The following is a 1,045,179-nucleotide window of genomic DNA, read 5'->3' on the forward strand; positions in this document are numbered from 1 at the left end:
TGGTTACCTCCAGGAGAGGCTGAGGGAGCTGTGATGGGCTCACGGGCTGGGGCAATGATCTTTTTCTGGCTCAGCATAGTAATTGTATCAGTGTTCTTTTTTTCCTTTCCTTTCTTCTTGTTGTAAAATATATAGAACATGAAATTTAGCATTTTGGCCATTATTTGCATACAGTTCTATAGCATTAAGTATGACATTCATACTGTCATTCAATCATGGATGCCCATTTTTACCATTATTCAACTAACTGCAAAAATGTTTTATGCACTTTTCTGTGGGTTTATCTCTCAAGAAAAGAAGCAGAGAAAGTCAAGGGTATGTGCAAAGACTCAGTCACAGAGGTATTAACCATAGTCCTGTTTATAATCAACAATATGAAACATTCAATCACTACTTTGAGTTGCATGAAGGGATGGATCAAATATCAACACACACAGACCTGTGGACGGGCTTTCATACAGCCTCCAGAAATGATATCACAGAAGAAGATGCCATGGCACGAAAGACAAGTGAGGTGTACAGTGAGGTGGAAAAAGATATTTATGATACATTATGCACAGATATTCCAGTATTTTAAAATAAACTACAAATACTTATGCAAGAAAAAAGATAGGAGAAATACATTATGATATTAACTATGATTCTATTTGAATAGTGGTTTTATGTGTGACTTTTATTTTTATCGTTTTGCTCATTTGTATAGTTGCAATTTTGAGCAATGAATATGGATTACTTTTTAAGGGAATAAAAAGGAGCCAATACATTCTACTGGGAAATGATAATGAAGAAGCGACTAGAAATCTCCAAATGGGAATATGAAACCTGGAATTAGCTTCTAGGTGTATCTGGAGAACATCTGGAACCCTATCAGCTCCCATCAGCCTACTGGAATATAACTTTTCCTTGTCAGTTACCTCTTTCCTACCGGGTTACTTTTTCCCAGAGTCCTAGCTCTGACAGTGAGATGAAATTCTAGCTGTCTGCTCTCGAAAAAAATTGGGCCGTGGAGGTAGGGGGATCCTTTGAGAACAGCCGGCTCCTAATTGAAAGGAAGTGAAAATCCTCCAAACATTTGCACGCACAGTTGATGGATCATCCCTCACTTTTCCTCCATCTGGTCTGTGGCCTCTTGCAGAAACCAAGACAAGAAAAATGAAGTGTACCTGACACAGGGAATGAAGGGAGTCATTTGGATGACAGAGTACAAGCTCCCCATAAGATGCTTGGACTGAGAGAGGCAGTGGGACAGAAGACGCCTGGGACAGTGCTCGTATCTGACTTCACGCTGGGTAAGTAGACACCAAACACAGGGCAAGGAGAGAGGACTCGGCAGTCAGTACACAAATAGGCTTCACAGCCAGGCTGGGTCACACCCTGTGCATACCTGTTAGCTCATCAGAATGGAATTCCTAACTGGTAAGCTGTGGTTGAATGCGCCCCACAACCCCGCCCACCCCCCCCCTCCCCCATGCTAGTGATCCCCTACTGGGACCTTACTTCATAAATTTCTAAAATAGGAGAATTCAGATTATTTTATGGCAGGTAAAGAAAGTCAAAAAGCATTAAGTGGAAAAATATTAATAATTCATTATACATATGTGTGGCATGCAACTACTATAATTTGCATTATAGAGTCTCAAGGAAGAGAAGGGCTGGGGGGCACAGAGGGACTTATGGGTTAAGGAACTATTTTTTTAATATATATATATATTTTAATTTTTTTTTTCAACGTTTATTTATTTTTGGGACAGAGAGAGACAGAGCATGAACGGGGGAGGGGCAGAGAGAGAGGGAGACACAGAATCGGAAACAGGCTCCAGGCTCTGAGCCATCAGCCCAGAGCCTGACGCGGGGCTCGAACTCCCGGACCGCGAGATCGCGACCTGGCTGAAGTCGGACGCTTAACCGACTGCGCCACCCAGGCGCCCCTTTAATATATATTTTTAAAGTTTATTTATTTTGAGAGAAACAGAGACAGCACAAGTGGGGGAGGGGCAGAGAGAGGGCGAGAGAGAAAATCCCAAGCAGGCTCTGCATTGCCAACACAGAGCTCCACACAGGGCTGGAACTCACGAAACCCTAAGATCATGACCTGAGCCGACATCAAGAGGCAGATGCTTAACCGACTCAGCCACCCAGGTGCCCCAAGGAACTATCTTTAATTCGTCTAGTTCTTGTTAATAGGTGTGCTATAAAAAAGGGGTCAAATGAATTTGGGAAATGTTAGATAAAATATACACGGTTTCAGGAATTCCTAAGGTCTTTAATTGACTAAAATGCGTGTGACTCTCTACAAATACAAATAGCGTAGACTTTTTATGCAGAAACTTTTTGACCATAAAATATCATCTAAGGAATTCACCTTGGAAACTGCTTCAGTAAAGTAATCCTTTTCTTGTCGCTTTTTCCAATGTAGGACAGCAACAACATGCTCTTTTTTCTCACGGATTTCGCTGGTCGTGTGGTATCAGCACAGGACGTTTCAGGGCTTTCCTATCTGATGAGATGGTTGTCCCCACACTGGCTTTTCTTTGTACTTATGGCAAGTGATAAACCTGATAAAGCTCGAACTACTAACAAGTATCAGGGGCTTTCATCAACCAGACTAAGTCCAGAGCCTTTGCAAAATGACCTCCCAGAACTCAGAGGTACTCTGTTATTGGAACTATTAATACTTTGCCAGAGAGTACACTTTGTCTTTGTTTTCAGTGTATTTTCTTTCTCGAAAGAAAGAAAACAAATGGGCTCAAAGGAATGAAGAGGGGAATGTATAGAAATTCCTTAAAAATGGCATCTCCATAACTTTGCAAATAAATGAGGAATGTATAATTTATGTACGCTTACCTGCTTGTCACACCTAACCGTCATTCTGTATGGCACTCTTGATTTTCTTTGAAAATAATGGAATACAAACACTTGGAGAAATTGGCCAAAAGAAGGAGACTAGTTCAGATGTAATGAGGACTAAACTGATTAAGAACATGGCTAGGAGTGAAGTGGCCTTCTTCACCTTTCCAAAGCTTCCGGTTAAGACTTTCATTCTGCAGTAATGAAAACCCCAGCCTTATGAACAAAATTCAAACGAAGTCTATATGCCAAAAGAAATAGAACTTAGCATTCATTCTCCGTTCTTGCTTCCACTTGGAAGGTGCCTTTTCCCCTAAGAACATGTTTAAAAGGATAAAAAAGTGGCTATTTTTGGCCAGAAGCAGAAAATGAAAGACAATGGAGAAAAAAAATATTAGCTCAGCTTTTCCAGGCTTGAAATAATGTGTGATTTTTGCTGTTTTTCCAACTTTTGAGAACAAGTCTGGTAGAATGCTTAATTCATTCACCTCGTGAATCACCTTTCTTTTGTGGGAATATTAATGCCAAGCTAAAATTTCTCCATATGAGGAAAGAAAACAAAATCAAACGCAGCAAAGCTGTGAGTAGTTTGGTAAATAAAATCATTCTGTCTCTACTTCATTAATTCTCCCTTCATCCTTTGGAGGTCCTGTGAACTATAGCAGTGCATCATTTAAATGGTACCTTCAGGTGTTTCACTGAGACATAATTAAAATTGATGTTGTCATCTGGCGTTTCCTTGTGCAGTTTGTCTAACTCCTCGCAAAAGGCAAAACAAAGCTCTTTGTTATGACTTTGTCTTTCTTCAAGAAACTGCCTAAGATTTTCTTCATGTGTTCTGGAAAACTGGCCAACTGAAAGAGAACTTACGGATTCCTGAAGGGATTTCCTTAGCACGATATCCAAGTGGTCCATTTGGAAGGACCTGCCATGACAGGAAAGTTGGTATCCCCAAGACATTCCATTCCCTAGTTGAAAAGCACTCATGAATTTTTAAAAAATCTTCTTTACGTTGATTTACTCCCTCCAAAGATATGCATCAGGCTCATACTATGAGCCTCCTGATAGAAATAAGGCTCTATTAGCCCACAAGACCCCACCTCTTAGTGGGGCTCACAGTCCAGCAGGAAGGCAGACATGAAACTCGTAATTAACAATAACACGTAATGAACACATCAAGAGGAAGTAACTGGTGATGTGGATTTAACCTACAGGTCAGGAAGGTCACCCTCCCTGAGGAAGTGAATTCAAGAAATCTCCCAAAGGATGCCGAGCGGAGATGGGGCTGAGGAAAGGACCAAGTTAAGGGAGAGATAGGGGCTGAAGGCCCCTGGAAATAAAAGAGCTAGGCATTTGCTTTCTGTCTTTCATACATAGTCCAAGTTTCGCCTTTAGTTTCACACAGACTAAAAACTACTTTCTCCTCCTACAACACCATTAATAAGATTCTGTTTTCTACTATTTTCATCTCTTTTGCGTTTCTTTAGAATATAATGATTTAATGAGAACTACTATTTTTGAACATTCATTTTGCACCTAGCCCACTGAATCCTCACAAAACCTTTTCTCCACAGTTGAGGGAAACAGAGATTCAGAAGGTTACCCAGTCAGGCAATTACTAAACTAGAATTCAAAGCCGGGTCTGAGACAGAGATATTCAAATATAAGATTTTAACCGGTTTACTGGGGTTTCTTTAGGTTCAGATCTACGAACTATCTCATCAAAATGCTAGGGGTGGTAATGGGGAAAGGAGGTGTTAAAAAGATTCCCAGCACTCATTCAGCTGTTTTGAGTCTGAATCTCTGAGGACTTGGTCTGTGGATTTGCATTTTAACACGTTCCCCAGGTGCTTCCCTTGCCTTTGAGAATCACTGAACTTCATCCCACTTCCCCAGTGAGAGAGAAGGGGGTGGGGCTTGAAAGGGAGGGAGGGAGGGAGAGGGAGGAAGAGAGAGGAGGCAGAGGGACCACTGCTGATGCACTTTACTATATACTCTTGTCTATGTTCTTAGAATACCCTTCTGCCTGTTTGGTGAAATGAAACGTAGAATGGTCATGATTTTCAAACTGCAAATCATATAGCCTCATGCACTGGCAAGATGTTAGGCAAGGCACAGAGAGCTGCGAGAGCTGCGTATTCAGGCTTCAGCCAAGCTGTGAAAAGTCAGGCTTTTTTCAGAGGAAGTGAGATAAGACAAAAACTTACAAAAACAAACATCCTGAGGCTGGTGTTCAAAAGGCCACTGGCAAAATCTATAGTCTAATGTGAAGTGAGCTAAACAAACACATTACTGGGCCATCCAGGAAACGTGAAGCAGATGCCTGGAAGTGGGATGTGTGTTTTCAACCTGGGTAGAAATATCCCGGGGAGTGATGATATGGAATCAGACACAAAGTGCAGATAAAAACAACAAGGGGGATTGGCAACAGGCAGTGCCTCCAGGATGGACAGGAGGTGCTGCTGTTAAGTGGTTCAGAGCAAGTTCAGGGTAGGTGGGGGATCGGTGCTCCAATCTCACTTCAAGTTGCACACCCTAGTTTTCTCCTAGTCCTGGCATTACCTAATGGCAACTAATTCACAAAGGAGTGGTGGTGGAGACCCAGTGGCCCCTGCTAAAGCTTTAGAACTTTTGTTCCTGCAAAGATTATGGTGCTGCCCACAACCCCCCCCCCCCCGCAACGTGTTATGTACTTTCAAATAAAAACAATACCAATTCAAAATATGAACAAAGGTAGTTCAGCAACATTCCAAGTTTTCCTCTGAGACTCATTTAATGCTTTTTGAGAAATACAAAATATCAATTTCTGGCAAAAAAAAAAAAGAAAAGAAAGAAAAAAAAGATTTTGTGTGCTTTGCTGTTTCCCGACACACAAGCTTCACCTGGTGAGATAGCGTTCATAAAGTGCTTTCAAACTCCTTGGAACAAATGAGGTACTCAGTCAGTGGTAGTTACTATTATTTTTAATAATAGCAAGATATGAGGTGCCTGGGTGGCTCAGTGGTTTGAGTGCCCGGCTTCGGCTCAGGTCATGATCTCACGGTTTGTGGATTTGAGCCCTGCGTAGGGCTCTGTGCTGACAGCTCAGAGCCTGGAGCCTGCTTCGGATTCTGTCTCCGTCTCTCTCTCTGCTCCTCCCCTGCTCTCTCTCTCTCTCTCTCTCAAAAATAAATAAACGTTACAAAAAAATAACATCAACATATGTTCCCAATTACATTTACTGCAGGCTCCTTCCCTACCTAGCTAAGGCTCTCCTTTCTGTAGATGCGATTTTGCCACAATGGTACTATCTGGCCTTGTTGGAACCCAGCTCTACAGAAATGAGGAAGGTGCTCGTGGCTGCCCTCTCCTCAGGACCAGAGTCCAATTCTCTGGCATGGTTTCCCACTGAGCCCTTTGTCTCTTTATACTTTCCCTGTCCTATCATGACATTTAATTAGTTATTTTTTGCTTGCTTTTAATTAAAGAAACACTATTTACACTCATCTGGGAACCATTCACCGAATGCCATCTAACTCTTGACATTTGTTTAGAAACCATCATTTTATTTTGCAGAATTTTTATAGCATGAATATTTGATGACAGCCCTCTCCAAGCACAAGCTCCTTCCTCTCCTTCTAGAAGGTAATAGCAGTCAAGTCAACCTTTAGATTGTTGTGACCATCACACTGAAATTTCAATTGCATTTTGGATTTATATTATCAGTAACAATTGGGAAAATTGTAGTATATCTTAAAGTAACCACACATATTGTTGTTACGCCTTGAAATAGTACATGTATTTCCTCAAAAACTCTTTTTCCTGTGAAGTCGTATCTTCTGCCACCAGCAATGTTTCAACGTGGCAGTTGTCATGGTAATGTCTAATTATTATTACCAGTAAACTATTCCAGATCTAGATTTGGGTACAGGCAAGATATACTCCAGGGGGAAAAAATGATGGCAAAAACTCTTAACCACTATTTCCTTTGTTAAAAAATTGCATTCGGGTCACTTAATTCTACCCATGACATCAAGGATGCCTATTTTTATGAAAAGCTGGTTTTATACAGCAGGAAAATTGGCCCTTTCGTTATGATGCCTAATGATTCATGGCTGTTAGGGAACTCTTTCACAGAACAAAGCAGATTGGATTTGGTGGTGGACTTTGCATTCCACAGCATCTCTTAGGGTCTCTATGGGGTCAGGGATTTAAGTCTTAGAAATTGCGCTTGGGCTCCAAGTTGTCCAGTTCCATTTTCTGGAGTTTCTGAGGGCAATTGTAAAACCGGTAAAGAGGCAACAATGTGAGTTGATGCAAAACACCGCTGCCCATGAAAAGACCCAGAGGCACCAAGGGTCTCAGTTCTTAGCAGTGAGACAGAGATGCTCACTAAGAAGGGAATGAAGCATGGACAAGAGAAAAAGGTGGCTGTAACAGGGGTGATCAAAATCATGTAAAATGAGTTAAACCTTTAGAAATTCGATAGGCACACTCTCTAGGCGGGATAGCCAAGGTTTTTCTGGTCCCAGAAGCATCTCACTGAGTTGCTGGAAGAGAATTCTTTCCTATATATACTTGTTCTTCTCATCTGGGTTCCTGATTCTTTCATTTAGGTCTGTGCTTAAGAGCCAGGTTTTGGGAATCGTGGGGCACATCATGTTCTAACAAACTTCTTCTGAGCACTTAGTATATCTAGAGTGATAAATACCCTATTTCCTGAGTTCTACCAAGTCCGTCTGTCAAGTTAATGCCGGGATGCAGGAAGAACACTGTATGGATATAATAAGTTATATCCCCAGTTCAGAAATTTTAAAATATGAGAAGAAAAAGAGAGTTTATCTTAGAATAGGGTGCTGTGGGATATTCAAGAACGCAGTTATATTTAAGAATATGGCTTTAAATCAGACTGACCTAGGTGTAAATCCTGGCTCTGTCATGGATGAGTGAACTCGAACAAGTTATTTAACCTCCCTATGCTTCAGATTTCTCAACTTTAAATCGGGATGATGGGCAGTATTTCATCATTTTTTGAAGAGCCTGAAAATATTGTTAGTAAAACATCAATAGCACCATCATCAGTGTCATGCTCCCAAGGTCTGGGCTAGAGATGCAAAATGTGATGGTTGTCAACACACTGGCACCAGGTGAGGGAGTAAGCATAGGGAGGAAGAATTTAGCACTTGCTATCTGGGTTTCAATCGCCGCTCTGCAACTTCCTAACTGCATGACCTTGGGCTTACTTGACCTCTTAGGGCTTTAATTTTCTCGTTGGTAAATACGAACCACCAAGGCAACAATCTCTAGGAGTTCATGGAAGGTTTAAACGAATGACTATACATAACGTGACCAGCCCAATGCCTGGTACGTGGTAACCAATAATTATTGGCAATTTTTCTTTTAGTATTATACTCTATTTACTTTAAGTATCTTTTCTACTGTGGTAAAATATGCCATAACAAAGTTTGCTGTTTTAACCACTCTTCTCCTTTGCGTGTCTACAGGTTTGACTTCTCTAAGGGTCTCGGTGAGTGAATTCGTATAGCATGTGGCCTCTTCTGACGGGCTCTTTTCACCTAGTGTAATGTCTTCGAGGTTGTTCCATGTTGTCACACCTTTCAGAACTGCCTTTCTTTTTAAGGCTGAATAATATTCCATTGTGTGTATATATCACATTTTGTTTATCCGTTCATGTGTTGATGGACATCTGGGTTGCTTCCCTCTTTTGGCTCCAGTGAATAGTGCTTCTGTGAACACTGGTGTAAACAATGCTTATTAAAACACAGCATCAGGGAATTCATGCCAGCAACAGCTGGATAAGGAGAAAAAACTCAGGAGCTCCAACATTTAAAGGACAGGCAAAGGAAGACTTACTTCTTTGGGAAAGTTCTTCGAAGGGTTCCAGGCAGAGGCAGGGCGTGGTGTCATTCATGAGGTGTTCGCAAAACACGTCACGAGTTTGATTTAGGACAGTGGCCTTGTACACGGGCAAGAGCGAACAAACAGATATACTGAGGAAATACCACGGAAAGGGATCATACCAGCAAGAAGAGCCATAATCGAAACCTCACAGCCTCTTCAAGAAGGCTGTGCTGTCCTCAAGCGCTTACAACGTGCTTGGCTCTGCTAAGTCCGTTACATCACAGCTTTAATCCTCTCTGCTACCCCAAAGGAGACCATCCCATCTAGCGGGTGAGGAAATCCACTATTGTGTAACTGCTACCGTCTCAGTGAGCTAGTGCTCAAACTAGCACTTTGCCCTGCTCGGCCTGCTGCGAAACCCTGGGTTTAAATGCCATGCGCTCTGTGCCCATCCTGAACAAGGCAAGAACTCATTTCACATTCAGCAAGGACTCTCCTGAATCCTTGTGTCTGCCTGGTCTTTTGGCACTGTCTTCAAGACATTTCCAGAATCAAAGGAGGACCTTCAAGTGTCTAATGGATTTGACACATGTATATTCTTATTTTTTTGGCTTGCCAAAGAGACCCAAACAACATCTGAGCCTGTGATATCCCTGATCCTTTCTTCACTAAATTTTCAAGTTATGGTCTATGGACCACAGCATGTTAAAGCCACACAAAGAACAGAGCAGAGGCCAGGAATTTCCCTTGATCAAAACCCCATTCTATTTTAGGTTCTATAAAAAAGGCAGCTCAAGTAAGAATGACACTTCCAGTTATCTACTGCTGCTACCCAAAAACGTTAATTTTTGTGGCACAATCATGGGGTACCATGCAATTTACCACTTCCCAGGCAGTCCCTAATCTTCCATTTTCCTCCCAGGTAAGTTCACTCACGCCCAGTGGAAGAGACATGGGCAGCCCACACCCTGAATATTTCCTCCTAGAAATACTTGACATGTGACAGATTTGTTGGTGACTCCTCAGTAATTAAAGTGTCATAACAAGTTGAAAAGCCATTTCCAGAGATTCAACAGGCAAAAATAATTTCCTTTCTATAAAATGGTTATGTTGCCAGCCATAACTCTTAAACAGGACTGAAGTGATAATCAAACACAGTGATATATGTAAATTTGTTTTGCACACTATAAAGGACCTTATGTATGTAAGGGATTATTATTTTTATTATTACCAATTGACCTGTTTTACATTTGATGTTACAAACTTGAAAGTCCTTTGCATCAGAAAGCTATTGACGTATCGTGTGAAAATCTAAATTAAATCCAATCTTTGGCTTTTTCTCTAAGCAAGCTTAAAAAACCTGGAAAAGTGGCGCATGTGATTCTGGGTTTAAAGGGGTGATACGGACCCAGGTTCCTTATCCTCAGCATTGTCACTATGGACATTTTGGTCCAGATCACACATTGTTGTGAGGGCTGTCTTCTGCATTGCTGGATATTTTGAAGTATCCCTGGCCTCCGCATCTACCTCTGAGCCATGACAATCAAAAAGTGTCTACGCATTGCAAATGTGCCCTAGGAGGCAAAACTGCCCCAGACTGACAACCACTCCTATAGACAATGGAGCTGGAAAGGCTGCTATAACAGCATGGACGATGGAAAGTTCCATATAATTGTAGATTTTTCAGTGTTGTTTCTGCTTTATGGGGGAAGCCCTTTTTAATCCTTCGCTTTCACAAATCTGCAAAGTTGAAGTGAAAGTTCTGTGGTGTGGCACTGAATTATGGGCTGACTGTTGAGGCTTCTAGGGGATTAGACTTACTTGGCTAAATTAGCACTTGGATTCTATCAACATGGAGACCCAGAAATGAACAAAAGTGAAAGCAAATGAGATGCGTGCAAGTGAGTGGGGCAGGGGCAGAGGGAGAGCAAGAGTGAGAATCTTCAACAGGCTCCCTGCCCGGTTTGGAGCCAGACACCAGGCTCAAACCCACGCACTGTGAGATCATGACCTGAGACGAAATCAAGAGTCAGACGCTTGACCAACTGAGCCACCCAGGCTTTATATTTATATTTACAAATCCCCAAATGCTTTATATTTTGATGTAAAAAAAAAAAAGACAGATGGCCAACACTGCCCACACACAGCTCAGCCACACACACACACACACACACACACACACACACACACACACACAATCTCTAAAGCTCCCAAGAGCTCCTGTGCTCTTGTCTTCTAGGTGAAACAGGAAAAATTTAGAGCAATTCAGTCTGCTGAATAGCAATTTTTTTTTCTTTTTCTTTTCTGTACAGAAAATTTCACCAAGTTCTCAACCTCTGAGGAGAACTTTATCAAAGTTACTTGCTGTTGCTACCTGTTAAATAAGATATCAAAATCCTTAAAGCTTATCAGTTTCAGACAAGTCTGAAATATAAAATATGTGTCATACTTGACACTGCAGTTACACCTTTCCCTGAAAGGCCACCAAGGACTCTATAGTTTAATTAAGACTTCAGATTTAGAGAGGGCAACAAAGACGTAGATAAAGTGATTTCATCCAAGGCCATACAGATGGAAAATGACAGACTAAAAAGTGAACACCGGAAGGATTTTAAAGTTTCTTTTCCTGAGTTATTTTTCATCCCTCTCTCCTACTTCTATCTTCTTCTCTTTTTTTTCATTCTGCCTCCCTTATCTTATTACTGATGATCTGTCAGCACAGCGCTTGGCTCCTAATACATGCTCAGGAAATACCTATCACTTAATCAAAGAAAGACTCAAACCACAGATATCAAGGGAAATGAATTAAAGCAACTTCCCACTGAAGAGACTATTTGCCTTAGAAGAATATGGCATTGTGACTTTTTAAAAGTAAAAGTGCTGATCGACAGCATTTTAAATTCATGGCCACAGATCTCAAATGGCTGTTCAGTGGCACCTAGCAATCCTACTGTTTGGGACATCCAATTCCCTTTCTCCAAAACAATGAGTTCATGGATAACCTTAGAACTCCATAGACATTTTGGTGGACAATGAAATACTAAAATAAAAACAAATGTATAGGTAAGACATTGGCTCAGCACAGCTTAAAGAAATGTCTGCTTTTGATGAAGCCTTTCCACAAGCAGTGGAACAGGCAAAGGCCAGTCAAAAATCTCAACTGGAGCTTTAAAATTCATAGCTCTGGTCTCCACACACTGCCATTTGAAAACAGAGATCATGCCTCCCCTTCTTTTAAGGTATTCCATGAGTATACACACAGACAAATTAAAACAAAACTCATTTTTGCTGGTAGTTCACTGCCTTCTCTATGCAACCTCACGTCAAGGAGATGGAAAAGAGACTAAAGCCAAGTGCACCTTCTAATATCCTTGCCCGAGCTTACTACCCGGCAACCACATGCACCACACATCACATGCAGACGCTTGCAGAATCCCAGAAGTTCAATTATTTTGCACATTACTATAATCACGGATATAGGTGCTTTGGATACTTGCAGTCTCTAGCAACTGACAGTTTCAAGCTGCAGTAATGGCCTTGCGGTTCCCTAATTGTTATTTCCCCTGAGAGGGCTTAATGGAATTCATGCAACACAATCAAACTTACACAAACATTTCACATGCATGTCAGCTTTGATGGAGGTCCAGCCAATGGCAAGAGAACAGATAAACAGATATATCTCACTCTTGTTCCTCTGCTCTGCTGCACTTGAACTATTAGAATTGCCCACTATCTACATTCTTCGCTTCCACCGTATATGCCCTTGCCGACCTATCTCCCCCAGATGGAGTGTGAACATCACAGCTGGACCGATAATCCTACAAAGTAAATTGGACCCTGTCACCTCCCTGTTTAAAACTCTCCAGAGCAATCTCATTGTCTGAGACCCACTGGCCACTGCTAGAGCCAGCCTCCCACTGTCCCAGTAGGCTCTCGCCACAGCCTCCAATCAGCCCCAAGTTTCCCCAGTCTCAGGGTCTTTATTTGAGCAGCACCCCAGCCTGAGAAACTTTGCCCAGTCTCAGTCTGCACATGCCTCCATCAGACGGTTCTCCTTCGGCCACATCTCCCCTGCAGACTTTGTCTACAGAGGTCTCTCCCTTCATTCTTTATCAGAGAACCCCAATCACTTTCTTCATAGCACCGGGCTCAGTTTGCAAATACTGGCTTATGAATAGCTGTGCTTATTTCCTTATCTCTTCCCCCAAAGACTGTAAGAGATTCCATCTATTCCATTCTCTGCTGTAGAACAAATCTGCAACTGTAGTGGACATGAAGCAAACATAATAGAAGTTGCTTAAATGAACCAACATATATCATGACACACATGGATGACAGCTTTGAAGAAACACATTTGCCTGAGAAGAAACCAAATGTAAGCCTTCTGTTCAAATGATTACCCGTACCCATTTAACCTTCTTTTTCTTTGGGCTCTGCCTGTCCCTTTACCCAGTTTGGGATTTACAGGAACTCAGGGTTTCCAACGTGGTATGGCCTCAGGAAACACCAAATGAGCCCACTGCTTATGTTTCATTCCCAGATTTTTGACCCCTGTATATTTGAAGGGAAATCTAACCTTGATTCATTTATAGTTGGTAAAAACTATTTCATCTAATTGTCCTCTTTTTTTTTTTTAATCAAAACCTTCTTTTGCTGACACAGGAAGTCATATTTTGTCAAGACTAGATGAACTTGAACCCAGAGAGGTTTGAATTCTACTGCAACCTCAAAAACCACAAAAATGGAAGAAATGTGGGAAGTCAAATATGTTCTTGTGCCTCATCGATAGGGCCTAACATTTTTTTCATCTCGGGAAGATTTATGTGTTGCCAGTTCCAGCCCTACCCGTAGTTTCTTGGTATAGACATGAGACACCATGTGGGGACTCCAACTTCAGAAGCCAGTTTTCACTGCAACCCCTTTTGGCTTTTTGAGTTTCTAATGTAACCTTTGCAAACAGCTGGTCCAAATTCCATCATGTCCCAGACCCACACAGACCTCCTCTGCGTTATATTCAGTTTGAGGACAAAGGAAGTTCAGGGAGGAACAGTGAGCAAGATGTGATTTGGCCAAGTGATTATAGCTGCTTTGCAAGCAGCTACCCAGAATACAGATTTTACTGTTTTTTTTTTTTTTTTTTTTTTGTTAAACCTTTAAATGACTTACGGAACTGTATGCTTTTATGCTTTTTTTCCTCCAGAGCTGAGATAGAGGGCTCACCCCTCCTATGTGATGGACCACCCATTAAAATAAACCCTCTACAGTCACAAAGCATATCTCCTCATGACTTGGTTAACCCCCACAAACACAAAGACCACCACAGCCCTTGACTTCTATCAGTGAGCAAAATGGAATTAAATAATGTGTCACCCCTCCGACTTTGATGAGAGTTGTATATAAACAGAGTGCAAGAGGAAAGAGATTCTAGTTCTGGGTCTAGAGTCCGAAGGCCTTAGGTTTATACCTTAGCTTTTTCACCTGTGAAATATATTACCTGGACCTCAATTTCCTCAGGTGAAAAGCAGGGTTAAACAAGAGAAACTTCCACATCAGAGGACTTCTGCGAGACTCAAATAAGTGAACGCAGATAAAATGCTGAGCACAGGCTCTGTGGAAAGTATATATTACATACTCAACAAATAGAAGTCAGTAGCATATTTTTTTATCATCATTTCTTTTTCTTTCTGAATGAGGAATAGTTAACAGCAAAGCTGTCTGAGGTAGAATCTGGTCAGTTGATAGGGCTCATTCAGGAGCTCTGCACACATGGGTATACATCGGTCTTGGCATACAGAGTTCAAATTCCTTCTATGGCAAAAGGGTGAGTAACTTCATGGCATGAATGTTAGGGACTACCTTCAAGGAGACTAAACTGTAAGTGTCAAGCGTCTATAATTTTTTTTAAAAAGTATTTATTTATTTTGAGAGAGTGATAGAGAGCGAGAAGGGGAGGGGCAGAGAAAGAGGGACACAGAGAATCCCAAGCAGGCTTCAGACCATCAGTGTGGAGCCCAATGTGGGGCTCAAACTCATGAACTGCGAGATGACGACCTGAACTGAAATCAAGAGTCAGACACTTAACTGACTGAGGCACCCAGGTGCCCCCAGTGTCTACTATTTTTTTAATTTTATGTCCTGGAACTTGAGATGTGAAACCAACTAAAATTCAACCACGAATGAAAATATTTGGGGGTCAAAAGTGAAATTCCATGTTTAAATGATCAGAGACAGGTATTCCAATGCACTACTAATGGAAGTAGAAATTGGTTTCACCATTTAGGAAAGTGCTGTGAAAACATCCGTTGATGTTAAAGCTTATCCATCATCTCAAGACCTAGTAAGTCTACTTCACTGTGTTTAACACTAGAGAAACACACCCAAGAAGACAGGCACAAAATATTTAGAATGGCGTGGTTTGCATTAGTGAGAGAAACTGGACACAAGTGAAAGGTCCTTTCACTTTTAAATAAGAGAAGCTAATTCCTTGAAGAAATAACCCTAAATATTTCAACAGATTCACAATTTGTTGTGCGGTTCGTGGACAGCCTATGCGGTGATTCCGTTACCCAACCTTATTTCATAGGTGGCTCTGCCATTCCCTGGGACCTTGGAAACTTCTGCTAAATCTTTTGCATTCTGCTAGCACACAAGGCATGAGGAAAGGCAGCAAAGACTTTGACATTTGAATAGATCGAGCCTGGGTCACAGATCACTTCTTTCCACAATTCAGTGGCCAGAATGCAGTAACCGAAGCCATATCTATTCATGATGTGGTCCAGATACAGGTTCGGGAAGAATGGGAACCAGGCTTTTGATGAACAACTACTCAGTTTCCGACACAAACACTGTAAGAATATTAAAAGAATAAGGCTGATCTATTTTACTAGCATATGAGCCTTCTAAGACATACCACTGAGTGAAAAAGCAAGCGAGACGCATGTCACAGAATGGGTTCCTTGGAGGCAGACTCTAAGACGGTGTTTACTGTTCAGGAAACTTATTAAGGAATATTCATTTTATCAGTATCTGAGGAAGCAGGATCAGTCAGAGGAAAAGGCTGAGCTGCAATGCAGGCCCAACGGCAGCTTCAGTCACTCCACAGCGTTCTGAACCTAAAAGTTCATTCTGAGTTGTCCCAAGATGGGCCAACATTGAGAGTCGTGCACTGAACTGGCGTAAGAATGTGCACAGTGGTTTCAAATGGAACCAGATCGGTTATTGAACGCTGGCTGAATCTGAAAGGGGTGAGGCTGAGGAGCTTCTGTGCAAGTCATCAGTCCCTGAAGGGCTTGACAGCTGAAGACTGTCTGCTAACGACATTCTGTAATGAGGCAAGGAGTCCTTCAGGGAAGAGTCACGCGGGCAATGCACAGCAGGTCTACCTCGCGCCGCAACAATCGAATCCTCTACCATTACTGCCAACCAAAAGGACATGATTCCTTTCTCTGACTGAATGCATGCATACATAAAAGCAATGTGAATAGATAAAAATTCTGGACACTGTTTATCATGACAAACAAGCATCAGGATTGTTGTGTTCCTTTTGAGAAAACGAGGCAGGTCTGAGACGGAGGGCAAAGGTCAAGGAAAAGTTATCGGTAATGTTAATGTTTTTAAACAGAGAAAATGAATTGACACATTAGTTCTGTGATGAGGATTTAATAAAATGGCATTTGAGATGCATTTCTTGTACAAATATAGTGAGCAAAACAATATTCTATAGGAGTAGGACTTTCCATTTCTAAAGCGTTGGATTAAAATAGCTCTAATTTATTCAAGGATTGATGGACTTTCCTTCTCTCTTCTTCCTCCCACAGGTTTATGGCCATTTCATTGCTCACTGTATCTCCATCAAAGGGTGACTGGGGTTGGGGGGCCTGGGTGTGGGGAGGAGAGGAAGGAAACTAGAATCAGCAATTTCCATTACTTGCTAGCAACTCTGGTGAATATGTTTAGTGGGGGAAATGCTGAAAATCAGTTATTTGGATTATCTGAGCCTGTCAACCATCCATGTTACACCCTCTTCCCATTAGCAGAGACTCAAGAGGATTGGCCATAATTGCATTTGCAGTGACGGCAATTGAAACAAGATTGTTTTCAATGACTGTGTGGTTCTGACTGAACTATTATTTTTTTTTCTCTTTCAAACAGCATGTATCCTAACAAGGCATTTTGAGGAAAGAGACAGAGCCCACTGTATTCTCACCTGTTACTTATCTGCCAGTCTTTCAGGAAAAGATAGTTAATCTAGACAGAACAAGACAATTTTGTTTTAATCTGGTAATAGAATAGCTTATTAGGGATGCCTAGTAGCAGAAAGGCATAATGTAATCAGTATAAGGACATGAAGGTCACCTGGGTGGCTTGATCGGTTAAGTGTCCCACTCTTGATTTTGGCTCAAGGCATGAATCCATGATTCGAGCTCCGTGTCGGGCACAGTGATGATAGTGCGGAGCCTGCTTGGGGTTCTCTCTCTCTCCCTCTCTCTGCCCCTCCCCTGCTCTCTCTCAATAAATAAACAAACAAACAAACACACAAACACACACACACACACACATGGTGAGTGAGAAAGAGAGAGAGAGAGCAGGGAAGGGACAGAGAGAGAAGGAGAGTGAGAGAATCCCAACCAGGGTCTGCACTGTCAGCACAGGGCCTCTACTGTCAGCACAGGGCCTGTCTCAGGACTCCCAACTCGCCAACCGTGAAATCATGACCTGAGCCAAAATCAAGAGTCAGAAGCTTAACCAAGTGAGTCACCCAAGCGCCCTTCAATAAATATTTTGAATAAATAGTTGTTGAATTCAAAATAATTGAATATTTTCATAATGCCAGTGTTATAACTCTATCTTTAAAATCTCTGTGTTGTGACTGTGCATACACTGGGTTTTAACCAAGTCACTGCCAAGATGAATGGTTTTCTCTTGGAATTACAATGCTGTGTCGGAAAAACCTTAGAATGAAATTCAAAAGAGTACGGTTCGAGTCAGACCACCACTTATTTCATTTAGTGATTTTTGAGACAAATCCCACAGACTCTGTGTCAGTTCAGCTATCAAATGAATATACAAGGACAAATCCTACGCTTAATGTTTTATACATATTTTTGTATTCATGATTTTACCTTGACACTGATGTTAACAAGCTCTTGAAGGGTTCCATTGGTATCAAACACAACTGAATCTTGACCTAACTATAGATTGACTGACGTTAAGTAAGCGAAATGGTCTCCTCAAGATTCTATGCCTACGTCTTCATTTTAAAATGAGTTCATATACTTATAGTTCATTTCTCATCAGATTGCTGTGAAGTCAAAAGTGAAAAAGCATGTAAAGTGCCTTGCACAAAGCCTTCATATAAAAGGGAGTTATCTTCAAGTCTCAGCTATCCCTTTAACAAGGCTCACTCTGCTTTTCTCTTTTTCCAAGGAAAAACACACGTTGTAAAATAAGCATTCTTCAAAGACAACCTGAAGACGTCTGGGAATTCCAAAGGCTGAAAATTCCATGAGTTCATAGAAGCTTTCACTAATTCCACAGATTTAAAGACAAAAGAGAGAGAGTCAACTGTGTGCCCAAACTCATTTCTGATGATTTCTTCCATCCTACCCTTTCTGCCTCTCTGGGGGTGGCTGTGCCTGTAAAAAACATTGAAGTTGTCAGGAACAGAGTCTGCTTTCAAGACTGGAATGTCAGAGTAGAGACTTCTGTTCCTCAGACCAGAAGAGACTTGATTTGGTAAGAGTTTCCAGGTCTGAAAGGAGACAGAGCTGGGACATGGGAACTGATACAGATAAACAGCACAAACACCTTGAGAGAGTGATATATCAAGAGAGACTAGAATAGGACAAGAACAAGATCATGACACAAGATGAGATAAGAAACCACAAGACCCTGTCTAAAAGCTCTAATGTGTGTTGCAACCAGAGGTTGACCACATCCCACGAAATTCCACATTACATAATTGCAATGGGTAATGGGCGCTTCCTTGTAAAAAGGAGAGATTTGTTTTCCCTTTTATGGCTAAAGTAAAAAGCATGAGAAGTAGCCCCATTAGGAAGAATAAAGTGTCATCAGGTGAACTGGCACACCTCAGGTGACTTAGAATAAGATGATTATGGAACTGGGTTGATTTTTCATAAAGCAAAACCTTATTTCTAAAGGTGCCGAGAGACAGGATGGGGACAGGTATTACAAGGTTCGGGTAGTCTCTTTTGTTGTAAATAGACCAGTAAACAATACACAGTTGGACACAGAGCCAAAGAAAGGGCTTCCATTCCTCACTAGAACATAAGCTCCAAGAAGTCTTGTTTTGTTCACTGCTGTATTCCAAGCTCCTAGATCATGCTCAGCCCTTGATGATTATCTATTGAGTTAATTAGCCAGCTGTGAGGCCTTGAAAAGAAACCAGTACATCTGTGAAATAGGGAGTAGGTTTAGATATTCTCTAAGGCCATCCTAGTTTTAAAATTTTACGGTTGTATCAGAAACTACAAATGAAAAAATGGACTTTACATTTTTTCTCTCTATTACCTATGTTATTTCTTCATCCAATGTCCGTATGATCTATTCTAGCAAGGCTAGGTGTAGAAAAATACCCCTGGTGGGGTATAAGATGTCTTCAGGAGTCCAAAGATAATTACTCTTTAAAATGAAACCTTTTTTTTTCAATATGGGTAAGAAAAATACAATTCGTTTTTCAACTCCATTTATCATAATGTTGTAGAGTTTACTTTTCAAATAAAGTTACAGGCAAGTCAACTTAATTAAAATATTTTAAGTAAATTACAATGTAAGTGTCTTACAGCAAAACTCACAAAAAGTAGAATACGAGCAACTCCTGTTTGAGAAAAGTACCTCCATCGATACTTACATCATAGATCTCAAAACCTGATTTTGACTAGTGATCTCTACAGGAATGAATCCCATCTGAGGTAACCTTTAACACCACAGCCCTATTTGTAGTAAAGTAACTACCTTCATTGTACTCTTTAAAAATATAATAGGTATTTTTAATACCTTTATATTAAATATACAGTAGCTACTGGGCAGCTCAGTCAGTTAAGCGTCCCACTTCAGCTCAGGTCATGATCTCCCTGTTCGTGAGTTTGAGCCCCTTGTCAGGCTCTGTGCTGACAGGTCAGAGCCTGGAGCCTGCTTTGGATTCTGTGTCTGCCTCTCTCTCTGTCCCTCCCCCATTCATGCTTTGTGTCTCTTGGTCTCTCAAAAATAAATAAAAACATTAAAAAAATTTAAAAATATACCTGTTCTTCTGGCCATGATGGATTAACAGCTACTGAAGAAACCACCTACCATAAACAATTAGAAAACTGAAAAAATCTATGTATTACCACTGTTTTCAGACCGTGGACTACAGACAGCACAAGACTATGATCCCTAAGAAAAAGAAAACAGATGAGGTAAGGATGTAATAGAATTTTTTTTTTTTTTTAACCAGGAGATACTTTTCAACGTTTATTTATTTTTGGGACAGAGAGAGACAGAGCATGAACGGGGGAGGGGCAGAGAGAGAGGGAGACACAGAATCGGAAACAGGCTCCAGGCTCTGAGCCACCAGCCCAGAGCCTGACGCGGGGCTTGAACTCATCGACCGCGAGATCGTGACCTGGCTGAAGTTGGACGCTTAACCGACTGCACCACCCAGGCGCCCCCAGGAGATACTTTTCAGATTGCTAGTCAGGGAAAGGAAGCCCAGGTAGAACATGGGCTCTCACTAACTGGAACAGACAGAGTTCAAAGACTGAGTAAGCTGAAGTGACTGGAATTTGTGGGGCAAAGTACTAGAAAAGAAAGAGATATTTAGGAAAGAAATTCAAAAAATATGCACAAGGGCACCTTTAAGCCTTTGGGTGATTATCAAGCCATATAGAGCAATACTCCACAAGGTACAGAACTGGGGAAAGAACAATAATTTAACTTAATGGCTACCTTATCTCCCATTGGGCTGAACCATCTTCAAGCTCCGGCCAGCCAGAGAGAAGAAACATCACTGAAACCATTAAGCAGTTAGTAGAGACCCTAGAATGGCCATGCCTCAGTAATGATACAAAATTATCCCTGGAATAAAGACTACTCCATACCTTCCCTAACACATCTTAAAAACAAGTCTCATAAAGATTAAAGTGATCCATACTTTAAATGACTGCCAGATCACAGAGCAACACTATTTAAAGGAACATCATAAAACCTGGACATTCAACAGTACAACATTAAGAAAGCACCGCATCTAATCTAAAATTACCACACCTGCAAAGGATTAGAAAAAAACCTTTTTCTTCCCCCACAAGCAGAAGAAAAATTAGGCAACAGAAATAGACCCACAAGTGACAGAGAATATGTAATTAGCATACGAAGACTTTAAAATAGCTATCATAAATAGTTGGATTAAAAAAACACGAATACAGTAACAGAAATGAAAACTGTTAAAAAAAAAAGAACCAGTGAAACTTCTAAAACAGAAAAATATTTAAAGTGAAAAAATTCACTAGGTGTAATAGCAGTTTGATTCTGCAGAGGTAAAGGTCAGTGAACTTGAACAAAGAGAAGAAAGGATATCTTTTCAAAAACTGGTGCTGTAACAATCAGATGTCTGTGTTGGAAAATATCAACTTTGAACCCAAGTTCCTATCACATACAAAAATAAACTAAGAACAGATCCCAGAACTGAATGTAAAATCTAAAACTGTACAAAGTTGTGACTTTATTTAGGCAAAGATTTCTTAGGACACAAAAAGTACTAACCATATGAAAGACTGATAAATTAGATTTCATCAAAATTAAAAATTTTGCTACTGATAAAACAACCACAAAAAAAGATGTCAAGTCAAAAATTCAAAGAAAATAGTCATAATACTTATCTTTACCCAGAATATATATATAAAAAAACCGTCATAACTCAATAATAAAAACACAACCGAATTTTAAAAATGGGCAAAAGCATTGAATATACACCTCACAAATGAAAAAAATACCTAAGTGGCCAATAAGCACTGAAAGATATTTCAAATCACAGTCACCAAAGAAATGCAATTTTAAACCACTCTATACCCACTAAAATGGTTAAAATGAAAAAAAGAGGAACATTACTAATATTTGCCAAGAATACAGATCTGGAAATGTCACCCATTCGTGGTGGGAGTGTAAATGGTGTAAGTATCTTAGAACACAGTTTGGTAGTTTCTTGTAAAGTTAAATATAAACTTACCATATGACCCATCAGTGCATCTCCTATGTATGAACCTAAAAAATAAAAAGTATGTGTGCACACTCTGCTAGTCTATTTATGTGAGTGTTTGTTGATATACACAATATGAATGAGCCTCAAAAATATTTTGCTGAGTGAAAGCAGCCACACACAAAAGAATATATAGCACATGATTCCATGTGTATAGATAGATTAGTCTACACTGATAGTAATGTAATGGCAACTCAAGTTGGGTTGGGAAGTTGTCTGGGCAGGAGCAGAAGAGAACAGTTTAGTGAGTTGGAAATTTTCTGTTTCTTGACTTAGGTGATGGTTACATGTGTTTATGCATATATCAAAACTCACTGAGCTACACATTTCGAACGGGCACATTCATTTTGTAGTATGTAAATTATACTTCAATAAACTTGAGAATATGTTTATTTACACACTCACAGGGCAAAGTTATTTTAGGTTTCTGCCTATACATCTTTTGTATCATTTATCTTTTTTCTATTTCTTTTATTTCAGATTTGTATTCTCTGATGTCTCCCCTTTCCTACACTTGGTAAGTTTGAGCCCCTTCCCCCATCATGGTGCATGACCAACATAACAAGTGATAGCTGTTGTCATGTCTGCAAATGCTTTCAGTTGTACAAAAAGAAAACTTCACAGACTGTTCCCAATTAGGTGACGTACCCATGTAAGGTCGGTGGTAAACCAACTGAGACCCACAGATCTATAATCTTCTAGCTCGTATTGATGCGGCAATGCTTAAGTTAATTGTTCTTTAGGCAGATCTTTAGCAAGTTTACTTTATTTCCTCTTCTTCTAAACACAACAAACTAAGGCTGTTATCCCAAGTCTACGTTCCTGAATGCCATGCATTGGTGAAAGGGGGCAGGAGGAAAAAGCTTGAAGACTCAATACTGTTTTCATGCTCTGAAAGCCTCTTTGGACTAAAGATAATACAAACTCTGGGTGTTGTTGCCAAAAACATGAGATTTTTGGTTTCAGCTGATGATTCAGGAGCTCAAAGTGTCAACTGGGTAATGGTACCCAGGAATAATTCAGTCCACCAGTCTTTGTAGAGTGATTGGACACAATGCAGGTCAACAACACTGAACAGCCAAAAAACAAAAGTACATTGTCAGCTAGCAACAATGAGAGAATCTTAACAGGTGTAATTTATAGCACTACTGTTGATGAAGTTAGTAACCTTTAGCAAGGAGACAGACAATCAATAAATAGCTGCCTGAGAGTCTGCACCTGCAGAAATTTAAGTGGAAATTGACCAGAAAGTCAGCTGTAAGAGGTACTAGCAGAATATTTAAACCAGATGAAAAAATTTAAGGTTAATGATAAATAAGTGACCAAAAATGTAGTATTAGAATAATGATTTCTTCAACTTCCTAGAAAAACTGGATGAATGTTCACTAAAAAAAGAAAAAAGAAAGCAAATGTAGAGAATAATACATTGATGCATTTACGGAAAGGGCTTGGGGTATTTAAACTGTGGCTTTGAAACCGCAGAAGGGGAAAACATATTTTTAGAATTTAGCGCATGCATTTCTATTTATCAGTGTACCATCTATTTCTCCGCTTAGATTTTATGGTATTACTGTGGAGATACTTGTCATACAGCTTATTCAATTGGACCACGGTATATGGATGTACAGAGTTAATCAACGTTGTAGATAAGTGATAAGGCCTCGGGGAAGAAGAACATTAAAGCTCTGGTCTAACACAATGAGTTAACACCCTTGGGAATGAAGAGCTATTAAACAAAACAGGGAGGCCATATTGCTCAGTGAATTCAGGGAGATCTAATGGGAATTTCAGAGTAAATTTATTTTACAGATGTGTAGGCAGCTTAATAATTCCAAGTGCTTTTTCTATTCTAAAGCAAATCACCCCACCACATCTTTTCATTTAACACTAATCAATTTGCTTAACGGATTAGGAAGGGAAAGGATGTGCCCCAAGTAAAATGATCCTTCTTATCTTTAAGTTTTGCACTTGTAACTCCTTTCACAGCCTTTTACAAATCTACATTAGCTGTGCTGTCACAACTTAAGTACATCTTTTGGCTTCAGGAATTGTGGGGGAGTTCAGGAGAGTCACTTTTTACAGTAGTAAGACAGCTCTACCAACAAGCAAAGGGCTCATCAAAAATAGAAGACATCAAACAGACAAAGCGATCAGGCAGCTTCGAGTAACTTCCCATCTTAGTGCAGCAGAATCAGATATGTCTATATCCTCAAACATTCCATATCCTGGTTTCAAAATGTTCACTTTAAAATAGATAGTAAATAAACCCTGACTTGTGACAACTTTTTGCTCTTATCCCCTATCAACTTGAGGTCAGACAGTGAATGGTATCCTGTGGATTTTAAAAACTAGTGACTATCTCAATTTAGACTCAAGGTCCAAGGACAACTGGACCTGCTTCTATGAATAATTAGTAACATTCCATAGAAGGCATTCTTGCTTTTCGTTGTCTAATTCGGAAACCACAAATAAAACATTGCATTCAAACTAAATGAAATTAAGAACTTTTATGAAAGAGGATAACACTTTTTAACAGTAACATTTTCGACTTGGAAAGATTTGATTGAGGGTCTGAACGCTCTGTTCTGCACACAAGCTCTGTGAGCCCAGCTCTATTGTAAGCTGCTTACATTAGTGTCAGTAATGTAACAACTACAACTACAGGTTTTTTTCCCCTCTGTTCAAGTCACTGTTCTAAGTTCTCTACGGTTACTCACGGAATTCTCCGAGAAACATTACGCGTTAATTATCATCCTCTCCACTTGACAAGTGAAGATATTGAAGCGCTAAGAATATTTAACGTGCTCAAGATCGCAGAGCTTGGGAAGAGATGAAACAGGTTTGAGCTCTGCACAAAAAGGCATCCGTAACTGTACAAGGAACACAACAGGAGTGGGCCCATGAAAACCCACCTGTAGATGTCCTTTAGCTAAAAATACCAGCCAAGTCGAATGAAACAGCAAACAATCAATGAGGGTCAGCTAGGGTCAGTATCTTTTTATGCCCAATTGTAAAAATGATTCTCTTATAGTTAGTCCATATGAATTTGTGTTAAAGGTACAAATACCAAAACGAGGGCAGGTTAGCTTCTGAAAGATAAGAGAAATTTTAGAATCACTTGCTGGTGGTACATCCTATTGCTAAAAAGTGATCTTCATCAGAAAACAATTTTAAAAAATCACCAACAGTTTTAACTATGGAATACTGAATAGATTTTCCAGTCTACTGTTATGGAATGGAGCACAGTGAATGTTGGCTCAGCAGGCACTGAGAATGGCATTTTACGCACGGCCCGGCATGTTGGGTTAAGAATTACGTCATTTCTAACCGATTTGGAAACTGAGGCTCCAAACATGCTACAAGTCACACAGCTCTCCCGGGTGGTAATGTTGGGATTCATCTCCTGGTCTGTTTACAAAAACTCTCATTCTTTCCACTCCCCTGCACTTTGAATCTCATCACAGAAGCCCTAAATTCAAATAACAACAGAGATCACTGTCCAAGATGAGTTTCAATTGTCAGCTTGTCTATTGAGATAGAGAGTTTGGCTTTGGAAAAGAAAATCAGTGGTTAGTCTGTCACCCTATTTCAACTTCTTCTCTCTCAGCTTACACAGGAGAAGGTTTCCTTGAAATTTTAATGTTTGCAAACAAATCAAATCTGGTGGTATCAGATGAGCTATATTTTCCACACAAACAAGGGGTAGGAGGGGTGGGAAAATAACCTGACCTTCTCCTTGAGATTGGAAACGCTTAAAGGCATATGGGAAAAGCCCCCAGGGGAAAATATTCACTATTTTTTTTTTCAGCAGTCCAGCTCGGTGTCTGTTGCCTAATCATTTTCTTATCGCCAAATATTACATATTTACACAGGTGCTTCTCTGATTTAATTGTTTGGAAGCAGTCACTGGAAGCAAGGCTATGTGACTCAGCTTTGGTGATGCAGTCCAGCTGGGGTCTGACAGGTAAATAATTACCACTAATCAAGGCCTAAATGAATTCAGGTTCTTCAAAGTCAGATGGGGGGGGGAAGGGGGTAGGGGTTATAAATGAACTGTTAGCAATATCAGGAGAAATAAGAGCTGAGTAGTCTAGTCTTAGCCGAAAACAACAAAGAGAAGAGTTAGCAAAAGTAAGACCTCGACTGCCACATGGATTATAGCACAGAGACCTCTGGCTGGGGTTCTGGCATTCCCCCTTCAGGCCTAATTCACCTGGGGATCTTAGGAGCCTCTCTGTAAAACTGAGTTGGGTCATGAGCTATGTCCCTTCCAGTCCTCACAGGGTATAATCTCCTGATTTCCTGATGCGGTAATTCAGATTTCTTGACATAAAGGGGAAAAACGTTTCTTGCTCTGGTTTCTGTATCAATGAATATTGTTTCAAATAAATACTAAGAATGAACACATTTGCTCCTTGACAACGAACCATAGACTGTGAGTGCTTACTAAGGGAACACACTTAGGTGGGAGGCTGTCCACCCTCTTCAGGGGCCAGTGGAGATTTCCTTGGAGTTATTAGGAAGGGAACCTGCCCCAAGGCCCAAGGCTCTACATGATGTATTCACAGGCTGCGAGGACATTTGTTTCAAAGTCGGCCTCTACTTGCTAGAGAAAGGCTCGCAGCCACGTTTGCCGGTCATTTTTCAGGCTTCTGGTAATGAACAAAACAGGTCTGATAATTTTCAATAATATACTCAGGAAATGTGTGGTGCAGCTTTCAAGCAGTTGACACAGAAATCTGGTTCAATCAGTGTTGAGAGCCATGCCTGAAGAAGCCTTCTGTGCTTTGGGACCAGCCAGGGTAGCTGTATCAGCCACAACAAGGCCATATTTTGACTGGTTTTCATCAGTTTGACTCGGGTGTTTTTTCTTTCTTTCTTTTCTTTTTCTTTTTCTGCCTCTTGTAAAAGCATTTGGCTTCGAAGCACAAAAAAAGAATTTTTTAGTTGTAACTCCAACCAAGTTCTCTCTTATTGTCTTTCATAAAATGTGGGTTGGAGGATTTACCTCATACTTTGACTCCTGGCTAGAAGTAAGCAAGAGTCTAACATCAGGGGAAAGTATTAAATGATCACCTGTGATTGTCTTTTTTATCCTTTTCTTTAGTCTGAAATTGTGGCGCACACACCTTTGCTCTGAGCAGAGCCCCCACCACAGCTATGAATGTGGGGGTCTGGGAGAGAAACACCCTCTCTTGTCAGAATGAGCACAACCCCAAAGAAAACATCACAACCCCGAAGGAAATTACCGACATCTTAAGGAAATGGTTCTGACTGAGGTCTTCCAACATGCAATACTATGTGCTGACTCAGGGAAAACTTAAGGCAACATGCTGAAAACATTTACGGGCCCGGAAAATAACTGGTTTAATAATTCAAGATGCTTTTAAGTTACAAAAAGAATACTTAAAAACAAATAAACCTCCCTTTCCAAAAGCCGTGTCGTGGAGTCGGCCATTCTTGAAATGAAAAAAACAGAGCTTGCCATCAAATGCAAATTCAGCCTCCGAAACTCCTCAACAACGGACAAAGAACCTCCACACCCCACACCCCTAATCGACAGATGGAAATTAATATCTGTCTCAGGACTTCAACATAGATGAAAAGTGAAATATTTAATCAATTCCTCAGATGTATTTTCGTCTGAGTGTGCTATATGTCAGCTCTTCCAAGTGTTCCACATTCTTGGATCATTTTAGGAGGGTTTTGTTTTTGTTTTTGTTTTGGCATTGCTACACAGCAGGTACTGAGCTATGGACCAAAGTTTCTTAACCTGGGCAAGTATTCACACTTTGGGCTGAATAATTCTTTGCCGAGGAGACGATCCAGGCGTTGTAGGATGTTTTAGAGCATCCTTAGTCACTTTTCACTAGATTCTAGCGGCACTCCCCCAGTTGTGACAAACAAAAATATCTCCAGACACTGTGAAATAACTCCTGAGGGAGCAAAGGTTCCACTAGTTAAGAACACACTTTACTTACTTTTATTAATTCAATGCCAAATGCACTCGATCAGGTAGGTGCTATTATTGCCCTCCTATTTCTTCATCATTCATAAGTAATGAGAACATAGCATAGAGGGCATTGAGTGAGCTGTTCAATTTCATTCTAGTGAGTGGCAAAAAAAAAAAAAAGGAAAAGAAAAGAAAAGAAAAAAGAAAAAGACTTCAACCAGGGGTACTTGGTGGTTCAGTTGGTTAGGGGTCAGACTCTTGATTTCGACTGAGGTCACGATCTTACCGTTCATGGGTTTGAGCTCCACATCAGGCTCTGCACTGTCGGATTCGGGATTGGGATTCTGTCTCCCCCTCTCTCTTCCTCTCCCCTGCTCACTCTCTATCTCTATCTCTCAAAAAAAAAATAAAAAAAAAAGACTTCAACTAGATCTGCAAATGTTATACTTAAAAAAAATGTTTATTTTTCAGAGAGAGAGAGAGAGAGAGAGAGAGCGAGCACAAGCAGGGGAGGGGCAGAGAGAGATGGGGACAGGGGATCTAAGTGGGTTCTGTGCTGACAGCAGAGAGCCTGACACGGGGCTCAAACTCATGAACTATGAAATCATGACCTGAGCTAACGTCAGATGCTTAACTGACTGACCCACCCAGGCACCCCTGCAAGAGTTATACTTTTTATCCTACCACTGTCTATATCCAGAATCTGAGTTAAGCAATACTGTAGGTGCTTTCTCTATAGTCTAAGATTTCTAAAAATACAGACATAAATGAATACATTCTTAAAAGAGTTGCTAAAATGTCACATTATGCAAATCTCCTTCCAAATCAAAGACGTTCATTGGAAGGTGGGGAATGACCATCCGATGGGGCATACCTGGATGACGGTAACTGAGACACATGTAACCGCTGCCATTTGCTTGACCTTTGCTGTTTCAGCTCCCTGAATGGATAGGCAAGTCTAGAGCCTGCCAGATTCATCATAAAGCAGACCACCCTAACACTACCACTTAGCAAAAACGACATTGGGATAATGGAAAGAGAACGGAACTGGGTTTCGAGGGTTGGGCATACCTAGGCATTTCTGCTCACTAACTCTGGGAATTCGGGGAAGTTGATTAATTTCTTTTAGCTTCTGATTCTTTATCTGAAACTAAGAAGGACAATCACACCTCTGCCAAAGTGGTTATAAGGACAAGTTAATACATGCAAAGCCCAGGACACAGAACTTGGTAGGAAACAGGCACTCGGTAGAGGGACATGAAAACACTTATTGAGCTTTTACTGTATACCAAGTACTGTGCCAAGGGGTTTACATAAATTATTCAGCTCAATTCATGAGGTTCGTTACCTGCCTGTTCTGTTAGGCAGGCAGCCCTTCTTGGGTCTGTTTACTTATCTGTTATCTGTCTCCTGCACTTATAGAACAGCAAGGAGCATGCCTGTTTTAGTTACTGTCGTAACGCAGTGCCCCATACCTCCATCAATGTTTGTTGAGTTATTAATGAACCAATTTCTTCTTAATGAAAGAAGACAGATACACCTGGGAACAATCTTAGGCTCTCTCCTATGAAGCACTCTTGATTCTTTCATGGCAGCATTTCTGGGATTCGTTCCTTTCTCCTCATTCCCGCACCCACCATCCCGCTCCTGACCCTCACTGCCTGGAGTCTGGACTACCCGAGTCACATCACAATCTTCACGTGGTTCCTAGCCTCCTCTCACACCCACCCCTGCTCCTCACCGCTGCCACAGGAATCTTCTTCACGCATCCCCATCAGCAAATCACGACCATTCACTTGCAACCCAAGCCTTCCATGATCGATCCCACTTTCCCTAACCCATCTCATCTTCTGTCACTTACTAACATTATCATTATTCCAGGCAGATCATTATCTGCTTGAACGTTCTGCTACAGGGACCTGATGATCATCCTGTTACTTATTTAGTGCGTAGTTTACTGAGTGCCTCTATTATACACATACCATGTATGTGTGCTCCTACCACACAAAACATAATTACTGTCCTTGGGAGTTTAAAAACACGGTTAAGGAGAAAAGCACCAACACAATTGTGATATACTACTACCTATCCATTTGAAAAGGGTACAGGATGCCAAGTAGGCACCTGGGAGGGTCTGTCACCCACAACTGGGAACTCAGAGAAATGTTTCCAGTTGAGGCGGGGAGAGCTAGATAACCTGACCCCTCACACGTCAAAAAAGGAAGAGAGCTTGGCTAGGAAAAACAGCGCAGAGACAATAGCAGAAGGAAGAATACGGCTCACTTCACCCATGAGCCACACGAGCCCTACTCTCAGGACAACGGGGAATCACGGAGGAATTCACAACAGGTTAGTTGAAATGTAACTGTTTGAGACTCTAAAGGAGGGTGGTGCTGCCATGAGGACTTTACCAAGTCACCATTTCTTCTTTATAAAATATAGCCTTACGGAGCAAATCCATTTCCCGGCAGAAAGAGGGAATGTCAGGAGCGTCTGGGTGGCTCAGTCAGTTGAGCGCCCACTCTTGCTTTTGGCTCAGTCATGATCCCATGGTTCGTGGGTTCGAGGCCTGCATCAGGTTCTGTGCTGGCAGCTGTGAACCTGCTTGGGATATTCTCTCTCTCTCTCTCTCTCTCCCCACTCCTCTCCTGACCTCTCTCTCTCTCTAAATAAACACTTTTTTAAAAAGAAAAAGGGAATGTCAAACAAAAGGATTTTTGTCCTAGTCTTTGGGAAAAAATCTGAAAAAACCTACACTGAGGTCCTCTCTGAGCTGTTAACAACTTTGGTGCTCTTCCATGCCTCGATTTCCTCATCTGTCAAATGAAGGGAATTAACGGACTATATGATCTACCAGGCTTTTCCCAGCTCCTTCCTCCTCTGAATCCTGACCTCTTGCAGATGGTCGTTTTGAAGCTAGAAATCTGCTAAGAAGACCCATTTGAGAAGCTTGTTAAAATCGTGGAAACCCAAACCTCACCCTCTGAAATGTAGGTAAGGTAGGTGTAAAGTGGGAACATTTAAAAATAAAAGTGCCCCAAGTGAATCTCATACACTGGTTTTCAGATCGCACATTTGAGAAACTGACAGAAAGAAGCGTCCCTTCATTTAAATGGAAATAGAGGGGCGCCTGGGTGGCTCAGCCGGTTAAGTGTCCAACTTCGGCTCAGGTCATGATCTCACGGTTTGTGGGTTTGAGCCCCGCGTCGGGCTCTGTGCTGACAGCTCAGAGCCTGGAGCCTGCTTTGGATTCTGTGTCTCCCCCCGCCCTCTCTGCCCCTCCCCAGCTTGCACTCTGTCTCTGTCTCTCTCTCAAAAATAAATAAAACATTACAAAAAAATTAAAAAGAAAAAAGAAATAGAAAAGAGGCCTGGAGATGACTACTCTTTCAGGAACTGGCCCCTATACAGTTAATCATAAAGAGCCCCAAGTATCCAATTATACCTTTGGGAAATAGAAGCCAAATTAGAATAGATCACCTTGGGGTACCTGCGTGGCTCAGTAGGTTGAGCACCCAAATCTTGATTTTGGCTCAGGTCATGATCCCAGGGTTGTAGGATCAAGCCCCATATCCGGCTCTCTGCTGAGCATGGAGCCTGCTTAAGATTCTCTTTCTCTCTCTCTCTCTCTCTCTCTCTCTCTCTCTCTGCCCCTTTCCCATGCTCGCAGGCTCGCTCTCTCTCTACCCCCCCCCAAATAAAAGTAAAATAATTTTTTTTAAAACAGATCATCTCAAAAAAAAAAAAAAAAGATCATCTCATTGCAATTGAAATGGAGAGACTATCTATCACCCTTGTTGATTCTATGCTGTGTGCCCTGCCCTGTGCCAGGGGGCCTGTAATTGTCACAACCAGGTGGCAGCATCACTAGTTTCCAACATTAAGAGGCTGTGGCATTTGCAAGTGAGGAGTTAGTATCACAAATGGTCACAGGCTTTGGTTACCTCTTCTAGTTTCCCATCACCTGGAGATAATTTTCCAGCATATACTGAACATATACGCCCTTTGCTTTAGTGTTGCTTCCCCAGTACTTGGTCATTTGAACCAAAACAATGATCTCATCAATATACTACCCTAATACATAACTGAAAATATGCCAGTCTTTGAGGATGGGCTCAAGAAAATCAATTTTCCCAGCTCTTCCTTGCCTTCCAGATATGCCCTGAAATAGGTAAGATCAAAATAAAATGCATCAAAGAATTCATCCATGGAAATCTTTGCAGGAAATAATCCCTCAACCATTGAGAAAGTTAGTCAGGCTCTCAAAACCAGGGTTACTCTCTGCGTGCAAAAGTGTAATTAATGTCAAACTAAAACAAGCCTAAGATGAGGTACTCTCAAACAAAGAAATGGAACATAAGGAGAATTTGATTTCAAAGGCTAAGGATGAATTCAGAATTAAGCACCGAAATAGATGTTCAGGTATTAACAACTGCTCCTTGTTATCACCATCAAAATGTTCTTGGCATTGAGGACGATGAGCCGGTAGCATGATTAAGCCGAGCGGACAAAGCTTTAAAGGAACATTTGCCTTGAATTTTAGTTTAAGGTCAGTGTGTATCCTTCTCACAAGGATAGTTTTCAGAGACAACTTATTCATTCATGTCCAGTACCAATTACGTTGACAATGCAACTCCCATAAAAAGAAGAGGGAGAGAGCTCCCATCTTGGATGACCACGTAGCCCCGTGAGGCAAAATGAGCTTCAGAGACAGACCTGAATTTAACTTCTTGCTCTGCCCCTCTCTAGCTACAGGTCTTGGGCAAGTGGCAAAACTTCTCAGGGCTTATGCCATGCCCTCTCGTTTGTAACGCAAATACTAACCAGTACTTTAAAGAAATACCAGGAAAACGAGAGGTAACACGTGAGATGTGCTTAGGACACAGCGTGGTAAAAGAAGTCACCACAGACAGTAACCATTATAACTGAGTAGCATTCACGTGAATTGGTTTCTTTGAGCGGCGTCACAAACACCACCCTCTCGTCAAGATACAGTTCTGTGAAAAAGACAGTTTCTGAACCTGCAGAGCTGTGCACCGTTCTGTGGACACCCTCAAGACTCAGGCAAAATTAGGCTGCCATTTTCAACAATCTCCCCTGTGGCCCAAAGCTTTCCTTACAGTTTAGGGGCCGGCATCGTTCTACACAGAAATTTTCAATGTTATTGCCAAAAACTCCATGAAACCATGTTCTGGGACTCTTATATATCACAGAGATGGTGCTTATTAGATAATAACCTTATTTTCCTTTTCTTTACGACTCTAGGGCAGAAATAACCAGTCTTGAAACGACATCATTCACTTACCTGTAAATATCTACGGAACACAAGGTGTTATGTGCTCGGGATACAATGCTGGCCTCCTGCTCAGCAGGATGGGGAGGCAGACAAGGAAAAGGACTGATAAGTGAATGAGAGCTAGCCGAGGGAGAAGATACAGGGGAAGTGCTTTGGGCACAGGGATTAAATGCAAGGCTTCAAAGCGGCAGAACAAGGTGAATCCCATACAGGCAAGATTTTTGGTAGGGTTGGAATGGGACTTTCCCAAAGTATTGAGTCCCGCATCACCTCACGTTGGTCAAGTGTTTGATTTCAGGTAGACTACTGTAAATTTCCTCCAGATCCCTGATTTGTAGAATACCCACTGAGAATAATAAAGGGCTTTGAGGAAAACAAATACAAGCCAAATTTCCCATTTCACGACTGGGTGTCTACACAACTTGGGCAGGTCACGTGTCATCCTTGAGCCTCAACTTTGGTATTTACAAATGGAAGAATAATACCTACTTTGTTGAGCAGGTGTGGCCATTAAATGTAGTGATAATTTGGTTAAAGAACCTAATGGATGCCCAGACATGTGGTAGGCACTCAATAAACTTCAACCTCTACCCATAACTGACAGCTGAAATCTGTACATTTCCAGCCGGCAAACACTGATAAAGTACCTGTGATTAAAAAAAAAAAAAAAATCAGGTATATCATATTTAGAGTTTTCTGTTTTGGAAACCAAAATCCCTCATTAATAATAATCATATGACTGTAATACTACTATTGAGTACTTACTCTGGGCCAGACATGACGGGAAGCATTCATTTTAAATTCTTAAATCTTACAACAATCCTATGAGGTCATCTGTATTTCATGAAACACCGCTCCTATTTTCTACAAAAGAAAAAAGTTCATGAACTCAAATATATTTTGACATTTTGGATGAAACTAAGTTAAACAGGTTTGTTACCTTCGGAGCTTCTCAGAGCCTTTAATCTGACAATATGCACGATCAAATCCCAGAGAGAAGAAGAAAGTCTAAAGGGTTTTCCAAGTATATTTGACCATTAAATCCTTTTTTGGTTGGATGTGTACTGAAATACTTTTAAAACATACTTTGTGAACGGCTCAAAAAAGAATTAACAGCTCCATCTCCAGAAAACCGGGGCTCAGAGAAGTAACTTGTCTGAGGTCATCCAACTAACAAACAGGATGAACCGTGATTTGAAACGGGGTCTTTCTAATTCCAAAAACCATGCTCCTGGCTACGGGACGATTATTTGCAACACTGCCCCAGTTCTTAGAAACTGTTAAGGCTGCAAAAACAGGCCTTTGCACCAAGTTCTGACAATTCCAGATAGAATACCCTCCGAAAGAAAACCTTAGGGTATTAAGTCAGGAGTCTGGGGATGGCAATCACCCCCTGTGCCGGGAAAAGGCAAAAAGGCAAGACCCCCAGGACCCATTCTGTCCTGCTACGGAAACTTGCTAAGCCCTGGACACAAAGCTCGGCTAGACACCCACCTTATTGCCTCTGGTTGTGCCCCGGGCTGTTTCCCCCAAATCTCGGAGCTCACGCACTACGTCCGTGGCCCAATCCCTCTCCCTACCTCTCACTATTTTACTGGTGCTTAGTGACAGCTCACACCTGGCTGTTCCCTCAGCAAGGCAAATGCAGCCCACCGCTGAGCGGTTGCTAAAGTAAATAACTCACTTAACCCAAACCTAATAATCCCTCTACAAAACTCAGGGAATATGAAAAAGAATTACCCCATCCAGTTCCCTCGGCATTATGGGAACAGGCAGGCCTTTCATTTACTCCAGCAGTCCATATGTTTGAAGGTCAAACAACACCTGGATATTTCTTTGAAATAAACTAATTGAGCCTGGATGATTTAGAGTCAGTCTTGCTGAAAGGCTCACTGGATCACCAATGGTAAGGCAAGACCTGCTTTTGAAAAATCCTGGATCCTCCAACCCCAGCTTTGTCAAAGGCGATGAATATTTGATGCTGTTCAAAGATTAAGACCTGGACCAAACTGAGAAAAGAGAAAGAGAAAGGACTGCTTTCACACTGCTATGAAAAGGAGTCTTGGCCCCAGGTGTTCAGGGTGGTAAAGAAATCAGAGCCAGCCAAAGAAAAATCAGGCAGAGAGCCTAACGAGGAATAGTTCTCAGCCACTACGTGTACATATCAAGCACCTGGGAAACACGTTAACAATGCAGGCTTCCTGGCCAGCCTTTCCCTTTTGTTCCTCTCAGAGCCGGTTTTCATGGAAACCCTGTTTATAAGAACGACACAGAATTAGCACATACAGAGACCAGTTTGACTTGGAGCGGGAGGAAAACATCGACTTCACTAATTGGTTTTGCTGCATATGCCACTGTGTACTCCAGTTGCTTCATCTGCTTTGTGCACAGGCAGCTTCAACCTGTGAGTCAAAGGTGAGCTGAGAGGAGAAAACCTCTCCCAGCTTATGGGTGGCCTCCTAGGTTCAAACACATAATGTAGGACCTTGTACTTCTTCATAGCATTTATTGTCACTGTGGTGAACAGTTTTCCCACTGGACTGTCAACTCTATGAGGACCGTGCCCATCGTGAGCACTAACACAGCCCCGGAACCTAGTATATACGGGCACATACGGGTGCTCCCTAATTATTTCCTAATCAGTGAATGGCCTTAGAAACCAGTGAACAGGCTAACAGGAAGTTCCTGGAGCAAATATATTGGCAGCTAGATAATTTTTGAGGAAAAAAAAATTGAGACCTTGCACAGATACCTGATTTTTATCTTATAATTTTAAAATGTGCATTCTTGTTAAGAACCACTCTACTTGGTTTTCATCACACTTTAACCTTAAGATTAAGGGAGATTTTGGAAACTGGAATAATGGTAATTAACGGTGTAGTTGTAATTATAACGATGCTCGGAGCTAACATTTATCAAAGACTTGTGTGCTTCGCCGTGTCCCAGGTTTTATCCATATAGTACTTCACTCCATTGGCCCCCTAAACCTGTGAGGTAGGTATCCCATTTGAGAGGAAGAAGGCACTGGAAGCTGACCATGAGAACTCCGGTCTGTCTGTGCTCTCGAACAGTTTACACAAACTGTAAAGGAAAATTCATCTGAGCACAGGCTCTATCCTCTTACCAGATACTACAAACAGCAACAAGCAAAACCAGATACCGTCCTAATTCTTTTGGAGTTTATAGTCTAGTGGGGGAGACAGATGTTAATCTATAACCAGAAAAATGAGAAAATAAATACAACTATTTTAAGTGTTATGCAGAAGCATTCTATGGTATTAGGAGGAATTAGTCATCATCAGCTTTCTTAAGCTAAGTTCTCAAGGAAAAGTAGACATGAACCAGGGAAGGAGGAGAGGATGAAGCTTCTAAGGAAAAGAGCTGTGTAAAGGTCCTGTGGTAGAAAGAAACATGTTGCTATATGAGGGAATGAGAAAAAAAAAAGGTGTAAGAGACTGGAATAGTAAGAGCAAGAGGCCAGATTTGGCCAGAAAGGAAAGTAGGCTCTAGAGCAGTGGTTTTTCAAACTTGAGTAGACACATCATAATCATCTGGAGGACCTGCTAAAACAGTGTGCTGGACCCCATCCCCAGAGTTTCTGATACAGTAGACTTTGAATTTGAAAACACACACCTGGGTGATGTCGATGCATTCTTAGACCATATTTTGAGAACCACTGCCTTAGACTATACAGCATCTGGTAGACCAGGGCATGGGTTTCTGATTATGTCCTAAGGAGAATGGAAAATTATTGAAGGATTCGAAGCATGGAGGTCATGTGACCCAATTTATATCTGAAGGGAAAAAAAATCACTCTAGCATCAGGGTGAAGAAAATACTGCAGGGAGGACAGCGTGGATGGAGGCAGACCAATCAGAAGGTATGTTGCAGTTGTCTAAAAAAAGAGTTGTGGATTGGACTAGAGTGTGAGACAGAAGCAGATAGATTCAAGAGAGATTGAGGACGATGAAATCAGTAGGACATAGTGATGAATATGAGGGTTAAGAGAGAGAATAGTTTCCTGGCTTCTACTTGAGCAACTAGACAGTGTTGCTGTTCACCGGGAGACACCCTGGATGAGGACCCGGCCAGGAGGAGAAGATTATGCGCTCAGTCTTGGACTTGCTGAGTGTGAGGTCCCTTTGAGGCATTCAAAAGATGGCAAGTAGACAGTTAATGTACGGGTCTGGAGTTAAGTGGTGAGATCAAGACTGGAGATAAAACTGTGAGTCATGTGAGAATATGTGTGATATGAAACTATGGGGGTGGATGAGATCACCAGGGAGGGAAACTAGAATAAAAAGAGTAGAGGGTGTAGGGCTTCTAACATTTAACTTCTGGGTGGAAGGTGAGCCAACACATGAGAGAGACAAGGAGTAATAGGACAAAACTCAGGAAGAATTGTGCCCTGAAGCCAAGGAAGGGAGGCAACAGTAGGCTGTCATGCAAGTGATGCTCAGAAGTCAACTAAACTAAAGACTAAGGAATATCGATTGGAGTTAGGAAGGTAGAGGTGACCATGATTAGAGCTGATTTGGTGAAGGGAGAGAGAAGAGATGGGGAGTAGGCTATACCTGAAACCGGGGGTTGGGGGGTGGGGAGAGGGTGTCTCACCCCCAGCCTTTATTTGCTATGATTTTCAATCTCTCCTCTTTCCATTTACAGTTCAAATACATTATTTCCCCTCCCTGTTCACTGTCAGATGAATCAAAAGTTCACACTTTCCATTTTTACCTCTCTTTATTCTTCGTACCACTGCAACTGGACTTCTGATCTCATTACATTTTTATTGAACACCACATTCATTTTGTATGTGTCGTCTCGGTGCCCAAAATAGTTGCAAAATTTTACCAACTCCTAATTTTCATCAAAGGAGATCTCAGCGCCAAGTCCTAGATCCTGGTCTTAGTTCTCTCATTGGCCAATCACCTTCGGAGAATGGATAATCAAGGGAAGATGTGCTGATCAGGCCAGGGGAAGGCAAAGACAATGTCAAGTTAAAGATCACAGAAGTCCTTTATCCTACTTGAAGAGTCTGTCTGACTGTCTACGGGAAAAAAAAAAATTTTGGCTGGCCCCAATCAGTCCTTGCTCAACAGGAAACTTAAGAGTTTGGGATTCAGAGCCAGCTTGGCTCTGCAGCTTACCTGCTGTGTAAACTTGGACAAGGTGCTCAACCTCTCTGAGACTCATTTTTTATTCATGGATAAAACAAACATGAGAATAAATACCTCAAAATATGGTTGTAAGGGATTAACTGTTCAGTTTAGTGTCTTAACTCCCATTAAGCAATAAATGCATTTTGATAGTGAATGCAGTGGGCCCAGCAGACAGAAGGAATAATGAAATGCAAATGGACAAGATGGCACTGGTTTCCAAAGTCACCCCTAATTCCCAAGTATTTGGGCTTTTCTATCCTGGTCCCTTGAAAGAACTTTTAAATTCATTACACTTTTAAATTCATTCACTATGGATTGTGTCTTCTTTGAGCAATATTGTACTCTTCTAAAAGGGGGCTTGTTGAGTTGCTTTTGGAAATTAAATACTCCCAAGTTTTTACTGTTCAGCTTCTATTCAAATAAAAACAGGTAATGAGATGAGTTATAAAACAAGGAGGATATATATTACGGGAGCTGGCTGATTTTGTCTAGGGTTAGGCAGATAAAACAAACATTAGAAAAACAACAAAGCACGGCCTAGTACTTTTCCCTAGGTAAAAGAACCAAAATAGACACTGAAAATGTGCATCATTCATTCATTCATTCATTCATTCATTCAACTAGTCAGTCCTGAACACTTACTTAGTAATGGGCCCGAGGCTAGGATCAAACCAAAAGAATCAGACTTTGTTGTTGTTTTTAAACTCCCATCCTGCCAGATACAGCACTGACTCACTGTTTACAGTAGAAGTAGAGTCAACAGATTGGATGCCAGAGAGAAGAGGTGTGATTTATGCATGGATTTTCTGCAGTTTGGTACAAGGAGACCATAAAATCACTGCATGGAGATTTTCACATCCAGTTCATTATCCCCCTAGTGCCAAGTTAATAGCAACAGAAGTGTCATTCAGAAAAAGTTCTCCATCCTGTAGCATCACCAATAAACTCATGAGAAGAATAGCAGTAATGGTTGCAATGATGATGTAAACCTTTTCCTTTCGTATTTAAAAGCAGGGTAGAGGGCCACGTGGGTGGCTCCATCGGGTAAGGGTCTGACTCTTGGTTTTGGCTCAGCCCATGACCTCATGGTTTCCTGAGTTCGAGCCCCGCATCAGGCTCTGCGCTGGCAGCGAGGAGCCTGCCCGGGTTCCTCTCTCTTTCCTTCTCTCTGCCCCTCCCCCATTCACGCTGTCTCTGTTTCTCTCAAAAATAAATAAATAAAAGCAGTGCACATGCATTAATGTGTGTTATCTCTTTTACCCTGGTAAAACTTCATGAAAAGGACACTATTGTCATCCCCATTTCACAGACAAGGACACTAAAGCTAGCATGGATTAAGAATTTTGTCTAGACGTTTAGGTGGCAGATCTGAGACCTAAAAGCATGCGGTCTATGGTATAACTCCCCTTTTGAAATTAACATCCTTTACAATTTACCATTTACAATTTAACTAACAAAATGTAAAAACTAGTTCTGGATCTAAGAACTTCTACACCTACGTACCCTGTCCGCTGACTCTTTGCAGGTCATAATGATCCCTACAAATCAAGTGTGAAGCTCCCCGTTCTCTCCCTAGCATTTTTTTCTTTTTTTTTAGTTGCTCTGCAAAGCAGCATGGGTACCCGGCTCATTTTTCATCTTCCAAACCTAGTCTTGCCTATCGCCTCTCCAAGCAGGGGAGCCCCATCTAATTGGCCCTCAAGAGCTTTCTGCAAATTAATCATTCTGAATCCCGAAGCTCAGCAAAAAGTTTCTCATTCTACGCTGAGTGCAACAACTATTTCGGGCTCCAAAAGAATGTTTTCACTCACTGCCACAAGGGCCTGTGAGAATAGCCAAGAGGAAATGGCAGGACTGTTCTTAACTGTGAGGTCATCTCATGCTGGTGGCCCAGAGACCTAAGGAAAAAGAATATTCTTTCCTTAGGGTAAGACCGTCTAGCTATAAACTTGTTGTTTTATTGTACCTATTGTTATTTCAAGGACAGTCTCATCTCCCTATGGAGCTTTATGTGCCCTTCACGAGTCATTTGGAATTTTCACTGAGATACAGCCCTAGTTAGCTAAGCACTGGATTCCTGCACTAGTTGGGGGTTACTTCTTTAAGAAAAGATCTAATCATTTCACGCCTAGGGCCTATATGCTCTGTGAACTTCCGAACACCAGTAAAAACCACAAAGATCCTACCTTCTGCTCAGCATAGGTTGTAGTGTCTTCACCCCAAGAATATTCTTGATTTAAATGTCAATAAACTTTTCAAAGCATTTATTATATGCCAGCCTCTATGCTAAAAAGTCGCATATGCTATTGCTATGATATTCCTCATAAGAACTCTTGGACAGGAGCGTTCCTGTTTTCATTTCACTGCTGAGAACATGGTTAAGGAACTTGCCCAAAATGTTGGTAATGTCTGAAGTTGGGTGATGGGTACATGACAGTTCATTGTACTAGTTTCTCTAATTGTACTTATAATATTTTTCATGATATAACGTTATCATTGCTATTGCTCTTACATTCACTTTCCCAAGCCTGTGGTTTCAAACCCAAATCTATTAAGCCTACAAAGCCTAAGCTCTTAAACGTAACCATACTGTTGACTATTGCCCAGTTGAAAATGTTAGCCAATGTTCACTTGATGCCAAAACAACTTCCTAGAAAACCAAAACCCAAACCGAAACAAGTTAGTCCATTTCATGTACTCGGCAGCAGGCAGCCATCCTAAAAGGACTCTTTGACAGAAATTTCTGGGTGTATCACATTACAAAAAGCATTTCCTAGGTGAAAATGACTTGACTGTTTTTCTCAGACCAATCCAAACCGCATGCTCACCATGGATGAGCTTTACTCATTTATTTATTTCCCTTGCATTCCATTTGTGGCATGAGGAGCCCCTTCTTACCAGATACAGCAGGCCCAAGAACAGCTAACGTGGCATCTGGCTGCAATTCCAGCATAAAACGAGCACTGCATTTGCTGTTTCCTGGTTATTTATCCCTCATAATAGAAACTCATCTCAAATAATGATCGGGGGGATCTTTGGGACTGAGTTGAGATGATTCTTTTTATTAAACACCTAACAGCAATACACAAGTCATGTTTCCATAACCAATCATTATTGACTTTATGGCTTCGGGCTTTTGTTTCTTAAAATGACATGAAAACTCATTTGTAAGTAAAAGCAGTGAGTTTATTTTCTCTTGGTGGACTTTCATAAGCCTCTGTGATGCATTCTGCCATCCTCGGATATTGAGAAACTGGGCCTAGGATTTACTCTGGCACCAATTCTCTAACACCGTTTATGAACAACTTCTAGCCCCAACTGTTAGGGACCCGACTCTCGTGCCTTCCTTATTTCATTATGTCTTTGAGGAAACAAGATTCCTCCGTCTTGCCAAAGTTTGGTTTAAGTGATCTTCAGACGTGCCTGAGGAATAGTTTCTGGAGAAGCATGGAGTTCTGGGAAGCATCAACCATCTGTCAGGCGGTGGGGGAAGCATTATTTAGTTTGTAAAAAGAAGAAAAAGGAACTCCATTGAGCTTAAGAACATAAACTGTGGTGGTGGGGTGGGGGGGAAGGTTATTGGGTTGTGTTCTTTACTTATCACTAAAATGGCTTATTCAGATAAATCTTCTCAGGGGAGTCCCCTCTGATGCTATGGTTTCCGAACATGAGGAAAACATTTTGATCCACTGAAAACGCTGAAAAAGAAGTTATATTAAGAGCCATTTTCTTGGTCAAGTCTGTTATTGCATAAATATTCGTATCTAAGTTATTTAAACATTGCAAAAATATTAAAAGGCCTATCTACCTCTTGTTAAAATAGATGGCTAAAAACTGACATATCTGAGCTAACTTTATTTTGGCACTAGGAAGGTAAGACCAAAAGGTGATCAAAGATTCACTCCCATTCCATGCCCACCCCAGCCCTGACCCCCGACTCCCAGGGAATTTAAGGCAACATGTCCTTTGTAATTCTCGGGTTTGATGTCTTAACCTGGGAGTTTTTATGCTTCTCAAACTCTACATCCCATTTCTATGATAAATATTTGGTAACATAGCCAATGTACACATACAATTGGAAAAATATTAACAAGATCACCTCACTATAATATAGAAGAGAAACAAAGAAAACTCATTTAAATGGACTGCTAAAAAGAAGAAGATAAATTAACACATTTTAAAATATAAGCACTCAGGCACGATTACATTGAAGACACCTACTGCTGCTTCACCTACTTTCATTAAATCACCTTGGATTTAAGAAAAGTTACAGTATTCACAGAATGTGTCTATTCTTTCCCTTTCAGTCACAGAGTAAAAGTATGAAGTTCTCCCTTGTCCAGCAAGAGAGCAGATGCAGAAATGAATACGAGAGGCGCTAATGTCCAGGAGGAGACAAACGCCCCCAGCAGGCGTTTCGTCTCCGTATTTATTGAGCCTACAAGATATTACCCACGTGGTGAAAGTGAGGAAAACAAGAACTTAACACACATGAATGTGGAGAAAACAATCAGATAGTAATTATTAACTTCTGTGTGTAAGAAGCAAAGGGTCTGGGGGAGTCGAGTGGAGTTTGTGATCAAAGCACAATAGTATATTGGCGTCAGATGGAAAGTAATTTTACTCGTGATCTCATTACAATAACTGGATACCTAGCCTGGGGGATTTCACCCCAAGGAGGCGGCCTTCCGCCCTAAGCTTTTTTCTAACCCATTTATATAAGTAGAACCTATTTCCCCACACCTTTCCATCACACATTTTGAAATGAGAACTAAAGAACATTCACATATACATGCGTGGAGTTCCCATGAGTATGACAGTTACAAACTCAAAGCGAAACTCAATCCCAAATTTTCACAAGTGGGATTGTTACTAGTGACATGATTTTCTGAAATGGTGAACAATGCTTAGAAAAACCCTGAAACCTACTCTCTGTAGTTACAATCCCAGAAAATGTAATAATATTAAACCATCTATTAACATCTAACATCTATCATCTACCTAAGATAATCATATGTAGGTTTTTCAGCCCAATGAATGTCCAGCAGGATATCTGAAAGTCATAAAAGACTCAAGTACATTTCCTATCTTGTGTGTTCATCGCACTCATAACAGGATGCCTAGCACCCCCAGATGCCACCCACTAAATGCCAGTAGCATCTCCCCAGTTGTGACAATCTAAATCATCCACACAAATTTCTAAACGCCTCCTGGTGACTGTGCTCCCTTTGAGAACCAATGTCTGATGAAAACACCAGTGCTTTCCTGTACAATTTGTACTGTGGTTCCTACAAGGGATGACCTATTCTCACCTTTTTCCTAGATACAAGCTTCATCTCTTTTAGAGCTCACTAAATTCATTCCCTCAAGTTAGACCTGGCTGGCCACTAACTCCTCTAGCTGGACCAGATGTCTCCTGCTTCTGAATTCCTGTTACATGGATTATTTGGAGGGCACACATCAATGAGTAATTATCTGCTAGCCCATGCTGATATTTGAAAGCTTCATATGAAGGTGTCTTATATCTCTAAGTCAACTGCAAATTCCTTACAAGCAGTCTTTTCAGTATTTCTATTAACACAGTTCTTTAGAGGCACTTGTGGACTGAGGTTGAGTTAATAAAGCTAAAAGTCTGGACAAGTGGATTTTATACTTTTTGGATTTGTGAAGATGCAAACTTGGAGCATTCCAGACAATACCTCAAGCTTCTAAGTATTCCACCTGAATGTCATTCCCATAGTACCAATTCCACCTGCTTCCTATTCCCAAGGGCCTGGCATTCTTACTCATTTTGAACTTATTTCTGTAGTTCTCAGAAACCAATCTATCTGCTTTCTCACAGGTAGTGAATACCATCTGTGTCAAAATCAACCAAAGATACAGGTTAAAAATAAACTAAAACAGACAAAACAAAAAAACCAATATTGGGTGCTATCACCTGGAATCTATGCTTTGAGAAACACTGCTTTATAATATAAGCTAATTCCTTCATCATGAAACAATTCATCCATGAACGTAAACAGGACTTTTATATTAAATAGGAATCCAGTCAAAATGGTAAGGCGGCTTCTAAGTCCAACTTACAAATATTATAGACCATAAATCTCATGAAAGCCAAGGTCAACGAGTGTTAATCGTTTCGGCAGTTGACTTTTGGTGATACTGTCTACTTTATTTCATGGTTTCCGCATTTGGCTTTTGTTCATTATTTCATCAGTGTTCTACCTATGTGATGCATCATTTTGCTGGTCAAAATCTATATTTCATTCCCTGATGTACTCAAATATATGCAGGTGAAAAAAAATTCATGTCAAAAGTCTTTCAGGAGACAGTTTCTCAGGGGGAATAAGTCTAGAATGGGTAATACCCTGCAATGCATTCTTTTGCTGAATTAGAGACTCCAAGGAGGGCAATGACTGTCTCTCCTCTTTACTCCTATCTTCCTTTTCCTTGCTTGAGTCTGATCCATATTGGACAATTGATAAAAATGAATGAAAGAAACATTCATATAAAAATATATTGACTGGAGCGCCTGGGTGGCTCAGTTGGTTAAGCATCTGACTCTTGATTTCAACTCAGATCATGATCTCATGGTTCATGGGATCGAGCCCTGTGTCGGGCTCTGTGCTTACAGTGTAGAGCTTGCTTGGGATTCTCTCTCTTCCTTTCTCTCTGTCCCTCCCCTGGTTGTTCTCGCTCTCTCTCTCTCAAAAATAAAGAAAGTTAAAAAAAAAAAGCAAAATAAAAATATATTGACTGAAAAATATATATATTGACTAGAGCATTAAAAATTAATGATAAGTGATAACTCATTCATCTGATAACTATTTGTGCATTTCCTAACTGTGTGGCTTTAGCTCCATGGGGATCATACCCCTGGTTGTCAGAAGTCAAACTACCTAATAATCACAACAGATACAGTTACGGAGTATTTAATCTCTGCCAGGCATTGTGTTGAATCTTTAAAAGATATTATCTCATTTAATCCTTACAGCAACCCCAAAGAGGAAGTACTAGTTTCCCATCTGGAGAAATAGGACAACTAAAGCTTAGAAAAGTGAAGCATTTTCCCACTTATAAGCCGAAGCAGCAGAATTCCAGGCCAGCTCCATCTGCCTCCAAAGTCTGTACTCTGAATCACGCCAACCCTCTGTTCTGTGTTGGGGGGATAGGAGATGTGGATACATAAAAGACTATGATCAGAGAGCTGGAGGTCACAGGGACAAACAAGATGAGGTGTCAAGGAGCTAATAAAAGGCATCCTTGATGGTTCAGAGCCAGAAGAAGGGATGGAAGGTGGCGATGGAGGTGTGGGGAATGAGGTCACCCTTGGAAGAGAATGGAATGTCAAATAAGAGAGGGTATTCTGGGGCTGGATGCCAAGCAGGAGGCAGCGCTATGCCCCCTCACACACAGGTGGGGCGGAAACCTCTGGACAGGAAAGAGACTATGTGACTAAGGAGCTTGTAAGCTATTCAGCTGGAAGCAAACAACACAAGGAGAGCCCACACAGATGCCTGCTCTGATGCCTCATGAGTTTACTGCAAGCAACTCACATGCGCCTCACGCACACAGACCGCCTGTCTTTTCCAGCTCAGCCAACCAAACCCTATGAGTCATGCCCTGGCCCCTCACATCTGTTCTTAGCTGGCGGTTTGCAGCTACCCAAAAGGAGGGCAGATGAAAGATGAAATTACCCATTTGGGTTTCATTGCAGGCTGGACCAAGTGTAATCGTTGATGGAGAAACCTCTATCAGGCCCAGTTTGGAGGGTCACCGAGAAATGGATTACAGCTACAGAGAGTTTATGTGACCCATCGGTACCAGGTGCAGGTACAGGGGAGTTGAGGCCATGGCTTAAGGTGAACCCTCACCCTGTGGCCCTTGTCCCTTCGCTGAGTCTAGAGAGCCACTGATGCCATTTCTTCTCCCTGCTTCCTCCCTGTGAAGATGGGGCCTTCGGTCTCCGTCCTCAGTGCTGTTTGTTTGACGGAAAGGGGTAGGAGACTCAGTGCATTTACCAGGAGCGAGTAGGAGCGTGCCCCCGTCAAGCTCTGTGCAGCAAGGTAGATCCCTCACTCACTGAGAAGTGACACACACCCTCCACTAAAACTCTCCAAATCAAATTTAACACAAAATGAAATGTTAAATGCTTAGAGAAAAGGGATCACACCTATATGTCAGGCCCAGTACCAGATATTTTATATGGAATCATCGTGTGTAATGACGATCATACCCACCCCATGAGGTTGGCACTATGTCCCCTTCACAGATGAGAGAACTGAGGCAGAGCAGAGATAAACACATACAGTTCTGCTCTAAAGGTTTTTGTTCCAACATAATTGATGTTTTAGGAAACAATTTGAACCTAATGTGAATTTGTGATTTTCACGTTTGCTCATGCTTATTTGTCACTGCAACACACACTGGGCGGATGCAGAAACTGCACTTGGCTGAACTGGGCTCCATAGAAATGCACAAAACACATACTTGCATTTCCGCCATCCACCTTCAGGTCACCAACGGTTATGAACCACACCATCCCTGTCTGCTGCCGCCACAATTTTCTGTCCCATTTCAGATAACCCGGCTTCCACCTGCTTCACAAATGCCCACAAGTTGCAACCTTTTCAATGCCCATTGCTGCAAGCAAATTCAGTATCTTTTTCAAGGCTAAGTGCAATATTTGTTGTCATATTTATGTATTTCCCAGCTATCTAACAAGCGTAAACTACCATTTAGACTCCTAAATACTGACAAGTTTTTGTTTTGTGTCCCTTGCTTCGTTTTCCCCATAAGCTCTGTGGTTCTTATTGCCTGGTTTTGCAAAGCACAGTGATTTTCAGAAACACATATGTTGTATTATAGCATTATTATTTGTAACTTGCTCAAGATCTCATGGCCAAGTAGTGGCCCAGCAGAGATTCAGACGCAATCTGCAAAGGGACCCATCCTACCTTCTTAACCCCTGTATTTTACTGCTTTGACATGTATCATCTGTTCTAATCTTCACAGAAGCCTTAAGAGAACCTTTTGATTCACATTCTTAACCTGAAGAAATTGAGATTCAGAATGTAACTCGCCTAAGGAAAGCTTGGACCAAGTTGACCATAAGGGATAAGTCTGAAATTCACACTCAGGTCTGTTTCCTTCAAAGTACTTACCCAGGTCAGGATTCCAGCAGTGTGTATAAATGGCAAGAGTTTTTGGTGAAGGGGTAATGCCACAGGTCTAAACATCTCTTCACTGATATTTCACTAATTCAACTCTCTTCTGCCAGCGGAAGATAGGTCCTCAAAATTTGAATCACTATCTGAACTATTTATTCACTCTCTTTTGTGGTTGTTCTTTTGTTCATTCATTCCTTCATCAAGTTTTTTTTTTAATTTTTTTTTAACGTTTATTTATTTTTGAGACAGAGAGAGACAGAGCATGAACAGGGGAGGGTCAGAGAGAGAGGGAGACACAGAATCCGAAACAGGCTCCAGGCTCCGAGCTGTCAGCACAGAGCCCGACGCGGGGCTCGAACTCACAGACCGAGAGATCATGACCGAGCTGAAGTCGGATGCTTAACCGACTGAGCCACCCAGGCGCCCCTCCTTCATCAAGTATTTATTGAGCAGTATTGATGTTCTCTCCATCTGAAATGCTCAATTCGAATACCTCACATTAACGTCTTACCTTAGACATCACTCTTAGAGCTGCCTTCCATAATCTATGCCCCACCAGACCAAGTAGGAAGTTCCTTTACTGATAGCATCCTTTGTCAACTTGTACTTTGCTAGTACTTACCACTACCAAAGATGGCATGATTACCTGTAAAGAGTTCTTTGATCATCTATCCCCATGTGATGGTAAGCCCAATGAGAGCAAACCACATTTGTCTTTTTTTTTCATGTGGATCCCCACCACTCAGTGCCACACTACAAACAGAGTAGGAGCTCAATAAAGGCTGTTTTACTGATAGCCTTGGACCTGGCACTGATATAAAAAGAAGCCCAGCGTACAGAGAACATCTTCATCCCAGACAGGCGCCTCTTCAACAGTTAAAGTTTTACAGGTTATTGAAATTCTTGCACTGGAAGGATATATCCATGCAGTGTGTGCACAGAAGGACTGTAAAGAAAAAGTAGCTGACAGACAGAAAACTGATCCACAACAGCTTCTATAAACGGACCATGAAATCATCAGGTTCCTTGGTCTTTTATTTGTTTCTGGATGGAATCCCAGGCAGGGAAGATAACCTTCACCTCAGAACAATGTGGCGCATCATATGTAAATGTAATGAGATGATGAATTATTCCAATGTCATTATGCCCATGATTTATGGGGAGACATTATCTGCTAAAAGCCTGGGCTGAAAGAATATTGATTTCGCTTTTACCGAGACAGCCATTTAAAACTTTTTAAAGACAGCGAATGATTGTTTAAAAGACCAACTTCAAAAAGGCCAGTTTCCAACCATTTGGTGGGGAGGGGAATGGAGAGGAAGCACAGATGATGATGCAGCGACTTTAAGAGCCAGTTGGACACAGTGAGCCCCTCTCACTCCGTCATCTCCTGGAACACCTTGCACTTCTCTTTTGTAGCACTTGGCTGCACGCACAGGGTTTTATACCAAATTCTGCTTTAGGACCACTTCTGGGTTTAAAGCTGAATTTTGTTCCTGGGCAAATAGTTTTCTTTATCCTTCTCACCCAATTTATTCTGACATCCAGAAGCAGCGGGTTGATGACATTTGGTAGCAGCAGTGATGGTAGGGAATTTTCTTTTCTCCTTTAAGTCAAATAACGCAATTTTCTAAATCACACGCTATCATGCTGATAGTAAATTATGCTTTCCCCCGAATATAGGGAGAGCATATGTGGTGAATTTTTCAAAAGGAGGATATGACAGTATGGAACAGGATGGTGCATTTGGGTCTAAGTTAGTGAATCTGAACAAATATTTTCTTGTCCTCTATGTCATCTTATATTCTATAGTTGGATTTTCTACCATGCACAAGGAAGGAAAATTAATATTTCCGAGTATCTTCAACATGCTAGGCACTTTTAACCATGTTTTATTTAATCCCCCAGCAAGCTTCTAATACAGTTATTGTTGTCTTCATTTATAGATAAGGCAACTGAGGCCTGGAAATGGTAAGTCTAAGGTTACAGTAACTGTTGACAAAGCCTGAATTTGTACCCAACTATTTGATTCTTAAACCTCTTTCCAGGACCTTCTCTGCATCTCAGTTCATAATATCATGTGTCCTCACCAAGGAGGAAATTTTAGTCTTCATACTGTGTTGTTTTAAGTGTGGAATTAGCAACCAACTCTTTCTTTTGGTCTATTGGTTAATTAGGCATAACATTCATTCCTCATCTCTCCATACTTCTGGTCAGCTGAGATGGATACATAGAAAGATAGGTAGATGGGCACCTGGGTGGCCCAGTCATTTAAGCATCCAACTCTTGCTTTGGCTCAGGTCATGATCTCACGGTTTGTGAGTTAGGGAGAGCCTGTTTGGCATTCTCTTTCTCCCTCTCTCTCTGCCTCTCCCTCACCTGCACTCTTGCATGCACTTGCAGGCACAATCTCTCTCTCAAAAGAAAATTAAATAACTTTTAAAAATTAAAACAAAGATCGGTAGAAAGATAGATGGATGGATGGATCTAGATGTAGATCATCAACTCGAGTCACCTGTTGGTCCTCCATACTGAACATTAATTCATTTTTTTCAGGTCAGACTTCCCCGCCACAAAATGAAAATCCTGAAGCTAAAGAAGACCTTAGAGAGAATCTATTCTGGGAACCACAAATTGGTGATGAGCTAAATTTGACACCAGGCATGTTTTTCTTGTTGGCATTCATGGATTGTTCTCTTTTGGTTGGTATATTCTCTTATGTATATAAACTTATTGATTTATAATTCATATATTATGCAACGCACCCATTTAAAATGTACAATTCATGGGGCACCTGAGTGAGTCAGTCGGTTGAACAACTGACTCTTGATCTAAGCTCAGGTCTTGATCTCAGGGTCATGAGTTGAAGTCCTGCACGGCTCCATGCTAGGCGTGAAGCCTACCTAAAAAACAAAAAATCAGATCATGCCATTAAGACAACAAGGGTGGGCCTAGAGGATCAATTTGAGTAATGCCATTTTAACAATATAAGTCTTCCAACCCATGAACATGAAATGAGTTTTCATTTATTTATGCCTTAATTTTAGCAAAGCCTTATAGTTTTCAGAGTATAAGTTTTGCATTGCTTTGACAAATTGAGTCCTAAGTATTTTGTTCTTTTTAATGCTAATGTAAATGGAATTTCATTTCTGTTTTTTTTTAAGTTTATTCATTTCTTTTGGGCGGGGAGGGGGGGGGAAGAGGAGAGAGAGAGGGAGACAGAATCCCAAGAAGGCTCCACACTGTTAGTACTGAGCCCGACATGGGGCTTGAACTCACAAACTGTGAGATCATGACCCGAGCTAAAGTCAAGAGTCAGATGCTCAATGGACTGAGCCACCCAGGCGCTCCTGGGAATTTCATTTTTTAATCTTATTTTTACTTAGTCCATTGTTACTGTATTTACATCCAATTGACTTTTGTATGTTGATCTTTGTCCTGCAAACTTGAACTCACTTATTAGCTTTAATATATATTTTTTATTCTTTAGAGTTTTCTCTATAAATTAGATCATTCCACCTGCAAACAGAGATAGTTTTACTTCTTCCCTTTTCATTTGGATGCCTTTAAAAAAAGAGAGAGGAAAACCCAGAAGCCGACTTTTAACTATAGAGAACAAATTGATAGTTACGGGGGGGGGGGGGTGTTGGGGGGGTGGGGAATAAGTGAAACAGATGATGGGGATTAAGCAGTGCACTTGTTGTGATGAGCACCTGGTGATGTACGGAATTCTTGAATCACTATATTGTACACCTGAAACTAGTATTACACTGCATGTTAACTGGGTTTTAAATTTAAAAATTTAAAAATTTAAAAAATATATACATATACTTATATATGTATGTATATATATATATGCCTCATCTGAAAAAGAGAAGAAATTTGGATGCCTTTTATTTTTCTTGCCTAATCTTCCTGACTAAAATCTCAAGCCTAATGTTAAATTAAAGTGGCATAAATGGACTTTCTTGTCTTGTTCCTGATCATGGGGAAAAGGTTTCAGTCTTGCCTTTAAGTATAATGTTAGCAATGGGTATATTGTAGCTGTCCTTAATCACTGAGAAAATTTTGTTCTTTCATAGTTTATTAAGTGTTTTTTTTTTGTCAAAAAGGAGAGTTGGATTTTGTCAAATGCTTTTTCTGCATTTATTGAGATAATTATATGGTTTTTTGCCCCTTGTGCTATTGATAGAGTATATTGCATTAATTGATTTTTAAATATTAAGCTAAACCTGTGTTCCTAGGATAAATCCCACTTTGTTATGGTGTATACTCCTTTTTCTATATTGCTGGATTCAATTTGATAGTATTTTGTTGAAGATGTTGTATCTCTATTCATAAGAGATATTAGCTGTAATTTTCTTTTCTTGTGATGTCTTTGTCAGGTTTTCATATCAGTATAATACTGGACTCACAGACTGAGTTAAGAAATGTTCCCTTATGGGGCGCCTGGGTGGCGCAGTCGGTTAAGCGTCCGACTTCAGCCAGGTCACAATCTCGCGGTCCGGGAGTTTGAGCCCCACGTCAGGCTCTGGGCTGATGGCTCAGAGCCTGGAGCCTGTTTCCGATTCTGTGTCTCCCTCTCTCTCTACCCCTCCCCCGTTCATGCTCTGTCTCTCTCTGTCCCAAAAATAAATAAACGTTGAAAAAAAAATTTAAAAAAAAAAGAAATGTTTCCTTCTTTTTTTTTTTTCTTTTTGAGAGACTTTATGAAGAATTGGTATTGATACTTCAAAATTTTGCTGAAATTCATCACTGAAGCCATCTGGTCCTGGGCTTTTCTTGTTATAGGTTTCTAATATGAGTTCCTACATCTTCTTGAGTCAGTTCTTATGCTTTGTATTTTTCTAGGAATTTTTCCATTTCATCTTGGTTATCTAATTTGTTGACATATAGTTGTTTGTAATATTCTTTTGTAATCATTTTTATTTCTTTGAAGTTATTAGTATTATCCCCTCGTTCATTATCTATTTAGCTATTTGTCTTCTCTCTCTCTCTCCCTCTTCCTCTTCCTCTCTCTCTCTCTTTTCTTGAGCAGAATGCTAAATGCTTATCAATTTTGTTTGGTTTCTCTAAGAAACCTGGGCATGTACACAGTCAACCCAGGTGACAGTGTTTTCTGCAGGAATCTCTGTTTCTTTCTCTGAGCTTTCTCTTAAACTGACTGCCTCTGTTGGTATCACACCCAGATGTTGGGCTACACTAACTATTGACTTATTGCTCTACTGTTTATTGGCAATGTTCTCCAGCATAAGTTGGTTCACGGTATGACACAAATGAATTCAGGCACCTTCACGAAGTCCTCTGGGGGAATATGTGTCCCAAATGAGTCTTCAGCATTATAGGAGCAGCTCAGGACTGTAGCAAAACCTACTTTCTCCTAACTGACATGCCATGATCGATCCTTGGATTTAGTGACTCGTGGTCACCCAAGTCCTCTCTTTGCAGACAAGGAAACAGAGACATAGAAAAAGGAAATAACGGGGCGCCTGGGTGGTGCAGTCGGTTGAGCGTCCGACTTCAGCCAGGTCACGATCTCGCAGTCCGTGAGTTCGAGCCCCGCGTCGGGCTCTGGGCTGATGGCTCAGAGCCTGGAGCCTGTTTCTGATTCTGTGTCTCCCTCTCTCTCTGCCCCTCCCCCGTTCATGCTGTCTCTCTCTGTCCCAAAAATAAATAAACGTTGAAAAAAAAATTAAAAAAAAAAAAAGAAAAAGGAAATAACTTATCCAAGATCACCTCACCACAAAGCATGGGGCTCAGGAACCAAGTTTCGTAACTGCATGTCATCTTCCCTCGTCACTTCACATTCACTTTGCTATTTTCAAAGTCAAATCTGAGCAGACGTTGAATATTTATGGTAACTTGGCTACAAACATAGCTGTAGGTCTTCATTTTTCCCTGACTCAGGGCCTCCTACAATGTGACTTTATGGCAAAAGTCCCATTTTCTTATTGCTTGAATGTGAACTGGCATTGCAAGTTTCTTTGACCAATAAAATGTGGTGGAAGTGAGGTGGTTCCAGATTCTAGTGTGGGCCTCAAAAAGCCTTATGGCTTTGGCTTTCTCTTGGAACCTGGAAACATGGGAATGAGTCTAGCATAGCCTGTTGGAAGATAAAAGACATGGTCCACTCCATGCATTACCCCAGGGCAAGAACCAGACAACCACCAGAGATGTAAGGGAGGCCATTCTAGACCAACCAGCTCTGGCCAACCTGCCAGCTGGTCACAAACACATGAACAAGCCGGCCAATGCCAGCCAAGTCTAGCTCAGATCAGCAGAACTGCCCAGCTGACCTACAGACGCTTGAAGAGTGATAATAAATTATTATTGCTCAAGCCTCTCAGTTTAGAGGAGTTTGTTACCATAGTTCATTGATAAAGCTGCCAAAAAAGAACAGCATCAAAATGTGCCATAAATATAAGCAGTCTTGGGATTATATGAAATTTTGAAATATCTCTACTTTGGACCTCATCTAAATGTGATACACATAAACTAGTGATATGCAGGATACTTTAAAAATAACACAAAGAAGCCTTAACATTTTTAATAAATATATGTTTAGACTAACAGAACACACTAGTTTTCTATGAACAATAGTCATAAAAAGCTTTTGCCTTGAATAAGCTTTTTTTTTTTTTTTTTTTTTTATTTTATTTTTGGGACAGAGAGAGACAGAGCATGAACGGGGGAGGGGCAGAGAGAGAGGGAGACACAGAATCGGAAACAGGCTCCAGGCTCCGAGCCATCAGCCCAGAGCCTGACGCGGGGCTCGAACTCACGGGCCGCGAGATCGTGACCTGGCTGAAGTCGGACGCTTAACCGACTGCGCCACCCAGGCGCCCCTTGAATAAGCTTTTTAAAGCCAAAAAGTATCCCAACTTAAAGATAATAAGTAAACAATGGTACAGGTGGTAGGCAGAAATAGTACAATATGTGAAGCAGAAGCAGGGAAATAAAAGGAATGCCTGAGGTTTGGGAAACATTGTAGTAAGGCAAGTGACCTGAACTTGGCTGTGGCATCTAACGTTTAACCCAAGTGCTTTACCTGAGTGTTTGGCAATCCTTAGAGAACACTGGCCTGAAGGAATTTATCTTCTAAGTGTGGGATGAGCATGAGGCATATTGATGTGATAAAGAAAACAGTTTTGTCTGATAATCCAGTTTTGTAGACCTAGGTCTATATCTCTATATGGCAAGTATGTATACAGACACACATTACTTAGTGTTTACACAGGGTCTTATCTGAAGATCTCATTACCCTTCACAGGCTTTAATTAAACCCCACAATACCCCTGATGAAACAGCTATTATTTTAGATGGGTAAATTGAGACACCCTTAATCAAGGCTCCTCAAACTGATGAAACAATCTGCCTACAGACAGGCAAGAAGTGATTATCTAAGCGGTGAACAGAAGCTGCTAGTCTTTCTCTTAAGTTCCAACTCTTCCACTTTACTGCAGAGCCTGAGGGAGGAGAAAATTACCTCTTTTTAACCGTATCTTAAAGCAAGGTAAGATTGTCTCTCTCCCTGGGCCTTATTCATATTATAGTAGGGAAGAACAACTTGCTTGCCTTTTTTGTTTGTTTTTGGTAACACGTAAGTTCCTTATCCCTTCCCATGGAAAGTATCCCAAACAAAGGCCTCTTTCAGAAGTGTTCTGGAATGATCTACCTATTGCATTAAGACAGACACCAAGACTCTCTGCTTTTAGGGAGTATTTTAATCCCTTATCATAAAACGCTTTGTCAGTGTAAACAAGCTTGAAGCTGTCCATGTTCCCTGCCAGAGGTAATGATCCATGGCCAAGCATTATCTTTGGCTCATTTAGATTTCCTGGAACCATGAGTTCAAATCCTGCCAGGTCAGCTTAGGCCTTTATCCTTTCAAATTAGATAAATGGAGCAGAAGACAGTTTACCAAGTTGTATTGCTTGGCTAACACTTTGGAAAGCAAGAGTCTAATTTAAAGTTCTTGGGATAGTGGTTCTTCACGAAAACTTGTTGACTTTCCCTCATATCACAAGATCAAAGCTAAATGCTACTAAGTAAGCACCTCTTTAAAAGGACTAATAGAAAGTGCTTAGAAAGTTTTGCCATATTTTTTTTGATAGAAACTACACTTTAAGTTGTCTAGGATATCAGATTATTTTTCCTGTGTTGCTTAACTTGAACTGTAACACATACACACACATACACACATTTGAATTGTTCTTAAGATACATTATTTACTTATGTCTTTAGCTAGATGCTCTTACTGACCTGGAACTAGTGACTCACAAAGGTTCATAGGAAACAGCCACCAGGAGTCACTGGGAGTGTAGGAAGAAGATGGTTCTGATTATGACCTTTCATATCATTTTTCTTGGCTTTGGAAAAATCTCTTGAACTAATCTGTATCTTAGCTTCCTCCTATAAACTAAGGATGATAATCACTGACCAATTCATAAGCTACTGTGAACATAATGTATGTGAAAGTATTTTGCAATCTATGGAGAATTATGAAGCTCTAATGGATTTGTTATTTATGGACTGATTCTTGGTAAACTCATTATTTATATGTTAATGTATGCTATCAAAGACCATCTGAAAAAATCACGTGCTACTGCTAAAGAAGTGTTTTTCTTTAGTACTTTTAAATTTATTTTTGAGAGAGAGACAGAGCACCAGCACAGGAGGAGCAGAGAGAGAGGGGGAGACAAAGAAGCTGAAGCAGGCTCCAGGCTCTGAGCTGTCAGCACAGAGCCTGACACAGGGCTTGAACCCAAGAACTGCGAGATCGTGACCTGAGCCAAAGCTGGACGCTCAACTGAGCCACCCAGGTGCCCCAAAACTCTTCCCGTGGTGGTTTGTTCAGCACACTACTTTGGTCGCAAGTAACAGAACCTTCAACTTACGCTGTCTTAAACAGAAAAGGGAATTGATTGGCTTGTGGCACAGCTAGATTCAGATGATGTCAACAATATACAATTGGGATGACAGAATTATTAATTTTGCTATGTGTGTTAATAGCACTGTAGGTATGCTTTTTAAAAGTCCTTCTCTGTTGGAGACACAACATATAGCAATTATGGAGAAATAAAATGATGTCTAAGACATTTTCTCGCTTTGTGTCTCTGTGTCACAATTTGGTACTTCTTGCAAATATTTCAAACATTTTCATTATTATATTTGTTATGGTGAATCCATAATCAGTGATCTTTGACGTTGCTATTTTAATTGTTTGGAGCGCCATGAACTACACACATATAAGACGGTGAACTTAACCTATAAATATTTTATGTGTTTTGACTACACCACCAACCAACCATTGCCCCATCTCTCTCTCTCTCTCTCTCTCTCTCTCTCTCTCTCTCTCTCTCTCTCTCTCTCTGCCCTCAGGCCTCCCTATTCTGTAAGATATACAAAACTATTGAAATTAGGTCACTTAACAACTGTATAATGTCCTCTAGGTGTTCCAGTGAAAGGAAGTCACACATTTCTCACTTTAAATCAAAAGCTAAAACTAATTAAGCTTAGTGAAGATGGCACGTCGAAAGCTGAGATAAGCAGAAAGCTAGGCCTCTCATACCAACTAGCCAAGTGGTGAATGCAAAGGCAAAGTTCTTGGAGGAAATTAAAAGTGCTACTCCAGTGAACATATGAATAATAAGAACGTGAAACAGCCTTATTACAAATATGGAGAAAGTTTTAGTGGTCTGGGTAGAAGATCAAACCAGCGACAACATCTCCTTGAGCCAGAGCCTAATTCAGAACAAAGCCTTAACTCTCTTCAACTCTATGAAGCTGAAAGAGGTAATGAAGCTATAGAAGAAAAGTCTGAAGCTACCAGAAGTTGATTCGTGAGGTTTTTAAAAAACCCAAAACATAAAAAGTGCAAGGTGAAGCAACAAGTGCTGATACAGTAGCTGCAGCAAGTTATCCAGAAGATCCAGCTAAGAGAGTTCATGAAGGTGGCTAGTCTAAACAACATATTTTCAATATAGATGAAACAACCTTCTATTGGAAGAAGATGCCATCTAGGACTTTCATAGCTAGAGAGGAGAAGTCAATTTCTGGCTTTAAAGCTTCAAAGGACAGACAGGCTGACTCACTTGTTAAGGACTAATGCAGCTGGTGACTTTAAGTTGAAGTCTACGCTTATTTACCGTTCCAAAACTCCTAAGGCCCTGAAGAGCTACATGTACTCTGCCTGTGCTCTGTAAATGAAACAACAAATCCTAGATGACAGCACATCTGTTTACAACATGGTTTACTCAACAGTTTAAGCTCAATGTTGAGACCTACTGCTCAGAAAAAATGATTCCTTTCAAAATACTACTGCTCATTGATGATGCACCTGGTTACCCAAGAGTTCTGATGGAGATGGACGATGAGGTTGATGTTTTCCTGCTTGCCAACACAACATCCATTCTGCAGCCCATGAATCAAGGAGTCATTTCAAATTTCAAGTCTCATTATTTAAGAAATACATTTTGTAAGGTTATAGTTGCCATAGATGGTGATTCTTCTGATGGATCTGGGTAAAGTAAATTGAAAAACTTCTAGAAAGGGGACCATTAACATTTACGATGCCATTAAGAACATTTATGATTCATGGAAAGAGGTCAAATGTCAACATTAACTGGAGTTTGGAAGAAGGTGATTTCAACACTCGTGGAGGACTTTCAGGGGTTCAAGACTTCAGTGGGAAAGTAACTTCAGATGAGGTGGAAACATCAAGAGAACTAGCACTAGATGTGGAGCCTGAAGATGGAAGTGGATTTGTGCAATCTCATGATAAAACTTGAGTGAATAAAGAATTGCTTCTCATAGATAAGCAAAGACAGTGGTTTCTTGAAATGGAATCTACCCCTGATGAAGATGGTGTGAGGGGCGCCTGGGTGGCGCAGTCGGTTAAGCGTCCGACTTCAGCCAGGTCACGATCTCGCGGTCCATGAGTTCGAGCCCCGCGTCAGGCTCTGGGCTGATGGCTCAGAGCCTGGAGCCTGTTTCCGATTCTCTGTCTCCCTCTCTCTCTGCCCCTCCCCCGTTCATGCTCTGTCTCTCTCTGTCCCAAAAATAAATAAACGTTGAAAAAAAAATTAAAAAAAAAAAAAGATGGTGTGAAAACTGCTGACATGATAACTAAGGATTTAGAATATTAAACTTAGTTGACAGAGCAGCAGCAGGGTTTGAAAGCACTGACTCCAGTTTTGAAAAATGCACTGTTGTGGGTAAAGTGCTATCACATGCTACAGAGCAAGTATTTGTGAGGGTCAATCAATGTGGCACACTTCATTATTGTCTTTTTTTTCTGAGAGAGAGCGCGCGCACTTGTGCATGTATCACACGTGTGCATGAGCAAGAGAGGGGCAGAGAGAGAGAGAGAGAGAGAGAATCCCAAACAGTCTCTGTGCTCAATGCTGAGCCTTATGGGGGGGCTTGATCTCACAGCTGTGAGATTATGACCTGAACCGAAATCAAGATTCAGACGCTTAACCCACTGAGCCACCCAGGAGCCCCTACTGTTGTCTTATTTTAAGAAATTGCCACAGCCAACCCAATCTTCAGGAACCATTACCCTGGTCAGTCAGCAGCCATCAACACAGAGGCAAGACCATCTACCAGCAAGACTAATAAAGCACTAAAAGCTCAGGTGATGGTTAACATTTTTTGAGATAAAGTATTGTTTAATGAAGGTATATACATTGGTTTGTTGGTTTTTTTTTTTTTCAGACATAATGCTGTTGCACACTTAAGAGACTACAGCACAGCTTAAACATAACTTTTATATGTGTTGGGAAACAAAAAGATTCATTCGATGTGCTTTCTTGCAATATTCACTTTTTTTGTGATATTTACTTTATTGTGGTGGCCTGGAACTGAACCCGTGGCATCTCCGAGGTATACCTATATTGCTGAAATGTAGATAACTGCTAAACCCACATGATGGGCATAAGTCAGAGTGGGAAGTTCATTATACTTAACCTCTCTACTTGATGTCTATTTGAAAAGATTCAGAACAGTTAGTTATAATATAGGATTTTCAAATGCCATCACCAGGCATTAGTTAACACTTCTCCGTCCTCAGCTCTGCTTTCCTCACCTGTCTGTGTCCTCTCTGAGATGAACTCTCTTCTTTGGTGATAAACACGGATTCTTGGGACTGACATCATTCTTAGAGCCAAAGACCCTTAAGAAACGACGGTGCCATCTTTTTCCTATTAGCGTTAGCAAAATTCCCAGAGGAGCCACATCTCCATTTCTGAATTAACTACTGTTGCCTAGGAAGAGAAGTTCTGACATGGCAGCCTAAAGAACGGAAGGCAGATGAGTGTGGTGATTACACTGTGCTCGCCAACCTAAGTTCAGATCCTACCTCTGTCACTCACCATGCGGGACAAGTTCATCAACTTCTCTGGAACTCAGTTTTCTCATCTCTAAATTAAGGACAATAATAAAAGTACTTCATGCTGTCATTATAAGAATTAGAAGGTTAGTATACTTCAAGTGATTAGAACAGTGCCTGGAATGTAGTAAGTCTACTAATTCTAAATAAAAATATAGTATTATCTGCCAATCCCTGTAATGCTAAAGATAAAGTCATTCCTAGCAGAACCATATGGGATGGCATGCCATAAATGAAAAAAAAGTTACTTTCTAGGAAATAGGCATATGAAAAAGCATACTGGTCAGACATAAACTCTACAAATCATAGATATCCCACCATCATATACACATGCTTCACTGCTGTAGCAAATTCTTCATTCATAGAAAATTCAAAGACAATCTTCATTCTAAAGCTGGTAAAATGACTTCAAATGCCAAATTAGAAGGGTGTAAACTGAGATCATTTTCCTAGATGTCATTTAAAACTCCTCCTAGGAGTATTCGTTTACATGCAGACAGAGCATTCATCAACATTAGTCCTATCTATTATAAAAGTCAGCTTGGTAAAACTTTAATGTAACATCCTCTGGTGATTGATCCTTGACCTAGAAACCTGAAGCTTCAAATCTTCTGAAAAACCCTTTAATTCAGATATTTCATTAACTCCAATATTTTTACAGCATCTTCTGCTGAGAAACCCATACTAGATTTTAAGCATATTGAAAGCAAGGACTTCATTATTCATCTTTTTCATTGCAGCATATCTGAGACAAAGTATTAATTTATTCAAGAAGTATTAATTGGCTCTCTGCCTGGCTCTGGTAAATTAAAGAGATACAGTCTATGCCTTCACATATCAAATGTTTATGAGACAAAAAGGACAATGTGAAAAAGTACTAAGAATCCAGAAGGAGGATTGTTAGGCTCGAATTCCAGAGAGATTTGAGGTCTATCTTAGTCCAGGACTCAGGAATACTCTCCTATGGATAGGCAGTTGAGTGGAAATTTGAAGGAACTGATCTGGAGAACTGGTTAGAGAAGACTCATTCCAGGCAAAAAGAATACATGTGTGAGAGGAGCGTAAGGATTGGGAAGACGTGAGAACACCTCATTGCTGTAATAGTGTGCAATGTGGAAAGGAGACTGGGCAAAAATATTCCATAAGCTTCCTTTAAACAAACTAGCATTTGACCAGGCCAGTCATGGGGCACTACTTAAATACAGCTCATGACATAAGGGGCCCTGTCCTTTCTCACCAAGCCTGGAAAAATTTAAGTATGATTTAGATATGCTGGTCATGAGAATTTACCTCTCAGGTCTACTGCAGGAATCACAGTTGGTCATGGGTCGTAGCCTTGGATCTATGATCTGCCATGCATTGCACTGAGGCCATTATTCCCATTGGCTTCCAGCCAATGACTGAGCACAGCAGGGAAACTGAGGCATACTTGTTCCTGGGAGATAGAAGCTCGTCTGATGGGCAACTGTGGCTGAAGGATTCCCATTCAGCCATGTTGAAGAGCACAGAAGTCTGGACCCTTCCTATGCAGGCTTCCTTCCTTCCCTTCTTACAGGGTCAGATGGCACACAGTCCGATGGCTTTCCACCTCCTCTGGCTCCTCTGGCTTCTTCCTTCACAGGTATTTCCCCCCAGTAAAGTGCTTGCCCATCTAATCCTGTCCTAGTGCCTGCTTTTCAGAGGACCCAAACAAATAGTCCAGACTAACTATATATGTGTCTTATCCTGTGAAGGGAGATAGCACAGTCAGTTACAAAGGTTTTTTTCCTGATGGCCAGTTAGGCATAGATATGGAATCCCAATGAATATTTAATGAGTTCCTTGGTTAACTTAGAAGAGATCGTCATGGGCCAGGTTGTAGAGGGTTTGAAATCCAAGTGATAGGGGGAGAGAGAGGTGAGGGGGGGTGAGGAGATGTGAGGAAAGCAGATGGGGAAGGAAAGGGAGAGAAAGGTGGGCAGGTGGAAAGGGAGGAGTGCAGGAGAGGAAGGGAATTTGAAAACAAAAGTTTCATTGGGACAGGGGAAGAAAAAATACAACACCCTTTATTAATTCTGTTGAAATGACAGTCTCTTGTCCTTGGAAGGCTTACTCTTCTCTTTAAGAAAAAGGTATCATCACTATATCTTAAGTCTAGGACAGAGAGAGGCACTCTTTAAGGGAGAGGATATACATATAGGACACCAGCCTTTGTATCGTGTAGATTTGTAAATTGAAAGAGCCTAACTTCTGGAGTTTAAACTCAGATTTTTTTTTTTTTCCTGGCTGGTACGTCTTTGGAGGTCAAGTCACTTAGGAATTTCTTTCCCTAGTTTCCCTTTCAGAGTCCAAATATCCCTCTCCAAATATTCAGAAGCAAAATGTGAGGGAGCTTGAAACAATGACAATCCATTCCTGATGTGAGACCCAGAAAGAGATATGACCTGCGATGGTGGGTGAGAGGATGTGAAATCTGCACTGTCTGTTTTGGTAGCTACTAGCCACATACGGCTGTTTGCATTTCTACTTAAATTGATTATAATCATATAAAATCTTAAAGATTAGTTCCAGAGGCCCATTCATGACATTTCAAGTACATAATAGCCACTTGTAGCTAGCAGCTGCCATACTGAAGGGCCACATAGAGAATATTTTCATCATCACAGAAAGTCCTAGTAGACAAAGTTGTGTTAAATAGACAAAAGTGCAGTTGGGAAAAAGAGAAGGAGAGTGGAAAAGTGAGGGTGCAGGAAAATCTTGCTCTCTGGCAACTGGTTCTAGGGTTGGCCCCATGTCACGGCCAAAAATGTCACGGCCAAAAATGTCATGGCCAAAAATCACGGCCAGGATAAATACCTTAGGAAAGTTTCTCCCACATATTTAGCCTGTCATGGATTCTCTCTGAATGGGATTATATAACTTGAACCACAAATTTAAAATTATTAAGTATTCTTACGTATTCCCTGTATATGGTAACAGAAAAAAAATTATTTAACTGACTGTGCCATGTTTTCCTTCTAGAACAGAGTTTCTTGACCTTGACACTATTGACATTTGGGGTCAGATAATTCTTTACTTGGATTAATTCTTTACTGTGGGGCTATTCTGTGCATTTTAGGATATTTAGAGCATTTCTGGCTTCTATTCCCCCAGATGCTATTAGCATTCCCACCCCGCCGTGCCAACAATTATCAATGTCTCCAGACATTGTTCAATGTCCACTAGCAGGAAAAAATCACACCCCTGTTGAGAACTACTGACCTAGTATATGACACATGGTGTCTATAATATGGTCTTGGGCCTGGTCAGAAAAGTAATTGCCACCTCCTATCCTGAGCTATAACCAAGCAGTGGCCTGTGACTGACCTGGCAAAATAACACTTTGTTTAGAGGAAGTTCATAAAATAATTTTGGCCAGAAGGATGAGCTAACCTCGTAATAAGTACTTGGAGAAAGAAACCACCCCTCAAATGCATGATGTGTATTACGACTGGGATTGACTTAACTAGGATGAAGAAATCATATAATTTGCTGGGTCTACAGATATGTAAGTAACTCAAATGTGTGTTTCTTTTTTTGGTATCAAAAGATAATTCTAGAATAAAATTCCCTGTCACAGTGATTTTAAAGTACATCCACACTGTCAAAAGTCTAAATAACTACATTTCTCACTCTCTAAAAATGGAAGGCACTAAATAATACAACACTATGTTTTAACCTGAAGATTTCATACTCAATTCTAGTTCAAAAATATATTTGCTGACATCCATGCTTTATAAAATAATTCCCTTGTGATAATTATGTACCTAGAGCAGAATTACCAGTGCATCTGTCTTGAATGCTTAATATATTCTATGGCAAGTGCCTCGAGAATTTTCAATTCTGCCACTACCAAGAGAAAGAAATATTAACCATTCAGAATGAGATGATCATATTAGATTTTGTGCGCAAAGAAAATCACAACTTACACGGATGTCTCTCCAGAGCCCAATGTCACTACTATTAAAAGACTACAGAGTCCTGGAAAATAGGCACCATGTGCTTACCACTCCTTCTAATAGCGTCCTACACTTATTAGGCACTCAATTATGTATTTGTTCGGGAACAAACTAACTGAGAACTAACGTCCTGAGTATATCGCTATAAAACTTGGACCAGAATAAAAGTCCCTCAGTTCCCAATCGCTCTTGTTTTCTAATGCAAACAATATAAGAGGAATTATGTATGGTTAACAGACTGTGCAACTTGGAACCTAAAGGATCAAATTTCTTCTCAGTTGCTCTGGTCACCAGCACATCTTCTCCACTGGTTACATGTTAGGTGACCTTATGAGTTCCCTAATTTTCTGAATTTCAATTTCCATACCAATAAAAAGAGATAAAAATGCCATATTATTTTGAGATCTTAAATGACAAAATCTACTCAAAGCTTTAAGCATATAGGCTAGCACATAAAACGTGCTTTCTAAATGTTAGCTATTAAGTTTGTAATTTATTTGTCCCATAGACCTAAAAAGATTTTTCTTTTCATTTTTTTTAAATGATGACTATTTTTTAAAACTATTATTTTTTTATCTTTTGGAAGTCAAATTTCTCAACACTTAGCCTGAAACTTACAATGAATTTAGGGATCTGAGAAACACGCTTTCACAGATATTTACATGTTATTTAGAAACAATTACAGTGGCAATGAGAGATCACTTTCTTAGTAACAATCTATTTGCACCTTAAAAAAAAGCACCCCATATCAAATATATGCTTGATGTTAATAAGAGGTAGGGTATGGGGCACCTGGGTGGTGCAGTCAGTTAGGCATCCGACTTTTGATTTCGGTTCAGGTCATGATCCCAGAGTCATCGGATCGAGCCCTACATTGGGCTCTGTGCTAAGCATGGAGCCTGCTTGGGATTCTCTCTCTCTCTCTCTCTCTTTCTCTCTCTCTCTCTGCCTCTCTCTCACTTTCACAGTGCCCCTCTTCCCTGCTTCCCTGCTCACATGCTCTCTCTCATTCTCAAAAAAAAAAAAAAAAAGGAAAGGAAAGGAAAGAATAAAAGGAGGTAGGGCATAAGTGGCACAGCCTTCTTAAATATAAGAATTTAATAATCTTTTTTTAGGTCTTGAATTTATGTTAAATAGAATTTAGAAATTAATTTGAGGAGGATTGATATAGATATCATTCTGAGCCTTACCATCTAAGAATATGATTTCTAACAGTATTTTCTTATATCTTTCAATAATTTTAAATTATTTCATCCTTAAAGGTCTCTCTATCTTTTCTTAGGTTTGCCTTTAAGGATTCTGTAGTTTTTATGGATTTGTGTGTGGGATATTGTGGGATATTATTATCACATTTTCTAACTGGCTAAAGCAAGAATAGTATATATGATTTTGTATATTGATTTTGTATCCTGCAATCTTGCTGAAGTCTCCAGTTATTGCTTATATAGTTTGTATTCTTTTATATTTGCAATGCCGACAATCATATGCAAACAAGCAATAAATTTCTATCTACCATTTTAGTTTTTGTATGTCTTTTTAAAAATTTTTTAGGTCTTTATTTTTCTTGTCTTATTTATCTAGCAAGAATAGCCACTTAACAGTAAATGCAAATAATGTCCAAAGAAAACATTGATTTATAAATATAAATATAAATATAAATATAAATATAAATATAAATATAAATATATTAAAAGAAAGGCAGCCACTCTGGAAAACAGTATGGAGGTTCCTCAAAAAATTAAAATTAGACCTACCCTATGACCCAGTAATAGCACTACTATGTATATCTTTTTTTTTAATTTTTTTAGGTCTTAATTTTTCTTGTCTTATTTATTTGACAAGAATAGCCATTTAATATTAAATGCAAATAATGTCCAAGGGAAAAAATATATATAAACATATATATATAAACATATATATATTTTTAAATAAATGCAGCCACTGTGTAAAACAGTGTGGAGTTTCCTCAAAAAGTTAAAATTAGAACTACCCTACGACCCAGCAATAGCACCACTAGGAATTTACCCAAAGGATACAAAAATGCTGATGCATAAGGGCACATGTACCCCAATGTTGATAGCAGCATTATCAACAATACCCAAATTATGGATAGGCCCTAAATGTCCATCAACTTATGAATGGATAAAGAAGATGTGATTTATATACACAACGGAATACTACTTGGCATTGAGAAAGAATGAAATCATGCCATTTGCAGTAATGTGGATGGAACTGAAAGGTATTATGCTAAGTGAAAAAAGTCAGTCACAGAAAGACTGATATCATATGTTTTCACTCATATGTGGATCATGAGAAACTTAACAGAAGACCACGGGGGAAGGGAAGGGGAAAAAAGTAGTTACAAACAGAGAGAGAGGGAGGCAAACCATAAGAGACTCTTAAATACAGAGATCAAACTGAGGGTTGATGGGGCAGAAGGGAAATTGGGTGATGGGCATTATTATTAAAACATTATTATAGTAATATACATTTGTTACATGAACCAATACTGATACTTTATTATTAACTAAAACCTAAAGGATATTTAGATTTCCTTAGTTTTTACATAAGTCCTTTTTCTGGCCCATCCATGGTACCACATACTAAATAATCATGTTTCTTTAGGCTCTTCTTGGCTACGACAGTTTCTTAGACTTTCTTTGTTTTTGATGACTTTGGCCATTTCAAGGACAATGGGTTAGGTGTGTTATAGGATCCCCCTCAACTGGAATTTTCTGAAGATTTTTCTCTCGATGAGACTGGAGTAATATGTATTTTTAATTATCATTACTTGGAGTGGAAGTGTATGAGTTCTTTGCTAGTGAAACAATCATAGAGTCTCTTTAATTTGCTTCCGTAGTTAAGTATATTACCAGATTTCAAATGTTATACTTTCTTGAGTCCTGAGAAAAATCAACCTCATCATAATGTATTTTTTAAATGAGGCCTATAATTTTACTTTCTCATACCATCCTTGTCTGGTTTTATTATTGTCTTTGACCATATTCCCTGGGAATTAAACTGTGGGATAGAGATTTACGTGCAAGAACTTTACTGGTGAGGCTCTCAGGATCAATTCCTATGGGGGCAAGGACAGGGGCCAGAGCAGAAGTGCAAAGCAGCTCCTGAGGAAGCCTCAGCAATGTAACTAGGGTCGTCCTTCCAAGCTGTCTTAAATCAATTCACTGGGGCTGGGCTCTTGACCTACTGCATCTACCAGTCTTGGATGTGGGCCCAGGGGACATTCTTGGAAAGGGACTTAGCTATGAGTGGTCTGCAGCCACCACTCCCAGCGTCTAGGGGAATGTATGCCTTGGTCCTTAAGAAGGGGACCTAGGAAGTTTGCCACAGGAAGGGAGAATATGCTTTCCTCCAAACAGGATTTGGAGTGTTGGACAATTCACGGAAGCTACAAGTTCTCTACTCTGTTGACGGGGTGGTAAAACTTGACTTAAAATCCATGTGGGATGTGAGGGGAGGTGGGAGGAGGGGAGAGAGTGGATACATGTTTGACTCCCGAATCAAGGGTTTTCGCAGCTTCATAAGTCCTTCATCCCCATTGAAATCAACACTGGCAATGGATAGATTTTCTAAGAAATAATAATTTTAGATATTATCAGATGTATCAGCATAGAGTTATTCACAATAACTCTTACAATATTTTAAGTCACCATTATATAATTATGTCCCTTTTTTGCCCTCAGTTATGTTTTGTGTCCTTTCTTCTTTATTGCTTGTCGACTTCATTAATCTTTTCAAAGAACCATACTTGGTTTCTGCAGATCATCTCTATTACTTGTTTTCTGTTTCACTGATGTTTGTTCTTATCTTTATTAGTGTCTCCTTCCTACTTTCTTTGGGTTTACTGTGTTCTTTTTCTAACTCATGAGTTCTGGGCACATTACTTTTCTATTGCTTTTTCTTTTTTAACATGTACATTTAAGGTTACAACGTTCCCTTCTGAGCACTGATTTAGCTGCATTGCATATGGGGTTTTTGTTTTGTTTTGTTTTTATTTTCATTTTTTTTTTTTAGAGAGAGAGAATGCATGAGCAGGGCAGAGGAGCAGAGGGGCAGGAGGCGAGAGACAGAAAGAGAAAGAGAGAGAGAGAGAGAGAGAGAGAGAGAGAGAGAGAGAGAAATCTCAAGCAGGCTCCACATTCAGCATGTAGCCTGATGCGGGCCTCAGTCTCACAGCCAACTCAGGTCATGATCCTGAGACGAAATCAAGAGTCAGACATGCCAGATGGACTGAGCCACCCAGGTGGCCCTGCATTCTATATGTTTAAACTAAATGTAATAGAGATTTTCAGTTGTCCTACATTTTCCATCCTACCCTCCTTCAATTTGTTCCAGGACTTTTTGAGGAGTAGGTCCAATTTGTAAGCAGATATGAGTTATAGAATCTCCAGGGTAGCCATACAGATGCCTAGTCAGCTGTGAAACCTATTCATCAGGCCAGGAGAGCGCAGGCCAGATCCTAGTACCGCCACAAGAGAGGCTGGGCAATGTAGAATCTCACCAGAGTGAGATGAAATTTGTAGAGTCCATTACTGAAAAGAGTGAGGAATGGATGTTGGGAAACTATTCGCAATATCTGCCATAACTATATACAAACACACAGGGAACACAGCCATGTGACCTTGCTTTGAACAACGGAGATGTGAGCAGAAGAGATACATGTACCTTTCAATTCAAGTCTTTAAAGAGAATGAGCATGCCTTCTCCTTACCCTCTTCTTCAACCCTATTAGCAAAAGTCAGCATGATGGTTGGAGCTGGAAGTTATACTGGACGATGAGATGAAAAGGGCATGTTGAGGATGTCAGAACAAGCTAAGAGGCTCCGAGAAAGACAGGACCTAGCGAGAGTTCCCCTGGAGATCTTCTCTACACTTTCTCTTCCTGAGAAATGGCTGCCAAACATGGGCAGGGTGAGTCTTAGGCACTGGTCATCATGGAGTCCCAGTATCAAGCCAGGAAAGGAGTAACGCCAGTGGTGATAGCGAAGCCAACTCTACCCTTACCTGCAAAGTTTTATTTTTTTGCAGATTTATGCATCACTTGCAAAGTAAAGTGATTTTAACCACCTACAAGAATTTTTTTTAATTGAAGGGAAGAAGATATTTCAGAGTTGGCCTGACAGACTGTGGATACATAACAGTTAACATGTAGCACCAGTGACATGTTGCGTGTTACAGGGTGAGGTTTGAGGGTACCCACAACACAGCACAGTGTTCACAGCAGAGTGTTTACCAGCTTGGAGAGACTTGAATAGATTCTGCTCCACCTCTTTCCAGCTTTGAAACTTTAGGGAACCCTCTGTTTTCCCTAACCCATAGGGCTATTCTGAGGTTTTAATGATACTGTAACTACGAAGTGCTTTTTTGTGCCTGGCACATAGTGAGTACTCAATGAGTGGCAGCTAGCCTTATTTCTAGAACTTTAGAGCACTGGCCCAGATCTGGAGTCTTCTCCTTGGCATTGTCTCAGGCCCATGAGTTTCCCTTCCCTTCCCAACACAGGAACACTTGACATATGCTTGCCACCAAATTCTAACACTGCCATAGGTTTCTTAGTTTAAGGATTCAGCTTCTAAAAAAATAAATCAGCATCCTGTTTTATGGAAGCCTAAGGATCAAATTTTTATAAAACAGGTTTACATTTAATGACAAGTACCTGTGCCATGAACATGTCGTTGTTAATATTTGTTTCTATGGTGAACTGCACTGAACAAGAAGGTATTCAGATAAATAACCTCATGTCATCGGGGGCGGCGGTGGGGGGACAGGGGGAGCCTTCTTACTTCTTATTAATTCTCGATTCCAAGTGCCCTTTGCACCTATTAGCTCACCATTAGATCAGAGTAGTTATTATTATTACTGAAACATAAGGTTAACATTTCCATCATCACTGGGGTTAAAATTTGCATACTTCTGCATAATTCCTGTGCACAGATGCTTGTACGCTCCGTCTTTCATCTTGCTGTGCACAATTCATCTGGAATTTCTTAAAACTGGACTATTCATAATAGTCTTGAAAGAACTTCAGGGGGAATGTTGAGTTCAACATTTTAGCAGCATCCTTCACTTAAATAAAAAGCTTCAGACCCTCTTGAAGACATGAACAGTTTTGACTGAAAAATCTAATATCAACCACATGGGCTAAATGATTGCAGAACAAACTTTTTATTGCATTATAAATCTGCCGGAAACAACAACAAAAAAGGTCATCAATCTCTTCCTTACTTCTTCTTGGCATTTTGAAATTACCCTCTTTTCCTTCCTTATTTCCCAACCAAAACCAGGGTATTCAATGTTGTCACAAATTCTATTTGTCAGTGATGTTCCTTTGATAAGCTGTTGAAGCTTGTAGGCCAGATGAGAAGAAATCACGTAAGAACTCAAGCCATTTTTTTTTTTTAAATCAAGATTGACTAAGGGACTAAATGACTTCCACTTTGTAGTGGAATCAAAAGAAACTGGTCAACAGCCATTATGTGAGAAGAAGGAAAGGCACCACAATAGAGCAGCTCAAAAGGAAGGACATCTGAATTTTAGCCTTGACTTTGCCTACAACTTGATGCACTTTCTTCAACTTTGCGTTAGTCAGGCCTCTCGGTTTCAAGGGACAGAACCCAACCCAAGTGGCAAAAGAACAGGTAAAAGCGGGGCTAGGATGGAGCCACTCACTAACGGACTCCCATAAAAGGTCCAGGGGTATATTTGGTTCAGGTGTGTCTAGACACAGGCACTCAAATGACGTCACCAAGAACACGGTTCTCCCCCTCCCTCACATCCCTCTTCCCTCGGGTTGACTGCGCTCCTGGGCAGGCTCGTCACACGCTGTGCAAAGAAGAGAATTATCGGCAGTTCTAGCTTACGTCTATCAGCTCAGCAATCCCACTGGGAAGAGACCTCCACTTTCCCCATTGTTTCTGTAAGTCCTATGGTCTTTGGAGAATCCCTGTGGATTTCATACCCAGATTTGAACCAACAAAAAATGCAAATTGTCCAGATCGAGGGTACATGCATCCCACAGCACATGGACTGAAATCCGGCAGGAGGCACTTACTCAAAGGAAAATTAGAAATTAGGGCACTATCACCAGAAAAAGCAAGAGAGGCATCATAACAGTGGTCAGGCAAAAACAATATCCTTCCAGTCCAACTTGTCTTGGATTTCAAATACTCCCAAAATTATATAATTTAGAGTTGATGATGTGAAGTTTTTTACTCTAAGGTTCAAACCACATTAATTTGAAGAAATTTCTCAAGAAGGGATGGCTGATTGGAACCCTATACCCATTCCCAGTCTAACTTTAGTAATAAGACATGCTAACTTGTGTTAGGAATATAGCACTCCACAAAAGACTATTATTTCTGATGCTGCATAAAGCTAAGTGTGGCCATAGGACTGTGGTAGTCTGGATTACGACTTCCCAGGATATCCAGGTCCTAGACCCTGGAACGTGCGAATGTCCCCTTACATGGTAAAAGACTCTGCCAATGTGATTGAGTTAAGGATCTTGAGGTGAAGAGAGTATTGTGGCTTATTCAGGTGGCTCCTAAAGGCAATCACTAGTGTCCTTATGAAACAGAGGCAGAGGGAGATTACATGCAGAATAGGAGCAGGTGATGTGAGCATGCAGAGATCGGAGTGATGCAGTCACAGCCAAGGAGTCACCAGAAGGTGGAAGATGCAAGGAGACTGTCCTCTTGAGCCCCCAGAAGGAGTGCAGCCATGTGGACACCTGCATTTCAGCCACGGAAACAGAGAACTGTGAGAGTATAAATTTCAGTGGTTTTTAGCTACTAAATTTGTGGTAATGTGTTACAGCAGCCACAGGTAACTAATATAACTGAGTTCTGGCAAATAAAATATGAGCAGAACGGGAGGTATCCAGCTTCTAGCTCGTGCCCTTTAAGGGAAAGGTGCTTCCCGCCCTTCCCCTCTCCCTCCCCTGTCCAGTGGCTGCAATGCCAACATGCTGCTGAGCCATCTTGGGCTGCCACTCATTATGGGAATAAAGGGAACATGCCTGGATAGTAGAGCAACAAGATAGAAGGAGCCTGGATCCCCAATATCCACTTTGAAACCTCAATTTAAGAGATAAATAAAACCCTGTCTTGTTGAAACCACTATATTCTGGGGTCTCTTATTACAGCTAATCTATAACCTAACAAAATTACCATTTTTGTCTGCCATGAAACTGCACTTTAAAGCCTTCAAACTCCAGGGGGTATAATTAAGTGAAGACCTGAAGGCTACAGTCTGAAATCTACCGCCACATTTGCACCCAGCCCTCACTTTTCCCACAGGCTGCTCCCACCATCTGGGTGTGGTGGGGATACTAAAGCAACTTTATTACTGGGCGATACGGGGCCCATCTAACAGCCACCTTTGGCTCAAGGACTCCTCAGTGGCTTTGCCAAAGCTCCTGAGACAGCACAGCAATCTAATATATTTTCATCAAATTCCCTTCCCCCTCACTTTACTTGGGGCAGACAGTTTCGTCATCCGATGGCATTCCCAGTCTTACCAGTTCCTATCCCATTCTCCATCCCAGGTGTTTCCCCTAATTAAATCCTTGCTCATTTAATCCCATCTTGGCAAATGTGTCTCAGACTAATACACGGTCTTTCCCCAAAAGTTCAAGAACCATGAGGTCCTCTGGCAAAGTAAGAAAAAAAGTGAGAGGGGGCGCCTGGGTGGCGCAGTCGGTTAAGCGTCCGACTTCAGCCAGGTCACGATCTCGCTGTCCGTGAGTTCGAGCCCCGCGTCGGGCTCTGGGCTGATGGCTCAGAGCCTGGAGCCTGTTTCCGATTCTGTGTCTCCCTCTCTCTCTGCCCCTCCCCCGTTCATGCTCTGTCTCTCTCTGTCCCAAAAATAAATAAACGTTAAAAAAAAAAAAAGAAAAGAAAAAAAGTGAGAATCTTAACAAGTAGTAAAAGCATCTTGTCATATACATATTAACCCACGGTAATTGTGAAGAAGAGTTGACCATGTTATACTTAATTTTCCCCAAATAACCTCTTGATCACTTTCAAATTCTCTCCTGCCACTTGGAAATAAATTAGGAGGGCAACAAAATTTTCTCTAAAGATTTGGCAGACTGCATATTATTGACTATTCCAAATTACTAAATGAAAAGTAAAATTCCATCAATTATCCAATCACTTTATTTAAATATCAAACATCTGGAGGCTGATGATACGCAGGTTAAAAATTCAGGATGACTGAATTGTTCCTTAATCTTTGGCCAGATTTAACCTAGCGTAGACGCAATCCATTAATCCTGAATTTCGGTGTATTTGCACATTTTTGTCTTGGTGTGTGTGAATCACTTCCCCTGGATGTACAAATGTCCATACAGTGTGAAGTCTTGTGTAGCTCCCCCATCGGGAAGTCATTGTCATATTCCACTTCAATCTATTGTCTTCAGCTTTAGTTATAACAGATTTCTTTCTGCTTAGTTTGTCTTTTGGACTGTCACACTTCTAACTCATGTTAGTAGTCCCATAATTATTCTTGGCACATCTGTCTTCATCACACATTTGCTGAACTGAATCAAATGTGAAAAAGTTGGGAAACGCATGCATTAATACTGCAGGAGACTAACGTTTCTTCAACAGATTCTGGCACAGGAGTTGGGAACATCCCTCCTGGATTCATTATTGGAATCAGAAAATATGTCATTGAGAGGATCTCAGGGAAGGAAATGCCTGTTGTTGACAAAGGCCTTGAACACAAAACAGAGCAGATAAAATTGAGAACAATGAGTTCTAATCCTTCCACATGTGGTATATTTACAGCCATGACAACTGAGGCAAGACTTTCAGAGGCATGCCTCATTCATTGTGAGGAGAGACGGTGTGTGTGTGTGTGTGTGTGTGTGTGTGTGTGTGTGTGTGTAGTCCTGGGGATAAGCGCTGTGCATTGCTTTTTTGTCTATGATCAGACAAAAAACAAAGTCTTTATACTGCACTTCTGAAAACAGGTTAGATATCTTATTTTAAATGATTACAATAGAGAACAGTTACTAACATAGCTCCCACCTAAACATGTGTTTAGGTCTCTAAGGGGTCCTTTGTTTGGTTGGTTGTATTTGTGGGATTTTTTTTTAATTAAAACAAGACATAATATCTAGTCATGGTAATAAGAAAATATTATTAGAGGGAAGCCTGGGTGGCCCAGTCAGCTAAGCATCTGACTCTTGATTTTCGCTCAGGTCATGATCTCACAGTTCCTGAGACTGAGCCCCAATCCAGGCTCTCTGCTGACAGCATGGAGCCTGCTTGGGACTCTCTCTCTCTGCCTCTCTGCCTCTCTCTCTCTCTCTCTCTCTCTCTCTCTCTCTCTCTCTCTTTCTCTCAATAAATAAACATTAAAAAGAAAATATGATTAGAAAAATAATGAATTCTTAGGATATTAGTATATTAGTAATATTCAACTAGGAAGTAGAAAGCATCGATATCAATTTCTAGATCTGAATTTGCCACAAATAACAATGCAACTTAGAATTATCCACCTAAACTGAGACCCAGGCAAGGGCTGAAGTGTTTCAGTTGAAAACTGGTGGATAATGGGCCAAGTTCTGCCTAAAGATATGTTTCTTATGGCCAGTCAGCATTTTTTTTTTTAACTAAATGAGTTGCTTGGCTATAACTCAAGACATTTTGCCAGAAGAAGAAACACAATTTCTGGTTTCTTTTGAAAAATTAAAAGATACAACCAACCTCATCTTACACTTCCATATGACAACCACTGGGTAAAGCCCATGTTCCCCAAGTACACCTGGTACACTTTACTCATGAAGCCTGACTGCACTTGACAGACACCAGAATGTGTGACTCCTATACTCCGTGATCTGAAAGGGCCCGTCTAGTTCTCAATGTCTGTGAGCCCAGAATATAACTAAGAGTCTAGAAACAAACCCATACATTTAGGGTCCATTGATGTTCAACAGTATTGCAAGACAATTCAATAGGAAAATAAAAGTATTTTCAACAAATGTTCCCAGGACAACTTGATATCCACATGCAACAGAATAAAGTCGGACTCTTTCCTCACATCATACATAAAAATTAATTCAAAATGAAAAAAAATAACTCAAAATGGATCACAAACCTAGATATAAGAGATGAAACTATAAAACTACTAGAAGAATATAGGCAAAAATCTTCATGATCTTAGGTTAGGCAAGGTTGTCTTAGATATGACACCAAAATCCCAAGTGATGAAAGAAAAACAGATGAATTAGAACTCATAAAAAATTTAAAAACGTTTGTGCTTCAAAGGATACATAAAGAATATAAAAGGCAACCTATAGAATGATAGAAAATATTTGTAAATCATAGATTTGATGAGGGACTCATAAGGAATATATAAAGAACAGGTACAATACAACAATAAAATAACAAATAACCCAATAAGAAAATGATAAAGGATCCCAGTAGACACTTCTCCAAAGAAGATACACAAATGGCCGACAAATACATGAAAAGATGTTGAACATTATTAGCCAGCAGGGAAATGCAAATGAAAATCACAATGAAATATGACTTCACACCCACTAAAATGTCTGTAGTCAAACAGACAAAGGCAACAACTGTTGGCAAAGTTATGGAGAAAGCAGAACCCTCATATGCTGTTGTTAGGAATGTGAAATTTTGTGCCCACTTTGGAAAACAGTCTGGCAGTTCACCAAAAGTTTAAATTTAGAGTTACTGCATAACTCGGCAATTCTACCACTAGGGAAATGAAAACATATGTCCACACAATAACATGTACATGAATGTTCATAGCAGCATTATTCACTATAGCCAAAAAGTAGAAACATCCAAAGGCCCATCAGTTGATTGATGGATAAACAAAATGCGGTATGTACTGGAATATTATGTGCCAATAAAAAGACACAAAGTCCTGAAACATGCTATACAAGGATAAACCTTTAGGATAGTGTGCTAAGTGAAAGAAGCCAGATGCAAAAAAAAGCCACAGATGACAATATTCCAATTATATGAAATGTCCAAAACAGGTAAATGCACAGAACAGAAAACAGATTGATGGCTGTCAGGGGTGGGGGGTAGAAGGAATAGAGAGTGATGGCTAACCAATATGGGGTTTCTTTGGGGAGTGATAAAAAATACTGTGAAATTAGACAGTGGTGATAGCTGTACAGCTTTGTGAATATGCTAAAACCCACTGAATTGTATGTTTCAAAAGGACGGATTTTCTGATGGATGAATTATATCTCCATTTTTAAAAGTACATGAGCCTGCAGGAGAATCTAAATTTTCATCTCCATTATCCTGTCAACATTATCAATAGCATCAAATTTCCTTCCCCAGTGAAAGGCTAACCAGTATGAGCAACCCACTTCACTTTAGCATGAAGCAAAGTGAATTATGGCTAATGTGGCAATAAACTTTACTTATGGAAGAATAAAACTTGAGCCTCTTATTTTTTTAAAAAAAGAAAACCTTAAGAAAATTTTTTAAAAAGATGTATGTTTACCCTTCTTTTGAAGTTTAACATTTTTTATATTTTCTTCTCCAATAAACATCTGAACTCTATAGGACCACGTGAAATACATCTCCTCTTGTCTGCAGGCTGTTTCTGGGCAGGGAAGACATACCCTACCCTAGTCAATGACAAATTGATTCATTTAAGCTCGAACATCCTGTTGCATAATTACCCTTAAGGCTGTGAGCTCATGGTCTCTTCCGAATTTCAGATCAAGCTGGGACATCTGGGAAATGGACACACTACAGAGACTCATTTCAAGCCACCTTCCCCCCATTCCAGTACTGGAAAATGGCCAGTTGTCTTGTAATGGGACTACAACAAAAATCAATTTCCAAATTGAAGGGCAGTATATCAGCAAGTGAATTACACCATCCCTTTAGTATTCCTCTTCTTGACCAGGCACAAAAGTTAGCGAATTATGTAACAGTATCCAACCAAGCTGGGCAAAATTCAAGCGTTAAATGTGAAAACATGTTTGCCCTTAGAAAGGGGTTCACATGGAAATGACCATGAACACAGTTCTGAGTGCATATATAATGAGAAGCGGGGCGGGGTGTGTGTGTGAAAACATGTTATTTTCTAAGTTGGCTGCTTGAACGGGTTTGACTAAAAGGCGTGCAGATTCTTTTTTGGCAGAAACTTTTCCTTTGTTTAGAAAAACACCTTTATGAATCTCCTCAAGCCCTGGCTGAGATCTAAGACATCCAGAAAGAGAAGAATAAAATGGATTTACGTAATAAAATAAAAACAATTCCTGAAAAAGTAACTTCCCTAATGGTGTTGGGCAAGATGATGCCTTCAGATCCATCCCTCAGCCCTGCTCTATGCACTGTGTTTAAACTCCACGGATGGCAATAAACAGACTCCCTAACCCACTGGCTTCCCATTGGGTTCGGCCCATTAATGGGAGGTAATTGCCAAAGACTGGAGAGTGGGAGGAGAGTGAGTCCAGGGTGTTTATTCCCCAGCCTCTCTTTATGCTAGGCCTCTGGCTAGCAGATGTTAGGCAACCCGCAACCACTCTGGGTTGCAGAGTCTGTTTCTCTGTCCTTGTCCTTCAGGCCTGAAAGCAGTGACAGCTCCCTGCTCTTCCCTGCCATAGAAGTGCTGCTTCAAGATAGTCACTTCTGCTATAAGCAACGTAGGTGTTCTCGAAACCATCATGCTCTGCAAATTTCTGTCAACAATACCAAGGAGCTTATGGGAAAATGGGGTTAGAGCCACACAAACTGTACCTATGACACTTAAAAACAGAGGAACCCAACAAAAATGGTTGACGGTGTTACACTTGTTACACAATTAAGAAACACATAAAGACAATAAATGTTGCCTTTTTACCTTGAACAAGACCTTGGGACGTGCTTGTGGAAGTACATTTCATAAGGGTTGCAGCTTGTAAACCCTTGCAAAGCGGCAGCAGGAAGCTTATCTGAAATGCAAAGAAAGTTGCCTTACCAGATGGGCATGGTGTGGCTCGTGCGGCTGTGGTGAACTGAGGAGGATCATGGCTGTCTGGGGAGGGGGTGTGCATTGTGTGTATTCCTACACTGTCTGGTTCAACCGGGTGCAGATTTCTGGGTTCACCAAACGCTTTTCATGGATCACATCACACATAAGCAAATGCAAAACTACGCCCACAGACTTCTGCTCAGGTCATGATCTTGCGGTACGTGAGTTCAAGCCCCACACCGGGCTCTCTCCTGTTAACGCAGAGCCCGCTTTGGATCCTCTCCCTCTCGCTCTCTCTCTTTCTCTCTCGCTTTACCCCTCCCCCACTTGTGTTCTCTGTCTGTCTCTCTCTCAAAATAAGTAAGTAAGTAAAACAAACAAACAAACAAACAAAAAAACTACATCCAAATCGTTCCAAGGTATATCAATGGCATTGGAACAAATCTGTGTTTTCAAAACAAGTGTTATAACAGAACTGACTGAACATAGCTTATTTCCTTACACTTGGTCAATGACTTAATCAATAACATTTGAGTATGTTCTGTTTCCTGTGAAAATACTTAGAGACTTGTGGCAGTCTGGGGACAAGAGTCTCCAAACGGCCTGTAAGAAATTCCTATTGGAAGAAGTTGCCAAGAAACTTTGAAAGATAGTGGTGTGTCTTAATAAAATTCTAGTGTCTTAACGTTCTATACTATCTCGCAGTCCCTGCCACAGCCTGTCTCACTCACCCTGTTCCCTGCAACAGCTCTGGGTTTGTGGGGCTTTGGGAAATGAAAGGGGGGACAAGCGGCATATAGAACGTGAAGATGGGCAGAAAGGACAGTAGTCACAATTGCTGAGAAAAAAACAGCTGAGACACAAGCCCTTTTCTCCCATATCAGCCAAAGAAAAATCACCTTTAAAAGGCATCAGGCAGTCCATGTTCTGCTAATACGGGTGGAGCTCTGTAAGGGGCCCTTCCATCGATTGAGAATTGGACTCCACCTAAAAGGAAAATGAATATAGCTTTGACTTCCACATTTTCCACCAAGAAAAGCCTTTCAACAATATCTTCCATTCCAAAGGCACTTGTTCTGCAAGCAACACATATTTAGGAGTGAAAAAACTGAACTTTTTCTCCCTTCAACAAGTCCGTTTATTTATTTATTTTTTTTTACCTGAGTCAGAACATAAATATAACTGAGGCTCTGCCCAACAATACTACATTAGCCATAGAAGCATGCCCACATGAAGGGATTATTAATCCTCAAAAAAGCCTTGGCAGAATTTGATGAAAGCTGAAATGTATTTTCACAGATGGTTGTGCTATGCTGTATTTGATTTGAAAAATATTAAACAAAGCAATACCCCATTTCTGTTTCATTCCCTGAAAGCAATTATTACATGAAAAGGTAGACAGACAGGACACAGTTAACAAACAAAGACTAAAGAGTTGTCATCAGCCTAGAAATGTTCTGGAAAATAAATGAGAGCCACTCGCCAATAATACGACTATAAAATACAGAAATAAAAAATCTATATTGCGAACGTACACGTACTTACAGCCCACATCACAGTTTGATGAAGCAAGAGATAAATGGCCCAACATTGATTGTTTTTACAGGAATATGACAATCCTCCAAAGAAGAGAAACAGAACATCTCTCCATTCACATAAAAAGCAAATTACAGATGGGGAAAAAAAATTCACTATGCTCAGAGCAAGATTCAATTAAAAAAATATGTCTGGCTTTGACAGGGCAAATTCCAGGCGTAGTGTATTTTCATAGAAGTTGGTCCTAGAGGAAAGATTTCAGTGCTACAAAGGCCTGTGGAACTTTTCATGGCTTGTCATTATTTCTCTGTAAGTCTAAACAAGGATTTCCGCCTCCTTAGCTCATATTTTCCCCCTAACTGATCCTGCAAGGTGCCATTATGCTTCCGACATTGTTCTTCCCTTCTGAAAATCACACTGTATAAAGCTGCATGGTGGATTTTGAATAATAATTAATGCTGCCTTATAGCAGCAATATAACACACAGTGCTTTACTAGGGATTACATGGGGTGTGTGTGTGTGTGTGTGTGTGTGTGTGTGTGTGTGAATACATATGGTTAAATGGCAGGATGAAACCATGGAAAAGAAGACCAGAGACAGCTTGTCATGTCCCACGCAATGCTTGAAGAACAGCACAAATAGCATTATTCAAACAGAACATAACTCTAACTCTGGGACATCCATTTGTATCTTCAGAAAATTAGGCGGCAGCTATTATCTTTCTGTTGTTCAAATTGATGAAACCAACACACAGAACCGCTGCTGGAAGTCACAGGGTTTTTGAGCCAAAACTTCTGCATACATTCCCTCTGGCTTGTCACCTCTCATCCACTTTGTCCAGAGTATCATTAAGAATTTCCAGACATCGGATTCTGGATCTTGTTACAATGCTCAGAATGGCTGTCAATGGACAGGATAAGAACTCCAGTAGTCAGGCTTGAATTGTGTGAATAAATACACCCATTTGGGTGTTATCAAGCTGTTCCATTTGTCTCATCATTTCATTCTTCAGTTGACACTGTGACCCTTGGAAAGCCAAGGAAGGTGCTTCTTCGGTTTTCACCCTCAACCTCAGGGCAGCATGGCCTTTATTCTCTGTCCCCTATTGCCCTTTGGAGATAATTGCCTACAGTTTGGTGCCTATATTACATATGTTTCAACCTGTTCTCCAAACATTAACTGTTTGGGATTAAAATAGTTTCTATGAAGCATTTGCAGCCTTTCCTTGAACTCCTGCCAATGTATGGCTCTCCACAGAAAGGAAAATGCTGAGCATTAAAAACGAAATGAGGATTAGTCAGAGCAGATAATAAATAGCACACTACTGCATGTGGCAGAACTAGAAGAAAAAACAACAACTTGTTTGTATTTTAATGATTTAACCATGACAACCATTTGAGGTCCTGGTAAAGGTAACAGAAATAAAGGCCCGCGTCAAGAAGTATGGAAAGACTGGAGAGAAGCTGTGCCATCAGAAAACCTATCAGATCATCAGTACTGTGTATGTAACCAGATTATGAGAGTCCATTTAAGTATTCCTGCAATGCATTATTTTCAATGTAAATATTAATCAAAGTAATAGATGATGCAATGAATCCTGAGAATGATAAAGCTAGGAGTTGGGATGATGTCTGCAGGATCTAGTCCTCCTAATACGATGCTGTTGAAGGGGCACGGCAAATTCTATCCAGACCTTTGTCAGAGACTCTGCAGGTTGGGTGGAGAGCGGCCTGGCTGCCACTTGGGAAGGGAGAATCACAGTGGTAATACAATAACAAACGCCACCACCACAAGTAATTTCATCTAACAAAGAACAAAAAAAAAAAAACCCTATATGAAGCTGACGTACTGTTTTCATCTCCATGTTAGAGATGACAAAACCAAGGCAGAGAGGGTAAGCAACTTGCCAAAGGATATACTGTTGACAGATGAGGGAGCAAAGATTTAAAACAAAGCAGCGCAGCTCCTAAGAAACCCTATGCGACCCCCTAACCTCCCTGTATGAGCGGGCTGGGAGTGTCGTGGCCTTCATGCCACAGACCATGACAGGAGGAAGCGCTTAGCCAATCACTCACGCATTCCTTCAGACATTCAACAAATGCATAATGTACACCTACTATGTGCCTGGAATTACTGCTGGAGACAGGGATTTCATGATAAACAAGCAGATGAGCTCCCTGCTCTTTTGGAATTCAGTCTAGTTGGGGAGACGGGTGGCAAAATCCAGGCTGCTTACAGAGCTTGGAGGAAAATACTACTAAACTGGATGTGTAAGTTTAACAGGCCTCAGAAGTGCCAAGAGCGCTTACTAAAACACAGATTTCTGGACCTCATCCCCATAGTTTCTCATTCAGTAGGTCTGTGTTTAAGCCCAAGAGTTTATATTTCTAGCAAGTACCACAGCTGATAACTGCTGACTTAGGAGCTCTACTTTGAGACCACCACCATAAGGGTTATTTGGTTGGGAGAGAAATATTCTTTGTGTTGTACTGCACCTCTGTTGGAGGTGAGCCTGTGCTTATGAAGAGTCGTCACTGACTATATAGATACAATTTTAGACCTGCCAGGAAGTTTCTCTCACCTGCCTTAAAATGTGGACATATTCCCTAGGATGGGTATAACACAAACCGCCACCAACAGCTATTCACACATGGTATCTGAGAAAACAAGATGCAGATTCAGTAGCTTCTGATACCAAAGAATTGAAAGAAAAAGTAAAATACGAGGCCACAGAGTGACATCTTGAGTACATTATTAACGAACAGGGAGGCAACATTTAAGAAAGTGACCCTATAAAGGCACGGGGTCCTTAAGGAAAGAGCACTATTGCAGGGAATTTCTACCCATCAATCCATGAAACACATTCCATCCTTACAGATAATGATATGCTATCATTTAATTGACATGATGATTAAAATTGCTTCCAACTGCATGAGTCTGGTTTTAACACATCTTTAAAAAAAAGCCTGAGTGTTTCTTCTCTGTAAAAGGGGGGTTTTCCAGATTCATAGCCTTCTTGTCTATTGGAAATATCCATGGCAAGAGTGAAAAGAACTGGGAAAAGGCCAGTTTCTTTCAAAACCATATGTGGATACAAAGGGCAGCATTATCTGTAAGCAAATTATTATATATCATATGTATGTGTGTGTGTGTATACATATACATATACATAGGAGATAGATATATACATATACATAGGAGATAGATATATACATATACATATGAGATATACATATATAAATGGCATATATATATATATATATATATATATATATATATATATATATATATATAAATGGCTTCTTTTCAAAAGAGAGTTAATAGGTCAATGCTATGGGACAGGAGGGCTTCCATTGCAGAATGGAGGACCACAACCATTGACATTTGGCTGACCTTCTTTCCACATTACATAGAATGAATTTCTAACGTGGAGGATTCCATGTTAGTGTGCTCTGCAAATAGCCTTATGCTAAAGCCACGGAGCAGCACAAATAGTTGCATAAATAAATATCCCACCTTAAAGACAAATGCAAGTCATATGGAAAGTCCTCAGTTTTTAAGAGTCTCTTATGGTTTGGCTCCCTCCCTCTCTAACCTCTTTTTTTGTTCCTTCCCCTCCCCCATGGTCTTGTGGTAAGTTTCTCAGGATCCACATAAGAGTGAAAACATACGGTATCTGTCTTTCTCATTACTTATTTCACTTAGCATAACACTCTCCAGTTCCATCCACGTTGTGACAAAAAGCCATATTTCATTCTTTCTCGTTGCCACGTAGTATTCCGTTGTGTATATAAACCACACTTTCTTTATCCATTCATCCGTTGATGGACATTTAGGCTCTTTCCACAATTTGGCTATTGCTGAGAGTGCTGCTATAAACATTGGGGTACAAGTGCCCCTATGCATCAGTACTCCTGTATCCCTTGGGTAAATTCCTAGCAGTGCTATTGCTGGGTCATAGGGTAGATCTATTTTTAATTTTTTTGAGGAACCTCCACACTGTTTTCCAGAGCGGCTGTACCCGTTTGCATTCCCACCAACAGTGCAGGAGGGTTCCCGTTTCTCCACATCCTCTCCAGCATCTATAGTCTCCTGATTTGTTCATTTTTAGCCACTTCTTAACAGAAGACCATGGGGGAGGGGAAGGGAAAAAAAAAAGTTAGAGAGGGAGGAAGTCAAACCATAAAAGACTCTTAAAAACTGAGAACAATCTGAGAGTTGATGGGGGGTGGGAGGGAGGGGAGGCTGGGTGATGGGTATTGAGGAGGGCACCTGTTGGGATGAGCACTGGGTGTTGTATGGAAACCAATTTTGACAATAAATTTCATATTTAAAAAAAAAGACTTGGGTATCTGTAATATCAGCATCTGGTTACCCACTGTTTCTCTTGGCCAGGTAATTATAAGCTAACTAGTTTTGTCAGTCACTGAGTTTCTAAGTTGACAGCTCACAGGCCAAATCTGACCCAGAGATGTGATTTGTTTGACTTGTGCATTTTGTTCCTAGTTGCTGTGCCCTTAAAAGCTGATCATGAATGGCTGAAATGGAACATTTGCTCTCTTCTGTGCAACCTTGCTTGTCGCTCTACAGTATCTTTGGCCTGGACTGGGTGACACCTTTACATTACTGGCAAATCCCCTGAAGAGGCTGGAGTGTTTTGACCCCTGCTATTTAATTTACAAAATCAAACTTCAACTCCAGCACTACTTTCCTGTTAATTCCAACTACCTCATATTTTTTCTTCATTTCACCAGGGGACGGACAGGTTTTTTCCAGAAGAATTTTAATCGTTCCTAGGTGAGTGATATAATACTATATAAAACTTTGGAAGGAAGTTAAGTTTCTCAGTAAAAGGGCAGAATTACCTTGTTGTATGACTCCTGCTATGGTCGACATTGCTGATCTGTTTTAGATTGGCTTGGAAATTTTGAGCTGATGAAATGAAATGTCAAGACTGGGAAGTGTCTTGATTTTTAGCAAAATGGGCATATCACCGCCCGACATGAATTAGCCTAGAAAATACATTAAGTTTTAGGAGGTTCAGAGTGGGCTTTAAAAAAAAAACTGAGAAGGCTGAGAGAATGTGAAAGGCCCCAAGGCATGTTCATTTTTATTCTGTAATGAATAGGAAATACACTGCAGTAAAAGCAGCATTAATGATTCAAAAACAGCTGGAGATATTGAAACAGAAATGAATCCTACTTACCTAGCTCTTAAAACTAGTAAAAGGGCAAGGTGGGGTTGAAAACTGGTACCTGAAGCAAAATGGAATGTTGGCAGTAAGCACCTGTGACCAGTCATTTGTAGGCCACTCACACACAAGCACAGCAAAGCCTCTAAGCGGCAAATCTCACTAATTAGAAATAACTGGGGTGATGGCCACTTGGAATCACTGTGAAATCTGAAGTGCGGACACTTTTTAAGGAGATATAGCAGATTGGTTTCAAGGGCAAAGACTAGCAGCAAGTGACGCTTCAAGGACAGCAAGGTCCCACTGGATCCGCTCAGGGGAAAATCATTTGTTGTTAGCACACTCATTATACACCCGGGACTGCCACTCAGGCCGTGTCTATCACTGTAAAACAGTTTTCAAAAACTAAATATATCTCCAACTACCTTTCCTATCCTGTTTATGTGACCATTTTCTTCAGAAATGGTTGGAAAGTTTATTTTAGGCCGAGCTCTCCCTTGAGTGACAAATTTCACCCTATTGGTGCCCGATGCATCGAAGTTGTCCCAATGATCTTAAAAGTTCTTACTGTCATAATTTTTACTGAAACGTGGATGTATGTGGGTGTGAAACATATTCTTGCCACATCTTCTATATTTATGTAACATTTTCTTTGACCATGCTTGACACACAATGTATTCGTTTCAGGTGGACAACATAGTGATTCAACTTCTTTATATGCTATGCTGCGCTCACCACAGTGTAGCGACCATCTGTCGCCATACAACATTATTACAATACCACTGACTATATCCCCTATGCCGTGCCTTTTATTCCTGTCACTTCTTCCTTCCATAACTTGAAAGCTGTATCTCCCTCTCCCCCTCACCCATGTGGCCCATCCCCCTTCCCGCCTCTCCTCTGGAAACCAGCAGTTTGCTCTCTGTATTTATAGACCTAAATCTGCTTTTGTGTTTGTTTATTCATGTTTTTCAGATTGCACATATGAGTGAAATTGTATGGTATTTGTCATTCTTGGACTGACTGACTTCATTCAGCGTAGCACTCTAGTTCCCTCCATGTTGGCGTAAATGGCACGATCTCATTCTTTTTTGTGGCTGTGTGATATTCATTATTTATATATACTACATCTTCCTTATCCATTTTCTGTAACTTTCTTGATTGAATAAACTCAATTCTAGGAAGCAAGTCTAGCCTCCACCTGTTCACTTTGTAGTTTCACTCCGTGGGTGTGTTGGGAAGGTATGGACATCGTGACTAGGGCCTTTCCTCACTAATGAATTTGGTGGGGACTTTTAAGCTAAGAGAGAATATATCCAGCAGCCCATTTTACATATTCATACCCAAACCTATTTCAACATCAACTCTTAACCATAAAGGAGTCTTAACAGAATTTCCAAGACCAAAGCACTTGATGAATTCCATATTCAGTGACTCAAGAGTGAGGTTTAGAATGTTTACAAATGTCTTTGTGTTTCGTTTGGGTCAATGTACAAATAGCTTGCTCAAAGATCCTTGAGAAGAAGACCTCCCGGCTCTCTAAGGAGAAAGAAAAGAACTGACCTCAAGTACATTCTCAGCCCCAGGCCCTGAATGATAAGCTTTATATCTGCAATGTGTGATAAGTCACCTTTTTAGTGAGATTCTGCCGACCACTCTATTTAAAACTACACCCCCTCCTCCTTAATTTCTTTCCCTTACCATTTACCACTTTGCACTATAAAATTTACATATTTTGTTTATTTTTTGTCTTCTTCCTCTAGAATATAAGCTTCATAAGGTAAGGAATTTTGCCTGTTTCTTACTGCTTTATCTCTGATGCCTAGATGGTCTGGCAGGTAGTAGATAGTCAACAAATCAATGTTGAATAAGCAAACCGCTGAATACGTATCTAGTGATATAATTTCATCATCTGTGTGCCAGTGCACGCTGCATCAGCAAGAGTTGGGTGGGAACACTAATACTGCCATTTGCAAGCTCAGTGGCCTCAGACATGGGACACTTTCTCTGAGTCTCAGCTTTTTCATCCCTGAAAGGTAGATAAGGATAGTTTCTTTCCCATAAGGTTGTAGGAATAACAAAACAAGGACATGTCAGGATAGCCTTTGGCATGGTCTTAGGCACACTGTAAAGGTTCCCAAAGCGTTGCCTGTTAGTACTGCTGCTGCCTTAATCCTCACCTATAAACTTATGCAGAATAACAACCAGCGAGTAGACAGAATCCCACAGCTACATATTTCTGCCCCCATCTCTTCCGAGAGCTCTGACACAGAAGTAGGGAGAAATTGGTGAAGAAGCTGCCTTACTCTTGCTCCTATTTTGCAAAACCCTTTCTTGAGGCTGGGGGTGGGGTGGGCCTCCTGCATGCGACCCCACGCAGGGCGGTGTGCAGCAGCTGGCCTGCCTGCCGCTGCGTTGTGTGCTTTGTAAATCAATAGGGCATTTGGGTCTCAGGCTGTCCACTCTGCTACCCTTCTGAAGTCTTAACTACACTTTAAAAGCAATTATTTTGCTTCTAGCTTTGGGAAGGAGGACGTGAAAAGAGGCCTGGCTGAGGCAAAGCTCATATTTCAAGGCATGTCAGGGACCAAGATCGATGACGTGTAGATAACAGTGGAAATGGATGTAAAACATAACCTCAGGTAGACTCACGACCAGGCCCACACAGAGTTCTTCCCCTGCTTCAGAATCAAGAGGAAATCGAGTCACAACATTCAAAACCAGGGACAGAGAGCTGCAGAACGAAAGAAGGCTCAGTAACACTCACTATTCGGAACTCCTGGAACTATAAAGTCTTAGCACTGCTCCACATGGGGGTCTGTACACACAGATGCTTCCAAATAATGCCTACTTTCCTACTTCTTCTTCTCTGTGTTTAATTAACAACAATTGGTTAGAATTAACAATAAAGGCTACTGTTTAAAAGTTCTCATTCTATGTCTAAGCTCTTGTTTAACTCCTTGCAACAAACTGTTAAAATAGAAAGCATTGATTCATGTGCCCATTTCACAGAAGGGGCTTAAAGAGGTTAAGTCACTTTTCTTTGGTCATAAAGCAAGTAAGCAGCACAGTCAGAATGGGTACCGAGGTCTGATTCCATCCCAATATAATTGAACACACTGCTCTGTATTATATAATACCATAAACTAAATTAGGTCCTCTATAACGCCCTCATAGCTCCTTGTACTTTTCCTCACAGCATGGAACTGAATTTGTAAATAAATGTAAGGATGTGATTACTTGCCTAATATCGGACTCAGTACTAGAAAACACATTGTTATAATCATTTTTGGTATCACCGTATTTGCAACACAGAGCACAGGTCAAATTCACAAGAGAAGCTCAGAAAATACCTGTTGAAGATCTGAAAAAAGACAAAGTGGACAAAAATTGAGATTTCAGGTTAAGATGCAAATTCATTTAGTTGTCTTAATTAAGTAAAAAACACTCAAAACCCATTTATTCAGTGATTTTCCCCTTTCGAAGGATACAATAAACGCGTAAGCATTTCTAATAATGCTTCACATGGATATCCCACAATAACATGGAAAATTCAAACAATTCTACAACCTTTATTGCTTGACTCTTTCGCTAAAGAGGTACCGGTATATATCTATCTTACACCCTCTCACCTCTCTTTACTTCTAGTTCTTTGTAGAATCTTTTTTTTGTAATACTTGGTAACATTTGTGGAATGAACCAATCAAAAATACTGCTGGTCAGCTGTTGTGGTATTTTAATGAAATGAAAAATGCTGGCACCTTTATAAACACATATAAATCTTTTCTGATTGACACGAATTTTGAGATTTTCAGCACAAATTACTTTGTGATTTTATAACATCCACAACACAACGGAACAATGTCATTCCTATTCAAGGAAGAAACTCTATGGTCATGAACCCAGGCAAAAGAGAAAAGGCCTTGCTGTTTTAGTTTGGTTTTCCCAAACAAAGTAGGGAGGTAAACCACAGCCTCTGACCATGTATATAAACATTTGGAAAACTGGTTGAAATTGCTTACATGTAAACAGCAAGAGATTAATACTGTACTTCTGAAACTGACTTTAATGAATCCTGTGAGATTTCACCACACAAAAAGCTAAAATTATTGTTCCCAGAAATAAATAAAAGGAAAGCAATGTAAGAGTGTATCATACCCTTCTCTTAGAAAAACAAAATAAAACAACAACAAAAACAACAATAAAATGGATAAAACAAACAGAAAGAAAAAGAACAAATACTCTTTGGGGAAGGGAAGGAGTGGTGATGGAGTGTAAGGAAGGAGGAACATTCTGTGAGGCAAGACAAAGAACATTCTGGTGCAGTGAAAAGGAAACACAGAATGAAGGATGGGATACAGTGTGGGAATCAAGGAATGGAAAGAGAATGGATACAGAAGCAGAGGAATCCAGCTCCCGGCTGGTAAGCCAAATGCCACAATAATCCAATTTTAATTATACGTGAGTCCCATCTCTGCTATTTGTTTAATTTTATTCTCCTCAGCAAATACAGAGACAGCTGTTTCCCTTTTGACACAATTATCTTTGTCTAGAAGCTTTCGAAATGTCCCTTTGAAAAGTTTGCAGAACTTACAAGAATCCTGAACCTATTAAGTGACAGATCTTTTGGATTTTAAACAGGGAAAACATTTTTTTTCAAGGCCTTAACTCCGAAACCCAGAGGATCAGAAATGATAGAACAAAACGCTTTGAAACTCAAAGTAGGATGAACAGCAGCACTTATTATGTTGGAAGTCAACAACCTGACCACTAGGCTTAATTATATTCTGAGTGAAAAATTGACCCAATGTGTCAATATCTTAGTTCAATATTCAGAATCTGTACTTAATTGTGGATGGCACTGGAACATAAAGTCAAGTAGATTTTAGGATGAGTGGTCACATTGGCCATGTCAATGAAGAGACAGAAAGAGAAAACTGAGGAAGTTAGTCAAGAGAGAGTAAAGAATACAAAAGCAAAAAAGCGGGGAAAGGCCATGAAGGAAACAAAAAGGCTAAACAGGTGGCCCCAGAGAGACAGAAGTATCTTCCATTCCTAACCATTTGCCACCTACTACCTCATGAAGATTTGGAATCCAAATTTGTGATAAACATATAATGGCCAATATTATTGAGCACAGATCCAAGGCATCATACATACACTGTTTCATTTCATCCTCCAACAACCCTATGAAGAACTGTTATTATTCCCATTTTACAGATGACAAAACCAAGGCTTAGACAGATCTAGTCATTTGTCGTCACAAGTCTTATGATTAGTGACTGGTAGCAAAGGATTAAAACTCAGTTCTGTCTAGTCCCAAAGCTCGTACCCTCAAACCCAACTACGTTGCTTGTTGTAGCCATAACTGACCTTTCTCTTTACTTGAACAAGCTTGAGAGTTTCTTTTTACAGAAATCAGCCATCCCCAATTAAGACAAAAATGCAAAACTTCAAGATGTTGGGCAAGGAGGAAATCTCACTACATACTGAGGTTATGATATGGAGGCAATTGTGAGGCTTACAGCCCCATCACCAACTATGGAGACCGCAAAAAGATCACTGGTTGCAAGGGGGTAGGGGGGTAAGAGGGATGAGTAGGTGGAGCACAGAAAATTTTTAGGTCAGTGAAACTATTTGTACAACACTCCAATGGTAGATACGTGTCACAACATATTTGTCCAAACCCATGGAAGGTACTCCACCACCGGGGTGAACCCTGATGCAAACGATGGACTTGGGTGATAAGGCAATGTCAGCATAGGTCCTCCGATTACAAGTTGTGGCAGGGGAGGGGCAGGGAGTACTCTATACTTCAACTCAGTTTTGCTATGAATCTAAAACTGCTCTAAAAATGAAGTTTATTAATTCTAAAACATTCCTTTGGGTATAAAGAATCAGCCTTTAAGTGTTTTTTTTTTCTCTTCAATTTTCTCTTTTCCAAATTTTTACATTCAGCAAATTGATGGGTATAAAAGACGCTTCTTGTTAAACTTAGCTTCCTGTTGCTCTCTCCAAACAGTGTTCTTACACTTTTTAAAAGATACAAAGTAATTTAAATTTTTTTTTCAACGTTTATTTATTTTGGGGACAGAGAGAGACAGAGCATGAACGGGGGAGGGGCAGAGAGAGAGAGGGAGACGCAGAATCGGAAGCAGGCTCCAGGCTCTGAGCCATCAGCCCAGAGCCTGACGCGGGGCTCGAACTCACGGACCGCGAGATCGTGACCTGGCTGAAGTCGGACGCTTAACCGACTGCGCCACCCAGGCGCCCCGATACAAAGTAATTTAATATGATTTCTTAAGGTGGTTAAGAGAAAAAGACAGGGAGAGTATACTTTTTTTTTTCCAACATTTATTTATTTTTGGGACAGAGAGAGACAGAGCATGAACGGGGGAGGGGCAGAGAGAGAGGGAGACACAGAATCGGAAACAGGTTCCAGGCTCTGAGCCATCAGCCCAGAGCCCGACGCGGGGCTCGAACTCACGGACCGCGAGATCGTGACCTGGCTGAAGTCGGACGCTTAACCGACTGCGCCACCCAGGCGCCCCTATACTTTCAGTAATAAGGCAAATGAAGCTGAGGAAGTCAGATGCTTATGTTTACCACCAAGGAAATGTCAGAGGACATTTACATTCGCCAAATTCTTTGTGTACATATCTTTAAAGCTGTCTAGATGCATTAGATGAACACAGCATGACGATGGTCATATTCTCGGCTCTATACTTCACTTCTGCACATTGGATTGCCTGAATATAAATGAAGACCAGAATGTTCATTTAAATGCAGTACCGATGTGCCTTTTGAAGAAGCTGTCTAAAAGGATATTCCTTTACACACCGGATCTTGCACCTCTTCTCTCAACGTAGGATTTCCGTTGTAAAGAAGTGAAGAGAAATTGGAAGGAGGCCGAGTAGAAGGGAAAGAATGTCAGGTTTTGGCCTGCAGTGGCCATACGGCTAGCTCGGCCTAGCATGGGTCCGATGAAACTGAAAACCATAGTATTTACATCTCGGGGTAAGTAAGGCAATAACAAGGCTGGAACTGGGATAGAGATATCATGGATTATCATTAGAGTCTTTAAATGCTTGTGGAATGTATCGGATGAATCTTGGAAATTGTTTCAAGGAAGAGCCACTTTAAACATCACCCTAGTTGAAGGAAAAGACGTGGGTATTTACCGTGTACACAGTACTTGCTTTCTCAGGTAATGATCTCTACCATCTTACACTCATGCTCTGGGTCTTCCGATGCACAACATAACGGAAGGTGCAGGACCTCAAGCCCTGAAGGTGACTGCAGTGAAAGAGGCTACCCACTCTGTCTCCACCTCAGGACCTTCAGCCTCAGGCCCCTGTGTGGATGTGGAACAGGTTCTCCCAGCAACGGGGAGGATGGGAGAGAGGATGCTGCGGGTCCCGGCCAACACAACAGAGCACTGACCTGGAGCCAACAGGAGGTAGTGTTTCTCATTTAACGGGGTAAAAATGAGAGGTTCCTTGTCCCAACCTCCCATTCTTTTATTGTGTTCGTAACATCAGAGGCAAATTTTTCACCACGTGTTTAGAAACATCTACACAGTTATATGAAGTAAGCTTTGCAAAGGATAATTTGTAAACAAATGGGACTTTCAGTTGGGACTATGTAGGTCTATTCAATGTTCTCCTCCCTTTAGCAGGTGAACAGCCTATTTCTAAGGAAGGATGCCCCTCTGGAGAATGTATGTTATAACTTGTGATCATCGGCTTCTCACGCAAGGAAACAAAGTCACCAAGCCAAGCCAGGACATCTCAGCATCCAAGTAGAGAATTTCATGGAATGGGGTAGGGGTGCACGAAGCTGAGGGGAAAATCACAGAAGCATTGTCAGGGATCATCCCCAAACCAGGACCACTATGCAGTCAGTGCTTATCAAGGCACAGTGACAGAGTGTGTAGAGACATCCGAGTATGAATAAAGGGTGTCGTGGTGACAGACGTGCAGCTACAGCACCTGCAAGAGCTTCTGTGATTCTACAGACACTTTGGCATTAAAATGTGCCAACATGGAGGAGAGAAGAAGGCTCTACATAGGCATCATACAGCTCTTATCTGGGGGAGTGATAATAAATGGAGGTATAAGCCCTAATGAGAGATGGGTATAAAGACTAGGGAGACCACAGAATTTATCATCCAACAATTTATCATCAGCCAAGACAATTTAGGAGTGAAAGTGAACACTATTAGTAATTATACTAGGCATAAACTAGACTGTCTTGGGCAACTTGGTACATGTGGGCTCCCTACTGAAAGCAAACAATGCTTTGCCTTAATGTTGACCCCTATCTAGCCACTGAGGCCAAAAGTTCGGGCTTTGGAGTCAGCTGCCCTGTTCGGAATACAAACGTTGTTGCTTATTCATCTCAGCTGCCCTGTTCGGAATACAAACGTTGTTGCTTATTCATCGTTTGATTTAGGACAGGTTGTTCAACCTCTCTGTGCTGAGCTTTCCCACTTGCCTCACAGAGTTGCTGTAGGAATTAAAGTAGTTTCAAAAGGCTGAGCACGGCGCCTGGCACACAGAAGTCACTCAGTCAGTCATTGCGGTGCCTGGTGGCTCAGTAGGTTAGGCATTTGGCTCTTGGTTTCAGCTCGGGTCATGATCTCATGGTTGGTGAGATCGAGCTGTCAGCACAGAGCCTGCTTGGGATTCTCTCTCTCTCCCTCTTTCTCTGTCCCTCCCCTGCTTTCCCTCTTTCTGTCTCTCTCAAAATAAATAAACATATTTTTTAAAAAAGAAGGTAGGTTCCACATTTGCTGCTTTCCTATCTTTGTATTTTGTGATCATAGAACCGTGTATCTTACAAAAAAAAAAAAAAAAGAAGTCTCTCAGTAACAACAATATCATCATCATCAGTGTAGTATGTCCAGATATACAGGTATATGGTGCCTGGAATCTCAGCAGAGAAGCAGTTACTTCAATTTGTTGTTGGGAGGGGAGTGGAAAAGACAGAGGAAAGGAAAGGTTTCAAAAATTTTCCTAGAAAAGACTGATGTAACACTTGACAAAGTATGACCAACAAAAATCTTATTCATTCCAATTTCACTTTTTAAAAAAGTTCTGTGGCTACTTACACAGATATGAAGTAAAGTTACTGATGCAAAACTTATGATTAACATGTTGGTAAGTATAAATGTATAGTAATCAAGATTACAGTGGGAAAAATTAAACTCTAGTAGAATGACATTTCTATGTCTCATAGAATTAGCAGTTCAACATTCATTCTACCATTGTATGAACGCAGGAAACCCTAAATGAGGAAGCAACACTTTGGCTGGTTTCCAAGTCCTGACTACCCATGACATACATGAAATCTCACTCTTTCATTTTGGTATTTCCGGACCTCAGTCTGACCTCCCACCATTTTCACTGTTTAGCCTCTTGAATTTATGCACATTCATTCTGATAACACCAGTTAAATTTCAACCCTGATGGCGGGTAGCATTTATTTAGCAATTATTGTGTGCGAAATGGAATGTTAAATGTTTCGTGTAAATTATTCCAATTAAACTTTGAATCAATCTATGTTAGAGAACTAGATAACCCTCATTTCACAAAGAGAGGCCCAAGAGATGTAAGTAAGTCACCCTGGGTCACTGACCTAGGAATCAAACATCATTCAGCTTTAACCCAAACTTAGGCTCCTAAGCCCCTACCATAGTAACTATACAATTAGCTCTGGTCTTTGTGTTCTCAGCTTATTCACTATGAGCAACAGTGGATAGACCTACACAAGTTTTAACCATTTTTCTCCCTGACCAGTATTTTTGGATTCACAAACACACACCTCTTCCCAGCTTTGTCATGCCCTCAAGCAATAGCCCACCCCCACCAAATGCCTGGTATCATCTCACTGTGGAAGGTTTTACTTAAAATCTGCTGTTCCCTCTACCAATAATCCCCCTGCCTTACAGAATGTTCTCTCCCTGGCCACAGAAAGGAGGTATCTGTTTGATTTTAATCACTCTCCTTACAACCCCAGCTCAAGGGGATACAGGTAAAAACAAGAAAAGGAGTCAGCTGAAAAGACAAAGTTCTTGGCTCCAAATTAAAAACAATTCCGAACACTCCATATCTGAAAAACGTGCACATGATTCCTGGGAGGGACTTGGAAACGAGCTTGCCTCTTACACTAATATATCAACTGTCAGCCTCTAAGCATTGGAGGTTTAAAGACACACGCTGTTCTTGTTATGGAAGGCATGTTCTTGAGGGTACATCCGTAGCAATTCATCACTACTTCAAAATCTCTTGCAAATTTCATCTAGGTTTGGAATCCAACATTTATGTGTGTTTTAGGCGTATAAAATGATCTTAAACGAGATTATATGTGTAAGAGCCAGTGAAAAGTTAGAAGGCTCTTACAAATGCAAATACTGTTGTTATTAGAAGAACATTAGTTATTTAATACATGTGAGCCTCTTACATAGTATTCTCCTAGGGAAATGGGTTACGGCTTTATTTTTTCAATGTTTTATTTAAGGTCTGTTTTGGTATTTCAAGTTTTTATTTAAACTTTAGTTAACATATGGTATACTATTGATTTCAGGAGTAGGATTTAGTGATTCAGCACTCACATGTAACACCCAGGGCTCACAGGAACAAGTGCCCTCTTTAATGTCCATCCCCCATTTAACCCATCCCCCACCCACCTCCTCTCCAGCAACCCTCAGTTTGTTCTCTACAGCTGAGAGTCTCTTATGGGTTGCCTCTCTCTCTCTCTCTCAACTTCCAGTAAATCTGACTTTCAATGCAATGCAGACAGACATTATTTTCTTATTTTTGTTTTCATTCTATCACTGTTGACATATTTTAAATTAGTCAGTGAATCTGTAAGGTGCCCAAATGAAGCAGCATGGGCTCCTCCAAACACCATCACTACTTAGCTGTAATGCAACTGACTGGAATAAGAAATGCAGAAAAATAACTCTTTATTATTACCTGTACAACCTTTTCAGCTCAGGCCACACTAATGTGAACAATGAAATTATTCAACCAAGTCTGTGATGAAGGTTTTCTTTCTGTTCTCTCTGTTGAAGTGAGTTGTTTAAGCAAATGAAGGTATAAATAAAATAAGAGCTCAGAGGAGAAAGTTTAAAGACAATTTTTTAAAGTTTTGAATATATCCTCAGGCAACAAAACAAGAAATGTAATGATTAAATATAGGCAATCAAGTATTACCTAAACTTATACACCTCTTTAAAAACATTTTAGTGGTTGTCCAGAGGTTTACAATATACATACTTGATTAATCAATCCACCTTCAAATACTTGAAAGTGCATCACATGATATGCCAGATGGCATTAAATCCCTTTTGTTATATAATGGATAGAAATGAAAATAAATTTGAGCTACTACACTATACATTTCAGTCTGTTTTCATTAATTCAGACAGATCATTCACTTTGCCTCCCTTTACTCCCTTTGACTCTTACAGTCTGGGCTACTGGAAATGTTCTATATCTTGACGTGAGTGATGGTTACACAGGTGAATACATATGTAAAAATTCATTGTGTCCTTTATTATATATATGTTATACTTCAATTTTTTTAATATGAAATTTATTGTCACATTGGTTTCCATACAACACCCAGTGCTCATCCCAACAGTTGCCCTCCTCAATACCCATCACCCACCCTCCCCTCGCTCCCACCTCCATCAACTCTCAGTTTGTTCTCAGTTTTTAACAGTCTCTTATGTTTTGGCTCCCTCCCTCTCTAACCTTTTTTTTTTTCCTTCCCCTCCCCCATGGTCTTCTGTTAAGTTTCTCAGGATCCACATAAGAGTGAAAACATAAGGTATCTGTCTTTCTCTGTATGACTTATTTCACTTAGCATAACACTCTCCAGTTCCATCCACGTTGCTACAAAAGGCCAGATTTCATTCTTTCTCATTGCCACCATAACACTCCATTGTGTATATAAACCACAATTTCTTTATCCATTCATTCGTTGATGGACATTTAGGCTCTTTCCATAATTTGGCTATTGTTGAAAGTGCTGCTATCAACTTTAGGGTACAAGTGCCCCTATGCATCAGCACTCCTGTATCCCTTGGGTAAATTCCCAACAGTGCTATTGCTGAGTCATAGGGTAGATCTATTTTTAATTTTTTGAGGAACCTCCACACTGTTTTCCAGAGCGGCTAAACCAGTTTGCATTCCCACCAACAGTGCAGTTTTTAAAATGTGATGCATGGTCTAAATCTCCATCAATGTTCTCCCCGAAGGCAGTACCACATTAAGGAAAATATGGATGAAGCATATTTTGAAGGTTGTCTGGGTTCCTTGTGTCAACACTCAGAGCTCAAGAGGCTGGAGTCTCTGCTGATCAGTTATCATCACTCCAGTCCTAGAATGCCTTTGTTGTTCCAGCCAGCCCACTTACAGATATTGCCTATTGCTCAAAAAAGCCAGACTCACACCAACAAAGAGGTATCTTGCCAATGAAACAATAAATTACAGTCTACCTGGCAACTGGGGATAGAAGTGAGTATTTTTTACCCTAGTCAGATATGAAGAATTCCATCTTAATAATGATGGGAAATCTCAGCAAACTGAGCATCATTCACATTCACTTATTCATCAAGCATTTTACTGTATGCTCATTATGTGCCAGACTCTATGCAGGAACACACAGTCATTATTATTCCAAGGAGCTCACTGTATTTGGGGATAAACAAGCAATTACAATGTAGCAACACGGTAAGTGTGAGAGAGGGAATTGTAGATTCTTTCAGTTGCTAAACTAAAAAATCTAGGAGTCCTGTGAAGGGGCGCAAAGAATGGCTTAGGACTAGCAGAAATATCCTATATTTCTGTATTATAATGGCGGTTTCACAGGCGTAAACATCTCTCTACACTCATCTAGTTGAACACTTTAAAAGAATGAAATTTGTCAAGAAGTTGATTAAAGTCTGAGTTATCCTTAATTAATCCTTTTCTCTCATCCCAAACTTACATATGGGTGATCCATTCAACATCTAAAAATCATCCAATCCATCCACTCCTGTCCACCACCACCATTTCTGTCCAAGCCACCACCACACATGGGCTACTGGTCACGGTAGCCTCTGACTGGTCTTCTGACCCTTCTTGTGTCACAAACTCCATTCTCCACATTTGTTTATCATATAAATCTAGATTTTATTTCTTTGCTTAAACCTCTTAAATAGCTTCCAATCACAAATCACACTTAGAATAAAACTCAGATTCCTTACCAAGCCCTTCGAGATGTTAACAGCAGCAAGTCTAAAACTTCTTGGTCTCAGGACCAAATATTACACTCGTAAAAATTAATGAGAAACACTAAGAGCTAGGGTATAGCTATTTATATTTACCATTTTAGAAATTAAAGATGAGGTATTTTCATGCCTCTTTTAAAATAATTTTTAGTGTTTGCTCTGGAGCTTATGTATCTTTAATTAATCTACCCTCAATATTATACTGCTCCCCATGGTGTACAAGGAAGTTACAAGAGTATTTTTCTAGTTCCTCTCTCCTCTCCTTTTGCTATTGTTTTCTACATTATACTCATACATTTTCCTAAATAAACAATATATTACAGCTTGCTTTAGACAATGAGTCATCTTTCAGAGCAATTTAAAGTAAAAAAAAAAGGACTTGATATTAATGTTCATTAATGCCATTTCTAGTGTTCTTCATTTCTTCACAGAGATCCATGTTTTTACCTGGAATTATATTCTTCTGCCTGAAGAACTTCCTTTAATATTCTTTATAAAACAGATTCCCTGGTAATGAATTCTCTTGGTCTTTATTTGTTTGAAAAGTCCTTATTTCTCTTTTGTTTTTGAAAGATATTGTCTGTTGGGTATAGAATTCTGGGATGATGGGTTTTTTTCAGTGCTTTAGACATCACTCCATTGCCTTCTGGCTTGTGGAGTTCTGATAAGCAGTGTTTTTTAATTTCTATCTTTGTTCCTCTTTATATGATGAATCTGTTTTTCTTACACTACCTTCAAGAACTTCTCTTCATCTTTGATCTTGAGAAATTTGATTATCATGTGTCTATGTTTTGGGGTTTTGTTCAGCTAGGGTTTTTTTTGGGGGGGGGTGTATTAGAATCCTACTTGGTGTTCCCTGTGTTTCTTAGATCTATAACTTGGCATCCTTTCGATCATTTGATATTTTTCCATAACTCTTGTATGCTCAGCTTTGAGTTTTGTTTTCCATTTTTGTCTCAGACTGGATAATTTCTATTGGCCTATGTTCAGTTTCATTGATTCTGTCCTGAACTGTATTGAGTCTATAGATGAACTTGTCAAAGGCTTTCTTTTTTTTATATACAGCATTGCCATGTGATGGTTCTTAAAATTTTTAATGTTTATTTTTTGAGAGAGACAGAGACAGAGACAGAGTGTGAGTGAGCGAGGGGCAGAGAGAGGGAGGGAGTCACAGAATCTGAAACAGGCTCCAGGCTCTGAGCACTCAGCACAGAGCCTGATGCGGGGCTCAAACTCATGAACTGCAAGATCATGACCTGAGCCTAAGTTAGATGCTTAACCAACTGAGACACCCAGAGTCCCCATGATCGTTTCTTATAATTTCCATCTCTCTGCTGAAGTTCATCATCTGAAATTATATACTATCCATGTTTTCTACTAGAACCTTCAACATATTAATCATATCAATTTTATTTTTTTAAGTTCACTTATTTTTGGGAGGGGGGGAGAGAGGGGGAGAGAGAGAGAGAGAGAGAGAGAGAGAGGGAACTAATGGGAGAGAATCCCAAGCAGGCTCCACACCATCAACACAGAGCCTGATGTGGGGCTCAAACTCACAAACCGTGAGATCATGACCAGGTGCCCCTAATCATATTAATTTTAAATGTCTTCTGATAGTTCTAACTGAAGGACCTAGGTCAGGCTTCACGCCTTTCCTAGAGAGGTTGCCGTTCCCTTCCTCTACACATGCACCACAAAAGAGCTTCACTGTGGACTCTAATTCGGCCTCTACTCTTTCTCATGAGTACCCAGTAAGGTCTGTGTAAAAGAGCCTGTTAGTAGGTGTCAAGTCCTCTCCATTCTGAGGCTCTCAGGGTTTCTATACTTTCATGTTAGCCATCCCTAGCCTTTATCTCATGTATTAAATTTTTTATCTGTCATTTTTCTTATCAGCTTATATGGCTCATGTACGATTTCTCCTTGGAGCTGCCTGACTTTCTTTAGATTTCACGTTAGTTCATTGCCCTGAGAACTCACACATTTGAAGGACATGTGTGTATATTCTACATACAAGAAAAGTTGTATGTCGTCTCTGGAAAACTCTTTCATAGGCTCATGAGAGAACAGAAGTGAAAAAGTCAAATAAGCTTTAGTATTATTGTGAAAAACATCTTAACACTATGGCTTTGGGTCCTTTGAGTAGTCTTTGAGGCTTAATGCCCTACCTGATCCAATCCCCACCGACCCTTCTGATGTTATCACCAAAAACTATCCCACTTTCCTCACTACAGCCAGCCATGCTGGTCTTTTCATTCAGCCGGCACATCAAGCTTTCTGATGGTCTAGATGTTCAGCCCCCACTATTTCTCCCATATAAAATGCTGTTTTTCTTCCATCTTAGAAGGACTGACTCCTTGTTGTTGTTCAAATTGCAGCTTCAAAGTACCTCAAAGATATCTACCATGATCACCTTGGTCTAAAGAACCTATAAACACATATCAACTCTAAGACATTTTATATTACATCACACTATTTTCTTCTTTCAAAAATTATTTGGATTTTCAATATTTTTTATTTGCTTATTTTCTATCTTCCTCCAACTTTTTGGCTTGTTTGCTACAATATCTAGAGTAACTAGAACAGTATCTGTTGTGTAGTAACTCTTAAAAATACATGTGAAAAAAATGTCTTAGACTATTTTATTGACCAAATTGTATCAATCATTATCAAGCTAATTGTACCTTTTAAAATCATTAAAAATGGGAAACAACTCCCAAAGGGTTGTTTCACTGGCCAGGTCTGGTTAGTATATAGTGGAAATGTTCTTTGAACTGAGTTGGTTTTTAATCTAGGCCCAGTTGAACTCACTTCAGAGACAGGCTTAGCCACCAGAGACATAGAAGCATGGCTGAGAACCTAAAATATGATTTCAACACATGATAAAGCAAGGCTGTTTCAACAGCGTGGGAGGTGCTATTCCCTAAACAGCCAACACTGAGTTTTCTATATCACACTACCTGGCAAATCATTGTTTTCTTTTCAATAATCTTTGGCTTACCATCCTTAGGCAATGTGAGGAACTAAAAGGGAACCTTTGAGCCAGAAGGTTGGTGGAAATCCCCTGGTTTTCAGTTGTGCTCTACCTGGATCCCCCAAATGATATTTCAACAAATAAAGATGTCAGGAGTGAGTGTAGACTTCAGAACTGGGGAAAAAACATGATTAGGTGTCTGATTAATCTCATGATGCATTTTCCCCTTATGGAAAACTATGGAAACTGGAAAGAAAAACAAAACAAAAAGAAGCATACCCCCTTTTTAATGTGATTTTTGGCAAGAAATTAAATGCAGATAATTTGCGGTTTGTTTTCCACAAAATGAATGGAAGCTTCAGTAATAAACTTTTATTCAACCCTCCTAATATAAATGATCACTTTTTCCTCAGCTGTCTAATTTTAAATGTATGTTACCAAGTGGCTGAATCTTTTCTCTAAGGTTTTGATTGAGGCACATAAAAAAGAAAAGAAAAGAAAACAACAAGGACCGTGATCCATGCCTGTATCCAATGGTCTGAGAAGTCCCCAACTCTGTCCTAGAGAAAGGGCATAATATGATGAGGATGGGGAATGAACATGGGGCCAAAATCTAACCTATATTCATATATATATATGTATATATATATATATATATATATATGTATATATATATGTATGTGTGTGTATATATATATGTTGTTACCATATGACAGGTGCTGTGCTAAGTGAACAATGGTGAGAAAGAAAGATATAGTTTCTTCCTTAATAGGCTTCAGAGTCTAGAAAGAAAATAAGGGCATAATTATATATGCAAATTACTCTAAATGTAAAATGGAATATGCTATGAGAAAAATGAATAATTGGACATACAAGACTGAAACCCAGAGGAGATCAATAATGGAGATGAAAATTGGCAAGAATCAACATACAGGTGTTTTTTTAAGGCTATGATAAACAGATTGCTGACCTAGGATGACAGAATAAATACATGACACAAGGAACCAAAGAAACCTATGATTTACAGTGTGGCTCAAAGGTGGAGAAGCCAGTAGATAGGGCCAATTTAAAAACGGGTGAAAAATTAGAAAATATCCATACCACAGAAGCCAAGACAGTGAGTGTAAGGAATGAGTATGAATGTCAAATAGCTTTGAGGTCCAGTAAAATGAGTCCCTAAAATGCCTGCTAAATAAGACAACATGGAGGTCTCTAGTGACCTAAATAAGATCACTTTTACTGATGCAATAGAAACAGAAACCAGATCAAAGCAAGCTGCAGAATAATGGCAACGTCTGTGCCATGTTGAACGAAACACACATCTAATTCACTTCCTCCCAATACTTCAGTAAGACAACAACAGAGTTGCTGTTGTTGTTGCTGTTGCTGTTGTTGATGATGATAACGACACAAGCCTACAAAGATGGGGAGAACAGGAGAAAAGACAATAGCAACATAATGTGGAAGCTTGAAAGCAGTTGGGTGAGAGGGGCAACTGGCTTAAGGGATTCAGGAAAGCTAAATTCCAAGCTACTCATGAGAAAATCTGAGCATAAACCAATTGACACCACAGAGTCGTCAACAGACCCAGGAATTAGCAATAGTTAGTAACTCTAGAACTAAGGGATTTGGGAAGTTGACTACAATGAAAAGGACTGGGTGAAAGTTGTTTGAAAAACAGAGGTCTAGATTCCCTCCATTTTACCTTGTTGATTAACTACCCCTCTGCTACCCTACGGAAGTCTAGAGGATTTTTCTGTATAGAAAATAAAACAGAAGTTCTCTGGATTAGTTGATAAAGTGAATGCTGTCATGAAAACAAGCAGATTAAATGACCATATGCATATTCAATATTGAATCAAGATTCCCTATCTGCTTTCCTACTTGGCTCCAAAACCACAGGGATCCAGAATCTACTCTTTGAGACACTTTCTCAAGGGAACCTGATCAAATCAAGATGAAAAGGATCTAAAGATACTTACACTGAAGGTTCATGCCAAAATGACCCACCCAAATGTCCTGAAGTAGAGCTCAAAGTTGATAAGCCCTACCCACATATTCAGGTTATCCCATTGGTTCAGTGCCCCCAACTCTCAATCATAAGCATATAGTCAAGAATTACCAGATATATGGAAGAAAGAGACCATTAAAATATATGGGGCGGGGGAGGGGTGAAGGAACTTGAAAGAAACAGACACCATACAGAAAGTAAACTTCAAAAAATTATCATTTTTAATACTTTCCAAATATTTCCAAGAATATATATACTTATTTCATAACAAAACAAGATGCTCCTAAAAAATAAATATATGGTATCAAAAATAAAAAAGTATGTAGAAGAACTGGGAGACAGAATTAAGGAGATCTGTTAGAAAGGAAAACAAAAATATATATACAGAGGAAAAACAGAAGAGGAAAAAATAAAAAAACTAAAAACATAAAAAAGTCTGGGAAGTCCAACTTCCAAGAAATAGGAGCACTGTAAACAAAGGGAGGAGTAGAAATCATCAACAAAATAACTCAAGATTTCCTGAAGTACATTAGTAGTTAGATTGAAAGACTCATTGAATGCCAAAATTAAAAGATTAAATAAACACATTACTGAAGATAAATAATATACAGATTTTCAGAAAGAAAAGAAAAAAGAGTAATGGGTCATAAACAAAGCATGAGAAATCAGAATGGCTTAGAAATTCTCAACATACCACTGGAAGCAAGGAAAATTATTTCAACGTAGAATTCTGCACTCAGTTGTGAGTCAAGAATGAGGATAAAAGGATCACAATTAAATATGCACATTCTCAAAAAAAAAATGTACCTTCTGTGTAACCCTTCTTCAACAGTTACCAAAAAATAGCTTCTGTCAAAAATGAGAAAATAAACTGAAGAGAGACAAAGGAAGGAATTCTGGGATGGCAGGGATGGGAGATCCCTGGGTGACAGCCGAGCACCAGACAAAGAAAGCTGTGAGTCCAGATTTGTTCAGGGTGACTATGGAAACAGAAATCCTGAGGCTGCCATCACCAAGATGCCCACTGCCAGTTTATCCTGAACGAAAGATGGAATGCCCCAGATTCTTAACTATACTTGGCAGTGTAAGCAATGTGCTGACGTGTTCCCGCTCTCCTCTATGTCCTTGACGCAAGGATCAGCTAAGGACATTGCACCATACAGAACAATTCTGCTTTGACATACTCCTCAAAAGGAGGTCATCGTTCACTTAAGAACAGAATATACAGATCATCCCAAATGTGTTGACCATATTTCTGCTGATGACAGAATCTGTGCCAATGCCCCAATGTGGGAAACCCTGTTTTCCTGGCTCTCTGCTAACCTTGCTCACTTATTTCTACATTAGAGACTCTTAAATTTTCAAGAAAGTTAAAACTAGACTATGTCCCAGAAATGCTGTTGAGCTTCTCTTCCTGAGCCCTTCTTCTAATGATGACAGTAGAGTCTTTTGCCCAAACAACCAAACTTCTGCTTACTTCAGAGTTTTTCAAAACCAAACAACAGTTTAATACATATAAGTGTGGTAAATATAAAAGCTGGGTGAGGGGATAATTAACACAGAAGGCATTATATGCTTACTTTGGGGCAAGGAAGGGACAGAGGGACTTGACTAAGGAAGGCCACATAAGAAGATTCTAGGATGCGAATAGTATTCTACCTCTCAAGTTGGAAATGGGTTTATGGGTGTTCATGTTATTTTTATTCCTTAAACTGTATACATACACTTGATTTACTTTTCTGTATCTGCAAGACGTATTTGAAAGTTTCAAAAATATTTTGTCATAAAAAAGTAAGAAAGGAAAACTAAGAACTAGAGTTATTATGATTTGCTTATGAAGAAAAGCAAAGAAATGAGGTAATATCCAGCAGAGAAGGTGGAGTCAAGGGAAATTTTTATTAGGAGAGATTTGAGACTATATTTTCATGATGAAGGTTTTATCCAATAGAGAATTTGGCAATGTTAAGAATGAATAACAAGAACACCTAAGAGGCAAAGACCACTTGCAACCTTACTGCCTGCTGCTCTACAATACAAACCCTCAACCATAGCCATTTGTTCCACTATATGTAATTTACTTGAAAATATTTTAATAGGTTGCACAATACACAGGTGTACGAGTATAAATTAAATCTATTCTTAGAATCTAGAGTCAGATGATTAAATTTGAAGAATACTAGTCGGGTTAGTTAACATTTGAAAGACCCCAATCACGAGTCCGTAACTGAGCCATTCTACAGCAAGCATGTCAAATATCTCTATCTAAAGTTACACCAGAGGGTTGGAAGTAAATTTTTCATTGGTGAAGTGAATGGTATTCAAGACACGTAAATTATAAATGCTACAGAGGAGCTCTCATCCTTGCAAAGGTGGGGCATAAGAATCTGGTGAGCCAGCAGCCTGACAATGCTCCTGCAGGGATTTCATTCATACATTCATACATATATGATGTCGGTAAAACATCATGGCTGTTTCGGCTGCCTGACACAACTGGGTCAGTTAATCCAAACCATTAGAGCATGGCCACATTTGTCTTGGAGTGACTCTTTTACTCAAGGTGTTGACCAGAGAACCTAAAATGGCAGAGTTAGCAAATAGGATTATAGAAGAGGCTTGCTTGTAAACTTTCACACATGGGGCAGAAATCGGTTTGAGCCAGGCACTCACTAATGCCATATTACCTGATAGAAAAATGTATATGTAGGAGAAGAGACATCTACTTCCTACCCAGCTGTTATTGTCAGAGGCTGCCAGTATTTAATGAATGTTCTTGGCAAAGGCCAATGAACAAATTAGGTCCATTTGTGACACTTGTGCAGCAACACTCAGATTCAACTTTCTTTTTGGATTAAGGCTTCTCTTTTACTGTCTCCTACTCCAAACGTCCCGTCTTCTCTGACACACCAAGCCCACTCATCTTAATACATTATCAGAATCATTCAAGTAATTAGATAATTCATTTGTGACACTTCGTGACAATTCAACTGTACGCTCCTAAGTAGCAGAAATTTTGTTGCTCAGTTTTCTTAATAGGAGTAACATAATAACAAGAATCATCTCTCTCTGTCACTTGTACTTAACCACGTGCCGGGCACTGCTGTATATACTTAATATGAGCTAACTCCTATAATCTTCACAGTAGCCCTAACAGCAGTTACCATCAATATCCACATTTTACAAAAGAGGAAACTAAGTCAGAGAATGGTTAAGTAAGTTGTCCAAAGTCACATGGTAGTCATTCAAACCAAAGCCAGTTGAGGTCCAGAACCCAAACTCTTAACCACTATTGTGAGACTTCTAACCTGGAGAACTGTAAGACAATGAACTTGTGCTGTTTTAAGCCATGAACTTTGTCATTCTTTGCTCTATCAGCAATAGAAAACTCATATGACTATATTCCCTCCACACCCATTCAAATCACAAGCACAAATCTTTGCATGTCATAAACTTTAACAAGTAAAGATGTGAGTGAATACATATTTGTTGAATTTATTACAACTACCAAAAAGGACTTCCGATGCAGAAGACATACAAATATAATTATCACAGAGAAACATTACATAAACATGAATTTCAAAGAGGAAATGAATTTCAAAGAAGAGGCAGGGGCACGAATCATAGAGACCAAAGAGCTTGATTCTGGACCTCATGTGATCTAGAAATACCTACATGACTTGAACAAGTTTCTAATTTCTTTAGGCTACAGCTTCTAGGTCATAGAATAAGGGAGTTGGACCTGTTCATCTTGGACTTCCTTCTGGTATTAGAATGTCTTTCTAAATATATTTTCTTTCTATTTATTTGGATCAAATAATAGTGTGCCCAAAGTTTCCTTTGAGATAGTCAAAATATATCATCATGAGCAAGGCTAATAATCAGATTCATGATGAAATGCACAAGGAAATACTCAAAGCTGACCTTAAAGGACCACTACCTAATATAAACCCAAGGCTTCCTCCTTCTACTTTAACTGATCCTGCTTAGTGGCCTGCCATTCATCACAGAAACTGATCACACAAACCACAAGGGCGTCGATCATATTTCTTGGGTCTATGCATTTGTATAACCTCATTGTCTCTATACAGTGAACAGAATAAGAATTTCTGACAACATCTCTTTCTCTGCTGAAAAATAATAGACGTTTGTATAATACCAATGATACTGGTCTTCTGATGGCCAGCTCAGTGGTTTATGGTTTCCAATAGAATATGCTTTTATGTATTGTCTTTCTAACAGTACTGTTACTGTGAAATATAATGGGAGAGTGTGCTGGGGAGCAGGAAGGGGACAGAGAAGGGATAAGAGAGAGGAAATAGAGGTTACAGTTAAGGGGGCTGGGAGATGCTTGAAGCTATTTGGCCTTGTGTCCACAACTGACAAAACCATTTACATTTTTGTGGGTTTTGCAGCTCCAGCTAAAATTCACTTGAGATAATGAAAAAAATATATGAAAATTAGATTCAGAGAACAGAGCAAAACAATCATTATGTGCAGAAGACTGGAGTTCTCAGGACCAAACTGTTGCAAATGTTTGTGCAGACAACATAGTTTGAGCACAGTGTACATTCCTCACAGTCAAAGAGAGTAGCCAATGATGAGTGAAACATCCAGACAAAGGAGACCCCTGCAAAGTAACATGAAATTCTTTTCTTAGCAAACAATCAGATTACATCCAGTTTGACTTGTTGAAAACACAGCCAAGACATTTTTCTTTCTTTGAATATCTTAATATAATGAAAGGATAAGGATATGGGAAGGGATGAAGAGAAGGATAAAACTTTATTAGAGATGCAAACATTGTCAGATGGCAAGGCAGAAAAGAGACATGAGACATGTTAAAAGAGATTTCTGGGAATGGATGCCTTAAGTATCCAAAGGAAGCCAAAGTACAGGCTGGGAAGAAAAAGGAAAGGAAGATTAAGAGGACAAGTAGTGGGAGAAAACAAAAAGTGACAAAAATTGGGGAGAAAGAGAATGGAAAATGCTAAAAAGAAAATGAAAGAGAGGAAAGGAAGTAGGAAAAAGAGAAAGCGGAGGCTGGCTTTCTGTCCTTCCACATTAGCACATTCAGAACCTGCCTTTAGAGTCTGACCCATCATTGCCTCCACTTTCTTTTCTTTCTCAGTTTTTCCCAGGCCAGAATGGATGGGAGGAGAAGCTGAGAGAGGACACATCCAGGCTCCCCTTCACTTCCATGATAAACGGGATGCACTTGATTTTCTATCCCACCAAGACAGAAAAACAGATGTCACCACAAAAGGTACTGTTATAAGACAGCATACAATGGGTCCCCTGAATGGAAATCAGGGTACTGTCAGAAAAGGCAAAAGATGTGGAAATCAAAATACTGTACAATCAATCAATGTCCACAACAGAAATGATTCTCTGAGCCAGTCCTATATTATGGTGAGCTCTAACCACACACAACTTAGTGAAAGAGAACTGACAAACAGGAACCCTAAAGTAAATATTCAAAGGTCTTTTGAATCTTTTTAAAAGATGATTTTAAAAAAAAACTTTCCCCTGACCTCATCCCACAGATCAAGGTTATAAACAAAAGCTCAGGTAGTTTTCTTATGCAATATGTTCCTGCAATAAATTCCTAGATTAATTAAACTCTTCTTAAAATTCCATTAAAAATGTAAAAACACTGATTTATCATCCCTTGAAAATTAGCTATACTTTCAGTCATTTTGGTAGTTTTTATCTTTATGTTGTCCTTTGTTTTCTGCTATGCCCACTTTTTAAGAATTAGGCATCCTAAATTTTTTCATCCAGGAACAAAGTGATGCTGTTTGCTTTTGGCTCATTGCAGTAACTTTTTTATCTTAAAAAAATTTATTTCAGGGCGCCTGGGTGATCCAGTCAGTTTCAGTTCAGGTCAGGATCTCATGGTTCGTGAGTTCAAGCCCCACACCAGGTTCTACCCTGACAGCACGGAGCCTGCCTAGGATTCTATCTCCCTCTCTCTCTCTCTGATCCTCCCCTGCTTGCTCTCTCTCTCTCTCTCTCTCTCTCTCTCTCTCAAAAATAAATAAATAAACATTTTAAAAAATTTTCCTTCAACATTTTTTCTTCACAAGAATGGTATTCAGGCCTCCCAGAATCTGTCATGTTATATTGTTTTACATCTAAAATCGTACACAGTTATTGTAAATGCATTTATAAATGGCAAATATTTACATACACACGCGCGCGCGCACACACACACACACACACACACACACACACACACTTGCAGACAGGTATATATTAAATATTTACCATACAGATAAATTTTGTCAAAGTCTGTGTTAAGCGGATGATTATTAAAGATGTCAAAATCTGGTTCTAAGACTATGGTTTTATAATTTTAGGATAATTATACACCTATAAGGATTGATGTATAGAAATGTTAAGTGAAAAAAATAAGATGGGCAATATATATAGTTTGATCTTATTAAATAAAAATAAAACATAACTGTAGATGTATACATTAGTCAGACACTGATCGGTTTTGCTGTGGTAACTAATTAACCCTGACATCTTAGTAATTAAACACAAAGGTATGTTTTCCTCATAGTACATGAATCACACACATGCAGCAAGAGAGAGCTGTAACCTACACAGTCATCAGAGACCCAGGCTGACAGTGGTTCCACCATTTTGAATCTGCACTACTTGGAACATGGGGCCTCCTCAGCCTTTGAAAGTAAAGAGGAAAAACTCATAGAGCTCACAGAGGTCATAGAGAACTCATACTACTATTTTATCCATCAGCCCAGCAATGACCCATGTCGCTTCTGCTTATAGCATACAAATCTAAACTATTCCTGTGGCCCATCTGAGCTACAGAGGTACTGAGAATGGGAAGAGGACATGGTTATCCAGCTGACATTAATGTTTCTGACACATTATATAAAATGCAAATAAAAATTCCAGATGGAAAAACAATATTTAATGGGTGTCTCTGGGAAGGGGAATCAGATTACAGAAAGAATGGAGACAAATTCCACATTTTATATTATACACTTCCAAATATACTGCATTTTTAAAAATTTGTTAAGCTTTATTTATTTATTTTTGCAGGGGCAGAGAGAGAGGGAGAAGGAGAGAGAGAGTGAGCATAAGCAGGGGAGGGGCAGAGAGAGGGAGAGAGAGAATCCCAAGCAGGTTCCATGCTACCAGTGCAGAGCCTGACAAAATGCTCAAACTCACGAACCATGAGATCATGACCTGAGCTGAAATCAAGAGCCAGACGCTTAACTGACTGAGCCACCCAGGTGCCCCAAAACTTTTCACATTTTTAAAATAAAAAGCAAGTTTCACATTTGGTATTAAATAAAATTTTTTAGACACTGTTAATGAGCTGTTCTGAGATAATCCAGTTAAAATGAAACGGGTAAATAAGTGGTTAAAAAGCAATATACAAGGAGTTTCCATCAATGGCTCAGCTTCAAGAATGGGCCTAGTTTTCAGGGATCTGCCAGAGCTCTCTGATTTAGTGGCTGTTGTTTGATCAATGGCTGAAATGATAGAGTGGAGAGCTTGCTGATTAAGTTCATGGATAAAGCTATGTTAACTAAAACTTTTGAGAGCCGTGATTAAGATCCAAACCAAGCTGTCAGAAGTGAGCTATGGCCAAGTGTGGGGTGTGAGTGTACCTGGGAGTGAAGAATGAATCTCTGAAAATGGCAAGGGTCAGACAAAAGTACTTCAGTGCCTCTGGATTCAGTGTAAATCACATGTCCGATGAATGTCTGGAATAAATGGAGTTCCTCCAAGAAATGTGGCACTACTTGGGCATTTCAAATGTTAAGGGAAGATAATATTGAAAAGCCAGGAACATTCAAAGCTTGCGGTTTTCACAGTCATTAGAAAAACACATATATATTTGCTGACTATGGTGAATTGTGTCAGTCCATGGGCTACAGTGGCAAATACAGCACACGTTTTCAAGGTGTTCATGGAGATACAGCCTAGCTAATTTCTTTACATCCTTCTGTCTCGTGGTACCTAGCTTCAGTGTTCTCTGGAGACACTGTTTTCCAAAGTGTGGTCCAGGATCCAGCAATAACGGACTCTCCCAGGAGCTGATAAGAAATGAAGACTCTGACGTGCTATTTCAGACCCACTGAATCAAAATCTGCTTTTTGAACAAGGTTTCCCAGGTGGCAGATGTGAACTTTCAAATCTGGAAACAAAGGGTCTAAGTTCTATCTGTCTGCTCCAATTATCCTGTCAAGGAGCAAGACTCCTTACTTCTTGTTCAGTCTTCCTGCCTTTGATGTTGTCTAAAACGAACAGATGAGACAACTGGGAGGTTGAACAGGCTGAACAGACAAATGTAATGAAGAGATGAGCCAAGGAGGGGAAATGCAAAGATAAAGATTCAGGCAAGGTAATTCTGTGGGTGAATTTTAAGGAAAAGTGGAGACAAGAAGGGAAGAAAGATGGAGGGCAGTTGTAAATAAATATGGAGGGGAGGGGAAGCAAATCTGAAGAAGAGCTGTGCGTTGTTCAACGAGTCTCCAGCCGTCGTTCATTGAGAGAGGGCAAAAATATTAACATTTCTTCTTCACTATCTTCAGGTGTCATGACCGGTGACGCTTCTGTGTGAAAACAGAGGAGAGGGAACCACTATGCACCTCAGGTTTAGATGAGTTACCTGTTTGTGGGATTTTCCTGTCCTTTTGTAGACAATAGCGTGGGAAAGGCAAAATAAAAATAAGACCACTTCTGCAAACTAAAATAAGCAGTGATCATTCTATACCCTTTCCAAAATGGAAGATACTTTTTTCATTACTTCATAATGATTTTGTTGACTTTCATCCATCTTTGTACTGAATTACTTAATATTTTAGTTCTGTATTTCTTTTTATTTTTTTTCATGTTTGTTTATTTTTGAGAGAGTGACAAGAGACAGAGCGTGAGCAAGGGAGGGGCAGAGAGAGAGAGAGGGAGACACAGAATCCAAAGCAGGCTTCAGGCTCTGAGCCATCAGCACAGAGCCCGACGCGGGGCTCGAACTCACAAACCATGAGATCATGACCTGAGCTGAAGTCCGATACTTAACCAACTGAGCCACCCAGGCTCCCCGATTTAACTCTGTATTTCCAAGGCTAGAGTGAATGAAAAATCATCAAAAATAATCTTCAACTTGTGGAACTTAAACAGAATATTTCAGCTCTGGTTGTTAGCTAAGTGAACTGCTTCAGCACTGACAGCCTTTACTCTTTCTATGTACATAACAGAGTATTGATTTTGGAGCCTACATGAGTAAAAGTGATGGTGGGAAAGGGAATTTATAAACCACTTGGTAAACTATAATAACCCCGACTCTTGTGACTGCTGTGTATAATCTGTGCATTTCAAAAAATATATAAACCAAGATAAATCTCTCATAAACAATCTTTAAAGGTTACTGGAGATGAGGTGATGGCTCTCCTTAGAAAACAACTCCCATAAAATATATCTTTAAAACAGCTTTGAGATTAGGAAAAAAAATAAGAGAAACTTCTTGGCTCTTTTGCTCTTTTTGGTGTTTGTCTGATTTGAGCTCAGGTTGGGTATGTTTATAACAACAAAATAAAGAATTTTGTTTTAATTTACACATAGCCTTTAATATTGCATTACCTATACACGATCCTGTTTGACTTGGACAAATTACCACGTATTTAACTTCAGAACAATTTCAAAGACCTTCATGACACTAGGTGCTCTTTGTCTCTGGGGCAGTATTTCAATTGGTCCATGGAAAGAAGCCTTTGAAACATACACACGCCGATACCGATGGCAAGAAGAGTGTTGAAGTTCACAAAATGTGGTGTGAGTATTCAATTTTTATCACTAATTTCTGGTATAGGAATGACCCACATCTTTCAGATTAAAAATAGAGAGGAAAAGAGGAGAGATCGAGGAAGGGAGGTTGCTGATCTGAACGTTTCCAATGACCATACCAAGGCTATAATACTTCAGGTGTTCCACAGATTATCATACAAACATGGTGAAAGCAAAAAATCATGTTAGGTTGATTGCTGCTCTCAAAGCTGACTGTGTAAACCTCCAAGACACAGCACAGTGTCTCTTGGTAGATTTTTAAATCCTCAGGCCATGCTTCATTCGCCCACTGTTTTCTGGCTTGGGCTGTTGGCATATGAATTCTAATTACAGTTAACGCACTAATACTAGGTACTCATCTCCAATCCCCCAGCCACCAAATCCACTGTAGAAATTGGCCACAAGTCAAAGCCAGGAATTTTTAAGGGAAAATCAACTGCTGAGAGGGACAGATCCCATTCCTCTTCTGCTTAAATGTGTTCTCACGGCTCTTGGGTTAAGATCAAAACCTTTAGGATGAAATTCACGGTCCCACACAAACTTCCAGCTCCCTCATTCATGCTGCACCCCCTCCTCCCTTAGCTTTTTGCTCTTCAGCTACACTGCCTTTCTCCTGCCATGGGGTCTTTGTCCAGATCACTGTCCCCTGCCTGCTGCCTTTGTAGCTCTCCTTCATCCTTCAACTCACAGTGTAAACATCAAGTCCTCAGGACAAGTCCACCTTTGACACTCAATCTAAGTAGTGCCCTCTGTTACGTGATCATAGGACCCTCACTTTCCCATGATAACATATACCACAATTGCAGTTATATCACCACATATTCAACTGCTCTTCCTGACCGCCTCCTCCTAGGTTTTACTTACGCTCCTTAATCCCAGTAGTGTGTCTGTCACACACAGACTCCAAAAATATTCGTTAACTGGATGTATGAATGAAATAAAGAACACATGAGTCAGTTCCATAAGCTACCTAAATACTTTAACTGTACCTCTCTAACAGCCCTTCTTACCAATATTACAATTTCTTAATCTGTCTCCTCCATTTAGTTGTATTATCTTCAGACCGAGGGTTCTGTCTGCCTTCATGTATAGCTCTGGGTCTGGCTCATATAAATTAGCTTGAAGATAAAACCACTTGGAGACGAATAGGAGGAAGACATGGAGACAGAAGACGGGTAACAAGAAGGAAGGAAAAAAGTAGGGATATGGTAGGAAGAGAAAAGGAAAACAACAAGGGGCAGAATTTCTAAGGACTCAAAACACAGTCGTTACCTACATAACTTTTAGCAAGTCCTTAAGTTAGATGAAATACAAATACAGGAGAAAATTCATGATTAAAACCTTCCTTTGGAGAGAGAAGAGGCTTATGCAACCCTTCTGGAGTGCATGCCAGACAAATGTGGCAGGCTGACAGCATTATAAATAATACTGATTAAAAAGTTGTTTTTATAAAGACAAACAGAAGGCTAAAATTCCTGTTGGTAATATCCAAACTATTAATAATTTTGATTTCAGGTTAATACGTTCTTGGGGGAAGAATAGAGGACTTCAGAAGGTATTTTAAATAGTTAGAAACCAACGTATTACCACTGGTATTAATGAATCTTAGGAAAATTCATGATGTCACTTGCTTTGAACAATATGAGGACCAGCTGCACGCAGTGCAAAATTAAGACTAATGACTAACTGTTCACATGCAAAACTCAAACTTGCTGAAGAGGACTTGCTAGGCAGCAGCAGATTGTGAGGCTCAATTACTAGCCCATCTTAATTGAAAGTGTGAAAAGGTAGCGTACAAGTACCATTGCAAGATGGTCCTTAGCCAGTCGTCTGGTCCTTAGCTACAAGAATCTCACCAAAAGTGTTATGATGCCAGAGCTTTCAACTATACTTCGCAGATATTTTACAGTTGATATTTTGCAGTTGTATGAGACATGTTCAAAATGTGCTATGGCTACACTCAATAGATGGTCTCCATCAGAAAGTCTTCAACCTTCTTATAGGTTACAATTTTTTACTTAAACTTAGTTATCCAAGATAGTGTATTTGTTCACTGTCCCCTCCTCAGAGGAGATGAGTATTATTACCACATGTCTTAACTCCTTGGTATTTTTTTATTCTAAGGTAATACACTTTTGTTGACGATATTATGCTTTTGGGGGGGCAAATGGAAACAAACCTCTTAGCAACTGCTTCATTCATTTTCAAGAAAAGATGTTGGAATATCTTTGACGGAATCCTAAGTCAAGTACAATGAGTTTCTAAAATAAAATCAAATCCTATCAATTCTGCTTCCAAAATACATTTTTCATTCACCCATTTTGTATTACCTGAGCTACTACGACAATCTCCTATCTGGGCCTCTAGTTTATATCCTTGGTCTCTTCAATCCATCCTCCCCATGGCAGCCCCAAGGGAACTTTTACAAACAGACATCAGACCTTATCACCCTTCAATGATTCTCCTTGTATTTAGGATAAAGTAAGACCTTTACCCTTACCTAAAACGTCTTGCCAACCTCCCCAAACTCATCTTGTATTACTTTCCATCTACCTTCTTTATATGTATTTTCATCTTAAAATTCAAGGTTTATTGGGGCACTTAGGTATCTCAGTAGGTTGAGCATCCAACTCTTGGTTTAGGCTTAGGTCATAATATCATTGTTCATGGGTTCAAGCCTCACGTCGAGCTCTGTGCTACTGGTATGGAGCCTGCTTGGGGTTCTCTTTCTCCCTCTCTCTCTCTCTCTGCCCCTCTCCCACTTGTGTTCTATCTCTCTTCATTAATTAGATATTTAAAAATTTAAGGTTTATTAACACCATGCACATATTTACCCTGGTCTCCTCGCTTATCTTGGGTCGTACACCTACAGTAAGTGTGGCACTTATCTGGGTAAGGCCCAGCTGCTGTGAGTTTAGAGGTCAGCAGGAGAAGTTCAGATACTGCTTTCAGTGAGAGGAAGAGGCATTAGAGGGTCTTGGTTAAGGTATGACCTGATCTGACTTACGTTTTTAAAGAGTTCCCTCTGGCTCTGGGTGAAGAATGAAATGTAAGGAAGCCAAAATGGCAGCAGGTGAGGACCACTCTAACAGAATCATAATGTTTTTAAAACCCAACACCAAGCTCAGAACTAAAGGGAGTGTAATACTTCTTTATCGAATGAACAAATTAACAATGAAAGAGCAATAAACAGTAGTACCAAAGAATGAGTCAAGACTAGGAGTGACTTATAGCCCAGAGAAATCCATTTGTAACCCTTTGAGTCAGAAATCAGAACCGCTGACCACTCCTGTTCTGGATGTCAGCCGGCCATGTGCTCATATTTCAAACAGAGTGCATTTTATGATTAATCTTAATCCTCCTACCTCCCATAGATGTAAATCATGTAAACATTTTACTGGAGGAGGAGAAATGGTAAATGAGCTCTCCAAACAGCCCCTTTAAACTTCTTTTGAGGAAAGCAAATTTCCAAACTCATACATTCAAGTGGAAGCTAACTGGTGGTAAACAAATACCCTATTTCTGCCCATGAGATTTCAGAGGTGACCCCCCTCATCTGCCATCACCGAATACAGGATGCAACAGACACAAGGTCTATACCCTCATTTTTGCCTCTACTTCCAACTAACTACAATACAGAAGCCAGAAGTTGTCCAGGTTAAAATATGAGATTGCTGGTCTCCTAGATTAGAATCCTCATGCATTTTCTTTTTCTTTTCTCAGGCTTCTTTTTTCACTATCAACGTGGATGTCTCTTCCTGATTTGCAAATCTCCTTCCGGGGACTGTCTAAATTGCAAGCTTCCTTGATCTATAACTCAGTCAAAGGTACGATCTGTATCTCCAAAAATCCAGCATAGGCTGCCTGCCTGTTGATACTAATCTTCTGCCTTTGCCAGGCACAGACAATAGGGGTTGGAGAGTGGGAATCTGAAGATTCACCAGACACCAAGCCATAAATGTGCCTGAGGGTAGGCAGACTTGTGGCATTTTCGACTTGCTCCTCTAAGAAGACGCTAGGCTCCATTTGATCTTCCATTGTTTCTGCCCTGAAAGATTCAATTACTTATAACACTGAAATTCAGTTCCTTCAGAGAATCTCACATCCAGCAAAACAGAAGAACAAAAACACCCCCCATTCACTTCAGAAACTGAGTCAGAAAACCCAAAAGGCAAACATTGTATACATATGCTATTATGTTGTTTTAAGATGTTTTGATTTCCAATAGAGTAAAGTAAGAGAGACATTTCTCATTTCACAGCCAAAACCGTCATGGGCAACACAGTATTGCTTATTACTGTTAATTTCAGTATCTGTGGGTGCTTTTTAAAAAAAAAAATCAAAGGGTGACAATTCTCCATTAGAACTCAAATGATAAGGTGTTTATAAGAGAATACTACCAATAGGCTGGATATCTATAGTATATTTTCATCAAATCCAACTGTTCAATAGTAAGCCTGAAAAGTTTCCTATACGCAGAATGACAGATTGGACAAATGTGCCTTCAAAATCAAAGGCATCGTAACTTCTCTGTAAGCACAACTGATAAATGATTTCCCTGGCAAAGTGATTTCATATTTTTGTTTTGATTTTTGTTTCCCCTGAGATGAACTGTACTATTAATTCATATGGCTAGAGACCTAAAGATCATTTTTTCATCTTTTTCTCTCTCTCCAAAAAAGAAATCTTGGACATACTAATTAAGTCACATGTCCTATTTCTACTTGTTCTGGCTTAAGGAAATACCTACCTTAGGATTCTGGTCCTGTTGATAAGCTGGCAACTCGCGATACCTTCCAGGGCTAGAACTTTCTAATTAGTAGGGATTTCTCTGTAAGAATTAAAGGAATTCTTTCTCGCATCTCTCTAAATAAAGTTTGAGCTCCTTTTTACCTTTGGAATGATCCATATGTTGACATCACTAAAAGGGACACCCCAAGGCATAGAGAAAGAAATGTTTCATTTCACATGCCAAGAAAGAGATGGTGGTGGTGGGAAAGAGAGCCAGCATCATAAAGGAAAACTCCCACAGGAATGCGAAGTTCTGTAAGGGCACAAGCTACCTCTTCACAATCTGCCTTCCCAATATGTGTTTTATGTTGACAGAGTTCATCTGGAACTGTTCACTTTCCCCGTCACTTGCTAGAGTCTTTTAACCAATGATTTGGGACCCCTCCCCCCCTTTTTTTTATTTACCTCTGCATCAGGGACTAGACCTTGGGCACTCAGCTTCAACCTCAACTGTAATATAGCTCATTCTTTGTGCTTCACTGTCCAGACTAATTCTGTAAGTAATTTGAATTAGAGTTAGCCTGAGAATTTCATAATGAGTTGTTTCTAGGATAGTATATTTACATTTCAACTCAAATTCGGGGCTTGAAAAACCATGGGAAATAAACTTTTCCACATACATATGCACACACATTATTGTATGGCTCGCTGCATCATGCCAAAATGGCTGGTCCCACCTTAATGCATCAGCCCTGGAAATGAAGACTGACTTTTTCTTTGCTGATGAAAGCAGTGCTCTAGAAAGCCTCGTGACCTCAGGATTATGGTCTTATAAGAAACGAACTGTAAACCTATGCACAGAAGAGGCCAGAATCTTGTAAGCATACAGGAACGATTTTGGTTGCAATTTTTACCACAGTGTGCTTTGTCAAGTAAAACCAGCTCAACATTCCACATCCAATAGTCATGCAGATTTCAGCTCTTTTAAAAATTGGTAACCAAGAAACACAGCTTAAGAAATAAACCTCATATACAAAAATAACCTGGGAGGAAAGGGAAAGTCACATGTGGCAAATACACTTTGGTAGTCAGTACCGTAAATCATGAAACAGGTTAGTTAAATATCCAGAAACACACAAAATTGTCCTCTCAATTGTTCTTCTGATGTACCCGCTCCCCACGGACTCATTACTAAATTATTTGCCAATAATGAATTTTCTCTTCTTCAAATGTTTTTAGAGCTAGGAGGAGTTGGCACTGATGAAAAGCTTTCTGGAAGGAGAAAGGTTATATCCACACGACTCTCAATCAACTGGTGATAAAGTTGAAAACTTCTGTTGAACCATAAGAAAGTTTTCTCTTTGTGTAAAGTAGTGGTTATCAGCCAATTGCTTTGCAACACCCTCTTGAATATTCTGAAATAAAATTTGCCAACAATATAACATACCAACATATCACTAAAATAAATACACAAATATGCCCTAACTGTAATAGGAAGGGGACAAAGTCACTTGTCATAATATATTATGCAAAATATATCTGCATGTTTGGGTACTAAATTACAGTTCATGATAAAGGAGTCAGATGATTTCATCTGTGCATAAAAGCACAAAGCTACAGATATTTTCAATCCTTGGGAAAACCAAAATTGCACCTACATATTTCTCACACAAGCCCTAGAGGAAGGTGCTTTTACTTACAGCCACTGTTATGATAACATTAGATGGTTAGTTTGATAGTCCCTTTTTTATATTATTGCTTTTGGGTTTGATTCGCCATTAGATGAGCTAGTAGTGTCACAGCCATTGATGAGATTTTAGAACCACAGTATTAAAGTTTTTTTCAACTCTGTTACTAAGTATAATACTCTAAAAGTATACAATTCTAATGAACAGAGCTTAAAAACTTGCCCAATTTCCATGGCCTGCCACATGATCATACCTATAGAGGAAAATAGTAAAAACCTAAAGATAAAAGGACAGTCCTTAGTCCCCTTCAGTTGGGTCTCCGAAACTCCGAAGGACAGTTTCCTTGTGATATCTGAGTTTGGAGAGCAGATTTCTAGCATCCAGAAATGGACAGGATCATTCCTGAGTTTCCAGTGAATCCCATTTCTCACTAGGGACTAAAATATTTGAACTCCTCTATATCTCACCTGTAAGGCGGGGACAGAGTGGTGTAAATGCTCTCACCTACTCTATAAGGGAGTAAGTTCTACTGGGTTCTACTAGGCTAAATACTACCTGAGAGAGAGAAAGAAATAGTTTCCTCTGGGTTGTTCTTAAGTTACCCTGGAATAAAGATCAGTTTTAATTTTGCTTCTGGTGAATCACACAGATTAAAAAAAAAAAAAAAGTCAATGGACTCCAATATGTCAACCATATGTTTCCTTCTTAGTTGTAGACCCGTAATCAGATCTCATACTTACTAACGTTATCAATGGTGTGTGTGTGTGTGTGTGTGTGTGTGTGTGTGTGTGTGTATCACATTATACTATGCACATGATCCAAGAACTCAGTGTGTTCTACTTCACTACTCATTTATAAGAAAATACCCTTCTGACTCTTGGGTAACTTGCCTCCTGAAGAGAACAAATAATTTCCATGATTGGCCCTCAAGCAGTCAATAGCTCTCCTCATAATCACAAGATAGCTCCCATACAGTTCCAAGTTTCATATGTGGATGAAACAAGATGTAGCAAAAAAGACTGCCTCTTAAATTAAAGAGTGAAATAGAACCTTCTGGAAAAGTTCTTTCTGAGAAGTCCCCTAGCCAATCTCTCCTCATTTTTTAAAGACCAGTACTAGATTTCATGCCTACTCCTAAAATAATTTATTGGCAAAAAGAATTCTTGATGGGGTCAAACAAATGAGGATCTACCCTTTGGCTGAAGGAATACTGGTGGAGCAGGAGTTCTAAAGAATAAGAGAACTTCACCTTTCCTTCCCTTCTCTTCCCCTCCCTTCCTTTCCTTTCCCTTCCTTTCTCTTCTCTTTCCTTCTTTGTTTCCTTCTTTGCTTCCTTCCTTCCTTCCTGTTTCTTTTTTGATAAGGATGGGAAAGAAGGCAAACAATACTGTTACATAAGGTTTCTAAAGGCAATCAAGAAATTTCCATTTTCTGAGTTTTCTTGTCATGAGGATTTCCCAACTACCTCCACACTCCACAGCTTCCAAAGAGTACCATTTTTTTCCCAGTCCATACCGCACTGTCACAGCTTTGTTGTTATGCAAAATTCTCTTATTTTCTCTTCACTAAGACTTCCAAGTCAAGTCATTTAGGGTATGTAAAAGTGCTCACTCACTCACTTATTATTATGTATTAATAAATTAAACGAATTTATAAGCTACTTTTTCCTATTTACCAGGTGCCAGACATTGTGATAAATACTCCCTATGCATGGATGTACTTAATCATCATTGCATCCTGGAGGCAGGTACTATTTTATCATCCTTCTTTGGTAGATAAAGAAACTGAGCCTCAGAGAGGTTAAGAAACTTGCTCAAGTTCACACAGTTAAAAGTGGAAGAGCAGATGGGTGAACCTGTGCTTACCTGACTCCACAGTCCAAGACTAACCATTGTTTGATATCTCCTTTCAGATTATCAACTATAGTGAATGAGTTCATATAAGCATTGTTTGAGCTCCGTGTGCATAACTACTCACAGCTCCGGTGTTCCTAATAGTTCAGTGAGTATAAACATGATATCCTGTCCGCAGAGTTCCTGAGAACTGGTTAGTGGGCTGGGGTCATTACCAGCATGACTAAAGGTCCCTAGATGAGTGAATCAGAGAAAGAGCTTAAAACTAAGAGTCCCCTGATTCCCAGGCCAGGGCTCTTCCCATAGATAAACAAATTGGTTACCCAGGACACAAACCATTCTTCTGTGAAGTTCATCCAAGTAACCTCCTCACAGCTCTCTAATAAATAACAGGTAATGACGTTAACCTTGATAGAAAGAAGTGAACCCGATTAAGGAGAAATGTGACGTGGCTTTTCCACGACAATGAGACAAGTCAGAAGTTATGGATAGAAACTAGAGTCAAATCCAGGATCTAAATGCCCCTTCCAACCCCTGGTTACAGAAGTCCTTCTTATAATCCCTGCTGTCTTGGAGAAGAAAGGAGTAAAGTATTCCATCTATTTTGTCCACAGGACGAAATTCCTTATGCTCCATCTGCTGTCTAGTCAATCAAAAAAGCATCTTCGTCTGTCAGTCCCACGGAATAAGACAGAGTGATGCTGTAGTACTGGGAAGGAAGAAACCAAGTCAGGAGGAGTGAACCACACCCATCAACTGCTCTAAGCATGACCTCTAGCTCAATGACAAAAGTCTTAATTTCAGAGTGTTGAGGAAAGAGTATCCTTGCTGGCAGATAAAGTACAACTTCTCTGTGAACAATGGACCCCCCACCAATCATTGCTTTCTCTTCCCAAGTATCTACTTGACCCTTTGCAAAAGGTTAATCAGATTCAGCATGGAGTAATGTCACTGTGCAAGTCTAAAATCTATGATTTGCAGATAGAGATTGGCAGGGTGAACTGAACCACAAAGTCTGTCATCAAACAAAACACACTCACCTCTGGGCAGCAGTGCAGATTCAGGGCCGCTTGCTCCTAGGCCTGGTAGGTTAGAGGAACATTTTCATAACTAAAATGAGTGTGGGGGTCCAGGTTTGATGAGCTGATGTCCCTTCAGACTTCCATTTGAGGTATTTGTATGTCAGAGTATTTGTACTGTTCGAAGATGGCTTTCGTGTATCAGACTGTATGTTAACCTAAAGTAGCCATCCAACATTTTCTTCAAGGTAGTTTTCTCCAAATGGCATTCCCTTCAACTTAGGTCCTATTTCCACATAATAGAGTATAAACTCCATGAGAGCATAGACCCAGTGAGGATGAGCTTCCTGTGCTGCTCCTAGAAAATCCAAACTAACAGTGGCTTAAACTAGATAAAAACATATTTCTCTCTCACATATAAGAAGGTCAGAAATAAGCAGTCGTGGGCTGGTAAGGTGGCTCCGAGATCTTCAAAGTGCTCAGACTCTTTCCGTCTTTTGAGTTTTGTACCTTTAAAGGCTTTTGCCTTCAGGTTCAGTTACATCTTCTGTGTTTCAACCAGCAGAAAGGACGAGGTGAAAAGAGGCAATGCCCTCCGTCCTTTAAATATACTTCTGTTTATGTCTCATTGGCCTATACTGAATCACATGGACATACCTTCTGCAAGGGAGGCTGGGAAACAGTCTTTATTTCTGAACAGGCTCAGTAAAAAACTAAGGATTTTATTATAGAAAAAGGGGGAAACTACTATCAGAGTGCAATTAGCAGTCTCAAACACACCTGTCTTATTTGCTGCTCTATATCTAGGACCTGACCAATGCTTGCCTATTATAAAGGTTAAAGAAGCCATTTGTTCAATGAAAATGAATGAATGAATGAATGAATGAACGAATGAATGGAATTCTTTGGCTTATACACTCAAAGACCTCCCATTGCTTGTAGGCTGAAGACCCTAAACCTTAAGATGGCCCACAAAGACTTTTTTATTGGAATCCTACACACCCACTCCAGCCTTCCTTCCTTCCACTGTTCCATCTCTCTTTTAGCTCCAGCCATGTTGACTTTCCTCAGTTCCTGGAACACCACGGGTTCTCTCCAGGTCACTGTACATGCCATTTCTTTTGCCTAAGATATTCTTCCCCACTCTATTCATCTAAATATTCCCTACTCTTATCTTATTCCTTTTCCACCTCACTTCCTAGGAAAGTACTCAGGATAAAGGAGATACTCAATAACTATTTCCTGATTGACTGATTGATTACTTAAACATGTAATTCCTCAGCGAAGGGTCTCTAATTCTCTAGATTGAGTCGGGGTCCTTAATATATATTCCATAACAACTGGAACTTTTCCTTTGTGACTTATGTACTCTTAAAATTATTTACTTAATTACTTAGAAGTATTTACTAAATATCTGCCATCCTTCATGGAAGAAGACCCTGGAGGGCTAGGATTATGTCAGTCTTATTCTCTGCCAAATCTCCAGAGCATAGAAAAGTGTATTGCATATAGATACTTCACAAATATCTGCTGATTATGGGTGAATGCCTAATTTGTGTAAACTATAATATGAAGCTTTTGCTGAACATAATTAATGTTCAAAGAAAGACAAATAAGCATAAATGCACATTCAGGAAAAAATTATATAATACCTGATTATATTAAAGAGACATTTAACGAGCACCTGCTTTTTGTAGATGCTATAGAGAAGAGCCTCCAGGAAAAAGGAAAAAAAGGAATCTTCATATCTATAATAAGACATGAAATTCAGGATATTTAGCTTACTGGATTTATTGAGGCCCCTGTCTCATTCTACCTTGTATGACTTTATATATCCCATCACTCATGGGTTTTTCTTCAGAAGTTTTGACACCTCTCAGCAATCATCATCATGAGTGCATCTGCACTGATTGGGTCCACATATTTATGATACATGTAACATACTGTGACATAGGTTTTGTCAAAGCGGTAGACAGAAACTATTCCATGTTGTCTACAATAAGCTACTTACAAGAAGAACCTATAAACTCCGGATTTCTTAGGCAAGTTGGCTTTATTTCAAACTCATTCCTATAATAATCTTTTTTCCTTTTTTTAATTTTTTAATATTTATTTTTGAGAGACAGAGAGAGACAGAGTGTGAGTGGGGGAGGGGCAGAGAGAGAGGGAGACACAGAATCCGAAGCAGGCTCCAGGCCCTGAGCTGCCAGCACAGAGCCCGACGTGGGGCTCGAACCCACAAGTGGTGACATCATGACCTGAGCTGAAGTCAGATGCTCAACTGATTGAGCCACCCAGGCACCCCAGTAATAATCTTTTTAAACCCCCATGGAAATCAAATTATAATTTATATGGCTATGAAGGAATGAGCTATTTGGAAACACTTAGCATGCCTCTGCCTTTCAAGGAAACAAAATGTCACCTAAATGGTATTTGTTTTCATTTTTTTACCTTAATACATCCAGTTGGCTTATATTGAGGGTTCGCTGCCAGTAAATTCATGTCCTGCTCGAAATCTGCACTGATGTGCATTTTATCTCAAAAAAGAATCTCAGAGTCTCTACCAAGTTACACTTTTCTCCTGACGACTCAGGAAGTTGTGGTCAGGATAATACGAACTACCTGTCTCCACAAACCAATGATCTTCATGTGATAGATGATCTACAAAAATAGTTTCCCACAATTCCACCTATCCCTGACACACAAGCTATTCCTAACACCACGGTGGGGGATGGGAGGCTATTTCCCTTTCCTTGAAACTGGACTGGCCTCATGACACTCTCAGACCGAAAAAAAAAAAAAAAGCAACCAAAATGACATTATGTGATTTCTGGGCCTACCCCCTTAAGAGATTCGGCAGGTTTCCTTGTGCCTTTTTGAGATCCAGATGCCGTGTGAAGAAGCACGGGCTACGTCACTGAATGATGAGAGACCATGAAGAAACAGAAAGAGTCAATCAGTCCTCTGCTGTTCCATCTGCCCCATCTAAGGTCCCCAGGCCTGTGAATGAGGTGGTCTTGGCTCCTTCACATCCAGTTAGAGGACCACAGGGAACAGAGACCAGCCAAGCCCTGGCCAAATGGCAGGACTGTGAACACCGAAGTAGTTGTGGTTACGTTAAGCCACTGAGTTGTGCGGTGGTTTGTTATACAGGCGTGATAAATAAGACAGATGACGGAACTGAAGCGTAAGAGGCCATCACAGCTAGTCAAGTAGCAAAGCTGGGATTTGAACCCAGGCAACCCCGCATCAGAAGCCACACTTCTAATTACTATCCTATGATGACTGTTTGGCTGTAAACAAAAAGCAAAACTGAATGAGAAGGTAGATCAAAACCACAGTCTAAGAGGCAGGTATGAATAAAGGAAGGGGAAAAGACAATAAACAAAACAAAACAAAACAAAACAAAGATTAGGCCAGGGATCTGAGGCAACAGAGTCAAGAAAAGTATATAGGAAACAACATGGTTTTCAACATGTATTTTTGCCCTTTAACCCCTGCCTGAGGCAGGACATGTTTACCTTGATCTTCATGCATGTACACTATCCCTTAGAGTCCCATAAAAGAGGCAGCAGTTAAGAGCTTGAACTCAAGGGGCACCTGGGTAGCTCAGTCACTTAACCGTCAGACTTGAGATCAGGTCATGATCTTGCGGTTAGTGGGTTCGAGCCCCACGTCGGGCTCTGTGCTGACAGCTCAGAGCCTGGAGCCGCTTCAGAGTCTCTGCCTCCCTCTCTCTCTGCCCCTTCCCCACTCACACTCTGTCTCTCACTCGCTCAACAATAAACGAAAACATTAAAAAAAAAAAAAGAGCTTGAACTCTGAGTTCAGTACCTCTCATCTCAAGCCCCTTCATCTTAGTTGTGTGCTCTGCTCACATCACTTAACATCTCTGAGTCTTCCTCTAATCCATCTATAAAAGACCCAAAATAATTTCAACTCATAATTTGTTATAAGGATTAAGTAAAATAATATACTCCTGATGAAGGGCCTCCTGGGTGGCTCAGTCGATTAAGCGTCTGACTCTTGGTTTCGGCTCATGTCATGATCTCACAGTTGTTGCGGGTTTGGGCCCCGCATGGGGCTCTGTGCTGGAGGTGCGGAGCCTGCCTGGGATTCTCTCTCTCCCTCCCTCTCTACCCCTCCCATGCTCACACTGTCTCTCTCTCAAAATAAGTAAATAAACTTGAAAAAAATTAAAAATATAAATACCGCTGGTTAAATCTCAGCAAATGAGAGTTATTATTTTGATGAAAACCTACTTCACACTGTGGTCCAGAGACATTCCTCCATACACCTTTGGCAGTGTTCCTTGTTTGGTCTGGTCTCAGATCTTCCACATTCTATTTGCAAATCCACGTGCAGCGTCAGCCACCAGATGTCTGTCCTCCCACACTGCTGTAGGCTAATTCCTCCTCGTGCACACACTGCTAAACTGCCATACCTGTTTGGCCTACAGGTTCAGAAAACTCTATTTTAAGCCCCCAACTGACTGCCAAATCTGAAAACCCCCTATCCAACCCCGGAATCTCATTTTGCATCTCTTGCCATGTTAAACAGTAAATAAATTACCCCCTGATCAAGGCAAAAGCCCTTTCAAAAGGGCCTTCCCTTTCCTTTCTTCTTTTATCATCAATCTTTGTTGCTAGTCAGGTCATTTTTTTTATAATGACATCTAAGCTCTCTGCTCCCATGGGCATCTGATACAGCCTGCTCTCTCTCAGCCTGTAATGCCCCAATCCTCCCTTTCTTTTCCCATTATCTCAAATTCCCCAGCCACTAGACTGATACCAACAAGCTGACAACTCACTTGGCTGCCAGACCTCTTCTAAGTACTCATTAATTCGGCTGGTTCCAGAACAACATGCCTTACTACCAGATGCAATTCTCTTCCCTTGCTTTTCGTTTTCCAAGCAAGGGGCCTGCACCTTGGAGTGGCTATGATGGATTGTTTTTAACTTTAATTTATTCCTGCATGCATAAAGAAAGCATGAGGATCCCGGTTCCCTTGATTAATGTACCGATACACCCTGAGAGCCTTCATTTTTGTTCCCAATCACATTTGGGAGGATGTGTCCATGGCATGCAACAGTGGTAGTCACCACATTCTGCCTGGGGCGATGTTCTTCCCCTGAGTCTCCACAGACTCCCGGTGGAGCTTCATCCCCTGAGATGGGCTACTCCGCATTTTACATTCCACTGTGAGTTTTCTCTCTTCTCTTTCTTCTTGGGATATCATGAGAAATCTGGCTTTTATTTTTTTTTTTAATTTTTTTAACTTACATCCAAATTAGTTAGCATGTAGTGCAACAATGATTTCAGGAGTAGCTTCCTTAATGCCCCTGACTCATTTAGCCCATCCCCCCTCCCACAACCCCTCCAGGAACCCTCTGTTTGTTCTCCACATTTAAGAGTCTCTTGTGTTTTGTCCCCTTCCCTGTTTTTATATGCTTTTGCTTCCCTTTCCTTATGTTCATCTGTTTTGTCTCTTAAAGTCCTCATAGGAGTGAAGTCATATGATTTTTGTCTTTCTCTGACTGACTAATTTCACTTGGCATGATACTGTCTAGTTCCATCCACGTAGCTGTGAATGGCAAGATTTCATTCTTTTTGATTGCTGTTTAATACTCCATTGTATATATATACCACATCTTCTTTATCCATGCATCCATCAATGGACATGTGGGCTCTTTCCATACTTTGGCTATTGTTGATAGTGCTGCTGTAAACATGGGGGTGCATGTGTCCCTTGGAAAAAGCACACCTGTATCCCTTGGATAAATACCTAGTAGTGCAATTGCTGGGTCATAGGGTAGTTCTATATTTAGTATTTTGAGGAAGCTCCATACTGTTTTCCAGAGTGGCTGCACCAGTTTGCATTCCCACCAGCAGTGCAAAAGAGATCCTCTTTCTCCGCATCCTCACCAACATCTGTTGTTGCCTGAGTTGTTAATGTTAGCCAAGAGAAATGTAACTTTTAGAAGAAACATAGAACACTCCCTAAGAGAATCTAGTCCAATCAAGTAATAATGCCTCACATTTCCAGGAGGAAGCAGTAGTTCCTACAGCACAAAGCATCAGTCACTTCTAGCAACAATACCGGTAACACTTCCAGAGAGTTCGCACAGAGATAGAAAGGACATGTTCCTCAGGAAAAGAAAGGACAGCAAAGCCCAGGGACATTCGCTCACTCTCTGAAAACTTGAAAACCAACAGATGAAAAGACAAATCAAAAATCTCTTACAAACCTATTTTCCCCAAATAGATGAGAGAGACGGAAGCCTGATAGATAGCCCAACCCTACCAACTACTAGAGAAGAACAGGGAGAGTCAATGAAAGTATCCAAAAAATAAGAAGATATTTTTGTTTCAAAGTCATTTGCCATATTTTTATTACAAAGTGTACCGAAATCATAGCGTGGGTCTGGGGGAGTAAAAGGCTTTCTTTGTTCATAGAGTATCAGATGAACAGATCACAAAAATGTGAGTGTCTTCCTTTCTTTGGGATCTGGTACACGGAAAGCTGGAGCGGCGAAGGAGAGCCAAGTGGAGACCAGGAATTTGCGGACAGAAAGGCTGCAGCATCTTTCTAGTTGAAGAAGACTTTCTTAGCAGCAACTCAACAATCCTGACAATCCCTTCAAGGGGCTTCTCATTCCCACCTCACTCCCTCTCTACTGGCCAGGCTATGTGTCATTCCCCTCCATCACAGGTGACATTGTGATGCCTCAGGAGCACTGCTCCTACTAGTCCTTTATTTGGAATTCCCAACATCCTCCCTTCTGACTACTTCCCCTACTCTTTGAAATCCTATTTGACACACATACGTATTCAGTATTTGTATGTACTCAGTTCAAATGGATTCAGTATTTCTATGGAGACTTCTCTGGTACATCTAGCTGCAATTTCTCACTCCTTCATTAGAATCCCGTCATCATCAATACGACTAGCACTCATCAAGGCTCTTTTTTGTGTGTTCTGTTATAAAGCAAACATATTATTCAGGGTCTTTGTGGTATTAATTACTGCCTGTTTGGAGAGGCAGGGAGTGTGACGGATCAAGGGAAATGAAATGTGTGCTCTCAAGGGAATGGCTATCAGAATGTTGTTGGCGTTGTCATCGCCATCATCCCCATCAGCATCAACCATTATTTAACTGGTGCAGTTGCCCCATGGTTGATACATTCTCTGCCCCCTGAAATTCATGTGCTCCCCTGCTTTTTCCTGTCCTCTGCATTAGAGGGGGCTGTGTGACTGGCTCTGACAAATGGGCTCTGTGCAGATGTGCCATGTGTCCCTTCCAACCTGAAGCATTTAAGAGCTGAGGAATAATGATCCCTGTCTTCCAGCTCTCTTTCCTTTTCCAGCAAGGTATGCATTGAAGTGGCAATGTCACAAGATTGAGGTGACCTGAATGACTGCTGGGCCAGTGGATGGATAGCAGTTGCCCTGGGGAGCCCCCTGACTCACAGCAGATTTTGTGTGAATGAAAAATAAACCCTTGTTGGGTTGAGCGTCTGAGTTTGGGGAGGATATGTTAGGGCAGCACAGTCTATCCAAACCAATACATATCTAAGAGTTGGGTGCTCTTACTATGCCCATTTCTAAATGAGAAAACCAACACAGAGAGAATAGAATACCTGTACAAGGTAGTAACAGAACCACATTCCCTCATGTGCATGATCAGATCAAAACAACACCAACAGAGCCTATTGGAAAAATGTAAAGCTTATCAACAAACTCATTACTCAGAGAGAACCACCATTGTCACTAATGTGAAGACCGGATTTACTATTATGCTAAATCTAAATCACAACAATAACAAAAAATCACGGTGGAAGGGAAAATGGAATCTATCAGAGAGATATACTGATTCAGTAGATTGCTTCACTCTCAATTTTTTTCTTTAATGATTTTATCTATTTGCATATATTTCATGCATGTACTAAGTAAACTCTGTATATTGTCTCACTCTAGTGAAACTACTAATTTTTTTGTCAGAGCATTTATTGATACATTCATTCATTCAACATATATTTATTAAATGTCTATCATATGCCGAGCACTCTGATAGCCCAGAGGGTTTGGCAGTGAAAACCACAAGCATAATTTCTACCCTCAGAGAGTACTGATAGTCTCATGGATTGGGAGGTCATAGGTCACCAGACAGATATAAATGAAGACAGTGATGAATGCTCTAAGGAAAGGGAACATGGTTCTAGAAAAACATTTGATGATAGAACCTTACGTGGATGGGACCATGTAAGTGTTAGTTGAAAATATGGAACTTGAACAAAGATCCAGAAGCCAAGTCAGAGTTGAATATGGGATCAGGGTGAGAAAGAGGAGAGCATTCCAGGCTGGGAAACAGCTCAGATAAAGGTTCAATGCCAGTAAAGTGCAGTCTGAAAAACTGAGAGGTCATTCTATAGGACATTAGAATTTTCATGAAAAAAATGATTTGAAAGATGAGACTCAAGAGTTAAGCAGAGAACAGACAGCTTAACACCTGCTTGGCCTGGGACACAGTGCTTGAGGAGAGGCCACTACCTGTTCTCTTAATCCTTTCTACTTTTCTTTCAATCAAAGAACACTTGTTTTTTCAACTGTGCACAAGGCAACCTGGAATAAAATCTACATTCACTAGCCTTCTTTACAACTAGTTATAACCTTGGCCCTAAGTGATTTAAAGGATATAAGCAGAAATGGTGTGTGCAACTTGTAGCAAAGTTCCTTAACAGGGAGAGTGCCCTTTCCAACTCCATTAGCTTTACTGCGGGCTAAAATACTGATGTAATGGCTGGAAGTGAGCAGCCATTTTGGACCAGGAGACGTACATGGAAAAGAAAATACATGTGACAGGAAAACAGTATAGAAGAAACCTTGTTCTCTGATGCCATATACCATCCCTAGATGGACTTCCCCTAGCTTCTAAAATATGAAAAAGAAATTCACTTCAACCTTCTTTAAGCCACTGCTGTCTGGGGATTTTTTTCCCTTATTTCCATCTAAATGCAACCTAACCCAGTGCTGCATATTAAATAAACATTTATTAAACTCCTTTAAAATGCTATTACATGATTTAGGAAATTGACATAATCATAATTGGAAGATAAATTTTCACTCAAGAATTCTAAGTGAGGAGCAAGGTTAGTGTACATTTTGCACAAAATCTTTGAAAGGAAAAATCGTATTTTAAGAAGAAATGCTGCATAACAAATTAAGAGATGTCCATTTAAAAGAGAATCATTATTGGGAGGCCTGGGTGGATCCGCTGGTTAAGCTTCTGACCCTCGATTTTGCCTCAGGTCATGATCTCCTGGTTTGTGAGATAAAGCCCCACACTGGGCTTTGCACTGACAGCACAGAGCCTGCTTGGGATTCTCTCTCCCTCTCTCTCTGCCTGCCCCCCCCCCCCCCCGCTCCATCTGTCTGTCTGTCTCTCTCTCTCAAAATACATAAATAAACTTTAAAAATAATTAAATAAATAAGAATCATTTTTTAAATGTTTATTTATTTTTGAAAGAGAGAAGAGAGAGTGCATGAGCAGGGTGGGGGGGGGGGGGAGGAACAGACAGAGAGGGAGACACAGAATCTGAAACAGGCTCCAGGCTCCACACTGTTGGCACAAAGCCCAATGTGGGGCTCAAACTCACAAACCATGAGATCATGACCTGAGCTCAAGTCGGGTGCTTAACCGAGTGAGCCACCCAGGTGTCCTGAGAATCATTACTTTTTCAAGGCATTCTTCAAATCACTGGACACTACTCCTACTCCAGCAAGTCAGCTTCTTTACGAAACTAAGTTGTAGAGCGTGGGAACAAATAGACATCTAACAATCTGAGCAGGTCTGCTCAGACCACAGCAGCTAATGACTAGAGCGATGGACATCTTTTGCCACTGGCTTTCCAATGCTGGAAAAAATACTGTGAAAGTCAAGATTCTGTCTCTGTTTATAATTTGAGGCACGGCTAATCCTGAAGACAAGAATGGGTACAGTCCCCAGCTCTTCTTTATTTGCCCACTGATGTCCTGTGTCTTTTCCTAGCTGCTAAGCTACACACAGAGACTTGAGTCACTGAACTGTGGAACCGTCCTAGAAGACTGAGGCCTGGAGGGTAGAGAGGAGAGCACCCCACACCACTTACTGCAAGAACACTGATTAAGAGGTACTGAGAAGAATTACTGCCAGACTTTTTAGATAGCAGCAGTACAGGCATTTGAAGTTTTGGCTCCTAGACATGAGGAAGATGAGCAGCATGCATATAACGAACATTCCTTAGCTTCCAAGGAGGTACCAGCACTAAGCTGCAGACTGCATGTAATCAACGGTCAAACTTTCCCTCCACGCTTCCAAAGAAATGCCAAATCTGAAAAAGATGAAAATGACTGTGGGCCAAACAAGCAAACTTTTCTTCGGCTGAACTCCACGTCAGTCAATAAGAGGAAGGGCAGACGAGGCCTCAGCGAGCACAGAATCTAATTCCATGTGACAGTAGAGGAGATGACTGAGGACAGAGAGGGAGTCTGTCCCCTGTGGTCACGCAGCTGGACACTGTAGCTGGATTCACAGCAGGGCCTTCTGTTGCTCAGCTTTCTCTCCACAGCATCCCGCCACGTGGTGGTGCCTCTTAGCCCCATTGCTTCCTCCTCTTCCACCAGGATCAGCCATTGTGCAACACAACGGCATCTTGGGAGTCTTGAAAACCTGTGCGAGTGCAAAGTCGTACTGCCTTCTGCCATGACGTTTCCCTGCCTTCCCCCGAACTTGTGGGAAGTGCTGGGTGCTGACATTTGCACGGAGACAGGAGCTGTGAGAGAAAAAGCCACTGCCACTAATTCAAAGGCTCAGCCTATGGAAGGAATGGCTTTGTGCCGGTCGCAGCTTGTATGCTTCCTTCCCTTGGCAAGATCTGACAGAAAAAAAGGAGAGAAATGGGGCATCAGATGGCTGCTTTTGCAATCCCCATTTTACAGATGAGAGGACCAAGGAATGGTGGGACTAAGGTACTCCCAGGATTCAAACCCCAGGTCTTCTGATTCCCAGTGTAATGCTCTCCCCATTGTGATACTGTGCTTCCAGACGTTTGTGGTATAAAATTATGTAAGAATGCAGAAAAGTCACTAATCCTAACAAAATAAAGTAGGCTCCTGGTTTAGATTGAATTTGTCCCCCTAAAAAGATATGTTAAAGTCCTAACCCCTAATCCCTCAGAATGTGGCTTTATTGGTTAAAAGGGCTCTCACAGATGTAATCACTTAAGATGGGTTCATACTGGAGGAAGATGGGCCCCTAATCCCATGTGACTGTTGTCCTCATAAGAAGGAAGCCACATGAACAGAGATGTACAGGAAGGCACCATGTCACTATAAGGACGGGAGTGACGCACCTACAGGCAAGGATGCTGAAGACATATTGTCAGCAAACGACCAGAAGCCAGGAAGAGGCAAGGAGGGGCTCTTCTCCACATTTTCTCAGAGGTAACAGGGCCCTGTGGGTAGTAGCTTCCAAAACAGCCAGCGAGACAATAAATGTCTGTTGTTCTAAGCCACCCAATTGGTGGTAGTTTATTATGGCAGCCCTAGGGAATTACTACAGCTCCCATTTAGACAAATCATAAACAAGGGAGAAGCATAAACAGCTTAGTGTCTGGTAGAGATACAAAAGCACCCATGTGGAATCACTTGGCCTCAGGCTACAACACCAATTCCCTGGGTGACCATGGGCACGTTAACTCCCTTCTCTCTGTCTCCACTTTAACAACAAAAAAGCAGAAATGGAAATAGTAGCTCTCTTACAGTTTGAGGTTAAGGTTAAATGAGGCAATGCATGTTAAAACACATAGCACAGACAACACACAGAACATAATAAGGACTCAAGAATGTTATTATCACCATCATTATTTATTTTTTCAAGGCAGATTTAAATACAAGGTGAGGAAGAACAGGAAAATAATTCACAAACTTAACAGAAGTCTCTATAATCAACCTTCTGTTCATGAATACTACAACTAGCTACAAGATGCATGTGACTATTTAAATTTAGATTAATAAAAGGAAACCAAAATCTTAGTTTCTAAGGCACACTAGCAACATTTCAAACACTTAACAGTCACATGTGGTTACTGGGGCTACCATATTGGTCAATACAGGGTAAAACATTTCTAGTATTGCAAGAAATTCTATTAGACAGCAAAGCCATCACCCTTGCTGCATTAAGGCCTAGGGTAGAGACTCTGCAGCAACAGAGGCCAAGATGTCAAAGTTATGTTATTTTCTTTTCCGCTTATAAAGAATTCCCAATGCTGAATCAGTAAATGGACATTTAAAAAATCCCTTTATCAGTGGCAAACATAAATGTCAGTTCTTATCACAACTTCAAATAGAATTCATAGCTACCTAAAATATTTCATCTACAGTTGGCTATGTTAGAAGCCATGAAATGGAGTGTGTATTAATCATATGATTACCAGGATATGAATAGCTTCCTTAACAGTATCCATAAAAATGGAAAGGCCTTTGAATTTTCGAAACAAGAATTGGTACAAACACATGTAAAATGAGCCCTAAACTCACTCCAGATTAAGAGAGGCCATTCTGGTGTAACATGTTGACCACACAAATACATTTTAAAAGTTGAGCACCTGGGATGGATTAAAAACCACATGGAGGACTGTAGCCAAAGCAAAGAAAATACAAAAATAAGCGACAGAAGAGAAATCAAAGTGACAATATGGTTTACAAGTCTCCGGTGAGATGTCACCTAAAATGCTTTGTTCCCTGTAATTGGGCTATCACGAAGACATCATACGCTGAACACCCAAGAGACAGCCCACGATGCTTCTACTCTTGATAACATTTCTGTTTCAATCGAGGGGGAAATCACACTTCAAGAAAAAGCAAATCAAAATAGAGAAATAAAGTTTGGTTTCCTACAAATCAGAGAAGACATCAAAGAACAATCAAATTCTTGAACCAAAGCCCAAAACTCTAACAAAATCACTTAATCCCAAGCATAATAGGGTCATGGTGCACATGAGCAGAGATGTGGATAATATGGATTTTGGTCCCATTGCACTTTTTATAGTAAGAGAAAGTCCTGATCGACGGAAGTGATAAGGCCCAGGCATGTGGGAAGTAATCCCAAAGGGGTCACAGTGGAAGTCCAGTGACCTCTTACTGTCCAGCCATGCTTTATCTCACACACATAGCCCACCATCAAATGAGTTCCTAGGGCAGACCGAGGAGACCAGGGGTGCCTGCCATAGTCACCCTGTCAAGATGTCCCCTGCCTCAGGAAATGATCACATCCTTTGGTCTTCCACATCAAATTTCACAGATTCTCCAAGTTCTCTTCTTTCTACCTCATAAATGTTAGTGTGGGAAGTGGCAGGGTCTGGCGAGCACACCCCAGTAAAGTCCTTCCATCCTCTTCCCTGAAATTGAAATCCCTTCCAGCCTTTTCCCTGAAAACGGAAGAAAAAAGATTAATGAAAGAGAAGATCCATACAAAAGAAGGGGTCAGAGAAAGAACATCTAAGAAAGAAACTTTCTAAAGAAGAAGAACTCCTCTCCAAGCGAAACCACCATTGCCTCTCTGACAGCTCAAAGAGAAAATGCGGCAATTTTAACATCATGGCAACAACCCACTGATGCTCCACAGTCCTTTCATACGACACCTACCTGCCACCTGAATAGATGTGCTCATCTCCTCTTCCTTAGAGGGTTTCTGCACATATCAAGGTAGCCTCAAGTCAAAGGCATGCTACAGGTAGGCAGTCCAACTATGAGTTGTTTCTGAGGTCTGATCCTGGACTGGTCCTACCACCATACAGTACACAAAAGCTATCACACCCTTGCTGTGTACACTATTAAGAAATACAAGCAATATATTGCATGATTTATTTCTGGACACACCTTTGCCACATAAAATGGGTTTGTTCCTCTACCTGAGCAGGAGGTTCTAGGCTGTTCAACCAGCTAGAAAGTGTATGCTCTAAAATGGTATATATGTGTTACAAGATAATGACTACATTCAACGATAAAGAATGAGGTTAATAAAAGACAAGAGCATCAGAAAATGACTCTGAAGATTCAAACCTCTTAGTAGAAATTTTAAGAAAAAGGAGTAGCCCGGTAAGCCATCAGAGCAACAGAGGTTGCTGTATTTAATGGCATATTGGTGACAACATCAGAAATAGCTTCAGTCTAGTATAAAAGGGATCTCAGTTTTAAATCAGCCTGGGCCCCTATCTCAGAACTTCAGAAGCTGTCTCTGGAAGGTCTCTCCCAGTTCTGTCCCTTCTTTTTTGCCAGTGTCTACATGTCCTGGGGGCTTCCTGAGTCCCACAAGAGGATACCCAACTGAGAACACCTGGGGATTTTGTTTTGCTACACTTAACACTCATCTGCCAACATGTTGTAAAAAGCAGTCCATACAACCAAACGTCATTCAGCTGTGATCTACACGAAAAACAAAATCGATGGGTAGATCCAAGGATAAGCAATTCACTAAAAATACTAACAAGATAATCCTAAAAATAGCAAAAATTACTGTGTGTTTACTGTGTGCCTGGCTTTAATCTAAACAATTTACACATAACTCCGTTAATCCTTGTAACAACTCTATGAAATAGGTACTATTATTATCTCTATTTGATATATATAAGAAACTGAAGCATGGCAAGACTAAGTAGTTTGCCCAAGGTCACATATCCAGGCATAAAGTTTCCAGAGACTGTATTCTTGACCACTAACTCTCCTACTTGCAAAGAGACACAAATTTAAGCGCATCCTTGTTTCTTTTAATAAAACACAAGAGAGTGAAAGGGTAGCATTAGAGTGAGAACTTTAAATTCACATAAAGATGTTTTTAGAAAAGAAATCATCTTCAGATATTAGTATAGAGAGGCACAGATAAATATCAAATTACTTAAAGCTGCTGCACAGCAAAGGAAGCAGTCAACAAAACTAAAAGGCAGCTTATGGAATGGGAGAAGATATTTTCAAATGACATATCCAGTAAAGAGTTAGAAAACAAAATATATAAAGACCTTATAAAACTCAACACCCCAAAAATGAATAATCCAATTAAAGTGAGCAGAAGACACAAATAGACACCTTTCCAAAGAAGACATCCAGATGACCAACAGACACATGAAAAGATGCTCAACATCACTCCTCATCAGGGAAATACAAATCAAAACCACACTCAGATACCACCTCACACCGGTCAGAGTGGCTAAAACGAACAAATCAGGAGACTACAGACGCTGGAGAGGATGTGGAGAAAAGGGAACCCTCTTGCACTGTTGGTGGGAATGCAAACTGGTGCAAGCACTGTGGAAAATAGCATGGAGGTTTCTGAAAAAGCTAAAAATAGCACCACCCAATGATCCAGCAATCCCACTACTTGCTATTTACCTAAAGAATACAAAAACACTAATTCAAAGGGATACACGCATCCCAAAGTTTATAGCAACACTATCTACAATAGCCAAATTATGGAAATATCCCAAGTGTCCATCAATTAGTGAATGGATAAAGAAGATGTGACACACACACACACACACACACACACACACACACACACACACTATGGAATATTACTCAGCCATAAAAGGAATGAAACCTTGCCATTTGTCAATGACATAGAAGGAGCTCGAGAGTATTATGCTAAGCAAAATAATTCAATCACAGAAAGTCAAATACCATATGATTTCACTCATGTGTGGAATCTAAGAAACAAAACAATCAAAGGGGAAAAAAGAGAAGAGAGAGAGAAAGGCAAACCAAGAAACAGACTCTTAATTGTAGGGAACAAACTGATGGTTACCAGAAGAGAGGTGGGTGGGGGATGGGTTAAATAGGTGATGAGGATTAAGGAGTGCACCTGTCCTGATGAGGCCCAGGGAAAGTACAGAAATGCCGAATCACTATGTTGTACACCTGTAACTAATATTATTACACTATATGTCAACTAACTGGAATTTAAATTAAAACTTTAAAACCTATCAAATGATTTGAGACACTACTTATACATGTGTGTGCTAGCTTTGCAGTCAAGTTCAATGGGAAGTATAAAGCAGAATTTTTCCAGTGAAAGACTATAGGCAGGTGTTGAATACATGTGCTATTTAGTCCACATGATAGATTTTCAACTTTTTAAAAAATTCGCGGCCAAAATACAAAAGCTGAACATTTTTACATGTTCATGGCCTTAGGAGACACAGGTGCCCCAACTCAGTCCCAAACTTCAGACTTTTCTAAGAGAAGGTTTGTCAATGCCCTCTCATGCATGAATACTTAGAGCTAAAATGTACGTTTGTCCTTCAGAAGGAGCACAGGCTTGAGTTCACCACACTCACTACCACTCCCTTTTATCTTAAACCTGGCATCTTCCCTCGTTTATATTTCCCACTACAACCTCAGAAAACATCTGAGCACGTGAGTCCTAATTTGCAGGAAAGGAAAGGAAGTTAAAGAGGAAAAGATTCTGAACCAAAGGTGAAATAAAGGGATTCTGCTTCTAGCTGTGGGACTGCTACCACTACCTCATCCCCCATATACTCACTCTTTAAATGTGAGGCCAGTCTAGACATCAAAGTTGCACAGGTTATAAAACTTAGATAGGAGATGGAAGCAATAAATGTGATGTCATAGCAGTGAGAAAGGAGTTTGTCACTGTTACAAGGGCTACCTAGGAGAGGCTCTACCTGTGCACGGTATGACAAAGAGAACTGGTCTGGGCTGGTGATATGGGACATACACTGACCTCTGAGGCATGACGGGCAGTTACCAATGTTGCTTCTCAATGGTGGTGTATTTGGTGGACTCTTCAGATAAGAGAATGACTTTTCCTTTCACTCCGCCAATTTCTAAACTTCCCAATTTCACTTTGATATTTATAGGTGCATGTGGTTTGTTGTGTTTTTTTCTTTTGCTTTTTTACTCATGCAAATATGCACAAACTTATTAATTCATTCCATAAATGAGGATGGAAAGGATGGAGCTATGGGCACTGTGCCAGGCGCTGTGATATAAATCTACAAGGTAAACCATCAAAGCACACTTTCACAGATGGCTGCCATTGCAGGGAAGGTTACTTCCAGTATCCGAAGGTCACAGTAATTAGCTGTAGATAACTGATACAACCTTTTCCTGAGGTGCATCCCAACTCTAAAGGGAAACGACTGATGCTTCACAAAATACTGAGGAGGATGGACTTATTACAGGAAGAGCAGAGTCAGAATTTCATGGTAGGATCAAACACAATACAAAATCTGGAAGGGTAAGTAGATTCAGGAAGCAGAAAGAGAGAAGCAAAAATAACTAATGCTACAAAGTCATGAGGAAGGCTCACCACTGTCCTTGAGTTGTGCAAGATCCTGCTGAAACACGACTTCATCAGAACACATATCAGAAACCACCCTCTAACAGCTTAGTTGTGGCACCATTTCTATGAAAGATGAAAGGGTATCTGGACTGTGCTGTCTGCATTCTGATTCCAGTCTTACATTCTGAAACCACCCAAAGCAAGGCTCTTCATTCAAGTGGGCTTAAGAGACATGTCTGCTCCATGGTCAGTCCCATTTCACAACAGGAGGGTGCTCATTTCCATCCTGCTTCAAGAGGTCCCCTTAAATCTACAGTAGATCTGGGAGAAGGAAGGGAACATACACTCATGAATTCTTAGATGGAGGCAGAGAAAGGCCTTGGGTCAGGTGTTCCTGCCAGACTGTCCCTGCCAAGGGTTCTTCAAATACTCTTATATGAAGATTAGACTGTCAGTCAGCTGGAGCTTGGCATATGCCACATGAAGTTAGTAATTTTGTGGGAGTGAGTAGTGTGCTAATAAGTGTGCTGACCCGGGGCTTCTTCTGAGGGCCAGTTCACCAACCACCTCCCAAACAGCTCCTAGGTAGTGCCGAATCCCTTCTTCCCAGAGCCACAGGTTTTAGGCTCCTTTCTCTATGATTTTCTTCTCATAGACTACTGCTCAACTACCCACCATCCACAAACCTATTTTCTTTGTTTGGCCCGCCAGGAAACCAGTGCCTTATTTAAAGCAGAACCTAATTTCAGCAGGCCAAAATTTGGTTGTCATTCCCTTCAGGACAGGGAGGGCTTGGTTTTTAAAATCAAATTACTTAATTCTATTTCATGGAAGTGAGGAACTATTTCCTTGTCATCCTTCGGGAAGACATCTCATTCTCAGATCACCTAAACAACCTCTTCCAATGCAGCAGCAGCAACAACGAAAGACATTCCATATTAAGATGGGTCAAACCTTTACTTACAATTTCATGTCTATTATGTATGCAACCTCACCATCCAGATAAGCTAATGGAATTAGGAGACAATTTCATCTTTTAAGCTCTTTATTTTGTTGGAATCCAGTGAAAACTTGAATATGGATCAACAAAGACTTCTTTACAGTCTGGCCTGTGTTCATAGGCAGGCAACAATCATAGAGGTAAAGCAATACCTTGAATTCATACTTCCAAATTCCAGTTCAGACCTCAATTTAGATACTTAAACATTGTGTGTCCTTGGGTAAGTTACTTAACTTCTAGAAGCCTCCATTCTCTTACCTAGAGAATGGGAGTAATATAGCCTTGCTATACTGCCCAGTCCTAGGCAATACACTAGATCTGAACATCTGGACAGGCATCCAGCACAGTGCCTGGCACAGAGCAGGGGCAGGGCACGTAAGTTATGGCAATGCCCAGCATGGAAGAGACAGCAATTAAAACAACGAGAAACTGTTCTCCCTACTGCATCAAGGTTTAACAGTGCACCCAAAGAAAGGCTAAAACTTCAACTATTGGCACAAAGTATGTTTAAAAAATAAATTTTTGGAGAAAAAACAGACCAAAGAGGTATATCAAAAAGTTCACAGAAACTAAATAAATGGACAGATGGTCTGTGTTGAAGGATAGGAAGGCTCAGTACTGTCATGATGTCAGTTCTTCCCAACTTAATCTACAGATTCAAAGCAATCCAATCAAAATCCCAGCAAGTTATTTCATGGATATTAACAAATTGATTCCAAAGTTTATACAGAGAGGCAAAAGATGCAAAATGGCCAATGCAATATTGAAGGAAAACAAAGCTGGAGGACTGAAACTACCTGACTTCAAGGCTTACTATAAAGCTACAATAATCAAAACAGTATGGTATTTCAAATGAATACATAAGCAGATCAATGAGTACATTGATAGCAGTAGAGTAGAAAGCCCTGAAGTAGACCCACGTATACACAGTCAACTGGTTTTCAAAAAGGAGCAAAGGAAATATAAAGATGTGAAGATAGTCTTTTCAATAAATGGTTCCAGCACAACTAGACACCCATATGCAAAGAAATGAACCTAGACACAGGCCTTATACCCTTCGCAAAACTTCACTCAAAAATGGATCACAAATTTAAATGTAAAAATGCAAACTATAAACCTCCTACAAGAGAGCACAGGAAAAATCCAGCTGACCGTGGGTATAGTTATAACTTTTTTTAGATATGACACCAAAGGCACAATCCATGAAAGAATTAAAAGTAAAAAAAATTCTGCTCTGCAAAAGAAAATGTCAAAGGACAAGCCACAGACAGGGAGAAAGTATTTGCAAAAGACGTATTTTGCTATCCAAAATACACAAAGAACTGTTAAAACTTAATAATAAAAAAAGCCCACAATTAAATACCGGGCCAAAGACTTTAACAAACACCTTACCAAAGAAACATGTAGATGTTAAATAAGCATGCTCCAAATCATGCCATCACACAAATACAAAATTAAAAACAACAAAATACCACTAAACACTTATTAGAATGGCCCAAATCCAGAACACTGATAACACTGAATGTTGGTGAGGATACAGAACAATAAGAAGTCTCATTACTGGGGCGCCTGGGTGGCTCAGTCGGTTAAGCGTCCGACTTCGGCTCAGGTCATGATCTCACGGCTCGTGAGTTCGAGCCCCGCGTCGGGCTCTGTGCTGACAACTCAGAGCCTGGAGCCTGTTTCAGATTCTGTGTCTCCCTCTCTCTCTCTGACCCTCCCCCGTTCATGCTCTGTCGCTCTGTCTCTCTGTCTCAAAAGTAAATAAACGTTAAAAAAAAAATTAAAAAAAAAGAAGTCTCATTACTGCTGGTGGAAAAGAAAAATAGTACACACACTTTGGAAGACAGTTTGGTAGATTCTTAAAAAACTAAACATACTCTTAGCATACAATCCAGCAATCACATACATCGGAATTTAGCCGAAAGAGTTAAAAATGTATGTCTGCACAAAAACCTGCACCTGGATGTTTATAGCAGCGTTAGTCACAGTTGCCAACACCTGGAAGCAAGCAAGATGTCCTTCAGTTCATGCATGGGTAAACTGTCGTACACGCAGACAAGAGAGTATTATTCCACACTAAAAGAAAATGAGCTAGGAAGCCATGAAAAGACAAGGAGAAAACTTAAGTACATATTACGAAGTGAAATAAGCCAACCTGAAAGGCTGTATACTGTATGATTCCAGTTATAGGACATTCTGGAAAAAGTAAATCTATCGAGACAGTAAAAAGATCAGTGGTTGCTGGGAAGGGGAAGGAGGGATGAACAGGCAGAGCACAGAGGATTTTTAGGGTGGCAGAAATACCCTGTTAGGATACCATAATGATGGATACATATCATTATACATTTGTCCAAATACCAAGAATAAATTGTAACATGGGGCAACTGGGTGACTCAGTCCGTTAAGCAGCCGTCTCTTGGTTTCTGCCCAGGTCATGATCTCAGGGTTCATGAGTTCGAGCCCCACATCAGGCTCCGCACCAATAGTGCAGAGCCTGCTTGGGATTCTCTCTTTCTCACTCTCTCTCTGCCCCTTCCCTACTCGCATGCCCGCGCCTGTGCTCACATGCACACACACGCACCTCCCTCTTTCTCTCAAAATAAATAAAATAAAAATAAACAAAATTTTTTTAAAGAATAAACTGTAATGTAAACTATGGGCTTTGGGTCATTATAATTCATCCTTGTAGATTCATCACTTATAACAAACGTACCATTCTGGGGGACATGCTGATAATCAGGTAGGCTGTACGTATGAGGGAGAAGGGGTATATGAAATATTTTGTACCTTCCTTTCACCTTTACTTGGAACCTAAAACCTTTTTTAAAAAATGAAGTCTCAATTTAAGACAAATTGTTGAACAACGTTGATTCATTCAGCCAATCTATACTGAGTAATGACTTTATACCAGATGAGAACTAAGCACTGGGGGTATAATGCTGAAAAATATTTGGTTAGTTTCTGTTATCATGGAGCTATGGGGAAATAAAAGTAAATAAACAAGTGACAAAATTAAATTGGGATACTGCTCAGGACAATAGAGAATATTCCGGAAGTGGGTGCCTAATAAAGTCCCCTTTGGGAAAAGCAGCTTTCCCAGAGGTCCTCTAAGCTGAGACCGTAAGGGCAGGCAGCAACTAGCAAAGTGAAGAAGGAGGGTAACGACAGGCACAAAGGTCTGGAAGTGAAAGCAAATGAACCCTTCCAAAGAACTGAAAGAAGTCAAGGAAGTCATAGAATGCAAGGGGGCCAACAGGTATGCTTGGGGACTGGCAGGGGGGTGGTGAGCCAGGCTCAGGAGAGGGGATTTAATTCCAAATGCAATGGAAAGCTATCAGAGAGATTTCAGCAGAAAAGTGGCTTATTTTAAGGTAGTGGGACTATGGAAGATAACTTCCTCCTCCATATTTTGATTTTTCTAAAATCTCTATAATGAACAGGTACTACTCACGTAATTTTTAAAAAAATTTAACAGTTTCCTTTAAAAAGAAAGAAATACATTAAGCCATATGTTAAGTAGGCCCTTTTCAGAGAGGAAGTCAGTGTCTGAACATCATTAACACCACCAAGAACTCAAACCAACGATGTAGAAATGGGAGAGGGTAAACACAGCATCTTTGGCTCAACGCATCAATCTAGAGATTTAGCTCAGCTGAGTTGCAGACCAGGCTCTAGACACTTCAACATGAAGTTCTCAGGGATTAACATCTTGAAGATATCAGAGAAACAAGCAAGAAGGAAGCTTAGAGATGTAAGGTGTTTTCAAACACTGTTAAGAAAAAGCCTTTTCCTTCCTTCTTCAAATGCAATTATGAACACACCACTGCAGTTTGAACAGGATGGGAAATGCAGGAGGGAAACCCCAACTGTGATGACTTAATGTCCTTTATTTCCTGTAGTGAATTCCTCCCCAAGACCTCGAGGCAAGGGCTCCTCAAAACCGCTTGAAACGTATCCACCTTGATCCAACATTGAAGAAAATGCAGCCCACAGATGGGAAGCTCAAGCTTTTAGTCCTGGAAAGGACTGGCATGAGGTTGTTGGCTTAGTATAAAGCAGGGGTTTGACCCCCAGCACGTGTTCTGCATTCATTCTGGCTCCCTCTACCCAAAAATGAGTAAAAAAAGTAATTGCCAGAAATGAGGGTGCTCCAGGCAAAGAACTGGAGTGACAGCCAGACCAGCACATTTTTTATAGCCCTCCTTACCCACTTCCCAGGACCCAGTCAAGTCTTCAGGAAGTCACAGTCCACCCTCCAAAAGATCACCCACGCAGTTCTGTAGTTTAGTTTGGGCTCCAACTGTTGGGCTTAAATAACAACAATAACAACAACAAAGGGGACCTTACTGGCTCATTTATGAGGGAAGGCTAAGGTCAGTTGTTCCTGGCATGGTTAGATCTCACAGGACTCTTTTTCTCACCATTTCTTGCCTCAGCTTTTCTCTGAAGCGCTTCATATCAAGGGAAGATTCTCTCTACCACCATGGTCACTGACAAGTCTGAGTTTAAGATTCTTGGCATCCAAGATCCTGAAGATATGTGCAACTCTTCCCTGCTAATTCCAGCAAAAGTTCTCAGGAAGGCTTGATTTAGGACAGGTGCCCATACATCCCTGAAACAATCATTATAATCTGGTAAAACTTGGCTTTTGGATTGGCCCAGTCTGAGTCTTGTGCCCACTACAAGAGCCAAAGTAAAATCATCCCCATCTAGGGGAGTGGGGGAAAGACTGAAAATGACAGGTTGGTGGTTCCTACATGGACACTTGGGCTGCTTTTCTCTAAGAAAAAGGGCGGGGATGCTTGGTCAGCAAATACAAGGTCTATCCTTGACATTTTATGTCTGTACCAGATCATTTCCTACTAGCTGAAAGTCAAATACTGCACACAATCCTAACTGAATTAGCCCCCCCATCAAAAACTACGTGGCGTCAACTAGAACCAAAGTGAAATGAAATCAGCTGAATTAAGAGATTTCTATGGTTTACTTGAAGTCAGATAGGTCCCAAGCCATGTCTGAAAATGCACATTGTAAAGCTATACTGGTATTTATTCCTTGTCTCTATGACAGGTAACTGTAGAAAGAAAGAGTAGTTGAATGCATATTACTAGATTTACTATATCCGCCTTTAGGATAAATAAAACCACTCAAAGCTTCCAAACATGACATGAATTTTTAACACCAACTCTTAAGAATTTTTTTTACAAAGACCACAGAGGGTAATTGTATGCATATATGCAATTATAATAAAACTTATGGCTAATTTTTTAAAGAAATATCATCTTTCAGAGCACAGTAAGTACTCAGCATCTGCCTTTGCCTTCCCTGGACCATTGGCATGAGGAATAAGGTCAAACGCATATTTCAGAGCTTAGACGTTTCAAGTGTTCTACTCCTTGGGTTTCCAAAATAGCTCTCAGATTTCTTCAAAGGTTTATTCACAAAACAGAGCTAAAATGTAATGAGAAAAGGCTGAAAGAAAAGCTCTAACCCAGAGACATCAGGTGGCTTTTGAGAAGCACTTTAATGACAAAGCTGAAATCGACATCTGTTAGCACCTTTCATAATGCCCCCTGGAAAATGCACTGAATCCATTTAACTCTTGGCATCCAACAAGAAGGGATCCTCCAGGTCCAGCAACTATTGGATGCTCTAAACATAAGCCGCAGAGTGGCTGCGATGAGAGGAAAACAAAGCAAAATGAGGTAAAATGAAACTCACTTCTCTTCTACTTGCTCGTCCTGCCCTGGAGGGAAAGATGACAAAATCCACACGAGCTAAATCGCTGCACAAGCGAACCATGGGTAAGGGCCTTGGGTCAATCCAGGACAGGAGAATGACATCTGTTAATGTTTGGGGATGGTAACATTCCCCAAGGACCTTTAGAAACAATGCCAGCTTTCAAATAGCGCTGGTCACTTCCCTCCCCCTTCTCCCCATATAAACAATATCCTTCAAACTTTAATAATGGGAACCAAACCTCATGCCACACTTAACATGGTAACATAGCTGTTCAATGACTTTGCTGAGGAGAGTCCATTTTTTTTTTAAGTAAAAAGTTTCTCTACCACGCCAGTAGAATACAATTTAAAAAGTACATACGGTAAGCAAATTCAAGTACTGGATGGCTTAAAGATTAAAATTCTATCTTCCTAAACCCAGTTTGGCAAAATCTTTATTCTCACTTGGATTACTCCTTCTATAGAGAGTAATCCAAGTAATCCAGAAGTATGTAAATACGATTCTTTTACCCGTTGTAAAACACATGTCTGTGAGTACCTCTGAGGGAGCATAAACTGAGGGACTATTGTGGAACAGTAAGGTTTGCACCTTTACCTCGAGTCCTCTAGTTCTGCTCTTTTAGCTCCTATTTTTTGAGGGTCTAATATATGCCAGACACAGGGAGTATTAAGGATGAGCAAAAGTTCACCAGCAGGCAAGTCAGAGAGATAAACACATAAAGAAGTGATTACCATCCATGTGACTATTTAAAGCAACAACCAGCAACTTAGCCAAACAAGGAATTATTAGGGAAGGTTCCCTGGGAAACTAACCTTTGATCTTTGAGCGTTATGTACGACCTCACTTGGTGGAAAGCCGTGTTGAGGGAAAAGGCAGAACAAAAAGTGGGGAGTATATTGTAGACTAGAGGACTATGGAAGACCAGTGGGAATCTCCTCTCGAATTGTTGGGGCATGGCTGCTCCAAGTGTGGCAATGAAAAAGACCGAAGCTATATGGCAGACAGTATTGAAGCCTCACTCTATAATCCACCCCATAATCCACTCAATCCACTCCCATCTTGGGTTCACCTATAGCCTCGATGGAACAGTTCTTTTACAGGCTGACGGCCTTCCATTTCAACCACCTACAGCTTTCTGCTTCTCTGAGGATTTTCTGATTCTTTCAAAGGCCAAGGGCAAGGCAGCCAGGAAGTACTGAGGACTTAATGGCCCCCTGGGCAATCTTCAGTCAATGAGGAAGGGCAGTTGGTGTGAAGATACACAAGCTTCCCCACCCCTTTGTGACACAACTCTCAGTACAAACTAAACAATCCTCAAAGTTTCCCCAATGGGATTGAGTCCAGTTGCCCACATTTACAAACCTTACCTGTCTTCCCTCATTCATTTTCCCCACTGCCTCATGTAAGCTTGCTAGAATCACCTTTCACACCCTGTGCATTAGTTATCTATTGCTTTGTAACAAACTACCCCCGAATGCAGCAGGCTAAACAACAATGCTCAGCCCTGTCAGTGTAGAACCTGACATGGGAGCTACATCGCACAAACCATGAGATCATGACCTGAGCTGAAATCAAAAGTCAGCTGCTCAACCGACTGAGATACCCAGGTGCCCCAAGAATAAAAAATTGACTATCTCTTGTAGTTTCTAGAGGTCAGGAAATGAGGAGAAGCTTAGCTGTGTGGTTGTGGCTCAGGGCCTCTCATGAGGTCTCAGTAACTGAAGACACCACTGGAGCTGGAGGATCCGGTTCTAAGACGGTTCACTCAGATGACTACCAAGTGGGTGTTGAGTGTTAGTGGGGGGCCTCATCATTAGAATTCTTCATAGGGTTGCTTGAGGGTCCTCATGACATGGCAGCTGGCTGCCCCCAGAGGAAGGGATGCAAGAGAGAGCAACGCAGTTGTTACAATGTCTTTTATGACTTGGCCTCAGAAGTCACACTTTTCCTATACTTCACTTCTGCAGTATTCTACTGGTAAAACAGGCCAGCCTTATGCAATATGGGAAGGAACTACAGAAGGGCATGGATACACAGGGCTAGGACTGTTGGGGGACATCTTGGAGGCTCGCCATCATACTTTATCTTAGGGTTTAAGAGTAAAGTTTATCCTAATCCATTAATGATGCCTGCATGAATGGGACACAGAAATGCTATCATGGATTCATACATGTATGCATGGGGATCTGGTATCCTAAAATTCCTGAGTTCAATCTCCAAAATTTTCGAAGATTACTTTGATTCTGACCAAGTTCTGAAAAAGCACTCCCATTCTGGATGTAATTGTTCCAAAATTAGGCCAACCCCAATTTCCTACTAATCTAATTCTTCCTTTTGGGATTCATGTTGCTGAGCAGATCTGGGACAATACCACCCTACCTCATTTAGGAACATTTTGAGATCTTTCAGTTGTTTATGACAATGCTAGGCTACTTTGGTCACTAATACAGGTTCAACATTCTAAAGACATTGTTTCTTCTAATTTGTAATTAACACGCATTCTTCAGCAAAACCATTCACTAGGAAAAAGCAACAAAATTTCAATTATCCTTCAGTATTACCATATTCATATCCACATGGGAATTCCACAATATAAATCAGGTCTCAACAAGTTCTGCCCCCAGATTCCTTAGAATATAAAAAATGATATAAATAATTCAGTTTGCAAATGACAGTTCAAAGTCTTCCTCTTTGCCCTCTTGTGACAAAATTAATACAAATACGTCCAAAGTAAAGTAACTGTCAAACAGCACAAGAGGTTCACTAGGAGGAAGAGTTATACTTGATGTATGTTTCAACCACGCCCTGAAATAACCTGTCAACACATAGCCTAAACAATATTCTTAGTTTGCTTCCATGGAATATGCAAATTGCAATCCAATTTCACAATTACATTTCCTCAGGTTTACATCCTTGGTTATATCAAGATCATACGAGCATGTAAGACTTAAGTTAGCAAACACAGAGCAAAATGTAAATACTTAGGCATGTGAACACCTAAAAACTCAAGTTTCAAAACTCACACTGTTAAAAGTTCTTACGTGCGCTCTTTTTTAAATGATGTACTTGGTTATTTCCGACAGCATTTAAAAGCATGCCAGCAGGATATTATCTATTTGTAATATATTCTTGTACATCCCAGGGACTGGGAAAAAAATGTTAACATTGGAATGTTAGAATAAGATGTGAGTATTAAGTAAACAAAGGTATTTACCTGGAAAGAAATGGGTCAAACCAACAAAAAATACAGAGGAATGGTCTAAAGTCATCTTCATTGCTAAAAGTTCAAGTGTTTTATTGATTATCATTTTTCATTATGGTACTGGGTAGAGAAGTCTGAGTTTTTCTTTTTCAAGGAGACACCAACCTCTTTTTAATCGTTCTCCAAGTTAAGGGGAAAAAAAACTGCTTAAACTCTGAGAGGTATAGTCTTTTCTTAGGATGCCAGGAAGACAGATTTTAATTAATTTAATCACAGTAAAATCTCAACATCTAAAATAATTACCAGTACCTAGCCAAGAAACTATTATGTGTTGAAAGTAATCAGTAAAAGGGAGCCAGGCTGGTCAGTTAAGAATCCAACGAAAGCCTTTTTAGTGTTGCTGATCAAGAGCAAAATCATCAGGCTTGAGTTGTTCTGCCTTAACTTCCCTTTCTCTTTTTCTCTGCCAACCCAAGCTCACTATAAAATGACCAAAGCAACTTGGATGTATTTATGGGTGAATCCCATCTCCATATGGTGCCTGTAAAGAAATCTGTTTTGTTTATCCAGTTTATAACAGTGAAATGTGATGATTCCATTTTGTTTAATATATGTTTGCTGTATTGCAAAATAGTTTGGCTCTCTTAAAAATATAAGTTAGAAACAACGGGGTTCTGCTGAGTCATTCATACACATTAGCCCTGAGAGCATTAATTGAAAACAGCTGGAGAGACTTTTTTTTTAATAACAGCTTTATTGAGATATAACTCACATACCATAAAATTCATCCTTTCAAAATGTACAACTCAGTGTTTTAAATATATTCACAAAGTTGTGCAACCTCACCACTATCAAATTCCAAGACATTTTCATCATTCCCAAAAGAATCCCCATACATTAAACACTAAAAGTCACTCCCCACCTCCTCCTCCACCCCATCCCTGCAATAATCTATACTAGCTAAAGATTCTATAAATCTAAATAATCTATAAATATAATCAATTTATATCTCTATAAATCTGTGATGGACAATTCATATAAATGGAACACTGCAACATGTGGCCTTTTGGATGGACTTTTTTACTTAGCATCATGTTGTAGCATATAGTGGTATTCAGAATAATATTCTATTGTGTATGTACCTATATATACATTGTGTATGTATGTATATTTTTATGTATATATATATATACATACATACACCAAGATTTTTACTATATGCAGAAAATCTACAAACTCCACCAAAAAAACTATTAGAATACATGAATTAGAGAAAGTTGCAGGATACAAAATTAACACACAGAAACAATTTGTGTTTCTATATACTAATAACAAGCTACCAGAAAGAGAAATTAAGAAGACAATCTTATTGACAATTGCATCAAAAAAAAATAAATAAAATTCATTGGAATAAATTTGAGCAAGATGGTGAAAGACCTATACTCTGAAAACTGTAAGACATCAAAGAAAGAAATTAAAACCAAATAACCAAATAATAAACACAAATAAATGAAAAAATGATGCCATGCTCATTAACTAGAAGAATTAACATTGTTAAATGTCCAGACTACTCAAAACAATCTATAGATTTAATGCTCTCCCCATCAAAACACCAAAGGCTTTTTTCACAGAACTAGAACAAACAATCTTAAAACTTGTATGGAACCACAAAGGACCCCGAATAGCCAAGGTAATCTTGAGAAGGAAGAACAAAGCTGGAGGTATTGTGTTCCCTGATCTCAAATTATACTAAAAAGCTAAATAATCAAAACAGTATGACTCTGGCACAAAAACAGACACAAAGATCAACAGGACAGAATAGAGGGCCCAGAGATAAACTCACGCTTATGTGGTCAATTAATCTACAACAAAGGCAAGAATATACCACAAGGAAAAGATGGTCTCTTCAATAACTGGTATTGGAAAAACTGGACAACTACATGCAAAAGAATGAAAATGTACCACTATCGTACACCATATTTGAAAATAAATTCAAAAGGGATTAAAGACTTCAATGTAACACCTAAAACCATTATACTCCTAGAGGAAACATAAACAGGAAGCTCTTTGACAGTGATCTTAGCAATATTTTTTGGACCATTCTCCTCAGGCACGGGCAACAAAAGTTAAAATAAACAAATGAAATTACATCAAACTGAAAAGCTTCAGTTTATTCAGTGAATAAACCCATCCACAAAATGAAAAGGCAACCTACTGAATGGCAGAAGATGCTTGCAAATAATATAACCAGTAAGAAGTTAAAATCCAAAATATATAAAGAACTTATGCAACCTAACATCAAACAGACCAGCCAGACTAAAGAATGGGCAGAAGATCTGAAGAGACATTTTTCCAAAGAAGATATACACATGGCCACAAAGCACACGAAAAGGTGTTCAACGTCACTAACCATTGGAGAAATGCAAATCAAAACCACAACAAGGTGTCACCTCACATCTGTCAGAATAACTATTATCAAAAAGACAAGAAATAACAAACGTTAATGAGAATGTGGAGAAAAGGGCATCTTCATATACTATTCGTGGCAATGTAAATTGGTGTAACCACTATGGAAAATAGTAATGGAGGTTCCACACACACACACACACACACACACACACACAAAGAACTCTCATAAGATCCAGCAATTCCATTTGTGGTTTTTTATCCAAAGAAAACAAAAACATCAATTCAAAAGGATATGTGTACCCCTATGTTCATTACAGCATTATTTACAACAGCCAAGATAAGGAAACAACCCAAGTGTCTACTGATAGGTGAATGGATAAAGAAGATGTGGTGAATGTATGCAACGGAATGTCACTCAATGATAAAAAAAGAATGAAATCTTGCCATGTGCAACAACATGGATGGAGCTGGAGGGTATCATACAAAGTGAATTCAGAAAAAGACAAATACTGCATGATTTCACTTATGTGTGGAGTCTGGAAAAAAAACAACTGATGAACAAATATAACAAAACAGAAACGGACTCATAGATGCAGGAAACAAACCACTGGTTACCACAGGGAAGAAGTTTTCCAAGGGAGGGGAGGACAAACTCCCAGAGATAAACGGTACAGCAGAAAGAACATAGTCAATAATACCGTAATAACTTTGCGTAGTAAGAGACGGTAACTAGACTTATTGTGGGGGATCATTTCATAATGTAGAAAAATATCACATAACTATGACATACACCTGAAACTAACAGGATATTATATGTTAACTATACTTCAATTTAAAAAGATGAATCAGGGACAATCCTTGCCTGTAACTAACACTATTGCTTTCCTTCTGCCCCCAAATCTTCCCAGATTTAAAAAAAAAAAAATTAAAAGAAAGGAAGTCAGGAAGGCAGGAAGGCAGAAGGAAGGAAGGGAAGAAAGAAGGAAGGAAGAGAGAGAGAGAGAGAGAGAAAGAAAGAAAAGAGAAAAGAAAAGAAAAGAAAAGAAAAGAAAAGAAAAGAAAAGAAAAGAAAAGAAAGAGAAAGAAAGGAAGGTAGGAAGGAAGGAAGGAAAAGAAAGGAAAGGAGAGAGAGAGAAAGAAAGAAGAAAACCCTTTTTTGTTCAGGCTTTAATGTGCCGAACTTCCACAGATAAGTCATAATTTCTCTGAATAAATCATGATAATTCTCATCTCCTTTGTCAAATATTCTCTTTTCCAGCTTCCCTTGCAACTAGGAGCGGCTATGTGACCCAATTCTGGGAAATGAGACATAAGAGAACATTTGAGCTTCTCAAACCTTCTCCGCTAATTAAAGGAGACTGATCTCCCACATACTACTCTCCTTCCTGCATGGGATGCTAGGGACACAGTGCCTAAAGCTGTGGCAGCCACCCTGTGACCATGAGGTTACCAACACAAGGAAGATGAATCAATTCACTTAGGGTGACGGGAAAATGAATATCTTGGGTCTTCAATAGCATCATTGAACCACAAAATATTCGTTCAGAACTTCTTATTAATAATATACATCATGATGACTTCAACAAACAAACAAGTCCTGGAACTTGTTTTCAGCAAACTTACAGGCAGGCCAGATAGTGGAAATTCTCTGGGGAGTAAGCTTTAGGGGAGCTCCAAAGCCATTTTTCCCCTCCAGGGGCTGGCAAGGCTGCTGGTTTTCAAGGCTACCGAGCTCAGGAAGAGGGCAGAATTATGGCAAGTTTAAAAGTGTCATAAATCTTGCTGTTCTTGCTAAGATTCACCCATTGTTTTTGAATAAACCCTTCCTAGATTTTTGCCAGTTTTCATTTCCAGAGATCCCCTAAAGTTGATCTTGACACTTTTGCCAGTGTTCTCATTTCTTTTATGGAACAGTGAATTTTTGGAGGTCCTTCTTCCACTATTCCAGAAGCTGGCCCAATGTCTTTTTTTTTTTTTTGAGATTCCTAATCCAGAATTTTGAAAAGAATGAAAAAAGAAGACTTGAGACATTTCCTTGGGGGGAGGGGGTGTGTGGAAATGTGTTTAATAAGAAGTAGGCAAGTGGATTAGTTGTCAATTCTAAAAAAATAACAGAAAAATTGATGTGCCAATTAACTAATTATTACATTTTGTTAGGTGCACAGCACACCCTGTGTACTGAGCTTCTTTTCCTTTTGCTTATTATTAATTCAGAACCAAACAGAACTGGAAAAAAATATTTTCATTATACTAAGCATGCAAATCCTTAATTATATTTCTTCATAGCTCTCACTGGTGAGAGTGAGGAGGGGAGATTCCTGATTTTTGTTACTTTTTCCATGCCCAAAGAATGTGTCAACTGCTGTGCTACCAAAATGAGGCATGTTGTGGCAGCTACCAGAGATGAGGCAACGTGCTGAGAAAATTAAACTCTTTCAGACTTGTCCTAAAAAACTTAACCCTTTAGTGTGATAGCAACATCTCAGAGATTGCCCCCAAATCCGTTGGAGCAGGAGCAGGGGCAGGGCGGGGGTGGGGAATCCCACTGCTAATAGTGAGGTATACATTATTGCAGTCTGGATTTTAGAGGGGTAAAGCATCTTTTTCTTCCTTCCTTCCTTCCTTCCTTCCTTCCTTCCTTCCTTCCTTCCTTCCTTCCCTCCCTCCCTCCTTCCTTTTCTTTCTTTCTTTCTTTCTTTCTTTCTTTCTTTCTTTCTTTCTTTCTTTCTTTTAGGATAGCACTTGATATCCAACTTTCAAGATTATGTGAAATCTAAACACGTGTAGAATATTTCAATGTAATTTTTATATTTCATAACACACTACATAGAGGCTGATGGCCTTAGGGAATCGATTGTTATCACTTCCGAGATTGGTGATGTTAGTAGAGAGAAGGTAGCAGAAGTTACTCCCCTTCAGATATCTCCAAAGAGCAGCAATGGCTCCTTATAAATGTATAGCCCAGTCACCCAAACCAACAGCTGCTTCAGTATGATGGAAGCAAAGTGAGATTCCCAACGTAGATATCTATAAGCATCGAGGCAGAATAAAGGTGTACTATGTTCCTTTCTTGATTCAGCTAATTGCTGAATGACATTTTAATAAGCACCTGAGATACGACAAACCTGCTATTTATATTAAAATCAGCTCCAAGCTGCAGACAAGAATTTTGACTAGAGAACCCAACAGGAACGCCCCGATACCAAAGCTGGGCAAAATGAAAACACTTTAATCACTGTATATCTTTGAAGTCCATAAGCAAAGGGATAAGAAAACGTTCTCCCCTTCCTATAAGAAGAATCAATTGCAAAGGCTGCAGCGAGGATAATTTCTGTACAAGTTGTTAAAATCCTAATTAGAAATTTCAACTTGAAGATTCCAATAGTTCTTTGCTCTCATTTTATCTGAACTAACATTTTAGACGGTTGGTTTGTGATCTTCCAGAAAACCTTGTTTCAAGATAAGCCCTTTCATCTTTCAAATGGCTTTAGGGCATCCTTCTCAGTGCCAGGAACACAGCCATTCATTTCACAAATGAGGCCAAATGATGACATTACTTGGCCTTCTTTCACAAACATCCTTCCTATCCACAGCAAAGCAGTGAATGTTACAACGGCATCTGAGGCCTACGAATTGTCTCTGTAAATCCACACACACACACAAGAAAATCAATAGACGTTTTCAGAAAGTTAGAGCTCCCCTATACACTAATAAGCTGAATACATTGGGAGAAAGACAGTGTTAGAGAATTCCACTTCTGTGATGAGTCTTATTATGGTTTCTTGGCCTTTTTTTTTCCAACTCAAAGACTGAAACCTGAGAGAAGGTAGTCCTTAGCCAATATGACTTTGAACAAATCACCTAAGCCTTACCTTATTTGCTTCCACCCCTTACGTATCAATGGAACACTAACAGTATCCAGCCCAAAGGACTGTACTGAGGCATAAGTCTGTGTCAAGTGCCTACTCCAGGCTCTCGTCAATGCCCAATAACAGGTGGCACTGATGATGACAAGAATTGCATTGATGGTTGGTAAGTAAGAGGACACCGATGACTGGCTAACATTGAAATTTCGCTCAGAAACTCCCTGTTCTGTTGCTCGTCTTCCACTCGCCCTTGCAAGGTTTCCTTCCTCAGCACTCAGAGAGTTCAGATCCCCCAGAAGGAAAGAGAATCAACAGTTTAGTAAGTCCAAACGTCTGCAACATAAAGACGACTGAAAGAAAACAGTGAATAAATTACTCAGCAGGGTGAATTTGGATGCTGGAGCATCTATGTGGAGCCACTTCCTGCAGACAGCCACACAGGAAGAAAAGAAAGAATGAGACCAAGAAATAAGCAGAAGAAACAGCCCAGTGGAGAGTCCACCTGGATAGCGAGTCTTTGTGAAATGAATGGATTCACAGGTATCACTACAGTGAGCACCTTTGTCAGAAGAGCTGAGCTGTAGAGACTTTCCTAGCATTGTGTGATTAAACTGTGACTCAAAGCAGCATAAATGCAGCATAAATTTAATTCTAATTCCTAGAGGAAAGTGGATTTGTCGATATGGTGAAGAAAAGTAAGATTTAAGCTTCTAAGATTTAAATTCCAAGGTTTTTGTGGCGGGGACAAGGGGTTTATTTCTGTTTGATTTCAAAGATGCGGATATTGGTTATTAAAACAATGTTTATGATTAATGTAAGAAAGAGGAGTGATATGCAGGAGTAATCATACAGATGTTGAAGCCCAAAGAGCTGAATCCAAATTCCATCTCTGGCTCGAATGAGCTGGACTAGAGTAAGAAAGTCATTGAATTTCTCCATGTTCAGTTCTCTCACTTATAAGATGAGAGAGCTTAATGACTTATTTTATTTTGTCCATATGCATTTGAAAACCTTTATGCATGCTTATCATTAAAAAAAAAAACCACACAGGTTATAAGGTACAACAAAAGCCCTCCCCAACTCATTACTGACGATTCTCATTACTCAGATCTAACTACAATGAACAGTTCATATACATTAACATATATAAGATAAAGACATATATTTTACCAAAAAAAATGATTCTACTATACTGACTATTATGCAATTGCTTTTTTATTCCTAGTGATATTTCATGAGCTCCATTTCAAGCAAGTCTAGGTAAATGTACTTCATCCTTTTTAATAAATTTTTTTAACGTTTATTTATTTTTGAGACAGAGAGAGACAGGGCATGAATGGGGGAGGGACAGAGAGAGAGGGAGACACAGAATCGGAAGCAGGCTCCAGGCTCCGAGCCATCAGCCCAGAGCCCGAGGCGGGGCTCGAACTCACGGACCGCGAGATCGTGACCTGAGCTGAAGTCGGACGCTTAACTGACTGAGCCACCCAGGCGCCCCTCAACCTTTTCAAATAACACATAACATTACATTGTGTCATGGTTTATTTAACTTTTCATCCATTTGGAAATTTAGGTTGTTTCTATTTTTGTTTTTTAGGGGATACAAACATGGCAGAAATGAACATTCCTGGACATACATTTGTGTGCACTTAGGCTCACACGCCTGTTAATAATGGATATTTTACAATGCTTCCAAAAAATTGATATTTTTCTTCTTTCCCAAACCATATTTTTTTGTCTGAAAACATGTTGTAGAGAGCGTTCACAAGTGATTCTGAATGACCTCTCTCTCTCCCTCTCTCTTAAAGAAATAAAGATACCAATATGATGACATTTTACTGAAAATCTGACAGAAAGCCTAAAGACAACTTTTCAGAAGGTGTTGTTTAATATCATCAATAATGGGATACAGTTTAACCTGTCAAGCCCCTCAGAATTTTAAAGAAATATTTGGGTCTTGATGAATGAGAATCATAACAAAGTAATGGCACAGTGTGGGAGAAAGGGGAAATATTAATTACCTAAAGAAAACCAGGCAGAGCTCAGCTGAGAAGACAAATCTCTTTTCTGACTGACATACTAAGTGAAAAGAATAATTCAACTTCAAAGCCAGAACAAAAAATTCGCTACTCACAATAATTTAGGAGTCAAGATTGACAGTTTGCCACAATAGTTAATCTCCTGATTCACATTCAAGGCATTGACTCAATAGAATGCCATCACTTATAGTATTGCCTAAACCTAATGAAATTTGCTACTGGAGATTTTACAACTTCCTGTGTTTAAGAACAAAGGTCCCTGAAAAAAATGAGATGTCATTTTAGCTGTTCATGCCCCCCTTTCAACTCAAATACTGCACATTACATCAAGTCAACAAAATATAGTGATTAAAACCAGTCACATTTACTACAAAGGAAACAGATAATATGATGGATGGCATGTTTACCTGCTTCTGAAGGCGGACTATCAAGTGGAAGAAGGGAAAGTCAGGTAAGAATGGCATGACCACCCTCTTGTCTTCTTCCAACAAGGCATCCATCCAAAAACACCGATTTACCTTCCACATGCTTTATTTTTGGGGGGAGCATCCATCTTCTCAGAAAGAGACACATTTCCTATGTTAGAGGGAAGAATTTCAAATTAGTAAGTTATTGATGTATTAAAATTTTTGGAAAGGAATAAGAAAAGTGCGGTAAGAAAATTACCAAACCCAAATCTTTGTATTTTTTTTTTTATGGAACCTTATCGCAAGGTGGTGATGTAATTCTAAGAACCATTCCAGTGAGCCAATTCATCACCCCAGCCAGTGTTTTCCTTCTCTATAGCTGTGTCACTGAGAAAGTTCTGAATGTGGTATATTCAAAGAGCCTAGGGCTGATAATTTCACAAAAATTACAGTCTTTATGGCTCTGAAATTATTTATATTAACGTACTCTGAAGAAAATCCTGAGTCTACCATAAGGCCAAGTAACAAGTAACTGAGGAGTGCCTGGGTGGCTCAGTTGGTTGAGCATCTGACTCTTGATTTTGGCTCAGGTCATGGTTTCACGTCTCGTGAGATTAAGCCCTGCATTGGGCTCTGCACTGACAGTGTGGAGCCTGCTTGGAATTTTCCCTCTCCTTCTCTCTCCACCCCTCCCCTACCTCAAAATAAATAAATAAACTTTAAAGAAACAAGTAACTGAAACTGAAGTCTTAGCAATTTCATAATATCCAACCCTTACTTTCTCAGTATTGTTATATTTGTAAAACAAAAGTATTCTGCAGGTTTTTAACATTTTAAGTATTTCAGAACAATTCCTGTGTAAAATATCCAGCACAGAGAGACAGCTATGTTTCCTATAAATCCCACAGAAATGCTTATCTTAGACACAAATGTTTCATTCAGAAATATGTCATTAAAGGAGCTTGGATTCTACACAGCGCCTGCTTTCAAGAGAACTCTCATCTGTTGGTTTCTGTTTGTTACCTGCCTGACTTCCATTCATTCCTCTTTTGCATCCTGATTTTCCCCGTACTGCTCTTTCCATAATCTCAGCAGGGTGATGTCCATCATCTCCATAGATCCAGAAGTGGACAGGTGACTCAAGTCTGACCAAGCACAGCATCACATCCCTGGGACCATAGTGATTCATTCAAGGATGAAGAAAGGAGTTCAGTCTGGGCTGACTATAGCCAGTGAGTTTCACTGCCAGGAATCCATTTTAGAAGACAGACCTTCTGTTTCCATGGCCGTTGCTTTTATTTGATGCATACCTTCCCAAACAAGCCTTTCCTTCGGCTGCCTTCTCAATTTGCTAGGAGCTTTTGGAAAACGAAATCATCTTCAGATTAGGATATTTCATTCTTTTTTCTTTGCTTTGATCATTTCTACCCCCTTCAGGTTGCTTTTTTTTTTTTTAATTTGACTCCAGCCAGCCCTCTCCATGTCTTCATTTCTAGAACTATAGTATCCAGGAACGATCCAGAGAACAGAAAAACGTTTTTGCTGCAGAAGGATCAGGATCTAGGCACCATGTGGCATTCAGTTGGAGAGTTTCTTATATGTTCTTTACAAAAACAACAAAACAAGAAATAAATAAGAAACTAGAATCAAAAAGGAGCCATCCCAGCACTTTTCTCTCTTCTTGAAGCTTGGCTTTGCATTCTGCAAAACAAAGCAATTTACTGGCAGTGCAAAGCTCCTGTGTCAGTTACAACTCCTTCTCTTGCATGGGACTAAAACCTCAACTCGAACTGTCTTAAATCAAAAAAGAAAGAGAGAAACAGAGAGAAGCCTCTTTTTCAGAAATGCCCAGGATAGACGCTGGCTTTGGGGCACAACTAGATTCCAGACCCAAATGATATTATTAAGACCCATTTTCATTTCCCTTGTGCTGGCGTTATGGTCACAATACTCACGGTGATGCTGAAAAATCAGGGTTCAAGTACCTGTAGATAGAGGAAGAGAAAGCATATGCAATGCATTCATTCCCTCACCTACCCCTCTCTCTCTCTCCACACAGTTGCTTCCTGGTTACAAACCCGTGTCAGACTGTGGCATCCCAGAGACGGAGGCTTTGGATCACAAGTCTAGGTGACCCCAACACATCTCTCCAAAGTTAACCAGTTCAATCACTATGCCTAATTGCAAAAACCCTGGTGGGACGCTCTCAGAGGGGCCACCTGTATCTACCCCGAGTTCAGTCAGAGGAGCCATGAAAGCCACCTCTTTTGGGCTATAAGGCAGAGCATCTCAGAAAGCTGAAGGGAAAAGAGAAAACCAAAGGGCTCTCAGGCATAATACAGTCCCCACCACAATGTATACACACACGCTTCGCAACCACTGAGGGTCTTCCTATTACTCCAACCTATTCTCCCATGTGGTTAGGGATGGAAATGAAGTTGAACAACTTTCTCCTCTCGGGCTATAAACAATCCACACTTCCAACCTCTCTCATGTGTTTCCAAAGTGCAAGCTTCCTCATAGCCCGCGGAAGCAGGGTCAGGACATCTCTCAGAATACTCTAAAACAGAGATGAGTCCAGTAAAACCCCAGGCCAACTCCAGCCGATGTTCTAACTAGCACCAGATATGCCAGATCCAACGAGTTCAAATCTTGACTCCATCAATTATTAGCCAGGTTGTCCCTAGAAAGTCATTCAACTTCTCTGTGCCACATTTTCTTTGACTGTAAAATGTAACCGTTGTGGTCTCTGTGGTCCTTCCTCTATGATATTCTGTAATGATTTATACAGTGGGCCTGTTTGGTGGTATTCTCTTACATCTAAACTACTGTTAATACTCTAATCTTCTTCTAGACCAAGAAGAATTATTACATGTCAAAAAATAAAAGGAGCATCGGTATGGAAATACAAATCTGAATTCTCAAGCCAGCCCTGACCCCAGTCATTGTGCGGCCTTGAGAAGGCACTAGGGCCCCTGGATTCTCTCCTATAAAATGAGGGAATTAGAGTAATTGTCTCCATGTTTCCTTCCAGCTTTATTCTAATAATACTCCTTAAGTGTAACAACTATTTTAAGACTGGACGTGAGGTAACTCACACGTTACCGTCATGGAAACATTAAGATGTCTTTGTTAAATAAAGGAAGTACCAGGATGCTGTCAAATATGGAATTCTCTTGTATACGCGAGGCTGGAGAAAAAAAAAAATTAAGACTGCAACTTCTTAGTAACACTTCTGATAAGCTCTCTGGGGTACCATCCTGAGAGAATATAGCTCTTCATTAAGATGTCCTAGCCCAGCACGACAGAAGACAATATGCAGAACATTTTCCCTTGTAATATGTTGCTGTGTTTTTGTGGGTCGGTTGTTTTTTCCTCTATTGATTCCATTTACTGGATAACTACTAATTGTTTCCTTGGCCTAGTAGTAAGCCCCATTTGTGATTTATAAGATGGATTCCAAAGCAATCTTTATTTTGTTGGAGGCAGAGAAATTGGCTTGCTGTTACCTTATAGTCTTCTGGGTTCTGGAGGAGACTTACCCTGAGCAGTATTATGTCTGAGCAAGGAGCCGAGCAGTCCCCGGGCCGTCACAGCCATATATCCTTGGTATACCAGGAAATATGCTTTTGTTCAAAAATCATTTTCAAGTCACTGCCCAGGCCTCTCCACAGAAGCAAATGCCATTCCATCATTAGTTTCTCTTCTGACCTGTGCTCAGGCACAAACACATTCTCCTACAGCATCAAATACTCTTCAGCAAAGACTTCATCCTCAAACCATCCCATCAAAGTAATGAACAGAGGACACTTACCAGCAGGACTAATCTTGAGTTTGCGCCCTATTTTGTGAGCCCAATCGCATCTTCTTTATAAAAGGCAAGAAACCAATTAGAAGCGCAACATTCATAGATGAGGATGAAAGAGTGCGGTATCTGACACTCCAGAGAAATAAGGAGGATAGAAAATCCATTTGTTGAGTGCAGACTACCGGCTGAATTTTAAATGCAGTGTCAAATTAAATCCGAGTAAGAACTTAGTGGGGGAGGTTGTGCAGACGTTCCTCTTTCCTTTTTACCCTTTTACAGGGTTATGAAGCAACTTGTCCAAGGCTGCTGAGATGCTAAGTAGCTGAGCTGTGATCTGGACCCAGGGCTGTCTTGCTTTCAAGACTGTGCCCCCAACTTTACCCCAAGATGCCCAAATATCATGTGATACAACTGGGAGAGCATGGGCCTCGTACCTCATTCAGATCCACACTGATGCATATTACACAGTTTCCTAGATAATGACCTGCGCCTCCTTCTAGAGCACTTTCATAATGCCCCAAAAAGTGAAATTGTTCTCAATATCTTGCTTACTTGAAAAGGCAGATTACACTCGTCATTCAAAACAAAATAGCTCCCCCTACAGTTTTTGTTCCATACACATTCTCAGCTTTGGCAAAGGAGGAGGGAGGGAATCCGCAGGTCGGCAAGGCTGAGCTGAGCGTTTCCTCCTTACTGATGGGAGTAATTATCAGTCCATCTGCTTAGAGAGGATCAGTGGGTGCTACTCGGAATGAGAAGATGTCCCTTTTGCATTTTTCTCCATTTCAGCAGAATCAATCTATAATCTGTTAAGAGCCCTGCACTGATTCTGACTGGCTCCAGGCTGGAGTGAAAGTGAACTTTCTGGAGGCCGAATTCCCTTCTGATTTGCAGCCCAGGGCTGGCAAAGGCATTCTGTCAGCCTTCCAAGCCCTGAGATTCCTCTGTGACATCACAAGTGCCGGCTTTGCCCGGCGCCCAGTGCCTCCCCGGAACTGTTTGGACCAGCGTACAGCTGTGCGTCAGCATCACCCCTGGACACGGCCCCCACGTGCGTTCCCATGAGGCTGCAAGCGGGAACACCACTGATGATGCAAGACCGGTGGGAACTTCTCTGCAGTGTCGTGGGTGCTCAGGGGGCCTGGGAACGTCACGAATGCGGAGTGGCCTAATGTCATTTGATCTCATCATTATGCCTTCCAACAACAAGCTGTCTCTACCCCTCTCCCATCTGATTCCTTCCCTTAGAGCATTTCCTAAGAATATGGGTGGGAATGATGGGGAGGAGACCCTTCCTATGTCCATGCAGAATCTACCTAAGTGGATAAATGAGTACCATGCGTAAGTACCATGCATAAGTACCATGCATAACAGTCAGAACTCCAGCCCTCCCCCCATTGATACCAGACAATTAAATGAGAAATGCAGCTAAAAGGTAAAAATTTTAAAACATAGACATAGTGATAGCTACTACCTAATGAGTTCTTCACATAGACTAACCACTGTGTTAACAACTTTACACGTAACGTTTCGTTTAGTTCTCAAAACAGGCTTATGAGGCCTCTTCTGCTAATACACCCATTTTGCAGAGGAGTAAACGAAGATTCAGAGGAGCTAAATAATTTTGCCAAGCTCACACAGGTGTCAAAAAGCAGAGCATAGAGTTGAACTTATATCTCACTCCAAAGTCCATGCTCTCAGCACTCTGCAGTACTGCTTCTCCGAAACAGAAATGCCAGCTTTTATGCAGCTACTTACGATAGAAAGTACAAACGGATCCTAGAAATGACCCTTAAAATACTCAGATGCTTAAGAAAATTGAAATTTTGGAATGAGCACGCTTGCCTCATAAGGTTGTTCTTTGCATCCAAAAATGGCCTTTCACTTCACTGACTGGACGTGACAGTTAATGTGTATAGAATGGTTTGTGACTTTTCAAGCATTTCCATGTACGCCATTGGATTGGATATTGCCAGGAATCTGTGAGAAACAGAGGGCAAGCATTATTATTCCCACTATCTAGATAAAGTGGCAGGCTTAAGGCCATTCGGTGACATGGCCAAGGTCCCAGAGTTTAAAAACAATGCGTCCCAACTCAGTTCACAGCTTTTTCTAGTCCCCAGAGATGCCTGACTTGGGAACAGAGAGTAACTTCAATCTTTCCGCCTGGCTGAGGACAAACCCAATCCTTCAGACCCACTTCCTTCCATCTCAGTTAAAGATGTAACTGGCCTTTCATCCAGACACCTCCATCCAGGGCCAAGATTAAGTCACTTATTTGTGCTAATTCTCCCTGCCTACCCACATTTGAGGAGCGGCTTGTTCAGAAAATTCCCCCAAGTTTTCAGACCAGCTGAAAGTGATGCGCAACAGAAAAGATCACAAGGCAGGAGGGATGGATGGGAGTGTGGCAGACTAAACATCTGGGGATGACACGGCCCAAATTGGTGAATTTATTTTAAACAAGTCGCCTAGTCTGAGCCATGATCACCTTCCCCATGTCAACGTTATCAATGGAATGACCTCCTAAAATTTCCTGCGGCCACTCAGGTCCATTTTTCACAGTGAAACAGTGTCATCTTACAAAAATGCAAGTCCCTCTCAGCTTGAAGCCTTCCAAATGCTTCCTAAAGCTTTCAGGATTAAGACACCAAATCCTTATAATATGTAACCCCAGCTGATTTGTCCAAATTCTTAGGTCATTCCCCTACCAGGTGCCTTTCCCCTCTGAGTCTTCTTCTTAATCTCTTTGCCTAACACATGAAAAGCCTCTTTATAATCTCCCTCACAATAACCCCCAACATAGGCTTGGGCATCTCCAGAAATAGCCTGGCAAGACACCCATTCCCTGGATAAGCATATCAAATTATCATTCACTAGTTGAATCCCAGTCAGTTCCTGAAGTCCCACAAATCTGGGTCCAAATCCCCTTCCGTTACACTAGCTGTGTGAGCTCTGTCTCAGTACCTCAGTTTCCTCATCTGAAAGGTGGGCAACCTCAGAAAGTCACTGTAGCAAGTAAATGAGAACACACGTAGAATGATTCAAAAAGTGCCTTACACGTGTTTAATAAGTATTAGTCATATCATCATCATCGTTATCACCATCACCATCATCATCCTCATCATCACTTTCCCCACGTTCCTTCCATTCACTTGGCTACACACCCCAAGTGTCTTTATCCAATGCCTAGTAGTATAAGCTATTTTTTAAATTAAAACATTTATCAAATCCCCACAGGACTCTCTAGAGCCCAGAGACTTTTTTTTTTTTTTGACAGAAAAGTGCCTGGATTATGGTGAATATTTCCCTAGCCCTACCGCCAAGTTTGTGAGGAGTTTACTGACCAGGACCACAAGCCATGCCCAACCTCCTTCCACAAAGCCATGCCCACACCTCACACCCACGCACACAGACGAAAGAGTAAGCTAATTTCCTGGTTCAGTTGCTTTTAGAAAGGGATTTCTAATTCAACTTGAGTTTCTACTACGTCAACCCTATAGGTGTAGAGGGAATTGAAGAGACGGTAGGTGACAAGTAAGGACCAGAGGCAACTACATCAGGACTTTCTTTTTAACAGAAGGATGGAGAAATAAAATAACAAAAAAACCTGATGTGGCGCTCTCATTTGTGTTTCAAGTTCACGGCAAAAAAATCAATATGGTCTCTGTCTTTTCTTTCAAGATCTCAAATGCTTCCTACTTCAAAGCGTATCATCTGTTTAGTTACTGCCTTTCACAAAGACACAAAGTGAGACATTAATCTGTGCAGCATGAACTGAATTTCCAAAAGGTATACATGGGGAGTGTACATGAGAAGAATCTGTGGATACAATGCAGTAAAGCACACTGCCCTGCCTTGGTGATGGGAGTAACTGTGCTCAGCGCTTGTGGGTAGATTCCACTATTTCATCACACTCACGTCGACAGCACAAATGCCATGCCAGATGAATCATTAAGGAGCACCATATTTTCTTTGTACCTACAGCCTCTTCTAACCATAATGAAGTGGTTAAAACAAGCAACTGATAAAAACCATGGGCCAGTCTATTATTTTTACCCAAATATACCATAGCAACCACAGGGATGAAACAGACAAACAGAAAAAAAAAATCAACCTTTAGAGCATAAATTTAGGTAATTCAAAATGAAATCACCATTCAAGGAACCCAATTCATCTCACCTTATCACTGCAAGAGGGCAGCCAACTCAGGGCAAGAAAAAGATATTAATTCCTCAGTTCCTACTCACTTTACCATCGCCTCTCCACCCCTGGTATGACTTCAGGTTCCCCATCAGGTTCTGCTCTAAGCAGAGCTCATGAAGAAAGCTTATAGTAACACCCTTTACCTCCCTCTTCATGGCCCTTCATTGCAACCATTTCTACCTTTCTGTCCTCAAGACACTCAGAACAATGCTGGGTAAATCCATGGGACTCCTTTGATTACAAGTGACAGAAACTAAACTTAAATTCATTAAGCTACACGGGAGTGTTTGGCTCTAGTAATGGGGAAGTCCAGGGTTAAGCTGGCCTCAAGGAGCCCAGTAACTTAGACAATGTGATTACATTTTACCATCCCTCTCCACCTCCCAGCTCAGATTCTCCTTGACGTCCTCCTTTTCTATTGATTGGCTGCTGGCTAGCGGCCAGCCTCAGCGATGGAATGGTAAAGAAGCATGAGTGCAGAAAACTCCAGGTTTCCATCACCCCTGCTTAGCCACACCAGAGCATCTCTCTTCCCTCATGGCTCTATATAAAATTGCAGGAAAGGATTCTGATTGGCCTGAACTGGGTCATGCACTCATTCCCGTAGCCTTGGAAACAGGTAGCTATGATTGGCCTGGCCTACTTGTGTGCCCACGCCAGCAGCCACAGGGCTAGGTCTTGTGATTAGCAGCTCCTCACAACCAGAACAGTTCCTACAAAAAGAGGTGTGTTTGGTGTTCCCAGAAGGTGGGTGGGAAGACAAAAATAGCATCTATTCACTGGCTTATCTCATTAAGCCTTTATTTCCAGGATACTCACACACTCTGACCCTCCTGTGCCTTAACTGATGACCTTTGTTTCCCACTAAATATTCCCCGCTATAACCCTTATAAAGACCGGCCTTTTGGAGACCATCTTAAAGCTCTACTTCATCTCATTTTCATACTTAAAGAAATTCAGCCTAGCAACCACAAGTAAATAAAAATCAATTTAAATGTTTACTACATTTTGATATGGAAAAATGCCAGCTTAAGTGTTATTCTTGTAACTCCCGGAAAAATATTCTCTGAGCATTCCCTCTTTCTCCAATTCTGAGATGAACGAAGGTGGCTCTAAAGGTCAGTGAACCTGCGCTGCTCTAACACCAACAATTCCTCTCCAAACCTGTCCCACTTTTCATTTCCCCCTTAATATCTCTATCATTTTCCTCCTACCATTTGCTTTTTGACCTTTCTAGAGTAATTAGCTAGCATCTCCAGACCTCACCATTTGCAGTGATGTATATAATAAAGACCAAGATGATGATGATCAAGACAGAAATCTATTTGGTGGAGCAGGAGGAGCCCCGGAGGCAAACTGGCAAAGTCAGGTTTTTCTTCAGCAGGTGAGGGAGGCAGATCTGTGAAGGTTCGCATGTTGATGCATTTTTCCGAGATACACTATTCACTTAAAGTCTAGCCACTCATTTCACAAACTCACTCAGAACCAGAGTCACACAAAGCATGTAGCATAGACTGTATTCTCATGAGATGTTACATGATGAAAGGCTTTGTAATTACATAAATGTGGGAAATGTTTATATCTGATGCCTCCATTTGAGACTTACGATACATCTTAAAGGCTCTGAGAAGTCCTGTGGTAAAGGAAGACGTTTAACTTATTTTGCTCAGTATTTCCAAAACTAATTAACTGATAAAACTATTCAGGGTAACACATATTAATAGTCTTCTGAATATACTTTGAGCAATGCAATGCTAAGAGATTTGTAGATAATAATACCTTCTCGGGAAAGTTTTTATGTTTTTGGAGGCTCATCCCCCACACAAAGCTCTAATGGTGAAGATGCTGGGTGCACGGCTGGCCAGCATTCTATTCTTGGAAGCAGGACCCTCTGATAATTAGTCTTGTACTGCCTGCATTTGGCTTGGAATTGCTCTCCACGTGAAACTGCTGACCTACTGGGCAACATGGGTAACAGAAGAACCGTGAGCCCACTGCAGACCTCCCTCCCATGAAACCAGTTTAGTGCTCTCACGGCTCCTACCGCACCTTGGGCTTGTTACCAGTTTCCTACAAAAAGGACCCAGTTCTGTTTATCAGTGTTTCAGGAAACTTCTCCAAGCTCCTCCCTTTTTTGGTCCTATTAAATATGTGTGTCCTCCACCTTGCCACTTCTGGTTGAGAACCTTTGGCTTTGGGCTGGGTTTCTACCTCCCTGCCTAGCCCCTTAGATTTAATGTTCTGGCCCAGATGACTAGCTCCAGCTCCAGGTCTACTCTCATACCTTACAACTACAGGTCAACTCCACCCTCTTAAACTCAGGTTCCAGAACCCCAGCTGAGGGATGAACCTACACTTACTATTGGTCTTCAAGGGAAATAGAGAAGTTCTTCTTTAAAACATCCTATACATTTTACCTCTTTCTTTTGTCAAACTTAGTGCACACACTCGCACTCTCCCTCTCTCCCTCTCTTTCTCTCTCTCCCCCCATATATATAAATATATATATATATATATATAACTTAAATCTCTCTCCCCCCGTATATATAAATATATATATAACTTAAATCTCTCTCTCCATATATATATATATATATATATATATATATATATATAACTTAAATCTCTCTCTATATATATATATAACTTAAATAACTCTCTCCCTCCCTCTCTCTCTCCCCCCCTCTCTCTTTCTCTCTCTCTCTCTATATATGTATATGTATATAACTTAAATCTCTACACCACCTCTGAGATTTCAAGCCTCTTGAGAAGAAAAATCTCCATTTTTTCATATATTTCACAATGTCTGCATAAAGCCAATTGCACACAATAAGTATTTGATGAATGTTTATTGACTCCACAAATAGGAAAGTGAATGATCTTTTATATACCATATGGAATTTTGCTTTTGAGGACCAAGAGAAAAGATAACAGATTTATAAATGCAATGTATAAAAGTAAGAGAACATTACATCTTGTTAATTTAGGATTCCCTAATTCAAAAGCTGTGTTAATTCCCACAGAGTGGTGATTTTGCTTGCCTCCATACAAGCCCAGGTCCATCTGGCAATGTCTGGAAATATATCTCATTGTCACAACTGGGGTGGAGGGAACAGAACTATCAGCATCTAGTGAGTAGAAGCCCGGAGTGCTGCTAAATATCTTACAATGCACAGGACAGCCCCCACAACAACAAAGAATCGTGTGACCCAAAATATCAAGTACCGGTACTAACAAATCCTGCCACAGAGATCAGGCAAAAGCCCTCCTTTTCATTGCCCAACAGCAAAAAGCTTTCTAAAGAAATTAATAGCCTAAAAAGATTCCAAAAAGAATTTAAGCTTTTCCAAGTGCATAAAGTCACCTGATTTGCTTTCATCAAAGAGTGGTCCTCATTATTGTTATTATTCCACTCTGTAATCACCCAGAATGCTTTGCTCATGCTCTGTGTTTGACCAATGGCTGAACTGAATTGCTTAAATGCTTTCTCTTCTTAGTGATGCTTTTGTCTATATTACAGGGTAGGAACCAAATTTAATTCGCTAGTCATAGGACAAATATTTACCACAAACAATAGCATTCCAACGGTTTGAATATCTAACTGCCAGAATGGCTTCTATAAAAGAAATTGTAAGCACAAATGCTCAGTTAGCATTTAAGGACCCAACTGCTCATAAGCCAGACAGTACAGGCACAAATTACTGCTTTCTTCACTTGACAACTGCTGTTTTTATCTTGACACATCCACTTAAAAATTATTTCTGACAAGAATCTTAACAGCTTTAAATCAGTCTAATTAAAAGTAATACAGTTTTGCTAGAAAAGTGTTTGAAATTATACAGTATTGCACAGTTGACTTCTCAAATCAAGTTACTGAGTGCATTAGTAAATGCCAAAAGCACCTCCACGGATATATGGCCTCCTATCAAAGGAAAACATTTCTGCTATTCTTATGGAAGTTCCTAGCTGCGAAGTTGTAGGTGGTGAAAAATGCTTAGAGCTTTTCTGTGGTGTATCAGCACCATGTCCTCAAACGTTATATAGATGTGGTAGGCAGCCTGTGACAGTGATCACTGGGATTTCCGGTGATCCTCACCTCCTGGTATCCACATCCAGTGTAACCCCTTTCATGGGAGTATGTATGAAACCTGGTGACTCACCCCTAACAAAAAAATACATATATATAGCACAGGTAATGGGATGTCACTTCCATGATGACGTTACGAGAGAGTCTAGCTTCCATCTTGCTAGCTTTCTCCCTTGCTGGCATTTTCTCCTACCCTCTTGCGTCTTTGCTACCGTGCTGTCAGTTGCTCAACGGAGAAGCTTACACGGGAAGGAACTGACGGTGGTCCACAGCACATAAGGAGTCAAAACTCTGTCCAACAACGCACAAGTAACCGAATCCTCCCAGAAAATACGTGAATGAGCTTGGAAGTGAATCCTTCCCATATAAGCCTGGAGATGACCACAGCACCATGACAGACTCAAAGCCTTGCTAGGCTGCCCCTAAATTCCTGTCCCACAGAAGCTATGAAGTAACATGCGGTCATTTTCAGCTGCTAAGTTTGAGGCCATCTGTTGTGGAGCAGTAGGTAAGTAATACACAATATAACGTCTAAATATTTCTATTCTTTTAAAAATTTTTCATACATGAGACTGGGTGACTCATTTGATTAAGCACCCAACTTTGGCTCAGGTTGTCATCTCTCAGTTTGTGAGTTCAAGCCCCACATTGGGCTCTGTGCTGACAGCTCAGAGCTCAGAGCCTGGAGCCTGCTTCAGATTCCCACTCCCTCTCTCTGTCCGCCCCCCCCCCTTTCTCTTTCTCTCTCTCTTTCTCTCTCTCTTTCTCTCTTTCTCTCTCTCTCTCTCTCTCTCTCTCTCAAAAATAAATGTTAAAAAACATTTTTTTAATTAAATAAAATTTCTTCATTGACAAAAGGCCCACATCTCCCATTCCCTGACGGGTATTTTTTACGGTTCCATCATAAACATCTCTTCATGCTCTTAAACTAAACTTTGCATGTCCTCAACCCCACACCAGTATTTTGTCATGATGTCTATATTTCTCAAAAGCATGCTCCTTTACACTCTTTACCAAATGAAGAGAACGAGAAATGCAATCTTGGTCATCTGGGTTGAAGGCACAGGTGTCATCATTAACTTCTCCATTTTCTTATTGACAATTCTACACACAGCCGTGATGCCCTCAGACTGTGTCTCCTTTCTTCACATCCCTCCTTCCTCGTTTCCTTATGTCCGAACTAATGTAATTGTCCAAAATAGACTTCTTCTCCAATTCACTTTGTACCTACAAAACTGGATTATACCTCTTAAAACACCACTTTTCGCATTTTACATGACACTTTTGCCAAAAAGTATTGAGAAGACACATTCATGTTTGGAAAATTACCTTTGACCAAGATATTCATTCTCAAAGTACACGTGGCATGCTAGTTTCTGTCCCTTTTGTGACCAGGGCCTTATGAAAACTGGACTGTTAAGGTTGTTCTGTCCAAGTGTTAGGGCCAAATAAAACAATACAGCCATTTTGATATAACATATCAAAGGCTGTTGATCAAGGCTGTTGTTAGAGGTTAGGGTCCCAGGAAGTGGACTGCAAGGTGGAGATAATTACCAGGAGAGAAGATTATTAGGGAGTCCTTTAAGAATGATGGCAGTGGGGGGAGAAAAAGGGGAAGTAGGACCGGGCAGAGGAGATGCTGGGTGACAAAGTAATCACTACAAAGCCTCAGCCTTATTCAGATTAGCATCTTTAATCAGAGAAGCCTAAAACTGGGAACAATTCAAAATTGTTCATCAACAAAATTAACTGTGGCATATTCAGACAAGGAACACTATGCAGTTAAAAAAAAAAGAGCAAACTACTGTTAATTCGACAACATAGATGACTTTCACAGGTGTGATATTAATCAAAAGAAATCAGACACCAAAGGGTAATTAATGTATGATTCCAATTATATGAAGTTCAATAAGTAACAAAATTAACCTATGGGAAGAGAGATCAGAACAGTGGTTTCTCTTAAAGGAGAGAATGAGAAGAGACAAGTGCGAATCTTGGAGGGGTAGGGGCACTGAAAACATCCTGTCCCAGTCTCGATAGCTGTTGTATAGGTATATATAAAGATATCTAGATCTAGATCTAGATATACATGTACATATATATGTAAGAATTTCTCAAAGTATACACTGAGTATTTGTATACTGTGATGTATTCATGTTTTTTTTTTAACGTTTTATTTATTTTTGAGACAGGGAGAGACAGAGCATGAACAGGGGAGGGTCAGAGAGAGAGGGAGACATAGAATCTGAAACAGGCTCCAGGCTCTGAGCTGTCAGCACAGAGCCCGACATGGGGCTCGAACTCATGGACCGTGAGATCATGACCTGAGCCGAAGTCGGCTGCTTAACCGACTGAGCCACCCAGGCGCCCCGATGTATTCATGTTTTAAATGAGAAAAATAAGTATCAGCCAAACAAAACAACAATTTTCTCAAGAGAATATGTCCATCCTCCTTGGTCACCCAGCTACAGGTGCAGACAATTTTTCAAATAAATTTTCACAGCTGTATGGCTATATGTATACCTCTACCCATAAAGTGTAGGATACATGCACCAATACAAAAGGAAGACACCTCTATAATGACAATGGTCATCTCCGGCCACTTCAATTGCATGCAGTTTTCATTTTCTTTTTTTTACCTCTTCTATTTAAAAAAAAATGAGCATTGGTTGTTTCTTATGTAAGGGAATGAGTGATTATTCTTTTTAAAATGCATAATTCACTGAAGCATGAGCTAAAACAGAAAAGCGATGCTGCAAGTGAGGTTATAAGCACCGTAGTCACTTGGAGCATGTGTTCAACAGCAAGGTGAAAGAGTATCTTTTTCAGGACATGAGAGTGGAGATCAGTATAGAATGCCAATGAGGAAAAGGTGCCACATTAAAAACGAGCTGAAGATGACTCAAGCGGCAATGACCATGCATTCGGTGGGAATACCCAATTTGAAGGACCACCGCATAACTGCTGACAAACAGGGATTTCTGGCAAGCAGCAGGCAGAGACAGAGGAGCTGTCCCCACATGGGGGCTCTGATCTCCCAGAAGGCCAAGAGCCAGCCCGATCCTCTGACAGTGACAAGCTCTTTCTGTGCCTGTGGCCTCGGATGCTGCACAGAAGACAGGCCAGAGAGATGCAAAACAAGAAAGCCTTTCAGCCATGTTCAGACACCAGAGTGACTGGGACGTCAGCCCTGAAGTCTGGGAATACCCCAAGTAAGCCACAGTGACAGGTAAATAAAGAAGGGTGTGAATTTGTCAGATTCCAAAGGCTTCCAGCCACTCTGACTCATTGCCCACTGAAATCATTTTGCAACGATCCGACTGTTCCCAGATCTCCGTACCATGGAGCATCACATTGCCTGCCAGCACAGCTCAGGATCAGGAATCCTTAGGAGCGGCCGAAGGAACACAAACATTTCAGTACAGAGTTTTTATAATAGGAGGGAAAGGATTCCTTCTCTCAAAAAGAACATGGAGAGCTCACAAAAAGAAAAAAGCTTAATTTCTTTACCACCCAGTAGAACTATAATAATAATAAAAAAAAACCAGTAATTTATGGATTCTTATTTGGAGAAGCGTCAGGGAGATAGGGTGGTGACGGTAAAAGAAGCCATTTGCCCTTGTGGAAACAACAATAGCCTTGTGATTCAAAGGACTCACGCTGGCTGCATGGCCTTGGGCAATTTATTTCTCCAAGCTCCAGCTTCCTCTAGCATAAAGTAGGGAGAATGATAGCACCCATCTCACAGCACACGTTGTGAAGAATGATGGGAATAACCTAAGTTATGTATGCTCAGTACCATGCCCAGCACTTAGCAAGCACTTATTAACAATATATGTTAGATGACACACACGATTGTCACAGTTACTGGCCGTTCTCACTCCCGTCTCTTTTGAGCTTCATTCCTGGTATAAAGTTTTCTTTTGGGTCTCTTATTGTGTGTTCTTTCTAACGTAGACTCTAGCCTTATGAAAAGAACACATGACAAGAGCCGGCCTAAGCCAACTGGCACAAAAGACAGTGAATACAAGTGGTGTAGCCCACTGCCAACCCAGAGGGGTAGAAGCCTACTTAAGGCAATTATGCAAAGTCAGCTTACCTGGTTTTTTTCCCATTGGCGAGTCATTAAAATCCTGACTCAGAAAGTCTGGAATGATCCATGTGTCTAAGTAACTACGTATTCCAGAATACAAAGAAGTGCTCCTTAATCGCAAAATCGGAGAGGCTCCATATTTATAAGGAAGTCTACATTCTAGAAAGTTGATGGTAAAAGACAGTATCTGGCCACTCCTCACTAAGGAACTGGCGATAATCTTTTTTTTTTTTTAATGTTTATTTATTTTTGAGAGAAAGAGAGAGAGAAAGACATAGCATGAGCAGGGGAGGGGCAGAGAGCTAGCGAGAGACACAGAATCAGAAGCAGGCTCCAGACTCCAAGCTGTCAGCACAGAGCCTGATGTGGGGCTTGAACCTACGATTTGTGAGATCATGACCTGAGCCAAAGTTGGACACCCAAGTGACTGAGCCACCCAGGCGCCCCAGGAACTGGTGATAATCTTTAAAAATGAAATTGAGCAAACAATTCTCATTATCTGTCTGACAACAGAGAAACTTTTTACTTTCTGTATAGGTATTTGCTAGAAGTATAGTACTACAGTTAAAAGGGCAGACTTGGAACATCATGCCGTGTGGGATCCCAAACCCAGTGAATTAATGTTTTGAGGAAAAGTATTTGTTAGATGTGTGGCTTGGGTATGTTATTAACATCTTTGTGCCTCAGTTTTGTTAACGGTAACTGAAATTAGTAATAGTACCTGTCTCAGAAGATGAATAAAAGCATTAAACAAACTTATTTCAGAAAAGGTAAAGTGCTTAGTGCCTGGCACACAGGAGGTAAATCTTTAGCTATTTTTATTCATTAAATTGTTAATTTTTTTATTAATTTGTTATAACCCATTAAAAATGAATGGATTTCTCTTATTACTTTTTTATTTATATTCAGTTTAGAAATTTCAGAAAATAAACTAAAAGGGAAAAAAAATCGTCTGCTATTCAGCCTCTCCGAAATAACCACTGTTAACATTTTGAAAAAGTTTTCTTCCAGTTGGCTTTTTAAACAATTTCAGAACTGAGGCCAAAGTGTACATGCTATTTTGTAACCTGATTTGTTTCCACTTAACTGCCAATTATTGGGGGAAAGTGTCATATTTTTCACTTAACCATACTTCACAGAAACATTTCTTCTCATTAAATATTCTTCTACAACATTATTGTGCCTAATGCAAGATATTACATTGCCTCAGAGTATTTAGTTAACCATTTTCCTATTACTGGGTATTTAGAAGGTTTCCAAATCTTTACTATTTTTTTAAAAATGGTCGAACACCCTTAGAGATAAATGATTGTGTAGGTCCATGAACTTGTCCTAAAGGTAAATACTAGGAATGGAATTTCCAATATCCAAGAGGAATAAACGTTATTAAAGCTTTTGCTATATTGAATAGCTCTCTATCGTAATGCATTATTTCTTCCAAAGTGCTCTTTAAAATTCCTGGCTAGAAATATGTGCTGCTATAGTTCTTTGTCTCTCTAAGCAACAGGATCTTTTTTCAGTTCCATTGTAAGATCCACATTCTCTTCTGTGGGGCAATAAAAGGGCTCTTTTTTTAAGGCCGTCTTGGTTTACGTTTTTAACAGGAAGGGGCTTTTAAAACTCTAATAAAAAAGAATCCTTTCCTGTTGCCTTTAAGCCGGAATTAAATTATGCAAAAATACCATAGCCACGATATTTATTGTGCAACCTCTGGCAAGCACACCCCTAGATGTTCTCTCTTTGCCACGTGAAGCTCAGGATTGTGTACTGTTCCCTGTTTACCGGGTCAATGTTTGGCTAGTCAGCTCCTCTTGTCTATCTTTCCACCTTCCTTTTTCACTTTGTGAGCTAGGATGTTCCTATTTTGGAGGCCAAAAAGAAAAACCACTTTTAACGTGAAATGCCCACATGTCAACACATTTACAAACCTGTGCACATGCCCGTTTTCCTCTAGTGGTTTCTCTTCGGAATTGGAGTCAATCTCAACCCCTTCCACTGACGTGCACACTCTGCAGAAGATCTAGCCTGTGGCTCTTCCTCCAGAGGCCCTGCTGCTTCCTCTCCCTCATCTGCCAAACTCAAGTCACACCAAACCTTCTTCTGGTCCTTTAATACTCCAAATGCCATCGGACCCTAGAGCTGTGCATGAGCTGTCCCCTCTGTCTCAAATGCTTTTTCTTTGCTCCTTCCGGTCATTCAGATCAGAGCTCAAATGACATCTCCCCACAGACCTTCTCTGGCCATCCAACCTCAAGATGCCTCCCATTCACTCTTTCTCACATCTCCTAACTTAAACTTCTGCAGCACGCTTGTCATTTTCTGATCTTTACTAATATCAAGGACTTTAACTGTTTTGATTCCTGCTCCATCCCTTGGAAGTAGTGCCTGGCATGTAGTAGCTGCTCAACAAATATTTACTGGGAAGTTATGCTGAACGGATTATAAAACAATTTGCTTGTTACATCCTTTTTGACACTTCCAGCAGAAGCTGAGTTCTGGAAGGAGGGAAACGTTGTAATGAGAGTAAGGTGAACCTCTGTAAGAGGAACATCTCCATTATGCAAGTAGCCTTGGGAAACCAACTGTAGGCAGATCTGAAGACACTAGATCTACTATGTACAGACAGTAGATACTACTTTAGCAGCTTTAGAGGGCAAAGAAATTTCCTTCTTTTTTTAAAGGCTTTTTAAAATTTATTTATGATTTATTTTTGAGAGAAAGAGAGAGAGAGCGCACAGGGGAAGGGCGGAGAGAGAGGGAAATAGAGAATCCCCAGCAGGCTCTGCAAGTCAGTGTGGAGCCCAATGTGGGTCTTGATCCCATGAACCTCTGAGATCACAACATGAGCTGACATCAAGAGTCAGGTGCTTAACCGAGTAAGTCACCCAGGTGCCTGAAACTTCTTTCTGATTGTCAAAAAGGAATGGAAGAAGAGAGCAAAAGGGGTTGGAGAAGAAGAAAGGAAGGAAAGGAAGAGGAGAGAAGGGAGAAGAGAAAGGGGAAGAGAAGGAAAGAAAGAGTGAATTCAAAGTGGATCTCTGAAATAAACATAGGGCTACATATATCTTTTTGAATTAATGTTTTTGTATTCTTTGGGTAAATACCCAGGAGTGGAATTAACTGGATCATATGGTAATACTATTTTTAATTTTTTGAGGAACCTCCATACTGTTTTCCACAGTGGTTGCACCAATTTGCATTCTCATGGGGTTCTTTTTTCTTCATACCCTTGCAACACTTAATGTTTTTTGTTGTTGCTGATTTGGCCATTCTGATAGGTGTAAGGTGATATATCATAGTGGTTTTTATTTGCATTTCCCTGATAATGACTGACGTTGCACATCTTTCCGTGTATCTGTTGGCCATTGGTAGGTCTTCTTTAGAAAACATCTATGGAATATTACTCACCCACAAAAAAGAATGCAATCTTGCCATTTGTGAAACATGGATGGACCCAGAGGGTATAATGCTAAGTGAAATTCATCAGTCAGATAAAGACAAATGCCATATGATTTCACTTATATGTGGAATTTAACAAACAAAACAAAGGGAAAAAATGAGGACCCCGCCCCAAAAAAAAACCACAACAACAACAACAACAACAAAAAAAAAACCAGACTCTTAAATACAGAGAACAAACTGGTGGTTTCCAGAGGGGAGGTGGTAGGAGGATGAGTAAAACAAAGAGGGTTAAGAGTACACTTATCATGATGAGCACTGAGTAATGTATGGAATTGTTGAGTCACTATACTGTGCACCTGAAACGAATATAACACTGTATGTTAATTATATTTAAAATTAAAAAAAAAAGAAAAACATCAAAAACGAAGCAGTTCTTTGAAATGCGTGGTTGAGTTCTTACAGACACACAGGCCACATGTAATAGGCCCAGAGAAAACAAGAATGATGTACTAAAGGGCCAGGCAACCAAGAAGAGTTTCAAGGAGGAATCTGAAATGAGCTTGTAGAATTAGTAATTTTTTTTTCTAACAGAAAAAGAAGGCAAAGAAAATCATAGCAGACTGAGCAAAGGCAAGTAAAAATAAAAGTGCATGACTGGTTCTGAGAAATGGAGGTCATTTTGTGGAGCTGGTATGTGAGGTACAGAGTGCAATTTGAGGGAACCCTGATTGCTAGTGTGTATGTATGAGACACTTTCATTCCCCAGGAGCACTTGCAAGGCCTGTCCAATTGTGACACATTAGCAAGAAGAGATGCCGGTTATGTATTACTGGTTTTTACTGGTCGCCTCTCTCATTTTTCTTTTTCTTGATGTCTTTACTGAGATAAAATGTACATACCATCCAATTTACCCTTTTAAGGGTACAAGTCGCTGAGTATATTCACTGAGTTCTGCAATCATCACCACTGTCTAATTCCAAAACATGTTCATCACCCCAGAAATAAACCCCAGAGTCATCAGAAGCCAATCCTCACCCCCATCCTCTACCTCTGGACACACATGAATCCCCTTCCATCTCTATGGATTTGCCTATGCTGAGCATGTCATATAATCCTATGATACGCAGTCTTTTCTGACTGGCTTGGTTTACTTAGCATAATGTTTTCAAGGTTTATCCTCATTGTATCATACTTTATTCTTTTTTGTGGCTGAATAATATTACATTGTGTGGATATAATACATTTTCTATATTCATTCATCAGTCGATGGTCATCTGGATTATTTCTACTTTTTTTGGCTATTACGAGTAATGCTGTTATTAACATTTATATACAAGTATTTCTGTGAACACATATTTTCATTTGTCCTGGGCACAGACCTAGAGCAGAATTGTTGGGTCTCATGGTTAACTCTATATTTCACATTTTGAAGAATTGCCTAACCATTTTCCAAAGTGGCCTCACTACTTTACATTCTCACAAGCAATATATAAAGTACCTACCAATTCCTCTACCTCTCTGCCAATATTTATCGCATCTTTCATTTTGATTTCAGTCTTCCTAGGGGTGAAGTGCTATCTCACTGTGGTGAGTATCTCATTATGCTTTCCCTGATGACTAATGATGTTGAATATCTTTTATTGTGCTTATTGGCTATTCTATTCTGCCTAATATATCCTCCACACAGTATCAAAATGATAATCTTTTATCTATACTAGGTCTTAATACTCCTTTGCCTAAAACTCTACAAAGCTACCCCATTACCCTCAAACTAAAATTCAAGTACCCCCCACAATACACTTGGCCCTGCATTATGTTACCCCTTGCAATTGCTTTATGAATCTGCATGTTTCCTTTTGGGGAATGTGTCAGTCTTCCCCATTCAGAAGGGAAGAAATAATCTCTGCCTGTCCTCCATGAATCCCCTTGCCGAGAACAATGGCTATCATATGGTATAACAAATGCTCACCAAATGCATGAGTAATTAGGAAATTAAAAAAAAATAAATGACTCCCACAAAATATAGCTAGAAAATTCACAGTACTATGTGAATGAAAAGTGACACAAATGTGTGTCCTTCATTTACTTAGGTGGAATAATAATGGTACGTTTACTTCTATCATAAAAAACTATGCACTAGCCCATCTAGAAGTAGAGAATGTAATAAAAGTAGGCATGCTTTTTGTAGTTAATCCAATTCAATCAGTCTTTAAACAGTGTCGTCTGCTGTTGTGATATTTTCAAACAGCATAACTCATATCCACGTGCTATCCATTTGTCACTCAGCAATATTAAAAAAAGAGTAAGTCGGGCAACAGGCCCGTTACCATTACGCAGATTTATAATGCAGGCTTTACTACACAGATTGGTACTGATAGTTATTCTGATTCTGTTAACAGTGAATGTGTAACAGCCAAATGAAAGTGTCGGCAGCTCCATTGTGAGTCTGTGTCTTAACACTTTCCATGGGCATCGCGATTCTCCCAAAAGTCAGCCTTTGTTCAATAAGACATAAAAGTCATTTTGAACCATGCTACAAGGTTCAAATTTCTTTGGGAGTTTGCTATTGCCACACCCCGGGAAATTAGTTTAAGGTCATTGGAAGTTAATAGAGAAAGAAATTACTCATGCCATATGTATATAAAATGAAAAGCCATCAGTTTGATGACTTATGGTCTTTTATGTAGAAAGCAACTTTTTTCCTTAGCCTTTCTAAACATACGATTTTGAGGATTAAAAAGGAAACAAAAAAGTAGTTCCCAAGCCTCACCAACCTATTCCTTCTCAGAGCACACCTTTCTACCATTTGTCCTCAAGAACTCATCCTGTTCTTTACTTTCATCTCCCCCTCGAAAGATTCTGACCAGACCACTGCATCTCATCTTGAATCGTCCACTTCTTGCTACCTTCTCATCACCACAGGGGTCCAGGCCACTCTCACTTCTTTTCTGGTCCCCTCTGCCTCCTCCACTGGTGACCCCTCCAGTCAACCTCTCCCTACCAAGTCAGGCCATGCCACTCCCCAGCATCACTGAATGAATGTACCGACGAATGATCATCCCATAGGGGGAAAAGCAGCAATTCTGTAATAATCTTCTCACGTGCATAAAGCATTTCTCCGTATCTTCAAATCAGCACACTGATGAGGATGGGTGGGAATTATGATCCTTATTTCCATTTCACAGATGAAGAAACAGAGACCCCATCTTTTGCACAAATTCAAGTTCCTGGATAGCAGAGACTTGATATTTTAATGTTCACCATAGCAGAATATGCTCAGGATTATACAGCTAGACTGGAGGCAGACAGAGCCAAGACTCTAACTTGGAATCCCTGTTCTATGTTCTTTCCATGGCCCTGTGTTTGCTGTGCCTTCCTTGACCCACCCCCCCCCCACACACACACACACATCAACTCAAGTGAAATCTAGGGTGCCTAATGTGTTTCAAAACAAATCTAAAAGCTATTTATGTTTTTCTGTCTTCAGGCCGAAAAAGCTATTGCTGGAACATCTTTGATAGCAGAAATATACAAGTGGGAGATTATTTCATTTCCCAGATAGAACCAATCATGCTGTCCCCAGAACTGCCCATTAAGAAACTCCCAATGTCTGAACATGCATACGACTGAAATTATCAGGAAAGCCACTGAGATACGAAAGCCATGATCTCCTTTCTAAAGAGGTGCCTCAAATTAATGTTCAGCTGAGTGTATCTAGAAAATGGGAAAGATTAAAATGCTCCTTGACACGTTTCTTCCTTTCAAGCCGGTTATTAAATGAGACAGAGCTCTTTACGGGGCCTATTTTTCCTGTAGTTCACAAAAGGAACTTACAACATGAGGAAAGGATTCTGATTATGCAGGGCAAAGGACACCAAAGCTGAGAAGAGAGGATAGGGAAATTTTAATAAAAAATAAGAGGAAGAGAACCACAGGGTATCTCCTACCAAAATACATGTCAGAAAAGAAGGCAGGCAGGATGCACAGAGCCACAAAGACTATATCATTGTGGCATCTTATTTTTTACGAACCATCTTCACCTCCTTTCTCATCCAGGGCAAGAATGACGCCCCTGTCTTCTGAAGAAGGTGGTGAGGTAAGTACACGGGAGAAAACATGTCCACGGTGGGGAGGAAGGGGGTGCTTAAGGAAGCTGTTCACCTGCCATATCATACATCTTCTATAACCCTGGTCCAAAAGTAACCTCAAGAACTAATGGTAACTAAAGGGACATCAAATAAAATTATCCCAGAGGCCCCTGGGTGGTTCAGTCTGTTAAGCGACTGACTCTAGGTTTCAGCTCAGGTCATGATCTCATGGTTCGTGAGTTTGAGCCCCGCACTGGAGCCTGCTTGGGATTCTCTCTCTCTCCCTCTCACTCTCTCTGTTCCTCCTTCTCTCTCTTAAAATAAATAAAAACAAAACAAAACAAAACAAAATGAAATGAAATGAAATGAAATGATCCCAGACCAAGGATGCCAGGGCAAAACACAAAAGGGATGAATCAGAGCTTGAGTCAGAAGTACAGATGAAGTTCAAAACTCTTCCTCTAGACCACCCTCCTTGCTTTCCACTAGTGTGTAGTTGCAATTTCTGCCTTGTTAGCACCACACCCCATCCATTCAGTTCCTCTTTTTTTCTTTTGGGTTCTAAGAATGGGAAGGTGTAAAAAGCAACTTTCAGTTGCCTACATAAATGACAGCAGTGAAGCCCTAACTGCCAGGACTGTGTCTCCACCCCATTTCTATCAGACATCACTGTCACACCATGCCCCTGTTTTCACCAGGTGGAAGGACATCGCTGTCTCGGTTTTTTATTTTTATTTTTTGTTATTTTTTTAACATTTACTTATTTTTGAGAGAGAGAGAGAGAGAGAGAGAGAGAGAGAGAGAGAGAGAGAGAGAGAGAACGTGAGAGGGGGAGGACAGAGAGAGAGGGAGACACAGAATGGGAAGGAGGCTTCAGGCTCTGAGCTGTCAGCACAGAGCCCGATGCAGAGCTCGAACTCACAAGCTGCGAGCAAGATCATGACCTGAGCCAAAGACTGAGCTCAAGTGATGCTCAACCAGGTGCCCCTTGGTTTTTTAGATAGTCCATGCATTTTATTCCTTGGGACCTCCAAAAAATGTTTATTTCCTTCTCCTGGAATATTTTATTATTCTTATTCTTATTCTCCCTCTTTGGGTACCTGCCTTGACCATGCTCCCTCCCCCACTCCCAACCAGACCTGATTAGTTCACTTTGTCTTACCCTTATGGTACTTATCACAGAAAAAAAATAATTAATGAAGTAACTCTAATTATTTATTGCTTGTCTCCCCTATTAGACAAGGCATTCCAAAAGAGCAAGAACAGGATCTAATTTTCCCTACTACTAAAACCCCACTGTTTTACTCATTGCTTGGCACATCGTAAGTGCTCAGTAAAAAATGTGTTGTTTTCGCGTCTGGGTGATTCAGTTGGTTAAGCATCTGGCTCTTGATTTCGGCTTAGGTCATGATCTCACAGCTCATGAGATCAAGTCCAGCATTGGGCTCCATGCTGACAGTGCAGAGCCTGCTTGGGATTCTTTCTCTCCCTCTCTCTCTGCTCTCCCCAACCACCATGTTCATGAGTGCTCTCTCTCTCTCTCAAAATAAATAAACATTTTTTTGAATGTGTTCTTTCTTTTGCTACCTGTCACCTTTCAAAATCTTCCCACGGCACTATCTTTCTCAAGTTGTAGCTGGAGTATACTGACTTGGAGATGAAACACAGGTGACCAGAGAGAGGCTGTAAGACACTAATGACCAAGAAGCAGTAGGATTACTTCTTCCAAAGTAATCTATTTTGCTGATATTTACCACCATCCCTCTTGTTGCATAGCCAAAAATCTAGGAATCACTCTTGATACCTGTCTCTTCCTCACCCTGACATCTAACCCATCACCTGGGACTGTCATTTTTATCTCCTATCTATTGCTCTGCCGAACACTCTCCAAGTCCCCTGTAGCACACAAGTCCAACCCACCATTCTCTCCCAGCAACAGCTTTCTCCTGGCTGGTCTCACTGCTTCCCTACTGCTCCTCTGCCTTCACTTAGCAGCCAAGGTGTCTCTTGTGAAATACCTACCAGGTTACAGCCCTGTCTTCAGTGACATTCATTGTTCTTAGGATAAAAAACAAATACCTTAATTGATATGCCCTTGTAGAGATGGCCACTGTGCACCTGACCCTTTCAACTGAAGCCAGTTCCCCATGTGTTCAGCCAGCTCAAGATCACCTCACTGTGCTATGGTCACACCAAGCCCTTGGTGTCACACGACCTTGCACAAATGCTTCCTTAGGCCACAGTGCTCTCTCACCCCCTTTTCCTCCATTAATCCCTGCTCACTCTTCAGATTCCATCTCAACTGGTCTGCTGGGGACAGCATTCTCTGACCATATCCCCTTCTTGCATCTAGAGGCAGTGTCTTTCCTTTACAGTGTTTAGGTATGCTTCTAATGATGCACTCATTCAGTAGGGCTGCTTGAATAGCGCCTGTCTTTTGTATAGACTCAAGTTCCTGGATAGCAGAGACTTGATATTTTAATGTTACCGTTACATCCTCAACATATAACACAGTGCCTAGTAAATAGGAAGCACTAAGTAAACTTTTGTGGATGGATGGATGGATGGATGGATGGATGGATGGATGGATAAACGGTGTGAGGTGCCATTTGTCTATTGTCTAAAGCCAAGCATTAGAAAATCCCCACAGAGGCCAAGCAAGTAGCATAAATGTGTGAATTAAGCTGGAGGTTAGTAAAAAGGAGTGGTAGAGAGTACACTGAAATTTAACATTTTCTTGAAACCCTACATTGGCAAAATAAAACATTTTTACACTTTTTGGCAGCTTTTAATGTAGGCCTTTTAGGAGACTGTCCAGGAAACTCCTCCCTCAAGTCCCATCTAATTAGCCCTCAAAGAGGAAAGAGGGCTTTGTTGCTGACAGGTCATGACCACAGTCTCTCCACGCAAGACCTCTGCTTTCTATTTACAGGGAGCAAAGGGTATCCACACAAATTCAACTCGAGGGAAGAAGGCTATCCCACACCCTAGAAACCAAGGACTGTGGCGCCCACATCCACTTTTCCTGATTCATTTCATGAGTTTAAAAGACTAAAAGAGGTTTAAAACTTAAACATGTGGTATAACCCCAACAATTCATTTTAAAAAGAAAAAAGAAAGAAAAAAGTTAAACTTTGTAACAATAGTATGAACACAAAAATATTTCCTAGGAGCAAAAGAATTGTGGCCTTGAAATTCTGCCTTTTATCTTCATGGGAAAAGCAAGTGCTTACAAACTGGAAAAAGCTAAATTTCTTTTTGGTGAATTCACAGGACCTTGGCTCTTGTTTTCCCACAACCTCAACTGTTGCACCAATCTATGCCTTGATCATGTGGAAATGTTCCACTGAAAAATCAAGGTCATTTTAACTTACCTTTCTTATTCTTTTCTGTGAAGAAGACCCAATATATTCCAGGTTTACATATGATTTTGCAAAATGTTTGCCATCACAAGCCTGTTTTCCTTTAACTGCAAACCACCTGATTCTGATTTTCTCTTGCCATAAATCTGAATTTTACTACATTTTATCTGAGATTCACAACATATGGGCTATGAACCAAGAAAAATACAATGGGAGGAAAGAAAAGATAAACTTTTGGGGCAAAAGACACACGGAGGATGGAACAACTGTCAGATATGAGAAAATGGGGATGGAAGAGGTAGTTCCAACAAAACAAAACAAAAAATGATCTCACAAGTAACCCTACACGATGAAAAACATTTTTCTTAATAAAGCTATAGAAACAGCCGCATTAGCTTTAGTGTTGTCGCAACCCAGAAAGAAAGAAGAGAAAGAGATATCTTCGCATTATTTCATATTTTATGTCCCGCCATCAAGGTTTTCTGTTCTCTGTATACTTTTTGGTCATAAAAGAAAGGAACTATTTTCAGTGATCTTAAATCCTTCAACTCCTATATTTTTGACTCAACGCTGCATTTCCCTGAAATGAAACTCACTAGACAGTTTTTAACCAGTCTTGCAAAAAAATGTTAATGAAACCAGTGTCTACTCAAACTCAAGTCTAGCCCATCCAAGCATTCTAGGACAGGTGAGGGCAGAGTGAATTGACTGAAGAAATACCTACAATTTTAAAGTTATGCTAAAATTCATGATTAAATGAAGAAGAGCAATTTATACTCTAATACAAAATATTTAAATAGGAAAAGTTCAACTCATTGTATACACACTCTGCTTGAAGGATGCCAAAAATTTTGCTTGAAAGTCCAGATGTTAGAACAGCTGTCTTCACATTAGCAACTTGCAATCTAATTTCTGTAGGGTCCTCATCCTATGAAACTTCTCTGATGTATATTATTACCTTATTTTTTTAAACCCCTGAATGGAAATTTAAGGACTGCTTCTATCTGATGAAAGTATCCCATCTTTCATGAGAAAAGTCACTGATAAAACTTGACTTTCATTCAAACCCAAGACTTCACTTCCAAAAATCTCTAGAACATGGCTTTAAGCAAACTTAGCAACACTTTCATTCAGATTAAAGCTTTTGTTGTTGTTGATGCTGTTGTCCTTGATTTTTATAAGGATTCATCCCTTTTGTGTTAAAAGCTCATTTTGGTCAGAAGTAACAGTAATTCTCTGAATATTGCTGTGGGATAGGAGAACAAAATATATTGTGAAACTCAAGGGCAGGAAATAGTTAAGGGAGGATGGGACCCAAGAACTAGATAGCCATTTGTTGGATCTCTTTACCTCTCTGCATGATGCTCTGTATTTCTGAACAGTCCACTTGGTCTGTCTCTGTAAAACAGCTTTCTCTGCCACTCTAGACATGGTGACAGAAACTGGCCATTTCCAAAACTTGGAAGACTTCAGGTCCCCAATTCAAGTGATTAGACTACCTTTCCAGGGTCAATTTTCTAACAGAATCCAACTACCAATCAGCTTTCAGCAGAGGGGCAATTTTTTATTGTAGAGCCACCTGGAAATACTCAGATAAATTATATATATGCATTGCCTGTGACCTGGAAATTCTACTCCAAGGGAAACTTCCCCCAGGCTCAAAATGGGACATGAATAACTGTGTTCTTTTACACTGTGTATGGTGGCTAGGCATTGGGTGTCCACTACGGGGACAGCAGACTAGGTAAAATTCAATGGATGCACATCACAGAGTACTGTGCAGCAGTTACAAAGGACTGCAAACAGGTGCATGCAGATCTTTGTTGAGTGCAGGCTTTGTCACACACCCTGTAAACCTTATATGGACACAGCAGAAGTCCCCGAGGGAAGGACTGCAGCAGGATGTCGGACATGCAGCTTCCCTTCATGACAGCATCTCGTGCAGAAATGTTCGTGGGCCAGAGTGCAGCCAGATGTATCATGGGTTATGCCCCAGGAGGGAGATCTCCTCCCACCTGTATAGGGCTTTGAGAGCTGCCTTGTGTGTAGGCAAAAGAAGGCCAAAACAGGTCGTGCACAGGTGTTGGCTTTTCAAGGAAGTTGCATGCCCGTGCTGATAGCACCAGGAGAACTTTTTGGGAAAATGAGGTGGCTGCAGCCCATCCCACTAGGACTAGGGACAAACAGAACAGAAGAGAATCTCTCATAGAACAATGATGATAACGTGGCAGCAACCGCTGAGTACAATTAACTGAAGCCTTCTACTGGAGGTCCAAAACCAACAGCAGAACTTTTTAAAGTAAGTAAGTAAGTAAATAGATAGATAGATAGATAGATAATAAATAAATAAATGAATAAAGATGTATACAGCGGCAGTTTTAGAAGGGCTGGATGGGGGTCTCGGGCTAAGACGAAAGCCTTGAAGCTGTATATGAAGACCTGTCACTAATCATTTGTACAGACATTAAACACTGATTCTGAACCAGGAATGAAGGCTGTTCTACAGTGGAGCTGGAATGACCTTTCAGTAACAACCTGTCTTTGCCACCAGGATATTTTTCACTTACCAGTAGGCTGCTAGGAAATAAGATTAACTCTCCTTTCCTTTGAAGGTGGTAGTGATGGTGAGATCAAATATCCTCGTGACCTCAAAAATCACATAAATAACCGCTCAGCAACGTAATGCTTCATTGTTGTCAAGGAAAATCTTGTCCATGAGCAGTTAAGCATTTGTAGAAAACGAGGAGCAAGAAAATATCTGGCAAATGTTTTTAATAAATCACTACAGCTTAGAAATGTGTCTGAAGGCACATGGCATGGATTGATTTTTAGATTTCTGATCTTAAACTCTTGAGCATGCTCAATAGCCGCAAGAACATACCTTTTTCAGTGTTCATCATTTTTTCAAATCAACTTGAAATGAGTCAAAGGTAGACTAATATCAAAGAGCATCTTTGATTAATGTGGGACGAGGCAAATTTCCCACATCAGAGGACAATTACACACTGGACTTTTAAGTATGAATTTTCAATTAAGTTTGTATTTCCAACTTTTGCCTTATAGCAACAGACCAGGGTTGCTATAGAGAAGGTTTTGGGGTAGGAGGAAATGCTGGCAGAGCCAGGCTGGGATTGGAGGAGCACTTGAAAACAGGACTGCTCTTTTCCCTGGAACTTTTTAGGCTCATAAAAAACACAGATGATTGGATCTGCAGGAGAGAGGGCCCTGGCCACCAACAGGCAAACAGAAGGTCACTAGTTTAAAGATGTACACAATTTACGGTGACCCCTTGCTTGTGTCTCAGGCTTTACAATTTATAGTTTGGTTGTTATGTGACCCTCAGGAGTTTATTGAGAACCATTAATTCTCATTAAAAGACTTTTTTTTTTTTTTTTTTTTTTAGCTCCAAGTTTGTTATGGTTCATCTCTAGAATTCTTATAAAGGGCACTATGTTTATGAAACTTCCCAATACCCAAGAACTTGGCTGAACCAACGCAGCCCTAGGAAGCAGGTAACACCTGTTATTCTATCCCAAATCAGTCCAGTGCTGCTCTATTATTAAACCTTTCCCACCCCAACTAGACAGCCAGTCCCACACCCTGCATCTCTGGTCCCTGAATACTCTTAACTCTCCCTTCCCTCCCCTGACTTAGATTTTTGCTAGGAGACTGCCGCTAATAGGATGAATTCAGTGTGAAAGTCAGTAGGTGCTGGTTTCCTGATACCCTGATTCTCAAAGTTAGGGGTATGCGAAAGAGTGGACACCATATGAAGCAGCATCTGCTCTGACAGCTCAGGGCAGCGCCCCCTGCTGTGGAGGAGCTTGTCCACCCTACATGAGCCTTTCCTTCGTTTCTCTCCAATTTCTCGGTTCCCTTTACCCCAACCCAAGATTTTATCTCATGAGTCAATGCCAAGGTGAGTAACTGTGATCGATAAACTGTGTGGTAATCAGCAGACGTTTTGATTCAGAAAAAAAATATCCAAGGACCCGAGCTTAAATTGTTACTGCAATTGTTCTCAAGCCTTGTTGCAGATTAGAAAATTGTGTGAAAGACGTTTTTGTTTGTTTTTTTAACAGATACTGATGCCTAGTTCTACCCTACGGCAATTAAATTATATTTTCTTATAGATATTGAATGGCATAAATATTTTTTAAAGACTCTCCAGGTGATTCTAATATGCAGTCAAAGTTGATAGCCACTGGGTTGCTGTTTCCACATAAAATACCGTATCTGTGCTCTAGGGCTTACAATGCTCTAACTCAAAGGAAAATTTACAGAGGAATTTCAGGTACTCCAGCTGAGTAGAAGAAATATTTTGGATAAGTGTGGATATCACATTATATAATCACTCTCTTTTTCTGTCTAGGCCTATCTTAAATTCTCATCATATTTAACCAACAGGGAAATCAGACTGGCTGAAGACTCTGATGAGAAGTACTCCAGTACCTGCTGGCGTGTATCTTATGAAAGTCTTCTCCAGTTATGTTCATGCATGGAGAAGCAAACTCTATGGTACTCTGCTGTTGAGCATTGAAATTAGAGGGGAAAAAAAAAAAGCAAAATCAGTACCCTTAATACACTCTACTTCCTCATGCTTGATTTAGTCTACTTAAGTTTAGTCCATGCTGGTATTTCTATATTAAATTGTTTTTCCTGCTGTCTTATATTTTAAAACCCTTTGAAAAGTCCGACATTAAATTGGCCACACAATAGTAAAATTGGGAAAAGCAGACTCCCTCCCACCCTCTTTTGTTAGCCTGATTGTTTTTGATTAAGTCAACTCCAAAATGAAAACCACAGGGGCCTTCTATCACGGACATCTATCATAAGCCATATTGAAGGCATTCTCAGAATCCTATTAGAAGCCCTACTCGTGTGGATACAGAGAAACCTGCTTGGAAATTCTGGTACCTCAGAAAAATTTCTAGGGAGTCAGGTTGTGGATACAGGTATAGGCCAGGATCATTAAGCGATATGGTTCAAGATAAAAGAACGTCTCCTGAAAAATAGCATTTTTTTTCAGTTAGAGTATTTCCAAAATATCACCACAGAATCCAAGTGATTCTTTAATTTTTTATGGGTTCACTCTTTCCTCAGTTGCTTTTGCTTATAATGGTATTTCTATCTTGATTTCAACGCCTCCATTCTAAAGATCATACGCCACACATAAAGCAAAGTTTTTCCCCAGAGGGGAGAGTGGTCAGGGGGTCTTTATTTGACACAGAAACTGCCATATATTTTCCTAATCACTGACAATAAAAATAATAGATGCAGCAATCACTCGTTCTGCTTAGCACAGATGCTTATCGGCAGTGCCTTGTTCAAAGGTTCGGCTTATGAAGTCTAGCTCAATCTTCTTTATAAAACAATCACTTACCAAGTCTCACTAAGGGCAAGACATGGTTCTCCGTTTTCTGTATTCTTGTCTAATCCTCACCACAGATATTATATCCTTCATTTCACAAATGAAGGAACTGAGTTTCCAGGGGTTACCTTGCTCAAGGCCACACAGATAGTACCCAGCAAACCCAGAGAGGGGAAACCCATTTGCCCCATTCCAAAGCCGATTTGCTCTCAAGAACAACTCAGTATTCCCTGTGGGACAGAGATTACTAAACGGAATCTTAAAGCAAAACGAAATGCATGCATATCTTCTTTCCAGAATCCATCTTGGAAGACACCGGGGCAGAGGAGGCTGGGATGGGCAAGGATTAGATCATTCACGTCAGGCAGGGTTTCTCCACCTCTTACTCTAGACATCTGGGGCCGGATAATTCTTTGTTGTTGGGAGCTGTCCTGTGCATTGTAGGGCGTCCCGCATCCCTGTCCTGTACACACTAGACACCAGGAGCACTCCCCTCCCAGTTGTGACAATCTACAATGACTCCACACATAGAAAATGTCTTCTGGAGCAAGGTCATCCATGGCTGAGAAGCAGTGACACAGACTAAATTGACAATGGGTGGGACAGAGCAGAGGGGAGGCTTTGGAATTGCAGCAGGACAGCAGCCCTGCTCCATCCCATCCATTAAAAAGAGTCTCCAAATGAGAAGTGGGATCCGAATAGATGGAACCAAATCAAAGGTGAGTGGATGCTACCTGGGAACAGAGGAAGAGACTCCTCTGAAGCATTTCTGTGGCCAGCAGATTGACCGGACTGGAGTCTGCACGGCTCCCCACGTCAGTGAATCATCGCTTTACAGACAGCCGCTGTTCACATTCTTCTAGGAGCTGTCCAGTCGATGTCACCTTGCTATGTCTGGTTTATGTTGCATCCTGATAGATCAATGATCTGCTCTGTGCTGTGGTCTACATTCCTCAACTCTCAAAAGGAGGACAGAAAATAGAGACAGTAATAGACTCAGCAGAGGGGAAGTCTTGAGGTCAATGTATAAAATCTTGCTACTAGCCTGGTGTGCTTCACAGCACAGATTATTCCTGTTCTACAAAATATCCTTGTATCATATATTCCTAGGTCGTTTAACCCAGCATTATGCAAATCGCTGAGCCCCCCACCCAAGGAAACTAGGCAAAATAAGCCACAAAAGGCAGTTCTTTAAGTCTTGGGATATTATGACTTAAGTTAAAATTAAGACCCTGAGAAGCTCCGTGTAATAAATTTTAACCTGAGCACCAGGCCGTGTTAGCAAAACAGAGTAACCATGACGCGGATTTAATTTATTTGTTGGTCTTGGCATCCTGACCGTCTTTATCTCCCCAAGCATTGGGCCTGTTGGAACTGCAGACACTTTTCAGCTCCAGTTCAACGTGATACCCAGGATGAATGCAAACTATTGCATTAACAGCTGATAACAAGTAAAGGAGGGGGGAGAGGAAGGCCCTCGGATTCCAAAGGCATTTTCTGTAGAGCTACTCTCTCACAAATCTGTCTATAATTCATTTTCTGTTTCGAAGAGGCTCAAGACATCAGGCTCTGCAGTATTACACACGACACCGGAAAGCTTTCCAGCTTGGTCTTTTCGGAGTCCTTCTGCCTCCTGCCATCTCTGGATGTCACAGGAGATGCGGTCGCTTCAATGTCATGCAACGGGAGCCTACCAGGCTGGCTACCAGCCACCGGAGCCTGGTAATGATATTCACACCACACAGACACTTCTCCCTTGGCACTCTGGGGTCCCAAACTGAATGAGCTTGGCCTCAAAAATTCTTCCTGTGTTGAACAGAGCCGAAAGAATGAGTTATGTCAAGCAGAAGAGCCTCCTTTGAGCGCAGGACCTCTCTGCCCTTGCCAGATGCCTCAAAGGACGAATCTGATTTTTCCTCCTTTCTGCTAATCTTCCTTCTGGTGTTCAGGCCACGTGCGTGTCTCACAAACATTTTTACAAGTAGGGAAGCAGGTAAAGAAACAAAGCAGCTCGTTCTCCCACCCCACCCCTTGAAACACCTTCTTTGAAATAAGCCTCAGGGAACTAAGAAATCACTAGCTGAAACAGCTACATCTGAAGACTTGGGACTTTTCCCCATTCAGGATGATGCCGTCTTTCAGTTATATCAATAACTGTGGGTTGGCAAGTTCTCACCCTTGTGCTTGGCACCGAGGCTGGTACATTGGGAGTGCTTGAGGCACATATGAACCAGCTAAATCCCAGTTTGCTATGGGCAGTCAGAGTTTAGAGAATGGCAGTCAATGAAATACAGTCCAGAAACCAAAAGGGAATTCAAGTACACGAATCCTTTACCCAGTCATCCACAGAAATGCCAAAGAAGAGCCCCCTAACTGGTCTCCCTGCTTCCTCCCTTACTCTCCTGAAGTCTAATTTCCATAAAACAACCAGAATCATCAAATGAAAATTAGGCCCTGTTACCCTTCAGCTTAGAACCAAAGTTTTATCACGGTCTCTGTGATCTGACCCATGAACAGTCACCTCACACTTCTCATCTCTTCCCTTCACCCTCTCAGTGACTCCAGTCCAAACCTCTGGCTTTCTTTCTTTTCTCTAAATGCACAGAGCAAGGTCCTGCCCTTACCTGGTACAAATATCCACTGATCAGGGAAGTCTTTGCTCAATGGCCAATAAGGTCGTCATCTAGCCTCTCATCCAGATGTCTATCTGTCTCCCTTATCCTTACTTTGTGTCTTGTCATATTAAACATTAAATGTTCATCAGTTTGTTTGTCATCTTCCCTGAAAGGTCGGCTCTATGAAAACAGAGACTTTGTCAGTTGGGTGGTCAAGGAAGGCTTCTCTGAAGAGGTGACATTTGACCCGAGATCTCAGTGACCCCCAAATGACAGAAGAGATCGAGCTGGCTGAAGAGAGTTCCTGTCAGGACATAAACAAAAGAATCTGAGATAAGACTGGGTGTGGCAATTCTGAGAAACAACAGGGGAAAAATCAATAACTTTATAACAACTTCTTAACGTTGTCCTCTTCTTTTTCTGGAAACAAACACACCACTCTAATGATGTTCATTATATTTGATAAAATTAGATGAAGGTTTTGTGTCCATAAACATTCACAAATTCTCTCTTAAGAGCACATTCTCTATAGTAAGAAACGTGGGGCCAAAAGGTATTTTTTGAAAGACGTGGTGTCTGAGGAAAAGAAAGTCTCAACTGCTTAATCCATCCTTCTTCTAGCCCCCAAGGAAGATTTTTATCTGAACCTTTTAAATGCTTTCTCCTAGTCAAAGTCCGTCTCCTTTTAGAAAACAGGGATTAAGCACATGAAGTGAAGTGTCATCTTGACCAATACCAAAAAGCCTGCTTTACACAGCAAAGAGGCAAAGGTCTAATTTTAATTCTCTAGAAGAATTAAAAAGTCAGTCCAGGGGCCTTCCCTCAGAGAGGCTAAATGCTAATTCATGGTTACTCCAAGTCTCAGCGTTACTGGTTGTATTTACTTTCATTAGGGAGAGATAGGATTAAGGGTGTCAGGAATCCTTAAAAAGCATATGAGATACACATACCAAAGTTTGGTTTAGAGCAAGGAATTACCTGCCAGGTAATACCTTTGGGATAGATGGGAGAATTTAGACCATGTATTTGTAATTCAATTATGCCAAAAGATGTGGGCTGGTCATGTTTTTAAGGCATTTTGACCTCTTGATGTACCCCTGAATAAGGAACCAGAGGGGCTACCAGGTCCGTCTGTCACCTAGCATCCAGGAAAGCATCTTATAAACTATTTCACACCAAGGTGATGGCAACTATCTGCTACTTCTCTCACACATGTTTACATTACAATTTCATTTTGCTAGAAAACTTACTAAGCATCTGCTATGAACCAGGCTTACTATTCACTGATTAAACTTGACTTATTTCAGTGATTCTTAATAGGATGAGGCTATTAGAATTAGGTTGGATGGGGTGGAGAGGGCATAAGTAGTCTGAAAAAGAATACGGGTAGTAACTATTATTTTCATGGTATAAGCTGAAATTAAAGCTCAACCTACATCTTCTTACTTAGTGGCCTTGTGCCAGTTGACTGTAGACCCTGAGGTTCAGTAATTCTACCTCCCCTCTTTGTCCCTCACCCCTAGAGGTGCTCCAAGCTTCCTCCAGCTGCTGTCTGCCAACTCCTTTGGCTTTCTTAGCCTCTCTTCCATCACCCATATAACTAATTCTCTGCCTTATAGTCCCTGAATTTTAAGTAAACTTTTTTTCTTTTTCTGGCTGGCTCCTAATTGATTACAAACCATACATGGCATGCCCAAAGTCAAAGTTAAAAGAGGTAAGGCTGGGAATAAAACTCAAGTCTGTGCACCTCCAACAGCCATACTCTTTCCACTATTTCTTGCTGTTTGGATAAACTAATTCATTCATTGAATATTTATTGAACTCTCATGGTCTGCTGGGCACTATACTAGGAAGTAGATAAATAAGTTTCTGAAAGCAAAGGCTTATGGTTGACAAAGACTCCAGAGGTGACCCTAGTTTGGACCCCGTGTTTACAGATGAAAGGCATTAAGAGGATTCCCTTTCCAAGGGCCAGCCTGGTTCATTGTTCTCCCTGTGTTTACGGCCACACACTCCAGAGGGAAACTCCAGTACTGAGGGGATGATTCACAGACTTCAATGTCTAAGAACAAATCACAAGAATGTCCTAACTTTAAATAATGACAGTGTTTGTTTACTGAAACATCAGGAGAGGCACTTGTGCTCTGAGACAGAGAGTGTCTGAACCCAACTCCCACCACCACAGTTCACAGATATATCCTGCTCAAGCTCAGTAGTATGTTCTGGTGTTTGCTTGAGTCCCTACCCCATCTCTCCCATGGAGACATATTGGCAGGAGTCTAGCCTCAGCACTGCAAGGTTGCCATAGTATTCATATTTCAACCGCTCCCAGAGAAGGTAACCCCCAAATGATATCATGAAATCCAGCTTGCGTTTCTTCCTCTTACTATATCCTACCGACAGAGGAACGGGGTGATCATAAAATCCATCTTGCATGCCCCATCTCTTCCAGTATCTTATCAGCACAAGAGTGAAAGCATACGGTAGTGACCCACAGGCAGTGGGGGAATTGCTGAGAAGCCAAGCATGCCCATTTCAATGTTCACGGGGTTTAGGCACATCTAGAAGGAATTTGGTAAGATACATACATTGGAGGGCTTTTGTGAAGCTGGGTGCCTCAGGCTTTAAGGTTTGTGGGTTTTGGACACGAGCTCCTGAATAAACTCCATGCCCAATGCGGCCCAACAAAGAAGCTGAGGCAAAGAAAGACGACATAACTTGTCCAAAGTCACAATCCAAACTGTCGCAAACAGAGTTGATAAGGCCAGCCATTAAAGTTTTCCGCAGATAGAAAAGGATAGCTGCTTCATTTGGTTTTGCTAATAAAACATTTTAAGCCATTTCTTTACGCACACACACAAATTTAGAAATCCTTGAGAAATATACTACAAATAATGGCATAAAAGAAGATTAGGTAAACCTGGAGAGCAAAAAGCAATTCTACAATTCAGAATATCTTTCTTCAATAAAAATGGCAATTTCCACAAGAAAACAAGGCTGTAAATGTATCTAGGAGCCTCTGTATGTACAGGAACTACAATGGTCTATCACTGACCAAATACACTACCCTCCCTTCAGTGTGAGGATTGCTGAAGTCAATAAATATAACAACAAACACAGACCCGTGTGTGTATAAATTTTCAGTATTAAATCATATGCTTCTTTGGGATTTCCAGTATTGATTAAGAAAATAAATTAAAAACATTTTTCTACTCTAGAAATAACCTCTTTGGATTTAGTGACTTTACCACCTTCCTCTGTCAAACACACTTAGGTCTCAGCCAACTCTTGATCTCATCTGGAAATAATTCACAATAAGTTCTGGCTCAAACAAAAATGATGTTTTAAAATTTACATGTGATGATGTAAAAATGTGTCCACAAATTCTTTGATGCTCCTCTCTTCAAGAGTGGAATCTCATTCCCCTCCCTTTAAACATGGTTCCCTTCTAAGGACGAGAAGGCAGTGGACTTGTGTGTGACTTCTGGAGCTTGATCCCTAAAATGCACCTGGCTCTCTCTCCTTTTAGAGAGGCATAGACTCCTGTCTCTTCTCCTTTTGGACACAGACCTCTAGCCACCATGCAAGAAACCTGGCTACCTTATAACTACCATACTGAAGGCACCACAGAGAGGGAGAGAGAAGCAAGAAATGCCAGCTGTTTGAGTCTTTCCAGGCCAGGCACCAAATATATGAGTGATGATGTATTTAAGATGACCCCAGGTTAGCCACCATCTGATTATACCTGCTTGAATGACCCCAAGTGGGAAACATCTAGTTCAGCCCTATCAGCCCACAGTACTCTAAGAAATATAATATAAATGATTATCATTGCTCTAGGCTATCAAGTTGGGATGATTTGTTATACAGCAACAAATAACCATATATCCTAAAAAATAAATTGTTACCTTTCCCCTCAGTGGATACGTGGTACTTTATAGCTGCCTGGTATTTTTTTCCCTTTTAGGAACTCTTACCCTCCCCAATTCCATCTGATTTTTCTGGGGTTGTCTACCAGGTAACTAAGAGTTCTCTGCCTCAGGGACAGATATGTAGCTGGACCTGGCCAATCAGAGTAGCCCATCCTACAGATAGTAATTGGTCTTAGCCAGGGGTTGTGTCACCCTTCAGAGCCAATCAGAGACCCTTGGGGGAATCACTGCATAATCTAGAAAAAGGGGATGTTGCCCTTTTCTCTGGATTCCCTAACCGTGGGGTAACATTTTTGCAGACAGGAAGAAGAGAGTTGGCCTGGCAATAATGATAGGACAAGAGAACCAAGAGTGCAGAGACAGAAGTGTGGAAAGCAGAGAGTTTGAGGAAATGGACAGACAGAGAGAGCAACTGGGTCATGATGCCTGAAACTCTTGCAGCTAGTCATAGTTAAGCCAAGATCCACCTCCTTGGACTTTTCACACACATGAATTAAAAAGCCTAATTTATCCTTAAGCTAGCTTGAATTTGGTTTCTGACACTTGCAAAAAGAGTTCTGTTTAATTAAGTATGCTTTTAGAAAGAAGGGGTCAGGAAAGAGCTAAAGAGACAGATACAATTTTAGCAGAAACAAATTACAATCATAATTATTCATACAAATGCTACATGCTAATGTTGGAAAACAAAATACGCAATTCATTTTTAATACACATTAACATATTTAATCCAACTGAAAACAAAGGAATAAAAGTACAAAACTGAGGAGTTAGGATAAAGACTGGAACTTGACTTAATAATTATTCTACTTTAGGATGCAAATGTTACTTTAAGACCCCAAAATTAGTGGGTTAAAACATTTATTATCTCAGTTTCTATGAGCCAAGTACACAGGAGCAGCTCAGCTGGGTCTTCTGTTTCAGGATCTCTTAGGCTACAATCAAAGCATCAGTACTGAGGTCTCATTTGAAGGCTTAACTGGGGAAGGATCCACTTACAAATTCACCTATATAATTACTAGCAGGATTTATATTCTCATGACCTGTGGGCTGAGAGTCTCAGCTCCTCACTGGATATTGCCAAGAAGATACCCTCATTTCTTTGCCACATGAATTTTTCTCAGGGGCAACTCACAACATGGCAGCTGGCTACCATTAGGAGAAGCAAATGAGAAAGACAGAGAGTAAGAGCAAGACAGAAATTAGTCTTTTAAAATCTAATCCCAGAAGTGACACCCCATCACTCTGCCCTATTCTACTCTAAAAAGCATGTCAGTAGGTTCAGCACAGTCTTGCACAAGGGCATGAATACCAGGAGGCAGGGAACATTGCGAGCCATTTTAGAAGCTGTCAAAGTATCCCTGCAGGGGTATTCTCACTTCATCTTCATAAGCCAAATTTAAAGCCACAAGTGTCTTAGGATAGAGTTCTTGGTACAGAAATCAATGGTGGCAGAGAAATCCTTTTAGGGAATTGAAGGGAGGGGTTTTCCCAAACCTAGACTGCTCGAGAATTTCTATATATTACAGGATTGTAGTCAACAGTAGTATTAGAAAATGAAAACTAGATTTACCTCATTTACTTTTAACTTGTTAAATGGTTGAAGAGTGGGAATGGTGGATGATCCTTATGATGGTACCAGACCTTCTCCAAGCCTTACATATGCCAGAATCAAAATTTTCTTGGTCTAAAGGAAGACTGGCTTTGGATCAAGTTCTTCCGATCCAAGCCACAGAAGTCACTCTCACTGGCCCCACTGCTTGGGAACAAAGGTGCACTTTGGGTCTGTAGGAATGGTAGCTAGAGTTCAGAGTGGATGAATCTGATAGAAATGGAAGAACATCACAAGCTATCTGCTTATCAAAGGCATGTGAGATCCCCTTATTTCAAGAAAATGTTTGTTCCTCTTTCTTTCTAGCCACTAATTACTCCATAAAATCCTGTTTGGCTATTGTAAATAGGTTCCTCCAGCTAAATGAATCTGTAAAACCAAATTGACACCATTAGAACAGCTCTTTGTTAAGCTTTTTAAAAGGACTATCATTACTTGCATTTGGCACAAGAAAAACAATGAAATAATTTGCATAAAAATCATTGATGTAGAGGCTTAAAAGAGATTTTAGACTCCAGAGTGCTTTATTTTGGAAATAGTTGCGCTTTTTTTTATTTTTTTAAGATTTTTGAGAGAGACAGAGACAGAGCACAAGCAGGGAAGGGGCAGAGAGAGAGGGGGACACAGAAACTGAAGCAGGCTCCACGTTCCAGCTTCCAGCACAGAGCCTGATGCAGGGCTCGAACCCATGAACGGTGAGATCATGACCTGAGTCAAAGTCGGATGCTTAACTGACTGAGCCACCCAGGTGCCCCAACTGCACTTTTTTTTTTAAAAAAGAATTACTATTTTTGTAATTTGTATTATGTATATTTGTATTACATTTGTATTATGTAAAAGGAATTATTATTCATTATTTAGTAACTTTCCCCTACATAGAGGGGTACATTCTAGATTTTGTACGTTTGCTACTTATTCTTGAATAAGTGTCTCCATTTTCCCACCTACGTAAAGGCAACGTCAGACTGCCCTTGAAGAACAACAGCATTAGCAGATAGCCTGAAGACCGTTCTTGTGAGCGTGTTTCCTGTGTGGGAAGGCCAAAGTTGAGGTAAAAGAGTAAAGCAGCAACAGGGAATTTTCTCAGCTTGATTCAAGTTGTGTACGTGTCAAATTCATTCAAGAACACACAAAATAACCTGCCATCTACTTATTAAACCAAGATAAGTGATCTACAGAGAAACAGTGCAAGTCAGCAGAAAGCTTAACTACAAAAGTGCTGCCCACCACCAAAATACCAATATAATAACTGATACTGTATAGTTGGTTCTGACCTTATAAACCCTAGTGATGTCCCTTCCTAAGCTGATAATGAACAATCTGAGCACAAAGACTAAGACATGAGTTTTCGGTGAGAAGTAGCCTGGATGTTCCTTTCTCCACCTTTGACCCAAAGAATAGAAGCAAGGTCAGAAAGGACAACTGTCTCCACTCTGTCGTCTCACCCAGTGTTGTCCACAAAAGGCACCTCACATGGGTGGGAGGCCACACTGGTTAGAACAGTTCTTTGGTCTTATGGCTAGATGACTGATGACATAGGTGTACATCTCCATGAATGCCAAGGTAGAAGCCATTTTGAAGTGGTTTACTTGAGTCTATAATTCCATTAGATGCAATTGTGACAGGGGACATGATACCCAAACACTTGGCTTATTGGTCTTTATTCTTGTATCATCCAACTTGAATGGAAGGGTCCTGTCCTTTCCATCTACCCAGGGTAACACCATACTTGCCTTTCTTTCTTCTAGCTCCCTACCTTGATAGGTGGTTCTTAGTTATGAACTACTGAGAACTTCCTATCTGGTGTTAAATTATTTTTAGTAATTTTATCTAAAGCCTAAGATTACACATTCTGGTTATCTCCAAATATTCATTCCATTCCTCTCCCGCTGGGAAGCAGACATACAGTTTAAAAAGATGTACCACATGACCAGAATCCCCTTTCAGGTTAATTGTACTGAGATCTTTCACTTCCCACAGGACACAGGCTGGTAGTGAAAATACAGGTCCTGGTGTCAGAGAGCCTGAGTTCTAAACCTAGTTCTGCTTCTTACTCTCTCTCTGGTCTTCATTTTCTTCATCTTAACACATTGGGGATAATCATGAATCCACTTTACTGACAGGTTGCGATTGTTAGATGAGATAATCTATGGAAAGTGCTTTAAACAGTTCCTATAGTAGGTGTTCAAAACATAGCATAACACTGGAATATAGTAGGGCTCAATACAAGGCAACAAGTGCCATCATTATACTGGTGGTACTAAGATTGTGGGAAGTGAGTCTCTGCATTCAGAAACCAAAAAATCTCAGAAGTTAACAAGGCATGAGATTTCAAATGGAACTGTACAGGTTGCGTGGGAAAGAGCTTGGATAAGCCGACAGCTGGGCAATTGCCTTGTGTGCCCTGCAGCTAGAATGATGGAGGGACAAGGAAAACATCAGCTCTTAGGCCTTCGGAGTTATTTTTCTCCTAACCTCTGATGGGAGCCATAGCTAATGGTCTAATGAGGCCATAGCAAAGTCCTAGTCCTAAATTCAAAGAACCTTAAGAGTATCAGATACAACCCCTTAGTTTAACAGAATTAAAGTCCAGCAAGACAAAATAACTTGCCTACAGTCAGTTAACTGGTTTATGGTAGACAGAGTGATGCAATAAGATGGCATGACAGCCAGGCCAGTATTTTTTACCCACCATCCAGCAATCTAATCAGCTTTGATTACAATAATCTCATGAGAATGTTCAAGGTGTCACAACCTGCAAGTCAACTTGACACATCAACAAACCCCAGTCTAACTTTTTACTATTTAGAAGGCAAATGTGCACCACAAATTTATTCCTATCAGTAAAAAGGACAGAAAAAAATATATACTAAAATTTCCAAATGACTGAACCATCAAATAGAATGTATAATTAGTTAGGATATCAGTCTACACATAAAACAGAGCAAACCACGGACCATAAACTGGGTACAGGCAGAATGGGGAAGGGTGGGATGTTAACAAAAATGGTCCAAGCTAAAGCAGAAGAACTAAAAAGTGCTCTCAACACCTCAAATTTACCATTTTGACCCTCAAAACTGCCATAAGACTTGGGACACAAAGACCTGAATTTCAACTCTCTTCCACTCACTAGATGTGTTAAACTCTCAGAGCTCCAGATTCTACTTCTATAGACAGGCGATAATAGCATCTGACTCACAAGGTTGTTTTCATGAAACATTAGAGAGAAACTGCTGATGATGTCAAGCATGGTACCTAGCCCATGGTGTTCGGCACTGCTTCTCCCAATCCAGGTATATCCAAAGATACTCATTTTTTGAAAAAAACAGTAATTATCTATTATGTAGTACGTCTTTCCTAATTGGGATCTTGTTTCATTTTAATGATTTTTCCAAATTGAATAGAGAGGAAGGAGCTGGTTTAGATTATAGGGTCACCACAAAATAGCTAAGACTGTAGATATGACCCATTTTCAAGCTGCCACAGCATAATTGAGAATATTTTCTTTGTCTTAGAAAGAAGCCAAAGCTAGAAGCCTCCTATCCTCTGTTTTGTGAATCATACCAACCAAGGCAGCCACTTTTGACCACTACAAAGCCCTAGCCCATGCCTGGGAGCTTGCCCTTCTTTGACCTTCCTGGGATCCCTCCCCAGAAGGCTTGCTTAGCACACTGGCCAGCGTTATTGAAGGGCCTCTACTTAAACTTAAAGCTCCAACCAATATGATCATAAGAGCATTTGTGATTCTACTGATGCAAACTCTAATGCCATCTGTTGGTGATAGGTACAGCTGATATGCTTCTGGTCCAGCACATGGCTTTGCTGAATTCTATAATAATTTGAGATAGATTGCCTACAAAAATTGTCATTAATCACCTTATCAGAAAACTAAAGGAAGTTCATTAGCCTGAAAGAAAATATTCCCAGATGGTAACTGAAATCCATACGCACACACACACACATACACACACACACACACACACACACACACAAAATATGTACCAGCAAAGGTATGTGTAGTCACAAAAGACAGTATAAGGGATTATTTCATTTACTTTCTTCTGTTAACTAATTTAATAAGCAGCTGTATTAAAAAAAAGGTGCATATACTTGTATAGTTAGGCCTATAACACATAGAAGTGTAGAATATTTGACAATAACATCACAAAGGTGGTGGGTCAGAGCAAAGCTGTACTGGAGTAAAGAAATCACACCAGATGGTAACTTGAATTCACAGAAATGAAAAGAACTACAAAATGTAAATAGGAAGGTTAATATAACAAACTCTATAAATATATACTTGTCTCCTTTTCCCTCTCAAGTTTGCTTATAGATTTAAAATTATATAAAGCAATAATTATGACAATGTATTATTGAGTTTATAACATGTATAGATGTTATATATGTAAAAATAATAACATAAACAGGGGAAAATAGAATAGAGCTACATAGGAATAATGTCTGTATCATACCAGAATTACATTTGTAACAAATCTAAAGTTGATTCTGATAAATTCATATGTAATTGGTCAGCCCTAAAGCAATCACCAAGAAAATACCCAAAAATATATAGTGAAAAGATCATTAAAGGAATTTACATGTTTCATTAGAAAATACTCACTGAATGCATAAGGAAGAAACAAAGGAAGGATAGGGAAGCACATTAGACATGTATTATGTAGAAAACAGAAGTAAAATGGCACACATAAATCCCATTATATAGTAATAACATCAAATGTGATGGATTAAGTAATCCAATTAAAAGGTAGAGATCCAACTGTAGTATACACACTTTAAATCCAAAGACACAACTACACAGAAAGTAAAAGGATGGGGAAAATATATGCCATGTAAATAGCAATAACAAAAAAGCTGAAGTAGTTAGACTAATATTAGACAAAATATATTTTAAAACAAAAAAAATGTTGCTAGAGATAAATATGGACACCTCATAGTGGTAAAGAGTCATTCATTCAGGAAGATAGAACAGTTATAAACATCTATGCACCTAACAACAGAGCTCCAAAATACAGGACGCAAAACTGACAGAATTGCAGAAGAAATAAACAATTCGACATTAACAGCTGGGACTGCAATACTTTACCTTCAATAATACATATAACTATGATATCAATAAGTTAAGAGAAGACTTGAACAAGGTAAACCAGGTAGACCTAAAAGACATATGTAAAATGCTCCAACAAACAACAGAGAAAACACATTATTCATAAGGAACTCACTTGAAAGAACAGACCATATGCTAAGCCACAAAACAACCCTCAATATATTCAAAATAACTGAAATAATACATAGTATGTTGTTTGACCACAACTGAATAAATTATAAATCAGTCAATAAAAGAAATTGTGGAAAGTCAAAAGTATGTTAAAATTAAACAACCCACTCCTAAGTAATGAATGGATCAAAGAAGAAATCACGAATGAAAGAAAACACTTTGTGTTGAGTGAAAATAAGACATGATACCAAAACTCATGGTATGCAGCTAAAGAGTGTTTAAAGAGAAATTTATAGCTATAAATGACTATATTTAAAAATAAGAAAGATCTTGGGTGCCTGGGTGATTCAGTTGGTTGGCATCCAACTCTTGATTTCAACTCAGGTCATAATCCCAGGGTTGAGGGATCAAGCCCTCATTGTGCTCTGTGCTGAGCATGACCATGGAGCCCACCTAGGATTCGCTTTCACACTCTCTCTCTCTCTCTCTCTCTCTCTCTCTCTGCCCCTCTCTCCTGCTTGTGTGTGTGCACTCTCTCCCAGAAAGAAAGAAAGAAAGAAAGAAAGAAAGAAAGAAAGAAAGAAAGAAAGAAAGAAAGAAGTTGATAACATAACCTTCTACCTTAAGACGTAAGACACTGAGAGAAGAAATAAAAGAGTAAACTAACAAAACAAGTAGACGTTAGGAAATAATAAAGATCAGAGCAGAAATTAATGAAATAAAGAATAGAAAACCAGTAAAGAAAATCAATGAAACCAAAAACAAGCCAATAATTTCTCCTTCCTGTATGTACACATAGCTCCTACTATCAGAGGTGGAAATCTATTTCTCTTCCCTTTATTTTTTTGAAAATTTTTTAATGTTTATTTATTTTTGAGACAGAGAGAGACAGAGCATGAGCAGGGTGGGGAACAGAGAGAGAGGGAGACACAGAATCTGAAACAGGCTCCAGGCTCTGAGCTGTCAGCACAGAGCCCAATGTGAGGCTCGAACTCATAAACCATGAGATCATGACTTGAGTGGAAGCTGGACGCTCAACCACCTGAGCCACCCAAGCGCCCCTATTTCTCTTCCCTTTAAACCTGGACTGTCATTGCAACATGCACTGACCAATCAAACATAGCATAAATGACAAGTAAAAGAAGCCAGCCACCATGCTACCTAAGTCCAGGGTAGCCTGTGTTGGGAGACGCCTCACGTAGAGGCCATGGAGTATGAAAAGACACAAGGTAAAGAATCAAGGCTTCCTAACTATCTGCCAGTGCTGAGACCTCAGACATGTGAAACGGGACTTCTGGAGCCTTACAGCTCAGACATTAGTTGAATGAAACTTCATGAGCTATCCAAGCCAATACCATGTGGAGCGAAAGAACCACTTGTCCAACTAAGAAAAATCATAACAAATAACACATGGATGTGTTAATCCACTAAACAATACATAACTGAAAACAAGTTTTAGGTTTAAATCTCATAAGTAGAAGAACTTCTGGTATAGTAAATGTTGGCTGAATCTCAATATCACGCTGCTATAGTATCGAAGACAGAAGATATCTGATCTTCGGTTCCAGTGATCTTCAGTCTCCTACAGATGAAACTGTTGAAAGTTAAGATTCTCTGGCTAAAGAAAAGATGGCAGTGAGGAGCCACGCAGAAGCCACCCATTTGCCCTCTCACTGCTAGAAACTTGGAACAACCAAACATTATGAACATCATTTGAAGACTCACGATTTGGGTTAATAGGATCATTTTACAAATTATGCACAGAAGGATAAAGGGAGCTACTCATATAAAAAGTTACTAGCTAACTTGTAATCAAAGTTAGGTCTTGTGAGTTTAATTAGGTACTTCATCCTAAACCCCAGGGTTTTTCTGAAAACTATTTTACTTTGTGCTCACGTTGGGGCCATTTCTCATTGCCACAAGCCAGATAGAGTACACCAGTTAAGACACAGACTTTGGAGTTGCATTTCCTTATTAGCTATGTGACCTTAACCTCTCCTAACCTCTCTCAGCAGCAGAGACCAGAACTGAGTTCCTGATTAGCAGCATTCTCCAGGTGATCAGCAGTTACCTGGTGGCAGGCTGATTACACTGGACTGCTTCCATCAGGAAAGAGGCAGCATTTTGTTTTTACTGGAATAGACACTTAAACTGGATATAGATTTGCCTTCCTTGCACTCAATGCTTCTGCCAAAACTACCATCTGTGGACTTACAGAATACCTTAACCACATTCATGTTATTCCACACAAAAGTGCTTCTGATCAAGGAACTCACTTCATAGAAAATGAAGTGCAGCAATGGGCCTATGATTATGGAATTTACTGGTTTTAGCATGTTACCCAGTATTCTGCAGTGGCAAGCTTGTCAGACTGGTGGAATGATCTTTCAAAGACTCAATTATAATGCTAGCTAGGGAGCAAAGCCTTGCAGAGCTGAGAGGAGGTTTTCTAGGAGGCTATATATGCTCTGAATTAGCATCTAATATATGGTGCTCTTTCTTCCATAGCCAAGATTGATGATTCCAGGAATCAAGGGGCGATCTACTACCAAATATCCTTAGTGATCCTTACAAAATTTGGGGCTTCCTAACCCTGAAACCTTATCCTCTGTGGAGCTAGAGGTCCTAGTTCCAGGGGGAGGAATGCTTTCACCAGAAAACACAACAATAATTCCATTAATTGGAAGTTAAGACTGCCACCCTACCACTTTGGGTTCCTCATGCCTCCAAATTAACAAGGAAAGAAGGGAGTTAGTAGGGTGGCTGGGGCGACTGATCCTAATCATCAAGGGAAAACCAGATCACACTCCACATGGAGGTTAGGAAGAGTGTGTATGGAATATAGGAGATCCTTTAGGGTGTCCCATAGTACTCTCTTGCTTTGGGATTAAAGTCAATGGAAAACTATAACAAATAAAATTAGGCAGGACTACTAAAGCCCCGTCTCTTCAAGAATGAATGGTTGGGTCACCACACAATGTAAAGAACCACAACCAGGGGCGCCTGGGTGGTGCAGTTGGTTAAGCGTCCGACTTCGGCCAGGTCACGATCTCGCGGTCCGTGAGTTCGAGCCCCGTGTCAGGCTCTGGGCTGATGGCTCAGAGCCTGGAGCCTGTTTCCGATTCTGTGTCTCCCTCTCTCTCTGCCCCTCCCCCGTTCATGCTCTGTCTCTCTCTGTCCCAAAAATAAATAAACGTTGAAAAAAAAATTTAAAAAAAAAAAAAAAAAAAAAAGAACCACAACCAGCTCAGGGGCACCTGGGTGGCTCAGCTGAGTATCACACTCTTGATTTTGGCTCAAGTCATGATCCCAGGGTCATGGGATGGAGCCCCGCATTGGGCTCTACACTGAGTATGGAGCCTGCTTAACACTCTCTCTCTCTTTCTCTGTCTCTCTCTCTTTCTCCCTCTTCCCTTGTCCCCTTCTCTCTCTTTCAGAAATTAAAAAAGAAAAACAAGAACCACAAACAGCTGAGATGCCTGATGGGAACAAAATGAATACAAAATGCGTAGTGGTAGATGATAGTCATAAATATCAGTTATGACTATAAGGCTAGTTAAATAAACAGAAACCATAATTGTCATTAGTACTTAATCATTTTGTAACAATTGTATGTGTATATATCAAACAAATATCTTTTTCTTCCTTCTCTTATTCCCATATCATATACCCTAAGATGGTATAACATTACATCATAGTACTTAAGTATTGTTAACTTTACATCATAATATTTAAATTACATATCAAGGAGAAGAGTAGACATTGCCCAAGGATTGGTGCTTTTTAAGATATAAGAAGGATACATGTATGTTAGATATGAGTATGTCCTTGTTATTGTCTTTATTTGGAAATTAACTATGGGTTAAGGAAATGTGTATAGGTACAAATTAACAAGGGGTAGATTGTGATGGTTAATTTTATATGTCAACTTGGGTCGAATGCTAGCCCAGATGTTGTTGTGAAGGTATTTTTTTTACATGTGATTATCATTTAAATCAGTAGACCGAGTAAAGCAGACTACTGTCCATTATGTGGGTAAGTCTCATCCAATCATTTGAAGGCTTTAAGAAAACAAGATTGGCGTTCTCAGAGGAACAAGAAATTCTGCCATCAGATTGCCTTTGGACTTGAACTTTCCCTGAGTCTCTAGCCTGCCAGCCTGCCCTGCAGATTTTGGACTTTCCAGCCTCCAAAATCTTGGAAGCCATTTCCTTAAAATAAATCCATCCATCTCTCTCTCTCTCTCTCTCTCTCTCTCTCTCTCTCTCTCTCTCTCCCCCTGACTCTCTCTCTCTCCCCCCTAACAGAAGATAACAGATAGATGGTAGATAGATATTCTTCTATTAGTTCTGTTTCTCTGAAGAAACCTGACTGAAACATTACATAAGCTACTATATTATATATTATATTATTTTTAGGTATCTTTCTAAGTCATCTCAAATTTCCTTTATACCATAATATTACTTCTTGTCCATGGAACTCTTTAAATCACATTATAGGTATCAATTTCTCTTTACTAAAATGTAAGACTTTGAGGACAAAAACTGTGGTATTCAACTTTATATTCCCATAGCAAACCGGAGATGATCAATAAATATTTTTGAATGAATAAATGAAAGAATAGAGGGAAAAATTCTGCCTTATAATAGATACAGAAGTCCACTTACTCTTAGCCATATCACATAGGTTCGATCAATTCTGTCAATGTAACTGATGCTTACATGTTGGTTATGCTAAAGGAAAAAAAGATTGAAAGCAGCTATTTCAGTGATGAATCACTTACCATAGGATCCATAACTGCCTTGACATTCTTTAGCTAACATCTATTAGCTAAAATTTCCCAAAAGATCTTAATCATAACACAAAAGAAATCTGTTCAGGTTTCCAAAGTCGGATACTACAGTATAAGCTATCTTCCGGCTGAGGGTACTTAGGAACTATGAGGGCATGCTTTGAAGAACTGTGAGCAGCTCTCAAGACTTCATGACTTCTCAAAACCAAAGAGCCAGAGCCCAATAATCCTCAGTCCATCGTCGCTCTTTAACTTGATACCGTGGAATCAACATGGGGAGCATTTCACTTACCATAATGGGACTCCCTTTCTCATAGCTTACTCTGTCTTCCAATTTTATTTAGCATTTGCTAAATTGGTGAAAACCAGAAGACAACTATATCCAGAACAATGAGCATATACTTCCATGGGCTAATGAGAGTCATTTGCTAGAATTTCAATAGAGACAATCTTGTAATTACCATTATAAAAATTCGTAATAATAATGATAAGTAATTTGCTAACCAGCAAGGGTGGAATCACTCAACACTCAAAGTCGACACATATTCTCAGCCAGGATTATAGGCTCAACTTTTCAGCTGTTTGGGATTCCAACAGTTCTCGTGCCACTTTGAAGAAATTAGCTTGAGGATTGGGGAAATTTGATTCATAATGAGTCACAAAATCCCAGACTCTCAGAAAGTCAGAGCTAAGAAAATGATCTACATTCAATCTCTATAGAAGAGGTTAATATGCAGAGACATAAAAATATGTTCAAGATAAACTGTCAGATTGAAAACAGTAAGTTGCAGGACAATACATAAGTATCGATTTTTCATAAGCAACCACCAAAAATGAAACGAAATGTTTTCCGGAAAATATGTATTCTCCAAAATAAAAAGAAATAGAAGATATGTATTCTGAGTATAAATCAAGGAAAGTACTTTACAATATTAACAGTGATTATTTCACTGCATTTAAGTAGTGATTATAAAAACAGGACCTATTATTTCCCCTTCCCGTGGGTATGCCGCCTGCAATGTGATTTTGCAACTCCTCCCACCAAACTGTGGATCGGTTTCTCCTTCCCCTGAATCTTGGCTGGCATTGTGACTTGCTCTGGCCAACAGAAGCAGCAGGAGGAAAGTTCTGACAGTGAAAAACCTAGGCCTTCAGAAGGCTTCCACTTACTCTTCTAGGCCCTGCTCAGCCACTACGAGAATAAGCCCCAGACCAGCCTGCTGTGTGATAAGAGAAACAGCCCAAACACACCACTGCCCTACCTGACAGCCTGCCTCACCAGATTTACAGATGAGGCTATGTGAGTACACCAGCTGACCTTAGACACGTAAGCGACCTCCAGAGGGATCCCCTAAGTTTGGGTCACGTCGGCAGAACAAACTCAACATCTGAGTCATGAGTAATAACAAACGCTATTTCAAGCCACTGGATTTGAGTACAATTGGTTATACAGCAACACTTAACGGATAAACGTGGGCACAACCTAATAAACCTCTCCTATATCATAAGAACTTTACAATGAGCATATACTGCTTTTTTTCCCACACACTCTTTTTTTAATCAAATGGCAAAATAAAGTTTTTGTTTTCTTTTAAGTAGCTGGCCCTTTAAAGAAAAGAAAGTTGAGGCCCTGATGGAGAAATGCCCACCCAGTAAGTTAGGAACTCTGGCTGCAAATGACAGAAACCTAATTCAGACTTAAGCAAATCAGCCAACATCCTGATGCCCAGGCCCCTGAGGTCCTGAGTGGGGTATTTCTGGATTCAGGAATGTATGAGTCTAGGTGATCACACCCTATTTATCTGGGACATGTTTTTCTCTTCTTGCACATCTCTTCTCTTCTGGTTTGGCTTCATTCTCAGGCAGGTGATCCACAGAGTGAGAAGGCAGCCATCTGTAAGTTTAGCAGCCTCCCATGGAAAAGAGAATTCTTCTTCCTTAAAACTTACAGCAGGGTCTCAGGACTCACTCTGATTGGCCCAGTTTGGGTCACAGGACCATCTCTCATTCGAACACCGTTGTTCTCAATGGTCAGGTCTATTCATATTCCATCCCTCAGTTAGGGATGTGCATTAAATGGAGAAGGGTCAGTTACTCATGATGAATGGGTTTCTGTTACCCTAAGGGGAAAGTGGGAGGCACCTGGGTGGCTCAGTCGTTAAGCATCTGACATCAGCTCAGGTCATGATCTCACAGCTCATGAGTTTGAGCCCCAAATCAGGTTGAGTTTGAGCTCCGCTTCGGGTGAGCTCAAGCCCCGCTTTGAGTAAAAACATGAGCCCAACTTTGAGTGAGCCCTGCTTCTCTCTCTCTCCCTCTCGCCTGCTCTCCCCTTATTCAATAGCACTCTCGCTCTCAAAAAAAAAAAAAAAAAAAAAAGGAGGAGAAAGTGGGAGTTTGGCAGAGAGAAAAAAAAAAACAGACACAACACTCAGAGGCATACAGCTACTAAGCAGCCAAGTTGGCACTAATCTCCAAGTCTTTGGACTCCTAGCACAGCACTGGAAAATGCCATTCCTTATCCTGCCGTTCTATGGTATAAGCATCTCTGCCCTCACACGCTTCCTCAAGCTGGCAAGCAGTCTAAAAAGACTATGAAATGTTCTGCTGCTGTGAAACCTCATGACAAAATTCGTGCTTTTACAAATTAAAGTGAAGTAGCCACCACCCCACTATTGGGAAGCAACACAACTTGAATTCATACACTCAGTAACCACCTTGTCACCACCACTATCTGCCTATATACCTCTTATCAAGCATAGGCGTGAAAGCAATACAGACACCCTAAAGGGGGGTTAAATTCAATTACCATCTCACAACCTGTTTGGCAAACCTTCCCAAGTAGAGTGGAAAAGATGCCTTATCACAGCAGACACAAGGGGAGGCCATTATTTGAACTGTGGGATAAACTGAGTTCCTGAAAATAAAAGCTCTGGAGGGGTTTTACGACGGTAACTGTCATGCCCTTCTCCTACGGTTTCAAAATATTTACGTATTGTCACATTTGCCACAACCTCTCATAGCAGAGCCCCCCTGACTCACTTTAAAGTAAAAGAAAATTAAGACCCAGAGAGGGAAACCAACACGTTCAGGGTCACTGTTTAACTAGGTGTGTGTCAGCCGTGACCATCCAGAAGTGGAAAAGAATCTGACCTGCAAAGTGGGAGGTGGAGACATTTTTCTTCCACATATTTTGACATCACATAGACAGTGCTGGTACATATTGGAAAATATTTGTTCTCACCATCCCCAAATAAAATGCCCTCCTCCTATGATTCATTTGGCAATTAATCACGGACTGCCTTCTGGCATTTCTTCTTTGGTTATTTTGGACGAGGAATTAATCTTTATACTTTGCTTTATCTCCTGTTTGCCATGTCTCCCAATTAGATACAGTGCCTTAGGGGCAAGGACTCTCTATTAAGCCAGCAAAGATGAGTAGATGGCTCTCTGTGTGCATCTCCAATCAATTGCTGGTAACTAGTGGGGTGTTGGGATGTTTGATGCCAGGACTCTGTGGGAAAGAGGACTGAGGTTGTTGGTCATGTTTCATACGGTGGGAGGGGGAGGGTGACTCCAAATCGACCAGACACTTGCTACCTTTGCAACCCCAGGGCCCAGCTTCTCTCTCATTTGACCCCAAAGCTGCATGTCTTTCACAAAACATTGATCTGTATTCTTTATGTAACATCCAAACCTTTGTACGGGAGTGGATAAATGAATGTTAGGCAAGTACCCAAGGTAGAGACGGACAGTCTTTAAAAAATCTGCTTTCTGATCCAAAAGTTATCATGCGCTTTGTGTAGTGAGTTTGGAAAACAAAGGGGAAATTACAATAAATTTAATAAGGTAAACAAAAATGGCCATCATTATTTATTTTTCAATTTGGATTCCTCCCCGTGATATTGCGATTTGTAAGAAACACAGGAGTCCCCCTTACACGCAAGGACTACATTGCGAGACTCCCAGGGGATGCCTGAAACTGTAGATAGTACCAAACCCCATATATACTATGTTTTTTTTTTCCTATACACACATACCTATGATAAAGTTTAACTTATAAATGAGGCACAGCAAGAGATTAACAATACGAACTAAAAATGGAACAATTATAACAATACACCGTAATAAAAAATGATGCGGTCTTTCTCAAAATATCTTACTGTACTGTACTCACCCTTCTTGCGACCACAGGAGAAGGTAAAATGCCCACACGACAAGACGGAGCGAAGTGAAATGACAGACGCAACGGGACGTATGTAAGTAACATTAGTTTCTGTTGACCTGCTGACGATTCGTCAGAAGGACGATCACGCTAGGCTTCTATTCACCTTCCGACGATTCGTCACAAAGAGTATGGTCTGCTTCCAAACCCGCTGTCGACCACAGGTAACTAAAACTATGGAAAGGGAAACCTCGGATAAGGGGGGCACTGCTTGGATATATTTGGTCCCTGTCCTATTTCTGGCACCTCTCCTAAAATCCTTGAAATCTCATATGATAAGAGCCACGGAAGTGTCTTTTGTTATGTTAATGAGGTGACTTTTGCAAAGACCCTAGGTAACTCAAGGACCTGGGCTGGTTGCCCGGGGAATCAACCCTGTCATCAGAGGGTTGGAACTTTCAGTCTCACCCCGTGATCTTCGGGGAGGAGAGAGGGTCTGGAGATTTGATCAATAACCAATGACCGATGAATGATTCAATTAATCATGCCCAAGTAATGAAACCTGCATGGGGGGGGGGGGGGGGGAAGAATGAGGTTCAGAGAACTTCCAGGTTGGTAAACACTTGGAGGTAAGGGAGAGTTCTGTGCCTGGAAAGGGCGTGTAAGCTCCCGTTCTTTCCCCGTGCCTTGCCCTATGCATCTCTTCCATCTAGCTGTTCCGGAGTCACATCTTTGTATAAGAAACTGGTGATCTAGTAAATAACATGTTTCCTTGAGTTCTGTGAGCTGTTCTAGAGGATTAATCAAACCTGAGGAGGTCACGGGCCCTTCCAATCTGCAGCAGCTCTGTCAGCAGCACAGGTGACAACCTAGGCTTGTGATTGGCATCTGAAGGGAGCGGGGAGGTCCTGAAGGACTAAACTCTTCAACTGTGGAATCTGATACTCTCTCCAGGTAGACAGTATCAGAATTGAATTGAATTGTAGGATACCCAGCTGATGTCCATAGCATTGCTTGTTGTTGGTTTGAGAAAGCTCCCCACCTACCCCCACCACACACACACACACACACACACACACACACACAGAGACTGGAATTGGATTTAGGAACACAAAAGACTCCCAAATTTGGTTCGGGCTAGTTATATTTTGGGGTTGATTTCATCACTTAGCATTGAATCTTGTAATTTTTTTTCTTAAATGTTTATTATTTTTTTTTAATTTTTTTAACGTTTTCATTTATTTTTGAGACAGAGAGAGACAGAGCATGAACAGGGGAGGGGCAGAGAGAGAGGGAGACACAGAATCTGAAACAGGCTCCAGGCTCTGAGCTGTCAGCACAGAGCCCGACGCGGGGCTCGAACTCACAAACCGTGAGATCATGACCTGAGCCGAAGTCGGATGCTTAACCGACTGAGCCACCCAGGTGCCCCCAAATGTTACTTTTTGAGAGAGAGCGTGAGTAGGTGAGGGGCAGTGAGAGGGGGACAGAGGATCTGAACAGGCTCTGTGCTGACAGCAGCTAGCCTGATGCGAGGTTCTCAAGAACACTGAGATCATGACCTGGGCTAAAGCTGGATACTCTACTGACTGAGCCACCCAGGTGCCCCAAATCTTAAATATTTTAAATGTAATCATTCTAACAGAAAATTTCATTTACTACAAATATTCCTTCATGTCGATTTCCACATGTTGATCTCCAATTTATGTGAGGCTCTATTTATATTAAAGTATGTTGGTTTTGATTATTTACATAACTATAACTTTCTTCAGAGCAGTGGGACCTCTCCCTGCATTGTTACAATTAAATGAAACATTTTTAGGGGTTCAGCTTCCAAACCGGAAAACATCCTGAATTCAAACCCAGCAAAGATAAGAGTCTGGCTTGCCTATAATTTTGGAAAAACACATGATCTTATAAGAAGAGGAGAATAATAATTAGGTTAATGTGTATCTATTCACAGATAGTCTGGAAGCAAATTATACCTTTTTTAAACAGAATTATGAATGTGCACTAAAGCCATCTGTCTCTCTTTTTTTCCCCTTGTCTCTCAAGTCTTCATATCCTTTTTTAAAAAAATTTTAAGTGAATTATAGTTGACATATAATATTATGTTAGTTTCAGGTGAATGGCATACTGATTCAACATTTATATACACTATGAAATGCCCACAAGGATGAATTGTACTTACCATTTCTCACCATACAGTTATTGCAATATTATTGATTATATGACCTGTGCTGTATTTTTCATCCCCATTGTCTTTGATATTTCACTTAGCATAATGCCCTTTAGTTTCATCCATGTTGTCAGGAATGGCAAGATTTCATTATTTTTATAGCTGAGTATATATATATATATATACATACTCCATTGTGTGTGTGTGTATATATATATATATATATATATATATATATACCACATCTTCTTTATCCGTTCACCTATCGATAGGCACATAAGTGGTTTCCATAGCTTGGCTATTAGAAATAATATTGCAATAAATATAGGAGTGCATATAGCTTCTTAATGTTGTCCTTTTTTTTTTCCAGGTAAACACCCAGAAGTGGAATGACTGGATCGTCTGGTATTTCTATTTTTAGGTTTTTTTTAGAAACTTCATACTGTTTTCCAGAGTGGCTACACCCATTCACACTCCCACTGACAGTGCACAGTGTTCCCTTTTTTCCACATCTTCTCTAACCCTTGTTGTTTCTTGTCATTTTGATATTAGCCATTCTTTAGAGTCTCCACATCCTTGAAGCCAGGGGGAAAAGAGTCATACTATCAGCAGAGAATTTCATTAATCTCATGGCAGGTAGCACAGTCTTCACATTTCATTTAGGGAATGTTACCCAGAAGCTGTCTCTGGGGATAAGATTAGGGAGAAAGAAGAGACGGCAAGAGCTGGAACATTCTAGCAATTATCCTAGGTATGTCACTTGCAGGCTTCTTTACTTTTTCATAGACTTAAAAATAAACTTTAAACCTAACTACTCTTTTTTAAGTTACTTAATTTCAATGTTTATTTATTTTTGAGACAGAGACAGACAGAGCATGAACAGGGGAGGGTCAGAGAGAGAGGGAGACACAGAATCCGAAGCAGGCTCCAGGCTCTGAGCGGTCAGCACAGAGCCAGACGCGGGGCTCAAACTCACGAACCGTGAGATCATGACCTGAGCCGAAGCCAGACACTCAACCGACTGAGCCACCCAGGTGCCCCATAAGTTACTTAATTTTGATCTACAGTAGAAATTCCTGTATTTAAGTGTGCATAATAATTACCTGGGGGCTTGTTAAAAATTCATGTTCCCAGGCCTTACCCCAGACCTACCAAATCAGAATCTTGGGATAGAGAAGAGGAAAACTGAAGAATCTGTAATATAAAAGTTCCCCTAGGTGATTCTAATGCAACTTACAGGAAACTACTGTCTCAAAACAAACAAGTGGAATTGAAAATCTCAGTCAATAACTTGCTATTCAGTCAACTCGATTTGATGTCAAGCAGAGTGAATAACTTATCTTGATGAAATAGGCTTCCCCAACCCCAAGCCAAATAATATATAACATTAACATTGTGTTCATGCATGTCCTTGGCCAACAGTTTGCAATTCTTTCACTATCAAACTATAGGGCTCTGATCATTGGTCCTCCACACACATCCCAGAAATGTCCTTAGCAGCCAATTGGCACATCTAGGAAACAAGAAATAACTAAGATTACCATTCTGTATATATAGCTCCAGCGAGGGCAAAGAAAATGGTCATTTTAGTTGCCCTAACTTGTTCTAAGGTGGGAAAATATACCATGTCTGGTTGACATTTTGAGATATTAAAAACAGGTCAAGGTCAAGGATCCTCATCTACTACTCTCTACTCAGAATCCCTAGCTGTTTTTGTTTTGTTTTGTTTTGTTTTTTGCTAGGGAAGAAACATATAAGGCATATCCTTACTTAAGAAAATTACCATGTGATGAAGAGAAACAAATTGATTCCAAATAACGAGTAGGGAAGAATATATCACATAATCAAGGGCTAGAACTTCAGCACCAGAAGAATTTGGTGAAGAGAAAAACTATGTGAGATTGGGTCTATATAATTACATTAGCCTTGCAGATGGCACCTTGCCTGCAATTGTGGTTTCCTATGATCTCTATTCTAAATGTCTCATTATAATACTATCTCTGTAGTGTGGATGTGTTTACCATTTTGGTCTGTGGATCTATTTGGGGAATTTTTTGAAAGCCTGATTTCAACTGTAAATCAATCAGTTAGAACTCTCAACATAAAATCCATTTAAAGAAGCAATTATAATTCACCCTCTCCTTCTGGCTATACTAAGATAATTTTTCACCCCAGAAATCCAATTCTGAATTGTCCAAAAGACGTCATTTTCAAAAGAGTTTGTCACAAATAATAGAAAGGAGACTTTGATCAGTTACAGCCATTTCACTAACACTTCAGAAGAAAATTTTTATTTTAATGTAATGGAAGTGTGAGCATTTAGGAAACAAACCCTACAAATAGTGCCATAGATACAAATACGTTTTAATAGTAAATATAACTTCAGAATATCTTTATTACACAAAAGGGGTTTTATGCCTATAATTCCACCCACCAGAGAAAAACATTGCTAACACCTTGGTGCGTAATTTTGCAAATCTTGGGGGCCCTGGGTGGCTCAGTCGGTTGAGCGTCCTACTTCAGCTCAGGTCATGATCTCGCATTTGGTAAGTTCAAGCCCCACGTCGTGCTCTGTGCTGATAGCTCAGAGCCTGGAGCCTGCTTCAGATCCTGTGTCTCCCTCTCTCTCTGCCCCTCCACCATTCAGGTTCTCTCTCTCTCTCTCTCTCTCTCTCTCTCTCTCTCTCTCTCTCTCTCCCTCAAACATTAAAAGAAAAAAAGGAAATATTTTCACCAGTACTGATTACAGTCTCAGGATACATTTCTTGTGTGGAATTTGGGGGGCAATTGTGTGCTTGGGATACATACAATGGCAAGTGTTCCCTAACCCCAGACCAGACCAGACCCATTTGCCTAAATTTTGTGCATAAAAAGGGAGTAACTATAACACTAACCAATCTTCTCTAAATAATACAGATCGCCTGTCCTAACATACCTTACAGTGTTAACACATTACTCAGCTGAAAGAACTCTTTCCTATCACAAGTGAGGTCGGGAAGGTCAGTGAGGTATAAAGGGGGTGGGGGAATCCCCACGAGACACATTCCATTCATTCATTCCATAAGCATGTATTAATCATCTACTTTGTGCCAGGCACTGTGTATGATACTGGGAATTCAAAGTTTACTGACCAATGTTTTGAACAGAGATAATCACAGATTCTCAGAGATAATCCTGGAACAAAGTGATATGTGCTATATGAGAGTCATATGCAGGGTGCCCAGAAAACACAAAAGACAAGGTGACTGGCTCTACCTGAGAGATCAGAGTCACAGGTTATAGAAAAGTTCACTTGTTTTGATCCTAAGGGAATAAGAAGAGTTTTGAAGGGGAAGAACATTACAGTCAGAGGGAACAGATACACAAAGGCTCAGAGGCCTGTGTGAGAATGGCATTCTGGGAAATGGCAAAAAAAATGATGGCTCTAGTAAAGGAACACGGATCTCAGCTATAGGATATGAGGATGGGAATGTGGCCTGGGTCAGAATTTAAAATTTCCTAAATGTCGTATTAGGGACCCAGGGCCTCAAAAGACTTTGGAGAAATCTTTTTTTTTTTTTCCCCTGAGAAAAAAAGACTTGGAGAAAGAGAATTTTTATCTTTTTTTTAAACTTTTTAAGGTTTCTTTATTTCTGAAAGACAGAGTGCTAGTGGGGGAGGGGCAGAGAGATCAAGGGAGACACAGAATCTGAAGCAGGCTCCAGGCTCTCAGCTGTCAGCACAGAGCCAGATGTGACCTGAGCCAAAGTCAGATGCTGAACCCACTGAGCCACCCAGGTACCTGGAGAATTTTTATCTCTAAAGACATGATCTCCTTTAACCAAGCAACGAGTGGTTAAACATAAGGCTTTAGAGTCACGTTAAGCTGGAGATAGTATCTATCTCACAGGATTGTTGAGATGACTAAATACGTTGACATTTGTTAAAAACCTCAGCACAATGCCTGAGCTATACCTTGCACTCAATAGATAGTAGATACTGTAATGATAGGCATGACACATTGTTATTAATCCTCCCGGCAACCATTTGAAGGCTGCATGAGGGAAAAAGAAAGTTCAAAAGGACTAAGTGACTTGCCTAAATTCCAACAGGTAGTTAGTGGAGAAGCTTGAGCCCCACATCAAATTTTGTGGCTGTAAATCCAGTGCTCCCTTTTTTTTAACAGCACAGTGAATAGCCTCCACAATGTCTGAACTGACCAGTACGTTTCTCCCTGACATTTTGGTCCAGATGGAAGAAAAAAACAAATCTCTCTCTCTCCAACCTCTCCGGGAAAGCCAAGTTCTAACCATTAGCCTGGTTTAAAGTAACATCAACAATAAGATGAACCCCCGCAGTAATAAAGCAGTGTTAACAATCACTATCTTTTATTGAGTGTTGACTAGGTTCCAGGTCCCATATTTTACACACATTATACCACATAACAACCCCCCAAATTAAGTACTATTCTACAGAAAAACAAACTGTGGATCAGAGAGGTGAACTGACTTGCCCAAAGCTACAAAAACAGTCAGCAAGAGAGTCAAACATGAGCCCCACCATTCCTGAGTCAGTATTTTTATCCTCTGGCAATATTTTGTTCAAACAAGGCAGATGGTCCACCTCTTCAACAGAAAAGAAAATTCTACATGGTAACAGGAACTGCCAGCCAGCTTTGAAACTGGCTTTTTCCAGAGCTGATGCTTATGTATTGGTCTCAGGAATCAGTTCTTAGGCCACAGAGCGACCCTGGCATGCTAAAGAGCCATCTCCCTTTAGAAAAGCCACTGTGGGCAAAGGCTCTTCACTACTGTAACGGGCTGATAGCAACATCTGCAACGGAGTTTCACCGCCTGGCAGTGTGTCTGAGGCTGGTGATGAATGGAAGGCAAGAGTGACATTTACTAAATCAGGCTGTATGCTCCACGCAGAGGAGCGAAGAACTCCAGTAAGCAGGAGTGATTCACTGAACCTGCTTTGGCAATCTGTGAAGACTTTATTCCAGACTCACAGCAGGGAAAAACATACTTAAATCTTGCCCACAGAGCTCTCCCAGAATGAAATCTATCATATCACCGTAGGGGGAGAGAGAGAAATCCGCTCTGCAATTGTGTGCCGTATCCAGCGGCCGGTCACTGCTGTCGGTATTCAAAGTGCCCCTGCATGTGTGATGAGATGTTACCAACAATGCCTGTGTATGCAACACAGAACCGGCTACTGGGCGGGAAGGCTCCGCTGGGCAGTGAGCAGCGTGGATGTAGTAGGAAACAGTCTCAGTGCCCAGAGGAGGAGAGAAGGGCTTGGTTTAAAGGCTCTCAACTGTAAGGACAAATAAAAGCAGGATTCTCACCGCATCCTCCCCTGTGGTCTGCCGTTGTCTCCCTAAGCTGAGTGTGGGCTTGTTGTGAGTTCCAGGCTCCTATGCTGTGGAAGCAGGTCCACTTAACGCATAGTGGTACTTGTGGGTAGGGGGAGGCAGGAAAGCTTTAACAATCCCTTATCACCCCATCCCCTTCTTTAATCTTATTCCTACGTGATAATATGAGTTCTAGTCTCTGCTGAGCCCTCACGATGTACAGGTGCAGTCTAAGTTACGTCTATTAACTAAATTTGTAAAACAACCCTATAAAGCGGGACTATTGTCATCTCTGTCCTACAGATGAGGTTTTTAGTGACTCACCTGGTGTCACCCAGGTCATAAATGCCTTTGCTGGGGCTTATATAGAGCCTTGTAACCTAACCACTAGGCTTTATCACTTCAAGTGCCGACCCTTGGTTCTGCTTTCAAAGGTCATTTCCAAATTACTGTTTGTCCAGAAGGAGTGATTCTGAACTGAAGCACTGAAAGCAGTGCTTACTGATTTCCCAGTTCATTCCCTTTATAATATTTATCATGTTGTCAACATATCCTATTTCCTCTTTGTATACTTATTTTTTTAAGTTTATCTATTTTTGAGAGAGAGAGACAACACCAGCAGGAGAGAGGCAGAGAGAGAGGGAGAGAGAGAATCCCAAGAAGGCTCCTTGCTGTCAGCACAGAGCCCAAAGTGAGGTTCATTCTCACGAACTGTGAGATCAAGACCTGAGCCGAAATCAAGAGTCAGATGCTCAAGCGACTAAGCCACCCAGGTGTCCTTTTGTGTACTTATTATCCTGTTTTCTCCAACCAGCTGTAAGCCCCAAGAAAGAAGGGGTCTTACGTGTCACATTTGTCAACCACTCACTCACCAGCACTTAAAACCCTGCCTAACAGATGTGGGGATTTCACTGCCTATTTGTTGAGGGAATGGTGTACCATTAATACTGTTGATTTAAGTAAGTATGTATGTCACGAGCTTCTCAGAGGCAGGGTCTTGAGATCTCATTCATCTTTGTGCTTTATGGTCTATTTTAGGGCCTAGCCTGTAGTGAACATACAATTAATGCTTGCTGCCATGTGGTATAGTTTTAAGGGCAGGCATTTGATTTTTCGGGCAGATAGACCCGAGAGCAATTACTTCCTAATTGTGTGACTTTGACAAAGTTACCTAAACCGTCTTCCACCACCGTTGCAACATCTATAAAACGACAGGATTAGGGAGAGGGTTCAGTGATTAAAATACTGGCACCTAGCCACATCTGAACGTAGGTTGTTGAGTTCTTTATCTTCTGTGTCCAGGGTAATGTCAGGCATCTAGCAGAGACTCAAAAATGGAGAATAAGGGGCGCCTGGGTGGCTCAGTCTGTTGGGCGTCCGACTTCGGCTCAGGTCATGATCTCATGGTCCATGAGTTCGAGCCCCAGCATCGGGCTCTGGGCTGACAGCTCGGAGCCTGGAGCCTGTTTCGGATTCTGTGTCTCCCTCTCTCTCTGACCCTCCCCTGCTCATGCTCTGTCTCTCTCTGTCTCAAAAATAAATAAATGTTAAAAAAAAAAATGGAGAATGACTGGAGGGAAAAATCAGTATTTCAGGAGATGGGGTTCTTGGGAGTTCCCAGTTCCTGCAGCCAAGAACACCCAATGCAGTGCTATGGTCAGCTTAGCCCACTGTAGTTGGCTGAATGGTGGTCTCCTCTCTCCCAAATTCACGTCCACCCAAATGTCCAGAATATGACCTATCTGGAAATAGGATCTTGGCAAATGTAATTAGTTAAGGTGTTCAATATAAAAACCTGGATTTAGAGTGGCCCTTCTTCCTTTTAAGAAGAGGCAAAAGGGGCACCTGGGTGGTCTAGCAGGTTAAGTGTCCGACTTTGGCTCAGGTCATGATCTTACAGGTTCCGAGTCTGAGCTCCGCACCAGACTCTATGCTGACAGTGCAGAGCCTGGTGCCTCTTTCAGGTTCTGTGTCTCCCTCTCTCTCTGTCCCTCCCCCATTCATCCTCTCCACACCCCCCGCCTCTCAAAAATAAATAAACTTAACAAAAAAAAAAAAGAGGGAAGAACTCAGAACCACACAGAGAACTGAACACTAGGGGAAGAAGAGGCAGAGACTGGACTTTTGCTGTCACAAGCTATGAAATACCAGGAGCCACCAGAAACTGCAAAAGACCAATATTCCCCTTTAGAGGCTTCACAGGCAGTTTAACCACCTTGATTCCAGGCTTCTGTCCCCCCAGAACCGTGATAGAGTACATTTCTGTTGTTTGAACCTATCCAGTTTGTAGTGATTTGTTATGGCCGCCCCAGGAAATGAATACGGTGATGAATGTAGATGCTATTTGAGGATATAGATTAACTTTAAATAATGGGTAAATAGAGAAATAAATAAGAACAAAGCAACAGCCGATGACCCATATTTGAAGCCAGCCGGGTCCTCTTCTCGGGGAGCAAGCTTAATGACTGGAAGTCTTAGTTCATAGACAAGATGAATTAGAGAGCAAGGACCTTGTCAAATGGATTCATCGCAGGGTCTCCTTAAAGAACAAGATTCAATTTAGCAAAATGTGTTTGCCCACAAATTTTCATCTTACATTTAGTGAGGAAAATAAGATATAATTATAAAAACCATTATCCTTGAATCAATCATAGCCCTTTTCTTCACCTGGTAAAATGAGATGGCCTGTTGATGTATCAGGCATCTCTCATGGCAACCTTTTTTTTTTTTTAGGTAAGTAAATTATTTCAGTGAAGTATAACATACATGCACAAAAATGCCCCACATATATAAGTGTATGGCTTAATGAATTTTTGCAAGTTGTTCATGTTCATGTAATCAGGCAAGAAATAGAATGTCACCAGCATTCTAGAAGCTTCTGTCCTGCTCTCTCCCAGTCACTCCCCCTCCCCCATGAGAGGTAGCCACTATCTTGACCTCTGACACCTTAATCAGTCTGGGTAGCGTTTTGACTACATATAATGGAATCACGCAGTATTTACTCTATGGTTTTTGGATTTCTGTATAACTGTAATGCACTTTTTAAATCCATTTGATTGTTGATCAGATTGGGCTGATTCTAATTTTGTGGCTATTAAAAATAGCACTTCTATGAACATTCTTCTCTCTGCCTTTCAGTGGACGTGTGAACACATTCTTTTGGGATATTTAACACATTTAGTGTAAAATTACTGAGCCATGAGACATACATACATGTTTTCAGCTTTCTGATGTGCAGTCACTTTTAGCCATTTTGGTGGATTTGTATCGCTTCTTGGCCTTTTGGCTAAGATCAAGTTCATTTTGGTGGATTTGTAGTGGCATCTCATTGTGGTTTTAATTTGCATTTCTATGGTCACGACTGATGTTGGGCACCTTTCAAATACTCACAAATACTGATTGTCCACTCGGCCATCCTCTTGTGAAGTGCCTTACATATCTGCCCATCTCACAAAAAAATTAGTTTGCCATTTCTAACACATTCGTAGGTTCAGGTTTTCCACGTAAGTGTTTTATAAAGATCACACGATTAAAACATCTCAGCTGGCCAAATACTATACACAAGAGGCTGACAACGGGAATCCTGTTTTGCTATGTGGTTAGACTACCTCTCTTCGTTGCTGGACACTTGAGAGCCTTGCAAAAACACAAGTCAGCTGAGTGTTGAGGCTAGAGGTCCATTTTGGGCCACAAAACTGGAGACACTGCTACAAACATGTTATAGAATTCCCCCCAAGAACCACTGGAGAATATTTTAAAGCCTTAATTTCCAAGTCAGCAGCGACATCTCTCTCCTTATAGGTAATTTGAAGGCAGCACAAATCATCTGAGGTCCTTAACACCAAATTGATTTAGGACCTCCAAGATGTTCGTCTTTTCCTCAGCTTGTGGGGAACTCATCCATCACTGATCATGTTATCTTGGTAGACAGAGGTGAGTTTTCCCCAATGGTAAGCCCCACCATGTTCATCTATGTCCTTTCTTTTCCGACTGAAAAGAATTGATTTTCTTTCTAATTTTCACTTTGCTTTTAGAGAAAATACTTTGAGTGTGATTGGTTGGCTTAGATCTGGCATCTGTCCGTGCTGATGCTCTATTAATCACTGGGATGACCAATGTGAGCGCCTTTGTCTTTGTTGATGGTAAAATGATACAATTTTCCACAATTCAAGCTGGGCAAAAGTGCCTAAAATAGTAGTTTGAGTTCTCTTGAAGAAGGAAGAAACTTTTGTACTCAATAGAGAGATCACGGTTCCTACTGGCATTTCAGACTTGGAGCCCAAAGGCAGCTATGCAGGAAACCCTGGGGGAATATCTGAAGAATTGAAAAGGCAGTCCTTGGGCATTTTTCTTAGGTGCGTTTCCCAAATACCATTTTGAAATGTTACCTCTGAGACACCCCAGAGCAGACTCAGTCTCAGGAAAAAGTACGTATAAATCAGAAAGGGCACATTCTCACCACTTCTCAAGTCATTTCCCCCAATGACAGAGATAAGTTTCTACCCGGGGTTTCTCCCCCAAATCTAGTGCGAGAGGTCACAACCAAAACCGGTGACAGTTGGCTTTGATGGTTCCGCTGGCAGAATATATCCTAGTGAAATAATAAAGGATATACACAAAATTTGCAGATGGGAATGGTCATGTCAGCACTATTTATAATAGTAACATTGTCCATTACCTAAATACTAAACAGCAAAAGATTGGAGTTAGATGTTTTTCCTTAGCTTTGCTTATACGTGTTTCTCTTTTTCCACAAAAATATGTGTTTCTTGTTTAATTAAGAGGTATGTTTAAAACTCAGTGACAGTATGGGCGCCTGGGTGGCGCAGTCAGTTAAGCGTCCGACTTCAGCCAGGTCACGATCTCGCGGTCCGTGAGTTCGAGCCCCGCGTCGGGCTCTAGGCTGATGGCTCGGAGCCTGGAGCCTGTTTCCGATTCTGTGTCTCCCTCTCTCTCTGCCCCTCCCCTGTTCATGCTCTGTCTCTCTCTGTCCCAAAAATAAATAAACGTTGAAAAAAAATTTTTTTTTTAAAAATAAAACTCAGTGACAGTAAAAATTACATTAGATAAAGAAAAGAATTACAGGAAAGCAATTGCACAGAGGTATTTCATAACCTTTGCTATAAAGTTAGGATCGTGCTGGGTGGGGCTGAGCTTCTAGTTTGAAGTGACTTTCTTTCGGAAAAAGAGAAGATAGCTGGTTTCTACAGAGGCTCTTGTTTGAGAGAAAACAGTAACAATGGATCTGTCCTTGGGTCTAGTGATGGTGACCATTTAAGCGCTGTTAGATGTCAGGCCATATGCCAGACATGATAGTTACACGTATCACTCAATTTAGGCAAAGATGTAAATCGGGCACATTCTGTGATCAATGCTTCCATCTCTCCTACAACTCCATCCTTCCTATCTACATTATTTTCCCTACTCCGAGCCTTCTAAGTTGGGGGGCTGGGGGGAGGTTGAATGCTGTGCTCCTGTCCATAAGAATTATTACTTGATCTCTGCTAGTCCGCTGGAGCATTATGGATCTTCTCTCCTGCCTCACGGTCTTGTTATATGCAGCAAAGTCATTCTGACTTCCTTCCATCCTTCCTTCCCTCTTTTTCTATGTTTCTTTAAATGTATTTTTCATTTTTTTTTTAATTTTTTGAGAGAGAGCACACATGCACACACGTGTGGGAGGGGCAGAGGGAGACGGAAGGAGAGAATCCCAAGCAGGCTCCACGCTCGGCACTGAGCCGGACACAGAGCTCGACCCCAGGGCTCGACCCCAAGGCTCGATCCCACGACTGTGAGATCATGAGCTGAGCCAAAATCAAGAGTCTGACGCTTCACTGACTGAGCCACCCAGGAACCCCAGGAACTGGAATCCTTATTATATTGTGGGCCGACTCCAGAATCATACTCTTCACTTATCTCTTTATGATTAGCCTTGGCACACACAAAAGCTTTGATCTACACACACATGGATTCAAATCCCTGTGCTGCCAATTTCCAGCCGGATGGGACCTTGGGCAAGTCACTGAGTTCCCTATATCATGCTGCCCTTATTTACAAAAATGAGTTTCCTGATGGTAACTGTTTCGTAGGCTTATATGGGGGTTAAATGAGACAGTATAGTAAAAGTTCTTGCACAAAGCCTAGCACACAGACAATTTAGTTTGATTGGTTACAATCGAACTAAAATATTGGCCCATGAAATCAGGTTTCTGAAAGGAAAATTTATTAAGTGTTAATTGCAGCATTTGGAAAGTGTCTGAAAATGAACCTCATAAATGAAGCCATTTGGTAAGTATATAAATACAGAGTTTCTGTTGAGGTCAATTCGTCCCCAGTCATCCCAGATTATCATTTTCTAAAGGCCTAATTGAGGGCCTTCTGTTCTGGGAAGTAAGCAATGCCTCTAGCAAATTTTTCACTGAACTTCCTCTCTCTCTGAGGTGTAATCTTCTGGTCCCCTTGATTCCTCCCAATAAGATTTAAAACGGGATATGATCACACCATACTAAAAAATTTGGCACGGTGTTTGACAGAAAGACCCCCTAGGATCATCCCTCCTATTGCTTCTCCATCTTTCACGTACACACAAATCACCTGGGGCTCTTGTTAAAAATGAAGCTTTTCATTCAGCAGATCTGGCTTGGGCCTGAGATGCTGCATTTCTAAGAAACTGCCACATGCTATGCGGCTGGTCTAAGGATGAGACCTTGAGGAGCACAGAGATGGAGTTCTCTCATGTCCCTGTACAGCTGAGTCACCTTGGAGCTTTCAAAACACTGATACCTGGTTCTCATGCCCGGAGACTCTGTTTGCCCTAACATAGCATGCAGCCTGGGCAGTGGGTGCTTTTATTGTTAGTATCTATGCATACAAGATTCTTAGGTGGAAGGCAGTACATTTATAATGAAGTATTCACAGAAGTGCACGGAATGTGCTATATCTCCAGAAATCAGAGAGTAGATGTTTACGCGTATGACCCACATTGCTTTCTGCTAGGTACAATACCCACTCCAGGGTGGGGATAATACCCCGTCCTGGGTATTCAGTACGTACTGAGTACTTTGCTAGAAGGCACATATATTTCACTTGATTGTATGACAGCCTTCTGGGGTAGGTAGTATATCCGTTTCACATCTGACGCTCAAAAAATGAAGCAATTTCCCCACGCTGACGTTAATAGTGAGAGGCAAAGCTGACATTAAAAACCAAGCCTGCCTGGTGGCAAGTTTTGGGACACTGCGGGGTTTTTTTAACACCTTTATTGAACTATAATTGACATAAGATAAATATGAGTACTTAAAGGGGATGAGGTGGTGAGTTGTGAATTGTCTACATCTGTGAAATCATGGCCGCAATCAAGAAAAGATTTGATCCTTCTCCCCGACTTTACCATGCTTTTTGTCATCCCTCTCTCCCTGAGCCCACCCCACCCCCAGGCAACCACCGATCTTTCTGTCCCTACATACACCCTGATTCGCATTTTCTAGAGTTTTATATAAATGCAACCATAAACTGTGTACCTTTTTTGGCTGTTTTCTTTTACTCAGCACATTGATGTTGAGACACATCCATGTTGTAGGGTGTATCAATGGTTCACGCCTTTCTACTGCTGAATAATAACCCATTGTACAGCTATCCCACCATTTGTTAATCGACTGACCTGTTGATGAACATATAGATTATTTCTAGTTTGAGACGATTACAAATAACACGGCTATGAGCACTCAGTATCTTAGTGTGAATATATGCTTTCAGTTCTCTGGCATAAATACCTGGGAGTGGAATGGCTGGGTCATACATTAATTGTCTTTAACTCTTTGAGAAACTACCAGATTGGTTTCCAGAGTGACTACACCATTTTCCACTCTTCCCAGCACCGCACGAGAGTTCCACTGGCTCCATATTCTCACCAACACTTGGTATGGGTTAGTCTTTTTCATTGTAACAGCTCTGATGGACATGTGGTAATACTGTGCTGTGGTTTCAATTTGCATGCCTCCAGTAACCAATAATATTAAGCATTTTTTCATGTGCTTATTTCAAGTGCAAGCTTTTACATTCAACAATACCGTTTCTCAAACAAATATCATAAGCGTCATTTTTAATGAAAAAATAAAGTCATGCCCATCCCCAAACTTTGCTTAAATAACTTTTAAAGTGATAATTATCGGGGCGCTTGGGTGGCTCAGTCGGTTGAGCATCCGACTTCGGCTCAGGTCACAATCTCGCCGTCCATGAGTTCGAGCCCCGCGTCGGGCTCTGGGCTGATGGCACAGAGCCTGGAGCCTGCTTTGGATTCTGTGCCTCCCTCTCTCTCTGCCCCTCCCCCATTCATGCTCTGTCTCTCTCTGTCTCAAAAATAAATAAACGTTAAAAAAAATTTAAAGTGATAATTATTGTTATTACAATATTAACACGATACTAATAAAAAACCAGGCAAGCCTTTCTTTTACTGATAAATTTCATGACTATAAACAAGTAAATCCAAACAAAACTAAAAATTCATACTAATGCAAATCGTAATATGAGAGAGGCTTTTGCTGACCCTAAATCACCACTTGCAAATTTCCTCGCGTCACTCCTACAGTACCCCATGATATTACGCAGCCTTTTCTTGGCAGGAATTTATAATTTGTGTATAAAGTCTGCCTTCACTCTTTAGCCTGGGACAATCAAAGTAGTTCTTCTTGACTCCAACACAGTTATAAACACCAATGCAAATGTGGGCACTGGCCCTGCATGGCAACACTTCTTTATAAGGGGAACCAGATGATGTAGAACATGCTTACGTTGTTTTGTTAGATTTTCAACGAAATGAAAAACACAATATCGAAATGCCCTCATGGCAAAGAAGTCATCCCGAAAGACGGGACTATGAATTCCAGGCTTTGGTACACACCCCAGGTAGAAAAGCCCCACACTGTGATATGGGGTCCTGGTGCCGTCTTGGCTTCACCACACTCCTTTGTACCCTGTGCCTAATAGTCCTTGCACTGTCCCATAGTGCTAACGACTCCTCCCACAACGTATGTTTCATTAAGTCACTTGATTTCCCCGCGTGCCCGCTGAAACCCTGCGAGGAAGGCAGAGCATCACCCTGAATTGCCGGTGGGGAAAATGAGGCTGACCACCCTAGGTGAGCTTTCCCCCATTCACAAAGCAGAACCTGGTCGGGTCAAGGCTAAAGCCCGTTCTTCCAAATCCAAATTACATCTTTTTTCCTGTGTCACATGACTTTGCAGGCTTTATTACTAGGAAGAAACATTCTGGAGAACACACAAACCTGGGACTTTTTAAATAGCTCTTCTTATGCTCAGACAACCAAATGTTTTCCACCCATTTCCTCTCCACTAATCCAAAACAGACCCAGTGCCCTTTTCCCTATGATTCACGTCTATTTTTCTTTAGATGTCTCTTTGTCCTCTTCAGTAGGAAACGCACGGTCTCAGGCACACAACTGGGTATGACACAATCCAGCTGCCACCCACCATGTGGCTACTGTCCGTCATGAAAACAGGGACGCTGTCCTCCCTCATCCCTACAAACACGACGCGGGTGTTTTCGTGATCATGCCAGCTTTCAGTACCCTCAGGACATTCACAAATGTCATTAAGGATGCGACGTTTCTTTTCCAGGTGCAACTTTTCAAATAAAGCTCTCAAAACCACTGCAACAAAACCATGACATCTGCCATTCGTTGAACTTTTGTTTCCTGCCAGGCGTGATGCTAAAAGCTCAAACGTGCCTCATCTCCACACCATGTCCCTATGAGGCAGATCCTATCTTACTCCCCTTTTGGAGACAGTGAAGCGAATCTAAAGAGTGCCAATGTTCCACAGCTAATAACTAGAGGAGCCACGAATCAAACCCTAGTTTTTAAGTGCCAGTAACACATGCACTACATCACTATGCTATCTCTGAGAAGTCATTCCCAATTTCCCCTAGCTATAGGGAATAGTTCCTTCAGCTGAACGTTCGTAGGCTTTCCACCGTCTCCCTTACCCCGCTTAGCCCTTCTGACCTCGCGCCGTCTTGATTTGTGAGTTGTGTCTCACTGTCCTTAGGAATCTCAGACATGGCTTAGCATACTGCGATGGCTACAATACGCTGTCAGTGAATGACTGCCCACTTGTCTGGGTAGCTGGCTGCATGGGTACGCGGGTGGATGGAGAGGATCCCATTGCTTTCATCTAACTAGCACCCTTATTTCTGGAAGTGACACCCGCCACCATCACCACCTATTTCACGTGTGGTCAATCATGTTGTCCCTGCTCACGAGAACAAAATTATTCCAGGATTCCTCTGCAATGGCAATGGACAGAGGAAGGGCAAGTGATCTGAGCAGGCGCCTTCCCTGAAGGCACGTATGGACACAGGTGGAGAGAAGTACCTCTTCCTTCTGGGACAGTTTAACTGGGTCAGTGTGATTCTGCGATGGCTAGGGCTCATTTTTTCCCTACCTTGAGGGCAGAGCCCACATGCAGGATGAGGGAAGCATCATTTGAACCCCCGGATTCCACCAGTCATGCCTGAAGCATGAACCACCACCAGGCTTACCCATTACACGAGCCACGTTTGGCTTGTACCGGCCACTTGCAATTTCAAATATCCTGAAAAATACAAGAAATCAAAAGCCTAGATGAGGACAGGTTTGTTTATACAAATGGTAACTCTGTATTATCATGAAATGGGTGATGGTAGATGAGGAAGGCAGATGTGCTAGACGAGTTTTATGTAGTCCGTCATCATTCACAAGCCACGTATCACATAACACAACTTAGGTGCCATGGTGTTCACAGGGGTCTTCTCCTCCAGTCTCTTACTTACATTCGTAGACATTAAAAAGGCTATTTATTGGGGCGCCTGGGTGGCGCAGTCGGTTAAGCGTCCGACCTCAGCCAGGTCACGATCTCGCGGTCCGGGAGTTCGAGCCCCGCGTCAGGCTCTGGGCTGATGGCTCAGAGCCTGGAGCCTGCTTCCAATTCTGTGTCTCCCTCTCTCTCTGCCCCTCCCCCGTTCATGCTCTGTCTCTCTCTGTCCCAAAAATAAATAAAAACGTTGAAAAGAAAATTTAAAAGAAAAAGGCTATTTATTTTCTCACCCATTTGAAAAGCCCAGAAGTAAACCTGATTTCAGAGTAGACTCAACCAGCACCATCAAGGACCTATTCCTTCCTCTCGCTTTAGTCTGATTCCTCCCTTGTTGGCTTTCCCCTCAGGCTTCCCATGCTGAGCCCTTAGTGGTTCCTAGCTCTCCATGGACGCAAACTGGCCACAGCAGTTCAAACACCACCTCCTCATAACGCACGAGCCAGACAAGGAAGAAGAGTCTCTTCTTGCAGCAACTACAAGGGAGCTTGGGAGAAGTCAAGTTGTCAGTGTCCTACAATTACATGATTAAAAAGGAGAAATCTAGGAGTGCCTGTGTGGTTCACTCAGTTAAATATCTGACTTCGGCCCAGGTCATGATCTCATGGCTCGTGACTTCAAGCCCTGCATCAGGCTCTGTGCTGACAGCTTAGAGCCTGGAGCCTGCTTTAGATTCTGTGGCTCCTTCACTCTCTACCCCTCCCCTGGTCAGTCTCTCTCTCTCTCTCTCTCTCTCTCTCTCTCTCAAAAATAAAAACATTTTTAAAAATTTATTTTAAAAAAAGATGGGAAATCTGTTTTCTCAAAGCAAAACTCATGTATTTTACCATTATGAGAGGGCCAGACACACACACACACACACACACACACACACACACACACAAAGTGGAAAGAGCCAGGCCAACAGGTAGACAAAGACAAAAAGAGAAGAGTCCAAGTATGCCCATACTGAACCATCGTTGAGTCTAGGAGTAGAAGGTATATGGATGTTCACTCCAAGATATAACTTTTCAATATTTCTATGCATCTGTAAGTTCCATGATAAAAAGTTGATGGGAAAAAAGAAGGTATGGAGGCCATTAGTGCTGTTCACCAAGTATTTTTAGCTTTCTGCCTTCAAGGCACATGATAAGTTTATACTTCCCAGTTTCTTTGAATTTAGATGTGGACAAGTGGCTTGCTTTGGCCTACAAAATATGAGCTAGTGTCACTACTGGAAGAAGCTTTGTAGGCCTATATCTGATTCTCCATATTTTATTCCCACTACTGCAGTGACCAAGGAAGCATGCATTTAGATAAAACCTCCCCAACCCGGGTCTCGGAGAGAATGTCTAAGAATAACCCCCAGACAAACCACCATAGACATGCCTCTAAGAAAGAAATAAACCTTTCTTGTTAGGCATTATTAAGATACTGGGTTGTTTGCTATAGCGTCAATACCTAGATCATCCTGAGGGATATAAAACAGATGTTGTGCAGGAAAAAAATACTCCATCCTCTAAATAGCAGGGAGATTTAACTATAAAGTTTTAACTCCTAGACCATTCTTAAATAGGAGCTGTCAAGCATACAATCAGAGCAGACTAAAAATATTGATTTTGTTGTTGCTTACAATGATTAATTAAACACACCAAACACACACCAAACACAATGTGCTCGCTCTTTTAAGATATCTGTGCTACAAAATAATATTGGGAAAACAATTCCAATTGCCCGTATCTCCTTCTTTCCTACCCACCAACAACATGTCCTGGAATGGTGTCAAAACAGCAGGCAAGAATCTTTGCAAAAGGCTAGAATCTGTCCTATTAGCAGATTGTTTCTGACTCAGCAGGAGGGATGCAAGGAGCCAGCACATTGTAAGGCAGATCACTGCCTATTAATCTGTGAGACAAAGGAAAGGGGCAAATGTACCTGGCTCTCAGGAAGTGCCCAAGGAGAAGCTGTAATAGGCAAGTAGAATTAGAGTGAATTCACCAGCAAATACCAACCAGAGAAGTACATGACTTCTCTTCTCTACTTAGAGGAAATCTTTCTTAACTACTCAAAACCCTTTGCACCAACCCCACAGGCATTACCAGTTGTGGCAAGTGGCACTTGCTAAGTCAGTATTGGATTTTTTTTTAAGGAACTCAAGTAACCTCTCCAGAGAGAACTCATTTAAAAGTGGAGAAGTCACCAGAGTCCAAACTATGTGGAAAAAAAGATTCTCAGAGAACAGAGAAAGAATAAGTAAATGTCTTGATGGATAGGTCTACGTTTTTTAGAAGGAAATGGATCATAGACTTTTGGGTTAATGATGGCTTCATGTTAGCTTTAGTATGGAAGTGCCACTCACCCACCTTGGAGAGCCCCTGCCTTGTTTTACCTCCCAGAAACTCCTTTGGCAGCTCTGTCTGAAGCCTTCACATTTGTCTAAATTGACTTAGCAGCCATATGATTTGGGGCAAGCTGTCAAAATCTCTGCGCCTCAGTTTCCTCCTCTATAATACGGAAATAAGACTATTGTAAAGATTCAATGAAATCACAAGGTAAAGTGCTTAGCAAGCCCTGGCACACAGTAAGAGCACAATAAATGGTTAGTTGCTATAATTGTAATTTTTACGTCTTCCTTGGAAGGATCTTGTGTGTCCTTCCTGGGTGTTGGCAGCTTTTCCTTCCAACTCTTCAGGGGCTTACATCATTATTTTCTTTCCTCCTTAATTCAAGGACATTGAACTATGTGCCAGGCACTGTCCTCATAGGTTGGTGACAATGATGAATGAGACAGATTTTCTTGTCCTCAATAGACAATACACAGAATGTAATGTGATCAGAATCTAATGTAATCAGAATCTAATGGCATCATGGAGGTGGGGCACTGAGTTGGCCTGAGTTCCCACAGTCCTACCCTGAGTAGGTGATATTTCAATGGTATCCTATCCCTAGGCCTAGCTCCGTACCCAACAGGACCTGCAAACTCTCCAGGTGCTAGGAAATAATCAAAACTCCCCACCCAGCTTTCAGGGCTGTGAAAACTGGCCTGAAAAAAAAAAAAAAAAGAGCGAGAGAGAGAGAGAGAGGTTCAGGAGAAACACGCCCTAGATTCTAAGAAGCATTGGGCTGGAGGCTTGACATAGGCATGTTTTTCTTGTTGGTATTGGAGATTTTCATACTAAAAACCATAAGGATAGAGCTTCTATCCCAATGACATGGGGAAAAGGATTCCAACGGCTATGTTTCCTTCTCTCTGCAATTCCTGCAATGGACATTTCTCATTGCATGCTTGGATCATAAAGCTTCATTTGACAGGCTTCCTGCATTTCGAATCTGAATTTATTGCTTCAGCAAAACCTGTATAATACCATGACCATTCATCGTGATTTGGCTAAGATAGTCCAGCTTTATGCCTGTTATTCTAGCATAATTATTAATAGCATTACCTTTCACTTTCAAAGGTGTCCCAGCTTGAATGATAAGTCAGCAATTACAGCATCAACCTAATTTTAGTAAATCTTTCTAAAAAAATTTTTTTAGAGGTGTCTGGGTGGCTCAGTCAGTTAAGCGTCCCACTTCAGCTTGTCATGATCTCACAGTTCGTGGGTTCAAGCCCCGCATCTGGCTCTGTGCTGATAGCTTGGAGCCTGGAGACTGCTTCAGATTCTGTGTCTCCTTCTCTCTCTGCCCCTCCCCTCCTTGTGCTTTCTCTCTCTCACTCTCATACTCTCAAAAAAAAAAAATTAAACATTAAAAAAAATAAGGATATTTTGATGCTGAAAATACCTTAAAATTATGAGAGAAGTGATATCATTCATATCACAGACTGAAAGAAACAGAGTGATAATACAAGTATTTACCATTTATTAAAAAACAAATGGGCCAGTCATTATGCTAAAGACTCACCTCATTTTATTTCATGTGTAAACTTTATAGTTTCATTCTGACCAATTTCTATAGGTGTAGAAATGAAGCACAAGATGACGAAGAGACTTTCTGAGGAATCATCAAGGAGTAGATGGAAGTATCCTGTGGAGGGAAAACAAAATCATGATAACCAGAGGGAAGGAGGAAGATACCAGAAGAGTATGAGGCATGCAAATAGGGACAAAGCCCACACAATGAAGACCACTTGGTTCAAGGCCAATCATACCCCTTGGCTAGCACCTTGTAGAACCTGAAACACTAATGCATCTTGGGAGCTTGAATCACATTCAGCTGCCCAGATGCTTAAGGGAAGACCTGAAGTCCACTGACCCTAGAACACTGAGATACAAAACCTTTGCAATAATGAGGTTTTTTTTCTCAACTATCTCCCCCCGCCCACCCCCTACCTTTTCTTTGGCCTAGCACCATCTCTCTAGAGCTCTCTAGAACAATACCAAATTATAAATATTGTCATGACTTTTAAAATCCAAAGGCCATTAAGAATGGATTCAAGAGTGTCATGGCCTGCAAAGTCCCTGATAAGGCTCAGTCGCTGAAGATTAATCTCTCACCTCTTCTCAGATCTGTCTATTGGCTAACATGAAGCATGGTCCATGGATCTGAGCACTGGAAGATGGGTTTTGAACTTTCCTCTTGCATTATTCACATTCTTTCGGCCACTAGCAAGGGCTTCTCATTTCCAACATCATGATTAATCCAATCCCTCCAAGTTTCCACAAGGAATCACATCTTCGTGAAGTTTAATTTAATGTAATTTGACGTAACACTGCCCCCTTGTGCCTCGCTACATGAGGGGCCTTTTCGGGGAAAGATTTATTTTTAATTAAAAATAAAATTTATTATTTCAGCACCTTATTGAACATTATGCTGGGGAGGGGAAGATGCATTTCTTGTTTATATCCCTTCATCATTTATCTCAGGCCTTTGTTACATTGGTTTCCATCATTGCTAACTGCTGGCCAAGGAAATCAGTTCTAAGGGGCAGACTTCAACATAAATCCACATGTGATTATTTTAAAGTAGCATATGGACAGAAATAGCAAACAATAATCCAGGCTGCCCAGGAATGAGGAGTTCAGGAGAAACTGAGTAAGAAATCAGGAAATGAAAAGAAAGTTATTAAGTAGACTTGCCACAGCTGGCCTAGGGATTTCAATAGACTTGGTTAATGGGAAAAACAATCATAGAGAGCTCTTTAATTGCTTTTCTGCTGAGTTCCTTTCCACATCTCCATGTTTGCAGAGATTAATTAGGAGTTCCAATCACAACCTAAAACTAAACTCAATGAGACAGATCAGAGAATTAAAAAAAAAAAAAAAAATGGTGGCATGCTCTGGAGACTTCTGAGAAGTGTATCTCATAAAATTGATGGTCAGTGCTTCTGGTTTGCAAAAGATTACTTGCAAAGAATAAGTAATGTAAGGGCAGAACCCTAATATCAAATAACGCACAAATCCTTACTCCTACCTCAAAAATTGGGCCTGGGTATTTTTCCCTTGATTAGCCACTACTCAGCTCTCTGGGCGAGATATTGGTAGGAAAATCATCCAGAAAACTTTGGATGTTCTATAAATCACTGAAGCAGAGAGGATGCAGCCAAGCTGACCTCTGAGATAAGGTGACACACAAAGAGACCGCATAAACTAGCCTCTGGAAGTGTACTCGTCACCCTTCCAGTGACAGCACTTCTGAGAATTGTTCCATTTCCATTGGGTTTGTAAACTCCAGCACCACCTCCGTGATCATCTCAAGATAGACACATTGGCCTATGATAGATGTCTGGGGATTGAGTACATAGTAGGGGTGACTAAAAAACCAGTCCATGTGCTTTTCTTCTCCACCCTTGACTCATCCCGTCCTAGGCCAGACTTTGCTTTCTGACGAGCTCTTTTTAACCCAGTCCAGGAGTTTCAGCTTTGCCTAAGGCTGTGGACATTCCCCATGTCTTGAACAACCAGAAGCCCCCTTTCCATTTATCTTTTATTCCTGGTTTTCGTTTTTTGTTTGTAGTATTTGTTTTTGTTTTAAGTGTGCCCCCTGCTGGTCTATTGTTTCACACAGAACCCCATCAGGGTTCCATGACAGACCAGCAAAAGTGCTCTAAGAGGTTGTGATTGTGATAGGTTTGTCTTGCCTAGTTAAGCAGGAGGGACAGGTTTCCCTGAAGAACTTCCACTTTCCATGAAGAAGGGGACCCTGATAGCAGTAGGCGAGGAGAGTAGGGGGGAAGCAGAGGAGAATCGTTTCCAATGGGAGACACGGGAAAGGTGAAAATCAATAAAGACATAAACACAGAGTTAAAATCAAATAAGCAGGAAGGACACCGTCACAAGATGAGACTGGAAAGGTCCATTTTGTGACATTTTTCAGGAGAGACTAAGAACTTTTCTCGCCTCTCTACTATGAGGCTCCCCTTTCTTGATCCTTGGCACCCCTCTTCCCAAGCACACCAATTCTGGACCCAGCAGTTCCCTCCACCCATCAAAACTAAATCTCAGCCGTGCAGCTGATCAAACGTGGTCACGCAGAGAAGTGACTGCAAAAGCTTGATGAATCACAGTAGTTCCTAAAATCTTGGTAGACTGCAGAGCCCATAAACCCCAAGATGGTCTGAGTTCAAACACTCTGACTGTCAGTTTCCTCATCTGTAAAGCCTTTCTTCCCAGGATTCTGGGAGAAGTCAACAAGGCAGCAGAAGTGCTCAGGGCAGCAAAGCAGGACATTCTTAGCTAGGATTTGCATTTCGATCATGGCACCGAGCTTTCAGCCAGAGGAATAAATCCTGGTGGCATTTTAGATAAGAGTGAGCTGGAAAGGCGTGTGTGCATTTTGTTCATCTTGGAGTCACGTGCAGATCTCCAGCTGGGCAGGTTGACTATCTCATGAAGTAAACTGGAACACACTTCATACATCAAGTAGCCTGCCCTGGATAGAAATGACAGGATTTCTCTTGGAAGGGACACCGAATGTATGGGGCTTTTTGTCTTTTCTGAGTGGCCTATATTTACTGATCTGTTGTTAAAGAACACGAAAGGTTTCTTCAATTTCAAAAAGCTTTTTTTTTTTTTTACTTAAACTTAAAATTTCATTGAAGTCTTCTTCAATGAACTTTTTAGGGCTTCGATGTTTGCAACTTTTTCCTTCATTAAAACTTTGGGATGTTAAGATTATTTTACTTCCTTTATCAGATGCCGTGCACATTTTTCTTTGGCTGCAGTATTTATTACTGTTAAACGTAGGATAATAATCACACTTGTCAACACAATCATTACCTATTTTTTTTTCATTACCTATTTTGTATACGGGACCGATACAGACTGTGTACATGTGTTGGGGTGGAGGAACTATTAGGAAAGGGGCCACAGACTGATAAGATCCCGAGTCTTAAATCCAGAAGGAGAGAAGAGTGACATCCACAGAAAACGGCTTCACAAGGAGGGCAAGAATAAGTAGCCCCCAAGAGACAGGGACCAGTGGCACTTAGCTATCAATGTGCATCAGAATCACTTAGAGAGTTTTTAAAAATATGCAGATACCTCTGTTCCACCTCTCCTAGAGATGCCGATTCCATGTACCGGGGGTAAATTCCTGCCTGTTTGTGATTGGTTTAAACAACGCACAGATGATTCTGATGCGTAGCCAAGGTTGAGAACAGCTACTATCGGTCGACAGGAAGGGAGATTCAGAACAGCACGAGTCCCTTTGCTCTTGGAGAGAACGAGAGAGTGGATTCATGGAAGAGATGACATTTTACACATATATGTAGTTGTAAGATGAATGCAGGCATAACGTATGTGATGTCATCCATAGAGCTGGCCCCAGATAAGCATGCATGTATTGGTCATCCTTAACTCAAGAACCAGAGAGACATGGTAACCACCCGGTAGAAGATATGAGAGATACTCAAAGATAATACCAAACTCAAATGTGCAAGGAGGCCCTGGATATTCCACCAAGCAAGAGTAAAGCGCTGCCTGATGGAAAACAGAAAGGCTGAAAACTGCTGCAAGTTTAGAATTCCTACAATCCTGTCGTTCTAGAACTACAAAATGATAAACGGGGGGGGGGGGGAGCACATCCAACATTATTGGAAATGTTACTTACAGCTGAGAAAAGAGGGCAGATGGATGATGGGAACGTGGCAGCACCAATGACTACAGCATGCGTTGTCTTGAGTCTTCCCACGTCAAAGAGGGAGAGAGCTCCGACGGCTTCTTGAAGGTTTCTGCTTTACTGAGAAGGTGAGGCAACAGTCTAAACTCTGCCATTGAGCACCCTGTGTTTCTGTCTCGTTCCATGTGGCTTCCTTCACACTTCTGCTTTCATTTGAAGTACTGGAATGGCCATGAGCACTTCTGGAATTGTGTTAAAGTTGGAGACAGATTTAATTTGGGTTTAGTAAATTGTATTTATGTGGTTCATAGTCGTTTCCATGTAGTGATGTGCAGGCCCTGAGCCGGAGGCCATATCTCAGTATGAATGTGTTCTGTAGTAACTGACAGCACAAACATGTTAAAAAGAAAAAAAAAAAACATTGAAACATATAGAGCCAGAGGCTCATATGAAAAACACTCTGTCTATTCGTATAGCTTACAATATGGAAGAACTAGAGGTTTTCCCAAATTTGACAACAATTTTTAAAACAATTTTTTCAATGTATGATCTTGCTATGTGTGAAGGTGAAAATAACCGTTATAAGCCATAAATAGTAAAAATCAAATTTTGATCAAATATGCGAGAGAAGAGATTGAATCTCTAATATCTTTCTATTCTCTCCTTAAAAACAATATGAGGGGTGCCTGAGTGGCTCAATCAGGTATACGTCTGTCTCTTGATCTTGGCTGAAGTCCTGACCTCACGGTTCATGAGGTCGAGCCCCACGTCAGGCTCTGCACTGACAACATGGAGCCTACTCGATATTCTCTCTCTCCCCCCCACCTCTCTCTCTCTCTCTCTCTCTCTCTCTCTCTCTCTCTCTCTGTCCCTCCCCTGTTTGCACGCTCTCTCCCTTTCTCCCTCTCTCTCAAAATATATAAATAAACTATGAAAAAAATATGATAAAATATCATATGAAAAGTTCTTCAACTATGGAGATATGTCAGGCAGTTAACTAATAAAAGTATAATGCTCTTTTTCTGGATTTTGTGTGATGTCTGTGGTATGTATCAGCTTTTTGAAATGTGTTACTTGTGATTTTTTTCTCATTCTAAGAAAAAAAAAAACCCACTGTGTTCACATCACTATAATTTTTTGCCTCTCCTGAAATTCCCAACAAAAGAAGCATTATGGGGAACATTCTAAATGTCGCATCTCATCTCTCATCTCATGACGACAAGAAATTCTATGTTTTTTTATTCATTTAAATCAAATCGTCTAACTCCCAGCGCTTAGCTTTTCAAGAATTCAGGAAATTCTCGGTCATCATTGGTGTTTCTGCCCTCCCAGAAACACCCGGTTCCCAAGGTCTTACCCAACCCCAAGCAAGAGGGTGACGTGTCTATTTATCTGCTAGGGCATCTATGCACACTGCTCCAAGGAGACTCTATGGCTGCCCTGCTTTGCTGGGGACATAGCCATCTTGGACTAGTTTTAGACCCCTTCAGCTTATGGTCCTTTTCTGGGTTTGCTGTGTACACATCACTCTTCCCCAACCCAGGAATAGGGCATTGGATGGATCTGCCCCATCTCAGTCCCCAGTGAGCTTCACCACACTTAGGTACGTCCAAATTCCTAGGAATACTCCCTTATTCTCTATCCTTGACCTCAAACACTCTCCCTCGGCTCTATAAGCTAGGACCCTTAGTCCCATATCTTTTACAAGCTTAGGCTTTCAAAAAGGCAAGAAAAGCATTGTCTTCAGGCAACACTGGTTCTCAATCATGGAGGTAAAAACCTAGGCTGAAGGAAAAGTCAAAGGCCTGGCTACTTTTGGGAAAAGAGAGAAAGGGAAAATATAGGGAGAATGTTGAGCAAAACAGAAATACTCGATTAGTATCTCCAATTGAAAGAACAAATCTGACCACACCACTCCCTAAACCGCACCTTTTCAGTGGCTTGCAATCACTTCGTAGATACAGCAACTAACCAGTAACGACAAGACCACTTACTTGTAGCACCTGCCCCCCAAATTCCACAGAGGTGCGTTAATAATTGCAATGTTCATCAGACTGCTTAAGGGTCTTGTTAAAATGTGCGTTCTGATTCAGAAGGTCTAGAGTGAGGTCTGGGATTCTGCATTTCTAACAAGCTCCAGGTGACACTCCAGGACTTCAAGGACCACATTTTGAGTAGCAACAGACCACGGCTTTTTTATTCCGAGCGTCCAGCACATCACACAACACCCTTGTTTCATAGTGGATTGTGGAATGACCTGTCCTTAGAGTTGCCTGGGGACTTTTCTTTAAAAGGCTGGTTTCCTGGATCTCACCCCAGATTCACTCGTTAGAATCTCTGTGATGGGTTCCATTAAGTGCATTTTAACAAGCCCCTTGTTATGCTTCGTAGCATTTAGCAGCCATTGTTCTGACTTTGCCCATGATTAACTACTCAAAGTATTCCTAAGGTACCTTTCACTTTCCTGACCCCAGGACTCTGCATAAACTGGAGCCTCCAAGGTCCTTACCCAGTATCATTCTTGACCTGCAGTCTATCCATTCTACGTGCATTATTCCTACTAAGCCTTCAGAAACCTTCTGGGTCGCCTGTCAGTCTGGACTGAGTACACTTCTGTGCTGCTTTCAAGCATCCTGTGAACACTTGGATCCCAATATTATGACTACTTGCACGTCTCCCTCACAGTCTGTGAGCTGCTTGAGGGCAGGGAGTTAACATTTATATACCATGGACATGAACCAGTACCAGGGATGGATAAACAAATGAATGAATAGGATGAAGAGAGAGAGAAAAACAGAGAATGAATTAAAGGCAGATCAGTCTTACACCACGGTTTATGATGCCTTCCCAATGGTTTCGGCCATTTCTCATTTCTCCTCGATCACCAGCTTCTACTTCCATATTCTCTTTCGCTGTTTGTCAACTCAGATGAAAAAATTCAGCCCTTTCCTGTTTCTACAAAAGTATCCTGAGGGCAAGGAAGGATTTGCTAGAAGACAAGGGATGAAGAGAGCAACCAGATCAGAACTCTGGTCAGATCACCAGTCCACCTCCTTAGTGCCCTCTACACTCATTGCCCAGAGAAACCAATTTAGTTCCTTCCAAGTTTGCAGAATACACCACGCTGATGCGTGGATAATTGACATTTCCCTCTATTGCATCCTAACAGAACCCTGAGATTTTTAGGGATTCACCTATCCAAGCAACCACGTGCTTCAGAGGACCTCCCCTATCCCCAACTCTGAGGACAGGCTTGACTTATCAAAGAAGTGATTGACAAACATAGGTAGGGGCAGGTGACCCAATCCAGGCCAAGAGACAGGTGAGAGAAGGTTTCCTGAGGGGCTCATAAGAAAAGCGTCCTCATTCCTAGGAGATAGCCCAAAAAAGAGATTGTCTCTTTTCTTCCCTCAGCCATGATGGTTTGATATGACACCTAAAACTGTTACAGGCATCTTGCCACCAGGAGGAGGAGGAAAGTGACTTTGAGAATGGCCGCAGACAAATGGAAAGAACCAATGAGATAGAAATAACATAGTGACTTCACCAAACCCATTTCCTTTTCCTCCCGATCATATAGCAAATCACACTGAATAGCCTCCCGTGAAGTTAGACAGTGCCAAAAGAATTGAGTCCTGATCCATAGACTATGATAGTTGTAGCTTCTAGACCTGGACTCTAAAATGTCCTGCTTGTTCCTCCATATTCCTTCTCTTTCTCCATCTGCAGGTTGGGTCATGCTAGGGTGCTTCTGAAGCCTTCAAGATGGTAGAGCTAGAGCATAGATGAAGTCAAGGCCCTTGGATGTGATAAAAGTATCTATTGTCATAGAGTACTTACACAAATGAGTAGTAGTATTGTACTGTGTTAAGCCATGGAGATCTCGGGACTAGTTTGTTAAAGCATGTTGTAGACTGACTGTATCGTTCCCCAATTCATGTGTTGAAATCTAATACACAAACTCATGGTATTTGATGGTGGGGCCTTGGTGAGGTGATTAGGTCATGAGGGTATAGCCCTCATGAATGGGATTGGTGCCTTATAAGAGACTAGAGAGCTAGCCCTCTCTCTTTCCACCATGTGAGAATCCAAGGAGTTCAGTAGTGTGCCACCCAGAAGAAGGTCCTCAACCGAACCTGACCATGCTGGCACCTGATCTTGAATCTCCAGAATTGTAAATAAATGTCTGCGGTTTTCAAGACACCCGGTCTATGGTATTTTCTTACAACAGCGCACGTAGACTAATACATAGCATGCGGCATTACTTACACTGATTAACAAAACTAAATTCCTTGAGTGCTGAATCAATTAACCCTGCAGTCCCTCTACCTCTAGACTTTGTTTCCTGAGCAAACTTTTTAAAATCTTTAAGTCCATTTGGGGAAGGATCTTGTGTTACTTTCAGCCCAAGACATTGTAACAGAGAAGTTCACATCTCTACAGCTCCTACTTTTATATTTGTATAAACAAACCCATCCAGATGGTCACGGAACAAAGACCAGAACCTAGTCTGTTAAAAATGTATAGAAATATATAAGGATTTTTTTTTAACCCCCCAGGGATGGTCTGCTTTTTAATCCTCACTTGTGATTTTCTGCCCCCTATTGTCCATGCCTACTTCTGTGCTTATTTTTTGCTTGATGAGTTCAGGGGATTCATCTTCTAACCAGCATCCTCCTCCAGACAGCCAAGGACCCAAAGCAATGTGGAATTTAACACTAGGCATTCTGGAATACCTCTCCAGATAAATCTACTGATCAGAACTCCTTGAGCAGTCTCCCCAGACCTAACAAAAAACTAGATTTTTCTCCAGAGTCTTATCTTGTGTGCTCTTGATTCAGGGGCCTCCCTTAGGAGGAAAGCCTTTGTGACATTACCCCCCATTCCTTTGTGACACGCTTTCACCCGCCCCTAGACAAAGGGCCACAAGCGTGGCCTTTCTCCCACTGCGGGTGCCCCCTCCTTCTCAGCCTGATGGCTCCAGTGTCCCAGGGATTGATGCATCAGTGGATTCACTCACAATCCAAGACCGACAAGACTACCTCAATTAGTCTTTCTATCGATACAGCAGATGTAGAGAGGAAATAATATGTTCTAAAGTTATTTATTTATTTATTTATTTATTTATTTATTTATTTATTATTTGTGGGGAGTGGGCAGAGAGAAAGGAAGAGAGGATCCCAAGCAGGGTCTGCATTGCCGGTGTGGAGCCCGATAACAGAGCTCGAACTCGCAGACTGTGAGATCATGACCTGGGCCGAAATCATGAGTTAGATGCTTAACCGACTGAGCCACCCAGGTACCCCAGAAATAAAATATTCTCCACAAACAGGATTTACAACATTGGGGATACGGAGAGCACAGGTCTACCTATTCTCCCTTCTCATGGTATTTTCCTTTAGAAAATGAAATAGTTTTTCTGAGCTCCAAAGCATTTCCTGAAATGTTTCCTCCTTATTTCCTTCCCACATTAAAGCTCACCACTTCCTCTTTTATGAATCCTATCATGGTATCTACTGTCCTTTGACATGTTTATCAATGCAGCAGCATACAGGGGTTACAAGCTTGGACCCTGGAGCCAAACTGCCTCAGCTTGATTTCCTGGTTCTGTCCCTCACTGGCTTTTTAACCTTGAACAACGTAAGCTCTCGGGGCCTCAGTCTCCTCCCCTGTAGGAGGGGATAATAAAAGTGACTTCATCAGGTGATGTTGAACATTAACTGAGGAAATTCACTTCAAAGAGCACCCAGAACAGTATAAGGGCTCAGTAAATACCGGTGTAGCTGTTTGGATATCTCTTTCGGCCCTTTTATGATAATAAGCCCCTTGAGGTAAAGAACAAAATGTTACCCATCTTGTATTCCCAGTGTGGGGAGGGGGCCCGATGTAATGCTCTGTGTTGATTGAATGAATGAATAACTGAATGAATGGGAAATAAGTAACTGAATGAGTTTCTGGATATGTCTCGGGCTAATAAGCAATTATTCAGAGATTTCCCCACCGAAAATCATAGCTCTATAGCCAAAGAATTCCAGTCTTTGTGTCATCCGTCATAACCCAAGATGAGCTTGGTTTCGTTTTCTCTGCACCAGTGACTGAGCTTTCCAAAGCCTCCTCTGCTTCCATTTCCACCCTCAACTCCTGCACTCTGCATCCTTGCAAAGGGGTGAAAACATCCTGCCTATCCAACCACAAGGAAACAGTTAAGGAAGTCAAACCATACTACGAGGCCGTGAAAAAGACGGGTTAGATATCTTATCCTTCTATTGCAAGACATTAGTAATTAACTATTAAATGATAAAATCAAGTTATAAAACTGTATTACAGAGTGCCCATTTTGGTAAAATATACATTGGATATACTACATGTCCAGACATGTGGTTTTCACCTGCACATCAGACCTTAAAAAATGATCCCTGCCCAAGCCCACTCCAGACCACTTGAATCAGAAACTCCAGGGGTGACGTACAACCATTGGTATGCCTTAAAAGCTCCCCAAGCGATTCTAATGATATAAATTGATATGTTATCAGCGGCTGTCTCTGTCTGGTGGGATTGCTGGTGTTTTTATTTTCTTCCCTTTGCTTATCTTTTTTTTCCCCTCCTATAAATGTGTATTGCTTCTGTGATAAGGGGGAAAAAACATACACAATCAAAGTGAAGTAGGGAGAAAGGTAGAGCAGAGGCGATTTTTAATATAGGCTAGGCCCTTACTGGAAGGGAGGGGGCTGTAACACTTGGCACACTGTGCTGTTTAAATTGCGATTCCACAGGAACTCATACGAGGGGCCGGGGGTAAAAACACACCATTGTACTGCAGTTCAATGCCAACCAGCAGAGAGATAATTAAATGATAAGCTAGCAGCTCTAAAACACTAGACTCATTTTTGAAGTTTATTAACCTTCTTGTTGGGTAAAGCTCAGCTTTAACTGTCAACTACCATCAAGACCTTGACCAAAAGAAGGAACGGAATGCACGGGAGTCCCTGACAGTTCACAAGATTGTCTGACAAGGGAGTCGATGCCAAAGGCTACCATACGACAGGCAAATCCAATCCTTTCTGATGTCCAGAATTTGAAATTAATCTCTCAGTTTCTCTAGGTAATCATAAATTCCAGTAGTTGCATAAGTAGTGGGATGGGCAGGGAGATCTGAGAAACATTTGCAGGGAGAGGCACCTGGGCGGCTTGGTCAGTTAAATGTCCGACTTCAGCTCAGGTCATGATCTTGTGGTCCATGAGTTCAAGCCCTGTGTGGGGCTCTGTGCCGACAGCTAGGAGCCTGGAGCCTGCTTCGATTCTCTCCCTCTCTCTCTGCCCCTCGCCCACTTGCTCTCTCTCGCTCTCTCTCTCTCTCAAAAATAAACATTTTAAAATGTTTTTAAATATATGATAAAAAAAATAAGTCGCCCCTCACCTTAAAATTCCACTGTTATTGACAAGGCGAGTGCATTCCAGTAGAAGAAAGCATTATCTTCTCTTGTCTTCTCTTCTTAAGCTTCGAACATTCCTGAAGGGGATTAACATTCTATTATCTATGATTCACTTATTTATTCAACAAAATTTTACCCATCTATTCACTAAATATTTTTAGCACCTATCATGTATCAGGGACAGTGTTCAGCAGTAGGGATAAGTTGGTGAGCAAAATCTGTCTTGCCCTTTTGGCTGGTGACCTAGTAAAAAAGACACAAGTTAATCCAAAAGTCACACAAGTAACTATAAAATTCCAATCGTAATAAATATTGCAAAAAACATTTGATGTCACAACAGAATACAAGAGAGGAACTGAGTTTGTTTGGGGGCAGAGAAGATTAAAGTGTGAACAGAATATACATTTACAGTGTAAGAAAGGAGAGAGCACGTACAAAATGTCTTAATTATGATGTGGTAAGTCTAATAAGAGAAATGTGAAAAAATACACAGGGAGCTCAAAGGAGGGTTTGATCTTAGTATAAAGATCAGGTTACAGAAGAAGGACCACCTGATCCCAATTTTGAAAAATAACTAGGCAAGGAAGTGTGTCCATATTCCAGAGATTGATACACGCAGAAAGTGGCAGTATTAGGGTTAGGGGAGGGCAAAGTCTTGTTAGGAAAGAGGTAACTGTCACCGTGTGTCTACTGCAAGGCTCTCTGAGCAAAGATAACCTGCATCTATGGTTTCAGGGGCACATGATGACTAGATTGTGAAGGGCCAAAAATACAGCCTTTTTTCCAAGTGATGTGGAACCATGAAAAGCCTGTGAACAGTAGAGCTCAATAGCTACTTCTTTGTCTGAAAGGTAACTGCCGTCCTCCAGAGAACTGAGCTTCCAAAACGTTGAATGAATAAATGAATAAATAATCTAGTCCTACACCTAGAAGGGTGACTGCTGAAGACTCCTGAGAAAAGTACAAGACATAATCTAACGTTTATTGCTAATGTGGTCACTGCAGTTTTAAACGACACAACCTGGGGGCGCCTGGGTGGCTCAGTCGGTTAAGCCTCCGACTTCAGCTCAGGTCACGATCTCATGGTCCGTGAGTTCGAGCCCCGCATTGGGCTCTGGGCTGACGGCTCGGAGCCTGGAGCCTGTTTTGGATTCTGTGTCTCCCTCTCTCTCTGCCCCTCCCCCGTTCATGCTCTGTCTCTCTCTGTCTCAAAAATAAATAAACGTTAAAAAAAGTTTTTTAAAAATAAAATAAAATAAATGACACAACCTGGTTTACCCACTACCTTAAAGGGATGAATTGTCCAGACTGCCATGCGCGAGGAGCTCTGATGTAGGCCTGAAGTGAGGCGCTCAGAATCCCTCCCCCAAAGCCTTTACCAATGAAATGTGGACTTCTGTGAGAAGATGCTACCATCGCTGTGATCGTTTTTATACAGAGAGATGGTTTCCATCTATAAATATAGGAAGAGGCACATCAAAATAGGTTAATTCACATGACTATGAGTCAGAACTCTCTATTGCAAATGACAGAAATCCAACCAGAACAAGTCTAAGCAAAAGGGAATTTATAGGACCATAAAACTGAGGAGGTTTTAACCAAGGGTTAAAACCAAAGGTCTTAACCAAAGGTTAAGAGCCTCGGGCACAGGTTTGATCCAGAGGTTCAAGCAACATCAAAAAAATCTGTATCACCCTCCATTTCTTAGATCTTCCTGAATCTGCTTAGTTTCATTTTCAGATACGCCCTCTCTTTATGGGAAATCATCCATCACCGGTGGCCTTCACATTCACATCCTCTATGTTTAGAATTATCAGTAGTAGAAACAAGCCTTTTTCATGGCTTTAGCGGAGGAGCCTTGAAGAAGAGTCTTGCAGAACTCTAGAGAGACAGGTTCATCTAACCGGCAGATGTGAGTCAGTGTCTATGACTGAGTAAATTGTTCCCTCATAGAAAAAAAAATAAAAATAAAAAAGTTCTGTTTCTAGAGGAAACAGGATGATGCGGTACCAGGCAAACAAAAACAACAAATGTGATAGATTTTGCAACGGGCTCACATTTTTCTGCTCCGACCCCCTTATAGCATGCCCTATTGGATGCCAGAGGCTGGAAAGCTAAAAAAAACCCCACCCATCCCAGACTCCCTTACAGCTCAGATGTGCACAGGGCAGCTCCTGCCAGCAGACATACTCATGCAAAATTTAGCAGCTTATGTTGTTTATTCTGGCAAGTGCATTCGTGGAGGCATTTTGGCGAGATAATTATAGATGGTCCCCAGGTTCACAGGTAGCAGGAAAAAGGGTTCCGGGCAAATAATTTGCTGGTACGAGTCACACCAAGGCAACTCGGTCTTGGAATCAACATCTGTGGTGTGGCTCTAATCATTGCAGAGGGTGTCGCTCCCTTGGTAAACCTCTTGTGCACTGTATGTTTGGAAATCTTCCATGAAAGCCCAGCCCACAGCCTGTTCCTTCAGTCCTTCCAAGGGTTTTGTAAGTCCTCACCTCTTTGTATATTTAATCCCTTTCTATTTAAGTCAAGTGGGTTATCTTCTGTTATCTGCAGCTGGCCCCTGACCAATAAATACAGCAATCCACTATAATTTCTGAACAGTGTTCTACAAAAACTTTCTTCTGAATTCTTCACGTAAAGGGTGGAATCATGGAATCTAGCTCAGTAGAGTTATTCTAGACCTCTCACGAGCTCATCCCATTACTGATGGGCCCCGGCAGTTTGAGATATACATTTTTATTCTGACATCTTACAGCTCACTACTGCTCTCTTCGTCCATACCTAATTTGTTATTAAACTCACCTCTTTAGATGTTAATTTTAATTACTGCAGTTTTCAATTCCCATGTTTGTATGTGGTTCTTTTTAAAATCCGTGGAGTCATTTTCCCAGTTTCCTGACATGACTTCTCATTTTTCAGCATAGCTATTTTAAAATGTGTTTGATCTTTGCAACATCTGGGTAGGGCCTATCTCTACTGTCTGTTGTTCTGTCTGTAATTAGTCATGTGTAGTCTCCTTGTCTGCGTGATTCTCTGTGAATATAAATGTAATGGCCTATACGTTAAAATGGTGTCCACAGAAATAATTTGAGAACTCGCATCATGTTACCTTCTCCCAAAAAGAATCATTCATTTACTTTTGTCACAACCGGAAGCAGGAGGAATCTAGAACCAGCTCTATGTAACTTCAGGAACCACCCAGATAAGGCAAAGATGAACTGCAGACCCTAAGAAGCCAGATTTACTCCCAGTTTACCTGGTCTAATTGAGGAGGGGCTCTTTATGTGCCCAGCCCAGTCCATAGTGTTTTAACAACTTCTCTGCTCTTTTTTTTTAATTTTTTTTTTCAACGTTTATTTATTTTGGGGACAGAGAGAGACAGAGCATGAACGGGGGAGGGGCAGAGAGAGAGGGAGACGCAGAATAGGAAACAGGCTCCAGGCTCCGAGCCATCAGCCCAGAGCCCGACGCGGGGCTCGAACTCACGGACCGCGAGATCGTGACCTGGCTGAAGCCGGACGCTTAACCGACTGCGCCACCCAGGCGCCCCAACAACTTCTCTGCTCTTGGAAGGTCCTGAACTCCAACTTTTGTCTTCCAGGCCCCACGAGGCTGTCAGTGTGCAAACATCCAGCCAAAAAATACTGGTTTCACCTCTCTCGAGGGCTTCTATCTCTTCCATCTTGTCCCCCCAATTTTTCATAACCTTTTTAGCGCTCTTAAGCCTTAAAATAAGTAAATAAATAAATAAATAAATAAATAAATAAATAAATAAATTTATTAATTATATATATTTATATATATAATTAATTTATGTTATTATATAAATATATATATTTATATATATTATATTAGCAGATGGGTTGGTCCAAACTACAAAATCTGCCATAATCCAGGGGCATATTACTTTTCTGGCATCTAGAGATAGCTTTTCAAACACAATCTCACTCAGATTATACAGAGACTCAAAAGACAATGAGAAACTCGTATAAAAGGTTCCAACTCTTCTACCCTAAAGTAGAAAATCAGCGCAAGGGCATTTAAGGAATAAACCAACCATTTTGAGGAAGTTAATGGCTAAGAACTTCTGTCTTTCCTCAGACAAACTCTCCTGTCAAGGAGCATTCTTTTTATGGTAAGACAGGCAGGTCTCACACATAAGGCAGCTGCTAGAAATGACTTCATTACGACAACTGCTCTGCTTTCTCTTCACTCCTAACAAGCTGAGAAGTTCTGGAATGGTTCTCCCAGGAAGCCTGGTGCGTTTTTTTTTTTTTTTTCCTCCTGTCATATTTCATTTTTAGTCAGCAGGGCAGAAAATGCGTGTTTGGGGTGAAAACAATTTTCTCTCAATGAATAAAAAAAAACAGTAAGGAGGGGGCTCGACTCAGACATGTTTTGCAAAGAAATTACAGTTTAAAGACCTAAGAGGTTTGATCATCTTTCATATTGCAAATGAATAAATACACTATAAATAACAAACAAAAAACACTCCTCCAGAATAGTTTATGCCCACTTCGAATACTTACCCAAAATCTGATCTGGTCTCACATGGGTCTCCTCACATTCATTTTATTTGCTTTTGTCACAACACTGAGGTGGCAATAAATCCAATCACAGAGCTTAAAGCCATTTGAGCAGTGAAAAATCATGAAATACCACCAAGAGAAGTCCCAGATTTTTCTGGTTTGGCGTTATAGGGGCGGGGGGTGGGGGAGGGACATTTCATTCCATTCTACAAGAAATAGAGTCCCTTCGGGCTGTTCCTCTGGCAAACACATTCATCACTGCTGAGAAGTCAGACAGGGGCTCCCACGAAATACTAAGGGCTGTGGTGTTGATTGTATTTATTAAACAGCCAAGAATAAAATATTGGTTGCAATGTATGAGAAATCACACAAAATGATCCGTAGAAGGCAATCACTTTGAACAGGTTAGGGGGAAGGTGAGAGAGACTGGTCATCAGAGTTGCCAAGAAAAAAGACAGTTATTATTTGTTGTTAATGAGAGACCTTGTGAATTGTTGACATGAAAGTAACGTACAGAGCAATGGAACAGTCCAAGGATTAAGAAATTAAAAGCCATATAAAGTCAAAGTTAGAGAACATAAATATCTAGGCCCTTGAAAGTCGTTTTTTCCATATGGGTGCAGATAATAAAAAAAGATTTTTTTCCCCACAAAAGTGGAGTAAATGTGAGCTCAGTGCCCGGCTTTGTCACTAACTAGTTTGATGAGTTGGGACACATTTAAGTCTTTCTACACCTGAGTTTGCTCATGTCTAAAATGAGCCCTGGGGTGGCTCAGCTGATTGAGCATCTGAATCTTGCTTTCAGCTCAGGTCATGATCCCAGGGTTGTGGGATTGAGCCCCACATTGGGCTCCACACTGGACGTGCAGCCTGCTTGAGAGTCCATCTTTCTGTCTCTCTCCCTCTCCCCTTCACTTGATTTCTCTCTCTCTCTCTCTCTCTCTAAAATTTAAAGAAAAGACAAAACTGAAATTGTATATATAAGATAAAATGGGTTAATGATGGTTGCCATCCTCACAGGCCAGTTGCATATGAAAAGCTTTGAATAGTCTTTGGCATGGAGTAAGCGACCAATATTGTTATTGTTGACACGACCCCATTATTATCCAGTTAGCTTGCCATGAAATCCAAAGGACAAATGACAAAATGAAGTGTTCCCCGTCAAACTGATATCAGCCAAGGAGGAAGAAAGTACAGTGTTTTAAGGCTTTACAGTGAAACATTTTTAAGTCAAAACCCACGACTTCAGACCCAACAGTATTAAGGAAAATGCCTCACTAACATTTCCTTTTGAACTGCTGATTTCACAGAAGTGTTTTTAATCAAATGAAATAATGGAAAGCAGACTACATAGACTGAATATGACTAACTTCAAGCAAAACAGAAGTCTGTGTTCCTGGTCACTTATGCAAAGGTGACTCTGCTCTCAGACTTTATTAAGAGAATAAACAACACGTTGCCTTGGCAGAGAGCTCTTTGCACAAGCAACTGTGTATGTTCTCCATCCATTTCTCTGACATTTCCATCTTCATATTCTTGGCAAAGTCAACACCCACCTGCCTATTAATCTGTATTGTTCCCAAGAATCCTGGTGGGTTACTCTGCCAGATAAGATGTAATATTTGGGTCTGTTCACATGCACATGGCATGATCTCTCCTTGATTTGAGAAAAACTGGAAGGGGTATTATTACCTGTGTAACTAACAAAGCCAAGAGGTCTATGGGCGCACAGTGGAATTCAGATGCTCAGATGACATCCATTAGGAATCGGTTTTTGTCATGTTCGAACTCTGCTTTCCAAGATAGTGGCTGGCTCTACTCACATTAGCAAGTTGACCACCAGATGCTGATCTACTTAGCAAGAGCAGCAGAAAGAGAGAAAGCTCCTTTTCCTAATATGTCCATCATATATCTTGGGGCTAACTCTTAATGGATTGACTTGGGTCCCAAGCACATGACTGAATCAATCACTGAGCCAAGAGGAAAATATATATATATATATATATATATATATATATATATATATACACACACACACACACATATATACACACACACATATATATACATATATACATATATATATACATATATACATATATGTATATATATATATATGTATATATATATATATGTATAGCCAGACTTCATTCAGACTACCAATCTGACTGTGGGACAGCAACGCAAAAGAAAGAGATTTGTCCTGTTAGCAGGAGGAATGCTGTGCCTATAGAATAACAATCATTGCAAGCACCAGGTCTGGACCCACTCTCTTCTCCCACTCCTCTGAACGCTCCCTGCCAGGGAAGCCTAGTGGATACCCTTTCTCATCTCCATCCTTCATAAAGGTAATCCTCACTCATCCTACAGGACTCTGCTCAATTATCATTTCCATTAAGAAGTCTTCCCTGACTATTCACTTCACCGTAACTCCAGGCTGGATTAGGCACCCCAGTGATCATATAATTCGCTTTGCTTCTATCACGATACTTATACACATATGTGCCAGTCTCCACCCATTGACTTCTTGAACACAGAGACTATCTAACTCACTCTCATAGCCCCTGAATTTAGCACAGTATCCCACATGTAGTGGGATATGTTGAGTGAATAAATCAATGAAAGAAATTTCAACATAAGATCAGATGCCAAATAATTATACACACACATACATGAACACAAAACACACAGATGGTTTTTCAAAATAACTAACAGCCTATAAATTTACAAACCAATCAGAAAGGATGCTGGCAGTGGGGCTGGGGACGTGTACTGGATGCACCCTCCAAGAGCCAGGTATTAGCACTTCAGCTACTGGATCATGGGGAGACTAAGAGTCCCAGAGGGTGGCAAGAGGGGCCCTCAAGGGCATCAGCTATTTACCAAGTGCGATGGAAATATTTCAATATTACATCAGCTGATATTTGGTAATTACAAGCTGTATATGTATTTATGTGTATCTGTATGTACAACTCATATGCATGTGTTTGTATGAAATAAAAGATCTCCCTCAGTTTGTGTTTTATACTTTCTCATATCCTAAAACTTCCAGGGGTATTAAAGCAGGTATCTGGATTTCTGAGAAATATACCTTCATCTGGAAAAACACTATAACTCTCTTTCCCATCATACTTTCCATCAAAGAAGCATCTGCTCTGATTTCAGCTTCCAAAGCAGCAGGCCCCAAAAGATCCCTCGGAGATGGCTCAGATATGATGCCAGTCTCATTGGCACCTGCTCTTCTCATAAGCAACCTAGTCATACTCATAGCCTTCCCCCCCCCTCAAACTCGCATTCATTTCCCAAGAGACCTTAAAACTCTCCTCTGAAAACATGGAGCAAACATTAGGCGTCTTAAGCGATCCAAAGGTGACCAGGTCTGGGAAAACCTTCAGGAAAGCTCATTTCGCATTCACAAAGGAGGCAGCAGTGGTCAGGTTCTGCCTGTGGGTGAATTTACAACATATAATTCTTTCAGAATGAGATATGCAAATTAAATCAATTAAATCCTGGCCGTGCTTGGCCATTCTAATGCGCACACTCATCGCCACATTAATTGAAACGGCGCTGAAGGAGGGAGTCTTAAATTCAGGGTAATAAGTTGTGTCTGAGCTAATCAACAGGCACTGCATTCATATTAGGGCTGAGTAGGAAGAGCCGATTCTAAATCATTCAAGAATTCCACACTGCATGTGAGAGAGGCTAGTCACATGGTGCTGATAACCAAAAAGGAGCTCCATTTTCAATTCTATTGGCAAAAGCCACAACTTGCTCAGGTGAGGAGTTATTCTTCCCCCCTCTGGACACTGAGCAGTCATGAGGTGAGGAAGAGCAGTGACTGAGACCGTGGGTAAGCAAGAACTCAAGGTAATGAAATTTCAGAATGAAACCAGACCCATAGCTAGAAGTGAAGGCAGAAAATGACTCTATACATGCACACTCCTCATGGCTCAAGACAGAAACCTGGGTGTTATTCTGGACTCCTCCCAATTTAACTATCCCTTTCCACAAGCCAAACCATCACTAGATTCTCTTGTTCCTGTCCTCTAATTATACCCTTAAACCATCAGCCTCTCTGGACCTCCGCTGTCGTCACCACCCTAGAACAAGCCATGACCATTCCTCTCCCAGACTTTTTGTTTGTTCGTTTGTTTGTTTTGCCTCTCCTAGACTTTTGTGATTGCCCTCTCACTGGTTTGCCTGACTCCAATATCTTCTTGTAGAGGCCATAGAGACTTGTATAAATAGGAATCTGATTCCTTTACTCCTTTCTTTAAAACCATTCAATGACTTCCTGTTGTATTTTGAGTAAAATCCAAATTTTGCATCATGGTCCAGATGGCGAAGCATAACAGGCCCCTTCCTGCAACGCTCTAACTGTGTCTGGATGGCCAATCTCCCCGCTGCCCCTCCACAATCCTCCCCCACTCACTCATTATAGCCATGCTGGCCACCTTTCAGTTGCTCAGTTTGCCTGGAACACTGTTTCCTACTCCCCCCAGTCTCATCCGCAACCTCTTTGTAGGGCTGGCTCCTTCTGGTCTTCCTGGTCTCACCCTAAATATGGCATCCTCCATGAGCTCTTCTCTGACCACCTTACCCAAAGAGCATTGTTGTCCCACTCCAAGCCCAATGCCATGCAATACCACCTCCCCCAAAAGAAAGTTTGACACCCTCTTCGAGGTTGTCCACATTATCCCCTTTACCCTGTTTCAGGAAACTGGGAAAACAAAAACCCCAATTTTTACCCTGACTGTCTCAAGGCTGTAGATGCTGCTACAGAGGCAGTGAGAGATTAAATACATGGAGATCTGCTCCTGCTGGGATCCATTTCCTCTATCAACAGGCACACTCCAAAAGGAATAGCATTTGGATGGCGGGGGACCCACTTGAGCTGATTTGCCTTCAATCCAGTCAACAAGGCAAGGCAATTTAGTCTCATATTTAGCACCACTTGCTTTGCTAAGTACATTCTAACAGTTTTAATGACCTAACCCAGGGAGCACTCTATCTACATATAAGTTGATTGGTTGAGAACTTTGATTGCCCCACTGGAGATTTCACTATTAATTCATGATTTATTAAGCCATTAGTCAAAGATTTCAACACCCCAAACATGCTGTCACTAATACTTAAGCTACCCTCCTGTGTTTCACCCTTGCGTTCCACATCTTGGAATGGCTTCTGGGAGTTGCTGCCTCCAGATATCTGCCCCAAGGATCACCGGTATCCCCATCTCACCTCATGTTTGGGACGCACTCGCCAGCTTTGAACTGTGAATTTTTCCCCCAGAGTCCTTGACAGAATCGGCACTATAGCCTTAACCAACTTCTAGGCTTTGTCTGATGTTACCCATCTTGGACCAGTCAGAGCTTTTAATGTGCCCTGTGGCAGCTTCCCATTTTTCTCAACTAATTAGGAGACTTGATCAGACTCATCCCCTGCAAACTCATTCATTTTTGCAAAGATGCTTGAGGATGCAAAAGAGGTGTATGTATAATGGATGCCACCTCTCTGCCAAACATGATCCATCTAATTGTTCATTTCTATAGTTGCTTTTAAATATTTTAAAATTATTTTGAGAGAGAGAGAGCATGAGCAGGGGAGAGGGGCAGAGGGAGAGAGAGAGAGAATCCTAAGTAGACTTCATGCTCAGAGCAGAGCCTGATATGGAGTTCGATCCCATGACCCTGGAGATCATGACCTGAGCTGAAATCAAGAGTTGGACACTCAATTGACAGGTGCCCTATAGTTTCTTTTAAGTGTGTGTGTGTGTGTGTGTGTGTGTGTGTGTGTGTGTGTTTAAATAGTTGTACATTTTTGATATTTGGGGTTAAAAAAGTGAAGTCTGGGGGAAAAAATTAAAATTGATTCATTATTACTACTGCCATATCCTATTAGAAAGGTATTTCTTCATACTAATACTAGTACAGGTAATAAGCATTATTCTAGAATTCAGCTTTCCTTCTTTCCTCTTTCTCTTTTGTCACTTACTCTCTGTACCAATCAGAATTCATAGTTCCAAGAAGCCAAAACCAACTCTCAGTGTCTAGAGGTAGAATGGAATTTCTTGGACAGAAATCGGAAACTCACAGAAATAACCAGAGATCCAAAGGACAAGGATTAGAAAATGTTAAGGAGCCATGAGACACTGGGAAGCTGGGTTTGGGAAGTGTTTTGGGCAGTTACTACTTCCACAAACCTCAAAAGATAGCCATGCTTACTGCTGCTGCCACCACCTATGAATGCTAATGGAAACTTCTTGGCATCTTCTCTCAAGATTTAAAGTCCTTGGCGACAGAATATGATGGGCTGAGCTAGCTCATGTGCACAGGTAACATGGAACTAGGTAACATGGAGACAGGGAAACTGGCCCCAGGAACGAATGTTATGGTACAGTGCAAGCTCCTCCCTTCAGGACCCAGGCCCTCATCCCCAAGCTTCTGGGGTTGTTGCCTGAAGATGCCCCACAGAAGAATCCCTCTTAAGTAATCATCTCCCACTGGAAGGAGGTACCTCATCCATGGCACATCCTCTACAGGGAGCATCCTCTATTCAATGCCTGGTGGATACAGGAACACAAAGGCCAGGCCCCTGTGCCTCATTTTGGGACATTCCTGAAGGGCCATCCCAGACTCAGAGCTCTGCATGGCGTTGGCTGACATTTGGTGTAAACTTATATCAGAGTTCAAGTTCATCGTCTCCTGGTCCTGTTTTCCTCACTCCCTTACAGGTGTTGTTCCCAAGAGGGCTCCTACAGACAAATGTCTGTCTCAGGGGTCTGTCTTCAACCTATGTTGAAGTTTTCCTCTCCTTAACAGGGGAGTCTGTCATAAATAAGACAGGGCTTGGATACTCGGTCACCAAAGCAAATGACATATGTTCACTAATCGTCCAAGTACTTTTCCCCATTAGATCAGATACTGCCATTAGCAAATAGTTTACAATCTATAGTTCTGGTTTTTAAATGCCAGAGAATGCCTGTGAAGGCAGGTGAGTTTCCTTACCCTCACTCAGCCCTTCACTTGCCCTTTCTCCCTTGTACATCGCACTCCTTCCTGTATCTATAGGTATATATTTCTGTATCTCTCTCTGTGTATATATCTCTAGAAATGCTAGAGCTGGAGATACATAGAGAGGGATACAGCGAGGAAGGGACATGGAGAAGGAGGGAAGGAAGCAGGGAGGGAGGGAGAGATAGAAGAAGTGATCTTCTCTGTATCCTCATGCTCTTCTCCCTCCCTGGAATTCCTTTCTATCTCTACCAGCATCACTTCTACAAATTCTTATTTATAAAACCAGGTCCTCACATTTACAGGCACTTGTGTAGTTCAAAGTGCCTTAACTGATTGGATCTCACAAAATCACCACAAAGAGGGGCGCCTGGGTGGCTCCCTCAGTCAATGAAGCGTCCGACTCTTGATTTCAGCCCAGGTCATGATCTCACAGTTGTGCTGTTGAGCCCCAACTCAGGCTCTAGGCTGAGCAGAGACCAGCTTGGGATTCTCTCCCTCCCTCTCTCTCTCTCTGCCCTTGCCCGTCTTGTGCCTGCATGTGCTCTCACTCTCAGTCTCCCTCTCAAAAAATAAAAAATCAATAAATAACATTTTTTAACTACCATAAAGAAGGCAGAACAGATACTGTTACTCCCACTTTACCAATGGGGAGACTGTCTTGGAGATGAGAGATAACTCTTCCAGATTCATCCCTCCATCACGTCCTTTGAGAATCTTCCAACCCCCATTGACCCTTCTCTGAGCTACTCAAGATTACAGTTTGCCCACCAAACATGATTCACAGCGTCAGGTATCCATCTCCTGGAATTCCTTGCATGGATGTGTTTTGTTCCTGGCATTTCCATTCTCCAACCCACCCTACTTTGCCCCAGGCTACAGATATGCTTCCAGAGGGTCAGGGCTCCATCTGGATTTCTACCAGCACCCAGGAAGTTGAAAGGCCAGACACATAGGGCTCAGTCCTTGTTTTGTTACTTCCTTGCTGGCTGACCTTGGACAAGTTGTCTAACTCTTATGAGCCCTAGATTCCCCATCTATAAAAGGACAAGTGCCTGCCTTATAAAATTACTGTGAGATTAAATGAAGCATTTGAAATAACTTCTATCATTAGTCACACAGTGGCCATTTAGTAAGGGATCATTTGTCCTTCATTTTCATGTGCACAGTGCTAGGCACACTAGTATCACTAGGCTCATTTTTTTAAGTTTATCTATTTTGAGAGAGAGAGAGAGAGAACACAAACTGGGGAGGGGCAGAGAGAGAGAGAGAGAAAGAGAGAGAGAGAGAGAGAGAAAGACTCCCACGCAGGCACCACACTGTCCAGAGCCTGACATGGAGCTTGATCTCACAAACTGTGAGATCATGACCGGAGCCCAAATCAAGAGTCAGGCACTTAACCGAATGAGCCACCGAGGCACCGCATACTTGGGACATTTTTGTGAATATTTATTAACATACTATTAACATAAATTAAGGACATAATCATAATAGGAAGACAAGGTGTGTAAGGAAATGGCAATGGTCTTGAACAGAGTGAAAGATGTGTATAGTATTTACTGCATGCAAGCCTAAATATAGATTTCAGTCTGGTCGTCTTTCATGAAGCACCAGTGAATCCCTATGCCTTCCCACCAGCCATGCGTCCGAAAAATGGCACACTTTCATGTCTTTATTGTGCAGATTATCGTACCCCATTAACACATACTGCAGTGTGCATACTACCAAAACACAGTATTTTATAAACCAGAAGCGGGGAGCCCGGGTGGCTCAGTTGGTTGAGCATCCGACTTCGGCTCAGGTCATGATCTCAACAGTACATGAGTTCGAGCCCACGTTGGGCTCTGGGCTGACGGCTCAGAGCCTGGACCCTGCTTTGGATTCTGTGTCTCCCTCTCTCTCTCTGCTCCTCCCCCACTCACGCTCTGTCTCTCTCTCTCAAAAATAAACCAACATTTAAAAAACTTAAAATAAAATAAAATAAATATAAACCAGGAGCAAGTCTCATCGTGAGGATGTGTTAACTTCAGCCCCGAGAAAAAGAGATTGTCCAAAGTCACACAGACAAAAAGTAGCAGAAGAGGAACTAAAATTCAGATTTTGTGAGTCCAGAACCAGTATCTTTTCCTCTAATCCACAAATGAATGGTGGCATTTCATAACCAGCTCACCTTTCTCTCAGATACATGGTGAAAGCTCTGTGCTGTGAACCAAAAAATATACACAATTAATGTTAATTTTATCTTAGCCAACATTCAAAGTCATTTGGTTGCCAGACATGGAAACCTATTCAGACTCCCTTCAATAAAAGGAGTTGGGGTTTTGGAAGTTTCATTGGTTGGTTGGTTTAAGAACCAAGAGTATCTTATGGAATTTCAAGGCTGCTGAGAAATGGAGAACTAGAAGAGCTAGCTCAAACCGAGGAAGCCATGTTCTCTGTTTGTTCTTCTCCAGTCTTTACCACCACATCGTCTCCTGGTCTCTCACTTCTGATTCTCTCCCTATGTCTGCACATTCTTCTCAAAGTCTGCTTTCTCTGCTTCTCCAAAACTGAAGACTGAAACATGACTACCTGAACTCCTTTATTGCCTCCCACTTCCGGTGCCACTAACTAGCTCACTATCATCCTTGTCCCAATTCCAAATGCCCAAATCATCCTTGTCCCAATCCCAAATTCCCTTGTCCCAATTCCAATTCCAAAATATGTGATTGGCTGAGCCCAACCAATGGAAGGACTCACTTCACTCAGGTGGATATCCTCATCCAATCTCCTCGTGAAGGAGCATAATTATGTAACACAATCGTGAATTGTAAGGTGTCATATTCTTTGTATGTAGAGAGGGACAATTTCCAAGAGAAGGAACAGCCCAAAAGTAGCTATGAGAAAACCCTTAGATATTAAAATGATAGCCTTATATTAATCATCTGGCTTTTCCCAAACATTTCAATCATGGGCATCTCCATTTATGCATCATGACCATCATCCAAATAGAGATGTGAACTCAAATAGTGTTGCACTCATGGGGCTGTACCACTCAAATCTCCTTTCAAGAGAAACACTGGCATCTCAAAGAGATTTGCACACTTGTGTTCATCACAACATTATTCACAACAGCTGAGAGGTGGAATCTACCTAAATATCCATCAACAGATTAGGGTGCCTGGGTGGCTCAGTCAATTAAACATCCAACTTTGGCTCAGGTCATGATCTCACAGTTCATGGGTTCAAGCCCCGCATAGGGCTCTGTGCTGACAGCTTGGCGTCAGGAGCCTGCTTTGGATTCTATGTCCCCTTCTCCCTCTGCCCCTCCCCTGCTCATGAACGTGCTCTCTCTCTCTCTCTCAAAAATAAACAAACATTAAAATTTTTAAAAAATCTATCAACAGATGAATTAAAATTGTGGTATATATAGGGGCACCTGGGTGTCTCAGTTGGTTGAGCGACCGACTTCGGCTCGGGTCATGATCTCACGGTTTGTGAGTTTGAGCCCCGCATCGGGTTCTGTGCTGACAGCTCAGAGCCTGGAGCCTGCTTCAGATTCTGTGTCTCCCCCTCTCTCTGCCCCTTCCCTGCTCATGCTCTGTCTCTGTCTCTCTCTGTCTCTCTCAATAATAAATAAACGTTAAAAATTTTTTAATGTTGTATATATATATATATACAATGAAATATCATTCAGCCTGAAAAATTATGAAATTCTGACACAGGCTACAACATGGATGAACCTTGAGGACAATACGCTATGTAAAACAAGTCTGTCATAAAAAGAAAAATATTGCATCATTCCACTCATATGACAATAGCCAAACACTTAGAAACCAAAAATAGAATGAATGGCGGTTGCCATGGGCTATGAGGAAGGGGGAAAAAGGGAGTTGTTCCACGGATATTGAGTTTCTATTTTGCAAGATAAAACAGTTCTAGAGATCCACTGTGTAACGATGCACAGAGAGTTAACATTACTGTGAACTTCAAAATGGCGAAGACAGTAAGGCCATGTTATGTGTTTTTGATCGCAAAAGAGAGAACAGGGCTAACTGTAAGTCTCCACCTGTGGGTGTCTTCGGATTCTGCTTTAGTTTTCAGCTGAGGCCACCCACTTCTCAGATACACCCCAGTCAATGACAGAGCATAGCAATAGCACAGGGCTCACCAACATTGGATGCCTCTATAGGTAATCCCGGTATTAAGTGCTCCCTTTTGGTTGGCCAGGACTCCTGTCCTGCATTCTCACGTTCCTTCTCTTTCCTTCACCCTCACCTTGCATAGATGTCAGCCCTACTTCATGGTCTGGAGGCTTTCCCTGACTAGTCTTCCCTCCTTTCTCTTATCTTTCATTGGTATTATATCCAATAAATCTCTTATGTGCCTACCTCTACCTTACCATCTGCTTCCCAAGGGAGCTGCCTGTCACAGATGACTAAAACTTCACATCTACGTGTTCTTTCACAAACCCGTGAGAGAAAAGAGTGTGCACGTCCATGCATACCCATTGTTAAGGGCACTAGATGAGGAAGCCCCTCGGAAAGCTAACCCGAGACCCCCCGGCCAGCTCTTGTCCGTTTCCATGGCATCTTTCATGCCTCCATTACGCACTTAGCACACTGTCACGGTCGTTCACAAGTCCAGGATCCCACTATGAATATGCTCCTTGAAGGTTACAGGCATATGCAGAGTTATTTCAGTGTCCACAGCACCTATCAGGGTGCCTGGCACATAGGACATGCTCGGGAAATGCTTGAGGAAGCAAAGAAGAGGCATGAGGGGACAGTCCTGGAAGAAGGGGTAAAGGACAGGAACCGTTCCTGGGGTATCTCAGCACACGGCTGATGTTCAAAAACGCTCATGCACAGGCTGTATGTATACAGTAGTCTGCCCCTTTCTGTCATCCACCCGGCAGTCAACAAATATATAGAGTGCCTACTGTGTGCTAGATAGAGAAGGTCTCCACATGACTTAGGCACATGGTCTCTGTGCTGAGCATTGAAACACAGGGCCATGTGATTCTCCTGTTGTCACTTGGTATCCATGTTTTCCCCAGCTCTGCTTTGGTCAACCAAATATCTTGTGCATCCTGGATTCTGACAGATGTGAGGAAGGGTGGGGTCACCACTCAGGAAAATGGACACGGAAGTCACCGACCGTTCTCCCAGGTGATAAAGGGAAACATTCTACTTAATGACCCATCAGCTATTTTCAGGTATACCCTAAGCTCTCTCGTTGCCAATTAATTATGCGGACCTTTCTGGAAACAAAGGTTTACCCTATGAATATATTACCTGTTTCAAAAATCATCTGTGTATAAATGAAACAGTGCGTTGGCGTGTGGGGAGGTTGGCAGGCGTCGCGACATGAGCCGTCCTTCCGTTTGAAGATTTTACCACATCTAAGTCATTTAAGGCTTTTAAAACAATCACCCCATCCTTTCCAAAATCTTGGGACTTTCTTCAAGAACAAATACTACCAAATATAGCCCGATTGTAGCTCAATCTTTCAAATTTGTTTTGCTGACTCATCCTGGCTCCCGGTGAATTTCTGAGCTCCACAGTGGAGTGACCAGTAAGTGAAGGAGATTGCTTCAGTTCAGTGTCCCTTAGCAACGATCATTTCACTTGCCTGTTGCCATAACAACTATAGCATGAACATCAAGGTCATCAAGCCCACTGAGCCTCTCTCAGGAGGCTGCCTCTCTCACTCTCTCCAGGCTTGTCTTCTCTGCTTGTTCTCAGAAGAGATGTTTCCTGGAAACTGGCGTTTGTTTGTCCCTTCCTCCCCTCCACAGTACTTTAGACAGCAATCTATGTAAATAAACAAGATACTTCATAATAAAGGAGATGTAAAGACCTTACCTCCTAGATTGATAGAGCCACCGTGATTTGGTATGTAAACGGTGCTATATCTTCAAATGGTTCTTTGTTTGTTTGTTTGTTCTGTAATGGAGAGACAATATACCAGAGGGGAGAGAATTTTGAAATTCTCAGTCTTCGTTTCCAGTGTAACATTTGTCATGATCTCTGTACTCATTTAGGTCCCCTTGTTTTGTAGTTCTAGGAAAAAAAAAAGTGGAGCGGGGGGAGGGGAGGGGGAGAAGACAGGAGAGGCTGAATTTGATGATTTCCAACGTCCCGTTTGGTTCTCAGATTTGTGAGTTCACACGTCTGTGCATCACATTTTCCAGAAGTTTGCTTTCAAGTGGTAAACTGAAGCTAGTGGAGCAGAGGAAGGCTCATCCACCTCTCATAAAACAATCAGCTTTGCGGAGCAGAGGCACAAGGCCCCTCTCGATATTAGCCTTGTGTTCATCCCTATGTGTGTGGGCTAGAGCGGGCACTCCAGAAGTGTTGAATCACCGTGAATAATTATGCAGCAAGGAAACCTTCCCCTTTTTTGTGTTCTCTTAAGAATTATAAATAGTTGGGGTGCCTGGGTGGCTCAGTCGGTTGGGCGTCCGACTTCGGCTCAGGTCATGATCTTGCAGTTCGTGAGTTCAAGCCCCGCGTGGGGCTCTGTGTTGACACCTCGGAGCCTGGAGCCTGCTTCAGATTCTGTCTCTCTCTCTCTCTCTCTCTCTCTCTGCCCCTCCCCTGCTCGTTCTCTCTCTCTCTCTCTCTCTCAAAAATAAATAAACATTAAGAATTATAAATAGCTGACATTAAAAATGGCTCTTCGCCTCAGTTCTCACCCCCAATTCAGAGGAATTAGCTGGGTATTAGCCCTGGGAGATAGTATAATTTCATAGCTCTGTTAAGGCAGGCAAATAAATATCCCGGCAAAACTGATTTTACTTTTGGGGAAAGAAAGGTCTACTCAGGCTCCTACCAGAATCAGGGATCCTTGGCACATTCCAGATAAACCCCACTTGCCAAGCTTTCCAAGTCATTATTGTTAATTGCAGCCATCGTCTGAAATTATGCACTGCTCATTATGCAATGTTTCAATGCGCATCACATACATTTGATTTTAGGCCATAGGCATTGTGTTCACTTACTAAACTGAAGACCTCACCTTTTTTCCTTACTTGTTGTTGATGGCCGGAAGGAGTATTTCATTAGGTGAGGTTAGTTCCTACTGTACTGTGCCTTTTTCTAGCTACCAAAGTGTTCGCGGTATTGTGATTTGGGTTTTCTTTCCCTTTTTCCCAAAAAGGAGGATCGGCAGGGGCTGATGTCTGAAATGCTCATCTGCCCCTTCGCTGGTTCTGCCAATTCTTACCGACATCAAGGTCTTACTGCTTGCTAATCACGGCCTCCCCCGCTACCGGCATGGACACCTTGAAAAGATCCTGGGGATAGTATGGCACCACGAAAGCCACTTACATAGTTGAAATTTTGTCTTGGGGGAAAAGGAAGGGCATTGCAAGAAAGAAAGGCTGCTTCCTTTTTGCCCTTGTTTTCATCAATTCTTTTGCTCAAGAGGAGGGAAAAAAATGACTCTTGGCACAGAAGGCAAGACACCTGGAAACGAGTCAATGATTTCCCCCTGGAGGCATAGAGATCTGAGTAGCGTGTTCAGTAGAATTGGAAGAAGATGACAGACGCACCACAAATGATAAATTCCTTATAAAAATGCTAATTAGAAACCGGTGCCAGGCACATAGTGGGCACTTAATAAATATCTCCAGAATGAATACGTGAATCCCACTGTCAGTAATGAGCATGTGCTGAGTGGAGGGAGAATGACACTGAAGGATTAAATCAACGTCTTCTACTCAGGGATGATCCACATAATTATATCGCACATTTATCATTTATGTGGCAGTTTTGCATCTCGGTGTTCTGCCACACACTCTCGCCCTGAGCAGAAAACGTTCCTATCCCCATTTTATAGGCAAAGAAACTGAGATGGATATTAAACAACTTGGCGGAAATCATAGAGCTAAATGGTTGCGGAAGTGGGGAGTAAATTTAGTTCCCCCAACTCCAGGCCCCAAGGCTTCACCCGAGGCTGGAAGCTTTTCTACAAAGTGGATGAATTTGGAACTGGAACTCCCCACCTATAAAATACAGTTAAAGCCACAAAGAAAACTGTTGGTAAACGAAGGCATCAGGTCGGATTCTTACCTTCAGGCAACATACACCAACCGCGACTACCTTCAGCGAGAAGGGTTCATTGCAAAGATGTAAATGGCCCAGGATCAAGGGGTGGCTGGAAAGTGAGGTTTGCGAAGGGCAAGGATTCTGAGAGCTAATGTGCTAGAAGCAGGAAGCACAGCAGCCCTCTTCAGCAATAGTCTGATGATGATCTCACGGTTCAGGGGTTCGAGCCCCGTGTCGGGCTCTGCGCTGACCGTGCAGAACCTGCTTGGGATTCTCTCTGTCTCCCTCTCTCTCAAAATAAATAAATAAACTTTAAAAAATTAAATAAAAAATATAATTAAAAAAAAAAAAGAAATAGTCTGCTCAGAACACTGCAGGTCACACAACTCTTAATGCTGCCCCTGAGACCAATGACCATGAAAGTCCCTTCAAAAATGTTCTTTATGCTTATATCACTACTTCAAGAATAAAGTCCCAGGAGGAGTGTCTGATTAGCTGAGCTCAAGATACACGTCCAACTCCCGGCTCTTGGAGAGAGCAGGTAGAGGAAGAATATTCTTTCCTTCCCCAAGCCCCCTCCCCAGTTTCTATAGCAAGACATTGGGGCATAGAAGCCCACAACCAACAGAGGAAGGATAATTCTCCAGAAGAAAAAAAAAAGCCAACGGTATTAGGAAGAGAAATGAACACTGCATCAAAATGGAAGTCAAGAAGTCAAGTGCTTATGATTCCAGGTTATGGATATTATCCGAGAGAATTTTACCAGGAAGTTAACTCCTGAACGTAGAAAGCTGGGCCACCTCCCATCATTAAGATAACATAGCAAAATCACAGCTAGTAACACACAGAGAATCCTGCCGTGTGAGACGTGCGGGCATCACGGAAGGAGCCAAATTAAGTCCTGCTTAACAAAGCAAGCTGCTACGATGTCTGGCATTGGTGAAGCCCTGCTCTACACTGTACTATCTTTCCTAAAGTCCTCCCAGTGAAGAACGCTCTCCTTCACCAATACAAATCACAGCTCACAACTATCTGACTTAGAGGTATGCTGGCACCATAGTGAAAAAATGTTACTTCTGCCTGTCCGGCACACTTTCATCTTTTCTCCAGAGCAGCACCTGGGTTCCGGCAGGGGGCGCAACACCTCCTCCACTCTCAGGCCACAGGGTGCTAGTGAGGCTGCCCACGCTCTCCCCTGACCCTGGGATGGGCATGACCAAAGCCCGAACCACTCAAACACTCCTCCCTCCTGGCAGCAGTGACTGGTTCAGGACATTGGCATGTTAACCACGTTGGCCCCATAACATTCAAGTCTGGGACTTCCGATGGAAGAATCCAGAAAAAGTCACTTTTCTCCATGGAGATGACTCAGCTGTGAGGGTACCATCCACAGCTCGTGGCAGTGTGCTCCCCATAAGGTAAAAGATGGCCTATACAAGAAGAAAACAGAAGCAGAGCTGAGAGGCGGAGAAAAACAGATCTTGATTCACACTGTTTGAGATCTGGACACAGTCATTCTTGCATCCATTTCAGAAGCTACACCTGGATTTTCAATTTTGTGAGTCACTAATTCCCTCTTGGTGCCTGAGTCCTTTGGAGTCGTATTTCCCTCCATGCCTGTCCTCCACAAATGCAAGAACAATAAGTCCATCCCTTCCTTCAGCAAACATTGTTTGAATGCTGGGCGCTCTGAGCGACACATTGGTCAAGTAAACGCACAGATAAACGTGCTTTGGAAAACTGATGAGTGCTAAGAAGGAAAATACAGAGTGCTTTGAGACTGTTAAGGCGGCTGATCTGCCTGCTTCCTGGACACCACGGGGATCAGAAATGTCAACAGGTGAAAGAGGATGCTGATGTCAGAGAGCTAAAGAGTGTCTCTTCAGGAGAGGCCAAGGGAAGTGAGAGGAAGATGAAGTGAGTAAGGGAGAGGAGTTTCTAACCAATTGTATGTGAGCATCCCCTTTTTTTTATATATATTGTGGTAAGAACACTTAACGTGAGAGCTCTGAAAATGTTTTAAAGTTGATTTATTTTGAGAGAGAGAAAGTACAAGTTGGGGAGGGGCAGAGAGTGAAGGAGGGAGAGAGAATCCCAAGCGGGCTCTGCACTTTCAATCACTGAGCGGGACTCAAACCCGTGAACTGTGAGATCATGATCTAAGAAGCTGAAAGCAAGAGTTGGACCCTTTACCAACTGAGTCACCCAGGCACCCCTGTCCAGGATATCTTATTTCACCAGCTTTGGGCTACACCCTGAGGGAGGCCAAAGGAGAACCATAAGACACCCTCGTCCTTAAAATGCTCACACAATGTTTGTACAGAAGAAAGGATAAGAGTACTCACTTTTCCCAAGGGCTTGGTTGTAGGCGCATGTTCAAGGACAGTGATTCTTAGCAGGGAGGAAGAAGATGTTGGATATATGAAAAAGCATTCAACACCCCACAAACATAAGGCTTGTTCAAAAGTTTTTGGCTGGTACAGATACACAGAAGATGGTGAAAGTACTAAGGGAATATGTCATTTTAAAAGTTCTAGAAATTTGGGGCGCCTGGGTGGCTCAGTCGATTAAGCATCTGACTTCAGCTCAGGTCATGATCTCATGGTTCATGATTTCGAGCCTCGCATCGGGCTGCCTGCTGTCAGCACAGAGCCCTCTTCAGATCCTCTGTCCCTCTCCCACATGAGCACTCTCTCTCTCTCTCAAAAATGAATAAATATTTACAAAAATTAAAAGTTCTAGAAATTTTTTTCTAAAGGAGAGTCTCAGGGCAGCTACAGGAGAAATGGAAGTTGGCACTTGTTAGATATGAGAGCTTGCAGGTTAGATGACCCAGTGTTCCAATCCCAGCACTGCCATTCCCTAGCTGTAAGAAATGGGACCCTGGCCATAGGACTCCACTTTTCTGTGTATCAGACACCTCCTTTAAACAAAAGAGATAATAGTACTACCTACTTCAGGGAATAGTTCTAATAACAAGATGGGATAATTACCGGAAAGAACTTTGTGGGAAATACTCAATAATTCTTAACTATGATCAATACTATCATCGTTCTGAGCTTCAGTGGATGGGGAAGGTGCGGAAAGACTTGACTCTTAAAGACTAACATTGTCCTAACAGGTAATAATAATAGTTAATGTATGTAGAGTATTGACTGCATGCCAGACATGATGCTGAGCTCTTCCCACATTAACACTCATTCACAGCAGAATGGGGAAGGTACTACCGGGACCACTCTCTAACAGACAACAGCACTGCGGTAGAGACAAGTTACAGGTCTAGGCTCAAACAGCTGAGAAGTCGCCAGTGTTTAACCCTCTACACGCGGACCTAAAGTCCCCACCCGTTACCACTATGTAATGGGGCTCAATGTGGGTTCTTGAGCCTACCCAATCCTCACAACCTCCTGCGGGGATTTTTCTCAAAGCCTTTATGTCAGAGCCCTCGCCCAAGTCTCCCATGCAGCGACCTGTGGGGGGCCTGGGAGCCAGTATCCTTAAAGCTCTCTGGGAGGGTTCTGAAGATCAAAGGAACCTAGAAACCATAGCTTTAGAGGACCATGACCCCCATGACCCTACCCTGGCAGAGGGAGCTGTGCCCCCTCCCCCACCAGGGTCTTCAGAATAGACCGAATGGTGCTACGTCTTCACCGATTTCCGAGAATTGTTTTCCTAGGACCAGGTATAACTCAGCAACGGGGACTATTCCCGGTGCCAGGTCCCCGCATCAAAGTCAAGACCTTACTTTGCCCAGACTTAAGGGCGGCTCAAATATTAATTTCCGTTCCATTATAAATCACAGGTTGTAGCTCATGCCCACAGTCCTTTAAAATATTTTGAGCTTCCTAGACTGAACTCGGCGACCCAGCTCTCCCTCAATTTACCCCACTCCTTCCTAAAATGTTACGCTATCCCTGAATGACCACCCCTTCTCTTCTCCCCCAGATCATGGTTGGGCACCAGCCTCCTAATCACTGCCAAGGAGATAGTGAACATTCCCCATGTGGTTCAGAGCCAAAATTTCCCACCGTGACTGTCTGTGCAGGCTCAGAGCAGAGGAATTAACTGCTTAAGTGGTCTTGTTATGTGCTCGGCACAGACTCACTCCAACACGTAAAAGCTCTATTTGATTTTCTGGGAACACTGAGAGTGAACTTTGTTCCCTATATCCTGTGAAAAACACCAGAGCTGGGGGCTGTATACATGTGGCTGTCAGCTCAGTCCAAACAAAGCTATCATTTCCACCGCGTGACCTCAGCAAGTCATGAAAGACGTGTGGTGCCCATACCCACAGATGAATAACTCAGGCAACCATACTCAACAGCACCCAATGTCAATGCCAGCCCAGTAAATGTTGAATCCAGGCCAGGCATTTATCTGCAGTGGAACCATTCATCTGCTTAACTCTTTTCCCCATGCTGGTATGATATCCCGGCAGTCATTGGTGCCACCTGCAGCAGCAATAAACCTTGTTTAGACAAGTGTTTGAAGCACATTGTTCACACAACAATGGAAAGAGAGACACTGAGCAAAAGCTCCAAGCTTTGACTGATGCGTGATACGGCCTAAAGTGACATATTATAAAATATTTAGTTGAAACAAGGCACATAGCTGGATCTCTTATGTAAATATAAATACAGCCCCTTCATAGCAATTTCCTCCTTATCTGCTGGTGGTTTTTCTGCAATACTGCTTTTACTCTGTCCTTCGTGATAGCGTACTTTTGGGGACTTCTCCACTGCCCTTCATGTCTTTTCAGTACGGATTTTTTTTTTTAATTTTTTTTTTCAACGTTTATTTATTTTAGGGACAGAGAGAGACAGAGCATGAACAGGGGAGGGGCAGAGAGAGAGGGAGACACAGAATCGGAAACAGGCTCCAGGCTCTGAGCCATCAGCCCAGAGCCTGACGCAGGGCTCGAACTCACGGACCGTGAGATTGTGACCTGGCTGAAGTCGGACGCTTAACCGACTGCGCCACCCAGGCGCCCCAGTACGGATTTTTTTTAACTCTATTAAAGACAGATTCCAAACTCTAAATCTAGAAGCACTGGCCTTTGAAATACAAGAACATCTTATTTTTCGCCCAGGTGAAGGCGTGAGGGTAAGCAGGGCTATTTGGTGGCAGTTGACTTCATCTTTTCCAGGATACATACGGACAAGCGGAAAAGTGAGCTGCCTTCCAGCCTACCACACTCGCACCCCTTGCCCTAGAATAAATATTTAAAACAAATTCTCAGCATACTAAATACGCCATCCCTGAATGAACAGGCAAATCATGTAAGTAAATGGAAAAGGGTGAATTTGGGGAATGTCTGAGATTTTTCTATCCTGATTTCTGATTTCTCCCCATAAATGTGTTAAATATAACCGTGTGCTCTTATTCGCGTGTCCTGAAACTGAACACTTTTGGGCCACTGAGGAAATGTATTCTCTTTTAGTACGAGTTATTTCCAGATTTTTATAGTCTATTCCTTGCTCCTATTTTTTGTTTGTTTGTTTCTTTTTTGGGTTTGTTTTGTTGTTGTTGTTGTTGTTGTTGTTGTTAATTGTATATTCAGGCAGGATTCACCGTGCAGAGTCTAATTCTCAGTACTGCGGCAGTGAAACACATTCCCTGACAAATGCGTTGAGCTTATCCTTTGTGAGAAAGACACAGCCTCTCTTCATATAAATCTAAAATTAACAAAAAGTATTGCAACTCCACCCACCCTCATCCTTCCAAAGGAGCAGCAAACCCTTCGCAACAGTCACCAAAGCATCATTGAAGGACCATCATTTTCTAAGATGTGTGGCAACCTCCTCGTTTTTGTTGTTTCTCGGTCTGAGCTACCTAAAGCCAACAACAGCCCCTGTTTGGGAAGCAAGGTCGGCCATGGGATCTAAAAGCAGAAGAATAAGAGAGAAAGGAAAAGAAAGCTTAACGAACGTTTAGTTGAAACCTGCCCTACTTCCTTCCTCTTCTTTCTCAACAGCCTTCCACTTGCCTTTGGAGACCCACGTGGCTCTGGGAAACTGAGTGCACCCCCTATCTCGCGGGGTTGCTTGCGACCTCGGCTGAGCCCCTCCACATATCCTCCTCGTCTATGATTGGTTCAGGAGTAAGTCGGTGTTTACAAAAGGATGACTGTGAATGGGACAGAGACCCAAAATTAACAGTGACCTCGATAAGATCCAAATTTATTTCTCTACCACATAAAATTCAGACTGGTATACTGAATCTGCTCTATGCAGGCATCAGGGGGGCCTGAGTTGCTCCCGTCTGGTCGCTCTTCTGTTTCTAGAGTTCTGCTCTTGTCTGCATGTTCCCAAGACTGTTTACAACGGGAGCACCCATGTTTCCTCCTCGTAACTTTAGACAAAATGCCAGGCTCACACACAGGGCTTTCGCTTACATTGCGTTGGCTACAACTCCGTCACAGGGCCACACTAGCAGCAACAGGAGATGGAAAATACAGTGCTTTTTCAGGTATTTACGTGACCGGCTAAACTTCTATTACCAGGAAAGAACGGGAGGATGGATATTAGAGTTCAACCAGTAGCCTCTTCCTGGCATGTGACGAAACTATTCCAGACCCTCAGGTTTTGGGTTGGAACCCAGGAAAACCAGTGTTTTTGTCTGGATGCATGAATGACAGTAGCAAATTTTGCAACTGTAAGGAAACCGATATTAGGACAAAGCTGACACACAGAAGAGACAAGGATCAAACAAATGCCAGAGAAGAGTATTCAGGTACCTAGTCACATCAGAAAATGCTGGATCAAACCATGTCTGAAGCTGTGTCTCCGGATTTTCACTCACATAGCCAATAAATTCCCCACATTTTCTGAAAAACCTTGAATTGAGACGTTGTTATTTGCCATCAAAACACCCTAAGGTACAGAGTGAGAAGGGGACACAGAAAGACAGGGGATAAAGACTGTGAGGTAAATAGTGGGAGATGCCAGATGGCCACGAACAAAACATCTGGACAGAAATCACTTTCAAAGACATGATGAGCGAAACTTTTCAAACAGAGGCACTGAATATTTGCAAAAGCAAGCAATGACCCAAATGTTAGGAAAACTTGTCAGAACGAAGAATTGGGGACAGACAACAGAATAGCTAGTACTGAGAAGCCAAGAAGTACGTTTTGAATCATTCTCTCCCGAACTGCTCAGGTGGATAGAACCCGATGTTTCTACCACACTCAACTCCCCTCCCTTGCAAGGAAAAGACTGTTGGGTGAGATCATATCTTGAATATAAAAACCTTCCTAGCTTCGTAGCTATTCTAGGTCAAAGCCTTGGGCAGATGCCCCTGGCCTTGATTCTTCCATAAATTCTACCGTGGTGGTCAATGTGAGACCTCAAAAACTAACGATAAACTTCCAAGGACCTACTTTCAGCCTCCTTTAACTTTCGGCCCTGCTGACGAGACCAAGCAATTACGACTTTTTGGCCTCTGTTTTCCCCTCGGATCATCATCAACAAGTTATGAAGCAAAACTAAATGATGTAAATGAAAATGAAACAGGCTGTTGGTTAAGTGTCTGACTCTTGATTTCAGCTCAGGTCATGATTTCACGGTTCATGGGATTGAGCCTCACGTCAGGCTCCGCGCTGACAGTGTGGAGCCTGCTTGGGATTCTCTCTCTCCCTCTCTCTGCCCCTCCCCTGCTCACTCATTCTTTCTTTCTCTCTCCGTCTGTCTCTCTCAAAAATAAATAAATAAACGTAAAAAATAGGTATAATTTTTAGAAAACTAAGGAAGGAGTTTGTTTTTCTAGAAGATAACGCCAGAAAACTAAGTAAGGAGTTTGTCTTTCTAGAAGATAACTCCATGTCGTGTAATGAGACGACATGTTTGAATAAAAAGGAAATGTAAGTGTTGAGAAAAAATAAACATGGAAGAGATTGTGTTCTTCACAGTCACAAGTAAATTGGAGGCAGAGTTGGCATTAGAATTCAGATATACTTGCTGGAATAGACATTCCACCCCAGATTCCTTCCATTTTATTGATTTCCAGACTGAGAAGACATATATGCCAGGGGTAAGCCCTGACAGAAATATGCCTTACAATTAGTATTCCGCTCCCGCAAAAGGTCATTCGGATTCAAAAACAAAAGCTAGACATTCCAGTAAATATTTTCACAAATTATGTTGCATATGAGACACGTAAGAGATGAAGCAAGGCTATTACGAGTAGAGATTAAGGAGCAGGACGCTCATTCATTCATTCCACCACACTGATGTCTCCTACTACGTGCCCTGAGCCGCTCTGGCTGCTGAGGGAATGGCATTAAATAAAACAGAGAAGAAACCCCTGTCCTCAAAGCCCTTAGGTGGGGCTTAGGGCTAAGAAGAAAACCACCACGGAAGGGGACTGGGGGGAGTTCTGTGATAGCAGAGGAAGAGAGTCAGGGAAAGACTCTCTGAGCAGATGACTGTGTTGGTGGTCTATAGATCCACGGAAAATTGCCCCCAAACTTCGCACCTTAAAGCAACAAAGTTAGTTTCGGCGGCTCAGGCATTCGAGAGCAGCTTACTGGGGCTGCACGTCTCTGAGCCTCGCCGGCACTGAGGGGCCTGCCTCCTCCCTTGTTCGCCGGGCTCGGTTCCTTGCTACACGGGATCCTCGACGTGCTTCTGAGAGCTTCTGCCAACACATCCTCAGTTCAGGAAGGGAGAAGGGGGTTCCAGAAGCTCCGCTTCCCAAGATGCCTCGGCCGACTTTCATGCCACTCTCATGCCTCACGACATTGCCACTTGGCTTCTCCCAGAGCAAGGTCGGGAAGAGAGCGAGAACCCAGAATGAAAGCCAGGGCTCATACGTGAAGACTAACATGATACAAGGAAATTTCTTTAGCTCAGGGCCTGGCACGCCACAAATGGGCAATACATGTTAGCTGTTATTACCCTCATCATTATTATTAATGTGATTATCATTATCGTCCTCATTCTAGAGATAAAGAAACTGTCTGAGGCTTTAAGATTTAAATACGCACTGACGCTCATGCCCCTGAAACAGATGAGCATCGCATTTAGGCTTTCCAAATCCAGGAGCCTCTTTTCTTCGCTGAGATGCCTCATCGATACCCCGGAAGGGAGAACAAGAGTTTTGAAGATTAATCGGAAGCAGGAATTAGAAAATTAGAATTATGGGAGGAAAGAAAGGCAAAAAAAAAAAAAAAAAAAAAAAAAGACTCAAAACCTACCCCCTGGCAATAACCAAATGGCACCATCAGGAGTGTTTTTAGCTGAATAGAAAACCCAGTTCTCTGCGGCTTAAACAAGAAGGATGAAGTTAGATATTTGTTAGCTTTGATTAGGACAGTTACCTGTAGGTTTTTTGTCTTTGTGCTTGTTGCCTCATAGTTACAAGGTGACTGCTGTAGCTTCTGCCATCACATCCACAGTTCAGGAAGGGAGAAGGGGGTTCCACAAGCTCTGCTTCCCAAGATGCCTCGGCCAACTTTCATTTACACCTAATTGTCTAGAACTCTGTCAACGGCTACGTGATACAAGGGCGGGTGCTAAAGGCGTGGCGTAAACGAATCATGATTCACTCCCAGACGTAGACACATTACTTCCCGCCCAGATAGAATCTGGGTGCCGTTTTTAGAAAGAACAAATGTCTTTGTCTTGCTTAGGTTCTGCCGAGCGGATTCCCCCACAGAGAAGTGCCCGTAAGGCGCGCTCATTTGTTTCACACTTACCAGGTTAAATCCATCCCAAGTAAAACACTTCCAGGATAACTGAGAAGAGTTACCAGAGTTCGCCTGCAACTACGTCGGAGATATGGATAATGCAGATGTATGCCTGGGCAAATGCCCACCTGAACATGGGACGCACTTAACCTTGTTTGTGTGGTCTCTCAGAGACAGAGGAGAGAAATCTGGCTTCATCTTGATAAAAAGCTCTTAAAGGGCACCAAGCAATAAAACCACCCCCCACACAACCAGAATATACTCTGCCCCACATACTTCAGACCTAACTTGCCTTCCTGCATGACCTCACTGCCACTCTTTCCTTCCCTGCTAATTCAGGATCACCCTTACCACCCTCAGCAGGTGGCAACAAATGTTCTCACAATTCCCAACCACAGATACCACACACATCACCATCTAGCATAGAAGGAATCACTTTTTTGATGACTTTATGAGTCTGACGGTTTTTGTAACTATGTTCCATATTTTGTGGGGCCCCAGAGACCCTAGATGCATTCTAGGGTGGGGTGGGGGGGGAGGAATTCTCAAAAGCTAATGAAAGTGCAGACTTGACAAGTAGAAGAGCCTTCTCAGCTGGTGAAATGAAAGCACAGCGCAGAAGACTTTTTAAATTAGTTCAGAGAAAGCAGATGATCTTTCAAAAAAAAAAAAAAATCTCCTTACGGTTGAAGTCATGAAGTGATGTGGCACGTTGGAAAGAACAGAGAGAATCAGAATTCCTGACTTCTAAGCCACGTTTGCCTAGCTAGAAACCCTGAGGCTTGAAACAATGTATCCATGCTAAGGCTGAGATATTTTCTGCCACTACGGTTCATCTGGGTAGGGGACAGGTGAGGGGGGAGGTGTTTTCTAAGTAGCAACCTTGTATCACGTGACAAGTTTGCAAAGATGCTACAATGTTCACTTGACTCTCATCTCATTTGAGCCCAATCTACACAGCAAATCCTGATGCCACTGTTTTACAGCTGGAGAATTTGGGGATTAGAAAAACTACAGGGACTTAGTGTTGATGATGTAGACAGAAAAGCATTCTGATTCGGGTCTGTATGGCTCTTTCCACCATGGGATTATTGTTTTCAGTTCAGAATCACACACACACACACACACACACACACACACACACACACCATGTGCAATTGCAGTGCCTTTACTTATATTCTCTAGCTTGTCCACCTTTCAAAATATCTCACTGTCCTCCAGATCTGCCCAATGTAACTTTTTTACTTTTATTTTTTTAAGATTTTATTTTTTTAAGTAGCCTCTACGCCCAATGTGGGGCTCAAACTCATAACCCCGAGATCAAGAGTCATAGCCTCTCGGGGTTCCCGGGTGGCTCAGTTGGTTAAGCATTGGACTTTTCATTTCGGCTCAGGTCATGATCTTTATGATTCGTGGGATCAGTCCCTGCATCAGGCTCCATGCTAACAGCAAGGAGCCTGCTTGGGATTCTCTCTCTCCTTTCTCTCTGCCCCTGGCCCCACTCGTACTCTCTCTCTCTCAAAAATAAATAAACAGCAAAAGAAGAGTCACACACCCTACCGACTGAGCCAGTCAGTGTTTTAGAATATTGGGTAGTCCCAGTATTTTAGAACTTTTAAATGAAACTCAACAACTTACTCCAGTATCTCTGTCTCCCCCCCCCCCAAAATTCCTTATTTTAGAAATACACATGCTTACATGCACACATACAGACACAAATGCAGGCCATGTTGGATCTAATTGTTTGGGGTGATCTATCAGAAGATGAACAAACTAACTAAAAGAGAATACACTGGAAAAATGAAAAGACAAAATTGCTGAAGCTTACAAAACTTTTAGAAGCCAATAATCTTGGGACAGAGAAGTTTACTGGTGTTTTGGATAGATGTGGAAAATCAAAGAAGTGGGAAATTTGATGAGAAAATGATTCTGCCTTTTAAAAGGGAGACAAAGGAGGGAAAAGAGCATCAGCTACGGAAGTAATTATACTAGGACACATTGAGTTCCAGGAAAAGTTCTTTGATAACCAGAAAACACCACTATAAAGTGAGAGATTTAATACTTCTAAGTCCATTTCAGATAGAATCTTTCCCATGCTGGAAATAATTGAAAAACAGAGTCATGCAATTGACCACTTTATGGCTTCTTTGATTTCTCCAGGCTGTTTGAAGAGCTGAATTCTGGAAAGGATTTGAAAACTGTGCATACCAACCCCGACCAGCTAATTGCCAATGAAGAAGAATGAATGACTCTGCAATTATATTAAAGGTGAAAGAGGTCCCAGGGAACAATTCAAACCAAAAAAATGGACTGACATAGGATAAAAGCTTGATCAGTGACAGCCATGACTATTAAGATGTTGAGCCTGAGTTCAAAGGGAGGACAAGAGCAACTTTATGTTTGACAATCTTTAGACAAGGTCATCACCCTCTACCAAGGGCATACCAACTTATTCAGACATGATATTCCATCTCATAGATCCTTTCTTCAACCACAAAAGTTTTGCAAATGCTACCAGATTTCTTGACCACAACACACACCTAGATTTGTCCTTAAGGTTTTGCATCCAAGTTATTAGTTTAGCCGTTGTTAAGTTACAGACACATTTATGACGAAGCAGCACAGATAGACTTAGTCTTCTGCAGTTGTAGGTGGTTAGTCACCTTATGGAACTCATTAATCCCCAAAGTTGATAGAGCTCGAAAATAGAGATAGATTGCAAGCAGGTTTTGATAATTCTTGGATGACAGATCATAATGGGTTATTAAAAAAAAAAAAAGAGGTCTAACAATTATCGACCGAACCTCTGTTAGGGTTGCCACATAAAATACAGAACATCCAATTAAATTTGAATTTTGGATAAAGAACGAACAATATTTTAACGTAAGAGTGTCCCAGGCAGTATTTGAGACATAGAGTAAAAAAAAAAAACAAAAAACAAAAACAGTGTTCACCTGAAATTTAAATGTAACTGGTTATCCTCATGCCTTTGGTTTTTGCTTATTTGCTATTTGTTGTTGCTAAATCTGGTAACCTTACTCTCTGCTAGCGTAGAGGCTCATCTCAAGTGGGGTTAGTTTCTTAATTGTTAAGTGTAAGGAAAAACAAGTCTACCCTAAATACTATTATGCAACATCTATTAAGTCACCCAAAGTCAGAATTACTGGATCTTATATCATGGCACGATCTCTCATTGATTCGAAAACATACCGTTTTCCCTCCGTGTTGAAAAGTTCTCTGAGTACAAGTCGTTAATGTTTCCCAAATGCTTCAACATCTCTTCCATATTCTGAAGAATACTATTTTCCATGTACTCAAAGGCATCAGTTCCATTTTCTTTCTTCCTCAAACACCTCTCCCCCAGAGCTTACGCTCTGTGCCCCATTCGGGACCTCCCTCCATTCAGCTGACGTTCTTGGTCTCTTCTTTTCCAATTCTCCTATTCTGCTGTGCCTGCTTCTGAATTCCATGTTTGTTTTTGTTGTTGTTCTCTCAGTTGTTCACAAGAGCATGCCCTCCAGAATCTTCCTGGGGAAGGCTGCCCTAAACGTAAATACAGTAAAACCTTGGTTTGCGAGCATAATTTTTCGGGAAACGTGCTCGTAATCCAAAGCGCTTGTATATACCCAAGTGAATTTCCAGAACCATTGGCTCAGCTGTGATCATGTGACCTTCGGCATCACGTACTACTCGTATTGCAAGACACTGCTCATCTATCAAGTTAAAAATGACGGGAAACGTTTGTTCATCTTGCAGAATGCTCAGAGAACAAGTTACTCGCAATCCAAGGTCTTACTGTATTTTGAGTCCTTGAACATATGATAGTGTCATCTGTCTCTTCTTTGAGGGAGTGAATAGAACTTTAGCTCAGAAATCATTTTCATGCAGAATTTTGTTTATTCCATTGCTTCTAGTTTCCAGTGTTGCTAATGAGGAGAAATCTGATGCCCTCACTCCTGATGCCCTACATGTGACTTATTTTTTCCTCTTGAAGTTTTCCGCACTCACTCTTCAACCTTTGGGTTCTGAAACATAGCGATCATGTGCTTTTCTATGGCTCGGATCTCATCCACCAGGCTGGGGACTTGTATTGGTTCCCCAGGGCTGCCATAATCAAATACTGCACGGTGGGTGGCTCAAAGCAACAGAAGTTGCACCCCTCACAGTTCTAGAGGTTAGAGGTTTGAAATTAAAGTGTCGAGAAGCTTGGTTCTTTCTGGAGATTCTGAGGGAGAATCTGTTCCATGCCCCTCTTCTAGCTGCCGGTGGCTTCTGTAAATCTTTGCTATCCCTTGGCTTATCATTGGATGGCTCCAATTTATGTTTCTGTGGCCCCATGGCCTTCTTCTCGGTGTCTCTTCACGATCTTCTTGCAAAGAACACCAGTCATTGGATTTAGGACCCACTTTAAACCATTATGACTACATTTTAGCTTAACTACTTCCACCTTTAATGACTTTATTTCCAAGTAAGGTCACATCCTAGGGTTCCAGGTGAACATAAACTTGGAGGGTGTGCTAGTCAACGCAAACAGTGGTTCAGGGGTCCCTTTTACTCCGGAGCTCACCTCCTTCACTTCGAGATATTTTTCTTAATTAATGCCTTCCTTCCCTCTCTTTTCTCCAGTTTTGCTTTCTGAAATGTTTGTTATTTGTACCCTAGGCATCTTGCAATTATCTTCTAATTTCTCATCTTTTCTCTTTTGTTATGCCCGCCTGTGAAATCTTAATTCCAGCTTTTGTTTCCCTTTCATTTCAGCAGTGAATTTCCAAACATCCCTTCTCTTCCTGAGATGGTCCCCTTTTTTGATGGCCTCTTGTTCTCAGGCCCTGGACGCAATATCTTCTAAAGTCTCTGAGGATATGAACTACTGGCTGTTGTCGCTGCTGCCACTGCTAAGGTTTTTAAACGTTCCTTGGTTGCTGCTTTGTCTCTTTTTCTTCCACGAAGATGAAAACGTCCCTTGGGCAAGTTGAAGCCTTCCTGCAAATGTTAGCGACCTTCTGCTGTCTTTACTTAAAACAAAAAAGGGAGATACTATGAAAGCAAACTGGAGTCATTGCTTGTATGGAGGGGGTTGGTGATGGGGGAGCTGCCCTGCAGGGTGATGATCAACAAGCCACTTCTCACATCCAACCTCTGCATAAAATAAATGCCCAGGCTCTTGTCAGGGTGGGTAGCCAGCAGCACAGGGTGGAACAGGGAATCTGACCCCTCGTAGCACCAGAGAATTTTTTTCAACCAATCTCTCCTTTTATTCAACCCCATTCCTCACCCCTGAACTTGGAAACAGTTTGTTGAGTGAATACAAAGTAAAAAAACCACAAAAACCAAAAACCAGCAGCTATTATTTTTTAGGGTTCAGTGTGGATCCGGCACGTCAGCCAACCTAGCTTCTATTTCTACCATCAGAGGCCGCCACCGAGCAAATGTTACCCTCAACTACCGCTTTGGATTAATGATAAGAATGACTCAAAACGTCCTACCTTACATGATGTGAAAAGGAAAAGACAGCATTTGGGTCTGTCAAAGCTGTGCCGGAGAATTCTAGAACAGTTAGGGGGAGAAGACGCGGTAATAATTGGAGTTGAGGAACCCCTACGTGGCCGGGGATGGAATGCCGGTTGGGAAAACATGCTGACGCTAGAGCACAGATAAGCTCAGGGCAACGGAGATGGCCTGTGGGAAGGACCGAGGCAGCCGCGCTCGGGACTCCAGCGGTTAACGACACAGATCTGTGTTTGAGTCCCAGCTTCTATGTCTTCCCGCCAATTCTGACTCCATTGCTATCTCACATGTTGCTCGGAATCTCTCCCTTGCTCGCGATTTCCTGGAGAATGTGCGGTCACATTAGATACAACCCCAGTGCCGCCACATCACAAAGTACCTTGGAAAGAAGATAATACATGAGCTCCGCTGTAGACGGTTTAGAAAAGAGTGACCAGGCAGCGGTGGGGAAGTGGTCCCCATGGCATTTTCAGAGAGTAACTAGATTGGACTTGGGCCACAGCTTTGGGGTTTTTTTTCGTTGCTTGTTTTAAACCCTCTCTCAGGGCACCTCGGTGGCTCAGTTGTGCGTCTGACTTCGGCTCAGGTCATGATCTCATGGTTCATGACTTTGAGCCCTGCATCAGGCTCTCTGCTGTCAGCGTAGAGCCTGCTTCAGATCCTCTCTCTCCCTCTCTCTCTGCTCCTCCCCAACTGGTGTTCTCTCTCCCTCTCTCTCAAAAGTAAACATCTTGAAAAAAATAAAATAAACCCTCTCTCACAGCCACTGGCCTAGCTCTCTCTAGCTAGTTCTCTCTCCCCTCTTTCCGTGGTGACTCCTGACAGCTCTCAGATTCGTACTGTATCATGAGCAGAAGTTACTTCTCTTTGCTTCAATTTCCTACCTTAAAAACCTGTACAGGGACCACCATTTTATTGATAAATGGCCTATTCCCGTGTTTTACTAAGCAAAAGGTTAACTGATCTACAAATAAATGTTACCGCCCCTTAAAGAGAAAGATACTACTGCACATATTTGATTAGGAAAAAAACTGTATTTTTCTCCTATCTTTATATAGTTGCATAGCGTGGTTTACGGATATATATGTGTGTGTGCACATACACATACTTCATATGTATATGCATGTGTATAAGTATGTATATTACACACACAAACTTGCATGCACGCACCTATAAAGAGAGTGAAAAATTTGGAATGACATTTACCAAAACTCTTAATGAAGGGTAATAGAAGTCATCTCTTAAAGGTGACATGACAAAGGGCTTTGTTTTTCCACATTTTTACAGAGATGTATTCCTCAAATAATGAGAAAATAAAAGCAAAAATATCTCCATTTAGAAAAAAAAGTAAACTGACCATGTGTCAGATGAGTAATAAACATAAAAAGTCTAAGTGGGATTACAGAGAATGTTTTTAAAAGAACAAAAAGACATTTGTAAGAGAGAGGAAGTCGTAGTCCTAAAAAACTTATTAGACAGAGGAGAACGCATCTTCTGTAACATTCCGATAATAACAAAACAGAGTTCCTAAGTGCATTTCATGAAGCATGGAAAAAGACAGCTAAAGGTTAATGAAAAGCCAAGGTGAAGAAAGTTCATTGGGAGGCCTGCAAAATCGATGCGATCTGGAAGTGCATTCATATTAAGGAAGTGGGCGGCTCATACTTCCCTTCTTCATCTACTTCTCTGTGATCTCTCTGTTTTCTCTACTGGATTGATCCAGCTCAGATCACTGTCTTTATGGAAGCATGTTATATAAGTTAAGTCGATTAGCCAATGTGGTCGATTTTATAGAGAAGCAATAATTCTGTATACGATCCCACCTCGGGTATAGACAAGAGTAAAAGTCCAAGTGTCACTGTCGGACTGCCATATGCTCTCCTCATTTCCCCTTAGCACTCTCAAGTTGATGATACCATTAGGAGGAAAAACAATGAATCCCAAGAAGTTAGAAGTAATCTCAACATTTTTAAAAAGAAAGAAAAAGAAGAGGGCCTAAGTCAAATAAAGGAGAGAAAAATTCCCGAATTTCTTAGGGTTTTTTTTTTTCCTGATTATAAAAGGAAAAAGTAATTAAAGATGATTCTTTAAAAGGGTGATGAGGTGGGGGCGCCTGGGTGGCTTATTCAGTTAGGCATCTGACTTTGACTCAGGTCATGATCTCCTAGTATGTGAGTTCAAGCCCCATGCCAGGCTCTGTGCTGACAGCTCAGAGTCTGGAGCCTGCTTCAGATTCTGTGTCTCCCTCTCTCTCTGCTCCTCCCCGATCGCACTCTATCTTTCTATGTCTCTCAAAAATGAATACACGTTAAAAAAAATTTTCTTAATAAAAAAATAAAATAAGAGGGTTGTGAGGTGACAATGACAGCCTAGGTAATTTGGACCCATCCTCCCACCGAAAACAGCTGAAATGGCTTCCCTGAACATGTTTAATTATTTTAACAGCATCAAGGAGCTAACAAAACAGAAAGAAAACCCCAAATTAGTGCTCAAGTAAGAAAGGTAAGTGGAAAACTTCACAGTCGTGTTCGCTCTGAAGCCATTTGCCAGCCTGTGATTTTGCTGACCTTGTGGGATGGAGGAAACCAATGCTAACATGCGGGGCATGTTCTAGCTTGTGTGTCTGGGGAATCACCTCACATGAGCAGGAAGCTGAGATCTCAAAAGGCCAGGCATCAGGGGAAGGATAACCAAGCAGTCTGTCCACCCCCCTTGGTCCCCCCACCCCCCAGGAGAGGTATGCTGGCACCGAGCAGAGCAGGAGAAAAGAAAGGAAGCAGTAAACAAAAATGATTGTCCGTGAGAATAGGTAAATCATTTCTCAAGGATTATAGCCCAATTTTACAGTACCTCAGATACAAAAATATATAAAGGATTTTAACTTAAAATAGTTTTTCAGTCCTCAGGAACACCCTCCCTACACACACACACACACACACACACACACACACACACACATAGTTATTTAAGAATAACAAGGACATAGGATATAACATACCATGAGTGAGAATCCGCAGAAATAACAGGCACCTAAATATTTCAGATACAGCAATTCTGAGACACAAATTATAAAAACAAAAACAAAAACAAAAACCTGTTCTTGGTTTACTGAAATAAAAGATAAATTTGAAAATAAATGAAGGGTACAGGAAATTATTAAAAGTGTTATAACAGATTGGAAAAAGAAACAAACTGAACTTGCGTAAGTGAAAATTGCTGTAACAATTTGACACCTAATGTGTACAGAGGGCAGCGGATCACATAGAAAGAGAACATGGACGGGAAGAGAGGGCAGAAGACACTCATCCTGAATGCAGCACACGGAACACATAATGTGAAAGAAAGAGAGGCTTAGGAAAGGCCTCGTTCAGAATAGGTGTTCCACAAACATTTGTTGGAAATCGTTAAAAGTGAAGACACTCTAGGGGCGCCTGGGTGGCTCAGTTGGTTGAGCATCCGACTTCGGCTCAGGTCACGATCTCATGGTTCGTGGGTTTGAGTCCCACGTCAGGCTCTGTGCTGACAGCTCAGAGCCTGGAGCCTGCTTCAGATTCTGCGTCTCCTTCACTCTCTGCCCCTGCCTCACTTGCGCTGTCTCTCTCTTTCTCGAAAATAAACATTGAAAAAAAAAAAAAACTGAAGACACTCTCATTTTACTGGTCAGATTATTTTCTGGCTTTGAATGTGAGCTGGCTCTTCTAGCCTGAGACTGAAGAGGGTCCTGTAAAAGGAGTATCAATTTCAATGGCGGCAAGCGGAAAATTTGATCTGCTCAACAGACACTGACTGAGAACTGACTAATTGCAAAACACTGTTAAGCATCAATCTACAAAGACATACGTCATCACAAAAAGGCTGCATATTTTTTTCTTGTAAGAACACAGTGTTCTAAGGGTTTTGCCAGGCCAAGATGGACCTGAGTTGTAATCTGATTCTTCTACGGCTTGCTGGGTGATTTTAGACAACTTATGCACAGTCCCTCTGAGGCTCATTTTCTCTATTTGCAAAATGGAGACAACACGGTCAAAAAAGACAAGGTGCAGAAAGCAGGGTGCTCAGTAAATGTAACTCTGCTTTGCCCCGTTAGGGGAAATCCTTTTTGATGCACTGGTGTTGGAGAAACTTATACATAATATTTCATCTCAAGTTCATTGTGAACCCACCTAATCTCCAAAGCCAATGAAGTACTCACATCTACCTTTGGTCTTGACATGGTTGCCTGGCAGTTTGGAGACAATATAGCCAGTGTCCTGCCCAATAGCCGTCCCTTCTTCTTCGTCACAGAACCCCAAACTGTATCTGTGGCAATAATAGGCTGAGTGAATGCTTCATCTCTCAGAATCTTGGAAGCCAGAGGTGTGCACGTGGCAGAAATCTGGCCAGTGAGGTATTAGCTGTGTTGCCACATGAAGGTCCTCACAGTCCCCTTGACCTTTTGCCCCTGTATCTCCTTCATTTCTGGAATGCAGACACCACGCCCGGATGTGCAACAGCCTCCCGGCGAGCATGGAAACAAAGCCACACAAAAAGGCAAAAAAGGAGCAAAGAGGGAGACTGTGTCTTTGGTACTGGGCTGCCATGTTAACTTAGTACTACCTATACCCAGACCACTTCTACCGTGAGACAAATACACCTCTCACTAATTTAAGCGTTAAAGATTTTTCCCTCGCAAGCTGTATTGGTCAGGATTCTCCAGAGAAAAAGAACCCACACATAGGGAGAGAGAAAAAGAGAGGGATTTGTTATAATGAATTGCCTTGCGTGATTACAGAGGCTGAGAAGGTACAAGATCAGCAGGCAGTCAACTGGAAACTGAGAGGGCAAGCCCAATCCAACTCCAAATGCCCAAGAACCAGCAGAGTCAGTGGTGTAAACCTAAGTCCAAAATCTGGCAGTCTTACTCTGGAAAACAGGGTAGGGGATCCTCATAAAGTTAAAAAGAGAACTACCCTGTGATCCAGCAATCGCACTACTAGGTATTTACCCAATGGATACAAAAATACTGACTCGAAGGGACACGTGTGCCCCGATGTTTATAGCAGCGCCATAAACAATAGCCAAAGTACGGAGACAGCCCAAATGTTCATTGATTGATGGACGGTTAAGAAGATGTGGTATACACGCACAACGGAATAAATACTATTTAGTCATCAAAAAGAATGAAATCTTGCCATTTGCAACGACACGGATGAAGCCAGAGTGTATTCTACTAAGCGAAATAAGTCGGAGAAAGACAAATACCGTATGATTTCACTCATATGTGGAATTTCAGAAACAAAACAGATGAACGTATGGGGTGGGGAGAGAAGAAAACAAACCGTAAGAGCCTCTTAAAGACAGAGAACAGGGGTATCTAGGTGGCTCAGTCGGTTAAGCGGCCGACTTCGGCCCAGGTCACGATCTCACGGTCCGTGAGTTCGGGCCCCGCATCAGGCTCTGTGCTGACCGCTCAGAGCCTGGAGACTGTTTCAGATTCTGTGTCTCCCTCTCTCTCTGCCCCTCCCCCGTTCATGCTCTGTCTCTCTCTGACTCGAAAATAAATAAACGTTAAAAAAAAAATTAAAAAAAAAAAAGACAGAGAACAAACTGAGGGTTGATGGAGGGAGGTGGGTAGAGGGTGGGCTAGAGGGTGATGGGTAGTAAGGAGGACAGTTTTACGATGTGCACTAGGTGTTACACATAAGTGACGAATCACTGAATTCTACTTCTGAAACTAATATTGCACTGTACGTTACCTAACTAGAATTTAAATAAAATTTTGAAAAGAAAAAAAAAAAAAGCTGGCAGTCTTGAGACCCAAGATGAGCTAGTATTTCACATCAAGTCTGCAGCAGGAAAAGACCTGTCCCAGCTCATCCGGTCAGGTAGGAGGTCTTCCCCTTAATCACGGGAAGGTCAACCTTTTGTTCTATTCAGGTCTTCAATTGATTGGATGACGATCACCCACATCAGGGAGAGCAGTCTGCTTTGTTTAGTTCACTGATTCAAATAATCATCTTACGCCAAACACACTTAAAGACATACCCAGAATAATGTTTGACCAAATATCTGGGCACCCTATGGCCCAGTCCAGTTGAAGCATAAAATTAACCATCACACAAGCAGTCAGAGACAATCCTCATACACTGTCTGGCCCACCTCACAGGCACCCATAAATAAAATTCAAGCCTTCAATTAAGATTAAGCTCTCTTGTGAGGTGTTCCTACCTTTTATAATTTTACATTTAGAATAGTGAAGAGGGGTGCCTGGGTGGCTCGGTCAGTTAAGCGTCTGACTCTTTGATTTCGGCTCAAGTCATGATCTCACAGTCGTGGGATCAACTCCCATGTCAGACTCCTAATTGAGCACGGAGCCTGCTTGGGATTCTCTCTACCTCTCCATCTGCCCCTCCCCACTCATGCATCCTCTCTCTGTCTCAAAATAAATAAGTAAACTTTAAAAGAATTTTTTTAATGTTTATTTATTTTTGATAGAGAGAGAATGCGAGTAGGGAGGGGCAGAGAGAGAGGGAGGCCCAGAATCCGAAGTGGGTTCTAGGCTCTGAGCTGTCAGCACAGAGCCCGACGTGGGGCTTGAACCCATGAACCGTGAGGCCATGACCTGAGCCGAAGTCAGACACCAAACCGACTGAACTACCCAGGCACCCCCAAAATAAACATTTTTTTTTTAAAAGAAGAAGAATCGTGAAGAAAATTGGCTACTCTGCCTTGACATGTTAACTAACTCTCAAAGGATAGCTATAGCAAGATTCTTGGAGTAAGTAGAGAAAACACCGCAAGTCCCTTCCAAAGGAATCCTCCATAATTGCTCCCAAAAGAACTTTGAAATCTCCAGTGCTTAACCTGGAAAATGAGCCATGAGCCACAGATTCCAGCACTGGCCTCAAGAGAGAGAGCAGAGCTGTGTGCTTCATCGGCACTACAAAAGCTTTTATGATGTGAAATTATATTCTTTTTGATCATTTTCTCTGATAACTTTTGATTTTGTGTGTAATGAGCATGTAAAGCACAAACTTATTTGTATATTAGAAATGGTTTCACGTGCCCAAATGAAAGGTCCCAATTTACATCTGACACTTGCTCACTCGTTTATTTACTTGTTGGGTATATTATTGTGCATTCTAAGTGTTAAGCTTTGGGGATGCACAGCAGGGCCTTTGGAAAGACATTTAAAGAGCCAGCTTGGTCTTCTAAGAGTCAGTAGTCCCATACTAACACTGATAAACATGCAAATAGTTCATGGCACAGGATAAAAGAATTAATCCAGGATACTCTTGGACAGGGAAGTATTTATGTCACAGACAAATAAGCTTAGCATTGAAGTTAACGTTTGCAAATAAGAGTAATTGGAAATGTAATGAAATGAGTTTCTTCCGCATAAACTACCAGTCCCAGTATAGCAAAGCGACCATAGGCAAGTTGCAGAGCCTCTGTGAGCCTTTCTCCTGGAGAAAAACAAAGATAGCATCTAACAACGCAGATTCTTTAATGAATAAATAACAGCTTTTAAAACATATAACGCAGGGCCCAGCACGGAGTAAGTGGAAAATGCTGTTCACGGCTGCTTCTACAATTATGACAACTGCCTGAACAAGGTTAATCTCAAAAGAAAAATAAAGGGTCTGCATACAGCATGTATGTTTCAATTTCACGGATATATCTTTCTCCTAACAAAGTCAGGGTCCCTAAATTGTCCCTAATGACTCACTTCTCACCAAGGCAAAATGTTTTATTTAAGCAATAGTATGGTATAGGAAAAAAATTAAGTATTCTTTAAATTGTTTTGCCAATCATTAAATTAGTTATATGTTTTGTGTTATCAACTGCTAGTCTGAAAGCCTGTATTCACTTCACCTTCCCTTTTTTTTTTTAATTTTTTTTTCAACGTTTATTTATTTTAGGGACAGAGAGAGACAGAGCATGAACGGGGGAGGGGCAGAGAGAGAGGGAGACACAGAATCGGAAACAGGCTCCAGGCTCTGAGCCATCAGCCCAGAGCCTGACGCGGGGCTCGAAGTCACCGACCGCGAGATCGTGACCTGGCTGAAGTCGGACGCTTAACCGACTGCACCACCCAGGCGCCCCTCACCTTCCCTTTTAAGATAAGCCACTCTAAATAAAATGTTACTAAGAAAATCATAAGGAAGAGAAAATACAGTTACAGTATTGATCTCCAAAAAATCCACATATAAGTGAACTTACAATTCATATCCTTGCTTAAGGGTCAGCTGTACTTGCATATAATTCTTCAAATACAATTACATGCAACATGCCACTCCCTAATCTTTTCTGCACCAAAAGCTAATAATGATCTGAAATGTGACTGTCACTCCCCTATTTAAAATTCTTCAAAAAAATGAAATTCTTCAGCACGACCAAAAATGCCCTTAAGAGAAAGTTTTAATGCTCTAAAATAGAATAGAATAGAATAGAAGAAAATAAACAATCCTGGTCAATATAGTTGATGGTATTGGTTTTTTTTTTTTTTATTTATTTTTGGGACAGAAAGAGACAGGGCATGAACAGGGGAGGGGCAGAGAGAGAGGGAGACACAGAATCGGAAACAGGCTCCAGGCTCCGAGCCATCAGCCCAGAGCCCGATGCGGGGCTCGAACTCACGGACCGCGAGATCGTGACCTGGCTGAAGTCGGACGCTTAACCGACTGCGCCACCCAGGCACCCCAATAGTTGATGGTATTGTAATAGCCTTGTATGGTGACAGGTGGTAGCCACACTTATGGGAAGCACAGAAAAACATATAGACTTGTCCGGGCACTACATGACATTGTAGGTCAATTATACTTCAATTAAAAAAAACACCTAAAAATTCTGTATTGCTACCCATTATTTTCTAGGTCTTTCTTTTAATGGATTCGTATTTCACTTTAACATCTCGTTGCTTTCATTCATTTGTCCACCCATTCAAAAATATGTGGTTCGAGCACCCACTAAGAGCCAAGCAGTAGTCTGAATTAAGCCTGTTTAGTAATATCACCAAGATACACATGGTTCCTAATCCCAGGTGCCTTGGTCAAGGCGTCCTTCCGCCCATGGTCCGCAATGTCTTCTAGACATCCTCATGTCGTGCACTTTCCTAGCCAATGTTAAAGTCTCATCCATAGCGTGAGTATCCACTAAACTCCCATCTTTATTTACAGATTACAATTCCTCAAGATTTTTTTGATTTCCACTTCCATTCTCTAATCCACAGTCTTTCAAGTTAGTGGGTCCCAGGATGGACAGAAGGACGGATGCTTAATTTTGGTGGCTGGAAAACTGTTCGTTTCAAAGTTTCATTGAACGATAAGTCATTCCTCTGACACAAATGAGGTCCTAATGCAATGTGTTGATGACACATGAAAAGGAGGCTTTCCGGTAAATTCTTTAGAATTTTCATCAACTCAGCAGGTAGGAGAGCTTGAATATCTGCTCAAAGCATATGTTTATCAGGGACATATGCGCTAAGATGTGAGCTATCATTTTTCCAAGCAAGATTTTAAACTCCGAGTACTTTCATGTTACAGGACATTAAAGGCTCTGAACATTCACTGCATGAATTACAGCCGTTCGCTGCGTGGGGAACCAGTGGGTAAGTAATTCTCTGTACATCAAAGATGTTGCCACCAAGTTTTCCATCTCTCTCTCTCGACGTTAATGCCGGCCTTCACTGATCCCCCATGAAAGACTAGTCTAATGTCTTTTTAAATGACCTTTTGTGCCTTATGGAACATTCACAGACCAGGTATTCAGAAAAAAAAAAACCTTAGCAAATTTCTGGGAAGAGTTGAAAGCATGTTTTGTTTTAGACGTTCATCCTCTCGTTCACGGAGAGAGGAGACAAACACATTTGCAAAAGCTCAGCAAAACTTTTTCAGAAGTTGCACAGAACTTTTGGAAAGCTGAGAAGTATTGATTCCTTCCAGGCCAGCAGCAGCGTCCCAGACAACTGTTTAACAAATAGTGGCACAAGTCCTATATTGATGTCCTTTCTGAATCATCTAATTTATACCCAGGAAGTAACTCACCCGGCGGGGACTTGCCTCTTTGTTTAATCATCCACCAGCCCCTTCACAGCCCAGTCGTGATGATGGAGCACAATGCTGGTGCCCCGGTGCGGGCCAGCAGGTGGGGGGGGGGGGCCCTGGGTGCTCACGGGCTTGGGAATTGTCTGCCTCTCACTCTGCCTGTCTCATGCTCATCTGTCCCTGTCTGCAACAGTCTGCCTGATCGACTCTGTCTCTGTGTCTCTCTATCGCTCACTCTTCCTTCCTCTTAACTTAGTTTCTTTACCACTATCTGTGTCTCTGTCTCTGCCTCTTCCTGTTCACATGTCTCTTGCTGTCTTTCTGTCGCTCTCTACGTGTATCTGTCTGTCTTTCTCTCTCTCTCTCTCCGTCTCTTTCTCTCTCATGCACGTGCATGCATACGCAAACAGCCAATGGCATTACTGTCTTCTCTTTATTATTGACCCCAGTAGAGTACTATGTGTCTCCCAGACTATTACAATGAAAAACAAGCTTCTATGCAGAGAAATGTCATACGTTAGAAAACAAAGTTCCAACGCAAGCAACAGGCAGCTCCTCCTTATCCTCTGCATCCAGGGTTTGATTAATGAAGCCTCCTTCTTGTCACTTAATAATCCAGACTGTCCCCAGAGAGCCCTTCAAATCCATCGGTACATCTATCCCTAGGTGTAAACTGAACAAGTTTTATGTTTGAATTTACTATTTGTTTCAAAAACACATAATTCAAACATATTTAATTAATGAACCTCCTGAAACTGTAGGCAGTTTTCTGCTGCTAAGCATTTTTCAGGAGAAAAGTCCATTGCTTTCCCCAAGATTTCCACAGGAGTCTTCCTCATAGAAAGAAGGGAAAAAATGAATCATCCAAGTGGTCGTTCGTCATTTTCAAAAAAAAAAATTATAAATTTTGTGTAAAGATTTTACTTTTGGTCAATATATACCTTGTTAACCAAGAGATGTTGATAGGCACACCCACCATCTTATGGAAGTTCACAAAACATTTTGGCAATTAAAACAGTGCAAATAGCTGCTTTAGAGGCTCGTAAATTCTGCCTACGGGGAACTTTTTCATTTGGTACTGCTGTAATTTTTCAATCTTTTCTATAATACTTGAGAACTATTTATGACAGTCCAAATGAGCTTCATCTCCACAAATTTTTACCTTCCTGAATATTTCCAGAAGACTCTTTTCTTTTCTACCACAGCTCCTTAAACAGACACTCACAGGCAAGGTTAAAGACACGATGCGTTTAGCAAGTAGTACATTTTATTCTCTACAATTAGTCCCACGGAGGAGTTGTATTGGAGAAAACATTCAAAAGGTTATCTATTGTCTTGCTTCTCAATGCAGGATGAGTTTGTGTGTTTGGCTTCAACTCCCCAAACAATGAAACTACAGAAAATGGTCAAGGTTAATTCAATGTAGATGCTTCCACTTTAAATGCAATTGTCATTTCATTTCTAAAACACTTCTAAGAAGAAACGACTGCTTGCGAAATGAGTGTCTGAGCAGAGAACTGAAGCCACAAATGGGGTTCTTAGCAAGGATGCTGGCTCCAGGAAGCAATAGGAGGTTATAGAAGGAAACATCCTTTAGTACGTTTTGCAATGCCAAAAGGGCAAATCTCTCACACTGGCCTTCAAGGCCCCCTACAATGTGGCACAAACTTCAGACCCATCCTTACCTCCAAAATTCATCAACAGCCAGTTTATCTCTCTCTTTCCCTCTTTAACCTATTATTTTAATAATAGTCCCTGTCTTTGCCACTGTGACAAAGAGACAAGGTGGCCATGATGATCCCAAGGTGCCTGGCGTTCACATCTTTGTATCATTCTCGCCCTTCGAGTGTGTGCTCCCAACCAAGAGAATATGACAAAGAGATGAGATGTTACTCCCATGATTTGTTAAGTTATATAAGACTCCATATTGCTGGCAGATTCGTTCTGGAATACTTCTTTCTCTGTCTCTGTCTCTGTCTCTCTCTCTCTCTCTCTCTCTCTCTCTCTCTCCGGTGCTGTCTCCATTGTTGACTTAAAAGTCAAGCTGCCATGAACCCTCGAGCCCCAATTCTGCCAACAACTTCATAAAACTTGGAAGTGCGCTGTTCCGCAGTTGAGCCTCTGATGGGAACCCAACTGTGTTCAAACCTTGACTGCAGTCTTATGAGATCCTGAGCGGAGAACCCAGACAAGCTACGCCCAAATTCCTGACCGACAGAAACTATGAGATAATAAATGTGTGCTGTTGGAAGCTTCTAAGTTTGTTACACAGCAGAGAAAACTAGTGCAGGTAGTACTGGGCGCTCTCTCTGGAATGTTCTCTCCCATTCCTTAAACCCTGTCCCTTTGTCAAGAATCAGATCCAGGATGGGGCACCTGGCCGGCTCAGTCAGTAGAGCGTGTGACACTCCATCTTGGGATTGTGAGTTCAAGCCCCACACTGGGCATGGAGCGTGGAGCCTACTTAAAAAAAAAAAAAAAAGAATCAGATCCAAAGCATCTTCTTCATCCCTTCCTTACCTAAAAGCTGACAATTTCTCCCAGGCCTGCTCAGCAGTTTGATTTTCAGTCTCTTCCTAGGGCCCCCTTCCCAGGTGGATGACTGGTCTCGTCTTGCAGGGATTTCTCTGTATGTCTCCATGTAGATCGCCATGACTTCACACGAGCATCTACTTAACCTCCTCCCTCTGCCTCATAAATTCGTCATGGCTTTTGTGGTCTGGCTTCCTTGGTGCCTTCCACCACCACCACCAAATTCTCTTCCTCTTTCCCCAAGAAAGGTAATCTGTAGCATCTCTCTGAACTTCGGTGACACCCCAGTGTTAGATTTGTGGCTTGGTTTCTTCTCCGCTCTGAACCCAAGCTGATAGCCCCAGCTCACCAAACACTCTCTCACAAGCTTGGAAGAAAGCGTGCACGCTTGGTTATAGATTCTCCCTTCAGCAGGCACAGCTCGGTAATCAACTCAACAAGGCCCTCCCCTCTGGTACACTGAGCAAACAGCTCTCAGACCAGCCACTCGTCAGGGACCTGGCCACCTTTTTAAACACTCGATACTCAAATGCAGGGAAAGATGGGCCCACGTTGGAGTCCACATCTGGGTCACAGATCTACTTCACTTTATTCCACCTGTACCCACGAAACATCAGGTGGGTATACAGTTGTCCTCCTGGGCCTGCACGATATTATCCAGTACATATAAGGATGGATGGGAGTATAAACTGAAGAGCCTTTTTTCAGGGAAATTTGGGGAGTCCATCAAAATATAAGAGTTTATACCCTTTGACCAAGCATTTCCACTCTAATTAATGCCATAGAAAAACATCCTTGCAGATGCAAAAATATACATACAAGGCCACACTATAGGGTTAAAAGGAGTGCTGGACATTATATATAAAACAAACATAAGGAGGGGCACGTGGGTGGCTCAGTCGGTTGAGCATCGACTTCGGCTCAGGTCATGATCTCACAGTTCATGGGTTCAAGCCCCGCGTCGGGCTCTGTGCTGTCAGCTCGGAGCCTGGAGCCTGCTTCGGATTCTGTGTCTCCCTCTCTCTCTGCCCTTCCCCCGCTCGCACTCTGTCTCTCTCGCTCTCTCTCAAAAATAAATTTACAAAAACATTAAAAAATTTTTAAAACAAACATAAGGAAATACTCACGGGAATGAAGAGGGCAGACCGGCCAGAAATCTACAAAGGAATGGCATGGTGGTAAATGTCCTGGGTTTACCTTTTACCTTCTATATCCACAAACTGGAGCTGAAGAAGTCAACACCCAACTTCTACATGAATGTTTATACCATTTCTGGTGGTCCCAGACTGGAAACTACCAAGATGTCCTTCAACGGGTGAAAAAGTTAAACTATGATATATCCACACGGAGGAATACTACTCAGCAATGAAAAGGAACTGTTCCTGCACACAGCTGAATGCATATCCAGAGACACCTGCCGAGTGAAATGAGCCATTCCAGAAAGGTTACATACTGCAATATCCCATTTATATAACACTCTTAAGGCCATAAAATTAGAGAAATAGAGAGCAGATAAGTAGTTGCAGGCTTTAAGGAGGAGCGGGGGGCGGGAGGGAAGTAGGTACGGCCATGAAAGGGCAACATGAGCGGTCCGTGTGGCGGTGGAAGCGTCTGTAGCTTGACTTTATCCATGTCAACGTTTTGACTTTTGTTACGCTTCTGTGTCATAAGCTGTTACCATAGGATGACACTAGTGAGGGGCACCCAAGATCTCTGCATGTGAATTATGTTGCGTGTGAATCTGTAATATCTTGAAATGAAAAGTTTCTTTTTGTAAAAGAGAGAATACTGTCTCTAAGATCTCCAATATGTATGGTTCAAAAATATAAGATGGGAAACATCACCTGAGATATGACCCCATTTCTATCAACAACACGAGTTAACCTTTACAGAGATGCACTGGGCGGCAGGCACTGTTCCAAGCCCGTCACTGACATTTACTCACTCAATCCTCACTCTAAGTTTATGAGGTAGGCACTACTATTATCGACATTCTGCAAAGAAGGAAGCTGAGCCTCAGAGAAGTTAGATAGTCCGCCCAAGGTCATTTATCATAGAATAAAATCAAGATTGGACCCTAAGCCACCTGACTCCAGGGTTCATGCTTCTATACCACTTTTTAATTTTTTTTATTAATTGTATTTATTTTTGAGACAGAGAGAGAGACTGAGCATGTCTGGGGGGGGGGGCAGAGAGAGAGAGAGAGAGAGAGAGGGAAACACAGAATCCGAAGCAGGCTCCAGGTTCTGAGCTGTCAGCACAGAGCCTGATGCGGGGCTCAAAGCCACAAACCGTGAGATCATGACCTGAGCCGAAGTCGGACGCTCAACTGACTGAGCCTCCCAGGCTCCCCGATGCTTCTATACTACTTACTGCATGTTTCTAGCTATTGACCTGAAATGGATTTCTATATTTAGATAAACACAAAAGGGTCTTAATAGATACACATGACCTGCAGTGACCTTGTAAGCAAGCTTTATGGGACAGGTTTGGGGGAGGGGGGCAGTGGTACTGGCTCTGATTTGTAGCCCTTGCCAATTTCCGTGGCACAAATGTGCTCAATTGAAAGCTACTAATGTGATGTTCCTAAAGATAAGGTTTGTTAGGATCCAGCTTGAGCACATCACCATCACGTCCCTGTGTGTGATACAGCAAATCAAAATTGTGATGCCCTTGGGAAGGGGGAAATGAGGGTTAAAAAAACAAAAAAGGGTGATTTTTACTTTGTATTAATTGTTGACATTGAGAATGTACACAGCGCTCGTGCATTTGAAGAATACAAAATAAATACAATTGAAGGACATATCCTGTTGTCTTAGAATTTAAAATCTTTTATGGCCAAAGCCCCTTCCAATAGATTCCGGTGCTCAGAGTACATCAGGATGCCTTTACCCCCAGGAAACTCTGCCAGTCCCCTTCTCAGGACAGAAAGTCCCGTCAGGAGTTTGGTTCTGGTCTGGTCCCAGCTCCAACGCCAGTCTCTCATCCAACCAACTCCTCTGCCTCGGACTGCTTGCCATGAACGGTCACACTGCTGCCCCTTTGTCCACGCTGTCTTCTACTCTGAGAGTGCCTTTTGCATGTCATTTCCATACTGATGCTCCACAGTGGACATAAAACCTCCTACTAGACTGTAATCTCCTTGATGGGGAGGGTCGTTTCTTAGTCATCTTTTTCTTAGTGCTCAGAGTTCCACTACGTGAGAGTTTCACTTATCATCTACAGTTTCCAGGTAAGGAAACCCAGATTTAGAACTCATTGGAGATGTATAAGTTACCTATTGCCCCATAAAAAAAAAAAAAAACTACCTCAAAAGTTAGCAGCTTAAAACAATAATAGTTACTGTTCACAATGTCTATGGGTCAGAAATCTGGGCACCACTGGATCTCCGGCTCACTTCTTTCAAGGCTATAAAAAAGGACCACCAGGGCTGCAGTCTCATCTTAAGGCTTGACTGGGGAAGGGTCCACTTCCAAGCTCACACGTGTTGTTGGCAGAACAAGGTTCCTGCAGGCTGTGGAACAGAGGGCCTCCATTCTTCACTGACTGTTTCATCTATTACTTGCCATGTGTCACTGTCCATAGGGCAGTTCACAACATGGCAGCTTGCTGCCTCAGAGGGAGGAAGTGAGAGTAGTCAGGGGGATAAAGCACAAGCAAGAGAGGAAGCTAATCTTTCAACATCTAATGTTGGAAGTGCTATGTTATCACCTTTACCACATTTTATTCATTAAAGCGAGTTGCTAGGTCCAACCCTCTCTCAAGGGAGAGAACTGAAGGGCATTAACACAACACCATCATTGCCTTTGGTGGGGGGGGGAGGTATCCCATCCCTTCCCTTCTAGAAACTGCCTATACACAAGAGTACATAGCTGACAAGGCGCAGAACACAAATATGCATAACATTTCCAGTATTTCTACACTGATATATATATATATATATATCAGTATATATATATATATATGCCATATATATATATATATATATATATATCAGTGATATATATATCAGTGATATATACTTTATCACTGATATATATATATATATATCACTGATATATATATATATATATATATGGCATACTTTATCACTGATATATATATATATATCTCTGATATATATATATATATATATATATATATATATATATATATATATATATAGCATACTTTATCGCCTATGTACATGGCTGGTATTCTCTGTCTTGCCATATGCATCCTTTTAATAAATATGTATTAGAAGCCTATGATATGCCAGACATTGTCCTGAGTGGCTGAGGAACAGCAGAGAACACAAAACTGAAAAGCATAAATTATATTGGATGACAAGGTATGAGAATAAAGAGAGATGTCGAGGGAGGGAATGGTCGAAGGAGACCTGAGTACAGACATGAGGAAGTGAGGAAGTAATCCATGTGGGGATAGAGGGGAAGAGAGTTCCAAGCAGAGAGAACAGCAAGTGCAAAGGCCCTGAGGTGGGACTCTGCCTGGCATGCTCAAGGAACGGAAGGGAGGCAAGGTTGGTGTCATGGAAGTGAAGAAAAGGGAGAGAGGGTCAGAGAGGTTGACAAGGCCTTGCAGACCACGGTAAGAACTTTGGTGTGTCAGGAAGCCATTGGAGTATTAAAAGACTTCTTTTTAAGATCCAGTCATGTAGTAGGAGACCAAAGTACTTTTGAGCCACTTTCTGACCCTCACCACTGTCCTAACTTCGACAGATTTTATTTTCACCTGTCTCGGGGCGCCTGGGTGGCACAGTCAGTTAAGCGTCTGACTTCAGCCAGGTCACGATCTCGTGGTCCGTGAGTTCGAGCCCCACGTCGGGCTCTGGGCTGATGGCTCAGAGCCTGGAGCCTGTTTCCGATTCTGTGTCTCCCTCTCTCTCTGCCCCTCCCCCGTTCATGCTCTGTCTCTCTCTGTCCCAAAAATAAATAAATGTTGAAAAAAAAAAAACTTTTATTTTCACCTGTCTCAAAGGAAGAATTTCTAAATCACCAGCACATGACACACTCACACGGCAGGGTTCACCATCGTGAACCTAGTCTCTTTGCATTGAAGCCTCTGCCCGCTTTCTCTTCTTGGCTTCACTTGGGAGGTCAACAGAAGTTGCCAACAGAACAGAAAAGGGGTATTTTTTTCCTCAATCTTTTTCTAAGCAAACGTCCTGATTTTTCTGTGAACCAACACCCCCAAGTTTGACTAAGAACACACAAACACTGGCCAAAATGAAGTCCAAAGCTCAGTCAAGATGAAAACAACGCCATCTGAGCACCTGTGTAAGCAAACACTCCCACCCCAGGGAGTCCTTAGAGTTTAAGGAGGTTTTGTGTCACACGCGTCTTGCTAAAGCTGTGCTCTGGCTTTATCCTCTCCTTCAGATCTGAAGTGAGTAATACATCCACAGCTCTGTTGCTCCACACTGTAAGTATAAAGATGGGTTTCTCAGCTGCGGCATTGGCAACATTTTGGCCTCTACAATTCTTTGGGGCGGAGGGGAGCTGACCCGTGCCTGAATGTTTAATAGCATCCTGGTCCCTACTCACTAGCTGCCAGTAGCCCCTTCCCAGTGTGACAGCCAAAAGTGTCTCCAGACATTGCCAAATGTCCCCGGGAGGGCAAAACTGCCTTGGTTGTGAACATTTTCCACAAACGCTCGGGTATGTGTCCTTGGGGAAGCTACTAACACTCTTTGGCCCTCAGTTGTTTATGTAGACAGTGGGAATGGTATCCTATACGCCTTAGGAGAGGAAGTCAGACAATAGGATTCCCTGCACTATCTGCCCAAGGTCCATGCTTACGTGAATCTATGATGCTTAATGTAACCATTGCATTAGATTGTGAGCATCTCTGTGGAACTCTGAGCTACTTGGGGGCCAGATGGATCTTACACAACTCTTTGTATCTATTATGTCTAGCCCAGTGTATGACACGGAGTAGGTTCTCAATAAATATTGGCTTAACGATGATTACGTATTACCCAATTTGTTCTTCTCGCGTCTGGCACAACTAGACCGCTTGTACGCAGCACATGGTAAGTACTCCATCAATGCTTAATGGTGTTATGTCATGAAGTGAGGTCACTTTAAAATTAGGTCCTTTGTGACTATATAGGAACTAACTCATTTCTCAGTTAGAACCCTTCGTGAGATGGATCATATATTTCCCCACCTTCCTAACCGAATCATACGAGTAATTGAATCCAGTGATGCTTTTGTATTGAGTGCCAAGATGCTGAGTATCAACACATGTGTTGGCTTCCAGGAGAACTATGTTAAGAATGATTCTGAGGCCACATTCAAGCCCATGCTCAGCGTGTTCCATGGACCCAGCCTAAAGAAACGGTGTCTGACCACGTCGATTCAAACTCTTCTTGTAAGTCAAAATTACATTGTAAATATGACCCACGATCTCAGTAAACAATACTCCATCATTTTATTTGCTTGAGCCAAATCCTTGGAATCATCCTGGACTCCTCATTTATGTTCACAGGCTGCATCCAAATTGTGAGCAAATACAAATGACTCTACCAGCAACATACATTCACCTTCATGGCTTTCTCCTAGGGTGAGTCATCAGCACCTGTTTCCAGTCTCTTGAAAGGATACTTACCCAACTGCTGTTCTGTGAATCTTTCAGAAACCCTCCCAACTCAGGACCTTTGAGCTTCTAGTCTCCCGAAGCTGGCATGGTCTTTTACCAGGTAACCTTGACTTTACTCCTCACCTTCTTCACCTTCTCAATGAGGCCTCTCTTTGTCTTCCCATTTATAATTGCAACTCTCACATCTTCTTCTTCTCCTGATCCCTTTTCCCTGACTTGTACATATCATTCATCATCAATTGACTACATATATACAGTCAATTAACTATACATATACACATGTCTTACAATTGACTATATATACATATGTGTGTGTGTGTGTGTGTGTGTGTGTGTGTATGTGTGTATACAAGAGAGAGTGTACAGGTAGAGGAGAGGGGCAGAGGCTTAAGCAGGTTCCACGCTCGGCATGGAGCCCAGTGTGGGGCTCAGTCCCATGACCCTGGAATCATGAGCCAAAATCAAGAGTCAAGAGTTGGACACTCAACCGACTGAGACACCCAGGTATCCCACATCCTATATATTTTTATTACTTATGTATTTAGTGGATGCATCCCTCCACTGAAGTATACGCTGCATGAAGACAAATATTTCTCTACATTCTGTTGTTATATCCCCAGCAACGAGAACAACGCAAGTACATGGTAACCGCTGGTAAATATTTATCAGATGAAGAGTGGATAAACAAATAGATGATCAGGGCTATAATTCAGTGATACCCAATGATTGTTGGTACTTTAAGAGCCACTTTATCTCTACACTAAATGACCCTATGCTATAATGCTTTGGTTTACTTCACTGTTGTCTGTTCAGAGCTGTACTGCTAATACTGCTTATCGGCCACATGTGATTTAAATTTACACTAATCAAAATTAAATGAAAAATTTATTTCCTCAGTCACATTAGCCATATTTCAAGGTTCAATAGCCACATGCGGCTGACAGCCACCATATTAAATAGCAAAGATACAGACCTTCCCAACATTGCCGAAAGTTCTAGCAACTTAATGCTAGTCTGGAACATCCACTCTGACTACCCAAAAGGAATTACTGTAACTATTAATCTGCCAATTTGAGAGGCCAACTAAATCAGCTTGTTAAAACTACACAAGAGCAAACTAAATGTCAATCAAGGTCTGAAGAATTCTCCAATGAGACCAGATGCCCGGGCTTTCTGACCTATACTTTGCCCCCCAGGACCTTTTCTTCCTTCATCTTGGCTTTTCATTGTCGTTTCAAGGCAATGAGTTTTCCAGGTAAAGACTGCAAGTGAGTTGCTGTAGTATCACCCCTACCACATAAAAATTGCCTCCTTAACTCAGAATTCTGTTTCGCCAGTCTTTGAAGATAAAGGACACAGGACGCAACTATCAGAAGTAAAGATAGAACGGGCATAAGAGTCTCTTTGTGGCTGGGATTGGAAGAGGGGTAAGTGGGTAGGAAGAAAGTGCACCAATTAGGAAGACAGGTGGACAGAACTTCAGTGGCAGATGATATAGATAGTGCAGGATAAACAAGGGAAACCTGGTGTAGACTTATTATTTACAATTTGAGACTCTTGGCAACTCAAGGAGTAGAGGCATGTGAATGTGAATGTCCATCATCAGTTTTTATCTCAGTGGGTCAGAAACCCATGAACTGCTTCATCTTTGACAGCTCTTGGGCTCTTTAAATAACCCAGCAAGCCACCTCCAGGTGTCAGGGTGGGCAAACCTCCCTGAAAGGAACTATTTCCCCCCTGCCTGCTTTCAGCTATCTCCTCTCCAGAGGACAAACAGATCTGTCACTGCTGAGGGAAGTCTGCACTCCAACACTTGTAATGTCACCTTCAGGAACAACCTCAGTCTCTCTCCCACTTCTTGCTCAATTACAAACTGCTTTCAGATCCCTCTAAGGAACCGAACCTATCCCGGATTGACAATGAGCCTTGAGATCCCTCAAGGCTAAGATCAGAGGTTGAGTTTGAATGAACTACCAGTACAACCCGACCTAATTTTAACCTTGCTAAAAAAACTGTAGGGAAGAACTTAAGCAAACTTCTAAAAAAGTACTCAGGATGTCTTTTAATTTACAATTAAAAGTTACGTATTTTGAAAACACGCCATGTTTATAGGTCTTCTTTTTCTAGTCTGAAGAATAGCTTGGATATTTCACAGCCAAAATATTCCTATTGCTTTCTGAAGGCCAAATGTTTAACACGGTGACTTTTCGCTATTTAATGGTTCTTTCATGAACAATACAACTGTGTCCTAATCTCATTCATGATTAATTGGTTCTTCCCTTATCTATGCCTCAGTTCCATATCTTAGGAAGCTGGCCAGTGTATCTTTGAGGATTCTGAATAAGTCTTGCACACCTTTTGTGTTTGCGTCATAGAGAATCTGATTGTGAATTAGTGTGCAATTCTTGAATGAACGTATGAGTGAAGGAATGACTGCAGAGTAACTAGGTGAAGAGTGATCATAAGGGCCCGTTGAATGGCGGTCTTGACCTCTGTGTCTTCACTTCAAGAATGCGCTCAGGGGCGCCTGGGTGGCGCAGTCGGTTAAGCGTCCGACATCAGCCAGGTCACGATCTCGCGGTCCGTGAGTTCGAGCCCCGCGTCGGGCTCTGGGCTGATGGCTCAGAGCCTGGAGCCTGCTTCTGATTCTGTGTCTCCCTCTCTCTCTGCCCCTCCCCCATTCATGTTCTGTCTCTCTCTGTCCCAAAAATAAATAAACGTTGAAAAAAAAATTAAGAAAAAAAAAGAATGCGCTCAGATCTGGCAGCTGGAAACACACTTCCCAATGGGACTTGCTAAGTGTGTAGGAGAACCTGGCTTGCCCCAGCTCAAGGATAATCGGGAACAAGTAAAGGACAGATACTATGAGAACACTGGGCTGCAACACAGCTTTCAAGCAATAGTAAGGACCCAGACAGATGCCATGTCCCTGAATGGACAAAAAAGAATATTAACATTAGAAAGTGTGGACTTTTGGACTTCACCCACTTCTTTCAGGCGAAAAGGATTTGCAATTAGTCCAATGTACCAGGCAACAAAGACAACCTGGGAATATTCTCTTTGAAGACACATATTAGCACCCAGGTAACGTTGACTGAAATGGCTTTCAGTCCCTCCTCTTGCAGTTTCTAGGTAGCGCAGTAGAAATGCAGTCTGAAATGCACTCTACGTCAGCAAGCCACCAGGCAAACGCAAACACCAAAGTGGCTAAGTATTGGAGACTCCAAAGGTCGAGTAGCAGCAGAGGAACCAGTAGGGTTTCTGAAGCCAGACTTCTTGCTCTGCCACTGCCTGGGGCAGACACGGCGGTGCACCCAGCCAAGGCCCTCCACACGTTCTGTGCCTCCATTTCCCCGTAGGCAAATGGGGATAAGAATAGCACCTATCCCATGGGGGGTTGCTGTCTGCACTGAACGAGCTGACCAACGGAAAGCGCTGGGAATAGCGCCAGGCAAGTTGCAAGCCATCAGAAGGTGATTGACGGTGTGATGCCAATGACAACAAAGGTGATGTGGGGGACAGGGTGCTCTTGTTATAGATTCTTACTGTAGGACACAGCTGGTCCTACGGATGGAGCGGGTTGTGTGCACACGTCCTATTACACACTACAGATCAAGGGGTTCCACTGTACTTCCACTCGGGCATCCACGTGGGAAATGATTCTATAGCACAGATGTTCTGGGCCATCACCATGAAAGTGGGAGGCAGCAGAATATAGTGCGTATGAGTCAGATTGGCATGAGCTCAAATCCCAGCTATATCCGTTATTACCCATGCGGTGTGGACAAATTAGTCAACTTCACACTGTTTCCTCTCCTACAAAACAGAAATAAAAGCAGTGCCTGTTTTTCTAGTACTGTGGGGCAGATGAAATAAAATACCCCGCGTCAGCATTTTAGTCTTTGGTGCAGAAAAAGTGTTCGGTAGAAGGTAGCCATCGTCGTGCGTCCTTCTGGCTAAGGCACTGACAGAAACATCAACCTGCTTCTGTGACTCAATCGTAGGACTTTGATTCAGAGAGTCGTCAACTTTTCTGAGCTGGAAGAGGCCTCCAGAATCATTTACCCACGCTCCTTTTCCTACAGATGAGAAAATCCGAGGCGGAGGGAGAGCAAGTCCCTTCCCAAGCTTACTCATCTGGGAGAGGCAGAACTGGGGCTAGAAAGTAGCTCTCCGTATTTCCTGGTCGAGGGCTCTACTGGCAACACCTGAACTGATCCCCCACGTGAACACAGCCCTCCTCATCCTCAGACACTGTTTTCCTCACTGCATCTCACCGTAGCAGATGCTCTCATTGTCCCCACTCTCCACCACCATTTATTGCTCAGAGATGGCTTCACTTCTGATGGGACACCTGTTGAGGTATCTCATAAACTGTGCCGCAGGGATTCCCCAAGGACTGAGCCCCAACGGCCCCTACAGGTATTCTACTCACCAATGTACCTCGTATCAACTTTCTTCTTTGCCCTGTCTCACTTCCTCATCACCTTCCCAGTGTTTCCTGGGGTTACCTTGCCAATAAACTACTTGCATCCCATGGCTCCCTTGGCGGTTGGCTTCTGGAGGAGCACAATCTAGAACACTCACAAATAGGATGACTGTTTTAGGAGGGGGAAAATGGAGAAATGAAATGATAGGAAAAAGGTAAAAAAAACACTTGGAGAGTATACGAACACTATCCAAGTATCACAAAGACTAGAATCAGACAGGGCAAACTGGCCACTGGGAGCTACACAGACTAGAGAACCTCAAGTTCAAGTGTGCCAGCATGTCTCTGGGTCAGCGCATCAGTCAATGTCAAAGCACCGTACCCCTCACATGGACAGTCCCGCAGCACCTCACAGCACCTCTCTCCATCAGCAAGTGCCTCTACATCTGGCAACTCAAAATATCCTGTTTTCCTTCTCTAAAGACTTCCCCTCCTCCCTCCGTGTATTCTTAAATATAAATCCCTAATCTCAGGAAACTCAATCTCCTACTTATCTTCCCAACACACGAGTGGTGAGGGTTTTTCAGACCGTTTCATTTTTTTTTGGTAATCTCGATAACCAACGTGGGGCTCAAACTTACAACCCAAGGGTCAAGAGTCAAATGAATGTTCTACCAACTGAGCCACCCAGGGGCCCCTAGACTGTTTCTTATTGGAAGTTTTAGGGCCAGGCGAGCTGGTTCAGCTCCAGGCTTCAGTGCCACTATAAAACAAGATAAGCTATTTCACCACTATGAACTTAGGTTTTCTCACCTGTGAAATGGGGTGTTGACATTTGCCTCAAAAAAAAAAAAAAAAAAGACGATGTCCATAAAACATGTTCTAGCATACAGATAATCCTCAACAAGCAGCAGCAATAACAAAGCTATCTCTGTGCTGTTGCTGTCGTTGCTACTGTGGTTATTATCGATGGTGGAGGGCGGTGGTGTTCTTGGTGCCGGTGGGAGTGATGTTTGTGTTGCCGCTGTTGTTGCTATGTAATGACTTCACTCATCCTCATAGTCATGCCCTCTCAAGACTCTTACCTGAGTAGTTTACAGAAACAAGACTTCCTCCCCTTTCATCATGAAAGACTCATTTAGGGTCTTGTGGTTTGTTTTTGTTTTTTGTTTTTTGTGGTTTTTTTTTTTTTGAGCTACTGAGGGAGGAGGGAAACAGAGCCCTCTAAAAATAGAAACAGCATGCTAACAAACCTGCAGGGAAGAGTCCTTGGAAACAGAACCAAGAGCCATGGAAGACCCAAGAGAAAAGCTATTGCGACAAAGTTTAAAGCTTCCTGCAAAAATGCTGCATGGTCCTCTTATTCTAAATTAAGTTTCGATGTAGCTTACTGAAGATCTTGAAGAAATGATGTCATTTCTCCTTAGTTGTCTTTGTAGTCAGGACAAGTCAAACTCACACAGGAAATTCAACAGGGAGACGAACAGCATGATACCTGTTTCAAAATATAACGACCATGGAGTTGGAATTCCTCTATTGTGCAATGAGAGAAGGAAGTATTATTTGTAACCCTACAAAAGCCTGTCTAATAGAACGAGCATGTAATAGCAAAACAAACTAACAAATAAATAACTTCTTTCTGGGGGTAGGCTAATGCTGTAACTAACAGACCTAAAACCTATAGTAGCAGAATACAACAGAGGTTTAATTCTCGCTGGTTTAACAATTCTGGGTAGGTAAACGGAGTCACAGGAGGTCCTTCCCATTCAGTCATTTGGGGATCCAGGCTTGTAGAGGCTCTAACTTCAGTACATGTTTTCCAAGGATGCCTGGGAGTTGTCTCCAGTTGATCCAGTTGGCAGGGAAAAGAGTCCCAAGGGATGTGTGCCTCCCAAGGGAGGCTTATGGGCCAGTGCTGGAGTGATGGCATGGCTTCTACCTACAAGCCCATTGACTAGAACTTGATTTCATGGTCTTATGGTCCTTGAAAAGAAGAAGAAGATACAGATGTAGGTGCCTCGTCAACAGTTTTTTTTCTATAGAATTCCAGATTTTGATCAAGAGCTGTGACTTTAATACCTAGCAAGTAGCTGTGAAAAAGTAACTCAACGCCTCTGAGTCAAAATGAGACACTTGAACTGTTTTTACAACACGGATGGAGAGTCCATGAAAGTGTCCTGAATGCATTTTTCAAACCACATGGTGAGATTTCACTATGGCTTCTCGGCCCTCCCCACCAAGTAAGATTTCAACATGGCTGCACAGGAATGTGTCCCGGGTTGAGAATCACTGGATTTGGGCTCCCGGCACCGATGGCGGTGTGTGGCATCTTAGGCTGTGGAGGCGAAAATAATCTGGCAATAGCAGGTCCCTAAGGTTGCTTTCGGCTCGTCCGGCAATTACTACGCATGCAAACAAAAACAATGTGGCAGTTAATTTCTCCAAGACATCGGTTGCTGTAGAGGAGAGCAGACGCTACAGTTTGTGCTTGTCCAGCTCCTTCTCTCTTCTGGTCACGGAACAGACCAGAATCTCTGGTCTGAAACCCACACTGAATACAAAGAGAACCGAGGTAGGGAGAGACATATTTGAAATCCTGGATTCAAATGTTACCAAAGGCAGCAAATATCCAGATTACCCAGTATCGTGAGCCACTAAGTTTGTTTTTTGGGTTAACTTGTACTATCTTGAATTGGATTTCTGCATCAGCAACCGAGAGTACCAATGAACACAAGTCCTTCGATTCTAAATAAACTAGGGCTTACAAAAGCATAGCTTGACCATAAAGTAAATTTACTGGAAGTATCTTGGAGTAAAACACGGAAGCAAAGGAAGAACAAAACACCTGGAGAAGCTTAAAGACAGCATGACCAGGTGCTCATTCCCCTTCTTTCTGGGATCCCGTCAGAATGCTCGGGTCCAGTTGCCTTTGTAAGTACCACTATTGGAGTCTTCAAATGCCTGCAGAAAAATCTTCTGGGCCCTATTTGGGTAAGAAATCACCCCTGAACAAGCATTTCTCAACCTTGGCATTGTTGATATTTGGTATCGTTACGTCTTTGCTACAGGGGCCGGTCCTGTGCGTGGCAGCGTATTTAGCAGCATCCCAGACTCCACGCACTAAATGCCAGGAGCTCCTGCTCCAGACATAGCCCAACATCCCCTGTAAAGCAAAATCTCTCTGCCTGAGAATTACTGCCTTACAGTGACAAGCTAGGACCAGGAGCAGATAACGAACGTGCGCTGGGAAATTCGGGGAGACCTGGGCAGCCATCCTAGTTTGTGTCTAAAAAGATTTCTCCCTTGAACTTCCAGTTGTTACTCTCCGAGGCATCTGGCTGGCTCAGCGGGTAGAGCACGTAACTCTCGATCTCGGGTTTGTGACTTCAAGCCCCACGGTGGGCGCAGAGCTCGCTTAAAAAACAGCTTTCGAGTCTGCTTTTTCTCTTGATGAAGGCTAAAACCATCTGCCCATTCTCCCCAAGCCAGAGCGTAAGTCTCACCTCAGCTTCTTCCTCTCGCCTACCTGACTTCCATAATCCACAAACGCTACCCAGTGTCTCTCAAAATTCTCTTCTGCTTGCATGCTCATCTGCACAGTCTTACATCTGGCCCACATCATTTCTGGACTTTGATAACCACCTGCTCGCTGGGCTCTCTGCCATTGCTCCCCTTTTGCGGTCTTCCAGTCAACAGAATGATCTCCCCAAATTGGCCCTTGTCCTGACACTTCCGTACTCAAGACGCCGTGTGCTTCTGTGTCTTGAATTGGTCAGTGCAGCTTTCTAGATTGGTATATCATCTGCCATCCCTCAGATTCTTTTCCTCCATTGTATTTCCTTTCCTCTCGTTTCCTTATCCCTGGTGTTTCAGACACCCCCAAAGAATTGACATTTAAAAAGATGTGCTACACTTTTGCCGTGCCTTTATAACTACTATTGTTCTTCCTGGGGACATACTTCACTTCTCCTCCAAATAAACTTCTCTTCCTCTAATGTCTCTGGGACGCTGTCCCTGATACTCTGGGAAATTACTGGTTCCCTTATCTGTATTCTCTTAATGCTTGGTGATTCGTCTACTTTAATACCTCATCTGCAGAGTTGGACTGAACGTGCTTATCCTTTTCTTTTCCCCACAAATTCATAGCTTCTCCAAGCGGTGGTGGCATCTGCTCAACACATAGTAGAGTAGCACGTAGCACATGCACAGAAAAGTTTTGCTGAATGGATTTGCCCACTGAAAGTTGAGGCTGTTATTGAAAGGGCAGCATAAAACTGGCAACCATACAGACTCCGGAATCAAAAGAGCCAGGTTCCAATATGGCCGTTCCACATGCCTGCTGCGTGATACCGGACAAGTCCCCCTGCCTGTCTCCGTCACTTTCCTCGTTTTTGTACATGGGGACAGGCACACCGAGTTCTGCACAGGATTGTTATAAAGCCCATTAAATGAGAGTTTCAATCAGGTTACCTCCGTTAAGCGCTTACCCCGGTTCCTTTGCAAGCCCTGGATAAATATTAGCTGCTAGGATTCTCACCATTGTCACCGTTATTATCCATTCATACCCTGCCATTCATTCATTCGGGCCCTCTGTTGAAAAGCCATTACTAACTGCAAGTTGGAAGAGAGCCAGAAAAAGCGACACAGATCTGAAGGGATGTGGCCTGGTGACACTACCGAATATAAGCCACGCGGGCAGTGCATTAATGAAGCTGAAAGCGAGCAGAATGTCAAACCATTCTGAGGCTCCGGACAACAGGGCACCCCTCTTACCGTGGTGGGGCAGCCCATGGAGATGGGAAATCTGGCTTTAATCCTTTACCCAGCCAACCTTGGGCAAACTGCTTCTAGGCCTCAGCGTCCTCACGTGTAAGCTCAAAATGATCGCACACACCTCTCAAGGCTATGGGGAAGTATAAATGAGACCTTTTCTTGTCCTATTACTTTGAGCTTTAAAGCTCCACCCAAAGGTGGGAACCAGTGTTTTCTCAAAGTTGGTTGTAACTGCCCTTCATCGGGTGTCCAGCAGAACTGGCTGGGCTGAGGCAACTCAACCACACGCAGGAGCAGACGACTCAAAGAGTCAGGCTAGAAACTTGGTCTACCACTCAAAGGCCTTAGCACACACAAGGTCACAGGCTGATGGGATCTATGTGAGTGCACACACTGAAAAGGCACCTGAGATTCCTTAAAGAGTGGTATTTCAGAGCTCAGGGAGGGGACACTTAGGACTGATGGTCACAAGGTAGGTATTAGAAGAAACCCAATAGAACCCCATCATGAACCGTCTCTAGATGGAAACACAGGTACTGAGGTTTTCACAGAAAACAAATATTCCGTAGTTAAGATTTTAAGTAAAGGGGTGCCTGGGTGGCTCAGTCGGTTGAGTGTCCGACTTCAGCTCAGGTCATGATCGTGCAGCTTGTGAATTCAAGCCCCGCATCTGGCTCTGTGCTGACCGCTCAGAGCCTGGAGCCCGCTTCGGATTCTGTGTCTCCCTCTCTTTCTGCCCCTCCCCCGCTCATGCTCTGTCTCTCTCTCAAAAATAAACATTAAAAAAAAAGGATTTTATGTAAAAATACAAATAGCCCCTACTTGGTGTCAGTCACTTCATTAGGCATTCTACATACTTTATTCTTAATGCTTCCCCAAACTCGAAAGTGGTAGGTGTTATAAATGCCATTCTGTGGGTGAAATTGAAGCCCAGAGAGGTTCAGTGATTTAGCCTGAGTCACATAGCTCGTACACTAAGTAGAAAAAAATTTAAACCAAGGTCTTGCTCCGAAGCTTGAATACCTTCCACTCTATGACATCCTCCCTCGTGTTCAATATATACTACCTCCTTGAAACATTAATTGCCTTAGTCGCTTTCTCCTGGGCTTGGCTAATTTAAATTTTGCAGCCAATACAACAGCTGCTTGAATGTGATTCAAAGAGCTTCAGGCCTTCTCTCAAGTTGAAGACCTCACAAGGATTATGGAGGAGGAACAAATGAAGCCTGTCTCCTAAGAAAGAGGTAATTCAGACTAAGCGAGGCTAGAATCAGGCTAGTCTGCAGGCTACTTACCCAGCCAGAGCCATGGGAGGTCAAGGTTGACAGGAAATCCCCAAAGAGAGGCCCAAGTTCTCAGCTGCACACAAAGAGGGCTGCCAAGAAATTAATTCATTAAGGAATAGGCTTCAGGGCCACGAAAAGCACACAGCGTTTGATAAGGGCAGAAAGGCAAGCCCACGGCCAAAAGCCTGGGATCCTCCTTCCAAAAAGGAAGTGGCATCCATGTCACTACCCCTGGTAGTGTCCAGCTGGGGGCTCGCTTTCACAAACAGCTGTCTCTGGTCGAGATCCGTTCCATGGTAACAACGGCTATTCACTCAGCATCACAAATGAGTAGACAGTGTGTGTGCCTCTGTGTGGGTGTGTGCGTGTGTGCACGTGGGCGTGGACAGAGGGGCACAGGTGGAATCACGGAAAACCCAGAGAAATGGGCAAAGGCCAAAGTGAAAATGTCCAGTGTTAAAATACAGAAATGCCAAGACTTTGAAAAATAAAATTTCAAGTGATTACAAGGTCCCGAAAAGTCCAGAAGGGAAAATAAATGACTTTTTTTTTAAATTTTTTTTTCAACATTTATTTATTTTTGGGACAGAGAGAGATAGAGCATGAACGGGGGAGGGGCAGAGAGAGAGGGAGACACAGAATCGGAAACAGGCTCCAGGCTCTGAGCCATCAGCCCAGAGCCCGACGCGGGGCTCGAACTCACGGACCGCGAGATCGTGACCTGGCTGAAGTCGGACGCTTAACCGACTGCGCCACCCAGGCGCCCCGACCTTTTTTTTTTTTAAGCTCATTGCTTTTGCAGAAACAAAGGACACCATTTCATGTTCATAAAAAAAGAGCCAGGAATTCATGCTGTCTTTAAATTAGGATAATCATTTCAAGTCTTTTACCAATTTGGTGCCTAAGGAGACTGGTAATTTTGTCTGGGGGGGAAATGCTGCAGGGAACTGGAGGTTAAGCAAACAATTAACCCAATATTGACAATGGGGTTTGCTGACAGACTGACAGGTCATGTGTAATCTGGATTCCGACTGCCTAGCATTTCCACCTAACTTGGGTCAGCCATTTTCACACTAGGAGGAGAAGTCAGAAAGGTACAAGCAACAAGCATTTGTCAAGGGGTCAGAGGACCTGGGTTTTTAACTCACCCAGAATTCCTATATATGGGGGGATTACAACAGGGCTTGGGAAGAGTATGGAAATTGGAAGGGGAAAGCTGAGAAAATTGTCTTAGAGCTCTGTTTGCATAAAAAGCACAAAGCTGTCCTTGGACGGTATGCATGTGTGCAGTGACTTAAAGGGACTGACAGACACATGGGCGCCTTTGCTCCTCACTAGCCATCCGTGACAGTGGACAAGTTAGCTAACTTCTCCAAACCCTGGAAATCTATCGACATGTATTGAAGAACTACTATGTGCTAGGCATTGTCCTAGACACTGAAGACCCAGTGGCGAAACAGACAATGCTTACATTCAAGTGGGGATGAGACACACAAGCACGCACACACACACACACACACACACACACACACACACACAAAACAACAGGTAGTGTTCAGCTGGATAAGGAGTGATGGGGGAAGGAGAAGAAAAACACCGTTTTGGAAGGAGTGCATCCAAAAAGTTTCCTTCGAGGAGGAAACAATTGAGTATTGAATAGGACAGGGTTTCTCTTCCTCGGCACCGCTGACATTGGGGGCCAGATAACCTCACGTCATGGAGCTGTCCTGTGCATGCAGGGTGTTTAGCAATGTCCCTGACTTCTACCCACTGGGTGCCAGTAGCTACCTCCTCTGCTGTGACAACCAAAAATGTCTCTGGACATTTGCCAAATGTCATCTGTGGGGCAAAATTGCCCCCAGGGGAGAATACCGGAGCAGAGTAAGGAGAGAGCAATGAGGTTGTTCACCGGCAGAGTGTCTTCCAGGCCAAAGGAAAAGCAAGCTCAAAGGCACCAAAGACGCGGGCTGAGCCAGTGGTGTGGAAAGCAGAAAGTCCAGAGGGCTAGATGGCTGAAGGCTGAAGGTGAAGTGAGAGAAATGGTGAGGGGCTGCATCATGCAGGGTCTTAGAGATGGCGTTAACGGTTTGGAATGGGAGTAGCAAGAGAGACCATTGAAAGGATCTGCCTTGATTTAAATCTTGGAAAGATCACTCTGGCTTCTGTGGGGAGGACTGATCCTAGAGGGTAGAAGGGAAGCAATGGAACCACACAGAGATGCTCAGGCAACTAGGAGTGATGCTGATGCTGGAGACCAGGATGATGGCAATAGGGATATGAAGAAGTTGTCAGATATGGGTTATAGTCCAATTGAAGAGCTCCAGAATTTGATGTGGTGGATGGGAGACTTAAGGGGAACTTCTGTTCCAAAGAAGTGCTTAGTTTGGGGTGTAAACAACCGAGTGTGGCTACCGCCATTATACTGGGCTGGGGAGGACTGGGCAGAACAGGTTCGGGGGAAGGAATCAATAGGGCCAACTTCGACATGTTGACTTTGACATGCTTCTCCAGCATTCAGGTTGGGGGGGGTTGCACAATCCTTGGCATATGGAAAGAGTTCGATCCATGGGGCAAAAAGAAGAGGGGAAAAGAAGATGCACTTGGGCAATCACAGCATAGAATTATTTACAAAGTCGTAGGAACCGCTCCTTTAGATAATGTATTTCCCTCACACATCTCCACTAGGACAAGTTGGGGAAGAAAATCTTATCCGTGTCATCTACCCACACCTTTTTGTTCCCGACATTTTCCTGCTAAAATGGGAGAGTTAAGAGGAGAAATTACCGGAGTATCTGGGATCCATCACTTGTGAGAAGCTGGGCTGATCTTCATAGTTCTCCCTGTATTTATTTATTAGACGGTAAATCAGTGGCAGGGTTCACTGGAATCAATCTCTTGACAATATTTTTCTCTATTGTTTCTTATATTCAAAATAAAAAAAAAAATCTGCACTCCAGAGAGAAGGATCACAGATTCTGAGATGTTGACTACAGAGAAAAGTGGTTTTCAAGGAGTGTAAGGAAGATGCTTATGTTTAGAACAAGCTGGGCTCCCTGTTGTTGAGAAGAGAGCTTGTTCTTGGTCATTAATTAAATAAACCCCTGCTGTTTCCCTCCGTGAAGCATGTGTCCCTCTGCAAAGCACCTCCACCCAAGTGGGTGGCTGCTCTTTGGAGCATATACTGCTGCACCTTCAGGGTTTTGCCTCTTATTTGAAATTTTTTTCCCTGCCTTTGCGGTCTTAGTGCATACAGCCCAGTTCTTCCAGTTATGAGCACATGGAACCTTAGTATTAGATTCTCTGGAGCAGGGGCTAGCAAACTTTTTCCTTAAAGGGACTCATGGTATATATTTTGGACTTCGCGGGCCATACAGTCTCTGTTGAAATTATACAACCCCACCACCGTGGAACAAAAGCAACCCCGGATAACATGTAAACAAATGAGTATGACTGTGTCTCCCCCCCCCCCCCGCTCAAATTTTATTGATAGAGACTGGCCATGCGTGGGATTTGGCCCCATAGGCGTCAGTCTGTCAAGCTCTGCTCTGCAGAATTCATCTTTCTCAGATGCCACCAAGTCGTCTGCAGAGTGACATTTATGTATAGACCATAGCCCATATTAAGGCAATCGTTTAGAAGAGAGCCTCCAAATCTGTTGAAAATTTATAGTAACACATAGACAGAACTGTAATATCTTTTCGTTTCAAGTTTTAGGTCAGAGGCTTAAGCATTTGTAATTCCAAACAAGAAACATTTAGGAGCATATCAGCCGTATCTATTACTACGATGAGACTGTAGAACAAATCTCCCCAAAACTTTAGTGGCATAGGGGTACCTGGAGGGCTCAGTCAGTTAAGTCTGACTCTTGGTTTCAGCTCAGGGCATGATCTCACGGTTCGTGGATTCGAGCCCTGCTTGGGATTGTCTCTCTCCCCTCTCTCCCTCTCTCTCTCTCTCTATCCCTCTCCTACTCACATGCTCTCTCTCTCTCTCTCAAAATAAATCAAAAAGCTTGAAAAAAACTTTACTAGCTTAAAATAACAACCATGCATCATTTCTCCAAAGGCTATGGATCACCTGGATGGTGCTGCTCATTGGGCCTGGTTTGCTGATCTAGCCGGGGCTACTTAGGTGTCTGAGGTCAGATGGTAGGTTGGCTGGGGCTGGCTGGTCTCCCATAGTCTTGATGAGGACGACTTGGTTCTGCTCCATGCGGTGTCTCATCCTTCAGAACACCAGCTGGGGCGGGTTCTCTCGGCATGGCTGGCGTCCAAAAGTCAGAAAGACCAGTTATGCAAGAAAACAAGCGATGCATGCAAAGCCTCTTGAACCTGAGGCTCTTAACTGTTGTGCCATCATGTCCACTGCATTCTTTTGGCTGAGGCAAGCCGCTGAGCTGGCCCAGAATCATACTGAAATGGAACTATAAGCTTTCAGGCTACAAGGGATGAATAGATGAATACAGTGAGCCTGTCTGCCACCGTGGCCACTCCACTACCATGTTACTACTGGCCCACTTTCTCAGGACTGGAACACCTCATGGTGTGAGGCAGGGGAAGAGTAGGAGAAACCGGTTGATTGATTCTGATTCTTTGAAAACCTGTGTTCCAATATATCAGCTTTTCATCTTTTGTTTTTGCCTAAAGATATTTTTTCCATTTTTTTTTATCTGTAAGCCCAACCGGGGACTCGAACTCACCACCCTGAGATCAAGACTCACATGCTCCACTGGCTGAGTCGGCCAGGCCTCCCTGATGTATCAAATTTTTGGAAGAGCCGAAGGATGGCATTGCTTCTTTCCTCTATTCAACCATGCTTATGAGAAGTAATTTCTAATTTCAAGGGTGATCGCCATAGGATACACTTTTTTCCCAAAGTTAAGATTTAACCAGAGACAAGAAGTCTTAAGAAATTCGGGGTGCCTGGGTGGCTCAGTCGGTTCAGCGGCCGACTTCAGCTCAGGTCATGATCTCGAGACTCGTGAGTTCGAGCCCCGCGTCGGGCTCTGTGCTGACAGCTCGGAGCCTGGAGCCTGTTTCGGATTCTGTGTCTCACTCTGTGTCTGCCCCTAACCCACTCGCATTCTGTCTCTGTCTCTCTCAAAAGTAAATAAACATTAAAAAAGAAATTAAGAAAAGAAAGAAAATGGCATCAAAACACACCATTTGGAGAGCCAAATAAAAGAGGAAAAGAAATCAAACAACAAAAAAGCTGTCAGGAAACAGAAACACAAAGCATCGTATTCCTCATGGTCATCCAGACAGTCCCTCTATGGATATAGGATGACTTTTACTTGGCCACCTGAGCGATCTAGACAAGAATCTTCCACCTAGGAAGTACATCAAAGGTGTTTCACTTTTGTTAGCAAGCTCCATGGAAACTGTTTTCATTCTAACTCCTTGGTTGCAAGTAACAGAAACCAACCTGGGCTAAGGCAATGCAAACAGCAGCCCAGCATCATAGGGTTGCAGGGCGTCTCTTAGAACCCAGGGACAGCTGAGCTTCAGAAGGGGACTAGAAAACAGCCAGGAACCAAGACAGTTTTCTCTCTCTTTCATCTCTGCCTACTTTGTTACTCTCTCTCCCCAGACTAGCATGTTCTGTTACTTAGCTCTCATGGCAGGAAATATGGAGTGGAAAATGGCTGTCCCATTATTGCTATGTTTTAGTTTTCTTAATTCAGACTGAACTAGAATGTGCAAGTCCTAAGCCCACATGCCTAAGAGAGTGGATTTCATTGGTACAACATGAGTCAGAGGGTCACTGTGGTCCAGTCATCTGTGACCGGGGTTAGAGACTATAACCATGGATCTCAGAGGCCTTAATTTGGTGGGTAAAGGGGGCACTTAAGAGGTTGCAGGGAGTTGCACAGGTGCACCCCAAAATACTTATGATGGAAATTCTTTCCAGGGGCACTTGGCTGACTCAGTCGGTAGAGCATCCAACTCTTGGTATCAGGGTCATGAGTTTGAGCCCCACGTTGGGCATAGAGATTGCTTAACAACAACAACAACAAATTTTCCCAGCTTTCAATGAGTTTTTTGTTATCTCTGAGAGAGAGGACACAAGTGAGCGAGGGGCAAAGAGAGAGAGGGAGGGAGGGAGGGAGGAAAGGAAGGAGAGAGAGAGGGCAAGAGAGAGAGACAGAAAGAGAGAAGTGGGGCTCACCTGATGTAGGGCTCAAGCTCGCCTGGTGAGGGATTCGAACTCAGGAACTGTGAGATCATGACCTGAGCTGAAGTTAGAAGCTTAACTGACATGAGCCACCCAAGCGCCCTATGAAAGAGAAAGCAGGTTCATCTTGTGATATCTTAAAAAGGCATTCATGCAAACTCTCTTGATTCTTTGCAGTCCTTCAATTTTTATGTTCTCTTACTCATCAGGCACTAATGGCTGTTAGCGATCTAACACACGGAGGAAAGATTATACTAAGAGCTCCCTACCATCTTAGTTGGGCAATCCCCAGCAGCAGACCCTGAGTCAAGGATTCCAAGACAAATAGCTTATTTGGGAGGTGATCTCAGGAAAAGCCAACACAGGAGTGAGAAGACGAGATGGAGACAGGAAAGAACCAATGAATAGTGACTTAACAAGCAAATTACCACTATAAGCCATTGACGCTTAATCCTACTGGGAACTCAAGAAACAGCGTAGGTCATTCGCCAAAGCTTGTGAAGCATTGGTGGAAGGTCCCCAGGGCTGGGAACCTTTAACTTCCTGGCATTGCCACTCTGTTGCTCATAGTCAGAACTGGCTCCACGGGCCAAAGAAAATCACAGGCACCAAAGGTCAGGCTCTGGTCATTGGCAGTCCAGCGGCCATGCCCTGAAGCAGGTGCCTGCCATAACCAGCAAGGGAAGTGGGTGTGAGAAAGTCTTTGGCAATGAGTAGCCCCCGGATGCTTTCACAGCGAAGAGTGACATGAGCAGATCTGTGTTTTATAAGGTCATTTCGGAAATCACGGAAATGAGATGATCAAAGAGTATAGAGGTAAAGGGGTCAGGTTACAAAGTGAACACAATCCCGAAGGCAGAGGAGGAGGAGGGCAGACCTAGGTCGGAAGCATCAGTATAGAAGTGAGAAGGAGAGGTCTGAGAAGCATTTCAGGATGGCAGAGCAGAGTCCAAAAAGCCGTGACCGGATGGGTGGCTGAATGAGAAAGAACCGGTCAAAGAAGGTTCTGGGGATGCAGCCAGAGAGGCAATTCAAAGAGAGACCACTTTCTCTTCCATACAACTGCCAGAAAGAATGCAAGAGCCCTGATTATGTTTGAATTTCAGATAAACAACGAATCATCTGGGGGATAAGTATGTCCCGTGTAATACTTGGAACCTGTTCCTACGAACACATCATTCATCGTTTATCTGAAATACACACGTAACAGAGCCTTCTGTATTTCTACTTGCTAAATTTGATGACCCTGCTCTTTGCACCTGCCTCGTTGAAGGTGTCCATGGGACAGAGGGTGCAGGTGGAGACATACATCTCATCTTGAGGGAAGAGATGGCAGCTAGAAGTGGACGCCTGAGAATCACCTAGAGAGGATGATTCACATCTCTACTTCTCACACTTGGCTGCATTTTGAAATCACCCAGAGGGCTTTAAAAAAAAATTAAACAACCACTGATGATCAGAGATTCTGATCTAATTAGTCTATGGTGCAATCTGGGCTCTGGGATGTTTGAAAGCTCCCCAGGTGATTCTGATATGCAGCAAAGTTGAGGAACCACTGATCTAAGCCATGGAAATAGATGAAATCACCTCAGTAGAAAAGAATGTGGAAGATGGTGCCCTGGGGAGCCTTCAGGGTCTAACAGTTACACAGGGACAAGGAGACAACAAAGGGGGGTTGGAGAGCACAGTGGGGAGGGAAGAAGGAAACACCATCCAAGGCAAAGGTAGATAACAAAGGAGAGAGTGGTCAGCTGTGTTCAGGGCCCCAGAAAGGGAAGAGCTGAAAAGCAGGATAGGGACACTAGACTTGTCTATTAGGACAGATGGCCTTTGTGGGCTCAGGGTCAATGTCAAAGCCAAATTGCAGAGGCTAACGAGCGTGTGAGAGGTCACCAAGGTGAATTCACCAAAAGACTTGGTATTTGTAGGCAAACCGTGATCTCTTGTGTCTTTCAAACAATTTTTTTTAGAGAAAATGTGTGAGAGTGGAGGGGAGGGGCAGAGGGACAGAGAGAGAATCTTTTTTTTTTTTAAGTTTTATTTATTTTGAGAGAGAGAGAGAGAGAGAGAGAGAGAATATGCAGGAAAGGGGCAGAAAGAGAGGGAGAGAAAGAATCCCAACCAGTCTCTGCTCTGTCAGCACAGACCCTGATGTGGAGCTCGAACTCATGAACTGTGAGATCGTGACCTGAGCTGAAATCAAGAGTCAGATGGTTAACCGACTGAGCCACCCAGGTGCTCTGAGAGAGAAAAAGAGAGAGACAGAGACAGAGAGAGAGACAGAGAGAGACAGAGAGAGGCAGAGAGAGGCAGAGAGAGGCAGAGACAGAGGGAATGAGAATCTTAAGCCGATCCCACTCTCAGCATGGGGCCTGACGCAGGGCTCGGTCCCATGACCCTGGGATCATGACATGAGTGAAAACCAAGAGTCCAACGCTCAACCGACTGAACCACCCACGCATCCCTCTTTTCTGTTTATCCAGAGAACAGAGACGATGCTGCCTTTCCTTCTAGACTCCCAGGAGGACAAAAGCTGATGGAAAAAAAATGCAGGGAAATTTCTTTCAACTTGAGGTTCTAGAAAGAATACAACGTTGACTTTGAAACAATCGGTCCTAGCATCATTGTTTCCCAGCTCTGTGTCCACAGTAGAGAGACCAGCCTCTGTGAGCCTCAGTTACGGTATCTGTAAATTGGGGATAATAACACCTGTATCTCAATAGGTGTCGTGACCATTAGCTGGGGTATGAAGGCTCCAGGAGAGTTCCTGGCCCATTTTGGCTTCGGTATTTTTCCACACTACAAAGGTCAGGCAAATACAAGATGAAGGTGACAAGGACAGTTGTTACAAGGGGAAAAGGAAGCCAACTCCGAAGGGGTTAAAAGACAGAGTCTACACAGAACAAGCAGATTACCTAACATAGGTTGTGGTTTACCTGGGCGATATTTAGTAGCGTCTGGTAAGCACACTCTCCTCCTGGCCCAGGGCAGGGGCTGGTGTAGGGAGGAGACAGGAACACACAGAATGGATGACTATGAATGAGGAAACAAACCATCTCTCTAATTTACTTATTGGTGTTTCAGAGTAATACCTCCAAGGCTTCCATCACTACCTAGGAATTTTAATTTCCCTTGGGGATGTTTCTCTCTTCCTCTTAACCACGAAAAGAGAATCTGAAAATAGCCATCACAAATGAGCTTTGCCTCCTCCCACTGTGGACCACCACCGTTTGTTCCAACATTCTTCCTCCTAGAGCACTAACCGCCGGGGCGAGAGTGAGAAGGCAGGCAGGATCAAAGCCACCAGTAATGGCTAAAAAGTGCCTAATTTGCCTACTTGTAAAAGTTAGAACTCAAAGCAGTTTTTTTTTTTAAGGTCTAAAGCACCTTACAGAAGTTAACTAATTAGTTCTCATCATGCCTTTCGAAGCATGTATTATTATTTAACTCAAGGTTAAAGGTTCGGTGGGGGGCTGAAATTTAAATCAGGGCCACTTGATAATGAGAAGTAATCCAAGTGAAACTGCAACGAACCTCAGGTTGGCTGTCGATGTCCTAAACCATCCTCCAAGCATCCTGAGTGTTCCACATAAGGAATTTAACAGTCTGCTTCAATAGTCATCTGCAAACAATCAAAGGAAATTGTTTACCAATATAGCCACCATTTCAAAGAAACACTCAAATCAGCAATTTTGGAGGAGTGTAGGCTTACCTAAGAATTATATCTTCCGCAAAACAAAGATGTCAATCTCTGAAATTATTTCCCCAGCTGCAAGACCCCAGAGAATTTTACCATTTGGCTTACAGCAGCTTTTCCCAAGCTTGGCGCTATTGATGCTTTGGGCTAGATATTTTTTCTATGTGTTTTTTTTTTAAATGAATGAAATTTTCAGAAAAATGTTTATTTTTGAGAGAGAGAGAGAGAGAGAGAGAGAGAGAGAGAGAGAGACATAGCATGAACGGGGTAGGGATAGAGAGAGAGGGAGATACAGAATCCAAAGCAGGCTCCAGACTCTGAGCTGTCAGCACAGAGCCCCCACACGGGGCTTGAACTCCCGAACTGCGAGATCATGACCTGAGCTGAGGTCGGCCGCCCAACCAAATGAGCCACCCAGATGCCCCTAAATTAATTCACTTTTTAAAAGTAAACTCTACACCCAACATGGGGCTTGAATGCCCAACCCCAAGATCAAGAGTTAATTGCTCTACTGACTGAGCCAGCCAGGAAACGCTGGGGTAGGTGCTTCTTTGTTGTGGGCTCCGTCTTGTGCATTGTAGAATGTTCAGCAGCATCCCTGGCCTCCACCCACTAGATGCCAGCAGCACCCCACCCCTCCCCCTCCTCCATTTGTGACAATCAAAATGTCTCCAGACATTGGTAACTGTGCCCTGGGGAGTGGGGGGGTTCAGAATCGCCCCTGGGTGAGAACCAGTGGCTTAGAAAAGAGGTCAAAGTATTTCCATCCAGTGTGGCACACAACCAGAAGGCATTTGTAGGTTCACCCGGAAAAATAATTTGGTCTAAATGGACAAAGAACTCCAGATTTTCCCCCAGTGTAAGGGGACTTGGGTGTACATGTGCACAGAGGGTTCCTACATGATGCACAAAATGGTTGTGTTTTGGTAACTGGATGCCAAGCCCCCTGGAGAACTCTGGGGGGTGACTGCAAACTGAGTTGGGGGTGTCTACCTGAGCCTGGAGCATTTTTGGTTCCCCAGGTTTCGCGCTGGCAAAGTCAAGTTTCAGGGAAGTCTTGCCGCCCACACAGGACATTTCTGGCCTTGCCTGCCTCCTCCAACTTTGCACCCTCAAATGCCAGATTCTCCCACTTTCTTAGCGGAGAAAGAAGAAGCTGAAAACTCCGTGGGTGAGTGAGAATGAGTAATTGGATATCAGCCGTGTAGAAACCAATCTCTCACTTCCCTACCCTTCCCCATCTCCATGCCCTCTCTCCTGCCTTCCCACACACCCCAGAGGCAAAGGAAATCTTGGTCTCTTTTAGACCAAGGGGACAAAATCATGCTGTAGTTACACGTAAAATATAAAGGAATTTATCCTATGGCAGGTAAAGAGATTAAATAAAGTGTAGTACCTCCACATTAGATGTTATGGAACGAATTGTGTGCCCCACAGTTCATATGTTGAAGCCCTAACCCCATGGGACTGTTTTCGGAGTTAGGGCCATTAGGGAGGTAAGGTTGAGTGAGGTCATAAAAATGGAACCCTCGACCAGTAGGGCCGCTGTCCTTGTAAGAAGAGGAAGAGACACCATGAGGAAGCACGTGCCAGGGGAAGACCACGTGAGGACACCATGAGAAGGCGGTTGTCTGCAAGTCAGGAAGAGAGCTCTCCCCAGATGCCTATCCTGACACCTGGATCCTGGTCTTCCAGCCTCCACAACGATGGGAAAATAAATTGCTGGGGTTTAGGCCCAAGGTCTGTGGTATGCTGTTACGGCAACCTGCGCAAACTAAGATACAATAGAATACTTTTCAGTAGTTAAAAAAAGTGACAAGAATTCTCACTAATCTGGCGATAAGATCTATAAGATGTATTATGTATTAAGTGAGACAAAACAACGGTGTCAAACGATATGTACATTATCAGGCACTTGTTATTCTAGAACCCCACAGACAAAACCAATTTATATACATGTGCTTTCGGGCATTTGCACACATATGGTGATGCGTCGGGAAGAAGAAGACCGTGACAGTGGCTAGCTCTGAGAGAAGACTAGGATTGGGGAGGGGTGTGGTCAGCAGGGACTTGCAGCTTATGCTGTTTGGATCTTTTAAACAAAACTAATGTAGTATGTATTACTTGTATCACGAAACAAATTAAAAACTTAAGAGCTTTTGTCTCATCTGCTTTTCTAGAGTTTTCAAAGTCTGAGTCATATTCTCAGTGATGCCCAGTTCCAGGCCCTTCTGAAAGGAGCATAAAATGGTACAGAGTATGGAATTCTTCCTGGGTTACCTTCTATAAATGTCCCAGACCATTTCCGAACATTTGAATGAATATAACCTTCCATGATGTCATGGGGGAGGGGCACCAAGGAACACCATCTTCCTCAAAATCCAAATTAAAGTTCACTCACAGGAAGGACAACAAAGACATTTTCATTCCCGAGGTATGCACCTTGGGGATTTCTCATTCAATTCATTTCGATGGAATGCACAAAGAGAGAGGAAACAAATGCTTAATAAAAATGAAGACTGAAACAGAAGCAATCCAGACAAAATACACCAAAGAAATAAAAATAAACCCCCATGAAATAGATTGCTAAAATAAAACTGAAATTGGTTGAGGGGAAAAGACAGTAGAAGCCAGACTGGTGATTTCACAGGGTTCATGACACTGCTCAATAATTTTGTCCATCCATCTACAGGAAATGTGTCCTTGTGTTACAAGTTTCCAATAACACCTGCCCATTAACTGAAAGTGACTGACAGCAGAAGTATTCCCAGCCTAAGTACGCTTTCTAAAACCCAAATGCTGGCTCTTGAAGGAAGAATAAATAGAGTATCTGCTCCTTTGTGAAAATGAGACCAATATGCGATCTCTCCCTTTTTGTATCTGTGGTTATTCTAGTGGGTTTAAGGACTGTAGAAATGTGGAATGTGGGCCATTTTCACTGCTTTTTATTGCGGGGAATAATATAGCAATGGGGGAGATGTCACTTGGTCCCCTGTAAATTGTGCCTTTGGTCTCCCTTTTCTCTCTCCGTGGGAATAGGCAGGGGTCTTGGTCTCTAAGGCTCACAGACACCATCCAGGTCTTGCTTCTAGCTCATCCCCCCTTGCTTTCCTAGATCGTTAGTCCAGTTGGGTCTCAGTCCTGCTTCTGGAATAAGCTACCGTCCCTTCACCAAGAGGCCTTTGCCCAGTCCGGGAGAGCCTTTCACTCCCTGGCCTTCTGTGCACCATTCAGACCAGTCCTCTTCTTTACACACGCTCACGGGCACCACCTCCACCTCCACAGCTTTTACGACAATTTAACGTAATTATTTGACGTCTCTCCTGGGAGGTCTAAACTTCAGGAAGTTAGGGGTTTTGTTACACTTGCTTGACTCTGTGTGCCCAGCACCTTGACTGGAAAACAGTCCTCGGTACACATGTGTTAACAGACTGCTTTGAACTAAATTACATTTTCAGGAGATAATGGAAGGAGTCCACCAAGTCAACTGAGTTATAACCTCCAAGCATCAGGTGAGAATCTGCCTCATAAAATTCCTTCTAGAAGAAGTGGTTAAAGGGAGGACTGTTTAATTGATGGGTTGGAGAGACAGATGACATTTTTACTGGCCTTGACACATTCCACAGCCAATGACAGAAGGATATTACCTAGTTCTAGATTTCAAGACTGTTTCAAATGTGTCATTGAGTGTCCCTCTGGTTCCAAGTGAGGGCTAGTCATATCGATGGTGGGTCCTGTACCACTGGCCTGGGTCACTGTTAGAGTCTCTTATGTTAATACCAGAGCTTCAAGGTAAGTTGCAATAATTCCTAATAGCATTTTTCCAAGAATGCTGTTCCCCTTAAATTTTAAGGTATGTATATTGTTTGGGTCATAGAAATGTCAGATTTCACTTATTTGGTAATGATACAATTACTTTTCAGTCCCAAAGTACTTGTGTGTGTGTGTGTGTGTGTGTGTGTGTGTGTGTGTGTATTGGTGGGAGGGGCAGTGCATCATAAATACTTGGGAAGAATTTGTTAGAAAGCAGTCTTTTATCCTTCTGAGTGCTGATCACTAGTTATCCAGTATTCTCTCTCTTTCTTGTTAGATTTTCACGTATCACATGTCCCATTTAATAAGAGCATGAAACTCATTCTGAGATGAATTTAAGTGAAAGGACCCTGCCTATATCTTAGTTTGCAGGATGATGCTCTGATCTCATTGAGAATGGAGAAGTATCTCAATTATCTTTATTAATGGACATGTTTAATGGTGATAGTAATATTAAATAGAATTCACAGTCAATACACATATGTCTGTTGTCTAGATGTCTGGCTAATAACTGCCTGAAATTTGAAAAGCTTCTTAGTTTCCTTTGGGAAAATATTCTCTAGCCATCCTTCCTTCCAGCTGCTGTTATAAAAGGCAATTTAAAAAAGGCAACCAGTGGACATTACGAAGAAGACAGAAGCAAAGCAGACCCATTCAATCCCACACAGTCTGTGGGTCAAAGCAGATAAGGAGTGTAATGGGTGACTGTTGGGAACACCTGAGAACTTCAAATAGCCAGGCCATACCTCAGACTGGGGGTGGGCCCAGGCATCAGCAGGTTTAAAGCTCCCCGATGACTTCTCTGCGCAGTCAAGGCTGTCCAAGTTGGCTTGGTGGCTGCACTGTGCGTGGTGACTCTCATCTGGTGAGACGGAGGTCTGCAGCCTGCAAGCATTTTGCAAAAGCAGCTGTTCCCAATGAAAGCATGCGGAGTCTCGATAATACGATAATACGAGCGTCACCGGAAATAAAACAGAACTAGGAGTCACAATGTATTCCTTCAAAAGCAGTTAAACAGAACCACTCAAGGGTACCAAGTTTTTCATATAAGGTTGTTCACTGTGGCCAATTTTTTTCTGTAATCCATAGAGACTAGGTAAACAGATGGCTGTCAACTTCAGAGCATGAAACTACCAAGGGAAAGCAGAATACTTCTATTTTCTGAGTACCTACTGTGTGCACCTACTATAAATAGGATCCTGTTCCAGGAAGCTGGAATTCATCAGCGTTCAGAAGATATACCCTTGTCCTCATGAAGCTTACATTCAAGACAAGGCCGGCTATGTACATTTGTGAGACCCGCTCAAACTGAAGCTGTGGCTCTCCGTGTTCAAAAATTACTACAAATTTAAGATGGGGACGACGGAGCATTAAACCAAACACGGAGCCTTCCTAAGTGCAGGGCCCTATAGGTGCCGCGATCACAAAGCCAGCCCAGACGCCAGAGGCAGGAAATGGGTGATAAACCATAGAGACGGTAAGTAAGTACATAAATGATACAGGGTGTCAGAAACGGAAGTGCTGTGGAGGAGAAAAGGGTAGAAGAGAAATTCAGTTGCCATTTTCAACAGGTGGTCAGCCATGAATATTTGGGGAAAGAGCTTTCTAGGCAGAGGCTTGTGAACCAGTTAGAGCAAAGGCCCTAAGAAGCTTGGGAGGTGTGCCTGGGGCATGGCTGGAAGGGAACTGGTGAGGAAGGGTCAGAGAGAAAGAAGCTGGAGCTCAGAGGCCTCATAGCCTGTTGTCAGGACTTTGACCTTTTACTTGACGTTTTCGAAGAATCACTCTGGCTGCTGTGTGGAAAAGAGGCTGCAGGTTGGCAAGGGTAAAGGGAGGGGGGAAAGTCAGAAGTCTATCGGAATAATCCAGGAGGAAAGGGACAGAGGATGGATAGAGAAATAGAATAAATGAGGTATTTGAGATGTGGTATGTAAATATGTATGTATATACATATTCTACATGTTTAGACACACACATATAACATGGAGAACTGTCTACAATATAAAAGATAAAGGTACAGTGCCTAAAATTGTGTGTACCATTTTTTTTTGGCATGGTCCATTTTTTTTTTTTTTAATTTTTTTTTTCAACGTTTATTTATTTTTGGGACAGAGAGAGACAGAGCATGAACGGGGGAGGGGCAGAGAGAGGGAGACACAGAATCGGAAACAGGCTCCAGGCCCTGAGCCATCAGCCCAGAGCCTGACGCGGGGCTCGAACTCACAGAGTGCGAGATCGTGACCTGGCTGAAGTCGGACGCTTAACCGACTGCGCCACCCAGGCGCCCCATGGCATGGTCCATTTTTTATAAAAATTTTTTATAAAAATAAAACCCCAAACGGCATATACCTACATACGTTTATATATGAATAGAAAAAGATCATAAATGTCATGAAACAAGCTGTTAGTAACGGTTTCTTCTCTGAACGGGGATTGACAGATGGTAAGGAATGACGTCGTCTTTTATTTTATACTCTCCTGACATACTTGAATATTTAATAAAGTGTGAATTCATTTTGTAAATTAAAAAATAAAACTACCGCTTTTCAAAGCAGGCTATTATAGGAATGGTTCCGTTTTCCACACTCAAACACAGGGAATGTCTGACAAAGACTGTGTAATACTTGGTGGACTCTATAGCTTGAGAAAAATGTGGCTAATCTCAAAAGAAAGAAAGAAAGAAAGAAAGAAAGAAAGAAAGAAAGAAAGAAAGAAAGAAAAAGAAAGAAGGAAGGAAGGAAGGAAGGAAGGAAGGAAGGAAGGAAGGAAGGAAGGAAGGAAGGAAAAGAAAAAAATGAAAATAAGATTACAAGGTTTGAAACCAGGGTCTGAAGAAAAAAAAAATGGTGGTGAGGTGGGAATTTGTAAATTCAGAACACCGGGTAGAATAGTAATGATTGGCTTTGACAGGAGAAATCAGGTACAGGGTGTTCTGCAGGTATTTACAAAGGTATAGACAAGAGGAGGTAGAAGGATTTAGGCTGGAAAGAAAATGAATTCTTGCAATAGGATGATAAACATGGGCCTGGGGACTTTTCAGTTCTGAGAAATCCTGCTTTATCTAGAATGGTTTTTCAGGCTCGGAGTTCCTTCCTGGACCGTGCTAGAGCTCCCACCCTCCTCAGACCCCTGTCCCTACTGCTCAAGGTCATCGTCCTGCAGCTCAAACCTGAGCCGGGTCACTCGCCTCCACCCTGCACAACCCCGCCCTCCCCCCCAACAGTACACACAGCTCCCCAGGGGCTCCGTTACTCTTCAACAGACCCTTGTTACTCTGAAGTCTAAAATTCAGAACAAGGCCGCCTGGGCTTCATGGTGTAGCTCCTTCCATCTGGGACCACACTCCCTCCCTTGCCTCAGGCTGCCCTTCTCTCCTTCTTTCCCCAGTTACCTCCTTCTCTTCCTTCTGGAATTCTAGGCTTTCTCAATTTGCCTACATCCCCTATTAATGACTCTCATGTAGCCTGGGCTTCTGCTTGATGTGTGGTTCATTTGGATGTGTTTGTTCGCTTTTCCCACCCGGCTATGAATTCCTGGGACCAGGAAGGAGGGATTTCCAGCCCTGCCATGCAATGGCACAGAGTTAACTCTTATTATGTGTTCCAAGAATGAAAAGAGTAATAAGCCTTGCCTATTACACAGGTAAGAATTAGCAACCTTTCTGAGCTATTTTCTCTTCAAGGCTTTGATCCATTGAGATCAGACTTTATTCCCTGAGATATAAATATACTTAAAAGGACAGTGCTTGTAGGTGTATAGAGCTCCAGGCTGGGCAGATCAAGTCCTTATTTCCTCAAGAGATGTGACAATGGAGACTTTCCAGTTAGGTAGAACAGTGATAGAGTAGATGGCAGCTGTCACATGTGACACTTGAGTATTTACTGTTCATAACACCTTGCTTCAATGCATGTGCTTTCAAAAGGATCTTGTGTTTTGGACCCAGCATTCCTCTAACAACGAGGCTAGAGAAGAAAAACCACCTTACTCCAGCTCCTAATGAAGAACACCACACATCAATATATTGTTGAGTTGTACTCGTCAAAAAAATGTTCACAAAAGCCCTGTTCCTGAGAAAACACCCCAAATAATTGCATTGGAAAGGCCTGAGTTTTGTCATTTCCTTTCTTAGGAGCTTGTAACGATGCAGATTTCAAAAGCAGGAGAATCTTACCGTGCTGAACACCCACAATGCTGAGGATGCTGCCTGATTATAAGACAAATCACCTTGAGGAACTTCCTTTGACGATTAATGCAGACCATCAAAGGTGGTCTTGGATTGGCCATCAGCAGGAAAAGTCCAGCTGTATTATCCAGCTCTAATGGAGTCCCAGCACATTCTTTTTAGTGTGACTATTTATGGCAGGCAAAGAACTTGTGGGATGTAAGGGCTTTACAAATAGCTTCAATGATCAGGTAAGCCAGGGCCCATTTATAGGTGCCATCTTTAACAAAAGAGATACGAGGGCAGTGAACAGTGTCCGTAATTACCATGCTGGTGACAAAATAAAGCAAAATACAGCAAAAGAGATGGACTGTAGGAAGGCCTATTATTAAACACAATACCTTTCTGAATGCCCAGGAACCTAGGTTCTATAGGAAAGCCCTAACTTCTAAGGCATACCAAAGGAACAATGTGTATGCGTGAAGGAAATTGGAAGGTCATTAGAAATGACATGATCAGCGAGGACACACGTCAAAGCTTTTCATCTGATAGGACTAGTTAGGCTCACGTCTAACTCCGCTTTATATCTCTAGCTCTAAAAGGTATGCTTTGAGATTATTTTCATCTTAATCTTCATAGCACAGCATTTCAGTTTTAGATTTTATGCTTCACAGTTATGCTTGTGAAGTAGCATGGGCCACACTCTTCATCACCTTTGGAATTAAAACAGAAGGGCTTCTTCCTCATTTTACTAAAGTGAGAATAGATTTCTTCATTGGGAAATAAACCAGGACAATGGAAAGAGAACAGCCACTACCAGGCCGAAATCCTCCTCCTCCAAAAAAGAAAAAAAAAAAGTTTTTTAAAATGTTTGTTTTTGAAAGAGAGAGACAGAGTGAGAGTGTGAGCAGGGAAGGGGCAGAGAGAGACAGAGAGACAGAGACAGAATCTGAAGCAGGCTCCAGGCTCTGAGCTGTCAGCACAGAGCCGGACATGGGGCTCAAACCCACGAGCAGTGAGATCATGACCTGAGCCGAAGTCAGACCCTTAACTGTCTGAGTCACCCAGTGGCTCCCCGGCAAAGTTTTTTTAGGATCATCTACTGAAGATCGTTCTGATTGCCAGAGGTGTGCTAAACACTTTGCATTTCATTCTTACCAACTCTGAGATATGCCTGTTTGAAGAGGAAAGTGAGGCTTAAGAAGGGGTTAAGGAACTTGTTCAAGATCACCGTTAGGAAGTGAGAAGCACATGGCTTGGCAGGTCTTGCCTTTTACCGGGGTTTCGAGATATACTGTGCTGTTCAAGCTTCAGGTGCATTCGAATTAGCTGGGGGTCTTGTTAAAGGCACAGCCCTACTCAGGAGGTCTAGGGTGGGCCTGAGATTCTGCATTTTTAATACACAGTCCAGGGATGATGAGGCAGGTGGTCCACGGACCACAATTTGAGTAGCAAGGCACTGGACTACTGTTGCAAAGGCATAATTCCTTCCCTTTCAAAAGAACGACATGCATTGGGTCATTGCACTGAGTTGGAGCCAGACACCCTCATTTGATTACTTGACCGTGATACACTTGAGACAACGCAGAGACAAGAAAGATACCAATCCAGAAGCAATAGTGGTTATGGAATGCATACATTTCCATGTATTTTTACAGTAAAAATGCATTAAAAAATCTTTCACAAAAGAAACTTAAAAAATACAAGTAGGGTGTTGAGTTCTCCCCCACCCCCCCAACCAACATTCTTTCAGGCATCAACTGTGTAACGGGTGGGTGGGGGATTCTTCAATGGTTTGATTTAATCATACAAAATACTCATCCATCATCTCTCATCAAGACATTTACATGAAGTGGGGGATTAGGGAAAGTAGGCTCACAAGAATCCGTCTCCAATCTAAGGTTACAGTAGTTCAGAGAAAACTAGATCTTTCTGCTTAATGCATAGTCCCTGTACAGTACAGTATTCCCAAAGCAAATCTGATGTGTGGCAGTCAGAGGAAACTGTCACATCAAGTCTTCACGGACTGGTGAAGACTAAGCCCAGGTGGGTAGCACACAGATTTTAAAATGTCAAATATCACCTCTGACGACAAGAAAGACATTAAGTTGTTAATTTCACGACGCACTCCCCCAAATCCACCTTGATTTCATTTATTTAAAACTCTGGACCACAAGCGAGAGCATCGATCATTTAACACCACAGATTTTGCTAGAAACAGCGAGAAAATTCCTAGCAGTGGAGCCTTAGGAATAAAATCCCCATGTGGGCTCCTAGGAACCTGATGAAAAAGAATGCCATTGTTCAGTCGTGTTCTCCCTCGGCCTCCCTACCACAGCTCAATGCTTGCTTCGCGTGGAAAACTGATAATAAAGATCGCGGTCACAGACCCTTTTCCTCCTTTGCAGCTACAGAATGTACACGGTCTCTGTTCCAGGAAAGGAACTAGTTTTGTACATGTCCACACAGCTATAGGTACTCATTCTATGTTATGTATAAACCCATAAGTCAAATAAAGCTATGAACAATGTGATATTTATATATGCATAGTGTTTTATAAAAAGATTGGCCCACATACTGCTTTTCATCAATACAGAAAGAGCATTAAGTCCATAGCACACGGCAAGAAATGAGTGAAGAACAGAACAGAGAATGCAAACAGAGCTTAATAATTCACAAGCAGGCTCCCCATGGAGGAAATGATGGTATCCAAACCGACTAAAGCTTTAGAGAATTACTTATATTGTCTCCCATTTTAAAACAGCTTTACATACCTGATTTAGATTACATTAAAATATATCCCAATGAATCAATTTGTTCCATATTCAGAAATATAAACACGTATCACATTCCTCACAGCTAAATTTTTTGTCATAAATTCTCTTTTATACAAGAAAAAAAGGCAACAGTTGTTTTTTTTTTTAAACAGGCTCTATTAATTACAATTTTTAACTCTGTACACACAAGGACTGACTGGTTTTCTCCATTTTTTTTTTCCTTTTTCATTGTTTCCTTAAACAGTACCATGAGAACAACAGTGATTGACTTGCAAAGTTGTGTGTCTGTATGGGAAATGCAAAACAGTACTACAGAAATACACAATGCATCCTAAGCAGCGGTTTGCTGTAGTGGTCCAACAGGTACAAGCAAACGTTTTGGCTCAGCTAGGCAGTAATCCATTTCAACCACATCCTGGGGCTATGAGCCGACCCAACCGCACCTCCTGCGGGATTGCAAAAGAATGGGTCATTCTAAAAAGAAAAAAATTGTTATGCTTTGTTCTGCTGTCCAAAGACTCAAAGGACAGGGTCATGAGGGCAGAGGTTTGCCAACTCGATCTAGAGCCACTGGGACTGTGTCTTGCTTTCCCTTTCAGTCATCCTGGAGACTTTTATTATGGTTTCAAAGGGAAATGGGCATTTCTAAGAAGAAGCACCCCGAACCCTCACTTCTTTAAATATCAACAGAGAGGGAACTTCCACCAGCGCTCATTCCCTTGCCCCCAGTGGGGCTTACGCTACACAGGGGGGAACACACTTTCTGTGTGGAGGATTCTCATGGTTCCCTCCCACTGGGCACATGGTTCCCCATTCGATCCACTATTTGGCCTCAAATCAGACAAGACAACACAGGTGTTCACTGTTGGTTCCTTCCGGTAGTTGAGCAAAGCTGTGATGGTGCTGCCTTAATGAGATCTTATCAGATATTGGTGATACTAATGAACCTGATCATCTATCCGTGCTTGGGCTATGTCTGGGCAATGGCGGCCAATCTTCTCCTCTCTGTGCCTTTCTATGGCCAGGGAGAGTACAAACTGTTTTCTGAACCAACTATGACTCGAGAAGGCAACATTTCTTTGTGCTGTGTAGTTTAGCTATAAATATCCTTCATTTGCAGTAGTAGTCTCTTCATACAGTTTAATTTTAGGATCATTGACAATCCTAATCTGTCCCAAAGAGTCCTCAGCTTCTACAAATATAACTTTTGCCTTTTTGCTCTTTTTTTTAAAGAAAAACTCCTAAACTACAGGATAGCACTACATCACTACCTAACAATCTACGTCAAATTAATTAAACTTAATCAATTATTTCCCTTAGAGAAAATGATCAACAGTCCTATTTAACCAGGAGAGAAAAAGACTGCCCCCCATAAGGGAACGATTCTTGACAATTCTACAGGTCACGTAGAAACAAAATTTATATCCCTTCGGGGCAGCATTTGGCAAATAATTTCCAAAAAAAGTATGCATTTAAAAATACTTTCTTTAATATTATACATCAGGCACAACACTTTTCATATATATATATATTTTTTCTTTTTTCTTATAAGATTTCAAATGCATAAAATGTTTGTTGCTATTATAGGATCATCGGGGGTCGGACGCTTCCTCAAGGTAAGAAACTAAATTATTTCACGTTTGTGACCTTCCTCTTAGAACCTTTGACACGGTAAAGGTTGGAATGTGCCTCGGAGTCTCAGATACTGAGGTCGGTGCTACATTCTTTGTAAGGTCGCCTTCTCTGCTCGGGGGCGTGTCTGGAGCTTCTGCCCGCGTCCTGTCTCAGACTGGGCTCTTCCCTCTCTCGGTGGCCGACCCTGTCCTCCCTGCCCCTCTTCTCCAGGGAGCGCTCGCGCCTGCGCTCGGTGGACTTGGCCCTGCGCTCCGGCGAGCTCCCTCTCCTCCGCTCCGGGGAACGCGTGTGATCCAAGAGTCTTTCGAGGGAGCGCCTCCGATGGCCGGGCGAGCCGTCCCTCCTGCGGGTGGGCGAGCGCTCGCGCCTCCGCTCCGGAGACACGTCTCGTCTCTTCTCGTGCTTCTCCCTCCTCTCCAGAGTGGTGTCCGCGCTGCGGGTGCCTTCTCTGCGCTTCTCCGGGGACCTCCTCTTGGGGCCATTGGGCACCGGCCGCTCCGGGGGTGCCTCTCTGCGTCCCTCCGCTGCCCGGTCCTTGGGTCGGCAAGCCCCGCTGTCGGGTTTTCTAGAAGTTCCGTTCCATGTGTGATGCTCAGTGGGGTGTCTGATATACTCTCTGCTGCCTTTTGGGTCTCTCACGTGTGCCCGCTTTTCCCCATGCGGTGATGATTTGTGAAGATCGGGTGGGTAACTGGACTCCAATGACGGATGCGGTCGGCGGTCGGGGGGCGCGGCCCTCACTTCCGGAACACCTTGTGCCCCGGCGGCGGCGGGGCCGAGGCGGTCGCTGCTGGGGTCTGCCGGGAAAATACAGGACAGCCACAGTTTGGTACGGCAGGGCCTTCAGCCCCTGTCCCCACTCCCACGCCTGAGCTCTCATTAGTCACAACAAACAAATAGCTAGCTGTTAAAGGAGGCAGAGCCAAAGCCAACTGAATCTCGGTGAAGAATGACTGCAACCACGAGGGTTACGGACTTAGTTCTTGTGGCTTTCGGCCTCTGGCTACTGTTGGCTGTGCTCAGGGCAGAGATCGTTAAGGAGCTCACAGCCGTCAGTGGGGACTCCAGTCTTGCAAGGCACAACCCAAACAGGGTAATCCAAAAGTACCAGAACATCCCACCCTAACTATCTCTTGCTCTGCCTTCCCCACCCACTAACCCTTGCCCCCTGCCCACCCTTCTTGCCCCCCTCCCAGCCCCCACAATAGAAAACATTCTTTTCTATAAAGAATACTTATTTTATCTTGCTTAAAGATTCTCTAGGTTATTGGCCTGGAAGGGCATGAGGGAATTTTGGGGAGTCTATATTTTGATCAGGGTCATTAAATGGGTGTATAGAGAGGTTAAAAAAAAAAAAAAGCCTGTGCGGTACGCTCAAGCTTTATGCGTTGTACTGCATGCAAAGTATACTATTTTAAAACACTTCTCTTAAAAAACAAAAAAAAATCCAGGGTGTCGGGCAAAGGGGATTATAGAGGCAACACAGCCGGATGTTGATGACTGGGACAGGTGACGGGTAATGTGAGGGTCCATTAAACATTCTACCTTTGTGAATTGTATTCAATACTTTTCTCTAATTTTGGGTTATGTTTAAGAAATTATTTTTAAAATGTGGAGTTTCCTGACAAATGAAAGGGAGTGGAATAGAGGTTGACATTAGAGGGGGTGCAGATGAAATCTTTTAGAGGTACTTTCCTTAGTATTAGACTACACAAGGCAGCCATAATTGCATCCGGGGGGCTGTGGAGTCACTGGACTGCTCCTTACAACATCAAGGCATCTATATTTTAAAGCAGAACAGCCCATGGGGGCTCCTATTTATTATTAAACAATTTGAAATGACACAGCAGATGTTTTAGGTTGCATCGGGAAATTATGAAAGCTCTTTTCAAAGCAGGGATGCTCTGTTGCAACTAACACGGTAACACACATCGTAGGATTCCAGGCAAGACACTGGAAACACCGGAAACAACGTGCTGCCGTGTGGAGGGCAAACCAGGGTGATGCAGGAATCGCAGGACCTCTTTCAAGGATTTCGTGAGGCAACAAGGTCAACGCGAAACAGTCTGCTTCATGAAAGATGTGCCAAAACCTAGGGTGGGTTTTGGTAGTAACGGGAATATAGCCTACAGCAGGGTTTGTAAATTTTCTGTTCAGGCTTTGCCAGGCTGCACAGTTTGCCGTAACTACTTAAGTGCAACTCCGGTGTAAAAGCAGTGGTAGCCAACACATAAAAGAAATGGGCGTGGCTAGGAGCCCATAAAACTTTACTTAGAAAAACAGGCTCTGGACAGGATTTGGACTCTGGGCCGTAGTTTCCCACGAGCTGACTGAGCAGAAAATGTCGTCCCTCTGTCTAACAAAGCCTTACTGACCTAGGGGAGGGCCCTGTGATGCGAGGCTTGTTCTTTCTGTTAGAATTAACACAAACAGGAGCTTATGGGAACATTTTAAGATTTGGGTATGGGTAGGTGCTCTATGCTCACTCTCATAAATCTAACCTTGGGCTTCCTTACACCTACTTTTAAGGTAAGGGAGAGCAAGACTTCAATAGGGGTCAGCGGTGTACTTACAATTCAAAGAACGCAGGGTGCTCAGAATGAATTGCCAAACATATCAAAATAGAGCTAAGCAGAAGCAATGAGGAAATTAGGCCACAGCACAGAAACACCTAGTATTGATTGAGCTACAAACCGTAGTTTGATTATGGCCCATAAGGTAGAAGCAAGCCTCCCCGAGCTTTTCATTTCTCATACATGCAGCGATATTAGGAGGTATCATCGCTGTAGAAGGGAGGGCCCAGCACCAAGAACAGTCAGACAGAAAGAGAAAGAGAGAAAGAGAAAAAGTTGAACATTTAGATTCCCTATAACACAGAGGAAAGAAAAAAAAATCTGCATTTGTTAACATGGGGCAAAGAGAGTTTATTTGTCCAGTCAGACAGTCTAAGGCAACACTCAAATAAGGCTGCAGAGACCGCAATCGAACAGTGACATTTTTCAGACAGCCATATAAGGTGACTCAAGAACCCAGACAATGGATGCATCCTTTTTTCTTTCTTTTTTTTTTTTTTTTCAAACAACTGGAACAATGACAAGCTGGCATAGAGGAGTGCATTAACAATAAACAACGGAAGACCAGAGGTCCCTCCCTCCCCCCACCCGAAGACCGCGGCAGTTAAATTAAGTACAAAAAACTCATTACAAAAATAGCCTCACAGAGAAGCAGGTTCCAATCAAGTCAGAAAAATATTGGAACTTAACATATTATAACCCATTTGTGACTCTAATCAATAGAATTAGAGAGATTTAGTCCAAATGACGCATGAGACATTACAGCAGCACAAATCTGGCATGTTCAACCCTTCTTGGAAAAATGAGTATTTAAAGGATCTTTATTTTTAGCCCAAAGAACATTTGTTAGTGTTGGATTTTCATCCTCAGTGCAACAGACATAGGTTTTGAGAAGGTACACAGGTTATTGACGATGATTCTCAAATGAAATATCACATCCAACAGAAGCATAGGGAAGACAGAAAGGGAGACAATGTTACACAGTTTCAGTGGCATCGATACACCTATGGTCAGAGGTTTAGCACAGTGCACAGCTGTGACGTCTTAATGTTGTCAGAATACCTCCCCTGTGGTTGGCCTTGTCTAAAGGGGCCTCATCGGATTTCCTCCCTCCTCCCACCTTGGGCCCCTTGTAGTCTACACCTGTATGAGTGTCCAACACCTGGGAAGATTGTCCTTCAAAGGAGTTCTCCTTTTCTTTGAGCTGCCTCTGAATTAAGGATCTGATCAAGTCCAAAATGCAGCTGGGAATTGTGCAGAATGACTTTCAGAAAAGAGGGCGATAACAGATCAATCCCTAATAAAGGGGACCAACGTATATGGGGACCATTCAATCACAGTTTCTATAGAAACTTTTGTAGACCTTTGGTTGGGAAGAGAAGCCCTACATCTAGGGCATAGATTTTTTTTTTTTATTTTAAACAAGACTCTCAAATAAATAGGACATAATTATTATAAAATACAGCATTTTGCCATCAGAACACTAAGCTAGGTAAAGATCATTGCTGTTTACTCAAATCATGTCTACACATATGACAAAGGAACTCTATGTATAACCTGGCTTTCCCCATAGGAAAGGTATATAGTAACATGTTTCCCTCATGATGAGCACTGGGAATCTATTTCATCCTTTTTCATCTAAAAACATATGGCTAATATATCAACAGTTTCGTTTGTTTTAGAGTAGTGGGCTCGGGTGGTCTGATTGGGGGTAGGGACCAGCAAGGGGGGGCGGGGATGCGGAAGTGTCGTATACAGAGCATAAAGGAGGTGAGCAAGGCCCCCAAATCATCTCAAAATTTCACACCTCTTCAGTAAAAACATCAAGAAACCAAAAAAGAAAACAAAAAAAAAAGAGAGAGAGAGAGAGAGAGAGAGAGAGAGAATTGTGCCTCAACATATCACTCAGGAAACCTGCTTTCCTGCTTCTGAAAAGGAGTATAGTCATTTTTGTGCTAACAATTGGATCTGAGAAACAGTTTGGCACAGTTCAAACAAACATTCCTTCACTCTTGGTGGGACTAGACAGAATGTTCTCTCTGATTATCAGAAGGGGGCTATAAAGATCTTGTCTTAGGCCACGTCCCAGTCCACGTAAGCAAGCAAGAGGATGAAATGTGTAGAGATTTCAGAACAAGCGAGGCAAATAATCACATGGTGCGAAAGGCTGGTAAGACACTGGTGAACAGGGGGAAACAAAAAGACTTTCCTGCTGTAGTTCTGGAGACAAATTCATGGAGTCATGCCAGGGAAGGAAGGGATGTTTTCATAGTTTGACCCACCATATTCTGGTACGGAGCCGTCTCCCCGCTTCAGAAACAGACGCACCCTGCGGCCACCATTCTTAATCAGTTCTATAGCCCGAGAATGCTTCATGTTTTTGGTGGTCTCGCCATTGATCTCTAAGATTTCATCACCAATCTGCCAAAGAGAGGACAAAATGAGAAGATCGCAAAGGGCTTCACCGGCCGCTGAGGTGCTCTAGGATGTAAAGTTCTTCCATTTATTGATTTACTAAGTATTTATGGAGTCTAGTCCAGAAAATCTTCTGTTGCATAGTCCAGCAGTGAAAGTAACAAAAGCCTTTGCCCTCAGGGAGATGAAATTCTAATGGGAGAAAGACAATTAACAAGAAAATTAGAGAAAAATGTGTAGGTTAGAAAGTGCAAGTGTTAAGAGAAAAAAATAAAACAGTACAGAAAATGTTAATTAAAAAATTTTTTTTTAACTTTCATTTTTGAGAGAGAGAGAGAGTGCGAGCAAGGGAGGGAGGGCAGAGACAGAGAGGGAGACACAGACAGGCTCCAGGCTCCGAGCTGTCAGCACAGAGCCCGACGCGGGCTCAAACTCACAGTCTGTGAGATCATGACCTGAGCCGAAGTCGGACGCCCAACCAAGTGAGCCACACAGGCGCCCCTCCTTCCCTTTGAATGTGGGCTGGAATTAGTCACTTGCTCCTAACAAAAAGAATATGGCAAATGTGACGTGATATCAGTTCAAAGCTAAGGTTACAAAATACTTTTGGCTTCTGTCTTATGTGCCCCCCCCCCTTTTTTTTGTCCTCTCACTTGTTCACTCTGACGCATGGGCTGAGCGACCCTACAGAGTCTGTGATGACATGAGGGAGAGGTAGGGCCAACAGCCCAAGGGACACTGAATCTTGCCAGCTGAGCTGTGAGTGAGCTTAGAAGTAACTGCTGCCCACGGAGAGCTTTCTGATGAGAACACAACCATGCCTATACAATGATGCTGCATTTACGATGTGTCAGCTACTATTCTAGGCACCGGAGATAAAGAAGTGAACAAGACAGGCAAGATCCCCGCTCTCAAGGAGCTTATCTTCCAGAAGGCAGAAGAGGAAAAGCACTGGCTTTGGAGATTAAGGTCTTGAATTCGAGTCCTATCACTTGTTAGCTACCAGATCTTGTTCAAATCCTTTAACTTCCTGGAACTCAATTTCTTATCTGTAGAAGGGGATGTTAACAACTCATTCCTACCAAGCTGTGAGGACGAAACTGGTCACTACTGTAAATGTGTCTTGAGAACTATACAGCATTACACAAAATACCATGGTAAGATTTCACTCCATCAGAAACTTTTTTGAAGTAAGCTAAGACATGGAAAAGCATAACCAATGTGTGTGAAACTTAAACAAAAGGAAAATAGAGTTTATATATTTCTTTGTATATGTACAAATTGTACATGTATATGCATTAAAAAAGAATACACAAGAAACTGGTAATATAGTCTGATTTTGGAAACTGTATTTTTACTATGCACTATTTTTCACTAATTTTTTATACCCATATGCATGGTCCACTTTCTCAATTAAAAAAAAAAAAAACGCTCAAAGGGGCACCTCAGTGGCTCAGTCGGTTAAGCGTCCGATTCTTGCTTTCAGCTCAGGTCATGATATCACAGTTGGGGAGTTTGAGCCCCGTGTTGGGCTCCACGATGACAGAGCAGAGCCTGCTTGAGATTCTCATTCTGTCTCTCTCTCAAGAATAAATATTTAAAAAAGGTTCATTAAAATTCAATCTGTAGAAATTTAACAAGCAAGAGACTATGCCTCATATACAAATATTAAGTTCCCTACCTTTGGTCACTTTTTTCCCTCTTTCTGCTCTGGACCAGCTTCGTGCACTTTTTTCCTTTCCTGACCTGACCGTCTTGATTCCTCTTCATTTGTAGCAAACTGCTCCCTATGCATATGCTTCCATCTACGTGACCTATCCATTTTTTTTTAAGCCATCTAATCCCCCCCAGAAAAGTGACACATGCATACACAGTAACAGATACCAGATTCCTAAAAAGAAGAGAGTGATCTTTTGGCATGTGTAGATTTAAAATTTGCAACTCTGACTACTGCAGACAAACTGTGAATGTTCCCGCTTGGAGATGTGGGGCCTTTCCTGAGGCAGAGTCGACCTGCTCCTGAGGCTAAAGTAAGACCTGGTGACTAGCAGGACACTGAATGGAGCTCACCACCCAGAACCTACAAGACTAGAGGGACTTCCTGCTCTCTAAGCATCCTGGTAAATCCTAGGATTTGCTGTGAAATGATGCGCCTACCATATGAGATTAAGTAGAAGAACTACGGACACAGGACTGATTTTTACTTCAGTAAGTTTGCATGAAATTCCAATTCTTCATTCATCCCTGAACAATCAGAAGGGCTCACCTAACTTTAGCAGTTACCATCAACTATGCTTTAGGGAGAAATACACCCGAGGCGGGAGTCACGCATTTTAGAGTGTTCTGAAAGCAGTATGAAATGTAGTTCTCAGGAACAAGAAGGTTCTAGCCACATCATGTCAAAAAGCCACTGGAGATGACTTATTTTTCCAGACTCCTCTTCCTACTTACCCTCATCTTTCCACACCTTTCTGCTGGACCATCCTCTGCTAAGCGCAGAACATAGAGGTCCATGTTATATTCTCGGCCCCCTCGAAGACTAAAGCCAAATCCCTTGGCTCCTCTCTCTAGTTCCACAGTGTAAAAATCTTGCTCCTATTTAAAAAATGAAATGCGGTCATTCAGGGGAGAACGCATACCCACACATATTTCTTCTTCCCACCGCTTCCCAAATATTCTCCGAAATGGTGATCTGACACAAAGGCACCGTCTCTATCCCTCTTCTGGTGATTCTCAACTGTTTGTTAACATTCGTTCATCTGACGTATTCGCGGATGCAGAATCTGAAGACATTTCATGAGTGTGCCTGCCGACCGCACACCAACAGACGTGTGTTAAAATGCAATCAGTGAGGCCACACATCGTTATTTGTGGCGGGAAAACTCATTACGTGATGCCATTCTGCACAGGCCTCCCTGCCACGTGCCTGGAAAACAGTGTCTGTGACGAGGATGCCAAGAGCGACCGCCTCCCATCTGAGGAGTGGTCCCCACCCAGGATGAGGAGGAGGAGCTCGAGTGGGTTAGCGAATCCATGAACGGATTACTGCCAAGTTTCCTTCACCTGCGTATTAGTGCACTCTCTCCTACCACCCTGCCAGACAGGTAGCTGGCTCTCCGGGTCTCACCTGAAATGCCCACGCCTGGGAAACACCTTAACAAAAAAAGACCTCTCTTGGCATAAATACAGGCATGAATACCCCGAGTAGCGATTAGCACTTTTGCTCTCTCTCTGATGGCCAGTCCTTGAGATAAGTGCGGTTCTTTCTTTTTCCCACCTAGAAGAGGATTTCTAGGAATATTTTGCAAAGGTAGTAACAGAAAATGTCATTTCCTAGCCAGCTAAATGTGAGTTCATATTTAGTACAACCTCTCACAAAAGGTTATTTATTTTAATTGGGGGTACCTTATAAAAGATAGCTCGTAAAAATAGCTTCAGAAAGTTGGAAGGAAATGCACTAAGCAAACAGAAAAAAAGAAGAACGGCCCTCACCTGTGTTGCCTGGGGTGCTTTGAACTCAAACTGAGATTCCGGCTTTGGTTTGGTGGTATTCCTGCCAAAGCGAGAGAGAGAAGCGTAAAAGCAAAGCAAACCATGAAACCGAAGGGAAGAAAACAAAGTCAAGGATGAGTATCATCAGACCAGGAGTTAGTTGTTTCCCCTTAAAACTAACAAAAGCAACCAAAGTTATGTCTGACCTGGTCTCCTGGGCCCCTTGCTGAGAAGGGGCGTGTGTGGTGGTGATGGTGGCAATCTTCTCTGCGTTGGTCAACAAAGTGGCATTTGAGGACTCTGCAGGGAGAGGGAGAGACAGAGCGCAGCAGAATGAGGGCCCCAGAGGAGAGATCATCAAAGCAGGAGGTATGCAGAAGTCCCACATCTGAGTGACACGCCTGGTTTCCCTATCACTGTTTGAAACCGTCCTGACTGGAATTTCTAAGCAAGAGTTCACAGAACCATTCTAAGATATTCTACCATGTGAGAGCCACGTACGCCCCCATCACCCTCCTCCCAACCGACATCCCCGCAAATGAACGGAGAAGTTTGCCCCCAAAAATGCTTCCCTAAAATTGTAACCGAGGGAAGTGTCTCTCCCTCCCTGACACTTAAAAATGGCAGCCCCTTCAAAGCACGGCACCACACTGGCATTACTGCCCAGGATTGGACGGACTAATAACAAATGTCTCTATTACTGTTTCCTGCAATTTATCAGCAATATGAGCAGAGTCCGCTTGATTTCCTCATGTGAATATTACAATCAGAAGTGTGCTAACATCTTGATAACTACACACACACACACACACACACACATCTACCTTCCTCCCCAGTGCTTTTAATGAAGCACAACTGAAAATGTAGACTTCTACACAGATCTCGTCTAGAATCACTGATGAAAAATTAACTTTAAAACCTGCATTAGTTAGAGGCAGAGTTTGTAAATAGAAGTTGTATAAATCATGAAGCCACCCTAATGGAATGAATATAATTATATTCTTAGGTAAATTGACTTTCTTCTCCGCTAACCACATTCATAAGCAACTTCATTAATCTCTAGAAGTCTGGAGATCCAGAATTTGAAAACACTCAAGAGCATGCCCTACAGACTGCACACCAACATGCATGTATTAAAATTTAATCACTTATATAGTGATGGTTATATATTTTTTTACTAATTATTTCTCCATTACGATCAAAGCAGATAGCAAGCAGTTATGAGCAAGCTGCACTTTCGTATTTAATTTTAGGTTGACTATTTGGAACTTGGTATCAATCTTCTCATCAAGAAAATACTACATGTGGTGGTTAGGTTCTAAGATTAGGCTATGAGTGCCTATTTAATTCCTAGTGGGCAATACAGCCTACAAGTTTCTAGGACTCCTACAGCTCATAGTAGGCATCTTAATGCTTTCAGAATACATATACCTGCCCATAATGTGTAACAAAGTTTCTATGGGAAAATGTGTTAAGTATTCCCACCTGGGACACCTGGACGATATCTCTCCACTGCAGTCCTGAGTGACAATACCTCCCAGAAATCCCAATGACATGTGGTCTGTCCTCCATTTTAATTTCCTAAGGATATTACGCAGCTTGGGTCTGGCTTCCTATTATTTGATTTCATTGTACACAGTTGTTAAAGTCACGGGCTTGAGATCCAATCCCCCTTTCCCCACTCATTAGCCATATGTCTTATTTTACTCCTCTGAAAGAAGGGGATGATGACATAATTCCCTTCCCTTTGATAAAAATATTTGAAAAGCTTAGTATAGTACCTGACATATAGTAAGCACTCAATACATGAACTGGACTTATGGCCCTAGCTACCACTTCTAGTTTTTATTTTATGACCGTGGGAACTTGAGTTACACTCTAAAACGAGAAAGCTGAATTATGATTTTAAGTTTGTATTTCAGCCACAGAGCCTGTGGTTCTCACAGTCGAGGCACAAGATTACTAAGAAAATATAACAGATCAAGTAAATTGTAATGTAATCCAATTCATGTTTTAGGCCAAGTTTCCCATAGTCTGTTTTCACCACCGTTTCTACAGATTCTGAGGGAAAGGAACCTGTGGTCAATTAACGGTCAGAAATAGTGGCTGAAACAGAGGGAAAAAGTTTTGTGTCTGTGCTTTGATTTTCCTCTGAGCAGCCTCAGGTTCTTTACTATGCCAATACGCCTGGCAACCCCGAGCTGGGGAGGTGGTGTTTCTCAGGCCTAATGGGAGGTAGCTTAGCAGAATGGTTAGGAGGTCAGATTCCAGACTCTGACTATCTGGCCGTGTGTACCCCCAGCTCGGCAATTTACTGGCTGGTACTCACGGCAAGTCACTTCAACTTCCTTTGCCTCAGTTTTCTCTTCTGTACACGCATTATATCCGAAGTATCTCAGAAAATCCGTGCAAAGATTAAGGAGAAGACAGTGTTTGGGATAGGGCCTGGCACATGAAAACCATACAAAAGATGATCACCAGATTTTTTATCGGGAACATGGATTTCTGGGATCGCAATATTAAAAGCATATTATTGGTACATTTTTATGACTGCAGTTAACGAGCACAACCAAGGTGATTAATCTATGTGATATGCCACCAAGTACACACACTGTCAGAACAATGGACTAAGAGACTGCACTGCCTGTACAATACGATTCCCCAGAAGTTTCATCAACCCATGTATTGGTCCTTTAAAAAAAATTCATATTGCTCACTGTAATTAATTTTATGGAGACTCTCTGGGAAATCACAAGATTGTTCGGGCCATGGGGAAATCATAATCAGGATACCAAAAAGAACGTTTCGTTGTAATTAAAGTGATTATAATTACTGAATTGTGCAGGAGTTTCCCTTTTGAGTCCTTGTGTGTTTGTGGTACCCAGGGTTTTTCTAGGCAGGTGGGATCCCATTCTGAACCAGTGTTCTCTCTCTTTTTTTCCTGCTGCCTTCATGATTTGGATTGAACATTAACTTTAAGCATTAAAAAAATTAACATTTATATGCAAATGCTTTTCTGAGCTAGCTGAATTTCCTCCAACTGCTGTCTTTCTTAAATCTATGAACCGCCACCATTTCTTCATCATTTATGATGCGCCAAAGACTGTGCTAAGTCCATTTCCACTTGTACTACCCCATTTAATTCTTACAACTCAATGAAATAGGTTCAGTTATGACCCCACTTTACAGATGGAGACACTGAGGCTTAGGCAAGGTAGGTAACACGTCCAAAGTCATCTGGAGAGTCTCACTTCCACGTGTAACAGAATTATGTGTTGGTGTCAGGGAAATCATATTTAATTGGCAAGTGCCTTCATTTTATTGCATAAGCACCACCAACTATCACAAAACTATACAAAATATAAAATACCCTGCTTTGATTCTACATTTTATGGGCCATCTTCTGAGCACTGAAATAATTTTTAACATGCTCTGGATTTACAGGATGCATTTTGAGTATCAAGAGTTATACGCGGGGGATGTCTGGATGGCTCAGTCGGTCAAGCGTCCGTCTTCAGCCCAGGTCATGACCTCACTGTTTTTGAGTTCAAACCCCACACTGGGTCCTCTTCTGTCAGCGAAGAGCTCACTTTGGATCCTCTTATCTCCCTCTTTCTCTGCCCCTTCGCTGTTCACCTTCTGTCTCTCTCTCAAAAATAACAAACTAAAAAAAATAGTTACACTCATTTTATTAAACGTTTAACTCTTCACCTAGAATTAAACCAAGACTTTGTGCTGAAATTCTCTCTAGCTTTTTAAATTACAGAGTTGAGGCCCGTTATTGCAAATCTATAGCTCCATCCCAAAGCAATATGTGTGCCATATAATGAGGGCCTGATAAAAGAGCATATGCCAGCACAGTATTATGAAGGGATGTCAAGGTATTTGACTTCTAAACCTCAAAGACAGATGGACAGATTGGCTGTTTTTATGACAAATTCCGGCAAGTATCCTACATCCTTTATTAAGCAGTGTTTACACCTACTTCAGCTCTCCCAGAGGAATGAAAATGGATATTACTACACTTTCCATAGCAATCATGTCTCAAGCAAAGCATATCCTAGCTCTCAAGGCACTGTCACGGTGTTGTGCTAAATCAGGGCACTAACTTCTGACAGGATCTTCTATCTCGGGTTTCAGTATATCTCTATGACAAGTGATTACAATTCCAGCCTAGTCCCCATGTTAATACCTTTAGCCTCCGTTACAGAATCCACATTACAAAGTCAAACAGATCAACAAAGGATATAATCGTTCCCTTAAAATATTTCATAAATATTTTAATGCACGAAAACAGATGCAATAAATACCGAAAGGAAGGATTCGAAAATTTGAATCCCATAAATATTTGAAGTTCGGGGAGACCTAAAAAATGTGTATGGCCAAAACCTGTTCCTTTTGCCCTATTGTCTTGCTAGCTATCATATCCACAGAGCCCTCTATTAAGATATTTATACTATTCTATGACTTTGCCAAGGAAATAGAAATGCCTGGGCTGCCACACTTTACCTCCAATATCAACAAATACTTTGAATCAGAGGGATCTGAAGTACAAACCTAAGACCTTAATATAAGTAATATATTTTTAAGCTTCTAAATATTCATTACCTTGAACTTGATTCAAACTGATGGCTCTGCGTTAGTCTGACTCAGCCAGGGTCTGCCCCGATTAAAGTCTCATTCCCCCCAGATTTCACAGAGTATTTCTATAGAAGGCAAGTGGTAGGAAGCATGTGTGGTTTGACTTGTCAAATTTAAGTTCAGATTCAGTATGTTCAGCTATTCTCTGGGCCTTTCTGCGCTGTCCTTATATATTTACTATCACTTCCCGTATTTCATAGGAGAAGAAATTCTGCCCCCACTGCACCTCCCACGCTGGTCCCAAAGATAGTAAAAGCAGAGATGGTGAGGACCCCCCAATCTAGGCCTGTCCAAGATCTGTGAAGGCAGGCCTTCGAGGAACATGATAATCTAAATAAAGGAAGAGTCATGTTTCTGAGCTTTTGTTGAAGGGAGCCGGTGGGGGAAGGGAGAGGACAGAGAAACATGAGAAGCAGAGTGAGGGACAGTACAGACTGACATAAGTGAGTTGGAGAAAGGACGAGGTGAACGATGACAAGAGAAAACAATCAGGCAGCAGGAGGGAGGGACAGAAGTGGATTCTGAATGGGTTCCAAGCACTGTCTAAAAGACATCTTCCCATCTTCTTAAAGTGCCTCCTAGGGTTTCTGACAATAGCACTCTGGAGAAGACGGGTCTCTAAGAACTTCAGTCTCCTCCTGAGGACCATAGCACAAACTTGTCTTTGGGCTATTTGATGAATTAAGCATTAGTGTGAAAGGTGTGAAGGAGGAGAAGCCCCTAACACACCAATCCCTTATACCCTACAGTCTAGCACATCCAACACACCTTCCCAGACAGGAAGTGGATCTGCCACGTGTTTCTTTCCCATTATCAGGCCATAAAGGTCACTGTGTCTTCCAGGTGTTGGCAAACTTCTCCTGGATTTGCATCTCCTGGATGGTGGATTGCTCTGACATCTCTCCAGAAACCCAACTCCCCTGCTTCAATTTTAATTTGTAAGATGGCCATTTTTGGCTCCATTAAAAAGATGAACATCACAAATCTATCCTCTGTTAGACCTGATTTCCTTTACCTGGTCTCTGAAATTTACAAAGTAATGGACGAAGGGTTTTATTATCATGGCACTGAATTCCTGCAATATTTTGGGATGAAATCACACCCTGGGCAGCACAAATCAGTCCTCAAGTACACTGTATGAGTTTTAATGTTTACTTTCTTCCTACTAAGAGAGTGTGGGATGTGTCTCTCTGAATTTTGTATTAAGTACTGAAGTTAAAAAAATGTCTTTTTATTGGCAATTGCTACTGGATAATTCATCTTGAACTATATTTTTTTGGGTTCAAGTCTTCCGAAACTATTCTCCACTGCATTAAGTCAACACCTAGTATGTGCACAGTAGGATAAAGTGCTTCTGCATATTTATATCTTTCCTGACTTCAAACTCTTTTTCTAGGCCCTTCCTTCAAGGAGTACTCTCCTTCCTTCCTTCCTTCCTTTTTTGGACATTATCATTCCCACACTAAGACCGACCAATATAGACATAGCAAGTCAATGCCTGTGTCCTGTTTTTTTAAATTAGTTTTCTGAAATCTCTGTAGGGCATGTACATCAATATATCTAAATTTATATACTACATTGGGCTCTCTCACTAAATTTTTCTGGCTTCCTTCATTCTTTCCATTAGAAACCTATGTTCTATCAACTTGTGATCACATTCCTAAACTGTAATTGCCTTCCAGAGTGGTGAACTGGCAGAATGGACTCCTGACCACACGGTAAATTACTAACCATGCATCTGAGGCCGGGTAAAGGAGATGAGCAATCAAGAAGCTATTTTTTCCTCCACATTTGAGTTGGGTATTTTTGGTTCAGAGGAAATTCTCTGCTCTTAGAACCAACAATTTTCTAATATTTATTGTTTGGTTTGGGATTTATTTTTTTCTCAAAGGCACAATTTACACCACTTGAATTTTAAACTAAAAAGGATCACCTTCTAACAATTACAAAATACTCCTTTGGGGGGCACGTGGCTGGCTCAGTTGGCAGAGCATGCAACTCTGAGTCCCACACTGGGTGCGGAGATTACTTAAAAATAAAATCCTAAAAAAGATTCATTTGGTGAATTACTTCCAATAAAATCTCTGATTTTCTTATTTTACAGATCAGTGACAGGGAATTTTTATCACTCTATCTCCATAAACCACATTCTCCTCTTGAGAAACACTGACTTTAGAATATAGATTTTATTTTATAACACATGTATAGTAACAACACCACCACCACCAAAAGACATTGAAACACCGGAGACAAGTATCACTCTCCTCCCAAAAGCAAAGTCTGCTGAGAATGAAGTCAATATTCAGGACTAAATTCCCTGAAGAATCTATACATAGTGACATCAGTGTATCAACTTCATTTTTATTGAGAATAATGAATATTGATATTTCCTGCTATATAGCTTTATTTTGTAGGGGGCTGTCCTATATACTGTAGGATGTTTAGAAGCATTCCTGGTCTTTCCCCACTAAATGACCTTAGCACCCACTCCAGACAGTGTGCCCAATGTCCCCTGGGGGGCAGAATCACCAGTGGTGTAAAATAAACCAGATTTGAATTAATAACCAAACAAACTAACAAATAAGAACAGGCCTACTTCAATGCAGATATAACCTATCAAAAATAGAGGTTTTATTCTTTTTTCATCCACATGTAAAAATTAGAGACAAATCAAGTAGGCACAAACCCTAAGAATCTCTCATTTAATAAAACACTTCTGGGGCACCTGGATGGCTTAGTCGGTTAAGGGTCCAACTCTTGATTTTGGCTCAGATTATGATCTCACGGCCATGGGATCAACCCCTGTGTTGGGCTTGGTGCTCAGTGTGGATCGTGCTTGGGATTCTCTCCCTCCCTCTCTCTCTGCCCCTCCTCCCTTGAGCACTCGCATGCACATGCTTTCTCTCTCAAAATAAAATAAACATTAAAAAATATTTTAAAAAACCTTTTATATGTTCACTTATCCTGAGAGAAAAGAATAGTATTGGCTCTGAAGTGTCATTATGTAGGTTTTATGTCACTGTATCACAGTTAAATTTACATTTTTAAAAACTGTATTCACTTGTTAATTTAATTTTACATAGGCTTCATACCCAACGTGGGGCTTGAACTCACCACCCTGAGATCAAGAGTCACATGCTCTACCAACTGAGCCAGCCAGGCACCCCTCACACAGTTACATTTTAGTGATTTTTTAAAACTCTTTATTCATTTCCAGATAGAACATCAGGGGATCTTTACCACTGTATTCAAACTACTCTATCATTTTAAGGACAAGGGTACCAAAACCAAAATAAAATGGGGAAAGTTGAGATTTTCTGCAATGTTTATACTTGCAGCAAGGCAGGGCCCCAGCGAAAGAGGATTAAGTAAAGGGAGTGGGGGTGGGCGGGGTAAGGTTTAGTAACAATGGCTCATGATGGGTATGTTCAGTTAGGGATGGATAAGGCTGCTTCGAAATCGACACTATTCAATTACGTGAATACTAACGAGAGAAAGAAAGAGACAGAGAGAAAAGGAGAGGTACAGAAAGAGCTAGAGAGAGAAAGAGAGACACAATAGGTATACTTTACCATCCCCGGGAATGATGCGGAGGGTAACTGTGTTTCCTGCTTCCTTGATTAGGTTGACAATGTCTGAATGGGACTTGTTGGTGATGGAACATCCATTCACTGCCAGGATCCGGTCTCCCACTTTCAGCTTGCCACATCGGTCAGCGGGACTCCCCTCAATAATCCGACCTATTTTGTGAGGCATAGCCACACATGCATTGCCTGCTTTGATATTGAGTTTTTATTTTTTTTTAAGTTACGTGGGAATATAGTGAAGGGAGGAGAAAAAGGGTTGAAAAGGGAAAGAGAAGGTTAAGTGTTAATTAATTAAAGCATTAAGCAAATGTTATTAAAGGAGAGCTCTGTGCCGATGGTCAAAACATTGGCAGTACTCAGTGCATGTGTGGAAGGAGCTGCCGCCCCGGAGTGATGGCTCCTAGCTCCTTGCCCCATTCCAAATGAGGGGGAACCCCCAGCTTCCCTCCTCCTTCAATCGGTTACAAAACTTGTGATAGTTAGCAACTTCAAAGACTCTCGAGCGCCCCCAAATAACTCGCCATTGGCTTATTTTGGGTCTGCAAACGTGAGACCCAGAGCTGGGATGGATGCTTTACACACTGTGTGCTCGTGTCACTTCACTTTTGCCAGCTGTTAAGCTTCTGCCAATGTTTTGTTCTTTCTCCATTTAGAAAAAATAATCCCTAGGTGTCTGGGGAGGCTTAAGAGTCAGCTACCACCAGAAATTCCATCTGAAAACACCTAATGGACACTTAGTCCTTCTGCCTTCTATCCGGAATGATGAAAGCTTTAGAAAAAAGGCATAATTACAAGAGATGAGCCAACAAAAACACCCAACCTTTTATGACCTTTGCTCAATCAGCCTGTCGCGTGCGCTTTCAGGGTAAGGGCCCGAAAGGCTCATTAGCGCGGAAATCCTCCACCTTCCTCACAAAAATCCCCTCAAAGGACAGTGAAAACCTGGTACCTACTCAGGCTAAGGACAGTGATCCGAAGCTGGATTCAGATCCTTCCTCAACCCTTTCCTTTGATCATTTCCTTTCTCATTATTACTTATTGCACATCTACAACATGAAAATCAGGAAAAGTGCATTTGAAGAGGAAGGTTTCTAGTGCACTGTGAGGCACCCCAGGTCATAACCACGTGCACTGCTAACTTCTAGCGAGGGGTGGGAAACTGACTTTGAGGCCTGGCACAGGGTCTCCAGCTAAATGCATAGTTCCCTATTTCGAGAATTCGTCTTTCTGAGGACTGTGAAGCAAGCTATGCAGCTGCGTCACCTTTTGGAAAGGACGATAAAACGGGCACGGAAGACACTGAAATGGGCTAGGCTCTTCTGTCATAATTTGGACCTTGGGGATACCATGTGGGGGGAAATGCATCCCAATTTCTTTGAATTTCACCACATCTGCCCGCGTCTGTATCACGGCACGTAAGGTCAAGGCCACAGAGCTTTTAATAGGGAAGCAAGTGGTTTTTTGGAATCCAACAGGCAGGTATGGAAAGCCTCCGTACTCAAATTCAAGGTCCTCATTAAGTTTAGTGCATCTCCACGAACAACTCACAGGAGAAAGGTAGCAAACAACAGGTAGGAGGACAGCTCTGTAGAGTGGGAAACAGGAGTCTCATGCAAGGTATTAGGGAAAGTTGAACTTGTTTATTGTCAGAGCCAGAGGGAAACAATCAAAGACCAAATTGTGAGAAGACATTCAATATTCATTAAATAACACATAACCTCCCACCTGACACATCTATTTCGATGGAGAAAAGTGAAACCAAGAATTCTAAAATCCTGAGAAGATCAAGGGGTGAATGGGGAGGATCAAACAATGGGATTTCTTACCCCTTTCTGCCTTGTTTGAATATTTTTAAATTACACAGAAAAGCCCCCCAGATTAATTTACAAACAAAGCCCCCAAACACCTTGCCTTGGTGTCCGGTCATCCCTTCGTGACATGCTGCGATAACTTTATTAATGTAGCTCACAGAAGCACGGTTAGTAACGGGCGTTTGTTACTGCAGCCACACATGCATAGACCTGACTGACTCACGGACTCCTAATGAACAGACTTTAGGGAAATGGCTTTGGCAGGAAGCAACGTACAAAGGCTAAATGAAGATAAAGGGAGTGCTACTGGATCCGAAAGCTGAAGGGACAGAGCACCTGGCCTGATCTCGGCCAGCAGTGACCTGGGTCACTGGTCATCGGACTCTTGGGGACAATTCCTTTGCAGATAGAGCAGAGTCCATTTCAAAGCCCACACAGCCCTGCCCCGTCTCTCCTCCCATTCCTTATTAATGAACAAATGTGCCTGGGAGATAAACACATGACTCTTTATCTAATGAAGATGATGGATCATTTCTGGAGTACATTTTTATCATCCATTCTAATAGGAAATAGATTCATAGGTTACTAGGTTCCTGGACTTATGTGGGTCCTGTCTTTGCTAGTACACCCATCAGTTAACCTTCTCAGAGGGCGACAAGTGCATTTCTCCATACTCTGCTGAAACCCCCAATATCCAGATGAGACAGGTTAATCGGCCCTGCTAGAATTCAAGAGCAGTGAAGACAAATGGCTCTGAACTCAGATCTTAACCAGATCCTTAACCAGACAGGTTAAAAATATTTAACATTTAAAAATTTCAGATGGGGAAAGAGTAGAGAAAGGACACAGGTAAGGTGGAACGGGCACTGCATGTAATTATGTTTACTCCTTACACCTGTATTGCTCCCTAGGCATTTCTGTAAAACCATAAGCTTAGGCTAAAAACCCTTACACCTGCTGAGGCTTCTGCTGTTAATGACCTCCTACTCAGGACCTCACAAAAGGCTTTCTTTGACAAAGACTGCCCACTCTACACTGTCGAGGTTGCTCTCCAAGTTTCAGGCAAATATCATTTATGCTTCAAGTTGTTTGTGCGCATGTGGACACGCATTCTGCATGCCGCGGAAAGGTTAAAAAACAAAACAAAACAAAACAAAAAACCCCCAAAAAGTCCCACCTTCAGGAGGGGAAAAGCTACAAAACACTCTCCACCCCCAATTAAGACTTTAATTACCTGAAGCGAAAAGCATGAAGGCATTTCTGTTAATGAGATTTTGGCCATCTTTCACTTGCAACGCAACGCACTTGCCGGCATCCCGGGAAGGTCTGGAGGGCGGACGGGGACACTCACCGAAAGTCGTGCCAGCCTCGGGCCTGCTCACCGAGGACACGATGACGAAGCCGAAGCCCTCGTTCTCGCCGCGCCGGATCTCCACGTCGTAGGGCTGCACGGCCGCGCTCACCACGCCGCTGCCGCCGCCGCCGCCGCTGCCGATGCCGCTGGTGCTGCCGCTGCCCGAGCTCACCGTGTTCAGGGAGTTCTGGCTGCCCTGCGGGGTGCGCTTCTCCTCCGTCAGGGACGCCGGCTGGTTGCTGCTATGGTGGGAAGAGGCCGGCGACGGCACCTCGTTCTCGGCTTTGGGGGCTGCGTGACAGAGAGGCCCGGCTCAGCCTCGGGCTGCTGCGCTCGCCGGCCGGCCGGCCCGCACGGCAGCGCCGCGGCCCGGAAGGAGGCCGCGGCCCGGAAGGAGGCCGCGGCCCGGAAGGAGGCCGCGGCCCGGAAGGAGGCCGCGGCCCGGAAGGAGGCCGCGGCCCGGCAGGCTCCAGATGCCAGGGCCGCTGCAAGATACACGGCTCTTGCACGGTATCCACCGCCACATGAAAACACCCCAGGGGATGCCCAGCTCGTGTCACTGACAGCACCCTGCCTATCAGTACCCACTCTCAGGCTCAACTTGGCTGCAAGAGGGGCCCACTTCGAGCTACTGCCAGGGGCACGAATCACAGGAACACGAACACCGGTGCAGGGGTGGCCTGCACCAGGGACGACCACCACCTTTGCTTCGGAGACCTTGGTGCACGTTCACCTTGTCACTGCCCACAAAAGTCACATTTCTGCTCCGCCTTCCAAGCAGCTTTGCTTTTTATTTTTCCATCAGGCAGGACCCTGTACGTTGGCCTTGCCATTAAGGTTGCCATATTGTGGGATTCTTGACCACACCTGTCAGAGGTACACTTAGTGTCTCTCCCTGGTTTCCACCTGTCATTGTCTACTCTGATCACACTCCTGGGTACATTAGCCTCCGTTAGGATTCCAGTTTTACTGCTTTATCGGGTGACAGGGTAAAGCACACCTAAGTAAGTCACAGTAACGGGTAGGAGCCACTTAAGTTTGATGCTCCCAACGAAATGTGTGTTCGAGTTTTGGGTAAAGCATTTATTTTCAAAGCTTCTCCCTTCATACATTTCTTTTTATTGTGGGAAAATATCTGTAACATAAAATTTATCATCTTAACCAGTTTTAAGTGTAAAGCTCAGGGGCATGAAGCATTAAGTACAGTCACAATGTTGTACAACCGTCACCACTATCCGGCTATAGAAACTTTTCATTTGGCACAATTAAAAACTCTGTAACCGTTAAACGCTAATTAGCCATTTTTCCCTCCACCAACCCCTGGCAATGACCATGCGACTTTCTGTCTCTATGAATTTGACTACCCTGTGAATTTGAATATAAGTGAATTCATACGATGTTTGTGACTGGCTTATTGTACTTAGTCTCCTGTGTCTTAAGAGATTTAACATGGCTTTGACCCAAAGCTAAAAAGCCCAAATATTTAATATTTAAAAACAAATCTGAAACAAAAATCACATTGCTTCTATTACTTTTATCTGGGTCAGTGAAGTCAGAAAGTTTTCATCGCCATCTCCAAAGCCATTTTTAACTGACAGCCTCTGGCTGCATGGAATACCATTTTAAGAAATTCTCCGAGGCTGCAGATGAGCTCTTGGAGCATAATCCATGACTGTTTTCCCCGGTTTCACTAAGGTAGGACTCTCACACTGGAATCTGATATCTTAATTCTATAGTTAATGACATGCCATTTAAATGAGCTATACAAAAAATTTTTAACAAGGTGCCAGTTAATTTTATTTGGCAAGTATTTGTTTCATTAATATTAAAGCTATGAAGAAATGATAGGATTTCATGTCCTACTTCTTCAGTAATTCAAGTGATAGAATGCTTAATCTGCTTTTTTCTGCATTCCGTCTTCACTATTTCAAGGTGGGGGCTGTAGACATACCCAGGGGAACTACCACCAAGTGTGCTTTCAAGAGGCTGGTGAGTGAATGGAAGGAGACAATGAACAAAATGGCAGATTCTGATACAGAGGTAAACCATGATTCACAAGAATGGCAAGGGAGGAATGCCAAGATCGGAAGGCAGTTGGAAGGAGGGCATTTCTGAGGGTTTCACAGAGAAGGTTTTATTTGAACTGGGCCAGAAAGGGTTTGTATGTTTGGAGAACTCACGTACAGTACCTGAAAGCCTGCAGGCAGGAGGAAGGGGTCAAAGATGGCCTAGCACTGGCCACCCCTACACCTTTCTGATGGAGAAAACAGATCTTGCCTGATTACATATGCAGGCAACAACAGAGTAAAGGATCATTCACTTTTTATGAGCTTATCTGGCAGCACAGAACTAATTTTTGTTCTTTTAATTTGAGGCTACAACTCTCCTGACTTTTAGAACGACCTCTTTTGTTGAGAATTAACATTAAATGAAGAAGGTGACTAAGTTCTGGTCGGCAAGGGGGATGAGCAGAGGTAGTATATATCTGACTAGTCTTCTTCTAGAAGCTTTTGCTGAACATGCACGAATGGCACATTAAAGTACTTTTGAGTGACAGAAGTTCTGCTGGGTTTGAGAGAAGCAGACCATCTGGAAATTCTGAGCTTAATCACATTTGCAAAGATTTGCTAAAATAGATGCTCGAGGAGGCAGACACAGGAAGGAAGCCTTTTCTGTGCATCAAGTGACAATGCGCTGTCTAAAGGAATGAATGAAAAACATACCTGTAAACACCACTTTGCGCCGCACAGTGAGATTGACGTGGCCTTGCTTGGCAGCTTGTTGCATAAGCTGGACCACAAGCTGGTGTGATTTTCCAATGACCGGTGTCCCATCCACACAGATTAATTCATCCCCAGACCTCAGGCGGCCGTCTGTATCAGCAGCACCCAGTGGTACGATGTGACCAATATAAATCTGTTGAATAAGTGGATGACGGGTGAAACATTAACCTTTTGATTTACTATTATACTGATGGCCTTCACATTGTTGAGAACAATTCAATGTGTTCATTCATGGCTGCATCCTTGCCATAACCGTTTATTGAGCACCCAGTGGGTACCAGGCCACTGTGAAGGTGCTATAACAATTCTTAAATGGTGGAAAAGTAACTTATTTCCTTTTTTTAAAGTTTATTTATATACTTATTTTTAGTAATCTCCATACCCAACATGGGGCTCCAACTCACAAGAGTCAAGAGTCGCATGCTCTTCTGACTGAGCCATCCAGGTGTCCCAAGAATAACTATTTCTTGTTTGGTTCCTTCCATTTACCTGTGGTCTGGTGATGACTCACTCTTTGTCCTCTTTGCAGAAATAAATGACTTTACCCTGTCATTTGCAAAATCTTTTCTCCTTTTCTGTTTACCTAAGAACCCTCCTTCTAGAAACTCTGGAAATTATAATAGTAATACTACTTTTCTTTAAAGGCCCAGCACTATGCCTAGCAATAGGGAATGCTCAGTAAATACTGTCCAATGAAGAAATGAATCCAGCAAAGCCTGGTTTGATGTCCCATCGCTGTACTTTTTTAGCACCCACATGCAAAGAAGCCTTTATATTTGGGGTCTGGTTGTATTTACCATTCATTAAACCTTAGCTAAAATATTTGTGTTTCCTTGCCTTATGTAGACAATAATGCTTGTGACCACCTTTACCTAGTACTTAAAGTTTACAAAGAATTTTGACAAAAGAGTGATTAAGAATATGGACCCTGAAGTCAGACCCATTCCAGTCCCTCCACTTACTAATGCTATGATCTTGGGCAACTGAATTAACCCTTCTTTGTCTTTATTTGATAATTTTAAAAATGGGGATAAATTCATGCGTTTGATGGAGAAATGAGAGAATGTATATTAAAAGCCATTAGCACAGGCCCTGGCACATAGTAAGTGCTCAATAAGTGACAGCTATTATTATTATTATTATTATTATTATTATTAATTATCATGAAGAAGTTAATATTTATCTTTAGTTCTCTTTTCTCCTTTCAAAATAGTCCTGTGATAGGATACTAAATTTATTTTAAAGATGAGGGACCTGAGGATCAAGAAGGTTAAATGTCTCCTGACCTTTGTTCAGGGTTATTTTTATTAGTTTTTATTAGTTGATGCCTATTATTTTGCTTTTTGTTTTCACTTTCCTTCATGGGGAGCTCCAGATGCTGCTGCTGCCACTTGTTATCATCACAGATACAAACTTTTAAGTAGGGAACTAGTCCCTTTGAATCCAGTGGATGAGCCATACTGTCAGAGATAAGGCAGATCTGTGCTGCACGCAGCTGGGCTCAAATCTTGGTGATCTGCCACGGCTGCCGGTTGGCTCTGGTATCTTAGAAGACAGCACTGGGGGGAAGAGGTAGACAAGAGACTCACAGGTTCTCCTGGTTCATTTCCACCCAGAATCCTAAATCCAAATCCAGTCTCTTTTCTCCAGAGAAAGATGTCCTGTTCCTGGTAATCTGGAACTGCAGAGAAGAAAGAAAGAAGAGGGAGGTTATTTCTATGATAAAAGGAATCCTGCTCTAAAGGTGAACATAGAAGACCAATCCTGATGGTGCTTGAGCAGATGACAGCTTTCCGACATAAGAGCAGGAAGCAAAATAATCCGGATGGATGAAATAATGGAGGACACTGGGCAGAAATCAGTAGGGGGACAGGTCACTGGGCCCTACGTTTTTTCAAAGGACTAATCACTGTTTGATAATTCCTAATCAAGCCCAAGCTATTATCCTGGACTAAGCCAGAAGTCAGTGTTGACCACTGCCTTTGGTATTATTGTCAGAAAAATTAAGTAAATTAAAATCATTATGTATGGGACCACAAAGTGGGTGCCTGTGTCTGAGACGAGAGCTCATGCCAAGCCACAGTGACCATTGAAACCGAAGCTCGCTCTGAGAATTTAGAAGTCCTAGTAAGTCATCTGATGTCATACCAAGTAGAGGATGAAAGAAAACAGCTTGAGTCAAAGAGTTTTCACTTAAAAAAAAAAATCACTTCTTTCTCCCTTTATCAAGATCTGCAATCCAATCATCTGATTTGTTAGATCATTTTTGCCAAAAGTTACTCTTGAACGTCCTAATATGTCCAGTTTTGCAAAGTTTGCTATGATTTCAGTAGTACTACCCAAAAGTAGCTGGCCTTTGATATTCTCAACATGAATGATGACTACAAAAGTGTTCCGTATCAATTTTTCAAGTTTTCTCCACTAGAATGACTGCTTTACTCCAGAATTTGCCTATAATATTTTTAAATTATAAGTATTAACTTATTATCCAATAACTTGATATTTTACTCTTAAAACTCATTAATGGTCCAAGCTTTAAAATAAAAATTCTCATTTATTAAAAGAAAAATAACTTCTGTAAGACAATACCCACTGTATGTGAAAGTGTTCTATATACCACTGTGTTACTTAACGAACGTAATAAAAAATTATTTCTATTTAATTCTTTGTTAGTATTTTAATGTATACAAGTGTATTTTGTGATCTTTAAATGACATATCTTTTATTTAAGGAAAAAAAAATGGTTTGGTGGCAGTGAATCCTAAAGGAAACTTTCAAATACTGTCCTACATACTTTCTGGCTTGTTTAAGAAGTAGGGTTTTGGGTTGAAGGAGTGCGTAGGCCTGAGGGTTTAATTCTCATCTTCAGTTTTGTACAGTGGGGAGGGGAGAATTCAAGTTGGCAAGAGATGTCCCTTTTTAGTGACTCACCCAATTGCTTTGAACGTACACTCAATGAATACGCCGAGAGAGAAGAAACTAAATGGACAGGTAAGTACCAGTCAGAGAAGTTTGAATCCAATATTTTTGCCTGAGCTATCTTAATACGATGGGCTTTTGTTGGTACTTTATGCCCAATGCTTTTTTATTATAATTGTGGAGGCTAAGCTACAAGCCTCCATGGAATATGCAGTTAAGCTACATCATAGGACTCCCATAAACACAATTTGAGAATGATATTTTCTTGAGCACGCTAAGGTAACAGTATTTTCTTTCTGTTCGAGTAGCTGCCGAAAGGGTATTTGTTCTAATAGCCTCATTGAAACAACAAATTAAATCAGGTTGGGTCTCCGTCTTGGGTTCACTCAAGCAGGAGGATTATTTCCAAAATAGACCATGGGTGCTTTGCAGCCAGCACACGGTTGCTGGCAGAGTCTGCCTCAAGTCTGCTGAGCCCTTTGTCAACAAGGGAAGGATCTCTGCAGAGACTTCAGCCTACGCCCATTTTTCTCAGCATCACTGAACACAAGAACACTTGCCCCTCCTCCACTAGCACCAAATGTAGCAAGTTTCTGCCTTCATTGACTCATTTAGGTTTGTTACTATGGTATGGGTGGTTGTGGCCAAAAGACTTAGGCTTATCATACAGTTTAGTCCATAGGAAAAAAAGCATTTGTGTCTCTCTGAGAATCAGCGGTAAAGTGGCAAATTTGTTGCAAGAGCTTCCTGTTGAAAAGGAAGATGCCCAAAGACACCAAAGACGTTGAAGATGCCAGTGATGAGCTAGGAAAACACAGACACCAACACGATACATCAACACAGACATGTTACAGAGAAAGTCTTTTGGCACTTTGACTTTGGCATTTTGACCATTACACTCTCCCATCAACCACACTCCACGTACCCGAATAGCTGACTTTGGTGATAAATCAGTCATGAACTGTGTTACAGAATTACAGAATTTCTCTCTTTTGTGTTCTCGGCTGCCACTTCTGCCCAGGGGCACTGAGGTTTCTAATCCCTGCCCCAAAATGGTTTGCTCTCCTCTTTATTTCAGGCAGATTTTAGAAGAATTAAGTTTTTAGGAGGCAGCAGGGAGGAAATATCTTTCTGATACTGATATCACCCCTCCCTTTTTTTTTTTTTTTTTTTTTTTTTTTTTTTTTGAGTAAGGCTGAATCAAAAAAGAACTAAGAAAACTTTGTCCGGTTTTTCTCCTTTTTAAGCCCTTGCACGGGGGACAATGTCAGCAGTTACCTCCTTTGGTGATGCCAGTGACAACTCAACAAAGCAGTCAAAAGACTTCCTTTGATAATTACAAAGAATGGAGTCACTAGGTTTGCAGAGAAACCTCCTGGTGTCTCCATTACTACAGACACACATTTCCAGACTTGGATAAAATGTGCCCATCACTTTTTATTTCATCTTGTCTTTGGTCTGTGCTTGGTCAACAAGAGTGCCATAACACTTCTATTCACGGCAGTTCTCTTTCTTCCCTCCCTTCTCTGAGGTTTCCCCCAGCCCCCGAGACCAATGGCAACATCAAACAGTATGAATAATAATGGAGAAATAAAAGTTTTCAGTGGATCCTTACTCTGACATTCTCCAAAACTCGTGGAACTGATTTCTCTTTCTCTTTCACCCTTGCTCAATCCCGATGCAGGCGAAGGTGACATAGCTGGAATATTAATTTCACAATTTTGCAAAGCTTAATGTATGTGCTTTCTCTTAGTTCATTTTAATTTAGTTGTGATTGATAAGGAACGTGCAGTTAAGCTTTCACAGTAAAGGTCATGGCTGCTATGGATTTTAAAAGACTACAATTTGATTCTGTGGGTTTTTTCTTCTTTTTTTCATGGTGCTTTTCTTGTCAAAAGCTGGTATTTACAGTTGTTCCATGGAGAATTTCACAGAAATAGCATTACCATCCCCGACGGTTCACATTTAATTATACCTTAAAGTACACATTCTCGTATGACTTTGTTTTAATCATGTCATGAACTTCAGGTTTGTCTAAACCCTGATTTCCTTTTGAAAAAAAAAATTAATTTACTTTTGTTACTGCCACGCCACAGCATTTATTTTGAAAAGTATCAGATTCCCAATGGAATTCATTCTTGTAGTAATACCTGTTCAGATGAATTCTAGGCAGTTCAACCAGAGTAGCCTTTTATTTAGAGTCAAAAATCATCAGATCTGGCCAAGATCGGAACAGAACACAAATAAGAGCTGTCATAACAGCTCTTAAAATCTGGAAGTACAACCAAGCTCCTTAAACTCACTACAGTAAAGGATCCCCGTGACCAATTCCAACCTGCGAGCATGTTTCTCCTGAATAGGACAGGTTTACAACATTGGTACAACAGCTCTGACTTTTTTCTTTCAAACTATTTTATGAACAGAGACTGTTGCACTTGCAAGCTTTAGACTTCCTTTTGTACACACAAGATACTAGCTTGTCTTCCTGAACATTTGCTAGTAACACTGTATCAGTATCATTTTTAAAGCCATGTGAGCAATGGACATGTTACTAGAGAAAATACAAAGCAGGCCACGTGGCTTTTAAAGGACTTCCATACTTGACTTTGTTTTTAATTAAACATTTAAGCCCTTCAAAGGGATTTATTAACACATCCGCAACTCAGATTGATTCGTTTTGACACTGGTGTTTTGACAGATGGCCCTATCAGGAATACACTACTTTGTACAGCATTTAGACCACGTGAAGGAATCTGATCAGAGACTGTGTAAATCTTCACTCTGTCCTTCAGAATAAAATGAAACAGAAGAAAAATTTATCTTCCAAATAAAAAGGATAACATGGGTCCAATGAAAGTGTTATTCCTGACTTCAAGTTCCCCGTTTTTCTTGGAGAATTTTGTTCATTTTAATATGTTTTGGGGGGAGGGGCAGGGAATCACATCTAACAAGGCTACATGCTGTATTTTTTTTTTTTTTTCCTCTGAAAGACAAGATAAAAACAATCTAAGGTAATGGGAGAAATGGATCTGGGATAAAGCAAAACACTGATTAAAAGACAAGATTGATGTAGGTTCATTTGCAGGTACTGTGAAAAGAAGAAAATCTGTGACAGACACTGAATAATTACCATGGGGGGTGGGGAGTCTCATCATTACTCTCATTGAGTGGTGAGGAAGAAATCCATGTGAATCTTAACATCAATTAAGTTGTTACGATCACTCAATTATGGAGCCTCCAATCACCCAAAAAGAAATTGATTCTCATTTATGCTGCTAGATCCTATTCCTTAGATGTTATAGAAAGCAGAGCCAAAACTGGCACCATTCCAAATATTTCGGTCTGACAGCCGCCTGAATAATTTCGACGCTTAAGTAAGCTAGCTGGCTGTGTGGTAAGAGTACATATATATTTTTTTTTTCTTCCTGGTAAAAACTTCCTGGGAAATTTGATGAGACACTAAATTCTTAAGAAATTTTGCTTCCCCCAAGGTGAACATGGAATTTGAGCTGGTGTCTCCTATTAAATGGGTACATTAGTCATCTGTCAATCTGCCATGCCCCAGCAGCACTGCAGAACACGACTTCTTTTACCACCAAAAGATTCGTCCATGAGAAATTCAGTCATAAATGTGTACTGTATGGAGAAAAGCAGGTGCTTGGTCAATAAAGCAATATCTCAACATCAGCCGAAGGTGGGCCATTGATTGGAGGAGCCACATGGTTAGAGGGAAGTGTGAAGAGAATGTGAAAGTATTCCTCTTTGGAAAACATTTGTTCGATGAAATCACTACAACGAGTGAGAAGACAGAGTGAGGACAGACCCCGGGTTCATACGTACCAACTAATGCTTACAAGGGATGTTCCAAATGGAACTTCATTTCCTCTGGCCTGGCCTCAGGGATACTCTAGGGGGTCTTTCTAGACCAGGGACTAAATAAATTCCTTCTCAGATTATCTGGCTTTTGTCAGCATAGGGAACCCTTGGCCAAAACCCTTGGCACAAAACCTTGGCTTATTTCGTGTCCCACACTATTGGAGTAAGAACGCAATGCTATTTCTCCCTTGACGAAGGAAAGACTAGAGTGACCCTGAGGGACTTCCAAAATTTGGTAATCGTCAAGACTTCAGACTTGCCTTGTGCCCCCTAACTGCTGAATTTCACCCAGGAGGGTGGCCAACTGTCCTTCTCAGATGGGGATGCTGGCCTCCCCCGCCCTGTTTTGTTTGGGTCACAGAGGAATCACTCCAGCCAGCAGAGGAAAGGCTTCAGAGCCAAGTCTGGGTGGGTGGGCAAGAGGCTGGAGCCTTGGGGGCTTTGCCCGAGGAGCAACCACAGCTGTGGCTATCAACAAAACTTGTCTGGGGCTGGAGGGGGTGGGGGGGGGGGGTGTCAGTCACAAAGAGGATGGACAGAATGAGTCTCTCCTCGCCTCCAATTTTAATCAGACCCTTCCCCAGACTACGCCTCCTCTCTCATTAAACATTCTCGCCCACCCCACAGCCCGATGGGAAAACGCTCCTGTCAACTCCTTCCGGGCTGCTGCATCCTGACCAGTCGTCCTCACGAGAAAATGTCACTTAAGAGCAACTTCCAAAACAGGGGGTCAGTCTGTATCCTCTAAGATTAGGGCGCCTTAGGGGCTTTCACTGATAATGGCAGGATCAATGATTATTATGTTTCGTGAACAGTGTTTGGAATCATTTCATAATGAAAAGAAATAAAACACAAAGGCACTATTAAGGGCATTAAGAGCCAAAAAGTGACGGATGGATGCCGTCACCAGTTCACATTTATCGAAAAGGTGAAGCCAAAGGAACACACATGACCACAGTATAAATAATTAAAGCACAAACCACTCACTGTGGGTTTTTTTTTCCTTCCTTTTTTAAGGGGAATGTTTAAAAAGGCTGGTGATGGTAAAAAAAAAAAAATTACCAGTATTCTTAAAAAAACTAGGAGACCCCTAAGAAAGCATTTAATTTCTCCTCATTACTCCTGCAATCCAAACCAATCGTATTTACGTTCTATGGTACATCAGAGCTGTTTCTCAAGAACAAGGCCACGGTCTCTACACGGGCAAGAGTTAACGAGACAGCAGCTCTTACCTGCCACTTCTTCTAAGTGAAGGGAAAAATAAATCCATTTTTATCCAAGCCCTTTATTTGACCACCATCCATATCAAGCCCTCCCCAAACTGCACACATAATGGATCCTCCGTGAACACCCAGCAGATTCTATCACTACTCCGAGAAGCTTTCGCCTCTCACCTTGATTTACCTCTCCTCTGTGTACACACTGAAAATCTATTTTCAAGAAGCCTCAGGAGACGGTTGAAGCCTTGGGGAGGGGGCTCGGGAAGACAGGGGCCAGGGTGCTACTCACGTCGGTTTTCATACATGCTCCTGGACTGGGCCCAGATTTTAAAAGGATCTGGTTTTTTCTGCCCAGAGCTGTCGGTTTGATCTGGAGTTGGGGCCTCTGCAGGTGGGTACTCGGGGAGCACCTGTGTGCTGTGGCTTGGGGAGGCCGTGTGCAGGCTCCGGTGGCTGGAAACACTGTGCTGAGAACTATTCTGGCTGTCTTTTCTTTCCAGTGGTTGCTGAAAGCAAGCGAGTGAGAGAAGCAAGAAGAGAATTGTTATTGGCTCTCTGAGTGGGTGTTTCCATCAGCTTGTTTTTGTTCAGCACGTCTGCGCACACATATGTAAATACGTCAACAACATTTGGGTTTCCATCTTTCTCCAGCTAGTGCTGCATGCAGATAAATCCCCAGGTGATTGGCAGACAGAGAGAGGGGCGGGCCAGATGGGAAGACATAATCACAAACCATATTGCTCTCTGGGCTGGAGCAGAAAACAAATCCAATTTCCATCATAGGTTCCCAGCTAAGACCCTGGGTGCATGTTTTACAAGATGTATCAGTTTAGCATCCTCATTTTTGTGGCTGCTGTTTTAGAAGGTCCCAGGGCAAGCCGTGAAGTGGGGAGACCTTAGGATATTGTGGTAACTATCTAGGTGAGGGAGGATGATGGCTTGGACCAGGGTAATGTGGCAGAGATGGGGACGAGTAGGTTGTATGCAAGGCGTGAGAGAAGGGAATCAAGGACGGCTTCAAAGTCGAGGGTCTGATCCAACTGCAAGACTCAAGTAGCCTCTTACTGATATGGCGGCGATAAGGGGGAAGATTATTTGGGTCTGTGCAGTTAGAAGTAAGAGTTCAGTGCTGGGCTTGTAAATTTGAGCTATGAGACATGCATCTGGACGTGTCCTATAAGCAACTGGATCCATGACTTTGAAATCCAGGGGAGAGATACGAGATGTATCACTTCAACATCAGCAATTTTTGGACAAAACATGTGACACAAAATACCATGAGGGATTTAAATGTAAGGCTATAACAGCCAGAATAAGTACAATCAGGGCTAAAAATGTTCCTGGGGACTTCCCATTTTGCATCTTTCAATAATAAAATGCCCCACTTTTAACTTTTGCCATTAGTTCTTCAACACTGTAAGGAAGAGATCAGACCTTTTAAAAAATCATGCCTAGCACTATATGTGCACCGGTACTTATAAGCATATAAGTAGTTATCATATGAAGGGCTTCCATAATTCTTAGCTACTCAATTTTGTAGGAGTCACCTTTCACCTCTTTACTTCCTGACGCTGCTGTTGCTTAAAAAACCAAGATCAGACTTTCTATATGGGTTGACCTCAGGAGGTCAGCCTTGTTAGATCTGCAACCTGTCCAAAGTCCAAGCAGCATTCAAAAGGAAAGAGTTTCATTAAATTTCAATAGAATAAGCAGGTTTCTGTGCTTTGAAACCTGCTCAGCAAAAGACCCTTCCCATTTTATGAAATGCTCTTTGTTTGAATGGTGATTGAATAGAGAGCAAAACCTAGTGGGAAGAAAAATACCTGGCAGGAAATGAAATCACTTCAGTTCTTATTTCCTTGAATAAAAGATGGTGGTAAGCCCCGGTGTTCAGTTTCCCCCATTCAAAATACAAATTCTGGAATCCTGCCTCTCACTTAATAGATGCTATGTCCCTATACTTATCTGCTTAAAAGCACCGTAAAGGGGCAGAGGACAGGAAGGGGTATCTCTGTCCTCTCTTATGGGACCTGTATAGCTTGTGCTAGTTAATTGGTTTCCTAAGATCTTTTGACCCAGAGCATTTCAGTTCCCTAAAGTTCCATGTAGCATCACAATCTTCCCCTTGGTCTTACAATCAACCCTATCAAAACCTTCCTCCCTCTCTCCCCAGGTATTCGTCACCTTTTATTCCCCATCTTCATGGAAATGTTCAAGTTCCCTTTCATCTCAGTCTCAGGTCCCTTTACGCCCTCCCCTTTGAGTCTTCGCTTCCATATCGGTATCTGAAGAAAGTCCCAGAAAGGCAGAAACTTCATCTACCCTTGACTAATACAGATTACAGGTCTCAATATAGATTTTGGCAAGGATTCAAAGGTGAGGAGATGGGCATGTATTTGATGAAGGCAAGACAGAGCACTTAAAATTATATCTGGTGTGCCTGCGGGAGAAATTTGAGGCCCACGTTCGACACTAGCAAAGAGGTCTTGGTAAATAAAACCCTGAGAGGCTCAGTTCACTCAGACTCCGGGGGACAACGTATATACTCTGGTGAAGGCGAGAGGACAGCACCCTGAGATCTGGGCAGGGACAACTACCGCCGTCCCCCCGTATCGACACCGTTCCCTTGTGAGGATGAAGTGTTCAGCTCAGACCTACATGGATCCGCATTCCAGAGATGTGGAATAAAACCTGGTTTTCCGGCTTCTAACAGTCCTTCCCGACAGCACCTGCGGCTCCTGGGGCCAGCTATCTGATTTCTGCCCTCCAAGAACCTCAGTGGCTGCCTTCTTGCCTCCCTGGGGAGACGTGCTTGAAGACTTCAAGTCAGAAAATGTTAACGGCCAACACACCCTTTCACGTTTATTTATTTTTGAGAGAGACAGAGAGCCAGAGCGCAAGCGGGGGAGGGGCAGAGGGAGAAGGAGACGAGGATCAGGCAGGCTCCAGGCTCTGAGCTGTCAGCACAGAGCCTGATGCGGGACTTGAACCCCCCAATACCACAAGATTGTGACCCGAGCTGAAGTTGGATGCTTAACGGACTGAGCCACCCAGACGCCCCATCTGCTTTTTATAAGGTATAGATAATGCTTGTTATAATCAAGACAAAATTTAAAGCTATTTTCATCTTGAAGTAAACCTTGGTAAGGAGAATTAATGCAGCTGTTACTTTTTATATTTTGGTAGTGTTTTATTTTTGTTCTCAGGAAAGGAGGAAAAGAGTATTTTAAATATAAAAGGAAGTAATTCCACAGATTAAGGACCTCTGGAGTTCACCCTAAGAACCGCATCCCCTCGTTCAAATGCCCACCGTCTCTGGGTTCCTCAAATAGTAGCAAATGCCAGAATGTGGGACTGGTCTATTGACACTAAATTCATTTCACAGTTAACGTCAGTCTCTGATCCCCGAATCTTCAGGATCCTTTGGGTCAAGACGATGCTTCACAAAGCCTCACTGGGACCTAAAGTGAGCTGCCCTGCAGGGTTACCTGAGGGAAAGGTCACAGTCTTCTTTCCCAGGGTTCCTTTGTAGTCCCTGGAACCCCAGTGTAACCTCTGCCGCTCACCCCCTCCTTCTGAACTGGAGAAAAATTTCTTTCTGGCAACCTTGCCCCACTGACAGAATCTGCTAACGGGCTGGCCTTTTCTCCTGCAGAGAACGCACATGTGTTTTTACACACATGCCCACAAGTGCATGTGCACAGGTTGCGTCTGCCGTCTTGCGGCTTCCCGAGACCCTCAGATGGATGTAACAAATCTCTGACACGGAGGACCTGGAAATCTCAGGTTTGACTGAAGAACGGCTTTGCCATTACCACGGTGTGCAAACAAAGTCCACCAGAAATGGCTTGGGCCATTTTTCAAATTTTAACACCCTTTCTCACCTCCCAACAAATGTCTGACTCCGGTCCAATTTAATACAAAATGACAGAATGTGGAATGAGTTTGTAAAACTGTCTCTGGGGGCGCCTGGGTGGCTCAGTCGGTTGGGCGTCCGACTTGCATCAGGTCATGATCTCGCGGTCCGTGGGTTCGAGCCCCGCGTCGGGCTCTGTGCTGACAGCTCAGAGCCTATAGCCTGTTCCGGATTCTGTGTCTCCCTCTCTCTCTGACCCTCCCCCATTCATGCTCTGTCTCTGTCTCAAAAATAAATAAACATTAAAAAAAATTTTTTAATAATAAAACTATCTCTGAAACTGCATCTTTGCATCCCTTTTAAATGCCACCTAAACCCTGTCCCTAAATTTGGCAAACAGAAGTAAATAAAGCATCATCCTGAGAACACGCTCAAAAAAACGATGTCACCACTTAAAGCTATCACTAGATGACATATTCTAACCCACGCTAATGGGCTAATGCACAACATTCTGGAAGCTGTTTAGATTTTCCTCTGATAAGATTTAACCTCGCCTTATGTTTCTTTTCAAGTTCAATTATGCAAACCACTTGATTTGAAGATATATTCTGTATTCAATATCTTGGTAGTCTAAGTTTTTTGAAGCTATATGCTCTGTGTGTATGTGCTAGAGTTCAAAATATGCCTTCTTCCCTTCTGTGGGCATGCTAATTAGCTTTCATGTTGCCTTTTATCTGATCAGAGCCCAGAACCGTCCAGGAGAAAAGTCATGTTTATGTATCTCTCAAATTAAAGTCAACTTGTACCTCTACAGCCACCCGGAATTACCTCTCAGCAAAGACCTGGGGCATGAGAACCAATTCACTTCTGAACTAGTTATAGCACAGGATCAGATTTGCATCTGGTGGGATTGTCTTTCTCCTCATTTTTCTAGGTGAGAAACTGGTCCCAAGAGATCTATCTGTAGCTCAAGAGACATTTCAAGTCTGTTCTTCGATGCATACCAGCACCACGTGACGACCTAGCACACAAATGCCAGAACATCCACACCAAGCCCTTGTATGTAGCTACCCACAATGCATATTGACATGCATTACAGTTCACTCATCCAATAAGTACACACAGGACACTTGCTGTGAGCCAGATTCTCAGGCATAAATGTGCAAAGGGAGATAGTACTTAAACTCTTAGAATTGATGCTCGTATCTAGGTGTGTGTGTGTGTGTGCGTGTGTGTGTGTGTGTGCATGTGTGTGTGTGTGTGTTGATGGACATTAATCACGTAAACCTAACAGTCTGATACCAACATCCTGCAATGTCCTGTGGGTAGGTGGTAGGGAGAGACTTCTGGAAAAACAGCCCATTAATGGGAACAGTATGTGCTAAGTCTTCAAAGCAAAAACGAGCTTGGGCTGTCTGAAGAAGAGAGAGAACGTAGTGGGACACAACAAGGGAGTGGGATGGCCTCAGATATGCTTGGAGACCAGATACTGCAAGGACTCTGAGGGGTGCTTTAAAGAGTTTGGGTTTCATTCTTAGTTCAGAGGAGAAGAAATCTAATCGGGAATTTAAAGCAGGGATGTGCCAGGACCCAAATAACTTATAGAGAGTTTGGTCTGGCTACTGAGGGGGTGACTAGGTTGGTGTGGACAGGAGTAAAAGCAGAGAGGAGAGGCTATCGTGTATTTTATGTGAGACATCCAAGGTGGTTTACACTACAGAATAGCAGTAATGAAGGGGAGGGGGAAAAAGTGAAGTCAAAGACATTTTGGTGCCATATTCAACAGGCGTTGCTGAATGGAGGGCAGGGAGGAGGAAAAGGAGGGGAGGACATCTTGGAACCACGGATATTCACCTCCCAGGTCTCCGGCTTGAGCGACTAGTTGGAAAGATGTACCACATACTGGGATGGGTATTTCCAAAGCCAGCTCTTGTCACTGCTCTGATTATTTGGGAAGGAAGATTTTTATCTTTAAATCCCATATCAGTTGACTAGGAAGAAAGAAATGGGCTCAATTTTCAAAGCTCCACAAAAGTCCTTGGCCACACACTACCCACACACACTTGTGTCATAAGGTCTTTTAAAATAAAATTGTACCAACCTCCCTAGAACAAATGATTTCCTAACTATTGACAGGCCAGGGCAATTGGGAAGATGCAATGGTTTTTATAAATGGAAATAGGAAAAAAAAAATCAACTCATCAGTATTTCACAAAATGATTTCAAAACGAAGGTACTTATAAAGTGAGCTGAAAATATTTGCTCAGAAGAGTAAATGAATACAGACAGCACTTAGGAGCTTAAATGATGAACAGAATTCATGTGGCTTAAAGATGACAAATCGATCCATTTTAAAGCAAAATTATTTACAGTTCACTTATCTGCCAAGACTGAAGGCCACTGCAGTGATTTACATGGACAACAGGAAAAACTCCAAGTGCTGATGAGATATTAGGCCAATGTCGTTAAAGGTTGTGCAAAAATCAGAGACTCAAATACAAGCCAAAGCAGAGGATGGTCTTTCTCTTTGTCTCTTTCTTTTATCATTTACGAGTCTAAGTCAAATAATCTCTTCCAAAAAGGCAGATGAGAGGAGTTAATGGAGAAGAAAAGGAAAGTATCGATCGGATATGAAAATGAATTTTGGTTCACATGGAATGTTTGAAAGATACAAAAGCAAAGTCTATCTTCTAGGCTCCGAGGGGTTGAGGGAGTGCGTCGCTGAGAGAAGGTGAGGGACAAGGAGACTTACATGAGCAACCCTAATCCTTCTTCCTTCTACTACTCACTGCTTTGTGGCTCTGGGGAGTTAAGACAACCAGGAGAGTTTGAAAACCAGGCAGGACACATAAAACTGGGTGATTCTGGCTGGGGTCACTCACTGGGTATATTACCTGAGAGATCTCTCTCTCTCTCTCACATCTCTTAACAACTGGTCATCAGCAGTATCCCTAGGGTCTCTTCCAAGGGAAAGGAGCCGAGGACAATGGACCAGAAACCTGTCACTACTGCTTCCTTTCAGCTTGCTGCCTTTGCTGCAGTTTGTTGAACAGACTTCCTTGGTCTCTCGGACATTTCGTGTTCCCTGTATGAAAACTTGATGGGAAGTTTTTTAGTAACTGGGGAAGTTTTGTCTTCTTTATGAATATGGTATGCTTTCTTTGATCTGACAATAACAGCTACGTAAATAAGGCTTCCCGCATTGCTCAGGCTGCTGGGGAACTCAGAAAAATTCCACAGCTCAATCACAGCATCTCAGCCCTGGGTCCTTGCTGGGGCTTTGTAAGGACTATTTAACTTAGTTAGGAGGTTGCAATTAAGAGCGGAGTGATTTTCATTATGTGTTTACTTGGTTCTAGATTATCTTTCTGCTTTTTTTTTTTTAACTTGGGAAGGTTTCTGCCTTTCTGCCCCATGAGGAGGATTCATGCAGATCTGCCTGTTTTATGTGACTACTGTTTCTCTCTCCCTAGTTGCCTGAGGGCAGGAGTGTTTTCTGGTTTAGATCCTGTTGTATGCTGGCACTGGGTCTGGCATACAGAAGAACCTCAATAAACACAGGCTGAGGCAACAAATGCAGACAATTTTTGGTGATTTGTGACAATGAATCTTTTTTCTGAAAGGAGCAATCAAAACAGTATGTGTCTGCAAGCCCCGCCAAGAAAGGCACAGGACCAACCTATTTACCATAGTATTTCCAGTGCCTCACACCAAACCTGACACTTACTAGGTTCTTGATACCAATTGCTAAATAAATGGATAGATGGACGGATAGTTGGGGGATGAGCGCATCAAAGATAAACGCATGGACAGATGCATGGATGGGTTACACGGACAGATGGACAGATGAAGGAAGGGAGAAAGGGAAGTCACAGCTGGGAAACGAACTAGTGAGAAAACAAAAGTGAATACTGACTTAAAATTCAGGGTTTGATGTGGTATTTAGAGTTTTAAATTAATTTTTTTAAGTTTACCTATTTATTTTTTTAGGAATCTGTACACCCAATGTGGGGCTCGAACTCACGATGCCGAGATCAAGAGTCATGAGCTCTACGTACCGACTGAGCCAGCGAGGCACCCCTAGAGTTTTAAATTCTTACAAAATCCTTGAGCATGATTCAGAACAAGAGTCTCAGTTAAGTAGGTTTCCAGTCAGGATGATTAAATTGGGTCTCAGAATCAGTTCTCCAGTGAGGTCTAAAACCTGACAGCAAATATGTCTTATTTTTTTCTCTGCCATGTGGCAAAAAAATTCCTGATGTTATGGTATTAACATCCAGGTATTAAATGAATAACAATTTATTAAGGCACTGCCATTGTTCCCAGTGTACAGAACCCATAAGCTTAACATTTAAACTAAATCTAGTAGGTGAAACTGCTTATTAAGACTAAGCTAGAGACACTGCCCAGGAGGGAAAACAAGATGAAAAAGTCCTTTTGTTCTAATAAAAACCCAACTAATTAATTATTGAAAACATTAAAAAAAAAAAGGTATGAGGGCAAAAGGAAGCTGTCAGTCACATGAGCGAGCCAACAATGTCAGAAGACTCTAGAACAGAGAAAAAACATGGTCCCGGGTGAAGACCGTATATTCACAGAGCTAATGGTACATCTCAGCATGTTATAACCTGGCACAATCCGCGTGCATTCATTACTTATCTTGCACAACTGACCCTGTCTGCTATTATGTGCCTGGCTTTCTGGAACCATGACATCCAGCTTCCCCATGGATTCCCTTCGACCCCACCAGAAAAATCCCATCATCATCTGTCTCTCTGGCAGGACATCATCAAAATTCTAACTGGGGAAGGGAAACAGCTCTCAACCCACCTGTACAGAGCTCCCACGGATCACAGATGTTAGCAATGCTCTACTGGCAATGGCAGACCTTGGCTGATTGTTCCCAAATTTTGTACAGCAGCTGCCAGAGTGTGCCAGCAATGCTGTGAAAACCATCATCCCTGTCCTGGCACAGAAATCAGGTAAGGACAAGCCCCAGGCCGGGGGCTTGTTCTTTTCTAACCCGGCAACACACCAGGCTCTTAGCTTGTGGTAATTAAGAGCCAGCAGACTGTGGGCAAAGCAGTTAAGAACGCTTTTTTCCTAGGAAAGCAGCCGGAGTAATTGGCTTGCTGCTTGCTAATGACACGGCTTCTACAAAAATAAACTGTCATAGGGAATTCTCTTAACTGACTTGGTGAAAACAGGCTCTATACCTGTTTGATATCCTTTGAGTTCGGCAGTGAATTCCAAAACACTTTGGGGAAGAAATGATGCAAATGAAATCCACAACATCCTTTTGCAAAGTAAGTTTAAATGGGATGCAAAACCAAAAAGAACACCTTACTCCTTGATGTCATGCTCCCTGGGCAGACCTGCTATATCTCCCCCCAGTATGCTCCTCGTTAAGACTCCATTCCATGTGGGGTGTGCAAATTAATTCCGTGCATCACGGAAAACGCTTGCGGGTGGGGGAGAAAAAAGGATGGCTAACTCAAGCTCATGAGACACATCTTTCGGATTTACTTCTATTTTTCTGAAGGCTGAATAGGTTTCTGACTATGACCTGGGGATCAGGACACACATGTGCCATGTGCATGCACGTGCACACACACACACACGCGCGCGCGCGCACGCGCTCCTGAGCATTGGCATCTCTGTGGTTCCGATGTGCACACCTACCAGCGCTTTTCAGCTTCAACATTAACACAGACTGACAAGGGAGGCAGCCCGAAGTCACATGTTGTAGACACCACAGCACCGTGCCACTGGAAGCACATCAATTATTGCAGGCTTTTCTCTTTGGACAACTTAGGAATGGAGCTTAAGAATGCAAGAAGCTTCTTTGCTCATCTCCTTAATAAACTTCTGCCTCTCGCCGCCAGGCTTGGAGACAGGCAGAAAGAATTCCACTGCAGCCCCGTTCGCTGCAAAGTTTTAAAGGCTCCCCTTTCCCGGATGGCAGAAAGCCGTAAATCTTCCCTCCCCCGAATACTCTAAGCCACATGGAAGTACCCCTCTTTACCCAAATGTTAATGAATTGGGAAGCTTCCTTCTCCTGGATCAATTTCATAGGCATCCTAGGTCCAGATTTTGAGTTTTTAAGTAGCATTTTAATTTGTTGTCAGTGCCCTGGGAACAGAAGCTGACACCACCAAGCACAACACCATAGCCTCTAAGCTATTAGCTAACATGTCAACTAGGTAATGCATCTTCAGGGAAACCAGATTAGAAAGGACAGCAAAACATTGATTTTTTTTTAAAGAATCCTATACCTGCAGCATAATGCTGCTAAAGCTAGCAAAACAACAAAGGACATTTCGACAGCAAGGAAATGTCTTATTCTCAATGCTGGGGCAGCGAACAGGGTTGCATGTGAGCGTGGATATATATACAGGGCAAAGCAATTCTTCAAACCTGCAGGCTTTTTAATTTTGTAAATAATTCATCAGCCAATGCATAAGAAAGCTCAAGGAGAGAATCTGCCCATGTGAACGGATGGAAACACCAGTTAAGAGCAACCTTACCCAGAAAGCAGGTGGAGCTCTCCCCCACCCCCCTCCCAAAGGAAACAATAGCATTTGTATCAAGTTAAAACACCTAAGAAAGTCATCCATTTGAATGTGAGTCGTGATGCATTTATAGAGAAGATTCCAAACATGCATTCTTTAACCTGGCTCCTGCAGCCTGCCCACAAATCACTAGACAGTTAAAGACAAACCCAAACACCTTCTATACCAAACAGACCCTCAGAACTTAATCAAATGAGCCGGAGCTACCGTCTCCCCATCTACTCTAAAACACATTATGTGAAGTCAAACCAGACGGCGTCCCTTCCCACCACCAGCCCCCACCCCCCGGCAAACAAGAATCAAGTAACTGACAAGTCCTTACCGACTTTGGGCTCTTCTTGGGAACTGGCAACCCTGGAAAAAATGCAACAAGGAGGGAAGAGGGGAAAAAATCATTAGCATATAAATGTTACCTTTTCCTTAAAGAACAATCCCCAGGTGTTTCATGGCAACCTAGCCATCTGCAGAGTTATGTCAGATTTCTCCCCAGCATCGGAGTTACCAGGCTGTTCATATCGAATCAAAGCAGAGGGAGGAGGAGAGCGAGAGGCAGGAGATCTATCTGCATTAGCTATGCTGGCTTGTACTGCAGCAGCCTGGAGGCTGGGAAAAAGAAATTCACAGACCTCAGCGGCCTGGGAAATTGAACACTTGGACAGAATCTCAAATGCTCTTCTGGATTAAGAGAGACTTAACTTACAATTAAGTCCAGGATATTTCCTTTCCCCACGATCCACTTGTCAATTGAAGCGGACCAATCAGGACAGAGGAAGGGGTATATATTTAGTTGCAGAGGAGTACATGGTTAAAATTAAATTTTTCTTTCTTTCTTTTTTTTGGGTCGTTTCTTTCCTTTCCTCCCTCCCTCCCCCGCCCCCCACCGCCTTTCAGGAGAGGAAATGCCTTCTTTATTTGGATGAGCTGAACACCAAAACAAAGACGGATGGATGTTCTTTTGCCAGCAGAGAACACAAATTTAACTTGCTGTAGGACCCCCTCCAGACCATGGGCACACCTCTCCATGCATGTCAGTCAACCAAGCACACTCCTATTTAGCTTGTTGGAAAGGACACTAGCTGGGGCCAGACCCTCAAGAGGAAAGCAGATTGTTGGGGGAGTGAATGAGAAAATTTCATGGAGCTGAGAGAAGATGATAATGGATAAAGAAAAAAGGCAGAAGAGAAAAAGGTATTCACTGATCCTAGCTGGCTCTTCCAGAACCCCGTCTTTCACGGGAGGGTGAGAGCTGGAAGAGGCTGGTGATTGCTGCACACTTCTAGAAAAGTCAGCAGCGATTAGGGGCAGACATGTGGGAAACCTGCCAACAGGAGAGTGAAGCAAAGGAGGGCTAGAATGAAAAATAAAAGCATAGAACGGTGTTTCAAAGGTAATCATTTCTGCAAGCTGTCCTCTCATTTTTTATCTATTTTTCATTTTTGGTTTGAGCAAGGGTTAGAATGCAAAATGCAGATTCCATCTGTACTGGGCACAAAAGATAGACTTCTGATCTGATGATTTTGCACTGGAAACTTCAACCTTTTTTAGAAAATGATCCCCGTGTAGTGTGATGATTTCAATGCTTTGGGAAGTGACTTGTCAAACCATGAGCTGTGCTAAGTTCAGCACAAGTAACACGAGGCAACAGAAGTGGATGAGTAGGAGGAAGCCAGCAAAGGAGCACTGCTCATGTGCCCACTGCAAGTGAGGCATGGCTTCTCATGGATTACTTGTCCCCAAAGGCATTGGGGACGCTTCTGGCAAGGCTCATCACGTCATCACCAAAACGAGGTCATCACGGCCCGGCCGAGTGGCTCTCAGACTTCCAAGTAAGTACATAAGGAGAACGTACAGACTGTTACAAATGCAGAACCCTGGGCCCCACCCCCAAGGGCCGGGGAATCTGCACTGTAAACAAATCTTCCAGGAGATTCCGATGCAGGAGGTCTGAGGACCACATTTAAGGAGACTGGGAGAGGGTGGAAAGAGGAGGACTCTTTCAGGTCCAGCGAGATCGCACAGGCAGACCTTCGTGAAGCTGGCTTTAGAGCTGTCCATGCTTCAGCGTCTCAGTTTACGAAATGGAGATAGTAAGGCTCACTTCACAGGATGATGATACTTAAAGAGACAAAACATTTTAAAGCCTCACACCTGGCGTAGAGGAGGCCTCTCAAATGTCAACCCCTTCACCGGCCTTTGAGAATTTACACCGTTCAGGAAGGACGTGCTTATGGTTATCTTCCTCCCCCTAGGAAAGGTCATCTGCCTAACCTGTTAAAGTCTACAAAATATTGCAGGGGAACTATTTTAACTGTGGATGAGAATAACTGTGCTGGGTAATCTGGTTGGGTCACTATTCTTTTTTTTTTTTTAATTTTTTTTTTCAACATTTATTTATTTTTGGGACAGAGAGAGACAGAGCATGAATGGGGGAGGGGCAGAGAGAGAGGGAGACACAGAATCTGAAACAGGCTCCAGGCTCTGAGCCATCAGCCCAGAGCCCGACGCGGGGCTCGAACTCCCGGACCGCGAGATCATGACCTGGCTAAAGTCGGACGCTTAACCGACTGCGCCACTCAGGCGCCCCTGGGTCACTATTCTTTAAAAAATTATGAAGTGCTTTTATTTGTTCATTAATGTGATTCCCTTAAGGAATTTTATTCAGTTATATTAGTGTTGGTCATTGCACACACTTCAAAAGTATGTAATATTGCATCTTTGCACTCAGATTTTTTTCCCTAATTCTGACTGACCTTCTTCGTTAACTGCAAGATGCAACATTTCACTGTAGTTAGCTTTCACCAGACTTGTCTTCACACAAGATCCCAGTGACTCTCTATAAAAATGTGTCAAGAATCTCCAACGAGGTAGGAGGAGTCAGGGAAAGTGGCTTTGATCCGTACTCTGCTAATCATTTATAAAACCGACCATCTTAAATTCCTGGTCTCTGAAGAGTTTGTGTATAAAATAAAGGGTACTTTTCTTTCCCTATCATACAGAAACACACGCTCAAAGTGCAGGTATATACAAGGATGCTCACTGCAGCAGGGGTGGCATAAAAGAACCTGGAAAGGACCGGAGGTTCTAACGAAACTGTGGAACAGCGCACCTATAAGGCAGTCTGCAGAGGTTAAAAGCAGTGAGCTTTTTCTCTGAGTAGCATGGATGGGCTCCAAAACGCGATGCTGAATGCAAGCAGCATGCTGCAGAACGGCGGGTACAGGAGGAGGCCGGTGTCAAATATACCCAAACAAAGGCACGGTGTCCACATTCCACAACTGTCCACACAAGACTCATCACTGGGGTGTTTCTGGTGGGCAAGGAGGGGCTGGGATCGGAGGGGCTAGGTGAGGCCAACCTAGCCTTCATCTAGAATTCTTCATCAAGAACCTTCATCAAGCATACCATATTCATAATCTTGCTGAGGCAATAAAACATTTATTTAAACATGAACATTAATTAATTAATGGCCCTTCCATTAAGTGTACAAAACCATCCAGTCTGAAGCAAACTGGGGTAAGAGTTATAGTCCGGTTTCCTCTGAGGAAGCCCTCCGTGCAACATCCCAAAATATCCCAGCTCAACTGACCCTACAAGTTGTATTTTACAACAAAGAAGAAAAAGTGTTAATTTAGAGAGGAATTTGTTCCTCTTTGCTACCTTGTTTTTCAAAAGCTACACCTTTTACAGGAGCCAAAGTTGGCCCTAAATTAGTATTCAGAAAGTCAAAAATCGAGAGACTCACTTGAGTGCTTTTTAAAAAAGAAATCAAGGATTTGCTTTAAGTCCACATAGTCATTAAATCTTAAAATCTAATGAATATGAATGCGGGAACAAAGCTCCTGATTACAATTTATAATATATTTTAGCCAAAACTACTCAGATGGTTTGAAAACAGCTGGGAGACCTCATCAGAAAATACTCAAAAAAGGTCACCCTTTGGCAGAATTTTCCAAGACCTAGAAAGCACACGATGTGGTTCTTATCAAGTGAGAGCTGAGTGCGGGCCATCCCACACTGGATGGGCGACAGAAAGCAGCGTGATCCCACGCTTCACAGCCCAACGGTGGTTTTCCCAGGACAAATCGCACTTTGTGTTCCCAGGGGCAATCGTGTCACCTACTACATGTGAGGTATGGGAAGAAACAGCACCTGTCTTAATGGGCTCACCTGCTCCCTTCAGGGAAAAGAAGAGAGATTTTGAGAAGAGGCAGAAGGAAGAGTCTACCAACGGCACCATCTGCTCTTAGAGCCGAGAAGGTGGCAAATGCTATTTCAAAGGGGTCCCAGAAAACTTTTACGGGGAAGCATACATTCAAAGTGTGAGTCTAAGTGTGATTTACACAAGTGAGAAAAGTGGGACCTGAATTTCCAAAGTTCCCTATGAAAAAGGAAATGTCCTTTTGGAGAAACCAAATGGCAAATTCTCTGTTAGTGACTGGAATCTGACCAAATAACATGAAGAGAACGCTTTCCTTGTAAATACCAAGACCATAAAGCCACGTTACTGAACACGTTCGCATACAACTAAATGGCAAATGTTATTCTTGGTGAAATTTTATAATGGTTGTATGCAAAAATTGATAGCAAAAAGTAAAGACATAACAGAATACATATGCATTTGGAAACAAAGACTAGAAGGTTACATGCCAAAACTGTGTGTTCTTTGGCTCACGGTTTTATTACCTATTTCAGGAACTTCTACAAGCAAAGCTTTACTTATTTATGAACACACACGTACACGCAGATGAATACCACAATAAACAAAAGCCTATACTGCCTTTTTAAGTAAGATGAATATACCAAATTTCAGAACATTTTACTGCACTCTTAAATCTCAAGAGCCATCATTCACCTCTAGAGCCTTCAAGGATTGCTTACTTTCCCCCAAATTAATATATATGTACACAGTTTCTTGAGGCACCCTGTTGAGATTAAGACTTGTGTTTATCCTGTGGACTAAATGGACATAGGGAAGATGTCGAAAGCTCAGCTACTCTTCCACGGGAAGCCAAACATTAGTCATTCACTGCCCTTTTGGCACCGAGATGATCAAGCCTGAATTGTGGCAAAGAAACCAGACTTTCTTGGACCTAACTTCCTCCAGGCTAAAGGAAGTGACAATGTCAACCAACCTCACCGACCAAAAGAACAAAGAAAAAATCATGCAAGAGGCTTTGAAAGTGTGAATCGGAAAGTCACTGTCATACGCAAAGTGGATCTACAAGTGACAAAAATGTACTATGCCATTAATTTATATTGTTTTTATTGTGATAGCCAATCCAGTGTGCACTTGGTCTCTAGATGTGAGCGTTTTAATGGAAACATTTTGGTTTCCTCCTTTGCATTCTAGCACATACTAATGTGCTAGAACATGTCCTAGAACATAGGGGGTTCTTTGAAGTTTTGCATCGCAAAATGGGTGACTGAGAACAGCACTGGTGTTGAATCAGGTAACGAATGCAATGTTCAAGGAGCAGGGGGACTGTTACATATAGTGAAAAAGAGAGAGAGAAAAAGAGCGGGAGAGAGACTGATTGATTGATTGAGGCAATCATGTGGTTAGTTCATGGAGACCACTGAAAGCCACGGAAAAGACGACTGTGAGAATTTGGTCTGGAGCTACTCTTATATTCTAAAAACAGAATAGACTACTCCTCAGCACATTTTCATCTCAGACCCCACTATCTTTTTTATTCTAAAACACATCAATTGGGGTGCCTGGGTGGCTTAGTTGGTTAAGCATCCAACTTCAGGTTATGGTCTCACAGTTTGTGAGTTTGAGCCCTGCGTCGGGCTTTGTGCTGACAACTCAGAACCTGGAGCCTGCTTTGGATTTTGAGTCTCCCTCTCTCTCTGCCCCTCACCTGCTTACTCTCTCTCTCTCTCTCTCTCTCTCTCAAAAATAAAGAAAACATTAAAAATAATTAAAAGACATCAACATGTATTCCCAAATGCCAAACTTGAAAATTATAGCTGACTTTACCCCCAATAAACTCATCATTAAGAGTGTGCATTAAGGAAATAATCAGAGAGGCTCACAAAGATTTACGTGTATCTACAAGGATGTTCAACACAGTATTATTTAAAGAAGAGAAAAATTGGAAACGACTCCTAAGAACAGGGGACTGAGCAAACACATTGTTTTATCAACAAGATTATGAATCCATTAAAAATGGGTCCAGTGAAGAACATTTAGTGATGTGGAAAAGTAGTAATGATACAAGATGTTAAAAGCAGGATAAAACTGTACACAGAATATAAGCTCATTGTAAAAATAGGTATATGCATGCATCACACACACATCACACATCCAAAGACTACAAGAACATGTATTAAAATACTGTTTCTGAATTCTAGAATTAGTAAGTTATTCATATTGCTTTGAGTCTTTCCCAAGTTTTCCAGATTTTACACACAACGACAAGTATAAACAGAGAAGCGTTATTCAGTGAGTTTGGACAATGATATGTGTTTATTCACTTTAGTGCACCGCTAGGTTAAAAATTACCTGGAGTTTCTTCTAGCTCTCTATTGGCTCAAGGACTACCATTTCTACTCAAGTGGCTGTGTTACAAATTACTGGGCCATGGCCTTGACTGAAAATAGGATAAAAAAGCTGTTAGAGCCTCTCTGAAGCAAAGCTGAATAGAAGCAAATAATTTTGCTTATCATTTCCAGCAGTCTCTGAAATCTTGACCAGTAACCTTGATAAGCCAATTCTCCTGGGTTCTTTGAACCCCAGGTTAAGTCACCTTGTCCAAGCACATGTCTGTGGTGTTAGATGCAACTCCTGGAGTGAGGATGACTTCTGCTAAGTTCGTGCCTCTAATAAGGACAGTGTCTATAAAATACTTTATCTGCAAATAGAAAGGATAATGAGAAGGAAGGATCAAGCAGAAAGAGAAAAGTTTCAGTGCATGTTTCTTCTTCTTTCTCGGGAAGAGCTAAAGGGCACATGGAAAAATTTTTTCAGGAGAGAAACTCCATTAAAGGACTTTGCAGAGCACTAATATTTATCAGCAAAATTGCTGCTACATGAAAGAACAAAGAACCTGGTAGGGTAATGCTTTTATTGGGGGGGAAGGCAGTATGAGCACGGATCAAAACACTCAGAGTTGCATGAAGTACCAAGATGGAGGCGTGCAGGAAGGAAAGAGAGAAAATCTGTGATTTCCTCAGCTAGGCAGAATTGATCATTACTTCGCAGCAAATCACAGACTTTAAATAACTAACATTAATGGCTAGTAACCCATGTTTAGAGAGCCATCTGCATCATCTCGGCCAACTAGTTTTTTTGTTTGGTTGGTTTGCTTAATACAAAACACACAAACCAGGGGGCACCTGGGTGGCTCAGTCAGTTAAGCATCCGACTCTTGATTTCGGCTCAGGTCATGATCTCATGGTCTGTGATATCAAGCCCCACCTCGGGCTCTGCGCTGACAGCGTGGAGCCTGCTTGGGGCTCTCTCTCTCCTTCTCTTTCTGCCACCCACCCCCCTGCTTATGCTCTCTCTCAAAACAAATAGACATTAAAAAAAAAAAGGTATAAACCAGGATTACATTTAAACTGCATTCACCCTACCGATAAAATGCTGAGGGAAGAAAACTGCAAAAGGTAGGTACACTCAGCTTAACTTTTTCCACTGGAGGTAGGAAAGGAATTCACTCCCTCATGTAACCAAACTGGGCTAAGGGCCTGCTTTGGCCAAGAGCTGGAGATGCATTAAAGCAACGAATAAGATCTTCTACAAGGTCCTGTTTTCATAGGGCTCACGTTACGTGGGGGAAGGGAGAATATACATAACCTAGCAAATCATTTCAGAGGGATAGTTTTGGTGATGAAAAAGAAGCAGGATGATGGAAGAGCCAATACCTGAGCTTGGAAGGAACCGTCCATGTGACTGTTCACCCATGCAAGATTTACTGAGCTCTGCCATATGCCTACCGAAGCATTACGGGAGAGATAAAGGTAAATCAGACATGGCTCTGACCTGGACGAGTTCATAGTCTGTCTTAAAAAAAAAAAAAGACACACACACACACACACACACACACACACTAGACAAAATTGAGCGTGGTCAGTGCTAAGGGCCATGATGGAAAGGAGCACTATTGCTCTTGGGACTACGAGAGAAGAAAGCTAATCTGATATGAAGAAGAAGGCAGAGGGGAGGAGCTGAACACTGAAGGAGGCTGGTATTTAATTGTGGGGTCAGGAGGTTGGAAGCAACCTGTAATGACTGATGCTTGACTGAAAAATAACAAGCTTTTTAAAGGTTTGTGATTTTTATTTTATTATTACTAGTTCTTAATGTTTATTTATTTTTGAGAGAGAGAGACAGAGCATGAGTGGCAAAGGGGCAGAGAGAGAGGGAGACAGAGAATCCAAGGGAGGCTCCAGGCTCTGAGCTCTCAGCATAGAGCCCAACGTGGGGCTTGAACTCACAAACCATGAGATCATGACCTTAGCCGAAGCCGGACGCTTAACCGACAGCCACTCAGGTGCCCCTAAAATGTTTTTTGTTTGTTTGTTTGTTTGTTTAAAGCAAAATCAGCGTGCCAATATAAACTCAAGGCCAAGTTTGAACTAGAGTACATTTTCACTGAAGGACCTTACAAGTGCTATATATCTCAAAATTGAATCCATAAAACAAAATTAAAAAAGGGTTGCAGTTTAGACATGTTTGCTTTTTCTCCCCCTTCCTCCAATCAAATCCTATGACCAACCCTGCGGCGTAATGTTTCAATGCAAATATGATACTGGCTGCCAAGAACAAGAGCGTCAGCCCCAGTGTCTCCAAAAAGGGGAAGACATTCTTTCCTTTGGGGACCTAATAATGGTCATTACAAAATATTACGGACATCATAATTTAAAGAGATGACTGGGTCTCAGATCTCTGGAATAAGGAGCTCCCAATGCATGTCAGTTGGCATTTGGTAAGAAGAACATGGTTGCCCGGCTTTATAGTGACAGAGAAGTCGGCTTCAATTACACAGTACACACAGCCTAATAAATATGTCCCACAGAGAAATAAATGGCGTGCAAGTCTGGTGGCTGCTAATAGTTTACAGAGCCTTTCACCTCAAAGTCATAAGCCTTGAACTGGCGCAGGTGAGGAGAGGCCCAAAGTCATTAATACTTGGAGCCGCTCAAAAGTACTGTCACCGTGCAATTCCTGAGAGATGAATGGTCACTTCAGAATGGTCTATGGAATAACTAGTGCTACTGTGGCTGACCCCCCAAAACACGTGGAATACACCATAAAGGGTCAACAACTTGGCCTCTCGTTTGTCCATTTTTGTACAAAAAGAAGTCTTCTAACTTCAGAGCTGAGAATAAAATGAACTAAAAGAGCTGAGAGCTTGCCTTTTGACATACACTTATTCTTCTCAACTGCTGAGTTCAGTACTAACATCATCCCTATTTTACAGATGAGAAAACCGGGACATTGATGATTAAGTAACACGGCCATGGTCACACACTCAGGTGAGCAGCTGAAGGCAGACTTGGTCTAATGCCAAGACTGTGCTTTTGAACACTGAACTATACGGTCTCATTCGAAGGTGCTTAATCCATTCTGGATCACAGCTCACTACGAAGGGGTGTTTACCCATAAAAAAATGCATTCATAAAAATTTTTGCCTACAGCTTCATGGACATCATCCTGTTGGTCAACAGGTCAAGGTATCTTGAACCCATAATCATGATGTGGATTTAGGAAGAGTTCCCTTTGTAGAGATAGCATGGGAGTCTAGGCATAGCCAGTCAGGTTCTCTGATATTTTACCCCAAGTCACAGTACCTAAATCATGGGCCATTCAGGGCTACACATACTAAAAATATAACAAGACTGGTCTCTGAGTTGCGGGCAATGAAGCAACTCTTTAGAGCTAACAGCTTGGCTGACACCCAAGTCCTATAAAGTACAGTTTCCAAAGTGGGTAGGAGCTCTTCCTAGCTTGCAAATGTATCCTGACACCACCTAATAACGTAATTAAAAAAAAAAAAGGTGCAGGAAAAGGAGTGAGTTATGGCATATTCTTTCTAGAAGGGGAAAGAAAAACAACTGTCAACTGAAAAAGACCACTAATTGGTCATGATGTACCATGAGGCCCATCTTTCTTTTCCAGAGAATATTTCAAACAAGATCTACTCTTTAAGGGTGGAATTACGCCACTTCCTCAAATGGTTCCAAGAGAGCTCTCTAACTCTATGTTGGTTAGAAACATTTGTAATTCGGGTATTTAGGCCTAGGGTCTTGTCTTAGTCTATAAATGCTTCTAACTCTGAGGAAGACTGCCTACCTGTCATGCTGAGAACTTGGCTTTCCTAACACCTGTTATTTCTTTGATATTTTTTTAAACTTTATTTTTTTGAGAGACAGTGTGTGAATGGGGAAGGGAAAGAGAGAGAGGGAGACCCAGAATCTGAAGCAGGCTCCAGGCTCTGAGCGGTGAGCACACAGCTCGAACTCACGAACCATGAGATCATGACCTGAGCCAAAATCAGACGCTTAACCGACTGAGCCACCCAGGTGCCCCCCGCTAACATCTGTATTTCAAGTGTGAACGGGTTTTTGTGGAAATTCTTAAGGGTTGGCCCTGTCCCCCACTCCTCTTATTCCCCATGCTTGTCGAGGTCTCCCTGGAAGAGGAGACCCCTACTTGTAGCCTGGAAGCTCCAAAGCAGTTCCTCTAACGCTGAAAGTTTGACTTTTAGCTGCTTATAATGTGTAAGGGGGGGGATGAAAGAAAGAATAGTTCAAAATAGCTCATTGAAAGAAAAAACCAATAAGGATTCCTTTTCTGGGTTGGAAAAACAGGATACTGTGTGGGCCCTTATTTTAAGGCCACTGGCCCTGAAAGGAAACCTATCACTGTAATTGGTGCTGAGAAGCTTCTGGGTTAAAAAAATACAGGCCAGGATCCTTTTCTTCAGGGTTACTGACTTTTAGGGTGACTTCTATCCTGGTTGCTTTATTTTTAGCAATGTAAAGTTAGGCACAGGACCAAGAAAGAGATCCAGGAGAGCACCCTGCATTGTTTTAACCTTACAGGACACTAAACCCCTGAAATTTAAGGCCCTTTTTGAGGTTATCTTTCCTACAACACAGGTCTCCAAAATATATCCTGAACCCATCCGTCAGTCCATCTCCACAACCACCAGCTTTTCTAGCCTAGATGACTGTAAGAACCTAAGAATCAGTCTCTGCTTTATTCTTCATTCCTTTTAATCCATTATCCACACAGAGGCCAGAAACATCTTTCCACAGCATAAATCAGATTATATGGTCTGCAGACTACATGTTTCTATGGCTTCCCAACACAGTTTCAACGAGGTACAAGCTCTTTTCCGTGTCCCACAAAGCCTTCCTTCGTCTGACCCTGCCTGCCTCTGTGATTTCATCTCCTACTACCCTTACTCCTACCCATGCTCCAGCCAGAAAGGCACTCTCCACTTCCAGACTAATTCCTTTTACTCTGCTGGGCCTTTGCACTGGCTGTTCCCTCCACCTGGAACATTATGCCCGTAGACCTACATGTGTGGCTTCTCATCACTTGGGGCTCTCCTCAAATGTTGCTACTTCTGAGAAGCCACCCAGGGATCCTGGCCGTCAGCAGATCCGAAGGTGACCCTTCTGAGGACACTTTCTTCACGCAGTCCTGTTTCTTTTGTTTCCAGAGAGCCTGTGATTCTCTAGGCTCATACTATTTGTTTACCTGTTTATTGTTCCCATTGTTGATTGTTATCATTTACTGGCTTATTCTCTCCCTTTCAGGGACCTGGTCTCTCTGATCCTAGGGCTAGTCTCCAGCCCTAAAGCAGTATCTGGCCCCCAGTTCAGCAACTGCCTTTTGAATGCATGTGTGAATGTGTAGCGCTTATGAAATGCATTTGTATCTTGAGGGCTGCAGGAAGGGCCGGGGAGGCAGAGGGGAGGGGCAGCGTGGTCTTTTGATCATCATCATCGCTGCTGTGACTGCTTAACAGCTCTTGATCCTTGGGCTGTTTCTTGATTTATTCGTGCGCTGCCGACTCAGCTCAGCTCAGCTCCAGGCTGCCTCCCTCCGCACGGAGAGCAAGGTTCTGTCTGCTGTGCCACCTTGTGTTCTAAATTCCCATCACAACGGATGGCTCGGGTCTCAGATTTAACGAAGACTCACAAAGAAACCCCAAACCCCACAGCTCTCAGCTCCAGCAAATGGATGTGTTCTCAGGGACTCTTCCAGAGTCGAAGTAATTCTTAAGTGAAGGATACCCTTCACACCTTTCCTTAGAAAAGCAACTTTTATGCCGACACTGAGTTCAAAGATTCCCAATGACTTAGCCTTCGTCACAAAAGGCAAACAAACACTGATGAAAAAGAATATTTCAGGTCTTTTCCAGCTTAAATGTATGAATCTCTTGAGCGGTTTTAACAGCCTTACTGGTGTGACAAGCGCTTTTCAGCCACAAGGTACTTTTGCAAAATTGGAGGCAAATTTTCCCATTTGCTCTGTAAGGGTGTCTTTTCATTTGGTCATTTCAATTAACTTTATCATCGAACTGCTTAATTGTGACTGAAGCCACCCGGCACCGTATCAAACTTTATTTCAATCTCTTAAATTTAGGAAGCCATATTAGCTTTAGAAAACACAGGACCTAGTTAACAACGGCAAGGTGATCCGACTTGGGAGTCCTGCAGCACTACATTATTCAAAGCGTCTGGAAGTCAGACCTAAAGAGCCATTTACTGAAGGGTCAGGTTCTTCCAAAGAGCAGAGGACATGTGAGGAGCAGCCCCAGTCATCTCCCATGGAGATATTAGATGTCTTTAAAATCCTCTTGCTGAAACAATATCTGAATTGGAGTCCGTGATTATGTGAACTACGAAGAAGAAAAGCTGTTTGCTTGACTTTGTCATTTTCTAAGGACTGGCTGCCCCATATAGCTAGTGGATGCAGCGGAAACCGAGGCGTTCTTCAACTCTTAGATTTCAGGTTTCAGTGAGTCAAAAGTCATTTCGCCAACTGCATTGGCTTCAAGACAGAAGCATACCCCACACACCCCCACCGCCCAACACGCACATGGTCCCACTCAGGAGGAATCTCAATTAGAAATAATTTTTATAGGTCAAGTACATTTAAGATGCAGGGAAAATTCAAGAATTGCAAGGCTATTTAATGAAATATTTTATCTGGGAACGAGATGTATCCCAGGGCACTTCCTTGAAGGAGTACTTTGCATTTATGGCAGGGAAGGGTAAGAGAAATTCATACTGGAAATGAAACACATGCTCACCCAGCAAGTATTTTCAGAGAGGAAGACGCTTAACAGATTTCTCACTGTGGAGGATCAAATACCAGGATTCTTTGCTTCCTCTCCTGTCTGATTTTGGCTGGTTCCTGCTGCTTTTTTCTCGGTAAACGAGGTTCTAATCAGGCTTAGAGTCAAGTCAGATGAACAACTTAATGCAAGCAAACACAATGGAAATGGATTTTTTAAAGCGGTCCTGGAGCTTCTGAGAGTGCTTTCTACATACAAGAAACCAGCCATGGATATTGTGGGGTGCCGTGTGCACAGCTCACCCAAGTTTTCTCTTGCTGTTGGAGTTAACATTCTCAGGTCAAAAGAATTCATTAAAGAGTCTGACTGATAAAGGTCGTTTTGTGAGAGGTAACCTATAAGAGAGTGGTGAACCTATCGCTGGCCTTGAACCCAAAGTTAGCCTTTCCCTAAAGTAAGAGGCCGCAAAAGTCATGGTCAGAGAAGGGGAATGTTCCCACTGCCTTTCCTCTGGTTTGGATTCTGGCACCCCCCCTGCCCCCCCCCACACATTACTTCAGAGCCTCCTCCCTCCTTTCCTATCTTCCCAAACTTCTGAAGGCCTCCTTCTCTGCATCAGTGATGCCTAGATTTGAGATTTCACGAACCACCGAATTTTCATAAAGCAGATTTGAGCAAATGACCACAATGTGCCCATTCCTCATTTTGCAAACTAAGATCGTTAACAAGGGGGACAAGGAATGATAAACTACCATTTAGCAGGTAGTTTCAGCAGGTAGTTTAGCAGGTGTATTTCAGCAGGAAAAAACCCAAAAAGGATATGATCTCTAAAGGGGAGATCTTGGAAAAACTTCGTTGACTATTACTGTTCTGTCCTGATTCCACTGTTTCTGTCTCATCTCACCGTTTACTGAGAACCATGTCATCACAGATCGGAAGGAACATAGCCCCGGCTACTTTTTCCTTTGAGGCTCCTCTGTTTTGCCTTCCTTTACCTTTTCTCAGTCCCAGAAAATTAGGCCACAAATGCTGAGAAGCAGGACCACCTGAGCATATCTCCTCTACCTCCTTTCTCGTAGGTCCTGTCTAATGTGAATGACAAGCAAACCCTCCATCAGGACAGGGCCACACTGCAAATACCAGAAGCCCTCCTCTTCTTCCATCCTCGCTACAGTACTGAGGAGGGTCCAGCTGCACCCATATTTTGGATGGCAATGCAGAGGCCCAGGGACAGTGCCCATGGCTGGCCTGGGGTACACTGCTAGCTGGTGGCAGAGAGGAGGACAGAAGGCCACTGTGACAACTGGCCAAGCTGCTACTTCCTTTGCTGAGTAGAAGCAATGATGGAGAGGAAATGGGGAATTCTTGTGTTGAAATTTTTTCCATCTAAGTTCAACCACAAGTAATCCATAAACTGATTTCACCTGCACTTGGAAAAAAAAAAAAATAGAGCAGAGCATTTCCAATAGCAAAAGCAAGATGGGTGCCCAAAACAGTACTTTCCCCCGAAAAAGTTGATGCTGCTCCTCAAGGGACACGGACCAATTCTGAAGACACTGTTGGAAGTTACCATGGGGGAGGAGGAAAAGGTACTTCCGGCATCCGAGTGGGTACAGACTCAGGATGCTGCCAAGATGCCTATGATGTAGAGGAAAGAATGATCCACTCCATGATGTCAACAGTGCACAGCTGGAGAAATTCTGTGATTGTAAAACTATTTCTTCCTTCTTCAACAGCCAAGTCTAAGTGGAAGTTGCTCAGCGGGGGGGAAACCTACAAAGAATCCCATTAATCAATGGGCAGTTCTGTGATTTTTTAATGCAATCATTCCCCACTTGGGTACATGGTGTCTATAGCAAAAGTAATCACAGAGAACATTTTTAAAATTAGAAACAACATTCATATCTATCTAAGGGAGCACTGACCTAATTCCAATTATCTCCAAATGATTAAAAAAAAAAAACCTGATTAGTGTTTATGCAATGATGCAAAAGCTTTTTAAAACATAGTTTTTTAGATGAAGGCAGCATGCCAAAGCCCTTGAACATAACCAACTGCCAAAAAAAAAAAAAAAAAAAAAAAAAAAACACCTCAGGTTGCCGAATGAGGTGAGGTGGTAGCCGACACAAGGGACAGAGACGGATTCCCTCGATGAGGGAGTCTTACAACTGGTGGGTGATGCGGCTATTGTAACTGCTACTCTACGACACAGTGCGAAAGGATCTTTCGAATACCGTTGCCTCAAGTGTTAAAATAGTAAAGACGGTATTTTCGAATTCTTCATGGCAAAGGTAATATAAGAAATGAGATTTCCAGAAAAAGAATTAACCGTGAGAAAATGGGGAGGTTGTGATGAACCACTTTTATTTTAAACGTGTACTTGCACGTCATTAATCTGTAATGAGAGATTAGCACACAGCTGAAGTCCCCTGGACGAGCGAGAACGAGGAGCATGTACTGCATATGGCGAGAAACAAAAAACGTTGAGAACATTAGAGACACAATAAGAGCAGGAGTATACGGGGCGCCTGGGTGGCTCAGTCGGCTAAGCATCTGACTTCAGTCAGGTCATGATCTCCCAGTTCATGGGTTCAAGCCCCGCACTGGGTTCTGTGCTCAGAGCCTGGAGCCTGCTTCGGATTCTGGGTCTCCCTCTCTCTCTGCGCACCCCCCCCAACCTTGCTCATGCTCTTTCTCAAAAATAAAAATTAAAAAAAAAAAAGAACAGGAGTATGAAATAAACCCAGGTAACACCTTGGCACAAAGGCATGTTCCAAGTTGCCAGAGGAAACAATATTCCTAAGGACCCAATGCTATTTTCAAAGACATTACATTAAGATTCTACTGAGATGTCTGAACCAAACAGGATTATGTTCACAAACAGGGGACGTGATTAATATCGGAGCAGGAATACGAACGGGGGAAATACCAGGCAAAGGATATGTTGGGGTATGTTTTCAAAACTGCAGGTGGCAATGCAAAGACAGATTCAATAAAAACCATGTCAACTACTTAACTCCAGATGGTGGTAAAGAATGTGTGATTTAATTTGAGGGAAATGAAGGAAGGTGAAGAAAATATTACACAGAGTAAACTCTCTGCCTCAGATAACAGTTTTGGAAATGTTCAGAACTGAAAAATGCTTAGCGCAGAGGCTAGGAAGACACCTCTTGCAATAAAGAGAAACTCGATGCAGTAAGGTCGCAAAGCTATTATCAGAGAAGGGAGAAGCTATAATAACATCTCTCACAGCTGAGACTTTTCATATGGGAGAGACTGTCCCAAGGAGGTGGTAACTCATAAGTTAATTTTTTTTTTAATTTTTTTTTCAACGTTTTTTATTTTTGGGACAGAGAGAGAGCATGAACGGGGGAGGGGCAGAGAGAGAGGGAGACACAGAATCTGAAACAGGCTCCGGGCTCTGAGCCATCAGCCCAGAGCCTGACGCGGGGCTCGAACTCACGGACCGCGAGATCGTGACCTGGCTGAAGTCGGACGCTTAACCGACTGCGCCACCCAGGCGCCCCTCATAAGTTAATTTTCACATGGAACCAAAGTAAGATAGTAGGAGAATTAACGCCAAAGGTAAAAATGTCTGAAGATACCTTATTTCTTTTGTTGGCACAAAAAGTATAAATAGAAAGGAAAGAAAGGTAACCGGCTCCTAGAATTTTGAGATGGTGATGAAAAAGGAAATTCCTAGGAAATGTGTCCACAGCAAGTCTGTGCGCCTCCAAGCGTGCCCTTCCACACGTTGTGTTTGGGTCTCAAACTCGGCTGCCTGTGGGGCAACGGGCAGGCTCGGGCAAGAGTGTGCCAGGCCAGATGGAAGGCGAGGGGAAACTGGGAGGACTCTGGCAAGCTGGAATTGGTGGTACCAACTAAATGCATTCAGAGTTTTAAAAATTTTAAGAGACTACTGAAAAATACATGAGTGGGTCAGGCCGAATACTGCCCGTGGACTCCCAGTCTGCAACTCCAAATGCTTTTCATACTTCCAAGCTCTAGTCTGATAGTTCTCATACAGGGCAAATTTGCCCCCAAGGGGTCATTTGTCAACATCTAGAGACATATGCTGTCGTCACAATTCAGGGGGGTGTGGGGTGTGGAGGCAGGTATGTGATTGGCACCTTACTGGGTGGAGACCAGAGACGTCACACATCCTGCAAGGCCCAGGACGGACCCTGGCAATGAACAATTATCTGGCTCAAAAGGTTAAAAATGCTGAGGTAGAGACACTGCTCTAGACTCAGGTCATGCAAAAAGGCTCTGTTGTCACCCCTCCTCCTGCCTGGGTCACCTGTTACCCACGTCTGTGACAGATTCAGACTACATATCACTGCTGGTAAAATTCAAGTGTGAGTCTTGTCTCCGTACTTATGTTGCGAGGTCCCTGTGTTCTCTCTCCTTATCTTAGAGCTGTACACAAAGGATGTGCTCAATTCTTGCTTAAGAGCAGGAATGATTCAGCTCGGAAGCAGCTTGTCACAATACGATTAGAACTATGAAATTCCACAGAAAAGAAAAGCAGCCGCACACAGCTCACACTCTGTGGCACACTCGTGGATATGACAAATGGCTCATACACGGATCTCTTCTGCCCTGACTCTGCCCCTACTGAACCGCAGATCCCAGGAAACTGCCTATGCTTCTGCTCACTTGGATGTCACACGGGTACTTCACGCTTAATATGACTGAGAAGGAGCCCTGGATTCCAGAGTTCAAGGCCTTACCCACTCTTACTTCAGAAGCCAAATCCTAGCAAATGGCCCCTCCATCTATCCAAGTACCCAGGCCAAAACGCAGGGGATATTTTTGGCTCCTCCCCTTTCCCCGCCTTCTTCAGGAGAGGTCGGCAGGTGATAGCCTAGTGGACCAAATACTGTTTTCTTGGAACACACAATCCATTTGCTTACATGTCATCTGCTACAAAAGGACAGAATAGAGTGGCAGGACCGTATGGGCCATGAAGCTACAATATTTACCATATGGCCCTTTACACAAGAAGTCTGCGGAACTCTATGCCGCGGCTCCCCATCAAGTCCTGTTGGCGCTCCTGAAGTCCTCCTAAATCCTCTGCTCCCTCTGTCACCACTGGTGCCACACTCTGGTCCAAGCTGCCAATACCCTTATCAAACCAGTGCACTGGCCCTGAGAGGTCTCCCTCTCCCCACCTGTGCTTCTGGAATACTTTCTTTACACGTATGCAAAGGGACTGTCAAAAACCGTCCATGAGATCTCGTCCCTTCCCTGCTTCATTGACACTGGTCCTCACACTGAAAATGAAATTTGAACTCCTCGTCCCGGTCTGCAGTCCAAAGGCCATCCCCACGCCCCTCGTTCACCTTCCATCAGCCACCCTGGCCTCTGTTCTACTTTTTTTTTTTTATTTTTTAACATTTATTCATTTTTGAGAGACAGAGACAAAGCACGAGCAGGGGAGAGGCAGAGAGAGAGAGGGAGACACAGAATCCGAAGCAGGCTCCAGGCTCTGAGCTATCAGCACAGAGCCCAACATGGGGCTTGAACTCACGAACTGTGAGATCACGACCCAAGCCAAAGTCGGATGCCTAACCAACTGAGCCACCCAGGCACCCTGGCCTCCATTCTACTTTTATATTTTTCTCATCTCTTGCTATGTCACCTCGAATATGAATATGACCTAATGTTCTATAAAGAAGTCTCAACTAAAATCCTTGATAACTTTAAACCATGGCAATAAACCAAAATAGCAACTTAAAACTGCTTTAGTAATAAAGACCAGAAGGCTCCTTGCTAGCAAATGCGAATGTCCTCCTGTTTTGCACTGTGGAAGCGCTAGGAAGTTTGCTAATTTTAACATGAACAACGTTTAACAGCTAGGAAGATATGAGGCAGCATGCTGGATCTGACAGGAGGACTCGGCTTCCAAAACTATGAGAAAAAACTAAGCAAGGTAGGTAACGGGGGGGACCATCAATTACTTTGAGTTACCGAAACAACTACGCCAAGGAGATGTCAACGCCTTCCCTTTTATTTATTTGTTTATAGATTTTTTTTAAGTTTATTTATTTATTTTGAGAGAGACAGAGACAGAGACAGCTCAAGTGGGGAAGCGGCAGAGGGAGAGGGAGAGGGAGAACCCCAGCAGGCTCTGAACTACCAACGCAGAGGGGCTCCAACCCATGAACCCTGAGATTATGACCTGAGCTAAAACCAAGAGTTGGACACTTAGCTGACTGAGCCACCCAGGCGCCCCAACATCTTCCCTTTTTAAACAGTTCTGACAAACTCTTAAGTTGCTGATAGCTATGTGGCAGGTTATATATTTTTTTTAACATAGAGTAAGAGTGTCAGGTGAATTTTCCTGTGTTTTACAGTTTCTTCTCCTTTTTGGATTAAGGATACTTTGCATAATAAAATAATTTAAATTAAACTCCTTCGACAATGTCAGGCCAGTATTCAAAGAGGAGACACTTGTTGGCTAGGTGGAGGCTCTGTAATTCCTATTTAATCTTGATGAGGCTGTCTCATTGGGACAGAGCAGACAGCCCCAAGTGCTAATACTTGTTCTCTGAATCCCAATTCCAGATGATTCCTTAACATCCAGCTAACACATGCAAAGAGCTTAGACAGGTACCTACCCATGGGAAGGATTTAATAAATACGACCTGTTATTATCAGTACAAAAGATATCCATCCCCCATGAAGTTTCCTTCAATTCCATGGTTTTTCCTTCCACTCACAGGGTAACAATAAGACAAGGGGTAAAATAAAGCCTATCGAACATCCCCTTTGGAGGGTAAAATAATCAAAGCCTCTAGAGTGTCACCAACACACGTTTTGTGAGGATAAAAATGTGAAGATAAAAATGTTCGGTCACTACACATGTGGCTGAGCTCTTGAAATGTGGCCACCTGGACTGAAGAACTGAATGTGACACTGTATTTACTTTTAATTAAACAGCCACATGTGGCTAGTAACTACAGAACTGGATGCTGAAGAATACGCTTAACTGGACCCCTATGATTCAGTGACATGGTTTTCCAGTATCTTGGCCTAGGGACATGCCCATCAATGCATCTCCTTGTGATCTAAAGCAACCTGTGACAGAGAGCTTTGTAGGCAAACAGACCTGGGTTGGGCCTCAGGCCCGGTCGCCTTTTTGCTGTGTGGTTTTGAGCTGGTCAATTTCCCACTGCCTGTCGTCTTACCTGTAATAATACAGTGTTCAAGGCAACAAAAAGAAATAAAAGGCATCCAAATCAGTAATGAAGAAGTAAAACTTTCACTATTTGCTGATAACATTATGCTATATATACAAAATCCAAAAGACTCCATGTAAAAACAGCTAGAACTGACAAATGAATTCAGTAAAGTTATAGGATACAAAACCAATCAACAAAAATCTGCTGCATTTCTATGCACTAATAATGAGGCGGCAGAAAGAGAAATTAATAATGTCATTTACAATAGGACCAAAAATAGTAAGATTCCCAGGAATAAACCTAACAAAGAGGCAAAAGACTCGAACTCTGAAAACTTATAAAACAATGATGAAAGAAATCAAAGATGACACAAAGACATGGAAAGATATTCCATGTTCATGGATTAGGAGAACAAATAGTGTGAAAATATCTACACTATCCAGAGCAATTTACATGTTTATTGTAATCCCTATCAAAATACCAACAGCATTTTTCACAAAACTAGAACAATTCTAAAACTTGTATGGAACCACAGAAGACCCCAAATAGTCAAAGCAATACTGAAGAACATAAGTAAGGCTGGAGGCACCACAATTCTGGAATTCAAGCCAAATTGCAAAGTTACAGTGATTAAGACAGTATGGCAATGGCACAAAACAGACATATAAATCAAAGGAACGGAATAGAAAACCTAGAAATGAACCTACCACCAGGTGGTCAAGTAATCTTTGACAAAGCAGGAAGGAATATCCAGTGGGGAAAAGACAGTCTCTTCAACAAATTGTGTTGGGAAGACTGGACAGCATCATGCAAAAGAATGAAACTAGACCACTTTCTCACACCATACACAAAAATAAATTGAAAGTAGATGAAAGACCTAAGTGTGAGACCTGCAACCATAAAAAAATCCTATAAAAGAGCATAGGCAGTAACTTCTTTGACATCAGCCATAGCAAGTTTTTTTCTAGACATGTCTCCTGAGGCAACGGAATCAAAAACAAAAACTACTGGGACTACATCAAAATAAAAAGCTTCTGTAAAGCAAAGGAAATAATCAAAAAAACTAAGAGGCAAGCTAGAGAATGGAAAAGATATCTGCAAACGACATATGTGATAAAGGGTTAGTATCCAAAATCCATAAATAACTTATAAACTCGACACTCAAGAAACAAATAATCAAATTAAAAATGGGCAGAAGACATGAACAGGCATTTCACCAAAGAAGACGTACAGATAGCTAACATACACGTGAAAAGATCTTTAACATCATTCATCATCAAGGAAATGCAAATTAAAACTACAAAGAGATATCATCTCACACCTGTCAGAATGGCTAAAATCAACAACACACAAAAAAAACAAGTGTTGACAAAGATGTGGAAAAAAAGGAACCCTCTTACACCATTGGTAGGAAAACAAACTGGTGCAGCCACCATCAAACACAGTATGGAGATTCCTCAAAAAGGCAAAAATTGATCTACCTTTTAATACAACAATCACACTACTGAGTATTTACCCAAAGAATATAAAAACACTAATTCAAAGGAATATAGGGACCCATATGTTTATAGCAGCAATATTTACAATAGGCAAGATATTTACAATAGGCAAGGGTCCACTGATTGATGAATGGATAAAGAAGTGATACACACACACACACACAGGAATATTATTCAGTCACAAAAAAGAATGAAATCTTGCCATTTGCAATGATGTGAATGGAACTAAAGAGTATAATGCTAAGCGAGACAATAGAGTCAGAGAAAGACAAATACCATATGATTTCACTCAAAGGTAGAATTTAAGATGAACAAAGGGAAAAAGAAAGAAAAGAAACACAAATTAAGAGACACTTAATTAGAGAGAACAAACTGATGTTTGATGGGGGCACAGGTGAAATGGGTGATGGGAATTATTATACATCTAAAACTAATATAACACTATATATTAACTGGAATTAAAATAAAAAACTTTAAAGATTCTTATAAAATTATGCGTTGCCTGTGTGGCTTAGTCATTAAGTGTCTGACCTCAGCTCAGGTCATGATCTTGTGGTTTGTGGGTTCGAGCCTCCCATCGGGATCTGTGCTGACAGCTTACAGCCTGGAGCCTGCTTCGGATTCTGTGTCTCCTTTTCTCTCTGCCCCTCCCCTGCTTGTACTCTGTCTCTCTCTCTCTCTCTCTCTCTCTCTCTCTCTCTCAAAAATAAATAAACATTAAAAGTTTTTTTTAAAAATTCTTTAAAATTAAAAAAATACAGTGCTCACCTCAGAGAGTTCTCTTGAGGATTAGTGTTTACAAAACCAAAGGGCCTGATGTTAATTCACACTTTTCACTTAACATATATCACTTTCTGAACACCCACAATGTGCCAGGCATGATCTCAGCTGGCAGGGATGAAGTAGTGACCAAATCCAAGTCCCTGCTCTCATGGAGGTCATAAGTAAGTGTGAGTTCCGTGAGGGAGAAGCACCGAGCAGAAAAGTGGTGCTGGGGGTGTGCTGTAATTTTCCATGGGGAGGTCAGAGCAGGCTTCTTGGAGGAAAGAACCTCAGAGTAGAAGCCTGAAGGACGTGAGTGAGAGAGCCCTGTGGCTCCCTTGGAGAAGAAACAGTCAGACAGAGGGATGGGTAAGGGCTACAGCTTTGGCACAGGACCTTGGAGCTGAACCTGGATGATGAGAAGTCATTTTGACAAGAGGAGTGACGTGATTCAGTTGCCTTTACATTTCTCTAGTAGGAGCACAGGCCGTAGGAAGCCCTGGGATGGGCTGCAAGGCCTCTGCAAGGCCAGGTGCCGTATGATGGATGGCAGAGGCCAGGGAAGAAGCAGGAGGGAGATGGAGCTGGGCATCCTGGGAGGGATGAGAATGACCGAATTTGCTGATGTGAACACACAGAACTCCAGCACTATTAGGATATCACTCTGCAACCAGCCCAAATTCCTCTTTTGGAGGTCCTGCAGCTCAATGTGAGAGATTCTGGCAGTCAAACACTGAAGCGGTGCAATTTGCAATTCATTCTCGGGCCCAGGACCAGAGGGCAAAGAGAAGAGAGACACCTGATCACCCGGGTTTAACTCCGGTGCACAGCTCACTGCAGTTCTAATCATGATGGTTGTGCATCGCTTCAGAAGGAAAAAAAACACACACACAATGTTGATGATGTGCTTAGATGATGAGACTAGATAATGCTTTTCCTAAATGGATCAATGATTTAACGAACTAAATATCATCTGTAAATTTTGATGAAAATTAAGTGGCATCAATTTGCCCATGGACTTCACACCTTATTCATTACTTTATACATAAGATATTCCCCTCAATACTTATGGTATTGAAGTTACGCATCTATAAGCCAAGATGCTGCTTAGCCTAGTGGTTAAGAGCCCAGTCTTTAGGACCAAAACTTCTAGGTTTAAATCCTGGCTTTGCCATTAACCAGCTGTGTGATTCTTGGTAAATCCCTGTCCTGAGCCTCAGCATCTTCTTCTTTTAAATGGAGCCAAGATTTTACTTAACTCATGGAGCTCTTTTAAATTATGCTATATAAAATGTTTAGAGCCAACTATGCCTGGCACACGTTGGAAATATTTACTGTTTTATTACAAGTCATTTAAGCAAGGAGGAGTCTTATACATACTTTTCCAACCAAACCAGAAATTTCCCCTTTGCTTTACAGGAAGCAAATTTAGCTGTGGAGTTTCAACACTGAAAACAAAAGTAATTTTTTCATTTTTTTTTTCCTAGTGTAGGCGTTAACAATCCGTGCCTTCATTTCCCAGAGAACCCTAACTCAGAATCACAATGCAAAGTGATGGCAGTACCAGGGTAGTCGCAGCAATGGGGTGCACGAGGTTTTATTCACGGGTCTATCTATGAACTGCCTGTACCATGGTAACAGGGCGGGCACACGTAAGTGCTCAATCAGTGAGAGCAGGAACATGATCGGTACCATGCGATTATGAGGCTGTAGGAGATGGACCTTCGGGAAGACCAAACAATCTGTTGCTTATAGACTTTAGAAGAAGAATATTATTCGGAAATGAAAGTATCTGTGGGGCACGTGGGTGGCTCAGTCGGTGAAGTGTCTGATTCTTGGTTTCGGCTCAGGTCATGATCTCAGGGTTTGTGAGTTCAGCCCCATGTCGGGCTTCATGTTAACAGTATGGAGCCTGCTTGGGATATTCTTTTTCTCTCTGTCTGACCCTCTCCTGCTCATGATCTCTCTCTCTCAAAATAAATAAACTTTATTAAAACAACAACAAAAAAAGAAATGAAGGTAACTGTTTTGTGTTATAACCTGATTTTCCTCCAAGTTAAATGTCAGAGAATTAAAACTGGGCCCAGGGGCACCTGGGTGGCTCAGTCGGTTGAGCATCTGACTTCACCTCAGGTCGTGATATCATAGTTTCTGAGTTCGAGCCCCGCATCAAGCTCACTGCTTTCAGAACAGAGCTTCTGCTTCAGATCCTCTGTCCCATTCTCTCTGCCCCTCCCCTGCTTACACTCTCCCCCAAATAAATAAATATTAAAAAAAAAACATGGAAAGGTCCATGGTTGCAGTTCTGGTTGTACATGAGAATTGCCTGTGGAACTTCTACAAAAATACAAGATGCCTAGAGGTCATGCACTGTGATTAATATACTGTATGTCTGGGTAGGGCCTTTTTTTTTTTTTAGTGTTTGTTTGTTTATTTATTTATGAGAGAGAGAGAGAGAGCGCGCGCATGCGGGTGAGGGGTAGAGGGAGAGGAGGACAGAGGATCCGAAGTGAGTTCTGCGTGGACAACAGACAACCCGATGTGGGGCTCGAACTCATGAACCATGAGATCAGGACCTGAGCCAAAGTCAGATGCTTAAACCACTCAGCCACCCAGGTGCCCCCACACCCTGTTTAAAAAAAAAAAACCAAAAAAACAGCACTACCCAGTTGCTTCTGATACTAGGTAACATCAGTAAAACACCACTGATTTACTGTGATTACTTGTGTGCCAGCAAGCAATGAGCACACATGGTATCTTATTTTATCTTTATCAAGCACATGCACATGCAAAATAAGTCTCATTATTCCCATTTTCTCAGATGATTTGTGTAAGGTCACAAAGCATATAGAGGTGGGAGCTGGGCTTTAAACCTGCATCATCTGGCTGTAGAATCTTGGGATCTTTCCTCTATGTATGTAACAAACAGCTTGTGAAAAGCAAGAATATAGGAATTACCAGTTAGGCATTCATGATTCGAAATCAGCCTCCTTTGGAAGACCAGGCTCCCCCAGGTAGAAGTAAATGCCCTGAGGCTATGAGCAGGAACCTCTCCGTAACTCTTGAAGATAATTTCAGAACCTGCTGCTAAAGCAACAACTGCCTAACAAAAATTCCCAGACTCTGGCCAAAGCTGTTCTTGGTAAGACAACAGCCTCTGATTAGCTTTTAGCTGAGCAAGGAGGTGTCTCTGCTGTGGCCGACATCCCTTTCTGTGACTGGAGGAACACTTCTGGGTTAGCTGAAATTCAGCTACGGAAGATCACCGAACCAGCCAGGTGGCCTAAAAAAGGTGACTCCCTCACAATGGGGTCTTTCTTTGACTTACTTGATTCTGACTGCTATGGGTCTTGGGGACCATGATTGTGAAATACATTCCAGACATTGCTAATTACACTGTCTATAATAATCATAATAGTCTCCCTGGTGAATTATATTCTCTCAAAAGCTTTAAATGCACGTTTGCAGCTGCTCACCAGCAAGCCCATGATCCCCCAAGAACAGAACGCCAGAAGACAAACAAAGAGAATGACCAACTTAAAAAATGTGAACCTGGGGGCACCTGGTGGCTCAGTTGGTTAAGCGTCCAACTCTTGATTTTGGCTCAGGTCATGATCTCACACTTCTGGAGATGGATCCCCGCGTTAAGCTCTGCATGGACAGTGTGGAGCCTGGTTGGGATTCTCTCCCTCCATCTCGCTGCCCCTTCCCTGCACCCGCCTCTCAAAAAAAATAAATAAACATTTTTTTAAAATTGTGAATCTGGAGTTGTGAGCTGTGAATACCACACAGAGATTTAGCAAAAAGATGTCATGACCTGTGAGTACCATCACAGAAGATTAACAAAATCTGAGAACTCTAGAGCAGCAGCTAGGAGTAGTGGTAATTCCTTAAAACTTTAGTCGCATCTCTCAGGCTGAGAGTCTGATCAAAAGTGGGGAATTGTTAAAAAAAATGACACGATAGGCCCCAAATTGAGTCACTTATGCTGAGCCCTGGATCACCAAACTGAGACTTAATATTGACTTACAGTTTCAGCCTCTCCCAGGAATAAAATCTTACACCATGCCATTTGGAATTACCTGGTTAGCATTGGTGAGGTCACCTGCCTGGTAGAGGCTGGCCTTCCCCTAAGGGAAGGTGATCCTACCACAACCGATCTGCTTTGTGCTAGTTTAACACCGCATCCTACTCTTTTCTGCGTGTAAAAGCCTTCTACCCTGTAGAGCTTCCCAGAGCTCCTTTCTTTTGCTCGATGGGGTGCTCTCAGGAATCATTGAGAAAAGCCAGTTCCGATCTTTAAAATTTACTCAGTTGAATTTTGGCTTTTAACACATCAAGGACATCATTTTGTGCATTAAGGTAGTAGGCCAAAAAGGGTCACTTGGAAGAGGACTGGTTCAAAACATCCATTTTGTTGAACTGAGCGCTGAGTCTCAGGGCAGGAGCGGTAACGTGGTCAGAGGTGTAGAGAATTAAGAGGGCGGGTGGAAGCAGAGAGGGGCTCCTGACGCCCAGGTCAGCTGTCCGTTCGATACACGCTTTCTCTCAAAAGCAAGACACACATTCTCCACTTTCATAAAGTATTGCCAAATCTCATGAACCAGAGTATTCCGACTCAAACCAATATTACATCTTAAAGAATGTCCCACTTGCTAACCGGTGTGAATTAGCCAAATATACAAAATACACAAAGGTGCACAGGTAGCCATGTGACATACAATACCCTTTTTTTAAAAAAGCAAAAAAAAAAAAAAGAAAAAGAAAAAAGAAAGAAAGAAAAGAAAGGAAAAGAAAAGAAAAGAAAAGAAACCAAAAACCAACTTTTACAAGACAAATGATCTCTTGTAAATTAAAAAACCCACTAAGGGCACCTAGGTGGCTCAGATGGTTAAGCCTACAACTCTTGGTTTCAGTTCAGGTCATGATCTCATGGTTCATGAGTTCGAGCCCCACCGGTGACCTCTGTGCTGACAGCATGGAGCCTGCTTGGGATTCTCTCTCTCTCTCCCCTTCTCTCCCGTCCCCTGTGCATGTGCGCACACACACACACACACACTCTCTCTCTCTCTCTCTCTCTCTAAATAAATAAATAAATAAACTTAAAAAAAAAAAAACCACTACTTTTTTTCAAAGTAGGCTCCACTCCCAACATGGGGCTGGAACTCAGGGCCCTGAGATCGAGTCAGATCCTCTACCAAGTGAGCCAACCAAGTGCCCCAAAACCCACGATATTCTTAAAAAAAAAAAAACCCAGCAATCTCCTTCTAGCATAATTTTCCACACACCTAAAAAAAGTCTCTAGATTCACACTGGTGTCAGGCAACAGGCTATCTGAATGCAAATACTACATAAAGGTAAGATAAGTAAAGAGCATTCTCCTGACTGCACAGCAGAGGGCGAAGGAGGAAGGTAAGTGCCTTAGGAAGATGGGGAGCCAGGCCTAGAAAGAAGGCTGTGCCCATGAAGAGTGTGACTGATGGACCAGGAGACAAGGACCTATTTACAGAGAAGATACTTATAAACAAATCGGTAAGGGTCCCAGCTGCCAGGGCATGTGGATGAACACCCCCAGCAATTCCACGCCAGATCCAGGAAACTGTCCAGTCCCAGAAATTCACAAATGACATTCCAACCTCTGCTTGATTTCCAGCTTAGGGTGGAGGAGGGAAGACAAAAAAAATACCAAAATCAAAAGGTACCCAATCTTGACAAGAAGAGACCTCAAAAATGAGCTCAGGAGATTAAGAATGAAAACAAATACAAATGTAGCTACTTCTGTCCCAAAGTAGAAAAGGCCAGTTGTTTAAAGCACAGAAAGCCTCACCCTCAAGATTTCAATTCCTAAGACTCACAAGAATCATGAGTTTATCAATCGGCTTTACTAGGAGTTTGGCAGAAATGAGACTCATTAGAAAGAATCAGGGAAGTGGCCATTAACTTTCTCATTTAACCTAGAAGCTGCCTTTGTGGCTTCACCAAACCTTCTCGTTGACACCCTCACCATACAGGAGTGATGACTAAAATGTTGGCCCCTGTTCAAATAACTAACGTATGGCAGAAACAAATATATTTATATGCTTTCTAGAAAGATTAATAGTAGCTAGTGCTAGCCTGCCAAATGCAGATGTACAAACTTTCTATCCAAAACATAAATCAAACACAAGGCATATGGTGTATTTTAAAGACTGCTGATGTGAGACTGATTTTAAATTACTCAGATTCCGGAATAAACTATGGAGATGTTCACTAATGTGGCAATATATTCTGGATCTTTCCACATTAATTTAAGTTTATATGATGTAATGGCATTAACAAAAAGAAGGTCTTAGAAATTAAGAAGAGAAAATGCAAGCATATGTGAAATCCAGGGGTAGGTTTCTATCATCACTTGTTTGCTAGTTTGGGCATATTCATTACAGTATGGTTCCGGTGAATGTAGTAAGTTAGAGGGTGTAATGAGGCACTATTTTTTGGTTTCCTTCAAGTGAATCTAATAAAAAAGAAAAACTGAACACACTGAAAAATGGCACGAAGGAGCAAATAAATTAGGCAGGAGAGCAGGGTGGTTTGTGGCCATCAAATGAGCAGTGGCTAAGTCAAAAATGGCCCAGATGGACCAAGAACTATTTAAGTTTTCAAGCTGCTGGCCACAAAAATCAGCAATTTTGGAAAAAGCCATGTTATTCGGAGTTAAGCAGGGCAGAGTGTTGAACTGGAAACCCCAGATTTGAGGTGAACCCCTCAGTCATAGTAGAGCATGGCACCTGCCTACCTTTCAGGGACATGGTACAAGTGAGATGAGAGGCAGGGGCCAATATTAAAAGTGCTTTGTAAATTGCCAGCTTATCCACAAGTGTCAGGTACCATCATCAACACCATCACCACCACCACCACCACCAACCATCAACCATCACCACCATCACCACCATCACCACCATCACTACCATCACCACCAATATCACCAGCACCACCATCATGATGATTCTTAATCTCGAGTCACTTTCTCCTACATCTCGGTCACTGTTGAGAAAACTGATCTGTGCAGTCAAGTGATCAAGGTACAAGAAGAGACTTCAAAAGGATGTTGCTGGAGATAACTGGTTAAAAGTTAAATCTGCACAATGGCTATTATAGCTGTTTAAGACGTGTTAGCTGAGCATTTCAGTTCACACAATTGCTCTGAATTTTGGATTTCTTTCCAGTGACCCCAGTCATTCTGACCACAGAACATACAACATCATGAGATGAGAACACAGTCGCCGTGACACAAAGGAGTTCCTCTGCTTCAATGGAACCAAAAGGAAATAAATGTCTAGCTCCTGATCTCTTTTCAGACAATCAAAATATGCTGTACATCAAACAGGTCATGTTGGCAAAGATTGAAGGAACAACCATTCTCAGGCCCACTGTGTGAAGTGATCAATCAACACTAGCCACATACGCATACCCAGGGACAATACATTTCAGCCATGTAAAAAATACTTCTCAGTGCGAGTTCCTGAGAGTTCTGGTGGGGCAGGATTAAGGGGTGCAGGCAGGGGAGAGGAAATCCAGGTCTCAAGATTTAGAGTACCCTACTTCTCTGAGATCCTACCACTTCATGAAGATGTGGGTATGTTGAGGTATGTTTTTCATTATGATCCTGGAGCTATTATTCCTGTCAAGTGTAAGTAATCACATACCCATTCACTCATTCACTGTTTTTTTCATTTATGAAAGCATACAACTGTCAACATGCAGACATGGGTCCTGCTTTATGGGTCTTATATTCTAGTGAAAAAGAGAGCAACAAAGAAAAATTAAATGCATAAACAAAACAATGACTTGTGCCATAATAATAATGATGTAATAAAGGCTAGGAAGAAATGGGACGCTGCAGTGAAGATTACAAGGAACTGAGAAGCTACTTTAAAAAAGTAACCTGAGAAACATTCGTCTAGGAGGAGACTTGAGTGAGACTGAGCTGGCCAAGTGAATAGCTGGGGCAAGAGCTTTCCAAGCAGTGGGAACAGGAAGTGCAAAGGCCCTGAGACAGCAAAGGCTTGTAGTACTAGAGCCTCTTCCGAAAAGAAGCCAGGTGGCTAGACTATAGTGACAAGGGGAGAGGAGTGTGAAATGAGGTTGGAACAGTGAGCACAGTGAGCAAGAGCCACGTTTTGCATGCGGGCTGTGCAGGCCAGGTTCAGGACACTTGAAGGATAGAGATTCTAAAATATTAAAGTTTTTTTAAAAGCACAATGCAAGTTACATTTAAAGGTATCATTTTGGCTACAGAGGTATAACATAATATATACACACAACCTTCATTCTATAGAGGCTACCATTTGGAAAAAACAGAAGGCAATTTGAATACGTTTCCAAATGGGTAAATAAAAGTGATCTTAAAGACTAGACATTTAAAAAGCCCCCAAAGCCACCTGGAGACTAGTAAGTGAAACAATGGATTCTGGGTTAAGAGAAAAAAAAATCATATAACAAAAGAAACCTACATACCTCCTCGTTGCACCAACAGTGTGACTTCACTTCCCTTTGGACATTCAATCAGCATATCCACAACTTGATTATGGGTCAGAGCCTGCACGTTCTTCTTATTAACTTCCACTATAAGATCCCCTTCTTTCAGGCCGCGGCACCTTGGACTGTCCACGATCTGTTTCACTCTTTGGCCACCGCCACCAGGACTGTCCGCGATAGTAAAACCAAAGCCCATTGGGCCTTTGACTATATGAACAGTTATGAGCTCTGGCTGAGTGGCTATGGAGGAAGCCAAAGAGACAGTGTCATTGGGGTAACCATGGGAACCGTTTGAAGCCACATCAGCAGGGCTGCTTGGCCTGGCATCCTTCATGCCATTGACTTTGCCTGTTTTACTGCTGTGACTGGCCGGCGAATCATAGGTCTCTTGCCCATTCACAATAATTGGTTCTTTATCCAAAATGGCTACCGAAGTCACTAAACTTGTATTGGGGTCATCTGGGTCAAAAGGCAACGGGTAACCTCGGCAGAGTTCAAGGTCCACGCTGGCACCGATGGGAATGGACTGGAAGATTTTCACAACTTGCGCGTGTGTGTGTCCCAAAACACAGGTGTCATTCACGCTGACAATGACATCTCCTGCAAAAGGTAAGAGTTTGGGGGTTAAAAAGAAAGTAGCCAAACCAAGTTTTATCAACATTATACTATGAAATTCTACCAAAAGGAAGCTGAACGGAAACTGGAGGTTTGGGGGTGGTATCATAGGGCACAAAGGGAATGCTTCTATTACTTATTGTAACTGCTAACAAGGCATTCTTTTAGCATCTCCTGTCTGCCCTGCTAATGAGAATATAATGATCATTGAAAGAACAGTGGGATTTCTTCTAAAAAAAATTCTCATTGCAGAAATCCAAGTTTAGACTTCTTCTATTCATACAGATCTAAATTTTTAGTAAATTACCACCTTACTGTATTTAATAGCACCCTAACAGTACCCCAAAGTTAGAATGGCTTCAAAGGTTTGCATCTATACCAGGGAATGCATTTATGTAGTGGAGGAATCTTGCTTACTTACAGTGTTTAAAAAAACATTTACTGGGGCCGCTTGGGTGGCTCAGTCAGTTAAGCATCTCTTGGTTTCAGTTCAGGTCATGATCTCATGGTCCAAGGGATCAAGCCCCGTATCAGGCTCTGTGCTCACAGTGCCAGAGCTTGCTTGGGATTCCCTCTCCCTCTCCATGGCCCTCCCCAGCTCGTGGGCTCTCTCTCTCTCTCTCTCTCAAAATAAACAAACTTAAAAAAATACAAAAATAAAAAACATTTATAAAGTCACAAAATCATGATGTCGTTTGCCCCGGTTCAGGTGCCGGGTGGCAGTCACACCTCACAGGGAATGCTAGGGCCCTGTGGTGCCTCTACCTGTTTCCATCTTGCCATCCAATGCCGCAGGACCATCCAGGACCAAGCTCTTGATCTGCAGAAACTCGTCAGGTTCATCACCTCCAACAACTGTGAAGCCAAAGCCACGACTGCTTTTCCGCAGCTTCGTGTGAATAAACTTGCCTTTCAACTCAGAAGGGTTTCGTGTAAAAAAGGGTTTGCCTGGATGAAAATACGAAAAGTATAAGGAACGTCACTATGCATGAAAAGGTGAATTAAATAATAAATGACACAACTTATGGACGGCTCTCCAAGCTCCTGTGCCTGAGGGGTCTTAGGAAATTCCTCTCTTGACTGCAGTAATAAGATGGTGTTCCCAGGCCCCTCTGTTTAAGAAGGGGGATACGGTACCCACAGTATGTCAGCATGAAGTTCTCAAAGAAAATACAAGAGAAAAATGACCATCATCTGAAACACTTCTTGGTTTCAGTTCATGTAGTTTCACAGCAATTGAGCTGCCATGAGGTCCTTCACAGAGATAAAATGGGTCTGTGTTTTGTGTTGTCTGTGTTGTTACGGTTTCTAATTTGCAATACAACTTCCAACGTGTTGCCTCAGGCTTGGCTTCTACTTGTGAAACCAATTCAGCGAAAACTTTAGTTTCTAATCAAACAGAAAACACATTCTGAAAATATATAGAGGATGCCAGGAAATATACGGTCACAAAGAATAATGATAAAAATGTAATTCGCTACTTTCAAAATTAGAAGAGTCATAACTTCACCTTGAATTGAGTTTCAAATGTGTCATTTTTCCTGTATGTTTTTGCCTTTTAACAATTTGTAAAACAGCCTGGACATGCCCCCTAATGAAATTTATTGTTTAAAAAAGTTTAGGACGTGTGGCTTAGAATATTTTTTTAAGATACAAAACATCTAAACGAAATAGTTACTAACAAAAGCCACACAGCTCCAAATTCAGTTGTCCTGTTTAAAATCAATTAATAGGGGCACCTATTTCAGCTCAGGTCACACTCTCACATTTAGCGGGATCAAGCCCCATGCTGGGCTCCGCACTGACAGTGGGGAGCCTGCTTGGGATTCTCTCTCTCCCTCTCTCTCCGCCTCTCCCCCATGACCTCTCTCAAAATAAATACATAAATTAAAAAAAACTGAAATAAAATAAATTAACAGCTATATAGCTAAAGAACTACCAAACATGCTCCCTATGGTTTTCTTGTTTTCTTGATAATATTCACAGTAACAGTTTGTACACAAACCAAAAGTTTTAAAGTCAGTATTGTTAGGAATTTCTCCACAATTGAGAAATTTCCCAGAATTTCTCTAGTTATCCCAAATAGTGGACATCACTTCAGGTTTAGACTTTTTAAACTCTCCTGATTAGGGGCTCCTAATGGACCTCAGTAGAGCATGCGACTCTTGATGTTGGGGTTGTAAGTTCGAGCCCCACGTTGGGTGTAGAGATTACTTAAAAACAAAATCTTATAAACAAAAAAAAAAACCCTCTCCTAATTATAATTCATAACCCCTTCTCTCCTGCTTGCCACAGCTTCCTCATCTTCTCTCCAAAGTGTTATCAAAACAAAAACAAAACACCCAGGAGAAGAAGTCTCCATAGACCCCTACACCCAAGTGTGGCACCCAGAAAGGAAGTTATTTTTGGTTAGCTATAGCTAAAAGACCTTTTTCAAAAAGTCTCTGGGCACACATACAATTTTTAATTGCATATTTCAAAAGTTCCCGGCTCTTAAAATGGACTCTTATAAATTACTAGAGTCATCGTCCTGCTCACGAAGCTCCCCCTTTGCAAGGCTGGTTGGAAGCTTCATAAACTACAGACTCGTCACGGCGGCTAACGAAAGGCAAGGCTGAAGCATTCGCCATGCACAGTCGTCCGCCACGGCATCAGAAAGGTGGTTTCAAGTGCACTCGGGGCTTGTGGGGAGACAGCTGCCACGGCAATTATCAGATGGCAAACCGAGGCCAGGGGTGTGTGCGAATAGCCTACATCCTTAAGGCAGAGGCAGCTAGGGAGTTGGGATGGCGTGAAGGGAAACACAATTCGGTTATGCAGAGACAGCAGTGGCCGTCACCTTCTCAGTGAGGCTCTGTCTGGTCATCTTCTTAAAAACTGTAACACCTCCTCCACCATTGCCAATCCCCCTTTCCTGCTTGTTTCCTGTCCCTAGTATTTATCACCATCCAACAAAGTATGCGTCTCAGGTATGTATAGGTTTGGTGATCTGTCTGATTCTCGCCCACCCCTTCACTTCATGTGCTCCAGAAGTCTGTGCTGAATAAACGAATGACTGAACAACAGCACAAAGAAATGCGATTCAACGTGTCTTTGAGAAGGTGGGAAGACGTGGTTGGGTGTTTAAGCTTCTCACCCTCATTACAGGCAAAGTTAGAAAATGTGAAAATGTGCCTGGCAGTTTAACTGAATGAATTTTTTAAAAAGCCATTAGCATATTTTGAACTTAGAATGTTTTCAACTTAATGGAGACAGGAACAGAGCTTTGAAATTACACCGATGACTTCCTTTTTTTAGCGCTTAACTAGGGAAGATCACAGGGCTTCACATTCATGGGCATTTGATTATGTTTTATGAATGGTTGGGTCATGAGCTAACACAGCTTTGGAAAAGAAGCACTTTCTACCCACAAGCAGTGGGACTGGAGCTCTCTGCTGCAGCCCTGTGGTAAATGTAATTTTCCAAGAGATCCTAGTCTGCTGACTATACAGCTGCACGATCTTGTTATGTATGAGAATCACCTGGGTAGCTCTTTTTTTTTTTTTTTTAAAGGTACTCATTTTAGAGTTGCCTGAGTGGCTCAGTTGGTTAAGCTCCCAACTCTTGATCTTGGCGCAGGTCGTGACCTCACAGTTTGTGAGTTCAAGCCCCATGTTGGGCTTTTCTGCGCTGACAGCACAGAGCCTGCTTGGGATTCTGTCTCTCCCTCTCTCTGTCCTTTCCCTGCTTATGTTCTCTCTCTCTCTCAAAATAAATACATAAATTAAAAATAAATAAATAAATAAAGGTACTCCTGTCTAGGGCTTATGCTAGACCTATTTAATCAGGATCTTTTGAGTCTTGTCCCCAAATTCTGCTCTTCAATAGCCCTTAGGAGGTTGCTTTTCTGACAGGCTGGCACAATTTTTTAGCATGTGTTTGAACACCCTAGGCCAGTGATGTCCAATAGCAATTTCTAGGACAACACAATGCTTTACATCTGCACTGTACAATATGGCAGTCACTAATCACACATAGCTCTTGAGCCCTTGATATGCAGCTAGGGGAACTGAGGGACTAAACTTTTATTTTATTTACTTAAAAAAATTTTTTTTAACGTTTATTCACTTCTGAGAGACAGAGAGAGACAGAGCATTAGTGGGGGACGGGCAGAGAGAAAGGGAGACACAGAATGTGAAGCAGGCTAAAGGCTCTGAGCTGTCAGCACAGAGCCTGACACGGGGCTCAAACCCACGGATCATGAGTTCATCCCCTGAGCCGAAGTCATGCGCCCAAATGACTGAGCCACCCGGCACCTCTTTATTGTTTTTTAATTGTAATCAATTTAAATGTCAACACGTAGCCATTGGCATCTGTATTGGTTGGCCACATTTAGACTACACAGTGGTGTCCCCGCACATACAAGACAAGAAACAAATGAACAAAAAAGGTTTTAGCCAGAAATTTAACTGTTCCTAATGACACTTAGGATTCAAATCGGGTGCTCTAGTACTTACTGGCTGTGTGGTGTGGGCCAAGTCGCCAATGCTCTCTCTGCCTAAGTGTTACAGGTGCAAATGGAGGTAATGACAGTACCAACCTCCTTATTCATGATAGCCGTAAGGAAAAACCATAGCAGACAGAAGATATGTAGGGAGGTACCCGGTAAATAAAAACAGCCCACTAAAGGTGAGTTGTAATTTCGAAAGCGGTGGTGGTGGGGTGGGTGCAGTGGAGGGAGGGCTGCAGAAATCTCTCTCGAAGCCTCAACTGGAATTGGAGAATTTTCCTAAGAGCAACTGTCTTCAACGTTATCATCTGCTGGAATTAGAAGTGTACCCTTGATCAGAGGAAAGTTTTGTTGGGCAGTGAACTTAGCAAAGCGACACCAATACCAGTCTAACCAAGGTAGCTACACACTCTTCCTGAGACTCCTAGCAGGATGCTAGAACAGGACACTTAACCAGCAGGCAGGGAAATAAGGCCACATGAGGTTGCAGAAGGAATTTTCTATTTAAAAAATACAGAGGAAGCCACAATCGCATTGATATTAATGCTATCATCTGCTATGTTCTATCTTTATTAAAACCATTAGGACCATAAAAATGTACACCCACGCCAGGAGAAATTATTTTACATAAACTGGTATTATTACCAATCTCATGATGCTATCAGCTTTCCAGGGAAGCAACTTCTTGCTCATGAAAATTATAATGGAGGAACGAAAATCAGAGAAAAGAGTTTTTCTACTTGTCTTTTTAAATCTAACGCAACGATACCTCTTTAAAAATGTACAGAGAACGAAGACAAACCTTAGTCTTTTTAATGGGTCTGTACCACAAACATTCCCCAACTCTATCAAATATAGTGCCTGTTCTATTTTTCTTATTTAAAGAAATTTAAAAAACAAAAACAAACAAAAAACCCAATTCTTCTCTATCATTTAAGAGCAATCAGGCCTGAAAGGAGTAAGATCCTGGAGATACCAATTTTTAACAATGAACGTCTCTAGGGGCTCCTACTATCTGTGAGCATAAATAAGTGAGACCCAACGAAACATTGTAAAATATGTGTAAATGCCAAACTACAGCAAGAACAGGAGATTCACATTTAGTATATAATAACATCAAATGGTTTCACATTTACAAGAAAATCTTAGTCAAAAGCAAATATGTTGACGAGGATCTTGGAATATCCTCAAGCTGACTCTTCAAGTTATCTTACTACATACCAATACTAAATTTCTGTAGTCTCGAAATCAGTGATTTACAACCCTGGGATTTCTCCCCGGGGCATCTGGCAACGACTGGGGCATTTTTAGTCGTCACAAGAGGGCAGAGACCATGGACGCCCCTCAACTTGGTCCAATGCACCGGACAGGCCCCACGCACAACCAAGAATTATCTGGCCCCAAGCGTCAAAGGCGCTGAGGCTGAGCAACCCTAACGGCAAGTGGTCACTATTTTCAGAGCACTGCAATTAGCTGAGCAAATTTACCCACACACAAAGTTCTAGTTTTCTTGGCAAGTTTGATTAACAGTATGTTTAGAATTTCTAACATCACAGTTTTCACCATCAAAGGAAGGAATTGGCAACTGTGAGATTCTACTTTTTAAACTTCCTTTAAAAAATTAAATTTTTGATCTAAACGCTTCATCATCGTAAAGACGCTTTACCCTGAAGTGGAGCTTCTCTGGCTGGCTCCGGATTGCTCGGGGGGTGGTTTGGAGTAACAGGAGGCACAAGACATGGGTGATGTTCCGTCCATTCTGTGAGGAAAAGAAAGAGTACATTGTGTTTCCTTCAAATGGGAGTCACATTAACATTCTCTTAAAAGAAGATTCACCTTCTTAAGCATCCAACTACCCAAACTAATGAAACTAGACACAGAGAGCTTAGATAGAAAACAAACTGGTATCGGACCCCACTCTTTGTTAAGGATAAGATTCTCTCTCTCTCTCTCTCTCTCTCTCTCTCTCTCTCCCTCTGTGTGTGTGTGTGTCTGTGTGTGTCCCTCTCCCATCAGAGTTTTGAGGAAAGCTCATATCATATTGTGATATGACCAATAAAAACTTCAGTTCTCTGTGACCGGAGGGTCCAAAGTGAGATCAAGTAAAAAATATCAGGAAAGATATACAATCAACTGACGCCACCAGCCCGATGAGGGAAAACCGTCTCTAACACACTTGAGACATGAGCTGAGCTGCTGAGGTCTGCTTGTCTTGGATGACAATAAAGGTGATTTCAGCAGTATGCTAAAGTGCTATCCCCTCCCATCTCCCAAACCTGAACGGGACTCATCACCAACATGCCTGCGTCCTGACTGTAGTCTTCCTCACCTTGGAGGCCCAGAAACAACGCGCTGTGAGTGATCCTTGAGATTTACACAGTCACCTTCCAGCTAATATATTCAACCGTATACCCCAGCCTTCAAACAGTACTTTCTCGCACTACAAAGTTTCACCAGTTGAGAAAAATATTTAAAAACATTTTTTTTAACTAGAAAAGAGATGAAGGTAGAAAGGAGAACTTTTTGATAGGTGCATACACACGAACACACAGACACACACACACACACACACACACACACACACACACACACACAATACTCTAATATACAGTGTAGTGGTGCCTGGCTGGCTAGCTTGTAGAGCATGAGACTCTTGATCTCGGAATCACAAGTTCTAGGCCCATGTTGGACGTAGAGCTTACTTAAAAAAACAAAAACAGAAACAAAAGACAGTAAAATACAATCTATGGCAGTGTTTGGCCACCTGTGGCTTATAAGCCAAAGGGACCCTACTGTCCATTTTGATACAACCCTCAAGTCAAGGATGGTTTTTCCATCTTTACATGGTTGAAAAAATTAAAATGAGAAATACTTTGTAACACATGAAAATTACATCAAGTTCAAATATCCATCTTCATACATGATGCTTTATTGGAACACAGTCACATCTATTCATTTACACATTGTGTACGGGTCTTTTCATACTTCAAGGGCTGAGATGAACAGTTGTGATAGAGACCGGATGAATGGCAAAGGCTAAAATGTCCTCTAGCTGGCCATTCACAGAAAAAGTCTGCCAACTTTCCCCCTATGACCTACACTTACTATGGTCAATATTATAATAAAAGTGTCATATTTGATCTTCATATATTTGGTATTTGCATATTACATTGAGAGGGTATTGAGCAGTCATTTCATTTTATTTTTTCAAGTTTATTTATTGTAAGAGAGCCAGAGAGGGCACAAGTGGGGGAGAAGCAGAGAGAAAGGGAGAATCCCAAGCATACTCCTCACTGCCAGCACAGAGCCCGACGTGGGGCTCAAACTCACAAAAGTGTGAGGTCGTGACCTGAGATGAAACCAAGAGTTGAACACTTAACCAACTGAAGCACCCAGGTGCCCCTGAGTATATCATTTTAAAAGGGTGCAATGAAAAACTAAAAAGCCCTACTAATAACTAGATGGCTATTAATGAACAGATGTATTAATAAATAGCTGAATGAAGTAAGTTCATAAAATGGAAAATTGTGCAGCCCTTAAAAATTACAGGGCAAATCTTTATTAACCAGCTTTGAAATATGTGCAAGAAATACATTTAAATGAGATCATCAGGTCACAAAACTAATACATATACATATATATAACATATATATATATATACATATAAGTTATACACACACACACACACACACACACACACACCCTATAAGTTACAATCCGATTGTTATTAAAATATACATCTATGTACAGGGGCACCTGGGTGGCTCAGTCAGTTAAGCATCCGACTCTTGGTTTCAGCTCAGGTCATGATCTCATGGCTTCGTGGGTACAAGACCCACATTGGGCTCTGTGCTGGCATCACAGAGCCTGCTTGGGATTCTCTCTCTCCCTCTCTAGCTGTCATTCCCCGACTCGTGCTCTCTCAGGCTCTCTCAAAACAAATAAATAAACTTAAAATTTCAGCACAGTGTCTATCATTGAGAATGAGATAGGAGCAAGCAGGGGAGAATTTAATATTCTCCATTCTTGAACTGTCCATATTTTTATAAAGATCATGAATTAACTTATAGTTTTGGAAAAGCATTAAAAATTACCAGCTTTTTATATTCTTACATGTCATGTTTCTAAAATTAGAAGTTAGCTTCATATATAGTAACTCCTCCTAAGGGCTCAAAGCAGTATGAATTTAGACACCAGCTGGTATGTAAACATGCTGGGGCAACAGCAAGTTCTCCAGTAGGATGACAGCTTCTTTCTAAATTAAAGTGGAGATCGGGGGGCCGTGGGCTAGGGCCCCCACTCGAGCTGTCTGGGTTCCGGGTGGAAGAGAAGCACTGTCATCTCTCCCCCGCCCCCGCAGGACACCAAGTCCACGGCACGGCAGAAGGACGGGAACATCAAGGCCAGTTCTGACCACACGGGGGTGTCAGCGCCCAGGCTTTGCCCCAAGCTCCTCTGCCCAACACATCAAGGGAAAACCAACCTTCTGGCTGCGGCTGTGGCTGTGGCTGCGGCTGCTGCTGCTCCAGCTGCTTCTTCCGTTTGGCTTCTAGAACCGGGTTCTCATATTGTGTCTTCCTGTTGATGTGGCTGGAGCAGGAGGCAGACAATATTTGGTTAGAAAACAGTTCATCCCACAAGCAAAATGCCAGTCTGCCAAGTCCCTTGCTTAGCACTGAGCAAAGCAGGTGGTCTGAGATGCTGCCCAGCACATGTCAAAACGGGCAATGAGGAAGAGGAAAAAGAAACGAATGCTTTCCATATAGCGACTGCCTATAGAGGCTACCAGCTTTTCCCGCATTTTATTTTAAAATCTTCAATAAATGGTAAGAGGCAGGTCCTATTGATATTCACATTTTATGGAGAGGGAAAGTAAATTTCTGAGCAATTACTAACTCACCTAACAGAACGTGGCTAGTAAACAGTCAAGAGGCAAGGAAGCTCAGGTCTGTCTGCTTTCAAATCGCAGGATTTTAACCACTGACTCTTCCAAATGTCCAAGGAAGCACCTGACTCAGGGAAGTGCTTCAATTCAAGGAAAAGTGGATTGTGGAATTATTAAAAATGAGATTAAAGTACAGACAGGACGCAGTCTATAACATGCAATGCCAGAACTGCTTGTGGCTTCCTATGACAGTTCAGAGAAGCCTCAGCACTCAAAGTTAAAAGAAGGGCTCTCCCAACATCTGCCAACTATTTTCATCAGTGGACATGGAGTCAGGATTAAAAGTATGAGCCTCAGGCAAAAAAACTCCAAATGTAGCTAACCTAAGCAAATGTGATGCGTTCAAAGTGACAAAGACCTAGATACGCCAGACAGTTCCAAAACTAATAAGGCCATGGCACAAAAATACATACATACGTGTACATGCATGGGTTTTTTTTTTTTGCCATGGCCTTAGTGTATATTTTACACAAACATACATACACACAAGCATACATACACTTGGTGTTTTGTTTTTGTTTTGTTTTGTCTTATCCAAAATCATACTTGATTAGAAGTTTGGGAACGGACCTATTATGTAATTACAGTATTCAGAACTCAAAATATTTCTTAAAGGCAGGCTGGTCAAACAGGGTGGATAGACTAACCACCTTTAGATGATCCACAGGGCACACAGAGGAGCTTTATTTTGTGAGGGTCAGAGAAACAACAATGCCCTTCTAATGGCCCAAATCACCAAATCCTTTGTTACATAGAGTTGGCCATGTGAGGACTGGCCAATGACACTTGCTATATTGAACTCATACTTTTTTATGATAAGATGCGGAGCATTTTACAGTCTGACAATTTGTATCATATACTCTTATCACCAGGCCATTATACAGATGAATTTTCATTGCCTGGAGCATGAGAGACAGAAAGCTTGCCAGCTGTCTTTAGGGCACCAGGCGGGATTACGACGATGGAATATTTCTATGTCATTTGTTTCTCTCGAAGCCTCTTTTATTAGTGATTTCTCCACTTTCTCAGGAAATGATACATAGCACATTTGCTACAATGTTTCATCTCTTGGGTTTCTTTTCTTTCAGGATTATCCTAACAAGACAGAGTATGTGCCCAATGCCAGAACAAGATATATACCACACAGGACATGAGGAGGGTTTGAGAGTCTTAAAGATGGAAAATAGGAGCTATGTCTATGGTCCTCAGGCAGAGGAGAGGCAAAGAAGCATACAAGGTCTTACAGCTTGGGCCAGTTCTCAATTATCTTCTCAATTCTGGTGACATTTCACACATTACTGAGACATGTCTAACCCTTCTGGAAAGTCTGCATGAATAAATAAGTAATTACTGAAAAGTTCAGGCCTGAGCAGGGCAAAAAGTAGGCAAACATGTTCTGCTCCAGAAGATAACCCCTACTCACCTGCTCCAGGGAGTCTTAGCTTTTCTCATTCATTCATTCATTCATTCATTCAACTAATACTTATCAAGAAGGCGGCATATGCCAGGCCTGTGTTGGGTCCTGGTAAAATACTGGTAAACAAAAGGCAGTGATCCTGTCCTTTTAGCATTTACTGTCTTCAGATTCACTGAATATTTTCTCATTCATTAAAATATGCATATATATTTTCATTACAAATTATGTTGTTGTTGCTAACAGTTTGTACCTTATAAGATGGCCAACTCTGTTCAGCATAAACGTACATAATTATTATAGAGGAGTACAAACCAAAATATGGGTTAACAGCCACTTACTCTACATAGTAGATACCATAGACAGGGTCTTCAATCTTTTCCCAACCAGCAGGTAGTTCTGAAAAATAAAAGAAGATTTAGAGCAAGAAGACCATATTCTTGAAGAACCCAAGGATTCTTAACAACTAAGTGAGGGGAAAAAGAGAGAGACTCTTAAAAGTGCCTTAAATCCAGTTAAAACTGTGCATTCTAACAACAACAAAAAGCGAGCATTATATGTACCTATCAGTGTATTTTTCTACATGAGGAACAATTCTTTACTGATATTTTGCACAAGCTACTACAAGTTAATAAAATGTAGTCCCAGATGCTTTTGTTCTAAATCAACTATTAAATTAGATTTTAATGGAGATATGGTTAAAATTTGCCTTGAATGCCTAGTTTGTATCTTAAATATTTATAATTTTCTCATTTTATTTCCAGACTACCTTACCACACAAACAAAAATGGATGAAAATTAACGTTTCTTTTCATTTTCAATATAATAGAGCTGCTTTTGCTCTCCCTGGAATAAAATAAAATTTGCATCTTATTTCCTCCTTGTTCCTAATTAAAATGCTACTGAGTAAGTAAAAATGCCCACGTGGAGTTGGGCTTTCTAATTGCCTGCATCTATCATTCAACTGCTGCATTCAGACAGGCCTACCTTTCGCCTACGAAAGCAGAAACACAGGTCCTGCCCTCTGAGAACACACTACTTGAGGGAGAAGATTTCATTCCTTTATTGTGGTGCTGTACAATGGCCCTGGCAGATTTACGTACCTTTCTGAAAACTCAACTGTGCTCTACTGGACTTCTCTCCATAAGGTTTCATATCAAAAGCTGGAACTTTATTAGCTTCCTAGTAGTGAGTTCTGCCACAACAAGAATCTACTGTGAAAAAGCCCCATTGCACCAGATAATTAGACTTGGTGAAAGAAGTAACCAGGTTGTGTTTTGTGTCATTAAACAATTCTTTCAAGCAGAGCAGCAATTACTCAACTTCATTTCAAAGCCACTCTCACACACACACAGTTAAGGCAAGCTTGGGTTAACACCACACTCCAACGTGAATCATTATTCCTGGAAGTCAGCTATGAAGACCAACTTGAATGGAATATTACAAACGCTTGGAATGTCACCTATTTGGAAACACTAAATTCTTTTTCTTTTTTTAATTCGAGGAATCACGTGGTCACCACTCTTCTCAAAGAAGGATTCTTTCATCCGGGCAAAGGGCTGACATGTGCCATCAACAGTCCTGCGCTGAAACAGAGTCACGCGCGTGCACCCGAACACACACGCTAATTACTCAAAGTTTATGTTTTGCTAAGATCTGGCTGCATATCAAGAGACATTAATTTCATGGGTTTTTGCTCCACATGTTATCTATTTGCAAACAAAGAGACAGGTTTTCCCCCTTTTTCTTCTCAAAAATTTTTTTAAACGCTTAGCAGGTTTTAAAGAAGTCTTTGAATTCCAGGAGACACAAGCTACTAAAATGCAAGACAGGTCCAATTTGCAGATGTTGATGCAACTTGGCATTTTTGTACGCCCAGTCTTACGAACTGATGCAAATCAAATGCCTGGGAAATGGTTTCCCCTTACAAAGCTGGAAATTACCATTTAAATGAAAATGAACCAGGAAAATCTTTCCAAAGAGTTGAGAAATCAAAGATTAAAAAAAATGCAGATTGGGGCACAGCCTCATGTTTGCTCTGGAATGGGGGCAGAGGAGGGGGTAAGTGTGAAATTTGATGTCTCACTGAACCAAATCCTTTTCGGAATTTGCACCCTTGAATATTCGGCCTGATTATCTTCAGATAAAATGGGAAATACTAAGAATTCAACTCGTTGGTACACTTATCAGGATGAGCACTGAGTAATGTATAGAATTACTGAATCACTATAATGTACATTGGAACTAATAGTATGCTGTATGTTAACTCATTCAGTTATTAATTTGTCAAACATGTGGAGAGTGTCCACTTCTGCTCGAGGGTGTGGTAGGCACCAGGGATACATATGTAATTATAAGTGCACAATTATGCAGATAATTCAAACACCATACTGTTCATGCTCTGATAGAGGTCTAAAGAGGGTACGAAAAAAAGAAGCCACCTCTGACCTTTGTCCTGTTGTCTAGTCAACAACTTATACTCTAGAGGTGAGACATGTGGCAGATCAAGTGATATTCCCGGACATTTGTAAATTTAAACACATCTCCTGGAACAGATTAGCAAATTCCAGAAATTTTCTAGTTTTCTAAGCTAAAAGCTCATTTTCAGTTGAAAAGATAGATTTCTCACTTCCAATGTGGTAATTAACTTAATAATAGGAATTAGTTTCCTAATGCTTAAAATAGAAATGGGTCATCGATTTAAAAAAGGAAGATGTTTGTCCTCAAATTTGTCTTTTGGTTCTAAAAAACTAAGAATGGCAGAAAATGCCAAAGCCCCCAAAATAATGACATTCCATTTTTTTTTTTTTTACTAAACACTCTGATGTTGCCCGAAGAATCAGCTCCTATGTCTCAAAACTGTTGGACATCAAACCAGAATATACAACCTGTCACATGTACTTTAAGCAGCTAAGACCCTTTGGGCTTGCCCAGGTGGGGGGCTGAACCTTATCTCTACCCCTTCATAGATCTGGCACTGGGCTAGTTACTTAATGCCTTAGAACCACATCTTTCACTGGGATTTACTTCAAGGTCAACTACGGATTAAACAAGGATGCCTAAAAAACATTTCACACAGCACCTGGCACGTAGGCTCAACAAATGGCAACGTTCTAGGAAAGCAGAAAAGGAACAGAACAGATTTATACAGCCTCCTTGTTTCCTAGCCCTGCCTTGAAAAATCTCATACGGTATTAACTGTCACCACAGAAGCAAATAGGAAGCAGTCAAACATTCTAAGTTCTTTTCAAGAGATTCGTCAACACACAGATTGAAAAGTCGTGCTCACAGTCACAGACAGATTTCAAAACTGTGACCTAGCCTGGGTGGGGAAGGAACCTCATTTCCTTGTCTCTACCTCTCCTAGTTGGTTTCAGCACATCAATACCCTAAAATTCCAAAAGGAGGTTCTGCAAGTACTTTTCAATTCTGGGAAGTTGTCTGCAGAGGCTGTGATAAGTGCTGCAGACCAGAAGTGCATAATGTAGCTACTGACCCAACTCACCCAACAGAGATCAGAAATGACAACTCTATAATCACGTGATCTGTGTTCCACACCCAAGCCAACCGTCCCCTACCTCTCAGAGGCAGATCACAGAGAGGGTTTCCTTGCCACATGTGGAATCCCAATGTTCACTGAAAACCTGACAGATGCTACTATTTGAAATTAGGACCCTCTTGTTAAGAAAATGGGCAGTGAGCTTGTCAACAGAATATGGAATGAATGCAAGAGAAAAGTGTGTGTGTGTGTGTGTGTGTGTGTGTGTGTCTGTGTGTGTGTGTGTGTGTGTACACCCACTAACACTACTCTTTACACAGTGGATATGTGCAGGCAAAAATCCAGAGTCCTATCTCCACCTAGAAAGACATATTTGGGTCATTTCTACAGTATATACATTCCTCCCCTGACCCGGACTAAAGGTAAAAAAAAATGCCACAGGAGGATTAAAAAGTCCAACAGGTGAGAATTAGTTAATAAATAATGACACTAGTAAACCTAACAATATGTGCTGATCACAGGGACAGATATTAAGACTTTATCATTAGGTTTCCTACAAACACCATGGGAGCTCCTCCTTCAGCCTCTCTTTACAGAAAAGGAAAGCAAAGCTAAGAGAAGGTGAGTAGAGTAGCTTGCCCAAGGCCACACAGCCAGTAAACAGGGGAGCTTGGATAAGAAGCCAGGCAGTCTGATCTGCCCCCACAGACTGTCCCCACCATGTTACCAAACCATCTCCCCAAATAATGCCTATGACCATGAGAGATGATACTATGCAGGCATTAACACTTATGTTTTCAATCTTCAACAGCACAGGCAAGTTCCCACAATATTATAGTTACAAGGGGAAAAGTATAGAAACTTCTTTCCTAAAAGTGTCACTATTCGAACTTCCATGGAAGCAGAAAAGGTCGTGCCCCCGTGCGCAGTTCTGTTATCTCCACCTGGCACCCATGAACAGCAGGGGTCACTCACACATATCAATCACCAGCAAGAGTGATTTAAAGTGGCTCAGCAAATGATTAAGGCACTCATTCTGTGTCTCAAAAAAAAAAAAACCCTAGTTCGGTCTTCTTCAATTACTTTAATATTACCGATCAATTTTTTTCTGATAAAGTAAGTTTTAAATTGTTCTATCACACAGGATGAGCCTCCAGCCCTTCCTACCACAGTCACAGCAAGGACAACTTATTAAACGTCTTGAAAGATAAGTTCCATTCAGTAGTTATCGACCAATGCTGGCATGTCCATCAGTTACAACAGCAACGTTCCGAACAGGAAGAAAAACAGAGCTAAATTCCATTGGATTACAACTCCAGTCAACCACAATTGACTATTATATAACAAACACAAACAAAATCAAATGAAAACAATAATCTGCTGTTATTAAGTATTTACATTTTCAGTTCCTAAGGCAATCTCAAAAATCTCAGGCTGATGCAACAATCTAAGGAGAGTTCTGTTCATACTGATGTTAATCATCTATTTAAAAAATATACGATGGCCAACGTTCAATAAACCAAGGCTTTTACGTGCACGTTAGCTGAAACGTGCGCTTTCCACCCTATCCTTCAGTAGATGCATCAGACAGAAGGCAAACTAACTTTAATATTGTTCAAAGCTGAACATAAAACAGCATGGGATATAATTCAATATGTTCCAACAGCAAAGATAAAAAAGTGTGGCATTATCTGCTAATGTAAATTATTTCTAGACTGCAACAGCTAGACAAGTCAAGACTTGGTTTACACTGATACATACACTCGAAGCTTGTATGTCACATATAAGCTCAGCATCTGGTTTTCCAGCCATTCACTCCAGTAACAAAGCCAACAAGTGGCTGGCGACTTACTAACACAAGACTAAGACTATTATTAACTATTTGGTTAGTGATGAGAATTACTGTATTGCTATTACTCCTACAAAGTCCCTTCATTAGTTGGTGGGTTTTTATTTTTGTTTTGCTTTGCTTTTTTTGTGTGACCCCTGTAGATAACCGCCCACAGCAAACAATGAAGGAAACGAGGCTGGTGTAGGGGTTATAGGAGAGTTCAAGGGACACGGCAAGCATCTATCCCTTAGTCTTTTTCTAATCCTCAAGTTGCAAGACTTCCTGGGCCCAATGTGCTGACTCTCGTTCCAGTCTCCATTCACTCAGACTTTTTCTTTGTAGACACAACTTATTACAACTCTGCGTGATGCCTGCGAGTCAGACTTGAGGGTTGTAAGACTGACCTTTCACGGGTAAGCTGGAATGAAAATCATAATTGAAGAAGGGCAGACTAAGGAAACGGAAGGATTAAGCAATTCACTGGAGACAAAAGCATGCAGGGTAGGTCATACAGCTGGGAGGGTTTACCTAGTTCACTGTCCAGCTCCTCGGTGTGGACCCCTTCTTCTCCAAAGGAATAACAGGAATGAGACAGAAAAGAGAGAAAGAAAAATTCAGACACCGACACCAAGAAAGAAAACTTCCCTCAGAAAAAAACTTGGTTTTGTCCTTACCTGCATTGTGGCCTATTTCACTGGCTCAGCTAGTAAACCGGAGACTTCAGTGTAAATCACAAAATGGTAAGAGCTGATATTGGTAACATAATTATATGGCTCATTTCCTTGCATGTCGAAACAGGGTTTGATTGGTTGTAAAAGATGACAAATACCTTTGCGGTTTCAATGTTCTTAAGTGGGAAGTCACTTATTACACACCTCATTTCGGGCAAACAAAGCTGTTACCCCTTCCAATATTAGTCCTTCTAATCCTGCGGTAATGCTCTCATCACTGAGGCAATTATATTCACAGTTAAAGCACTACTGAGCTTAGAGGTAATAATGCTGCCTGAAAAGTGGAAGGTGGGGTCAATTTGAGAATGCAGGGAGTTAGAGATGAGTTATGTCAGGATGCTGCACGTGACGAAAGCGGGCTTGAAGGCCGCCCTGAAACGAGGATGGGAAAGCACTGTTTACTTGGTATGAGATTTCGAAGTCAAACAGCCCAGAAATATTGCAGTGACAATGGTCACAGTAAGTCAGGAAGCAAAACCGGTCAGGATCTTCTCCCTTCTTGACCCCCTCCGGCTATGAGTAAGACACTGCACTGTAACCGAGAAGAGAGCAGGGGACAGCACACAACAAACCATTTTACGCAGGAAGTCTCTCCAGCTACAGAACAGGTGGCTGTCTCCTCCACTGTATGCTCCACCAACACAGGGAGGAAGACTTATTTTCACCACTGTGAAATGCTCAGTGCCCAGTACAGTGTTTTGGTACCTGGTAGGTACTAAATACTTCTAAATGGATGGACGGATGGACGGACGGATGGATGCATGGATGACTCAATTGCTGACTTTAGTTCCCGACATGGTACTATATACCTTGTGAACTCTTGATTTAAAAGTGATTCTGCTGTCAACAGTAAGTTTCGATGCTAGCATCCAATTCATTTCTCCAGTGAGTATTTAACGAGAGACCTACCATGGGCCAGTCATTGGGCAAAGTGACAAATCATACATTCTTTTGGAGGAGGAGACAAATCCCAACCTTCCATAAATAAAGCTTCCATATCTAAAACCTGTGATAATGTGTCTAAAGTAACACGCATCACAGAATGACCCAATCATATCTGGGGGCAAGGTCACAGAAAGAGTCCCTGACCTGTAACCTGAGGGATATGCCCGATGGAACAAAAAGACTTAAAGTGAAGAATGACTGAAATTTAAGCTCTATGACAGCAGGGCATTTTGATGGTTGTGTCCATTGATACATCTGAAGTTCCTAGGACACAATGGACATATAGGAGGCATTCAGTATCTGTCTGTAAAATGTAAGAGTATCCTAAGAAAGTGCTAGTGGGCATGAAGGGCAGAGTGGAGAGGACCAAGGGTGAGAAAAACCAGAGGCCAAAGCACTTAGAACTTAGAAACCAGCTGTGGGGAGGGCTGAATATTGCGTGGACAGAGAGCCACTGAACAGGGCTCGAGAGGGTGGTCACGGATAACACAATCACACTGACGTTTTAAAAGAGTGCTCTGGGTCTAGGGTAAGGAGAGTAGGCAAGAGTGAGGGTGACAGAGGCATGTGACCTGGACTAGGATGCCACAGGCAACAAAGAAAATCGTGCATGGATTCCAGAGATACCTGAGAGGCAAAGTAAATTCAGAGGGTAGATGGGTTGAAATCATGGTCAAGTAGTAGGTCAAGGGGGACTCACAGGTATACATGAATTTTACCCTCAACCGAGATAGGGAACACTTACAGACGACCAGATTTTGGGGGGTAGAGATCCTTAGTTGGGTTTTATTCAGACTGCGTTTGAAGTCTCTTTCAGACAAAAAGCATTATCAACCAAGCATTTTTAAATATTGGCCTGGAGCTCAAAGGCAAGGTGGAAGGCTTCTAATTGAACTAGATATACAGAAACAACAAATGGAGTTATATACTAAAGATCAAAGTCCCAAGCCACTTTCTTACTTTTTTGGAGCCAGAAAACAGAGTATATAAAAAATTTCACAATAACTATGAAGCGATATTGTTACAGACCATGTGCATATGGCCTCCAGAGAACAGAAATTGAATACAGGGACAATACTGTGAGCAAAAACACTATTCTTCTTGGTGTCACGACATAAACAACAACACAAGGCAGATTTGTGTTAAGCGGCAACAGCAAATGAAGGTGTGGGGACTGATAAATGTCAGAGTGGTAACATCTGGTTATATATTCACACTGTGTATACAGACATACATATAATTTCTACTGGAAAAAGCATATATGAATCCTAAGTTGAAAGGACAAATGGATAACCTAATGGTATTTGGTATGACTACATACTTGTTCCAAAGGTAATAACATTAACACCAATGACAAGAATTCTAAGAATTAAAAATAACAGTTGACCATTCAATAGCACAGGGGTTGCGGGTACTGACTCTCCACAGTGAAAAAGTCTGTATATAACTTGTGAATTCCCCAAAACTTAACTACAAATAGTCTACTGTTGACTGAAAACCTTACCAATAATATAGTCGATAAGCACTTATTTTGTAGAAGTATTTTATACTGTATTCTTACAATAGTACTTAATCTTTTCTTAATGTTTTTGGTATTTCAAGGCTATACATCATCTGCAAGGTGTTTGAATTGTCCGAGATCTCTAAAAATTTTTCTAATATATTGAAAAAATCTGCATAAAAGTGGACCACTGCAGTTCAATCCTGTGTTGTTCAAGGCTGAACTGCAACAGATTCGGTAACAAAATCATTCAGTAATTCTACTCAACAGTTTTACTCCATTAAGTTTCTCCTGGTAAAAGCTACTGGAGTCTTCTATCGTCTATAAAATTATAATAACAGGCATTTTTATATGTTCCCAGTATAATTATAACGGAGACCGCACTGAAGAGCCTATGGTAAAGGGAGTCCAAAATGCCTTCAAAATCATCCAGCATCAAATAAAGATTAAATTCTGTTCTCTGAAATTTTATGGTTGAATGTATTTTATGTTCTGATGTTTGAATATTGGTCACTTTCGTATTACGCATTAAACATAATACTTGGATAATCAGGACAGTTCATTATCCCTTAAGCATGTAAAATATTGAGGCTGACTACACGTGTTCCATTCCTTCTTCAGCAACCAAAATCAGGGAAGCATCTCGCTCGGGTCTCCTTAGTCAGGAGGATTTGTATTTCCACTTGGAGTCACTCCCATAAATATGAACACACAATTTTATGCTCATTTCATGGTATCTGCAATCCATGTAGAACAGAAAGATCTAGAAGTACAAGGTTTTTGGCAGTATTATAGTTCAATGGCTTACATTTGCAGGCAAACCTCAAGTTTATATAATTCTGCCCCATAGGACAAATTAATAAAGTTTCACTATCTTTTAGTAAAATATGTATTCCATAATTATACTACTAATTCAAATGCCAGAAATGAATAATGAGCAGCTAAACAAACCATTTCCCTTTTAATTCGTCCATGTCAAAAAGTAATTTTGGTACAACTTGGGACAGACTTCAGAGTACTGAAAAGGAAACATTTGTTCTAATTTTTTTCATTTTGGAAAAATAATTAGAAATCCCAAAGCCGTGAAATAAACGTTTTAAAATAGTAACTCTCTTAGCCAATTGATTCTTTTTCAAGATTAACAGGCAGAGTAGAGCTAAGGGTAACACCTCGGGCTCTTTCTTGGAAGAATCTACTTTTTAGATAATCAGGATATATTCTAAGTTACACAGAGATTCCCAAGAAGTCACGATCTGCTTTCCCAATGCCAAGTTATGAAATATGTAGAATTCAAGAAAATTTCTTGATGTTTTTTTCCTCTAAGACATTCCTAATATAGGATTAGGACCCCATAGATGAGTAACCAGAGCACCTTTGGTTTTTATATTCCTAGAGATTTTCTAGAGTGTTCTCCAAGGTCCTGAAGCCAGAGGTTATATTTTCATTGAAACAGTTTGTGTTAAAATTCTGTTTAAAATGGAATACTAGTATACGTCTGCCTTCATGTGTAAACAAACTGTTCTTTTAAAACAATTCTGATTGCCCTCCAATTCTAATTGCCCTACAGTTTATTTACTAGAAATGAGATGACTTTTTAAAAACTCATTTGTTAAATCCTGGTTGACCTTGCTGTAACTCCTTAAAATTTGCACATGTGAACAGCCTCAAGCACACTTGAACTAAGACCTTGCTAGCTCCTTACCATCATCTTCACACTCTTCCAGAGGCTTCTGCTGCTTGTTCAGGCACCGAGGGTCTAACCAAGATGTTGTTTTCGTGTTATGGCTGAAATCCAGAAACAAAAACAAGGAAAACATTTGAAAAGAGAGAGAGAGAAAAAGCAAAAAGCTCAATGACAACAGAATTACATGTTCTTGAACATTTTCCCTCAACCAGAGCAAAGCTACTTCCCAACAACAAACTCATCCCAGAAGAGAGCCCGAGTTTGGAATTACAAAAAGCTTGGGAAATGTCCATCGATGGATGAATGGGTAAAGAAGATGTGGTATATACACACAACGCAGTATTACTCGGCAATCAAAAAGAATGAAATCTTGCCATTCACAACTGCCTGGATGGAATTAGAGGGTATTATGCTAAGCGAAATGACGCAGTGAGAGAAAGACAAATATCATAGGACTTCACTCGTATGAGGACTTTAAGATACAAAACAGATGAACATAGGAGAAGAGAAGCAAAAATAGAAACAGGGAGGGGGAAAAACATAAGAGACTCTTAAATACAGAGAACAAACTGAGGGTTGCTGGAGGGACTCCGGGTGGGAGGGGGGATGGGCTAAATGGGTCAGGGGCATTAAGGAATCTACTCCTGAAATCATTGTTGCGCTATATGCTAACTAAAATGGATGTAAATTAAAAAAAGAAAAGAAAAGGCTTGGGAAGAGCCTTCAGTAGGCTTTTTACTTATTTAAGGTATAATCATTCTGTTATGGAAAGCTTAAAATGTGATGTCAGTTTTATTTTTGAAAAATGGGTTCCAAATGATACCCCTTGTCTATGCTGTCTCCCTTTATCTAGACTGATTTTAGTCTTCACCTTTACAGAAGAGCAAACTCCAATTTGCTTTCAATTTGTCTGTGACTTAAACCTTGGATGCTGGAATTCACAAAGAAGGCTGCTATTTCACTCATTACATTACATAAGAACTCCCCCTGACAGCACGAAACTACCTCAATTCACACAATTGGCTCAAAGCTGCTAATACCTATCATTAATCGCAGCATCCTGAGTTATGTTGCACACAATAGTGAAGACAACCCAAAATTACCTATCATAAACAAAATCTGGGCCAAAAAACCCCCCACAAAAGCTTGGAGAAGCTAAATGTGTCTGCCTCCCAGACGGCATCGTCTGACTCCAGGGGAAATGTTTCAAGAGACACTGAGTGAGGCCTTGAACGTCTGAAGGTGTGCGGGACCAGTGCAAGGGATAGATATTGGCCTTCAACCACGTTAAAAGTGGCACGAGAATGTCTGGAGGAAGTGCCCTGAAACAGCTCAGGACCCTGGGATGAGGTTCTGCGTGAGCTCCAAGGCCAGTCTATGCAAGCTAAATCGGAGAGGCAAAGAACTACAAGGCCAGTAGTTCAAACTGCAAATCAGAAATGAAAAAAAAGAAATTTTTTTTTTTTTTTAAATTTAGGTAGTAACCTAAATTGTTTTTGGAAGTCTGAAGTTTGGGTTGTAAATGCTGAAAAACACTACCATAGTCATTTTAAATGATTCAAATCTTATTAACTGCTGCAAAAACTTAAGGCTTAAGTGAAAAACAGAATGCACAAATGTATATACAAATCATCTCAACTGTATTAAAAAGGAAAAAAAAAAGAAAGTTAATATAATATAGCAACAACTACTGCCACTAATATGATTGATCTGCTTACAATGACCAGAATCTATTCTTTTTACCTATTTGTTACAATTTATTTCATCGTTATGATAACCTTATGAGGGAAGTATTGATGCATTTTACAGATGAGAAAACTGAGGACAGAAAAATGAGGACATTTGTACAAAGATACTCTGTTGGTACCGAGAAACCAACAATCAAACCCTGGCAATCAAACCCAGGGAGTCCAACACTACAACTTATGGTCAGTACTGTTCTTAAACCAGTAATATAGCAATAATGGTCACTGTGGCGATGGAAGATTATATATGATTTTTTAAAAGCAATTCTGTATTATGAGATAATTATAGATTAACCTGTAGTTATCAGAAAGAACAAAGAGGGATCCTACATGCCCTTTACCCAGATTCCCCCATTGGTAACATCTTATAAAACTATAGTACAATGTCACTATGGAATACCGACTGATAGCCACAAGTCAAGACACAAAACAATTTCAACATCACAAGGATCTCTCATGTTACTCTTTTCTTTTAAAAATGTTTATTTACTTATTTTGAGAGAGAGAGACAGAGAGAGAGAGAGAGAGAGAGACAGAGCATGAGCCGGGCAGGGGCAGAGAGAGAGGGAGACAGAGAATCCCAAGCAGGCTCTGAGCTGCCAGTGCTGAGCCCAACGTGAAGCTCGATCCCATGAACTGAACCATGAGATCATGACCTGAACCGAAATCACGAGTCAGATGCTTAATGGACTGAGCCACCCAGGCACCCCTCTCATGTTACTCTTTTATAGCCATATCTGGTTCCCTTCTAATCTCTGCCCCCAAAACCCTTTTTAAGTCCTTGGCAACTGCTAATCTCATGTTGTCCACATGTATAGTGCTGTCATTGCAAAAATGCTCTAAAAATGGAATCACACAGTATGTAATCTTTGAGCATTGCTATTTTTTCATTCATTCTCATCAAGGCTGTTGTATATATCAATAAATTATTTTTAATGCTGAATAGTATTCCATGGCACGAATGTACCAGAGTTTAATCACTGAAAGACATCTAGGTTATTTCCAGTTGTTGATTATTTAGGAGAAATCTACTATAAACATACATGTCCAGGTTTTTCTGTAAATATAAGTGTTCACTTCTTTGGCCAAATGTGCAATTGCTGGGTCATATGGTAGTTGCATGTTTAGTCTTATAAGAAACTGCAGCCACTGTGGAAATCAGTGTGGAGGTTCCTCAGAAAGTTAAAAAGCACCACTAAGCAACTGCACTACTAGATGCTGAGCCAAAGAACACAAAAATACTCATTCAAAGGAGCACATGTACCTCAATATTTATAGCAGCATTATCAAAAACAGCCACAGTATGGAAAGAGCCCAAAAGCCCATCGAATGATGAATGGATAAAGAAGTGGGGTGTGTGTGTGTGTGTGTGTGTGTGTGTGTGTGTGTGTGTAATGGAATATTACTCAGCCATCAAAGGGAATGAAATCTTGCCATATGCAATGCCGTGGATGGAACTAGAGGGTATTATGCTAAGCGAAATAAGTCCGTTAGAGAAAGTCAAATACCGTATGATTTCACCTCTATGTGGGATTTAAGAAACAAAACAGATAAGGGAAGGGGGGAAAAAAAGGGCGGCCATAAAAGACTTATAACTATAGAGAACAAACTGAGGGTTGCTGGAGGGGAGGTCGGCAGGTCATGTGCTAAATGGGTGATGAGCATTAAGGAGGGCACTTGTTGTGATGAGTACTGGGTGTTATACTAAGTGATGAATCATGAATTCTACTCCTAAAACCAGTATTACACTACATGGGAACTAACTAGAATTTAAATACTTATAAAAATAAAATAAAAACTTATTGACGATTTAAAAAAAAGAAACCACCCAACGGCTTTCTAGAACGCCATACAGTTTTACATGGCCACCAGCAATGATCTAGTTTCTCTGCATCTGTGCCATCATTTACCTTCTTACTATGTTTTATTTTAGCCATGCTAACAGGTATGTAATGGTATCTTTCTGGGTTTAATTTGCATCTCCCTCATGGCTAATGATGGTGAACATTTTTTCACGTGCTTCTTTGCCATCTGTATATCCCTTCAGTGAAACGTCTGCGGCTCATTTTCTCACTGATCTTTTTTTTTTTTTTTAATGTTACTATTGAGTTTGGAGAGATCTTTATATACTCTAGATAACAGTCCATTTTCAGATACGGGGTTTGCAAACGTTTTCTCCCACTCTGTAGTTTGCTTTTTAAAACATCCTCTTATTCGGGTCTTTAGTGAAGCAAATGTGTTTTTTTTTTTTTTTTTATTTTGATGATGCTGTATTTATCAGTAATTCCTTTTAGGGTTCAATGTTTTTGATGTCAAGTCTTAAAAACTCCTTGTCTGGACCTAGAGCTCAAAAAAAATTTTTTTTCCTGAAAACTTTTACTGCCTTGTGTTTTACACTTAAGTCTGTGATGAGCTACTGTGAATTAATTTCTTTGTATAAATTATGAGGCTGAGGTTGAGCCTCATTTATTTACCTCTGGCTAAACATTCGCTCCAATAGCACTTCTTTGAAAAGGTTATCTTCTTCCCTGCAGTGAATGGCTTTGGCATCTTTGTTGAAAATCACTTAGACATACTTGTGGGTCTGTTTCTGGGTTTCATTGATCCACGTGCCCATTTCGTCGCCAACGCCACACAGCCTCTGTTACTGCGGCTATGTAATACGTCTTGATAATGGACAAACTGATTAAGTTTATTCTTCTCTTTTAAAACTATTCCAGCTATTTTGGCTCCTTTGGCTTTCTATATAAACTTTGTTTATTCATGTCTAGTGTTGTATTTTTATTTTTGAGAGGGGGGCAGGTGCAGAGAGAAAGGGGGACACAGAGGATCAGAAGGAGGCTCTGTGTTGACAGCAGAGAGCCCGATGTCAGGCTCCAACTCAGAACCGCAAGATCATGACCTGGGCCAAAGCCGGACACTTGACCAACTGAGCCACCCAGGTGCCCCCCTATATAAATTTTAAAATAAACTTGTCTATACTAACAAAAGCCTTCACTGAGATTTTGACAGAATGTTCGCTAAACGTGCATATCCATTTTGGGAAAGTGGACATCTTTACTATATAATTGAGTCTTTCAATCTATGGAAGACATCTCTCCATTTAGACTTTCTTTGATTTCTTTCAACAACGTTTTGTAGTCTGCAGTATATAACATCCTAGACATATCTTGTTAGATTTATGCTTAAGTGGAGTTTTTTGGGAAGAAAATGTGAATTATATTTTTTCTTGAATTTTGGTGTCCATGTGGTCATAAATACAATGATATTTGTATGCTTATCTTTTATCTTGTGATCTTGCTGAACTTACTGATTCTAGAACATTTTTTTACATTTCTTGTGATTTTGTACTTTCTTATACATTTCTTGGGTATGGTCATGTGATCTGCATAGAGGGATAGTTTTCTTCCTTCTTTTTCAAACTATAGGCCTTTTATTTCCTTTTCCTGACTTACTTTCCTGGCTAGAACTTACAAAACCAGGTTGATTTAGAGTGGTGAGACCTGGGGCGCCTGGGTGGCTCAGTCGGTTGAGCATTCGACTTCGGCTCAGGTCGTGATCTCACGGTTTGTGGGTTCGAGCCCCGTGTCGGGCTCTGTGCTGACAGCTCAGAGCCTGGAGCCTGCTTCAGATTGTGTGTCTCCTTCTCTCTCTGCCCCTGCCCCCCAACTCACACTCTGTCTCTCTCCTTCAAAAATAAGTAAACATTAAAAAAAGAAAAAAAGAGTGGTGAGAGCTAATAGCCTTGCTTGCTCCCAATCATGCAGGGGAAGTATTTTTTTTGTCTTTTACCACTAAGTGTCATGTTAGCTGTAGGTTTTCTGTAGATATTCTTCATCAAGCCAAGAAAATTCCCCTTGTTCTTGTTTTTCTGAGAACTTTCATCATGAATGAGTGCTGAATTTTGTCAAAGACTTTGCATTGGTAAATAGGATGTCGGGTTTTGTCTTTAGTATCTTAATATGGTAGATTGTATTTATGAATTTTCCAAATATTGAACCAGTCTTATATCCTTGGGATAATTTCTACTTGATCATGGTATAAAATTCTTTCTCTGTTATGGAATATTATTTGCTGATATTTTGGTGCAGATTTTTATGTCTATAATCATGAGCTCTTGCTCTGTAGTTTTCTTTTTTTCTTAGACTCTCCTTGTTTGTTTTTGGTAACAAGGTAACAATAGTCTCATAAACATAATTGGTTAAGTGTTCCTCTACTTCTGTTTTCAGGAAGAGACTGTATAGAAATTTAATTCTTGGAGTGGTTCTCCAGTGAAACCATCTGGGCCTGGAGATTTCTTTTTCATGAGTTTTTAAATGACAAATTCATTTTCCTTAGTCATTATGGAGCTATTTAAATTATCTATTTCATACAGATGAGTTGTGGTAGTTCGTGCTTCTCATGAAATTGGTCCATTTTATCTAAGTTGTCAACTTTACGTGTGTAGGTTTGTTGGCAACATTCTCTGATTACCTTTTAATGTCTTCAGGGTCTGCGGTGATTCCCTGTTTGATTCCTAATGCTGGTAATTTGTGTCTTCTCTAATCTTTTTCTTTGTCACTTTCACTTGGCTATTGTTCACTGAACAGCAGACCTTCAACTTCAATTTGAATATAACAGATTTACTTATATTTTTATTTATTTTATAGCTTAATTGGCCATTTTGTGGTTGTTTTTTTTTTTTGTCTTAGGGTTTTTTTTTTTTAGTGGTATATAAACCATGGTAAATCTTAACAGAGAATCTTAATAATAGAGCCAAAGTGTAGCATTTTAAAAACTGACTATTATTGTGGCACACAGATGGCTCATTTGGTTAAGTGTCTCACTCTTAATTTCGACTCAGGTCATGATCTCATGATTCATGACATCAAGCTCTGTGTCAGGCTCTGTGCTGATCGCATTAAATAAACATTAAAAAACAAATTTAGTGGGGCACCTGAGCAGCTCAGTTAGTTAAGCGTCTGATTTTGGCTCAGGTCAGGACCTCACGCTTTGTGAGTTCGAGCCCCACGTCAGACTCTGTGCTGACAGCTCAGAGCCTGGAGACTACTTTGCATTCTGTGTCTCACTCTTTCTTTGCCCCTCCTCCATTCAGTCTGTCTCTCTCTCTCTCAAAAATAAAAACACATTAAAAAAAATTTTAAAACAAATTTTAAAAAGTTGATTATTATTGGAGAAAAAATGCTATTACCTGAGATTCTTAGAATAATTTCAATTGTTTATTTTTCCACTTTTAGTAAACTACTTATTAAATGCTTAATTTTAAAAACATTTTTTTAAAAGTTGATTTATTATTGAGAGACAAAGAGAGACAGAGTATGAGCAGGGGAGGAGCAGAGAGAGTAGGAGACACAGAATCCAAGCAGGCTCCAGGCTCTGAGCTGTTAGCACAGAGCCCAAAACGGGGCTTGAACCCCCAAAGTGCGAGATCATGACCTGAGCCAAAGTTCGACACTTAACTGACTGAGCCACGCAGGCTCCCCTTAAATGTTTAACTTTTAGTAATACCTTATATATACATATATACATATATATATGTATATATGTATATGCATATGTATACACACATAGATATATGTAAGTTTTATAATTTTGAAAGATTTTTCACATCTGTATAGTGTAACCCACCCTTTATTCACAGAAGCTAAGTTGTAAGATCTCCAGCGGATGACTAAAACTGTAGATTTATATATAGTACCAAATCCTAAATATACTATGTTTTCTCCTATACATACATACCTATGGTGAGGTTTAATTTATTAAATTAGGCACAGTAAGAAATTAACAATAGCTAATGAAAAAGAACAATTATAACAATATCTTATAATAAAATTTATGTGAATGTGGCCTCTCTCTCTCAAAGTATATTATTGTACTGTACTCACCCTTCTTCTTGTGATGACGTGAGATGATAAAATGCCTATGTGATGAGATGAAATGAGAATGACATAAGCACTGTGACGTAGCATGAGGCCACTAGTGACCTTGTGACAATGTGTGAGGATCATCTGTTTCCAGAACACAGTTGACCATGAGTGACTAAAACTGTGCCACGTGAGACTACAGGGTAGGGACTGGGGGAGGGAGGCTACCATATTCTCAAATTTCAATCCATGTAATTGCACCGTGTAAAAAAAAAAAAAAATCAACTTAGAATGGATCATACACCTAAATGGAAAATGTAAGCAATAAAACTTCTAAAACAAAGATGGCAGACAACGACAGCTTTATAACTTTGATTTAGGCAAAAAGTTCTCAGCCAGCACACTAAAAGCACAGCCCACAAAAGAAAAACAGTGATAAATCAGGCTTCCTCAAAATTAAGAACTTGGGGCTCTTCAAAAGACACAGTCAAGACAATGAAAAGTCAGACTTGGAAAAAATGTTCACAAACCACAAAGATGTTAAAGGAATTGTATTCAGAATGTATGAAGAACTCTTAAAACGCAACTGAAAAAAAAAAACAACAAAAAACCCTAAAGCCCTTGCAACCCAATTAAAAAAAAGTAACCAAAGAATTTACTGAATGGCTCCATATGTTCTTTATATATTATGCCCTAATTTATATATACACCAGAATATGGTTGTTTCACTCTTGAGGGAAATTATTAACTTCAGCTTCTTCGAGATCCTCAGACTCAATGATTGGGAGGCTGTGCTGATTGCTTTTTGGCACAAAGCCTGTGAAACTATATGAAAGAAAACCATCAGCGCAAAATCAGTCCTTTCAGATGTAATTTACAACCGTAGCCACTAGGGGGCGAGAAGGAAGAGTGACGACATAAAGGGACAGCTTCAGAAAGGATGAAGGGTATACTTTACTCTATAAAATAGACTTCTCCATTTTCGGTGTACGCCATCTCCCAGTTCTCGGGTAGAGGACCTAAATTATCCTCTGCACAAAGAGGTAGGTATTGAGGGAACTTCTGAGAAGCGTCCGTGATGGGAGCAGCGACGATGCTACTATTCACAGGCGGTAACGCTGTTTCTTGGAGAGTGTGCTCTTCCTGGGCACCGGAATCGGCTGTCAAATTGCAGAGAGAGGAGGAGAGAGAAAAATTCATCAATCATACCTCAAAGCAAGGTGTTCACTACTGTCTGCATCTATATTCTTAAAAGCCCTCGCTCTTTCCCAACTGCTGGCCATCAACTCTATTGTTTTATTTAGACGGAAGTTCTCTTAATAGAAAACATCAAAATGACAGACCGCATTTATCGCACTTAAAAAGAAAGAAGAGAAAGACATGCTCAAATAACACTGCTCAAAACCTTGGAAATGCCAAAGAAGAAACAAATTCAGAACTAAAACCCTAATGTCTCTTATACCACTAGGGGCATCGAAACACAGACTGAGCCACACTCTCACTCCTAGGTGTCATTTGGTTTCCTGACTCAGCAGGCCTTGGACAGCAAGAAGAAAACACAGATAGGGTGGCATCATTCTCCATTTTTGTAACAATTATTCAGAACAGTTTTGGTAGACAGTGGCAAAGATCAAAAACCGACACATCAAGCTGGCAAGTATATAAAACTTTAGAGCATAGACACAGCTATCCCAGTGAGTCAGATTCTAGCTTCTTTTGGAAAAGTAAGGGAATGTTCTTGCAAAAAACAAGACAGTTACCCCCAGAACAGTATCATGTGGGTGGACTAATTTGACTTGGGTTTTAAAAGAAGACTCGAAGTACATGAATCTCCTTGCGTTCTTATTAACTGGAAACATCAAGAGATGATGTCATCAACGTATCTACAAATGGCGCTGCTGACATTCTGGCTGAATTTTTATGAGGATGTTAAACGTCAGTCTCCACGGGGCTTTAAAACGTTAAGAATCAGGAGTTGTGGTTATTTTCCACCTCCCACAGTAATTCTCCTGTAGACACTTATGATTTCTGAAAGCAGACTGAGGAATAATGAAAGGCCGTTTTCAAATCTTTCTCTCATGACTCGCTCCCAATGATGCACAAGAGAATGAAGCTAATTCAGAAGTTGGATGGAGGGCGCATGGAGCCTATTAAACAACCACTTCCACCAAAAATCTGCCACCACTGAGGAGGACGCCTGTCGTCTTTCCCTGCAATTCATCTCTACCCTCTTTCTCTAGAACCAGCTCTCAGACTTCCCTTTGGAAATCCAACCCATCAAAGTCCTTGTGGTCCAGGGGGGGACTGACTTAAACCCACACCTAGGGGCGCCTGGGTGGCGCAGTCGGTTAAGCGTCCGACTTCAGCCAGGTCACGATCTCGCGGTCCGGGAGTTCGAGCCCCGCGTCAGGCTCTGGGCTGATGGCTCAGAGCCTGGAGCCTGTTTCCAATTCTGTGTCTCCCTCTCTCTCTGCCCCTCCCCCGTTCATGCTCTGTCTCTCTCTGTCCCAAAAATAAATAAATGTTGAAAAAAAAAATTAAAAAAAAAAAAAAAACCCACACCTAGCTCATGTGGTATGCCCAAGTCACAGGGCTATCACTCTTGCCTTTCTTATTGGGTCAGGTGCCTGATCCAAAGCAAATGAATGCCAGGCATACAAGCGTTTGCTGGAATTATCTTCTGGATGCTGAAATTATTAAGCTGACGGATTCTCATGCTGCAGGTGCTCGTGGCCATCTTGACACAGGTTGGCAAGACCTGACTTAGAATTAAGTCTACAAAGTGGACAGCAGAAATGAAAGAGAAAGCTGCCTAATATTCCTGCCTGAGCCACTGATGCCATGTACTGCTGGCCTCTTCAGTTGCTTGATCCTCTAAATTCTTGCTTAAGCCAATTTGAGTTGGTTTCACAATTTGTATCCATCAGTGCAGGTTAATAAAAGAACTAGAATTTTTAAGGAGAAAAAAGGAAATGAAGCCAACAGGGAAGAAACAATTTGAAATTACAAATCGACAGAAAATAAATTCAAAAACTTGGCAGGATTTAAAAGAGTAGCCCTTAAGTCTCTAGGAGCCAACGTATATTCATTTTTGGTGTTTTTATGTTTTTATTTTCGAGAGAGAGAGAGACAGAATGTGAGCAGGGGAGGGGTAGAGAGAGAGGGAGACAGAATCCGAAGCAACTCCAGGCCCCGAGCTGTCAGCACAGAGCCCGACGCGGGGCTCGAACTCACGGGCCGCGAGATCATGACCTGAGCCGAAGTCGGACTCCCAACCGACTGAGCCACCCAGGCGCCCCTTTTCCGGTATTTTTAGAATGTACACTTCCTACATGGACGTGTACATAGCAATCACCCAGAAAGATGGTGAAAGTGCAGATTCTGACTCCCTACTATAGAGAATAGACTTGGGGGATCGTTCCAAAATGTGCGTTTTTAAACCACCCAGTGATGGAGATTCAGAGACAAGAATCATACTTGGAGGACAGAGATAAAGAGCTCTCAAAAGACTCACTAGAACTTTCGCCTTCTGGGAGGGGTTCTGTCTTGCTGCCGATGGGCCAGAGTCCAAACTCCTATGTCTGCAGTGCCAGCCAAGGCACAAATAATATGTCTAGATGGAGCATTGCAGAGGGTTCAGCCTTTCTGATGGGGGCAAGGAATTCTGTGTGCCATGTCAGCGTCCTGAGGAAGAGTGGACTCAGTATTTCCAGATTTTTTTTTAATGTTTATTTATTTTTGAGAGAGAGACAGACAGAGACAGAGCATGAGTGGTGGAGGGGCAGAGAGAGAGGGAGATATAGAATCTGAAACAGGCTCCAGGCTCTGAGCTGTCAGCACAGAGCCCGACACGGGGCTTGAACTCACGAGATCATGACCAGAGCAGAAGTCAGATGAGCTACCCAGGTGGCCCCTCCAGATCTGTTTTTTAAAGAGAAGGTGGGAATCTGTATTTTTATGCAAAACGTTCCCAATACTTCAATCACAATTCCTTTAAAAGAGCAATATGGCACAAGCAAAAAAACAAAAACAAAAACAAAAACAAAAAGAGAAGAGAATACCGATTACAAGCACTGACTTAGAAGCCAGACTGCCTAACTTTGAATCCTGGCCTCACCCTTTGCTAATTTGGGCAACACACTTAACCTCTGAAAGCCCTGGTTTCCTCATCTATAAAATGGGGGTAATGGTACCAACCTCTCTGGGTTGTGGGGAGGAATGCATGAATTTAGTAAAGCAGCCAGTACAGTGTGTAGGATACAGCTAACAGTATTTATTAGCTGCTATCATCATCAGTTTCTTCATCAAAGTTATTATGATTAACCTTTGTCTTCAGGTCAGCTTGGGCCCTCAGGATGGACGTGACATCAGACCACAGTCCAGATCACAGAGTTTGCCCGTTTCTAGCTGTGTGACTTCAGAACAGACGGACTGCCTTTCTGAGCAAGTGATTCCTCAGCTGTAAAGTGAAAACAAAATGCGCATGCCAGAAGAACTGAAGGACTGAGGACACGTAAAATGCCTGCCGACGGGCCTGGCACTCAGTGTGGGCCTGACGGGTCCTCAGGGACTGGGACCAGCTGCTAGAAACGCAAATGTCCAAAGTCAGTGATCATCTTTTAACATGGTATTTAAGGGCTAGAGAAGTCCTAGGGCAATGGATGACATTCAATAGTTTTATGTAAGAATTTTAATCAACCCATTTTAATAGAAGCTGGATGTAACAAAAAAAGGGGGTAGTGGCAACAGGCTGGACATAAACATTAAAGGATTCGGTTAAACTCTCAATGTAATTTATGTAAAAAACAAAGTCCTGCCAGCGTTCCAAAACCTTGACTATGGGAAGGGAATGTTAGCTCACTGGCAAAATATCTAAGCAACTATAATTTCCTAAAGAAAAATTAAAATTCTTCTAGCAACTAGACCTTATTGTGAAGTATCCAAATATTTTTCATTTTGTATGTTGTACATGTCTTCTTTAAACACATGCTTGATTGACGTATGACTGACATACAAAAAGCCATCGATATTTTTTATTAAAAATATTTCAGCTTCACCGAGGTATAGTGACAAAACTGTAAGATATTTAAAGTGCACATGATGATGACTTCATACTGTCAAAGGATTCCTCCCATCTAATTGATGAACAAAAACAAAGCTACAGATGTTTAATGTGAGCAACTTGACGTGTTTGGCTTTCTGTGTCTTCTTTCCAGTTCAACAGAACCTCAAACAATCTCATTCTCTTAAAGAAAATGCAAAGTCCAAAAATGAGAGGCTGGAAAAAAGTAGAGACTTAAAAATTAATAGTCCTAATCATGGCTTTGACCTTGACATGTGCTCTGATTTCAGAACATCTTTCAATGGATTCACCGAACATTTAGGAGCATTGCTGTCACTCTCTTATGAGAGGTTGCCAATGGATCCCAACGGGATAGGTAGAAGGGACTGTTGGCACACAGACCGATGGGCAACGAGGAAGCCCGGTTCTCCCACTGTCTAGAGTGAGGGAACATGCACTTTTCCTTGGTGATCTCATCTGCAAAATGGGGGAGGTAATACCTATGTTGCTTATCTCTAAAGATTTCCAGGTGGTTTATAGGATACATGTGAAAAGGACTTGTAAACCATAAATAACATCGATAACTTTTTCATTCATAGTAAACAGGAAGCTTCCAAGCATTTAACATACACATACACATACTTGGGGGCTTTTGAGGGTAACTTTGAGAATACAAACTCATGTCAAAAATACACTTCCGGAGCCTATATTGCATTATGTACTTTGAGATTATGTGCATCCTTGACTAGGTACATAACTAATAAACCTGATTCAAACACAAATAGCACACTGGATGAGCATGTAGGCTCTGGAGTCAGCTTGAAATGACAGGTTTGACACTCACTGGTTTTGTGAACTTGGACAAGCTATTAGACCTCTCTAGCATATGGGTAAAGAGCTTAGCAAAATGCCTGCCACATAGCAATGGAGAAACATTAGCTCTTAGAGTAATATTATCTCTTGACAGTCCAAAGCAATGTTTTATCATTGCCTACTAATGGAAAAGAAGCATCAGCAACCTCATGTTCAATAACAGGGGGGCTGTTGGGAGAAAAAAAAAGGCTTCAAAACACAATTAAATATCTTGATGTCTCTTAGAGGAGGTTAATGGATGAACTAGCTACTTTTTAGTTGTGGTGGCCTGTTACATATTTTCCAAGCTGTACGAAACAAAGTACTTATACAAATGTGCTTTAAAAATTTTTTTATTTGTATAAATGTGTGTGCTTGGCTCATAACTCTACCTTCATGAAGCACACGTAGCATTCATTTTCAAGGGCTCCTTCAGGTCCATAGTTTGGGCACGGTTTGTAGAAGAATGCTTTGTGTTCAACAGTCAGTACTGTGGGGAGTATCTGGGGTGACTGTTCACTGCTCAGCTCCTGCCTCCGTCACAGACGGTGGCAGGGATTGTGGCCACCTCCCCAGGATGCTTCTGACCATGTATTTCCTGCCTTTACCTGCAGACATTCCCAATATCACTTAGGCATGCTATTTAGACATCGTGTGCCTCTTTCCAAAGCCACAGAGCAGAAATCTGCTAAGATAATAACAACAGCATGTGAATTAAAAATATCCTGGTCAATATTTTTAATAGCTCCATAGCGTTTCCGTATTTGGATATGACACTCATTCCTTTATCACAACTCTCGCAACCCAGAGCCAAGACCTCATTATGTTACTGTCACTCTGTGCTCCAAGTGGCTGGTGGATTGCTACTTAAAGTGGTTCAGAGAGCAAAATGCTTTGACATAGCTAGTTTGATACACATATCATAGACACAGAGATACACACAGTGTCAATTATTTGAAAGAATTTATATGAGTTAGGGTATGACAGGCTGTCAGCTGTCACAGTTACAGCTCGGTAAGTGAGGAGGCATTTACTCAACACACTGAGGATACCCATCACATGTACATCTGAACATCACTTCTCTATGCATCCTACCAGCTTTCTGGGGGTTAGGACAGGAAGCTGCAGAAGACGTTCAAGTGTCACTTGGCTTTTGTGTGTGTGTGCGCACGGAATGAATGATCAGACTGAATACAGCAATGATGACCTGGGCCCAAAAGTTTTTCTTTGATGCCAGGATTTCAAGCGAAGATTGAATGGAGTCAGAATTTCTGAGGCATGTTTTCTAAGAGACAAAGGTTCCTAGTAGTTAGACATAGGAAGTGCATTAAAACCAACTGTCAACAATTCCTACTTTGTTCTTGCTTTACACCAAGAAATTACTTAATAAATAGAGGAGAGACAAGGACATTCATGTCTCCTGGGGACCGTCTTCCACCTGGCAGGAGTGTTTCACTGCATATCACTCCCCAGGTCTTCTTTCTGGGCCTGGAAATATGTTTTGGTTACGTCATGATGTGCTATCCTTATTTGTTGAAAGATCAAGACATTATAATGTTAGCTACTTTTAAAAAGAAATATTTTAACTTTTTTCCAAAACTGGCTTTCATATCAGCAAGGACTACTAAATATGAATCAGATATTTCTACGTGAATGAAAGGAACTGATTTAAATAAATGCCTATGTAATAAAAGATGGCAAATTTCTCCTAGCTGGAACAATAGTAGGTCAGCCCCTGGCCTAATCCATTCTAATTGGAAAATGAAAATTTTTGTGGACTCAAAATCTTAGAGCTAGAAGGGGGAACTTAGATATGATTTAACCTTAACCATTTTACAGATGAAGAAAGTTAGAAATTACGTTCATAGTAAGACAACTACTGAGAACCAAGAAACCAGGATAACAAATTAGGTCTCTTCTTTATCTAATGCTTCTTGCGGAAGGATTGGGTTACTGGTGTGACAATAAACCATCAAAAATTGTTTTAATTGTCATCTTGAAGAATTTCAGCTTCTGAGCTTAATGAGAAAACGTCATGGGAATGCAAGCGGGTGCAGCCACTCTAGAAAACAGTATGGAGGTTCCTCAAAAAACTAAAAATAGAACTACCCTACGACCCAGCAATGGCACTACTAGGTATTTATCCAAGGGATACAGGTGTGCTGTTTCAAAGGGACACACGCACCCCCATGTTTACAGCAGCACTATCAACAATAGCCAAAGTATGGAAAGAGCCCAAACGGCCATCGATGGGTGAATGGATAAAGAAGATGTGGTGTATATATACAATGGAGTATTACTCGGCAATCAAAAAGAATGAAATCTTGCCATTTGCACCTACATGGATGGAACTGGAGGGTACTATGCTAAGTGAAATTAGTCAGTCATAGAAAGACAAAATTCATATGAATTCACTCATATGAGGACTTTAAGAGACAAGACAGATGAACATAAGGGAAGGGAAACAAAAATAATATAATAACAGGGAGGGGGACAAAGCAGAAGAGACTCACAAATATGGAGAACAAACAGAGGGTTACTGGAGGGGTTGTGGGAGGGGGATGGGCTAAATGGGTAAGGGGCACTAAGGAATCTATTCCTGGGAAATCATTGTTGCACTAGATGCTAACTAATTTGGATGTAAATTAAAAAAAAATAAAAAAGAAAACAAATTAATAAAAAAAAAAGAAAACGTCAAAGAGGCCTGTATAGGCTGTAGAAAGCATTGAACAAACACATTTTCTTAAATATTCTATTAGATTTGCAAACACGAGAAGGAAAATATGGAGTTTAACTAATTTCTCCATTATTGGGAAGGAGTCTACTCAAGTAAGGACTGTAGTGTGATGATGTCAAGAAAGGTCACCAAGAGAGAGAAACACCTCATATGCTGCAGATAGATAACTGCTCCATAGCTATACTCTAAAATATCGAAGAAATTACTTTTTAAGTACAGAAAGAACAGAAGAAACAAGGTGTTCTTCAAAGTCACAATATTATAAACGGGAGTGACTCACGTCTTGTGCAGTTGCTCCATCCTGAGTTACTGTATAAAGTCAAACCTCCATAAAGTGAAAAACATTTGTGATCCATTCTTGGTCACTACACTAACCCGAGAAATAAACACCATAGCCTCTGTGAATGGTGCCCCCAGGAAGTGGGTGCTACCCAACCAGTCTAGTCTTACCTAGAGGCCTTGTCCTTGAAGATCCCCTCATAAAATAGAACGTATCTAAGCTTGGGGGTACATAGCCTTGAATGTACATATAAATGTACAACGCAATGAGTAATATATGTTATATAATATAGAATGCATATGCAAGACAGAAACGAGTATTTATTATCTTTCCATGTTTCTCCATTTGGGGGCGGACAGAAAAATTGGCATAAGCTAACTGAATACATTATGGAGTTCCACTGGAATCTGTACTTGCAAAGCATGAGAGAAAAGGTTGCTATTAGCCTTCTATCAGCATCAATGAATATTAAACCGGTAAACAAATTATCTTATTTGTCTTTATAAGCCATCAGTCGTAATTATGGAATACTGTCAAGGCCAAGAAATAAATGAACAAAATACAAATATTCTTAAGACCTATCGTTTTTGAAGAGAAGGAAATAATGATGAATATTCTAGATTCCCTTCTACAGACATTTCATTCTAGCCCCTTTAAGATATTTGGGTGATGTTAAAATGGTCTTGCAAAGAAGCATGAAAAATAGACCAAGGAAAAGTCATCTCTTCTCCAAACCTTGCATGGTCAGAGATAGAATTTTGTCAGCCCTTCTGAATTCTTCCTGAGAACAGACACCTTCTCATCACTGTCTACAAACACCTCCCACCGCCCCTTCCCCCGAGTCCATCGAGGGGGAAGGTCGTCTGGTCTTTACCTGTAAAGCTACTGTTCATTTCAGGAACGTCATCCTCCTCCTCATTCTCCGTGTGGACTATGCCAGCATTTTGCATATCATTGTAGGACTTGGTTCGCTTTGGGGTCGACTGCTTGGAGCCAGACTGAAGGCTTTGCAAGGCATCCGTCGTGATCACTTTCCCACTGACTGGCTGGCTAGGAGGTTTGGGTGTCCCATAATAGTTTCCTAGGTGATGGAGAGACACATTTGCATGTTTTAGAAAGAATACTTTGTTTTTTTCAAGACTTCACATCCAAATCTCTCAGCACATTAAAAAAAAACATTTTTTTTTTTTAAATAGAAAGCCAGAACAAACTGTATTTCATTTCTGGAATAGGTTACGAAAGAAGTCATTCCTCCCCAGCTAGACATGGTGATTTCAGAAGCCAGGAGGAAAGATGCATTGTTTAGTTGCAAAGTAGCTACTACTAGGGCTAAAAACAAAGGTGGCTGTACTGAATAGCAGAACTTCATCCTCATTGCATTTGAAATTCAGTGGGTCACCTTTTTACATATATGCACCAGCATTATGCTGAATCCAGTTCAGACCTAGCCTCACAGAAAATAAAAAATTCATTATTGCCAGCACCCTTACAGGCCTACAAAGTCAAGGTCACTTTCCCTTAATAAGGAGACTCCTTAAGAGGGAACCAGGGCATTATTTAAAAAGGAGGACAGTGAATACCACGTGGCACCTCTTTAACTGAATGGCAGACTTGACTCTCAGGGTCATGTGGGGTGGGAGTGAACCCTTGCCAAGTTCTAAGAGAAAACTGTGTCAATGAAGGCACGATGGCCACTCTCAGTAACTGTCCATTTCGCGTTTAGCCACTTTTCCCCAATGTTTGGCTCAGTGATTTTGAGCAGTATCTGGATGGGTTTTTACATTTTTTAATTTTAATATGTGTGTATATGTTTTTTATGTGGACTAAAAAAAAGTCTAGCTCCTAAGTTATGGTAGTAATATAAAGGTGACTTTTAAAATTAAGCGAAAAAGCAATACTTTTTAAAACTGACTTTAATTTTAAAAAGGCAGCTAGCTATAGGGGTGCCTGGGTGGCTCAGCTGGTTAAGGATCTCACACTTAGTTTCAGCTCTGGTCATGATTTCACGGTTTGTGGGTTCAAGCCCCACATCAGGCTCTGCACTAACAATGTGGAGCCTGCTTTGGATTCTTTCTCTCTCCCTCTCTCAAAATACATAAAAAAAAAAAAAAAGATAGCTATATCTAATAAAAATTAATTAACCGAATAAATAGTAGTGGCAATGATTCCTTTTGAAAACTTAAATTAAAAATAAGTTATTTTAAAGAATATTTCAAACAAGTAATAGATATTATGTTCAGATGTAGACAAAATCATAAAGGTGATTCACGAATAGCCGAAGTTTGAAAAATGCAGCTTCTAATCAATAATACGCAGTGACTACATGATAAAAAAAACGTTAGCATTAGAATGCCACTAATCCATTCACCGTCTCACGTCTTTTACAGGAAGGCCAGGAAGATAAATTATACTGAGTCTTTCAATAAATCCTAAGCAATGTTTGTAATTCCATGCTTCATAAAGTAGAATTTATAAATAATAACAAACCTTGTATACACTGTTTCTTCCCAAGGACTCAGCCCGCTAACTAACTTCCATACATAATTACATAAAATACACATCTTACTACAAACGCACAAAAGCAAAAGGAGACAGTAATATGCTCTTCTGCACGAGACACACAGATGGTCAAGAAGTGGCTTCCATTGAACCTTATTTTATAATTAAAATTTCTTGTTTATTAACATTATTTCTTTAAAATCCTTTTTGAACCACGACACTTACGAATATACACACCCACTTTCTTTGACAGAGGTGTAAGACTGGGTGTCAGCGGGGAACTCTCAACACACAAGTTAAAAGGTGCAGGAGACTAGTGGGCATCTCTCTGGTATCCTTCCAGAGAGAAACCTAAAAAGCACATTCTGGAGGCTTGTACTCAACTGAATCATTATAGTTCTTTCACGGAAGATGATACTATCAATTTCTTCAAAAAAACTTGTCAGGTGTCCAAGTTAAAGGTACAGAAACTGAATATAACCGCTAACATGTGGGCAAGGGTGAAGCACATGTACGAACCAAGGCCTCTTCTGCATTTCTACAGAGGTTACATCTAAGGACCTCCCACCCTTTTGCTGAAGTTGAAAGGAGACCACAGTGCTGACTTTTTCACAATCTGAAGACTATTAATGAGGCAGGTAAGTAAAACAGCTCACGATTTAAAAGATTATCTTCACAGGGAACAAAAATAGAGACAAAGGTCTACTGAATTTAATTCTAATTCCTTCTGATCACTATTACACTAAGCATCATGTTCATGTTTGAGTTAGAAGTTAAAGACCAAAGTCTATATAAGACTCTTCCACTCAAAGATGTGACCAAGGGATGGGTCCCTTTATTCATAATTTTATAATTATAATTTTACAAACATGATCATTCATTTCCAGTGTCATGAAACCAAATCAACATTCAGGAAGCTGTTGTCATTAAAAAAAAATCAATGAAAACTTAGACATCTTCAGTTAATGACAAAAATAAATGTTGGGAAAAGAAAAGTTCTACCTAAATTTGACAAACAGGTGTGGATTTTCCCAAGTTTTCAAGTGCAGAGTCTTTCTTAAATTATTTCAAAGCAACAATAAACTCCCCAAATAATCCATTTATTCAGTTGTTTCCTGTTTCTGAAAATTAATACTGGACACAAAAAAAGTACATATGATTATGCTGAACCACATGCAGTTACCGTCATAGAAGACAAAGTGTCTCAGGTCAGTCATCTCATTCAGGTTAATCTGAGGTATAGGCGTGAAAAGTATGCGGCCCACCAAAGTGGTAAAGAGACAGTTTTGCCTTCAAATCCTTGCTTCACCACTAACTGACTCTGGGACCCTAGGCGTTTAGCCATTAAAAAACAAAAACAAAAACCAAAAAAACCCCTCATCGTCCCCTTCTGTAAAATTAGGGTTCTAAAAATACCTCGTTTGTATCGAGAGCACCTGCTTTGAGGATAAAATAAGATGGTCCATTAAAAGTCTTTAACCCACATGAAAGTCTGCTACTACACCCACACTCGATAAATACTTACATGTTGATAGTTTGTTTCTAATCATTAAAATGAGCTCATTCCTGGGGCGCCTGGGTGGCTCAGTTGGTTGGGCATCCGACTTTGGCTCAGGTCATGATCTCATGGTTTGTGGGTTCGAACCCCGTGTCAGGCTCTGTGCTGACAGTTTGGAGCCTGGAGCCTGCTTTGGATTCTGTCTCCTTCTCTCTCTGCCCCTCCCCACATGTGCTCTGTTTCTCTGTCTCTCAAAAATAAATAAATGTAAAAACAAATTTTTTTTTTTTAAAAAATGAGCTCATTCCACCATGTTGGAAGGGTTAATGAGACAGTGTATCTGGAGTGCTTGGGACATGACAACTGGGTACTATTCCTTTACTCAGGCAAAATGTGCCAGAGACCAAACAACCTTGGCAAGTTTTTCACACTCAGTTTAATACTTCCTCTCTAAGACATAAATGACAGCCCCAGGCCTAGCGACCTCATAGGATGATCGTGAAGGTCAAATTATTTAACTTGTTGGAAGGTACCCTATAAACTATAAGGGGTTATAAATGGGAGATGGTGTAATTAGATCTCTCCAGCATTTATTTTCCTTGTTGACTGCGAACTTTATAGAAAAGCTTATATTTAGTGGTTTTCTAATTACATAAGGTTCAACTTTCCTTCACAGATATGTTTTTTCCCATAGATTAAAAAAATAATTTGAATTAGTCACTAACATAAAAATGGAATCTTTCTTTTCTTTTTTTTAAATTTCGTCATTTTAAAGAAACTTCTACACCCAACGTGGGGCTTGAACTTACAACCCTGAGATCAAGAGTCACACGCTCGACTGACTGAGCCAGCCAGGTGCTGCAAAAACTGGAATGTTTCTGATTCAAATCTGGATATACTGAGAAGTGCTGCTTGGCAAATATAAACTCTGGTTCCTCGGATTCCATCTCTTCCAGGTAATGTTGATGACAAGTACGTGACCAAAAGCCAAGTCACCTGGAGTACACTTGTTGCATTAAGGATTTTTGGAGAGAAGTTGTTCTACCCTTGTGTGTCCCTGCTCTTGCTGGACAAATATCTTGGCCCCAATCAAGGCTGATGCCACGTGAAGGTATGGTCGCACAAAGTAGCCTGGACTCAGGAGGGAAGGAAGAAAACCTAAAACTTCAAAACAGCCTTGGGGCACTTGGGTGGCTCAGTCGGTTAAGCATCTGACTCTGGGGTTCGCGATCTCACAGTTCATGGGTTCAAGGCCTGCATCAGGCTGCTGTGAAGCCTGCTTGGGATTCTCTCCCTCTCAAAAGAAATAAATAAAAATTAAAAAAAAAAAACAAAACAAAAAACAGCCTCAATAACTCGGATGGGTGTTAGTGATCCCTGGATGAATGTGGTTTCAGTCCCTGGACTTCTGGTGGGTGGGGTTATGCCGTAATCCATGTGCCTTTACCACAGAAGGACAGGCAAGGCAGGTGGGGCACTTGCCACTGGCTAGTCACCACTGGCTCCACTGCCTCCACCCACCCTCTTCATTCTCCAAATCTAGCTGCCTAGTCCCTGGGCACTTCCCCTACAACTCTCCCCTTCTGGCAAACTCCCTGCCTTATCAAGTTGCCATGGCGGTCATCGTCAGGCCCGACCTGGCCATGCTAGAAGCACCAACTTACAGAGAGTATGCACAAGAGACTCGCTGTGAGGGATACATGGATCACTTAACAGTATTAAATAAAAATCATCTCAAGAATTATAAATGATTAAAAAATTAATTTGGGTTATTACTTGGCAGACTTCACAGTTTCCAGGAGACAGGAGCCTGACTCTCCTATAGTCTCCACGTTAGCCAACACCAACATGTGCTTCCTGAGGTGGCCAGGCTCCCTCCCGAGTGGGAACGCATGTGTCTCTGCTGCTATTTTCGGAACTGGCTTTACAATAAACTTAACAGAGACGGTGACTGGGGAGGGAGGAGAGGGCAAGAGAAGACAGGAGAGGAAGCCACTGCTGGCCTTAATTAACAGACACACTCTTTGGCCATGACCACGTCAAAGAAAAATATTTTCTGACATGCATTTAAAAATTCATGGGAACTGCAAATCAATTTTTAGAGCTGGATAAAATATTTAAAGAGGACCGTAACCCTGAGTTTTAAGCCAGAATGAATCAAGTCTATACAGCCTCTCGCTTTGTACGAATTTAGTATTCATTCATTCATTTTCTGACTGGGAACCTGTTGTTCTGTTTGTTTGTTTTTGGCCAGGCACCGTGGTAGACACTAGAAATAAGATGTAAAAACGGAACTAAAACATGATCTTCACAAATGTTGTATATGGTATACATCAGTTTCCTTAAACACCATGCAAACGACAAAACTCTATTGCGTGGAGATTCTTTCTGATTGAATGGATCAGCGTGGGGCCCGAGATTCTAAATTTCTAACAAGTACTCAGGGGACACTGAACCTCCCTTTGCATAAACAGCAGAGGTAACCAGATCAGAGAATAGCATTCCTCTTCAGTAGATGAGGAATGCAGAGGCCAAGAGTAGCAGAAATGCTTGCCTTAGAGTCACTGGCTGGTCCAGGGTAAATAGCATTTAAGTTCTTTGTCCCCCAGTTTAAAATTCCATATGGGGTGGGGTGGGGGCAGGAAGACACTTGTCTGTCCTCTTCCTACAGGACACGCTTTTGAACATAAGCAGAACGGGATAGTAGTGACTACCAATGGCTGGGAATCTATAGTACACATTTTCATGGGGCAATATCACACCCATGGGGACAAAACAGGCTTAATTCTTTGGGGTACAGTGGGGTAAAAAGCCTTACTCTTTTATGTATAAAGCAGAGATATACAAATAGCACATAAGGCCATAGACATTCAGCGTATCTGTTTTTGTCTGGCCTCAAGGTCATGCCGTGACCACCCACTTGTCCTCAGATACTGTATCTCTGACCCCACCAACTAGATCAAAGCTACCCTTAAGTGTCCTCAGGGAACCATGTACCTGTCCTTCCCAATGGCCTTGGTTGTAATTATCAGATGTTTTAATTAATCGATACATGTTTTTTTTTTTTAATTTGTATTTATTTATGAGAGACAAAGAGTGAGCAAGGGAGGTGAAGAGAGAGAGGGGGACAGAGGATCTGAAGCAGGCTCTGCACTGTCAGCATGGAGCCCAATGCAGGGCTCGAACTCATGAACCCTGAGATCACGATCTGAGCTGAAATCAAGAGTTGGACGCCTAAGTGACTGTGGCACCATGGTGTCCCCACTATAATCTTTTCTTCTTATTATTTAAAACTATTTTTAATGTTTATTTGTTTTTGAGAGTGAGAGAGACAGAGCGTGAGTGGGACAGGAGGAACGAGAGAGAGGGAGACAGAGAATCTGAAGCAGGCTCCAGGCTCCAAGCTGTCAGCACAGAGCCCGATGCGGGGCTTGAACTCATGAGCAGCGAGATCATGACCTGAGCTGAGGTCGGATGCCCCACTGACTGAGCCCCCCACCCCAGGCGCCCCTCACTCTGTGTCCTTACCTCTACACCACAAGTGCCACGAGAGCAGGAACCACATCTACTTTCATGCACCAATGCATCGCCAGGCCGAATGCAGTACCAGGCACACACGGTCATCAGGAATTCTTTGAGAATGAGTAAATCAACAAGTAGAGACAGCACACTCGAATTCCAGCCCGGGACGGGCCTCCATCCCTCTGTTGTGGATCTGGTTTTTAATAGCATGACTCACGGCAGTTTCTTCCTGGTCCATCAGATACACCTCAGTGACCTCAGATCCCCACCGCTGCACCTTCCACTTGCTTGCTCAGCACGGGATGGTATCATTCATAAAACGCCCATCACTTTCTTTTTACTCTTCCCTTTCCTACCCGCCTCCACCCTACAAAACTAGGATTTGCACGCACCGAACGATAAGCCAATGTCTTATAATTAGATGTTTGTTCTTGCCACTGTCATTTGGCTTTGACTGTAAGACCAGGGAGGGTAATCTAATAGCTTTGTGACCCTGAGCAACGTAAGGGACCTCTCTCTTTCCAGCCTTAGTTCTCATGGTAGAAAGATAACAACAGTTCCAACAGGTTTTTTTGTGAAGATCAAATTAGGTAACGTGTACCAAGTACTCACCATTGTGCCTGGAACAATGTTAGCATGTAATGAACCCTAGCAGTCTTAAATTGCACCCAATGTTGTGAGCTGATAGAAGCCTTAAAGTGTAGAAGAGGGTAGACTGTTACCAAAACGTATATTTAAAGAACACTAACCAAAATTTACCTTTATTGTGCACCTATCTTGTCACCACCCATACATTTACTTACTCTCATCTTTATTAATAATCCTATGGGGAAAAAATGCCATCAATATTCCCATTTTCAGTTGAAGATGAGATTCACACAGTGTGTAACTGATGAGTGGCATTTACACACACATTTGTCTGTCCCCAGCGTCTATGCTCCCAACTCCGGGAATCTCTGGGGATCTCTAAGCAGGGAATTCAGCAAAACCACCCTGGCACGAGCCTCTTCATCTCCACATGCAGAGGAACAGCCAATTGCAGCACAGATTCCCTTTGGTTACTTTCATTATCAACAGAGAACATTCCACGCTGGAGTCTGCCAACAGAGCTTATCCTAACAGACGGCTTCCGAGGCCTGCCAAAGAACAGGACTCCAGACGGTCTCGTTCTCCTCAATGACAAACAAGAACTCTCTTCACCCCTGCTTTATCTCTGTGTCCCCAAAAAGTATACCCTTGGCAGCTGCTTTTTTGTAGACCTTCTAGGAAGCAAAACAATCACATGACTGAATGCTGCCATCCCTCTTCCTAATTAACATGCAGAAATATGCAACCCATAACTCCAATTTGAAATGTCACTCTGGCACTGCACCTCCATGCTGAGGGAGAACCTTTGCAAGGCTCAAAGTGTATAATCAGCCTCTTCTACCCAGAGGCATTTGTAAAACAGGCATGTTTGGAACCACCCCATTGAATAGTTCATCCCTTGTAAACGCTCTCCTAGAGAAGTCCCAAGGGCTCGCTGAGGCAGCAACCTGTCTTGCTGAGTGAAAATGTCAACAAGAAAAAATAACAAGCAAGAAAAGCCAGGCAAAGGGAGATGGTGCAGCTGATTTATTTCCAGCACCATATCAAATACATTACTTCGGTGCTACAGTTAGGAAGATGAGCCAAAGAGGAGAGACACATTTATTCCTGTGTTCTTTGTCTTGATGTCGCATCTATCTCATGACAGAATAAGGAGTTGGCTCCAATTGCCAAGCAGAGATGAATTCATGAGCTCCACTAAGAACTTCTGTGCTTTGTGAGGGACAATGGTTAGGTTCCTTATAGAGGCAGGAGGGGCCTCCACTCTGTTGGTGTAAATGCTATTCTCAGCATTAGAGCTGGTGGGACATGGAAAGTTTCATCACGCGGCCCCTAGCCCCATCACCAAACCTGGCCTTTTCCAAAGTTTCTTATCTCGGCAGACCTACCAGCATCTATCCAGTCATACGAGGCAGCAACCAGGGGTCATGCCAGGAGGACTATTGTCACCTGCACCTTCTGCCTCCTTCTTATGATAACTGATGCACTACCAAGGCCAGCTTTTTAATCACATAAAACTCTCAAGATTCAGTCAACTCATCATTACCACCACTACCGACACCAACATAGTCCAAACCTAACTCCAACTCGGGTTGCCAGATGCAATGCAAGACTGGATGTTCTATATATATATATATTTTTTTTTTTTGGTTAAATCTAGCAACCTAACTCCAGCTCAACCCTTAGAACTTACTTCAATTATTACTTCTACGGGCGCAACTTTTCCCAACTCCATAGAAATCAAATCTCCCCAACCTATAGCCTTCTTTATTGACCCTAGAACACTCACAACCGTAGATCTCTTCCCTTGATTATATAAATAATGTGCCTTGTGCACTCTGAAACTTATGAGGACAATGATCGTATCTGGTTTTGTTCAGCATTTTATTTTTAACGAGTAAACAACTGAATAAACAAACTAGCAATACAGTCTACAAAAGAGGGATCTATTTCCAGGGAGCAGACATAGGAAATACTGGCATCCCAGTCCTGCCTGTGACATGACTTGGGGGATAGGCTTTGTCTAGGCTTTGTCCCAACGCCCTTTAGTGTCTTAGACCGGTCTCTCTCTCTAGATCTCAGTTCTATCTTCTGAAGAAATGACTCTACTGCATTTCCAGCTTTAAAATCCTACAACCCTGCAACTCCAAGTCCCAAAGAAATACTGGACATCAAGGACTGTGCTGACAGTTACCAGGCCCTGAGGTTTTAGTGCTTCACTCTACTTGTCTGCCATTTCACACGTCACTGAATATATCCACAAAAGAAGATCACCACTGCTCTGTAGTAACATCCTCTTTGGGAGGATTCAAAATTATCCTTTTTTTAAGGAAGCTTAACTTTGAAACATGTGCTTAGCTCTCTGAAGTCAGCTGAATGAGGGGCGCCTGGGTGGCTCAGTAGGTGAGCATCTGACTTGGGCTCAAGTCATCATCTCATAGTTTGTGAATTCAAGCCGCACGTCGAGCTCTGGGCTGAGAGCTCAGAACCTGGAGCCTGCTTCGGATTCTGTATCTCCCTCTCTCTCTGCCCCTCCCCTGCTCAATATTGGTCTCTCAAAAGTGAATAAATGTTAAAAAAATAGATATAACAACAACAAAAAATAAATAAAATGAAATCAGCTGAATGAGAAGGGAAGGGTCTTCTGGAATAGGTCCTCGTCTTTCCCTGAAGAAGCTTTCGTTCTAGAGCTGTGCTACACAACATGGCAGACACCAGATACACGTGACTACTTACTTGAAACTAAACTCAATTTAAAATTCAGTTTTTCAGTCACAATAACCACATGCAGTTAGTGGCCGCCATGTTGGACAGCTGAGAATACTGAACATTTCCATCACTGAAGGAATATTTGTTGGATTGCATTGGTTCTAAAGGAAGCAGGAGATGGTTCCTTGCCCCTCCTTCTCCAGGACCAACTTTCTGACATTCTCTCGGTTCGTCCTACTTGCTCTCTCTGGATTCAGGCCTTGAAGCCGGGGCTAATTCCCAAACTGAAACAATGTCCCCGAGTCTCTCACTTGAACCCATGAGGTCCCCTGGCCAACTGCCACTTCCTCAAGAGGGTCTACTCTGATATGAAATTAGATGCAGTGCCCCTGCTGTATGTTTCTGGAGAACCCTAGAGTTCCCTTCTCAGAACATGCACCACTTCTCTCGAAATTGTTTAATTTGCCTCTTAAGACTAAGGGGCAGAGTATGGACCCTGGAGCCAGGCCGCCTGGGTTTGGATCCCAGCTCTATTCCTGGCTGACCATGTGAACTTAGAAAAGATAACTGGCCTCTCTGGGTCTCATACTCCTCTTCCATAAAATGGGGAATCGATGGTACCTACCTCTTATGATTGGTGGGTAATGAAGTGAGTTGGTGCATATAACCCACTTACGAGTACTCAGCACACAGTACCTGCTGGACAAGTACTGGCAAAAATAAATCACTAAAAAGCATAAGCATCTTCAAAGGCACAGCTGCTGTGGTTTTCCACCCTGCACATCACACCCGATGCCATGGAACAACATCTGATGCAAAGCAAATGGTCAATAAATACTTGGTGAAGTGCACCGTGCATGCCTAGAAGGACATGCTTCAAAATTGCGTGGCCAGAAACTTACTGTAGAGTTACGCTCAGAACAGTGTATTGAGATACTTGTTCAGGAGAGCTCATGGCAACCATGCTTCCAAACCATAATGGGGAGTGGGGGTAACATCCTAAATGTCCACCTGCAGGGGACTGGTCAGCATACACTGGGATACTGTGTAGCATTTTAAAAGAAGGAGGCAGAAGTCTATTGGGCAATGTAGAAAGATTCCCAAGAACTGTGGACTGGGAAGGGCAAGAAGAGAGAAATAAACAAGGGTACTACCTACAAGCTTTTTGTGTCTACCTTTTCTAAATCTCTACACTAAATTCTTTAACAGTGGATCTCCATGGGGAGGAAGAGAAGCAACTTGGACTGGAGTATGTTTATGTTCTTCACTATATGAAGTATTCCATCATGTACATGTATTACTTTTACTTAAAATGATCAAAGTGTGTTGCCCTGAAGAGTGTTTTATGGGGGCACCTGGCTGGGTCAGTTGTAGGAGCATGCAACTCTTTGTCTCAGGGTCCTGAGTCTGAGCCCCATGTTGGGTGTAGAGATCACTTACAAAAACAAGTAAGCTTTCTTTAAAAAGGAGTATTTTGTGTTGTTATGCTAGACTTTTCTCTCTGGAACCAGGACATGCCAAGAGGAAAACAATCTGAGAAGACAAAAAGACGGCGACTACCTGGGAAGTAAATAAAGATGTTTTACTGGCAAATGCGCTGGTTTACTGACTAGCAGAAGGGGGAGGGAATCCACCAGGGTGGCAATTTCGGACCAGTCGTGTGTGTAAATATAAGAGCTAACGCTGATTGAGAGCTTACATGTGTCAGACACTGTGCTCAGCCCTTTCCAATTATTGTCTCATTTAATCCTACCTATGAGGAAGCACTATTATTATCCTCATTTTACCGAAGGGAAAATGGAGACACGGAGCATTAAGCAACTTGCCGGAGGGCACACAGCTCCACAGCAGAGGGGCTGAGATTCAATCTCAGGCGGGGCTGCAGCCCAGCCCGAGCGCTTGTTAGCGACCAACAGACAGCTGCCATCGGGCTGGTCCAAGGGAGGTAAAGACAGAGGAAGTTCTCCAAAGATCCGGCCAGCTCTATGCCTTTGACAGTATTTGGCATTTAATAAAAATTCCACTTTGCTTCTAGCTTATAAGAGTCAACATAATACACTTCAGTTGGTTCCAAAAAAGTATGAGCTGTCTCATATGGTAGGAAAATTATACAGCTAAAAGGTCAAAGGCTGACACACACCGAACAGTCAAAAGGCTGAAAAATGGAATGGATTAATGCTGGGCATAAGAAATTTCAACTCCAAAACAACAGAGCAACCAACATTCACAGAAAGATGGTTTTATATGAGATGATCAGACGCTCTCTGAAAAATGCTTCCCTATTGCTACCCAGCATGAAGTTAGGTTAAGGTATGGATGAGTTATTTCTACGATTTTTTAGTTATAGCCAGGCTATTCTTTTCTTAGCGTTTTCAAGAAAGAGAGTGCGAGATCTGAAAGTCAAACTGAGCTGGGTTTGGTTCCGGGCTCCAGTATTCTAACATCAGCTCTGAGCCTTGAAAATGTTCCTAACTGCTACTTGGTCTTAGCGTTCCCATCTAAATATTCGGTGATAACAGCTTCTCTGTCAAAGTGATAAAAATGAAATGAGAAAACCAACGGACTCCACCTGTACATCACTTGTAACATAAATAACTCAATAAAAAGAGGTTAGCTTCCTTGTTTCCCAGACAGGTGGTTGTCTATGCCACATGCTTTTCTTTTTCAACCCAACACATACTCTTTGGGATTGCATGATTCTCACCCTTAACCTTTCCAAAAATGCAAATGGGTATTTTTTAGATGAGGGGATTCAAGCTCCCCAGACGGGCATAATAACTGATTTCAAATAAGGACAATTCACTTTCTGCTAACGAAAGGGGATTCACACTTGTTCTGGTCTGGGCCACTGGAATTTTCAACTACATTCACATTTGCAAGACAACCTTGAAGAGGCTCCTGGTACATCCAGTTAGTAACCCCCTCTCTTCCCTCACCTCACTCCTAGACCTTAGTGAATCACCCTTTCTCAGATTCCCTTCTAGTCTCCTAACCACCAATCATATCCCAACACTTCCAGGAAACTAAGACAATTGATAATTACCAATACTCAAGGGAAATATTTCTGAATTCACAATCAGGAATTGATTAACATCTAAACACAGCCTAATGTATATTCACAATTTGGAAATGGGCAGTAGGTACAGAGATAATGCTCTGCCCTTCCCCCCTCCAAAAAATATCAAACCATAATCAGCATATATAAGATCCGTGACCCTTAATTAATTGCTACCCACTGCCTGGAACAGGGGTTATTATCACATCAAAGCTACAATATCCCTAATAAAATAACAGTCTTTGTTTGTACCCTTTGTTTTTAAGTCTACTCTTGAAAATGCCCCTGTGATCACCTAATAAATCCAAATTTTAAAATGACTAAGACCTACCATAATAATTTGACCAAGTTAATAATCTGACCTAGTTAATAGTATCATAGTATGCTCTTCAGTCTCAAATAGTTACACTCAAAAGAACAATCAAGCTACAATAATGTTTCCAGAAAACATACATTGAATTTTTTCCCCACATTTGGCTTTGACCTTGCTACGCCATTTGTGGGATCTCATCCTATAGACATATTTGCACTTGTGTGAAATGATTTATATCCATGTTATTTAATGCAGGTAGTGTTTTGAAACATTAAAAGTATTTATCCGTAGGGAACTAGTTACATAAATCATGGCCATGCTGATACAATGAGATTATACAGCCATTTAAAATACAAAACGAATGCTTTCTTACTGCATTGCAAAAACCTATCAGACATCCTGTTAAATAAAAGACCAAGGTACCAAACAGCATGTATTGCACACTACCTTTTGTGTAAAACAGGGGAGACATAAAAACACATGCACAAAACACATTTGTTTATATACACACATGCACATGTATCCTTGTATTTACATAAAGAAGTTTCAGAAGGGTGATCAAAAACTAATGGCATTGCATGTAATATTGAGAAAGAAGAATGTAAAATTAGGCAAATAAAGATAGGTTTTGGAGAGAGATTACTTATTTAGTACTTTGAAATATTTTGTTTCATGAACCATATACATGTATTATCTATTCAAAAAAATGCATTAAAAAATCAATTAGCGGTAAAACATGACATTCCATTTTCAAGTTTAAAACAGTTCCTATAAGGTCACATTTTGTGACTGACCATGACTCTTTGCCCTCTTCTTTTTAAAAAAAAATGTTTTTAAAATATTTTTACTTTTTTTTTTTCAACGTTTATTTATTTTTGGGACAGAGAGAGACAGAGCATGAACGGGGGACGGGCAGAGAGAGAGGGAGACACAGAACCGGAAACAGGCTCCAGGCTCCAAGCCATCAGCCCAGAGCCTGACGCGGGGCTCGAACTCACGGACCGCGAGATCGTGACCTGGCTGAAGTCGGACGCTTAACCGACTGCGCCACCCAGGCGCCCCTATTTTTACTTATTTTTGAGAGACAGAGCGTGAGCAGGGGAGGGGCAGAGAGTGAGACACGGAATCCGAAGCAGGCTCCGGGCTCTGAGCTGTCAGCACAGAGCATGAAATGGGGCTTGAACCCACAAACTGTGAGATCACGACCTGAGCCAAAGTCAGATGCTTAACCGCCTGAGACACCCAGGCGCCCTTCTAATACCATGCATGCTCATACTGAAAAACAAGGCGTGTGCGTGCATGCACACAGATACACACATTTAAATTAATAAATTAATAAAGGAGAAAACTCTTGGAGAAGAAAAGTCCCCAAAACTATTTTTGAAGAGCTCCACAAAGCCTTACTGCATACACCTTATTTCATCAATCACATTAAGGTGAGCTGCAATCTCCTGTAGCTGATGAGACTCCTCTATTCACAAAACACTTATGCCTGAATGGCCCCAATCCTCCAAAGCGCCCAGGGCAGAGGCATCCTCACCACTGTTGTGTAGACATGCTCACCTTCATAGGTGCCGACTTCCAGAAGGGTCCCGCTCTGCTCGAGGTCCAAGAACTCCTTCACAGTCAGAAAGTTATAGTCCACGCCAGGCACTTCTCCTTCTCTCGGAGACCGGGTTGTGCCTGCATAAATGCAATGGACACCATCAGTCAATGCAAACAGGAAGTTCCCCATTTAGGTGTAATTAACATAACCTGTTCCGTAGGCTGGAGGACCTGTGAGGGTCCACCTATCTGCCTGGACCGGGACCTGGTCAAGGCACCTTTGTTCTAACAGCACAGCATCCCCACTTCCACCCTCTAGTGCTGGCGACCTTCACTTCAGGTGGGAGAGAGAGCAAACCAAGCACAGCTGGGTAGTCTGGGGTGAGTTTTATCATTTCTTAAAATGCACTGAATGAAAAAGGCAGACTGGATTTTACACGGACAATATTCACAACAAGCAGCTTTTAGGACTCCAGTAAATACTAAAAAGTTATCCACCTTAAGCTCAGAGCCTAAGAGGTTTATATGTTTACCACAGGCCTCACAATTCTTGTGTTCCGAGGTACATCCAGCAAGTTCCAATGTAATAAGCCGTTTGAAGAAAATGACACCCACTGCATCAACATATCACTAGAGAAACGCAATTACCCAAGATGGGTGGATGGAGATCTCCCAGGGTTTAAAATGCTGCTGCTCTCTGTGTAATTAATATGTTTGACGAAAAGAGGCCACCCCTAAGTTCTGACTGGAAAGAAGGGACACTGAATTTACTAGGAAATCCTCCTCTTGAATTAATATGGTCATTCGCTCAGTGACTAATGAACATAACAATTCTTCTAATGAGTCATACGGGGCCTCTGGAGTATTTAAGTCACCCAGCTCAGGTGCTAGGCTCCAGACCTATCATTTTAGCCTAATCTCAACAAAAAGTGTGGAAGGAATGAGGAAGGAATGTGGTTTACATACAAACCAAAGAAAACCAACCAAGAAGCCATTACATAGTGTGTACTAGAACTAATGTTAAATATTAGGAAAGACCAAAAAAAGAGCCAAACACATGATTTCTGCTCTTACATTCAAGTTAGGTGAAGCATCTACAGAACTTATTTTGCAAGGCACCATTAGCTGTGATGCTTTAAGGTCAAGGTTTCCTACATAAAGAGCAGGGATTCTTCTTGATTCCTAGGAACTTAGTACCCAAGGATTTCCCCCTAATCCTGGAAACTTTAAAACAATAACCAACTGTTTGTATCTTCTGGCTCTAATGTTCTATGATCACTTGCCTAGGTGAATGATCATGTCCATACACCTACGGTGGCTATCCAGAATCCTTTCAAGTCAAAAACAAAACAAAAAACAAAACAAAACAAAAAACCCCCACACACCTCAACACTTGCTGCGTATTTAACTCGGGGTAAGTACATTTTAAATGAGCCTGATTTTTCCAATACCTGAAATCTGAATGTTTTAAAGAGTTGCACAGTGTCCACAGTATGGTTGTATTGCACACGTTTGCTTATCAGGTCCCACATACTAAGGCTTTCTGGTAAAGAAGCCTTCTTGTGTCCAGAAGTCTACTCTTGATTTTTTTTTTAAATGTTTACTTATTTTTTGAAGGAGAGAGAGAGACAGAGTGTGAGTGGGGGGGCGGGGGCGGCAGAGAGAGAGGGAGATACAGAATATGAAGCAGACTCCAGGCTCTGATCTGTCAGCACACAGCCCGACGTGGGACTCGAACTCTAGACTTTGAGATCATGACCTGAGCCAAAGTCGGACGCTTAACCGACTGAGCCATCCAGGTGTCCCCAGAAGTCTACTCTTGTACCATCTCCTAACTTCCCATTTCTGGCTCACCTGGCAAATGATACAAGTCCCTTTAGGTAGACTACAAGCTTTAAATTGCAATCTCCAATATTAGGCACAGAGCAGGTACTCCAGAACCATAAAGAATACCATATATTGTTGATGAGCAGGTGTCTGCGGTGGGAATGATAAGTCCAAGGCTTGCCACTCCTCCCAACAACCTGTGGTCCTGGGCATGTTCCTTAGCTTCTGTTATTACTTAGTTTCCTCATCTGTGAACTAGGCATAACAGTGGTACCTACACTATAGGTTTGTTGTGTGCACTGAATGAAGTAAACCTTTCAGAAGGCTTAGCTCAATAATTGTCAGCACATATTATAGTTTATAGCATTGTCAGAATGAAATGAGTTGACAGAATGCTATAGTTCAAATATGTACAGAGGTCCCAATTAAAGCAAGCACCAGTTCAGGCACTGAGGAAACACTGGTGAATAAGACAAAGCCCCTGACCTAATGGAATTTACATTTTACTATGAAAGAAGAAAAAAAGCATATGTGAATATAGCATATTCACAATTCGTCCATAGGAAACATAGATTAACGTGTCTCAGAGCAATGTAAGGTAAAGGATTTTTTTTTTTTTTTTTTTTTTTTTTTTGATAAAGGATTTACAAGTATCTTGGAAGAGGAGTGCCTGGGTGGTTCAGACGGTTAAGCGGCTGATTTCGGCTCAGGTCATGATCTTGTGGTTCATGAGTTCAGGCCCCGCCTCAGGGCTCTGTGCTGACAGCTCAGAGCCTGGAGCCTGCTTCAGATTCTGTGTCTCCCTCTCTCTCTCCCCATCCCTCGCTCATGCTGTCTCTCTCTCTCTCTCTCTCTCTCTCTCCCCAAAAAGAATAAACATTAAGAAAAAAATTTTTTAAAGTATCTTGGAAGAAGGAAGCAGGGTGGGGGGGGGGAGGAAGTTATTTTAGGTGGGGATTAGGAAAAAGCAGGCTAAGGAGCGGCCACCTAAAATGAGAGCCATGACAAAGTGATTGGAAAGCAGGGGAGTGGTGGGGAGGCCAAGAACTTTGATGCAGGAACAGGCTCCATATGTTGGGGGAAGGGCAGAGTAATTGTGACAGGATAATGGAAAGGAGGTTAGAAATAAAAGCAAGGGGACACCTTAGGGAAGCCACGGCAGACACTTCATATTTTGTCCTAAGGAAGATGGGAAGCCACTGGAAGGTTTTCAGCAGGGTGGTGCTCTGATTCATTTTAAGAAGATCATGAAGCTTGTCCGAGAACAGGCTTTGGGCAGAGGAGTAGGAGGAGGTGGGCAAGAACAGCAGCAATGAAACCAGTGAGGGGGCTATTACAGGGTCCATGTGAGAGAAAATCAGGGCATAGACAAGAATCGCAGGGTGGGGAGTAGTGCAAAGCAATCAGATTTCTATCATCCATGGTGAATATTACAAATAGCTGTGATACAGTCCACAGGATAGACAGATTAAACTCACCAAGCCACACTAGGTCTGTATTTGAAGACAGAACTTGTTGATGGAGTGGAGGGAGGGTGTAAGAAAAAGAGAGGGATAAAGACTGACATCCCATTCTCTGACCTGGGCAAAATAGGCAAATGGCCTGGTGCCCTTTACAGAGATCAAGAAGACAGGGGAGGCAGTGGTTCCTAGGGGAAAAACATTAAGAGTTCACTCGTGGGCAGGTCAAGTTTGAGATGCGTAGCCCTCCGTAGATGCGGAGGGCTATGGAGAGCTGACCAGGTAAGTCTGGAGATCAGAGTGGAGACGGGGACACAAAACCGGAAGTGATCAGCAAACCACTGGCATTTGAAGGTAAGAGACAGAGATCATCCAGGGAGAGTGTGTAGAAAAAGAAGGCAAGAGGTTTGGGTTGAACACTAAAACCTTGTAATTTTTAGAAACTGAGAAAGACCCTCAAGGAAAACTAAGACGTAGTGGTCAGCAAGGCAGGAAGAAGCAAAGGAAGACGGCGTGTTGTCTTGGAGCCAGGTGACAAAAGCTGTTTATCCGGCTGCTCGGAAAACACAGTCTCCACCATATTGGGAAATCCCAGTGTGGGGCAAGAACAGAAACTCTCTGAAACTTGCCGTGAAGGGGTCTGTCCTAAATGTGTTCTGTATGGCAACTTTCTACTCAGGCACCATACCATAAATCCATTAACCTAATCTATCCCCCAACCCCACCCCCCCCCCAAAAAAAAAGATGAGGATAAATAAAGCCAAATGAAAGATCTGTTGGGTTTTTGCGGTCTTCCAAAACTAGACAACGATGGGTTTTCCCCTCTCCTTCAGTAGCCGCCTTCTCTTTGCCATTGACCAGTTTGCCAGATTTCCTTTCAAAGCAACAGTCACCCCTGGGTCTTAATTTCCTGAAAGGATTCAAAATTACAGAAGAACTTCAAAAATGCTACATTTTAGAGGAATAATGAAACTAGTAGATACTCTTCTCCCGTGTAAATAAATATGTTTGGTGGCCTTTGAGCTGCAGGGGAAGGAGGTGGGGGGCGGGTTAGTCTCCACCCACGGAACCTTCAGGGTTTATTACCCAGACAAAACCTTTCTACTCTGCAGGCTAGCAGGAGGTTTACTCCCAGTTATCCTCCGAGTAACCCGCCCTGGGTCTGGGCCAACATGACCAGGCTCCATTCAGTGACGCTAGGGAGAAAAGGGCAGGGGAGGGGACCCCGCCTCCTCTTTTCTTCTAGCAGAATGACAGGCTGCCGGCTGGACACACGCCTGGCAGATGGCATTTCAAAGGGTTTTCAGGAGCCATCTGGGGTGGGTACAATTATTACAAACCACACTTCTAACAAAGCCAGAAGGGTTACTTCCTGGCAGATGAGAAGTAAAACAAATTCTATCATGTTCCTCAGGGACAGCGTATTAAAAAAAAAAAAAATAATCACCAGGCTGACAAAGTGGGGTTTTCCACGTCCTACAACACTGCCTTCTGCGTGTCTAGCCAGAAATCGGGCCAGTGTCTTACAGTTATTAGATTTAAGCAAATAAGCACAGTGTTCACCTCCTTGCCTGCAAAAAAACAAACAAACAGAAAACAGGAGTGAGAGAGAAGATCAAACCGTAGAGTAGGAAAGGATAGCATCCATTAACTGGATGCTTACTTAAGGTCACAGGCGATGTTAAGCACTCCGTCAATACTCCTGGATTTGTTACAAGAAAGGTAAAAGGAAAGACTGTTATTATACTCATTTTATTGACGAGGAAGCTGAGAGAGAAAGGAAAGTTAACTGCCCAAGGTCATGTAACAAGGAAGCCAGGAAGAGGTATGGTCTCTTAGGAAAACAAATCTCTTTAGATATTTGTGGCAGCACAGGGTTTGTAGCAAAAACAAAACAAAAAGACCGAAGCAAAAGCAGTCCTCCAAAATGAAAACCTGGGTGCCCATAAATATGGGAGTGATTGCATGCAATACGGTAGATTCACCCTCAGGAAAATGTTTTCACTATGTAAACAGCAGTGAGATCTACACACAGTCACCAGAAGGAAGGAATGTCTATGATGTTCAGCTGAGTGACACAAACAAGTTACAGAATACTATGTAAACTATCACTGCATTTTAGTGAAGCCCTGTGGATGCTGCATGTTTTTTGAGTTAAGAAATCATTAAGTGGGCAGAATAATCCTAAATCCTTAGCAGAGGTAACCTCAGGAATGTGGGTTCAGAAACGAACAGAAACAACATGATTATTTCTTTAAATACCTCTCATACTCTGAATTGTACGAATGGGTATGTAGCTGTTCCGGCGTTTTATAAATTGAATGATTATTTCAGGAATCTTGAACAACTTGATTCTTGGGTACCCTACTCAACTATCTTCCATAGTCACTTAGTCCTTGCAAAACTGTGCAACAGAATACAGGCTCCAAGTGAATCAAACAAACAGTATGTTCCAAGGTTTCCCATGGCACAGAAAGCTGGCATCCATGTCAACAACACTTACCTTTAGTTAATGAATAAAAACACACTACATATAAAGTTGAGAAGATGGTGTTGTTCATTTTCTGCCTGATTTTATTTTTTATTTAAAAAATTTTTAATTAAAAAAATTTTTTTTTCTCTTAAGGTTTATTTATTTTTGAGACAGAGAGAGACAGAGCATGAACGGGGGAGGGTCAGACAGAGAGGGAGACACAGAATCTGAAACAGGCTCCAGGCTCTGAGCTGTCAGCACAGAGCCGGACGCGGGGCTCGAACTCACAAACGGCGAGATCATGACCTGAGCCGAAGCCGGACGCTCAACCAACCGAGCCACCCAGGTGCCCCTGCCTGATTTTATTTTTTAAACCTCAATCCATTAGTCACTTAAAGAGAGCCTTTTTTTAAGTGTTAAAATGCTTACAAAATTTCACTGGGTAGTCAATGCCATCAAACTTTCCCACCACCTGATCATAACTGAACAACTGAATTTGAGCTACGCCCTGCTGAATGTTTCAGTATGAATTAGCAATGCCCCCAAAAGTCCACCTTTTAAAGCCTGAGTGGCTGCTTGCTTCTTACGCACATTTTATGGCTCATAAACTTTTGGTATACTTGGCTTGAGTGACCCTTCCTGAGGAAATCAGAAAGTGACCTTCCTTATCAAACTCCACAAACCGTGGCTATAGAAAGGAAAATGGATCCAGCACTCATTAGATCTCTCCTTCGAATCTGAACATTCTCGTGAAATATCCAATCGAGGCAGCAAATGAAATCTTAGGGATGGCATGCACCATGCTGTTTCCTCCTGCCTCATATTCCCAGCATCATCAGGGTTTAGGTGAGCTGTCACTCAGTACCTGTCCAAAAGGTCTCAAGGCCAGAATGCTAATAGAAGAATCATTACCCTACTAAGACTAAATTGTTAATAGTCAGTGATTTCACCTGCTGTTAAATTAATCTGGGTCCTGCTTATCAAAATCCAACAATGAGACTTCAAAAAATTATAGTCCCTTCAACTACCGTCGATGTTAAGGCAAGATCATTCCGTACAATAAAGCAATTACTCACATTGCTTGAAATTCGTTGGCTATCTAGGACAGCCTCATGCTGTTCATTTCTTTTAGCTAATGGAGATGAAGCACAGTTGAATGTACTGTTCCTACAAATTCATTCAGTCACCTACCACTCACACAATTTTTGCCATATTACAGGACAGGCAGTAAGATTTACTCAATATTTGCCCTTCAAATCAAACTACTTTTTGAAAAATGGAACTATACTCATGTAAAAAAGAAATGCTTAACTGCTACATACCTATTAGGTTTTTCTTTTTTTTAAGTTTATTTATTTATCTTTGAGAGAGAAAGAGCAGGGGAGGGGCAGAGAGAAAGGGAGAGGGAGGATCCCAAGAGAGCTCGGTGCTGTCAGGCCAGAGCCCAACAGAGGGCTTGATCTCTCTCACAAGCTGTGAGATCATGAACTCAGCTGAAATCAAGAGTCAGATGACAACCGACAGAGCCACCCAGGCGCCCCCTGACTAAAATAGTTTTAAAAACCTTACAATACCAAAAGCTGGCAAAAGTCTGAAGCAACTGAAACTCTCATACATCGTTGGGAAGGCCGCAAAATGGCACAGCCAGTGGGAAAAGAGTTTTGTCATTTTGATATGACACGAAACATAAATTCACCATGTGACCCAACAGTCATACTCCTAGGGATTTATCCTAGAGAAATGAAAACTTCTGTCCACACAAAAACTGATACGCGAAGGTTTACAGTGGCCTTATGCAGAATCACTCCAAACTAAATGAAAACAAACTTAATGCTCTTCAACGGGTGAAAGGACAGACTGTATTCAGTCCCTGCAGACTGCAGATGGGTAAAGCATGGATGAACCTCAAATACATCGTGCCAAGTGAAAGGAAAGCCAGACTCAAAAGGCTGCCTCCTGTGTGCTCCCATTTATTTGATTCTCTCTAAAACGCAAGGCTGCAGGACGGATAAGGAGTCATCAGCGGCTGGCAAATGTGCAGACAGAGTTGACCACAAAGCAAGAGCACAGGGGGCGGGGGAGAGAACTGTTCTGTACCCCGACTGTAGTTTCTCCGTGTTTCTCAGCACCTACAGAACTATATGTATATATACGTATACATATATGTACCATGAAGGGTGATTTGACTACTTATAATTTATTTTATACAAAGAACACATTTAGCATTACCTCAAGTGAAGAATGGGTTTCATTCTGCCATAAACAATAAGTGACTAAAAATAAATACAGCAAAAACAAAATAAAGCCTTTCCATTTTACTAGAGCCTAATGCTCTGAGCCTGAGGTCTGCGTCCTCTTATTACAAGGGGGAGATTGGCAAACATCAGAAAGCTGTTAGAGACCCATTAGCCCCAATTTGAGACTTTCTACTTCACAGAACTATGACGATTGTTCAAAAATTACAAAGAAAAGCGGCTGCTCAATGTTCGAGTACCAGCAAGAAGCCGAAAACAAGTTTTAGGCACCAAATAGATGCCTAACTCATCTCCCATCACTTACAATCATTGAGAACCACGGTAACCAGGCCTCCAACCCCTGAGGAAACACTGGGAGAGGTTAGAGGCTTGAGGACCCAAGTCTGTGTCCACCACCTTACCCTCTAAAGAATTTAGATTGCCGAACTTTGCCGGCCTTCCTTTCCTCACATATAGGTAAGGATGGGAATGATAGAAATAAATAAAAATTGTAAACAATAAAAATTTTTACATGGAAGTAAAACAAACGGCTGTACTCACGGCTCTGGGTGAGCCTCGGATGACACAATGCCTATGTGGACCTATCTCATCACAGCGTCTACCTGCAGGAAGCATCCGAAACAAAGCAAGGAGTTGATTTCCGCAGACGTTGATTTGGGTCCCAGGATGTGAATTTCAACAACAGGCTTGCAGATCTCATGGAGAACAATCTCTGTGCTTATGATTTAGATAAAATCATTTTGTGTCAATGCAAAATATCTTCAGATTCAAACCTACATCATTCTTTGGATGCCGACCCTCCGTAAATGCAGCCTGCTGTACTGTGTGTAGGAGCTTGGAGGCCTATTAGCTATTTCAGTCCTTGGTTTCAAATTAAAAACGGAGTGAACACAGGTTCTACAACTAAGCAGTCTTTATGGTTTCACCCTGTACAAAAAGTTCCTGCCTCCCTGGCTCTGATTTATAAATGACCTTCTTCCTTTTCTCACCAGCCCAGAAATACAAATCTCATTGCATTTGCCATTGCAAACATTCTTCTATGAGGAGACGCCTTTTTCTTAGGGAGACAGGCCAATCACAAGAATGTAATTTTTTTTTTTGCTTTTTAAAAAATATTTATTTTTGACAGAGAGACAGACAGACAGACAGAATATGAAGCAGGCTCCAGGCCGTGAGCTGTTGGCATGAGCCCGAAGCAGAGCTCGAACTCACGAACCGCAAGATCATGACCTGAGCCAAAGTTGGACACTCAAACGACAGAGTCACCCAGGTGCCCCGCAAGAAGTATGTAAATCTCTTCATGCCCCAGACAGATTTAGAAACGACCCAGCCACAAATGCAGACCAGAGCCTTGAAGATTTGAAACACAAACAATTTTTCTCTGGTGCCTTAAAGGTGGCAACAGGCACCCCACTGTGGCGCCATCAGAATGTGTACTGTATGTTATCTTCCTGGATTTTTTTTTAATTTTTTTTTTCAACGTTTATTTATTTTTTGGACAGAGAGAGACAGAGCATGAACGGGGAAGGGGCAGAGAGAGAGGGAGACACAGAATCGGAAACAGGTTCCAGGCTCTGAGCCATCAGCCCAGAGCCCGACGCGGGGCTCGAACTCACGGACCGCGAGATCGTGACCTGGCTGAAGTCGGACGCTTAACCGACTGCGCCACCCAGGCGCCCCTCTTCCTGGGTTTTTTTTTTTTTTTTTTTTTTTTCAACGTTTATTTATTTTTGGGACAGAGAGAGACAGAGCATGAACGGGGGAGGGGCAGAGAGAGAGGGAGACACAGAATCCGAAACAGGCTCCAGGCTCTGAGCCATCAGCCCAGAGCCCGACGCGGGGCTCGAACTCACGGACCGCGAGATCGTGACCTGGCTGAAGTCGGACGCTTAACCGACTGCGCCACCCAGGCGCCCCTCTTCCTGGATTTTTAAATAAAACCACTCTCTTTTACCAAAGCTTTTGCATTGCCAACACTGCTACTTAACATGAAGTATCCAACAGAAGTCCAACAGATCTTTTCTCATAAGAGAACATACATATGTTTAAAACAAGTCCACCTGGTCTCATCCTTGCATCCTTCCAAATCTCTATCCTTTGGGAAAGGGGTAGAGGAAGCATGAAGCTAGGCCACATAGATACGACTACTGGAAGTCAAGAAAGACTCTTGATTAGGGAATAAAAAATAAAAACATTCACAGTTACTATTTATTGAGCACTTACTATGTGCCAGGGAATTGCTACGTATGTACTCCACAGATGCCAGAACCCGGATGCTCGTCAGGGAGCAGAGGGTGTTAGAATGGCCCCTCCAGCCAATACATGATGGCATCTCTATCATTCTCCTTATAACCATATCTAAAGTGCTGTGCACTCTGTCAGGCGATGGGAGTGAGCAAGACCCCGAGAAAGCTTAAAGCTTGTGAGGAAAGGATAATAGGCGAGAGGACGGAGAAACCAGAGAAGGCTCCGGGTTCTCTGATCACAGGGACCTCACAGAAAAACCAGAGGTGCGAGAAAAGCGTGCTAAAGAGCAGGAAAAAGTTGCAGTATGACAAGAGGAGAGAGATGTACAAGGTAGTCATGGAGCCTTGGGAAGGGCTGCAAGTATTCTGTGGCTCTTATTTGGTGTGTGAGCGTGTGTGTGTATTGGATGGAGGGAGAGATGGGAAAACATACAGGGAAGGAGGGGGTAAAGACTCAAGATACTGGAGGTCTCAGACCTGAGAGCTCAGTGGACTCGGATTGGTCATAGGAATGAATGGGTCTCAAACTGCCAGTGAGCGGCAGTGAGCACCACCACACACACACACACACACACACACACACACACAAGCTGTGTTATATTTTCAGCGGAACTAAGTTGTTTTCAGAGAGCCTAGAATCTGATTGGGCCTGGGTCCCATCCAAATAGATGCCTCCTTATAAAAAACTAAAAGGGACTCGACTGATATTGTCCCTAGAGAACACCACAAAATGAGAACCAAAGAAGGGCCAACCTACTCCTACGAGGACAGGGATCAAAGTTTTTAAGCTGTTGACCTGTTATTTAATGTTCTACAAATCTCCACTCCCTCCTTCATTTCAAAGGAAGCCTTATTGAGGAAGGAAGGTCTCACGTGGTATGATGGTTGTTTCTCTGTGTCAACCTGACTCGGTTAGAAAATGCCTGGTTACTTGCTAAAACGTCATTTCTGCCTGTGTTTGTGGGAGTTATTTCCTGAAGAGCTTCGCAGGAAGACGACTACCCTGGCCAAGTGTAGGTGGGTATCAGCCAATCTACTGGGAGTCTGAATAGAACAAGAAGGCAGATGAAGGGCAAATTTACTCTCTGCTTGTGCTGAGACATCCTTCTTCTCCTGCCCTCAGACTATGGGGCAGTGGAGGTGCTCATTTCGGGGCCTTCAGAGTCAGACAAGGACTTAGACTTTTGGCTACTCTGGTTCTCAGAACTTTGGACTCAGGCTCAATCACACCACAGATTTTCCTGGTTCTCAGTATGCAAAGACCAGAGTGTAGGATTTTTAAGTATCTACAACTGCCTGCATGAGCCAATTTGTACCGTAAAGATCATTCTCCCCCTCCTACTCTCTCTCTACACATACTGTCTTCCTCCCCCCACCCCCCAACCCATTCTCCTTCTCTGGAGAACCTTAATACACAGGTCACCACAAATGGATCCTGTGGGAAGCACAACTTTTACTAATTGGACATTCCCTCCGTCTAAACCTTCCAACCATCTTAACAAAGGTCACAAGTAGCACCCTCATCTTTCAAATCCTGACCATGACAAAGAACACTCAGTAATCATGTCTCGAATGGAATATTGCCAAGCTGCTCAACAGCAAGTTTATCAAGACAAATGTTGTCAAGCCGTCAACAACTCACATGATGGTTACCACAAGATCTTTTCGAGTTCCGTCTTGCATAGAGGAACAACACGTGACAGAGGCACAGGAATCTCATTAAAGAATCACACCTAAGACACTGGGAATAAATAAAGGCTTGGCATTTGTCCCGCTGTGCTGATGATTTAAAAAGTGGCCTAGATACCAGAGATGGGGAGCATCTGATCTGGTTTTTGTGATCTTACTTGTAGCTCGACTCTCTACAGCTGTGACTGAGGCTGAAGAGAAACAGGTTTTCAGCGCCTCATCCAAGGGAGCCACCAAGAGGAAGACAGTTCAACAGGAACTGTTCCAATTGTCCATACATCCTTTTCCTGAAGGCCAGGTGTCCTTTGTTATTAGAAGTTTGAACATGTCCCCTTTCAAGGAGATGCACACAATTCCAAGGATGAATGTGGACCTTGCAGACTGCTGAGGGCATCCATCACATTATGATACAGAGAGAGGATATATATATATATATATATTTGCCTACGGAAGCCTTTGGCAAGCGACTAGCTCCTGACAATGAATAAAGGCAGCGATTTTTCAAAAGGAAGGAACTCGTATAAGAAGAATCAGGTTCTAGTTCCAGCTTGGCCACTAAAATTAATTATGTCACTGACCTTAGAAAATCCCTTTTTATGCAGTTAATGGCTTTACCTGTAAAACAGGAAGGGTAACCATCGCCAGACTATATATCACAGAATCCTTATAACAAATCAATTCCTATGCAAGGATACAAAATCCTTAGCAAATTTAAGGCATTTAAAAATTATGCTCAGGGAGGGGTGCCTGGGTGGCTCACTCAGTTAAGTATTTAAGCGTCTGACTTTGGCTCAGGTCATGATTTCACGGTTCATGTGTTCAAGCCCTGTGTCAGGCTCTCTGCCGTCAGGGCAGAACCTGCTTTGGATCCTCTGTCTCCCTCTCTGCCCTTCCCCCATCACATGCGCACACACACTCTGTCTCTCTCAAAAATAAGTAAGCATTAGAAAAAAATTATGTTCAGGGCACCTGGGTGATTCAGTCAGTTAAACGTCCAACTCTTGATTTCGGCTCAGGCTCACGAATTCAGCATTCATGGGATCAAGCCCCGCCTTGGGCTTTACACTGACAGCACAGAGCCTATGTGGGATTCTCTCTCTCCCCTTCTCTCTGTCCTTGCCCCAGTTGTGCATGTACATGTTCTCTCTCTCTCTCAACAAACAAACAAAGCCAACCACTGCACAAAATAAACAAGAGTTCTTAAATTATGTTCATAATAAACATCTGTATTTAGGCTGATATGTACACTTTATACGCACTGCCTCACTTAATCTTTGTAATAACCCTAGATGGTCGGTACCATTATCATCCCTACTGCACGGAGAAGAAAAATTATGCAGAGAGATGCGGAGACTTGCCAAAAATGACACAGCTGGCAGTGCTGCGGCAGAGGCAAGATCTGAACACAGGACCTCACAGCCACAGAACAGCAACAGCTCCTGGATGTAAAGAGACACTGGGGTGGAGGAACGGACTGGTGGGGAGGGAGCAGGTGACCCTCCACAGCTCTCCGCCTGAGGGTGAATAAATCATCACCTGTCCTCAACATAGAAAGGTCAGGGGGCTGATGAAGTTGAGCAGCAGGGGAGAATGCTTCCCCCTCACGACTTTTTTGATCCCACACCCAAGCTCTTAAGAACTATGTCTTACTACTCTTAGCCAGATTAATGAGGTAAATTGGGCCGGAGGTTGGGCCCTTGGGCGGCTGAGTCGGTTAAACTTCTGCCTTCAGCTCAGGTCAGGATCTCATGGTCGGTGAGTTCGAGCCCCCGAGTCAGGCTCTGTGCTGACAGCTTAGAGCCTGGAGCCTGCTTCACATTCTGTGTCCTCCCCCTCTCTCTCTGCCCCTCCCCTGCTCACGCTCTGTCTCGTTCTGTCTCTCAAAAATAAATAAATGTGAAAAAAAAATTGAAAAAAAAATTAGGCCACAAGCCAGTGAACAGGAAGGTCAGGTAGTAACTTGAAACTAAATATTAACCACTCTTCCTCTTTTATGTGAGGAAGGGAATGATGGCACTCTAACCTCATGGAAACCCTGCATTCATTAAAAACAGTAAAGTGAGGGGCACCTGGGTGGCTCAGTCAGTTAAGTGCCTGACTTCGGCTCAGGTCACGATCTGGAGGTTCACGAGTGTGATCCCCGCGTCAGGCTCTGTGCTGGCAGCTCAGAGCCTGGAGCCTGCTTCAGATTCTGTGTCTCCCTCCCTCCCTCTGCCCCTCCCCCACTTGTGCTCTGTCTCTCTCAAAAGTAATAAACATAAAAAAAAAAGCAAAGTGAAAATTCTCAAGCTCTCATTGATTCATTTCAAACATTCAGCAATCGGGAAATAAAGGATAAGAATCTCTACCCTAGATGCACGCTTATCAAAAATCAACTTTTGAGGATTAACCTGAGGGATTTTTGTTCAAAATGGAATTCCAGAAGTCACTAAACCCATATCCTAGCACTAAAGGCTGTTTATGATAAAAGGGGACTATGTCAGATAGACCTTCTCCATTATGACAGGCAATACTGAATTAATGACAGCAATTGTCTGACTAAGAAGAAATGAATGAATTCCAATGATCTCCACCAGATAATTTCAAAAGGAAATCTGAAAATGATTATTTTGGTGAAAAGCTACAATGAATTAAGAATATCAAGTTTCCAGAAATTAGGTGACTTTGTAAGTCTGATGCTGAATGTTTCAAATATGTGGAAGCTTCCTTTCTTTAGCTTAAAAAAGAAAAAAAATCAAGAGTGACTGCTAATGGGCTGTGGTTTCTTTTGGAGGTAATGACAATATTCTAAAATCAGACAGTGACAATAGTTGCAGTTTTAGGAATACGATAAAAATGCTGAATTGTGCATTTTAAAGGGGTAGATTTTATGGAAACTGCACTGTGTATCAATAAAGCTGCTAATATTACCCGAAAGAGATGCAGAGATAAATAAAAAGTAGTCTCTGTCTTCAAGGATATTACACTTTAGTACAGGAGTTATTTTTCCAGGAACAAGATGTGCAAGGTATAATTCATTCTGTAACTATGTAACAGCTGCTTCCATGAGGCCTCCCAATATATGAACAAAGAGAAGGATGAGATCAGAAAATTACCTTATATCACTTTCCTAAAAAACTGTGTCCTCTAGACTCTCTGAATGACAAGAGAAAAACATTGTTATAAAATCTGAAATCAGACTTGGTGAGTTCTAATTCCAGCTCTAATATTTACAAACTGTGCAACTATAGCCAAGTTAAATGTTTTAGGCCTTGTTTTCCTCATCTCTAGAATGGGAGTAACAACAACACCCGCCCCATAAGGTTGTGCAAGGATTGTATAAGACGACACACATAAAATGCTTAGCCTGGTCATAATAGGAATTCAACAAACAATGGCCATCATGAGAGAAGCATCGTTACCGTCAATGCCATAACACACTCTAATTTTATTTTATTTTTTTAAAATTTGTTTTAACCTTTATTGATTTTTGAGACAGAGAGAGAGAGCATAAACGGGGGAGGTTCAGAGAGAGATGGAGACACAGAATCCGAAACAGGCTCCAGGCTCTGAGCTGTCAGCACAGAGCCCAATGTGGGGCTCGAGCTCACGGACTGTGAGATCATGACCTGAGCCGAAGTCGGACGCCCAACCAACTGAGCCACCCAGGCGCCCCAACACACTCTAATTTTAAAGGGAAACAGCTGTGAAAGAAATAAAAGAAACTAGCTATTGATCATTTATTACACTGCTAACATGGAACTTATGTTTTCTGTACCTATGAGTAATGCCTAATTCAGTTCTCCCCAGATAGGCATTTTCCCCCCTATCTTCACAAAACTTGCTGTCCTTAATCATCACCTTTCAAATCCTCTCCCATGAATGTACATAATAACTTCCAAACACAACTCACTGGATTATCTTGTGGTAAGAAATCACAAGATCAACACATTTGTAAATACCATCATGTAAGTTAATATTTGTCATTAAGCATCCGCATCTATCTATAAGAAAATGCCTGTTTACTGGAAGACGATGAAATTGGAGGACCTCAAGCTCCCTAATTCCATGTTATCATGCTATTCTTTCTATGATTAACTCCTTCTAATTGAAAGGATGTAATATTTGCTTATGGGACAAATACTATACGGCTGGATATAAAGAGAGAAATCAATTTATCCTGAATACCAAAACAGAGTGATTGTAAGAACAATTCAAGATGGATACAGGGGAAAAAAGTAGTTTGTACTGATTTAATAACTACATTGGTTCTCAGCTGACATAGGCATAAGAGCTCTTAAAGCCTTCCCAAGTTGTCAACTACAGAGTCATTGCCACGTACATTGTATTTTGGCTTCCATCAAGTATACATACTGCTATGTCCAAACAAAGGGAATATCGTGTAACGTAGACGAGGACATGCTAAAAGAATAAGTAGGAATTAGTTACCACATTAAGCCTGCACCAAAGGTATTCTACTGCCATAGTTATGTTTTTCCTTACCAAAACACACAAGTGTTTCCTTTACAGTGTAAAGGAAAACAGAGTGGGTACAGTACAATTTCTAAGATCATATTTCAGCATAGTATTAAAGGGTTATGGAGTGGAAAACATAAACATTGAATATTCCTATTTTTTTAAGTTTACTTATTTATTTTGAGGAAAAGAGAAAAAGAGAGAGAGAGAGAGAGAGAGAGAACACAAGTTGGGGAGGCGCGGAGAGAGGGAGAGAGAGAATCCCAATCCCAAGTAGGCTCCTGGCTATCAGCGCAGAGCCTGATGCAGGGCTTGAACTCACAAACTGTGAGACCATCATGACCTGAGCTGAAATCCACAGATGGATGCTTAACTGACCAAGCAACCTAGGCGCCACATTTTTTTTCAGTTTAAAAAAAAATTTTTTTTTAACGTTTATTTATTATTGAGAGATAGAGAGAGACAGAAGGTGAGCAGGGGAGGAGCTGAGAGACAGGGAGACACAGAACGTGAAGCAGGCTCCAGGCTCGGAGCTGTCAGCACAGAGCCTGACGCAGGGCTCGAACACACAAACTGTGAGACCATGACCTGAGCCGAAGTCAGACGCTCAACCGACTGAGCCACCTAGGTGCCCCTCTTTCTGGGCACCTAGGGCCCTACCCCCGGCCCTTTGTTTAATACAAACATTTACCTTGTAAAGGCTTTATTGGCATCCCCGCCCCACACCAACTTAGGACCATCCATTACTTTATCTAACGCTTGCCAATTATCTCCATAAATATAAGTCACAGTCCAAAAAAATATGGATGATCTCGACCCAGCTGATTAACTGTTATTGACCTCATTTCGATTAGTTCACTTCTCGATGAGAATTATATTCTCACATCATGGTGGACCTCTCTCACCACAAACGTGGCTCATTTTACGTTACAGACTACACCTTCTAGAGAGATGAGTCATATAAATTATTCTCCACTCTCTTAAACCAAATTAGGTAGCTTTTAGAGGTGGAATTAAAGACAATTATTAATACTTCTAAACATTGTTGGGAAAATGTAGACAGTGATGAATAGATGTCTGTGCTGATGTGATCTACTGAAAATCCTGTCCTTTAGCCATACTGACCTTTAAGACAATCATTTCATTAAGAATACTTTGTGATGTATCAGTGGTATCATTGGAAAATTAGTGGTCAGTTGTTAAAAAGTAAAATCAAATAGAAATCTTCATTACTAGAAGTTGCTTGGAATAATTATCACATAAAGCAATAAATCGTTCTATGCTTTCTAATAGAAATTGGCTCTTTTCAAACATCCTTACTTCAGAGACGTCCAGTGCCGGAGTGGGCTGCCTTCTGAGATGGCTGTAGCATTTGAAGCCTACAGGATTCTCCTTAACCCAAGAATGCAAATCATGCCCTTGTCAGCTATACAACAGAACCCACTGTGAATCGATAAAATCAAATCAAGGATCAAATCAGTGACTTGAGAGACCAAAATTTTCAAACCAATTCGTTAAAAGTTAGTAACATCTTGGCTGTGACACAGGAAAGATGTCTTCTTAGAAAAGCAAAACATGAAATTGTTTTACTCGTTTGTGTTTTATTTTACACGTATTAATTAACTGTCATATCACACAATGCTTACTGGTCCTCACCCTTGGGTTTCATCTAATTCGTCATCCCTGTCAACGGCGCCTGCTGATCAAGGGCAAAGAGAGGGTAGAGGCAATCTTTATTTCCTTGATCTGGCAGCAGGGTATGACTGCCATTAGCTTCCTGTCAGCAGGGGAGACCTGGTGATGTGATGGATGATCCCGGAGATCTTACAAGGAGTTTTCAGCAGACGCCTGCCTTTTACTCTATTTACCCAGAAGTTACTTTCTCATCTTGTGGGAGACTCACGTTTTTGCCCAGAGGGAACAAGTCTTTAATACATCCAGAAGCTACCGCCACGGCCTTGGTTTCCCAAAACAAAACCAAAAATTTTTTAAAGAAGGGTATTAATTGAGCCAGCTGGGAAATACAGAAAGCTGCTTCCATCCTCAACGTGTAATCCATGTTATATCTGAAAAGAGTAATGAAAGATTAAAGCTGTTCATTTCAAAAGAGACTTGACAGAATTTTGTACAAGAAAAGTTTTGTTTTCTATAGGTAAAACAGGAAATGACACCCTTCAGAGGAACGGGTACTGTTCTAAACCTTGCAGTGAATATCAACTAAGGGCCATTGATGATGTTTACACCAAAATAAATGAAAATGGAAGACAGAAGATTCAAGAAAATAGGGCCTGATCAAATTTTGAGAAGTGGCTAACTTTAAAATGAACAACCGTCAAGGTCTTATTTCTCTCTTCAGATGTAATTGAGTTACCTGCTGTAAAAACTTTAGAACCCAGAAAAGAGCACAAAGAAGACAAATATCCCCACCATCCAGATAGGAACACTATCAACAGTGAAGGATCCCAAGTCCCCAGTCACCACACCAGACCCAGGGATGCAGTCCTGGAATCTCGAGGGAAATTCATAGCCGTCACAGCTGTCCTTCACCACTTAGAGGCTCCATTACAATCTCCACTCAACAGCCATGGGCCGGGACTTTACCAGGAAAAGGCACTGCTATTTTTCCACAACCATATTTGCGTACCTGACACTCACATGCTTCAGGTCATGCGAATCCTGAAAACAAGAGTGATGATACATCCAAAAGCTTATTGGAGAGAGTAGTACTGATGGATGCAAAATTCAAACATCTTTACACAGAGTCAAGGTATCGGAACTATAAAAATTCTTTTTTTTTTTTTTTAATTTTTTTTTTTCAACGTTTATTTATTTTTGGGACAGAGAGAGACAGAGCATGAACGGGGGAGGGGCAGAGAGAGAGGGAGACACAGAATCGGAAACAGGCTCCAGGCTCCGAGCCATCAGCCCAGAGCCTGATGTGGGGCTCGAACTCACGGACTGTGAGATCGTGACCTGGCTGAAGTCGGACGCTTAACCGACTGCGCCACCCAGGCGCCCCTAAAAATTCTAAAATTTATCAAAAGAGAAGGAAAAGAAGGAGAAGCAGCAGAACCAGTAATAGTATGTGTATTAATAATCCAGGCCTAGGGGCACCCGGGTGGCTCAGTCGGTTGAGCATCCGACTTCAGCCAAGGTTATGATCTCGCGCTTCGTGAGTTCAAGCCCCACGTCAAGCTCTGCACTGACAGCTCAGAGCCTGCTTCAAATTCTGTGTCTCCCTCTCTCTCTGCCCCTCTCCCACTCACACTCTCTGTCTCAAAAATAAACACTAATAATAATAATAATAATAATAATAATAATAATAATAATAATACAGGTCTACAACTATCACTACCACAACCAAATATTTATTCAGCACTTAATTATGTCAGGCACTGCCCAAATACTTTACATTCCTTGGCCTCTCAAATCTCATCATAATCATGAGCATAGTATTAATATTCCCAGTTCTCAAAAGAAGAAACAGGATTGGAAAGGATATATTACTTGCCTAAGAGCATCACACAATTAAAAAGTGGGCTTTAACTCTCTTAATTCTAGGCTTAAACCCTAGGATTTCCTGACTCTGGAGCCTAATCTCTAAAGTTTGATGTCTTCACGTCTCACCATGCATCTCCTTGTTCTTAGAAAACTCCAGGCAAGATCCTGCCTCCGGGCCTTTGCACTTGTTACACATAACTCATCTCTAGGCGTACCACACTTTCACCCTAGGTGGCCACTCTTTCACAAGATACCCTCATGGCTGCTCCCAAACCTCCTTCAAGCATTTGCTCAAATGACACTGCTCTAAAGGGGCATCTGGGTGGCTCAGTTGGTTAAGTGCCCGGCTTTGGCTCAGGTCATGATCTCGGGGTACGTGGGTTCGAGCCGCGCATCGGGCTCTGTGCTGACAGCTCGGAGCCTGGAGCCTGCTTCAGATTCTGTGACTCCTTCTCTCTCTGACCCTCCCCAACTCGCACTGTGTGTGTGTGTGTGTGTGTGTGTGCCCGACTCTCTCTCAAAACAGTAAACATTTAAGAAATTTTTAAAAATGACACTGCCTTGAACTGTATTATCACCCCCAAATCCATATGGTGAAACCCTAATCCCCACTGATGGTATTTTCAGGTGGGAATTCTAGGAAGCAATAAGGTTTAATGACTGTGGAGCCTTCGTGATATTACTGCCTTTAAAAGACACCAGCAAGAACGCTCACACAGCCCCCTCTCAAATTCTCCCTCCCACCCTCTCCCTTAGGTTTTCCCTGTCTCTCACATCCCCCTGCCCCAAATTTCAACCCAAAGCTCACTCTGTGACCAAAGCCTTCCCTGGCTCTAAAGGAGATTCTCTCTTGGGGTGCCTGGGTGGCTCAGTCAGTTGAGCGTTTGACTTTGGCTTGGGTCATGATCTCATAGTTTGGGACTTCGAGTCCCCCATCAGGTTCTGTGCTGTCAGCACAGAGACTGCTTCAGATCCTCTGACCCCCTCTCTCTCTGCCCCTCCCCAGCTTGTGTGTGGGCTCTCTCTCAGAAACAAATAAACATTAAAAAAAATATAAGGTAGATTCTAATTCTCCTTCATAGACCACTGCATATTTCCTTCATGGCACTTTCCACCATCTGTAATGACTTATATTATCTGTACACTGATGTGTTGTCTTTCTCTTTGACCACAGCATTAACGCCCTAAGGACTAGGGTTACATCTGTGCCACTATATCCTCAGTGCCTAGCACAGACTGGACATGCAGTAGCAGTTATTTGTTGAAAGAAAGGTACAGTGGGGCTCAGGTAACACCACATGACAGGAAGCCCTTTGAATGTCTCTGAAAAAGGAAAGGGAGAGGAGCTGGGCATTAGTGATCGCAGTGAAATCCTGTACCCTGGAGCTCCTCAATGTGACTTGGGAGTCCCCAACGGTTGTCTGTTAAACCAGATTTAATCTCATAGCATTATGAAGTATTAAGTTATATTTATAAATTAAAATACTTCATAAGCATGGATACAAAACTCATGAAAACTTAAACCTGGGTTGAAATCAGGTTCCTCTGTGTATTCAACAGATATTTACTAGACACCTACTATGTGCCGAGTGGTGTTCAAGGTACTGGGATATGGCCAAAACACAAACCAGTCTCTGTCCCCTTGGAGTTTATACTCCAGTGGGCGGAGATACACAATACATAAGCTGATAAATACGAAGTATGTCACTCAGTGTAAGGACGAAGAAGTAAGAATGGCAGGAGATCCCGGCTGGTGGAGGTCAAGTCAGCACTTTATATGATCAGGGAATATCTTGCTGAGAAGGGAAAATATGTGCAGAGGTCTAAAGGAAGGGAGGGCAGGGGCGATACAGAAAACCCGGAAGAGTATTCTAGACACCCAGCACAGATCACTAAATGCAAACGCCCTGAGGCAGGAATCCACTAGGTTCCTGAATTACAGTATGGAGCAGAGAGAGTCAAACATGAGATCGGAGAGATGATGAAGACGTGGTAACACAGGCAGATGTAGGTCACCCTCAGGACTTTAGCTCTCACTCCGAATAAGACGGGATACCATGGGAGGGTTTTCACCAGAGGAGTGCCATGAGATTTTACAGACTTTGATTCTTTAAAAAATGTGTATTTATCTGAGACAGAGGGAGAGTGTGCATGCATGAGCGGGGAGAGGGGCAGACAGAGAATCTCCAGCAGGTTCCGTGATATCAGCGCAGAGCCCGAGGTGGGGCTTGATTCCACCTCATGAGGTGATGACCTGAACTGATATCAAGGGTCGGATGCTTATCTGACAGCCACCCTGGGTGCCCCTTACAGACTTTGATTTTAAAGAGATCACTCTGTCTACTGAGTGGAGAATAAACTCCATGATGCACTGGAAGAGAAAGAGGAACAATGGTTAAGAGGCTATTATAGTAACTGAAGTAATAGATCGTCATGGGGTGAAAAAGCCACTAATCCCTCCCATTCAAACATGAAATCCAATTCTCCCCTTGAATGTGAATCTGCTTAGCCACTTGCTTGGCCAAGAGAATACAGAGGAAGTAATGCTGTACTTTGCCCAAGGCTACTCAGAAGAATTCTTGCAGGTTCTGATTTGGTTTCTTAGAATATAGGGTCTTAGAATACTACAGCCATGCTAGCAGAAAGCCGCAGAGTCCCATGTGAAGAGGGACTGGAGTCCCCAGCCAAAATCCCAGCTGTTCAACATCACATTCTAGCATTCCAAGACTCTGACCACCCCTGAGAACAGTAACAAGGAGGATTCTACCGACTCTCTGTGACCAGACCAAACATTCCCACAGGAGGCAATTCCCGACAGGCAACTGTGCTTGAATACAGACTTAACCACATGGTTACAATGGTTTCTTGGTCTACTCTAAAGTGGAACAGACACAGGCCACCCCACTGAAGCCGAGCCTAGCTGCCGATTCATGAACAAAATACATGCCTTTTTTGTTTTTAAGTCACTATGTTTTGGAGTGGTCTGTGACACAGCACATCGATACCCAAAACAGAATCATGGGGGCTTGGGCCAGCCATAATGGAATAGGTAAGTTCCTAAGCATTTATTTGGGAGACATTATAATAATATGGTTAAGAACCTGAGCTTGGGAATCAGAAAGACTTGTATTTGAACTCAGCTATGCCACTTGACAGGGGCCCCTGGGCAAATCACTTGATTTTTTCTGAACCTCAATCCTCTAATCTATAAATGAGATTAATAACAGGGTCTAATTCCTTGAAATATTTGTTAGGTTACACTGAGATAATATATGTAAAATAGCTGACTAGTACTTGCCACATAACAAGTACTCTTTAAAAAGAAAAAAGTAAGCTAGCAAAAGGATTGATTTGTCACCTTTTTAAAAATGGCAGTATACCAGTGAACATTCTGAAAATGGAAACTTCTGTGGCATGACTCCCTGATTTCCATTACATTACGAGCACAGATGCAAAGAGAATTAGTCCCAGGAGAATAAACAACAACAGTTGAATACCCATCTTCTAAGAATGAACAGTGTTTATGAAGACGTCATAGGATTATCTGCCAAGTTGCCTTTCAGGGGCCCCTCGTGCCTGGTGAAGCATGGCAGTAACAGAAGGACCTTACTAAATAGGACAGGCTTTCCGCATACGACCTTTCCCAAATTTTAAGACCATCACATCTATTTGGGCAAAAATTTCAGCCGACTCAACGTATAACAAACCATTATGACGCCAATTTATGAGAATCTGTAAATTCATTAAAGAAAGGGTATGATTTTAACATTCCATCCAAAATCTTGCTGCTGATAATTAGTGCAAACTCTGGGATAAAACCTTAGGCAGGAGATGTAAGGTCTACCACAGAGTGGAAGAGACTTTAAACATAGGGATCACTTTACCACTTTATTAATCTGGGCTTGACAACAGATCGCTATGTGAGATACTCACATTCCATTTCCATTTTATTATAGAGATTACACTGAATGGAGAGCTGATTTTAACGGCAAAAGTCTTTCTGTGGCATTGAGCCAGAAACAATAAAATTCTGACCTAACAACTATAGCACAACAGAGAAACCTACTGCCATGTATCTCTATATGAAATAAACAGCCTGCAAGATACATCGCTGGATGGACATTGGAAAGGAATGTTGCTTAAAAAGTATCAATAGCCCACGCTTTAGGAGTAAGTACAACAGATGTTTAGAATTAGCTTAATAAATATTTAAATATGTATGCTGACATGCCATCAGTTTGTGAAATACAGGCTTCGGAAAATATTGACTTGAGGCCTGTATTACTTACTGAGTAAATACAAAGTACAATGAATATTCATGAACACTGAAAATTCACTGTTTTAATGTAAATATGCATACCTGAGTCCCTGAGTGATTAGCTTCCTGTTTGGTGGTTGCTGAATTATGATAAATGTTATACCCCTTACCATATGTTAATGAGTAATTTAAGGCACAAGAGCTTTTATGAAGAGTCAAGTTCTCATTTCAAACTGCAAAATGTGGAAATGCATTAGAAAGTCATTACAGCCAAACAGTCATAAACATCATTTTTATCAAGCAGCCACCATTTATCCGCAGAAGCATAAACCAAAGGGTTTTTTTTTCTTTAAATGGTAATGGCTATTAATATTATTGTTTATTTCAATCAGATTGAATGTCTCTGGGATGTGTTACTCTATCATTTCCATTGTTCTTTTTTTATAGCAACATAAACTTATGGCAACAATGGGTACAGGCAGGTAGCAATAAAGAGGCATTCTATCACAAAGGAAGAGAAGGTCCAGAGCCTGAAGCCCCTTTCACTGTCAAATGGTCTTTATCAAGAACAATGCCTTCTCCCCCAGCATGGCCTCCAAATGCTAATACAACAGCAAAAAAGAAATCTAAGCCAAATAGGCTTGGAAGTCACTAGGTTTAACCCAATTAAAAACAGTTCTTTACCGCAAGACTCCTTTAAAGTCTTTAATACGCTCATATTCATTGTGAGTTCCCCCAAAAATGATAAACTATGCTGTGTTTACCAAACTCTTTCCTCATTGGGCATTTCACAGGACTAGTGTTCCTCGATGAACCGTTTGAAAAACACTAACACAGACTGGTGAAGTTTGAGTACCACTTTCCTTAAGCCCACAGGCAGCTTACTCATGGTTTTAGAGGAACTCAGTATCAAGAAAAGATCCCTGTTCTTTTTTCCTCCTCCACATAAAACAAAGTTTAGGATGAAATCTCCAAGTGACTTACGAGATAGGGTACAGCTTCTGGACCCCGGAAACAAGAACAGCATCTAGTTACATCAATCACCTGTTTGAAGTCCTCCAATGGCTTCCCAAAGTCTACAGATAATATCCAATTTTTATAGAGCTCTTGGTGGTTTTTCCATGATCTACTCCTGCTTTTCTCCCTGGTCTTATCTGTCACCAATCAGGATTTCAGTTTTGGTATTCCTAGTTCCCCAAAACCTCCTCCCAATAAATGGTCTGAAGGCAGGGACCTCTTGGCTAATATAGAAGAATGTGGCACCTATCGTGACTGTCTATACTTGGAGACCTTACACCTGTTATTCCTCTACCAGAAAACACATATGCCACCAATTCCTGCTAGACTCCCATATGTTCTCTTGGCTGTAGGCTCAGCTGAGACATCACTTCTGGGAAACCTTGCCTGATACACAGAGGCTGGCCTGGGTATCATTATTATGGGTTTTCAGAGCATCCACTCCTTCCCCGCAACACAGGACTTAGCAGTCTCCTTTGAAATGTCCTGTCGACTTGCTTCCTCAACCAGCACATTTGTTCCCTGAGGACTAACTACAGGGTCTGGGCACACTTATCATGTCTAGTAAAGAATCTTTTATACCACAATCAATCAATCAATCAAGTATATGGAGTCACTGAGAATGTATGACAGTCCACAACTGTTACAAACAAATTGCTGATCAACAAACGCATGTGCACCACTCTATTTCCAGAGTGAGAAGTTGCACTCCAGATGCTAGGGATGTTTAATGAGACAATGCTTTGGTTTACACCACTGTGGACAACCAAGAGAGTTAGAGGATAATCATGATACACACCACTGAACAAGGGCAAATGTGGAGGGAAAAGAAAAGAACACAGGAAGACAAAGAGTGCTGCTGTTTCTCCATTTAGATGAACTTGTGGTCTGAGCGAGGAGTTGAGGAGCTGCTCTCCCACTGGCCTTTGCTCCACACGTATCACAAAGTGAGCATCTTACCCCACGGAGTGTTGAGACACTGCACACATTTAAGACGATTTCATGGGAAACCTTGATCTTAAGCAACTGTGTTTTGCTTTATGTGCTTGAAAATGGATGCGTGTGAAACTTAGGACTCAAGTGCATGAGGATGCTAAGAAAGAATTCTCTCAGTGCTGGCAAGACCTGGAAATAGTGGCTAATAACAGTAAAATGCAAACACAAATGAGCCACAGGGGCTAAAATATTCCTTCCGTAATCATATGTCATTCATGATAACAAGCCTAAGTATTTCCAGGGTGAATGTCTGAGGAGACGCCACCACCGAAGAACTGATGATATGTATTCTCTTACTTCCAATACCAACAGAAGTTCGAACTTAAAGATCCTGTAAAAAAAACAGCCCTCAAGTTACTACAGTGGCTGTTAAAAAGCAAATACTCGGGACATCAAGGTGGCTCAGTCAGTTTAGCATCTGACTTGATTTTGGCTCACGTCATGATCTCATGGTTCGTGGGATTGGGCCCTGTCAATCCTGTCTTTCAGTTGAGCCCTGTCAGGCTCTGCACTGGCAGGGTGGGGCCTGCTTGGGATTCTCTCTCTTCCCCCCCACCCTCTCTGCCCCTTCTCAGCTTACACACACTCTTGCTCTTCCTCTCTCACAAAATAAATAAATAAAATTTTTAAAAAGCAAATACTCAGTGGAACCCTGAGAAAGGAAAGAAACGCGAAAGGAAAGAAGGGAGAAGGAAGGAAAAAGGGGAGGGGGAAAAAAAAGAAAAGGAAAAGAGACAGATTGAGAGAGAAAGAAGAGAGGAAAGTTGATTTCGGTCTTTGGGATAGTTCTGTTATTCCAGAGCAACCTGTGTAACTAAAATTGTAACCTATACTCTCGAACCGTAAAACTTGATATACAAATGGAAACCAATAACACTGCTGGATAGAAAATATCTGACAGATTCTATGTGGAAACACTGGAGTCTCTTACAGATTCCCTAAGAAGAAAACCAAGGTGCCACAGGTAAGGCAGATGGGCTCATTTTCTAATCGGCACTTCATAAAATTGTTCGGAAACTTCTAAGACATGACAAACAGCAAGCTTCTTGTGCAAAGGGTGTGGCATTTCCCAGGACTTAACGAACATTATCCTCTGGCTCCGTTATTTTGTTTCTGCTTATAGAAAAGTGATAGGCATGTAGCTGTATTTTGTCAAGTTTCCAGAGTAAACACTGAGGTGCTTCAGAGCATCGTTCATTCCACAGCTGGCCTGGCTAGAATGGAATGCTGTCAGGTCAAACAGGGTCATAGGAAAAGTGAGCAAATGCTGGGCGCTCCACAAATCCTGCTCTCCCGGCCTGGAGTCCCAGGAGGGTGAGAGCTAGAGAACACAGTCAAAGTGGACAAGCCTTACTGTAGAACCTGGTTGAGCCCAACAGCAGCTCATGGGAAGCAGATGTTTGGGAAGTCAGGCCATGCAGAATTCCTTGTGGCCACCGGCATCCTAACCCTTGCAGCAACATGGGGCTCTCTCTGGAGGTCGGAGCTCATCCACAAGCTTTTGGCTGTGGTCTAGAAAAATGTAATAGGAAAACTGGCAAAGCTCCCAGCCCAGCCCATCAATAATCTACAAACTGTGCCCTTCAGATCAAGCACTCAAGACCACAGGTCAGGGAGGTACAGCCTCACATATGTCTTCCAGAAACAATTACTTTAAAAAAGAGGCTCATTTGTGCCGTTTGCGAGAAAAGGTTCTCCTCTCCCCCCGGCTTCACGTCTCTCAGCCATAATTTTAAACACCTACTTGGAGCTGTATCTCTAGAATCAAATTTAAACATTCCCATCTCCCTACAAGGAATCCATGGTCCCTTTCCAGCTCATGGCCGCCAATCAGCAAGTTCCCCTGATGCAGCCATCCCTCTGCCCCGATGTCAAAGCTGCCTCATTTGTGAACACCTTCCCGGGAAAATTCCAACATGTGCAGAATGGAACATCTTCCTCAAATCGGCAGCTCCAATCACTGTCCTCACAAACTCTATCTAAACTCTCAGTAGGGCTTTCCCCTACTGTTTCCTTAGAGTATTTAGGACCAACAATAGTCTCTGCCGTACTAAAGTAATCTGCAGAGAAACAAGGGGCTATGTTGTAAAAATCTGTAGAACCAAGCGAAATTTATGAGACTCAAAGATTTCATTTCTACTAAAGGATCAGCAGTAATCTGATAAACATAAAAATACTAAGTTTAGAATACTGAGTCTTTGAGTCCATTAAAATAGCTAGTAAGGAGATGAATAAAACATCTTAACTTGCAACTTTCGTGACTGTTTAAAATAAGCCTATGTATGGGGTGCCTGAGTGGCTCAGCCTTAGGTTAAGTGCGTGACTCTCAGGTCATGATCTCGCGGTTTCATGAGTCTGAGCCCCACGTCCGCCTTGGCACAATGACTGAGCAGATACTGCTTGGGATTCTCCCTCTCTCTCTGCCCCTCCCCGACTTGAACTCTCTCTCTAAAAGTAAAGAAATAAACTTAAAAAAAAAACAAAATAAGCCTATGTGTTCCACTGTATTACCTTTTGAGATTAGCATCATGGAGTATTCCAATCACAGGTACAAAGAACCTCTGATGTATAAAAATGTATGAAACAGCTAAAGGAAATCAAAACAATCACCTTGTCACTAAAAGGGCAGAACGTGCCTACTTCTTCACACCCTCAGGTTCAATGCTCAGAATCCAGTTCCTCATTATACAAATATTCCCTGGGCACCTACTATGTTCAAACACCATGCCCAGGGTAAAGGATGAAAACATAGTCCTGTCCTCTGCATGCTCACTCCCCTGGGCACCTTGGGTGGGGGGGCGGGGGTAGGAGAGGCCCATTTTTTAAAAACCTGTGTAGAACAAAGGCTTCCTAATCTTGGCAAGAACAACAAAGACTCTTTTATTGCATACAGTTTTCCAAAAAAACTAAACTTCCCTTCTCTATTTTCTTCATAATTTATATTATCCTAATTAATTACACCTGCAAGTTAGTAATATCTACTGTGCTCTTCCACTCCAGTGACCGAATGGGAGATGTGATTGCTTCTTTTCTTTTTTTTTTTTTCCCCTTGCCCTTCCTGATGTTCAGTTCCCTGTGAAGGTGTTGTTGACATCATTGCCGTATTTTGCCAAAATAGCTGCTCAAATTAAAGGAACTTGGGAAGTTATTGCCTGTAAAACAAATGGGGCATCACTGAAATGGCTACTACTCGCTTATATATCATCTGAAACTTAACAAAGCCAGGGAGATGGGTCCCAGGAGAACACCCCGAGTAAAAGCTCCAGGTCTTCCTGGCAACGTACGTCATGCAGTAATTATGCTACCAAGCTGTCCAGAATTCTTTATCTGCATGCAAATGAGTTCGTCTGTGGTACAGCTGCTATGATGAGAGTATTAAAACAAGAATCTGATAATGGAACTATCCTCTTCATGGAAATGTGGTTCAATTACTCTAATAACACACTTCGTGTACCTGCAATCGCTCACCAACCGAAGAGCCTAATTGAGACCTAATCTGGGACCCTGCACCAACCCACCTCCACAGTGCTTTAAATAAATACGAGAGGAGCCGTGAGGGGACTACCTTGTATGGACCCAACACTTTCAGGGCTGAGAGAGGACCGCTCACTCAACTGACAATATGGGTAATTGGGTGATTAAATCTTCCCACAATGCTCTAAAGGTTAAAAAATTAAACGGCCATCAAAGCCACAGCTCTTGGCTCCTAGCTTTGCCATCGATCATGAACAGTAAGTCCTGGGACTTTCAAAGGCTACCAGCGGGCAGCAGTGCAAAAGGAAAAAAGAGTATCAAGCCCTTGATTCCAGTCCTAAAACACACGCCAGAAAGCCAAGAATGTAGGCTTGAAACCATTTAGGATGGTCATTCTATTTCAGGAAGACTAGTATTCATGCACGTTCTCTTCTTCCTCTGGTGATTTTCTAGATTTCACAGAGAGCCATCCAAAATCACTGCTCTGACGCTGAAGCCACAGAGGAAAAGGAACCACTCCCTGGTCCCTCCATTAGCAACCTTTCAGGGAAGGCTAGTCCCAGCCAGCGGTCCCTCCCTGGCTTGCTGAGCTTGGGTTGTTGCCATAGAGACACTGAGCAGTGTAATGCAATGCGAGGTGTTTGCAATGTTGTTTTCAAAGTTAATTGTGTTTCAAATAGATTCTAAGTATCAGCGAAAATTTTATCAAAACTGGGGACGAGTGATCTTCACATGAGACAATTTTCGTAGGCTGCCTTTTTTGGTTGATGGAAAGGATGCATGGACTTTAGGGGGACCAGAAGTTATTTCAAAATTGCTCGTTAACGCCTCCTTGTTCCTCTTCTACCATTTACAACAAGGAAAAACCGAAACACCTTGAGAACGTGCGTTTTTCAAAACGCAGATGGCTAATTTCATCTCACTTTTACTCCGTGTCAGTGGACACAGATTCATCTAGCTGCACAAAATTCACTCAACTCTTCAAAATGCTTACTTCAAAGCGGTGTTATTGGCATCGCACCCTGTGTGGCTTTTCCATAGCGGAAGCCCTGCATCGACCAGATGCAGGACAAACACTGTGGCGGGGCAAGGGCCTGGGGGTCCACACGACTGGACAAGGAGAATGGGTACCTGTCCCCATGGAGAGGAAAATCCAAGGAACCTAGCTCTCAGAGACAGTGCACCTCTCTGAGGCACTGGACGGGTCACACAACCAATTTCTGAATCTGCAACATGGAGAAAACGCCCCTCATGACAAAGGGCTGTTGCCATTACTGAAATCTGGTAATGAGTTCAGCACTTCACCCAGGGCCTAGAAGACAGCACATGCTCAGAAAATGTCAACTCACAGTTCCTTTCCCACTTTCCAAGGTATAAATGTACCACTGTGCCAATACGTTACTCTGAGCTACTCAAAACATTGTCATTCCTTAATGTCTAATTAGAATGCATCGTTTTCTTTTAAAAAATCCTGGAATTTCTGCTCCCGTTTTACTACTCTTTTTTTAAATGTTTATTTTTGAGAGGGAGGGAGAGTGAGCAGGGGAGGGGCAGAGAGAGAGGCTGAGAGAGAGAGGAAGACAGAGGATACGAAATACGAAACAGGCTCCGTGCTGAGAGCAGAGGGCCCAACGCAGGGCTTGAACTCACGAACCATAAGATCATGACCGAAGTTGGACACTTAACAGATGGAGCCACCCAGGTGCCCCTGCCCCCATTTTAAAAGTAAAAGTTTTTAAATACGTGTATGTGTGTGTGCACATATTTCATAGAGCCATATTTTATAGTGGCAAAATAGAGATAACATAGAATTGACCATCTGAACCATTTTAAACTGTGCAATTCAGGGGTGTTTAGTATATTCACAATGTTACAACCATCACCCCGACCTAGTTTCAAAACATTTCCATCACCCTAAACAAACCCCATATCCATTAAGCATTCGCTCCCTTTTCCCCTATCCCCCTAGCTATTGGCAACTGATGGGTTTGCCTTTTCTGGATATTTCATATGAAAAGAACCATACAAAACACAGCCCTTTGTGTCTGGCTTCTTTCACTTAGCAGGGTGTTTTTAAGGTTCATTCATGTAGGTATCAATACTTCATTCTTTCTCATATCAAACAATATTCCAATTATGAGGGTATACCATTTTGTCTACCCATCTGTCAGTTGATGGACACCTGGGCTGTTTCCACCTTGCGGCTGTTGTTACTAGTACGCTGCCATAACATTCATGTACTAATTTTTGTTTGAGCATTGTTTTCAATTATTTTGAGTATATATATATATATATATATATATATATATATGTATGTATATATATATATATATATATATATATATATCTGAGAGTGGAAGGGGTTTTGAGTATTTGAACACAGGTACACATGTATATGTTACAGATACATAAAACACATATACACATATAATATATACGTAATACACAGATATGTTCCATAGACAGCTACACTAAAGACACACAGCAGCTAATTTCTGTAGAAAGCCATTAGTATACCTGTTTGGTTGAGATCTTTCCTATTCCTTTCTCCATCATTAGCCTATCATAACCCCTCCTATCTTCACATTTGTAGTCTCTTAAACGACTTTACGTCCTCTCCATACCCCACCCACTTATTATTACCCATATATCCATGAGAGTGCCTAGCTCCTATTAGGTGTTGGTAAAGTGTTTGCTGAATAAATGAGTGAATGAAGCCATACCTTGCATGTAGCGAAGATACAGTGAGTACCTGAGGAAACGTCTGTTCCACAATCCTATCCAAGGTTAAAACAAAGAAGGGCATACTTCGCGCTCAGAGCGAACCTTAAATGTGCAGGGTGCTACCTATTCAGAGTGAATATATGCCATCAGTGTCGTTCATGTTGTTGAATTAGGCAAGAGGTAGGAATGAACATGATTTTGTTCTTCATCTCTTCATCACTAAACTCTTCCACAATGATATAGTACAGTAGTTAAAAATCTAAGTGTGGAGGGGCGCCTTGGTGGCTCAGTCGGCTCAGCTTCCAACTCTTGATTTTGGCTTAAGTCATGATCTCACGGCTTGTGAAACTGAGCCCCACGTTGGGCTCTGGGCTGACAGCGGGAAGCCTGCTTGGGATTCTCTCTCTCTCTGCCCTTCCCCTGCTCACACTCACTCTCTCTCAAAATAAATAAACATTAAAAAAGTTTTTAAAAATGTACAGGTTTGGAGACAGACAGCCCAGTGTAGGAATCTCTGCCAGTGATGTCTCTATAAGCAGTTCTCACATGCTTCTATGTGTCTCTCTAAAAAACAAGGACAATAATCCCTATGGCTTCAAGTTGCTAAGAGAACTGAATGACATAATCCTTGTACAGTACTCACGGTGCCTGGCACTTTAAAGGAATTGTCATTTAAGACAGTGCAATCAAGGGTCTCTCTTACCATTAATTAAGTGGGTTCCAAATAGGAACTAAATATCTCTTCTTACACTAAACTCTCTGAGCATACCCAAGTTTCTGGGAAAACCAACCCCACGTGCTCCAATCCAGACCCACGGCTTTACATGTACGTACTGATGAACCTCAAATTTATAGTTAGAATTGCAGTCTGAGCGACACACATGCCTACTGTCCAACTGCCTACGTGAAACCTCCAGTTAGATCTCTCAGAGACAGCTTGGAATTAATATTGCACATGCTTAAGATATTATCAGTGGGAGAAGGGGATACAGGAACTCTGTTTACGATGTTGGCAACTTTAGGTGAGCCTTAAACTATTTCATAATTTGAAGTGACCAGTCACAGCTCTAAAGTCAACACGGCTCAAAATGAACTGCAGATTCACACTCCAGCCCTAATTCACGTAACCATCTGTGCCAATGAACCGCAACGTACCCAGACGCTCAGGTGCAGGTGAAGCACTCTTGCATCCCCCTCCAGGGGTAGAGAGCAGCACCAGGAGCATATGCCCTTGGGCCAGAGTGCCAACTTTAGATCATGGCTCCTCCAGTTTCCACTCTGCTGACCTTGGACAAGTCACTTGACCTTCCCATATTTCAGCTTCCTTATGTGGCATAGGATTACAGTGAGGGTCAAACGGGTCAGTCAATGCACTGTGCATCCAGCGGTGCACTGAACATTACAAGCCTCCAGTAAATCATGAGCTGTCATTATTTTCCCTTTGCCTTACACCCACATCTGACATGTATCCTAAACCTGACCTCCTCTTGCTCCCTCCACTGCCAACAACTCTAATATAACTCACCACCATCAATTCCCATAAATCTGCACATCTTCCTATAACTTGTCTGTTCACACTCTTGCCTTTGACAGTTCATTTTCCATCGTAGTCAGAGTGAATTCTCTAAAACCTAAATCAAGTAATTTTCTCTTCTCCTCCAATGGTTTCCATTCAGAGCTGCAATGGTTTCTCATTGAGAGCAAAGTTTAAAAGACAAAATCCTCACAATGACCTAAAACGTCCTATATGATCTCATTCCTGCTTTCTTCTCTGACCTCATCTGCCTCTAATCTCTCTCTATTAGCTGCCAGCCACAGTGGCTTTGAACATGTCAGAGCTTTTGCACTTGCTGTTTGCGGCAGGGATTGCTCTTGACCCCTAATATCAATTCTTCTTTAGTGATAGAACTCCCAATTTCTCAAGACTATGTGATGTCCTAACACAGAGACCACATTTCCAGCCCGCCTTGGGAGGGAGATGTAGCTAGAGGACTATGTTCTAGCTAACAGAATCTAAGCCGAAATATCACAGGCAAAATTCAGGAAAAGACCTGAAAATGAGAAAGCCTACCTCTCTTAAGCGGTTCCTTGGTCAGACTGGCGGCAAAGCAAATACGGCGGCTCAGGCTTAGAGAGCCATTTTGAAGCACAAGGTTGGAAAAGCAACAAGAAAGAAGGAGCCAAAAGCTGTAGAGGGCAGAACAAAAACATAGAAGCAATCTGGGTCCAGGCTGATCATCAAGCTGCATTATCAGCTCTAGGTGACTAATTTCTATATGGCTAACGTGAGAGGAAAACAGCTAATACACTCCTACCTTGTTTAAGCTACTTTAATGAATTCTCTCCCCATTTTTTGGCAGACTGATTTTCCCCATGGACGACACGGCTGTCTCTTTCTCATCAGTCCAGTGCCCCCTCAAATGGCACCAGCCTAGGAAGTCTTCCCTCACCACCCTGGTTCAACAGGACCCTTCTCTCTCTCCCAGTGCCTTCCACCACACTGTTCTTTGCTTTCTTCTTTGTAGCGCCTGATAGCACAAGGATTTATTTACTTCCTTAATGTCCATCTCCTTCCACCAATGGCAAGTTTTTGGCGGGGGAGGGGGCGTTCCCTCTTTACACCCCAGCATTTAGAACAGCTCCTGGCCCCAAAAGGAATGAAGTATCTTTTCAATGACTGACTTACGAGTGTGTGAATGACTTGGTTTTGCATTTCTTCCAAATACTGTGACTTTCTTTCTCATCTCAAATCAGCGAATTCAGTTGCACATTTATCAAGCGCCTACTGGCTGGAGAGACTATGGGAGACATTGGAGAAACGAAAGTGAACGAGGCACTGTCACTGCCCCCAGGGGCTTCACATTGTGACAATAATTCCTTAGCATACCACTAAATATTCAAGACATAAATAGGAAGTTGAGGGCAACTTCTGCTCTGTGTATATTTAGAAGCTTAGACTTTATCCATTATTTTCATTTTTTGGATACAGTTTTGAAACACACTGCAGTCATTACTTTAGTGTTTCGGCTGTCACAAAATACGCACATCTTGCAAAAGGGCTTCAAAATGTCACTAATAAACACCCGGTTATTGACAGTTCTGTCAATTGTACCATCCTCCCTTCAAAACCACTTTCTAGCATTCAGATACTTTGACGGAAGTCTGAAAACAGTAACAGGTAGGATTCTACCAAGTTCTCAAGGCAAGACCAAATATTCCCAAAGGAGGACGCTCCTGACAGATCTCTTCCATCAAAACATTTTCTGTGCCCTTGAATACGACTTTCCTATGTGGTTAAGATGGTTTCTGGGTCCAATTCTATTTAAGGTGGAATCCTTGAAGATTAAAACTGCAAAGTGCTGTGAATCCACCCCAAATATTACATTTATCCAATCCAAAACTCTCCACTGCTATCCAAGATCTCATGCAGAAGCGTGTTGCCATTTGTGGGAAGACCAGACTTGGAATGTTTTATAAAAAGCATGGTCACAACTAGGCCTGTTTGTCGATTATTACGTGGAATATAGTTTAAAAGCACAATTTACTATCAGGTGACATTTTAGAGTTCACAGGCACTACTGTTAAGAGCATGGGATTTGGAAAGAGAATAAGTCCAGAGTACGAGACTGGCCCAGGCCACGTGACTTGGGCAGGTAAGCGACCATTCCGAGCCTAAGTTCCATGAGAGCTGATGTGACAAGGAAATGACATCAGGAAGGAGATCACGATGCCGGGCATAAAGGCCAGTGAAAACAAGGACAATGATGGCAAGAGTGAGCCGGGATTTGAACACACACCTTGGCTACCTCCCAAACTCAATCTCATTTCACGATTTCTCGCTCAGTTTTCTCACTCTTGGTCACCAACTTGAGCATCTACGGGACGCTTCAGCTGTGATTTTTAAGGCATACAAGCTGCAGAGTCTCTGGGGGGTGAGCTTGTTCAACCCCATCACCCTGGCAGGTAATTGGTGCAGCAGAAAGAACAGAGACTGAATGGAGGGGAAGTGCCAACTCCCTACGTGGGGGACAAGGCACCATATGGCCCTGCAATTAGGGAGGAAGAAGACTGCCAAGGGCAAAAATAACCCTGGCAAAATCCAACGTGGCTGGTAGGAGATGTCAGCCCAGGTCAGTTCCTTCTCGGTGTTATTCTTGTTCCCCAAGAGGTTTTACTGTCATTCCTTACCAGGAATTTGAAAAGGATTTCAAAGATGAAAAGGAAGTCTGATGATAGTGGGTATTTCTAAGGCCAGGTCGTTAAAACAATTTTGCCCTTTCCTAAAAGCCTGATGCATGAACAACTGTTCAAAAGGAAGACCTGATTCCAGAGAAGATCATTGTTCACTTTGAGGAAGCTTAACAACTCCCTCTCCTCACCTGTGAAGGAAGGCAGGTGAACTAGATGAGATGCAGTGGCTCTTGTGGCTCTGAAATAAACTTCTGAGTGCAGTCTGTGTGCTGTAGGCAGCAACAGGGAGAGCAGGAAGGAAGCTATGCGGAGTCATGCTACCACTACCTATCCTGAAGCTGATATCCAAAGGAAAAAGGCAGACAACACTGCAACACCAGAAGGATGTATTAACACCTCAACTGTATTTCTATCATACGCAGGTATGCTTCACACCAGGAAAACAATGAACATGGTAATCTCTTCAATCCAGAAGGTAAGCCAAATGTTGGGTTTCCTTCTCTTTCAATGGAGTGAAACAATCAATGACGTTCAAATACCATCATTCATTCAGCCGAGTGCGATTTCATACACTTGCCGGCAAGGGATGATTCAAAGAAAAACGGCTGAGGCCTGTATTTGGCAAAGTGCAAATTAATATTTCTTAAAATAGAGATCAGTTAGGTAATCTCTATCTTCATTATGACACCTCGGTATTTTTTTCTTGACAGCTTGTAGTCAAAATCGCCCTTGATTGCTGCTTCTCTGGTTAAACAGCAGCTGAGGAAGCTGGCTTGGATTCAAGGACCATGTTGAATTTTTAAAAAATACATAACAAGCACTGGAATCACACCCACGTGGTGAGATGCTCACACCAAGAGGGGCACGTGGAAACTGGAAACAAATGAAGACAGCCGATTCACGCCCCAGCTCCTCCTAAGTCCAAGATCTCACACAACTGTGATGGATGGAACGGACTGTATTCTTTCCAGGTTTTTCCATATATATTGTTGATCTGGTGTGGATACATCCTCCTTTCTTTGTTAGATATCATTATTTTTGTTCTCCTCGTATCTCCCCTACCAAGTTCTAAGTCCCGTGAAGCCAGGATTCATCTTTGTACAGTAACTGGGCACACTGTAGGTTTTTAGTTTCTAGTGCTTTCTCCATAAGATGTTCTCAGGAACCTTGTATACTACAGAAGTGGGAAAGAGTCTTATGCTATGAAAATATTTTTTAAGGGGCGCCTGGGTGGTGCAATCGGTTAAGCATCTGACCCTTGATTTTGGCTCAGATCATGATCTCACAGGTCATGAGATCGAGCACCATGTAGGGATTCTCTCTTCCCTCTCTCTCTGCCCCTCCCCCATACTCGCTCTCTCTCAAAATAAATAAACTTAAAACAAAGAAACAAATAAAAGCCCTGAAAATACTACTACAACTTATCCTTCCTAGGAGTATTTACAAAACTGCTGATGAGCCTACTGGCCAGACCCCTTAACCACAGTTATGAATGTAAAATGGAAGTGTTACTCCTTTTAATAACATAGGGTGGATTTTTTTTTAAATTTTTTTTTTAACGTTTATTTATTTTTGAGACAGAGACAGAGCATGAACGGGGGAGGGGCAGAGAGAGAGGGAGACAGAATCGGAACCAGGCTCCAGGCTCTGAGCCATCAGCCCAGAGCCTGATGCGGGGCTCGAACTCACGGACCGTGAGATCGTGACCTGAGCCGAAGTCGGACGCTTAACCGACTGAGCCACCCAGGCGCCCCCGGGTGGAATTTATACTGGAAATATGCTGTTTTGGTTGGTCTAGTCTCCATTCCTCATTTTGTGGCAACATGTGTCAGCCTGTGACCCTGACCTAGCTCATTAGCATGGTCTCTAGCCAAAGTGTTCTGGGATGGTCATATGCCCTAGGTTCATCCAAACTGGACTCCATCTCAGGACTGTGGTTATTACCATTAAGAAAAAAAAAGATCAGGAGCGCCTGGGTGGCTCGGTTGGTTAAGCATCTGACTTTGGCTCAGGTCATGATCTCACGGTTCATGAGTCTGGGACCCACATCAGGCTCTGTGCTGACAGCTCAGAGCCTGGAGCCTGCTTCAGACTCTCTGTCTCCTTCTCTCTCTGTGCCCCTCCCCCCAGTTGTACTCTGTCTCTCAAAAATAAACAAACATTAAAAAAATTTTTTTAAGAAAAGGAAGGAAAAAAAGATCACTTTTCATGGAGGTTGCTGACCTGTGATGATGGGGGTCTACAGCTGCTAGGAAGAATCCCATGCCCACCAGAGTTGAGCGAGCGGATAAAACCAACAGTGTAGAGGGCAGAGAAGAGATGCAGGAACAGATTCACAACAACTGTTGGGTACCTGGATCCAGCCATGCCGGGCGATCTTTGGACTTCTTCATGTGATAAACCAGTAAATTCTCTTTTCTGTTGGAGGCAGTTTCGAGTTCAGACTCTGACTATGGTAATGGAAAGAGCTCTAAGTCAAACACGGTGTTACTGCAAATCAGCACAAGTTTGCCACACTCAGACCCTTCACAGTATATGCCAACCTTTCTCTAACCTCATCTGCCATCATCTCCTATTCGTTCCACGATATCCGAGATGCATTCCACTATATACTGTCTACGAATAGACCATGTGCATTTATGTCACCGTGCCTTTGCTCATATTACGTGTGCCTAGGAGATCCTGCCTCCTTTCTCTGCCTGGCAAACTCCTATCGATACTGCAAGGCCCATTTCCTCGCGGTAGCCATTCCAAACACTCACAGGCAGAAGCAACCTCACCCTTCACAGTGTTCCCCCTGCATTTCCCCCGTGATTTGCGGTATCTCATGGCACTTGCCACATTAGATTACTATTATTAGTTCATTTCTTTCCCCCTTGCTCCAAAGTCCTTACTCAAGAACTGTAACTTATCTGCCTTTCTAACTTTATCTGCCTCCTCCTCATAGCTTAACATTCAATTACGGGAAAGAGAAAGGAATAAAAGAGGTATAGAGAAGAGAGATGTTTTCTGAATCAAAGTTTCCAGGACCTGAATGTACCTTGTTAATAAAAGCAAAAAATCAAGAGGACACTATCGGATTTAAGTATTTCCAAAATAACCTTCCAACATTTCACCTTGCATCGGAGCGTCACTCTATTATTAAGTGAATGCGAAAGAAACAATCCCTGTTAAACTAACACTCAAATTAGGATTCCACGTGCTCCCCAAAACTCTTGAAAAGTAAACATTTCAAGAAAGAATGAAGTTACTTCTCTTTCAAATGCGATCACAACTCCTCTCTCCCTCTGCCATCTTCCCTAACTTACAGGTTGGAACTGTAGTTCCAAGGATGAAATCAGAAGTCAGAATGATGGAAATCAAGAAAGCAACAGCTTCAAGACCTCCACATTCTCAGTATAGCCAACAGACTGGCTCCGCTAAGAATACTGCTTTAACTAGGACAGACTCAATGTGAAATTCCTTGGCCAGACTCAAAGTTCCCGCCACACTTTCAGTGTAGCGGTAAAACACCCCTATCTTTTTGTCTCTCTCCACTAAAAATATTTGTCTAGTGTGTTACTTTTTCTGAAAGAAACACACACATCCAGAAATCCTCTGAAGGCATACTCAGTGCACACAAGTTAGGCTGGGTTTGACTGTGATACCACCATAGCTCTTAGAAATCCGGAAAATAAAGTATTAGAGCTATCAAAAGAAGCACGTAATTGAGCTGAAAAATTAACAACAGCCTCCTGGTAATTCCTTTCAATTGGTAAGATCTGCTAGATGCTGCATGATCATCTAAGGCTCGTAAAGCGAGATTCATGGCGGAACCAGATGGATGTGAAGGGCAGTAGTCAGACCCAGAGCAGCCACTTTCTCTCCATTTGCTCCTCGATATTTTTCTTTTACGAAACAAGACACACATACTAACTACCGTCAGACAGAAAACTTTCTTCCCACAATATTGCCAGGGGGGGGCAGCTGAAATGGATACCCCCATTCTCTAGGGAACAAGAACACCACCAACAAAAAGACGCCTGTGTCCTTTTAACCTGTATCCACATTTGTGATCCTGGGCCAAAGCATATGTGCTCAATAGTGGGGGTGTCAGGAAACATATGTTAAATAACTCACTACAGCACCACTCAGATCAAAAGCAGAGCAAACCTTTCCATGCTATTCCTAGACACAAAGGGAGCTGGCTTCCTTTGCACTTTGGCGACTGTGTGCAACTAGTTAGCATATGAAGAGAGCACCCCTCCCCACCCTGTGCCTGCACCCACTTTCTGGAAACAAAAGCAGTCTGTCATCAATATAAATAGTTGACATACCAATGGTTTCTAATTAACCTTTCACCAGTGGTTTTGACCACAAGTGCCTTCACCTTCTTAACCTAAGGAACCTAAGGAAGGCCTAACTCTAGACTTCTTAGTCTTGGCCAATGATGGGTGCCGAGGGGCTTTAGACAAAGTCTGGAGTTGGGGATCAGCTCTGCTACTGAGGATCTGTGTGAACTCAGTCCAGTAACTTAACCTCTCTCACCTCCCATACGCTTACTTCCACAGCAAAGGCGTAACAGCTCTCTCCCAGGAGCGGTGGGAATATTAGGGTAAGTAACACATGGAAAATGCTTGTCACCAAGACAGGCTCAAAGGAAGCATCTCAAACCACACATAGTGACAACAGGTAGTTAGATGTTCAGTAACATCGACGCTATGATGAATGTACTGGATCAACAATCACAACCAATAAACAGGAGAGAGACTTCTCCCTAATTTTAGTTGCCTCCCTGAACCATTCTATCCAAAATAACCACAAACCCCTTTACTCTCCGTCTCCTCACCCTGCTTTAGTATTTCCCATCAAAGCAGGTATCATTCTTTGGCATCTTACTTATTTTTCCTCATACCCACAATCCATAATGTAAGGCTGGTGCAGGTCACTGCTACATGCCCAGTGCCCATGAGAGTCCCTGGCAAAAGGGAGGCCCTTGAGAACTATTTGCAGGACGAAAGGATGAAAATAAGTAAAAACAAAAACAAAAACTAATAAGGGTTGTACATTTTTTATATTTGTTTTGGGGAGAGAGCTGTATTTGATTTAAAGCAGGTTTTAAACGGGCAAGTTGCTTTAAGTCTGAAACAGGATTAGCATCTACTTAGGCAATGCATATTTACATGACAGCACATTTTACAAAGCTGCCTGTTAGGGGCTGAGGAAAAGGTCAAGACTCTGCCCAGGCTGAGGAAGAAGCTTTAGAAGAATGGGGGGCATCGAGGCACGGTAACTGCTGCTTCACTGGGGACTTCCCCTCTCCCTTCTTCCACATGGGGACAGCAAACGTGGCCATGCTGGTGAAATGTAACCAGCAGGCCACCATGAAAGGGAAGGAGGAAAGATGTGCAGGGCAAAGCAGCGTGGGGTGGACATCAGGGCTCCCTACAGGGCGGCATGCCCTGGTGCCCAACTGTTACCAAATCTCCGCATTAGTACCAACAGTGTTTCGGAGAAATAATTAGGCCAAACATATAAAGAACTTTTTTTTTTTTTAATTTTTTTTTTCAACGTTTATTTATTTTTGGGACAGAGAGAGACAGAGCATGAACGGGGGAGGGGCAGAGAGAGAGGGAGACACAGAATCGGAAACAGGCTCCAGGCTCCGAGCCATCAGCCCAGAGCCTGACGCGGGGCTCGAACTCACGGACCGCGAGATCGTGACCTGGTTGAAGTCGGACGCTTAACCGACTGCGCCACCCAGGCGCCCCATAAAGAACTTTTTTAAAGTATGTACTTTTGTAGGGAAAACTAAAGAAATAAGCAGAAGTCTGAACACACATTAAAACATGAATGAAGATGTTTATCAAAGCTCCCTAAAAAAGGAAAAATTGATCCTTTTACACAGGATGATTCACAAGCAACTTTCTACTCTCATATAACAAGGTATTACGTAACAGTAAAAATAGGTATTTGCGGAAAATCAGATTTATATATCGACATGTTCATGATGATATGGTAAATGAAAAAAGCAGGATACAAAACTAGCTAAACAAGATTGCCCCAATTATCTTTGACGTGCGTGTGCCTGTATAAGAGAGAGAATGTATGCAGGCACACGGAAAGAAGGCTACAGAAGTGGATGTACATATAGATATATAAAGAAAATATAGAATGCTCACAGTGATGATTTCTGGACTACTGAATTAATAACAGCATCCAGTCCAGAAGGAAGCCCCGCTTTCTTGAACCCTCCCTCAAATCACCTGAGGTCACCTGACACGTGCCCAACTCCTGTAACAGCTCCTTACAATACCCTCTTACTGAGCCACTCCAGAGTTCCCCATGGCATACCTTCTCCCGTTTTATTCTTTTATTCTTCATACCTTTTTGTACTTTTCAGATTCTCTATAATGAGTAATAATCTATTTTAAAATTTTTGTAATGTTTATTTATTTTGAGAGAGAGAGAGAGAGAGAGAGAGAGAGAGAGAGAGAGAGAGAGAGAGAGAAGGAGAGATAGGGTATCAGCAGGGAAGGGACAGAGAGAGAGAGAGAGAGACACAGAATCCGAAGCAGGCTCCAGGCTGTGAGCCGTGAGCACAGAGCCCAATGTGAGACTCGAACCCATGAACTGTGAGATAATGGCCTGAGCAGAAGTCAGACGCTTAACCAACTGAGCCACCCAGGCGCCCCAAGTAATCTCTTTTTTAAAGACAAAATGCTGCATATGCTTTAAAATATTACTCAAATACTGCTGAAACATTCTTCTGTTTGTAAGCAACTAAATATAAAATGCTTCAGAAACCACCAGGAACATACTTGTAATTGAACGAGCTGGTGTATTAATCATCACAACGGGAGAAGGTACGCCATGGGTAACTCTGGAGTGGCTCAGTAAGAGGGTATTGCAAAGAGCTGTTACAGGAGTGGGGCATCTGTCAGGTGACTTAGGGTGATTTAAGGGAGGGTTCAAGACAGCAGGGCTTCCTTCTGGACTGGATGCTCTTAGGAAGTGGTTGTAGTTCTATGCTTGCATATCTTAATAAGTCTTTAAAGATTTTTTTTAACACCTATTATTTTTGAGAGAGAGAGGGAGGCAGAGTGTGAGGAGAGGGGCAGAGAGAGACACACACAGAGACAGAACCTGAACCAGGTTCCAGGCTCTCTGCTGTCAGCACAGAGCCCAACGCAAGGTTTGAACCCACAAACTGTGAGATCATGACCTGAGCCGAAGTTGGACGCTTAACCAACTGAGCCACCCAGGCATCCCTGCAGATCCTAATAATTCTTAATTCGAACGCAGGAGGTACAAGGCAAGGCTACAACTATAATGGAAGGAATAAAGCGACACCAGTCAGTCATGTAAGGAGGGGAGGGTACTGGGTCATTTCTGTGGTCTGGACAATGTTCATGTTTTTGTCTGCACTGAGACATGATTACAAGTGGTCTTGTCCTGATCCATCACCAAGGCCAAACTGATAGCAGCAGGCCGGCTCCAGAATGTCAAGCAATATATATTATATGGTGTCAGAAATACCAAGGAAAAAAAAGTGTGATTAGTGTTATCTCTGATAACAATCATAATGCAAACCTGATGAGGTTATTTTGTGAGTTATGTAGCACATGTAAGTGTGACTTCAAAGTTACAAACTGCCACACACGTGAACATGTGGTGAACGTCTTCACTATCTCTGTCTTCTATATCAATCTCTTCCAGGACCTAAGAGTTGGTGTGTCCCTTGGAGGGCTGCAGCAGGAACTCGTGCATTAATTTCAATTCCCAAAGATGGTCAAGAATTATGGAAAAGGAGACCCAGATCTTAGAAATGGACACACACTAAAAATTCTAGACACAAAATTTAAATTCTTACAAACTCTTAACATCACTCTTTAAAAATCCACTAAAAAAAAAAAAGTGTAACAACTACCCCCAGAATATAGTTAACTTGCAAGAAACTTACAACTTAAAGGAAAACGTGGGCAAAGTTAAAGTGGCATAAAGTGGTTAACTAACTTTCAGTGGTTCGGCCAAAATAAACAAACACAAACAAACAAAAGACAAAGCAAATACCATGCACTATGAACATTTGGGGCATATATGATATTAAAAAGGTAACATTTTCAAAATGCAGCAACAGAGAATTCCTGGCAGCTTCTTCCTGTATTCTCATACACCGTCTTGCACTTTGGAGGCCACCTCCCCAATGGACCTACCTACACAGGAGGTCAGAATTCTGGAAGGGCAGGTAAAGTGCTTCTCAAAGATTAGGAAGTACGCATCTCAAAGCAAAAACTGCTTACTTTGAGATATGCCCTTATTGCTACAAAGTTATAAATTCTTGGATGACTCATACTCTAGCCATCCATTCATTTCAAAATACCTATGGAGTTCCTGAGAGGGACCATACTCTGTAGGAGGTGTGGGAGGTCTGTGAAGCCTGCTCCAATGGACAAGAATAGGGTCTTCCTAAAGGCAGTCCTTGCTAAAGGCAGGTCCATGCACCACTTATCACCCACCAATTCCACCTCTTGACATCTCCCCTCTGAAACAAATCTATGCTCATCACCCTACCAAAGCGTTGCAGGCATTTTAATTTAACATGACAAATTCAACAGCCTGTAATAAAGGGTGATGGGGAGGCTAAATATCATAAAAATCCAATCCAATTTCAGGGGAATCAGGTTTTCTAAAACTTTTTGCTTTTATTTTATTATTTTTTTTAATGTTTATTTATTTTTGAGACAGAGAGAGACAGAGCATGAACGGGGGAGGGTCAGAGAAAGAGGGAGACACAGAATCTGAAGCAGGCTCCAGGCTCTGAGCCGTCAGCACAGAGCCCGACGTGGGGCTCGAACTCACGGACCGTGAGATCATGACCTGAGCCGAAGTCGGACGCTTAACTGACTGAGCCACCCAGGCGCCCCTAAACCTTTTTGCTTTTAATTAGTATATGCACATAATGGGTTATGGTACAAAAAAAATCAACCAACCAACTAAACCCAAACCCCCTCCTACCCTCCCACGCTACAATTCCTCTCCAAGATAGCTATTGTCTTCTACACACATGCACATACACGTACTCATTTAAAAACATGCATGGCAATGAATTATAGATACTGTTCAATACATTTGTCTTACTAAACAATATTCACTCATTCGTGCAATTATTTGAGCAACTAATATGTAGCAAGGACTGTTCTAGGAAGTGCTAAAGAGATGATTAAAACAAAGCTCTGGGGCACCTGAGTGGCTAAGGTAAGCGTCCCACCCTTGATTTCGGCTTAGATCATGATCTCACGGTTCGTGGGTTCGAGTCCCACGGTGGACACTGCACTGAGAGCACAGACCCTGCTTGAAATTCTCTCCCTCTCACTTTGCCCCTCCCTGGCTTGCCTTCTCTCTCTCTAAATAAATAAATTAATTTTTAAAAAAGTTCTTGCCTTCTTGGAGTTGATATCTCCATGCATATCGGCATATAAACACCCTCTTATTATTTCAGGAACCGTACTTCCACCCTATTGTAAATATGTGCTACAATTTCTTTAACTGGCCATTCAGGTAGTTTTCCAGTTAACACACTCTTTTTTTTTTTTTTTTTTTTTTTTTTACAAACATTGGTCTTACAGAATCCTTTTCATTTGTAAACCAGTATTTTGGCCCAACTCTAAACAGCTGTTTGAAACATGTTAATTCCATGTCAACACTGTATTTTGAAAAATGTTTCATCCAATGATCTCTTTCCACTTACCAACATCTATAAAACCACACTGGAGAAGATATTCATTTTGTACTTGTTTAACTAAGTTAAGACTCCAGCCGATTGTTCCTAACAGTTTAGCAAAATATGCTACAGTTCTCGAGAGCCTATGAAGAAAGTAAATGTCACAGTCAATTCATTTTATTCCTGGTGCAACTGTTAGGGGTAGTGCTAATTCTTCCAGCTGGTTTTCAGACTGCTTTAAAATTAAATTTGAAGTTTCCCTAGCCCTTAAAAGTCAGTGATTTCTCTGCCAAGAGAAACAGAAATCTTACTGAACAAACAAGAATCCACTGAATTCTTATTTCAAATGTAGATGGTATGTGCTGTGTGTGTGTGTGTGTGTGTGTGTGTGTGCGTGGGGGGAGTCACATAAGCACCCACATACACACATGAACATGACTGCAGGTGCATAAGCAAATTCTTGAAGCTAATATTCGTCGACCTATGATGCACTGCAGCCCAAGGAATTATGCTGAACCATACTAATACAGATAATACAAAATAAAAAGGACCTAATACAGGAGCCTATATCGAATTACAAAGAACTAACCTCCAGAGCAACATTTCGTGAACACTAATGTGTGCCAGGCTGTGTGCTATTTTAAGTACATCTTCTCATTTGGTTGCGGAACCCACTTAACAGATGTGAAAACTGAGGCTTGTAGAGGTTCAAGTATTTTGTCAACTTCAGGCAACCCCGCAGGGCTAAAGTTGAACAAGAATGCAGGCAGCCTCCGTTTTAACAGCTGTGACTGGCCGTGACACTGTGCTCTCATAACTCCAAAATACATCTACTAAGAGCTGTTTACAAATTATGCACTAGGCATATTATCTTCATTCCTATGCAACATACCATATAGGATTTACACAGGCTAACTCACAGCTGTACCTGCTGGATCCAAGATACGACCTAAATCTGAGTCCACAGTTAGTGGTGTTTTGCTTTGTTTTGTTTTGTTTGTTTTAATCTACCGCATGGTGCTCCAGAATGATGTCATGGAGAAGTTTTACTGACCACGTTCTGCCAAGAGGTGGTGTTAAGAGCGGCTCTAGAGGGAGACTGCTGAGAATCACACCCCAGCATAGCGTTGGGGTTGCTGTGGACACTGGACAAGTTCGCCTCCCCATGCTTCAGTTTATTTGTTAAATGGGGACTCTTGGTGGCTGTACCTACTGAAGAACACACTCTCTGGGAGCTGCGGATGGGCATCTGGTCATGCTTAGGCACCCTTACAGCTCACTGCTATCCTCATTCTATAATAGGGCTGTCTTCACCTAACATTCTATTCCATCGACAAGACCAACTCAGGGCAGAGCCTCAGGTTGAAACACACCACAAAGTGTAGAAAAAGCCAACTGTGGAGCTTCATTATCAGGAAAAAATTAAGGACAACGCTCAACGGAGGAGTAAGTGCAGTAACCGAGGCATTTCCAAACTCTTATTCAAGAGCTTCTCAGGCAAAGTCTCAAACAACCCCCCAACCCAGACTGCAACCCGCACGGCCCAGTGATGTAGGTCCGCTGGGGCCTGTCGTAAGACACTGCTCGTGGCAGAAAGGCATGACTGCCAAGAGTTGCATTTCCTGTGAGCGGGCAGGGAAGCCATGAAAACTAGAGCACGGGGTATTTGGGGGGCATCCCAGGTGAAATGGAGCCTTCCTGGCCTCCAAGCAACCTTTTGCTCAGAGATGAGGAACCCCAGTAGGGGAGGGGCGGAGAGGGCTCACAGACTGCGAGCCCAGGAGATGTGGGGTGCCCTACCATCCTGTTCTCTGGGTTGGGGACCTCCACAGGCCGGAGGGTGGGGGGAGAAAGACGGCTCTCCAATGGGCCTCTACACAAAAGGGCCTCCTCCTCCCTTTCCGTCCTTCTCCACGTTCTCCAGCTGAGCCCAGTTTTACGCAAACAACACCGTTCAAGCAGCTCAAAGCCCAGGCTACGGCAGGGCTGGGGGTGGCGGGGGGGAGCCAACAGTTCATTAAGTGGCAGCAGGCCAGTGGAGTGGGGACGGCGGGAATGGAGGCAGCGAGGGGGAAGGGACCCGGGCTCCGAAGCCCCTGGAGGCTAAGCGCGGCATCCTCCCGCGGACCCCCGCCCTCCAGCGGCGCGAGCCAGGTGGAGCCCGGCCGCCGGGTCGGCCGCCACCTGCCCCCGCGCGCCGGCCGACACGGTCCCCGCGCGCCGGCCTCGCAGCCCAGCCGTGCGGGCCGAGATGCTGGCCCGGAAAACATGGCTGGCTGGAGCATCCGCGGGCGCGCGGCGCGGGAGCCCTTCCGGGGGGCCGCGGCCGGCGCCCGCAGGGAGAGGTCGGAGGTGGGGAACTTGAACGCTAGGGCTGGCGGCAAGTGCAGCGCGTTCCAGCCGCTCCCCGGCGCGGCTCCTCCCTCCCTCCCCTTCCCTCTCCTCCTTTTTCTCCGTCGTCCCCGCTTCCCCCTTCCCCACCGCCGCCCTGCCTCCTTCCTTCCTCCCTGACCCCCGCCCCTCCCCTGCTGCCGCTGTCACTTCCAAGCCCAAGGACGAAACCCGCCCGCCGGCCGGCCGGCGCGCGGTTACCTGCGGGCCCCGAGCGGCCCCGAGGTCCGCCTCGGTCACTGGCGGCGCCCAGGCGCGCGCTCGGCCGCCGCCCGCCTCATCCCCGCGCGCGTCTGAGCCGCCCGGCGGCAGCTGCTCCTTTTATGGGGCCGGCAGCGGAGGCGCTGCTCAGCGTCCCCAGCCCGCTCCCTGGGGCGGCGGCGGCGTCAGCGCGCGCTATTCACTCTCGGGGGCCGCGGCTGGGTCCGCCGGGGCTTAGGCGGGGTGGGGGGTGGGGTGATAAACGCGGCTTTCAGGGCACCCAGCGGGGGGGGGGGGGGAGGTGGGGGGGAGGGGTCACGTGGTCCAGGCCCAGGGTAGCCAGGGCCATAGGGACCCACCAGGAGTTGCTGCAACCTTGGCAAAGGATGGGGGGACGCAGGTCCGAGAGGGGGCGTCGGATTTACATTAAAATCTATAGCAGGAGTAAAGCGGCACCTTCTATCATCATGCCCATCACCATCAGAATTCTATTACTCACCGTAAGTTATTAAATAGCGCCTGCCACTCTACTAAGTGATTATTAGGCGCCAAAATATGCTCTACAGGTGTACATCCTTTCAAAAGCGCTGTGCCGGTATTCAGTCCACCATCTCCACTTGCATTAATACAAATCCAGTCACATCCGCACTCCTCTGGAAACCTGTGTGGGCGCCGATCCATGGAATAAAAGCTAACCACCTTAGCTTAGCCCTCAAGGCGCCTTCAAAAATCTATCCTGACCCTACCCTGCAGCCCCAAAGCCGATGCATGGCACCCTCACGCAACCCTAGAAAGGGGTAACTCTGTCTTCCCTTTGAAAGATAAGAAAGACCCAGCTCAGACACGTTAAGCAACAGCGACAATCACTCAGCTAAGAAATGCCTGGGGCAATGTCCCAAGTCAGTCCAAGGTCAAAGTCCTAGATCTTGGTCTCCCCATACTGCCTTTTGTAAACTTTTAAAGCCAAGAGGGCATGTTTTATGAATTTTAGAAGTTATTTCACCTTTTATCTGGCAAGGATGAAACCTAAAAAAAATTGGGACTCCCTTGTCCAAAAAGAAAAAAAAAAAATCCTGTAGCGCCTCCTTTGAACCTGTCACCTCAGGCCAGCACTTGCTTTTGGTTCATATAGAATTTTATTTCTAATTTCAGGTGGATCATGGCAATAATGGGTGAGTGGGGCATTCATGAAAAGTAATCAATTGTACTACATTGGGATTGGCCCCCAGCAGGCTCACATCACTGCCTGGGACAGCAAATCATCCTCCAGAGAAGAAGCCAAAAAGCAATTATATGATATACTTTACATAATATCAAAAGGATTTTTCTATATGAATCATAGAAGCAGGGGACAATAAAATCCACAACGTAGGTCTGAAGCAGACCTCAAGGGTGTGGAAATGCATTAACCAAATGAGCAAGTAACATCACATTAACATGAGTGTCTTTCCCCCCCTCTTTTCAAAGCAGCCACGGGGCGGGGTGGGGAGTATTTGACATGAGGGCTTCCCCAAAGCTAAACTGGTACAATTTCCTTCTCCGGAGCTCATCTGAGGACTAGATAAGCCTGATTCTGATAAGATGCTGAAAAGGAATGTCTAAATTAGTAACTCCAAAAAGGTGGGAGTGGCGGGGGTGGCTGAAATACTCCTGTTGAAGTGAAAGTGATTTTCAATTCTGAATAATTATATTAGGTCATTCAGTGTGTATGTCTGTAGTACACAGTGTTCCTGCTGACAGAGTTCTCAAAGGCTGAGTGTTAGAAGGCAGAAAGTCTGTCACGAAGAGCCATGAAGCACCCAGCTCTCCATGAAGAAGGCTGGAGTAGCGCTTGCACAGGTAATAGGGCTTGGAGTGTGTGTGTGTGTGTGTGTGTGTGTGTGTGTGTGCCCCTATTTCCCAACATTACCATTTAACTATGCCAAGTTTTATAAGCTTCAAAGGGGATGGGAAAAGAAGAATTAAAAGCAAAGGGAAACAAACAAAAAAAAAACCCACTTTATAGGACTCTAAAAAATGTGATTTACAGAAAGAAATATTTGAACCCACATCCAAAAGACGCTTGCCTCTAACATGGGAGTGGAAAAGTGGCTTATCCTTTGAAGCAGCCAGCAAAATTCCTAACCATATTCCGACTCTGAGCTACATACACAACTTCTCATTTCCTGTGCACCCGTGGTGGATTTTCTTAGAAGCCCTCTCAATGCTGCCAGTAAATGCCACTGGGAACAAGAAAATGAGGACATGGTTGGTGATGTCACCGTTCTTTTGTCTATCTCCACTCGTATATATGAAAATGGGCTTCTTTCTAGCCTTTCTTGGGCCCTGATCCTCTGAATTGCTTACTTTGGGAAGGTCCTGTGAAAACCGAAGTTTGCATTTGCCTGTAGAGGTAGTTTGGCAAATCTTAACTAATTCTGTAGCCACTCTTAAACTTTCAACATATCTCAACCAGATGTACCTGTTAGGGATTGGTAAGGATTAGGAGATGAATTAAGAGATTTTGTGTAATATGCTGACCAATTCCTGTTCACAGATGGCAAATGTGAAATTTCTTAGGGACAGGAAACTACATCTTTGTACAACTTGGGGTTTTTGCTTATCTACACGGTACAGTAATACATCTCAGGTAGGTTTAGCCCCCACCTCAGACATAAAACAGCAGTTCTCCTCTATTGGATAAATAGCTCCTCTATTGGAAAAGAAAAGAAAGAAGAGGCACCTACATTATCTTTCACTCAATTGCATTATCACCATTACATCTCAAACAATAATAGTAGCTGTTTTTTTTCCCCATGCCCCTCAAAATGCATAGAAAAAATAAGCCTGATTTAATCTATCAGCTATGCCTCCTATAACAATATTAAGTCATACGTTTGGGGTTTGAGTTGCTAGAGGCTATTTCTACATCAAACTCAACTGGCCACCCAGAACTCATTTTCTCTGTGGTAGGTATGAGCCTTGTCCTACGTTGTATGTGGTCGGTGTTTTTTTTTTGTTTGTTTTTTTTTTTTTTTAGTGCAAACATCATGGCTCTAACATCAAACAGAATTAATTCATTTGGGCTTTGAAATCTTTTTCTTAAAATATAACATCCTTTTCTCTTTTATTCATTCAACACGTACTTTTAGAGTGCTCCCTATGTGTTGTGTTCAGTATTCTGGGCCCTGGAGATGCAAAGGTAAACAGACAAAAGGCCCTGTGTTCATGTGATTATATACCCATACTATGGGTATTATATACCCATAGTATGGGTATTATATGGGTATATTATATACCCATACATGGATATATACCCATGACTAGGATCCTAACGTTCAGTGTTACAAATGTGTTCAGAGCTGATCCACAATTATTAACCCTAATAATGGGATACCAAATCAAGACATTCCAATGAATGAATAAGCCTAGAAAAGTTTTCCTTGGTTTTAGGATAGGCTATGTATTTTTTTCTATTGACTTTCTAATTGGTTTTTAATATAAGGCTACACAGTGACAGGGATGTTCACTGGATCTGGGACTTTGGAATTTACCCATCTTGGGTGGATATCCCTAGTCCTCGCTGTGACTTTGGGCAAGTTACTCAATCCCACTAATTTCGTGGTTAACTCATTTATATTCTTTCATGGGGACAATAAGATAGGGGAAATAAATTAAATGAGATAATATAGGAAAATCATTTGGCCTAGATCAGTGTTTCTCAACCTTTTTTCATCGTTACTCCCACCAATGAGCTTTTTTTCTTTTTTAGATTTTTTCTCCCTCAATCAACTCCCTCTTCCATTAAAATTTAAATAACACTGGTATGCTGTATGTCTGTTTATGTATAAAGTAGGGGTATGCCTGCAATACCTATAAAGAGTTAAGATCCACCCTCCGCCAAGAAGCACTGTTTGCCCCTTTGGGATGATATCCCTTCCCATTGAAAAAGCATGGTCTAGAGTCTGACATGTAGTTCTGGTTAAATATTAGCAAATAGAAAAGCTGCAGTAAGCAAATTAAAATAAATATAAGACCCTATGTCTCCAAACTAGAGAAGGACGTATAGTCCGGTAAAAGGACGCCATGGGGCACATCAAGTCTGATACCCAGGAAGCTGAAGACCAAGCATATGGAGGCTGGGGTTGGACCCAAAACAAGACCATCTTGCTAATGGGAAAAAGGCAAGACCCAAAGCAGCAGGGCAGCTGACAAGGAATGATGACAACTCTGAGCACTCAGCTATGGCTATTCATCACTTGCACATGCAAAGAACCAGGACCACACCCAAGTGTTTCAGGATTGACGTGTTTGCACACAGGTCTCCTTGCGTGAAAACTCTTCACTTCTGTTCCTCCAGGGGTCACCACTCCACCAAGCCCACCAAAAGTTGCTTTTCTTTCACGACGTCTTTAGGAGCCGTCAATCATCAGACAAACCTAAAGTGAAGGACCTTCTACAAAAAAACTGACCACAGTTCTTCAAAAGTGCCAAGTTCATAAAAGATAGGGAAACTTAGGAACCATCCCAAACTGGAGATGACATGACATGACATGACAACTGAGTACAACATGGGATCCTACATTGGATCCTGCAACACAGAAAGGCATCAGTGGGGAAAAGATGGTGAAATTCAAATAGCCCTGAGTTTACTTAATAGTGTGCCAGTGTTCATTTCTTGGTTGGACCATTGTACCATGGTTACGTAAGATGGCGTATCATTAGTGGAAACTGGATGGGCGATGTATGGAAACATTCCCCATCCTATTTTTTGCAACTCTTCTCCAAGTCTAAATTATTTCCAAACAAAAAGTTAAAAAAAAAAAAACAAAAAAGTGGTGATGTGCTCATTTATTTTTGCAACAAGTGTGTCCTGAGGGCCTGCCCCCTGGTTGGCTCTTCCAATGGCTTGGTTATTAGCAATGAACTAAACAAGATAAAAGCCCCCAGCATCACAGATAACATTATGCTCTAGGTATTTCTATCCTCCTCAGAATACCTATGGGCCTTATCTTGTCTACTATTGACGTGGCATTCATGTCTCCATGGTGGGAGTGCAAACTGTTCAGGGGCAGGGTATAGCTCCTATCCTTTGCCTTTCACCCAAGGGATGAGATACGGAATGAGAGTTCTTACGTCTTTGCCTGGCTTATAAACCATGCCTACAGGGCTGGGTACGCAGTAGATCTTTGACAGGTGAGAGTAGGTGCCATTTTAAAAAATATGGCAGCCTTGGCACAGAGCCTAGAATAAAGGAGGTGTTCGGTTAACATATTTATTGTCTGGAATACAAGAGTGATCAGCTGTTGGTCCCCTTAGACTCTCAACTGCTTTATGGCATGTAGTGCTTAATTCTTTGACAAGTAAGAGTATATGTGTGTTTGTATGTGTGTTAAAGAGATTGTGTGGGAGTCTGTTAATGAATTAGTTTCTGAGGTAGTGGGAAGGAGGAATAGAGATCTGAACCAATACCTCCTCACGCTTCAAAAACTAATTAAGCTGGGATTTAAAAGATTTCAACAACTTGCTCTAGAAGACAAGAATGATAATCAAAAGAGAAACCCCAAGAATTTCCTGTCATGTTTTGCCAGACTTTAGCTATTCACACGTAAATTAAAACAAAAAACAAACCCTGTCGTATGGTTCTAAAAATGCAGCATGCTTTTGGGAGTCTGAGTGGAAATACATTTTTCTTGGCAAAGACCTCCCTGCTCGTCCCGATACCTGAACCACCTGACACACTTCCTGAGTGCATGCAATGATATCTCTAAGTTCAAGGTCATTTCTGTCATGCATTCTATACACCTGGTCCTCTTCCAGGGATCACTCTATTAGTGAATGTCACCTCCCTCCATCCCATTCTAGAAGCCAGAACCTCAGCAATCATCTTGAATAGCTCCTTCAATACATCTCTAAATTCTGACAAATCTCCCTCCTAAGTATATTTCATGTCCATCCACTATGAACTATACTGCCAATGTTCTCATTCACCATGATCTTTAGCCTGGACAACTATAATAGCTTCTGAACTGGCTTCCCTACCTATAATCCATTCTGCTCACAGCAGGCGGAGAGATCCTCAAAGGAGGAAAAAAAAAAAAAAAGGAAATCTGATTATGTCTTTCACCAGCTTACGTCTCCAAAGAACAAAATCCTTACTTTGACCTAAAAGGACATGTATGATCTGGTCCCTGCCAACCTCTTCAGCACCATCTCTTAGCAAATGATTCCCAGCTCTTTCTGCTCTATCCAAGCTGGCCATCATTCACGGTTTCAAAACACACCATGCTCTGATTACCCAGGAAAGGCTCACTACCAGATCACCTGCACTCCACCTACTTATTCATCCTTGTATTTCAGCTTGAGCAGCACCTTCTCGGAAAAGCGTGCCAACAATTCCCAGACTCCGCAAACTGGGTAACCTCCGAGAGGACCCTTAATATCTATTTTCTGGTTTTGAGACTCTTAAGTATTTACCCGCAGTACACCCACACATTCTGTGTGCGGCCACCAGAATGTAGGAGACGTGATGGAATGTGTCACTTTCAAGGTTTGGTTATAAGACACTATCACTCCATCTTGGCTGTCTTCCTTTTCTACTCTTTGCTCCGGGGGAAGTCAGCTCTTATGTCGCGAACAGCCCAGAACTGAAGCCTCCCGCCCAGAGCCATGTAAGTGATCTTCAAAGAACATCCTTCAGCCCCAGTCAAGTTTTCAGATGACTGCAGCCCCACCCCATAGCTTGGCTGCATCCTCATGAGAATTCTTGAGCCACGACCACCCAGTCATACCATTCCTGGCTTCCTGAGCCTCTGAAAGTGTGTGAGATTACACAGCTTTGCTGTTTCAAGTCGCTAAGTTTTGGGGGTGATTTTGAGGGTAATTTCTTACACAGTAGATAATGAGATCCTTGGCTAGATGCTGCTGTGATACCCTCTTACAGAGCCTCATCCCTCCCCTTCCTTGTCCATATTCCATTTGGTAACGATATATTTACTGAAGTAAATCGATTAATATCGGTCTTTTTCGGTATCGTCTCTCCATCTCCCTACAGCATTTCTAGAACTTTACACCAGGCAAAAGCGGGCCATCAAAACATGAGGTAATTTTCTTGTCATCGTCTGACATCTAGAAGGCTTTCCTTCAATAGCATAATCGCCTTGCTAAGTTACCTTTTGGTAGGGAGTCACCACACATAATGTGAGCCCTAAAATTAGCCAGTAATTAATGTGAGCTCTCCATGTAGACAAGTCCCCCAACCACAACCTCATCCACCATTAATGTCACTCTACAGCATACCTTCAATGGCGCACACCTGGTGCCAAACTGCTGTCCACCCAAGAGACTATTAGTAACCATAAAACAGCATCTGATCCAGATCTGGCCAGACTGCAGTGTCTCTTCTGTCACTGTCTTGCGGATCCATGGAAGTCCAGGGCGCTAAAAGGCTTTCTCACCCTTGAAGGATAACTATCACCATTCCCCCTGTTGGGTACAATGTCTTCCTAAACACTAGACGTAGACGCTATCAAAGCCCCACCGGGGGACTAAGGGCCCCTGTACCTAAAAGTTTTTATTTTTATTTGGTTGATTTTCATCCCACACAGATGACAACCATTTTGCTGGCCTCCCCTCTTTAACATTCAGACTACTGGTCACAAGTGGAATCATCCGGTAAGTAAAATACAGCCAGTCATAACGCAAGGATACATGACCGAATTAACACACACTGTTCACCCAAAGCTGGTGATAGATTGTATTTTCTCCTTCCACCATTCCCTCTCAGCCAGTTCCCCAAATTCAGGTCTTGTGGTTAGAGAAAGCCCACATTTCACTTCAAGAAACACAAAGGTTTCCATCCCTGCTTCCACAGGGATGACTGTTCGGTCTTGCTTCAATATACATTTTCAACGGGGGTGTTTGCTTTAGACAAAATCAAATTTAGCATCCCATCCTGATAATATTCAGATAGGCTTTACTAGGAGGAGCCTAGGAATATGCATTTTAACCAGTAATTCCTGAAGAGGACTGTGTTACCGGATTTGCATGTGACCTAAAATCCCTTCCACTGTAATGAGCTACGATCTCCCAAATGCACACATTTGCTCTAATACAAGGGGCAGAAAACTGACAACAGTGAAATTTTGGAAGCAAAGAACAGTGGGAACTTCAGTCCCAAGTCCTACTTACGCTCCTCAAAGAACTGAAAGGAACAGACGATACACATACCACACACCTGATAGCTCATGAGTTTAAGCCCCACCTCAGGCTCTGTGCTGACAGTTCAGAGACTGGAGCCTGCTTCGGATTCTGTGTCTCCCTCTCTCTCCACCCCTCCCCTGCTTGTGCTCTGTCTCTGTCTCTCTCAAAATAATAAATAAACATTAAAAAAAAAAAACCTCTACTATTCCAAAGTAGAGGATTGCATATTCTTTTTTTCAAATGTTTATCTATTTTGGGAGAGAGGGGGAGAGAAGGGGGGGGAGGAGCAGAGAGGGAGGGAGACAGAGAGAATCCTAAGCAGGCTCTGCCCTGTCAGCTCTGAGCCCCACATGGGGCTCAATCGCAGGGACAGTAAGATCATGACCTGAGCCGAAATAGTGGGGATGCTTAACCAAATGAGCCCCCCAGGCGCCCCAGGAGTACATATTCTTTACACATTTCTTTGCCACTATTTCTTATATCATCAAGGGTCATGATGAAGAAGTGTTTTTGACGCCAACTTCCAGCCTACTTTAAACAAACCTACCTGAAAATTCGAGGGACATTTCTATGTGACTGTCTGATTCTGTAGTACATTCACTTTTCAAAATACCAATTATCTACAGGAAAATATTCACCTACATGTCACTTCAATTTACTTTTAATTTTTTTCCCTTTTGTCCTGTTGGAATATATTTATCTCTAATATTCCTATGGTTCTTGCTTAGTATAGGTCTGGTGCTGTGATTTAATTCAATATTTCTTTTAACCTGCCCCAAAACCCCACAAAAGAGAGATATTGCTTTCCCCTTTTTATAGATCAGAAAATGGAGGCTCAGAGAGTTTACAATTCTTGTCTAAGTTCACAGGGCTCATGGGTGATGAACCAAGATTTAAATCAAATCTGAATGTTCCAGCAATCCAATTCCTGGGTATATACCCAAAGGAAATGAAATCATTATCTCAAAAAGATATCTGCACTCCCATGTTCCCTGCAGTTTTATTCACAATAGCCAGGATATGGAAACAACTCAAGTGCCCAAGATAGATGAGTTGACAAAGACAATGTGGCACGTGTGTATACAGTTATACAGCAGGATTTCCTTCTTTTTATGGCTGAATAATATTCCCTAATAGGATCCTCCACTTTCCATATGTGACAACACAGATGACCCTGGAGAACATGATGCTACATGAAATAAGCCAGATACAGAAAGACAAATGTTGTGTGATCTCCTCCATATGACAGAATCTAAAAGAGTCACCCACATAGAACCAGAGAGCAGGACAGGGCTGAGTGATGGGAGATGTTGATCAAAGGGTACAAACTTCCATAATAAAATGAGTAAGTTCTGGGGAATCTAATGTACAGCATGGCAACTATAATTAACAATACTGTATTGTATGCTTGAAATTTGCTTAAAGAGCAGCTGTTTTAGAATATTCTCCCCACACAACAAAAGTAACTGTGTGAGGTCATGAATGTATTAATTAAATTGATTGGGGCAGTCATTTCTCAATGTATATTCAAGCGTCACCTTGTATACCTTAAATCTATATGATTTTTATTTGTCAGTTATACCTCAGCAAAGCTGAAGAAAAAAGAAGACAAATATGACTTCAAAGCCCATTTTTTTGGACAAAATACACATACATATATAACGTTAAAAATAGGGCTTTGCGATGAAAACATAAAGAATGCCCTGTAACACATAACAATATTGATGGTTTTTGAAAGAAAGCACGTGTGCACACGTGTGCAAGCATGGGAGGGGCAGAGGGAGAGACAGAGGGAGAGAATCGTAAGCAGGCTCCACGTCCAATGTGGACCCCGACATGGGGCTCGATCCAGCGACCCTGAGATCATGACCTAAGCCAAAATCAAGAGTTGGACGCTTAACTGACTGAGCCACCCAGGCGCCCCTCAAGGTTGATTTTCAGTTATTTAAAAATGGTTGTTTATTTTTGAGGTGGGGGGGGAGAGAGGGAGGGAGGGAGGGATTCCCACCACGTGCACAAGTGGGTGAGGGGCAGAAGGAGAGGGAGGGAAAGAATATCAAGTAGGCTCCAGGCTGTCATCAGCTCAGAGCCCAATGTGGGGCTTGATCGCATGACCCCGGGATCATAACGTGAGCCAAAATCAAGAGTTGGACACTCAACTGACTGAGCCACCTAAGGTGATTTTCTATTACTTCAGAGAGAGTGACACATCACTGCCACTAAATCAGTCTCTCTTTAATTACAAGTTGGTTCGCAAGGATGGTGCAATAAGAAATATACTCCTATCACTTATTCCATCCTTTAATAAAGAGAGACTACAACTGCTAGACCAAGTTCTAAAGACCATTTTGGATTCTAAAGGAGCCAGCAACCTGCAATTAATTTAATGGGATTAAAGGAAATGTGAACTGTGTCCTACGCCTACGTTGCCAGACCCAGAAAGATGGACCCCTGTAACCAACACTACCATGAAGATAAAGTCAAAGCCACCAAATGACACCTATCTCGTACAAAGCCACATGTAGCCACCATTCCTACTATGGTGCCCCCTAAAGACCTGGAGAGGCATGTAGCAAATCTCCAAATGCTTGGGAAGTCTGGGATGAAGACCGCTTTGGTGATTAATCCAGATAGAAACTGTTCAAGTCACCGATTTAAATGTCAAAGTGTGTGAGGTGACCCAGTGAGAGAAATTTTTCCATCAGGACAAATGAAGCCCACGTTTTGGAAATGCTCAAGCCAGTACATCCTTCCTGTGGTAATTCTTATTGACACAGCACATCACGGACGGCAGATACGTAGAGAAAAGATACAATCAAGCTGTTGAGGGCACTTCAGTGTTAGACCTGTGCTTTCCCTATTTCTCTAATGGACTCTGGTATCTGAGGGTTTTATCAAGACTTTATACCTCCAGGTAGAAAAAGCTTTTATAAGTCTTCAAATGCTATTAAGAAAACTTAGAAAGTATAACAATGATTTTTTTTTTCTATCAACAACTCACCCCTATTTGGCAGAGCTTTGAGTTACAGAGATCATTTCATTAAAGTATTTTGAGAGCTTTCTTCCCCACCTCCGTATCTGTATTCAACTCTCTTATCTTCAACACCAGGGCACTCAGATTAGCTATGGCTGGGGCAAATGAAAAGGGACCCCAGCCAGGCCAAAGTGGAGGACACTAGCAAAGGTTTGAGACTTAAGGGAGAATCTATAAACTCAAAAATTTAAAAAGTTCGACTGTACATATTTTTACAAAGAAAAAAAAAAAACACCATGCAGAAAAATCCAGACTCAAAAAGCAACATTCAAGGGTGTGCTTAGCTTAGCTTGAGGCCAAAGGAATGTCAAGTGTTTAGGACCTGGTTCTGAAGGATTCATTAACCCCGTAAAATCAGAGGCAAACTGTGGGAATATTCCCTCCTGGGCACTGTTGGTTGGAGAGGGTTGATGGATTTCATCCTACTAGAAAAGACATCTGACATTCCCCAACGAAATAAGAATGAAGTTCTGGTTTCCTCTAGAAAAGACTCAGAACCTTAGGATGTTCAAGCTGACAGGGCCTTTATATGTAATTTATGTCAAGAGTCTCATTTTATACATGAGGAAACTGAGACACACAGATGTGATGTTTACTACCTTCATTTAAAGAAGCTAACCTGAGGGGCACCTGGGTGGCTCAGTGGGTTGAGCATCCAACCCAATTTTGTCTCAGGTCATGATCTCATTGATCATGAGATCGAGTCCCCTGTCAAGCTCTGTGCTGAGAGCACGGAACCTGCTTGGGATTCTCTCTGTCCCTCTCCCTCTGCCCCTCACCCACTCATGCACGCACATGCTGGCTCTCTCTCTCTCCTTCTTAATCTCTCTCTAAATAAACTTCAAACAAAAAGAAGCTAACATGAGTTTTTCACTTTCTAAATCAAGCCACTGCTTTATGAAATTTTATTAATACATTTAGGCAGATTCCCTTGGCCAAACCACAGCTGAACAGACATATCTACCTCAGCTCTAACAAGCAATCACACGCACTTAACATATTTCTGTTATTCAACATTATTAACATTCAATTTTTTTTGCGTTTATGTTAATAACATATTTCTTAGAAAATCAAATCGTAAAACATACCATGTTAATAAAATGTGGAAAACTGAGCACTTTAGAATGATGAAAAAATGATACTGCCAAAAAGTAAGGCCTTGATTTATAGAGCTCTTGAAAGAACAGAAAGTAGTGAACTTCCTTTCGTAATAGTTACTAGTAAGAAAGAGCCTGTGGAACATCTCATACGTTAAAAAACCCTCTTTCCAACGCATCTGAAACCAGCATATGATGAGTTAATCAAGAGTTGCCGAAAAGAAGAAATCATGCAAAATTATTCATACATCCTTGAAATATCTTAACACACACAGTGTTCATTTTTTCATCTATCTTTTAAAGTTGATTGAGAAGCTTTTTTTAAAACCTATGTTTCCGGTTTAGGATCCTATAGGATCCTTCTTGCTATAAACTATACTTATAATTTAGAATCTATGATTTTCAATTCAGGTTCATTTGAAATGGAGTGATAATGTAAAGATACTTGCAAGGCAATTTGAATGCTTGAGATTTTTCGATGACTTCTCTTTAAATTTTATGGTCCTTACCTACACCTAATTTCACAGCACTTTTTAAGCAGCCAAACTTGATCAAGTCTTTCTAAAGGATTCAGGTAAGTTCTCAAGGTAATAGCAACGCTCTTTTTCCACACTTACATTTCATTGGGTTAAGTAATGTTTAATTAAATTATATTGTCATAGTGATAACAGAATAGGCAGAAGCAGGTTTGGAAACAAACAACAGACTGTTGGAACGTATGCGTCTCATAGTGGTAAGTGAAACGCGCAAATACACAGCAGGTTTCAAGGCGGCACCCACTGATTCTTGCCTCCAGGTAAGCTCCTGGGTAGTTCCCTCCCACATGGAAGAGAGCTGACGTGATAGCACGGCAATGATTTCTGAGGTTAGGTGAAAAAAGACACCCCAGCTTCCAACTTGTTCTCTCCTTGGTTTCTTAGTCATGGGAAGCCACTGCCATGTCATGAGTTCACTCAAGCAACCCTATGGAGGGGTCCACGTGGCCTCGTGCCAACAACCAGCATGAAATAACCAGGCATATGAGCGAGCCACCTGGGAAGTGGCTCGTCCAGCCCCAGGCAAGCCTTTAGAAGCCTAGAGAAGCCTACGGCAACCTAGGCTGACATCTCTCCTGCAATCTCAAGGGAAACCCTGGCCCAGAACCACCTAACTAAGGCCACTCCCAGATTCCTGATCTGCAGAAACTGTATGAGGTAACACATGCTTATGAGTTTGGGAGAGGTTGTCCCACATTCAAATACAGCAGCCTACTAGCCAATGTGGGCAGTCAGCAGGCCGAGGGTACCCCTCAGAATGAACAAGTTGGTTAAGTGGAGGTTCCTTCATAGAGGCTATCTGGATTTCTGCACTACTGGAGGCTCCAAATATCCCTTTATATGTGAGGCTCGTGTCTCCATGCCTAATTCCCCAGTTAGGTACTAAACCAAAGATGAGTAACAAATTGAGAATGAGTTCATGGCACCGGCAAGCAACAGGGTTGGGTTGAAGATGAATAAGCTCCATATACAAATGGAAAGTGGGAAGAAAAAAGGACATGGGAAAAACCAAACACACCCTTGTACATGCGACCTTCATGAGGGCAAACCAGTGCCTAGAGCCAGACATCCCACCTCAACACCTGCTGTGGATTCCAGCCAAGAACCTCAGTCCCGGGGCGCCTGGGTGGCTCAGGTGGCTGGGCAGCCGATTTTTTATTTCAACTCAGGTCATGATCTCCTGGTTCGCGAGACTGAGCCCCATGTCAGGCTCTGCGCTGACGGCATGCGTGTGTGCGCGCGTGTGCTCTCTCTCTCTCTTTCTCTCAAAATAAATGAATAAACTTAAAAAAAAAAGAACCCCAGTTCCATCTGCTTTCCTGTTTTCTTGTACTGTATCACATCTTCAAAGATCTACATCAAGGAGTGATCAGGCTTAGGAATTGTCAGGCTCAAAACAGTGGGTCTCAGAAGCCCACATCAAATCTGTTTCAGAACCGAACAAAACTGGGGGCAGAAGAGACATGGGAAAAATGATCTAGAAAGTACCTACCTTGCAAAATATTCAATCCAGTCCACCTTCATATGTTAAAAAAAAAATCAATTAGCAGAAACCAGTGACATTCTATTTAAATCCCATGGTCAAGACTTAGCTAAATAAATCCATTTTGTGAAATATAACAAGTAGGCTAATGTATTTTGTGAGCATGTTATTAAGGTGAAGCAGGCTTTTAAGACCTCAAAATTCATACAAGGGCAAGGCTGAGTTCTGTCTGGCAATAACAAAAACATAAGCCATGGTTCTTATGTGTCCTGAACATACTTGATTTCTTACCTAAATAAGCAATTTCTTACCATATACAGGCAATATCCTCCTATGTAAAATATCTTATTTTACAAATAAGTAAACAGGTCACAAAGATTACACAAAATCGCATAGCCAGTCTGACTTGGGGGCATCCTTTTTTTCCTACTATACACTAAGAAGGGGCAGCTGATGCATGGATGCTTCTCTCTGCCTTTTTTCTCTTTGGCACTGGTCAAAGCAGGGGATTTCAAGCTGTTCATTCTATGGGATGGTTAGGTTCCCTCTAACTGTCCACCAACTTCACTGGTTATGGGAAGGGTAGAGAGGCTGCAGGGAGAACGGAAGAGGGAAATCAGAGCTAAACTCCAGCTCTAGAGTAGGAGCCAAATTTTGGTAAAAACACAGATTATATACCCTTCAGTCCCTCACCCTCCAAGACCGAGATCACTAGGACAACAAAGAAGGTAATATCAGGAATGCAAAACTCAAACCCACCTCCTACAAGCTGTGTGATCTTGGGTAAGTCAAATAAGACCAACATCACCAGACTGTCACAAATATTAAGTGAGAAGGTCTAGAAGGTAGTTGCAAACAACAAGCACCCATTACCCAAAAGGTACTGATCACTAATACTTGGGGCTTATGTGCCTAAGTTTACAATCATTCTAACTTGGGTTTGAACACAGCCTCAGCCACTTACTAGCTGGGTGAAACCTTGGGTGTGCCACACTTTCCTAAGACTCAATGGTGCCAACTCACTGAGCTGTCATGAGGAGCTATTATGGATTCAATGCAAATATTGCTAACTAAAGGTTGCTGAAGGCTTACTTGTATCAGACCACTATGCCGAGCCTTGATATTCATATTATCATGGTGATAAGCCCTCCTAGTCCTTACCTTCTCACCTACTAAGGTAGGTACTAGTGCATGGCACTCGAGAAGTACTTAAATGCAGCTTCCAGGAACAGTACATATAAGCAAGCAGTCCTGCAACCAGAGGCAGGGCTCCTGGGGAACAAGACCCTGGCCCCAATGGCCAAGTGGACGACCCAACCTCCTGCATTTACCCTCTGCCATTCCTTCCCTCCTACCAAAGCTACCCTCCTGACTAGGCTATTGAAAAACAACTGAAATGGAACTCAGGGCTGGCAAGTGACCTCGTGAAGCCTGGGCCAGCTTCCTTGCCTGTAGACAAGACTACAAAAATAGATAACAAATCTTTTCAGGGGACAAAAAAAAAAAAAGGCAGAACAAATCTATTTTAAAGACTCTTTCCTTCCTCTTACAATCACAATGTGCTTTATAAGTGCCCTGATTTTGGTATTTCCACCGCCATCGTCTGCCCCTGCATCTGGCTGCCTTCCATATCTAATTCTGATTTTTCTTATTCGCTGAATAGATCTAGCCAAGGCGAAGAGACAATTAGATGGCATAAGAATGAAATGAGACTTTTAAAAAAAGATTCCTTATGAATAACTCCCTGCAAAAATCTTGAAATAACTGTGGACGAGAAGTGTCATCCTATTTACAAAACTAACAACGTGAAGACTGCCCCCAACTCAAAAAAAAAAAAAAAAGAGAGACAAATTGTGGGTCATGTAATGGCTATCCTGGAATCCCTTGGGAAATTCAAAAATAGGCACAGTCTCAGTCTCATGTTCAATAACAACCTAAAGATTTATCTATTTAGCATTTGGATGACTTAACAGTATTCTAACCTGAAGCCGGGGTCTTGAGCAAAGGGACTACTTGCCAAAAATGCTCTTACAACACATCACTAATGTTTTCTGGGCATTCAATGCCTATGAAAGTAAGTTTGCCGATCCCTCACTGCCACCCCCCTCATCCATGGCAGAAGCACATGTGTCTCCAAAGGTTCCAGACCATGTGGGACAACAACTTAAAGACAGACATGAGCCAGCAGGCTACATATGCAGAATACTGGTTCCCCAGAAAACATAAAAACAACGGAGTCATGGCCAGCTCAGCTGCCAAGATACTATGGAGACTGTATTCTTCCCAAACCTGGATGTTTATCCACAGGCACCAACAGCAACCCACATGCACACATACACATATGCATGTACATACACACACTTGTGTGCACAAGTAATTCAGTAAAGACTTAAGCACAGCTCCAGTAACAAACGAGTAAGAAATAAATGTGCATAATTTAAGATACTTTTTCCCTTTCTTCTCATTAACACATGCTGTGGCCTATAACAGATGCACGTTAACTCTAACAGAAAATAAATATTTTTATCAAAAGCCTATCATATTCTTCGCTGTTAATCCATAATATGCGGCCAAATCTAGCATGCAGTGTCAATTAGAAACTATTTCACAAAGCTTTAGGAATACTTTAAAAAAGAAAATCATGTAGTGGCCATTTGCATTGATGGTTGTTAGGTCAAAGTGTCTAGGTTGATTTAACATCTCAGATCTTCACCTTGTTCAGCTTGACAACGTGGTTCAGTTTGGACACCACCACTCTCATTAAGAAACATTTATGGAACAGACTATATGCCCGTCAGTGGGGCATACAGAAGTTAAGTGAAAACCTATCACACAACAGATTCAGAGGGAGCCCTTAGCAATTATGTGGCTGTTACAGTAACTGGGAGAGAGAAATGTCACGACATTTTAAGCAGAATAAAAGGATAAAACGCAATTTTGGTGAATATAGGTATGCAAGTTACATATCTACAGATATCATCCATATACTCACAGAAAAAAAGACAGAAAGGACATCAACATCAGATCATTAACAGAGACTGAGTAGGGGTCTCAAGGTGATTTCCGCTCCTCTACATGTAGCATATCTGCATTTTTCCCCACAATTAACACAAATGATCTCCGGGGTAGTTACATTAACTGCAAATGGGAGCAAAGGCAAAAAGTACACACTTCATATCCTGAGAAACTGGGGAAAATGGTTTCCAAAGTTACTTAAGGCTTTAGCTAATTTGGCATGTTAACGTGGAGGTCAGTTTTCCCAAGTCAATCACTGGGTAGATCTTTGCTTGCGGAGCATACGCTTGTGCTCAAGAGTTTAGGCATTTGGCAAAAAGTAACCCAGGGTACGATACAGACAGTTCTCATTAGCAGCGCTTCGCCAAAAGCATGTGAAATGGACAGGGTTTCTGAGATGTCAAAAGAAGTCCCGGATGCTTACAGTTTTTGAGGCATCTAGGTATAAAACGTCCAGGAATAGTTACAAAAATCGCGGTTTATCTTCAGATATATTCATTAAAACCTTGTAAAGATACCTATGTGGTTCTCTGTCACCCTTCATTTGTAGATAATACCAAAGGTCTAAATTTAAGGCCATTTTTTTTTGCCCCACAACCACCCCAATGCTGTGGAAATGTGTCATAGATTGACCTGCCCCTCTCAACAAGAAAATCCCTCTACAGGACAGCTACTGGAATTTTTAAAAATTTTAAAAACCTTTAAAATGTCCTACTCCTAAAAGCATTAGGTGGAAAGCCCTGTAACTGGCCTGTACCATTTCAACAAATCTAGCTGACTAATTAAAGAAGAAAAGAAGGATGAGAAGGAGGCAAGAAGTAAGCACTCTTCATACACTGCTGTAATATATCCCACTGGCATGGTATATTTACATTTAATTTAGAACAGGACTCTAGCAAATCTCTTTAGCAACTGAATGTTTCCTTCAAAGGCACGCCAGCCAGGATATAAATCCAGGTATCAACAGCCACGTCAACACCAACAGAGAGACGTTTAAAAGCGCCATCCTAAGGGAACCTATTTACCTGGGAAAGGGGACACTGGGGGGGCAATTAATGTGAAAGACTGTTGAAGGGTCACACATCCACCGGAAGGCTGACTGCAAAATTCTTTACGCACCGGGGACAAGAACAGACAGTGTATCTGTGGCTTGTGAAGCAGGAACTGTTCCCCCATCTGTAGCCCATCCCTTCCCTGGTTCACATCCCAAGCTCTGTCGCAATAAAAATAATATAATTTTTGACTGGCAAAACATACATTTTCCCCCTTTTTTCCCCCTTTTTGGTTGTTCACAGGAGCTGAGGGAGGCCTTGTGGCAGTCATTCAAGCAATCCATGTGATGCCCTGCTATGGTGTGCCAGGTAAACACTTTACTGTAATCAAATCAGGGCACGGAATGGAGCCTTCTCTGTGAACCACAGAGTCAGGGAGCCACTGCAGAGGAGCAGAGAGCTCTGACTTGATTACACCCGCGCTCCACTCAGGTTGGCTGGCTGGCCATTAGATTTCATTTCTACAGCAGCGTAGTGGGTAAAAAGGAACGCACAACTCAGGTCTGAAACGTGTTCTTACATTCTACACCTGTTTGGTTCCCTCTCCGGGCAAAGCTCTGTGCTATACGTTGGATCTCTGGAGAGGAGGATCGCTGCCAAGTTGGCTTTAAGAATTGAACCACATTAGTATGAAATACAAATGCAAGGTGTCTTGAAAAGTTTCTGATAATGCTCCATAGATTTCACTTATGTGAAATGACAGAATTAGCCAAGCCTTTAAGTAGAAAGAGGCCTGTCCCATTAGTGTGATTTCCAGGGTTACTTCATCCTCTGCACCTGAAGGTTTCTTTTTTTTTTTTTTTTTAGCGTTTATTTATTTTTGAGACAGAGAGAGACAGAGCATGAATGGGGGAGGGGCAGAGAGAGAGGGAGACACAGAATCGGAAGCAGGCTCCAGGCTCTGAGCCATCAGCCCAGAGCCCGACGCGGGGCTCGAACTCACAGACCGCGAGATCGTGACCTGAGCTGAAGTCGGACGCTCAACCGACTGAGCCACCCGGGCGCCCCAAACCAAGGTTTCTATGACCTAGAGCAACGAGTCAATAATAATGTCGGTGTGTGATTTTATCATCCATATAGTGGATAATCCATATATTATCCATATAGTCCACTGACACAACATGGCAGCCCGTGTGCTAAATCCAGCCAGCGGAGAAATTTTTTTGTCCAGCTCACACGCTGCTTTCAATTCTTTTTAAAAAAATTAGTTGCCAAGCAACCCAAGTATCCATCAATGGATGAATGGATAAACAAAATGTTGAATATACATACAACGGAACATTACTTAGCCTTAAAAAGGAGGCAGATTGTGACACGTGCTATATGTTTGAACCCTGACAACATTACAAAAAGATGAATATTGCATGATTCTATGTACCTGAGGCACTTAAAGTACTCCAAGTCATAGGGATACAAAGGAGAATCAGTGGTTGCTGGTGGCTGGGGCGGCAACGGGGGAATGGGAAGAGAGTTGATTGTTTAATGGGGTGGAGAGTTTTGGTTTTGCAAGGTGAAAAGAGTTCTGGAGATTGGCTGTACAACCATGTGGATGTACGTCACAATACTGTACAATTAGTGCCAACGTGATGTGATCCAACTGTACACTTAAAAATGATTGAGATGGTGGGGGGCAGCACCTGGGAGGCTTAGCCGGTTTAGTGCCTGACTCTTGATATATCGGCTCAGATTATGATCTCACAGTTCGTGAGTTCAAGCCCCACAGAGGGCTCTTGGCTCAAGACACAGAGCCTGCTTGGGATTCTGTCTCTCCTTCCTTCTCTCTGCCCTTCACCTGCTTGCATGAACTTCCTCTCTCTCTCTCTCTCTCTCTCTCTCTCTCTCTCTCTCTCTCAATAAATAAATAAATAAATAAATAAATAAATAAATAAATAAATGGCTTTAAAAAATGATTAAGATGGCAAATTCGGTGTTCCATGGGTTTTCGGACAATTGAAAATAAGTAACTACCATGATGTAAAACTAGGGATAATTCAGGGAAAACCAATCCAGAATTCCAGCTTATCATAAAAAATGGAGAAGAGCTGGTAACACGTGGCCTGCCCTGCTGCCCAGAGCATGGACGGCTAGAACAGAGCAGTGATAGTCCCGTTCTGGGCTCCAGCTCTCCCAAGACTCTGCCATCCCTGTCGTCAATCTGCAAAGAACGTTTCACTTATTTATGTCCAAAGTTCCCAATGGGGGTGGGTAGAGTATTCATGGAATGAATTATGACGTTTAGTCCCAGTCCTGGCCAGAGCACCTTCTCAACAGCCAGGAGGGCTGGGTGTGCCCAGAGAAGGACACTGCATCTTATCACAACCAGTATATTAGGGTTGCCTGATTTTTGAATACACGAAGCCTAAAACTAGATGGATGGAAGTAAGACAGCCACAGTGTGCAATAGCTAAGCCCAGTATATTGGGACTCACTAGTGATGAAAAACCATCAGCTGTCACAGCTCAAAGACATCCGATCTCACTGCGGGGGTGAATGCAACCCTACACTCTCCCAATGCTGGAACGGCCAATCTCTGAATAGACGTTCCGGACCTAGGGCTGTCCAGAGCCCTCATATCAGAGTGAACTCACAGAGAAGGCCTTGGTAGCCACAGGCAACATGAAGATACTTCTCCTTCTCCATGGTGACTAATGGGCCATTGCAGACACGCACCTAGAGATAATGTCCCCGAGTCTGCTATCCCCCCACCCCCCAACACGATGCTTTAGTTTAGGTAGATTCATTTTACGTTGCAGCAACTTTTGTTGTGCTGAATAATTCTATAATAGTTGAGGTCATATGAAAAGATGACTTGTGGGCAGTTTCCATATTATTTACAGTCTAATCGTGGAGACTGAAGGTACGGTGTCTTAGACACTTTACAGTGGACACAAGGGTGATGCCTAACTTCCACCCCAGCCAGGAAGCCTGTAGAAAATGTGTGGATATGATTTTCAATGTCACATAATGAGGGCTGGATGCTACCAGAATTTAATGTGCAAAGGCAGAAATGTTAAATGATCTCTGATACTTGAGATGATGTCCCACAATGGACCCATCTGACTCAAATGGCCAATAAGGTCCTCAATTTAAAGAAAAAACACACTGACTTACGTGAGCTACCTGGCACCTGCAGGCCACTCAGCATGTGACCCAGGATACCGAACTTGTGCACTGATGTCCCGATACCAGAGCTGGAACCCCAAGGCCTGGCTGCAAAGATTACCACCTTGCATTCACGTGCAAGCCTCTTTTCTGAATCTCCGTTTCCACATCTGTAAAATGGGGCCGGTAACCCCTGCCCACTTTTAAAATTTCTGGAGATTCATATAAAACATGGATACCAATGAATTTTGTTTTTTTTTTAGCTATGAAGCAAAGGACACATTTAAAGCGTTACTTAAAAAAAACTGTGAAAATAACGCAAGTGAGATTTTGTATATAATGAGAATATTATTCAGCCTTTAAAAGTTAGGAAATGCTGACATATGCTGCAAAAAAATTAAACTTGAAAGCATCTTGCTAAGGGAAATAAGCCAAATTCAAGGGACAAATATAGAATTCCCCTTACGTGAGGTACCTTGCATAGTCAAAATCACAGAGACAGAAAGAAAATATGTGGTTACCTGCACCCGAAGCGAAGGAAACAGGGAACTGCCGTCTACTAAATGTAACAGTACCCGTTTGGCAAGATGCGAAGGTTATGGCGATAGTGGTTGCACAACAGTGTGAGCGCACTTAATGCAACTAAATTGTACACTTAAAAACGCTTAAAAAGATAAATTTTGTTATGTATACTTTACCAACATAAAAAACAACCTTCCTCCCTTATAAAAATGAATATGTGACTGTGGAAATCAGAAAACACAGATAAGTAGGGTCGCCTGGGTGGTTCAGTCAGCTAAGCGTCCAACTTTCAGCTCAGGTCACGATCTCGCAGTTCACAAGTTCGAGCCCCGCGTCGGACTCTGTGCCGACAGCTCAGAGCCTGGAGCCTGCTTCAGATTCTGTGTCTCCCTCTCTGTTTGCCCTTCCCCCACTCATGCTCTGTCACTCTCTCAAAAATAAACGCATTTTTAAAAATGTGAAAAAACACAAAATACAGGTAAGTAAAAGAAAACATAAATCCTTCCATAATACAGAAATAACCGCACTCATTATTTTTGGTTTATATCTTCCCAGGATATTTTCTTTTAAGATTAAAAATGTTCAAGGAAACATTATCTGGCGAATGTTGACTCACGCTATTTTTATAAAACACTCAGATGGGATAAGGCAAGGAAGAACTGGCAGCAGCAGAAGGAAGGTGAAAAGCAGTAATCGGTTTTAGTCTCCCTCAACACCTAGGGGAGCACTTTTCATTTCTGTAATTCTTAAGGAATACGTTTTAGCAGATCAGATTAAAAATATTATGATGAAAGAAAAGATACAAACTGGTTAGAAATTTTAAATTGCATTAAAAAGTAAAGAATGCCAAACATCACAAAAATATGCTTTATCTGTAAGACCCATAAATGGATCAAACACCATAGAATGGTTACAAATAACATTATGTGAAGTCCGAGATGTACTTCAAAATAATCCCGTGGCAGGGAGTCGACTGGAATGGATGTACGGACAAGACATGATGGGCCAAGTGTTGATAGTGTTAAAACTGGCTGATGGGAGGGGCGCCTGGGTGGCTCAGTCGGTTAAGCCTCCGACTTCGGCTCAGGTCACGATCTCGAGGTTTGCGGGTTCGAGGCCCGCGTCGGGCTCTGTGCTGACAGCTCGGAGCCTGGAGCCTGCTTCGGACTCTGTGTCTCCCTCTCTCTCTCTGCCCCTCCCCCACTTGTGCTCTGTTTCTATCAAAAATAAATAACCGTAAAAATAAAAAAAAATAAAAAAAAAAACTCAGCTGTTGGATGTATCTGAATTTATTACATCATTCTTTCTACTTCTGTAGGGGGAACGAACAGATCAACTTAAAAACAGAAAACAGCGGGGTGCCTGGCTGGCTCAGTCAGAAAAGCATGCAACTCTTGATCTCAGGGTTGTGAGTCTGAGCCCCACGTTGGGTGTAGAGTTTACTTAAAAATAAAATCTTTGGGGAGAAAGTAAAAAACACTATAAGCAAAGAAAAGAGACTAAACACCTATTTTTCCCATTACCCAACTCTATTTCTAGCTGTCTAGTTGTTCTGGGTTTCTCTTAAGCTCTATGGTTCAAAAGAACTACTGAAAAAAGCAAGCAAACCCAACTGTCATCTACGGAATAACAAGTTCAATTTTGCCAACGATGTCTGTAGAAAAGTGGATTTAAGTGTCCTTAAAACGCAGATGCGTTTATTAATTTTGTTACCTCAAAGAGAACAGACAGAAAGGTCATCTCTTTTTCCAGAGAACTATAAACCAGTTTGCTTTTTATTGTTTTGCATTAAAATTTTAAACGTGAAATAAGTTCTGACAAATGAAAAACCCCAATGCACCTGCCCACATCAGGGATTAATTGCTTGGAAAATTCCATTGTAAAAATCACCATGGTTGTAACTAAGGAGCATTTCTTCCCCTTTATTCAACTGTACGCAAATTATTTAATATAATTTTCTACCAAGGCAATATAAGTATACAATAGGAACTTATCCTCAAATCTGTATTTTGGAAAATATAGGAGAAAATAAGAGTTCTTTAAATAGTTTTGAAAATCATGAGTGAATATAATAAAGACCTATCATTCCAAGAAAAATATATAGTGCTACTTATAAAAGCATCCAGATGATCTTCACTTGAATCTCTAGCTAAAATTTCAAAAGCCATGGGGCGCCAGGCTGGCTCAGTAGGTGGAACATGTGACTCTTGATCTTGGGGTTGTGAGTTCAAGCCCCATGTCGGGTATAGAGATTACTTAGAAAAAAAATCTTCAGGAGCACCTGAGTGGTTCCGTCGGTGAAGCATCTGACTTTAGCTCAGGTCATGATCTTCTGGTTTGTGAGTTCAAGCCCTGTATTGGGCTCTGCACTGACAGCATGGAGCCTGCTTCGGATTCTGTCTCCCTCCTTCTCTGCCCCTTCCATTTTTCACAAGACTTCATTAAACAGACTTTCTACTTAATACGCTCATTAGATGTTAAACCATCTACTGGTTACTAGGATATACCATGGATTTGTCAAGAAAAAACCAAAACCAACCAACCTCTTTACGTTATTCTTAGGGCTTTTTATTACAGATCATAGGTCAAAAAATATAGTAGGGGACCCTGGGTGGTTCAGTCAGTTAAGCGTCTGACGTCAGCTCAGGTCATGATCTCACAGTTCCTGAGTTCGAGCCCCACATCAGGCTCTCTGCTGTCAAAAATAAATAAACGTTAAAATTTTTTTTTTCAAATGGCAAATGGCACCTGGATTTCAAAAAGTATTTGGTAGGATTTTCCCAAGATACCCTTGAAAAAAGAGGGCCCGTGGGTGACTGAACAATGATACCCAAAGGGTAATAACTGATGAATCGACTGTAAGAAATGTCATGTATCTCCATATTTGGCTCTGTTCCATTCAGTGATGTTTACATTGCTTAAATGAAAACACAAATGATCAAAAACAGCTCTAAGACAGTGCTGACAATTTGATGCATAAAATGAAGATTTAGAATCATTTCGTTATTTGGACAGTTATGCCCAACCTCACAAGAAAAGATTAAAAAAATAAAAAAGACCTATTCTTTGGGTAGGTAAGAAGAAAAACACAAAAACAGCACATATGCACAAATGGGGGTAAAACATTTCAAAGAAAGAGACAGGAAGGAATGATCCTTTAACAGAGAATTAATGTGAAAAACACGGAACAAATTAATCTTATTTAGTTTTCATTAACAATCATGAGGCAGATCCAACTGGTTTATAACACCGAGCACTTACTAGATGCCAGGCACCATTCTCAACATTTTACAAGTAATAACTTGTCAATGCAGTTCTACAAAGAGGGCACCATTATTATCTCATTTTGGTGGATACGAAACTTAAGGCTCAAAGTGGTTCAAGGATGGTCCACGTGACACTTTAAGTGAGCACAGCGTGATTTGCATCCCAGGTTAAGAGAACAGGTAATACTGTGCTCGCTTCGGCAGCACATATACTAAGAGAACAGGTAATACAAACATAGCTCATGTATTAGAGGGACCAAAAGAGAGCCAGTGTAGCTGGCTGGAGTGGAGTTTTTGCTGACCACTCCGGAGGAAGAATGGAACACACCGAGGACTTGAACACCCATCCTTCAAAGTGCCTAAGCAGAGTCAAGAGATCGCCTGCCAAAGATCAAGACGAGACTTAGGCATTGAGTGTCAAGTAAATCAGACACTTCAAGTTTCTTTGGTCCTAGAAATAGTATCAGTAGAAGGAGTGGTAGCAGATTACCATTTACTGAAAATGTTCTATATGCGAGTTTCCTTATGTTATCCTTTATCCTTATAACAATATGTCCAGTAGGTCTAATCATGTCCATTTTAAACACAGACAAGTTAAAAGCCCACAGTAAGTCAGTAACAGGACCAAGATTCAAAGTCAGGTTTGTCTAATAACAAAAACCTATACCCACTCCACTACTTTCCTTCCCAATGGGGCAACCAGACCATAGGAACATTTGATTGGTTCAATAGATTTTAGGAAGTCTCAAACTCTGGCCAAAAAAACAGATTGTTTCATTCCAACTTACACAGTTCCTAGAGGTATAGCCTACCCAAGAATTTCAGTGTAGGCTTACACATTTTTTACACAGTTAAAAAAAAAAAAAAGCAAACATGTTGTACATATATGAAGGCAAAGTTAACTATTCTATCGCTATTTTCCAAGCCATGCCTAAAATAACCAATGTAAAGACTCCAGTGTTTATATTCAATCCTTTCATACAAAACTAGATAAATGTATGATATGCACATATATAAAGGGTGTATTTCTTTTAATCAAAGTACAATCATACTGTACCTATTATAGAATATCTCATATGAACATTGATATGAAAGTCCTAAATAAAATATTAATAAATCAAATCAAACAACAAAAAGTATAATAAATCATGACTATGTGGGGTTTATCCTTACAATTCAAGATTTGTCTAACATCAGAAAATAAAAATAACGTGCCATGGTTAATAAAGTTAAAATCTATGCAATCAGCTCAACAGACACAGAGAAAGCATTTGAGAACCTCCAACATCGATTCCTTGGCTAACTGTGAATAAGAAGGAACTTCTTCAACCTGATAAAGGGAATCTCTGAGAAATCTACAACTAACATCATACTTAATGGTGAAGGAACATTCAAGACAAGAAAAGGTGCCCTCCTCATGTCCATTCAACATTTTAACTAGACACGCTGGCCACGCTGGTCATGGAGCCTGCTTGGATACGCTCTCTCCCTCTTTCCCTCTGCCCCTCTACCCCACTTGTGCTCCCTGTCTAAAAATACAATAAAATAAAAATGACAATGATTATTTTAAAGAGATAAAAGATAATTGAGTATTTTGTTAGAGAACTGGGAAGTGTAACAATTCAAATAAAAGCTCTACAAAGTTTTCATATGTGATTTTAATAGCCTATCATATTTTAGTTATATAGTGGATAAGACAGAGCTGAAAAAGGATAAAGGATCATGATGCAAATTCAATAAGCCTTATAAACTCCGTGCAGAATAACCAAGAAGAAAATCACCCTAAGAAAACTCACACTTCAGCCAGAGGAGGGGAACAAGAAACATTGCATTTAAAGGAATAACTCTTCAACTGGCGACTGAGTTCTCAATAGGAAAATAAATTGGAAGATAATAGAATAACATATTTAAAATGAAGAAAAATATCTGGCAACCCAAACATCTATACTCAGTGAAAATATCCTTCAGGAATAAAATGTATTCTCAGACAAAAACAGACATAATTCATCATCAGTAGAACAGCAGTATGGATATACTAAAGATTATTCTCCAAGTAGATGGAAAATTATTCTAGGTACACAGGTATACAGGTATTCTAGATGTTCTAAAAGGTATACAGACTGGAAAAGAATAATGTAAAACTAGTTTCTTTCTCAGATGGCATGATTATTTATATCAGGAAAGACTGCAACAGTTTTTGTCAATTAGGCTTTACTGGAACACAGTTACACCCGTTCACTTATGCGTTGCCTACGGCTGTTTTTCCCTACCATAGGGAAAAGTTGAGAAGTTGCCAGAGAACGATATGACTCAGAAGCCTAAAATATGTATTATCTGGCATTTTAAGAAAAAGCTTGTTGACTCTTGATCTATGTAGAAAGTCTAATAAACTCTACAATAAAACTATGAGAACTAACAGGCAAGTTTAGAGACGTTGCAGAATACAAGAATACGCAAAATCAACTATATTTCTATAGACTGGCAATTTATAACCAAAGTTAAATTTTACAATACTATTTAAAAAAAAATTTTTAATCTTTATTGTTAAGAGAAAGAGAGCAAGGGAGAGGCAGACAGAGAAGGAGAAAGAGAATCCCAAGCAGGCCCCGCACTGTCAGCACAGAGCCCAACATGGGGCTCAAACCCATGAAGTATGAAATCATGACCTGAGCCAAAACCAAAAGTCGGACGCTCAAAGGACTGAGCCACCAGGTGCCCCTAAAATACCATTTTTTTTTAATTTTTTTTCAACGCTTATTTTATTTTTGGGACAGAGAGAGACAGAGCATGAACGGGGGAGGGGCAGAGAGAGAGGGAGACACAGAATCGGAAACAGGCTCCAGGCTCTGAGCCATCAGCCCAGAGCCCGACGCGGGGCTCAAACTCCCGGACCACGAGATCGTGACCTGGCTGAAGTCGGACGCTTAACCGACTGCGCCACCCAGGCGCCCCTAAAATACCATTTTTAATAGCACCAAAAAATAGGAAATACTCAGGGATGCATCTAACTAGAAGATGTGAATGACCTGCATAAAAACTATAAACATTTGCTGTGAGGAATTTAGAAAGATTCGTGGTCAATACCTGTTCACAGTCAATACTTTATGGATATCAATTGTTTCCAAATTAATCTCTATCTATGTATTCAATGCAGTCCCACTTGCGATCTCACCAGACTTTTTTGTGGAAATGGACTAAGTCTCTCACCAAAAAAGCAACAATTACTAATGACCTATTAAACAATATTTTTTACGTATCCTAACAGTGGTATCTGGAAATTGAACTCAGGGCACTAGGATAATCAACACGGCAACACCAAGATCATGATCTATCGAAATTCCATATAGACATTACTAATCCATCGCTGTATTCTTCCTCTCTGAGTGTGGATAAAGGCATCCCAGTCCTAGCAGCCTGGCTAGTAGGAAAAGTCAACACTCTTCGCCATTTTGGAGGTCTACTGGATGCTGCTGATTGAGGGAGGTAGATACTTTTCTATCTTCCTCTTTTTGCCTGGCTTGCTCTGTGCCATTTTACTGCTTTGCCAAAATCATGGAAAATGTGTTTTGTCTTGTTGCCTACCCTTAGTCTTGCCCTTAAATATGCCCTGGGATGTAAGCTCTGCACATACTGGGATGTCGTCTCATCTGTGCGTCGCTATAACCCTGCACCTAGAAATCTGCCAAGCACACAGTAAGTGTTCAATAAACAGCTATTAAATGAAAATGTAAACAGCCTTTCACAGAACATGGAGCACAAAAAGGAGTTCAATGCATGCACATAGTTAATATAAGAACTGAGCTTCTTTTTTTTTTACTTTAATGTTTATTTATTTTTGAGAGAGACAGAGAGAGAATGCGAGTGGGTTGGGGCAGAGAGAGAGGGAGGCACAGAATCTGAAGCAGGCTCCAGGCTCCGAGCGGTCAGCGCGGAGCCTGACGCGGGGCTCGAACTCACAAGTTGTGAGATCCTGACCTGAGCCGAAGCCGGACGCTCAACGGACTGAGCCGCCCAGGTACCCCAAGAACTGAGCTTCTTGAAGGCAGTCACCCTGAGTGCTCTTTGGTCTCCTGGAATCATATTTCACTTAGGGTTTCCGGAGTTAGAAATTAAAGGAAATATCAAAACCAGAGCCGAATTATGCATGAACTAAATAAGGCACAATCCTGGGGTGCCAATTTTAAGGAAGTGACAAAAAACCTCAGTAATCAAGAAAAAAGTATTTTCGCATAATATTTTTATAAGTCAAAATTAATGCCCCCCCCCAAAATCCATGAAGAATAAAACACTAGTTTTAAATAAAAACAAGATCAGTTAATGGTGCCATACTAAGCCATATTAAAGCTTGAGGCAAAAAAAAAAAAAAATTAGTAACACCAATCCTATCTTTATTTAAAATAATTTTGATTTTTGGGGTGCCTGGGAGGTATAGTTAGTTAAGCACCTGACTCTTGATTTCGCCTCAGGTCATGATCTCAAAGTTCCTGAGATCAAGCCCCATGCTGGGTTCTGCACTGACAGGGCAGAGTCTGCTTGGGATTCTCTCTCTCCACCCCCCCTTCTTTCTGCCCCTTCCTTCTCTCCCTCTGTCCCTCCTTCTCTCCCTCTCAAAATAAATTAAAAAAAAATGTTTTTTTAAGTCTTCAATGGGGCACCTGGGTGGCTCAGTCAGTTAAGCGTCCAACTTCAGCTCAGGTCATGATCTCACGGTTTGCGGGTTCGAGCCCCACGTCGGGCTCTGCGCTGACAGCTTGGAGCCTGGAGCCTGCTTCAGATTCTGTGTCTCCCTCTCTCTCTGCCCCTTTCCCACTCATGCTCTGTCTCTCTCTCAAAAATAAAAAAAACGTTAAAAAAGTGGAAAAAAAGGTCTTCAAAAACTAAATAAATCTTTAAAAAATAAATAAAATAATTTGGTATTTAGAAGATACAATATTAATTCTCTTGATTACTGAATTTTTTAGCATCTCCTTAAAATCTGTGCCCCAAGTGAGTACCTCACTTGCTTCACCTTATCCCAGCCCTGCATGACACTTAAACCTGCCCTTGAACAATCTCGTGGGCTGTCTACAAAATATAACACTGTCCCCTCAATAACTTTAACTCCGTCTGTTTGTCGGAACAGCTCCCTGTTTCTCCAGGTGAACCATGGATGAAGAAGTCATGGGAGCCACACGGCATAATGAGTCTTCAAGCAGCCGTCACTCAGCTCAGGGAGGTGCTGAGGTTGTGGGAGGGCTCCCGGGAACTGAGAAGGGTGCAACTACATGTCCCATGTCACCCTGACTTCAGGCACAGCCTCCAAGTACAATGGACCCAACCGCATCTCAGCTAACCTTAGCTCTCGTTTGTGTTCTTCTCTCCCTCTCCCTGGCTCTCTCTCTTACACACACATCTGACTAGTGCAATTTGAACGCATAAATGTGACTCTTACGGAAACACCTGCCCCATGGCTGTCCCCAGCATGCCTGCCTGTTGCCTAACGGACTCTCCTCAGGAGCCTCTGCTCCCACAGATCAGTAGCGATTTCCGCTAGCCGCCAAGACAAAGGAGACTCTGGCAGCCGGGCTATGTATTCCTTTTGCTTTCCCTAAGTACCCATACCATGTTGCTTTCCACAAATTCACAGTTTTATCCTGAGATGAAATCGCACTGTTTCTGCCAGGAATCGCACGCAGAAACATGCTTCTGTTTTGTTTCTGGACATACTGTATTTGATAAAATTAGAAGGAAGTCACCATATCAACATTTTCACACAAGAAGAAAGGAGGGAAAAAAAAAAAAAAAGAGGAAAGTAAAATTCAACCAGCTATGAGATCCAGTACAGATAAGAGACCAAAAGACGTTTCCGGCAGGGTCCGAATCTTGAGGTGCAAAATACCCTCTCCTATTCTTCTTTGTTCCCACTTGTGGCGTCTAGCCAGTCGCCAACTAATAGGAGAGCTGGATGCCAATTCCATTAAACACATGTAAGCCTAAAAGGAGAAACAGTCATGGGGGGAAATGAAATCTCCCTGGGCCAACTCTCTCAGTGAGAACAGATATTCCCTGCAAGCTCTCTGAAATCAGCTCTATTTTTTGGGTCACCGATACGAAATAAGGATTTGGCACCTGGCCTCTCATGGCAGAAGGGAGGATGGGTAATTATGTGCATGAAAATATCCACGAGGTGAAGGTACGTGAAATTCGAATCAGGCAGCATTTAACCCCACCGAAGTCTGCGTCAATTCTGGAGTCAGAGGGTTTTACGTTCTACCAGTACATCCCAGGTACTTTCCAGATGAGGTAAAAGAGGCCTGGCAAAACCAGGTGACTTGTCGTAGGTCATAGTGACAGCAGGTGTGACCCTTCACCAAAGCTTCTGCCAAGGAACCATGATGTTTTCTGCTGCCCTCTGCTAGGACAATTTAAGCCCAAGGCTGGCACATGTTTGGGCCTTATGCGATCCCTCCCCATGGTAGGATATACTACAAGAAATGGCACATTACACAAATGACTTCCGAAACACAGCAAGGAATCTTCGGTCACAGAGGCCCACTCCTCGGAGCCTGTAACAGGGAGAAATGTGGATGGAGAGGGATTCATGAAAACCTCACTCAGGACTAGGGCCTAAACACGCCAATGAAACTAGACAAGTTCACTTGCATTCTTTCTTCATTAATTAACGTATCCTTTTTTCTAATTATAACTCGATAATGATCTCACAAGGCTATTAGCTCCTTGAAGCTGTAAAGCCTTTTTCTGTCTTGTTCACTAGTCTATCCCCAGTTCAGGTCCAAACCTAACACTGAATAAACGTTTCCTGAATAAATGAAACAAACAAACAAACAAACAAAAAAAACAAAGAAGAAAAATGTATTTGTTCATTTAGGAAATTCCCAAAACACGGTAAAATGATTTCAATGAAGCAGAACTCTCCCATCACTTCACAATACAGAGATAGTGGCTGTTACATTTTGGGATATTCCGTTCAGAATATATTCCATACGTATACATACAAGTGTTCAATCTAATTTGAGATTTAGACTATATATGGAATTCCGTATCCTAGTTTTTTGCCAACTAACAACATATCTTGTTAATTTTAGCCTTCTTCCCTTCCGTTCTCTCTTCTCCAACTCAAGTGCATTGGCAGCTAAAGACAGCAGAAGTGAGTAAAATAATACACAGTGACCCAAGTCAAACACCAAAAGTGCTTCCTGGAATTTAACAATTTTGGTGGAATAAAAAGAGTCCTTCTAAACCAGTTCATCCTCACTCTTAATACAGGTCATTTGTTTAAATTAACAAATGAAGCAAACAGCAGCGCCATTATAGGAATAATGAACTTTGTGGTATTCTCTGCACAGAGAGGCTATTTATCCTTCTACTAAAGAATGCATAAAGAAATGAACTGAACAACAATAAGGTGCGGCAGACAACAATCTTGGGTATCAGATTACTCAAGTACCTCTGAATCCTAAAGGCCGACAAGAGGTTCCTGAAAGAATCATAGATTTGTTTCCAACTGCTTTCAAGATGTGCAGGCTGGTTTCTAAACATTCCCCCTCCCCCATCGGTATCTCTGCTTGGATAGCTAGTAATCAGTGAGCCCCAGAATGTCCAAATTTGAACTGTAACCCCCTTGAAACTTGCAACCTGCCTCGTCTTGGGAAATGAGGACTCCAGCTTTCCTTGTGGCTCAGAGCAAAATTCATGATGTCATCCTTTTCTCTTCTCTTTCTCTCATGCCTCCTATGAAACCTCAGCCTTCAGAAGAGACCCAGAATCTGACCATTTCCTGCATACCCTGGGCAAGCTTCCGTCCCTGCTCACCTTGATAGCTGCATGAGTCTTCCTGCCAACTAGTCTTCTGCATCTAAGCAGAAGTTAGACTCCCTGTAGTCTAACATCCACAGAGCATCCAGAATTGTCCTTTGAAATGTTAAGTCAACAAAGGGGCAGTATGAGGGTGCTTGTGGGAATGACTGACTCTGTATCTTGACTGTAATCATGGTTACGAGACTGTGTGCCTTTGTTAAAGCTCAGAGAACTGTCTGCCAATAAGGGAGGTTTTTAAGGGAGATTGTTACTATGTGTTTAAAAAGTTCAACGAAAAATACAAGTCAGACCACAGAAGTTCTCTGCTCTAAACCCTGTATTATAAAACCCTGTATTATAAATCTGATTCCCTAATACCTCTTTGACTTAATCTTCTGATATCAGTGTTTCTTCCTCTTTATACACTTTAGTCCAGCCACACGGCCACCCTCCGCTGCTGCTGAAACAAGTTAGACATGCTCCGGCTTTTGTGACTTTGCACTGGCTGGTCCCTTAACCTGGAACGTATTCCCCTCAATCATCTCACCCCACATATTTGCAATATTTCTAGTATCTCTTACCTGGCTTTACTTGTCCTTCTCCTTTCTTAGTGCTTATCAATTTCAGACATACCATATCACCAACTTGTATTTCATAGCCATTGTCTAACTCACCAAGACCACCCCCAGATGGAATCTAAGCTCCCTGAGAACAGCAATCTTTCCTCTGTTCACCAATATATCCCCAACACTTAGAAAAAGGGCCTAGAACACAGAAGGTATTTAAAAAATATCTCTTGAGTGAATGACACACAATCGATGCCTACCATGTGTGAGGCTTTGCACTAGCCCCTAGGTAACAGGACCATGTAACGGGACAGTTATTCTGTTAAATAAATAGATTGGGCTACAAAATCCCAAGTTTCCCTGTGGCTCGCAAATTCCTTCCAGATCAATGTTTTAAACTACATCATACAGGTTCTAAGAGGATGTAAACACCCCAAAGGCAGGGATTTTAGACTGTTCTCTTGCTTGTATCCTTGGCCATGGAACAGTGCGTGGCTCATAATAAGCACTCGATATCTGGGGAATGAAGAAGCTGTCTGTGGACAAGAAATGCAGGTTTTGTTTATTCTGAGTTTCTGATTGCACCCAGCACATAGAAGGAACACGAGGCACAGTGTTCAGCCTGCTCTCCTAATGGTCTGGTCAAAAAGAAAAAAATCATAGTTGACAGCATTACACATAGCCCCCCCCCCAATATTCTTGGGAAGATTAGCAAAATGGATGATTTTAAACATAGCACAGAAGCACACAAGTTCAGGTGGCAGGCTTTTAGAATTCCTATTAGGTGCATCACATCAGAGAGAGACTCACCAATGTTGACATACATGAGGGTTCTGGGCATGAAAATGAGGTCAAATAGGACTCCTGTGGAAAGCAATCTTCTCCAGAAAAATTGCTGGGCTTTGCCTTGCTTTGTGACCTTGTTCCCCCATTTCTCCATCGCGAACTTCCCACCAAGGCCACCACGATCCCAATTATCCAGGGGAGAAACTTTAGCCATCACTTACCCCAGGCCCTTCTGATCTTCCCCCAACTCTCCCAGGCTTTGTTGCAGGAATGAGAATTTTCCAAACACGGATACACCCCTTTAGCAAGTGACCCCTGCCGTGAGATAGGACTTTAGCTTCTACAACCTTTGGCTGCACCAATAAAGACATAATGTGAACCACATATGTAATTTTAAATCACGTAGGTTGACATTGGAAAAAGCAAAAAGAAATGAGAAATTAATTTTGTAAGGTGTTTACTCCAACTGAACGTATCAGATTACTGTAATTTCAACATGCAATCAATAAAGTTATTAATAAGATACCTTACCTTCTTTTTTTGGTACTTAGCCTTCAAAATATGGTGTCTATTTACATCAACAGCATATCTTCATTCAGACTGGCCACATTAGACATGCTCTCTAGTAGCCACTGGTGGCTGGTAACTACCATACGGGACAGGGAAAATCCCAAACTTAAGCCCCGTTTCTTTCAGGATGCTATCACTGCTCCCAGACCAATACCACTTAAAGATCTTGTAACTGATTTTAAAATGCCTTCTAATCTATCATGGCATCACTTTCATTATTCTCGGTCCAAACATGATTCTTGCAAGGCAGTTCAATGAGGCAATGCCATAGTGCGAATGGGCTGCTAAGTATGATAGAGCTAGCTTGCCTCTGTGATATGGAAATAATACATGCATGACCTCTCACAAGAGCCCATTTTTGCTGAATTCTACTGACTTCCTTAAGTGTTACAGCGCTGTTCCTTATTGATGATAGGGCAAGCGTGTGTGCTGACTGCAATGTTTTTTTGAAACAGCTATGCCGACAACAACTACAAAAAATTACAAACCGAACAGAAACAGAAAGGAGGCTGGAAGCAGGAGAAAGTTGAAGTGCATTTACCTTCTCATTATAAGTGCACCCCATAGACCAGCTCTTAGTGTTCTAATAGGTACAACCAAGATGATGCTTAAGAACAGGACTCTGTAAGGACTCAAAGGAATGTTCTAACGGAGTTTTTAATGAAGAGGAACTAAAAACACATTCAGGTGAGGTGGTAATTCACCAGGCGAGAGAGTTGCTTTGAAAATCTGTACCAAGAAGAGCTTTGTCATTTTCTCCTTGAAGGTGAAATTATTGCTTCTACTAGCCTCTCCAAGGTGAAATGGATTATCAGAATATGAAAGGTAGTTCACTGTGGAGAACTTTCCATAGCGACAGTGGTGCAAAGTTCGTAGCTAGATGGAACATGAAATAATTAACACATCACAGAGCAGCTAGACTCTGACATCCTGAACACCTATTTCCATTTCTCCTGGCCTCAAAAAGCTACTTTTGCAAAAGAAAGCAAACTGGTTTCAAGTTAACTTTCTCCCTTTCCGTGGAAAGTTGGTTTTAAGTATTGCTCAGCCTACAGAAAGAGAGGTTCTGACCCAGTTCTAACGGCTGACTCAGCAGAGACCAGCTATTATGGTTTGGAAGAGTGGTTTCAGGAAACCATACCTGAAATTGATGAGGTTCTGAAAAGCACCCTGCCGAAGTCAGCGATTTCTTCAAATTGGGGTCAGGCCATAGGAACCCAAAGGCTCCATCTCTAGGCCCTCTTTCTTGGAGAAAGGGAAGACCAGCCTGTAACATATCCACTATCCTAAAAACAGCCAAGAAATAATTGGCAGCCACCTCCAGAAGAATGGAGTTTGTTTGGCACAGCTGGGAAGCCAATGATTTACTTTGCAATTACTAGCAGATATCACACTCGAGTTGAAGAGAAACCTAAAAATGAATCATGATTCACAGCCCTTTTGGCCTTTGAAAAAGAATATAGAAAGGCAGAAAGAAGAAGCCAAGCACACGGCATCCCAAATCCTTCTGCCCTCAGGGCTCCCTAAACATAAATTTGAAGTGTGTAGATAAAAAGGTATCAATAACTATGGCACGAAAATAAATGGAAAATATAACTAAGGTACAGCTCAACAAATACTCCTAGATTCAGGGCAGTGCATCACAAAACTGTATCTGCAATATTCTTGGCAGGTCAACCATAAACAGCATGCATGCTTTCTTTCATGCATTTATTCATGCAACCAGTTCATTCAAGCCTTTCATGCACCGGATACGATGCTAGACACTCATGCTAAAATGGTAAATTAATGCGAGAAGGACATGCCTACATAAATTTACCTGAGTCAGTAGTGCTGACAATATTTGCAATAAGAGTGATCATTTAGTGAATGCCTACTATGTATTGGTTTCTATGCAAGGCACTCATTTAATCTGAGCAACCATCAACAATTAGGTGTTAAGACCATGTTACAGACGACGTTAAGCCAGTCTTAAGAGGTCAAATGACTTGCCAAGATCGTCCAGTCAGTCAATGACAAGAGCCAAGATGTCCCAGCCATAAGCTAGATGTTTAAAATAAGATGTTTATAAATAATGTTTGAAAATATCATCTTGGGATACTTTTTTAAAATCAGGCAATCCAATGGTGAGCACCAATGAGTGATAGTTTGTACATTTCATTAAGATTTGTGATTTACAAAGAAAATCCCGTTTGAAAAATAGAGGGAGGACAGTTCACCAAAGACCACCTACAGATGACAAAATAGGACACGAAAAAGTGTTCAACATTTTAATCCTTTGGAAAACAAACTAAAATCACATGAAATATTACTGCACTATTAGAAAGTCTAGAGTCTAAAAAATTCTTTTTTACTTTGACAATACCAAATACCAGTGAAAATGCGGAGCGGCTGTAACTCTTACGCAATGCCAAGGGAGGACACAAAATGGTACAGCTTTTGGGAAAGAGTTTGATAGTTTCTTATAAAGTTAAACACAGTCTTCACATAACCCAGAGATCTCCCTTCTCAGGTATTTACTCAAGCAAAATGGAAATCTATGTTTACCCAAAACCTCTCCAGTACATATCTAATTCTTTCCCTGGAGCTCTCTAAGCCTATTGTCTTCCTTTCCTTAGAAGCTGCTTTAGTAACTGTATCCATAATCCCCCCCAGTTGGAAACAATTCAACTGTCCTACAACTAACGACTGAGTAAATATACTGTGGTACATTCATACCACGGAATACTATGCAGCGATACAAAGGAACGAACTAATGATACAAGCAACGACCTAGGTGAATCTGAAATCCATTTCATTAAGTGAAAGAAGCTAAATCCAAAGGATTCATACTGCATGATTCCATTTAGACGACATTTGGAAAAAAGTCAGAATTATTAGGAAGAGAAAAGAGATGTGATTGCCTGAGGGTTTTGAAAGGGGCTGAAAACAAAGGGGCTATAGGAAAGAATTTGGCAGCGGGGACAGAACCAGGCTCGAACAAAGTGGTGGGTTACATGATTGTATGTATTTGTTAAAATTCAGAGGGATGTATAGCAAAAAGGGTGAATTTTATGGTAAGTTCAAAATGTGAATAATATTCACCTCAAAAAAGTTGTGATTCTAACACGTGAAATGAAATACCTCTCACAGATACATTAAAATACTTAGAATTCATCTAGATTAAAGCCATCTCAATCTACAAGAAGTTTTCTTAATGACAACATGTGGGAACATACATATTTTCAAACTGGCAAGTAACAGACTTTTTTTTTTTTTTTTAACACCTTCTCTCGGGTTGGCAAGCAGAACATTTCACTCCAACACCTTCAGTCTGCATGCTGGAAAATGGTGCAGGGAAGCTACTGGGAGGGAGGATACAGGTTTCTCCTCAGCCTGTAATAAGTCACAAAGTCCACTGTAGCTAATGTGTGTCTTTACAGAGGACAAACTTTCGAGAAGCTGTAATTTTCCAAAGGCTTGCTGGTTTCCCGTTAAGGAAGACATACCGTAAGAATAACCTGGTCAATTGCCCTGGGTGTTTCCATCCTAATCTACTGCTGGGTAAGTGCTTCACTCTCAAAAAATCATGGTTGTAAGTCCTCAGACATCCTTTGTCATTCCTCAAGAAGATATCCTGGAGCCCCAAACCTCGCTGTACCTTGCTGCCTTTTTACTGTCAATGGAATGTTCATCAGGCTCTGATTCCAGTCACAAAGTAACCAAACAGAAGCACTCGATCAGTGAGCAATTTTACCAAGCGTCTAGCGAGCCAGAGAGAAGCTCACCTTGGCGGTGTAAGTCTGGATCCCAATTCTCCCGCACACAGTTGGTTTTACTCCTGGGGCTCATTCTCTTGTTTGCCTTAATGCTCCTTTTGTGAACAGCCCCCAGACTCTTCCTCATCTGCCTACCAAAGACTTGCTAAAAACCCCTATTACAAGCAATTCAAAGCCTGAAATGAAAATTGATGCTTTCAACTCCTGTAGCTATGAAAATGGAGAGCTGCCAAAGACTCTGTGTTCCTTCATTTTCCCTGTCAGTTTTCACGAATACAGATAGCAGTTATGAGAAAAAGAATGTGGACCGTGGCGAAGCATTCCTCCCTAAATCTGACCCCATTAAGGCAGAGCTTTTGCAGTAAAGGACAATTCTGGTAAGGTTACATTAATGATGAAAAGAAAAAACTTCAGAACCGAGGCTCAAAGTAAAGATGACAAGCAGCTCCCTGTATTTAAAAGTGCATTAGGGGGCGCCTGGGTGGCGCAGTCGGTTAAGCGTCCGACTTCAGCCAGGTCACGATCTCGCGGTCCGTGAGTTCGAGCCCCGCGTCAGGCTCTGGGCTGATGGCTCGGAGCCTGGAGCCTGCTTCAGATTCTGTGTCTCCCTCTCTCTCTGCCCCTCCCCCGTTCATGCTCTGTCTCTCTCTGTCCCAAAAATAAATAAAAACGTTGAAAAAAATAAAAAAAATAAAAAAAATAAAAGTGCATTAGGATCAGGGGCACCTGGGTGGCTCAGTCGGTTGAGCGTCCGACTTCAGCTCAGGTCATGGTCTCACCATTGGTGAGTTTGAGCCCCATGTCGGGCTCGGTGCTGACCACCTGGCACCTGCTTGGGATTCTGTGTCTCCATCTCTCTCTGCCCCTCCCCCTGCCCTCTTTCAAAAATGAATGTATGTTAAAAACAATTTTTTTAAGTGCACGAGAACAATGAATTACTATGCGCTTGAATGGGAATCACACCACATTTTTCAACCAGGACAACACAGATGAAAGCCTCTCCACTCTACTGGTGAGACGGGCAGTTCAAGTTCTATCTCCGTGCAGTTTAGACATCCGTAAAATAAGAGAACTGAGCAGGAAGAAAATCCTAGAGTTGTCCTGCAGTAGTATGCACCACTAATGCAGTACTTTCTAATAAATGCACCACTTTCTAATGCAGGAATTAGAAAGGCACAGAGGGCAGCTCCTTGTCTGTCTCGCTCTATCAAAATCTAAGTTCCATGAGGGCCGTCACTGGTACCTAACAGAGCGCCTGGCATATACAACGTGCTCAGTAAACGTCTGGGGAGTGATGGAGTGAATGACATTAGAGGCAGGAGGAGTTTGCTTTGCTCTATCATGTGACTATCAGGTTCTGTAACTAAGAAAACAGTATTTATGCACCCAGTTTGTGATTTCACTGTGGACTCGGCAGGCGCACAAAAACGGCTGAGACACGGGACTTATCTGTGAACTTATGTTCTAAAGAAATAAATGTTGGGGCGCCTGGGTGGTTCAGTCGGTGGAGCGTCTGACTCTTGGTTTCAGCTCAGGCCACGATCTCACAGTTCGTGAGGGGGCACCCTGCTTCAGGCTCCGTGCTGACGGTGTGGAGCCTGCTTGGGAGTCTCTCTCTCTCTCTCTCTCTCTCTCTCTCTCTCTCTCTCTCTCTCTCCCTCTCCCTCTCCCTCTCCCTCTCCCTCTCCCTCTCTCTCTCTCTCTCTCTGCCCCTCCCCTGCTTCGTCTTACTCTCTCAATGTAAATAAATAAACTAAAAAAAAAAAAGTTTAAAAAGATGTTTTTAAAACACAAATGTTTACTTGAGCAAAGAACCATGTGTGTAGTGAAGAGTTTCCACAGACACTATACATGGAAGGGTTCAGAGCAGGGATAGGTCACGGTGCACAGCTTGCAGTCTGCAGGGAGCGTTTCTTTGAAGTACGTGCACACGAAGCCAAACCTAGACTGGTCCAGAGAGATTAAAATTAGCGGAGATGGGCACCCATTTCCGGAACAGGATAGTAGATGGGGCAGAGGGTCAGGGGCTTCCGGGCTTGTACGGACTAACAAAGGTAACTATGAAAACAGGTCCAAACTTGCCCCGTTGAACACACATTCAAGTCACTCCAGGCTCATTTATCCTGCGCTGTCCCGGACGTCTTCACTGACACATCCCTTATGACCTTCCAGTCTACCTGGTCACTCTTCGTAGGACCCCACACGCCACCGTGGACTCCAGCCTCTCCTTCCCATCTCTTGTTCCATCACTCATGAAGTAGTCTGTCCTGAATATCCCTTGTGGTCCCTCCCGTCCTCCTTTGCCTTAACTTAGTCTTTTCCTTTCACCATAGCTTCCCTCTTGGCCCCTCTGCATTAATTTCAACCCCGAAATCAAGGGTTAACAAACTTTTTCGCTAAAGGGACGGACAGTAAATAGTTTAGGCTTTGGAAGGCCATACAGTCTCCGTCTCAGCTACCCAACACCGACACTGTTGCAAAAAAGCAGCTGTGATCAATACGTGAACAAATGAGTGTGTCGCAATAACACTTTTTTAACAAATGAGTGTGTCGCAATAACACTTTTTTAACAAAAACAGCCAGAGTGGCCTGGGGACCAGAGTTTAATGACCGCCGCCTTAGATTGCTACCTGAGTGCTTTTCAAAACATACAAAATGTTATTATCCTGCCTAAACTCTTCCAAAACCCAGGGCCCTCAAGACGAGGTCCAGACCATGTGGCAGGACAGGCAGGGGCCTCTGTGTCTCTCCCCCTCGCTGTCCCTTACAACTCTTCCCTGACCTAAATTCTAGACAAAGTCAGGCCCGTGTCTCTGTTCCCCACGCTTTACATATTTTTTTAGTCCACGAGACATTGGGCTGTCACTGGCCATCTGTGTTTCCCATTGCTAACAACTACAATGGACCCTCTGTGAGAGTAGAGGCTGTGTTGTGCATCCCTTGGACCTAGCAAAGCATGATATAGAGTCTGTAGCTGGCCCATAGCAACTATTTGATTATTAGTAAAAAAAAGAAAAAAGAAATTCCAATTCGGTACTCATCTGACTTTGTATAACTTTAAAGAAACTGGAATCCATTCAGGGCTCTAAGTACCTCGGTTATGCCAATGATTTTAATTCAACACCTGCTATTAAAAGGTGTCCAAATGTCAGAAGGAATTGTTCTTTCTCAGGATGATATAATTCAAAATTTCCCCTTTTAAAGGAGACGTACTTGAAAAGTGCTACTTAGCTGTCTCCCCATTAGTCTTTAATTAGCTGCTTGAACAATGCCAAATATGCTATATCCTCTTGCAGAGAGCTATGTCCTCAAGCAATTAGTCTGTCTTACCAAATAGGACCTGCATCACCACTGTAGCCACAGTGGCCAAAACTTCCCACAACAGGGAAAATTCCTTATGTCTTCCAGAAGGTGGCCATACTTCCAGAGGACATACGAGCTTCAAGTAAAGGTAGGAAAAGTCTATCATCTATCAAGTGGAAAAACTTTCAAAGACTATTTTCGGTTTTTGCAAGGATGAAAGGAAGGAGATACTCTTGTACACGTAGATGGGAATGTAAATTATGCGATTTTTTTCGGTAGGGTAATGTAAAGTATTTTTGAATCCTAAAATGCACATGCTTTTAAAACTCAGTGAGGTCACCCTCAGAAGTTTAACTCATGGAAAGACTCACAACTGGATGCCCAGTTGTTCAAGGACGCTCCTTCAACATTGTCCCTAGCATTCCCAAACTGGGAAAGAATGACCCAATTCATGCTACAGCCACGTCCTCTGTGAACTTCACAATCTATGCCCACTGCCCTCCTGACAGCCTATTTCCGTGTCTGAGAGACAACTCCGGCCAAATAGAGAATGAAACTCCAGATCTTAAACCCTAAGAGGTCACTGCCCCAGCTTCCCTCGTCCAGCAAAAGGCAGCTCCGTCCTTCCACTTGTTCAGGTTTTAAAAAACCTTGGGAGTCATTCTCAACTCCTTTGTTTCTCACATCCCTCATCGAATCCATCAGGCAATTCTGCTGGGTAAACTTTCACAATATAACCAAGCACACCTGGTCCAGCCACCATCAATTTGCACCAAGATTTCTAATACCAGCCCCCTAACTGTGCTCTCTGCGTCTACCCCTCCATTTGTCCTTAACATATTACCTAAAGTGAGACTTTTCAAATGTTGAGGCATGTTATCATCCCAGTCAAAGCCCTGCAAAGACTCCTGTTTCACTATGAATAAAATGGCTAAAATGGTCTAAAATGTTTGCTGCGATCTGTCTGCACCCCTTTAGGCTCTTACACTCTCCCTTACTCTCTTCCAGAGTTCTAGCCGTTGCTTTCTAGATTTCAGCCACTCTGTCATCCATGCTATTCCCCAGACCAACCAGGTACCACTTCTGCCACAGGGCCTTTGCAAAGGTCCTTTGTAATAACGCCATAGGGTAATTGTGCTTTACTCAGATACACACTCATTCAAGTTTCTGCTTAAATGCTACTTTCGCAGGGAGAGCTACTCAGATAAACCCATTTGACATTGCAACACACCCCCTATCTCCCCAGTCTTGACTGCATTTCTCTGCTTGGCTCCCCTCCATACTGTCTCCCATCTTCTAATATACAAAATAATACGATTATTTAGTATACCTACCATTTACGGTCTCCCTGACTAGAACATAAACCCCATGAGGGATCTTTACCTGTTCGGGTCAATACTACCCCCAAGCACCTGGAACAGTTCCTAGCATATAAAGTTTGCTAAATAAATATTTGCTCAATGAATAAATAGGTCCTGGGGTTTTGTGAGAACAAAACGAGCAAGCCTTAGCAAACAGCCACCTAATCAATAGGTTCTAGTTATTATCACAAAAAAATGAAGTAGGTTTACACATACTGATGTGGAAAACTGCCAACTCTCTTATAGGCAAGAGCCAAGCTGGACTACTTACTATATAAAGACAGCCGGACTGTGTGCGTGTATATATTAACGTAGAAAGGTGTGGAGGAAACCAAATCAAATCTATACAGAATACTTCCAAGGGACTGAAGGGTGAGCAAGGGCTGGTGTGTAAATCTCCACTGTATTATCTGTGCAGGACTTTTATACAAGCCATCAAGCAAGCTTCAATTTTGCCCACCACAGTAATTTTTATGAACAAATATCTTGCGGATGATAGGTTTCATTTAAAAATTTTTTAAGATTATTTATTTATCTTGAGTGAGAGAGCACGAGAAGGGGAGGGGCAGAGAGAGGAAGAGAGAGGGAGAGTCCCAAGCAGGCTGCGCACTCTCAGCACAGAGTCCAACACAGGCCTCGATCTCAGAATCCGCGAGTTCGTGACCTGAGCCGAAATCGAGAGTTGGGTGCTTCACCGACGGAGCCACCCGGGCGCCCCTGAAAGGTTTCATTTTAACTCATCATTTCAACCGGATTCCTTAATTGCTGATCTTACTAGGACTCAACTAGCGTGGATGTGAATACAATCTCCACGGAGGGTAAGGTGTGTTTGCACTGCTCGCTGCGTAGCCCTAATGCACAAAAAGTTCCTGGCACATAGTAGGCACTCAAAATATTTAAGATACACTAACTGGAGGTCACCTCCAGGTAAAAATATAAGTGGTGAGTCAGATGGTCCAAAAAGCTACAAAAAGAAATAGCAAAGGCCTCCATAAACAGGCGTACTAAAGCTTTATTAAAAGGAGTACAACATTTTAGACGTGTTTCCTTCCATTGAGGTCTCTATCTACAATCATTATGTATTTCTAAAGCAGCTCTCTTTGGCACTGCTCCACAATTAATTAGAAAATTATGGCACTTACTGTCTTAAAGGCAAGTTATTTCATATAACTGTTGTCAAATTTGTAGATTCCCACTGATCTAATCTTCATTGCAGCAAAAAAATACACACCCAGCGCAACACTTCAGGCCCACGACCCTCTGGAGGGGGAAAGGTAGTGGAGAGAGGAGATTCTTTAATCAGGAGAACGGCGTCAACTTTTAAGATCAATTAAACTGCGAGTAAAACTCTAAACGCTTGTTTATGTCCCTTAGAACTACAGGATACACTATCTGGTTTCTGAAAAGGAATATGGGTTACTAAATACAAGGGAAAACTGTGTTCCTTCTTCTCATTTTTAAAGTAATTTTCCAGGGAGTCGTACTTGCTCTATTTTGATAACGGCCACTTCGCTGTAGTGAAATAGCTCGATTTTTTTTAAGACTAATGGTCAAAGTTTATGAGGCATCCATGCATTTAAGTATGTACTGAACACATATTCTGTGCTAATAAGCACTGTCCTTGGAACCAGGATACAAAAAGAGAAACAGCAAAAACCCTCACAAACAAAAGAATGAGGCTTCACGACAAGCAGTTAAACCTGCTATGCTTTTTCGGCTGCCCTTTCAGGTCAGATAACCTCAAATGTCAAAACTTTAAAAATCTTTTCATTTAAGAATGTTTAGCCCAGGGACTCATTTTCAAGCCCAAGACCCCCCGCTTTGCTCTAATGCTTAAGATCCTCTCAAACATCTTAGCAAAAGTTAGGTAATATTTTCCCCAATTCTGCTTCTTCACTTGCGTCAGACAACCTATTGAAACTTAAAGTGAGAGAAAACTCATTGGAAGAAGGAATAAAAATCAGCAAAGACAGTTCAAGGACGGTATCAGGAAAAAACAAAACACAAAGGTATCTGGATAGCATTCAGTCATCAACTCAGTAGACTCAGGGGAGTGAATGGATCCAGTGCCATTATTTTGTTGTTGTTGTTGTTGCTGTTTGTTTTCCTTTTTAAGCGAGATCTATGCCCAAAGTGAGATCAAGAGTCGCAGGCTCCACAGACTGAGCCAGCCAGGAGCCCCAGTTTTTGGTGCCACTGTCACCAACAGGGAAGTGTATGTCAAATAGGTTTACCAATGCAAAATGGCACATCACTGGATTCAAAGGCACCATTTGGACATAATTTTCCTGGCCGTGGGCATCCTAAATTAATCATGGAGATGTGCCAGAGGCCAACAATGGCAGAAACTTGTCAACAGCTGGTAAGCAAGGGAAAGCCAGCAAGATCTGTACTTACTGTCTGTAACACTTTAAAAGCCTAAAAGTCATCCAGAGCAGGCCCGCTCACAGACAACGACCATCAGCAGAGTTCCTGGATTAATGGTTGGCATTGCTGCCTTTTCTTCCCACTAGATTTCTCAAAATTGCTATGACAGTTTTTCTGGTGCCAGAGGGTGTCAGTGTGACTGCAAGGGATGTGCTTACATTCAAATATTTGGGGTCTGATTATCAACATGAGACATCTAAAAAAAAAAATAAGAAAAGAAAAAACAAACATGCTCGGAAAATGGTGCTTACCAAACTCTCTGGATTATACCTGAGAATACAGTGGCAAGGAAAAAAGAATTTGGAGAGGGGAGCCTGGCTGGCTCAGTCGTAGGGTGTGTGACTCTTTGATCTTGGGGTGCTGAGTTCAAGCCCCATGTAGGTGGAGAGATTACTTAAAATTAAAAAATATATGTATTTGTACTGTTTTGAAGTTGGGGGGAGTCTTTTGATTTAGCTTTTACTAATACCATCATTTCTGTTTTTACTTTTAACTCTACAAATCCTTTTCCCTTTAGTTATAGGTATCTCCCACATCCTTTGTCCTACAGCAACTTTAATAAGTCAACATTAGCAAAACACATAAGTCTATTTATTTATTGGGATCATGAAATGAGCAATCTCAGTTGGCATCACACCGTCTGCTTTATCTGCACGGAGTAGGGTCAAACAGAAATCACAATGCAAGTATCAATTAATGGCTATGGTTGGCTCCTTTGTGAATATGGAGATCTCATTCTCTCCTTTTTCCTCTCCTCTACCCACATCCATATGCCAAGAGTAAGTAGAAAACAGAGAAGAGAGAAGGAGTGTCTCATCAGAAGCCTTTAATAGATGTGTCTTAATAATATCAGCTATAGTCATTGGTTTTACACTGCCTTTAGCGCATGGGTATAGTTTCTGCTCTTACACGTAAGAATGTCAAAGACCTACAGCCGTCTCAAAACAGTCCTAGGTAGCAGAAAAAATACAGTGGTTCAAAGAGGTTCTGTCTGTTAATGACACTGTTGCCTGCAAGTTTTTTGAGAACCTACGTTAGATGGGTTGGTAGCTCCGACAGACACACCATGGACCACATCACATATTCCCTCTTCTGGCCAGTTAACTTAAGAGGCAGTGAGGCTCTGGTCTCCCCTGGGGCAGGTCCTATAATAAACACAACTGCCCATGCTTTTGCTCATCAAGGACCGGCAGGTAAGCCTCAAGTCTAAACGTAATAATAGACCCATCCGAGAGCCACAATTAAGTGGCAAGAACAACAGATGGATCCCACATCTATTTATTATAAGCACAGCAAAATCCAAACACCAAAATTGGAACATTTTTTTTCAAATGCTGCCACAGAAGTACAAATTGAAATATGCAGCCTTAAAAAGAAACTACATAGGAATGCAAATGAGTAACCTTCAGTATTTAACTAGGTGGGGTGGGGTAGGGTGGGTGTTGGGGATTAGAGAGGGGTGTCCTCAGCAGGAATCCTTTCTTCCTGGCCCAGCCCCTTTTCCTAAAACCCAAAGAGGAAAGGCTCGGGGAGTCAAGAGCCAAGTCAGTCGGCTTCTGTTTGCTCAGTTGAGAAATGGAAGAATCAAGTCCCTGTTGATGCCATTAATCTGCTAAAGCTTTCAACAGCACTAAAATTCATTGGCAAGTGATGAGCAGCGTCTTGTTGACGAGATACAGTGCAAGTTAAATCACAAAAAGAACCTAAGAGCATATCCAATCAATACTTGAGGGCTTCCAAAGTTACCATAAAACACCAATTTCAGAAGGAAATAGCCTTACAGATGACAAAAGACAAGCTCTTCTCAGCTAAGAAATGCATTTATTTATTTCCCTAAACGAGAAAGACAGTATGTTATTCTGTGGGTTACCAAGTACATATACATGGGTTTAGGTACACTGTACACAAACACACACTTAAATACTTGTAATACAAAGAAGTCATAATGACCTCATGCAAAAGCTTCCAGTTTCATCTGAGCCCCCAATGAACATGTCTGAACCTTTTGAAAGCACTGAATACTTGTTCAAGAGAAGTAGTAAAGCCAACAGAAAACAACAAAACCCAGCAAGGGTTATAGTAGTCTCCTGAATGATTCTCGAAGGACAGAGCCCTGAGCGGGGTAAACTCCAGGAAAGAGAAAGGGGCACTACATACCTAAACCTCATAAATATGCTGCAAATACCCTGGGATAATTTGGCTTAGGCACAGGTCCACTCCCTTTGTGTGTGAGACAAAGTCTATGTACCAACACCATGGACACACAGCTGCCCTGCATCCAGAAACCCAGGTCAGTCAGATTCAGGACTTGAGAAGGGAGGGACAGGCTTCCTGCCCCTTTAAAAATCCCCAGCCTTCCTGGCTTGGCCCATTCACTGACAAGAACCAGAGAGTGAGACTAGCCTTTCCGCTCCCAAGCACTCAGCACGCCTGACTCTAGATTCCGCCTTCTATTTTCTGGATGCCCACACACATGCATATCTTACCTAGATAAGACAGTGCTCTGATACACACATGTTAATTTCCAGGAAGCAAACTTAAAAAGCCTTCTGCAGGTACATTCTTTCTTTTAAAAATGGGGGAAAGGGGAGGGGGAGAATCGCAGCTCTTTCCTTCTTTATTTTCCCCGTGAGCTTGCCAAACCCTCCAAAGTGCAAAGGCATGTGCCCACCGCGCTGGGGAGAAGCAGCTCGCTGTCTCCCCCGCCTTCCTCCGCCAGGGCGCCGGAACAATGCAGCAACATACATTTACCAACACCTGCTGGAGCCTATTAATATGCACGGGGACGTATTGATTTTTTCCCCCTCCCTTCCCCTGCCCTGCACACTGAGCAGGCTTTCATCTCCTCCTTTACCATCCATCAGGAACTCATTTCGCCAGTCCCCTCCCCCTCCCTCCCCCAGTCCCCATTCAGCCGAGCCCCTCGCTCCGAAAGCCCAGGCTGACGAGCACACTTTGGAATGCACTTCATTAAAATTTAGCTGCCCGATTCCAACCTGCAATGCGGAGGAGGCAATACAAAGCGCGCGCCACACTTCCTCCAGCATCCCCTTCAAAAGCCCCATTGTTCGCCAGGCATCTGCTCCAGAGCCCGGCCTCTCCCTACCCACTGACCCCTGATTTTTTTTTTTTTTTCTCTCCCCTCCTCCTCCCACCCTGCCCGGCCAAACGGGCCTGCCCGGTGAATTAAAACGCCGCCGCAGCCATCTGGCCCTCCCAAGCTGGCCGGGTTTCTCCCCGCCCCTCCTCCCTGGTCCACACACCACACACGGCATCTTCACCTCCATGGATGTTCCCACAACCCAAGCGCAAACCTCGGGCGGCGGGTCGCCTCTGCCGCCGCCTGCCTGTCCCCAGGCTTCCTCCGGCAGCCGGGCGATCGAATCCAGAGGTGGGCAGAGGGCGGCGGGGGGCGGCGAGGGGGCGATCATGGACCACTTGTACTTGCCTGCAAACCCCAGCCCAATCGCCAAGATTAATCCTTCCCTTTGTGAGCCAGAAAGAGGCTCCCGCCACGCTGGTCCTCGGCTCTGCAGCGGCTGGAAAGAGAGGCGGGGGTGGGGGGTGTGTGGGATCCAAACCCCTTCCTAGGCGAGCTGGGGGCGCCTCGGCCACCTGACCACAGAGCGATTTTGCGAGGGAAGAAGGAGCTGGCGGCAGGAGCAGCTGACGGTGCGAGCAGAGACGATGCCCAAGCTTGCGCCTTTTATATTACTGGCGACATTTCTAACACATGACAACAATTTCCATCTGTATTTAAGCCGGGAGTGTGAAAAAAGAGCATTACATCACAGAGCCCTGGTTCCTAGAGGCTGCCGGATAACTAGGCCAGGAGGATTAGGGCCGCACCTGCGGAGCAGGCGGGAGCAGAGGCGGGCACTGCCTGTCCTACCGGGCACGTCAGGTCCCCACAGCCCGCGAGGCCCTGGGGGGAGCCCCAGGCCAAGGAAAGGCGGGAAATGGGGCTGATCCGCGCGCGAGTAGCAGGAGGCTTCGTGGATGGGTGGGTGAAGGCGGGGCGGGGGAAGGTGGTGACTCTCTTGGTTAGGGCTGCAACCCTGCCTTCCCAGGAGCAAAGGGCAGAAGACTTCTGTGTGCCTTCTGCGGGGAGGGGGACCCGTTTCTGCCCTTCTGCCTCTTCCCTAAAGGTGGAGGAGATTTCAAAGACAATAATTCTCATGTTTAAAATCATCCTTTTCCTTGGAAGGACAGGCTGAGAATATTAACTTGAAGAATCCACTTTCAAGAACAGACGCTTCAAGAATTAAGGGTAGAGTCTGGTACCCAATCAAGCTATTTCCTTGCTGCTCATCTCTGTCATTCAAACGCACTCTTCAAAGGACTCTGTAAGAGCCCCATGGCATTATCTCCGCTCTGTTTCTGATAACGCATCCCTCCTCCCTGCTCTCCCACCCTCCTTAGTGAGAAAACTTTTGAGAGACCTTTGGCTTTGGAGAGGTAAACTCTATTCTGGAACGGTCAGTTCTTGGCAACTGCTGAACCCACTCCTTGTCCTAAGGATTTCTGCGCACGGTCTGTCGAAGGAACAAGTGGGACCACTGCCTGCCTTTCCCTCACCAACGTGTTACAGAATCCCGTGCTACCGTCCTCTAAGAATTCATTATTGCTCTCTGGGCAGCAGGAGACAGAGGGGCTGCAGCATGCACGGAGGTGAAGAATGACAAGAAAATAGGAAAAGGGAGTTGGAGGAAGGAAGCAAGGGTCATTTCTCTTCCTGAGCAGGTATGGAGAAGGGTCATGCGGAACTTAGCCTGCAAATGGGTGGAGGACCAAATTTCAGGGGACGGCAAGGCAGTCTTAAGGAAAGAGGAGGAAACACGATAAAGCAGCAGAGTCATTCAAATAACAAGGCAAAATGGATCTTTCCCTCAAATCCTTATCAGCCAGATTTCACAGCAGATGAGAAAACAAAATTTGTCCCTTCACAAACACGACTCCGTCAACAGTCATTGTGTGCAAGGATGTCTGACTGTTCCTTGAACAATCCTGGCCGTAGAAGGACAGGATTTCCAGTGTTCCTTGTCCTTCGGGTCACCCACGATGGTCCAAAGACTCAACTGTGAAGTCAGACTCACCAACAGTTCTCACTCAGTGCGAACACTATCTTTCCACTTCTCTGGTGTGTGACTATGGGTAAGTTACTTGTCGAGTCTGTGCCGGATTCTCCGTGTGTAAAAAGACGGACCTATTACTAAAGGTCACCTATTACTACTACCGTTGTTATTATACTTGGTCTCTGTGTGAAGTGTCTCCATGAAATGAAAGCCCCCATCCTCTACTTCAGGGAGGACCTGCAAAATGGAACAGCACCCAGGGCTTTATTTTTTTTTTTTAATTTTTTTTCAACGTTTATTTATTTTTGGGACAGAGAGAGACAGAGCATGAACGGGGGAGGGGCAGAGAGAGAGGGAGACACAGAATCGGAAACAGGCTCCAGGCTCTGAGCCATCAGCCCAGAGCCTGACGCGGGGCTCGAACTCACGGACCGCGAGATCGTGACCTGGCTGAAGTCGGACGCTTAACCGACTGCGCCACCCAGGCGCCCCTGCACCCAGGGCTTTAATAAGCAGAATGCAGATTCAAGTACCCGGACATCACTTGACCGGGCAGGAGGGTGACTGAGATGCCTCGGAAGAAAAACGGATTTGTTGGCCTCATTCTTGTTTCACATCTACTTTCACGAAGGTAAAAAGGCCTGGAGAGCTAGCTGTGAGATATTAACTTCCGTTTTTTTGTTTGAGAGAAACAATAAACTTCAGAGAATAGTTTCTTTACCAACCATGAACATAATACATGTGAACATTCCATCATTTCCCCCTCTCAGTCATCATCCAAAAAGAACAGGGGAAAAGAAAAACAGATCCTACAGAAAACTTTCAAAAGCCTGTAGCCACAACCTAATGTGAAAGATGGAATTTGTATTTTATTAGTTTTCCACAGGAAAATGATTTTACAGCACAAATTAAACCACTCTTTTACAAGGAAGCTGCACCCAGCCTGCACCAAAGGGAACAGAAATACAAAAGGCATTCTCTTTATGAAAGAAAGAAGAGAACTTTTATTCAATAAGTATTCAAGGATGCAGCTTTCCAATCTTCAATAGGGGGAGAAAAATAGCCCTCATTTGGTTTGGAAATATCCCTTACAATAACAAATAATTTTCAATCAGAGCTCCAAAGAGCAGGTTTCTCTATGTATAAATGAAGTAAAAGAAGATTCCATGAAAATCTACTTGTTTTTTTTTTTTTTTTTTTTTTTTTTATCTGACTACACACTTGGTCTAAAAAAACGGAAGCCCTCTGAGCTTGTGTGGTCTCTAGCATAAGCCAGGAGAGATGTTTAACTGCGTTTCTTCTGCATTCTCTTTTGTCACACACACACAAATGAAAACCGGCAGTTCCTGGCTAGCCTTCCGTCATGGGTGCCCGACTTCTAAACTTTCAGGGCAAGCTACTCACAGTGTCTGGAGGGCAGTTTAGAGTGGCAGTGAGGTACAGACACTTCTTTACTAGCACTTTTTAACAAGCAACTGTGAGAAAAGGGCCAAGAATTCCCTTCGCTGAACAAATGATGAGGAATCAGATCAATCAGTCATGAAAATGTGGCCATTTAGGAGGCCGTGGAAGGTAGTGGTTAGGAGAATGGGATCTGGGGCCAGACTAGCAGGGTTCAAACCCCACCTCTGGCTTTCTCGTGATGGGAGTCATTGGGTAATGGATGCTCCCTTGCAACACCTCTACTTTCTCACTGTAAAATGGGAATAGAGAGTTCCCGCCTTAGAGGATTGTGATGAAGGCTATGTGAATACATAGGAGGCAAGGCACAGAGGAAAGTGCTCAGTAAGTGCTGGATGTTGCTGTCACATCAACTACTTCTCACACTTAGGTGTGGATTTGCTCGAAAAGCCTGCTCTGCCTGTATCTTTGCACAAATATCTACTGAGCACATACCAAGTATAGAGCACTGTTGGATGCAATAAAGAGGCATAACAATACATCTACAGGGTTGGAAAAGAAAGGTTTTTATAGTTACTTTTTAATAGAAATGTCCTTTGGATGAAATTATATTGAACGGGCATAATAGGCCACACTCATTGAGTACAATGCAATAAAAATAGGAAATTAACAGGAAAAAGAATGCAAAAATTAGCAATAATAATAATAAAATAAAAACCTGTGGGATGTATCCAAATTCCTACACAGAAGAAAATTACAGCCTTCGATGCATTTATTAGGGAATAAGAGAGACAGAAAATAAGTGAATTATGCTTTCTACTCATGGAGCTGGAGGAAAAGAAATGAAGTAAGATCAAACCAAAAAAAAAAAAAAGGAAGAAAATTCAACAAACAGTGCTGGGACAATTATCCACATAAAAAACAAATTAGGTTGGACCCCTATGTGATACCATGCACAAAAATTAACTCCAAATCGATCACAGACCAAAACTTAACACCTAAAACCATGACATTCTTCGAAGAAAACACAGAAGTGACCGTGGGCTACACAGTAACATGAAAGCACTAGCAACAGAAGAACAGATAAATATAAAGAGAAACCCTACAACTCACAATTAAAAACACAAATAACCCGATTAAAAATGGGCAAAAGATTTGAACAGACATGTCTCCAAAGACAGGTGGACAATAAGCATTTGAGAAGAACTATACCACCATTACTCATTCATGAGATCCCCATCGAAACCAAAAAAACATAAATATTCACTAGGACAAGTTATCGTTAAAAAGCCAACTATTGGTGTGGACTCAGAGATTCTACTGCTAGGTCCGCAGCCAAGAGAACTGAAAAGATACGTCCGCACAAAACCTTGTACGTGGATATGCCCTCAGGCACTATTCGTAATAGGCAAAAGGTAGAAACAACCCAAATGTCCATCAACTAACAAATGAACCAACAAATGTGGTGTGGTCACACAATGGAATACTATTTGGCAATAAAAAGGAAGGAAGCATTGATAGCTCCTACAATATAAACGTACCTTGAAAGCATGATGCTAAGTTAAAGAAGCCAGACACAAAATTCTACATACTGCAGTATTCTACTGGCGAGAAATGACCAGGACTGGCAAATTTATAGACAGAAAGTAAACTAGTGGCTGCCTAGAGCTATGGGAGTTGATGCAAAATGAGGCATGACTTCGAAAGCACAGAATTTTTTTTTGGAGTGAGGATGACATTCTAAAATTAGGTTGTGGTGACAGTGGTACAACCTTGTGAATATACTAAAAAAACTGTGAACTGTTAAAAATGGGGTAATAGCATGTGAATTATATTTCCATAAAGTTGTTTTTAAAATGTAGAAGGAGGGAATAATGAAATTAAGGTAGAAATATAGATAGGTACCTGTAGGCAATAAAGAAAAAAAATCAAGAGAAAACACTCCTTCAATGTAAGGACTAATAAAATTGAAAAGCCTTTGGCAAATATGACCAGGTGGAGAAGAAATCACAGATAATCAACTTTAGAACAAAAAATGAGGCATTACAAATATACAAGAGAACTATTTTCATGCATAAGAGAATAGCATGTACAGCTTTATACCAGTTACTTTAAAAATCTAGAAAGACTGGATCATTTTCTAGGGTAATAAATTAATGAAACGACCTGAAGTAGTAGTACAAATCCTGAATAGAGCAATGATTATAACTAAAATGAATTGAAGTTAAAGGATCATCTCCTCCCTCCTTTTCCAAGTTCCTATAAAGAAAAAAAAAAAAAAAAAACATGTCCCAGGCCGGGATATTTTATGGACAGATTTTACCAAGTCTTCAAGAAGAGTATGGCACCCTCTATGTTATTAATCTAAATGTATATTCTCCCTCTACTACATATTATCGATTTTCTATGGGCTCATACATATTTATGAAGGATTAGAAAAAGATCTCAGAGGAATATTTTTAAATGATGCTCAATGGTTACCTTCCACCCTAGAAGAAGAGCATGAGGGTGGGATGGTCGAAGAGGACACTGAAATTCATTGTGATGCTTTTATTTTAAGAAAGGATTTATATGTGGGAATGCAAGCTGGTGCAGCCACTCTGGAACACAGTATGGAGGTTGCTCAAAAAACTAAAAATAGAACTACCCTATGACCCAGCAATTGCACTACTAGGCATTTATCCACAGGACACAGGTGTGCTGTTTCGAAGGGACACATGCACCCCCATGTTTATTGCAGCACTGTCAACAATAGCCAAAGTATGGAAAGAGCCCAAATGGCCATCAATGGATGAATGGATAAAGAAGATGTGGTATACATATACAATGGAGTATTACTCGGCAATCAAAAAGAATGAAATCTTGCCATTTGCAACTACGTGGATGGAACTGGAGGGTATTATGCTAAGTGAAATTAGTCAGAGAAAGACAAAAATCGTATGACTTCACTCATATGAGGAGTTTATGAGACAAAACAGATGAACACAAGGGTAGGGGAACAAAAATAATATAAAAACAGGGAGGGGGACAAAGCAGAAGAGACTCATAAATATGGAGAACAAACTGAGGGTTACTGGCGGGGTAGTGGGAGGGGGGATGGGCTAAATGGGTAAGGGGCACTAAGGAATCTCCTCCTGAAATCACTGCTTCACTATCTGCAAACTAATTTGGATGTATGTTTTAAAAAATAAAAAAATAAAATAAAAAGGATTTATATGTACTGCTTACCTTAAGAGAAACATTAATTTGACAGTTACTTGGAATGAAAAACATTGGGCTATGCACTGGAGACTTGTATTACATTTTCTGTCTGGTTCACTGAAGCATGGAAGGTGGGTAACGGGGAGACAGCACTACCAGCTCACAGCAGCTTAGTCTAAGTCGTAGGCTAAACCCTTACGGAGCTCTAGTCTCCTAAATGCAAGCCTAAATGCAAAGTTAAAGCAGAAGTAACAAACAGAAATAGCTTTGCAAAAGCCTTACAATAGCAAAACTTCTTAGTTCTAAGATATTATTAATTATAAGGTATGTCTTTGAATTAACAGCTTTTCTAGAAAAAAGAAAACTACCATGTTAAATACGTGCATCTATGTTCAACAACATCCAAATGCAGGTAAATATTTAGATTTGTATTTGTACCTAAGGATCAAGAAATAAAGGTATTGTATGACCAAGGGAGACGGTGGCAAAAATGAGAAACACTCTTGGGGCGCCTGGGTGGCTCAGTCGGTTAAGTGTCCAACTTCAGTTTGGGTCATGATCTTGCCGTCTGTGAGGTTGAGCCCCGCATAGGGGTCTGTGCTGACCATGCAGAGCCTGCTTGGGATTCTCTCTTCTCCCTCTGCCCCTCTCCTGTTCATGTACTCTCTCAAAATAAATAAACATTTAAAAAAATCCAAAAAAAAAAAAAAAAAACAGGGGCGCCTGGGTGGCTCAGTTGGTTAAGCATCCGACTTCAGCTCAGGTCATGATCTTGCAGTTCATTGGTCTGAGACCCGTGTCGGGACTGTGCTGACAGTTCAGAGCCTGGAGCCTGCTTCCAATTCTGTGTCTCCCTCCCTCTCTGCTTCTCCCATCTCTCAAAAATGATTAAATGTTAAAAAAAAAATGAAAACCACTCTTCAAATGATAATGTTTTAAGGTGCATTGTTTAGACCCTGCAGCAATGTTCTCCCTGAAGAATGATGTTTAGTAACACTGATGCTAGTTTATAAAGATTATTTAAGAAATAAAAAATATATTTTGATTATTAAAGAAAATATTTTTGGTTAGGAAGGAAAACAAAAGTGCCTCAATATATCTGATGCTTTTCAAATTAACCAAGGGGCCTGAATGTAAGATCAACACGTAACAGAAGAGTGAAATTGAAGTTCCTACTGTTGATTTTTTTTTTTGCGGCTTATGGAATATGATGACTTTGATATGTCAAAGACAAATGATAAATGACTTCTCTTTGTGTATGTGAATACCCATAGATAGGTATTTTCCTCATAATAACCTGTGACTTCCACCATGAAAACAAAAACAAAAAGCCAAGAAACCAACCAGCCCGCGATGCTATTTTCCAGCTGGATTTTAATTTGAATTGCCATGACAATATGAGGAAGTCTCCCCTTTATGAAGAAACAACTCCACTCGCAGTTTTCTAGCTTTTGTAATCAGCTGGGGAGCCAAAAAGCAAATGGGGAATAAACAGAATTCTTCTGAGTCTAAAATTTCAACAAGAAAGGGAAATAGAGCACATATGGAACATTCTTACAGGGTCACTATGCTAGCATTACTTCTCTTCAAGGTGTGAAAGACCGACCATCTTCTTGGAGTGTACCCAAATGAGCTTTTTAACACGTTTTCCAGGAAAATGAAAAAAAAAAAAAAGAAAAAAGGCAAGCTTCCACCAGTGAAGCCTGAAAATGGCTCATGCAATGCAAATACTCAATCTGAGATGGCTAATGAGAGAAGAATGGTCTGCAATGGTGCCATCAAAGATGAAAGTTCCAGGGACTTCAAACTTTCATTGCACAAGAGATGGCGTCAAGGTGGACTCTTCAAATTTGTATGACTTGATCTCTCTACAAATGACCTGTTTTACAAGACCGCATCCCTCTCTTTAAAACTGCGCAACCGGGGCGCCTGGGTGGCGCAGTCGGTTAAGCGTCCGACTTCAGCCAGGTCACGATCTCGCGGTCCGTGGGTTCGAGCCCCGCGTCGGGCTCTGGGCTGATGGCTCAGAGCCTGGAGCCTGTTTCCGATTCTGTGTCTCCCTCTCTCTCTGCCCTTCCCCCGTTCATGCTCTGTCTCTCTCTGTCCCAAAACTAAATAAACGTTGAAAAAAAATTTAAAAAAAAAACAAAAAACCGTGCAACCTACATTGACCCTCCAGTATTATCTTTTTGTCTTTGACTTTCACTGGCTTGAGGACACAAATTAGGACTCCCAACAGGATATTTACCGTGTGTGTGTTAGAACCCTTCACTCCACTCATAGATACCAGCAAAATAAGCTGCCAAGTAAATCTGTCACGACGAATAAATAAAAGGAGGCATGAAATACAGATTGGATCCTTGCCCGGGAATGTGATGTGAAAGGCAATGGTGCTTCTTGGGGGCCACGAACTACCATAAGGAGTGCTTCTCTTCTTGCAGGTGTATAAAGACTCAGTCATGGATAGCCCCAAAACTGGCAATAAAAACAACAACAAAAAAACCTTGCATACCGACTCTACCTTTTCTAGGGTGCCTGTCCCATCTTCAGAGCATGCTGAAGGGCTTTCAGCAGATCACAGTTCATGAGGAGGAAAGCCCAAAGAAGTCTACACTTACCAGTTGAATGTGTCCATCAGCGTGCCTGATGTTTGTAAATTACAAACTGTCCAACACAGCCTGGATGGTGGGTTATCCAGCAGACATATCCGAACTGTAATTGCTCTAATAAATACCAAGCATTTTGGTGGCAGAATTGCAGAGACCAAACTGCAACAAAGTCCATTTTTACCCACAACACAGTGATAAGCTTTAGCAAGTCCTACTGCCTGGCAGGGTGGTTACACCGAACAGAACCCTTTCTCTTCCTCTGCATCAGGCTATTCTGCTCACTACATAGCTGTCAAAGAAAGAGACACAGAGTGTGCATCTCTACTTATCAGACACACAGATGAGCACCTACTATGTACGGGGCCTCCCTTGGCATTGCTTGTGTATTACGTCACGTACTCTCACCACGGTTCCATGGGGATGGTATCACTATTCCGATTTTATAAATCAAGAAACCCCAGGGAAGTGACTTATCCGAGATCATAAAGCCACAGAATGCAAGGGGTAGGAGTCAAGCCCAGTTCCGCCCATACTCCAAGCCTGTGTTTGTTTATACGGTGGCCAAAACACTGTGCCTCTCAGTGCTCTGAAAGCTGAAGAAGGCTGCTTCTCCCAACAGTTCCCTTGAAACACAGGTTCTGGACAATGCCATTATAGGTGCTTTGGGAACGTTTTAATAACTGCCTATGCTGCTGTGATTTATTCTCCATTCCAATTTCCGTGTATTTCAGAGATCTACCCAATCACGGTAATGTAATATGGCTTGGGATGTCCAGCTCGTCCTCAACATTCAGGAATCTAGTGTCCAAGTGGACATCCTACCCGGGCTCTCCCAGAGCAGAGGATTCGTCACCCCTCTCCGACTTCCCCCTTCCTGCTATGGGTCACTCTACTCCCTGAAACTGCTCCTGCCTCTGTCCCTGAAGCAAGGTTGTCACTGGGGCTGGCGACGTTGTCTCTGAACAGAAATGGTATATTTAGTGTCCTCGTCAGCACTGCCATCTGCCAACACTAGCACTACGACCACGATGCATTCCAGCATCCTCCATAGGTGAAGTGCTTCCACAAGACCAAGACTGTGTTAGGCTTCACGACAACCTTTCCAGGGAGGTTCGAGATCTCTACTTTGCGAATGAGGAAAACAAGTCTCTGAGACGCTAAAGAAAAAAAAAAAAAAAAAAAGAAGAAAGAAAACACATGTTCCCCACTGCCATGCAGGGCGGGTAGATTTCTTTCATTGGGTCCTATCTCTACACCTTATCTTATTCTCTCCTTGTCAGAAACTCTCTTCTGGTTCTCATTGGTCCTAGATGCAAAGACAAACTTCTTACGAGAAGAGGTATGACCTCTAGTGTTCCTCTGTAAGAGATCAGTCACTTTGGCCTGTTGCGTGTTATGCACAAGGCCACTGTCTTTCCTTTTGTACTACAAGTATAAAAAAGAGAGGAGGACAAAGGGAAAGAGAAGGAAGAAAAAATATTATATTATACCTTAATAGGCTCTTCATGTGATAATGAGAATTGATCCCCAGACACACACACCCAGTTTGGATATTAGTCACTCATGCCTTCTTTATGCTTGGAAACATGCTTAGTGATTAACACACTCTTGCTCTTGTCAGGCTCAGCACAACCTATAAAGCAGGCATTACTGGTTCCATCCTATACACGAAGCTCAGAAAGGTTAGGCGACCTGTGCAAGCACAGCTAATAAGCAGCAGAGTCAGAATTTAAAACCCAGCTCTTTCTACAAAGCAGCAAGAAAGAGACAAACAACCCAATTAAAAAGAAAAATGGGGAAAGACTTGAGTAGGAACTTCATAAAAGAGGATATCCAAACAGGCAACAAGCATTTGAAAAGGTGCTCAATAGCATTTTCTATCAAGAAAATGCAAATCAGAATCAGGAGATACTGATGCACAGCCACCACGATGACGAAACATCGGGGAGACTAACGTTAGCAAACGTTGGCTTGGCGAGGACGAGGAACAATTGGAACTCTCGCACATGTGGTATGCAAACTGATACAAACACTTTGGAAACTATTTGGCAATATCTGTCTCAGCTCAACGTATGCCTCCAACTGCATCCAGCAATCCTACACCTAGGTGGGAACTGAGTACATATGTCCACTTGTATAAGAATGTTCCCAGCAGCAGCTGAAAACTGGAGACAATTCAAAACAGCAGAAGAATGGATACACAGATCACAGAACATTCCCACAATGCAAAGCTACAGAGCAATGGAAAGAAAGAAAGAAAGAAAGAAAGAAAGAAAGAAAGAAAGAAAGAAAGAAAGAAAGAAAGAAAGAAATAATAAAAATGCTACAACATGCAGACAATATGGATGAATTACGGAAGTAATGTTAGCAAAAAGAGTAAGAATGAAAGAATACATAGTGTATGATTCCATTTGCACGATATTTAAAAACAGGTGAAAGGAATCTAGGGCGATCAGTCAGAATCACAGTCACCTCTGGGAGGAAGGACAAGTATTCAACGGGAGCCCTCAGGAGGCAGCCTGGTAGGATGGTCAGTGTGCTCTATATATTGTTTGGGGTAACAATTAATTGGATGCATGTATGTGTGTACATGTGTGTGCGCATGTGTATTTCTGTCAATACACATCAAGCCACGCACTTAAGGCTTATATAACATTATATATATTTTATACCTTGTGTAAAAATGTTTATTTTTGAGAGAGACAGAGCACGAGTGGGGGAGGGGCACAGAGACCCATGTGGGGCTTGAACCATGGACTGCAAGATCATCACCTGAGCCGAAGTGGGATGCTTAACCAAGAGCCATACAGGCGCCCCCCCCCCCCTTATTTTTAAATTTTTTTATAGAGAAGGTCTCTGTTAGAACCCAAATATGCCTGCCTCCAGTAACGGTCAAAACTGTGATGCTATGATACTGGGGTCTGGAAAGACAGGAAGAAATGGATCTGTTTGTGGAGGAAGAAAAGAGAGAAGGGAGGGCAATGGTTTTCACCTACTCAATGTTCCTTACAGACGCCATATTTTTTTGTTGTATCTAACAGTTTGTTTCTCAATTTGTAAATGATCCACATTCACAGTGACCTTGGAAGGGAGGAAATCCCTCCACAGGGCTTCAAACTGCAGTGGGTTTCCATGGGGGTGCCTAAATCTGCCATGATGAAGGAGGCTCACTACCTGTCCACAGGTGGCCCATGGGGGACTAGACTGGGCAGCAAACATGAAATTCAATTGAACCTACATTAGCCACAAACTTCTATCCACTGGGAGGAAAACATGTAGATTCCCAGAATCAGCTATATTCACCCAGGCAAACACCATAATGTGGGCTGAATTTCACTCCACCTGGTCGTTTTATACGATGTCTCCTTTTTAGGTCATGTTATACATTTAAAGAATATTGTATCTAAAACTCAGACAATTTTTTCTTCAAAATTCCACTGACGACAAAAATGTGGTTTGTTTTTTTTTCCCAAATCACTAGTTAAGTGAAGTTGAGACTGTGAAAAACCATTTAGAGATGAAAACAAGAAATGTGCGTCCCTCAACACAATTGATGGTGCAAATTAAGAAGACAGAAATTGTAACTACAAACAATCCTGTAAGAACTGTTTGTAAAGATCTTGTGAGATGGGAAATGAGAAAATTGTCAACTTCGTTTAAGTATAACAACTACACAATTTCTAGCATAACCAAATTTTATCTCACTATTCTTTTTCCTTTAATTTTTTTAAAATGTTTATTTATTTTAAAGAGAGAGACAGAGCACGAGCAGGGGAGGGACAGACAGAGAGGGAGACACACAATCCGAATCAGACTCCAGGCTCTGAGATGTCAGCACAGAGCCCGAGACGGGACTTGAACCCACGAACCACGAGATTATGACCCGAGCCGAAGTTGGACACTTAACCGACTGAGCCACCCAGGCACCACTTATCTCAGTTTTCAAAGCAAAACACTTAAGACAATAGCATGGCCCCACTTCTAGGAGACAGCTCATGAGAGTAGAGAAGACTCAAATAGAAATATGGCAACCTCAGAAGAAATGGTCCAAAGAATAACCAGTTTTCCTTCAAATGACTGAAGTAGAGGAGAAATACGAGAAAGCCGTGCCCTGATAAAACTGGGGTTCCAGTAGGAACTTAGATAGTCCTTGAATAACTGTCATGTACTCTGCTTAGATTTATTCTATTAACAAGCAATGGAAGCTGTATCTGAAATAGCCAAGCCTTCATCCAAAGGAGTTATCCCACAGCATTTCATACCTGTTGAACTTGCCAAGGAACTGAAGAGGCCAAATCCTCTGACCTAAGTCTCCACAAAGGGCCTCAAATCTAGACTTTTGTTCTCTTCAAATAAAGTTATATCTGTGGTCATAAAGCTATACTAAAAAGGATAAGAGATATTTAAACTTGGGATCTATTATCAAATTATACTGCCTTTAGTGTAACTCCAGTTCATGTTTTATACATCTTGCAATTTCATACATCTTGAATAGTACAATTATACCACATACCTATGTGTATATTAAAAAGCATTAATTAAATGCACATATTAAAGCCATGTCCTGGGGTGTCTGGGTGGCTCAGTTGGTTAAGCGTCCAACTTCGGTTCATGTCGTGATCTCACAGTTAGTGAGTTTGAGCATCAGGTAGGGCTCTGCAATGACAGCTCAGAATCTAGAGTCTGCTTTGGATTCTGTGTCTCCCTCTCTCTGCCCCTCCCCTGCTTGTGCTTTCTCTCTCTCTCTCTCTCTCTCTCTTCTCTCTCTCTCTCTCTCTCCCCCTCTCTCTCAAAAATAAATATTTTTTAAAAGCCACGTCCTAACTCTTAAAAAAATTATGTATTTATTTTTGAGAGAGAGAAAGCACGGGTGGAGGAGGCAGAGAGAAGAGAGGGAGAGAGTCCAAAGCAGACTCTGCACTGTCAGAGCACAGCCCAAAGTGGGCCTTGAACCCACCAACCACAAGAACATGACCTGAGTCAAAGTCAGATGCTCAACTGATGAGACACCCTGACGCCCTCCTACATCCTAACTTTTGCTGCAGGACTGGTTTTTGTTGCTGTTGTTATCGTTGTTTTTAAATATTTTAGGAGACTCAAAAATATGAGTCGTCTCTAAATCCTTAAGAGGCCCTAAGGAGCAAGTAATGTCCACAAGACCGCATTATTTGGGGACTACGCCTGGGAGATTAGAAAGGTTAATGTGTCCAGTACGTCTCTAATAAACCGATTCCTTTTTAAATGAGGAGTAAATCCTGTGGATGTTAAGTAGAGTCACTTGCCCACAGTCACACGGGTGGATGTTTCCCAAATGTCTCCGGGAAAGAAGATGCTCTGCTTTTTCTTCTGCCTCTTCTTTGGGATTTGTTTCACTTTCTCGTCACACTGATTCATTGGTCTCAAGACTGCACTTGCGTCCGTCCTTGTAAGTCTATCATTCTGAGCTTACCCTATCGAGAAATTTACCTTAGGTGGGGCGCCTGGGTGGCTCCGTCAGTTGGGCATCTGATTCCTGATGTGGGCTCAAGTCATGATCTCACGGTTTACTGAGTTCAAGCCCCATGTCTAGTGAGGTCTGTGCACACACCACGGACCTGCTTGGGATTCTCTCTCTCTCTCCTTCTTCTCTGCCTCTCTCTCTCCCTCTCAAAAATGAATAAACACTAAAAAAAGGAAATCTACCTTGTTTTATTACAACTGCCTCTTGTTTGTCCTCCCCACTATGCTATAAACTCTCTAAGAGTAGGAAATATAACCAGTTTACCCCTAAATGCTGGCACCTAACAATGCGACCTGCTCATAATGGCACTCAATGACATGTTTGCTGAATGGACAGATAAATGGAATAAATGGAGGTCGCTGGATGAGTAGATGGATCAAGTGATTTGATGAAAGGGAAAATGAAAGAAATAATAGTTACTACCTAACAAGATCCAATTCTAATATTGTCTCCACCCCTTTAATTAGCTGCATTCGGAACGAAGAGATGGTATAACTCGATTGGATTAGGCTTCTGGCATTAAACTCTCCAGGGGAGGGGCACCCGTGTGGGCACCTGTGGACTGTATGACTCAGTCCATACAGCACGCAACTCTTGATCTTGGGGTTGCGAGTTTGAGCCCCATGTTAGGCACAGAGATTACTTACAAATAAAATCTTAAATAAACAAGCGAGCAAACAAATAAATAAGTAAAGTATCCCGCGGATATTATCCAAACTGGACTAAGGTACCACTTCGCCCTATTTGGCAAGCATGGCTGAGACATGCACCTCCCAGATGAAAGGCAAATTTGATCTACCTTTCAGGCTTTAGGTCTAGCTGTACTCCTAGTACTCAGCCAGTGAAATCATGAAACCATGGAATCAGGGTGCTGCCTACCACTAAGAACCCCATGAACACAGACCAGAAACTGAACAGTGACCCCCTAGAGTTGCATACCATGGCGCTTTGATGGGATCTACAACTAGGAAGTAATAATCTTGCAAGGAATAACAAGGAAAGGAATATGTTTACTCTGGATTCTTTCTCTTCCTTTTTAAAAAATGTTCTGTAGAGCTATAAATAATAGGCAATATGAGCCACTGGTTAGGAGTGAAACTTCTGGAAAAACACAGACAGCTCTACCGCTTATTAGTTGTGACATCTGAGCACGTTATTTAATTTTGAGGAAAGAATAACACCTAGCACAAGGCAAGTACTCAATACATATTCATAATGCAAATTTTATTCTGCTTTTATACTGATCTAGAATCCCATCAGCAGATACTTAGAATCCAATGAAGATAATTTTCCTAGCTAGTTTTCTAAATATATTCAGTATGTGTATATATACGTGTACATCTACATGTACACACACATAGTCTGAGCAAAGAAAACGTAGTGGTTACTAGTGGGAGCTCTAGTATCCATTTTGATAGCCTGGGTTCCAGTCTCTTCACAAATGGAAGGCAAGACACTTAACCTTACTAAGCCTCAGCTTTCTCATCTATACACGAGAATAATAGTAATACTTCCTTCATAGGATTTCCACATGGATTAAATGAGGAATTATAATAAAAGCAAGCAGCATACACTCGGTATTTCACAAGAGTTAGATTTTTCTTTTCATATATGCACAATGTCTTCCAGGTTAGTCTCTCTACACTCTAATACACAAGATCTAACAATGTACTAACAAAATCTCAACTCTAGGGTAAAAATACTGACATTTATAAGGGGGACAACCCAAACACATTAACACTCACATATAGTAATCAGTACCCTTTTCCCAAAACTATATTGGTCACTTTTTTACTGTTTTTGTTGTTGTTGTTGTTGTTGTTGTTGTTGTTGTTGTTGTTGTTTTGGCATGGGTCTAATAAAATACTTTATCTTAAAATTATTTCAAATGTAAAGAAAGTTGCAAGAATAAGAGTGGTACAAACAACACTGTATACGCTTTATGAAGACTCAAATATTATGAATATTTTAACCTGCTGGCCTGTCATCTGTTCTTTGTCTCCCCCTCCCCACACATAGTATATTTTTAACCATTTTCAATGTTTTGTAGCCATTCAAGATCAAGGGGCATTCGCCACGGCCTTTTACCCCTAAACACATCATAGTGTACTGCCTAAAAACAGGAATGTGTAAATGATTAATTTTAAACCAAGAGGAGAATATGTCATCGAGCAGGTAATGAGTCTAGTTCATTCATACTGTGGTTGAAATAATATAAGTGACATTTCCTTGCTTAAGTTTAAGGTCACTGGGGGTGCCTGGGTGGCTCAGTCAGTTAAGCATCCGACTTTTGATTTCGGCTCAGGTCATGATCTCAGGGCTCGTGGGATCCAGCCCTACGGCCGGGCTCTTCACTGACAGCCCAGAGCCTGCTTGGGATTCTCTATCTCTCTCAGTGCTCCTCCTCCACTTGTCCACCAACACCCCCCAAAACAAATAAATAAAAACATTTAATTTAAAAAAGTAAGTTTAAGGTCGTTATCTGAGGTAGCTCATTTCATATGAACTTTAGGTAAGCCCATCAGAGCATCACCAGTTAAGTATCCTTACTTAGACCTTGGCATAAATGCACATAATCCATTACAGAAGCAAGAAAATGTATTTGTAGATAGTTTTAGGGAACACATTTGACACAAGGAGGTTTCTTTAAAAATATGTTGTACTTCATTCTCTTGACTCATGATTCTTGGGACGCCAAAATTTGATAAAAACCTTCCCTTAAAATAATAGATGGTAAAGATAATATGAAAACCTCCCTGTCCCTACATAAATTGCTGTGGAAATTGTTTTATAATTGCAACACATCTTGATGAAGAATCTCAGCCAGAATTATAAAGCAATTAAATAAATTAACATGTCTGCCAAATGGATGTATGTTAGTATCCGACACCCAGCCAAGGACTAATCCATATGGTATTAAGAGAAGACTCATTTTCAAATTCAGTAGGTTAATTTAAAGCATGGTCTTTGAGGTGATGCACCCAAAGAAATAAACCCAGAGCTTGGACTCTTGGGAGCAAAGGATTCTGGGTTCCATCATTATCAAATAGTGCATAACACACCTGAGTCACTTAGCTAAGTTCTCCCCCTCTCAAGCGCCATACTCATAATACAGAGATGATAATACCATACTTCTAAGGGCTTGCAAAGGGTTAAAAGAGACAACACTTGTAAATCATTGAGCACAGTGCCTGGTACATAAAGTAAGCCCTTGATTAATGATGGAGGTTATTATGAAGCAATGAGGCTGATCTAACATGTTTTGATAAGAAGATTATCAATTATATCAACTCTAATTAAACTTAAATCTAAACTCCTATGACTTTCCTTTTTTTTTTTAACACCCCTGAGCACCTCACAATAAAGAACACAAGCCAAACCATGTTTATATGAGGCTATTAACAGACACTTATAAATCAAGTCCAGCGTGAGGAGCTTTTAAGTTTGTAGTTTTTCTTTCCTTTTTTTCCTCCAAAATGACTCCATCCATTCAGCAAATATACAATGGCAATTAGGGTTAACAACATCTAATAAGAAATACAAAGAACAAGAACACTGGGGAATTAGCTGATGCTGGGAATATACAGAGAATGTGCTGTTTCAAGCACGCCTATTATTGGTTAAACCATCCAATTATTAATCTTCACTATGCTTTTGCCTAGCATCCAGGGCTGGGTTGTTCCTCGACAAATGTTAGAAAAGCTTTTTTCTTTTTTATAGATTTTATTTTTAAGTTACCTCTACACCCAACGTGGGTCCCGAACCTAGAACCCCCCCTGGATCAAGAGTTGCCTGCTCTCCCAACTGAGCCAGCCAGGTGCACCTGGAAAATCATTTTTTAAAACCTACCTTGTCCCCCTTCTAGGGGGATCACATAAATTATCAAACTCATTTAAAAAGGTAACCATAAAAATAAGGCTCAGAGCCTGAGGGGAACCTGCAAAGAGACAAGGGAGAATACTGGACTGGACAAGTCATGTTAGAAATGAGAAGGAGAGGGGTATGGAAGAAAGAAGACTGTCTGAAGTAGGGGAACTCTGGAAGACCTATGAAGTGCCATACTCACCAAGCACTGGGTACTTAGGTACCCATCAGGAAAGGTATTGAGAAAATGGCACTCCAGAAAGCCTGGGTAACCTGGCCAGGTGAACGCAAGGAAGTCCCGGAGTCTGCCAGGGTCTCCGGTGCTCCAGAGTCCCACACACCTGAACGTGAAGGCCCCGAGAAGAGGGGCTATCCAATGCACCCATGTCCTTCTCATGAACCCCCTGATGGGGGGTTCTCCTGATGGGGTAACTCTCTTCTCCTGTGGCAAGAAGGGATGCCACACGAGTGGCTTCAGGGCTCCTGGAGGGGCACTCCAGAAAGAAGCCAATGGGGTTGGATTTTGCACTGTCACAAACATGCCGTATGGTATGCTCATGGCATTGATCAGGCGGGTGTGATCAGAGGAACAGAGAACCTCCCCACTTCCCTCACACACCTTCCACACCCCACCAGACCTTTGTGTCTATGAAAATTTATTTATAGTTATCCGAGCCCAGACTCTAACTTCGAATTCCATCGAAACAAAAGTATTTTTTTCCAAATCCCGTGTTGTTTTTTTTTTTTTAATTTGGCACAGTATTCCTTGCCTAGACTACAGCACTACTTTGTGAAACACAAATCCTATCTCAGCTTGCCCTTGGTGGAATAGGGAACTGTATATGAGACGTGATACAGCAAGCAGAGGGGAAAATTCCCTTGATGCAATCTTGCGTTTAAAGTGTTTTCTGCGCACAAAACAGTGTGTTAAGCACTATAAAAAGTACAAAAACATATCAAAAGCAGAAGAATGCATCCCTACCCATGAATCTGCTTTGCTGCCAGACATCCCAGCTATTTCGAGCAGCACCACATTTATTTATTTATTTATTTATTTATTTATTTATTTATTTATTTATTTATTTATTTATTTTAAGTAGGCTTTACGCCCAGCATGGAGCCCTATGCAGGGCTCGAACTGACAACCGTGATCAAGAGCTGAGCTGAGATCAAGACTCAGATGCTTGGGGCGCCTGGGTGGCGCAGTCGGTTAAGCGTCCGACTTCAGCCAGGTCACGATCTCGCAGTCCGTGAGTTCGAGCCCCGCGTCAGGCTCTGGGCTGATGGCTCGGAGCCTGGAGCCTGTTTCCGATTCTGTGTCTCCCTCTCTCTCTGCCCCTCCCCCGTTCATGCTCTGTCTCTCTCTGTCCCAAAAATAAATAAAAACGTTGAAAAAAAAATTAAAAAAAAAAAAAGACTCAGATGCTTAACTGACTAAGCCACCCAGGTACCCCTCTAGGAACACCGCATTAAAGTCACCTGCTTAAGGATACATATTGTGGAGAATGGAGAACTGTATGGCACAATATAAACCATTCACTTCTTTCTTCTAATTCTTGGCTTCTTTGAAGACAACCCAATAGTTAACCAATGAGAACAAATAAGGTCGGTTTTTTTTAAGTTTCATTAAACGCAGTTGATTTTTTTTTTTTGAAAGAGAGAGAGAGAAAGCATGAGCAGTGGAAGGCAGAGAGAGACTCTTAAGCAGGCTCCATGCCCAATGTGGAGCCCGATGTGGGGTTCCATCTCACCACCGTGAGTTCTTGACCTGAGCTGAAATCAAGAGTCAGATGCTCAACCGACTGAGCCACTCAGGAGCCCCAGTTTTTTAAAGTAAGCTCTATACCCAACGTGGGGCTTGAACGCATGACCCTGAGACCAAGAGTCATGCACTTCACCAACTGAGCCAGCCAGGAGTCCTGAACAAATGAGTTTTGATGAAGAAGGAAGGAAAGGTCAGGTGTTGGCAGTAAGGGGGTGGCCCTTGAGTAGGGGAAGTCCCCAGACTGCAGACCAGCTGGGGACACATGGGAAAATATAGTACCAATGGGTAAACAGCAAGGGGAGGGAAAAAGTGGAAAACTCCTGGAGAAGATGTGAGGGCAGACACTAGTCTTACAACAGACAACAAATCTTTGCAAATGAATAGAAAAGAGGGAGGCCTTATCAGATCCATAACATTCTGTGTGTCCTCAGTGAGGCCAGGGTGAGAGACCACACACACCCAAGCATCTTGGCAGGGAACCTTGCACACAGCAGGAATCCACAAACTGGAGCGCTCACAGACACTAGCCACTTTTCTGCAAGAGGCCAGGCTCTGTAAAGGCTGCAACAATCCTTTTCCATTGGAGACAGCACTCACTATGGTTACAGGACAAGGGCAATAATCACAGTGAGAAAGTTTCCAGGGACTCTTATCGGATCAGTCCTGGGGATGCTTCCAGAACTGTCTGGCTCATGAATTATGACTTGAAGCATTCCACTTGTGTCAAACACAACCTGAAAACAGAAGTGAACAGTCCAAGAGAGAAGCCATTTTCCAATACCCAGATCTCTGTCCTCGCCCCTTCCTGATAAATTGGTCTAGTTCGTGTCATCAGCTTAAAGCGCAGAAGGGGCTGAGTCCAGGCAAGCAGTACTGGAGATGGCTGTGTTTCAAAGAAACTCAGAGGTTCAAACAATACCAAAGGTGATTTGCGTCCGTGATGTCACAGCCCAATTCGAGGTAACAACGACACCGTCTGTTAGCAGATGCTAAGGGGCCTATTTGAATATGGCACCTCTACAAAGGAAAACCAGGGCCACCTATGTTTATCACATGAAAGTGTCTTGTAGATCAAACACTTTTAATCCCTTTGTAAACCCCTTTAAGTCACTGATCAATGCCTCTTACAGCAGATACAATGGTTTCAGTATCAGTGAGAGCTTGGATCAACAAAGTGTTGAGGTACAGAACAAAACGGACTTATCCTTTCCTCTTTGAGATGACCTTTGCTTGAAAAGAAAGATGAGTTCTTCAGCGTGGAGCTCAGAAAAGGGAGACAGAATGGGAGAGGTGGTGTTCAGCATTCCAGAGAACCCATCCGACTGGGTGAGTTGTATCTCGTTTTGACAGCAGTGGTATAGTAACTGACAAGCACTGTCAGGTAACACATTTATCTGCACAGGAAAGGCGGCCATTCCAAAGCACAAATCTCAGATGTTGTCACATCAGCGAGGACCAGAAGCCATAATGCAGAAGGCTGTCGATGCAGGAGGCACACTGTTATCTAGACTGTAATCAGGGGGAGCAGAGAATGGGCACTCCAGTTCCAGGCACACAAGGGCCCTGACTTTTTCCTCTGGGTCTGGATTACTGGCCGAGTAATCATCGGAGTCCTTACCAGCCATCTAGGGGCTCCAGCCTCTGAGCTGCCTTTTACCTTCTGAAAGTGTGATGGCAAAGTTTTTCTGTTGTGTCTCCAAAACATCTAGCAACCGAGACAAAAAAAATAAGACGCGAGAAACAAAAAACAAGTTCCTCCATTTCTCCGTTGGTTCGTTCACTCAACAAATATCTATTCTCTGGTCCAGGCACTGAGTTAGGTGTGGGCTGGTCGCCGAGGAAGACACAGTCTCGGACTTCCGAACAGTCAGATTCTAATAGGACAGACAGACACTCAGCGGGCAATGCACTCAGGCACATGAGCTGGAAGAAGGGGGTCAGAGAGGGTAGCTCTGGCAGCAGGGAAGAGGGCAACAGGCCCAAACTTGGAGGTCTTTGTGGCATGTAGGTTAAAGTTCAAAAGAAGATGGTGTGCTGGTCAGATGGAAAGGTACGGAAAGAGGAAAAAAGAGCACGCACCCAGTTACAGGAAGGCAGCAGGTGTGTCCGGGGAATGGATGAAGTCTGTGTGACTGGGAGGGGGGACTGACCACGTAAGAGAATTTGAGGGGCAGGGGACAAGGAATGGAGAAGTGAGCAACCCAGATGATGTTTATAGGGATTTCAAATTCATTTCAAGGTGGTTTTTCACAGGTATACTAAAGAAGAGATTCCATGAAAAAGAAGATAGACCGAGATATCCCAAGAGAATCGCGTAATGATTTCTTAAAAGCTGAATCACCATTAAAGAATTATTAAAATTCTATCGCACATATCAGCGAGTTACTTGAAAATCAGAGATAAGATACTTATTTTTAAGGCACTGTGCCTTGCATAGCTCCAACTCCCATAAGACCCCATGATTTTAAACAGCTAAATCTATAAAATTCAGCAATGAGGGGCACCTCGGTGGCTCAGTCCGTTGAGTGTTCCAACTTTAGCTCAGGTCAACATCTTACGCGGTCGGCCTTTCTGTCGTCAGCACAGGGCCCACCTACTATCCTCTGTCCCCCTCGCTCTGTGCCCCTCCCCCACTCATGCTCTCCCTCTCAAAAATGAATGAACATTTAAATAAAATAGGGCTACCTGGATGGCTCAGTCACTTAGGCGTCTGACTCTTGGTTTCAGCTCAGGTCAGGAGTTCAAGCCCCGGGTTGGGGTCTCTGCTGTAAGCACAGGGCCTGCTTCAGATCCTCTGTCCCTCTCTCTCTCGGCCTCTCCCTTATGCTCGCTCTCTCCCTCTCTCTCTTAAAAAATAAACATTAAAACAACGAATGCAAGAATAAAATAGACAAGTAAAACAATAAAGTTCAGCAATGAGAAGCTTCCTCTCTGTTTCTTTCACTCTCCATGGTCCCTGTTATCCTGCCTCAATCACACTTCTATTAATGATGCCCGGCACAGAAATTAGAACTGGCTTAACTCTGACTATGCTACCTGTGACCCGTGTGACCCTAAACAAGCTATGAACTACTCTGAGCCTCTGTTGCCTCTAACGGACCCATCTCTTAGGGACACCGGGGGCATCACCAAATGCTTGAACAATACCAAATGCTTGAACAATGGAATTCAGGCAGTGCTTGAAGGAAGTATTTCTCTTTGTGTTTTATTAAAGAGTCAACGAGACGCAGAGAGGTTACATGACTTACGCCAGGCCACACAGCTATCGCAAAGCCCTCAGACTTCACACCAGGGCTTCTGACTCCCTCTGTAACCTAGTCCCCTTTGCTGACATGATTCTGGTTGTTGTGAAGGTTTTTTGGTGGCAATTGTCAACGGTAAACATAATTAGACTTCAACTCGGATGACTTTTTTCATACTGTGGAAGTAATCCAAGTTTTTGAATAAAGACAAAATAAAAGGGGAGTGGAGTAAAATAAAGACTGTGGCAAAAAAAAAAAATAGCATTGGAGGAACACTTGAAACGAGTGGACCGTATGGTGCGCGAATTATACCTCAATAAAGCTGTTAAAAATAAGACACATTAAAACAGCACCGGATGAGCAATGAGTTATGTGGCATTTAGAAGCGGTATGATTTTGAGGAAGTTTTACTGGTTGCTCCGTTTCCTTACCTGTCAAATAGGGATGCTATTACCTGCACTGTCTTTGCCAAGGAATTAGGAGACAATGGAATCTTAAGTGGTAAAACCCATCGTGGTGATATGATGACACTAAAAAGAACCTGAGAATGAAGGGGCTTTATTTATTACTTTCTAGTGACACGTGGACCTCCTAACGCATGTGAAGACAAGACGTCTACCCCAACTCGCAAGCACCTGTTCATGAGGTCATCACTTCTCAAAATGGTGAAGTCACTAAAATAGCAGCAGCAGGAAGTTCTGGAAAAATGCAGATTACGAGAGCTTGTCTCCTCATGGGACAGTTACAACATCATCAGGAGGTTGTGTTCTCCAAAGGAAGGGCTTCCTACTCCGTTGGCACGACAGGTTTGGTAGAGAGTTCTGCTTTACCAGTCACAGGGGCCAAAGAATCAAAATAAACAAAAACGTGGCTTGAGTTCTCCAAGCCTGTAACCGAATCCCTGGTGACCTGTGGTCTACTCATGTTCAAAGGTACACATGCTGTGCCAGACTCAGAAACAGACCTCTTCTGAATTTCCTTCCCATTTTATGAAGGAAATGTAAAATGAAACGCTACTTGTTTTCCCTTTCAGGAGAAAGACCATTTCTTCCTTCCCAGTTCCCGATTTGTGGGTTTCATAGAAATGAAACATTAGTACCAAGGGCTTTATGCGAGCAAAGACAAAACAGGATTTTTCACTGTTTTTAAAAGGCTGAGGTCATTTTTGCCCCAATTCCTATATAGTGGTAAGCTTTAAAATCAAGCCATTTAGCTCACAGTCAGGTCCTATAAATCAGGGGAAAAAATAAATGGGAAAGCAAGCCAAAACGTAACCATAGTAACACCACAGATGCGTCAAGAAATGGTGTGTTCATTTGCTTCATTCCCCATTTCTTAAATTGGAATCTAAGTAAGGGAAAAATTACACAGAGAACAATCATGATTCTGCAATTACTGAATTCTGCAAAACGGCATTCAACCTGCTGTCCTAGAATTTCAGAGGCAGCTATGGTACAGCTACAGAAATAGCCCCGGGTGGTGAGAGTCGAAAAGACCCCAATTGGACACTTAGCAGTGACTTGATCTCCCCACGCCTCTGTTTCCTCATCTGTAAGCTGAGAATTAAAAATCCCAACCTCCAGGGGCCCCTGGGTGGGTCAGTTGGTTAAGCACCGGACTTCGGCTCAGGTCATGATCTCGAGGCCCGTGAGTTCGAGCCCCGCGTCGGGCTCTGTGCTGACAGCTCGGGACCTGGAGCCTGCTTCAGATTCTGTGTCTCCCTCTCTCTGCCTCCCTCTCCCGCTCATGCTCTGTCTCTGTCTCTCTCTCTCAAAAATAAATAAACATTACAAAATTAAAAAAAAAATCCCAACCTCCAAGAGTTATTTGAGGGTTAATACTAGCCAGCATATCAAAGTCAGGACTTTGGACTGGTGGACTCAAGAGACCAGAAGCTCTGATCACCTTTAGCCTTGTTTGTTTTTAATTTTTTTAATGTTTATTTATTTTTGAGAGAGAGAGAGAGACAGAGACAGAGACAGAGAGAGACAGAGCATGAGCAGGCAAGGGGCAGAGAGAGAGGGGGAGACTCAGAATCTGCAGCAGACTCCAGGCTCTGAGCTGTGAGCACACAGCCAGACGCGGGGCTTGAACTCACGAACCACGAGACCGTGACCTGAACCAAAGTCGGGCACTCAACCGATGGAGCCACCCAGGTCCCCCCCCCCCACCCCTGCCTTTAGCCTTGTTTTTATTGGCTTACCTTAGTGCCTTGGTTTCTTGAGCCATAAAACAATTTATGAGCCCTTTATAACCCATACAATTAACGTTAGAAATTATTATTAATCCAAGTGTAAAAAATTGTTGGTAGGATACAAGATCATAGCATTCCATTCCAACGCTGAAAGACTAAAAGAACGGAGGCCCAGATACGTTAACACATTATCACAACAGTTTCTCTGTCAAGGCAACTCTGCTACTCAGCAGAAAGAGACAACCTTGGGGCACTGACCCAAGTTCCTTGCACTCCACCTCTTTTCCCTGTGGAGCCTTGGTTTTATTAATAAGTAAAATGAGGAGCAGGGAGGGCTGTTCTAGAACCTGATCTTTAAAGGTCCCAGTGTAGACTTATAACCTATGTCCCTGCGGGTCTATGGTGCCTCACATTAGTTCTGTTTACCATCTTGCAGTGGTATCGGGAAACATTAGCACTCTGGCACGACTTGCAAACTATTTTTTTTTTTTCTTAAAGAAAACCATTATAGCAAACAAATCACAGCAGTAAGCTGGGTACCCTCAATTTCAAATTAGTCCTCATTTTGTTTGCTGGTTAAAATATAATATTTCCTTTCTATTTTTTAATGTTTATTTACTTTAGAGACAGAGCACAAGCGGGGGAGGGACAGAGAGAACCGGAGACAGAAACTGAAGCAGGCTCCAGGCTCTGAGCTGCCAGCACAGAGCCTGACATGGGGCTCGAACTCACAAACCATGAGATCACGATCTGAGCCGAAGTTGGACGCTCAACTGACTGAGCCGCCTAAGTGCCCCTAAAAAATGGTATTTAAAAAAAAAAAAAATTCAAGCTTTGAAGGACTTGGCAATAACAGAAGGGAAAAACTCCAAGTACTAAAGCCAAAATCATTCTTTCTTCTCAATTTTAAATAAAATCATGCAATTCTAAGTGTCCCCAGGATTGCCACCTCATGATTAGCTATATAGGAATGCAGGTGGGTAGTGCACAGTAATACTTCACTACAACTCAGGTGCCCAAGCATCTGCCCTATGGACTGACTTCCTCCCTCCCTCTCTCCTTCTTCTCCTGCCTTTTCTTCCTTCCTTCCTTCCCTCAAAACAAAAACCTCGCTTTCATAGTCCCTATGCTCTCTGTCTTGCTTTCTCAGATTTGGTCTAATCTAATGGGTTGGGGGGACTGGAGTTTTTAATTGGTGGAAGCCATTCCTTCAAATGCAATTATGCGTGAAATCGAGATCAATGAATCTGGTCATGTTGGGGAAACAGAGAGAATCCACTGAGGCATTCTCTCCGCTGAGGGGCCACGAGGGCTCCCTGATCTCCACAGAGATCAATCTGAAGGCCTCTGGCCTGGTCCACCACAGTAATAACAATGATGATTAGCATTCATGGAGGCTTACGCCATGCCAGGACTTTGCAAAACCCTTCATCCCAGGTACTCCTCATTATAGTCTTATGGAATTTGTATGACTCAGATGTCGTTTCCACTGATGTGAAAACAGGCCCCTACAAAGGATAACTAATTTACTTGACATATAAGCAAGAAAGCGGGAGGGCAAGAACCTGAAGGCCAAGGAATTCACCTTGTGCTGTGCTGTATGTCGCAGGGTCACTTAGGATGCCCTGGACTTAGGGAGGCACTAAGTGAGCAAGCCGCCCAGTGTTCCAGAACCAACTGCTGAACTCTTCTGTCTCCACTAGCTTTCCACACACACATACACCCAGCAGTCAGATGCCCCAAAAGGGCTACTTACAAGGCACAGCATGGCGGTAAAGGTTATCCCTTATGGTCTGCTGGAGCTCATGATCAGGAGAGCCTTTCTGGAAGCGCTGATTGAGAAAATGTCGCAGGTCCTTGTTCAGTTTTCCTCCTGTGAGAAATATATAAAATAGACAAAACACATCAACCACGGGGCTTCCCGGAGATGAAGCAGGTTGACAGCAGAAATGCCACCAGAAGCCATTCTACCCAGCCACTCTCGGTCATTAGGAGGACCTACTTCAGGATTCCCTCTGCAGGAGAAAAGCAAGCAAGGATGTAATAAACATAAAACAGCATTGACAGAGCATTAACTTGGGGGGATCATTTCACATAATACTAGAAGGCTCAAATAACAAAGAATTTAAACTAGGCTATTACATTTAAAATATGTGCCAGAGACCCTTGAAGACACTATTAAAGAGACGGCAAATGGCTGAGCACTTAAAGAGAACAATGGAGCAACAGCTGACAAATTATACAATGTTCTTCGACCACGGGTCCAACTGGTAGAAACTGACCCTATGAATATACTTGCAAAAGTCTGCAACATCTCCAGTATTGCTTATTGCGGTATTTTTATAATAGCACATAAATGAAAATCAAAGCAGAAGATCTGAAAAAGACCACCAGGGACCAACTAAGTAAAGCATAGTTGATTCATACGGTAACTACTCCAAGAAAGGTATATCTGCTTAGTGTTAGTGTCAAAGGAAAATATGTGGGGTGGTGCATACTGTCTGACCCCTTTTGTGTAAAAAGGAACAAAGAAAAGGAGGCACTCTATATTGATGTGAGCCATCATCACAAAGTTTTTAACAACAGTTTCCTTTAGGTAGAAGGACATGAGCTTGGGAAGTAAGGGAGAAGATGTCTTCATTGTATAGACAGACATACAGATGTCACTCTTTAGTCTACAGACAGAAATATACAGACTTTATTATCCTGCATTGATTGTACAAACACTAGACACAGAGTGCTTTTTCACTATTGTTGTATAAGCAATAGCTACGTGAGTAAGCCTGTGTATTTCTTTGTAATTCTCTACATTAACAAAATAAAACAATAGCTAAATTACGGCTATAAAAATATGTCATAGAAACAAAAAAGGTAACCAAATGTTCTTTTTAAATTATAGACACAAATTATACTCTACAGGACCAACAGAAGACTTGTAGATCAAGTTAGCTAATATTTATGCTTAATGGAGAAAGACTGGTTCAGTGACAGCTAAAAATAACCAGGCTAAAATCGTCTTTCCATTTTTAGACAAGATAAAAATTAGGTAAGAACATTTCTAGCCTTAGAGAAACAAAATAGCAATGCAGTATCTATGTGAACTACAAAATTCATGTCTTCAGATGGTAACTTCCCCATGGTCAAAAATGTGTATCATGAGGATGACATTGACAGTTAAGATGATGTTATGTCCTACCTAGACAGGAAACGACTGATCTTTATTTTAGTATCATGGTCAACAGATTCCTTATTACAGATGATTGCTTTCTAGACTAACAAAACCTAATTTGAACTATTTTATTTGAGATGTATTATACCTAAGGTTTCAAGTGGCCAAAATCAAAATAGATATATTCGAGTCAATCCTGGGTCATTTAATAAATATTCAATAACTCATCAAATATTTGCTGAATAAAAAGGACACACATCCACCTATCCACTCCCCATCCCGCCCCCCCAAAATGGTCATAAGGTTTGAACAATTTACAGAGGAATACATATGACTAGCCATCTAACTACATGAAAAGATATTTAATATCATTATCAGACAAAGGCAAATCAAAACCACAGTGAAATTCTACTACATACCTACGAGAATGGGAAATTTATTTTTTTTATTTTTTAATTTTTTTTAATGTTTACTTTTGAGACAGACAGACAGAGATAGAGTAGGAGCAGGGGAGGGGCAGAGACAGAGGGAGACACAAAATCTGAAGCAGCCTCCAGAATCTGAGCTGTCAGCACAGAGCCTGACATGGGGCTCGAACCAAGGAACCATGACCTGAGCCAAAGTCAGGTCTCAACTGACTAAGCTACCCAGGCGCCCAAAGAATGGCAAAAATTTAAAAGTCAGTATCAAGTGTTAGCAAGACTGGAGAACAAGAGGAACTTGTGGGCACTGTCGGTGGGCACAGAAAATGGTTCATTCTCTTGGGAAAAGAATCTTATAAAGCTAAACCTTCACTAACTGAACGACCCAGCACTTTCACTTGCATTTATGCAAGAGAAATGAAAACAAGCACACTCCCCCACACATACGACTTCCGGATGAATCTCCACAACAACTTTCATCACTATGTAATAGTCCAAATGTGGAAACAACCAAAATATCCATCAACAGGGGAAAGGATAAGCAAGCTGCCCTCTATTCAAATAGGGTGCTACACAACAGTTAACGGGAAGAGACCACTAACACATAGAGTACCATTCACACATGGAAAACACATAATGCTGAGCAAAGGCAGCTAGACACAAAAGGCAATATTGTATACGATTCCACTTACATATAAAGTTTTAGAATAATCTAAACTTTAGTGACAAAAAGCAGTTGAGTGGTTACCTGGGGCTGAGGGTAGGCAGAGGCTGACTGCAAAGGGGGACAAGGGAGTAAGATCTATGGAGTGTCCCAATGTCAGTTTCTTGGCTGTGCAATTGTACTATTCTTATGTAACCAGTTCTCACTGGGGGGAACCTGGATGCAGGGCACAGGGGATCTCTGTAGTACTGTTTACAATTTCCTGAGAGTCTAGAATGACATTAAGACAAAAAGATTTAAAATTTTTTTTTAAGTTTATTCATTTATTTTGAGAGATAGAGAGTGTGTGAGTTGGGGAGGGAAGACAGAGAGGGAGAGAGAATCCCAAGAAGCCTCAGCACTGTCAGCACAGAGCCCAACATGGGGCTCGAACTCACAAACCATGAGATCATGACCTGAGCAGAAATCAGGAGTTGGACACTTAACCGACAGAGCCACCCAGGTGCCCCAAGATGAAAAGTTTTTGAAGGGGGGAGCACAAGGAAGTGTTTGAAGTAGATGCCAGTACAGAAAATCTTGATCGTGGCAGTGATAATATGGGTTTATATATTTATCGAAACTTAAGGAACTCTGTGGGTGTGTGTGTGTGTGTGTGTGTGTGTGTGTGTGTGCGCTGGATACAATTTATAGTATGTATGTGACACTACTACGAAATTGATTTCAAAAGTTTAAAAAATAAACATGATTACCCAATGACTATGTGATAGGCTATTCTAAATGCTTAATTCTCAATTTTGCAGCAGAGAGATGAAGTGAAAGGAAAACAGATTAAATCTTGATAGTTAAGACAAAAAGGCTTGGGTTTAAATCCCGGCTCCACTGTTTACTGGCTGGTGAACCCAAGCACACTGTTCCACCTCTGAACCTTATCTGTGAAACAGAGCTCTGATAAAACAGAAGCCGTGTCATGAAATTGGTATAAGGATTAAATGAGATGCCAACACTGCTTGGCAAAGAGAAGGTGCCATGATAATGTAGAGTGGACAATCACTGAGGCAAGGGAGGGGGAAGAGCTGAGACCTGTTCAAAGATGGGCTGTTACTCTTTTTCAAAATGCCCATAAGCATAAAGCCCATTCCATTACTTAGAAATAGCTATGAACAAAATACAGGCACAGGGAAATTCAGACTAAAGGATATTTCTAGAGATTCTGGAAGGGAATAAAACTCTACTGGTGCTAAAATTGTCCGGCCATATGTAAATGGGTTAGTATTTAGTGCATACTTAATACATTGTTGGCGCTGTGCTGGAGTTGAAATGAAACCAACTGGTAAATCACTGATATTTAGGAGTCACATCGGCCAACTCTATCTCTAGGTAGAAGGTACTCTGGAGTTCGACCAAAAGGATACCAATGTTTACCAGACAAATCTTCATTGTTTAAGACCTAGAGTTTATATTCTCCATAGGAGACCACAGTTGCAGGCAGTAGAAAGACACTGAGCCATGAGTAGAAAAGATGTTATGGGATCCAAGTTACTGCTTGAGTCAAAAGCAAAATCCTAAAGAAGATTCGGGATACAGTATCTGTGTCTCCTATACAGAACCCAGGTACACACACCCTTATGGATCATATGCAGGTTACCTATCAAGATAAAACATGGGCTTATAGATGGGAAGGCATTCATTCTTAAGCCACAGACACTCTTGGTCTACACTTGAGATTTACATTAAAACTAGCCAAGCTAGCTAAAGTTTGCGATCATCGAACTAAAACTCCGCTTTACTGCAGATGTGCAAAAGGGCAGGGTTAACTATGCTGCCGGTTAACATTTACTCTGTGTTCCGTGACATTTGTAAGCGAAAAGCCTCAACCTTCCCATTATATTAAGAATACTGTACTTTTTGGCATCTAATCTCAAATTAATTGCCAATTATTCAGGGGATATGTCTATAAATCTTCTCCTAATTGTCAAGGCAGTGAGCCAATGAAATAATAAATTGCTAGAGAGAGAGAGACAGAGAGAGTCAGAGCATCTTCACTTTCTTTGAAATTCAAGATTTGTTTTGCAAGTGGAAAAGAGAACAGAGGTCAGAAATACAGGCAACTTTTTCCAAGAAAAGGATTCAGAGCTGATTTTAAGACAATTGTATAATTTCAGGGACAAAAATGAAGCTTACTCTCTGTCCTGCATTTGCCATTACTTTATATTTCATATCAGTGTATCTGAAATTGTGTATCTTTTAAATTTAAAACAATGTATCTCTGCTTTTTTTAAATTCACACTGGTTTAGAGAAATTTAACCATGCCAATTCATGTAACCTTTGCTAATTACTTTAAATGTTGTGTAATATTCCATTTAAAAAATATACAATGTATTTGTCCTTCATAAAAAATTAGGCTATTTCTAATGTTGTTGCCAATGCAACAATGCAATAATAAATGTCACTGTAATATTTTTCTTTTCAAATATGTGTATTATGTGCAGGAAAAAACATAGTATATACAGGGTTCAGTACTATCAACCGTTCCAGGCATCACTAGGTGTCTTGGAACATCTCCCCCACAGATAAGGGGGTGACTACATTTCTGGTGACTTGTACATTCTATCATATATACATCTATGTAGTGATATATATAAATTATATACATATATATGACACATACAATATATACATATATGTGTGTGTGTATATGTATATGATAGAATATATATCTCATACATATATTTTTTGTCTTTTATGCTTCGTCTTCGGTAACTTGCCTGTTCATATTCCTTGTGCATTTTCCTAATAGGCTGTCTTGTTATTTTTGATAAGATGTTCTTTATATACTCTAGATATGATTCCTTTATCAGTTACTTAAGTCACAAATTTTGCTTGTTACTATTTAAACATGAAATGATTCCTTAACATCATTGTGTAGTTCCCCCAAACTTTTCCTCTATATGCTACACAGTTTTCTGCCATCTCAACTAGAAGCATCATTTTCAAAGTGATGGATTATGAGGGGACTCTGCTTGGTCTGAACTCTATCTCCTAAAGTATAGATCCTAAGGGAGAACACTAGTCAATAGAAATAATCTTGACGGCCCGGAAACTAGGTTTCCAGAGATATTACTTTTGAGTCTTCTCGATTCATCCATTTCTAACCAAGGAGACAAAACATAACTCTCTCTGTGTCGTATAAGCTCCAGAACATAGAAGGTCAAAGAATAGTGTTTCCTTACAACTAGAATTTAGACTTTAATATATTTCAGATTTTCAATGCTAAGGAAAACGTGCATAAGGATACTAAACTAATCACACTTCCAAGTGATTTACCATTAGCACACAATTTCTTCACGGAATGATTGTAGTTGTAGGAAAGATGTATTTATTAAGGCAACACAAATGGTTTGTAGTGCAGGGAGCTATTACAGCAAAAAAAAGTCTGTCAGTTCAGCAGTTTACATTTGTAAAGGATAGGGTTTTTTTTTTAAGTGCAAAATTATAAATCGAAATACAAATTAGCTAGTTTTATCGTCGCCAAAACTTACAACCTGAAATACAATTAGTGAGTTTTGTCTTTAAAAGATTTTGCCATTTGTTTCTTTCTAACACATTTTTCCTGACATTTTTCTGACTGTAAGAGTCATAAAAAATAGTGGGGAGTTAGGATTTATTACTAATTGGATGGACCGACTGAACGGATGGCTGCACAACAGTGTGAAGGTACTCAACGCCACTGAACTGTACCCTTAAAATACTTCACATGATCATATGTGATACATATTTTACCACAATAAAAAGGTAACCTATGTGAATTCCAAGGTTTGAAAAATACACAAAAGTACAACAATGAAGGTTAAAGATCAACTGTAACCTCATGCGCATCACCATTAACGTGTTGGTACTGAATGCCCCGTGTATGCCTACCTACGCATACAGACAGATGCCCTTACTGTACCCTCACACACACGGGGGATTCATTCACTCATTCAACCAGATATTTATTAAGTCCCGACAGCCAGACAATCGGTGGGCCCTGGGGACACACCACGACCACACAGAACTCCTGAACAGGAACTAACACACAAGTTTTAGCAAACATGAACCGGGCTGGCCTCTGAGCAGAGGTCACTGTTAAGATGAGAAAGCAAACGAGACAAGAACCAAGTTAACTCTGCCAAGTGTGGCGAAAACAGCATTCTAGACAGAGAATGCCGCATGCGCAAATGAACGGAAATAGAAAGGAGGCTGGCGTGTTAGAGAAAAAGCGTGGAGCTCGGACAGGGGCAGCACACGCAGAGGTGGAACAGAGAAGCTGGGGCGGATCATGCTGTGCCTTGCAGGCCAGATAAGGAGTTTGCATTTTATTCTAAGCTCCTTAGGAATGTAGTGAAGGGAGGGCAGTCAGGGACATAAGGAAGGCCTCGTCTCCGTGTTGAGATTCCTCCCGCAGCTGTGCAGTGGGTCAAGAGTAGAGGGAGGTGGGGGTGCCTGGGTGGCTCAGTCGGTTGAGCGTCCGACTTCGGCTCAGGTCATGATCTCACGGTTCATGAGTTCGAGCCCCGCATCGGGCTCTGTGCAGACAGCTCAGAGCCCGGAGCCTGCTTCAGGTTCTGTGTCTCCCTCTCTCTCTGCCCCTCCCCCGTTCATGCTCTCTCTCTGTCTCAAAAATAAATAAGACATTAAAAAAAAATTTTTTTTCTTTTAAAAAGAGTAGAGGGAGGTGACAGCGTGCGGCCAGTGTGGCTGATCACACAAGACCGGAAGTGGCCTGGAATAAGGAAACAGATGAAAAGAAGAAGGGCAGGAGCGCAGAGAGAAGATGTAACTTAAAGCTAGAAGCAACAGGGTGTGCCCGCGTGATGGAGGAAGATGCCAAATGCAAGAGAGGAGTCAAAAGTGATTCCCACGTCTGGGCTTAAGTGCTGATGCCCACAGGGGAGGAGAACACAGGAGTTCCATTAGATACCTATTAAATAGGGGATAGGGAGGATCATGCCCGGCATGAGGATTTACATCCACATGGTCTAACAAATAATTCATACGCATTTCCAATACTCTAGCAGTGCTCGAAAATTTAGTTTTAATAGCACGTATGTGTCATGTCTCATTCCATCACAACCTATCTAACTACTACCCATCAGTAAGCATATGAATGAGTTCTACTGTGATTATCCTCCTTGGATAAAACCTAGCTGTATTTCTTTTTTTTTTTTTTTAAGTTTATTTGTTTATTCTGAGAGAGAGAAATAGAGAGAAAAACAAAGAGCAAGAAGAGGAGGGGCAGAGAGTGGGGTAGAGAATCCCAGGCAGGCTCCATGCTGTGAATGCAGAGCCCCACTAGGAGCTTGATCCCATGAACCATGAAATCATGACCTGAGCCAACATCAAGAGTTGGATGTTTAGGGGCGCCTGGGTGGTGCAGTCGGTTAAGCGTCCGACTTCAGCCAGGTCACGATCTCGCGGTCCGTGACTTCGAGCCCTGCGTCAGGCTCTGGGCTGATGGCTCAGAGCCTGGAGCCTGTTTCCGATTCTGTGTCTCCCTCTCTCTCTGCCCCTCCCCCGTTCATGCTCTGTCTCTCTCTGTCCCAAAAATAAATAAACGTTGAAAAAAAAATTAAAAAAAAAAAAAGAGTTGGATGTTTAAGTGACTGAGCCACACAGGCGCCTCAAATCTAACTGTATTTCTGATTATCTTCTCACAATCCTTGAAGTGGAAATAGTGGGACAAAAAGCATAAAATGATACAAATTCTCTCCCAAAAGACTGTATCGGCTTCCCTTTATTCGCCTTGATTCTAAATGCCTCCAAAGTAGCTATGTGGATGCATCATCATATTATCAGTTTCATGTTATCAGACATTTAGATGTCTTTCCTCTGAAAAAAATGATCCAGGTCATAGGGGTACCTGGATGGCTCAGTGGGTTAAGCCTCCAATTCTTGGTTTCAGCTCAGGTCATGATCTCATGGTTTTGGGGGTTCGAGCCCTGTGCTGGGCTCTGTGCTGACATCACGGAGCCTGCTTGGGATTCTTTCTTTTTCTCTCTCTCTGTCTTTCTCTCTCTATCTGCCCCTCCCCCACTCATGCTGTGACTCTCTCAACATCAACAAAAAATTATTTTTAAATGATCATAAGCAATGTTGCAATGAAAAAGCTTGAGTATGTATGTTTGCTAAAGCCCTCTGGAAGTGGAATTACTAGAACAATGAGCACAATCGTTAAAGATTCTTCATACATACTGACAAACTGCTTTCCAGAAAGGTTTCCACTCAGCTCTAGAAGAAGTACAATATCACTAGCCAAAATGAGGATTGTTTTTCCCTTTTAAGTATGCTTTTTTTTTTTTTAAAGTAATCTCTATGCCCTCCATGGGGCTGGAACTCACGACCCTGAGATCAAGAGCTGCATGCCCGGCCCGGCATCCCCAAGTATGCGTTTTTAAAAGTTTTCCACCAATAATTCAAACAGATGCCAACACTATATTATACAAGCAACGTGGACGGTTAAAATACGTTTCTCTTCAATCTGAGAAACTGTTGGTTGCAACGAGAAAATTTTTGTGGAGAACGGCCTGTGGCGAAATAATGGATGAATTCCATTATCATTATGTATTTAAGTAAAATGAAGAAACAAACAAAACCCTTTGCCTTTAAACACACAGAGATTGAGAACACTCAGTATGCCAGTTCTGACAGATTTGCTTCCAAGCCTGCCTCCCCCAGATGGCATGTAAGCATTGGTCACGATCAGGGGTCAGCGAAATTTTTCTGCAGAGTGCCAAGGGTCAGGCAGTACACATTCTCCGTCTTTGGGAGCCCATCTGGACCCCGTCCAACTACTAAAGTTTGCTTTTATAGTCCAAAAGCAGCCACAGATGATATGTAACCAAGGTTTTTTCCCAATAAAACTTTATTTACAAAAAAGGGCAGCGGACTTAGTCTGCTGACCAGAGCCTGCTAAGTCGTCACTGTAGATGCTGGCTCCGAATCTCCAGGTGACCAATTCTCCTTTGAGCGTTCTTAGGGTACAGGTATTCAGCGTCTCCAAGGCTAGTCTTCGCAGCATTACCCAGAAACCTGCTGAGTTGCAAATTACCAGGCTTCACCCAAAACTTACTGAATTAGAAACTCTGCGGGTCCAGTTCAGCAGTCTATGTTTTAACAGACCGTCCAGGTGGTTCTGAGACACGCTGATATTTGTGACCAATGGTCACTATGCCAAAGCAAAGTCCCCCTATCAAAATGTGGGGAGCTAGGCTCAGAAAACAAACCCATTTCCTTATCTGTCACCAATGGTCCCCATCTCTCTGCACACCTCAAGAGATGCCAGTCCTCCTGGGCTAATAATAACACCTTATAATAACAAGCACAGTGCAAATGATACCAGGCAGGTGGGGCATCATCAGACATGCAGAGATTGAATCCATTCCCCTAGTGGCACAAAGACAGTTGTTCTTTCAGTCATGTTTCTGTAGAACTTAAAAAAAAAAAGTGGGGCGCCTGGGTGGGTCAGTCGGTTGGGCGACCGACTTCGGCTCAGGTCATGATCTCGTGGTCCGTGAGTTCGAGCCCCGCATCGGGCTCTGTGCTGACAGCTCAGAGCCTGGAGCCTGTTTCAGATTCTGTGTCTCCCTCTCTCTCTGACCTTCCCCCATTCATGCTCTGTCTCTCTCCGTCTCTAAAATGAATAAACGTTAAAAAAAAAATTAAAAAAAAAGAAAAGAAAAAAAGAGACTGCAGGAAAGATTTATGTCTGCTGATGAAGCTCTAGAAACTACTATTTACATGTAACTCCCCACATGGACGAGCACAAAACATTTTGCTAGCACTTCAGGACATCCACATTATTATTATTTCCTGCCTGTCTCCTCTCTTCTTTTTCTCCTGGTGAATCTTTTCATACCAAATTTCATCCCACAGCGAGAAGAAACCTGATTTAAGCATGGAAAGAAAGGCACGGCTTAAATTCCATCATCTCTCTTTTTCCATTATTCCCAGCCTTTTGTGCTTCTTGTATTTATTTCAGTTAAACCGGTAGAGTCAAATAACATCTGTTCAGAAAAAAAAAAAAAAAATGAAAGATTTACAAAAGGGAAAGGCAAAAGACAATGTTGCTCTGTAGGCAAAGTAACCTATCTGATGTGAGTTTATGACCGGCAATAATCAACCACACGGCTGAAGTCAGAGGTCTCTACACTCGGGTCCTTGAGTGCAATCTGTAGACATGTGTGTGCCCTTCAAGAAGATACTAAATTCTTAAGAAGACACTGCATCGGGATCTAACGGAGCTCTGCTCGGTGACCTGCTGGACTGGAGTGATGCCAGTGAGCACTCACTGAGCACTTTTTTTTTTTTTTTAATTTTCTTTTTTAAACATTTATTTATTTTTGGGACAGAGAGAGACAGAGCATGAACGGGGGAGGGGCAGAGAGAGAGGGAGACACAGAATCGGAAACAGGCTCCAGGCTCCGAGCCATCAGCCCAGAGCCTGACGCGGGGCTCGAACTCCCGGACCGCGAGATCGTGACCTGGCTGAAGTCGGACGCTTAACCGACTGCGCCACCCAGGCGCCCCTCACTGAGCACTTTTAACAGGCAGACACAGTGCTGAGTCCGAACTTTGCAATCCTCCCCTCACATCAGTGAGGTTGGTTCTATTTCCAGTCCCATTTTACAGAAGAAAAAAACTGAGGTTAACGGGCTGCCCCATCGCCCAGGTAATTAGGCAAAAAGGAAATATATGTAAATCTAGACAGATGAAATCAGAATGCAAGATGTTAACAGCTGATCAGTTAGAGTCAATCATGGCATATACTACGCTGTTGATTCAATATGTTATGCGGTTTATGGGTTTGATATTTTCTAAAACAAGAAAGACACTAGAAAACATTTTATGTGAATCTCAACATAAAAACTGAAGACTGACTTCCCTCTAAACAGTCATAGTACAGTTGCCCCAATACCCTCTCGATGTTCAACATAGGTAGAAACCAAGAAAGTGACATGTCAACAGCGATGACTTCCAAAGAACATTCAGCCAAGGAGCCCAAGGGAAGTTCCTTCCCAGGAACCAGCACCTGTCCCCTTGGCTCTCAGGACGCTGTTGATAAGGAAGGTATTTTATTTAATTTTTTTTTTCAACGTTTATTTATTTTTGGGACAGAGAGACAGCATGAACGGGGGAGGGGCAGAGAGAGAGGGAGACACAGAATCGGAAACAGGCTCCAGGCTCTGAGCCATCAGCCCAGAGCCCGACGCGGGGCTCGAACTCACGGACCGCGAGATCGTGACCTGGCTGAAGTCGGATGCTTAACCGACTGCGCCACCCAGGCGCCCCAAGGAAGGTATTTTAAATGCTTCTATGCAAATGCAAACGGAGATCCCATAGGCATCTCACAGCCCAGAACTTCCATAGTAATTAACACAGCTGTTCTCCGACCCCTGCGAGCCTTACCCCAATTCAGTTCCAGCCAGGAATGGATAAAATGGGTCACAAACTATATTCTAATATAGTCTGATATCATTCACACAGTAGGATGGGGCCAGAGATCCAGGGGCTCTGACCTATATAGTGAGAAATCTCACTATACAGGGTTACAATTGAACATGCCACACCAGCTTCTGCTCGATCATAGAACAGAGGCCATAGCAACATCCCATCATTTCATGGGCCTGAAAAAGCCGAGACCCTTTCCCACAAGCAAAGCATCTCCGTGAGTATTCTTTGCACAGTACCTCTCTTGGAAAGATTTTGCAAAGCTGGGGACCAAAGACAGAATCACAAGTATATGGTCCAAGCAGGTGAGAATGGAAAAGAAAGCATCTCAGGCACCAGGAGGATTCTAGAGTAGACGTAGGCAAAATTTATCTGTAAGGTCCCATAGCACATACTTTATCCTTTGCGGGATGAAAGGCCTAGGATCCAACCACTCTGCTTTTTTTGTTTAAAGAAGAAAACCAACACTAGACAATAAGTAAATGAGTGCAGAGCTGTGTTCTAAACAAAAACTTCGTTACAAAAACAAGCAGCAGGCTAGATTGGGCCCATAAGCTGGAGCTGGCCACTCCCTGTGGTAGAGGGTTACGTCTCTCTCAGAAAACGTTTATGTTACACTTTCTGAAAACTGCCAGAGGTGTGGGGGTTCATGCATCGGGATGTGTGCAAGTAGCACCTGGTGTGTAAACCATTCCCTTAGAAAAGGAGTAGGAAGGTGAGGTGTGGGTCCACACTGATGGGCTTTCACAACGATATTCAACAGGTGAAAAATATCCATTCCCACATCCTCTATAAAGTAGAAAAATTTCACATGTTTAAAGACCTGGATAGCTTTCAGAGAAATTTATCAAATGACTCCTGAAATAAACTCTGTTACTGGCATCAATCTCCAGTTTATACAAATATACAGAATAGAAAAATGCATACGTCATAAACACACATTTCCCTTTGATGATTACAAATGTTGTGCTTTATCATAAATTACTTTTCTAAACATTATCTCATTCAGTCCTTGTAAAACCCAGTGAGAAAGGTGGTATCAGTCCCACTTTAAACCACATGAAGAAAGACTCTCGGTGCAGGATTAGAATCACATGTTCTAGTTCCAAAGTCTTGCTTGGCTTTCCTGTCTCCACCATTGGACTTTGAACAAGGTGTTCATCCACATCTAAAGAGTGAAACGTAGAACTACGGACTGACATTCTTCAAAACTGTCAAGCTCATGGAAAAACAAGGGAAGATGGAGAACCTGATACAGATTAGAGGAGTCTAAGAGTGGCAACTAAATGTAACGTATCCTGCATAGGGTAACTAAATGTAACTAAATGTAACGTATCCTGCATAGGGACATGAAGGACGCTAGTGGGGGAAAAAAACCCTAGTGAAATCTGAGTTAAGACTGGAGTTAGTTAATAGGGCCTCCTGGGTGGGACAGTCGGTGAAGCATCCAACTCGTGATCTCACCTCAGATCACGATCTCACAGTGTGTGAGTTCGAGCCCCGCACTAGGCTTTGCGCTCATGGCACAGAGCCTGCTTGGGATTCTGTCTCTCCTTCTCTCTGCCTCTCCTCCATTTGTGCGTGCTCTCTCTCTCTCCTTAAATAAACAAACTTTCGGGGCGCCTGGGTGGCTCAGTTGGTTAAGCGTCCGACTTCAGCTCAGGTCACGATCTCACGGTCCGTGAGTTCGAGCCCCGAGTTGGACTCTGGGCTGATGGCCCAGAGCCTGGAGCCTGCTTCTGATTCTGTGTCTCCCTCTCTCTCTCTGCCCCTCCCCTGTTCATGCTGTGTCTCTCTCTGTCTCAAAAATAAATAAACGTTAAAAAAAAATTTAAATAAACAAACTTAAAAAAAATTTTTTTTAAAAGACTGGAGTTAATAGTAATGTACTAGCTTAACTTATTTTTGACAAATGAACAACCATTATACAAGATGTTAGTATTAGGGGAAATTCCATGAGATTCGGGAACTTCTGTATTGTCTTTGCACACTTTGCATCTAAAATATTTCAAAAATAGAATTCATTTGTTAAAAATGGATACAGTGTACCTATTATGTGCATGTAGCCGTGTGCAGGGCTCTTGGCCATTTTATATGTTGCAAATCCACCAAGGTAAGAATTCTTACAGAGATTTCCCTCTCTGGGTTAACCACAGCTCCCACTTCCAGAATGTGGTACGTAGTATAGCTGTTAAAAAATATTTGGGGGCACCTGGGTGGCTCAGTCGGTTAACTGTCCAACTCTTGGTTTTGGCTCAGGCCATGATCTCAGTTTCATGAGTTCGAGCCCTGTGTCAGGCTCTGTGCTGGCAGCACGGCCCCTGCTTGAGATTCTCTGTCTCCCTCTCTCTGCCTCTCTCCCACTCATGCTGTCTCTGTCTTCCTCGGGATAAAGAGATAAACTTTACAAAATTTATTTTAACATTAGAATTGAGTTCTAGTTCATGGGCTGGTCATCAGACATTTTCAGTCTCCATAATTCCATAAACGATTATCACTTTCACACTTGACTGTTTTCATTCCATCTCACTGTAGTCTTTAGGCTGTTATTGAAAAGTGATTATAAATAATGGGGCTATAAAAAGCCATTCAATAATTAGGACACTAACTGGCCACATGCCCACCTCAACAATGGAAGGTGATTTATGTTAGGCAACCCCATCACATCTGCCAGCCTCTGACGGGGCTCTCGGGTTGCACATTAAAACTGCTCTGAACAGCTATTTTTTCTTGATTAGAAAAGAGACCAATAAGCCAGTTTTAGAGCGTTTTCAATTTTATTTGCAAGGAAAGAAAACAATAAACCATTTTTTGCCTTGCTATTTCACATATCCGGAGAACAGGGGGGGAAAGCACAGGACATAAACTAGATCAGGTCAAAGTCTTGGCCACTGTCATAGAATGGGAAAGACCTAAATGAAATCTAAAGACAAAAGACCTAACCAACCACACCTCATCCACTCAACGCCTAAGACTTCAATATAGCACACAAGCTTAAAACTATTTAATATTCATCAAATGGTTCTCAACAGGACTACCACTGGCATCTTGGGCAAGACAAGGTGTTGTTGATGGTACATACCTCCCTGGACATCAGCCTCCCTGTTCTCGGCAGCTCCCAGATGACCACCTGAAGGTCTCCCCAGTCACTGAACCACCTGGGTAGGACAGTCCTACCACAGGGAGATAGCTAAATGAGTATCAGTCAGGGAAAAGTTGTGCTTAACTGATGAATTTTTTTTCACTGAGATCCAAGAGCATATTAGAAAATAATATTGCAAAAGCGCCCCTGGTGGGGAGGGTTCCAAACTGCTAAGATTCTAGGCTCTACATGCACAGGCTTACAGGAGCTTCCATGTCTTCTAGAATAGGGCTGCTGACCGAGAGGCGGCAGAGCTCAGTTCTGAAATCAAACGTCTGAGCTAATCATCACGCGGGGTCTGCAGAGGTCTTCTCTGACAAATGTCCCCACAGAGGGTCCTCCATCAATGTCTCTCCCATTGCTTTATCGGGTTCATAGGCATTATCATTCTTTGAAATGATTTTTTTTTCCTTTTTCTTTCTTACCTGTCACCTCCCTCAGCATGAGTCTCCTATGAGAGCTGAGCCCGTCTCAGCGTAGAGTAGGGGTTGTGATACAATTACCACCTTTGGAGACGCAGTGATGAACTCAATTATGAGACGAGGGGGCACCCAGGGGCTCAGCTGGTTAAGCATGTGACTCTTGATTTCGGCTCAGGTTGTGATCTCACAGCTCATGGGGCTGAACCCTGCATCAGGCTCCATGGTGACAGTGCGGGGTCCACCCGGAATTCTCTTTCCCTCTCTCCCTGCCCCTCCCCTGCTCGCATGCTCACTCTCTCTCTTTCAAAAATAAATATGCATTAAAAACAGATGAAGGATAACATGAATGAAAATAACATAAGCAGTAGCTAAACCAGAAGCAGGCAGGCAGATGCTGCCATCCTGACTTTGCCATTAGTGACCTCTTCGTTCTTGGGCAAATCCCTTAATCACCCAGGGTCTCAGTTTCCTCATCAAGAAAGTGGGAATAATGAGAGTACCTACCCAAACAGGGCTGTCATGAGGAACACACAAGCAGATGCAACATAATGCTCAGTAAACGTTAGCCACTCTCCCCCTCAGCATCTAACTTGAAGGAAACGTATTTCCAAAACACCTTGCATGGAATTGTGTTTGTTCTCGAGGAGAGCAATTTTTTTTAGGATTCATAATTACGACTACATGCATACAACAAACAAGTGCAACAAGCCAGCCTTCCCATATTTGCTAGACTGCAAACTAATTAAAACCTGTGTGTTATCCCCAGATTGCGTGCACACTCTCACTTCTGTACAGATCACACTGTGTGGCCAGAGGTGTGTGGGGAAAGAGTGAGGAATTCGAGGTTGGTTTGAATGACAGCCGTGCACGGTACCAGACGTCAGGGAATCCAGTGTTCATTTTTTTTTTTTTTTTTGCCATTTATCTATACGCTTTTCACCTATACAGCAGCACACTGTTTATTCATTACTTTAATGTGGATTACTGTGATAACTAACGATGTTAATCATCATGTCAGATGTTAATGGCACATCTATTCATTTGTGAAGTTTCTGTTCAACTTGTTTGCCAATTTTTTTTTAACTAGGTTTGTCTTCTTGACATTGACTTGTAAGACTTCTTGATACATCCTGGATACCAGTCTTTTGTCATGAAAACATGTTGCGAATATCTTCTCCCGGTCCGTGACATATCCATTCATTTTCTTGATGATGTCTTTTGATGAATGGAAGTTTTGTTTGTTGATGGAGTCTAATATATCAATTTTTATGCAGTTTCTCTTCTGTGTTATTCATTTGTTACAGATGAGTCAGAAAACAGCATAATGAAGTAGAAGAACCCTGGGCAAGGGTCAGGAGACCTGGATTTGAGACCTAAATCTGTGTGCTATTTGTGTTTGGCAAAGTCATTTGTGAGAGTTAATTTTACCTGTCAACTGGGTCTCGGGGTGCCCAAGTATTTGATCAAATAGTATTCTGCATGTTTCTGTGCAAACGCTTTTGGATGAGATTAACATTTAAATTGATACAGTGAATAAAGCAGACTGCTCTCCCCTGTGTGGGTGGCCCTCACCTAATCAGTAGAAGGCCTGAATAAAACAAAAAGTCTGATCCTTCCATAAGTAAATGGGAATTTCTCCTGCCTGAGCCTAGGAGCTAGAACATCAGCTCTCTCTTGCTTTGGCCTCTAATGGAAACAGTGACTTTTCCCGGGTCTGAAGCTGTCTAGCCTCTGGACTATAACCAAACACCATCAGCTCCCTTGGTTGTCAGTCCTTCAGCCTGTGACTAGAACGGTACCATCAGCCCTCCTGGGTCTCTAGCTTGCCAACGGCAGGCCTTGGAACTTGCCAGCCACCATAATTGCATAAGCCAATTTCCTAGAATAAATTAATCCCTCTTTACACGCACACATACACACACCCTGTTGGCTCTGTTTCTCTGACGGACCCTGATTATACACCATCTACTCCTTCTAGCTCCAAAAGGGCACATAGCATTCTGACAGATGCTTTGTGACTGTTGCTAAAGTCTCTAACCAATTGCCCTATTCACATATCCATAAATGCAGAGGCTGGATTCCCCAAAACCAAAGATCTCTCCCATTCTAAAAATCTGATACTTATCTTAGCCTCACCTTCCTAATCAGGCAACATCTTCTCCCTCGGGGGTCTTCCTCCAAAATTGATGAGGCTGAGCCTCTCAGAAACAGGGACCTAACACCCTCCTGGCTAATCAAGTCAGCAGTAATTCTAACAGGCCCCTGCGACATACAAACCTATTCTGGCTTCTTTGTCTCCACTGTGTGGACGCACGGCTACAAGAGTGGAAACAGTTCAAAGTTGACTGCACAATAGGGGTTTTAGCAGCTGACTTCTATCAGTGTCACAGAGATGCTCACGCCACTTCTAAAACAAACATTTTAAAAACTGCAACAGAGATGCCAAATGTGCCAATAAACCCAATTACTGACTGCCACTACCAGGCAAGCCAATTCCTGAGCTCCACAGCAACCAAAACATGGCAGAGGATGCAACATTTCTTAGAGGAACAAAGTGAAACTTATCAAACACCTCGGGCTTTGGGAACCTGTGACACCCTCTTTTTCATGGCTTGATTTCAGACCAGTCCGTAGGAAAGGGAAATTTACCTTTAGAAATTAAAGTGACTTTAATTTTGCAATGCCTTTTAGAAAAGTAACCTACACCCTAGAGAGATGCCAAGCCCAAACTGAGAATTCCTGCCTTTTAATGACCCTATGTTAAAATTAGGTAATGGTGACCCGGCAGCTACAGGGAGAGCCTGAAGGAATTCAGTTCACTGGGCTTCCCTCACAAGGCTTTAACAGCAAAAACGAACAGCTGTGCTCTCCTTGGGTCACTGAATGTTCTTTAATATCAAGCAACCAGCCAGAATTCAGGATTACTCAGAATTTAAGTGGTAGCTGGACATTTCCTCAAAAGGAAGGGCCTGAACCTTGGTGAATGTCAGAATCATCCGGAGGCACATCTAAAATAATCCTGGGGCCTCGGCCCGCACATCAGACAAGTTAAATAAGCGTCTATGGGAAGGGCTAGGCATTGCTGTTTGTTCTTTGTCTCCCCTAGGGATCCCAATGTGTAGCCAGGGTGCTAAGCCTAACCCACTTCTCTGATCCTGAATTCTCAGTGGACTCACTAATTGCAGAACATCTCTAGGCATCACCTTGTGTTTATAGAGCATCCTAGAGGATCTCCTAAGATGAAGTGCCTTGAGCTTCAAAGTAGAAATGTAAGACTGTGAACCAGCAGCAGGGTGGGATGGGCGGGAGGGAAGAACATCAAGGCGGAAAGGAGGTTAAAAAAAAAGCTCTAACACCCTCTTAAAGTCACAGCCCTGGGAATTTAAATTGGGTTTCTGCCTGCTCTGACTGGGGAAGCAAACTCAAATTAGCTGGGTAGAAGACTCATCTCAAAGGATCAGGGGACTCTGGGTGACCTGTACTTTGATGTCTCTCACTGCAGCTCAGCACATTTCTTGCTTTCACACCAATTCTTGAGAGAAGTCCTAAGTGACTTATGTTTAGTCTGAAGGACATACATCAAATAGCAATGGTGGGCTAGGGGCTAGGGGCATGAGGGTTTCCGCCTGGCTGTAAGGGAGGACAAAGAACAAGGTGAGAAAGGGCGGAGTCACAGCACAAATGCAGGGCTTTCCCACACTGAAATAAAAACACTGATGTTTTCCCAGTGCCACAGGCTGACTCCTGAGGTGGAACAGAGCGCCACATTTAGAAAGAGCTAGAGAAGATGAAAGAACAAACAGAAGGCTCCCCCAAATTAAACACAACGCGAATGTGACTGTCGTGAATCGAGTAATTCTTCTGTTGATGGCTTCCACGCTAACACTGAACCATGTGCTTGTTCCCTTAAAAGCTTTCTTCAAGCGCCAGCACCAACTGTTGCTTTCAGCCACTCCCACATCCTGATCAAGCTCTTCCGTGCTCCCAGGAACAATTTGATTTCATTTAACGAGGTATTATTCCGCCACTGGTCAAAGATATAGGAGGTACTACGATCATGCCTTCTCTCCAAAAGACTCCGAGGGAATAAGTGAAAAGGCTTCGGAAATGTTCCACTACCAAACTAAAAATATTTAAGGTGGCAGAAAACCTTGCCTTCATTCAGATACCAGAATATTCCATAAAGGGTTTCTATCTTAGAGGCTTACCTGAACATCTACCCCATCCATCCACCACCTTGACATGTAGGTTTTATTTATATATACTGAAATCACACTGTCATCTTAAAAGTTCCAGCAAAATCAAATTACGAAAGTAAAGCAGTTACACTTTCCTTCCTTTTTCTTGGTAAAAGACGACTAGCTTAACATGTGCTTTTCTCCCCATAATTAGAAAGATTCTGGAAAGAGAAGAATGTAGTCAAACAGGCTTGAGCAAAAAGTGGCTTAAAAAGAAGTCATATATATGTGTGTGTGTGTGTGTGTGTGTGTGTGTGTGTGTGTGTGTATGTGTGTGTGTATATATATATATATATATGTATATGTATATATATATGAATAATAATGAATAAAGGCTCCATCGCTCATTTGATAGGTATTACCTGCCTGGAAATTAAAACCCACTTTGTGCTATCTCTAGAGAAGACCTTCTGTTCCAAAATTAGGGTCTAATGTTTGAATTGTGCAAGCCAAATCAGCTTGAAAAAACAGAAGGCACAGCTAAGCTTTAGCAGAACAATCCCTGACATAATATGCCAAGGAATACGTTTGACAAAACAGAAGCAGAAAAATATTTTCAAAATCCGTTCTTGGCTTAAATAGAGCATTTGGCACCTCAGGCAAACACAGAGAACAACTGATTTGGTGGTGCCATGTGACATTCTGAACTACAGCAGGCCAGATGGTAGGGCAGGTTATTCATTTCTCAGCTCCTTACCCTCTTTGCCCATCCATTAGTGACTCCACAGTTCGGGGTCCCCTGGAAGGGCTGGAAAGAAAAGAACTGGGTAAAGGCATATAACCAGTTTTCTTAGTAATTACTCTCTCCTTGAAAACCATTCTGATGGCAAACATCTTATGCCAACTCAACAGCTCTCATTATTAAATGTTCTGGATCACAGAGCTAAGTTGGTGTCTCACCTGCTGTCTATAAAAAGTAAAGGGGTAACACTTTTTCTTCTGGAAAGTTGGGGCAGATGTATGTTTCCCTATTCCTCTCACTAAGTACAACAACAGACCTTGGGTGTCATCTATTAAAAAAAAAAAAAAGAAGAAGTCTCTGAAGTGTAAACAGAGGAAGGCAGACCAGCTAGGAACCTCAGGACAGACCTCAACAAGGTCATGAGTTCCATGGGTTTTCTTTATGCCTCACATAACCCAGAATTGGAGCTGAAGAAGCCAACAACAGGTAAGTGATAATAGGTACAAACAGAAAAAGTCCTGAAGAACCAGGAAAGAGGTAGACTAGCAAGACAGAAAACTTTTAGACAATAACTGCTATACCCCAGCCAAACACAAAAGGAAAACAAAACAACAAAAAACTATGGTCTCACTAACACCCAGTCCAGAAACGATCAAGTTGAAAGCCTAGATGTCTACCTTCTCTAGTCTACAGTGGTATACCCCAATCTTCCCTCCCTATGTCAGGATGATACCAGATAACAATGAGTAGGGAAATGAATTTTCAATCCCACTGGGCTACAATAAACCCTTTCTCCTTCCTACTACTTCCCTCCCATGTGTGTGGGGAGCCTGTGGGAAGCCACAACTCCTGTCCCACACAGCAGGAATAAAAAGCCACTCCCCAAATGTCAATGGAAGAAGAGTGAAGACCCTCGACTTCTCCGCAGCACTGGAAGTCACAAGGTGTCACCCCTACTTCCTCTGCCAAAGCAGTGTCAAACCAAACTATGTGAAAGCTAAAGTTTAAATACAATTCTGATTCTGCTAACAAAATATCCCAAATGTCCAGATTTTAGCTGAAAATCACTCATCATGATGAGAACCCAAAAAAATCTCAGTAAGAATGAAAAAGATAATAAATAGACACCAGCACTGAGATGAAAGAGATTTCAGAATTATCTGACAAAGATTTAAAGGCATTCTTTATCAAAATCATTCAAAAAGCAATCATAAACATACTTGAGACAAATGAAAAACTATAAAGTCTCAACAAAACAATAAAAGATATAAAGGTAAAACAAGTAAAAATTTTAGAGGTATAAATTACCATCAATGAATAGGATCATGAAGAGTGGACAGAGGAAAGAATCAATCGACTTGAAGGTAAAACATTAAAAATTATGCAACCTGAGGAAGAGAGAAAATGACTAGAAAAGGAGAAACAGGACCTTGGGGACTTGTGAGACTCGAACAAGAAATATAACATGTGCGTCACTGGAGTCCTAAAGGAAAGGAGAAAGAGGGCAGGGATAAAAACTTAAGAAATAATGAATGAAAACGTCCCCACCATAGCAAAGCATAGATTTAAGAAGGTAAGCGAACCTAACACAGAATAAATTCTGAAAAATCCACTCCAAAACACATCATTCATAATGAAATTTCTGAAAACGAAAAGAAAAGCAAAATATTAAAAAGAAGTTAATGAAATAACACTTTACCTACAGGATTAAAATAATTAGAACGATGTGGGTTTTTCATCAGAAACTATGGAGACCAGAAAGAGGTACAACATTTTTCAAGGGCTGAGGAAAAAAATAACTCAAAATTCTGTATCAGGTAAAATATGCTTCAGAAATGAAGTAGAGGAGCACCCGAGTGGCTCAGTCAGTTACACGTCCAACTTTTGATTTCAGTTCATGTCCTGATCTTACAGTTCGTGAGACTGAGCCCTGTGTTGAGCTGTGCATTGAAAGTGCATTGAAAGTCCCTCTCTCTCTGCACCACCCTCACTCACAAGTACGTGCATGCTCTCTAAACAAACAAACAAACAAAAAACAAATTTTAAGAAAAAAAGAAACAAAGTAGATATCAAGACATTCTCAAATAAAGGAAAAGACTCACCCTAAAAAGATAGCTATAGAAGTTTCTAAACAGAAAAAAAGTTATAAATGGAGAAATTTTAGAATAAGAGTAAAGGAGAAAAGACAATGGAAAGTGCAAAACTATAGATAAATAAAACATATTTTCCTAGTCCCCTCAAATTTTCTAACAAAATATATAACACTGTCTGATGTTGGTCTGAGTATACATGGAGGAAACATTTAAGAAAACAATATTTAAAAGAATGTAAACAGAGGTAAAGTGTCAACAATTCACTCACTTGAATGGTAAAATGACAAGAATAGTGGACTGTGATGAGTTATTTTATATTTACTTATATATAATATAAAATAACCTAATTAAAATTCTATATTTACATATGTATGATAATATATATATATACATACATACATACATATAAAGCAACCAAAGCCTATAAAAAGAGATACACTCAAAAACATTAGAGATAAACTATAATAAAATGCTAAAAAATGTTCAAATGACTCTCAGGAAGGCAAGGAAAAGAAAACAAGTAAGAAACAGACCAAACAAAATTTTTTAAAGTCAGACTTACGCTCTAAAATGTTAGCAATTATATTAAATGTAAATGGTCCAAATACATCAATTAAAAGAGATTAGCAGAGTAGATTAACAAACATAACCTGCCCTTTTCTGTCTATAAGGAACTCACTTCAAATATAGTAGTATAGGCATGTAAAAAGGATGTTAACGGATGGAAAAAAGGGGTTTCATGCAAACATTAATCAAAAGAAAGCAGGGATGATATATTAATATCAGATAAAGTAGAATTCAGAGCAAAGTGAGTTAACACAGAGAGAAATATGTTGTGATAAAAGGGTCAAAACACCAAACAATCCTAAATGTATACGTACTAAACAAGAGTTGTAGGATACATAAAGCAAAAGTTGATAGAACAAGGGGCGCCTGGGTGGCTTAGTCAATTAAGCATCTTGATTTCGGCTCAGGTCATGATCTCACACTTTGTGAGTTCGAGTCCCGCATCAGGCTCTGTGCTGACAGTACAAAGCCTGCTTGGGATTCTCTGTCTCCCTGTCTCTCCTTCCTCTCTCTCTCAAAATAAATAAATAAACTTTTGAGAAAAAAAATTGATAGAACCAAAAGGATAAAGAACCAAAGCACAATTATAGTCAGAGACTTCAACTTTTCTCTCTCAACAATTGATAGAATTAGACAGCAAAATGCGGAAAAATTTACCTTCAGGGGGTAACACAGGATGAATGGGCATTTATAGAACATCTTGCAACAGCAGGATGCACATTCTTTTCAATGTCCACAGAACAATAACATGATAGGCCATACTGTGGATGATAAAACAGACCTCAACGCACAAAAAAAATTTTTTTTTATATTTATTATTTATTTTGAGAGACAGGGTGTGAGTAGAGGAGGGCGCAGAGAGAGAAGGAGACACAGAATCCGAAGCAGGCTCATTTTAAATAACTGAAATCATACAGAGTGTATTCTCTAACCACAATGGAATCAAACTTGAAATCAATAAAAGAAAGATTGAGGAAAATCTCTAAACACTGGAAACTACTAACACATTTCTTAACAAAAAACAAATAACCCACCCATGGGTCAAAGAGAATGTCTCAAGGGAAATAAAATACATTAAACAATATAAATAAAAATCCATATATCAAAATTTGTGGGACACAGCTAAAGCAGTGACGAAATGAAAATTCATAGCATGAAAGGATTATATTAGAAAAAAGCTTCAAATCAAAATCTGTTATTACCTCAAGAATCTACAAAAAGAAAAGCAAAAATAAGTCCAAGAGAAGGAAAAGATAAAGAACAGAAATCAATGAAATTAAAAACAGAAAAAAAAAAACAACAACAATGAAACAAAAAGGCACTTCTTTGAAAAGATCAAGCAACCGGCACATCTCTAGCAAGATTCATCCCCACCACATACAAAAAATGGCACAAACTGCCAGTAATAAGAAATAAACAGAGGATACTTATAATGACCTTTCATACATCTAGAGGATACAAGAATATTATGAACAACTTTACAGAAGTATAAATGGCAACTTAGATTACATGGACAAATATCTTGAAAAACGAAAACTACCACAATTCACCCAATATGAAATACAAAATTTGGATTATCCTAGAACCATTAAGGAAATTGAATTTTCAAATTAAAAACCCCAAATGGAAATCTCCTAGCCCACATTATTCTGCTGGAGAATCCTATCAAATGTTCAAAGAATTAATATAAATTCTACAGTCTCTTCCAGAAAATAGAAAAGAAACATTTCCTAATTTATTTTATGAAGCTAGTATTATCCTGGTACGAAAACACAACAAAGGCAACGTACTGACAAAGAAAGACCAATGTCTCTCATGAACAAAACAAAATACTGGTTCAGAGGGTCTCATTTGAAGAGCACCCAAAGCAGCTCAATCACACTCTGGAGGTAAGGCTACTTGGGTAGCCAGAACAGTCAATCTCCCTTTATGACCAAATCTATGGGTCCTCATTTGCTCTAGGACACAGATCTGGAAGTGAGTGCCCAGTGTCCAAATGAGTACTCAGGGCCCTGGTTGTCATGGTGATTAGATGTGTTGCCTGGACTCTGCAGCCTATATACTTACTTGCACATTAAGCCTATTGTTTTAGCCACAAAGAATAAGCAATCCCAGACAATGAAATCAATTGACTGCTCATCAGTAATTCAACTGTTTTTAAAATACAATTTATTGTCAAATTGGCTATCATAGTGTACAATGTACTCTTGGTTTTGGGGGTAGATTCCTGTGATTCATCGCTTACATACAACACCCAGTGCTCATCCCAACAAGTGCCCTCCTCAATGCCCATCACCCATTTCCCCCTCCACCCCACACCCCATCAAATCTGTTTGTTCTCTGTATTTAAGAGTGTCTTATGGTTTGCCTCCCTTCCTCTCAATTTGTATCTGGGTTTTTTTCCCCTTCCTTTCCTTCATGGTCTTCTACTAAGTTTCTCAAGTTCCACATATGAGTGAAAATATATGATATCTGTCTTTCTCTGACTTGCATAATACCCTCCAGTTCTGTCTACATTGCTGCAAATGGCAGGATTTCATTCTTTCTCATTGCCAAGTAGTATTCCATTGTATCTATAAACCACATCTTCTTTTATCCATTCATCAGTTGATGGACATTTAGGCTCTTTCCATAATTTGGCTATTGTTGAAAAAGCTGCTATAAACATTGGGGTACATGTGTCCCTATAAATCAGCACTCCTGTATCCTTTGGATAAATTCCTAATAGTGTTATTGCTGGGTCGTAGGGTAGTTCTAGTTTTAATTTTTTGAGGAACCTCCACACTGTTTTCCAGAGTGGCTGCACCAGTTTGCATTCTCACCAACAATGCAAGAAGGTTCCTGTTTCTCCACATCCTTGCCAGCATCTGTCGTTTCCTGAGTTGTTAATTTTAGCCACTCTGACCAGTGTGAGGTGGTATCTCAGTGTGATTTTGATTTGTATTTCCCTGATGAGGAGTGACGTTGAGCATCGTTTCATGTGTCTGTTCGCCACCTGGATGTCTTCTTTGGAAAACTATCTATTCATGTCTTCTTCCCATGTCTTCACTGGATTATTTGTTTTTTGGGTGTTGAGTTTGGAGTGATTCAACTTTTAAATTATTTGCTTCTTTTTCTCTCTGTAGGCAGACATCCCAGGCATGCCATCCTTGTAAATGGCACCAAGAAAACACTACCAGATTTTCAAGAATCCAAGAGACAATCTTTTTCACATATGTGAAAGCAACAAAATGAATCATTCAATCCCCAAGTTAATTTTTCAGAAGATTTGTACTAAAAGCCAATGCCCACCCCCCCCCAAACGATGGCATTTTAGATGTGTTTCCAGTTTATCTTTAGAGAATTTATTACTCCAGTTCGAACGTGTTCTGGGAATATTTATATATAAACATCTAAAAGCCTATCTTCTTTAACTACTACAGCAGTAGTGAGGGAAAACAAACACTTTAATTAAAGAGATAATGCTAAGTTGGCTGAACAATATCTAATTCCAAACTTCAACAATTATTTATATACATGCCATCCAAAGTGAAAACTAAGTGAGTCTTATTATTGGTTCTATATTAGTCAACTCATGCTATGAAGTCATCATAGAAATATTTTAAACTTCTAATTATCAAAGGCTAGATAAATATTTAAACTCTTCTGAGAAAAACTGTGTTACCTCTAAATATGAGTCACTTGCCACTATTTAAAGATTTCAGGAAGAAAGTAGGATCCATGGTCATTCAAAGGGAGTACTACAGGAGAGAGGTAATACCATAACACTGGGGAAAAGTAAAATTTTACTTTAATTCAGGGCTCTCAACCTTACTTATCAAGATTGACCTATGGAGCCAGATACCTTATCTGTTGGGGGGAGGGGACTTTGCTGTGCACTGTAGGTTGTTTAGCTGAATCCCTAATGTCTATCCACTAGAAGCCAGATGTCAATACTCCTTTCATACGAGTTGTGAAAACTAAAAACATCTCCAGACACTGTCACACATCACCTGGGGAATAAAGTGTCCTCAGCTGAGAAACCCTTTGGCTTTAACTTAAGCAATCAGCAGCCGAGTTGAGTCCTGACAGTGGCTGAACTGTCCTTTCGGCTCTGTGGCTTGCCAGCCCAAGACAATGACTGTCACCATTCTGCTTCTTGTGACTTCATTTTAGGAATCATCGACACATTAGTATATTCCATACAAGGCCATGCTTGAAGAGCCCTCAGCTTTAGAGGGAATGAAATAATAGTGGCAACTGGTCACTAGCATTTTAGAGACTGAAGGCATAAATTTGTGAAGCCTGAAAACAATGACCAGAATTACTAGGAAGCATAACTAAGCATAACTATGCCCACAAATGCGGCAAGCAGACTGTAGCCTGGGCCTGAGTTACCATAAAAAATATGAGCCCCTATTGATCTAAATCTCTGGAGTTGAGGAAATGGGTGTACAATTCTACCGGGGGAGCTAACTGATCCAGCGAGCATCCAAAAGTCGCCAGGGTTTTCATTGTACCTCCGTGGGGGTCAACAACCCTAGATGTCATTATTTTATTTTATTCATTTCTTTTCCCAATGGAAATCTGCATTAAAGTCACAAGTTGGAGACGAACACAGAGCACCTTCTTGTACCTCAAAGTCATCTTTGACCCTCTCCGTCTTCCACACCCCCACCCCCCCCCCCTTCACACCAATCAATTCCACCTCCTGCATGTGTCTCTGAAACAGGCCTGCTTTTCCCCACCACACCTCTCCTTGCTGGACTATTGCAAAAGCCTTCTAGCCAGCCACCTAGCTTCTAGTTTTGGCCTCTTCCATGGGACGTGAAGCAATCATTCAAAACCACAAGTCCAATTGCCCTTCTCTAGCTTGTATTCCTTCATGGGTTTCCTAACGTGTTCAAATGAAATCCAAACACTTTCAAGTCTCAGTGTTATGTGGACCATGATCTAATATTAGGTGAGGGAAAAGGGAGGGACACATAAAAAGACGTGGTGTGCAATGGAAACATACCTGATACAGGGTTTAGTTTAGCCCCTAAAACAGTTTAAGGGGCCCAAACCATTGATACTCCAAATTGTACCTAAAAATCCCTCTAAACGGCCAGGACTTTGCAAGTCCAAAGGTCAAGTATCAACCTCTCTAGTTTCTCTTTGAATTTCTATGTGCCTTTCCACTCTTTCAAACAGTGAGAGGGAGCTAGGCCAAGGCTAGTTTAAATCTGGCAGGAGTAGGGGTGTCTGGGTGGCTCAATTTGTTAAGCTTCCAACTTGGGCTCAGGTCATGATCTCATGGTTCCTCAGTTCTGACAGTTCAGAGCCTGGAGCTTGCTTCAGATTCTGTGTCTCCCTTTTCTTCTGCCCTCCCCTACTCATGCTCTCTCAAAAATAAATAAACATTAAAAAGAATTTTAAAAATAGAAAATAAAAATTAAATTTGGCAGGAGTAGAGACTGGGGAAGTTACTTTATTTACAGCGTGACTCCAGTATGTAAAACATAACTCCAGCTAGGTTCAAAATATACATACACATATGAATTATATTTCCATGGGGGTGGCAGGGGTGGGGAGGGGTTGTTACCCATAATTATAGGCAAGGCAGATGAACTAGAAAGAAATATAGCCACATGTTAACAGGAATATGTCTGCATGGCGAGATTAGAAATGATTACTTTGGTTCTCAATACTTTCCTGTGGTTTCTGCTACCAATAATGGAAGAAGAAAGATAAATAAAAACTCTAAAAAGGTACTTCCTTAAAAAATTATATATATATATATATATATATATCCCTAGATATATATATATATATATATATATATCCCTAGATATATATATATATATATCTCCCTAGATATAGAACAGATGGCAAAGGTAGAATTAAATTGTTTTAGAATGGAAAGATTTATTTATCACTTGCCCTTATTCCTCTAAAGCTACAGATCTTTGTGCACAGATAACGGAGCACAGAATAGAAACTGTTGTCATTTGGTCCTTTCACAAGTTATCGCCCCAAATCAATCATCTCTAAGGTTTGTAATACAAAACTGAGGGCACAGAAATTTCCAGTAAAATCCCTAAATGGTTGCAGTAGAATGTTAGCATATGTGGTAAAGGCATAGAGAGCTCTGTCGAGTGTTGACCCATCTTGAATGTAAACAAAGGGAGAAGAACAATTCTGAAGCATGGCCAGCATATAATATTCAGTGAAAAGATTTCCCTGCCACTTTCAAATCAAAGGTGCCATGAATATCAAAAGCTTCAAATTCACAGCTTCATTCAACACACGCTATTGAATTCATTTTGGTGTACTAGTAAAACATGAGTCGTGACTGTCTATTTCATGCACTGAAGAATGTCTTTTTCATTACAGGCACGGTGGGATACCAAATTGTCAAATTTTATCTACTCTTACCTCTACTTACCCAAAAGCCACAGTACGAATCTTGGTCAGGGCATGAGATAAACATCTATGTGGGGAACGTGGACCACTCTGTCTCCTGCCTTTTGCATTTCTATTCCCAAATTGCTGAGCGTTGGACCTCAAGTACAAGAATAAAAGCTACACTGACTTCAATGCACGGTTGTTTCAGAAACGTAAAATCCTAAGCATAGATTGCAGATGCAGCAATGACATGCAGTTTACGATTGTCAAATAATTTAAAATTAAACATGATAATGCCTCTTGCTATTTCTTCCGTATCAATTTCCTAAGATGAAAATCGTCTGCTGCTTTGGAAAAGCAAGTCCAGATGCAATCATCACAGTGGCCTTTGTGAGCACCCCTCCATTACCCACAATGCATTTCCACCAGTGTGAAGGTAAATTGGTGGGGGGGAGGGGGCAGGCGGTCTCAGTCAATGCCCTGGCAGTCTAGCAGGGTGACTGGGAGGAGAGAGGGGAAGACAGTATCTCACCACCTGCAGTCCCAGACAGCACCAGAAGACACTTCACTGAGAACCCAGAAAAGTCTTAAAAAACACAAAAACCAACGCACTGGTTAAAAGGACACAAAATCTACATTCAGCCACATGAAGTGTGATACAGATTATTCCATACACTATCAACTGTGACTTCTCAAACAGAACCGGGTCAAACTCCAGAAAAACAGATAAGAAAACAGAGCTTTTCTGTTGCTCCTTCCACTGAGGGCACAATGGGATTCACGCACATTTATTAATTCAAAGAGTTTTTCCACTTTGCTCACTCGGACATGTGGAGGAGAAGTCTGACTTGTCGTCATCCATCACACGATGACCATAATGTATTATGGGACTGTGCTAAGCGTTGGCACACATTATTTACTTCAATCCTCACCACTCTTTGAAACGGGAACTATCATTATCTCTGGTCTAGCAATGAGAAAACGATGCAAGACAAGTTGAAAAATTTGTCCGAGTTCACACAGCTTAGTAGGAGGCAGATATGGGACTGGAACACAGGCAGCTGAATTCCAGGGTCTGGCTCTTCGGCATTCTCTGAGAAAAGCCCTCTCATTTAATGAAGAAATAATCTTCCTACTTTGTATTTTTGTTTTTGATTTTGTTTCTGAGTTTCTTCTCAAAGCTTGGTTATACCTTGAGTCCAACCCAGAACGCTCTTGTGTCAAAGACATAAAAGCTGTCTAGGCCTAACGGTGTGGGTCTCCTCTCAAACCATTCCAGATTGTTCTATACATTACATTGTGCTCACCACAGTAAGTGTAGTCCCTTGTTTTCTTTCCAGATTTCAGTTCTGTAATAAAAACACAATCCTCTCATGTCATCAAGAACGCATCAGGGAAAGAGAAATGAAGTTCAAGAGTACTAAATTAAAAAAAAAAAAGTCAATATCAGCAAGGAAACTCCAGGCCATACATTGACAACACTTCTTAATCAAAAATTAGGAAACTGCATCCATCTCAAAGCCCATTGGCCTTGATGCATTTATGGTCCCTTACACCCGCCTGTGACACTGAAAGGACAAGGGTCTGTCCTGTTTGTGTCTTCCAGTTGGCCTCCCAGAGGCTTCACATGGGAAATTAGGTGAAATCCTGGTGTCAGTACGAAAAATGTATCTCAGATCCAACGGAGTCAATTCTATATGCCAAGCCATCATGACATACAGAACCATACACATCTTTTCAGCATGTAGCTAAAATAGAGATTTTTCAGAGAAACCAAAGTTCAGCCGGGCTGTTGAACAGGGTAGATTTCACTGCACTGTCATTCCCCAATTGCTAGGGATTCCACTTAGTGTTCCCTTTAACGAAGTTGTTGATTTGGGGAATAAATGCAACTCACCCTTTAAATAATTCGTTGCATGCAGCTTTCCACATTGCCAGCTTGTGGATACACACAACTGAGGGCATTTTCCCTCATGGTTCTTAATCCGAAGGCGTCGTTTCTATGTGTTCTCTCTGGGAGGCAGTATCCACACAGGCTCTAGCGTGTGAATCCAGCTGCATACTTACGGTACACCTTGGGCAAGATACTTAGCCTGTCTCTGCCTTGGTTTCCTTCTCTTAAAATTGGTGATACCAACAGTATTTATCTCCTAGGGATGCTGTGGGGTTTGAAGGCAGGGATGCTTATCAAGTTCGTAGCCCAATACTCAGCCGGTATTCCATAAATACAACCTATTGGTATCATTATCCTTGGCTCCACGGTCATCATACTTCTTATTGTGCCTCGTGTTTGGTACTTCCAGACGCATACTGCGTCTGGAGTAGTAAACACAATACATATTCTTTCACTTATTCCCATCTTCTGTTAGATAGCCCCTCTTCATTTTCTCCCCCTGGAAGAAGAAGTTGGTACTAGAAGGTTCCAGTGTCTTTTGACCTTTGGTGGTGACCTTAACTCTATTAGCCTCTTTTAGATTTCATAACATTTTATGTGCAGAAGATTTGGGACTGGAAATTGCTTAAAAAGATGTACATTGTTCTGTATTTGATGATGGTTTGGCCTCAGGCTGAATTTTTAAAAGATTTTTACCTGCTCTCTCCTCTAATACTGCCTATATGCACCAAGATTCCACGTTGCTAGAAACCAAATCAAAGCCCTAAATAAATGAATTCTGTGGGGGCAACTCTTCTCAAATATTAATGTGCCTCTCAGTCGCCTAAGGATTTGGTGAAAATGCTGATTCTAGTTCCCTAAGACTGGCTAAAATTCTGCATTTCTAACAAGCTCCCAAGTGATGCCAATGGTAGTGGTCCATGGACTACACTTTAAGTAGAAAAGTTATAGGACACAAGTCCTCTAACAGTGTCTCTCTCTGTTCTTTAAAAATCCAACTTAGATTTATTTTTAATCAGCTCACAAGCTACTTTGTGCCTGCCTACTTCAGAGGAAAACTTTCTGTCCAAAGCCAAAACCAAATAAAATACCTACAAAGCATAAAAATGTGCTGGGTCTGAATCTGAGGGTTTTCTTGCCCCGTGCTTTGATAGAACTCCATCAGGATGAAGATAAAATAAATACTAGGAATCAACCAGAACTTACAATCACACCTCCTTCTTTAAGGATTAATGATAGTTGCTCCCTTTCTATGTGTTTCATGCCAGCCTTTTGTATTCACCTAATCCCAATAACCACAGGTAGGTCCTATTTTTATCGCAATTTTGTAGAACAGGAAAAGGAGGCTCAGCCAGATTCAATAACTTGCCCGACGTTACCCAGATAGGAATTACAGAGTCCGCCGGACTCCCAAGGCCATGCTTATAACCACAATGCTATGATGTACAATTAATTATCCCAGAGCCTTCCATTCAGCTTCTGGAGAAAAATGGCACCGAACCACTCCCTGTGTCATAGAGACGCCAGCCCCAAGTTCCACATTCCTCATCCCCAAACCTACAAATGAGTAGGTGGTGAAGGAAGCCGGTTCCCAGAGTCTGGCTGCTCTCTCTCCGCATGCGGGATGCCGCCCGAGGTGAATAGCCTGCCACAACAGTACTGAAAAGACACAAATTATAAGCTGGCCACGCAGAAATCACTCAGCTCTCCAATGTAACTGGTACTTACAAAATGACTCCTCTGTGCTATGTTGTGGGGTAAACACAAGGATGACAAGGCATAGTTTCAACCTCCAAGGGAAATCAGTATTTTTGGTGACGTAAGACGTCATTGATTTTATTCATTCATTCCACAGATAGTCACTAAGTGACCGCCCCATGATACCCACTCTGTAGAATACTAATGCCATGAAGGGGAAGATGTGGAATAAGGGCTTTGCTCGCTCCGAGTTCACAGTCAAGCAGTGGAAACAGACATTAAATGTACAATTATACAAATATTCAAAACTGTGATGGGTATAACACAAGTCAAGTACAAGATACTTGGGGAGACTTGGCTTAGTCTAGGCACACAGGAAAGTCCCTAGAAAACTTAGACAAGGTTAGGATAAATAGTCAAACACCCATATTTACTAACCTTTTGGGGAGGGGTTGGCTATACAAAGTGACTGTCCCCTGACAGTCCGGATCTCAACACATTCACTGGGAACAAAGACCATTATTGTCTTTTGGAAAAGTTTCTAGATCTCATTAGGGGAAAATGGGCCAGATTTCTACTCTTATCCTATGATTACTTCAAGCCATGCTTAAACTCACAGAAAGCTGGAGTGTCAGAAAGTTTTCTGACATCTGTCTTCTAATGATCCTTTTCACTTTCAGATTAAACAAATTTTGCTATAATGAAACAAGATGAACAGGGAACATCATCTCCGTGGGAGGCCACAATGTCTCGTCTTCCATAATAAGCTATTACCACACGGTGGAATCATCCATACGATGCCAAAGGACCAATTATTACTAGAATTTAATTCTGGGAATAAGATTGGGAGGGAGAAAAGCACCAAGTTCAAACAAAAATACACTCATCAAACTGGCACCTCGTAGGCACTTCAAACAGAACACTAAACTACACCCCAGGATTCCAGCATGAATACTCATTTTCTGAAGTAAATTAGGCACCCTTCAGGACACAGAATCATCTTTCCTGACAGTATTTTAGAGCTCTAGAAAGTAAAAAAAAAACCAAAAAACAAAAAACAAATTGAAAAGCCCAAATGCATGCCCTCATGCACATATGCTCACAGGATGGTTTGCAACCAGATTGATTGTGGGTATATATCTCCCCCCAGGGGGTAAATCCCGCCTTCCCTAACCCCAGTCTGGAATTTAGAATGAGTGGGAAAGCAAAGCAAATGTCAAACAACACCTCCATTATCATATGTAAATTACAGAATAAGTGATCTCCTGTCAACGAAATGAATTCTGTATGTTGTTGTAGAAGTGGCATCTTATTAAGCACACAAGTCATTTTCATTTTTAAGCAAGGACAAATTCCATGGAAAACAGCCATTTAAAATGGCATCATGGTTTTTTTCCAGGAAAAAGCTTGAAAATTAACATCCCCAAATATGTGGCACAACACAAACCACAACAAGACATCAATAACCAATAGGCCCTGTTCCATGAGGTTTACAACTGGGCCCAGGACAAGGCATTTGAGGTGAAGGGCACCTGGGCTGAAGGGCTCAGTCGGATGGGCGTCCGACTCTTGGTTTCAGCTCAGGTCATGATCTTGCAGATTCGTGAGTTCGAGCCCCGCAACAGGTCTGTGCAGGCAGTGCAGAGCCTGCTTGGGATTCTCTCTCTCTTGCCCCTCTCCCCCTCCCCCACTTGCGGTGTCTCTGTCTCTCTCAAAATAAATAAACCTTAAAAAAATTTTTTTTCCAAAAAAAAAACCCAGAAGGCATTTGAGTTGGAATCCCTCCCCTGCTCGCTCTCATCTGGGAGATTTTAGGCAAGCTGATTCTCATCCGTGGGCCTCAGTTTCCTCATCTGAAAATGGGGAATCACAGGTTCACTGTGACACGAAGTGTATAAAGTTTATAGTCTGGCACTTGGCACCAGTAATTGTTAACCTGTTATCACTATTCCAACAATCATCTTGGTATTTCTTTATCGCTGTCACCAAGAAAGCAGGCCGCTGACAGCCTGAAAAAACAGAAACTACCAAGAACTCTACAGTCAAAGTCAGGATACAATCTCAATCAGAACAAACCAAAAGTGAATTAAACGAGAGAGAGAGAGAAAAAAAAAAATCAATCCCCTCCCTCTCTACCAATCCATGAAGAAGCCAAATTGTATACATCTGACATAAAAATGGGCAGCAAGGCCTGGTTTTTCATGAAAAAGTACTCATCTAAATTAAGGATCAACAAACACTTTCTGTAAAAGGCCAGACTGTAATTATTTCAGGCTTTGCAGACCATACGGACTCTGTAGCAACTAGTCAATTCAGGGGTTCAGCATAAAAGCAGTCACGGGCAATGTGTAGATGAACAGGCATGGATGTATTCCAGTAAAACTTTACTTAAACAGGTAGTGTACCAATTCCTAATCTAAGCAGGAGCTTGAGAAGTCAGTATGGTGAGTTTTTTTTTTTTTTTTAAGTAAACTCCATGCCCAATGTGAGGCTCAAACTCACAACCCCGAAATCAAGAGTCACATGCTCTGCCAACTGAGCCAGCCAGGCGCCCCGATGGTAGGTATGTTTTGTTTGCTGTTTTTTCTAGCAGTTGCTTCTGTCCACCTCCTGAAACTCCCTGTCAGCTGAGGGCAGAGGAAGTACAGCAGAGCAGTGACGTGGGGTGCAGGGCAGAGTTCCTGAAGAACCTGTTCCAAGGGGCACCTACCTGTGCCAGGCACGTATCTAAGATGTTGTGTTTCTTTAAAAAAGAACCAAAGGGGACAGAATGAGATGGAGACAGAGGTACGAATATGAATTTAAGTTAGCACCATGTCAACATCTGTGAAATCCAGAAGTGAGAGTCTGAGCGCCCGTTATCTGTGCTTCTCAAAATACTGGACGTGAAGGACGAGGGTCTTCAATTTCCACAGTGCTACACACGGACACTTTCATAGAGACAACAGAAAGACCGCAGCATCGGGCATTTGCTACCAAAATGTCTCAACTCTTACTCCCACTTTCTCTCCTGGCCTCCTTCCGGACTCCTAACAGTTTGGAGACTGGCACCAGTCCTTAGACCCTACTTTGAACACTGTGTGCACGATTTTCTGGCAATTTCTTTCTCCTTATGTCTGAAATATAGCAAAACTGAAATTTTCGAAACACAATCAGAAGGGAAGAGATAAAGACGAAGTCTGAAGATGTTGAGAACACGAAGCCCATGGGCTGACATGCCAAGCAAAAGGCTGGACACGTGTGGAGATTCTTTCGTTCAGGAGGTATCTACTGTGGGCCGAGCAGGTATCCATTCCTCTGCCAGGGCTCAGGAGAATAAGCCATTCCTCTGCCAGGGCTCAGGTGCTGGTCCTTAGGGAGCTTTCAGTTCAGTGCAGGGTTTTTCACTCTGGCACGGCTGCCATTTTGATCTGGACAGTTCTTGGTCACAGGCGGTCGTCCTGTTCTATGCCGGGTAGTACACTCAGCAGCATTCCTGGCCTCTGTCCACTTGACCCAAGTAAGAGCCTCCCCAGTTGTGCAAACCAAAACAGCCCTCCTGACATTGCCAGATGCCCCTTGAGGAGCAAAATCCCTTCCACTGTGAACCACAGGCCCAAAGTGAAGCATGAGAATTACAGTGAACAAGAACTATAATATGCCAAGGGCTGCAGAAGGGGCTTTACACCAAAAGTGTTAAACCCTCATAGAAAAATAATGTCCCTGACAAAACACAAATTCCAACTAAGTGATACTGATGATTGATAGGAAAATGGTAAGCCGCAATCATCCTTCTCCATGACATTGCAACGGTTCCCATCAGAACTGTCCCATCAGAACTGACCAAATCGTGTCCTATGGGATGTCAGTTCACAATAGCTCTGCCGAGGAATTATTACATTTTGCAAGGCATGGAAGAGAAAAGAGAGATCCAGAAAAATTAAGCCATTTGGATAAAGTAGCCCTAGTAGACACTTGTCCTCAGGATCAGTGTCTCCAAGCCTCATATCATTACCACTACCAAGAACATAAAAGGCAACATTTACTGAGTACGGAAATTATTATTCTAAGATGGTTATGTCATTTAATGCCTATTACAGTCCTATGAGGTAATACCTAATATTGCCACATTTTACACATACAAAAAATTGAGACTAAGAGATAGTAAATAACTTGTCCAAGGTCACGCTATTCTTAACGGGAAGAGGGATTTCAATTTGACCACACCACAGTGGTTCCCCAATCTAGTTTTCACACGTGAAAATACAGCCGATCCCAATTATTCATGGAGTAAGCATTTGTGAACTCACCCCCCCCCAAATGTACTTGTAACCCCCAAATCAACACTTGTCACACTTCTGCTGTAATTTGCAGACATGCATAGATTGATGAGATATTGTGGTCACCCAACATGCATGTTACCAACTGGGATCAAATACGGTGATATCAGCTCTGCTCTTGCTTCACTCTCGAGGTATATAGGCAATGTCCTTTTCACGATCTATTTAATGACATGTTTTCACATTTTTGTGTTTGGGGGTGATTTTTCTACTTTACTTTTTTTAAATTTATTTGATTTAGAGAAAGAGAGAGCACACACAAGCAAGGGAGGGGTCAGAGAAAGAGAGACAGAGAGAGACAGAGAGAGATGGAGAGAGAGAATCTTAAGCAGGCTCCAAGCTCAGTGCAGAGCCCAACACGGGGCTTGACCCCACAACCCTGGCATCCTGACCTGACCCAAAATCAAGAGTCTGACACTCAACTGACTGAGTTACTCAGGCGCCCCAAGTGATGTCTCTATTTTAAATGGCTATCAAGTGCTAACGTGTTATCATTCTTCAGTGCAAGAAGGCTGTGTTTCAGGGTGCCTGGGTGGCTCAGTCAACTGACGGTCCAACTCTTGATCCAGCTCAGGTCATGATCTCAGGAAATGTGGGATCAAACCCCGTATCAGGTTTGTGCAGAGCCTGCTTGGGATTCTCTCTGCTTCTTCCCCACTTGTGCACTCAATCTCTCTCTCTCTCTCTCTCTCTCTCTCTCTCTCTCTCTCTCTCTCAAATAAAGAAAAAAAAGAAAGCAAGAAAAACAAAGAAAGAAAGAAAGAAAGAAAGAAAGAAAGAAAGAAAGAAAGAAAGAAAGAAAGAAAGAAAAAGAAGGTTGTGTTTCCCTTTCAGAGAAAACACATGAAAGAGAAGCTTCATTCAGGCATGCTATTGGCTGGGCATCTGGGTGGCTCAGTCAGTTGAGTGACCAACTCTTGATTTTGGTTCAGATCATGATCTCACAATTCGTGAGGCTGAGCCCTTCATCAGGCCTGGTGTTGACTATATAGAGCCTGCATGGGATTCTCTCTCCTCTCTCTCTGCCTCTTTCCCTGCTCTCTCTCTCTCAAAAATAACTAACTAAACATTGAAACAAAAATGTAAAAAAAAAAAAAGTGCATTGGCCAACACATCCATGTACATAAACCAACAGGAAGGTACATCCAGAAACATGAAAGGGAAATTCATCCAGCTGTACATGTGGCCATTCCATAAAGTGCTAAAAGTCACACCTCAAATTTGATTGGTATGGCATGGAGAGGGGCCCACGGTCACACAGGGCACAATTGATTTGGCTTATATTTTTGCTTACAGACACCAATTTTCCTAAGCCGCTAGGAAGAAAATTTCTCAAGCACCTTTCATATGGTGATTCAAAAAGTAACCTCAGGGGCGCATGGGTAGTCAATCGGTTAAGTGTCCAGCTCTTGATCTCAGCTCAGGTCTTGATCTCAGGGTGGTGAGTTCAAGCCGGCACTGGGCTCCATGCTGGGCATAGAGCCTACTTAAAAAAAAAAAAAAAAGTAATCTTACCAAATTCTAGCCAGAAGTCTAGCTGCTGAGGCACAAGCCATTCTATACTAACTACAGTGACAGTGACTCGTGTGGTCAATACAGAGCAGGAGTTTGTCACTGACATTCTGTCACTGTCAGCCAATTTTAATTTCCCACCTCCTTAAAACTTGCCATCAGTGTATGTGTGTTAACCACAGACTACTCCATCAGTAACCGGAGCGATGTTTTAACATTAAGTAACTGGAACAATTTTTAGCATTGAAAGATAATCAGAGAGATTCATATGACTACGAATGGTGAGTTGGAAATGGAATCTCTTAAGAGAACACCTGACTCCAGGTTGGATCTTAGGGTCATCCCCAAATGTCCAACAATGTGTATCTCCAACAGAGAAGTCCCCAGGGGCTGCTCTGCTGAACACGAGTCACATAAAATGCTTAAAAAAAAAAAAAAAAAGATTTCTATGGCAGGTGAGTCTGGATAATGCTGGATAAAACCCTGTAGACACTCAATCACCTAGTACTGTAATAAAAGCTCTGAGAAGCCCTGAAGGGAAGAAAGGAATGAAACACGTCTAAAATACATTTCAGGGAAAGTTCCCCGACTGAGTTGGCGGTGGGTTTCTTTCAAACACCTCTAAGTGCTGGGGAACAACGTTAAGAAATGGTGCTTGAATACCGTGAGGGCAGAGGCCACAGAGAAAGATATAACCATTCACCACTAATGGCCCCTTCAGTGCGCTGACGGATCCTCAGGTTTCTTCAGTGTGAGGGTGCTTCACCGACCAATCACCACACAGCTCTGGCTCCCTCAGAAATTCCAGAACTGTGCCTTGTGCTGCATGTCTATAATGAAGGGCCACCACTAGGAGGAGATGTGCTCTGGCTTCACCAAATGTTTGTGCCTGACAGTATCCATCCCCAACTGGACAAGAGCTTTTGACAAACACCTACGGTGATCCTCGGAGAGAGACACGCATGAGAAAAGAATGTTCTCACACAATAAAAATAGTTGTGTCCTGTTTGTTCACAGTGAACAAAATGGCTTCCTTCTCCCTGCTAGAAGAAGGGAGGAGGGGCGCCGGAACGGCTCCGTCGGTTAAGCGTCCGACTTCGGCTCAGGTCATGATCTCACGGATCGTGGGTTCGAGCCCCATGTCGAGCTCTGTGCGGACAGCTCAGAGCCTGGAGCCTGCTTCGGATTCTGTGTCTCCCTCTCTCTCTGCTCCTCCCCCGCTCACACTCTGTCTCTTTCTGTCTCTCAAAAATGAATAAATGTCAAAAAAAAAATATTTAAAGACGAATGGGGAGAAAAGTCTTCAAATTGTGACATTCTCCTTTTCAAAAGGCCTTTATCTCAATTATTTGATGATATTGGCGGGGGGGGGGGGGCACTCCAGGAAGAAGGGAGCACGGGGCTAGGCTTTGAGTGCCAATTCAAAAGTGGACAAGTGAGACCGGGGTACATGTGTCTATATGATGGGTGGGCTAAAAGGAGGTGCAGGCCTTGATGGAGTTTGAACAGAATGATCAAACGCAAGACGGACAAGAGTGTGATCCATCAGAATTCCATGGTGGCTGACTCCTGTGAGAAAAGCAGCCAGAAGATAAAACTTAATTATACTTTCTGAGGCCAACGGAAACATTCTCGAGTGAGGAATGTGACGTGTGCTTGGTGCCGGCTGGGGAAGGAAGGGCTGCGTGTATGGGAGGAAAGAGAGAGCCAGGAGGAAGGAGAGTCTTTTCAGATCTAAGTTCGGACTCTTGTGGAAAATTTAAATTGATGACAGCGGTTTTTAAAGTTTTCTTTAATTATTTGGAGAGAGAGGGAGAGGGAGGGGGAGAGAGAGAGAGAGAGAGAGAGAGAGAGAGAGAGAGATGCACGCGCACGATGGGCAGAGAGACGGGGTGGACAGAAGATCCAAAGTGGGCTCTGTGCTAACAGCAGAGACCCCAATGCGGGGCTTGGACTCACAAGCTGCAAAATCGTGACCCGAGCCGAAGTTGGACGCTCCACCTACTGGAGCCACCAGGCGCCCCGATAACAGAGTGTTTAAGCCAATAATAGTATAATGTTGAAGGGCAGAACGTGAACTCTGAACCCAGGGTACCTGGATCCCCATTGCAATTCTGCCATTCACTCAGCTGTGTGACCTGGGGCTGGTTGCTTAAATCCTCTGTGCCTCAGTTTACACGTGTGCAAAATGGGGATGTCGGTAGTACCTCTACGTCAAAAAGGCGGACGTGAAGTTTAAATGAGCACTTAAAGCACTCATTACAGCACCTGGCACACGCAAGTGCTATGAAACAGCTGTGGGCCAGAGCTGGCTCCTAATGCCTCCTGAGAGCCGAATCCTTCCCAATTCCATAGTCATTGCTATCTGCCAATGCTCACCAAAGCCTGAGTCAGTTGTTAAATGTTTACCAACGCGCGCGCGTGCACACACACACACACACACACTTATAGGTATATACATGTGCATACATGGGCACACATACAAACAAATGTGTTTGTCATCATTATTATCATTACTACGACTTCTTAAAATGTGATTCAAGCAGAGACTGAATCTTTTAAGTCAACTCTACGCCCAACGTGGGGCTCAAACTCACAACTCCGAGATCAAGAGCTGCCTGCCCGCCTAAGTGAGCCAGCTGGGCTCTGCAAAAGAGACTGAATCTTTTGAATTCCCAGCTTTGAAACAGATTACACAAAAATTTTGAGGTTGCTCCAAATTGTAACCAACAGCAAATGTTCAGGGAGACACAGCGACAACCGGCCACAGATGCCATCATCAGGGGCTATGGAAAAAGCATAGCAAAGGGCTTTGCCCCCTCGGGGATGTACAACCTGGCTAGGATTTTTTGCAACAATGTTAGCAGACGTAAGCCCCAAACTCACTCCCTCTCGCCTGCCCCATTACCCCTTTTTCACCTCCCACAGGATTAAAGGAAGAGCAAGCAGGAGTCTGCAGCCAAGCAGCTGGCGAGCCCTGCTTTCCTTGGGATCCGAGTCAACACCACCAGAGCTTGTCTGATTTTACTCCCCGCCCCCAGGAGTCTCCACCATCTCCAAAGCTCATGAGGACAAATACGGCCACAGCCCTGGAACTGGGCGCACTCCTCATCTCTCTTACTGGATACATACAAAAACCCCAGCCTCACCCACATTTGCATTTTTCAATTTAACAAAAATCAACAAGCCCCGAGAATGTGTCCAAGTGCTTTTTGTAACTTTCGACCTTTGGAAGCTATTCATCCACTGTCTTTAGCTATGCCTTCTGAGGTGTAAAAGTCATCAACTGTAATGAGAATTAATTGTAACACCTAATGCTTACTGAGAATTGACCATCGGCCATGCATTCTTCTAAGTACTTTCCATTACGTCTCACAACCCTGTGACCTATCCTGTTGATATCCCCATTTTCCAGATGAGAAGACTGAGCTTTGAGAGGTTATGCAACTTGCCTAAGTCAGAGAGCTGGGGAGAACTAAAAATTGATCTGGAGTTGGAGAGATTCCAGAGCTGTAAATCTGCTGCTTCTCCCCGCTGTTGGCTGGGTAAATCCTTGCTATGGAATGCTGTGCATTACAGATGTTGACCGGCATCTCTGGTCTCTACCGACTAGATATCAGGAGCAATTCCCATTTGTAACAATTAAACGTCTTCAGCAGGAAGCAAACTCAGTCCGAACAAAATCAACCGTGACTGAGAGCCACTTCTGTAAAAATTCAGGGAAACAGAGCCCAGGAATTCCTAAATCTGGCTATATATTGGAAATGCCTAGGGGGTACATTTAAAAATGAGATAAAAATGCAGATGCCAGGCCCTACCACTGATTCAGGAAATCAGAATTTTGAGGGCCCAGCAGGATAGTCAGGAAAAACTATTAGGAGAGACATCTGACATCAATGAGTCACATCATCTTGGGAAATTACCTGCCTGTTCTGTGCCTCAAATCCCGTATCTATAAATTGAATGCATAAACCTAGACTGAAGGTAGGACGTTTCCACAGCTAACAACCCATTCTGTGAAAACACCTGATACCCTTTGCTTTGCTCCTTGAGAAGTTTCCACCACTCCACACTGTACACAGTGGGTCAAATCCTTAAAAGGAAAAGCGTATACAACTCTAATCTTTATATAACTATGAGACAATCTGGCCAAGAGCCGATTCTTGGACAGAAATACAATCTCTTCACTGGAGACACAAAACCAGTGCAGAATCATTGCTAGAAAAAGGCTGAGGGAGTAAAAATGTAATCCAAAATTTGAAATGCATCTCCCCATTATGCAAAATGTTTGCTGCATCCATGAGGGAAAAAAAAACAAACGAAAAAACCAACCGAACCAGGATCACCACAATGTGTATTCCCTAGAAATCTGACTTGAAGTGACACTAAAATGTGGTTACGCTTTTAGATTCATGAACTGTGTTCATGTTATTTATGTAATGAAATGCAAAAGAGGGGCACCTGGCTGGCTCAGTCAGGAGAGCATGCAACTCTTGATCTTGGGGTCATGAGTTCGAGCCCCATGTTGGGTATAGAGATTACTTAAATAAAAATAAAACTTAAAAAGAAAAGAAAATGCAAAAGAAAAAGGTGGGAATTATCTACACCCTAGATGTACAGACTTAAGTCTGAAAATCTAAGATCCTGTTCCCAATCGGACAAAATTCATCCCATGACAAGTAAGTACTTTGCATCATTGCAATACCTGTATATGCTAGTGTTAAGCCCAAAATGAGAAAAATGCTGATGGCCCAAACCAGTAGCTTAAAAGAAGACATTTTCCTTTCCTTCTACCAATTTGTGAATAATCTGCAGGTTACGTCAGTTCGGGTCACTTCTATTTTATATGCCTGCTTGTAAAAATGAAATGAAAATGGTTACACTTGAAAGTGTCTGGAGTTGTTAAAGCAAAAATGAGAATAGCTATTCTTCAAGAAGGAAAGAGGGAAAAAAAACCTGCAAGAATGAAGAGAAAGGTATTGGAGAGGGTAGAAAGGAAGGGGGAAACTTCCTGGATTAGAAGACCATGATATAGCCTTCCACCCAGAAACTGCACGTTATCAATTAAGACATGATCAGATAAAGCTAAATCAATTTACTAGAAACCGATCGTATGTGTACTACTAGTACATTCTATCAAGGGCAGGGCTACTCAGTATTAAGGTGTTAAACTATTCCAACTTTCTGGGTGAGTGTGGAATTAGAGAAGAAGGGAATCTGTTGATCTTAAGTGAGATGCCACTAGGCCATGATCAAGAATGAAAAATTCCTTTCTTCTATCCCAGCTTCTCATGTGGTATGTTAGGTATGTTCTGAGAAGTGGAGTGTTCCCAGGGCACCTGCCTGGCTCAGTTGATTAAGTGGCTGACTTTTGCTCAGATCATGATCTTGAGCTTCACGAGTTCAAGCCCTGTGTTGGGCTCTGTGCTGACAGCTCAGAGCCTGGAGCTTGCTTTGGATTCTGTGTTTCCCTCTCTCTCTCTCTGTCCCTCCACCGCTCACACTCTGTGTGTCTCTCTCTTTCAAAAATAAATAAACATAAAAAAAAAAAAATACTCGTTCCCAAGTCCAACAGGACATCACCTAAATGACTTCTACCGCCATCTGTCGGTGATAGGCGGGATTGCACTTTTACTCAGGCTTGTAGACTGCTTAGTTCACATTGGCTCAAAGTCCCTTATTTCAAGTTGCACACGTTGCAGAGCATCTTTATACTATCCTGAATGGTGTACCACAGAAATTCTTAAATATTTCTACTAATATTTTTACCCCTTATGTGACCAATGAATTAATTCCCTGAAATGATCTGGAGGTAAAGCCTAAAAAACCATTCTCTCAAATTTCCTGATGTCTCATATTTTATCTTGAAATTTCACATGAGTTTTGTGCCATACACTGGAATAATCCATGTCTGGTTCTATGCGAAGATATTTAAGAATATTTACAGTTTGAGTGCCTAGGTTTGACCACCAAATATTGAGGTTAAATTGACGACTCATTAGAGAGTTATCATATGTATTAGCCTCTGGTTTCAGGTAATCCTGGATACTTAAAACCTCTGGAAATACTCTTGCCCCAATTTGAGAAGGGTAAGCATGAACTCCACCCCTGCTCTGTCACAGTCTGCTGGGCGCCTACAGTGAGGCTCGTGTTCCTTATGTGTAATGGAAGGTCCGTGGACAGGATCTCTCTAAGGATACTTCCGGCTTTTGTAGCCTCTGCAACAGTGGCCATCAGACGTGCAGACACAAGGTTTACTTCTCTCTCTTTACTAGTGAGTCCTAGGTGCACACTGTTATAAAATGAGTGGCAGAAAAATGTAATAATTCTATTCTTTTATAGAATATAAAATTATTAAATACTGTAAATACGAATTCCCTATTTCATATACATTCCTAAAAGCTTTTATATTCAAGTTGGCAAAATAACCACCCCCCCATTCTTCTCATTAGCAAAATGGAAAAAACCTTACACGTGGGGTCACCTCATATTTAAGCACACACTGTAACTCAGTAAGGATAGACTTAGAGCTCAAGGGTGGGGACGAAGTTGACGCTGACGACTCAAGCAATGACCACGGTAAAGAGGCCTCAAAGAAAGAACTCTAAAAACTCGACAATAAAAAACAAAAAACAATCCGACGAAAAATGGGCCAAGGACCTTAACAGACACATCAGCAAAAAAAGACGCAGAGATGGCAAAAAAGCATATGAAAAGGTGCTCCCCATCGTGTGTTGTCATGGAAATGCAACCTAACACAAGGAGACAGCACTACGCTCCTGTGAGAATCGTCAAAATCAAAACCACCGACAATATCAAAAGCTGGCCAGGATGTGGACCAACAGGAACTCTTGCAGGTTTCTTACAAAACTAAACATACTGTTACAATACTATCCAGCAACCACACTCCTTGGTATTTACCCAAAGGAGTTGAAAAATTATGTCCACATGAAACCCTGCTCACAGATGTTTACGGTGGCCTTATTTATAACCGCCAAGTCATGGAAGCAACCAAGAAGCCCTTCAGTAGGTAAATGGACAAACAGACTGTGGTACATCCAGACAATGGAGTGTTATTCAGTGCGAAACAGGAATGAGCTATCAAGCCATGAGGAAACAGCGAGGAACCTTAAATGCATAGGACGAAGTGGGAGAAATCAATCTGAAAAGTACATCCTGTATGATTCCAACGATACGACTTTCTGGAAAAGGCAAAACTCCAGAGACAGAAGGATCAGAGGTTGCCAGGGGTTGGAGAAGGGGGTGGAATATGAACAGGCAGAGCACACAGTATTTTCAGGGCCGTGAAAACATTCTAAATGCCACTACAATGATGCATACGGGCCATTACACATTTGTCCAAACCCACAGAATGTACAACATCAAGTGTGAACCCTAATGTAAACTATGAACTCCAGGTGATAATGACGTATCCATATTGGTCCATCAACTGTAAAAATTCCCCGCTCTGGTGGGAACAGTGATGAGAGGGGAGGCTATGCATGTGTGGGGGCAGGGGGTACAGAGTCATTGTGTCTGCCTGTCCATTTTGCCGTGAACCTGGAATTGATCTAAAAAAGAAACTCTTCAAAATGTGTGTGTGTGTGTGTGTGCACAAATATATATAAATAAAAGATGTTCAGTAGCTCAGATTTCCACACTTGGTGACCTGTGAATTTTTCAGACTCTGACAACGCCAACAAGATAATGTACCACCACAGAGAAACAATCACAGCTTGATTGGCACGAGGGCTTCAGTTAAGATTCTTGCAAACGCTGAAGGATTCAAGTCTTCAAATGTATTTTCTTTTTTTTAAATAATTTTTTAAGTTTATTTATTTATTATTGAGTGAGAGAGAGAGAGAGAGAGAGAGAGAGAGAGAGAGAGAGAGCATAAGCTGGGGAGACTCAGAGAGCGAGAGCGAGATACAGAATCCGAAGCAGGATCCAGGCTCCAAGCTGTCAGCGCGGAGCCTGATACGGGGCTCAAATCCACCAACCTTGAGGTCATGACCAGAGCCGAAGTCAGATGCTTAACCGACTGAGCCACCCAGGCACCCCCAGCTTCCCCAGTTTCTATAGCAGCTATTTCCAGACAAGCTTCAACACAGCCTTTCCCCTCGAGTTAACACACACACACACACACACACACACACACACACACACTCACACACAATTCCAGTGTGCCTTTCACTTGTTCAGTACTCCTCCCCTCCCACACCAGCCCAGTTCCAGGAGTTCTCCAGTTTGAAAACTGCCCAGCACACACCTTGCTGTATAATTCAGAATCTGGTACACTTCCCAGTCAGATCAGTAATCTAAATTTGTACCGCAGCAAAAGCTTCAAGCGATTAATCAGTTGCAAATCAAATATTAAAAATGAGGATTAATCTCATCACTGCAGCCTGACAGATGCATTCAGTGTTAATAAATAAATTTCAAACTTCCTGCAGACCCTGTAAAATGCATTCCCAATTTGCTTTTTGCTCCTGGTTCCTAATAAGAAGGAGGAGGAGAGCTCGATTGATATTCTAAGGCTGCACTACCCAAGTATTCAAGCTGCAGCCTCTGCTGTAACTTATAAGATAAAAGAATCAAAATTAGAGGGAGTGAAACATTCTGACCCGATGCTCTCTGATCTCTCTAACGAATCTTCAACTGCACCGTCAGCTTCAATCACATCGTGTGGGCACTGAGATTCATGAGGCCAAATAAAAATAAAATTACGATATTCAGGGACATGTGCGATGGAAGGGTAAATGAAAAATGCCATATGTTTGGAGTTTGTGGTATAATTTAAAACAGCAACACATGGGCCTTAAAAATGGAACCCCCGTGGCCTCCAAACTTCAAGGATAATGGAAGATGCTTGGTTAGAATAAATCAATTCAGAAAACTGCCGTCATCGGTTTCAAAGTAACTTCTGCCAAAGCATGAATGGCAGTTTAAAAACAGGGGCCAGAAAGATACTACTTGAAAGTTTATTAATAGCACATTATAGCACACATATTAGTTACATACTGTATGTCTGAACCTAATAATAGGATATTGTACATCAATTATACTTCAATGTTTAAAAGTTACAAATTACGGAGTACATAAAAATATTCAGAGATACACTCAAGTGAATGAACACACATAAAATTGCAGCACAGTGAATTCAATGCTATATTACAAACAAAACAAACAAAAATCAAGCCCATCACGGATCAAGTAATACTTGGGGCGCCTCGGTGGCTCAGTTGGTTAAGTGGCCGACTTCGGCTCAGGTCATGATCCCGCGGTCCGTGAGTTCGAGCCCCGCGTAGGGCTCTGTGCTGATGGCTAGGAGCCTGGAGCCTGCTTCTGTTTCTGCGTCTCCCTCTCGCTGCCCCTCCCCCATTCACGCTCTGTCTCTCTCTGCCTTTCAAAAATGAATAAGTGTTAAAAAAATTTAAAAAAAAAGTAGTACTTAATCCAAAAAGTGAAGAAAAGTGCACTAAAAAGATCCACCGAGGTCTGAGAAACACATACTCCTGACACACTTTCAGTACATCACGAGGACATTTATGGCATTATATTTAATATTGAATTTTGGAAACAACACCAATATACATCTACATGAGAGCAGTTACAAAACGAGGACATGTCTAAACAGTGAAATTCTATAGGACTGTTAGAAAAAACGACACTTGGGGCACCTGGGTGGCTCAGTCAGTTAAGCGTCCAACTTTGGCTCAGCTCACGATGTCACAGTCTGTGCGTTGGAACCCCACATCAGGCTCTGTGCTGACAGCTCAGAGCCTGGAGCCTGCTTCAGATTCTGTGTCTCCCTCTCTCTGACCCTCCCTGCTCGTGCTCTCTCTCAAAAAAAAAAAAATTAAAAAAAAATTTTTTAAAGAAAAAACAAGACTTACACACTCACAATAATGAGAAGAAAATGGACCCTAAAGGACAGGATGGAAACTAGAGTCACATTTTTATAAAATCCATGACATGTACATGTATATGTGTCTATATTTAAAGTAAGAAGCATGAAAAGACATACAGTGAACAATTACTAGTTGCTAGCTCTGGGAAAGAAAGTGAGGCAAAGGCTTCCTCTTTTTACTCTATAAATTTCTGAAATACCAGATATTTTTAATGAACGTATTTCTTTTATAATTAAATATAAATGTGGAGAATAAGGGAAAAAAAAAACCTTGAATTAAAAACAGAATGAGAACTAGCCCACAGAGGTCACCTCAGGAAGGTTAAATCCACCAATTCCATCAAAAACCATCCTCCTTTTTTTTTTAAGTTTATTTACCTAGAGAGAGAGAGAAAAAGTGCGTGTGTGTGTGCACACGTAAGCACAAAAGGGGAGGGGCAGAGAGAGAGAGAGGGAGAGAAAGAATCGCAAGGAGGCTCTATGTTGTTAGAGCAGAGCCCAACTCAGGTCATGATCTCACAAACTGTGAAATCAAGTTCTTAACAGACGGAGCCACCCAGGTGCCCTAATGCTCCTTTTCTTGAAGGCTCTGGGGAACAAAATGGCAGAGTTCCTGGATAATCCAGTCCATTGCAATACAACTTCATCAGTGAACATGCCTTTCTTCTACTCCCTTCTCATTGTCAGCTCAGGGCTCAATCCTTTTCCACTTTCCTCAGGAGCGATAGAAAACAGATGGTCACATAATCCTTTGAATTTGTCAATGAACCACACAAAACCAACAGCATTTTTCTGGAGGGACGATATTGTGTTTGACAATACGAAACGACATATCCCAGTTTGCTCTTCACATGCAAACTTACCAGACTTCATTACTAATGAGCTATTCAAAGGGGTTCTACCAGATGTACTTAATTTAATAAAAACAAGTATTAGTTCAGTGTCTCCCATGCACTTGGTATTTTATTATGAGCTGTGGAGGGCCCCTTAGGAATATAAAATTTCATGGTGGGGAGGGAGAATATGGTAACAAGGAGATAAACATTTCAGGGTACTTCAAGACAAACTAGAGAAGTGCACTCACTTACTATTATTATTATTGTTATTATTTATTATTATTGAACCATGAACAAGATCTTTAGAGCTGAGACTTAGATAAACAGGGTGAGGAGAGAGAAACTTCATGACTTTTAAAAAAATTAACTATTTTGTTTTGCCTTCATTTAAAAAAAAAATTTTTTTTTCAACGTTTATTTATTTTGGGGACAGAGAGAGACAGAGCATGAACGGGGGAGGGGCAGAGAGAGAGGGAGACACAGAATCAGAAACAGGCTCCAGGCTCCGAGCCATCAGCCCAGAGCCTGACGCGGGGCTCGAACTCACGGACCGCGAGATCGTGACCTGGCTGAAGTCGGACGCTTAACCGACTGCGCCACCCAGGCGCCCCTTTGCCTTCATTTTTAAACTATTTTGATATTTCCTATCAGCCAACAAGGTGCATGGAGCTTTGGGAAGGAGAGCCCGGAAGGTGGGGCCAGGGCAAACAGCAAGGTGGACATAGGAAGACTGAGAAGAAGCTTCTAGAGTCACTGAGGCACCTTGTGGGGACAGCTGGGTTGGGGGCAGTGGTCCAGAGGTATCAAGGAAGACCCAGTATGATGAGAGACTAGCAAGGTTTGGGCCTCCACAACAAAAGGGGATGTTTCTGCAATGGGCAAGAAAAGAGAAGGAAAATGTTAGATTGGAGAAGGACGCTTCAGGTCATGTTGAAAAAACCATGTCAGGCCACGGTCACAGGAAGGCAGTTTAAAAAGTCAAACTTGGGGGTGCCTGGCTGGCTCTGAGCCAGTAGAGCATGTGACTCTCGACCTTGGAGTCACGAGTTGAAGCCCCATGTTGGGCGTAGAGCTTACTTGGAAAAAAAAAAACAACAGTCAAATGGGAACCAAATTTATCACTGAGGAGAGGGTATCACCATTTTGTGTTGTCTCTTCCTTTCCTACACCTCACGGCTTTCTGCAGTTAGTGTCAAAGCGTGGGGACCACCTCTCCACTTCCTCTTCCTCTTCCTCTTTCAGATCTCCTATGCTTTGTACCCACATCAAAAGGTACAACCCTTCAAATGCCAAGTGACCCAACTCTGCCTAATCCAAATCTGCAAAGGCATGAGCCAAAGAATAAAACGTGAGGGAACATGTCATATTAGGACAAAAAGTCAATACTCTATTATGCGTTTCATTCCTAATAAGAAACCTTAGATACTCACCCAGCATTTTAAGTACCCACTTTGTGGACCAAGAAATTAAATCAAACTCTTCCTTGGTAACAAAATAAAAGTGAGTGTTACATGAGATTAGGTAATATAATGGGATTAAGGAAAACATACAGAAGTCCTTCGGTCCTAAGTAGAGAGAACGGATAATCGACACATCCTCGTGTCCACTCTATAAAGACTCTGGGAAGCCCAGTCACATCTGGTTCTGCTGTCACTCACCCAGGTCTTGCCTTGCTAATGGAGGATGCTTAATACCATCTTGTTTTTTCCTTCTTTTGCTCATCAGTGCTGTTTTGTTTACCAGATTTTCATTGTGGTACCAGTGAACTAGAAGACTATCAACTGGGGTAATATCTCTCTTCTACCCTGAAAGTCAACAGGCTTCTGAAAATCCACACTTATTCTGTGATTTCTGGGAATCGCTTCACCTTGTCTTCTACTTCTAAGATCGTAACTTTCGATCTTCACTGATAGCCAAATGAATAATTAAGAGCCATCCAATCTCCCAATGCGAATGATGGCCTATTTGGTGACAGAACTCTTTTTTATCGCCACGTTTCACTTGCTCAGGTTTTCCTCCTTGATCACGTTGTTTAATTTCTCATCAGCTAAGCATATCTGTGGACGGAAAAAGAGATTTTTCCCTACAGTGTGTCATTTCTACGGTGAAGGTTTTCCATTTACCTGCCAACATCCTTTAGCTCAAAAATATGAATATGGTAGACTCAGATGTCTCAAATATTCTGCATTTGCATTGTGCAAATATGAGCCAGGTCTTGAAATCTAACGTGTGGCGGTGACTTCATCTGAGGACCATCCCTGTACAGGCATCCATGGGGGTAAGAACTGTAGATGATGTCTCCCTGGAGATAAATCTTTGATAAATCTTACAATTTCCTTAGGAGCATTCCACAGCCTAATGAAAGGCTGCCCTGGACCAATTTTTTAAAACTCACCAAAAAGAAGAGAGAGGGGCGCCTGGGTGGCGCAGTCGGTTAAGCGTCCGACTTCAGCCAGGTCACGATCTTGCGGTCCGTGAGTTCGAGCCCCGCGTCGGGCTCTGGGCTGATGGCTCAGAGCCTGGAGCCTGTTTCCGATTCTGTGTCTCCCTCTCTCTCTGCCCCTCCCCGTTCATGCTCTGTCTCTCTCTGTCCCAAAAATAAATAAACGTTGAAAAAAAAATTAAAAAAAAAAAAAAGAAGAGAGAAAAAACCAAAAGCATAGGACCAGAGGGAGCTTCCTTCAGATGGCTCTGCATGGTACCTACGTGTACAGGTGACTCACGGCCCACAGCTGGGTCATGTCTCTATTTCTGGCCAGTAGTTCTCAAACCCCATTGACTACTCACAAGGGTGGGAAGAATGTCACAGTAAACTTGGTCATCAAGTGCTGAGGTTTGCAAATTCTTTTCAATTTTTCCTATAAAGTAGAATGAATTGGGGGCATTTTTATTAAAAAGGTATGCTCAGCTCTGCATTTTGAGAGGTCTTCTTAAGTGAGAAATGCGTGACTTTATAACTAAATTGTCCAATGTTCCGGAGTCCTTAGTTATGCTGGAATCCATAGTAACAATTACTTCCTAATGAAAATTTTAATTCATTTTCATTCAATTTGATTTTCGTCTAAAATGAAATTTTTTGAGATACACAAATTGCTGGTGTCATTACTTATGTGCTTAAAAAGTGCTATTAAAATTCTAACCCACCTTCCCTGTACCTTCCAGAAAGAAGAGTACTGTAATGGTTGGACAGGGTGAACAGCATGTGGTCTCCAACCCAGGTGGTGTTTCATTCTCCTTGTCTGAGTCCACGGGGCTGTGGAATCTTTCCTATCTCCCTAGTTGACACAAGGTTCTTGGGCAATAGCAGCTTTAAGGCTGTTATAGGACAAGGGCAGGCACAGACGGCTGAGATATTCTGACCTTCTTTCTTCTCCTGATAAAGTGGGATGAAAGGCCGACAAAGTCTAGTTCCCATCCTGATCTGAAAGCTTTTTCCCCTCTAAATATGGGGAAGAGAGTTGGAACGGAATCCTATAGAAAAAGGTCTCACATCTTAACTTTTTTCTTTGTATGCTTTCTATTCCCTCATGAAATGAGGTAGAATAGTTCTGCAAGTATCTCTCCTAGATTCCCATGTCCTACCCCAAAATCCCCTTGGTGACACAGACCAGTGGACAGCAGCCCCGAGTAGCACTCCCTCAACCATTAACGCAAAGCCTTGTGCTGTCACTCTTTCCTTCTTTTGGATGGTCTCTGAGTGTGCTGAGACTACAGTTGCCATATAATTTAGCATCCAAATATGTAAACTCTTAAGGGTCCAAGAGGGTATTTTAATAATTTTACTGAGACAACCAAGGATATATACTAGAACTGTCCCAGGCAAACCAGGAAATTATGGTATGAGTTTTCTCATAGTAGATTAGAAAGACTGGATATTCAAGTTTGAACTTTGGGAAGGATAAAGGATTAGTTTTGGCCTACATTGGTTTTTTAAGCAATTGTGGCTCGCTCAAAGGGCTCAAGAAAGGTGTTCTCCATATGTGTGTAGGTCCAGATGTGCTTAATCAAAATCTGTAGTGCAGCTTGGGGACAAAGCATCTCTGTTCCTGTACTTTGATTCATCATTCTGCCTAAGTGTCTCAGGAACTATGAGAACAGAATTTAGGTACTCCTTAGCTAAAACACCATGAGAGACACTTAAAAGCACCCATTCCATTATTTATGATACTGAAAATAATTCTAAATCACTGTCTCTGAATTTATTCCTTCTCTGTTCCAAAAGCTTTGGGCATACTTAAGCCCACAATCTAGAAACATCTGTCCCAAACAAGCTATTCCCTCAGAGGCCCTGAAAAGTAACAAAGGACCTATATGACTCTGAAAGATAAAAACATTGTTTTATCCTGCCATTATTCCTGAATGTGAGTTACAGAGTTTTCACCGTACGTGAACAACCCAAACATTTTTAAGAAAAAGACTCTTCATATGTTTATATACCCAACTGCAACAGACATTACAGTTTATACTATCATTCTGCTGTCACATTGTTTGGAAACATTTTCCAAAGAAGCTAACTCCAAAAAACTTTCTGTTTAAACAAACACTGGCAGACCCTGTGCACTTACATTAATGCTCAAGTTCACTGAGACTCCAACGCAAAGCCATCTTGCTCTTGAACTGAACACTGGTGGATGGCCAGTGAGTAATCCCTATCCTTTCTCCCCATTCACAATCCCATAGATAAACCTGAACAAACGGAAAAGAATTTAAAAATTAGATGCCCATGTGAGTACGTGATGTAAAAGCAGAACACATCCGTGGCAAGATGTAAGTCTGGCAGGTTTAGGTGGGCATAAATACAATCATTCATATCCACAATTTTAATTTTTAGGGAACTGAGAGGGAATAAAAAAAAGAAGTATCAAATCCCTTGGGCAAGGGAAAATGTTTCCTCAGTAAATGTTGAAAAGAAAATCAGAGGCCCCTAGGCCACCTAGGCGGAGTCCACGCATCGGGGCTTGATGCCTAATCTAATTGCACTCTCATCCTCCCCTCAGAATGTAGTCTCAACAGCTCAGTCAGCAATTTTCAGATCAGCACCGATGAATCTGCCCCATGGGCCCTCTCCATCCCCCAAGGAAGATGAACTCATCTATATGATAAGGCCTCTTGCTCCTTCCCCTAAGGGGAAGCCGCCTTGCCTGGACCAATCGTTTTCTTTTGCTAATAACTCTCTTGCCCCACCCCCTTTCCTATAAAAATCTTCTACTTTGTACAACTCCTCAGAGCTCTCCCTTACTTGCTAGCTGGGATGTTGCCCAATTCATGAATCATTCAACAAAGCCAATCAGATCTTCAAATGTACTCAAATTGTGTTTTTTAAGAGTAAAACCGGGGGCGCCTGGGTGGTTCAGTGGGTTAGGCATCAGACTCCGGTGCAGGTTATGATCTCACGGTTCATGGGTTCGAGCCCTGTGTCAGGCTCTGGATTGACAGCTGGGAGCCTGGAGCCTGCTTCAGATTTTGTATCTCCCTCTCTCTCTGCCCCTCTCCTGCTCACATGTGCTCTCCCTCTCTCTCTCTCTCTCTCAAAAAATAAATATTAAAAAAAATTTTTTTAAGAGTAAACCAAAGTATTTTCAGGGGGAACACTTGGAAAATGAGTCCAGGATTGAAAATGACTATCAGGGACAGCCATGCAAAACTAGAAAAGACCCAACCACAGCAAGCAGTCTGGCCCTAGACTGGCAAAAACACCGCGGACAAAGAAGAATAAAATGGGAGGGATTACTCTACCCAGTATTAAGGTTTACTACATAGTTACAATAATCAAGACAGAGGGACAGACTCATAAACCAATGGGACAAAATACAGAACACAGAAACAGACCTCACGAATATGCCTGATTTTTGACAAAGGTGCAAAAAGTACTCCATGCAGGAAGAACAGTCTTTTCGTCAAACGGTGCTAGAACAAGTGGACATTCATAGGCAAAAAAAAAAAAAAAAAAAAAAAAGTATCGACCTAAACATCACACCTCTTACAAAAATCTATCCGAAACAGATCATGAACTTAAACATAAAATGTAAAACTGGGGCGCCTGGGTGGCGCAGTCAGTTAAGCGTCCGACTTCAGCCAGGTAACGATCTCGCGGTCCGTGAGTTCGAGCCCCGTGTCAGGCTCTGGGCTGATGGCTCAGAGCCTGGAGCCTGTTTCCGATTCTGTGTCTCCCTCTCTCTCTGCCCATCCCCCGTTCATGCTCTGTCTCTCTCTGTCCCAAAAATAAAAATTAAAAACATTGAAAAAAAAATTTAAAATAAAATAAAATAAAATAAAATGTAAAACTATAAAACTTTAGGGGGGAACAAAGAAACAGGAAAAATCTTTAGGATCTAGGGCTAGCGGATCAGCGTCACCATGTCTGACACTCAAGGCATGAATACACAGAAGGAAAACTTGATTATCTGAACCTTATCCAAAAAATTTCTACTCCATGAAAGCGCATGTAGAGAGAATGTCAAAGACAAGCTACAGACTGGAAGCACATAGTTGCAAATCACATTATGTGACCCAGGACTACTACCTAGAACATAAGAACTCTTGAACCTCAAGATTACAAAAAATCCAATTAGGATTGGGTAGACATCTGACTAGTGAGGATGTGCAGACAGCAAGCACATGAAAAGAAGCTCGACATTATTATTATGTAGGCACGTATTATTTTGTATCAACATTATTGCATTCAGAACAAGCAAATTTAAACTACAGTGAGATCACTTCACACCTATCAGAACGGATAAAATGAAAATAGTGACAACACCATATGCTGGTGAGGATGTGATAAAACTGGATTACACTCACACATTTTGGTGAGAATGTAAAATGGTACAGTCACTCTAAAAAACAGTTTGTCAATTTCTTATGAAACTAAACATTTGACCAGCAATTACACTTGTGTAAATTGATCCCAGGAAAAAAAAAAGGGGGGGGGGGGAATTTTTACTCACAAAAGGGAAAAAAAAAAAAAACAAAACCCAAAACACCCAAAACCTGTTCCGGAATGTTCACAGCAGCTTTTTTTTTTTTAAGTTTGTTTATTTATTTATTTTAAGAGAGGAGGGGAAGGGACAGACAGAGAGGGAGACAGAGAATCCCAAGCAGAATCTGTTTTATCAGAATGGAGACTGACACAGGGCTCAGACCCATGAACCATGAGATCATGACCTGAGCCAAAGCCAAGAGCCGGAAGTTCAACCCACTGAGCCACCCAGGCGCCCCAACAGCAGCTTTATCTGTAACAGCCAAAAACTGAATTCAGCCAAGATGCCCTTCAACCGGTGAGTGGTTAAGCAAACTGGGGTGCGCATGTGTGTGATGACATCCACTACTCAGCAATGACAAAGGGGCACACCAATGATACTGTCGACAACGTGGATAAATCTCCAGAGTCAATCCCAATAGGTGCACATGTATTATTACCCCATCAACATAACTTTCTGAAATGACAAAACTTTAGAAGTTGAGAACAGACTGCCAGGGAGGCAGGAAGGAGGTGAGTGTGGCCGTAAAAGGGCAGCCACAGTGATACTTTGTGATGTGAAACTGCTCAGTACCTGTACTGTGGAGGCAGACACGCAAACTTACGGAGGTGACGAAACTGCACAGAACAAATGCATACACCCACACAAACGAGTACCAGTAAAAGTGGAGTCGTCTGAATGAGACTGGTAAACAGCATCAAGGTCAATATCCTGGGTGCAATACTATATGAGAGTTTTGCAAAATGTTACCAAGGGAGGAAACTAGGAAAAGTGTACAAAAGATCTTGCTGTACTGTTTTGTGAAACTGAGTGTGAATATACATTAACTAGAAATTTTCTATTAATAAAAAAGGGTTAAACTATGAAGGATCATTAAGATGTACACTGTATAATAGTAAGTGAAAACACTACCATAAAGCTAGAGGAACTATTCTGGTTTTGTTAAAAATTTAAGCATGTGCTTATTTCTACATTAAAAAAAAAGTTTAGAAGGAAATACTTGTTGGGGCGTCTGGGTGGCTCAGTCAGTTGAGGGCCAGACGCTTGATTTCGGCTCAGGTCATGATCTCATGGTCATGAGATTGAGACCTGCATCAGGCTCGGCACAGAGCCTGGTTGGGATTCTCTCTCTCTCTCTCTCTCTCTCTCTCTCTCTCTCTCTCTCTCTCTTCCCCTTTCCTGCTTGTGTTCTCTCTCTCTCTCTCTCTCTCTCTCTCTCTCTCTCTTAAAATAAATAGATGAACTTTAAAAAAAAAGGGGGGAAAGAAATACTTGTTAGTGGCTGTCCTTTCCAAGTGTTGGTTTTTATGCATCCTGTTGTGTACTTTTTAATTTTTTCTCAAAATTTTAACGTATTTTCCAAACAGTATATAACAAACATAGTTTTTATGCTCCAGTAGTATTAAAAATACTTGATGTTCAATGGGGAAAAAAAAAATCATCCAGATCATGTATATTTCTTACCAAGCACAATATCAGAAGAACGCAGCATCTCTGAGGGTTAAATATTTTCCGTTAAGCTATTTTAGGCGGTAATGTTGAATTTAGAAATGGTAATCCCTTGAAACGGAAATACCTCTTGTGATACAATTAATGAAACACATTGTACATATTCGTATTTTCACTCAGCTAATCCCATCTTTTCTGTTTTAGAAATAAGACTTTCAGTAGAACTCTAAGATGTGACTGCAGACCGATTACGGAGTCCTGAATAACAGTGCCCGGGCGCCTGGGTGGCTCAGTCGGTTAAGCATCTTGGTTTCGGCTCAGATCATGATCTCACCGGTTCGGTTCGTGAGCCTGAGCTCTGTATCCGGCTCTGTGCTGTGAGTGCAGATTGGGATTCTTTCTGCCCTGCCCCCCCGCCCCCCCTCTCCCCGCATGTTCTCTCTGTCTCAAAATAAATAAATAAACTTCAAATCACATTCTCTAAAAGAGATAAATAAAAATAACAGCTCTCAACTTTCTTGTGTCAGGAGAATGCCAACTGGCTGACACTGGAAATACAGGACCACTGGGGGAGGTAACGACAGCTGGTAAAACAATTCAGCCTGTGGTTACTAGTGTTAAAAAGAAACAAGGGACCCAGTGGAGTGTCGTGTGCAAAGCCTCGCGTCAGCCATCCAAGACTTCATACCCAACCTTTCCACAGTTTCAACCTCTCCCAGGAATGTGGCCTTGAACTAGTCAACCTGGACTTACCTAGCCAGCACAGTGAGGTAATCCTTGATAGGACCCCGTCTTTCCCCCAGAGGTAGGTTACCTAAGCCTGAAACAATCCACTCTTTGCTAATAAACTTTTTCCACCCCTTCTCTGCCTTTAAAAACCTTCCCTTTCCTGGGACTCGTGGGAGCTCCTGTCTATGGTACATGGGATGCTGCCTGATTCATGAATCACAGAATAAAGCCAACTTGATCTTTAAATTTATTCAGTTGGATTTTTGTGGGTTTTTTTTAACACTAGGAAGTTAGACTCATGTATTTTTTCCCCCCAAAATTATCTCCATTTGCTTCAGATTCTTCCCAGGCCTGCATTTAACACCCTCTCGCAACACAGTGCAAAACAAATCTGTCAGCTGCAAATATGGCCATAGCAACTTTTTCCCCAATTACTAGGGCAACAAAGTGAACAGCAGAGAAAACACCTCCAAAAAGACTGTACCGCAATGCTGTCATGTGCTGTGCGATCACTGAGACTCTCTTATTTCCTTCGAGCACTGGCTTGTGGGACAGCTTGCCTAAATCAACCGTGGACGGGCCGTATCACACCTACGAACCTCCCCGTGACCTACTCCCATGGGTTGGTCTCCGGGTTCAGAAGTTTTCAACAGATGATACCTCCTCCTGTGGGGCACCCTGGATATTTGTGGCGGTGTTTTCTGAACACAGAGAGAGAATGGAAGCTACCACAGCAACTGAAAGGCAAAACTGGGGTTTGGTGGGCAGGGTGTCCCCAAGCTTTGTGTTACGGCAAACTGCCCCAGCGGTCGGCAAGTGGATTGCCCAGAGTCCAAGCCTCGAACCTTGCTTCAGTTCGCATAAATGCAAAGCATGCTTTCTTGTGACGTGTTTATAGTTTTCACACGCACCGCACACAAAATCGCGCAGAATGAGGAGAAATTGCCGTTTTGTTTTGTTGGGAACTTGACTAAGGACTGTTTGCCGTTTCAGGAAACAGCATCACCAACAGCGATGACGCTTCCCGTTTTCAGCAGCCCCTGCAATGCATCGGTAGCAGTGGGTTTTATGGCTGAAGCCCTCAGGGGGATTCTGAGTGGAAGGGCAAGCAGCTGCTATTTCAGTAGGTCCACTAGAGCCTTGCGATTCAAAGGGCGGTCTGAGACCAGTGGTCCTGGCCTCACGTGGGCGTTGGCTAGAAATGCAGACTCTCAGGTCTCTGACCAGAGCTGCTGGATCAGACTCTGCATTTTAACAAGACTCATAAGAGAAGCACTGTTCTCGCGACCTTGAGCCAAAGCACATATTTCAATAAGCCTCATTGGCTATACGTGCTTTCCTTTGATTTTTATTTTCTATAGTTAGGTCACTACAGGATTTAAAGAACTGGCTATATTCAAGGATGTATTATCCATTTAACTTCATTTTAAGATAACAAAGGGAACACTAAAAATATTTATTGTAAAACAGGGAGTCACTGAGTTGAGAAGTATTGAGGAAGAGATCAGTTACACACTGCCAGCTGTTTGTAGTCGGGTTTTTCTACATTAACCCTAACCCTAGAAAAATAGTTGAAATGCAGCTCACTACAAAAGAAACCAATGCGAATTTTCCCCGACTGATTTGTGTGCCCCCAACTGTCCTTGTGGAGGCCATGTGATATTATGTCACTAAAATGTGGCATCGAGTGCAATCTGCCACTCACAAATGTAAACAGTTGGAAACACATAATGGCTCTGAGACTCAGACACCAGTGTCTTTAAGGGAAACACCTACTCTATAAACTCTTCCTTGGAACAGTATTATCACATGAAAAAGGAGTCCACACCTCGGGCTCTCATAGGAAAATATATCTACAGGATACTGTCCAAGGGACCTCGGTTCCACGTTCCCAACTGCCCAACTGTCCCACCAGCAACTCCAATGAACATTTTGTTTTCAATTCACACTAAGTTATCTTCTCCTAAACCGAATTTTCCCTTTTGCTCTGTTACCTCAGGGAATGACCACTTGCTTACCCCATCAGCACCTACTTATGTAACGAACTGAATTACCTGCAGCTTCACTAACTAGAAGCTCAATTAACTGAAATCGTTTTCATTCTACTTACAGGAAAAGAGGTTTTCACAAGCCACCAAGCTAAAGGCAGGCAAACGGGATACCCATTATTTTTACATGCCGGGCATACATTTCTGCTTCTTGGGGTCACAGCACTTCCGTTTTCTCCTGCGGATGCATACCACCTTCTCTGGCTCAGTTCGTGTGGTTTCCATTGAGTTGACCCTAACCCTTGGCATAGGAGAGGCACACTGTCTAGCTTTGCCTACCACAGGACTAAGAGGGGGTGGGATGAAGGGAGTCATAGGATTCAAGCCAAAGAGATTTAAATGTGGAACTTTGGTGGAAGAATGGCAAAGACCAGTTCAATTTCCACCGCTCATGCTGAGCAGAGCTACTGGAGTCCATATGCTCACGCAGGGTAAGATCTTCCTTGAAAATCAAATGACTGGGGAGGAAAGAGAATCCAGCTGACAAGGGTGGGGCTGAATCCTGATGACACGTTCTTAGTAAATCCGTCTCCAGACACTTTCACACTCTTTTTTGCCAAAGGCCGTTGGAGTTGGTTTTCTGACACTTGCAACATAAAATGCAGATGTTTTGTTTTCTTTTAATTGCTGAGTTTAAACAGACAGACAGACAGACAGACAGACAGACTTCCAGCCAGATCTATAAAACTCTAACCACTATAATGATCTATGTTAAAAATGGATCTTTGTAAGGACTGTAAAATCCCAAGATCTAATACTGTGATCTTCTGTATGGTAAGAGATGAAATTTTGAGAACCATACTCCCTTACCAAACCAGCAACATGTGTGAACTAACTTTAGACTGTCTGGGGAGACCACTCTCAGAGAGTATTTCTCAAGACAGAGAGTATTTCTCAAGGTAGGGTCCACTCCCTATTAAAAAAAAAAAAAAACTCAAGGCAACCTAGTTATACACATCTCTACAACATCCCTCACGACCTTTCCGAACAGACTAAAATTCAGTTTGCAACTAATTACTCCACAGTCGAAATTTAAATCTTCTGTACTTGTGGTTGAATCACATGACTGTAACACTTCTTGAGCTGAATCCAGTAGACAGATATAGGCAGAGAAAAAAATTGTTTTAATGTGAGCTGGCATTCCTAGATTAGATACACCAACTGAGAAGCAGCAAACAACAGAGCTCAAAGGGTAAGCTCAGTGTCAGCAGGTTCGATACGATTGCATGGTTTTTAAATGTTTCAACGGTCAACAAAGCATGATAGCATTCATTATACTTATATGCATATTAATTCATTTAATAGATATTTATTGATGGACTACCCTGAGCTACATGCTATGTGAGGTGATGGGGACAGAGTGGTGAGCAAAATCGGACTCACCCTTTCTCTCAGGTCCCTGGCTGAATTGTGCCCCCACCCCTACCCCTGCAAATTCCTATGTTGGAGTCCTAAACCCCAGTATGTCAGAATGTGACTGTATTTGGAGATAGGGTCTTTAAAGAAGTAATTAAATTAAAATGGGGTCATAATACTGAGCCCTATTCCAATATGCCTGGTATCCTTGTAAGAAGAGAAAATTAGAACACATTCACAGAGACAAGACCATATGGAGACAGAGACAGAAGACAGCCAGGAATGTAGCCTCAGAAGGAATCAACCCTGCTCATACCTTGATCTTGGACTTCTAGCCTCCAGAATTGTATAAGAAGATAAATTTCTGTTGGTTAAGCCACCTCATCTGTGATACTTTGTTAGGACAGCCCTAACAAACTAATACATTTAGAAAGTTCAAACTCTATTTGAAGATCCAGACCTTGATCAACTAACTATACAAATAAACCCATACCTGTAGCTCTGACTTGGTGCAGTGTGACCTAACAAAAGGGGCTATAACGGAGGAGAGTGACCTGGTAGAGAAGACCTAAAAGGTCTTCCTTCCCTGGGAAAGTGACACCTGAACTGAGATGGGAAGGAGAGGAGTTCACCAAGCGAGAAGGGATGGGACACACATTTCAGGCAGAAGAACCAGGATGTGCAAAGGCCCTGTGGAGAATATGGGGGACCAAAGGGACCAGTGTGTCTGGGGAGCAGAAATCAAGGAGGTGCAGGAGACATGTGGCTGACAGACAGTAAGAGGCCAAGTTACACTGTTCAAGATAAGGAAGGAGTTATTATTACAATCATATTCCAAGGCTCTGAGATCTGGATGGAAAAAATTACATTCTGATTTTCACTAACCTTTAATGAAAACTCAACATTTCCATCTATCATGAATCTTAGCAACAAATCTTGACAGTATTATAGCGGTACCTGCAACTTTCTTACCAATAGAAATTAGAAGTATTTTCATATCATGTTAGGGTTTGTGCAGACACCTTGAAATTTATCTATGTTCATTATTGCTTTGAAATCATAAAGTTATAATGCCTTCTTAATGCATTTAAAGAAATTCATATATCACTTCTATGATCCATGTAGCACATACATTAAAAACATTTTGCTAACTGTATTTAAACAAGTGTTTTCTTTGTTGTGTTATTTTATGCAGTTAAAAATAGTATTCTGAGAAGGTTTTACCAGACTGTCAGAAAAGGTCCAGGCACAAAAGTTTAGGATCTCTTAAGATGCCTGGTATGTTTGTTTGTTTGTTTGTTTGTTTGTTTTAAAGTTTATTTATTTTGAGAGAGAGAAACAGAAAGCGTGTGCATACCCACACACAAGTGGGGAGGGGCAGAGAGAGTGGGAGAGAGAGAATCCCAAGCAGCCTCTACATTGTCAGCATGGAGCCCAATGCAGGGCTCAGTCCCACAAACTGTGAGATCATGACCTGAGCCAAAATCAGGAATCCAACACTCAACTGAATGAGCCACCCAGGTATCCCAATCCAGTTTTGTTTTCATTTGAAGAAGAATTACTAGCATGTCATTTGGGTAAGTTTTTAATGCCTCTAAGCCTTGGTTCTCTCATCAGTGAAATGAGGATTGATGATATTCTCTATCCGATATAGGGGATCAAATGAGTTAACACACACAAAATGCTTAGAATGGTGCTGGGACTTAGTCACACTTAATCAATGGTAGATACCATTTTATTACTGATGAGAATGCATTGTGGTGTTTTCAGCAGAGGAGCAACAGGGTGGTCAAGTTTATACTGTAAAGATCATTCTGGCTCTAAAACAGAGAACGTCTGCAAGGGGTCAGAGTGGTGACCAAAGGGACTGCCATGGCAGTGCCACATATGACGAATATTTCCTAATCTAATGTGAAACTTTTTAGTAGAGGAAACCACATTTTAAATCAGATCCTAAGTAGAAGCTAGGTAAACCAGATAGAAGCAGAGCCACTCTGAATGAAGCGAGGTGTAGAGGCCCCAAGTACCAGCAGCTCAGCGCTTCTCTCTCCCCCCGGTCCATTTGGACACACTTACAAGAAACTCCTGCATCTACGGAGACCCTAATTTGAAAACTGTTCAGTTATCTTCTCATAGGACAATTCAGTGATTCTGTGCTGCCCAAACCATTAAATAACACCAGGTTCTTACACACTGTAGGATCATGCATTTCTCAGTTTGCTTGCATGTTAAGTTTCAGTGCACGTACTCTAAAGTCTGTGTTTGGTGCTCTGTGCGTGCCAACCACTGTTCTAGGCACCAGGAACACGGCTGCACTTACAGCATTAAGTGAAAACTTGAGGGTGTGGACAGGAGACAGAAAATAAACAACGTAAAATAACAGAAATGTACTTAGAGATGATCATGATATAGATGATTAATATCTATTCAGTGATGACCATGATATAGATTAACATCTATATGGCCAGAACCTTGTAACTGATGACCAGCGTATCTCACATCTTGGCATCACGGCCTAAGGTTGAGAACATTCTTTTTTGTTGTTGTTGTTAACATTTATTCATTTTTGAGAGTGAGAGAGACAGAGCATGAGCAGGCAAGGGGCAGAGAGAGAGGGAGACACAGAATCCGAAGCAGGCTCCAGGCCCCGAGCTGTCAGCACAGGGCCCGACGCGGGGCTTGAACTCACGAACCACGAGATCACGACCTGAGCTGAAGTCGGACGCCCAACCGACTGAGCCATCCAGGTGCCCCAGGTTGATAACATTCTAAACCAGCTCCTGGAGTTTCTTGCACCTAAAGATCTTCATTTTTATCATAACCTTCACTTCTTTTTATTTCATCCAAGTACATCGCTATTTGCCTATCCCATCTTTATTTTCAGTGCCCTCTGTCAGTAGGCATGCCTGTTGTCTCTATTTTCTCTCTTCTCCTAATGTTTTTTTGTGTGCTTGTTATTCTTTGAATAACATTCCCCTTGCTCTTCAACTTCCCAATGAAGCAACCAGCTCAGCACTTCTGGTTAAGGAGTCATGGCAAATAGCTCCATCTTCAATCCAGCTGTTTGGAAAAGCATCAGATGGGTCAGCATTCTCATATCCTGAGCCCTGACCTATAAGATGAAATTTTTATTTAAATACTAGGAACATGGGGATCAAGTGGAAAAGACAGTAAGCTCTACAAAGGTAAAGGCTGTATCTGTTTTGTTCACCATTTGGAGCCCTGACTTCAAACAGGCATTTGGTTAAAGGGAGAGAGGAAAGGAAGGTGGGAAGGAGGGAGAGATAAAGGGTGCTTGGACAGGTGGACAGATTAAGGGAAATTAGGTAGATTAAGGGAAATTAGGTAGATGGAAAGAAGGATGGGTAGAGTGATAGACGATGGATACAAAGAAGGAAGGAAAGGAAAGGAAAGGAAAGGAAAGGAAAGGAAAGGAAAGGAAAGGAAAGGAAAGGAGGGAAGAAGGAAGGAAGGAAAGGTTGATAGATGGGTGGTTAGATGGACTGGTGGGACAGATGGAAGTATGGAAAGAATGGAGACTGGGGTGAGGGGAGGAACACTATGAAGAAAACTAGATACTGAGGGAAAAGTCGAACACACAGAAAATGAAGTATATTGAAAGAAAACAATAAAAGTCTATGGTGGTCTTGACTTCATCAACATAGTTTATATAATCCACATAACCTTATGAGATGAGTATCATCATCATCATCATCATCGTGTTCATGAGACTCTAAAACGTTGAGACTTGCCTAAGATCAGGCAAGCTTTAAACACAGAGCTGAGATACAGACCTTTGACCACTGGGCTCCAAGGCACCTGGAACATGAGTAACAGCATACAAAAATTGGCCGTGTTTTCGAGAAAGCCAAGTAACATTCTGAAGACAATGAAAATTCGAAGAAGGGTGGGGGGAGGCCCATAATCACAATTTCTGAACGATTTACTGAGTTATTTGAAATGCTGACTCCCCTACCATCAAAGGGGAATCAACATGAGTCCTTCTGGAGAGCCCAAAGAAGACCTAATCCAAAAAGACCAACCGATATCATGCTTTGACAGGATGTCCATACTCTAAGCATTTAGAGGAGGGGAAAATGGGTTAAACGTTTTTTGACAGCATTTTTTTATCAGTAGAAAAACAATACAAACATAAATTTGTCCCGTGAAATGGAGCCAGATAACAAAGCAAACAGAAAACAAGAGGCATTAAGAATCTGATCTCCTACACTCTGAAATATATTCAAACTATGTTTTGATTTATTTTTTAATTAACCAGCAGCAGCCGCAGTCATTCCCTTGATATAAACACTTCAAGTGTGTCCAGCACTGCCCTAAGTGGCATGTTCTTGAGCAGGCCACCTTTCCATGTCATGGTTTCTCAACAGGCAGGAAAAGAGGAAAGCAGTATCTACCTCACCGGCTATCGTGAGAATTAACTGAAAGGATGTGCAGCCAGAGCTTCAGAAAACGCCTGGCAGGTAGTAAGTGCCTCAAGTGTGAACTGTTCTCATCACCACTACCCTGGCTTCGTCCTCCAAGCAAAAGGTCGGTTCGATCAACTCCACTTTACAGACACGTAAGCCAAAGCTCGCTGAGCCATCCTCAGGGATTGCAGAGCGAAAAGGACTCCCTGTCAAGTCCCTTGGTCAACACAGATGCTGACAACATTGACAGGTGCCTCTGGCTGAGCCTTCTATTCTTGCCCACCCACACCGGGAAACTCTGCCATTGCAAACACAGCCGCCCTGACCTGTCACCCTAACTCCAGCTCCTGCGACTACCCTCAGCTGCACAAGGCCCCTCTACTGGGCAATAAAACAAATGTAGGCAAAGGCAGAGATCTATTATTTACAACCAAAGACTTCCATGACAAAATACTGCAATTACTACTCACCACTGTGGCCGGATGGCTCTCTCAAACAGATAAAATAATTGTTTTCCTTTATGTTTTATTTTTCCTACTGAGCGATTTTTTTCCTTTGGGTGTATTTTAGCAACTACCGTATCAGGGTTCCAAATGAGAAATTTCTCTTGTATGTAACTTTGCCTGCTCTCAAAGAGTAAGTTAGATGGGCATTTATTACAAAATTTATGCAGTAAGTTAGATGGGCATTACAAAAACAAATAATTTTGGAGGGAAGGAGGAAAGTTCCCAAACTAATAAGGTTATTAACATATAAAATGCCATGTGAAATCCATTCTCGTGTATTCCTCTAGGTAATCCCCTTCAACAAAGGTAACTGGTGAAATGAAAAGGGATGGATAGGAGATAGTTGGCTTAGACAAAGGAAGACAAGGTAGAGTGAGTGCAGGAGAAGAGAAGTATTTAGGATGGGAGAGTGTTAAGAGAAAGCCCAGAACGAATTCTGGAATCACGCCCATCAAGCAATGCAGGGACTTGCCAACCTTGTCACAGGGAGAGCGCTGCAGAGCTCACAGTTTACACGGGCTGCAAAGACACAGGTGACAAGACAGGAAATGTGTCCTCAACACACTCCCTGCAGTCCGTCTTCCCACAGAGACCCTGTACCTGCTGTTCCTCTGCTTGGAATGCTCTGCCCCTGTTAGTGAAAAGGCCAACGCCTCATTTTTCAGGTGTCAATCACATCATCTTTTCTTCACAGTCCATATGATCCAAAACTATCAAGTTCGCTTACTTGTGGACCTTTTACTCTTTGCCTCACACTGCACAATGTACAATGTGGATGAGTGAATGAATCGGGAGCAAATGCCCAGACCTCTTACAAGGACGGATAAGGCACTGGAAGCCATATGACATATGAACTGTTGGGATGGACAGAAAGAGATCTCATTTCATGTGCAGCATCCAAGAGCTCAGTTCTGGCTACACACTGTGTTGGGAAGTCATCCCAGTCAATATTCAGATCACTGGGAAAGGGCTCTACAATCGATTTGTGATGTCTGCCATGAGTGTGGCAACAGATAGATATGCATGTTTTACTCACCCTTGACTCATCGTCTATTACCTAGGATGCTTTCCCTGTTTCCACTCTATTCAGCCAGCCAGAACATTCCTATTTCTAAAGGCAAGCCGAGTCCCCTCACTGCACTTCTCAAAACCCTCTAGTGACACCCCTTCTCACTCAGAATAAAATCAAATGGCCTTTCATCATCCACCTCCTCTTTTACCCAATGGGTTCCAACTGCGCTGGTCTCCTTGCTGTTTGTCAAATACAGCAAGGACTCTCCAGCCTCCCTGGGATGGAAGTATTTTCCTCCAGCAGAAGTATCCCCCTCATCCTCCAATATCCTTGAGCACAGATCCCTTACTTCCTGAAGGTTCAACTTTCACTTTATCCAGCCTTGCTCCCTTGCTCACCCTATGTAAAATAGCCCTCCCTATCACTGTCTGTAATTTCTTCCAACTTTATTCTTCTTAATAACATTTTTTTACTGTTTATTTATTTAAAGAGAAAACATGACCAGTGTAGGGGCAGAGAGAGAATCTCAAGCAAGCTCCACGCTGTCAGTGCAGGGATGGACTCAGGGCTTGATCTCCTAAAGCATGAGATCATGACTTGAGCTGAAATCAAGAGTCAGACACTTAACTGACTGAGCCACCCAGGTGCCCCTTCATAACATTTTCTACTTGTCATGTACAATGGACCCTTGAACACCATGAGAATTAGAAGCACTAACCTACCCATGCAGTCAAAAATCCATGTATTAACCTGGACTCCCCCAAAACTTTATTAACTGCCTACTGTTGACGGGGAGCCTTACCAATAACACAGTCGATTAACACATATATGGAGTATGTAGTATATATTGTATTCTTACCATAAAGCAAGCTGGAGAAAAGAAAATGTTATTAAAGATTCATAAGGAAGAGAAAATACATTCACAATATTGTCCTATACTTAGTGAAAAACATCCAGGTATAAGTGGACCCACGCAGCTCAAACATGTGTTGTTCAAGGACCAGTTTTATTTATTTATTGTCCATTCCCTCCCTCCACGCCTTACCATGTCCCATCTTATACCTAAACCCTGTCAAGGAACATGGATATCTTGTCCCCTCAAGGTCCTTCTAGCTGAACTAAGAATCAAATTGACATGAGACAGATTAAAAGGAGAAAATCAGATTTAACAGCGTACCTATGAGAATCCGCACAGACACGGAAACTCTAAAAACAGTAAAGCAAAATGAGTTATACATGTCATTCTGAACTAAGGACAGGGGCGCTGGGGTCTGGAACTTCAAAGGGAATGAATGCAATTTACAGATGAAAACGGGTAAACGTTTCATAAACACATGTCGACTGGGCCATTCAGAAACGGGACAAAGAAAGGACTTTGATTAATCAGGCCTTGCTAGGTTCCTCCCTGTCCCCCATACCTAGTTTATATCATAATATCGTTATCTACGATGATAGCTCTTTTCCTGAAGCAGGTTCTCTATCCAAAATGTTTTTCGGTAGTTGATGGAGGAAGTAAAACGATTTTCCTGGATCTGCTGGGCTGAGGACTTTTTAGCTCAAAATCATCTTCAGGCTAAAGTAGTCCATCTTGGGGTGGCCTGTTTTGGGTCCCTACAATCCTATAAGGGAAGGAATTTCATCCTCTGTATTTATGGAGCATCTGCTTAGAGCAATGCTCACTACGTAAGGAGTTTCCAATAAAGAAAGTGTCGAATGAATGACTCAATGAATTTCCAGGAATAATTTAAATGAGGCTTATTTTCATCTCCAGAAAAACTCAACCACCCATTAAAACATGTCTCTATGTGACTCCTATCCCGCTACCCTCCTGCCAGGAAACGTAAACCCAATTCCCCAATTTGAAACAACTGTGGTAAAAAGCCAATTAGAAATACACAACTGAATTCTCAGCAAAAAAGCAATCTATCTATCTCACCATGAAACACACGTAATAGAGAAACAAGACAGAAGAAAAGCTTTCGTGCATAGCCCTTCATAAATTTTCCCTAAAGCAGTGGTTCTCATAGTGAAGTCCACGGACTCAGCATCAAAACCCCAAAGGCACTTGCTGGAAATGCAAATCCTTGGGCCCTACTCTAGAACCCCCCCAACCAAAAACTTTGAACGTGGGGACCCACGCATCTGTGCTTTTATGAGCCCTCCAAAGGACTGATGTTCATTATGAGCCCTCCAAAGGACTACTCTCCTGAATGAAGACATGCAGTTTTATTTTTTCATTATTTTAAGTTTATTTATTTATTTTGAGAGAGAGACAGAGAGAGAGAGAGAGAGAGAGAGAGAGAGAGAGAGAGAGAGAATATCCCAAGCAGGCTTCATGTTGGCAGCGCTAAGCCCAATGCAGGGCTCGATCTCATCAACTGTCAGATCATGACCTGAGCCAATACCAAGAGTCGGATGCTCAACCAACTGAACCACCCAGGCTCCCTGAAGACATACAATTTTAGAAAATTATTTTGACCAGGCACAATTTTACTCTTTTGGCTTAGAAATGAAAAACACAGTTCTTTGTGGTTAGTGAGAAAGCCCTTAAATAATAAACACCAAATCTTACCCTATCATCGTAATAAATTGTCATTTTGGCTAGCAGTGGTACACTAATGAATCTAACATTTTAAATATATTTTTTTTAAATCAAGCTTTGTATTTCAGGGTTATGCTGGACTACTTACAAATAAAACTGAACAACCACATCTAATTTCATCCTAATGTAATTGTTTCAGGAACATTTCTGATAATCAGCAGGAATCCGCAAATTAAAAAATGACAGTAAAATGTCCTCGAAGAAAGCCTCAAAGGACAGAAAATGTGAATGCGTAATAGCTCTGCATCCAGAAATTTCACAAAATGTCTTTACCTGAAGCTGTTTCTTTAATTGCTTCTAATGAAGTCAATGCATGTGTTAATTAACTATTAAGTGCAAACGTGAGAACTTTTAAGATGCATCACAGCTCTTGAGAGCCACCACAGCGCTCAATCATTCCCCAAGTCTAGAGAAGACAGAGGGCTGGGGTCCCCAAATCACTAAGGCAACAAACAGCTCCTTCTTAATGCACCCAGGCACTCATTACCCAGTTTTGGAGACAAAAACTATGCTCACAATACCACGGCTCTAGGATGACTGATATAAACAAGGTAGCAATATTAATTGCTAGTCTTGGGCTAAGTGTTACAGACACACTGTTTTAGGCTCACCAAAAGCCCTAGGAAGTTTACATCCATCCCTAGTTACAAGAAACTGAGGTCCCGACAAAGTAACTTACCTAACATTGCACAGTTGGTAAGAATAAAGCCTGAACTGAATCCACGTAGCTCTCAAATGCAAGACTTAGTTTTTTTTCCTATCGCACACATAAGGCTCCCTTGAGCCTCTAAGACCTCAAATAAAGGCACTTTTACTATAAGACTGGGAAAGATATGCCTAGGAAGGGCTTGAACACAAACTTCCTTTACCAAGAAATGGTCTCTGGTGGACCCAGATTTTTCCCGTTTTCCTTCACCGATGTTCTGAATCACAGCTGTAACTTTCTAACAAAAAGATCAATGAATCACAGACAGTCCCTATGAGCAAAAGAATTCCAAAAAGGGGGGTGGGGGGGATATTCAGAAATGCCTGCACTGGTAGCCATGATAAAATTTTAATTTGAATATTTTCTAAGACCAGATTTCAGCTTATCAAGCACTATGCAAATCATATGCAGAGTCCCCACACTGCCTGCATATGTTCCCCAGGCCTGTCATTTTTCCCCCCTCTCCCTGGGATGTGGCCCTTGGGAAATCCAAGTAGAAACAACGGAGCTGTGATTGCCCTCTTGGCTCAGTGTTGTGGATGGTACATTTACTGTAGTGGGGATGACACATTTGAAGGAAGTTTCTGGTCAGTATTCGGTACATATGTTCAACAAGCGAGCCCCCTGGTCTCTTACGATGGCAGCATTAAATCCGGACATCAAGAAGAATTTGTATACAAATATTTTTTAAGTGTCAGTTTAAAAGCCCTCAGCCCAGTTCAAGGCAGACCCTTGCCACCTTGCTTCTTTGAAAACACACACACACACACACACACACACACACACACACACACAAGACAAACCCCCTCCTGGATGCACTCATTAGACCAGAAAGGGACTTCACAGTTGAACTCAGCGCCTTTTAAACGAGGACTATAATGGAATCCAAGGAAAGCATAATGCCACTGTACTGTCTGGGTCATTGCTGTAATTTGTCACAGAGCAATTTGCACCCCTACCCAGGAGACATCTCACCCATGATACTCCTCATACTTCTTAGAATTACCAAGGCCTCTCCTCTATCCTGTAATTGGGGTTGGTCCTCCAACATCTATCCCTTTTGCATTCTTCCAGATTCAGCTTCAAAGTTGCCTCCTCGGAGAAGCCTTCCCTAGCTACAGATCACCCAATTATTTGCTTGCAGAGTAGTTCAACCATGTATCATTATTGTATTTATCTCCTCTATCCATCTCTTCCAGAATCTCAACTCCTTAAAAGCAGGGACCTTGTCTGTGACGTCACTGAGGATATCTCTGAAGCCTTGGTCTTTAATGCATGCACACCAAATCAATGAATAAATAAGGACTTCCGTTTTCTATTTCCATTCCTAAAAGCTTGGGCTCCACATATGGTGGAGAAACTTTCTTCCTTAGAGCCCTGAACTGCAGGGCTTGGCCATTTTTGACAATGATGGAAGGCATTTGCCTTCCTAAAATACTTCCAAGCAGAATCTGGAGCAGAGACCCTGAGAGGAGAGCCCTAGGAGAGGCAACCTACCCTCCAAGTTCAGGAGCTCCAGACCACTCTTGCCAGCCTGCCTCATCCAAGCCTCAGGACAGGATGTGCTTCTCCCTACAGTTTGGGGCAGAGGGAGGCTAGTGTTCAATCTTTGCTGCGGTACATGCTCTATGACTAAGAAACCAGAAAATGAGCAAATCTGACAGCTGCACCAGTGGTAAGTGAGCTTAATTCGAGCAAGACCAGGAGGGCATTCACTGAACCCAGGAGTGGGTATAAGTGAGGACCCATGACTGGTAAGTCGATTATCCAAATGCCAGCAAGACTGCCCTGGACAACATTTCTCACTCATTAAAGACCCAATAAAAACTTGTCTAAGAAAATTTAAATACACTCCAGATGCCCTTTCTTATTTCATTAGATGCAATGCCCTTAGGCGATTCTATCCAAACTCAAGGCTTCAATTAATATCTCCATATTGATGAGTTTTCCAGGCTGGTCTTCTTTCCTGGGCTCCCTTCCACCATACAGCCAAATGCCCCTTGAACACTGCTACTTGGATATCTTGCAGGCCTCTCAAACTCAAAACGAGCAAAACTTGCCTAAGGTCATACTGATAGAAAGTGACAAGTTGATTTCAGGTTTCGATGACACCAAAGAATATACACAGTCTTTCTCTCTCAATGATGGGGATGCCTGTAGGAGGGTGGAAGGGAGGGTGTGACTATACTCATTCGCTTGGGTAAATGGACCTCAGGAAAATGAGTTCTAGAGCATACATGGTAGTCAAGACTGTCAATAAAATGCTACCCAACCTCCCATTGACCTGGGATTTGTTAATTCACTGTTAGCTGGGGACTTCTTATAGCTGGGGACTTCTTAGACAATGAGAAGCTTAAAGGTGTTTCAGAATATTCAATTAACTAGAATTCAGTGACATTTTTGGGAAGGTGGTACATTTTGAACAGCCCTCTATTACTCGCTTTGCTTTGTAAGAGTCTCCACTGATGAAGGATCACAGAAGGTGAGGAGGGGTAGAAGGAGGAAGGGGGTCACCAATCCACTGCTTTCTTTGAATCATCCTCATGGGCAAATACCACTTCTCAAGCAACGCTGCACAAGTCCTGCTGGCTGTGGGTTCTGCCTCATTTCCTTTATGTTCTAGTTCACCAACACAAATAGGCTTAGTTAGCCCCAACCCTAAAAAGAGCTCTGTTGTCCTTAGGAGACACAGTTGGCTTGCAAGCTTTAACTTTTTCCCATTTCTTAATTACAGTTGTTAGCAAACAAGTGCCAGCCCCGGGTGTCAACTCAGCCCCCCTTAGCCAGGGATGTCCATCCATCACTCTCAGTGGGGGGCTCCAACCAGACGGACCGTCCTAGACTACCTCATTTCCACATGCTTCCTCAGGATGTTTTGGACCTCACCACTTGTCAAGTTTCTCCTGCCCTTGATCTTCTCTGGTTCTAATTATCTTTGTCCAGACAGATTACTTTGAATTGGATATTTTTTCCTTATTGAACTTGGCACCAAGAATGTGCACATTTGACAAAAGAGTCAATGGGGTTTATGTGGTTTTTCAATTTAGGAATGCCATTATAGGCCATTTTCTTGTTTTCAGCAGTCATTTTAATCCGTTCTTGGAAATTCCTGTGCATTGCAATGCATTACTATGTAGAGGTCCATTTTTTTAATGTTTATTTCTTTTTGAGAGAGAGACAGAGCATGAGTGGAGGAGGGGCAGAGAGAGAGAGGGAAACACAGAATCCGAAGCAGGCTCCAGACTCTGAGCTGTCAGCACAGAGCCTGACACGGGGCTTGAACCCACGAACCGTGAGATCGCGTCCTGATGCTTAACCAACTGAGCCACCCAGGTGCCCCTGTTAAGGTCCATTTTTTAATGGTGCAAGCAGCATGAGTGTTAACACTTTGTAGAAATGAGGCAATATGATGAGCTAAGTATTTCTCCTTCATGTGAGTCGTGCACTACATCCCATGTCATTCCCCTTCTCCACACGCGCAACGTGGGCTCTCTCTCCTATTTACCTGCCTTTCCCAATCCTCCCTCTTTTCCTTCTAGACTCAAAACACGGCCTTCTAATGCTGCACAAACTCTGTAGTGGCTTTCCCAAGTCCCCAGTCAATTAAAAATGGCTCTGTCTGGCTGAACTTTTGGAGACCTTTGCTGAGGTTAAGGATCAGTCACAATCCATCTCCTATTACTTGCACACAAATACTGGGTAGGACACTGGTGCAGAGAATTTCAGGGGATTTTATAAAAACTCTCATTCTGATGGTGTTAAGTCAAGCTACGTCCTTATCAAGGCCTATGTGCAGTAACAGAAGATGATTTCTAGGCTTACATTAGGATAATAAGGCATTATTTTAAGTAATTTGGTTGAGTTTTGTTTTGTTTTGTTTTGTTTTTACAGTCTGTTAACTGAACTTTTTTTTTTCCCCTGTGAAGTTTCACATGGTGGCCAGCATTCGGTGGCATGCCAAGGCCAGCTAGGAGGTGCCTCTGGAATTTATCCACATTCTAACTGAAGGGAGAGGGGTCTCGGTAAACTCCTAAAAGGAGCGATGCTAATGACACCTAATCCCTTAAAGAGCAATTCTGTGGATACGCGGAATTGGACTAAAATGATGAACTTCATGTTATGTGATTTTTAGCTCAGTTTAAAAAGAAAAACACAAATGTACAATGTACAAAGTCAGTCCAAACAAGGTCTGGTGATGACGCGTCTTCATTCACGTGAGGATCAGCCTAGGCCTGTCACAATCTTCACAGAACCTTCAACTCATGGCTTTGAATAATGCTCCCAAACTAAATCATAATAGATCTGAAGCATCCTCACACTCCCTGGGTGATTACATCTTTTTTAAACAAAAGAATGACATTTAAAATTTTTATTTATTTATTTACTTACTTATCTATTTAATTATCTATCTATCTATCTATCTATCTATTTAGAGCATACAAGAGCAGTAGAGAGAGACTGGGAGAATCTTAAGCGGGCTCTATGCAGGATCCCGGGATCCCGTGACCCTGGGATCATGACCTGAGCCACCCAGATGCCCCTAGATGATTAAATCTTAACTCGTCCCATTCTAAATATCACTTGGATGTGGAAAGCGGATTTCAAAATCAAATGACTGCCAAGCTTTGAGCTCACTAATGTAGAAGGAACCTTCAGTTTCTTGTTCAGACAGGGCTAACATATAGATTTGGGACGATGTGTCCTCTCAATACAAGATGTAATGGGAAGTTAGCACTGATGTTCTTACTGATGAACAAAGGAAAATTCTTTTGGTGGAGAAATTATTTCCTTATTGCAGTGTATTTCTATGGATGAACTGTTGTTTTAGCATAAAACCTTATCCTGAATCCATGAGTTCACAAATTCTTCTCTAAAAATACAAAATCCTGGGTACCTGGGTGGCTTAGTCAGTTGAGCATCCAACTCCTGATTTTGGCTCAGGTCATGATCTCACGGTTCTGGGTTTGAGCCCCACATTGGGCTCCACGCTGATAGTGAGGGCCTGCTTGTGATTCTCTCTCTCTCTCTCTCTCTCTCTCTCTCTCTCTCTCTCTCTCTTTCTGCTTCTTCCCTACTCACATGCACACACACACTCTCTCTGCCTCCTTCCCTCTCAAAATCAATAAACATTTTAAACAAAGAAAAAAAGCACACAAAAAATAAAAATACAAATTCTAAATGTGTTTGTAACAACATGCCTTTCAGGATTTTCTATTTAATCATTCGAGAAGTCCGAAGTGAGTTCTCCAATCAATTTTTTTCCAATAGATATACTGAAAATATGAGCACTTTTGCTACATTCTGTGGAGCAAACCATAGGTAGATGGTACACAGGCAAGCTTGCATTCCACCTTGCTTTGCAGATAGGATTTAAAACAATATAATCTTTATCAAATTGATGGCTCTGTCTGAAAGAACCAAAATTCATGTTATTGTTTTTAATGCTATGAAATAGCCAGCCATGGCAACTGTTGACACGAATGAGCAAAATACGAGCAGCATTTTTTAAAACTCCGCCGGACTATATAGCAACGATTCCAGACAGAACAAGGAGCCAGAGCAAAGCCTCTGTCGTCCATGTAATTATCCAGGCTCCATTCACTGATTAAAAACTTGGGTACTGAGAACCTCCTAGGTGCCATGCCTAGTGCTACAAATGAAGAAATTGTCAAGTATGAGACAAGGTCCCCTTTGCCATGAGCTGGGAAAGAGACATTCCAGTAGCATCTGCCAATGGAAGCTCGGGGTTTTAGGAAGAAACCTGGTATAGCCTTGCATGGAGTGAAAGATGAGGAGGATCCCGGCAGGGGAGGAGAAGGGAGAGATTCTGGAAAGGGGAAATGGAAAGGCGAAGATCCCAAGACAAAGTAGGTCAGACAGCACCATTGCCTTTCTGTTGATTACAGTATAACGGCTGAGTGGGTGGAGAGTGGCACTGGATGGAAATGAAAAAGCAGGAAGGGGCCAAGTATCATGGGGATGGTGACCAGGACGATGAGTTTCTGCATTTTCTTTTCATTTAAACAGGAAGACACTGAAGGCTCACATCCAGGATGCTCCATTTGCTCTAACTCCAATCCTATAACTCCTTCTTCATGAGGCATAAACAAAAAATTTCCATACCAAAACCACCTGTGGATTTCATCCATCATTTCAAGTGAACCACTGTCTCAGCATGGCAGCAGGCTAAACTAAAGACTTGGCAAAGGATTTGAGAGGGTGACAGCTCATTGATCAAACATGAAATGTGTTTGCTGTAGTTTCTATAGATGGTGTAGGGATATCTATCCCCAAAGTATGACCAAACCTGAGACATAGGAAACTTTTCTTCACTGCTGACTGGCAAGGCTCCTAAGGCATAACTTTCAAACTGAACCTTCCATTTCACACTTCCAAACTAAATATTTCATTACTCGTATGCTTCGGGGTTGATGCTGTGCCACAGGGAAGCACTCTGTAAATAATCAAAATATGCAATCGAGATGGCAAAGGCATCCCTGGAGAACAGAGACTTATTAAAGCCACAAAGATAAAAGATATTTCACTAGCCATGGATTTCAGATTTCCCTCTCAACCTTCCTTCTCAGTGAAGTATCTAAAGCTACATCAGTAGCTGAACTAGAGATCAAGTCAATAAAATATTGACAATTAGAAGGCCTGTAAAAACCCAAAGTGTGGCCATGCCAATCCAACCTGAGGCTTGGGACTGTGTGAAAAATACATAGAAACCAACAGGTACAAAGATTTAAGTATCATTTCACAAAGCATCAACAGACACATATAAACAACTATTTCATCATCAAAGAGTACGGAACTAGACATGTTTTACGTATGGCCTATTTACCAAAATGTCAACCCTATAAACATAATCCACTTTCTATACATTGGAAAATAGTCTTTAGAACCAGTCTGGCAAAACCAATACTGCTCCCATGACTAAACTTTCTCCAACCTGAGGTTCAAGACTGTTCTAACCATCGACAGACGAGACCCATCCTGGCTTTACTTCCCTTAGAAAAAAATCAATCCCATGTAAATATGGAAATTAAAAACAAAACAGATGAAGACAGTGAGAGTCAGAAGAGGAGGGTCACACCTGGCCACTTGCAGGTCAAAGTGAGGAATCTGGGCAGAGCCCTACCATTCCTGTGGAAAGAGATAATGTGTTCAGGGGAATAGCCATGATTGCTCACTGACAGAGGAAAGTTAGGATCCTCTCAGACGTGGAGTGAAAGGAAACGGGCTAAGAAATGCCCGAATCCAGAAAGACTTTAAGTCCAGAAAGACTTTATCTTCTTAAAAATAAATTTGTGTAAAAGTATTCAATCAATTATTTCCTCTCATTAGGACTTAAGTAAACAGTGAGGATGGCAAGAGGGTTATTGGGAGAGTGGAGAAAAGGGGGGAAAAAAAGAAGGAAGATAAACAGAGAAGAGGAAGGGAGGGAAAAAGAGGAGAAGGATGGGAGTAGGGAAGAAGGAAGAGAAAAAACAAGAGAAAAGAGAGAGAAGAGAAAACAAAGAAGAGAAAAGCCATTCCTTCTGGCAGCTTCCAAAGAGACCCTGCCATTCATCTCAATTAACCTTCTGGTATTTTCTCTTCTTCCCCACCAAACGCCAAGGTATCTGAAGAATATGAGGGGTAAGGAAGGAGGTTAGTAAATCCCGCACAACAGGGGAGAATGATTTCGAACCTGCTCACCCTGTCAAAGCTCCACAAGGTCTGTGGCCTTAGAGAGGAAAACCTTTACTTTCATCAGAGTTAACAAATTGTTTTAATTTAACTAGACCCCAGCAGATGAAAGACAGACGCACACACCTCAGCTTTGGCACAGAAATTAAGTTTAAAACCAGTCTTTTAAATAAAGATGAATATATATATATAAACACACACACACACACACATATGTATTATACATAAAACATCTCTGTCCTTCTTGTGTGAAAGAAATGTGTTCTGCATTCACATCACTATCTCTCAGTTTTTTCCAAGTATGAAAAGCGATGAGAGAAAGAATATGCAGCCTGACACATTTCTTAAACCAATCTCTGAGGCAGAGGCTGTTAGTGACATGCCAAAAATGAAAACCTTCTATCTCTTTGTTTCTAGTCCAATGCTTAGCACACTGGATTAGAGTCCTCACAAGTTTTAAGGAAACCCATCCTTGAAACTATGTCTTTTGCCAAGTCTCTGTCTTTAAAAGGGAGTGGATTCATCCACCTCTATTCCTACTTCTGAGGGTTCTTTCCATCTTGAAGAGCTCCTGAAAAAAAACAGACTGGAGGACAAAATAGTTAACCCTATTTTAGAAACGCCATGGATGAGTTTTGGGAAAATGAAGATACAGAATTACCAAGGAAAAACCGCACTCTCACCACACTTCTTTGCCAATATCAGCTGTTAGCAAGATTGGATGCATAGAATACCTTCCTTTGGGTACCGTATCCATCAGAGATGTGTTCAAGTAACCTGATGCCCAACTTGCCACTTCAATCAGGATGTAAGAGCAGTGCTCATTTTCGGTGTTGCATGTGACAGGTTAAGAATTCACCAGATGGTTTTTGACAAGCAATATGAAAAGAATATGAATAGCTCTACTCACAGCATTAGCTTCCCTATGAATTGAAACACTAATTGTAACTGGTGTAAATCAAGACACGCTTGATACACTCTTCTCTAGAAGCTATGAGGAATAACTGTGTCCCAAACCAGTGACCTCATGATCAAAGCTATTCCAAAACGCCTGCTCAATGAGAAAATAGTAAACTGTTCCACAGAAAAGCTTAGGTGTTGCCTTTTGCAAGTTTTCCTTTGCAAATCACGTTGTCATTAAAGGAAGTATGGTAACGGGTCATTCCCCAAGCCTTCATAAGCCCTGGTTTTAGAATACTACAGGTAGGAGACATGGAAGGCATAACTGAAAAGATAAAGGCTTAAAGCAGGTAAGTTCAGAAGATCCTTTATTTTGAGCATCATTTCCCCCTTACATTACCGAAGCACCTGGTAGTTTCCCAATTGTCTGAACACTACTGCCCTCTTCTGAAGCCCCCTCCCCCTATGAGGCAGACAGTGCAGATAGATACAATGGCTCTTGTTTCACGTAAGAAGCATCCGGTTTTTAGAGAACCTAGCTTACCCAAGGTCACATAGTGAATCAAGTATAGAAGCAAAACTCGAACCAATGTCTTCTAATTGCCAATCATGCAGTTCTTTCAACCACACACTTCCTGACTAATGGCTCCATCATGATTATGTTCTTCCTGGATGTCCACAGACACAGACCTTCCTGGAGCCCTATCTCCCCACCATCTCTCTAATTGTTGGTTGTTCTCTTTGCTCCCTCTCCTTACTCTACCCCCTGCACATGGTGTGATGGTTAATTTTATGCATCAACTTGACGGATGCTCAGATAGCTGGGAAAACATTATTTCTGGGTGTGTCAACAAGGGCGTTTCCACAAAAAAAATTAGTATTTAATTCAGTAGACTGAGTAAAAGAAGATGTGCCCTCACCAATGTGGGTTGGCATCATCTAGTCTGTTGAGGCCCTAAATAGAAGAAAAAAGGCAGAGGAAGGACAAATTCCTTTTCTCTCTTCCAAAACTGGGATGTCCATCTTCTCTTGTGTTCAGGCCTCCTCTACACTCTTGGTTCTTGAGCCTTAGGAGTCCAGGACTTACACCTATGAGTCCCCTAGTTCTGAGCCCTCTGGACTCAAACTGCATTATACCACCAGCTTCCAGGCTTTCCAACTTGCAGACAACAGATCACGGGAGTTCTCAGCTTTCATAGCCACGTGAGACAACTCCTGTAACAAATGTCCATTTTCATGACCTCCATGCAGATGACTTTCAAATGAATGACTCCAACCTATATCCCAAACTCCAGCACCACATTCATTCAACAGATATTCACCAAATGCCAACTACGTTCTTGCCACAGTATTAGGTTTAGGGATGATACTAGAAATCAGAGAAGACGAGAACCTGCCCTCAGGGAACTTGCAGTCATGCAGGGAAGAAACAATTACTATAAGCTCTGTCAGGTCATACTCATGGGACGGAACAGATTCTCTATGAGTGTGTGGCCAGGATCAATTTAAACATGACTTCCAGAGGAAATGAGGTGAGAAGCTAAGCTTCTGTGAATTTACTTTACTTTGAAGGTTTGACTTTGAGACCATGTAAACATTTTATTTAAACGTAAAACAAAACTGAATTAAAAGGCAACCCCTAAAACTAGAGACTATCCCAAGTAAATTAAAACTTGGTAACAAGTTTATATCTATAGCAAGATTATTTCTACAGACAAAAAGATCACGTTAAATATTACTATCCCTGGTATGAGTTTGTGTTCCTCCAAAATTTTTATGTTGAAGTCCTAACCCCCAGAACCTCAGAAATGACTGTATTGGGAGAAAGGACCTTTGAAGAGGTAACTAAGGTAAGGGCACCTGGGTGGCTCATTTGGTTAAGCATCCGAATCTTGATTTTGGCTCAGGTCATTATCTCACAGTGGATAACTGTGGATTCTCTCTCTGTGTCCCCTCTCAAAAATAAATAAGGGGCACCTGGGGGGCTCAGTCAGTTAAGCGTCTGACTTCGGCTCAGGTCATGACCTCACAGTTCATGGATTCAAGCCCCATGTCAGATTCTGTGCTGACAGCTTGGAGACTGGCACCTGCTTCAGATTCTGCGTCTCCCTCTCTCTCTGTCCCTCCCCTGCTCATGCTCTGTCTCTCTCCCAAAAATAAACATTAAAAAAAATTTTAATAAAATAATGATAACACAAACATTTTTTTTAAAAAAGGAAGTAACTAAAGTAAAATGGGATCGTATGGATGGCCCATAATCCAACATGACCTATGTCCTTATAAAAAGAAAGGATTAGGATACAGAAATGTATGCACAGAGAACAGCCCAGGTGAGGACACGGTGACAAAGCAGTCATCTACAAGCCAAGGAGAGGTCTCAAAAGAAACCAAATCTGCCAATACCTTGATCTTGGGACGACTAGCCTCCAAAACGGTGAGAAAATAAATCTGTGTTGGTTAAGCCACCCAGTCTGTTGTATTTTGTTATGGCAGCCAGAGCAAACTAACACAATCCCCATATTTAGACTCTCAGATCATGTCTCCCTCATGGCCCTTGTCATACTGCAGTTTACATTTAACACTGTGATTGTAGACTGAAATCTACCGCCTGGGCCATAAGGTCCCTGAGGACAGAAAGAGGGGAGAATTGGCAGTTGTGGTGGTTTGAAGTCACAGCCTAAAAATTCAACCGCACTCCTTCCTCTGAAAGGTAGGGTCCAAGTCCCCTCCCCTTTAGTATGGGCTTTTGGACAACACGACCACCAGAATATGGCAGAAGCTATGCTGTGCAGGTGTTCAGGTTGAGAGCTTAAGAGACTTCTGGTTCCTGTTTCCTGGATACCCACTCTTGGACCCTAGACACCACGCTGTGAGGAAACCAGGCCACGTGAAGTGGCATGAGCATGTGTTCTGACAGTCCCAGCTGAGGGTCGAGTTCACTACCAGCATCGAGAGCCAGCCCTGTGAGTTAGGGATCCAGCAGGACAGATTCAGTGACAGCTACGATCGGAAATGCAATCACATGAGAGCCCACTAGCCTGAGCAGCCCCTGAATAGGATAATAATAAAATTATCATTTTAAAACACGAAGTTTTGGGATGGCTTATTATGTGGCCATAGATAACGTGAACATCACTCTACAGATATGTGCCCAATGAAATTCTTTCTGGGATATTTCCAAAATGTTGTCCAGAGTGCTTTAGGATGTCTCTGGGACCCTTTGCAGGTAAGCATCATTCTACCTGTATTCTCGTACTGGTAAACTCTCCACCTAAACCTGCATTCAGCCAAATCAGAGGCAAATAACCCTACTGACTCTTGACCCCTAATCTGGGCAGATTGCTCAAAATGCAAGAATGAGAGAAGCTTCACAGACAAAAACAGCTGGTCAGGACCCATTCCTTCTGCTCATGAGCAAGTTTCTGTCCACTGTCACTGGCTACAGACCCTATTGTATGTGGTCACAAGGATTTGATAATGTTGTGATGCAACATCACCCTGTCTCCTGCTTCCTCTCCCTGTCACCTCAACCCTATCAAAGATGCAACCATCACCATGGAAACCAGCCTGGGAAGAAACTCCAACATTCGTGGTCAAACCCTCTGTATATGCTGTCATCCACGGGGAGCTCTGGAGGGAGAGGCTTGTATTTAAGTAAGCATGTTTATTTCTGATTCTGAGAGACACCCATTGCTTTCTCCCATTGTTTTCTCCCTATTGGGCTGAAAGAAAGAAAGAAAGAAAGAAAGAAAGAAAGAAAGAAAGAAAGAAAGAAAGAAAGAAAGAAAGAAAGAAAGAAAAGAAAGAAAGAAAATTAAGTTTTCATTTCTAACTGACTTCCAAAATAATACTGAGGACCTACCTTGTGGGAACTACTGAAACAAGCCAGAGAGAACCCTAAGTCCCAAGGATTTTTGAGCATTGGGCCAATTCCACCACCGATGAAGAAGAATGGTAACTAATCATAGTTAAATACAAGGCTTCGGAGCCATACAGACCTGGCTTCAAGCCCTGATCCCATACTCAGCAGCTGAGCAACTCCATTCACTCATTTATATATTGACTCAACAAATATTTTGTGTACCAATTTGGTCATGGATCCTTTGCTAAATACTGAGAAACCTTTAAGGGCAACACACACAGACCCAGCGTATTTACCTCATGCCTACCATATACCACTAGGCACTAATCTAGCTGCTGGGAAAACAGAGGTGAACCAAATCAAGTCCTTGCCTTTAAGGAGCTTTCATTCTAGTGGCGGAGAAAGAGGGAAAAAAAAATGTAATAGAATGACATATTGCTTTAAGAGCCAGGATAGAGACACATAGTAGTTGAAACAGAAAAAAAAAAGTCTCAATAAAAGAGAGAGAGACAGAGAGACAGAGAGAGGCAAACCAAGAAGCAGACTCTTAATAATAGGGAACTGATGGTTACCAGAGGGAAGGCGGGTGGGGTGATGGGTTAAATAGGTGATTGGGATTAAGGGATGCACTTGTTGTGATGGAAGTGTTAAATCACTATTTAACACCTGAAACTGTACACCTGAAACTAATATTACGCTGTATGTTAACCAACTGGAATTTAAATAAAAACTTTTTTAAGAAGAGCAAGAAAAAAAATAGAGTCTTATTTTAGGGTAGTGGTCCGAGCAAGCAATGTTGTTTAAATTCTTTAAGTCTTAGGGTCCCTATCTGCAAACAGGTGTATTACCACACTGGCTATTTGCCAGTTCACCCATGTAAAGCATGGGTATCAGGCTTGGCACGCACGGATGTTCAGTGGCTGGCAGCTAGCATTATTATTAATATCGTTTATGAAAGTATACTGGGTGATTCTTGGGAGTCGCGAGCCACCATGGGCCCTGAGCCCTGCTTGTCCCCATAAAGAATGCTAAGCCCTGACTGCTCTTTCCCCCAACCATCACTCGGGGTGGTGTTTGAAGCAATCTTGAGGGACAAGATCATGTCTCCCTCCAGGGCGAAGAGAAGGTTTGCCATAAAACAGATGGATTTCCCAAGCTCACGGTTCCTTGACTTCGATGGAAACCCCATATACACAGTATCCATGTAGGCCCCTTGAAACTGACCCATTGGGATTTGGGGGGCTTAGAGAACTGACACAAACATAATGCTTATGCTGTTTGCTGTGCTGTGAGTGATAAAGTCCTTTATCCCCCACCCAAGAGTCACAAGGTTTTTGCCAGCATGCACAAAATGGTAATAAGCAAACGTCTTAGCTTATAAGAAGGGTAATATCCCAAATCCTGACAGTATCCCTCAAGAATCACCAGTGACCTCTAACTTAGTTTAAAATTCATAAGTCAATTCTTCCGTCACTTAATCCTTGACATTAGTTTCTGTCAATGACAGTCCTTAGGTACCATCGTTAAACACACACACATACACAACACACAACACAACACCGATCTAAACCATCCCAAGTTCCTGTATACCACTACCAATGAGCCTGGCAGTTTCTTGTGTTCCTCATCACTGGAGAACTGTTATAGGTATTTGTTCTCCCAGAAAGTCAGCAAGAGTTGGGGCAACAAACAAAGCTTTAGAATCAGCACACGGGATGGTGACAAAATGGAAGATGAAAAATAGAAACAGAGAAAGAGCCAAACAATTATAAAAGCAAAGAAGGCGGGCAATTTGCAAGTATTGCATACTCTACAGATATGTTCTCAAAATGTAGACCTATAGGAAGAAAAATGATCTCCTGTAAGTCTTAATCAGCAACGCTGCGCAAAACGGCATTTTGTCAAGGGCTTATCACTTTTATCAGATGGTAAAAATCGTGTATAACAATCTTCTGTATCCCAAGAAAAAGTAAAAAATGCATAGGTAGCAGTTAAAATTTCTGCAGGGTCATAAAGGTTTTCTTGGTCCCCTTATAGCATTTTCTTCCTTCTCTCCAGGCCAAATTTTTTGAGAGCCAAGATAAGTTGAATTTGTTAAGTCTTGTTATATATGGCAAAAGCTCAGGATTTGAAATGCATTTTTAATTAAGCACACTGCTGGGAGTTTGGAAATTCCAACTGAACCAGCATTTGTCTATTTCCTATTAACTGCAAAAAAGCAACATGGCCTTCCTTCCTCATTACTGCTTACTCCTAGGAGTCACGTGCACATTCCAGGGAATGAAACAGCAGGTACAAAGACAGGCATACACATACAAACCACAGTTTCAGGCACACATCTTGTTTGTTTCAAGCGAGAAATCACTTGGGGAAAGGAGGCAGATTTATCACTTTACCCAGGCACTAGCCATGCTGTGGAATTATTTCACGTCAAAGATAATTGCATCAATGAAATATTTATGTGCGCTCGTTATAGGAAAACACACTGTTTTGTAACCAAGATATTGCGCTGCTTAAGTAAAAAAGCAGGAAGAGTTTAGGCTGGAAAATTCATTGTGGTCTGGAGTTCTACATTTAGGAATCTAAAGCCAGAACCATTCCCATATCAGCCGAGATGTCCTTCAGGGAGCCAGAGGTGCTGGAAGCGGTTTGTTAGGATGTTCACAAGTTCTGGGTTACAAGTTAAAGGTATGTGAGACTGAGGTCTCTCTCTTCTCTAAGGCCTTTGGAAACAAAACAAAATGAAAAATGGAGTCCAAGAGAGAATTTTCTAAACGAAACCACTCAAGGCTCCTCTGGGTTGTTTGGAATTAAAAGCATCCCCTGGTTCTCATCTTTGGGGCTGATATCAGACACCAATTTCCCAGGAGTGACGCACTACATCAGGGGCAGGACCAGCCTGCCAACATGGCAAAGTCTCTTAGGACACAGAAGCCATCACAGGCACCACCAGATCTGCTACGGGCCAGTGGATTGTAATCCCAAAGAGATTTGTGTAATCTCCCATTTAGAAAATCCGCAGACTCCAGAATACACACGGCTAAGAACATAATATATTGTATCTATAGAAACTGCTCTGAGAGGGGAAATAAAAAATAACACATTGTTCGCTGCCTAGGATTGATTTATCAGTCACTTACCTAGATGTGCAATGCACACACACACACACACACACACACACACACACACACGGGAAGGGAGAGCACAGCAATTAGGCCAACACAGACAGACTATCTCATTTCACAGAGTGGTAGGAACAGTGGGGAGCTGCAATGGCTTCCTTGCTACCTGACTCCCAAATCCCCAGCTCTTTAAAGTCACTTAATTGCTTATCTTTGCAGGAAATGTTTACTTCTCTTCTGCACTCTCTTTCCCAGAGCCCTGCTTAACAATTCATGTGGTAGAGTTTCTAGTAACTCTTCTTCATGGGACTCAAGACAAACGCAAAGGATAAACCCGCATGCAGTGAGTCCACACGGATGGCCCGCCGTGTATCGGGCTTTGTGTTGGGGGATGGGAGTTTAAAGAAAAACATGATTCTATTAACCACAGCATGATTCAGAAAGAGGTTATGGCATACTGGATCTCAAACATTTTACTCACAATTCTTGGTTGCAATAACTGAAAGTCAAGTCACACTAGTTCAAACAAAACAGAAATTGATCAGTGCATGGGGCAGGGAGACTAACGGCCCCCCCCAAAGATGTCCGTGTCCTACTCTCCAAACTTGTGAATATGTCGCCTCAGATGGCAAAAGGGACTTTCAGATGTGGTTAAGTGAAGGACCTTGAGGTGGAGAGGCTATTCTGGATTATCTTGAGGGGCCAATCTAATCCTGTGATTTTTTTTGAGTATACACCGATACTCCAAGCACACACAATATTATATGCATTTCAGGTATACAACAGTGATTGAACTTCTCTGTATGCTATGCTGTGCTCAATACAAGCGTAGCTATCATCTATCACCATACAAGACTATTACGGTATCACTGACCATATTTCCTATGCTGTGCTCTTTATTCTGATGACTTATTCATTCCCTAAATTGAAGCCTGTATTTCCCTCTCCCCTTTACCCATGTTGTCCATCCCCACACTTCCCTCCCCTCTGGCAACCCACTTTGTGCTCTGTAATTAAATATCTGATTCTTTTTAAGTTCTTTTCTTCTCGCTCTTTTTTTTTTTTAATTTTAATTGTTACTATTTTTTAAATGTTTATTTTTGAGAAACAGAGAAAATGCACCTGCACAGGAGAGGGACAGAGGGGGGACAGAGGATCCGAGGCTCAAGTGACTGAGCCACCAACGCGCCCCCCTTTTTAAGAATTTTTTAAATGTTTATTAATTTTGAGAGACAGAGGGCAAGCACGTGCACAAGTGGGGTAGGGGTAGAGAGTGAGGGAGACAGAGAGTCTCAAGGAGGCTCCATGCTGTCATCACAGAGCCCAATGTGGGGCTCAATCTCATCAACTGTGAGATCAGGACCTGAGTGGTAATCAAGAGTTGGAGGCTTAGCCAAGTGAGCTACCAAGGCACCCCACCCCTATAGATCTCATTCTGCTGTTTGTTTAATCATTTGTTGTTTTTTTTAAGATTCCACATTCAAGAAATCATATGGTATTTGTCAGTCTAATTTCACTTAGCCTTATACCCTCTAAGCCCACTCATGTTGTCACAAATGGCAAAATCGTGTTCTTTTTATGGCTAAGTCACATACCATTACACACACACACATATTTCCTACGTCTTCTTTATCCATTCATCTATTGATGGACACTTGGGTTCCTTCCATATCTTGGCAACTATAAATCATGTTGCAGTTATACGTATATACCTTTTTGAACTAATGTTCTCATTTTCTTTGGGTAAATACCCTGCAGTGGAATTACTGGGTCATGTGGTACTACTATCTTTAATTTTTAAAGAAACTTTCACACTGTTTCCACAGTGGCTGCACCAATTTACCTTCCCACCAACAGTGCTCAAGGGTTCCTTTTTCTCCAAAATTTGTTATTTCTTGTCTTTTTTTTATTTTAACTATTCCAAGAGGGGTGAGGTGGTATCTCATTGAGGTTTTGATTTATATTTCCCTGATGATTAGTGAGGTTGAGCATTTTTTTCATGTGTCTCTGGGCTATGTGTATGTCTTCTTTGAGAAAATGTCTATTTGGATGTTCTGCCCATTTTTTTAATCAAATTGTTTGGTTTGGGGGATGTTGAACTATATAAGTTAAAATATTTTGCATATTAACCCCTTAGTGGATGTATCATTTGCAAATATCTTCTCCCATTCAGTAGGTTGCCTTTTTGTCTTCTTGATGGTTTCCTTTCCTGTGCAAAAGGTTTTTTTTTTTTAATGTAGTCCAATAGTTTAATCCTGCTTTTATTTCCCTTGACCTAGAAGACATAACTAGAAAAATGTTTCTACAACTAATGTCAGAGAAATTATAGCCTATGTTCTCTTCTAGGCTTTTTATGGTTTCAAAGTTTCATTTCAGCCCTTAATCCATTTTGAATTTATTTTTATGTATGGTGCTGAAAAGTGGTCCACTTTCATTCTTTTACTTGTAGTTGTCCAGGTTTCCCAACACCACTTGTTAAAGACATAATCTTTACCCCATTTCATTTTTTGCCTCCTTTGTCATAGATTGATTAGCCATAGAAGCAGGGATTTATTTCTGGGCTCTTTATTCTGTTCCATTCACCTGTGTGTCTATTTTTGTGTCAAGACCATACTGTTTTTATTATTACAGTTCTGTAGTATATCTTGAAATCTAGAATTGTGGTACCTCTAGCTTTGTTCTTTTTCAAGATAGCCTTGGCTCTGTAGGGTCTTTTGTGGTTCCATACAAATTTTAGAACTGCAAAAATGCTGTTAGTATATTGGTAGGGGGTGTATTGAATCTTAAGATTGCTTTTGGGTACTATGGACATTTTAACCATGTTAGTTCTCCCAATCCATGAGCATGCAGTATCTTTCCATTTGTTTGTGGCATCTTCAATTTCTTGCATCAATGTTTTATAGTTTTCAGAGTACATGTCTTTCACTTCCTTAATTAAGTTTATTCCCAGGCATTTTATTCTTTTTGGTGCAGTTGTAAGTGGGTGTTGTTTTCTTAATTTTTCCATCTGTTGATTCATTATTAGCATAAAAATGCCATCAATTTCTGAGTATTTATTTTGTAGCCTGCAACTTTACTGAATTCATTTATTATTTCTAATGGTTGTATGATGGAGTCTTCCTGGTTTTCTATGTCATCTGCAAATAGCGACAGTTTAATTTCTACCTTACCAATATGGCTGTCTCTTACTTCCTTTTCTTGTCTGATTGCTCTGGCTACGAATTCCAGTACTATGTTGAATAAAAGTTGGAGCATGGACATCCGCATCTTGTTTGTGATCTTGAGGGAAAGCTCTCAATTCTTCACCACTGAGGCTGATGTTAGGCTGGGACTTTTTCACATCAAAGGGAAGATGCCTTTAGTAGGTGGAGGCATGTTCCCTCTAAACCTACTTTGTTGAGAGTTCTTCTCATGAATCACGTTGAATTTTGCCAAATGCCTGTTCTGCACCTATTGAGATAATCATATGAATTTTATCCTTCATTTTATTGACGTGATGTATCACAGTGATTGATTGGCAACTACTGAACCATCCTTGCATCTGGGGAATAAATCCCACTTGACCATGGCGAATGGTCCTTTTGACATACTGTTGCTTGAGGTACTCACATGAATCCTTAAAAAAGGAAATCTTTTCCTTTCATGAAGACATGACAACAGAAGCAGAGTCATACGGATAGCAGCGAAAGAAAACTAATAGAGCACAAAAAATAAAAAGTCAAAGAGCTGACTTCAGATCCAGTGAGACCTAGTTGCTAACCGCTAGTTCTCAGCTGGAAAAAGTGTTTTCCCTCAGAGGACATTGGTAATGCCTGGAAACCTGTCTGGTTATCCCAACTGGGGGGATGGGGATGTGCATCCACTAAGTAGGGGCTGCTAAACATTGTACGACACATAAGATAGTCCCCTACAACAAAGAATTATTCAGCCTATGGGTGCCTAGGTGGCTTATTCAATGAAGCAGCTGACTCTTGATTTCAGCTCAGGTCATGATCTCATGGTTCATGAGTTTGAGCCCTGCTTACAGTGCAGAGCCTGCTTCACATCTTCTAGCTCCCTCTCGCTGCCCTTCCTCCGCTCATGCTCGTTCTATCAAAAAAAATTTTTTTTTAATTTTTAAAAAATTAGTGTTCGGCCCAAAATGTTAATAGTGCTCTGACTCGAACGCCTTTTTTCTTTGTATCTTGGCTTGGCTTGGCTTTATTCTCAGGTAAGATTTCCCCACATAGTGGCAACACGGCTACAATAGCTTCAAGCCTACAACTTTCAACGTCAGAAATCCCTTAATTCTGAACGGCCCAGCTAGGGTCACTCCCTGATTCCTATACTAATTAGAGAATTACCAGCAGCCTGTGGCTGGATCCATACGCAAGTTTCCTAATATGATGAAAAAAGGATTGTTTTGTGAGAAGCTGATGCAATTCTCTTCACTATACATGTTTTCAGAGCCCACCTTTAATCGGTCATATCAACAGGCAGAAGAAAAGAAAAATGACCTCAGTGCTCCAATCCAAGCCCTGAAACACTGAGTCTTTGCTTTATCTTTTCAAATCTACTTCCCCTAACACCCTTTCTCTGCAAAGCAGAGGCGGTTCACTTTAGTTAAGCACTAGTAATGTGCCGTGCCTTCAAATTTCTTCACATTTTCAAAACTGTGATATAAACAAAGTGGCCTATGATCAAGGATGATGTAAGTTTCTAAGCACATACTGAAGTTGAATTACTACAGGCTTCACATACAAACATGATAGATGATTCTAAGAATTAAAATAACACTAAGAAGGACAACATAAAAATGAGATGAATAAAATCCTCTTTTTTTCAGATCAATCTCCCATATATTTGTCATGTTTATATTCAAGTTTCCCAAGTCAGGTATTACCAGGCATCGTTTACAGATTTGCACTCTTCTTAAAAAGTGGGACACAGTATTTTTCCTTCCTTTGTCTGTTTCTCCTCCTTTCCTTCCTTCTTCTAAAAACCAGTGAGAGATAGTGTAACTCCTTCTCCTTGCCCTTTCTCTGCTCTTCACCCCACCCTACACACTGCCGTTCAGAATATCCACCAAGTAGCACAAGACCCTACAAAGGAAAGGCCATAGAGCATATGCACTAAATTGCGAGATACTAAAAATGATTTTTCAAAAATCATTTGAAAAATAACTTTTAAACCAGAATATTATATATTCATAAGAAAAACACCAGAAGACACACATAAATACAAAGAAATCCAAATAATCAGTATAAACAAAGATTATGTTTATATGTTAAACATATACGTATATACGTTAAATAGATTAGTTCTGTGCATCCATACATGTATGCATAAACATATATAAAATATATTCAATACATACATATACATATATATGGACTAATTCTATTTTCATAGAATACATACATATACATATATATGGACTAATTCTATTTTCATAAAACAGAGATGGTACACTACACATTTCAAGAACACATTAAATTTTTTAAAGTTTATTTATTTTGAGAGACAGACAGACAGAGAGAGAGGGAGGAGGGAGAAAGAGAATCCCAAGCTCAGTGTAGAGCCCGAAACAGGGCTCAAACTCACAAACCACAAGATCATGACCTGAACTTAAATCAAGAGCCTGGACACTTAACCAACTGAGTTACCCACGTGTCCCACACATTGAATATTTTTAATAAACAATAGAATATTATGTGCTATTTGTAACTTGCTTCTCACAGCTTACACTATACATCATGAACACTGTTCTACACCTATCAATATTCTTCTGTGACATCACTGTTAATATACAATATTTTATTAAAGATGTACCATAACTGGGGCGCCTGGGTGGCGCAGTCGGTTAAGCGTCCGACTTCAGCCAGGTCACGATCTCGCGGTCCGTGAGTTCGAGCCCCGCGTCAGGCTCTGGGCTGATGGCTCAGAGCCTGGAGCCTGTTTCCGATTCTGTGTCTCCCTCTCTCTCTGCCCCTCCCCCGTTCATGCTCTGTCTCTCTCTGTCCCAAAAATAAATAAAAACGTTGAAAAAAAAAATTAAAGATGTACCATAACTTACCTACTCAATCCCTTATTCTTAAATATTTAGGTTTTTGCTGATTTCATAACTGCAGTATCAAATATTATTTTTTATTTTTTTAAGCTTTTATTTTTAAGCAACCTCTTTACCCAATGTGGGGCTTGAACTCAAGACCCTGAGATTAAAAATCTCATGTTCCACAGACTGAGCCAGCAAGGGGCCCCTATAGTGTCAAATTTTAAAATGCTACTATTCAGATGGACAAAACTAAATGACAGCTTCCTAACTTTCTATCGTTTACTTAGCCTACCTTAAGAGTTCTCCTCCCCACCTGTGGCTGAGTAGTATTAATGTGCTGGTAACAGTATTGCAATTTTTTCAATCTAAATATAGTATTTGGAGAGGGCATCTGGGTGGCTCAGTCAGTTAACCGTCTGTCTCTGGATTTAGGCTCAGGTCAATCTCATGGTTCCTGAGATCGAGCCCTGCGTCGGGATCCGCACTGATAGCATGAAGCCTGCTTGGGATTCTCTCTCCCGCGCTCTGTGCCCCTCCCCTGCTTGCGTGTACATGTGCACTCCCTCTCAAAATAAATAAACATGGGAAATTTATTTCTTTTAACGTTTGTTTATTTTTGAAAGAGGGACAAAGCATGAGCAGGGGAGGGGCAGAGAGAGAGGGAGACACAGAATCCGAAGCGGGCTCCAGGCTCTGAGCTGTCACACAGAGCCCGACGTGGGGCTCGAACCCACAAAGTGTGAGATCATGACCTGAGCTGATCATGACGAGGCTTAACCGACTGAGCCCCCCAGGCACCCCGGAAAAAAAAATTTAAATAAATAAACGTAGTCCTTGGGTAAAGCCAGCAGAAAGTGAACTCCACGAAGGCAGGGATTTTCGTCCGTTTTACTTAGCGCTGTATCCCCAGGATGTAGAGCTGCCCAAAGTAAGTGCCCAATCAATACGTCTTCCATGAAGGAATCCATCTCCCTCAAGAGGATGTAACCTCCGCCCCTCCCATTTCCTCCCATCCCTGCTACTCCCCGAGGTGACAGACAGATGTGCGGGAGGCTTATGCCACCATGTGGCCCTGGGGAGTGAGGTCCTGCCCAGGTCACAGGCTCCTTGCTGCGAAGCACCCTATCCACCAGGTTACTCAGCGTTCCAGGGGCCCTGGACACTGACGCCGGCCCTGGGTGATTGTGCTCTGCTCTCTAGGCTCAGACTGAGCTCTGCATCCCCTCTTCTCAAGTTCTTCCTGCCTGAACTCTTTCAAATCCTGACGTACAATCTGGGCCTCGGTCCTATCCTCCAACCAACCCCTGTCTTGGCCTATCTGGCCCGTAGCTCCCTGGATGTACCTCACGCGAAGGCACCCCCAAAGCATGTTGGCTGGTTCTCTCCTCATGACCTTATTCATCCTCCCCAGGAACATGTCACAGCTTCTCTTTCACACTTTTACGTGACTAGGAGCCCAGGAAGCTCAGAATTGATAAAATCTCTGGGCCCTTCTCTCTGCCTGAGCCCAGAGTAGTGCTTTTCTTATTATGACACTGCCAACCTGCCTTGCAAGGGGCAGCCCTGTATTGCAGCCTTGCCAGGGCTCCTTGGATTGTGGCGTAAAAAACCCTGCTGCTTTGAGCTAAGATGGCCACCAGCACCCGAAACACACAAGCATTGGAATCCTGACTCGGAGAAAAGATAACACACAAAGACACACTGACCGCCCTCCCCTCGTCTTCCTTCTTCTTTCCCACACTCCACTAGGCCTGAAGGGCTGGGCTCACCTCCCTCCACCTCCTCTGTGGCAGGGATTGACCTTCCCGATAATTTATCATCCAAACCAGAATGCATGTGAGAGTGAATCATTAGGCCAGGACAATGGACACAGACTCGACACGTCCCAGGCAAGCTGATAAGTGTGGTCACCCTAGTTACATTAAACCCAACACTCAAGCCCAACGGACCTAGGTCTTGATATGCTAATGGAGGCTTAAGGGATTTAGAAAATCTTATTTGGTAGACAAAAAGTTGAACACTGATTTTTTTCCTGCCTTCCTGCTTCAAGAATCCTAATCTTCTGAGCAAAGGGTTGCCCCTGGGTGACGACGGGAAAGGTGGACACAGAGGCACAAATATAAAAGAGAAAAGCATATTAATGAACCCAAAATGATTCACCGGCTTATTTATGCTCTTCTAAACAATGTAGCAAGGAACATCCACGGACACTTGCTCAGTGAATGCCTTATGTTTTTGGGGTTGTTTTTTGTTGTTGCATTTAAAGGAAGTGGGCTTACAAAAGACTTGAAAATTATTCAAGAGGCTTAAGGTAAAATGAAGCCCATACTGGAAGAACCCTAAGCAACTTGTAATTTCCTACTGGCCACAGGGTTTCTCAAATCTGGGCTTTTGCTCATGCTGTTTTCTTTTTCCTCAAATGTCCTCCTATCAACTCAGTCAGCCTTTAAAGCTCTTGCCTTCCCCTGTGAAGCCTTTGTTGATGGCCCTCCCCTGGCCACTCTCGTTTAGGTGCTCCCTCCATAGGACTCTCCATGTGAATGCATAATGAAAGTCCTTTCCACAGATTGAGAACTAAGTCAACCAGTGTGTGCAATGATCTTGAGACGTAAGTAGAGTACCCCATTTTGCAGATTATGAAATTGAATTTAGTAAGCTGTGGCACATGTATTCTAACCCCAGTATACTCATCGGTGTCCACCCTACCTGGTCTTTTCTGTTGTCCTCGTCTGTTTGTTATTTTTAAGGGTTAAATGACCTATTGAATATGACGACTCTTTGATAATAAAGACTAGATTTTATCTAAATTGCAAAAGGTTAGCATGACATGAAAAGTCTCAAGAAATTCTCACTAAATGTTGGCAGAAGTTTCACATGAGCAAACACATCAGCCCTCCATATGGTCACATTTCTGGAAAGGAACAGGAACATCACCACGTGAGTTTCCAAGCCACTTCTGTTTCTAGATTTGGATACTGGTTGTGGGGTGGAGGGAGGGGGTGGGTTGACATGTGAATGGTATCCTTGACTTTATAGATGTAGGAAGCAGGTATCCGCTGTCTTAAAGGAAGCTTGTAAAGGAGAGTTGGAAACCCAAAGATCGCTAAGCAGCCATAATGATAGAACATCCCTGATGACATGATGCTGTCTGGAATGTGGTCACTGGTCAGAAGACAACGTGAGGTTGGACCAAGGAAGAAACCACCTAAGAGTCTACACTAGTGACCACTCCTCAGCAAAACCCAGATGAACTGAGAGGAGGGACGATTCAGGACACAGTCTGATTAGTAGGGAACTGCCTCGCAGCACCACAGATACAACAAAAAGTGAAACTGTGTGGGTGTGGGCGGGTATGTGTGAGAAAAGAAGCTACATCACCAAAAGCTTTGATACTGGACCTCTCGTGCACAATGGCCAGCATCTGATGCGCCCCCACCCCAAGGTGACTTCAAAAGAAAGCTCAGAATATCCAGAGGGCAGAAACAACAGGGCCCATATGCTGGCACATCCGGCCGTCCTCAAAGTTTCAGGACCCCTTTACACTCTTCAAAATTAATCTCCCAAGCCATTTTCTCTGCTCACAGTGTTTGTCATGAAGGGGACGGGGTTCTGCAGGTGCTACATTTGTAACGTACCTGTAACTTCAGTCATCAGAGGTAATAAATCCTGGGATCTGTATCTCTTCAACACATAGCCACTCTTTAAGCTGTGCTTTCTCATTAATGTTGGGGAGCTACCAGTAACAACAGAATGACAAAATTAGTAATTCTGACATGTGACATGCACATCATAATCACAGTTTTGGTGAAGAACTTACACTAACGTGAGAGTAATGAAATCTTAATCACAGAGGAGGGCCTCATTAGAGCCTCGTCGATTTCCTCTTCACTGTGAGGCACCGTGAATTTCAGCGAACTTTGTGTGGAAAATTAGCATGTTTTCAGATTAGAAAATGTGAGAATTTGCTAGATGTATCTGTGAACATATACACTGTAAAAACCCCATCGTTTGCAGGCACACCATCATTTCAAACACAGCACTCTGATACTCCAAGTGAAGCAATGACAATTAGAAGCCCGCGCGGACAGGTTTGATTAGCCTGAATGCTGTGTATCTTTGAAAAGACAATATGTGTGTGAGAGCTTTCTTCGGCCCCCATCAGGCTTTATAAAAGCACATGTGTTTGTACATAAACTTGCACTGTCCTGTCAAAACTATGATGTAGTGGAGGAGAGGGATGCTGAGAGAAGTGGTTACCATGGCAACAAAAGATCGCCACCCCACTGGAGACGTCTGAGTGATTCCATCTCCTCTCTCAGGCTCTTGCCAGAATGACTTGCTCAAGTTATCCATCAGCCATCCAGAGCAGAGTCCTTCAGGCACAGGACTCCAGTTGTTCTGAATCATCCGAGGATGGCCATAACTGCCAAGTCTTTGTGTAACAGCTTTGGCTACATACCTGGCTCAGAAGATCAGTCAGGATGGTCCGCTAGAATGTAAGCTACCAGAGAAGAGGGGCTTTTTCCCTGTTTTGTTCTTTGCCGAATCTCTATTATCTCGGATAATGCCTGGCACACACTGGATGCTCAATAAACATCTGTTAAATAAGTGAACGGTTGCTATAAAACACACAGCACTTATGAAACACAGCTCAAATCTCCATACTTTATTTTTTTTAAGGACTCACTTTATTTTATTTTACTTAATTTATTTTTTGAGGTAAGCTCTATGCCCATTGTGGGGCTTGAACTCAAGACCTCAAGACCAACGATCACATGCTCTACCCACTAAGCCAGCCAGGTGCCCCTCCATACTTTAAGGTCACGATGCTGAGGACCTGGGTCAGAAAAACTCAACACTTTGAATCTGCTTTGAGTAACTCCAAATAAGATCCCTATGCAACGGAGTTTGATTCTTTACCCCTTCTGGTTATCATTAGGTCATTCAACTGAGTCCGGACAGTGCAATGGTTAAGAGTGTGGACTCTGAAAACAAATGCCTGGGGTTGCATCCTGACTCGACCACGGCGTGAATTTAAAGGAACCACTTAACCTCTGCGTGCTCCCGTGTCGCCATCTGAAAAGTTGAGTAAAAGCACCCACCTCAAACGTTAGCTGCTGTAATTGAGGGCATCCGATAGATAAAAGGGTGAACAGAACCAAGTTCTTATTACTGCACCGCCCACATGACATTATGTATCTTGTTACACGTCCAAGTTTTCCCAACAGAAAAGCTGGTGTACGTCTTCCTACAGTTAGGAAGTGGATTCAGAAACCCTACCAAGTCTTTGCGGCTCACACCATAATAGATAGATTTACACTTTCATCAGCTTTTCGGAAACGAAGGCTGGAAAGCAACCACGTGGCTAGATTTTGATCCTCTCTGGCACACCCCAGAAAAGAAGAAACGCGAAAGACTTCAGCGAGACCAAGCTACAGGGGCTTAAAGCCAGGAATTCGTGAATCTCCTCTTTCATGCTCTGCCCAGATCCCAGAATGAGGAGCAGCACGCTCCATTCCAGCCAACTGAAAAAATGGAAGCAGTACAGCCTCAGCCAATGATCACAGACAAAAAGATCTGGAAGTGTGGGTCCCAAGGCTCTCCAAGCTGGATGCTCTGATGTTAGAAAAGTCTGTGCACCATGGGAAAAAAACAAAAACAAAAACAAAAACAAAAAACCCTCAACCTTTCAGAAAACTTGACTCCAGGTAATTTAATTAGCAATAAAAATAAAGGAAAGAAAAGGAAAAGAGAAACTATGATTCAAAGGGTTAATAGTCTCATTGCTTTTCAAATGCCTTCTGAAGCCATTTTAGCGGGGGAAAAGTGATTTACAGGAACAAATTCTTGGCAAAGAAAGTAGAGTAGAGGAACATAAAGTTATGCAAAAACTTGTTGAGATTAAATGAATTACTGCTGCATATGAATCAGTCTCTTTTAAAGAAGCTACACAGTGTAACACAGAGGCTCGTGGCTGATTAGATTTGCACTTCCATCATATTTAAACTGTGCCACCTGGAGAATAAAATAATTCAATGCTTTTTATATAAAACACCCCGGCTTAATATTTCACAATGAGAAACCTTGCTTTTGAACTAAATTACACCAAAATGGGAGTCTAGGAGAATAGAATACTGAGTGTCTGCGATGCTTAACCACTCAATCTGGAAAAAACGCTGAGTCTCTGACACTGGTTAACTGTAGCAATGTAAATCTTCCTATAGTTGGGAAGTGGATTAAGAAACTCTACCCATCTTTGATATTCATACCACAAAGCAGGCAGATACTGCCATGTTTTCTTGCCAGAGCACCAAGGTTCTGCCACATTCAAAAAGCCCAGAAATCTCTGAATAATCTCTTTTCTGTTCTCAGATGCTATCTTGAAAATAGAGAGAAGTCTTCTATATACAATTATCTGAAAGGACGCCATAATTCTCTACACCTTCATCCATAAATGGGCCATAAAGCACAGCTTCTCAACCAGGGTTCCTAGCTAGACTGATGCCCTTGGCTCTCAGGGCCTTGGCCAACTGTTACCCAGGACGGTCTCACCCTATGGACATCCTGCGAGGGCTCTAAATTCCCTCCAAAGGACCATGCAAATATCAGCAGGGTCTGCTTCGGTCATGACTTGGAAAAGGTGGGAGACACGTGGAGAGGACAGAGCTCTACACAGTATTAAGAGGAGTTGGTAAGAAAGCACAACACATGGGGACGGAGGACAGTGTGTGGCCTGTAAGTATAGTCGATAACAAGAGAAATAAGAGATTTCTCCACAGAAGAACCTTAAAAATGATTTCATATGCTAGTGGAATATGATAATGCTATATTTCAACTTATTTGATAGCACATTCATTTTAATGGAGTTTCATCAGGACTGAGAATGTGCACAACAGGGACACGTGGGTGGCTCAGTCGGTTAAGCATCTGACTTTGGCTCAGGTCATGATCTCACAGTTCATGGAATCGGGCCCCACGTCAGGCTCTGTGCTGACAGTTCAGACCCTGGATCCGGCTTCGAATTCTGTGCCTCCCTCTCTCACTGCCCCTCCCTCATTGCACTCTGTCTGCCTATCGCTCTCTCTCTCTCTCTCTCAAAAATAAATAAACATTTTTTAATAAAAAATAAATAGGTGCTTCAGGATAAAAAGGACTGAATGTCATCTAGGAAAAGAGAATAATAATATATTTGGATGACCTAAATTAATTCTGTCATTTGTCCTTTTTTTAAAAATTAAAAAAAAATTTTAACTGACTGAGCCACCCATGTGCCCCTGAACTTTTTTATTTAAAAAGAAAGAGTGCACGCAAGTGGGGGCAAGGGGCAGAGGGAGGGAGAAAGGGGGAGGAGGGGAAAGAAAGAGAGAGAGAGAGAGAGAGAGAGAGAGAGAGAGAGAGAAACAAACCCCAAGCAGGCTCCACACTCCGTTGTACTCAGCACAGAGTGCAATGCAGGGCTGGATCCCACACCCATGAGATCACAAACTGAGCCAAAACCAAGGGTCAGACACTCAACCAACTGAGCTACCCAGGTGTCCCCTGCCATTTGACTTCTAAAATTTTCCAGCTGTATTTCTACACTGTTTGTGTATTGCCTTTTGTTTCATTTTATTCAAGGAGTATTTATGGGTGCCTACCACGTGCTCTAGGCTCTGAGGAGTCTAGTTCCCCTCATAGAGACAGACAAGACAGATGAACAAGGGAGACAACATCAAACTTCCATCTTCTTAAAGGGAGACAGACAAAAGCAATACCGATAGAAAAAATAAATTCAGAAATGAAATTCTGTTACGTTGTGATGTGTAGAATGTCAACCTGGATAATGTGACAGAGAAAGAATGGGCATAGCTACTCTCAGGAGGTGTCAAAGGAGCCGAGTCAGGGACAATGAGAAGAAGTCAACCAAGCAAAGACCTGGGAAAAGAGATTTCCTTAGCAGGCAAATGGCAGGTGCAGATGCTTTGAGACAGCACTGAGTTGGGGTGGGGCAGGGGGGCGGGGGCACACACATGACAAAGAACAACAGCAGCTACGGTGCCATTTGAGGGAGAAACGGTGGAGGGAGAGGAGTCTGCAGACCCAGGAGGGAACAGATCCTGGGGACCACTGAGCCCCTGGTAAGGAATACAGGTGTTCATCCAAAGGAAGCTGCTAGGCAGCTTTTAGCAGGAAAATGCCATGGCGTGGTTTCTGCTGTTAAAAAGGGGTGCTGCTGGGTGGACAACATTGAAGACTGTAGAAAAGACCAAAGAAATGGAGTGGAGTAACTCACACCGAACCTTGGTAGTTACATCCTCAAACCTCAGGGCCCAAAATTTGAAATGCTGAAGGAATGAGTCAAACCTGACCTGACATTCACCCAGCGAAGCAAGGAACAGATGTTCTGTTGCACAGATACATGCTTACCTTTCAAACAGAACCCTCCAAGGAATCACAGTCATCCCAAAGAACTGATGCAAAGAAAAAACTCATTTGCTTCAATATTATTTTGTTGAAGGAACCACTATTCTGAATGACCTTCTTTGGATCTAACTCACAGAGGAGCTATCGCTAACCATGCTCTATTTAAACACAGCAACAGGACAGCAAGGCCCAAATTCCTTGAGCAAACCTGTATTCGCCCTCCCTGGAATTCGTCTCTGAGGCTTCCATCACCAGTGAAAGGGAACTCTACCTCCTGACCTTTTCGACTGCTCTGGGAATCCAGCCATAACCACTGTCTCCTGGGAGAATCTCGGAAGCGGCAGACGGGACTAGATTTTAAAACGAGCGGTTAGCAACAAAAGACAGCAACACTAAAATCACCATGTAATGCAATCCTGCGAGCTGTGATCTCCGGTTATACAGTAGTACAGTATGACTTAATTAAATAAGAAATGCTGGATTATTTTCTTTCTGTTGCCAAACACGTTGGGGCCTTGTGTTCAATTAAAAATTAAAACTTGGCCACGTATACTAAGAGTCTAATTACATTTCTCAACATCTGTCTTTCATTCAAGGCCAAAAGGCAATAATATTTACAGAAGAGGAGATTGAGACAAAAATACACTGCTGCCTTTTCAACTGGATGAATTGATGAACATCTCCATTACATAATTAGCCTTTTACGTGGCATATCAGTTAGGAATGCTTTTGGCTGCAAATAAGAGAATCCTGGAGTAACCGTGGTTTAATTACTGGTTTATTTTGCTCATAGAAGTCTGGAGGGAGGTGGTCCCTGGGGCTCATACAGTCATTCGACAATGCTGTCAAAGACACAGCTCTCCCGTTCTCAGCTCCACCATTCTCAACAGGTTTTCAAAACTGTCACCCCCCCTGGCCACAGCAACTTCTTACTTAACACATCTCCAGAGGCAAGGGAAACCAAAGCAAAAATGAACAACTGGGACCTCATCAAAATGAAAAGCTTCTGCACAGCAAAAGAAACAGTCAACAAAACTAAAAGGCAACCGACAGAATGGGAGAAAATATTTGCAAATGACATGTCAGATAAAGGGTTAGTATGCAAAATCTATAAAGAACTTATCAAACTCAACACCCAAATAACAAATCATCCAGTGAAGAAATGGGCAAAAGACATGAACAGACAGTTTTCCAAAGAAGACATCCAGATGGCCAACCGACACATAAAAAGATGCTTCACATCACTCATCATCAGGGAAATACAAAACCACAATGAGGTACCACCTCACACCTGTCAGAATGGCTAACATTAACATCTCAGGCAACAACAGATGTTGGCAAGGATGCAGAGAAAGAGGACAGACCTCTTTTGCAATGCTGGTGGGAATGCAAACTGGGGCAGCCACTCTGGAAAACAGTATGGAGGTTCCTCAAAACATTAAAAATAGAACTACCCTATGACCCAGCAATTGCACTACTAGGTATTTATCCATGGGATACAGGTGTGCTGTTTCGAAGGGGCACATGCATGCCAATGTTTATAGCAGCACCATAAACAATAGCCAAAGTATGGAAAGAGCCTAAATTCCATCGATGGATGAATGGATAAAGAACATGTGGTATATACATACAATGGAGTATTACTCGGCGATCAAAAAGAATGAAACCTTTGGGGCGCCTGGGTGGCGCAGTCGGTTAAGCGTCCAACTTCAGCCAGGTCACGATCTCGTGGTCCGTGAGTTCGAGCCCCGCGTCAGGCTCTGGGCTGATGGCTCAGAGCCTGGAGCCTGTTTCCGATTCTGTGTCTCCCTCTCTCTCTGCCCCTCCCCCGTTCATGCTCTGTCTCTCTCTGTCCCAAAAATAAATAAAAAACGTTGAAAAAAAAATAAAAAAAAAAGAATGAAACCTTGCCATTTGCAACTACGTGGATACAACTAGAGGGTATTACACTAAGCGAAATTAGTCAGAAAAAAACAAGTATCATATGACTTCACTCATATGAGGAATTTAAGATACAAAGCAGATGAACATAAGGGAAGGGAAGCAAAAATAATATGAAGACAGGGAGGGGGAAAAACGTAAGAAACTCTTAAATATGGAGAACAAACAGAGGGTTATTAGAGGGGTTGTAGGAGGGGCGATGAGCTAAATGGGTAACAGGCATTAAGGAATTTGCTTCTGAAATCACTGTTGCACTACATGCTAACTAACTTGAGTGTAAATTAAAAAAATAAAATTAAAATTAAAAAAAAAAACTATCACCCCATTGTTATAAGATGCCTGCTGTATTTCCAGACAACATATCCCCAACAAAAGCAAGAAGCAAGGAGAGGCAAAAGGATTTACCTTCATGGGTGTCTTGTCATTTTTATTCAGAAAGGGAATCTCTCCCACTTTCAATAATGCTTCATTGGCCGGAGTTGGATTACATGCACAACTCCAGACTGCTGAAGCAGAAAGGGCTGATGGGACCGGCTGAGACCAAGCATGATTCATAAAGCATGACTCTGGACAGGCCTGCTTTGCCCAAGATCAAGTTACTGTATGGAGTAAACGCAAAATCAGGGTTCTGTTCATAAGAACAAGGGAAAACAGCTACTGGAAGGCAAGGATAGTTGCGAATGACACCAATGTTTTGCGGAATAGAAGTATCTATGAATAAACAAGCAAAGAAAAAGAAAAGTAATAGCATATCTTCTGTTTCCTCTAAAGTCTGAATATTGTGGGAAGCTGAAGTGTTGTCAGAGCTATAGGAAAGAATGGTGATTATCTAACTATCCTCCTTGGATTGCTTGGTATTTTTTTTTTTTAGTTTATTTATAATTTTGAAAGAGAGACAAGAGAGAAGGATTCCCAAGCAGGCTCCACGCTGCCAGTGCAGAGTCCAATGCCAGGCTTGATCTCACAAACCATGAGATCATGACCTGAGCTGAAATCAAGAGTCAGCCGCCCAATCGACTGAGCCCCCCAGGTGCCCCTGGTCTTTGTTTCTAACAAGAAAGGTGGTCATCTCCATATCAAGCTTTACCATATCCACCAAAAGGAAGCAGGATAAATTAAGTCACCTCTGGAAATATTTTACAGCTCCAAAATTCAGGGATTAGATAACTCAAAAAGTAACCACAGTGAAACAGGGTATTTCATCCTGTTTCCCTGGAAGGTGATTTACATGTTCATTTTAAATGTATAACACATACCCCAATGATATAATGAGTGGTATATAAAGAAAAGGTAAAACTTACAAATATTCTCAGGAAAGAAACTTGTCCTCAGAGTGTCACTTCTTCAAAGAAAATAGGAGGCTATCTGTTTGCCGAGTCAGACACACATACAAGTGATTTCCATCTTATAGCTAAAAACACCATCACAGAGCCAACCTTAACATTTGGCTGCAGTCTAGCATATATTTCTTTATATAGCAGCATATAAAGAAATTTACATTATCACACATAAATTAGCAATTTTTAGTGCTTTAAATAAATGGAACTTCGTAAAGCTTAGCCAATAAGCAAACTGTGCATATTTATACGCAGGAACCAAGGACTGACACTAAGATGAACGCTAAATGTTGACAATGGCAAAATTGTTACGTAAGGTGTAAGCTCCACTCTTGCTAAGTGTACAAACACAGTGCAGAATGAGTGTCTGGATTTTAGAAAGTGCCACATGTAATATCGTCAGCAAGGATTATTTGGGTTTCCAATATAATATTAAGATGATAATAAAATGTCACAATTCAACAATTCTATTGCAAGTCTTATGAAAAATCTTTCCCCTTAAATTACATGGCTTCCTGGCAGGAAATAACCATGCAAATCAATTAAACAAATGAGTTCTCAGCCAAAAGAAGAGGTCCCAAAGCTATGAGAAACAACAGAATCTAGAGAGGAGAAACCCCTTCCTCTCTTTTTAGGATTTCTATGTTAGGATTACAGACCTGTGGGTTTGGTAGCCAACAAAACATACATGCAAGCCCTATCTGGCTACTATGCTTTAAAAGACACAAAAATTGCAAATACTTTGTACACACACACTTTTTACTTGATGGATTCCTAGGGGGACTAATAATGCTCAGCTGAGAATACAACTTTCCTCTCTAAAGAACTCCCTATACTCAAAGGATATGCCATGAGAGAAATCAGGGAGAAGAAAAGGTTAAAAATTTTTTTCCAAACCAGTATCCCTGTCCCAGACATTTAGCATCAAGCTTCTCTCTATTGCCCTCTAAAGGATCTCAATCTTACAGCAGGAAAAGAAAAATTGCGGCTACTAAACTTCCATATCATCGCACACTTCCTCACTTATTTCTGATGACTTAGATAACAAGGATGTGAAAGTGATTTAAAATGAAAATTTTCAGGGCACCTGGGTGGTTCATATGGCTAAGCCTCCAACTCTTGATTTCGGCTCTGGTCATGATCCCAGGGTGGTGGGATGCGCTGCACCAAGAGGGCCCCACCCCTCCACACTCAGCAAGGAGCCAACTTAAGATTCTCTCTTTCTCCCTCTTCCCCTTTCACCTGCTCATGCGCCCTCTTTCTCTAAAAGATTAAAAAAATAGTAATAAAATGAGGATTTCTGGCATGGAACATTCAGAACTCTTTAAACACTTAGGTTTTGGGGTGCCTGGGTGGCTCAGCCGGTTGAGCGTCTGACTTCGGCTCAGGTCATGATCTCATGGCTCGTGAGTTCCAGCCCCACATCGGGCTCTGTGCTGACAGCTCAGAGCCTGAAGTCTGCTTCGGATTCTGTGTCCCTCTCTCGCTGTGCCCCTCACTCACTCATGCTCTTTCTCTCAAGAATAAATAAAACATTTTTTAAAAAATTAAAAAAAAAGACTTAGGTTTCTACATGGCCTTTCCTATTGTAAGGAAACCATGGAAAAATCTTGCCACAAACTACACATCGCAGTTAAGCATACTTAACCCATTACCTATCCCCCCAGCTCTGGTCTACTTTCTAGAGTTTACATGTCCATTGACTGAAGGTGTTAAAAGATATGCTCTCTAAAAAGTGTCTTCAAGTTTAAAAAAAAAAAAACGACAACTCAATGATTTTCAAATTCACTGATTAGAAACTCAAATGAGAAGAAACAAGGTAGGTATAAAGGTTTAGTGGAGTGTGGCAAACTGGAGATCTCACGCCCATTAAAGGAGTGAGGATCTACTAAGTTCTTGGTGATTATGTGGGACCAAGGTTGCAAACAAAATTAAATGATTTCTTTTTAAAAAAGGAAAAGCCCTAAAATAATTTTATGTAAAATCTCCCTATTTCAGATGTTTAAGTTACTTCAAAACCCCTTACTGGGAAAAGGCAATCACGACAATAGATTTGGATTTAACCCAACACAGCAGACATCTCTGCTATGAGATCATCCGTCAATGGCAACTGCAAACCAAGGGTGGGGGGAAAAACAGAGAAGGAAAATTCATCCATCTCTCCTACAATGAGATTCATCCTATCAAAAAACCATCTGGTTAATAGGGACAGATGCAGCAGATGTGGTAATTTGAAGTCTGCTTAAATCTTTAGCCAGTCCCTTCCTTGGTTGTTTCATCTTAATTTTGAAACAAAGTGGCTTTATATGGCATATTAAAGTATAAATAAATCACTCCAAAGGTCTGGGCCATTTCTTCCCCTGCTGGCTCAGTCCGAACACTCAGGAGACCATCAGACAGACACTCCCAAGGAGGAAATGGAGACAATGCAACAGCCTTCACGATTGCAGAAAACCATGTCGCTACTGCTGTTATGCATCCTCTCCCAGGAAAGAGCCACACAGGTCTAGTTAAACACAGAAGTTCCAGCCTTAATTTCTAATGCTACTTTTCCCCATCGTGGGTCTAACTTAAATTCTTTAAAATCTCTTCCTATTGGCATCATGGCCTTTCTTCCTTATATCCATTTACCTTTTTCAAAAATAAGAACATGTTCTCAGTCCATTTTCTTCATAGCTGACAGACCAAAGGATGTAGAATAGATTCAGTAAATGAGGATGAGCTGGCAAGACGCCAACTCGTTTTCATTCGTAGGTTAAATACATTGTCTTATCTATATAACCTTTGCTATCATTAGTCAAATCTCTATTTCAGCAGCATTAAAAACTCCTTAGTGACTATTCCCAACTCAAATATAAGACCTTTGGAAATTCTTGAAGGAAGCAAAGTTCCTAAGATTTAACAAAGGGACCCAATCCCTTTGAATATCTTTATGCATTTATCAGAGACTCCCAGGGGCTAAACTGAGTATCATATCTGGATTTACAGCTCTGGAAAAGAGAGAGACCGAGAGAGCAAGAGAGTGATAGAGAACAAATCCTGAAATCATCCTACTTATTGTTGCAATTCACATGAGAGATCATCTCTATTTATCAAAGAATGTAAGTGCCTGTGCATATAATTTACTTGAAAATCTGTCCAAATCTTTATTGATTATTTAATAATAAATTATTCTGGAAAGAGAAAGAAAGTTAAATTTAAAGACCCAAGGATGTCATTTAACCTCCAAAGATTTCCTCAGATCCCTGTGGCATTGTGTTATATTCCTACCATTTAATATTTTTCCTCTGAAAATGAATGAATGACAGCCATGCAGACTGCTTTGTTTAAAATTTTCTATTGACTGCTGTCTGCAAGTGTTCTAATAATAGCCAAACAGAAGGAGAATTTATGTATTGTTTTGGTCCCTCATTTTAAAAGTGGATAAAACCCATTGAAGAAATTTTTTTTAAAGACAGGAGGTCCATAGGAAATATAAATATTGGAAGTGGTGCCTAAGGTTATATAAGACCATGGGAAGCAGCACAAAGGCCCAGAAGAAGTACAAGGTCAGTGGGGTTCCATGAACTTGCTATACTGTGTGCACATTATGAATGAGAGTCATCAGTACTGTTGCCAAAAGGTCAAGGGCAATCTGAAGACTCAACTGATGTTCAGACAGCACACAATGTGGTTTCCACAGCTCTTGTTAAGGATCATTCCAACCCAGGGAAACTCCCTGAGCTGGTATAAAAACACAACCCCTAAGCCCCAGAGGAGCAAATCAATGGTGATTATTATCAACAGCCTCCTAACCCACCCACCTCCGCAAAAAGCAACAGGTGATGACCACAGAAGCTCCACAATTAAAGATCTTGCTAATTTTGACTTCAACAAAAGAAACTAGACATTTTAACACAAATAGTTCCACAAGGATAACTGCCAACATCCGTTCAATGTTTAGAATGTGTGAGGCATTGTGTCAAGCACTTTACAGGGATGATGCCCTCAGGATGTCTTCACGGAGGCTGCTGCTCTTAACCCCATAGTCAGATTTCACAAAGCCCATAGACATAAGATGGACCAAGCAAGGTCAAACCACCGTGAATACCCCAGCTACAAGCAACCCCACATTTTTACCTCCAACGTCATTACTCTTACCTAAGATTCTCCATCAATTAAAACTCCGAGATAATGAATTCTCAAGAATCACACGGACATATTTTAAAGTGAATTCAGAGAGGAAACGATTGGTCATCCACCCTTCATTGTCTCTTCCTATCTTTCGACTCTCCTATGGTTTTACACGGGTCTTACCACAAGAGGACTTCATTTCTATCATTCTATCTCAAAGTCTTAAGAAAAAAATCCCGGAAACAGCAGTAGCCTCATCTATCTGGGATTTGCCAGGTGATTTTTAACCAAAAGAGCTCCAGGTGACAAGAACAGAGGTCCAATTTAATAGAATACTGTCAATTTCAAAGACAACTTGACTCACCACACAGTATAAACACCTGTGTTCCCACCTCACCAGAACTGATTGTTAAATACTCTTTACTTCAGGTCTTTTAAAATGGATGGACGGATAGATGGATGGATAGATGGATGGATGGATGGATGGATGGATGGATGGATGGATGGATGGATGGACGGATCATCCCAATATTAATCATAAAAGCAACTTCTTCAGGTAAAGGACAAGTGAGTCCTTGGAACTATTTCATTTAGTCACCAAACATGACTTGAATTATACTGCAGCAACATGCTAGACACTGGGGATCCAACAGGCTATATGCCAAGTGTATAACACTGCTTTGACTTCATTAATTGCTCCAGTAGAGGTAAGCAGAGTGTTGTGGGAGCAGAGCCAGGGGGAGCTACAGCCCCGTCCTAAAGACACCAAAGGACACCTTCTTTCATCGGTGGCCAACGTCTACAGAGCCAGGTAAGTCACATCAAGGAACTGTGAGACTTAATGCCCGGGCTAAGGGCTTCAGCCACTCCTCTCTCACAACCAACTTCTGCTACATGCTGCCAGCCCTTCCAACACTTCCGAAAGGCAGGAAGGGAAGATCCTAGATGAGTAGGTAGCTGGAGTCACATCACAAAGGCTTAGATAAGTCATAAAAATTAGAACCAATGAGAGGTTTCAAACAAGGAAGTGAGGTCATCCGATTCCCCTGCATCAATATCACTCTAGCTCCCTTGGCAAAGAGGTTAAAAGAGGGTGAAGGTAGAAATCTGAACTGTCACTTAACCAGTAACTGAAAAAACATACCCCCACACATGTACCCTTAGCCCATGAAACCAGCCTCACTCACTGGGCCTCCTGAATTTAGATTCTGCATTCCCTCACAATTTTCTAACTTAAAAAGAAAAACTCGATGTAAGCAATAATGTCTTCAAAAGCTCTCCAGTTTTCTTTCCTCTTTGTGCCAGTGTACAATAACCTTCTCACTATAATACTCAAGTGTTCGAATCAATCATTTACCCTGGAACTAGCACTCACCCTACTGACATCCTCCAGAAGACGTGAAATGGTTTTGTGTGTTCATTTATCCAAAAGCTGATAGGAGTTTACACTCCGCACACACAAGGATTCCCACCAGCAAATGCACACAACCACACACACACACACACACACACACACACACACACACACACACACACAGAACACCAGCAACCCAGATTCCTATTTCTGCCAGGAAGCAACATGGATCAGCTTCCAGGAAGGGTGCCTCTTAGGCTTTTATAATGACGGACTGATAATGACTCTAATGACTGATAATGACACTAATAATATTTTCTGAGTGCCAGACATTGTGCAAAGCATACTACATGCATTATCCTAATATTCAATTTGGTCCTTGCACGAATCCTAGCAAAGTAAGTACGATTACGATCCCCACTGTACAGGTACAGAGAGTGGTGCTTGGAGGGGTTAATGTGCTTGCCAAAGGTCACACACCCAGTAAATTAAAATGCTGAGATATGAACCTGGAGAGACGGACTCCAACCCCTGTCTTTCTCAACACCACACCCACTGCATCAAGTGCAAGAACAACAAAGGCTGTCCTTCAAAGGTGTCTCTCATTATGTAACAACAGCAGGCGTTACTTACCGAGCACTTAGGATCCATCAGGTATCACACCAAATATTTGACACCATCACAAGTAATTTTAAGAGAGGATTCTCAGAACCCCTGTGCCCATGTTTCAAGACAATGCATTTTTTCCCTGTTACAAAAATCCAATACACTCCAGAATATGCTTCTCAGTCAATAAATCTTTTTTTTTTTTCTCCTATACAGCAAGTAGGGGCTTTGGAACCTGTCCCATCAAGGTGTGGTTTACAGCTGCACTAGAATTTGTCAAGCCAATATTGGCAAGTTCTATGATCTCTGAGCCTCTCTGTCATCTTCCATGAAATGCAGATTCCCAGAACTCTTCAGAAGATTGTGTAAGATGCCGTGTGTGAGTGAATGTGTGTGTGCATTGCCCAGGACCTGGCCTTGCAGGTCCACAACAGCTAACCATTATCTTATTCAAGACAAGCCTACAACCAAACTGTACCAGGTGTTCTCACCCTTTTAATGAATCCATTCTGTACAAAATGTCCTAAGACCCATCACCTGATGTCCTATGGATTCTGCTGAGCTGATAAACTCATCTGTCTCCACATCTACCAAAACCTATAGCATTTGCCCTCCAATGAAAATACAGAAAACAGGCTTGAGTAGCTGCTGTTAATTGATGAAACCTGCTGATTGACAATATGTCTGGATGATGTTTGCAAATACACTTACACTGTGAAACATCTTCCCACAGAAGAGACTCAAAATAGATAGGAAAATTAGCTTTTACAGAAAGGGGGTAGGGGCTCCTGGATGGCTCAGTCAGTTGGGTGGCCAACTTCAGTTCAGGTCATGATCTCAAGGCTTGTGAGTTCAAGCCCCACATTGGGCTCCGTGCTGACAGCTCAGAGCCTGGAGCCTGCTTGGGATCCTGTGTCTCCCTCTCTCTCTGCCCTTCCCCTGCCCATGCTCTGTTTCTTTCTGTTTCTCAAAAGTGAATAAACGTTAAAGAAAGGGGGTAAATGGGAGGTATGATAAAAGAGGCCCTATTTTATCCATCACTGAAAAAAAAAATCTATATCCTTTCTATATACAAAGGTTATCTGTACATATTCTTGGCTGCTCCATATATACAGGCATACAAGCATGATTTACACCATTCCATTACAAAGGCTCCAATTTTCTTCAGATCATGTGTTAAAACAAAAAAAAAATATGTCCTTGTTCCTGTGGTGAAAATATTCATATCCTAGCACAAAGTTCTATCTTTGCAAAATCCATTCATTTACTCAACTGCAAATCAAATTTCTACTATGTGTGTGGTATACAAGGAGGAGCCTGTCTAGAATATTCCTAGAGTTTGTCCATCCAGGTCTTCATTTTCTATCAGCCCCCTTCTAAGTCAAGCAAGAAAAATGTTTCTGAAGCAGTCCTAGTCTCTGCCAGTATTCATAAAGTCTAAAAAACATTTCCACTAGTCTCATTTGTTACAATAAGGTTTTCTGAATCTAGGATGTATTTAGTATATGTACATTTTTTTATGTTTTGTTCTCAAATCTTGAGTAGGATACATTTTAATATAAGAAAAGAAAGCCTGGGGAGAATTAAATTTACACATAAGAAAGATACATATTCACCAAGACACCATTATTGTGAGTGGTTTTTGTCTTGCTACTTCTTAAAAAATAAGACCGTACGCTCCTTCATTAGAATTCTGTTAAGGGGATGCACTTGGGCTTGGTTGTTTTTTTTTGTTTTGTTTTGTTTTTTACCAACTCTTTCAAATTGCTCATTATCCAGTTGATCCTTGAACAACACAGGTCCGAACTGAGCAGGTCCACTTATACACAAATTTTTTTCTAGAGTACAATACTAGAAATGTATTTCTCTTAGGATCTTCTAACAACATTTTCTTTTCTCTAACTTACTTTAAGAATATAGTATATAATACATGTAACATACAAAAAAGTGTTAATCAACCATTTATGCTATCTGTAACCTTTATGTTATCTGGTCAACAGCAGTAGGTAAGTTCGGGGGAATCAGAAGTTAGACTCAGATTTTTCACTGGAGGTGGAGGGGAGGGTCTGCACCTCTAGTACACACACTGTGCAAGGGTCAACTGGATTGCAAATCAGTTTTTAGGAGAGGTCAAAAACATCTTGAGAATCCAATGACACAGAGATGAGCGAAGACGGACTATGAAAAGGCTTAATGGTATTTCGTGCATGGCCAGGTTACATTCGGATTGTTTTCAGGAATCAAAACTGAATGCGCTATATCAGAGAATGTTGGGACTCAAGGAATGATATGGAACCACAGATCATAAAGCCCAGTGTTTCCCAAAACACACCTTCCAGAACTACCTTGCGCAGGTCAGGTGATATGATTCCATTGCCCAAGCCCCATGACTGGCTTCCCCTCCCCCAGAGGGCCCAGAAGAGTGACTGGTACATAGTGGGTGCTCACCAACTACCTGCTGCATTAATGAGATGGGAGAGGTCAGTGTAGACAGGGGCAGGCTGAGAAAGATCATGACCATGAAGGTTCTTGGTCTTTAATGAATGTACTTGATTAGAAAGCAATCTTAATGTAGCTGATGGTTCTGAAGCAAAGGTTCCAATGGTATGGGAAAAAAATGTAAGAAAGAAGGTTGATTAAAACCTCTAAGATACAGGGGCACCTGGGTGGCTCACTTGGTTAAGCATCTGACTCCTGATTTCGGCTCAGGTCATGATCTCACAGTTTGTGGGTTCAAGCTCCACATTGGGCTCTGCGCTGGCAGTGCAGAGCCTGCTTGGGATCCCCTCTCTCCCTCTCTCTCTGCCCCTCCCCTGTTCTTGCGTGTGTTCTCCCTCTCAAAAGTAAACTTTAAAAAAATTTTTTAAAGAACTGTAAGATGTAGAATTTATTATACTGTATCATCTTAACTTCATAATCAGAAAGACTATCAAGAACTATGCTAAAACATTTTTTTTTTAAGTAAGGGAAATGTGCCCACATATTAAGGGTGAAATCTCCAGGGGTGCCCAGCTGGCTTAGTTGGAAGAGCATAGGGTTCTTAGCCTAGTGAGTTTGAGCACCATGTTGGATGTAGAGATTACTAAGAAAGAAAGAAAGAAAGAAAGAAAGAAAGAAAGAAAGAAAGAAAGAAAGAAAGAAAGAAAGAAAGAAAGAAAAATTTAGAAAACAAAATGAAATCTCTGAAGAGTAGGATTATGGCTGATTTCTATATTTTTTTAATTGTGGAGATATGTGTATATATATAGACACAACACATATATACACATACATACATACACCATTTTAGACATGTTTATGTGTGTAATTGGGAGGTACTTAAGTTGTACAACCATCATCAATGCCTGTTTCCAAAACTCTTTCAATTACATCTCAAACTGAGCGGGGGAGGGGGGACTTTATCATCACTTCAAACAGAGATTCTGTAATTATTCAGCAAGAGTTCCACATTCACTCCCTCCTCCAAACCCTGGTGACCTCTACACTACTTTCTGCATCTATAAATGTGTACATTTTAGAGATTTCATATAAACGGAATGTCATACTGGTCCCTTTGTATCTGGCTTATTTCAAATATCATCATATTTTCAAGGTTCATTAACAATTGATTTTTAAAATATATTTCTGTATATCTGCTTTTTTTTACAGTGGAAATGTTCCATATAGGAAATCAGTAGCAGTTTTAAATAATGAGAGAGGGGTGCATTTGGTGGCTCAGTCGGTTAAGCATCCAGCTCTTGATTTCAGCTCAGGTCATGAGCTCAAGGGTCATGAGATTGAGCCCACTTGGGAATCTCTTTCTCTCTCTCTCTATCTCTCTCTCTCTCTCCCCCTCCCATACTTGCTTGCACGCTTGTTCTCTCTCTCAAAATAAATTTTTAAAAAACATAAAAAAATAAAAAAAAGTCAATAATGAAGGAGATAAACTGAACCAGTCCCACTTGGGAAGGCTTCCCGTTTCTAACAGGGTCGACAAAGGTGCAGAGGGCAGAAGGTACATGGTACAGTCTTCACAGGGACGGTGCTAATGATCGCCGGTCAGTAAATCTGACTGCCCCCGTGCAATCGGCCTAACGGAGAATACGTATAAAACCCAGAGTATCTTGCACAAGATACTCTTGGCACAAGATACATCTTACCACAAGATCCGCTCCACTGATAAAGGCACAGAGCATATTACTTACAATTGAAGCCCTAATACTGCAGGCAAGCATATTTTGCGCGATTTGTCAGGTTACAAATGAACACAAGGAGACAGCATCTGTCAAGTTCCTTAGGAAACCAGGCAGAACCAAATGTAATTCCTTACCTGAAAAACATAAACATGTAACACATATTAAAATTCAACTGGCATAATTTTATATCTTTCTTAGTACTTTAAGCCACATGTTTAATCAATTATTCATTCTTCTCATGGCAGACTGACAACAGCAAGTGGATAGTGAATTCTTGATTCAATGCACATTTTTTCCCTGATTCAAGGCTGTTTTGATGTAAACATTCCCATCTCAGACGTATTTTTGGTATTGCTCTGAACGCAAATGTATGAAATCGCCGTATCAAACATAACCCAGAGTTGACAGCGATTATCAGCAGCGCAATCAGGCATTTCCAGGACACAACGATCACATCGTCGAATGGACCCTCAACTCCCACTTGCAACCCCATCCAGCCCCCGCATCCGTGTATTTGTTAGCTGAACATGCATCCATTCAGTCAGCACAACATCTACTGAACACAAACTGTGTCTGTTGATGAGACGCACGGAAAAGCGTGATTCCAGGCATCAAAACCCGTACAGCCTGCTGTAGAAATAAACTACGTCCAAGGCTCTTCTCTCCTTACTAGTCAATTCCTGGAAAATAATTCCATCAGTTGCTACCTCTGCTTAGCCAATCGTTGATTCAGGAAGTGTGTTCAGAACACTTGTGCAAGAATATGCGATACAACAGAGAACAGACCCCACTCCCACCCTCCGGGAGGGCGAAAGAATGAGCAAGTGTTGGAAAAACCTAAAGAATGAGCAGGTGTTGGAAATGGTGCCTACGTATATGGAAATGATTTTCAAAGTGTGGCCAGGGAAGTCCCCTGAGGTTCCTGAGCCCCATTCAGAGAATCCGCAGGCTCAAACCATTTCCCAATAACACCAGCACCTATGTGCCTTTCCATCTGCATTTTCTTCCCAGTGTACAGGGGTATTTTCCAGAGACTATGTGACCAGTGGCACCACAACAGACCGAGGGCAGAAACAATTACGAAACTCCAGCTGTCGACGAGACCGGCAAAAATGTGAAGGAAAGCCACTGGTAGAAAAATTTCTCAGTTTTAATTTCTAGAAAGGTTAATGGCCGAGAAACAAGAGCCCTTCTGTGTCCTCAAATCTAAGTGTCATGGAGTAAACTTAGAACTGTAAATAATACGTTGATGGTAGTTTATCAGTTGTACATACTAACACAAGATCACTGTGGGAGGAGGGGAAGCCTGTGTGCTCTCTGTGCATTTTTCCTCTCAACTTAAAACTTCTCTAAAAACTAAAGTGCACTAGAAAAAGTATTTTAAAAAAAAAAGAGGCCTGGGGTCAAAAAGGTTGAAAACTACTGACTTAGAGGAAAGCATAACAGAAGCTAGTGAGGGAGGTGGGCAGAGAAACCGGTGAACACAGTGCAGGTAAGCAAGGTGAGACAGGTGACGGTAACTGGAACAAAGGTGGAGCTCTAAAGAAACCTGTCGCCAAGATCAGGCTGCAGCATTGCTGCCAGAAGCAGAACTCTCTTCTCTCCTATAATGACAGCCAGAGGGACACAGAAGCCATAAAAGTCTCAGAGACGAGCAAGCGACAGCTAAGGGCTGCGTGCACCTTAGCAGCCGAATTTAGACATGAAGGGCTTTTCAGGTTTGCTCTTAACAAGATGAAGATTTTGCTGTGGTTCTCACATATACCAGGTAGCTCAAAAAGTGTCCTCGAAGAATCACTGAGAGGAGTGGCACTGAGTCAGTCCACGGCCACTAAAGCCACTTTCTCCTGCGGCAAAGGAAGGGAACTACAGTTACGGGGGCAGAGACATTTGATTCTCAAGTTCAAGTCTTCTGGAGATGATTAATGAAAGGCCCAGATCAGGGTATGAGCCTTTGGAACTTCTGGTTCTCTTCTGGGTTAAGGTTCGTTTGTTTCTTTTTTGTTTGTTTGTTTTCTAAGTTAGTTTGTTTATTGAGAGAGAGAGAAAGCGAGCAAGCAGGGGAGGGTCAGAGAGAGAGGGAGAGAGAGAAGATCCCAAGCAGGCTTCACACTGTCAGCGGGGAGGGGGCTCAAAACCACAAACTGCAAGATCATGACCTGAGCTGCAATCAAGTCAGAGGCTTAACCGATGGAGCCACCCAGGTGCCCCTAGGTTAAGGCTTTTAAAAACTAAGCAGTAAGGGCCACAGAGTGCAAGATGCAAGGGAAATGCAATTAAGTATCATTTCAGACACAGGATGATACTTATTTATAGCTGCTGCTTCCTACTGGTTCACAGCACAGGCGGAGCTAGGTTCAGGGGTCCATTTATTCTCACAGTTGATATTTTATTAAACAGCTCCTGCATCCCAGAGCTTGGCGATCAAGTGGGAGGAACCAATGCAAAAAAAGGCCACAATAATAGAGTTTTATATATGTTATGAGAGAGATGAAAAAGGACATGAGGAAAACGTCTTTGGTGGGGGGTGCAGGGGGGAGGATGTTGTCAAAACTGAGGCCTGGCTGACAAATATTGTTTGGGCAAATTAGGATTAGAGGACAGAATGCACCACATTGTAGAGACGGGGGATCACAGGTGCCAAAGAGCAGAAGAAACACAGGAACCCAAGGCAGCCCTGGGAAGGGGACAAAACCGGAGGCAGGAGAGTGGTCAGGAGTGACAATGGCAGTCCGGACAGCATCCCCGACCAGGCCAGCAGCAGAGTGAGAGGAGACAGGTTCACAGATACTTTGGAACTGCACCTTTGGGGCTCTGGGGATAAGTGGATACATGGAATGGAAGAGAAGAACTCAGCATGAACAACCCGTGTTCCACGTGGAAGAACTGAAAGGCTTCTAAGACCTCGTCACCTAAGAGGGGAAAGTGCTCAGTGCAGCCAGCAAACCCTCATGGTGGTGATTAAATAAAAGAACATTCCGTGCCTGTAAGTGTCTGATAAATACAACTCGTAATAGCTGAACTTGATTCTGTTCTACCTAAAACACGACCAAAATCAGCTGTCAAACTGTGCTGTCGGCCAATCACCTATTACGTTGAGTGAGGGTGACAGGAACCAGGAAGGGCTATTTACTGAACCAAACGGTGGCCCAAGGAGAGGCCTTAAGTTCTTTTCCGCAATCTTTGATTGTGAAATACAAGTTTTGCTTACACAAAACTTGGTCCTCAGGCAAAGTTCAGGCGATATAGACAGAGCATCCTCTTTCTATCTGGTCCATAACCTTGGAGCAGGGAAAGCTTTCAAAGTCAAGACAGGGATGCAGTGGGAGACGGGGGGAGGGAGACTGTAGCAAAAAATGAGGAAAATCCAGCCTCTTGGAGGCCAAGGCTCTGGTAGGGCAGGAAGAACAAGAAGGGGTCCAGGGGTTGCTGACACAGTGGGACATAGGCCACAGATTCCAATCATAAGGCTGAAGCTTGTAGACAAACACCAAATGATGAGGCAAGCTGCAAAATGATGACTCAGGACAGGAAATCAACATCCTGTAATTCTGCAATGCCGGTGGGGGCATGAACAGAAGTCTGAAGAACCTACAAAGAGTTCAGAAGGGAGGTACACATGTAACAAAGAGGCTGGGAAAACAGGCTTGACTTTCCTGTCTTTTTTTTTTGGTGACGTAGATTTTACTTTTAAGTAATCTCTAAAGCCAGCTGGTTGGGCTCGAACTCATAGCCTCAAGATCAAGGGCTGCACGCTCCACCAGCCCGGCACCCCGGAAAATAGGCTTTTCAAAAAATGGATTTGTGGCTACTGGGGTGAGAAAGAGATCTTTACTATTGCTTCTCAGGTAGAGATGCGTCTATCTCCCTCCCGCACAAAATCAGACATTAACGATCAATTAACAATCAATCGGGCGTCTGGGTGGCTCAGGCGGTTAAGCGTCTGACTTCGGCCCAGGTCACGATCTCATGGTTCATGAGTTGGAGCCCCGTGTCTTGCCCTGTGCTGACAGCTCAGAGCCTGGAGCCTGCTTTGGATTCTGTGTCTCCCTCTCTATCTCTGTCCCTCCCCTCCTCATGCCATGTCTCTCTGACTCTCAAAAATAATTAAACATTAAAAAAAATTAAAAATCAATTAACAAACTAGACGAATGGCACAATGAGTCAGAGAGTTTATAAAAGACCTCACAGCATGGGTCGTCTAAATTGTGATTTATTTAACAATTGCTGGTTTATACACATCCTAGAAACCTGTGCAATGCAGTCAGGGACTTTTAGAATCCGAATTAGTTCAAAATTTGCTCTGCAGGTCAGAATTTCTCCAAATATGGTCAGTGGACAGCCTCTGACTCTCTCACTTGAGGTGTTTGTGAGAAGTGCAAATATTAAGGCCCAAATTCAGATCCAGCCCATTAGAGTCTTCGGGTCACAGGAATGTGGATTTTTCACAAGCCTCCCCAAGGTATTTTACATATAATGAAATTTTTAAGCCACGAAGAGGGGTGCAGGGAAGCAAGGAGACCTAGAAAGAAGGACTCTTACATACTCAACTGTTCTCAGTCAATACAAGAAATAAAATGCAGGACAACTTGGAATTTTTGTAAGCTACACAGCACTGAAATGAGTGTCCAAGGATCCTATAAAAATCTCTGAAACTTCCCTTACATAAGATGCAGTGGGCTTGTTACTTAATCTCTGCGAGCCTCCGTTTTTGCGTTCTTAAAACAGGCACACAGAAAGTGCCTCAAGAGTATAAGGTTTAATTATTTTATTACAACAGCCGATTCCAATGGTGGAAAACAGTCCTGCATTCACAAGAAGGGAAGCGCATCCATTACCTTTCTGCCCTTAATTTTGCCCAAACTGGCTCAGAGACTGGAGTCAAAGCCAGGATTCTTCCAGTGGCGGCACCACAAGACGAAATAAACAAACTGTCCTGCCCCCTGCTGGGCAATGACTATTCACACAGGGAGACAAGAGACGTTTGTAGCATCAGGGCGGGCTGGAGCATGTGCACTGTGTGGCAGGGTCAGGCTCCAAAGAGCAAACGCTGGGGCGCCTGGGTGGCGCAGTCGGTTAAGCGTCTGACTTCAGCCAGGTCACGATCTCGCGGTCCGTGAGTTCGAGCCCCGCGTCAGGCTCTGGGCTGATGGCTCAGAGCCTGGAGCCTGTTTCCGATTCTGTGTCTCCCTCTCTCTCTGCCCCTCCCCCGTTCATGCTCTGTCTCTCTCTGTCCCAAAAAAATAAATAAACGTTGGAAAAAAAAAATTTCAAAGAGCAAACGTTGTCTCTCTTTGTCTAGTTTGCTATCTCTTTTCAATCTAAGATTATGATGTCGCACTGACCTCCAGAGAAAAGGGCAGTGTTCTACATAGCTCTGATAAGCTCCCTCCCAAAAACTCATTCTAGAGCCTAGCAGTGCTTCTCACAAAGACAAGACCATGATCGTGTCATTGAATAGTGGCCGTATGGAAGAGACATAGATGACAGTTTCCAAACGTCACTGAAGATGGTCTTCGCAAGTATCACCGAGTCCAATGTGGACAGTGTGTGTGCAAGGAAGTGTGCGTGAATTTATATGTGCAGGCGCATATCAGACAGTTTCCTCCCAAACTGAAATAGATTCAAATTCTGTTAAGCTCAGGCAACCCTTTTGTAGTTTACAAGAAGACATATAATACTTAGACTCAAAAGACTCGATCACTTACCAGTTTTTTTTTAATTTCCTTCTTTGTTCAGTCTTTTACAAATACTTTACAAATTCTTTTATACAATATTTTTTTAATGATTTATCTTTAAAGACACTTAAAGGTAATTTTTTAAAGTTCATTTTCAGAGAGAGCACATGCAAGTCGGGGGAGGGGCAGAGAGGAGAGAGAGCATTCCAAGCAGGCTCCACGCGGCCAACACAGAACCCCGCGTGGAGCTCGATCCCAAGAATCACAAGATCACAACCCTAGCTGAAAGCCAGTCGGACACTTAACCGACTGAGCCACCCAGGCACCCCAAAGATAATTTTTAAGACCTGGATTCAAAACTCAGGTTTTGCCATTTACTTTCATAAGTTGTTAGGCAAGTGGCTTAGCCTCTTCAATTAAATTTTCTCCTCTAAGATGGAAAATGCCTACTTAGGTTTCTTGTGAAGAATAAATGAAATAATGTATAGAAAAATGCTTTACAAATGGCAATCACATAAATATAACTTGAAGTCAAAATTAATCAAATAATCAATCCAAAACAGTTGCTCTCCACAAAATGTTAGACATGATCTCGCAAGTTACAAGTGCAACGCTAGAGGAAGATTCTTAAGCACAGAGAAGCACACTCCTGTAGGGATGGTATCCCGCAGGCATCGATTTTTGGTTGGGAACAAGGCCTGGATGTATTCCTGCGTGTTGACAAAGCCTCTCTCCTTCACCCAACTTCAGGTAGGCTCCTTGAGCCCACTTTTGGACTAGGCCTCCATCTTGGGTCCTGTCTTATCTTTGGTGGGTCTAACGCCCTTTTAGCAAAGAATTCCTAACCCACCCCACCACCCTTGATATCTGATCACCTTGACCTGCCTTCAACCAGAATCCTATTAAGTTGGTTCAGCAAGAATCCCCCTACGCTTGATGTTCCCTATTAGTAATTTTCCATCCACTGACCCCGCTCACTCTGCTCATTGGCTATCTAAATCTCCACTTGCCCTTCCCATATTAGAGATGAACCCCATCTCTCGTCCCTGTACTGTAAACTCTTATTCCAATAGTTCTGAATAAAGTCTTCCTCAAGCTTTTAACAAGTATCAGCATATTTTTTGTTTCTTTAACAGTGTATAAAAAGGGAAATAAGGAGAGAAAGCATCAGCTTATGCCACAGGGCAGTGACAAGACGCAAGAACACCAGGAAAAGCCACTATATCCTGAACGGAAATGAGTGCCCAAGACCTACAGGGGAGCATCTTTAAGTGCACGCACACACACACACATACACACACACACACACACACACACACACACACACACACACACACACGTACCACTCACTCAGTGGAGTCATGAGGTCTAAAGTGTCCAGGCTCCATTGGCCAAGATACACCGCCGTCATCAGCCAGGGGAGAAACCAAGGGAAAACACTAACATGAAGCATTCTTACGGGATTATGTCACTAAGTCCTCATCTAAGAACTCGGTGTTATGTTAAACAAGGAAGCCAGAGGTGGCTGTAAAGCCTTAACCTAGGTAAGGTACCTAAAACCTATGTCTGGGGGCGCCTGGGTGGCTCAGTCGGTTAAGCGTCTGACTTCGGCTCAGGTCATGATCTCACGGTCTGTGGGTTCGAGCCCCGTGTCGGGCTCTGTGCTGGCAGCTCAGAGCCTGGATCCTGCTTCGGATTCTGTGTGTGTCTCTCTCTCTGCCTCTCCCCTGCTCATGCTCTGTCTCTCTCTGTCTCAAAAATAAATAAAAACATTTTTAAAAAATTTTAAAAATAAATAAATAACACCTACGTCTGCAATGCCTCAAAGTTCAGAAATTGAAACTAAAGGACAACTGACCACAAAGAGCCCACCAGCCTTTCCTAAGTAAGACAAGTGCTTACGTAACAGCCAATCGAACAATTTCCTTGTCTTCTTCCTGCTTCTTGTTTATAAAAGTCTCTCCATAGCTCCTGTTGGTAGAGTGCTCCTAAGCACTTCCAGATTGGCTATGCCCGAATCAAACTGACTTTTGCTCAGATAAACTCTTAAAATTTTTAACGTTTGCTCCAATTTATCTTTTAACAGAGGTATGATCATTATCCCCCTTTTATTTGTGAAATAATTAATCATTAGGAAAGTAATTTGTACCAAGTTCTAGAGTTCGAAAGTTGGCAGAGCCTGGAATCGAACCCAGGCAGGTTGAGTTCCAAGCCCATTCTTGTCAGTACTACACAAAAATGACTTCCTGGGAGTAATATCCAGGAGAAAGGAAGAAAAGGAAATCTGCAATTCCAGGAAAAGCAAGGGGGGCCCAGCACCAGAGAACGACCCCAGCCCAACAGCATGAGAACTGACCACATGAACGCAGGCAATGTTTTAAAAATATTCTCATGTTTTTATTTGTGTGTGTGTGTGTGTGTGTGTGTGTGAGAGAGAGAGAGAGAGAGAGAGAGAGAGAGACAGAGAGACAGAGAGAGAGACAGAGACAGAGCGAGCGAGCGAGCAGGGGAGAGGCAGAGAGACAGGGAGACACAGAATCTAAAGCAGGTTCCAGACTCTGAGCCAAAAGTACAGAGCCATAAGTACAGGGCTCAAACTCAGACTGTGAGATCACGACCTGAGCCAAAGTCGGCCGCTTAACCAACTGAGCCACCCAGGTGCCCAGCGTCAATTTTTGAATAGACACTGAATGTCTAATAGAATGAATTAGTTTGCACTTCACCTTAGTTATAATCACAAATCTTTCTCATTGTTCTTTGAATATTTTCCCAGAAGAATCTTTTTCTCCTCCCCACCCCACTGACTGTTCAGTCTATCACGTAATGTCTACTGCTATAATAAGAGCAACTTTTTACCAATTATTCTAAAGCCTCAAAGCAAAATTCACATTTCCTACATATCACTGAGAGACAGACTCCTGATCACCACCGCAAAGCCTAAGCCAAGCAAATATGCCAGGATCTAATGTAAAAACAATGACACATGAAAAATTAATTCTTATCCCCATTCAAGTGACGGTTGCAGGAGGGGAAAAAAAATAAAGAGCTAATTAGTGACAAAATGAAAAAATTAAGTATTTAAAACATCTCTCAAAGACTTATTAATATTCAGGGTAGACAAAAACATATTCACCCCATTTTATGTTCACTCACTAGTTCCCGTCCTCAGGTTTTTACCCTCATCATCATTTTTCAAGAGAAAGTTATTTCACAGGCTCCCAAAGCAAGCACTTTGTTAGCTGTACTTCATGATGTACTTGTTGATAATGTTGAGTCTACCTTTCTATCAGGGCCATTGTGAAAGGCAGTACGTTAAGGAAAACAGTTTTGTGTAAACCAGTTTCTCCCCCTCAAAGGCAGCATTAATTCCAGGCAGGTGAAAAATCCAAAGTGTTGAAGAAGCCCCACTGGGCTTCAAATTCTTTTTTCTCAGTCTTTGAAACCAAATTTGCTTAGTTACAGATAAACACCTGGCAAATTACAAGTCAACCAATTTGGATGGTATCTTGGAAGCTCAACCTGACTGTTGTTTTGCATGCTTAGAAGACAGTACTTTCCACGTAAAGAGAGGGGGGAAAGAGACCGCTTCAACACCTATTATGCCCCCAAGACACAATGCATTCACATTATCTCAATTTTTTCACCCACTTCCCCTCCCCTCACCCCCACACCGGGCAACCACCAATTTGTACTCTGTTTCTAGGAGTTCGGCGCTTGTGAGATTCCACAGAGAAGTATGATCATTTCTATCTGTCTTTCTCTGTCTGACGTATTTCACATAGCATAATGCCCTCAAACTCCACCCATGCTGTCACAGATGGCAGGATTTCCTTGTTTTTATGGCTGATTAGTATTTCAGGGTATATACACACCACATTTTGTTACCCATTCATCGTAAGGGTCTGTGAACACTTAGGTTGCCTCCATATCTTGGCTTTGGAAATAATGATGCAATGAACATGGGGGTGCAGATATCTTTTTGAGACAGTGGTTTCTTTCTCTTTGGATAAATACCCAGAAGTGAAATTGGTGGATAATACAGTAGTTTTTAGTTGGTGTGTGTGTGTGTGTGTGTGTGTGTGTGTGTGTGTTTAAAGTATCCCCACACTATTTTCCATAGTGGCTTCACCAATCTACACATTAACTCAATTAATGTTATAACAATTCACCCAAGGAGGTCATTATCCCATTTCTACAATTAAAGAAAAAAAGCTTTGAAAAGTAATTTAGCTGGGTTCACGGTCATTTCTGCCCAGGTCCAGGCCCATTCTTTTCTTTGTATCTGTGGTCTCTGATACTGGCCTATTTGCACAAGCATGTGGCAGTTTATTCTAAATAAAAATCACCATTTTGTGTAGTCATAGAGACAGAGAAAGAGTATGGGTGGTATGAGAATGAATTTCTTCCAGATAGTCTGTGCTGGGATCCAGCGCGAGGTGGTAGGTATTTACATACAGGCATATAAAATGAATGTCTTCTAAGAAAATGTAAATGAGGCCAAAGGATACAAGTATATATATTTATGGCCTACAGGAATGTTAATGTAATGCTTTACTATTTTCTCATGTGAATAATGAAATTAACTTCCCACAATCAAGTAACTCTAAAAAAAATTAAGGCAACAGCTATTCTGTATAGTTACCATAATTATTAAAATAAAATCTCATTAATCTTCTGCCAACTTATTTCAGATAGCACGAATTCGAGAAAACTGTTACCCCAGAGGCAACTTCATGCATTATTATGCTATTATACAAGTAATGAATAATCTGAACCTGGATAATTCAAAATCTGTCATTTGTGATCTCTTAATTTTTTTTTTAATTCTGGAGAGCGAGTGCAGGAATGGGGAAGAAAGGCAGAGGGGGAGAGAGGAAATCCCAAGCAGGCTCCACATTCAGCACAGACACCGATGCAGAGCTCAATCCCATGACCCTGAGATCATGACCTGAGCCGAAATCAAGAGTCGGACGCTCACTGGACCGAGCACCTTGATCTCTTACATTTTAAATTCGTACAGTATTACCACTATCACTTTTCCGCTTGTGAATAAGCTCTCCCCTTAAATGTTTAAAATACTTTCAACTTTCACAATAAAAGATTCCAAAGATATTCTAAATCTGGGAACATCTACACAATATTCATGCGGGGAAAACATGAACATGGGAGGGGGAGGTGGGGCTCAAGGACTTCTTCCTCTGTCTGTTCCAGCTGAGTTTCCTCTCCACCCCCACTTGCTGAAAAGGAAAATGACAATCTGTAGTTTTCCACTGTCGGATCCTGGAGGGAAAACAGCTAGAATGGAGGCTGCATTCCACTGGGGGAATATGACCCGCTGGGAAGAAATCACACACAGGTTTGTGCGGCGCAGCTTAGGAACTGAAAGCAAGGTACGTGATGGTGTGAATGACAGCAAAGTCCCCAAGTGTTGAGGAGTAAGTAGAAGCCAGAAAGTTCAGTAAGAGCATCATGGAGGTAGCAATTTTGGATTACCTGTAATATCTCATAAAAACATAAGTAGAGGTCAAAATTCCTGCTATGGGGGACTCCTCGCTGGCTCAGGCAATGGGGCATACAGCTCTTGATCTCAGGGTTGTAGGTCTGAGCCCCACGTTGGGTATAGAGATTCCTTAAAAATAAAATCTTTAAGGGGCACCTGGCTGGCTCGGTTGGTTGAGTGTCCTTCTCTTGGTTTTGGTTCAGGACAACGATCATACGGTTGGTGAGTTCGAGCCCAGCATCGGGCTCTGCATGGACAGTGTGAAGAAGGCTGCTTGGGATTCTCTCTCTCTCTCTCTCTCCCTCTCTCTCTGCCCCTCCCCTGCTCATCCTCCGTCTCTCTTTCATATTCTCAAAATTAAATGAAGAAACAATAAATAAACAAACAACAAACAAATAAATAAATAAAAGCTTTAAAAAACACAATACTTGTTGGGACTATGCTTCTTTAAATACAATACTGCCAGAGGACTGGACAGCAAGACCATGGCCTTATGAACATTTCATGTCTGTCCCGGCCTCCGGCACCTGCTGTCGAGCCTTTCATAAATATCTGTATTCATCTTGAGATATGTCCTTTGCCCGCTGTACATACTCTGAGGTGAATTATGGTGGCATAGTCTCTCTCTGTAAACTACATTTATGAAAAATTATGGTCATATTCCCAAATGACACAGTCTGAGGTCACTGGGAGATATTCTCATCTTCACGACAGAGTACTCAGAGAAGAGAGGTATAATGAAAGCTATGCAGAGTCTCCATTCTCGTCCTCACTAAAAATAATGTACACAAACACACCATCATACAAATAGGATACATAACTCTACTTGATGAAAAATAGAATTTCTTTTCTCATAAGGAACTTACATCTGCATCTGTACACAGAAGGCCAAATTTAAAGGCATTTCAGTTCAGGGACCTCCGTGTGGCTCAGTTGGTTGGGTGTCTGACTCCTGATTTCGGCTCAGGTCATGATCTCAGGGTCGGGAAATGGAGCCCTGCCTCGGGCTCCATGCTATTAGCACAGAACCTGCTTGGGATTCTCTCTCTCTCCCTCTCTGCCCTTCCCCCACTCGCGCTCATGGGCGCTCTCTCTCTCTCAAAAGAAAATTAAAAAGATATACTTCAGACTCTCGTAATGTATCGTAGCTTTGATACACCTCGTTGAATGCAAAGTTTTATATAATCATTTAAAACCCCTTTTCAAATTATGTAGCTTTCCATGTATTTTTTAACAGTAACTTGGAGAAAAAACGTATTTGATTATCGATGTCTCTTTTAATCTCCACCGAATCTGGGCTCACAACAAGCACTGATTTAGAACCATTCTGAAGGACCGAAGCTGGGGGTGAGGGAGAGAGGAGATTAAAGAAAAGAGATTTTATGAAACATAAAAAAAGAGAGAGAGAGAGAGACTCCACTCTGGCTATATAATCATTGGAATTTTTTTAATGTAGTGTAAATTAAATTTCTATAAATAGAACCATACCCTCCTAGTGACTTAAACCATCTTATCATTATGCAGGGACAACTAACTACTTCCGTATTTGGTTTCTCTGCCACCCGATCCATAAAAAGGAACTCTAGAATGAATTATTTCCGAAATCATTGAGTAGGGGCGGGGGGAATACTCATTTCTACTTCCTCTGGTTTAGAAACTGTGATTTTCATCTTTGAAACAGAAAGCAAAACCCACTTGAATTTTAACTAAATGAATCACCTAATTTCTTTTGAAAAACAGCGGTAGACATTATGTTCCAGGGAGATACTTCAGAGCATTTCTACTCTTGCCAGAAACTCTCAGGAGGAGCTGGCCTGAGAGGCCTGTTTCGCGATGTCTCGGCACCTTACAAACCCAGAGCTGGGAGGCACCTAAAATCCTAGAGCCTGATCAAGTGGGTTCTGACCAAAAGAAAGGGACACTTAATGACCTTAAGAGTATATTACGCTCTAGGAGATCAATCTCCCCATTCTGGCTGAGTCTCTTACAAAGGGCTAGAAAGGACCACCAGAATGGAAGCTGAACCACTCACATTTCTTGTTAAGAAAACAATGTGGAGCACGAAGGGGAGGGGACAGAAAAAGACTTACAAAGTTCAGAGAAGGGGGAGAAAGAAAGCGTTTTTATCCTTTCCAGAGATGCTTCCTGCTATTGGTTTTCTTCAAAACTTTCCAACTAGGAGACAGCCAGTCCGTCATACTTTCACTTTTTTTCTTCTGACCATGTAAAGCTCATTCCCAAGAAAGGCACTCTTGAAATGGCTACACACACACACACACACACACACACACACACACACACACCTTCTGTGTACAGTGAACCAGATTTTGCAAACTGCCCACATGGGCCCATGATCACATTTTATCCACCCTGCAGTCTATTTGTTTTTAAATGAATTAGTCGCTAACATATAATCCCAGAACAATGCTTCTCAACTGGTTGGTATGGCTCCCCAGGGGACATTTGGCCATGCCTGGAGACATTTTTTGCTGTCACAACTTGGGGGACGCTGCTGGCATCTAATGGGTAGTGGCCAAGGATATTGCTAACCATCCTACAATGCACGAACCTACTGTGACAAGAAGTCCCTGACCTAAAATGTCCACAGTGTCAAGGCTGAGAAACTCTCTACTGGAGAAATCAATGACCACATTTGTGATGCCTTTACGCGCTGAGAGCCACGTTTCTCAAAAGGGTATACTTTCTGACTCAAAATTCATCAATGACTCTAACATATCCCAACAAGAAGTCTGAAAAGTAGGCAAAGTTTTACTTATTTCCCGCATTTAAAGACTAAAACACTCAGTGAACACATATGCATGTGAATGTTAGAGCATTCACATTTTAAATCTAACATGCACAAGTTTCCTTACACATTCCCCCATCCCTTACCCACAGAAATGTTAGCACAGCCCCACAAAGGAGAAGTGCTGTGCCCACTATGAAGAAAAGGAAACTGAGCATGATGGAAGCGAAGACATTTGTCTGGATTTTTCCAGGGCACATGCAGGAGAGCAGAGTTCAATAGCATCTGTGACCTTGGCATTTTTTCTCCTACTACAATGATACCTCCTTCCAGGATAGTTGTGTAAATATGGAACTGAGCTGCTAAGTTGGTAACCATCCTCGTCCATGCCAAACATTCACAGATGTTACTTAACCAGTTTCCTTACCTAAAAACTGGGGATATGTTGTGAGGAATAAATGAGATAAGGCTCCTTAGGTCCACACTTAGCACCAAAGGAGCCCCCAGGAACAAGCAGGTGCTGTGGGTATTCTTGTTAGTGAAACCCCAGGCCAATGTGTGTAATTACAGTGAGATGATATCTGCGCAGGCAACCAAAACGTTGGGAGAGGACAGCGAACACAAGAAATATTTATTACAAAATGCTATCCAAGCAAGCAGGGGAAAGCAAGGAGGGGAAACACACTGCTTTCACGTTACAGTGGGCACAAGGTCAAACAAAAGTCTTTGGCATTCATCGGTACCTCCTTTTCTGCCTTCAAAGACACAAAGTCATGGGGCAACGTTATGGCTAATGTATGTGTGGAGATCTCTGTTCTAGTACAATTGAGTTCAAAACTCCTCATTTAAAGGGAAAGTAAGTAGGTGACAGAGGCTCAAAATGGAGCTCGTTTTTGTGAGTGATGTGGCACTGAAGTCAAAACTCAGGTCCCAGGGGCACCTGAGCACCTGGGTGGCTCAGTCGGTTGAGCATCTGACTTTGGCTCAGGTCATGATCTCATAGTTCGTGAGTGTGATCCCCACATCAGGCTCAATGCTATCAATGCAGAGCCCTCTTTGGATCCTCTGTCCCCCTTTCTCTCCGGTTCTCTCCCGCTCACTCTCTCTCTCAAAAATAAAACATTAAAAAAATAAAAAATAGGGGCGCCTGGGTGGCTCAGTCGGTTGAGCGTCCGACTTCAGCTCAGGTCACGATCTCGCGGTTCATGAGTTCGAGCCCCGCGTCAGGCTCTGGGCTGATGGCTCAGAGCCTGGAGCCTGCTTCCGATTCTGTGTCTCCCTCTCTCTCTGACCCTCCCCCGTTCATGTTCTGTCTCTCTCTGTCTCAAAAATAAATAAACATTAAAAAAAATTTTTAAATAAAAAAATAAAAAATAAATAAAAAATAATAAAATAAAAAAGGTCCTGGAAACAGACAGCATGGATTCAAATCTTGCTTCTTCCAGTGAGTAGCTCTGGCCAGGAAAACATCACTTAACATTGCTAACCTTCCACGTCCTTGGCAAAACTGAAGATCACAAGAGTACTTCCCTTCATAGAACTGTTTTGGAATTCAAGTGATATAATGCATGTCAAACTCTTAACAGAGGATCCAGCATACTACACATGTAGAATAAATGTTAATCAGCACGGTTATTGTTCCTGTTGTTATCAGTATCGGCAGCAGCATCCCTGATGCCCAGCTCTACACCTCGCTCACAGAAGTCTCACAATAAACGTCTGATTAATAACTGCTAACATTTAATAACTGTTTACTCTTTGCCAGACAATGTTCTATCAGGTAGTTACTATTATCATCCCCTTTAAAGAAGGAAAAAATTGGACACCAGAGAGGTTAAGAAACTTGCCCAAGGTCACACAGCTAGCAAGGAGCAGAGCTGCGATCTGAGCCCAGAAAGTGAGCCTCAGAGCTTACATCCTCAGCTACCAAACAAAACGAGTTTCTAACAGTGGAAGAGTAAAAGCAAGTGAGGTTGAGAGATTGCTTATAATCAGGGATCCCAGGCGCTGAAAGAGACAGATATTTAAGAACGGAAGGGCAGAGTGTTTCCATAAAACATGTGCGACTCGAAACCTTCAACTCATATGGATTCTCACTGGGCAAGTCCAAATTCCAGAGTGCCCCTGAGATGCAGAAGGAAAAAGATGCTATGTTTGGGGAGGGGAGACAGCTTTCAGACATCATAACTTCACAGCCATACAATTTCACCCACTGATCACAAACTAAATTCGGAGAAATAATTATCTGATGCAAAACCTTAACAGGAGACTCCTAGACAGCTAGAGGAGGCAAATGGAGTTACGTTAAGAACAATGTCAGACATTTTTACAAAGAATAAATCGCATTTGCAATAGACCCAGGAGTCATCTTGTCGTGAGGACTCTACAGAAGTACAGCAAAATATCCAATCCCAACCTTGTTAAGCCATTTCCTAGAGTGATTACATGAGGTTTCATTTCTAGCCACTCAAAACGCTTTTATGTTGGTCTCGTTTCTAGTGGCAAAGGCAGAGAGGTTAAGAGGAGAGAAGCCATTTTGTTTTAAACAAGCCACAAAGCGAATACACAAGGCCACAAAAGAAGTCTTTCTTCTCTCAGCCAGCCTGCTCCTCATTAGGCAGGCAAGAACGAGCCCGGAATGCACAATTTCGTGGTAATCACGGAAGACAGATGCCCACGATGGCTGCAGGTAACACTGATTGTTTTCGCCTCTCAGAACCACTTGGTGGGAACGTGATCTGTCTCAACTCGACTTGTTCCTCCCAGGGCTGCTGGTCCTCCAAGGGTTCGTGAAAAGAAGTCCGGGGTGGGGGAACTGTACTACAAGAAACAAAAAATGGTCGTGATGTGATCAAGAGCTGCGTTTTCCATCTTGTTTCTAAAGGGGCCTAGACAGACACAAAATGAAGGCTGTTTAACCCTTCAGGGTCCACACCAAAATGGAGCAGACTGGGATACGAGCCCAGGAGGTTTCGGGAGGTCACCAGGGCAGCGGTGGGAAACGTCCCCGTTTTCTTTACATAAACTGTCCTTTATCCACTGCTCCTAACACCCCAGAACGTTTGCACGTCAACAGGTAAAAACCACTTCAACTACCCAGGTCCTTTCAGGCAGGCAGTCCGTGAACAATCACAGTTCCCCTCTATCCCTCTCCAGCAAGACCCACGAGTGCATCCTGAGAGGGGTTGTCCACTGGCAGCCCCCTGACCTTCTATTTCTCTCTTCTCCAAATCAGAAACGCTGTACAGGGGGTGCAGACCTCTGATGAAGGAAAAGAGACACATACAGCAGAGCTGACTCGGGGGCACCTAGTCTTTCCCCCAAAACTAGCCCCTCTTAGGAATCTCACCACGGCACGGGAGATGGAAGAGAGCAAGGTACAGAGAGAGGGAGGAGGAAAAAAACACAGGAAGCAAAAATGCACAGCTCTCAGAAGGACGCCATTATTTTACTTTGCAATAGTCCTAAGAAAAGGGTGAATCACTCGTTGCACCTTTATTCCATCAGTGGAGACCATGAGCAGGGCTCTGGGGAAGCAAGGATGTTATCAGTCACTCTTGCCTCAATTTAGAAAAAGAAATACAGCAGCATTCTCTGTAGGGTACTAATGTATGTATCACTCTACCATCTCCAAAATGTGGTCTAAATGGAGGCATAAATGTACGTACAAAGAGATTCACTGCAGCACAATTTGGAAGGGAAAAATGGGAACACCATCTATCTCCCAAAGTAGGCGTGGTTCAATAAATGATGCAAGAGCCACACAATGGAATATATGCAGTCATTAGGAAGGAAAATGCGGAGCTAAGTGAGGTGACAGTGACAGTATCTGTATAGTGCTCACTACTCATCAGGCACTTGTTATATATTATTGGCTCATTTGATCCTCACAAACTCAGAAAACTGCGGGGGCAGAGAAACAAAGTCACCTGCCCAAACACAGAGCTACTAAGTGCAAAAGCTGGCTGGGATTCCCATCCAGGCCTGTATGGCTTCCAGTCCATGCTCCTAAGCATTAGTCTATATTAATGGCAACAAATCAGCACAGTCTCCAGTGTTACGGTTAATGTTAAGATTAAGCCCCTGACTTCGGCTCAGGTCACGATCTCAGTTTGTGAGTTCAAGCCCCCCTGTCAGCTCACTGCTGTCAGCACAGAGCCTGCTTCAGACCATCTCCCTCCCTCTCTCTTTGCCCTCCCCCACTCATGCTCGTTCTCTTTCTCAAAAATAGTAAACAGACATTTAAAAACCAATTGAATAAAATAAAATACATATTTTTTAAGGAAAAAAACCCCTCCTGATTATTAACAGTGGTTATAGTTGGGTACTGAGAGCTTTCTCTTCCTTTTCATAATGAACATGAACTAGCAGAATTTCCAGTTCCCGCCCCTTAAAAAGGATGTAGATGTCAAAACAGTACTGAATTTTCAAAAGATTCTCAGGTAAACATTTAATGTAAGCCAGTATGACATTACTTATTATTATGATTCATTCTCCTTCTGCTCCTCCCCATCTCCCCTGCTCCCTCCCTCACTCATCACAAAGGAAAGGAAAATTTGAATGTCTAAGCTTTGACATTACAATGGTTGCTGAGGTTCTATTTTACTACATTTGCTGTTTCCAAAACAACAAACCTTTTAAAAGAAGAAGGGAAATGTCAGTTTTACTTAATGTGGTTTTTCACTTTTTATTCTAAATCAAAATTCAATTTGCCCTCAAGTTTTGAAGAAAGCCTGACAACTGAGGTGTTTTGGAAAGATCACCTAACTCGACAGAGAGCTTAGAGGAAAAATTCATCAAAGCCCATCATTTTGCAGACAGCAGACATCTACCATAAATCAGCTTCCTTTAAGGGAGGGAGGGAGGGAGGGAGGGAGGGAGGAAGGAAGGAAGGAAGGAAGGAAGGAAGGAAGGAAGGAAGGAAGGAAGGAAGGAAGAAAGAAAGAAAGAAAGAAAGAAAGAAAGAAAGAAAGAAAGAAAGAAAGAAAGAAAGAAAGAAAGAAAGAAAGAAATGCATCCTCTTTAGGATATGGTAAGAAAAATGTGTCATTTAACATGACTTTTGAAAGGAATTTTGGAAACTAATTTGTTTCTGGTATAAGCATACGTGTGCACACACAGATTCAGTATATGCCTAGGCCTGCTGATTTCTTCCTGACAGTTAAAAACAGCACCTCATGCTTTGTCCATTTTCCCATCTTTTTTATGTGGCTCACAAAGTGACACAGCAACTGACTCTGTACCATTTCCCTAGAGTTTCACCACGGAGCCAAGAATATACAGAGAAATGAACACTTATTTTTCAAAGGCATTATAGGGACTAAATTAAGTCACCCAAACAGTGAGGATGGTTTTCATAAAAGGATTACGACCTTAAGCACGAAATGCATACGTTCCATCATGGCGGTCAACAGACAGCCCTCAACTTGGTGTCCTTAGTCCGACATATTTAGCAACTAACAAGAGAATTATCTCTATTACCTTCAAAAATTATTATATATGAGATCAACACCAGTGGAATGAATATCTTTGGCAAATATAACGGATCCCATTTATAGTTCTGGTGTTAGAGACTGGACTGATACCAAGGGGAAACGCTACCCAACCCATAACAGGAATGCATATTAGGGGGCTTGATTTTTATTTGACACAGTGCTAGTATCTCAACAATTGCTGCTGGTGGTAAAAGTGTAAATCTAAAATATCTGAGTACTCATTAAGCACGAGTCTCATTAATGCCTTTAACAAACTTAGAGACTGTGTATTACTAACTATTTTATATAACAAGGAAAATATTGAGGTAACTTAGGTAATCTACCCGAAATTGGAAGAGTCAGAATTCAAGGCCAAGGCAGCCTAACATCAAATCCATCAGGTTATTGTCCCTTTCCTCCATCTTGGAGTTGCCTTGAAAAGCTGTCTGGAAAAGTTTTGAGGTGGTCTTTAGAAATACTCAACTGGAGGCTGGATAGCCTTGTGCAGAGAATCTAATTACTACCTGGGGAATGCCAGTGATTCTTTCCCTGTGAAATCAATTCATGTTTTCCATCTGCAAGTCAATGGATAATCTTCTACATGGATGGATTTATTCAGATTTTCTGTCCTTCTCAATCTCATTTCTAAGCAAAGCAATGATTCTTCTTATACAACATTCACGTTTCTGCAAAACGTGCCTAAATGGTTAATATGTACATGACCCGGGTCATATAACCAAAACATGTGTGGCCCTTAAGTAAACAGTTTAATGTGACCATCTCAACCCTCAGTCCCATCTGTGGCTTTATTCTTGCTACTTATTAAGTTGAGATGAATAGGGAGGGCTGAACTATGCCTAACATTTTCCTGCTTGTTTAATTAACAGCTATGGATATTTGCATTTGCCCTCCTAACATATTTAGTACTAATTAAACCTCACAGATTTAGCACAGCTTTTTCTACAAGGCAGAGCACAAGTTAACAAATTAATCTTCGGAAAACTTCCTTCGGGTAATGGGGGGGTACCTGCTCCAACGCATAAGCAGAGACTGGAATAAGCTTTGGTTGCATTCAACGTAGTAGATTATCTACAAGAAGGGAAGAGGAGTCCTCTCTGCTGGGCAATAGTTGAAATACACCCAACCCACCACAATCCATCTTGGGTGCCCCATGTTAAGAGGGACACAAACTGAATTGTGTCCAGCGGAGATATGGATGAAAGAGATTTGAAATCATGTTGAAAGGGAGTCTATGATTGCCTCAAGCAGCACGCGCGCGCGCACACACACACACACACACACACACACACACACACGCTAAAACAATATTCCTTAAATTAGCTCAAAATATGAGTTTTTAAAAAATTTTTTAATGCTTACTTATTTTTGAGAGAGAGAGAGACACAGTGTGAGCAGGGAAGGGGCAGAGAGAGAGGGAGACACAGAATCTGAAGTAGGCTCCAGGCTCCGAGCTGTCAGACAGAGCCTGCTGCGGGGCCTGAACTCATGAACCACAAGATCATGACCTGGGCCAAAGTCAGATGCTTAGCCGACTGAGACACCCGGGTGCCCCTGACTCAAAATATGAGTTTAAAGGGATACACCAAAAGGAAAAGACATGGCAGGAGTAGGTCTTAAGAGTCAAATAGTTGGAACTGATATGTTACAAGTATTTTCCTCTTTGAGTTAAAAAAAAATATTCACGTTCTAATGAATATGTTTAGGGAACAGGTGCTAATGTTTTTTTACGTGGCCTAGACAGCTATGATCTAATCCCAGTTACACCAAGGTTGGCAACTACCCATCACCAGCCAGACCTTTGTGATAGAAGAAAACAACATACTAGAGATCTCTCGGTAAAATGGAAAGTATGGGGAATGTGGCCTGCTGATGTAAAAGAATCCATCACAGCCACTATACTGATGGAGAGACAGAAAGCACACCAGCCTGGGGGAAAAGATGCCTAGGTTCTAATCCTAACCCAGTTAGGAACAGACCACCATCTCGGGTAAGTCGTATCTTCCTCTTTGAGTTTTGGTTCTCTCTTTTCTCATCCACGACTGTTTGCCCTAGATTATCTAGCAAGGTGGGCAGAATCATGGTATGCAAATTCAAACATTTTTTTAGAATGCCTGGGTGGCTCCGTGGGTTAAGCATCTGACTCTTGGTTTCGACTCAGGTCATGATCTCACAGTTGGTAAGACTGAGCCCTGAGTCAGGCTCCACGGTGACAGTTGACAGTGCCTGCTTGGGATTCTCCCCTCTCCTCTCTCTCTGTCCCTCGACCACATGGGTCCACACATGCTTTATCTCTCTCTCTCAAAATAAATAAATAAACTTAAAATTTTAAACACAAATATTTTGTTTAGCTAGCATGAACACCAGATCCCCACAGCTGCGACCCCTCCATTGTATCAAATAATCACCTATTCACACACTTAACATTCCTGCCTGACCCTCATGTGATCCCAAAGTTGTAGAATATTTCTTCTAGATCCAAAAATAATCACGCTTTCTCTTTCTGAGTCACCTACCATTTTGGTTTTTTAAAATACTTTTCTCAAACCACTTTCAAAACTCTCATTATCCTGACCTGGAGAATATTTTTATAGCATTACAAAGCCATCCACTTCCTCCAAGGAGGAGGACACCCCTAAATGAAACTTTGACGACAGATTTAGGCAATTGTCCTCTTCCTGCTGGAAATCCTTTAAACAAACTGCAGAAAAAAATTACTCAAGGACACCGGTTCCACGGTACCACACTCAAGAACTGGTTAAACAAAGGTCACTTAACTCAATAATCAAGTTTTCCAATCTTTTTTTTTTCTTTAATAAAGCATCCACACACACACACACACACACACACACACACACAGCTATTGAAAAAAACTACTGAAATCAAACAGCATAAAGTTAGAATACTTTCGGAAAAACTAATCACTCCTGCAGGGCTCACATAATAAAGCCAGCTGTGGGGTAGAATGACTTTACTCATATCTATTCACTAAATGACAAAGATGAAATGCAGCAAAGGAGGCCCATTTTTTCCAGTTAAGGTAGAGCACACAGGAGTGTGGGTTTGAACCTTCCTAGAGTTTAATTTTTAACATCTCTGCTTTAGACAACTCTACAGTGGCATTACTTTAAAGAAATCATTATCTTTTGGAAAATGTGAGAAACATGTTTTAAAAAGATAAAAACTGTACCATACAGAGAATAATACTGTCCCCTTTCAACTCTGAGGACAAGGCGAATTTTCCATCGCCATCTTACTGTAGCCTACTGGGAGTATGAAAAGGAAGATCTATCCAAATTCAGTGCTAAGAACTCCTTGAAACTTAAAACCAGCACACAACCTCTTGGTGACTTAAATCGATACATTTCAAGGTTTAGAGCCAACAACTCCTTAACAAGAAGCAGTGCCTTGAAAATAAATTTGCAAATCACGAACTCAAAATTGGCTTTATCGTTTAAGAAGAGAAACAGGAAAAACACTCTTTAAAAGTTGTCAATCTGGGTCACCTAGCTGGCTGAGCAGGTAAAACATGTGACCCTTGATCTGCTTGTGATTTCGAGCCCCACAGTGGGTGTAGGGTTTCCTTAAAAATAACATCTTGTTAGAGGTGCCTGGGTGGCTCAGTCGGTGAAGCATCCGACTTCGGCTCAGGTCATGATCTTGCCACACCCGAGTTCAAGCCCCGCACTGGGCTCTGTGCTGACAGGTCAGAGCCTGGAGCCTGCTTTGGATTGTGTCTCCCTCTCTCTCTGCCCCTCCCCTATTCACACTTTCTCTCTCAAAAACAAATAAACATTTAAATAAATAAATAAAATCTTTATAAAAAAAAAAAGGTTGTCAATCTCTTTTTCTGATGACAAAAGGTCAAATGAGTACTTACGTGTACCTAATCCTAAATATGTGTGTATATAGATGACTTTGTTTTCTTGCCGCCTGCTTACAAAAATGGGCTCACGCTGGAGATGCCCTTGATTTTGCTGCTGAAAGTGCATCAGCCTCACTGGGAGTTTATTAAAAATACACAATCTCGGGGCGCCTGGGCGGCTCAGTCGGTTAGGCATCTGACTTTCGCTCAGGTCATGATCTCACAGTTCAGGAGTTCAAGCCCCATGTCGGGATCTGTGTTGACAGTTCAGAGCCTGGAGCCCGCTTCAGATTCTGTGTCTCCCTCTCTGCTCCTCCTCGCTCATTCATTCATTCTCTCTCTCTCTCTCTCTCTCTCTCTCTCAAAAAGAAACATTAAAAATTTTAAAAATATATATACAATCTCAGCCACCACGAACCCCTCCCCCCACCCCCAAACCCTAGAGGAACAAGCAGCATTTTAAAAAGGACATTGTGAGAGGATTTATATGCAATTCAAAGTCGAAGAAGCCCTATGCTATAAAATGGTTATACTATTCTCTATTCTTCTTTGATCAGAAGATACAGATCCAGAAGCTGGTAACTCACATCTCTGGACACCAAAAAAAAAAAAAAAAAAAAAACCCCACCTAAGTGCCTGGTTTTAAGTGTAGTTAAAGTTGGGGTACCTGGCTGGCACAGTCGGTTAAGCCTCGGCTCAGGTCTTGATCTCGTGGTTTTGTGAGTTCAAGCCCCACATCAGGCTCTACACTGACAGCATGGAACCTGCTTGGGGTTCTCTTGGGGCTCTCCCTCTCCTCCTCTCTCCCTGCTCCTCCCCCGTTCGTGATTTCTCAGTCTCTCTCAAAATAAATAAACTTTAAAAAATAAATAAAAATAAATGTGTCAAGTTTCTATATAGCATTGTCTTAAAAAATAGCATGCTACGCTTTTTTAGGAGTATAGCCATAGATGACAACCTGTCTTGTTTATCTCTAAATTGTGGCGAAAACAAAAGCACAGTTAAAAACTGAGTGCCAAACCACGGTAAGCACTTATTCCATTTCATCATCCATCTCATTTAACCTTGGTGCAATAAATTCCATATCCCTGTTTGACCTGTGAGCAAACGGAAGCAGAGGGAGGTGAAAAGCCCCCGTCCAGAGGAGTAAGGGATGCTGAGGAAAAGCCGTGCATGTTGCATTCCTTGTCCAATAAAGCAGCCCGAACATCTCCAATGAGATGGCCTCTTCCCGTCAAAACTCTAATGAAAGTCACCGTATCCAACCGGGACCTTGGGCGAAGATGTTCACGTCCAAAATTTGCCCTCACAGTCTCAATCTGCAGATTTATGCACCACCTGGGAGACTGCTACCTTGGGCCCTTGACACTATTTATAGCTTTTGTGTATCCTATTATTGAGGATGCAGGAAGACGGATGGAAGCCAAAGAAAATACATCACTGGGCAAACTGCTCCCTCTCCTTTCCGTGGGTTTGTTCTAACGTCCTGCCTGCAGAAACGCAAGCCCGCGGACAAGACCCCGGAAGCCACTCAACTCTTCCGGGGATTCCATACCCGCTGCCAGTTCTCAAGAAGAGTACCTCCAAGAAACGAGAATCAGTTTCCCAATCCTTATATGGAATGTGCTCGAACACCAGTAGAGCAGGTAAAATGCTAACATGCATCTCTGCCCTTTCCATCACCAAGGGACACCACTTGGTAAATCGAATCGCCCATCCATCTGGCCAGGTACAAAAAAGAAACCGCTGAGAGAGAGCCTCCTGGTCAGCCCTTGCCCTGATCATGTCCAGTAGCCCTGGACAGGTCAGCCCACGTGCCTCAGTTCACTCAGGTAAGAGATACAGACTCCTCAACTGCTTGTCAAAGTGCGATACACTTCTCACGGAGGGTTCGGGAAAGGGGTATGAGAGAGGCTTGTAATAGGTAACGGGCATCAGAAGAAATCGCTGGTTTGTACAGAGGTTTGCTTTCATTTTCTTTTTTTTTAATTTTTTTTTCAACGTTTATTTATTTTTGGGACAGAGAGAGACAGAGCATGAACGGGCGAGGGGCAGAGAGAGAGGGAGACACAGAGTAGGAAACAGGCTCCAGGCTCTGAGCCATCAGCCCAGAGCCCGACGCGGGGCTCGAACTCACGGACCGCGAGATTGTGACCTGGCTGAAGTCGGACGCTCAACCGACTGCGCCACCCAGGCGCCCCTGCTTTCATTTTTTAATGAACTGTTTACTTCTTAAGAAAGTTAATTTAAAGGCTATTATTAAGGGGTGCCAGGGCGGCTCAGTCGGTTAAGCGTCCGACTTCGGCGCATGATCTCACCATTCCTGAGTTCAAACCCCGCGCTGGGCTCTGTGCTGACAGCTCAGAGCCTGGAGCCTGCTTCGGATTCTGCGTCTCCCTCTCTCTCTGCACCTCCCCCGCCCGCACCCTGTCTCTCACTCTCTCTCTCAAAAATAAATATTAAAAAAAAATTTTTTAATGACTATTATTAACCACATATCAGTTCACGATAGGTGAATATGGGAAAAGAAATGCTAAAGGCGCTTGTCAAACTTTTCAGGTGGCAGAGCCCCTAGAGATGACCATGTATTCAAAGAACAGGAAGAAATATTGAGAAATTCTATTTCATCATAAACACAAGGAAAATTTTATTTAGTGTACTATTTAGGGTAACATCACAACGATCAGATTCCATATCTGCAATTAGAAAAAAAACTGGGTATCCAAAGAAGACAGAACTAGCCTTCTTCAAATGTGTTAATAATGATTTGCGATTAGCTTATAACGTTTCATTTGCTGCTAACATTCAAGAGGAAGTAAGTGAGAGTAAACCCCAAAATATTATCATTTACTTTGATAAAAGGGAAAGTTGAGCGGATCAAATTTTTATTCAGTAAGACCGTCACTATTCTACTCTACTACTTCAGCCTAAGTCACGGGTCTCCAGGGCACGTAAGAGAACCAGGAACCAGATGGCATCTGAAGTCCATTTTATGATTCCGTATCACATAAGATCTTAATTTACGGTTGTGAACATTTTAAAAGAATCTAACTCACTAGGCCTGACTCCTTCCCTGCAGGGGTCAATTTCTTTCCTCATCAAAATGGGTTTTATGATTCTATCCTCGAAGGTCTACCCATTCGCATTGACAGACTGTGGGGAAAGTTCATTCCCTCTTAGTTTCTTCCGCCCAGACTCCACGGGACTCTGGTGGGGCTGTCCATCTCGGGATGTTGCTATTGCTGCCACGGAACTGAACACGGGACCCAGGGTGACTAGTCGACTGTGATCTGAGCGTGACACCTAACTAAGCCAACTGAGGTCTACTCAGTAAGAGAGAAAGGTGCTGGCAGGGAGCGATACCTCCTTCCTTGTGATCATCAGGTGTGAGAATGAAGTAAGCCAGGAGCTGTCACAGGAGAACACGTTCCTGGGGTAGAAACAAACACACAAGCACAAAGAAGCAGAGAAAAGAACCCTGATGAGTCCTGAACCACACCTCACAAACAAGGCAGCTGGCAAACCTCCGAGTAACTAGGGGTGGCATTTGGAAATCAGTCTGTTTGGGACAAGACGGGTTTTCTAGGGCCTGATTTTACGACCCACTTCCTGTTTAATGGACAGGGTGGTGAGGATTCCCTGCCTTCAAATATAACCGAAAAGGATGTACAGAAAGCAGTAAACAACATGAGAATTTAGGAAGAAGAAGGTGGGACGGTGGGAAGTACAAGATGATGAGGCCTGCAGAACTGGGTTAAGATCCAAAGTGCCTCATACCAGCCACTGCCTCCTAACTTTAAAAAAAAAAATGGTACTGGATCCTTTAGGACCTCTTATGTTAAAAGGGGAAAGTCTACCTGCCTGGCAGGGCGGTTGTAAGAAATAAATGAAATCATATGTATAAAGTGTTCAGAAAAGCATCTGGCACAGAGTAGTTCCCCATAAATGTTAGCTATTATTACTTTACCCCCATAAAATGTAAAGTTAAGGGGAAAATATGAACTCCCAAGCTCTCACCGACCCTGAATCACTGTGCCCAAGGAACAGTATATTAAAACCATAACCAAAACCTCCAAAAGATTAATCACCTCAAGGGGTGGAGGGAGGAACACTGGCAGATAAACTCAGCATATCCTGGCACCAGGTTCAGCAACATCATTCTGATTGTGTAAAGTCAACCACTGGCTTGGAAAGTTCCACGAGCTACGGTGCTGGTACAAAATCCTTGGAATTCTAACTGACAAACACCTTTGAATGTGCTCTATGATCTAGAGGTTCGCTGCTTTGTGGAGAATATGGTGAATTCAGAAGGAAAATAGAACCATATTCTAATGTGCCATACTCAGGTCTCAGATTGCCTTCACGAGGCTGCTTGTGCCTTAATTACACTTAAGTCATTGGTTTTAATGACAGTTTTATAATTAGATACAAAGATTAGAATTTTTATATTCCTTTCAATAGGAATTACTTGTGGTTGCTGAACAAGTTATAAATTAGAATAGTTTCTTCCAAAGAACAGAGAGGAGGAAGAATTCACAGAAGAGAGAAAATTCCAAAGGATAAATAGCTTCTATGCAGAAATTGCACACCACAGAATCCGATAATGTAACCAGCCCAATAATTAAGTGGCAAATGGACGTTTGTTTTCACAGCCTCAGATTCTCTAGCTAATAAACAAAAGTAAAAAGTCTGTATATAATAACATTTTTTTCTAATGTTAGATGAAACTTTTCACTGTTACGAATTTCTATTTACAACACAGAATTCCGGCCTAAAATTCTGGTTTTGAAGAAACAGGAGTTCTGAGCAGGGTGAAATGGTGGTAATCATCTTTGACATTGCTTTCAAAGGCACAGAAGATATTTATCTCAGGATCAATGTTGTGTGTATTACCACCCTATCACTTTTCTCACCCATGAATTTATTGAAAATGTGTTTAAAATGAGCACAGTCTGTGTCCCTCAACGCTTCTGGGATAACTGGTTTCTGAAGTGTGAATCTGTCCTACATTTAAAATTTTCACGGGGCAGAGTTCCTTCTTATTTGGAACACCCAGGTTTTGATGGAACATGATTCCTAACTGGCACTCACCTAACTTCCTCACAACCGTCCTGGCACATGTTCCTACAGACTCAGAGTCTATTGCGCTGTTCTTCAGACTCTATGGATGTACGCCCATTCCTTACCTCGACATGCCATCCGCAAACACTACATGAAACAGCACGTGCAAAGTATCTTCCTCCTTCGGTCATGAACAGCTACACGGAACAAGCAACACTGGGGATGTTATGTAAGAGATGGTCAAGAAATTCAACCCAAGAGCCAACTGGGTCCCAACAAGGGTCCCAATATATGCCACTCAATGTGGGCAGCAGGGAGCCAATATCGAGAAGTCAGCCTTTGGAACCAGAAAGACCAGGGTTTGATTTCCGTCTGTGACACCGATTCACTACATGAAACAATTACTTAGCCTTTCCAAGCTTCTGTTTCCCCATCTATAAAGTTTGGATAATAATATCACCAATATCACAAGATAGTGGTAAAAACACAATGAAACAGTTCTATGAAGTTACGAGCGCCTAGCATATAGTAAGAGCTCAATGCTAGTAGCTATAATTTTATTACCATTATCATTCTTACTATCATCCAAAAGAGCCACATTAATATAACACATAGATTTATTCACCTTAAATGCATTTTTTTTCCATTTTCTGAAATCCTGTGATATAATGAAATTTCTCCTTGTCCCCCCCACCCATCCTACAAAAATACTGCTGTTCACTTTGGTGAATGAACAGTGATGAACATTACAATAGATAGCTTCTTATTTAAAAGAAAAAAAACACTGTAAGCGAATGGCTACACATGGAAAACATCCACAAGAATCTACACTAGAGTTTTAACTGTGGTTATAAGGAGTGGTAAGACTATGGATCTTTTAACAGCATGTTCTAATTGTCGTTTAGTGAACGTATGTTACCTCGGAAAAAAGGAAATTAAACAAACTTTGTTGCCGGAAAAGAAATAAAACCTAAATTACCAATTTACAGCGTGCCCAAAATCTAGGGTTACACGAATGCTTTTTGGTTTGCTCACCCTTACAACCAACCACATTTTGCAATTTTTACCAGTTCCTTGAAATACAAGCACTCAGTGGCCTGTCTTCTCCACAGGTGGTGCAGAAAGAACCAAAGAAATCAATACAGCATTCCTTACTATCTGCTGCAGGAAACTCTACTGGCAGTAGACAGCTGAGGTTTTCATGGCTTCTGAATGTTTGACCTTCCATTAATTAAATCCTACTCTCAATTTCTTTCTTAAAGCCACACAAACATCAATGTCAACAAAAGTGATAAAGCGGAAAAAGGGAAGATGTACTTCCAAACTTTTTTTTCAAGGTCCCGGAGTCCCAGAAAACACAATTTTTAAAATGGTAATACTCAGGGGCACCTGGGTGGCTCACGTAGTTAAGCGTCTGACTTTGGCTCAGGTCATGATCTCACGGTTCATGGGTTCGAGCCCCACATCGAGCTCTGCGCTGACAGTTCAGAGCCTGGAGCCTGCTGGGGATTCTGTGTCTCCCTCTCTCTCTGACCCTCGCCCACTCACACCCTGTCTCTCTCTCTCAAAAATAAACACAGAAAAAAAAATTTTTTTAATTGTAATACTATTTAAACACACACACATACAAGATCTCTGTCAAACCTACTAAATTATAAACCGGACGTCAGTTTTGTAAAGACTTAGTTTTAAATTATAATAGAACACATCTGGGGTGATTTTTGACTCTCCACAAATATTTGGTTTTGTTGGCAGCTGCAGGCAATCTCTGGGCAGACACACCACTGTAATAATTAATGCCAGCTTGCAAGCATCATAATGAAAAAAAATTCATGACAGCAACAACAACAACAAAAAAAATAACTACCCCTCCCCCAAAATGTAACCAGGGATTTAATGTAAAACATGAATCCACCGGGCCTTCGCCTAGACCAGCTGAACGACATTTGTGTGACTCATGAACAAAGAAAGATTCAAACTCCTCCTTTAGACCTCTTCTGTGTTTCAGCTACTTTTATGCCCATTAGGGGCTGTTTCATTCATACCCTGCTTATATCTGTGCCTACCAGTGCTCCTGACTTCCACCACTGGTTCTAACGAGACCTTTACCTTCTCCTTGCTTTTAATTTCCCGAAGGTGCCCAAAGGACATACTGAGCCTAGCATAGTGCCTGGAACACAGCAGAGGTTCAGCAAAAGGCTACGTATGGGTAGACAGGGTGGACGGCAATGAGTGTGAATGGAGCCAGAGCACAGAAGCAAAAAAGCAAATGTCAGAAACTAAGACTTCTCAGATGCTAAAATTACTTCATGTATAACAGCAAATATTCTCCTTTTTTTCCTTTTTTTTTCCCCCAGCGTTACTGAGATACAAGTGACACCCAGCACGGTGTAAGATTGAGGTTTATCGTGTAACGGTCTGCCTTACATAGATCAGAAAACGATGGCTGCAATAAGCTTAGTTAGCACCCATCATCTCATATACACACAATCAAGAGAAAAAGAAAAAATCTTCTTTTCCTTGTGATGATAACTCTCAGGATTTACTCTCGTAACTTTCATATACATGCTACATTGTGTTAACTACAGTCATCATGTAGTACGTTCCATCCCTAGTAGTTACTTATAACTACAAGTTTGTATGCTGTGACCACCATCATCAACCCCCTTCCCTCCACCCACCAACTCTGGTAACCACAAATCTGATCTCTTTTTCTACAAGTGGCTTTTCTTTTTTTTAAGATTACGTATATAAGTAAGATCATTTAGTATTTCTCTTATCTGACTTATTTCACTTAGCATAATATACACTCGGTCCATCCATGTTGTTGCAAATGGCAAGATTGCCTTCTTTTTAATAGCTCAGTAACATCCAGCCTGTGTGTGTGTGTGTGTGTGTGTGTGTATGTGTGTGTGTGCGCGCGCGCACGCGTGTGTGTGTGTGCGTGTGTGTGTGTGTGTGTATCACATCTTTATCCATTCATTCATTGATGGACACTTGAGTTGTTTCCATTATTATAAACAATGCTGCCATGAACACGGGGTTGCAGATACATTTTCGAGTTAGTATTTTCGTTTCCTTTGACTATACTCCCAGAATATACTAGATCCCATGGTAGTTGTATTTTCAAGTTTCTGAGGAATCTCTATGTTCTTTTAGAAGCTAGCAAACAGATAGCTGTATAACCTTAGGAAAATTCCTTCGCCTCGATGGTTCATTTCCTCATCTGTAAATTGGAGAAAGTTACAGCACGTGCCTTAGGGCAGGGGGTGTCCTGAGGGTTAAATTGTTACTGCTTGTATTTAGCAGAGTAAATGAAACAGAATAAACGCTACAAGTCAAAGTAAGAGAGTAAGTAAAAGCAAATAAGCATTATTACTATTTTATTAAAACAAAGGGATCGCACTTAACAAATGCCAAGTGTACTTAAAAATATGTTAGTCTTGGGGAGCCTGGGTGGCTCAGTCAGTTAAGCATCCGACTTCAGCTCAGGTCATGATCTCATGGTTTGTGAGTTTGAGCCCTGCGTTGGGCTCTGTGCTGACAGCTCCGGGCCTGGAGCCTGCTTCAGATTCTGTGTCTCCCCTCCTCTCTGCCCTTCCCCTGCTCACGCTCTGTCTCTCAATAATAAATAAACATTTTAAAAAATTTTAAAAATACATGTTAGTCTTGGGGTGCCTGAGTGGCTCAGTCAGTTAAGCGTCCAACTCTCAATTTCAGCTCAGGTCATGATCTCCCAGTTTGTGGGTTTGAGCCCCGCATCAGGCTCTGTGCTGACAGCTCAGAGCCTGGAGCCTGCTTCAGATTCTGTGTCTCCCTCTCTCTCTCTGCCCCTCTTCCACTCACGATCTCTCTCTCTCTCTCTCTCTCTCTTTCAAAAATGAAAATTTTTTAAAAAAGAAAAATTAATTTAAGAAGAAAAGCTTTCGAAAAGTGTGAAAGAGAATAAAAGAAAGGCAACATTTGTTGAATATTCAGTATATTTCACACCTCATTTAGAGCCCTTTACATATACATTCTAATTTGGTCCCCACTATACACCAAGGTTAATACTGTCACTTTACCTGCACAGGTGAGGAAACACAGCAGTTAAACTCCCTGCTGAAACCACACAAGTTACAGAGTCAGAATTGAAACCCTCAGACAAAAACGAACAAAGCCAGTCAAAATTTATCTTAATTTTAGCAATTTTTATTTTTTTAATTAAAAAAAAACTTTTTATTTTATTTTTTTGAGAGAAAGAGAGAGACAGACAGAACATGAGCAAGGCAGGGGCAGAGAGAGAGGGAGACACAGAATCCGAAGCAGGCTCCAGGCTCTGAGCTGTCAGCACAGAGCCCGACGCAGGGCTCAAAATCATAAACTGTGAGATCATGACCTGAGCTGAAGTCGGACACCCAACCAACTGAGCCACCCAGGCGCCCCCCATTTTTAGCAATGTTGAAAAAGACAACTCTCAGCTCAGCTCAGGCAGCTTTAAGAAAAGTCCCCCCAAGATTCCAGTATATCCAAAAGGTTCTCTGTTGGTGGTATTTATGCCCCTAGGGAATAGTGTCAATGTCCAGAGACATCAATGGTTGTCACAACTAGGGAGCTGCTACTGTGTCTAAGGGTAGAGGCCAGGGATGCAGTTAAATATCCTACAAAGCCAAGAAGAGCCCTCCACAAAAACAGGTTAGCCAGTCCAAAACATCTAAAGTCCCAAGGTTAAAAAAAAAAACAAAAAACAAACAAACCTGTATTTACCCATGAAATGAAAATCTTCCCAAGTTTCCTTGGGAACTTTACTGTACTCGGTCACATCCTAGAATTCCACAGGAATAACCACTTAGCGTGCTCATTTTTTCTCCACTGTGACATGTATGCCTCCGTGTGCCTCACTGCCTCTATGACCCCTCCATCACAGCCTGGCCTCAGCCAATACCCATGTCGGTGGCCCTCTTCTCCATGGAGGTGTGAACACATGGACCGATGCCGGTTTCCAGCTGACAAAGAAGCTCCCCTCAGCTTCTGGAAGGGGTCAGCCCAAGGTAAGTAGGGTCCAGACAGGGCTCTTGGAGATGTCATACAGCATCACCACACTCAACATCTTCCCTGATGTAACTAACACATCTTCAACCCAGCAATGTGCTCTCTTTTGCCTGTGTTTTCTGACATAAGCAACGAGGAAACCATTTAAAATTAAACTCTGGAAAGGTGAAGCTGACTGTGCTTTCTAAGAACAGGGACTGGACAGTCACTTGATATGTTTATCCCCTAATGTGATACCCTCTGCCCCTTCTCAAAAGTATTCAACTTAAATGTATGTATCTACTTGGATGAATGGTTCTCCTATGGGAAGTGAAGCCTTTTCTTAAAGTCCTAGCGTAGCAAATTTTACTCCCACCATGGAGGGAAAGGTCCTGATTCCTTAAGATCTCCAAAAAAGAGCTATCTCCTTTTGAAATGACAAGTGTGTTGTTAAGCCAAGGCAGTAGCAACTGTAACCTTTTTCTCACTAGCTAGATCTGTTACTGATTACCTGTGAAGGAGTCCTGGACCGTCAAGAAAACGACAGCAGTTAAGGAGAGAAAAAAAAAATGACAAGGGTGACACATTTCACAAATCTGAAAAGGGGGAGATGCTGTTTGAGACCAAGCTGCCATCGTAATGTGTCAGGAGAAGAGGCGGAAAGAAAGAAAGGCGGTTTGCTCAATGATATCATCACCAAATATGCAAAAGCAGGAGGGCAATAATATTTCCCCTCCAAACATAATGATGTATCTATTTTAAATCAATACTTACATCAGGGGTGTCTGTGTGGCTCAGTCAGTTAAGCACCCAACTCTTGATTTCGGCTCAGGTCATGATCTCACAGTTTGTGAGTTTGAGCCCCGTGTCAGGTTCTGTGCACTGAGAGTGTGGACCCTGCTTGGCATTCTCTCTCTCCCTGTCTCTGCCCTTCCCCTGCTTGCGCTCTCAAAAACAAATGGATAAACCTCTAAAAAAATAAATAAATCTGTACTTAAGTCTCAAATTACAAACTTGCCCTAAAGACTTGCAAAAGTGAAGGTTTAAAGTAAACATCCCATGACCACAATACTAAGGAGATTGAAAGGGTGAACAACCATATCTGAACCTACCGAAGAGTCTTGGAGGGCTAATTTGTGCATTTATTCACGGAAACTTCTAATACTCATACTCAAGAGCACACATGGTCAGAAATTGTTAACAGCTGAATTACAGTTTCCTCTTTGAGGGAAGAATCCGGTTTTTGTGTTTTCTTTTTAAGATTCTAACATTTAAAATAGGTTGTTAAGTTGATCAATTGGATGAATAAACCTACTGCATATTTTAAGAACATGTGTGGGTTTGTTTGTAAGAACTTTAAAAAAAATTCAGGAAGGATGGAAACCAAACTATTAACGGGGGTTCACAGAAGGGGGCTGATGAGAGAGGAAAAGAATCTAGCCCACCTGGGGCAGAAGGAAGGCTTAGCACTGCTTGTACTTTTTAAAAGCTGTGACCATGGATGATTTGTAGTTTTCTTAGTATTTTTCAGTTTTTAGGTTTCAGTGCTTCCATATTTTATTCTCTTAAAGTTTAGAAGGAAAGGGGTACCTGGGGGAGGGGGGGCTCAGTTGGTTAAGCATCTGACTCTTGATTTCGGCTGGGGTGCCAGGCACTGGGATAAGGACTTCATTTAATCATCTGGGCATTTAAGGGTTTCATGTCCCCAACTGCCTTATCTACCCTGATCAGGGAATAGACTAGTGTGTGGGTTGTTTTTTTAACTGAATAGTTTGTTTCACAGAAGTAAGTTCATTAAAAGAATTATTATATAAATTATATAGCAATTGCAGCTTTTCAAAGACCAAGGATATAATGAAACTGACTTGACATTAAACTCGTATTATAGATAATTCAGTTGCATCTCATGACTGAGAGGCTGTTACAGAATCCTAACAGCTCCAGGGGGCCAATGTTGGCAATATTTGTAATAAGAGCAACTAATACCAAAGGGACTTGCTTTTGCTGCTAACTCAATTCTGATTAATCCCTTTCACCCTGCCCCTCCCTCCAAGGCTACAAAAACACAGTTTAGCTGGCTCTCCTAAAGACACAGGGTCAGGGGGAGGCGAACCGTCTGGCTGAAGGGCCCCCTCAATGCAAACATAAGACTGTTCTGTAAAAAGCAACACATGCAAAAAAAACATTCTCCTAGGCAGACTGGTAGGTTTCACTGTCCCAGAGAGTTTGGGATGGGATGTAGCTCTCATCAGGTCATCACATGTTCCAAGTCTAGAACCCATGGCTATCCAAGGGAGATACCCTACAGTCATAGTTGGCAGAAATTCTACTTAGGAAACATAGTAGGCAAAACAATGGCCCTGAAAGATGTCTACATCCTATTCCCCAGAACTCTATGAAAACATTACATGGCAAGGGAGAATGAAGGTTGCTAATTACAGACACATTAAAATAGTGAGCTTGGGGCACCTGGGTGGCTCAGTCGGTTGAGCGTCCGACTTCAGTTCAGGTCATGATCTCACAGTCTGTGAGTTCAAGCCCCACGTCAGGCTCTGTGCTGACAGCTCAGAGCCTGGAGCCTGCTTCAAATTCTGTGTCTCCCTCTCTCTCTGCCCCTCCCCTGCTCATGCTCTGTCTCTCTCTGTCTCAAAAATAAATAAAAACATTAAAAAAATTTTTTTAAATAGTGAAGTTATCCTGAGCTATCCATGTGGGCCAAATCTATACCACAAGGGACCTGAAAACTTCAAGAGGGAAGCACACAAGAAGAAGCAGAGGGAGGTGTGACTATGGAAGAAAGGCACACAAAGATGCAGGGCTGCTGGCTCTAAAGACAGACGGAAGGAGCCTCTAGAAGCTGGAAGCATCAAGGAAGCGAGTTTTCCCGCAAAGCCTCCGGAAAAGAACACAGCACAGCCAACAACTTGATGTTAGTCCAGTGAGATCCACCAGACTTCTAACCCACAGAAGTGTAATAAACAAGAAGTGTGTATGTGTTAAGACAGTTCATGGGAATTTTCTACAGCAGTTAGAAAGAAGACGGATCCAGGGAGGAGCTACTGAGTATTTTGTAAACCTCTTGGAACAAGGAAGAATAGAAACTAATTAAAAAATAATTATATGGATTTTTTTAAATCACTACTTAGATGAAAGGTTCATTTTCACTGATACATGACAGGTAAACTGGACTACATCAAAATTTAAAACTTTTGTGCTATACAGGATACTATAAAGAAAATGAAAAGACAAACCACAGAAAGGGGGAGATATTTGCAAATCACGTATCTGATGAGGATCTATTAATTGGAATACATACTGAAAAGAAACAAAAACCTCTTACAGTTCAACAATAGAAAGTCCACCCAATTAAAATCAGGTGAAGAATTTTAATACGTATTTCTTCAGCCTCCAACTCTTGATTTCAGCTCAGGTCCTGACCTCATGGTTTGTGGGATGGAACCCTGCGTCAAGTTCTGCACTAAGGACACGGAGCCTGCTTTGGATTGCTCTCTCTCCCTCGCTCTCTCTCTCGTGCTTGTGGATGTATGCACGCACACACTCTCTCTCTCTCTCTCTCTCTCTCTCTCTCTCTCTCTCCCTCCCTCCCTCCCTCCCTCCCTGTCTCAAAATAAACAAACTTTAAAAAATTAAAAAACAAAGATATTTCTTCAAAGAAGATAGACAAGAGGTCAATAAGCACATAAGGAGATGCTCAACATCATTACCCTTTAGGAAAATGTGAATCAAAACCACCTCACACCCACTAGGACCGCTTAAATAAAATAGCACAATAACACATTTGGGTAGGGATGTGGAGAAATGGGAACCTTCATGAAAAATTGTCTGACAATTCTTCAAAAAGCTAATCAAAAAATTACCATAAAATTGCTAAAAATTACCAAAAACTACTAGCAATTTCACTCCTAAATATTTACACAAGGGAAATAAAAACATGTGCAAACAGAAAGTTATACACAAATGTTCATAGCAGCCTTATTCCTAACAGTGAGAAAGTATTAATAACTCAAACGTCCATCAACAGATGAATGGATAAATAAAATGTAGCATATCCATACAATGGGACATTATTTAGAAATGGAGAGAAATGAAGTATGGATAATGTTAAAAACATGATGAACCTGAAATCAAGAAAAGTGACAGGAGCCAGTCACAAAAGACCCCGTGTTTTAAGATTCCATTTATACGAAATGTCCCAAATAGGCAAATTGTTACAGACAGAAAGTAGATGAGTGGTTTCCTAGGACGTGGGGTCACAGGGAAGGAGGGAGCAGGGAATGACTACTGTGGAGTATAGATACCTTTTGGAAGGGACAGAAAGTTTCTAGAATTAAACCGTGGTTCACGGATCGTACAACACTGTGAATCTCTCAAAAACAGTGTATTCTACATGGTACATGGAGGAATCGTATGGCATTTAACTGTATTTCCATAAAGCTGCTTCCAATGTGATTGAACTTTTACATTCCAGATGTATTCATGGATGAGTACACAGTTTTTATATAAGGCAGCATATAGTGGAGAAATAATTGTGAAACAACCATGGTTAACCGCAAGAGGGCGCCATGTTCATAGCAACAGAACCAGAAGACTCTATTATCTGGGTAGTATTTCATCAGTCTGATTTCATGCCTCTCTTTTTGTTGGGGAAGGGGGTGGGGTGTTAGGTTTTGTCTACTACATTTAAGCCAACAATGTGACCAAAACTGATGACAGGTTGAGAAAATCATGACAAACACGGATAAAAAGTAAATGTTTACCCTTCAGTAATAGAGGAGCCGTGGATGACACTGCATTGCACTCACCCTTTCCCTTCTTGTCACACAATGGATTCTACACAGTTATTTATTTAGCGTAAAATTCATCCAGATAAGAGAAATCATAACAAGAAACAAAACGTGTTATAAATACTTAGTCTCTAATTCTTTGCTCTCCAGGTCCAGCCCCTGGAACACAGCCTAGTATAAATGGCACTCAATAAATATTTATTAAATGAATCAGAACATGAAAAAAATGAGTGAAATCCACATTCCTTAAATTTCAGGGAAAAAATGTTTATCTACTCTGCTTTGGAAACAGGATCAAAATATTTCCCCTGATCCATACCACAAATGAATAAAACATTACAGTCATGTCACTGAATAAATATCTCCCAAACAAGTTCATAGAGACATTCTGTGGTGTTAAGTATCATTCCTTTGGCCAAGCGATCCTTTAATACTGATGGACACACCCCTCTCAATGCATTATCTTTGGTCTTCCTATTTAAAGATCTTCAATCAAGGCACCTCTGAATAAACCACAGGCACAGAACATTTCATTAGAAGAAACCACATTCCTCTCCAACCAGGTCACATTTCAACTGATCTGACATCGGAATAGTGTCTGTAACTGTAATAACACTAGCTGTATTTCCTCCCCAGAAGCCACATTCAGTTGCAAACATTCTATTGCACTCTTAGTCACAAGAAAAATTATGCATGATTTGTAGACAGATTTTGCATTTGGGATTAAGAAATGAGTGAAGGATGAGCCACTGCACACACGGGCCATAATCATCTTTAAGGCACCTTGAGCTGATCAGGCACTGGAGCATTTTCATAGCAACACACTCTACCAGAAACCAGATCACCAAGTGATAAGCTCAACTTGAAAAGTCCTCCTCTGCCATTTTTTTTAGCGAACAGCCTACTGTCAAAACAAAGATGTTATGCTTAGCCAGTTCTAGGCAGCCCAGAAACTTTAAATAGAATGCCAAAACACGTTGTACTTGAGCGACAAGGGAACTAACTCTCACACATCATTCATTTATATACCTAAAAAGTATTCCACGTAACTAACTAGGGACTGTATTAAGTGCGTGGAGATACGACAGCCAACAGGGCACATTCCCTGCCTTCTAGGAGCTCGCGTCCTGGTAGACCAGATGGACAGATTCAAATGGGCACCAGTAATAAAGATTGTCAGAATTAAGTACGTGATGCTATGAGAACACAGAGGCTGATTTCCTCCCCGCTACACCTTTCCTCCCCACTACACCTTCTAGACTCTCTGCAACTTCCTAGAGGTCAAACCAGAAACCGTAAAAAGTAATTAACACACATCATCACTCAACTGTGCCTAAGTAAGTTCAAGGAAACGAATGGGAGACATTCTCCAAAAGTTCATTTGAACAGGACTCACGACTCACATGTATGGTAAAAGCACATCGAAGTTTCACAAAGAGTTTTCAGAGGCTAGGTGTTTGCACCCCAATCTTAAATAATATTATAAACAAGTAACATTACTGAGGTTTAAAAAGAAGAATGGACTAGCCAGGGCTATGAACTCCATAACAAGCCTTGGACCCCAACCCTGGACTCTCTTATTGGTTGTTTATTTGCTACGGGAACAGCTCCTTCTCCCTGGAAACAAATTGCCAGAATGTACATAAGTTACCACCGCTCTTCCCTATGCATCCCAGATGATTCATTTCTAAGCTATTTCAGGGAGTTGCTACCTGAATTCACTCCTTGTAGGCCCTATGGCCAGCTACATGCAGAGGGCTATGGGCCACTAAGACAGAGTTCCAAGTCTGGCTTGCATTCAAGACCCTCTGTTGTAATGAAATCAATTCTACGGGAGCTTTTGCTAAATGAGTTCTACTTTGCATTTTTCTTCGTATTGCTCCTCTCACCAAACTGAAGCATCTCTGAAAGTAAATCAATATTTAGAGAAATGGGGCATCCTCCAAGGGAAATAACATTAGTCTCAGATGCCTTCTACAATGATGGGGGAGGCGGTGCTCAGTGAGAGTAAAAGGAACATTTTTAAAGGTTATTTTATTCCCCAAGAACCAAACTGACCAAAAATTTTAAAAAATAAACACAATAAAACAAGGACCACACCACTTCCTGTCGGTGGGCAAGGAAGAAAAGCAGAATGGCGGGCGGACCAGGGAAGCTGTGCCAGTCCCATGGCATAATCTTCCCTCTGCTGCATTCTGGAAGGATGCTTCATCCTCCTCAATCCTGAGCTCCTGCAGACTAACCAAAGCCCTGGGAAGTCAGACTGCAGTCAAGCAAGTGGCACCAGATGCTACAAATACCCTCCTAGAATCCATAGTCACAAGTCATAGGACGTTTTACTTATTAGCTGAAAGACCTCTCACTTGCACAAAATACTCAAAATTTAATCCTTCAACCGGTCCTGACAGGCTGAATTAAGTGATTCCCGCTTTACCTCTGAGACATTTGAAAATCGGAAAAGACAGGTTGACTTTTTAAAATCAACTAGCCAGGGAGCACCTGAATGGCTCAGTCGGTTAAGGGTCTGACTTCAGCTCAGGTCACGTTCTCACAGTTCATGGGTTCAAGCCCCACGTCAGGCTCTGGGCTGACAGCTCAAAGCCTGGAGCCTGCTTCGGATTCTGAGTGTCCTTCTCTCTCGGCCCCCTCTCCAGCTTGCCCTCTCTCTCTCTCTCTCTCTCAAAAATAAATAAACAAAAAAAACCATTTTTTAAATAAAATCAACTAGCCAGTCTGAAGAAAATTCAGATATCAAACCCAAGTCTCTGAGTCCTACCTTATGGAGTCACTTCTGTCATTGTTCATAGAAGGTACCTCCACACTTCAATCTCTCAGGCCACTATAGAAAACCCATTTCATATAAGATTCCAGAAAGTACCTTCTGGGCCCATTAAACATTAAATGATTAAATAGAAATACCTCAGGAGGTTGGTTTTGCCAAGGTTCTACTCTCTCAGGGTCCCACTGCTGTACAGACCCAAAATTGGTGAGGACTCAGTAAGACTTATGAAGTACTTTCCAAAGGGGGGTGAAAAAAATCCCAAATCTTGCTTTGAAAAAGTCCTTGAATAATATACAGCCTCAATAATGTCATCAAATTTTCCTGTCTTTATTCTGTTTTCCACAAAAAGGCAGCATCTCGCACACAAAGGAAAATCTTTTTATATATATATATTTATTTTTGAGACAGGGAGAGACAGAGCATGAACAGGGGAGGGTCAGAGAGAGAGGGAGACACAGAATCTGAAACAGGCTCCAGGCTCTGAGCTGTCAGCACACAGCCCGACGCAGGGCTCGAACTCACGGACCACGAGATCATGACCTGAGCCGAAGTCGGACGCTTAACCGATTGAGCCACCCAGGCACCCCCAAAGGAAAATCTGTAAGTCCTCAAGATGATGTTCTTTCCCAGACCACACTGAGCAAGAAATATTATTATTATAAGCATAATCATATGCAGTCATTATTAATAAAATAAACATACTGCATACCTTTCATTTCAGAACTTGTAGCATCAAGATGAACAAAAAGATTACTCTTTTTAAAAAGCAAATAAGTCTTTAGGAAGCAAACTAGTTCTAACTTTCCTAAGAGCCAAAGCAAATTTACACTTACCCCAATGTCACCAAACAAACACTTTTTTTAACGTTTTATTTGTTTTGAGAGAGAGAGAGAGAGAGAGCGCGCGCACGCGCACAAGTGGGGGAGCAGCAGAGAGAATGTGGGACAGAGGATCTGAAGCAAGCTCTGCACTGAAGCAGTGAGCCTGATGGGGGACTTGAACTCACAAACTGTGAGATTATGACCCGAGCAGAAGTCAGCTGCTTACCCAACTGAGCTACCCAGGTGCCCCTACAAACCCAACACTGAGAAATCAAGACCCCAAGGCACCTTGGGTGGCTCAGTTGGTTAAGCATCTGACTCTCGATTTTGGCTCAGATCATGATCTCACGGTCATGCGATCAAACTCTCCATCAGGCTCCACATTGAGTATGCAGCCTACTTGGGATTCTCTCTCGCTCCCTTTTTCTCTCTCTGCCCCAATCCCCCCCACCACCACCAAAATAAATCTTCAGGACTTAAAAATCAAGATGCCTTATCATGATGAGCACTGAATAATGTACAGAATTGTTGAATCACTATACTGTACAACTGAAGCTAATAGGACTGTGTATGTGAATAGGACACTGCATGTTATACTGCAATTAAAATTAAAAACTTAAAAAAAATAAAAATTGAGATGTAATATTCAAAAATAAGAACAACTACAAGGCCACTAGACCACAATAAGGAAAAAGAAAAACAGAACAGGTCTTGTTTGACCTTTTGATCTTATTGCCTTCTTAATTACAACAGTTCAAATAACTGGGGAGGAATCAAGGACAAGGACAAGGAAGCCGATTGAGGCCTCCTTGCAAAATATTTGCCCAGCACTGCTCTTCCTAAATCACTCTTTTATTAACCCAGGCTCAGAAAGTTTCTAATCCAACCCCTTTGAAGTCTAATAATGGTCCTTCTTTTGACTAAAAGCCCAAATGGGTAGCCATTCTAACGGTTAAGCATAGGAACATCAGACAAAACCATAGCCTATTTTTCCCAGAACACACAGAGTTGGATCCCGGTAGACTCATCTTATTAAATGGACTGCCGGATAAAAAATGTTGAGCCTAAGCTAATACAGGAGGAAAATGGTAGCCTGGACTGAAAGAATCAAGATACGTCAACCTAAAAACCTCGGCCTCCTTGGAGAGCACTGAAGAGTCTTTCAATTCTATGGTGGTTAAGAGGTGTAGGAAAACAACGTTCGAATCCACATGCTAACATACAATCCTCTTGCAAAGGCATGCCTCAAGTATTGGCCATTCATTCCTCTACTACTGACAACTTCTCCTCACACCAAGCCCCTGAAGACTGACCCCGTCTCCATGTGAGAAACACAGGCTCTCCCCCACCAAAGCTGAATGACCTAAGCTGGACCCTCACACGCTCCCCCACTATTAAGAATTGAGACACAGGGGCGCCTGGGTGGCACAGTCGGTTGAGCGTCCGACTTCAGCCAGGTCACGATCTCGTGGTCCGTGGGTTCGAGCCCCGCGTCGGGCTCTGGGCTGATGGTTCAGAGCCTGGAGCCTGTTTCTGATTCTGTGTCTCCCTCTCTCTCTGCCCCTCCCCCGTTCATGCTCTGTCTCTCTCTGTCCCAAAAAAAATAAATAAAAAACGTTAAAAAAAAAAAAAAAGAATTGAGACACAAATTCTAGGTATTTGGTTATGGCCCTGCTGCTGAAATGTCCCATAAAGCCAGCCTGCAACGGCCACTCTTCCATGTATGTCATAATAGAGAAGGCTGGTTTGCAAGAGTTAGAAAAATAAAGTAGATGCAAAATGAAAACCCTGGCTATGCCTCATCAGTTTGATTATTCATTATACACAGAAGCTGAAGTGATTATTTGCTGGTAATTTTTGAACTTCAGGGAAAAAAAATGTAAACCCTCCGTCTCTGACATACACACCAAGCCTAATTAGTGCAGACAATACAAGCCATTACCCAGCTTCAATGGCCTCTCAAGTTTTCAAAAGAAAGAGTGGAAACAGATAAAGACCTTAGCACAGACGACACTAAGAAAAAATCCCCCAGAAAAGCTTTAACGGGGACGAGGTACCTTGAGAGAATCTAGGATTAACAGCATTATTCTAGAAAAGCTTTTTAATTACTCTGATATATGCCTGGCAATTGCTGCTTCTGATTCAACAGATTTAAAATAAAGACAAAGAAAACAGAACCCCGGTTTCGGTAAATATTAATATTTTAACTGATATTTTTAACATTTCAAACAGTGAAACATCTGGTTTCACATTTTAACCAAAAGAGAGACAGGGAAAAATAACAAGTGTCTCCTGGAACTTATTCAGTATGTTGGGAAATTGTGCAGTGCATCCTTGGATGGGAAGAACCCATAATAGTTTGTGGACACTACACGTACCTCCTCAGCTACAGCTCTCGAAAGGGATAAAACATGACTGAATTTGGGAAACCCATCTTCAATTCCTTGCCTCATAAACAGGGCCACAGAAGCTTTGAACAATGACCTCTCCTGCCCTTCTACCTCACAGGAAACAGAAGTCATGAGAACCCACAGGGCCCACATCATTCTGAAACATACATCAAAGATGCCACTCTGAAGTTCCGAAGAAAGACTTCAGCGATAGGACTCCTATCAAGATGGGCGTATAGCCCTGCAGTTCTCGCCTCTCTATCAAGGCTTCAGGAGAATGCCTCGGGTTTCTATCAACTCTACAGATAGATGCTGATTGCACTCAAAATGAATATTCCCAGGATCTAACCTCATTGCGAACTGAGGTTTCCTTTAATTAAAACAATTTCCAATAATGCTAGAGCCACATTAAAAGGGCGGTTCATAAGTCAGTGGACTATAGTTTTCAATGGATATTAACACCCATACTTACATTTGGTTTAAAAGCATATTCTTTTGGCCTGTGTTTCAAGAATCTTTGAAAATGCAATAGCGTATTACACATTTTCCCCCAGGTTAAGAATAGTATCCAATGCTTTACGTTTAAACGTTCTTCACTTGAAAAGCTGTCTGGTAGTTAAAAAAAAAAGTAAGCATATTATCTGGACACACAATTAACATACTGTTCACAAATAATTTTATAATCACCTTTCCCAGTTTTTTGACATTCTGAACAAAGATTTGTGATTGTTAATTCCAGGTCTAACCCTTACTTAACTGAGTGATCTTAGATGTGTTACTTGATCTTTCAATGCTTCCGTTTCCTCATCTGTAAATAGAGATGCTAATAATATCTGTCCCAAATAGGGTTGTAGGGAAAAACAGATGACTTCATACATGTAGAGCATGGAGAATCATGCCCAGCACACTGGAAGCCCTTATTAAGTGCCAATCACCATCATCCCTTTTTTCATCATTCATTATCACTCTTCACACTGAAAGGTACCGTAGCGGTTCAGTGTCAGAGTAGGTAAAAATTGGGGGGTAAAGTGTTATGTATCAAATGTAATCAACCCTTCACTACCACTCTTTTATTAAAAACTGAAGAGCATTCTTTGGTAATTTTGTATTTCTTATCCCTAGAAGGAGATAGAGGGAAAACTTATAAAAGACCATACCTGGGTGTGAACTAGTCCAAATCAAACTTATCACAGTCTTCTCCTTATCATTCAGCGGGCAGAACAATATGATTCAATGAGACAAACCAGAACAGTCTCAAAACATGTAAAATGCATCCAGTGTGATAGGTACTCCCATAATGGGAAGTGTTTCTTAATTACAGAGAAAAAAGGCCATACAGGAAACCGGGAAAATTATCATCACTGGGAAGGAGCAATAATAAAAACCTTAAAATAAAAAACTAATAAAAGGGCTCCTGGGTGGCCCAGTCAGTTAAGCATCCGATTCCTGGATTTCAGCTCAGGTCATGATCTCACAGTTCGTGGGTTCAAGCTCTGCATCAGACTCTACACTGGTAAGCATGAACCCTGCTTGGGACATTCGCTCTCGCTCTCGCTCTCGCGCTCGCATTCACTCTCTGCCCTCTCCCCCTATTTGTGCTATCTCCCTCCCTCCCTCTTCCCTTCCCCCCCAAAAGTAAATAAACATTAATAAATAAATAAACACAATTTTTTAAAAAAATAAAAATATATCCACTCCTATGGTTTCCAAGTATTTGATGTTCTTAGATTCTACCAGGAACTCCTTGGCATTTTATTCTTGTATTTACTTCCTTTGTGTTAGAACAGATCTATTTGTTACAAAGTTCTTTGTCTTTTCCAGGATGTTAAGAGGGTTGGATAAATTAGGCAACCCCAGGCACATTTCTCTAGAAGTTCTTACTTAGTTCTTCTCATTAGTTACCCTACGTTTATTTACAAACTGCCAAGTAACACTGGTTTATACTTTAGATGTTTATGAAAATGAGAGATAAAGAACAACTCTGAGGAAAATCTCTTCTAGGCTAACACTATGGGTCTGGAGTTTCCAGTAGAATATTGTTTTGAAATGGCAAGAAACAACCACAGAAAGTCAAGGGGAATTTTTCATTTCAAAAACAGTGGCATTTAGAATCCAGTTATACAAAACACTGATGCAGTCAAAGGCAATGGCTGGAATATTTCCAGGTCTAATAAGTGGACATTCAAAGAACTGGTTAAAAACAAGAACAACAAATATCTCAAGCTTTAAACTGATAAAAGCGGCTAGGTCTTGAGATCAGGTACAAAGTCATAACGTTCTAGAACAATGCCAGGATGGGGGCACCTGGTGACTCAGTCCATTAAGGTCCAACTCGTGATTTTGGCTCAGGTCATGATCTCGCGGTTAGGGAAATCAAGCCCCACATCAGTCTCTATGCTGACAATGCAGAGGCAGCTTGGGATTCTCTCTCTCTGTCTCAAAAGTAAATAAATAAATTTAAAAAAAAGAAAAGAAAAGAAAAATGCCAGGATGCTTAAATCTTAGAATCCATCAAGATGACTACCAAATTTGGGGGAAACAATCTTTTCACTTAGATCACTAAGGTGATGTAGTATCTTAGGCAAACTTGGCTGGAGAAAGCTTGACATTATCAAAGTCTGAGGAAGATCTCTACACATCTGGGCATCCGTCTTCCTAGTAGCCCACCTCACTTTCAAACAACTCTCCCACTCACCACTCATCCTTGCTTCAGTCTAATGACTCCCAACTTTTCCAAATACACATATAGGTTGTAATTTATTTTTTTTAACCATTTATTTATTTTTGAAAGACAGGGCATGAGCATGGAAGGGGCAGGGAGGGAGGGAGACAAAGAATCCCAAGCAGGTTCCAGGCTCTGAGCTGTCAACACAGAGCCCAATGTGGGGCTCAATCTCACGAACCATGAGATCATGACGTGAGCCTAAGTCAGATGCTTAACCAACTGAGCCTCCCAGGCACCCCATACACAGATAAGTTTTAAAATGTACGGGAACCTAATGTGATAGTAGTTATATTAAAAAAAAATAAGAAAGGAAATACATACAAACCAAAACTGTCAAGAAATTCACTAAAAGAGTTCCTATTTTATTAACTCCCAAAGCATCTCTTCTTCTCTCTCTTCCTCCCTCTCAGAGGAGGTCTGAACAAAATGGTTACTCATGATATGGAATTTCTAAATACTGTTTGGTTGAGGGAGGGAGGAAAGAGAAGGAGATGGAGTCAATTTTTCCTTTGTCTTTGGGGCTTTAACTTTTGACCTTATAAATGCATTCATGAATTACTCATATAACTAAAAATAGTGGGAAAAGAGTGAAGCATGTGTGTAAGAGATGTCTAGAAAAATCTAAAAGTGTGTTGCAATTACTTCAAGACCCCCTAAGAAAACAAGGTACTACCCAACCCCACACTGCACACTGGGATGAGGAACCAGCGGCTCTATCCAACTGTTGAGAACAATGAGAATTAATAAAATGATGTCAAAGCGCAGGCAAAGACCATCTTTCTCTTGTCCATCCTATAACCTCCATCAAGCACACAATACCTGGCTTTTAACCAACACTCAAATGAGTAATTTTTCAAAGGCTGACTGAAAGGCCATTTTTTTCTTCTGTGGTGACTCCAACACGGTCTCCAAGACTCCTTTTAAAAGAACCACCGTGTGTGTGTGTGCGCGCGCGCGCGCGTGCGCGTGTGTGTGTGTGTGTGTGTGTGTTTTTCACTGACCTCTAACTTACCCATAGTGAAGAACACAAACTTCAACTCAACACCAGGATGTTGTCTGCTGATGGTACAGCCATGTAACCATCAGGCAGATGAAGGCAGAGACGTTTCCAGTACCCCAAAAGACTCCTTCGCTGGGGCCTCCTTTTACCCTTTCAACAACATCTTCACCAACTTCGGGTTTTGTTTCTTTGTTTTTCTACCATGTGCAAAATGAAAGAGATTCTGAATAAGACACTGGCAAGGAAGCTCATACTTTTTAATTGCAGGAAACCAAAAATCTTTAATAAAGAGATATAGACTAAAAATAGTACCAAGAACCTAGCTCTATTCTATAAGGAGATGAAAATTTAACACTGGGCTAAAATTACACAGGTGACATTTATTGTAAAGGGTATTGTAGATACGAAAATGTATTACATTTTCTAAATGAAATTTTCTCAATGAAATTACAGTTTGTAAATGAAATATCTTTATTCTCAAGTCATTGTTTATTATTTACATGTTTACTTACTACAAAAAAAAGATTCACTCAAGAAATAGTCACATGTGACACACTGTGCCCCTCACAATTCTCATAACTGTTGCCTTTGAGAAACTTTGTTCCATCCATAATTTGAGAATGTCAGGAGGCAACATAGCTTGTTAAAAAAATTTTGTAAAGGACAAAATGCCTCAGACCATCTCTTACACAGGAAACGTGAGAGCTTCCAAAAAAACTTTTTTTAACTAAGCCCCACAGAGCCTACTTACACCTTAAAGGTAGTAATAATGATAAATTAACAAGAATCTAGCACAAACGATTTGGGGCATCTCTAAAATCCACTCTGTATCTCTCCCTGCGACAAGTCCAAGAACCGTCACATCCCATTCATAACAGTCAATAACTTTGAAAAAAAACATTTGTCTTATCAATGTAGAAGCCCAGAGAAGTATCACACCATTAGCTTCTCAACACAGCCTGGCACGGACTCTGCTCGGCACAGCACACAAGTTAGAAAATCAGAAAGTTCCAAAGAATCCATCATTTTGCACAACAGAGAATTTTTCAGATGGCTTAGTAAAAGGGACACGTTAATGCCAGAACATCAAAACCGAGGAAAGATTTCCAGAAGACATCACTGACTGGTGTGGACAATTTATTTCTATCAGGGTTTCTCAACCTTGACACCATTAATACTTGGAACCAGCTACCTCTTTGTTTGGGAGCGGCTGCCCCGTGCATTGCAAGATATGGAATGGCATCCCTGATCTCTGCCCACGACATGCCAGTACCATGCTCCCTATGTAGTCACAACCAAAGGAATAACTAACTCCAGATGTTGCCAAAGCCTCTTGGGAGGTAAAATAACCTCTGGGTGAGAACCACTGATTATAACAAGGACACCCAAGAGAAGCGCCTCGGTTAACCATCTGACTTTTGTTCCCAGCTCAGGTCATGATGTCACCATTGATGAGTTAGAGGTCTGCATTGGGCTCTGCACTGATAGTGCGGAGCTTGCTTGGAATTCTCTCTCCCTCTCTTTCTGCCCCTATACCATTAGCGTGCTCTCTCAAAATAAATAAACTTTAGAAGAAATGACACTGATGACGACGATGATGATGATAGTGGTGGTGGTGGTGGTGGTAATAATGACAGCAATAATAATAATAATAATAATAAGACAAAACAACCTCCACCTAGTCAGCATTCTACATCACCTGTTGCACTGAGAACTTTATATATGTTTCATCCTATAAAGCAACCGAGAGATAAGTACCATATAATTTTCCACAATTAACAGATAACAACAGAAATGAGGTTCAGAAAAGTAAACTGTCCTCTTAAAGGTCACACAGTGAGGAAGAGGATGACCCAAGGACTAACGAAGCCTAACTTTTAAATTTATAATTTTATTGGGGCGCCCAGGTGGCTCAGTCGGTTAAGCGTCCAACTTCAGCTCAGGTCATGATCTCACGGTCCGTGAGTTCGAGCCCCGCGTCGGGCTCTGTGCTGAGGCTCAGAGCCTGTGCTCAGAGCCTGGAGCATGCTTCAGATTCTGTGTCTCCCTCTCTCTCTGACCCTCCCCCGTTCATGCTCTGTCTCTCTCTGTCTCAAAAATAAACAAACATTAAAAAAAAATTTAAATGTATAATTTTATCACTAGCATACTCTCTATTGCCAGCTCCACACAATGAGAGTGCTCTTTGAACAAAGCACCAGGTTACTCCCAACAGATAAATATGGAACATGGTACCCAAAGGATCTAACAGACCATATCTAGTGTCAGGGCAAGCAGGCCACCAATGGACAGGGAACTCTCAGGTGACTTCTTTTAAAAACATATGCATCACCTATGAGCTCAACAATCCTCGGAGCAACCTTTCAAGACAGGTATCAACATTCCCATGGTACAGGTAAGAAAACTGAGTAGCAAGAGATTGAGTAAATTATCCCAACTCACCTAGCTGGCTTCCCGGATGGAGCGAAGATTTAAAATAAGATCAGTCTCACAGCTGAACCTCAAGGGCTTGGAACACAGTGATTTTATGCATTGAGCAACAATAATAAAGAACGAACATGCCAACACACCATTAGCAGTAACTGACAAGGGGGAAAAGTCTCTTGGGTCCCATTGCATGGGGAGGCTTTCGTAAGACCAACTGAACCCTAGCCTCAGGCTCCAATCGCCTCACAAGCTGGGAACTCTTCCGGTTTTCTGTCACTCTGGACCTACCTAGAGGATCTTGGCTCTTGGCTTTTTCGATCACATTTTAAGTAGATCCAGATTTTTTTCTTTCTTTTTTTTTTTTTTTTTTTTTTGGTTAAGTGAATTCTCCCTTCACAAAAATATTAAGTTCACAGCTGAAGCTCAGCTGGGAATGTGAGGTATACGAACAATGCGTCTCCTGGAAAATCCAAAGGGGAAAGGAAAGAAACAAAAGGAGATTTATGGTGGGAAAATGAGAGCATTACCCAGAGTGGGAATAATCTTAAAGTACAGATATTTAATCTGAGAGAAATATTTGGATACTGGGAATTCCAAAGGAGAACTGAGCCCATGATTATGGTCTAGAAGGACCCATGGGCTATTATTAGGAAGTGCATTTACATTGAAATACAATGCTACATACACACATACGCACACCAGAGCGGTGTAAAAATACTATTTGTGGTCTTCCAAAGCACTCTCATCACAGACAGCAATGATCTGCTCTAATAGCTGGGATAATTGACCACGCTGGGACCCTGAGCTTGTTTCCGGACACTTCAGCAGCTCCAATGCGGAAGATAAATTTAAATTTAAGGCCATTAGGACACAGTAACAAGTGTCACGGTTTCCAAGGGGAGGTTAAGTAAGTAGGTGAGAGAATTTTGTACAAACGTTTACCAGGATCACAGAAATACAGTTCTCCAACGGCATACATTTTATGTTCCCTTGCAATATGAAAATAATGGAGCTCATGCCACTGAGACAACTGAGGGCAATAAAGGCGGCAGAGAGAGACATCGGTGGACATTGAGGAGACATCACTAAATTAAAGAACGATTGAAACCCAGGGGTCTTTCAGAAACACTGTGCGCTGGGCTGTTCACCTTGGTTCTACCCAGTCCCATCGCCCTGCAGAAACCCTGAAAGGGTTCCCAATCCAGAAGCCCTTTTACTTACGATGGAAAATCCAACTCAAGCTAAGGAAGGGACACTCTCCTTTTCTTACCTAGTCGTACACCCAAGCCCTGGGGCCTGGAAGCCAAGGAATAGGCCAGAAGAGGTGAAGAGGGGGCACCTGGGTGGCTCAGTCAGGTAAGCATCCGACTTTGGCTCGGGTCATGATCTCATGGCTCGTGAGGTCAAGCCCCACGTCAGGCTCCACGCTGTCAGCACGAAGCCCACTTCAGATCCTCTGTCTCCCTCTCTCTGCCCCTCCCCCGCTCTCATGAGCATGCGCTCACGCCCGCTCTATCAAAACGAAACGTTAAAAAAAATTAAATAAAAAAAATAAAACAATAGAAAAGGAGGAGAGGATTGGTTGCCCCGAGGAAAAATGGTACCCAGTGACCAGAGAAATGGAGAACGGATGCGACGCAGGCAAGAACAGATACACCGCGCATTCAGGTCTGTCTTGTGCACATTTAACGGGGAACACCGCCCGGCTCCTCCTTCTTCAGTCGGGCTTCACAACCCACCCAGGGTCCTTTCTTCTGTACAGCCCTACTGCACACCCACTTTTTGAAGTTCCCCTGCAGCCAACACACATCCCTCTCTATTTTCTCATTTTCCTTCATTTCAGGATCTCCTCTTTCCCAAAGCATCTCATGATTTCATCCAGGACCGAAACATGAGCCAGGATACAAATTCATTCATCAAAAGGTGCTACCAGCATTATCCTTGCTAGTGATGTCACATGTTAGGTACAATCATTATAACCTGAAGGCATGCGTGCCGCTAGTAAAGCTTCAGACTTTGTGGCATTTTGGGGGAGACCAAGAGGACCTTTCCTCCTCACACCTTGAAATCGTCCTAAGGAGAGACAGAATGCCTCTGAGGACTCCCTGTTCTATCTAATCTCTAGCCCATACACCTAAAAGGCCAATTGGTGTGCCAATTGGTACGCCTCTGCTTGGAAAAGTAATACTTCCAAAGGTTATTTCAAGACAGACTGTTAAATGAAACATGAGTAAGTCCATTAGAGTGTTCATTAGGAACACAAGTCAGAAACTGCTCCAGACAAGAAACTAGTAACGACAACAACAAATGGAAAATGAACTCCAACTCGGCTCCCCGGAGAGAATCAAATGAAGTGACGGGTATTTTCCTTCTCTAATTTCCGAGGACCCAGCAAAGGTTGCATCTCTGTCAGTGATATTAAAGAGCTGGTCTTGGGGGACGATGAAGGCAGCCCTGTGCTGGAGTTCTGGCATTCCTCCATCAGCCAAAGAGGGGACACCCCAGTCTCCACATACGGAAAGGAGTAGATCTCTCCACTTCGACAAACTACAGGCGATACAAGTTCAAACCCTGCTACTCTGCTACTTACACGACACGTAAACGTACACCCACAAGTTCAGTAACATACAAATAATGTGTTTGGTCAAACTGCAGAAGAACTCACAAAGAAAGCTGCCACTGCAAAGGTATATTGGCCTTCTGAGCAATTTCATTAAACATTTGTTCACGTTATTTGCTTCTGGCATACGGATTTACTTTTAATGTTGGCCATGACATGTGTCTTCCAGTTTCAGTGGTATCCCCTGTGCAGTGACTTCCTCAACCCGCACCTCTAAATGTGGTGACCAGACACCCCATGTGCCCAGATGCTTTAGATGAAAACCTCTGGACTCAAGACTTCCCGCTGACACACCTCAGCCAAACTGGGATGGTCAGAAATCTCCCCTGTGTGGCTTCCTCCCTCCAGAAAAATACAGATGCTGCCTCTGCTGTGACCCCACAGACCCCTGGACCTCTCATTCCCAGATGCGTCCGCTTGTTGCCATAACTGTTTTATATTCCAAAATAGACTACTGATGCACTCGGGAAAAAATAAAAACTCACCATCTACAGGGCCGTCATGACACAGGCTCACTTGCACCACAATCTGCCTCGCTCATCGTAACCGGGCAACGCGACACTGCCTTCCCCTCTACCTGGAAAGGTCTTTACCCGGTTCTTGATATTCTTCTCATCTCAGCTTCAAGGGTTACCTTGTCAGAGAAGATTTTTTTTCACAGCCTGGAAAGAGAGCTATGGAAAATAGCCCTATTCCCTCCAGAGTTCCAATGACTGTCAACTCCAACAACCCATTTATGTCCTTTGTGGCACCTATATGCCTTTTAATTGTGTCTGCTTTGTTATCTGTGTATGTATTTGGTCTCTCACTCTTCTTCTTCCATGAAACTGTATGTTTCAGGATGGAACCAGGCAATACCCTCATCACCTTGCAAATACCTGGCACAGAGTAAGCAATTGTTTGGGTAATTAATCTACTGGGGTTTTTTTTTGCCTTTTTGGTTTTTTAGTTAATTTATTTATTTTGAGAGAGAGAGAGAGCATGCATGTGTGCACAGGAAAGGAGCAGAGAGGGAGGGAGAGAGAGAGAGAAGGAGGGAAGGAGGGAGGGAGGGAGGGAGGGAGGGAGGGAGGGAGAGAGAGAGAGAGAGAGAGAGAGAGAGAGAGAGAGAGAGAATCCAAAGCAGGTTCCACTCTATCAGTGCAGAGCCCAATAAAGGGCTCAATCCCATGCACCATGAGATCATGACCTGAGCTGACATCAGCAGTCAGACTCTCAACCGAGCCACCCAGATGCCCCTAATCTATTGATTTTAAACAAAAGATTGATGAATAATTTAATGAAGAGCTACATATAGTCTCAGTCAGCTGTAGCTGTCATAACAAAATACCATAGACTGGGTGACTTCATCAACAGGAATTTCTCAGGGTTCTAAAGGTTGGGAAGTCCAAAATCAAGGTATCAACTAATTCATTTCCTAGTGAGAGCTCTCTTTCTAGCTTTCAGATGGCCATCTTTTCACTGGGTCCTTACATGATAAAGAGAGACAGAAAGCTTTGGTCTCTCTTTCTCTTCTTATGAACACACTAATCCCACTAAAGGGACCCCATGCTCATGATCTCATCTAAACCAAATTACATCCCAAAGGCCCCACCTCCAAATACCATCCCATCAGGGGTTAGGGCTCCAACACATGAATTAGGAGGGGGCAGAAACACGCAGTCCATAACACATATACACAAAGGAAAGAAAGCTTTTCTTCTCAATGGAGAACTGATTTTTAGCTACTGGAAACTAACTGTAGAAAATATGTATGCATATGGGAAGGCAAAACACTACCACACATTTTTTCATTACTTATCTCCATGTAATTTCACAAAATAATCATAACTCATAATATTTGTTGAGCATTTACTGTTATGGGAACATTTTTCTTGGTCTTATTCAGCCGCTACTGACATGACCAAATGATTAAATCTACATTTGCTAACATTTTCTGGTTAGAGTCTAGGAGATTAATGTCTAAATCCTCGGTTGCTTTTTTCTTATTACATCGGACATCTTCTGGATTGTCTGCCAAGCCCAGAAGCCAACCCTCTTCTTGGGAAGCTTCCTGCCAGATCTCCATGGGGGGGGCCCTAGGCAGCCATGATTAGGCTGGGAGTCTAAGCTCCACTCATTGGCCAAGAGCAGTCATGCGACCCAAGCTTGGCAAAGCAGAATCTCTTTCCAGGGAATGTGGAATTGTGACTGAGAGTCAGCTAGCCAGTCTCCGTGGGTGGCTGTACAAGGAGCAAGGGGTTATTCATGTTTTCTTCCATGAAAGAAAGCTGCTCTGCAAAGAAAGAGAATGCTGCAAAAACAAGAAAGCAGAAACACGAGGGAAAAAATAAAGGGCTGATAGCTTTCCAGGTCCATTCCCAAGTACCAGCTCATTCCGGACCCTGAGAGCAAGAGATCCCTGTATCCTCAAGACTCCCTCTTTTTCTTCTTCTGCTTCAGTCAGCTTCACTGCTAGCTGGTTCATGTATTGTCAACTAATGTTTTAATTTCCTGAGAACGTCAAAGTCTTTTGTGTACTTACATACACATGTGTGTGTGCAGGCACATACTCAGCTATAAACACCAAACTATTTCTCCCACAGAAACTCTGGGAGGGGGGAGGTCATCTCATGATCTCTGAATTAATCCAGCCTAAAAATGATCTGTGTATCTCTATGACTCAAAGCCAAGCTATCTAAAGAGCTTTCAGGAAACATATTTTTCTAGACAAATGATATTTTTTTTTAAGCGGAGGGGAAAAATAATAATGTGACCCAAGCTGGCCATTCTTATCGCATTTCTGACTCAACATAAGTGTAATGAAAAAGTAGGCAGAAAGTGGGTGTTCCGGAAATGATCACTGCTGCTAAGTTGCTATTCATATCACCTGCTCCTAACCCAGTAGTCTCAGTGGGGCTGGCAAGGTGGGGGCACACAGTGCTGTGACTCTAAAAACACCTTCTCTGAGCAAGGATTGATTAAAACTACAGGATAACTATACGAATTGGCAAAGAAACTCGGCACTCTGGGTTCCAAAGGAATTCTAGATGACGTAAAATTAATGACATAAAATGACTGGCTAATACTGATTTACATTTCTGAAAAGAAAACTATGTAAATTTATACCTATTAAAGAGAAGCAATACAAAAAATACATAGTCACACTGGCATTCGAAACAATGAAAGCATCTTCACTCTTTGGCAAAAATCCAGAAGGAGCAAGACGTCAACACGGCATTCGTGCACGTGTCGGGATCACTTTCCAAGCTGCCTCCTCTGTATCTTCCTAAGTCTCACACCCCCATTCCTTCCAGCTCCTTCATGGATCTAGCATGGGCTGGGTGGAAACTTCTAACAGCTGATGGTCCTTTTATTGGTCACTAGCCACCTGCTCCAAGAAATCTTAGAGCAAAGCACGACTATCCTCAAACAAAAGCAGAAGGAAGGCAATGTGGGGGAACAAAGGGAAACGGTAAAGTGGTAAGATTTTGCGATCACCTTCACTAACAATCAAACAAACCAAACAGTCACAATGAGATGCTATTTGAGGTCTATCGGGTGGGCAGTTATTCAGGAAAAATAAATACTACATAGTGATGGTGGAGATGTAGAAAAAGAACCAACCCATACTTAACTGGTAAGAGGGTACCTTGTTCCAGCCTTTCTGGAGGGAGTCTTGGCAATTCTTTCACATACACATCGTCTCTGACCCAGCAAACCCACTACTAGAAATTTACCCTACAGAAAAAAAGCAGGAAGATGCAGAGTGCATAGGGCACACAGGTGTTCGGAACAATGAAGACCAAAAACTGGTCTTACAATAGAGAAAAAAAAGTCATCAATCCAAAGGTCCCATGCTAGTGGAGTGGTTCCCTGAAATTCAGCATATATATTTAAGTCCAGGGTTCTTCAAACTTCATTCTGAAAAGCTACAGGAGCGGCCAACATGTCTAAAGTTCCCCTGCAGAAGCAACCAGGGAATTTCTCTGGGTGGGTTTCTTCCCAGTTCATCCCAAACATTACCTGTATTACCATCCTCGTAAAACTATGTGTCATAAAATGATTCTACTGCTTAAGAAATAAAAAAAAAATGGTTGGATAATAAGGACTATTATGCAACTGTTATAAATCAGGTTATATAAAAATAGATACAAACTAAAAAGGATAATTAGCTCCCAAGTATCTAGTACGTTCCAGTGAAGGTTGGGTCTTTAATACCCAATAATTAAAGGCACAGATTGTCCTGCCATACACCAGGGCTCTCATCCCTAATAAATTCTTAATAACGGTGTAACCTTTTAATTACATCTGCATGAGGCAGTAGTGATAAAATCTCATTCTTCAGATGGTGATGAAATTTAACGGAGGATGCATGCAAAAGTGTTTTGCCTCCTTGTCCAGTACACAATACTCCATAACAGAAGCCCTTTTGATATACATCTGCCTAAGCCAAGAAGTTCACATTCAGCCAGTATTTGATACTTCTCATTCACGCAGTACTTGAAACTATCATCACAACAGACCTCCTAGAAGGCACCCATAAAACCAAGTCTTTTAGATGATCAAAAATTACTGCTCTCACGCAAAGGACTCCAGTCTTTGAAAGGTACACCTTTGAAATGTACATTTTTGTGGGTTGTTTCATTTTTGGTTTTTTGTTGTTTTTTTTTTCTTTGTTTGGCAGCTGAGGAAGTAAGTACTTAATTTCTTAAGCAACTGCGAAACCTTGCAAACAACCCCAACAGGACACTCACCTCTCCCACAACCACACGGCTACTCAGAGAACACTCAGAGCATCACACAGTGTTACCAAAAGCTTTTATGGAGAAGGGGATGGCTGTCGTGTTTTTATGTCTTTGAGAAATGGTGCTAATTCCGATCTCATTTCTGCAGTGATTTGATTTGATCATTTTAAAACACAGACATAAAATGGCTCATTTATATAACCAGTTGCTAAGAGCCTTGGCATTTTAATAGGTGGCTTATGAAAACATACCTTTCGAAAGAAAATACTAGTGTCTACAGAGAGGAAAAGGATGGATGAGGCTCATAAAGTTTAACTGCGTTTTAGTTTTGATTTGGGAAAACTGCAAGATCATCCACTTGGGAAACTCAACCTATAGATCCACTGACATACTGCGAAGTCCTACCAAATACAGTCCCCAGCCACCTGCTGCCGGGAGAGCCCATCGTCTCAAGGGTTCCAGGAGCCAGCAGCAAACAGCAAACTTGGTATCTGCCCCTCACTCACAACCTCCCCTTCCAGTCTCACGGTGGTCTCTCTGACTCAAGGAACTGGACACAGTCTCCCTCCTCAAAGTCTGATAAGACTGGGCTCGGTGGTCTCAGAATGAGGTGGTCTGGACACCATGGCTAACCACTGGCTGCTGATTGCTCTAAAAAAGGGAGTTACCACCAGCTCTGCCCTTTTCTCAAGATGCAACACCTGCTAAACCACTCAAATTCAATCCTGCTTAAGCCATTTGTGTGTATTTCCCCAAATTTTGCCAGAAAATGATATGCTTTTTTAAAAGCCTCATATTATTTGTGTTTTGCATATCAGATGTTGACATATTTTATATCAGAATTTAATTTAATTTAAGAAATGCTTTGCCATAAATATAATTAGCTAACTGCACGTGTGAATGCCTCCATGGTTTGAAATGATTTATTAAGTTCTGAATGGCACATGCAAAAAGGAAACATCATCTGTGGTTCCACATTTACCTTTTCTTTAATGTTTATTTTTGAGAGAGAGAGAGAGACAGAGCACAAGCAGGGGAGGAGCAGAGAGAGAGGAAGACACAGAATCCGAAGCAGGTTCCAGGCTCCAAACTGTCAGCACAGGACCCGACGAGGGACTCCAGTTCATGAACTGTGATCACGACCTGAGCCAAAGTCGGACACCTAACCAGCTGAGCCACCCAGGCACCCCCACATTTACCTTTCCCATGCCACAGTAGTAAAGCTCGGGCATAGTACCAGTTAAAAAGAAAACTAAAGCTTTCTCGGCGAAATTAACTGCCTGCAGATAAAAAGCAAAACAATTACTGATAGACTTCTCACTAACCCAATACTATATTTGAACTTCTCCTATTTTCCAAAATGAAGCCAGGTTAACACCCGAGTAGCTAATAGAAAAGAGAGAGAACAAGTGATCAACGACACTGAAAATGTGTCAAATGTGCTCAGTTGTGAGGACACAACTCTTCTGGACCATTCCTATTCTACTGTGGATGATCTGAGTAACAACTATTGCTCTGGCCTTAGTAAATACCATTTTTATGACAGTAATGAAAAGGAACAGTCTGCCCGTGTTTTTAAGCTAATGACATAGCAAATGTAATAGGACAAGACACAATGGTCTAATAAAAAAGAAAAGCAAATCCTGAAAGAAATTTGGACTATGATAATGGCCTCAAATAATCATTTTCAATGCAAGACACCATGTTATCTCCTAATTGTTCCTTTCTAGTTGTATAGTAAAAGCCAAAAGATGTAACACATTAACTGCAAAGAATAACTAAGTGAAATTAAGGAGACTCCGTCTGTCTCTCTCTCTCTTTGCTTTTTTAAATAGAATTTAAAAGACTTACAATCTTTTATTTTTTTAACACAAGATTCTATATTATTCAAACACTGCCTTGGTCTTGAAAATGTTGGTTAATTAATCCTCCATGGGTTATCTTACACCTTTTTCTATGAAAGCACTCACTGCACCTTTTTTTAAAATTTTTTTAATGTTTATTTATTTTTGAGAGAGGGAGAGATGGAGTATGGGGAAGGGGCAGAGAGACAAGAAGGAGACACAGAATCCGAAGCAGGCTCCAGACTCTGAGCTGTCAGCACAGAGCCCAACACAGGGCTCCAACTCATGAACTGTGAGATCGAGACCTGATCCAAAGTCAGATACTTAACCGGCTTAGTCACCCAGGCACCCCTCATTGCACTATTCTGCATTTAGTTTGTACATCTATCTCCACGCTTCTTTTGTTTTTTTAATGTTTATTTACTTTTTAGAGAGAGAAGGGGGGAGGAGCAGAGAGACAGGGGAACAGAGGATCCAAAGCAGGCTCTGTGATGACAGCAGGCAACCCAATATGGAGCTCCAACCTGGGAACAGCGAAATCATGACCACAGCGAGCTGCAGTCGGATGCTTAACCTACTGAGCCACCCAGGCGCCCCTATCTCCACATTTCATTCAACAAGTATTGACTGAGATTCTATTGCTGGGCACCATACCAGATGGCAGAGATCTGACAACGAACATGGTTAAGTTTAGTGGTCTGATGGAACAATATACAGACTCAGAGCTGAAAAAGTGCCGGTAAGTTCTATAAAGGGTAGTCAGTACAGGGTGCTGTCAGAACATAGAGAAGGAGGATCCAGTCCAGATGTGGGAATGAGGGAAGGCTTTCCAGAAGACAGGACTCAGAGTGAATCCGTGTTGGCCAACAGAAGCAGCAGCAAAGGAGGGTGAGGAAAGTTAAGTGCATCGTTGCTCCAAGAAATGACATGTGCAACAGCTCAGTGGTAGGCAGAGGACTGCATGAAGGAGAAGCCCATCTTTAGTAAACTCACGGGGAAGGGAACGCGTTCAAGATGAGGTCAGAGAATGAGCTGGAGGTAACCACCGAAGGGCTTGGTACCTCTTGTTAAGGAGTTTCAACTTTGATCCTGACAGCATTGCAGACCCAGGTCTCACTGTTATAGAACAAGTGTTCTGGCAGCTGTGAAGAAAGGAGATTGGAGTTTGAAGGAAGCCCCTAGCAGATGGCTTCCCAGAATGCGGCGTCGGGACTCAATGTAAGATCAATAACGCTGATTCAACTTAATTCACACTGAAAAACATGCCCATAGCTGTTGAGATCTCTCCGCATCTTCTTGCTGTTTACAGCCAATCTGTGATCACTTCCTGTCCCAGTTACATCAGTGGTGTTACCCTCCACGTCGAGGAGCCCATGTACAGAAGGAAAGTAATGGGATACAGATCTCTTCCGTTTAAGTGAAGGAGAGTAACTTGCACTCTAATTTAGAAACACCTTCATCAGGGAGCCTTACCCTTTGGGGGTCAAGAGTCTGTACAGCCATGACTCCCTCAAATCACAGAATCTTGAATGTAACTTCTGAAGCTCATTCACGGGCCCCCAAATACCTCTAAATCAGATGGGATTCCTCGGGTTCCAAGAAACAGGAAATCTAAGTCACACGAACTCAAGTTGCCCACCCTCCAGGACTCTATTGTCTTACAGACATAACATGCTTAACATGTTACCGAATAACACAGTACAACTTGAATCAAGAGGTACGGTCTGCATCATTAAGACCGTCTCTCTTTCATCTCTGCGAGCTTCATTCTTAGGATCCATGCGATAGTAACATGAGCAGCCAACAGCTATAGGCCAACGACACGGCCAGTTCAAGGGTGAAGGAAAGGCGATGGTATTCTTTTTCCTACTGCACCAATACTTATAGTATTAGCTCTAATGATTTCTGAGGAGATCACATGCCCATCTTTGAATCAACCGCCATAGCCAAGGAGGCGTGATTCTCTCTTTGGTCAATCTTATGCCACATGCCTACTGCAGGAACTGGGGGTCAAAGTGTCAGAGGAAAGGGTGGTGGGGGGGGGGGGGCTGTGATAGTGGTGTTGACTCGAAGAAAATCTAAAAGGTTTCTGCTGAAAGATAGGGAGGTAGGTGCTGGTTACAAACTCTTGATCTACTGAATTTAAGTAGATTAATCTTTTGCATTAGAATCAAAGAATCACTGTATCTCAGAACTCAAGCAAACAAACACAGTGATCTAAACCAATAATTCTCAACGTGTGGACACGGAGCCCTGGGAGATCCTGAGACCTTCTCTGGATATGCCAGAACTGGGTCATTCTCCTGCACTGTTCAGGTACTGAGGGTTCCTGTACTTTAGCGACAGTGTAGATGTTTACATGACTGGTGCCCTTCCCAAGGCTGTGAGCTCCACGCGGGCAACACCCACACTGGTACCACTCCCCACAGTAAGCCCCACATCTGGCATACTTCCTGGAAGTCAACAAGTGTTTCTTGAATGAGAAACTGAATAAATAACAACACAACTAGAACACCTGAATACTTTCTTGGATCTTTACCCACAAATGCTCTTTCTTATCGAGTGAACCACTAAAAAAATTCTCAATCCCACATTCTCAGTGAAGATGTTATATAGTAAGAGGCGTGATTCTTATCCACATGGAGCACAAACAGATATTATAACAATGAATAAAAATTATTCACAACCTACAGTAAATGCCAAACCAAAACAAGCAACATAACCACACTACAATCTGTCATGATTTACTTGGGAAAAGGCTTTCTCAGTGCCCCTGTGAGTTAACATATTCAGATTGGGGCACAGTTTAAAACAAATACCCAAGAACCATCAGAGGACAAAGTTAGATGCTACATAACAGTGAGGAAACTCAGCCCCTATTAAGGCATGTTGCAAGGGGGAAATGGCTTATGTAAATTAATAAACGCTGAGAAAATATTCTTTTGGAGAATTACTTTTTGTATTTAAAAGCAACCGTCTCCACCTGACCAAATCACAATCTTCATTCACATAAAGAAGAAAGACACCAAGTGTCTATAGGCACCTACCAACTGAACAGAAATACAGAAAGCAGAGGAACATGTAAAACCATAAATTGACATCTAAGAATGGGATCAGCTAATCCACACTGGGAAACCATAGAACAATTCAGGTTTTTTCAAAAATAAATTGCAGAGGGACACCTGGGTGGCTCAGTCGGTTGAGCGTCCGACTTCGGCTCAGGTCATGATCTCACAGTTAGTGGGTTCGAGCTCCGCATCAGGCTCTGTGCTGACTGCTTGCTCAGAGCCTGGAGTCTGCTTCATTTTTTCTGTGTCTCCTTCTCTCTCTGCTCCTCTCCCACTCACGCTTTGTCTCACTCTGTTTCTCAAAAATAAATAACTGTAAAAGAAATTTTTTTTAATACAAACAAAATAAATAAATTGCAGAGAGGGGCGCCTGGGTGGCTCAGTCAGTTAAGCATCCGACTTCGGCTCAGGTCATGATCTCACAATTCACGGGTATGAGCCCCGTGTGGGGCTCTGTGCTGACAGCTCAGAGCCTGGAGCCTGCTTTGGATTCCATGTCTCCCCCTTTCTCTATTCTTCCCCCGCTCGCACTCTCTCTCTGTCCCTCAAAAATAAATAAATGTTAAAAAAATGTCTTGCAACAAAAATAAATACATGAATTAATTAATTGCAGAGAAAGAGAGAGAGAGGTAAAGAGCATGGGAGAAGAAACAGTGGGGGGATAGGTAGGGAGTGAAGCTAGAGAAGAAATTTAACAGATAAAAAGAAACACACCAGATGGGACATCTGGCTGGCTCAGTTGGTAGAACAAGGGACTCTTGATCTTGGCATCATGAGTTCAAGCCCCATTTTGGGCATGGAGACTATTTAAAACAAAAATGAATCAACCACTCAAAATATCTCAATACATGAACCTTAATTTGATCCTTATTCAAAGAGAAAAAACTATTTTATGGCATTTGATCATTAGCAATGTGAACACTGACTGGATATTTGATGACTAAGGTGTTAGAATTAATTGTCTTAACTTAAAATTTTTAAATGACTTTTTTTTTAAATGTTTATTTTTGACAGAGAGAGAGACAGGGCATGAGCAGGGGAGGGGAAGAGAGAAAGGGAGACACAGAACCCGAAGCAGGCTCCAGGCTCTGAGCTGTCAGCACAGAGCCTGACGCGGGGCTCGAACTCACAGACCGCAAGATCATGACCTGAGCCGAAGTCGGACGCTCAACCGACTGAGCCACCCAGGCGCCCCTAAATGACTTTTTAAAAATCCCTCTCACAGCACATACTGAAATACATGCGAAGTGACACAACATCTACGAATTGCTTCAAAATAAAATAGGAAGGAGGAAAGGACCGAGGGTGGATGGCGGCACGCTGGGGTGCCTCCTATCATGCTGTCTGCTCCTTCTGTGTTCTATCTCATTCTCTGGAGACAAGAGGGAAAACAGATTTCACAAAAGCCAGGGTCTTCGCCACCTTGTTTCCTATGCCCAGTCCCTGGCGCAGTTGCTGAAAAACAAGCAGCTCCATCAGTAAAGGAAAAGTGCACTGGAGAAGGAAAAAAATAAGAAGGGCTCCATAAATATTTGTTGAAGGATTGCTTCCGATTCTGTGTCTCCCTCTCTCTCTGCCCCTCCCCCATTCATGCTCTGTCTCTCTCTGTCCCAAAAATAAAATAAAAAACGTTGAAAAAAAAAATTTTTAAAGGGGCGCCTGGGTGGCTCGGTCGGTTAAGCGTCCGACTTCAGCCAGGTCACGATCTCGCGGTCCGTGAGTTCGAGCCCCGCGTCAGGCTCTGGGCTGATGGCTCGGAGCCTGGAGCCTGCTTCCGATTCTGTGTCTCCCTCTCTCTCTGCCCCTCCCCCGTTCACGCTCTGTCTCTCTCTGTCCCAAAAATAAAATAAAAAACGTTGAAGGAAGGAGAGGATATTCCCACTAGTCCACACTGTCCATTTAGTTCCTATTTCTCACTCCACAAGCCCAAAGGTAGTGGCCGCATGCGGAGTGCCATCTAAAGCTAACTAGAACCTTCCTTCCCCAGGCTGCTTCTGCAGACACACACATCACATACGTGGCTGTGGTCAACAGTGGCTTCTAATTCTCCTCCTCACTGTCACTACTGTTACACCTCGAGGTGACATCTCCTGCAGGACTGACAGCTCAGTATGCACATAAGTGCCATTTTTATGGGAATGCAGTGAAAGTGATGGGGGAGAGAAAAAAAAAAACCTTACCCAAAGTAACCTATTTATTTTTAAAACAGCAAATACTTACTGAGCCTGTGCTATGTGCCAGAATTGATCTAAGTACTGAGCGCTTCACGCACTCACATTTTTTTTTAACGTTTATTTTTTTTTTATTTTTTTTTCAACGTTTATTTATTTTTGGGACAGAGAGAGAGCATGAACGGGGGAGGGGCAGAGAGAGAGGGAGACACAGAATCGGAAACAGGCTCCAGGCTCTGAGCCATCAGCCCAGAGCCTGACGCGGGGCTCGAACTCCCGGACCGCGAGATCGTGACCTGGCTGAAGTCGGACGCTTAACCGACTGCGCCACCCAGGCGCCCCACGTTTATTTATTTTTGAGAGAAAGAGCATACGAGTGGGGAAGATGCAGAGGATCTGAAGTGGGCTCTGTGCTGACAGCAGAGGGCCCAATGTGGGGCTCGAACTCACGAGCCAGGAGATCATGACCTGAGCCGAAGTCAGACACTTAACTGACAGAGCCCCCAGGCGCCCCCTGCACTGGTATTTTTAAGAACGGACACATGCCTAGCACTCCCCTTCTCAATTGCACCACATGAGAGAGACAGCGGGGCACAGTGAGCTCTAGAAGTTAAGAAACCGGGTGTGAATCCTGGGGTTTTACGGCTTACCAGATAATGGGATATTTCAACTCTCTCCACCTCAGTGCCATCAGAGATCAACTGGAGAACACTGAAGAACCTACTTCCCAGAGTTGCTGTCAGAATCAAACAAAGCGCTTACCACAATGCCCAGGAAAAAACCGTCATTCAAATGACTGATTATGGCACCAATGTTTTTCTCTAGGAAAATTATAAGTTCTCATTTGTTTTAATTCAAAGAGGATTAGAGGATATTTGGGTCACCGGGTCACGATGTCTACCCACTACCCTTGCAAATGTAGAAGCTGACGTCATTTGGGGAATGTACCTGTCCTGCCTTTCCCAAGTCCCTGTGGGATCTTGGAGGAGACAAGTAACTACCTGCCAGAGCTGCAGATGTGCAAACGGTGGTACTTGTTTGCCCATCACATCTGGAAACCTTTCCAACTCCTTGGTGGCCAAGAACTCTTGACAAGTTCCAAAGCAGTCTGGCTTATCTGTGCCCCTGCTGCACAAGAGAAAGGAGTCCCGCTGGCCGGATGGAAGAAAACAAGGGGCCCCGCAGGTCTAGAGGCCCTAGGTAAGTTCTCGAACGTCACACCGTTAAAAAAAACATACGACAGGTGATGGAGACCTTAAGAAAGCTGCACGTAAAAGCCAAACGGGTTGCTGAAAGGGTTTTGCGTAAGGCTCATCATCTCCAAAAATAAATCAGTCCTTTGCTCTGAGCTGACCCATCCTCTTTCCACCATTAATGGATTCGTGAACAAAGAAACGGACACAGGACACAAGAGCGCTCCATTTCCTCCTGAAAGTGGCCACCTAAATACCTTTCACATCTAATGCAGCATTTAGGGCTTGCGTTGTTATTCAGGAAGGCAGTAATGCTAGAAGCCATGGTTTTTCTCTTGCCTATCAATAATTTAAACTCTTAGTAAGTTATGGGCAAGATCTGCTTGCTGAAAACTGCCATGTTTCTCTCCTTCTAGATATCTTTTGCTCCTAGACACCAACAAATCTGTGGGAATATTCACAAATATTTTAGGCTTAAATGGATACTAAGTATTTACAGATGCCCCGAGAGAGCAGCAAGATCGGCACTCCCTGTGCCCAAGCCACCACACATACACACACAAACAGCCGAAGACAAAGAAGAGACCGTACTGTCTTCAAAAAGCACTAAGATGCATGAACCACTTTTATTTTTTTTTTTCAACGTTTATTTATTTTTGGGACAGAGAGAGACAGAGCATGAACAGAGAGAGAGGGAGACACAGAATCGAAACAGTTTCCAGGCTCTGAGCCATCAGCCCAGAGCCTGACGCAGGGCTCGAACTCCCGGACCGCGAGATAGTGACCTGGCTGAAGTCGGACGCTTAACCGACTGCGCCACCCAGGCGCCCCAACATGAACCACTTTTAAAGAACATACTGGTTTAAGATCTTTTTTTTTTTAAACAGTTTGGCAGTTTCTTTTTTTTTAATTTTTTTTAAATGTTTTTATTTATTTTTGAGACAGAGACAGAGCATGAGCAGGGGAGGAGCAGAGAGAGGGGGAGACACAGAATCTGAAGTGCTCCAGGCTCCGAGCTGTCAGCACAGAGCCCGACGCGGGGCTGGAACCCACAGAGTGTGAGATCATGACCTGAGCTGAAGTTGGACGCTCAACCGACTGAGCCACCCAGGTGCCCCTGGTTTAAGATCTTTTAAAAGATAATCTTTGAAATCTCTAAGCCTAAGGTTAGTTTTGGGAAAACTAAGAGAAGCAATGAATAGAAAAGAGCTTACAGCTTGTCAATTAAACATTTTGGCCAATGGCATGTTCTTTTTTTTTTTTTTTAAGTTTTCTTAACGTTTATTTATTTTTTAAGAGACCGAGAGACACAGAGCATGAGCAGGGGAGGGGCAGAGAGAGAGACACACACAAAATCTGAAGCAGGCTCCAGGCTCCGAGCTGTGAGCACAGAGCCCGACACGGGGCTCGAACCCACGAACCGTGAGATCATGACTTGAACCGAAGTGGGACAACTGAGCCACTGGGGCCTCCCGGCACGCACGTTCTTTTTTTATCCCCAAACTAAGGGAGGCTCTTACCATGTTTAGAATCTGTTTAGCATTTAAATAAACAACAAAAAAAGTAGCTTGAAAGTCAATTGTTCAAAACTTTAACCTTAGCAGAGAAGGGCTAGAGCTGGCTAGTAGTGGCTCACAAGGGCATCTCTTCCCAAATCCTTGCTCAGTGACCTCAGTTTGGTAGCTGGGGTTCGCCATGGTGGGTATAATGACACCACAGGAATCAGGAAGCGCTACAAATCAGGCCATTTTTCCCCAGAGTCAGCTGTTAAAATGACACTTATCAGCACACTGCTGAAGCTAAATGTCCATCCAAAAGGGAATGGTTAAATGAATTACTGCACAATTGTACGATGGCCGTCCTAAACACCGTGGAAGGTACAGAACTATATGGTTATTAAAGAGGAAGGATTTCCAATTAAGTTAAAATTGTATACAATTTAAATGCTATGTACATATATACAAACACATGTATTTTTATATGTATCATGCCACTTCCAAAAGATATATATATATGTACATTTACACGCACACGTAAAGGAAAAATTCTGGAAATACATACATCAAACATTATCAATGGATGGTAAGATTGTGAGTAAGTTCTAGCTTCTTAATCTCACTGTTCTGAATTTTCCAACATTTTTATTTATTTTTTTTAACGTTTTATTTATTTTTGAGACAGAGAGAGACAGAGCATGAATGGGGGAGGGTCAGAGAGAGGGAGACACAGAATCTGAAACAGGCTCCAGGCTCTGAGCCCGACGCGGGGCTCGAACTCACGGACCGCGAGATCGTGACCTGAGCCGAAGTCGGACGCTTAACCGACTGAGCCACCCAGGCGCGCCTTTTTTTTTTTTTTAATTTTTTTTTAACCCAACATTTTTAGAATAAACAAGTATGATTTCATAATGGACAGAGGATCGCAATAAAACTTAAAAAGAAATAAAAAGAAATAATATTATATACTAATGTAAGCATATGCATTTCAAAGCTAGCATTATGAGCTACTTTAAAGTGACAATGATTAGGGTAAGAAGTAAAATGGAGTATTATTTTTAACACAGACTGCAATGAATTAGATACTACAGTTCTGTGCAAATTCTCAGAAGTTGTTTTGCCTAAATGAGCCTTGGTCTGCTTCTGGGCTAATTAAGTATGGCCATCCATCCAGTTTGATAAAACTTTGAAAAATAAATTAATATATAATTGAGAAGACTGTATTTCTTAGTGACCTTTCAGATCATGACACACACTGGTCTGCATCACTCAACACTTGGTACATTTTGTGCCTAATGCAGAAGACCAGACCAACCTGACATTTATCCGCATGGATTTTTTTTTTAATTCTCTAATTATACTAAGGGCATTGTATTGAGACATCAACACTTTTGCCATGAGGAACCTCTAACAATGTCACATGCTCCACAATTTGTGTGCAGTAGGTTTTGAAGACAGAACATGGGACCAACTTCCCATTTCAAATTGTGAGGTCTTTCCCCATGCCTTTCCAACATGTTGTCAACAATAACATCAGTGAGAGCAATAACAAAGTCTTTAAAAGGGAGTAAGAGGAAATGAATCCATTGTATCAGCAATGCCCTTAGCAACATTCTTTAATTTCTCCGTACATTACCTGACGTGCTCTAATGTAACATGAATTTGTGCCACCACTCTCTGCGCCTTACATCATAACAAGGCTTCTCTTCCTTCTCAAGGAGATTCACCATCTCCTGTGGGGGTTCCCCTGCACTATTCTGGGGGACTACCTGATTAAAAGGCTTTAAAAGAAGGTTTTGCTTAATCAAGTTCTTCAGATTTGCCTTGTTTTTCAGGACTATGATAGTTCTGAAGAGTACAGGACAGGTATTTTGTAAAAAAGACCCTCAATTTGGGTTTGTCTGATGTTTTTCTCATGATTTTATTAAGATTTTTACTAAGTTTTTCAAAATACCGAAGGGTGAGTCGCCCTTCTGATCACATCATATTAGGAGTATGTGATATCAACTTAATACTGGTGATGGTGACCTTGAATCACTTAGTTAAGGTCATATATGCCAGAGTTATCCACTATGAAGTTGCTGTTTTCCATTCCCCATTTTTGGAAGGGAGTCACCAACTCCATGTTCCTTCTTCAGAGGAAGCAAATTAAGCTCCCCCTTGCAAAGGTGAAAAGTATCAATATATAGTATTTGGAATTCAGGAAGAAGATTGGACTCTTCTTCCCCATTTTCTTATCTATTCCATCATTTATTATTATCACTGCGAACTCACAGATACTCATTGTCTTCTGTGAGCCTTAATCCAAAACTATTACTTATTTGGTTGCTATTTCTATTTTCAGTCTACACTGAAATATGAGAAATTAAGATCTAGGATTTTCTCAGGCATTCAAAGTGCAACGGGGCTCCTGGGTGGCTCAGGCGGTTGGGCGTCCGACTTTAGCTCAGGTCATGATCTCACAATCCGTGAGTTCGAGCCCCATGTCGGGCTCTGTGCTGACAGCTCTGAGCCTGGAGCCTGCTTCTGATTCTGTGTCTCCCTCTCTCTCTGCTCCTCCCCTACTCATGCTCTGTCTCTCTCTGTCTCAAAAATAAATAAAAACATTTTTAAAAGGGGGGGGGGGGGGAATGTGCCAGCCACTATGTTAAATAGAAATAGTTCATTTATGTTAAATTTATATTTGCCCAGCTTCGATGGTTGCCCCATGGCTGTAGGACTCTAAAATTTGCTATCCAGATGTATGCATTTCCAGGGTCACCACACTGCATAGCCCTAGGGGTTGGTAATCACAAAACAGTATTTTTAAAAAACGAAGGATTTCTTTCATCCAGTCCCAAGAAACCTGGTGCTGATTATAAACCTCACTATTCACCACTAACTATGGGGTAGCTCTTGTTTTTTTTACCATTCCTGTATTCCATTCCTCTCCCTGATACAAGGGCAAGACAGCAGTATTCATGACCAAGAGCCTAAGAGATTTATTGGTTAGTGCTGGGTGCTTAGGTGGCTCAGATAGTTGAGCAACCGACTTCAGCTCAGGTCATGATCTCAGGGTTCATGGGTTCAAGCTCCACATTAGTTCACTGTTATCAGGGCAGAGTCTACTATGGATCCTCTGTCCTCCTCTCTCTGCCCCTTCTCCAATTGTGTGCACATCTACACGTGTGCTCTCTCTCTCAAAATACATAAACATTAGAAAGCTGGTGCTAAATTGGGAGATAAGACAGAAAGTGGGGAAAACAATGGAAGAAGAAGACAACCACTTCCATTTACTGATCACTTGACCGCATGTCAGGCACAGCGCAAAGAATATTCATTTCTTAAGTCTCTCAAAGATCCAAAGTCCCTCTAGGAGACAATATTAGCCAACGGCGTTTACTCAACAAAATGAGAAAATGCGCAAGTCACACACAGCTAGTCTAGCTAGCTACAGACTCAAATCACCCTGTTCTAAAGCCCGTTCTCTTATGCACTAGACTCTTCAGCTTCCACGCAGCTCCAGATCTCAACCTTAAAGTGCCTTTGACCTAGGATGGCTGAGTCCAGAGGGTCCCACACAGGCTTGTCAGTTGCAGCTTCACCTTCAAGCCCTATTCACGGGCACTCCCCGTGCCACATGCTACATTTCTAATTCCCAAGCTATGTGCTCTTGGCATGCAGGAGGTTATGTAAGATTGCTGACATAATTCTTAAAGGGAGGGTAAGTTTTCTGCTGTCTCATTTCAGTACCCAGAAGTACAGTTATATGCTTACACTGATGCCAATGTATGTTATTTTATCACCAAATCCTTCTGATTACCTGCAGTACCATTAAAAAAGAGAGTCGCATACAAAAATAAACAGCATCTCTTCATCTACCATGACAATGGTGATCCAAAAAAGGCCCTGAGCATTCCCTTCCAGATAAACCAATAACACCACCCACTTATACAAAATGCACGTTCAACTAGAGTTGGCTTCGTAATATGTCAATTTACATAGCTTCATTGTGCAGTGACAAGAGCCCATCTGCTTTCTTGGCGCCAAAGAAGAGATGGGTTGCAAGTCAGCGTTAGGGAGACCTGAGCCTGGAAGGTTTCTATGTGCACGTTAATCTGGCAAGTTCTTTACCACCCCTACCTTTCACTGTTAACTCAGGACATTTTAACAGATTTCTTCAACTGAAATCTGTTTATTCATCAAGTTCCGTCACAAACGGGGGGAACAGCAAGCAATTAGCATCACCGTCTAACTCTGGAGCCCAACCTCCGCGAGAACGGAAAGACCCATCTCACAACAGAATTTTTCACCATTAAATCTTAACGGAAACGCTTCTCTGCAGCTCAGCCCAGCTTACACATTGTAGTTGTTCTTTGGGAGAGTACACTCTCAGATCCTTGGCTAAATCTCTTTACATGGCTCTCCTTGAAAGAGTAAGTATGAAATGGGGTCCTAGAAGAAACAAGGTGAGTACCACCTATGTGGCTATCTGGTTAATGATTAATGCTGTGCTCTCCAAACTCCAAGCGCAGGAATCAGCATATTAACGTGGTTTTCAACTTTAAAATCAAACAGCGGATGGGCACCTGGGTGGCTCAGTCAGTTAAGCCTCCCACTTCCGCTCAGGTCATGATCTCACAGTTTGTGAGTTCAAGCCCCACGTCAGGCTCTGTGCTGACAGCTCAGAGCCTGGAGTCTGCTTCGGATTCTGTGTCTCCCTCTCTCTCTGCTCCTGCCCTGCTCATGCTCTGTCTCTCTTGGTCTCAAAAATAAATAAAACATTAAAAAATTTTTAAATAAAATAAACATTAAAAAAATTTTTTAACTAAAAACAACAACAAACAAACAAAGATGGAAAATGATGGCCACTAGCTAAGGAATGTGTGGCTTCTACAAGCTGAGAACAGCTCTCAGTTGACAGCCAGTGAGGAAAAGGGTATCCCACTGTTACAATCACAACAAACTGAATTTTGCCAGCAACCCAAATGAGCAAGGAAACAGATCTTCCCCTTGAGGTTCCAGAAAGGAACAAAGCCCTGCCAGTGCCTCAATTTTCACCCCATAAGACCTGTGTCAGACTTGTGACCTTCAGAAACAAAACACATTTGTGTTGTTTTAATGCATTTTTTTAAATGTTTATTTATTTTTGAGACAGAGAGAGACAGAGCATGAACGGGGGAGGAGGAGAGAGAGAGAGGGAGACACAGAATCCGAAGCAGGCTCCAGGCTCTGAGCTGTCAGCACAGAGCCTGACGCAGGGCTCGAACTCACAGACCACGAGATAGTGACCTGAGCTGAAGTCGGACGCTTAACCGACTGAGCCACCCAGGCGCCCACATTTGTGTTGTTTTAAGACACTAAGTTTGTGACAATTTGTTACGGCAGCAAGGAAAACTACTATTTAGGCTCAGGCAAAATGCACACCATTTCTGAATGTCTTCTTAGGCTCTCAGTCTTTAAAATCAAGAGGAACCAGTTACACAGTATATATTGTTTACAAATGTTGTTGCAGGACCACATGTGCAAAACCGAAGACAGCTGGTGGTATTGGGCAAAGTCTCCAAGACATTATTACCAAAGGTATTAAATCATTCCAGTCTATTCTAAAAGGCAAAGATAATTAATTTTGATCTGTGATTCCAAGTTTTTTCAAGTATAAGGAGCTTTTAAAATGGCAAAAAAAAAAAAAAAAAATTACAATGACCCCTACATGAACACTTGTGCTTTCAGTAAGTGTGGAATGATAAAATATATAATCTCCAAATCTACTCTAGATTCACCAATGCTTATAGATGAATTGGCATCTTATTAATCACAATAGCATCTACATACAGGTGAAAAACTAGACAAAAATGAGATAATTATATATGCAAATAAAGCCTGATACATATATGGATTCAAACATTCTTCTGGATCCTGATCACCAGCACTGGCCAAACCCATAATGTGAAAACCAGTGTCATAATATGGAAACCATTAAGGTCTTGGCACATACCAGGTCAGAGAGTACTTCTGTTTGGGGCATCAGTTTTTCTACTTTCTGTCTTAAGGATGAGTGTGAACATATTTTTAATATCTTAAAGATTTTTAATCCTCCTAATATTTTAGGGATTTTTTAATAACCACAGTCCACCAAAGGTTACTTATGTACTGCTAAAACCACACTTAGAAAAAATATTGTAAAAGAATGACTATCAAAAAAAGAGGTGCTTCCCCAAAAGAACCCAGGGTAGCTACAGTTACCATGGGTTTTTTTTCTTTTTTAAAAATTTTTTAGGGGCGCCTGGGTGGCGCAGTCGGTTAAGCGTCCGACTTCAACCAGGTCACGATCTCGCGGTCCGTGAGTTCGAGCCCCGCGTCGGGCTCTGGGCTGATGGCTCAGAGCCTGGAGCCTGCTTCCGATTCTGTGTCTCCCTCTCTCTCTGCCCCTCCCCCATTCATGCTCTGTCTCTCTCTGTCCCAAAAATAAATAAACGTTGAAAAAAAAAATTAAAAAAAAATTTTTTTATTACGTTTCTTTATTTTTGAGAGGCAGAGAAAGACAGAGCGTGAGTGGGGGAAGCGCAGAGAGAGTGGGAGACATAGAATCCCAAGTAGGCTCTAGGCTCTCACTCTGAGTTTTTAGCACAGATCCCGATGCGGGGCTCAAACTCATGAACCGTGAGATCATGACCTGAGCCGAAGTCGGACACTCAACCAACTGAGCCACCCAGGCACCCCTACCGTGGTTTAGATTATCACCAACCCATGATACGTCAACCATGATTTCCGTGGAAGTTTACAAAGAAAATACAAAATAAGTTTTAAAAAATAAATGAATTCGGGGCACCTGCATGGCTCAGTTGGTTAAGTGTCCAACTCTTGATTTCAACTCTGGGCATGATCTCACGGTTCATGGGATCAAGCCCCATGTGGGGCACCATGCTGACAGCACAGAGCCTGCTTGGGATTCTCTCTCCCCCCCTCTCTCTCTCTGCCCCTCCATCGCTCATGCTCACTCGCTCTCTCTCTCAAAATAAATGAATCAACATTTAAAAAAAATAGTAAATAAATGGATTGAATAATTCCATTTATTTACTATTAAATAAATAGTAAACCATAGAAAACCATAGAAACCATAGAAAACCATAGAAAACCATACTTAGAGAATATGCTCTAAACTGTTAAACCATAGAAACCATAGAAAACCACAGAAACCAATAGAAACCATAGAAGACCAATACTTAGAGAATATGCTGCCCATCACGTTTTCTCTCAGTAGATGTGACTTCCCCCAGACTCCCAGACTAGGCTGTGTATCAGACTCCTTACCAGTTCAGGCTCCTGAAAGCACTGCCAAATGATTCAAGGATGACCTACACTGGCAATCAATTTCCAATATGGTTTATGGTTAACAGTATTACACTATGCAACCCATTGAAAATAATCATATGTCCATGTGACTAAACACTGGAACACTTACCAAAAGCTTATCGAGGTTGCAATAATCTTACTTCAATATTAGGGGTAAGTAAAATAAAGACATGACAAAATCTCCATTGTTTATCACGAATCCTACTTGTTGACAACTGATGATGACAAACAAAAGGCTTATATTATTAAAGTGAAGCAAATAAGCACGTAAAACTGGAGAGAGGGGTGTCATTTGATGGTTTTAGAAAGGTTATGCAGTATCTTTAAAAACTAAACACTAGCCTGGCATTTAGACTCGGCCAGTAATCAGTTGTGTGCCTTTAGGTAAGAAACTGGACCACTGCAAGCTGAAGTGATTCCCCCACTCATTTGTGAAATGAGGGCACTGGTCTGCATTTAACTCTGCAAATTCTAAATTCATAAATGCTGTGTGGACTAACATCGTCCCTAACCGTGACCTTTGGTTCCTTACTCGGAACACTGAGCTCGAAGTCAACCCACTGCTTTGAACCAGGCTCCTGATTTAATGAACAACCTCAAGTGTGGTCCCCCGCAACCCTCAGACTTTCCTTTCCTGACAGCTTCCTATTCTAAATTTGGGGAAAAATAAAATCACTTGGGGAGAGATTTCTACATAACACAAGCAGCATTACTGTTAACAAAAACTAAAATAAGCACAAACTAAAACTCAAAACTAGTGAGTTCATTTCCTTTATAGTTTTATAGTGTGTGGAGGAAAGAAATATCAAGATAAAGCATCTCATTGTAACCAAGTACACCGTTGAACTTGACATTCTTCTTCCAAAGTACACAAAATAGAACACTTAATCCATAAAATAGATTTGAAGAATGGCTTCTGACCTTTGACAGTTGGCATGGAACCACAATAAAGAATGCCAAGTTTCTGAACAGAAAAAAAAAAAAAAGCAAAGAACTAAATGACTCCTGGTCTTCAGACCCAGGCAGGAAAGCCAAAACAAAACAAAACAAAACAAAACAAAACAAAACAAAACAAAATTCCACAACGATTTTTGGCAAGCGAGAATTTGAAAGGCACCTACTGGCGAAAACCTACTCACGTGAATGGGAGTATCAGAAAATATGCCACACTGAAGTATACAGACAGACAGAAAGAAAGAAAGAAAGAAAGAAAGAAAGAAAGAAAAGGAAAGAAAGAAAGAAAGAAAGAAAGAAAGAAAGAAAGAAAGAAAGAAAGAAAGAAAGAAAGAAAGAAAGAAAGAAAGAAAGAAAGAAAAGAAAGAGAGAGAGAGAGAGAGAGAGAGAGAGAGAGAGAAAGAAAGAAAGAAAGAAAGAAAGAAAGAAAGAAAGAAAAGAAAAGAGAGAGAGAGAGAGAGAGAGAGAGAGAGAGAGAAAGAAAGAAAGAAAGAAAGAAAGAAAGAAAGAAAGAAAGAAAGAAAGAAAGAAAGAAAGAAAGAAAGAGGGAGGGAAGGAAGGAAGGAAGGAAGGAAGGAAGGAAGGAAGGAAGGAAGGAAGGAAGGAAGGAAAGGCAGGCAGGAAGGAAAGGCAGGCAGGAAGGAAGGAAGGAAGGGTGGCAGGTATTCAAAGTCTTGACTGCTGATACGAAACTGAAAAAGGTAAATTTGAAACTTGCCCCCACATACATGAGACACAAGGTTACAGTGACTAGAAACAGCCAGAATTCTAATGTGGGTACTTTATCCACTCCTAAACTGACTGCATGGTGAGTAATAATTGTGGAGGCCTCGCTTTTAACATGGTGTCAATACTCCCTTGTGAGACTTCATTCTGTCATCTATCAATAGGTCTTTAACCTTTGGCTGTCATCACTCCCAAGGGCCTTTTGGTCTCTGATGTTCCCAACCATCCTTCTTTGCGAGAGCACCTCTTTCTTGTCTGTCCAGACAAGATGCCAGAATCGATGTCTCCCAAGCCAGCGCCTGCAAAAGCAGCTGATTCGGTAGCATCCTTGTGCCTTATAATTTGGTTAAGCCCCTTAAAAATTAGGCCAGTGTGGGGCACCTGGGGCTCAGTCAGTTAAACGTCTGACTCTTGATTTTGGCTCAGGTCATGATCTCACGGTTCCAGAGTTCGAGCCCCATGTCGGGCTCTGTGCTGATGGTGCAGAGGCCACTTGGGATCCTCTGTCCCCACCCGCCCACCCCACCCCTGCCCCTTCTACGCTGTCTCTCAAAAATAAATTAATTACAATTTAAAAATAAATAAAAATAAAAATTAGGCCAAGGGAGGAGCTCAGAAAGAATCTTCCAAACAATAGTGAAAGACTTTCAGTGTGCTGTTAGCACATACGATAAAACCAGACACACTGAAAGTAAGACTCATGAACTGGGAAATCACCAAAATAAAAAGCTTCCAGGTGATTCTTCATAACTGGGCTGCTAGCAACTCTCTGAGTGGCGTTCCACGCTCAACACCTTTGCAAGTACCCTCTGCCAGATTCCTCCGCCGTTATCAGGTGAAGAGCCGCCCATTCGTCGTGACTCCCGGGTGACGCTCCTTTCTCTCTGCCACAAAAGCACCCAGCCCACAACTTTTGTTCCAGCAATTATTATGTGTTTTGTAGTTGTTCCTTTTTCCGGCCATCTCTCTCAGAAGACCTGCTCATTCCTCTACCTCCTGAGCCTCATCCCACCCCAGGTGCACAACAGATACTTACTATTCACTTCCATGACTATCACTATCAATCAAGCAAGGCATCTGCCTTACATGTAGCCATCAGGGTCTCTCTATCCACTTTGGTGAAAATGGCACCCCACTATGGACACTGTTGAGTATGTAAGTCTGATTCTTTCTATGCCCTGTGGAGGAGGCTTAAACCCTCCTCACTGCTTTTACCCAGTATATGACTGAGTCAAGGAAAGAGCTTACATACGCATTATTATCGTTGTTAATGTTAAAATCCTCTCAACAATGCTACAGCAGTGTCATTATCATGTCCATTCTTATGGAGGAGGGAATTAGGGCCTGGGTGGGTCTAATTAGGGCCCTGGGTGGGTTGGGGTTCTAACATCTCCCAACAAGAAAATCAGCACCAGACCAAGGACTGGATCCCAGGTCTACCCAACTGCCAACACTCCTGCTTCCCGACCTGTCCAAGTTACCCAAGCGTATGCACATCTCCAACGGAAAACAAAAACACCAAACAATTTGAGGAAGGCTGTTCACCTAATGCGCCCATGTATGTTCAAACATCTACTTAAGAGCACAGTCACTACTGGTAACCATTTACCTGTTTGCAAGGTTTCCTAGGCTATATAAAGAATATTCATTCTTGAATTCTGGACTTAAGTGCGATTTTTTTACTTCATTAGCTCAATGATCTTTAGGGACCTACAAGCCTTTCTCCACAGGTTAAGTCAGGTTTCTGAAAGCCCCTGAGCACGTCCAACCTATTTCAATCCAAGCTCCCACAAGCGCTCCCCCACTTGAGTGAACAAATACATGAAACCAAAGGTTAGCTAAACAGAGAAAGGCTAGTTCTCTCTGTGTCACTGCCATGCAAGACAGAGCCTGTTTACTAACTTGCACAAGCTCCCTGGTGGCTTTGTGCAGCAATGAGAATATCCTTATATAACCAGTACATGTGGCTACTAGGTGACATGACAAATTCTTTTTATTATTATTTAATTATTTGGGGGGTTTGGGGAAGAGAGAGAGAGGAAATGGGAGGCGGGGGGGGGGGGGGGAGGCGGAGGCAGAGGCAGAGGATCCTAAGCAGCTTCTGTGCTATTAGCACAGAGGCCAACACGGGCTCTATCCCACCAACCATGAGATCAAGACCTGAGTCAAAATCAAGAGCCGGACACTTAAGCAACTGAGCCACCCAGGCTCCCCTCCCCAAAACAAATTCTTAGTTAGCACCTAATGTCCCAAGGGTTGGGGGTACCATGGTGAACTCAATATATATCATTCCTGCTTTCCTGGAACTAATATTCTTGTGTGTAACACTGATGATTCAACAAACAAAAGCAACTTTAGATAGTAAGTGCTTAGAAGAGAATAATCGTGTGAAGACCAGGAAGCTGGAAACAAAAGGGGACTATGTGGAGGTTACTTTAGATAGGTAATTACAGAAGTTGTTGCGATGCTGTTGAATTTAGAGGTCAGAAGGAATAAACCAGGAAAAAATCTGGTGGAAGACCATTCTAGACAGGAACCACAAAGAGTCTGAATGGACTTAATACATTTAAGCAACAATCTAGGAAAACCAAGTGAATGGAGTAATCTTTCTCTTAACGACCTCTGTTTTGATTCCACCATGGCTGAAGAACACACTCTGTATGAATCAAATCTTTCAAATTCAGTGAGCCTTGTTGTATGGGTCAGGATATGGGCATCTGTGGTATATGATCTACGGGCACTTGAAAAGAAGGGGCATTCTACTGTTGTTGGGTAGAATATTCTATAAATGTCAACTAGATCATGATGGTTGATGGTCTCACTGAATTCTTTCCTATCTTTGCTGCTCTGCTCTCTAGTTGTTCTCTCAACTGTTGAAACAGGGGTGTTGAACTTCAACTTCAGGTCTGTCTATTCCTCCTATCCTCACTACCAGTTTATTCCATACAGTATGCAGCTCTGCTGTGTGGTTCATAGACATCTAGAACTGTCGATTTGGTGGAATGACTCTTTCATCATTATAAAATGTGCCACACACACACACACACACACACACACACACACACACACACACACACCAGTTATTTATTTGTTCTTAAGTCTACTGGATCGGATATTAATATAGCCACTTTTGCTTTCTTTTGGTTAATCTTTCCACGATATACCTTGGTCCACCCTTTCACATTGAACCTGCCTACAACATGTGATTTAAAGTAAGTTTCTTGAAGGCAGCAAATAGTTGGGTCACGTTTTCAGTCCACTATGCCAGACTTTAAACTGGTGAACTTAGACGGTTGGCATTTAATGAAATTATTGATATGTTACCGTTCAAGTCTAGCATTTTATTTTTGTGTCTTCTGTTTGTTCTACTTCCTATTCTACCTTTTCTTTTTCTTGTCTTCCTGTGGTTTACTTGAACACTATTTAAAAATTCCATTTTAATTTGTCTCTATTACTTTGGGGTATATGTCTTTGGTACATTTATTTTCTTTTTTTTCCAGGGACTCATGTGCTAAATACTATATAAAGACATCGAGGAAACAAGAGGCTACAGTTGTATCATAAAAATATTTAGAATTTCATTGGTTCTGATGTGTCTGGCAGGAAAAGAAAACAGTGTCAGAAGGGACTCTGAATAGCAATGACAAACGTACCGGCAACTTAATTTATATCATTACATCAAGCAACTGGAGAAAAGACTCACTTTCAGCCCAAAGTCAATGCATTATCTAATTCCATGAATCTGCACTTCCTGAGTTTCTGATTCTTACCACTTTAACAAAAAGAACTCATAAGGATGATAAAGGCCATTCATGGTAAGCCAGTATTTGAAAATAGATGACTGTGTATAAGAAATCAGTAACTCTGTCTGGTGTATTTACCGTCACTACCAAACAATATTTGCGTTAATGTTACATTTTTTTGTAGTGAAATCTAAGAAACCTGAACTATTTAAATGTAAATAAGAACGTTCTTATTTTACACTAAGTATTTATAGGCCATAATCTGGCAGATTTAATGACTTTTAATTTTAGCACCCACTGCACCATATATAGACTCTCCTGCCCTATGCTTGAAATCAGAATGCAGCTCTTCTATTCAACCACACTGTTTCTCCATTACAGATGACAGGAGGCTTCTTGTTTTCCTGCTCTTATTAGAAGACTGGATTCTCATCTAGATGGGAGTACAACTGAAGGCCACGTCACTGCAAACAATCTGGGTGCTGCCCGGACAATCTGAGGACCCAGTATCAGAACACTCTAGTTTGCTAGCTTTTTCCATGTTACCCACGTTCCCTCAGACACATATGGCTGTGGTTTACTAGCTCAACATTGCCTTAAGCAAGTGGCACCAACCAGAAAAAAGGTGAGCCATACCTGGTCCCAAGTAAGAGGCAAAAGGCACCATATATGACATCACAAAGTCAAGGAACGACAATCTCTTCATTGGATATTCTGAAAACTCTGCTCCATTAATAAATGAGAGATTAAATCAGGGAAGTAAACAGCTCCATCCACTGATAAACTGAATGGTAACCAAGTCATCTAATTTTACAGGCACAGGGTAATGTTCCTGTAGATTTTCTAGTTTCGTAAAAGATCTCTTAAACACAGAGGTTGACGACCACTGGCTTAGCGTCAGGGACAGAAGAAAAGGACAAAGATAAGGAAGTTCAAGTTGAAGATGGAATCAGGCAGGTTTCCTTGTGAAGCACTAAGATATTTTAGGTCCTCGGAGGTAAGTGGGATACGAGAGCCAACTCCGGCTAGAAATAATCCCAGGCAAAAGGTAGTTTCCAAGGCAGATGTGTGCCTTCCTAGACCGGCCGCCTCCATCCTGAGCCCTGTCTGTAGTCTCTGCAGCAGCTGGCTGAACAGCCCCTCGGGTCACCACCAGCTGTAGCTACCATGCGTGCTGAGGGAAGACAGGGCACAATAATGAAACAGAAAGGGAGGTAAAATACAACAACCTCCCAGAGGTAGGACAGGGCTCCTGGATGTCTCCCAGCCACGTTCTCCAATGCCCGCAACCTGCAAAGTCAGACCACCATTGTATCTATCTCTCCAGCTCACCGCAAGAGAATACCACAACTAGGGTATGCCCCCGTCCTTTGCTTATATAAAATATGCAGCCGCGGCAACCAGCTGTTCATCCAGGCTCCAGCCAAGCTCCTGCTGCTTGGTAACAGTGAGCATTTTACCTCTGATATAAAAACCACGCAGGGATGTAAAGCACAGAGGAACTCTGATTTGTCATTTTCTTTCCCTTATGCCATACTTTTTGTTCTTTAGATTCACAGGAATGGTTTTTGTCAACACTGTCCTCTTTGTTGATCTTCTATGCTTACCTATTATGTCCAGGCTGGCAGTATAATCTGTTTCTGATAAAAAAAAAACAAAAAAAACCCTCCCCCAAATCTCACGCTTTCTTAGGATTTCCCAAACTCAGACCACTGACCTTTCGGGCTGGATAATTCTTTTTAAAATTTTTTTTTTCAACGTTTATTTATTTTGGGGACAGAGAGAGACAGAGCATGAACGGGGGAGGGGCAGAGAGAGAGGGAGACACATAATCGGAAACAGGCTCCAGGCTCCAAGCCATCAGCCCAGAGCCTGACGCGGGGCTCGAACTCACGGACCGCGAGATCGTGACCTGGCTGAAGTCGGATGCTTAACCGACTGCGCCACCCAGGCGCCCCGGATAATTCTTTATTGTGGTGGCTGTGCTGTGCACTATAGTATGTTTAGCCTCTGTGGTATTCCCCTCCACTACCGTCAGTTGTAGCGATCAAAATACAGACTTTGTAAGTTTCTCCAGACTTTACAAAATACACGCTCCCCCCGAATGGGGGGGGGGGTAGGGGAAGTGGTTCACATTTGGGGAGCAAATGGCCCATATTACAACTGGCCTGAAATGAGCCAACTCAAAGCGCCTGAGGGACATAAGAGGTTCATCTCAAAAACAGGCTCGTTATCAAGTTTGAGAATATAGACACACAAAAAAGCCAGTCCCAGTAACGAAATATTTCAATAGCTAAACAGTGTGAGCATTTTTATCATTCCACCTTTCCATTTCCTGTTCCAAACCTCCCCCCATAGTAGGGTTTCACCTCAATCAAATTTTTATTGCCATTTCTCTAACATCAAAACAGATGTCACAGCACTGAGTTACAGAGCTATTTTCTTTAGAGCAGGAAGCAGTTGATTTCTCCCTCCTGGGTGTCTTAAGAGATAGCAAATAAATACCACCTTTTTGTAACACCACAGTTTATACTCCAGTAAGGGAGGAAATATAAAAGGTTATTTAACCAAATAAACAAATTCACACCTGTTCTCTCTCTCTCTCTCTCTCTCTCTCTCTCTCTCTCTCTCTCTCTCTCTCTCTCTGTTTCTCTAGAATTTTATGAAGGTGTAGTTTTAACGTAATATTGTTTCCTGCTGAAAGAAATATTTGAACTACAGAAAACTGCCTCTCTGTAATTCCTTCCCTCCTTCCTTTCTTCTAGCGAGCGGGAGAGCCCACAGGGATGCGGGAGGCAAAATCATGGTGACCGACTGTTCCTGATTTACTTTCTTATGTGCCTAACTCTTCTCTGCTTACTCTTCTATTATGAAATATATTCACAGTGAGAGGTGCCAGCTTTTTTGTGAAATTGTCCTGTCTCCTCACCATAAGTGAAAATCGAAACAGGTCTTCTCTATCAAGAAAACCCTATCCATCCCTCTTTACACTTCTGTGGTAAGTAGCCTTACCCTCCAGTGATGGCCCTCAGTGATCATCACCTCCTCCTGGGGCTCCTGTCCTGGAATAATCCTCTCCCTAGGAATGTGGGACAAATGTAGTAAGTCATTTCTAACTAAAAGAAATGGGAAGAAGTGCCATCATTTTCAAGATCAGGTTATAAAATGACTATGTCTTCTGTCATAGGTTCTCTCTCTCGCCTTCTCCACAATCCTTCTCTCGGGGAGAAGAGAGGTGCCATATTGTGCAGCCACTGTGGAGAAAGGTCTCTGTGGTGAGGGACCAAGGCTTGCCAACCATGAGAGGGATCTTGGAAGAGGACCACCCCCCCCCATCCCAGTCAAGCCTCAGATGACACTGCTGCCCCGGCTGACACTCTGACTACAACCTCATCAGAAAACTTGAGCCCAAGTTCCCAAAGTAAGCCATGCTCAGACTACTGACCCAGAGGAACGGATATACGAAATGTTTACTGCTGTAAGCTGAAAAAGTTAGGGATAATTTGTTACACAGCAGTAGATAGCTAATATACCTTCCTAGCTGGAGACATCTATAGCCATGATAAGAGTTAGTAAATGGTCATTTAACTAACTCATGTCCAAAGAGCCTCTGATTCCAGAGGACCTCTCTACTCCAGCTCCCCTCATTAGGCTCCTGGTGAGAGGAAATAAGTCATCACCATGACTTCAGCTGTGTGGAATGTTTTTTCATGTTGAAGCAACCAAAACTGCGGCGGAAGTAAGAGACAGTGAAGTTTGGATTTGGGGTCAGTTTTCAACAGTCATCTCAGAAAAGTTCTGAGAAAAGAGATTTTCAGGGTAAGAAATGTTGGGGGAACACAAGCTATACCCTTTTCTTGGAGAACCCTAAGGTTTCTTAGCCTACTAAAAGCTCTGAGAAATCCGACAACAAAACTCTGCATACAATCAATTTCTTATGGAGATCCTGCTGAAGCAACATTCTGAATGGCATTCTTTGTAGGACAGGGGTCCAGAGAGCAGTTCTCAAAGTGTAACTTGAAAAGGAAGTGAAAATCCAAGTGACACCAGTCTTGGGTCTTATTTTATAGTGTATTTCCCAATGCAAAACAGATCCTATTCTAAAAGCATGAAAATGAGGGGCACCTGGGTGGCTCAGTTGGTTGAGCTTCAGACTCTTGATTTCAGCTCAGGTCATGATTTCGTGGTTCCGTGAGATCAAGCCCTGCCTCAGGCTTGGGGTCCTCTCTCTCCCTCTCTCTCTCTGTACCTACCCCACTGGTGCACACATTCACACTCACTCTCTCAAAATAACTAAATAAACTAAAAAAAAAAATAAAAGCACAAAAATCAAATTTCTAATAAAGTGATACTGATAATCATTTACCAGTCTTCCTCTAAAGGACAGGCCAGAGCACCAAGAGCCCACGACCATTTCAGATTTAAAGGTTAGGGAGACCTCAGCATTCTCTATGCGGCCATGTATAAATCTGCTCAACCTCTTTTTTTTTTCCCCCCTGCCAAGTGGAATTGGGGAGAATATACAGTGTGGTATTCAAGATGATGAGTCCCAGAGTAACTCTGAACTTGATTTCTGGCTCGTTACTTACAACACATGTCAATTAACCTTGCTCAGCTTCACCATCTTTATCTGTAACACAGGGCTAAAAATACCTAGCTCATTGGATGACAGGAGAAAATTTATGTTTAGTTTTGGCACAATTTCTGGCACAGAGTAGGCACTCAATAAATGCCACCTACTGCTACTGTGATCATCGTCCAATGCATCAGATCTTAAAATAACCACGGTGAGCTTCTAACAGACTGCCAACACCTCAACACGTTTCAACCACATCAGTCACAACTGCACAGATTTCGTGGCCTTGTTATGCCTTTGCACTGCCAGGCTAAAGAACCAGATGTTTTCACTCCACTCTCAAGGGACGGCTCTTAGCTCTTCACCCACACCTGTTCCAACCACATCTGTCTCAACCGTCTCGGGTTCCGAGAGACACTTCCAAGAGAAGTGTCACCATCTCTTGCCAAAGGTAAGCGCTGCTGTTTTGTTTCCAATACAATTCAAGACGCCCCTCAAGATTCTACCACTGGCCCAATCAATGGTTTAAGAGACACATTAAGCTGCAAAACCCATCAGCTCCTTGGGTCCTTACCTAGTCCAAAGATGAAAAGTAGACAGACGGCCAGGCTAATAAAAAGGCTTCAATCTTCTTTTCATAAAATTTGGGAATGAGAGCTACAGGCCCGTAGTAACACGGCCACATGCAGCACTTTGATATGGTCGGTTCAGAACCCAAAGGAACTGACTTGGTGCCCGGGCAGGGACACAGAGCAAGGGACTGGGCGACCAGGCAGCCACAAATGCAGCATTCGCCAGCCCAATCCTAACTCGCACAGAAGACAGCGGTTATGTAAAAGTGCTAATTTTTCAAGATGCTCCCTAGAATCTCTAAAGTTGACTACAGACTGCTTGAAAACTAGTGTCATTCCAGGATACAAGCCCTGATGTCATGTAGTCTCACGGGAATAATAGCTGAAAAGGGAAATGTCACCCCAGACTCTCTTACCTTGCAACTCCAGAGCGACGTTGAGGCACAGGATGCACCTGGGCCTTTGAGTGACCTTAACAAGGTGCTTAACCTCCCCAGGCAACATTTCCTCGTTTGCAAAATGGGATCATGGTCTGGATCTTCTAGGTTGTTAAGAGTTAAATGATGCTTTGCCACCAAGGGCACAGCAGGGCAGTGAACCTGCGCTGGGTCCTTCAGCTCCCTCGGAGGCCTTCTGTTAATCCTAAGCAGCAAGTGGGGGTGCCTGGGTGGCTCAGTTAAGCGTCTGACTTCGGCTCAGATCATGATCTCACAGTTCGAGTGGGTTCGAGTCCCACATTGGGCTCTGTGCTGACAGCTCAGGGCCTGGACCCTGCTTTGGATTCTGTGACTCCCTCTCTCTCTACTCCTCCCCCGCTCACGCTCTGTCTCTCTCTCTCAAAAATAAATAATATGAAAAAAAAATTTTTTTAAATAATAAAGAAAAAAATCCTAAGCAGCAACTGGCTCAAAGGACCAACACTCATGGTCACCAGTGTGTTTTCAGCATTTAATCTGTAACAAATGTGTTGCGTGTTTTTAGCCTCAAAACAACCCCAACGTAGGTTCTGTTATTATCCCCACGACAGATGGGATAACTGTAGGCCTGAGAGACTAAGCAAGACAGCCAGGAAATGCTGGTGCTGGGATTCAAATCCAGGCCGTCTGACGGCGGGGCCTCAGGCTCTAGCCATTATACCACACTGCCTCCCTGAGGAAGCATTTAATACATATTTGTGAAAGGATGGATGGGTTGACAAACACAATTATCTTGCCTTTTCCACCCTCTGGGACTTTTTTTTTCCTTCCGAATCAAAAGGAAAAACACTGATGTGTTCTCCCCGCAGATTCCAAGAAGAGTGGCATCTTGCTAAAAAAGCAAGCTCATGTGTTTATACTGATTTTAAGACAATTATTTCCTGAACCACATTTTTGCTACCCGGAGGGTAGGTACTTACACACTACCACATAATGACATCACCGTGCAAGAAGCAACAGCTCTTCGCTACAGGCACTTTTTTTCTTTGTAAATACAAAAATCCGATAGGCCAAAAATGTGTAGCCTGACAAATCACAAATCACAGAGTCTTCTACATGAGGATTTGAAGCTCAAGAATTTCAATGTACTTAATAACATTAAATCTGAGGCAGATAGCTGAATGCCTTAAGAAATCCCAAACTGTTAGAGGTATCCGGATGGAAATTCCGTAGCTGGGTTTGTATTGCTTTTCTCTAGATCAGAAAATGGCTGGCACCACCTGGTGGTTCTTTTTTCCTCATAACTCCCCATGAACCATAAAACTAAGATCTGGATGATATTCTTACTGTCCAAGCCATCCACGTACGAAAGCAGACAATCCTGGGGCGCCTGGGTGGCTCAGTCAGGTAAGGGTTCAACTTCAGCTCAGGGCATGATCTCACAGTTTCTGAGTTCAAGCCCCACAGCCTGCTTCTTCGGATTCTGTGTGTGTGTGTGTGTCTCTCTCTCTCTGATCCTCCCCTGTTTGTGCTCTTTCTCTCTCAAAAATAAATAAATAGGGGCGCCTGGGTGGCGCAGTTGGTTAAGCGTCCGACTTCAGCCAGGTCACGATCTCGCGGTCCGTGAGTTCGAGCCCCGCGTCGGGCTCTGGGCTGATGGCTCGGAGCCTGGAGCCTGCTTCCGATTCTGTGTCTCCCTCTCTCTCTGCCCCTCCCCGTTCATGCTCTGTCTCTCTCTGTCCCAAAAAAAATAAATAAATGTTGAAAAAAACATTTTTTTAAAATAAATAAACATTTTTTTAAAGCAAGCAAGCTTTAATTTATATTTTATTCATATAATTCTCATTAAATGCTGAACAAATTTAGTTTTTCTCCATATGGAGATATTCTCATCTCTAGAGCTTTCTCTTAAATATAGAACTTATAACAAAACATATGAGTTCCAAATCCCCAAGACTCACTCCCAGCCCACATGAGCACCCCTGACCTTACACAGCATAGGGAACTACCCGTACCATTCACTCATTCGTGCTGGGGAGGCAGAAATGATAGTGTAATTGTTAAAAAGCAATTGCCTTTGATGATGTAACTCCAATACATCCTGGGCTCTTCACCATTTTACAGGAGAGGACACTGAGGCTCAGACTAAATTAGGAACTTGTCCTAGAACTAGCAAGTTACAGAGGTGAGATTTCTTTTCTTTTCTTTATTTCTTTCTTTTTTCCTTTCTTTCTTTTTTAATTTTTGAGAGAGCGCAGGTCAGGGAGAGGCAGAGACAGAGAGGGACAGACGATCTGAAACGGGTTCTGTGCTGACAGCAGCAAGCCCGATGAGGGGCTCAAACTCTGGAATCGAACCATGAGATCGTTGGACACTCAACTGACTGAGCCACCCAGGCACCCCAGAGGTGGGATTTCGTGTAAAATACAGTTTTACCTCGTGTAAAATACAGTTTTACCTGTTCTCATAGTCCTCACTGCTCTGCTCTCATTTGTTTTGTCGTGACAAGATGAGGCTGATTAGTCCTAACATATCTGCATGAAAATGGAAAAGTTCCACTTTGAAATCTTATTAACTAATGGCAGTTATGCTGAAACTTTCTGTTGCTGGAAATCCGAAGTCAAGAGGCAGTTGTACTAGACACAGAACAAAAGCTCAAACAATTGCTAATTAGTTTCAAAGTTCAGTCGACCCTGGGTAGCTCTGAAACACTAAACTCCTTTTTCCAAAAGAAACTTTTACAGAGATAACCAGAGGCTAAGAACTACCCCAAAGATGGGAAGGGCATTTGTCAAACTTAAAGCCAGGATCAAGAAGAAACAAGTCAGAAGAAATCCACTTGTCCAACCTTGTGTCTCTAGGCTCCCAGAAGCATGTTATCATGACGGTGCAAACAACAACCTTGAATGAAATTTCAGGTAGAGAAAATCAAATGGGAACCATTTGGGAGAGTTAAAAAGGTGAGCAAAATGACGCCAAGTGACCCGGAATATTCCATGCCCCAGGTTGGCTCTGGAAAATTTTAATAAGATGCCCAGGATGTTATCCTGTGGACTGGGAATCGACACCAATGCTGAAGTACATTCACTCCTAGCCCCACGGACCCATGATTTCTCAGCTCTTGGCAATTCAACACCGACAAACGGCTGACAATCTTTAATTAGAATGAATTCAAAGTAACTTGAGGCACAGTTTGGACACAGAACCTCACTGGATTTTGGGTAGACTTACACAACTTATATTGCATTCACTTTGCTTCGTGTGTATGTGTTTTCCTTCTAGAGGGAGAGTTTTCATTGAGGGGAAGAAAATAACCTTATAATTCATTAAGAGATGAAAACCTGTAGGAGGAGAGAAGGAGCAGCGTAGTGAGCAGCAGTGTGAGCTCAGTAGTTAAAAGCCTGGACGCTCGACACAGGTCGTCCTGAGTCTGAGCCCAGCCACCGGCAGGGGGAACGCTCCTGGTCAAGGTACTTAAACTCTCTGAGCTTCTCACACTTCTCCTCTTCAAATGTAACAGATTTCCTGCTTTGGAAGCCCTCAGAGCGAGCACTTCACCAAACATTTCTAGCCCTCTGTAACCGGGAATATGGGAAAGTCACACCTCTCCTGGCCTCTTCCTTCTGGAATGGATGGGAGCATACGATTAGCTCTGGTCCATGAGCTGTGCGAGACGTGAGGTGTATCATGCCCAGTCCAAACACTTTACTACAGGACCAAGACCATCGAGAACCTTCTTGTCCCTTTTGGACAGCAACCAGTGATGCTGGGAGTGTGGCCTCTTTGTGGATCTGAATGACTGTGATGGGCAGGCCACTTCCCCACACACTGATGCATTTGAGGCGCAAGAATCCTGAGCCAAAAACAAACCTCTTTTCTTTTTTAACAATACTGGTATTTGGGAAATTGATTATGTCTCTTACTTCAGACAATAAGGACTAACTGGCTACTTCATAAACAGGTTGCGAGAAGTAAATGAAATACTGCTGTTAAGATGCCCTAAGTATAGGGCACCTGCATGGCTCAGTTAAGCATCTGACTGTGGCTCAGGTCATGAGTTTGAGCCCCACATCAGGCTCTGTGCTGTCAGCACAGAGCCCGCTTCAAAAATCCTCTGTCTACCTCTCTCTCTGTCCCTCCCCTGTTCTCTCTCACTCTCTCTCAAAAATACACATTAAAAAAAAAAAAAAGATGCCCCTAAGTATTCAGTGAATGATTTTTTTTTTTTTTTTGGAAGAAACAAGCATTTCTCCCAGACAGGTACAAAATGATGAAATGGTACTCCAGGGTACTCTGGAGATAGATTATTTTCTTCACATCTAATAAGGAAGGAACTTAACTGAACTAAAATATAAATCAATAAAAAATCTTTTCCTTTCTTCCTAGCTTCCACCGAAGATTTGAGGTTGGTGCTTAGGAACCTCAAGAAATTCAACGCCAAAGAAACCAGCTCTGCCTTTCCAGATTAGGCTTCACACTAGAAAATTTCTCTGCAATGCAGATACATAGGTTACTTTATAGTAAGGTACAAAGCGTGAATATAAAGCAATTTATCAATTATGCACTACTATGGTTCAGAGTCACATAGTTTTCTTCGACATAACCGATACCAGAAGTGAAATAAAATATCACCAGCCAAATCCATTTCGATACCCTGTTTCTTTATAAAAATAATGCTAATTTAAAGAGAACTACTTGGAGGGCGTCTGTGTGGCTCAGTCGGTTAAGCGTCCAACTTCAGCTCAGGTCATGCTCTCATGATTTGTGGATTCAAGCCCCGAGTCAGGCTCTGTGCTGACAGCTCAGAGCCTGGAGCCTGCTTCGGATTCTGTGTCTCCCTCTCTGCCCCTCCCCCGCTCACACTCTGTCTCTCTCTGTCTCTCTCTGTCTCTCTCTCTCTCTCTCTCTTTCTCTCTCTCTCAAAAATAAACATTAAAAAAAAATTTTTAAGAGAACTACTCAGGAAATGTTCTAAGAATTGAACCAGTGTGTTTGTGTTGTGCTCTACATTTCGGTACATTCCCAGTATATAATATAGGATGACTAACCAGTCCCATCTTGCCTGACATTTTCCCAGTTTTAGCACCTAAAGTCCTGCACACCCAGGAAAGCACTCAGTCCCAGGTCACCTAGGGCAGTCTAAGACTGCCATAGTTCTAAGAATGTTCCATAGCCCCAGAAACACTCTCGATCCAGGACAAACCAGGGTGGTTGGTCACCCTACTGCAAAGACATCCTTCAAGGGTCAAATAAGCGAGACACCTCTTCTTGGAGTGTTAAAATACAGGTAGGGACTTTACATCATCGAAAAGAGTCTGATATTAAAACAAAGATAGGTAATAGGGTACTATATAAACTGTGGATGAACATTCAGGAAAATATTCAAGCAATTCAAGTATTGTTGAGCTTTTTGTTCTACTTTTACAGAAGTACACAGGTGCAAAGGATGGATAAGCAAGTGGGGAAGAAAAGCCACTGACCTAAAAATACCTAGGGGGCAAAGTTCACTTCCCACTCTACCCCCACTAAATTGCTACAAGCTTAGACTAGTCATTGAACTCCTCTGGGCCTCACTCACATTTTCTTTATTTTATAACAGTCCCTACCAGGGGCACCTGGGTGGCTCAGTCGGTTAAGCTTGTGACTCTTGGTTTCAGCTCAGGTCATAATCTCACGGTTTTGTGAGTTCAAGCCCCACACTGGGCTCTGCCCTGGCAGCACAGAGCCTGCTTGGAATTCTCTATGTCCTTCTCTCTCTGCCTCTCCCCCACTAATCCTGTCTCTGTCTCTTTCAAAATAAATACATAAACAAAAAAATTTTTTTTTTAATTTTAAACACTCCCCACTAAAAGGCAGGGACTTTGCTTTGTTCACTACCATGCACACTGTACCCAGAACCATGCCTGGCACAGAGACATCCTCACTCCACACTGTTTTACTAAAGGAGTAAATCTCTAAGCCATGTGAGCACCAGAGAAACTGTCAAAGATCACACAAGTGGAAGTGTTGGCAAATTAATAAGGGCAAAGCTCTTTTTGAAATATTTTTTTTAATTTTTTTTAATGTTTATTTATTTTTGAGACAGAGAGAGACAGAGCATGAACGGGGGAGGGGCAGAGAGAGAGAGGGAGACACAGAATCGGAAGCAGGCTCCGGGCTCTGAGCCATCAGCCCCAGAACCCGACGCAGGGCTCGAACTCGCGGACCTGCTCAGGTTGCAATCTCAAGGTCCTCGAGTTGGAGCCCCGCGTCAGGCTCTGGGGCTGATGGCTCAGAGCCTGGAGCCTGCTTCCGATTCTGTGTCTCCCTCTCTCTCTGCCCCTCCCCCGTTCATGCTCTGTCTCTCTCTGTCTCAAAAATAAACGTTAAAAAAAAAAGTTTGAATATATGAGCATCATGAAGGGAAAAGACTGCACAGTTTTGATGTACAAGAGGAGCAGGGGAAGAGAGTGAGAGGAAGGTGGAGGAAAGTCAAAAGCTGAGATTATACGAGGAAGGTCTTGAAGTGGGGATAATAAAGCACACACTGAGCTGGGGTGGGGGTCAACAGCAGTTGGGCTCAAGACGAACCGGCCATTCTTCCACCTGGTGGCGCTATGACTGGTCTAAACGCCAAGTGTTCCTGAATGAACACGACCTGTATCCGCCTCCTTTTAGCCTTACCCTAAGGAAGAAATCCTGGCCAAGCTTATTCTGGTGGCTTCCACAAGATGATAAAGCATCTAGTAATGGGAACAGGATGCTGTCTAAGAGGAGCTCCCTGCCCTGGCCAGCAGCAAATTTGCACCTACCCAGAAAGGAAAGAGGACAATAGCAAAGAAACCTATTTTACTTTTTACCTCTGCCTCAACTTTGCGTTTAGGATGATGGATCAAAAGGTAAAATTATCAGGGCGCCTGGGTGGCTCAGTACATTAGGTGTCTAACTTCAGCTCCGGTCACGATCTCATGATTTGTGAGTTTGAGGCCCATGTCGGACTCTGTGCTGACGGCTCAGAGCCTGGAGCCTGCTTCCGATTCTGTGTCACCCTCTCTCTGCCCCTCCCCCGCTCATGCTCTGTCTCTGTTTCTCTCAAAAATAAACATTAAAAAAAAAATCAAGGGGCGCCTGGGTGGCTCAGTCGGTTAAGCGTCCGACTTCAGCCCAGGTCACGATCTCACGGTCCGTGAGTTCGAGCCCCACGTAGGGCTCTGGGCTGATGGCTCAGAGCCTGGAGCCTGCTTCCGATTCTGTCTCTCCCTCTCTCTCTGACCCTCCCCCGTTCATGCTCTCTGTCTCAAAAAGTAAAATAAACGTTAAAAAAATTTTTTTTTTTAAAAATCAAAATGTACGGGGTGCCTGGGTGGCTCAGTCGGTTGAGCGTCCGTCCGACTTCAGCTCTGGTCATGAAATCACCATCCGTGAGTTCAAGCCCCACATCGGGCTCTGTGCTGACAGCTCAGAGCCTGGAGCCTGCTTCGGATTCTGTGTCACCCTCTCTCTCTGCCCCTCCCCTGCTCATGCTCTGTCTCTCTCTGTCTCAAAAATAAATAAAAACATTAAAAATAATTTTTTAATTAAAAATGTAAAATTCTACCAAATAAGTAAAACAAAAAACAAAAAATACTAGACATGCATGTATACACACATATCCATTTCCATAAAAAATGTTAGAAGATATGTCTGACACCCATATTTTAAGTAACTGGTAAAGTATTAGAAAGTATTTGTGGTTACTACTCTGACACCCACAGTACCCTTTGTGGGTTCATAATTCAAAATTTAAAAAGAAGTCTTGTGCGACTTATGACAATCACTAGATAGTCCAACCCAACACAGATGTAGCAAAAAGATCAGTGGAAACTGTAAATACTGCCTTGCTTATGTGATATGAATAGTTCTACAGGCGCATGTTTAATGCATTGGTAAGTGAGTTCCCGGCAGGGTCAAGATCTTCCCTCGCTCTTCAGTGCATACTCTGTGCTGATAAAATTTTTAACACAAGTTCCATCCCTCAAATGCTGCTGTATCAAAAGTCAGAAACACACACCACACTCTTCTCCACTGCTCGGAAGTTCTGATAGATCAAACACTTACTCATTTCTCTGCTCTACCCATCAACATAATATTACAGACACCTACGGTGAACTTCTGGATCAATAATGAACCTTAAGATGTTTCCAAAAAGGGCAACTAGATGACAAGGAAACAAAAGCAGCCTCTATCCACACAAGACCATGTTTTATTCACTCATTTTAAAAAGCTCTACCTGATACATTTTGTAGCTAACACAAAAAGTGGCTAACTTTTGGGAGAAAATCGTCTTCTGGACCAAGAACCCTCAGAAACAGACAACAACATAGGTTGGTCATGTGAAAATTCTAACCTTTTATCAAAAATAGTTTTGGGGGATGCCTGGGTGGCTGGATCGGTTGGGTGTCTATGACTCAGGTCATGATTTCACGGTTTGTGGGTTTGAGCCCCACATCGGGCTCTCTGTTATCAGCGCAGAGCCCGCTTCAGATCCTCTGTCCCCCTCTCTCTCTCTCTGCCACTCTCAAAAATAAATAAACTTAAAAAAACTTTTTTAATAACAATTTTTAAAGCAGACAGAAACAAACATAAAGAAATGCAACATACCTTCCCTTTTTCACTTTAGGGTTTGGCCGTCCCAGTAACTTGAACAGTACTTTGTATATACAAAACATCCGATCTTTGCATGAATGAATGAATAAATGAATGAATGAATGGTTAAGTGAATGAGTGAATGATGTGCATCCGTCTTCTCTCAAAACATCAGGAATTCCAATGGCAACAGTTTCACGATCGCCATGCCCGTATATTTTATATGAAGAGCCCACCAGATAAAGAAAAGTGGTTTCTAAGGTCTGAGTTAGAAGAAACATCCTTTCTGCAAAATGGGTAACTTTCAAATATAGTGACAAAAACACCCAGAGCTGGTCTTACAAAAACCACCCCAGGAAGCCTCGTTTAGAAGGAAGGGCACACAAAATGTCCTACCAGTAGAGCTCAGCCACGTGGGTTTCACAAAGGAGACACACACTGGCTGTAGTGCCTGCCAGCTACGTGGGCTGCTAGGTCCCCAGGCTCATCTGGTCCCACCATAACCCACAGTTACCACACACCTCCCATGGTAACAAGCCATGACAGATTAAGTCACACCACTGAAAAAGGAAATACCTACTAAGGGTCCCCAAGTGAGGGAGAAGCATGGCACCTTGGAGATGTGAACAGCATCCTCTGATCAGGGGCTGGAGATACAAATGTCTGCTGGGACCAGGAAAGTAACCTAAATAAACACACCTGCTGGGCATTATACTAGGGGGGACAGCACTCACTGCAGCTGGAGAGGGTATGCCAGACCTCAAGGATAAAAATTAACAGTTAGGTTCTGGGCTAATAAAGGCGGCACCCTAATTTCACTGCGGGGCAACGTGTCCAGGTGAAAGCCACATGTCTTAGCCTCCCTCACAGTGTGGGGTAGCCAGTGAGGTACCCGTAGAGTTCGTGCAGGTAACTTCCAGAAAAGCTTCTTACAAGAGGAAAGACAGCTGTCATTTGATCTGAACCCCTTCTATCCTTCTCACTTCTTCCGGCCTTGAACTTGGTCTAGGAGACTTACTCAAGGGGAGGACAAGAGCCTGACCTAGGGATGGCAGAACAGAGAACAAAAATTGTGACGCTGCAATGGGCTTTAGATATGCTGGACTATCTTCTCCCAGACTGGTCATCTCCTGGGAGAAAACCAATGTTGCTTAGGCTGCCATCTTATAGTCTCTGCATTGTCATCCCAATGTAGTATCTAAACGATACAGAGCCCTAAGTGTTTCTAAGATCAATCAGAATGTGGACATAAATGAAAGCAATGAGGGCAAAGTCAAAGGGAAGACCTAGGGGCACGTGGGTGGCCCAGTCAGTGAAGCGTCCGACTTTGGCTCAGGTCATGATCTCACGGCTCCTCAGTTTGAGTCCCGCGTCAGGCTCTGTGCTGACAGCTCAGAGACTGGATGGAGCCTCCTCCGGATTCTGTGTCTCCTTCTCTCTCTGCCCCTCCCCCGCTCACGCTCTGCCTCTCTCTCTCAAAAATAAACATTAAAAAAAATGTTTTTAATAAATAAATTTTAAAAAAAAGAAATGGGAAACCTAGTGGCTTTGGAATCATAGGTACAGATGTGACTGCTGGCCATGCCATGTTCTAGGGAACTGGCTCACCTTGGGCAAGGTTCTTAACAGTCGTCGGCTGTGCCACAGAGGCTCTAGGCTCTAGGAAAACACAACTCCCTGGAGGAACACAAGGATCACACTCAACTGTTTACCTGAAGCACTTAGCACCCTAGCCAGCAGACAGGATGTGCTCGGGAAAAGGAGTATTACGAGGAGGAACCCATTTGAGTCCCAAGATGGAAAACAGCTTTGCAAAATGTTTGGTTTGAGACCTGCAGGTACAAGATCAACAGCACTAAAGAAGTGGAAGGAAACTTAATTAAATAAGTGACGCCAGAAGGGGGCAGATGGCAGACGGTAACTTTTAAAAACCAAGTCTGGGTAGTCATTACCCCCGGTGTAGGTGAGGAAAAGGGCACGCTAAACCTAGCAGATGGGCAGTGACACCCCTTCCTCCATTTACTCAAGTACATCCAGTCACTCATTCTTGCCCTTGTTCATGCAGGCCACAGTCCCTGGGAGCTTCTCACGGGTGAGGCACCCCTGGTTCACCAGTGAAGACCTGACAGTGAGCGCATGCACGCGTGCACATACCCCTTTGTTCTTCCACAGCTTCCTGTCTGGAGCGCTGTCCAACAATTCTCTATGATAAGGGAAATATTTTACTGTCCTAGAATGCAGCCACAGTTACAGAGCACTGGAAACATGGCTCTAGCAACAGAAGGCTATTGTTATTGGGTTTTTTTTTTAATTCTATTTCGTTTTCATTAGTTTATATTTCACATTAAGTAGCCATATGTGGCTAACGGCTACCACAGTGGATAGTGCAGGTTGTAGGCATGTCTGAGATGCAGCCCTCACGGTGGGAAGAAGAACAAGCAAGGAAAATGTTAGACTCCAGAGGGACGGACTGCAGGACTTAGCTCCACAGCACCCCCGCACGCTCATAATTCTGTGTGCCAATTAAACAGCTCATGTGTTCACCTTTTCCGTTCCTACCCTCTCCCCACCCGTCTCTGTGACATGCCTTCTCAGGTGTCAGAAGTTAAAAACGAATGGCAGATGGTGATGAACGCTTGACGTCCTTCATTCAGGTGTCCATCAGAGCACTGAGTCAATGAACTGAGTTACCCAAACCAATTTCGTCCAAACTGCGTGCTTCCTTCCCACACATCCCTGCACAGAGAATTACACGGTCACCTTCACATCAGGTGACACAATGTGGCAGCACTGAAGAAAACAAGGAATCTAAGAGAACACACCAGGCTTTGCTCCTCTCCATTCTGACCTATTTCAGGGGAGTACGGATGCCATGTCCTAAGCCTTCATGTCAATAGTACTTTTTAAGAGGTCATATTGTCCCCAGTAGGTGACACCTGGGGCACAGAAGTTGGGAGCCCATAGTCTCCCTCCCCCTCCCTTCTGCAAAGCTGGACTGGCTCGCATTGTAGTCAGCGGCAGGAAGGAACAGTACCTTCTTCTTCCATGGGAGTTTTGGGGCCATCTCAAGCCCACAAGACATCTATCTAATGGAGGGGAACTCAAATCACCCCTGAGGCCATACTTCCTGTTCTCTCAACTGAGTGACACATTAGAAAGTGTTAACCAGCCACCAGAAAGTCAGCAATCACATGTAAACCAGTATAACCCAAGCACCCTGTTCTCTAGGCAGGAATCAGCCAGACCAAACAGAGGCAATGGGGCTCAGCGGGGCTCATGGCCACTGCACGCACACAAATACACCTGGCAGAAAGGCAGCCTTATTTCTCAATGGGAGCTGGCCTTTGTTCACAGGGTCAGTTTGTAAAGTCATGGTCAGCAGCATTCGGAATAGAAAACAGAGCTAGTCTTTCTGAGCAGTTTCCTGCAAGGAGGAAACACTAACACTCACAAAATCTAAGGCTGTTTTAGATTTGGGGCACCTGGCTGGCTCAGTCGGTAAAGCATGCAACTCCTACCTCCAGGTCGTGAGTTCAAGCCCCACTTGGACAAAGAGCTTACATTGAAAAAAAACATTTTTTTAAGGCTGTTTTAGATTTTATGAACCATCAAAACACAAAAAACAAAGCCACATACTCTATGGTTTGGGATATGTCCTATTTGTCACATTTTAACAACTTAAAAATGAATGAAATTGTGTAATTATCACCGTATGTTTGTTGGCAAATCAATACCCTTTCCGGCTATTTTCAATTTACACCTGTTAATCCTTGCATTGCTCTGCACACAGCAGATATCACCATCCCCAGCCCATACCAGAGAAAAACAAGAACCAAGGGCCATGGCCAGGCCTGCAGTTCAGAGCCCAGTGGCTCTTCCCCACCAGGGATATTTGCTACATCACAATAAGGGAGTTGGTCAGCAAGACTGTGGTTTTTGGCTCTACAGTCAGTTTATCTCCCAGAAAAGAATCTGAAGCCGAGCAGGATTGAACACCCCCAAATAAGCCTCTGGTGTAGGATTACCCTGACCTGATTATTTTCAAGAAACAAAGAAGTTCTGAAAACTGAGCAGAAGCAACCCTTTGGTAAGAGACGTTTACATTTATAAGGAAAATCTATTTGTAGACGTGTCTCCCTCTCTGGCCAGGAAGGGGGGAAGGACTAAATGACCAGAAAGACTTCTCAATAAAGAAGGTGTGGACTTAAATCTGCCTAACACCCTTACCCTTGTTTGCTGAGCTCTTCCTGGTACCTCCCACAACTGGCTTCCGCTTCCCCCAACCTCATGCTTTTGTCTCCAGGTGAAGAAGGTATTCAAGGTGGTAGCTTGCATTTTGGGGGGTTAGTGTTCCTGGGTATCTCCCTTGTAAACAAAACACAAACATGTTATTGTTGGTTTTCGGTTTTCTCGTGTTAGTCTGCCTTTTATTACAGGAGATTTTGGCCAAGACCCTCGAAGGGTAAAGGGAAAGTTATTTTTCCTCCCCTACAAACCTAAACAGGTATAAATCTGAGATGCTCCCGTTCGTGAAATCCTGAACATTGCTCTACACTAGGAAGCTAGTTAGGTGGTGCTACAGTCTGCCGCCCACAGAGATGGGGTGGAGTCAGAGCCTCCAGCTTCAACCTATGTTCTATTCTTTTCAGGGGGGGACACAGAAAACATCCCTTAGGCATTTAAAAGGAAAAAAGAAGGGAAGGCGGGAGGGAACAAATTGGCCTCACTACGCATTTCAGTGATTAGTAACGATTCACATGGGATGCCTGGCTCCCTCAAGTCCACAGAGTGCAGGACTCTTGATCTCAGGGTCGTGAGTTTCAGCCCCATACTGGATGCAAAAAAAAAAAAAATTTAAAAATTCATGAAACCCTAGTTTCAATAGTACTAATTCTAAAATGGTCATAACAAGCACGGTATTTCAATAATGGCTTAGGCATAAATGTGATCCTCACCATCGAACAGAAATTCATGACCGACAGAAGCTTCGAGACAACTTCAGAAAGAACTCACTGCTCCGTGTTGCTCCATAATACGAAGTGATGTTATAATTTACAGAGCTCAACAGCATGATTAGGAAAAAGTGCCGTGCCTCACAAGTACGACACAAGGCAGCTGTTACAGAGCCAATACATCGGTGGGTCTCTGAGGCATTCAACTAATTTTTAAACCTGTACATTTGTGAGAATGCTTGGCTGGGTATTGCTATTAAAAATTGCGAAAAGACGAGAACCAGGATTTACAAAGTTCTAATAAGAGAAAACCAAACCATTGCTTCTTCCCAGCAGGAACTGAAAATTCCTTTACCTTCAATTCAATTGTACTCATTATTTCTTCTTGGGATGTAATTGTACCAATCTCTGTCCTCTGGGAAGAGGAAAGGGGGAGGAGAACAGCACCGTGACCCTGAACCTCTGCTTTTTAAAACCACCAAGGGCCTGCTCTTCTTATCTCTGCAAGAAACTCCTCATCTGTGATAACGTGGCAGGAGACAACACTGCAATTTTCAAGAATTATTTTATGCAAATAGATCGCCTCTGTCTGCATATAAATTAAGAGTAATAAATCCTATTTTCTCATTGACTTATATTACAATTTCCGAGTTCATTCATCTTCACTTCTGACTGAGCTGACACCAAATTTCTCTGCATCCCCCATGAATACAACTGGAGCCTTCCAAACTTACAGAGCAAGAAATTCTTACCATGGGCAAGAAGGGATCAATTATAGGCTGGATGCTGGCTACGTGCCAAGTGTTGTGCTCTGTGCTTTAAATACGGCACTTCAGTTAGTCCTTATGACAAGGGAGTGTGGGGCAAGGTGAGGGCAAAACACTGACTGGCACTGCCCCCGCCCCCCACCCCCACCCCCGGTAGAATATGTGTGATATTCCTCGGACACTCCTGGCTACCCAAGAACAAAGGAAGGGGGTTTAAGTGCTTGCCGAGGTAATGTAGGAAACGATGGCAAATGAAAAACTGAATTCCTTTACTGCCTACAGCCCATTGACAAGTCCCTGACACCAGCAGAGCGACCTCCCTCTAGGAGCTCAGCTGTCTGGATGACACTTTGCTAGGGGCCAAAGAGAACCTTAACACTATCCCAGCCTTGAGGATCCTGTAAGTCTACTTCCTTTATCTCAACTGCCTCAAGATATATGCTGGCAATCATACTCCAAGCTTATTACCCCCCATATATATAGCTGAAAGGTCTCATGACTGAGGTTTTATCGAATGATAATAAATGGTATTCCCCTAGCAACAGCTAGCCCCTAAGGCCCTGGAAACCTTGCTTCCAAAATTCCATAGAGACTTACTCTATCCCTGACCTCCTCCCAACCTGAGGGTATATAATAATGAGTTATCAGTCAAGACTCCAGTGCAGCTCTTCCTGTCCATGGGTCCTGTTGCCATGCTTTAATAAAATCACCTTTTTGCACCGAAGACCTCTTCCAGAATTTTTTTTTCTTAGCCGTCGGCTCTGGACCGCCCCACCATCACCCCAACACCTCATCACTTATACCAGAATCCAAAACCTCATCACTTATACCAGAATCCTAGACCAGATACGGATGGAGCCACCTTTACAGATGGAGACCCATAGGGGATTGGTGGGGGGGAGCAAGCAGAGCAGGGCAGTGTGAGTGCTGGTGTATCTGGCTTTGCAGTCCACAAGCTTCTTCTCCCTCCACACTAACTCAAACGAGGGGGAGGCCACAGGGATCTCCGGATCCATTTTCAACAGGCGCTGTGATTGTTCTCCATGGTACTGGCAACCTCAGCCAGGTGCCACGGGGAAGGTCCCTCTAGGATCGAGTCACCAGCGTGCCCTCCCTAAAGGCACCTACTGTACCACTGAAAGGAAATCCTCCGGGGCGAAAAGCAGGATGGCCTGACAGTGAAAATTGTTCCCTCTTCTTCAATTTCCATCAGCCTGTGAGAAGAGAGACCATCCTTTCTAGGTTTACACTGGGTTTGACAGGACAAATACATTCTAAGGGCCATTCCAAAGGAGCGAACAATCATTATTTTCCCTTCATTTCTCATTTCTTATAAAGTAACACAACAATTTCAAGTAAGTGGGACACAGGTTGTGCTTTTAATGAAGGTCCTTTATTTTAGCGGCATTTCGGAGGATGTGAGAGGGTCACAGTATGCATGCCCTGTGACCATGGGGCGAGGGTCACCCTCACTTTAAGAGTGACAGAAAGCACACTCCCCTCACTGCAGTTTTTCAGCTACAGAGAAAGACAGGACCGGGCTTTGCTTTCTCGCTGCTGCTTCTTGTTTGCAAAGATTTCTTCAACGAGCCATATTCCTTATCAAAGATCACAAAGTAGAAACATGGAGACTGAACACATCCCTTGTAAATATCTCATTTGCCAACACAATGTTTTTTAGTATTTTTATTTTTTGAATGTTTATTCATTTTCGAGAGAAGAGGGAGACAGAGCATGAGCAAGGGAGGGGCATACAGAGAGAGGGAGACACAGAATCCGAAGCAGTCTCCAGGCTCTGAGCTGTCAGCACAGAGCTCAACACGGGGCTTGAACTCACGAACCGTGCGATCATGACCTGAGCTGAAGTTGGACGCTTAACCAACTAAGCCACCCAGGCGCCCCTCTGACCATACCCACCTGAAATGTGCATCTAACTTTCCTTTAACGACCAGTATAGAACAACCAATAAAAACCCTTATAAAGCATTTTTCACGATGTTAATATGCATATGCAGTCCATGTGCTGAAAGAGGGTCAGGCACCGGGAGATGGTCGATCTGGAGCAAAGGGTAAAGTCTGTTGCACAAACATCACATATTTCTACAAAGAGCATGCCTCGCAAGAGGCAGCCCATAGGGGTTAAGAGCTCACGTCCTGGGTGTGAATCCTGGTTCGTCCTGTCCTCAGCACGTTACATCTGGGCTCAGGTTTTCCTCCTATAAAACGGGGCAACAGCGGCACCTATCTGCTAGGGCTGATGCTTATGAACGTAACAGGTTCTGCCACAGAGGGAATACTCAGTGATAGCCTGAATTGCTAATTCCTTCAATTGGAGCCCTATTCCTTTCCTGTCTCTGAACTTCCCCATCTCTAGATCATTCTTTTTTTTTTTTTTTTAATTTTTTTTTTCAACGTTTATTTATTTTTGGGACAGAGAGAGACAAAGCATGAACGGGGGAGGGGCAGAGAGAGAGGGAGACACAGAATCGGAAGCAGGCTCCGGGCTCTGAGCCATCAGCCCAGAGCCCGACGCGGGGCTCGAACTCACGGACCGCGAGATCGTGACCTGGCTGAAGTCGGACGCTTAACCGACTGCGCCACCCAGGCGTCCCTCTAGATCATTCTTAATAGCATCACCACCACAGCAAACTTGTCAAAAATAGCAACATGGCAGGGTCAGCTATTCAATTCTTCTGCATCCCATGTACCACACCCAGACCCCATTCCCCAGGTCCCTGTGCAGCTTGGTGGGGTCAGGAAACCAAATTCTAGCCAAAGGATATGTGCACAGAGTGACATGAGGCTATTTCTAGACTTAACGTATAAAAAACTTCATGATACTCCCAAGTTCTTTGCTCCTCCACCAGCTTTTTACAGACGTGCCAAGGGATACGGCAGCCCCATGGTAGAGATGGCAAAGCAAAAAAATTGGAGGGGCCTGGGACCCTGAATCACCACTTGAAGGAGCGTCGCCTGGCGATCAGAAACATCCCTTCTAGATATTATGTAAAGAAATTAATTGTTGTTATGTGGAGTCACAGACGTTCTGGAACTGATGTGTTACGGCAGCTAGCATTACCCTGACATAATCAAATCTGGTAAGATTACCCTCTCCCCATTACCTACAGAATGAAAACGGACTTTACCAGCACAGCAGGAAGGTCTCCCCAGGCCAACCCCCAACTACTGTCCCAAGCCCACTTCCCACCAAGAAGCCACTAATGTGCCTAGCACTTAAGTACCAGACATCACCAGATCGCCCCCATCCTTGAAATCCTTACTTTTAGAGGCCCTTCTATCAGAAGAGCCCAAATCCTTAATATGTGACAAAATTTTGATTAGCCTTCAAGGATCACTTCATTCACCACTCCTCTGAGAAACTCATGTGTGCCTGCTCACCATGCCCTCTGGCTCCCAGAATAAATAGAACAGACTAGATTCACTCCTTTAGTATAGGAGTACTACTTATTATGTAGTAAATTGCCTCTGTATTTTCACACCTTGTGTGTGCTTCTGGAAGGGAGAGGCTAAGAACTCTTCAACTTCACGTTCTCAAGCCTTAACACACTAGCTGGCATAAGGAAGGACTGGGTAAATGTTATATGAGTAAATACGTAAATGCAAAAAAGAACAGGGGCATATTCCAGGCACCATTAGGTAATGTCTATTTGGCCTCAGTAGCCCAAAAGTGAGACTACTTCCTCAGTGCAGTTCCTTGGCAGGTCAGTGACATCTGTCTAGAGCCCAGTCTAAAGTCTGTAGATTTAGACACTGAATTCCAGGGAGCCAGATGAGAATGTTGGTAAATTGAGGCAAATCTACTCCACTGCTAGACCGAGAGCTCAAAGCCTCTAATCCGACCATCAAAATGGATGAAATGGGTAAAAAATCGGCAATAACCTAAATGCCCCCATTTGCCTCAATAAAACTAGAAACAAATTAAATAACCCTCAAAATAATTTGTTACATAATGACATATCCATAAGTGGAATTTTACTCAACTATAAAAACTGATAGAGACCCACTTTTCCCATCCCAATTCATCCTCTACATCTTGGTCCTCAGAATACCACTGTGGTGACAGTTCCTTGGGCATCGAGACCCCTCTGCCATACACCCACCAAATAACTTTCCTTCCGCATTCCTTCACATGCCCACGTATGATTATTTGATTATAGTCTGTCTCTCCCACAAATACTAAGTGAATGACAGTGGAAAAAATGTCTGTTTTTCAATTTTTAAATAGGATAGCAAATTAACGGATGAAAGAATAAATGAATGAACATTCAACAAATACTGACAGGAAAAAATAATGTACTTGTGGATGAAAAAAACTGATTACGTCCTGCTTGTTCGGCATAATCCTATTTTGTGAGGGAAAAATGCTATACCCAACTGCCAGCATGCACACACACACACACACACACACACACACACACACACAGGAACCTCTGGAAGGTTCTTTGCCAAAATGTCAACGGTAGATTTTTCTAGCAAAGATTAAAAGATCTGTGTGAGGTAATGCTGACCCCATTCAGAAGAATCCAGGCTCTTCCTCCTCCTTGGTCCAGTTCAGGGTAGTATCCCCTTGAGTGAGGGTTGAAATGGACAACTTCCGTGAGCAGGTGGAGGAGAGGCCCGGCTTTCTGCCTTGCTCTCCAATTAGGAAACCAGCAGCTATTATGGGAAAGTGTAGACTGGCCATTCCAGCCACCCGTCAACGCAGCGAGATGGCAGAGCCCAGGATGGGAGCCGAGTGGCCAGACCAGCCGCATCTGGCAGTGGGCAGCGAGCTGCATATCAGAATGGAGAAAAACAGGTCTTTTATTCTAGTTTCCCAGCCTGAGCCGGTTCACCATGGAGAGGAGGAGACGAAGAATGAATGGAGCAAAAGTGCTCTGTGTCCTTACCCTTCCTCTTTCCTCCAGGCTGTTTGGGGGGGAACCAGGTGGCTTTCCATGGCGATTTACTGGAAACAGTGGACTAATGTGAAAGTCCCATCTACCCACTCTGTCACTGTTCAAATTCAAACTACGGGCTCCAAATGGAGATTTTGCCAAAGCTACAAAAATTAGAACAATCAAGATTTTTATTTGCAAGGCTGGCATGGACAAAGGAATATATGCACATGTTCATCATATCACAATGATATATATAAACCCTTCCCTTCGATACTCTAGGTAAGTACACCTATTATTTTGCCATATACACATGTACACAAACACATACTGCATATTTTATATACAGTAAAGTTTATAAAAAATCAAAAATAGGAGAAATTAAGCCAGCATAGGCTTATATTCTTTGCTGTTTGATGGAACCACTTTCTCCTAGAAATCTATCAAATAAATCATTTAGGATGTGTGTCTATATGAAAATCTGGAAATATCCTAAACTATCACTAAAAAATGCTATACCAAAAAGGGGAGTACTTTGTGAACTAAGCACAAATGCAGCTGCTCATGTAGAAAGATGTTAGTGATACAATATTAAGAGAAAAACAAGTCTTGAAACACTATATAAATTATTTGATTCAACTTTTAAAACACATATACTTTATATATATGTGTGTGTATATATATATATGTATATATATATACAGGAGAATGAATATATTAAAATATAGAATAGAGAAATATATGAACATCAAATGAAGGTATAATACAAACGGAAAATAATAATCATGGCTGGGAGGGGTTACTGATGTGGCTGTCTTGTATTTTTTTCTTTTATTTTCTATTGTTTTCTTTAAAAATGAGATGAACAATTTTTTTAATTTTAAAAAAGGTTGGAACCAATAAAGAAAACTCTAAAGGAAAAAGGAAGAGACATTGAGAAGAGCCAGCTGAGAAACTAGGTCCCATCAGAATAACCTGCATAAGCTGGGGTGCCTCGGTGGCTCACTAGGTTAAGCATTCAACTTCAGCTCAGGCCATGATCTCACGGTCCATGGGATCAAGCCCCTTGTCAGGCTCTGGGCTGACAGCTCAGAACCTGGAACCTGCTTTGGAATCTGTGTCTCCCTCTCTGCCCCTGCCCCACTCACGCTCTGCCTCTCTCCCTCTCTCCCCATCGCTTTCTTTCTCCCTCTCTCTTTCTCTCTCTCTCAAAAACAAATAAACATTAAAAAGGGAGGGGGGGTGCCTGGGTGGCTCAGTCAGTTAAGCAGCTGACTTTGACTCAGGTCATGAACTCATGGTTCATGGGTTCGAGCCCCATGTTGGGCTCTGTACTGACAGCTTACAGCCTGGAGCCTGCTTCAGATTCTGTGTATGTCTCTTTCTCTCTGTCCCTCCCCTGCTCATGCTCTGTTTCTTTGTCTCTCAAAAATAAATGAACATTAAAAAAAAGAAAAAAAACATTAAAAAAAAAAAAAAGGAAGAATCTGTAAGCTGGGTTAGGGACGCAAAGAACTTGAACAGACACTGGGTATCATTTATATGGATACAGAGTCAAGACAAGTTTGCACCCCGGGTATCACCTGCCCCCTAAACCTTCCCACAGCGCCCCTCCCCATCTCTCCCCTCCCTCCAGGTATCCAAACTTTCCTGCTAAGGTTGGCTGTTTTCTAAGGCTGGAGTGCTGCCATGTTCATCAAATAAACTAAAAAATCACCTAACTCAGGGCTGCTCACCAAGCCAGGTAGTTAGCACAAGAGACAAGAGGGGGAGACTGTGGAGCAGTTCGTGGTGGGGACTAGGGTCAATCACCAGGATGAGCAGCCACTCAACTACTCCTGACTGTCACCAGGCAGGACGCAAGACCAGCTGTGTCCACCCATCTTCAGATCTTTTTAAGGAGAAACTGAAAACTCAGAGGTAGGTCTGGGAAATCTCCTGATATTTTCAGTAACCATTACTAAATGGGTTCACCTTCGAGTGAATTGCTGCTGCTGCTTTTTTTTTTTTTTTCTAAGTAGGTTCCACACCGCCCAACGTGGAGCTTGAACTCAGGACCCTGAGATCAAAAGTCACATGCTCTACCACCAGATGCCCATTAGGTGAGTTACTTAACCCTCTGGCTTAGTTTCCCTATCTATACATTGGAGATAACAACAATATCTGCTTCACAGGGCTGTTGTGATATTTAAATGATTTAATCCATACAAAGCACTTTGAAAGTTACCTAGCCCAAGGTGAGCCCTGAGTGTTTATCATCATCCAACCACCACCTCCCACAGGCCACTCTGAACAACCATGCCTGACGGTTCAGCGCTCTGAGGACAGGGTCAGGGCCTCCGCTAGCTGTGTTCTCCTGACCACAGGCATGACAGCAGGCACCCTAGCGGGCACCCTGCAAGCAGCAGTGTTTTCTGGATGCATGAATCAATCATGGAATAATTCCCAAGCAGTTAGGATACATGAAGCACCTCTTGCATCACCAGCTCAGACAAACCTTATCTCGAAGAGCATGACTGGGCTGCCTCGTAAGCAGCCTCCTGGTAAGGCTGCCCCTCACACTGGCCTCTAGAGCCTCTACCTTTTACTTGCACTTTTAGAATTCCGCTCTGGTTGGAGACTAGGGATATGGGAGGTGTAGGGATGATGGAAACAGATGGCAGTCCCAGGGGGGACTCCTTGTAACTGCTGATCTATCAGGAGTCTAGAAGCCACTCCCCCCTGCCTTGTCATTTGTTTACGCGTCTCCCTGCTGAGAAAAATCTTTTGGTCCATATGCTGTTCTGGAAAGTTGGCGCCATGTCAGAAGGAAGAAGTGAGAAATGTCCGTGGCTCTCTATCATGGGCATCTCGCCTGCCCCAGGCTTGGGAGCCTTTGAGACCAAATGTTACCTCAGCCATCTTGCCTGTGAGTCCTGCCTTGAGGCAAAACCTCAAATCACTCTGCAGACAAGGACACAGAATAACAATTGTTATTGTAACAACGTGTGGCCAACCCCACACTCCCCACTGTCAACAATCCTTACACCAACCTGACAAGAACCCTTTCAGCTAGGTATTAATATTCCCACTCTACAGAGGAAGTAAGCAAATCTCAACGAAGTGAAGGAACACGCCAAACATCTGATGGTAGAACTCAGATTCAAAAGGGAATTTGACCTGAAAGACAAAGTCCTTAATCACTTGGTCACTTCACTTCCCAGAGAGATTCTCAGGGCTGGGGGAAACATCTCAGTATTTCCATGTGTCAGTCCCAAGGCCTCCCACCAACCATGCACTTATCATCTATCTCTGGGACAGTGCTTATAGACATCCAATCTTTCCTCCTCTGAATGCCATTGGAAATCTGTTGGCACTATTCCCTTGAGCAGTCATTCATTTGTAGTTTTGACTACAAGTCATTCATCTTGTAATCAAAAACTACAAGCCTGGGTGGCTCAGTCAGTTGAGAGTCCAACTTCAGCTCAAGTTGTAATCTCACAGTTCTTGAGTTCGAGCCCTGCATCGGGCTCACTGCCCCTCACCCGCTCACACTCTCTCTCAAAAATAAATAAAACATTAAAAAAAAAAAAAAAAAAAAAAAGCAAAAACTCCAAGCCATCAGGGAGCCTGGGTGACAGGATGAACCATTCCAGCATCACCCAGCTTGACAAGGCCTTGTTAAATGAGTTCTTAAACCCTTTTAGCTAGATTATAGGACAGAATGGTCTTCTTTAATATTTTGCATGTTTTATCGAATCCTTGAGCCCTGTCTGTGAGCCCACCCTGACTACTCCGTTTAATATTATCATCTGCTAGGGGCGCCTGGGTGGCGCAGTCGGTTAAGCGGCCGACTTCAGCCAGGTCACGATCTCGCGGTCCGTGAGTTCGAGCCCCGCGTCAGGCTCTGGGCTGATGGCTCAGAGCCTGGAGCCTGCTTCCGATTCTGTGTCTCCCTGTCTCTCTGCCCCTCCCCCGTTCATGCTCTGTCTCTCTCTGTCCCAAAAATAAATAAAAACGTTGAAAAAAAAATTAAAATAAAAATATTATCATCTGTTAGACCTCAGACATTTTCAATGCCCTACTCTTTTTCCAGAACCCTTATCAACTAATATACTTCATAATTTACTAATTGATGGCTTATCATGTGCCTTACCCTACCTGCTTATCCGTGCTAGACTACACCACTCAAAGGCAAGACTCTGTCTGGTTTTTTAACCAGTATATTCCCAGCGCCTGCAAGACAGCCTGGCACAGGAGGCACTCAATAAATACTTGTAACCGTGCTAGACTCAAACGAAGCTTCTTGCCGCTGGGTTCCTAAAATTCTAGGGCTCTCGTGCTGCCTACTGGAAAGCAAGGACAAGAGACACATGTGGAGCATGTGGTATAAGGCCTGGCACAGGGTGTACATTCACTACCTCCTCCCTATTCTTTACCCAGAACATGAAATCTGTGTTGTATTCTGTATCTGGCTTCCCAGATTGAGCCGCTGATGACTTCCCCTTACCACGGACCAAGCAACGTCTGAGGTTGGAAAAGGCATTCTTCATTAAATGCAATTCCTCTTTTAGAAAGAGCTGTCTATTCTACCAAGGACGCTGAGCATTTATTTCATCTGTAGACAGAAGCCTATAATGTTGACAAATATCTGTAATGACCAGTAAACAAATATGGGAAGGGGAGGGACTGGATATACACATTTTTTAATTCCCAAGACCCAAGGTCAATTCAATACTGGAATAGCAGGCATGGGCCTCCAGTGATCCTTCAGGTTCAATGTAAGTGAATGAGGAGAACTGTCCAAGGGATAGAGAAAAGCTCTGCAGCAATGAAGTGCAGGCATATTCCTTCCATGGGGCTTTGCAGATACTGCGTTTTTCCAGAATGAAAGTTTGCAGCAACCTGCGTGGAGCAAGCCTATCAGCGCCATTTTGCCAACAATCACTTGCTCATTCATGTCCCTTGTGTCGTATTTTGGTAGTCCTTGTAATATTTCAAGCTGTTTCATTATTATTATATTTGTTATGGTGATCAGCTATCAGTGATATCACTGACTGAAAACTCAGATGGTTAGCATTTCTTACCAATAAAGTATATTTTTCATTAAGGTATATGTATGGCTTCTTAGACATAATGCTATTGCACACTTAATAAACTATAATATAGTATCCACCTAAGTTTTATATGCACTGGGAACCAAAAAACATTCATTTGACTTCCTCTATTGTGATACTCACTTCACTGCAGTGATGTGAAACCGAACACAGGATATATCTAATATATGCCTGTATTCACATTCTGATCTCCCCACAAGACCTTGATTTCCCAGAGGGTAAGGGCAGTGTCTCAGGGAAACTTTAAATCCCCTGGCCGCACGCAGCACGATGATGGACCAAAGCAACACTCATTGAGATGGGGGCAGGGGATAGAAACAGGGAGGGAACCAGAAAGGGAGAAAGTAAGGATGTCTAGGAAGGACAGGTGGGAAAGAGGGTGGAAAGGAGACAGGAAGGAAGAGAAGAGGAAAGGAAGGGAGAATAGAACAGGATTGTGCACATAGGAAGACAACCGTTTTAGTAAAAAAAAAAAAAAAAATTTTTTAAGAAATGAAAACAAACATGACCTTCATGCTTTTTTTATGCCTTCCCATAGGTGTCAAGAGATAATCAACCTGGTAACACTGGGGTGGGACTCACAAGGTTTAAGACTGGAGAGGAGAATGCCAAAAGTTTTTCTTCATGCGCTTCTGTCATGCCTGACTTGCTCTGCTTTAGGGACTGAGTGACACGGCAGAGCTGTCCCTCTGAGACCACAGCACTGAGAGAAAAGAACGTGGCAACTGCAGAGGAGAAAAGGGACAGAGTAATTAGGGGATCCTGGGTACTTCCCGGGAGGCAAGTACTAGATCTCAGGGGGAGAGCAGTCAGCAGCCAGACCAGAACAGCCCAAAACATGGCAGATGGAGTGAGATGCAGAAAAAGGAACAAGGAAGGCACTTTCACCTTGGACCAAACTCAGGGATCAGACATCAGAAAGAGCAGGACAAAGGACTGCAGGCAGAAGTCGGGAATCTGGGCTCCTCAGCACCATCTCGATGTAAAGTTTTCTAGTGAATGCTGGAAAAGAAACTCAAAGCCTTGCCCAGGAGATGAGGCTAAATATGGAAAGCAATTTGCCACCTTTCCTTTCTCCTTCGCCCCATATAGTCAGGGACCCTTCTTGGACTATTCTAGAAAATCCTGGAAGAATCCCTCTTGCCTTATGTGATCCCGCCAATATCCACAGTAGTTCCCACATATTCATGTCTATCAGCAAGGACACTGTTTATGTCAGGTCGGCCTCCCAGAGTCTCTGCAATCAAAATTCTTAACTCTACCAACTTAGAAGCTGGGGACCTGGGGGAAGTGACTGGTCTTCTCAGACCTCCAGCTTCCTAACTGGGAAAATTGGGAAAGTAATAGTACAGAGCTCACAGGGTTACTGAAGACATTAAATTAGCTAATTCCAGTAGCACAGTGATTAGCACACAGGAAGCTCTTGGTAACTTTTAGGCCATGCTTCATATACTATTCACAATCACCCTGTGCTACAAGTGCTTATTATTAGTTCCATTTTACAGATGACAAAAATGTGCCTCAGGGTGGAGTAAGATTCCCAGAGGTAAACAGCTAGTAAATGGCAGTCAGAGTTTGAATCCAGATTGAAAACTCACATTCCCAACTCATAATTATACTCTCTCCTGCTCATCCACTTCCTTCACTAACAAGCTTTAACATATTCTACCCACCCATCTATTCTTTTATGCCTCTATCAATTTCTCTTCCTCTCTCCTGTTTCTGACCTACACACACATCCATTTTTTTTTATTGAACACATACTCTGAGCCAAAGAGCTCAGAGAAACATGTAAAAAGATGATGATCAAAAATCAGATCCCATTTCGCTGTTTTCTAAAGCCAAATGCATGCCTACCATCCAACCCAGTTCTTTCACACCTATGTAAATACACACGAGAAATGAGTGTTTCTGTCTACCAAAACACCCCAACAAGAATAAATACAGAATTTCCGTTAAAAATAACCCCAACTACAAATGACCCAGATGCTCCTGAATAGAAGAATGAATAAATTGATTATTGTATATTCATATAATGCAATATTACACAAGCCATAATAAATGACTGAGACACACAACAAAATAGATATATCTCACAAATAACTATGTTGACCAAGTTAAACCAGGCAGAGAAGTGTACATACTAGAGCTTTTATTTTAAATTCAAGAGCAGGCAAAAAATGTATGGTTAAAGAAGCCAGCACAACAGTGACTTCTTCAGAAAGACAGTACTGCGTGGGAGGAGGCACAAGGGAACTTGTAAGAGTGCTTCTAGATCTTGATCTGGGTGATGGCTACTCAAGAGTATTTAGGTTTAAAGGTCACAAAGGTCACAAAGCTGTATTTAATATTAGTGCGCTTCATGCATTTTATGTATCCTAAGATTCAATTGAAAAAAAGAACAAAAGGTAATAAAAATATCTAAATTCATTTCACTGCAGAGGTCTCCAGGGTTTGGGGCAGTAGCCAAGATGGCGGGCTTTGGCGCTATCCAAGGAAAAGCGCTGACTTGCCCATTGAGCTGAGACCTGAGACAACCCTGTTTGCAGAAATGGGACTAGTGTAGATCAGGGCACATCCAGTGGGGTCACAGCCAAGTGCATCTGCTGCTGCTCTCTGCATCTCTTGGCCCCAAAGCAAGCTTTCAGGCCTGCAGAGAGGTCTGCAGCAAAAGCTAAAGCACAGCTCATCCACAGCTGGCCCGTTTGTGCTTATTCTACATCATGCACTTTTCGTAGCCCTCAAATCTAATTCCTACTTCCTATTTCCTGGCACAGTCAATGGGTTTTATTAGGTATATTATGATCCTCTGGTTCTCTGTGTTCCCCTTATCTGACCTGGAATGCATTCTTTCAAGATGCTGGTTCCCCTTGGCCACAAAAGTTTCAGACAAAGGGGCTTGTTGGAACCCATTCATTTTTTTATCAGGCACAGTATTACATAAGTCATGCACATTCTGTAGGAGATAAGGAAAGCGTGACAGTCCGCTGCTGGGACAAATTCATATCTACATGAAGTTGGAACCTTTCCAGACACTGTACATGAAAGTTCACTCAAAACATATCATAGATGTAAATGTAAGACTTAAAACTGTAAGTCTTGAGGTGCCTGGCTGGCTCAGTCAGAAGAGTATGTGCCTCTTTGTTGAGCATGAAACCTGCTTGGGTTTATTTCTCTCCCTCTCTGCCCCTCCACTGCTCTAAGATAAAAAAATCAACTTAAAAAAAATAAAAGAAGAGAAGGGGCACCTGGGTGGCTCACTCAGGTAAGTGTCAGACTCTTGATTTCGGCTTAGGTCATAAGATGATCATGAGACCATCACAACAGTTAAAATATGCCCCACAGAATTGGAGAAGGTAATTGCAAATAAAAAAAATCAAGAAGGGGCTTGTGTCCATAACACATAAAGAACTGACTCAATAGCAGAAATAACACAATTTAAAAATGGGGGGGGGGGGTGGCGCCTGGATGGCTCAGTCGGTTAAGCATCCAACCCTTGGTTTTGGCTCAGGGTCACGATCTCGCAGTTTCAGGAGTATGAGCCACACGTCAGGCAGCATGAAGCCTGCTTGGGATTCTCTCCCCCACCCCCCCATCCTGCCCGCTCTCTCTGCTTCCCCCCCAACCACACTTTCTTTGTCCCTCTCAAAATAAATAAACTTTAAAATAAAACAAAAAAAAAATAAACATGGGGAAAGGATCTGCATAGATATTTCTCCAAAGATACACAAATGGCCAATAAGCACAGGAGAAGATGCTTAAGATCATTAATCTGCAGGGAAATACCAACCAAAACCACGGTGAGATACGAATTCATACACTTGACATTGGTGGACTGTATACACTTGAAATAATAATACGTGTTGGTGGTGATGCGAAGAAATTGGATCGTTCATACATTGCTGGTGAGAATGTAAAATAGTGCAGCTGCTTTGCAAAATGGTCTGACAATTCCTCAAAAAGTTAAAAAGAATTTCCATATAAGTCAGCAAGTCCACTCCAAGGTATATTCTCCCTACCAAAAAAATGAAAACGTATGTCCCCACAAAAACTTCTAAGTATTCATTGCTACCGCACTCATAATGGTCCTAAAGTGGAAACAACCCAATGTCCACCACCTGATGAATGTATAAACCAAATGTGTATCTCTACTATGGAATATTAGTTAGCCATCAAAAGGAATGGCGTATTCATACATACTGTAACACGGATGAATCTCCTAACATTATGCCAAGTAAAAGAAGCTATTCACAAAGAAGCTCATACTGTAGGTCCCAATGATATGAAATCTCTGGAACAAGCAAATCTATACAGACAGAAAGTTGATCTGTAGTTGCCTAGGGCTGGTGGTTAGGGAAGTAATCATCAACAGGTAAAGGCTTTCTTTGTGAGGTGATGAAAATGTTAAGTTAGATTTTGCTGATGGTTATACAGTTCTCTGAATACATTAGAACTAATGAAATATAAATTTTAAGTGGGGAAATGGTATATTTATTTGAATTATATCTCCATAAAGCTGGGGTGTGTGTGTGTGTGTGTGTGTGTGTGTGTGTGTGTGTGTGTGTGTGTGTGTGTTTTAAAGAAAGAAATTGGGAAAGGGGAGAAGAAATGACTATGATGTTAAATAATAAAAAACAAAACAAAAAACCCTATGGGCTCCTGAGGCTGTATCACCAAAAGACTATGATTTCAGTTAATTGTGCAAGGACCCAGAGCTGGCTCTCCCTCTCCTTCCTCTGTTCTTTTTTTTCTTGTCTTTTTTTTTTTTAATTTGTTTTGACAGAGAGATAGAAAGTAGAGAACGGGCAGAGAGAGGGAGAAAGAGAATGGCAAGCAGGCTCCCCACCAGCAGTGTAGAGCCCAATACAGGGCTGGAACTCATGAACCATGAGATCATGGCCCGAACCAAAATCAAGAATCTGACAGTTGACGGACTGAGCCACCCAGGCATCCTTATCCCAATCTGTTCAGACTGGTCCTGTGACCTTGGGTAAGGCACATCTCCTCTGCGTCTCACTGTGAAATGAAGGATTATGTCTCACTTCTCCAGCTCTACTACTTCCTGATTCTTAAAAATGCATTACAGATTCATGATCATAATATAACATGACGAGGAAGAGGAAAAAAGATAAAGAGTAACAGTAACTAAAATTCACTGAAATCTTCCTTCATGCCACTGTCTTACAGTATTAGCCTATTCAATTCTCCCACTAACCCCTTGAGATACATAACACTATGCCCACTCCACAGATGAAGTGTGTTAGGGAAGGGATAAAACATTTTCCTTTGCAAGGATATTATGAAGGGAAATTCCAGAATGTCAACTGTGGAATGGACACAGAAAGAACCCGGTCCAGCTTAGAGCAGGATGGAAAACAACCTGAGAGAGGACTGTGTTTAAAAAAGGAACTGATGGGGGCTCCTGGGTGGCTCAGTAGGTTGAGCATCTGACTTCAGCTCAGGTCATGATCTCGTAGTTTGTGAGTTCGAGCCCCACGTCAGGCTCTGTGCTGACAGCTCGGAGCCTGGAACCTATTTTGGATTCTGTGTCTCCCTCTCTCTCTCTCTCTCTCTCTCTCTCTCTCTCTGCCCCCCTGCTTGTGCTCTCTCTCAAAAATAAATACATAAACTTTAATTAAAAAAAAAAAAAGGAACGGATGGATTCTTTGGTTTGGGTCTGGTGGGAGCATTTTTCAGTTCTGCTGAAAGTTTGGGGACACTTTGGAGTTGGGCACACAAAAAATTAAGCAGTGGAAAAAGGAAAGGCTAATATCATTAAGGTCATAAAAAGCAATACAATTATAGTCTACTATGTGGCTCAGCTGTGAATGTTTATCCAAAAATGCTGATATGCAGATCTTAAGAGCACAGAGGAATGAAAATGAGTTTTAGGTGGAATAAGAATACTAAATCCTCACCTTCCTTACTAGGGAAAATAATAGGTAATGATAGATAATGTCCACATTTCAAACTGCAAGAAACAGAAACACAAACATGATTTCTAACTCTGGAGAGGAGTGTGAGAAGAAACAGCTTATAGGGTTAAATACAGTCCCCCTCTAAGGGGTACTATCAGAAGGTGGGAAGGGTGATGCTGGGAACTCATATGTTTTTTTTATAAATCAAAGTACTTTTTGAGCTTCTTAAAATGATCTACATGTATTACTTTGACTTTAATAAAAATAAAGTTAAACCCAAACAAAATATCTTATCCAAGATTGAGCTGGGAATCAAACATTGGTCAAAGTCCAAACTCCAAGCCATGATCGACACACTTTGTGATCTCACCTATGGGACAATAGCCCCTACGGAATCTATATAAAATGCTCTTGGAGAGGTCTTTGAAAACACCTTTATATATATATATTAAGTCACCTTTGACATAGTCACTGATATGAGTTAATTTATTCCGCAAAAGAAACGGAACCCTTCACAGTTCAACAGCTCCTACCAACACTTAACTGAGATGAGTAACACTAGAAATTAAAGCAGAGACACAAACACTGGCAGCGTCCCTCTAAGTATGAGCAGCTCTCAACAGCCTGCAGATATTTTAATGTGTTTTTCTCAACGTCTACCTATGGGGACAGGTTCCCCAGAGACCAACCCAGCTTGCATCTAGCTGCAGAGAGCATGCCTCATCCTTGGAGAAAGTGCCTTAGCTCCCAGGCATGGAATCAGTAAGGTCGAAAAATACTTTCCCACCAAAAGAGTCAACTGGATTTCTCAGTTAACTAATGTTGAGAAGCTTTATTGTCATCAAAAACAATCTGATAACTTCTAAGAATAGCACAGCCCCTAACAAAGTCAGTCCATGGAACATCACAAAACCGCTCTGGCTCTGGATGAAATCTTTACCTACCAGAACCTTCAGGCTTCATGTCAATAGTTTGGACGCAAGAATGTAGGTCCATTTTTCAGTTGCTCAAATAAAGAAAACAATAAATTATCATTCTTTCTGGTTCTCAAATAAGGGTTTATTATACCCCAAGATTAAAAGGAAGGAATAAAAGTAAAGGACAAATCAGACCAGAGACAAAATGGATAGGTTTCCTCCCATGAGTGCACATTACTTTTGTGACATTTTAAATATTGCACTTTGCTTCAAGGCTGTCATCCTGTTTCCAAACAGCTCAGAGCCATGCCCCTCATCACAGCCCGAAGACTGCCTGCATTGATTTAATGACCATCTCTGACCAGAACCTGCCTCCAATGTATCTATGTAACAGGTGGGCAGTGGAGGGAGAAGCAAGGGGTGGGAACTGTTTTTCCTACTGGTTAGGTCCCTCCTCCAACGTTCATCATTCACCCTATCTGGGTAGCTTTCACCTGCCCCCCGCTGGAGGTTGGCATGATCAAGGTCTATACAGATCTCGCTTTAGAATGACTTCCAGGCCATCAAACCACCTTAATAAAACTAAAAAAAAAACCAAAAAACAAAAAACAAAAAACAAAACAAAACAAAAAACCACCTCCTCAGTAAACAAAAGTATCCCCACCAGGCAGACCCACAGCCTAACTGGGGGTGAGTCAGCTCACCAATGAACTGGAGATTTGGCTGAAACCTTGCTGAAAATTTCTCAACTTGCTGATGTTAAGCCAGAAATCAAGAAGGAAGCAGAGAAAGAATAGAAGCAATTTAAGTTCACTGGGAGTCCCAGACTTGACAGCTACACCCCCAAAAAGCAATCATTCTGCATTTGCTTTAAGGACTAGGGACTAGCAGAACCACCTCCAACTGCAGCAGACAGAATTTTGAGAGAGGAATCAAGATGCTGTGCAAACAGAAGTCACAACCACCTCCGTGAGGGAAGAAGCAGGTCTCCTTGGTGAGTAAAACCCAGCTTGTGATCATGTTATCAGAGTCTGAATAAATATTACAAGGCACTAAGGGACATCGTACTCAAAGCTTCACATGTTCTAATAACCGTGGACAACTAGACTGCCTATTGTCCCCATCCCAGTTCCTCTCCATGCCAGCTGTGTGTCTACAGGCAAAGTGCTTAACCTCTCTGTGCTCAGAGTCATCTGTGAATTGGAAATAATCGTTGGAAATGTAAGCTGGTGCAGCCACTCTGAAAAGCAGTATGGAGATTCCTCAAAAAACTAAAAACAGAACTACCCTATGACCCAGCAATTGCACTACTAGGCATTTATCCACAGGATACAGGTGTGCTGTTTCGAAGGGACACATGCACCCCCATGTTTATAGCAGCACTGTCAACAATAGCCAAAGTATGGAAAGAGCCCAAGTGTCCATCGATGGATGAATCGATACAGAAAATGCGGTGTATATATATACAATGGAGTATTACTCGGCAATCAAAAAGAATGAAATCTTGCCATTTGCAACTACATGGATGGAACTGAAGGGTATTATGCTAAGTGAAATTAGTCAGAGCAAGACAAAAATCATATGACTTCACTCATATGAGGACTTTAAGAGACAAGACAGATGAACATAAGGGAAGGGAAACAAATATAAAAACAGGGAGGGTGACAAAGCAGAAGGGACTCATAAATATGGAGAACAAACAGAGCGTTACTGGAGGGGGTGTGGGAGGGGGGATGGGCTAAATGGGCGAGGGGCACTGAGGAATCTACTCCTGAAATCATTGTTGCACTATATGCTAACTAATTTGGATGTAAAGTTAAAAAAATAAAACTAAAAAAAGGAAATAATCATGACTCCTACAACTCAAAGGGGAGTTAACATCTTGGAAGAAGATAATTTACATAAAATGCTTAGCACCGGCACATACAAAAGTCAACATCATTTTATGGTTGTTATTATTACTATTATTCCCATTTTACAGATGATGAAACCAGCCTTTGAAGACATCACAAATCTTTGTGAAGTTACATCGCTAACAAATAACATAACTGGGTCTGATGGACTCCAGACCTCTTCTTACCGTCTCTCCCCTCCCTTCAACTTTCCCCCTGATCATTCCTAAGGATCTCTCCAATGTGAGATCAGCCACTGGCTTGTCTGGGCAATATAAAAATCTTGTAAAAAAAAAAATTAAAATTCCCTTAAAAACCCAGATTGTAGTAATTATTGTAGTAGAAATGGTTGTTTTTATTGCTACTGTTATCACCCTAGTAATAAGTAGTCAGTGCCCTATGGTGTGCCATTGTGGGCTAAGGTGTATACATTCAACTTCACCCCTCCCCTCTTAGGAGAGCCTCCCCTTGGCACAATTCAGTGAAAACATCAGAGACTGGGAAGCGGTAACACAGAAAGAGAGCTATGTGTTGGCAAGGCAATCATGAAAAAGAAATATTGTTGAATGGTCCCAAAACAAAGGTCTTTAAAACAGATGGGGTGGAAGGACCAGCACATCAAATGCCCATCTCAAAAAAGCAAGTATCACACACCCCACTTTTGAGAAGCTGATGAATGGTTGACAACCACAGATCACAGAGAGACGGTCCTTTGCTAACCCGTCACAGCCATAAAGGTAGGGAAGAAACGGCCTTGATTTTTCTCTAATGGAGTGCAAAGCCACTGCACTGAGGGAAAAATTGAAAGGAAGAGTTGGAACCTCCCAAACTTAAAAGAAAAAAAAAAAAGTTTAAGACAGTACTCGTGTCCAGGGACACATCTTAACAAAGCCACATCACTTTCATCTTCTACATTTTTATGGGAAGTAAAATGACTCTGGGTCTGATTTTAGCTCTTCTTCTGTATCCTAATCTCTAAAAGAGCTGAGATTGAGTCTTGTTCACGGCTATACACTCAGTATGTACAACAATGCCTGGCACATAATAGGTAGATAATAAATATTTGCTGAATGCATAAATCATTTATCTAAATCTCTTAACGGGCAAACATTAAGGACTCAGTAAATAAATGGTGCCTGATTATCATTATTCCTATTTTTCCTCTACATAAAGATCAATCTATTTCTTTGGATTCCCACAATTTGCAAACCTCAAATGCAAAGTTCACAGTCAGTAAGTACTTCATGAATAAACAAAAAAAGTACCTGCCACTACATCACCAACAGATGCCTGCCATCATAAATGAGGACTTAAACCACACTAAAATCAGACACGCACACAAACCCTGCAATTTACTGTTGTATATATTGAACATTTCCTTCCTAGAGCAGACAAAGGAAGCCACATAGTAGAAAAGGTAAATAACCAGTGACCTTTTTTTTTTTTTTTTTTAAACAACCTAAAAGCTCATCACTGTCATTCCTCTTTTCCACCTGAAGAGCAAACTCCTTGAGGGCCAAAACTGGAGAAGAGATAAACCCAAGATTGCTACTTCTAGTTGGCCAGAAAAACAGATGAATGCTAAGGGGGAGATTTTAATGTTAACGTATATTACTTCTTTTGAGGGGATGGCTAAAAATATTTTAACAAAAAGGAAATGTTTCTCCCATACCAATTTTTCTGTTATTTACTCACCCCTGCTCCTATCTTCACTAAAAGAAATTCACAGGATTTTATAACTCTAAGCAATATCAGAATCACCAAATGACCAAACTTCTCAGTTTGGTCATTTCTTTTACCAGTGGAGAAAAAGCAGAGGTGTGGCTATTTCATGAGAAAACAAAATTACACCCAGGACATCGACTGTTCTCAGAACATGATATAATTAACACAAACTGACTTTAGATCTGCAAAGGCCACTAATACCCTTTGCAAATTCAATTTGCATTTTTGCCTCAATTTCTGCCTTATCCTTTTTTCATATCCCAGCTTCCACTTTCCCCGTAACTTGACATCTCTCTTAGGAATTCATGTACAAGAAGGTCTTTCAACAGGTGCAGATCAAGAGGCCCAGGGTTCTCAAATCCACATGTAGGAAGTGGTAAAGACCAAAGCTTTTACAAATGTGGTTGCTTGCCATCAGTATTCCCCCAAATCAAGCGGGCCCAACCCAACCTGACAAAGTCCCGGCCTCTGTGACTGGAGTGATCCAACCAGAGCTCAAATGATCTACCACGTACTCTGTGACAGGAGCACACAGCTCACTGATTTCTTCTTTTAAAGTAGGCTTCACGCCCGACGTGGGACTTGAACTCATGGCCCTGAGATCAAGAATCGCATCCTCTACCAACTGAGACAGCCAGGAGAGGAGCCCCTTACCTATTAAACTAAAGCCAGAAAGACCCTACACCGTGCCCCCAGTCAACAGGCCACAGAGAAGACAATGACATCTCCTGTGGTTCCCAGAGAGAAAGGTAAGGACACAAAAGCACAGTGCTCATGTGAGCGAGTGATCAAGGTCAAAGTGACATCCATAGAATTTTAGAATTTGAGAATTTTGGGGAGGAAAGAGTCACTCAAGGTCATGTGCAACACTTTTCTGTGACATATCAACTAAAGTCCAGAGCAGGTTGCAAGGTCCCACAGATGCGCAGGAGCAAACTCAGATCACCCAGTTCACAATCCTATAATGTTCCTACCACCCTGACTGGAGAGATGGCATATGAGTGTTCCAGGGCTACCTAAACACAACTGTGATTTGCCCTGCCTTGGCACATTCCCTGCCACACTAAACCAGTTTGTCTTTCAAGGCCAAATTAAATGTCACCTCCTCTGTGAGGTCTACCTCATCTTCCTCCTGCCCAGATGAGATCAATCACTCCTTATTCTATGTCAACGACTCAGCCATTTCCTTGACCTGAAAATACCCTCAGGTCACTCAATCCTGTAATAAATTTTATCATTCACCACTTTTCTCTTCCTCTGAACTGGAAGCTCCCTGAGGGCTAGGTTCATCTTCCTACTCTCTCATTCTCTCCCTTTCACTCAAAGCCTCCCACACCTTGCACACTGGCGTGTGGTCATTAAAATATTAATTTACCCAACAAAGATCTAGTAAGCTCCTACTTCAGGAACTTGCCCCCAGGCACTCTCCACTCTTAAAAGGGGAAGGTCACATTAAAGAATTAATTATTCAAATGCCAATGGGTGGTATAGAATCATCAGGTGAAGAATGTATGGTATTTATGTAGGTAGGAAGCAAGATGTAAGGGAAACCCCCCTCCTAAGAGGTTCTCCATGTGGACATGAACTTTTGGGAACATTTCAAATGTTGTGTACCTGCACTAGAATGTATTCAATCCAAAGATTTTGATGACTGAGACTCCACCAACAAGAGAAGTACGTCTGAGGCAGCCCAGTCAACAGCAAAGATTAAAACTCAACCTTTGACCTTTTGGTGACCAAAACAGGGAGGGAGAAACTGGAGTGAGATTTTGGAGGAAATTTCTAAAGAACATGATCGAAGTCAAATGACCAAGGATCAGAGTAGTGACTACGCATTCCCCAAGGAAGAGTCTGACACACTGAGATCGCAACTATGGCTATGACTCAGGCAGGAAGGTTCAGGCAGATGTGAGCCAGGAAAGGTACAGCAGCAGCAAAGAACAGCAGGTTCCTCTCAAACCCTAAGTCAAGATTACAAATACCAAGCACACCCATGTATCTAGTAGTTGTGGAAGAAACCAATTTTTCGTTTCCTTCAACCTTCTTTTTTTCACCACTACCCTCCACATACAACAGTCTGATACTGCCTGGCAGATGTGTCCATTCCTCCCAAATACCATTCCCAACAGTCCCCCAGGAAGCAACACACATAAATTTGAAATCACTTTCTTGTCTTAAAGGACAAGATGATCTCAGCGTGGAAACTGCACAGAAGGATTTGGGGAGGTTGGGTTTTAATTCCAGTTTTGTTGTTAATTTACCAGGTGGCCTTTGGCAAGCCGATAAACAACCTTCTGTCTTCACTTCTCTATCTACAAAACGATTATCCAGAATGATCCTGTTTTTTTAAAGACACTGGAATGTTATGAGATCTGCCAGGATGTACCAGTGATGCTGCTTGAAAATGATTCGGTAATAATAGTCAATTTAAAAAATTATTTAAAAGTACTTAAAAGTTGTTTGTGCTGTTAATGGAGAAGAAGTTATTCCACGAGATCATGTCTTTTTTTTTCCTAAGTAGTTGAAAATCTCTGCGAAAGCATTTACATTAATTGGAAAAATAACACATGCATGCAACAAGCCAACCAAAAACTGAAAACTCAAAAAAAGACACAATACTAGCCCAATGATCACGACCTTATGCTTCAGAACTTCAGAGTCCAGGAGTAACAAGAGAAGCAGAGAGCTCTGTCTTGGAAATGGCAGGTCGCACTGGGGATCTGTTCTCTTCTACCTTACCCGCTAACCAGTTTGACTTTGGGCCTTAACCTTTGAAGACACATCTTCCCCATGGAGAAAATGGAGCCTAACAGTGCCACAGCTGACAGCGGTTGCAGACAATTTCATGATACGGTAACGAAACTTACCACAGTACATGGTACATCCCAGATGGTCAACAAGTGGTAACTGACATAACCTGAGAGATGAAAGCAAGCTGGCTACCTTGAGAACCTATGACTACTGATTGAACACCAACCATATGCATAGATCTCGTTACGCCATCTAGGAACAGGAGTCAAGACGAAGAAAAATTCAAAACCCTCACTGAATTCTTTCAATAGCCACATGAGTACTGGTTATTATTTCTCATTTCATAGATGAAAAAATTACTGAGAGGGTCAGTTACCTGAAGGAACTTCTGGTCAACTCAGGTAGTCAAGGTCCAGAGCCTGTGCTCTTAACCACTATGGTATGATGCCCCTCCATAGAAAAAGGGAGTCGCTCTGTATTCTTGAGCGTGGGACTACTATAATCAGAGTAACTCCTTGGGGAAACTATTCGGATCCTATTAACAAAACTACTTGAAAGGGGAGACTAAAATCAGACAAACCAGGTAAACCCAATAGAGAAATCCAGAGGAAAGGGAAGGTAACAGCAAAGAAAATAAACATGAGTAGTATCAACTTTTCCTTAGACTCAAAAGATTCAGACACATAATATAAAACATCTGGGGAGGGGCGCCTGGGTGGCGCAGTTGGTTAAGCGTCCGACTTCAGCCAGGTCACGATCTCGCGGTCCGTGAGTTCGAGCCTCGCGTCAGGCTCTGGGCTGATGGCTCGGAGCCTGGAGCCTGTTTCCGATTCTGTGTCTCCCTCTCTCTCTGCCCCTCCCCCGTTCATGCTCTGTCTCTCTCTGTCCCAAAAATAAATAAAAACGCTGAAAAAAAAATTTTTTTTAAACATCTGGGGAAACTCAAGACTAGCTATTTTCTGGGAAAGCTGGGTCCTCTGACCAACCTGTAATCTAGAGTGTTCTATTATCAGGCTTCCTCCAAGAACTAAGGACAAGTGGGGAAAGGAGACAAGGAATAAAGCTGTTCCTCTTGGTCAATGGCTGTGAAAGGCCATTTTACAGTATGAACATGAGGTTGTCTCTAATGTGTACTGAAAAATTCAGAAGCACCTAAATTCTAATCCAGGTGGTCTGGTTGTAACCCTAGGAAGTTAGGACCAGCATATAAGTAGCCCATTTCACATGTGTCGTAAACTCATTAAATGACTGTATTTAGCCTTAAGTCTATGTATGCAAGAGAACACTTTCTCAAACTTACGGCAGAGGACCTCACCTCCTGGTGTCTGAATTTATCTGAGTACTTTTTCTAGTAAGTGACCTAGGTGACAGGAAACTCAAAATTCTTGCCCTCACCTAAGTAGATAGTGGTCAAAAAGTCATGAGGACCTATGGAAACCAAGCAAAACAAAGTACCATAGGTTAGCAGCACCCAGCCAAGCACTGTCAAGAGAAGATCCTGTTTCACTCATGGATCATACAACTAACTCACCAACTCATTTTGTTTGAGAAAATCCTGACTGCCTACGCTGGCTTGCCAACAAAAAATGAACACATTAAAATGTTACAACAGGCATTCTATCCTGATGGTTGAGGGTTTGTTTTGTGTTTTTTTTTTTAATAAATCCATAGATGATCATTCTTATTTGTGTGTCATTCTCTGTGAGGTGAATTAATGTGAGTTTGATCCTGGTCCTTGGAGAAAATACCCTTGGGTACAAGCTTCTCTTGAACCACCACGAACATTTCAGATAGGCTTTTTGTTAGCAACAGAAACCAACTCCAGCTCACTTAAAACAGAAAAAGATGTTTATTATGTGCCCACAAATAAAAGAAAAAGCTGAAGAAACAGCCTTAGAAAGGATGGGAACCAAAATAACCCTAAAGATCAATGCACGACGGACACCAAGGTGGCTCGAATGAGCATCAGACTTCAGCTCAGGTCATGATTTTGTGGTTCATGAGCTCGAGCCCCTCAGTGGGCTGGTTGCTATCAGCACAGAGCCTACTTCAGATCCTCTGTCTCCCTCTCTCTGTCCCTCCCCTGTTCATGCTCTCTCTCAAAAATAAATAAAAACAAAACAGAAACAAAAACAAAAAGATCAAGGTACCAGGAGCTAGTCGTTTTTTCTTACATGTTGGTGAATAGTTTTGACAATACTCAGTTCCACATTCAACTTCAGGAAGAGTGTGTCTGATTGGCTTAAATTTCATGTTCTTTTGCTAGACACAGAACCCTGGTTGACCATCCCAATAAGACTGAATGATACTGAGGCACCTTGCTGGCTCAGTCAGTGGAGCATCCAACTCCTGCTCAGAACATGATTTCACGGTTTGAGTTCGAGCATCACATAGGGCCCCCTGCTGTCAGCACAGAACCCGCTTTGGGTCCTCTGTCTGCCTCTCTGTCTCTCCCCTGCTCGTGCAGCCTGTCTCTCTCCCTCTCCCTCCCTCTCCCTCCCCCTCTCTCTCTCTCTCAAAAATAAATCATTTTTTACAGGTGATGTTATAAAAAAGTCTAAAAATTTTTAAAAACATTGAAAGATATTAAACTGTGTAAGTTCATTATATATTTTGGATATTAACTCCTTCGTGGATGTAAGCTTTACAAATATCTTCTCCCCCTCAGTAGGGTTGCCTTTTTGATTTGTTGATGATTTCCTTCACCACACAAAAGCTTTCCAGTTTGATGTAGTCCCATTTGTTTAGCTCATTGCAATATTATTTATAATAGCCAAGATATGGAAGCAGCCGAAGTCCAACAATAGATGAATGGATAAAGAAGATATGGAATATATATGCAATGGAGTATTACTCAGCCATAAAAAGGAATGAAATCTTGCCATTTGTGACAATGTGGATGGACCCAGATGGTATTATGCTTTGTGAAATACATCAGAGAAAGACAAATACCATATGATTTCACTTATATGTGGAATCTAAAAATGAACAAACAAAACTCATAAATACAGAGAACAGAGGGGAGGGGTTTGGGTTGAGCAAAAATGGTAGACGATGGAGAGATACAGACTTACAGCTTTAAAATATTTAAATAAGTTATTGGGGCACCTGGGTGGCTCAGTCGGTTGAGCATCCGACTTCAGCTCAGGTCATGATCTCACGGTCCGTGAGTTCCAGCCCCGCATCGGGCTCTGTGCTGACAGCTCAGAGCCTGGAGCCTGTTTCAGATTCTGTGTCTCCCTCTCTCTGACCCTCCCCTGTTCATGCTCTGTCTCTCCCTGTCTCAAAAATAAATAAGACGTTAAAAAATAAATTAAAAAAAAAAAAAGACTGAGAGATTTTCCCCAATTGGGAAAAAAAAAAAAAAACTGGGGATGGGGTAAAGAAGGGAGGGGGAAAAAGTGAGAGAAAAAACAAGAAAAGAAAAATGTGCACTGAGCCACTCCAGGCAGATAACATACAAGTGCATCTCACAAGCAATCTGCTTGTCCACGACAGCAAATTACAGAACTGTTTCTCTTCCCAATTTGACATCCCAGTTGCTGGAAGCCGAGCTACCCAGCCTGAGTGGCAAAGCCCGGGCTGTGGACGGATTGGTGACCGCAAGGTGGCCACCCGACAGTGAAGCTTCTTGGACTCCCGCTTTTAGGCAATTTGGCCTTAAAAGTACCTGGGATATTGTCTGTTGGGGAATGGCCCTCAGCAGACCCCCTGGGAAAGGAACCATTAGGGAAGGGAATAAGGTTCCGCAAGAAATTGTGCGGCCTTACGTTTAGCCCTTGCCATTCCCCACGGAGACTCCTCTACTTGCAGGAAGGACAGCCTCATGCATTTGCCAGCAAAGGCGACCAACGAAGGAGAGAATGGATCCGAAAGCCCCACTCTGGTAACTAAGGAGGGTAGCTATGGACACAGGTCACTCTGACCCCTAGGCCCACCTGGCCCCCCCGGAGGCATTCCAGATGATGATTGAACCTAGTCGGTTAAAGTACAGAATGGTTCATTGGTTCCTAAGTGCATTGTCTCTCTGAGAATGTATAAGGCGTGGGTTTCTAAAGCCCTCTTGGCCCCCTTCCTGGCACCTCGGACCCAGGCGAACACTTTTGTTCTTCAAAACCACGAATGGATCAGGGAAACAACTAAGAGGTCGTGTCCCTGTAACTGTTCCACTTGAGGTGTTGAGAGAGAAATGACCTTTCGTGAAAACAACAAATACTTTATAAATTATAGATAAACATAGATACATAGTAAAAACAATGAAAGAAATTCATCAATAAGCAAAGGGCAGGAGGGAGTGTTATGAGAAAACAATCATGTTATTCCTTATTGAGTGACGATACAAAGGAACAATTTTAGAATTGGGTAATGTTAGAAAAACATAGATGACGTATGTTACAAGGAAATCACTAGCAAATATAATGCCATGCTTGCTACAACAAGTCGGCCAGTTCAACACACTGCTGTTGTCTGTGACCATTTTTATTCTTGTTTTGTTTTATTTTCACTTTTTCGCCGACGCCGTTCATCCTTCGGGAACCCCTGGACCTGCCGGAGCTGGCCTCCGGCACCCAGGCATCTAGTGGCTCGAGCTCCACTAAAAAGGTTGAAGTCCAAGTCTAGAAGTGGACACTCATGAGAAGAGCATGGTTAAAACGCAGCTATTAAAAATGAGCTAATTAGACGGCTGGCTGGCTCATTCTGAAGAGCCAAGGACTCCTGATCTCAGGGTCGTGAGTCCGAGCCCCCCATGGGGTGTAGAGATTACTTAAACAAATAAAACTGGTTTTTTTAATAAGCCCAAAAGTCCACAAAAGCCATTAAAAAAAAAAAGATTTCAAGTATTTCATTACATCATCTTTATTGTACTTGGATTTTGTGTTGCCTAAACAAGTAGTAGATGGTGTTTCCAAAAACCCACTCCTGCAGAAGATGCACTAGCAACCTCTTGCCTAAAAGAGGTAAAATCCAGGAATTGTGAAACATGGCCTTCAAGAATGCAGAGTATCTTGGGGCGCCTGGGTGGCGCAGTCGGTTAAGCGTCCGACTTCAGCCAGGTCACGATCTCGCGGTCCGTGAGTTCGAGCCCCGCGTCGGGCTCTGGGCTGATGGCTCAGGGCCTGGAGCCTGTTTCCGATTCTGTGTCTCCCTCTCTCTCTGCCCCTCCCCCGTTCATGCTCTGTCTCTCTCTGTCCCAAAAATAAATAAACGTTGAAAAAAAAAAAAAAAAAAGAATGCAGAGTATCTCTTTTACCAGTGGGTTGGGTCATAGCAAGGAAGAACTTAACACTTGCTAGACAAGTAATTCTTGGCAACAATTATAACAAAGACTTAAATTTGGAAATCCACGGAAGCTGGCAATTTGCTCTAAGATTCTATTGCTGAAAGACCACCCCATTTAAACAGAATGTGTCAATTACGGAACTACTAGTATTCACACTTTTCAAAAGATCTTCTTTGAGAGTTGTTGCTTTAACCACTAGCACCAGAATATCCAGTTGTGAGACAAATGATACATTCCAGGACTCTTCTAACCCTCTCCCTGTCTCGCACCCTCAGACAGAAGCGGAAAGGACGCCCACAACAATAACAAAGGTTTATGTTGGGTTGTGTGTATACATGAATTGCCCACGGGCATCTGGTAAAATGTGACTCCCCAAATAAACCAGTGGGGCCAGTATATTTCCTGTTCAGCAGGAAGAAATAAGCTTTTCAGTCTTAATTCCCCAGTCTACGGAAAGAAAGAAGAAAAGAATTCTTTCAGAATTGTTTCCTAATCTGGAAAAGAGTGAGAGAAAAGAGAAAGGGGGAGAGAGAGAGAGGGAGAGGGAGAGATTCTAGTAGAAAAGATATGGAAAAGAACAAGAATGAAAAGAGGAGGATAAACAAAGAAAAGACACCAACCAAACATTACATTAAAGCGATCTAGGGGAGCCTGTGTGGCTCAGTGGATTAAGCATCCGACTTTGGCTCAGGTCATGATCTCACGGTCCGTGGTTTCAAGCCCCGCGTCGGGCTCTGTGCTGACAGCTCAGAGCCTGGAGCCTGTTTCAGATTCTGTGTCTCCCTCTCTCTCTGCTCCTCCCCTGTTCATGCTCTGCCTCTGTCTGTCTCAAAAATAAATAAACGTTAAAAAAAATTAAAAAAAAATAAAAACAGAAAAACTGAAGACAATTTGAATCAATCTCCTGACTGATAAAATACTGAACTATCAAGCAAGTAATCTTGCTATTCAATTAACAAATACTTAAGTAAAAGATAAAACTCCATTGGGGGGCAGAATATAAGGAAATTTGTATTAACATGCAGTGTAATAAAAACCTTAAAAAAGTATGAATCCCTTCGCCAAGCAATTCTGCATGCAACAGTACTGTCTCAGGAAATATTCAAATAGGTAATGTTATATACACACAAAGATACTTATTATAGTATTCTTTGTAAAAGCAGAAGTTCAGACACAACCTAAATATTCAACAACAGATCTTACTAACTTATGTATTTCACAGGTATTGGAAACATCATTCTATAACAAATATAGATCATGTGGGAAGCAACTTCAGGCTATGAAATAGTTTAAATCTATGGGACAAACGTTCACACAACTATAGGTGGTAAATGTAGATGTGTGTATGTAAATGAATATATATGTGCCTTCATATATAATACCATTGAAAAATCAAATGTATGGCAATATAGTTTGTTTAGATTTTCTAACTATAAATTAATGCAAAAATAACTTAATAAGGATAAGGTGCTATACTTACATAAAGGTTAGAACTGTAATGGGCCCACCTTTCATTAGACTGAGAAATGAACTATTATACTCCAAATCTCCCTATATTATGAAGTTCCATTACCTAAGAAAATCTTGCTTCACCCCTATTCTGCAGCTAATATTCATATGCAAAGATCCCATTATTAGCGAAATCACATGTCACATTTTTTTTTTTGCCAAACTACATAAATCAACAAAAACAAGGAAAATATTTAAATGGAAAACTATTCCAACTTGAATTTGGTACATCAATGAGATTTTCACTTCATCTCAAACAAGCGTTTATATCTCAAGCTTCCTTTTAGGCAAAATGATAGTCATACTCTTCAGCAAAGCCTCAAGTGGCTTCTAAAATGCATCCTCCCCTAGCTCCAAGTTCTCAACTGAGCATCTGGTGGCCCTGATTAAAGCACTGCATCTGGTTATGGCCATATGAACGAGGTCTGGCGAATGAGATGTGAGCAGAAGTGAAGTGTGTAATTTCCAAGACGTGTGTGTGAAGAGACCTGCCCTCCCCTCGTCCCTTCCCCACTAACAGGAATGCCAAGAAAAATAGCATAATGGCCAAGCAATAAATAGGGTGGAACCCAAGTTCCCATTCCCACAGAACCACAGTAGCCCTGGACTATTCTAGGGCCGGATCGTTATATAAGACAGAAATGAACTTGTATGATAGTGATGCCACTGTGATTTGGTGGCATCCAACTATATTTTGGATGATACACAGAAAACTTGAACACACTGGAACCAGTCAGCTATTTAATGTTTCCAACCTGATCTTCTGCATCCCTTCCTCCAAAAACATTTCAGAATGGGAAATATGCCACTTGTCACTTCTTAATCATTGGAGAAAACAGAGTAACTAGTTCATGGCAAAGGCTTCTGTGTAAACACATAAAATACTAGGTGTAGTTACGACAAAATATTGATTAAGGACAGTCTAAGTTGGATGCAAGACTTTCAGACAAGAATGAAATAAGCGTACCTGCCATCTAGATTAACAACAACAAAAAAAACTCCAAAGATCGTATGCATATTTTATTTATGTAGAAAAAATGAAAAAAAAAAACATGTCAAATTGGTTATCTCTGGAGAATCAGAATTTTAGGTTAAGGACAGAGGAAGATAACAGATAAAATGCAGTTTTCTTCTTTATATACCTATGACTTATTAAGAGGTTTTGCAAAAAAAACACATGTATTACTTTAATAACATAAAAAATTATAAAAATAAAGCATATATTAGAACTCTGTAGGTTACATCAGAAAAAAAAAAAAGGCAGAGGCAGGGCCAGGGGGAGGCAATGAAATCACCATCTACAAATAAAACCGCAGCCTTCTGAATTCAATGAAATAAATGCATAAACTTTTAACTTCTCCTACATATAAAAAACTACAGCACACCATGAAACTTAAATCTATTTCTTTAACTTCTTTGCCTTTAAAGGATCACACAATTTCTCCGAAAAACAGTAAACAGAAAGAAGAAAATTTAAGAAAAATTTAAAAGATAGAAAAATAAACATTCTATGTCTGGTTAAGATATTTAAAAACTCCTGGGGCGCCTGGGTGGCGCAGTCGGTTAAGCGTCCGACTTCAGCCAGGTCACGATCTCGCGGTCCGTGAGTTCGAGCCCCGCGTCAGGCTCTGGGCTGATGGCTCAGAGCCTGGAGCCTGTTTCCGATTCTGTGTCTCCCTCTCTCTGCTCCTCCCCCGTTCATGCTCTGTCTCTCTCTGTCCCCAAAATAAATAAACGTTGAAAAAAAATTTTTTTTTAATTAAAAAAAATAAAATAAAAACTCCTAACCACAGGCTACCACTGGCATCGAAGACACAACATTTTCCAACTGGATGTTAAGTGAGTTCATTCTTGAGCTTCAATCTAATGTCTGAAGGCTATCGAGACCTCCAAAGGACGAGGTGGTGGGTAGCCTGTTATGAAACTCAGGCAATGATACATTATTCACTGCCAAGTACCTACTCCTACCTAAGAAAAGCATAGCTACACTACACTAAATACAAGATAATGCACATCACACATGAACATCACATACACTGAACATTAGCATGTATTATTAGAGCCTGTATAATACACTACCAACAACGGACTATACCATTCAGGCCACCAGTAGTTCAATATAACATGTTGTATCTTTTGAAGATCATGCCATCAGACTAGCACTTGTTAAGATCAGCAACACCCAATTTTTATAAAAGGTGCCCAGTTAATTAGAGAAGTCACATTCTCATTACTGTGAAAACAAGTCCCACTACCCAGGCTCAAGGTAAAAGGACTGTATGTGAAAGAGTCAACTTTCAGTTTTCTTAGGAAAAAGTGCTCCTAATCTTTAAGGGACTTACAGTCTAAGGAGCTATATTAAGCATCTAGAAGCCATCTCCACAATTTTACAAAAGCCCCAGGTATTCAAATAGAGGGGGAAGAAAGGAAGAACAGTGTTCTTCATCTCCAGAGCTTGAACCAAGGGAAGTGTTGAGCAAACAGTGGGAACTAAGCAAATGTCTAAGGCAGGCTATGAAAGTATTCAACAGACCCACCATCACTCTTAAGGTCCAAATGAACCCCTACGTGGCTAAGTTGAGAAGAAAAAAAAATGGGATGTATACTGTAAGTTACCACGAACAGAAGTTAAGAAAATAAAGTTTTTCAAGTAGCAATGGGAAAACGAACTTTCTAAAATCAACGAAATCAGTTTTAGAACCCACAAACCAGAAAACTGATTCACAACAGTCTTCAACCCATACACACACATGCAGATGATAAAGTTTAAAATGCTAAAATAATATTCTTGATGATTTAAAAACCTCAAAGATTAAATACTAGTTATAAAGAACTAAAAGCCTTTAATCACCCCATTCTAAAAGAAACATGAAAGCATAAAGATTGTCCAAAGTGCTTGAGATACGCTAATCCAACGCTTCCATAAACTGTGGGTCACCAAATCTGATAGAAGAGAGTTATTCCAAGGGGTGTGACATTCTATTTGCACACCAAGAAGTATTCGTATACTAAATAAATAGAGTAATTAAAATGTAAGTATTATATATAGATATACACATTTACACACACAGACACATATGTAACATAGAAAAGGCATTACTAGATTCATAGTAGTTTTCCAAAACTAACAGATCAGGAAAATACAGGTAGTATTAGCTAATACTGAGTGTCTAAAGTTTTTTTGAAATACAGACTCTAAAAGACTGGGAACCACCACCCTTATCAACTGACCTAGATAATACAAGGCCTGATAGAAGGAGGCAGAGATTTAATTAGCACTGGGTCAGTGTAAGATGGCAGAATTAACTAAGCAATGACAACAATCATCTAAAACCTATCAGAAAACGTGTGAAAGGAGAAGAGAAAGACCCATCCATTCAAAAAGGCAAAAACTCTCTTCGTTGCTAGTGTTTTTAGAGGTCCAGTTGGAGCTGGGGGTTTGGGATCAGCACAGACCCTCCACTTCTGGCCTTGGCAATATACTCAATACTTTCGGTCCAGGGTCATAATTCTCTGTCTCCTTGGCTATTCGGCTACCCAATGAGCTGTCGTGATAACTACTTTTGCACACCACTGGTGACTTTCAACAAATTCTAAACTTACGCCAAACAACTTTCAAACACACGTGATACAGAGGAGTAGCACCATGGGCCAAGAAAAACCACCGACAGACTCTCCATTCTGTTAATGCTTGCCCCGGAATTGACAGAATAGGCAAACGCTATCTCCCATACAACAAAGGTATGTAGTATACCAAAGTCACTCCACGGCAAATACTGGAATACCATTTGTCTGAATTTCATCTTGCATATGAAGGTAGTATTAAAATGAACTAAGAGTCCCTTCGGGCGCCTGGGTGGCTCAGTCAGTCAAGCATCCAACTTCAGCTCAGGTCACAATCTCGCAGTTCGTGAGTTCGAACCCCACATAGGACACTCTGCTGACAGCTCAGAGCCTGGAGCCGGCTTCGGATTCTCTGTCTCCCCTTCTCTCTGCTCCTCCCCAGCCTGCGCTCTGTCTGTCTCTCTCTCTCTCAGAAATAAAGACACATTAAAAAAAATTTTTTTTAATTATACTGAATTTACAATCCTTGCGTGCATACCAAAACAAGGTCAGAAACGGCTAAACGGAACACTGACGGCCCAGAAAAGTCAGGCTGGAACTGCAACACTGTTAGGAATAATCTAACAAAGGGGTGAGCCAAGCATCAGTAACAAAATTACCAGTGAGTTAGGATTTAAACTATGAAACTGAGAAATCTATCTTTAGGGACGAAAGAGGAACAAGCTATCCATGCTAGCATCCATGTAAAATAAGGGGACAACTACAATTGCCGGAAATAAGAAAACAATAAAGATTTGTGCTACAGAGTCGTGCACACACATTTTTGAAAACCTGTATTTTCAACAATGGAGGACAGTTTGAGTAACATACGAAATAATCCAGAGAATAAAGTCCTACATCACTATGAAAAACTATATCGGGGCGCCTGGGTGGCTCAGTCGGTTGAGCGTCCGACTTCAGCTCAGGTCATGATCTCGCGGTCCGCGAGTTCGAGCCCCGCATCGGGCTCTGGGCTGATGGCTCAGAGCCTGGAGCCTGCTTCCGATTCTGTGTCTCCCTCTCTCTCTGCCCTTCCCCCATTCATGTTGTGTCTCTCTCTGTCTCAAAAATAAATTAAAAACGTTAAAAAATTAAAAAAAAAAAGAAAACTATATTGTAGGAGATTGTATATTGACAAGAAAGGAGGTGATGAATTACAAAATAAAAAAGCAAGCTGGGTAACAGTACCTGAGGAATAAACCCATTTTTGCTTAAAAGTAAGTAACAGTATGTTTATGGGTACTCGTTACATGTAGTTTAAAACACACTGAAAAGAAAGAGACTGCCACACCAGCGTTTCTCAAAGTCAACTCCAGGGAATACTAGGTTCCCTGGCACTTTAATAAAGGCTAAGGTGGACAAGAGAGACAGGACTTCAAGTTCCCCAGTCAGATGCTAGCTAATGCGTATTTAGGCTACCTAGAACATACGTGGCTTTTTTCAAAAACTGTTTACCAACGGAATTCTTCTGAGGAACATCTTGATAGGATAATAATAAAGAGCATGCTTTCTTAAATGCTGAAACAATGTGTCCACACTGATCCTTACTGGGTAGTAACATATGAGATAACTATAGTTTTGTCAATCAGCTTGTATCACTTTTGTAATAAGAAAAATAAGACATATTATTTTTTACTGACTACAAAAACTTCTGAATCATCATACAAAACAGACTGATTAATGTCTAACTTGCAATAAAACTTTATGAGAAGAAAGAACAAAAACGTGTGAAGAGTTAATAAACTCACATTGGCATGAAAGAATCTTTTATTACCCACTTTCCTAGTAAAACACTGTCAATAAAACAGTACCATTCTGAATAATTCAAACCATCCCATTTGCATTTCTTAACTCGGTGGAACAGTATGCGAAATACCTCCCTGAATTCCAAACAACAGGCTGAGAAAAAGAAAAGCCAGAAAAATGGTAACCTCAAGATGAAACACCCATGTGATGAAAAGATTCCGAAATACGTAAGTGAAGGAATAGAAGGCAAAGTCGGAGGTGGAGATGAGCTTTTAGTTAACGTTCCTTAAATCCATCCATCTATGATGTGTCATAGGGGATTAAGTATGAGGGAAGCCATGTCTACTCTGATAGGGCTCATGGGCTTAGGCCAAGGGGGTGGGAGAAGAGGAAGCAGAGACACTTTAGTAAAGATATGTGTCGTGCATAATGAAGCACAAAACAGGCCCCTAACCTGGGGGGAGGGGATGCAGGAGGATGTGGAACAAGCTGCCGGGTAAGGCTTCCTAGAGGAGGTACCAGCTGACCTGACGCCACAGGCACGAGCAGGATGTATGTCCACAAGGGGTATGTACGAGGATGTTCATATGTGTAAATGGATGTTCACTGCAGTGTTCCTTACACAGTTTTCTAGTCTTCAACAGGTTATAATCCCAATACCCATCTCGTGCTGTTCATGGAAAAATGAAAAAATAAAAGTTGGCAATGTTGGCAATGTTAGGTCAGTCCCCAGCTCCCAATGACAGTTAAAACTCACTATACGCCCTCTGATACACACAAACATGGACACACACACACACACACACACTCACACCAGAAGTACAGCCTGTGCCTCTCGACTTCAACAAAATGACATCTGCATAAGACCCAACACAGATCCAAGGACCAATATTTGAGAACCAACTTCCCAAAAGACCAAAGCACTTGCTGGAACATTCCAACCTTAACACTATTTCCAACCCAAACCCTAGTTGACTGAGCCAGCCAGGCACCCCGGCATTTAAATTTTTTAAACAGTGATTTGTTCTTTAAAAAGTAAGGCAAACAATTTTCATGACAAAAAATAATTTATTGAGTTCCTGCTCTAAGTCTGGCAATATGACAGGCCCTAGCATCCACCATCAGCCAAGCATTGAACTAGACCTTAGGGAAGTACAATCAATAGCATCATTAAAGCAAATTTTAAAACGATATAAAGATGAAGTAAAATAAACATAAGACGAGCCGAGACCACTAGAGCATTGAAAACCAGTAAATTAAAATGTTAAGTAAAGAGACAGGAAGTACTCCTTGCTTCCTACAGACATATACGTGTATATACGACATATTTAACATCAGAGTTACTTTTTCCCAGTATGTAGCAGAAGACGTGACGCACAACGCACATCATAACCAATGATGACAAAGGGAACCAAACTTCAAAGTATTCAGCAACCATGTGCACAGTCCTAGGAGGCTGAGACTTTGATATAAACCCATGTTGTTCCAGTTTCAATTTGTGACCAGTAACCAGTAACCAGTTATAACAAGATTATGACAGACAACAAGATACACACACACACACACTATTCTAAACAGACTCTTTATATAGAAAACTCATTATAGTTACTCATTATATAGAAAACACTGTCTTTAATTAGAGTCACTAACATAGTTATTCTCAATCTAATTATCATGTAACATATAACAGGAAGATTTGCAGCCACAGCCAGATGGGCAGCCAGTGGGTAAACTCCCTCCGGATTCAGTGACCCTAACTACAAAGCTATTTTTCTTTAATTATCTTACAGGAAAAAAAGTCTCGATCCATGGTGCTCTCAAACCTCAAAAGGCTTGGGTAGTTGAGAAGAAACTCATTAACTTGGTTATTATAGCCCATGCTCCAGAAAAGCAAGGAAAAAGCATACCTTTTTAATGAAAAATAACAAGAATAAAATAATAGCAGTAAGAGATTTTAGTTCACTGGTTTATCAACATTTGTACACATTCTCTAGTTTCTTTTCCAGGAGTTGGTCAAGGACTACAGACACAATTTACAGAACATAACTTAAAAGAACATACCTAAAACATTACAATAAATATAATGACTATACCAGCTAACTTTTTTTATAAGTCTTAACTAATGGGGTTTACATGTCTCTTTTCTTATTGTCTCCCAGGAAGAATAATCACAAGACATACCTGGGGTACTTAATAATCACAGGATCCCCTGGGGCAACTGGGTGGCTCAGTTTGTTGAGCGTCCAAGTCTTGATTTTGGCTCGGATCATGACCCCAGGGTCACGGGATCGGGCCCTGCATCGGGGTCAGCACTGAGCGTGGAGCCTGCTTAAAACTCTCTGTCTCTCAACAAAGCAGGAAAGAGTATCCAACGGAAAAAAGACAGTCTCTTTAGCAAATGGTGCTGGGAGAACTGGATGGCAACATGCATAAGAATGAAACTGGACCTTTCTTATACCATAGACAAAAATAAATTCAAAATGGATGAAAGACCTAAATGTTACACAGAAAACCATCAAAATCCTACAGGAGAACACAAGCAGCTACCTCTTTGACCTCGAACACAGCAACTTCTTACTCAACACATCTCCAAAGGCAAGGGAATTAAAAGCAAAAATGAACTATTGGGACCTCATCAAGATAAAAAGCTTCTGTACTGCAAAGGAAGCAATCAACAAAACTAAAAGGGAACTGATGGAATGGGACATGATATTTGCAAATGACATATCAGATAAAGGGTTAGGCATCAAAAATCTATAAAGAGCTTACCAAACTCAACACCCGAAAAACAAATAATCCAGTGAAGAAATGGGCAAAAGACATGAATAGACACTTCTCCAAAGAAGACATCCAGATGGCCAACAGACACATGAAAACATGCTCAACATTGCTTATCAGGGAAATACAAATCAAAGCCACAATGAGATACCACACACCTGTCAGAATGGCTAACATTAACTACTCCGGCAACAACAGGTGTTGATGAGGATGAAGAGAAAGAGGATCTCTTTTGCACTGCTGGTGGGAATGCACACTGGTGTAGCAGCCACCCTGGAAAATAGTATGGAGGTTCCTCAAAAAATTAAAAATAGAATCACCCTGCAACCCAGCAATTATACTACAAGGAATTTATCCCAAAGGATACAGAACACTGATTCAAAGGGGCACATGCACTCTAATGTTTATACAGCACTATCCACAATAGCCAAATTATGGAAAGAGCCCAAATGTCCATCAACGGATGAATGGATAAAGAAGATGGGGTATATATACACAATGGCATACTACTTGGCAATGAAAAAGAATGAAATCCTGACATTTACAATGACATGAATGCAACTGAAGGGCATTATGCTAAGTGAAATAAATCAGAAAAAGACAGATATCGTATGATTTCACTCATTATGTGGAATTTGAGAAACTTAACAGATGACCACCATAAGGCAAGGGAAGGAACAAATAAGATACAGAGAGAGAGAAGCAAGCCATAAGACTCTTAAATACAAAGAACAAACTAAGGGTTGATAAGGGTGAGGGATTCAGGCCGGAGCGGGGCGGTGAGTGGGAAAAATGGGTGAAGGGCATTGAGGAGGACACTTGGGATGAGCACTGGCTGTTGTATTTAAGTGATGAATGACAGGAATCTACTCCTAAAGACAAGAGCACCCTGTATACACTGTATGTTAGTGAATTTGACCAAAAAAAAAAAAAATTCTCTCTCTCCCTTTTGCCCCCACCCTCACTCCCCCCCCCAAAAGAAAATCACAGAATCCCTGGAAATTCTGATTCTGTCACTCTGGAATGGGGCCCAGTATTTTAATAAATACATTAGGGTGACTCTTTTGATCAGGCAAGTTTGGGAAATAGTGGGTTATCCCAGGAAATCCTAAGGACCGGAGGAAGAAGGAACCACCCACTGACAAGTGAAGAAACCAAGGCTTAGAGAGGTCACAAAGCTACTTAAGGGTCAGAGGCAGAAACAAACACCACTGTGGGAGCTCAGACCAGTCCCTTGCAGCCTGGAAGTAAAACTGCCTTAGCCAAGTTCCTCCTTCCTTCTTTAGCAAAGAGAAGGATACTAACAAAACCCATTTCAGAGACAGGAAAGAGTAACACACCATTCGTTTCTTAACGTCAGCCTTAGAGTACCCTAACTAGAAGACACTGGTAAACACCTATAGTGCAGCTCCTGGTACATAGTATGAATAAAGTAAGACTTCCTTCCTACCTCCCATTCTTCAACCCTTCTCCCATTGAGGTCTTATATTGGAGCATTTGTGCCTCCTTCTATCAACTGAAGCCAAAATTTCCTGGACATATACAATATTAGTAAAATATATAAAATAAATGTCTGGCAGTTAGTAGATAACAGATTTACTTGAATTTTTTCTTTTGTTTTATTCATTTCATGAAAATTACATTCACACTTTGATATCCAAAAATCCTACCAGTTTCTTGCCTAGAGAAATACACTTCAAAATTTATTTCATTTATTCATTTAAACAGCCTAACATAACTAACATAAATCTCTCCATACAGTCTTAATTTCCAACTATAGAGGTTAACAGAAAATGATGATAACTAACATTTACTGAGTATCTCACAAGTATTAAATCACTATTTCTCATAAGAAGTCTAGAGGGAGGTGAGTTTGGTCCCATTTGGAGTTAAGGAAATAGGAGGAGAATGGGAATAACACTGCAATTTCTGCCACAATCCCTAATACAGATGAATAAAAGATTTCTAACAGTGAACGGGAGCCTGAGTGGCTCAATCGGTTAAGCATCCAACTTCGGCTCGGGTCATGATCCCGCAGCTCAGGAGTTCAAGACCAGCATCCAGCTCTGTGCTGACAGCTCAGAGCCTGGAGCCTGCTTCAGATTCTGTTTCACTTTCTCTATGCCCCTCCCTCTCTGGCACTCCGTCTCTCGTGCTAAAAAATAAGTAAACATTAGAAAAAAATTTAAGGTTTCTAACAGTGAAAAAAGTGGAGATTTACAGAGGTGATGAGAACTGCCCAAGGTCAATTAATAAACAATGATACTCAGATGTTAAACAGGCCCAGGTAGCTCCAAATCATGTATGATTTCCACGACACCATACCCGTAAAGCATGCCATTGACACTGTGCTGTACTTTGGTGAAAGCTGAGACCCATTTTTAAGTTTGTTTGTTTGTTTGTTTGTTTATTATTTTTTAGTAATCTCTACACCCAACATGAAATTCGAGCTTAGGACGCTGAGACCAAGATCGCATGTTATTCCAACTGAGCCAGCCAAGTGACCCCATGTATTTTTTTTTAAGAAATAGAGGGGCGCCTGGGTGGTTCAGTCAGTTAAGTGTCTGAGCTTAGGACACTGAGAACCAAGATCACATGTTCTTCCAAATGAGCCAGCCAAGTGACCCCATGTATTTTTTTTTTAAGAAATAAAGAGGGGTGCCTAGGTGGTTCAGTCAGTTAAGCGTCTGACTCTTGATTTTGGCTCAGGTCATGATGTCTCATGATCTCAAGGTTCATGAGATCGAGCCCCAAGTGGGGTTCTGTGCTGACAGCTGGGAGCCTGCTTGGGATTCTCTCTCTGCCTTTCCCCACCCTATCTCTCTCAAAAATAAATAAATTAACATTTTAAAAAAGAAAGAAAGAAAAGTAAATCATCCCATGAAAATTAGAGCAAAAAAGTATCTAAATAGAATTATCAGATTTTGAAAAGGTAACAATCTTGACTGGAAATCATATTATAAAGTATTTTCAGCCTTACCAATGATGTTGAATGCCAGCATTTGCTCTCCGTTTTTAAACTGAGGATTAGTGTAAGAGGGGAAAAGAAAAAAAAAAACAAAAACAAAAACAAGAGTATTCTGCAAAAACATTCCTTGAAAAGAATAGGAACCACCTAGGACCAGTGGTACAAACCAATCTAATGAGGCCAAAATAAGACATACCCAAGCAACACAAAGAACCCAGTGAGCCACAAACTCCATCTGATGTCAAGTCTAAAAGGAGAGTTCTGTCATCACCATCAGTGGCCTTGAACGTGCCAATCCCAGCTATGAGTGTCTCTTCTGGCATGAGACGTTTCACAACACATCTTTATTTGCAGGCTGAGGCTGCTTGCATCATCCAGATTTACTGCCGTATGAAAACCTGCAATGCGAATGTTTACTGTTGTCATGGAACCTTCACATGAGGTCAAAATAACACACACCCATCACTGTGACATTTCCAAATAGGAATGAACAGTAACACGCATCCGAAATGGTGATACTTAATAATGTTATTAATTGGAACAAATCAAGACAGCTCTTTTTCAGATACATGTATCATCATGGGAGGCTTAGCAGTATCTTACAAAACCTGGCAATAAATCCATGAGTCCTTCATTTCACGAGGAGGTGGAGGAAAATACCAGGCATGAGCGTGACCAGTAAAGTGGGCAGTGCCAGCACCTGCTCCAGATGGGTTCCTAGCTGGTACAATAGACAGAATGCCTTATTTTAAAGTTCAGCACCTTTTTGTCAATCCCTTTTTTCTTCACCCAATGCTGTGACCGAGACATTAAAGAACACAACATGTTGGAGTGCCTGGCTGGCTCGGTCGGTAGAGCACGCAACTCTTGATCTCGGGGTCATGAGTTTGAGCCCCGAGCCCCAAACCCCAAGCCCCAGGTTAGGGGTAGAGTTTACTTTTAAAAGGGGGAGTTTACTTTTAAAAGGGGAAGGCGGGGGGCTGACTCAATCAGGACAGCATGAGACTCTTGATCTCTGGGTCATGAGTTCAAGCCCCATGTTGGGCGAAGAGCTTACTTTAAAAACAAAACAAAACAAACAAAAAAGAAAAAAGCCACGTGATATACACAAAGCATTTTTCTGGTCTAGGTTTGTGTAAATGGCATCTTGAGGGTTCAGAATCAAGCTGCCACCTCAGAGTCAGAGGCCAGAATTCTAAAAATTAGTATCATTCATTCCAGAAGGCAAGGCACAGCAGTCACTTCTTCTGTCTACACACAGTAATCAAATGTTCTTTCCAAACCCCTACAAGGAATCTTGATGGGATTAATGACCATCTATCCTGCAGCTTTTTATATCAAAAGGAATAACTTAAGCTAAATTAATTACAGTTTGCAGTGCCAACAAGTGCATGGTTAATGCCTAAAATCAAAGTCATCTAGATGGTGAAGCCTCACCCAAAATTAAGCCAAATTACCCTCCATATTAATATTGAGAACCAATGCCTATCTATGCCATCAATACATTTACTTCTAAACATTTTTATCCTTGGTAAGGATTTCTCAATAATCAAACTGTAATTGGCATTGAGCCCAAAAAAATATACAACCATAGCAATTAATATCTCCCTGGACACCAATTAATTATTCAGCATTGCCTAGCTGCCTTAGAAGCCCAGAGATGCCTGGTTGGTCTGCAAGGGAAACACTTACTTAGCACTCCTCCTGTGTGGAGAGGCACAATGACTCATTACCACTGCACACTTACAACACTCAGAAAGGATACTCAAAGAGGATCAGATCAGTTACACCCAGGAGCCCAGACAGATGACATATCTACCAGCTGTGTTATTTTTTTTTCCCTAAAGGCAATGGCCAAAGGCCCAAATCAGGCGCAACAGAAGTGGGTAGGAAAGAAAACGGAGTCATGGTCAAAACTGAAACCACCAGAATGTTAAATAATAATCATAATAATAACAGCAGCAGCTGTAGTCACAACAGTAAAAGCACAACCATGCCCAGAGCTGATGGGAAGTTCTCAACAGAGGAAAACTTGGTTAAATGTGACTTAAAACAAGAAAAACCTTGGATTCAGCAATTTCAAATCTGGGAAGCACTTCTAGGAAAATCATTAATCATGTGGGCAAAGAGTTAGCTATAAGGATGTTCATCACAGAGTTGTTTGAAACATGAAAAACTGGAAACACCCAAGATAACCACAAATAAGGAAACAGTTACATAAATAATGTCCTATAACGAAATACTAAGCAAACCTTTAAAATGACAGTGTAAAATCAAGTGGGGTTTTTGTTTTCAAGACAAGGCAACATGCATGATTTATTAGGGAGTGAAAATTCTAGGAGCAAATTGTATACACTTCAATATAAATTTTAACTTTACGCACACATATATATCTAGAATAACCTATCCCAAAAGAATAAGACTGGTTACATTTGATTGGTGGGATTGCAGGCAATTTGAGAGGGTCTGTTCATTCTAAGATTTCTGTGATAAACATGTATTCTTCTTGCATTAGAAAATTAATGAAGAGCACTGAAGTATTTCCCCAACATTCTACCACACTGTAAAGGCATGCTGTTTTCGGAAAAGACAAATATTTGCTCCTTAAATTAACTTTTAGCCTAAATCCAAATAGTTAACTCAAGATGTCGTCATAAATAGTTCTTTCTCTCTGTAGAATACTTAAGAATAAATGCTTGAGGTAAGATGGGTGCCTTTTTCAGAAACAGAAAGTACACTGACTGTGTGAAATCCACACCAAGGGGATCCGGCTCCACAAAAAATAGCCATGAGAGGTAGGAAGTCCATAATTAGGGAGTCCCATTTTTCTCTAATTCCTACTGGTAACATGTACCTTTACGGTCAGTCATCTGAAGAAATCAGGCTTACCATGAAATGAAAACAGATCACAGAGGGGCGCCTGGGTGGCTCAGTCGGTTGAGCATCCGACTTCAGCTCAGGTCACGATCTCACGGTTTGTGGGTTCGAGCCCCGCGTCGGGCTCTGTGCTGACGGCTCAGAGCCTGGAGCCTACTTCTGATTCTATGTCTCCCTCTCTCTCTGCCCCACCCCCACTCATGCTCTGTCTCTCTCTGTCTTAAAGATAAATAAAACATTAAAAAAAAAATCTTAAAAAAAAAAAAAAAGGAAGAAAACAGATCACAGCAACACAGACGAATGTCAACCTCAGGAAAAAACAAGATCCTTTCAGGAGCGCCAGTGGATAGTGGAAATATCACCCACGTCCAAAGCTACAATCCCTTTTGACAGGACTGGGTTAAAAACCCCTTACAGACAACAATACTAGAGGAATAACACGAAGAGGGCTGGAAACAGAAGGAACAATTACAAGCTGTCCTCATTTTTTGTGCTGGAAAATTAATTTATAGCAAGGACCTTGGCATCAATGTTAATTCAGCGTACATACACCAAAGACCCCATAGAGATTTTTAATACGATTTCTAATAGACTTCAGCTAACATGCTTACATTTTGAATTAGACTTGAAAAGGGGGATTAAAGTTAAAAATGGATTAGGAATGCAAATTAAAACAAACCCTCCCAGATGCATTAATTTTTCCAGATACCATAGAAGTCTCTGGCAAGTCCAAAATGAAAGTATAAAAATGGCCTTATATCCATGGAAATCCACATCATGTTTTCCAAAGCAAAAAGCCAAGGAATGTTTATCACATATCTTGGGAGTTGATGGCTTGTACACCTAGATCAAAAAGAATAAAGTTCCAAGAAGAATTTCAGATCAGCTTGCATGCACATTATCATGTGCCCCATGATTACAATCACCTGGTCCAAAACTATAGTAGGCTTTCCATCTTACAGGGAAATTTTGCTCTGCACGCCTTTGGGACAAGTGATGGGCAGTTTATACCCAGGCATTATGCCTTGGATGTTACTGCAAAGACGCTTGCCGTTTCTTACTCTAATCTTTCCTATGTCAGGTTTCTTTGAACTCATTAACTCTTTAAATCACACCCCACAGGACACGAAAGGCATAAATCAAACATCACTAACCAGACTTCCAAAATAACTTCTCACTTAACTATAATGAACACAATGGGTGAGTGTGAGACAAAAAAAAAAGGGGGGGGGGGGTTATAATTGGGAAGAGGTAATGAAAGTGTGGATGAAAATGGGGCATGTATTAGTTGTCTCCTATTGGACTGGAAATAGGGCTTAGCATACGGTAGGCACTCAAATATTCACTACAAGTATACTGGACACAAATGCTCGGCCATATTTGGCTGTCCAACACCATGCATATAAATATTCACCACATTTTGACTCAGTTCTGGTTCTGATGGAGCCGTAGTTGTGATGCGGGCGGGGCGGGGGGGGGGGGGGAACAATTAATAAGAAGTTCAATAAACAAGCATAAAATCCAACTGTGGAGAACACCACTCGGTTGCCTGGCAAATACCACAACCCCTCCGCTTATCTAGACATTGTCTCACTCCCATCAATTGGTTAAAAAAGACACACCTCCAGCCACCATATCTGCATGGGACTCCATTGCAGTGGCCACAGTTCACTGGTCCAGACCCTTAGGAACTAATCACAGTCCTTCTCCCTGCAATTTACAACAAGGACTAAGAGATTCCAGCCTCTGCCTGGCTGAGCCTGGGAGAGGAAGAAATGTTTGCTGACCGTTGTAGATGGCCAGTCTCTGCTCGGGAAGGTAGATCAGTCTAATTGAAGAGAAGAACAGAAAAATGAAGCAAGAGCATATTAAGGGGTAAAGGAGACACCTAGAGAGAAACCTGATGAAGTTCCAAGTCATGAGTCCCAGGGTGTTTCTGAGGCTTGACAAAATACCTTACCTTGGGTACCTCTCAGGTACCCTTATACCCTTAGATAGACACCTTTTCTTTCTTTCTTCCTTTTTTTTTTTTTTTTTTTTTTTTTTTTTTTTTTTTTTTGGTTCATGAGCATTGTACTACTTGCAACTCAAGAGTCGTACACGAAAGACTCTCTAACAAAAACAATCAGCAAGACAAGAAAGAAAAAGTTGAGGCCACAGACATAAATAGCGCAAGTGAGCCAGGGTGGCCCTCGCACAGATGAAGAACCTACAGCACAGGGCCAGATCGGAGATGTGGGAGCGGAGAGAAAGTGCACGAATTACACTTCTGTTCAGCCTCTGTGGAATGGGGAGAGAAACACAGTGACTAAATTAGCTAGAGATATCAGCGCTGTTTCCACAGTGTTTTAGTATCTGTGCATACCACATTCTTTTCCTTTCTTGTACAGGCTTGTTTGAAACTCTGGCAAAATGCTGCACAGGGGAAGCAACTGAAAGTTGGCTGAGATCAAGTTCTGGGATTTCAATTAAAAACATTCTCTCGCTGCTTGTCACCGCTGTGGAAAATAAAGAGCTGCAAAGGCAAGAGGTTTTTTCCTATTGAAAAATATTTCTGTTAAGCTTCAGAATGGTGCAAATCGTTTATCGACATACACAAATAACTTCTGTTCAAGCTATACCAGGGCTCTGGTCCAATCCCTAGTTTCTGGGAAAACAGCAAATTTTGTATAGACTAATTCTACTGTTCTCATTTCCTAAGCGACCTCCACGAATTTGCATTTATATCTCCAAGAATGCCTCAAAATTCCCACCAATGCCTGCTATCCCACAGAGTTCCAATAATTATCACTTCTACTAGTACATGCTCATTCTGCTTCAGAAGATACCCACCAGGTCTCAAAATTCATGATTATTAAAAAACACCACTTTCACCATACAAAAAGAACTGCCAAGACTATTCTCCCCAAAAGGACAACACACGTCTTCATTTTGCCCCATGATACTAAAACACTAAAGAATACGACAATAAAACCTCTCTGTGAGAGTTCTCCGATATGAATTAATGATGACTTTTAATATCACACGACAGACAGTAAGTATCTGGATTCACTTCTGCTTGTTGAACAATTTTACAGGTTGGTACATTAGTACTGTACAAACAGAAGGCAGGCACACAAGCAAAGTTGAAGCAGAAAGAACTCTCCCCCATCTCTGAGCCCTGTCTTCGCAGAGACTCTGGAACACCACTGCTACCTCCAGTCTCCAGCAAGAAGAGAAGCCCTGGGCTGCCACCCGTCTAAATGGAAGCCCAGCTTCAAAGAGTGGATAAAAAGAAGAGAGTCAAGATGGCTCCCTTACAATGAAATTCCAAGCAACACAAGGAGAGAGCAGCCCACAGAGGCTTCAGAGAGCAGGGAGAGCTCTGGCCCCCTATATATGTGCGAGTTAACTCCCAAGTGGAGGCATTCACTCTTGCAGGAAGCACCCACGTTCCTGCTGAAGTCACAAGCAGAAAGGCTGAGTTTTAGCTGTGAAGAAACACAGCTCGGGCTCTCTTACCTGTACCAGCCTGCGGCTCCCTCCCCCTTATTCCAATTTGGGAGAGATAGCCAGGGTTCCTCCAGCAACTCTGCAAATGGGGCGGGGCTGCCCGAGTTTCTGCTGGCACCTGAGAGCAGGAAACTGCGCATGCTCCCCACCAGAGAGAAGCGCTGGGCTACAGAGTTAAGACCAGACCAGCAGCAATGACCTTCCAACATTGCTATTAACCTCAGGAAGCAGGAGAGAAAATTAAAATTGCCCCAAGGAGCTTCAACAACAGAATCAGAAATTAAAGATCAAAGGAAGAGAACAAAAGGGCCATGGTTGTTACTAAATGGCTGGAACAAGGCCACAGGGCCAAGTGGGTTTAAAAAAAAAAAAAAAGGCAATTAAGTTTATCCACATTTAGCAAGGGGTCCTTAGCTTGAAGTCTTAAGATGGTGCAGAGGCAGTGAACGAGAGCTCAGCGATGGGACGTGGGTTTGCACATCAACTATGCCATATCCTAGTTGGGTGTGACCATGGGCAAGTCATTTCTCCTCTCTAGGGAGCAGTTTCCTCATCTACGTAGCAGGGATCAGAGTAGTGCCCCTACTATAGGGCGGAGTAAGCACTAACTTCCTACAACACAGCAAGCACGTATGAAAGGTCATCATCAAGACAGTCTACACAGGCAAATATACACCCTTTCCCCAGAGGTCAGTTTCCTTAAGAGAGAGGAAAGAAGGTCTTCCCTGCAAAGTTTTTGTTTTTATTTCTTGCCAGTTGGTTTGCTTTAATCAAAGTTGCTAAGTGCTTTTTATAGATGGCCCAATTTTCAATTTGCCTAAAATCAAGCAAAGAAAAACCATTTTCAATTCCTTGAAACCATGTAAATTTCCTGAACTAGAAAGGAGCACTGAACACGTAGTCTTTTGGGAAGTCATTACAACTTTCTTTTAAATTTTTTTTTTCAACGTTTATTTATTTTTGGGACAGAGAGAGACAGAGCATGAACGGGCAAGGGGCAGAGAGAGAGGGAGACACAGAATCGGAAACAGGCTCCAGGCTCTGAGCCATCAGGCCAGAGCCCGACGCGGGGCTCGAACTCACGGACCGCGAGATCGTGACCTGGCTGAAGTCGGACGCTTAACCGACTGCGCCACCCAGGCGCCCCACAACTTTCTGATTCAAGTCTTGCCTTTCCAACTAATCCCAGACAGTACAGCAACACCGCCACACTGATGGCTGACAGTGCTGCAAAATATGCAGCCGGCACAAAAGAGAGCTGACACGGGCCAGAGTGGCCGGCACTGACCAACTCTGCTTTATTTTCTATTTTGCCTGCTTGACCCAAAATCAGATTCTCAGGACTAGAAGGGGGGATAAGGCCATCCAATCTCAAGGCCCTTCTCACCTGCCACATCTCCCAAGGGTTATGCAGCCGCTGAAATGTCAACGTGGGTGATGGGGAGCTCACTGTCTGCTTAAAACCCCGCAACAGCTGGGCTCCGTACCAAACCCAAACCCCTTAGCATGGCCTTCTGGGCCCCGTGGCCTGGCCCCAGATGGGTCTCCCAAACCACTTCCTACCACTCTCCGGGGGGCCCACTCCCATCCGACCCTCCAAGTCCTCTCCACTTCTAGGAGTTCATTTCCACCATTCCTCAAGCCCAGAATGTCCTTTCTCTGTGACTCCCATCTCTAGCTCCTTCTCAGTCTCCCAGGCTTAGACCATCTGCCCATGCAGTTCACAGCCTGTTTTACAGCCGGTCACCCCACCCTTACTAGACCAGAAGCTCAGTGAGGACAGGGCCATGTGCTGGACCCCACCTAGAGAAAACACCTGGGTGAAAAAGCACCTGCCTTTCTAGAGAAAGCAGTAAGGTGGTGACCACCTCCTCTACCGACAGCATTTTGAGACCAAACTTGAGCAGATAAAAGGAGACTCAACAGCTTCATCTTGGATGCTTCTCAACTTCCTTGGAAATCAAGTATTCACAAACATCTCAACAAAATGTCAGGTACTCCACGCGGGGGATTCCCAACCTTAACCACTCATTACTAGAAGCATAGGAACTCTAAAAAATACTTTTAAAAGAGAAAAGAAAATACTGATGCCTGGGTCATATACCCACAATTCTGACGTAACAGCCGTGCGGTAGGATCCCTGACATGGGCATCTCTTTTAAAAACTCCTCCAGGTCAGGGGTGCCTGGGTGGCTCAGTCGGTTAAGCATCCAACTTTGGCTCAGGTCATGATCTCACGATTCGTGAGTTCGAGCCCTGCATCAGGCTCTGTGCTGACAGCTCAGAGCCTGGAGCCTGCTCCGAATTCTGTGTCTCCCTCTCTCTCTGCCCCTGCCCTGCTCACACACTCTCTGTCTCTCAAAAATAAATAAATGTTAAAAAAAAAAAAAAAAAAAAAAACTTCTCCAGGTCAGTCTCTTGTGCAACCAGGGTTGAAAACCACTTCGTTGGAGCACTGCTCCTCAGACTCTTCGCCGGGAAGCACCAGTTGTTTCCAAAAGTTTGATACTTCCAAAAGTATCAAAATACAATAAAAATAAATTACCAGAAAAATATAAAGAGAAAATGCATACGAGACACGCGCCTCAAATTTCGTTTCGTTATTAAACTCAACAGATGCACAACTACTCTGTGAAATTATTATTCACTTTCTAAATGCTGACTCTCAATTTCTGTATTTATACCGACATGCACTGGTAACAAAAACAGTTTGCACCCCAGCATGGGTCTGCAGAGGACGTTTAGGGTAGCGATGCCTGGAGGGTACACACAAAGGACAAAATGTAGTCTAAGAACTTAGTTGAGGATTGCACAGCACTGAAATTATACTACACAGCAGTAAACAATTACATATCCAAACAAGGGAGCAGCCATAAAGGTCAGGGCAAAGCTCCCATCAGACAGATTTCTGGGCTGCTTCCGGGCACAAGGAAAGGAGTCCCCTCGGTGTTGACAGAATGCTGCAATAGTGGACTTTCTGGGATGTATTACACACAATTAAAACATCCCCCTTTTAAAACTATAACCTTGCTTTTGGCCACTTGTTTGTTTATTTTTAATTTTCCATATTTGAACATGTGTTTTACACTACCTGATCATGTAAAGATAAGTCGTTCTTCTCTTTGCAGACATACCGTTATGATGGGGGCACATGTTGAAAATGAGAGCATCTAACAATAAACAGAAAATATTACTAGGAGGAAGACTCAACTAGGAAGGGGAGATTCCTTCCTACAAGTAATTCAAGGAGGGGCGAGACCCAGGTGGGTCAGAAGAGCTAACGAACACTTCAGATGGAAAGAAGCCTAAGGGTGGAACTTAAGGGGCTTGAGGGTCAGACAGGGAGACGGGGGCAAGGAGGGATTTCAGCACGAAGATGGCCAGGTGTAGCATAAGGTCCATTCCCGTCCTCCTCGGGGTCAATGCTACCACAAAATTCTCAAGGGAAATACCAAAGACAAAGAACAAGCTTCAATAGGTTCTAAGCCACAGTCCACAGTCTTTCTAGTAAGTTTTTAAAAAGAACTTGAGGGGCGCCTGGGTGGCGCTGTAGGTTAAGCGTCCGACTCAGCCAGGTCACGATCTCGCGGTCCGTGAGTTCGAGCCCCGTGTCGGGCTCTGGGCTGATGGCTCAGAGCCTGGAGCCTGTTTCCGATTCTGTGTCTCCCTCTCTCTCTGCCCCTCCCCCGTTCATGCTCTGTCTCTCTCTGTCCCAAAAATAAATAAACGTTGAAAAAAAAATAAAAAAAAAAAAAAAAAAGAACTTGATAGGAGCGCCTGGGTGGCTCAGTTGGTAGAGTGACTCTTGATTTCGGTGCAGGTCACGATCCCAGCATTGTGGGATCGAGCCCCGCATCAGGCTCCACTCTGTGTGTGGCACCTGCTTGACAGTCTCTCTCCCTCCCTCCCTCTCTCTCTCTCTCTCTCCACCACACACCCTCTCTCCAAAATATATACTTTAAAAAAGTCATGGGGCGCCTGGGTGGCGCAGTCGGTTAAGCGTCCAACTTCAGCCAGGTCATGATCTCGCGGTCCGTGAGTTCGAGCCCCGCGTCGGGCTCTGGGCTGATGGCTCAGAGCCTGGAGCCTGTTTCCGATTCTGTGTCTCCCTCTCTCTCTGCCCCTCCCCCGTTCATGCTCTGTCTCTCTCTGTCCCAAAAATAAATAAACATTGAAAAAAAAATTAAAAAAAAAAGTTACCAACAAGTTGATAATGCACTTCTGTACCTGAAGCATGGTGAAAAAGATGACGTTTCCTTACTGCCTCTAGCACTGATGCACAAACTCAGAATAATCTTGCCTCGTTTACTTTAACAACCACACACACACACACACACACACACACACACACACACTAAAAGACGCTTCTCTTGGTGAAAAGATAAGGATTTTTTAAAAAGAAATCCCTCAATTACAAAAATGAAAATAGGGCTCCTCTGCTGCCTAATAAGAGTCCTTAATTAGATTTTTCAAGTTGCTAAGAATGTAACTTCTTAGCTCCCTCTAGTTGCAAATATGACACGATATGTAATATTATTAACAATAAACACTCTAGATAGGTTATTCTCATTGATCCTCCAGATAAGGCTAGTGGGTGGGTATCACCATTTTGTGACAGACTGAGGCCTAATGAGGTGACATGTCTTGTCCAAAGTCCTACAGGTGGTCAGTGACAAAACCAAGGCCCAAACTCACATCTCTGGGGCCAAGCCCTTTGCAGCTCACCACTTGCAAAGTGCTTTCACTCCTGCTGCCTTTCTAGATTCTGTAAGAGCTCAGCCAGACAAGCTTTGGCTAGCAAACTATACGCAAATTTGAAAGCAAAGAGGACACATGAAAAGCACAAGCATCTATTATTCTAAAATCTAGAATACTCTGCTCTTTGGAAGGGGCCAGTCAAAAGTTTTGACATTTTTCAGGTTGAAGACTTCAGCATACCTGGTATTTCACATTGCCCAGCCCTGGAGCCTCATTGAGAATCACCATTAATCCTTCTGGGTATTAATTAATTAATTAATTAATCCTTCTGGGTCACTTTAATGTCTTTTGAGCCGTTTTAAAGCTATTCCTTACCCACCCCAATTACCTTCCTCAAACCTCCATGGCCTTTTCAAACTTGTTCCTGCCTCAGGGCCTTGACACTTGCCATTCTTTCCGTAGGGAATCCTCGTTCTCCAACATCCTTACGCCCGCTTGACCCTGTATTTGGGTCTCAACTCAAAGACCACCTCCTCCAAGAGGACTGTCACATATTATTACCCTATCTCTCTCTATGGCCTCCTGGTTTCCCATTCTTGCTAGCACTCTTCACTACCTGAGATCCTGATTCACTGTAGATGCAAACTCTACATGAGCACAGCTCAAAAAAGAGAAAAACAAAGTTAACACAGCAAAAATAAACCAGTTGCCACACATATCGTAAACAAACACACCCTGAGGGAAAATGCCGTGTAAATACATTCAAAATAACAAGACTAAATATTGACTGTTTTGCTAGTTCACGTATAGCACACAGTAACAAACACTCAAACATGATATACACAGAAAATGTCCAGCAAACAACAAAACATCAACCTCTTCTTCCTGCTATTTAACACTCCTCCTTCCGCCAATACTGTCCACAATGATCCTTCATGTTTCTACGATGAACAATTGTTTTTAACTGTGGCTACAAATTATCACCTGTACTCCTCCCTCTCAGAATCAGTTAGTTTATAAAAATCACCTAAGGAAAAACTGATAGCTAAGCTGTCCAACAGAAAATATATTAGGACTCCCTGGCCAACTTCCCCCTCTGGAAAGCTGGGATCAGTCTTTGCAACAGATCCGTCTGGGCCACTCTCCAGGGCCCTTGCCACGGCAGGATCCTCTTGGTCATTAACCATAAAAACAATCACAAGTCCTTCATTTCCCTCTGCAACCCAGTGCGGCTGGAACTCAGAAGTCGGCTCATTCCCAGCATGTTATGCTGATGCGGAACACTTTTTTAATAAAAGTGGTAAGTTTGTGAGCTAAAAATATAGAGGATGACTTCCAGCTATGATAAAATAGCCCATTTTCTAGGCCTTTTATAATGCCAACCGCAAGCACAACTGGGAATCAAGTTAAAGTGTTACTATTTCCAAGGAGAGTGTATCAATTCTTATTACGGGTGCCTCTCCCCCTGAGCATACTTTCAAATTGTATTCACATGTGTAAAATCTCTCTTCCTGCACCAACCCCATCAATGAAGGGCTGGTGTCAAGAATTATTTCCAACAGCCCACCTCTTGTCAGGGTAGCTGCTGTCAGCTTTATTTCAGAGATTTGGGGATCCCAAGCAAGATAAGCAAACCCAGAGGGTCTCTACATAATGCTGGCTCTTAACCATGTCTGTGTTTGGATACAATGGCACTGAGTAACTCAATATAAAACGATACTGTTGGGGCGCCTGGGTGGCTCAGTCGCTTAAGCGTCTGACTCCGGCTCAGGTCATGATCTCACCGCTTTTGAGTTCAAGCCCCGTGTCAGGCTCTGTGCTGACAGGTCAGAGCCTGGAGCCTGTTTCAAATTCTGTGTCTCCATCTGTCTCTGCCCCTCCTCACTCACACTCTGTCTGTCTCATAAACAAATAAACAAATAAATAAATATTTAGAATATCTTGCTGTAAAAACAAGAAATAACCCTCAACCTCCATCAAAGTCCTACAATTGCTTCCCAGTACCCTTAGGACATAATCTCAAGCTATTCTCCCCAATTTAACTTCCCAACATCCTCCTGACACATAGGTCTTGATCAAGCCAAATCTCTGCTTATCATCTATCCAACCCTATGGATATGCTGGTAAGTTTATGGTCTAAAAATATAGAGAATGGATTTCTACATCCAGGTTCCTCATACATGGTGGACTTCTGCCACCCAGCATCTATCGCTCCTGGAAGAAGCAATCCAATTGTGTTGAAGAAAAGTATTCATTCTCCACTGGCTATGATTTATCGGTACCACCAGTCAAGGCACTCTGTGTGAGCATTTTATTCAAAATGGGTCAACTGTTTGTTGAGGGTTTTTGTTTTTGTTTCTTAAGTAATCTCTACACCCAACGTAGAGATTGAACTCACAACCCTGAGATCAAGAGCTGCCTGCTCTACCAACTAAACCAGCCAGGCACCCCAAAACTGGGCCATCTGGACATCTGAATCAAGATTCAGTGATTCAAGAAGATTCAAGAAGAACAAGACTGAACATGGGTGATTCCTCCTCCATGGGGCACCCCACATAGATAGTTCATCAGTACCCTCCACCAACAGTCCTCGGGCTGTCCATGGTCCTCCTCCCTGACCCCGTTTTTCAGGTGTCCCTCGGATTCTATAAGCTACTCCGCATCAATATCCATCGTTTTTCATAAATGTACTTTCTACTTAAAGTGGATTCAGGGTAGATTCTGCTTGTACCCTGGCAGCAAAACCACTCAGTGATTATTTTCAAGCCCCTCCAAACCATCCCTCCCAACACTACGATGCTGTCTTCTCAATATTTTCTAAGTCCTGTCCTATACTCTTATTTGTCAGGTACTATGCTTCTCTAAATAAAATACAAAAGCATAATGTTATAGCCCCACTGCTTGTGATTTTCCAGCATCAAATGTGCCACCTGAAAGGTGATACAGTTGTTATCTACCATTATAAGTGCTCACTATGTGTATGGCACTGTGCTAAGTGGCCTCCCGTCCATCATTGCATTTAGTCCCCACAAAATACAGCAGTTCCCCTTATCTGTGGCTTCACTTCCCACAGTTTCGGTTGCCTGTAGTCAACCAAGGTCCAAAAGTAGATGATTCTCCTCCCCCTGATGAATCGTGACAAGTTCAATAGGAGTTTCCTGCTATATCACAATGCCTACACCATTAATCTCACTTCATCAAATCATTTTACCTTCTCACGTTGTCACATGAAGGGTAAGTACAATACAGAAAAGTTGAAGGGGGGGGGGGCACCTGGGTGGCTCAGTCGGTTGAGCTCCCGACTTCAGTTCAGTTCATGATCTCGCAGTTAGTGGGTTGGATCCCCACGTCAGGCTCTGTGCTCACAGCTCAGAGCCTGGAGCCTGTTTCAGATTCTGTGTCTACCTCTCTCTCTGCCCTTCCCCTGCCTGTGCTCTGTATCTCTCTCTCTCTCAAAAATAAACATAAAAAAAAAAAAAGAGAGAGAGACCACATCATACAACTTTTATTACAGTATATAATCATAATTGCTCTATTTTATTATTACTTATTGTTGTTAATCTCTTATGGGGCCTAATTTATAAATTAAACTTTATCGTAGTTACATATGTATAGTAAAAACATAGGGCTTGGTACCACCCATGGTTCCAGACATCCACCTGGGGTCCTGGAATTCATTCCCTGCCTATAAGGGGGAATACTGGATGGTGTTATCCCGTGTCACAGAGAAGCACACTAAGATTAAAAGAGATTAACTTGCCAAGAGTTGTACATATACACCTATTAAATCACCAAACTTGGATTTAAATCCAAGTGTACCCACAAAAACCTAAATTCCCAACCACTGATGAAGATAATACTTGGGGGGTGGGGTGCCACAGAGTGGTTACAGATGGGTATGAAAATAATTACATCTTGGAAACTTTCGTTAACTGGCTACTGAACACCAAACCCGTACCTTCTCGTGGGTTTGTGCATCAAATTCTGCCCTTTTAAACACCCATGAACCCAGTCTTGAAAACTATTTAGAGTTGAATGGAACAATCCATTATTTCAGTGACACAGAATAAACACAACCTCGTCCTCTGAAAAAAGAGTTCTGCTGCCTAAATCATAGGCAACAAGTCCTCAAACTGTGGGGTTGTTTTAAGCTATTAAAGGACTTACTCCTTAATAAAACAGGGAAGTACATTTTTTTTTTTTTTGTATTTAGCTCACAAGATCATTAGGAGAGCCAGAAAAGAGCACTTATGTGGGAAAGGGTTACCACCGTGACAGAAGAGTAACAAATATGCCCAGAGGAGGCCGAGCGGGCCCATCTGGGTCTAAAGTTAGACACATCTGTCCAACCAGGTGTTAATTTTAGCATCAGCTACAAATCACCAAATAGAAAGAAACATGGTGCCTGTAAACTTTAAGCAACCCACCAGACATGAAGAATGATGTCAACTTTCACTTCTTCTGCTCATTTTAAACACTACCAAGCCATGAAATTCAGTTCTCCATTAACCATTGTTTCATATCTGACAAACTTGCATTTCACAAAATAGAGCCCTTTCCGCGGAACTGGGATCACATGCCCCCCAACACAAATCACACAAATCATCAAAAACAAGTTTCCACACTTTGATGCAATTTCTAAAGCCTAGCAAATTCAGAGTGGGTTCGGTAGATAGCTAAAGGGTTTTGGAGGATCCACAGGCGGTGTACAGAAATGGCAGGTTCGAGACGGGGTTCTGAAGTCAACTAAGTTTGGGAAACGCTGTGTGAGGCGACACAAAATATATTCCTTGAATACAGTACTGCTCAGAGCCTTTAACAGGTTAACTCTACACGTGGGTATTAGAACACAAAGCATTTCCCAAGCTTATTTGTACAGAGTACCCCATAGGCAAGTGTTCCACGGGAAACACACTGAAAATGTGGACGAAGCCATAAAGAGACAGAAATACAGGTCCTAGGAATTCCTTCAGAACATCATGTACTTTGAGAAAGCAATGCACACCGATAGATGCATGTGGGAATTGCACTGTGGACCCAATGCCTCAGGTTCTCTGCATTCTAGACAAGGGGTCCTAAGACTCTTGAACGTTCTTGATAATCCAGAGGATACTCACCAGGGAAGAGAATGTTATTTGTCTAAAGCTGGAGGATCAAGTACGGGAGGAGGAAGGAGGGCAGGGAAGAAGAGAAGAACACAGGGAAATAATCACTGGCGTCTCCATTTTCAATTAATGCTGAGGAACAACTAACTTGCTTTCATTTTTTTTTTTCTTCAAAAGATTTCACCTTATGATATGAAATCACCTCAGGGTATATTCTTAAACGCAAACAAACATCAGTCTTCAAAAGATGCACCCTATGACTCTATCCACAGGTCAGCAGACAGAATTCTACCAACAAAGGCCCTTTTGTGAAAAACGTTAAAAGCGAACTGGTAATCAAGTCATCTCACTGTTTTATATTGAGCAACGGAAATACCAACAATGTTTACTTCAGGGCAAAAATCGATTTATTAATGCTAACTAATCTGAACCCCCCAAAGAACATAACCTAACTGGAATACTTCCTGGTTTAATGGTTTCTGGAAGCACAAATTCAAACGCCACCACGGGCCGTGCAGATAGCTTGAATGAGTGAAGCATGCAGGGCCTAAGAAACTAGGGAATTGTGGGGACTAGGGGGACATCTGAGAGTGCGACCAAACCTCCAGGCATTCGTGATCAGTTCAATTAAGACACGGTGCTGACTTCCCCTCTCCCCTCCCCCCGGCAAAACAAAACAAAACAAAACAAAACAAAACAAAACAAAACAAAACAAAACAAAACAAAATAGGTGCAGTCCAAATTCAGCTCCCAGGCTGCCAGTTTGAGACTTCTGGGAAAGCTACCATCCGTAAGAAGATCTGAACCTCGTCCTCTACAAATGCCTAATGAGCACATTAAATTTATAAATCACCAAGTTGCGAATAATGTCAACCCAGACGCATCAAATAAATGTGCTTACAGTGGATGAATATTCGCAGGTGTATGTACAAATGTAATACGCTTCCAACACAGTACAACTGAGGTGAACATCTTCCAGTAAGCAACCTGTTGTGTAAAGTTGGGCAAAATATGCCACCTCTCTGGGCCTCAGTTTCCCTCATCTGTAAAAGGAAGATGGGAATACCAGCCCCTTTGAGTAGTAGTAAAGCTTCTACAGGAATCCATTCATAACACTCTTAGCATATAGTAGATGCTCGATTAAATGGCAGTTAGCTGTTATTACAGTGCATATTTTGGTTACGATCGTAAGCGGTATTTCGAACGATTTCACAAAGTGAATTTTTCTACAGTCAATAGGTAAATGATGCTGATCAAGCCTTGGAAGACACTCCTAATTGTCTAACCAATCTCAGCCACTTTCCAGAAGCCAGAAAAAGATCCTGGTGCCATCTCATGATGACACACAGGCACACAAAATTTTACAAATACTGATATCATTCAAATTTGAACGACAGCTTGTACACATTTAGCATTAATTCTGTTCAATATTTTTAAACACTCAAAAGAGCAAATCCAAACACACAGGATGCTGACAGCTGCCTGCCAAACACCTTGCACACGGTCGTTTGCTCTCCATAATTCACACCCATTAATGTTACTATTTTCACCTCCTCTTCCAGCAGATGATCTGCATACTTGCCCTTTTTTAGGCACTGAATGCTCTCCCCCACAAAAAAAAACTTAAAATTCCAACTTGTTGGTTCACTTTTTTTTTTTTTTTTTTTTGTAATCCCTGAAGAAATTGGACCGGGAAGGGGGAAAATGATGAAGTAATAACATGCAGGTGCTTCCTACCTAATTAAAAGAGAAGTTTACAGCTGCACTGGTAGTGAATCATCCCTGTGGGTTATCCACGTGTATCCTTCAAGTGGCACGTAACTCCATCAAGAGCCATATTCCATATGCTTTCCTGAAAACTGCCTACTTTTAGCTTGGTAAAATGATGACTATCAGGTAACTAATGGTATTTTCTGTTTCCTGGCTTTTCCTCCCTATGGACATCCCAGTCCATTTGTGTTTCCTTAATTCTAAAAATAATTAAGCAACCTTGAAGGAAGAGGCTCAAAGCTTAGTAAATCAAGCTTGAATTTATACTGAATCAAAGCATACTGTCAGTAGAAAAAAAAAAAAAGCTACAGGCAAAACTGTGTCCAATATGTTACCATTTGTGTCCTCTGTGTACATATATCTATTTCACAGACACACACACAGATATACACACACACACACACACACAGACGCGCGCGCGCCTGTCAGCCTCTAGGAAAGGACACAGATGGAGGTAAAGGGAAGGCAGCCCTTCATTGTCTACCCTTTTTATCTTTTGAAAATTATGCACCTGATGAATACATTAATAGTCCTAAAAATTTATCTCTGGCTTTTTAAATTTGTCTGGACTGCAAGGTGTTTTCTTATATTTCAAATTACTGATGTCCCAAGTGTTTAAGTTAATCTGCTTTTATTTCTTAAGCTTACCCAGGGATATTTCTTTTTTTTTTTTTTTAGTGTTTATTTATTCTTGACAGAGAGAGCTGGGCTGGGCTGTCAGCACAGAGCCTGATGCGGGGCTCAGGACCTGAGTCGAAGTCGGACACTTAACCGACTGAGCCACCCAAGTGCCCCATGTTTTGTTTTTTTATATATAAACTGAAAAAAAAAAAAATCTACAACAGACCATTAACTCTAAGGACGATTTACCCAGGGCTAGAGGTTCTGCTTTTTTCTCTAAACTTCTGTAATACTACTGCTTTTCAAATTAAAAAATAAAATAAAAAGCTACAAACACAAACAACAACGGAGATAGTACTGCTTATTTGTAAGAATGGTCAAAATCCAGAACACTGACAACACCAAAAGTCCCCAAGGATGGGGAACAAAGGGAGCTCTCACTCCTTCTGGGAGGAAAGGAAAAGATACAACCACCTTGGAAGACAGTTGACAAGTTCCATACAAAATTAAACATAGTCTTACCATACAATCACACTCCCTGGTATTTCCCAAAAGAGTTGAAAAACTTAACAACCACACAGAAACCTGCACACGGATGTTTAGAGTGCTTTATTCACAACTGCAAAAACTGAGAAGTGACCAAGATGTCCTTCAGTAGAAAAATGGATTAACTGTGGCACATTCAGACAAGGGAGTATTATTCAGCACTAAAAAGGAATGAGCTATCAAGCCATGAAAAACCACGGAGGAACCTTAAATGCACAGGACTAAATAAAAGAAGCCAATCTGAAAAGACTACATACTATATCATTCCAACTTTGAAACATTCTGCAAAAGGAGAAACTATAAAGAAAGTAAAAAGATCTGCGGTTGCCAGGGGCTGGGGAGTGGGAGGGATGAATAGGAAGAACAAGGAATGTTTAGGTTAGTGAAAATACTCTGCATGATACTGTAATGATGGATTCGTGTCACACATGCATCCAAACCCACAGAATGTACAATATCAAGAGTGACCCCTAACGTAAACCATAGACTCTGGGTGATAATGACGTGTCAATGTAGGCTCATCAATTGTAACCAATGCCCCACCCTGGTGGGGGATATTGATAAGTGAGGAGGCTGTGTATGCACTGGGGCCAAGGGCTATGGAAGGAACCTCTATACTTACTCACGGTTTTGCTGTAAACCTAAAACTGCTTTTAAAAAAAATCTACTTCAAAAAAAAAAAAGCTACACAGAAAAATGTCAGAATGAGACTAAATTATTTTTATGGTGACAAAGAGAATGGCTACCTACAGAGGCAGGGTCAGAATCATTTCAAATAAATGCCCACCCTTAAGAGCACTTATTAAGGGTTTTTATTAAATGCCCATAAGGGCACTTACAATTTTTAAAAGAACTTAAATAATTGTATCTAGTTAACTTTCTGTGCTTTCATTTCGGCACATTACTTTTTTTTTAATGTTTATTAATTGTGAGAGGCAGAGACCAAGCATGAGCAGGGAGGCCAGAGGGAGAGCGCGAGAGAGAGAAGGAGAGAATCCCAAGCTGAAAGCATTGAGCCCAACGCAAGGCTCGATCCCATGAACTGTGAGATCGTGACCTGAGCAGAAATCAAGAGTCAGAGGCTTAACGGACCGAGTTACCCAGGCCCCCCATGTGCACTCTTTATCTTTGTTTATCTTGATTAAAAATTTGGAACGGAGTAGCACCTGGCTGGCTCAGTTGGTGGAGCACATGACTTGTGACCTTGGAGTTGTAAGTTCAAACCCCAGGCTGGGGGCACAGATTACTTAAAAATAAAATGTTTAAAAAAAAAAAAATCTGGGGTTGAAAATGTTCACCTGCACCCTGCACTCTTTTCAGGATCTATAGAAAAATCTAGCTCCACAACATTCTTCAAATGATGTCTTTTAGTAGCAAATGAGTTGTTTTCATCCTATGGCTTAGGGGCTAAACACATCAGCTTAAAACTAATGTTAGCGTAGGGGTGCCTGTGTGGCTCGACTAATTAAGTGTCTGACTCTTTGTTTCAGCTCAGGTCACCATCTCATGGTTTCGTGGGTTCGAGCCCTGCATCGGGCTCTGTGCTGACAGCATGGAGCCTGCTTGGGATTCTTTCTGGCTCCCTCTCTCTCTGCCCCTCCCCTGTTCATGCTGTCTCTGTCTCTCTCAAAAATAAATAAATAAACTTTAAAAAAAAAATTTAATGTTAGCTTAAAATCAGAATGTTTAAAATATTATTCTTCTTTTCAAATTGTCCCACTGACAAACAAATGCAAGATAAGGAGAATACTTACAAAAAGTGTCTAAGAGGTAAACCGTATCCCAGAGAGAACTATTTTTATTAAAGGAGGGTAACGATCTTCATTTTCTTTAATTAATTAATAAATAAATAAATAAATAAATAAATAAATAAATAAATAAATAAAACAACCAAAACAGAATGAAAACTAGCTACAGGTATAAACTTTGACTCCCTTGTTAACCTGGCAGACAACAGGAGGGTGCCTACTGGGGCACACACTACACCCGAAATCAGGGAATATGGTAAATAAACAGTGATTTAAGGAGACTATCAGCTTTGATGACCACTGCTCAACAGAATGTTGTCAACTCTTCCTTTGGAGAAGAGTGGATTAACGTCACTGAATCTGAGATTTCCTTTTCCACTCAGGAGACAAAATGCTGACTTCTCAATCTGAAATTATGTATGTAAGAAAAACTCGGGGCGCCTGGGTGGCTCAGTCGGTCGAGCATCCGACTTCGGCTCAGGTCATGATCTCACGGCTCGTGAGTTTGAGCCCCGCGTCGGGCTCTGTGCTGACAGGTCGGAGCCTGGAGTCTTCATATTCTGGGTCTCCCGCTCTCTCTCTCTCTCTCTCTCTCTGCCCTCTCCCGCTCATGTTGTCTCTCTCTGTCTCTCAAAAATAAACAAAATAAACATTAAAAAAAAATTTTTAGAAGAAAAGAAAAACTTGATTTTCCATTTCTTAACCCTCAGAATGCTTACACAAGAGAAGGCATCCAGGAGGGAACCTGGATATATTCTCATTCATACTCTCTCTTCCCTCGCATCTCAGTCTCCCTCTTTCGGACTCAGTTCCCCAACCCTCTCTGTCATTATGCCAAATTAGAAAATGGCCTTCAGCTTCCATCTGAGGCTTCCTTAACAATGACCACCAAGTACTACTCCTTTTCCTCACACACACACTCTTAGCCTCTCCCTGATATCCAGCTGCTACTTTGTATATCAAAACTCTACTTTTTATGCAAATATCCCAGACCCTCCATCACCTTGCCCATTGAACTTTTTTCAATCATAGCCTATTGGTCATCAACTTAAAAATCCTGGAGACTCAACAATGAACGAGATCTAAGGTCCAACCTCTTATCCAACACGAGTCAACTCACAGCTTCTGCTTAGAACAGCCAACCCTGGGCTTAGAGAGAACACAGATGTCAACGGATGGAACACCTTTCTAGGTGGCCACAGCTAATTTTAGGGACTGGCACAAGTCACCAGTTACTCCCATAGTTCTGCTCACATCTCTCAGAGCCACAGAGAACAAAGGGAACTTCATTTCCACACATGAGCCCTCCACCCATTTAAAGTGTGGGTCTCCACATCCATCCTGCTGTTTTATTCCAACTCAATCCCCCAGACTGGACCTTCTTCTCTGAGACCTCTGTGACTGTCATTAAAGAGACAATGGTATTCAAGAACAAGTGGCTTTTAAATTACCTTCCTTTCGGCTTTAAGTAGTGTGGAACAAAACATATTGGATCTTCAATCAAATTCTGTCACATACAAACACTGTATGAATTTCTAATCCTAAACCATGTCTTTTTAAGGCTACAACACATGGTTAAGATAGGGTAAAACCTGATCTCTCCTCTTCTACAATCAATCACCTCAAGGGATTCCGTATTTATAAACTTCATTCTTTCCTGGGACTTCAAAAGTATTTTTTTTAAACAATTACAGTATAATTAAATTTAGCCCATTTTGTCCCTTCTCCAAGAGATTCTTAACATTAATTCAGTTCTACATTTCCAAAGAAAATGAAAATTAACTAAATTGAATTATCCCTCATGATTATTTATACATGGGTTTTAATTTATATTACACCATTTACATTTGCTAAGTGCAAAATGGGGCTAGGTTGCAATTTTATACTTATAATCTACTCCACTGCCAAACTAAGTTCAGCTCAAATTATAATTGCACAGAAAATGCAAACATATGATTTTGACTTTTATTACCATTTCATCCCACTACAGAAATTTAACATGGTTTTGCCAAGTTGGAAGAACCCTACCACATAGTATTTGTTCAAGCCAATGTACAACCAAAGAAATAATAATAATCTGATTTGAAAAGAATTTTTTGAATTCATTCTGTTTTAGCATTCTCTTACATGTTTCCTGAGAACTTTACCACTATATTGGAGTAATCACCAGCTAGTGCAAAAGCTCTTACCTCTCCTAGAATCCATTCCTTCTCAGGGAGTGACCACCCTATCCAAAGAAGAATCAATCAAAATGATTGCTCATTGGCTGCAGATTACTAATAAAAATTAAAGAAGTACAGGGGCGCCTGGGTGGCTCAGGGGGTTAAGTATCCGACTTTGGCTCAGGTCATGATCTCACGGTTCACAAATCCGAGCGCCGCATTGGGCTCTCTGCTGACAGCTCAGAGCCTGGAGCCTGCTTCAGATTCTGTCTCTCCCACTCTCTCTCTGCCCCTCCCCAGGCCACACTTTGTCCTTCTGTCTCAAAAATAAAATAAACATTTTTAAATTTTTTTTTGAAAATCAAAGAAATACCAAAAAAAAATAAAGCACCAAAGAAAATATGAATTGATTTGGAGTATCAGTAAAAAGAAATTTAGAAAATATCCTTAGGTCCAGGTTAGGTATGAAGGAAAGAAATTATTATAATAATGAGGGTATTAAATGTTTTTACCATGTGCAGGCTCTGTTTTATGTGGTTTATCTGTACCAACTCATTTAATCCTGAAAACCTCCTCCTTACAGAGAATGAGACTCTACGAGATGACATGACATAAACAAGGTCACACAAAAAACAGTGGAGCATAGACCTAACTCACAGACCGGCAGCCGAAAAGAGTTGAACTCTTGGTGTGTCCCCATTCCCCCAAAATTCACATCTACCTGAGCCTCAGGTGACCTTATTTAGAGATACAATATTTGCAAGTACTATTATTCATTGTTTTAATTTTTAGATTTATTTTTGAGAGAGAGACAGAGCATGAGCAAGGGAGGGCAGAGAGAGAGGGAGACACAGAATCCGAAGCAGGCTGCAGGCTCTGAGCTGGCAGCCCAGAGTCCGACGTGGGGCTCGAACTCTCGGACCGTGAGATCCTGACCTGAGCCGAAGTCGACACTTAACTGACTGAGCCACCACCAAGAAGTCAGGGGAAACTCAGATATACAGAGTGAAGACAACCCTATGAAGAGGAAGGCAGAAAGTGGATGGTATGGGTACAAACCAAGGAACGCCAAGGAATGCCAACAACCACAAGTGAGGAAGAGGGTTCCTCCCCAGAGCCTGCAAAGGAAGCAGGGCTCCGCAGACAGATCTGAGACTTCTAGCTTCTGGCATTCTGAGACAATGCATGCCTCTTGTTTTAAGCCTCCCACTTTGTGGTACTTTGTTATGGTAGCCCTTGGAAACCAATACAGCTGGGAAGAGAATGTGACGATTCAATGTAGCATCGCATCCCAAAGAAATTCTGTGAACAGAGAGACAGTAATGGGAACCAGCATGTCAGAAGACCATGAGGTTAGTATCAAATAACAACTGCTGGAGTATTCCTCGCCCCTCCCAACAGTCATTGGAAGCCTCAGCTTGCAGCTATGTCTCTGGTGAGCTCTGAGAGCACTGCACATAACGGGAAAACATAACATTTTTTCTTGATAGCACGAACATCTGGTTATCTGAACATAAGAGATTCACAACAGAAGAGATCTGCAAAATACCGCCTCCCTAAGGGCTGAGAATTGCTTATACAAAACTTGATTATTCCACACGAACCTCTATGTTTGATTCTAAGATCCCAGGGTGATGTACCCTAGGCAAAAGATTTCTAACTCTTCCATGTAAGATCTAAGCTTGCTTTTCCTTCCATTTGTAGTCATCCACATACCCATGCACGCCAATTGTCAAGCCTGCATTCAATAAACATCGCGACCAACAAACATGATAAAGAGCCTACTAGGTAACTTGGCATTTTGTTCATTCTTAGAAATACTGTAGTAAATAAGGCAAATGGAGGCCCATCCCTTAGAGAGTTTATCCTTTAGCAAGAATGGGAAACATTCCATAAGTCATCTTAAGTGTGATGACAACTACCAAGAAGACATGAAGGATGTTACAGGGAATAGGAGATGAGTCTGGTCAGTCATGTGCAGCTGTACAGGTTGTGCACTACCCAAGGGTACCTGGCCAAGGAATATGCAGGAGCTAAAAATACAGCCTTCTCCATTCGTATAGCCTAACCAGAAGACTGTTGTTATCTTATTAGCACAAAAAGGCCATCTGAACTAGCATTGCCCTGAAGCTATAAAGGACAAGGGCCAGATCTTGGAGGCAGTATTAGTGAATTTGTATTTTATATTAAGGGTAATGGGAAATAATTGTAGAATTTTTCAAGTAGTAGAATCAGCTGTCTAGGGAAGCAGAGGCAGTAATTTACCCAACATGATTTCATCACTTGTGTAATACGGAAATAATTCAAAGAAATGTATAAATAATTGAAGCTAAGACCATCTGTAAAAATGCCATTTTGGCTCCTTCCCAACTGATGTGCATTTAAGACCTTGATGAAAAATGCAGCTCTTTTCGTTCTTTTCACTTGAGGAGGATTTCACTGGTTTATTAATCAGATGCTCTTTCACTTGACTAAAGCAGGATCCCAGGCCCTATTCGAGGCCGTCTTCCCATTCCGCACACCAAGTTCCTGCCTTCAAGAGAAGCTAGTACAATGCTCACGTGAAGAAGGATCTGTCTACAGAAAGGGGCCCTGTTCTCCCCATCCAGGACACTGTGGAGTTGGAAAATTAAGCCTGTCACTTTAAGAGACACGCGTGTTTAAGAGACACGCGTCCGGCTTCAAGAATTTCTGGTATCAAAACAAGCAAGAACATCACGGGGAGGCAAATCTATACAACACGGGGATTCTCCGAGAAGCCATCGTTTCCCGAACAGAAACCAGCGCGAGGCCATCCTACATCCAAATGACCCACAAGGGTCCGTTTGCTCAGAGCACAGAACAGGCTTCCTCCAACCCGACCCACGCAAGGCGCAGCTCAAAACGGGTCTCTGGTCAGATAAGTTTATGAAACTCCACAAACTACACTCCAAGCTTCGATTTCCTTCCATATCAAATGAGAATGAACAGAAGAGAATGGGGGCCAACGCGAGGATTTATAAGTTAGTACATGTAAAGCCCGCAGAACCATGCCAGGCACAGAGTAAGAGCTACATCAAAGTTTCCTGTTAGTGTTATTTTCATTCTTAGAGCATCGTAATAGATTTCCGTACGTAAGACCCACTAAGACAGGCAGGTAGATAAATCTGTTGAGCTCTATGTATTAGATCTTTCCCAAATTTGTCTGGCCACTGGCTTTATCTCCCCATAAAGCATTTTCTATCACTAGGAGAACCCAAGTCCTACAGGGTTCGCCAGGGGACATCGTGCTCTGAGCCGTGTGTCTCTGCCTTGTTTACTTTCACCGCTCATCCAGTAATCCAGAAGGGGACTTTATTTACACTTTAACCATGAGATGGCAGAAGAAGTAAAGGCAGAGCTATGTGGAAGCTACCTTTAAATTTCTGGTTCCTCAACTACGGAACTGTCCCTGATACTTCCTTTGGAATTTAATTCCAAAGTTAATAAAAGGCCTCAGTCCAGGTGGTGTTTTCGCGTGTTGTTTACACATAAGAAATTGGCCGAAAGGTCAAGTGAGATGACAATAAAGGGCACCTTGCCCGGACTCAGGGCCAAAAAGCCCACCTTGACCAGACAAGGACAATTATAAACAGCACAGGCAGTGAAAACAGAATGTCTCAATGCAGAGCTGGGAGAAAAACAGCAGGAACTTTGTTCATAAAATTACCACAGTACGGCTTAGTCCTTTTTCTGGTGACATAACCCAGAACATTAAGAAACACTCCTTTCCCAACTAGAACATGTTGGTGAGCCTGACAGGAATGAAGAAACTCGGCATCTTAAAAAAATACGAACTCACACCCGTAGAGTCATAACTGTCCTTCATGCATTAACTCATTAATCTTTACTGTTACCCTTTGAGGGAAATGTTTGTTTTTGTTTTTGTTCTTTTTCAAGTAATCTCTACACCCAACACGGGGCTCAAACTCACAACCTGGAGATTCAGAGTCGCATGCTCTACAGTCTGAGCCAGCCAGGCGCCCCGAGGTAAATACTCTCATACCTGTTTTTTAGATGAGAACACCGAGGCACCAGGCATGGAGTACCTTACCCAGGATCACATACAGAGGGATTCAAATCAAGAGTGTGGCAGGGCGCCTGGGTGGCGCAGTCGGTTAAGCGTCCGACTTCAGCCAGGTCACGATCTCGCGGTCCGTGAGTTCGAGCCCCGCGTTGGACTCTGGGCTGATGGTTCGGAGCCTGGAGCCTGTTTCCGATTCGGGGTCTCCCTCTCTCTCTGCCCCTCCCCCATTCATGCTCTGTCTCTCTCTGTCCCAAAAATAAATAAAAACGTTGAAAAAAAAATTAAAAAAAAAAAAAAAAGAGTGTGGCTCCAGAGGCCACTCTCTTAATTCACAAACATAACTATGATGAGGTATTTGTATGTTTTAAAATTATTTTATGACCTGGGTTCTTAGGTTCTTATGACCTTAGGTTCTTAGGGCCACCCAGGTGCCCCTAAATGAACACATTTTTTAACGTGAATAGATTTAATGTGAAAGTCAATTTTGTTTCATTATTTTAAGAGGAAAAGCAGTATCATCTACTCTCAGTAAAAGGGAGCCCTAAAGATAAATATAATGTAGCTCAGTCAGTGAGGAGTCTGACTGCGGCTCAGGTGATGATCTTGCAGTTCTTGAGTTCGAGCCCCACATCAAGACTCCGTGCTGATAGTGCGGAGACTGGAGCCTGCTTCAGTTTCTGTCTCTCTCTCTCTCTTAAAAATAAAGATTTTTTAAAAAAGGTAAATATAATGTCAATAAAAGAATGTTACCAATTTCCAGCTAAACAATGTCATGTGCAGAGGGTCCAAGACTTAAGTTCTCTCTTTCTCTTTTCTGAAAAGATAGATCAGCATCTGCTAAAAGACAGTAAAGACTCACTGGCACCAAAGTGAGCCTGCCTCTCAACATAATCACACCCGCTGAGAGGGAACTGCAAGGGGAAGTGACCATCTTACCTCGATGTTCAAGGCCAGTTCCTGCTGATCTCTTCTTGCATCATGGGTGTTCCCAAGCTTTGGAAAACACTGCTTCAAAAAGCATTACGAATGAGAGGTGTCACAAATACAGATTTATTTGCCAATAAATCAGGTTGCCCCTGTTAAGTTTTCTACATAATGAAAAACCACAGAGATAAAGGTTAAATACTGCTTCTAGATTCAATCAATCAATGGTAAAATGATATGCTGAGGGAAACCTGGCTTGGCTGGCAGGTGTTCCTCTGGAAAGTGACTTGTGGTTTAGGCATGACCACAAGATCAGCCCTAGCCAAGAATGTAACATGGGTCCAAGAAGAGGGAAGGGCCCTAGGCTCCAATTCTGACTTACGAGGGACCAAATCAAGAGAAGAAAGGGAGCCCTGTCTACACCATGAGCCTGCAAGACCACACCTGGTGCTCAGGAAACACGACTACCTAACACAGCACGTCCTTTCCACAGTAGGCAATGGTGGGAAGTCTGAAAATTAAGCCATTTGAGGAACACCCTCAAATTATTACCCTATCTAAAACTGTAACCAAGTCCCTCCAGTACACATAACACCCCCTCTTCTGTTCTACCTTTTATTCATAGCATTTTCACCTCCTAACATGCAACACTCATTGCTTTTACATGAATTCATCATCTATCTCTGTAAGAATGAAGACATTTTACTTTTTTTTGTAATTTAGAATGATGTTCCTTTTTTAATTTTATTTATTTATTTTGAGGAAGGGAGAGAGAGTATGTGAGTAAGCAGAGGAGGCACGGGGGTGAGAGAATCCCAAGCAGGCTCCGGATGTGTGCCCCGAACCCACGAACCGGCGAGATCACGAACGGAGCCGAAATCAAGAGTCGGACACTCAACCAACTGGGCCACCCAGGCGCCCCGATGTTTGACTACTTTGATCACTGATGCAGCCCAGCTGCATAGAACAGCGCCTAATACGTGACAGATGCTAAGTAAGCTGAATGAATTACTGAATTATTTCAAAAGAACGGTGGATGCTCACAGCCAGAAAGGAAAAAGCTTAGATGACGTGCAACACACTTTTTAACCACTTGAATAATTATTTGTATCTTACAAGTGACGGCAAGTGCAGACTCTGGAAAGAAAGACACAGGTTTGAATCTCAGACCAGCTACTTGTAAGCAGCTACGCTCTGAGCTCGTGGACGGCCTCAGTGTTCAAAGAGATGCCTAAAGAGACTGAGAACCCAGTCATTTCAGAAAAGACATTATATTAAAAGGGGCGAGTAACAACACTTATTTCCCAGGATTACTGTAGTGCTAAAGTAAGATAATGTGTACAAAAGAGCTGTTAAAACTCCTGATGTCAATGAACCATTATCCATCCTCATTTCTGGTAATTATATTATCAGTCTTGACACTTTACTGCGTATGGAACTCAGAGATGGCAGGAGCCACCGGTAGGAAGGAACGCCAAAGGGCCACCTGTGTGAGACGTCTCCCAAATCTGTGGTCAGTGCGTTTCACCAATCACTTATCACTGGCCTTGGCGGGAGTATTTGCACACGGGAAACTGGCAAGCTACAAATTAAGGTTCCCTGCCCAGAGCACATTAACCATTAACCAGCGAAACTCGGATGACACCTGAGAACAAAATTAGGGGCCACAGCACGACAAGGCCAAACTTACAGGCGAGACAGCTCTTCGCAATGGAACCAAAACATGTTTAAAGAGAAACCGAGCAACATTATCGGTCCGGAGCCCATGACATGTAATCAATGCACTTTTTTTCCTCACTGGACTCAGCTACTGTGGGAGCAGGAATCTAAACTACCCGCATCTCCCATCTCCCAAACAGCCATGGTAGCAAGCACGCTTCGTAGGTGACTGCACTGAATTGTTCTCCTCCACCTCAAGACTCTTAACTCTGTAACACGCGCCAAACTACATTAGGCCTAATTTCCTAATTCTCAAGAGAATATGGGTCAATGCCTTCTTTCAAGTATGAAAGGTGTAGTTTCTCTTTCTAAAATCTACCTTTCAGGGGCGCCTGGGTGGCTCGGTCGGTTAAGCGTCCGACTTCGGCTCAGGTCATGATCTCGCGGTCCGTGAGTTCGAGCCCCGCGTCGGGCTCTGTGCTGACCGCTCAGAGCCTGGAGCCCGTTTCAGATTCTGTTTCTCCCTCTCTCTCTCTCTCCCCTCCCCTGTTCATGCTCTGTCTCTCTCTGTCTCAAAAATAAATAAACATCAAAAAAAAAAATTTTTTTTAAATCTACCTTTCAGATAAAAATGCAACAATGGGAGCTATAACATAAGGGAAGCCATGCTTTGCAGTGTGTTTGTATCATTCCAGCCTCCAGGCAAAACAATGAAATCATTTTGGTCTTCAAAGGGATCCTCAAAATGACTGAAACAGCTCTAATTAATGATGTAATTAGCATGAGTTTTTGGAGATACCAAGATAACGGGTGGGTGGGACACGGGTTATCATTGATGCCTTTCAAGGTATTCAAGGAAAAAAAGCCTCTGACAGTGAACCTGTTTGTAGGGCATCACCCTCCAGACTATCAATACTTTGTTCATCCTTTCTCCTCAATCTAACCAACAATTCATTTCATACAGAATCCTCTCCCAAACTGACAAAAACCCAGCCATCATACAGAGAAACATGGATGGAATCATAATATTTATATCAAGAATTCAAGGTAATCCACAGAGGGTACTGCATAATTCCACATCTAGTAACTGAGGCCCTTCCATGCTGCAAAAGCCACGAAGGTGAAAAACTAAAACAAATCCCCACAAACAACGTAGCACAAACCACAAACCACGAACCACAAACCAGGGGGGGGCCCTCAGGGCAAACCACCTCAGGATAAGAATGCAGGGTGAGAAGTTGAACACACCAAAAGGCTGCAGAAGGGGAAGACGGCTGGGTCAGAAATCCTGGGTTCTCGTCTGTTCTTGACATACTAATTAATAGCTCGTAACTTTGGGCAGGCAATGAGACAAGTTGTAGTTTCTTTCATTCAACAAAAGGGAAATACACTTCCCTTGTGTATTTCACACCTATCCTAGAAGAGTAAATCACTTAAAATATGACAATGAAAGTTCTCTAAAACAAACGCTGAATAACAAAAGCGTATACAGTACTTGTATCTAAAACAAACATCAAGCTCTTCCAACTGCATTTTGGTCATCACTGTTAGTCACTGTGAAGTCATGCGGACTCCAATTATTTATCAGAGACCGCTTGTGTTCTCGTGTTCTCTTCAACTTCTTTTCAAGTTATATTACAGGGTCAAAGCAAGGTTCTGCATTTTTCCCCAGGGCACACAAAAATCTGCCATTAAGTGTGGATTTGAACCGAGTTCTGCCTATGGCACAGTGAAAATCCCTACCTATATATTTTTTTAATTTTAATGTTTATTTATTTTTGAGAAAGAGAGAGGCAAGAGCCTGAGCAGGGGAGGGGCAGAGAGAGGGAAACACAGAATCCAAAACAGGCTCCAGGCTCCGAGCTGCTCGAACTCAAGAGCTGTGAGATCATGATCTGAGCCAAAGTCGGACGCTTAACTAACTGAGCCACCCAGGTGCCCCCCAATTTTTTTTTCATTTGAGAGTGAGAGAGGGTGCACGCACACGCTTTCACACACATACACACTTTGGCACTTGCGTGCACGCACATGTGAGCAAGCAGGAGGGGCAGAGAAAGACGGAGAGAGAGAATGTCTCTCTCTCACATGGAGAGAATCTCTTCATGTACAGCACAGGGTCCGACTGCGGGCTCAGTCCAAGGATGGAGAGATCAGGACCCCAGCTGTACAGCACAGGGTCCGACTGCGGGCTCAGTCCAAGGATGGAGAGATCAGGACCCGAGCTGAAGTCAAGAGCACCACATTCAACCAACTGAACCACCCAGGCGTCCCCCCTACTTACATCTTTTTACAATTGACTTTTTATTGCACTTTAACTTAAGTATGTATGTATACTCATAGAAAAGCCTTATGACAGTAATTAAACTGTATTTTAAAACAGCCCATTCTCAGGGCATCTGTGTGGCTCAATAGGTTAAGCTTCCAACTCTTGATTTCAGCTCAGGTCATGATCTCACAGTTTGTGAGTTTGGGCCTGGCAATGGCTGTGTGCTGACAGCTTGGCATCTGCTTGGGATGTTCTCTCCCTCTCTCCCTCCCTCCCTCCCCAATTTGTGCTTACTCTTTCTCTCTCTCAAAATAAATAAACTTTTAAAAAAAGAAAAAGAAAATACCCCATTCTCCTTGGAAGACCATCACATGTAAAAATACTTCATTAACACTTGAAGTGGCTGAATATTCCAGAAAATAAACCAGAGATAAATCAAGAGATTGAGAAGGCAAGCATTTTGGAATAAAAAGAAACTTCATTAAATTTATATTTTTGTTGACACAAACGCTTATAAACTTCTCAAAAGATTTCACTAAACTTTTTGTAGCAAAGAATGCCTCAGACTTGCACTTTTTAATCTGATTGGTACATCATTTTTTTTTTTTTTTGCTCATATTGTCTGCCTTTTTTCTTAAAACAATGCAAAAGTCTTGTTGGATACCTGTGGATTGTGCTCTATTCAAATTACTTCATTATATTGTTCAAGGAGAAAGTATTTCAGACATCCTGACCCTAAGTATGTGTCAAATAAGGACATCAGAATTGCCACTTGTATTCAGCCCAAATCCCAATACAGTGCTGGAGTTTACACTGACCAGAAGAAGGACATTTATTTACTCCCTCGGTCTTTCAAATGCATATTTACAGGTAATGACTTGTAATAGCCATGAACAATGACTCTATAGATGCCATAAAAATACTGTCCGGGCCAAGGGCAGGCTGCCCCAAGATGGGCCCCTTTGGCATGAAGATTATTTTGAGTTAAAAAGCAATCAAAACCCAGCAGATTCAGGAAAAGCTCTTTACCTCCTCCTCCAACTGCCTAAGAAGAATTTAGATAGAGAATCTTCTCCAGGAAGAGAGCTATCACCATAGATAACTACAGTTTACTATGAACTAGGTATGGTAGACAGGGAGACCTGTCTGATCAAAGTTCTCCAGGTCCCATTGTTTCTGAGTGACTCAGCAAACATTTATTTACCAAACATATACTTGTTTTCATCTTCCGGTGAATTGCTTGCATTCCTTCCCTTTCATGTCCCAGACCACTACCCCTTTCTCCTTATGTCAGGGTGGCATTTATACCTCACTGTGCCTTTGGAAACCTTTGGAGTTTCCAAGTCTGTGCAGGTTCCCCATACACACACACACACTATTAAACTTTATTTTCTCCTGTTCAACTGTCTCATATCAATTTGATTCTCAGTCCAGCTACAAGGACCTCAAGGGGACAAAATTATTCTTGCCCTCTGACAGTACATTACCAATATAGCGTGTCATTTTGACTTCCAGGATATGTAATAAGGTACTGTTTTACTCTAAAATACTAAAGCTCTCGATAGTAAAACTGATAACCCAGGATCTGAGTGGGAATAAGGGAGAGCAGGAAAATTATATTCATGGTTTTATCATCAAATGCTGCTTTGAGAATTTGCTGCCTCATAAAGTTTCGATAATACATTATGTTTTCTAAAACTGGTTCTCTTCTGTGGTAACAGAAGTCTTTAAACTATTTGGAATGTGCTCCTGGTCGCCCTATAGTCCCCCTGACCCCCACCCAATGGCAATGGCTGATTGGCTCAGGAATGGACATCTGAGTGAAGCTCTACCAATCAAATTCTCTCTTTGGGAGAAACTACAACACAGAGCCTCTGTGTGACTAAAACTGTGCGTGATCTATTAGGGAGCTGCAAGGCTTCCAAGTTCTACCTTGTCAGGTGAAAATCAGAGAAAGATTATCTGGAGACAAAGACACTCAGAGCAAAGAAGAGATCAAGTGCCAGTCCTCACAACCTTCTACTCCATTTGGAGACCCTTCCTGAGGTCCTATTCCCTCCCTATCCCGAGGTTCCGGGAGACATTCCTTTTTCTATAGAATAAATTCTCCTTCCTGCTATGCTACCTGTTACTTGCAACCAAGTAACCCGATCCAAAATTAATTTTACATAAGCACTGGATTATATTATTCTATGCCAGGCATCATTTCCTTAACATTTCTTTTTAAGTTTATTATTTTTGAGAGAGAGAGAGAGAGCAGGAAAGGAGCAGAGAAGAGAGGGAAAGAGAGAGAATCCCAAACAGGCCCCGCACTGTCAGCTTGGAGCCCTGCGCGGGGCTCCAACTCTCCAACCATGGGATCATGACCCGAGCTGGAAATCAAGAGTCGGAGCCTTAACCAACTGAGTCACCCCAGCACCCCTTAACATTTCTAGCTTTTCAAAATTTTAACCTTATGAGATATGAATGACACAAAAGATGATACAATTTCATCTGCCTCTAAGTAGCACCTCACCAAAAAGTCCACTAAAAACTGGACATTCAGAAAAGGTTATCGTCACACGTCTTTCAATACTAGTTATATTGTGTACATATGCATGGCCAGGAGGGTGTCTTCCCGGGCTAAACTCAGTCAATGTAGTTGCAGACAAAGGTCATGTTCATTTCTTGGAGTCCAAAGAGAATGCAAAATGGCTTATAGATTTCTAAGACGCTTCCTCCTGTGGTTGTTGGCAAGAGACCTACGTTCCCCACCATATGGACCATTCCAGAAGGCTGCTTGCATATCCCAGTATGGCAGCTGGCTTACCCCAAAGCAAGTAATCAGGAAAAAAAAAAAAAAAAAAAAAAAAAGGCAACGCAGAAGCTCCAATGTCTTTTAAGACCTACCTCTGGTAGTGACTCACTGTCACTTAGACAAAATGTACCGGCTCAAATGTCTGTCCTACTTGCTGTGAGAGGGCACTATTACAAGGGTTTGAATACAAGGAGGTGATAATGGTTGAAGTAGGAAGGGTGTCCTGGAGGCGGGCTACAGTAACAGCCTAGAGCAGAATATACACTCATTGAAGCTCTTAAATTAACACCAAATATTGTGCTTGGAATAAAAGAAGAAAGAAGGAAGACATCTTGGATGAGCCAATGTTTATTAGTTATTTATGTTGGTGAAGAAAATCAATGGGGTATAAAACATGCTCCTATTCCTCCCAAGAGCTGAGCCTAGCCAAGAAGCTAAGACATGCACATGGAATAATTAGAAAGCCATTAGGGTGACAATCTGATTCTAAATGCAATTCAGGTTCAGAAAAAGAGGTAATACAGTGGATGAGTTAGGAGAATGTCCTTCTCCACTCTTTACAAGCAAAGGCTTAGCTTAAGTTAGCATCTTAACCACCTATTTTATATACTACAGGTAGGACTTCTCCCAAACATTCACTTGATGGTAAATGATTTACTGGGTCTTCTGTCTCAGTAAGTCTAAGAAAAAGGTTTGCAACCTAATTGTACAACCAGGTGTCTCTTTTTGGGGGCTACTGTCTTATTAATGTTGGACTGTTGGACTGATAGGAAAGATTTTTTTAAAAAGGAAGTCAGGTGGCATTCCAGAGGAGAACACCAAAATCATCTTGCGAGCAAACACCAAAAAGGAGACTCACCAAATTGATCTGCGTTCTGCAAGTATTTATTGAACCTCGGCTATTAAAGGGTAGTTACTGTGCTGGATACTAGACACAAAGTGAGAACAAGACAGTTACCAGTCCTGCTGCCTACAGTTTTTCAGTGTATGAGAAAGGGGGGGGGGGGGGGGGGAATTCCAATAGAGGAATGATGAATGCTCCCATGACAAGGAAAGCAAAGAGAACTATTAGATCACAGAGGAGAAATGGTATTTCCTGAAATCTGGAATATGGGCAATGAAGGACACCCGGATTAAAAGACACTGGAGACGGGGCACCTGGGTAGCTCAGTCAGTTGAGCCTCCGATTCTTGATTTTGGCTCAAGTCATGATTCCAGGATCACAGGATTGAGCCCCACGTCAGGCTCCACACTGCAAGGGGAACCTGCTCTCACTCCCTCTGCCCCTCCCCCACAGGCACGCAGGGTCTCTCAGAATAAATGTTAAAAATAAACAAACATACTTAAAAGGCAAATATGGAAACAGAGAGAAGAGCTCAGAAGTGACTAGCAAGAAACAGATTCGAACTGGCACATGCACCCCAATGTTTATTGCAGCACCATCAACAACAGCCAAAGTATGAAAAGAGCCCAAATGTCCATCGAATGATGAATGGATAAAGAAGATTGTGTGTGTGTGTGTGTGTGTGTGTGTGTGTGTGTGTGTGTGTGTGCATGCGTGTATAAAATGGAATATTAGTCGGCAAGCAAAAAGAATGAAATCTTGCCACTTGCAAATGGATGGAACTAGAGTGTATTATGCTCAGTGAAATAAGCCAGAGAAAGACAAATATCCTATCATCTCACTCATATGTGGAATTTAAGAAACATAACAGATGAATATGGGGGAAGGGAAGAAAAATAAAATACGATAAAAACAAAGATGGAGGCAAACCATGAAAGACACTTAAATACAGAGAAAAACAGGACTGGTAGGAGGGAAGTGGGTGGGAGGATGGGTTAAATGGCTGATGGGCATTAAGGAGGGCACTTGTAATGAGCACTAGATGTTGTACGTAAGTGATGAATCACTAAATTCTATTCCTGAAATCATTATTACACTTTATGTTAACTAACTTTAATTTTTTTTTAATTTAAATGTTTGTTTATTTGGGGGGAGGGGGGCAGAGAGAGAGGGAGACAGAGGATCTGAACCGGATCTACACTGCCAGCGGAGAGCCCGATGTGGGGCTGGAACTCATAAACCAAGAGATCATGACCTGAGCGAAAGTTGGAAGCTTAACTGCCTGAACAACCCAGACGCCCCACTAACTTGGATTCAAATTAAAAAAAAAAAAAGCTCACTAAAAAGAGAAAGACACTTTTAAAAAGTGCTATTAAAAAAACAACAACAGGGGCGCCTGGGTGGCGCAGTCGGTTAAGCGTCCGACTTCCGCCAGGTCACGATCTCGCGGTCCGTGAGTTCGAGCCCCGCGTCAGGCTCTGGGCTGATGGCTCGGAGCCTGGAGCCTGTTTCCGATTCTGTGTCTCCCTCTCTCTCTGCCCCTCCCCCGTTCATGCTCTGTCTCTCTCTGTCCCAAAAATAAATAAAAACAAAGAAAAAAAAATTAAAAAACAACAACAACAACAACAAAAAGGAGTAGCAAGAAAACAGACAAAAAGTCTCACCGCGCCAATGCACTGGTTCGTCAATGCAGCCAAGAACGTATATTTTCCTTGCAAGCCAAAAATAAAGAAAATCCAGCAAAACTTGAGTCACACTACCTTTTTTTTATTTTTTTAAAGGGTCTCCACCTCATTTTCTCTAGAGAGTGTCTTTCATCCTGATGATGAGCAAGTTTATACAGCTTTCCAAAACGCAAAGCCTATACCAGCGTGGCTTTAGGAGCAAGAGAATCTCATCAGGAAAGTAAAGTAGTAAAGGAGAGGAAGACGCGTATTCTGGAATCTAAAGTCCAACAGCCAGTCATTACTGTTCGAGATATCCAAGAGCTGCCAATAGAATGGCAAGCCAGACAAATACCCTGAAAATGCTTCCAACCAATGTGCAGACCCCAGCCCGCCCCTCCGTGTCACATCTCCCTCGTCCTTTTCCCTCAAAGTTCCAAGACTCGCTGCCTTTATCTGTTTGCAATGGCAGGGCACAGTGGTCAGCTAAGGAAATCCCCTCCTTCCCCCGCTGGCTCACCAGGAAAATTGTTTGGAAGTCAGCTTTTTCCTGGAGGCAGCCACTGCCCACAGGGAGAGACAGAGGGAGTCTCCGCCACTGAGAGCACTCCCCTGGCCGCCCAATTCACGCCAATTCACGTGGAATTCATGTGGTCTGACCACATGGCCACAGGCAGCCTTTGTAGCGACGGGCACCTGCATACAGCGTGCGCTGGCGATGTGGCCTGCTTTGGACAAACACAAGCCACAGCTCGCTCTCCCTCACCTGCTAAACAGTATTTTTAGGCCACACTTTTTGATTTATTATTTACTTCTGAACATAACTTCTGACGAATGGGAGGACTACTGCAAAGGGTGGTATTTTATTCAAAGAAGGGGGAAGAGGGGCACCTGGGTGACTTAGTCAGTTAAGCGTTCAACTGCAGCCCAGGTCATGATCTCACGTTTCATAAGTTCAAGTCCCACCTTGGGCTCAGTGCTGACAGTACAGAGGCTCCTTGGGATTCTCTCTCTCTCCTTCTCTCTCTGCCCTTCCTCTGCTCAACAGTTCTCCCTCTCTCTCCCTCTTAAAATAAATAAACAAACTAATAAAAAAAAAAAAAAAGGAAGGAAGAAGAGGCAGATAATTAAACTACATCAAAATTAAATAATATTTTTACCTAAAGGACATTCTTCTGATTACTTTAGCCCCAAGAGTTATATATGGGTACAGTCAGGCTATCAGGCAATTCAGTGAAACACAAAATATTGCAATTCTTCTATGTTTTATTTAATTTTATTTAACATATTCAATGTTTTGGTTGTTTCATTTTGTTTTTTATAAAAAGAGCAGTTGTCAGAAGCTAAAGAATATGGACAAAATAATATTCTCCTAAGAATGAAATATTTAACCACACACACTGACCTTAAGAAGTATATCCCATAATAATAAAAAGAAGTATATTCTATACTTCTAGTATAGAATTCTAGTATTCTGGTATTCTAGTAGAATATAGTATATTCTTCTAAATGTCAGTATCATCATCCTTCTTCTCAAGTTCAAATGCATACAAGGAAAACCAACTTCAGGCTATTGAGAATTTTTTCAATTATGCAAGTTACAAATAAAACTGGAGTTACCATGAGAAATAAAGAACTTGATCAGTGGAAATGAACTATTTATTTCAATTTAGCTTAGTTAACCTAAGAGTGACTCAGAGGGGAAATTCTGAAACATGCTTCTTTAACAAAGGCTCTGTTCTCAATGACTCAGGTACTAACTACACAGAGGCTGGGAAGAGACAGGATGATCAGGCTCTGAATGTCCCCTTCGGTGTTTTGATGACACTGTTCAAATGACAATCTCTCTGCTTGTCACATTCAGTGAGACTTTTTCCTTTTCTGAATTCAGACAGGACAATTCAGAGCCCAGAAAGAAAGAAATGCACATCACAAGCATGTATCCCTTTAAGTGCAGATGGCTACTAATGAACGTAGGTGCCCATCCTAATGATCTAGGGCCTGAAGATGTATTTGTTCCTTGATGTTAACAGTGACATAGATTTATTTATGGTTTTCCTGAGACTCGTTAAACATTTCCTGAAATGAGACCACGTCACTGAAATCATTTTACCATGGTAGGAAGGGAGGGCGGGCATGGGCAGGGGGGCAGGGGGCGGAACCAGTCTTCAAAGGCAAGAACAAGGTTTTGCCTGTTGTCTTTGTAGCAGAGGGCAGAGCATGTTTTTCACTGAGGATGCAATCATGTAGGTAAACAGCAAGAACTCTCTTCTGATGTTATATCCTGTCCTGTTCGACTCATTAATTTAAGAGACCCTAAGCCACTAGAGTAAACATTAGCATTAGTAACTCTTTTGTGATTGCCCTTCAAATCATTTCATGATGGCTACGTAGCTAAAGAGGAAAACATAAACCAGTCTGCTAATACTTTAAACTAACACAGATCCCACATCCAGGGGCATACTCAGATCCTCAATGACATACACTCTTTTGAACCTGTAGACCACAGCAGGACAAGAAGAGTCTTTATTTATTTCCTTTTTTTAAATGGCGTTTTAAAGTCAAGTCCTGCAGATTTCCGTATGTCTATTATTATGGGCAGGAGGAACAATCTAATAGCAAAATGTACGTTCTTTATTATTAAAAAACACACAAACTGCATTTACCGCCAAGATCCTTATTTCATACTCTTTCATGTTTATACTGTTGGGGGAAAGGTATCAATAACCAGACAGATCACCAATGCTAATTCTGGACAAACTACAAATTGCTGAATGTAGACAGCTACAAATGATCTTGAATTAACCCACAGACAGACTAGTTACAAAAAAGTATCCCAAGAAAACATTGTCAAATGGTCATAAAGATGGTTCACTTTCTAACTTCATAGAAAATATTTCAATGATGAATGTTAAATTATGACCCCATCTGAATTACTCAGTAGGGGAGACACGAGCTACATAAAATACCATCTCCTACATCCCCATCACTCAAACCAGTGTCCGATCTTCCCTGATATGTGTCCTCTGCACCTAACACCCTACAAGAAATAAAAAGGGTGATTGATTCGGGGAGTAAAAAGACTTAAGCAGTCATGATATCAAGCGGTTTGGGGATGATGAGGATTTGTAAACAAAACTGGCATGTCTCATATTCCTTGAACATTAGTAAGCACATTGTGGCCACCTGATAAATGGTCGTCCATAGTATATAGTATTCGTAAGTTTCTGGATCATTTTACAGTCTCTGGAGAGAAAGGAAGAGTAAGATGAGAAAGAAGTGACTAAAAGGAAAAGATCAAAGGAGAATCTTCAAGTATCAGGGTGGATGAGGCACCAAGTGTCTGCTGTGTATCCCACCCCTGTGTCCCTGAGTAACAAACCTTCCACATCACTCGCAAACTGATGCCAGGACGCAGGAGAGGCGGCCAGCAGCGACAGGATGTCTTAAAGCACCAGAGTACATTCGAGAAGGTCTCCAAACTTCTCTTTATTCCAAGCAAACAGAGCTCACAAAGAAAGCAACCCTAGGGGTGCCTGGGTGGCTCAGTCGGTTGAGCGACCGACTTCGGCTCAGGTCATGATCTCACAGTCTGTGAGTTCTAGCCCCACGTCGGGCTCTGTGCTGACAGCTCAGAGCCTGGAGCCTGTTTCAGATTCTGTGTCTCCCTCTCTCTGCCCCTCCCCCGTTCATGCTCTGTCTCTCTCTGTCTCAAAAATAAATAAATGTTAAAAAAAAAAAAAATCTAAAAAAAAAAAAAAAGAAAGCAACCCTAGGAACGGCCACTCAAAGAATTTACTATTTATGCCATTCTTCAACAAGCAATTAAAGAAGTCCACAATTACAGTGCTTCTGAGATTGTTTCCACATCTTCAAATCAGTGACATTTTACATTTTACTGGGTGTCATGAATAAACACAACAATACACGCAAACCACGTATCACGCTGCCCGACCCAGACACAACCTGAGACACAGTAACCATGATTTAGCCGCCCCCCCCATTCCCCGCCCCGGCCACTTACTCCAAATTTAATGATCAGAAAAAACTGAAGTACCACAATTTTTCTGGCAACCAACAGCATCTTCTCCCTCTTCTGTCCACCACAAAACACGAAACATTTGCAACTGGTCACAAGAAGAAATCCAAGAGAAATAATTTTAATGGAATCAAGGCACAAAGAATTGGGGTGCTTACTGCCCTTAGCTCAACCAAGATGGCTGACCAACAGAGACCTGCACCCGATCACTCCCATGCAGAGTTTTTCGACCTTGGCATGGTTTACATTTGTGGCACGGTAATTCTTGGCAAGGGGCAAGTGTGCTGTATATTGTAGGATGTTTAAGCAGCATCCCTGGCCCCTCTCCTCTAGAGGGTGAATGGCACCCTCCCAGTTGTGATAACCAAAAATGTGCCCAGACATTGCCAGATGTCCCCTGGGGACAACACTGACCCCAGTGAGAACCACTGCTCAGGCTAATACCACCGAAATGAGAACCATAGCTCTCAAGTCAAACCCTTGGGTGTGGCTTCTCTCAGAAGTGAATAAAATAAACCTCTTCAGAAGTAAAAAGGGCTTCCCAATGGCTTGGGGGAATTAAAAGGAGACCATTAACTTTCCTAGAAAATGCCACTTTACAGGGGAGCGGAAAGAAATTTTTCCTTCTACCCCTCTTGGTTCTTGGCTGGGGCTCTGTAACAAAAGATAAACAAGAGAAACACAGTCAAAACTTACTTATTACAAGTTTTGCATGACCCAGAAGTCTTCATAAGGAAATAAGACCCAAGAAGCAGCTAAGCTTGAGCATTACTTAAGCTAGGTTTGATGAAGAGAGGAAAGTTGTGGGCAAACATGACAGGATATGAGCTAAGGGTGGTAAACAGGGGGAAACTTGGCAAAACCTGTTCAGGTGAATTCCTCCTAATGTCCCTCAGTCTTGGAAGATAAGGGTCCTCCTTTCTTCCAGGTGTAAGAGGGCGGTAAGTCACAGGAAGTTCTTATCAACTGGGTTGGGGGAAGGTCACAAAGTCCCGCCTACACCTGCCATGTTTCAAACTCCTTAAAGGTGTGATATTTTGGGGTAATGTGTCCTGAACGCCGTTGCCTTCCTCACCTGTGGCTGGGAGCATGACCACTCAGCATGCCTCAATGTACACAGCCCAGTTTGTAACAGGTGTTACTTCTAGGGGCGCCTGGGTGGCTCCATCGGTTAAACGTCCGACTTCAACTCAGGTCACGATCTCACAGTTCATGAGTTTGAGCCCCGAATCAGGCTCTGTGCTGACAGCTTGGAGCCTGGAGCCTGCTTTGGATTCTGTGTCTCCCTCTCTCTCTGCCCCTAACCCACTCGCATATTCTCTCTCTCTCTTTCTCTCTCTCTCAAAAGTATATCAACATTAAAACATTCTTCCCTTGTAAAAGATTAGTATCACACAGCTTGAGGAATCACAGCTAATTTTTATATTTCTCAAAAGAACGGGGGAAAAAGGTCCCAGGGAGAAACATTACCTAGCCCTCGTGCCATACTCAAGGGAAGTAGCTAGGAATCAGTGGTCATCATCAGTAAGTAGTTTTGCAATTTCTTAGTAATACTTAATGAAATGTGACCTGGAATGATTTTTCCCCTAAAAACGAATGTACTAGGTAAGCAAGCAACACAGCAGAGATTGAAAGTACTATATAAATGCTAATAGCTTCCAAAAGTCTTTTTATTTTTTGACTTAGTCACCCATTTATTCAGTCACCCATTAAATATTTATTGACCATCTACTTCATGCCAGACACTGCACTAAGAGTCCAGAAATACTTGGGGGGGGATGGCATTTTCTCCCGTTTTATTAAAATATCATTGACAGGGATGCCTGGGTGGCTCAGTCAGTTAAGCATCCAACTTTGACTCAGGTCATGATCTCAGTCTGTGAGTTTGAGCCCCACATCCGGCTCTATGCGAACAGCTCAGAGCCTGGAGCCTGCTTCAGATTCTGTGTCTCCCTCTCTCTCTACCCCTCCCCATCTCATGCTCGGTGTCTCTCTCTCAAAAAATAAATAAATAATAGACGTGAGAAAAGTTTTTTAAATATCATTGACATAAAATTGTATTAGTTTAAGATGTACAACATAATGATTTCACGTATGTACATACCGTGAAATGATCACTACAGTAAGTTAACATCCAATGCCATAGTTACAAATTTTTTAATAAAGTATTACAAATAAAAAGCAATTTTTTTTCATGCATATTTATTTATTTTTGAGGGAGAGAGATAGAAAGTGAGCAGGACAGGGGCAGAGAGACAGCGGGAGACAGAGAATCCCAAGAAGGCTCCATGCTGTCCGTGCAGAGCACAATACAGGCCTTGAGCTCACAAACCACGAGATCATGACCTGAGCTGAAGCTTAAGGGACTGAGCCATCCAGGCACCCCTGGAGAAGCCAACTTTAAAATGCAGATTCTCAGGGCGCCTGGGTGGCTCAGTCGGTTGAGCGTCCGACTTCGGCTCAGGTCATGATCTCACGGTCCGTGAGTTGGAGCCCCGCGTCGGGCTCTGTGCTGACAGCTCAGAGCCTGGAGCCTGTTTCGGATTCTGTGTCTCCCTTGCTCTCTGCCCCTCCCCAACTTGTGCTCTGACTCTCTCTGCCTCTCAAAAATAAAATAAATGTAAAAAAAAAAAATTTTTTTTTAAGGCAGATTCTCCTCCCTGTCTCCTAGACATTTTGATTCTGAAGGCTCAGTGGGTGCCTGAGAGCTTGTATTTGTAATGACCGAACACCCAAGAGAGGTCTGTGGTCTATGGACCGCGCGTTCATTCAATGAAAATTTACTGGCTACCTAGTACATGCCAAGTCCTGCTCTAGGTGCTGAATCAGAGCAGTAAAGAAAGCCACACTTGAGAAACAACCATTGGAGTGGTAGTAATTTTTTGGTAATTCTTTCAATTTAAAATACTATTTCTCATATGGATTTGAAAAAACAGTTCAACAGCCAAAACCTCCCCATCTAATTTATTTTTTACATGAGACAGCTCTGGCCTGTGGGTCAGCCTACAGCATGGACAGTGGAAGGGAGTGGTATTAGGAGGCCACACAAGGCTAGCAGCCACCTGGGGAGGGCTCTGCAAACGAGGCCCCAGCATTTCCTGCCATTCCTGTAGGCCCTTCCCAGGGGATTAAGGGTAACGACTGGAAAGCAGAAATGGTGCTAGGAGGGAACCAAAGAATATGTCACCTCATTTCACAAGCAACACAAATTCAGGAACTTTCATAACTTGCAAGTCCTTCTCTGCCTCCTTCTGGATTTCGACGTCTGACCTCTGAACTCTGTGTCAGATAGAATGCGCTCTCTGCCTTTTCTGCATTTTATCATTTATTTCCTCATTTCAAATACTTAAACTTCAGTACACCCTGTTTTGGTCTTTTTCCCACCACCCCCCCTTCCACCCCACACTGGGTACAAATTTCAGCAAGTTTCTCCAGGTTACAGGAAGGCAGAGCCAAGGGTGGAATGAAATTCAGCATGGGTGGGGACAGCCACCAATGGGGGCAAGCCAATCCTATTTGTCTTGGCAAGGCATTCAGTAAGCTGTTGGTTATGTCATTTGCCCACAAGTGGGCAGGCCTTGCTGTTCTACGGTCATCCATTTCCCAAAAATGCTATCCTGACCACACACACACACACACACACACACACACACACACACTCAGCAGGGCACTGCACACCCCTAGCCAGCTCTGGCTGCAGAATAAGTAGGGCCATGTACAAAGCAATGAAAAACAGAAAAGATACAATCCATATAGGAAAAAAAAAAAACATGTAAGAATTTTAAATATTAAAATATTTGTTTACCTACAGACTAAGAAAGTACAATAAAAAGTGGATAGCCAGGGAATTTTATCTAGCAAATGAGTTTATACGACACACTTGTGAAGTTAAATCTAAAAGGACAGAACCATGAGAGCTAAGCAGTACCCAAAATTCCACTGCTGAAGTGTTTCATCTCAGGTATTCTATATGAATTAATTTCAATTTACAGCTAAATGTCAAGGAAAATAGGTTTGTTTTCTATATTGTGTTACTGTTTGGTGCCCTAAGGGCTTTTGGCCCTCAGTAACTTATAAATAAATAACATTTTATCCTGATTGTTATGGAAAATAATTCCCCCTGTTTATGCTTCCTGCATTCCCTAAAGAAACCTGCATCCTAATGTTGCAAGAGAATTAGATCTAGGAGCCCTAGCAAACAGTTCCTGAAAGGAGACCAACAAAATGCTAAGATAACAGGCCTATGTCCTTTTATATTTCTCACTTCCTTTGTACTAACTCTGGGATTCAAATCTGTAAAACCCCAAACAGAACACACCAAGGCATAAATATCCCCTACAATAATTAAGAATTCAGAAAAATCATCAGCCTAAGAAGGGGACTGGGAAGATCAACAACAGCATTTCTCTTAATTCTGGCAAAAAATAACTTGTGAGGATTAAAACCCCATGTTTCTATCTTAAAATGAAATGACTACACTAAGATAGTTATCATGAAATCACGATGCTCAAATTACACTAATTATAAATTGCACATTTCTGATTAACTGCTGAAGCTTTCAAGTGAAAGCTTTAATCAGCAATATCCTTTTAAAAATACTTCCCAATGTGTGCCCTTAACAATGTTGAACTTGATCTGAGCCCTGTGCTCTAGGGAAAGAACCCTGTTCGAGAGATGCCCCCTCCTTTTTGTGACCCTTTAGGGCTCAGAGAAAGGACTCCATGCAAAGGACCACTCTGTCCTGGAATATTCTAGAATAAGACTCACTCACCTCCCATTTTCCTCAATGAATCCCTTGTTTTATAAAACCCGGTTTTCTCTCTCTACTTTAAGACTTTCCTCATTATGCAAGTTCTTCTTATTTCAAGTCTGAATAAAATGCCAGATGCATTGGCTCTTTCATTTTAACACAGTCCAACCTGCTCAAGTGGAGTTCACAGAAACGTTGAGATGAGATTCAAAGTCATCTGGTCAGCCTCCCTAAACTCCAGTTTGTGTTAGACCCAACAGCCTGAAAATTCTTGCCAGGTTTAGTAGGGCAAACTCAGAAACACCAAAATCCACATTTAAATTTTAGAAAACTTTCCTGTAAACGATAAGGGCACAATTCAAAGCGGCTCAGTTTATTCAGTATGTTTGTATTTACGTGGATTTGTAATGTATTCAGTGTATTTGTAAAGCAAATCACTGTGTCACCTCGAAGACATCAATCTTCAACCCACACATTTAAAGAGCCATAGATGGCAAGAACTAACATTAAAGCAATGGTTTAAATTACTTAAAACGTAAATGGCTTGAAATTGTGCTTTAACCCTTTGCTATCTGTTTTGACTTTAGCATCATAGACTCTCTTAGTAGTCACTGAGAAAACGTATCCTACACAGGATGAGGATAACACTACAGCTACAGGGTCCATGATCCCGTGGCTCCAAGCAAAATGACTGCACTGAACCATTCAGATTCCTCCAACTGCCCACGAACAACCTAAGAAGATGACAAGGGCTGAATGAAGCACAGAAAGAAGGATATGCAAGGAAGCAACTGTCACTCCTTCCAGTGGATTCTCACCAGACCCATCATTCGGTATTCTTCACAGCCTTCATCACTTCCTGTGGACACTTCCACTGCAGCCATGATGACAATGTGGCTGTAAATGTTTATTCACTACAATTTATTCACTACACTCATTAAAAGGCAAGCGTGCACGGGTCATATCAGATACATTCTCCATGGCTGCATACTAAACCCAAGCAGACTTGGTGGCTGTTGTGTTGCTTGCTGTATTTTAGCAGAGTGCTTGACCCATAGTAAGCACCCACTAAACGTTTGCTGAATGAATCAAAAAACGCCAACTGCTATTTCTGTTGTGGCTGTGACTTGGCAGGAAACTGCTACATGTCTGTTAGGTATAGAATTTTAAAAAACAACACAGAATCCACTGACAAATGTACTTTCTGTCCCAATCACCCTTGAGATCTGTCCAAGTTTATGGCTTCATTTTACCAAGACTATAACTCCTCAAGAGCAGGAAATGTGCCTTTTACGCTCCTTCAGAAGGATGAGTACAGTGTAATATTCAACATCAGGCCCAGGGGTCAGGTTTCTCAGACCCAAAACAGTTTAACCTTCTATCCCAAGCGTCAAACACATGAGTCCCTCATTTGCAGAATTCACTTACTGACAGTATCTTATGGCCCTTCCATATCTACCTAAGCCCCAGAGTATTTCAACATTGCTCTAGAAAACAGGAAACTGAATTGGGCCTGGTCACTGCATTGGTTCACAATTTTTGTCAGAACTTATCAATTTCCAGCAAAAGAAATGAAAAGGCCACATCCAGTATCAAAAACTAGACACATGGGCACCTGGGTGGCTCAGGCAGGTTAAGCATCGGACACTTGGTTTCGGCTCAGGTCATGATCTCACGGTTCGTGGGTTCGAGCCCCACTTCTCTTTCTCTCTTTCTCCCCCCCCCCCGCCCTTCTCATACTGTCTCACTCAAAATAAATAAATAAATCAATTTAGACACACAAGTTAGGATATGAAAGTACAGTGAGACCGCCCAAGTAGATAGCTCAGTGTGGGCTGAAACGACCTAGTTTAACTGCAAAGATCCACTCCTGGAAGGGAAAAGACTTTTCTAACAACTGTAGCCAGCAGCGGAAAACATCCAGCCTTGCTGAACTCGGTGGTAAGGGCTACACAAGGGTACGCACCTCCTCCGAGGTCCCCAAAGACTAAAATAGGGTTGCACCTGGCCTAGCAGGGGACGACAGCCTGAGAAGACACCAGGTGGATCCAGGAAGTCGGGGCTAGGATAAAAGATTAAATCGAGCCTTGCAAGACACACGGAGGGGGGAAAAAATACAAACAGCTATGAAAAATTCAGATGTAAATTAAATTCCATTGTTATGCCAAAGAATTGCTCAAGGGGGGTAAAATTAGAATCTTTCCTCTCCAAGAATTTGTAAATCCCTCCTCAATGGGCTGGAATGGAAATTACCACATTCCACCCCGAGGGACTTGCAGGTCACCATTTAAATGGAAATGCCTCCTTGAAGTCACACACAGCCCCAGCCAGAGCTCAGTGTTCTGGGTTGTCACTACTACAGTGATGGTCTACACGGGGACAAGCAGAGGGCTGAGGAGAACCCCAAGGAAAGAGGGTCTCAACCAGGATCTTATTCACTCAATAGAGTAACAGAAGAGCATGTGCTACCTTCAAGAAACTTCCCCCAGTACCCCGCCCATGCATCTCATTCCAAAGGTTCTGTGTCCACACGGACTGGAGCTGGGCTGCCGGACAAGGTGGTGGCAATGTGACTGAGAACGCAATTTGTCATTTTGTCTCTTCTTCACTGACTTAGATGTAAATGGCATTGTAGTTCGTGCAAAGAGTATCACTGCATTTGGGCCTGCATCTACTTTGCAATAAATTCTGTTAAATGTATATACAGACCAAGGGTTTCCAATGAGACTGTAGCATCCAAAGCGAGAAGCTACTCTAAGGGCAAAATACACACCTAATTTCAAAGACGTGGTATGAAGAAAAAACTGTAAAATATCTCCTTAGTAACTCGATATTGACTACCTGTTAAAATGATAATGTTTTGAATCAATTTCATTAAATAGATTAAAATTAGTTCAGTTAGTTGTAACTGAATTATTTTTTATTTATTAAAATAGTAAGATGGTATTTTTAAAAAATTTTTTATGTTTATTTTTGAAAGAGAGAGACAAAGTAAGATCAGGGTAGGGGCAGAGAGAGATGGAGACGTAGAATCCGAAGCAAGCTCCAAGCTCCAAGCTATCAGCACAGAGCCTGACACGGGGTTCAAACCCACGAATCTTTCTTAAGATCATGACCTGAGCCAAAGTCAGATGTCCAACCAACTGAGCCACCCAGGTGCCCCTAAGATGGCGTTATTGATATGCAGTAAGCCTACCCCATTTTATTCCTTTCATAGTTAAAATTTTTTAATCACGTGTGGTTCACATTACATTTATACTCAACAGCTCTGGAGATTCAAATCAGTTTATACATTCAGCTTTATTTATATATATATATAAATATTTTTTTTAAGTTTTTATTAATTTGAGAGACAGAGACAGTGCAAGGGGAGAGGGGCCGAGAAAGAGGAAGAGAGAGAGAGATAATGAATCCCAAGCAGACTCAGCACTGCCAGCAGAGAGCCCAACATGGGGCTCGAACTCACAAACTGTGAGATGATGACCTGAGCAGAAATCAAGAAGCAGACGCTTAACCCACTGAGCCACCAGGGGCCCCTATACATTCAGCTCTAAACCTCCTTCTGCGTCTTTTTTGTGCCTGGCCTCCTCTGGCCGACAGATGCAATCTACAAGCCCTTCTCAGAATGATGGAATGTCGCTTACAAACAAGTAAAATAAAATGTGTAAAGGGTATGGCGAAAACCAATTATACTGAAATATATTTAACACGATAATTTAAAAACACGTTTATAATCATGATTGTTTTTCTTAGTTAAGGCACTGAATACCAAATAAAGAGTGGTGAGTCTAATAACTACTGTAATTTCTCACTAACGATACACATAAATAAAACCGTAATGACAAAACACATCTGGGATTCCTACTGATGACAAAGTCATGGGTGTTGTTACGCCGCCGTGTGTTGTTGCCCACGTTGATAACTGAAGGAAATGCTCACTTTCTGTTAGCAGCGAGGGGAAAAATGTAGACGTCATTTTTAGTTCACCCAAAGGTACACACCCCGTGATCTCTATCCAGAGACTCCAGGTTAAGAACACTGTTTTAACACCTCGTAAATTCCAGAGTCTGTTTGCCAAAGATGACCCCCATCCTTAGGATGTCGGTTCACCTTGGCTCATTCCTGTTAATTTGAAGCTCATGACTCACAATTCCTGTTTTGACGACAACCAAACCAATATTATAAGGAAGCGCCTGCACTGGTTTTTTCCTGATACTTTTGCTCTCCAAAGGGAACAGGAAAAGCATTAAAGGAATATATAAAGGGGGTGGGGGTGGGGCGGGAATCTTAACTATGCACCAAGAAAATCAATTCTTTAGGTTTAATGATTAATTTCTGTGTGTCACAATGTTCAGCAACCAAAAGAACCACATAAATGTCAGGGGCACTTCAGACAAATGTACTTCCCATCTCCCAGCCTATTTCCATTTACAGACACTTCTAAAACACTGTGTCCTAGGCACTGTTTGAAAGACTACAAATATTAACTCCTTGGTCCTTAAGACAAGCCTGTGAGTTGAGTGCTATTAGTAGTATAACCTTTCTATAGGCAAGAAAACTGAGCCTCAGGGAGAGGTTAAGTAACTCGCCCAAGGTCACACAGCTGGGTTTCCAACAGAGACTGCCTATACTGTTTTCAAGGACAAAGCAATGGAACCTCAAGACTCGAGTCATTACAAGTGAGCGAAGATTATCGCCTTACCACCTGCGCTCCCTGCTTCTAAATCGCTCCCTGAAACGCTAAAGCCAGAGGATGTAAGGAAGACCATTTTGTATCTTCTGGCCCATTCACAAGCAGTTTTCAAAATTAAACCCAACGGTGTTTTTTGTGAGATAAAATAAAGGTCCTCAGTATCTTGGGGAAGCAAATGCTACCAGGCTGGGCATTTTTTTCTACTCTTATCTAAACTTATGTTCCGGGAGAATCTAGGCCTAGCGATAAGCCAAGTTTCGACTTCACCACACCGGCTGAAGAGCGATTCCGCCCATACTGGAGCCCTCACCGCAACAGAAGGCCACAGAAACCGAGGCCCCTCGGGGTCCAGTCACTGTTGCCAGAGCTGAGTAAACTCCCTGCCTGTGTCAGGAGCTGGGCAGCGAAACCAGCCCTACAGGTGTATCCAGGGAGGCGGGTTTACACTGCCGCATTCTTTCCTTCCCTGAACAAACGAAGGATTGTCTCCACGCCGTGCTAGGCTCACAGGGCCAGATAAGCCTCCCTCACACAATCATCTCCACACAGAAACTTGTCAGCTAGCTGCCGCTCTGGAACACCGAAAATAAAATGGCTCTGAAAGCCAACCAGTTAAAGAAAGAGGCAGCTAACATTACAGTAACGTTTTACCTGGAAAAACAATGCTTGTTTGGTGAAACTTCGCTACAGCAAGAATCGCTAGGGCAGATACCATCAATAAATATTTGTGGCTACGGAAACCTACTGCTACCTTTTGAAAAGGTCTCTTGGACTAATTCGGAAACCTTCATCTTGGCTGTGTGAACCACCATCCCCTTTTTGAAATGATAGAGTCCCAGGGGTCGCTATAACATGAAATAAAATGACTTCATTTCCTCCAGAGAAATATTTTTACCTCAGCCCCCACACTCTGGCGCTCAAATACTCAGGACTCCAATATCAGGGGGCAAAAAGTCAGGCCTAATAGGCCTGGATCGTTCTCAGATTAACAACCTTGGGGGAATAATCCTATAAGAAAATATTTTCAAGATCTGGGGTAGTAACATTTTTGGGCCAGCTGAAATTTGTTAGAGTTTGCACTTTTGTTTCTAAAAACTTCTGAAGTCATTTGTTTCCCACAGTTTTTCTCAGAAGCTACTTTGTGGGAAAGAAAGCCAGTTCCTAGGCAGGAAGCCAGCTCAAACCGGGTTGCTCTGAAAGAAAGCCAGCCCCCGCCAAGGCTGGGCTGAAGGGTCAGCTCTCGACGAGGTGGTTAACTTTTTACCTAAGTGGAGCCATGGGTATGGACAGGGGGAAATGTTTATGACACGACCTATCCTGTGACAAGCAGGACACACGCAGAGAGTGGGTTGCAGGATCCCAGTTCTGTTGCTTCAAATCACGTAGGGCAAGTTATATACCAAACTGGGAAATGGTTATTAGTTATCCACAGAGAGAAGGAGGGGCAGGATAACTCTTTGGAGGAACAGTGGGAAAATGGCAATACTGTGACTTAAGGACACACATTCTGGAACTCAACAGTCTCCCATCCAAACCCCAGCTCTGCCACTTATTACCGGGGTCATCTACATTAGCGAAGTTACTCAGACACTCTCTGCCTCAGTTTCCTCATCTGTAAATTAGAGCACACGGCCCACAGGCTGCTACTGTAAGGACTAAAGATGGGCATGTGCCAAACGTAATTAAAAGGTGAGCGTAATTCTCACGTTTTATTTCATGACATTTGTCACTATTGACGTAACTCTCTCGTAATCGATGGTAGGATTCCTGTCTCCATGGTGAGATGGAAGAATGGAGTCCTGGAGAAATTAAGAAACTTGCCCCAAACTGTACAACTAAAAAGAAATCATGGAGGTGCCTGGCTGGCTCAGTTGGCAGAGTGTGTGACTCTTGATCTCAGGGTCATGAGTTCGAGCCCCATGCTGGACAGAGAGATTACTTTAAAAAAATAATAATAATAATATATGTTTTTAAATGTCTGTTTATCTTTGAGAGACAGAGAGCAGAGAGAGAAGGGAACAGAGGATCCCAAAGCAGGCTCTGTGCTGACAGCAGGGAGCCCAATATGGGACTTGAACCCACAAACCGTGAGATCATGACCTGAGCCAAAGTGAGATGCTTAACCTATTAGCCACCCTGGTGGCCCAAAATAAAAAGATTTTAAAATAAGTAGATAAAAAGGAAAAAAAATAAGAAGAAACCACGTTGAGGGATGCACACCTGTCTGTGACCTCAGAGCTCAGCCACATTAACCTGCCCTCTCTGGTCTGTCTCTACTTTCCTTATGGTCTCTTTCAAAAGAAAAGAGGCAGGGAAAATAAAGAAAACATGTATGCACTTCTTTAAATGAATGGATGTAACCTTGACTAATGACCAATAAAATTTAAGTCAAACTCCAGGAAGCCACGAGCTGAGGGCCTCTTCCTCTCCTAACCTCCTTGCCTGGCTTGTCCCCCAGTTCTAGAGTCGTCTGGCCAGGCCAGAGCACATGAGGCAGAGCCAGCCATGCTCAGAGCGAAGATGCCACTGAAGCCACCTGAAATGAAGCTCCACAGTCTTTAGGGGTCTGTCCCAAGGCTCAGGAGAGGCGGCATGAGAAACGTGGGTGCCCAAGGGGAGGAAATGCAAACAGCCCCCGTCACTCTCCTCCATTTCTTCCTCCTTGGAACACCTCCCAATTTCCCTCAAAAGAAACACTGGTGTTGTGGTTCTTCATTTTCTGCACATCGCTTTTTCATTTTGGGGACTGCTACGGTGCTCCTTCAAATATCAGAATGACAACCGCACGTCTTTTAAAATGCCACCCTCAGTCACCCTGCGTGGCAGAAAAGGAAACATCTCTGGCTGCCTGCACAGTGTTTACCATTGCTAGAGTGTTTTGTTTGTTTTCGGTGGAGGATGCAGGGAGCTGACAAAGGAAAACCAAAACTCCTCTGTGTCAAAACACAAGCTGAGGATGATTACCTTCTCCACTGCCCTCATGTCAACTGCTCACAAATCCAGAGCATCCCTGGGCTGGCGGAGTGTTTATGGTCCTGCTGACCCATCCTTCAAAACAACACCCAGAGCCACCTGACCATCAAACCAACAAGGTAGTTCCAGAAAGGATATACTGGGTTTTGACGTCTAGCGCTCCGAGTGAAATAACTTTGTTTCCCCTAAAAAAAGATAAACTAAAATAAATATAGGTGTGTTCCAAAGCAATGAAGCCAGCCACTTCTTCCTATGACTCACAGCGACCTCATAACTTCTTTTTTTATGGTAACGATGGGCCGGGAACTATGTGCTTTTTGGTGAACTGACTCACGTACTGTTTATAGCAGTTCTGTGAGGAATTTAAACTCATTCCCATTTTGCAGATGAGGGGACTGAGACTCACAGAGGTTGAATAACTGTGTAAGTTCACATAGTTTGCCACTGGCTTTGGAGGACAGCCCCACATTCCGTTGAGGCTTCACGCAGTCACCCAATAGCCTTTCATTCACACGGTTTAAGCTAAGCTCATGTGGCGTTTCAAAAAAACACCCAGACACCATAATGATCAACTTAAAACCTTTAAAGTAGGCATACTGTAAATGGCTGAAATTAAAAGATTGCCAATATCAAGCGCTGCTGAGAACGTTAAGCAACAGAAATTTATATACTAGAGCAAGCACCTTGGAATGCTACTTGGCATTATCGAGTGGAACTACATAAATACATACTCTATGACCCAAACCTGCATTTCCATTCTGGCTACACACCAAAGAAATCCAAGGACATTCCATGTGTACCAAAAGACATGTATGGCCTTAATGAGAGTAATACTATTAATAATTATCACAAACTAAAATCAACACAACTGTCATCAAAAGAGGAACACACGAGGGGGCACCTACGTGGCTCAGTCGCTTAAGCATCTCACTCTTGATTTCGGCTCAGGTCATGATCTCACGGTTTGTAAGCTCAAGCCCCATGGTGGGCTCTGTGCTGACAGTGCTGAGTCTGCTTAAGATTCTCTTTCTCTCTCTCTCTCTCTCTCTCTCTCTCTCTCTCTCTCTCTCTCTCTCTGCCTCTCCTGCATATGAGCTCTCTTTTCACTCTCTGAAAATAAATAAACTTAAAAAAAAAAGTAGAACACATGGGTACATGTTCTTCATGCTATAATGCTATACAAAAAATGCAAATGAATGAACTACCACTATACGCACAACGAATGAAGCTCAAGCATAACTTGGAGGAGAAGAGGCCAGATGCAAAGAATAAATGCTGAACAAACCCATTTATACAAAGTCCCCAAACAAGCAAAACTCATCAGTGGGGACAGAGGTCACAATTCTGAAGTTCCCTTTGGGGAGGAGAGAGTGAGCCTAAAAGGGGGCACCTCGGTTGCCAACATGTTCTAGATCCAAACTGGGCTGTTGTTACTGAAACGGGTTGACTTTTTGATATCTCATTTATTGTACACTTCTAATTTACGTAATTCTTTCAGATTAGCTCCCTCTCCCTTCCCTCCAAAACACAAAAAAATTCATAAAACCCTGAAATCTAAACCAGGTTTTTAAGACATGCACAAGAAACAAACAAACAAACAGGTACAATAGAAGACATTCTAAACCGAACTCAATATTCTTACCCATGCAGGAACAACACTGCAGGAAAATCACCTCAGCAATATTTTAAACTATGTTTATATTCGATGAAGAAGTGCTCATTGTGGCATCACAGAGATTCATGTGCACCCCATTTCAAGAAGAGGCATAGATGTACACTGCTTAGGGTTTGACAGTAGAACACTCTTGTGGCAACGATGAGGTCATTCAGTATTTTGGCACAAACTACTCTGAGCAGGGCAAAAACTGAGTATTCTCTGCAGCGGCTACTAAGGGACACAAGGGCTACCCTCGTCTCAAACGTCTTCCTCACTGTGGGGAAGACTGACTTCTGACAATCCTGCAGAAGACAACAGGGCTCTACATAATACGACGCTTATATGTGAGGTAAAAAGCCAAGGCCCACGGCCCCTACTGAGCAAAAATACCCATTTTTCTCTCTTGGCCAGCATACAAAGAATGCTGGTGCTTCTCACATATGCCAAAGCACAGATAAGGTTCAAACGCTCCAGAAGCCTCTGAGGGTACAGGAGCTACCAAGACACACAACCAGATCCTTCTTTTGGGTTAATTCTTAAAAAATAATTTCAGACTCACGTCCAGCGCACAACTTCTAAGCTTCCCCTGACGTCTACTGCCCCTGTGTTGGGCCCCTTCATCTTCTGCCTTTAGAATGCTATTTCTTGGGATGCTTGGGTGGCTCAGCCAGTTACGTGTCCAACTCATGGTTTCAGGCCAGGCCATGATCTCACAACTTGTGGGTATGAGTCATGCATCAAGCTCTGTGATGACAGTGCAGAGCTGCTTAAAATTCTCTCTCTTTCCCGCTCCCTCTGCCCGTCCCCTGCACACATTTCTCTCCCTCTCTCTCTCTCTCTCAAAAATACATTATAAATCAACTTAAAAAATATACAATGCTATTTCTTTTCCGCTAACAGTTTACTCAAACTGTCATTATACCCTTTATCTGCACAATTATTTCATTCACCACAAAGAATATCATTTTTCTGCCCATCTTCAATTCCCCAGGGCAAACTACAACATCTGTGCATAGTAGATGCTTAATAAAGTCTTAATAGACCAATGTATAAATACCAATAACAACATAGGCAAATACCTTTGTCTTCTTCTCAAACCATCAACCTCAACCTGGTATGTTTTAGGAGTGATCTAAATTCACCCCTGATGAGTTTTTAGACAGGCAAGCTAGTTTTTCTTTTAGCCCGGACTCCCCATGTGGAAAAGCTCCCAGAGAGGCTTGCCTAGATACAGACAAAGTGATGTCTACACAATTCTGCTTCAGCCTTCTGCTGGGAAAACCTCCAGCTTTTTCACTGAACTTCATCTGACCAAGCCATAGTTCGCATTTCCCAGATTCCTCATGAGGGTTCTGATATCTTTGGAGAGGAGAGCTTGGGGGGGAGGGTGGGCAGACATCTGTCTTTCCAGTGGTTTCTAACAAACCGGTAAGTACAAACAATTCTACGAAGATGAGGATGTCGCTGGTCCCTGTGGTCACCAAACACAAAGGAGGTCTGCCCTATGGAATGATTCCAAAGGAACGAAAAAGTACCTAACCATGATTCGATTACAGTATTTTACCCTGAAATCACAGAGGAGAAAATCACCCAGGTCTGAAGCCAGAATTATGGGTCTCCATGGTCCACACAAATATACACAAGATTGCCCTTGAGGAGAAAGGTGCAGAGATGGGTTTTTGGTAGCTTCGCCCATTTCCATTCTCCCACTTCTCAATACAATTTCACCACCTTGGTTTCCATTTCATTTTCCATCCTTCCTCCTATGTGGCTGCAAGGAAAAATACTCTGAGAAGTTCAAATCTGCCAGTTACATGCATTCCTTCCTTGTCTATGAATAACCCACCGCTTTTACTGACTTTCCCTACCTTGTCTCTAAGCTATAAGCTCTGGGCAGGCAGGGATTCATCGGTGTTTTCCATGCTAAAGGAACCACAGAGCATAGGCCAGTCTGACATTGCACGCACACAAGTAATGATAGGCTAAATGGATGAATAGGTGAATCAGGTTCCTCTTATGCTTTGAAATAAATGCAACCCCAGAATAACCTTTTGAAACTCCAAGACACCATGCTTTGAGACAAGGAGGGGTGGGGATATCTCTGTTTCTCTCTGGTACATCCCTGCATCAGGCTATTTCCACTTGCTGAGATGAATCTGAAGTAGGACAAACAAACAGGAAACTGGTCTCTGTACAGTCAAAAAAAAAAATATTCCACACAAACCTATAGAAATAAAAGTCATCTTGAGCTTGGTACTGCTTACCCAGCGCATATCTACCCTTTCGTCTTTGAATTCATTCAGGTATTCATCCCACCCCATCCATTCTGCTACTGTTAATTTTACCTCACGTTCCTTAAGCAACAGTGAACATGCATAAGTGAACTGTCAGCACTGAGTGGACGACTTGGATCTTGAAGATTCCTTCTGTCAATTAACAAAATATATATATGTAAGACAAAAAGAGCCCTGTGAAAATAATTTGTGCATCCTACGCGTCTGGCTAACACGGCAGAAATACCTCCGTATACAAGCGATCCTAGCTATCTTGGGAAATAGTATTAAGATGGAACCAACCCTTGTGTAGATACCAACGAGATAAGGAAGGACTCGTGTACAGACAGTGTCTCAAAAGGCACTCTGGAGAACAGGTATCCTCGTTTCCAATACAGCGAGGAACGAAACCAATAATACAGAACTATATCCATTCGTGTCATTTTACGTTGTTTCAAAAAACATGCTTTCCTATAAAGACAGACTCCATTCCTCCTGCTCCAGACCTTCCTGTCAGGCTTCCCTTAATAAAGTTTCTGCCTGATAAACACCATGAATGTTCTATTGTGTTGAGAAGAAAGAAGCTTACATCAAATTACTGGGTTGGAGCTAAAAGCTTGGGAACCACCTGAGCCATCAGCTGAATTATTTGGAAAAGATTATTTTTCTAACTGGGACGGTTTCCATGATTTGCCTTGGCATGATACTCATCAAGAGGTTGTTTTTCTTCTACTAGCTTTCTCCTATCAGTAGTTTCAGGATAAGAAGTAAGCATTTTTAGCTTGTTTGTTCTCATGGACAGTGAACTCTATCAGTCAAGTATCTTCAAGTTCTTCCAGGAGCTTTACACATACGCGCACACACACGCGCGCACACACACACACACCCCAAATATACTTTCCAGCTCGGTCGTTGAGGAAGATGAGCTCTGTTACATCAAAATGGCGATTAAAAAGTCATACCACAATGAGCAGAGAAATCAGGTTTCATCTCATGAGCAGGCTTAAAAAACAGTTTTAAAACACTATTATGGTTATTTTTTGAAAATACTATGTATGAAACAATGAAGTAGTTTGTTCTGAGAGTTAAATAATGACAATCCAATGTATGCCCAATGAATGGGCATTTCCTAACTTTTCCATAATTATTATCTTGTGAGAGGAGCCCGCACCAAGCCTTCTTGCATGTACTACTTGATTTAAATCTCACAACGATCCTTAAAGAGAGAGGGGAAATATTCCTTAAAGGCAGAGAGCTCTGCCTGCTTTTTTCACCTGTTTATCTCAAGATCGGGCACAGCACCAGGCATACGGTAAGTATTTAGGAAAATCTCTTGACAAAGGTCAACATTTTTTTATATATTAGACAAACATAGCCCATAAAACTTAAGCACCTGGTCCGAGACCACAGGCTGGTAAAGTGGCTAAGCCAGGCTTCCGATAAAAGGCAGTGAGATTCCTGAATGCTGACACATAAGCATTCCTTGAGTCTGGTCCTTCTAAGAGAAGGACCTTAGCACATCACATCTCTGCAAGGCAGCCATGACACACCATCCTGCAGACTGAGAAACAAATATCATCTTCACCCATTAACCCAATAACCACCCTGCCCGTGTGGGTGGGCTTTCACTACAGGGTTATCTCTGCCCTCAGTCATTACCTTAGGGTCACAAACCCACAGGGAAACCTAAAAACCATCAGGACTTGGGAGAAGACACACCATTGACTTGCTGATACCGCAGCCCCTGTTGAGGGAAGTCACTTCCATACTGTTATCAGAATCACATGTTAGAAGCAGGAACAAAGGAAAGGAAAAGGGAAGAGAGGAGAGGCTCATCTTGACATGAGGCCAAAAGGGCCTCATATCCCTGTGTCGGGGAGTGAATCAAAGAGAACTCCTCAGAGGAGCAGGAATCACTGGCTCCTTTCTTACCAAGAGATACAAGGCAAGGAGTTGCTTTTTAGACTTCTACAAATCTCTCGGTCTCCCCCACCCCACTCAATCATTTGCTCCCATCCATTCTCAGGGCTCCATGAATTGCCAACTACTTATCAGTGTGTATGTAACTGGATCTCCTTCCAAGGTAAGGATCTTGCCTTTACCTTCCCTCCTTTCCAAACTTGAAGCTATGTATTACTAACTCAGCTCAGAGTTTTTTGAGCAAATACACACCTGTATCCCCCTAAACAGAACCCCTTAGAATCATGCAGATCCTCAGGCTTATCCTGGAGGCACTCCCTAAGAATGCCCCTTTTTGACGTTCCTGACTTCTGAAGGCACCCCCACAAAGTCTAAAAGACACACAGTACCATTTCTTGAATGTGCAGCCACATTTAAAAAAAAAAAGCAAAGACTTTCAATGAGAAGTTGGAAACATGTGCATTTGACTCACCTCTTCGGGGTACTGATGATACATACCAAGGACAGTTTCATGAAAGCAAACATGTTTGGCCAAAGCCCCAAGGTATAATTAGCCTTGCTCTAAAACCCTCCAAAGAGGCCAGAACCTACTACATCCATTTTTCTTAGCCGAGAAACAGATGCAGGGTGTAAATGACTTTTCAAGCCTCTTCAACACAGAAGCAACTACCTGAAAACGTTCCCTGTGCCCAGACCATCCACTGTCAGTAGAAACTTGACAGACAGCCCCGAGGATCCTTTAGTGTTTTAAAAAAGGCTCGATTATTTCCATCGCATGTGACTTTTGCCACATCTGAGAACCATTCATTCTACAATTCCATTTTAGCTTAAAAAAAAAAAAAAAAAAGGCAGGGGTGCCTGATTGGCTCAGTCAGTTAAGCGTCTGACTTCTGCTGAGGTCATGATCTCGTGGTCTGAGTTCGAGCCCCAAGTCGGTCTCTGTGCTGACAACCTCAGAGCCTGGAACCTGCTTCGGATTCTGTCTGTCTGTCTGTCTATCTGTCTCTGTCTCTGTCTCTGTCTCTGTCTCTCTCTCTGCCCCTCCCCCACTCATGTGCTGTTGCTCTCTTTCAAAAATAAACATTAAAAAAATTAAAAAGCAGTTTTTCTGTATGTAATCAAATGTCTTTTCAATGGAAACTTTACATCACCTCTGTAAATAGACATATAGAATCAGCTGACAGAAGAATAAGGTAACTCCAAAAGCAAATACAATAAAGCAAAATGATGTCATTAAAAACTACCGCCTCTCAATTGGAAAGGCAAATTAGCAAATGTGCAGGGCAGTTAAAGACACATGGGCACCCCGGAATTCATGCAAAAGGGGAAAGGACTGAATCCGAGTTGAGGCAGGAGCTCCAGGGAGAAAAGAAAAGCTGAGGGATTTATTTCAACCTCTTATTTGATTTCTGAGGTATGTGCATAACACAGCTCACTGAGGACTATTTCTCAGAGACACAGATGCTATCACGGCCACAACTTCCAAGAGAAAGTGACCAACTGGGACAAGGCTTCTCCTCAAAACACCCAGGCCTGTGAGAAAGTCGGTAGTCATGTTGATTTCCACAAACGATTCTGGACAGCAGACCAGGAGAAATTTCTAGCATCGGAGATGTTTAAGAGTTGACATATGACGGCAATGCCAGAAAACCCCAAGGTGATTCCCGTGCACTGAGGTCAGCCAGAACTCCAGACAGCAAGAGGACCCGGAATTGGCAACGCCTATGTCAAGGAAAGTATTTTAACAAGATAAAAAAAAAAAAAAAAAAATAGAGTGTTCTTTCTTCTGCAAGACTGACCTTCAACAGCTCAAGGTCACACCAAAGGGATAAAAGGCTGGGTGCTGACACCTGTTTCCCAGAGTTCCGTGAAGGTTTTCTGCCAACCACAGAAATCTCTACCACCTGACACAACCCTGGAATTTCTCCGTCTTGTGGTTAAAAGAGAAAGGGCAAGGCAGGAGGTTATGACCACCGAGCTAGGAGAGATCTGTGATGAAGTCCCACTGTTGGCACACACGCGGCCTCAGTTTACTCTTCGGCAAATGGGGATAATCTGCTTAGGTTGTTTTGAGTATTAAATGAGGCAATATACATCAACTGGCACACACCAGACACATAGTTGCTTCTCCCTAAAATCCATGCAATCTGTTACTTTTAAAAGTATTTTTAAAGATCCGTGACATTGAAACGGATTTGGCACTTTATGGCAGGTAGTAAGGGCTTAATATGCTGTAGCCTCTGTCCTAAATGCTGTACATGTACGGATTCAATTAATCTCAACAAAACTTCGTGAAGTCAGCACTACTATATTATTTCCATCTCATGGTGGAGTACACTGAGGCACAGAGAGGTTTAGTAGCTTGTCCAAGGTCTGTCTCAGGGTTAGTAAAAAGCAAGGCCAGGATTGCAACCCAAGCAGTCGGCCCTGTAGCTCCCACTCCTAAAAAAGCCTTTCTGCGATGCCTCTCAAGTAGTAGAAAGGAATCACTAAAAGAGCCCCAAATGATGAACAGAGGGGCAGCTACACAAGAAATCAAGTAGAGTAAAATGTTTATGGCAGAACCTATCAGCGGGCATACGGGTGTTCACGATAAAATTCTTTCAACTGTGCTGTGGGTTTAAGACTATTATAAAGTGTTGGGAAGAGAGAGCAAGGAAGGGCCCAGAAGATCACTTCCTGCTCAAAAATAGAAGGGGACGAGACAGGGTTTGCCAACAATGTCATGGCAAAAGCTTTGTCTTTAAGCATCCCAGTTAAACTCCACAGAACACGGAATCAAGTTACAGGTTACCCCAATTGGGGTCAAAGGCTGGGAAAGTTACAGGAGCACATGGGATGGAAACCTGGGTCCCCTGCCAGTTTAGCTAGAGAAACCATCTCCCGATTGAAAGCGTTAATGGAAATGCCAGACTGAAGCAGTCATCTGGAAACCATCGCTTGACATGCAAACAGATACCACTTCTTCTGAAATGGCAAGAATGCAGGGGTCCAACCTTGCCTATCTTTAAGTGCTGGCAAGCACCCAAGACAAGTGAACAGATATTGAGGACCAGCTCTTAAAAGCCTCCCAGGGAATGAAGGGAGGAAAAAGGATGAGGAAGGGGAACTCACAAGGATGAGGCTGGATCACCACCTAAAGGGGCACCAAACCCATACCCGGGAGGAAATTCTCAGTGCTCACACAGGGGAAAGGTTTGTGTCTTTCAAGAATGGGACCGCAATATGTATTCTACATACTTCACTCAATGTAAACCCTTCATCTGAAGGGGTCCCAACTGCTAGTCTGGGTCTGGGGGCAGGAAGGGAAGTTGGAGAGAGAACTGGGAAGGAAATAAAGGGACGAAATTTTAGGGATGTCCATACGCAGCTGGTCAAAGTAGAAAATGGCACATCTTTTCAGAAGGGCAATTTGGCAATATAGAACAAAAACGTAAAAGTTGTCTACCTTCTGAACCAGAAAACTATTGGGATTTTATTTTATAAATACAATTATAGGCACATAAAGATCAAGGTACAAGGATATCTTACTCACTGCAGCATGATTTGTAAAAACAAAAGGCTGGAAAAAACCTTAATGTTCATCAGCAGGGGACCAGTTAAATAAATTATGTATGGAACACTGACAAGAAGGCAAGCTCCAAGTCGCTGAGAATCATGAAGCCAATGTCAGCACTAATATAAAAAGAACTCCAAAACAGGGTTGCAGCTATTAGTTGTAAATCATAAGGAGCAGAAACTGACACACACATATCATCAAAAAATACATGCAGTAAGTGTGTATATGTACATAAATACACAATATACAAATATACAATATACACACGTACACATTCTGTTCTATATATTTTCTTGTACATATTTTTTAAAGGAGGGAGGACAATGGAAGAGGAAAAGGAATATGCTTATAGAGTATAAACAATTTCTAGAATAAGAAGCCATGCAACCATGGTTGCAGCTGGGAGAACGGGAGAAGTCAGGGCATCAGAGGCTTTTCACTCTATCCCCTTTCTACTGTTTGATTTTTTTTTTACTCATCTCTATTCCTTTTTCACTTCAAATAAAAATAAATAAATATGGATATCCTTGTTTGAAGAAAAACGTTTTCTTTCTTTTTTTTATGAGATGTCTAGAAAGAATTTCAAGAGCTTTCTTCTTTTTTTTTTTTTAATGTTTATTTAGTTTTGAGAGAGAGAGAATCCCATGTAATTCATACAGTTTCCAACTGATTAAAATTCACTCTTCTTTAAGAGTGACAGCACATAAATTTAGGGCTATCCGCCCATACCGGTGATGTAGTACAGAGAGCCCTCACATGCTGCCTCTGCATGCTGTGGTTAAGATTTTGAAAAGGCATTTTCCTGAAGCCCTTTGGTTTCCACTAAAACCACGTAGGACTAAGATCAGCACCAGCCAAGAGGCCACCAGTAAAATATGATGAGGCCCCAATGCTCGTGTGTTTGATTCACAGGGAATGTAATAGTTTATTTGGATTTCAGTCCTAACATCTCAGTGAGCTTGCTGCCAAAACATGACTCACATGTGTCAGACATGTCATAGGACTGCCTTGAATGTAATACCCACTCGACACAGCACATAACTAAAAGAAGGAATTGCTAAATACCTTGTTGTACTAGGAATATTTAGCAAAAGGCTAATCCCAATTCAAAATATTTCAAGCGAAAGAGTAAAGTTTTCCAATACTGAGGTCCTTCTTAAAACCCACGGGAAGCAAAGAGGCAGGTCTCCAGGACAAGGGAACCGGAGACTGGAAGCCCACCAGGAATCTCTCCATCTCTGTACCTTATTTTCCCTCACTGTCCACTGGCTTCTTCTGAATACTGGAGGCCACAGCTCTCCATTCCCAGCCCTTATCTATCAACACTTTACCAGGAGCAGGAAGAATCTCAAGCTTCAAATAATTAGCATTTGGGACGATATGGGTCTTTATTTGGGGTCAGAAGGACGATGCTGTGCAATGCAGAGTGTTTAGTAGCACCCCTGGCCTCTACCCAGTCGACGAGATGCCAGTAACACCTCCCTGTCGCCCAAGCTGTGACAATCAGAACTACCTCCAGGCACTGCCAAATGCCTCCTGGAGGGTCAAATTGTCAATGACCTAGAAAAACTCAGTCACTTGTTCGATTTACCCTCCCTAAGTGTTGAGAAATAGCTCTCATTGGCTGGCTTGTTCAAACCTGGTCAAATTAACTATGGCAAGCTTGCACTCGCAAGGTGACCCCTTCATAGTCTTGCGGTTTAAGAGGATTTTCCAGAAAGGGTTTTCGCTGAATCACGGCTACATGGCTTTCCCTATACTAAGTCAGCACTAATACAATAGCCACCAGCCACATGTCACTATTCATCACCTGAAATACAGCCACTGCAATTGAGGAACTGCATTTTTAATTTTTATTTCACTTTAATTAAGTTCTATTTCAATAGCCACATGTAACCATTGGCTCCAAATAGGACAGCACAATTCTAAGTACTGAGTGACTTCAGGGTCCTTTACAACAGCTGCTGGCACACAGTAGATGCTTAACAAGTATTTGTTAAATTAATGAATAAATAAATGGACAAGGTTAGACCCAGGAGCAGGGATGGAAAAGATTATTAAACAAAGTCAGATTCTCCCAGCCAATAGGGAAGGTGAAAATTCAGCAATGAACAATCAGGACAGTAGAAATAACCCAAGTATCCATCAATGGATGAACAGATAAATGAAATGTAGTATATACATATAACGGAATATATATATATATAAACCTTAAAATGAAAGCAATTGACCCATGCTACAACAAGGATGAATCCTGAAGACATGCTAAGTGAAATTAACCAGTTACAAGAGGATAACTATGGTACAATTCTACTCAAAGAGGTACCTAGGATAGTCAAGTTCATAGACACACAGATTACAATGGCAGTTACCAGGGGCTCGGGGAGGGGAAATAGGGAGTTAGTGTTTAGTGAGTACAGAGTTTCAGTTTAGACAGCTGAAAAAGTTCTGGGGATGGACAATGGTGATGGTTGCACCACCATGAGCATGTAGTTAGTGCCAAAGAAGGAGCTGTACATTTAGAAATGGTAGAAATGGCATTTTTTACATTATGTAGATGGGATGGGATGGGATGGGATGGGATGGGATGGGATGGGATGGGATGGGATGGGATGGGATGGGATGAGGAGGGATGGGATGGGATGGGATGGGATGGGATGGGATGGGATGGGATGGGATGGGATGGGATGGGATGGGATGGGATGGGATGGGAAGGGAAGGGGAGGGAAGGGGAGGGATGGGAAGGAAAGGGAAGAAGAGGAGAGAGGAGAGAAGAGAGAAGAGAAGGAAAGAAAACAGAGGGAGGAAGGAAGAGGGGAGGAGGGAAGAACCAGGAAAGCTTCATACAGCATGGTAGACCAAACCACGGCTCCTGATCCATGTTGTCTGTTTTAAAATTATATGCCCATGCTCTTTGTCATGGAACTCTGCATGACCTATTTTTTTCCAATATAGACAGAGTACACTTGCCTGCACCATTAATGTCAGTTTTTGCCATGCAATCTGCTTTGGCCAATAGAATGTTACCAGGCATAACACGACACAAGCAGAGACTTTTGCAGTGTGGCTTGGCCTCTTACGCTCTGGTGATTCACCATGAGAAGAGTACGTCACAGGAGCCGCTACTCAGAGAAGAAAGAGGAAATAGAACAAACTCAACCTCAACCCCACTCTAACCTCATACTCTGGAGTCAAGACCAAACAACCCACAGCCGACATAAAGCCACCCAACAAACTTGTGACTGAGGGAAGGACATCCTTGTAGGCCGTGAGTGTTTGGGGGCAATTTGTTACACAGCATATTGATAACAAGAGCTACCAGACACAATGAGTTCCAATGGTCATGGCTTTGTCACCAAGAGAATCATCAAAATGTAATGAATACCTGCCACAAAAGTGCTTCAAGATCAGTTGCATTCTAGAATTACAGATATCAGTTCTGTTAAATATAATGCCCTCAACTATGAACTCTTATGAATCATTACTTAGAAGGCCCACTAGGCCTCAGAGCCTTGAAGAAGGTGGAGTCCAATGTAGAATTGTGCTTCATTCCTTAAAGGCCTGTCTGTGGCTTATGTTTTTAAATGATGTAGAACCTGAGGAATACAGATCTTAGCACTTCTCCTAACTCATCATCATTTCAGGAGACCATCTCATTTCAAAAGGATCCAGCTTGAAATGTTCCCTGAGGCACTTGGGGCCTCACTCGGCATTCTCCTTCTAAAATTTCTTTCAGTAGTCCCGGACAGTCATTCTGAGCTGGCAGCCAACAAAGTCACTATCTGACACCCTTTACCCAGGGAGAAAATAAAATGTGTATCCAAGTTAAGCACATGCAATTCAAGAATTGCATGAATTCAAGAATCCAAGTTATGCAATTCAAAGAAACCAAACCATGAACAATCAGACTACTCGCCGAAGCCCTGTCATCATCCACAAAGATTCATGAACGAGAGTCTCAGGCATACAGTCTCTTCCATAAGACACAAATGCCTTCGTGCATCCTCCTGGAAGGAAACCATCCCAGCTTCTTGCTGGATATGTTTCCTTGGGCTTTGAGCAGCTGTATGCCCTACTCTAGCATCCTTTCATCCCTATACCAAATGACCAAATGACCAAGGACAAGGAATGGTTTCTTACCCAGCTATGCTCCCAGCTCAATAAAGTTTTCTCTAGGCACATTCAATTATCGTGCTACACCCAGAAAGAAGGAGAAGGAAATCCAAGGGCAAATGGGAAAAGACTCTACCCAGGAGATGAGCGGGGTAAGAGCCAGGAAAAGGCTGATTCTAGAGGAAGAAAGGGAAGGTATTTAAGACTTTCTAAGGCTCATGTGCTCTACCCATGCAGTTAAATCACTCCCTAATTCTGCCACATCACACGGCAAAGCAGTTCCTGTTCCTCATTTGGGAAACTGACAGGGACATAAGGTAGCAGATACAAAGAGCACACACACCAGCAGCAGAGAAAGAAGTACAAGAGCCATCAGTAAAAGATTTATGACACAATGCCATTGGTTTAAATTCAAATTGTTAACTATTGCAAGAAGAAGCAGGGAATATAAATACCTTAGAAAGATAGTCACCAAAAGCTGAAATCTTGCTGGCAATTTTAAACATTTTCTGACGCACTAACATTCCACTAGCCTATGTACAGGTCACATGCACTTGATATACACATTTGTTGCTTCTTCTAGTTCACTTGTAAATGAATTAGTAAAGTAGGTATTCCTTTTAACTCAGTTTCTATTATGTAACTTCCCGGGCAGTCAGCACCATGTGACCTTCACTTGGCTAGAACCATTTTGTTCCCTAAATTTTATTTGAAGTTTCTGTTCAGCCTGAAATCTCTTGTTGTCCTGTTAAAATCATTATGACCTCCTCTGAAAGGTTAGGATTGGTTGAGACAGGCCGCAGCTGATGACAGTGATAATGAAGAGGAAGGAAAAACAAAAGGAAGAAAAGTGACCCTACACTCAACTATTGACAATCAGCATTTATTAAGCATGTGAATACAGCTTCCTGAAGAAAGAAGGTAAGAGGGCTTTTCCTCTACCTGGAGAAACCTTAGCCCACTCCTCTCTGCTCCTCCTCCTAAGAGTGATGGAAATTTAATGAGATAAAGTCAATCCAGTATTTCAGCACCTTTATAAAGGCAGTGCCAGAATGTTCTTTTGGGTTGCGTAGGATGTGATAAGATACCCCATTTAAAGTTCTGACTCAAAGTAAATAAGAAAGCAAATAAATATAGATGGATACACAGACAGTTCTGACTGTTGCAGTCCCCATATTTTGATGCAAATTTGGCCAAACCATGCTTTAAAGGGTTCCAATGACACAGAGCAAACATTACAACTGGGTGTATCCTGGAAAAACTATCAACTCCTCAAACATGTAGCAAGGTATTTTCTATCAGCACACAAACATAGATATATTTATGTATGGCAGAGAACGATCTTAAGATAAGGCTTTGAAACTCACCTGCAACTCTAATTGACTTTTGGATTTTGTGCTAATTAACTGTTCTAAACCTTAGTTTCATTACCAATAAAGTAGGGATAATAATTATAATTCCTTGTGAAGATTAACGGAAGAAATACATAAATTGCTTATTACGGAAGCTGCATAGAGAAGGTACTCTACCAATATTAATATTTACTATTATGTATTGATTTGGCTCAAATCAGTTTTTCATTCTCAGATTGCTTAGAGACAAAAAATACATCTTGCATTAAGCTCACCTAAAAATCCATTTTCATAGTGTATACCACATGTGATTTCAATTATTATGCATTATTCTCTGCTCTGAATTAGCCATAAAGAACACTAAAAAAGGAGAGATACAGAAAAATAAAAACTTTATATGTTTATTTACTTTTAAAATTCAAATTTAATCCTAGGAAAGTGGCAAGGCAGCATTCAACTACAGTTTTGCTAGAGAAAAGTAGGTATTTTGCTCCTTGAAAACATAGATTAAAGGGGTGCCTGGCTGGCTCGGTTGGTTAAGCATCCCACTTCAGCTCAGGCCATGATCTCACGGTTCGTGAGTTCAAGCCTCGCGTGGGGCTCTGTGCTGACAGCTCAGAGCCTGGAGCCTCCTTCGGATTCTGTGTCTCTCTCCCTCCCTCTCTCTCTCTCTCTCTCTCTCTCTCTTTCTCTCTCTCTCTCTCTGTCCCTCCCCCACTCACACTCTGTCTCTCTGTCTCGCCTTCAAAAATAAAAACATGGCATTCACTTTAGCATCCTCATAACCAGCACAGTGCTTAGGACAGAGTAGGTCCTCAAACATTTGTTGAAAGCATGAAGAGTAAGATGGATGGATGGATGGATGGATGGATGGATGGATGGATGGAGTGGGTAGATAGGTCCTTGGGTGGGTGGACACATGGATGGATGGATGAATGGTACATAAGCTACCCAATTTAATGTTATCAATTTGTATTAGTTACCTACTATTATATAACTAATTGCCCCAAACTTGTTGACTTCAAACACTTATTATCTCACGGTTAGTGACCCACTAACTATGGGTTAGTTAGCTAGATGACTGCAGTCAAGCACAGCATGACTAGGTCTGTAGGATATTCTTCCAAGCCCACACACATGGCTACTGGTAGGAGACTTCAGTTCCTTACCACATGGGCCTCTCCATAGGTCTACTCACAAGTGGATTTCCCCAGAATGAGGGATCCACGAGAGAGGGAAAGATAAAGAATGCCCAGGATAGAAGGCAAACTTTTATAACATCATCTTGGAAGTGACATACCATCACCTCTACTATGCTATTGGCCACAAAGATGAACCCTGACAGTGTGGAAGAAGACAACTGTATACACACCAGGAATCACTGGGAATCATTCATTCATGGAGACTGTAAACTTTGAAATCACCAAATCTTCCCAGGCCTAAAGCCATGCTCAGACAGTGACAAATTAACACAGCATCATAGGCAGTGATTTTTGCATAGTTGCAAAACCTTCTACAAATCATTTGTGTTATGTTGCTAAGGTAAAAATGGATGTATCTATAAACAAGAAAAGGTAACTATGAGAAATGTCAAAGTTGATTTTCTTCTTGATCCAAAAATGATTGAAATGCTCCCACTGCCTAACTTTCAACTCACGGCACTAATGATTTTCATTCTAAAAATTCAGTACTTGACTCAGCAAACACATCAGTGCCCAAAAGGCAAATTTCCAAAATCACATCTCCGTCTGTGGCAGAGGCTGGTGGTAAACGAAAAAGGAGTGCAGACCACAAAATGGCCTCTTGTCTCCAGCCCTCATATAAACATGTTACTTTTCAAACACAGCATCAAATAGAATCAAACACTTCCCTAGCATGCCTCATTACCCAAGTCTGAATTGGAAGATGGTTTTTTACATCACCAAAAGCTCTGCATTGATTTCTCTGGGTTTCTGCATCTGTCATCAAATGTCACTCAGACCTGAATTAAAACGAAGTCGTAACTGACAGATGTTGACGCTCCTTAGTCTGAGCATTTCCGTGACTCAATCTAGCCCCTGGATACCCTTAGTTGGTACCCTTGTTTTAAATGTTTCCGGTGGATAGTGGCAGTGCCAGCATATACTAATACAAAGAACTTCAAATCGTATTTTTAAGCTGGAACTAAGGAGAAACAAATTGCAGTGATGGAGAGGGTCTCTATCCTGAGGAGCAGTCTGTATTCATGGCTGCTTCCGATCCTGGAGCCTTCAACATTGCCCTTGGCAAGCACTTCATCATAGCTCTACTCCCATTGCTATGGAGCCAGAAGCATCTGGTAAACTCAACAGTGTCTCTCTGTGTGGGCTGTCACCCCTAGCTGCCCCTCCCTGGCCAGCCCATATGGGACACTAGGTGATATTCTAAGAGCTGTCCAGTCATAAGATACTCACAATTAAATCATCGCCAACACCTTCAAATGATGCAATTTATTGTACAAGACTTTTTAAAGAGTCGGGGCAGGGAGGAGGGGTGTTAAAATGCAGGTCGTGCAAAATTTACGTAGAAGAACTTTCTCATCAGTGAGTTTATTGCTGGTAAAAAAAAAAATTTTTTTTTTGATCGCATTCTAGAGTTAATTATTCTTGCATTTGACTTTGCTACTTTTTTGAACCAAACTCAATTACATACAAAAATGGATCAAAACATACTTAGCTTACAGGATACGTAAACCATGAAGATGCATTACAAGTTGTGCAGCGAGATCCTAAATTAGTAGAAGCTTTATTCCCTGCCCTAATTCAAATCATGCACTTTGCACTTGCTTTGCTCGAAAGAAACCAAGGCAGGAGGCATCCTCAAACACCACCTTCATTCTCAGTGGTATCTCTCACAGGTATTTTGAAATAGAAATCCTTTGACTATTTTAAGGTAACAAGAAAGGGAAACCACTCCAGGAGTCAACCTTTCAAATTCTCTAATTCCAGGAAACCAATATGTCAATTAAAGCACTTAACCTTGGGCCTCATAGTGATGTTCAATCCCTATTTATCAGTGATGATGGCATTATAGGGTTTCCTTCCATTTAATTTGTGCATCTCAGCAGGGGAAGAGATAGACCAGAGGTTCTTCATACAGTCTAACCCTGTGGCCCCCCCAAAAGCCACCCCCACAAATGGCATACTTAGAAGGCTGTCAATATTAGTTCCAGGGTCACAGTCACCCTCAGTGTGCAGGCACTCCACGTGACTTCATCCTGAGGGCACACTCAGGTAGAGGGGTTCCAGAGTAGCTTTTTCAAAAACCAGACCATGTCACTGTTCAGTTGAAGTCCCACTATCCTTACTGTAAAATCCAAGTTCACTTCCAAGGTCTACAAAACCCTACTCAATCTGGCTGCTGCCTTGTGTTCAAGTCATTGTCCCTGAGTGTGCCACTGGAGCCACCATGGTCTCCTAGCTCTTCCTCAAACTCACTAGAGGTCTTTTCCCCTCAGGGGCTTTGGTGGCTCCCTCTGCCCCCAGAGATCATCATGAGGTAGACTCCTAAGAATCCAGGTCCCATCTCAAAGATCACATTCCCCAGGAGGCCTTCCTGACCAGCCTATCTGATATTGCATCCCATTATCCCCTGTTGCACATCTGGTTATTTTTGTCTGCATTCATTCATTAACATGCCTATCACCAGACATACAGGTGCACATAAGAGTATAAGGTCTACAGTAATAGTTCACAAAAGCTAGGGTTTATATTGTATATTAGACTTACTAGGGGCCAAGTATACGTCTAAGTATCTTGCTTCTCACAATAACCCAACTTGGCAGGTAACAGTTATCCTCAGCGTGCGAATGAATGAAGCACAAAGAGGTTAAGTAATCCACCCAAGACACAGAACTACTCAATGGTAAAACTAGGATTCAAACCTCTAAGTGTGTGGCTCTAGAATCCATGCTCTTAATCATCACATCCTGCTGCCTTCCCATCAGATCAGGGACCCTCTGTGTTCCAGCCAGTGCTTAATCTCCCAGAGCCTAGAATGCTTAAAAGAGAGGGCTACAACAGGAAGGAAGCTCACTCATCCACAACCCCAGGTCGCCTGCTTTCTCTACTCACCCCCAAATCCTTCCAACTTAGGGATCCCACCCTCCACCCCACCAGTGTACTCAACTTCTTCCAGTGTAATGTGAAATCCAACACCACAGGTGACTCACTCTACATTCCTTCATTCACATGGCAATGGTTTTAAGGATCCAGAAAACATCTCCTTCTTCATTCACAGAACCCAAAGATCCACTTGACTCACTCAATCCCCACCCCACCCCCGCCTTTTTTAATTCCAGAAGAAGAACTCAAGTTAGAGAGAACATCCAGTTTTTTGCCACAGCAACACTCAGAGATCTCAAGATCTGTGGAACAGTAAAAATTGAACAGTAAGCCTAATCCAATTTTCTAAACTAATCTTTCCAACAAGGCAAACCTCAGCCTACAAGCCCTTCCTGCTACTCCAGCTTCTATTCAGGCCACAGTATTTCTATCTCTAAGAGATCACATTCCTAGGTCTGGGAAGTATGTTGCTTAATCAAAACACCATCCAACAAAAACCTTTCCAGCGGTCAGATTCACTTTCCTTCAGGAGCAATTGGCTGAAAGCTCCCTGGGACATGTGGTTTCAGCTATTTTTACTCTTCAGGGTAGCGCTATTTTTCCTCAAAGCAAAGTAGCCCAGCAACCCAAAGGAAACCTGATTAACTTCTGTGAGGATGTGCTGGTACAAGTCATGGCTTTCTTCACCTCAGGGAACTGTAATGGCACACCTCTGTTTCACTACAGCCGTAAAATACCCAAGTGAGGGCTCTTCTGGAATATTCTTTCTCTTTCCCTATTCCTCGTTTTGTTGTGTTTTCAGAGAGCAAGTCAACATTAGGAATTGGGAACCATAACCTCACCTGCCTAAATAGCTACATTGATAAATTTGATATCGGGTCCAAAGGAGTTCTTAATAAGTGAATACCTTACGTGTTACTAGGACACTTACTCCACAGCCTGGAGCTGCATAGCTCAGACGGTTCTAGCACCAGGCCATAAGACCAAGGATGCACAATTAGTCTCCTTACAGACTGTGAGCTCAGCAATATTCCAGCATTCAGCTGCACCCTTGGCCCCAGAGAGTCATTCTGAAAGTATGTGTTGGTGACTCAAGAGGAACCGGTCAGCACAAACCGATGGTCATTCCTGAAAAAGCCACCAAGCCTGTGGCCCTGGGTGACCTGAGTGACAGCCAGGACTAGGAACAGCGTGATAGGACTGAGCTGGGGCCGTATACGTGCGGGATTCGCTCCTGAGCTAATGAAAAAGTGGGTGTTTTGAAAAAATATTGAGGTCATTGGTGCCCCTTAAATTGTGCACCCAAGGCAAGCGCCTACTCCCTGCCCTGAAATCCCTTCTCTGGGGAATAATTGCTTACATCTTAAGCTTCCTGTGCCAATTGACTTACTCATCTCTGCTGTGTCATTCAATTTAATCCTCATAACAACCTTATGAGAGAAGCAGTGCTCTGGTCTCCATTTTACTCAGGATACTAAAGCACAAGACACCTTGCCAAACTTGCCCAAGGTGCACACCAGTAAGAGCAGAGAGACCAAGGACTTCACCCCCCAAAGCGGATAAAATTAGCATAGGTTGTCAACGTACTTATAGAACCTATTTCTTCAGTTGAACCTAAGGATCTCTGTAAGTATGAACTCTTCCACTAAGATAACGCAATCGCTTGTTTTTAAGTTTTAGGTAGCCACGGTGGAATCGATAGCTGTGCTGGTACTCCTTGACAGGTCAGCTTAAAAGCCCTTCCTGGATGGCACTGCCTACCTTCACGTAAAAGAAAGGGCAGCCAACGAATACAACATAATTCTCCAAGCATCCACCCAAAAACAGCTTAAAAGAAGAAATAGCTTTTTGGACTCTCAGAGTTAAACATAAGTAACGTAACGCTTATCCTTAAAAGCATATTTTAACAAGCTTCTAAGGTTCCAAATGAAGTTTCAAATGTGATTAATGAGCCACAGGAGAAAACAATCTCAGTTCCCCAATCTGAGCCAGAACCAAACTTGTTGCAATCCCGGTAAAGCACACAGACAGCCTAGAAAAAGAAATCAAGTGCAGTAAAGGTGAAAGGACCAGGGATGTGTGCACTTGCACCTGGGGAACATCAAAGCAAGTGCTAATTTTAGGAATGGCTGGCCTGTTCCAATCCTTTTACCTTAATTACATACTTCTGCTAAGTATGGCCCTGATTCAGATGCAAGTGACAACTTCAGGTGCACGCCCCCAACTCATCTATGGATAAAAATAGTGTAAGTTGTAAATGTATTTATAGAATCTATTTCTTCAGCTGAACCTAAGGATCTCTGCAAATATTAACTCTTCTACTAAGATAAGGCAATCATTTGTTTTTAAGTTAATTAAATATGGGTAGAATCTGGAACACATCAATAGAAAAAAAAAAAAACAATGTCCTGTAAGATGAATAGTATACAGGTTTCATTTCATGTGCCAATTCCAATACATTAAGAATAACTTTGGGGTGCCTGGGTGGCTCAGTTGGTTAAGCGTCCGACTTCGGCTCAGGTCATAATTTCGCAGTTCGTGAGTTTGAGCCCTGCATCAGGCTCTGTGCTGACAGCTCAGAGCCTGGAGCCTGCTTTGGGTTCCGTGTCTCCCTCTCTTCTGCTCCTCCCCCTCTTGTGTTCTCTCTCTCTCTCTCTCTCTCTCTCTCTCTCTCTCTCTCTCTCTCTCTCTCAGAAATAAAAATAATTTTTAAAAATTTTTTTTAAAAAGAGTAACTTTGCAAATAGGGGCACCTGGATGGCTCAGTCAGTTAAGCATGTGACTATTGATTTTGGCTCAGGTCATCATCTCACAGTTCATGGGATCAAGCCCCACACTGGGCTCCATGCTAGGCACGGAACCTACTTGGGATTCATATTCTCTCTCTCTCTCTCTCTCTCTCTCTCTCTCTCTCTCTGTCAAAATAAATAAACTTTTTAAAAAGGCATTCAACAGGGTGCCTGTATGGGTTAGTCAGTTAAGCATCTGACTTCAGCTCAGGTTATGATCTCACAGTTCGGGGGTTAGAGCCCCGCATCGAGCTCTGTGCTGAAAGCTCAAAGCCTGTAGCCTGCTTCCGATTCTGTGTCTCCCTCTTTCTGACCCTCCCCCACTCATGCTCTCTGTCTCTCAAAAATAAATATACATTAAAAAAAAATTTTTAAGGCATTCAATGAGTATTTGATAAATGAAAGGATGATAAAATTAGTAAGAAAACAATGACAATGTATGGAGCACACCCTGGGTGTCAGGTGCTACTCAAAGCACTTTTTTTTTTTAATTTTTTTTTTCAACGTTTATTTATTTTTCGGACAGAGAGAGACAGAGCATGAACGGGGGAGGGGCAGAGAGAGAGGGAGACACAGAATCGGAAACAGGCTCCAGGCTCTGAGCCATCAGCCCAGAGCCTGACGCGGGGCTCGAACTCACGGACCGCGAGATCGTGACCTGGCTGAAGTCGGACGCTTAACCGACTGCGCCACCCAGGCGCCCCTCAAAGCACTTTTATGTATTATCTTATTTAACCCTCCCACCAACTTACAAATGGTACCTATGGCACTTACCTTCTGGGGCTAGAGAACCATCACGACTCCTCTTTTACCAACCCAGAAAACCAAGACAGATAGAGGTTACATTATCTGGCAAAGTTACCTATGTAGGAAATGCTCCCAACTAAGGTTTCATCCACTCTAGGAGTGGGAGTGAGGATATGCGTACAGGCATAAGTGAAGAAGAAGACAGTCCAGGGGAAGAGGAGAAGAAGGAGGGACAGAGAAAGGATTCATTTAAAACACTGGTCACCAAACCCTTCAATTTGATTTAACACACATTTAATCTAAAAAGAAAAGATATTTACAGAAAAGCATTCAAATCTGGAATCACGCTGTCTCAATCTTGTGGTCCATTCAAATTCTTTCAATCCCAATGATGTGAGCCGATTTTAAAAGACAGAAAATCCAGAACAGCAACGCTCACCAGTGGTTTTGAAGGCATTTCACAGAGACCTCAGAGAGCCACACTTGCCCTCAACATTATTTGGAGACCAGGACTCTGTGTAATTTTCACAACTTCAAAGGGGAGTACAAGTAAGCATCATTCATAAATCAGTAACTACTGAAGCAGAAAGCAAGATGGGGGAAGTAAGTCCACATAATAAAGAAAAGAGGAGCAAATATTTATGCCAGAAAGCAAATGAGGTTTTCTTTAGGATTTAACCCGGATTTATTTGCTTTTTCTAAGAGACATGCATGAAAATAATAACCAAGTTCCTTGCTGTTAAAATTGTTTTTTAGTTCTTCTGAGATCAAACTTGAACTCTCAGGCCTAGCATGAGGACTTGTGAGAGCTTTCAGTCCTGGGGCCTCTGAGGCACAGAGGACTGCAGATGGAGATTTCCGACATTGGCTCTTACTGAGCTTAGATATACAGTAACTATGATCTAATGATTGGATTGAAATGACTGTGCAATCATTACAACTTTACACATGAGCCCCATTACCAGACCACACATCCTCCAGGACACTGGTTGTATTTTTTTGGAAACCATAATTATGTAATAATGGTGGTCACTCTATACAGCATATTACATACGCATTAAAGGCACTAATTGATTAGGCATAAATATTTAAAATATACCATCATTTTTATAGCCATGTTTTGGCATTTCTTCCCTTGATGAATGGACCATGGAAGCTGCCCAACTGTCTCTTAGCTTCTGTGCGGGACCAGGCATGGAGCATATCTCATTGGTGGGAAGGAGAAAGGTTAACGCAACAGGGAAGTTCTCTTTGAAGACACACTGTGCATATAAAGAGCTAGTAAAAGACAAGGAGGCAGAAGCTCACCCACACTTAGCCCTAGACAAAAGTAGATGGTGAGAATTTGACCCCAGGCCTATCCAAAGCTGAAGTGGTCATGGAAACCCTCTCCCTAAGTCAAGGCCTTTTCCCAAATCCTCTAGAGAAAGGGACAAATGTCCAGGGGACGGGGCCAAGAGATGCAGGCACTTGTCTTCGGATTAAATCCACCTCAAGCCAAAACTGTATTACAGGAAAAATATCCCTGTATTGGCATATTTTAATTTCATAATTAAGGTCGCCACTCGTCCAAGGACAGGCAGGCCCACACTGCAGTGGTGCTTGAAGACCTGGGGCTCTGAAGACAGACAGCGGCTCCCACTTATGGGTCCAGGGGCAAGGGTTAAGTTATTCGTAAAACACATATAGACCCTCTTTGGAGTAACATAGTACATACCATATCTCATGTAATATTTGCAAGTATGTGAAGAGGCTTTCATGATACTGATTTGACAGATGATCAAAACAAAGCTCAAAGAGGCTAAGTAGTTTGTCAAAGGTCAGTCAGAAAATTAGAGAAGCCAGTATTAGAAGAGGAAGTTAGAGTAAGTCTAAGATCATCCTCTGAATGGCCCTAATTTTACCAACCCCCAAAAGGTAAACTGCGGGCTTTAAGGTTCACCCACCTGCTGGAGCAACGATGTCCACTAATACTTTCAGGGATGACTGAAATGTTCCATGGCCAAGCTATCCAATATGGTAGCCAGCAGCCACATGTGGCTACTGAGCTCTTTTTCTTTTTTTAACATTTTTTTTATTACTGAGACACAGAGAAAGAGAAAGAGCATGAGCATGGGAGGAGCAGAGAGAGGGGGAGACAGAGAATCAGAAGCAGGCTCCAGACTCTGAGCAAGCTGTCAGCACAGAGCCAGAAGCAGGGCTCAAACTCACAAACCGCGAGATCATAACCTGAGCCAAAGTGGGATGCTTAACTGACTGAGCCACCCAGGTGCCCCCTGAGCTCTTCAAATGTGGCTACCGTGACTATGGAAGTTAAATGGTATTTTTATTTTATTCTAATTCATTTCATTGTAATTAGTTACATTTAAATAGCATAAACATGGGGCAGGGTAAGCTCTAGAGACCATGGATGGTCCATAGCAGATCTGGCACTAATAAATGAGCACTCAGTGGCTCCTAGGTCGGAGCTTTTTCCACATGATCAAACATGAGGAGTCCTGTGGACTAACTAGTTTTCTGACCGACAACCCATCATTTAACCAGTCTGAACCTCAGCTACAAATTAGCAACTCTGTGCTAATTCACCAAGTTTTCCACATGTTACCCTACTAATCTTCATTTACCCATGTCTTTCATTATTATAATCCAGGAAAATGTGGCTCAGAGAGGCTAAGTCATTTGCCCATGTGACACAGTTAAGCAGTGGAGCCAGGATTCTCAACCCTCACCTTCTGACTCCGTTCTTTAAAGCTGGACCTTCACTTGCCAGCACCATTTACTTGGGTCAAAGAAAGAAAATTCCTTTCCCATTTACCTCACAGTGTTAGAAGGATAAAATGAGATCATGCATCTGAAAATGCACTGAAGATATAAGACAGGTGTAACTTATTATCTGCATTGTTTCACGTTTGAAAACCAAAACCAAAAACCTCTCAACTTTTCAGCTTATTAGTGGGGACTTAGGACATTCCGGTCAAACAAGAAACCTAAGTCAGTAATGGAAACATTCAGGAAACTCTCCAAATCACTCAAATCTACACTTGTCCTCAAATTCAAGGTATTTACTTACATCTAGGAGATCCCTTTTTTCAGCCCAGAGTTCCCAGAAGCCAGAATGGCCAGCTAATTTTGAGTTGAAGTTTCTATCAGGCATAATTGTGTTCTTGCCAACGCCAGCTGATGACTGCAGTAACAGAGAAATCCAGAGAGCAACCCTAAATCCAGTGGGAGATGGGGAGGGTGGAAGTCTCTCTTTAGCCACCTAACTCCATGTGAACCATCACCATCTACCACAAAGCAAGATTTCTACCAATAATGTGGAAATGTACAACTTCCAAGGACTCCACCCATAAATGAGGGCACATCCAGAGCAAACCCACCCTGGACAAAACAAAACAAACACACTGAGACACAGCGAAAAGGAGTCTAACCTCTAGACACAATAATCGAACCAGCTTGTGTTTTGTGTTTTAGCTTTAATTAGCAACCATTGTTCAGTTCAAGCATTAAGACGAGCCCAGCTGTCCCATCCTGAGAATTATGAGCAGTCCAAGACTGAAAATATGGAATAGATTCTATAATTGTAATTACCAAGAAGTCATTTTTTAATCGCCTCCAGTAATGTGAAAATACATTTTCCTCAAATTCTTCCTACCCTACTATTCATCTCTCCCTACAACTTACTAATTGATAATAGTTATATGAATGCTACTCTTAAGAAAGTTGATAGGGGATTTGAAAAACACATTTTCTAGTGGGATTCTCACATAACTCTGGGATATATGCATGGCAGGGATTAGTTTCTCCACTTGACAGCTGACTTAACTGAGTCTCAGAAAAACGTCATCAATTGCCTACAATCTCCAACTGAACAGGCAACAGAATAGAACCTAGAACCTGAACTCACCTTCATTCCAAAGCTGTATCACAAAACCATAAATTTAGAGAGTTCGTTATGCTGGGACCTGGGTGGCTCAGTCGGTTGTGTCCGACTTCAGCTCAGGTCATGATCTCACAGTTCACGAGATCAAGCCTCATGTCAGGCTCTAGGATGATGGCATGGAGCCTGCTTGGGATTCTCTCTCCCCATCTCTCTCTCTCTGCCCCTCCTTCATTCGCCTGCTCTCTCTCTTTCTCTCAAAATAAATAAACAAACATTTTAAAATAAATAAAATGTTCTTTATGCTGACACTATTCAGAGCATCGTAATTATTTCTGTGTAACCGATAAGTCCCAAAAATGGCATTTTTAAGAGGATTAATGCAGAAATAATGTAAAGCATTGGTTAAAACAAGTAGAAACTAAAGATAGCAAAAATTTTTTTACTATATTCTAGGCTCTGTGTTTTCCAGTTTGGACTACCCATTAGACACACCTGAAAAACTTTTCAGAAAAACTATACCTGTACTTCCATCCCTAAACATTTTGGCTTAATTGGTGAATCTTGGAACACTGCTTTTTTCAAATGGTCTTCCTACATGAATCTAATGTAATGCTTCAGCTAAGAACCACTACTATAGGTCAAAGGTATTGATAATACACAGGCAAGGAATGGTATGTGAAATGACACTATGATGACATACACAATGTTTTTAAGTTAACAGTTGTATGTTCATTTTTAAAAATTTATTTAATGTTTATTTTTGAGGGGGTGGGAGGGGCAGAGAAAGAGGGAGACACAGAATCTGAAGCAGGTTCCAGGCTCCGAGCTGTCTGCACACAGCCCGACACAGGGCTTGAACCCATGCACCATGAGATCATGACCTGAGCCAAAGTCAGATGCTCAACCAACAAAGCCACCCAGGTGCCCCCCCAGTTGCATGTTCATTTAAATGAGTATTTGGAAAAACTTAGCCGTCATACAAACTCGATGATTTTACATATTTTTATTAAAGCATTTGATTGAAAAAAAACATATAAATAAAACACAGTACAGGTGGTAGACATATAGGAAGATATTATAAAGGTAGTTCTAGAATGACCAAAGTCTAAGTGTCTGATGATGAAAGCTGCAGGGGGGGGTTCTTGACAGGGGAGTGGGGAGGAAGGGGTAGACACAGGAGGAAGAACTGGCAGGTGATCTGAGGCAGGAAGAAGACAAGCGTTAACAGGAGTCAACCATGACAAAGTGTAAGAGAATCAAGTCAAGTTCTCTATCTTGCTCCAAGCACCATAAACACCTGACAGGTGTTGAGTAAACATTCCACCATGGTCAGAAACGGAAAAAGGTCAAGACGAAGGAAGTTATTAATGGAAGACTAACATTTAAATCAAGAGCTCCAACTTCTTCCCTTAGAAAGTTCTACAAGTTCCTCAAGGAGGGTACCACCTACCATGGCTGCCTGCCAAGCAATAGCCCCGCGGTAAGGGAAACGATCCTTAAGCCAGTGCTTCGAAAACCATAGGAACGTAGCTGTCAGGCCATTCTCCAGCACAAGCTTCAAATTTTATTCTTCAAATTCAGTTCCTGCCATGGCCCTATGTTCTTTGGGCCAGTCTGCTTCCTAACCAATTAACATGAACTCAATATAAACCTGAAGCCCAAGTGTGGTAAACTGCACTACTTGCTCTACAAAGAGAATTCCAACTATAAAAACCTGTTTATCTTGGGGCGCCTGGGTGGCTCAGTCGGTTGAGCGTCCAATTTCTGGCTCAGGTCATGATCTCACTGGCTGTGAGTTCGAGCCCCACGTCGGGCTCTGTGTGGATGGCTCGGTGCCTGGAGCCTGCTTCAGATTCTGTGTCTCCCTCTCTCTATGCCCCTTCCCCGCTCATGCTCTGTCTCTGTCTCTCAAAAATGAATAAACGTTAAAAAAAAAACATATTAATCTTCAGTCATATTTACCAAGGTGAGAAAGAAGAATTTAGATGGTATAGAGAAACAGAAATAAATAATAGTGAGTCACATTTTGAGAAAATGATTTCCTTTCTTATTCTCTTTCAACCCTTCAGATTCTGGATCTCAGTATCAAACTATTGGGGTTTTTTTTTTCCCTAACAGTTCATTGCACTGTTAATGAAGAGACAACAGGATTCAGGTTCCGAAGCTTATATTTACTATTTATGGCAAACAGTTCAGGTTTGCATTTATTGTGATATGAAGTTTGCTCTTAAAATACACTTAATTTTCTAAAAGTGAAATCATTACTGGAGAATAGGTCAGTAGTACAGTAATAACACATGTGTATGGCAAAAAGCATAAAGACAGTTTTCAAGTGAAACATGTCTGAGGACCTTCTGCCTTAGATGCTGTGTTTCAGGGTTCTTCTTCAATGGTATTATAAGAAGTGTTTATAGCGTCCACGTATTTACCAAATGTAGGTGTCAGAAATACAGAACTAGACAGCACTTTTTCTTGTCCCCAGGAAAATAAAGAGGTAACTCGGATGAGCTAAGCCTAGCCGATGGCCTCCTGGCCTGCTTGTGATGCAATGAAATTCAAAAGTTTACCAACCATGACTGCATTTAAGACCTCGTCCTGAGGGACCCAACATGAGCCTTGGAGTAGACTCTTTCTTGCTCAGATTCTGCCCTGAACGGTAGTTTGGTATCAGTTTGAAAAACAGATCCCAATGCCATGAGAAAGCACAGTGCAGGATGAAGGCATTCCAAGGCTTTAGATGCCAGAGAACGTGGAGCCTGATCACGGGCAAGTTAATTAGCCTCACAAAACCTCCGATGCCTCAAAAAGTTCTAAGAGGAGTAAATGGAGTCATGTGCAGAAGGCGCCTTGTATTCTCACTGATGGTAAATAGGCACTTCATAATGTCAGCTCTCATTCCCTCTCTTGAAGAGCACAGCCAGTGACACAGATAAGGACACAGTACCTCACCAATATCGTGACAAAGACATCCATTCCATTAATAACTTAGGACAAGCATTTGCTCTCCTTCCCTGGGTCCTGAGTACTATCCTTCATCCTCTGTAATCAAGTAACATGGGCTGAGTCCAGTTTGTACTGAAGAAAACCTGAGCAGAAACAGGGAACGCCTTTGTGAGTGATCCAAGTTCATCGTACAACAGTAGTTGTGTCTTCCTGTCCAAAGAAGGTCCTTTCCCTAACAGGCTCCCGGCTTTGCCTTCCCTTTAAGACCGGGACCATCTAACCAAAACTTTCCAATTACCCCTCCCCCCCAAGTACAGGATTAATGAGCCCAGACACCACCTGGGGATCCTGTGAAAAATGCAGATTCTCATCTAATAGTTCTGGGAAAGGAACTGAGACTCTGTACTTAATAAGCTCTCAGGAGATGCCGAAGCTGCTGTTTGGTCCACGGACCACATTTCAAGGGGCAAAACCCTACACAACTCCAACACCTTCCGGACCCAGCGAGGAGAACGAGGGAAGGAAGGGCATAGACTGTATCCGGGCTTCACAAATTCCATTCTCTCTCCAAGAGTCCGGCCATCATTTCAGCTTTAGTTCCCGATGTTCCAGGCAGGGAATGAAATGCCTAACAGACTCCTCATTTAAGAGGGAACCACGGCGACAGGCCTTACAGATTTGGTAATAATGACACATGACTAATTCGCTTACTTCGCCTGATTTTACCGGCAACCCCTCTGATGTCAGTTGCCCCACTGACGCTTCAAACTGTCAGTTCTGCCATTAACCTGCAAGGTGTGGCCCTTCCTGGGCAGAACAAGAACCCACGTAGCTGGAGGCTAGTGACTAGCTGTCGGAATCCACAGGCAGTGAGGGGAACCCGCAAGCCCTTACTGAACACCTAAAGACCAAGAGTACCTTACATCCAAATAGACTTCACACTTCATCATTCAACAAATGTTTGCGAGGCAGTATCTGCCAAGCACTGTTCTAGATTCCATGGACTGAACCCAAAAACTTGTGCACCACGGCAGCCTTTACACTCTTGAGAGACATCATTTCTTTTCAATCGAATGGAATGAAATTTGATCACAACAAGACTGTGACTTAAGCAGTTGAAATATTATCTCATCAGATCCTGTGCGACATCATCTTAGATAATTGTCACACTCCACGAGGTAAACGTGTGTAGTTAAGAGATCTCTCTCTCTCTCTCTCTCTCTCTCTCTCTCACACACACACACACACACACACACACACACACACACACACCTCCTCTGGTAGTTAAGTAAACTTCTCCCAAGTAACACAACTAGTAAATGCCAATACTTTGGAAATGGAACAAAATCCTACCTGATTGCAAGATCCACACTCTTTTAAATTGTATTTACTTATTTATTTTTGAGAGACAGAGCACAGGTGGCGGAGGGGCTGAGAGAGAAGGAGACACAGAATCCAAAGCAGGCTCCAGGCTCTGAGCTATCAGCACAGAGCCTGACGCAGGGCTCGAATCCATCAACAGTGAAATCATGACTGTTAGCCGAAGTCAGACACTCAACCGACTGAGCCACCCAGGCACTCCACAAAATCCACGCTCTTAATCTTTAGCCTGTGTTCCTTCCTCATAAGAGAAAAGCAACTCCCTGCCTGCCCTCAAGTTTATCATCTCTTAAAAAAGAGAAAACAACCCACAGCTGGGAGGCAGTTAAACAAACATAAAAGGGTCAATGCTCCCAACACAAAACGCTCTACAACTCAGCATGCAGTGAAGCTCACTGCCCATTCCAAATTTTTCACTTGGAAAAATGTACGAAGTATCTTTCTTCCAACCCATACACTGAGCTCCTTGACATAGACCATCCCAGTGATGGGCTCACAGTTGGCGCTAAGTATCTCCCGAATGCGTTTGTTTTAATTACCTCTTTCATTCCAAGCTACCCAAAGCTTAGTGGCTTAGGAGAAACAAAAGGGGTACCTGGGTGGCTCAGTGGGCTAAGCGTCCAACTTCAGCTCAGGCCATGATCTCAGGGTTCCCAAGTTCAAGCTCCGCACTGGGGACTGCGCTATCAGCTTAGGATCCTCTGTCTCCCTCTCTCTGCCTTTCTCTCCCTCTCTTTCTCTTTCAAAAATAAACATTAAAATGTTTAAAAAAGAAACAACAACCGTTTCATTACTTCTCACCAGTCTGTCAACTCAGAATTGAGACAGCAAACAGCAGGATCACGGCTCCCTGTGTTATCTCCTGAGGCTGCAGTAACCAAAATGCCTTCTACACTCATCTGTCTGGGGTCCCAGCTTAAATGGTGGAAACCCCTGAGGGTGGGTCGACATGCTTACAAAGGGTTAAGTACTCCGGTGGTAAATGTGAGGGCCCAAGAGTCCCTAGACAAGAAGCTCCCTCACCAACGGTATAAGAGTCTTGGGGGCAAGAAGATCTCGTTCCTCAGTGACTCCCCCCCCCCCCAAGCTCACACACTGCAGTCCCCAGACAAACACGGAAGGAACCGTGACCCTCTGATGAGTCACTTAGCTTGGACGTCTCTCTGGTGCAGACAGACAACAAGAAACACATTTCCATAAAGGCAATGAGATAAGCAGCGACATAAATAACAAATGCAATACCGTCTCGGGATGGATTTGCTACCGGACAGGCGGTGCCTGTCCAGAGGGGTTCGGCCACAGCCAATAATTACGCCAAGTCGTTAGGAAGTAAGTGGCTCGTGTTGTCCCAACACAGGGGAGCCCAGAAATAATAAAAGACAGATTTGGCCCCGCTGTAAGCTCAAGTTAATTAGAAATTGAAAATGTTTTTTAAACAGTCCCGCCGATAGAAGCAAGAGGACACATGCTTTCTTTGCACCCGTTTTCCCGGTAGAGATTCACAGCTCCCTTAAAGGTTTATTCCAGGTAGGGGTCAGATCCAAAACGAGTCGCCGGGCTCCAAACAATGAATTCAAATCCTACGCCAGCTACAGTCAGGGGAGGAAGGGAAATGAAGGAACCAGCAAGCACATTCCTAAAACGGCCAATTTAACAACCTCCCATAATCTCTTCCAGCTGAGAGTGCACGGCTCTGCTGACCTTTATTCCCACTTGTAATTATTCAGGTGCGGTTGTTTCCATAGTACTCAATGTCTATCTAAATGCACGCTCTCGGAATCCTGGGAAGAGGTTCTTTCCGACAAAAGTTTGTGCATTGGTTCCAAAGGCTCTCTTTCCGCTTTCGTAAAAAATAAAAAACAAAAATAAAACAGCCCAAATAAAGAATCTGGGTCCCAGAGCATGCAAGTATGGATTGGAATCTAGGACCCACCACTCATCAGCTAGGTAACTTGGGAAACTATTGCACTCTCTGAGCCTCAGTTTCTTCACCTATAATATGGGAACAATAATACCAGCCATCTGGCATTTTTGTATTTTTTAAGAATTAAAAAGAAAAATGATATCATGTCAGCCAAGCACTTTGCCCTGGATGTCACCCCTCATCAGCTCTCAATAACTGATGGCTACTATTATAGCTTGTCTTTTTATACCGCACCTAACCCTAAATTAACAGTGAGACACTTGATTTTTTTTAAGTCCCATAATTCCACCCCATTCAAGTCTAACTGAATTTAAAATATACACCAAAAACTAAAAAAGAGATACAGACACAGCTGCCAAATGGCAAGTAAAAAGCCGTAATTTTCCATCATTGGAATATATTTAGTGATAACTATAAATGAAAAACTAAGAAAAAAAAAATCCCAAATTCACATCACCCTCCCAGTCTGACAGTCTGAAAACCAAAAACGAAGTTCAACTTCCTGTAGCTTTGCTCCTTCCCACTCCCGCCTGTCATCAGAGTTGGGTGGAAAGTCCAACATTTCCTGTTCTGAGCCGGGAACTCTCTGCCAGGTAAAGAGACACTCCGGCTCATGCTGGACAGCTGGGACAGTCATAGCGCTGGGAACTCAGACGGCTTCCTACCATTCCTTCTCCGTTTTTCCGATGATATCAGCGCCCTGAACTGGGAGAGGGCCCCAGCCAGACAGGGTAAGAGGTTCAACCACCAAATGATTAGCACACGTGCGTCTTAGGCAACTCCTGTTTTGCTACGCACAGGATCAAATGACATCTTCTCCAAAACACACCTTGTTTAGGTGTTCTCCCAATTTCTCGAACCTGAAAAGGAACTACCCCGTTGAGTCCATTTGGTTAGTGGAAGCGGAAATTTAATTGCGATAGATACGGTCCTTTAGATTTTCTTCTGCAGGTTATATTGCCACCAGCACTTTCCACTCCCTACAATAGTTTCTGATCTAAGGAGTACTTAGAAGCGTGTATTTGTACGCACCTCTGCGTTGATGGACACGGTCTGCCAGCAGACTTCCTCACTTACACTCGCCAGCATATGTGAAACTTCATTCAAGGTCCAAACCACTAAAACCTCCACCAACTTATCCACAGACCAAAGTTCAGATGTGCCAAGATTTGCAAAACTATAGCAATGTCATACTAGCAAGAAAAGAGTATCAGCCCTAAAGAACTCAGTAAAAATGACCAAATATAATACATATGCCACATTTCAAAGAGTCATGTTCTACCACATCACCCTGCCCGCTATCTGAAATTAGAGTATCCAGCTCTCTGTGTTTACAATCTTTCCCTCTACTGCACTCCCAAAACAAGAATGTAAGACCCATGAGAGCCAGGGCTTCATCAATCTTGTTCACTATAGTAAACTCCAGTCTCACAAGGCATAGCAAAGAGTAGTGTGGTGGATTCGATTATTTTTTGGCAAGTATTATCTCCCTTCTTCTCCTCCAACCTACGTGGGAGGAAGGTGCATCATTAACGTGCTTTGGGTATGTGCTGAAATGAGGGCGTCGCGTCAGTTCCAAAACCAGGCTCGTCTATGCCTGTTCCTGCTTGCCCCCCTAGGAACTTTGATTTTTGCCATAAAGGAACCTGCCCCCAGATCACCACTGCCCCTTTCAGCCTGGGACCCAGCATGACATATAGAACAGAGCTCCCCGGCCAATCTACAGACCTGAGAGTGTGAGAATAAATAAATACTTCACGTTGAAAGCCAAAGTTTTAGGTGATTTGTTATGCAGCATTCTTGGGCCAAGAGATGACTGATACAGCAAGGCTATCGATATATTTTTGTTAAATCATCAAATGAAAAAGTTTCACTATACTTGGTGCTTCCAAAAATCCATGAATTGTGACAATTCTGCAAGACATCAGGTTCGAAGCCTGGTTTTTCCTTCGAACTATACTCCTCTACGTAATAAAAGAGTACATTTTCAGATACCGGGGCTTAAGAGACCAAGACTGATGTGTTAGGCCATCCTTATTTAAGTAGAGTCAAAAGATAATGAAGTTTCCATTTGTAGATTGTACTCTGAAACCACCGATGGGATTTTTTTACCCTCTCCTGTCCAGAGATGGTGGTGAAAGCTTCAAGCTCATAAGACACCAATTTTTATAGGGCAGTATTCCTTGCATCTAGCGCAAAAAGCCTTGAAGCTCATAAAATCGAGGCTATACACTTTTAAGGCATATAGCTTCATCGGATTACTACTGATGTATTTCCACTACTTTCAACGTTTAATGTAAGTAGTTTTACAATTCACTTAAGTATTGTATTTACAATTACTTCATTTCTTAACAGAGAAAAGAATCACATCTAGATGAGGGTAAAACCATGTTACATTTTCTAAGTACCTTTTCATTCTGACCCTTTACCACGCAAGGCAATGGCTATAAAAAATCCCTTTTTAATGAAATTACAATTTTAAAGGGGTAGAGAATAGAAAGACAAGAGATAGGACCAATAAAATCTGAAACCAATATGTTTCCCATCTATGGTATTGATATGCTTAATCTGTATGTGCCAAGCATATGAAATGACAAAATTTCATATGTGCAGATGGTTATAATCTATCAATGCCTTCCCCCCCCTCCAAGTGCGAAAAAAATATGGGAGAAGTACCTAACAGAGTATCCAGGCCTTATGGTGAATATATAGTGAAATATTCAGTGAAAAAAACAAGTCTATTTTTAACATATTTTAATGACCTAAAATTCAGATAAATTCAAAGCACATCCCAAGCCCCTTTGGGAAGTCCACCATTGTTTCTAGGTCAGAAAGCTCAAATCACTTTTTGATACATGGTAGTTAATAGTTGGTTTACTCCCTTCTGTATGATCAACTTTCTAATTTGCTTATTTAAGCGATGATAGGATATATCAGTGGTCCACAATCCTTTTGCTGTCAAAACCTACATGCATCATGTTTCACAAATACAGCCCAATTATAAGAAGTCTTTGCTCCCCTACTGCACATATGAACTAATGAGTAACTTATCTGCCCCCAAAATAGCCAGTATAACCAACAGAGTTGAGATAATTCCATCTAAAAGCAAAGAAACTTTGACATTTTAGTTACCCTGGGTAACCATACCTTTAGAAAATGTACTCTTGTCCAGTAGGTTTTGTTCTCTTATCATAATCAAAAAAACTTGAGATTCTCTCCTCAAAGGCCTTTTAAGGACTTCAAAGGGACTTAAGATACCAGGTTGGGATCCAATGTTGAGTTTTAATCCTTATTTCCCCTTCTCTTTCTTCCAATCCCAATTAAATTTCCTTATTGAAGCAAAAGTAGGTTTAGAGAAAAAACAGTAAGACTGAGGCAAAAATACTCCCAGTACACATATTGCGATGCTTCTAATCTAGTTATTCACCAAGAGTCAATAATGGCACAGGATGGGCCTTGTGGGGATGTAACCTAAGACCATCTAAAAGCACAAGACAGTGGGCGTCGAGGCGGGGGTGGGGGTGGGGTGGGAGGGGGTGCTCAGTCACCTGAGCATCAGACTTCGACTCAGGTTATGATCTCATGCCTCATGGGTTCGAGCCCTGTGTTGGGCTCTGCACGGAGAGCTAGGAGCCTGCTTCGGATTCTCTGTCTCCCTCTCTCTCTGCCCTTCCCTGGCTCGTGCTCCCTCTCAAAAAATAAATAAATAAATAAATAAATAAATAAATAAACAAACAAACAAACAAACAAACAAACATAAAAAGAAAACTGTTTTAAAGCACCAGACAAGATGAAAGGTGTTCCAAACTAGAGTGTTTCAATAATGATGCAGGTGGGCTGAGAACATGTCTTAACCCTCATGCCTCCTCTGGAGAAGCAGGACTTCACCAAGGAACTGAGCCCAAAGCAGGCCCTTAATGAAGGTTTACTCCCTGTCAGCAGCAGGGCAATGTCCTGCATCATAGGCTACGTCTTCTACAGCAGGTTTTTATAAAAAGACAGCAACTATTGGGGCGCCCGGGTGGCTCAGTCAGTTAAGCAGCGGACTCTTGATTTCAGCTCAGGTCATGATCTCACGGTTGATGAGTTCGAGCCCTGCGTTGGGCTCTGTGCTGATAGCAGGAAGCCTGCTTGCGATTCTCTCTCTCCTTCTATCTCTCTGCCCTCTTCTGCTCTCTCTTTCCCTCTCTCTCAAAATAAATAAATAAACTAATTAAAAAAAATTTTTTTAAGACAGCAACTATTTATCCTCTCAGTTTACCAACCTTAAGAAGAATCCAATGTACGCTAAGCCCTATCTAAAATACTTCACACCCGTTATTTAATTCAACCATCCCAAAGATCCAGTGAGCAAGAAAGAAACTGAGTGCCCAAGAGCTGCAGTCAGCACATAGTGAAACATTATAAAGATGCCTTGTCCTGATGCCAGAGATGGTGGAAAGAAGAAAACAGGATCATTTTCTTCAAGGTCCTATCATACAGAGGACACAGAAAAGTTTCGAGACAATAAATGAATGTTGTAAGGCCTGAAAATCAAGTCCAGCACGTCCAGAGGAGGTCCCTAGGCTGGCATTGGAGGTAGAGGTTCCCAAGGCTCAGTATTTGAGCTCAGCCTTGAAGGACAATTAAGGGGTTGGTTTGATTGGGATGTGGGGCAAGGGTGGATAAAGACCTTCCAGGAAGAAAGAAATCACCTCAATGGGGCTTTCAAAAAGCAAATTTTGAAATAAACTTTGAATATTCAAAAAAGATACATAACATCTAAATATTGTTGTGATTGTTACGTGCCAGACATTGTCGTAAGTGCTTGACAGGTACAATCTGTTTTAATCCCCACAATGGAAGGACATAGGTCCTCTAATTTTTCCTACTTTACAGAGGGGGAAATGGAGGCTCAGAATAACATGGCAAGTCAGCAATTAGACCTCATTTTTTATAGAATATAGAAACTTACATAATCAGGACTCTTAAAGATTGCTCCTACCTGCCCCTCAGAATTTACTTCCCATCCAGTTCATAAAAATGCATCTGCCTAATCAAAAACAGTCTGGAGAAAAATGGAAAAGTCTGGACATCTGTGCCAATTTTAATAAAATAATTGCTTGCCCACAGGCCAAACTGTGGAAGCCCTTAGAGAAAGCTGGACATTGAAAGCTTTCATGTACAAAAGGCTGCCTGTCTGATGACTGTCAAGGTCTGAATCCTCCCCTGGCCTCTGAACTCGTTCCCAAAAGAAAGCTCAGGTTTGATCAACCGTCTCCTGCCTCAAGTCTTACAGGCCCCACTGTGTCAGAGCCTCCGAAGCCACTGCTGCTCTGCTTTGTAGAGCGTGTCTCCTAAACAAAAACAAATGGCTGGCACAGAAGTCTCTTGCCAGGGAAGGGACTCACATTAGTTCTCCTCAGACAAACCATGAACTTCAATACGTAGCTGAGAAATAAAGCATTCTTAATTAGCATTTTTGGAGACGGGCAAATCTGCAGAAGAGAACAAATATGTCTGGATGAGGAAGTAAGAACTCACGACGTTCTATGTCTCTAATAAAGAATTCCCTAAGCTACCCATTTTCAACACTTGACATTTTGTTTCCTCTTAATGCGAGCTTACAGGAGACAACACTATATCTCCAATTTTTTTTTTTTTGGTAAGGACACAGGTTGTAGGCAAGAATAAGAGCCTGTGCTGAAGACATTCTGGAGGAAGGAAGATGTGTGTCTTCTCCTAAGTAGGTCAGTGCTACTGACAACTCACCTGTCCCATGTGGACTACTTTTCAAAAGTAGTGTTTCTCATTCACCACACTTCAAAGTCAGCCTCTCATATTTTCAGGTACAGCAGGCACGGGAAGGCACCCTTGCCAAGGAAGGTAAATTACATCTAATGACTGACACTAACAGGAGAATTAGTACAGGGCTGGAATTAACAGGAAACACACACACAGACGGTACTTACTGGATCTATATTCGTGTATCAGGCAAAACGTCCCCTTGAGCTCCTTTGAGCTCTCCACCATAAACACATGGCCGAAGACGGGGTAACTCTGACGTGTGCAAAACCGTAAAGACGAACAAGACAGTCGGTGGCAAACTGTAAAGCCCTTTTCCCCTTGAACAGCAGCATCACACAAGGGCCAGAAGGACTAATCTGAACTCTTCCCGTCCTCCCTTTCTCTCTTTTCTCACTAGCCATTCACCCTGTGCATAAAGACAAGGACAGAAGCGGCAAGGGCAATCAGCCCCAGTGTCACGGAAAGTGTAGACTTGCCTGTCCTTTCCTAAGGATGAAAGGGGATAGACAGGAAAGAAAACTACTACATTAGAAAAGGGGGAAATCAACGGTCATACTTGTTACTCTTGCTTACAGACAGACACAATTTTCTACACGTGTTTATTCATTCAGGTACTAGGAAAGGAAGGTATTCATTTCCATACATCTCCTATGAATGTAAAGAGGCTTCATTGGCCCAAAGCCCAGCTAAGGCCACTCCCACCTGAAAGAGAATCTTAGCTCTAAGACATCTTAGCTATGCGACCTCCCGTAAGTCACTTATCTGGATGCATGGGTTTCCTTCTGTCACAGAAAAGTAACAGATGAGGTGAGCACTCAGGTCCCTCGTAGCCCCAAGACTATTTACCAGAAAATGGTCTTCTACCAAATACTTGTCAAATCTGAGTTAGAAAAATTGTTTTCATTGGCACCTGGTGGGCTCAGTCAGTTAAGCATCTGACTCTTGGTTTCTGCTCAGGTCATGATCTCACGGTTTTGTGAGTTCGAGCCCCACATCGGGCTCTGTGCTGACAGTACAGAGCCTGCTTGGGATTCTCTAGCTCCCTCTCTCTCTGCTCCTTCCCCACTTGCACTGTCTCTCTCTCTCTCTCAAAAATAAAAAAAAAGGGGCGCCTGGGTGGCGCAGTCGGTTAAGCGTCCGACTTCAGCCAGGTCACGATCTCGCGGTCTGGGAGTTCGAGCCCCGCGTCGGGCTCTGGGCTGATGGCTCAGAGCCTGGAGCCTGTTTCTGATTCTGTGTCTCCCTCTCTCTCTGCCCCTCCCCCGTTCATGCTCTGTCTCTCTCTGTCCCAAAAATAAATAAACATTAAAAAAAAAAAAAAATTTTTTTTTTTAAAAATAAAAAAAAAACTTTAAAAAAAAGAAAGAAAACCTGTTTTCATAGGAAGATACAAAGGAAGATAGTAACTCAAATCCAGGAACACAACACGTCCTATGGGATGTCAGGAAACCAAACGCTTTCAAGTTACAAGTTAGGGAGAAGACTCGACTGTTTTTAAGGCTAACCTGGCCTGGCAACTGCCTGGGGCAAATTCTCACTTTTTTGTTTGTTTCTAATAATAGAACCGTATCAAGAGAAGGTGAGTGCATCACATTCCTCTACCTCAACCTTCTGTGAAATCTGACCCGGCTTTTTAATTGGGAGGCAAGCTAAAACAATTTATAAGGCAATACTTGATGCTCCCAAAACAATAAATGTAGGGGAGGAAAAAAATCCCACCCACAGACCACTTGAAGGGAACGCCTTTTTCCAGGCTCCTCTCTCTGGTTACTAATGCTCCTGAACTTTGAGGTATAAAACAACCATTTTATTATGCCCACAGACTCTGAGATGCAGGAATTCGGATGCGACACAGTAGGACTGGCTGGGCTCTGCAATGTCTGGGGCCTCAGCTGGAGGTGACCGGCCAGCTGGGGCTGGATATCTGGAGGCATCTTCACTCACACGTCTGGAGGCTGGCCCTGGCTTTTAGCAGGAACACCTACACAAGGCCTCTCCTGTAGTCTCTCTGCATAGGCTAGTTTGGGGTTCCTCACTGTACGCTGGCTGGGTTCCAAGAGCAAGCATCCCAAGAGAGCAAGGCAGAGGCACATTTTTATGGTTTTGCCTCAAAAGTCACACAGTGTGGCTTCTGGCATGCTCTGTTGGTTGCGAGAGTCACAAGGGTCTACCCAGGTTCAAGGGGAGGGGATACAGACACATCTTCCCCACCCTGTGGAGAAGACAGTCAGGGTCATATAAAATGAGTATACGGGGTGGGAGAGAGATTTGCAGCCATCTGTGGACAGCACAATCTGCCAGGCTGACAGAAAAAATCCCACAAACAAGGTAAGTGCAAAAAGCTGGGCCTCAGACATCTTTGACCATTTGCAGCTTTACTTTTTTTTTTTTAATGTTTATTTATTTATTTTGAGAGAGAGAGAGAGAGAGAGAGAGCGAGCAGGGGAGGGGCAGAAAGAGAGAGAATCCCAAGCAGGCTCCACGCTGTTAGCACAGAACCCCACGCAGGGCTCAAACCTACGAACCGTGAGCTCATGACCTGAGCTGAAATCAAGAGTCAGACGCTCAACCAGCTGAGCCACCCAAGCATCCCGACCATTGGAGATTTTAAAGCAAACACTTTGATAGTCAAAGGAGCATAGCCAAGAGCTAGAGGAATGGGATTTTAGCCACAGAAGCCCCCCAAGCTGCCTTTAAAGCCAGGGCTACAAACACTTGTCCGGATAACAATTAGAAGGTTCCTCAAAGCATATTATATATACCTTTGCTGTCTCATTACAGCTTGGTCCCTTCTGTACCCCATTGACATTCGATTTAAATGTTCAAAAGTATTAAAACATCTGCTGAATCATAATTCCAAAGTTCAGATGACATTGAGATGAAATCCATGAAACTATGAATTCACCATGTTAAACAGGTTTTTTTTATTTTTAATGGAATGCAAAGAGCAGCTGTTTATAAAGCGGCCACATATGCAAAGCCGTGGGATGGGTTTAATTCAGAGCCGATGTGACCTATGGATCTTTGGACATGTTGCAAGGGAGACCTCAGCCTTCCCTAATGAAGCATCTCAGAGCAGTCCTGTTCCCTGGGACAGCAGGGGAGGGGGGCAGAGGAGATGACTGGCAGTGAATATCACACACCTTCGCTTTCAGTATCTTTTACTTCCCATTCTTAAACCTGCAGACCATACTCCCCCCTCTTCTTCTGTTTTCAGGACGTAAGAGGCCCACCTTCTGGGTTTCTAGTTCCATCACTCGCTGGGACCGCCGTCGCTATCAGGTATTAAGCTAATAACATTCTTATTCCGTAACAGTCCGGCCTCAGCTGTTCAGTAATCACTACTCACAGCCTCTCTTCTCTCCTCACCTGCTAAGAAAATCTTTGGCATTTCTCCACTCAATGCTAAGCCCACTGTGCTACCCCCTCAAGTGCTAAGCCCATCCCTAAATCTTCTACCCCATCCCCTTGTGTCTTACTAGGCATAGTGAGACAATCTGTGTCCATGAGCGGAAGGCAGGACAGCAGAGGAGACAAGAAAATATTAACTAAAAGCTAAACAAGAGGGCAAGAGGAAGGTTAGTGTGCTGTCAGGGAGAGATCTGGTAAAGAACAAGAAGCATGCGATGACGACATCTTCAAGGCGTCTCCCAGGTACCTAGAACCAGATTCCAGATAAAAAAAAAAGGCAAGAATGTAAGCGTGGCAGAAGAGAATCCCGACTTCCTCTACATGTTCCTCAAGAGACAAAAGATGGGAATCAATTCTACTGTTGGCTCCTGGACTCCTTTTCCTCGAATGAGCTCCAAGACTCCATCACTTAGGATACCTGGATTTGCTTGGGTTCCATGCAGCTGAGAAAAATGAGGCTCAGAGAGGTCAGTAACCGGTAAAGCAACAGGTCAATTCTGCCTGTCACTAAAGCTTGTGACTGACCACTACCTCACGCTGCCAGGTACACAGAAATCTGTAGATGCATTTAGTCCCTTATCATCAATTGCTCGTGAGGACTGACCAGTGCCTGAGAAATCACAAGGTGACAGAGCACGTCACCAACACAGTCCAACTCTGAAGGGGAGGAGGAAAGCAGGAGCAATTCAAGCGCAGAAATGTGCAGGGGTAAGAACAACAGTGCAAATCCTGAGGAGAAATTCTGGGTTGTTTTTTTTTTTTTTTCCAACGTTTATTTTTTATTTTTGGGACAGAGAGAGACAGAGCATGAACGGGGGAGGGGGAGAGAGAGAGGGAGACACAGAATCGGAAACAGGCTCCAGGCTCCGAGCCATCAGCCCAGAGCCCGACGCGGGGCTCGAACTCACGGACCGCGAGATCGTGACCTGGCTGAAGTCGGACGCTTAACCGACTGCGCCACCCAGGCGCCCCTGGGGTTTTTTTTTTTTTAAAGTTTAGTTATTAATTTTGACAGAGAGAGAGAGAGAGAGGGAATCCCCGTGCGCACAGGGGAGGAGCAGAGAGGGAGAATCCCAAGCAGGCTCCACGCTGTCAGTCCAGAACCCTGAGATCATGACCTGAGTTGAAATGAAGAGTTGGACACTTAACTGAGCCACCAGGCACGCCCTGAGGAGAAATTCATAACTGCACCCAAAGAAGCTGTTGTCAGGAAGGTCTGCTGGTGCTGTGTTTCAAAGAGACCATTTCGGGGCCATTTAGCAAGGGTGCTGGGATGCTGATATGGATGAGCTCCACACAAAAGAGAAAGCAAACTGCAGAAGGAAAGACTGGAAGGAAAAGAGTGAAGGACCAAATGCGACAAGCCACGGTGTGGCCGGAAGTGCTGTGTCTGCTGCCCTTTCCTCAGGAGCAGAGAAATAAAAGATACAAAATGGCGGTGGGAGGCCGGTCAAGGCAGCCATACTTGTTCTCTGGCCCCTGAGACTCTGACTATTCAGAGTGCGGTCCCAGCGTCAGCACCACCCAGGAGCTTGTTCAGGACGCCCGGCCAGGCCTTCCCAAAACAGAATCTGCATCCCCAGCCAGCTCTCGGGTCCCTTCAAGCCATGGATTGGATTTGCGTGCCGGTCTTTTCACTGCCTGGTGAACCCAGACGACTCTGCCTCGTCTTCGTCTCTTCCTTCAGTTTGTCTCCAAAATGTGAGCACCCACTATGTGCAGGCACCGTCCCAGCAAGCACTAGGGATACAGGGGGGGAACAGCGATCCTGCTGGCCCTCACGGGGCTTACACTTGAGCACTGAGGGGACAGACAAGATCCGTATCAGCACAAATACACATGAAAGTATCACCATCTGATGACTGAGGCAAAAGGGAAACTTCTGGTCTTAAGAGAGCATAAAACAAGGGAGTCAGACAAAGTGATGACAGAATTGAGTCTGCAGGATGAGGAGACATCCTATTAGCAGACAAGGTATGAAGGGAAAGGAATAGTATCCAGGCAGAGAGGAAAGGTATATACAAAGGCCCTGTGGCAACAAAGAGCCCCACACATTCAAGGACATAGGGAATGGCATGTGCAAAACAGGACTGGCAAGGGAGGCAGTGGTCAGGCTATGCAGGCTCTCGCAGTTCCATGAAGGATTTGAGTCTAAGAACAGAGGGAAGCCCCTTGACAGGTTTTAAGCCAGTCATATAAGGTTAGGGGAAAAAAATGGGGAGAGGGGATCGGAAGAGAAGTGGATAGATCCAGGGATTTTACTAAGGAAGCAAGAATCAGACCCCAGACAACCACGTTTATACAATGCAACTTCCCTCACTTGTGACCCTAGACTACATCTTGCCTCTCACCAAACCACATGACAAACTGAGCCCCTCTTTTACCAAAGAAATAGGCAATAAGTACCCCCAAAATAAAGCAAGAGAACATAGGCACACAGCTAGGGAAGAAGCATGGATGACTGCCCAAGGATATTGACAGCGTTGAGCCATACTTAAGAGTCTTAGAAGCTGTGGGGGGAGGGCGCCTAGGTAGCTCAGTTGGTTGAGCATCCAACTTCGGCTCAGGTCATGATCTCACAGTTCACGAATTCAAGCCCCACATCGGGCTCACTGCTGGAAGCAAGGAGTCTGCTTCAGGTCCTCCCTCCGTCCCTTCCCTGCTTATACGCTATCTCTCAAAAATAAATAAAATATTTTTTTACAAAAGACTGTTAGGGGCACCTGGGTGGCTCAGTCAATCAAGCGTCTGGCTTCGGCTCAGGTCACGATCTCACGGTTTGTGGGTTCAAGCCCCGCGTCGGGGTCTGTGCTGACAGCTCGGGGCTCGGAGCCTGCTTTGGATTCTGTGTCTCCCTCTCTCTCTGACCCTCCCCCTCTCACGCTCTCCCTCTGCCTCTCAAAAAGTAAACAAACGTTTAAAACATTTTATTAACATTGAGGAGGGCACCTGTTGGGATGAGCACTGGGTGTCGTATGGAAACCAATGTGACAATAAATTTCATATTAAAAAAAAAAAACAAAACATGTTCTTTAAAAAAAAAAAAAGGCTGTTAGAAGTTAGGAATATCTGAATTCAGACCTGGTTCTACCAGTACCTAGACAAGGTAACCCCTCTGAGTCTTCTACTCAAAGAGCATAATGATGCCTACATCACAAGGATACTGATTGGATTAAACAAAGCAGAGTCTGCAAAGCCCCAAGTGTGGCACTGAATGCATAGGTGTTCAATGAAAGATATATTCTTTGTATACACCACTGTGGTTCTCCACCTGCCCTTATGTGCACATTAACTCTTAAAGCTAAAGGAAGGGTTTCTTTGAAAAAAAAAATAATAGTAATAATAATAATCATTGACATGTAGCAATTGCTTAAGATACAATACTAAGTCCTCATTTCACATTTAGTATTTCTTTAGGTCATCACAATAACTCCATGGAGTGGGTGCTGCTACCAACCCCATTTTACAATAAAGCGCAGAGAGGATACACAGCTTATCAGGCATTAAGGGTGAGTCCAGGTTCGAGGGTGAGGCAGACTCCTCAGGGCTCCCATCTGGGAACAACCCCACGTGCAATTCGCAAAGGGCTCTGCCACTCACTGTGAAGCTGCTTTGAAGCATGGGACTCCTAGCATGGTACTTACGGATGCTTGGCAAAGCCCGCAGCACTCACATTCTTGCCAAGGAAAAGCGTGAGTGAAGCCGTCCCCTAAAAGAATCTGGCCCTCGGAGTCAGGTGAATGGTAAGAAAGGCTGAAACAGGTGTACTTCCTAGGAGTTACACCTTTCTGGTAAAGACAGGCTTCCTTCCATCGGGCTTGGCTGGACTCCAATGTCCTTAGTAGAACAACTACCTGAAAATCCCTAAGGACGAAGCTTTGCCTTAAAATGTAACTTCCTCTTCGGAATTTCCTGTTTGGGATATTTGGAGGAATTGCATAATCCCTGCTTTATTTCAACCGTGAAGTGAACTGCCTTTATTTTCCAATTTTTGCACACCACAGTCACTACCAGCTTGGTATTTACAAAGCACCTTTGCCCTCAGGATTTCCAGGCAGTGATAAAAGCACAGAGGAAATATTTTATGGCTGGTCCTATTCTAGTGCTGCAGGAGGTGTGCGGCATGCCAGCCAGCTGTAAGCAAAGGTCCAGGGCTTGAAAGCTTTCTCAGGGGAAGCCAAGTGTTACCTGTGGTATTTAAATGGTAAGGGGCCTGTTGAGTCAAATGCTTCCCCGGGGAATTGGAGAGACACCAATTTGCTCAAATTCACCCCTGACTGGGAACATAATAGAGGGCTAGAGTTCAGGCTTCTGTTCTGGCTGATGATTCATTTAGGACAAACGATTCTACCTTTCCTTTCAACCCCCTGTGACAAAAGGTATGCTGGAGAAAGCCAATTCAGCAGACTTCAAGGGTGTCCCCACACTGCAGCAGACGTAAAGCCACACGGAAAATGAAAGGGACTGCCAAAGGTATTCTTCTCTGTGGCAACTAACATTGTAACTGTCATATAGGTTTGGAAACTCGTCAAACCTGAGTTCAAATCCAAACACATCCACTTTCCAGATGTGTGCCGTTGGTCAAGTTACTGAATAAAGTGGCACTTACTAAACTCATACACACTCACACACACACTCGCCTGCATTCCGTGCTCAAATGAAGTGCACACTGTCCTAAGCCTCCCTGCAGAATCCCCCAGCAGTTCTCTTTTTTTCTTACGTTTATACATTTTTGAGAGAGAGCAAAAGAAAACGAGAGAGAGAGAGAGAGAGAGAGAGAGAGAGAACACAAATGGGGGAGGGGCAGAGACAGAGGGAGCGACAGAATCTGAAGCAGGCTCCAGGCCCCGAGCAGTCAGCACAGAGCCCGACGTGGGGCTCTAACTTACCAACTGAGACATCATGACCTGAGCCGAAGTTGGAGGCTCAACGACTGAGCCACCCAGGCACCCCGCGCCCCTGCAGTTCTTGTCTTGACTACAGAGAGCCACCTTCCCCAAAGTCACAGCCCCTTTCCAGAAGAGCTGCTCCCAAAGGCTACTTGACATGGGGGTGGTAGGTAGACAGAAGAGCCTAAACCTCTTCCTCTGATTCAGGACAATGCTATGGATTGTCTCCGCCAAGAGTTTCCTGTGGGTCAGCTGGGGTGTTCAATGAGAACGACTCACAACCTAACTTCTCTTCCGGCCCATCCTGACAGAGAGGTGGACCCCAAGGCCATTCCCTAACACAAGTCCTATGTGGTAATTTCCATCCAACTAGAAGGACAGACAGCGAGCTATGACCAGTTCACAATACTATGCTATTTGATTTGTCATCTTGACAAGGTTAAGTGAAATGCGTATCTGAAAAAAGGCTTTTCTAAAGGTAACGTTTTGAAAAGGCTGATATGATAACCAACAGGCAAGCAACTTTTCCTTTTGCCTTCATCCTAACTCCTCCTGTATCACACGAACTGGTCTACATCGGATTTGGTTCCCCATCGGGGCACCTGAGTGGCTCAGTCGGTTGAGTGTCCAACTTTGGCTCAGGTCATGATCTCGCCGCCTGTGAGTTTGAGCCCCGCGTCAGGCTCTGTGACGACAGCTCGGAGCCTGGAGCCTGTTTCAGATTCTGTGTCTCCCTCTCTCTCTGCCCCTCCCCCATTCATGCTCTGTCTGTCTCTGTCAAAAATAAATAAACATTAAAAAAATTTTTTTGGAAAAAAAAAAAAAGTTCCCCATCGCCAGCCTTGCCTGGAAACACAAAGCAGAGATCCTGAGGTCCAGCGATAGGCAGATAATTACAAAAAGCAGAGGTGTAAATGGATAAGAGATAACAGTCATGGTGGGACCCTGTTAACTCACTTTAAGGGGATTTCCCAAGAATGAGCCATTAACTGGCTGAGCAATGGACTTGTACAGTCTTTAAGGAGAAATGCATGGCATAAAAGCCAAATGTCCCCGAATAATTTCACGGAACGCTCTAAGTAGCATTTTGTTTTTTTTTTTTAAATTTTTTTTTCAACGTTTATTTATTTTTGGGACAGAGAGAGACAGAGCATGAACGGGGGAGGGGCAGAGAGAGAGGGGGACACAGAATCGGAAACAGGCTCCAGGCTCTGAGCCATCAGCCCAGAGCCCGACGCGGGGCTCGAACTCCCAGACCGCGATATCGTGACCTGGCTGAAGTCGGACGCTTAACCGACTGCGCCACCCAGGCGCCCCACTAAGTAGCATTTTGTAAAAACCTCTTACTCTAACTCGGAATAGAGTCACACAGAATCCGCGAATAAGCACCTTCATGGTCTGAGCACATCCCCGATTGAGCAGGCAAAGAGGAACAGAGGATGCATGAGAGTAATAAACTAAGAAAGGTCTTCTAGTTCCGTATTTTCCAAGTTTTCAGCACTTTGACTAGAGGTATTGTTAACTAGTATGATTTTCTACTACTTCTTCCCGGTTCCCCAAGTAATAAACAAAAATGGCAGGCAAAGAAAGTGTCACCTAGAAGGGTATACAATCTGCCACGGGTAAGAACCTCTACCTTTGCTTGCTACTTCTTAACTTTTGATCTGTTGGGAATCTATCGATGTTCTTCAACTCGGGTGTAGTGCACTCATTCTCAACCTGGATCTATTCTGCCCCCAAGGGATTTTAGCAAGGTCTAAAAGACATTCTTTGGTTATTACAATAGGGGGTCGGGGGTTACTATCACGTAATGAGGAGAGAGGCCAAGGACGAGGCTAAACATCTTAACAACGCCCACCACAGCACCCAATGGCAAAGAATTATCCAGCGCAAGATGTCAACGGTGCCAGGGTTAAGAATCTCCCATGGAGCGGCGTGTGCAGGAACATTGCAAAACAAAGGCTGGAATCCCACTTTGAATCCCGAGTACCCTGGTCAGGTACTTAACTTACTACCTTTTCTCAGCGTCGGTTTCCAGCTGTCTAAAATGGGCTGATAATATTCTTTAAGAGCTTAGGTAACGAGCAAAGGAGATGAGAGTTTTGAAAGGACCTAGCACAGTGCCTGGCACATCAAAGGTAACTGTGATGTCTGGTAAATGTGAATCATGGCTATTTTTCAACTGTAGTTATTTCCCACCCACCCCCATTTCCTCTAGGATTTTACTGGGAAGCAAAGAAAAGAGGAGTCCGGCCAACTCGAAAGCCCACTCTAGGTCAATAGTTTACATGTAGTTCCTTTAATAATTGTGACTTCTATTGTGTCTAAATTTATGTTTGAGGAACCTGGGGGTGGGGAAGGCCACACTTTTTACATTTTTTTTAAAGGTGTGTTGTTTTTCCAAAGGAGAATTTCAATTCATGGCCTAGGAGCCAAATGAAAGAAGGAAACGCGAAAATCCCCCTAGGTCTTTGAAAAACTTGGTAGTGGCACATGGTAAAAAGCACTGTCCTCAGACAATGAATACCTTCACTGAGTTAACTGAAGACCTATTTAAGTAAACCAAAGTAAATGCTCAGGTATCTGACAAAAAGAAAAACAGATAACGTCTTCCTTAGTAAGGACCACGTTTGGGGGCTCAGCTGTAAACCACCAGCTAATGTATTAGGGCCGTAATCCTGCATTTACCTTGTAAAAATAATACCAGCCTGCTGTAAACTATGCCAAGTCACCTGTGTAACAGCCGGCTTCTCATTGCTCTTCCAAATCCTCAGAGGAAGGGTACGGTAACCCTATAATTCATGGCGCACGCCAGGATACTGAAGATTGAAAGGCGGCACCACTGAATAATTACACAAGGACAACAGGTGCAAACCAGGTATTTGTCAAGCACGCTGGGACGTATGACCACCACTCAGGTACCTAGCCAGGGGCAACAGTTCCATGTTGTGCCAGACATTTTTATTTATTTTTGTTTTAATTTTTTTTTTAACATGTATTTATTTTTGAGACAGAGAGCATGAACAGGGGAGGGTCAGAGAAAGAGGGAGACAAAGAATCTGAAACAGGCTCCAGGCTCTGAGCTGTCAGCACAGAGGCCAACGCGGGGCTCAAACCCACGGACCGCGAGATCATGACCTGAGCCGAAGTCGGACGCTTAACCGACTGAGCCACCCAGGTGCCCATAGACATTTTTATTTTTAAGGCTCATACCCACACACCCACCTAGGTGGGCTATAAACAAGTTTTACAAATGGGGTGACCCTACAGATGTTGTCCTATCTCTTGCATTTTTTATTTAATAGATTATGATATGTTTACATGTCAAGGTACAGACAGCCACTTCATTTTTTTCTTTTCTTTTTTTTTAAGTTTATTCATTTAAGCAATCTCTACACCAAGCATGGGGTTCACACTCCCGACCCGGAGATCAAGAGCCACAAGCTCTACTGACTGAGCCAGACAGGCGCCCCCCATTTTTTCCAGTCAACTACAGAATACACCACTTTAGGGTGGTGCCATAATTTCTCAATCACCCACAACACTTAAAAGTGAATGTCAGATTTTTGTCATTACGAGCAGCGTCAAAGAAGGCATATAACTTCTATGGGTTTGAGTATTTCCAGAGAATGGGCTTCTAGTGGTGGCAATGCTAGGTCAAATATTCCTTTTTTTTTTTTAATTTATTTATTTACTTTTGAGAGAGAGAGAGAGAGAGAGAAAGAGAGAGAGAGAGAGAGAACTCGAGCATGAGTGGGAGAGGGGCAGTCAGAGAGGGAGAGAGAGAGAATACCAGCAAGCTCTGCATTATCAGGCACTGTCAGGACGGAGCCCGATGTGGGGATCGAACTCAAGAACCGTGAGATCGTGACCTGAGCCAAAATCAAGAGTCGGACACTTCACTGACTGAGCCACCCACGGGCCCCCAAATGTTGCCATATTTGATGGGTTCTTCCCAAACACTCTCCGCAAAGGCTTAATCGAGTCACATCAAGACCAACAGTTAATGAGCACTTTTGAATTCCTGCCAAGTCTGATAAAGGGAGGATGCTAGCTCATTCCATTCCTGCCTTCCATGTTCTCCTAACTCCAGACAGTCTGGGCCGTGGGCGTACTTGGAATTTTCCTGCTTTAGGCCTTTGCTCCTGCTGTTCCCTCCACTTACAATAACATTCCACGCCATCGCTATAAATATCCTACTAATGACAAATACAACCTCCTCCACAGGCCTGTCCCAAGCCCGACTGGCTACAAACTGTCTTCACATCATCTCTTTCTCCTGGGGATGCCCACAACACTGTTTATTCCCCTTGCTGCACACCCACCCCGTAATCTGAATCAGAGTCCACAGTCACCCCTAAATCATGAGGACAAATCATGAGGACTCAGACACAAGTGGTTACAGGCATGCACAGACACAAAGTCACACAGACAAAACTGCCCCAATTTCCAGGCCTCAGTTTCCTTAACTGTAAAACAGAGATTTAAAAATAGTACCTACCCCAGGGGGGCCTGGGGGGCTCAGTCAGTTAAGCGACTGACTTCAGCTGAGGTCATGACCTTGCAATTGGTGAACTCAAGCCCCACATCAGGCAGTCTGCTGTCAGCATAGAGCCCACTTTGGATCCTCTGTTCCCCCCCACCCTGCATCTTTCTCTCTGCTCCTCCCCTCTCTGAAAACCAAATACACATTGAAAACACAGAAATAAAATAGTACCTCCCCCACGTACCTCCATTTTTATAATATTTTTAATATTAGGCCAGAGGGGATAGGAGATTCAGACCAACAGCCCTCAACCCGCTCCAGAATCTGTGCCCTTTGGCTGTACCCCACACTGATCAAATATCATGTTAACTAGAGAAGTAGTTACAGACTCCCAAGATGTCCCAGTCTCACGTACAAATTCTTTCATGGAATATAAACGCCTTGATAGCGGTGGGCCTGGATTTTCAAAGGGGAAAAACTGCCACTTAGTACAATCACTACCAGGGTATCCCTATCCTTGACTCATCCAGCCCCCCCCCCCCAGATGTCTCCTCCAATAAAATTAAACCTTTACTTTAAAAATTAAAAGAGCACTGAGGCGCCTGTGTGATTCAGTCAGTTAAGCATCTGACTCTTGATTTCAGCTCAGGTCACGATCTCATGGTTCGTGAGCTAAAACCCCACGTCGAGCTCTGTGCTGACAGTGTGGAGCCTGCTTGGGATTCTCTCTGTCCCTCTCTCTGCCACTGCTCCTTTTTCTCTCTCTCTCTCTCAAAATAAAAAAAAGAAATTAAAAAAATAATAATAAAATGAGTACAGAAGGCAGAAACAGATCAAAGAGTCTAACTGAGGAGGAATGCCACGTCTCCAAGGCAAGGCCCAGTGAAGGCTTCTTCTAGTCCCGTGGATCCTGGACCTGATCCACACGGAAACCTTCAGATCCAAGGACATATTCATACAGTCCTACTGCAGTATGCTGCCCCGAAAAGGAAACATGACTAGGCAACGTGGCAGTTTGGGAAATAATTCACAAGTGGGCCTTGTACCCAAGCACCGGGTCAGGAACTGCGTACCTCACGGGGGATTACCGCAAGACCCCGGCCCGCAGGGCCACTGCTGGTACCCAAGGAGCAGAAAGACCACGTCTTCGTGACAGGCTGCGTGGGCTTGGTGGACAGACAACTACTAAATGTTCACTGAATTCTAGGAGTTTGCCTTCATGTGTATAAATACAGCACTCTACTCTTTCTACAGATGAAGATACTGAGGCACAAGCATTATAAAGTAGCAGAGTCCTGGATCGCCTGAAAGAAGAAATAAAGTGAGACAGCCAGGAAGTACCAGGTTTTCCCACAGAGCCACACTGATTTGTTGCATCATTCGCTGGGCTTCCCCTCCCTGGCCCGGTCAGGCGACCACAGTCTTTCTTGATTTGGAAAAATGTAAATGGAAAGACATAATGTATGTGTACTAACTGATAAACGGGGAGAGCTGTGCTCAATCAAAATCAGCTCAGGATGGAGCATCAAAAACCTAGACGTAAAGCACTGGCTCAGGGGCGCCTGGGTGGCTCAGTCGGTTGAGCATCCGCTTCGGCTCAGGTCATGATCTCACAGTTCGTGAGTTCGAGCCCCGCATCTGGCCGGCTCTGTGCTGACAGCACAGAGCCTAGAACCCATTTCGAATTCTGTGTCTCCCTCTCTCTCTCTCTCTACCCCTTCCCTGCTAGTGCTCTTTCTCTCTCTCTCTCTCTCTCTCTCCCTCTCTCTCTCAAACAAACATTAAAAAAAATTTTTTTATAAAGCACTGACTCAGCTGACCTTAAACCCTGCAAAGCTTCCCTCTCCTCATTAATAAATGCACCTCCCAGAGCTGATAAGAGCATCCATCATTCCTGGACCTGAGGACCTGGTATATATCCTGGCACTGCCATTAACAGCAGTGGCAGAGAACATCTCAACTTCTCTGAACCTCAGTTTCTTCTTCTGTAAAATGGGAATGATTATAATTCCCTACCTGCGCTTCCTAGAGTTGGTTGAGGAGTAAATGACTTAATATACAGCATTTACAGCAAAGCACACAATAAGGGCTTTTATGGACTGAGATAAAAGTATACAAAAAAAATTTTTTTTTAAGTTTTATTTTATTTATTATGAGAGAGTGTGTGTGTGTGCGAGTGGGTGAGGGGAGAGAGGGTGAGGGCAGAGAGAAAGGGGGAGGGGGAGAGGGAGAGAGAGAGAGAGAGAGAGAATGAATGAATGAATGAATGAATCCCAGGCAGGCTCTGTGCTGTTAAGCACAGACCCCAACACGGGCTCGATCCCACAAACCACAAGATCATGACCTGAGCCAAAAACAAGAGTCCGACGCTTAACCGACGGGGCCACCCAGCTGCCCCCACCAAAATTTCTATAAGCAATTAAGTGTCTAGGGGCTCTACTTTGATACCATTCACAGCTGGAATAATCACAAGAAAAGAAAACTTAACCAAACCAGACAGTTACCCCGGCATGAAGTTTATTGGAAAATGCCCATATGCATTTGCTCTCCTTCTATCTTTATACCAATCATTCCACAATTCTAAAGATCCAGGAATCATTTCATTGCTCGGTAATAGTTTGTAGCTTCCTACAGGGTGGTGACTAACTTCTACTTCCAGCAAGAAATTTAAGGGAAATGACATGAAGACATAAAGATAGTATAGAATGTGTTTCCATCAAAGCTGCTCTACATAATTTGGTCCAACAAATTCAGCTCCATAACATCTAACAGGAGGTGGCAGTGCCAAGAAAGAAGATTAAAACCCAGAGTGTTAAACAGAAGTGTTTTGAGTCAATTACGCAGTCAATTCGGCGCCTCCACGAACCTAAAATCAAAAGTTATCAGATTCAAAAGAGGAAAACTGACAAACTTAATGTAATAATAACTACCGTTTATTCAACGCTGCCTTTGCTCCATGCTTATGCTGGGAGCTTCACCGCGACGTTGCCCACGATCTTTGCAACAACCACACGAGATGTGTGTGCTTACGATCACTAAGTTACAGAGGTGAAATCGTGTAGCCAAGGTCACCTGGCAAGTAAGCAGAGAGACTGGATTTGAACCGGCCCTTCTGAAACGCAAAGCCTGTGAGCCTGTAGCGTATGGCCTCCAACCCAGAAAGGCAGAAGGCTGGCCAGAGCAGAGCTTGATGGGGGGATTGAAGCCCTCAAGACCAGATGACCAACACGCATACCCTTTGCAAACTGCTCTAAGTGCCACAGAAGTGAGGAGGAGACACTGTGGCAACGATCCCCCTGGGCAATCTATGCCCCATCTTCAGAGCTGGAGGAGACACTGGGCAGGTGGCAGTCTTGAAAGCCCTGGGAAGTGTCAAGCTAAGCTATGAGAAAAGAAGAATGCAGAGGGAGGAGGGCAAAGACACCAAGAAAACCTAACTGCACCTGCTTCCGAAGGCAGTAGGAAGACAAAAGCCCAATAGAAAAGGGTGGAAACCACCTCGAAGCGTTTGCAGACAGAAGAAGGGATCAACGTGGCCTAGCCACACAGTGGGATATTACGCAGCTTTTAAGAGGAAGGAGGTTCTGGCACACACACTACAACATGGACGAAGCTTGAGGGCTCAGTGTTGAGCGAAATAAGCCTGCCACAAAAGGACAAATACTAAATGGTTCCACCCTCACGGGGCCGGATTTATCAAGACAGAAAGCAGAATGGCGGCTGCCAGGGGCTGGGAGAGAGTGGAGTGGGCAGGTACTATTCAATGGCAACAAAGCTCCAGTTGGAAAGGGCGAAGAAGTTCTGGACACGGATGGTGACTGCGCAACATGGTGAGTATCTGACGCCACTGAACACACACTTAAAGGCGAAAACGGTAACTTTTATGTTACGTATTTTACCACAATTCTTCGAAAGTTGACTAGAACCTTGCCAGGTCCCCGGTACGAGTCGTATCACCCCGAACCATGTCTGAGGAGCACGTTGTGTTCGTCAGTGCTGGAAAGTACAGACGCTTAGGTCTGGAGGACACAGAAGGACAAACAGAGGAATTCTGAGCTGCAAGAGGCCAGGCCTGCCACAAGCCCCCTCCCCCAGGGCACAAAGACTGGGGCCTACCAGAGTGCCAGGAAGAGCACCCAGCTTCCAGCCTTCCCCAGACCATGCTCCAGAAGGTTCCATACTGCAAATTCACACAATGGTGCAGTGCAGTCTGAAGGGGATCCCATCACAAGCTACAAGACACAACCCCAGCACCCTAGTGAGGGCCTGGAACCTTTCCAAGCCGGAGGAAGCCCATCGCTCTCGCTTCATCAGCCGGGTGACCCGGCACCAGCAACAGCTTCTCAAGCATCGGTGTCCTCACCCAAAAAATGGGAAGATGGTACACACACTTCAGAGCTCTGGCTGAGGATTAAAGATCAGGCACAGGTGGCCTTCAGAGCAAAGAGGGTCAAGCACTATTCTGCTGTTGTTGGCATCGTGGGTTTTAGTCTTCTTCCCCTGGTTTCCACTCCCATACTTGAAGCCCCACAGGCAGAGCACATGAACAGGTGAGGAGGTGAGGGCTCAAGCGTCAGTGATGGGCTTAGGGATCGCAGACCTCAGCCACTCGGCATACAGCATGAGGCATTCCTCTGGGCCTCTCTGTGCTCGGCTATAAATAAGCAGGCACGCCACCCCCTTTTGCCACAGTCACCCATCTGCGAACGACACAAGTCGTCCTGAGGTCAGAGCCAGCACAACAAAGAGAGCAGCCCTGAAGGGATCAAGGCTGTCCCCTAACAGCTCTCCAGACCTTGCTGGGACGGTGTTTCCCCAGGAGAGACACATTTTCTACTTTGAACAGAGTCACCAGACGGGGTAGGGGCAACTCTGAAGCAAATGAGGGAAACATGACCCACGTGCCCTGGGAAAAGGGTCTGATGCTGATCAAACCCTTCCTGAAGCACCTTCCTTCTTCTGTTAGTTACATGCATCGGCTAATCCCCTTTGTTGTTAAAGCCCCTTGAGTTACTTTTTATTACTTGTAGCCAAATGCAGTAAGGTGATAAAACGGTTTCTGTCACCCCAAGGTAACACAAAGTCTCCCTCTCTGGATAAAATACTCAGCCTGAAATGCTGATTCCACCATCTAACACGTAAGGTGCTGGAGACAGAGCAGTCCACGGAAAAAGCATCATCCCAGCTCACAGAACATAGCTGTTCCACATAAAGTACTTTGGGAGAATCAGCACGTCTCCATACGCTGAGGTTCTTTAAGAGAAATGTGATCAGTAAACACATGGACAAAAATGGTCAAAAAACACTTAAAAAACTACTTATCCCGAACTTCCACATTTAACAAGCATCCACCCAAAGTGACACTCCAGCCTCTTCCTCTAGGAGCAGCTGGTTGTGACACCAAAGAACGATGAGTGTCCTCAGCATGTGTAATGGCACTGTCTCCCGTGCTGTTCAGTCTGGTAGACACCAGCCACATGAGGCTGCTGAGAGGTAGATTTAAATTAATTATAGCAAGCGTAGGGGCGCCTGGCTGGCTCAGTCGGTTAAGCGTCCAACTTCGGTTCGGGCCATGATCTCACGGTTCATGGGTTCAAGCCCTGCCTCAGGCTCAGGCTCTGGGCTGACAGCTTGGAGCCTAGAGCCTGCTTTGGATTTTGTGTCTCCCTTTCTCTCTGCTCCTCCCCTACTCATTCTCTCATTCTCTCCCCCCCCCAAAAAAAATAAACATTAAAAAACTTTTTTAATAAAATTTAAAAATGAAACAGCAAGTACAGTGCTGCGGAAGAGGTCTCTCTAAATTATCAGGCTGATGCGGGATTCCCAAAGCAAGAAAACAACCTTTGCCCAATACATACACACACACCCAGGGTTTGCCCCTAGAAGAACTTTGAGCTCAAATAACTCCATTAGCCCCTGTATTCTTGACTCCCTTCCCCAACCAATGCGCATTCGAATGCAGAATGGAGTCTGTGACCCTCATTTATTAGGTAACTGGAATTGAAAAGCCTGGCATTTTATAAAGAGCCAGGAGCCTCAGACTTTGGACTTCCCACAACCAGCCAGAACTTTCTTAAACACTGTGGACTCACAGGGCCCACCCCCCAGAACTCTGACTGCATAGGTCTGGACTGAGGCCTAGTAATCCCCACGTTGAATAAGCACCCTGGGTGACTCGAAATCAGTTGGCAGTTCTGTGGACCATTCTTCAGAGTGGGGGCATCCAAACTCCACTAGGCAGGAAGACACGACTCCGAACCACTCAGGAAGTCAACCCCAGATGCTCAAAGCCTGAAAACTCTCCCAGGTAATTCTGATGCATCTTCTATTCACCCAAACCCAATTTGTGGGCCGCTGTTTCCAAAGCTGATCATTATCTCCAAGCAGCTCTGCCCGCAAGCTGTTAGCAGCCATCAGGTGAATGTAAGTGCCTGGTAACAGGTGCACAGGGCTATAAACTCCACCCCCACCCCCCACAGGCTTTTCTGGATGCCTCTGTTCCTCAGGAATTCAGGCAACAGGGTGACTCACCAGATTTTATTAAACCCCCACGATAGGCTCCTTCCACCAAAAAAGACTCCAATAGTAAAAAAAACAACTATCATTCCCATTAATGCCTTCTTCCCACAATCATCTTCCTTAGAGATAATTATTTCACATCGAATAGCTTGAGCTTATGTTATTTTTTTTTTTAAGTAACCTCTACCCGCAACGTGGGGCTCGAACTCACGACCCAAGACAGAGTTGCATGCTCTACTGAATGAGCCGGCCAGGCGCCCCGTGAGCTTACATTTTTTGGTAAAATGTATCAGAAACTCATTCACATTGCTTAAGAAAGCTAGGCCTTTCTTCCTTAGGGCAGTATCCTCCCACACTTCAGAGAGACAGAAATAGGCAATACCTATATGAATATTTCCTTTGCTGGGCATCCGATCTCTCTGACTATTCTCTTATAAATAACGATATAAACATAGATAACACATCGATGTTGAGGTAACACTCTGTGCTTTTCATATACACTGTGGAGGTGCCTAACTATGTCTGTGCACTATGGTCTCATTCAGCCTGGCTGGAGACTCTTCCTCCCTTTACCAAAGACCAAAGGTCAGGAATTGTATCAAGGATCACCTGGCCTAAAACACCATGGAATATAAGCTTTTCCAGCTACATCTTAATCTTGAGCTTTAAAAAAAAAAATTTTAGGGGCGCCTGGGTGGCGCAGTCAGTTGAGCGTCCGACTTCAGCCAGGTCACGATCTCGCGGTCCGTGAGTTCGAGCCCCGCGTCGGGCTCTGGGCTGATGGCTCAGAGCCTGGAACCTGTTTCCGATTCTGTGTGTCCCTCTCCCTCTGCCCCTCCCCCGTTCATGCTCTGTCTCTCTCTGTCCCAAAAATAAATAAACGTTGAAAAAAAAAAAATTTAAAGACCTTTAAAAAAAAAAAGTAAAAAAAAAATTTTAATGTTTATTTATTTTGAAAGAGAGAGAGAGAAAGACAGAGCACAAGCAGGGGAGAGGCAGACAGAGAGGGAGACACAGAATCCGAAGTAGGCTCCAGGCTCCGAGCTGTCAGCACAGAGCCCGACGCGGGGCTCGAACTCACGAGCTGTGAGATCATGACCTGAGCTGAAGCACACACTTAACCAGCTGAGCGACCCAGGTGGCCCTAATTTGAGCATTTTAAAGTAGAAAAGAATCCAAATTTCATGCCAACTTGGGGGAATTCTGGGTGCCCCAAAAGCTGTTATCATAACCAAGGAATTGGATCAGGGCATATAGCAGCCTCAAGACGAAAACTCTCCTTACTTCTTTTTTTTTTTTTTTAAGTGTATTTATTTAGTTTGGAGGCGGGGAGGGGCAGAGGGAGGGAGAGAGAGAATCCCAAGCAGGCTCTGTTCTATCAGCACAGCCCAACTCAAGACTTGAGCCATGCAATCATGACCTGAGCCGAAATCAAGAGTCAGACAGACACTTGGGGGGCCTGGTTGCCTCGGTCGGTTAAGTGTCTGCGTTCAGCTCAGGTCGTGATCCCATGGTTCACGGGTTTCAGCCCGGAAATGGGCTGTGTGCTGACAGCTCAGAGCCTGGAGCCTGCTTCCGATTCTGTGTCTCCCTCTCTTGCCCTCCCCCACTCAACTCTGTCTCAAAAATGAACATTTTTTAAAAATTAAAAAAAAAAAAAGACACTCAACCGGCTAAGCCACCCAGCCCCTTTCCTTAGTTCCGTCTCACCTCTCAAGCCCTGGATTACACAGACAATCTCCTACCTAAGATTTGAATTCCTACACAGTCTGTTAGAACGTTCTTATTCTGAATCGAGTATGAAGAGAGGGAAGGGGATGAGGGAAGGGGAGAAAAGAAACAATACTCCAAGTCGAAACCTAGCAAAATGTGAATTCCATGTTGGGCTTTTGCTGCCCACTTCAGTTTTCGTTTCATAGAGGTCTTTTCTTCCTTGGCTCCTTGACAGAAAAACCGCATTGACTAAACTTGCGATCTGAATTACCTTAGTCCCTTTCCCCATCCTCACACAGCAAGCCTGATGTGACATGAATTATGCAATGCAGGACAATCCACTGCGCCGGCAGAAAAGCAACCGAAAGGCTGCCTTCATTTTCAAAACCCAAAATTCTACCATATAGCCCTGGCCCTGCAGAACAGATGCCCGCTGGTCTTAGAGCCTAATCATGTTCTGAAAGCATCTACCCTTGGGGTAAAGGTCAGGGTCCTGATTTCTCTGCAGAATGTCCAAGAGAAGTGTGTCATTGGGGACGATCCTGCTATCTTTAAAACCTATGCGGTACACATAAAATTCATTTATTTCTTTTTATTTGTAAGGCCACACATATCACAGTAAAATCCCCTCAGAGCAGAGAGCGTATTCCATTCCCAGTATACATCCATATAAATGTCATCGTAGAGATGCCATTTTGTACCCTGTTCAAAGGCGTGGTAGACCAGGACTCTAAGACAAAATATGCCACCAATTATGATCAGCTGTCAAAATATACCCTCTCCCCAGCTCGTCACAACTAGAACAGGGGAGCTGTCCCCAGCTGGGCCTCCAATAAACATAAGCAGACTAGAGTGACAAACTGGACCACTTCTGGAACTTAGTACTCACTTCAACACACATTTATTGACCCTCACTGTGATTTGGTCACTATCCGGGGCCCTGAAAATATAGACAGGAACAAGAAATGAGATGATGGCTCTTCAAGTGAAAGAGACACAAATACATAACCGAGGGGCTGCAAACTTGTCACCGGGACCAAATATGGCTCCCAGATGTGTTTTGTTTGCTTCATCCATGCTTTTGGACCAACGTTTTTAAATTGTCAAAGTTCTTTTTTTAACAATTCAAGCTTTTAGATGCTCTTGAAAATGAAAAATCTGGCAACGCTGGGCCAACAATGCCACATTGTCAGCAACAGGCTGAAGCTAAGTAGTAACTGCTCCCTCAGAACCAAGCATGTCCTTCCAGTTTACCCCAGGTCCCCACCAGTCCCGAAAGCCCTTTGAAATACCTACTCAGCATTTGCGTCTGTGATGACGAGTATTAAATAGAAAAAAAATCTAGAACTGGGCAGTATGTGTCATAACTGAGGTAAGTGAGGAAATACAGGACTCTCACATACAGGCGCCAAGGATAGAAGTTGATATGCTGTCTGAAGAGCAACGATGGTGGGTATTAAGTCATAAGAAGATAGGGGCACCAGGTGGGTGCGGTAAGTGTACCACTTCCGCTCAGGTCAAGATCTCACAGTCTGTGGGTTCAAGCCCCACGTCGGGCTCCGTGCTGACAGCCCAGAGCCTGGAATCTGCATCGGATTCCTGTGTCTCCCTCTGTCTCTGCCCCTCCCCTGTGTATGCTCGCTCGCTCTCTTTCTCTCTCTCTCTCTCTCAAAAATAAACATCTTAAAAAGAGTTTAAAAGTAATAAGATAAAATTCATGTGAGCCAAGAGTTCTAAACATCTGTACCAAGAAAAAATCTGAAGTCCACATTTTTTACATTTTTTAATGTAAATATAATGATATTCACCAATGTGCTGTATAAAATACAAAGAGAAAACTACCTAAATTTCAATGTTCATCCTCCAAGCATGGTTTAATATAGCACAGCCTGAAATGGTTCTACGGCCACTGAAATGACAAAATACATATATGTGTAGTATATAGAAAAAACATCTATGATATTTAGGCACCAAAAAAAAAAAAATTCATAAAACAGCATGTGTTGTATTATCCAATTTTCATAAGAAAAAGAACCTCTCAAAAAAAATACCAGAAAAGTGTGTGTGTGTGTGTGTGTGTATAAAAATAGAGTATTAACACATATTTCTGAGTGTGATTACAGACAATGTAGATATGTTTTCCTTTCATATTCACCTCTTTCTGTATTGTACACACTGTTGAAGTGAGGAAAAAAATAAATTTCACAGAGAAAAGAAACATAAGCTGTGGAAGCACAAACCAACTATGAACAGTGATTGACAGTCATACTAGGTCACAATAATATTTGAGTATTTATAAGATTAGAAACCAAAACCTGGAGGCCTATGCTTGGGTTGAGAAAAAATCCACACGCTCTAACACCAAGGAAAGTTCTTTTTTAACAACCTGATCCGGAGTTTTGAATTCTTAACCAAGCCACACAGACTTAAACAGGCTGATAGTTGGAGGAGAAAAGGAGCCTGCGCTCCCTATCAGATGTAAATTCTAACGCTCAGCCAAGAATCCAGGTGGTAAAATCCTGACTCTATTTAAATCAAGCCAAAGCGATGCCTTCCGTGGCCACATTACATAAGCCACAGGCTCCATCACTGCACACATCTGGTCAGAATCAAGGCCCTCTAAGACCTTCAACACAATTAATTCAATATTTTCTCTACAGTTCAAAATGCTACAACAACTGGCAGGGAACCATCTTAAATCATCATGGAAAAGTCAGACATATGGCTAAGTATATTTAATATGCCTTAAAAATAAGCCACGGATTTTCTAGCCAACAAGATCTCAGGCAAGAATCTTTATTTATTTAAAAGTTATGCCCACTCGTTACCCTCAAAAGAATGCAACTGAACAGATATTTCACCCACCTACAGAGGGCAGAGATTACAAACAGACAGAAAACAGGGATGCTGCCTTCAGGAATTCAAGAAACACACAATCCAGCATGGCAGACCGAGAGGCAAATCTGCAATTGTCAGACACAGTGGTCTTGAAATCAAGATGTATGTGGAGGGAGAAAAAGAGAGCTCAGAGGAGGAAGGAATCAGCAGTGTTGGTGAGGGAGAACAGGCAGGCAAGTAAGTAGAAGAACTTGACCATATGGAGCGGCACACTCGGTGTCCCGGCCCACAAACACTTTGGGAATCCATTTTCATTTCTAGGACTATCCTCGGTGGGGTCAACAGACGCGCTGTAACGCCCTCAGGTGGTAAGGGCACAACCCGAAAGAGGCGCATCCACAATGACCCCCACAGTAGAAGGACACAGGGGCTCCTGGCTACGAAGTCAACACATTCCTAGTGTGTAAACCCAGGATGAGAATTTTGGAAACGGGTAGATCTGAGCTTGAATCTTATCTGTGTCAGTGGCGGAGGGGGGGGGGGGGGGGGCGAGGATAAGTTACTTGACCTCTCCAACTCATTTCCTCGAGGCTAAAATGAGAATGGCATCATCTCCCTCAGCAAAACCCTTCCCTGGGTCTCAGCAACCTATCAGAAGGTCAATAAATTAATAGTTATGATTAGTTTACTGCTCACAATTCAGATTCCCAGTCTCAACCCTGAAGTCATACATTAGAGCAGCGTTTCTCAACTTCAGCCTTATGGCCATTTGGGGCTGGATAATTCTCTCTTGGGGAGAGTGGGAGGAGGGCTGAATTGCACACTGTGGGATGTTCAGCAGGCTCCCTGGCCTCTCCTCCCTAACTGCCAGCAGCAATCCCACATCTCGAGTTATAACAACCAAGTATGTTTCCAGGCATTGCCAAATGTCCCCTGAGAAGCAAAACCACCCCCAGTTTTAAACCACTGCTTTAGAGGAACTCACTGAAGGGTGTCCGTTTCTCAACTGAAAAGCATCATGGTTGCTATTTTGTAGATAATTCTGGTAAACACTGCCTGTATGCCAAGCAGGGGACTAAGTGTTCTGTGTACGTCTACCCATTTAATCCTCAAAAACAGCCGATAAGGCAGCTATTATTCTCATTTTCGACTGGGAGTACTGAGGTTCTGGGAGGTTAACATGCCCATGGTTGCTCAGCTGGGAAGTGACAGAACCTGGATTTGAACCCAACCAGTCTGACTCTAAACCCTTATAACCCCAAGTCCCACTGCTGCCCTCGCATTCCTGATTTGAGAACCCAGATACAGTGCCAGGAAGATCAGGGAACCTCAGTGTCAAGTTCTCAAAGACCATTCTCCCTGGGACCCCCAGGAAATAGAGAAAGGACTTCTTCCTCTATACCTATACGCAACCAGGGACCTAATGAGAGTAATTAAATCAACTTGTCACTGGTGAGGTCCAGGGTTTCCTTCTTACTTGTCTGAACTAATCCAACCACAGCCCTTTCCAAAAAGTGGCATCTGAATCATGCAGAAAAAATAAGGGTTTTTTTTCTAGACTTTAAAAAGCTCTCCAGGAAACTATACCACAACTATCTCTCAAGAGATTCTTTCTTCTCTCTGGACTGTTTTCAAAGGAGGAATATTCAAACAGTAACAGAAGCCAACATTTACAGAGCACACACTATGTGCCAGGGCCTATGCCATGTGGATTCCTTAAACCTCCTCATTTTATTCTTCCATCAACTCTAGGAAATAGGTATCATTATGGTCCCCATTTTCAGATGGGAAAATCCTGGCGCAAAGAGATGAAACACCTTGCCCTGATTCACCTAGCTAGTAAATTTAGTAATCTGGCTTCTAATCCAGGCCAGCTTAAATCCAAAATCTACACAGCTACAATACGTCAATAAATTGATATGCCTGAGTTTCATTACAAGCAGCATTGGTGTCCTGTTACCACTGTATCTAGCAATAATTCTGAAACGTGGCTTATAACCAGCGCATAATTGCCTTTTAGTTGCACCATCACGCCACCGTCCATAAAGAGGGCTTCAAGTCTTGTCTCACGATAGGCTGAAAGATTGGCCTTATTGTGGAAAACATAACTGTGCCCCATTAAAGAGCACACAAAGGCCTCGGATGGCCATAATGGTAGGGCTGACACCTTAGCATGGAGAAAATAATTCTCCCATGTACTTCTTTCTCTTGACAATGGAGGTGGTAACACATAGCTAACCGTGCCGGGAAGAACCTCTCACAGTCCATTTGAGGATGAGAGAGTTTGCAAAGTTCCCAGACATACTCAATATGGTGCTGCCAGAAACCCTTGACATGAAGACCAACTGAAAATGGTCATCAATGCCATCTTCAAGAATGTTCCTGGTGGCACCTGGGTGGCTTGGTTAAGTATCCAACTCTTGATTTCAACTCAGGTCATGATCTCACAGCTCAGGAGACAGAGCCTCACATTGGGCACTGTGCTGACAGCATGGAGCCTGCTTGGGATTCTCTCCCTCTCTCTCTGCCCGTCCCCTGCTTGTGCACATGCACTCTCTCTCTCAAAAAATAAGTAGATAGATGATAGATAGGTAGATACATAGATAGACAGAGAGATAAAAATTTTTAAAAAAGAGTCCTGGATCAATCATCTAAGCTCTACTTGGCCACATCCACAGCCTACAAATGACAAACCTTAATCAAGGTTGATGCAACCCATCACAAATTACCCACATGGTCAGAGACTATCAAATATGGGAATTTTCAGAGGCAACCGAGCTCAGGAGAGATTGATTCTAGTTCTCAATTTGCCAGTGGATGTTCAACAAATACTTGAGCACCTACTACGTACCAGGCACTATTTTCGGTACTAGGAATATAGCGGTGAACAAATCGAGAACATCCCTGCCCTCTGAGAACTTCTATTCTAGGAGAGACAAAATCAGGATTTTACTTATCTTGAAATGATCTATGTAAAATGGAGTGGAATAAAGCAGAAAAAGGTTATGGGGAGTGACAAGTAGCGTGGAGTTAAGGCTTTCAATAATGTGGGCAAAGGAGGTGTCGCTGAGAAGGTGATATGTGGTAAAAACTTGAAATTCATGAGGGAGCAAGCCTTCTAGATGTCAAGGTGGGGACTAGGAGGCCATGGATGGGGAGAGACAAGAAATGGCATAGGCCAGATCACGGGGGACCTTGTGAGTCACTGTGAGGACGTCGGTTTTCACTCTGAGATAAGGATGATAGAAATGATTATAAGTAATGGATTACTCCGTTCTTCAATTACTTAGCCATAAAAAGAGAAGATGATTATTTAATCATAAAATGTTCAAATTCCATCTCCTAATGTTGCTACATGCCTTCAGAAAGGTTAGCATCCAGAACACGATGGACTCAACACAGGACACTTGATGATAAAGCAGACATCAATATGATAGGCGTGTCCTTGATATCACAGGGGTTTGTTTGTGGAAACACCAAAACAAATTCACAAGAAATACGATATCAATGCAGACATCCATAGGGGTGCAGTATAGCAAAGCTCCAGTGTTTACGAGGGATTTTTCAAGGTTATTGATCTCACACAGAAGCTGCATAAAGATAGGCGAAAATGCCATAACCCACTTTTTTAGGATGTGAATGTCAGCCCTTAACCAATTTGACAGCCTTTATTCTCAGTGTATACAAAAATCAGTATATCCTGTTACACATATATACAAACTCAAGGAAGGGACCACTAACATCAGAGACCGGTGTTTTGCATTAAATAACCATCGTTTATAAAGCAACATCCTTCACGTAAACCCTTGTGGTAAGGAGATGTCAGAATGTTTTCTCTTATAAACCACTTAATTCCCCTTGGTGGATATCATCAATTCTGCCATCTGAAACCAGCTGGGTAATGAATGCCAACAAATGCAGTGAGCCAACTGTATGCCATTGCCTCATAAGGTCAAGTTAATCTATTTTTAAATAATATAGCCATTGGCAAAGGATGGCCACTGGAAACAATGGACAAGTTGGGTCGCCTGTCCTTGCATTATTTTTTCATAAAAGCTGTGGAATGTTCCACAGTGTAACCTAAAAATATCCTTCAGAGAGTGGTCTTTTAGCACGGAGAATAAAAAGATTGATTTTGAAAGTTTAAGTTAAAAAAAAAAAAAAGACATATAAACACAAAGCACAATTTAAGAGCAAGAGAGGACAAAAATCAGACTGTTTTCTGCAGCAATGATCTAATTTGCTGTTGGCTGGAAAAATTGTACACAGGGACAATGCAACAAGAAAACAGAGGTAAGGTGTCATTCTTATGGACGCTGACACACAGCAGATCCCACATCAACAGAAAACTGAAAAGCCCCCCATCATCCTGTCTGCTCAGTATCTGAAATTTCACTTCTTAAACTCCAGTGAAAGTCAATAGGCAGGAACACTTCAGGGTAATTCATTAAACTTGTGGGTCAATACAAATTATGAGACACGGGGAATCAGCTGATTGGAAGATCTGGTAATGGGAAAAAAAAAACGTATCAGGGTCTTAAATCAGAAGAAATAAAAGATGAATAGAGAATAAAAGCGGAAAGATGTAGACGGCCTAGTCTACATAAAAGACCACCTAGTCTTGCCATACAAATAACAAGCAACAAAGGAAAATCCATTCATGCGTCCAACAAATTTTAGTGAGCACCTAGGATTTGCCCAGGTACTATTTTAGGCCCTGAGAAACAGCAGGGTGAACAAGTGAGGCAACCGTGTTTTACATCCTAGGGGGAGGCGAGGCAGACAATAAAAAAGACACAAGGGGAGCCTGGCTGGCTCAGCTGGTAATATCTGTGACTCTTGATCTCGGGATCAGGAGCTCAACCAACCGCCTGCTGGGCACAGAGATCACTTTAACATAAATAAAAATGTTAACAAAAGAAGAAACAGAAGATAATGCGAACCTGTGACAAGGCCATGAAGTCACAAAACAGGATGAGGGGATGGCATGAGACTCCAGAGCCATCTTATACAGGGTCAGTGATGTGCTAGGACCAGCTCACACCGACCCTGGAGAACCAATTACATGCATCTCTTCCGAACTCAGGCCACAGATCTGGGGATTGTCTCCACGGCAGCCGGTTATTAAACATTTAGCAGCACACGACCTGACACAAAGGAAAAGAATCAATCTTGTGACCATCTGGGGGGAAGAGAAAGCAAACCCGGGGACCCTGGAGCAGAATTCACGGGACACGAAGACAGGCAGGCCACTGTCTCAAAATGAGAATCATTTCGTGACCGAGCTGTTGTAGTATATCCCAATTGGTCAAAATAAACACACAACATCAAAACAAAACACAAAAAGGCACAAAGAACTATTTTCAATCGCCATGTGGTCATAATTCCCTCATGACAGTGAGGGAAAGGGGCCAGTGGCGGTGGTGTGGTTTTTAAGTTGTGTCTTATTTATTGTCTCCATTCTGTCTAAATTGTGGACAGTTTCGGCTTCTGGGTAATTTGCAAAGCCACAAACTTCACCTATGAAAATATGTAAGCATGACCTATAATGTGACCAGTTTGGGAAACTACAATCACACCATTTTCAACTTTTGGAGTCTGGGTTATTCATGGGATTGCAGCATTTTATGAGTGCAAAGGACATCCACGGCACACCCATTTATTTTGGGCACAAAAGAAATGAAGAGGGGCACCTGGGTGGCTCAGTCCGTTAAGCACCTGACTCTTGGTTTCAGCCCAGGTCATGACCTCATGGTTTGTGAGTTCGAGCCCCACATCGGGCTCCGCACTCACAGGGCTCCACAATGACAGTGCAGAGCCTGCTTGGGATTCTTTCTCTCTCCCTCTCTTTCTGCTCCTCTCTCTCTCTCTCAAAATAAACAGACTTACAAAAAAAAAAAAAAAAAGGAAAAGAAAAAATGAAGAAACTTACACCCAAAGAAGGTGATTTGCCAGGCTGGCAGAGCCTGTTCTGGGAGCCCAGGACACCTGTGTCCTACACCATATGCTCAGGGTTAGTCTGTACCTTAGGGCATTGAGTCTCAAAAGTGAGCCTCAGAATCACCTGAGGGCTTGTTAACAACTGCCCCATTGGCCCGCCTCCTGAGGTTCAGAATCAGTAGGAAATTAGCACATCTAACCAGTTCCCAAGTGAGGCCACGGCCACTGGTCGGGAGGCCCTACTGGCCCACCAATGGAGCAGTTAGAAGCATGGGCTTTTGGAATCCAACACGGTTGAGTTCCAGCTCTACTTCGGCTACTTGTATGACCCTCGGAAAGGCTACCCAAACTCTGGACCTCAGTTTCTGACATCTGATTCCAGTTGTGAGGAATAAAAGACAAAATGTCCACAGAGTACTAGCTTAGCCAAGGACCGGGCACATTCTAAAGCAAGCGCTTAGCTTGTATCCGATAGCAAAGTATCCTTAATTACCTTATTTTCTTTTTCCACATACACTAGAATTCAAAAGACAGGGACGATTAAAGACTGGCAAAAATGTGGAGCGACTGGAATATTTCTGGCATCTCAATTCATAATAGCCAAAAGGGATCAATAGCCCAAATGTTTACTGACAAGCAAAAATATTTTAAAAACTGGTATGTACAGGAACTCCTGGGTGGCTCAGTGAGTTAAGCGTCCGACTTCATTTCAGCTCAGGTCATGATTTCACACTTTGTGGGTTCAAGCCCCATGTCAGGCTCCCACACTGAAAGTGCAGAGCCTGCTTGAGATTATATATATATATATATATATATATATATATATATATATATATACACACACACACACACACACATATACGTATATACGTATATGTATATATATATACATATGTGTGTGTATATGTGTGTGTATATATATATATATGAAAAAAAACTTGGTATATACACATACCTACAATGGAATACTACTCAACAATAAAAAAGAACAACGAGGGGCACGGGACTGGCTCAGTCAGTAGAACATTTAACTCTTGATCTGGGGTTGTGAGTTCGAGCCCCACATTAGGTGAAGAGATTACTTAAAATCTTTAAAAAGAGGAAGAAGGAGGAGGAGGAGGAAAAGAAGAATGATACACACAATATGAAATCTCCAAAATATTTTGTTCAGCAAAAAAAAAAAGCCCAACACCAAAGAGTCTGTAGAGCTTTAGTTCATTGATAGGAACTTCAATAATAATAAAAAAAAAACTTATCCATGGTAAAAGAAATAGGACAGCCTTTGCCTCTGGAGGAAGTGTGGGGAATGGACTGGAAAGGGGCAAGAAGGAAATTTGTGAGGTAATGGGAATATTCTAGATCTTGATTTGAGTGAACATAAAATAAACATATACATTTGTCAAAACTCACCGAACTACATAGTGAAGATCTGTGCATTTCACTACAGATGAACATAATATATACTCACAAAGCATAACAAGTATATACATGCTATATTATAGATACAAAGTAACACACTGTATATAACATAGACAGGTATCCATACATTTTTTTAAGCACCTTGTACCAAAAGACTGTCTCCTCCATCTAAAATGAACCAAGTCCAAGTTGGTAGACCCATGGAGCTTGGTTCCTTCACAATTCAGTCCTGCTTCATATAATACCATTTGCTACAGACTATTTTAGTCTGTGCATCTTTCCAGGGAGCTGCCATGAAATAGAAACAGAATTTTCTCCCACAGGAAGACCGTGACATTTCCATACAGATGGCACCCAAAGTGCCCTGTGTCCCTGGGAGTGGCTAGCTCAGGGTGCAGAAAAAAGTAACATTTTCCTTTACCACGTACCAAGGATGAGCCTACCTAATATGATTCAAACACAATAATGAAGACATAGTAAGAGCAATTCTGTTGCAGAATTTAAATCATATTCTCGCCATGAAGGGGAACAGAAGATTAGTGAAATGCTCTCCAGTGCCATGTTTCTGTAATGAAGATGTTGAAAGAACTGTACCCATGTAATTACTGCATAAAATAGCTTTCACACTGCAATGGATTCCATCCACATCTTAATGCTATCTTGAGTAGAACAAGTAGATTTACACACACACACACACACACACACACACACACACACACACACACACCTGCTATGAACAGTACTGTGCAGCACATAGATGGTTCTAGATGAAGGGAAATAACATTTGGTGACAGTACAGTTTCCTCTCAATCCAGAGGTGTCTGATTTCAAACACACTTGATTATCTGACCAATCCTTCCTTAGTTCCATGGTGAGACAGCCTGGCATTATGTCTCTTGATCTTTGATGACTGGTGGACAGAGGGTCAGCCACATGCATCATCTTGCACATTAAAAACAAGGCCCCACAGGCGCCTGGGTGGTGCAGTCGGTTAAGCGTCCGACTTTAGCCAGGTCACGATCTCGCGGTCTGGGAGTTCGAGCCCCGCGTCGGGCTCTGGGCTGATGGCTCAGAGCCTGGAGCCTGTTTCCGATTCTGTGTCTCCCTCTCTCTCTGCCCTTCCCCCGTTCATGCTCTGTCTCTCTCTGTCCCAAAAATAAATAAACGTTGAAAAAAAAAAACAAAAAAACAAGGCCCCACATAGGACCCACTAGGCAGATAATAGATGGGTAGGTTACCCCTGCCTTTCCTCCAACCCTTTCTCCAAAATGCTGACACCTGTAGCTGTTCCCACCAACTGCTTTGACACAGTGTTTTCTCTATAGTTCTATCAAGTCCTAACAATCCAGGTACAGGCATTAAGTTCATAATCCAGGTTCCTAGCGCTAAAAGCTAGACTGAGAAATAACTGGTCAAAGTGAATTAAACATAATATATCTTCTTTATTGGGCACTTACTATGTGCCAGGCACTGCTCTGCACACTTTCCACTTATCATCTTATGTAATACCCAAACAAACACCAGTTTACAGATGAGGACACACTCTCAGGGGAAGGAGATGTTAGACCTCAAGCAAAGCCTGGGGAGATGCACAACGAATAAGGCACAGTCTCTCTCCAGTAAGCTTGCCACCTAGTATGTAAATGAGGAGGGGCCTAACTCATAGATCAGAGTAAGTAAAAAACTACAAAGTACACAGTTAGGGGAGTCCAAAGGAAGAAGGGTTTGTTCAGCTTGGCAGGATGCTGGAGGGCTTCTTGGAGGAGGTGTCCAAGTGGAAGATGAAGACATAAATGGAGGGAGCTTTCTATAAATGTCAGTCCATCGCTCCCCAAACTACCAAAAGGCCTGACAATTCCTTCTGTCCCCCTCCTCTGTTTCATCTGGAACGGGCCTGCTTCCAAGGATCTGCTCAGCTCAGCCCAGCCCAGCCTTCCTTTCCTTTAACACATTCCTCCAGCTGCCACGTGCCCTTCCAGGCCCGCGGCACATATGGGAACTTTTCACCACGCTCAACTTTGCCACCTCCTCTGGTGCTTTCATGCGGGAGAACCTATGTCATGGCACTCGGTGGTGCAAGGGATACTTTAAGGGAATCAAGTCCTTCTCTGTTGGACTGATGCAAGGATAACCCCTTGCCAGCACTAAACTCAGGCAGGAGGGATTCCCCACCACTAGCAACCATCAAAAAAGTTGGCTTCTGAGAGAGGAATTTGCCTTCACTCCCTCCCCAGAAAACAAGCCCCCCAGTCCAGGAGGGTCATATCCACCCCACCCACCACCCACCCCCCACCCCGCCCCGGCCCCACCTCTTTCTCCTAGTGCTTAAGGCTTGCATTGACTGAAACCCTCACTTCTGGTATCTGTGTGACCTTGGGCAAATAACTTATGCAATATCAGTCCCAGTTTCCTTATCTGTAACATGGGGTTTATAAAAACAACCCGATCACAGAATTGTCAGTCAGAGCACAATAGCCCAAGGAAAGCATTCAACACAGAGCCTGGCACGTAGTAAGCTAACAGTGAATAGTAGCCACCATTATCATCATCAACAATGATGATGGTGGTGGCGGAGAAGGCAGCATAAACTTGGGCCAGATTCGCGCAGACAGAAATACTCCTTCTTCCCCCCCCCCCCCTCCACCCCCCACGCCTGGGGCTGGGCCACACGGTGGAGACACATGCGTCATCCAGCTCTGGGGTGAATGCAGGATCTTCAGGAGGCGGGCATAGGAACCGCAGGGCGGTCACGCCCCAGCCCACCTGGAGGGATGCCCTGGGGAAGATTTCCCGACGGAGGAGGTCAGTAACTACAGACCCCTCTTCTCGTTCGTACCCATTCTCCGGGTCTGGCAACAGACAAGTAGCAAAAGAACGCAGCGGCAGCGCCTGCTGCATCACTCCTCCGAGAAGCCTGGAGACCGTCCACTTTGCCCCTGACTCGGTTTCCCAAGCCTCCTCGCGCAGACAAGCCGCGCTGTACTCGGTGGCTGAGATAACAGGTTGGCAAACCGGGCCTGGGAAAAGTCTCTCCGCTGCCCGGAGGAAACCCAGCCCCCTCTTTCCAACGCAGGTGGGCAAACAATCCACAACCTCTCAACAACTTTGCTCATTTCACCACGACAGGGCGCACGACCCCAACTTCCCCTCCAAGCTGCGCTCGGAGGAGGAACGCGGGAAATCGAGATGCGGCGGGGGGCTCTCCGCAGGCCGCTCCCCGTTTTGCGGGCGCCTCCGGGAGGCGCGTCCCGTCTTACCTTGTCTGACGGCTTTGAAGGTGACGGCCTCCTTGCAGCTGTCGATGACTCCCAGCACGTCATAGCGGGGCAAGCCGGACACCCGGATCCCCTGCACCTCCAGAAGCAGCTCCCCCTCGCCCAGCCAAGGGCCCTCGCCGCCGCCGGGAAGCCCCGCCGCCTCGGCCGCGGCCACCGCTCCGACATACGGAAACTCCCCGTTCTCCGCGCCCCCCAGCACCGTCACCCCCAGCTCGCCCTGGGGTCCCCGTCTCACGGTGCATTCGTGAACCTTGCTAGTCCAGTGGTTCTTCTTCTGGATCACTCTCGACATGATGGGCTGTTACACCCCTCCTCCCCCCACAAAAAAATAATAAATGAGAGACAGGTGCCCCCCACAGCACAAGCCCCCAGGCCCCCCCGCTGGTTCATGGGAGGGACATCTCCCCCCAAATAGCGCAACGGGAGGGAGAAACTTGGCAGCCTCGCTCCCCTGCACACACTCGCTCACTCAAGCCATCATAAAACAAACTTTCTGGTCTTCCCCGCGAGCCCTGCACAGGCGCCCGCGAGCTTTGTTTGCATTCCGGTGCTTCTCGGTCCACGTTCCGGCGCCCGACCGTTCTCTCCGGGACCAGAGTCCACTCTGCGCCGCTCGGGTTATTTTTTTTCCTTCCTTCCTTCCTTTCTTGCCTCTTAGAAACGCGGTGTCTTCTCTTTTCCTCCCGCCTGGCTCGCCTTCCCTCGCTGGCGGGCTGTTCCTGAGGGTGAGGGAAGCCCTTCCAGACAGTTGCTGGGAGCCCTGGAGACGCGGTAGCCGAGCGGGGGTTGGGGGGGACAGGAGGGAAGTGCCTGCGGCCCCTTTAAGCAGATACAAAGGCTCGGCTTGTTTTGTTACAGTTCATTCTATTCCGCGCCGCCGAGCGCAGCGGCCGGCGAGAGGAGACGCGCGCGCATGCGCCCCGCGGCCGCCTGCCGGCCGGCCCGCCCCACCTCTCCTTCCCGAAGGGAGAGATTCCAGTGTGCTTCCCGTTGGGTCCTAAAACCGATCTTGCAGACGGCAACTCACCCCCCTCCACGCACCCTTCTAATTCCTCCTTGCCTTGCCTTGCCCTAGAGTCAGCCAATCACTTGGGGCTAGGGGGACGCGCACGTGTTTTACTCCGACTGTTTGCAACTTTTCAAGTACGGGCAACCTGGCTTTGGCATTTTAAACCCATTTCAAACAGGTGGGGGTTGGGGAAGCTCACACACTCACCCTCGCGCTCACACTCACGCACACACGCACGCACTCACGCCTGCCTAAGCCTCCTCGCCGCCCTCGGCCAGTGACTGGCCACGCTGTCGGTCACCCCGCCGGGCTCGTCCACCCCCGCCCCCCCCCCCACACCGCCCGGAGGCAGTTCAGTACCCCAGAGCCCGACGAGACCCGGAGTCGCGCGTCTGCTCCCTGCCTGCCTGCGCCCGCCGGTTCGGGTCCTGGAGCTGGGACTGCCAGTGTCTCTGCGGCCCTGGGTCCCCTGGCCGCCCACCTAGGATCCCTGTGAACTTTAGGATCCCCTTAAACTTTGGAGCCAACTTTTTAAGCCACGGGGAAAACTATAGGCAAGGGAATGGAGCCAACTGGCTGGAGGGGCTTCAGGTCTTCAACCTAAAAGGGGTCTAGCTTTTTAACTGCCTTTTCAGCAAAGACTTCTGGAGCCAGTCATCTGTTCCAGGCTCAGGTTCCTGGCTGAGCCGAGAATCCTTCGGACCCGCCCTGGGGCCAGGAGATTAGGATCACCCCCGGATCTGCGATCTGCACCCGCGCCCAGACGCCTGCGGGGGCGGGGGCTGCACAGCCATCTCTCGGAATTCACAACCCGGGGATCGGTGCCGCCCTGGGGTGGAGACAGAGAGAGTGCCTTGCCTCCGCTAGGTTTCGGAATGATCTCGGAGGCTGCAGACAGAATACCCTGCACCGGGAACGCTGCCCTCCCCAAATACCCCCCCCCCCCCCCCCCCCCGGAGAGTCTCCCAAGCCATCTCTTTTCCTCGCTGATTTAGGACATACATGTTCGTCTTTGGTCACAGAAGAGATACCAAGTGTTAAACAAGGGAGGGGAGTAGATGGGACACAGAAAGGCTGGGATGCCGCAGTGGTTGGGGTTGAGAACCAGCCTATGGTGTTTAGATTCCCACCCATCCAATCTCTGTGTGACTTTGAGCAAGCTCCCTGACCCCTCAGAGCCTTCATTTCTCCCCTGTCACGTAAGTATAACAATAACTTACAAGGTTCTTGGGAGTATTACATGAGAGAACACTTGTTAAGTGCCTAGCTTGTAAACTGAATACTTGTAAAGAGGCTTATAATAAAAACTCATATTAGTAGTAGTTGTATTTGGAAAAACAATTAGGAAATCATTTGGGGTCTCCAGTTAGATGTTGATGATAATTCCTTCTCTTTCCTCTAAAGCTTAAGATATATGGGCACACATTTAAATATTTTTAAAGTAGTTTGTAGAGTGCTATTCTAAGCTAATAAAAATAAGAGAAGAATGTTGATGCTTCTTTCCTGAGACATCCAGAACTGAAAATCCCATAGCCTAGCATTTGTGAAAGAGGGAAGCAGCCAATTTTTCTTGGCTCTTCTTGGTGAGGGAAACTTCATCTCCAGCCTCTTTTCAAAGAAGCAATCCGTTTGTCTTAAACTTAACGGGATCAAAATGAGTGGGAGCTTCAAAACTTTATTCCCAAGCCCAAACACAGATCCATCCAATCAGAATCTCAGAGGATGAGCTGTGTCCTCTGAACTTGTAAGGTTAAGTGGTGTTGGTATACAACCCTGAGGGCCACGGGTCCAGCACCTTGATTTCCTGAGCATTTTTTACAGCACAGAACCTTTTGGAGCACAAACCTAAGGTCCACATCTTCCTCTAGAGTGTAAGCTCCAGGAGGACAGGGAACTTCGGCAGTTTGGTTTACTGATCTGTCCCAGAACAATGCCTTGTAGTTCCCAATGCCTTCAGTTCCCAGAACAATGCCTTGTACCTAATTAATGCTCAAGTATTTGTTGAATGAATCTCCCCACAAAAATGCACATTTTTGCATACCACTAGAAAGTGGAGTCACAGATGCCCCTACAAATCACTAGTAAGCCGGACCTTGTGTGTTTCCCCTGTTCCCCTCTGCATCTTCTAGTAGTCTGCTTGCTTGCCAAGAATTTCCCCACCTGCCTAGTTCCCTGCCACCCCATGCAACTTTCACTGGCATCTGGAGCAGTCTACAGGAAGGGTGAGACCAAAGTGTCCTGCAGGTCCTGTCCCTGCAGTGGTATCATCTTCCCTCTCGAGGATTCCAGGTGTCCCTGCAGTTGAGAAGGAAAAGGACTGGAAATTTGGCACAATTCAGATTTCAGATGTGGGATACCCCCAGGAAAAGAAGGGATACCTGAGGCTACAGAGGGCAGAATGGAGAGAGGTAGAGAGAGACACATTATAAATCCAGCAGCATAAAAGAAATAATTCAAACCTCCAAAGCAGCTAAAACCACCAGTTTCCAGGTACTAGGTTTCTGCTGTTCCCAAGCTTTATGTGCCTCCTCTGACCCTATCTACTCTGTTACACCCAGTCCAGTTCCTGTGTCCCTGTGCGGAAGTAAATTCGGGGCAGAAATCATATCTATCCTATCCAAACTTTTGAGTCCTCAGCACCTAAATCCATGCCTTGCTTGGATTGTGTACCATACCTACTTGCTGAATGAGTACATGAATGCATGGATAAAGTGTGACATTAAACTGGGGTACCTGCCTGGCTCAGTCAGTAGAGCATGTGACTCTTGATCTCAGGGTTGTGAGGTCAAGCCCCACAATGCTGTAGAGATTACTAAAAAAAAAAAAAAAAAAAAAAAAAAAAAAATTTGAGACATTAAACTGTATGTGATTTCTAACACAAAACCCATTTAGATTTGGTGGCTAGAAGTAAGGTATTTATAGATCGTTTTCTTGAAAGAACTCAAAGTTATCTCATCTTGAGGTAGATTTTTCTTGGATAGATGTAAAGTGAGAGCCTAGTGTTTTGGCTTCTTTCGTTTATGCTATGGACTTTGACTTTGGCAATACATTCCAATGGAGAAAATAAGACCACAAAATATCTGACTTTGAGACTTACTAAATGTGCCAGGATCATTATGTGCATCACTTTATTTAATCATCATAACAATGGTGTGAGGCAGGTATGACTTCGATTTTACAAGAGTGAGCTCGATTTCACAATTAAGGAACATGACCTTGATTTTACATGAATGACCTTGATTTTCAAGTGAGGAACGTGAAGCAAGTAAAGAAACTTGCTCCCAGGCATGGCAGTGACAAAGCTAGGATATGAACCCAGAGGCGTGACCCAAAGTCCATGCTCAGAACCACGGCGCTGTGAGAATGTAGGATGTGGTCATCTGCCATTTAGCCTATTCGGATAATAGCATTTTGGGGGTTCCTCAATCTGTCACAAAGTGTGTGCACGCTAATTAGGTCACCCTGCTCTCTCTTCCCTTTAATCTGATGGAATACGGTGTTCCACTTTGGAATCCAATCTCCTGTCCCCGCCATCCATTGACTCAACATGAATACCGTACTGGAATGTACAGAGGAGTAATTTGCAAGCATTTCTAAATTGTTTGGAGGTCTGTGGGCTGTGGTACAGGTGATGTGCCAAACACACTTTTACTGTTGTTGCATAAGCATTTCAACAATGAACTGTTAATAAACACGGTAGATTCGGATGAGAAGTAAACTGTAACACAATAAACTCTACCCAAATTAAGGTCTTATTTTCATATAACCAATTCCACTGAAGGGAAGAGAACAAAAAAAATCCCACAAATATAAAATGTGCATTTCTTTTCTCTCTCCCAAATGCATTTCTTCCCAAAGTTTCCCGGTTGTGATTACAGAAATGTATCACTGCGGTCTAAAGTGGCATTTCACGGGGCGCCTGGGTGGCTCCGTCGGTTGAGCGTCCGACTTCGGCTCAGGTCACGATCTCCGGTACGTGAGTTCGAGCCCCGCATCGGGCTCTGGACTGATGGCTCAGAGCCTGGAGCCTGCTTCCCATTCTGTGTCTCCCTCTCTCTCTGACCCTCCCCGTTCATGCTCTGTCTCTCTCTGTCTCAAAAATAAATAAACGTTAAAAAAAAAATTTTTAAATAAAGTGGCATTTCACTTCATTTTTCTGAAAACGTGAGGAGAGAAAATGAGTTGGTCAGCTGTGCGGCAGAGGAAGACATATAAATTGATTACCTTTTAATTCCTGGAGAATGCCTTCAAAGCGCATAAATTATAGGTATCAGGATAAATACTCTGTATTTAATAAGGTAACTGACTCCATACAGGTGATTTGGAGCAGAAGACCAGCAGAGGAGATTGAAGCCTTTAGTTGAGAAAGAAGGAAAATGTCCACGAGGGCCATTCTCCTAGTCATCCGTGGGAGGCACTTTTATGATTTACTTGATAACTTGTTCTTTCTTAAACAGGGAGGCAGATGGGGGGTTTTCTCTAACCACAGTATCCCTCCCTTCAGTACTTCTAGATAGGCAAGTATAAATAAAAAGTTAATTCTTAGGGTGTCTTTCAAAACATCACAAGTGAGCTATTCTTTTAATACCCAGAAGAGTAACTCCAGGAAAAGGGTTTAATCCTGGATAATGTTGTGGTTCACTTCCATGTGAAAAATAAATATTGATAACTGCAGGATTTGAAACTTGATTTTGGGTTTGAGGAACCAAGAGAAACCCAAGAATTTATCATGGGAATCTCTCCTAAAATTTGGCGAATGGTTCAGCTATATCAAACACTAAATATCATCCTGGATAATTCCACTGGAAATACACCTGATGATATTGTTAATTTCCTTGAGAATAGGATATTTGCATTCTTTGATAACATTTTATCTCTTTTCCATTTCCCATCAACTCTGAAAATACACTCATTTGAATATGGTAGATGCTTAAAAAATACAGGATTTTATTATTGAAGTTGTTCATGCTCTGTATTACTTCTTTGTTTTATTTTTTTAATGTTTATTTATTTTTGAGAGAGAGAGAGAGACAGAGCATGCAGAGAGAGAAGGAGACACAAAATCTAAAGCAGGCTCCAGGCTCTGAGCTGTCAGCACAGAGACCGTCTCAGGACTCGAACTCACAAACTGAAAGATCATGACCTGAGCAGAAGCTGGACGCTTAACCGACTGAGACACCCAGGTGCCCCTCCTTCTTTCTTTTAGATCATTAACAATTTATTGCACTGAAACAGAACTGAATGAGAGAAGAGGAAAATACACTTTGAAGCCAAGGGTGGGATGCCCAAATTTTTAAGAATACCCTAGTAATACTCGTTTTGGCAGAATAATTTTAAAAAATAGATAATAAAAAGGCAGCATTAAATTATTTAAAATTCCATTACCAAGAGATAACTTTTTACATTTGAGTGTATGTTCTCCTGGACTTTGGCCAATACAAACACACACACGAACACACACATATAGAGTCTACCCTCTTTAAAGTTCTTTCTGTGTCCATTTGGGAGTTATAGTTAATTTATGGAATAAAATAATACTTTTAGTGCTTTTTCACTTGCTAACATTCTATCAATTTCCTATTTGTAAACATAAACCTATATCTATTTATCACTTTCAGTAGCTCAGCAATATTTTATTTCTTCAACAATGTTGAATCTTTCAATGTTCCAAGAGGTATCTAACCGATGCCCTGTTAATGATCCTTTAAGATTCTGAATGGGGCTAAACTAATCATTTGTATTAGGATGTTTTGGTTGCCAGTGACAGAAACCCAGCTGAACTAGCTTAAGCAAAACAGTAAATGGGGGTACCTGGGTTGCTCAGTTGGTTGAGGGTCTGACTCTTGATTTCACCTCAGGTCATGACCTTGGGTTTTGTGAGATCAAGCCCTGCATCGGGCTCTGTGCTGACAGCAAGGAGTCTGCTTGGGATTCTCTCTCTCTCTCTCTCTCTCTCTCTCTCTCTCTCTCTCTCTCCCCCTCCCCTGTTCATGTTCTCTCTCTCTCTCTCAAAATAAATTTTAAAACTTAAAAAAAAAAAAAAGGAAATGGATTAGCCCATATAACTGGAAAGGCAGAGGTGAAACGAATTTTCAGCACAGCTAGATGAAGAGGCTCAAAGCAAGGCTCTTGGATTTCTCCTTCTTTGTCTCTTGGCTTTGCTTCCCCCTGTTGCCCTCGTCCTCTCCTACGACACACATATTGGCCGTCTCCAGACAGCCAGGAAGCAGCTTACACCATCCAGGTTTAGCAATCCCAGAAGAAAGGAGATTTTTACTAACACATGGAAAAAGCAACCCAAGAAATTTCAGTCTTTATGAAAGCTTTCAGTTTCAATTGTTCAGAGTAGAGGTAGAGTCTGCCTACCTTTCAGCAGCTTTGACAATAAACACAAGTGAGTCACAAACACCATTAGCTACCTGATGAAGACTGACAAGGTGCGTGTGAACTTGGGACTAAAGAAACCTCATGAAGGTGGATTCCTCTGCAGGCTCTTATCACGATCCCCTTTTCTACGGTGACCTCAGAGTTCCAAGAACTCAAATAGTTGTAGGAATTTGATTCCAACCAAAGCTGCAATGGTTGGCACACATTTGGGTAGTTTGAAGCTATCCTGAAGCTGGCAACAGTGCAGGGTTGAACCCTTTACAAAGGAAGTCAGTCAGATGTTAGACTTGTTTAATACAGATGGGTTGTTAAACTACCTAACATCAATTTCAAATGTTCTGAAATGAGTTTTTCTGGGGCAAAGCTGAAAAAGAAAATTAAATACTCCAAGATGGCCATGACAGTCGGTAGATTGTTTCCATTCGTTCATTCATTCAACAAATGTTGATTAAATCCTTATTTCATCAATCCTTCTAGGCACTGATGGTACAGAACTAAGTGACACACTGTTGTTGTTGTTGTTTTTCCTGGATGAACCTTGCCACCTAACTGGATAGTGGAACAAGAAAACAGACCAGAGGCATCCTCTGGCTCAGTAGGTAGATCATGTACCTCTTGACCTCAGGGGTTGTGAGTTTAAGCCCCATGTCAGGCGTACAGTTTACTTAAAAAGAAGGAAGGAAGGAAGGAAGGAAGGAAGGAAGGAAGGAAGGAAGGAAGGAAGGAAGGAAGGAAAAAAAATTAAAAAAAAAAACACACAGACCAGTTCAATAGTGTTTGGTAAATTGAGTGACAGGGAGCCCAGGGTGGTCCCGAAGGACATGTTAGAAGGGAGGATTGTAATTTGTAAACCTGGCTTCAGAAATTAAAGGTGCCGTTGTTAGGAGAACTTGCCTCCTCCCCTTTAATTTATTTTAATGGTATTTTAAGAACTGAGAGACAAAGTCCAGTTTTATGATCACATTATGGTACTTGAAGACGTGTTTTATGGAGCCATTCATAGAGTTCTCAGATGGTTTCAGTCGCCCACAATGCGAATATATAGTTCCATAAAGCACAACTCTGTCTTGCCACAAAGCTGATCCAGCAAATGCTAGGTGGGGTTTTAGAAAATGACTCAGGATAATGAAGCAATCTGGAATCTGAACAACCTTGCTCCTTGAACTGTGCCATCTTTGGAAAATTGTTCCCCAGAAAATCTTGTAGCCAGATGAATGAGGACCCAAAAAATGTATTATTCGCTTTCCAAATTTAGCACATTCCTAGAATTTTAAACTCATTTTTATGGACTGTTGCCCAGGTGAGGGGAGCCTTAGCCAAACCCAGAGTGGTTATAAGCAACACTCTCCCCCCCCCCCCGCCCCCTCCAAAGGGAGTCAGTGCCCAAATTTGGAGTCCGTGTATCCAGAACATTCTTGGCTCTAACTGGCTGAGAAATTCAGCATGCCTGAGTTTGGTACCCCAAGGATTTTACATGCAGCAGGGAACTGCTGAATTAAGCTAAGTGTTGGAAGACACTGCAGTTTTAATTATTAAGTTAGCCCTCTGCTTTAGCGAATGCACAAGCTGGCATATGCTTGGGAATGTTTCTCCTTCCAAACTCACAGCATCTGCATTTTTCAGATGTTTGACCTTGATCTTGTGACCTTTCCTCCAGAATCCTGAGAGTTCTGGGAACACTCACAGCTGAGTGATGGGAGCAGAAACTAGACAGAAATTCTTTTTTTTTTCTTTTTTTTTTTCTTTTCACTTACATCCTCCATTATCCTGTTCCACAGTAGACCCAACTTCCCTTTCTGTTATTAATTTTATTTTAACACATCATCTCGATCTGATTTTATTTTTTAATTGACACCACTGAAGCCCAAAACTATTAAAGCTATATGATCCACTTGCTAAGGCAAGTTGGCATGTATTTCCTAAAGCTGCTTTCCAGATAGCTGAGAACTTTCTCTAGGCTAGTGTTTCCAAACTTTTTTCAATGCTGTTCAGAATAATAAATGCATTTTGTTCCACTACCCAACACATGTACACATATATATGAGACAAAGTCTCATGAAAACATATTTATCCTTTCTGCATAGAATGCACTATGTCAGGGAATATGGCCCACAGCCAAATCTACTCCTTAACCTTTCTCTGTGTAACCAATGAGCTAAAAAAGGTTTTATATTTTTAAATGATTGAGGGGCGCCCGGGTGCTTCAGTTGGTTAAGCGTCTGACTCTTGGTTTCAGCTCAGGTCACGATCTCACATTTCATGGGATCAAGCCCCATGTTGGGCTCGTCAGCCCAGAGCCTGGTTTGGGATTCTTTCTCTCTCCCTCTCTCTGTCCCTCCCCCTACTGGCACTGTCTCTCTCAAAATAAATAAACATTTAAAATAATGATTGAAAAACACATCAAAAGGAGAGTAACATTTAAATTGAGACATATTTACAAAACGTTGTGTATGCCTCTAAATGTTTGCATTTATTATCTCATTAAATCTTTACACTATTTGTCTTTCTCTTAATCAAATTCATGACCATAACAGAAGTGGTTAACATAATAGAAATTGGGTAACCATTCTTGAGTGTGCTGGGCATTTTGGTAAATACTTTAGATGATGCATTTATTTAATCCTCTCTACTCGATGAGGCAGGAAGCATTAGTATTCCCACTTTACTGATGAAAAAACAGAGGTTTAACAAGATTAGGCAACTTGCACAGGAACACACACCTAGGAAGTGTCAGTTGGGATTTGATCTTAGGCTTCTCTGCTTCCAGATCTGTGATTTTTACCGCCATTGGTGTTTGCAGCTTCTTGACCACAACTGGACACATAGCATGGGCCAGTGCATATTTGCAAAATGAATGAATACATGCATGAATGAAGGAAGGATACAGAGTATAATGATGGTCTCTTATGATTTTGACCACTATGGGAACACAGACAAATTAGGTGATTGCTCTGTGCTTTCAAAAGCAAGCAAAGTAAATGTCTCATTTATTGAGTGCCCAAAACTGCATGTAAGTGCCTTCAATACTTTTTCTCATTTGACCCTCATAAGGACACAATGAGGCAGATGCTATCCCTATTTTACAGAAGAAGAGACTGAGGTTCAGAGAGGTTAAGTACCTTGCCTAGGATGACACAACTGATATTCAGACCTGGTATGAATAACGTCATATTTTTTTAAGTGTATTTATTTACTCAGAGAGAGAGACGACACGAGCACAGTAGGGGCAAAGAGAGAAGGAGAGGGAGAATCCCAATCAGGCTCCACACTGTCAGCCCAGAGCCTATCACAGGGCTCCGTCTTACGAACCATGAGATCATGACCGAAGCCAAAATCGAGAGTCAGATGCTTAACCAAGTGTCACCCAGGCACCCCACTAACATCATATATTTAATCACTATGCCATGTACCTCCATTTATTAACTTCTTTTTTTTTTAATTTTTTTAATGTTTATTTATTTTTGAGACAGAGAGATACAGAGCATGAATGGGGGAGGGTCAGAGAGAGAGGGAGACACAGAATCGGAAGCAGGCTCCAGGCTCTGAGCTGTCAGCACAGAGCCCGACGCGGGGCTTGAACTCACGGACAGTGAGATCGTGACCTGAGCCGAAGTCGGACGCTCAACCGACTGAGCCACCCAGGTGCCCCATATTAACTTCTTTTTTTTTTAAATCTATTTATTGGAGTACCTGGGTCACTCAGTTAAACCTCCAACTGTTGATTTTAGCTCAGGTCATGATGTCCAGTTATAAGATCGAGCTCCACTTCAAGCTGTACCCTGGGCATGAAGCCTGCTTGGGATGCTCTCTCTCCCTCTCTGCCCCTGCCTTGCTCCTGCACATACACTCTCTCTTTCAAAATAAATAAATAAACATTTAAAAAAAAACCCTATTTCTCTATGAAGAAGTTCAAAACCTAAGGTGGAAGACGTAGATGAAGTATAGAAGTGTCTTGCAGTATATTTGGTATGAAGACTATCATTAACATGTTGTTGTCTAACCTTTGCCAATTTTCCGCAAATCTAAAACTATTCTAAATATTTTAATGTTTATTTATTTTTGAGAGAGACAGAGCATGAGCAGGGGAGGTGCCGCAAGAGAGGGAGACACAGAATCTGAAGCAGGCTCCAGGCTCCAAGCTGTCAGCACAGAGCCCGATGCAGGGCTCGAACTCACGAACCATGAGATCATGACCTGAGCCGATGTCTGATGCTCAGCCTACTGAGCCACCCAAGCACCCCTAAAACTAGTCTAAAATTAACAGTTTATTTAAAAAGACACTGAAGCACATGAGCAATGTTTAATTGGCCATTAGGCAAATGCAAACCAAAACCACAATAAGGAGCTACTCTACACCCACTAGGATGGGTATGATTTTTTTTGTCACGGAAAATAACAAATGATGAAGATGTGCAGAAACTGAAGTGCTTACGCGTTGCTGGTCGGACTATAAATGGTGTAGACACTGTGCAAAACAGGTTAGCGGTCCCTCCATAAGTTAAACACAGAATGATATATGACCCAACAATCCCACTCCTGGGTTTGTGTACATAACCCAAAAGAACTGAAAATGAGTATAAACAAAAACTTGTACGTGAATATTCATAGCAACACTCACAATAGCCAAAGGTCAAAACAACCCAAATGTCCATCTACTGAGGGATGCAGAACATAATATGGATATCCATACAATGGAATATTATTCAGCTATAAAAAGAAACAAAGTACCGGTCCATGCCATGCCATGGAAGAAACTTGAAAACATGGTGTCAGATGAGAGAAGCCAAAGACAAAAGACCACATATTGTATGATTCCGTGTACACGAAGTGTCCAGAAGAGGCAAACCCATAGACAGAGGATATGAATTAGTGGTTATCAGGAGGCGAGGAGTTGAGGGGAGCGGGAGGAGAAGAGCTGTGTTGTGGTTATGGGATTTCCTTTGGGGGTGCTGAAAATGGTCTAGAGCTAAACAGTGGGGATAGTTGTACAACATTGTGAATGTACTAAATGCCACTGAATTATATATTTTAGAAATATTAAAATGGTGGGGGCGCCTGGGTGGCTCAGTTGGTTGAACACCCAACTTCAGCTTGGGTCGTGGTCTCACAGTTCCTGGGTTCAAGCTTCATGTTCGGCTCTGTGCTGACGGCTTAGGGCCGGCTTCAGATTCTGTGTCTCCCTCTCTCTCGGCCCCTCCCCCACTCTCTCTCTCTCTCTCTCTCTCTCTCTCTCTCTCTGTCTCAAAAATAAACACTGAAGGGGCGCCTGGGTGGCTCAGTCGGTTAAGCGGCTGACTTAAGCTCAGGTCATGATCTCGTGGTCCGTGAGTTCAAGCCCTGCGTCAGGCTCTGTGCTGATAGCTCAGAGCCTGGAGCCTGTTTCAGATTCTGTGTCTCCCTCTCTCTGACCCTCCCCCATTCATGCTCTGTCTCTCTCTGTCTCAAAAATGAATAAACATTAAAAAAATAAAAATAAAAAATAAAAAAAACACTGAAAAAAAATTGTCATAAAAAATAAGTGAATAAATAAATAAATAAAATTATTGAAATGGTGAATTTTACCTAAGTTAAAAAAAAATACTCTGATAGCATTACAAAGCTGTGATATACTAAAATTATATAGAATGTGCCAGAGTAGACAATATAATGTATACAAAATAAAAAATGTAAATATTACATAAAAACTAGTGTTGAGTACAGCATCTTGCTGTGGAGCCTGGACTTTCATAACAGGCAACTGTAGAACCGAAGCCTTGTGCTGTCGCATAATGGTTAGAAATCCTTAGGCGTGTTTTATAAGCTGAGATTCACTGTCCTCGTTCATAAACTGTGTATTATTACTGTTACTTATGGTGAAATGATTTTTTTTTTTAATTTTTTTTTTTTCAACGTTTATTTATTTTTGGGACAGAGAGAGACAGAGCATGAACGGGGGAGGGGCAGAGAGAGAGGGAGACACAGAATCGGAAACAGGCTCCAGGCTCTGAGCCATCAGCCCAGAGCCCGACGCGGGGCTCGAACTCACGGACCGCGAGATCGTGACCTGGCTGAAGTCGGACGCTTAACCGACTGCGCCACCCAGGCGCCCCTGGTGAAATGATTTTTATAGAAGTTGTCACTTAGCCTTAAATTGATGTTGATGATTAACATACACTTCCTTCACTTTTTCCTTTGTATTGGAACTGAGGGTTGCCCAAGTACCTAGTGATCATTATATTAAACGCAAAATGATTTGGTTGGGGGAGATAACAATCATATTTTTATATCCATAGGCGGCTTTCTACATTCTAGGATAAATGTCCTGTGAACAGGTCTTTAAAGTAGTTTCCAAAGGAGAATTAGCAATCCTCTATAACTATTATGTGGGATTATGTTGAAATTAGGCTAAATTGCTATTACTAAAATTTCTAGGATGGTCCCAACCTATTATTAAGTAAGAATAACCATGTAATCTAGGAGTTGATAGGAAAGACTTTATTAAGAAAAAAGATGTCTGCTTCTCTTTTCCTTCCCTTTTAAGGATAACTAAGCTGTCACTATGAATATCAAGACTGCTATTTCTTCTTATATTTGCATATGGCGTCCTCCCAGGTAATTTATGGAGCAAATCCTGACAAAGCTCCTGAAGTAAGCATATAACTCCTCTACTGTCATTAGTAACAGAAAGGCCAAAACATTTAACGAGGCAGAGGGAATTCATCTCTCGGACGGTTCAAACACAAGGCTCTCTGCCTTTATAGCATACCTAATTCTTCCACCCACACAACTCAGCCTTCCTAAGTAAGACAGTGACACTTCCAGGGGCGCCTGGGTGGCTCAGTCGGTTAAGCGTCCGACTTCGACTCAGGTCATGATCTTGCGGTTCGTGAGTTCAAGCCCTGCGTCGGGCTCTGTGCTGACAGCTCAGAGCCTGGAGCCTGTTTCCGATTCTGTGTCTCCCTCTCTCTCTCTGACCCTCCCCCGTTCATGTTCTGTCTCTCTCTGTCTCAAAAATAAATAAACGTTTAAAAAAAAAATTAAAAAAAAAAAAGACAGTGACACTTCCAGAACCCTGCCCTCTAGCCTCTGCTCCTTTTCCTCTCTGGCTCTCCAGGGAGTTGAGGAATGCTGGGAAATAGCCTCGGGGCTTGGCTTTCGGTTGGTCAACCCTGGTGCTCATTTCTCTACGGGACATTTTCGATTTCCATTCTTGGCGTGAAACTACAGCACAACAAAACTTGCCAGCTGACTCAACACTGGTCCAAGGTTGGTAGAGGAGGAGGGAGTCAGATGGATATCTGAGGAGGGAAGGATTGAACAAATTTCCCAGCCCCGTTCATACACTCTAGTCTTACCAACGACAGCAAGCAAGTTTGACTGCCCTATTGGATTAAAACAATCAAAATGGCTGAAAACCCCTTATTATTTGACTCCTCCAGCTAGGTTAAATGCCCTGTATTTGTTTTAGTGGCACCTATACTTCTTCATTCAGGCATTAACTCATTCCGAAATATTTACAGAGTGCCTACTATGTACCAACAGCTTGCTAATCACTGGGTACTGATTCAGCCTTACATTTCAATAAATATATTTAATGAGCACTTAATACATGTCAGGGATTTGTGCTACTGAGGAAAAAGGAGGCAAGGAAGTAGACAAAGGCTCCATTCTTATGGAGCTTACATTTTAGCGGGGCGATACAAAAATGAGAATATAGAGTCTTTGAATAGCCTAGGTGCTAGGCACTGGGGGCAAAGGCAATCGTCCGGCTCAGATTTGGGATCGCTGTTAGGTACAATGAGGTCAGGGAGACCTCTTGGCTAAGTTCATATTTGAGCAGAAACCTGACGGAAGCGAGAGAGCAGACTAAGTGGCTGTCCTGGAGACAGTGTTCCAGGCAGAGGGGACAGCAGGGAAAAAGGCTGCAAGGTGGGAGTGTGCTTGGTGTGACTGGGAAATACAAAGGTGAAAACAATACAGAGTGTTTTTACCCTCATGGAATATAGCGTTCCATGGTTATGGAGACAGCAATCAAATACCTCCCAGATGGATGTCTAAATCCGAAGGGCCTATATGCCAAGAGGGAAACACAGATGGGGCTGGAAGATCCTATAAAGACACCTGATCAAATCTGAGGGAAGGATTCTTGTGGGGACTGTCCTTTAAACTGAAATCCACACAAGAAGGAGACGGTAGCTTGGTGAAGAGGACTAAGACTGTGGGGTATTAGGGGGATATTTCCCGTACAGGGAGCAGAGTGTGTTCAAAGGGGTGGAAGGGAACAGGGCTTATTCTGAGAAACAAAAAATCCAGGCATCTGCCTTGCAGAGAATGAAGAGGAAAGAATCCCCGATAAGCTGGAAGATCTGAGCAGGGGACAAATCAACCAGGGTCTCTACAGTTTGTAAGCACTCAACTGTTGAAGTAAATACACTTAGCGTCTGCCTTCTCTGTGGAGCAAGTTCCAGGGGACTAGGACCCTGTCTTGTTCACTGCCGCGTCCGCAGCTCCCCCGGGGGCCCTAGGTTGCGGCCGCAGCAGGGGCACAGTTTGTCCTTACCGACTGGCTGGCCGGCTGCCTGGCTGGCCGACATCTCCAGCCATCTAACAACCATCTGAAAGCCTCAATAGTGAAACTGCTGCTTATGTTTTGTGCACAGTTGGCTCAGCCAGATTCGGGGTTTAGAAAAAACCAAACAGACTCGGCAGCATTCAAAGCTGTGATTTCTGTTTCAAAATCATGGATAAAAGCTGACCAGGACAGTGGAGAACTCCTCCCCCTGAGAAGTGGAATCCAAGTGCCACTTTTCTGCCTTAGCCATACTGAGATGGGCAGGGCTCTCAGCTCGACCTGGCCATCCTGCCCTTCTGGGGACGTATGCTTACTTGCACAGCATTACAGAGTAGAGCCGTCAGATATGAAGGCAATCTTATTTTTTTATTTCGGGAACGTGCGTGGTATTACTTAAGACCCCCGGAGCCCACCCAGCAGACTGCCAGGGCGTATTCACTGTGGGGGGTGGAGGGGGGGTGGGGTGGTGGAGGGGGGGTGGGGTGGGGGGGGGGGAGAATAAAAACTCTGGGACAAAGTGCAGAGATTTAGCCAGTCTTCATGGTGTAAGCCTGCAGATTAACCTTTCAGAGACCCTTCCTCATACTTGCGTCCTCGGCCTCCACTTCCCTTTCTCCCCCTTCCCAGCAGCCGTCATGTGCCATTTGGGGAGAGCTGTGGTTCAGGGGAAGTGAACGCCACCCTCCCCAGTGGGGGGGGGGGGGAATAGCCCCATTCGGTTCACCTGGCCGCAGTCGCAGGTGCAGGGCTGCGCACGTGACCGCAGGCCTCGCACATGGAATGCTGGGAAAGACGCTCCCTTCCTTCTGGGCTGTGCGCTGGTGTTGCAGATACAGAGGCCGGAACAGCGATGGCCATTTTGGCCACCAAAAGGTCACAGCACCCTGGGGCCAGCGCCAATGCAGAGGAGGCCGGAGTTGAGGAAAGAGCAGTGGAGCCCCCCAAACACTGTGGCTCTCGGAATCAAATCTTACCTGAATGCTACCCTGTTTCTGGACTCTTCCATTAAGTAAGTCCGTACGTGCCATTTCTGTTTCAACTGAGACTTCTGTAACCGGGGGCGGCACCGCCGTAGATAATAAGGGTGATGAAAATCCAGAAACAATTTTCTGTCCTCTAAATGTACAGCTGCATGTCACAAATCAGAAGGTGGTGGAACTTCTACAAGACCCATCTTCTCTTAATTTTTTTAAGTGAAATCTTCCAAAAGTTAATGCCTTAAATATGTGTAATTCTGAATAAGTAAAAATGCGCGTGTCTTCTTAAAAATGCCAACAGTATGAAGGGTATACAGGAAGGGAAGTCTCCATCCCCTCTTCTCAGCTCCCCTCCCCAAAGGCAACATTTTATTTTATTTTTTATTTATTTTATTTTATTTTATTTTATTTTATTTTATTTTATTTTATTTAACTTTATTTATTTTGAGACAGAGAGAGCATGGGGGGGTTGGTGCAGGAAGCCGGAGATTGGGGGGAAATCCCAAGCAAGCTCCACATTGTGTTAGCAGAGAGCCCAAGGCAGAATTCGATCCCTTGAACCTTGGGATCGGGACCTGAGCCGAAATCAAGAGTCTGACCCTCGGCGTGTCTGACTTGGGCTCAAGTCATGATCTTGCAGTTTGCGACTTTGAGCCCTGCGTGGGGCTCTCTACTGTCAGCACAGAACTCGCTAGCAGTCCTCTGTCCTCCTCTCTCTCTGCCCCTCCCCCCCAAATAAATAAACATTAAAAAAAAAAAAGAGTCCGACCCCCATTGACTGAACCACCCAGGCGCCCCAAGGCAACATTTTAACTACACACTTTAACTTATTGTGTATACTTCCTTAGAGATTCTGTACATAGATCTCCCTTTTTGTGTACAAAATGCTGTTGCGTGCTGTCAGCCTCTTGCTCGGAAATATATCCCAGGGTTTGTTCCATATCAGGAAAATATTTCAGCTGCTTCTTAAATATGGCAACATGGCTAGGATTTTTTTTTTTTTTTCATTTCATTGCTACCTGCAAACAGGGGGAGTAATTAGGTTTGTTTAGTCAGTGTCGTAAAGCGACAGCAGCAAACCTTCACAGGCTTCTGAGGAAAACCATTTACAATTACTAAACAGCTCCAAACTATTCCCATGTTTTTGGTTCTCTAATTTATTTAACCAAGCTCCTACAGAGAGTTATTTAGGCTGTGACCTTTAGCTGTCTTACACAAAGCTGCAACAAATTTTGCTATGTATGCTCCTTTGTTTGAAAGCTGTGTAAAATGTTCTCAACGACAGGCTATATAAATCTAGGCTGTTGAACCAAAAGTTTTAAATTTGGGACCCTGAGCAAAAGAATTCAAAATCTGGTTGTTGTGGGCTTTTTTCCCTCTTTCTTTCTTTTATTTTTGGCATTTAACCCTTCCCCCCCCCCACCCCCCCCATAGATGACCTCCTCTTTCTCATTCATTGGCTCATCCGTTCGTTTATTCAACAAATACTTAGTAAGCACTCGCTATTTGCCCGGGAATATTTTGGGTCCTCACCTCAAAGCCCTAACATAACATGTTCATTTGAGAAGAAGGTGGAAGGAGCAATGAATATACAATCCTCTGTGGTTATTGAGACATAATAATATCTAAGGGATTTGGGTCGTTAACGGCTTCACACTTACTTCAGTACAAACCAACTCATTCTTGGACCTGCATCAGAAGGCGTCATTTCTGTGCTAGATTATTCAGTATTTCTAAGAAAAAAGGCAAGGAAGCAGCAGTGCCTTTCTAAACAGAGCCTTCCACGTGATCCCTCCCTGCAAAAAAACAGCTCCAGGCCTTTCATTAAGCTCGAATGCCCTTGAGGCTTCTCTGTAGCTCTAGCTCTCTGGCCAAGGCTGATTGGATCAGGGGAAAGCACAGGACCTAAGGGCAGCCACTTTATAGGTTGGCTGGTGGCCCTTGAGCCGGCCCGGCTCTAGAGCTTTGTCCAATAGGAATGGTGGTAACAACATTGCACCAATCAGATTCTCTCTTTGAGTTGAGCTACGGAGAAAACAGAATAAATGTTTAGCTAAGGAAGCAAAACCCCGAAGAGAGTAGTGACCGATCAGGTGACTGTTGAGGTCCTGTAGTCAAGGTTTTCAAACCCAGTCGTTGCCCAAAACTAACCAGAGCAGGTGTCTGCCTTAATTCTAGGGCAATAGTTCTCACACTTGAGCAGGTCAGCCTTGAGTCCGGACTATTCCATTAAGTAAGCCCGTGTGTTCTGTTTATTGTTTCAATGGAAACTTGTGGCTGGGAGCCAAATCATCCAGTGTGGTAAGGTTGATGGAAATCCAGAAACAATTTTCTGTCCTCACCTGGAGGGCCTGTTAAAACACAGATGATAGTTCCACCACCGAAATTTCTCATTCAGTGGATCTAGGGGTTGATGCCCAGAATTTACATTTCCACCGAATTCCTGATTGGCGCTGATGCTGGTCATCCAAGGACCACACTCTGAGAACCACTGCTCCATAGAAAAACTTGCATCCGTTTAAGTCTCTGTAAAGTATATGGGTCCTGTTCTTACCGCTAGGCCAGAGCATTCCATGCTCTGGATTTCTGTTATATCATTGTCCCACAGAGCTGAAATTCCTGATTGCCTTATTTTTTTTTTTTTTTTGCTGGTCCTTAAAACATCTCCACATTATCTGAGCTAATATGAGTGAATCCTTACCACGATATGAGCCGAACACCTAGAATATAGTAACGGTTATCATTTATTGAGTCCTAACTCTGTACACATCGAAATCATTCCATAAATGATAACTAAATGTTCTCTCAGGAATCGCAATGAGTCCTATAAATATTTTGTCTCTAAATTCATTATTGCACTGTTATTTATTTTGTACTTAAAAATGTTTAATTTCCTCTTGATTCTTACCATCAAGTACATAAGAAGCAATTTTGTCTCACCATTTGCAATTTTCTCTACACGTGCAATGTTCCATTCCATCATATCCTCAGAAAATATTAAAACTCGGAGAAAATAAGAAGCAATGATAACAAAATGACACTGAATTCTTCAAAATGAATTCAAAATGAGACCTAGATACACTGTTTCTGACAATAAGTATGTTATTAAAATGTCTTACCAATGAGGAAATCTGAGATCACATTTATTACAAACAGTAGGAGGAAGATTTATCAGAAGTTAGTTGATATCAGGCCTCATCCTTATGATCCCAGGTATCATCATTTACTTTCTGTGTATGTTTTTTGTCAAACTTGAAAGGGGAATATTTAGGGGCACTGGGATGGCTCAGTTGGTTAGGCATCTGACTCTTGGTTTTGGCTCAGGTCATGGTCTCACAGCTTTGTGGGTTCAAGCCCCACATTGGGCTCTGTGCTGAGAGTATGGAGCCTGCTGGGGATTCTCTCTCTCCCTCTCTCTCTCTGCCCCTCCTCCACTTATGCTGTCTCTGTCTCTCTCAAATAAATGAAGTCAAAAAAAATTTTTTTAAATGAAAGGAAATACTTATTTTATGATTATTTCTTGTATTTTTCCCTCCCCTGGACTTGGAACTTCATGAAATCAGCAAGGAGGTCCATTTGTCTGTCAGGTTTTTTTTCTCAGTGCCTCAAACACATGACAGGTATACAATAAATATTGGTAGATGTTATGGACTCAGTGTTTGTGTTCTCTCAAAATCCTAACTCCCAATGTCATGGAATTCAGAGGTGAAAACTTTGGGAGGTAATTAGGTCATGGGGTAGAGCCCCATGAGTGGAATTAGTGTCTTTATAAGAGGCCAGATTGCTCCCATGCCTACTTTTTACCATGTGAAGATACCGTGAGAAGAGAGCAGTCTACAACCTAGAAGGGGGCACTCACCAGAACCCAACCATGCTGGCACTCTGATCTTGGATGCCCAGCTTCCAAGACCCTGAGAAATAAATTTCTGTTGTTTATAAGCCCCCCGGTTATGGTACTTTGTTTCAGCAGCCCAAGCAAGACTAAGACTGGAATTGAATTCATCCAGCCATATATCTATTAGGAAAATGTACTAAGGCAGGAATAGCAAAGTAGTAAAACATTGACATGAAAATAATTAAATTAATAAATTGAAAATTAGAGGCTCCTGGGTGGCTCAGTCGGTTAAGCGTCCAACTTCAGGTCAGGTCATGATCTCACAGTTTGTGAGTTCAAGCTCTGTGTCAGGCTCTGTGCTGACAGCTCAGAGCCTGGAGCCTGCTTTGGATTCTGTGTCCCCCTCTCTACCCCCTCCTCCACCCCCACCCCCCAAAATAAATATTAAAAATTTTTTTTAAGAAAATTAAAAAGATCATGTAGTAATGATTGGATTTAGTAATCCAATGAAAATGAAGGAGAAGCAACATGGCAAGGAATTTCTTTTCTTTATTATTATTTTTAATGTTTATTCATTTTTGAGAGAGAGACAGAGCACGAACGGGGGAGGGTCAGAGAGAGGGAGACACAGAATCTGAAACAGGCTCCAGGCTCTGAGCTGTCAGCACAGAGCCTGACGCGGGGCTTGAACTCACAGACCATGAGATCATGACCTGAGTTTAAGTCAGCCGCTTAACCGACTGAGCCACCCAGGCGCCCTGAGGAATTTCTTTATTCATTCTGTTGATAGGAATACTACCTGTGGTCAAGGTCAAATTATTTGGTTTGTTTAATTAGTTGAAGTAAGGCAGCCACCTTCACAGACTTCTGTGGAAACAATACATTTAAAATGATTGTGTTCTACATCCTATAAAAGAAATCTAAGAGAGCCCGTAATAAAAATGACAGTCTGATACACCAAAATGGCTCCTTTCATCTAAAGACCTTGAGGTATTTTGCAAATGATAATTATCTCTTACATCATCCCCTCTGAGGTAAGAATTATTTTCCCCATTTATAACTGAGCTACATAAAATTATTTTTCCCAGACGCCCAAGTCATGACGGCTCTTTGAATCCTTTACCTCCTGAGATATGTGTAAGTTAGCCCATAAATCACATTGTTAAAGAAAACTTTAAATCAGGGCAAAGCTAATGTTTGCACTATCAAGAGACTAAGCTCATTAGGGATTTTAGATTTCAAGTAAAAATTCCCAGTGCTGAGTGGAAATGGGAATGGACTGGCAGAATTTCAAGGCAAAAATCGTTTTAGTTCGTCATATTTTAATGACATTTTCAATATTTGGATGGCCTAAGAGATGAATGGACTTCAAAACACGTTCTGAAATTGTGGGTGACCTGGAGCCAACATAAAGAATATCTGACCAAGTATACATTCTCAAAGGAATGATAATAAAATCCTAGACTGGGAGAATGTGCCATTTTCTTGCCCAAATCCAGAGAAATTCACCATGGCGGATCAAACTTTTAATATCTGGTCACAACAGGACATCATTCTTAATGATACCCAGCTGCCGAGAGTATGTGCTTGGAATTTACATCCTTACCTTTGTGCTGTGACAGACCCTACGATTTAGATTTGTAAAATTTTAAATTTTATTTGCAAAGAAATACAACTGTCAAGAAAAAGTCTTAAGGATATACAAAAAACTTCACACATCCCTTCCCTAGATTCACCAATTGTTCATGTTTTGACCATTTATTTGGTCATTTTCATTTGTATAATTTTCTCCCTCGCCATTTGCAAGTAAGTTGCATTCATCATGTTCTCTTACCCTTAAATTCTTCAGTATGTGTTTTCTAAGAACAAGGACATTCTCTTACATAACCCACTACAGCTATGTACTTCATGTAATTAAATATTGATCAATACTTTTATTTAATCCACTATCTATATTCCAATTTTTGTTGACTGGTCCAATATACGAATCTTTATTGCATTTTTTTTTCCTCCAGTGCAGTATTCAGACCAAAACTGCATGTTACATTTTGTTATTATGTCTCGTTTAATTTTGATCAGTTCTTCGGCCTTTCTTGTCTTTTGTGACAATGACATTTTTGAAGAACACAGGTCCATTTTTTATTAATGTTTATCTTTGAGAAATAGAGTGTGAGCTGAGGAGGGGCAGAGAGAGAGAGGGAGACACAGAATCTGAAGCAGGCTCCAACTCTGAGCTGTCAGCACAGAGCCAGATTCAGGGCTCGAACCCACAAACAGCGAGATCATGACCTGAGCCGAAGTTGGACGCTTAACCGACTGAGCCACCCAGGTGCCCCAACACAGGTCCATTTTAAAATATATTACATAGAGAAAATTTTTTGAGCAATGTAGCTTTTGCAGTTCTTACTACTATTTTCTTTGTTCATTCCTTCTCTCCACAATACAGGATCCTGAAAACTCATTAACTTAAATTCTGCTAAATTGAAATTTGTGACGTTTTTGAAATGTTCTCTGTCATCTCAATGCACTAAGCAAATTTTTAAAAACTAGAGAGTTGTAAGGGTGCCCATTTACCTTACTTAAGGAAATCAATAGTACCTTGCTTAGGCACTATTTATATACAAGGGATGGGTTCATTGCAAATAGCTGCATACTATTTATTTAGTTATTTAGTTAAATGTAGGGGATTGTGTTTCTGTTTACTTGTTGTTATCCCCACACAACCACGTTTCAGCTGCAGACAAGGTGACTGATGCTCATGGAGAAGGAATTAGCCCCCAGTCACACAGCTATTAAGTGGCACAGCAGGGATTTGAATCTGTCTCTAAGTTTCACCTTGACTAGGCTACCGTGTGCCAGACCGGTTTGCATGGTATGCGTCCTTACAGTGCCGAATTTCTGGTAGGCAAAATAAACGTAGTCAGACCCAAGCAAATCAACTTCTCTAAAAAAAAATCTTTAAGGATTAAAAAAATGCTATTTCAAGGAAATCAGCAATGCAGTATTTGTGGGGAAAGTAGAACTGTGGACTTCTTTTCACTTGCCTTTTAAGGTTGTTTTTATTTTGAAATGCTAGATGGGGTGTGGGATGGAGCCTTCATAATCTTTCCTATCCTCGAAGCCTCTTAAAATTCTAAATCCAGCCCTGAGTCCTTTAAAGGTAAGAAAACATCATTTCATTTAAAAGTATTCTTCTTATTATTTTAAACTTTTTAAAAGTGTGTTTATTTATTTTGAGAGAGAAAGCACAATTGGGGAAGGGCAGAAAGAGAGTGAGCGAGAGAGAATCCCCAGCCGGATCTGTACTGTCAGGGCAGAGCCAGATGCGGGGCTCAAACCCACGAACAGTGAGATCCTGACCTGTGCTGAAGTCAGACACTCAACTGACTAACTCACCTAGGCACCCCACTTTTTATTGTTTTAGAGAAAACTTCCCTCACGCTGAGTTAATGAACTTTTCCTGCAAAATACAGTTGTGAGAGAATTTGCTTTAGAATTACCCAACTCAGAGCACATACTGAATGTGTGTACATTCCTAAGATAAAAGGAATTGCCTAATAGAAAATACACACGTTTCTGTTATGAGAAAGTTACAATGGAGATTGTAGGGTAGCATCCCTTTCTGATGTGTCATTGTTTTTCTTTGGTCAGCTAAGGATTAAATTATTTCTTCATATCCGGATGAAGTGCCCATCTGAACACTTAATAGCCCACTCTACTTACAGTTGATTTTTATTTCCTTAAATACTTTTTTATGTTTTGTTTTATATTGGGGTCCATAGAGGGATGATAGTTTTGGGAAGGGTCTGTTAAGAGTATGAAAGGAATTGTATTAACTTGCTTAAAGGAAGAATCATGAAATTGTCCAGCCACTCATATTTTATTTTTTTTTAAATCTTTAAAAAAGTGTTTATTTTTGAGAGAGAGAGAGAAACAGAGCATGAGTGGGGGAGGGTCAGAGAGAGAGGGAGACACAGAATCCGAAGCAGGCTCCAGGCTCTGGGCTGTCACCACAGAGCCCGATGCGGGGCTTGAACTCACGGACTGGGATATCATGACCTGAGCTGAAGTCGGACGCTTAAGTGACTGAGCCACCCAGGCACCAAGCCACTCGTATTTTAAATATTCCTTTCACATGTGTGATTTAAGTGTTCATAAGTACAATTGGTTTCATTTAAGTTACATGCATTTTCACCCAATTGTCCTGGACTCAAAACTTATGGGAAAGAAAAGAAAAGAAGATGTCAAACTCCTTTTGCACTTTATATAAACGGATGAGTGTGGTATAACAAACGTGCGTGTTTGCAATAACTGGCATGAAGTTGTGCTAAGTGGCTGCCTGGTGGACGGGGTAAGTGGTATTAGTAAGTACAGCTAATAAGTACTGCACTGTTGCTATTTGTGGGCACAGAGGGAAGCAATTCACTTTCACTTAATCCTCACCTGAAACCTCCCAGGCAGTGACTATTATGATCAGGTTTTTAAAAAATATTTTATTTACTCTTTTTGAGTAAAGTCTTTGCCCAGTATGGGGCGTAAATGCACGACCCTGAGATCAGGAGTCATATGCTCTACTGAGCGAGCCAGCCAGGCGTCCCTGCTATGATCAGTTTTATAGACGAAGACAGCGGCCTCAGAAAGGCTGAGAATGATTGAAAGCTCCACAGCTAATGATCCCCTTCAATGTGACTCTAGAGGCCGCACTTGGCTGTGGACAGATCTCACTGGCAGTTGTCAGCAGGGGGAAGTGGAAGGGCATAGAATGGATTCAGCAAACTAGAGAAGGAATGGTCCAGGTAAGAGGTAATGGTAGTTGGTGCTAGACTTTTTTTTTAAGTTTTTTTTTAATGTTTATTTATTTTTGAGAGAGATTGAGAGCATGAGTGGGGAAGGGGCAGAGAGAGGGGGGATACAGAACATCTGAAGCGGGCTCTGTACTGGCAACAGAGAGTCCGATGCAGGACTCAAACTCACGAACTATGAGATCATGACCTGAGCTGAAGTCGGATGCTTAATAGAACTAGAATTTTTAAGTTTCTTTTTTCTTTTTCTTAAACTATTTTTCCCACCCTCCACCCCTTAGCTCTCACAACCACCATTTTATTCTTTGTATTTATGAGCCTGGTGTGTGTGTGTGTGTGTGTGTGTGTGTGTGTGTGTGTGTGTGTGTGTGTTTTAGACTCCATATATAAAAGAGATAATATGGTATTTGTCTTTCTCTGCCAGACTTATTTCACTTGCCATAATGCCCTCGAGGTCCATGCATGTCATTGCAAATGTCAAGGCTTCATTCTTCTTTATGGATGCATAATATTCCATTGTATAAATATACCATGTCTTCTCTATTCATTCATCCTACAATGGACACTTAGGCTGTTTCTATATCTTGGCACTGCAACGAGATAGGAATGTTTTATATCGTAATTCTGCAGTGAGCAGGGGGATGCATATTTTTTTTTAGTGTTTTTGATTTCTTCAGATTAATACCCAGAAGTGAAATTGCTGGATCATATGGTAGTTCTATTTTTAATTTTGAGGGGAACCTCCATACTGGTTTCCAGAGTGGCTGCAAAAGTTTTTTGCATTCCCACCAACAGCGAGCAGGGGTTGTCTTTTCTCCACATCCTCACCAACACTTGTTATTTCTTGTGTCTTTGATACTAGCCATTATTTTTAATTTTTGTAATGTTTATTTATTTTTGAGAGAGACACAGAGTGTGAGCAGTGGAGGGCCAGAGAGAGAGAGGGAGACACAGAATCCGAAACAGGCTCCAGGTTACCAGCTGTCAGCATAGAGCCTGATGCAGGGCTTGGACTCAAGGATCACAAGACCATGTTTTGTTCTTTTTTCAAGATTGCTTCGGCTATTTGGGGTCTTTTGTGGCTCCATAGGAATTTTAGGGTTATTTGTTCTATTTCTTTGACAAGTGCCATTGGATTTTTGATAGGGATTACAATGAATCTGGAGATTGCTTTGGGCAGTATGGAGATTTTAGCAATATTCTTTCAACCTATGAGCACAGAATATCTTTTTATTAATTTGTGTCTTCTTAAATTTCTTTCATGAATGTCTTATAGTTTTCAATATATAGATTTTTACCTCCTTTGTTAAATGTATTCCTATTCCTATTCATGATGCAATTTTAAATGGGATTGTTTTCTTCTCTTTCTGATAGTTCATTATTAGGGTATAGAAACACAACTGATTTTGCATATTGGTTTTGTATCCTGCAACTTTACTGAATTCATTTATTAGTTCTAACAGGTTTTTTTTTTTTAATGGAATCTTTACAGTTTTCTATACATAGTGACGTCATCTGCAAATAGTGATGGTTTTACTTTTTTCTTTCCAATTTGGATGCTTTTTATTTCTTTTTCTTGCCCAATTGCTCTGGCTAAGACTCCCAACACTAAATGAATAAAAGTGAGAGTAGGCATTGTTGTCTTTTTCTGGATCTTAGAGGAAAAGCTTTCATTTTTTTCACCATTGAGTTTGATGTTAGATGTGGGTTTGTCATTCATATGAGGCCTTTATTATGTTGAATTATGTTCCTTCTGTATGCACTTTGTGAAAGGTTTTTATCATAAGTGGATGTTAGGGACTAGAATTTTGAGGGTGAAAATAGAAGAAGGTGGATGGAGATGGTTAGGTCTCAGTGGATTTATTAGGTACATGCAGGAGAGGGTAGTATTGAAAATAAACCCTGAATTTTTCCCTGGCATGGTGTGAACTATATATTTGGCCTTTTCCCCTGTTTCTGGCTCAGAGCTTCTAAAACTTTCAGTATTTCCTAAGTGATGAGAACAAACAAAGGTGTCTTGTTATATTTAAGAGATGATTTTTGGACCCACCTAAGGATGAGGTCTAGTTGCTAGGGGAGCCAACCATGTGACTAGAGAGTTGGAACTTTCAGTCCCATCCCCTGACCTCTAGGGATGCAAGAGGCTGAATCCATTGCCAATGGCCAGTGATTTTAGTCGATCATGACTATCATGACACCCCAAAAGGATGGTGTTCAGAAAGCTTCTGGATTAGTGAACACATGGGAGGTGCTGAGAAAGTGGTGTGCCTAGAGAAGGCCTGGAAACTCCCCATGCTTTCCCCAGGCCTTGCCCTGTGCATATCTTCCATCTGGCTGTTCCTGAGTTATATCCTGTTAAAATAAGCCTGTATTCTCGTAAGTAAAATGTTTCTCTGGGTTCTGTGGCCATCTCTAGCAAATTAATCTAATTCAAGGAAGAGATCATGGGAATCTCTGACTTAGGCCAGTTGGTCCATAGTACAGGTAACAACCTGGACTTTGGCATCCTGAACTGGAGGGCATCATTAGAACCTCCATTCTGGCCAGTAAGAAGCACAGGTTTGTGGCTGGAGTCTGAAGTGGAGGAGAGGTGGGCAGTCCTGGGGGACTGAACCCTTAACTTGTGGAACCGATGCTATCTCCTGATAGAAACTGTCAGAATTGAGTTGCAGTTTTTAAAAAAATTTGTTTAATGTTTATTTTTTGAGAGAGAGAGACAGAGCATGAGCAGGGAAGGGGAGAGAGAGGCGGAGACACAGAATCTGAAGCAGGCTCCAGGCTCTGAGCTGTCCGCACGGAGCCTGACACAGGGCTCAAACCCACGAAAGGCAAGATCATGACCTGAGTGGAAGCCGGAAGCTCAACTGACTGAGCCACCCAGAGGCCCCAGAATTGGGTTGAATTTTAAGGCACCCAGCTGGTGTCCAGGAAATGCTTGGTAGTATGGGGGACCCTCCTCTCTAAACACACACCCATACATTGGAATTGGTCCAGGAACTCAAAAATACATGGCGATTATAGGTGGTCTAGGAGCAACTCTGGAGGAAAAGATCCATCAAACCCTAGTCATCTGACTCCTTGTCAGAGGAAAGCCAGTCAGAATTAGTGGAAGGTCAGAATGATGAAATATTTGAAAGGAAACAGATTCAATGTTTTCAGGAAGTAGAACCAGGCTTTAGAATTTTTCCCTTGTCCGCCGCAAGCACTTGTTTAATAAATAAATAGAAATAGTTTGTGATTCGCAAATTGGTTGGGCTGCAAATGGTGCTGCTCAAGTGTTTGAAGGTGATTAAAAGCAGTTTGTTTTTCTAAGTAGTTTAAATATTCCCTCTGGAAATCTTGTTAAACTCTTCATTTGCTTTCCAAACTCTTTCTGTTTAAAAAGAGGAAAACACAAACTTCTGTTGAGCCTCTGTCCCAATTAATGATGCTTTACTCAATTAGGAAATATTGACCTGCTGCATTAGCCTGTGTCTTCCTCTGTGGTCAATAGAGGCACTTTACACGAAGCGCTTAAGCCTTAGCTGGCTGGTGTTAGAGATTATTTTAACGACTGCTTCAGTTAGCATTTTGCATTCTGCCAAACTGACCGATAAGGGCTGGGGTGGGGATAAGGTGCAGGGTCTCCTAGCATGCCTTGCCTGGGAACCAAATGCCAGATCATGGAACTAGGTAGTGGTGGAACGCTTTTTCTCTAATCTCTGTTGAATACCTACACATGCCAGGCTTCCACATACACCGTCTTCTTTAGTCCTCACAACTACCAGACATGGAATATTTTATTCTGTCCATTTCGCAAATGACAGAACCAAAACTTTACATCCAACAGCCTGCGGCCATATATCCATAGATCCATATCCTGGGATATCCATATGTCCCCAGAAGTAGCTACCCAAACAACTCATTCTTTTCCCCACCTGCTCCTTTTATTGGTATCGATAGGGGGCACCTGGGTGGCTCAGTCGGTTGAGCAACCGACTTCCGTTCAGGTCAGGATCTCAGGACTAGGGCCTTGGAGCCCTGCCTGGGGTGCTGTGCTGACAGCTCAGAGCTGGAGCCTGCTTCAGATTCCTGTCTACCTCTTTCTCTGCCCCTCCCTGACTCATGCTGTCTCTCTCCCTCTCAAAAATAAATAAACATTAAAAAAAATTGTAATTGGTATCAATGCTATCCATCTATGATTAGAAATCTAGACTCATCTTGGGGTGCCTGGGTGGCTCAGTCGGTTAAGCATCCGACTTCAGCTCAAGGTCATGATCTCATGGTTCCTGGGCTTGAGCCCTGTGTTGGGCTCTGTGCTGACAGCTTAGAGCCTGGAACCTGCTTGGGATTCTGTGTCTCCCTCTCTCTCTGCCCCTCCCCTACTCATGCTCTGTCTCTGTCTCTCAAAAATAAATAAACTTAAAAAAATTTTTTTTGCTATTTTTATGTTTTGTTAACATTTATTTTTGAGAGAGAGAGACAGACAGACAGAGAATACAAAGCAGGCTCCTGGCTCTGAGTTGTCAGCACAGAGCCAGATGCGGGGCTCAAACTCATGAACTGTGAGATCATGACCTGAGCCAAAGTTGGAGCACTTAACCAACTAGCCACCCAGGCGCCCCTAAAAAAATTTTTTTTTAAAGAAATTTGGACTCATCTTGATTCCTCCTTCTCTCTCCCTTTTTTTATTTTACCTTGTATATCCTGTCACTTACCAAATCCTAATGGTTTCACATCTACATATTTCTGTATTCGCTTTTTTTTTTTTTTAATTTTTTTTTCAATGGTTTTTTTTATTTATTTTTGGGACAGAGAGAGACAGAGCATGAACGGGGGAGGGGCAGAGAGAGAGGGAGACACAGAATCGGAAACAGGCTCCAGGCTCGGAGCCATCAGCCCAGAGCCCGACGCGGGGCTCGAACTCACGGACTGCGAGATCGTGACCTGGCTGAAGTCGGACGCTTAACCGACTGCGCCACCCAGGCGCCCCTGTATTCGCTTTTTTAATAAGATTTTTTAAATTATTTTTAAGTAGTCTCTATACCCCAAGAGGGGCTCAAACTTACAACCCCTGAATCAAGAGTCACATGCTCTACTGGCTGAGCCAGCCAGGCACCTCTGTATTAGTTTCTTACCTGCTGTAGCAGATAACAACAAATAAAAAAATTAGTGGCTTAAAACAACACAAAAGTATTCTCTTATAATTCTGGAGATCAGAAATCTGAAATGAGGCTTCTAGGTCTAAAATCAAGGTGCCAGGGTGCCGGCTCATTTGGTGGAGCATGTGACTCTTGATCTCGGGGTTGAGTTCAAGTCTCACGTTGGGTGTAGAGATTACTTAAAAATAAAATCTTTTAAACAAAATTAAAAAAAAAAAAATCAAGTTGCCAGTGGTTGCTTCAGGAGGTTCTAGGATGGAGTCCATTCCCTGTCTTGTCTAGTTTCAGGAAGACCCCTGCATTACTTGGCTTATGGCTGCTTCCTCCAAGGCCATTACCTTTTTTCCTCCGACATCCATAGTCATGTTGTCTTCCTCCCTGTTCTGAAGTTAAATCTCCTTCCCCTTCCCTAGTGAAGGTATACTGTGATTACATTTAGGACACACCCAGATAAACCAAGTTCATCCCCCCCGCCCCATCAACATCCTTAATCACACCTGCAGAGTCCTTTCGACGACCTTGGGTAACACTCAAAGGTTCAGGGATTAGAACATGCAAATCTTAGGAGGCTTTCAGTCCATCACACCCTCCTACCTCATCTGTGTCCTCATCTCTTACCACCGAGCTGATCTTTTCACCTTTAGTTTAACCCATCCCCCTTCCCTGCCACCCAGGACTTAGTGCACTGGTTCTCAAAAGCGGGTAGTCTGAGTCTCAGGAAAGTTGTTAAACATAGAGATGCCTGGGCTCTATCCTTGGAGATTCTGATTCAGATAGATTCAGGACAACTAGTGGATCTGTATTTTATAAATGCACCACTGTAGTGACTTAAATAAGTCAATGAGCAAAGATGGATGTTTTGATGACAGCTCCAAATTTTCTAAGTTGGGGGAACTCAGGGTAGGAGTTGGTTTGGGGCAGTGAGGCCCTGAGGCAATTCCCTGAGCATGTGTTTGCACAATAAGCTGATGCTTTTCATTGACTCCCAATCACACATCAACGAAAATAGCAAAATTCCTGACTGTCCAGGATCTGGCCCACGTCACTGGGCAAGATACTAGAGGGATGAAAGAATAGGCCCTGAATTCATGTTCTAGTTGGGTAGAAAAGGCACAGGCAACCTCTTGAGACTGTGACAAAGAATTCAATACAAATTCACTTGTCCCCTGAAGTCTTAAGAACTTAAGGAGAGCAAGTGACTTGTTTAAGGTCGTGCTAATAAATGGCAGTTCAGACTGGAATCTATGTGTGTCTGAGACTAAATCCAAGTAGTTGGAATTGTGATGAGGCTTTCTAAAGTAAATGTCAAGACAAGGTATCGCAAGGACATTTTATTAAATCTCAGGCTGAGAAAAGCCTGCTATTATTATTTTTTATTATAAAATTTAATAATTTTTATTAAATTTACTAAGTTGTATAATTAGCACCAAAATGCAATCTAGAACATTCTCGTCACCCCGCTAAGATCTCTCATTCCCATTTACGGTTAATTTCCATTTCTGCCCTCAGCCATGGACAACCACTAGTCTACCTTCTGTTTGTTTGTTTTTTTAAATTTTTTTTCCCAACGTTTTTTATTTATTTTTGGGACAGAGAGAGACAGAGCATGAACGGGGGAGGAGCAGAGAGAGAGGGAGACACAGAATCGGAAACAGGCTCCAGGCTCTGAGCCATCAGCCTAGAGCCCGACGCGGGGCTCGAACTCACGGACCACGAGATCGTGACCTGGCTGAAGTTGGACGCTTAACCGACTGGACCACTCAGGTGCCCCAACCTTCTGTTTTTATAGGTTTGCTTTTTTCTGGAAATTTCACATAAATGGAATCAGACAATATATGATCTTTTGTGTTGGCTTTCTTTTTTTTTTAATTTTTTTTTAATGTTTATTTATTTTGGGGACAGAGAGAGACAGAGCATGAATGGGGGAGGGGCAGAGAGAGAGGGAGACACAGAATCGGAAGCAGGCTCCAGGCTCTGAGCCATCAGCCCAGAGCCCGACGCGGGGCTCGAACTCACGGACTGTGAGATCATGACCTGAGCTGAAGTCGGACGCTTAACCGACTGAGCCACCCAGGCGCCCCTGTGTTGGCTTTCTTTTAGCATAATCTTTCTTTAGCTTTATCCACAGTGCAGCATTCATCAGTACTTCTTGCCTTTTTACAGCTGAATAATATTCCACTATAGGTCTATACTACGTTGCATTTATCCACTTACCAGTTGATAAATCTTTGGCTGTTTTCTGTTTTTTTGCTCTTATGAGTAACGTTGGTATGAACATTCATGTACAAGGTTTTGTGTAGACATATGTTTTCATTTGCCTTGGTCACATGCCTGGAAATGTAATTGCTCCGTTGTATGGTAAGTTTATTTAATTTTACTTATGCTTAATTTTCAAGAAACTATGGCCTGACGTTTAAGCCAAGATCAGTTGGCTAAAAAAAGAAAGAGCCAAAGGAGAGGGAAGGCACAGTGTTATAGGCAGAGGGAAAAGCACTAATTTCTTTGTTCCATGTGTGGTACCTATAAGGTAACAATTACTGTTTTTTGTATCTTAAACCCAAGGGGGAAACTGTCAGTTTCTTGAAGGTAATAAATGTGGCTGCATCATAGCAAAGTTGCCTTTCTCAGTTTTTTTTTTTTTTTAAGATTTTAGACGTTTATTTTAAGTACAATCTGGTACAGTCTGCCCCCCCCCCCCCCACATCAATGTGGGGCTCGAACTCGCAACCCCAAGATCAAGAGTCACATGCTCTATCAACCAAGACAGCCAGGTGCCCTAATCCTTTCTTAGTTTGAATTGAACTATAAGAAAACTCTCTCCCTCCCTCCGTCCCTCTCTCTCTCCCTCTCTCTCTCCCTCTCTCTCTCCCTCTCTCTCTCCCTCTCTCTCTCCCTCTCTCTCTCCCTCTCTCTCTCCCTCTCTCTCTCCCTCTCTCTCTCCCTCTCTCTCTCCCTCTGTCTCTGTCTCTGTCTCTGTCTCTGTCTCTCTTACACACACATGCACCAAACAAAGAAAACACCCTAACTAAAAACAAAACAAAGCAAGCAAAAACACAAAGAGCCAAACTCTGGCTCTGATAATCTGGTAATATGAGAAGGGCATATGCCAAAACAATGTATTTTTGCTATTCCTTACATTCTGTCCTTTTCGATGTTTCAGCTAGTTAATCTCTTCACATGCACAGCACTAATATTTGCAAAGCCTGAAAGTCACGGCTCTGTTTGCACTGCTTCCCAGAAGACAAATGGTGTTCAGCAAAATGCGGGAAAATAATCATACCCGAGCCATATTTCTCCAATATTCTTTCTTCCTTTTTTGTCAGATTTAGTCAAAGTTGTTTTTGAGTGAGTGTGTGTTTTCCCGGGCTGTGTGCTTTTCGGTGCAAGACAGAGCCAGTATTCATGACTCCAGCAGTTCGGCCAATCAGAACACAGGACACATCGGTTAATCCAAGGTGACTTGCTGGTTTCAACTTTGTTTGCAAAGGCAGCTGCCGTAGAACCAGGGAGGCAATTATGACATTACAAAAAAGTTGGAGAGATGATTTCTAAAAGGCCCAAAGAGAGTTTTTACTTCTTAGGCTTATGACCAGAAGTTCATGGCACATTAAGTTTTCCATTTGAAAGCTAAGAAAATCCCTTGCCACAGCTTCTAACTTCTAAAAGCGATCAGAGGGAGAAAATGTCAGGATTTCTCCTGATGAAAGTTTTCTCCAAGTGTGATAGAACACCAGCTTTCTCTCTGTACCTTAAGTCTGAGTAGGAGGTGGGGCACCTGGATGGCTCAGTCGGTTGAACATCCGACTTCAGCTCAGGTCATGATCTCACAGTTCGTGAGTTCGAGCCCCACGTCAGGCTCTGTGCTGACAGCTCAGAGCCTGGAGCCTGTTTCAGATTCTGTGTCTCCCTCTCTCTGACCCTCCCCTGCTCTTGCTCTGTCTCATTCTCTCTCTCAAAAATAAATAAACATTAAAAAAAAATTTTTTTAGAAGAGAGATTGAGTAGAAAATAGGGATTGGTGGTATATCGGGACAGAGGTCATAAGTGGCCATTTTTCCCCATGTCTACTCAACATTCTTGCCCCTAACTTTTGGAAATGACCCCTATATTTTCCTTTGTGAAATAATGTCATTCTCAGGTTCATGTAGTTTGGTTGATCTGACACCATCTATCTCTCTTTTCCAGGGGGGTAGGCACATGATCCAAACTTGCCCAGTGGAGCAGTGCTTACCCCTGGTCACAGTGATTGGCTCAGGAATGGGCATGTGACCCAAGCAGGGATAATGAGAAGCCTGGTACTTTTGCTGAAATGATCAGGAAAGAGGTGCCCTCTTTCCTCTGGGTTGTTAGGCTAGGAGAATTTGGGTCTACAGGTGCTGCTGAATTAATCTCTTCTCTGGCTGCAAAGAGGGTTCCTGTCTATAACAGAAGAGAATGAAGTCAACAGAGAGGAAAGTTGAACCCAGAAATGGAGGAAGACAAGTTATCATAGCATCGTCTCAGCACCCAGAGCTGGCTACCCTGAAACCTATACGGACCCCAGCTGAATCCACTCACTTGAACCATTAGTTTCTTTTGTGTGTCTCTGGGTGGAAGGAGGATTTTGCTGCATGTGATCAAAACAATTGTTCTGATTGATTTAGGGGCCACCCAAGGCTGTGTTTTTAGTACTGGAGAAAATGGCTTTTTCTCCCTTTAACCCAACTCTGAATCAACATAGAAATTTGAAAATAGTCTCAGCACATGAAGATGGTTTGGGCATATATTGCTTTATCTTTATACAGGTGCCATCCATGAAAATCTCAGCAAGTTAAGACTGGAAGAAACCTGGAATGTTTGTGACCTAAAGGAGGTGAAGTGACCATCCCAGGGCCATATGTTGTAGTACAGTTGAAGTGCCATGTTGTCTGAGTCTTTCAGTCTCTTGCATTACCTTTTAGTGAAATGAATTTCAAAATATAAGATCTTACACATAAGTGGATGTAATAATATCAGTTTACTGGGTAAGGGTCAGCTATTTAAAAAAAACTTTTTTTAATGTTTATTCAGTTTTGAGAGAGAGAGAGAGAGAGCACGCGAGAAGGAGAGGGGCAGGGAGAGAGGGAGACACAGAATCTGAAGCAGGCTCCAGGCTCTGAGCTGTCAGCCCAGAGCCTGACACAGAGCTGGAACCCATGAGGACCTGAGCTGAAGTCAGACACTTAACTGACTGAGCCACCCAGGCATGCCGAGGTCAGCTTTTTAAAATAAATGAAATAGGGGCGCCTGGGTGGCGCAGTCGGTTAAGCGTCCGACTTCAGCCAGGTCACGATCTCGCGGTCCGGGAGTTCGAGCCCCGCGTCAGGCTCTGGGCTGATGGCTCAGAGCCTGGAGCCTGTTTCCGATTCTGTGTCTCCCTCTCTCTCTGCCCCTCCCCCGTGCATGCTCTGTCTCTCTCTGTCCCAAAAATAAATAAACATTGAAAAAAAAAATTAAAATAAATGAAATAGAATAATAACATCAGAATACGTCACATATAAGAAGGACAGATAATACTTTGTGAAGTTCTATCTCAGTTGCATATAACAATAAATATATATCCACATATACATAAAATCAGGGTAGAGAGTCTGACATGAACTATGTATGTTTACTGCGTGGTTCTTGGTCAGTTTGAAAGCCTCTTTACTGCATGCTTAGATTTCTTTTTATTTTTTCTTTCTTTCTCTATTTTTTTAATCTTTATTTTTGAGACAGAGAGAAACAGAGCATGAATGGGGGAGGGTCAGAGAGAGAGGGAGACAGAATCCGAAGCAGGCTCCAGGCTCTGAGCTGTCAGCGCAGAGCCCGACGTGGGACTCGAACTCACAAACAGTGAGATCATGACCTGAGCTGAAGTCATCACCTAACTGACTGAGCCACCCAGGCTCCCCCTTAGATTTCTTTTATGAGCCCATTTACATGTGAAAGTGTGTGTGTGTGTGTGTGTGTGTGTGTGTGTGTGTGTGTGTGTGTGTGTATTTTTTCATAATGGGAGAGGGTCACCTGGCATCCCTTCTGGATGGCATAGATTCTAATGATGGTTCTGAGCCTGAGTTACAAATACATTTTCCCTGTTTGTCTTCCACATCACTGAGCTACCAGTAACAAGAGCATGCTTTCGGAATTCTTTGGGGGATGAAAGTGCTGCATAAAATCAAGTCTGGTCTGTTTATGGATGTAATTCCCTGTGCCCAGAGATCAGGACGAGCACTGCAGTCGGAATTACACTGCATCTGATTCTCATTAACTGCCCGTGATTTCCCCCCTGGACCTGGCCGCCCTGCCCTCTCTGAATGACTGCGCACATGGCTGGCTTCTGCAGATTGCTCGGCCCCGGTCATCTGCAATCGAGTCCGCTGCTCTGTTACAACCCACACTGCAATTTGAGTGGACCCATATCAGGAGTCTCATAGACATAAAAATTCAGTCTGATGATTAAAGAAACTCCCTGAGCTGAATGCTGCTGACTTTACAGAATTTATGACCAAAGACTGTGGAGAAGGGGTAGATTTGATTCCTTAGGCTTAGAGAAAGAAAACTGGGCAATAAATGTTTATTACCAAAACTTGGCCAGCAAGCGAAGCCCATGTCAATCCCTTTTTAGCACTAGAAGAGTGCAGTGCCCATCTCCTTCACCTAATAAATACTGATGTAGTGCCTCCTGTGTGCCAGGCATGTGTGTCCTCCACGCTTAACAGTTGTTAACTCATGAAACTTTGTTACAACTGTGGATCAGGGCAAGCTAAGTTATGCCGCAGTAATAAACAGCTCTCAGATCTCAGCATTTACAACTGCAGGTGTTTATTTCTCCCTCACACTTAGGTCTTCCTTGGGTGGGTGTGTGTCTGTCCGGAGGGCTCTGCTCCCCGTAGTCCACTCTCAGGAGCCGTGACCACACCTCGAAAATAGCAGGGCACTGCGGCAGGGGAACGGAGGTCAGCAAACTAGGCGCAACTCATCCGTTTTTGTTTTGTAATTTGTAAAATGTCCCCGATCGTCTCAATTTTATTATTAGGCACCAGTTCTTAAAGACTTCTACTTGGAAGCGGTACGTTCCTTCTGCTCACTTTTCGGTGGCTACATCAAGGGTAGGCCTCACCTAGCTTGAGGACAAAGAAGTGTTATCCTGTTATCCTTTCACGTTTCTGGAAGGAAGAGAAGCAGACTGAGTTCTTGAACAACAACAAAAAAATGGATACTGCAGGCCACCCGGCTGGCTCAGTCGGTGAAGCGTGCGATTCTTGATCTCAAGACTGTGAGTTCAAGCCCCATGTTGGTCATGGAGCCTACTTAAAAAGTAAATAAATAGGGGCACCGGGGTGGCTCAGTCACTTAAGCGTTCAACTCTTGACTTGAGTTCAACTCATGATCTCACAGTTCATGAGTTCAAGTCCCACATCGGGCTCTCTGCTGTCAGCGTGGAGTCAGCCTTGGATCTTCTGTCTCCCTGTCTTTCTGCCCCACCCCTGCTCGCTCGCTCTCTCTCTCTCTCTCTCCCCCCCCCCCGCCTCTCAAAAATAAATAAGCATTTAAAAAAAGTCAATAAGTAAAAATTGAAAAATAAATAAATACTTGTTTAAAATGACAGTTGCAACTGTCCTCTGAAGAATGTGCGTTTACAATTCCTATTTTATGGGTGAGAAAACCAAAACACAGAGAGGTTACATAAATTGCCCTATGTCACAAAACTAGTCAATGGAGTAGGGATGCCATGTTTAGCAAAGAAAAATACAGGATGCTCAGTTAAATTTGAATTTCAGACATACACATAGTTTTTAGAATAAATATATCGGACACGCAGATTTGGAACATATTTTTGCTCAAAATGTATTTGTGATGCATCTGAAATTTAAATGTAACTAGGTGTCCTGTGTTTTATCTGGCCACCCTAAAATGGAGCAGTCAGGATTTGAACCCAACTCCTCTGGCTCCAGAGAGGAGTATCCTATTCATGCCAATCTCCTGCTTCTGTGACTTTCTGCTGTTACTCTGCCAGTGTTCATTTTTTTCCCCTTAGCCATATGAATAAGGCTGATAATAAATTCGAAGACTTCTCTAACAAAGAAATAACAGCATTCTAGAAATGTTATTTCTCTGGTAGTTTTGCTAGAGTCCTAGGGATGGAGGGGGTGGGGGTGGCGAATAAAGGTGGGCAGAGACAGAAGGGGGAGGTGCAGGAGAATAAGAGGGAATGAGAATCTGCTGTAAAAATGAATCTGTCCAGAGGCACCTGGTTGGGTCAGTTAAGCATATGGCTTCAGCTCAGGTCATGATCTTGCAGTTCATGAGTTGGAGCCCCACATCAGGCTCTGAGTGGACAGCTCAGAGCCTGGAGCCCCCTTTGGATTCTGTCTCCCTCTCTGTCTCTCCCCCATTTGCTCTCTTTCTCTCTCTCTCTCTAAAAAGAAATAAACATCAAGAAGAAAAAAAAAAATCTGTCTGCTTTCAGACATATCTAGTGATCTGCCCCCTGATGTTCTTAGCTAATGGAAGGGGAAATGTGGGCAGGTAATCAAAATAACGGCCAATCCCCGAAAGTTTCCTGGGTGACTTTGAAATGTGGCATATTGCCTTTTTAATTATGAAGCACTTAGGCTGATAATGAAATTAGTTTGCATTTTCCAACCACAGTAATTAAGGATACAGGCTTGAGGAGTTGGATTCCCACCAGTGGTAGCGGGCTTATGGTGGTGCGTGTGGGTGGGTGTGGGTTTGGGAGGGGAGTATAAGCCAGCCTAAAACTCCAAACTTTTCAGACACTTCCCACAAGATGGATAGTTGGTTTTGCAAATCATTAAGCGTGGATTATAACAATAGCCAACACGTGATTGGCTTTTAATAAATGCTTACTGATTGCCTGGCATATAATTAAAATTATGTCTGTTGAATCAGTAAACGATTGAGTCCCTATAAAATAGATGCCTTTGCTTGCCTTATTTTAGAAATGAGGGACTGAAAGTTTAGAGGAGCTCAATGACCATCGATTAAAGTCAGGCCACTTTGTGAAGAGCTTTTGGGCTAGGGGAGAGCTTTGACTTCACAGATAGTTTTGCAAAGCTCCACATTACTACTCCCTTTGATGTCATCTGGCCTTCTAAGGCCTTGTGGCAAGCAGCTGAACTTGGTGACTCATCGCTCCTATTAGGAGTAATGACAAACAAACAATTAGGAAGTGTTGATGAGTTTGCCTGAGCCCTTGGATTTAAAAAAAAAAAAAAAAAAGCCAAGTGCAGAAGATTAGCATTTCCTGGCTGGTAAATGGTCTGAGTTTCCCTCTCTTAATCCCCTGCAAAAGGAAACAAAATCTTTCCCTAGGCAAGGTTTTAAACCAAGATTTCTTGTGGTTTGATGATCTCACCAACTGAGCTACCTTTCTTTAAATCTTGTCTCGGGAAGACGCAACCTGAGTGTTCCTTGTTCTAAGACAAGCTGCTGGTGTGCAAGAACATCATAGTGCTTTGTTTAAATCTTGCTACCTCGCTTGCTGTTCAAAGAAGCTACCTGCTCAGGGAGGCCTATCCCGCTAATCTCAGTTCTGAGCAATGGACAGACCCCTCCGTATCCTCTGATTCTGTGCCTTGGTGTAGGAGCCAGGGAAAAGGAAAGTAAAATGCAAGTCTGAGGAATTGGTTCTTGATCGGGAAACTACTCAATATCGATGCGTATCCTGGGCTATTTACCACAATTGGGCTGGGCACTAGGGGAATATCAATAAGCTGGAACACATGTACCTTAAAGACTTCACTAGGGGGAGCGTCTGGGTGACTCGGTTGGGCATCCAGCTTCGGCTCAGGTCATGACCTTGCGATCATGGCTTTACGCCCCGCATCAGGCTCTGTGCTAACAACTCAGAGTCTGGAGCCTGCTTCAGATTCTGTGTCTGTCTCTCTTTCTCTGCCCTTCTCCTGCTTGCGCTCTCTGACTCAAAAATAAAAAAAAAATTAAAAATTAAAAAAAAAAAACACTTAACTAGTGTAAACAGGAAATAACACTCAACATTAATTTCTATGGAGAATACTGACTTGTATTTTATCATTACTGTGTTCCAGGCCCTGTCCTATGTTCTTTATCATGACTGTATTTTACCCTCAAAACAGTCTGATGGAATATTCTAACGCTGCTTGTGGGTATTCAGCTTGGTAAAGCCACTTTGGAAAGCTCTCTAGCAGTATCTCCCAAGCTGCACATGTGTAAACCCTATGACCCAACGATTGTACTTCTCAGTGTGTACCCAACACAAGTGTGTACATGTGCTTACCTAGAATGTTCACAGTGGCACTGTTAATAATAGTCCCGAGGTAGGAACTACCCAAATGCCCATCAACTTCTCACTGAGTGAATTAATTGTGCTGTATTCACACCTGACACCGTGCAAATGAACCATCTACAACTAGATGCAGAAGAATGAGTCTTTTTTACGAACAAAGTTGAGCCAAAGAAGGCAGACACAAAAGACATACTGTGTGATTCTATTTTTATAAAGTTCAAAATTAGGGAAAACTCCTCTGATGGACGTCAGACAGTGGTTTCCTGCAGAGGAGGGTATGGTGGGCAGAATCCTAAGGTGGCCACATCATTTCTGCCAGTGGTGTCTCTCCCTTGTATGATTGCTGCCCCCTGAATACAAGTGGAGCCTGTGACTGGATGGAATATTACTCCTGTAATTAGGAGCTCTGATCACTTAGATTGTGCTGGTTGTGCCTGACCTAATCAGATGAGCTCTTGAAAGAGCATTTAGAGGTCAAGAGACAGAAGTCAGAGAGCCCAAGCTATGGCTGGGCTAGAAGGATGCAGTAGTGTGAACTGCCCATGGAGGCCATGTGGCCAGAACTATGGGGAGCCTATAGGAGCTGAGAGTGGGGTCTGGCCGACAAGTAGCAAAAACTGGGGACCTCAGTTACATGGCCATAAGGAACTGAATGAGCTTAAGCCTCAGATGAGACCTGAGTCTTAGCTGACACCTTGATGGCCACCTTGTGAGATCTGAGCAGAGAATCTAGCCGAGCTATGCTCAGACTCCCGACCTATGGAAGCCGAGACAATACATCTGTATTGTTTTAATCCACTAAGTTTGTTTGAGGCATACAGATGGTAGGTGATGAGGGAAACAAAGGCAAGAGAAATGTAACGTAAATTAAATATCCTTACAGCTTGCAGCCCACTGCTAGACACCTGAAACATACAGAGCGTGACTTTGTTCAAGGAACTCATGGCTGCCTTACTTCCTTCATTTTTTATTTTATTAAAGACTTAAAGTAACTTTATCTTAACAGCAGCTAGCTCCTCAAGGTCCTGCAAGCCTTGCTTTCAAATTCCTCAGAGACTTATGCTATCCCTAACCCCCCACTAACTTACAAGTATATAATCAGTCACTCCTTATGACCCCAGTGCAGCTCTCTGCCCACAGGTCCTGTCCCTGTGCTTAATAAAATCACCCTTTGCACCAAAGATGTTTCAAGAATTCTTTCTTAGCCTTTTGCTCAAGAACCCCATCAGTAGGGACTACAAGGAAACTACTGAGACACCTGATCTAGGTGATGCTATGTTTATATCTCTATATCTATCTATATCTATATCTATATATCTATGTCTATGTCTATATCTATATCTATATCTATATCTGTATCTATATATCTATCTATCTATCTATCTATCTATCTATCTATCTATCTATAGAGAAGAAGCAGGAGGGGAGGACAGAGAGGGACACAGAGAATCCCAAGCAGGCACCATGCTGTCAGCACAGAGCCTGATGCAAGGCTCAATCCCATGAACCATGAGATCATGACCAGAGCCCAAGAGTCAGACACCTAACTAACTGAGCCACCCAAACATCCCGGCGATGCTATATTTTTAATTTGTAAAGATTCACTGTCCTTTACACTTAGGATATATGCACTTTTTCTCTTTAAAAAAAATTTTTTTTAATGTTTATTTATTTTTGAGAAGAGAGAGACAGAGCATTGGGGGGGGGGGGGGGAAGAGAGAGAAAGAGGGAGACACAGAATCTGAAACAGGCTCCAGGCTCTGAGCTGTCAGCACAGAGCCCGACCCGGGGCTCAAACTCATAGACCACGAGATCGTGACCTGAGCCAAAGTCAGATGCTTAACTGACTGAGCAACCCAGGTGCCCCTGCGCTTTTTCTCTTGTATAGGATGCTTGATACAAAATTATTAACTCGGTATTATGAAGTATTCACAAGATTATAATACAGTCTTATGAAGTAAGTTGTATATTATGATTTCTACTTTACGGGTGAGGAAATGGAAGCCCAAAAGCACACATATCCAGGCCCACCTGATTACTCTGTGCTACGATGTCTACACTGCAGCCTGTCCTTCTCGTTGACGAGCAGGCAATGAAAATATCCCCTTGCTGGCACTGCCACAAAAGGGGGGTGGGGAGAGGAGAAGTAATTCTTTAGAATCAGTCACACCTTTGAGATGTGTCATGTTGATTATTCAGAGAAGCTTGATGATAATTGCAGTCACTGGTCTCTGACAAGTGTGTGCTTTTAAGGCCATCTCACTGCCAGTCCTTCTTCCAGGGACCAGCAAAAGTCAGAACCATTGGAGATTCTGACTCTTGACCTCTTCTGTCACCCGTGGAGAATGAAAGACATAAGGACGTGAGATAAGGGTTCACTCAAGGTGTGCTTGTTCAGAAAAAGGCATCTTTTTTTAATAGTATTTTATTTGATTTTTTATTTTATTTTCTAAGTAGGCTCCATGCCCAATGTGGGGCTTGAACTCATGACCCTGAGATCAAGAATCATCTGCTCTATTGACTTAGCTAACCAGGCACCCCAAAAAGGCATCCCTTAGAGCAGTGGTTTCTTGAAACAAAACCCCCAACAACAACAGTCTTTTAAAGATTACTGATAGAATACACAATCATTGTAAGAGAATGAAACAACTTTCGAAATTAAAAACCTGTAAATTAAACACTCTCTTCCTAAAAATAACCACTGTTAACTTTCGGCCATGTCTTTCCTTTGCTTTTTGTTTTTTGTTGCTGCTGTTAAATGATTTAAGGATCTGTCTGAACTAAAAAAGTAAGTGGAAAGTTACCCCAAAACAGAATTGGCTACCCTATTATTATGCAGGAAGATGGCACATGGGTATCTGAAACCATACTGTCCAATATAGTTAGTCACAAGCCATATTGAAATGTGCTATGTAGGGGCGCCTGGGTGGCGCAGTCGGTTAAGCGTCCGACTTCAGCCAGGTTACGATCTCGCGGTCCAGGAGTTCGAGCCGCGTGTCAGGCTCTGGGCTGATGGCTCAGAGCCTGGAGCCTGTTTCCGATTCTGTGTCTCCCTCTCTCTCTGCCCCTCCCCCGTTCAAGCTCTGTCTCTCTCTGTCCCAAAAATAAATAAACGTTGAAAAAAAAAATTAAAAAAAAAATGTGCTATGTAAAATATACAGAGGATTTCAAAGAGAAAAAAAAAGAGAATGTAAATATCACAGAGGTATTATATTGATTATATGTTAAAATTAGAATCTTTTGGATATATTGGGTTAAGTAAAATGTATTTTTACTAGAATAATTTTTCCCTTATTTTGTTTGAGTGCAGTAAAACACTAGAATAAAATTTTATCTTTGGTTCATATTCTATTCCTTTGGATAGGCTAATCTAGCACATTATAGCTTCTCACAAATTTACCTATAAAGGAAAAGACTGCAGATTTAATCCCATGGCATCAGTATTTGTTTCTTTTTATTTTTTTTAAGTTTATTTATTTGTAAGTAATCTCTATACCCAACTTGGAGCCCAAACTCATGACCCCGAGATCAAGAGTCACACGCCAGCCAAGGTGCCCCCATTTGTTTCCTAATAATCTTTTTTTTTCTGATTATAAAGGCACCATAATACAGTTTTTAAGAGAATCAGATATACAGAATATGCATATATACAGAATAATATAGTTTTTAAGAGAGTCAGATATACAGAAAAGAATTAGTCTGAATCATCATTTTTGTTAACATTGTATCTTATACCCTTACAAACCGTATTTAGTCTGTTCTGTAAACATTTTTTCACTTACTCTATGGTGGACTTCTTTCCATAATAATATATAGGTAGATATTTCGCTCTGTGAATGTACCACAAGATTAATGCTCAATACGATACATTTTTCATGGGAAAAAATTTAGCGTCATCTACTAGAACTCTAATAGTACTTTTATTATTAATTCATAGCAGTTTTAGGGTGTTAACTATTTTTATTTAAAATTTTTTTTAAGTTTATGATTTTGACAGAGAGAGAGAAAGAGTAAGTGAGCAGGGGAGGGGCAGAGAGAGAGAGAGGGAGAGAAAGAGTCCCAAGCAGGCTCCGCACAGTCAGTGTAGAGCCCGATACAGGGCTCAGTTTCACAAACCACAAGATCATGACCGGAGCTGAGATCAAGAGTCAGACACTTAGCCCACTGAGCCACCCAGGCATCCCTGTTTGAATCTCTTTAAAGGATCCCATTCTGAAGAAGAGGGTGGGCGAGTGGCAGTATGGGCTGTACCACCATAACAGGTCGTGGGGTGTGTGTGAGGGGGGAGGGGGCAATCACATAAGCTGTGGGTGGACCAAGGAAATAGGACACTGTGGTAAGTTCCTAGTTTTGGGGCAGGAAAGGAGGAAGGGAGTCTCTAAAGAACATAAAACAGCCCCATAAGAGAAGGAGCCAGTGTTTGGGATTTTATGTCGCCAGTTCTGTAAGACCATATTGTCCCCTTCCCTAAGTTCTTCTCTCTGTCCCTGCCCCAGCCCTATGGGGTTCAGAAGTAGCCCAAAGGAGTGACAATTGGAGGCAGCACAGAGAAACAAGAAATCATTCTGCTGTCCCACCTGGAGTGAGGTCTGAGCTGCTGGTGAGAAAAGTTTGAACTGGATGAGAAACTGAAGTTTTGATATTAAAACTACATTGGACATTTAGTACCTAAAAATGAGATTGTTCATACCTGAAGATTCCTAAACAAGCCATGGAATCTGCCCTAGGTAATGCCTTGAAGTAGTGGAGAAAGAAAAAAAAAGATGGAGAAAACGGGAAGATAGCAGTGGGAGAAATGAATTTGCTTCCCTCTGTATCTTACCAAATCCAATTTATTTCCTTAGATGGTTTTCCCCCGAAATCTCCACTCCTGTATGAACTGTGTCTCAGTTTTTAACAACCCGAGATAACCTGATTGACACAAGGGTCATATGTGACTTGTTAGTAGGGGCTCCGGTGAAGATTCTCCACCGGAACCAGATGGTTCTCTTTTGACTAAACAGAGGACTGATCCACGGATCAGCAGCATTAATGCCACCTGGGAGCAGTTAGAAATGCAGAAATGCAGGCTCCATCTCAGACACAGGTAATAGGAATCTGTCTTTAACAAGATCCCCAGGTGATTCATATGCACATTTACAGTTTGAGAAGCATTGATTAGAGGGCTCAGTATGTTTTGGATTATCTGCTAGACAGGGAATTGCTCATTTTGATCTCAGGGTTGTGGGATAATGAGTTAGAAGGAGCTTAGAATTATGAGACCCGGCCCTAGCTCCTTTACCCTGGGCATATCATTTCTAGCACTCTCTTGCTTTCTCATAGTTGTTTGATCAGATGTATTGTAAGGTCCCATCTGGCTCTGACAGTCTGTAATTCCGAGAATTTTCAGTTGAAGCCAAAGAAAAAAAATAAAACCCCGTTGAAATGTAATAAACGTTGTAATACGTTGATTGAAGAGCCACTGCTGCCTTTCCATGCTGTTGTGTAACAGTGATGGAGGGCATCGTCCATGCATCTAAGCTTGTCACACAGTCCTTTGTGCTAGCCCACACGAAAAGTAATTTCCTGTTTAATAACAATTATCCCTTCTTCACTGAAGAGGAAGCATATTTGATGGGAAAAGAAGATTCTTGCTGAAACAAAATGATATTTAGAGTGGCAGGCTGCCAGGAGCTTCTGAATCATTTGTATTGGAATGATTAGTAAATTCTTTATTTGAAAAACAGAGCTAATTAGGATCATTTCGGTGTGTACGGGTTTCTTTTGAAGAAAAGAAGAACGACTCTGGTGAGAAACAGAACAGAACCACATATGCACACGCACACACACAAAACAAGCTCGTACTTGACTTTCTGAGTGCAAGTCACGTGGCTGTAGATAGAGGTCAGTCCTGGGGTTCAGGACTTAGGAATGTGTTTGAGGTCCATAGTCCCTTCACTGTGGGACCATGGCAATCTCCTTCCCCTTCTGTGATTCAGTCCTGTTATCTGAAAAGTGACTGGATGGAACTATTCTATCCCACACGTTCATTGCTGCTCCTTAATAGAAGTTGCCTAGAACTTTGGGCTGAAAAGTACAGCAAGACCTCAAGCAAGCTCAGTGGGAAAGAGTTGGTCAATTGGTAATGTCTGCTATGGGTGAGGGATCAGGCAGAGGCCGAGTAAGTTCCCTTTGTCTGCAAATTCCTTAGCTAGTGGCTCTCTGAGGATATTGACAATTTTAAATAGTTCCTTCTGAAAACATTTCTAAAAAGATCTTATTATAAGAAAACAAAAGAGAAATCGAATGATTACTAGGTTTGCTATTGCTGTCTTGGAGTCTTTTAAGAGCTCGAAGTGTATGTGTGTGTTTTGGGTCTTGACAACAACATGCGGGTCAACCTCTGAGGAAAAGAAAAGTCGGGCTGGATTTAAAAGACATTCAGTGTGAGATATGTGATAGGTTGGAAGTGATTTATGAAATGAGTCCTCTGTTTTGTTAGAATATGGATTGTTGTTTCATACAGGGTCCTTTATATGAAACAGATGCCCAATCTATAAATCAGGCACCCTGGAGTAGGGAGATGGCATTTTTGTATAAATTATTGTGGATCCAGGAAGTAAAAAGTGTGGATGAACAAATTTTTATTGGTTTCTTGGCATACAAGTCATTTTATCAGTCATCTGTCTGGGGTGATCAACCCCCACCCCCATTCTGCCTAGGGAGTTGGTGAAGGAAAGGGTTCAAAGTTCTGGGGAGAAACGTGTTCTTTGACCTAACAGGTTTGACATGTTGGGGGAGCTAACTGCCTCTTTCCCAGCCTGTTGAGCGAACTTTGGTGTTGTATTTGGCTTTCAGTTTCAAATGTAAACCCCCCAAAGGAAGCTGGATCAAAGTATTCCATGGAGTTCAGAGAAGAAATACATTTATAGTTCTCTTCCCCGCCTCCCCCCCTTTTTTAGGTCACTGAGCTCTTATTTCAGTGGTCTTTCTGTTTCCTATTCTTATAATGAAAATTTCATTGTTTTCCTGTCATCCCTTGGTTCTTGGATAGTTTTTGGTAGAGTCAGCTAATGAACATTCTTTCCATACTTGAAAGCATCAAGCTCATTCATTTATTGATGGGTTCAGTTAAAAATCGTGCATTTAACTCCCTGTCTGAGGTATGATACACAGCCACGTAGGTTACAGTGCTGCCTAAGACGTGTCCTGTCCTCAAGGTTCTCAACCCAGCATGGGGCCATAAATATATTCAAGATGACAGAGAATCCAAGTATGGGTTCTAACCGATTTTGGAAGTGCTTATTCGTTTTAAAAGATGTTAATTATTTTCTTTATTCTGAGTGTATTATTTGAATTGGTCATTGGTTCTAATGGCTTAAAAATAAAAATAAAATTTTAAAAAGTCTTGCTCTAATTCCTAACCCCACCTACCCACTCTCGCACCTTTACCCTTCTATGTGTAATTTATTGTTAATTTCTTATATCACCCACTGTTGTTTACTTTCAGGCAAATATAAACAACAATAAATATAATCTTATTTCCCCCATTCTTAAGGAGAAATTGGGATACTATATAGATGATTTTGCATTCTAACTTTTTCACTTAAGAGATTCCCTGAGGTTTTTCCACAGCGCATGGAGAACGCCATTCTCTTTTTCACAGCTGTGTAATATTGTGTGGAAGTGCCATGGTTTATTTATCCGTTCCTCTCAAGACGGACACTTGGGTATTTCCAGCCTCTTGCTCATGCATGCGCACAGCGCTGCAATCAATAATGGAGTTTATCTGTCACTTTACTTCACGCTGGCTTAAGTGTAGCTGTAAAAATAATTCTCAGGAGTGAAATTGCCGAGTAAAAAAGTAAATGCATTTATAATTTTGAAAGGGATTGCCAATGAGCTCCCCAAAGGGTTGTACCATTTTGTGCTCTTGCCAGCAATGTAGGAGAGTGCCTAATTCCACTATTTATTACAGAGCACGTTGTAAAATTTTTGAATTGGACCTTTGCCAACTTGATAGGTGAAAAATGACATCCTTGTGCAGTTTTGACTTGCATTTTTCTTATTACAAGTGAGGTCAAACTTCTTTTCATATGGGTAAGAGCCATTTATATTTATTTTTCTGTGACCTATCTGTTAAATGTTTCTTGTTCACATTTCTATTGCACTGTTGATATTTTTCCCCACAATTTCTGGGTGGAAACTTTATTTCTCTTCACGAACATGTATTCTAACGATCGGAGCTAAGTCTTCTTTATAGACACACTTATTTAATCCTTACAGCAAGCCTGGGAGTTGGGTATTGCCACCTCATTTTCAAAATGAGGAAACTGAGGTTCAGAATTGCTAAGTAACTGACTGCAGACCACACAGCCAGTAAGAAGCAAAATGATGTTGAGATCCAAGTTTGTCTTACTGCTCAAGTCTTTCCTCTTCATTACACAGTATTACTATTTTTCTTAGGCAGAGACCAGTCAGTCAATTTAAACGGACTTTCATTTCCCAGGAATACAAGATGACAGAGGAGGGTTTTGCTGAGATCATCCTGGGTGGGATGCGAAAGCCCAGCTGGGATTAGATCCATGCCCTGTATCAATCCCCCCCAGGGAATAATCCGCAGGGAGATTGATTGTACGCCACCCTCCCCGCCTTCCCACAAAGCCTTGCCATGATGCGTCTGAAGCCAAGAGGAACCAGGAAAAAGTGGCTGAAATTACCCAGGAAAAGGATTGCACTGAGTTAGACATCAAAGAGTATGTGTGGCCACTGTGTGACCCACGAATGCAAAACAAACTTTACCAAAACTGGCTTTCCATTAGGAATCCAGAAAAAAATTTTTTTTAATGTTTGTTTATTTATTTTTGAGAGAGAGAGGGAGAGAGAGTGAGCACGAGTGGGGGAGGGCCAGAGAGAGAGAGGCTTCAGGGAATCTTGGGTTATAGGCTGTGTCTGAAGCCCCTTGCCTAGTTCTTTCTCAAACAGCTGGGCCAGCACCGGGAGCTCAGGACTTCTCGAGGAGGAGAATTTCCCTTCCCACCTGTCCTCTCTGTTTAAAGTTGCTGGGACTGTGGACGAACAATAGAGCTGGCCCCAAGAGAAGAAAAAAAAAAAAAAAAAAGATAAAGCTGTGGTTCATTTATGGCATTTGACAAATCTGCAAGATTCACCGAAAGCGCATTACCAAATGATTAAAACCCTGGGCTCTCCCCTCGGAGAATATGTGTGTGAGGACATCACATTACTCGTTGAATAATGTAATCACTGCAGTTTCCTGCCACTTCAAGAAAATAGCCAAGATGCTCTTTTTCACTCTATTTACCAATTGCGTTCTAAAAGCCATCTTCCTCACGGCAAGTTTCCCCATGTTCGTTCACTTTAGTTTATTGTGACTTGATAGAACATGAATCCAGTGAATTTAAACTTAATTAAAGCTACAGTCATGTTTTTAAGCCAAGTAGCAGGCACGCACGAGGGGAGGGCGGCACTAACATGGCTCAGGAGGTGCCTCCTGGTACATAGACTGCTCATTCGTGCACGGCAGGGGGTCCAAGTGGCTTTGTTTGTGCTAAGCATTTTTTTTTTTCTTCTGTTTTAAATTTGAGTATACTTGGCACACAATGTTACGTTCGTTTCAGGTGTAAAACGTAGCGATTCCACAAGTCTGTACGTTATGTGGTTTTGCTGAGTATTTGATTCAAGTTTTCATTAGGATACAGAGGTCTAGCATTTGCCTTGAATGTGTATGTTCACAAGTAGAAAAAAAATCCTGGAAATGGATTTTTTGTGTGTTCTTACCGATGTTTTCAAGCCAGGTAATCACTGGCTTTACTGTCATAGGAGAGCTGGTACCATGTAACTAGGAGATCTGTGAGTGGTAGCTACACCATAGAGCAGAGTTTGGCCAACTTTTCCATAGAGAACAAGATAGTAAATACTTAAGGCATTTTTTTTTAACTTTTTAGAATTTTATTTTATTTAAAAAAAATTTTGTTTTTAGCATTTATTTATTGTTGAGAGACAGAGCGCAAGTGGGGGAGGGGCAGAGAGGGAAGGAGACACAGAATCGGAAGCAGGCTCCAGGCTCTGAGCTGTCAGCACAGAGCCCAACCCGGTGCCCGAACCCATGAACCGTGAGATCACGACCTGAGCAGAAGTTGGACATTTAACCGACTGAGCCACCCAGGTGCCCCTAGGATTTTATTTTAGAGAGAGAGACAGCATGAGCAGGTGAGAGGGGCAGACAGAGAAAGAGAGAATCTCAAGCAGGCTCAGGGTGGACACCTATGTAGGGCTTGATCCCACAACCCTAGGATCATGACCTGAACTGAAATCAAGAGTCAAACACTCAAGCGACTAAGCCACCCAAGGTGCCCCAAATACTTAAGGCTACTCACCTTTGCCATTGAAGTGCAGAAGCAGCCATAGTAACACATAAATGAAAGGAGTGGCTGTGTGCCAATAAAACTTTATTTAAAAAAAAAAAGCAGACAGTGGGCAGGACTTGGCCCTAGAGCCATACCTAAGTTTGCCATAGAGCAAAGCATTAGTGCTTTCTTCCCTAACTAGGGAATCCCACTCTGGGCAGTGCTTTCAGGTTATAAAAATGTGTAAATATGATTGCCTCCAGCCTCCAAAATAGAAATAGACACTACCAAGAGGGCCATGGAGGTGGATCTTCTACCAATTCTTTATTTTCATCATTCTTCTTGTTCTTGTCTCTATTTATTCATAAACCATTTATTTAACAGGGCTTCCTGTCATTTGTGTCTCTGTCTTTTCTGTTTACTTTCCCTACTTTCCCACTGACCTTAAAGACAGTTTGAGGAACGGGTTGAGGATTTGGGCTAGTGGCTTGCTCATAGCTGGGTTTAAATCTTGGCTATCATGTTTTTGAGCAGGTACTTGACTACTGGGTTTGTTTGTTTGTCTTTTGAATGAGAGTTGAAGTAGATAATCCATAAAGTTACTGTAATGTTTATAAATGAGTATAAAGGAAGCTTCACAAATTAGAACACAATAAGTACTTTTAAAAAATATTTATAGGGGCGCCTGGGTGGCTCAGTCAGTCAAGTATCCAATTTTGGCTCAGGTCATGATCTTGCGGTTCGTGGGTTTGAGCCCTGTGATGGGCTCTGTGCTGACAGCTCAGAGCCTGGAGCATCCTTCGGATTCTGTGTGTCTCTCTCTGCCCCTCCCCACTCGCACTCTGTCTGTCTGTCTGTCTCTCTCTCTCAAAAACAAACATTTTAAAAAATTAAATAAAAAATATATAAAATACACACATTTTTACAGGTTCGTCGTCTCTGCCATTTTGTCTGTAGTCTCTCTTTCATGAATCAAATCCTGAATTTCTTCCAGACTTCCATGTTAATAAGGCTGAAAGCAGAAATGTTGTCAGAAGAGAGTAAGTAATGGTGTTGGTTACTATGAAAATTGGCTAGGGGCGCCTGGGTGGCTCAGTCGGTTAAGCGTCCGACTTCAGCTCAGGTCACGATCTTGCAGTCCGTGAGTTCGAGCCCCACGTCGGGCTCTGGGCTGCTGGCTCAGAGCCTGGAGCCTGCTTCCGATTCTGTGTCTCCCTCTCTCTCTGCCCCTCCCCCGTTCATGCTCTGTCTCTCTCTGTCTCAAAGAAAAAAAACAAACAAACAAAAAAAAACAAAAAACGTTAAAAAAAAAAAAGAAAATTGGCTATCAGCGACACAAAAACACAAAATAACAGTGGCTTATGCGGGACCAGCTGGTGCCGAGTGGCCCCTAGGATCCAGGCCCCTTCCAGCTTGTGCCCCTGGCTTCTGTGCTATTATCCAATGTGGCTACTCTGGCCCTGTCAGGAGTTCAGCAGTCAGAAAGATCAGGGCAGAAAGGGCAAGGAGCAGGAGGCTTTGCAAAAATCAATCGCGGCTTCCTCAGGTCCTCCGGATCACATAAACCTCCTTTCCTTTCTCCACTAACTCTAAACATCTTGTGTCTTTGTGTCATGGTTGTTTATTGTCTGTTTCCTCCCAATAGAATATAAACCTCAGGAGTTTGGGGGCTTAGTTTTATTTGCCACTGTTTCCCCCACACCTGATACAATGGCTGGCACGTTGTAGATGTACATCGAGTATCTTTAGAATGAATTCCAGAGTAAAATGGTTTCATTTGGACCCGCCGAAAGGCTTAATCTTTGTATCCTTCAGAGTGCTTTGTGCATAGCAGGTCCTCCGCAGAAATACCTGGAGTGAACACTTGAACAATAAATAGAATATCAGTCAGCTTGGATTCGTGCCAGACAATAATAAGCATTAAGTATGGTTGCATGCTGAAGAATATGCAAAATGTTCTTCAGGCTTTACCTCATTTACCTCCTTAAAACCCAAGGTATTAGGTGGTGGTATGATGGTGGTAGTCGTCTCATTTTAATGATAAGGAAACCAGATTTCAAGGAAGTTAAATAAGTTGCCCAAGGTCATGTCACTGAAAATGACAGAGCCAGGACCCGACCCTGGTGTATCAGATTTGAAGGTTTGTAGCCTTAAGCACCAGATCCTATTGGTCACAGAGGAGTGAGCTAACTCCGTGTATATTTTGACATGATCTCAGGCTTCCGGGACTAATTGGAATAAGACAAGTCTGAGGTGCCGTAGACCCATCTCTAATATGTGTCGCAGAGAGATACAAAAAAAGCACTTCACGAAGGAATTAATTAGTCATTGTCCGTTGACTTGACCATGAGTCTGTCTGAAGTTGTTCTATTATTTTATTATGATTAGTGAAAGGCATTCAACCTAAATTCAAGGGAAAGTTAATGAAGTGAAGTCCAAAAGCTAGCAAAAGGAGAAAAACAAATCAACGGATAAAAAGCTCAACTCGAAGGATCTCTTCCAAACCTCTGAAGTCACATTTCTTCATTGAACAGTTAAGAGGCCAAACTTTTCTTTAATTAGGCTTTTTTTTTTTAATTTGATTGCATACAGCTAAAAATCGTGACCACCTACAGGCTTTAACAACGATAACTACAAAATGACTTAGAATTCATTTTTTTAAAACTACAAGTCCAAATCGTCCTATTTGAGGCGGTCCTAGGCTCAGTAGTAGACACACACGGCTTTGAAATGCTGGCATTGCAGTTTCTACCTGGTTTTCCAGTTTGGGCTGGTTGTGAGGAAGGCTGCGTTGGTCCTTCTCTTGCATGTGCATGCCCACATCTCTCTTGGAATTCCCAGGAGCAAAACTCTGAGGTCACAGGAGAAGGTTTGCTTTCGTAGAGCCTATCAGAGTCTCCAAGTGTTTGTACCCATTTACACTCCTACCAGTCAAGTATGAGACTGCCAGTCGTTCCACAGCCTGACAGCATTTGATCCTGTCTGTCTTTTAAGCTGCCTTAAAAGTAAAGAAAGGAAAAAAGAAAAACCTGGCATGACATAAGTTCTTCTTCTTGAGTCTCAGGAGCAACTTCCAAAGGAAGGGAAAGGCAAAGGAAAAGGAAAAAAAAGAAAACAAAAGAATAGGAAGAATAAAGAAAGGAAGAAGGAAAGAAGGAAAAGAAAGAAGGAAAAAAGCAGTTCCATTTTCCAACATACCTAACAACTTATTCATAGCGGTGATGAATGATTCAGTTGGATAGAAACATCTAAAAAAGCAATTACTAGTCTAGATTCAGTGTAGCTGACAGTTGCCTAACTCAAAAGCCATGTTCCGGGGCGCCTGGGTGGCTCCGTCAGTTAAGTGTCCAACTCTTTTTTTTTTATGTTTACTTCGAGAGAGAGAGAAAGAGAGCGCACGTGTGTGCACATGAGCAGGGGAGGGGCAGAGAGAGGGAGAAAGAGAATCCCAAGCAGGCTCTGTGCTGTCAGCTGGGGCTCCATCCCATGACGCTGTAATCATGACCTGAGGGGAAATCAAGAGTTGGACACTTAACCCACTGAGCCACCCAGGCGCCCCAAGAGTTCAGCTCTTGATTTCAGCTCAGGACATGATCTCAAGGGCTCATGAGATCAAGCACCACGTGGGGCTCTGCACTAACTGCACGGAGTTGGGATTCTCTCTCCCTTCCTCTCTCTCTCTCTGCCCACCCCTCCCCACCCCGCTCACATGCTCTCTCTTGCTTTCTCTCCCTAAATAAATAAATGAACATGTTCTCTCTTCCTCCACACCAACAGGGCTTCAGTTTTGCTCAGCACCCATCTTTCAGGAAAGGTGAACCTATTTCCAGCTCAAGAGGGAATTCTGATTGATCAGTCTAAGCTAATCACGGTTTCTCTATTCCTCTCATCGAGTAATTAGCTAAAGACTGGACATGTGAGCCGGGTCTAGCCAATGAGACATTGGTAAGAAGGACAGCTCTTAGGAAAGGTTTTCTTACTGTCAAGGAGATTCCAGAAGAAATGGTCCCTTTTTGCTTTTGGATGTGGTATATCTGGATGGATATGGAACCGTACCAGCTAGCTCCCTGACTGCCAGGCTGAAGATGAAGCATCCACACGAAAGAATTACAGAAAATGGAGATGGAGCCTGTATTCTGGAACCTGCTCTAAGTTTATGTAGAGCCATAAATTCATTTATTGTTGGGGCACCTGGGTGGCTCAGTCGGTTGAGCGTCCGACCTCAGCTTAGGTCGTGATCTCACGGTCCATGGGTTCGAGCCCCGCATCAGGCTCTGTGCTGACAGCTCAGGGCCTGGAGCCTGCTTCGGATTCTGTGTCTCCCTCTCTCTCTGCCCCTTCCCCATTCATGCTCTGTCTCTCTCTGTCTCAAAAATAAATAAATGTTAAAAAAAAATTTAAAACAATTTTTTTTTAAATAAAAAGTTCACATCTTGGGCGCCTGGGTGGCTCAGTCGGTTAAGTGTCTGACTTCGGCTCAGGTCATGATCTCACGGTTTGTGAGTTTGAGGTCCACGTTGGACTCTGTGCTGACAGCTCAGAGTCTGGAGCCTGCTTTGGATTCTGTGTGTGTCTCTCTCTGCCCCTCCTCCCCTTTCTCTCAAAAAGAAATAAACATTAAAAAATTTTTTAAAAAATCCTTGCTTTAAAAAAATAAAAATAAAAAGCTCACATCTTGGGGAGCCTGGGGGCTCAGTTGGTTGAGAGTCTGACGCTTCATCTCGGCTCAGGTCATGATCTCACAGTCGTGAGATCAAGCCCCACATCAGACTGTGCATTGGGCATGGAGCCTGCTTAAGATTCTCTCTGTCTCTATCTGCCCCTTTCCCTCCCTCTCTCTCTCTCTCTAACATAAAATAAAAATAAAAAGCTTACATCTTTCAGGGACTCCTTTCTCATGTTAAGAAATGCAAATCTTGGGGCGCCTGGGTGGCGCAGTCGGTTGAGCGTCCGACTTCAGCCAGGTCACGATCTCGCGGTCCGTGAGTTTGAGCCCCGCGTCGGGCTCTGGGCTGATGGCTCAGAGCCTGGAGCCTGTTTCCGATTCTGTGTCTCCCTCTCTCTCTGCCCCTCGCCCGTTCATGCTCTGTCTCTCTCTGTCCCAAAAATAAATAAACGTTGAAAAAAAAAATTAAAAAAAAAAAATGCAAATCTTTTTTCATCATTTCAAGTGACTACCTAGTATTGTATCACAAATATACACGAGGATTTGCAAAGCCACATTACAAACCATCGGGTATTTGGGGGTTTTGTAATATCACATTAACACAAACAATCCTGCCATAAACAGCACTTTATGGTAAGCCTGACTAACCATTTAGTAATGTCCTCAAGGTAAATTCCTAGAAGTACAATTGCTGATCAAAGGGAGATGTCTGGATTTTTTCCCTTCTCATAACATGTTCACAATCCTTCTAATCTTTACTTCCAGACACATTGTCCTTAGGTTTAGGTATTTTGCCGGAGGACTTTGGGTTGATCCTGCCTCAGCAGGGCAAGACCTTAGCCATTTGCCTTGTAGTGTTCTGTCTTTCATGTTAAAGGGCTTTGAACAGAAAAGGCCATGGCAATGCCTGGCACAGGCTATTACATCCCTAAGGGTTAATTTACTAATTTTTCCTAGGGGAAGTGAGTGGAAGCCTGAGAGCTTCTTAAGCCTTTTTGTCTTTCTCAATACCCTGATAATTTGAGCATGCTTTTTATCTTTGTCCTATCTTTATTTGAGAATAAAGGAAACCAGCGCTCACTGCTCCAAAGATCGATGCCTGTGTTTGGATGTCATCTGTCAATCATCTTAGAACATAAAAGATGGTCACCCTGCAAGGGGAAAACCTGGCTCCAAGTTTTGGCCGTGATGCCCGGCCGTGGAAGCATTTAATTTCAGATGTAAATGTCTTCCTAAGTCTGAGTAGCACCTTTACAGTTCAGCCAGTACATTTAGTATAATTCAAGGCAAGAGGGCTCACCAGAACATACCTGGCAAACTAAATGCAGACCATACCTGATTATTATTGGTCTCAGCTTAAGTTCTTTAGAAAGTAGAGCTTGAGGCAAAGATGGAAGCATCTAATGCATTTTAACTTTATGTATAGAAGTCTATTCCTCTCTCCCTTGAAAACTCAGTGATAGATGGTTCTATAGTGGCGTGGTAGGTCATTGATCTGTAGGCTCCAAAATTACCCCAATTATTGCTACTTCCCACCCAGTGTGGGGGGAGGGAGGAAGGATGATGGGAAACAGAGAGAGGAAGAGGGGAGGAAGGGAAGTGTGTACTCAGTTGTTTTAAGGGCAAGTATGGTATTTCGGGTATATACCACTTCCGCTCACATTCCGTTGGGAAAAACAGATGGCCACACCCAGCTCCAAGCGTTTGGTCTTTAGCTGTACACCCATGTGTAAGGCACTGAAACTCTGATTTGGGAGGTTCAAACCCAGGGAGGTGATGGTGAGGGAAAAGGAAGCCAGGCAAAGAAAGATGGGAAATCACGCGATGCTTTATCTTATGTGCCGGTCAGAAAGAGACATGTGGACTGCACACCAGGCTTGTTTGCTTTGTACGCGGTACTTTTCTGCTAGGATTGCGAGGAAGAAGTGTCCCTAGAAGTAGCCCATGGAAGAGGGAAAGGAAGGGAAATTTGTCTTTCCCGCTCCCTCCCAGCTCCTGTTCCCACTGGTGAAAGCTTACCCTGCCAGGGCCGAGGGTGGCATAATTCTCTTCTCTTTATGTTATATAATCCAACCCCTTGGCAATTGCACAAGAAGCAGATCCCCTGCCCCAGAAGTAGAAGGCTGACCCCATGGGAGTGAGGCGCTGACCAGAGAGGAAGTCTCAGTCAGGAGAATCCGACAGCGTGTACAAGATCTGTGTCCCAACACATTACTCACTGGGATTTTGAATGGAAGGTAATAGGGGCTTTGATGAAAATTTAGCTCTAACTGAACTCTCTTGAAGTTCTGAGCCTGTTGGTCAGTACCTTACAAAATGAGCTCATTGGTCAGAGGCTGGTAGGGAGAAGGGAGTTTCTCTTCATCTTTGACCAAGAATTCTAATATAATGATGTTTTTCACAGGCATCTCAGAAACCTGATGAAGGATTTCCTCTCGCTACTTCCCCCCACCCCGGGGATGTTGATTAGGACACTGTGAGAGTTTTTCCCTCCCTTTCCTCTCCCTTCCATCCTTCCTTCCCTTGCTCCTCCCTTCCCCCTTCCGGCCTTCCCTCCTTCCTTTCTTCTTTCCTTCCTTCCAGAAGGGAAATTTATTATGATTATCTTTGTTTTGTTAAGAAGTTTAAATTCCATCCTGGCTTTTCTCCTGGAAAAAAAAAAAAACAAAAAAACAAAAAAACAGTAAAATTCAAATGGCATGAAACATTAACAATTAGCCAGCCAAATTAGTATATACTTTAGGTTGTCTTTGAGCTTGACATGTTTGTTTACTGTGAATCTGTGAATTTAGAAATACAACCTAATCGAAACTTAATTGAAAGAACCCCTTCTCCAGTAAGAAACAGGCTCGGTGGATTTTGAAACACCTAACTCTTGTTTTTAGAGGATCTTTAAAACCAGGAGTCTGATCCTATCGGCACAAATGCTCTTTAACAGACATAGTGCTTACGTTCACTTCCTCTAGAATCAGAAGATTTATAATTAAGTATCTTGGTGACCTCGGACATACTTAGAATTCTTAGACTCTTAGTTTTATTTTCTGTGCAATGGGGATCATCTAGTATCCTAACAGTGTCTATTCGTATACTACAATCTACCTCACAGGGATATCATCATAACCAAATGAGATAAAACCTGTCAAGCTCCTGGCACATAATGTGCTCTCAATAAGTGGCAGAAGCTGTCACGTCACCACTGGCATCATCATCATCATCATCATCATCATTGTATTGTATGATGATGCTCCATTTGTTGACAAATTGTCCTATATTGATGACATATAAGGGTTTTTTTATTTAAAAAAAATTAAAAAAAAAATTTTTTTTTCAACGTTTATTTATTTTTGGGACAGAGAGAGACAGAGCATGAACGGGGGAGGGGCAGAGAGAGAGGGAGACACAGAATCGGAAACAGGCTCCAGGCTCCGAGCCATCAGCCCAGAGCCTGACCTCACAGACCGCGAGATCGTGACCTGGCTGAAGTCGGACGCTTAACCGACTGCGCCACCCAGGCGCCCCTAAAAAAAATTTTTAACGTTTATTTATTTTTGGGACAGAGAGACACAGAGCATGAATGGGGGAGGGGCAGAGAGAGAGGGAGACACAGAATCTGAAGCAGGCTCCAGCCAGACGCAGGGCTCAAACTCACGGACCGCGAGATCGTGACCTGAGTTGAGGTTGGACGCTTAACGACTGAGCCACCCAGGCGCCCCGACATATAAGGGTTTTTAGTGACCCTCCATTTCAGTAAAGGGTTAATGACAGTTGTCATAAGGCATGAAGCCAAGTAAGGGTGGTGCTTGAGTGTCTCTCCTTGAATTGTTGGTTTGTTACAGATTATACAACCATCGTGTTAAACTTCCTTTTAAAGTCGTTTTAACTCTCACATTAAAGGGCAAGTGTATCTACCTCATTTATCTCCCATTGTCTTCATAGGAAGCCTTACAAATAGTGCTTGGGATAGTTGAAAACCCTGTGGAGAGTCCCCATCTCACCTGCACATGGAAAGGTTTTCCTTGTCGATGGAAGCTCTTTAAAAATTTTTTTAATTTTTGGGGCGCCTGGGTGGCGCAGTCGGTTAAGCGCCCGACTTCAGCCAGGTCACGATCTCGCGGTCTGGGAGTTCGAGCCCCACGTCGGGCTCTGGGCTGATGGCTCAGAGCCTGGAGCCTGTCTCCGATTCTGTGTCTCCCTCTCTCTCTGCCCCTCACCCATTCAAACTCTGTCTCTCTCTGTCCCAAAAATAAATAAACGTTGAAAAAAAAATTTTTTTTTAATTTTTTTTAATTTTTAAAAATAATCTCTACCCCCATTGTGGGCTTGAGCTCATGACCCCGAGGTCAAGAGTCACATGCTCCACCCACTAAGCCAGCCAGGTGGCCCTTGATGGAAGGTTTCTGATGCTCTGGTTCTAAAGGATCACATGTATCATTCAAATTCCATCCTTTGTCTTACTGAAAAAAACAAATAAAACAAAAAACCCCTACCTCACGTTAACAGAGTTTGTTAGGGTAATAATCCCGTGGACTTTCTAATTGCTACCAAGCGTCGTTAATCAATTTGTTTACACTTGGCTTACTGTGATTTGGCACTTATAAAGTCTATTCATTGGTTTCTAATAGAAACCAAGAGCTTATCCCAAAAATCCGGCAGCTGTGGAACTAAGAACATTAGGGTTCTCCCTTCATATTTCAGAGCATATATCAGCACAGTGGCTCCGCAACCCCTCCACTCCACAATAGATGTATTACCGGTGGAGTGTATGTCCCATAAAGCAAAGTGTCATATTTTCTTGACTCAGCAATTCTTAGCTGCAAAGAAAATACTTCATCTGGTCAATGCCAACCTCCAAATGAGAAGGAAAAAAAGAAAGAGCATTAGGAAGATTCATCCATAAACTCTCTCTTATCATCTCTTCAACAAGCCTTTGGATCTGGCCTTTCTAGTTCTCAACCCTCAAAGAAAACAAAAGTGAAACCAGAGTGAGTCCTTGAAAAGGATCCTGGGGAAGATGAGGTCAGAGAAGGAGGCAGCTAAGGACAAATGAACATGCTTTTGCTTCTCTTGGCTCATGCAGTTCCTTCCCCGCCCCCCCCCCCGCCCCCTTCCAGTCCATCCACGCTGATCTTACGATTCCTCCAATATGCAAGTTCTTCCAAGATTCTAGAAGGTCAGAGCAGAAAGAAATGTTAAGATAGAGTCAAGTGGGGTTTTTGGGTTTTTTTTTTTGCTTTTTTGTCTTGGCTTTCTGGAGTTCCGGGGTTTTCTTGGAGGCCCCCTTGGAATTTCACAGTGGTAGAGGACAATAGTGAGGAAAGCGAGGCTGAATTGACAGGAATCAAGACCCTCTTCCTCTAAATTAGTCAGATCATCTCCATCTTGTGCTTTCCATATTGTTTCAGAAGCTAGTTATCTGTTGCTCCGTAGTCATCCCGTTTCTTCCTTCCTGCATCTTGATTTTTGTGTGCAGTGGCAACGGGCCCCACTCCAAGCTGTGGCCTGTGATCAAAGTCATTCACAACAACGCTGTCCCTCAATTTCCCAGTCTTGTTGGCAGTTGTGGCCTGGCATATGACCCATTGTTGTCCCATGACACATGAGAAGTCCCTGAAGCTCAAAGTTTTGTGAAACTTTGATTCCCTTATTAAAAACACGCTTACGTGGCTGGTACTGACCTTCCCTTTCTTCCTCCCTTCAATGCCGGTGTCATGTCAGTAACCTTGCGACCATGAGCATGATGGGAATGTCTGAAATCACAGAAACATTGGATCAGACCTCGAGGAGCCACTGAACCAAATCTAGCAACCATCTAGCCCCAGAATTCTTGCCACATATGGAAAGGAAACTACTATTGCTTAAACTATTTCAATTGGGTTTTTGTCACTTGCATCCAAAAAAAAGCATTCTTAGCAGATACATACATATTATGCTTCTAGATAAGATTTTGTTTAGATCGAGGATTTTGAGGCTAAGAAGAATTTGTGAGGGGCACCTGAGTGGCTCAGTCAGTTAAGTGTCCGACTCTTGATACTGGCTCAGGTCATGATCTCACAGTTTGTGAGATTGAGCCCTGTTTGGGGCTCTGGACTGAGGGCGTGGATCCTGCTCGGGATGCTGTCCGTCTCTCTCTCTCTGCCCCTCCCTAACTTGTGTGCATACAAGTACACACATGGACTCTCTCTCAAAATCAATAAATAAGCATAAAAAATCAAAAATAAATAAATAAAAATAAAAAGAATTTGTGATATCATGATCTTGTCCCATCATCTCATTTTCAAGAAAAGAAAAAGGTTTTAAAAAATATTTATTTATTTTGAGAGAGAGGGAGAGCATGCGTATGTGCAAATGGGGGAGGGGCAGAGAGAGCGGGAGAGACAGAATCCCAAGCAGGTTCCGTGCTGTCAGCACAGAGTCTGACGTGGGGCTTGACCTACCGAACCCTGAGATCATGATACGTCACTGACGGAGACACCCAAGTGCCCGAAAATAGAAGCAGTTGTAATTGTCTATTGCTGTATAAATAACTACCTCAAAACACAGTGGCTTAAAACAACAGTCTTTTTGTTATTTCTTCCAATTCTGTGAGTGGCCTGGGCTCAGACGGGCAGGACTTCTGTCCCCTGTGGTCTCCCCTGGTGCTGCAGGTATCTGCAGGCTCAATAGGTTCTCTTGCCTAATGCCTGGCAGGAACAGCTGGAAGGCTGGGCTGGGCTGGCATACTTGGCCTCTCTCTCTCTCTCTCTCTCTCTCTCGCTCTGTCCCTCTCTCCATCTCTGTCTCTCCCCACCGCCCTGTCTCTCTGATTGTCTGTCTGTCTCTCTGTAATTTCAGAGCCTCTCCTTGTCCATATGTCCTTTCCACGCAGCCTCTCTATTTGGTCTCCTTAGCCAGGTAGTTGACTTCTTGTCTTACACGGCACCTCAGAGCTGTCCAACGCACCCAAGCAGAAGCCCCCAGGCTCTCCTCAGGCAGAGCGTCACGTTGGTGACATTCCACGGGTTAGAGTGAGTCACAGCGCCGTTGAGATTCAAGAGTGGAGGACTGCATGAGGGTGTGAATACCAGGAGGTGTGCCTCATGGGTGGCAATCTTCGCAGATTAGCTGCTTCAGAAACCCACACCCGGACTGTGAAAGCTAGTTGTCTAAGTTGCTAGAGCCGTAACTATTTAATTCAGATCATTGCAGCGAAGAGAGATCCACATGGGATGCGGTTGAGGGGTGGAGACAGGGAAAGAAGGTACTGACCCCTGGCCCAGGATTTTTCACTCTCAGCACCCTTGACATTTGGGGCCAGGTGATTCTTTGTCGTGGGGGCCGTTCTTTGTATTATAGGATGTTTAGCAGCGTCCCTGGCCTCTACCCACTAAGCACTGCTCGCACCCCCCACCCCGAGTTGTGACAATCAAGAATGTGCCCAGACATTGCCAAATGTCCCTGGAGACAAAAGAGCCCTAGCTGAGAACAATGGCCTTAACCTTCTTTAGAGGTTCTGTTACTTCCCAGAAATCCAGCTGGGCTGGACAGCCTGCTCTTACATGTGGGCCAGCAGAGCACATTTGCGTTCTTTTTTTTTTTTTTTTAATTTTTTTTTTCAACGTTTTTATTTTATTTTTGGGACAGAGAGAGACAGAGCATGAACGGGCGAGGGGCAGAGAGAGAGAGGGAGGGAGACACAGAATCGGAAACAGGCTCCAGGCTCCGAGCCATCAGCCCAGAGCCCGACGCGGGGCTCGAACACACGGACCGTGAGATCGTGACCTGGCTGAAGTCGGATGCTTAACCGACTGCGCCACCCAGGCGCCCCAACACATTTGCATTCTTAAATTCTTCCAGTGGGAAATATCTCTACGTAGTAGAAAAGGATAGGATAATCAATTTCACACTCTGGGCCACTTATTCTACGTAGAGTCTTTACTTTGGATAAAGGCTGTTTAATTTCTGCTCTAAGTTCACCAAAGAGTGCTTTAAAGATTGTGCCCCCAAGTGAAATCTGAACTAGTACCCTCCTTCACTGCCATTGCACAATACTAAGCAATTCCCTTGCTGTTTTTTCTTTTGTTTTTTCCAAGAGTTGTGCATAAAGAGGGTAGATTTTAAAGCCATGGGACAAGGTGAGATCAGCTGGAGAAATAGGTAAATGAAAAAAGAAGAAAAGACGGTTGTCTAGGCCAGTCCCTTCACCATTTAGAGGAAGACAGAAAAGGAAGAAATGTTACACACACACACACACACACACACACGTATACAAATGTACAACTGGGGCCGGGGCGCCTGGCTGGCTCAGTCAGTAAAGGCATGTAACTCTTGATCTCGAGTTCAAGTCCCATATTGGGCATGAAGATTACTTAAAAAAATAAATAAATGCAATTAAAACCACACACACACAAATATATAACTAGGGACCACCCTTATAGCTCAAACCCTAAGAAATTATTCAACTTTGGCAATCCTAAACTATTTACCCTGCCCTGCCCTGCTTTCCCTGCAGAAAGCACTGTAAAAGCTCTGGCCTAGATTTCCCCCCATCTTCCTGTCTCCTTCCCCTGACCAAAACCTGGTGTTCCTCATATGGCCCGGTGTGGCCTGTCACACTTCCTGCTTCTAGGATCTCTGCGTATAATAAACCTTGTTTTTCTGAGCTTTTCCTGTGTCTCTTCTGGTGGCCACCCCTGACTGCCCATCACATAAAAGAACACAGATCATGGATACATTCTGATGGTACAGCCAACAGGATTTCCTGGTGGATAGGGTATGGAAAGTGAGACAAAGAGAGAAGGCGAGGATGAATCTAGGGTTTTTGGTGAGAGCAATTGAACGGAGGGAGTTGACACTTGGTGGGCTACAGGAGACTGCCAATGGAACAAGCTGTGCAGGCGTGGAAGGACACGAGTGAAGTGTAGCCACGTTAATGCCAACATTTCCCCTAGATGTCCCCAAATTGAGTAAGTGGTTGAATAAGTAGACAAAAGTCTGGGCTAGAGAGAGGATTTGGGAGTGATTGGTGTATGGACGATGTTTAAGGACATGGAACTGAAGTAATTGCCGGGGGAGGGAGGGGTGCCTGGCTGACTCAGTCAGTAGAACGTGCAACTCTTGATCTCAGGGTAATGAGTTCAAGTCCCATGTTGGGTGTACGGCTTACTTAAAAAAAAAAAAAAATAATAATAATAATTACCAGGGCAGAGAGCATTTAGTGGAGAGCAGAGGACCAAGGACTGAGCCCTGGAACCACCAAACTTGAAAGCAAAAAGCTGGTCTAATGGTTTTTTTAAGATTCATTTGCATTGCCTAATTCTGTGATCCTCAGGGGGTAATAAGTTTCCCGGTCTTTCCCCAAACCTACAAATTCAGTGGATTTCCTTTTAATTATTCATCATTTGAATCAAATTGTTACTGTTCCACTTCTCCATTTGCATAACAAACTTCACTGAAACACCATGCCATAAAATACCAACATTATATGATATTTCCTGATTTGTGGGTACAGAGTGTGGGCTGGGCTGTGTGATTCTTCAGACCCATTTGGAATAACTGGAAGTTTAGCAGTGGTATTCAGCTGCTGGATGTACTAATACAGTTGCCTCTTGAACGACATGGGGGTTAGGAGTTAGTCAAAAATCCGTGTATAAATTTTTGTCTACCCTGAAACTTACCCATTAATTGCTTGTTGTTGACCAGAATCCTTACTGATACAGAAACAGTCGATTAACACATATTTTGTTTTTTACATGTATTATATACACTGTATTGTTACGATAAAGTAAGGCAGAGAAAAGAACATGTTAAGGAAATCGTAAGGAAAACACACTTATATTACTGCAGTGTATTTATTGAAAATAACCCATGTGCAGGTGGACCCGTGTAATGCAAACCCGGGTTGTTCTAGGGTTAACTGTATATTCAGTGAGGAGAGATGTGAACTGAATCTTGCAGCCAAGGGTCTAAGAGCAGGTGGGAGAAGTTACACTGTGTTGCACAGGAAGAGAGGGTTGGGTGTTCCTGGGGAGCAGCCTTCAGCCTTCTCAGCCCCCCAGGCTATTGCAGAAGTTGAGGGGAAGAGGCGAGGAGTTTGGTAAATTGCAGAGTAAATGAGAAGCGACAACTTTACTAGTGTACAGAGAAAACAGAATCCCATCAGAGCGTGAGCTTTCCTCTAGCTCATGGCTCTCATTTCATCTAAGACTTGAGCCTTGACCTCATGAGTGACGGATCTTTGTGCTGGAAGCTGCTGTTCTACACACGTCTCCGGGAATGCTTTCCAGACTTCTCCAGGCACAAATGCTCGTGTCGTCGGCTGTGTTCTTGCCGTGGTTTGCACCCGCGGGAGGTCCTCACCATCTGAGGAAAACTGGCACTGGATAAAGGCCGGGAACAAGGAGCAACCTCGGTGCATAGGGTGGATGTGTGTTTGGAGCAAGAAATGACCTTGGCAGAAAATGAAAACATTACAAAATCATAAAAAGAAATCATTTCTTAGTCAAGAGAATGTTACTATTGCAACTACACGCAAGAGGCAAGGAATGAACCAAGTGTTTATTGTTTGGTTTGGCATAAAGCTTAATAAATAAAAACTGTATGATAAACAGCATGAGAAGGAATCGTCTTTTACTTAGGCATCACTTCTTTGGCCTAATGAAAAAAGATCCGGGGTGCTTGGGTGGCTTAGTCAGTTGGGCATCCAACTCTTGTTTTTGGCTTAGGTCATGAGCTCTTGGTTCATGGGGTTGAGCCCTGCGTTGAGCTCTGTGCTGAATGTGGAGCCTGCTTGAGATTCTCTCTCTCTCCCTCTTCTCTGCCCCTCCTCCACTCATGCTCACGCTCTCTCTCTCTCTGTCAAAATAAATAAATAAACTTTTTAAAAAAGATCTGTTTTTTTCATTTATATATACATACCTGTTGTGTGTATGTATGTATAATGTTCTGAAGCTTCAGCATGTAAAATATTCTTTCAGTATTTAAAATTCTTTTAAGTTTATTTGTTTTGAGAGAGAGAGAGAGCACATGCACACAAGTGGGGAAGGGACAGAATGAGAGAGAGAGAGAGAGAGAGAGAGAGAGAGAGAGAGAGAGAACCCCAAGCAGGCTGTACAGAGCCCTGTGCAGGGCTTGAACTCATGAACTATGAGATCATGACCTGAGCTGCAGCCGGACACTTAACCGACTAAGCCAACCAGGTGCCCTAGTATTTAAAACTTTTTTTAATGTTTATTTATTCATTTTGAGAGAGACAGCATGAGTGGGGGAAAGAGCAGAGAGAGAGGGTGAGAGAGAATCCCAAACTGACAGCATGGAGCCCAAAGCAGGACTCAATCCCCAACCCTGGGATCAAGACCTCTGCTGAAATCAAGAGTCAGACACTCAACTGACTGAGCTATCCAGGCGCCCCAGTATTTGAAATTTTTTGATCTATAATATCCTTACAGAAAAGTGCACAACTCAGAAGTGTTCTGTTCAAGAAATCGTCATTTTCATAAATTGCTCACACCCAGGTGTGCAGCACCTAGCTCCAGAAACAGAACATTGTCGACACCTGGATGTTCTTCTCTTGCCCAGACCCAGTTATTATCCATCCCTTCCCCAAGTCGTAACTCTCCTGACTTCTAACAGCATAGATGGGTTTTGCTTATTCTTGAACTTCCTATAAAGAGAATTATATTTTGATTGTGGCTTCTTTTTCTCCATGATGTGTCAGTGAGATTTATATATGTTGTTGCTTGTGCTGGCTTATTCATTTTCATTGCTGTGTACTCCATGGTATGTGCCTGCCAAAATGTATCCATTCTACTATTGATGGGTATTTGGGAAGTTTCCAGTTTGAGGCTCTTGGGGATAGGGTTACTATGAACGTTCTATTCTTTTTTTTTTTTTTTTAAGTAGGCTTCATGGTCAGTGTGGAGCCCAACACAGGGCTTGAACTCACAACCCTGAGATCGAGACCTGAGCTGAGATCAAGAGTCGGACGCTACCCACCTGAGCCACCCAGACACTCCTTTATTCTTTTTTTTTTTTAACTATTAACATTGTGTGTGTGTGTTTTTTTTAATGTTCATCTTTGAGAGAGAGAGAGAGGGAGACAGAGGATCCAAAGTGGGCTCTGTGCTGACAGCAATGAGCCCGATGTGGGGCTCGAACTCACAAACCGTGAGATCATGACCTAAGATGAAGTCAGATACTCAACGGACTGGGTCAACCAGGTGCCTCTCAACTATGAACATTCTAGCACATGAGTGTTGGTGCACACGTGTATTCCTTTCTGTTAGGTCATGAGTTGTTCTCACCTGTGATTCTGTTAACTTGGTCATACCTGTTCAACATTGTTGTTTCCAGAACATTTTGCACTTTGTTGGAGTTATACGTGTGGGATTTAAGTGACATTTAATATACTTTATGAAAGAGTACACAATGATTCAGCATTAAACTGAAAAGTCATTATATCCACACTTTTTGTGGATGCAGAAACAGAGTAGCAGGGTGCAAATGATATTATTGAAACAGATATTCGTCAAAGGAGGAACACATCAATTCTTCTAAATGTTTGTGGAAGGAACCTCAGAAGACGAGGCATCCTCAAGGAAATGAAGCTGCCAATTATTCTTGACTTCACACTGTTTCTCAGATACGCATAAAAGTACTTCTGATCACAACATCAAGCCATGCAGCTGAAGGAGGGAGAAATGGCCAAATGCCTTGAAACAGACGAAAGAGATTTCAGAAAAGCGAGACACTGATATGTCTTATTCATGCGTCATGTAGGACTGTCATTAAGGTATAGTGTCCTACTTCAATTGCATTTTTTTTAATTTTTCCTTGGAGGGAGATAAATAACAACGGATTACTAACACGAGAGTCTTCCATTGGATGAAATATGGTAATTAGAATGATAATATTACAGCTGTAATTTATTGGTCCAAGCATTGCACTCAGCAATTTACAAACATTCTTTCATTTAATTTGGTCTTCACGGCAGCTCTACCCGGGAGGTAATATTTTTAGCCCTGGAGAAATGAGGCACCTTGTGCAAAGCTACATTAGCAGTAAGCAGGGGGAGCTGGGACTCAGACCCAGGTGTGGGTAACTTCCTGAGTGCTGAGTCTGCCCAGGGCTGTGCGCTGTGAGGTTTTCCAGTTCTCTACTAGGAGGATAAATTCATTCGAGGTGAACAGGGACAAGAAGATAATTTTGGCACTGTGTCTAGGCAGTGTTCTTCGCTCCAGCTTTAACAAAAGCTACTGTTCCGATGCAAGCTCTCATCATCTATTACCTGCATCCATTGGAAGAATTTCCTAAGTCTTCCTGCTTCAACATTATCCCCCTACAATCTGTTCTCAACACAGCAGCTGGAGCGAGCATTCAAAACGTAAGTCAGAGTGCGTCACTCCACCGCAAACCCTCCCCTCCGTTGGCGGCACATCTCACTTGGGGTGAGAGATGAGATCTCCAGCATCCCACGGGCTTTGTGCTCCGTGACCTCATGTCACTCTGTGACTTCCTGCCTTCCCACTCCCCTCCCCCTCTCTCCCGCCCTCAGCTACAGCAATGCTGGCCTCCTGACATGCCCCTCTCAGTTCGTGTCCCCCTCCCCACCCAGGAATAGACTTGGAGAAGAGGATTTTGAATGTCAATCATTTGTCTGGAAAGTGAAGGAAATACCCCTGGGTCATTGGGAAGGGAAACAGGAAGGGGGAGTCTCCTAATAAAGGTGTGCTACCACACCAGCTACCACTCTGGGCCCCTGATATCAATTCTGGGAGCCAAACTCGGGGAGCCAGTGGACAACGTGCACCTCTGCGTTCGCCCTCCAGAGAGACCCGGGGCCTGGGGTGTTTATACACCAGCAACTCCTGTCTCCACTCAGCGTTAATCTGAACACTACCAGCCAGCTGTATGCGTGGGCAGAGCAGGCTTCAGTGCCGAGAGAAAACCCTCTGGCAAAAAAGATGTGGATGCTGGTAATTGACATCTGACGTCAGGCTGGCACTGAGATGGTGAAGCCCGAGGCACACGTACGTGTCCACTCCAGGCCTGTGCATTTGCCGGTTCCCCTGCCTGGGACTGGACTCCCTCTGATATTCGCGTGTGACTCTTTTAGGTCTATGCTCGGATGACGCCTCAGGGAGGCCTTTTCTGATCACCTTCTTTATTGTTATTATTTTTTAAGTTTTTTTTAATTTTTTTTTCAACGTTTATTTATTTTTTGGGACAGAGAGAGACAGAGCATGAACGGGGGAGGGGCAGAGAGAGAGGGAGACACAGAATCGGAAACAGGCTCCAGGCTCTGAGCCATCAGCCCAGAGCCTGACGCGGGGCTCGAACTCACGGACCGTGAGATCATGACCTGGCCGAAGTCGGACGCTTAACCGACTGCGCCACCCAGGCGCCCTATTTTTTAAGTTTTTAAAAAGATGTTTATTTATTTTTGAGAGAGAGAGCGCGAGAGAGCGTGCAGGGGAGGGGCAGAGAGAGAGGGAGACAGAGAACCTGAATGAGGCTCTACACTGACAGCACACAGTCGATGCGGGGCTTGAACTCACAAACCATGAAATGGTGAGCTGAGTCGAAGTCGGATACTTAACTGACTGAGCCACCGAGGAGCCCCTCTGATCACTTTCTTTAAATTGCTCCCCAACTTCTAACATGGATACATATCTTGTTTATTCCCTTTCTTCCCTGACCAAATAGAAGCACCAGGAGGGCAGGGATTTGGTTCTGTTTGTTGCTTTATCCCCAATTCCCAGCATGATTTCTAGCACATAGTAGGAGCTCAAGAAATACTGAGTGAATACATGAAGGGTCATTTTATTTTATTTTATTTGCTTTTTAAATTTTTTTTATTTTTAAATCTACATCCAAGTTAGCATATAGTGCAACAATGATTTCAGGAGTAGATTCCTTAATGCTTGTTACCCATTTAGCCCATCCCCCCTCCCCACAACTCCTCCAGCAACCCTCTGTTTATTCTCCATATTTAAGAGTCTCTTATGTTTTGTCCCTCTCCCAGCTTTTATATTATTTTTGCTTGATGAAGGGTCATTTAAAAAAAAAGTCTCTATCTTCTGTGTCTGTTTGTCAATTGACTTAACAATCCTCAGGGTTGAAAAATACGATTAATTGGCATCTACAAAGGCAAACACAGTCGTGTTAGGACCTGATAGGAATGGCTTTAAATGGCCCACCTTCTCTTCCCTTCATAAAGCTTGAATGTCTACCATGTGCCAGGCACTGTTCAAAGTATACTGGGAGCACTATTGTATATCACTAGGAATGACTTTTGGCAGGAAGTGACCGAAACATCAAACGCGATGGCTTACACCAAGTAAGGGTTTTATTTTTCTCACATAATTAGAAGTCTAGACATAGGCAGTGCATTGCTCATACAGTGGCTCCAAGAGGCCATCAGGGACCCTGTCTGCTTCTACCTTTGTGGTCCCAAGCTTGCTGCTCCCTCTCAAGCAGTGTCTGCATTCCAGGCAGGAAGGGGGGAATGACAAAAGGAAAAATGTGTGTTCCAGAGGACTCCTCACCCGATGACCATGCTTTGCTGAAAAGCTCCACTCAGCAGTTCCTGTCTCTCTGTCCCCACGATGTCTTGGCTGCCTAGCAGCAAGGGAGCTAAGAAATGTGACGGTTTTTGTTTATTTGTTTTCTTGGGTGTGCCTCTTGCTTCCGTAAAACAAAATTAGGAAGAAGGGCACAATGAAATGCATCCCTTGAGTAAGCAACGCGGGGTACCTGCTGCCCTGAGACTCAAAAGGACTGTGCTCTGGGAGTGTCACTGTTGTCGTGCAAATAGAAAGCAAATGCACACCCACTCACTATGCGCACATCCCCACTTGCAAAAAATGACAAATAGCCAAGAGTGCTGTGCAAAGTAGCAAAAGAAGGGGAGGAGTTAGGGGCACCTGGGTGGTTCAGTCGGTTAAGCTCCGACTTTGGCTCATGTCACCATCTCACGGTTTCATGGGTTTGAGCCCTGCTTGGGGCTCTGTGCTGACTGCTCGGAGCCCGGAGCTTGCTTTGGATTCTGTGTCTCCCCCTCTCTCTGCTCCTCCCCCACTCATGCTCGGTCTCTGTCTCTCAAAAAAAAAAAAAAAGTTAAAAAAAAGAAGAGGACGAGTTAGTGACGCAGATTCTGTATTCTACCTGGAAGTCAGGGAGGCAACTCTCCTGAGCAGCTCAACTCTGAATGACAAAACAGAAGCAATCTTGCCAAGATCAATTGCAATTTTACTGATCCTTTGTTGGTTATAATTTAATCCAGGACAAGAAAGCAGTATAATCATGTCTGCCCAGTTCTATAACATCCAGTTTTCAAGATGTGGGATAAATCTTATTTTTCCTAAACATTCTCTCCAAGCTATGATGAGGGCCTTCTTCTTCTGAGACTTCTGGGTTTTGGGGTGTTTTTTTTTGTTTTTTTGTTTTTTGTTGTTGTTGTTGTTTTTCCCCTTCTGTCCTCTCCTCTCCCTCAAGCATGGCAAAAGTTGACATTGTTCCTTGGCTTTAAGGGTAAAATGATCATGGGATGGAGCGGTGGGAGGGAGTTTTGGTTTTTTTTTTAAGTCTGGCAAAGCCGAATGGCAGAAAAAAAAATTTCAGCAAAATAAGCCAGATGTGGGCAATTTATAAGGGGGGGGTTAATTCTAGAGAAATTCTCTCCAACCCATAAGCCAGTCTGGTGAATGTCGATGTTATTAAAGAAGATGCATTTTTTAAATGTGTTTTTTTAATTAATTAATTAATTTATTTATTTATTTATTTTGAGAAAGAGAGAGAGAGAACACTAGCAGGGGAGGGGCAGAGAGAGAGAGGGAGACACAGATTCTGAAGCAGGCTCCAGGCTCTGAGCACAGAGCCTGACGAGGGGCTTGAACTCACCAGTCGGCTGCTTAACCAGCTGAGCCACCCAGGCACCCCAAAGAAGATGCATTTTGAGAGTTCCATGCTTTGTCTTTAAGAAGCCAACTGTGGTGTTGGGCCAAACTCTGTACATTACATTCTACTTCACACACAGCCTTAGAAGGGTTCCCGTCTGCTCCCATGTTGTAAGTCGGTTATTAAGTACAAATGTGATTTTTTTACATCTAGGAGGTTTGCTCATCTCAGTAAGGGATTCAGATGTCATTGGATTTGTTTTTTCTTGAGACTCTGCTGGTACATGGTCTCTTGCTGCCAGTTTTTTCCCCCCAGTACCTTTATGCTAAAATTGTCTACTTTATCTACTTTATCTACTATGTGCTACAGAGGAGACATTGATACAAGTTGACAACTACAGGCTCCAAAAAATCCTGGCTGGACTCATACAGCAGCTGTATTCAAGTCCACCCCCAAGAAAATCAAGGGAGGAGGTTGGGAAAATGTCAGTGAACATTGTGGATACAACCTGGATATAACGTACTATCTTACGTTCCATTTACAAGTAACTTTTCATGGTCCAGGTAGAAATGGTTAAAACATCTTCTGGCACATGTCATTTTTAGGTTGTGTTGTTTTATGGTTTTCCTCCTGTTATTTTAAAGATAGAGTACTCAGGGGCGCCTGGGTGGCTCAGTCGGTTAAGCATCTGGCTTCGGCTCAGGTCATGATCTTGCGGTCCGTGAGTTCGAGCCCCACATTGGGCTCTGTGCTGACAGCTCAGCTGGAGCCTGTTTCAGATTCTGTGTCTTCCTCTCTCTTTGACCCTCCCCCGTTCATGGTCTGTCTCTCTCTGTCTCAAAAATAAATAAACGTTAAAAAAAATTAAAAAAAAAAAGAGAGTACTCTAAGGATGCCTGGGTGGCTTAGTCAAATAAGCATCCAACTTTGCAGTCAGATGCTCTACCACTGAGCTATACCCCCATAAGCAACTGACTTTGGGCCAGGTCATGATCTTAAAATTCTTGAGTTCGAGCCCGTCACATAAATTTTTTGGTAATGATCTTCTCTATGTAGGGAGTCCCTGCTGCCTACACTGTTGCCCTTGCAACTGCTGGTAAAAAAACCTATGTTCTTAATTTTTGAATTCTATCACTTGTTTCTGTAATAATTCCACTTATGGAATAAGCATCTAAGATGAAAGATTTTGATAACCAAAATTGTATTAAAATGTTACTCGAAGAGTTTAAATTAACTGGTACATCAATATAAAGGACTCATTTGCAATGATCAGCAGCCATGTTGTTAAATTTTTTTGTAATGTTTATTTATTTTTGAGAGAGACAGAGCATGAGCGGGGCAAAGGCAGAGAGAGAGGGCCACAGAATCTGAAGCAGGCTCCAGGTTCTGAGCTGTCCCCAGAGCCCGAAGCTGGGCTCGGAATCACGAACCGTGAGGCCATGACCTGAGCCCAAGTCAGACACTTAACAGACGGAGCCATCCAGGTGTCAGCAGCCATATTCTTAAAACAGTTGATAAGAAATTGTCATCGGGGTGCCTGGGTAGCTCAGTCAGTTAAGCATCAGACTTTGGCTCAGGTCACGATCTTGCAGTTTCTTGAGTCCAAGGCCCGCCTTGGGCTCTGTGCGTTGACAATGCAGGTAGAGCCTACTTGGGATTCTCTCTCTCTCTCTCTCTGCCCTTCCCCACTCGCACTCTGTGTCTCTCAAAAATAAATAAATAATTAAAAAAAAAAAAGAAATGACATTAATATGTTGACTAAAAATAAGAAAGATACAGAAACATGTAATTCCTGGATGATTCCAACTTTGTTAAATTGCATTAAAAAAAACTGTAAAACACTGTATCTAAAAATTAACTGCTATATGGTGGGCATTTGAATAATTTTTACTTTCTTATTTTGCATTTTACCATATAGTTTGAATAATTTTTATAATGAACCTGTAAAATCAATCTTAAAAGGAATACAAAATTATTTTTCAGTTAGAAGGCAAGGCACAAGGGAGAAAGAACATCAGCTTAGGAACAGAATCGATGTGAGTTCCAATCCAACTGACCGTTTATTACATATGCAGCCTAAACCTCTCTAAGGTCCAGTGTCTTTCATCTGTAAGTGAAAGAGACAGAGAGGGATGAGTGGTGCTCCAAAGACATGCCACTTTCAAAATATAGCTGAAGCGTTGTTAGGGGCGCCTGGCTGGCTCAGTCAGTACAGCATGCAACTCTTGATCTCAGGGTTGTGGGTTCAAGCCCCATGTTGGGTGCAGAGATTACTTAAAAATAAAATCTTTTTTTTTTTTAAAGAAATGATGGTAATTGGAATCATCATAGACAATGGGGGAATCTGTGAGAAAGCAGATCATGAGATGAGAGGCGTAGAGATGGTCAAAGTGAAGCCTTGCTGACATACATGTTCCCCAAACAGCCATCAACACAGGCTCATCAGCCCTGTTTCCAGAAGCTTCTAGAGCCTCAGTACCCTCTTTCTCTAAGTTGGGAGTGAAAATGCATGCCAAAGATGGATCAGGAGAAGATGCCAGTAAGATATTACACATTGCAGGTACTCACATAAAATAGTTACACTCTCCTGTTGGCCTCTGTCCCTCAGAATTGGAAGGAAAGAAGGAGTCCGGACATTAAATGGACTGTCTGTGCTGAGATTGCAGCTTTAGACATTTAGAAGTCTATTTCAGCAGACTTCCCTCCAGCTGGAAAACAAAACAGGGATAGCTGGCTTGACTTTGTCTCTTTATCTCTTTCCATTTAAACACAGATATCCTGTTGTGATAACCTTTGACACTTTATTACATGGCTATGGTAAATAACAACTGCCCCGTTTTGTAATGTCGTTCTGGTTAACCAGTGCCATTAATTTACTGAACATAGAAGTTGAAGTTTTTGTGAATAGAAGGAAATGTCGTTGGGATTCCTTTGCTTTGTTCACTAAATTTATTTGAGGGTTTGGGTGGTTTAAATAGCGAAGAGACAAACACTCAGTTGTTGAGCTGTCGCTGAGAACTGCCCCTCTGCTGACAATAAGAACCAACTAATTTGGGGGCAGCAGGGAAATGTCAAAAGACTTACGACCTTCTCTGTTCCGTCTTTGCCATGAATGAGATGATTACTGGAACGCTGGTGATAATTTGTTTTATTTTTTTATTTTTATTTACTTATTTTTTAAAGTTTATTTACCTATTTTGAGAGCGAGTGAGAGGGGGAGGGGCAGAAAGAAAGGCAGAGAGAAAATCCCAAGCAGGCTCTGCTCTATCTTTGTGGAGCCCGATGCAGGGCTCGAGCTCACAAACTGTGAAATCATGACCTGAGCCCAAATCAAGAGTCAGATGCTTAACCGACTGAGTCACCCAGGAGCCCCTAAAAGATTTCTTTTTGGGGGCACCTGTGTGGCTCAGTGGATTAAATGGCTGACTCTTGATTTCAGCTCAGGTCATGAACTCACAGTCATGAGATCAAGCCCCACATCAGGCTCTGTGCTAAGCGTGCAGCCTGCTTAAGATTCTCTCTCTCTCTTCTCTGCCCCTCCCCTGCTCGCACACTCTCTCTCTCTCAAAAAAAAATTTCTTCTTCACGTTGCACTTGTTACTGATGTTGCAAAGTAATGATTTGTTATCCAAAAAAACAAAAACAAAAACAAAAAAACATATTCCCCTAATCTTGAGATTCATGGTTGCAAAATTAGATTTATATCATCTTTGACCTCGGTCTGGTCTTCTAACTGCTAGGTTTCCCTGTTCTACTTTGGCTGGAGTATTCTTCTTGTTTTGAATCACATAATCATATTTCTGAAAGCCCTGATTGGTGTCATGTAAGGTATTCATTAAATTGCATACATAGGTCCTCCTTTCCTTTGAGTCCTGGTGCAGACCTTCTGATTATGTGCAGAGGACCTCACTGAGGTGCTAGTGTGTCTTTAACATATCTCTCATACTTGCTGCTCTGCTTTTTATAACAGAGAGAGCTTCAGAGCCTTCCCAGCAGAGTCAGCAAATAATCTTTGTTTTTACTGTGCTTATTTAATGCTTACCTTTTATTTATGGATAATAATTCCAACTTGCATTTACGTTAGTGGTATAAAGCTTCTTTTAAGATAAATTTCAGTTGGGATTCCTGGCTGGCTTAGTTGAAAGAGTATGCAACTCTTGATCTTGGGGTCATGAGTTCGAGCCCCATGTTGGGTATAGAGATTACCAAAAAAATAATAATAATAATAAACTTAAAAGAAAGCTAAATTTCAGTTCAAGACATGTTGATATAAAGAAAAGATTAAATAACTCACATAATAGTTATGAGCTAGCAGATGGCAAAAATTATGACTCTTATTGATGACTCAAATTTGGGAAGGAGGAGAATCTTTGGAAGTGAAAATCCAGGGCAATTCCAGTCAGCTATGTAATAGTTAAGTGGCCCGGGGTCACTTACCTATGGGAACTTACCTGTCAAACTCAAGAGAATACTGTCTGTCTCAGGGTCATATGAACAATACAAGTCATTGGACAGACAATAAGGACATAAGATGGTATAAGTGACTATAAGCTTCCTGAGGTCATGGAATAATAGCTAGCCAAAAAGCTTCTCTCTTCTCTTACAGCTTCTCACATAGTCCTTAGCACATAGAATTCAATAAGAACTCACTTTCTTCTTTCCTTCTGGGGTGCTACTTAGTGTGGTCGCGTGAACATTTCCCATGGGATTATAAAGA

At 42.3% G+C, this 1,045,179-nt stretch overlaps 2 protein-coding genes, 5 long non-coding RNA genes and 2 other non-coding genes across 46 annotated transcripts in view; 4 read left to right on the top strand and 5 right to left on the bottom strand.

Annotated features, from left to right (window-relative positions):
- LOC102899165 overlaps window positions 1-27,376 on the top strand; it is a 337,155-nt gene extending 309,779 nt beyond the window's left edge. For 6 of the 10 annotated variants that reach the window (XR_006593844.1, XR_006593845.1, XR_006593846.1 and 3 more), the window contains 5 exons: window positions 1,136-1,289; window positions 18,115-18,423; window positions 22,421-22,457; window positions 25,813-25,904; window positions 27,048-27,376. Coding sequence is in view for 1 of the 10 variants with exons in the window: in XM_019824011.3 (XP_019679570.2) it covers window positions 1,136-1,167 (32 nt within the window). In the remaining 9 variants the exon portion in view is untranslated. Of the gene's footprint in view, window positions 1-1,135; window positions 1,291-6,402; window positions 8,354-17,242; window positions 17,438-18,114; window positions 19,777-22,420; window positions 22,458-25,812; window positions 25,905-27,047 lie in introns of those variants that run through there. The other 4 variants (XR_006593848.1, XR_006593841.1, XR_002740311.2 and 1 more) reach the window with 4 other exon arrangements.
- LOC111559434 overlaps window positions 1-163,609 on the bottom strand; it is a 464,969-nt gene extending 301,360 nt beyond the window's left edge. For 4 of the 11 annotated variants that reach the window (XR_006593866.1, XR_006593860.1, XR_006593864.1 and 1 more), the window contains exons 1-6: window positions 158,992-161,775; window positions 157,969-158,137; window positions 78,763-78,850; window positions 77,753-77,843; window positions 34,930-35,198; window positions 33,955-34,053 (exon numbers count right to left, since the gene is read on the bottom strand). This is a non-coding gene — a long non-coding RNA (uncharacterized LOC111559434). The other 7 variants (XR_006593870.1, XR_006593869.1, XR_006593868.1 and 4 more) reach the window with 7 other exon arrangements.
- On the bottom strand, window positions 16,332-18,121 carry LOC123383736. The gene is made up of 2 exons (XR_006593872.1): window positions 17,811-18,121; window positions 16,332-16,565 (listed from the first exon to the last, which is right to left on the bottom strand). It is a non-coding gene; the product is annotated as an uncharacterized LOC123383736 (long non-coding RNA).
- Window positions 31,595-38,656, top strand: LOC123383738. Its single transcript, XR_006593875.1, has 2 exons — window positions 31,595-33,386; window positions 35,422-38,656. It is a non-coding gene; the product is annotated as an uncharacterized LOC123383738 (long non-coding RNA).
- On the top strand, window positions 45,072-52,078 carry LOC123383737. Its single transcript, XR_006593873.1, has 3 exons — window positions 45,072-47,488; window positions 50,075-50,220; window positions 51,904-52,078. It is a non-coding gene; the product is annotated as an uncharacterized LOC123383737 (long non-coding RNA).
- Window positions 163,610-228,542: 64,933 nt separating the features above from the next.
- LOC111559436 lies at window positions 228,543-248,671 on the bottom strand. Of its 2 annotated transcripts, XR_006593877.1 has the most exons (7): window positions 247,872-248,671; window positions 246,751-246,829; window positions 246,571-246,663; window positions 241,980-242,142; window positions 239,145-239,395; window positions 234,999-235,121; window positions 228,543-230,858 (listed from the first exon to the last, which is right to left on the bottom strand). It is a non-coding gene; the product is annotated as an uncharacterized LOC111559436 (long non-coding RNA). The 2 variants fall into 2 exon arrangements; XR_006593878.1 differs by lacking the exon at window positions 246,751-246,829 and having other exon boundaries at window positions 247,872-248,668.
- Window positions 248,672-330,478: 81,807 nt separating this feature from the next.
- Window positions 330,479-968,506, bottom strand: MAGI1 (membrane associated guanylate kinase, WW and PDZ domain containing 1). Of its 18 annotated transcripts, none has more exons than XM_023249929.2 (25): window positions 967,568-968,505; window positions 584,848-584,964; window positions 459,542-459,661; window positions 444,669-444,875; window positions 435,822-436,023; window positions 427,273-427,355; window positions 422,922-422,960; window positions 417,405-417,462; window positions 415,188-415,294; window positions 412,371-412,463; window positions 406,981-407,163; window positions 405,580-406,200; window positions 374,693-374,724; window positions 364,232-364,448; window positions 360,462-360,545; window positions 357,517-357,608; window positions 355,868-356,060; window positions 353,142-353,435; window positions 349,965-350,165; window positions 341,958-342,051; window positions 341,752-341,812; window positions 340,711-340,854; window positions 338,127-338,265; window positions 335,966-336,054; window positions 333,861-334,068 (listed from the first exon to the last, which is right to left on the bottom strand). In XM_023249929.2, exons 1-25 carry the CDS (start codon window positions 967,878-967,880, stop codon window positions 334,009-334,011), a joined length of 3,843 nt encoding a protein of 1,280 aa, XP_023105697.1. In that variant the 5' UTR covers window positions 967,881-968,505; the 3' UTR covers window positions 333,861-334,008. The 18 variants fall into 18 exon arrangements, with proteins under 18 accessions (XP_023105689.1, XP_023105686.1, XP_023105688.1 ...); XM_023249927.2 differs by having other exon boundaries at window positions 349,965-350,168; XM_023249932.2 differs by having other exon boundaries at window positions 422,922-422,957; window positions 967,568-968,504.
- Window positions 349,482-349,554, bottom strand: TRNAK-CUU. The gene has a single exon. It is a non-coding gene; the product is annotated as a tRNA-Lys (tRNA).
- On the top strand, window positions 893,570-893,642 carry TRNAK-CUU. Its single transcript has one exon. It is a non-coding gene; the product is annotated as a tRNA-Lys (tRNA).
- Window positions 968,507-1,045,179: the final 76,673 nt, after the last annotated feature.

The sequence above is a fragment of the Felis catus genome, chromosome A2 (genome assembly GCF_018350175.1).
Source record: "Felis catus isolate Fca126 chromosome A2, F.catus_Fca126_mat1.0, whole genome shotgun sequence".
NCBI lineage: Eukaryota > Metazoa > Chordata > Mammalia > Carnivora > Felidae > Felis > Felis catus.

Coding starts and splice junctions, on each gene's coding strand:
- MAGI1 (XM_023249917.2), bottom strand. CDS start 967,880: ATGTCGAGAGTGATCCAGAAGAAGAACCACTGGACTAGCAAGGTTCAC. Junction 417,463..422,921: donor GGAGCTGGACAGTGAACTAG/GTAAACCCTCCC, acceptor TTTATTTTTCAG/AACTACCTGCTGGTTGGGAA. Junction 407,164..412,370: donor CAGAGAAGCTCCACTTCAGG/GTAAAGCGTCTT, acceptor ATTTTCATCCAG/GCAAACCCTTTTTTACACGA.